This window comes from Ambystoma mexicanum, chromosome 10 (genome assembly GCF_040938575.1).
Source record: "Ambystoma mexicanum isolate Mex_15411 chromosome 10, UKY_AmexF1_1, whole genome shotgun sequence".
Classification (NCBI taxonomy): domain Eukaryota; kingdom Metazoa; phylum Chordata; class Amphibia; order Caudata; family Ambystomatidae; genus Ambystoma; species Ambystoma mexicanum.
Window position 1 is genome coordinate 1,442,983,028 of NC_090932.1, and position 1,153,433 is coordinate 1,444,136,460.

The following is a 1,153,433-nucleotide window of genomic DNA, read 5'->3' on the forward strand; positions in this document are numbered from 1 at the left end:
GACACATACTAGATAGTGGGGTCAACAAACGTTATGAGGTGTTTAAGTTAGGTGGTCTGGGGGCAGCAGTATCAGGGTAGACAACTAATTATTGGTGAGGAAGTTTGGCTAAGATGCAATGGGTGAGCAGCTGAATATGAGAAGCTGAGTACGAGAAGAGGCAATAGACTAAAACACGTGGGAAGACCACTAAATTCAAATAAGAGGCAGTTTGGCTAAAATGCAAAAAGGTGAACACCTAAATTCGAGATGCAGCAATATGGCTAAAACACATGTGAACCACTAGGTTCAAATAAGAGGCAGTGTGGCTAAAATGCAGAAAGGTGAGCACCTAAATTCGAGATGCAGCAATATGGCTAAAACGCATGGAGAAGCCATTAAGAATTGACCTGAAATCTGGCATTTTAGGTGCCATCTTAACAAGTGGGGTTAAGATCAACATGTTTGCACAGTGTGCCAGAGTGATAGATCAATGCAGTTATATGCAGAGCAGATTTGCAAGCGGTCTAAATGTAAGTTAACAGAAGCGGTTAGAAACAGCTGAGCGACATTTTAGCAGGTGGAATTTGTAAGCAAGCGTGTTTACATAAGCGGTATAGCGCATGAGAATAATATCTAACAGTGTGGCATAATGGCATTAGGAGGGCAAAGTAGAGACATAGTAGTGGTGAATGTTAAACCATGACAGAGTAGCGACAGTGCAGAGGGGCTACGAATGTTACCTTGCGGTACGGTGAGGGGGAAACGACCAGGGGGTCTGGCAGAAGGCAGACACGGCAGTAAAACAGGCAGCAAAACAGGTGTTGTCCTTGTTCTGTGGTCCTTGGTGCTGGTGGGCCGGCTTCGCCTGCCGGTGCCCAATGGATGCTTTAGATGGAGCGGCAGCTAATCAGGGGTCAGATGCTGCAGTATTAGCCTAGTTAGGCTTTGGTAGACGGCATCAAGGAACGGGCGGCCATATTGGAGTGTAAAAGATAGTGCATGTATCTTAATGGCGTTTACACACTTGCCTCAGTAAATTACCTGAATACAGGTCGTGAGGCAGTCTGCTTTTCCTCCGGTGGAAGCGTGACGGAGGGTGAAGCGGTTGCAGTATTATGGAGGGATTTTTGAAAATAAAGCGTGTCGAATTCAGCGCTCATCACAATTCGTCGGAAGGTATCAAGTATATAATTATTTATTTAAGGACACACTTAGAAACACTCTAGCACTATTATTATAAGCAAGTTCAAAAACACAGTCACTATTAACATATATACATCCCTTAGTCCTTATTAGACAAGTCTTAGTTAACACCACTTATTTCCAGACAGAGGTGAGCGCTTAACTAAAGATGGCACTCCAATAAGTTTAAGAAAAAGGGAGGGAACAGGCAGATATTAGGACAGTACACAACACAATACTTTAGAAGCTCTCAGCAAGGCAGGAAAGTCAAAGTCTACTGGTGAGCAAAAAGTTCAGAGGCCAGGCTCCCTCTTGGAGAGAGTAGAACACCAATGCGGCCAAGATCACACAGTTTAAAAGGCTTGGAAAGTCTTGCAGAGAGTTTAAAAAGGAATCAGTTCAGCTCAGAAAAGTTCAGTTAGCCAGCCTGGGGCCAACCCACGTGGTAAGTTGAGGATTTACGAGACACCCCACACAGACCTTTGCGAGGGAGGCCAGGCGGACACAGTACCTTGAAAGTGGAGAGAATCCTTCAGCGGGGGCAGTTGTTCCTGGCAGTTGATGCAAGTCACGGCGTCGTCCAGAGGAAGAGAAGATCTCGACGTGGAGGAAAGCTGAAGGTCGTTGCACTGCCAGGGAAGAAACCAGCCGCAGAGTTCTCCTGTTAAAAGGTACTACCCTTTTATTCGCGGTGGTGGAGAAAACGTGGTATTCCGGTTGCCGGGGTGCTTGGCACAGGCAAGGCGGCCACGAGATGATCCGGGAAGGCGAAAAGGCAGGCAAACTGGTTATCCCCACCAGTCAAAGACTCTTCGGGATGAAGATCTCCTCTGTCGTTGGAAGAAGTGGTCAGTCGGTCCAGCAGAGCTCCACCGGTGGTGTCGTCATTGCAGGTCAGCTCAGCTTCTCCCTCTTCGGATTCTTAGGTCCTGTGGCGACGTCTGAAGTCCCAGTCCCCAAAGCCCTGCTTTTATGCAGAACACCCCCATTCATCAGTCCTAGCTGTCACTCAAACATGCTAAGTGGTGAGCCGGGCGGCTCACCACTGGGCCAATCACACAAGAGTATGACTTGAGTTGCCGAGGCAACTCAGTCCAGGGTGCATAAACCCCCTCCCACACCCCCTGTGGTACCCAGACAGAGCGGCACCACTTTTGGAGGCTTCTGTGAAGAAGCCTGCCAAAAAGTGGAACAAAGGGCTCGACTTGGGTTGGAGTCACAGAAGCAAACACAAACGCCATTTTGGAACCGAGTTCTGGCAAAAATTACCAACTGGTGAATTAATATTAAATAAATAAACCAGCGGTATGTTTGAGGCTATGTTAAAAAGTATTAGCCTCGAACAATGGGAAAATCCCATAGGAATATATTCAAGGTCGAATATAAAAAGTAGTATCCACTGCCACCAGCCAAAACTCGCTCAGGGGGGACTGGACAGTGCCCCCTCGAACAACAGACCTAGGGGCAATCGAATTGCCCCTTCCAGTATGCCCACAATATGATGGTTTGTACTGGTTCTGTTCACAATTTAGGACTAGTAAAGCCAATGGTGACTTTACATGCCCTGGGAGACAGTAGCCAGTCCCAGGGTATGGAGTCTATGTTTGGGGGTCACTATGACACCCCTGTGTTAAGGCACGGAGGGTGCTGTGTAACACACATACCAAAAACACATGAAGCCCTATGGAGTAAAAGACCCCATAGCCCATAAAACACATTTACAAAGTCAAAGGATATCTCAAATCATGTCTAAGAGTGGGAAAAAAGAGTCTCACTCTTAGCAGGAGAAAAAAAATAAACCCCAAAAATCCAGCAAAGCTGCTGGGGGACTCACTAGGTTTGGGAAATTAGCCTTAACAGAGAATTCTCCCTAACAATCCTTAAAACATTTGATATTGTTTTGTCCTGCACTAAAAACAGAAAGGTCCAAATACATTGCGAAAACAGCCTCTGATTATACAACTGTGTCTGTGGAACAATGGTGGCAAAGATGCTTTTATGAATCAAATAGCAAATGTATCTTTGCCTTAACTTTCTTTTTAGAGACAATAGAATTGTGCCTGGGCAGAAATGACAGTAAAATCGTGGAAAAAAATAACTATTGAATTTAACGCCTCATATTGAAGGAATACAATGTTCCTTCTCCTGACTTACCAGGCACCTTTCCATTTACTCCTTTTGATATGTTCTCCACTATTAGTCTATGCACTTGTTTTTTATTCTTTTTATCTCTTTGTTTAAGTAACTCTGCATAAACGTATGTAATTTCGTGCTCAGGTTCTCTTTTTAAAGGTTTGTAATAAACCGTATCAAAATAAAATAACAAGTTAAACGAAATGATGCACTCTGTAATGATTCTCAGGCAAAAGCAGTCTACCCTGCTAATGTATAGCTAACGCGGCAGTTTAAACGTCCAGTGTCTCCCATTAAAGAGCATCAGCCAAACTGCTCTCAGGTCCAATATATTTAACTGAAAGGTCTGCTTTTATGATAGGCATGTGCACATTACAAGACCCTCACATGTTATTGTCCTCCCCTAACCCCCACTCCTCCCCAACAACCCCAATTGCATGCTCCATGGCCATTCTTGAGTTATACCCGGAAAGAGCATCCTTTGTATGGAACCTGAAAATGACAGGTCAAACGGTCCGCTGATTGTTTATGGGCAGCATCAGTTGGTATCGTCTTCGTAGGTTTATCCAACTTTGCTTGTCAGGTGGAGTTGGCCTTTTTCCCGTCATTCATTTTAGTTGTCACTGGTAACAAATCAGCTGTATTTAATCCCAGGACCATCAGCCATCTGCCCAGTCCACAACCCAAGGGCAGTCCAGCACCGAAATGCCTGGCAATTCTCTTCTGAACAAGAGTACATACAGCAACCCCAGACACTTGTTTCGGCCTGGTTGGGCCTAGTCAGTGAGGTGGAGCTGTGCCTCTCTAAGAACAGTGAGCAAGGGTTCCATGTCTGGATTACCCTAGTAATTTAGGGTGAAAACCCAAAGCTACTTAATATGCAAAAACAAGGGGGGGTTCTGGGAGTTTTTCTACTACCGGCCTATGTGCCGGGTTAGTGTCTCAGCCAGAGTCTTTAGCTCACTATCCTTTCACAGAAGAGAAATTTCCAATGCATATCAGTCTTTGTCCTGCCCAAGGGCAGTACAACACCGAAATGCCTGGCAATTCTCTTCTGAACAAGAGTACCAACAGCAACCCCAGACACGTGTTTCGACCTGGTTGGGCCTTGTCAGTGAGGTGGAGCTGTGCCTCTCTAAGAACAGTGAGCAAAGGTAGTAACTTACTCCACTCTACTGATGAGGTCCAACCAGACCGAAACACGTGTCTCGGGTTGCTGTTGGTACTCTTGTTCAGAGGAGAATTGCCTAGCATTTCGGTGCTGGACTGCCCCAGGGCAGGACCAAGACTGATATATTTTGGATATTTCTCCTCTGTGAAAGATACTGAGCTAAAGACTCTGGGTAATTCTCTCATAGCCAGGACTAATGTCTGGCAGAGGGACTCCCAGACCCCCCTTGTTAATTAGTATGTGTGCTTGCCAGACTTCTATTTCAGAGCATCACCAAGACTCAATGGTTCATACACCAAGAGGCGGATAGATTGGGCTGGTGGCATCAAAGATCTGGCAATCCCCCAATGGCAGCGAGGGGGGTGATTAACAGCAGCCCACTCCTCAGAGTTCCTCCAATAAAAGTACATGGCGCCCAAGAGAACTTCAGGCCCACCTGTACTGGAACTTCAGCGGATGCAAATCCAGCAAAGGAGCTCTCATTCTGCGTCATGTGGAATCAATTCTGCTACTGCAAGCTGTGTCTGTGAGAATGAGGGATGGGAGGGCCAGAGCTGCACCCAGTTCTTGGTTAGCCAGTTAAATCCCACATCCACAACCCTTCACCCCACGCAGGTGATTCACCTGCAACCCGTATCCAACTCCAAGTAGAAGGAAGCCCCACAAATGGGAGTTAGAGTTCTGGCACCCATGGAGCTCACAAAAGTAAGAGAAGAGCAGTTTTCCCTGCCACCCCGGATGCAGGAAAATCAAACTTATAACGAGAAAAAGATCCAGAGGAAATCATTTAGAAAAATAATTATTTTAATAACTCAATATCTAAACTGAATCAAATGTCAGCAAAGAGAGAATTTTGAAATTGAAAAACAGGCAAAAACATAACTGGGCTTGACCAATTATAAAACAGCCCACAGCAACCAACAAAACTCATATCCAAAATTGTCAAAACACGCTATTCATACCAGATAATGCCGACTAACAAACACAATAATGATAAACTGAAAACAAAATAAAAATGAAAGAAAATAAAAATGAAAGACAACCAATAACGCACATTGAATGGTCTAGACATGGAGGATAGCTTCAGATTCTAATAATGTCATCATACGGCAACTTCGGAAATCACATCGACCGGTTTCAGCGTTATATGCGATTTAGAAACAACTGTAAAGAAATGAAATACAAGATGGAAATAACTTTCTGTTCATCAATGAATTACTGCACACACAAAAATCCCAAACATGGCCCAAAATCATTAAAGACCACAAATTGATTCAGAGTATGTGCAAATAAATGAACCATACTCCGGAACCCAATGATGGAACAGCCAGGGTGTGACCCTCCCTCCCCCACCCCACTGAGGTATGCACTGAGCGGCAGAAAAAGAAACAAAGACCAGAGACCGAATCTTTCAGACAAAAGCAACCATAAATTGTGGAAATTAAAAAAAATATGTTTCTATATATACCTTAATCCATCGAATGCATTGTCTCAGCGCATTGACAAATGAAATTTCATATGCAGAACGTTTGAAATGCCAACCTAAAATTCCAATAAAACAAATGTCAGCTGAATGAAACCCCTACTTGTGCACAGTGGTCTCAAGGACTGATGCGTACCAGGATATAAAAGAATGTTGCCGGAATCCAGTGGATTGTAAGCCTTGCATAGAGGCCAAATGGGGGCTTCGGGAACATTCTTAATAGCAACACCGCAATTTGTAAACCTTCAGACCGCCATATCAACAGCGTGTGGGGTCACCTACAAGAAAGTCCAAGCAGCATGGAATCTACTTCACAACCTCACAGTCCTCTGCCCTTGATACTACAGTCGCTGCTGCCACCTCGACAATCAATGTAAAGCAATCAGTCACAGAGAAGCCCTCAGGTGTTTTACACAGAGCAGTGTTGCAGGGAAAACAAGAAAGCTGCTGCCTCAATGTAGAGCAGTCAGCCCACAATGAAGCCCTCCTGTGTTTTAACCAGAGTGAAACGCCTAGTTGTGATGGAGGAAAAACAAGAAATCAATGAAAGACTCAATGTGTATGGCACAGCAGCAGCCATGGCTTGTTGGGCAAACGTTTCCTAAAAATAGGGCAATTAATGCTGCTTGATGGGATGGGTTTACAGACAACCCAAATCACCAACAGAATTTGGGGCAGCAGCATGCCAGCTGCCCAACTGTTCTTAATGCATACTAATGCACCAACCACAATAAGGTTCCTGGACTGTATAGGAAATCCATAATGGCAGGCTGCCATTCCTCCACTACATTAAGTCCTTGCTCAAACGTTTTGAGACTGAATATCCAGAGCTGTTCCTTATAGGCCAATTTCCTTGCCAAAATGCCACTGTTCCTACCACTGACTTTCTCAATGCAAAACCATGTTATTTCATCCATCATGCGACCATGCTTCACATAATGTAAGGTCAATGAGGCTCTAAACATTCTAGTTTGAATCTTGGAACAATGTTTGTTTATCCTAATGTTGACAGCTCGAGTGGTTTTGCCAATGTAAACCTTATTGCAAGAACACGTTACTTACCTGTAACTGTTGTTCTCCAGCATGGGTCTGGCATGGATTCACATGCTCATGAATATTCCCAGTCAGGCCGGGAATCCTTGGTAAAAGAAAAAACACTTTCACTTCCAAACTGTCTTTCTCCTATAATCCAATCACAGAGCTCTGGGTCATACTGCCTCCAGCCAATGACTACCCTCTCCCTAAGCCCCTCCTCTGGCACCCATCTTCAGATTTGGTAGCACATAAAGTGGCAGTATGACCAAGAAGAGACCAGAGTGGCAGGAGGGAGGGTTTGCATGTGAATCCATGCAAGACCCATACTGGAGAACAACAGTTACAAGTAACTTGTTCCTTCTCCAGCATGGGGGTCTGGCATGGATTCACATGCTCATGAATAAATAATACATAGCAGTACAATATTACACAACCACGGGAGACAGCAAGGCTCAACAGAAGCAATTACTCTTACCTCAGGAACAGGCTCACCTTCAAGCGAACAGGTTGCGTAGCACTGCTTGGCCGACCCTTGACTCCTCTCTGGAATCCATGTCAACCCAGTAGAATCTTGCGAAGGTGTGCGTAGACCTCCACATAGCAGCCTTACAGATGTCCAGCAGGTGCACACCAGACAGGAACGCCGTCGTCACAGCCATCGCTCTGGTGGCATGGGCTCTTGGGCGGCCGGGTAGCGGTCGGTTTGCCAACCGGAAATGGAATCCTTGGACAAAACTTTCCCATGGTTCACAGGACCAAAGATCACAAAAAGTTGTGACGTTTTCCAGAAAATCTTTGTGCGTGCCACATAGAACTTCAGAGCACGCGCCACATCCAGAAAGTGCAAAGTCCTTTCAGTTGGCGACAAAGGCGCCAGAAAAAACACAGGCAACACCAAAGGATCGTTGAAGTGGAATTCTGAAGGGACCTTTGGCATGAAGGAGGGGTGTGTCCGCAGCACCACCCTCGTCTCGTGGAAAGTAAGATAAGGCTGATTGCAGGACAGGGCCTTGATCTCACCTACCCTGCAGGCAGAGGTGATAGCCATGAGAAAAGCTGTCTCGCTTGTCTTGAGAGGAGCTTGAAGCATAGGCTCGAAGGGGGCCCCCATGAGCCTCGTCAGTAACACGTTGAGTTCCCACGACGGGACAGGCACCTTCACTGGTGGGAACGATCAAAATAGTCCTTTGAGGAACTCCTTAACTAGACGGTGTGACCAAAATGAAGACCGCCCGGAGACCTGGTGTAGCGGGAGATAGCAGCCGGATGCACTTTGATGGAGGCGTGCACCAGTCCCGCCTTGGCCAAGGAAAACAAGTACAGAAGGCCCTGAGGGGCTGTGACCCTCAGGGGCTGATCGTCTGCGTCCGGCACCAAGTTGCAAAATGCTTCCACTTGTGCCCATAGGACTTAAGAGTCGCTGATGCTCTGGCCCTGGCAAGGGTGGCCCTGCATTCCGCCGGTAGCTCGTACCCCCCAAACTCTAAGGGTGCAGGAGCCAGGCCTTCAGGTTCAGCGATCCTGGGTTGTGGTGGAAGATTTCGCCTCCTTTTCTGGCGAGCAGATCCGCAACCACTGGCAGCTTGACTGGAGGTGACGTGGAAAGGCTGAGAAGGTCTGGGTACCAAATCTGCCTCATCCACGCTGGGGCGACAAGGATCATCCTACATCAGCACCGTTTGAATTGACTGATGACTTGCAGCAGGAGAGGCAACAGTGGGAACGTGTACAGGAACAGGCCTTCCCACAAGAAGGAGAATGCGTCCCCCATGATCCCCGGCTGGTGAAACCTGCTGGTGAATCTCTGACATTTGGAGTTGGTCACCGTCGCAAACAGAACGATCTGGGGTCTGCCCCACCTGAGGAAGAGGCTGTCCACTTGATCCAGCCAAAGTTCTGACTTGTCGCAAGAGCGCAGCTCCCTGCTGAGGGAGTCTGTGATTGTGTTCTTGACTCTCGCCAGGTGAAAAGGAATGAGAGACATCCCCTGGGTGACAGCCCAGTGCCACAAGTCCTGTGCCACTCTGGAGAGCGCTGGGGATCTGGTGCCCCCCTGCTTCCTGCTGTAGAACATCGTGGTGGTATTGTCTGTGAAGACCCTCATTCCGTGCCCTTGAGGGATGGAAGGAACGACTTGAGGGCCCAGAATACTGCTCCGAGTTCCAGAACATTGATATGGAGTTTCTTCTCCTCCAGTAGCCACAGGCCTCTGAAGTGGAGACGTCTGGTGTGGGCTCTCCAGCCCTCCAGAGAAGCGTTTGTGGTGACTGTCTCTTGGTATGGTGGACTCTGGAAATCCGTGCTCCCGGCGATGTTGGAGCGCACACCCTACCACCTCATCGCTCCACGGTACTCCTCATCGAGCACAATCCTGTCTGTGAAGCTTCCGGAGACCTGTACCCACCGAGCGTCCAGGAATTCCTGAAGGGGCCGCATCCACAACCTGCAGAGCCGGATCATTTAGATACACAACATCATGCCGAGCAGTGACTTGATGGTCCTTACCGTGGAGATCTTCAGTGCCAACAGCCTTTGCACCTTGCCCAAAAAGGCTGCTAATCTTTTGTCTGAGGGGGCTGCCAGGCAGTGGACCATGTTGAGCCTGGACCCCAGGAACAGCGCGTCCTGCAAATGTCATCAAGCAGGACTTTGGATAGTTCAACGAGAACTCCAGATCTGTCAGCAGCCGGAAGGTCCTGTCTGTGATTTGACAGTGATTTACCTTGATTTGGCCTGGATGAGCCAGTCGTTGAGGTACGTCTGGCTCATCCCTTGCAGATGTAGATGGGCATCCACTAGTTCCAGGCACTTCGTAAACACCCTGGGCGCCGACTTAAGTCAGAAGGGGAGGGCCTTGAATTGGTAGTGCTTTCCCTCTATGACGAAGCGCATGAACTTCTGATGCTTCTCGTGAAAGGGGACGTGAAAGTAAGCGTCCTTTAGATCCAGCAACCTCAGGAAATCCCCCTCCTCCAGTTGGCCGAGCACATTTTGCATTGTGACCTTCCTGAATTTTAGGGACTTGTTTAGATGCCACAGGTCGAGAATGTGCCTCCAGCCCCCAGTCTTTTTTACTAAGAAGTATCGGGAGTAGACTCCGGAGCCCCGCAGTTGCTTTGGAACCAGCTCTTTAGCATGGCCTGTACTTCCTGCACAAGTTGCAGGATGTGCTGTTCCTGTCGGGCCACCAGAGGTATTCGCGGACACTTCTGCTGGAACTCTAGAATGTGTCCGTGGAAGAGAGCATCCAGCACCATCAGTCGGTGGAGATCTTTTCCCACACGCTGATGAAGCCTGCCAGCCGGCCTCCCACCGGGGTGCATGGGTGGGGCCCGACATCCTGGCTGGTTCAATCCTGCTTTGGGGCCTGCATGCAGCCTTGCGAGCAACAACAGCAGCCACCTTCGAAAGCCTTGGAACAACCCCTGTAGGCCTCCTGGGTCGTGGAATGGGAGGGTTGGCGGTACGAGGATGATCTCCCTGCCGAAACCCTTCGACGATCTTCCGGATTTTCCTCCTGAGGCATGAAAGGAAGGCCGATGCTGCTGACGCGTGCCTAGCACACAGGCAGTATCTGTGTCGTACTGGATAGCATGCACCGACTCGTCAAAGGCCTTCCCAAAGAGATTGTCTCCATCGAAAGTTATGTCCAGGACCCGCATCTGAATTTCCTGCCGAAAATTGGTGGCTTTCAACCAGCCACAACGACGGAGGCAGACACGGTTCCCCATCTGTTGGAACCTAGTGCCCACGAAATCCAGGGCCACAGTAATGGCATGGTCCAATGCCACCTCACCCCGCTGGAGAATTTCCAGTGCTTAGACCCGTTTGTCGTCGGGGAGAAATTCCAGCAGTGGGGCCATCTTGTATCATAACTCCCCATCGTACCTGGCCAGAATTGCGAGAGGATTTGCTGCCTTGACCACCGTCGCCCGCCGAGTAGATCACCTGTCTACCCCATAGCGTCCAACTTCTTCCCCTCTGTCTGGGGGAATGTAGGCCGAAGATGATGGATTTGAGGACTTTGTCCTCAGAGCCACCGATGCCACTGAGGGCTGCGAATTCAGGCACTTGGGTGCAGACTCCAGCACCAAGTATTTCTTTTCCAGCTCGTCTTTCGCTGAGGTGGGTTTCTTTATCAGCGCTAGGCCCTCATCCCAAACGTCATCCAGGAGAGGCACTGGAAAAAGGGTCTTCCTCTTCGCCTCTCGGTGCTAGTAAAGTAAACCCTCCTCCTTTGTCTCTTCTGGCGTCAGCTGTAGGAGCTCTGACGTGCGGGCGACCATGGAGTGGAACTATCCCACTTTGTCCGGTGTAGAAGCTCTCGGAGGCGGGGAGACACTGCCGTCGTATTCCTTGTCTGTCGTGGCCATGTCTGTCCCCTTATCCTTAGGGGGGAGAGCATGTGAAGCGGTTGATGAGGAGGCGTGGGATGCCGTTTCCTCTTTGCCGGCGGGGGGCTGAGTGCCACCAGGGCCGGCACTGGGGCTGCCTCTGGATCTCTGACACCAGCATATGGAGAGTTGACAGGATGTCCAGCGACACATCCCTAGGAGATGGAAGGGGAGTAGGCTTGCTGGACCCAGCACTTACACTGTCTGCTCTGCCGTCGTCGTCCCCCCCCTCGACAATTCCACTGTCATCCTCCTCGCCGTTTCTGCCGTCAAAATTCCCCCGTCCTGTGTGTCCTTCGTCCGAAGAAGAAATATCTGCGCCGTGGAGCACGGTAGAGGCCTCCAATGCCCAACCCCCCTTTTTGCGTCCTGAGTAATTGGACTGGGCTCAGGGCTGGCATCCTTTACTCTGGTGTTTTCTCCACAGGCTTGGCCGAAGCCTCCCGCCTGGGAGAAAGGGACACTCTGGCCAAAGGGGCCCGATGGACCAGGTCTGCCTCGCTCGCCTTCTAGAGGGCGGTAACCGCCAGCTCGATTGTCAAGTCTCCTGGACTACCTGGGCCAGTTTCCCGGGGTTAGCCAACTTCCTCTTCAAGGAGGAGCTGGAGCGATGGCTTGAGATGGATACAGATGGTGACGATGAGCGCGGCCTGCTGGTTGTGGGACCCACTTGCGCTGCAAACCCGACGGAAACAGACTTGCAGTGCTTGGCCTTGTCTTGGGCCCCATCACGGATGGAGCACCCTCAAAGGACTTAGAAGCCCGTTTCTCGAACCGCCCGGTCCTGTGTGAGCCATGCCCATGCTTGCCGCACGAGGTAGAGGCATTGTCGTTGAGCCAGGCTGCCAATCTACTGTGCCAATCCTTGACAGTGTTTGGTGAATCCCAGGCAAATTTCGTAAATCTGCTTCCTTGTGATCCAGATGGAGACAGTAGAGGCAAACACATTCCTCAATCCGCAGCTGGAGCAGAGCTTGAAGAGAGAACCTCCGTTGTCCTCCTCCAAAGATATGCGTTAAAACTCTGAAGTTGGCTGCCAGAGGAGGGGCTTAGGGAGAGAGCAGTCATTGGCTGGGGGCAGTATGACCCAGAGCTCAGTGATTGGATTGTAGGAGAAAGACAGTTTGTAAGTGAAAGTGAAATTGTTTTTTCTTTTTTCAAGGATTCCCGACCTGACGACAGGGAATATTCATGAGCATGTGAATCCATGCCAGACCGCATGCTTGAGAAGGGCATAGATCACACTGTGGCTCCTACATGTCGTGAAACATTTCAAATGCCAAGTCTTACCTGCACTGACTAAATATTGCAGTTTTTTTGAAAACATACAAGCCATGCAAGAATTGCAGGGATAATGTCCCAACACTGGGTTTCTGTCAAGATCCAGTGTATTGGATTGGATGATAACATTTCTATTTGCTCAAACCAATCTTTGCATTCAAAAAAGGAAAATGCTGTAAGCAAAGGTTTGGCAAAGGACATGGACACGGCATGTAAAATGTGCCAGTTGTTTAAGATGGAACCACATACAGCCTGACTGTGCTGGCACAAAGTCAAAGCACAGACTAAATAAACTCACCCTTCTGCATACACCTCTCAAACTCAACTAAACACAACCATACTCCACAACACAACAAACCGCAGGCACTTCACTGCACCACAACGAAAAAAACAAACCACACATAGCCTCGCAAAACAGGACACGACAGCTACCAACCAACCAAATTCACACTTACGCTCAGTGAACGGTGTAAACCGAATTGACGATGCCAACAGAACATCATAGCTCCCTTGCTCTTTTCTCACACTCAGTCCTAACATACTACTCCCTTACCCTTTACAGATCCTCCAGAGTGCCAAGGCACCACGCAGGTGGTGACCGTGCACGGTCAAAGAACCTTTAACATGACATAACAGACTAAATGATCTGGTCCATGGCAATTGTGTTCATCAGTAAATACGTTTTGTTTAGTTTATTTATTAGTAGAGCGCACCAAGCCCAAAGGCATCTGGGCGCTATGCTTACAAGTTCCGAAAAGATACAGCGCAAAGGTAAACAACAATATGATACATAGAGAGTTTTGCATACATAATTTACAAATATACATCAGACATCAGTGAGATGGTACAAAGTTACATATTTACATCAGGCAGAAAATTGCATCCATATGGCCAGTCTGGTTATACGCCCAAGTTGAGGTCTTGCTCATGGAGCCATACTTTGACCTTTTTCCGGAATAGGAGGTAAGAGGGTTCCTCTCTTAGAGATAGCGGGAGGGCATTCCATTTTTTAGCAGTGAGGACTGGGAAGCTAAGCCCACCTGCACGTTGTTGCTTGAAACGTGGGATGTTGACACAGTGCATCTCGGCTGTTCTAGTTGGCTGTGTTGTGGTGTGACGGTAGATAGTATTGGACAGGTAAATGGGAGCCTGGTTAGATAGGCACTTATGGGTGAGCGACAATGTTTTGAGCACAATTCTTTGCTTGATGTTAAGCCATTTTAATATGTGTCTGGTTGCACAGATGTGTTGTTTCCTAAGGATGTTCAAGGCTGCTCTAATGGCATTGTTTTGCATAACTTGCATTTTATTGAGGTTCTCTTGTGAGGTGCCAAGATAGAGGGCATTGCAATAGTCGAGCTTAGATAGGACTAAGGCTCTAGTTATTGTGATGCAATTAGTTGTGGTCAGGTAAGGTCGGCAGGCCGTAATGAGCTTGCATGTATGAGCAGAGGAGGATGCCATGGCGTTGGTCTGTCATAAGGTTAATGCGTAATCAATGTAGATTCCTAGTTTTTTCACAACATTAGCGACGTTAATTATATTGCCGTCGATATTGAATGAGGTGAATATCATGCCTAGTTTGTTCAAGTTGGCTGTAGACCCCAGGAGGAGCAAATCTGTCTTATCATCGTTAAGACAGAGCCCATGCTTCGCCATCCAGGCTTGTATAATGAGGTAAATGTCATTGAGAGTCTTACTCTCTACAGTGTAATCACCAGTGATGGGGATGAGCATCTGAATGTCATCCGCATAGTTAGTGTAGGTGACACCCAGATAGACAAGCTTATCAAAAAGAGGCTTAGTGAACACATTGTAGAGAGTAGGGGACACGCAAGATCCCTTTGGAAACCCACAAGTAACTGAGGTAGGTGAGGCAGAGACTGAGGGTGCAAAGACCCTCATGGATCTATTGTTGAGGAAGGACTCAATCCAAGCGTCCGCTTGATCAGAGAAGTATGCAGCAGATGAGAGGTGTTTGCATAAGATTTTGTGGTTCACCAAATCAAATGCCGCTGATAAGTCGAGTAGGAGAAGCAAGGCCAGTTTTCCCCTATCTTTCAATGTCTAGATTTGGGTCTTAAGGTCGATAAACACGGTTTCTGTCCCATGTCTGGGTCTGAATCCAGATTGTCTCAGGCCTAGCAAGTTATTGGATTCAAGGTATTGCTGTATCTGCAGATAGGCTCCTCGGTCCAATATTTTTAACAAGAATGTAACCGTTGTGATGGGTCTGTAGTTTGATGGGTTATTAGGGTCTAAGGATGTTTTTTTTTAGAAGTGGGAGTACCCATGCGTCTTTCAGATTATTAGGTACTGTACTGGATTCGAAAGAAGGTTTATGACAGATGTGATGAATGGGGCCAGTTCTTTCGCAGCCTCCTTGATAAGAGGGGCAGGACAAGTGTCTCCCTGACAGTTTGACTGTTTGAGTTTCAGGATGAGGGTCTTAACCTCTTTAATGGAGAGGGAGGTAAAGTTAAATTGGGGCAGTGTGTTCCTGATAAGGGATGCTGGGTCCTGAGTGGGATCAGCATTAGTGATAAGAGTTTTCTTAGTTTCTATTTTATTTTGGAGCATGAAGATTTTGTCTTGGAGTGCATTCTGCATATTGGTGCACCATTGGCGTGGGCAATTCCAGCTCTTTCAAGATGTTGAAGAGTTCCTTCGTACTGGACTTGGCTTTGGTTATGCAGTCATTATAGCTATCTTTTTTAGCTTGGACAATGGCTACCTTCTAGTTAAAGGAAGCAGCAGTGAAATTATCCCTATTTGCTAAAGATGGGGTGCTCTTCCATAATGCTTCAGACGTTCTTTTCAGTTTCCTAAGAGACTTGAGGTGTGGAGTGTACCAATTGTTGAGGTGTGCGCGAGGTTTAGGTTTACGTAGTTTTACTGGCGCTAGTGTGTTGAAGTCGACTAGAGCCGTGCGGTCAGATAGCGTTGTGGTGGGGTTATTGGTCGGTTGAAGTAAAGGTATAAGTTTCTCTAAGATCAGATTGCGTTTATTTCTAGTCATCATGGCTGGAGCTTGATTTTGTGAAGTGGGTAGCGAGGATTCTTTAATAGTGAACGAAATTAGGTGTTGGTCGTTCCAAGCACATGGAGTGTTCGAGAGGATTTCAATGTTACAGTTTAGGTCCACTAACCAATCTAGCATTCTACCTTTATCGTGAGTAGTTTCGGTTATACAGTGTGTGAACCCTAGTTTTGTAATAGTGTCCTTAAGGGTGCAAGCTTTAGGGTCTTTGGGATCTTGGAAACCAAGGTTGAAATTTCCCAAGATGACTTGTAAGTTACTTTTGGTATTGGTTGATAACAAGTGTGAGATATCATTTTCAAAGGTGGTGTTCGTTCCTGGTGGTCCTGGTGGCATGGGTTGGTTATTAATGTTCCTTAGGCCTAGAGCGGTTTTATAAATCAATGCAATGCCTCCTCCTTTGGAGAGGTTGGCATCTCTATCAGTTTGGATAATTGAGTAGTTATCTGGGATTGCAAGGGCAAGGGATGGACCCGAGGCTGTGTGGAGTCACACCCCAACACACACACATGCACGCATCACCACAAACAAGTGGCACACAGACCCATGCATGGAAGACCCACTGAACAACCCCATCACCTGAATTTCCACCAATGAAGTCCCAATGCACAGAACAGCATGATGAACTGAATCTGCATGAAGCACGTTGAACCATCCCCAATTCCATCCCCCTCTTTGTCCCCCACAGGCTCACATACAGACAGCGAAGAACCTTCCACTGCAACTCAAGCGCCCCCTACAAAGAAAAAACCCAGGGCACAGGAGACAGGAGACACCCCCACCACAGCAAGTGGCACAGGGAGGAGTGAGCCCCTGCAGAGGGGCTGACATCCCAAGATCGCCACTGTGCCAATACCGAAGTCCACGCCAGCAACAATTGCCACGCTCACTAATGTGAACCCCCCACCACAGGTCACACTCACGGAGGGGCCACACTCCGCTGCCACAAGTTCCACTGGTGAGGCAGCTGCCACAGCGCCGCTGTCAGATGTGGAGGACCCTATGGCGTTCAGCATGCAAATGCACACCCCAACCCCCCCAGGAAGCCCAGAAGCAACTCCGCGGCCAACACCAGGATCCTGTGTCCATGGCCAGTCTGGCAAGGAAAACACTGGAGGGAGCTGGAGCCCACCGGTGGCCTCACCTGATGACCGGGACGTAGATGTAGGCGCAGCAGCCACACCACGAGCTGGCCACAGTGGCCATGACCTGGCCACCATCAGGCAGCGCCAGGAGGACATTACTGTGCTGGTTGGACAGCATGTAGAAGAGGCTGCCCGTCTCAGGGGGGACATGCACGGAGACTGCTAGGTAGTCGAGGGAGGCGATGGAAGCCTGTACAAACAGGCTGTGCGTTGAGATTGGCCAACTGAGGCAGGTCCTCATGCGTATAGCGGACGTGATGGACCGCCAATTTCCACCACCACAGGGACAGACAGCCTCCTCATCATCAGCGAGTTCCAGGCAGACAAGCCCCCTCCGCCGCTCCATGCGCACCACTCGGCGCACATCATCCCAAACTCCAAATGGTGGTGGTGGCAATGACAATTAGGGACAGCAGGGTCTAGCTGGCACGTGTGCAGCAGAATACCAACATTGTGCAAGGCACACATGGGGTTGTTGTGGGGGGAGGGGGGAAAGGGTGTTTCGGGAGTGTTGTCGGGGGAGGGGGGAAAGGGTGTTTCAGGAGTGTTGTGTGGGGAGGGGGAAGGGTGTTTCGGGAGTGTTGTGGGGGGAGGGGGGAAAGGGTGTTTCGGGAGTGTTGTGGGGGGAGGGGTGTGGGAAAGGGTGGTGGGATAGTTGGGGACATGCACTTTATCATCTCATTATACATTAATACACTGCTGACTAGTCAAAACACAGGCTTGGACTTCGTCATTGTGTATGTGTACTTTATTGATGACAGGGTCCATTTAGCGCTTCACCACAGACACCAGTGCACTAATACCCATATCCATCCTACAGAGTTAAATTGTGTCGCAGAATATTTGGTTGATCAGATGCTGTCGCACATTGCGTCCCTCCTGGGCATCACCTCTTGCATGACCACCATCCTCGTCACCTCCGTCCTCATCACCATCATCATCCTCATCAGGTGGTTGCATTTCAAGGTCAGGGGGCAGTGGCACATTCCGTCTGAGACACATATTGTGCAGCATGACACATGCCATGGTGATCTTGGCCACCTTCTCATTGCCGTACAGGAGAGCCCCACCCAACCTGCTTATGCACCTGAACCGTGTCTTCAAAAGGCCACAAGTCTGCTCACTCACGACGCGGATACGGGTATGTGCACGATTGTAGTCCTCTTTGTGCCTGTTCTGTGGGTTCCGTACAGGGGTAAGAAGCCACCTCTTCAGGGGATAGCCGGCATCACCTGTATGGGGGGAAGAATTGGGATCTGTTACTGTTCACCTAAAGAGCCGCCTGTACATATCACACAAACCGACTTTGCTTTGTGATTGAAACCCACGATTAACAGCATGCATGCAGACGATCTGTGTGACTGCAATGTGCAAAGGTGAGCTCGACCCTGCAAGTGGACATGCCCGATTCATGCCTCTGACAGTAATTGACATGTCCTGGGTGAGGCCAGGTTTTAGGTGTCCCTGGGCCCAGGCAAATTTGGTACCACACTGCTAGTGTACTGCCATTCTGACATCTATGTTGCCATGCTGTGAAGCATCACTTCAGTTGTGCTATAGGTGCGTGGTTCAATGCTATGGCTAGGGTGGATCCCTTTGCATGCATTCAAGGGCACATTGCTATATTGATGTTGTGCTGCGCTAATTCTGTATAACTATCTTGACGCCATGTTGCTGATTTGTGTATTATGTGGTGTGGCACATAATGTGCAATGTGGATGTGGATGGATGTGTGATATTTGGAAACCTGGATTGTTCTCAATGTTGTGCAGCTTCAAATTGCATGTGTGTTCTTCTCAAGTACATTGTGGCCTTCCCTGATGGACATTGGCGTACATCTGTATGTCCATTTGTCCTACGGACGGCTGTCTACACCCAGTTGGAGTATGTATCTCCCCCCATCACACCCAGTTGGAGTATGTATCTCTCCCCCCCCAATCACACCCAGTTGGAGTATGTATCTCTCTCCCCCCAATCACACCCAGTTGGAGTATGTATCGCTTCCCCCCCAATCACACCCAGTTGGAGTATGTATCTCTCCCCCCCAATCACACCCAGTTGGAGTATGTATCTCTCCCCCCAATCACACCCAGTTGGAGTATGTATCTCTCCCCCCCCAATCACACCCAATTGGAGTATGTATCTCTCCCCCCACTGCCATGTGCTTGCCCTGCTACTCACCAAGTAGCCACGAACGTTGTCAGGCTTGTCGCTCCATGTAGCGTGGTATGGTTGAGTTCCGCAGGACCATTGAATCATGGGTTGATCCGGGAAATCAGGCACTACAATGTGTGATTATCTTGTTTGCGTCACATACCATTTGGGCATTGATAGAGTGGAATTGCTTTCTGTTCCGGTAGACTACTTCATTGTGATGTAGGACCACCAATTCCACATGTGTACAGTCGATGGCCCGATGCAACTTGGGATGCCTGCCAGTGAATAGAAGCCAACTTCGGTGTTTGCGATCTCCTGGGCAGCCCGTGGCAGGAATATGTGTTCACGTGCATGCTTCAGGAGGGCATCCAGTACCTGGTTCAGCGTGCGTGAGAATACTGGTTCTGAGATGCCATGTATCTGCCCCACTGTATGCTGGTAGGTGCCTGTGGCCAGGAAGTGGAGCACGGTCACCACCTTCAGTAGAGGGGGGATGGCAGTTCTGATGTCTATGAGGCTCACAATGCTGTCATGTATCATGTCCACGATGCTGGTGATGGTATCCCGGTCCAGACGGTACAGGTTGTTTATCTGCTCAGGGGTTAGGTTAAATGGACTGGCTCGGATCCTCGAGATTGGTGGCTGCCTCTGTGGTATTATTAGGTGCCCTGGTGGTGCTTGCTGCACCTGTCTTGCCCTCCTCCTCCTCCTCCTGCGTCTCCTCTGTGCTGCCTGTTGTTGTTGCTGATGCACTGCAATCATGTCCTCCAGCCCATGTAATGCTGCTAGTATTGGAACCATCTTGGTGTGGGAAGGGGTGTGTGAAGGGGTGTGGTGTGCTCCTTTTGTGCTGGCACAGTCTCCATTGCCTCCACCTGTGCTGATTGTGTCCACCTGTGGCAGGTGGGAACACTGCTCAGTTCTCTTAACGGGTGGTTCGCGATGCCGGTATTAGCGCCATGCCGGTAAGGGGTTTTTGGGGCTTTACCATGCCGCTATTTGCATGTCCGCATGGCTTGTGATGGTGTGCTATTAGCGCCATGCCGCTATTTACGGGATGAAGGGTCGCGAACTAGCCGCTATTAGTGGCACCGTACTTAGCGGTGCCGCTAATAGCGGTAACCCGGGTCGTAATTGGGGTTGGGATTTAACGATACCGGTATTCCATTACCGATAACGTTAATCCCTTAACGCACAACGTGTAATGAGGCCCTATGTTTGGAGGTCGCTACGACACCCCTGTGTAACTGCACAGAGGGTGCTGTGTAACACATGTGGATAAAGATGGTTCCTATGACGGTGAGATAAACCCCATAGACATTAAACACAAAAATTAGCCTAGAACACACATAGCAAATATGCCTAAGAGTGGGAAAAAGAGTCTCACTCTTAGCAGGTGTCATGCCTGCGCCATGGGCGCATACATTTTCGATCAATATGGACTTTATTTTCCATTTGCGAGACTTTGGTGCTTTTCTATTTTTGCCAACAAACTACACTTACCACAATGCACTTGGCTATAGCCATCTATTCCTGGCCATTCCTATTTGTCATCTTCGGAACTACAATCCCCAGAAGTCCTAGGGATTTGCTCTGCTTCCACCAGCTCAGGAACAGAAAGGGAGGTGGCCGATTGTCTGCAGCTGAGCTTAGCCAGGTGCGACCAATTAGCCTGCCTCTGTGCTGGGCTGGGCGGTATAAAAGCTGCTGCCTGCAGGGACTCAGTCTCTTGCATTGAGAGTCCTTCCGGCACCTTTTTGCTTCGAGCTACGGATCTTGTATGCGGTTCCTCCTTACTCCGGCTTTGGATCCAGTGCCCTGCCGGGCTCTCTACAATGCAGCTGATCACGCTCTGCTGTTTTCCAGCCTCCGCCCTTGCCCTGCCGGGTTTCTGCCTTGCAGCCGATCACGCTCAGCTGCTACCTTCCGCCCTGGTCTTCCAGGCTCCTGCCCTGCAGCCTGCCTCACTCCGGCTGCCTACAGCCCTTGTCCTCTGGGCTCCCTGCTCTGCAGCCTGCCTCACTCCGGCTGCCTACAGCCCTTGTCCTCTGGGCTCCCTGCTCTGCAGCCTGCCTCACTCCGGCTGTCTACAGCCCTTGTCCTCTGGGCTCCCTGCTCTGCAGCCTGCCTCACTCCGGCTGCCTACAGCCCTTGTCCTCTGGGCTTCCTACCTTGCAGCTTACAGTCCTCTGCAGACTTCTACAGTCATCGACCCTGCTCCTCTGGGCTTACTCCTTGCTGCCGGTCCTTCTGGCTCCATGCCGCGCAGCCCGCTTCTCTCCGCTGCCAACAGCCCTTGTACTCGGGCCTTCCTACCTTGCAGCCGATCACGCTCCGCTGCTTGTTAACTACAGCCTTTGTCCGCTAGCAGCCCTCTACAGTCCTCTGCAGCCTTCTACAGTCAGCGGCCTTGCCCCCCAGGGCTCACTCCTTGCTGCCCGGCCCTTCTAGGCTCAGTGCCGTGCAGGCTGCTAACTCTGCTGCCCTAAGCCCTTTCCCTCTGGGCTCCCTACCTTACAGCGCTGCTCCTGTGGGCTTGCTCATTGCTTTCCTGCTCCTCTGAGCTCTCAACCTTGTTTCATACTGTCCTCTGCTATCCAATCCTGTTATACAACTTTCCCTTCATTTCCTTCTGCTAGTTTGCTATCAACTTCCTTTTCCTGGATTTGTCTGTAAGTATCTTCTCTTGTACTGTTTGTAGACCCTTTTGTACAGAGCTTGTCTGTTGGTTTCCATCAGGCAACCTCTGCCCCTTCCCTTGTCTCGTTTCTACGTTACAGACACCCATAGCTGTTGTTCCAAGCCATGAGCAAACAGCGTGGGCCTCTGTTATAGCAAACTGTGCAGAAGGCTAGAGTTTTCCTAAGGTCCGTGGAATACTCTTTTCCTATATCTGCATACACCCCTAGAGGGAATCCATTCTGTTGTACCTTATTCCTTGCTACACTTGCCTACTCTTCGTTCTCATTACTTTCAGCTGTGTGTGTACTTATCTGTCCACCTTATTTCGGCACAACCACCCAAAGCCCTTCCTGGGTGTCCTGTGCCTCTATTTACAGGGTGTCATCCCGTGACAGCAGGAGAAAAAAAAACTTCAAATCCAGCAAAGCTGCTGTGGGAAATTAGCCATAGAATGAGAATTCTCCCTAACACTCACCCCCCCCCCCCGACTAAGGGACAGGAGGATCTAATCCACTCCTGGATTAGTCTCTTACCTCTAGTCGGTTATAAACATCCTAGAGAGACCATCAGCATTTTGGTGGTGACATCCTGATCTGTGCTCAATGGTAAAATCAAACCCTTGGAGGCAGATTGACCATCCTAGCAGTTTTGGGTTTTCACATTTTTTTTTTTTATTCAAAATTGTTTTAGTTGAAAAATCAACTTTTTCAACATTTTACATCAAGTTTACATTTCTTTCTTTTTACACAGACATATGTATCAGGTCATATATTTCATTACATATAAGCTATCCAATTTGGAGTCACATGGATCAAAGAGAGAAAACAAGTGATATTTGTGTACTATGATACGATGGAAAGACATCACAACAATTACATGGTATGATAGTTGCATTGGGTGCCCACTAAGTTCAAGGAATTCAGATATTGCACCGTTGCTATAATTAAGGAGACATTTGCTGTGTTAAATATTTCATACCACAATTGTTCTTTCGTGAATAGTACTTTGTGTTTAAAGAACTTGAAAAAATATCTTATCCTTAGATCAAGTAAAGAAGAGCATTCCGAGATTAGATGGAAGGTAGATTCTTCTTTCATAGGGTTTTTGCAGAATCTGCAGGTGGTGCTTAGCATTAGAGTTTTGGAGTATTGGGCCAGTTTGATCTTCGTTGGAGTTAGGTCCAGTCTGAAGCGCAGAAATGTATCTGCAAATGATCTATCAGGGAAGGTTGAAATGTATTTCGGAATGTCATTCAGTGCTTTTACAATAAACTGGCCTGCTTTAAAGGCTGAGTATTGAAGACATTTTTCCCTTGTGGTGATCCAGTCACATCTAAGAAGCTTGATTTTTGCTTTATCTGGGAAGAGGGCAAGGTCATTGAGAGAAATGTCAGCTCTATCAAGAGTTTTTTTACACTCCTCGACCCATGGAGAGATCGAGTTATTGTTTGAGGATTTCATCCAGTCTCTTATTGCCGGAAATACATTTTTGGCGTTATCTGGAGTAAGTAGGGCTTTCCGGTTAAGTGCTAACATTGCCCATGAGACTGTCACGGCTAGAGAAGACAGCCCAGGTTCATATCTGAGTATGGTTATTGGGAAACTCTGCGGGACTGGCAGTAATGTTTTCCAGTATATACCTTCAATGTAGTCCCAATTTATTTGTTTGTTCATGATCTTGGTGTGACTTCCATATGTTATAATGAGACTGCTTTCTGTAAGTAGAACATACGAGCAGGTATTAAGGAAAACCGACCATATTTTCTTTGTAAAGCTTTAGCTTGAATTGCCAAGAGTTTCATTCTGTTGCAGATTTCATCTTTGTATGGAGTGTCGGCTATACTTGCATTGATGTTAACTCCTAGATATTTATACTGATATATTATATCGAGTGGACAGTTAGAAATGTACCACTTGAATTTGATTTTGGATTTTTTGGGGGATGTTTGGACAGTTAAAATTTTTGTTTTTTTTATTGATTTCAAGTTTGTTTGTTTCTGCGTATTTTGATAACACACCTAGTTTCCTCCGAAGTCCTATGGGTGTTTTGTCAAAGAGGACCATATCATCTGCATATAGTATGTAGGGAATTGTTAAGGAACCTATCCGTGGTGAGAAGGATCGGACGGTCAACATTTCTTTAAAAAAATCACTGATATAAAAGTTAAAACGAATTGAGGCGAATGGACATCCCTGTTTTAGACCTGTATTTGTTCTTATTATATCAGACAAGAGTCCGTCAGTAGTAAGTTTTACCCTTACACTCGTGTTCGAGTAGAACAATAGAATTAAGTCAAGAATATGTGCCGGGCAGTTGGCATTGCTAAGTTTCTCCCATAGCAAGGTGCGAGAAATAGAGTCGAAGGCTTGTTTGAAGTCGACTAGGGCAAGATAGATTGGTTGTTTTAATCTAATGGCTTCAGCTTTCAATATGGCAATAGTGATTAAATTTAATGATGTACCTATGCATGGTACAAAGCCAGATTGATGTTGATCCATTAGATCCTGTTCGCAGAGCCATTTTGTAAAGTCACGGAGTACAAGTCTTGCTAAAATTTTCCCTGGCACATCTAAAAGAGCTATAGGGCGGTAGTTAGAAGGGGAAGATCTGTCGCCCGATTTCAAAATAGGGATTATGATTGCTGTTTGCCATGATGGTGGAAATTTGTTTTGGGTTATGAGATATTTTTAAAAATTAGGAATAAAACCTCGGCCCATGCCTCTGGGTTTTCTTTTAGAACAGCATTTGTTATCATGTCAGGGCCGGGGGCACGTGAATTATTTATTTTTTTGATTATAATGATTATATCCAAGATATCAAAAGTCAGTGCTTTGTTAACAAAACTACTTTGATTTGTAGCAGGATTAACTTCTTGCGGTTTAAATAGAAGGTTTCCATAATGTTTTACCCAGGTCCTTTGGTCGACGCAGTTTAATAAGATGGATTTTTCAGCTGTTTTGTCTGATCTGTTTATTAATTCCCATATTTCGCCAGCTTTTTTGGATAAAATTGCTTTTAGCATAGTTTCTGAGTTGTGTTGCTTTGTAGACGCTATTATTTGCTTGATTTGATTTATATATTTATTTTTTATTTTTTGTTTTGCTGGTGTATTCTTTCGAGTCGAGAATGATCTTAAGTCAGATCTTAGTTTTGCTTTGAGGGCAGTTATATCAGAGTTCCATTTGTATTTATGATTAAAGGTCAGCTTGGTGTATTTGTTGCTCGATTCGTGAATAATTTGAATTAAATCGTTGTAGTGGGTATGGGCCGACTGCTCTTGTTGTTGATGCAAGAGTTGTGTTAGGTAATTTATGCGAAGTGGGGTCCACCGGAGTCTTGTCCTTGCATTATTAGTTGCAAGCGGGACTTTGTAGTACTCATTGTTTAATTTAGCATGTGGACTCCAAGAGGTTACTACTAAGTTGTGATCACTCGCAGAGGTTTCAAGGATTTGAAAGTTATTTATTGTTTTCGTTGAGTTGTTGGAAATGAAAACATAATCTAGAGTTGATTGAGTATTGCTTCGTTTCCAAGTTGGTTTCGGAGGCACATCCATAGGGAATGTTCCATTTAGTAATGTAAAATTTCTGATTTTCATTAGAGATAGCCATTTGCTTGGTCTAGTATTGTTTAGTTTTTCAAAGGACTGTAGGAGATTCATGTTAAAATCGCCAGCGATTATTGTGTTGGCTATGTCAGGGTTCGAGAAGAATTTGGTCAAGAATAAGCTCAACTTTGTCAGCGAATTGTAGAGCATCAGCAGAGGCTGGATAAACGCAGTTTTAGGATAGAAAGGATGGTTTTTATTCTCAGTAATAATTAAGGCTGGTTGGATGCCAGGAGCTGGACTTTTCAGTGCAGATATGGTTAGTTGAGAGTCAATTCTTACTACTATAGCAGACCTGCAGCAGGTCTCCCTTTAGCTGGTTTAGAGGCGTTAATTGCTACAAGTTAGTGATCCGGCCAAAGAGGAGTGCTGGACATCCATGTCTCTTGTAACAGAATGACATCGTAGTTGTTAAGTAATATAGATTTGGAGTTTAGTAGGTGGGAAAACCCACGGGTATTCCAAGATAAGAGGGTGAGTTGGTGAAGATAGTCCCTAGCTTGCTAGTGATTATTATTCTCTAAGGCTCTGGCAGAGGAAACCCATGCCCATTTGGATTGTTGCGGGGGAGGGTGGGATTTGGTAGTTGGATTGCAGTTGGTACACGATGAGTTCGAGGTGAATTGAAGGGGGATTTGGTTTTTTGGGCTCGCTGAGATCTGGAGGTCAGGAGCCGGAGGAGCAATAGGTTCAAACACTTGTGTATAGGCGCATTACAAATGCCATATCATATCATATCATATCAAGAAGGAGGCCTTTTTCAAGAAGTAGTTGGCGTTGGTCCCAGACGTGGTTTTTTACAATTAAAGATCGAATTTTGACATCAACAATGACTTGGTGGACTGGTATGGGATAGGAGACACCGTCAATGTCCTCTGAGTTAATGTGTTTTAACTGGGGTAGGGAGTGAAATATTGTAAGTATGGTAGTCCTGTTTGGAAAGGGATCTTCAAATAATCTGTCAATCATGGTAAGCCTCAGAGTTTTGTTTGATAGAGCTCTGGGTAGCCATTCAGCTTCTTGGGAGGCAGCCACGTGATAGAGGTTTAAGTCGGACTGATCAGCAGGAGAATGTGCACTGATAGGGTCGTCTACATTTATGGTTTCAGTGATGGGGAAAGAGGAAGCATCGTTCGGGGCTATACGCTCTTGGTCTCTCACGGGAGAGTCTTTAGGAAAAGGGGCTCTCTTCACCAATTTTCTTCTTTTTTGTTCAAGGGTCATGAAGGGATTTGCATCATGGTCTAATACAATGCAGAACATTGGATCTCGAGGTTGAGATCTGGCTCCGTCATGATGGAGACTTTGGTGTACCGTTTCCATGATAGATATAGTGTTTGGATAAACTGATAGATTCATTAAGTCATCATTTGTATTGACCTTGTGTGAGGATTCTGCTTCACATAGTGGTAATACAGGCACAGTACATGAAAATATAGAGACAGGCTTCTTACCTGCGAGAGACATCACACCATCAGAGGGCAGCTCAGGATTCAAGGTGGGTTCTTTGGAAGGCAGAGCAAGGATCGCTTGGGCCACCGCCTCGCTAGGCTGCGCTTTCTATTCAGGCAGTAGTAAAATATTTTCTACAAACTTTTTAGCTTTAGAGGCCGGTTGTTTTGTTTTTTTTGGTCAGAGGTTGATTCTTGGTTTTTTTTTTTTTTTGTTTGCAGATTTTCCAATATCAGGTCTGCGAATTTGTTCAGACTTTGGAGTAATGATGATTTGTTATGTTTTTTACGTTTTCTTCTCTTATTCTGTGAGCAGCGATTGAAGATCTCGTAAATTGGACTATGGGCTGGTGGAGGGGAGGGGGATGATTCAGACTCAGGACATAGGTCCACCACCGGTACCAGAGATGTCTCTGGAGGGTCAGGGATCCGGGGAGTTGGAGTTTGGGTCACAGTCCTGTAGAGCTCCTCGGCAGGTGTAATGTCTCTCTCAGAGGAAGAGAATGTACTTAGAGTGCTTAACTCAGTTTTCACAAATGCTGGAAAGTTTATTGCTATCCAATCAATTTTGCTAATTAAGTTGTTTAGCAAAAGTTCCTGTGAGCCTACACGGGAGTCTAAGAGTTCAAAAAGTTTGGTGAGTGCTAACATCGAGGTATTTATAGCCATAAGGGCAGGTTCTATAGTGAGGTTGGGAAGTGAAGGGAAGCCAAAAGATGGACGTGGGGTGGGTTTAGCAAATGATGGGACTTCAGTGTTGCATGATGAATCCGACTCCGGAGAGGAGATAATATCGTTGGGGCAGTCGGTTGGAAACATTTCCGGAGAATTGGAAAGCCTTGAGTCAGCGAGGTCGTTCAGGGTGACCTTTCTGGTTGATAAGAAAGGAGCGGCAACATTTGCCGATGGGGGATGTTGTGTTGAGTGTGCAATTGGTTCATTGTCGGGGTTGTTCGGAATTATTTTTTTTTCAATTTATTTTTAATCGTTTCTTGCCATTGCTACATTCGAATCAGCTTTGTCAGAGGCAGAGGTATAGGCTCCGTGATTTGACCTACCCACTACCTCTGAATAGAGAGGGGGGTGGTAAGGATTTAAATCATGAGCTGGAATGAGTAGAGATTGCGTAGCAAGACACGAGGTTAAAAAGCCTCGTTCATCGAAAGCAGGGCGATGGTCTCATAATACTCTTGCATGGTTTTGTCGGACATGCAGATCACTGAAGGGGAGTCATTTGATTTTTCAGGACAAATTGTGGAGGGCTTTGCGATTTCCTCTGAAGGAGGGGTCAAAGCTGGAGGATCCTCGAGCGCGTTCACAAGACCATGAGACAATGAGCCGCCAGACGTTATGGAAAGTTGGAGGTCCGGGCATAATTGTACAGAAAGGCGCGGGGCATAGCATGGAGGGGGATGGGGCATTCCAGACGTTAGCCTGAACATGTTGGACTTAGCACTGTTAGCTGAGTGCCCAGTGATTTGACTTGCGAGGGACACGATGTAGGTGAGATGTGAGTAAGATCCTTACTTGACTCTTCAGATCTTGGGGTTGTGGATATGCCACGATTTATTTATCCTTGACGCGACACATCCAGGTGGTCCTCGTGTCAGATGATTAACTGGGCATCGGGAGTATGAAGCGAGGACTCTGTAAAGAGTGAATCACTGCGCGATTTCCGAGGTGGCACTACCTCAATTAAGAAGCTCACGCATCGGGCTACGGGAGGGTCACTAAGTTGAGAACGGTCAGTGGTGAATTGGGTGAGAAGAGGCAGAGTGCTACGGCAACTCGCAACACCGCGGCACAGCGGACAGCCGAAAGTACTTGCTGGTACTTGTGGTGGTGCGCGCGGACGGTTGTTTTTGAAGGCACGCAGTGTTGGGGGCGTGGCTATAACTAGAGATAAGGAAATGGACAAAATTAGCAATTGTGGACAAGTTATGAGTCCGTATTATGAGTCCGTGAGCATCTGATGATAGAGGGTTTCTGTACTCGAAGCACAACCGTTGGTGAATCCAATGGAGCAGGCAGGCGAATAGAGTCAGCCAGGGGCAGTAAAAACAGCAGGACCCGCCGTGCAGCCGACAGTACTTGCTGGTACTTGCGGTGGTGCGCGCGCAATGGTGCGTGCGGCCGGTTGTTTTTGAAGGCACGCAGTGTTGGGGGCGTGGCTATAACCGAAGCACAACCGTTGGTGAATCCAATGGAGCAGGCAGGCGAATAGAGTCAGCCAGGGGCAGCAAAAACAGCAGGACCCGCCGTGCAGTCGACAGTACTTGCTGGTACTTTCATTTGCATCAACCATCTCAAGGGCTGGTGGTCTGTTTGAATAATAAAAGTAGATCCATACAAGTATGGTCTAAACATTCTCTCTCAATAGTTCCCCACCTTGTTTCAGGTTCCTTCAGATTCCTACTGATGAAGCAAATTGGGTGCTCCCTACCTTTCTCATCCAGTTGACGGAGGACTGCACCTATACCTATATTGGAAGCATCTGTTTGTACAATGAAGGGTTGGTGGTAGTCAGGGGCTCTGAGAACAAAGGGCTTTCTTCAGACTTTGAAAGGCCTGATTGCACTCTTGATTCCATTTGACCTTTTAGGGAATTTTGGAGAGGAGATTACATTCAGAGGAGAAGCTATAGATCCATATTTCTCAATGAAATTCCTGTAATACCCAGTGAGGCCTACAAAGGCTCTCACCTGGGTTTTAGTAGAAGGGGTTGTCCAATTTTGCACAGCTTCAATCTCGCTGCGCAAAGACCTTATTTCACCTCCTCCTACCTCATGCCCAAGGTAGTCCACTTTACTCTGACCAATTTGACATTTGCTTGCCTTTATGGTCAGATGGGCCTGTTCAAGAGCCTGCAAAACATATCCTAGGTGGTCAACATGTTCTTTCCAAGTAGGGCTGAACACTGTAATGTCATCCAAGTATGCCATGCAGAAGTCTTCCATCCCATTCAGAACCTGATTAACCATCCTTTGGAATGTAGCAGGTGCATTCTTTAGTCCAAAAGGCATAACCTTAAACTGGTATAAGCCAACTGGGGTGGAGAATGCAGTTTTCTCCTTGGCATGGTCAGTCAGGGCTATTTGCCAATAGCCCGACGTGAGATCAAATGTGCTGAGGAACTTGGCTGAACCAAGTGTACCCACCAGCTCATCTGTCCTTGGCAAAGGATGGGCATCAGTCTTAGTGACTGCATGTAGGGCTCTATAGTCCACACAGAATCTCAACTCCTTGGATCCTGCCTTTGGTACTAACACAACTGGGCTAGACCATGGACTAGTAGAGGGCTCTATTACCCCGAGATCAAGCATCTTGTTGACCTCTCCTTTGATGTGGGTTCTTACATTTTCTGACATCCTGTAACCCCTGCTTTTGACAGGTAAAGAGTTACCAGTATTGATATCATGCTGGCCCCAAGGGGTCAAGCCTGGTGCTAGAGAAAACAGAGGGGTAAATTGATTTAACAAAACTTTGCACTCCTCCTGTTGCTCAGGTGTCAGATTAGAAGAGAGATTAACTTCTTCTACTTTCTCATCTAAAGGTTTGCCTCTGAGGAGGTCAGGCAGAGGTTTACTCTCCTCCTCCTCTTGAGCTGAAGCTAGAAGCAGAGCTCCCAGTTCTGGACTCGAGACATAAGCTTATAGACGGTTGGTGTGAAAGACTCTAGGAGCCTCCTTAGGATTGCCTAAATCCACCAGATAGTTCACCTCTCCAAGTTTTCCCACAATCTTGAAGGGTCCCATCCACTTGTCCTGCAAGGCCCTCTGCCTTGTTGGCACCATAACAATAACTAGCTGGGCTTGAGCGAACTCAACCATGTTGGCCTTCTGGTCATGCCAATGCTTCACCAGAGCCTGACCTGCTTTCAAGTTATCACTTGCTTCAGCCATCATGTGTGACATTCTCCTCCGGAGTCCTATCACATAGTCAGTAACTCTGACTGGTGTGGGGGAAGGAGCACTCTCCAACCCCTCTTTGATCAGGGCCAATTGACCTCTGACCGGATGGCCATAAGAGAAGTTCAAAGGGACTGTAACCCACTCCCTCCTGAGGGACTTCTCTATATGCAAAGAGAAGGCATGGCAGAAGAAGATCCCACTTTTTCTTAAGGGGGTCCTCTAAAGCTCCTATCATGCTCTTCATGGTTCTGTTAAACCTTTCTGCCAACCCATTTGTCTACGGGTGGTATGCAGTCGAGAACTTTTAGGTAACTCCACAGTTTTTCCACATGGCCTTCATGTAGTGGGACATAATATTAGACCCTCTGTCAGATATTACCTCCTTAGGAAACCCAACCCTGGTAAAAATACCAAGACCAAGGAGGGCCTTAGCTACAGCCTGAGCTGTAACAGTTCTCATAGGAATTGCTTCAGGGTACCTAGTAGCATGGTCTACTACAACAAATATAAACCTGTTTCCTGAAAATGTTGGAGGGTCAAGAGGTCCTCTCCCTTGTAGGTCTGGTGAGCTCCTGAAACCTTTTGCTGGGAGGCCTGGGAGTACTTGACACTACTCCCAGTTCTTTAAGGTGATGCCCTAAAAGAACCATTCCAGGCACTTCAGATTGCACACTAACATGTATCCTCACAGTAATTTTATTGCACTTGATGAGAGCTGGTAATCGGGGAAGCATCTGCACAGGCCCTGCAGCTAACTTGGTGAGGCATTTGGGTGCCCTCGCAACATCCTCCACCTTGAAAAAAGATTCATCCACCACAGTTATGCTGGCCCCAGTGTCTCTAATGGCAGGGGTCTCCTGACCATTCACTAGCACACTGTCTTTATAATACTCTTTAGTATTAGGAGGGATAGAATTATACACATCTAAATTCTGTTGTTACCACAACCCTAGGGATACTAAAGATACACTAGCTGAGACTCTGATGGGGTCTTCAGCCAGTAGTTGAAAGTTTCCACTGGCCATATGTACTTCCTCCTCTGGAGTGAAGGCTAAGGAGACAGTGTGGACCCCTGAATGTTTACCCTTACATCTGGGATCCCCTTTCACATGATCAGTAGAGCCACAAACATAAAATTTACCAAATGTCTTTATGAATGGTGGCTTGTTCTGACCTCCTTCTGGTCTGGGACTAGAAGGTACACTAGCCTGATTAGGTTTCCCTTGTGGCTTGCCCTTAGAATTTGGTTTGGGGCCCTCTTTGGAATTGGAATTATTTGAATTCTCTTTGTATTTGTATTTGTATTTATTTTATTTATACAGCGCACCAGGCCCGAGGGCATCCGGGCACGTATTTTAGTTACAACATGATAAGGCAGACATGGCAATACAATTACAGTTTAAATTACAGTTTAAAATTACAGTAACATTTATAAACATATATACATAATGCAGTTACGGGTGAGCAGGAGGACATAGCCTATGTACAAGAGGTGAAGGCAGGTGGCTAGCGCATGGGAGGTGGTTGGCAAATAGGTGATGGGTCTTGGGCAGTTAGCCAGGCTTTAGCCATGTTTTTGAAACTGTGGAAGGACGGTTCAGATCTTAGCAAGTTGGGAAGCGAATTCCAGAGTTTCGCCACCATTACTGGGAAGCTGGCTCTGCCAGATCTTTGAAGGTTGAAGTGTGGTATAGAGAGGCAGTTAGACTGAGTAGTTCTGCAAGGTCTGTTAGTGTTGTGGAGGGCAAATCTGTTGGCTAAGTAGAAGGGTGTATGGTTGGATAAGCATTTATGAGTGAGAGCAAGTGTTTTCAGTGTAATTCGTTGAGGGACGGAGAACCAGCGTAAATTACGTCTGGTGTCTGAGATGTGTTGGTTCCTAGGGATGTTGAGAGCGGCTCTAATAGCATTGTTTTGGATGATTTGTAATTTGTTTAAGTACATCTGTTGGTGCCCAAATAGAGGGCATTACAATAGTCAATTTCTGACAGCACAAGAGGCCTCGCAAGTGTGACATAGTTGGCTGGTGATAGGAAAGGGCGGCTAGCTGTAATAAGCTTGCAGGTGTTTGCCGCTACAGAGGAAACTGCATTTGTTTGTCTGGCCAAGGATAAAGTAGAGTCGAGGTAAATCCCTAACGTTTTAGTGTCCTTAGAGGCCTTGATAGTGTTACCATCAATGATGAAGGAATTGAACTCAGGGGTCAGTTTGGATAGTTTTTGAGGAGAGCCGAGAATGAGGAGCTCTGTCTTCTCGTCATTCAGACAGAGTCTGTGTTGCACAATCCAGGCTTGGATGACTAGGTAGATAGAATTCACAGAGAGAGAGTCGGCAACTTAGTCTCCTGAGATTGGGATGAGTATCTGGGTGTCGTCGGCATAATTAGTATATGTGACACCCAGATAGTCCAAAATATCAAATAGAGGTTTTGTGAACACGTTGTACAACGTGGGAGAGACACAAGAACCTTGACGGGTGACGGCGATGCTGCTGCTAATGGAGAGAAGACATGCATCGATCTGTTGTCCAGGAATGAACTGATCCAGGCTGTGGCTTTATCAGAAAAATGGGTGGCTAGTTTAAGGTGCCGACACAGAATTTGATGAATGACGAGATCAAAAGCCGCAGAGAGATCGAGAAGAAGTAGTAGAGCAAGTTTACCCTTGTCTCTTAAATCTTCGATCTGTGTTTTGAGGTCGATAAGGGCAGATTGCCTTAGACCCAGGAGTTTATTGGATTTAGATAGTCTTGAATCTGTAGGTATGCAGCTCGGTCAAGTATTTTTAGTAGGAATGGCACTGTGGTGATGAGCCTGTAATTTGTAGGTATATTGGCATCCAATGTTGGGTTTTTTAGGAGCGGGATAACCCAGGCATCCTTCAAATTGTCCGGTACAGTCCCCGTGGCTGAAGGAGGAATTGATGAGAGTATTGATGAATGGAGCTATCTCGTGGGCTGCTTCCTTGATGATGGGTGCTGGGCAGAGGTCCCCTTGGCAGTTAGAAGGTTTAAGGCTATTAATAATATTTTCCACTTCAGTGATAGATAGGGGTGAGAAGCTGAACGGAGTCAATTAATCTGGGATAGAGTTGTTTATAGTTGGGAGAGAGTTGGGTTGCAAGTTGGATTGTAGACTAGTCTGTTTATCGTTAATTTTGACTTGGAGAGTGGCTATCCTACCAAGGAGAGCATTTTGGATATTAGTGCACCAGGTGCTATCTTTGATGGAACTGTCAGGTGCAGTGACAGGGGTTTCAAATTCTTTCAAGATTCTGAAGAGTTCTTTAGTATTAGATTTAGCTTGCTCAATGCGTTTGTTGTAAGTGTCTTTTTTCGCCTGGAGTATAGCTTCCTTATAATTTAATGTGGCTAGACTGATACTAAATTTATTAACTTCTGTAGGGTTACTCTTCCAATGTGATTCAGCGATTTGTTTTTCTTTACGAAGAATTCTTAGTTGGGGTGTAAACCAGGGGTTGAGATGAGCTCGTGGTTTAGGTTTTCTCAGTTTTGAAGGGGCAATGAGTTCAAGGGCTTTGAGCATAGTATGGTTGAAGGTATCAACCAGGACAGTAGGGTCAGTGCATAATAGCGCTTGTTCTTTGTTGTCTTTCTTAGGCTGCTTTCCCTCATCTTTTTTCTGAGTGACCCCTGAATCCTTGTGAGTAGCCCTGTTGGCAACCCACAAGTCAGCAGCCTTAGCTAGTTTCTTAGAATCTAGTTCTTTTGAATCAGCCAAGTGCTGTCTGAGCTCAGGAGAGCAGGCATCATAGATAGACTCCAACATTACAAGATTTCTCATTCCTTCATAAGTGTTAACTCTGTAACCCTTAATCCATCCCTCTAAGTTCTTCAAACATTCATTCACCCAAGTAGCCCAAAGGGTACTATCATGCTTTTTGAGGGTCCTAAACCTCTGAAGGTACTTTAGTTCTTGATGTCTCTGTTCAGTTTGGGCACTAATTCTTTTGAATTCTAGCTCAAGTCCCATTTTTTCTAGGGGGATAAATTCAGGACTTAATGTGGGACCTGACAATGGTCCAGTAGCCACAGGTTGAGGCCTTTGAGCAGGCAGAGGGCCAGAGGGGGTGACATTGTTATCCTCCTCTTCCTCATCTGCTTCAACAATAAAATCATCAACATTATCATCCTCAATGTTTGCTACATTTGCTGGAGTAGTAGGCACTACAGCCCCACTATCAAGACTTTGTTTTTCTAACAGTCAATCATTTCTGATTTCTTGCCTTTGACAAGAAGACCTTTCTGTCTACACAGATCCCTTAAATAATCAGCAGTATTAGTAAGGAGGGTCTCCTGGCTGTAACTTTCCATACTTTGACTTTGTTTAAAATAAACGTTTTGTGATTGTTAGCCATGTGGTTAATTGAACCAAGGTACTAGCAGCACACTAAAATGTAAATCCAATACTTGTATCCTCACCGCTGTACACCAGTGTTAGGGAGAATCCTGTGCAGTTCCCTTAGGGAGCACCACAGAAGATTAGGACTACAGGTATGAGCAATAAATCCCCTTTGGTATCAGTCTGTACCACAAAGATTTAGTTGGTAGCTGTGGCTAAGCAGTCAGACTTATCTCAAGAGGGAGATGAGCAGTATTCAGGGTTTACACAATATGACTACAGTACTGTGGTACGAGGAAACACTGACCAAAGCTTTGTATTAAAAAGAATATATATATTTATTTTACACACTTCTAGTTCAACACATAAATCACAGTTATTAAAGCAAGTTAAAATCAGTCAAGAAAAGTATACACAATCCCTAGTTAAATTGTAGAGTTTGAGCAAGAGTGAAAACTGAGCAAAACGGCACAGTAAAAACCAAACACAAATGGCACTCTAGCAATTTCTCACAAGGGATGGATAGAACAAGTTATACAGGAATATATTTTTTAGTTTTTTTTGTTTTATTGGTTAAATAAGAAATTTCAACCTTTACCAATTAAGTCCACATCATTTTCAGTCCGGACCTGCCTTAAGGGCCTTCCCACCGCCCTAGGGGTTCTTCATTGTCCTCCCTTAGTCCCTTTAGGATTAGTTCTATGAATCTTAGGGCTTCCAAGGTGGGGGCCGATTTTGTGTGCCATCAATATTCTCTCCCAGTAGCCCTCTTCCGTTGACATGTTTATATTAGCCACCCCCTCTCCCAAGAACAGACTTATTTGGGTTGCCAATGCTGGGCATGATAACAGTATGTAAAATGCTAGAAATCAGGGTGAGAGATCCGTAGACAGCTGTCAAGTTTCGAAGCTATTTTATGGATTCACGGCATCCATTGCCGTGAGGAGTGAAATCGCCATTGATAGGCATCGCTCCTAGAGACCCAAGGCTGTACTGATTTGCCGTAATGACCCGATTTGTACGAGTCTTCCTATGTCAGATATAGACATGTTTCCAAGAGTCCGTCACCCATAACAGGCCTCTAAGCACAGCGTCCCCGCTGCAGACGATTTTCTGTACGGACAGCACCACTACCAAGTGATCATCCTGATGAAGGCCACTACCACCTCGGGCTCTTACCTAGCCCTGTTTGGCCGAAACACTTCCGTGTCGATGTTTTGTTGCACAACCCCTGTGTATATGTGTTTATAGATAGTGTTGTGTACACTATTGTGTTTAGTACCCCCGGACCTACCACAGTCCTGGGTCGCACCCTGTAAAAATCCTATGTCACCACTTACCTGTACTGCATACTCGTGCATCACTGTGGAAACTCTTCCTCGAGAGTAGAAGAGGACGATACTCACCTGTATTTCCCCTGATAAAGAAATGTCTGTCCAAAAATATGTGCTTATCGAAAGTCTTGTAAATGTATAAATATATTCATCTGTGCAAAATCGTTTTTGGAGGCAAAATAAATTATCTTCAAAACTTGACAGCTTTCTACGGATCTCTCACCTGGATTTCTAGCATTTTACATACAGGTACCCTCCTGGGCATATCAGGACTCCGCCAGGCGTCCTCTATATATTCTTGGGCATGATAACATCCAATGTTTTATTGATTCCAGCATATCTGAGTTATTACAAAATCGACATCTAGCCTCTTCAACTGGAATTTGTTTTCTTAGGTGTTGTACCTCCCTGGTTGGCAAGATATTCAGCCTGCATCTCATCAGAAGATCCCTATGTCTAGGTGAAGGAAATCTTTGCAGATACGGTGGGGGATCGTTCCGAGCTTTTCGTTCCCAAATGATGTTGTGGCAGTTTGTGAAAAGGACTGGGAAGTAACGGATATCCTAAAGAGGCAGAATACAGAGAGTTTTCTTTACTTTATCCAGATTTTCTTTCAACATATCCAGTTTAATGTTGTGATGCTCTAGGATTTCTAGACAGTTTTGTTTCTAAGTCTGGAAAATAAGATCTGTATTTCTAACGTCTTTGTTTGCCAACAGTTCAAATGAGATAGGGGGTTTATCCAGGATACACTTCCGAAATAACGAGAGTGTCTTCCACAACACTATCGACTCCAGTGATTGCAACCTCAATTTGTGTCTTATTGTTGATGCTGAGAGACAATTGGGAAGCCTAAGAACCCTTCTCCAAAAAAGTCCCTCAAACACCCCCCAGATCTTCCAATGGAGATTTAGCAGTGATTCGACTCTGTAGGTCAAGATCGCTGCAACCTTTTGTTTGTAAAATAGGATTAGGGGCATCATTGAACATGATCCATAACGCCAAAGGAGGGCACGGGCTTGGTTTGATAGTTTTATGAGATTCTCTGTGATAAAACTCTGTTGTGCCTGTTTGTTAATATTTTTGTTAATTCGGGCCCCAAGATAGACAGTTGAATCAACTATTTCCAGAGGATGGTTATCCAATGACCAAGTGAATGCGTTTTTTTTGTGTGGCCTTTATCCCTCGGTCCGACTGCATTATTAGGATCATTGATTTTTTAACAATGATCTTCAGATGATTTTTGCTTAGGTAGATCTTAAATTCTGCCATGCGTCTTTGTAGACCTATGGGGGTTTGGTCTATGAATACAACATCATCGGCGTACAAAATCCATGACAAGGCCTCATCCTGAAACACTGGTGGAAAAGCTCAAATTTTTGCCTGATGTTCCTTCATGTCTGCTAGATAGAGAACGAACATAAATGGTGCCAAGGCACAACTTTGCTTTATACCTTTCGACGTCAAGATTTTTTCTGTCAGATCGCCGCTTTTGGAGACCAGTATTTGAATTGAGGTGTTAGTATAGAGTTCTTGAATGGCCTCGAGCAGATGGACCAGACAGTTCCATTTTATTAACTTGGCCCAAAGCAGTTCTCTTCTAACTCTTTCGAAGGCCTGTTCGAGATCGATGAAACCCAGGTATATGTTCCTTTTCTTTTCCAGTGCAGAGTTTTAACATGTTCAGGATGAATAAATTCAGAGATGTACCGTCGCCGCTCCTGAATGCTGTTTGTCGTTTGTCTAAGATTCCGGTCTTTATAATCTTTTTAGATCTCAAGATGATAGAGGAGAAGAGCTTTCCTATGGAATCGAGAAGGGCAATTGGCCTGTAATTCCTGGGATTTGTACGGTCCCCTTTCTTATAAATCGGCACAATTAGGGCCTCCTTCCAGGATTGGGGGATTGTTCTTGTTTTTAGTATCTGTTGAAATAATACTAAGATGAAGTCTGCCCACTCTTCCCCATTTTCCTTCAGCATACAGTTCGATATACCATCTGTTCCTGCCACTCTTGAAGAGCTCAGCTTTTTAATCCTGGATAGTATGTCTTCCCTGTCAATGTCGATGAGCCACAGGTTTCTAGGTCTATGCTTTGTCGTAATTGTTTCTTATTCCTGAAAGAGGTCCGTATAGAATTTTACCCATTGCTCCTTTGAAACATGGCTTGATGTTAGGGCTGCCTGGAAGTCCTCTCCTTTATTAATTATCTCCCATAGGGATCTAGTATTCGATGTACTTATTGCCGCCAGCATTTTTGTATTTGTATTTATTGAAGTTATATAGCCCTTTAATCCAAAGTGCTTTACATAAGAACAGGCAAAAATACAACAAGCATAAGATGGTAATTGAATCATAACACAAACACAGTTTAAAGAACAATTTACAACATTGCAGAGGTGAGGAGGGACTAGGGAGGGGCAGGGTGAGCAAGGGAAGGAAGGAGTTAGTGGGGGTAGGAGCGGGAGAAGAGGGAATGTAAGAGTGAATGAGGAAGAGGAGAGGAAAGAGTGGGATTATATGAGAGCAGGGGGTGGTGAGGAGGAGGTAGAAAAGGATGGGAAGAGCAGTGGTAGGAGGTGAGGAATGAAGGTGAGGGAGGATGAGAAGAGTCAAAGGGTGCTAGGGAGGTGAGTGAAAGAGGTAAGCTTTGAGAGAAGAGCGAAAGGAAGGGAAGGAGGGGGAAGAGCAGATGTGAAGGGGGAGGCGGTTCCAGTGGAAGGGGGCAAGGAGTTGGAAAGATCAGATTTTTTCTGCATCTGCTTGTGTTCTCCACACCCTAGAGGATTTTAACCAGTTCTTATAAGACTGTTTACATTGTCTTAAGTGTTCCTCTTTATTGGGGTGGGTACTTTTATGGAGGCGTCTCAATGCTGCACGGTGCTCCCTTCTTTTTTCCACCAGATCTTTATTATATGTGTGTTTCCTTACTAGTTCCTTGTTTTTATTTGTGCCACTCTTGACTTCAAACTCCTTGAGTAGCCATCCGTAGTCTACTGTTTCGTGGTTATCCTTGAGGTTATATTTGAACCGATTTACTAGTTCAAGAATGGCCTGTGCTTTTATTTTTAACCTATTCCTTCCCCATGTTAATTCCATTGCTGGGACAGCTCAGTACTTCTGCTCTTCGGTCTTCCAAAAAAGTTCCACTTCTAGTAGAGCATGATCACTAGCTTTCTGAGGGATTACCTTTAAAGAATTGATCCATGTTAAGGTATTGCTAGCCACAAAACAGTAATCCAGGCAGGCGCTTATTGAGTTTGAGGCCCAAGTCATAGACCCTGGGAGATCACCTGTTATTTGGCCATTCAACATTGACATCTCTCTGGTATCCATTTCAAGTAGCCAAAGTTTTTCATTGGCTACCAGGGCGGATCTTCTTTTCAACAGGCCATTATTTCCAATAGTTTAATGTTCAAATCACCACAGATGATGATTAGTTGGTTCTTGTCCTCTAACATTGAGGCATCAATAGCCGCCATGATGTCCGCCAAGAATTTTCTGGTTTCTGAGTCTTTAGTGCACCAGTATGTATTGATTAGTAGTAAACCGCTTTCGTGCCGTCCTCTTTTTTTATATTTTGATTATCTGTACAAGAGGATTCAGAATCCGATGTTCCAGAACTTGTAATTGACAGTCATCTTTAACTAGGATCACAAGCCCAGCACGTGGTATCCCGAGGGGTCCTTTCTGTGCCGGGTTAATGTAAACCTGGTATCCTTCGCATAACAGGGTTTTTCTGATCCATCTCTCTTGTAAACAGATTAGTTCAAATTTCCCCAGGAATTTACTTTCTCCGGAGTAGAGGTGGCCAAATCCACGTGTGTTCCATGAGGCCAGAAAAGATTTATTCCCATCTCCGCTTACATCGATATATTGTCTCTTTTTCTCCGGGATGATGCTGGAAATTCGGGGTCGCGTTTCGCATTTCTTTTGGGTCTTATCACTCTGAACTCCCCCTTTAGCCTTCTTGCTCGAGTTGTCAACCGTGAATCTCAGGTTTGCGAACAGGTTATCTGTCGGTTTCTGATGGTCTTTTATTTTGTTCGCTTTCTCCATCTTGGGAGCTTCTTTTGCCTCCTGATGTTGCTCGCTTTTTGACTTCTGGTTTGAACTTGCACCATGCCGAGTCTTAGTAGAATTTCCTTCTGTTGTTTTCCTAGTTATTTCCCACCTCCCTTCTGCAGGTCTGGGGGCCCTTGCCTCTCGCCATTCCTTTTTTATCTCTCGGTTTCGGCCGGCCTAAAACCCCAATCTGCTAGCATGCTCCTAGCACGCCACAGTCTCTCTTTGATTTTTCTTGTTCTCAGATGTAGTAGGATCGCATCCGTTCTTTGTTCATCAATGAACTCGACGATTGCCACGTCACCACTGTGGATCTTTAAGGTCAGGGGAAGGTTGTTAAGGATTGCCATCAGCCTGTTCCTGTTCAGCAAGATCCTTTTTTTGTCTCTCCACATCCGTTCCAGTTTTAATGTATAAAATTGACTAGGTGATCCCTTCTCTTCCCGACTCACCCTATGCTGGTACTCCGTGGTTGGCTTTTCTATGTTCCTGTGTCTTAAATTCTTATGCCATTGCGCTCTCTGCGAGTGTCCCTCACTCGTCTGAAGTCTTGCTCTTCATCTGGCTTCTAGCTGTCATAAGAGATCTAGACTTTTTGTGGACCTAGACCGGGTCCTGCTTTAATCTGAAATAGTTGTTCGTTGATCTTGGTTCTTAGAGCCTCTTGTTGTATCCCGCTGATCTTTTAGCGATTTGTCACAAAATGTTGATCTCCCTTGTGGTGTATTTTCTCGGTTCCTCGCCAGTGTACTCCTTTTAAAGTTCCCTCTTTCATCTCTCTGGTATTGGGAGTGTTGATGTACCTGCTTGCCCTCTTCTTTTTCCTTTATTTTTTCCAGTGTCTTTTTATTATGGTGGACCTGAATGCTTATCTATCACTTGCCAATCTGATAAACTAATGTTGTCCCACAGCTTATCCTCTTTATGTGTTTCAATTGTTTCTATAAGGTCACTCAGGCAGTCACTTGTATCCAATTCTTTTTCATTATCTGTTTCCGAATCCACCCCTTGTGTTGGGGTAGGTTTATTTGTGACTTTCTCCTTCTGTACATTAGGCAAGTTTATTTCTCTCCTTGGTTTTTTTGATAAAGATTCTGTGACTTCCTTTCTAGGCAATTTGATGTTTCTTAAAAAGGCTCTAGAACCATTTGCCTTTCACTTGATTGCCTGTTTTTTTGTTTTCTTTTGTGTTTTTTCCGTACCCTCTTTCTGTATAGTGTCGCCCAGGCTAGTCATAATTTTCTTAGATTGCTGAGTTGGGTCCTGGAAAATCGCATAGCTCTCTTTTAGCTCTTCCTCATCCAAGATCAACAAGCAATCTGAGTTAGTAGCCCTGGGGGCCTTTGTGCCCTTCCCCAGTACTAAAGGGCCACCTGATCTTTGCTTCCCTTTTTCCATTTCCAGTTGCTTGATCCTCTGATCTTCGAGGGCATGACTTCTTATGGGGTTCTGTTTAGGGTCTGTGATCAGAGAGGATTGCTGATTGAGCTTTCTTATCCACTTATGGTCTTCCAGAATCGCTTCCATCAGAAGTTGTTTGTCATTCGATTCTTGACTCGCCAGATCACACAAGCGATCCTGCCATTGGTGTGACAAGTCTGACTTCTTCTGCAGTCTCGCATTTAAGTGTTTCGTGAAGCTTACCATTTCGCCAATCCCCTCGTCTGTTTTCAGAGTTAGTATGTAGAGTGACTGTAGGGTTTCATAGATGATTTCGTAAAGTTTCAGAAAAGGGGCAAGCGTGATGTTCAATGCTGCCATCACCACATTCTGGGTGTGGACAAAATCGTCCATCCTACCCTTACTGCACAAGTCACTTGTTTTCCCTAGGGTGATGTCATCAATCCCCAGCTTCTTGGCCTCCTTAGGCTCTGATAAAGGGGGGCAGCTTCTGTGATCCGTCTGTCTGTGACTTGTTTTTTTTGTGCTTGACCCCAAGATCATGTTGGATTTAAGTCAATGGGATCCATTGGGTCCTCATCGTCCAGTGCTGCCAGTTTATCTTTAATAAATGAGAGACTTCTCCTTTTTTCCCTTACAATTTTACCCGTAAGGTTTGAAAATTGGTCCTGAATTAATTTAGAAGCAAGACTTGCATTACTTGGGTTTTCATGAAACGGGTCCTTAGACCCATTTTGGGAGCCAGTTGTTATTTCCACTGCCACGGGCTGGTTCCTCTTCTCCCAAGTATCTTCCGCACTTTCATCCATGTTGTTAGAGGTTTCTGATGTACCTGAGTTATTTTGCCATGCCCCCAAAACTGTTGTACTGCTCATGGATGGCTTTGAATGAGACAGCTCCTTCTCTTCTCGGGGATCCAGGTATCCCACCGGGCTGGTGGATTTATCAGGTTGAATCTTGGGCAGGCCTTTCTCTGTGCTAGGGGTTTCTATTACCTTCCCCTTCTCCTGGTCTTTCAATGGGGACTCATCCATCGTTCCCTCAAGTTTTGTTGGGAGTTCTGCTGATGCCATCAGGTCCTTCGTGGCTGCACTTGCTGCCGGTGGTTCCTGAATTTGCAATTCCCCACCTGCAGACTTTCCTGCCATATGCTTGTGTGCCAGGGCATCCAGGCTTTGCAGCTTATTGGTCGAGTCCAACAGATGCATTTCTTCCGGGAGGCAGGTCAGCCCGCCTGACTGATCTCCCCGATCCTGTGCCCTAGGATGGGTTAGACCATGCAGGTTGTCGTGCCCATCTGCTGACCTATGCAAGTGCAGCTTATCCCTTGTGTCCTTCCGTGGAGTATGTTGACTTAAGTCAGCCCAGATCCTGTCAGCAGCTGGAAAAGTCACCGGCTCGCTTCCTTTGGGGAAGGGTGTGCCTGTCTAGTTGGTGTGACAGACTCTAGCCCCCTGTCCCCTCTATGTATGGGCAAGTCCCATATAGAGTCTGACATGGATGTTGAAGGTGACCCTGTGTCCTGGGTTTTACTTAAAAAGGCAAGGTGGCTTTGTATCAAAGGCAGCGGACCTTTGTTAGGGCAACCCATAACCGGTGATAGACCCCCGGCAGGGGCCGGATAGGATGCTACTCGCTGCCTTACCTGTTGTCTGCTTTTCACTCTCTCAGCTGCACCCGGGTCCGTTGAGTCGCTCTTTAGGCGGCCCATATCCCTCGTACTGCAGCTCCTCTCTGCACAGGAAAGGGGACAAATGAGTTGAAGGCGGTGAGTGTCGTTGTCTTCAGGTGGCCTGAGTAACAGCCCCTGCCACACTGCACCACCAGCAACACCGACAACACCACTTTCACACCGCTTATGCGGAAGTAGGTGCTTTTCAGTGGTGTGTTGGGCTGCAGGCTCCTCCTACTAGCCTTAAGGGGCTAGCTGCACAGCCAGGCAGCACCGCAGCGGTCCGAAATCCGGCAAAAAAAACAAAGTCACTGCAAAATGGACACACAGGAGCAGGGTCTCTCTCCTACTCCGACAACACCATTTTCACACCACTATACTCTTAGTCACCCTAGCAACACTTCCCAATAAGATTGTGAACAAGTTTAGGCAAGGCAGTACTTTAGCATGTATAATACTTAGGTAAAAACCGAGCAAAATGGCACTTCACAAGTTTTAAAAGTGGGAAGGAAAAAGTGGTTATAAGAGTTAGGTGCACCAACACATTTCTAGGTGAGAAGCAATCTAGAGAAGGCAGTTGTAACAGATTTAGCCAGAGTCAATAGGCCTGTGCCAGAGTCAGTGGTACAGGGCAAAGTGCCCAGGAGCAAAATGTTCTTCTACCTGCAGTCAGGTCTTTGTTAAACGATTCGAAAAGATGGTTGCAGAAGGTGAAAGACAATGTTAGACAATAGGGGCATCCAACCCAACAGGTAGATAAAGGATTTAAAACACCTTTAGCGCTACCAAACGAAAAGGGAGGCCTGGCGGAACAAAGTACCTTAACATGTAGAAGAGGCTCCTGCGGTGGCAGTTGTTCCTGGCAGTTCCTGCCGTTCGGGAGATCCAGCAGTGGAAGAGAGACTCTCATAGCGGAGGAAAGTTCGAGTTACTGCACTGCCCAGGGATGAAACCAGCCGCGGTGCTGCCAAACGAAATAAAAGGTACGCTCCTTTAAATCGCAGTCTGGGTGGTCGGGTCCCTGGCTATCCGGTCTCCGAGTGCAGGGCACTGGCGATTCGACCAAGGCAGGTCCTGGAAGGTGATTGGCAAACTGGTTGGCCCCACCAGCTCAAGGGAAGAAGGCTCTTGCAGATGAAGATCTTCTCTCGTTGTGTGGAGAAAAGTGGTGAGACGCTGCAGCAGGGTTTCACCGGTGGTTCAGTTGATGCAGATGTCTTTGGCTTCTCTCCTCTTGGGCTTCTTAGTTCCAGTGGTGACGTCTTGCTGTTCCTGTCCTCAGGACCCTGCTTTTATGCAAAAGGATCCCCATTCATACAGCCTAGCTGTCACTCACACAGTGGAGTGGTCATCCTGCCGGGAGATCCTCCAGCCTATCAGGGCAGAGGGTGACATGGGTTGCTGAGGCAACCCTGTCCAGGGGTCCTACTCCCCCACCCACACAATGGGTCCACCCCAGACTCAGTGGCGCCGAAAGGAGGGCTTCTTGGCAGAAGCCCGCCAAAAGGACGAACAAAGAATCCCTGACCTGGGTTAGGATTTTAGAGAAAGACACAAGAAAGAATTTATATAAAAGTTCTGGCAAATAAACCTACCGGAGTAAAGTTAATATAAAAATAAACCGGCGGTATGTTAGAGGCTGTCAGTAAATGTGGTAGCCTCGAACAATGGGAAAATCCCATAGAGAAATATTTGCAGCCGAATATTTTTGGTAGTAACCACTGCCACCAGCCAGGATCTTTCAAGAGACACTATCAACCATTGCCAGTACCTCCATAGTAAGATGGGTTGTACTGGTTTTGTTCATAAAGAGTGACTAGTAAAGTCAATGGGGACTTTACATGCCCTGGGAGACAGTAGTCAGTCAATCCCAGGGTATGGAGTCTATGTTTGGGGGTCGCTACGACACCCCTGTGTCACTGCACGGAGGGTGCTGTGTAACACATGTGGATAAAGATGGTTTCTATGAGGGTGAGATAAACCCCATAGACATTAAACACAAAAAATAGCCTAGAACACACATAGCAAATATGCCTAAGAGTGGGAAAAAGAGTCTCACTCTTAGCAGGAGAAAAAAAAAACCTTCAAATCCAGCAAAGCTGCTGTGCGACTCTATAGGTAAGGGAAATTAGCCATAGAATGAGAATTCTCCCTAACAAGGATGATACACAATGAGGCACAAATGAGGCGAGTATGCAGTAATACATGAATTTGATATAACAGGCAGCTAGGCGTCTCTGGCGACACAATTCAGATGCAGATCTGCGAAAACATGTCACTTGATAAATAAAAGCAATGGAACTAATGGCGCAGCAGCCGCGCATGGGACACGCTATGTATTCCAGATAGTGTTGAGTGGTTAAGCGAGTACCTACAGTCGCACCGGGGGGAGCCGGATGCTTGGGACCAATGCAGGCAGACGTGCGGCGCTTAGTGTGCGTGAGGCACCATAATATTGACATCTGGGGCATTGGTGCTTAGGCTAGGAGCAGGTGCGAGGGTATGGGCAGGGGCACAAAGATGCAGAATACAAGGCAGTGCAGCAGCGAAAGGGAGTCTCACCGGAGGGGTGCGCTCGAAAGTAAGTGATGCAGACGGATGATGGGTTCTTGTCGATCCTCAGAAGAGCTGCAAGTTCTATTGTTCGTGGGCGGGTGCATCTGGTGCAGCCAACTTGTTGATAATAAAGAGGAGTGTAGATGGCCAGGGTGCAGAGCACGCTCTAAGCTCGGCACACTCGGTCAGCTCAGTCAAGAGCCTTGTTCTCCTGCCTTAGTCGGATGCCGGCTTGCGCCTATCGGTTGCGCGCAATTGGATAAGAGGGCAGATGGCTGGCCAATCCAAGATCAGAGGCACTTTCCTGCTCTGAAAGGTGCAGATTAAGAGGCGGCGGCCATCTTGGAAAGTGCAAGACTTGTGGTTTGCAAGGGGGGATTCACACAAAATTCGGTCAAATATGCACAAATGGAATATATTGCTGTGATAGAGCGTAGTACAGTAGCCCAGATTACACAATGAGCATGTAGATAAATATTACGTTGGTGTACGTCGTTCGTCGGATGATGCCGTTTGGTGCACGGTCTTACTGCAAATGGTACTGCAGAGGTGGCTGATGCTGGTGAGCTGCTCCAGCAGCTCACAAATGAAGAGAAGCTCCTGCTCCAGGGTTCCCAGAGTGATTAGGCTTCGTAAATGGCATATCTTGCCCTCTTGTGCCAGCGATGTTCCAGTTTCTTTGGATACCCTCTTGCCGGTAATCTCCTTTTCAAAACGTCAGCATTTTGTTTGAAACGCATTATGTTCATGCAATTTCTTCAAAATTGCAAAAACATGTCATACAGTAAATTGTAAATCAGACTCCTATGATGCCGACTTGAAATATGTAAGGTAGTATTCCGCTCTGTAGGCTTCCTGAGTAAATCTCTCTCTAGGTGGCCCTCATAATGAAAATGCGTAAATCTAAAAATGATATACAAAAGGTATCTGATGGTCATGTGAAATGCAAATCAGGATCCAACCAATTGATCCAATCCACAAATTCTACTAGTTTGTCTGCACTGTCATTCCAAATTATGAAAATGTCATCAATCTATCTTCGGTACAAGCAAAAACAAGGTCATGTGCAAAATGGCCAAATTGGGTGCAAATTTTCAGCCCATGGCAGTGTGCTTTGCTTTGTAGAAAGAACTCGTCTTTATGTCTTTATACACAGGAAACTTTTATGAAGCACCAGCATGCTGAGACAAGTCAGTAGAAACATTATGAGGCTGGGGGCGTTGATTTAACAAAGCTTCAAGGCTTGCTACTGCTTTTGCTTGAGAAATGTTCCCGTAGAGAGCTTCTATGTCCAATGTTACTAACAACTGCATGGATGGATTAAATTCCTAGTTCTCAAACAAATTAATAACACCCTTGTGTTTCTGAGGAAATTGGGAGTGACTTACATATGGGTTCTAAGATTGAGCCACATCGCAATATAATTGGTCGGCCAGGTGGATTTTCAGTGTCCTTATGGTTTTTGGGAAGGACCTAGAAAAGATGTATACGCTCATCCGAGGTATTGATGGAGGGAAAGAAGACTGTACCGCCTGGTCATATTTATCAGCGTCCCAAGCAACAATCCCTTCCCCCCTTTGTCTGCAGTTTTATTAATTATGCTGGGCTCTTTTTGAAGTGAGTCAATAGCCTAATATTCAGACAAGAGCGAATTGGGTTTGGGAGTTCAAAATTGATATTGTATCTGTTGTACATCAAACAAAACAAACTTTTCCAATGTTATGGCCTCTGGGGGCATATGTGCATTATTTGGTATGAAAGTAAACAGATCTCTTAGTCATGTGGTATCCTGATTTGACCCGTCAGTCAAAGTGGAGAAGAAAATGTGTAGTCCAACTTTCCACGGGAATGCTTTAACTTGAGAAGTAGGTAACATAGAACTTTGGGTTTGTCTGGGCACAAATGTGAGGCCACACGCTGTAACACTGACATCTTAGAATCATTCAAGACACAGGAGGATAAATTTCAAGACACAGGAGGATACATTGAAAGTGGGAAGCTGATGACTTATCTGCGGTATGCCTGTCAGCAAGTTGGACATTCCTGCAACTGATGATCTTGAAAGGTTGGCCCATGAAGCTCACTCCAGAGCTTGATGGGTTGAAACAGAACAAGCCTGCGGCTGGACCTGCCAACATTAAGTGGGTCCTAAAATGACTTGGCCCTGGTCAAATAGTCTGTGATTGTGTGAGGCTCCCAGGAATCATGCAGACAGGCTTAATTACAGGTGATGTGTGCCCAGGTACAGACCCTCTTCATCAATTAACAGGGCTAGCAGGCGAACACGTGCCTCTAGCCTTGCACTCATGCACATGCCGCCTTCACAGTCAGTGGCTCAGTCGCACCACCATCTGCAATGTGGGTCAGAGGATTGCAGCTTGCAGCAGGTGCAGTTCATTCAGAGGCCGCTAGCTCGGTTCTGCCAGAGTCCATCCGATATGATATGATATGGCATTTATAACGCGCCTATACACAAGTGTTTCAAGGCGCGATCTGATCCGGACAACCTCTATGCCCCTTTGGGGTTAGCAAGGATCAACTGAAGGTAGGACCATATTGACCAACTGTATCAACTGGCCCGTCACTGAAGTCTCACATCTGCGTTGTGCACTGGACAGGCGAAACACCCATGAAGCTTTCTCAAAAGTTCTCAAATCTGTCCAATCTTTATTAAAACCTTTATTTGCAGCTTTATCTACTGTGGGTTTCATCACACTTGAGGGGGGAAGAGGGAGACAGCATTTCCAAAGTCTTAATTTCTTAATGAAGAATATTAAGCAGTCTATCAATGGGGAGGGGTGGGACAAGTGTAGTTCAATGCAAATGTATTAGCAAACATTTATTGTGTCATGAACTTGATAGATCTGATTAGTAGCTTTTTGTGTATGGTGTTCAAGTTGGTGAGTGATGCGCTTTGGGGGGTCAGGGATGGTACCAGAGATCAACAACCAATCCATCCAGAATTGTTTGGATGACAGGATTTCGTCAACTGCAATATTTTTGCACACATTGGTAATCTCATTAATTTGTGACCATCCTTGTCATGGGTGTTCACAACCAGTATGTTAAACATGGCATTTACCAAATTGTAAGAAATCTTGTGCCATGTTTTTTCAAGGGTTGTCAAGTTGATGTCCCCAATAATGATTATACTTGCAGACAGGGAGATAAGAGGTGCACCTTCCTACTTTTACAACCTCAAATCATGCCAATGCTCTCAACAAAGAAAAATAATGACTAAAAGTTATGCTTGTGCCTGACCCTTATGCCACCTGCACTTGTTAAGGATTTCAATCAGGTGACACACACCTTGGTCTCAGCCTAGGATGTAGCGCTCAATTGATATGCCTTTTTTCTTTATTTTATGCAAATTCAATTTGAGATGGTACACAATTCGTAGCACACCCCCTTTTTCAAATACCCCGGGTCACAATGGACCAGGAACCAGGCCGGTTGGTGAAAATACAATATTTATTTATTTTTAAAATTCAAAAGAAATCATACAATTTTTAATATGGGGCAGCAATCACCAATGGGGTGATATTTACAATGAAAATGGAAGCAATGCACTTGGTTAACCTTCTCCTAGAACATATACAAAGCACACATATGGGAGCACTTTTGGTATTAGGATAGATAGCACCCAAGTTAAGGTTTCCCCCTGCAATGTTCCCTCAACCCGCAAATAATCAAATTCTGAGTGGATAGAAAGAAGCAGCAGGTAGTCAGGGATAAGAGCATCAATATCTGACCTTCCCTTACAGAATAAGAGGCAAAAACAGACTTTAAACCTTTAGCAAAGGCCTGAAATAACACTCGAATTTTACAAATAATTAAATAATACTTGGTTAAATTATAATATAGATATGTTTTATCACAATAGCATGTATGTTATATCACTGACAATCAACCAGCAAAAGGCATACAATTCGAAAATGAGGGGAAAGTTTAGAGCATGCTGCAGCCACATGACACGTTGGAAAACTTGCAATTTTCTCAATTCTCGCTTTAAATTACCCAAACGGTTTTTAATAAAAACGGGTGAAATACTCTGATTTGGAGTGCGGTTTGGGCTGGGGGAAAGATATATATCACAGGGACAAGACAAAAGTGAAAGGAGGTCTCTAGCTAAACAACTGGATGAGATATGCAAGATAGAAAAAGGGTCGATTTGAGTAAAATGAAGCCGTGAAATAGGAAAGAAAATCAGTTGAGACAAGAACAGGTTTACTTTAAACTAGACTATTCAGACTAAACCGTCAAAGAGGGTCACAGTAAGATCCAAGGTTGATTCAACCATATCACCCTAGCGTCCAACCCTAAGCGGAAACTAGTCTGATCACTCAAAATATGACTAAGGGTTTAGGATTTACACAAGACAAAATTAATGAAGAGATTGTGCTAGCACTTTAGGAAGTCAAGGACAGGTACACAGATAGGTTAGAGTCCGCGTTAAAGTGGGCTGATGATTCACTCTTGGCAGTGGAATTTAATTACAAGGATGGGTTAGATCAGGTCTTCCTTGTAATTAATCTTTATTGGAATCCAGCCAAGTCCTCGTTTGCTACAATTACCACACAACTTGACTTGATCTTGGAACAGGCCTTCTCAGATAATCCAAGTGTAAAGGTCATTATTGGTGGAGATTTCAACTCCTCATGCCTAGGGCTAAATAACGACGGAAAACCTGGGCATAATGACCATAATAAAAAATCGATAATGAATGGCAAAAAGTGGGTAGAATATCTGTTGACTTGGGATCTTCAAATGGTGCCATTTAAATTAGGAACGCATAACTACACTTGGACTAGAAGTTCATGGTTTTCCTTGATCGATTATGTCTTTGCCTCTTCAGTGTGGATGCAGTCCATAGAGCCGATTACGATTATTAATCTATGTAGAGGTGATCATTTAGCATTGAGCTCACAAATTGGTGTTAAAATAGGTAGTCATGAACTTAATTCTGGACTATCTACCATTGAATTTAATCGTAACCGGTTATCGGTTAAATGGACCTCAAAGAGATGTCAAAAGGTTATAGAGAATATGCAGGATGACCAGTTACTGATACTGGGGACGATTGAAGACCAACAGGCCTGTGTGATTGCTGAGATACTGAATCTAATAAGAATTGCTATACATGTGGCACGTATTACTAGTACTCAGGAAACAAATGCTTGCTCAAACCATTGTTACCTTTATAATCAGAGGGTGGTAAACTTGCGTAAAGAGAAACGATACAAACTTCGACATCTTGTCTTGTGTGCATATACAGAAAATGAGTATCGTATCTTGAAAGCACAGATCAATTTGACATATAGAACACAAGTAAAAAGCATGAGAAATGAATTGATAAACACCGATAACCAGAATCTCTTAGTATTATTACTAAAGAACAAAACCAGACAGGTGTGGGGCACTTTGCGGACTTTGATTGGAAAGTCTGAAATCCTCGAAGAACCATCTATTGCCGCAACTACATGGGTTAGTTATATTAAAGCGAAGTATGGTATGCCACAAGGGTTCCAAACTTCCCTAGATATGAACTGGCCTGAGCCCAGAATCGGTGTCTGTAGTTGGACTAAAGAGGATATATGTATGGCGATTGTAAAATCAAATGGTTCAAGAGCAGCTGGCCCTGACGGGATTCCACCATGCTTAATTAAACTTAATACAGAGATGTGGGCATCGATTTTTAAGATTAAATTAAATGCTATTCATCTTTTAGGTGAAATTCCGAGGGCTTGGCGCTCCGCAATTATTATCCCAGTATACAAGAAGGGGCCTATGAATGAGCCAGCTAATTTTAGGCCCATCGCTCTAATGGACTCGTCTGCAAAAAAATTTACCAGTTTAATATTGCTATCCATTCAACATCATATTTGTCCTAATAATCTCTTTTCTAAATTCCAAATTGGTTTTCGCCGTTATATGGGATGCCAATTAAATGCCTCTGTCATTGCCCATGTGTATCAGTTGACTAGGCCATCTAGTTTGGGGCTGATCTATATGGCAGCACTTGATTTAAGTGCAGCATTTCATTCAGTCATTAGAGGGTTGTTATGGGCAAATATGATTAAATTTGGTTTTGCACCCCAATTGGTTGCTTTAATTGCCGCTTTACACAAGCAAACGAATTATAGGATCCGATTAACAAAAGCTGGTGTCTTAACTGATTTCATCCCCACAGAAATAGGCCTTAAGCAAGGCTGCAATCATGCGGCGGTATTGTTTAATTTGTACTTATTGGACCTAGATGAAGAATGGAAAGAGGCTTGTATTTATCCGGTAAAAATGGGTAATCTATCACTGAATTGGGTAAGCTTTGCCGATGACTTATTGTTCTTCGATCGGACACCCTTCGGGCTTCAGACTAAATTGACGTTATTCTATGAATTTTCTAATAAGCATAATTTACAGGTTATCCCTGATAAGTCTTATATCGTTGCCTTTACAGAGGGACGTAAAAGGGTGGCGAGATTCACATGGTCCCTTAATGGGATTGCGATTCCCAAGTCATCTTCCATTCGTTATCTGGGTTATCAATTATCGAGTACATACTCACTGGCGGGCTGGAAAATGCTTATTGAGAACAAAATAAAAAAATGCTCCAATTTCTTAAATTTTACCCACAGAAGGTTGAGACGACTATTCTTTATGCCTTGGATATATGCCTCCATGATATTGAGGGGATACTTGATATAAGCCAAGGCAAAATGTGGAAGAAAGTATTAGGGTTGGCCATGTCAACACCAAATGTAATTATCTGTCATGAGCTAGGCCTACTGCCTTTATCTGTTAAATGGCATTGGAGAACCCTTGCGAATTATGCTAAAATGTTATCACCCCCGAAAAACTCATTATATATTGACTTAGGGTTGATGATTATCCAAGGTTATCCACCTTCGATCCTGAAATTTAGAAATACAATGGAGGGGATACTTGCCTCTACCCTGATTACTCATGAGGATCTAATACTACGACGACCCTCGTGCAAAATGAAATATTGTCGCTACTATTGGTGTCTGTTAATAGACAAAATAAACACTTCTAAATCGTACTCTGAATATGCAAAATTTCCCAAACTATGGGGTGATTGTCTGCTGTACCAAGGAATTTTTCCATGTAGTTTAGCACGGTCAATATATATGAGATTTCGGATGAATCTATTACCAACAAATGAAAAAATTATGAATTGGAAAAAGAACAAAGATAAGAGTGTGAATGGGCTGTGTCGATTCTGTAATAACAACAACACTATAGAATCACTTAAACATCTAACGGTATACTGTGAGTACTTTGAATCTAAGAGAAAAGTTATGTTGGGTGTGTACCTCTGTTCAGACCTCATCATAAGCAGGGAGAATCTTTGGCAAAGATGTATGTGGGGCAGGTCTCAAAGCCTTATTCTGAGTGTAACCAACTTTGTGATGGTTGTAGAAAGAAAATTACGTGAAAAGTTAGCACTTATTTCAAGGGATGAGTTGGTGGAATTGACTAAATGATCATGAAAAGATGTATTATGTTGGTTATTTGATTGAGAATATGGGTTATCTTGTTTAGTGGGAAAAAAAATGATTTATTGTAATGTTTATTTTTAGGCGACCAAATATTTGGTGACTATTAAGAGTATTTTAGCTATCAATGTAAAAATAAAAATTTTATTTGTTAATTGGTCAAATAGTTTTTGAGGAATTCATGAAATGTGTATATGAATTGGTGAAGTTGTTGTTATGAAATTGAGATGTGGTTAGTTAATTGATTCGTTCTTGTTTTGTTTTGTTAGTTGTGAATTTATATGATTTTTTAACTGTAAAGGTTTCTTTTTAACCATAAACAATAAAAAAAAGAAAAATGGGATATTAGTTGTTTTTTTCTGGATCAATGGCCTTGCTGTAGTAGGAATCAGCTATGCCTGGGTTTTGCAGTGAGCTCTGGAGTAGGGTCATCAATGCTTTGGCTTTGTAGGGAAAATCTGGAATCAGCAAGATGAATGGAGATCAGGAACACCGGCACAGGAAATTCAGTAGAGAGTGTCTGTTATAATGCATAGTGACGTCATAGAAGTATATGGCTGGGCAGGCTTAGCTAAACACGCCTCTAAACCACTGGATTGGTCAGGGGTGCTAGTCGCCGCCTTGCTCTCAGCTGGTTGGATTTCAAGGGCAGGATGCCAAATTTATGATGCAAGTTTTATAATGTTCAAAACCTCCCACAGTTACTTTAGCTAAAATCCGATTTTGACACAAATGGTACATTTATACAGTTGAAGTCTCTTAGCAAATTACATAAACAGGTTACATATTTTATGCAGACCATTCCAGTCCAACTCAGCCATCTGTGAGACATTGTTTCACCCTTTTATGAGTTTTTTGCGCTTTTCAGTGAGAATTATATTGCTTAAAATTTTATAACTTTATCCATGGGTGTGGATTATCATTAGGCATATAAGTATTAAAATTTGCAATGGCATCATGGATACTTTCCTTATAATACCCAATTCTCTGCCATTTCTTTTTTTTTCAGAACATTTTATCAAAGATATCAGAAAAATACATAACAATTCCTAATAGCGCCAATTCATTTCATTGCATCAGAATTCATCTCCCACTTAAAATATAGCAATTTAGCATTAGTTCATTAAACATAACAAAGCTGTATACAAATTCATTCACCAATAGTTGATTGGAGGAGAAAAGCAATTTGAGCAATAAGCCTCCAGAGAAGAAGAACAAAAAAAAAAGGAAATCCATCAGAGTCTGTCCAATAGAAAGCATATGCTATGCATGTAAAGAATTAATAAAATGTTTCATTAAGTTCGGTTGAAAGAGCATCTGCTCTTTGTCTGAAACATAGTTCAAAAATGGGCTCCAAAGTCCGTGTGAATTTCAAGAGCTTCCCCTTGAGTATGGCAGTACGTTTTTCGAGGCCCAGCAATTCCCATACTTTCACTCACCAGTATGCTATGTGTGGCCCCTCAACAGACTTCCAGTAATGAGCCCTTGTAATTCGTGCAACTATAAGCAACTGGGCAATTAGGGCCGCTCTGGAGCCTGTCATCAGAAAGGACCCATCTTCTGGCACGTCCCCTAAAATTAAAATACATGGGTCCATGGGGAGCAGTGAGCCAGTGATTTCCTTGATTTTAGATCATACTTCTAGCCAGAAAGTTTGAATAACCGAACTATGCCACCACATGTGCGCTATGACCCCCTGCTCACCACAGCCATGCCAACATGTGTCTGGATAATCCGGATTCATTGCATGTAACCTGCTTGGGGGTAAGTACCATCGGAAACAAATCTTAATAGCATTCTCTTTTACCACCGTACACCTAGAACTCTTCTGGGATCTATACCATATCCTTTGCCATGACTCCTCTGGAATATCTAAGCCCAGCTCCCTCTCCCAGGCCAACATGTAAGGAAGTTTCTCCCCTTCCGGGGCATTTTCCAGGAGTTTATAGCAGATGGCTAGCCTATGGGAAAGTTGTCCTTCAAGAATTTTAGGTTATATGCCTATCGGGATTCTAGTGGCAGCTAGGCGAGTGGCCCTGTTAGTTAACCAATGTTGAAGCTGTATGTACCTAAAGCACTCAGATTCTGGCACCCCAAACTTCTCCTTGCACTCTTGAAATGTCAGCGGTTTTCGATCTACATATAAGTCCCTCAGTCTTAAGGGTGTATCTGAGTTCCAGCACTGGAAGGAACTAGAGCTCAGGCCCGTAGTGAACGTAGGGTTTTGGGTAATGGGGGACAATGGACCCAAACCAGAAGTGATCCCTCTCTGCGCACATGCCTTATCCCAATTCTGGAGCGTTGCCATCGTTGAGGGCAGTACCCCCTTGCGATATCCTCGCGCCTCTTTAGGGAGGAAAGGAAGATACGCCAGCGAAAAAGGGGTGGCTGCTTGTTCAATATCCTGCCATTTAGGGGGTTCAATGAATTACCCCAAACTAGCATTGTAGCAACCTGAGCTTCTCTATAATAACGCAAGACCGAGGGAAGCCCTATGCCGCCCGACATCCTGTTTCTCGTAAGGAGCTTGCAGGGAATTCTAGGTTTCTTTTTCTTCCAAATAAAATATCCCATCTCCTTTTGCATAGCGATGAGGTCACCTTCAGGAATCAGAACAGGCAGAGAGTGAAAGGCGTATAGTAGCTTCGGAATAAGGGTCATCTTGACCACACTAATCCTGCCAGCAATGAGATTTCATGAGAATCCCAGCGCTGGAGCCATTCTTTGGTTTCTCTCAATAGCGCATGTATGTTAGCCTTAAATAAGACTGCAAAGGTCGGGGTCAACTTTATTCCTAGGTAAGGGATATCCGAGGAAGACCAAGGGATGGGGAATGCCACTTGTACTTCTGCCAAACCCACAGGGGATTCAGTTAGAGCCATGCCCACCGATTTAGCAGGATTCACCTCAAAGCCCGAAACTCTAGCAAACTCGGACAATAATTCCATAAGAGGCAGAATGGACTTAGGGGCATCATTCAGGAAGCACAACAGACCGTCCTCATATAAAGTCACTTTATGGCATTGATCTGCGAATTCAAAACCCAGGATCTTAGTGCTCAATCTAATCTGCTGTACTAAAGGCTCCAGCGCCAATGCAAAAACCAGGGGGGACAGAGGACAACCTTGTCTGGTGCCTCTATTTAAATGTATCGACGAAGTCCAATTCGCATTCACTTTGATTCTTGTTGAGGGGAACTGGTAGCTTGAAAGAATCCATTTTGAGAAGCTAGGCCCGAAGCCAAATCGCTCCAGCACCAACTGCAGGTACCCCCAGGACATACTATCAAAAGCCTGATGGGCATCTAAAGATAATAAGGACAATCTGCCCGGGAGCTTGGGTGCCAAAGCAATCAGGTTTATCGCCCGTCGGAGGTTATCTTATGTCGAGCGGTTGCGTATAAAACCAGTTTGATCTTTCTCTATCAGTGCCGGGAGGACCTCTCCCAGATGTCCAGCTATTATTTTACTCAACAGTTTAGCATCTGTGTTCAACAGAGCAATAGGTTGATATGACGCACAGTCCACGGGATTCTTTCCAGGTTTCAGAATCAGGGTCATAATGGACTCTGCCATAGAATCCGAAACCGGGCCAGCAACCCAAATGGCATTAAAAAGCTTTGTTAAATAAGGGGAGAGAACGGATCTAAAAGTCCTATAAAATTTATTTGTGAGCCCGTGTGGGCCCGGGGCCTTACCCAAAGGGAGGGAGCGAATGGCAGCCTCCGTTTCCCTTAGCCTGATCGGTTCCTCTAAAAGCTCCCAAACCTCTCGGGACAACTGTGGCAAGTGCACATCTTGTACAAACTTACTGACCATATGTAAGTCTGTGTGATGGGGTGCTGAGTGATCTCTAAAAAACTCCTCCACTATGTGGAGCTTATCTCTCTCCGAGGTAACTTGTCTCCCCTCTGTATCTTGCAAGGCTTCAATCCAGTTACGACCAGCCTGTTTTTTCAGCTTAGCTGCCAAAAGTCGATTGGCTTTATTTCCTTTAGAGTAATAGTATTGCTTAGTACGCATCATACCATACGCTGCTCGGCTCATGTGATGAGCCTCAAGATCCCTCTGAGCTACCCTCACCTCCCGCCTTAACCTCTGCGAAAGCCTATGTCTGTGTAATTCCTTCCTCTTCCAGAGTTGTAGTTCGAGGTGGGATTGTATTTGTTTCCTGGCTTTCCCCTTCTCTATTGAGTAGGTTATGATATGGCCATGAATCAACGCTTTCGGGGCATCCCATACTGTGGTATAGGCCAACTCTCCTGTGTCATTCTCACTGAAGTAATGAGATATAGCATCTGAGATACAGGAGCGGAACTGGGGGTCCCCCAGGAGGGATTCATTCAGCCTCCAAGTGCGCGTGGGATTTGGAGTATCATTAAAAGAGGCCATTGTTAACAGTACCGGGCATGATCCGATAAGGCTTTAGGAAGTATATCTATGCCAATTGTTTGGGAGATAAGCTTGATTGAGACGAGGAACATAGCCAGCCTGGAGAACCCCCTGTGTACCGCAGAATAATAGATATACTCTAGTTCTTCTTGATGGAAAAATCTCCAGGCCTCTATAAGAGAATGTTGCCGGAGAAGTGCTGTGAGCACAAGGAAGTTCTTTTTGTCAATGCCAGTTGGGATGAGGGACTTGTCTATTAAAGGGTTAATCACAGCATTAAAATCACCCCCTACAATGAGTTGCCCTTTGGCATGTTCAAACAGAAGCTTAGACAGGGACTCAAAGAACACATCCTGTTGAGAATTGGGCGCGTATAGCAAGACCAAAGTCACCCTCCGCCCTTGTAGCCTAGCCACTACCAAAACATATCTACCCCTGCATCCTTCAGAGTCTTATGAACCACCAATGGGGTCCCCTTGCGTACCAAAATGGCCACCCCGCATCTCTTCGACCCCGAAGAGGCACAAAATCTTGTGGGGTATAATTATGAAGCCTACATTCATCTGATGGTAAAAGATGAGTTTCCTGAAGAAATAGGAGTGAAGAGTCAAGGGTGGCCATTTGATGCATTAAAGCCTTACGCTTAAGGGGGGAGTTTAGGCCTTGCACGTTCAGGGAGAGGCAATTAAAATTTGGATTAGTCATTCCAACAACAGTTCAATCTCCAGGCAGATTCCTCTAACCAAGCACTCCTCCAAGTAGGCCAGTTTCGAGATTCATATCGCATCTCCCTCATCCACCCACTCAGTTTATCCCCTCACTCACTACCCCCAGAAAAGTAGGCTATTCGCGAGGCCACTTCATTTTCATAATCGCCCCCACCGTTAGCATTTCTCAACTATGTATTCCAAAAGGAAATAGAAAAACCAAGGGCATAGCAACCGAGAGTGTATCCTACAATAAGGCTTGTAAACTAGACTCCTTAGGATAACATAGAGAAAGGTAGTAATCAATAAAAATAAAGGAAATAGTAAAAAGTAAATAAGAGGTATAAAAATCACTTGCATGCAAGGCTTTTAGAACAAAATTGAACAGCCACCCTCTCAGGGTAACAATAATAGTCATATTCCATGGATTGGGCGCCCGAACTAAGAACACTTCATATTTGCCCCTTCAACTTCCAGACTGCATTGCGCACAAAGGAGGTGAGTGTGTAAGAACTGGAACTACCTATGGTCTATAGATTCAAGAGCCAACCATTCATTACTGTAAAACCAGAAGCATTGATCAATTCTCAGCGAAACCTGAAACAGAACATGAAATAATCAATTCTTATATCAACTTGAAATTGCAGGTAGCTTGACACATCATCCTAGAAATCTGGCCAAGTTACACCGGCCACTTTAAAGTCTGGATATATCTTGTCAAACAGAACCTTACCACAGGAGGGGAGAACAACCCCCGACAAACTAAGAATCTGCCGGCTTCTGCTTTGCGGGACGCTTTCCTGCTTCAAGTGAACTCGTAGGAGCTCTGAAATCCGATGACTCCCGCCAAGTCAAGGAGGGCCAGTACTTCCCATCTCCAGGACCTCAGATTCTTTGGGCACTTTAGTTGGAGGCCAGCCCTTGGTTTTTCGCTTCTTGTCCTTTGGCATGGGACTCAGAGCTGACCTCCTCATGACGCCGGCACACATGTCACTCGCCTCCCCGGCGACTTCCTGCATCAACTCGTTCGCTTCATCTTCGGATCCAACAGCGTAGGGCCGGTTATGATACTGAAACAATAGTTTACATGGGTACCCCCACCGATATCGGACCTTCCTCGCCTGCAACCAAATGGTGACTTTCTGGAGACGCCTGCGGTTTGCCAAAGTATACAGTGAGAGGTACTGGAATAATGATATGGAGGAGCCACGAATTTCACTGGTTCTGCTCTTCTAGCTGCTGCCATTATTTATTCTTTTTGTTGAAAGAAATTAACTCTAGATAGGACGTCTGGGAGGAGGTTACGCTTCTGCTGAACAGAAGAATAGACCCTGTGGGTCCAATCAAAGATCAGCTCTCCTAGGCCCAGCAAGGATTTAAAGAGGGCACGCACATATTCAGGGATATCATGAACTTGAACCTGTCTTGGCACTCCTTGTACCCTGATGTTATTCCTTCTTGAACCATTGTCCAAATCTGCTTGCTTAGCTGACAGCTCCTCAAGCCGATCCTCCACATTCCGGACTCTCTTGGTGAGTTCATCATTCTCGTGCTCATGCTAACAGACTAGATTCTCCAGTTCATTGTCCCTGGTCTCGAGGCCTGTCAGGTTAGAGTTTACCTCATCGATGGAACGTGCCAAGGAGTCTTTTGAGGACTGAATCTCAAGCTTTATCTCCCGCGTAATGTCCTGTTTAAGAGTTTTTAGCATTCCTTCGAAGTCTTGCCTGGATAAAGCAGGATCAAAAGTTGCCTCAGACCCCTGCGAGTCATGGACTTCCGCTGTGACAGACTGCATCTTCTGAGTTGCGGGCATAGCAGAGGTCAGGTAAGCATTAATCTCGCTCCCCTTGTGCTTGTGTCCTGACTTGGGCATTGCCGAAGGAAGATTATGCACAGCAATGGGGCCCACCCAAGAGCAATGCCCACAAGCTATGGTGCACAGGGATGTCAGTACCCTACAGGCTAGGGGCCAAGAATTGTGAGAGCGGCAGTCAGCACCCCCTGCCTTGGGGCATTCTCAATCAGGGATTATGCATAGCCCTCCAACTCAGTCTCCCCAGAAGGCCTCTCAGCAAGGGGCTCACTTCAACAGCTGGCAGCCAGATCGCCATGTCCAGAGCCGACCCATCAGCCTCTCAGACCCGGGCAGCAGGCTCCAAACATCATTCCCGCTCCCCTGCCAGTTGGAGCACTCGTCGCTCTTTGGTCCCCGCCGACACAGAGAGACCCTGAGCCCTCGCCCCGGGCAGTAAATCATGCCTCTCCATCCGTGGAGTGGTCCAAAAAGGGCAGGACGTTCCCAGAGGGGAAGGCGGGAGGGACCCGCGTCGCGAGGACCGAGCCCACAAGCCACGGAGCGTGGGATCGCCCAATGCAGCTCCCTACCTCCTCCTCTGCTCCTCTCCCGGCCAGCTTGGACACCACTCATGCGGCGCGTCCCCTCTCCACATCCATCCCAGGGGGGAAGAGCCAGAGCGTCGCTGCTTCATTAACTAATTCACAGTTCTCCAGCAGGTTATATCGCCTTCCACGCCTCCTCTGTTCCTGGGCGCCACACTGACGTTATGATTCTGGGCTCCACACTGCCTTTACTGTCCCCAGGCGTTGCAGTAAGATGGTTCCAATGGTCCGCCCGTGATCTCACACAAGGAGGGCTCCAAGTATCACAGAGATCCACTTCCAAGGGCTGAAACCAGACCTAGCACAGCCCCTCCGACTTCAGGGCTTCTCCCCTCACCTTCCATATGCAGGTACTGGATACCAGGGCATTTATTATTCTTTATTCAGGCGGCCTTCCCGTAGCCTACAGCAGACATGTCCACATGGCGCCCAGCCTGGCCACGCCCCCCAATTCTCTGCCATTTCTTTTCCCAAGGTGTCAGGGGAAGCTACAATGTCTTAAAATTAAAGTCCACAAAATCACATTTAAACTGCTAAATGTTCACATTTTTGCAAAGTCCTGTGGCATAGATAAATGTCTTAAAATTGTTATTAATAACATAGTCCTTTGAGGCAAATGTCAGTATTGTTCACTATATATGGGCATGCCTTTCCAAGGCCACCCCCTGAACCCAGGGTTGTCACTGAGAGGTCCTTTGAAGCTTCCTCTAGAAGTCAAAGGTAAGTGTGACCTTTCACCTCGCACTTCCGTGTCCCAGAAGTTCCATTGTCAGAGGCCTCAGCCCAGACCAAAGTCTGGCCCAAGTAGCAATTATCACTTGTGTGCCCGTATCTACTGTGAGGGGTGTTTTGTTTCTGGTATCCTCTCAGCAGAAACCTGTTTTTGGGCTGACATCCCCCCCCATGCAGCCACTGCAGTTTGATTTAATTTTATTTATTTTTGCTCTGACTTGGAAGAAAACTTAATGAATAGAGCCATCTCATACATGTATTTTCACAACACAATCCCCTTTCACATTGCTGGGCAGGGAGAAGTTTTTGTTCAACATATAGTACCTTCCAACAGGCATTTTCTTCTTTAGTTTGCCAAGGCCCATTTTGGCACATGTGGTGAAAGCGGGCATATTCCTTTCAAACTCATTTTTTGCATCTGCCTTTCCAATATGGTTCCGTAGCTGTAACCAGCTTGTTTTACACAACAGTCTGTACCAACCTAAGGTCTCCATGAAATTGACATGTGCACAGAAAGCTCTGATTTTCTTTTCAAGCAGTGTTTTTTGACATTTTGTAGCACAATTTAAGCGTTTCCCGTGTAACTGAAAGAAAGCTTTTGTTGATTTTCTCAGGTTTGGCTGGCACAGCCTGTCATTCGGAAATAAGGCTCTTTTCTAATGGAGCACAATGTGAATATGGCTGGGCGTGACAAGGTCTTTTTGATAAAAGCAGTTTGGTGAAAACAGGGAAAAATAGTATCAGAGCGGCATCATATTAGAGGGGACATATTCCCTTTTTCAATGGGAATTTGGGGCTTCCAGCAAAGCAGCGCTGCTTTTTCACTCCATTTCTGTAAAACAAACAAGAATACACCCTAGTAGCCTTTCTCGTGGTGCTTCCTGTTCCATCTTGCCCAATGGCGCTTGGCAAAACAGTGCAGCCATCTTTTTTTGTTGCTGCAAAATTCAGTTTTGGTGCAATGGTGCTCACTGGAGCCAGCACAGCCATTTTGCTGTGTCTGCTGAAGCGCAGCTTGGTTATGGAGAAATTCTGTTCAGTGGGTCAATGTAGCCCGCGCACGGCTCATGAAATCGGGAGCTTGAGCAGCACCTTCCACGTACAGGACCTCTTCTATGTGCAGTATGATGGGATGATGCTCCATACATTCTTTTTGTTTAAGGGAGGTGGTAGCAACAAAGGAAGTTTGGATGACAAAAGAAAGTATTTTTGTTCACATTTCACATGTTTGAACATACACGAGTTGGAAATTAGAATCAGTTCTTGCTCCCCAAATAAATATTTTCGAATAGGGAGTACTATATTCAACCTCAAATTCTTATCTGGAGCAGTTTCCGGCAGGTAGCTGCAGGACACGGGCGCTGAGTATAGCAGTGTCTCAGAGTCTCGAGTTCTAATCACTGGAGACCTGAGATCAGGCACCCCACGCAGCTGTCTAGCCATGATGGCGACATCTACCCCAGACACTGGAGCGAAGAAGAGATAGGTGCTGTGCCCACGTGGTCCTTTTTCTCCCTCTCTGCGCAGTAGCCCAGCGATCTAGGGGTAAAACAGGGAAAAATTTTGCTAGTAGAGCAGAATGTGTGATATTGTCCACTATGCACCCTCACGTAGTGGGACACATTCTGATTTTCAATCGGATCTCAGAATCCACTCTGCTCTACCACACAGCTCATTCAGCTATTAAGACTCTGTTTGCATATTGTATATTGTCTCTACATAAGGGCACTACCCTCAATAACAGCCTGGCTTTAATAATAATATCCTCTGAGCTGATATAATTGATTGTGAATCAGCATTAAAGCCAAAAAGGGGACGTGTAAGTGCCCAAAAATCCAATTTGATGCTTTCGATGATCTTACAGATGGAGCATTCAAGTTCTCAAAATGCAGTATGGCAACTACTAACCCCAGAACTAAGCAGGCAAACATAGGGCACTCTTTTCCACCTATTTGAGAACCTGAATCTACCAAACTCAAGGAGACTGAGTAGAGCGGCATCAATGCAGTCTCACCCGATATTACGGTGGGTTCTTCAGCAGCCAAAAAGAGGAAACGTTGCCCTCTCTACCGGATACCAACTCTGGCGCGAACATCAACTTTAGTCTGGATTACACCAACATTGACAGCAGTCATCTCAGCCATCCCCGTGGAGGGTTTGGATGGCCCGGAGGACGTTGAGATAGTTGTGGGGGCAGGTGAAGGAAAAGGCAGTGGATCCTCACTCTGGATCCACTGCCTGAGTGAGGTCTCCAGAATTCACTTGCGCAATCCTGGATTATTTTCCTCACGCCACATATACCCGAAAAAGGGAGTTTGTGAAGCACTGGGAAGGTGGATGGGGGCGTCAAAATCAAAACAGTTCCAGCAAAAGTCAACCCATCCCTCCCAATTTACCGAACACAGCAAATTTGAGCTCAAACCTTATTGAGTCCTTCAGCTCTGTTGAAGAGCTTTTGGTACTAATTGATGGTACATGAGTAAAAGAGAAAAGTGGCATACATGGCGAGGATATCTCCCCTCAAATTCTATCTTTGAATAGGACCCTCTGATCAATCGGCTTGGCCGCAGAATGGATGAACTATTGGACTCCTTCTCCCAGCAGTTGTGAAATTCATTTCTTCAATGGGGAGACGGCCGCCTGCTGGTCCAAACAATGGCTTTGGAGTCTGGCACAAAAGATACACTAGCAACACAATCATCAAAATGGCCAATTTATTTCACAATTCAAGAAGTGAGCGACAAGTTGAAGACCCCATGGCCCCAACAATAGAGTCCATGGATCTCACCTAAGGCCCAGGAAATAAGCAGGGGAACAAAAGAGTAAAAGTAAGTCATTCCCAAGTTGACCAAAATCCAACTTTTGCAGCCCCGAACATAAGCTCTGAAACAGCTAACATCCAGCAGTCTATGAAAATGATAGAACATCAACCGTGATGTTGCTGCAAATGCAGGCCTGATTTGTGCCACAATGATAGCTGCCTCTTTGGAGAAATCCATAACGTGGCTTGTTATAAAAGAAATAGACAAAATGCGTAATTGTTTATTAAGGATAGAGGCTTTGGGCAAAGATATACTGCAAGCAGTTGGAGCCATTAGAGAAGAGCGCATTCAAGACCACATTGTACTAGAGAAAGGTTTGGTTCAATCAATGTCCTAGTAAACCTAGGTAGGCCAAGGTATGATAAAACATTGCCACCAAGAAGAACAGAGCTGGTCAAAAAGGGGTCAAATGGGCATGATGCAACTGTGGAACCCTGCTCCAACATATAGGAAATACCATTACAAGATGGGTTACGACCTCCCTTATTTGAGAACCGACCAATAGACTTTAGATACAGGAACCACAGAGCACTCTGTCGAACTGGTGGTTAATGGGACCCCGTGGCTCTGCAAAATCACCCATCTAAGCACGTACCATAGGGCTGCTGTTTTGGGAACCCAGCAACAAAACATCCTGAGGGCCGACCGACTCAACAGAGAGCTCCTTACATTCTTGATCCAAAAACTTACACTAATAACTCAAACAGAATTTCTAATAGCACATCTTTGTGTCCCGCGGAAGAGAAAGGAAAGTGAATCCTTGGTAGAAGGGTTCAGGCGGACCAACTGGAAGATTAGAGAAAAAAGAAACTAATTTGCACTTTCAAGGGCTCATTCCATGGAAATAAAAATGCAAACAGAAGACTGGACATGGTATCAAGGGAAGATCCGGGCATCATAGGAAAGTCTAATAAGATGATACGTATACTGTCTGTATTGTGGTGGTTGCAGTATAAGAACAACCTTTGCAGACACAAGCATTCGAAATACATTTCATAACAAATTTGACATTTTATTGTTGTTGAGCATTGAAGTTTTCTCAGACAAGGGTGCCCAGCAATTTCATCTTCATGAACACTGGTATTTGCCCAATCGTTGCGCAAAAAAATCAAGAAGGCAATACCGCTGGAACAGGCATTTATATGGAATCTGGGGATCAGCCAGATTACACGAAAATGTCTTGGTCCAGTTGATATCATGGATTTGGCTCCCTCGGCTTTGGAGAGAGCCCAGACTAATCCAAAAAGACCTGTTGTCACCGTACAGGCCTAGTACCCAGTTCATAATACAGATAACGGGCGTCACAAACAGGGTATCTAACACCATTTGTAGTAGGGTGTGGGTGCATTAAAGTATGGTCCTGGAACATTGTCTGTCTGAATCCCAAGCTCAGGGACTCTGAATTTGTTGACTATATATCGGCTTTTGATGTCTAACTTTTTCAGGAGACCCTCTAAAATGTCCTAAAGCACTTTGTTTCGGCATCCCATAGCAAATGGGAGAAATAGTGGTGGCCTTGCAACTTATGTCAAAACCCTATAAAGGGCTAAATGTAGTTCAGATTCCTCTACAAATACGATGTTAAGAGTTAATATTGTCCATGTAAAGTCCAAAGCGTGTATTATCTGTCATCGGGATCGGATCTTACTTCTCTGTTGAACTGTTTGGATCATTTTAGTTTTGGCGTGCACCCTGAAGACACACCATACTCACCCGTAATAGTAGGGGGTGATTTTAATATAAGGCTTGGTGAGTGCCAACTAACGCAGCCCACAAAGAAGTAGATGCTGCTCTAAACATACCTGCACCAGTTAAGATTGATGGGAAAACAAATAAACCAGGAGCAAATTTCCCGATACATCTAGCAGATCAGTTTGCGTTCCGTAAATGGAAGGCTACCAGGGGATCGACCTGTGCGCTATACTTATAGCACATCTAGGTCAACAATCGATTATTTAATAGTCCATGTGCTCAGCATCTGCAGGATCTAAAAATTGATCAACGTCCAGAGAGCGATCATGATCCTATGATTTTATCTATTCTTTATGGTAACATCAACAATCCAAACTATGATCACACTAATGTAGGCACAATTGGCTGTGCTTCAATTATTAGTAGGAAGCACTTAAATTGGGCAAGCAATGGATAGAGAATCTGCTCTAACAAAACAATAGTGGCCTGCCTTCCTTTTATTGAGCAATGTTGTGCCACTAGTGGGACAGACCAGTACTCGTATATTTATAGGAGTATAGTATTATAAATATTTGTCAATCTAACAGGACTACTATCCTTCACTCAGGAAACTGAAAATCCCTTAAATTGGCATGGTATAACTGATTGCAGAAGCTTGAAGTTACCGTTTCTGAAACTGGCAAAAAGCTCAAATCGAAATCATGTATAACTGCCCCTAGTGAGACTTCTATATATAAAAACGCTCTAAATCATGCAAAGAAGGCATGGAACATTAAATGTTGCCATGAACTGGAAAAAGCAGCCCAAAAACCTAACCAAGGCGGCTTTTGGAAAATAGTTCCATCACCACCACAAAATGCTTTTTCGACAAAAGTGTCTTCAGCAAACAATTCATACTTTACAAATGAGCGCAATAAATTAATACAAATACTACTACTGCTGCTAATGTATGAATGAACAGGTCATTTATTGTATCAGCAGTGCAATACAATCATGTAATATGGGTAGCGCAGGCACAATTCATGCTTGCAAGTTAACCTCGACACCAACACTATTAAAAAAAAAACAGTAACAACTAAAATAACAGCATCTAATGTAAAATCTACAATAAAAACATCTCAGCTTCAATCCTTGTGTTTGAGCAAATGGCTCCTACGGGTCCAAGCTCAATGTACAAATCGTGCCACATCTGTAGTGGACTGGCATAAACATAAAATAAAAAAAGAGCCCCAGTGGCATGGGCAACATGAGCTTTCCTAAACAGGGGCAACAAATAAAGACTTCTTAAATCCCTGTAGCTCTGACAAAATAGCAATAAATGCATAACAGATTGCAAACCTACATTACCATAAGGGACAACACAGCATCTCTTGGCCTTTCCAGCCACTTGCAAATTTGTTGGTTTTAAGAGTACCAATTCTAAATTCCATGAACAGGGTGCGAGCATAGGCCGGTTTATCACGTCCAAATGTCTCTCAGCATCCTGTTCAGTTTTTAGACTCCGATAATCCAGGCCTTACATTAAGCATAGGCAGCTATTTATGAGTTTTTCATAGCTAACCCGCATTATAGCGGGTTTCACCTTTTCTCTTGTACATTTGTTAATGTTCTCCGGATTCTTCCAGATATCACTCAGGCCTAAACCATCCAATGATAATCAGACCGGTTTCACCCACGGCAGTGAGCGCCAACCTGGGTAACCAAGCAAATCAACAAGGGACTCACGGTATCTTCCTAAATCTACAGACGCTGAGAGTCTTACCCAGTAGGTTTCCAGGCTGTAGATCAATAGGCTCAAGACCACTCTCCAACAGTGGAGCATTCGGGAAGCATCGCAGATGATGCAATAACTTTTTAAAAAATGTGTTCTCCATGGTCCCCAGTTTGTGACAATTAGTGAATCCCCACACTTCTCCTCCATAAAGGGAACCCGGGAAAGATTGGATCTTATAAATAATAAAAACTGGGAATACTGACCCTTCTCCAGAATTTACAAAACTTCCTGATTGTTTATGAATAAACAACGATTTTTCCAGCTGGGCAAGCCATACCCCATTGTCAGTAAATCTTACCCACAGGTAATCATAATTTGTTACAGCTTGACCCCCACAACTTCCAGCCAGAATTATGGTGGCCTATATACCATTATTTTGGTTTCAATCTTGTTCAATGTCAAGCACAGTCTGCAGCAGTTAGTGACAAAGCACTCAAGGCTACGCCTGATCCCCATAGGAGTTGTTGATAGCGACAAGGCATCGTCAGCAAAAGAAGTGCTAGGATGGTATTGATGCAGAGTTTTGGGAGGGGGGGGCAAGCCAACCCCCAGTGTACTCCGTTAACAACGCCAATATAACCTAATTAACGTGAAAACTGGAGCGGAGCAAGGGCGCAGCAGTCATCGGTGCATTCCCCTATACCGCCCCACCTCACCACTGAAGTACTGTTATCATAGAGTAGGTAAAATGCATTTACCAACTCTGCCGGTGCTCTATGCTGCGTCAACACCTGTCACAATTGATCTTTGGGGAAAGAGTCGAAGGCGGTTTCAAGGTCTACAAAAACAGCATAAACCAGCATGCGTTTTAACACTGTATATTTTTGGAGGACAAGGGAAAGACTAAAGCATTGGTTGATAGTACCCATCCCTGATTGAAATCCTGCTTGCAAATGAAAGACCAGATCATTTAAGCCAATGGACCAAAACGCACGTATGCGCCCAGATTGAAAAATATTAAGGGCTTAATTGAAGCCCAGCCGTCATCCAATGGACTGACCGCTCATCACAACCCTACCCCACTTGGGGCATCTATTCCATACCACCTGCCTTGATAAAGACCTACGCGGTCGAAACACATGTCGGCTGACCACAATTGGGACTACGAGTCCACATGAAACAATGGATAAATAAATAAATAATTGCATGAAAGACAGACTTTTTCTACTTTTTAACAAAAAGTGTGGTAAAACCACGGTTTTGAGAAAACAAATAAAACAAAGGTATCCAGGATAAACCCCCAAAACGTCCAACAAAGGAGGTGCGGGCTTCACCTCAACCCCATCCTGTGACCTAGCAGAAAAATCAAAATAGGACACCTCACTAATTGTCAGAGCTTAGCAAGGACGGTCCCATACCTAGGGCCCAATCAAGAATACATAGATCATTTGAGTCCACACAGCCTTGGAGCTGGTTTAAAATCACCTTTGCAAACATTTTACCAATGGCGTCAAGTAATGAGATCAGCCTATAATTACTTGGATTGTCTCTGCCTCCCTTCTTGTAGATCAGAAATGTTTGAGCCGATTGCCAAGAAGTGGGAAACGATACAAACTATTTCATTAGGACTTGGGTCCAAATCTCTGGCTCATCCTTCATCACGTCAGCCGGGATCCCATCTGGGCATGGCCTTTAGGGCTTACAATTGCCCCCTTTCCTTCTGCTAAGGTTCTAACATTGTTGATTGTGAATAGTCCCCCTTAGGTGGGCCATCTTCAGTGGTTGCATCAATAGGCACAACCTCACCCATACTACTGTTACGCTCACCTGGTATCCACAGGGACGCCACCCAGCCGGGTTACTCGCTGGTATGCTTCTCAGCTTTGCGAAGATGTGGTCTGTGGGGGAGGTTCTGCCTGAAAATACAGGAGGACTGTGTTCAAGACTGACGGACCGGGGTAAGTATCCTCCCTCCACCCCCGTATGATTTCAGCCCCTCTGGGCCCTTTCCTCACCTGGTGGTAGAATTAGGCATGCTCTCCGTCCTGCCTTCTTTGCAGGGGCGCGTTGTCTTTCTTGGGCGTGTGCGTCCAGTTACTTCACTGACGCCAGCCCATTTGATATTGTTCAGGTAGGTCTTATTGCTGTTCTTTAGTTTTGTTGCTATCCTGCATGCCTTTCTTTGTTTAGAATGTCTCTTTTTCCTCCCTTAGGTATGCAGAGCTTCAGCGCGGCGAACTGGCTTGGTTGAGCCCCGCTGGTAAATAATGGCGCATTAATTATGATGCGGTAAGTAAGAGCTATGCGCAGCGCTGCAAAGTCTTGCCTTTGCTAACCTGTGTTTTCCTTCCTTGTAGGTCGCGGTGTTCAGCGCGAATAGAATGTCCGGAATGGTACCAGCCGTGATGCAATCAGCCAGGTAAGTCTTTAGAGCAGTTTGTAATTTACAAATGTCTCTACTGCTTTCTTTAATGTTGCTTCTATCTTCCTCTTTCAGGTTGTACTGTCCGGGAGGCCTACTGATACAAGGAAGCTGTTCTCAGAAGCTGCAAGTGGTTTAAGATGAAGACTGCAGGTAAAATGATGCTGCTAATGATGTTTCTTTTGTCTCCGTGCATGTTCTGCTTCTCCAAGGTTCGAGGGAATAGATGGACATGGTGAGCGTCACGCTGCAAGCTGCAAAGTAACGCGAAGCGTGTTGTCTTGCTCGGGTGTGGTTTAAATAGCCCCAACAAAATAGTCCAGGTAAAGTAGTCCCTAGGCTACCACACCCAAAACACTAGACCACATAGCTTGGTTCCTGGGAACCAAGCTAGGTGGATGCCTCCATGTTGGCTGGCAACACAATAAGTAGTTCCCAAAGCACATGTTTCTCCTGGTGTATGAGCCTGGCGCTGTAGGCGCCAGGAGTGGCCCCAAGTGGGCTTTGGAAAAGGATGCCTGGCTCTAGAGGCCCGAGTCCTGACTCCACCTGGCCAATGGGTTTGCCAGAGGGGGTTTTGGGCGAGGGTTGTGACAACTACCGTGATATAACCCAGAGACGTGGTTAAACCAATGCTCCAGGAGAATTTGGCAGTGGACCCTATTATCATTGGTTCCTTTGTTTTCTGAAACCAAAGATCAAAAAGCTCTGATATCCCCTGTGATCGCTGCTTCATGAAGTTCCTCCCACTTCGATTTGTTAAATCTTTCTTTCTTTTCCCAGACCATGCTGTTATAATTAAATCTACAAGAGAGCAGTTCTCTACTGAGTTTGCCATCTTTGGTGAGGCAGTTTAGTAAGGATTACTTTGCCATCCTGCACTCAGCGTCAAACCAGTTATCCTTATCCATCCCCTTCAGTTTTATAACTCTTGCTGGTTTCGTCAAGAGGGGGGCAAAATCTGCAACTAAGTCATCATACTGCCTCAAGACTTCCCCCTCACTGGTTTTAGAATCACAAATGGGTGCAATGTTGCCCAACTCTATTTGGTAGATGGAAGGTTAGCCCATCCATCTCTATCTGTTTGTATTTAATGGCACGCTGACTGTTAACTGGGATAGTAATCAGTGTGGTTGGCACTGGTTTGTAATGCCAATTGTCGCATTACCATCAGAAGGTGTTTATGATCACTGTCTCTTCGATCAATTAAAGAAAAATCCTCAATACACTTCCAATTAGAAAGTAAGATGAGAACAATCGATCTGTGAGGAACAGTCCATCCCAAAAACATGCACCCACCCGGGCGATCACCGTTATACGTTACATTACATGTCCTCAAGTTAAGACCTTGTAAACTCCAGGCAGTTTCAGGGGCATGTTTGTGAACCCTGGAAGGGAAACTTACAATCGGGCACTAGGCTATCCCATTCCTGGTCTATCTCATCCCATAATCTCCTCCAACTCTCTCAGGGGATTGAATTGGAGATTAAAGTCACTCCCTACTATAATGGGCAGTTTCTCAGGCACAATACCATCCCTGGTAATCAATTCTTGGAGTAGTGTTAACATCGCCAACGGATTGGTTCCATTGGGTCTGTTCTATACATTAAAATGAGTAGGGTGTGCCCACCCATATTGTTAGCTATTACCAACTGCAGATCTAAAGAACATAGAGTTCTGCTACCCATCCTGCATCTATTGCTATAAGGGTCAACAGCATCCCCCAACCCCCCATTGGTTTTCCTCTAGGACCCTTTGACGCTAAAGTGTTGAAGGCCTTAAACCCTTGGACCTCAACCTTAGATAGTGCCCAGGTTTCTTGGATGCATAGAATCTCACAATATTTGATAAATATAGTCCATCCCGGATCCTTTAAGTGCCTCCCAATTCCAGCTACATTCCATGATAATACTCTGGTACCCTTCATCTTGGTCTGTGCCTCCATTACAGAAGCAAATGGGGAAGATTGGGAGTGTGGGGGGGGGTCAATCTACTTCTTTCAAGTTAGTGCCAGAAAAGTGGAGGTTACCACCACCACCCAGGTGATATGATCCCAAAAGACTAATTTTAGAAGCGATATACTAATGGTCTTAATGAAATTGATGTACCCAAGGGGAGGGGGTGGGGGGTAGGCTCTTGCCTCGGCCAATGCATTATCCTGTAGTACCAACTGGATGTAGTTGCTTTGGCTGTTGGGCATTACACCCTCTGTTACAATTAATGATTTCCTCTCTAATAACAGAGGTACATACTCTTACATGATGTACCCAATGTTTACTAACATTTCCTTGGTCTCAAGGGATCCTAATCTTATCTTTGGGACATTGCACATGTAAATAGTGGCTCTACTGACAACACTTGACTGTGCACTATTGATATTACTCCGGTTTGATCGCTTAACGATATTTGGGAAGTACTGGTTGTTCTTAATGTAACCATAGGCAGTGCATGTAAATGCATATTGGTTAGGAATGTCAGGTGTTGGTGTAATTTGCTGATGGACACCCCCTTTTCACTTTTCCTTGGCCAAAGGCTGTAGTGGGCGAATACAGCCATTCAACTTCCTTTTAGGATGCCGGGGAATTAGCCTTTCGATTAGTGTTTGTTTGACAACCAGGTCAGGAACAGTAACAGACCGGTTGACAACAAACTCCTCCTGAAGCTTCACAAGCAGAATCCCCTGAACGGCAATAATGTTAGTCAAATTAGCTACCAAATCTTTCAGCTTTTCAACCTCCCCCAATATTTCCTTTAAATTGGCGTTTGAATTGCAATCATACCCACAGATCATATATCAATATGGTTCTTCAATATTATTATTGGGTTTTGCTGCTAGCCATTCAGATTTTTCCCAAGCTGTCATTTTCATTGAACATTCCACAACTTCCACATCATGGCATTCCTTATCCCTGTTCCTGGCAGGGCTAGCTCCATGGTGAGTTGCATTCTCAGGTACATCCCGCTTGGACAGTTCAGAATCAACTGCACCCTGCCCCATCAAAAGAGAATCTATTCTGCAGATGGACTTTAGAACTGAGCCCAGGCCCTACCTGGGTAGCGCCCAAACTATTCAGATTCCCCTGGCCATTTTCCTGCCCCAGGATAACAGTCTCCCGATTCACTAATCGACGGTTTGGCTAGGGATAGCTCAATACTTGTAGAAGACAAGCATGGCCCCGGTTGGGAGTATACCTCTATGATGTTATCATTTGTTGAACTCAACATCTTTGGGTTGTACACCGGGAGAACAGTTCACTCCTGACCAACATGATTGTCGACAATAAATTTGTCAAGGGGACCTGGTTACTCAATCTCCTTGTGCACCTTGACACCAACATTCTGTCATTAGAAGCACCAAGGGCCATCCACTTCTTCTGACTCAATCACATTCAGTTCATTCAAGCCCTCTATTTGAACTGCACAATTTTTTTTGGGCCCCATCAATGTCATATCAAGTCCTTAATTTCTCACAGGAGAAACCGCAGGATTGGCCTTACATTTTACCATTCTTGGAGTGGTCACAACAAAATTCTAAGTACAAGTGCGTAGTGCGACAAGTGCAAGAGAATAAACGGTCACAGGGGAGCTAATAGTAAAATCAAATAGAAAATCTTTAGAAAACAGTTAAAATGAGAATAAAACTGGTAATACAAAGTTCTCTGTAAAGGAAAACTTTACAAAAACACCTGGCCACATTTTCAACTGTCAACTGAAAAAAAAAAGAAAACAATTAAAACTGTAAAAACTATTAAAACAGTTTGCAGAGTTAACACTTCAAACTTTGTTGATTCAACACAGGAGACACAGTTAGCAGGGAACACACGAACGCTCAAAGGGCATCCATAGTCCGTCTCCCCCAACCACGCTTCATAAGCCCTTAGAATGGATCTGTTCGACGTTAGAAACGCTTCATAGATAAGTCTAGCCAAGTCCAAGTTTCCCTGCTGTAGAGTTCCAATTAACCCGGCTAATCGTATGGAACATTTTTTCGAAGCGTTTTTAAGAGTAGCGTCTGCAAGATAGTTAGTGTTATGCTGAGAAACTGGAAAACGGAGCACAAATTCCAGAATAGATGCAATTCACAGTCCAGCCAGCGTTTCTGTAGTTGCGGCTGGCCTGGTAGTTTAATAGAAATTAATAGACCTCCAGTTGCTCAGAGAGAGGGCGTAGCGTGATAAGAGTTTGCGCTTTAAAGCTCACTCACCACTGTATGGAGTCCAAAACAGGCTAGGGAGCTTAGTTGGTTCCAAGATGGTACATTATCCATAACAGAAAGCCTCCCATGCTCCAATCCCATAGCCGGCAGTGATCGATGAAACCAGGACCCGGAATAATAGGAGTAATCATACTTACTCCACCCAGCCTACTATCCCTACTATCCAAACAGCTCCAAAACAGCATCACCCTTTGCAGATGGCAGAAGGAATATCACAAAGGCATGGGCTCCACCTCGCAGTACCAGCAGAGTAGTACTCCTCCCCAGACTCAGCAGCGCTTCTCCCCAGGTCCGCTCGACTCCACTATTTTCATTCGGTACTTGTCATCCCAGAGTCGAATCAAATGAGTTCCCCAACACCCTAGAGGTAGGACCAATCACTTTTCGAAGTTGTTCAGTCGAAGGGGTGATGAAACAGCGGTGGCAATAGAGGTTTAGATCCACTTTATGTAATTAACAATGGATCTGTTCTGGAGCTTCAGGTAGATGGAATAAGAGACTTTGTTTAGCTTTGCTCTTGGAAAAGTCCCCTGGCCCAGATCATGTGGTGATAGATACATTTAGGAAGGAGCACTAAATATGGGTTCCGGTATTTACCACCATTTCAATACATTTTTGGTTACAATTATTTTCCCAGCAAGCTGGAAGGAATCAATAATACCAATATTTAAAAAAGGTGAAAAACGTCTGGGCAGGGTGATCTATTTGCGCATAATGAAATGGGCAAGAGAAAATTGCATATTCTCAGAGGAGCAACACGGCTTTAGGACAGGGGTTGGCACTGTAGTGCAAATTATGAATTTTAGTTTGCTTCAAGATAAATGCACTAAAGGCTGCGGAAGCCCAGTTTATTTGGGATTTATGGACCTTCGTCAAACGTTTGAGAAGGCAAACCGAGAACATTTGTGGCACCTTTTACACTCTATAGGCCTTCAGCACCCATTTTGAAAACATTTCTTTACACACTGGCCTGAAAGCGGCGGTAAGGTTGGATAACGTAGGAAAATTAACCCCCTCGTTTGACATTTTATGTGGGGTTAGACAAGGATGTGTCCCTACTATTCAACCTATATGTCTGTAGTTTGGCAAATCAACTAGACAAAGCCACGAAGGATACACAGATTAGTGGGGGGAAAACATTACTGTCTTGTCCTAAGCAGACAATGCAGTTTGGTTAGCTCGTACTCCACTAGCATTACAAAATCTTATTCTTGCCTATTGTAAATACATGAGCAATAGAGATTTGTCAATAAACAAAGAAATCTAAGGTCACGCGTATGAAACAGGCACTTTGCCGGAATCAATGGAACAAGCACTCATACTTCCCCCCTCTTAAAACCTGGCAAAGATCATACACTGTGTGAATCATATCGACCCATATCATTGATAAATCAGGACACGAAGATACTCACTGCGATCCTCGCGGATCGCCTCAAAAGATTGATCACCACTTTGATACATCCAGATCAGACGGGCTATGTGCCCAGAAGGGCCACAACCGCCAACTTGAGACGTCTGCAGGCAGTCATAGCGGAGACACACACCAGATCAGACTACTGTGCAGTGGCGGCCTTTGATTATGTGGCATGGGAGTAGATGTTTGCTACATTAGAACACTATGGGATAGGCCAGGGGTTTATGAGGTGGATCCGTATGCTGTATGCTACACCAACAGCCAGGGTACGAACCGGAAAATACATCTCTGACCTGTTTAGGATCTCCCGGGGCACCAGGCAAGGTTGCCCACTCTCACCGCTTTTATACATTTTAGCATTAGAACTTTTAGCTATATACATGAGGAAAATGCTCCAAGACACCGACTACACGTTCACAGGGTTAAACATGTCATATACCTTTACGCAGATGACAACCTCCTGTTCATACAAATTCTGGAAGACACATTGGGATCATATCTCGAAGTCCTAGACAACTTTGCACATCTCTCAGGCATAGCTATTAGTAAAACCAAGTCATGCCTATTTCCACTAGCGGGCTGGGCGGGGTACACATTAGAACAACTCCCTCATCTAGAACTGAAATGGAACACCCGCACATTCCGCTACTTGGGCGTGAACATGCACCATTCCTTAGAAGAGACACGTTGCAAGCCAAGCACAACATAGAAGCTTCCATCAAATTCTGGGAAAAGTTCCCCCTGTCAGTGGTGGGCTGAATATCCCTAGTGAAGATTATTGTATTACCTAGGTTATTGTACCAATATACCATACCTCGTCCCGAAAAAATTCTTCGCAGACCTCAACACTATACTAAGTAGCTTCATATGGGGGAAAGGGCAGAAGAGAGTAGCCATGGAAATACTTTGCAGGGACTATGTGGAAGGAGGTCTGAGGCTTCCACACTTCGAACTGTACTATCTTGCTGGACACCTACAGCACAAGGCCAACTGGCTCACAGACACAGAAACGGTGGAGCACACCCTCCTAAACAAGGCTGTGTCCCCATATCTCCTAAAAGAAATACTGTATATAGAGGACGCAATGCTTCCAAACACGGCCATGCTCCTGCACTTAGGGAGACAAATATGAAAAAGAACACGGTAGCTAATGAAAATCAAGGAGCCGTATTCACTGCAGATTCCTCTTGCAGCACTCAACGGTAATACAAGAGAACACCTCCAACAGAGCAGAAGTCACTGGGAACCCAAGGGCGTCATCACAATCGAAGACCTGGCAACAGAAGGCCAAATAAAGGAAGTTCGGGAACTAATGGAGTCCCACGACCTACATAGAGGTCAATATATAAACTACGTAAGGCTCATCAAACAGCTGAACATTAAGTGGCCAACCCCGGTAGAGCGGCAAACGGAAAACCCGAAACTAGGACTTCTATATGATGTCACAGAAGGTGGACACATGGTATCCCGAATCTATCAGACGACGGAAGAAGAACTCACCAAAGATAAAAACAAAGGGAAACAAGACTGGGATCGGATACTGGGAAAGGAAATGACAGACAAGGACTGGGTTTAAACAGCTGCAATTCTACATACTCCAACGAACATACTTTACTCCAGAGAGACTAGCCCGTTTCCCAGGTGCTACCACTCAAAGGTGCCCAAAATGCAGTAAGGAAAAAGCCAATTCAGGCCAGATTGGCACACCAATGTGCCCCTCTGCGCCAAGGCAAGTTTCGTAAACAAAGGAAAAAATGGAAAATGGTGGAATACATTTTAGGGGGGCTGTGGGACATCCCAAAGGGACAGGGAATTTTCTAATGGGACTGGGTGGTGACCCCGTCTCCCCCACCTGCAATGGAGTGGGTGCCATGTCATGCAGCCCTCCCTGGGACCAGATATCTGCTCCTAGGAAGGGACGCCTGAGCCCAGGGAGGAGTGCAGGACAGCCACCCCCTTATCTGCCCCCAGGGAGGGCTGCATGAGATGCGCGGCCCCTCCAAATGAGGTCGGGGTGAAGAGGTGCACCCCCTTCACATTACAAAATTCCCCAGCGGTGTAGGGTGCCCCTCACCCCTGCAAAAGGGCAGCCTGCCATTTTGAATTATTTTCTTTGTTTACTAAACTTGCCTTGACGCAGAGGGGCACATTGGTGTGCCAATCTGGCCCTGGGTGCCCAAACCTTATTGCCCCACCCACTGGGGGGGCCTGTCTCACAATTTTTGGGGGCCCTCTCCCCCCACCCCAAATGCAGGGGGGGGTGTACCTCAGGCAGCCGTTTGTAGGAGGCCCAGGGCGGCCTGCATGAGTTGCCCCTGCTACCCATTTGGGGTAAGGGGGGGAGAGGACCCCCAAAAATTGTGGGACAGGCCCCCCGTGGGTGGGGCAGTAAGGTTTGGGCACCCCGGAGGCAGATTGGCACACCAATGTGCCCCTCTGCGGCAAGGCAAGTTTGTGTCCCAACAGGTGTCCCGACGAAAACGGTCCCTCACATGTGTGGGTGCACCTACCGGGGGCGCAAAAGGAAAAGGGTAACCCGCTAGTAACCCCAAGCCTTTCACCACAGCACATTTTGTTCATGTGGGCAACCTACAGATTTGGGCCTAGGGTGTCGAAGCCAGCAAGGAAAACAGGGAACCCCATGCATTTCCCAAAAGAGGATACCCGTGGGAATTAGTTCCTAGCTCTTACATGGAAAAAAAACCACAGGCTTCTTTGTACATCATTTTATTGGCATTTTTAGAAAAAACACAACATTTTTGTCCTTTTTGCTTATTTTCTCTCACCCCCCTACAGCAACCTAGGATTCCTGGGTGGCGTTACAATCGCCTACATGTGGGGAAAAAAAGGAGGCAAATTTGGCCGAGATATCTCATGTAACAAAAAAGTTACAAGATATTGAATGGCCACATACTGAAATCACCAAAAAAGGCCTTGGCACTGGGGGGGAAATACCCATGGCACTTAAAGGGCGAATGGAGTCGAACCACTGTTCCCAAGAATAGTAAGAGGACTCCTGTCTTATTTACCCTTTCTTTTGTGGGGTCCAGCACACACCATCCTATGTGGAGTGTGGGGGAGGTTACATAACTCCTTATCCCACTTGTCATGTAACATTCTGTTACATTAACTTGAATGGCTGGTGGCAGTGGTTCTATTTTACTACCTTGTGCCATGTATCTGCAGGCTGATTTCTCAGCTGCAGTACAGCACCAGAGGGTGACATTTTTCCCAAAATGGCCCCCCCGTCTTCTTTTTTCGCCATTTGTCAGTTAGTTCCTTCTGGGCTTTTACTCTATTGTTTGAATCAGAGCCCTTTGTGCATTTTGCCTTTGGCGGGCTTCAGCCCTGAAGCTAGCCTAGGCTCCAATGTGTCTGGAAAGTCAGGAAGTGAGGCAGGGACCCGAAAACCTCCCTGTCCTTTGTCTCTAGGTGTGCCTGAGTGAAACCAGTTCTGATTGGCCGGCTGGCTTTCCGGCAGGACAACCACCCTGCTAGGTGATTGACAGCCTAGGACTGTGAATGAATGGGAACTTGCTAAAAAGGTGAGGTTTATTGGGTTGACAACTGCAGGACAACATCAGACAAAGACGACGTGAAGAGATGCCAGCAGCACACTCCTGGTGAAGCCATGCAGCTGTGCTGAACCCATTTTAGTTTCGAATGGTAAGACATGCAAGGGATGACTCTCTCCCTTGGGCTGGTGGGACCAACTAGCCTTGAGACAAGCTTATTTTTTGTGCAACCCCTGACTTGCTGTGACTTTCGAAGGCTGCAGAATCCCAATGCCCGGGACCCCTGACCCTCATAGAGTGCATTGTCTTCAGAAGTGCAAATCCGGCCAAAGCTTTGTGGGCATCCAGAGGACCCTACAGAAGCAGGAAATCTTCATCCAGAGTCACCACACCAGAGTCCAGGGCAGAGGGATCAAGTAACTTCCAACCAGAGCTGTTTGTTCTTCTTAGGCGCTGAGAAGAAGGCACCAAAACCACAAAAGGCCACTGAATCAAGGAGAATCCATTGCTGCTGAGTCCCTCCATCGAGTGCTGCTGCAGGAGCCCGCCAGATGTCCTCTCTTTCAGCACAATGACCAGGAACAAGGGTCTGCTACCCTGCAACAGGAAAGCATCCAGCAGGAACCAATTTTTCAGTTCGTAGGCACCATGGTGTTGGGGTACATCTACCCTTTGCCAATTGTGGTGCTTCCTAGCTTGGAGTGTACCATTGTAAACCCTTCTGAATAAGATGGCTCCTCTTCAGCTTCTGTGATTTTCTACTGAACTTCTATTTTAAAAACATTTTCTAAGAAGAGAGCATCAGTACTTTGAACTAGTCCGTGAACTTTGGCTGTCCTGGCTCCCTAAAGGCCCCCTTCTGAACCCATTGGCTTTGGCAGTGCTTGTTCCCTTACACATTTTAATTGTTGAACACTCTTATTGCTGGGATAAAAGACTGCCTACATCCCTGTGGGAGAATCTCTTTTTCTACTTACAAAGTATGTTCTGATCTAACTTTTCCCTCCTTAAAACTCAATATTGTAATGGTGATAACAAATACGTGTTATTACTGACCTCAAATGATGTCACTCAGTGTGCTGGAATATGTATAACATAAGAAAAGTTTACTCACTTGCTTTATTGCTGTTGTTGAACTGAATCCTAACTTTTGGATTAATGTTACTATTAGTTGCTGCTTTTTAAAGATTGTCTAAATATCCTTGTTTATATATAAATAAATATTTATACTATAACTTTAAGTGTGTGTTTACTTGGATACCTGTATTTACAAATTTCATTGTCCAGCTCACATTATCCCCTCTTAAGAAGAGCTTGGCTGCTCAGTCACACTACCAACTTCTGTAGTACAGGCCTATATTAAAAGGTGGGTTACCTAATACTAAGAGAAGTCTTTTAAAGTCCCACACCAGGTGGACTCTACAAATTCTTACCTAACAGAATATAACTTCATGCGGTGCATTTTGGGGTCTGTTAGGAGCTCCTCAACTTACTTGCTCCATCAAGCATTAAGTCTGGATTATATAACAGACCACATAAGCCTAAAACCAGTGTTTTGGATACGAATATGGGCGCAAACCGAGACTCACATAATGCACAAAATCCTACAAGAACTGATGTCCTCAGACATCTCCAGAAAGATTAACTGGCTGAAAGAACTGGGCAACACATTTGATAGTCTAGGTCTGCCGGGCATTTGGGCTGCCCCGGCCAACATTTATAGAAGTAATATTAATTTAGTAAGGGAAATATATATGGAGTACCGAAGGGAGCAGCGTACCATCATTGAAATGAAGAACTGGTCGGTCTCCAAGTATTTTGATTATGGCTGTAGCGGGCTTAACACCGACTATATGCATTGGTTTTACCAAAAGCGAATAAGCAGTGTCTTATTTTATCTGCGGGTTGGCAGTTTTCCATCACTAATTGGAGTCGGTGGCAACATACATACAGATCAGAAATCAATTATTTGCTTCCTTGTAATGTGATTTTAACTCATGATATTGCCCATTTGTTGTTTGTATACCCTTTTTATTTTAATGTACCAAGAATTGTTTTTGTTTGTTGGCATTCCCTATGAGAATAAACATTAATAAACCCCCTTTTCCCACCACCTCCCCACTGTACCAGTGCATGGTGCAATTGCGATGTTCATAAAGTCACCGAATGCCAAGAATCCGAAGGTTTAGAGGGCTGTGCATGATATTATAGTCTTGCTGCAAAAAGTTTAGGTCCTCAGCCCAGTCACTTGCAAATTTTGCTTGCTCCCCTTGTAATGAGTAAGTAATCAATTCAAGAGCAACAAAGTTCCAGACTTTGGCAAACCATTTGGTGAGCAACGGTGGGACTTTAGATTTCCAGGTTTGCGCAATGACTTAAAGCACTGCAAGTTGCAATATAACAAAAGCTTTACATTTCTGTTTAGGACCATTTCTCAATTTTGCTTCAAGCGTTAACAATATGCTTGATTTAAGAGTGCTAAATATTACCAAGCCAAACATTTTATGCATATGTCTTTCTATCTTGCCCCAATAATTCCTCAACATCGGGCGCACCCCTTTCATATATGCCCCCAATCCCCAAGTGTGCCGTATTCACTCCAGCATTGGTCCATAACAGCCGATTTCATCTTATGTAAACGAGCTGGAGTATAGTGCCATTGCGTTAACAACTTATACCAAAATTCTCTTATTTGAATTGAGCGTGTAAATCTGGAGAGATCTATCCAGAGCGCCTCCCATTCCGTCTGCGGCAGCTGTTCTCCCAATGTTAAATGGCAGCACAGTGTGGTGAGGTTCTGGGGGTAGCTTCAGCTATAATTTTATATAGGTTTGAATTAAGAGCCTTGTTGCCCAGCTTGTTTATTCGGGGGGCTAAGAGGGTGCTAATATCCAGTGCCGAACCTGGAAGTATTGAAAGTGTGCCAATTCACTAGTGCCCAGTTCTTGCTTTCATTGGGTGAAAGGTTTGGGATCTTTGCACAAAGCTATGGGATCTCTTTCGTGGCAGTCTGCCTGTTTCCATTTACTAAATGCCCGTGGGTCAAGACCCGGGATGAACTGCGGATTAGAAAATATACGGCGTAAATAGTGAGGGAAACGTGAATTGCTATTGCTTAATCACTGTGTCCCAAACTCCTTACACTAAGCTTGTAATCTTGCTCTTATGAATGTTGGGAAAGCGATCACATTTGGAAGCGACAGAGCGTCCCCAAGTTGTGCGCCCCCTATTGTACTTTCCATCTGGACCCAGCGCTTTCCATTTTCTGTTTCCCACCAACCTTTCACTATGCGTATTTGTGTTGCTTGATAAAATTTACAAACATTTGGCAAACCCAGACCTCCCTTATTTGTAGGTGTCATTAAAACATCCAATGCCACATGCAGGGTTTTATTATTCCATAAAAAATCAGATACTGCTCTGTGTAATTTTCTTTAAAAAAGCGTTCGGTACCCGGATTGGTAGTGCCTGAAAGAAAAAGTATTTTAGGGAGGATAACCAGTTTTATCGTGTTGATTCGACTTAATCAAGACACAGTTAGCGGACTCCATTTGACTAATTGCCCCATAATTTCCTTCCACCATAGAGGGTAATTTGCTTCATATATCCCGGCAATCGTGGGGTTATGGTAATACCTAAAAGTTTAATTCCTTCTTGCGCCCAGCCAAATTGTGTACGTAGTCTCAGGTATTGCACTGTTTTCGGTGGAAGGGAGAGATTCACAATTTCTGATTTTGTATGGTTTATTTTCAGACCCGCTACTGAGCCATACTTCCCCAACTCGGTTTCCACAGCTTGGAAGGTATTTTATTGGATCGGATACAAACAATAGCATGTCATCAGCATACGCCATCATTCTGTGCGATAACCCTCGGAAGTCTATCACTTGAATGGCCTCAGTCTGTCTGACCCTAGCAAGAAAAGGTTTAAGACTTATAGCTTATAAGGAACAAGTTACTTACCTGTAACTGTTGTTCTCCAGCATGGGTCTGGCATGGATTCACATGCTCATGAATATTCCCCGACGTCAGGCTGGGAATCCTCGGTAAAGAAAAAAGAAAAAATCAGTATCAGTTTCGTTTCTGATCTGTCTTTCCTAGTAGTAACCAATCACTGATCTCTGCGTCATACTGACCACAGCCAATGACTGCCCTCTACCTAAGCCCCGCCTCTGGCAGCCATCTTCAGATTTGGTAGCACGTGAAGTGGCAGTATGACCAAGTGAAGAGCCGCAGAGGGGTAGGCGGGAGGGTTCGCATGTGAATCCATGCCAGACCCATGCTGGAGAACAATAGTTACAGGTAAGTAACTTGTTCCTTCTCCAGCATGGGGTCTGGCATGGATTCACATGCTCATGAATATAAGATTAAATAGCAGTACACACATGCACAACCACGGGGGGTGGTAAAAGGCTCAACATTAAGCAATACAAAAAACTCAACATTAAGCATCTCTTACCTCCTCACCAGGCTCACCTTAAGCGAACAGGTTGCGCAGCACTGCTTGGCCGACCCTGGACTCCTCCCTGGAATCCCGATCGACGCAGTAGAATCTCGTGAAGGTGTGCGTCGACCTCCACGTTGCAGCCCTGCAGAAGGGGAATACCAGATAAGAACGCCGTAGTAGCAGCGATCGCTCTGGTCGAATGGGCTCTCGGACGGCCTGGCAGCAGTCGGTTAGCCAACCGGTGACAGTGCATGATGCAGCCGGAGAGCCATCTGGAAATAGAAGACTTCGAGAGAGCCTTCCCTTGATTCACAGGTCCAAAGTTCACGAACAGCTGTGATGTCGTCCGGAAACTCTTTGTGCGGTCTTCAGCGCTCTAGCCACATCCAGCGAGTGCAAAGTCCTCTCGGCCGGCGACGAAGGAGACGGGAAGAAAACAGGTAACACCAAGGGCTCGTTAAGATGGAAGTCCGATGGCACCTTGGGCATAAAGGAGGGGTGCGTCCTAAGCACCACCCTCGAGGCATGGAAAGTCAAGTACGGTGCCTTGCAGGATAGGGCCTGGATCTCTCCCACTCGTCGTGCGGAGGTAATGGCCACCAGAAACGCAGTCTTCCACGACACAAACTTCATCAGTGCGGAGTGCATCGGCTCGAATGGGGGCCCCATGAGTCTGGTCAGCACCACGTTAAGTTCCCACACCGGGGCCGGGGCCTTCACCGGCGGGAACGACCGGAACAGTCCTTTCATAAACTCTTTCACCAGTCGATGGGACCACAGGGACGTCCGTCCCGTGGTTCTGGTATATCTGGAGATCGCCGGCAGATGAATCTTAATGGAGGCATGGGCTAACCCAGCCTTTGCCAGCGATAGCAGGTACGGCAGCACTTGAGGGGCCGTAATCCGTAGGGGGTTGATCTTCTGTGCTCGGCACCAGATAGAGAACCTCTTCCACTTATGACCGTAGCATTTGAGAGTCGAGGACGCCCTGGCCTTTGCAAGAACCTCTCTGCAATCGGCCGGTATATCGTAGCCTCCAAACTCTAGCGCTGCAGGAGCCAAGCCTGCAGGTTCAGCGACGCCGGGTCGTGGTGGAAGATGGCGCCTCCTTCTCTGGAGAGAAGGTCCGCGTCCGCCGACAGCTTGATGGGAGGGGACGTTGACAAGTCCAGAAGGTCCGGGAACCAGATCTGCCTCTGCCACGCCGGTGCGACGAGGATCATCCTGCACCGGGACCTCTTGAGCTGGCTGATGAGTCGAAGCAGCAACGGCAACAGAGGGAACGCATACAAGTATAGGCCGTCCCAGGGGAACGAGAACGCATCGCCCATGCTTCTCAGCTGGGGAAACCTGCTGGCGAACCTCTCGCACTTCGAGTTCGTCGCTGTTGCGAACAGGTCGATTTGGGGTTTGCCCCATCGTCGGAAGAGTTGATCCACCTGATCCTGGCGCAGTTCCCACTCGTGACACGCGCGCAGCTCTCTGCTGAGCGAGTCGGCGATGGTGTTGCTTTCTCCTGCCAGGTGGAAGGGAACCAGGAACATCCCCTGGGTGACCGCCCAGTGCCACAGATCCTGTGCCTCCTTGGATAGGGCTGGGGATCTGGTGTCTCCCTGCATCCGTATGTAAAACATTGTCGTGGTGTTGTCCGTGAAGATCCGCACCACCTTGCCCTTGAGCGACGGGAGGAACGATTTGAGAGCCCAGAACACGGCTCGGAGTTCCAGGACGTTGATGTGCAGGAGCCACTCCTCCGGGAGCCAGAGGCCTCTTGCGTGGAGATCTCCGGTGTGGGCACCCCAACCTTCCAGGGAGGCGTCCGTCGTCACCGTCTCCTGGTACGCCGGCGTCTGAAAGTCCTTGCCCGCCGTGAGGAGCGCTCGAACGCCCCACCACTGAATCGCCTGCCGGAACACCTCGTTGAGGGGGACCCTGTCTTCGAAGGTGCCCGTCGCCTGCCTCCAACGGGCGTTGAGAAATTCTTGAAGAGGGCGCATCCGTAGTCTGCAGAGGCGCACCAGGTAGATGCAAGAGGACATCATCCCCAGGAGGGACTTGATGGACCTCACCCTGGCCACGTCTGTGGCAAGCAGGCGCTGCACTTTGCCTAGAATGGTCTTCGTCCGTTCTTCCGACGGGGCCGCCAGGCCCCTCACTGTATTGAGCTTCGCTCCCAGAAACAGGGCCACCTGCGACGGCACCAGGTGGGACTTTGGGTAGTTTATGGCGAATCCCAGGTCTGTGAGTAGCTGGACGGTCCTCGCAGTGTGTTCGACGGCGAGTTCCCTCGTCCTTGAGCGGATGAGCCAGTCGTCCAGGTAGGGGTAGACGTGAATCCCCTGCAGGCGCAGCCACGCTGCCACTGGTGCTAGGCACTTGGTAAAGACCCTGGGGGCCGACTTCAATCCGAACGGCAGTGCTCTGAATTGGTAGTGGCGTCCCTGGACGACGAACCTGAGGAACTTTCGGTGACTTTTGAGGATGGGAACGTGGAAGTATGCATCCTCCAGGTCCAACGACGATAGAAAGTCGCCTTCCTCCAGCTGTCCCAGTACGTGCTGGAGGGTGACCATCCTGAACTTTTGTGATCCGATGCATTTGTTCAAACGACGAAGGTCCAGGATGGGGTGCCAGCCGCCCGTCTTCTTCCTGATGAGGAAGTACCTTGAGTATACCCCGGAGCCTCTTCGGGACAAGCTCGATGGAGCCTTTCCTGAGCATCGCCCGTACTTCCAACAGCAGTTGCGGGACGTGATTTTCCTTCCTGGCCACAGGTGGAACGTGAGGGCACTTCTTCAGGAATTCGATAGAGTGTCCTCTTGCCAGGGTATCCAGCACCCAACGGTCGGTGGAGATGGACTTCCACACGCCGACGAAGTTCGTCAGCCGGCCTCCCACCGGGGTGCTTCGGTGGGGGCCCGAGACCACGGCCGGTTCAGTCCTGCTTGGAGGAAGTGGCCTTGCCACCCTGGCCACCTTGCCAACGGCGGCGAGGCGCTCCCTGCTTGCCGCGACCCCTGTAGGCCTCCTGAGATGAGGAGTGTGGCGGTAGGACGATGAGCCACCGCTGGATCCCTTGGAGGCACCCTGTCTTCCTCCGGAGCTCCGAAAGGGCCGTCGTTGCTGAAGAGCTCCTAGGGCGCGGGCCCTCTCCGTGTCCGTTTTTATGGCTTGGAGGGATTCGTCCACCGCCTTCCCGAACAAGTTGCTGCCGTCGAACGGCATGTCCAACACCCTGGTCTGGACGTCCTGACGGAAGTCGGTCGCCCGGAGCCAACCCCGTCGTCGTAGGCAAACACCGTTGCCCAGCTGGCGGAACCCGGTATCGGCAATATCGGTTGCCACCGTTATGGCGTGGTCCGACGCCACCTCGCACTCTTGCAGTATTTCCAGAGCCTCGGACCTCTTGGCGTCCGGTAGGAAGTCCAATATGGGGGCCAGCTTAAACCAGAGCTCCCTGTCGTAACGTGCCACGATCGCCAGGGCGTTGGCCGCTTTGATCGTCGTCGCCGCCGACGAAATGACCCGCCGCCCCATGGCGTCCAACTTCTTTCCCTCGCCGTCCGGCGGGGAATTCGACGTCGAGGCTCCTGACCCCGCCGCTTTCTTCTTCGCCGCCGCCGAGACGACCGAGTCTGGCGTTGGCTGGGCCCTGAGGCACAGGGGGTCGGTTTCGGGGACCCGGTACTTCTTCTCGTACCGGTCCCGTTTGGCTGGTGCCGTGGAGGGGTTCTTGAGAACCGACAGGCCCTCCTCCCAGATGTCATCGATAAGGGGCACCGCGATGACCGTCTTCCTCTTGGCCTCCCGGCGCTGATAGAGGAAACCTTCCTTTTTCTGCTCCTCCGTGCAGAGCTGGAACAATTCGGACGCCCTGGCGATCATGGCGTGGAATGAGCCAATCTCGTCGGGCGGCGAGGCCTGTGCGACGGGAGACAGGAGACCCGTTCCGTCGTCGTCGCCCTCAGAACCCGTCTTCGAGCCCAACGCACCGTCATCTCCCGACTCGTGGGAGGATGAGGATGGAACTGTAGGCCTTACAGGGGCGAGCGGAGGAGAGGGTTGGGTCCTCCGTCGTTTGTTCTGAGGACTTCCTGACGGGCCAGGTTGCGGGTCCTCCGGCCTGGGCTGTGGGAATCTCGTCCTTATCTCAGAGCATAAGGACTGGATGGCAGACAAAATGGCTGCCGAGCCATCCTGAGGCCTAGGATCCGGCTGCGCCGGAAGGGAAGGCCGCTCTTCCTCACCATCGTCGTCTTACTCGGTTATCTCCCGAGGATCTTCCTGACGGGATCGAACCTTCTCGAATTGGACTTCGAGGTTCCTCACAGCCTCGGTCAGTTCCTCCTCCGAGGCTGACTCCGAGCTCGAGGAGGGCACCGTGCCCCCCCTCGCTTCTTCCATCATGGCGGCCACGACGATGGGCTGAAAAGAGGATTCCCTCCTTGGCGGCAGGGAAACTCTAGTCCCGGAGGCGGTCTCCGCTGGCGGTGTCTCTGCCGGCTTGGCCAGAGTCGCCGCAATAGCCTCGATAGAGGCCTTCGCCTGCTGGGTAGGGGCCTTCACCACCTTAGGTGCGTCCCGGGCCCTCTCCTTTGGGGGAGGGGCGACGCCTCGCTCCCCCTCTTCCGAGATCGGACGGGGCTTCTCCCGAAGCTTACCCGGGGTCTCGGACTACCTCTTCCCCGAACCGGAGGGTTGGCTCGTGGTTGACGGTGCCTGGGAAGGTGCGCCCTGCCTGGAGCCCGACCTTTCGGCGCTCCCGGAGCCAGCGGACTCGCGGCGCTTGGCCTGGTGTTGGGCCCCCATCGCCCGGGCGCCCGCACAGGACTTAGAAGCCCGCTCTGACCCTTTCTTCTTCTTCTCACCCGTCGAGCCCTTCTCCAACCAGCTTGCGAGACAGGATCGACGGTCCCTCATGGTCCGCTCCGACAAGTTCTTGCCGAACTGGCAGTCCTCCTCTACATGAGTCTTGTCCCCATGAAGACAGTAGAGGCATTGCGAATGTTCGTCTTCCTTAAACACATTCTGCAGCCCGCATCCAGGGCAGCTGCGAAACAGCTTGGGTCCGAGTGACGAACTCGCATACTGGGCTATCTCGAAGTAGGCCGCGAATCTTCTGGAATCCTCCAAGAAGTTGATTCGACGAAATCTTCACCCTTGAGGGGCGTAGGAAAATCCCGCAACGGGTAGCCGTTAACGGGAGTAGAAACGGTGGAGCTTGAGGCTCGATTAACCGAAAAAAAGTGAAAGTTCACCTGAAAAAGCGCAAAACACACAGTAAAAGCTCGAGAGCTAAGCACGAGGACTCCCAACACTTGAACGTGCGGTAAAAATCTGAAGATGGCTGCCAGAGGCGGGGCTTAGGTAGAGGGCAGTCATTGGCTGTGGTCAGTATGACACAGAGATCAGGGATTGGTTACTACTAGGAAAGACAGATCAGAAACGAAACTGATACTGATTTTTTCTTTACCGAGGATTCCCAGCCTGACGACGGGGAATATTCATGAGCATGTGAATCCATGCCAGACCCCATGCTGGAGAACCATGGTGATAAGGGGTAACCTTGTTTGGTCCCGCGATGAAGAGAGATGGGAGGCGAGAGTTGTCCGTTTACCAGCAGTTTTGCGCATGGTTGTCTGTAATTTGCCCTAATTTTATCTATGAACTTCGGGCTGAAGCCCATTTTCACTAGAAGCAGTAAGAGGAAGGGCCACTCATCCCGATCAAAAGCTATCTCTGCGCCAATAGAAATGTTTTTTTTCCAGCACCTTTTCTAAAATGTGGCATGCACGCTTAAAGGAATAGTACGCTCAGAAATATTATTGTCCCGAGGGTTCAGGCATGTGTTTTTAAGCATACGTTGATCGATCGTACAAACATTTCCTATGCACCTTACTGTATTTTTTCACTTTTGTACACATGCGAGCTCAAGCAACAGGCCGCGGCCATTTTGTGATAATCTTATCCGTTGCTACATCGCCCAAGCCGGACTGCCCTTGCGGCACTAAATCATATCCTCCGCCCGTGAGCCTGACATCACTAGACACGTATCGGCCATATCACAACTCCAAAGCACGTCTCGTCAACATTCTCTGCGCTTCAGCTAATAACGTGTCGCCATGGAAATGGCAGGACGCCTCTTTCCTCAATAAGTATAAACAGACCACTTCACAACAGACAACATCAGATTTCCTTTTCCATTCCTCTCACTGTATTTCTTTGAGTATTCTGTGCCTAGTTTCTGTGCTCTGGTCAGCTACCTTTGTTGCTTGTAGCCCGTGCAAACAGATACCAATACCATCACTATACATTATTTTCATTTGTTTCCCCCACAATGGCAACAATACAGCCCTGCCAGTATGAGCCGGAGTATTCCGAGGTGGAATTACTCGAAAGAGAAAGATGCAGAAACGATGGGGCTTCGGAACAACAGTTGGGAGGACGATTCAAAAGATGAAGAGCCGGGTCATAGTCGCATGGACGGCGTTTCCACCTGGTGTACCTGGAATCGGTGCACGCCAATGCCATCCGAGGAGAACTACTGCTGCCGAGAAAACTATGGATGCTTGTCCTACATATCGCAATGCATTACCGAGCTGCCAGACTTCAGGGCAGCCTGCCTCACAAGGTCCGGGTTGAGGATTTTGATGGTGCTTATATGCACAAACGTTGCGCAACAGTTCACTCTCGGAATCCAAGTAACGAGTAAGTATACTCTGGTTGTGATGTCACTTAGGCCACTACTATTTCATGGTTGTCTCCTATATTGTCGTAACTTCAATATATCATTGTCAAACCAATTTAGTCTTGCAATTCTCTAGTAATAGTCATTCAATATTGTACAGTGTCTAGGTAGCATTTGTACTGGCAACAATGCCATTGGATACAAGAATTGTCTTTGGCAACTAAGGTTTAATACACTTATCTTGGTCATTTAAAAACAGTTTGTATCTTTCTCTTTCACAGGTGGTACAGGCTGGTGGCCTATCGTTCATACACATGGTGGCTTCATGGGAGGCTTGGAGAATGCATTCGACGAGTAATACCCACCTGTGTCGTTGGTGCCATTAGAGAGACATTCCCCAGTGACAGCGGTCAATACAGGGGATTTTCACTCACTGTGCTGCAACCTGAACTTTATAATGTGTAGTATATTTATGCCATAAAATTAAGAAACAAAATAAAGAACAACAGAACTTTTATCAATGATTGTTTCAGTTTTTGAGTGAATCAAGTGTGTCTCCATTCAGTAGTGTTCCGGCCCTTGTCTGCCTCAGGCCCATCCATCCCCCCCCCATTATCAGAGGCAGTTGGCACCAGTGGATGTGCGCTGACAAGGGGTGCTTTCAGGGCGCGAACAGCGAAGGTGCCAAACACCATGTACACTTCAAAGGTATCTTACGTGCAGGGGTCAATGTTCACATGCCCTCCTCAGACCCTGTCTCTCCAGGCTGGATCCCCTGAAGTAGGCCACGCCCCTGCAATCCACATAAGACCACGACATATAAACGTCATTCATTCACATACCCACCCTCTTTTCTAATTCTTTATAAGCCACTTGATGTTTATCATGAGACCATCTTGGAGCACTGCAAGTCAACTCGTGAACGTACTACCTGAGAACCCCGGTGACCACTGCGAATCTGCTCATCGTTGTGCTACCTGAGAACTTCTGTGACCAATGCGAGTCAGCTCGTCGTTGTGCTACCTGTGAACATCTCCCTGTTATCCTGCCACTAACTACCCTGCTTGCTGAATCTAATTGTTTGTTGATCAAGGTAAGGGCAGGTCTCCTAATAATATCGCCTTGATCTCTAAATTTGTATCGATTACGAACAAACATACCCAGTAGTGTTATGTTCATTCGTCTCATTGCCATTGACTTGAGTTTAATTTGTTATGTTATCGATATAGCAATTGTCATCAGTGTCAATTGGCATCGAATTGCATCCTTAGTGGATCGTGTCTGTAATATAAGCATGTTTCCTTTTGATGCACGATAGTACATTCAATGGACGAGTAACATGATCTGATTTTCATCACATCAAAGAATTGTTTATGAAAGTTATCTTATAATACAGCCGCCCACGCTACACTGGTTTTGCTGTGGTGGCCAAAACATACCTTGCATTGAAGAATGTATGGTATAATTCCTTCTTTCTCACGTTTTTATGCAAAGTAATTTTTGAATAATGTTGACCTTTTTTTTGTGCAGAATTTACAACAATGCCTGCATGTGTGATTTTCGGTTACCCTTCTAAGACCCATGAGAAATCTGAAGGCACTACAATGCATGAATTCCCAAAGACTGTAGATTGAATAAGAGAATGGGTCAGATATTGCAGATATGCACCGGCAGAGCTTGAAAGTAGAGTTAAAAAAGTCTTGGAGGACAAGAGGGGTGATTGATACCGCATCTGCAGCCTGCACTTTACCCCAAATATGTACGACCCATCCATCTACACAAAGAGGAATCAACTCCGAACGACTCGAAAATTGCTCCCAAATGCAATTCCGACTCTATTTGTTCACATGCCGCCTCAGGTGAGTCACGGTTCCGGATTTAGCTGTAGCCCTTGGGGTAGTCAACAGTTATCTAAATGGACGGATGGTGTTTTAGGTGTAAATGCCCCTTATAATACTTTTCATATTTATAATATTGTATTGATTTTTAACTAAAGACCATTTTGCTAAACATCTGTCCTTGGTTTTAGAAGCCACATAGAACGACAATGCGTTACTTACCGTAAAAGCATTTCTGATGGTTGTATCTGCTTAGATTCACATGCTGTGCATAGTCCGACATCCAGTGGTCACTTCGGAGTATTGCATTTTGTTTTTTGTAGTCGAAAAGGGAACTTCGAGAAGGTGTGTCTGTAACACTATCCCTATAGTGACGTGCGGTGTACCCACAATCCCTCACGCGTCGAGGTCCCTGTTTGTATTTTTTCTGCCCTGAGGGAACCTTCTAGACGTGAGTGAGTTGAAAAAAGAGAGATATAAAAAGATGTCTATGTTCCTTCCATCCGAGCGGGGAGGAAGGGTTGGCGCACGTGAATCTAAGCAGATACAACCATCAGAAATGCTTTTACGGTAGGTAATGCATTGTCTTCTGATGTTTGTTAATCTGCTTAGAATCACATGCTGTGCATAGACTAGCGAGCAGTACCCGGAGTTGGAGGTGGGTTGTGAGAAGGAACAGTAGAGAAAAGATGTCTTAATACTGCTTGTCCCACCTGGAATCAGATCTAGAGTGAGCATCTAGACAGTAGTGTTTTGTAAAGGTGTGTACAGAACTCCAGGTTGCCGCTTTGCAAATGGACTCGAGGGGAACATTTGCAATGAATGCTATGGATGCCCCAGTGCCTCGAGTACAGTGTGCTCTTGGCTTGAAGGGTAGTTCTCTTTTAGCAAGAGTGTAACAGAGAGTGATGCATTGAACAATCCATCTAGATATAGGGGACTTTGAGACTGCATCCCCTTCTCTTCCTGCTGCCACCGAGACAAAGAACTGATTAGTCTTTCTTAGTGGTCTAGTTCTTTCCATATAAAACATGACAGATCTGCGCACATCAAGTGTATGCAGGCTTTTTTCTCCCAAATTTGAAGGGTTTTGAAGGAACGTTGGTAGTTCTATTGACTGGTTGACATGGAATTTTGAGATGAATTTCGGTGCAAACCTCGGGTGTGTGCGTAAAACCACTTTATCTTTGTGAACTGTTACAAAGGGGTCTAGAACAGAAAGAGCCTGTAGTTCACTTACTCTCCTAATGGAGGTGATAGCTATTAGGAAAGCAGTCTTAAGAGTGAGGTCCTTAAGAGTTGCCGTGTGCATGGGTTCAAAGGGTGAGCCCATGAGCCTGGTAAGTACCACATTTAGGTCCCAGCCAGGAGCTGGGTTTGCTATCGGAGGGTGTATTCTCTTTACCCCCTCCATGAAGGCTTTGATAACTGGGACTTTCCACCATGACACTTTAAGTTGGGAAGTGGTGTATGCAGAAAGTGCCGCTAGGTGGACTTTAATAGAATTGAACACTAGATCTGAGTCCAGTAAATGGGTCAGGTACAGAACAATGTGCGTGGGAGAGCAGTCAACCGAGTTGATGCTTCTTCCTCTACACCAGATGACACATCTCTTCCATTGGCTAGAATAACAGTGATGAGTGTTAGGCTTTCTAGCCTCCCTGAGGATGTCCATGCATATCTGCGGGAGCTGTACATGTCCAAATTCTATGATTTCAGGAGCCAGGCTGCTAAGTTCATAGTCTGAGGGCATGGATGCAGAGTCCTGCCCTTGTCCTGTGACAGCATGTTGTACGGGCAGGCAAGTTTCACTGGAGGAGATAGCGACATCTCCATCAAGTGAGCGAACCATGGCTGCCGGGCCCACATAGGGGCCAATAGTATCATGGTAAATTGTTCCTGGTGCATCTTGTTGAGAAGGGGAGTCGGGGGGGGGGGGAAGCGTAAACAAATTTCCCTGACCATGGAATCGATAGACCGTTCCCCTTGAATTGGTTCTGGGGGTACCTGGAGGTGTAATCTTGGCATTGTGAGTTCTCCAGAGTTGCGAACAGGTCTATTTCTGGGAATCCCCATTGTGTGAAAACGACAAAGACGATGTCTTCGTGTAACCGCCATTCGTACCCTGAGGGCAGAGGGAAGTCTCTGCTGAGTTTGTCTGCTAGCAGATTGAGTTCCCCTGGTACATGTTGTGACAGTAGGAAGATGTTGTGTTTGAGAGCCCACTTCCAGATGTTCTGGGACAGCTTGGACAGTCCTGGAGAGTGAGTGCCCCTTGCTTGTTGAGGTAGTACATGGCTGTGGTGCTGTCCGTGAGGACCATCACTGTCTTTCCTTGTAGGTGTGCCTGGAAGGCTTTTAGTGCCTTGAACACAGCCAGTAGCTCCAGTAAGTTTATGTGCTTGGATGCTGCGCTCGGAGTCCACACTCCGTGAGCAGTCTGATGGGATAAATGAGCCCCCCCATCCTGTGAGGGATGCGTCTGTGGTTAGAGTGGCTTCCACTGCGGGGGTGGTGAATGGTTTCCCTATTGCCAGGTTTTCCTTCGACCACCACCGTAGCGAGAGAACTAAGGCCTGCGAGACCACCACTAGATCTTCCCATTGTCTGCTGGCCTGACACCACTGGCTGTTGAGCCACTCTTGCATTGGGCGCATGCGCAGGCGCACGTGAGGTACCAAATAAATACATGACGCCATCATTCTTAGCAAGCGCATTGCTCTGCGTACCGTCACCTCTCGACCTGCCACATATTGAGGGATCTGAAACAGCATGTTTTGGACCCTCTCGTTGGAGGGGCAGACGAGGCCGTCCTTTGTTCGAATTAGAGCTCCTAGGAATTGTTTGATCTGGCTGGGGTCTAAGCTGGACTTCTTCTCGTTGATGGAGAAGCCCAGTTGGAACAAAAGGTCTACAGTCTTTTGGGTATTTGAGAAGCATGTTTCGTAAGAATCCCCTGTTATGAGCCAATCGTCGAGGTAAGGGTATACTGGCATGGACAACCTGCGCAGGTGGGCCACTGCCAGTACTTTCGTGAATACCCTCGGTGCTGGTGCTATGCCAAAGGGTAGCACTCTGAACTGGTAGTGTTTGCCCTCTATCATGAACCTGATGCATTTCCTGTGCGCTGGCAACATTAAAATATGAAAGTATGCATCTTTCATGTCCAGTGTTGTCATGTAATCTCCTTGTGATAGCAGGGGGATCACTTCCTGTAAGGTCACCATACGAAACTTTTGAGGTTTGACAAATTTGTTCGCTGGGCGCAGATTTAGTACAGGGCGCATGGTTAAGTCCTTTTTGGGTACAAGGAAGTACACTGAATAAATACCTTCCGTTACCTGAGATAGAGGCACGACCTCTATGGCCCCTTTTTCCAGTAGCTGGTCCACTTCTTGCAGAAGGATGGTGAGGTGTTCTGGTGTCATGCGTCGTCCCCTTGGGGGTCTGTACGTTGGGGAACTGTTGAATTCTATACAGTAGCCGCGGGCTATGGTTGATAGTACCCAGCTGTCTGATGTTATTCCCTCCCATGCTGGAAGAAAGGATGTTAATCGGCCCCCGACCGGCGATGCATGGGAGGGGACCCGAATCTTCGAGTCATTTGGTGTTGGTGGCTTGGGAACCTCTGGGGGCGGAACCTCAACCACTCCCTTTGCCACAGCGTTGTCCTCTCAGGTTGTATTGTCCACTGATACCTTGGTTAGAGGACCAGTTGTTTGTAGAGTACTGCTGCTGCTGATTTTGCTGCTGGCGTTGGCCTTAAAAAAGCGCCTATTGCCATAGCCACGTCTGTTAGGAGGCCTAGAAATCTGGTCTAGGGTTTTGATGGTGTCAAACTCTTTCTTTGCCGTTTCTAGTGCCTCATCAACTGCCTTCCCAAAGAGGTTGGCATCTTCTATAGGCTTGCTGATTAGAGATGCTTGTTTTTCAGGTTTAAACCCCGAATTACGCAGCCAGGCATGGCGTTTGAGGAGTATTCCTTGGACTAGGGAACGGCCAGCCGTTTCTGCAGCATCCAGAGTGTTTTTCACAATGTTTTGGTTGACTAGTGTCTCTTCAGTAATCGTGGCCAGAAGCCGTGTATGTAGGGGTTCTGGCACCTCCTCGATGTCCTTACGTAGCTTGCTGCATTGTGCATCTGCGTAACTTGCTAGCAAGGAGGAGTTGTTTTCAATACTTGCGGAAAAAGCAGTAGAGGCTGTGATCCTCTTCCCTAGGGCATACCATTTTTTACCCTCTTTATCTGGTGGTGCCTCGCTGGTTGACAGCGGGACCCCTGCTCTTTTCCTTGTATTTGTCACCACTAGGGAGTCTGGTACAGAGTGGCCCCTGACGTACAACGGGTCTGAAGGCGAGGGACTGAATAGTTTTTCTATCCTTGGGTTGACCCCTCTGACCAACGCGGGGGTAGATAGTGAAGGGATAATTTGTCTCCTTATTGAGGCGAGGAGGGGAATGGTTTGGCTTACAGGGGGTTTCTCTTTGATTACCTTCTCCCACAAAGTCAATGTCAGGAGAAATCTCCCCAGTGTCTATTTCGAAATGCGCTGCTGCCTTGCGTAGTAGTGCATTAAATGTAGGTTGATCGTCTATAGGTGACGTGTTCCTATTAGGTGAGTCCTTGGGAGGGGACAGGTCTAGGGCATCAGGGTCCGAAAACGCTGATGGGGACTGCCAGGGCTGTGAAGCACCATCCTCTGGGTCTTCTCCGAAGCCCCCCTCACCTATATCTGGATTACCTTCACAACCCTCCTCCTCTGGGTTTTGTTCCCCTTCGTTGCCTAAAAATTCGTCCTCCTCCTGGAAGTTGGGGTCCTCTCCAGTGAGGTCATATAAATCTACATCCTCTTGGGAGGGATTAAACAGCCTAGGGAATTTAGCCCTGGGGTCTTCCCGAGGTCCCTCTCTTGCCCTTTTGGGTGTTGGTAGGTTTCGAGTCTCCATAAACCTCTCCATCTTCTCCATACAGAACTGGAGTCTCTCCAGGGTCTCATGAGGTACCCCTGGGCGGGCTGGGGTGGGGAAAATAGGGTATTCTGCCTGAAAACGCTTCAACCTCTCCCATAACGTCGAAGAAAGGTTTCTGTCGCCGTCTGAAAAGCCTTCTGGCAGGCTAGGAGTCCCTCTAGATGAAGTGGGCAGTCCCTGCCTTCCTTCCGGCCTTTTCGGCGTTTCTCTAGCCTTCTGAGCGGTATTCGACGTATCTTTCGCCGTCCGCCTCTGGCTATCGGTGGAAACGATCCTCTCCAGGCTCTCGACGATTAATTTGTCTGTGGAAGGCTCTGGTCTCGACGTTACGGTCGTCAGGTGTTCTACGTCGACGGGTGCTCTCTGACGGAGCGCTTCGTCTGGTGGTTTGGGGGTAGCGCCCTTATCGGGGGGAAGCCCAGTCGCTGGTCGTGTTTGCTAGGGGGGCTTAAAACTCTTACGGTCTGGGGAGGACGCCGGTGGAACCTGCGTCTCCGCTGGCGCTGATGGTTTCTTCGTCTTCGATGAAGAAGAGCCGTGGGTTATGTGTTTATGGAAGTGTTTTTTGTGTGCGTCAGTGTCGCCGGGGTGTTCATACCCATAAGCAGGGCGTGAGCCAAGCTTGTCGGGGCCGGGGACAGACAAGGAGCGCGATGCTCCTTAGAGAGGTCTACGACTTCCGAAACGGAGGTTGGGTTATCACATTCGTCTTCACTTTCTGCGGCGGCGGCGGGTGAGGAATCGGACCTCGACATGGCGTAGGCGCCCACCTCTTGACCCTGCGGTCCTTTAAAGTCTTAGGCTTAAGAAGCTGACAAGCTGCGCAGCCGTTTTCCTTGAGATCGAGGGGCAAGCAACGGTTACACCGTTTATGCTGGTCTTTCCAGGTGAACTTGCCCTTGCAACGCGGGCAAAACCTAAAGGGTGTCCTCTCCATAGCCGAGGAAATATTTAGCTGTGATAACAACCCCGAGGGAAAGGGAGGGGAAAGGCATTCTAAGAGAGAAACAAGAAATGTCCCACAACCCCACTCTCCCTACTGTCTTTTGGCCGGCGAGGCCAGGCCTCATGTCTGGCAGCGCCAAAGGATCTCCTCTGTCTCGTCCCCGCTGTCGAAGTTCTTGCTCGGTGGAGAAACAGCTTCTCAGCTACGTCGAGGGAGGGATCTATGTAATGGATATTAATAAGGAACGACCAAAGGTCGAGTAAATGAATTTGCAATCTCTCTCGAGGAGCTCCGCATAAAGGCGACCAATATCTGGGCGGAAAAAAACAATCTGAGGGACCTCGACGCGTGAGGGATTGTGGGTACACCGCACATAACTATAGGGATAGTGTTACAGACACGCCTTGTCGTCGTCCCCTTTTCGACTACGAAAAACAAAATGCAATACTCCGCAGTGACCACTGGATGTCTGACTATGCACAGCATGTGATTCTAAGCAGATTAACAAACATCAGAAATGTATTTATGGGCACAGATAACTATGCTATAGTGTCCTTTGAAATAAGCATAATGTTTTCGTAATCTGTCTCCTTACATGTCAATTTTAAGATGAGCATTTCTAAATCAAATATTTTCCCTTTACAACTCCATGACTATGCACTGAATATAAAGGAGCAAAATTAAAGGAGCAAGATTCAGCATCCATGTCTTGCCTGGAGTCAACAACCACTTCGAGCGCATATCATGTAGTCTTACTTAGCTATTCAGTTCCGGAATTGTTTTATGCATGGAATTTGAGATAATTGATCATATTTACGTATCGCATCATTTGTTTACACAATGTTTCATTCGTGGTTTGCTATTGATATGTACCAATGGCTGCGTCACAATGTGTGTGTTCAATTCCAATTTTTTCATCCATACTAATGCAAGTACTGTGTTTCAGGGAGATGCTGAAGCTTTGCCTACAATTACATCATCCCTTGTAGTTGATCCAGAGCCAGATGTATGCATATTGACAGTTCCATCGAATGAGATAATCTCATCATATTTACTTATCATGTTGTTCGTTTACACAATGTTGCATTTGTTTTTTTTATAGATATGTACCATTGTCTCTGTCACACTGTGTGTTAAATTTCCAATCGATGATGAAGCTTCAACTACAATTACATCATCCCTTGTAGTTGATCCAGAGGTATGCGTATTGACAGTAGCCTCGAATGAAAGAAAGTCAGACCTAGATCTGAAACTATTAGACAGTGACAATATTGGAAACAAGCAGTTTTTGCAAATTGGTTGAGTGCAACATTTCGAGGAGTGTGCTTCGGACAGTCAACTATGATCCAGTAATCTAGCCATCAATTAGGTGAAATCCCAAATGTATATTTTGACTAAATGACGTACACGATGTACGAGTTTATCTGTGTAAGCCATGTGTGGATCCGAGTCAGTGGACCAGATTTCTGTTGCGGACGTTTCAGTAAAGAAGGCTTCAACGAAAAGCAAGAAAGATAAGGTAATTTATAAACAATTTCAATTTTTGACCAGTGTGTTGTGCTGAGACCTTCATAATATGCTTTTTTTTTAATGTAAATTGTCCAATACTGTATGTTGGATTTACATTGAACATCTTTTTTCCAACCTGTCTTCTAGGTGCCCAATGGTGTACGGACTATGCAGACACAGACAGCGACACAAATACAAATGAGAGATGCTGCTTGCCAAACTGTTTTCACCATGGAGCAACTATTAATTGAGGCGCAGCTTGTTCAGAATCGAGATGCATTTGCCCAATGGCCAGAAAATGAATTTAATGTGACCGTTGAAGCCAGCAAAGTGTTTTTGGACCATTGCTACAATGCACTGCTCCACCAGATGAAGATGAAACTGAATGTATTGACGATACTTTTGAATTAGTTGCAGACCACTTGACACAATCGACACCCGCCAAAAAAGAGCCACCCAAAAACCAGTCAACATGTTTTCTCCGATTCACGTTCAAGTAACAGACGCAGAAATGACAGAGACTGAAGCATCAATACAATTGACAGAGGAACTAGACAAAGATCTTAACTACAGTATGTCCAGTTTGGCTGATATGTTAACAACAGTTCAGTCAGAAACAACATTAATGCAGGATGACAGTCTAATAAAGGAGGCCAAATACACAGTATTCAAAAGCAGCTTGATGGATATTATAAAGATGCTGAAATGTGTGCATTCGGTGAAAGGGAATGTATGTGGGAACCCATTGGTGAATGTGACTCGTCTATCACAAGGCAGTAGCCTCAGAATACATGCCACCTGTGAAATGTTCCATGAAAAATGTTCATGACCGCTCAACCGGTGCTGGGGGAACTGCCAGCTGGCAAGCTACTGTGTGCAGCAGCTTTACTTTTCAGTGGCTCTAGTTTCATTAAGTTGTTGAGTTTCTGTCAATTTGTGGGACTCCATTTCTTTTCTAAAAACGCAGTACTACAAATATCAACGTCAATATCTATTCCCTGCCATTAGTGAAGCTTGGAAAATTTAATAATTGTCTATTCAAAGTACATTCTCTGAAAAACGGTTCAGGCTAGCTGGCGATGGACAGTGTGACAGCCCTGGATTTTCAGCAAAGTACTGCACATACCACTTTCAGGACATGGAAAGTAAAAGAATTGTGAGTTCGGTGGTCGTGCAGGTGTCCGAATGTAAATCCTCAGTGGCCATGCAGAAACTTAGTTTGATAAAAATCACTGGAAGATCTACAATCGAGGGGAATGCAAATCGACCTCATAGCCGCAGACAGACACGTTTCAATAGCCAAGACAATGAGAGAGCAGTTTCCAAATATTCGCCATCAATTCGATGTATGATACGTTGCCAAATCCATCAAAAAAATCTCAGCTGCAGGGGGGAAAAAAAAATGTTCTGAAAGTATTTCACAGTGGTCCCAGTCTTTCAGCAACCATCTTTGGTGGAGCTCCAAAACATGCAATGGGTGTGTGGAAATTCTACTAGAAAAATGGCGGTCACTAATGCACCACTGTTCCAACATTCACTCTTGGAAAGAAAACCAACATTTCCACCAATGTGAACATGGCCCTTTGTCTCCAGAGCAGGAACGGAAGAAGAAGTGGTTGATTCCATCTTCACCTCCACACAAAGCCCTTGAGAAGATTGTGTTTGATAAAACTATCAAGAGATCTGAAGGGACTCGCAGAATTCTGTCACACAGGAAATTTCCAAAAAATGTGCCTAAAGTACAGGCCAAAGAGATTGCATTTCGGCATAGAAGGGATGAAATGTAGGACATTACTAGCGGTATTCGCACATAAAGAGAATGTAGGCCGTGAACAATCGAGGACTGCTGGAAACTTAAGGGTGCTTCGCTACACTGTGGCCTTTATGAAAAGAAGCAAAACATGGGTGGTTATGCCAGCATATGAGGAAATGGAATTTGATTTTGTGAAATATCTTATTATTAATGTCTTGGAGATGCATACTCACGGAATTGCGGGCGATTTTGTTCCGAGTACACATACATTGCCACAAAACATTGCCAACGTGCCATGTCCACCTAAAGCAGAGCTTGTTGAACAGTTCAAATCCATGTACAAATGATTACCATCTGTTTTTTTGATCAACAATGTTTTTATGAAGTGTCCAAATAAAGCATCCAATTAGTCTTTTTAAATCTATCCTCTGTCCATTTTTTTTTCAACTAGTACCATTTTGTACGATTGCCTTACAATGTAATGCTGTGCTTTCACATTTCACAGTTTCGTTGAGCTACTGTGGGACCTTCACTGATCGTGGGAGGGCCAGATGGATAACAGTGTGAAAGAAACTTTGGGGTTCAGCAGTTGCCTTACCATACAGTTGCCCAAATATCTGATAACTGCTTGTCACACAAAAGGGATGAGACCTAGGCTACATAAGATACTCAGCATGCAAGAAGTACTGACTGAACAAAACAGAGCATCAAAGTGCATTGTTGGTGAGAAAAAGAAGCACTCTGACCAATATATTCATGGGGGCATGTGTTGGGGGTTGTTTCTAATGTAAGGAAGGGGTGGGTCGGTTGAGCCCCCGGCCAACATACATTGTACGTGAAAGTGGCATCCTGATGTCGCACTCGCGTTGGGCGCTTCCTTTGCCAATCTACTGCCATGGGGAAGGAGACACACTGACTCCATTTTGCGTACCCTTGACTCCAATTTTGTAGTAGGGCGCATTCTGTCATTGCCAAGTTTCCCCTACCCCTAAGCAGCGCCACGAACAGCGAGCAATGACAGCCCCCACATGTTTCCCCCTGTGCCCGTGCTTCACAATTCCAGTTCTCATGGATGCGGTGAGACAAGATGTTGCAAACTAAGAATGTATCTTCATTCTGAGTGAAGGTCACCAGCTTTGAATGTTTGCCTGCGAGCTGAGGAAGCCCACGCATCACACACACAGTATACGGTTCAATTGTTTTTTGACCTTGATAGAAATGGACCATTCCAAAAGGAATTGAATTAGAGGAGAGGTGTAATAAAGTAAGATATGATTAGGTTCTCCATTCCAAAACTGGACTAAGGAACACGCAAGTTCAGTTTATGAAAAATCGTTGATGGGAACAGAGTCTGCGTTACGGTCTGCATTACGCCAAGAGAATGGAAATGCCGAATATAATGTAAGTTTGACTTTCGATGATTTTATACCCAAACGAGTCAACTTATCATTAGCTGACCGTTATTGCTGGGTTACATTGTACTTGTTTGTTCTGAGTGGCATATTGCAATGAAATGCAAGTACAACCTTTGTGTACTGGTCTTTCTACCGAGCACATGGGCAGTCCAGCAACGAGATGCATATAGACCGCCACTCGTTTCCCCCAGGTTCAACGCCAATAATTCATTAAAATGCCATCTATGTGCACCTCGAATTGTAGCTTCAGCTACCGCATCTCGTTTAGAGCTGAACATACTCCATAGCACTATCCTCGGAAGCATGTTGTGGAGTACTTAACACGTAGTTTTCTCTCTGTTCACATTGTTTCACGTCTGTGCTAATCATTAGTTTTAACTTGATGCCAAATTGATAAGTAAAATGATAAATTGTAATAAAGATCGGCTACTGAGACACATTTCTATAATGTTTACAAACAGGTATTTCAACCGGCAGCTGCAGATACAGGTCAATAACTGGATATATTTGACTCTTTTTTGGGACGATGGCCAAGGGCCGATATTCCCTTACGTGGTACCAGCCATTAGGAGCAACATAACATCCTTTACGGTCGTCTAGAACCAAGTTGATGCACAAGCCTTGCAATTCACCGTGTGACCAAAGCGCTTCTTTTACCCAAAACAAACACCTTGTGTACGCAAAAGGAACACTGCGTGACTCACGATAAACATTTGCGGATCGAGAGCAAAGAAACAAAATTCCATTTTCATTGAATATGGCAATCGCCGGATGTTCTCTGAGTGTTTATTGGGAAATGAAAGTACTTTACAAATTGTACAGTCTTGCGGTTTCCTTTTAAAGTACAGTTTTATATTCCGAATTGTGATGCACTGTGTTGTGAGACGATCTGTGTTGATTTCCGGGTTCTGCGTCAGGTCATGTAGGTGATGACTGGGAGCGTTTGGCTGTGCTGCCCAGTAACGTCATGGACAAAGGCAAAGAATATCACCGATTTGGTGATGTCAGGCTCAGGGGATATGATTTAGTGCCGCCCGGCTTTACACAAAATGGCCGCGCCCTATTGCTTGATTTCGCATGTGTACAAAAGTGGAAAACTACAGTAAGGTGCATAAGAAATGTTTGTACGATCGATCAACGTATACTTATAAACACATGCCCGAACCCTCACGACAATAATATTTCTGAGCACACTATTCCTTTAATATTGTTGTGTGTTTGACAGTGTTTTATAAAGCCTGATTGGTCTGGATGCATTACTGTGGGAAGGAGATCTTCCATCCTTATTGGCTAATATTTTCGTATACATTTTAGCACCCAGATTTATTAGGGCTATGGGGCGATATGATCCACATCTACTCAGATATTTTCCAGATTTTGGGAATAACACTATCTTAGCTTCTTTCATAGTAGCAGATATGCAGCCTGAATGTTTGAATAAATGATATAGGTACGTAAGTTTAGGGGTTAATACTTTCCGATATGTCTTATAAAATAGGGCTTGAAATCCATCTGGGCCCAATGATGTATTCAAAGGAAGAGCGTTGATAACTCGTAGTTCTTCCTCTTGGCTTATGTCTACTTCAAGATGGTTCCCCTACTCTGGAGCTATACGGGGGAAGGTCAATCACCTTTAAATGCGTCTGTATAGGAGATTCCGAATGATAGAGATCGGAAAAGAATATACAAAACTGAAGCGATATACGAAGTTTCTGTGGCTTTTGCCCCTGAGAGTAATTGAATCTTCTGGATAGTTTGTGATGCTGTTCTTTGGCATAGTTGTCAGGCCAGTAAGTGGTCTGCCTTGTTGGCTTTAACGTATAGTAAGGATTTTTCTGCTTTTTGATCCTGAAATGAACTATGTTTACCCCTCACAGTTCTATACTCTCTTGGGTAGCTGGGCCCACTTGCGTTGCCATTTTCCCTATCACTTGTTGCAACTCATCTTCCAGCTCTAACTCTAGCGCAATTTTTTGTTGATATCTAATAGCTGCTTTCGCTATTAATTCACTGCGAAGAATTGCTTTAAAAAGCATCCTATGTCACATTAGTTAAAGACCCTTGGAACGGTTTAAATTCAAAGAACTCCCTGATCTTCCCTTCAATTTTTCCTCTCAGTACTGGGTCCACCATGATTTCAGAAGGGAAGCACCAAGCCCAAAGACCCTGTGTCAATTTCCAGGTATATAAACAGTGGTGCGTGGTCTGAAAGTGTAATTGCCTGACATGCAATTTGTGTTACTTTACCCAATAAGATCTTTGAGACCCAAGCATAGTCGATGCGCGAAAAGGACCGGTGGACATGCGAGTAGAAGGTATATCCTTTCTCTGACCCCTTGAGTGCTGGCCAAACCTCTACCAATGTCAACAGTGCCAATTCTTGCCCAAGTAATTTGGATAGCAGAGGTTGCGTAAAGTGGGAGACAGTTTTCCGGTCTCAAGTAGGGTACCAGGCCACATTAAAATCTCCCAAAAGAATAATCTCCCCTTCAGTAAAAGATTCTAAGAGTGTAAGGCCTGTGTTAGGAGCATATATTGACACCACCGTAAACTTTTGTGCCCATCTTCAAGGTTGGGAAAATTTAACACCTTTGTGAATTTTTGTTTGAAGCACCTTGGTGTGTATGCAGGTCCCAAATGCCAACAGTACCCCAGCTACCTTGCCCTCTGCGTTAGCCTGTAATACAACCGGGAATCGTCGTAATTGGAATTTGGATGTCTACTAAGCATATAAGTGTCTCTTGGAGCACAACCAAGTCCGGTGGTACCACCCCAGTAGAGATTCCAACTTCTGACGCTTCACTGGAGCATTGAGACCCCTAATATTTAACAATAGGCAATTGAATTTTCTTGTTGAAAGAGCATATCATAAGAATCTTTTAGTTTCTGCATCCAAGATTGTTTCTGGTAAATTGCGAATCTGTATGTTATAACATCTTGATCTATTCTCAAGATCTTCAAACTGTATTTTCATAATGTGGGCCTCATCACGAGTTGGGCTGTATTCCTGGCTGGAATACCGCCGACTGTAATAGCCCTAGCACTGACTGGTCCGGTGGTATTACCACCAGATCACGGGTTGGGCCTTAACGGTAAATCCCCATTCCCGATTGGGTCCATTGGATCCAATGGGGAATTTTCAGTGCTAATACTGCGGGCTAATACAGCCGACTGTAATACTGCCGAAAACAGGGATTTTCACCTCCAGAAAAAAGCTGGAGGTAAAACAGCCGATTTAGCGCCTAACTCGTGATAGGGCCAGCCCTTAAATGCGGCGGTAATACCGTTATCACCGCATTTAAGGGCTACAGCCCAACTCCTAATGAGGCCCTGTGTGTGAGCCTAGCTAGTTCTTCTAAGGTAATATCCGATTGTTGTCATGTGTTAGTTCCTGGATTGCCCGCTCGCTGGTATCAAAACGTTCCGCTAGAGAAGATATGCCTTTGCTGAAGTCGGATAATGACATACTTTTTTCAGTAGTAAAAGAGGTGAACTGCTGTTGGACTGAAGCATGAAACTTGTCCTGAACTCCTGAAAACTTGCTGCAAAATCTTCTTTAGAGGTAGCCATTTCTGTAGTGAGACTGCTGAACTCACCAGGCTCTTCACTAGGATCAGCTCACTACCCACAGCTTTTGTATCAGGTTTGTTGTGGTTTGAGGGAGTGGGGCTGGCTGCTCCCGAGTGGTCTTTTTACCCATTGGCATGTGTTGCATAAGTCTCTATGTCTTTTTCCATTTTGCCCCAAGGTGCACCGTTAGTCTTCTGTGCTGATTAGCTGCTTGCACCCAAAGGAGAAGATCTGCAGTATATTGATCTGGCGGCTGAGGGCCCAAAACTGCTTCTCCACGATTGATTTTTACCAGGACTTATTCCGGGACCATAACTAATACTTTTATTTTGCAGAACCCATGTCCTTAACTTGTCCCAGAATTTGCTGCTGCTATGGGTGGTCTATGTGATTGTGCGCCCTCCACCCCCTCCTTGCACAGCCTCCAGAAGGATGAAACAGGGCAGCTATGAATTGTGTCCAGCTGGGCCAAACATTGCTGATTGGGTTTGCTTTACGCGATGGATGGGCGAGGCCCTACTGCTTATTACTAAGCTTGCGAGCCGGGAGAGTCTCTGTAGGCGGTGGGGGGGAAACCTCTGTGGACTGAATTTTTGTTTTGCCGGCCACACCCTGGGAAGCAATTTTCACTGCAATGCCTCAGGCCTCAGATACGATTCAGCAGTTTTGGAGAGTTGCCGCTCCTCAGTGTAGTCATTGGGGGTAAGCGGGTGCTCCCTAACTCTACCAGTAGTGCGGCAGCCATCTTGGAATCCAAGAATTTGTTTTTCAATACCAGTTCTAAGGATGTTAAATTGCAGGTCAATTAAAGAGGCATTGCAACACACACTCTCCTTAACATCCAGAGATGTAGCAGTGGCTGTTTACATGGTTTTAGAAGCATCAAAGCAGCTTCTTGCAGACTTGCTGCAAAATAAACTGTCTAATGAGATACTTACCATGGACTTTTGATTGGATTTTTTTTGTATTGTGATTTAATAACAATGTATTTTGAATTTTTAAAGTTCTCACTTTTACATGTCTTTTATGAAGCTATGCTTCCAAATACAGATTGATTGAAGTATATGGAGCAGTCTGCTGCAGCCTTTAGGTCCTTTGGGAGGTTGCACAACTCAGTCAAGAAGGGAAATTGGTCAGAGAGACGTGCAACCAGCACAGTGACCTACCGTTCTATTGTGCAATTGATCAAAAGGTGATCAAATGATGGGCCAGGGGTTACTAACCTCATTGCAGTGCATATCTCCTAAGTAGAAGAAAAACTCATCTGCCTGGCCTCTTAATTTTGTTTCTAAAAGCAATCTTGAAACCACTCGGGAGCAGGGCATCTGTGATGCAGGCGAGGTTAGCGAGCTAGGTTTACGTGATCCCAAGTACTGGTAGGACTGCATATCAGGCATTTACAGATCAATGTGTGCATCCTTCAGCCGTTCTTTTGGCCCTTAAGAGGTTAGAACTGGTGGATTTGGGGTGAGAATTGTGTAGCTGTAGGTCAGTTCTCCTGTGACTTCTTGGGAGTGGTGCTCTGAGGTTGTACTCTAAGCTTTGCCAGGGTCATTTGGTTGGGTCATGCCAGAGGGAGGGTAGCTAGTAGTAAGCTGCAGAAAACATTGAGGGCCACGCTACTAAAAGTTAACAAATTTGTAGAACACATGGCCAGGTACTCTGGTATCATCACTATCAGTAAATAGTCCTGGGAAAGGTTATAGATCACACCCAAGCTCATACTCCAGCCCTGGTTGACATGGAGATCATAGTGATAACATAGCACCACTAGGAGCAGTTTTCACTGATGAAGACAAGAATTAGGAGCGTTCTACGGACATGTTCGCCTGGATAGAATGGGTAGCTTCTTAGGCCAGTCCAAAGCATTCACACTTGCACTCTCTCTGTCCATGGTTCATGAAGGAATTTCAGGGGTGAGAACATCTTTAGAAGTTGTCTCTAGAGTGATGATCGATTTCTTGGCTTTGTATGGTAAAGCTAAGCATCCACTGTCTCTCTGCTCGAGGGGGAGAAAACTGGTAATTTGGCTTGGGTAAGATTTGTGGTTTCAAATTGCACAGAAGTCGAAACCGGGCATCTATGTTTTACAATAAACAGTGTAGACAACAAAGGATACCAACAGGATTGACAACTTCCTTGCTTCACAAAGATTTATGGAGAAACCTTTGTGTGGCTTTCATATGCAGTCTTCTAAACCACGCAAAGCCCCAAGCAGAAATGCATTTGGAACGCAGTTAATAAAGCACTTCCAAGAAGGAGTACATTTGGTTCGAATACACAGTCAGCGCTTCATGTTGGAGAATAGGACTACACCAAGTACTTTTATGAAACATATAAAATATCAATCTTTAGAACAACACTGCCACACTTATTTTTGACAATTAAATATTACTGTGTCATGGCCAAATAAACAGGATTTGTCCAAGTGTTGTTTAAAAACAGACTGCTGCATCAATGTTGAATCTGTAGTCCGAAAACCTGCCGGTGGCCTTCCCAAGATGTTTCGAGTAACACACCACACTCTTGATTATTCAGGTGCTGTACCCAATTAGGGCAGAGACAAACATGTAGGACACAGGGTAATAAAGCGGAGTTACGACACACTGGCCACTTCTTCCAATCAAAAAGGCAGCCCTGACCTACAATTCATATCTACATGCACATTTATTGTACACAGCTCGATGGCCAAGTACCGCTCTATGATGGATGACCTGGAAAGGAGCAGATTACAGATCACAGTAAATTTCATACTCATCTAATCGATGAAACTACACCATAAAGAAGCCAGTTCCGTAGTTGGCATAGTGACTCAGGATGCTATGAAAAGGTTTACTGTAAGAGTTAAATTAGCCTACACCCCCCTGCTTAAACAGTGCCTGCCAATGGCATTATCATACAAAATGAATAGTTGGCTTCTCTCTAAGCAAAGACAAAAATAATACAAAGTTGGGCTTATGCATTTTTAATATCCATTCCGTCCAGCATTAGTCCCAGTAAAATACATTATTGTTGTTTGAGGTGGTGCATCTCTTTCTTTGGAAGATATTTTTGCCCTTGAAAAACGCTTTTTTCACACAAACATTTTGAGAAGTTAATATTTAATAGTCTATACTTCAGTTGCATCAATGCAAACTGCATTAACCTGGTAATATACATATTATATAAGAACTGAACAGCTGGTCGCTGCGGTCTAAGCACCAAGATTGTTGCCAATCGCTTTAAAAAAGACACCAGTACATCAGTGAATTTATTTTGATAAATGTGAACAAATGCAGGGCCAAAGCAACCAAGAATAATAAAATCTATATTGCCTCAATAGATCTAGCCCATGCATTTGACCCAATAGACAGGAGGCTAGTTTGGTCCAAATTGCAAACCTGGGGATGCCCGACAGACCTGAGAGAAGCTCTGGAATTCTTCATACTGCTACCACAATCGGAGTGAGGCTCGATAGGGCAGGAACCCTATCTAGGGAAATCTTGACAACAAAAGGTATAAAGCAAGACTGCAGAATGGCGCCCGCCATATTTAACCTTTAAATCTCTGACGTGGAAGAGGCCTTTGCTGATGTAAGATGCTTTCCACCTTGCATCACTCAAACAGTAGTTGGCAGACTGCTTTACGTGGATGATCTCCTTATGTTGGACCAAACGGTGATAGGGCTGCAGCGGCATCTCGATGCACTGGCGGCCTATGCAGACTTGAATGCATTACAAATAAATCCTCAAAAATCTAAAAAGTTGACAATAGGGGATGCCAGGGGTTCACACCGTACTAAGAGAACTTGCCACTTTGCAAGGGGTGAAACTCCCACAGGTTACTTCAATGTTGTATCTAAGACTAACCTTGAACGACAGTACTATTGATTCCTTTGGAGTATTGGCCGTGAAATTAAAAGCTAAAAACCTGGCCAGTCGGGCCAGAATTATCAACCAAAAGTATAGGAAGTTCTCCTTAATTCCTGTCATTAACTTTGATAAACTTAAGGTCACGCCCATACTCACCTATGGTGCCGAATCTCAACTTCTGCTCTCTGGGTCAGTTTGGCAACAAGCGGAAGGCATCTTTTGGCGGCGAGTTTTAAGCATGCCCAAATCTCTTCCCATAGATGTGATGTGAAAAGAAATGGGCATAACATCGCTCTATGCTACTATGGTGTGGAAAACGCTATCACTTTTGCGGAAATGTTTGAATCCCCCAGAAGAAGGAGGATTTGAGGTGCTAAGAAAGGCACTGAAGCTGAATAGCAAAGGAACAAGTTACTTACCTGTAACTTTTGTTCTCCAGCATGGGTCTGGCATGGATTCACATGCTCATGCATATTTCCCGTCGTCAGGCTGGGAATCCTCGGTAAAGAAAAAAATCAGTATCAGTTTCGTTTCTGATCTGTCTTTCTTAGTAGTAACCAATAACTGATCCCTGGGTCATACTGCCCCCAGCCAATGACTGCCCCCTCGCTAAGCCCTGCCTCTAGCAGGCATCCTCAGATTTGGTAGCTCGCCAAGTGGCAGTATGACCAAGTGAAGAGCCGCAGAAGGGTAGGTGGGAGGGTTCGCATGTGAATCCATACCAGACCCATGCTGGAGAACAACAGTTACAGGTAGGTAACGTGTTCCTTCTCCAGCATGGGGTCTGGCATGGATTCACATGCTCATGAATAAAAGAATACATAGCAGTATACACATGCACAACCACGGGAGGTGGCAACAGGCTCAACATTAAGCAATACAACTCAAAATTAAGCATCTCCTACCTCCTCAGCAGGCTCACCTTAAGCGAACAGGTTGCGCAGCACTGCTTGGCCGACCCTGGACTCCCGATCGTCGCAGTAGAATCTTGTGAAGGTGTGCGTCGACCTCCACGTAGCAGCCCTGCAGATGTCCAGCAGGGGCACACCAGACAGGAACGCCGTGGTAGCAGCGATCACTCTGGTCGAATGGGCTCTCAGACGGCCGGGCAGCGGTTTGCCAACCGGTGACAATGCATGATGCAGCCGGAGAGCCATCTGGAAATGGAAGTCTTCGAGAGAGCCTTTCCTTGATTCACAGACCCAAAGTTCACGAATAGCTGGGACATCTTCTGAAAACTCTTCGTGCGGTCCACGTAGAACTTCAGCGCTCGAGCTACATCCAGCGAGTGCAAAGTCCTCTCGTCCAGCGTCGAAGGCGATGGGAAGAAAACTGGTAACCCCAAGGGCTCATTGAGGTGGAAGTCAGACGGCAACTTGGGCATGAAGGAGGGGTGCGTCCTAAGCACTACCCTTGTGTCATGAAAAGTCAAGTATGGAGGCTTGCAAGATAGGGCCTGACTCTCTCCCACTTGTCGTGCAGAGGTGATGGCCACGAGGAACGCTGTCTTCCATGACAGGAACTTCAAGGGCGCCGAATGCATAGGCTCGAATGGGGCTCCCATGAGCCTGGTCAGCACCACATTAAGTTCCCACGCCGGGGCATGAGCCTTCACCAGAGGGAATGAACAGAATAGTCCCTTCATAAATTCTTTTACCAGGCGATGAGACCACAAGGACGCCCGTCCCGTAGTCCTGGTATATCGGGAGATGGCAGCCAGATGAATTTTTATGGAGGCATGGGCCAGTCCAGCTTTGGCCAGCGACAGTAAGTACGGCAGCACTTGAGGGGCCGTAATCCGCAGAGGGTTAATCTTCTGTGCACGGCACCAGACAGAGAACCACTTCCATTTATGACCGTAACACTTGAGAGTTGAGGACGCCCTGGCCTTTGCAAGAACCTCTCTGCAATCAGCCGGGATATCGTACCCTCCAAACTCTAGCGCTGCAGGAGCCAGGCCTGCAAGTTCAGCGACTGTGGGTCGTGGTGTAGAATGGCGCCTCCTTCTCTGGAGAGAAGATCCACGTCCGCCGGCAGCCTGACTGGCGGGAACGTTGACAAGTCCAGAAGGTCCGGGAACCAGACCTGCCTCGGCCACGCCGGTGCGACGAGGATCATCCTGCACCTGGACTTCTTGAGCTGGCTGATGAGGCAGAACAGCAACGGCAATGGAGGGAACGCGTATAGAAACAGGCCGTCCCAAGGGAATGAGAAAGCATCACCCATGCTCCTCGGCTGTGGGAACCTGCTGGCGAACATCTGGCACTTGGAGTTCGCCGCCGTTGCGAACATGTCGATCTGGGGTTTGCCCCATCGTTGGAAGAGTCGATCCACTTGATCCTGGCGCAGTTCCCAGTCGTGGCGTATGATCGACGGCGAGTTCTCTTGACCTTGCCCAGATTAGCCAGTCGTCCAGGTAGGGGTAGACTTGGATCCCCTACAGGCGCAGCCGCGCCGCCACTGGTGCCAGGCACTTGATGAAAACCCTGGGTGCCGACTTTAATCCGAACGGTAGGGCTCTGAATTGGTAGTGGCGTCCTTGAACCACGAACCTGAGTAACTTCCTGTGCCTTTTTAGAATGGGGATGTGGAAGTAAGCATCCTCCAGGTCCAGCGACGATAGGAAGTCGCCTTCCTCCAGCTGTCCCAGTACGTTCTGGAGCGTGACAATCCTGAATTTCTGCGCCTTGATGTATTTGTTTAACCGACGCAGGTCTAGAATGGGTCGCCAACCGCCTGTCTTGTTCCTGACGAGGAAGTACCTTGAGTATACTCCGGAGCCCCGGAGCCTCCTGGGGACGAGCTCGATGGCACCTTGCTTGAGCATCGCCTTTACCTCCAACAGCAGTTGAGGGACGTGATTCTCCTTCCTGGCCACGGGAGGAATGCAAGGGCACTTCTGCCTCCAGAGCTCCGAAAGGGCCGTCGCTGCTGAAGCACCCCAAGGGCCCGGGCCGTCTCCGAGTCAGTCTTGATGGCCTGTAGAGACTCATCCACCGCCTTACCAAAGAGGTTGTTGTAGTCGAACAGCATGTCCAACACTCTGGCCAGGACGTCCTGGCAAAAGTCTGTCGCCTTGAACCATCCTCGTCGTCGGAGGCAAACTCTGTTGCCCAGTTGGCGAAATCCGGTATCGGCAATGTCCGTTGCCACCGTAATGGCGTGATCCGACGCCACCTCGCCCTCCTGCAGAATTTCTAGGGCCACCGCCGTTTTGTCATCAGGCAGGAAATCTAGCAGGGGAGCTATCTTGAACCAGAGGCCACGATTGCTAAGGCATTGGCCACCTTAATCGTCGTTGCCGTCGACGAGATGACTCGTCGTCCCATAGAGTCCAACTTCATACCCTCGCTGTCCGGCGTGGAAGTGGAAGTTGAAGCCGCCGCGCCCGCTGCCTTCTTCTTAGCCGCTGCCGAGACGACCGAGTATGGCGTGGGCTGGGCCCTGAGGCACAAGGGGGCGGCATCGGGGACTCGGTACTTCTTCTCGTACCTGTCCCTCTTGGCGGATGTCGTGGCAGGGCTCTTGAGGACAGCAAGCCCCTCGTCCCAGATGTTGTCGAGTAAAGGCACCGCGAGGACCGTCTTCCTCTTAGGCTCTCGTCGTTGGTACAGAAACCCCTCCTTTTTCTGTTCTTCAGGGCAGAGCTGGAAGAGCTCAGATGCCCGGGTTATCATGGCGTGGAAAGAGCCAACCTCGTCGGCTGGGGACGTGGGGACACCCGCGGGGGGGAGGGGAGGGTGACGACGGGATGTCTGCTGTGTCATCGCCACCGCTGTCGTCCGTCTCCGTATCCTCTCCTGGCGAGGGGGATGAGGGATCTGCCGGCCTCGCGGCCACGAAGGGCGGAGAGGGGTGGACTCTCCTACGCTTCTTCAGAGGGTTTCCCGACAGGCCTGGTTCCGGATCCCGATTGCCAACAAAATGGCCGCCGAGCTATCCTGGGGCTCGGGCAATGGCTGCGACGGATGGGATGGCCGCTCCACTGTTGCTATCTTCGATCACGTCAGCAGGGACCGTCCCCTGGGATCGAACCTTCTCGAACCTCTCGTTGAGGCCTATGGACCTTTCCTTGAGGCCCCTCTTGGTCTCCACCAGTTCCTCCTCAGAGGCTGATTCCGAGTCTGTACCGGCCACCGCCCCCCCCCCTCTTTTTCAGCTGGGGGCTTCACGGGGGTCTTAGCGGTGGGCTGGGAAGAGGATTCCCTCTGCGGCGGCAGGGATACTCTGGGCCCAGAGGCCGTTTCCATTGGCGTAGTCTCAGCCTGCTCCGCCAGGGTCGCAGAGACCACTTCGGTAGAGGCCTTAGCCGGGTGGATCAAGGCCCTCACCACCTTAGGTGCGTCCTGGGCCTTTGCCTTGGGGGGAGGGTCAATGCCTGGCTCCCCCTTCGAGATCAACCGGGTCCGCTCCAGCGGCCTACCCTGGTTCTCAGACTTCCTCTTCCCCAAACCAGAGCGCTGGCTAGTGGTCGAATGTGTCGGGGAAGTAGCGCCCTGCTTGGCAACCAAAGAGCCCGACCTTTCGGCGCTCCCGGAGCCCGCAGACTTGCGGTGCTTGGCCTTCTGTTGGGCCCCCGCTCAGACTTCTTCTTCCCCTTCTCACTTGCTGTGCCCTTCTCCAGCTAGGTGGCGAGGCGGGAACGAGAATCTTGTTTGGTCCGTTCCGAAAGGTTCTTGCAGAACACACAGTCCTTCTCCACGTGCGTCTTGTCCCCATGGAGGCAGTAGAGACATTGCGAATGCTCGTCCTCCTTGAAAACATTATATAATCCGCATCCAGGGCAGTTCCTGAACAGCTTGGATCGGGGCGTCGAGCTCCCTTTGTCCTGGGCCATGTCCGTTGAGGTAGGCCGCAGATCTTCCAGAATCCTCCAAGAAGTGTACACTCGACGAAAACTTCACCTTTGAGGGGCGTAGAAGAATTCCGAAACGGGTCCCTGTTATCGGAAGTAGAAACGGTGGAGCTTGAGGCTCAATTAAACAGAAAAAAATGTGAAAATCTCCTGAAAAAAGCGTGAAAACGCAGTAAAAAACTCGAGAGCTAAACACGAGGACTCCCAACACTTGAGCGTGCGGTAAAAATCTGAGGATGGCTGCCAGAGGCGGGGCTTAGCGAGAGGGCAGTCATTGGCTGGGGGCAGTATGACCCAGAGATCAGTGATTGGTTACTACTAAGAAAGACAGATCAGAAACGAAACTGATACTGATTTGATTCCCAGCCTGACGGTGAATATTCATGAGCATGTGAATCCATGCCAGACCCCATGCTGGAGAAAGGTCCTTGCGTGAATGGAGAAACACATGTCGGGGAATTTTACAACACCTAGCGCTCAGTGAAGAAACGCTATTAGCAAATCCAAACCATGTCAAGAAGAAATTATTTGACTTGGATATCTACAGAACGACGCATCCTTACTATTGAAAGTGGCAGAAAAAAAAACAAGGACGCCAGGAAGCGAGGAGAGATATCTAGATACCGGAGCAAATTTCCAAAGCCAACCCTGAGAAACTAATGTATGAGATTCCGCTTCAATTTGTACCCTACAAGGGAAGTACTAGAAAGACGTAAACCAGCAAGTACCCAATACTACACCTGTAGATTCTGTCCTGAACCATTTGAAACTTTAGCTCACCTCACAACAGAATGTCTGGCTCTGAACGATTTAAGAACGAAACACCTTGGTAAGTTCTTTGAATATTCAGCAATCGTGACGTCTAACGAAATGTGGGATCATCTTATCCAAGGCAGGAGAACAACTGACATTGTAGCACTATTGACCTTTCTAAAGGCAATCTTTGGAAGAACAGAGGAAGAAGAGAGTCACATGAACTCTGTTGATGAAAATGACTAAGTTGGACACAATAGTTATTATTACATGTGATCAGCACCAGACACTCTTATGATTGTCTTTTTGTACATTTTTATTCTTTGTTTTTTCCCCCTCTTTTTCCTCTCTGAGTTTTATCTGATTTTAGTCTTATGATATGGAAAACATTGTGGTCAATTTTATATAGGAAAATTATAGCATAAAAATGTTTAAATTATAAACTAAAAATATGCTAATAAAAAAAATTATATACATATTTCTAACGTCCTATGCTCTTGATAGACCTTCATATAGATTAGGTCATTTTACATTATTATTCCTCAAAGAAATTGCATCATCGTGCTCAAGACACATGCAGACCTTGACAAGCACTGACAAGTATCCATGCAGTTTATCTGCAGTGTCAGTTTCATAGCACACCGTCTCCTCCATGTTATTTCCCGCACTCAATTCCCTACATCGTGTACTAAGAGAAAATGATGATTAGTCCCATTTAGTTGTTATTCAATGCCAAATTCCCTGCCTTTTCATCTCTGCTTTATATTTTGTTAGGAACAGAGAGGACTATGAAAAACAGACCACACAATTAGCTATCCAAGTAAAAATGTGTACCCTCCCTTTGCCCCCAATTGTTGCCATTTTTTCTACCCCAATATTTATTTCCAATTTATACTTTTAATGTGAACTTCAGAAACTGAAATGAACTCCCACAAAATCTACTGCTCCATAGGCCAATACAAAACTCAGACAGGCAGGTGCAGGAATGAAATGTCTTTCCTTTTGCTGTACATAATGCTAGTGAGAGAGGCTATTGGAAACATTCAATATATCAACCTTTTCGCCAACAAATCATATCTTTAGCCACAATCTGAATTAAAGGTAATTTAATACAGCACTTGTTTAGTGCATGGGAACAGTGGAGTGCTTTCAGAGAATCTTACTATTGTGATGACCATCTCAAAAATAGAGTGTAGATAAGCCTAAATGGTGTTGGAAGTCCAGTTAAGGCCAACAACAGAAACCAGAATGCACCGAGAGAAACATGTCTCTGGGACAATTGTAACCCTTTGCAAATTTCCCTTTTCAAACAAATTGATCAGCCAGAAGTATTACCTGGCAAAGAATAACATGTGTACTTCAGTTGTGGCAAGAAGCAGTTGGGCCCAACACAACTTGACCCTGCTAGGTAATTATATGAAATAAAAATCAAACATTGAAAAAGGCAAACAATTGAGATCATACATTTTATTAATTTGGGGGATAAATGCCATTTAGGGTGCTGTAAACATTTGAATTGGAGATTGAACATGTTTATATTATTTATCAAAGTGGCCATGATGCAGATTGTTTTTTTTTAAAGATATAACAGACATGGAAAAACACAGACACAAAAAAATCATTCTATACAATGAAAAAAGTAAGTTCCATAACTGGCTAACTGCTGACATTATCAGCCAACTGTCAATGGATTCCTAATTACTACCTTAAATGCATTATCACTTCAGGTTTGTGTTCAAGACTTCAATTTCAATGTACAAAATACTTACAAAAAATTCACAATTTTTAAAAAAGGTTTTAAATATGTAGAAAGTATAATTTGTTCAGAATGAAAATCCAGCCAAGATATCCATGGTGTGATGAAGGAGCACCAAGCATAGTAATATAAAATGCTGCACAATCTGAACTTAGTTCTACAGACAGTCACAAATCCCTGAAAATTAAACTGACTTATTCTTCCTTCGCAACATCTCCTGGTCCAGGTTGCTGGTTTATCTGTAAAGAAAAACAGGTGGTGTTAATCTTGATATAAATCTCAGAAAGGAAACATACTTGCAATATTATATATATATATATTTGGAAAAAGTACAAAATGATTTAATAGGCAATAGCATAACTATGTACTCTTCACATGCTGATCATGCACACTTCTGAGGTATGAAACACTATAGTCAGATTACAAATGTTTGGAAGACACCACCTTTGCTACACTGGAGGGTTTAATGGACTATTGACTTAGTTATTAAGTACCATTGCATTTTTTAGGACCATGTTCTCAAGACTACTCAACACTCCCAGTTAACTTACTCTTTTCTTGCTGGGGGAAGAGATGTCTAATGGGAGGGGCAATCAACCAAATTGTTCAGAGGGGCGATACTGTAATTAGATCATTGTAATGTTGGCAGTTCCTTATCAGACATTGCTGTAGCAGGGGCAAAAAACAGCTTGTTTAAGTATTCTTTCCCAACATTCTGATGTTTCTCTGTTGACTCCGCTTGTTTTGAACAGAACATTCTACCCTAAATGAGTTGAATGCTTCAATAGCAATAATCCCCCCTATTAAGGGCATTACCGGTAGTTATTTTCCATAGCCCTCGTTAAAGGCCTTTCCTTCTCTCGGATTTATTAACGTGGGCTCGCTCCTGGCAATGGGCATCAAAATGTGGCGTTATTGCTTAAAGTATATATTAGCTTTTTAGTCCACTCAGAAAATGAAACAAACGTAAAGAGGCAAACGTAAAGAGATCTTAAAAGATTAAAATGACATTATATAGATTTAGTCATGGATGATGCACACTTCATTATAAGTGTATCAGTTACATTGGTTGTTTTGTTTAAACTTTAGGGTTTTGAAGGTTTTCAGCAAGAAGGCTATTTTATGGTCACATTTATAGGGTGCAAGGAGGGCCAATGCTCTTGGACGATTGACAGTCACAGGATCCCGGCACAGACACTTCAGGGCCCCTCATGGAACCCCCCAAAACCTTGAGTCACAGGAAGCCTAGGGGTGAGATGCCCATAATGGAGGGAACGTGAAGATCCCTCTAGCCGGACCCAAACTTCCCACGTACCTTGCAGAGCATTCCCTTTCAGGACCGAAGGCACGACAAATCAAAGTCCATTATAAACGAGGGGATACATTTGCTCACAAGACTCATCAGGTTTGCGAAACCCATGTGGCAAGGATCCCCAGGTTCTAGCAAGTGAGACACTATGTTGGTTATCTCAGCTCCAACACCATGAGATGCAGTTTCGAGTAGGGACCATTTATTCTCCCACCATGGAAGTCCCTCGGATACAAAGCTGCCTTTGAACAAAGGGAAAATGACTTGCGTTAGGCACAAAGAAAGAAAAATAAATAAGCCTCCTCGCCTACTTCCCTGAATGTTGAGCGGATTACAAGGTTGCAGGAAGGGAAATGTATGTCAAACCAATTGTGTCACAGGCTTATCAGAGGGGTCCCTGGATGTAGAATTAGGTGCTGGGGAAACAGACACACAATTTAAAGCAGGGCATGTTAGCAACACTCGAAAAGGGGCAGGGGGGAGAGGAGAACCCCTAGATGTCCAGGGCCATTAAGAATTTCAAACAATGGAAAGCCCAGCCTTCACGCCTGCCCCCAAACCCACATGACTCTAGGCACAGGGCCAAATAACTATGAAGCCCAAGCCTTACTTCACAAATGCAAGTCCAATCCAAAGCACCAGCAATGGAGAGACAGTCCCATAAAAAGAAGCCTTGCTAGTCATTTAATATCAGTCTAAGGGAGAGCTGAAATGAAGAAGACCCCCAGCTGTGGATTCCTGGAGTGTGGAGATCCTAATGGTGGGCACTTGGAAGGAGAAGCTGAAGTGTGGTAAGGTGAGAGAAACGTGGTTGGATTCTTTTTTTTTTATAGAAGATAGTTTGGTCTGAGTTGGGAGATGGGTGATTTTAGTGGAAAAAGAATTATCTTGTACAAAGAGGAGATAAATATTGATTTTGAGAAAGAGGGAGAGTTGGAGCAGAGAAATTGTGATACCTTCTGGAAGGTGTAGTAAGTGTTATCACCTTGAAGAGGAATGAGGGAGAGCTCCATCATGGACAGGGAAGAGAGAGAAGAGAGAGATACTGTTGGAGAGAGGAAGGCAGTACCCTCTGTGAGAAAGAGAGTCAAGAACAAGAGAGAAGACTGACGATTGGAAGCCAGCTGGGGAGAGGAAGAGAAATCGGGATGGGGGTTGGAAGCCCAAGACGGAAATATACAAGGGATAAAAGACTGAAGATTATTTTTCCGAAGTAACTTTCAGTCTTTTCTCCCCTGAACAATTCCAACTTGGCCCCGCCCCCACCCGCCTACTTACCTTGCAGAGGCACACTTCGCTGTGTGCCACTGACTCGATGTGTCCCTGCAATGCCGGTTCCCTTTCGCTTCTGTGATCGGGAACCGGTGCCGCAGGGTCCTTTCCCTTTTTTTTGCATTTTGAGATTGGCTGCAGGGGACTCCCAGTCACAATACAGTGAACAAGGGTGCGGGGGACACCTCTGCAGCCCTTAGCACCGAATGGGGCATTTGGTCGAACTTTTAGGCCAAATCTCCCATATGGGCTTTTTTTTGCAGGCTTTTTGGGAGATTCCGAGAAATACCATCAAGAAAGGACAAATGTGGCTAGAGGGGGAATAGCGCTAGAATGCCTTGGGTAGAGGAAAGAAACCGCAACAACCTAGAAAATGTTGGGAGCTTTCAGAGGAGCACGTTGGTTCACGGGAGAGTGCAGACAAGGAATGAGAGTGCTACTATGCCAGCGGACAGGGAAGACTGCTCATGAGTAGTCCGGGGAGAATAGACTAAGCAACAACATGCACAGAAGGAGATGGGTGAAAGTAGGGCCACACTTCTCCATCGAACCCCACCCAAGATGTGCCAGACAAAATGCAAAAGCCCTACCTTGCACCCAACCTCACAGGAAGACCTTGGCAGCCCACAATTGAAAGAAGTCTGCAGAAAACCCACAGGAGAATGCAAACCGGCAGACTTTGGAAATATCTGTCTGCTCAAGAACCATGACTCTGTGACTCCAGAAAGTCTGCAACCTCAACAATGGGTTGCTGGATCAGACATCCTTTCTCTGAACATCACCTGGGAGTAGATGCAAGTCTTTGTGGACCCTTGTTCCTGTAAATCAGAAAGACTGGATCCTTTGTTTTGCACCAGTCACTTTTGAATATGTTAGACTTTGGGACACTGAACAAGTTGTTATGGGCGCCCTTTGGAACAAGAGTGCAAACTTGCAATTTTCTGCTGTCCCGCCCCCTTTCTTGAGCCTCGCTCGCTCTTAACTCATATATAACCAGACATTTGGAGCCATCATTCGGACACCTTACGTGTTGCGTTTTGCCATTCATCTAGATACCTTATTCTATTGAGTTTTACTGCCATTCTGACAACTTACAGTATTCCTTGAAAAGAAAAAGAAAACTCCTAAAATACACCATGGTATTTCTGCTTCAGCTATGCAAACACAGTGACAGGCAGTCATTCCAGTGACTAGTCACAGAAGTTTTAACGTTTAAGAAAGTTTAAATAACCATTATTAGTACTTTCACTCACTACCAATTAGTGCAATGGCAAAATACAATAACATTAGAAAACCATTCCTTGTCCCCTGAGTGACACCTTGAGGCGGCACTAGATCAAGCCCAGGTTTGCAATCTCGACTAGGCTATTGCTTGTTCAAAGGGCTTGCAGATTCCAGTATTAACAGCTCTTAATGTGAGCAGAAATGAATATTCACGTTGTGATTTTGTTTTTTTTGCAAGCCTATCTTTTCTACATATGCAGCATTTGGTTTTCCCTTTTTGTTTTTAAACTTTGACATGTGACGTTTAATTACACAATTACCACACAAACAAATATATATTGGTGGATAAAAACTGATGTCATATGACAATATTATAGGTCAGTCCGTGTATCCAGTAATTGCAGGTGCAGCACTCCAGTATGCACACAAAGATTGTTAGAGTCCTTCCTCTCACATGTTTGAGTAAAGACCATTCTGGTTGACATAGCAGGAAAATAGCTGAGCGAAAGAGAAGAGGGAAGTTCGTGGCTCTCCACCATTTGCTTCAATCTGTTTCTCAAGGGAATAGGTCTCTTGGCAACATTAAAGAATAGGTCCAGGTCTGTGATACAAACTTGCCAGTTTACTTGTCTGGTTCTTAAAGTATTCATGTGCCCGCTCATCATAGCAAATAGAACATACATGGAAATTCCGGACAGCAGTAACACCAAATGTTCAGACTGGTTTCCATCTACACACAAATTAGTAGTAGTCACTTCTGTTTTTTGGCTTATTGAATGATGGATTTCAGAAATGATCTTTTTGCAGCTGCACAGCAGATGGCACCGATTTACTTTCTAAATACTCAAACATTTTTTTTTTAAATGTAATAGTTTTCTATTTTCAAACCATATATCAAAATGTGTAAGCCAAGCATCAGTGTGGACACAACAAATTAATGTTTCAAATTAGATCAGTGAGCATACAGTCGTGTTGTGGTCAACCTTACAATGGATACCAAGCATTGCCTGCTTACAGTACAAACCAAAACAACCTCCAAACCCCTACGGCTCAGAGCCGTCCCCTCTGTACGTACTCTCTGCAATAGTTACGATGTGGTAGGGATTAGTCTTTGCCAGTCAGGCCTGCACAGCACACCGGCAATATGTCACAAATGAAGGAGGCAACAGTTTCAAATCCTCCACAGTGCATAAGCCGTAGCTATGTCCTGTCTGGGGCGTCTTTAGGTGCATACACCATATGTTCAGAGACACTATATAGACACACAGCATATGCCATTCATCTCTTTCAGCCTTTATTTTCACCCCTTACTCTGCCTCACATTCCCATAGGAGCACAGATGTCCCCCACAAGACATGTCAGAACAAGCCAATTAGACATAGGGCTCTAAAATCGGTCAGAAATAGTCCACCTGTTGAGTACCAGAGAGGCGCTCATATGTACTATGTTCCAATAAACATACTTTTGCAAGTAGGGATCTCCAGGCGGCCTCAGAGGGTGGGGCTTCAGATTTCCAATGAATGAGCAACAGCTTGTGGGCCGTGAAAAGCATCAAATGGATTTGTTTGCATATCAGAGTGTCCTCATGCCACTCACCACTCTGGGCTCCAAATAACATAGAATTTGGGCCAGCTGGACTGGATTGTTTGGTGGTATATGTGCTGAGCACTGACAGCCAGGTTTTGTATCTAAGCCAATCGGACCCCCACACCCCATCTCCAGAATCCACCTAGCCTCGAGAAGGGACAGCAGGGTATCCCCCTTGTACAAGTCCATTACCACAATGTGCGGGCAGTTGGAATAGCGAAGATCTGCGCCAGGGAGTATGGAGCCAACAGAGATCTCCATTGCCTTCCAGCTGGTCACGTCCTCCGAATTCAGCCACTGCTTGGCCCAGCACACTTGAGCGGCCTGATAGTAGACCTTCCGTGATTGAAGAGCCAACCCCCCCGCCCCATTTGTCTAGGTGGCCCGCAATACCTCTAGCCAAAGCCGTGCCCTCTTACCCAGCCATACAAATTTAGAGATGTGCGTATCTTACTCTCAGAACATTGGAGGCGTGGGAGTCACTGGCAGCATGATGGCCAGATAAACCAGCTTTGGCAGGGAGTTCATTTTGAAGGCGTTGATCCAGCCGGTAAGGGACAGGGTTAGGGAGTCCCACCTGGCCAGGTCCTGCTTAATTTTATGGAGAATCAGGTGATAGATCAGCTCCAGCTGCTCGCTCATGTTGCGCTTATTTTTACCCCTAGAAACTTTATGCAGCGGGTTTGGAGCCTAAAGGGAGCGCTCCCCGCCCCAGGGTCCCATGGGATGTCCGATCACAGCGAGAGGATCTCTGATTTATCCCAGTTCATTTTGTAGCCTGCCATAGGATCAAAGTCTTGAAGCAGGAGCTGAAATGTGGCAACGAGACTGCACAGTTGCTGACATATACGAGTAGGTCGTCTGCATAAAGGGACACTTTCTCTGCCGTCCTCTGCAGGCCAGACGACCCCTGGTCAATGCGAAGCTTGGTCGCTAGAGATTCTATGGCGAGGGCATGGGGCAACCCTGTCGCGTGCCTGTGTGCAGGGGAAACAGTAACCCCAATTGTAATTGGAGAGACAACTGTGTTGGCGTACAGTAGCATGACCGGACTTGTAAATGCTAGCAGGAATCCATATTTATCTAGCACTCGAAACAAAGTCCAATTGCCTTTTCGGTGTCCAGGGTTATGACTGCGTCTCCTGGTTCCGCCCCTGCGGCAATGATATGTAAGACGCTGCACGTTGTCAGCAGAGTATCTATGGCGAATGCAGTCTGCTTGGTCCCAGTGTATCAGAAGTGGAAGAATCCCCTCCATTGCGCCAGAATCTTGGCATCACTGTTCATCAATGCGATAGGTTGGTAAGGCCCACACACCTCCAGGTCTCGGCCCTTCTTATGGAAGACCGTTATTTAAAAAAAAACATTTATTGTGTGTTTAGCCAATTAACTGACCTTTTACACATAAATTAAGCAGCATTTTATATACAAATTACTTCAAAAGAAAACATACATGGATTAAGAAAATGTCTGTTTACATATCAAAATAAACAACAATCATAAAATATATCTTTGTTACAATGTGATCATACCCAATTCAGTTAAAATTGTAATAACTTCAATCGATAAAGTTCTTTCATGTCCTATCATCATACGTTCCTAGAAGCGATCTGTGGTCAATCATTCGTTATAGTCCACTAATTTCCTTAGCCTTGTTTTGCGTAAATCTTCTGTTCCTTTGCACGCTATAAGGCCATGTAACGATTGTGTCTCGCAGTCATCACATAGATTGCACTTTGCTAGAGCTGATAGCCCCCCCTCGAGCAAACAGGACCTCAGCAGTTTTAATAGGATTTAGTCTGAATTCTTAAAAATTCCCTCAAATTTGGAGTCAGAAAATCAGGACAGATAATTTGATAAATGCTGCTTCGATTTATCAAAAAGAGACGGATTTACATAGTTTTACAACTTCTCATTTGTGTAATCGCCCTGATCCAGTCTGCTCGGGATACGGCTGACTACTTCCTCTGGGTTGTCTACCAAGTTAGTTATACTGCCGCCACATTCATACAAAACGGACGTTGCATGTTTATTTGTATTAGATAGCTATTTTGACCATTGGTGAGTTAAAGAAAATTCCTATATAGGGAGTCATCGGTGGAAATTTGTAGCCATCAAAATAGAGTTAGTATTTTCCCATCAAGGCTCATTCTTAAGGATGCCAGCCCTAACTCATATTGGAGGCTAGTCATAGGGTAGCTCACAGGGAGATGCACGACTTGCTTCCATATGTTCCCTCCGACCCAGTTCCAATTTATCATTTGTGAATCAGGAATCGTTTTGAAGCCATATGCTCGAACAACCTTTGCTTTGTTATAGTTTAGCAAGGCAGTTATTGAAAATTTGTGATTTAGCAGGATTGATCAGTAAATCGTTTTTTCCTGCATACATTTCAAATGCATTAATAGTTTCTGCAGTCTTTTCAACGTGTAATCTAGCAATACAATGTCGTCTGCATATGCAATCCACTGGAGTGATTGGGAACCAACTTTTCTAGTTCCTAAAGAATAATGGGCTAACACATCATTGAGATCTGCTAGATAGTGGTTAAAGAGGCAGGCAGGTAAAAAATATCCCTGCCTCATGCCTCTCTGTAGCTAGCTCATCAGATAAGTCACCTTGAGCGTTTAGTCTTATGCGTATAGTTATGTCTTGATATAGACTCATTAAAATGGTCAGGCGGCTTTTAGGAATCCCCCACTTATCAAGCTTTGCCCATAAATGGTTTCTGTTAACAGTGTTAGGGAGAATTCTCAGAAATTTGCCAATTCCCTCTACCTTAGAGACCCCCAGCCACTTTGCTGGATTTTGAGGACTTGATTTTTTTTAACCTGGAGAGAGGGAGACCCTTTTTCCCCACTCTCTCATGTGTTTTAATGTGATGTTGTACACTGTTTCTCTTTTGGTTGTGGAGTCTGACAAACTCCATAGGCATCAACCTTTACAATGTGTCAAACAGCACCTTCAGTGCAGTGAAACAGGGAAGTCTTTCAGATTTCCCAAAGGTTTAAATACCTTCTCTGGGATTAACTACTGTTTCCCAGAGCAGTAAAGTGAAATTGACTTTACTTACATTTGTAACTTTCTAGACCCAGCACACACTATCTTACAATAGGGTGCTGAAGGGGTTACCTAGTATCCCCTTCGTCTAGCTCCCCATGTAACATTTGTATGTTACCCTTTCCTACCTGAATGGCTGGTGGCAGTGGTTTACTTTTAACTACTGTGGTGTGCATTTTCGCCATTTCCTTGTGGAAAGGCCCTTCTTGAGATATACTCTGCGTGCCAAACCAGGTTTGGTCCCTTTGTTCATTTTGCCTTTGTAGGTAATCACGAGTGAAGCCCGCCTCTGGTTCCAGGGTGTCTGGCGGGGGCAGGAAGCAAGGGAGGTGCCCGAAACACCCTGTGCTTAGTCTCCTCGGAGACAGGAATGCACACTTAGGTGATTGGCCGGATGGCTGTCCAGCAAGGACAGCCACCCTGCTGGGTGACTGACAGCTAGGCTGGAATGAATGGGAGCAAGCTGCATAAAAGGTGAGGCTTTTTGGCTTGGAAGGCAGAGTCGAACACGGGACAAAGGAATCCGAAGAAGAACTTGAAGAGAACGCCTGCTGCAACTTCTGGACCGTTCCACGGTAAAGCTGTGCTGCTGTGCTGAAACTCCAAATTTGTATCGACAGAGAAGCCCCTGCAAGGATGACTTCTCCCTTTGAGTTGGTGGGACCAATCAACTCCAAAGTAAGCCACCTGGACATATTCTCAAAGCTGGTTGAGTATCCACTGCAGTCGCTGCTGGAACTGGGTAGCCAGGGAGAGGAACACCAGTTTGCGTGCGTTGCTTTTAAGCCGGCCAAGAGCTCCAGGAAGATCTTCCGGAATCCAAGGAAGCAGGACTGACCAAGCCTGAGCCCCCTCAACAGAGTGTGGGACCCCAGAAGCAAGGAAAGCCCATCTCAACAGCCAGGAACCGCAGTGTTGCTATTTGCGGTAGTCGCGAGGAGCTGAAACACGAAGTGCCACTTGTTTGAAGATTGCCGGTTGCAAGCAGTGACCTTGCCATTGCAGTGCAGGAGTCCTCCCTCTTATCCCCACGACTGAGGCCCAGGAACAGTGAGATCTGCAGAGCTGCACAGGAACAGAAGTGATCTGCTGCACTTTTTCTTCAATCCAAAAAGTACTGTAAAGTCTGAGAGAACTTACTTCTTGCTTTAGAGTTGCTTGCATCTTCAACCATTCACAAGTCTAACAGCTTGTGGCCCTACATTGATTCTTCTTTTTCTTCAAAGACTTTTAAAACATTGTGCAAAGACTTTCTTACTTACCTGCAAAGAAGAGCATCAGCTCATATAGAATTTTCCCCATTGATTTCAGCTTAGCCTGTTCCACTGATTGACTTATTGGGTGATCCAAAAGAATGTGCCTGCTTAAGAATATTTGTGATCTCTTGTGTGTTCTAATAACCTTTTCCTTTGACCTATTACTAAGCTATTCTAAATGCAACAGTGATATATTAATGTCCCCAGTACCCTAGCTATTGATGTCACCTGAGGGTGTAGGTTGCGTCTGTGGGCCACCCCAAAAGGGTACTTACTGATTTAGAGTGTGTTTTTGGAAGTATATTTGTGTGTTTTAAATTGCTCCGTTCTGAAGAAGGCTTACTCTAACTGATTGATAAATTAATAATTGTGTATTCAAGATAACTTGTTTTTAAGAGTTTATTTGAATACCTGTCACTGTGAATCTCGGTGTACCTCCCCAACAGCTCACATTCAACCCTCTTGAGATCAGCCTGGCTGCTCAACACGCTACCAACCTGTGCAGTACAGACTTATACCAAAGGTTGGGTTCCTATTGACAGGAGGTCAGGGTTGTTGTAGTTCACCCAAAGGGTACTGCATACAATCTTGCCTAACAAGTGTCAAAACCTCTTGACAGATCAACCAGGCTCCATATAACAGATGTCCTTGTTTTGTTATGTCATTGGCTGGAGATCACTGACATTATTACGCCATTAAAGGTGGAAAGTCCCTTGCGAAACACAGTTTGGAATCTGCTCAATATCTTCACACGGCTAATCCAGTCTTTCTCAAAACGACTGAGGCAGATATATATTTTCGTCCACATCGAGGAGGGAGATCGAGCGATAATTTGCTGGGTCATCCCGAATACCCTTTTTATTTATCGGAATGATAACTTCACTCTTCCAGGTCTCGGGGAGTTTCTTAGTTCTTAGAGATTCTTCAAAGACTGCCGTTAAAATGGTTGACCATAATTCTATGTTTGTTTTGAGAATTGAATTTGTTAAACCATTCAGGCCAGGAGCTCTTGTAACAGAAGACTTCTTGATCACTTCTATTACTAAGTCTTTATCAAAGAAGAGATTCCACTCTTTGGGCTTTGTAAATCTAATGTCTTCTATTTATCACTTCAAGATCTCTCTAAAGTAAGTACACCAGATGTCATTGGTGATAACGTTACTTTGAATTTGGGTTTGGGATTGGTGTAAGTTATTTATTTTCCAAAAACGTCCTTTATTTTTTATAACGATGGTACTTAACATTATTTCGCCATCCCTTTGAAGGTGCAGATGTTTATGACCTCTTGACCAATTTCTGTAGTTGTTTCCGAGAGCTTTCTCTTCGGTCTTCCTATTTCACTGGGACATTTTATTGTGTTTTAAATTGAGAATGGCTTTCCCCGGGTCTTTTTTCTTTTGCCATGAGATTTAATCGAAGGCATAATCACGTTTAAGGCCACCTCGCCTAATTGAGCAAGTCAGATTCATTACCCACAAAAAATGTGGGAAGATATTTGGGTTGCTGATTTTATTAACATTTCTGAGCATTTTACATAAAGTCTTTTTCTAGTTTGTTATTTAGAAATTTACAATTATGTTTGAATTTCTTGATTCTGTTTTCAGTATTACTTATTACTAAGTTTGTCTTATACATCTTGGTATTCAATTCAATCATTAGCTTCAAGGTCGCAGAAAGCTTTTGTGGTTACTAGAACCACCACTTAAGATGTTAAAAGTGTGTTCATCAGTTGAACAGGTCAGCGACGAGGAAGAGATGGTCAAGAATGGAATTGCTTCCCGCGTGACCCCATTGAAAGTGCTGGCACGCCACCTTTGATATTACCATTAGCCATTTTCAAACCTCAATTCGGTAGGAACTTGATCAATTATTTCCTCATTTATTGAAGGTTCCTTTGTATAAAATAGACTCGCCATTTCCATTTAAGGCTATGTCTTGGAGCATTCAGGTAGCCTAGGATCAAAATGCCTGCTCCAACATCTTGGTCTTTTACCTTTAACAACAAGGCAGATAATGGGTCAAAGAAATCAATTAGATCTGAATTTGCAGTGTTCCAGTACATATTTATGACAATACCACCAGCTGGATCATTTTCAGAAATAACCGAGATCCTTGCTTCAAGAATACTGAATCAGCCGTTTGGAATCATTTCTGAAGACTTAATCTTGGTAGTTCTTACTGATGTCATGAAACCACCAGCAGGTCTGGCCCGGTTTCCTCTTATGGCCAATTCCTCTATGGTGCTAAAACTGTATCCTTAGACTTTCCATGGGGCAAGTTTCTTGAACAACATATTAGGCCATAGTGGCCGAATATTTAATCTTGCACAGATTTCAACCTGAAAGATTCCGAACCATGTGTATTCAGACCCAAGATCTTGAGCTCACTCGCTCCTAAAGTAATTCTTTATTTTCCTTCATTTTCTCGTATACAAAGCTAATTATTTCTGGTACCATTTTTCACATCCCTGATTTTGTGTCTAGCAAATTCTAATTTTTGTCTATACATGCAGGGCTTGATTTCTGTTCTTGTCTCAAAGGGGCGTCATTTATGGATGATTTGACTAATCTTTCTCAGCTTTCTTTCTAATTCGGTCTGTGGGCTTTCTTGATTAATAATAGGAGTGCTGGAAACATCAAGCCCTAATTCTCTAAGAACATCTACCTGAGATAGCAGAGCCTCAACACCTATTTTGGTTTTGAGAACTAATTCCACAATATAGAAACCGTTTGAGTTTGGAAAACAAACCCATTGAATATCATTGGAGGAAAAAAAGATATAGATATATAACTTTTTCGTAATTAGTAATATACTGCTCCTATTAATAGCTTTGAACGATCAATCTCTTAAATTGGTATAGCCACAATCTCTGGATCGCAAGGGGGAATAAGTTCAACAAATATAGGTGTATTTTCTTCAACGTTTGGGTGATTCAGTTCTTGTATTTTAAAGTTGCCACTGCTTCCCCTTTGATATTTTATTGATTGCCGAGATTCTAGAGAAATCGAAGACATGTTTTGATCTTTAATCGTTACTGCTGTTAATTTGATCAAATGGTGACATTTTCTGTGCTGTTCATGTGGATTTGTGACCATTTCATTCACATTTAGCAAAAATCGGATCCCAAGTTTTCCACTTGTCAAAGTTAGCTTGCCGGTTTTCATCATCGCCATTTTATAGCAGATTAGATCTATGTTGTCCTGTAGTCTGGTGCTTTGATGTCACATTTTCTAATCCAATTAGTGGTTGGTACTTTTTGCATTTATAAAAAAGATGATCTCAAGAGAATTTGCATCAATCAATGTGTTAGTCGGAGAGCCAAATGATACTTTAGTTGCATGACAAAGCTCCTGATCAACATTTTCAAGGCAAGTTGACAATAGTTTGTTCTGGGTCAGTTGTTCCTTGACTGTTTTTGTACACTTTGTTAGATCTAGGAGCATTCCAAATAACATTGCCCCGACAAAGGACATTTTTATGTAGTCCTTTATTTTTCATTTCTTCTTATTCTTTCATTTGTGTTCACACTTATTAGGACTAGAAGAGTTCTGACTTAGATCTCTCTTCTGATCTTTCTTACGTTGCTTTCTGTATTGGCTTTGTTTCTGAATTTGCACAGAATGTGACCTGACGGGCCCTGGTCTTACATCTGAGGATGGTGTCTGATGTTCAGGCATCTTTATTATGTTAACTACCAGGTTTGATATTCTAGTAAATTCCTCAAGTATGGAATTTGAGAGCGGGGTGTCATCAATAATCTCTTCTTCTGGTTCTTGCGCATGGGCCTTTCTTTATGGCATTTGCTGTTGCGCTGGTAGGAGGATTCATGTTCTTATCAGAAGTGTATTCAGGCAGCTTTCAACAAAAGCCAGAGAGTTTATAATTGAATCATGGGTTTTATCAATTTTGGAATCTTGATTTGGAATTCCACTCTTTAGATCTTTTATTTCTTTTGAAAAGACTGTTAAGGGCGGAACCTAAACCCACCATTTCAGCCTCACAGTTCTCCATTCCTTTTGTTAATTCTAATAGAATTCCTCTGTGAGACTAAACTTCCGTTCTTAGTAACTCAAATATTGAATAGGGAAGTCAAAACGTAGAGCTGGTTAAGTGTCAGCTGGAGGACTTCTTTTTTTCCCATTTGCTATATCATTTGGGCCAGGTGTATTTTCTGTTGAACACCTTAGTAGTGGGGATTTTGTTATTTCAATTTCAATGTTTGCTTTCACAGACTTGTTTATGAGAGTGACCATTGGTTGTTCTTCGGTCAGGACAACGCAAGTTTCTGGTGTTTTATTTTCATTAATCTAGTTTTCTCGCAATGGGAGTAGGTGTTACTAAGCAGATTTCTAAAGAATCTGCATCTCCATTGCTCTGTTTCGACTGGAAAAGATAATTTTTATTTTTCTTCATGGTCACCCTTTTCCATCTCCCTTTCAGCCGCGACTGACACTGCGGCAGTGGCAACACGTGACCCCCCCCCTTGCGAGTCTGTCGTCTCAGTTGAAAAATCAGTGGTCATCAGGTCGCAGTGTTTCAAGAAACACCAGGCTTCGTCAGGGTCCTCAAATGATTGCCACTGGTAGAATCTGTGCTCTGTTCCCTTTAACGTGTTAAATAGGTGGTTAAAGCCATTCCTGCAGCGTGAGACGTTCAGAGAATAGTCATTGAACAGACATCTGAGCTGCCCACTTGCACTGTCCCTGCAGCCCGGTAAGCCTTAATTGCCAGTTTGTACTGAAAATTAAGGCAGAGCATGGTTATAATACGCAGTCGTTATCCAGCAGCAGGTTTTGGGGACAGGGGCCCTTTGCACCCGTTCAATGATGCAGTTCCTTCGGTTGTCCATGTGGAGTTTGTCCTGCAGGGAGCCCTAGATATAACATTCTAAATCTGTGCCTTCAATTTGCTCTGGGAAGCCCACTAGGCAGAGATTATTGCGCTGGGACCAGTTTTCCTGATCCTCCATCTTAGCCCCCAGGAGCTGCACCTCTTTAAACAAGCCATCCAAATCTGATCCAGCGGTTTCATAATTATCTCCCAGCATTCACCAGTGTGTGCACTTCCTGCAGGTCCTGTTTTATATCTTGGACTGTGCTATTAGTTTCCTGCGTCAGTTGCCCTAATATCTACATTTTGGCCACAATTGCCTGTAGCTTGGTCTAGATATCCACCTTGTGGTACCTACGAGATGAGCAGCGTTCCGGGGTGCAGAAGGAGGCAGTGTCCTCGACGTTGTCAGAGGTAAGTTCAGCAACAGCATTTAGCATGACCACACCGACGCAGAAAAGGAGGCAGGCACTTAGCGGCACAAGCAACAATGTGAAGAGCCAAGACCGTCAGCATCAGAACAACCCCAAGTCTGCTTAAAGTTTTCAGCAGCCAAGCCAAGGGCGGCACCCCTGACAGTCAGTATGTAACGCTGCACTGCCTATGCTAAAATGCTCTTCTGTGTAGGTGGAAGCTCGACCTCTTTGCAGCCTTTAAAAAAGTGCACCATGGCATTCTCCAGTCCCAGTTGGAGTAGGTAGGGATCTCTGAGGTTGCGCTCGCCTGATTTACCTCATTTTTGGTGGAGCATACTTAGACTGTTTCTTTTCAGGCTTGTCGTTCTTTCCCTTCCTTTCTCTCTTGTGGGGTGCTCGCTCCACTTTTGTTCAACTTATACTTTCACCCACTGGCAGATCTCATTTCAGAGTCCAACTTCGTTATTACACACGTATGCTGATGCCAGACAGTTGGTGTTTCGGCTGGACTTCCCTATGAACAAGCCTTCTTGAGAGACTGTTTAGCCTCTATTGGCAAATGGATGTCTGCCAATTGGTTGAACCTCAACAGGGAAAAAAACAAAGTTCTTGTGTTCAGTCCCTGCACCGCCACCAACACCTGGAGCTCCTAGTTCTGGTCAGACTCCCTCGGCTAAGGCCCTACTCCCAGCATGTCGGTGAAAAGTCTGGTGGTGAGGTATTTGCCCTGCGTCTCCCGTGAAGCCCAGATAGCAGCAGTTTGTTTTAGTTTATTGTTTTTTTATAATGCAGCCTGGCCCTAAGGCATCTGGGTGCTTGAACATAGTTACAGATAATATATACATATACAAAGTTATTGCAGTACAGGATAATATATACATAGTTATTGTAGTATTATAGTACATGATATGCCAAGTAACTACAATCAGTTGTGGACTAAAAAATAGTCAGAAGAGTGTAAGATATATACAGAAGTATCTGAGTATTAGGTTTTTACAGGTTGTAGTGGCTATGTGTATTGTGATGCTGGAAATTCATCGGAGGGACATGGCCTCCGTATCCTTGTCCTTTAATGCTTTTTATCATGTGTTCTGTCGTGTTTTCCGAACAGGAGCTCGTGTGGGACTCCTGGCGGTGCAGCTCTCTTTTGGTTTGGTGAACAGACCCATGGGATACCCTTATGGCACCCATGGGTAGGGGTACAACCCTGTGCCCCTAGTGTATGTTTTTGGGCACCTGTGTGTGACCCACAGAGCAGGGTACAGGATGGTGGCAGCACCGTGCTGAAATGACTGGTGCCCCGAGTATCCTCCATTTTGGGATGCCCAGGCCCCGTCATTGGAATCTGTAGATTCCTGATGGAGGCAAAATGGCCCCCTGGCCTCGTGCCTTCCATCACCCGTTACCCTGATCTTCCGAAGTCCCGGGAAGCCCTGCCTCTGTCCCTTCCCCCTGACTGGCTGTTGGGTGGAAGTTCCATATATGGTAGTGTGGGGAAGTGCCGACCAGACTGGCTGGAGCCTTCTCAACAACCGTATCTTGTGGGTACGCCTTTGGGTGGGACCTGGGTGAATGGAGTGTGTGACGAATATATACATTCTATGTTGTGACTGTCTAGCATCTGGTGTTTGACAATGGTTGAGACAGCCCTACCCGAAACCGGTATGAATGCAGCTTGGAGTGTTGAATGGCTTGGTACTTGTCCCAATACACATAACTTGTTGTGAGTGTCTGGAGAGAAGTGAATGGCCTGAACACCTTGTGTGCCTGATTGGCTGCCTGCCTGCATGAATGCCCGTAGTCATGATTGGATGCTTGAGTGCGGCCCAGCAGAATGAATGGGAGATCAACAGTATATCTGGGGACCTCTCACTGCTAGGAGTCGTGTTCAGAAGCTGAAGCCCACTACGATGAGTAACTGGAGTGAAGCTTAACCTTGAGCCCTGCTGGACGAGAAGAATTGCTGTTGCTCTCCTTCGCAATCTGAAAGCTGCTGTGCTTCAAGAACTGACCCAGAGAGGACCTGGTAAGGCGCCCTCTTCCCGAGCTACAAGGGACAGCTGATCTTTGCCTAAGCTCCCTGGTAGACAGACCTTCGACAGGCTGCCGACCCGATACGGGACTGCCGCGGAACTCCAAGGAGAAGCGCCCGGACTGTTGTCCGTCACTGTCTTCGACCGGTGTTGCCGACTGGAGCCGCCGTGCTCCTGTTGCCTAAGAAACTTCATTGATCCAAGGACGCTCTCGTCCGCATAGTCGCCGCTGTATCCTGCTGGAGAAGGCCTGACCGTTGACGCGCCGAGGAGCATCCACCGGTGGGTTTCCCGCCACCCAAAGACCACAGAGATGCCGACGACTCGACGTTACAACGACTCGATAGTTACCAGTATTCTGCCTATTGCTCAACCATCTTGCTTTCCTTCCTCTCTCTACTGCTGGTGTCTGTGTGTCATTCTGACCGTATGCACTTTAATAAGATCTAATAACGTTAGTGGTACCACTTTAGAACTGTACATATTTACCATTGTTGATTTTCGGATTACAAAGTGAGTTATCGTGATCGTGTATATGACTTTGAATATTAATTATATAAAGACTGTTTTAACCGATAGTGTGTGTGGACATTCCTTCGTGGGGGCTTGGGGACTACACTGTACTTAAGAACCAGCTCGCATGACTTCCTGAGAAGCTAGGCCTTGATTGCTCGTCCATTGCTACTGTAAAAGAGAATCTTGGCAGGGGTCTCTGTGCCTCCACTCTACCATATAGAGAGCGGAAATGCAGACCCCGCCTCCGGTCTTTACATGCATCTATAAATCTATGTACAAAATGTCACAAGTGAGTAATAGGTGTGGGCTTAGGCTTATTTGGTGAGTAGCCAAGTTTTGGTGTTTTGTCCGATTTGGTGGAAGGGTGGTTCGGAGATCGAGAGGTAGGGAGTTCCAGAGTTTCAAGGCAAGCACAGGGAAGCTTGAGCCACCTGCTCTTTGAAGCTTATGTCCGGGGACATTTAGGCAGTGGGTTTGAGCTGATCTGGTTGGTCAAGATGGTGTATTGTGTGTGTGAAGTTGTCAGCAAGGTATCTGGGGGCTTGGTTGGACAGGCACTTGTGGGTGAGGGAAAACGTTTTGTACTCAATTCTTTGAGGTACAGATAGCCATTTGGTGGAGCGTCTCAAATCGGAGATGGGTTTAGATTTTGGTATATTCAAGGGCTGCCCTTAGAGCATTATTCTGCTTGTAACTTATTTATGTTCTTTTGGCTAGTGCCCAAGTAGTGTGCATTACAATAATCAACTTTTGAAAGTGCTAGTGCTCTAAAGTTGTGCAGTTGGAAGTTGATAGGTAAGGTCTGCAGGCGTTAATAAGCTTGCATGTGTAGGCAGTAGAGGATGAGACGGCATTGATTTGTCTGGTCAGGCTAGGGAGGAGTCCAGGTACATCCCTAAGGTTTTGACGTGGTTGGATACAGAGATGTTGTTGCCGTCAATGGTGAATGATTGGTAAAGTTTGTCAAGGTTGTTGAGTCTGGATTGAGAACCTAGAAGAAGAAGCTCGGTCTTGTCGTCATTGAGGCAAAGTCCATGCTTGGCCATCCATTCTTGAATGATAGAGTAAATGTCGTTGAGGACTTTGTTGTCAGTGGAATAGTCGCCCGTTAGTGGAATGAGTATTTGAGTGTCATCTGCGTAGTTCCTGTAGAGGACACCCAAATAGTCCAGAATGTCGAATAGGTGTTTGGTAAACACAGTGTATAATGTGGGCGAGACGCATGATCCCTGTGGGACGCCGCATGCAACGGGGGCTGGTTCGGCTGCGGCGGAGGGTACAAAGACCCTCATGGATCCGTTATTCAAAAAGGACTGAATCCAGGCATTGGCTCTGTCAGAGAAGTTGGCTGCGGATGCTAGGTATTTGCATAGAATGTCACGATTTACCAAATCAAAAGCGGCAGAGAGGTCAAGGAGGAGTAGTAGGGCCAGTTTGCCGTTGTCTTTTAGGTTATCCATTTGTGTCTTGAGGTCGATCAGGGAGGTCTCAATGCCATGTTTGGAGCGGAAGCCAGATTGTCTTAGTCCAAGTAGGTTGTTTTTCTTTAGGTGGTTCTGGATCTGCAAGTAGGCTGCTCTATCCAGAATTTTTAAGAGGAAAGGTACTGTTGTGATGGGTCTGTAGTTGGTAGGGATGTTGGGGTCTAGTGTGGGTTTCTTGAGCAGGGGTAAGACCCATGAGTCCTTAAGGTTTTCGGGTACTATGCTAGATGTGAATGACGAGTTTATGAGTGAAGTAATAAAAAGAGCTAAATGTTTGGCCGCTTCTTATTACTGGGGCTGGGCAGGTGTCGCCTTGGGACTTGGAGGGTTTCAGGGTGGATATTATGTCTTCAACCTCTTTGGTTGTGATGGTTGAAAATTCGAATGGGTTATTGGTGTCTGTTTGATAGGAGGGGGTGATGTTAGGCTATTAGCAGTAGTAAGGCTTGCTTTCTTAGACTCGATTTTGGCTTGAAGCATAGTAATTTTGACGAGGAGGGCTTCTTGGATATTCATACACCAGGAGGTATCTTTGGTGCATGTGTCAGGTATGGGTGATGGGAATTCGAGCTCTCTCAAAATATTAAAAAGCTCTTGTGTTGGATTTGGCCTTGCTGATTCTCTTGTTTTACGTGTTATTTTTGTTTGGATGATTGCTGACAGTTGTTTGAGGCTAAGGTATATGACATGATGATCGTGGGAGAGTGTTTCCATACTGATTCGGCATGTCTTGTTTTTTTAGGATAGTTGTACTGTAGAGGTCTACTAGATCTGTGGGGTTAGCAATGGTGGGTGTAAAGTTGATGATGGGTTCGAGAAGAGGGATTAGTTTCTCGACTGTGATGTTTTTGTTATTTCTTGTGAAAGCAGGTGGAGCATTAGATGGTGGTGGTGGTGAGGCTAGTTTGTCTTTGTTGATGGTGCAGGTGATAAGACGGTGGTCAGTCCAGGCACAGGATGCGTTAGATAGAATAGTGGTGTCGCAGTTAAGGTCCGCTAACCAGTCAAGGGTTCTCCCTTTGTTGTGAGTTGGTTGCTCAGAGATGGTGTTGGCGACCATGTTTGCTTTCTCATCTTTGATATCATTATAGCCAAGATTGAAGTCGCCTAGAATAAGTATCTGTGAATTGTGTTTGGTGTTGTAGGAGAGCGATGTCATCGTTGAAGGAGGAGCTGGGACCAGGTGGTCTATATATGAAGATGGATGTGATAGTATTCGTGTTAGTTGTGGATAGTTTGATGGTAAGCAGTTCTGCAGATGGGAGTGCTTGGTTGACTATGTGTCTGATATTGAGAGAAATCTTTGCTATGAAGGGGACGCCTCCGCCTTTAGCTGTTTGTCTGTCCAGGCGGTATATGGAACAACCATTTGGGATAGCGAGTGGGAGGATAGGTCCTGAAGCTGTATGGAGCCAGTTCTCGGTGATAGCTAGGAAGTCAAGGTCATTGGAGTAATACTGGTTTCGGGACACTCAAACATTATTCCTCTTCGCCCCGATGATTGCTGGAATGAGGTAGTTACCACAGCAATCATGGGCTCTTTGGATTACTGCAACAGGTCTGCCTGGGACAGCCGAAACAACTAGTGCAGCGACTGCGGCTACTGCAAAACTCTGCACCTAGGCTAGCCCTTAATGCTTCAAGGCTGACCCAGTCTACGGGCCCGTTACAATAACTTCACTGAGTGGAGTTCAAAACCCTTTGTATGACACATCGGGCTCATCATGGCAGAGGCGCCATCAACTTGAAAAATAAGGGGGTATGCTACTATCCATCCAGGTTTCTCTGCTCATCCTCTCAACTGCTTTTGAAAGCACCCTGTTATCAACATGCTCGATTGGGGGGCCGGGCCGTTCCTTTTCAGTTCTGGCTCCCACTTTGTGGAATAGGCTTCCTCTCTTACTTAGGGAAATTGAGGATTATTTGCCTTTGTGCAAGGCTCTTAAAACCCATTTATTTTATCACAGTTTCTCTGTTGATTCAATGCTTCTCTTCCGAATCCCTGCTTTGCTCAGCGCCTAGACGCCTACGGGTCGTAGTTGCGCTTTATTATGTTCCATTACAATACACTACACAGCAGTGGGGGAGCATGGGCACTGCCCTTTTCTCTCAATTCGTGTTGTTTACACTAGGCAGGAGGTGCACTGTCGCCTTGGGCTACGGGCTCTTGATGCAGGCCTGCTTCTGCCATAGGGGGGTTCCCCCACCAGGCATCCCCCAAACCGATCCGCACTCACCGCCTGGTATATAGTGTGCCGCCATTCGGGCATGGACTTCACCTCACCCTGCTTTCTCAGGATCCTAGAACCGGCTAGATCAGCAGAAAGCAATGCCAGTGCCTGGGCATCAAAAGGTGACAGCTCCTCCTATGCGCTTTGAGCGCTCATTTTTCCAGGCAACGGAATGAGCGGCCCTCCTCTAGTCTTCAGGCTGTGGGGAAAGGGATGTCCGTGGCAGCTCTTACTAGCTCTGCGCCACCACAGCACGGCTCCAAACGGCTCGTTCAGCAGCTCACTCGTCCGCTGTCAGGCGCCCCGCCCCCCAGCCTCTGATGTTCACATTTATGAGGCAGTACCCCACTGTCATCCATCAGCGCAGTCCATGCCAGCTGTGGTGTGGGCTTCTGACCTCCCAATTAGCAGTCATTAAGCCATAGTCCGCTTGCCCCCCCTGCATTCAGCGCTGTGCACCCAGAGGAGTCACGCTGCGTTATAGTTGTGGCGTTGTTAGGCAGAAACCTGTGCAGTTCCCTTAGGGACCACTGCAAAAGATTTAAGACTACAGGTGTTTGGCAGTAAACCCACTTGGTAGCAGTCTGTACCACACAGATTCACTTGGTAGCTGTGGCTGAGCAGTCAGACTTCCCTCAAGAAGAGTTAGGCAGGATGCAGAGTATACACCATACGTACAGAGACACAGTAGCACAAACAAACACTGAGCAGAGCTTTGGTGTAAAAGTATATAATTATTTATTTAAAGACACTTGGGATTTACACTAGCAAAAACGAGGTAAGTAAATTCAGCACACAGTCACTATCATATATATACAACCCTATTCACTTATTAGACATGTATTAGTGAGAAACACCACTTATTTTCAGACAGAGGTGAGCGCTTAACATAAGATGACACTCTAATAAGTTATAAAGAAAGGGAGGGAAAAAGGCAGAGTTAAGGAAGCACACAAGTTTCAATACTATAATAATAAAGGCAGAGTTCTACTGGGGAGCCAGGAAGTCAATTACATGGCCCACTCTTGGAGAGAGCAAGCAGAAGGGGTCCAGGTTCACACAGTGGGGTTATGCCCAAAGAGTCTTGTAGATAGTTCGCACAAAAAGGATGAAATTAAAGTCAGGAAAAGTTAGCTGGGTTGTCCCAGGCTAGCCCAGGTTAGAAAGTCAAGGCTTTACTGTCACCCCGAACGATCTGTCGCAAGGGAAGCCAGGCGGGACACAGTACCTCAAGTGAAGGACGCTCCAGCGGGGGCAGTTGTTCCTGGCAGCAGGTGCAAGTCTGCGTTTCTTCTGGAGGAAGAAGAGGTCTCGCCGTGGAGGAAAGATGGAGGTTGTTGCACTACCAGGGGAGAAACCAGCCGCCGAGTTCTTCGGTTAAAAAGGTACTACCCTTCTCTTCGCGGTAGTGGTAAACCGTGGTATTCCGGTTGCCGGGGTGCTTGGCACGGGCAAGGCGGCCACGAGATGCTCCAGGAAGGTGAAAAGAAGGCAAAACTGGTTATCCCCACCAGTCAAAGGAAGAAGACTCTCCGGACTGGAGATCTCCTCCGTCGTCGGGAAAGGTGGTGAGACGGTTCAGCAGGGCTCCATCGTTGGTGTTGTCGTTGCAGGTCGGCTCAGCTTCTCCCTCCTTGGATTCTTAGGTCCTGTGGCGACTTCTGAAGTTCCAGTCCCCAAAGCCCTGCTTTTATGCAGCACACCCCCATTCACTCAGCCTAGCTGTCAATCAAACATGCTAACTTGGGTCAATCACACAAGAGTGCGACTTGAGTTACCCAAGGTGCCTAAACCCCCTCCCACAACCCCTGTGGTACCCAGACAGAGGGGCACCACTTTTGGAGGCTTCTGTGGAGAAGCCCGCCAAAGAGTGGAACAAAGGGCTCGACTTGGGTTGGAGTCACAGAAGAGAACACAAACGCCATTTTAGAATAGAGTTCTGGCAAAAAAATACCAACCGAGGAATTAATATTAATTAAATAAACCGGCGGTATGTTCGAGGCTATAAGAATTAAATAATTCAAGTTGGTAGCCTCGAACAATGGGAAAATCACATAGAGATATATTCGCGGTCGAATATAAAAAGTAGTATCCACTGCCACCAGCCAAAACTCGATCAGGGGGGACGGAGACGTGTCCCCTCGAACAACAGACCCCGGGTCAATCGAAATGCCCCGACCAGTACGTCCACAATATGATGGTTTGTACTGGTTTCTGTTCATAATTTGGGACTAGTAAAGCCAACGGTGACTTTACATGCCCTGGGAGACAGTAGTCAGTCCCAGGGTATGGAGTCTATGTTGGGGGGTCGCTACAACACCGTTGGGTTACGGCATGCAGGGTGCTGTGTAACCCACATCAAAAACACATCAGACCCTATCGAGTAAAAGACCCCATAGCCCATAAAACACATGGAAAGACAAAGGAACACCTCAAATCATGTCTAAGAGTGGGAGTAAAAGAGTCTCACTCTTAACAGGAGAAAAAAAAAATAAACCCCAAAAATCCAGCAAAGCTGCTGGGGGACTCACTAGGTTTGGGAAATTAGCCTTACAGAGAATTCTCCCTAACAGGCATTCCAGCACAGACAAGTCTGCAGCGTCACAGCTCAATTGGTGGGGAATTACACTCCCCCTTACTGAAGCAGCTTGTCTGCCTTCTGCTCCACAGTGAGCAGCCGGCCCCCAACTCAGGGCTGGGGTAGTCCGTGTCCAGCAGCAGCAGCACTGGGCGTGCTTCAGTGATACGAAGCCACACATTCCACTGCCTGTCTTAGGACAATCCAGCCAGCATGAAGCAGTTCTTCGGTCTCTGTGCCACAGCCTGTAGCGGTTCCGCGCCCCCTCACAATGTAATTCTAGGCATATACCATACCAGCAAACAGAGCAGTGGATGAGGACAGGGCGCCCGGTTACCCCGTGCATGCCCCCAGCACCAGGGCAGTCTGTATCCACTGGTGCAGAGCAGATTCCACCGTTGACAACCGGATGAGATTAGGCGCCAATGCTCACCTTTTGCAGAGCTCAGTCACCCTGCAACCAGCTTGGTCAGGCCTTCGAGCATCCCCCTCCCACTTAAACAAAAAAAAACTACATTGAAATTGTTAAGCACTTGTTTTATTGATTTTTCAATTAAACAGAATATCAATAACAAACCCAACTTTCCCTCCCAACTACCTCGCCACTCGCTGCCCCCTTGGGTGGTGTGGGCAGATGGGGGAGTGTATCAGTTCAAATAATATCCAGGATTGTTATGTTGTGAGGGCACCATTGGAGCATATAGTCACTTTGCAAATAGGATATGATGGTGCCTGAGTCTTTCCGGGGTCCCATACTTTCTGTAGCCAATCGTATATTGTAGGAAGGTTTTTTTTCTTACATTGTTGGTCGATCGTCAGCCAAGCCGCGTCATCACTCCCCTTTTTTGCGTTTCCGAATATGATCTCTGACGTGGGTCCCACATTCCCATTAGCCAAGTCTTGTAGATCATCTGGCTTTTGAGTCATTTTGCTCGTTTGAGTTTTCATCCCCCCCCCCAAAACTTTACCATATGTGTTTCCAGTCTGTTGTAGGGCAACCTCACCAGCATTTGTCAGTGGATGATGGGTACATTGCGTGGAGCCGATCGGGAGTCTAGTGCCACTGTAGCATGACTTTCTGCCACATTTCCCTCACCTGGATGGAGCGTGTTCATTTGTGGATTGTGTTCCATACATGCTCCCAATATTTACATGGTATGGGTTTGCACAGTGTCCCCCCCCACACCCCCATCGCCTCATATGTCCATTGCATGTTTTCCCCTTGGTCATTTAGGAGTTTGTAGAGGCTAGAGACAATCTTTTTGGTACCCGAGTCCGTCATGTACGTTTCAAACTGTGTTAACTGTCGTGTTGCTTCTTTTTTAGGGAGGCGGGGGGAGGGGCGGGGAGTGAGCCAGTGTTTTAATTGGGTGTATTTGAATTCTTCCTTGGGTGTTATCCCTATAGTTTGTTGGCATTCTTGAAAGGTCAGAATCGCCTGGTCTTTATACATGTCTCTTATTTTGATGCATCCAGCTTGCGCTCAGGTACGGTATGTTTGCCATTCCCTTCCCGGTTGGACGTCAGGATTTCCGAACATCGGGGTGAGGGAAATGTTAACTTCCCTCTCTTAACTGCGGTGTCCCATGCCTCGATTCCTGCTCCCATGACTTCTCTTATCTTTGTGTTTGGATGTCTATGTCCTTTATGTAGCCATAGGAGGTTGGAGAGGGGTAGAACCAACCACTGCACTGTCTTCTCTTGTCCATGTGTGTTGGGGTTTTATCGCTACTCATTTTTTTATAACCCTAAATTATGCCGCTTCATAGTATCTTCTGAAGGGTGGGGGTGGGGGAGCGTTAGTCCACCATGTTCTTTCTGGCCCGGTAAATTTGAAATCACTACTCTGTTTTGTGGTTCCATATGAAGGGGGATACCATTTTGTTCAGTGACCTGAAGAATGATCTCGGGATCTTTACTGGGAGGGTTTGAAAATAGTACAGTAGTGTCGGCAGAATTGAAATTTTTATGACCCTCATTCTTCCCCACCATGAAATGTTTAGAGGGTTCCATTTCTCCAGATCAGATTTCGGCTTTGCCACGAGATTCGGGTAGTTGGCGTTGTAGAGCCGGCTAATCGTGGGCGTTAATTTGATCCCTAAATACGTGATGGTTTCTGGGGCGTTACTCAAGTGGGTGGTGATGGCCAGTTTGTCTACCATTGTGAGGTTTGTGGTTAAATTTAGTATTTCTGATTTTAGTCTATTTTTAGGCCTGAGATGGCCTCGAATTGGTCTAGTTCGATAGTAATGTTGGGAGAGAGCGTTCCGGGACCGTCTGAGCTATCAACATGTCGTTGGCGAATGCCATGGTTTTGTGTTCCTCTCCCCCCTCACGCGCCCCCACCCCCCATCAATATGCCCTTCACCTGGGATGCTTCCCTAATCTGGATCAGCAGAGGTTCTAGAAATATGGCGTATAACAGGGGGGGTAGGGGGCATCCCTGTTTCGTGCCCCTGGTCAGAGGGATCAGTCTTAGAGTGTCATTCAGAGAAATTCTCATTGAGGGTGTTTTTTTAATTGGCTTTGACCTTTTGCATGTAATTTGGCCCAAATCCCATATTTTCCATGGTTTGGAATAATTGTAACCATATCGAAAGCTTTCTCACCATCTAAGGACACAAGGATGGCAGGAGCATTCGTGTATTCTACTTTCTCTATTAGGTGGCTCACTCTACATGTGTTGTCTGCCGTTTGTCGCGTCGGGATGAATCCCAATTGGTCTGGTCCCTTGAGTGTCGGGAGAAGCCGTGTCATTCTTTCTGACAAGATTTTGGTGTACAGTTTAGCATCCAAATTGATTAGGACTATCAGACAGTATGGTGCCGGTAGAGTTAGGTCCTTTCCTGGTTTGGAAAGATTACCAATTTTGCCTCATTCATGGAGTTTGTTCCCCTGTGACCGAAAGCGGTTATATAGGTTTGCCAATTTTGGAGCTCGGGCATCTAGGGAGTTGTTTTATTACCTAAGGATTTCTTCCACCTGTATCTCCCTTTCTAATGTCACCTTGTCTGTGTCAGATGTGGGGCAGGGGGAGGTTTTTTTCATTGGGGTTTTCTACCTTATATAGGGTCTGGTAATACTCTAGCATTATTTCCCCCATTTCTCCGTTAGATGTTCTTGTTAAGCCCTGATTGTCTTTTAGTTTCAGTGTGGTTATCCTGCGCCTTTTTTCTCGAAACTGCCTTGCTAGGAGCTTATCTACCTTATTGGCACTTATGCAGTACTTGTGCTTCAGTCTGAAGAGTGCCAGCTCGGCTTTCTTGGTTTGTAATAGACCCAGTTGGCCCTGTACATGTTTCAGGGCTAATTTAGTCTTCTTATTGGGGTTTCTCGCTATCTCAGTTCGTATTCCCTTCAGTTTCCCTTTCAATTCTTCCTTGCAACCTTTCCGCAGTTTACCCCTTCATGAGTTTAGTGTCATCAGGTCCCCCCCGTAGTACTGCCTTAAAGGCGTACCAGACTGTATGCTGGAGGGCTGTGCCATTGTCGGTTTGAGAAATATTGGTCAATCTTTTCTCTTATTGTTTCTGCTATCACACGGTCTTGCAGTAAATTCGTAGGGAATTTGGATGTCCGGATCCCACCCCTCATGCTATTGATGTTAAAAGATGCCACTATGCGCACCGCTAGGCGGCGCAGAAGGCAATGGCTGCCTGAAGCTCAGCTCCTCTCTCAGCAGGGTCAAAAGAGATGAAAAAGAGATTCCCATACATAATTCAGTGAGAAAAACAGTGAACCGTCTCGGTGAAGCACAAGAGAACACAGAGGTTCTAAATCTCTGACCAAATCGAATAAACGCTGTGGAATCTGAGAGGAAAATGAGGTGCCCATCCCCCACATGACTCGGAAGATGGCGGCTCGATGGTGAGCGGCACTAACGGAGGAAAGAGAATCGTGACAATGGGGAACCCCAACATACAAAGCAAAGTACCCAACAAAAGGACTGCCACGCTCAAGGGGTGCGCTTGCCCCCCGTGTGACAGAATCAGAAACCCAGAAGAGTATGTGCGCTAAAGACCCAGACTGTGCAAATTGAGGCCCGGAGAAAAGAAGAGCAGGCAGGCCTGCATCCCCCTGCGGAGCGTCTCCATAAACTTCTAACCGGCGCGGAGTAGCGACTCTGTAGCTCAAATCGAGACTCCGACTCAGGGACGCTCTAGAATGGACAGGACCCTGAACTGAAATAGGAGTTGATGGGCAGGTGGGACAAACTGGCGCCGAAACTCGGGGAAGCTGCAAAACTGGAGATAAAGCAGCATCGCCCCGCCAGCCGCACCCCGAACTAAGTGGCTGCATTAACAGCGACACCGAAACGTCTGAGTAGAGACGATATACCTGCGAAGGAGGAGGACACCCCCAATAAACAGAGGATAGGAGCCGTAACAATGACGCAGAGAAGATGCGCCGGACGAAGTGCAACCCGGAAAGGGGAAGAGGCACACAAGTGGACCGCTGCCGTTCCACAGTGTCCACAGAAGCATCTACCGGAGGCTCTCGTCCCAGAGAGGAGGAGGTCGGGTAACCCAACGCGAGAACCCGGCTCAGAAAGGCCAATGTGAAGGTAGAAGCCACGGACCGCAGGCAACTGTGAGGGTCCGTAGAGGGACAACACCACAAAGGAAAACAAGGTGAGAGGTGCCCCTTCCCCAGCAACGCGGAGATGCTTAGACACTGCCAGAGAGAGAGGATGGGCACCCGCCCGTTTTGAGCCAGGACTGCCCCCAACTGAAGCTCCACACAAAGAGAGCCAGTGGGAGCCACACAAGCCTACAACAGAAACCAGAGGTCTTCAGCCCGCGGCAGAGGAGGGGAAAAAGGGCAGACTGAAAGAAACAGAGAAACTTAGAAAGAAAAACCGCAGCGTTTTCAAACACAATAACGTTGTATTTATGTTTGCGGTCGCTTCAAAAGCTACCGCAAACATAAATACAATGTTTTTAAATCTGCAGCCTGGAAAACTTAGAAAAAAAAACACAGCTAGTGCTCATTTATTTTAAAAAATAAATAGCACTTACTAAGATGTAGCTGCAGCTTTTCTGCCTTTAGTCTCCGGGCCGCGTCATCCGAGTCCCGGCACCAATGAAGGAAAAGCCACCCAGTGGTAGCTTTTGTTTACTACAGCTGGCTAGCTTTTCCTTCATTAGTGCCGCAAAAGCCAGCACAGACGGGCATCCATTTCACAAAAAGGATGCGCCCATGTGCTTGCTTTTTCAATTTTTGAGCTTGAATTGCTCAAAATTTTACATAGGGACTTCGAAAAAAATTCCAATCTATTTTTGAAATAAACATTTTTGGGCAAACCATTCCTTTAATGCCATAAAAATGGTAATACTCCCCAAAACTCCTATACCAATATCAGATGCTCCGAATCACTATCCCGCCAACTCACTTTACAGACAAAAGCCATGATCCTTAAATTTCTATGGCAGGGGGAAAAAACAGCTGATAGCCTACAGTGCTCTAATCCAACCGAAAGAGGAAGGAGGAACAGGGCTCTCCGACCTGTACACATACTACCGAGCGGCCCAGCTCAGGGCCATAGTGCCTCATCTGAGAGGAGACAAACAAAAACAGTGGGTTGCTATCGAAAACCATCTATTACTTCCTGTAACACTCAGCATGGCTTTGGGCCCCAAGGAAGACCTTCCCCACTAGCGTTATCAACTACTACGCGATGGGAGCGCTCCTACAGCTATGGTGGAAGAAGGGTGAAATGAAGGGACTCATGACATGGCCATCTCCCATGAGTTGCATAAGGGCTCCCCCCCATTAGAAATGAAATCTATGACCCGCAACGCTATAAGAAATGGTACAAAGCAGGACTGGAAAGAGTGGGACAAATAATTAAAGCCAACGAACGTATATCAATCCAAGACTTGGAAACAGGCTTGCAAATCAGACCTCTGGGAATATTCATGTTCCTACAACTAAAAGCAGCACTACTGACCTCGAAACGGAAGGTGAAACTCCAAATAGACCTCACGTCAAGGGAGAAAATACTGCGTGAATCCCTCTCAACCGAAGGCCTCATCTCGTAACTGTATACATCCCTACTGTATGGATCCCTACTGAGTGCTAGAGGAAACAGAATTGAGGGCCTCAAAAAAAGATGGAAGGACATGGGCCCAATGATGTCAGGCCAACTATGGTCTCAAATGTGCAGATCAGCATACAAAACCTCAATATCGGTCCAATATAAACTGCACGGAATAAAATTGCTCCACAGATATCAAAAGACTCTCTAAAATGTTTGCGTGCACACAAGCCCCTATTGCTGGAGGGGGTATGGCACCCAGGTGGACTACTGGCATATGTGGTTGTCATGTCTGAAGACCCAGGCATATTGGAAAGAGGTGCTAGCATGGATCAGAAAGATAGATGGGATTATCCGAGAGTGCGGTCCCAGACTGGTGCTATTCGGCTTGGAAGAACAAGAAAATCGGTAGAAACGTGCTCCCCACATGACACACTTCCTACTACTAGCAGCGAGGGTCTGTATCACCATATGCTGGAAATCACAGACTCTTCCATCGGAATCAACCTGAGCCCGGAAAGCTTAAGAACGAGATGAAGAATATCACAGGGCTCTCCACGAGATCACCCCAAGCAGAGAAATGGAGTGGGCGCCCTTCCTCGAAACCTACAGATGAAGGGAGATGAAGTTGGGGAGATGATGCCCTAAAGAAATGAATGCAATCATCCCTTTGATTAACACTCATTACTCGTTTTGTCTCCAAGTGTGGGGGGGGTGGGGGTGGGGGAGGCGGTGGGAGTACTAGTTAACACCAAAAATTGCACTTGAAAAACTGTTCTCTTTTTCCATGTCTGAGCAATACAAATACGTGTAATTTTATGTTAAGAAAATGCTCAATAAAATAAATAAAATAAAAAGAAAAGATGCCACGATCGGAGCGTGATCCGAGAGGGTTGTTGATCCTATTTCTATGTTGGTCACCTTCCTCACCAGGTCTGTGGATGCCCAGACAGTCAATTCCGTTTGCCGTCTTATTTATATTGAGAAAGAAGTATCGCTCTTCCTTATCTGCCAAAGTGCTTAAAATGTGTGCATAGGATGAGATAGCTGCCAGGACATCCCTTGGTCAAGCTCCTGGTTTGACCGTCCATTTTTGGTCCCACTCAATGTAATCTGTCGATCAGGATTTGGATTTCCCTGTCCTCAGCCAGACCTCTGACTAGTTGGCAGACTGTCTCGGGGAGGTCTTTGTCCTCAACCGATTCTGGTAGGTTCTTAATTCTGATGTTAGAACTTCTCAATCTATTATCTAAGCCCTCGCAATGAAGTTCAAGATTATAGAAGAGGCGCAATAGGTGCGCCAACGCCTCGTCTGATTTGTTGGTCTTGTCCTCCATTTGTTGTACTGCTTTCTCTAGAGCATCTGTCCTTTCTTCCAGTTTGGCAATGTCTATGTTCACCTCCTGCAAAGATTGCTTCATGTCTTCCTTTAATGATTTGAATTGTTCCTGGAACGAGAGCAGGAATAGATTCTGGAAGTCCTTAAAGCAGTTTTGCATATCCTCCATCATTGTGGCCTCCCCAAGTTGTTGTTAGGAGTCTCTAGTGGCTCCCTCCGCTGCACCGTCGTTTCTTCTGCGCTCCACAGCTGTTTCAAATTTCTTATTTGTTTCCCTTGGGGGGGAGGTAGAGGGGGGTTGAGGGAAGAGGGGGGAGTGGAGAGTGAGCTGAGGCCGTGCTTTTCGGTCTGGATTTTGACATTAAAGCTTGTGATGTCAGGCTTTATTTGGTTTTACTGTTTAAGCTGTTCTTCTGTTGGGGTGTTTTACAGTGCGTGGAGCACCTTTGTTGGGGTCTCCCTTTTGCCTTTTCCACTGTTATCTATAGTTCTGTGTCACTGTGAGGCCCCACCCCTCTCTTGAATATCTTTCTTGATTTTGCTCTGTTGTGTAGGGGGTGTTGGGGCCGTTGGGGCCTTTTGTTCCCTCTCGTCTCCTTTCTGCCTGTGCACATTTCTTCCTGGATGGGATGGCGCCAAGAGCCTGTGGCTCCTTTATACCCAAGGTAGATGCAAGTCCGTGCTCCACACCGCGACTGCCCCTGTCTGGCCGTCGGGTGGTGGGTCTAAGGAAAGGCTTTCCTTCCGTGGTGTCAGGTATGGCCTCTGCGCACCTGTGCCCGGTAACTGAGTTGGTTGAGTTGATTTCTTCTCCGCTTGTGCTCTCAGGTCGTGTTCCTGATGGAACACGAGATTTTCTTCCACCCACCTCTTACTGGTTGTTTTCATGTTGAGTGGGATCCCGAGTGGGAGGTCTGTGCCGGGGCTCCCCTATTGTCTGTGGGTTTGTGGATGGGGGAGGGGAGGTGGCTGTGGGCTTCCCTATTGTTGACTGCGCGCAGTTCCTGAATGGGTTTCCCCCGTTGAATATTTGTGTATACCGCTCGGTGCTCTGGTTGCGCTGTGTAAGTCAGCGTGGGAGCTCGTTATTGGGGTCCGTCAGTGAATCTGGGGGGTGGGGGGGGGAGGGTGATTGCCTACCTTCTTGGTGGTGCCATTTCCTGCTGCTTTATTGGGAGCTTGGGAGTCTTTCTTAACGTAGTTCAGTTATTTGGGCCCTGGTCGCCTTGTCTCAGTATCCACTGCCCTCAGGGGTTGTGTTGCTGCCTTGTTCGCCTAATGGGGATCCGTGCCTTCTCGCGCTGCTTAGACGGGGTGTGTCTGTCGCTGCCGAGGCCCAAAGTTTCTGTGCTGCGCTTTGAGCGGCCCCAACCGGGCCCTCTTCGCTGGGGGAGAAGTCTTCTACTGGGCGAGATGGGGTCCCAAGTCTGGGTCTCACAAACCCTCACCTGGGGTCCTTATTCCCGCTGTTTTTTCCTGGATACCGCTTGCGTGCACGGTCCCAGGGAGAGGGTCCCAGTCGCTTTGTCTTTGCCCCGTCACTGCCCTTGTTTCCACTGTTCTTTTTAATTGTGCTTCGCCCACGAGGCCTTATGTGGGCGTTGCGTAGAGCTCTTCTCCTATCTGTTCCCCCGCCGTGGCCCGAGCGTGTTCTGGGGCTTTCAGGCGTACAAAGCTCCTCCGTCTGTCCTTTACTTTTGTGTTGGTATCCCGGCTTGATGCCGCCGGGGATATCGCCCTCTGTGTTCCTCACTGGCAGCGCTTACATCTGGGTGAGTAGCTTTGCTGACCGTCTTTTTCCCAATGTCAGAAGTTGCTTCCCGCTGCTCACGCTGCCTTACGCCCGCCTGATGGCCGCTCTTCCTCCGGTGCCCAATCGAGGACCGGTGCCCACATTAGGATATGCGAGGGCGGATTTTTGGCACCCTTACCTCCCTTTTGAATTCTCCCGCTGCAGCAATCCGAATTCTGGGGGTAAGGGTCTTATAGTAACCCCATTAGAGTTGCATCTGGCTTCCCCCGCTGCCCACCAAGCCTCGTTGACAGGTCTGCTGCAGTTCCGTGGTCATACCGCTGACTGCGTACTTTCTGTTCCTCTCTGTAATGACGGCGTTGCGGGTGCTCACTTTTTCCCCAGACTATGCTACTGCTCCTTATCGCAGTTTTGGATTGCTTCGGGGTGGGTTGTTACCTGGAAAACGCTTTATTGCATGGCTTATGTGAGCAGCCCGGCAGGGAAAGACACCTACGTACGTCCTCCTTGCCGGCCGCCATCTTGGAATCGTACGGTTTAAGTCTTTTTTTAAATTGAGATTGCAGATTATTTGAACCCAGAGAAGGGCGCTCAGACCAGTAGGTGGCTGGATACATGGGCGAGAGCTGCCAATGTACTGCACGCGTTTCATCAGCCACCTGAGCACCTTCCGTGAGTGCCACCTGTTGGAGAGAATTCTCATAAATGTGCTAATTCCGTTGACCTTAGAGACCCCCAGCAACTTTGCTGGATTTTGAGAACTTTACTTTTTTACCTGGAGAGAGTGAGTTTTTTCCCCCCACTTTCTCATGTATTTTGATGTGTGTTTTACTCTTGTGTTCTTTGATTATGGAGTTTTAGACAACTCCATAGGCATCATCTTTTCATGTGTGTCACAAAGCACCCTTAGTGCAGTAAAACAGGGAAGCCTGTTTTGGCTGTCCCAAGGTTTAAATGCCTTCTCTGGGATACACTACTGTTTCCCATAGAATGTAAAGTTACATTGGCTTTAATAGTCTTTTTAAATTCCTAGTCCCAGCACACACTATCTTCCAGTAGAGTGCTGGAGGGGTTACCTAGTATCCACTATGTCTAGAATCTCACGTAGCAATTAAATGCTACCCATTCCTATCGAAATGGCTGGTGGCAGTGGTTTTACAGCCAACTACCATGATTTTTCCGACCGCGAACACTGGCAGCTAAAAATCGCGGGAGCCATGTTTTTCAAGATGGCGTCTGAGCCCCCTTTGTTTAAACAGGTCCCGGTCTTTTTTCACTATTTCTTTTTGGAAAAGTCCTTCTAGAGTTTTTCTACGCGCCAAACTAGGTTTGGTCCCTTTGTTTCTACGCCTTTGGCGGGCTTCAGGACTGAAGACCGCCTCTGGTGCCCGAGTGTCTGGGGTGGGCAGGAAGTGAGGGAGGTACCCGAAACTCCCCGTGTTTAGTCTCCTAGGAGACCCAAATGCACTCTAATGTGATTGGATGGCTGACTGTCCGGCAAGGACAGCCTCCCTGCTGGGTGAGTGGCAGCTAGGCTGGAATGAATGGGAGAAAACTCTTTAAAAGGCAAATCTCTTGGCTTGGAAGGCAGTCGACCACTGGAACAAAAGAACCGAAGATGAGCTCTGCTGCAACTCCTAGACCGTTGGTTTGCCCGTTGAAGCTCTGCAGCAGGTCAGAATCGCCAAGTTCATCTCGACAGAGAAGCCCTTCAAGGATGACTTCTCCCTTTGAGTTGGTGGGACCAATCAACTCGTAAGCCACCTGGACACCATTCTCGGAGCAGTTTGTATTTTCCTCAGAGTGCTGCAGGAGAACTAATAGCCAGGGAGAAGGACACCAGTTTGTGCGCTTTAAGATAGCTACCGGAATCGAAGATTTGCCAGTTTGCCAGCTTTGTGACCAGTCCCTGTGCAGTGCAGGAGTCCGCTGACGTCCTCCCTCTTGTCCCCATGACTGAGGCTCAGGAACAGCGAGATCTGCAGGAACTACCAGGCACCAAAGTCTTCAGCTGCATCTTTTTCTTTTTCCCCCCCACTTTGATACATGAGAAAGTGGGGGTACTGTGCAAGGTACTGTGAAAACCCGACCGATAGAACTTACTGCTCACTGAAAAAGTGCATACAACTTTGGCAACTTGCAGGCTTAGTCAGCTTGTGACCCCGACATACACACCTTTCTTCTATGAACTACTTCTGAGAACCGTGGCAAAGACTTTTCCGTTTAAACTACCAGAACTGTTTTTCCTATACAAGACTCTAGCCCATTGACTTTGGCCTACCTATTGCATTGTATCAACTCCTCTGGTGAACCCAAACTATTTGCACTGTTTAAGAGTAACTCTATATTTCGTTTTATCAACTTCTGCCTTTTTGCTCCTACTTCAAATGCTCTGAATGCCATTTTGCTCCTACTTCAAAGTAGTTTAAATGTCTCAGAGCCCGATAGTGTAAAGTACTGCAGTATATTTCCGTGGGATATTGATTGCCTCCCTTTAGTGAATGTTTTCTAACTGACTGTGTAATAAATTAGTAAGTGTTTAACCAAGAAACATTGAGTATAAGTGTCTGAATACTTGTAATTATAGACCTCTGTGCAAGCTCACATTCCCTCTTGAGATAAGCCTGGCTGCTCAGCTCGCTACCAAAAACTGTGTGGTACAAACTTCTACCAAAGTTTGGTTTTGCTTACACCTGTAGTCCTAGTTGTGTGTAGTGGTCCCAGAGGGTACTGCATACAAACTTTGCCTAACACCACCATCCCCACCCCTTTGCCTCTCCCAACCCCTGTACTCCCCACAAGGACCCCCTCCTCCAAGACATCCTGCACCCTTCCCTCCACACTTCACTGCTGGACCGGAAACTTCTGCTCTAGTCGCGGCCTCTATACCAATATTCTGTGCCTGCCATAGGAATAGAAAAGGCTATGACCCTATTCCATTTAGTATTGTCCCGGGAATCTTGTTTGTTTTTATTTCTATGGGAGATTGGGCTTGTGCAATACATGCAGAACCCATCTCCTATGAAATTAAAAAACCTCACACCCGAAAAGGACCCTGAGGTGAAAATTGCTATCACACCCTTTTCAGGGGTGCATACATGGCATGCCTGCCTAGGCTTGGGCTGGCGTGCCGTTACCGGCCATGTACACCCCTAACGTATGAGTGATCGGATTGCTGGTACTATAGGAAAAAAGAAAAAGAAAAGTTTGAAAAAGTTATATTTTTTATGGGATCACCCCATCCTTCAACATTGTGTTAGGCAGAATCTTATGTAGTTCCCTTAGGGAGCACTACAGAAGATTAGGACTACAGGTATATGCAATAAATCCCCTTTGGTATCAGTCTGTACCACAAAGATTTAGTTGGTAGCTGTTGCTGAGCAGTCAGACTTATCTCAAGAGGGAGAGGAGCAGTATTCAAGGTTTACACAATAGGACTACAGTACTATGGGACAAGGAAACACTGACCAACACTTTGTATCAAAAAGAATATTATAAATATATTTATTTTACACACTTCTTAACTCAACACACAAATCACTATCATTAAAGCAAGTTAAAACAGTCAAGAAAAGTATTAACAACTCCCCATTTAAATAGTAGACACGTTTGAGCAAGAGTGAAAACTGAGCAAACTGGCACAGTGTAAACCAAGCAGAAATGGCACTCACAATTTCTTCAGAGGGAGGGAAAGGTCAAGTTATACAGGGTTAGACTCCTAAACACACCAGCAACACTTCCCAATTGGATCGTGAACAAGTTAGGCAAGGCAGCATGTTAGCATAAGCAATAATTAGGTGAAAACCGAGCAAAATGGCACTTCAACAATATTTAAAAGGGAAGGAAAAGGTGGTTATAAGAGTTTAGGTGAACCAACACATTTCTTGATGAAAAGCATTCTAGAGAAGGCATTTGTAACAGATTTAGCCAGTCAATAGGCCTGTGCCAGAGTCAGTGGTACAAGGCAAAGTGCTCAGGATCAAACGGTTCTAGTAGCTGCAGTCAAGTCTTTGTTTAATGGTTTGTCAATGGTAACTTTACATGCCCTGGGATACAGTAGTCAGTCCCAGGGTATGGAGTCTATGTTTGGGGGTCACTATGACACCCCTGTGTTACTGCACTGAGGGTGCTGTGTAACACAAATAAGTTGATACCTATGAGGGTGAGAAAAACCCCATAGCACATAAGCACAAAAATAGCCTCAAACATACATCAAAAATATGTCAAAGAGTGGGAAAAAGAGTCTCACTCATAGCAGGAGAAAAAAATAAACCCTTCAAATCCAGCAAAGCTGCTGGAGGACTCTATAGGTAAGGGAAATTAGCCTTATAAGCGAATTCTCCCCAACACATTGTACCCTTCAGATGACATTTTAGTGTTGGAGTCCAACACACCCAAACATGTTTGGTATCCACGCTGTATCAATCTATACTATTTTCTGTAAACGACTGCTGAAATAAATTCAGCTGGAATAAAGAGTAAGTTGCTTATCTGTAACTTCTGTTCTCCAGCATTGGTGTCTTTCATAGATTCGCATGCACATATTCCCCGGCATCAGGCTGGGAATCCTCAGTTACTTTATTTATTCCCTTGCTTAAAGCAAAGAAAATGTTCAATTTTGTGGGCTGTGACCCTCCTTACGAGTGCTTTTGGTCCCAACAAAAGACATCCAGTAGCTAGACTCTCCTCTTCCTCTCCTCAGATTGCGATCTGCCATGCTGTCCAGATCCGTAAGGTTTCTAACATATAGGGGCAGAAGGAGGGTGCATGTGCATCTATGAAAGATGCAAACAGAACAGGCGTTATAGGTAAGCAACTTACTCCTTCTGCAGCATTGGATCTTTCATAGATTCACATGCTGTGAATAGACTTGGTAGCATGGCGACTGTAATAGGCAAAAAGTATAATTTATTGCAAGACGCTGCAGGACTGCTATCCCCATCTGAACTTCTGCTGAATACTGCCTCTCCGAGCAGTAGTGCCTTGCAAACATATCCATGTAGCTGCTTGGCAAATGTCTGCGATGGAGACGCCTGCCCACAAGGCCATTGAGGCTGCCGTGGCCCTAGTGTAGAGAGCATGGGGCAGAGCGGCTAACTGTTTTCCTGCCGACACGTGACAGAAGGATATGACTGATGAAATCCATCTAAAAATGCCCTGCCTGGACAGAGCTTTTCCTTTGTTAGTTGGATCATAAGGCTGGAAAAGTTGCTTTGAGTTCATAAAGGACTTGGTCCTGTCGATGTAGTATTAGCATTTAATGGCTCTCTTTAAATTTAGAGTGCAGAGCTACCTCCGTTAGAGAAGGAAAAAGTTACTTGTAACTATTGTTCTCCAGCATGGGTCTGGCAGGGATTCACATGCTCATGAATATTCCCCGCTGTCAGACCGGGAATCCTCAGTAAAAGAAAAAACAGTTTCACTTTCACTTAAAAACAGTATTTCTCCTCTAAACCAATCAATGTATTCTGGATCATACTGCCCCCAGCGAATGAGAGTCCTCTCCCTAACCCCCTCCTCTGGCAGTCATCTTCAGATTTGGTAAGCACGTAAAGTGGCAATATGACCAAGAAGAGCCGCAGAGCGGTAGGAGGGAGGGTTTGCATGTGAATCCATGCCAGACCCATGCTGGAGAAGAATAGTTACAGTTAAGCAACTTAAACCTTCTCCAACATGGCGCCTGGCATGGACTCACATGCTCATGAATAAAGAATACATAGCAGTACAACATTACACAACCACAAGAGATGGCAAGGCGCAACAGAAGCAATTACTCATACCTCTGGAACAGGCTCACCTCAAGCGAACAGGTTGCGTAGCACTTCTTGGCCGACTCTGGACTTCTCCTTGGAATCCCTGTCGACGCAGTAGATTCTCGTGAAGGTGTGCATGGACCTCCACGTAGCAGCCCTGCAGATGTCCCGCAGGTGCACACCAGACAGGAACACTGTCGTCGCAGAAATCGCTCTGGTGGAGTGGGCTTTCGGACTGCCGGCAGCGGTCGGTTTGCCAACCGAAGACAGTGCATGATGCAGCCGGAGAGCCACCTTCAGATGGATGCCTTGGACAAGGCCTTCCCACGGTTCACATGACCAAAGTTCACAAACAGCTGAGAAGTCTTCAAAAAACTCTTTGTGCATGCCACATAGCACTTTAGAGCACGAGCAACGTCCAGCTAGTGCAAGGCCCTTTCAGCCGGTGGCAAACGCTTTGGAAAAAACACCGGTAACATCAAAGGCTTGTTGAGATGGAATTCCGACGGAACCTTTGGCATGAAGGAGGGGTTAGTACGCAGGACCACCCTCAATTCGTGGAAAGTCATATGGCAGTTTGCAGGATAGGGCCTGGATCTCACCCACCCTCCTGGCAGAGGTGATGGCTACAAGGAAAGCTGTTTTCCGTTAGAGGAACTTGAGAGGGCCCTGATGCATAGGCTCGAAGGGCCGCCCCCTCCACCCCCATGAGCCTTGTCAGAACCACATTGAGTTCCAATGCTGGGGCAGGAGCCTTCAATGGCGGGAAAGATCGAAACAGTCCTTTGAGGAACTCCTTGACGAGACAGTGGGACCAAAGAGAAGATCTTCCTGGAGACCTGGTGCAGCAGGAGATAGCCACCAGATGCACCTTGATAGAGGCGTGTGCACCAGTCCCGCCTTGGACCAAGGACAACAAGCATGGAAGAATCTGCGGGACCGTGACCCTTAGAGGGGTGATCATCTGCGACCGGCACCACATAGAGAAACGCTTCCTCTTGAAACTGACAAAAATAGAAACGTATTCCATTGGAAAACGAAAAAACATAGAAGTAGCTCACGGAGCAAAAATGTAGGACTGCCAACACTGAAATGTGCAGTAAAAATGTGAAGATGGTTGCCAGAGGAGGGGCCTAGGGAGAGGACTGTCATTGGCTGGAGGCAGTATGTCCCAGAGTACAGTGATTGGTTTAGAGGAGAAATACAGTTTCTAAGTGAAACTTTTTTCTTTTACTGAGGATTCCCCGCCTGACGACAGGGAATATTCATGAGCATGTGAATCCATGCCAGACCCCATGCTGGAGAAGTAGCTTTTTGGAAGAAGACCGGCAAAGCAATGGTAGTGTTTTTATGAAAGTCTAATCAGGACTTTAGGAATGAATCGTGGACATGTCATAAGCAGAACTTTATCCTTCATGTACTTTCAGAGCTTGTATTTCTGATACTCTTATAGTCGATATGATTGCCACCAGGAACACCACCTTCCACGAGAGGTATTGGAGAAAGTGTGGCCACCGGCTCGAATGGCTTCCTCATGAGACCTGCCAAGACTGTATGGAGGCTTCAGTACGGTGGGGTTCTTTTGGTTGGTAGAAAAGTTCTAAACAGACAATTGAGAAATTGTTTAACCACTCTTGTAACATATTGGCACGTCCTTTCTCTTTCTGGAGATCGCCTCTAGGAGGACTTATATGGATGCACGAGTTAAACCTTGCTTAGCTAGGTAGAGTAGTTGCGGCAGCACCTGTAGCGGCTGGACACCCTGCTGTTTTTCTCACCAAGCACAGAAGCTTTACAACTTTAGGTTATACGACTTATTGGTGGCAAGGGCCCTGGCTGCTAATAAAATGTCTCTGCAGTCCTGAGGGATGGCCAGAAGACAGAATTCTGCTAAATTAGGAGCCACGCTGTCAATGTTAGGCACTGCGGATCGTGATGCAAGATTTTTCAGTGGTCTTGCGATATGATGTCTGGGTGATCGCACAGCTGTATTGGTCTATCCGTCGAGAGTTGAAGCAGGTCCGAGTACCACGTTTGGCACGGGCAGGTTGGAGTGCTGAGGATCACATGGCATGGATGCATCCTGATCATTTGTATTACCCGGCGTATGACCGGGAAGGGAAGAAACGCACAGGCAAATAGGTTTTCCCATGGGAAGGAGACTGCGTCCCCCATCGACTCCTGCTGTGGGCTACTGCTGGCAAACCGTGCGCATTTGTTGTTGTGGCGGGTGGCAAAAAAGTCCAGAAACAGGAGACCCCGCTTCTGAAATAACAGATGCAGCTGGCTGTGGAGATCACATTTGCGCATCCGAGTTGATTCTCTACTTAGGCTGTCTCCTACCTGGTTCTTGACTCCTGGGAGTTGGAACGCCTGCAGAGAGCTGCCGCTGGGGATTGAACAGTGTCAAACCTGCTGTGCCTCTAGGGATAGAGTTCCGGACCTTGTACACCTCTCATCAGGAGGTAATAACTTGTTGTAGTATTGTCTGTCAGGATCCTATCATTAGTAACGATTTTCGCACCCAGCTCACTGCTCTCAGTTCCAGTACATTGATGTGGAGACTCTTTTCCCCCGTTGTCCATAGCCCCCGGACATGGAGTTGGTCGATGTGGGCTCTCCAGCCCAACATGGATGCGTCTGTGATGAGCATTTTGTGATAAAATGGGTCCTGATACGGACTGCCTATTATGATGTTTGATCGGTTTGCCCACCATTGGAGTTTTTGGGCCAATTTGGTTGAGACCTAAACCTTGCCTTCCCATGTTCCTGAAACTTGGGACCAATTGGAGGTGATGAATTCCTGTAGGGGCCTGGAGTCTGCAATTGGGTATAAGCGGGATACACAATGCCATTGTTCCCAGAAGTCAAATGTAGTAGCGCACTGTCAGCCATTGTTCTGGCTTGAAGGTTGGGATCATAGAGACAAGCGTGACCGCTCCGTTGACAGCTCTTCGGTGGAGGATTCCACGCCAATAAAAAACAATATCTTGGATGGCAGAAGTGGCTATTTCTTGTAATTTATCGAGAAGCCGAGGTCTTGGAGCCGTTGCACTGTCCGCGACGTGGAGTGTTGTGCCCTAGTCACCTTCAGTGCTCACACCAACCAGTCATCCAAATAGGGGTAGACATAGTGGCCCTCCCTTTGAAGGCTCGTGGCAATTGGAGCGAGACACTTGAGGAAATATGGGGGCTGATTTTACGCTGAGCAGCAACACGTGGAATTGGTAACGGGTACATTGTGTGACAAAGCAGGGATACTTCCTGTGACTTCAGTATATGGAAGTATGCGTCCCAGAGGGCTTGGGACGCCAGATAGTCATGGGGTTTCACCACCTTTATGACCTGCTGCACGTTAGTATGATGAATTTTTGCTTCTTTATGAACTTGTTCAGCTTGCGTAGATCTGTCTGTGTTAGGGACTCTCTCTCTTTAGGTTGAATTTCCTAACCTAGTGAGTCCCCCAGCAGCTTTGCTGGATTTCTGGAGTTTGGTTTTTTCTCCTGCCAAGAGAGACTCTTTTTTTCTCCCACTCTTGGACATGATTTATGGTGTTCCTTTGACTGTTAATGTGTTTTATGGGCTATGGGGTCCTTTACTCCATAGGGTCTCATGTGTTTTTACTATGTGTGTTACACAGCACCCTCTGTGCAGTAATACAGGGGTGTCATAGTGACACCCCACCATAGACTCCATACCCTGGGACTGACCGTCTCCCAGGGCATGTAAAGTCACCATTGGCTTTACTAGTCCCAAATTATTAACAGAAACCAGTACAAACCATCATATTGTGGACATACTGGTCGGGGCAATTCGATTGCCCCGGGGTCTGTTAGTCAAGGGGGCACGTCTCTGTCCCCCCCTGATCGAGTTTTGGCTGGTGGCAGTGGAAACTACTTTTTATATTCGACCGCATATATTTCCCTATGGGATTTTCCCATTGTTCGAGGCTACCAACTTTAATTATTTAATTCTCATAGCCTCGAACATACCGCTGGTTTATTTAATTAATATTAATTCGCCGGTTGGTATTCTCTTCTGTTTGTGTTCTCTTCTGTGACTCCAACCCAAGTTGAGCCCTTTGTTCCACTTTTTGGCGGGCTTCTCCACAGAAGCCGCCAAAAGTGGTGCCACTCTGTCTGGGTACCACAGGAGGTGTGGGAGGGGGTTTAGGCGCCCTGGACTGAGTTACCTTGATAACTCAAGTCACACTCTTGTGTGATTGGCCCAAGTGGTGAGCCGGCCGGCTCACCACTTAGCATGTTTGATTGACAGCTAGGCTGAGTGAATGGGGGGTATGCTGCATAAAAGCAGGGCTTTGGGGACTGGAACTTCAGAAGTCGCAACAGGACCCGAGAATCCGATGAGGGAGAAGCTGAGCCGACCTACCACGACGACACCACCGGTGGAGCCCTGCGGAACCGACTCACCACTTCCCGACGACAGAGAAGATCTCCCGGCTGGAGAGGCTTCTTCCCCTGACTGGTGGGCACAACCAGTTTACCTTCTTCTCTTTGCACCCCAGACCGGTTTGTGGTCGAATTGCCCGTGCCAAGCACCCCGGCAGCCGGATAGCCACTTACCACTGGACCGCGATCAACAGAGCGCTCCCTGTACCTGAGAAACTCTGCGGCTGGTTACTTCCCTGGCAGAGCAACGGACTCCTGTCTTCCTCCCCGACGAGATCCTCTCTTCCCCCGGACGAAGCACCGACTTGCATCCGCTGCCAGGAACAACTGCCCCCGCTGGAGTATTCTCACAACTTTAAGATACCGTGTCCGCCAGGCCTCCCTTTCTAAAGATTGCTACAAGGTAATAATAACCCCTTAACCTTCTGGACTGGGCTGGCCGCCTTGACCCTCTAACTGGTCCCTTTCTTTGGTCCAACTCCTTTTTGAACCATTACAAGACTTTTGTGCACTGCAACCGTGTGACCTTGGACACATTTCGTTTTGATCCTCTTAAAGCGGATCCGGCCTACTGACTCTGAATTCACGGTGTTACTTTGCCTTCCTCTCTTGTTGTGTTCGTGAAAAAGTGTTGGGATCCGTTTCAATTTATTCTCTGCTTTTCTCTCCCTTTTTAAAATGAATTATTAGAGTGCCATCTACGTTAAGCACTCACCGCTGTCTGAAAATAAGTGGGGCTTTACTTAAGACTTGTCTAATATTCTTTTAAGGGAGTGTATATCTTTTAGTGACCATGTTTTTGAATTGCTTCCCATTAGTGCCTGTGTGTTTTTCTAGATGTGGTTTTAAATAACTAATTATATCTCTTTTACACCAAGCCCTGGTCAGTGTTTACTTGTTCTATTGTGTTCTCTTGACCTATTGTGAATACTTTGTATACTGCCTAACTCTTCTTGAGGGAAGTCTGACTGCTCAGCCACAGCTACCAAGTGAATCTGTGTGGTACAGACTGCTACCAAGTGGGTTTACTGCCAAACACCTGTAGTCCTAAATCTTTTGCAGTGGCCCCAGAGGGAACTGCACAGGTTTCTGCCTAACAGTCTGGTTTTCAAACTGTAAAATATCGGGAGTCAACCCCTCATCCTCTGTACCACCTTGGCACCCTCTCTATGGCCCTCTTTGATTCATGTAATAACACTTATGTGCGCATATGTGTGATGATTAGGAGGGTTTTGGATGGAAACCACGTAAATTACAGCAGATGTCTGTGGGTTATGGATTCCAGTACCCATTTGTTTGAAGTGGTTTCCAGTTCCGAACATATTTTGACATTCCCCCCTCTCCCCCTCGCATCTGCTTGGCCTTGGGATCAGTCATTGTTGGTGCTTCCCATGCCGTCCTCTGTGAGCTTGGAGTTTATGGTTTACCTACTCTAGTGACTCTAGTGGAGAGGGAAAGTCCCGTTCTTCCCGAGGACTCTTGAAGGGTCGAACGGACCTTCGGCTCTGTAATGATGTGACGGCGCGCACTGTATCGGAGTCTGTTTTTATGGCCTTTGTTAGGGAGAATTCTCATAAATGTGCCAATTCCCTTCCCCTTAGAGACCCCAGCAACTTTGCTGGATTTTGAGGACTTGATTTATTTTTACCTGGAAATAGTGTGAGCCTTTTTTCCCACTCTTTCATGTATTTTGATTTGTGTTTTACTCTCGCGTTCTTTGATTGTGGAGTTTTAAAATAACTCCATAGGCTTCTTTTCATGTGCGTTACACAGCACAAAGTGCAGTAACACAGGGATGTCTTTTAGACTTCCCAAAGGTTTAAATACCTTCTCTGGGATAAACTACTGTTTCCCAGAGAATTTAAGGTTAAATTGATGATTTTACTAGTCTTTTTAAATTCCTACACCCAGCACACACTATCTTCCTATAGAGTGCTGTAGGGGTTACCTAGTATCCCTGTGTCTAGAAACTCATGTAGCAGTCAAATGCTACCCTTTCCTATCGAAATGGCTGGTGGCAGTGGTTTTACAACCAACTACCATGATCGCGGGAGCCATCTTTTTCAATATGGCGCCTTAAACCCCTTTGTTTAAACAGGTTCCGGTCGTCTTTTTTCGGCGTTTCTTTTTGGAAAGGTCCTTCTAGAGTTTGTCTCTGCGCACCAAACTGGGTTTGGTCCCTTTGTTCGTACGCCTTTGGCGGGCTTCAGGACTGAAGACCGCCCCTGGCGCCTGAGTGTCTGGGGTGGGCAGGAGGTGAGTGAGGTGCCTGAAACGCCCTGTGCTTAGTCTCCTAGGAGACCCAAATGCACTCTGGTGTGATTGGCTGACTGACTGTCCGGCAAGGACAGCCCCCCTGCTGGGCGAGTGGCAGCTAGGCTGGAATGAAAGGGAGAAAACGGTTTAAAAGGCAATTCTCTTGGACTGGAAAGCAGAGTCGACCACTGGAACGAAAGAACCGAAGACGAGCTGAAGAGGACGGCTGCAGCAACTCCTGGATCGCTGGTTTGCACGGTGAAGCCCTGCTGCAAGTCCGAATCGCCAAGTTCATCTCGACAGTGAAGCCCCTTCAAGGACGACGTCTTCCTTTGAGTTGGTAGGGACCAATCAACTCGTAAGCCACCTGGATACCATTCTCGGAGCTGGTTAGGTTTAACTAGGGGGAAGGACACCAGCTTGTGCGCTTGACGACAGCTACTCGAACCAAAGATCTTCCATTTTGCCAGCTTGTTCTGTCCCTGTGCAGTGCAGGAGTCCCCTGACGTCCTCCCTCTTGTCCCCACGACTGAGGCTCAGGAACAGTAAGATCTGCAGGAACTGCCAAGAACCAAGGACTTCAGCTGCATTTTTTTCTTCATACTAAGTTACTGTGCCAACCCGATTGAGAGAACTTACCTCTCGCAGTGAACGTTTGTGAAACTTTCCCAACTTACAGGCCTAATCAGCTTGTGACCCAACATATGACTCTTTTTCGTACAAACTTCGTCTGAGAACATTGGCAAATACTTAACCGTTTACTACAAGAACTGCTCTTTCCTAACCAAGACACTAGCCCATTGACTTTGGCCTAGGCCTATTGAACTGAATAGAGTCCTCTAGTGAACTGAAACTATTTGCAATGCCTAAGAAAATATTTGTGATCTATTCTATTAACTTGTGCCTTTTTACTCCCATTCAAAGTAACTGCTCCTATTTCAGGGGAGACTAATTTACTCACAAACTTTGGTATTGAAGTATGTTTGTGTATAATATTAAGTTGCCTCCTTCTAGTGAATGTGTTTTACCAAGAAACCTGGAGTATAAATGTCAGCTTGAACCACTGTGATTGTAAGACCTCTGTGTAACATCCTTGTACTGCTCACATTCCCTCTCGAGATAAGCCTGGCTGCCCAGCTTGCTACCAAAAACTGTGTAGTGCAGACTTATACCAAAGGTTGGTTTTGCTTACACCTGTAGTCCTAACTGTATGTGGTGGTCCCAGAGGGTACTGCATGCAATTCTGCTTAACAGCCTTGAGGGCATCATCTATCTTAGGCCCAAAGATGTCATCTCCTTCAAAAGCCATATCGGCCACTTTGTGATGCACTTCGGTTCTGAAGGCTGGGCACCTGAACCAACTTTGGCGTCTCAACACCACTCCAGTGCCAATTTGCTTGGAACCTGTCTGAGCCCGGTCGACCGCAATGTTAATACTGTGATTCCCCCTCCTCCCCCTCCTGGAGGATTGTTTCGGCCTCCTTTCTTTTGTCTTCTGGGAGATGTTCCAGTATGGGAGCCAGCCTATTCCAAATCTCCTGGTCTTAACCTGCGACTATGGCCAGGGATTTGGCTGCCTTTACTGTGGTAGTGCCTATTGCCAGCACCTTCTTGCCAAAAGCATCCTGATTGTGACCCTCGTTCTCTATAGGCACTGTACACTTTTGTTTGTCAGAACGGGCCTTCCAACCACCTGCCGCTGTTATGACCGATTCTGGGGATGGTTGTGAGGTGAGGCACTTTGGTGTTGAACTATTTGTTTAATATGCCCTTTACCGCAGGTTCGTTAAACAGACGTCTCATTGTTTTCCATCCTTTTACAAGTCATCTAAGATTGGTATGGAGACCACTGCTTTCCTTCTCTTCCCCATATGATCAAAGAGGAAGCATTCCTTTTTGTCCTCCGAGGCAATTAAGCCGAACTCTTGGCAGGCCTTTGTCATTATGTTATGAAAATCCGAAATGTCATCCAGTGGGGAGGGTTTTTGCGCCTCTTCTGGCAAATCATTGACCGGTGAGTCTGTATCCCAGCCATCAACCCTTTGGGTGGGGTTAGGAGGGGGACTGTGACGTGGTCGATGTGGCTGTGTCTTTGGGGCATCCGTATTGGTGTACGAATTCCCCTTCATCCCGTTCTTGCACTCGAGGTGGAGAGTGCCTTTGTGGAAGGGGTGTGGGAGACCTGTGCGACATGGTTGACCCGCTTCTGCCCTGTGACCCCCAGCAGTAAATTGGGACTTGAGCGCGACCTGGGCCTCGAGGTTCTGCAGGAGCACTGTGTCCTAGATCTTGCTGGAAATCTCAACCATGCCCCGGTTGGAGAGGGTGATCGATGTTGCAGTGTGACGTGTAAAGGCGCCTGCATTGGTGGAACCGGTGGCTGCCCTTGTGTTTAGCTAAAGAGGAATCCAGCTTTGTAATAACCCTCTGTAACGATGGCAGGACCTGCAAGGACAAGAGCACCTGTAGATTGTTTTAACAGGGCTCGCATTTCCGCCTGTGATTGGTGTGTACCCAGGTGATTTGGTCCTGGTCATGGGTGAAGTGCCTCGTCCAGGTACTGTTGTTGCTGGTGGTGGTCCCCCGAAGGGGTAAAGAGGAATATTTCTCACTGGGGTTGGAGGAAGTCTATGAAATGTAGGCTGGTGCTGCGGTTCCTGCATGATCACAGAGTCTGAAAACTGTGCCTGCTGTGCCTCAAAGTCAGTGTCTCTCATACTGCAGGATGTCTTCCAGGATAACCTCAGAATAAGCAATGTGTGAGACTGGTGAAGGAATCATCTGTATATGTTCTGCATCCTGCTGTAGAGTGCTCTCTGTGGGAACATCTCCTCTTTTGGCATTGCCATGGGAGTTTATTTACCTGGGACAGTAGACCCAGTCACACAAGTGTGTTTACTGGTCGGCAGGGTTTCTTTCCCCGTACATTTAGTTGGAGGCTTTATATCTGCTGCAGACTGGGTTTGGTTGACCTGCAACATAGTTTGTTTCGTCAACGTGACGTGCAGTCGTTTATCGGAAATGGACGACGAGGGATCCAGTGATGCCGTCTACTTCTATTTACCTGACAAGTGTTTACTAGTCTACAAGGTTTTTGGCCGGTGTTTGTGTGCTCAACGAAGGAGCTGTTTTTGCTAGATCCGTCAGAGGAGCATTCGTCTGCTTGTGCTTACCCGACAATGTGGTTGTCATCAACGATATGGTGGTTGCCGGGTTGGTAGTGGACAACTACGTTCAGGGTTTCCTCACATTTAACCTGTTTTCTTATGTCAATTTCTCCAACAACAGGCTTTTATCCGACTCGGTTAACCATTTGCCTGATGAAGAAGCGGGTTTTAGAGGCATCAAGGGCCTTGTTTCCTTTGACAAGAGCTCACGGCCAGACGACTGCTTGCGGCCATGGATGTCATGGCGCTTAGATTTCTTAAGTGGTCTTTCTTCTGATCTTTCCCTCTCTTTAGAGCAGTGGTATTCAAACTGTGGGTCGCGACCCCCTAGGGGTCCGCGGGTGCATCCCAGGGGGGCCCTGAGAGCTCAGCATGAAAAAAGATTTTTTTTTTTTTTTTTTTTTTAGATTGGAAGAAATGGGCAGGGGTGGCCCACATGGGCGGGCTGAAGCATGAAACTGTCTCAGGCAACAATGAAAAAGTGGCCCACAGTTGTAAATGGATATTCATTCCTTTAGTCACAGACTGGGCCTCATTACTACTATGGCGGACCAGTAACAACGGTGCTGGTAAGCTACCGGCACCGTTGCTACCGTTCCGCCATAGTAAGAGTTGTGCTCGTGGGTGCTTGACAGCCCCCGCCAGGTCTGACCTCAGCTCGTCGGATGCACCAGCACCGTTATTAACGGTGCCGGTGCATCCGAGCTCCCCCTTCCCATTTGAGCCATATGGGGCTCAAATGGGAATGGGGATCTACCGGCACCTTCGAAAGGGCAATTATCATGTCCGCCTAACTCGGCATGACCTAGTAATTGCCCATTCGCGGGTGCCAGACCCGGATGCAACTCCAGTGGCAGCCGTGCCGGTTTTACCGGCACAGCTACCGCCAGAGTAGTTATGAAGCCCACTGTTTCAATAGTACCCAAAGGGGTGCTTTGTGTTAAAATGTAAGTAAATTGTGATATATTCAGCAACAATGGTCAACATTACTAACTGCATAGTGGCCCCTCACCCATTATGGAGGAGCTAAGGAGCCAGCCCAGTGAAACAGTGAGCACTCCCTCAGCTGCTTTATCCGGCTAATGGAGTGCTCCTGGGCTGGCTGAACTGTCAAAGGGAAACACTGTTTCCCTTTGACAGTTCAGTTTAGTTCCCCAGCCGCACATGCTCACTGAGCCATGCAAGTGCTGGGGCGTTTTGCTTCGCCAGCATTGCATAGCTCATTGGAAATGCTGGCTGGGGCACTGCATGTCTGTATGTCCGAGGGGGAGCTCCTGCGCCTCCTCGCACATACGGACAGAGCAGCTGGAGCAGCACCCACACACAGGCCAATGCAGAAGGTACGTTTATGTTCATTGATTTTATTTAAACATGTGTATGGATGCGTTATGAGTGAGGATGCTCATGTGAATGATAGAGTGATTGCTGTATGAATGTGCAGCGCCTTGCATATACACATAATCATGTTCATTGTGTTAGGACCAGTGGGGCCCAGGGGACAGGGATGGTATCTTTTTACCGGACATCTATCATTCAAAACCCCCTGCCTTGTCCACAAGGCTTTCTGGGGCCTCGGTCCAAAATACCTTCAGCTATTCCTCCGCAAATACCTCCCCTCTCGAGCTCTTCACTCCTCTACCTCCAACTCCCTCAGGGTCAGTCGTTTATCAAAGAATCGAGCTGGGGGTAGATCTCCGTCTTCGGCTGGGGCCTCCCTCTGGAACAGCGCCCTGCCACTCTAAAACTTGAGGAGAACCATCTTTCTTCCTGCACTTATCAGACCTACCCTGTCTGCTGCCTTAAACGTAGCACTTGCAAATTGCTGGCTGCACTACCACTGTTTGTTGCCTTTATTATTTATTTATTGTTATTTATCTGTTTCTCCTCTGCTTCGCACTTTCCACTTCTCCCCCCTTCCATGCACTTTTCCCCTCACACTTGCGCGTTCTCAATGTCACTGGGCCTAGTAAGATCGCTGTTTTATTCTCCTCTGTTCCCCTCCCTTGCCTTGTCACGCTCTGAAACACTTGTGTACGAGCGCGATAGAAATAAAATATCAATGCCTGCCCCCTGGACTCCCAGCAACAATTGCAAACTGTTTGGCTTTTTACCCATTTTTTGTTAAAAGTATGCTCTACAATGCAACATTTTAACCTATTATTTAAAAAAAAATTCACAGGGGGAAACCCCCCCGAACCTCCCCTTAATGCCCCTCCGCTTAAAAAAGATTCACCAGCCGCCACTGGCCCTCAGACTGTGTTGGGAACGGGATGGGGGAACCGAGGGACTATGGTGGGAGCACAATGGGCGGGAACCATGGGATAGTGATGGGAGCCGAGTGGGGAGAGCCCTGGGTGTGTGATGGGGTGGGGAGAGACCAGCGACTGGGTAGGAGTGGGATGAGGGAGCCCAGCGACTTTGATGGGAGCAGGTGACGGCGCGCAATATATACTGTCCATTTGGCATTTCTGGGGGGTCCCGACCTGCCCAAATTTTGCTCAGGGGGGCCCTGGCCAAAAAAGTTTGAAGACCACTGCTTTAGAGCGTGGTCTTTCATCCTTGGGGATAGCCATACATCCTTATGAACTCGAGTCGGAGGGGTAGTTACACTCAGGAGGGTAGTTTCCCTCGATCAGCCAACAGACAAGGCAACGATTCCTGCCCTTTAGGGTTTTGGGATCTGAGGAGAGGAGGGCTCTAAGGGTCTAAGGGTGTAGCTACTCAATGTCTGTTACGCTCACCTGGTATCCACGGGGAAGCCACCCAGCCCTGGTTGGATAATTTGCACTCTCGAACCCTCTCCCGGTCCCTTGGTAAGGCCTCTGGTTAAAGATGGGTCTTAATATTGTAAAAGGTGGATTCTCCGTCCTGCTCCTCGTGGCAGGGGCATGTAGATGTGGGGGGGGGGGGAGGGTGCGAGCAGCGACCAAGTTACTTCACTGGTGCAAGCCCCACCTGTGGGAATCCAGCTCTGCTGCGACTCCGTAGGTTTGCTGCTTTACAGTCTTTATATGCAGTTCTTATATTCCTCTTAGTTCGAATAATGGCTTGCTTCTTTCCCTTTAGGTCTGGAAAGGTATTTTGGTGTTGTCATGCAGTTTGAAGATGAGCATGGGCCGGTTGGAGAAAGTGCGGTGTGCGCGATGCTGTCCGGTGAGTAATGCACGATGCGCGGCGCTGTTTCGCCTTTTATATTGCTAACCTGTGTCTTTTCTCTCCTTGCAGGTTGCGATGTTCCTCGCCGAGCTCTGTAATGTTCCAGCAATGATACTGACCAGGAGATGACTAACCAGGTAAGAATTGTGTGGCTTTCTTCATTCGGGAGGAAACGTGAGTAAACGCTTACTAATGCTGCCTTTCTCCTCTTTCCAGGTTATGTTATTCCAGGATGCATGCGATGCCGGATGATGGAGTTCTTACCTTCAGGTGAGTGGAAGTGAAGTCAGCGATGGATTGAAGACAGGATACTGTTCCAGGTAAGTTTCGTAGTGTTCTTTCTCTCTCTGCAGGTCCGTGGTTTCAAGTAAACTGGCATCAAAGAACTGGACATGGTGAGCGTTACGCTGCCCACAGCAGAATAACACAAAGCATGTTCTGCTGTTTGGGTGCGGTTTAAATACTCTGAGGTAAAGTAGTCCAGGTAAAATAGTCCAGGTAAAATAGTCCCAGGCCTGCCACACCCAAAGTAGTCCAGGTAAAGTAGTCCCAGGCCTGCCACACCCAAAAGACTAGACCGCAATGCTCAGTTCCTTGTAACTTGTAACTGAGCTATGTGTGTGCCTCCATGTTGGCTGAACCCCCCCGACCCCCCAGGTTAAATAACCCCAAGTAAATAGTCCCATTCTAATGTTGGTCTTCATGATGGTTATGAGCCTCCAAGAGAGTCTTGGATGAGGTTTTAAGGCCTTTGACATGGCCCTAACTAGAAGGCGGACTTGCCAGTGAGGGCCAGGGGCAAGGGTCATGACAATGTCCCATTGGTTGGGACCGAAAGCACCCATAAGAAGGGTGACAGCCTACGAAATGGAAAGTTTTCTTTGCTTTAAGCATGTGAAAATATAAGGTAACAGGATTCCCAGCCTGACACCGGCAAATACAGCATGTGAATCTATGAAAGATTCAATGCTGGTGAATGTCAATTACTTATACTGGTATGCTATACTCAAGGGCTCGAGGTGAAAGCTTGAACTTAGTATTGAAAGTGAAGTTCAGTTTTAAAAAACACATTCGACAAGGCTGCTTTTGCTTATTGCTTCGATTGTAACCAACCCTTTCAGCACTGTTCAAAAGGAATCCATGGTACTGGATGTGCCATATTATAGACAGTAAAATTAGCTAAACGAGCCCGTGCTGTCGCTCTTGCAGACTGTTAAACCAGAAAACTTTACTATTGAAATAGTTCAATGTATATTGGAGTGCTTGCGCGTTAGTAAAGTAACACATAATGCAAAATACAGTCTACATGACCATGAGATGCAAGGGGCTTTGTCAAGGGTGTACCTAACTCTAGATAAAGCATATAAATGAAAACAACATTAAAAAATCAAGATGCAGTTGTAACATACAGAGGAGAGGGTAGAACAAATGCATACAAAAAAGACATCAAAACAGACACAATAAAGAGATCATTCTTTTTTTTTAAAATCCTTAAGTAACACCAAGAAATAAGTGGAATGGTTACAGTTGGTTTAAAAGTATACTCACAAATGATAGGAAAATATATGCCCAAGCTGTCTTAAGCGCCTGAAGATTCACAATATAACCCTACAGTGGTGTGTAAGGCTCGTAATTCTTAGCAAAAGTAATCTACTTGTCTTGATTAACAGTCTGCCTGCAAATCGAACACAAAAACCATGCGTGGCACGGTGAAACTCATGGAAATGTAGTCAGCATTTTGCATTAATAGTCATTGTCACTTTACTAACAGGTGAGCACCCCAATCTAAATGTGTTAAAAAAATTGTTTGTGTTGGAATAAATAAGTGATTACCTTGAACTATTTCATGAGTAAGGTTTTCTGGTTTAGCACGCACTGCAAGAGCACTAGCATTGGGATCTTTTGTCAAATTATAGTGTATATACCAGCACTAGGTTGTTTGCTGGTTTTTTTCTAAGAGCGGTAGCTCTTTGCACTTACTTTAATATATAATCCATATCAGCAATGGAGGCACAGCCACATAGGTCACTCACACACAGACATATTTCACCTCATCAGAGGCAAGAAAGATACTATGAACTTTCTATGAGTAGCACAGTGAGAATCATGCAAAACAGGAGCAAGTATAAAAGGAGCATCAACAGAGCATATGTATTCAAAATGTTGGAAAAGGGATTCCAAGATGGCCGCCGGGACAGGGAGACGCACATAGATCGCTCTCCGCCCGGGCCGCCACTGAATTGACAATAAAGCAACTCAGAACCGTGGAAAAACCACGAAAACCTACCCGATACGTGCACGGCAGCACTCGGCACCGGGAGTCGACCTCGCATCAGCGGGAATTGCCAGACGCGACACACGGAGGCAGAGCGGAGCGGCCGCCCCTCCCCCTCCGGAGCTGCTCCCGCGGAAGAGGGGTACCACCAGGGAGACACAGGCGGCCGCAGCGGCATCCAGTCCACGGCGCGGCACCCGGACAGAGCACACGAGGGAGAGGGAAGGTGCCCACATCCTCGGAGCCCATACGCCCCCCCCCCGCCCCCAAGGAGGAAACGAGCAGTGGCGAGGGCGCAAGCCGGCAAAACACCGCGCGGCCCGCCCTGAAGAAGAATAGGCCCGGCGCCGATACACCACGAAACTAGACTTCGGCCGCCCGGAGGCGCACAAGGTGAGCGCGCCCCCCCCCCACCCCCACAACGCTAATAGACTCGGGGGGCAACTCGCCAAACATCATATAACCCCAACTCCAAAACGGAGGAGAGGGGGGGAGGGCCGGAGGGGGAAACAAGGACAAACTAGGATCGGCTACAGACGAAGCCCTATCGAGGGCACCCGCCACACGCAGGAAGACCCTCAACCCCACCAACAACCCCACACACCAGGGGGAAAGCCAGGGAGGAATACAAGCAGGATACACCTCCCGGGGCCTCTCAAAAGCACACCGTCCGTCCCCATACCCGCGGGAGAAGAGGATCCCCCAAGGAAGGCATGTCGAAAACAAAGGGGAGGGGGAGCACGGTACTCCCAAATTCGCAGTCCTCTAAACAAGATGCGAACCTAGTCCAAATGTGGTCGGCGGAATCCCAGATCCATACCAGGGGGAGACCCCGGGAAGACTCCCCAGAGGACCGCAACCACACCAACGCAACCCCATTGCTTCCATCAAGGGAAGACATGCACTCGTGGTTCACGGAGCTACAGGAGAGGTTCATGACCACGGTCCAGGACCAGTTCAACTCAATGAGAAATGAAATGAAACAGGTGGTCCAAGAAGTGAAGAGAGACATCGCCCAACTGGAAGAGAGAACAGACACGGTGGAGAAAATCATCCAAAACCTAGAAGAGGAGACAACCCAAAACAGTGAGACCCAGGAACACTTAGCACGCCTAACCCACAACCTAGAGATCCAGTGCGAGGACTTAGAAAACCGTTCACGCAGATCTAACATCCGGATCAAGAACATCACGGAGGCAATACTCGACAAGGACCTTAAGAATGCAGTCCAGGAAGTCTTCAGAGACATTTTAGAGGCACAGGAAACAGAAACCATAGGGATAGACAGAATCCACAGAGTGGGCCCAAGAAGAACAGGGGCGCCCGGAGAAAGACCTAGAGACGTCCTAGCAGCCCTATCATCATACCCACAAAAAGAACTTATTTTAAGGAAGGCACGACAAATGGACCACATCAGGATGAACGGGACGGACATCCAACTGTACCAAGATCTGGCCTCGATCACACTACAAAAAAGGAGAGATATGGCACCGCTAATAAAGGTTCTGGTTTCAAAGGAAATAAGATGCAAATGGACATTCCCATTCGGCCTACTGTTCAGCTGGGAAGGCAAACAACGAAGAGTGACAACATGCGATGAAGGTCTGCAAATTATGGACATACAAACAGAGGAACCGGCGGAAGCGCACGACAGAACTAGAGGCGGTCTCCAAAAAAGGCCGAGAGGATGGGAAGAAAAACGGAAAAGGAAGAAATAAAATGGGTAACCATACAACCCAACATCAGCCCACGGAAAACACTAATTGGCGGCCCGGAAAGGGCCCCCTTGGGATAGAAACTCAGGAAGGCCTCAGGCCATGCAGGGTTTAGGACCCCCCGCGAACCCGTTACCGAGCATTTCGAGGGCCGGGAGCGATAGGCGTAACGCCCTAGCAACCATAGGTACCCGGGCCCTCCTCGGGAAGTTATACGTTCAAAAGTTGGAAGTTGGGGGGACTGAGAGGGAGGGGGGGAGGTAAAGATACCGGAAGATGCAAAGTTCTCACACCTTAAGGAAATGGGAATCTCCCAATCTGAGAGTACGAAATGGGGAAACTTAGAATCCTAACATACAACATACGAGGCCTGAACTCCCCGATAAAGAGAAAGAAAGTGGAGTCCCTGCTGAGGAGAGAAAAGGCGAACGTCCTCCTGCTTCAAGAAACACATCAAAGCACAGGACAAGCATAAAATACGCCTCAGGGGTTATCGGATATGGGCACAATCGAATGCCACGGACAAAAAAGCAGGAGTCCTCATAGCAATCAAAGAAGGAGCAAAGGTCACTCTAACGGACAGGCACACGGATAAAGAAGGGAGACTTGCAATGGTCAATGTCCACCTGGACGGGTCCCATCTAACTCTGGCCACAATCTATGCACCAAACACGGGACAAGACGGATTCATTCGAGAGGCTCTGGAGAAGCTAGAGGGCTTCGCAAAGGGAGAGGTGATCTTGGGAGGTGACCTAAATCTCGCATGGCAGCCACAAATAGACAGGAGCACTGCGGGCCCCTCTACACAGGGCGCCCCCTCCAAACGACAAACAAAAAATGGAACACCTCACACTCTGCGACGTTTGGAGACAACAAAAGGGCCAGCAGAGAGGATACACATACTTCTCACACGTTTACAACACGATGTCAAGAATAGACTATTTCTGGGTGTCGGTGGGTTTTATGGGGAAAATCCAAGATATAGAAACGGGGTCAATATCCCTGTCTGACCTCGCCCCACTCTGGCTAGAGTTAACAACCCCAGAAAAAGGAGGAGGGCTGTGGCGCTGGAGGCTCCCACAGGATATCCTCCATGACCCAGTAATGGGAGAATCGATTAGGGACAAGATAACGGAATACTTTACACAAAACGACACAGGTGAGGTCCCACTAAGCACGGTCTGGGAGGCATTCAAAGCAGTGACCAGAGGTAACTTTATAGCCATGAAAGCCTCTAAAGAAAACCAAAGACACCGCTGGGAAAAAGAACTCGAAAAGAAAATAACGGACATACAGGAAGAAATTATATCCCACCCAACTAGAGCCTTAAAAAGGCCCTAAAACACACACAGGGGCAATTGGAAATGCTTCGCACAAAAGGAGCCGAAAGATCCCTCCAATTTCTTAAACAACGGCTATATATAAAAGCCAATAAGGCGGACAGACTCTTAGCAAGACAGCTGCGAGAAAAACAAAAGTCAACAAACATAATGAGAATGCAGGACAAGCAGGGAGAACTACATACACAAACCTTAAGCATAGGGAGAATCTTCCAGGACTTTTACCAAAATCTCTACACCACAGAACACCCGAACGAAACAGACCAAGACGGTTATTTGCAAACCCTCCCTTTAAAAAGAATCCCTGAGGAAGACAGAATAGCACTAGAGAACCCGATCTCGGAGGAGGAAGTCAAAAAGGCAATTGCGGCGCTCCCGACAGAGAAGGCACCTGGCCCAGACGGCTTTACCGCCCCCTTCTATAAAAAAATACGCAGATATACTTATCCCCGTCCTCACGAGACTTCTAAACACCTTTAAAGAACAGGGCAATGTGACCCAATCAATGAATGAAGCAAAGGTCCTGGTGTTCCATAAAAAAGGGAAAGACCCATCCCTCCCCAGTTCATACCGTCCCATAGCACTGATTAATATTGATGCAAAAATATACACTAAAATTCTGGCGAACAGGCTATCCCCACTTCTCCCGTCTCTAATAAACCCAGACCAATCAGGATTTATCCCAGGGAGACTCACGCATGACAACCTGAGAAGAATAATACACCTGGTCGAGAAGACCGAGATCGCCCAAACACAAGCAGCCCTGCTCTCATTAGACGCCGAAAAGGCTTTGGATCGAGTGGAGTGGTCAATACTATTTAAAACACTAAAACATATGGGCTTTGGAGACCAGTATATAAAAATGGTAAAAGCCAACTACACCTCCCCGTCAATCAGGATAGCCATTAATGGGACGATCACGGACAAAATAGAAATAACACGTGGCACCAAACAAGGATGCCCCCTGTCCCCTCTCCTATATGCCATCTTCCTGGAACCGCTTCTAACTAGAATAAGGGAGACAGAAGCCATAACGGGAATAGAAATGGGAGGCTCACAACACAAAGTAATAGCATACGCAGATGACATGCTACTAGCCCTTACGAACCCGGGAACAGCCCTTCCCCAAGCCATTAGAGAGCTTGAAACCTTCGGGGCGGTATCGGGCCTCAAAATTAACAAGAACAAATCAGAACTCTTACTTTTAGCCGGAGGGAGGCCGGAAATGGAAAGAATAGCGATCTCGCAAAACCTGAAAATAGCCGATAAAGGAATTAAATATCTAGGGATCACCTTAACACGTAAGATAGAAACATTATATAACGAGAACTACCCCCCCCCCTACTGATACGGGTAAAGAGAGACCTGGAGCGCTGGAACCCCCTAATGGTCTCATGGTGGGGTAGAATTCAAGCAGTAAAAATGGTCATCCTCCCCAGAATGCTATACCACTTTCAGGCTCTCCCAATCAGGGTCCCTAAATCATTCTTTAGAGCACTGACCAAAGCTATCTCGTCCTATATATGGAACAAAAAGCCCCCGAGGATTGCCAGAGCGACCCTTTCTGCCCCAACAAAGGAGGGGGAATGGCCCTACCACATTTTCGCAAATACTACATGGCTGCGCAACTGTGGGTCCTGAGAGAATGGCTGGGGGACAATCAACAAACAATATGGGTGTCTCAGGACAGAGCGGTAGCCAGATCCCCATTGGAGGAAACCCTATGGAAAGCAAAACATAGGCACCCAAACCTCCGCATAAGCGAAATCATGAAAACCACCCTTGAGGCCTGGGATGAGCAGACACGGAAGGGCATCATGACCACAGTGGAGGGGCCGTTCACACCCATCTGTCGAAACCCACAGTTCCCACCGGGAATGGAACAGGGAGCCTTCGAGAAATGGGAGGCAGCAGGATACACAAAGATAGGCGAAATGTTTCAAGACGAAGAAATAAGGACCTTCAAAGAATGTAGAGAAATATTAAAACTAACGGAAGCAGACAAATACAAATATGGACAGCTAAGGCACTGGCTCACAACCTCAGACATCAAAACAGCAGCCACAAGGGATCTCAAGCCATTCGAGAAGTTTCTAATCACCAACTCAGGAACTAGGAAATTAATCTCCTCGCTCTACACATTTATCAACGCCACAGGGGAGGAACTCAAATGGGCATATATGGTCAAGTGGACGAAAACATTGGGGGAGGAAATCCACAAACGCCAGTGGGAAGACCTATGGAACACCATACCGAAAATGACCCCATCAGTCCAAAAAAGAGAAATGTGGTTAAAAATAGTAACCCAATGGCACTGAAAGACTGCACGCCATGTACCCACAAACATCGAACACGTGCTGGAGAGGCTGCCTGGAGGTGGGCACTTGGAAACACATCTGGTGGGACTGCCGGGAAATCAAAGCCTTCTGGTCGGAACTAAAGGTGGAAATTAGAAAAATATTTCCAGAGGCTGAATTCCTGGGCGAAAAAGTATGGCTATGCGGTATCAAAGATCAGGCAGCTAAGAAATTCAGGAAATCACAATGGAGGGGCTTCATGGGTCTACTAATACCCGCATGGGCGACAATTGCCCAAAACTGGAAAAAACAAGAGCCCCCACATATGTTCACATGGCTCCAGAAAGTATGGACACAATTGACCATGGAAAAGCTAACACACAGTACAAGGAACGAAAGAGACCTTTGCAAAGGAATGGGGAGAGATACTCGAATATCTGCAATCAGATTACATGGAGCAATGGTGCCCCCATAATATAAGAATTTCGGACATATTGAGAACATAGACTTGCACAGAAACGAAGAACTAACGAGAACCTTCCGGGGTGGGAGGGGGGTGGGAGTTAGGGGAAGTTTGGGAACGGTCAGGGGTTCACATTGTTGTAACTGAAAATATTAAATAAATCTTTAAAAAAAAAAAAAAAAAAAGATAGTAGTGGATACGGTGTGGGCCTGTCTGCTGGGGGGGTTCCCCAGACAACAGAAGCTCAGGCATATAAGTAAGCTGAGGGACCTGGCTTATGTACTCGCAAAAAGAAGGATTGCCATGGGATGGAAGTCATGCCATGTGCTGAAGATAGAGGTGTGGTGGAAAGACTTGCAAAAATGGGCAGAAGCCGAAACCATGGCATGGCAAGAAGCGTGTAGCACTGGGGGGTGGGGGGGAGGAGAATGAGTCCCTGATGGCCTGGAAATCACTGATAGCTGAACGGTTTGGGTTTGGTTTGGGTCATTAGCTGACCCCGCTGAGCCTGTAGAGGAGACCACCGAACCACAGGATGCCGAAACTGAAGGTCTAACGTAATAGACTCGCAAGGGGGGTGGGTTAGAGGGAGTAGTGGTTAGGAATTAAGAAAAGTGTAATGAAACTGTTGGAACATGCACTGTTTGTTTGGTTTATATTGTTTGATTGTTTGTAAAATTCAATAAAATCTTTTTTTTTAAAAAATGTTGGAAAAGTTTCCAACAATCGGAAGGGTCCCACCTACTTCTTCCACCACAAAACCTTACAACTGGCTCTCTCCCATTTTTAACTGTAGGGACTGGCAGTGACGAAGAACGCTACATTGGCCCCTTTATAATTTCTCTCTTGATATTAGGGACCCCCAACGTTTAATATAGGCCTGTACTACACAAGTCGGTAGAGTGACTGAGCATCCAGGCTTATCTTAGGAGGGAGTTCTGAGAGCTGCAGAGCAGTACAAAGAAATCAGTACATGCATATACCCAAGAAAATACTCAGTTATATTAACATATATGCATTTACATATATGTAAGGCACAATCAATTCTAAAATGCAGCAACTAACAATAACATTGAATTAGAAATGGAATTCAGTTATAAGCGGAACAATAATGCAGTTGAGTAACTTTTGGTTATACGTTTCATATCAAGGACACGGAGCGACGTCAGTAAAGCACTATAAGTATCACCTTTGCAAAATTGAGTATGGAGGGAATAAAGGTTTTACAGCACATTCTAGCAACTGTTAATAACAAGTACACTCTCCCAGAGGGATATAGGCAGTTTGGTTCCTAGCAATAAAAGAGATCACAATTAAAACCTATGGAGGCTCCAGCATTGCCAAAGCCAGTAGGATCAGAAGATGGACCTTTTGGGAACCAGTACATCCAAAGTCAAATGGACATTCCAGTTCTGATGAAGATCTTCAGAGGAAATGTTAATTAAGTAGTCAGTAGTTCTTGAAGAAAAAAAAAAGTGGCTCAAGGGGAGCCTTACTGTTCACACACAGGCTGCAGAGCCAGCACAGAGGAGTTGAGATCCATTCTGACTTGAAGAAAACAGCACTTCCCAAACTTGGAAGCACTGCAAATGGCACACAGTAATTGCACCCCAAGCCCCACCTTAAAGATGAATAAGCAATTGTCGCTGGCATCCTTCTAGGTGCAATGTTGCAGACCCCGGATTCCTGCTCCTTGGTCGTGATAAGGAAAGGGGGAGGAGGATTGTTGGCAGGCTTCTGCGGCAGAACTCTGAGAAGGGGTCGGCAGCAAAGGATTCAGCTCACTTCAGTGGCTCTTTGTGGTTTTGGCACCTTTTTCTGAGCACCAAGATAAAACTAATATCGCTGGTTGGATTTTCTTCGGTTACTCTGTCCTGAACTCTGGTGAGGGGACTTTTGGTGAATAATTCCTGCCTCGATAGGTCCACAAGGGTGCCTGCAAGTTTTCAGCTGGTGTTAGGCAAAGTTTGTATGCAGTACCCTCTGGGAGCACTACACACAACTAGGACTACAGGTGTAAGCTAAATCAACCTTTGGTACAAGTCTGTACTGCAGAGCTTTTGGTAGCGAGATGAGCAGCCAGGCTAATCTCAAGAGGGAATGTGGGCTTGTAAGGGTGTAACACAAAAGGTATATAATAGCAAGTATTCAGATAGACACTTATAATCAAGATTTCCTGATAAAACAATTATTAATTCATCACACAATCCTTTAGAAAGCATTCATTAAATAAGGCAACACAAAAATACTACAATACAGATTACTAAGCAGTTGAGCTCCCTTGAAGTTGGAGCAAAATAGCATTGAAGTAGGAGCAAAAAGGCATATGTTGATAAAAACGAATATTAGAGTTACTTTAAAACAGTGCAAATAGTTTGAGCTCACCAGGGGAGTTGATTCAACACAAAAGGTAAGCCAAAGTCAATGGGCTAGTGTCTTGTATAAGTAAAAACAGTTCTAGTATTTAAAACTGAAAAGTCTTTGCCACGGTTCTTGGAAGTAGTTCACGGAAGAAAGGTTTGTATGTCGGGTCACAGGCTGACTAGGCCTGCAAGTTGCCAAAGTTCAACAAACATTTGCGGTGAGAGGTTAAGTTCTCTCGGTCGGGTTTTCACAGTACCTTATATTGAAGAAAAAGATGCAGCTGAAGACTTCTGTTCCTGGCAGTTCCTGCAGATCTCGCTGTTCCTGAGCCTCAGTCGTGGGGACAAGAGGAAGAACGTCGGGGAACTCCTTCACTGCACGGGACGGATCACAAAGCTAGCAAATCTTCGATTCCGGTTGCTGTTCTTCAAGCACACAAGCTGATGTCCTTCTCCCTGTTAATCCTAACCAGCTCTGAGAATGGTATCCAGTTGGCTTACGAGTTGATTGGTCCCACCAACTCAAAGGAAGAAGTCGTCCTTGAAGGGGCTTCTCTATCGTGGTGAACTTGGCGATTCAGACCTGCAGCAGGGCTCCGGACAAACCAACGGTCCAGTAGTTGCAGCAGCCATCCTCTTCCAGCTCGTCTTCGGTTCTTTCGTTCTAGTGTTCCACTCTGCCTTTCAGTCCAAGAGAATCGCCTTTTGAACAGTTTTTACCCCACATTCCAGCCTAGCTGCCACTCGCCCAGCAGAAGGGCTGTCCTTGCCGGACAGTCAGCCAGCCAATCACGCCAGAGTGCATTTGGGTCTCCTAGGAGACTAAGCACTGGCGGTTTCGGGCACCTACTTCACTTCCTGCCCACCCCAGACACTGGGGCGCCTGAGGCGGTCTTCAGTCCCGAAGCCCGCCAAAGGCACAAAAACAAAGGGACCAAACCTGGTTTGACGCGCAGAGACAAACTCTAGAAGGACCTTTCCAAAAACAAATGGCGAAAAAAGAAAACCGGGACCGGTTTAAACAAAGGGGGCTCAGGCGCCATCTTGAAAAACTTGGTGTTAGGCAGAAACCTGTGCAGTTCCCTTAGGGAACACTGCAAAAATTTTAAGACTACAGGTGTTAGCAGTAAACCCAAATGGTAGCAGTCTGTACCACCCAGATTTACCTGGTAGCTGTGGTTGAGCAGTCAGACTTCTCTCAAGAAGAGTTAGGCAGTATATAGAGTATACACATTAGGTACAAAAATACAGTAGCACAAGCAAACACTGACCAGAGCTTTGGTATAAAGGTATATAATTATTTATTTAAAAACACACTTGTAAAAATACACTGGCACTAATATGTCAAGCAAGTTCAAACACAGTCGTTAGGAATATATACACCTCCCTGATTAATTATTCGACAAGTCTTAGGAAAAGAACACCACTTATCAACACATAGGTTAGCGCTTAACCAAGATGGCACTCCAATAATTATTTAAAAAGGCAGAGAAAAGGCAGAAATAGGAAAACACACAGTACCAACACTTTTAAAGAACCGCAGCAAGTCAAGAAAGGCAGGGTCTACTGTAGAGCAAAAAGTTCATAGGCCAGTCTCACTCTTGGAGAGCAAGGCGGAATGTGCCCAAGATCACACAGCTGAAGTACACTTTAAAAGTCTTTGCAGATAGTTCAAAAAGGAGTTAGATCAGTTCAGAAAAGTTAGTTAACAGGTCCAAGGTCACCCCAGGATAGAAAGTCAAGGATTTATGGGACACCTTGAACAGTCTGTTGCAAAGGAGACCAGGCGGGACACAGTACCTGAAATGGTGAGAAAGCTCCAGCGGGGGCAGTTGTTCCTGGCAGCGGGTGCAAGTTGGTGCTTCGTCCAGGGGAAGAGAAGATCTCGACGTGGAGGGAAGCTGGAGGTCGTTGCACTGCCAGGAAAGAAACCAGCCACAGAGTTTCCCGGTTAAAAAGGTACTACCCTTTTATTCGCGGTAGTGGTGAAGCGTGGCTATCCGGCTGCCGGGGTGCTTGGCACGGGTGATTCGACCACGAGACGATCCAGGAAGGCGAAAAGAGGGCGAACTGGTTAACCCCACCAGTTCAAAGGAAGAAGACTCTACTGGAAGAAGATCTTCTCTGTCGTTGGGAAGTGGTGAGTCGGTTCAGCAGGGCTCCACCGGTGGTGTCGTCGTTGCAGGTCGGCTCAGCTTCTCCCTCTTCGGATTCTTTAGGTCCTGTGGCGACTTCTCAAGTTCCAGTCCCCAAAGCCCTGCTTTTATGCAGAAAACCCCCATTCATCAGTCCTAGCTGTCACTCAAACATGCTAAGTGGTGAGCCGGGCGGCTCACCACTGGGCCAATTACACAAGAGTGCGACTTGAGTTGCCGAGGCAACTCAGTCCAGGGTGCCTATTCCCCCCCTCCCACACATCCTGTAGACCCAGACAGAGTGGCACCACTTTTGGAGGCTTCTGTGCAGAAGCCCGCCAAAAGTGGAACAAAGGGCTCGACTTGGGTTGGAGTTACAGAGGCGAACACAAACGCCATTTTAAAACCGAGTCCTGGCAAAAAGACCCAACCGGGGAATAAATATAAAATAAATAACTAGGCGGTATCTTTAACATTGTACCAGAAAAAGTGGTGCGTTTAGAGACAGTAGTCAGTCCCAGGGTATGGAGTCTATGTTTGAGGGTCACTATGACACCCCTGTGTTACTGCACTGAGGGTGCTGTGTAACACACATACCAAAAACACATGAAGCCCTACGGAGTAAAAGACCCCATAGCCCACAAAACACATTACAAAGTCAAAGGACATTCTCAAATCATGCCTAAGAGTGGGAGAAAAAGCCTCACTCGTAGGAAAAAAAAAATAAACCCCAAAAATCCAGCAAAGCTGCTGGGGGACTCACTAGGTTTGGGGAATTAGCCTTAACAGAGAATTCTCCCTAACACATGGCCCCCGCGATTTTTAGCTACCAGTGTTCGCGGTCGGGAAAAATCATGGTAGTTGGTTGTAAAACCGCTGCTACCAGCCATTTCGATAGGAAAGGGTAGCATTTGACTGCTACATCAGTTTCAAGACATAGGGGGTACTAGGTAACTCCTCCAGCACTCTATTGTAAGATAGTGTGTGCTGGGTCTAGGAATTTAAATAGACTAGTAAAGTCAATTTAACTTTACATTCTCTTCGATATTCAGGAGGCGATGCACTCGATAGTGGACCAGGTGCACCGGGTGTTGGTGTTCTGCAGCCCGGGAAGGTCGCGGGATGTCAGGGGATGGCCCAAAATAAAGGTCTTGAGGCTAGTTAGTCCCAGCAGCCTAAGAGAAAGTCACCCTTGGCGGGTCTTCACTGCATTTGAAAACGGGGTTAGCACAGCTGCAGGGCTTCACCTGTGCTTCTGCGGTCCTGGAAGGTGCTGCTGGCGTCTCTGCTTGTCTTCTGCTTCGGATTCCTTGTTCCAGTGGTTGACTGTAGTCCAAAAATCCTTGCCTTATATCCTGAAACCCATCCATTCACTCACTCCCATGGATAGGTCACTCACCTGGGGGTAGGCTGTCCTTCAGTTACAACTGTTTCAGTCAGGCACACCTATAGACAAAGGATAGCAAAGTTGTGGGCTCCTCCCCAACTTCCTGACTTCACAGACACACTGGAGCAAATCTATACGATTGCTCCGATCCCCTTTTCACTAATATATATATATATATATATATATATATATATATATATATATATATATATATATATATAATAAAGTGGGGGTCAAAATAAAAAAAGAACAGTCAACATTTTCGGAGATCGCACTGATGGGGGCGCAGTAATGGTATAATTCCACTGGAGCCAGGGCTGAAGCCTGCCAAAGGCAAAACTCACAAAGGACTCAAACCTATTGTAAAGGATAAAAGAAAAGCCCAGAAGCAACTGGCAAATGAAACATGGTGAAGCAAGAAGACAGGGGCTCCTTTGAGAAAAGGGTCACCCATTAGTGCTGTACTGCAGCTGAGAAATGAGCCTGCCAGTAAGCTGTACAAAAGGTAGTAAAAAGAAACCACTGGCACAAGCCATTTAAGTTAGTCAGTTGTAACAAAAAGTTACACGAGGAGAGGGAGAAGGAGTTACAACGTAAACCCCCTGCACCCCACATAGGGTGGTGTGTGCTGGAAGAAAAAAGAAAGAGGTATACAAGATCAAAGTTATCTTACTATTCTTGGGAAGTGTAGTTCTCACAAGAACATGCATTTCAACATAAAGAGAAGCCCAAGGGACTCCTCAGTGACACTGCACAGAGCGGTGTCACCAAGCAAAAATGCAGATAACCTTCATACGGCAATACAGGTAACAAACTTCATTAAACAGAGAAGAAAAAAAACCTGTCAGAGAAAAAGAAGGAGTGACTGGTAAATAGTTCCACTCACTCAGGCGATTAAAATCAAACAAAAGTGCTGTGGGTCTCTCAGGTTAAAGGGAATTGGCACAAAAATGTAAATTCTCCCCAACACCTCCCATCTCCCGTCCAATTCAAAGTCATTGATATATTACATGCCCCGCCTCTCGAGGGGCTATGCCCATGCCTCTTGTCCATCGAGTCCATAAAGTCTTTGGGTTCATGACTAGTCTATCTCTCTCCACGTGTCCTTCTGCACTCCTATGCTTCAAGGGGGGAGGTTATCCGATGTCGAATGTAGGTAATTGAGGAGGGTGTCCCGTTGAAGTTGCAGATCATCAGTCCTCCTCCGTGCTTTGCTCCCTTACGTTATCCCTTTCTGCGGTGGCCAATTTCAGTTACCCATGGAGCCATTGCTGAAACAAGTGTCCTCTAGGATTCTTCTTTTATATGGCCATGCAGTGTCTTGCTAAAAGAAATAGCAATAGGAAGGCTGCTATTTTATTTGAGTGCCTCCATTCTGTTCTTTTCCTACCTGGGAGTAGTCACAACTAGCATATCCGGAGTGTACATTCCAACTCCCTCCCCAAAAGGGTGTTGAGCCGGTCAACCACTGCCTGCCAGTACCTAATTATCTGCAAGCACCCAAGACCATGTGCAAGAAACCTGCAGACTCCCCGTTACATATCAGGCATGTGTGCGGTATCTATGCATTCATCAAATGCAGCTTCTGCTCTGTGATATAGACCTTTTGTATCATATTGACCTGAATCAGTTTGAGACGTGAGACTTTTGGGATGGTGGCATTCATTTTGGACCAGGTTTTCTCTTTTAGTGACAATTCCAAGCCGCTCCGACTTCTCCCGGACCTTTGGGGGTGGGGCGGTTTTGTGTGGGTGGGGGGGCGTCAAGAGGTGTTTTGCTCTCCTGCAGCACTGCGTACACCTGTGTAACTGCATGTCGGTCCATCCCCATTGTGAGAATAGTATAAAAGGACTGGTGTAGTCAGGGATTCATCTGGTACGGAATCCCACTTCTTAGCTAGGGTCTTAGTTTCGCAAACTTGAAAAATTGCCCTTCTGGCATGTGAAATGTTTTCACCCATCCAGAAAAAAAGCATCAAGACCCCCCCCCCACCAGCTTCAAACATGCCCCCCCCCCCCAGTGTAATAAGTTTGGCTTTTGCACACCTGTTCGGTCCCATGTCCCCTAGGATTTTCTCCATTTCGGGGTCCGCCCTCAAAAGGGATGTCGGGGCTGCATCCCTCCCACAGCTTCAATTTAATGCGCGCTCACCTCCATACCTGCTGGACCACCGCCAGGATACGCAACATTAGCGGCCTCTCTGAATTTCCCCATAGAATTTCCATCTCTGTATGAAGTCATGGGGGTGTGCCTATCAATCGCTTGTCCGCCCCGCCCGCCTGATAATCCCATCTGACTGCATGCTGTAGCTGAGAGGCCATGCAAGATAGAGAGAGTCCCTTCCTGAGCGACTCCTTCTCAATGTGTCTAAGGACACCCTGCACCTACCCCAGCTCATAAGAATCCCGAGAGTATGATGTCCAACTTCCTGAAGAAGGGGGGGGCCTAATCAAGAAAGACATATTGATGAATTATAACAACCGCGGCAGGATGATCATCTTTCAAACCACCATTTTATTTTTCCCATGAGAGAGCGGCAGCTTACCCCCAGAACTTCATCCCTTCCTCTAGGCTTGTCAACGCCCTTCCCCACATTATATTGAAAGGTGTCTGCAGTATCATGGTGCGCCCATATACCCAGATATTTAGACAACTCAGTCTCCCACTGTATACCTACTGCCTCTAGGTTGGCCTGCACTTCCCTAGTCAGGGATGCCAGCGAAAATGCAACCAATTTGTTCTCGTTCGTTTCAAACCCTGATAACTTCCCTATGTTGGTGATTAATTCCAGCATGTAGGGATCACACAGACCTGGGCAGTGGACATAGAGGACATTGTTAGGGAGAATTCTCAGAAATGTTCCAATACCTCTCTACCTTAGAGAACCCCCGCAACTTTGCTGGATTTTGAGGACTTGAATTTTTAACCTGGAGAGAGAGACCCTTTTCCCCCACTCTCACGTGTATTTTAATGTGATTTTGAACTCTTGTTTCTTTTGCTTGTGGAGTCTGACAAACTCCATAGGCATCATCTTTTACACTGTGTCACACAGCACCTTCAGTGCAGTGGCACAGGGAAGTCTTTCAGATTTCCCAAAGGTTTAAATACCTTCTCTTGGATAAACTACTGTTTCCAAGAGCAGTAAAGTGAAATTGACTTGACTTACATTTGTAACTTTCTAGGCCCAGCACACACTATCTCACAATAGGGTGCTGGAGGGGTTACTTAGTATCCATTTTGTCTAGCTTCTCATGTAACAATTTTATGTTGCCCTTTCCTCGATGAATGTCTAGTGGCAGTGGTTTACTTTTAACTACTGTGGTGTGCATTTACCACGGGCTGCGTTCGCAGCTGCAGTAAAGCACCCAAAAGGAGCCATTTTTGTTAAAATGGCCGGTCTTTTTTCGCCATTTCTTTGTGGAAAGGTCCTTCTTGAGATTTACCAGGTTTGGTCCCTTTGTTCGTTTGGTCTTTGGTGGGATTCACGAGTGAAGCCCGCCTCTGGCCCCAGGGTGTCTGGCGGGGGCAGGAAACGAGGGAGGTGCCCGAAACTCCCTGTGCTTAGTCTCCTAGCAGACAGGAATGCACTCTTAGGTGATTGGCCGGCTGGCTGTCCGGCAAGTACAGCCACCAGCCACCCTGCTGGGTGACTGACAAACTAGGCTGGAATGAACAGAAGAACTCTGTATAAAAGACAAGGCTTTTTGGCTTGGAAGGCAGAGTCGACCAGTGGACAAAGGAATCTGAAGAAGAACTTGGAAGAGACGCCTGCTGCAACTCCTGGACCGTTGGTTTGCCCAGTAAAGCCCTGCTGCTGTGCTGAAGCTCCAAATTCATATCGACAGAGAAGCCCCTGCAAGGACGACTTCTCCCTTTGAGTTGGTGGGACCAATTAACTCCAAAGTAAGCCACCTGGACATCCTCTCGGACCGGATTGAATTTCCACTGCAGTCGCTGCTGGAACCGAATAGCCAGTGAGAGGAACACCAGATTGTGTGCGTTGCTTTTAAGCTGGCCAAGAGCTCCAGGAAGATCCTCCAGACTCCCTGGAAGCAGGACTGACCAAGCCTCAGCCACCTCAACAGAGTGCAGGACCCCGCTTCATAGAGTAACTTCAACTTCGAGACCAGGAGATCTGCATAGGTCAAGTAGAATTTTGCAGGGAGGCCATCCCCTCCTGGTGACTTTCTTGTGCCTAGAGATCTAATTGCCCCCTGTATCTCGTCCTCTGTTAATGGGCCATTCAGTTTCTCGGCGGCAGTGGCCATTGTTAAGGATTCCAATCGGGCGTCACACACTGTACCAGGACACTTGGTCTTAGCCTGGGATGTGGTGCTCAATAGGAATGCTTTTTCTTCAATCTCAATTAATTCAAACTGAGCCGGTACCAGACCCGTCTCACACCACCTTTTACAAATACCCCGGGTCACAATGGACTATGAATCAGGCTGGTTGATGAAAATGCAATATTTATTTTTAGACTTCACAAAAATCACACATTTTTAGATTGGGCAGCAATCACCAATGGGGTGATAATGACAATGGAAATGGAAGCAATGCACTTACTTAACCTTTAGTATAACATATCCAAAGCACAAATGAATAGCAGCGCTTTTTGAATTAGGATAGATAGCACCCAAGTTAAGGTTTCCCCCTGCAATGTTCTCTCAACCCACAAATAATCAAACTCTAAGTGGAAAGAAAGAAGCAGCAGGTAGTCTGAGATAAGAGGCAGAACCAAAATCCGACCTTCCCTCACAAAATAAGAGGCAAAAACCCTTTTGCAAAGGCCTAAAATGACACTCGGATTTTGACAAATAATTATATGTGTGTTTAAATAAGGATATACATATGTTTTATCACGGTATTAGGGATGTTAGATCACTATCAACCATAAGGTAAGGTATCACAAAAGCATACAGTTCACAAAACAGATTGAAATTGAAAACCCAGTGCAGCCGAATTCACACATGGAAAAGTTGCATTTTCTCGAGTTTACAGTTTTAAATGGCAATACTTATTTTTTTAAATGGGTGAAAATCACTGAATCGGAATGCTGTTTTTGGGCAGGGTAATAGATGCACTGCAGAGGGACAATACAGAAGTAAAAGGAGGGCTATAGCTGGTGAATTGAGAGAGAATTGGAAGGTAGAATGAGGTTCGTTTTTAGGAAAATAGAGCAGTTCAAAAGAGAAAATCAGTTTTAAAAAATGAAAAGAAAAGTTTACTTAAACTAATTTATCTAGACTGCTGTTAAAGAAAGCCACGGTACATTCAAAGATTGATTTGCAAAAGTCAACCTTTTCCCGCCGGGTTCTGATCTATGGGGGAATTAATTTAGATTACTCTAAATATTACTAATGAGTTACAAGATGAGGTGAATGAAAGAATTGTGCTAACACTAGGAAACAAGAACAGGGTGCACAGAAAATTAGAACAGTCTATACAAGTTATCAGGATATGGATTGCATTGCTTAGAGAGTGGCACAAAGACAAAAGTTAAGATGGGGCAGACTATGTGTTCTGGGATGGGGGATACTCACAGTCCACTCTTAAATTTGGGATTAGGAACAGTCAACCGGGTTCTGGACTCCAGGGCTCGGGTCACCAGGTAGCAGCGGACTTTCCTAGCAGTACAACAACTGGGCCTGCCTGGTCACTGGAAAATCAGGACAGCTGGATAGCAGGGTTGCAGCGGGCATGCAGTTAGTGGGCAAAAAGCCAGGCTGGTCTCATGATGCTTCCCAAAAAGAATACCACTGCTTTTCCCTTTGGTTATTGGGATTTTTTGTGGGATTTCTGGATTGGGGCCTTGCTGGGATGGTCAGCAATGTTTTGGCCTTGCTGGGATAGGATCAGCTATGCTTTGGCCTTGCAGTGGAATCTGGAATCTGGCAAGATGAATGTAGAAGATCAGGAACGCAGGCGCAGGAAATTCAGGTAAGAGTGTATGTTCTGTCAACCACCCTTTTTATAGAGCATGGTGACATCATAGAATTAGAAGGTAGGGCAGGCTTAGCTAAGCACGCCTCTAAACAGGATTGGTCAGGGGTGATAGTTACCGCATTCCTCTCAGCTTGTTGGGTTTCAAGAGCATAATGTCAGATTTATGATGTTCTACAATGTCCAGACACTTTAGCTAAAATTCAGTTTTGCCATAAATGGCACATTTGTACAGTTGGGGCATTTTAACAAATTACATAAGCAGGTTACATATTTTATGCAGAACATGCCAGTCCAACACTCCAGTTTGTGAGACATTTTTTCGCTGTCATGGTCATGAAGTCAGGAACAAGGGCATGCAGGGGTCGCATGCACAGGAGACCTGGGTGGACACTGTCGGCTCATGAACAAAAGTAAACGAGAACATCCATTTAACACCAAAAAGCTTTTATTATGGACATGGCACATTAGATGCATTAACCCTGAACATTCCATCCATTAAGCATGAAGCATTAACCTTGAACATTCCATCCATTAAGCATCCCCAAGTGTATTCTTGGGTGTGCCTGCTAAAGGATTGCCTTTGCACGTGCTCACTGTCTAGGTGTGGCAGGGTGTGGCTGGTAAGCCGGCCCTAATGGGCGTGCCCACGATCTCCGCTATATAAGCGGCCCTGATCCTCAAGACAGACGCTTCGCGTTATTCTGCACTTGCAAGCAGCGCAACGCTCACCGTCGCCTGAGGTCAGGCTTACCTTTGAAGATCCTGCGTCCTGGACATCCTACTTCCTGCCAGCATACTTACCAACTGGGGGAAGCTGTTATAACCCGTACATATCTTCGGCAAACCAAGTATTCATCTTTACACTTTCCAGAACGCCGAAATCTTCATCTTGGCACCGCAGCACGACACGCTCCATCGTCGACAGCAGCGCCTGCAAGGAAAAACAGAAGACAAGGTTAGACATCGAAAAAACTGTCAGTTTAAGGTTGCGCTTCGCCATACTTCACGCTTTTCTTTAAACCATCACTTACCTGCTTTCGAACATTGCGGTAGCATCCATCTTCCATCTGGCCGCGTCTTACATCTCACAGCTGCATTGAGGCTGCATTTCCATCTAAGGGAAGAAAACAGAAGAGACATTATTGCGGGCATAAATAGGAGCAACATATAAAGACATTAAACAGAACGAACAGCATCACAAGAGCTCAAGAAAGACGTACCAATCATAAGAAGCATAGTTGCAGCTGGGCTGGACTAATCCTTATCAGGGATCAGTGAAGGCACTATATCGCATGCAACGTGCCCCTGCCAGAAGTAGCAGGACGGAGAGATGATCTTCCATAATTCACATGTGAGCTCTATCGGCGGGCATATGCTCACAGAAACTGTACTTTGGGGTGAAGGGTTCGAGAGGTACAACAATCACAGATTGGCGCACTCACACACTTATCTCCACGCAGGAGCAGTTTCACCACGTATCACTGCTCACAGCTTTTCTACTGAGGGAGAGGCCTGAAGGGGGTGATTCAAGTTCAGGGAGGGCTGCAACCGTGCCCCAACGCCTCTGCAGAGATCAGGCGAGCGTAACATTTGCCCTTCTAATCATTTTTAGTGTGAAATAGTCTGCCTAAAATTCTATAACTTTATACATGTGTATGGACGTTATCATTAGGCATATCAGTATTGATTTTCACATTGGCATCAGGTACACTTTCTGTGGAATACCCAATTCTCTGCCATTTCTGTTCCCAAGGTGGCAGTGAAGGCTACAACAAATTAAAACCCACAAAATTACGTTAAAACCATTAGTGCGAATTTCTGTTGCAAAAATAACCATCTTATAAGTTTCTTAATAAAATAGTCTCTTGAAACAAACGGGCATCCTTTGTCCTTCACTGGGACCATTTTGTTTTCTCTCCAGCTACCACCAACTGTCAATTCAGCCCAGTGTGGGGGGGTTCCCCAGTTTGATTGAAGGTTTATGGCCCCCTCCACTTCACAGGTTGGTGTCCCAGAAGTTCCATTGTAAGAAGCCTCAGCCCGGACAAAAGTCTGCCAAGGTAGCAATTAGTACTTGTGTGTTCTAGCATCTACTGTGAGCGGTCTTCTGTTCCTGGCAACCCCCAAGCAGAAACCTGTTTGGGGCTGATTTCCCCCATCTAGCCAATGCAATTTAATTCCTTATTTTTGTTATAAGTCAGAATAAAGCCTGTTGAATAAGATCTCCCATATATGTTTCACAGCACAAAACCCCTTCACATTGCTAGATAAGGGCAGGGCCTTATCCAGCACACTTTTAAACAAGTATTTGTCTTTATTTGCAAAAGTACATTTAAACATGTGATGACTGCTAACATTTTCCTTGCAAATTTGTTTTTTCTCTTCCCTCTGCATTCCCACATTTTTTTGTAGCCAGAGTTAGTTTCTTGTATGCAGCAATTTGTTTAAACACAGATGTACTGAAATTGACATAGGCCCAGAGCCTCTTTGACGTATTGATCTTTGATATTGTGTAGCCCCAAAAGTAAAGCGTTTCCCGTGTCGCTGAAGTAAAGCTTCTTTAGATTTTTCAGCTCTGAATAGCCTGTCATTCAGGGATACTGCTCTCGCCTGCTGGAGCAAAATGTGAATGGGCCTGGCAGGGTCCCATTAATAAAAATAGTGTGATGAGGAACAGAGGGAAACTAGCATTAGAGTGGCATCATTTTTAAATGTAAATATTTGCTTTTTTCAAATGGGAACTTTTGGGCTTGCAGCAAAGCAGTGCTGCTTTTTCACTCCTTTTGTACATGTAAGAACATACTGGCAGGCTTTCTCAGTGTGCCCCCTTGTTCCATCCTGCCTAATATGGGTTTGGCAAGATGGTGCCGCCATCTTTTTGTAGTTACAAAACTCAGTTTTGCCGTGAGGCAGTGGTGCTCACAGGAGCCAGCGCACCCATTTTGCTGCTTCTGCTGATGTGCAGCTTGGTTATGGAAGGGAGTACAGCTCAGTGGGTAAATATATACCACACCATCAGTTTTGGCAGATGTGCTTGATCCAGTACCTCCATCATGTCACTTCGTTTGACTTCTGGAGCTTTTCCTTTAAATCCTGAATGAGTGGAGCGTTTTTCCACTCATTCATTCTTGTGGCCTCTCTTTCAGAACTCTATTATTTGTATTCTACCACTACCACTACCATGGAGGCTCTCTAATCCTTTGGATTAAAGCGCTATATAAAATTAAAAAACAAACATAACACTTGAAGGTGTCTGTATATTACTTTTGCAGCACTCAGCTCCTTAACGGGCAGTGTTGCTGGGGACCCATAGGGTCCTACTTTGAGATTCCTTTTCTATAGCCACAAGTAAATACTGTTCTTAAGGATAGAGAGATACTCGGTATCTCTATCAAAACATAGTCTGAGATATTGGCACACACGACCTTAATTAGAATGCCAAAGGGATATCTAGTATCGCCCTTCTCTCGTCACAGACAATTTCCTTGTTATGGCTGGTGGCAGTGGACGTGTCCTGCTAACTATTGTGTAATTTATGTACCGCAGGCTATGTCTATAGCCTCGGTAGTGCACAATAGGGACACCCAATTATCAACTTAAGGCCTCCCATCTTTTTTCACCATTACTAGCGTGGTTTGTTAGTCCTTCTACCTTTCTGGGAGGGCGAGGACAGTGTGTGCGTTTTGCCTTTGGCTGCACCCCTTGGGTGTCCCTGCCTAGGCTCCAGACTGTCTGGGCGGGCAGAAAGTGGGGGGAGGAGTTTTTCAACCCCCTGTCCTTTGTCTGCCAGAGTGCCCGAGCATGACCTGCTCCCACCGGGGGTCTGGCTGTCCTGATTTGATAGCCAAAGGCCCCTTTCTGAAAAATGCTGGGAGCGCTTGCAGAGGAGTGTGTGCTGGAACTGTATAAAAGGTGAGTCTCCTGGAGTGCAAAGCAACTTGACCACTGGAAGCTGAAGTAACTGAAGAAGATGATCCATGACGCCTGCAGACCCTTTGCAATACCGTGAGGTGACCCCTGCTGTCCTGACCCAGTTTTCTGTGCGACAGAGGACGACTCCTTCCCTTTGGCTGGCTGGAACAACCAGTTCCAAGAGGAACTTTGAATGGAACCATCTCCCAAGGTCCCAGGAATTTTCAGAGCGGCAGAAATCCCAGTACCAGGACACCTGCTGCAGATTGAGTGCATGGTCGTGGAAAGGCAGAATCCATCCAAATCTTTGCTGAGCCCAGAGATCTCAACCAACTTGCCCGACCCCCTCATCAGAGCGTGGGACTGCAGGAAGATAACAAGACTGACGAGATGAGCCACATCCTTTGTTGGTGCTGCAGAAAAGAGGCCAAAACCACAGAGTGAACCAAGATGTTGCAGAAAGTCATGCCCCAGGTCCTCCCTCGAGACGGCTGCTGAGATATCCTGTTGATTGTTCTGCCTTCAGTCATCAGACCAGGGAGTCTGGAGGTCGGGTCCAGAGCTGCAACATCGCAGAACATTCAACTTGAACATTTTCTTCTAACAAAAGGTCTGTGGGGAAAAAGGAATTGCTTACCAGATTCTAGAAAGTCGCTCCAGAGCGTTGGAGCGCACATGAAGGTGTCAAGGGAAACCCCATCTTAACTCTGACTCAAGCTGCTGCTTGTGTTTCTTTAGGTAGTCCTGGTTAAGCCTTCTTGTATCTCAAGACTTTAAATCCGTCATGAATTGCCTCTTAGCTAGGGTTGCGTTTTTTACTTTAAAGGACTGGCTGTGCTGCAGGACTGCCTCTAGAACCTGAAGCTCTCTTAGGATAACACTAACCAACTGTTTTCCTCTCCAAAAATCACCATTTTATATGTGTATGAAGACTAAATAATATTACCTTAATATTTTGTGGGTGCGTGGTATTACCGATATAACCGTCAAACTCCTATAACAGTTGTGTGCGTTTAGCAACTACCAACTAAGAACTGACTATTTGAAAGTATTTAAAAATGTACTGATGTGTGATGGTTCAATGTGCTAAGTATTTGATTGTGACTCCGGTGTACATATAATAAATATATATTTTAATACACACTTATGTGTATTTCTTCGATGTACCTTATTTACTGGGTTCAGTGTACTTACCTACAGCTCACATCTTCCTCTTAAGGTAAGCTTGACTGCTCTGCCCCTCTACCAAGGTCCTGAGGTAGTACAGACTGATACTAAGAGTTGGGGATCTACAAACCACTGGGATAGCTTATTGAAGTTTTACTATCAGTAGGACTTTAGAAAAACTCAAACAGATATCCACTTGCGTCGTGGCCATCCCCTCTACCCCCACCCATCAGTACCAATCCGGGTAACTATTTCCGCTGGGTTTTCCCTCTTCAGCAGCCAGGCCAGTAGCCGCCCAGATTTATCCCCTTCACTATGCATCTGCTTGATATACTGGGCATAATCATGGACGCCAAGCCTTTCCTGACCTTCAGCTCTAAGCCCCCGCTACTGCAATAACTCTGTGCCGCATAGGGATGCCCTAGCTAGGTTGCCCCTCCAGTTTTTGTATTCGGGCTCCAGAGTCATTCAGGCGAGGTACGAGTTCTGCTCTCAGCCTGTGGGTGGTGATTATGCATTTCCCCCGAATAGGTACCTTAAACATGTCCCATAGTCATCCACTGATTTTTTGTTGAAGTCGAAATATTCTGCGATAGCTGGTCCTATGTCCTCCCTGAAAATTGCATCCCCGAGCGCTTTCGACCTAAAATTCCACAGGGCACCACCCCTTGTTCATCACGTCATCGTGGTACGCAATGGGGCGTGGTACGATAACATTTTCCCCAAATAGGTTGTTTCTCAGTATTTCAGGAAGTGGTCCCTACTTACAAAAAGGAAACCTATGCGCGAGTGGGTGCTGTGGGGGTGGGAATGAAAGGAATAACCCGCTCCTCCCCTTTCTGCTTGCGCCACAAGTCGACAAGGTCTAACTCTAGCACTGTCTTCTGTAGGGACTCATAAGACCAGGTTATGTTCTTATGGGAAGGAGGATACGATGTATAGCAGTCCCCTAATCTTCACAGATGGGAAAGGACTCAATGTCAATACTTAATGGCAGCAATAATATAAGCAAATTAATAAACACAATGACCATCACAATGCATAAAACAGTAATACAGCAGGATGCCAGGACTTCACAGGCTCCATCATATTCATTAAACATTACAGCATAGCTCTACTACTGCATTGCACTGAATGCACAAATTACCTTGGTGTTACGGTTTACATGGACTGCAATGTTTCGAATCATCGGATGTGTGCGGTAGTCTTCTTTCCAGCTGCAAGAATTTGAAAAAATAAATCATTAACCCCCACAGAGGCGCGTAGGCACTGCAAAGAAAACAAGACTAGATTGGCCTTTTGGAACGAGGACAGTAGAACATGTTCTCGAGTGGACAGCGATTCAGTCAGCATGACTGAGGGGTATGGTAGCCCCATGCAGAACATTTATTCTAACTCTGAAGAATAATGAAGCCCAGAAATTAAAAAAAGTGAAGAACTACTTGCAGCAACTGAAAATGGTGGCTGTTTAATCCATTGAGCCATATCTCAGTTCTGTAATGGCATGCCTAGAACTACCATTTGCCCCACAGATGGAGTGTGCAAATGTATTAATTTAAAATTGCACATTTCCCTCAAACAAAGGGAATTACTAATCTGCTTAGCCCAACACAAACCACTAAGCCTACACGCGCTACAGCAGCTCACCTCTTAACTGTGCCTAAATTCAAAAGAACTAAAGCCGGGGGTTGCAGTTTCCCAGTCGTAGCTGCAAAAAGCTGGAACACTCTCCCTCTAGCCATCAGATCTGATCCATCCCACCCCTCATTCCGCAGAAAACTTAAAACATGGCTCCTCTCACCTAATCTGTAGCATTCACACCTATGCTGTTATCACCTCACTGCCAAATGCATACCTATCTTACCAAACTGCACCAAGAATCCAACACTGAGAACCCACATATTGTAAATTGTATATTCAACCAATGTATTTCTTATATACTGTAAACGCTGTAAAGACGCACCTGTGATTGAATGTTGTACTGCATGTAGCCTGTGGTAACAACTGCAAATGTTTCTTACCCTATATTTCCAGCGCCCAGATACCCACGGGTTAGATGCGCTTTATAAATGCTAAATAAAATAAATAAAAATAAAGTACATGCCATAATCTGGTTAACAGCCAGGCTTTATCCTATTAATAAGTGGGTGCCAAGCAGAGAGACTTGGAGGCTATTTGTTCCGGGATTCTAAAGAGATGGTGTTAGGCAGAATTGCATGCAGTACCATCTGGGACCACCACATACAATTAGGGCTACAGGTGTAAGCAAAAACCAACCTTTGGTATAAGTCTGTACGACACAGTTTTGTGGTAGCGAGCTGAGCAGCCAGGCTCATCTCAAGAGGGAATGTGAGCAGTACAAGAGGTTACACAGAGGTATTACAATCACAGTGGTTCAAGTAGACACTTACTCTCAAGGTTTCCTGGTAAAACACTTATTTATTTATTACACAATCATTTAGAAAACATTCACTAGAAGGAGGCAACTTAATATTATATCCAAACACACTTCAATAGCAAACCATTACATTTCTGAATGAATTAGGCTCCCCTGAAATAGGAACAAAATGGCATTTCAGTCACTTTCAATGGGAGTAAAAAGGCACAAGTTAGCAGAATAGATCACAAATACTTTCCTAGGCAGTACAAATAGTTATAGTTCACTAGAGGACTCGGTTCAGTTCAATAGGCCTAGGCCAAAGTCAATGGACTAGTGTCTTGGATAGGAAAGAGCAGTTCTTGAGGTAAACGGTAAAGTCTTTGCCAAAGTTCTCAGAAGTCGTTTCTATGAAAAAGAATCATATGTTGGTTCACAAGCTGATTAGGCCTGCAAGTTGGGAAAGTTCCACGAACTTTCACCGCGAGAGAAGCATTCTCTCAATCGGGTTGGCACAGTACCTTAGTATGAAGCAAAAGATGCAGCTGAAGACGTTGGTTCTTGGCAGTTCCTGCAGATCTCACTATTCCTGAGCCTCAGTCGTGGGGACAAGAGGGAGGATGTCGGGGGACTCCTGCACTGCACGGGATCATCGGAAAACGCTGACAAAATTGAGTCACTTCAGTTCGAGTAGCTGTTCATCAAGCACACAAGCTGGTGTCCTTCCCCCCTGGTTAACCCTGACCAGCTCTGAGAATGGTATCCAGGTGGCTTGCGAGTTTATTGGCCCCACCAATTCAAAAGGAAGAAGTCGTCCTTGTAGGGGCTTCTCTGTCTAGGTGAGTTTGGCAATTCAGACCTGCAGCAGGGCTTCACCGGGCAAACCAACGGTCCAGGAGTTGCAGCACTCGTCCTCTTCCAGCTCGTCTTCGGTTCTTTCGTTCCAGTGGTCGACTCTGCTTTCCCGTCCAGGAGACTCACCTTTTAAACAGTTTTCTCCCATTCATTCCAGCCTAGCTGCCACTCACCCAGCAGGGTGGCTGACGTTGCCTGACAGCCAGCCAGCCAGCCAGCCAGCCAGCCAATCATGCCAGCATAGATTTGGGTCTCCTAGGAGACTAAGCACAGGGAGTTTCGGGCACCTCCCTCATTTCCTGCCCACCCCAGACACTCAGGAGCCAGCGGCGGTCTTCAGTCCTGAAGCCCGGTAAAGGACTGAAAACAAAAGGGACCAAACCTAGTTTGGCGCGCAGAGAAACTCTAGAAGGACCTTTCCTAAAAGAAATGGCGAAAAAAGAAGACCGGGACCAGTTTAAACAAAGGGGCTTAAGGCGCCATCTTGAAAAACATGGCTCCCGCCATTTTTAGCTACCGGTGTTCGCAGTCGGGAAAAATCATGGTAGTTTGTTGTAAAACCACTGCCACCAGCCATTTCAATAGAAAAGGGTAGCATTTGGCTGCTACATGAGTATTTTAGACCCAGGGTATACTAGGTAACCCCTCCAGCACTCTATAGGAAGATAGTGTGTGCTGGGTCTAGGAATTTAAAAAGACTAGTAAAGTCATTTTAACTTTACTTTCTCTGGAAAACAGTAGTTTATCCCAGAGAAGGTATTTAAACCTTTGGGAAGTCTAAAAAGACATCCCTGTGTCACTGCACTGAGGGTGCTGTGTAACACATGAAAAGATGCCTATGGAGTTATCTTAAACTCCATAATCAAAGAGCACAAAAGTAAAACACATCAAAATACATGAAAGAGTGGGAAAAAAGGCTCACACTCTTTCCAGGTAAAAAAATCAAGCACTCAAAATCCAGCAAAGTTGCTGGGGGTCTCTAAGATGAAGGGAATTAGCACATTTCTGGGAATTCTCCCTAACAGATGGCACCAACTAAATGTATGTGGCTCCCACTTGAGGTCCGCAAACACTCCTCAATTGAATCTGGTTTATTTCCACTTGCCCCTACATGATGTTTCTAAGGAATAGTGGTAGCAAGACCGGGCCTGCAACAGTTCTGGCTCTTATTTCTCTTTTACAAAGAAAGGTTATTTCCATTAAAAATGGGGGAGAGGGTCAAACATATCTTTTTGTAATTCATGCAACTTTGCACCTAGTAATTCATGCAAAGAGAGGCATGGTTACCCTAAAGTCCCTCTTCAGATCAGAAAGTATTATAGCTCTGTCCAGCAACACTGCTCTGCTCGTGCAACTGATATGAACAGATCAGAGAAGCTGTGTGGGTGGAGACGGGCTCCAATGTGTAAACTGTTTCATATTTTTGCTTGGAGTATTTTTACTCCAAATTTTCTTTTACTAGGAGTATGCCTTTGTTTGTGCAGTTCGTAGCAGTTATGCCATGCATTTGTAGGGCTGATAGTGTATACATATTAAATGCATTTACGGGATATAAATTGCTTAGGAAAATATTTCCTTTTTGCAACTTTCCTGCATTAACTACAATTGAGTCTCCCAGCAGCTCTGCGTTCTGACTGCATGGACAGATTTCTGGGATAAGGGAAGTTAGGTACGTTTTTCTAAAGTCCAGCTGGTGTGGGGCTTCACAAGACATCTCGTGTATTAAACACCCAACTCTTAATATAGGCCTGTACTACACACGTCGGTAGAGTGGCTGAGCAGACAGGCTTATTTTAGGAGTGGTAATGTGAACTCTAGAGCAATACACTGAAATCAGTAAACACTAGGGTCCAAGTAAACACTTGCACACTTAAGAGTTATATTAACATATACACAAGGCAACAATCAAACTAAAAAGGCAGAAACAATAATATAAAATGGAAGATGGGTTTAAATCAATATAACAATCAATAATGCAGGCGAGTAATTTCTTTCTATGCTACACAGTTCCAGCACACAGACTGATCAATAAAGGTCAGTAATAGCACTTCTATAGATCACCTTTACCGATTGAGTTTAGGAGGGAACGTTTCAGAGTTGGATGGAACACACTTTTGCAACTGTTACAATAGTACTTTCTCCCAGAGGGATGTAGGTAGTCTGTTTTCTAGCAGAAAACAGTGTTACACAATTTAAAACCTATGGAGGAACCAGCGCTGCCAACACCAATAGGGTTGAGAAGAGTAGCCTTTAGGGAACCAGGATAACCAAAGTCAAATGGATAGTTCTAGTTCTGATGCAGTTCTTCAGTGAAAAAGTTAATCACAAAGTCAGTAGTTCTTGAAAAATTCCAGGCGCTCAAGGCCTGCACAAGTGAGTTGAGGTCAACTCTAGATGGGGAAAACAGCATTTCCCAAGCCAGGAAGCACCGAAAATGGCATAAGGTAGTTACACCCCAACCCCACAGTACCTTAAAGATGAAGTTTTTCCAGCTGGCTTCCTTCCCGATGTAGTGATGCAGAACCCGATTCCTGCTCCTTGGTTGTGGTGAGGAAAGGGGGGACCTTCAGCAGCGCTCTGGAGAGGGACTCGGCAGCAATGGATTCCACTCACTTCAGCGGTTCTTTCTGGTTTTGGTGACTTTCTCGGCACCAAGGAGGAACTAATATCCCCGGTTGGATTTTCCTCAGTCACTCGGTCCTGAACTCTACTGAGGGGACTTTTGATGAAGAATTCCTGCTTCTGTAGGACCCCCACGGACGCATGCAAATCCGTTCGTCGGAAGATTATGCACTCGATGATGGTCCAGGTACCCCAGGTATTGGGATATTGCAGCCTAAGAAGGCTGCAGCAAGTCGGGGGTTGAGCCAAAATGAAGCAGATCGAGGCTAGTTGGTCCCACCAGCCTAGGGGAGGAAGTCATCCTGGGTGGATCTTCCCTGTTGATGTGAAAAAGGGATCAGCACAGCTGCAATGATTCACCAGTGATTTTGCGGACCTGGAAGGTGCTGCTGGCATCTCTGCTCTTCATCTTCGTCAGACATCTTGTTCCAGTGGTCGACAGCCTGTAGTCCGAAAATCTTTGCCTTTTATGAACAATTTCAATCAATCACAGGGTAATGCAGCATTTTAAGCGAATTGAAAATAAACATAACTAAACATGTATAACTAAAAAGATCAGAATTTTTTTAAATATATATTAAGGTGGGGTAAGGGGTTAAAACGGGTGGGGAGGGTGTTGGTGTGGGATAATAAACTAGGGTAAACCGAGGTTTGGGAGCCCAAATTTAAAAAATAAATAAAAAAACATTCTTCCTGTTAAAAATGTTTAGATAAAAAAGTGTTTGTTATTATTCGCTTAGTTAAAATCACATGTAACCCATTCACAGTCATGCATGCACTCCAGGACAACAAGCTGGCCAGTTAGAACTGGTTTTAGCCAGGCATTCCTACAAAGAACAGCGACGTTTCGTGCTTCTCCCTGACTTTCTACCTTCCCAGACACACTGCAGCCTGAGCGGGCTTCAGGACTGGAGCCTGCCAAAGGGAAAAACACAAAGGACTCAAACCTAGTTTAAACAAAGTAAAATCCCAGAAGGAACTGACAAACGAAAAATGGTGAAAAAAAAGAAGCCAGGGGGCCATTTTGGAAAATTGGTCACCCAGGGGTGCTGTACTGCAGCTGAGAAATCAGCCTGCTAGTACCCTGCACAAAAGGTAGTAAAAAGTAACCACTGCTACCAGCCATTTAAGTCAGTCAGTTTGACAAAAAGTAACATGAGAAGTGGGATCAGGAGTTACAATGTAATCTCTCGGCACCCCACAAAGTGGTGTGTGCTGGACCCACAAAAGAAAAAGTAAGGCAAAAGTCATCCTACTATTCTTGGGAACTGTAGTTCTCACAAGAAAAGATATTTAAACCTTAAGAGAAGGCCACAGAGGGTGCTGTGTGTCACTATGGAAGAAGCAGATGCCCATGGAGTTTACCAGACTCCATAAAACAGTAGAATAAGAAAAATCCTAGTCAGAGAAAATACATGAGTGAGTGGTAAAAAGTCCCACTCACTCGGGAGATGAAACATTAAAAAGGCCAGCGTCCAGCAAAAAAGCTGGGAGTCTCCAAGGTTGAAGGGAATTAGCACTGAACTGAAAATTCTCCTCAACAAGGGAGGCCCTTTTGCCTAACTCTCCCTTTGTTCTTCCACCTTTATTTGTACAGTGTAGCACCATCAACTCAGTGGTGAGCTACCAGTGTGTCCAAGTAACCTCCCAGTTAGTTTTTATTACATACTTTTCAAACTCTCAACTTCAGTTAGGATCTGAAGACGACAATCAGGTGCAACAAAGTTGTCTCCACCAAACTAACTTAACCACTCGCTTGAAGGCAGTAAGGCTAAGCAATCATGCTGAACTAAGAAGCGAAGAGGAGCAATTAATACTTCTAGAGATGATAAAGAAAGGTGACCACACAGTTAAGTACAAAAATATTCTATTTCATAAAGTGTGCTTTAGTTCAATAAATTAAAGGCAGGTAAAATTAGCTCTATACATATTACACGGCCCGCGGTAGAGGGCGTGTAGTTATGGTTAAGTTGCTAAACTCATTGGAAGACCACTTTTTCAGCGGCTTATAACTTCGCTCCCCCTGGAGGAATCCTCCCCAATCTTTGCAAAAAAATGTATATGGCCCGCTCTCAATTTGTCCGGAAAGTTTGGTGAGGTTTCATGCAGGGGGGGAGAGGGGTGGGCAAAGTTATGGTGGGGGGGGGTGCAAAACATGTTTTTTTTCCATAGACTGAATGGGGAAAAACTGCGCACAGCTACAGGCCGAACGGATTGTCACCAAATGTGCTGCAGGAGCGGAGGCTTGGGTCAGAAAGCCTGCTTTTGCGTGTTTGGTGGCAATCTGACTAGTACTTTTGTTGCAAAGAACTAAAATGTACATCTCAAAAAAGTGATACCCGGCTCCGCGGACCCATTTCCCTGTTCACTCTGCGGACAGAAGTGTCATTGGATTGCAGTACACCGTGAAGTCGGCAAACATTGAATACAGCCGGTGGTTGGCTGGAGGGAAGCGTGCTGTGCGTCAAAGTTTTTAGCAAACGCCGCCATGGTGTATGGGAGGATAGTGATGTGGTGAGTGTGCCAAGTCCCTAAGGCATTGTGTGCATGGCTGGGCCTCTTGTATGTAACACAGTGCGGCCACTAAAATTAGTCATATCTGGCTCCGCTCTGGTGTCCATTTCTCTGTTCGGTGCGCGGTCAAAGTATTGATTGCACTGCAGTGTGCAGTGACGTGATGTGCGTCAATAGTTTTTGATAACGATGGCATGTTGTATCCGAGGACAATGCAGTGGTGAAAGGGCCTGGAAAACAGTTTACGGCATCTGGTGGTGGGAACAAGGGATGGAAAGGGTGGGGGAGTGAAGTGCTTCAAGTGATGCATCTCATTAGAAGACGGTGTGCCAGTGTTATCCGTGCATACTATGCCAATTTGCGGTTACATCATCAGGCAACAACCTTGTGTGGTGATTGCAGGAAGCCTTCATTATGTTATGACAGTTCCAGCTGCAATCTCTTTCTGTGGTGAGTGATGGCAGACTGAATTAAAGAAGGGGAGGGCATTCCACATGACATGAACATTGTGTGTGTTGTGTGTGGCAGGTCTGTAGCCCCTTCGATGCATGGCTGGTACCCTTGCACAGAAAAATATGTCCACTGGTTGAAAAGATATGTCCACTGGTTGCAAGTAGGTGCCACATTGTTGCTTTGTGTGTGGTTTGGCTGCATTGCATACATTGTTGGTTATATGGGTGTGGTGATTGTTAGCACATCCTACAGTTGCCTGTGTATGGGTGGAGATGCTGCAGTGAGCAGCCGTTCAGTGTGTCCACTGGGTGCACTATTGGAATAGTGTACATATAGAAGAGGTTACGGTTGAACTGGTTCTTGTATGCGCTTGGGTAGTCTGCACTGCCCAGATTAGTGATACAGTTCACTATATCTGGGCAATATGCAGTATTGCTTCTATGCACGTACTAGAGTTTTGGGAGCAGGACCAATGCTATGAAGATTTACTTGTTTGGTTGGCATGATTACAATGCTTTGTGAATGGAAGTGGATAGCGGTGCCAAACACTGTGGTATGTTTGTGCATTATGGTAAGTGGAACATGTGTGCTTGCATCCCTTCTTTATGGTGCGGCAGTTGGGTAGAACTGTTGCATTTCTGAATTTTGGCACATGCCTACATGTTCGCCTGCATGGCTCTGTTATGTTGTGGTGGGTGTGGGCAAGACCTAGGCAGTTGGGCGTATGGCCATAGGCCATGCGGCCAACAGCCTAGGTCTTCATCACTGCAACCACAACATAATGCAGCCATGCAGTTATCACTCTGCATGCATTTGAAGTTGGTGACTTTTACACAATGGTTGTGGAGGACATTGTAGACTTGGTAGAACAGCAAAAGTTAGCTGCTAGGCGTACATTAGCATATGGTGTACATAATTGGCCCTGCTGTACAATAGGGAGCAACATGTCACCATTTGCGTTTGCTATGGTTAGGCCCTTATAAGACCCTTGCTTTAGGAAGTGCTTTAAGATAACGCGGTATGAAAAGACGTGCTCACCAGCACACATGTAAAATATGGCCAATGTACACAGCCTCCTACATACCGTTCAGCCCACCCAACGCAACGTATGCAGCCATGCATGCAAATATGTGGGCAGAGCGAAAGCTGGCAGCCTCAATTGCACATGGGGAGTGCAGTGCACATGCCATGAGCATTTAAACACAGCGGGTACTATGGGGTGTTCTCTGTGGTGAGGGCCTTGCGCCTTGCATGCATGGCTGGAGTGGAAAAGGAAAAAGGACTGTCCCTGCTTTACTGGGGCGCGGCCCTCACTGTAGCTGCCCTTTTAAGGATGGTGGGCATGGAAATGGAACTGTGGGAATTATCCAATCAGGTGTGGTTGACAGGAAGGGTTGCGATATTATTCCCCAAAACTCGATGCAGTGAGGTTGGTAGAGATGGAGAGACGCAGAGTGCTGATCGTGGGTGACACCTTTGTGCAAGATCTGCACAGGTATGCTGTGGAAAGAGGCTTTGCTGCTAACCTTCAGTTGGAAGGAGTTGTGGCTTTTTGAGGCACAGTCTGAGTGGGGTTTCGGTGCCATGGTTCTCCTTTGCACATGTGTGGCCTCTGTATGTACTGTTGATGTAGTTGTCGTGCATTATGGAGCACTACATTTGGGGTACATGTGCTCACGTTTTCTCCATCACAATAAGTTGAGGCCAGCAGTGATGCAGCTTTTCCCCACTGCCAAGGTGATTTTCTCATCCATACCACCAAGAGGAGCACGGGACCATGCCGGTGTAATTTGTCCACAGCGAGAGGTCGGGAGGAGTTTCATAAATAGAAGCATGTGTGACTTTATGTGCAGTGCTGCGATCTTCTCCACCGACTATGACAGCATTAACGAGCAACATTTGCAGTGGTTCCAAGGAAATGGCATTTTTTTTACCTCCATTGCCAATGCTGTTTTTTTTGCCTCTGTGCACAAAGTGTTGCAGAGAAGCCTGTAGAAATGTAAGAGAAGCGTTCACCTTCAGTCGGTAGAAATGTCAGGAGGAGAAGCAAACAGTCATCAAAAGCGATTAAAAAAAAAACGTATGCAAGAAAAACACGCTCTGGAACAAAAAACTAATGCAAGAACAAAGCAAAATACCAGACATGTCTATCATTAACCTCACATCACGAGAATTCACCCGCGAAGAACAAACTGTACTAAGGTTGGGTCTTAATTTTTGCCCTACGTCCCCATACAATTATGCAGAAACTAGAATTGACTTTGACAAGTATATGCGTAAAATTCGGTTAAAAAAGTTCTTTGCCATAAATCCACCCACACCTAAAAAAGATGAGCCTCTGGGTGGCTACACCCCTGTGACAATTGAAGATTCACATATATTACGTGACCTCTTCCATCTCGAAACGGAATGGCAAGACAATGAAGACATCAGCGACCCACATTGGGAACTAATGAATATACAAACTGATTGGCCTAGTATAAGCAAACTTAAATTACAATCACGCTTCAATCCTATGTTTAACCCAGGAGGGCATGTTGAGGCGTTTCAAGACTTGGTTATAAGTGATCTGAAAAAATTCAGAAAAAAGAAAATGAATATGAAAGGTAATCTAACTCGTCGTGAACAGGAGTTCTTGTCCAATTTACGCAGAATGGACGACTGTGTTATTAAACCCTCAGATAAGGGGACTAACAGTCATTATGAATCGGCAAGATTATATCGATGAGGCCAATAGACAACTTAAGGATACTGACTGTTACAAGCTACTGGCCACAGATCCAACAGCAGAGATGAACAATACACTCTTTGACCTGCACACGAAATGGAAAGAGAAAGGCCTTCTTGATGAGGACATCTGTAAATACTTACATCCGCAATTTCCGGTGATGCCTACTATTTATTTCTTACCCAAGGTGCATAAGAACAAAACTAAACCACCAGGAAGGCCGATAGTTACGCTATGTGGTGCACTACTTGAAAATATATCAAAATTAGTGGACGAAACCCTTATTCAATTCGTCACCACCTTACCGTCATGTCTACGCGATACTAAAGACTTCCTCAATAAAATTGATGGGATACCTTGGGAGAAGACATACATATTAGCTACAATGGATGTGGTCTCCTTATATACATCCATCAAGCACACAGATGGCCTCAAATCATGTGATTACTTTCTAAAAAACCAGACCCCTCAACTTCTTAGAACATGGCAAGATGATTCTTGAAATGATTAACCTATGTTTGACAAATAACAGCTTTTTATTTAACAAGAACTTCTATACCCAGTTGCAAGGTACAGCTATGGGAACATTTGCTCCTTGGTATGCTAATCTCACTATGGGCTGGTGGGAGAAGTTTGAAGTTTGGACATCTACCAATGCTGCAAATACTGATAAGGTTGTACTTTGGTTACGTTACATAGATGACCTATTCATTATCTGGGATGGGTCTATCACTGTATGGTTGGAGTTTGTTAAATTACTTATCAATGCATTTGATTTACAATTCACCGAATCCCATAGCAAGACTGCTATCGTCTACTTAGATGAACAAGTTACTTTCTTACCTGGTAACGTTCTTTCGATGGGATGGTCCGACGACGTATTCCATATCTATGACAGTAATCACCACAGCTGTGCTGCTTCGGAAACTTTTTCGGCGTCTGCGTCCTGCGTCGATGACGTCGATGCGCCGCCGTCGAGGACCTCCTCCGACGTCATCCGATGTGATAAGTAGGACGCACGACGCCAGTAGCCTCAGTTGTAGTTTTTTCCCCCAGAACGTGTGACAATAGTCAACTGCCAGTCCGACACAAAGCCTTGCGGAACGTAAGCTGCAAACGCAACAGAAATTCTGCAGCGGGGAAGGCAGGGCGGGAGCGATATGGAATACGTCGTCGGACCATCCCATCGAAAGAACGTTACCAGGTAAGAAAGTAACTTGTTCTTCGAGGGGATTGGGTCCTCCGACGTATTCCATATCTATGACAGACTCCCAAAGCAGTACCAAATCAAGGAGGAGGGAAAGAATTTAGAAACAAAATTTAGAATAGCCAATCAAATAGCAGAGCAAAGGACCGCCTTGCCAAAGGCCAGATCCTGCCCTCTGATGGAATCGAGGGAATAATGCCGCACAAATGTATGCACTGAAGCCCAGGTGGCAGCATCACAGATGTTGCGAATAGGAACACCCCTCTGCAGGGCAGTAGATGCAGCCAAGCCCCTGGTAGAATGGGCCCGCAAGCCAGCCGGAGGGTCCTTGCCCGCCAAGCGGTAACACTCCGAGATGGCCAAAATAATCCAGCGGGACAAAGTCTGTTTCGTCACAGCTTGCCCCAAGCGCTTACCAGCGTAACCAATAAAGAGTTGATCGTCCACTCTGACCCGGGACATGCGAGAAACATAAAAGCTCAAAGCTCTCCTAGGATCAAGCCTATGGAGCCTCTCCTCTTCCTTACCAGGATGCGGAGGAGGATAGAATGCCGGAAGAACAATCTTCTGGGCCAAATGAAATTCCGTCACTACCTTCGGAAGAAAAGAAGGACGAACTCGAAGGACAACCCTGTCCTTGTGAAATACAGTGAAGGGTGGCTTAACAGAAAGTGCCTGTAACTCACTCACTCTGCGAGCGGAAGTAACCGCAACTAAAAACACAGTTTTCAAAGTCAACAGCCTCAAAGGGCAAGAATGTAACGGCTCAAACGGAGCACCCATAAGAAACCTAAGAACAAGGTTCAAATCCCAACCGGGCACCAGGAAAGGCGACGGAGGGAACACATTAGTGAGCCCTTTCAGAAACTGTGAAATTAAAGGGATTTTAAAGTAAGAACATTCTTCAGATGAGCGCTTAAAGATGGACAGCGCCGCCAGGTAACCCTTAACGGTACCCACTTGCAAGCCCCTGTGGGCCAAAGAAAGCAAAAAGGACAGAACCATGGGGATGTCACATGCAAAAGGATCCACATTCTGAACTCTGCACCAGTCGCAGAACTTACGCCAACGGCAACGGTACAGAGACTTAGTTGCGGGCCTTCGGGCCGAAAGCAACACCTCCATCACGTCTTCAGGGAGGTCCCAATCCTTATACCTCAACCTTTCAGAAGCCAAGCGTGAAGGTTGAGGGATCCGACCTCTGGATGGAGAACCTGACCCCCCTCCCGTGAGAGCAGATCGTCTCGGTAGGGAAGACGACGTGGAGGGCAGATGGACAAGTCGAGAAGGTCCGGGTACCACGTCCTCCGAGCCCACGCCGGAGCAATGAGGATCATCCGGGAACCGAACTTCCGTAACCTCCGCAGCACTTGCGGGATGACGGGGACCGGAGGAAACGCGTACAGCAGCGGGAACGACCACTCCACCACGAACGCGTCTCCTAAGGCTCCTTTTGGAGGAAATTCCCGCGAGCAAAACCTTTCGCACTTCCGGTTGACACTGGAGGCAAAGAGATCCACTTGAGGGGTCCCCCAAAGGGCGAAGATCTCCAGGAGAATCTCCTGAGCCAACTCCCACTCGTGAGAGATCGTGCTCTGCCTGCTCAGAGCGTCCGCCGTCACGTTCTCGACTCCGGCCAGATGAACTGCCGAGATCGAAACTTCCTGCTGGATGGCCCAGAACTCGAGCTGCATCGCCTCCCTGCACAGAGGAAGTGACCCTGCCCCCCCCTTTTTGTTGAGGTAGTGCATGGCCACTGTGTTGTCCGTCAGGATCAGGACATTCTTCCCTCGCACAGTCGGCAGAAAAGCCCTCAGGGCTAGCCTGACGGCCCTCAGCTCCAACAGATTGATATGGAGTCTGGACTCCGACGGAGACCAACGACCGCTGACTGTCAGCCCGTTGGCATGAGCTCCCCATCCCGTGAGGGATGCATCCGACACGATCGTCACCTCCGGCCAGGGAAGCCAAAACGGAGCCCCCTTCATCAAGTTGCCTTCGACGGCCCACCACAGAAGGTCCCGGGCGACCGAGGGCGGCACCTGAATCGGGTCCGACATCCTGCCGGAGGACTGCGACCATTGCATCTTGAGCGCCCACTGCAAAGACCTCATTCGCAGGCGAGCCTCTGGCACCAGAAGAATGCAGGATGCCATGAGGCCGAGCAACCTCAAGAACTCGAACGCTGGGAGCGTCTGGGCATGCTGAAACTTGCGCACCATCTGCTGAATGTGAAGAGCCCTCACCTGGGGAGGAAAACACTGCCCCAGGGAAGTGTCGAGCACTGCTCCGATGTACTGGAGCCTCTGCGTTGGCGTCAAATGGGACTTCTTTAAATTGAGGGAGAAGCCCAGCCTGTGAAGGGAGTGGCAGGCGACGGACAGATGATCCAGGACCTGCTCGGGAGAGCTCCCCCTGATCAACCAATCGTCCAGGTAGGGGTAGACGTGAATCCCCCCTTGCCTGAGATGCGCTGCCACCACCACCATGAGCTTGGTGAAAACCCTCGGGGCGGAGGTCAAACCGAACGGCAGGACCCGAAACTGAAAGTGCGAGTCGCCAACCGCGAACCTCAGGTACTTCTTGTGCTTGGGATGGATCGGCACATGGAAGTAAGCATCCTTGAGGTCGAGTGACACCAACCAGTCCTGAAGCTGAAGGGCCTGGAGGACTTGAGAGAGGGTAACCATCTTGAACTTGTCCTTCCTGAGGAGTTTGTTCAAACCGCGCAAGTCCATGATGGGTCTCAATCCCCCGTCTTTCTTGGAAATCAAAAAATAAGGGGAATACCATCCCTTGTTCCTCTCCGCTACAGGCACCAGTTCTATGGCGCCTTTCACCAGCAGGGCTTGAATTTCCTGCGCAAGGAGCGGATCCGGACACTTCAAAGAGAGGTTCCCCGGTGGATTGTCGCGAGGCCTGTGCCGAAAGGGAAGACAGTAGCCGTGGGTTATGATCTCCAGAACCCACACATCCGAAGTAATGGCACGCCACTCTACAAGATGCTGCGCCAGCCTTCCCCCAACCGGCGAACCATGGGACAAGGCCTCATGACTGAGTAGGAGCGGCTGCGGCGTTACCTGAGGGCAAAGAGGCAACTGCCCGAGCGGCCTTGGCACCACGGGTACCCTGTCGTCCACCTCTGGTACCCCTGCGTTGGCCCCTTTGACTGCCAGCTCCTCTCGCTCTACCAAAGGACGAGTAATAGCGAAAGGAGCCACCCCTCCACTGCCGTCCCCTAGGACGAAAAGGCGGAGGTTGGCGAACTGCAGCGCCCAACGACTTCGCTGCAGCTTTTGAGGTCTGCAACCTCTCAAGGCTCTCGTCAGCCTTGCTGCCAAAAAGATGTTCACCATCAAAGGGCATGTTGAGGAGCCGGGACTGCACATCAGGAGCAAACCCCGACTTCCGCAACCACGCAAACCTGCGTATCACGGTGCTCGCCGCCATGGACCTACTGACGCATTCAGCTAAGTCCAAACCCGACTGAACGGACTCACACATGGCATCCTTACCATCCTGGACCAAAGCAAGGAAACCAACCCGTTCGTCCCCTTCGGGAATATGTTCAGCCGCTAACGCAACACAGTTCCACAGAGTGTGCGTGAAACGTGACAAGGCACAAATGGAGTTGGCCGCCTGAAGCGCCATACCACCAGAAGAAAACACCTTCTTCGCCCAGCCATCAAAACGTTTGTCGTCCCTATCAGGAGGGATGGTAGGGTACGACGCCTGCTTTGCCGGGGCCGTGGCCGCCTGCACCACCAAACTTTCCGGAGTGGGGTGCCTGGTCAAGTAGCAGGGGTCGCCACTGGCTGGACGGTATTTCCGCGACAAGGATCTGCCCACTGCCGGGAGACACTCCGGAGCAGTCCAAGCCGCCGCCACCCTACGCTGTAAAGCCATATGGAATGGCAGAACCGGGTCAGATGGGGGACCAACATCAAGGATGTCCGTCAGATCATCCTGCACAAACTCCCCTGGGGGAGCAGACCATCCCAGATACTCAGACACCCTAGCCATAAGGCGCCGGTATGAGGAATCGGCATGGGAGCCAGGCTCAGGCCGACCAAATTCCACCTCCGGAGAGGTGTCCAGACCACTAGCATCATGCAGCGACTGCCTCAAATCGTCAAATTGACTATGGCCCGAGACAATGTCATCCGGCACCTGATCAGGAACCAGGCCAACCGAATCCTCATCCGCCTCCGAAATATAATCCAAGTGGTGGAAAGGCACCTGAGAGTGCCTGCTCTTAGCCAGAGCCTTCCTAGGGGGTACACCCGAGACACGGGGCACCTCCGACACGAAAGGCGTCGATGGCGTCGAGCGAATCGGCGCCGCCGTCGAGAAAACCGGCAACGGCGCCGAGAGGATCGGCGTCGACGTCGAGGAAATCGGCGTCGACGTCCAATATCGGCGGCGTCGACACAGCCCTCGAAGCCGGAGCCCCGAGCGTGTCCCTCGACGACCTGAACGTCGACGGCTTCGACGACTTCCTCGGAGCCGGAGCTTCGAGAAAGCCTGTCGACGCCCTCGACGCCTCAGACGTCGATGTCTTCCTCGAAGACATCACAGGTGCACACGGTCTCGATCGCGTCGAGGACCGGGACCTGGAACGGGTACGGCGAGAACGAGCCTCCTTGTCCGAACGGGACCTCTCCCGTGACTCGTGCCGACCACTCTTGCGAGCGGCGTCTCTCGACCTCACACGGCCGACCCCACTCGGGGGCGCGGACGGTTGAGTACCCTGCGACTCAAGAATCGCCAACATTTTCTTCCCGAAGGAAGCCCATTCCTCCGGCGTCGCACGGCTGGTGGGATAACCGACGTGCCGGGCAGAGTCCTCGGAAGAGGACCTGGAAGGCGACCGGTGACGGCGCTTCCGAGAACGCCTCGAAGAGGCAGAGGAGTGGCGAGACCGACTCCTAGAAGAAGACCGACGAGACCTCCGACGATGACGCGGAGAGTCACCCCTCGAATCATCCGTCGAAAGCCCCGCCGACTTCGACTTCCGGGGCTTGGACACCCGACCTACCGACAATTTCTTCTTACGTTCGCGTAAGGCCTTGGAAGTGAGCGACAGGCAGTCGACACAGTCATCCGTGTCGTGGGCCTCCCCGAGGCACCAGAGGCAGGCGTCGTGCGAGTCAGTCACCGACATCTTGGACCCACACACCCCGCACTTCTTGAAGCCCGGACGCGGGGTTGAAGACGAAGTGGAAGACATCGCTGCGAAGGAATATTCACAAACGAACAGGCTCGAAGAACCAGAAAGAACAGAACTCCAAAGAGTCGAGGCTAGAACCGAGAAACACGAAGCAACACGTTCGCGGAAAAAACGGAACTGAGGCTACTGGCGTCGTGCGTCCTACTTATCACATCGGATGACGTCGGACGTCGGAGGAGGTCCTCGACGGCGGCGCATCGACGTCATCGACGCAGGACGCAGACGCCGAAAAAGTTTCCGAAGCAGCACAGCTGTGGTGATTACTGTCATAGATATGGAATACGTCGGAGGACCCAATCCCCTCGAAATTCTTGTTATTGTGGCAGAAGGTGAACTAGTGACAGAATTGTATCGCAAACCTACCAGTTCAACCGTACCACTGCATGCTATAAGCAAACATCCCACAGCCCTGAAGTGGAGCATACCTTATGGCGAATTCATTCGCATAAGACGCAACTGTTCCCAAATTGAAACCTTTGATAAAGAATGTGGTAGTATGCCCCTTAAGTTCTTACAAAGAGGTTATCCCAAAAAAGTGTTGGAAAAAGCGTATAATAAGGCACGAGAGAAAGATCGCTCTATTTTGTTGATGTCCAAAGTTCCAATGGTAACTAGTTTGGAAACAGGAGATACCAGACTAATTCTAACATATAGCAAAGCTTCCAACAATATACGTCACATAATGCATAAACATTGGCATATATTGAAACAAGATGAACATTTGCAAAGCATTCTAGGTAATAACATCAACATCACCTTTAGACGCTCTGCCTCACTCAGGGATCACCTTGTATCCAGTTATATGTGTCCTAAAACCGTCTCAATAGGCCAAAGTTGGCTTGGAGCAATACCAGACGGTTTCCAGAAATGTACGAAATGTAAAGCGTGCAAATTTGCCAAGAATACAAAAAACTACCTTCATCCAATACTACACAAAAACGTGATTATCAAATCTCATATCACCTGTGAAACTGAGTATGTTGTGTACATACTCACTTGCCCTTGTGACAAGTGGTACGTTGGTAGTACCATCGGCAAACTGAAATTGAGAATACTGCAACACATAAGAGCCATCAAGAATATCAATTCTACGTATCCGATGGCTCTTCATTTTCAGGAAAAACATGGAGGCAACCTACAAGGTTTTGCCTACTTTGGGATACATGCCATTCCAAAGGCACCTAGAGGAGGAAACCGTGAATTGCTCCTTAGACAAACTGAGACGAAATATATACTGGATGTAGAAACTAAGAAACCCAAGGGACACAATCTGGATGAGGAACTTTATACTTTTCTTGGGACTTAAACTTATTATCTGTATTTGTCTCATACATCTTGAATTGTATCTGTTCTCAGTTTTTACTTTGAGACCCCCCCTTTGTCAACTCTGCATTTTTCTGTAACTCTCTGGGACACGCTTGACATAATTTGCAGTTCCATCAGCTGGACTGACATATATGGGATCATGGTGTTATTTATTATAATTGCACACTGATCTTTATGCTACACGGTTTGTTGACACCACTGTCATTTCTCACATTAGCTTGTAGGTTTTAGAGTCCATCAATTCAATATTCCAAAGACAGTAATTGAATGAATTTTAGATCTCCTCTTACTTCCAGCTATCTAATTTTATTGTTTCTTTCTTAGTTTTATATGTAGGGTGAGCAATTTTATTGCTATGTTATCTAGGAACTTCATTTTATACCCGCAGTTATATTCTATTTTAGTGATTTTTAAAGTGTTCCTCCTTTTATAATGCACATTAGACTAGTTACGATTATTGCTCAGGTAAGATTGATTTTCTAATTAGGGTTTTATCCTTTGTCGCAGTCTTGTATTTCAATTGTATTATCATTTGTATAGTTGTGTGTATACAATTTGTTGTTCCTACATCAAGGCTATGAATGCACTAAGCACTTTATATATCCTTGTTTAGGATTTCTATGCTGCTATATTGCTATTTGCACATTAGCCGTTGGGGTTAGTTATTGCGACCTTGCACATGCACTTGCACTTTATGCATCTCTATATGCGGTTTATGCAAAAAGCAGCCCGTGATGCATTATGGCACTTGCACTTTCATCACATAGCCTATCAACAATATGATGTATGATAATTTCGAATATATGTCACTAGCTACATTGACACAGCTTTTCGCAATTCATTTATGAATTGCAGGAATATTATTTTGCAAATTATCCAGGATTGCGATTAGTGATCAGTATGGAATACATTGGTATTTTGTCAGCGTGTTCTTTGACATTAGACAAACGTGTTTTAGACTAATAAATAAACACGACACACGCAGCACTACACATACATATAGACCTGACTTAATATACACTTTAAATCACACATTTGTTTTATAAACAAAATTAATAATACATTTATAAACGTAACATGTGCAACAGGAGGACACTTACTGAAGTTTAAAATGTGTGGTTTACATGTTGAGAAAAGCGATATATCGCCAGCCAATTGGATCTGCCTAACAAATGTATTGCATGCAATTCAATGTTTTTTAAGGTAACCCACTGTGGGTTTAAACACTTTCAAACATGGCGGATTTTGTGGGAAAAAATGGCTACCATTGTTCTGGACAATCTATCCATGTATTCCATAGAGAATATACAGGTTTAAATGGACTTCTTTTGTTTCTGCACCCTCGTGATCAAGCGGCTAGCTTTGCCGCGAAACGCGTCGTTGTCCGCATTTTTCTCATGTCCATGGCATTTCATTAAAGAACATTTTGGACGTTTGGATGACTGCTGGTCTCTTTGCTACTCTGGGTCCAGTGTGGAATCACCACGTGGGTTTGTTTTCTGGAGTGCACTCTGACAGCCTTATACTGTAGTACAAGGCTATTCTATATATATATATATATATATATATATATATATATATATATATATATATATATATAATGCAAGCATCAGAAATACGATTACGCTGAGTAATGTATCTGCTTAGATTCACATGCTGTGCATAGGCCAACATCTAGTGGAAGCTGCGGAGTATTAGTTTGTTTTTCGAAACTCGAAAATGGGCGTCGACACAGGGCGTGCCAGTAATACTATCCCTAAGCCCGGCGCGCAAAGGGCATCGTTTGTTGTGGAATACAGGAGCTGTTAAGCTGTTTGGCTGCTGGCGGTGGCGGTACAGGCACTGCTCGGACACCAGTTGCGGGAACTTACTGCGCCGAGAGATACCGAAGATCCCCTCGAAAGAATGAAGCCAATTCCGGTTTCAAAGGGTACGCAAGGGACAGGATTAAGAACACGACTACAGGTAAGAGAGAGATTCGCTTCACTCCCAGAAATAAATGGGAGCCCGGAGCAAACCCTGAGAACTACGATGCTAAAACAAAGCCGACTACCATTCGGTATTGACAAAAGGAAAAGCTTATCGGTAGGAGACAATCAATCAAATATGGAAAAATCGCCCTCACAGTTGGCGGGAAAAGGTGATATGCTGTGGTTGGCACCTAACTCTCCAGAACTACCTATGGCATGTACCATCTCCACGGAAAGAGAAACCATAAAAATGCTTTCCCCATCAACATTTCCATGCCAGGTAGAGGTAGTATCAAAGAAGAATTCTGAGAGGGAAGTAGCAGGACAAAGCATTCTGGAACCCAATGAAATAGCTGAAATAGCAATTGAGGATATTTGCGAGGAGATAGTAAATCTACCTGATGAAGTGCCAGCAGGTAAGAACTAACTCCACACAGGAGAAGGAGATAACAAAATCAAACCTACTACCAACTAATCCACTTGAAAATATGGTAGAAAATCAGATGACGCTACAAACAGAGGACGAGGCCCCCGGAATAGTTCATAAAGATGGGATAGGAGTGGACCTCAGTGAATCACTAACTCAAGAAACTCTGGACAGAAGTCTAGAAAACCCTACAAGGCCAATAGCAGCAGAACTTAGTTCTGGAATGACTAGCATTGTTCAGAGCCAGCAAACAATACAAACATCATGGGATCAAGTTGACAAATGGGATATGCTGGATCTGGGACAGGTCGAAGACGCTCTGCAGGACTCGATAAACCAGAATAAAAATACTGACCCCAGAAGACTATCGATGATAGTGAAAGAGCCCATAGACATTTTCCAACCATATAGGGAAGAAAGAATTAGTCCCACAAAGGAAAAGGAGAATCGATCTGCAAATCCCCTAAAGGAAGTAAATAAAGGAGTTTTTACATATGACTACGACACAGGTTCCACTAATCCTCGCCTGGGAGGGCAGAGGCCGTTAGAAAGATCGAATAACAACAGAGCAGCAGATACTGCACCAGTTAGCCTGAGTAACCTATCTTTGGCAGATAAAATTATGCAAGACATCACTATACTGACGGATAAAATAGGAAGAGAAAAAAGAAGGAGTTTTTGCTTAATCAATGAAAAAATGGCTGCCTTAGATAAAGAACAGCTTGAGAATACCGCCATACCTCCTTTTGGACATCGGGAAAAGATAACAACTGTGAAAGAAACTCATCCGCCATTTTGGGACGGGAGAGACAAAACTTTGCCAGTGGCTAGGGTGAATGAAGGCATGGAAAATGTACAAATAAGGAAGGACCATACGGGAAGTAATCTAGCCAGCTGCTTAATCTTGGATGAGGAAAACAGGCCTACAGAAGACACATGGAATAAACAAATTCTAAGGACAATAGCTGAGGCCTGTAAAATTGAAAGAGAAAAAGACTTGAATCACATTGAAAAAGTGGTCATGTCCTCGCTAACTATAACAATAGCCCCCTTTCTCAAACTCTATGAGGCAATTAAAGATTCGGTACAAGAGGTAACTATCACCAACTCTCAAATAAAAGAGAACCATGTAAACATGACCTCGGCCCTACAGAGTTTAAATGAAAGAACAAACAAAGAAGCTGAACTAACTCAAATTTGGCAATCTCGCCTTAGTGATTTAGCTAGGCGAGATGCGACTGATAAATCTGTGTTAATGGAGGCAGTTTTAGAAGACTGTAAATGGATGAGAAGCACCCACAAATATAATAACCAAAGGAATAAGGAGGATTGTACGGATATAAAACTTAAAGAAGACAAAGGACCAATGAAATTGAAAAAGGATGCACCAAATCTCCCAAATCTAAAGGAGCAACATCAAGATGAAGTGACCTCGATCCCGACTGGGATAAAGGAGACTAACAAGCTGACCTTAGAACGATCCTCCTTTGCCATATTTGCAGGGGCAACATCGAAGGATCCGACCAACCGAAATGGTAGGGAGACTGTAAGTGCATTAAATAAAAAAGGGAAAAAAACAAAAAACGAACCCCTTAAACGCAAAGTAAATGGTTCAAGAGCTTTTTTGAGAAACTTGAGAACTCCACCAAGAAGAGAGAACTTACATTGTGCTAAGAAATCTAGAAGAGAGATGAGTATTAGTGGACATATAGAGACTGAGGGACTAAAAGATCAAGAAAGGGTGTTAAGGGAAGAAAGTAGGGAGGATCCAGAACAACAAGCAAATTTGAGTGATCTCATCGAGCTGTTGGAATCCGACAGTGAGAACGAGGACTGGGATAGTATAAGTATCTCGGATTGGCAAACTCTAGATAATTGGGAAACAGTAGATCTAACCCAAAAATCCAAGGAAGATCTGAAACAAAAGCCCCACAAGAAAATCGCCCAAGAAAACAACAGGGAAAAAGAAAGAAGACGGTGCTCAAAGGAAACTGAAGTGGATTCTGACCAGGAATCTATTAGATTTAAGACATTGGAACAAAGAAGAAAAGAAATGGCGAACGAGGGGAGGTTGGAAAAAAAAATCCGGAATAACCCCTGTCTTAAAGAACCTACTGATAAGGAAAAAAAAAAGGACATTGAAGTCAAGAAAAGGAAAGTGCTACCGCTAAGATCACCCCCGAAGAAATCCATTCTATCCAAAGGACATCATCTAAAATTAGAAACAGCTGCAAATGGACCAAGAAGGGTGATCTTAAATAGAAGATATGTGGTGGAGCTCTGCAAGCAAGCCCTATCACCAAGGACGATATCAACGGAGGATATAAAAATAGTGGAATTCCCAAAGGAACAAAGGCTAGACCAAGTTATCTTGCATTTGTCATCTAAAAACACAAAGCAGAAACTTTTGGATGTGTCAGACACATTAAGAAAAAAAGGGTTCCTACTAGAAAACTGGGGCGAGGAATCTAGACAATCAAAAGATAAAGCCCATACAGAACAAAGAAAGGAGCCAATGAAGGAAAACCCAGTAAAAACTAGATTTGGAATTCCGGGTGAAAATTTGAAGAAAAACAATGAAAAAAGGAAGAAAGAGAAAGAATCTGAGGAGGACGAGTCTTTATCAACTAAAAAGAGTAAGGAGATATTGAAAACCCTGAAGTTCACAGTGGATAACTCGGAAAACCTAAGGAGAGATATGAATAAACCTACTGAAGTAGATAATCGGAGAAAGGAATGGGCCTGGATGGCAAATGCTTTGAATTCCAAGAAGAAACAATAGAGTACGGAGAAAGAGCAAAACCGGATCCTTTGTGCTTCATGGAATACAAGAGGTTTCAAACATCTGCTCTCTAGTAAATGTGATTTCCTGACCCAATATGATTTTATCTCAATACAAGAATCATGGCTACGTAAACCCCCTATATGTGAGGGCTATGAGGTCTACACAAACCCGGCTAGAAAGGGGCCAAAGGGTAGACCGTTTGGAGGCCTCTTGATACTTAAGAAACTGGAATGTCCACTAAAAGTAAGGGAACATCTGACACCAAACCCCTATGTACAAATCCTGAAAGTAACATCCGAAGTGGAACGCCCAAAAATCCCGAAAGAAATGGTCCTGATCAATGTCTACTGGAGTGAGAACATGCAGGGTCAGACGAACTTCATAAAGTCAATCACGGAGATAATTGATCAGTCCATGATGGAGGATTATGGCCAGTTGATAATACTAAATGGAGATCTGAATATCAAAATCCTGGATAAAGATGATAAGATCAAAGCTACTGAACACCTTCTAGGAAAAGAAAAGGTATGGATGCAAGAAATGAGAATCCGTGAGATGAAGATGTTAAATGGCCAGATTAAGGGAGATCTCCAAGGGGCTAGTACATGGCACAGTGGGAAATTAGGTGCTTGATTGGACTATTGCTTTGTGGGAGGAAACATGTTGGATCGGATACTTTCCTTTACAGTAAAAAAACAAACGAGTAGCGATCACTGCCTGTTAGCAACTGAATTCATCTGGGAAATAAGGACCAATAGAGGAACGGAAAGAACAATGGAAACTGAGACTACAGGGGGAAGAAACCGTTTGAGAATTAAAAATCGGGCAATCCCGAATCTAATACTAGGATACAAAAAAGCGATAAACAACAATGAAGAGTTAGTGGACTACAAATGGCTGTTGGAAGCTCATGAGATTAAGTATGATCCAACTAAAAAAAAAGAACATTAAAAAAAAAACATGTGTGTGATGAACAACTAGTGTTAAGAAGGAAACAATATAGGTCAGAAGTAAGACTCATAAAAAGGAAAAATGGCCCAGAAAGATTCGAACTCCTGAGAAAATGTCAACAATCATATAAAAATTGGCTGAGACAAACTCGGTATCTAAGACTGCAGAGGGATGCGGAAAAAATGATAGCAGCCATATCGACAAACAACGCTAGAAGTACTTGGGACTTACTTAACAACAGAGAGCACAATCAATCTGTCGTAGGTATCAATCAAGTCTCAGAAGACAAATGGTTCGAACACTACACTGCCCTTTTTGAAGGCGAAAGCCAGGAAAAAACCATAAAAGAGATCTCGGACTCAACTCCCTGGGCCTTGAACTTTGACAAGGATGATATCCGAACCCTGATAAAAAAAACTTAGTACCTCAAGAGCAGCTGGTCCAGATGGCATTTCAAACAAATGACTAAAAGAAAACTGAGTCCTGGACGGATCTAATATATATACTATTTCAACAAATCAGGAAAACCAAACAAATACCAGCCACATGGACGGAGGCTTATATAGTACCGATATATAAGAAGGGAGATCGGGAAAACCCTAGGAACTACAGGCCCATAGCACTCCTAGATTCAATCGGTAAGCTATTTGCATCACTGCTACTGAGAGATCTAAAAAAATGGGCCACCGAGGCGAAAATCCTAGACGAAAGACAATCAGCCTTTGTAAGTGGAGTTGGCACTGCCTTGAATCTTTTTTTGATCAATTTGTTAAAGGCAAAGGCACTAGCCGGGAAAAAAAAACTTTACCTTGCATTTATTGACCTCGAACAAGCTTTCGACGGAATCAATAGAGAGCTCTTGTGGTCAAAGTTGAGAAATTGGGGATGCCCGAAGGATCTGCTTGAAGCTATTCAAACATTATACACTGATACCTCAATTAAAGTCCAAATTACAAGCAATGGGGGACTCTCGCGGAGGATTAGCACCTTTAGAGGAATCAAGCAGGGCTGTGCAGTATCCCCATTCCTCTTTGTCCTGTATATGGCCGATATGAATATAGCTCAGGAGAAGATTCGTGCATTTCCGCCGAAAATAAATGGAAAAGAAATACCTTGGATGCTGTACGCCGATGATGCGGTATTCATCGATCAAACACCAATAGGCCTACAACGAAGGATTGAGTCCTTTAACAACTACTTAAAAGAAAATAGCATGAAGATGAACATTAAAAAATCCATGATCCTAACAATGGAATCTAGTCGGGGCAGAAGACAGTCCAGAAAAACCGTACGATGGTCATTAGAAAACCAGAAGTTGGAAGAAGTAGAAAGGACACTCTACCTGGGGATAATGATAAACAAAAACTGCAACGAACAGGCGCATTACTCACTGATCCGGGAAAAACTAGTGGCTCTGACAAATCAAGGGATTTGCTTACATCGCAGATATGGAAAGTTTTCTTTTACTCCAATTGTGACTTTCTACAAGCAAAAAGTGGTGGCAGTAATCACTTATGGCACAGAAGCACTCTTAGCCCTGAGATGGGAGGTTTGGAATCTCTGTGAAGCGTATTTTTGGCGCAAAATCTTGCGCCTACCATCCTCACTACCTGTGGAGCTCATTAAAACTGAGCTCAGACTCCAATCAATAAACTCTGTCGTACTTTGGAAAACCCTTTCCTTATATAGAAAGTGCATTTTGGATATCCCACCTAAACCATTTGAAATCCTAGCCCGGATGAACATCTTGAATGAAGACAAAATGCTTAATGATTGGAAAAGCAGATGTAAGGCTCAGTTAGAGCAAGTAAATCTGGAGGAGGATACCCTAAAGAATAACCCGGACAAAGCAAAAAGAGTTATTCAGGAAAAAGATTGGGAGAAAACCCAGGAACAAAGACTGAGAAGAAATCTATGTCATAACATCATCTGGGAAAGAAAAGGCTTGAACAACTTACCGCCATATCTGTTGAAATTTCCAACTGAGCACTACCGGGACTTGCTGCTGCGTTGCAGACTCAACATTTGGAATAGCAGAGAAGTGAAATGGAAAAGAAGACAAATTGACAGAACAGCTGCATACTGTCGGTTCTGTAAACGGAAGGACCAACTGGAAACGATAAGACATGTTATGTTAATTTGTCCAGCTTTAAAAAGCAAAAGAGAGATCTATATGGGAAATTATGTATCGAATATCACCCAGGATACGGAAGAACAATATTGGGAAAGAATTCTCACTGTGGAAAAAATTGGCAAAACTCTCGATGCATTGAAATTCGTTGAAATGTTGAACTTGAATCAAGAAGAGATCAGATCAGTAAGAGAACGGTACGAATAGGTTTAGATACTTGAGTATCTAATTACCTTGATTGATCAGACCTTGAACTAATGGAGCAGTGGATCATAAGATAACAGAGAGACTAGGACAATGATTGGACAATCACTACCTGATGACAATTGGACCCAAGGAAGTTTTAAAAAAAAAAAGGAATAATGTTTTTTATGGAGGGAAAAAAAAAAAAAAGGGGATGTAATGTTTAACTATACTTAACCAATAAAACATAAAAAAAAAAAAAAAATACTATCCCTAGTGTGACGTCCACTGTACCCAAGATCCCTCACGCGTCTAGGATCCTCAGATTGTATTTTTTCTGACATGAGGTAGCATGAGGAGTAGAGTGAGTACAGATAATCCAAGCAGATAGATAGAAAGGTAAGACTACAAGCAACCATGCACCTTCTCCCAGAGGGAAGGAAGGGTGGGTCGCATGTGAATCTAAGCAGATACAAGCATCAGAAATACGATTACGGTGAGTAATGTATCCCTTCTGAGGCTTGTGGAATCTGCTTAGATCACATGCTGTGCATAGATTAGCGAGCAGTACCTGAAGAAGGAGGTGGGATGTGAGAAGGCTCATGAGCAAATAAATGTCTTAGAACCGCTTGTCCCACTTGTGTATCTGCCTTGGAATGGGTGTCAATGCAGTAATGCTGAGTAAAAGTGTGAATAGAGCTCCAAGTAGCTGCTTTGCAAATGGTGTCAAGGGGTACATTTGCAATGAAAGCCAGAGTGGCCCCAATGCCTCTAGTAGAGTGGGCTCTTGGCGTGAAAGGCAGAGTTCTTTCAGAGAGTGAGTAACACAGCTGGATACAGTTAATAATTCACTTCGAGATGGCACCTTTAGAGACACGATCCCCCTCTCTGCCTGTAGCTACGGAGACAAACAGTTGATCTGTTTTTCTTAGCGGTCTGGTTTTATTTACATAGTAGAGGACCGCCCTACGCACATCTAGGGTGTGTAGTTTCACCTCAACCGAGCTTTGAGGGTCCTGGAAGAAAGCCGGAAGCTCGATGGACTGGTTTACATGGAATTTTGATATAAACTTAGGTGAGAACCTAGGGTGTGTGCGTAAAACCAGTTTGTCTTTATGGACAGTAAAGAAGGGATCCTGCACTGGCAGAGCCTGAATTTCACTGACCCTTCTTATAGAAGTAATAGCTACTAAGAAGGCCGTTTTATAAGTCAGGTGTTTGAGACTGCTTTTATGCATGGGCTCGAAAGGGGGTCCCATGAGCTTGGCTAGCACCACATTAAGGTCCCACCCTGGTGGTGGGTTTGAAATCGGAGGGTGAAGTCTCTTTACTCCTTCCATGAAGGCTTTAACTAATGGTACTTTCCACCACGAGACCTTGCTATGGGAAGTGGTGGATGCCGACAGGGCTGCCAGGTGTACTTTCAGTGAGTTAAAAACCAATCCTGCATCTAGCAGGTGGAGCATGTATGTAACAATAGTGGAAGGAGTGCAATCAACGGGGTTGATCTGTCTACTCTGGCACCAGATAACGAACCTCTTCCACTTGTCAAAGTAACAGTGCCTTGCGTTTGGTTTCCTAGATTCCTTTAGGATGTCCATACACCTCTCTGGTAAATTGAGATGTCCAAACTCTATGACCTCAGGAGCCATGCTGCCAGGTTCATTGAGTTGGGTTGCTGGTGCACTGTTTGACCTTGGTGCTGGGACAGTAGGTTGTACCAGGCTGGAAGTTTGATGGGCTTGCACACCGCCATCTTGCGTAGGTGTGGGAACCACGGTTGTCTTGCCCACATGGGAGCAACTAGGACGAGCGTCATCTATTCTCTGTTCATCTTGTTCACCACTTTCCTGATGAGGAGTTGGTGGAAAAGCGTACGCAAACATCCCTGACCAGTTCATCCACAGGGCGTTCCCCTGGGAGTCTGGTTGGGGGAACCTGGATGCAAATCCTGGACATTGTCTGTTTTCGCTTGTGGCGAATAAGTCTATAGTGGGTAAACCCCACAGAGAGAAGATATCTTCTACAACCGCTCTGTGTAGAACCCATTCGTGTTCCTCTGGGAGGGAGTCTCTGCTCAAAGCATCCGCTAGGGAATTGAGCTCCCCTGGAACATGTTGTGATGACAGGAAGATGTTCCGTCTGAGTGCCCATATCCAGATTTTCTGGGCAAGCTTGGACAGATTTGGCGAACGAGTCCCTCCTTGCTTGTTCAGGGAGAACATGGCTGTTGTGCTGTCCGTCCGGATTTGCACTGACAGGTTTAGTAGGTGGGGCTCGAATGCTTGAAGCGCTCTGAATACTGCCAGAAGCTCTAGCAGGTTGATGTGGTTATTGGCCACCGAGGGAGACCAGAGACCCTGAGCTGTGTGGTGGAGATGGTGAGCTCCCCACCCCGTCAGACATGCATCGGTAGTGACTACTGCCTGTACTTCGGGATAGTAAAAGGGTTTCACTTGTGCGAGATTCTCTCTTGTCCACCAGTGAAGGCTTTGTACTAGTGTTGGCGAAACGACCACTAGATCGTCCCACTGACCACTTGCCTGAGACCACTGTTTCGCCAACCATTCCTGCATGGGACGCATGCGCAGGTGCTTGTGGGGGACCAGGTAAATACATGACGCCATCATGCCCAGTAAACGCATTGCTTTGCGTACCGTTATTTGGCGACCGGACTGATAATGCGGAATTTGCAGTAGTATATTCCGAATTCTTTCCTCTGAAGGAAAGGTCAACCCCTCTTGAGTATCTAGGATTGCTCATAGGAATGTTTGGAGGTGCTTGGCACCAGGCTTGACTTTTTCTCGTTGATTGAGAAGCCTAACTCGTGGAGGAGGTCGATAGTCCTTTGAATGTTTGTCCTGCAAATTACTGGGGTTTCCCCCGTTATGAGCCAGTCGTCCAGATAAGGGTACACCGGGATTGCCTCCCTGCGTAGGTGTGCAGCCGCCACCGCCAGTACCTTGGTGAATACCCTTGGTGCTGAAGCTATCCCGAAGGGCAGTACCTTGAATTGGTAGTGTCAACTGTCCACCTTGAAGCGCAAGTACCTTCTGTGCACTGGGAACATGGAAATATGAAAATAAGCATCTTTCATATCCAAGGTTGCCATGTAATCCCCCTTTTTTAGGAGGGGGGATTACCTCTTGTAGCGTAGTCATACGAAACTTTTGGGGCTTGACATACTTGTTGGCAGGCCGTAAGTCCAATACTGGGCGCATTGTCAAATCTTTCTCTGGCACAAGGAAGTAAGTTGAATAAATACCCTTGTTTACCTGGTGTCCCGGGACGAGTTCTATCGCGTCCTTTTCTAGCAGAATGGCGATCTCCTCGAGGAGAATCTTCTGATGTTCTAGAGAGTGTACTCTTTGTCGTGGAGGATGGTTCCGGGGATGCTGCAGTAGTTCTATACAGTACCCTGTGGATACTGTTGACAGCACCCATCTGTCTGATGTGATCCCTTCCCAAGCCTGGGTGAAGATGGAAATGTGTCCCCCTAGAGAAGGGACCCTGAACTGAGCGTCACTGCTTTGGTGGAGGCGTGCCGCCTCCATTGCTGGGGCTGCCTCTGCCTTTACCACGACCTCTCCTATTACCCCTGCTGTAACCCTGGGTAGACTGTTGGCTGTTGTTCCACTGTGTACCCTGCCCCTGGGAATAGTTAGATCCTCTCTGGGAATTTTGGCCGCGTGGGCGACGAAAATTACTATTCCCTCTCTGGTTAGGGGGTTTATTGGTTAACTGGCCAAGGGACTCGAGTGTCTCGTATTCGTCCTTGGCATTCTTCAGTGCGTCTTCGACCGCCTTACCAAACAACAGATCGGCTTCCACCGGTTTGTCCAACAATGATGCCTGGGTTTCTGCCTTAAAACCAGACTGCCGTAACCACGCATGTCTCTTGATAACAGTGCCTTTTGCTATCAATCTGCCTGTGTTGTCCGCGGCGTCAAAGGTTGCTTTCAAAATGCAACCAGACACAGCAATAACCTCTGCGGAAATCCGAGCTAACTGGCCCTTTAAAGTTTCAGGAGCAGAGGCTATGAGTGCTGCAACTTCTTCCCACTGATGGTAGTTGTAGCTGGCCAACAGGGTGGTGGAGTTTGCAATCCTTGCTTGATAGGCGGACGCTGAGGCTACTTTCCTGCCGAAACCATATAGTTTTTTGCTCTCCTTGTCGGGAGGAGCTTCAACGATGACAAGGGTGTTCCAGCCCTCTTACAAGTGTTAGTGACAATAGGGAGTCTGGCTTCAGATGTCCTCTTATATAGAGGGTCAGACTGGGCTGCCCTGAAAAGTTTTTCAACCCTGGGATTGACTGCTCTGGTGAGGTTCGGGTTCACCAGGGACGGGTCTATTCTTCGCTGAATGGACTTAAGGATCGGGATGGTCTGGGCAACAGGCCTCCTTTCTCCCACTAACTCCTCTGCGAAGTCCCTCTCCTCCTGGATACCGTGGGTGTCAATATGGAAATGTTCTGCTGCACGTGCGAGAACCTCGTTTAGGAGGGGTTGTTATCGACAGGGGAGTCGGTAACCGGGGCTTCGTTTTCTACTTGGGAATCTACTCTGTAGGTTTCAGGGTCTTCCTCTTCCTCTTCTTGGTCCTCATCGTCCCCATAGTATCCCGTCCCAGTTTGCTCTTCTACCATGCCAAATTAATGGTCCTCACCAAAGGAAGCCTCTCCTTGATACAGTGAGTATGGTCTTGAGTATGGTTGTACCTCAAAGGGGTCTGTAGACCTCATCAGTGTTTCAAACCGGGGCTTCTTACTTGGGGGAATAGGATCATTAGAGCCTGAGGATGTGGCCTCTTGTGGATCATACGAAAGGAAATGGTCTGGATTTTTATTGTAAAAATCAGCCAAAGAAGACATCCTTGACATGACCCTATCTATGTCTTCACTGGACCATTTTTTGGAACTGGGAATGACTCTCTCAGCAAGTCTTGGGCATTTATCTTGAGTAGATTTGCTGGTTTTAGACATATCAGCAGACCTGGTCTTGTCCGACTGTTTAGGGGGAGTGGTGTGTTTCACAGGTGTGGAAGAGTGCAAAGGCTGCTTCTTCTGCTGTTTTCCCCCCTCCCCGTGAGTGGAAAAATGTTTTCCCTGTCCTTTTGTGGCTCCGGAGGTTTTCGACACCTGGCATCGAGGATCGGGCGTAGGGTCCCTGTCCTTCGAGCGTGGGGCCTCGCTGATTTTGTCTGCGGGCTCCGACTCCTGGAGCGCGACCTGGGGGTGGAAGTCGTCTTCGTCCTCCGACGATCGAACTTCTGTTAGACTAGGGATCGAGGCACTCTTGGCAAGAGTGGACGATTGCCTGGAGTCATGCGGCGATCTTGATCGATAACGCCCAGAGGACACCGAATCGGACCGTTCCGTTTGTGCCTCTTTCTGAGAACTCGACGTCGTCGAGTCTCGGTTGGACTTTGTGTGTTTAGTGTGTGTGTGGTGTGTGAAGCGCTTGTGTCACCGGGGGTCTTCCCCATAGCCGGCCTGCCGGACGACCTTCCGAGGTCGGGGACTTGCGCTCGGCTGTCTTTCGACGCCGTAATGCCCTCGCCGTCCGAAAGTACGGCGTCGCTGCCGTCGCTGAAGGCGCCCTCCTCTGCCATGGCCGCTTGCCTGGCGTGGTGGGCCCAACGCTTCGTCGAACGGTCCTTAAGTGTCTTAGGTTTAAACCTACTACACGCTCTGCAGTTCGCTTCGGGGTGGTCCCTCAGCAAGCAGAGATTGCATGCGGCGTGCCTGTCGACCCAAGGGTATTTGCGATTGCACTTGGGGCAGAATTGAAAGGGGGTACCCTCCATACGCACCTTGAGGCAGCGGGCTAAGTGTAGGAAATGTATAAGGTGTACCTATATACCAAGAGTGTAGAGTATGTACAACCCCCACTCTCCCTACTTGCAGGGCCGAGGCCAGAGGCCTTCCAAGGCCCGGGCCGAGGCCAGAGGCCTTCCGAGGCCCAAATCCGTCGTGCAGCAGCCGACGGAAGATTTCTACTCCAGCCGGCGTCGAGTGTCGAAGTTCGACATTGGGATGGGGAAGGATGTAAATAAATTAATATTTTAGCAAAAGTATGGCTAAGGCCAGGGGACTCCGCAAAATGCTTCCTACCAGAATGGCGGAAAAAAACAATCTGAGGATACTAGACGCGTGAGGGATCTTGGGTACAGTGGACGTCACACTAGGGATAGTATTACTGGCACACCCTGTGTCGACGCCCATTTTCGAGTTTCGAAAAACAAACTGTAATACTCCGCAGCTTCCACTAGATGTTGGCCTATGCACAGCATGTGGTCTAAGCAGATTCCACAAGCCTCAGAAGGGATACATTACTCACCGTAATCTTATTTCTGATGCTTGTATCTGCTTAGATTCACATGCGAGCCACCCTTCCTCCCCTCTGAGAGAAGGCGCATGAATGCTTGTAGTCTTACCTTTCTTTCTATCTGCTTGGATTATCTGTACTCGCGCTACTCCTCATGCTACCTCATGTCAGAAAAAATACAATCTGAGGGTCCTACACGCGTGAGGGATCATGGGTGCAGTGGACGTCACACTAGGGATAGTATTACTGGCACGCCCTGTGTCGACGCCCATTTTCGAGTTTCGAAAAACAAACTGTAATACTCCACAACTTCCACTAGATGTTGGCCTATGCACAGCATGTGAATCTAAGCAGATACAAGCATCAGAAATATGATTACGGTGAGTAATGTATCCCATATATATATATATGTGAGGCTTAGATCACATGCTGTGCATAGATTAGCGAGCAGTACCTGAAGGAGGTGGGATGTGAGAAGAGTCATGAGCAAATAAATGTCTTAGAACCGCTTGTCCCACTTGTGGATCTGTCTTGGAATGTGTGTCAATGCAGTAGTGCTGAGTAAAAGTGTGAACAGAGCTCCAAGTAGCTGCTTTGCAAATGGTGTCAAGGGGTACATTTGCAATGAAAGCCAGAGTGGCCCCAATGCCTCTTGTAGAGTGGGCTCTTGGCGTGAAAGGCAGTTTTTTCAGAAAGGGAGTAACACAGCTGGATACAGTTAATAATCAACTTCAAGATGGCACCTTTAGAGACGCGATCTCCCTCTCTGCCTGTAGCTACTTAGACAAACAGTTGGTCTGTTTTTCTTAGCGGTCTGGTCTTGTTTACATAGTAGAGGACCGCCCTACGCACATCTAGGGTGTGTAGTTTCACCTCAGCCGAGCTTCGTGGGTTTTGGAAGAAAGCCGGAAGCTTGATGGACTGGTTTACGTGGAATTTGGAAATAAACTTAGGTGAGAACCTAGGGTGTGTACGCAAACCAGTTTATCCTTGTGAACTGTAAAGAAAGGATCTTGCACTGACATAGCCTGAATTTCACTAACCCTTCTTATGGATGTAATAGCTACTAAGAAGGCGGTCTTATAAGTCAGGTGTTTGAGACTGCTTTTATGCATGGGTTCGAATGGGGGGGTCCCATGAGTTTAGCTAGCACCACATTAAGGTACCACCCTGGTGGTGGGTTTGAAATAGGAGGGTGAAGTCTCTTTACTCCTTCCATGAAGGCTTTAACCCCTGGAACTTTCCACCACGACACCTTGTTATGGGAGGTGGTGTATGCCGACAGAGCTGCCAGATACACCTTCAGCGAGTTAAAAACCAGTCCTGCATCCAGCAGGTGGAGCATGTATGTAACAATCGTTGAAGGAGTGCAATCAACTGAGTTGATTTGTCTATTCTGGCACCAGATAACGAATCTCTTCCACTTGTCAAAGTAGCAGTGCCTCGTGTTAGGCTTCCTAGATTCTTTTAGGATGTCCATACATCTTTGAGGTAAATTTAGATGTCCAAACTCTATGGGCCTCATTACGAATCAGGCGTTAAGGGGTTAACGGCGCCGTAAACAGCGCCGACCCTTAACGCCTGATTACAAGGTCCCTTAGCGCCATGGTGATATTAACGCCTGCTTTTTGCAGGCGTTAAAATCCATGGCGCTAAGGGACAATGGTGCCAATTACGCCACCGTAATTTACGGTGGCGTAATTAGCGCCTTCCCCACTCCCATTATGCCCTATGGGGCAAGAATGGGAATGGGGAAGGGTAAAATGGGAAATGGGGATTTACCGCCCCACTCACCTTGGAATGGGGCGGTAAATCCATCATGGTGTAATAGTGGATGATTGCCTGGCGTCATGCAGCGATCTAGATCGCGAACGCCCAGAGGACGCTGATTCGGACCGTTCCCTATTTGCCTCTTTCCGAGAGCTCGACGTGCTCGTCGAGTCTCGGTGGGACTTTGTGTGTTTGGAAGTGCTATGGGTTGCGCTTACGTCGCCGGGGGTCTTCCCCATAGCCACCCTGTCAGATGACCTTTCGAGGTCGGGGACCTGCGCCTGGCTGTTTCGATGACGTGTTGCCCTCGCCGTCCGAAAGTACGGCGTTGCTGCCGTCGCTGAAGGCACCCTCCGCGGCCATGGCCTCTCGACGCCTGGCGTGGTGGGCCCAACGCTTGGTGGAACCGTCTTTTAGTGTTTTAGGTTTGAACCTACTACACGCTCTGCAATTTGCCTCGGGGTGATCCCTTGGCAAACAGATTGCACGTGGCGTGTCTGTCAACCCGAGGATACTTGCGGTTGCACTTTGGGCAAAATTGGAAAGGGGTACCCTCCATACGCACCTTGAGGCAGCGGGCTGGTAAGTGTAGGAATATATATAAGAGACTATATAAGAGTGTAGAGTATGTCCACCCCCCACTCTCCCTACTTGTAGGGCCGAGGCCAGAGGCCTTCCCAGGCCCACTCTGTTGTGAAGCTCTCGGCGGTCCTCTTCTTCTCCGGTTCGGCGTTGAGTGTCGAATTTCGGTGGCTCGATGTTAGGCTGGAGAAAAAAGGGGGCAATATAACAATATCTTTCAAAGTATGGTTAATGCCAGGGAACTCCGCTGAATGCTTCTGACCAGTATGGCGGAAAAAAAATCTACATCGCGTAAGGGATCATGGGTACAGTGGACGTCACACTAGAGATAGTATTACTGGCACGCCCTGTGTCGACGCCCATTTTCAAGTTTAGAAAAACAAACTGTAATACTCCGCAACTTCCACTAGATGTCGGCCTATGCACAGCATGTGATCTAAGTAGATTCCACAAGCCTCAGAAATATATATATATATCTTTTCAAACACAGTACTAAAGACCCAACCCCCTACACTGTTTCACACTCACTCCCCCCCACCCCCCTAGCACAAAAACTCAACGGATTCTGCAGTAGTTTCAGGATTACATGTGCCACATCCGGCCATTTTCACGTTGGGAGCCAGGGAAATGGGACTGTGGAGCCAAGGCATTGCTCAATAAGGTTTGTGGTTGTGGCGTGTAAACAAAAACTGTGGCAGAAGGCGTTTTTGTACAAAGAAGTGCAGAAGCCTATGGTGGAAGTGTGCAAGGCCAGGAGCAGGCATCCTGTTTGTATACATGCACTGTATGTACTTCTTTGAAGTTGGTAACATGCATTCAGTGGTGCTTTTGTGTGATATCTTTTCAAAATGTTGTCGTAAGTGGGATACTGAGGAGAAAATAAACCTATGAAGTGCACAAGTGGCAGGCATCCTGTTATGAATGCAATGTATGTATGATGTGAAATTGTATGATATGGCATTTATAATGCACCTATACACTAGTTTTGCAAGGCGCAATGAGGCAAAGAAGGGGGAAACAGAGGGGAGACAGAGACAACGAACCTACTAGGCCAGGTGGCACAACACCCAAGTACATGGGGAGAGGGCAGAGAAAGTGCAGTACATGGGAAGAAGAAAAAATGACTAGAAGTAAAAATATGGCCCGAATGTGGCAGGTGCAAGGATAAGTGCAGACATCAGGAGGTGGTGAACTTGTTAGGGATACAGCAAACAGTCCCCAAAGGAGGGGTTTGCCAGAAAGGCAGTGCAGGGGTGCAACTGGTGGGGGGAGGTGGCCTTGGGCCGAGATCAGAGGGTGGCCAGGTAACCAGTGCAGAATCAGTTTCAGGCAGTAAGTCAGCAGGGGAGAGGAGGAGCAAAAGCAGAGGCAAAGAGAACGATTTTGAGTCACTTCCAGAACCGGCGATGGTTCTCCTCCAGTTTTGGTAGCCACTGAGGTTATTGCAGAGCAAGGCCCCAGCCAAAGAAAGAGATCGACCACCAAATAGTTGCTTGCAGAAGCGAGTGACCCTGAGGGAGTAGGAGGCGGATGAGGGAAGAGCTCGAGCACAAAATATTTAGGAAGTGACAGCTGCAGGTATTGAAGCCCAAGGGGCCAGAAAGCCTTGTGCATAATGAAGAGGGTTTTCACCTTATTCCTCGCAGGTACTGGGAGCCAGTGCAGACATTTCAGTCCCAGAGAGATACCATCCCTGGGCTTCAGGCCAAGGACGAGGTGCACAGGCCTCTTCTGGATGAGTTGCAGAGGGCGGAGAGTAGAGGCAGGCAAATTTAGACCGAGGCTGTTGCAATAGTGCAGCCTAGAGAGACCCACAGCTGTGGAGACAGTGAGCTTTTTGGATCTTGCTTTATGTTGCTAATATACATTCAATGCTGGTTTTGAAGCCACATTTTTACGATTTCTGCAGGACATAGTTAGTGGGGAAAAAGAAAATCGTACTATTGTCAGAAGGAAAGAAAAGAGTTCCTGTTTCAATATTACAATGGGTGCTATGGGTAAATCGAAACGTTGCAAGCATATACAATTGAAGTGTCACTTCATGGCAGTGGATGGGAGAAAAAAAAACCTTTTTTTATACGAACGTAACTGACGCTCAGTGGCACATACCGTGCGCACAGGCACTTATAACGGAGTTGTCCACATTCCGCAGAAATAATATTTATACCTCCACTTTGTGGTGATGGGTGCTCTTGTGGATGAATGGTGATGCACAAATATTGCATGCTTTCACTCAACTTTCTACTGGACGTGCTTTCCAATGACAAGCCACTTGTAGGCTGAATGTGTAACAGTACTTATGAAGCGTTGCACAGAAGTGACAGCGTTAGATGCTACAGTCTTGGATGCCATTGGTGGATGCGTGCGTGACTATTTAACAGTACCCAATGAGGTAGTGATGGACAAAAATGAGTGGAAAGGGATGAAGGACTGCTCATGCTTTACTGGGCGCGGCCATCGCGGTACTTTGGGAAGTGCACGTGCCACATTCTGCGCATCTCACCATGCTGGCCAATGGAAAGGGGACTGTGGGGATTATCCAATCAGGCGCTCATGGTGTGCGTCACAGGAAAGGGCAGCAATAGTTTTTTTCATTACTTTGTGTAGTGCAGCTGGCAGACAAGGAAAGACGCACATTTTTCGTCGTGGGTGACGCCTTTGTGGAAGATCTGTTCCTGTATGCCCTCCAAAAAGGCTTTTGTGGCAATTTCAATTTGGAGGCAGTGGAGCCTTTGTGGTGCAGTGTCGATGCGTGCTGTTTCGGCAGTGTGCTTGCAGAATGTTGACGCGTGGCCACTTCCGCAACTGTACATGTTGTGGTTGTGCTTATGGAGCTTTGTAGTTCCATGCCTTGTTAACGGGTGTCCCGTCAACTGAAGAAGTTGATGAAAGCAGTGAAGCGCATTTATACCACTGCCATGGTGCTTTTCTCATGTATACCACCAAGAATAGTATGGGACTATTCCAATGTTTGTTGTCGCCAGCCAGAGGTCAGAAGGGGTCTTATCAACAGACATGCGCGATGTCATCTTTGATGCCATGGGTGTTAGTGTTAGTAGTGCACAGTGGTCGCGTGAGTTATGGTTGCTTAGCTTACCATAACTGGTGAATTTCTGGGGGTTTTCAGTTTTGCTTGTAACCATAGTGTGGATAGGGTCTTACTGCAAAGTAACTAACATGCCTGTACCAAAAGTTTTTTCAGTGAATTTGCTAGGTTGTTCTTAGGGCAACTGAACCAGAACGTCCGTTTACCAGTTTTTCCACTGCATTTGATAGGTTGTTCGTAGGGCACTGTAACCAGAACCTTCCTTTATCAACGTTTTTTGAGTAACGCGGATATGTTTTTAATAGCACAACTTAACCAGAATGTCCCTTTAACAATGTTTTTTGTTCGTGAATATATATAAAACTCAGTTTGGCAATAGGCTTTGGTTTGCTCACTACTTTAGGATTGCACACAGTTATCACACATATTCTTTAATTAAGAGTGGGGGGCTGGGTTTTGAAATGTTTTAATGCGCCCTTCAGCGCTGCAGTAATGCTCATCCAAGGCTAACTGCCATTTTCATCAAATGCGTTTTTGTCACTGTTGTGTGAGCCCTATGTCCTAACTTCAAGGGCTTTACCTCAAGCATCTAGGAGGTGCTCGCTTCCAGGGTCCTTACCTGCCCTTTTGGCATATAAAATGTGCTTTAGAATGCCACCTCCCTAGGCAAAGCGGCTTTAACAGACATAAGTGGTCATATAGTAAGCCGGCTGGCATGCCCAGAACTGTGTGTTAACTGCATAAGTGACTTGCACAGCAAGTCTACAAATGAAGCACTTTGTGCCTTCCATCCAGATTATGCCTTACCGAGCTGGAGAACACAGCCTTTCCCTAAAATGTGTATGCTCAGACACTGTTCATTCACCTGACACATTGTTTCTTGACAAGATCATGCCATGTCTGAAACTGAAAAGCAGATGTGCTCTCCTGTACAAAAGCTCAGTGCCTGGAGAGGAGGTTGCTGCGCCGAGTCTCTTTCAGTCGTCGGGTTGCTGTTGTCCTGTTTATGTTGGCTTTGCTAACTGCCATTAAAAAGACGTTAACTGATCTACTGGAAGAGTCTGTGGTTATTCTTCCACAACAGTAGGGAAAACACAAAGAAGGTAGCTAGCTTAAGAAGTCCAATCCCTAAATAGCGAGAGACTGAATCTTTTCTGCCCCAAAAGGTTCTTCTGAGTTGCAGGTGATTAGCCAAAGGAGATGCCATCCTGCTGGGGAGTCCAGGAAGAGGAAACCGCCAAGTTAAGAGCTAAAAGTAGAAGGCTTAAGGGGACTTAAGTCGGTATGCAAATGTTGTAGGAAGAAGCTACAGCTCGTAGACTCCAAGAGGAATTGGCCTAGAAGTACTGGCTCAGCCACCACCGACCTGGGTCAGCTGCAGATCGTGCTAAAGAATGCAGATCTTTCTGCCCAATTTAAACCCAAGGGGCATATGGAGTGGATGAATAGATTAGTGATCTCAGCCCCTGTAGCCCCCAAAAAAGTAGGACCATCCCCAGTAGATGGAGAAGCGCTGGGGATACTACACTGTTGCAGCCATGCATGGCCGTTGAGTTGTGGGTTTGAGGGCAATCACTGGTTAGTGGTATTCAAACTTCTCCGGAGACCAACGGCAGTGTATGTACTCTGGATCAGACTAACAGAGTAGCAGAGACCCTCCAAGGTGACTTGACGGATGCAGGCTTGCATTGAAACTATACAGGGTCAGGAGGCCCTTAGAGTTTGACGGTTAAATGTTGAGTTCTTGGCCGGCTCTTCTTCTGGTGGTCAACATGGCAGGGTTGTAGCATTGAAGAGCACAAAGGATGCCAATGAAGATTCCAGCACAAAGGCAGGATAGAAGTCCTTGCAGTGGAGCAAAAGGGGCATTTGGTGTTCGAGGCAAATTGTAAAAATGCAATCTCCTTTGGCTGGTGTTAGGGAGAATTCTCAGAAATGTGCTAATTCCCTTCACCTTAGAGACCCTCAGCAACTTTGCTGGATTTTGAGGACTTGATTTTTTTTAACCTGGAGAGAGGGAGACCCTTTTCCCACTCTCGCATGTATTTTTATGTGATTTTGTATACTGTTTCTTTTGGTTATGGAGCCTGACAAACTCCATAGGCATCATCATTTACATTGGGTCACACAGCACCTTCAGTGCAGTGACACAGGGAAGTCTTTCAGATTTCCCAAAGGTTTGAAATACCTTCTCTGGGATAAACTACTGTTTCCCAGAGCAGTAAAATGAAATTGACTTGACTTACATTTGTAACTTTCTAGACCCAGCACACACTATCTTACAATAGGGTGCTGGAGGGGTTACCTAGTATCCCCTTTGTCTAGCTTCTCATGTAAAACATTTTATGTTACCCCTTTCCTCACTGAATGGCTGGCGCAGTGGTTTCATTTTAATTACTGTGGTGTGCATTTACTGCGGGCTGCGTTTGCAGCTGCAGTAAAGCACCCAAGGGTCCCATTTTTTTCAAAATGGCCCGGTCTTCTTTTTTCGCCATTTCTTTATGGAAAGGTTCTTCTTGATATTTACTCTGCACGCCAAACCAGGTTTGGTCCCATTGTTCACTTTGCCTTTGGCGGAATTCACTAGTGAAGCCCGCCTTCTAACTCCAGGGTGTTTGGGGTAGGCAGGAAGTGAGGGAGGTGCCTGAAACTCCCTGTACTTAGTCTCCTAGGAGACCCAAATGCACTCTATGGTGATTGGCCGGCTGACTGTCCGGCAAGGACAGCTACCCTGCTGGGTGACTGACCACTAGGTTGTTAGTGAGAATTCTCAAAAATGCGCTATTCCCCTTCATCTTAGAGACCCGCAGCAACTTTGCAGGATTTTGAGGACTTGATTTTCTTTTTACCTGGAGAGAGTGTGACTCTTTTTCCCACTCTCTCATGTGTTTTGAAATGTGTTTGCATCTGAAGTGCCTGGAAGTGTGGTGTTGTGGTGGAATCTCTGTGCAACACACTTACTACAGAGGACTTTTGCTGGTTGAATTGACTTGGCCCCAAGGTCTTAAGGAGGAGAGGAAGCGCGATTACGCCGCCAGGGCGAAACGTGGACTGTACCCGGACTCAAACTCCCAACGTAATTACAGCGTGCTTGCTTTCCGTAACATTGTGCCGTGTAGTGGGCTGGCATAGGCACTGATGGCTGGACTGTTATTTCACATTACAAATGTGATAGGTTAAGTTGATTTATAGATTCTTACGCCCATATTGTTTGTTTTCCTATCTAGATACACTGTGTGAACTCGCCCGTCCCCCCCTCAACCATCCCAGCATTCAACAAATACCCTGGTGCACGTGCATCTGAAGTGCCTGGAAGTGTGGTTTTGTGGTGTGCGTGGTGAGTGGTACACGTTTGTTTAAATACGGCTGTGGAAAAGTTATTTTGCCGTCCATAACCAAACGTTCCTTATTGTGTGTACAAACTGACCACCTTGCTAATGGAGAGCAGATTGAGGAGTGGGTGATGCACCGATGTAGCATCCTCCCAATCCAGCCCTCAGTCCCACAAAGATACAGGTGGGCAGTTCTACCTCTCCGTGTACTAATCCCCATACCGATCTTGGCATTAATGTTGCCGAGAGAAAACAATCCTCACCCTCTTATAATGGCTTTTTTGAAATGCAGGAGCAGAATGGCAGAATTGTACGTACAGAAGCGCCTACCTTTACCAAAGCCCTTGCGATACACCACTGTCAACTCTATGGAAGCCAAACCCGCTATAGCCACGCAGGGAATTTCGTATTTGGCACTGTTGGACCACCTTAGTTTCTCCGAGGCCTTCCTTCGCTGTTTAAGTACGAACGGCATGCCCAATACTTCTATCTCCATAAGTGCCAACTGAAAATGGGGAATTTGGTTTTAATGCCATGGCAGATTTGGATAAACTTGTTTGCCTATCCATTGGATTGCTTACTCCACTGCTCCCTCGCTTACGTGGTTATCGTGTGCATAATCACGGGCTTGGGTACCCCAACCCCCTGAATGTGTGCAACAATGCAATGAGGGGGCATGGAAGACTCGGCCACTGAACCTTTGACTCAAGCTGAGGGCCAAACAGATAATTGTCCGCTCATCGAACAGGAGGCATGCAATAATATTTCATATGCCAGTGGCACTGACCTGAATCCTTCCTCCACCCATGACCCTCAGGGTCCCTATACATTCCCCGTAATAATTTGTATTGTCGACCTGCTGGACAAAGGTCATGATTTCACGCATTTGGAACTACATGACATCAAATACTCCATCTATGAAATTATGCCCAAATTAAACAGGCTGTTACTGCTAGTGAATTGTGTAGGATGGAGGGTACGTCTACAGAAATGACAAAATCAAAAATTACTCATGAGCAGGGTTCCCAATGGATCGAGGATCCCTTAATTGATTCTTGCTATGATCTGTATGAAAAGAAACCTTCCTTAAATTAAATACTGGCTTCTTTAGTTAGCAAAATCAGGCTAACGAACACAGCGATGTTTGACCTAAGAGATGACTTTGGGCAAGAAAATGCTAATGTTATGGTTCATTCGGATCTACCAAGGGAGGAGCTCTTGGATAGCCTCACGGCGCTAACTAATATAATTGAACAACAATCCACTGCAGAATCCACAGATGAACTAAATATAGATAAACCTGGCTTTCTGTCACAGTGCTGTCGCAAGCAACAACAAGGGGCAGTGAAGCGGGCGAAAAAATAAAAGGAGGTCTGCCAATGAAAAACAAAAAAAAAATTAATCCCACTGTTGAAAATGATAAAATTGATAAATCCACTCCCCTCATTGTGGGGGATGATGACAATCTTGATCTTGACCAACTACCTGTTAAGCTCACCTGGTCTCTGCAGAGGTGTTGGGGCACGTTTGCTTCCCTCCCGGTGTTGAGGTTGCTCGGGTCCGACTTCGCCCTCTGCGCTTATATGGTTACTGGTGGTAATAGGTGATGCTGCTCGGCACTGCTCCCGCGTGGAGAATAGGCGGCGTGAGTATGCCAGCTTGTGCGCCTGATCCCCTTCTCCCAAACCGTGGTACCCGTGGGATGCGCCGTCCCCAGAAAGCTCACCTGTTGATTACTTTTGGCGAGCACTCCGTTCTGTCACTTCTGGCAGTGGCGCTTTTATGATCTGGATAGAGTTCCTTCACTGGTCCCTTTTGCACGTGGTAGTCAAGTCCGCTGCGACTAACCCACTATATTTCAGTTAAGTGTTCCTGTTTGCCTTCATCTTTCCTCATCTGTTTTTTGTTGTATTGTAAAGTTTGTTGTCTTGTATTGCTGTCCGTTCCACTTTTGATGTTTGCTCTTTTGCTTTCTTCCCTTGCAGGTGATGTTGCCGGCCTGGCAAAAGCTGCGCAGCTCAAGGCGGCAGCCGGAGAGAATGAGGAACGAAGCTGCAGCGGTACAGTAGCTGGTAAATTGTTAACTAGGCAGCGCGCAGGGTTCAAATGCAGCGCGGCCCTAAGACGGATGTTCTAACCTTGTCTTCCTTCTTCACTGGGTCCGAGTTCGTGGATGCGGAGTGCAGTGCTGCGGCGTCGGGATCAAGATCACTGGATGTCAGGAGAGGAGTCTGCAGATGAAGCAATGGTTTCCTGGAGGTGAGTATGCAGGAGAATGCCTGGTTTCAAAGGTAAGTAAACTGGTCCAAGCAGCGGTGAGCGTCATGTTGCATGCAAGTGCACAGCAAGGCGAAGCACCGCCTTAAGGATGGAGCAACTTATATAGCTGAGCTTCTGAAGCCACGCCCACCAGGTTCAGCCTGCTTGCCACACCCTGCCACACCCGATGAGTCAGCACATGAGGATGTTCTCTGGAATAAAGGCTTTCAGCTCCTGGAAAGTTCTTGTAAAGTAAAAGCACTCTTGCACTGAAATAAAGTAAAAGCACTCTTGCACTGAAGTAAAGTGTTCTTGCTCACATCTCTATATGAGCCTGGCGCCAGGACTGAGTCCAGCCAGGGCCCCTCTGTGTTTATGGGTCCCAAAGGGACATAAGTGAGTCAAGTGACCCATTACCCCCATCACTAAATGGTGTGGTTTTTGTGTTCTGGGGCCTGTGGCCATGACATTACCAAGGAAGGCCAATTGCATCTTTGCACTAAAGGGGATATAGTAGTAGTCTGGATTTGAGTAAGTTGGGCCCTAGAACCGATAATTCCACATTGGCCGTTCAGAATGATGATCTCCTGCATGTGCTCTTGATGAATTTCCGAATCCAATAGCGCAACAAAACAATGTACCCACTGAGCCACCGGGTGAAGTTGCGAAAATGCAAAAAATACTATCAAATGACTTCCCCAGTGAAGGCAGGAAATGTACCACTAGCACTGAACATTCAAATGTGGGTGGTGAGCCTAATGTAACGGGTAATATTGTAATCCCTCCCCAACATGAATTTAAGAATCTCCAAATTGTCCAAAATTATCTATACTCGGAAATTTGCCGTCATCCTAAAAAATACTCGATACATTTGAATTCACCATTGTCTGAGGTTCCGGTTGTGATTATTGGTATTGACAAATGAAGGGAATTGGGGCTCCCCTCAGCAATTCCCAATCATGTCCAGTGTGAAAGACCAGTCACAAACATGGATCCTACTCCAAAGCACTCTTCTGGGGGGGATTTCGAACATGAACCAAAATGCAAATGTTGCTCAAAATGACACAGGGGCTGCTTTGCTGATGGTGACTAATGGTGCCAATTCATGTCCCGTGGTCAATCTGATGCAACCTCAGGGCTATGATTTTGAAGATTTAGAAAAAGCACTTAAAAATGGTTTACTAACATTGGGAACCATAACAAACAGTCAACCTGGCAAGAAAAGGTACTCCACCCTCTCATGTACAACATTTAGGGAACACCCTTGTAAGATGTAACAATGATGATCAAGAGAAATATGGATTAGCAACCTTGATAGGTGGTCCATCCGGTGTGGAAAACCATTCTTCCATTGGATCACAAAATGATGCAGGGCTTGGTCGAAACATCACCTCCTCCAAGGTCCAAGACGACCAGGCAGAAAATTCCGTAAACAATGGAAAATAATGGGGCTTGAGGATCGTCAAGACATTCTGGGGAAGTTGAGAACTAATCGTAGTTATCTTCTCGACTTTAATAATATTTAATTGGCTACACATAACTACAGAATGACATGCCATTTGTACTCTGAGCATGTTCTGAAGTTTATCTGGTCTCATAGAAGTGAATTGTCTGACATGGGGTTCACACTTCATACGTTTAATGATTTGAATTTTGCCGCTGAATTTTTACAATTTAACCCGATCAACCAAGACACAGAGGGAGGTCACGGTAGTGGGGAGTCTGGCAACTCCCAGGTGGAAACATTATGTATTTCACAGTTACTCTCAATTGCTCTAAGTAATAATGATTTGTCCTGGATTGAGACAATCTTTGCTGCTAAACCGGGTTTCACTATGCCATAGTCTAAGGGGAAGGCAAAGCTTGTATTTTCCTGGAATTCCTGTGGTTATCACAACATCTCAAGCTGGTTCTCCTCTTTCTTCTAATGCTCTCCCTGCCTTCCTGTGTTTTCAGGAAACTATGAAATTAGATGCTTTAGTTATCCCAGGATACTGTACCTATTGCTCTTATGCCAGCTGTGGCCCTTGCTATTTGTATAAATAATTCCCTTGAATGTTATCCTATGCTTGTCCACTCATCCGTTAATTTATTGGCTGTTTCTGTGTATTTAAATGCACTGGTAGCCAAACCTTTACTACTGATTAGTTTATATTGGAATCCTTTGAAATATGATATCTTTGAAATCTTAGATGATATTGACTTGTGTTTGGAAAATACTTACATTTACAATTCCAACTTCAAAGTTATAGGAGGAGATTTCAATTCCCCGTCTAATAAAGGCTTTGAAGGCACAAATAAATGTCTTAAGAATGGGACTATGTGGGCTGGAGCCCCGGGGGCCCGTTGGAGATCCCATTTTAATTAATGGGACATGTCCTGTGTCAGTTGTAATGAAACATCGCCGGATACACTTGGAAACGGGGTACGGCCCATTCAATGAGACTTTTTTTGTTTGACAGATTCACTAATACCAACTGCCAATCTCGTCTGTATAATTGAAATCAAGTACAGTGACAATGTACCCATTCATTTGTCATTGTCAATTGCATGTAATGTTCTTAAGGTTGATGAATTTCTCCAAGCACTTGAGTCCAAGCGCCCGCAGATTTCAGTAAGATGGAATCCGGTGTTGTGCAGGCGCTTGGCCTCTAGGATTTCCGCAGACTTAAACTGTAAAAAGGGTTTTAGTACCCTAGAGTTATTTTGCCCACATTATCTTGATAAAATCATTTCTTAGTTGGTAGCCAATTCCTTATCTTACTTTCTGAGCAAGCAAAAACCCCATCCGGTTGACACTAAGAATCCATTTGAATTCAAATTCAAAATGCTAAAACGTAAAAACAAAATAGAGAATTCAGAATGCTTTATAGAGACCAGATAAGCGTTACACAATTTGCATATCTTAAAAAAGAAACCTTCGAACATACAAAAACAGAGTGAAAGGTACTCATATTTTGAAGTACAATAAGCAAAATTGTGCATGATTCGATCTATTTGCCGTCTTGATACTGGGGCCATTTGGTCTGCAATCAAGAATTGCAATTCCCGTTTGGAGTAGATTCTAATTGATCAGCGGAAAGTATCAACTGCCTGACCGATTTACAAACATTACCTATGTAATTCCACTAAACTCACTGTTGAAACCGCTCATGTGGTCCGTTTCAGATATTGAATGGGCTATTAATAGATTGTCCAACTCTTATGCCGCGGGCCCAGATTCCATACCAGCATGTGTCTACAAGGCCGACCGGGCCTTTTGGGCCAAGATTTTAAAAATTAAGTTTGACAAAATTCTAAGATCAGGGACACTTCCAGAGTCATGGGTCACGTCCATTTTAATTCCAATTTTTAAAAAAGCGATCCCACCAAGCCAGAAAACTATAGGCCTATTTCCTTAACCGATGCTGCAGCTAAAGTGTTTTCAATTCTTGTTCTAGCTGACCTTGAAAAATATCTTGGAAAACATAATATATATTCAAAATTTCAAATTGGTTCCAGACGGTCCACGAGCACAACGCTGAATGCGACAATCATGGCTCATCTGTTAGCCAGGACAAAATCGAAAGAGCTTAGCCCAATATACATAGCCTTGATAGACATGACTGCAGCATTCGATACTGTAGTCTGTAATTTATTATGGTTAAAGATGTCCAAACTAGGCATCGCAGAGCACCTAATTTATTGGAATGCCAAATTTAATTCTAACACATATTACAAGATTCAAATTAACCAGGGGGGAGCCGTTACTGACCCTGTAATGTCATACATAGGACTTAAGCAAGGATGCAACCTTGCAGCAACGTTGTTCAATCTATATCTATGTGACATGGATGAGATTTGGAAAACCAGTAACACGTTTGCGGCTAGGTTGTATTCCTTAAGGCTACATTGGATAGCCTTCGCGGATGACATTGTGTTGTTAGACCTGACACCGCCAGGTTTGCAAAAGTAGTTGCAGCTTTTTGGCAAATATGCATTTCAACATAATTTGAAACCAAACTCTACAAAGACTAACATTATAGTGTTTGACGCGGGCAAAAAACTTAAAAAATGTTTATGGAAAATCGATGAGGAAGAAATATCCCACCCTCTTGAAATTACATATCTTGGTTACTGGTTAAGTAACATATCGTCTTTAAAAACTTGGGTTGATTACATACAATCCAAGGCAAGACCTCTTAAGTCACATGAAAATTGTCTTTTCAAAATACTGTAGATTTTCCTTGATCCCGCTACTGGAATTCATGGCCTTAAAGGTGGAACCAGTTCTTTTGTACACTCTGGACATTTGCTTGTGTAACAAATGTACAGCTTAATACCTTACAGGGGCGTCTGCTAAAATCTACACTCCATATTTCTGCTTCCATTCGTCAGGAGTTAGGAATATCATCACTTTCTTGCAGATGGGATTGGAGAGCACTGTCCAACTACAGCAGAATCCTTGCTCCATCCGGTAACTCCCTTTATCAAGATTTACATCAAATGACAAAGGGTTGCAGTTCAAGTTCTTTTATGGCCTATAACTCAAGGATGCTACTAATATTGGGGTTAACCCGTGTGACCTACACATGCATCCTGATTACATGAACAAAAAAAAAAACAACATTTTGAACGCGATTGGGCTAGGACTATAGATGAACTCACCAAGTATAGCACATATAAAGAATATGCTAAGTTTACCCGAAAAAGGGATGGGTGTTGTTCCTAGCAATTTTTCTTTGTAACATCTCACACAAGTATTTTATGAGATTTAAAATTAATCAACTGCATACGTTGGAAAGGACAATGCATTGGGGGCAACCAAAGGATCGTAAGACCATGACATGCAGATTCCCAAATTGTTTCGAACCAAAGGAAACTCTAAAAAATCTTATACTGGAATGTTCATTTTTAGAGATGCAAGAACCACCTTGTTGATGTGATTTGTCAATATTGACTCTGTTGATTGTATGGATTCCCTGTGGAATCGGATGATGCTAGGTCAAGAGAGAGCTTTAATTATTGCCTTAGTTTCATTTTTAAAGCCGATTGAAAATGAAAAACATTAGTGTAATTACTTATATCTTCTAGTTACCCTCTGAAATTGGAAATACGTATCTGTTAGTTTTTCTTTGAAATGTATTGTTATAGGTGCACTCAATCCATTACGTTACTTTTCATTTGTTACCTTATATTGTGAATATTGTATTGTGAAGCTGAGGTTTTCTTTTAATTTTACTTTAATGAATTTTTAATTCTAAATTGTGTGTATTTTTGTAAAGGTTTGCAATAACCATAAAAAAAAAAAAATGTTTTACTCATTTTTTCTTTGGTTATGGAGTTTTAGACAACTCCGTAGGCATCATCTTTTCATGTGTCACACAGCACCCTCAGTGCAGTGGCACAGGGACACCGTTTCAGGCTTTCCCAAGGTTTAAATGCCTTCTCTGGGATAAACTACTGTTTGCCAGAGTAAGTAAAGTGAAATTGACTTAAGCCCTGAGGAGAGAAGGGCTGAGAAATCCCTGCTGTTTGGCCGTTACCCGGAGTGGAGAAGAGGAGGTGCGTGTGCCTTTAAACTATTCAGCTGACTCTTAGCAGCTGACTATAAGTGGCCGCCTCCACCGCCCTTGCGGCGTTAAGCCCTGAGGAGAGAAGGGCTGAGAAATCCCTGCTGTTTGGCTATTACCCGGAGTGGAGAAGAGGAGGTGCGTGTGCCTTTAAACTATTCAGCTGACTCTTAGCAGCTGACTACAAGTGGCCGCCTCCACCGCCCTTGCGGCGTTAAGCCCTGAGGAGAGAAGGGCTGAGAAATCCCTGCTGTTTGGCTATTACCCGGAGTGGAGAAGAGGAGGTGCGTGTGCCTTTAAACTATTCAGCTGACTCTTAGCAGCTGACTACAAGTGGCCGCCTCCACCGCCCTTGCGGCGTTAAGCCCTGAGGAGAGAAGGGCTGAGAAATCCTTGCTGTTTGGCCGTTCGGCGAGTTGGTGAGCCAGGACACATCAATCATGTCGGACTCCATCCCAACTGCCCTGCGAACAAGGGCGCAAACACGACGCGAGGAGAAGGCGCTGCCTGAAACCACTCCGCTCACACTGGTAAGAAAAGAAAGCCGATTTTTTCATGTTCATCAACCTCTGACTTTGTTGTGGATGAGCCGCTCTATGCTCTCCAAGAATCACCTGACGCCGAAGATCCCACTTGCACGTCCGAAAACTGTACACTGCATTCAAACGTGGTGTCGGCTGACTCAATACCTCGTGAGGTGGCGCGACCCCCATCACTTGAGAATCCGTTGATTGAGAACGTGATATGTGTCGAGGGCCCCTCGGCAGCTTCACAAGTGGGCCGGTTATCCGTGGGCACCAACGTATGTGATAGTGACTTGCGCACTGCTGTTCAGGACGCGTGTCTAACGTTTGAAAAACCGGTCGGCTTACCCGCTGCTGGTCCGTTAGTTCCTCCGCTTCTGGACGGGGCGGAGGTGCAGGGCCCTGGAGCTGGCGATGTTGGCAGGCGAGCCGTTGTTGCTCCCGCGGAGGCCCACCTGGGGGGAGGGCCTGTGGGAGGGCGCGCCCCCTACGGTTTGGGAGATGTGTGCGTTGCTGTATGCGCAAACCGGGTAGACGGCTGGAGTGATGGAGTGCCTCCGTTATCTGCAGTGACTCCTGGTGAGCTACAGCAAGGCAGTAGCCTTGCCCACCCTACTCCACTAAGAGCTAGCTCCCCGGTTCATCTGTCCCGCTTGGCTCTCTGTCGTTCTTTCTCAACTGATGAGACTGCTCACTCGACACAGTCTGATGAGCTGGGGTCAGGACAGTGTCCAATACCAACATGATCACCTCCCCGACAGACCTGTGTGTACGACACAAGTGGACCCAAGTGCGCCTTTCCCTGAAAACAGGAATAATTCCCCTAGTGTCATGACAAAGGGGTTGGAAAATTCTGCAGCAACGAATAAAGAACGTCCTGTTAACACTAAGAAAGGTCCTACCTCCCCTACGTTGAAACCCGACAAACACACCATAAAAAAGCAAATATCACAATTAAGTGGCGCAAATGAAGACATATGGTCTAAGGTGTGCTACAAACGCCTCAAAATCAACAATCTAACTCCAACGAACGGTGACCCACACGAGGAACTCGAATACGTGCTGACCTCTCAGAAAAGGTTGAACACGCAACAACATCACCCAAATAGATCCCTCTTGTCTCTTACTCATACTGCACAGCGCTCTGCCACCAATGATTGTTTGTGGGACGACTCACAAGACTCCTCGCTGATGGAACGTCCATTCCCGAAAATACACCACATCAGAGAAATGTCGGAAACGGCCAACCGACTTCAGCCACCAGTGCTCAGTGCTGAAAACAGAATTATTATGCCTCAGACCGAGCTACAATCTCTAATAATTTCATCTATGACGATGTCTATGGCCGCCTATATGAAATTATACGAAGCCTTGCATGAAGCCACCAAGGACCTGACAACTGTCGTGGCTCTAATGCATTTGAAACTAATCCGGATTGAACAAGTCTGTGACCAGTCTTACAATGACCAACAAGAAGGTTTGAAAAGACTTGACGGATCATGTACGTTGTTAAAAGAGCAAAGGAAAAACGACACAATTGATAAAAAACTCTTGGCCGAAGTAGCCAGAGAGGCGCTAGCTTTGTTCAAATATGATGGTCCAACCGCAAACCGCCAAAAGCAACAAATCACTCAATCAATCGTGAGTAAAACCCCGATCCGATGTAATAATTCCTTAAAGGAGCACTGTTTAAAGGATGTAATCCAAAACACTCAAGAGCCGTCAGACGTGATTGTAATCCAGGAAGATGTGCACCCTGGACCGTCGGTCTCGACGGATCCGACACTGGGAAAGCTAGCAACTGCGCCAACCACAAGTGAGGTGATTCCCCCAAGTCGGACATACATAACGGAGAATCTGCCCACGCAAGAAGCAGAACCCTTGCCCACAACGACGATAACATCTGAAGATAATACTCCTGACCTCTCATTTAATACTGCATTCGAACAGGCGAGGGGCAATTCGAATCAAGCTTTACGCGATTCCCAGGTGGCATCTTCCTCCCAGGGAGTTCTGGGCTCTGAAGCTTCTACTTCTATTCCCTCTAATATCTGCAGTGACCGCAATACCCACTTACTCTGTCTTCAACAAGACGTCTCAATCCAAGGTGTCGACCTCAAAGCCCTCGGCTACTCCACCTACAAAACAGGTGAAGAAAACGAAGAACCAAAAAGGTCTCAGAAACAAGGCACTACACGGTGCTCGGAAATTTTTACGTAACATAAACGTGGTCCAGAACGTGGCATGCAACATTAACAAGTGCCTAAAGGCAGCCTCTTCAATCAGTGAGAAATCGCAAAATAAACCTTTAGACAGAGTAGTTCCCGTAAGTCCTGATGCAGTGGCTGTGTCAGGCTCAAACTACGAGTTATCAAGTGAGCTGCTGAACTTATCAACATATGACGATGTAACACATGTTATCGAGGATGCAGAAGCCATCTCTTCCCATGAGAACCAAGAGGGCGACGTCGTCAACACGGCGATAGTCGCAGAGAAAGCCAAACAAATTAACATTGACGCTCCAGCACATGGACCGGAAACGTACTTCCTGTTAACCAAACTGTTCCAAGTATCATCAACTTAAGCTCTTGTTCCGTGTCTGGCACGCAAACGACTTCTAATGCATGGTCCTCCGCAAGAAGAACCTGTCAACTAATTAATGAAAAGGAAACCCAGCAGGGGCTGCTGAAATCGCCGATCAGTCCAGTGTTTATGACCCTACATGAAAAAAGGATGCGGGTCTCTAAGGAACCAGGGTCGTCGGACCCCAGAAACACTCGGAGTAATCCGTTTGTCCCCGCTAATCTGGCGGTAGCAAGGCTACACAATGACACCGTAAAAATCTCAGACACGGAAATGACTCTCCATAGTAGTGCCAAGTTCGCAACTCAAAGGCTTCCCTGAACGAAGCCCGACTGTCTCAGCCCAGAACGTCGGGAGGTGCCAGATGGACGTGCCCTATCTATAAACTAGTCATCGAAAGGCTAGACTCCTCCGATAAGCTAATACTGAACCGAGGCAACACAATCAAGCTGTTACACCTTGTACCTGCCCTACGAGCCATAAACTCAAACGATCTGATGATCGTGGAGTTCTTCGACGAAAATAGGAACGATAAGGTGGTGATTCACGTTTCGTCACCTACTGTTGCTTCAACAATTCTGGACGCCAATATCGCACTGTTTTCCCTTGGCTTTGAAGTCTACAAATACTCTAAAGCGGCTCATAAAACTCTGAATGGAACTGAGGTCCCATACACCCACAAAGCCACTAGCAAGGACGCGTGGGTGAGAATGCCGGAACTCATGGACCAGAGTGTCATCAACGATCAAGTTCCCCCTCGTCTATCAACTCAGAAGGCACCCCTGGATGGAACCAAACAGATCAAACCGGGTAATTCTTGCCACGACCAGATACTGGAGGATTCTGAAAGGGAGTTACAAAAAGAGAATATACGAATCACTATACTCGGCAACGCCAAACAAGTTGGAGCGAGCATTGCTGGTAACAAATCCTTTAGCCCCAATGGCAGTAAGCACGAATGGCAATGGCTATCTGCAGCCTTGTGCAGCAAAACTCCCCAATAATGCCGGAATGAGGCCCCTGAAGCGCGGTGCAGATTGGCTTCGTGGAACACCCGTGGCTTTTCACACCTGTTCAACTCAAACTGGCTTACAGCAATTGACATCGCTTGTCTCCAGGAAACATGGTTACGAGAAACCCCAGTAATGGACGACTTTGAGGTGGCCTTAAACCCTGCTCCAAAATCTTTAAAAGGACGTCCGACGTCGGGCTTGGCCACCATGATTAGGAAATCCTCAGGCTGGAGAATTGTGAGTTCAACCAATTACTCCCCTTTCATCCAAGCAACGCAATTGTCAAAACTAAAACACGAAGGGTCACCCACGGAACTGGTGTGTGTTGTAAACCTGTACTGGCACCACACGAATGCTGGGAAACAGATTTTCATCGATCAAATTATGGAAATAGTCGATGAACTGCTAGAAACAAATGGCTGGCCGAACATCCTCATCTGTGGTGACCTAAACATTGACCTTTTCAAACCATCAGGCACGGAAAAAACTTCTCTTGCCAAGTCGTGGATGGAGGAATTGAACCTTAGAAACGTACAACTTCTAAATGGTAACACGTGTGATGACATGCCGCCTGCCCCCACGTGGCATCGTGATGGGCAAAGGTCAACAATGGATTACATACTTGTATCAGAAGCCCTTCATCCTCGGATAACCTCGCTGAAAATTATTGAAAAGACAGAAAGCGACCACAACATGCTAATAACTGAATTTACAACTACGACAAAAAAGAAACCTGAGCTATGGCCCCATCAACTCCATGTGATTTCCAATAGAGTAAGACTGAGCCTCGAAATACAGGATGTGGAACATCTGGTAAATCTCTACTGCAAGACCTGCCCAAACGTTGACTATGATCATCTGCTGGCACACTATAAGCCCAAGCAAGTGGGCTTTAAAAATCTGGCTTTGTACGCCAACACTGCTTTGACCGGGAACTGCTGACACAAAAGCGTCGTATGCGTCAAGACATCCGAAGGCTGAAGCGTTCAAAGGGCTCAACTTACTTACGCGAAGTAAAGGCGGTTAAGCAGAGATATAAAAACTGGCTAAAAGCTCATAAGCATGTAATGGCCCAAAATGATGCAGAACAGATGTTGACGGTATTAAAAAATAAGAACACCAGAGACTTTTGGATGCTTATGAACAACCAGCACGCCCCCCAAAAAGCTATTCAAGGGTGCATGGTGTCGGAAGCTGATTGGATTAGCCACTTCGAAGATCTATACAAAGCACCTGTTCCAACCGACGGCCCTGTCACATTAACACCAAAACCTTAGGCCTTGTCCTTTTCAAAAGATGAAATAGTGACCGTCATCAAAAAATCAAAAAATTCACGGGCACCTGGTCCAGATGGCCTGACAAATTGCACTATAAAACAACATCCATTGCAATGGGCAGAGCTCTGTGTAACGTTGTTTAATCGAGTAAATCTAAGTGGCCAGACGCCCAAATCCTGGAAGACCGCGATAGTGGTACCTATATTCAAAAAAGGCGACAGAGCAAACCCAAAGAACTATCGTCCAATTGCTCTATTAGACGCCCTGGGTAAGATCTATGCCTCGATGCTGCAACAAAAACTCGTAGCCTGGTCACAAACTTCGAACCACGTGGATAAGCGTCAAGCAGGTTTCGTGAAGCAGGTGGGATGCTCGCTGAATTTACTCCGGTTGAACTTTATCAAAATGGAAGCGATAAAGTCTAACACGAAGGTCTATCTAGCTTTTATAGACTTTTCATATGCTTTTGATACCATCAATAGAGAGATCCTGTGGGGAAAACTGAAGCGTTGGGGATGCCCGTTAGATCTATTAGCGGCAATTAGAGAACTGCACACAAACACCTCCATCCGTGTAAGGCTGGATCAATCAGGGCAACTATCCAAAGCAATAAACACCTTCAAAGGAGTCAAACAGGGGTGTCCGTTAGCTGCAGTATTATTCGGCCTTTTCATCACGGACATAGGCGAAGCAATTGGAGTAACAAAAGCATTCCCGCCGAAAGTGGCCAAATCACACTTAAATTGGCTACTATATGCTGATGACTTGATCATCCTGGACCGACTCCTATTGGGCTCCAAAGAAAGCTAAATGCAGTTCGACAGTATGTTATTTCTAATCAACTACTGATCAACACGAAAAAATGTGAAATTCTGGTCCTGCAAAATCTAAAAGGCGGCTGGGTGGCGCGGAAACGCACCCCCAACTGGACGCTAGGCCACAAACCCTTGCAAATTTCTGCCAGTGTTAAATACCTGGGAATGACCATAAGTTCTTCTTTAATGGATAGACCGTGGCAGGCTGACATAAGTAGAAAATGCAAACAACTAGCGAACCAGGCACTAATTATACATAAAAGATACGGAAAATTCTCGTTAAAACCCGTGCTGGCCTTCTACCATCAGAAGGTAATCCCCGAACTGACATACAGGGCTGAAAATGCTTTTGGCTGTTCTCACGAAATTTGGGACTCTTTAGAGAATTGCTTTTGGTCCAAAGTGTTAACACTTCCGAAAGGTGTGAAGACTGCTTGTATAAGATATGAACTGTCGATAATATCGATTCATGCCAGGATCTGCTGGAGTTTGCTAAACTTGTACCATAAGACATGTTCTAGAGCACAAATCCCTCAATTTGACATCTTCTATGATGGTTCAGTTAGTGACTCCAACGTCATCACAATGTGGTCAAACAGGTGTGAAGAGTTACTACAAAATCTCGATATCAAGAGCGAATTGCTCCATGAAAATCCGGATGCGGCAAAGCTTAAAATCTGGCGAGTCGACTGGGAGCTTACATGCACTAAGAGAGCGATGGCCAAAACGATGTGTGATGTGCCACTGGAAGCACGCGCCTTCAACACCCAGCAGCGCTATATCACCCTGTTTCCAGATCCACAAGCAAGAAGGCTGTTCTTCCTGTTCAGGCTAAATCTGTTCAAAACTACTGATCGTCTTCGCTTATGGAAGAACAATGAGCACTTAAAACCTGAATGTCGATTTTGTCTGCTAGCCAAAGAGTCACTAAAACACCTAGTGCTATTTTGCCCTAAGCTGAAATCTGAAAGATCAATCAACCTGGGCCCATGGAGCGTAAACCATCCATCGTTTTGTGCCGATGACTGGTGGAATCAGATGTACCAAGGAACCGACTTGAAACTGATACTTCCACTAACACGTTTCTTGGAGCAAATTGAAAAACATCTGATGATGGCACCATTAGGGGAACCAAATTAGTAAAACCTGTCACGGTATTACCTGTACAATAACCTTGTGAATGGAACTCGCACAAAAGGCTAATACGGATGATTGTTTACTTGTATTGTCTAATTATTGTTGTTTTGTTTGTACATGTGTCGTAACTTTTAAAGGTTTGAAAAAACCAATAAAATAAATAAATAAATAAATAAATAAATAATTGACTTCACTAATCTGTTTAAATTCCTAGACCCAGCACACCGAATCTGACAATAGAGTGCTGGAGAAGTTACTTAGTATCCCCTGAGTGTAGATACTGCTGTAGCAGTCAAATGCTACCCTTGTGCAGGAAGTGAGGGAGGTGCCCGAAACTCCCGGTGCTTAGTGTCCTAGGAGACCCAAATGCACTCTGTGGTGATTGGCTGGCTGACTGTCCGGCAAGTACAGCCACCCTGCTGGGTGAGCGACAGCTAGGCTGGAATGAATGGGAGAGAAGTGAATAAAAGGGGAGTCTCTTGGTTTGGAAGGCACAGTCGACCAATGGAACGAAAAAACCGAAGACAAGCTTGAAGAGGACGGCTGCTGCAACTCCTGGACCGTTGGTTTGCCCGGTGAAGCCCTGCTGCAAGTCTGAATCGCTAAGTAAATCACAACAGAGAAGCCCTGCAAGGACGACTGCTCCCTTTGAGTTGGTGGGACCAATCAACTCAACACTAATCCACCTGGATACCATTCTCGGAGCTGGTTGTATTTTCCTCAGAGTGCTGCAGGAAACCAAATAACAAGGGAGAGGGACACCAGCTTGTATGCTCGACTACAGCTACCGGAATTGAAGATTTGCCAGTTGCCAGATTTTTGACCAGTCCCAGTGCAGGAGTCCCCCAACGTCCTCCCTCCTGTCCCCACGACTGAGGCCCAGGCACAGCTAGAACTGCAGGAACTTCCAGGAACATAGGTCAACAGCTGCATCTTTCTCTTCACTTGTAAAGGTACTGTAAAACCAGACAGCGTACTTACCTCTCGCAGTGAAAGTGCTTGAAACTTTCCCAACTCACAGGCCTAATCAGCTTGTGACCCAACATATGATTTTTCTTACTACAAACTATTCCTAAAAACCTTTGCAGAGACTTTTCTGGTTATCTACCAGAACTGCTTTACCCTATCCAAGACTTTAGTCCATTGACTTTGGCCTAGCCTATTGAATTGACTCTTCTGGTGAACTCAAAATAACTCCACTGCCTAAGAAATGACTGTATTCTTTCTATGTTCTGATAACCTATGCCTTTTTGCTGCTCCTTCAAAGTATTCTGAATGCCTCAGAAACAGAGTGCACAGTACTGAAGTATATTTGTGTGGGATTATATTGCCTCCTTCTTATGAATGTTTTATAACTGCCAGTTAAATAAATTAATAAGTTGTTAACAAAGAAACCTCGAGTGTAAGAGTTTATTTGAACACCTGTGATTGTAGACCGCCTGTGTAACATCATTACAGCTCACATTCCCTCTTGAGATAAGCCTGGCTGCTCAGCTCTGCTCCGCTACCAAAAACTGTCTAGTACAGACTTATACCAAAGGTTGGTTTTGCTTACACCTGTAGTCCTAGTTGTGTGTAGTGGTCTCAAAGGGTAAAGCATACAAACTTTGCCCAACAAGAACATATATCTAAGAACAGCATCAGAACTTTGCCTTTTTGACTTTGGCTGTCCTGGCTCCTTCTGCACCCATTGTCTTTGGCAGTGCTTTTTCCCTTACAGGTTTTAAATGTTGAACACTAATGCTGGGATAATATACTGCTTGCATCCCTTTGAGAGAAACTAACAGTTATTATAACTTATCAGCCTGTTCTAAACGAACCCTAACCTTTCCTTCCTTAAAAAACTCAAAATTGCTAAGGTGATACTATATAAATGCTATACTGACCTCAAATGACATCACCTCCGGGTGCTGGAACAGGTGTAATATGAATTAATTACTCACCTGCTTCATTGTTCACCGTTTGACCTGAACCCTAAATTGGGATTAATGTTCCAGCTAATTACTGCTTTTTAAAGAATGCTTTAAATAACTGTAGAAATAAATATTTATTGTATAAATTTAAGTGCGTTAGCGTTTAATTGGATACTTGTATTTACTGGTTTAATTGAACAGCTCTACAGCACACCCCTCTTAAGATAAGCCTGGCTGCTCAGTCACACTACCAATTTGTGCAGTACAGGCCATTATTAAAAGGTGGGTTACACCTATTGCGAAGAGATAAGACTTGTGTAGTGCCACACCAGTTGGACTGCACTAATTCTTAACCAACACTCCTTGAGGTTCTCGGGTGGTGATCTTGAGAACAGCTCCCTTCACCTGACCAACCGGTTCTTTAACTAACGCGGGGTGAGCACGTTGCATGCTGAGCAGCCGTCCCAGCTGTGGTCTGGGCCAAGGCATCGAAGGCAGAGTGCATGTGGATCCGACATAGGGAAGGAACCCTCGCAGGCCGGATACCTGCTGAATCCCACTGCCGTCAAAATGTGCCGTGGAGGAGCGTGGCACTAGAGGACAGAGTAATTTTAACTCTGAAGAATTGACTATGGGAAAAAAAGAAGGGAACAAATATCCGGGGAAGTGCACTGGTGAAATCGGTCCGCTCCCGCCGACGCAGAAAAGAGGCCTGGGGAGTGGCGCCGGTGGGCAGAGTCAGGGGAGTGCATGGTTTCGGGGCTGCCCCCATCTATATTTAAAGGGGAAGGCCATTTCTTTCTTTCAATTGTGCACATTGGTTAATTAAAACCATATACACATATTTAATAACACAATTGACAATTATTAAAAATTACAAAATAAATTCATATTACTAAAAACTCTTCTTCATACAAAATTACATTAACAGTCTGCATTAAGCAAAATTCCATAGTAAAGATGATTTTCCATATATCAAAAGCAGCGCCAGTATATACCTGGGATGTTGTTGCATAAATTGCAGCCCAAATTGGTCGAATTATCAAGGCCATATCACTCACTAGTTCCATATAGCCCCTTGCATAAAAAACACTTCGCTTTTCACACCCCCGTAAGTAGATGTCTCGTTGTTTCCACTTCACTTCCACAGAAGCAGCATTTCCTGAGCTTGTAAGGAACAGAGTTCCGGCCATCTGTATATTCTTTACAGGGAAGTATATTAAAGCGCAAGAACATCATACATCTTTTAAAATCCGGTTTGCGCTATTTCACTAAATAAGCACTCAGTTTACCAATTTGAAAACCATGCAAACATAGTAAACCTATTTTTAGTACTAAGGTGCTCCAATGATTTTATCATAACCCATTCTAATGCCCTCTTCCTTAGTAGAGGACAAAAAACAGGGATCCTCACACTCATTCAATATTGTATAAATTACTATCAAGGAGAAAATAATTCACATGTCCAGGGGGGCGCTGTTGAGCGCCAAACAAGATGGCCGCCTGAAACGTGAGCTCCGTGGCAGGCAGATCTCTCGATCCTGATCTTGGGCATGCATGATCCACAACTTGTACCAGACGACTACGATTCGTGAGCTGCTGGTCCAGGGACTAACTGGTCCAAATCCCGAAGAAAATCGGTGCCGGGAACCCTGTAATCGGGAACTGGCGCGACCATCCCCCAGAGCCCGCTAGTCTGCGCGCCAAAACCTCGGCGCTCGTGGGGCACCGGATGGTCCCGGCCCTCGGAGCCGCAGCGACCTGCCGCCCTTGCGGGGTCCCGAGTGGTGGCAGAACATTTCCGCGTTGGCGACCAGCAACGGGCCACTGGATTGTTGGGGCCGCGAGGTGCTGGGGTGGAGCAACGCGACCACTGGAGCTGAAGCCTTCCGCTTACCGGACCCGCACGCGGCATAGGCCCTCATCGCCTCCCCTGTCGGCCCTCAATCTGCTGTGTACAAATCGAGCAGCAACCACCCGCACCTCGTAGAGGACGACCTGCTCCTGCCGGGCGACGTGGTGGGACCCTCCCGCAGACTGGACTGCAACCTTACCGGCACCCGGAGGGACCCGGATCCCTGGCAGCCTAGCCGCGACCTGTTTGGATCCTCCTCGTGCTTGAGTTGCGTCGGCCGGCCTCTGCCTTCGAGGCCTGAATCCCCTGGGGGCCGCACCTTGGGGACCCTGCCCGTGGAAGCGAGCGACACTATCGGCACCCCTACCCCTCTCCGGGGCCACATCACGGCCACAATGACTAAAGGGACTGGCAAAAAACAGAGCTCCATAAACATGTTTACGAAGGCACCGGTCGTCCCTGCCGAGGAGGCTGCCGAGCAGGCCCCCGCTACTACCTCATCCACTGCTGCCTTAGAATCTCAGAATATGATGGACTTTATCCGTGAGGGGTTCACCACGCTTCACTCGAAGCTCAATGATATGAATGGCACCATCTCCTCTATCAGGGCCCACATGGGGAGGACCGACGGCTGAGTTCGGGAGGTTGAAGCCAGGATGGGCTCCGCCGAGGATGGCCTGGGGGCACTGCGGTCGGAGGTCACGGCTCTATCTAACCGCGTCCTTGAGGTGGAGGAGAAAAACGAAGACCTGGAATCGCGCTCGAGGCGTAACAACCTTCTTATCATTGGGGTCCCTGAGAGTGGCATCGGAGAACCGATGGAAGACTTTGTTAAACGTACATTACTGTCGTTGCTGGACTCACCAAAGCTGTCCCCACAGTTTGCCATAGAGCGGGCACACCGGGCTCTGACGCCTAAACCCAAGCCGGGTGCACCCCCGCGACCCATCATAGCCCGGGTCCTTAACTTCCGGGACGTGATGCCCTCCTTAGAGCCGCAAGACTTAAAGGCGAACTTCTACTAGACGGAGCAAGGATACATCTATACCCAGACTTCTCGGTGGCTGTCCAGCGGGAACCCAAGACTTTCCTGGCAGTGAAAAGGAGACTCAGGTATCACGGAGTCAAATACTCCATGTTATACCCAGCTAAGCTACGTGTGGAACACAACAATCAGGTGTTGTTCTTCACGATTCTGGAGGAGGCTTCCAGATTTATTGACAATCATTTTCCAGGCTGACCCTCCTCCCCCGGCCATTCCGCCACAACCGCTCGGAACGCCCGTTGGGGGGGGGGGGGCGCCGACCCCGGCTCTCCCCCGACGCCAAGAATATACTACATCTATACTTATCAACATCTGTCAGTTAGATTAACCTGCATAACTGTGCCAAGGTAAATTGTGCCGATTACAGCTGTTCAAGTAACGTCCATAGCATCACTGTAGGCACCATGTTTTAGCTGGATCTGCCACAGGCCCGGAGCAGCATCATCAGTCCGGCCCACAGCCCCCCAGGCATTGATGCCACTGTTTTGGATTTGGTTAAGGGGTTTTGGGGTTGTCATTCCTCGTGTTCGGGGAGGGATGTGTGTGAGGGAGGGGGGTGATGGGGGTTTTGTTATAAAAAAGTTTAGCTTTGGCAGCGTGGGCGGTCGGCAGGGCAATGCAATGTTGATGGGGCTACAGGGCTGCAGCATCAGCCCACTGGACATTATCCTGGCGATATAAGGGTTACCCCTCCCTTGGCGGAGCACAATCTAACATTTATAAACTGGAATGTGAGGGGACTGGGCAACTTTAAAAAAAATGAGACAGATACAAATGCACGTGGAGCGACATGGGTCCAAGATCCTGTTTTTACAAGAGACACATGCGGGATCCGAACATTGTTTGAGATTCGCTAGGACCTGGGGCCCCCAGAGATACTACACCAACTTCTCCACTCAAAGTCGGGGGGTCATGACTATCATTCATAAGAGCCTTAAATTTACACTCATCTCCTCACAAATAGACCCCCAAGGCAGATATGTGCTTCTCCATGCAATACTCCAGAATAGGGAGGTGATCCTCCTTAACATCTATGGCCCTAACACGGATGACCCGGAGTTCTTCACACACCTCACATCTCTCCTTGACGGCTTCCCTTTGGTCCCTATCCTATGAGCGGGGGGGGGGGACTTCAACACCATCTTTGATGTAGACCTGGACAGATCTGGGTCCAGGCCTTGCCAACTCACCAGGGCAGCCTATGCTGCACTATCATCCCTCCCCCGCATCGCGGCTGTAGATGCTTGGAGACTGATTTACCCTGATTCCCCTGTCTACTCCTTCTACTCTTCAGTCCACGATTCCTATTCTCGAATCCACAGGTGGGTGGTCTCTGATGTATTGATTAAAAATGTGGTACAACTAACAATCCTCCTTAGGACCCTATCTGACCACTCCCCAGTGACCCTCACCATGGACTGGGGATCGGGCGGAGACCATGCTAGACGATGGAGGATGAAACCTCATTCTCTTCTTGACCCTCTGTTTAGATCGGAACTCGAGGCAGCCATTGTGGAGTACTTCGAAATGAACAGGGACTCAGTATCTTCCCAGGCCACCCTATGGGAGGCCTTTAAAGCATACATTAGGGGCATAGCACTGTCCAAAGAGAGTGGCATACTTAAAACAATCGGAAGGGATATCGGGGTCAGCGAAACTAAACTATCAACCCTGGAGGCCCAGTGCTCGCGGTCCTCAACTCCTGCGACCCTTGCGGCCATGGGAGTAGAGCTGGACGTTTTTCGATCCCTAGCGGAACGGAACAAAAATTCCTAGATAGCCCCGGCCTGGCGAGGAGATATGGAGAGGGCGGGCGCCCGGGCCGCTTCCTCTCTAGACTCGTCCGACATGAACTAGGTGCCCCACATACCTGGGATTGTCAGATCAGATGGTTCCCTGGCCACCACATCACAGGACATTAACTCAGAGTTCTTTGCTTTTTATGAAGCTCTATACTCCAATTCGGACGAGGCTACGGAGGCAGAGGTGGACTCCTATCTTACGGCTCTCCCCGCAACGGTCCTCTCTCCCGGGACCGCTGATTCCCTTGATTGTCCACTCACCTCTGAAGAGTTTGTGGAAGCCATTGACTCTCTCCCCTCGGGGAAGGCTCCCGGGTCTGATGGCATCCCGGTCGAATTCTATAAATGTTATAAGACCCTCTTACTCCCTCACTTACAGGCTCTTTGGGAGGAATCTGTGGAGGCAGGCACACTCCCCCCATCACTCCGGAAAGCCACAATTACGGTATTACTTAAACCTGGTAAACCTGCCACTCAGTGCAGCTCATATCGTCCACTCTCCCTCATAAACTGTGACACAAAAATGTTTGCCAAAATGTTAGCGACCAGACTTGCTCCCTGTATACCATCCATTATACACCCGGATCAGGCGGGGTTCATTCCAGGCCGATCCACCGCTATGAACATTAGACGGCTCTTTAATATAATCAGCAGAATCAGCCCCAGCGTCCAGGCGGTCGCCGCGACCCTCGACATGCAGAAGGCATTCGACTGTCTCTTGGAGGTACCTCTGGCGAGTGCTCGAACAATGCAAATTCGGGCCGGTGTTTCGTTCCTGGGTCAGGTTGCTTTACTCGGGACCGGTGGCCAGTGTCCGCACTGAGGAAAGATGCTCCCCACTCTTCGACATTGCCAGAGGAAAGAGGCAGGGCTGTCCGTTCTCCCCCCTGATCTTCGCTTTAGCGATAGAACCCTTCGCCGACATGCTCCGACAACTTCACTCACACAGAGGGCTCCGCTCGGCGGGTCAAGCCGATATTATATCGCTCTACGCTGATGATGCACTTCTTTTTGTGCGGTCCCCCTCCACTAACTTACCCCCGATACTGAAAGATGTGATCTACTTCGGGTACATCTCAGGCCTCAAGGTGAACTGCTCAAAATCTATGCTCTTTCCGCTCACGGAACGCACCCTCCTGATACGAGGGGATTGAAATAACCCATCAATCTGAGACTACCCTAGAGGAGAACTACCAAAACTACCTAGCGCAGCTGGCAACTAAGTTCCCGACATGGAGTAAATTGCCGATCTCTCTGGCGGGTAGAATAGGACTACTAAAAATGATAGTACTACCCCAACTACTATACAGGTTCATTAATGTCCCCCTGTGGCCAGGCGAGGGTTTCTTCCAAGCATTGACACGTAGTACCAACTCTTTCCTGTGGCATTCGGGTGCGGTCAGGCTTAAGCTCAGGACCCTATCCACCCCGATGCCTGATGGTGGTTTTGGGGCTCCCGATTTCCTTAAGTATTGGTTGGTCTCCCAAATCCAACACACATCTTACTGGTTTAACACAACTGACCCTCCTCCACATGTCAGACCGAGATATCCGTTCCCTGGTGATAAAACCCATTCCCCTCGCACGGGATTCGTTGGACCCTGTGGCCTGCACCTCCCTGGCGCTGTTGAAAATGTGGAAACTATTAGAAACTCCTCACCCTTTTCATGGCAATCTCCCACTGTGGAACTTTCTCCTCGGGATCCCGCGAGTCCCGCCGCCGACTGTGCGCAGATGGGCTGAGGCGGGATACGAGCTGCTGCGCGACATATTCGTGCAGGGTAGCTTTGTGGAATGGCCCAAACTACCACTATCCTTGAGAAGTGGCCCAAGTGCGTGGCTTCAGTATTCAGCCTTACGCAAAACCCTTAAAAGAAACTACACCATGCACCATGTTCCCAGCAATGCCACCAGAGGACCCTGCTATCGAGGAACTAACCTCCCCACACCCACTAGAGGGAAAATATCTAGGTTATACACAATGATACAATCCAGAACCACTCCGAAATTTACTGGACTAAGGCGGGCGTGGGAGGGGGACCTCGGGGTGGAGGTGACGGATGAGCGCTGGACCCACATGTGCGCCCAAATACACCAGGTATCTTTCAATTCCCGGTTTAAATTGATTGATTCAATTAAAGGTGCTACACAGGTTTCATTATACTCCGAGCAGATTGCACCGTATGTTTAAGGATCACTCTCCGAGATGCCCCAGGTGTGGGCAAGATGGCGCCGATTACATACACATGATCTGGGAATGCCCCCGCCTCTCCCAGTTTTGGGAGAGGGTATTCTCAACTGTGTCTGCTATGCTCGACTGTCCCATAGACCCCTCCCCAGTGAAGGGCCTGTTTCATGACTTTCCAGAGCTACCCCGAAACTCCAGGAAACTAGCCGGCCTTTGCATGCTCCTTGCGTGCGGGCCATTCTGCTTCGCTGGCTTCGCCCCACACCCCCCACTCATGCGCAATGGCTTCTACGCTCTCACATGGGCCTCAGACACTGAGGAGGCATGGTCCCGTCTACAACCAGTTCACTCGAGGCCTAGAAATGTCTGGACCCAGTTTCGTTCCTATATGTCAGATTTAAATGCAACACCTGATACAACTCCCCCAACTACTTCACCCCACCCATGCGGGTGATTCACCCTGAGCCAAGGGATATCTTATGTTATCCTCGCACTGTATGCATCCTTGATGGACAATGTTAATGTTAGGTGTGCTTTTGCTGCTACAGCTGTACTTTTGTTTCAAAAACGAACGTGCGTTCGCATTGCTAATTCTTCACCCGCACAGCACTGCGAGTCAGGAGACTCTTGCTGTTCTACGTCCGTTCCCTGGAGGGGGCGGAGACTGCTGCCGGTCACATGGTCATCACGTGACTCTGAACCACCTCAAAGGCCAGACACAGTCACCCTCGCGGCGTTAAGCCCGGTGGTGACAAGGCCGCTTGCTGTGCTGTTTTGCTGCTGTTCGGCTCTGGGAGGCTTGCTCCTGGAACTAGTGAGCGGAAGTCACTGAGTCCAGTTCATGGACATTTCAATCCTGCCACAGGATCCACAAGTAAGTGCTCTATCGTGCTAATTTGCAACCTACTGAGAACAAAGGCACAGGAATATCTAGATAAAATTTCAGTGTTTGGTAGCACGAACATATTAACAAGATCCGCACATACAACTCTAATTTTCAAACACTTACGTGTAGAGAAACTGCATTGTAGGTTGTGAGACCACAAGGATGACGACAAAACAAGGTCCACAGACAAGGACAAAAACTATACAACAGCGACGACAAATAAATCCTTGGTCGCTAGCAAAGGCAGGCGCAGAAATTCAAAAAGCCATCACCTATGTAGTCGGGAAAACGGCTGTAGACCTCGAAACAGACTCCACGGTGACTGGCAATGACAACATAGGATGTGGTGAGCAACTCCCCTTACCCTTTCAAATAGACTTTGCTCCGTCGGGTGACGAGAGAAATATTGAAGCCATTCCACCAAATGGCCACTTACAACAGAGCGAAAAGCATGAAAAAGACAGCGACATGAATCAGCAAAAAATGCTTGAAACAACTCCACACTCGGAGAGTGCCATTGACTTAATTACATCAAAAGATTTACCTAAGGAAAGCGGGAATAAATTTAAGGCACCATTGTCCTTGTCTGACCTAGTGCCGATCCCGCATGACATCAGCGAGGCTGACAAAACTCAAAGTGTTGAATGCATAGAAGACTTTGTCACCCCCTTTGAAATCCCTGATGTAGACTTATTAGAAATATTACACCCTGAGTCAATAACGGAGATCTCTCAAAACACACAAACAATGAACATAAAGCAAATAACTCAACCAGTTGAGACTCAATCTCAAAACTCTAAGGAGCACAATAATCAAATGGAACTTGGAAAAACCTTTAATTATGCTAATAGTAATCTAGTGTCAAATGTCAACACCATCTCCACACAAGAAAAAACTAATTTGAAAAGTGCCTTGATAAATGGATCTGAACAGGGATCCGAAATGCTGGACGAAGCAACAGGGGATGCTATCTCACAACTTGCTGTACGCCTAGGGAAAACAAACTCTCAAAGGCCGACCCCTTTGGGATCAAAAAACATAACAAACAAGGAACCTTCTAAATCAAATGGAACATCAAACAAAACTCATCAATCCTTAAACACTAATGAAAATAGCGATAAACAAGGAAACAAAGTAAGCACATCAAGATGGCACGCAAGGACACCCGTCCTGGAAAAATCGAAACAACGACAACTTACGGAATTGAACACTCCCTTGACTCACACGAATGTAGATTCATTTAATCTACAGACAACGCCGAGGAGGGATTCTAGCGAGGCAGCCACGAAATCAAGCCTTTCAGCAGCGGCTGCCATGCAAATACATAACAATGTACTAGCAACATCATCTTTAGCTATGATCCCCTTCGTAAAATTATATGAATCCCTAAATGAAACCATTAAAGACCAAGGCGCAATGCTAACCAACCTAATGGAAAAGATAGAAAAATTGTCTGGTTTTACATCTTTTATCCAGAGCCAAATGGAGAAAGAGGCAGACGTATCTGCAAATTGGCAAATGCGCCTTGGCGACCTAGCAGCAAGATATCACTGTGACAATGACAACTTGTCCATAGGACTGCTAGAAGCGGTGAAATGGATGAGACACGAACGATATCAATCTACTTTAGTAACTCCACCAGAAGTACAAGGAAAGTCTCAGGAAACAAGAGTCAAAAATGACAAGTCACAACTAAACGTACGTGCACCTAGTTGCGACCAATCAACCTTAGAATTATCACAGAACAGGACAAACAGCCGGCAAATGAAAAAACAACAAGAGTTGATGACAGAAACACTTCCAGATCTCTCTCAGATCACTCTTGGAGAAGTTGCCAAACAATCAGCCTTTAAAATCTTCACTGGCGTACATGATGAAACAAAAGCCTCAAAAAAACAATCCAAAGATAGTACAACAAACGATGTTCCCAAGATCCCACTTTTTTCCGCAACCACCCTAGTCAGAAATAAGTGGAAAAGATCTGCAAATACAAAGAAATTTATAAGGAATATGCCATTGCCAACTCGACCAGCAATATTCGCACAAGCAGAGAAGGAAATTCGAAAACTAACAACGTCAGAAAATCAAGCCATCTCCAAAAACACCGAAAAGAGGAGCCCATGTAGGAAACGTATGCGGGGAGATACTTCAGAAATAAGCATAGCACAAAATCATCTCAACCTCGTCAATAGAGCTTTGCAACCTGTCAACATATTCGCATAATAGCGACAGAAATGATGACGCAGCCGTGTTTGAAAACGTATGGCAAGACGAGGATCAACAAAAACAAAATTTTCCAAAAAGGGTTCCAATTCGAAGAACCAATGAAAACAACACAAAGCCTCAAATGATGGGCAAATCAAATTTAGAGAAAGAAGGAATATTAGCACAAGCTGCAAACAAATTAAATCCAAAATTAACAATAAATCAAAGGAAACAAACTGTGCATTATATATCAAAAACACAACAGTATCAGAAAAAGAAAAATGGCAACCAAATCATGAAGCTTCGACTTCAAAACATTCATACAGACGAACATGAGATGAATTTAAATCGGACAAATGTGCTGAAACTATTCCAATGCATACCCTCCTTACAGACCATTCATACGGATGACATCAAAATAGTGGAATATGCTTCTGAAAACTCCACCGATCAGGTGCTACTGCACATTTTCTCAAATGCAGTGCGATCCACAATTCTACATGCCTCAGACGAACTTCTGGCATTTGGCTTTGACTTGACGTTAGAACCTCCAGAAAGCTCTGAGCAGGAAAGAAGCCAATATGACGAGCAGGACACCCTTACAATGGAATCTAAAATCAACGCACTACGTCAGTCATTGGCCAATATTCAAACAAAGCAAGGAATACAAAGACAGCCAAATTAGCAATGATTGAAAAGACAAGAGGGACAAGGAAACCTCTTATCGTGGAATACACGTGGCTTTACACACTTGTTTGAAGAATTTCCTGTCTCGTCCGAAAAAACAATATTCATTTGCTTGCAGGAAACTTGGTTACGTAATAAACCATCAAAAGATGGTTTTAGCATATTCCTTAATCCTGCTGGAAAAAACAGAACCGGTCGCCCCTTTTCGGGTCTCTTGACCATGATTCGAATTAACGAAAGATGGACACCAGTACAATCCCATAACCCAAATCCCTTTGTCCAAGGTACACTAATAAAATACCATCTGCCAACCAAAGAGCAATGTGAATACATGCTAATAATTAACTGCTATTGGAATCCAGCTAAAATTGCAACTGACAAATTCATAAAGTCAGTGCTGGAGCTCATAGACAGTTATTCTAAACCATAGGAAAGTATGGATCATCTGCTGTGGAGACTTGAATTGTGCATGGTTTAAATGGGACCAAACTTCAGAAACTAATCTAAGAATTCCAAAAAACCAATTATGTAAAAGAGCAAATGCTTGGCAAAATATGATGTCAAATCGAGACCTGGGAATGATTAATGGAAACATCAAAGGAGACATTCCGGCAAAATGCACTTGGAGAGGTATCTTCAAAGGTGCAGCGAAAACCCTAGATTATATCTGGACGTCAGCAGAGATGTACGGAAAACTAATTGACATAGAAGTGATCACAACAAGAAAGAGTGATCACGAGATGATGCGTCTAAACTGGCGGGTTTCTTGGAACATGAGCGAGCCAAAAATAGCCCAGTTAACAGTAAACCTGACTGGCAACAGACTGAGAATAACTGGCCCGCAGATACGACAAGTTACTGAAACATTCTGTAGAAAAGAGGACCAAGGTACATGTGAATATGCTCCATTATTATTAAACCTTGTAAAAAACCATTTAGGCACGACTGGCAAAACACACAAATATAATTTCAGCAAAGTGATCCAAGACGCTAAAAAAGTACTAAGAAGTGACGTGAGAAAACTGAAAAAAAAAATCACAAAACGGGTGATGCTCGAGTAAGTATAAAAGATCGGCGCAAACAATATAGGAATTGGATTAGATCACAGAAAGCAATCATTGACCAAGATCGTGCGGAAAATATAATGAAACTTATGCTAAAGAAAAACTCCAGAGACATATGGTCAATATTAAATGCTGGATCCCTGAAATTCCAACCAACAATTGTAAACGGTCTAGCAGGAAACATTTGGGTTGACCATTTTACAAAGGTATATAAAAGATCTTATTGGGAACCAGCAATAGAACTTAACACTAGAACGAAGGACTGGGACTTAAAAATAGACGCACACGAGATTGCACATGCAATAACCAAATTAAAAAATTCCCGGGCGCCAGGTCCAGACCTGATCACAAACATAATGTTAAAACAAAACGTTGTGGAATGGTCAGTCTTTATCGAAATTCTCTTTACTCGACTCGCTACAACTAGACAAATACCCGAGTCTTGGTCAAAAGCCATAGTGGTGCCAATCCATAAAAAGGGCGACCGGGACAATCCAAATAACTATCGTCCAATCGCTCTTGTAGATACCATAGGTAAGGTTTGTGGATCTTTCTTGAGAAAGAAACTTGCAAAATGGGCAAATGATGAAATTATTGTAGACCCAAGACAAACGGGATTCACTGCTGGCGTCGGAGTGGACGCAAATCTTTGCATCTTAAGCATATTAAAAATGGAAACCATCAAAGCAGGTCAACGGATGTTTCTAGCCTTTATTGATATGAAACAGGCCTTCGACGGAATAAATCGCAGAAGGCTATGGCAAAAACTTATCTCATGGGGATGTCCGGCCAATCTACTTGAACCTATCATAAGACTCCATACTAATACATCAATACGTGTGCGATTAAGCAATAATGGAGAAATGTCAGAAACCATCGAAACTGAGAAGGGGGTAAAACAAGGGTGTCCTCTGGCATCAGAGCTATTTAAATTGTTTATAGCAGACCTACCAATTCACTTGAGAAACGTCAACTCATTTCCTCCAAGACTGAACAATACACCAATTTCCTGCATAACATATGCCGATGACTTAGTACTACTGGATCATACACAAGTCGCACTGCAACGATTGTTAAGCAAATTGTATAATTACCTGACAATGAATGACCTCGAAATAAACACGGCCAAAACCAAGATTCTAGAAATTGGCTCTAAAGGTAACAGAAAAGACCGAGATTTTTCATGGTCCATAAACGGTGAAAAAATAGAAAGAGTAACTTCCATAAAATATCTAGGAATACGCTTCAATAACTCCATCAGTGAAGGACCATGGATTGAAGATCTAAAAAACCGCATGAAAAGGCTGGCGCTGCAAGGAGCAAAACTAGAGAGAGAATACGGTAAATTCTCGTTGGCTCCTGTTATATTGTTCTATGCACAAAAAGTGGTACCAACAATAACCTTCGGAGCGGAAGCTGGGTGGAACATCTCAGAAACAACATGGCACCTGCTGGAAAGCATATTTTGGCGTAGAGTGTTGAATCTACCCAAAAGTGTCCACGCTGCCGCAGTAAGGCACGAATTATCACTGAATTCGTTACACTCGAAAGTTATATGGAAATCGCTCACAACATGGAGGAAAATGAATCTGAACCCCCCAATTCCAGCATATGAGATCTTCAAAATGGAAACTGGAACTCAAATAAATCTGACAACTAAATGGAACTCAAAACTAATGGAAATCCTAACCGCAGCTGATATCAAAGAAACAGAACTGTTGAATACACCTCAAATCGCAAAAAAAAAGTTTGAACGATGGTCCTGGATAATTAAAGAAACGCGAGATTCACTCAAAATCAATGGCAAGTCTAGGGCCAATCGAAAATAAATTAAACATGCCAGCTCGATTCCTGACACGTATGCAGTTTCTAAGATTGAAGCTAAACATATTAAGAACAAAAGAAACACTAAAGAGACAAAAAAACACAAAAATAAAGGACAGTTCCTGCAGATTCTGTAAAGATGGGATTGAAATCACCAAACACCTTATAACAGAGTGCACAGGAACAATCTCTCAGCGTAAAATACACCTGGAAAAGTTCACTCCGTTGAGGAATGATATCGACAGATGGTGGAAAAATCTGTTATCGGGCGAAAACATACAGCTAGTCTGTGCAGTAATAAATTACATGGACATGCTGTTGCCAAATCAGGAATTCTGGGACATAGACAAGAGAGTTGCCAAACCATAACCATAACCAAAGGCAAGCAGCAGTAACAAGGAATAAGGATGAAGCGTGGAAGAATGTAACAAAAGCCTTATCATAAAACATGTATTAGGCTGTAGTTTTTACAAAAAAAAAAAAAAAAAAAAAAGTTAGATGCTCTGCTTGTATGCCTGCATTGATCCTACTGTACCCACCTTGTGCTTACCCCCTGTACTGTTTGTCTGTGTTGTGCTGCCAAGCTGTTCAATAAAAAAAAAGGTTTAAAAAAAATAATTCACATGTCCTTTTAACATTTTAAAATAGTTGTTAATGTGCCCAGATCTAACAGTATTCACTATTAGTCCAGAAAGGCTCTTTTTTCATTCATATCTCATGATCTTATATAATTTAACACATTGGGTTTTCCTCAGTGTAGATAGGGAAACCGTACCCAGTTCACATCTTATCGCTGTCTGGTTTTACATCTTTTATCCAGAGCCAAATGGAGAAAGAGGCAGACGTATCTGCAAATTGGCAAATGCGCCTTGGCGACCTAGCAGCAAGATATCACTGTGACAATGACAACTTGTCCATAGGACTGCTAGAAGCGGTGAAATGGATGAGACACGAACGATATCAATCTACTTTAGTAACTCCACCAGAAGTACAAGGAAAGTCTCAGGAAACAAGAGTCAAAAATGACAAGTCACAACTAAACGTACGTGCACCTAGTTGCGACCAATCAACCTTAGAATTATCACAGAACAGGACAAACAGCCGGCAAATGAAAAAACAACAAGAGTTGATGACAGAAACACTTCCAGATCTCTCTCAGATCACTCTTGGAGAAGTTGCCAAACAATCAGCCTTTAAAATCTTCACTGGCGTACATGATGAAACAAAAGCCTCAAAAAAACAATCCAAAGATAGTACAACAAACGATGTTCCCAAGATCCCACTTTTTTCCGCAACCACCCTAGTCAGAAATAAGTGGAAAAGATCTGCAAATACAAAGAAATTTATAAGGAATATGCCATTGCCAACTCGACCAGCAATATTCGCACAAGCAGAGAAGGAAATTCGAAAACTAACAACGTCAGAAAATCAAGCCATCTCCAAAAACACCGAAAAGAGGAGCCCATGTAGGAAACGTATGCGGGGAGATACTTCAGAAATAAGCATAGCACAAAATCATCTCAACCTCGTCAATAGAGCTTTGCAACCTGTCAACATATTCGCATAATAGCGACAGAAATGATGACGCAGCCGTGTTTGAAAACGTATGGCAAGACGAGGATCAACAAAAACAAAATTTTCCAAAAAGGGTTCCAATTCGAAGAACCAATGAAAACAACACAAAGCCTCAAATGATGGGCAAATCAAATTTAGAGAAAGAAGGAATATTAGCACAAGCTGCAAACAAATTAAATCCAAAATTAACAATAAATCAAAGGAAACAAACTGTGCATTATATATCAAAAACACAACAGTATCAGAAAAAGAAAAATGGCAACCAAATCATGAAGCTTCGACTTCAAAACATTCATACAGACGAACATGAGATGAATTTAAATCGGACAAATGTGCTGAAACTATTCCAATGCATACCCTCCTTACAGACCATTCATACGGATGACATCAAAATAGTGGAATATGCTTCTGAAAACTCCACCGATCAGGTGCTACTGCACATTTTCTCAAATGCAGTGCGATCCACAATTCTACATGCCTCAGACGAACTTCTGGCATTTGGCTTTGACTTGACGTTAGAACCTCCAGAAAGCTCTGAGCAGGAAAGAAGCCAATATGACGAGCAGGACACCCTTACAATGGAATCTAAAATCAACGCACTACGTCAGTCATTGGCCAATATTCAAACAAAGCAAGGAATACAAAGACAGCCAAATTAGCAATGATTGAAAAGACAAGAGGGACAAGGAAACCTCTTATCGTGGAATACACGTGGCTTTACACACTTGTTTGAAGAATTTCCTGTCTCGTCCGAAAAAACAATATTCATTTGCTTGCAGGAAACTTGGTTACGTAATAAACCATCAAAAGATGGTTTTAGCATATTCCTTAATCCTGCTGGAAAAAACAGAACCGGTCGCCCCTTTTCGGGTCTCTTGACCATGATTCGAATTAACGAAAGATGGACACCAGTACAATCCCATAACCCAAATCCCTTTGTCCAAGGTACACTAATAAAATACCATCTGCCAACCAAAGAGCAATGTGAATACATGCTAATAATTAACTGCTATTGGAATCCAGCTAAAATTGCAACTGACAAATTCATAAAGTCAGTGCTGGAGCTCATAGACAGTTATTCTAAACCATAGGAAAGTATGGATCATCTGCTGTGGAGACTTGAATTGTGCATGGTTTAAATGGGACCAAACTTCAGAAACTAATCTAAGAATTCCAAAAAACCAATTATGTAAAAGAGCAAATGCTTGGCAAAATATGATGTCAAATCGAGACCTGGGAATGATTAATGGAAACATCAAAGGAGACATTCCGGCAAAATGCACTTGGAGAGGTATCTTCAAAGGTGCAGCGAAAACCCTAGATTATATCTGGACGTCAGCAGAGATGTACGGAAAACTAATTGACATAGAAGTGATCACAACAAGAAAGAGTGATCACGAGATGATGCGTCTAAACTGGCGGGTTTCTTGGAACATGAGCGAGCCAAAAATAGCCCAGTTAACAGTAAACCTGACTGGCAACAGACTGAGAATAACTGGCCCGCAGATACGACAAGTTACTGAAACATTCTGTAGAAAAGAGGACCAAGGTACATGTGAATATGCTCCATTATTATTAAACCTTGTAAAAAACCATTTAGGCACGACTGGCAAAACACACAAATATAATTTCAGCAAAGTGATCCAAGACGCTAAAAAAGTACTAAGAAGTGACGTGAGAAAACTGAAAAAAAAAATCACAAAACGGGTGATGCTCGAGTAAGTATAAAAGATCGGCGCAAACAATATAGGAATTGGATTAGATCACAGAAAGCAATCATTGACCAAGATCGTGCGGAAAATATAATGAAACTTATGCTAAAGAAAAACTCCAGAGACATATGGTCAATATTAAATGCTGGATCCCTGAAATTCCAACCAACAATTGTAAACGGTCTAGCAGGAAACATTTGGGTTGACCATTTTACAAAGGTATATAAAAGATCTTATTGGGAACCAGCAATAGAACTTAACACTAGAACGAAGGACTGGGACTTAAAAATAGACGCACACGAGATTGCACATGCAATAACCAAATTAAAAAATTCCCGGGCGCCAGGTCCAGACCTGATCACAAACATAATGTTAAAACAAAACGTTGTGGAATGGTCAGTCTTTATCGAAATTCTCTTTACTCGACTCGCTACAACTAGACAAATACCCGAGTCTTGGTCAAAAGCCATAGTGGTGCCAATCCATAAAAAGGGCGACCGGGACAATCCAAATAACTATCGTCCAATCGCTCTTGTAGATACCATAGGTAAGGTTTGTGGATCTTTCTTGAGAAAGAAACTTGCAAAATGGGCAAATGATGAAATTATTGTAGACCCAAGACAAACGGGATTCACTGCTGGCGTCGGAGTGGACGCAAATCTTTGCATCTTAAGCATATTAAAAATGGAAACCATCAAAGCAGGTCAACGGATGTTTCTAGCCTTTATTGATATGAAACAGGCCTTCGACGGAATAAATCGCAGAAGGCTATGGCAAAAACTTATCTCATGGGGATGTCCGGCCAATCTACTTGAACCTATCATAAGACTCCATACTAATACATCAATACGTGTGCGATTAAGCAATAATGGAGAAATGTCAGAAACCATCGAAACTGAGAAGGGGGTAAAACAAGGGTGTCCTCTGGCATCAGAGCTATTTAAATTGTTTATAGCAGACCTACCAATTCACTTGAGAAACGTCAACTCATTTCCTCCAAGACTGAACAATACACCAATTTCCTGCATAACATATGCCGATGACTTAGTACTACTGGATCATACACAAGTCGCACTGCAACGATTGTTAAGCAAATTGTATAATTACCTGACAATGAATGACCTCGAAATAAACACGGCCAAAACCAAGATTCTAGAAATTGGCTCTAAAGGTAACAGAAAAGACCGAGATTTTTCATGGTCCATAAACGGTGAAAAAATAGAAAGAGTAACTTCCATAAAATATCTAGGAATACGCTTCAATAACTCCATCAGTGAAGGACCATGGATTGAAGATCTAAAAAACCGCATGAAAAGGCTGGCGCTGCAAGGAGCAAAACTAGAGAGAGAATACGGTAAATTCTCGTTGGCTCCTGTTATATTGTTCTATGCACAAAAAGTGGTACCAACAATAACCTTCGGAGCGGAAGCTGGGTGGAACATCTCAGAAACAACATGGCACCTGCTGGAAAGCATATTTTGGCGTAGAGTGTTGAATCTACCCAAAAGTGTCCACGCTGCCGCAGTAAGGCACGAATTATCACTGAATTCGTTACACTCGAAAGTTATATGGAAATCGCTCACAACATGGAGGAAAATGAATCTGAACCCCCCAATTCCAGCATATGAGATCTTCAAAATGGAAACTGGAACTCAAATAAATCTGACAACTAAATGGAACTCAAAACTAATGGAAATCCTAACCGCAGCTGATATCAAAGAAACAGAACTGTTGAATACACCTCAAATCGCAAAAAAAAAGTTTGAACGATGGTCCTGGATAATTAAAGAAACGCGAGATTCACTCAAATCAATGGCAAGTCTAGGGCCAATCGAAAATAAATTAAACATGCCAGCTCGATTCCTGACACGTATGCAGTTTCTAAGATTGAAGCTAAACATATTAAGAACAAAAGAAACACTAAAGAGACAAAAAAACACAAAAATAAAGGACAGTTCCTGCAGATTCTGTAAAGATGGGATTGAAATCACCAAACACCTTATAACAGAGTGCACAGGAACAATCTCTCAGCGTAAAATACACCTGGAAAAGTTCACTCCGTTGAGGAATGATATCGACAGATGGTGGAAAAATCTGTTATCGGGCGAAAACATACAGCTAGTCTGTGCAGTAATAAATTACATGGACATGCTGTTGCCAAATCAGGAATTCTGGGACATAGACAAGAGAGTTGCCAAACCATAACCATAACCAAAGGCAAGCAGCAGTAACAAGGAATAAGGATGAAGCGTGGAAGAATGTAACAAAAGCCTTATCATAAAACATGTATTAGGCTGTAGTTTTTACAAAAAAAAAAAAAAAAAAAAAAGTTAGATGCTCTGCTTGTATGCCTGCATTGATCCTACTGTACCCACCTTGTGCTTACCCCCTGTACTGTTTGTCTGTGTTGTGCTGCCAAGCTGTTCAATAAAAAAAAAGGTTTAAAAAAAATAATTCACATGTCCTTTTAACATTTTAAAATAGTTGTTAATGTGCCCAGATCTAACAGTATTCACTATTAGTCCAGAAAGGCTCTTTTTTCATTCATATCTCATGATCTTATATAATTTAACACATTGGGTTTTCCTCAGTGTAGATAGGGAAACCGTACCCAGTTCACATCTTATCGCTTCAATCGGGACTGCTTCTGGGAGCCCGAGCACAGGTTTCCAAAACATATCCTCTAATCTGTCCAGCCATAGCATATTTGTCTCCTCAATTGCCTCCAGAGCATATAAAACTCCTGGTACAACACTGCCTTTATAAATTTCTATACACCCCTGAATCGAGTGCCCACCATTTGCTCCCAGGTATTTCCGGACGACATTCCATCGATTAATCATCCTACCTGACAGACGTTATCAAACATTTTAGTGGTGGGGTTGCTAACAAAAGGCATTCCCAGGTAAGGGTTCACATCAACTATTTCCAGTGCTTTATTATTTATTTTCCAGACATGATCTTTTTTCCTTTTCTTAGAATTAGCCCCGATTATCACTTGACTTGTGAGGATTAATAACCAGGTAATTATCACTGGCATATGTACCCACTGTATCCAACCATCTCTGTAGGCCAACAGCTGTTTTAAACATTATGACACTGTCATCTGCATACGATAACCACTTTATGTCTAAATCCCCTATTTTAGGGGGAACGCAGTTAAGGCCTGACAGGCTAAGGTCCATGTCGGCAACATACACATTATACAATGCTGGGGAAGAAGCACACCCCTGTTTTAACCCTTTATTGGTCTTAATCGGGGTAGTGAGTGAGCCTCTTCCATCCACACAGACTCACTGTAGTGTCAGTATTCATTGCCCTAATAAAATGCAACACCATTCGGCAGATGCCCCACTTAAACACATTTTGCCATAGTTTTCCCTATTAACACAATCGTATGCCCCAATATAATCTATGAAGCACAAATAGAGACTACTCTCCGATTGTAGTAAGATGGCAGAAAGGAGATAGATTAATGTAGCAATGTTATTTATGGTGCTGTGCCCCTTCCTAAAACCGGTTTGCTTGTAATGGATAATTTTCTTATCCTCTATCCATTTATTGATATTCTTCAATAATAGGGTACACACATTTTTACAGCAGGCAACTGACATGGCTAGCATTCTATAGTTGGATGGGGTGGATCTTGAGCCCCTTTTAAAGATGGGTATCAGGATCGAACTTTCTCTAACTCACCTGTATTTCACCTGTCTCCCAAATTAGCGTAAAAAATGTAAGTAGTAATGTAGCCCATTTCTGTGCGATAAGTTTAATTTGAATTTTATTGACTTTTATATCACGCTTTAAGCCAAAGTACTTAACATGGAACAACAGTTAATACATACATAAGCAGCAATACAAGTCATGAGTCAAATAACCAAGAACAATATGTAGGACAATTTGCCAGGAACATTAGAATAAACATGATAGGAGAGAGCGATAGAGGGGAGTGGTAGAGAACTGTTAAGTGGGGGAAGGTGGGATTTTAAAGAGGTGCGGAAAGATGAGGTGATGGAGCGGATAGGGAGAGAGTTCCAATGGAGAGGGGCTAGGTGACGAAAGTAGCGGAATCGGGATGGTGCGCATGGTGTTGGTGGGAAAGTGAGTAGAAAGTGATCAGCAGAACGTAGTGGGCGAGAGGGAGTGTAGAATGAAAGGGCGGAGGAAAGGTAAGGGGGGCGAGACCGTAGAGAGATTTGAAGACGAGGCAGAGGAAGTTGATTTTGAGTTGAGCGTGAAAAGAGAGCCAGCCAAGAGAGGAAAGCAAAGAGGAGAGGGAGTCCTAAGCAGAGAGAAAACAGAACGGATGGCAGAATGATGTAGGGATTTGAAGGGGGGGGGGGGCAAGATGTGAGGCAGGGAGGCCAAAGAGGAGAGCAGAACAGTAGAAGAGTCGAGAAAAGATTGAAGATATTAAGAGTTTAGTGGTGTGAAAGGTGAGGAAGGATCGGATTTTGCGAATGTTATAAAGATGGAAGTGACAGGCACGGGAGGGAAGACATGTGGCGAGTAAAGGGGAGGTTTGAGTCAAAGTGGAGGCCGAGACTGCAGGCAGAGGCAGCGATGGGGAGATGGGAGGGGGGGCGAAGAGAATGGAAGGAGGGGGAGTTAGGGGAGAGGGAAGGTGTTTGCAGGAAGGAATAAGACTTCGGTTTTATCAGTGTTTAGGGTGATAAAATGGGAGGGCACCCAGGATTTGATAGCCGTGAGACAGGAAGAAGGTTTAAGGTGGATGTCAGCAGTGAAGGAAGAGAAGGAGAGGAAGAGTTAGGTGTCATCAGCGTAGAAGTGATGAGAGATTCCCCAAAGGAAGACATGATTGGAGCTATGAAGGAGGTATATAGGGAGAAGAGAAATAGGCCAAGCACAGAGCCTTGTGGGATGCTGAATTCGGGGTATTGGGTAGGGGAGATGCGGCCGCCCCAGGAGACAGCTAAGGAGCGATTGGATTGATAGGAGGATAACCATTTGAGGACAGAGTCTTAGAAACCAAAGGAGGAACGTGTTTTTAGAAGTAGGGGGTGATCAACCGTGTCAAAGGCGGCTGAGAGGTCGAGGAGAATGAGAAGAGAAGTATGTTTAGAGTAGCGTGCTGTGAGGAGGGAATTAAGAACAGGCATGAGGGCAGTTTCAGTAAAGTGTTTGGGGCGAAACCCAGATTGATTAGGGTGGGGGGAGGAGAGAGAGAGGTTGGAGACGAATGCTGAGAGTTGGGAGTAGACTAGGCGTTCGAGGAGTTTAGCACACAATGTGGGTAGGCGAGCAGTCAATGGGACAGATGCTCTTGGTTTTTTGATAATAGATTGATGGAATGAGGACCTCGCATGGATATCTGGGATGACAAGAAGTTAAGAAGTATAATAATCATAAGAATATTTTGTGCCTGGATTGCACAGTTTAACACTGGCCGTACCAGACGAAGAGAGTGGCGTAAACCTTATATTATACACAAAGAACAGTAAGAACCTTTGGAAGAACGACAATGTTTCACTCCAGACTAAAGCCAACCAGTATACTACTTACCCATGTGGATGGGATAACTCACGACCCAGTAAATGTTGGGTTGGGTGATAGTGGAAAAGGCAAGAATTCCGCAAATAATTGCCGATTACAAACCATTCAAGATTTTAAGAGACTCCGGGACAACTATCCCATGAGACAGAGAGGGTACCTCTTCACTGTTAAAAGACTCTTCTAGCGGAATTCAGAGTTACTTTGAATAGAATCGACACAAGACATTTTATACCCCTGAAGAATGTCCTACATTTTTTGTGTTTAGGGACAGAAACGTGTACAAGTTGGGAACCTATAGAGTACAGCAAACATGAAATAGCCGGAATTTTTACGGCATTAGGATCAATGTGTGTGAATAAGTTACACTTTGTTTGACCTAAGAGAAATCATATTATTAGGACCCACTTACATAGATACACTTGTGTTTTTACTTTTGTATTTGTTTTATGTGATATGATCATTTTTGTGATTGTTTTTATTAATTATTCTATTGTGTGTAATTAATCAAATTTGAATTGTATGGAAATGAAAAATATGTAATGGTATTGACTGCCAGACAAGACACCCATTTAGATAGGCAATCTGAGTTATTGAACTTCTTTATGCATAATATAAGTACTTCCACAGAGTAAGAAGTTGGGAATCCTCCATTGAGGACAAAGCCGATTTGAGAGTAGTGCTCTTGGTTTTACACCAGATGACAAAGCGTTTCCACTTACGGGAATAGCAATAACGAGGGTTAGGTTTTCTAGCCTCCCTGAGTATGCCGATGCATCTCTGAGGGAGTTGAAGGTGTCCAAACTATGACCTCAGGAGCCAAGCCGCTAAGTTCAGAGTTGGCATACATGGGTGTAGTGTCTCCCCTGCGTCCTAAGATAACATGTTGTACGGGCAGGGTAGTCTCACGGGGCAGAGGGGGATGAGGGATATTTCCATTAGATGAGTGAACCAGGGTTGGCAGGCTCACATGGGGGCCACCAGAATCATGTTAACTGGTTCCTGGTGCATTTTGTGCACTATCTTGTTGAGTAGGGGAGTCAAAGGGTGGGGGGGTCGAATGCGTAGACAAGTTTCCCTGACCACGTTATCCAGCGTCCATTCCCCTTGGAGCGGTTCTGGGGGTACCTTGAGGCGTAGTCTTGGCATTGGACGTTCTCCTGAGTTGCGAACAGGCCGATCTCTGGGAAGCCCCATACTGCGAAGACGTTGGAGACAATGTCTTTGTGCAGATGCCATTTGTATTCTACAGGCAGTGGGAAATCTCTGCTGAGCACGTCCGCTAGAAGATGGAGTTCTCCTGGAACGTGTTGGGACAGTAGGAACATCTTGTGTTTGAGAGCACACATCCAAATGTTCTGGGACAGCTTGGATAGCCCTGGAGAGTGTGTGCCCCCTGTTTGTTTAGGTAGTACATGGCTGTGGTTCTGTCTGTCAGGACCAGGACTGTCTTTCCCTGTAGCGGTGTTTGAAAGGCCTTCAGTGCTTTGAACACCGCTAGCAGTTCTAACAGATTTATATGGTTGGATGCTACTTGTGGGGACCACACTCCATGCGCTGTCTGCTGAAGCAGGTGAGCCCACCACCCCGTGAGAGATGAGTCTGTTGTGAGAGTGGCTTCTACTGCAGGGGTGGTGAAGGTTTTCCCCTTAAAGAGCTTTTACCTCGACCACCACTGCAGAGAGAACGACGGCTGGTGACAACTACCAGATCTTTCCATTGTCCGCTGGCCTGGCACCACTGGCTGTTGAGCCACTCTTTCATGGGACACATGCGCAGCCGCGCATGGGGAAGTAAATGTATGACACCATCATACCTAGCAAGCGCATGGCCTAGCTTCGAGTCCCGTCACTTCCCGACTGGCTACATATTGAGGGATCTGAGCAAGCATGTTCTGAACCCTCTTTGTTGGAGGGGAAGACGAGGCCGTCTTTCGTCCAAATTACAGCCCCTAGAAATTGCTTGACTTGACTGGGGTCTAAGCTGGATTTTTTCTTGTTGATGGAGAATCCCAGATTGAACAGGAGGTCTATTGTCTTCTGAGTATTCAATAGGCATGTTTCATAAGAGTCCCCTGTGATGAGCCAGTCGTTGAGGTAAGGGTAAACCGGGACGGATAGTCTGCGCAGGTGAGCTGCCGCTACTGCCAGGGCCTTTGTAAACACCTTTGGCGCAGAGGCAATGCCGAAGGAGAGTACTTTGAATTGATAGTGCTTGTCCTCTATCACGAACCTTAGATATTTTCTGTGTGCTGGCAACATTGAAATATGAAAGTTTGCATCTTTCATGTCCAGTGTTGCCATGTAATCCCCCTGCTTCAACAGTGGGATTACTTCCTGCAGAGTTACCATACAAAACCTTTGAGGTTTTACAAATTTGTTCGCTGGGCGCAAGTCTAGTACAGGGCGCATGGTGAGGTCCTTTTTGGGTACAAGGAAGTACACTGAATATATACCCTTGTTTAACTGAAGAATAGGGACGGCTTCTATGGCGTCCTTTTCCAGCAGTGCTTCCACCTCTTGTTTCAGGATTCGCAGATGGTCTGGCGTCAGGCGTCGTGCTCTGGGCGGTCTGAATTGTGGGGGTTGGGTGAATTCCGCACAGTACCAGCGGGCGACCGTTTTTAGAACCCACTGGTCTGTTGCAACTCCCTCCGTAGGTCATTTCTGACCAGAGGCTGTGGCTCCCCTGGAGTTGGGGCCTCGGCCTCTACTCTTCCCGCACTGCTGACCCCTAGGTGGATAGTTGGCAGGGGTGCTGGATGCTTGCCCTATGTTCCAGTTGTTTCCCGTATTGTACATGGTTTGTGAGGAACGGGATTGGCCGCGAAAGGACCATCGGGAACTGCTACCCCTCTGGGGGGAGGGCTTCCGAGTGATTTGTTGAAGAGACTTAAGAGTCTCATGCTCTTTTTTGGCAGTCTCTGGTGCATTGTGGACTGCTTTACCAAAGAGGTTAGATGCCTTGACAGGTTTATTTATTAGGGCTGCTTGGGTTTCTGGCTTGAAGCCCGAGTTTCAGAGCCTGAGCTAGGGACCTTCCTGCCGTCTCTGCAGTATCCAGGGTGTTTTATAATTACATTTGGTTCACCTGCCTGCCCTTGGCCAAGATAGCGAGCAATTTGGTTCTTGCGGGTTCAGGCACTTCCTGGAGACCTTCTTGCATCAGGTTCCACTGTGCATCGGATATAACTAGCAAGGAACGTGGTGTTTGCTATGCATGTGTCACGACCCTCAGCCCTGATCCCCCACTGGCAAGCCCTTTAGCCAGGTGGAATCAGACTTCGGATCACAAATAAGGCTAGGCATCCGCTTCACAGACCCTCTTGGGGCCAGTCCTGGCACCTTTGGCGCCAGGCTCAAACAGGGAAAGACATCAGCTAAAGGAACTACTTTATTCAGGCTTTCAGCCAACATGGAGGCATCCACGTAGCTTGGTTCCTAGAACCACGCTATGCGGTATAGTGTTTTGGGGGTGGTGGCCTAGGGACTACTTTACCTGGACTACTTTGCAGAGACTATTTAAACCACACCCGAACAAGACAGCACGCTTCGCGTTACTTTGCTACTAGCAACGTGATGCTCACCGTGTCCAGCTTCTCACAAGCCTGGCAAGATCCGGACCTGCAGAAAACAACAAAGAACATCGTTAGCAGCAGAATCTTACCTGCAATCTCCATCCTTCACTGTTCACAGCTCCTGGGCAGCTCTGTGTGAATGGTTCGCAACCCGGATCGAAGGGCCTGAGAAAGGAAGAAAGACATCATTAAAGAAGGTAGTAGAGACATTTCAACCACAAATTGCTTAGAGATTTACCTGGCTGGTGGTTGTTCAACCAGTATAGCTCCGGAACTCCATCCGTGCTGGGAGCACACCGCGACCTACAAAAACAGAAAACACAGGTCAGTGAAGACAAGACATCGCCGCGCTGCGCAAAGCGCCTACTTATCGCATCATAGCGCTATTGTGCGCCATCATTTACCAGCGAGAACCAGCCTACCCAGTTCGCCAAGCGGACGCTCCACGCACCTAAGGGAGATTAAAAAAAAGACATTATCGAACAGAGAAAAGGAATGCAAGAATAACAACCTCATAAACCACAATAAGTCCTACCTGAAAGCCATTACTTGGGCCCACGAAAGACAACGCGCCGCTGCCCAGAAAGCAGGACAGAGAGCCCACCAACTTCGTTAACAAGGTGATAAGAGAACCCAGAGGGGCTGAACTCACAAGGGAGGTGGGAAGGCTTACCTTGGCTGTTCAGTCCTAAACATAGTCTTCATTTCCAGGCGGAATTCCACCGAGAACCGCACCAGGGAATCATCGTAAAGGGCACCAACGACCAACTGGCTGGGTGGCGTCCCCGTGGATACCAGGGGAGTGCAACAGCATGTGGTAAAAGCAGCTGCTGTGGTAATTCGCTTACCCAAGGTTTAAAGTCTTTTTTGACTCCTTATTGGGAGGTGCCTCTCCCGTAGCAAGGGGTACTCCTGCCCGTTTCCGGGTGGTGGTAACCACTAGGGAATCAGGGGATGGCGTGGCTTTTAATGTATTGAGGGTCGGTAGGCGATGGCCGAAATAATTTCTCCTCCCTTGGATTCACTGCCCTAGTCTGAGCTGGTGTGATCAGGGAAGGAGCCAATCTCCTTTTAATGGAATTTAGGAGAGGAATGGCTTTGCTGGAGGGGGGTTTTGCTTTAAGAATGTCCTCCACGAAATCTTTTTCAGGAATGGCCTCTTGGGTGGCGATCTGAAAATGATCGGCTGTATTCCTTAAGATGGCATTGAAAGCCATCTGATAGTCTACTGGTGAAGCCTGGCGGGCCAGAGTGGAAGGAGGGGAATCCAAACACAGGACATCTGTGTCCTGATCGTGAGTAGGGAGTGCCCATGGCTCAGTCTCAATCTGACAAGTGTCCTCCCATTTTTCCGTGGCGTCCGTCTGGTCATCCGCAGTGTAGTCCTGTAGGAAGGTAGTATCCCCTTCCTCATCGTAAATGTCTTGATATGTGTCCATCTGGATTGCATCTTCAGGGTGGAAGTAAGTGAAATGTCCTTGAGAAGGTACTAGATTTCCAGAAAATCTCAAAGTTGACCCAGAAGGGGGAGGCTCTCGAGGTCTCTTGGGGGTAGGGTGCTCTGAAAGTGAGACAAACCTTTCCAGACGGTCCATGCACCATTCAAATTACTCCCTGGTCCATTTATGGCGAACCAGAAGGGTCAGTAGGTGGAAAATCTTTTCTCCCTATGGTGTCGAAATGTGTTAATAGTGCTAGACAAAGGCTCCCAACTGTCTCCTCGTGAGCATTGGGGTGCTGTGGCGCGTCTTTCGACATGTCCGCGGCACGCTCTTTGCACTTAGTCGACTCTTTCGGCGTCAGCCACACTGCCAAAGTAATTCTCGTGATGCTTTACGCGATGTCCGGCGAAGAGGGATGTGCCGTACAACTAGGAGGCCTAGCAGTAGATTTCATGCCTACCGAGCGACTAGGCGGCCTAGCAGTAGATTTTGCACCTCCCGAGAGACTAGGAGGCCTAGCGGTAGATTTTTGCGTTTTTGACGTAGCGCCCTTAATTTTTGAAGGCCCAGTCGCAAGATGCTGCTGCGGCTGCAGGGAAGGCTTTTGATCTGCAAAATCAGAGGATTCCATTGAATCCTGTTGGCACTTTCGCCAGTTTAGGCAGAAACGTCGAAACCGGGGCTGGGGTTGTGTGTTTAGTGTGGGTTTTTTGTACGCCCCTGTCGCCGGGTGTTGTCCCCTTAGCGTAACTCGCGTCAGGCCTAGTGAGGTCAGGGACGGGTGTGGCGGACCTAGAGGTGTCCGTCGTAGGGTCGATAGCATCCGATACAGATGCTTGGTCATCCCTAGTGCCCACGTCACTTTTGGTGGGTGTGGCAGTGGGTGAAGAAGATCCAACCTGTGACATGCCGTAGGCGGCCCACCGCTTAACGCAGCGCTCCTTAAGTGTTTTAGGTTGAAGGAGTCTACAGGCCGCGCACCGCGCTTCGTCGTGGTTAAGGGGCAGACAGTTATTGCACCCATCATGCTCGTCCTTCCACAAGTATCTGACCCTGCAAGAGGGGCAACACCTAAATGGTGTCCTTTCCATAGCGAAAGATAATAAAGGTGATGACCAGGTAAGAGGGGGAAGAGGAGAGACATAGCAGAAGATATGACCACCCTGACCCCACTCTCCCTACTGTGAAGGCCAGCCAGAGGGCCCTGCCACAGATGGCTCTGGCGTTGGATTTTAGGCGTTGAAGTCCACTGCCGACCAAAGTTCCTGCAGTCTTCGTCGTATCTGTACACCATTGAAGTGTCTTTAGGGGGGAATAACCGACAAAGTCGGTAAACGAGGATTAACAATGTCTCTTCTGAAGAGCTCCCCAATAGGGCGACTAGTTATCTGGGTGGAAAAAAACAATCTGAGGGACCTCGGCACGTGAGGGATTTTGGGTACGGTACACGTCATGATAGGGATACTGTTACAGACATGCCTATGACGATGTCCCCTTTCGCTCCCCGAAAGACAAGATGCAATACTCCGCGGTTACCACTGGATGTCGGACCATATGCACAGCATGTGATTTTAAGCAGGTTAGCAAGCATCAGAAATTATGTTACCCTCACTACAATTAATGGCTGGCAGCAGTGGTTCAACTTTCCTACCTTTATGCGTATTTACCGCAGGCTGAATCCTCCGCTGCAGTATTGCTCCCATGGGTGCCCAGTTTGACAAAATGGCCCAGTCTTCTTTTTCTGCCATTTCTTTTTATTGTAAGGTCCTTCGAGTTTTACTCTGCGCACCAAACCAGGAAAGCACCCAAAGGTGATTGGCCAGCTGGCTATCTTTGGAGGGCATAGAGAGAGTGAAGTGAAAAGCTACCCCTCCCTCAGATCTCCAGTTCTAATCAAAACTCTATTTCCAGTGCATATATACCATTAGAAATGCACTACGCCTTGAAGTTGGTTTTGTGCTCACAAAATAATTTTATTTCTACTTGTTCAGCATTTACCAAAATTAATCATACTGTTCAATACTTCTATTTCATTACAAACATTAAAACCATTTAACAACATTTAACTATTTTTTGTGGAAATCCTGATCCAGAGTCTCGGAGCAAGGAAAGTCCAACCGGAGATTTGTTCTGCATCAGTGCTGTTTGCGAAGTGCAATAACCGCTAAGTGCCGCTGAATCGAAGAGAGCCCGTAGCTGTCGACAACCTACCTTAGTACTGCCGCAGGAGCCCTCCAGACGTCCTCCCTCTTGTCCCCACGACTGAGGCTCAGGAACCAGGGTCTGTTTGGCTGTATCAAGACGAAATCCACCTGAACAACTTTTTTCTTCTAACCGGATGTCATGATGCCTACCTCTAAGGAGCCAGGTCCGACCCAGCAACCCCAGAGACAGGCATCATTCCCCCCAGGGAAGTGCCAGCGGGCCCAAGCTGGGGCCCTTTGGACACAGTGCTGGCGCCTTAGGCGCCAGGCTCATGTTGGACCCCTGTCCTGGCGCCTTAGGCGCCAGGCTCATAAAGCTAGACAAGTGTTCAAGTGTTTTAATGTGCACTTACCTGATGCAGACCATGCTGCTACATCCAGGCCCTCTTGAGGCCTGAATGGAACTACTTTACCTGTGGGACTACTTTCCCCTGGGTGTGGTCGGGGAAGGATACATACCTGATCGGTGGAAGGATACATACCTGGAACTTCTTCCAAAGCTATTTAAACCACGCCCGATCAGCAACTCACGCTTCGCGTTGTTCTGCTCCTCGCAGCTGGACGCTCACCGTGTCAGCTCCTGCATCTGGACTTCAGCCACGCCTGTCAGCATCCTGGGTCACCTGCTAAGAGAGAATTGGAGAGGAAGACCTTACCTGCTAAAGCTGCATCACGGAGACATCACTCCGACAATCCTGAAAGGGAAGACATCATTTTAAAAGCATTTCGCTTCGATCGCTGCAGCGCAGCATTTCACTCACCTTTCCTGGGCACCTCCATCTTCAGCAGCGATCATCCGGATCCGCAGCCACTTCCCAGAGCCTAGAGAGAAAAAGACAAGAACACAAGGTGAGAGAAGGAAGGGAATAGGAAAAGCTCAGTTTCCTTCTAAGACTTGCCTGTTGGGTCATTCCAATTTCATTTCGGGTCCTGCCGCTTCCTGGCATTCCGGACCCCGGCCCCTATGGGGGAAAAAAGAAAGACATTGAATGAGCGAATGCAAAGACATTACCCGAACGCTCATCCAGAACTTACCTGTCATTTACTGGAACTGCACGTTTCACTTCGGGTCGGCGCCATATCTCTGGCATTCCGAACCCCGGCCCCTAAGGGGAAAAAGACATAAGCGTTAGCGCTTGCTGCAATAAGACGATGAACATTATTATTAAGCTTGAACTTTTGAACTTGCTACAGAACTCTTACAGCGCCTTACCTGAATAGTCAAGCTTATTTGAACTCCCATCAAACCTCAATCCACTGAAGTAACTGGGTTTCAACGCGCCCCTGCATCAGAAGCAGGATGGAGAACTCATCCTTCCAGACCCTAAGGTGAGACTTCACAGGGAATTGAGGAAGGGTATCGTGGAGGGTTGGAAGGGAGTGGGAGGCTTGAGCATTATTCCGTCAGTGGGTAATACTCCCTTTTCACGCACAGGGGAATATTCCAGCGAGCCAGAGTCCATCTTCAGAGCCCTGCGCTTCACCATAGAAGAAGCGTCAGCACTCGAAGCCAGACCTGCGCCTCCGTGGGAATCAGGTGAGCGTGACACCGGAGGTACTGTTTGGGCTTGGAGGTACTTACCATCTTGCCTTAAGTTGTGCTGTCTCACTAGAGATTTGCACTTGCTTTACTTTGAGTAGATTTCAACTCCCCTTTGCACATGTTTAGCAGCTTGTGCTCCTAGAGTGATTTTCTGAACTATCCAACTTTTGTGAAAGACTTTTCTTCCAAGAAGTGCATCAGAACTATTGACTTTGACCAAATGACTGGCTGATCTGGCTCCCTAAAGGCACCTTTCTGAATCCACTGACTTTGGCATTGCTTGTACCTCATAGGTTGACATTTGTTGAACACTTTTTTGCTGGGGGTTGGGGGAGGTAGGCTTACCTAGATTTCATTGGAGGATTCCAATTGTCCTCACATTATAAGTAAATGTTCTAACCTTTCAATTTTTCCTTAACCCTTCCTTTCTAAAACTCAGAATCTGTAAAGTATACCGGTGTTATATATTAATGCATTCCAAAGTTTGCTTGACTGTTACAAACAATTGCATTTTTTTTAATGCTTTACTAAAACTTGATGTATAAAGAATAAAATCTATATTTATAACTGAAACCTCAAGAGTTTAAGTGTTACTTGTACTGACGGATTTCATTTGTACAGCTCTACAGCTCACATTTACCCCTCTTGATAGGCCTGACTACTCAGTCACACTACCAACGTATGTAGTACAGACCTATACTAAAATGTGGATTACCTAATACCAAGCAGATAAGTGTTGTGTAGTCTCACAGTGTGACTGCACTAATTCTTACCTAACAGGCCTTGAGGTTAAAAATATTGTTAAAAATATTAATAAAAATACTTAAGTGTCTTGGGTTTGGTTAACTTTAAGAAAACATTTTGTTTACTGGATGAAAGCAAAATGAATGTGCTAAACACATACCTTGTTGTCCGTCTAGTTGGAGAGCCGCCAGAGAAATCTTGAACTGAATGGTCATGCTGACGATTTGTAGTGGATTCAGCAGCTGGTGCCTGAAGTGTAGAAGGCTTACCATTGTGACTCATGGGCACTCTGTCAACATGGTTTTTGTTTATTAAATGCGAATTTAACTGCGCTCCATCTGATGCAGTATTGGAAGGCTTGTGTTGGCTTGTTCTGGCTATGGAAAATACACCCGATGGACTGGTAAAAATGCTTTCTGGTTCATCCAAAATGCTGGGCGTGACATCCCCTAAAGAGAGGGCGACACAAAGAGAAATCCCTTATAAGACAATTAGCATTACATAAAACTTTCAAACAGCCTGAAAAACAGTGGAATGGACGGCTTGTAGTAATGAGTTCTGAACTTGCGGCCTTTTTGGAACCCAGTATGGGGCTGCTAAACTCCCCACGCTGGGAACTTTGGACCCATGTATGGACATAGCCGTCTCACTAAGAGTCTCTATGGATAGAAATATTTGAGCCAACACAGATAACAAATATTCTACAGAATGTTAAATAATGCTATTTTCTTAAGGGAGCAATATGACATGGAATCACAAGCAGCAGGAAGAGTGGAATGAGATTTCAATGTGCATATCACTAGGGAGAGCGAGAACAATGCTTCATAAGCCTAGGAGAAAATTATCAGTCCTTTTGAAACGCACTTGGCTCCATGAAAACTTCGGATGGAAACCCATTGTTAGGTAAGATTTTAATTTTAGTGCTAAATCTACCTCACTTGGGAGAACCCTAGAACTTTCTGCTGGACTAGTAGATTAGTTTTCCATAAACCTGTGAATGGAAACCTTTTTCTACACTCAGAGATCCTTTTACTCTTCTTATGGGTGTCACTGTTAAGACTCTCCATAGTGTCCTTTTCATTTTATCCTCTGACAACTTTTGTTATATATCTTTATTGTTACAGGGTTACCCTTTAGGGCACCCCTTTTACTAGCTCCGACTAACCTGTGAGAACTACAGCTCTCAAGGGTAGAAAGGATATTTCTATCCCTTCTACATTTTGTTAAGTGAAACCAGCACAATGTATCCCCTTTCTCAGTACCAAGCTTACCTTAAATGGCTGGTGGCAGTGAACCTTTTTACTAATTCAATGCCCTTTTAGCGCAGGCTGCTTGCACAGCTGTGGTAAAGGCACCCAAGTGCACACATTTTACCAAAATGGCCCATGTCTTTTTGCAATTTTTGCACTTGTTGTCCCTTCTTGGATCTTCCCCTGCCCTCTAGGGTGGGAAATACCCCACCCCTGGAAGCCCCCCACCCCCGCCAATTTTGAATGTTGCATGTTTGATTGGCTGGGTTCCTGCATAAAAGTCTGATCCTGGAAGCTGAAGAGCTAGTCGACCACTGGAACCAACTCCAAAGAGGAAGATGAAGAAAACATGGCTGAGACTATTTCCAGCAACCAGAGAGTCTGCTGTGTAACCAAAGCCTGCTGGTACCCTTCATTCCAAGCGACCTGAGGCGTCCGAAGATGATCCCGACCATGGTGAGATCCACTAGACTCGAGACCACCTACATTTTGAGCCATCCCACGTCGTGCTGAGGCCTTACGGGCTGCAATACCCCATTATCCTGGGATATCGAGCCATTGTGTGGTGCATGGTCTTCAGAATGGAGCTGGAACTTTGGTGGCATCCTGCTAGACTGCCAGAGACATGATTCCAGTCCTTCAAGTCCCCTCACCAGAGTGCTGTACCAGATTAGCAACGCAAATCCAATCAGCGATATTCTTCTGGCTCCTGAAAAGGGCACCAAAACCACAGAGCTGCATCCAGCCACGAAGAAACTCTTGCCTGTAGCTTTCCCAGTTGATCCTTGCTGCAAAATCCGTTCCAAAGTACTGTATTCCATCTTCATGACAAAGGAATCCATCGACCAGGTTTTGGCTGCAGATCCTGAAGTCTCCGCTGCTGCAACTCTTCTTCTGTGCTGAGATACTGCGTTGGCTGGGGTATTTACCTACCTCAAGCCTTTGTGATTTCTGTGTAGCTTTGGGGCGTTTCTTGTGATTGGGAATCCTCTCATCCAGTTCACCCAGGCCCACTGCTGGAATCCTCCTAGGGGGTCTTCTCAGAAGTCCCTGGACCTTTTCAACCTCTCCAAGTGTAATACTTAGCTGTTTGAGCAGTCTTCCTTAGGAACTCTGACTTTGGCTTCTTCTGTGCCTTCCTGAATGGTCTGTTGGATACTAGAGACCTAGTGACCCCACCACCACCCTTCTACCACTGAGAACACTCATGATCCAAGAATAGGGGAAAGCCTAAGGATTGTGCCTGTTGCCTAGACAAGCGAACAAGTGTTTAAAAGTTTACTTGTAAATGAGTTGGTCGATAACTGTAATTCACTGTAACTCAGAGTGCACCGTTACAAAAGTTCTAACTTACCTTGAATGTGTGTTGGGCCATTCTGAAAAGTATATGTAAGGCTATTTAACTCAACTGTGAATTGGTTGTACCTTTTTCCAAAAGTAATACTGTTGGCATCACTTAACTATTGCTTCCAGAATATTAGTGTGCAAGTTCACCAACCGGGTCTTGCTTCCGCTGACCTGCTGTATAGCCTGTCTAAACTAAGTCTGCTTTGGGTTTCACCTACCTGGAATAACTGAATCGTTCTTAAAGTGCAACATTGGGTTTTGCTTTCCCTGGTCTGGTGTATACAGATGCTAAAACAGTCTTGGGTTTATACCCACCTTTAAGTTGGTGATGCTCCTTTAAAAAGAATATGGCTTTTACTTACTTGGTCTGCCTTGGGGAATCCTAAAATAAGTTGGAAAGTTATTGCTTACCTTAATCTGTGTTTCACTGAGCTGAAAAGCAACTAATTGTACATTACACCAAAAGGTCTTACTCACCTAGTAGAACTGTATGTTATCCTGAATGTGGTTATAGGTTTCTACTGTTCCTTGAATGAGTGTTTCAATATTCAGAAAAGTATACTTGCAGGTTAGTTTACTAAATGATTCCTTAACTGAGTGTCACTGCACAACTGCTAGGGTCTACTAGCCTTGTATTACTGAAAGTAATAAGAAGAAAAAGTTACTTACCAGTTTTAACTTCCGATTGGATGTTCCGCCCACGTTTTCCTCATTTTTTTTGGAGGCATCCATACCCAGCTTTAGCTGCTTTGGAAAATGTTTCCAGCAGGGGGCGCTGCGCTTCAATGCCTGTCGACTCAATGTCCCTCGAGGGCCTCTGTCTCGATGTCGACGTCATCACTGGTATATAGCGCACACAGAGACTGCTGACTTCAGTTCAGTTTTTTAGCATACTTCCAATTTTCTGTTTTGGTGTACCTTACGCAGGACAGTGACTCAACCTGAAAGACCGTAAACTGCAATAACAAGGACATTCTACTGCAGGGTAGGCTGGGAGGGGTGATGAGGAATGTTGGGGAGAATTCTCAGAAATGTTCCAATACCCCTCTACCTTAGAGACCCCCAGCTTGATGGGGCCCCTAGGGAACCCTCACGTATGGTAAAAAGGCACAATCACCACACACTAACTGATATGCCAAACACAAGGTTAAATTCCCAAAATCTAGGGTTTATTGCAAAGCAAATAGTCACAGTCAGCCAACTGGGTCTCACGTCCCGCAACGTGCGTCTCCAGACCCCGTGGGACGCAAGAGAGCGAGCATTCTACAACAATTACATATATACAAAACGATCATCTTATTATCATCAGTAGTGACTTATTCAATACCGCCCATAATTTATTTCCTTTGAAATAGTTTCGATGATTGACAATTATGACGAATATGACACCCTCAGACATTTATTCAGCAACAGTTTGCAATTTGCGAAGTCGCAGACACCATTCTTTGTTTTAGGGAACATAATGCTCTTGTTCTTACAAGCAAGCTGCGTGCAGGGGCGCGACACATTCCAGGCCTCACTATCTTCTAGTTTCTATTTGTGTGCTAGAGGTCAACTCGATCTACAGGGGCTCAGTGAAGGAAGGGCAGTAAAAGAGAGCATTATTCAAGCCGTTAATTGTTCATTTCTACCGCACCAGCGATACTAGCTGACACCTGTTTAGTGATTGAATGCCTTGTTGCTTACTTCCAAGGACTTGTGAGGGAAGAGACCGGGCATTGCTGTCTCGGTTGCCTGAGCTGCGTTTCAAAATGTAACTTGTGGCCTTGCTCTAGGCATGAGCAATAACGGAATAGCAACAAAGCAAACAGCAAAGCAGTTTGAACAGAAAGCAAGAAGCGAAAATTAGTCAAAATGGCAAATTCTATTCCTACAAAATGGACGCTCTCTGGTCATGTTCAGTAGTCTGTCTAATACTGAACATATGAGGCAGTTGGTTTCCGGCCAACAAAATACATCGCCTATGTTACGGGAGGGTCATTTCTGGACTCACAAGCTCTTTTTGCTCAACTTTTAATTTATAACCTAGAAAGAGTGAGACCTTTTTCCCACTCAAGTATTTTTATGTGATTTGGACTGTCAGACTCCAAAGTCAAAAGAAACACAAACTCCATAGGCATCATCTTTACATTGTGACACACAGCACCTTCAGTGCAGTGACACAGGGACGTCTTAGTAGTTTTATCAAGAGAAGGTATTTAAACCTTTACGAAATCTATTTCCAAGAGCAGTGAAGTGACAATGGCTACTTACATTTAGTAACCTTCTAGACCCAGCACACACCATCTTACAATAGGGTGCTGGAGGGTTACTTAGTATCCCCTTTGTCTAGTTTCTCATGTAACATTTTTATGTTACCCTTTCTAGAATTAATGGCTGGTGGCAGTGATTTACATTTTCCTATCATTGTGTGTTTTTACTGCGGCCTGCAATTGCAGCTGCAGTAAGACACCCATGGGTGCCTATTTTGTCAAAATGCACCGGTCTTCGTTTTTTACCATTTCTTGTTGGAAAGGTCCTTGAGATTTACTCTCCGCGCCAAACCAGGTATGATCCCATCGTTCTTTTTTGTCTTTGGCAGGATTCACTGGTGAAGCCTGCCTCTGGCTCCAGCGTGTTTGGCAGGGGCAGGAAGTGAGGGAGGTGCCCAAAACTCCCTCTGCTTAATCCCCTTGGTTACAGGAATGCACCGGCCGGAAGGGTTGGCCGGCTGGCTGTCCTCAGAGGACAGCCACCCTGCTGTGTGATTCAAAGCTAGGCTGCGAAATTATAAGTTACTCACCGTAGTGACTAACGTACTCTTAGTCCATAGTCCCCTTTCGTCCATCCTGCATGGGCGTCCCTACCAAGGGACAGGAGGCGTAACCTTTTTCACCAGAAAATATCTTCTTCCCCTTTAAATTTAGAGGCACGCAGAGGTGCAGCCCAGGGAGCATGCGCTGCCCTGACTCCGCCCTCTGGCGCCACACCTCAGTCCCCATTGATACGTCGGCAATAGATTTAACACTGCTTAATGACACCAGTATTATTAGGGGGGGGGTGGTTGGTGGGACGTTTGGAGGAAAGGGGACTATGGACTAAGAGTATGTTAGTCACTATGGTGAGTAACTTATAATTACTCTTACGTCCCGTCCCCTTTCCTGGTTGCCAGTCAAAGGATCGACAGTGAAAGGGTCGACAGGTCAAAGGATCGATACCAAAGGGTCGACAGGTCAAAGGATCGAATTTTATTTTTCACTTTTTTGGGGGGCTGCCCCCCCTTTTTTTTGCAAAAAAACACTTTTTTCCCCCAAAACGAAAACCTAAAAAAATATATAATAAAAAAAAAAAATTGCGATCCTTTGACCGGTCGACCCTTTGGTGTCGATCCTGTGACCTGTCGACCCCTTAGATTCGATCCTTTGACTAGACACCCCCTTTCCTCCATATTGCATGGGCGATTACAACTGAATGTAGCCCCAGGGTGGAGAGGAGACCCTCCTTAAGAAAATAGGTTTCTGAGAACCACCTGTCCAAAAGCCGTGTCGGAACTAGAGCCGGCATCCAAACAGTAATGTTGTAGAAAGCAGAGTGAGCGGCCCAAGTGGCCGCCCTGCTTATGACTTGCCAAAGGACATGGCGCTGGAATGCGATGGCCGTTGCCTTGGCCCCCGACTGCGTGGGCACACATGTTGGCTGGCAGCGGCTTGTGCTGGCCCTCGTACGCCGAGACCATCCAGTGGGATATGGAGGCCTTGGAGGCCTGATTTTCACTTTCGGAGGCTCAAGACCAGGCTAACAGGGTGTCCGATTTGCGGAAGCCCTTGGTCCTGTCCAAGTAGAATTTCAGGGCACGCCGGACATCCAGGCAGTGAAGCACTCTCTGTGCTTTGTCCTTAGGATCGGCAAAGAATGTAGGAAGGACCATTTCCTTTTTCAGGTGGAAAGAGGATGGCACCTTGGGCAGAAATGCTGGGTGTGTCCGCAGGACTACTTTGTCCTGGATTTTGCTGACTCTACAAGCAGAGGTAAGGCTGACTAGTAAGGCCGTCTTGATGGTGACCAGCCTGATGTCCACATACTGTTTCTGCGCCAGGGCGCCCAAGACTATGTTGAGGCCCCAACACGGGGTGCAGCCTCTTGACGGGCGGGTAGAGCCTTGCGAGCCCTGGTCAAATCTTTGACAATAGGATTGGAAGAGAAGATCCCCACCACCTCAGAGTTCCTGTAAGCCCCGAGGGCTGCGAGGTAGGTACAGCAGGTATCCACCTGCACGCTAGAGTGGGCGAGGTGCGCCGAGAAGGAGAGCACGTCATCCAACGTACATGCCAGGGGGTAGATTTCCTTGGAGTCTGCCCAGTGGCAGAATCTGGTCCATTTACTTTTATACTGGGCCCTGGTAGTCTTGCTCCTTATGCCCTGAATGATTTCCAGATTAGCCTCAGAGAGGCTGAGGTACCACACAGTGATGGTTAGTTTGTGGTGTGGATGACCCTGCCCACCTGCTGCACCAGAAGATGTGCTGGGCCTGTCAGGAGGTGAATCCGAGGCATCTCAGAGAGGCAGCGCAGCTACGAAAACCATGGCCTGGCCGGCCACCATGGAGCTATTAAAATGATGTTGAGTTGGCGAGATTCCTTGATCTTGCAAATCACTCTGAATCAGCGCTTTGGGCGGGAAGGCGTAAGCCTTCATGCCATTCCACTGAAGCCGAAATGCATCACACAGGGAGCCGGGGCCCTGTCCATGCCAGGAGGCGAACTGAGGGCACTTCTTGTTGTGCCAGGTGGCAAAGAGATCCACCTGGGGATGAACCCACCTGTTGAAGATCTCCTGAATAACGAGGCCGTTTAACTGCCACTAGGAATGGTCAGCTCCCAACCTGCTGAGCCTGTCCCCCTCCAGGTTGGATTCCCTCGGGAGGAGGATTGCCGTGAGGTACATGTCCTTTTCCAGGGCCCACTCCCACATGCTGATTGCCAGTCTGCACAGAGGAGGAGATCTGGTGCCTCCCTGCTTGTTGACGTAGTATATGGTGGTCGAGTTGTCTGTCTGGATGAGGACAACCTTGCCCCTGAGAAGTGGTAGGAATGCTCTGAGCGATAGCCAGATGGTGTTCAGCTCTAACCGATTGATGTGGTATTCCTGCTCCTGTCGAGTCCAGGTGCCGTGGACCAAGAGATCACCCAGAGTGGCTCCGCAGCCCTCGAGCGAGGAATCTGTGGTGCTGGTGGCCTGCGGGGTGGGCGGCCAAAAGGGCTTGACCGTCCGTAGGTTGCAGTCCCTGGACCACCATGTCAGGCTTGGGTGGAGCGAGGGAGGAACGTTGATCATCTCAGATTGGGAGCCCCCGCTCCTGGTTCCATGAGGCCGGCGAAGTGTAGCTGAATCCTCCTCAATCTCGAGTGTGGAACGGCGAATAGGACCACCGCCAAGAGACCCAGGAGTGCTGGTACCACCATGAGGAGGTCACCTCTCTGCAGAGGAAGTGGGTGGTGGCCCTCTTGATGGCCGAGATCTTGTCCTCCGACAGAAATACCTTATCGGAGCACGTGTCCCAGATGAGGCCCAAAAATGTCCATCTGCGTGGGGTGCAAATGCGACTTCTTGATATTGAGCAAGAAGCCCAGATCGTGCAGTGTTCATAAGGGCGTGGGAAGAGTGGCAAACCGCTTCTGGAGATGTAGCCCTAACGAGCCAGTCGTCGAGGTATGGGTAGATGTAGAGGCCTGGCGCCCTGAGGAGGGCAGCCACTGTATTCATAAGCCTGGTAAAGACCCTGGGGGCCGAGTTGAGGCCAAAAGGAAGGACCTTGTATTGAAAATGGTAGCCCATGATCCTGAACCCTAGGAAAGAACGATGGGGCTGCCAAATCGGGACGTGTAGATATGCGTCCTTCAGATTCAGGAAGCACATTCAGTCTCCCTTGTACAATGTCTCCGCTATAAAAGCTGGCATTACCATCTTGAATTTTTGTAGGGATAAGGAGAGGTTGAGGGTGGAACGGTCCAGCACAACTCTAAGGCCTGTCTGGTTCTTCTTATGAATGGCAAAAATCCTGGACTAAAAGCCCAAACTCTGCTGGGAGGCTGGCACTTCCTCCACTGCCTGGCTCTCTACGAGCAACCGGATCTTCGCCAGAAGAGTTGCTGTCTCAACTTGAGGGTGCGGAGGGGAGGAGGGAGGAGATGCTGGGATGGGTAGGCGGTACCCCGTGGATACTACGGTGAGGATCCAGGGGCCCGTGAAATTCTGGCACCAGAAATGTGCATGGAGAGCAAGCCTACCCCCCCACTGGAGACACATGGACCTGAAGACGCATGTGAGAAGGTCTCTCTGCCTTCTTTCCCTCGGAGGCTGCGGAACCCTCCATATGTACGCTCCCTGTCGGAGCACTGCTGTGACTGGGTGTACGCCTTGGCCGTGGTCTTTGTCAAGATGGATAAAGACTTGGCCGTTTGTGAGCTGTTTTTCTTCTTGTCCAGCTCTTCGTCCATGGTGGAGTGGAAGAGGTCCCCACCCACCCGTAACCTCCCCCCCGACTCCCTCGAACGGTAGATCTAATATGCGTTCCTGGACGTCTGGATTGAACTTTGTTGCCCGGAGCCAGGCTGTCCTTTTCATGTCCATGGCAATACAGATGACACGGCCAGAGGTGTCGATATGGGCCACGGTGGATTTCATGAGGTATGCGACACCAGCTTGGCGTCTGCCAGCCCCACCTTAAAACGTGATTGGCTCTGCGTAGGGAGTTCCGGGAGGAAGTCTGCAATTTTTCTGGTTAGCGGCAGCCATCATGGCATCAGCATTGGCTTGACGAAGGTGCAGGGATGCGTTGGAATAGAGTTTCTTTCTGTACGCCTCCAAGATCTTCCCCTCCTTACCTAGTAGAGCCGCAGAGGAGGCGACTGAGGACGACTGAGGCTTGGAGTATAGTGATGCCGCAGCGATCTCTGAGGAGTGTGGCTGAGGATGGGCCGAGCGCAAAAGTGTATCCCCCTCCATCTGCCTGTAAATGTCGTCCAGGCGTCGATTGAGCGGCTGGGCCGAGTGGGGCTTAAGCCATCCCTTCATGGCTAGGGAGAATACATTGGTCTGCAGAGGAATCCCTGTTTTGGCAGAGGGGCGTTGCGGGAGGACTTCAGCCAGAACCCCCTCTGCCGGCTGCTTGACCTCGGGCTGGGGGAGGCCCAGGTATTCCACCAGCCCAGCAAGAAGTTAGTGGAAGGCCCTGGCCGAGGAGGGCGTGTCCAGATCCTCATCATCATCCGTGTCCTGTGGATCAGGAGGATCCTGTGGAGGTGGAGGAGTAGTTTTAGTCGTAGGCTGGGGCACAGGGACCTCAGCTGGGGAGGCGGCAGAGGCTGGTACGGAACTGCCCGAGGAGTCGGCTGGGGAGCCGGGACCAGCGGCTGCACCGGGTCGGCGCGTCGGCAGAGGTGTTTGTGGTGCCACTAGCCTAGTCAGGAGGACTTCCCTGATGGCGTCCTTGAGGATAACCCCCATCTGAGGTGACTTCATGAGCCAGAGGAACCTCTTCAAGAACCCCTCTTCACTGGGCTGAGGGGAGGTATGGGGTACTGTCAGGATAGCCAGGGGCTGCTGGTGCTACTGCATACCCTGCCCATATTGACGCAATGGGAAGCTGCTCTGCGCATAAGAAGGATAGGCTGTCGGCCACGTACCTGGTTGAGGCTACTCCCACCTCGAAACTCATTCTTCGCCAAACTCCTGGAATGACAGTGGACGGGTGCCTCTGTCTGGCACAGCGGCCATCTTGTCGGGCTGCCTGCCATGTACCTGCAACATGTTGCTTGGCTCGCTGGGCCCACCCTCCTCCATGGCTCTTGCATGTGGATCATGAGGCCTACCCTGCTCCTCGGGCCTAGGCCCGGTAGGTGCGACACCCTCGTCCCAGGGGTCAGTAGAGCTGCGTTTAGGTGCCCCCTCGGACGTATTGCCAGTACAAGGGCAGAGCCTCTCAGATGACAAGACGGCACAAGAACCTTCGGTCCCTCAACACTGCCACCGGGAGGATCCGAGGATCCCTGGGCCCGAGGGCCGGTAGCTGTAGCATCCTCGGTGCACGTGCTGGTAGAAGGACCTGAACAGTCCCTCCCGTGCAGGAGAGTCCTTGGGAAGGAGTCTCCATTGCGGGGTGTGATGGAAAATAGCGGCCCTACCTTAGGCCTGGCTCAGTGTTTCTCGAAGTTCTTGAGATCCTATGGAGGCGACTTCTGGAAGAGCTCCCTCCACCTGGCTAGTCTGTTCTTCAGCGCTTCCAATGACAGCGAGCCACGCGCTGTACAAGCTTACCAACCGTAGTCTGGGCCAAGGGAACGTAGGCAGAGGGTGTGGGGGTCTGAAGTTGGGAAGAGCCCATTGCAGGATGGACACCTGCTGAAGTCGACATGCGCCGGGGAGGAGCGTGACGCCTGAGGACCGTGTACCTGAATGATAAAAAGACAAAAAAAGACAAAGAAGTAGCCGCGTGTGGAATTACATGGCCGAAGCCAAACCCAGGCGTGCTGGTGAATTGAGCCCGTTCCGTCAGCGCCGAAAATGGGACTGAGGTGTAGCGCCGGAGGGCGGAGTCAGAGCAGCGAATGCTCCCTGGGTAGCACCCCGCGCACCTCTGGACGAAGGAATCCGAAGAAGAACTTGGAAGAGATGCTTGCTGCAATGCCTGGACTGTTGATTAGCCAGGTGAAGCCCTGCTGCATTGCTGAAGCTCTGAATTCGCCTCGAATAGAGAAGACTTATCCCCTTGGGATGGTGGGACCAATCAACACCAAAGTGAACTTGTCTGGACATCCTCTCGGAGCTGGCAGTACTTCTCTTGCTGCTGCAGGACCAGATTGCCAGGGAGAGGAACACCAGATCGAGTGCATCCCTTTTAAGTCGGACACGAGCTCCAGGAAGATCCTCTGGACTCTCATGAAGCAGGACTGACCAAGCCTGAGCCACCTTAACAGAGTGCTGGACCCAAGATGCGAGGAAAGTCCATTAAGGTATCTGAGAACCGCTGTGGTGCTGTTTGCGAGAGCTGCGAGGAGTTGAAACCGCGAAGTGCTGCTGATCTGAAGTTTGCCCATTGCTGCAGCTGACCTTCTGTTCGTAGCGCAGGGTGTCCTCCCTCTTGTCCCCACGACTGAGGCCCAGGAAGACAGCATCTGCAGACTTACACAGGAACAGAAGCCAGCTGGAAGCAGTTTTTCTTCTACCCTAAGGAACTGTAAAACTAAGGAATTACCTCTTGGTGTGTAGCCTTGCTAGCTCTCAGTTGAGACTTGTCTTGGTTGCCCTTGCAATGTTGCTTGCAGTTCTGCCCCTCACAAGCCTCCCAGCTTGTGGCCCTAAAGTGATTTCATTGTGTTAGGGAGAATTCTCAGAAATTTGCTAATTCCCCTCTACCTTAGAGACCCAAAGCAACTGTGCTGGATTGTAGGACTTTTCATTTTTAACCTGGAGATAGTGAGACTTTTGCCCACTCATGTATTTTTATGTGATTTGGACTCGGTTTCCTTTGACGGAGTCTGACAAACTCCATAGGCATCATCTTTACTTTGTGTCACACAGCCTCTTTCTAAATCTACCTGCCTCTACTCTCCGCCATCTGCAACTAAATCAGAACGGGACTGCGAGACTTGTCCTTGGCCTCAAGCCCTGGGATCATATCTCTCCAGCTCTGGAATCCCACCATTGGCTCCCAGTTGATGCAAGGATTAAATTCAAAACCCTCTGCATTGTCCACAAGGCTTTCTGGGGCCTAGGTCCAAAACACCTTCAGCTATCCCTCTACAAATACCTCCCCTCTCAAGCTCTTTGCTCCTCCAACTCCCTCAGGGTCCGTCGTTTTTCAAATAAACGAGCAGGGGTAGATCTCGGTCTTCGGCTGGGGCCTCCCTCTGGAACAGCCTCCCTGCCACTTTAAAACTTGAGGAGTACTCTCTCCGGTTCCAGAAGCACCTCAAGACCTTCCTCTTTGCTTCTGCCTTCGCTCCCCTTTTCCCCTGCTGATCTGTTCTTTCTTGGCACCGTGCACCTGGCCACCCTCTGTCCCCCGGGGCCAGGTACCTGCTCACCCTGCAACCCTCCTGCACTGCCTTCGGGCCAGCCCTTGCACTGGGGCCTGTATCTGTACCCATACAGCCCCCTCCTTTTCTTCCTGCAGTTATCAGACCTACCCTGTCTGCGGCTTTAAACCTAGCACTGGCCAATTGCTGACTGCACTACCACCGTTTGTTGCCTTTATTATTTATTTATTATTATATATCTGTTCTCCTTTGCTTTGCACTTTCCACTTCTCCCCCTTCCATGCACTTTTCCGCTCCCCGTCTCCCATGCACTTGGGCGTTCTCAATTTCACTGGGCCTAGTAAGATCGCTGTTTTGTTCTCCCCTGTTCCCCTCCCTTGCCTTGTCGTGCTCTGAAACACTTGTGTACGAGCGCAATAGAAATAAAATCTCAATAGCATCTTCAGTGCAGTAGCACAGGGTAGACTTTCAGACTTGCCAAAGTATTAAATACCTTCTCTTGGATAAACTGTTTCCAAGAGCAGTGAAGTGAAATTGACTTTACTTACACTTCAATGTTCTAGACACAGCACACACTATCTTTCAATAGTGTGCTGGAGGGGTTACTTAGTATCCCCTTTGTCCAGCTTCTCATGTAACATTTTTATGTTACCCTTTCCACGATGAATGGCTGGTGGCTGTGATTTACTTTTAACTACCGTGGGCTGCATTTGCAGCTGCAGTAAAGCACCCAAGGGTGCCATTTTTGTCAAAATGGCCCCAGACTTTTTTCGCCATTTCTTTGTGAAAAGGTCCTTCTTGAGATTTACCAAGTTTGGTCCCTTTGTTCGTTTTGTCTTTGGTGGGATTCACGGTGAAACCTGCCTCTGGCTCCAGGGTGTCTGGTAGGGGCATGAAGCGAGGGAGGTGCCTGAAACTCCCTATGCTTAGTCTCCTAGGAGACAGGAATGCACTCCCAGGTGCTTGGCCGGCAGGTCGGCAAGGACAGCCAGCCTGCTTGGTGACTGAGAGCTAGGTTGGAACGAATGGGAGAAACCTGCATAAAAAGCAAGGCTTTTTGGCTTGGAAGGCAGTCAACCACTGGACAAAGGAATCCGAAGACGAATTTGGAAGAGACGCCTGCTGCAACTCCTGGACCGTTGGTTTGCCCGGTGAAGCCCTGCTGCTGTGCTGAAGCTCCAAAATCATCTCGACTAGAGAAGCCCTGCAAGTACAATTTCTCCCCTTGAGTTGGTGGGACCAATCAACTCCAAAGTAAGCCACCTGGACATCCTCTCAAAGCTTGTTTTATTTCCACTGCAGTTGCTGTTGGAAACCGAAAAAGCCAGGGAGAGAAACACCAGATTGTGTGCATTGCTTTTAAGTTGGCCAAGAGCTCCAGGAAGATCCTCCGGACTCCCAAGAATCAGGAGTGACCGAGCCCGAGCCACCACAACAGAGTGCTGGACCCTAGATTCAAGGAAAGCCCATCTCAACAGCCAACAGTCCGCGGTGGGGCTATTTGCTGAGACACAAGGAGCTGAAACCACAAAGTGCCACTGAATGGAAGTTGGTCCTTTTCTGTCACCGACCATCCCGTTGCAGTGCAGGAGTCCTCCAGACGTCCTCCCTCTTGTCCGCACGACTGAGGTCCAGGAACACAGGATCTGCAGAGCTGCACAGGAACAGAAGCCAGCTGGAAAAGATTTTCTTCTACCCAAAAGGTACTGTACAGTCTAAGAGAACTTACCTCTTGTTGTGTAACCTCACTTGCTCTCAGTGGAGACTCGTCTTGGTTTCTTCTGTAGAGTTGCTATCAGCTTCTTTACCTCACATGCCCAATCAGCTTGTGGCCCTACTTTGATTTCTACTTTTCTACAAAGACTTCTAAAACATTGTGCTAAACTTTTACCTACTTGCAAGAATTGCTTCAGCTCACCTAGACTTTTGCCCAATTGACTTTGGCCTGGCTCCGACTCTTCTTCCCTCTGACATTGTGTTTTATCTTCCTTCCAGGAAGGGGTTAACTTACTTTGCATTGGAGGTTACCGAAAGTACTTACCTGCTTCAGAATATTTCTGAGATGTCCTGTTTTATTCTAATAATCTTTTTCTTTGACATACTCCTAAGTATTGCCCTAAATGCAAGAGTGATATATTAATGTACACAGTGTCCTAGCTATTGAACTCACTTGAGGGTGTAGGAAGTGTGTGTGTCATCCCAAATGAGTATTTGCTGATTTAGGGAAACTAAGAGTGTGTGTATTTTGGAGTGTATTTGTGTGTTACTATTATATTGCCCCTTCTGAAGAAGGCTTACGCAAACTGACTGTTATAAATTAATTATTGTTTAATCAAGAAACCTGGTGTGTCAGAGTTACACAGAGATTAACAGTGACAAGTATTCATATAAACTCTAACTCCCCTACTGCTCACATTGACCCCACTTGATATAAGCCCGGTTGCTCAACACGCTACCAACCTGTAGTTCTGACTTATACCAAAGGTTGGGTTCCTATTGCCAGGAGGTCAGGGTTGTTGTAGGGCACCCAAAGGGTACTGCATACAATCTTGCCTAACACATTGTTATACAGAAACTTCTAAAACATTGTGCAAGACTGGTTACCTACCTGCAAGAAGTGCTTCAGCTCAACCTAGACTTTTGCTCAACTAACATTGGCTGTCCTGGCTCCCTGAAAGACTCTTCTTACTGTTAGGGAGAATTCTCATAAATGTGCTAATTCCCTTCACCTTAGAGACCCCCAGCAACTTTGCTGGATTTTGAGGACTTGATTTTTTTTTACCTGGAAAGAGTGTGAGCCCCCCCCCCCCTCCCAGCCCCCAACTCTCATGTATTTTGATGGGTTTTTCACTTGTGTTCTTTGATTATGGAGTTTTGGATAACTCGATTGGCATCTTTTCATGTGTGTTACACAGCACCCTCAGTGCAGTGACACTGGGATGTCGTTTAGACTTCCCAAAGGTTTAGATACCTTCTCTGGGATAAACTACTGTTTCCCAGAGAATGTAAAGTGAAATTGACTTTACTAGTCTTTCCAAATTCCTAGACCCAGCACACACCATCTTACGATGGAGTGCTGAGGGGTTACATAGTATCCCCTGTCTAAATACTCGTGTAGCAGTGAAATGCTACCCTTTCCTACTGAAAAGGCTGGTGGCAGTGGTTTTACAACGAACTACCATGATTTTTCCCGACCGCGTACCCCAGTAGCTAAAAATCGTGGGAACTGTGTTTTTCAAGATGGCACCTTAAGACCCTTTGTTTAAACAGTTCCCGGTCTTCTTTTTTCGTCATTTCTTTTTAGAAAGGTCCTTCTAGTGTGTCTCTACGCACCAAACCAGGTTTGGTCCCTTTGTATGTGTGCCTTTGGTGGGCTTCAGGACTGAAGAACGCCTGTGGCACCCGAGAGTCTGGGATCGGCAGGAAGTGAGGGAGGTGCCCGAAACTCCCTGTGCTTAGTCTCCTAGGAGACCCAAATGCACTCCGGTGTGATCGGCTGGCTGACTGTCCGGCAAGGACAGCCACCCTGCTGGGTGAGTGACAGCTAGGCTGGAATGAAAGGGAGAAAACTGTTTAAAAGGCAAGTCTCTTGGACTGGAAAGCAGAGTCGACCACTGGAACAAAAGAACTGAAGAAGAGCTGGAAGCGGACGGCTGCTGCAACTCCTGGACCGTTGGTTTGCCCGGTGAAGCCCTGCTGCATGTCCAAATTGCCGAACTCCATTCGACAGAGAAACTCCTTCAAGGACGGCTTCTTCCTTTGAGTTGGTCGGACCAATCAACATGGATACCTCGATACCATTCTCAAGGCTGGTTAGGATTAACCAGGGAGAGGGACAACAGTTTGTGTGCTTGAATCTACAGCTACTGTGGAAGTGAAGTGACTCCTTCTTGTTTGCTTTTTCGACGATCCCGTGCAGTGCAGGAGTCCCCCGACGTCCTCCCTCTTGTCCCCACGAATGAGGCTCAGGAACAGCGAGATCTGCAGGAACTGCCAGGAAACGACTTCAGCTGCATTTGTGTTTCTTCATACTCAGGTACTGTGCCAACCCGATTGAGAGAACGCCATTCTCACGGTGAAAGTTTGTGAAACTTTCCCAACTTGCAGGCCTAATCAGCTTGTGACCCCACAAATGATTCTTTTTCGCCTAAACTACTTCTGAAGACTTTTGCGAAGACTTTACCCCTTTGATACCAGAACTGCTCTTTCCTATCCAGAACACTGGCCGATTGACTTTGGTGTGGCCTATTGACTTGAATTGAACTCCTCTGGTGAACAAACTATTTGCACTGTCTAAAAAGTATATGTGATCTGTTCTACTTACTTTTGTCCTTTTTGCTCACTTCTAAGTAACTGAACTGCCATTTGGCTCCTATTGCAGGGGACCACTGCAAAAGATTAAGAACTACAGGTGGTTGTCAGTAAACCTAATTGGTAGCAGTCTGTACCACCCAGCTTTATCTGGTAGCTGTGGCTGAGCAGTCAGACTTCTCTCAAGAAGAGTTAGGCAGTATACAGAGTATTCACAATAGGTCAAAAGAACACCGTAGAACAAGCAAACACTGACCAGAGCTTGGTGTAAAAGAGATATAATTATTTATTTTAAAAAACAGCTAGTAAAACACACTGGCACTAATATCAAGCAGTTAAAAAACACGGCCACTAAAAGATATACACTCCCTGCGACGATTAGTTAGACAAGTAGACTTAAGTAAAGCAACACTTATTTTCAGACAGCGGTGAGCACTTAACGAAGATGGCACTCTAATCAATCGGTTTAAAAGGGAGAGAAAAGGCAGAGCAAAGATAGAAACAGATCCCAACACTTTCGGAAGAACACAGTAGGAGAAGAAGGCAGGTTAAACCGTAAAGTCAAAGTTAACAAGGCCAGACCCACTTTAAGAGGCTCCGGTCGAAATGTGTCCAAGGTCACACGGTTCAAAGTGCCCGAGTTGGACCAAAATGAAAGGGACCAGTTAGATGGTCAAGGCGGCCAGCCCAGTCCAGAAGGTTAAGGGATTATTGTTACCTTGTAGCAATGTTTAGAAAGGGAGGCCTGGCGGACACGGTACCTTAAAATGGTGAGAACGCGCCAACGGGGGCAGTTGTTCCTGGCAGCGGGTGCAAGTCGGTGCTTCGTCCGGAGGAAGAGAGGATCTCGTCGGGGAGGAAAGCAGGAGTCTGTTGCACTGCCAGGGAAGAAACCAGCTGCAGAGTTCTCAATTAAAGGGAGCGGTCCTTTTATTCGCGGTCCAGTGATAAGTGGCTATCCAGTTGCTGGGGTGCTTGGCACGGGCAATTCGACCACAAGACATCCTGGGATGCGAGAAAAGAAGGTAAACTGGTTGTGCCCACCAGTCAGGAGAAGAAGACTCTCCAGCAGGGAGATCTCCTCTGTCGTTGTGAAGTGGTGAGTCGATTCAGCAGGGCTCCACCGGTGGTGTCGTCGTAGCAGGTCGGCTCAGCTTCTCCCTCATCGGACTTTCAGGTCCTGTGGCGACTTCTGAAGTTTCAGTACCAAAATCCCTGCTTTTATGCAGCACACCCCATTCACTCAGCCTAGCTGTCAATCAATCATGCTAAGTGGTGAGCCGGCCGGCTCACCACCTGGGCCAATCACACAAGAGTGCGACTTGAGTTACCAAGGTAACTCAGTCCAGGGTGCCGAAACCCCCCCTCCCGCACCTCCTGTGGTACCCAGACAGAGTGGCACCACTTTTGGAGGCTTCTGTGGAGAAGCCCACCAAAAAGTGGAACAAAGGGCTCAACCTTTGGTTTGGAGTTACAGAGGCGAACACAAACGCCATTTTAAAAACGAGTTCTGGCAGAAAATACCAACCAGCGAATTAATATTAAATAAATAAACCGGCGGTATGTCCGAGGCTATGTTAAAAAGTATTAGCCTCAAACAATGGCAAAATCCCATAGAGATATTTGCGGTTAGTATCCACTGCCACCAGCCAAAACTCGACGAGGGGGGACGGGACAGTGCCCCCTCGAATAACAGACCCAGGGGCAATCGAATTGCCCCTACCAGTACATCCACAATATGATGGTTTGTACTGGTTCTGTTAGTAATTTGGGACTAGTAAAGCCAATGGTGACTTTACACGCCCTGGGAGACAGTAGTCAGTCCCAGGGTATGGAGTCTATGGTGGGGGGTCACTATGACACCCCGGTGTTACTGCACGGAGGGTGCTGTGTAACACATATAGAAAAAACACACGAGACCCTATGGAGTAAAGGACCCCATAGCCCATAAAAAACATTAACATTCAAAGGAACACCATAAATCATGTCCAAGAGTGGGAGAAAAAGAGTCTCACTCTTGGCAGGAGAAAAAAACAAACTCCAGAAATCCAGCAAAGCTGCTGAGGGACTCGCTAGGTTAGGAAATTCAGCCTAAACAGAGAATTCTCCCAAACAGCAAACTGTCTCAAAATCTTAAGAGTTTTGTATTGAAGTGTATTGGTATATAATATTAAGTTGTCTCCTTCTAGTGAAATGTTTTCTAAATGATTGTGTAATAAATTAATAAGTGTTTTACCAAACAACCTTGAGTATAAGTGTCTACTTGAACCATTGTGATTGAAAGTCCTCTGTGTAACTACTTGTACTGCACACATTCACTCTTGAGATAAGCTTGGCTGCTCTGCTCGCTACCGAACACTGTGTGGTACAGACTTATACCAAAGGTTGATTTGGCTAACACCTGTAGTCCCAATTGTGTGTAGTGGTCCCGGAGGGTTCTGCATGCAATTCTGCCTAACACAAGGTACTGTGAAAACACGACAGAGAACTTATCTCTCACCGCAAAAGTTTGTGGAACTTTGGCAACTTGCAGGCCTAGTCAGCTTGTGACCGACATATGAACCTTTCTTCTGTGAACTTCTTCTAAGAACCGTGGCAAAGACTTTTCCATTTAAATAACAGAACCGTTTTTACTTATATAACACACTTACCCATTGACTTTGGCATACCTATTGCATTGAATCAACTCTTCTGGTGAACTCAAACTATTTGCACTGTTTTAGAATATTTGCAATATTCATTTTATTAACTTCTCTTTTTGCTCATACTTCAATGCTATTTTGCCCCAACTTCAAGGGATCAAAACTGCTTAGTAATCAGTATTGTAGTATAATTTGTGTGTGATATTGGTTGCCTCGTTTAGAGAATGCTTTATAAATGATTGTGTAATAAATTAATACGTGTTTTTACCAAGAAACCTGGAGTACAAGTCTGAATACTTGTCATTGTAGACCTTTGTGTAACACCCTTACAAGCTCACATTCCCTCTTGAGATAAGCTGGCTGCTCAGCTCGCTACCAAAAACTGTGTGGTACAGACTTATACCAAAGGTTGGTTTTGCTTACACCTGTAGTCCTAGTTGTGTGTAGTGGTCCCAAAGGGCACTGCATACAAACTTTGCCTAACACTTAGCTCAGACTTTGTTCTTTGTCTTACCCCCAGGAAAGGGTGTATTTACTTTGCATTGGACGGTTCTAAAAAGTACTTACCTGCTTAAGAATATTTATTAACCATTGTTTTATTTCCTCAACTTCTTTTGACACCAACCTCATTATTGCTCAAAATGTACCAGTGATATAATAATGTCCACAGTGTCCTTTAATATTTAAGTCACCTCAGGGTGTAGGAAGAGTGTGTGCCATCCAAAATGGGTATTTGCTGATTTAGAGAAACTAAATGTGTGCATTTTGAAGTATATTTTTGTGTTACCTCTATATTGGTCCATTCTAAAGAAGGCTTATTCAACTGACTGTTTAATAAATTCCTAATTGTTTAATCAAGAAACTTTGAGTGTAAGTGTTTATTTGGATACGTGTCACTTTGAATCTCTGTGCGATATCCCTACAGCTCACATTGACCCCTCTTGAGATAAATTTGGCTGCTCAGTCACTCTACCACCTTGTGTAGTACACGCTTATACCAAAGGTTGGGTTAACTATTGCTAAGAGGTCAAGGCTGGTGCAGCCTCCCAAAGGGTACTGCATACAATCTTGCCTAACAAGGAATATGTCGGAGGAACATCCAATCGAAAGAACGTTTCCACGGGTAATAACTGGTACTTCAAATGGATTGTGTTCTCCCACCTATTCCTCATCTTTTGATAGACTCCCAAAGCAGTATTGCATTTTTGGAGGAAGGAGTACGAATTTAGGAGTTCCTTATTGGCTTGTCTGTACCGAATGTAACGCTGCCATCCCAAATCCACCTTTCTGGGCCGAGGTAGAGTACAGATTGTGAATGTGTGAGTGGAGAACCATGTGGCCGCTGCACAAATATCCTGAATTGGGACTCCTCTCTGTAAAGCCGAAGTAGCCATGCCCCTAATCAAATTAGCCCAGAGACCCTCAAGAGGCTCTTTTCTAGCTAATCTGTAGCATTCAGAAATTTCTTAGATGATCCACCTAGATGAGGTTTGTTTTGTGAACACCATACCAAAAGTATGGCCTGTGTAACACACGGAAAGTTGCTCATCCGGTCTCAACTTAGACATTCTGGATATGTAGAAGCTAAGTGCATGCTTTGGGTCAGGCCTGTGTAATCTCTCCTCTTCCTTTCCAGGATGCGGTGGAGGATGAAAAGACGGTAGTATAATTTTCTTATTTAAATGAAAATCAGACAATTATCTGTAAAAGAACAAGTTACTTACCAACTGTTAATGTCCTTTCGGGGGGGCGTGGCTAACCACCATGTAGGAGAGACGTGTTCGGTGCAGCTCTGTGTGATACGTTTAACGATCCGCCGCCAACTACTGCTTTTTCCCGACTACAAACATCTGAAAATCGCACACAAGCCGTGCGAAAGCCTGAACCGCCCGCTGTCGAAGTTCGGAAGCCCTGCGTCCCTCCGTTGGCCCGCAGCGACGAGGAGAAAAGAACACCATGCGGACACAGAAAATGGCAGCCATCGTGAGTCCCGGCCCGACGCTGTAAGCAGAGCACTGCGGCCGATCCTGAGGGTACTCGCTGAGGACCCGGGCGCCAGACCAACGGTGATCCGAAGAGGGCTGCCTGCACCCGCGGGGCCCGGGCCTGCACGCCCGAGCCCCAGGCCGTTGGAGGGGGAGTCGGAGCAGCCTCGGAGGAAATCGGACTGAAGCGGCTGCGGTGGTCTGGACACACCACTTCCCCGCGAGCTGCTGAGGCCGCGCAGACACCGCGGCTTCTCTGCTGGGATTCGCACTCCCGGAACCACAAAGGAAAGCGGTAAGGAGTCGGAGGGGGGGAGCGCCTGGCGCGGCCTTTACTACACTCCCACTGGACCCGTGGCAGGGGCCTCGAAGCCGAACTGTACCCAGCCACCTTGCCAAGCAGCTGAGGTGCCCACACTCCGCTGACATTGCCCGGAGGGCCGATGACCCATATCTCATTAGCACCCTGAGCGAAGCCTGAGGACAACCAGTGCTCGACCACGTCCACCGGGAGACAGGCACCTCGGAGCGTGAAGGCTCCCCCCACACTCGCCGGCTGAACCGGCCCCGACGACACACGCAGGATTACCCATTCCAGGCATCCCTCGCACAACAGGAGACCATCGGCACAACCAGAGGCTACAGACCGCACAGCGCCTGCTGAGGACTAGGGGGCCTCGCGGCGGGGACATGACCACCAAGGGCGCCCGAAGCCAACACCGTCAAACCACCATGGAGTCCTTTGCGGCCCCCAGAGCGACTGGGCCCGATGCGGCTCCCGCCCCTGGAGAGGCGCCAAACGCCGAGACGCCTGAGCCGGCCAACTCCCAGCTACTAGAGGCCATCATGACACTTCAGAAGACCATGGAGAACAAAATAGACGCGGTTGCCATTGACCTGAACTTACTGCGGCAGGATGTGCGCTCCATCGCCAGCAGAACGGATGCCCTGGAGCTCCAAGTTCGGGACAACTCTGAAACCAAAATACAGCTTTTAAAGGAAGTGGACATTTTGGCGCAAAAGGTGAAGAACCTGGAAGACAGGGCCGATGAGGCCGAAGGACGGGCCCGCAGAAATAACATTAGAATCATCGGCCTGCCCGAGGGCATCGAGGGCAACGACCCCACTAATTACATCGAGGACCTCCTCATACACGAAATTGGAGCCGGAAAATTGTCACAGGGCTTCACCATAGAAAGGGCCCACCGCTCCCTAGCCAGGCGGCCCACTTCGGGGAACCCACCCAGACCTATAATAGCCAAAGTCCTCAATTACAAGGACAGGGAAACCATCTTGGCCTTCTCCAGAACGGGTGGCTCTATACAGAGGGACACTGCAAGGATCGCAATATACCCCGATTACACCCTGCAGGTCCAAAGGAGTAGGGCCCAGTTCCACCACACCAAAGCCAGACTCAAGAACGCAGGCCTGCGTTATTTACTCCTCTACCCGGCTAGACTGAAAGTCCTACGCAACAACAAGCCACACTTATTCAACACCCCCACAGAGGCCTGCGAATGGATGGACAGAGAACAGATCCCAGACATTGAACTGAAGCAACGCAGGCCCTAGCCGCCCGCAGCGATGGACCCTTCCTCACTTCCCTTGGGCAGAACCCATTAAACACACAGCAACATGCCAGCAAAGGCGGTGACACCGATGGTACCGGAGCGGCGTCAGACACGGCGTACCTCTCGATAATATCCCCGGAGGCAACCCCTCCCCTACCCCCAGGCTAGTTTGGGTGAGTTCACCTGCCCGTAGGGCACCAGGAGACCCAGGTCCGATGGGGCAGAAACGGGAAAGTCAGAGCAAGGGAAACCTCGCTAGACGTGTTGTGTTTAAAGTTAAGTTAGACGTTATTATTCATGGGGGTCAGAACCCCAAGTTGGGATTTCAGTTTAAGTTCTCCACACGCCAGACCGGGACCACACGCAACGGAATCGCCACCAGGCCAACCAAGTTTGTTAAAAACCTCAGGCTGCCCACAGCCCCACGACCACATCCAGACTATGGCTGACAAGATCAGAGTCATGTCCTGGAACGTCAGGGGTCTAAATAGCTACATCAAACAGCACCGCATCCACGCCTACATGAAACGCCACAGAGTTGGAATCGCTCTCCTTCGGGAGACCCACCTAAGGGCCCCCAAACTAGCAGCGCTGGCCAAAGTCTGGCGAGGAACCCTGGTGGGCTCCTCGTACTCCACATACTCCAGAGGAGTCTTGATATGGATTGCCCCCTCCGTCCCTGTCTCGCTGACCCACACCAAAACGGACAACAAAGGCAGAATGGCCCTGGTACAGGGCACCATAGAAGGGCGCAATATACGCTTGATCTGCACCTACGCCCCGAATCATGATGCAACTGTCTTCTTCCGCTCGCTGTACACCCGGCTGTCCCCGAGTAACGAATGCCTAACAATATGGGGAGGCGATAACAACTGCACCTTAGACCCTCGCATAGACGGATCGGATAGTAAGCATGGCGACCCCTCCCAAACCGGCAGAATACTGAACGCCCTCATGCAACAATACGCCCTGAAAGACCTGTGGAGAGCACGAAACCCCGAAACCAGTGGCTACTCCTTTTACTCCCCCCACCCATAAGGTTCACACCAGAATAGATTGTTTAATCGTTAGTGAAGAGCATGCTGCCAGATTTGAGGACACACACAGTACCTGGCCAGAGTGCTATCGGACCACTCCCCCCTAATGACCTCATGGGCGGTTACAGCCCCTAGACCCCCCATCCCGACATGGAAACTGAGAAGGAAGCGTTACTAGACAAAGCCTTTAACGAACAAATCAGAGAGGGCACCACACACTACTGGCAAACCAACATTGATAGTGTCCAACACATAAATACAGCATGGGAAGCCTATAAAGTGGTAACAAGGGGGGGAAATGATAGCCGCCGCTGGAGGGGCCCAAAAACTCATCACGTCCCAACTAGCGCACACCGAAGCCGAACTCCAAGCCCTCGAAGCAACACCATCCCTTGACCCAGCCCATACGCACAAATTGATCGAACTCAAACAAACGTGCCTGACACACTGGGAGACACTGGGGAAACTAAGCTACACCAAATACACCGAAAGGAACCACGCCCTAGGCGATAAACCCGGGAAACTACTCGCGTGGCTATACAAGCGGGAAACTCCCAGGAACCCCATCTGCTCTATCCGTAACATAGATGGCCTGACCTTCCACACGCAAGTGGGGATCAATGCAGCGTTCAAGGAATATTATCAAACCCTCTATTCCGATCCCGCACCGCCCCCAGACTCCGCAATTGAAGATGTCCTGGACATCATCAGGCTCCCACGCCTGGACGACCACCTGGCAGATCCCCTCGGAAGCCCTGTCACCCCAGACGAGGTCATGGCCACCATCAGATCTCTACCCTCTGGGAAAACGCCGGGACCAGACGGTCTCCCAAGCGAATTTTATAAAGCCTACGAGGACATACTCGCCCCCCTATTGTCCAAAGTATACAACGAGGCGTACGAAAAAGGCCACCTCCCCGACTCCATGGCTGAAGCCACCATCACCCCTTTACTTAAACCCGACAAAGATAGCACTGACTGCGGCTCGTATCGACCCTTGTCCATGCTAAACATAGATAACAAAATCCTCACAGCACTATTGGCCAGAAGGCTTCAAGCAGCTATCCCACACCTCATACACCAGGATCAAACGGGTTACGTGCAGGGCCGTTCCATCTCAGAGAACCTGCGCAGGCTGCACCACGTCATACACAGCACAAATAGTGTACCTGGTAAATACGCAGTTGCGTCCCTCGACGCTTCTAAGGCCTTTGATTCGGTCCGATGGAAATGGCTCTACGCCGCCCTATCCAAGATGGGGATCGGACCGGCCTTCATGAATTGGGTCAAACTCGTCTACACCAATCCCACCGCCAGAGTGCGTACCAATAACACCTTTTCAGAAAAATGGAGCCTGGCCAGAGGCACCCGGCAAGGGTGCCCCCTATCCCCTTTGCTCTACATCTTAGCGATCGAACCAGTGGCAGCATACCTCAGGCAGGAGTACGGAGACGGGGTATAATGATAAATGGGGTGAACCACCTCGTTTCCATGTACGCGGACGACATGCTCCTCTACTTAAAAGATCCCGAACACATCCTCCCCTACATTCCTGAAACCCTAGATGGGTTCCATAGATGCACCGGGATCCAGATCAATCACAGCAAGTCTTGCCTATTCCTCCTGGCTGCCCTCAGCGAGACCAAGAAAGAACACCTCCCCCCTTTAGCCCTCAAATGGGAACCCACCACATTCAAATACTTGGGCGTTATGATCCACCGCGACCCCGTAGCCGAACACGCACTAAACACCGGCAGGGCAAAGGAGGGCCTGGCTAAATCAATTGACTTCTGGTGCAAGCTACCTCTCTCGATGGCTGGCAGGGCGGGCCTCCTCAAAATGGTGGCACTCCCGCGCCTCCTACACTTCTTCACCAATGTCCCTTACAATATCCTGCAACAATTCTTCAGAGACCTGAATAAACTTTGTAGGAAACTTCTATGGCGGGAAGGCAGGCACAGAGTCGCCCTAGACATAACAGAGACCGTACGATAAAGGAGGCCTAAAAACCCCCTACTTTGAGCTCTACTATATAGCAGCCCAGCTCAAGCACGTGATTCAGTGGATGGCTGATGACGCCTCAACGGACACAGGCCTCTTACAGCCCCCAGACGCACCCTGGTTGCTCAGGGACCTTCTCTGGATTAAACCGACGCCGAAAACGCATAATGCACACCTAATCCGCCTGGGCACCCAGATCTGGAATCGGGCCTGCAAATCGGTCAAGCTGACTGACCCTTACACCCCTCAAATCCCAATAGCTGCTATCATGTCCACCAGACCAGAGGACCGAAAGGCGATCCGGAATATAAGGGAACCCTCTGGTATCGCCACCCTGGGTGACCTGGTGGATGACCAGGGCATCCACACATTCCCTGAGCTGCATGAGTTGACAGGGATCCCGCTGGGTCAGTTCCTCCTACACGGGGCGGTGTTGGAAAAGCTCAAGAAGCGATGGCCAGATGCAGAATCCCTCTGCGCCGGGCACAAGGTCATCGAAAACTTGCTGAGCGTTGCAGAGGGGGGGGCACGAAACCTCAAGGCTCTACGAGATCCTAATTGGCAACACCACACATAACGAACTCAAATGTAAAGGCAAATGGGAATCTGAACTAAACACGCAGTTTGGAGACACGGAATGGGAAACCATAACACATTACCACAAAAGAGTATCCAGGAATGCCCGATTCCAGCTCATTCAATTCTACATCATCCACAGAGCCTACCTTACCCCAGCTGTTATTTCAAGATTCAGCGGCACCGGTGCAGTGACGTGCCCCAAGTGCCAAGAACCCGCAGCCACACTGACCCACATGTTCTGGGCCTGCCCGGCCATACAGACCTTCTGGTCCCAGGTTCAAGCTAGGGTAGCAGAAAAGGACATAACATTGGACGTGCAGTCCCCCAGGGCCTGCATTTTGGGTTCATACCCGAGAGGCAAAAAGAACAAGCCCCTCAACAGACTCAAGGATTTAATGTACATCCTGGCAAAAAGACATATCGCCATGGCCTGGAAACGCCCCAGAGCCCCTAGCCTCACAACATGGTGGGAAGACCTCCGTAGATGGACAGTGGCCGAAACCGGGGCCTGGGAGCTGGCGCACCGACAAAAAATTGGCGACTCTGAGGACCTTTTACAATGGATAGCCCTCACAGCAGCTCTGTTCCGCCCTAAAGAAGACAGCTCCTCAGGTGAGGACCTGGACAGTCCAGGCTCACCTTAGCGCAAACAGTAGACAGCCCAACGTCCCGGTCTGGGTTTACATTGGGGGAGAGGGAAGGGGGGGAGTTACTATTGACACATAACTGATTACTATGCTGATGATGCTGATTGTATTGTATTTGAAAAAACAATAAATATATTTAAAAAAAAAAAAAAAAAATGTTCTTTCGACTGGATGTTACTCCAATGTATGCCACATCTTTGACATGCAATGTTCACAGCTGTGCACTTCGGAAACTCTTTCGGCAGAGGGCATCCTGCGTCGATGGCATCGGGTCAATGTCCCTCGAAGGCCTCTGTCGAGGGCGAAGTCACAGGATGTTATAAATACGACGCACAGCGCCCGTAGCCTCCGTTTTTTTCCCTCAGAACCTATGGCACTAGTCTCATGCCTGCTTGACTGCACTTAGCCTCACGGAAACTGCAATCGCATAGGAAATTCTCCTGAGGGGCAGGCTGGGAGAGGAATGTGGAATACGTTGCAGGAACATCCAGTCGAAAGAAAGTTACCAGTTGGTAACTTTTTCTTCGAATGGATTGTGTCCTCCAACGTGTCCTTCCACATCCTTGCCAAACTCCCAAAGCAGTACCAGTAAATCGAGGAGGGAAAAGAATTTAGAGAACCCAATTAGATTGCGGAATAAAGAACCACCTTCCCAAAGGCCATATCCTGACCATGGATTGTATCCAGGGAATAATGTTTTACAAGGTGTGGATGTAAGCCCATCTAGCAGCATCACAAATATTCCTAAAAGGAACACCCTGCTGGAGGGCGGTGGAAGTAGCCACGCCCCTAGTGGAATGAGCTCTCAACCCTTCAGGAGGGTCCTTACCCGCCAATCGGTAACACTCCGTAATGGTAAGGATAATCCACCGGGACAAGGTCTGTTTGGAAACAGCCTGGGCCAAACGGTGTCGGCATATCCTACAAAGAGGTGATCATCCACTCTGACCCTGGACATCCTAGAAATTTAAAAGCTTAGAGCTCTCCTAGGATCCAACCGATGAAGTCGCTCCTCTTCCTTACCAGGATGAGGAGGAGGGTAGAAAGATGGAAGCACCACCTTTTGACTCAAAGGGTATTATAAACTACCTTAGGTAGAAAGGAGGGACATACTCTCAGTACAACCCTGTCCTTGTGAAACACAGTAAAGGGTGGCTTAGATGAAAGTGCCTGAAATTCACTCATTCTGCAAGCGGAAGTAACCGCAACCAAGAACACAGTCTTGAAGGACAGTAATCTGAAAAGGACAAGAGTGCAAAGGTTCAAACGGAGCACGCATGACAAATTTCAAAACCAAATTAAAATCCCAAACCGACCCCTGGAAAGGGGACGGCGGGAGTACATTAGTCAGTCCTTTAAGAAACGGAGAAATCAAAGGAATCTTAAAATAAGAACATTCTTCAGATGAGCGTTTAAAGATGGACACCGCCGCCAGGTAACCTTTAAAGGATAGTTCCGGGACTTTTTTTTTTATTGTCCCTACGGGTCGGCCATGTGTTTGTAAGCATAAATCGGTAGATCGTAGGAAACTTTCCTATGGACCTTACCCGACTTTTCGCCCATTATCGCACTCGAAATCAGCCTCCATTTTGTGATAATCCTATCATTCCGCCGCATCGACCTGGCTCACCTGCCTTTGCGGCACTAAATCAAATCCCCCGCCCCTGAAACAGACTTTATCAAAACATTCATATTCCCCGCCTCTATCCGTGACGTGACTGAGCTGCGTAGGCAAACGCGCCCAGGCGTCTTCTACGCGACTCCACACAGACCCCGGAAATCAACACAGATCAGCTCACAATACAGCGCACCACAATTCGGAATATGAAACTGTACTTTGAAATCAAACCGCAAGATTGTAAATGTGGTAAAGTACATTTATTTGACATCAAATGTTTAGAGAATATTCAGCGATTTGCATTTTTATTTGCTCATGTTCCAAAAAGTTCGTATTGAGGAACGCGATGGTCCTTTGCTGTACACAGGGTCTTAGAGCATCTCACAATACAGCACCACAATTCGGAATGTGAAACCGTGGTTTAAAAGCAAACGGCAAGATTGTACATTTGGCAAAGTACGTTTATTGGACATCAAATGTTTAGAGAATATTCAGCGATTTGCATTTTTCTTTGCTCTCGATCCAAATTAGTTCGTCTTGAGGGAAGCGATGTTCGTGTGCAGTACACAGGGTGTTGGTTTACGATAAAAATAAGCTCTTCTGTCGCACTGATAATCGCATGGCTGTTCCAACAACGAGGCACTAGGCCACCACAACGGTAGGTATGTTGCATCTAACCGTTAGTACCGCGTAAGGGCATACTTGTACTTGGCGATCGTCCCATAAAATGGTCAGGGTGGTAACGTTGTTCACGCGGAGAAGCAACTGGCGGCTGTAGAAGCCGTCCGCCGGTGTCTGGTACTCGTGACACAGACAGTAGTGAATGATGTACCTAAAAACATAAAAAATGAAATTAGTCTCACCATCAGATCCTTATTAAAATTATTCATTTCATAGCGAGGACAGCGCTACTGGGTGTACACAAGTGTTTAAAGGCGTGGCGAGGCATGGAGGGGGGGGGGGAGTGGAGTACAAGGTAAGTAGCATAAAATAATAAATAAATAGGGCCAGCTGGTGGCAAGTGCAAGGTAAGTGCAGAACAAGTGCTGGGAAGGGGGGGCTGTAGGATACTGAGACAGTCCCCCAGTGCAGGGGTTGACAGGGAGGCAGTGCAGGTGGAGAGTGGAAGGGCCCAGGACCGAGGTCGCAGACAGTGGACCAGTTGTAGCAGGGGAGAGGGAGAGAGAAAGCAGAAGCAAAGAGGAAGGTTTTGAGGTGCTTCAGTAAAAGCAGATGTTTCTCCTCCAGATAGTGCGCGGTAGAAAACACTATGCCACATAGAACGAACAAGTACAACTGAACCCGTCTTTAAAGCCACTGTATAGTAATGAAATTGCGGTATAAACTCATCAAAAGTTACTTACATTATATTTGCATTTTCCATTGTGTCTCTGTGTAGGGCAGACCCGAAACACCACTCCTTCTTTGCCGACATTACTTCTTCTAATGAACGTGGCTCATCGTTTCGTTTCTGAAATTTTATTCATTATCTTTTCTTAGTCTTTCAGGATGGTCCCGGCCTGTCAAGGTCAAATCACAATAGAACCTTATATTGGGTCGTGGGCCGTTCCGCCACCCGAGCAAAACATCAAAGCAGCTGACCTTCACTTTGAGCGAGCACACATTTCTAGTTAGCTCCAGTTAGTGTAAGGGCATCTTGTCTGCGTGCCTTTTTTTTTATTGTCCCTATGGGTCGGCCATGTGTTTGTAATACGGAAACATTCTATAATTTTTGTAAAAATGATTTATATTACTGTTTGGTTTAATTGCAATGGGCCTGCAACATGAGGAGACTCGAGAGAACAGACAATCGAATTACAATCATTTAAACCGTGATGTGTATTTCTCAATGAGCTCTGCTTTAGGTGGACATGGAACAGAGGCAATGTTGGGTGGCAATGCAGTTGTCCCCTGCATAGGTTCGTTCACCACTCCATGTATGTGCCTATCGAGGACATCTACGATAAGTCTCTCAATAAACTCATATTGCATATCCTCAAACACTGGTTTGATCACCCATTGTTTACTTCTTTTAGTGAAGGCCTTATTGTAGCGAAGCGTCCCTAAAGTTCCGGTCGTCCTACTTTGTTGACGGCCAACATTATGGTTATGTGCCAAGACCGCTAGAAGAGTCCGATTTATCATGCCTTCCATGCCAAAATGCAATCTTTTGGGCCTGTACTTTAGGCACATATTGTGGAACACCTCCAAATCTCCTGTGTGGCAGAATTCCGTGAGTCCCCTCAAATCTCTTGTTATAGTTTTATCAAATACAATCTTTTCAATGGCCTTGTGAGTGGGTGATGAAGGAATCAACCACTTCTTCTTCCGTGCCTCCTCTGTGGACAAATGGCCATGTTCACATTTGTGGAAATGCTCATTTGTCGACCATCGATGTACGTTGCTACAGTGCAACATTACTGACCGCCATTTTTCCAGTAGAATTTCCAACGACCCTTCACATGTTTTTGAGCTCCACCAAAGATGGTTGCTGATTGACTTGGACCACTGTGAAATACCTTGCATATCTTTTTTTTTTCCTGCAGCCGACAATTTTTTATTGATTGATTTTGCAAGATGCCAAACGTCAAATTGGTGATTTATATTTTTGTACTGTTCTCTCATTGTCTTGGCAATTGAAACGTGTCTGTCCGTGGCTATCAGGTCGATCACCATTCCCCGCGATTGTAGTTCTTGCAATGATGCTACAAAGCCAACTTTCTCCATGGCCACTGAGGATGTACTTTGTGACACCTGCACGACCACCGAACTCACAATTTTCTTACTTTCCATGTCCTGAAAGTGGTAGGTGCAGTACTTGGCTGAAAATCCTGGACTGTCGCATTGTCCATCACCGGCTAGCCTGAAGCGTTTGCCCGCGAATGTACTTTCCATTGACATTTTTTCCATTCTCCAAGCTTCGCTGATGGCTGGAAATAGATAATCGGTTTGGTATTTGTAGAACTGACTTTTCGCAATGAAATGGATTCCCACAAACTGAAAGAAATACTGTAACTTTTTAAAACTTGAACCACTAAAAAGTGCGGCCGCTGCACAAAGTAGATTGCCTGCTGGCAGTTGCCCCAGCATGGGTTGTGCAGACCATGCGAACGGATGATATTGTGTACAGGTGGCATGTATTTTAAGGTTAGTGCCTCGAATTGCACGAGTCACATTAATCAATGGCTCCCCACATACTTCCCCACCAACCCAATGCCCACATTTCATCATCATAATAATATCCATCAAACAGCTATCGAATACAATGAATTTGGCCTCTTTCCTTATACTGTCACTCTGCATCCCAGCTGGTTCGGCCTGTAACGTTGAGGACATGTCACTCGCATGAAAGGTACAATCTCTGATATCGTCTTCCGCTATGCTGAGTGATATTGATGGTGTTTCATTGTCGTCCACTTCATTCTCTTCCATTGCAACATCTGTTCCTTGTCCGGAGATGGGAGAAAAAAACAATGTCTTCAACTTTCGCGTGCTCTTATTTTTTGCGGGTGTGGATTCTGTGAATTGATCTACGACTGCATCCAAACTACCAGGAGGACATTCACTATCAATGGCTGGTGGTGGTATAGCTCCGTTGTCAATCACTTCATATTCTTCCCATTGGCACGATGCATCTCCAGTCTCAAGTCCCTGCCAAAAGGTTTGACAAGCAACATCTCTCGTTCGCTTCACTGTCTGTGTAGATCTAGTTCTTACACCCACTCGCAACTAGAGGACAGATTAGAAAAGGGATGTTCAGTTTAAACACAACTTACAGTATTGAACTATTGACAGTGAAAGACAACATAATATAGTGAACAGGACACTAACCTTCTTTTGCTTTCTTTTCTTTGAAACTTTCTTTCCTCGAACTTCAACATCTGGACGCTGTTGCTCCGACTCGTGTGTGCATGTCTCCACTTCCTCTCGCGCTGCAACGACTATACTTTCATGATAAGCACATCCATCACTCACTGAGGCTCCATCGACTCGCTGAAACATAGAACTTTCATTAGTATGTATAATAATATTGAAAACACAAAATGTACTTGGGGACCAATACCCATACGTACATCTCAATAGCAAAACACGAATGAACGCATTGTGTAGAACATTCAAACGACAATAGTTCACGCATTGTTGATCTAGTTAGATTGAACTGTCAAGATCCATACCTCGGGCTCCGCATAGACTTCCATTGATGATATTATTGAAGATGACGCTTCAGCAACTCCCTGAAACACAGTAATTGCATTAGTATGGTTTTCTATGTTGTTTAAAAGAACATAAACTTTCTGCAGGCGTCAACGGCTCATCTAAATAGACCTGCACAAATGATCAGTTGTCTAAAATAAATAATGGATATCCAAATATGATTCGATTTGCTCCATCGTTGGAAGTGTCACCACCCAGAGATCTGCATCAACTACTAGGGGTGATGTTCTTGTTGAAGAAGCTCCGTCAGCTCCCTGAAACATAGTACTTGCGTTAATAAAGAAGGAAGTATAGCGGATGTAATCACGTCATTTGATCTCGCATGATTGATCTGTCAGTATCCATACCTCGAAATGCATAAGAACATCAAGGGACGCTGTAACTGCGGTGCACACTTCTGCAAGCTGTTGCGCCGACCCGTAACTGCATGCTCCCCCTTCCTCTTGGACTAATGCTCCATCGACTCCCTGAAACATAGGACTTTCATTAGTAATGAACACAATATTGAAAAAAGAAGACACATAGGAGGGCGACGACAGAAGGACATACCAATAGCTAAAAACGAAAGAAACATTGTGTGTAACAATCACGCTACAAGAATGCAAGATCTGATGATCTCCATCGATGGAACTGTCCGGAAACGTACCTCGAGCATCTGAGTGACATCTACGGTTGTCGTCAATGCGTTGGACTCCTCAGCATCTCCCTGAAAGACAGTACTTGCATTATTTTGGATAACAATAATTATAACTGAAAACAAAGACTAGAGGACGAGTACTGTGGTGTACCATTAGGTAAAATAATTACACGATCAATTAAAACTATTGATTTACATGCCTAAAACAAGTCAGTGTCAGAATAGCTAAGTAAGATTACCCGATAGGCGCTTGAAGTGGCTGATGACTGCAATAACGACACGGATGGAGAATCTTCAGCCTTCATATTGAGTGGATACATAAATGGGGAAATTATTGTTAGCTAATGCTACACACTACCGCAATGCCGAGAGATAAATACGTAAACTTGACTCACCAGTGGAGGGATGTGGACGAATAGAGTGGGAATAGCGGTTGAGAGCAATTTTCGCCTCGCTCGCGGTGTTTTCGTCCTTATTAGCAATGATGTGGAGTACATGTCTGGGCTAAAGTGCCTGCTGCAGATGCGGTATCGATCACCCCTCTTGTCCGCAAAGACTTCTAGGACTCTACTTTCTATCTCAGAGGCTGGATATCCGCAATATCGGACCCATTCTCTTATCTGATCTATTGTCTTAGGGAAAACATGCATTATAGTACCTTCAGATTTGTTATGGGTCTTCGAAGGGCAACCGCCAATGGAACAGGCAGGCATTATGGAAAGTTCTGAAAAGTAAAGATCAACAAATCTCTATGAATACCAATGTGTTAAAACATTAAATGACACATAAAAGGTTCAATGCAAGGTCCGTTTTGGTTCATGGAACTATACACGTTATTCACATGCGGATAAGTATTTCAATAACTTTCAAAAAATAGAAAAAGTAATTTGACTAAACTCAGAACATGTGACTAGTTCCTTGCATGTACTGTCATGAACGAAAAGAAAACATGGATGCAATTTGATGACCACTAGCAAATAGATATAAATTAAAAAATTGGACGCAAAATGATTATGGTACATGGACTTACCTTGACGAACAAACAGTTAGATGCAGGGATCAGAGTAGTTTCTTGTCGTAGAACAGGGAGCAGTTCACAGGTTGCAAACTGACGAGTTTGCTCAAAGTGGTCACGGAAGTTCACAGAGACGAAGAGCAGATAACCAGCACCTTCACGGGTTGACTAGCAAAGCGCAAAGAAGTTCTCATTAGAAATATGAAGTGGGTTATAAAGAATTCAAAACAGGGGTGTGTTTGTGAATGAATGACGTGTATATGTCGTGGCATTATGCGGTCTGCAGGGGGCCGTCCAGCGTGAGGGGGGATGCTTGGCAGGAGACACGGGGTCTGTAGGTAGACATGGGAACAACAACCCATGCTCTATAGACCACTTTGAAGTGTACATGGTCTTTGGCACCTCTTGGCCTTTATCGCTCCCCGACAGCTCCACTTGCCAGCACAAGTACCCCGGTGCGAACTGCCTTTGATAGGGCGGGGGGTGGATCGGGGCGGTGGTCGTGCAGACAAGACACAGGAAGACTCGTGAATGGAGACACACTTATGTGGATTGCAGGGGGCCGTCCAGCGTGAGGGGGGATGCTTGGCAGGAGACACGGGGTCTGTAGGTAGACATGGGAACAACAACCCATGCTCTATAGACCACTTTGAAGTGTACATGGTCTTTGACACCTCTTGGCCTTTATCGCTCCCTGACAGCTCTACTTGCCAGCACAAGTACCCCGGTGCGAACTGCCTTTGATAGGGCGGGGGGTGGATCGGGGCGGTGGTCGTGCAGACAAGACCAGTTTGCCGCAGGGCCTCACCAAGGAGAGGCCATCTAACTGAATGTAAGAGGATGGCTGCAGGATCTACTACATGGAATGCAGGGGGGTGAGTTTATAAATACCTCACCCTCCCAGGAGAATATACACTAGATTCATTTAAAAAATCAAAACAACCATTGTTAAAATATATGTTGGGCTTTATTTTAGATTTTAATTAAACATAAATAATAAACATTACACATTGTAAAGTTGAGGTTGCAGCACATCGAGGGAAAATCCGCGGTATTGTCCACTGTCACTGGGGAAATGTTGTCTAATGGCAAGTACCGCACAGGCAGGTATTACTCTCCGAACGCGGTGTCCGAGCCTCCCGTGAAGCCACCAAGTGAAGCAACGATAGGCCACCAGCCTGTACCACCTGTGAAAAAAAAAGATGCAAACTGTATTAAACTGACCAAACTTTCTTATCAATGTCGATTCAGGTAACACATGTCATTTTTCTTAGAAAAAAATTATATCTAGAAAATGCACTATATGGAACAAATTTACATGCGTTCGAATGATATGTAAATGTAATTTTATATGTGGGAGACGACCATGAAATAGTGGTGGCATCACTGACATCACAAACAGAGTATACTTACTCGTTACTCGGATTACGCGGACGAACAGTGCCGCGAAGTTCGTGCATAAGCACCATCATCCTCCTCAACACGGTCCGTGAGAGGCAGGCTTCCCTGAACTCTGGCAGCTCGGTGATGCATTGCGGACTTTGCTCGCCTTCCTGCAGACTTTGCTCGCTTTCCGAAATGTAGGCCAAGCACCCGGAATTTTCACGGCAGCAGCAGTTCTCCTCCTCAGTTGGCATTAGCTCGCACCGATTGCACGTGCACCAGGTGGAGACGCCGTCCATGCGACATGGTCCAGGCTCTTCATCCGTTGACTGGTCCTCCCAACTGCCGTCCGAATCCCCATCGTTTTCGCGTGCTTGACTTTCCAGTAGTTCTTCCTCGGTGTACTCGGGCTCGTACATATACGGCATTATTGTGGCCATTGTGCGGTAAAGATAGTAAAATAATTTACAGAGATGGTACAGGTGTTCACACGGGCTACAAGCGGCGAAGGTAGCTGACCAGAGCACTGAAACGAGTCACAGAATACTCAAAGTAACACAGAGAGAGGAATGGAATCGAAAATCTGCTGCTGTGTGTTGTGAAACGGTCTGTTTATACTTATTGGGGAAAGAGGCGTCCTGCCATTTCCATGGCAACACGTCAATAGCTGAGGCGCAGCGATTGTTGACACGAGACGTGCTTGAAATGGGCAGTACGCGTCTGCTGATGTCAGGCTCAGGGGCGGGGGATTTGATTTAGTGCCGCAAAGGCAGGTGAGCCAGGTCGATGCGGCGGAATGATAGGATTATCACAAAATGGAGGCTGATTTCGAGTGCGATAATGGGCGAAAAGTCGGGTAAGGTCCATAGGAAAGTTTCCTACGATCTACCGATTTATGCTTACAAACACATGGCCGACCCGTAGGGACAATAAAAAAAAAGTCCCGGAACTATCCTTTAATGGTACCCATTTGAAGGCCCCTGTGGGCCAAAGAAAGTAAGAAAGACAAAACCATAGGAATGGAACACTGAAAAGGCTCAACATTGTGATCTCTGCACCAGTCGCAGAACTGACGCCAACGGTACAGGGATTTTGTTGCAGGCTGTCTGGCCGAAAGCAACACCTCCATCACGTCATCCGGGAGGTCGCAATCCTTATACTTCTACCTTTAAGATACCAAGCGTGAAGGTTGAGAGTCTTGACCTCTGGAAGGAGAACCTGACCCCTCGCTCTAACAGATTGATGTGGAGTTTGGACTCAGACTAACGACCGCTGGCGGTCAAGTCATTCGCATGAGTGCCCCCTCCTGTGAGGGAAGCATCCGTCACTACAGTCACCTCCGGCCACGGTTGCCAAAACTGTGCCCCCTTCATCAGGATCCCTTTGTTGGCCCACGACAGAAGATCCTGGGAGACCGAGAGTGGAATCTGAACGGGATCCGACATCTTGCCAGAGAACTGAGACCATTGCATCTTGACAGCCCACTGCAGGGATCTCATCTGCAGCCGGGCCTCTGGCAACAGAAAAATGCAGGAGGCCAGGAGGCCGAGCAACCTTAAGAATTCGAAAGCTAGGAGACTCTGGGCATGTTGAAACTTGTCCACCATCTGCACAATGTGATGAGCCCTTACCTCCGCGAACATTTCCCAAGGACGTGTCTAAAAACAGCCAGATGTACTGGAGCTGTTGGGAAGGTGTCCGATGCGACTTCTTGAAATTCAGGGAAAAGCCCAGCCTGTGGAGGTTGTGGCAGGTGACAGCGACATAATCCAACGCCAGCTCGGGAGAACGCGCCCGGATCAGCCAGGCGTCCAAGTAGGGGTAGATGTGAATCCCCCCTCACCTGAGATACGCTGCCACCACCACCATTAGCTTGGTGAAGACCCTCTGGGCGGAGATCAATCCGAACGGCAGGAACCGAAACTGAAAGTGCGAGTCACCAGCCGCAAACCTCAGGTACTTCCTCCTGTGCGCAGGATGAATCGGCACATGAAAGTAAACATCCTTGAGGTCCAGAGACACCAACCAATCCTGACGTTGAAGGGCCTGGAGGACTTGAGAAAGAGTGACTATCTTGAACCTGTCCTTCCTGAGAGGTTTGTTCAACCAACGTAAGTCCATGATGGGTCTCAATCCCCCGCCTTTCTTTGGGATCTAAAAAATAAGGGGCATACCATCCCTTGTTCCTCTACGCTACAGGCACCAGATCTATAGCGTCTTTATCCAGCAGGCTCAAGGTTTCCTGCGCAAGGAGCGGATCCGGAAGCTTCAAAGAGTTTCCCCAGTGGATTGTCGTGAGGCTGCTGAAGGAAGGGAAGGCAGTAGCCGTGGTCAATGGTATCCAGAACCCACGCATCTGAAGTAGTGGGTACGCCATTCTTTGAGATGCTGAGACAGTCTGCCCCCAACTGGCGAACCATGGGACATGGCCTCATGACTGTTTGGAAGTGGCTGCGGCAGTGCCTGAAAGGAAAGAGGCAGCTGCCTAAGCGGCTTTGGCACCACGATTTCCCCAACCACCACGGGTACTTTTTCGCTGGCCCCTTTGACTGGCGGCCCCTCTCGTTCTACCAAAGGAGTAGTAGTAACGAAAGGAACCTCCCCCTCCACTGCTGTCCCCTAGGACGAAAAGGCAGAGGTTGACGCACCGCAGTGCTTAAAGATTTCACAGCAGCTTTTGAGGGCTGCAACCTCTCAAGGCTCTCGTCAGCCTTGCTGCCAAACAAATGTGCCTCATCAAAGGGCATGTTCAGAAGACGGGTCTGCACATCCAGAGCAAACCCTGACTTCTGCAACCACGCAAATCTGCGCATAACGGTGCTCACAGCCATGGATCGGCTAACACTGTCGCCGTATCCAAACCTGACTAAAGGGATTCACACATGGCATCCTCGCCATCCAGCATGAAGGCAAGTTACCCATCCCTTTCTTCCCCCTCAGCAATATGCTCAGCCGCCAAAGAAACAATTCCACAGAGTGTGTGAAAACCTTGCCAAGGCACACGTGGAGTTGGCTGATTTCAGGGCCATGCTCCCAGCAGAAAATACCTTCCGGGCCCAACCGTCAAATCGCTTGTCGTCCCTATCCGGAGGGATGGTAGGGTACGCCGCCTGTCTCGAGGTGGCTGTAGCCGCCTGAACCAGCAAACTCTTGGGAGTGGGGTGAGTAGATAAATAGCTGGGGTGACTAACGGAAGGGTGGTATTTCTTGGTCAAAGACTTACTAACAGCGGGAAGAGATTCCGGGGACTGCCAAGCAGCTGCCACCCTTTTCTGCAAGGTAAGATGAAATGGCAAAACAGGGTCAGAGGACGGACCTTGATCTAAAATGTCCGTCTGATCATCCTGCACAAAGTCTTCAGGAGGACTGGACCAGCCCAGATACTTAGAGAACCTCGCCATGAGCCTCCTGTACGAAGACTCTGCATGAGCCCCAGGCTCAGGCCTACCGAATTCCACCTCCGGAGAAGTGTCCAACCCACTAGAATCATGGCTAGAATCAAGGAGGGTTTGCCGCAACTCCAACTGACTGTCTCCAGAAAAAGGTGAAGCATCATCAAGGTCCCCAGGTTCCTCAACCTCAGACCGTTCCTCTTCATAAATATCATCCAGAGGGAGTTGAAACCCGGGTCTGGGGACAGAAGAGGGCCTGGAGGCCAAAACCGGCCGCACAGACTTTGACGTAGCCTTCCTTGGAGGATCCACGCTATCCGGGTACTCCAATGGCAAATTTTGAGAAAAAATCCCTGAAGGCGCTGATCGCGCCGAAGGCTTTGACGTCGAGAGCATCGACAACCTCGAAGTCGTGATCGCCCAGGCACCAAACACGCCACCAAACGAGTGGACGCCAGTCCCAAGCCCTCAATAGGTTGCTGCGGTCTTGCTGGCGACGAGGACTGAGACCTAGAGACATGTCTCTTCAAATACTTGTCTGAACGGGACCTCAACTGCTCCCGATGCAAGTCGCGTCGTGTACCCGTAGCCCGAAGGCGTGTGAGCCACGGTATGAGACTGATCCTGGCCGGCTTCATCAGAAGGCACGACCGGACCCGTGCCCTGCGACTGAAACATCGCTAACATGGATTGTTTAAACGCCGCCCATTGCTCCGAAGTCGAGGACTTTGTAGGGTACGTAACCTTCCCGAGGCACCATCCTCTGAGGACAGGGAAGGCGACCGGTGACGGTGCTTCTTAGAGTGCTGGGACGAGGAGGTCGAGTGGCGGGAACCACTCCGGGACCGAGATCCCTGGGACTACTCCTAACGCGGAGAGTCGCCCCTCGAGTCGTCGGTGGAAACCTCCTTAGAGCCCCACCTACCTGTAGCTTACCCTTCCGCAAGGCCTTGGCAGTCCGCGACTGGCATTTCGAGCAGACGTCGGTGTCGTGTGACTCGCCCAGGCACCACAAACAAATGCGGTGGGGGTCGGTGAACGACATCTTCGACTTGTAGTCCCGGCAGGTCTTGAAGCCAGACTGCAGAGTCGGACGGGTCGAAGAGAAGGACATCGTAATGATGAACACATGAGGCGCACAGAGTCACACAAAGTTAACACGTTCGCAGAAAATACGGAACTGAGGCTAAAGGCGCTGTGCGTCCTATTTATAACATCCTGGGATGTCGCCCTCGACGGAGGCCTTCAAGGGACATTGACCCAACGCCATCGACGCAGCACGCCCTCTGCCGAAAAAGTTTCCGAAGTGCACAGCTGTGGACATTACATGTCAAAGATGTGGAATACATTGGGAGGACACAATCCATTCGAAATGTGGGTTTAAACTTGTGTAAGGAGGCTTGAAAGACAAGGCTTGAAGTTCACTCACCCTACAGGCTGATCTAAGAGAAGCCAAAAGAATGGTTTTGAGAGTTAGCAATCTTAAGACAGGAATGAATAGGTTTGAAAGGAGCACACAAGAAATTTCAAAACTAAGTTGAGATCCCAAACCGGGATTTGAAAGGGGATAGGAGGGAACACATTTTCAATCCCTTAAGAAATTCTATCACTAGTGGTATTTTGAAGCAAGATACTTCTTCAGAGGAGCGCTTAAAAATAGATTGCGCTGCCAGATACCCTTTAATTGTGCCAACCTAGAGCTCCAGATTAGCCAGCTGTAATAAAGATAAAACCATAGATGCGCTGCATGCAAAAGGGTCCACATTCTTATCCCTGCACCAGCTGCGGAACTTGTTCCAACGGCAGCGATACAAGGATTTCGTTGTAGCCTTCTGGACGAAAGGAAAATCTCCATTACCTTGTGCGGGAGGTCCCAATCCTTATATCTCAACCTCTCAGAAATCATGCATGAAGGTTGAGTGTCTTGACCTCTGGATGGAGAACCCCGCCGCTTCACTAGCGAGAGAAGGTCCTCTCTTGTGGAAGACGTATTGGAGGGCAGATGGACATGTCCAGAAGGTCCTTGTACCATGTCCTCCGGCCCAATCCGGGGCAATTGGGATCATGGATTTTCTAAACTTTCTCAACCTCCTGATCACTTGAGAAATGACAGGGACTGGAGAAAACATACAGTAGTGGGACCTACCTATCCACCACAAACACGTCCTCTAAAACTCCTCTTGGGCAGAATTCCGTGGAGCCGTAAAGCTCGCACATCTGGTTGACACCGGTCGCGAACAGATCTACTTGAGGAGTTCCCCAAAGGATGAAGAACTCATTAAGGACTTCCTGAGCTAGTTCCTACTCATGGGAGAATGCTCTGCCTGCTCAGAGTGTCCACCGATGTGTACTCCTCTCCGGCTAGATTAACTGCCGATAGGGAGATTCCTTGTTGAATTGACCAGAACCAGAGCAGTAATGGCTCTCTGCACAGTGGTAGTGACCCTACACCACCTCTCTTGTTGAGGTAGTACATGGCCACTGTGTTGTCTGTCATTATCAGGACATTATTTCCCCGTAAAGAGGGCAGAAAGGCATTCAGCGCTAGCCTGATTGCCCTCTGCTCCCAAAGGTTGATGTGTAGTTTGGACTCCGATGGAGGCCAACAGCCACTGATTGTTAGATCGTTGGCACGTGCTCCCCACCCAGTGAGTGAGGCGTCCGTAAATTCTGTTATCTCCGGCCAGGGTTGCCAAAAGATTTCTCCCTTCAGAATGTTGTCCTCGCAGGCCCATCATAGAAGATCTTGTCCGACTCTGCTCGGAAACTGAAGAAGGTCTGAGATCCTGCCTGAGAATTTGGACCATCAAGTCCTGAGAGCTCATTGTAGAGATCTCATTCCTAGGCGAGCCTCTGGCACCAGAAAAATGCAGGATGCCATGAGGCCGAGCAACCTCAAAATGTCGAAGGCCGGAAGGCGGTGGGCACTCTGGAATTTGGTGACCATCTGCAGAATGTCTTGGAGCCCAGATCTAGGGTGGCAAGGTTTTTCCCAAGGATGCAGTCTGTTTTGATGTGGCTGTGGTGGCCTGTACCACCAGACTTTCTGAAGTAGTATGCTTGCTTAGGTAAAAGGAGTCACTGCTTGAAGTTCTGTATTCGCTTGTCAATTCTTTATTTAACGCTGGAATTAATTCCGGTGCCTCCCAGTTGGCACTGACCCCGCCTTGGTAAGGCTACATGGAAGGGAAGAATAGAGTCCTCCTGAGTTCTCTTAACTAAAATATCTGTAAGATCATCCTGCTCAAAATGTGGTGCAGGTCTACTCCATCCTAGATATTAATAAACTCAACAATAATTGTCTTTACGACCAATCAGCATGGTCCGAGGGATCTGGTCTTTGAAATTCAATTTCGGGAGAAGTATCTATCCCACTTGCAGCTTGCAGGGTCGCATAGATCTTTCATCCTTTACTCCTCCGATATCAGAGCCTCTGGAACACTGTGTCCCATACTGCAACCCAAAGGATTGTGAATCATCAGAAGAAGGCGCATGTTCCTCATAAACAGAAGGAAGTGACTTAAAACATTTTCTTGGTAGTGGGAGAAAAGAAACTCTAGTTTTTTCAACCTACTTCAAAGATTTTGTCACATGCGTCGATGACAGCATTGAAGTCTTGGACGCTGCCCAGGTCAAGTGTTAGGCAGAATTCTCATTCTATGGCTAATTTCCCTTACCTATAGAGTCACCCAGCAGCTTTGCTGGATTTGCAGGGTTTGTTTTTTTCTCCTGCTAAGAGTGTGACTCTTTTTCCCACTCTTAAGCATATTTGCTATGTGTGTTCTAGGCTATTTTTTGTGTTTAATGTCTATAGAGATTCTCACCCTCACAGGAACCATCTTTATCCACATGTGTTACACAGCACCCTCCGTGCAGTGACACAGGGGTGTCGTAGCGACCCCCAAACATAGACTCCATGCCCTGGGACTGACTACTGTGTCCCAGGGCATGTAAAGTCCCCATTGACTTTACTAGTCACTCTTTATGAACAAAACCAGTACAACCCATCTTACTATGGAGGTACTGGCAAGGGTTAATAGTTTTTCCCTTATGCTCATTTTCGAGAGGGTACCGTACAGTCCCTCTCTCAAATGTTTCTGGCTGGTGGCAGTGGTTACTACCAAAAATATTCGACCGCAAATATTTCTCTATGGGATTTTCCCATTGTTTGAGGCTACCACATTTACTGACAGCCTCTAACATACCACCGGTTTATTTTTATATTAACTTTACTCCGGTAGGTTTTATTTGCCAGAACACGGATATAAATTCTTTCTCGTGTCTTTCTCTAAGATCCTAACCCAGGTCGGGGATCCTTTGTTCGTCCTTTTGGCAGACTTCTGCCAAGAAGCCCTCCTTTCGGCGCCACTGAGTCTGGGGTGGATCCATTGTGTGGGAGGGGGAGTAGGAACCCTGGGCAGGGTTGCCTCAGCAACCCATGTCGCACTCTGCCCTGATAGGCTGGAGGGTCTCCCGCCAGGATGACCACTCCATTGTGCGAGTGATAGCTAGGCTGTATGAATGGGGATCTTGTTACATAAAAGCAGGGTCCTGAGGACTGGAAGGGCAAGACGTCGCCACTGGAACTAAGAAGCCGAAGAGGAGAGAAGCCAAAGACATCTGCATCAACTAAACCACCGGTGAAGCCCTGCTGCAGCGTCTCACCACTTTTCTCCAAACGACGAGCAAAGATCTTCACCTGCAAAAGCCTTCTTCCTTTGAGCTGGTGGGGCCAACCAGTTTGCCAATCACCTTCGTGGACCTGCCTTGGTCGAATCACCAGTGCCCTGCACGCGGAGACCTGATAGCCAGGCACCCGTCCACCCGGACCGCGATTTAAAGCAGCGTACCTTTTATTTCGTTTGGCAGCACCGCGGCTGGTTTCATCCCTGGGCAGTGCAGTAACTCGAACCTTCCTCTGCTGGATCTCCCGAACTGCAGGAACTGCCAGAAACAACCACCACCGCAGGAGCCTCTTCTACATTTTAAGGTACTTTGTTCCGCCAGGCCTCCCTTTTTGTTTGGTAACGCTAAAGGTGTTTTAAATCCTTTACATACCTGCTGGGTTGGCCACCCCTGTCATCTAACATTGTCTTTCACCTTCTGCATCCACCTTTTCGAATCGTTAACAAAGACTTGACTGCAGCTACAAAAACATTTTTGCTCCTGGGCTCTTTTGCCCTGTACCACTGACTCTGGCACAGGCTTATTGACTCTGGCTGAATTTGTTAGATCTGCCTTCTCTAGATTGCTTCTCAACTAGAACTGTGTTGGTGCACCTAATTCTTATAACCACCTTTTCCGTCCCACTTTTAAAAGTTGTGAAGTGCCATTTTGCTCGGTTTTCATTTAAGTATTCTACATGCTAAAGTACTGCTTTGCCTAAATTTGTTCACAAACTTATTGGGAAGTGTTGCTGGGGTGTTTAAGAATATATTCCTGTATAACTTGTGCTTTCCCTCCCTTGTGAGAAATTGCTAGAGTGCCATTTGCGTTTGGTATTCACTGTGCCGTTTTGCTACTTTTTCACTCTTGCTCAAACTTGTCTACAAGTTAACTAGGGAGTTGTGTATGCTTTTCTTGACTGATTTTAACTTGCTTTAATAACTGTGATTAATGTGTTAACTTGGAAGTGTGTAAAACAAATATATACATTCTTTTTAATACTAAGCTTTGGTCAGTGTTTCCTTGTGCATTAGTACTGTAGCCCTATTGTGTAAACCCTGAATACTGCTCATCTCCCACTTAAGATAAGTCTGACTGCTTACCCACAGCTACCAACTAAATCTTGTGGTACAGACTGATACCAAAGGGGATTTATTGCTTATACCTGTGGTCTTAATCTTCTGTAGTGCTCCCTAAGGGAACTGCACAGGATTCTGCCTAACATCAAGGGCTTCAATAATCGAAGATTTTTTCAACAACGATGTCAACTCTTTCAGCGTTGATGACAAACATTTTTCTTTCTAATGAGTTTCTTTTCGACTCGATGGAACCCCTGAAGGCTCGAGGAGTTGTCTCCTGGACAACCGGGCTCGAGGGCGCACAGTTTTTGACCTATGCCCCATCGTCCTCGGGTTTCCCCTCGACATGTGTATGACTCTTAATCTTCTTTGAGGGGGTAGAGGCTGCATTCCTGAAGACCTGAAGCATTTTCAGTCTGAATCTTTCCCATTCAGCAGGTGAGGCCGATTTGGTCGGCCAAGTAACCAGTTCAGGGGAAAAACTCCATGACAGACAGCGACCATCGACACTGTTTCTTCGTAAATCATGAAGACGAGTGGTGAGAACCACTCCTAGATCAAGATTGCCTTTAAGGGGGTTTCCAAGATGGCGGCCACAGCGTAGAGACGTGTGCGACTGTCTCTACCGCCGGGGCGCCTAATTGAAGGTGTAAAATACAGCCTGCGACCTGCCGATCGCTTTCCTCCTACTTCGGAGAGCGGGGGAGTGGAGGTGGGGGGCCCCCCCAAGACGAGGGTGGGAGCCCACGGGGAGAGCGGAACGAGGACGCGTGGTTCCCATCCCCCCACTCTTCAGTGCGGTGGAGGAAACTCAGCGCTGCGGCCCGGAGGACTGACAGGGACCCCTCCGGCTGGAAGCAACCATCCCGGTGCAGAAGGGGGACGAGACCAGGAGCGGGATTGCCCGCGGACGGGGCCGGTTCGGCCTGGAACGTACCCCAGCGGGCAAAGCGGGGGCCGCCTCCCGACCAGCAGGGAGGCTGGGAGAGTCCCTCCCATTCATGGACAGACGGCAGAGTGGCGACGGGGACCCGGCGTGAGGAGCGCTCGGAGTGGGCAGGAGTGTGCTCCTCGCTGGGAGCCCCAGGAAGGGCGTGATGCTCGCCGGGATCAAGAAGGTGAGCGCTGACTCGGAGGTGGGGACCCCAGACGCTTTCACAGGCCCGGACTGGACGTGGGAGGTAGCGCCCACCCGCACATGTCAGTGATCGGGGGGGCCGATGGTGTGAGTCCGAAGTGGCTGCCTGGAATATACACAGGGGGCCTTTGCAGAGTGGATGGAGCCTGCCCCCCCCTATATGAATGAGTTTTCTCCCGACCGCGATACTGACCTGAGTGCCGGCGGAGGCGGTTGGAGAACTCCCTCCTTGTGACTGGAGCAAACAAAAGCCCAACTTGGTGGTGGTCCTTTGGGGGGTGAGCACTGCGCTGGGTCCCGGGTGAAGGAAATTGGGGCCATGTGGGGGACCGGGGTCGGTGGGGCAGAAGGGAAATAAGGATCAGTGCACCAGGAACCTTGGAGGCCGGGTTTCCTCTGCCCCCCCCCCCCTCTGTACAGCATGTCAAAATCAAAGGGGAAGAGCGGGGCTCCCGTTAGACATTCCGCTGCTGCTAAACAGGATATGAGCCTGGTCCAGTTGTGGTCCTCGGACACAGCGACACACCCGAAAAGGCCCAGAGCGGAGCGCCTCCTGGCAGAGGTATCAGAACCTCCACGTGCCTCTAACTCGAAAGAAGAACTCCACGCCTGCTTCAAGGAACTACAAGAGACATTCATGTCCACTGTGCAGGAGCAGTTTAGCTCCGTAGGAGATGACATGAAGCAGGCGTTACAGGAGATTAGAGCGGACGTCTCCAAACTGGAAGAGCGGACAGACGCACTGGAGAGATCGGTACAAAGCATGGAGGAGGATTCTCTACAGAGCGGACATGTGCTAGACCACCTTGCAACCCTCACACACAATCTGGAGTTGCAAAGCGAGGACCTAGAGAACAGGTCCCGGGGATCGAACATTAGAATTAAAAATGTGGCGGTCTCAGTTCAGGCTAAGGACCTCAGATCTGCGGTTCAGTCGGTCTTCCGGGACATCCAGGGTGCGGACGAAGAAGACCAGGTGGGAATTGATAGGGTCCACAGGGTGGGCCCGAAAAGCACAGGTGAGCCCGGGGAGCGCCCCAGAGATGTCTTGGTCGCCCTCACCTCCTACCAGCAAAAGGAACAGATTCTGCGGAAGGCGTGGGATATTGAACATATCCGGATGAATGGAGTGGGCATTCCATTGTTCCAGGACCTGGCTTTAGTCACGCTAAAGAAAAGAAGAAGGATGGCTCTGGTGGTTAAGGAGCTGATCGCCCGAGATATCAGATGCAGGTGGACATTCCCGTTCGGCCTCCTCTTCACATGGAACGGCAAGCAAAGGAGAGTGCAAACATGCGAGGAAGGTCTGCAGCTCATGGGACTGCAGGAGACATGCGATGTGGAGGAACCTCGACGGGGGGGGAGACCAAGCGGAGGAACAGACCCGGATGGCGATCAGTTCAAAGCAGGAACGCGTCACGCAGAAGGGGAGGACGGAAGACGGGGCCGGAAATCACCTCCTGAGGAGTTGGATGGCCTCGGCCGTTGGGGGGTAGAGCCCCGTTGGAACACCGGAGTTGGGGATGGTTGCTGCAGAACATGAGGCAGAGGCTCGGCGGGGGAGGGCAGTCGAGCTGGTATACGGAAAGAGTGGTTCATGCGGGGTTTAGAAGCCCCCCGCTAGGTTATACCCAAGTATGCAGAGGGACGGGGGCGAGGGGCGACACGCCCCAGCTAAGTTAGACACCTGGTCTCTCCTTGGGAAAGTTATGATTGTTGGGGGGGACTTGGGAGGGGGGAGGAGGAGGGGTCAATGTTTCTTCTTGTTGGGCGAGGTTTGTGGGCGGGGAGGGATAGGGAAGGGAGAGGGGATGGCCGGAGGGATTCTCAGAGCTGGTCAGGTATAAGAGCCTGACCCTTCCCATGATTTCAGGCCCATGGGTTCCCCGCAAGTAATTACATTTAATGTGAAAGGGCACAACCACCCGGTTAGGCGGAAAAAGGTAGAGGGCCTTCTGAAAAGAGAGGGGGGGGGGACATTATCATGCTGCAAGAGACCCATATTAAACGGCAGGTCAAGAACAAACTGAGCTTAAAAGGATATGACCTGTTGGGGCAATCCAACGCATTGGACAAGAGGGCAGGAGTTCTAATAGCGGTACATAAAGGCCGGAACATCCCTCTTCATGGGTCGCTAATGGATAAGGAGGGGAGGTATTGGTTTGTGAAGGTCAAGATAGACGGGACACTCTGCACGCTGGCAAATATATACGTCCCAAATACGGGGCAAGACGGATTTCTGAGGGAGGCGTTTGGGAGACTGGAAGGGTTCGCAGAGGGAGAAGTCATCCTGGGGGGGCGATCTAAACCTGGGGTGGCACCCGTCTATAGATAGGAGTTTGGGGGCTGGCTGGGGACAGGGGGCACCCTCGAAATATCTCCGACAGCTGATGAGTCACCTGTCGCTGCTAGACGTGTGGAGGGAGCGCATGCCTCAACAGAGTGGCTTCACCCACTATTCACACGTCTACAACTCGATGGCACGGATAGATTATTTTTGGGTAACAGCAGGCCTTCTGGGGAGGATCTCAAATATAGAAATAGGGCCGATGTCGATCTCGGACCATGCCCCTTTGATGCTGGAGGTGAACTGGTTGTTTAGGAGATTGGGTCTTTGGAGATGGAGGCTTCCCCATGAGGTTATGCAGGACCCGGTTCTGGGAGAAGAAATCAGGGGGGAAATAAAGGAATTTCTAGCCATTAACGATACGGGTGAGGTAAAATTCGGAGTTGTATGGGATTCCCTGAAGGCCGTCTTAAGGGGGCAATTTAGGCAGCGAGAAATAAGCAGAGGCAGGCCTGGGAAAGGGAGCTGGAGGCGAAATTGGCAGATATTCAGAAGGAATGTGTGAAAACACTGACTCTCGCTGAGGATGGCTATGAGACATGTGCAGGGCCAGATAGACGTCCTGCGCACAAAAAAGGCGGAAATGAGTCTTCTCTGCCTCAGACACTGGTATTATACTAAAGCTAATAAGGCGGATAAACTGCTCGCGAGACAAATACGGATACAGCAAAGGAAGTGGCGAATTAAGACATTAACTAACAAACAAGGGGAGCGGCTCTCTTCGCTTCTGAAATGGGGGAGGAGTTCAGATCCTTCTATGAAGAGCTTTACTCCTTGGACAGACCGAATGGGGAGGCTCAAGATGGATATCTGGATTCTCTTCCGCTTCCCCGACTGTCTGAAAGCGATAGGGTCCTGTTAGAGGGGGACATAAAGGAGGAGGAGGTGCGCCGAGCAATCAAGAGCCTCCAGACCGGCAAGGCTCCGGGACGAGACGGTTTCACTGCGTCTTTCTGTAAGAAATTTGCAGAGGATCTGATTCCCTTTCTTACCAAACTGTACAATTCCTTTAGATAGGAGGGTAATCTCTCCCCGACCATGAATGAGGCGAAGGTTATGGCCCTTCATAAAGCAGGGAAAGACCCGACCTCGGTGGGTTTGTATCGTCCAATAGGCCTGATTACTCAGGATGCTAAGATTTACACTAAAATCCTTGCCCTGAGGCAGGCTCCACTGCTTCCTGAATTGATCCATGAAGATCAGTCGGGGTTTATCCCAGGCAGACAGACTCACGATAACTTGAGACGCATGGCCCACCTGGTGGAGAAGGTGGGTATACATGACATTCCAATGACTCTTCTGGCAGTCGATGCCGAAAAGGCATTTGACCGAGTAGAATGGTCAATGCTATTCAAAATTATGGATCGTATGGGGTTTGGAGTTAACTTCCTCAAGCGGATTAGAGCGTGCTACAATACCCCCTCAGTTAGAATAACGGTCAATGGGGAACTCACGGACAAGATAGAACTTTCCCGGGGAGCGAAACAGGGATGCCCCCCCCCGTCGCCGCCGTTTGCCATCTCCCTAGATCCTCTATTAATAAAGATACGGGAATAGAGTGCAATAAAAGGGGTAGAGATGGCTGGGAGGCAGCACAAAGTGGCCGCTTATGCTGACAATATCGTACTGACTATGAGGGACCCAGCCCGCACTCTCCCGGAGGTTAAGGTATTAGATGAATTTGGTGCGATAGCGGGTCTAAAAATAAATAGGAGTAAATCGGTGGCTCTACAGGTGACCAGGGACCTGGGGGGAGTAAAGGGAGTAGCGGAGACGCTGGGGCTGAGCTGGGCGGACAAAGACATTAAATACCTGGGCATCCGCATAACGAAAGGGGTGGACGGCATGTATGGGGTTAATTTCCCGGAGCTCCTGAGGGAGATTAAGAAAGACCTCAAGCGGTGGGGATCATTGGTGATTTTGTGGTTGTGACGGGTGGTGGCGATCAAAATGTCAGTATTGCCGAGGCTTCTGCACTACTTCCAGGCCTGCCCTATAAAAATCCCTAGGTCCTTTTTCAAGGCCTTAACTTAAGTTATCACCTTGTTCATTTGGAGGAAGAAAACCCCTAGGATCTCGAGGGCGGTGTTAACGGCCCCATTAGATAGAGGGGGGATGGCCAGCCGCATTTTTGCAAGTACTACCAGGCAGAGCAGTTGTGGGTACTCGGAGTGGATGGGAGAGGCGCAGCGGAAGATATGGGCTGTGCAGGATAGGGCTGAAGCTAGACCACCCCTGTGGGACCTCCTGTGGAAGGATAAGCGGCATAGGCACGTTAACCTGGGTCTGAGCGTGGTGATGGGAGCCCCCCTTCGAGTGTGGGATGACTTGGCGAAATGTGGTGTTTTGACAACGTGCCGGGGCCCTTTACCCCTATGTTTAGGAACCCAGATTCCCCCCCCGGGGGTGGAGAGGGGTGCTTGTAGAGATTGGGAAGCAGCAGGGTGCACGAAAATAGGAGAAATGATGGAGGGTTCGGGAATCCTCCCCTTCGAGAGGTGTGTGGAGGTACTGAAGTTAAAGAAGGCTGATAGGCTCAGATATGAGCAAATGAAACATTGGCTGACCTCGCCTCCGATAAAACGGGCAGCTACCCGGGACCTCTCACATTGTGAGACCTTTGTAACAACCAATTCCGGCACGACGAAGCTGGTGTCATCCCTCTACAAGTTGATATTGGGGCACGAGGGTCATATATGAGGAATGGGAACAAACCCTAGGGGAACCCATTGGCAGAGATCAGTGGGAAGCCCTGTGAAGTGATATTCCGAGGCTGTCCCGCTCAGTGCAACCGAGGGAAATGTGGGTTAAAGTGATGACGCAGTGGCATCTGACTCCAGAAAAACTACATGTAATGTTCCCTCAGGTGTCCAATCAATGCTGGAGGGCTTGCGGGGAGGCGGTAACGTGGCGGCATATTTGGTGGGACTGCAATAGGCTGCAAGGCTTCTGGGGGGGGGGGGGGGGGGGGGGAGTACGGGCACAATTTCGGAGGATATTTCAGAATGCAGCGTCTATGGGGAACAGAGTGTGGATGTGTGGTCTCAAAGACGCAACAGCCAAGGCGCTTTCTAAGGCAGACTGGAGATGTTTTATGGGCCTGTTGGTGGCGGTCTGGTTGGCAATAGCCCAGTGTTGGAGAAGCCCGGACCCCCCTATGTTATCTAGTTGGCTACAAAGGGTCTGGTCGCTGATTACGATGGAAAAGCTCTCATCCACCTTAAGGGGGGGGAGGGGGTGAGATGGTTTTGAAAAAGACTGGGGCGTTGTGCTGGAATACCTCCAGTTGGACTATATGTTACAGTGGTGTCCGCACAATATAAGAATTTTGGACGTCTTCAAGGCATGAGATGTTAAGATGACTCCGAGGAGAACCTCCGGCGGGAGGTTGAAGGGTTTTGCTCCTGTTTATTGAAAATGGATAAATAAAATGTAAAAAAAAAAAAAAGATTGCCTTTTAGCTGTCTTCCGACAAGGAAAGGCACCCCTTGACTTGTCGGAAGATTGCTTTTTTGACTGAATCATTGAAAGAGATTTATGTGACCTACCTGCAGCTAACTTCCCTCTACGTTCCTTCAGTGCTTTTACCGTCACCAAAAGGCAGGATTCACACTCCGATGTCTTGTGATTGGATTAGAGAGACCATAAAAACACCAGAGGGGGGTCCAATAAGGGACATTTTCGCCCCGCAGTCGTGACATTTCTACAACCCCGATTTGGGCGTTCACGCTGACGAAGATGCCATATTTTTTCAAAATAACTGTAAATTCACCAAGGAACCGAAGCGTGCCGATCTTCCGTAGCAATAGCTCTCAGAAAAAATGGTACTCAAGTCAATGGTCGCTGCGCTATATACCAGTGATTACGGTGACATTGAGACAGAAGGGCCAGGAGGGACATAAAGTCGACAGGCATGGACGCACAGCACCCCCTGCTGGAAAATGTTTACGAAGCAGCTGAAGCTGGATATGGATATATCGAAAGATGAGGAATACCTGGGAGGACAATTAATTCTAGAGTAACTTATGGTTTATACTTTGGTCTGTGTACCTTCAAGCATTGCGTTGCGTTTTTATAATGTGTTTGACTATGACAAAGTACTTATCCCAATACTTAACTTGGCCTAACTGTATTTATAATAAACCTTTATTTTTTATAATACCTCTGGTTGGAAGTGTTTGTTGAACCCTTGGTAAACTGCCAGTCCTTTGTAACTTGCGACAGCCCCCTACCCTTCTAAACTAACCCTGGCTGCTCCGTCTATGCTACAATATACTCAGGTGGTAGAGCCTTATATACTAAGAGTGGAGTCTTGTACTGTCTCAGTTGAATGGTTTTACTAAGCCCGTAGTTGGACTTAAGAAAATCTCTCCCAACACCCATCAACATTTTTGATCCTTTCAAGGAAACCACCAGAAAGAAATAAAAGAACAAATAGCCAGGTGGTCATTGGACAGTTGAAAACCGTAGAATTACGAATTACTGAGAGAAGAACAAGTTACTTCTTACCTTGTAACGTTCTTTCGACGGGATGTTCCTCCGACGTATTCCTTATCTTTGATAATACGTTTCCAGCTTGCTGGCCTCGGAAATTTTTTCTGTAGAGGGTGCTGCGCGTCGACGTCCACCGAGTCGATGTCCCTCGATGGCCACGGTATCGGCGCCGACGTCACCATGCCCATAAATAGCCACGCGCTGCGTCCGTTGCTCAGTTCCGGTTTGTAGCATAAGAAAAGTCATGCCTGAATTGGTTATTGACCTTGAAGGAGTGTAAGCTGCAACCACAAGGGAAGTATTACTGCGGGGATGGATGAGAGGGGCGATAAGGAATACGTCGGAGGAACATCCCGTCGAAAGAACGTTACAAGGTAAGAAGTAACTTGTTCTTCGAAGGGATTGTGTCCTCTGACGTATTCCTTATCTTTGATAGACTCCCTTAGCAGTGGCATGTAATTGGAGGTGGGAGTGAGAATGTTATTTATCCCTTTAGGGGTGGACTGAATGTAATACGGCCTTGCCAAATCTGGTCTCTTGACTAGTGGAGGAATCCAGGTTGTAACATTTTGTGAATGTATGTGCGGATGACCATGTGGCAGCCGCACATATGTCTCGGACTGGTAACCCTCTTTTGAGAGCCGAAGAGGCTGCGATACCCCTGGTTGAATGAGCCATAAGATTTTGGGGTGGCGTTTCCCTACCAGTTTGTAACATTCCAGAATGGCCAAAATAATCCACCTAGAGATGGTTTGTTTAGTTATGGATAGTCTCAACTTGTGAGCCGAGTATCCTACAAACCGTTGGTCTGCTTGCCTGATCCTAGCCATTCTGCTGATGTAAAAGCTGAGAGCTAGCCTTGGGTCCAGCCTATGTAGTCTTTCTTCCTCTTTCCCCGGATGGGGAGGAGGGTAGAACGAAGGTAAGGTCATTTTCTGAGTAATATGAAATTCAGAAACCACCTTTGGGAGGAAATTAGGCTTCACCAGTAGGACAACTTTGTCCTTGTGGAAAATTGTATGTGGGGGTTTACAGGAGAGAGCTTGTAGCTCGCTCACCCTCCTAGCAGATGTTAGTGCTACCAATAGGACAGTTTTAAGCGTGAGAAATCTCGGCGAACAAGAGTGAAGTGGTTCTAATGGAGTGCCCATTAGGAAGTTTAAGACTAAATTTAAGTCCCATAAGGGAACCTGGAATGGTTTTGGAGGATAAACATTAGTTAATCCCTTGAGAAATTGTATCACTAGAGGAAGTTTGAAATACGATGGTTCCTCCGCAGTGCGCTTGAAGATAGAAAGCGCTGCGAGATAGCCTTTTACAGTGCCAACTTGAAGGCCTGAGTTTGCCAAGTAGAGTAGAAACGATAACACCGTTGGTGTACCACATGAAAAAGGGTCGATATTCTCTTCCCTACACCAGCTGCAAAATTTGTTCCAACGGCAGCGGTATAAATACTTTGTTGCTGGCCTTCTGGCCGAAAGCAACACCTCCATGACGTCATTAGGGAGATCCCAATCCTTGTACCTCACCCTTTCAGAAGCCAAGCGTGAAGGTTGAGGGTTCTGGTGTCTGGATGGAGAACCTGGCCTCCCTTCTGCGAGAGAAGATTTTCTTTGAGTGGAAGACGGATTGGAGGGCAGATGGACATATCTAGAAGATCCGGGTACCACGTTCTCCTGGCCCAGTCCGGGGCAATTAGGATCATGGTTTTCCGGAATCTTCTCAACCTCCTGATCATTTGAGGAATAACAGGGACTGGTGGGAATGCGTAAAGGAGTGGAAACTCCCAGTCCACTATGAACGCGTCTCCTAGAGCTCCTCTCGGAGGAAATTCCCTTGAACAGAACAGATCACACTTTCTGTTGGTGCTTGTGGCGAACAGATCCACCTGAGGGGTTCCCCAAAGGGCGAAGATCTCTTGAAGGACTTCCTGAGCTAGCTCCCACTCGTGGGAGACTGTGCTCTGCCTGCTCAGAGCGTCCGCTGTCAAGTTCTTCTCTCTGGCTAGGTGGACTGCCGATAGAGAAATTCCTTCCCGAATTGCTCAAAACCAGAGCTGCATTGCCTCTCTGCACAGCGGCAGTGATCCTACGCCTCCTCTTTTGTTGAGGTAGTGCATGGCCACCGTGTTGTCCGTCATTATCAGGACATTTCTCCCCTGTACTGATGGCAGGAAAGCTTTCAGGGCTAGTCTGATCGCTCTCAGCTCCAATAGGTTAATGTGTAGTCTGGACTCCGATGGAGACCAACGACCGCTGATGGTCAAGTCGTTGGCATGGGCTCCCCACCCCGTGAGTGAGGCGTCTGTGACTACTGTTATCTCCGGCCATGGTTGCCAAAACAGTTCTCCTTTCAAGATGTTCTCTGGATAGGCCCACCATTGAAGGTCGCGGGCTACTTTGTCCGGAATCCGGAGATCATCTGTCATTCTCCCTGAGAATTGCGACCACTGAATTCTCAGTGCCCACTGAAGAGATCTCATTCTCAGGCGAGCCTCTGGCACAAGGAAGATGCAGGATGCCATGAGGCCTAGCAACCTGAAAAAGTCAAAGGCTGGGAGACGTTGGGCATTTTGAAAATTGGTGACCATCTGCAGAATATCTTGAGCCCTCACCTCTGGTGGCGAGGCTTTTCCCAGGGAAGTGTCCAGGACCGCTCCAATGAACCGGAGTCTCTGTGATGGTATCATCTGTGACTTCTTTAAATTGAGGGAGAAGCCCAGTTTGTGAAGGAAGTGGCAGACATAATCTAGCTGGACCTGGGCTTGTTTCGAAGATACAGCCCTGATCAGCCAATCGTCCAGGTAGTGATAGACGTGGATCCCTTCCCTCCTTAGACTCGCCGCCACTACCGACATTGCTTGGTGAAGACCTTCGGGGCGGAGGTCAGCCCAAATGGCAGAACTCGAAATTGATAATGAGAGTCGCCACTTGCGAACCTCAGGTATTTCCCGTCTTTGAGATGGATTGGCACATGGAAATAAGCATCCTGAAGGTCCAGAGATACCAGCCAGTCCTGGAGCTGGAGGGCCTGAAGGATCTGAGAGAGAGTTACCATCTTGAACGTAAGAACCCTTCGACAACGGCGTCGATGGCGCCAATCCATGCGTCGAAGGAATCTTCGACGACGGCGAAGATGGTGCCTTCTTACCCGATGGCTTGTGGCGCTCTCGGGTGGAATGTTTCGCCGGGTGCAGCGACTCGCAGCGTTTTGATTTTGTGGTTTTTTCACCCGGGGTATCACCCTTCAGCTGTCTTTGAGGGGGTCGAGGCCGCTTTCTCAAAGACGCTTAACATTTTCTTTCTGAATTCCTCCCACTCAGCCCGAGAGCTGTGTTTTGTGGGACAGGAGACCCTTTCTGGGGAAACAGAAGACGACGAGGAAGGGATCTTTGACGTCTCTTTTTTGAGTGTCTTGATCTCGACGAATGGTGGGAGCTACTTCGAGATCTAGAATGGGAATGCTTGACGGCGAGGAGACGAATGCCTCGACTCAGCCGAAGAAACCTTCAAGGAGGTTTTGACTGACTTACCTCTCTCAAGCTTCCCCTTGCGCTCCTTCAAGGCTTTCGCCGTCATGGACATGCAGTCCTCACACTCCGAACAATGGTGCTCGGCTCCCAAGCACCACAAGCAGATCCTGTGTGGATCCGTTATCGACATTTTTTTACCGCTGTCTCGACATTTCTTGAAGCCGGATCGCGGTGTCGCCGGTTCCGATGCAGATGCCATCGAGAACGAGTTGGTATTTATTCGAGTAGATATAGAGTTATCCTGACTGAACTGAGCAACGACGTTCGAGGCCCCACGAAGCGCGGAAAAACGGAACTGAGCAACGGACGCAGCGCCTGGCTATTTATGGGCATGGTGACGTCGGCGCCGATACGGTGACAGTCGAGGGACATCGACTCGGCGGACGTCGACACGCAGCGCCCTCTACAGAAAAAATTTCCGAGGCCAGCAAGCTGGAAACGTATTATCAAAGATAAGGAATACGTCGGAGGACACAATCCCTTCGAAGTACGGTTTATTTATACATTTGATCAATAGGTGACTAGAGCAAAACTGCAATGAAAACAATTGGGTTTGAGGATCAGATTAAGCAGCATTATTGTGTACATATCATGTGTGTATGTTTAGTCTTTGAAGCACAAAAATAAAAGGTAATCTGCATCAGCAATACCTTGATGTCGCACTCGTCTCTGTGGGGATTTACTTTTCTCCAGATTATCTTTTTTAGGAAGGAGTACTGGTGTTTCCCACAATCTTGTAGTCGGGACTGCAGTGCATGGCCGTAGATCACATTGGTCCTAACCAAGAAAAAGTTGCAAAACCTGCTCAACAGAAATTTAGAAAACCAACCTCAAATCAAAATGTTATTAGGTATTTATTTCAGTGATCCATGAGCAATGAATTCTACAGCAGTAACTGGTTGCATTACAGCTAACCTTTGAAGGGACATACAAAATAAAGGAAAGCCTACTCACCATTGTGATAAAGGTACTGCTAGTTCCCGTTCCTCAAAGCTCAAATGCCACACCGAGGAAAGAGATGAGACTGGAGCCCTTTATGTTTAATAAAGAAGAGCATGGGAGGACACACTTGGTAGACCTAAGTACATCACCTCCAATTGGACCAGGCACCAATCACTAATCCTCTGAATATTAAATAACAGGAAGGAGACTAATTATTAGGTGGTGTGTGGAAGAAAGGAAACTATGGACTAAACGTTCAGTAGACAATACAATAAGGAACATTTCCATACTCCTACATCCCGTTTCCTCCATATTCATAGGATGTGTCGAGATGAATTTCTTAAATCTGGCCTGGTGGACACATTTTAGGAGGCCACCCTAGTTATGAAGAGACAGCTCCGAGAGGTTATCCAAAACACCTTCAGGGTACGTGGATGAGCAGACACAGCTGAGTCTCATGGATCAATGAAGCCACACAGTATGGCACACAATAATTGAATTTAGACAGTCAAGTTTAAAAGTACAGTTATTTACTAAAGGCCTTCTGAACACACTATAAAATGAATCTAACGGGTAGTATTATTGCACAACACTTCATGATACAAATATATGGAGTCACCATAGTTCAAATAAACATAACTTAATTACTAAAGCAGTTAAGTATTTTAGATGCAGCAAATGATGGGAACCAGATCACAAGACAAAGTCCCAACTTTAGAAGTCCAAACCCCAACATGAAGGACCTTGTGCCCAAAAGTCACAGTAGCCACAATGTTTCTCACAAGTATTATGTCTCTCTAGTCAGGGTTCAACATGCTTGTTTTGTTGATAGTTTTAAGGTTCTACAAATATTTTATCTAAGGCAAGTAAGCATTTTCCCTTCTTCCAGACCCAAGGCTAACCCAGTGGCAGGCTATTCGACCCAGGTTCGACGACCAAAAGATGAGCAAAATGGAATAAGGAGACAAACGGACTTGTTTGCACGAGGGAAGACTCAGATTTTCCCTGGATGCCTTAGTGGATTGTCAGGGGGGTAGGGGGGTCACCTTGGGGAGGGGGTTGATCTTCAGCCGTCTGTTAAAAGTGAGAGGTGTCAAGGAGTTGCCGGTTCAGGGATTCTTACAGCTGAATGGAAAAGCAAGAAGCAAGCTTTTTCGGAGCAGAAATGAAGAATCCACAAATGCAGATACATTGAGGACACTTCGAAGGTTGAAGGAAGGCGAGGTTCCCTCCCTCCCCCTGAACACTGTATTGTACCTGTTCTTCCCCCTCATCCCCCTCAAGTGAAATATAACTGGTCGCAACAGCGCCTTCATGCCTGGGGGTTTTGGGTGCTTAACAACCGTAAAAAAAAAAAACAAATAGTGGTTCTGCACACAGGTGACAAAGGGGGCGTCCTTCCAGTCACCGCAGCTGCTCCAGGACAGGCTCATGTGAGGGAGGAAAGCTGCAATTCAGGGAGAAGGCCACTTGTGTCCCAGGTTGACGACTAGCAGAGTTCCGGACTCTAACGTGGAACAACAGCGCTTTTGTTGGGGTAGCCCATGAGAGAGCTGGTCAGTGCACCGGGCAGTCCAGGGACAGTGCTGAAGGCTCTGAAGGAATGGATTCTCTAAATGCATCTAGACTAGTTGGTCCCTCTAGTCCAAGGGCTGAAGGAATTCTCAGGGTCTTCGGAGATCAGGCAGATGAGCGTGGCTTCACCGGGCTGGCTACTGTAAGCAATGCTGGGCAACTGCAGGGGTTGTCTTTGGATCTTCAGCACATAGCTCTTCTTCGAGAGATTCTTGGCTCCAGCGAAGATCTGAAGAAGTGGCTGCAGAGGTCCCCTTTTCCAAAAGCAAGTCCAAGCACGATCAGCGCCCTTCAAACAGCCAGCAGTTGTCCAATCAGGGACAACTATTGGTTTCACATTTGCCCCACACCCAGACTTTCTGGCACCATGGAGATTGACTGGAACTGGACAGCTCCCGCCCCTTCCTGGGCCACATACACACAAAAGCTAACCAGCCCGCAAAATCCACAGCTTTACTGGGCAAGTTCATAACCTTATAAGTACTTTCCTGAGCTAAGAGGGCTGGAAGAAGGTCAGAGTACAGTATGGCCAGAGAAGCAAAAATCTCATGCACTGCCATTTTAGGGCAATAGGCATGTTTAGAAGCCATATGTGGTTAACACGAATGTGCACCCAAAAACATTTGAAAATTAAAAGATAAAGATGTAACTGCTGCCACCAGCTTGTCTTTAGATACATATCAAAAAGTTACCAAAAACCCCATTAAGTTGATACAAAAGCATCCCTATTGCACTGTGATATAAGGTGCTGTGGGCAATGTTACAAAGTAAAGGTATGCAAAAGGGAAACAGTGTCCCAGTACTGATAGCCTGAAGGACTGATCAGTTTCCCCAAAAGAATGAGTTAAAAAGGCAAAGGACGTGAAACTGGAGGGGTTCCATGGGAAACTATGGAGGAAAAGTTAGCAAAAAGATATTTTCTAACAGGATGTTAAATAGCAAAATTCTGCTGAGAGGGGGGAATAGTCGTTCCAGCAAGGGACGAAAAATTTTCAGGAATGGGAGGGGGTTTCTCCTGAATGAACAAGTTACTTCTTACCTTGTAACGTTCTTTCGATGGGATGTTCCTCCGACGTATTCCTTATCTATGATATTTGTATCTCCAGCTTGCTGGCCTCGGAAAAATTTTTTCCCAGTAGAGGGTGCTGTGCGTCAACGTCCGTCGAGTAGTTGCTCCTCGACGGCCACCGTATCGACGCCGACGTCATCATGCCTATAAATGGCCACGCGCAGCGTCCGTTGCTCAGTTCCGTTTTGTAGAGTAAAGTAGTTATTGTATGAATGGTTACTACCCTTGAAGGAGCGTAAGCTGCAACCACAAGGGAAATGTTACTGCAGGGATGGATGGGAGGGGCGATAAGGAATACGTCGGAGGACATCCCATCGAAAGAACGTTACAAGGTAAGAAGTAACTTTTTCTTCGAAGGGATTGTGTCCTCCGACGTATTCCTCATCTATGATAGACTCCCATAGGAGTGGTATGTGATTGGAGGCGGGAGTAAGAGATGCCATATTACCCTTTAAGAATGAACAGCGTGTAACACAGCTTTGCCAAATCTAGTCTCTTGACTAGAGGAGGAATCCAGGCTATAAAATTTGGTAAAGGTATGTGCGGACGACCATGTGGCAGCCGCACATATGTCTCTAATTGGTACCCCTCTTTGAAGAGCTGAGGATGTTGTGATACCTCTGGTGGAATGAGCCCTTAGATCTTTCCCTGCCAATTTGTAGCATTCCAGAATGGCTAAAATAATCCATCTGGAGATGGTTTGTTTGGTTATTGGTAATCCCAACTTATGTCCTGCGTAACCTACAAAGAGTTGGTCTACTTGTCTAATTTTAGCAAGTCTACTGATGTAAAAATTCAAGGCTCGCTTAGGGTCCAGCCTGTGTAGTCTCTCTTCCTCTTTCCCCGGATGGGGAGGAGGATAGAATGAGGGTAGAGTAATCTTCTGAGTAATGTGAAATTCCGAAACTACCTTTGGGAGGAAGTTAGGCTTCACCTGTAGCACTACTTTGTCCTTGTGAAAAGTTGTATGAGGAGGTTTACAAGACAGTGCTTGTATCTCGCTAACCCTTCTAGCAGATGTTAATGCTACCAATAAAACAGTTTTGAGGGTGAGAAACATCAATGAACAAGAGTGGTGTGGCTCAAAAGGAGCACCTTTTAGGAAGTTTAAAACTAGATTGAAGTCCCATAAGGGAACTTGGAATGGTCTTGCAGGGTAAACATTAGTTAGACCTTTAAGGTATTGTATTACCAATGGAATTTTGAAATATGATGGCTCCTCCGCAGTGTGCTTGAAGATCGATAGCGCTGCGAGATAGCCCTTAATAGTGCCAATTTGAAGGCCTGAATTTGCCAAATAAAGTAAGAAGGATAACACCGCAGGTGTACCACATGAAAAGGGTTCGATATTCTTTTCTCTGCACCAGCTGCAAAATTTATTCCAACGGCAGCGGTATAGAGTTTTAGTTGCTGGTCTTCTGGCCGAAAGCAACACCTCCATGACGTCATCTGGAAGGTCCCAATCCTTGTACCTCAACCTTTCAGATACCAAGCGTGAAGGTTGAGGGTCTTGATGGCTGGATGGAGAACCTGACCTCCCTTCTGCGAGAGAAGATCCTCTGTACGGTAGACGAATTGGAGGACAGATGGACATGTCCAGAAGGTCCGGGTACCACGTTCTCCTGGCCCAATCCGGGGCAATTAGGATCATGGTCTTCCGAAACCTTCTCAACCTCCTGATCATTTGAGGAATGACAGGGACCGGAGGAAACGCGTACAGAAGTGGGAACTCCCAGTCCACTACGAACGCGTCTCCTAGAGTTCCTCTCGGGGGAAATTCCCTTGAGCAAAACCTGTCGCACTTCCTGTTGATACTGGTGGCGAACAGATGCACTTGAGGGGGTCCCCAAAGGCCGAAGATCTCTTGAATGACTTCCTGAGCTATCTCCCATTCGTGGGAGACTGTTCTGCCTGCTCAGAGCGTCCGCTGTCAAGTTCTTCTCTCCGGCTAGGTGAATTGCCGATAGAGAGATTCCTTCCTGAATTGCCCAAAACCAGAGCTGCATCGCCTCTCTGCACAGTGGCAGTGACCCTACGCCTCCTCTTTTGTTGAGGTAGTGCATGGCCACTGTATTGTCCGTCATTATCAGAACGTTTCCCCCCCGTACAGACGGCAGAAAAGCCTTCAGTGCCAGTCTGATGGCTCTCTGCTCCAACAGGTTGATGTGTAGTCTGGACTCCGATGGAGACCAACGACCGCTGATGGTCAAGTCGTTGGCATGGGCTCCCCACCCTGTGAGTGAGGCGTGTGACTACTGTTATCTCCGGCCATGGTTGCCAAAACAGTTCTCCTTTCAAGATGTTCTCTGGAGAGGCCCACCATATAAGGTCGTGGGCTATCTTGTCCGGAATCCGGAGGAGATCTGTCATCCTCCCTGAGAATTGTGACCACTGAGTTCTCAGTGCCCACTGAAGGGATCTCATTCTCAGGCGGGCCTCTGGCACAAGCAATATGCAGGATGCCATGAGGCCTAGCAACCTCAAAAAGTCGTAGGCTGGGAGACGTTGGGCATTTTGAAACCTGGTGACCATCTGCAGAATATCTTGAGCCCTCACCTCTGGTGGCGAGGCTTTTCCCAGGGACGTGTCCAGGACTGCTCCAATGAACTGGAGTCTCTGTGATGGTATCATCTGTGACTTCTTTAAATTGAGGGAGAAGACCAGCCTGTGAAGGGAGTGGCAGACATAATCTAGTTGGATCCGAGCTTGCTCCGAAGAAACTGCTCTGATCAACCAATCGTCCAGGTAGGGGTAGACGTGAATTCCTTCCCTCCTTAGACTTGCAGCCACAACCGACATTAGCTTGGTGAAGACCCTCGGGCGGAGGTCAGCCCAAATGGCAGAACTCGAAATTGATAATGAGAGTTGCCAATTGCGAACCTCAGGTACTTCCTGTGCTTGGGATGGATAGGCACATGGAAATAAGCATCCTGAAGGTCCAGAGATACCAACCAGTCCTGAAGCTGGAGGGCCTGAAGGATCTGAGAGAGGGTTACCATCTTGAACTTGTCCTTCCTGAGGAACTTGTTCAATTCTCGTAAGTCCAGGATTGGTCTCAGTCCTCCGTCTTCCTTTGGTATGAGAAAGTAGGGGGAGTACCAGCCCTTGTTCCTGTCCGCTACAGGTACCGGTTCTATGGCACCTTTCTCTAGCAGGTCTACAACTTCCTGCAACAGGAGCGGATCCGGCACTTTCAGAGGGCTGTTCCCCGGTGGATGTCTCTGAGGGATGCGTAGAAAGGGCAGGCAGTAACCTTGGGCAACTGTCTCCAATGCCCAAGCATCTGATGTAATAGCCTGCCATTCCGTCAGATGGTGAGTTAACCTGCCCCCTACAGGTGTCTTGTGATGGGAGACCTCAGAGTGGTTTGGGAGCGGCTGATGCAGTTGCCGAAGGTAAAGCAGCTCCTGCTGATGCGGCTTTCTTTCCTTTACCCTGTCCACCACGGGTAAATTATCCTTGGCCTCTGAGTCGGTTGTCCTCTGCCTCTTCCATATGAGGAATAATAGCGAAAGGACCTTCCTCTCCAAGAGGATCCTGAGGGACGAAAATTAGTTTGTCGGATAGCAGCTCCTAGTGACTTAGCTGCTGCTTTAGATGTTTGTAGTTTTTGCAAACTGTCATCCGCCTTTTTACCAAATAGGGAAGAACCGTCAAAGGGCATGTTTAAAAGCCTGGCCTATACGTCAGATGCAAAGCCGGACTTTCTCAACCACGCATGCCTGCGGATTGTGGTGCTTGCCGCCATGGCCCTGCTGATACTGTCAGCAGAATCAATGCCAGTTTGAAGGGACTCACACATTGCATCTTCACCATCTCTGATGATATTTAAAAATGCGTCCCTTTCTTCTCTTTCCGGAATGCAGTCAGCCGCCGATGAAGCACACTCCCAAAGGGTGTGGCTGAACCTAGCGAGCGTACAAGTTGCATTAATAGATTTTAAAGCCATGCTACAGGCTGAGAAGACTTTCTTAGCCACGGCATCATATTTTTTATCATCCCTATCCCGAGGAGCAGTAGGGTAAGCAGAAGTACTGCCTGATGAAGTTGAAGCCTGGACCACAAGACTCTCTGGAGTAGGGTGCTTAGATAGGTATTCAGGGTCAGCAGCAGATACCCTATATTTCGCTGACAACTTCTTGTTAACCGCAGGGACAACTTCAGGAGTTTCCCAGTTAGTATCACCCTCAGCTGACTTCGAGGGGGACGAGGCCGCTTTCTCGAAGACGCTTAGCATCTTTTTTCTGGATTCCTCCCACTCAGCCTGAGAACTGTGCTTAGTGGGGCAATGTACTCTTTCAGGGGAACTAGAAGACGACGATAAAGAGGATCTTCTTTGTCTTTTTTTCGAGTGTCTAGACCTCGAAGAGTGGTGGGAGCCACTTCGAGACCTAGACCGAGAATGCTTTCGACGGTGAGGAGACGAATGTCTCGACTCTACCGTGGAAACTTTCGAGGAAGTTAAAATTGACTTACCTCTCTCGAGCTTCCCCTTCCGCTCCTTCAAGGCTTTCGCCGTCATGGATAGACATTCCTCACACTCCGAACACTGGTGTTCGATTCCCAGACACCACAAACAGATCCTGTGAGGATCCGTCAACGACATTTTCTTCCCACAGTCTCGGCATTTTTTGAAACCGGACCGAGGAGTCGTCGGGTCGGAGGAGGAAGCCATCGAGTAGGAGTCGGTTTTCTCGAGAAATATGAATATATATCAACTGATGAACTGAGCAACGGTATTCCGAGGCACACGAAGCGCGGAAAAACGGAACTGAGCAACGGACGCTGCGCGTGGCCATTTATAGGCATGATGACGTCGGCGTCGATACGGTGGCCGTCGAGGAGCACCTACTCGACAGACGTCGACGCACAGCACCCTCTACTGGAAAAACATTTTTCCGAGGCCAGCAAGCTGGAGATACAAATATCATAGATAAGGAATACGTCGGAGGACACAATCCCTTCGAAATCTTGCTTTTTTACTTTGAAGAAATTAATTTTCACGCTATTAGTTGCGTTTTTATCATTTTTTAGTGAAATTTGTTTATTTGTCTTCAGTATGTGGTATATATTACAGTACTTTCAGGGCTCTTGCATCCCCATATGGTCAGCCGACACATGTTTCGACCTGTAGGTCCTTATCAAGGCTGATTCATATACAAAACCATGTAAAGTGACAATTTGTGACATTGGTGTGACATATATTTAAGCTAAGTGCAGAGTGCATGGTGTGAGGTGAAAAGAGGTGTGTTCATAATTGCATTATATGTTTTATACATAATATAATAAGTTAAAGACAAGCCGTCCAAAGGATTCAGCAGACCTTAAATTTGCATGCACGCAGTAATGTTTATTGAAAGAGTTAGAGCGGAATTACATTTTTGGGGTACTTTCTCCCCAACTTTGTGGGTCTCCTAAACTATTGTAGACCCTTATGTTGGTTAACCTTTTTATGACTAGGGAGAATTCTAAAGTCCCCATGCCATCAACCATTTTTCTGATGCGTTAGCCCTTGTATCCCATATGAATACCAGGGCAGGGGTGCATTTTAAGCACCCCATTTTGGTGGCAGAGTGATTTTATCACCCCGAAAGTGTGTATGGAGTAGCCTAGTGGCGCTGCGACTTATTTTTGGGTCCACCACCTTAACCGCATTAGTACCTGAATGCACCAGTATGGTAGCCATTGGAGTACTGACCTTCTGCCTGCCATGTTGTCGTGTGGTCCTTGTGTAGATCACAAGGCATGGCCAAAATGCCCATTTTGCTGACACAGGCTCATCCTCAGCCCACAAAGACAAACAGTGTTTGGGGTAAACCAGTACAAACTTGTCTAAAGTCCCACAGATATTACAATCCACATTTTATAGGGGAGTGACTTGTGTTTGGTGGTTCTTAGGGCCATCCCAATTTGCTGGCCACCAAATCTGTTTGTGCTGCCTGGAGGAGTGGGATTGGTGCACAGGCTTAGGTTAGTATCAAAGTGAATGCATTTTCAGTGTGAGACCCTGTGATTTCCTTCCAATCCATTTCCAATCCTTAGCCTCATGGCTACTATGAAGACCGCCTTGTGCTGCTGCTCAGGATCTTGGTTTGGCTATACTGGCTGGGTCCTTGCTCCTTTGTCCTGCATCTCATAACTGGTGGTATCCTGTCGTGGGCTCTTCCTTTGCTTTTTGTCGTCATCGCCCTAGCTGGTTGAATTGGCTGTCCTTGCTGGACTCATCCTTGATTAAAGTTGCTGGACACGGGGTACCATTCTTCTTTTGGTTCATGCCAGTCGGCTTGCCTTGGAAATCCAAATAGCTTGCTGTTACTCCGAGTCGGCTTCATCGTGGAACAACGTGGGTTACCTCCAACCATTACCTCTACTGCGGGAACGCTTCCTTGATGACTGGCTGTAGCAGTCTACTCTCCTGGGCTGACCTGCGGCTCTGGTTGTGACCCGCTTGCTCCTATTGCTGTTGCAGAGTTCTTAGCCTCTTGGGTTCTCTCTCCAGGCATCTTCTTCGTTGGGTTTCACTTGTCTGAGTCCATGGTGGGTTGTGGGTTTGAGTGACACCACTGCATCCCCCAAACACTGATATCTAGATCCAAAACACCCAAACCTTCCAGTGCCCCCATCATTCCTGTGCTGAATGTGTAGCATCCATAAGTGTACCTGTCCCAGTGTCCTGATCCTGTAGTGTATTCAGTTTTTTGAGGTTCCTTGGACCCAGAGGCAGTTGGTTTCTCAAGCCCCCACTTAGAACGTTAATTTCCAGAGTGGGTCTTGTGTTCCTCAAAAAGGCTCTTTCTGACATGCTGGTTCTGAAACCCTGGGCTGGAACTCAAGGTTCCCCCCCTGTAAGTCACAAAAATATATACCATCGAAACAAAATAAGATCACAAGAGACACAGATCGATAGTAAACAGAATGCAATGTTGCTTGGAGGACGCCTTGCCACCTTGACCTCCCTGGCGACGACGGCGGGGCCCATCCGACTTGCCTCGTCCTCTATAGGCTTCCTGTGACGAGGAACGGGCCGCTTGGCGGTACGTAAAGGAGCCACCACCGAATCCCTTGGAGGCACCCTGCTTGCTCCGAAAGGACGGCCTTCGTTACCGGAGAACGCCCAGGGCCCTAGCTGTCTCTGTGTCCGCCTTGATGGCTTGGAGGGACTCATCCACCGTTTTCCCAAACAGGTTGTTCCCATCGAACGGCATGTCCAACACCTTGGCTTGTACATCCTGGCGGAAATCCGTCGCCTTGAGCCAACCTCGTCGTCTAAGGCAAACGCTGTTGCCTAGCTGGCGGAAACCGGTGTCGGCAATGTCCGTTGCCACCGTAATGGCGTGGTCCGACGCCACAACGCCTTCTTGCAAGATCTCCAGGGCCTCGCTCGGCCCTCTTGTCATCCAGTAGGAAGTTCAACAGGGGGGCGATCTTGTACCATAACTCCCTGTCGTAGCGGGCCACGATCCCGAGGGCGTTGGGTGCCTTAATCGTTGCCACCGATGAGATAACTCGTTGTCCTATTGCGTCCAGCTTCTTCCCTTCACCGTCAGGCGGGGAAGTTGACGCTGAGGCTGATGCCCCCCCCCCCGGCTTTCTTCTTGGCCGCTGCTGAGACGACCGAGTCAGGGGTCAGTTGTGCCCTAAGGCACAAAGGGCCCGCGTCGGGGATCCGGTACTTCTTCTCATACCGATCCCTCTTGGCAGGCGTCATAGAAGGGTTCTTGAGAAGGGTGAGACCCTCGTCCCAGATGTCATCTTGCAGAGGCACAGAGAGGACTGCCTTCCTCTTGGCCTCGCGGCATTGGTAAAGGAAACATTCCTTCTCTTCAGGACAGAGCTGAAAAAGCTTGGATGCCCTGGCAATCATTGCATGGAAAGATCCGATCTCGTCGGACGGGGAGGCCCGGGCTGGCGATGGGAGCTCCGTCCCGTCGTCACCGCCATCGTCGTCGGTACCCGTTGTGGCCGTGGCCGTGTCCGTGCCCGTGCCCGTATCATCCCCAGGGACAGAGGACGTGGGTAAAGGCCGAGCAGGCCACAAGGGCTGAGAAGGCGGGGCTGGATGGATCCGTCTTCTCTTGTTCGGGGGGCTTCCCGCCGGGCCCGGCTCTGGTTCCTCCGTCGAGCCTGGTTCCGGATCCTCCGTCGATGGTAAGGGCAATCTCGTCCTCATCTCCGAACATAAGGATTGTATTGCCAACAAAATGGCCGCCAAGTTATCCTGCGGCTCAGGAAGCGCCGGGCGCGACGGCTGACTAGGACCCTCGCCGGTGACACCGTCACTCTCGTTGTCACCCTTGTCAGGATCCCTCCTGTGGGGACGGGCCTCTTCGACGCCCTCGTCGAGGCCCTCTAAGACTTCTACCAGCTCCTCCTCGGATGCTGTGTCCGTGTCGACAACGGCCACCGCCCCCCCTCTTTTTCCGCCAGGGTCTTCACGGGGGTCTTTTCGATGGGTCTGAAAGAGGCTTCCCTCTGCGGAGGCAGGGAGACTCTGGGCCCCGAGGTCACCTCCACTGGTGTAGCCTCCACAGGCTGCGCCAGGGCCGCCGCGACTCCCTCGATAGAGGCCTTGGCCGGGTTAATCAAGGCCTTCACCGCCTTAGGCGTGCTTGAGGCCTTCACCTTGGGAGGAGGATCACCGCCTCGCTCCCCCTCGGCCGAATTCTTCGAGATCAACCGGGGCCTCTCCAGAAGCTTACCCAGGTTCTCGGATTTCCTCTTCCCCGAACCAGAGCGTTGGCTCATGGTTGATGGTGCCGGGGAAGGCACGCCCTGCCTGGCAGCCGAAGAGCCTGACCGTTCGGCGCTCCCGGTGCCCGCGGACTTGCGGTGCTTTGCCTTCTGTTGGGCCCCCGTCGCTGGGGCGCCCTCACAGGACTTAGAAGGTTGCTAGGACTTCTTCTTCTCACCTGACGGACTCCTTCCTTCCAGCCAGTTGGAGAGACGAAGGTGTCGGTCCCTGATGGTCTGTTCCGACATGTTCCTGCAAAACGCAGTCCTTCTCCACGTGCGTTTTGTCCTCATGAAAGCAGTAGAGACATTTTGAATGCTCGTCCTCCTTGAACACATTCTGTAGCTGGCATCCAGGGCAAACCCTGAACAGCTTTCCGGGCGTCGAGCTTCCTTTCTCCTGGGCCATGTTCGAGTAGGCCGCAGAAACTTCTGGAATCCCCCAAAGAGCGTAACTCGACGAAATCTTCACCCTTGAGGGGCGTAGAAAAAAATCCGACACGGATACCTGTTAATCGGATGTAGAGATGGTGGAGCTTGAGGCTCTATTTGACCGAAAAATTAGAAATTCTCTTTGAAAAAGTGCAAAAACGCGAGACCTAAACACGAGGACTCCCAACATTTGAGCGTGCGGTAAAAATCTGAAGATGGCTGCCAGGGGCGGGGCTTGGGGAGAGGGCAGTCATTGGCTCGGGGCAGTATGACCCAGAGACCAGTGATTGGTTACTACTGAGAAAGACAGATCAGAAACTAAACTGATAATGATTTTTTCTTTACCGAGGATTCCCGGCCTGACGATGGGGAATATTCATGAGCATGTGAATCCATGCCAGACCCCATGCTGGAGAAATTTACTTTACCAATTGTACAGTCTTGTTGTTTCCTCTTAAAGTACAGTTTCATATTCCCAATTGTGACGCACCGCGCTGTGAGATGTGTGTTTTCCGGGTTCCGCGTCTAGTCGCGTAGGTGACAACTGGGTGCGTTTGGCCATGCTGCCCAGCAACGTCATGGAGAGAGGCGGGTAATATAAATGATTTGGTGATGTCAGGCTCAGGGGCGGGGGATATGATTTAGTACCGCAAACGCAGGTCACCCAGGGCGATGCGGCAAGTGATAAGATTATCACAAGATGGCCGCGCCCTGCTGCCTGATTTTGCTCGTGTTCAACAGACGAAAACTCGGGTAAGGTGCATAGGAAATGTTTGTACGATCGATCGAATTATGGTTAAAACCACATGGCCGAACCATAGGGACAGTAATATTTCTGACCAAACCATTCCTTTAAGAGAGAGGGGCGGCCAACCCAACAGGTAGATAAAGGATTTAAAACACCTTTAGTACTACTGCAAGGAAAGGGCGGCCTGGTGGAACAATGTACCTTCAAAATGAAGAAGTGGCTCCTCCGGTGGCGGTTGTTCCTGCAGATCGGGTGATTCAGCAGAGGAAGAGAGGTTCTCGTCGTGGAGGAAGGTTCGAGTTACTGCACTACCCAGGGATGAAACCAGCCGCAGTGCTGCCGGATGAATAAAAGGTACGCTCCTTTAAATCGCGGTCCGGGTGGACGGGTGCCTGGCTATCCGGCCTCAGAGTACAGGGTACAGGAGATTCGACCAAGGTAAGTCCGGGAAGGCGAATGGCAAACTGGTTGGCCCCACCAGCGCAAGGGAAGAAGGCTCTTGCAGATGAAGATCTTCTCTCGTCGTGTGAAGAAAAGTGGTGAGACGCTGCAGCAGGGCTTCACTGGTGATTCAGTTGTTGCAGGTGTCTTTGGCTTCTCTCCTCTTTGGGTTCTTAGTTCCAGTGGTGACGTCTTGCTCTTCCAGTCCTCAGGACCCTGCTTTTATCCATCAAGATCCTCATTCATACAGCCTAGCTGTCACTCACACAATGGAGTGGCCATCTTGACGGGAGACCCTCCAGCCTATCAGGATAGAGTGCGACATGGGTTGCTGAGGCAACCCTGTCCAGGAGTCCTACTCCCTCTCCCACACAATGGACCTACCACAGACTCAGTGGCGCCGAAAGGAGGGCTTCTTGGTAGAAGCCCGCCAAAAGGACGAACAAAGGATCCCCGACCTGGGTTAGGAGTTTACAGAAAGACACGAGAAAGAAGTTATATTAAAGTTCTGGCAAATAAAACCTACCGGAATCAAGTTAATATTAAAATGCACCGGCGGTATGCTAGAGTCTGTCAGAAAAAGTGGTAGCATTGAACAATGGGAAAATCCCATGGGGGAATATTCGCGGTCGAATATTTATGGTAGTAACCACTGCCACCAGCCAGAAACTTGAGAGAGGGACTGTACGGTACCCTCTCGAAAAATGAAAATAAGGGAAACACTATTAACCCTTTCCAGTACCTCCATAGTAAGATGGGTTGTACTGGTTTAGTTCATAGGTTTTGACTAGTGAAGTCAATTGGGACTTTACATGCCCTGGGACACAGTAGTCAGTCCCAGGGTATGGAGTCTATGTTTGGGGGTCGCTACGACACCCCTGTGTCAATGCACTGAGGGTGCTGTGTAACACATGTGAATAAAGATGGTTCCTACAGGGTTGCAAAATCCCATAGACATTAAACAAAAAATAGCCTATAACACACATAGCAAAAATGCCTAAGAGTGGGAAAAAGAGTCTCACTCTTAGCAGTAAAGAAACAAACCCTTCAAATCCAGCAAAGCTGCTGGGGGACACTATAGGTAAGGGAAATTATCTATAAAATGAGAATTCTCCCTAACAGTATGCGCGTTGCCCTCGGCAGCATCGCCGGTAGTGGTGCGTGCAGGCACCCCCTCGGACATCTGGCCAGTATTATGGGGTAACCCCTCAGGTGTACACCTGGTAAAAGAACCTTGCAGTGCCTCACCAGTCTCCGGAAGGATCTAATGACCCCTCGGCCTGGGGACCGGTAGCAGATATAGCCTTGGTACCAGTGCGAGAACCTGAGAGGTTCCTCCCGCTCAGGTGTTTATTTTTGAAGAAAGCAGCCATCCTTTGAGCCTTGACTTATGTCTGATTAAGTCCTTCAAGTCCTCTGGAAGAGACTTCTCGAAGAGCTCCCTCCACCGAGCTTGCCTGTTCTTCAGAGCATGCAATGTAAGCGCGTTGCACGCAGTACAACCCTCCCAACCGTGGTCGGGGACAAGGCAGTGGAAGCAAAGAGCATGGGGATCGGACGTAGGGAAGAGCCCCTCGCAGGCTGGACACCTGCTGAAGCCTGCTGACATCGACATGCTCCATGGAAAAGGCGTGGCGCCAGAGGACAGAGTACCCGATTGATAAAAAGACAAAAAGGCAGAACAAATATCTGGGGAAGAACATGTGGTATTACAAGGCGGAAGACAAACCCAGGAGCGCTGGTGAAATCGGCCCCTTCCCGTTAACGTGGAAAAGGGGACTGAGGAGCGGTGCCGGTGGGCGGAATAAGGGGAGTGCATGCTGCCACGGCCACGCGTGGGGAAGTTTAATGGAAGTCAGGTGGGAGTGATGGGCTGTAATTGCCAGTCCTCGTCTGACCCTTGTATTGGGACACGTCACATATACTGCTCAGGTGTTAGTCTGCTTTCTCCCAGAGTAGGCGGTCTGTGTGAAAGTGTTGGCATTGGAATGGGGAGTTGGTGGGTAGAGTTCATACATATCCTATCTGACAGGATGGGGTAAAGGTGTTATAGGGAAGGGGGATACTGCGTCTCTCCCTCCGGTGTCCCACTCCCTGAAGACCTCTCACCCAGGTGATCTTCCCGCACTGGTCCACCCCCAGGAACTGGGTCCAAACGCGACGGCCGTGTCCTGGCCACCTGGATGACAGAACCCCGGGGACTAGTGGGCGAGATACGTTCTGGATTCTCATAGGGGGGGATGAAGCATAAACATGGTAAATCTCCCCAACAGACTCCACTCATCAAAATGTTTTCTCCACAATTCCCCATTTATATTTTTCAAAAACTTCCTAATGAGTGATTTTATCTCCCATGTCATTCTCATATCTCTAAAATTTCAAAACAATAAGAATTTAAATCTTACGCCAGCAAAACATGTCCACCCTGATCAATTATGTTCCAGTCTTCCAGGAATTCTGCAAGAGATTCTAAAAATTCTCGTAAAGCAGTCAGAGCAATTGTCCAATAAATGTTTAGAACCAACATATAGAGAGCAGTACCACATGCGCACCTTTCATAATAACAGCTAACAACCCCCTTTTGGTGTCAAAACGCCTTACAATTTGCAGTTCAGCATCAGTTCCTACACCCATGATGAGCCCCCCAGACGACTGTCCCAGCAGACCCTCAAGGGCTTGCTGAAATACATTTTGATAACCATCTACTGCAGGACAAGCAGTTAACCACACTTCCTACAAAATAAGTAATTCATGGTGCCCTAGAAACACACATATCCCCTTTTGAACATTAGCTCTTCATGACATAACGTGTGTTTATCTATTGACTCCATCACAGCAATGAATTGGTCTGACCACCATTTAATCTGTTTCAACCTATTAACTCATGATAAACTCACCCTCCCTCCAACCACACTCTGTCCCATTGAAATAAGAAATGCTCGTAAACTTACAGCAGGCAAGCTCCGTCCTGTTCTGGTGGAGGCTCTCTCCACCCGACCTACTCCATTCCAATCAAAGTTGCCTTGCTGACGCCTATCACAATTGTCTCAAAATCACCATTGATGCCTTAGCCCCACTCACATCCAAAATACTGTGGTTGGCTAAACGCTCACATTTTTGGTTCAACGAGGAACTTGTAGCTGTTCAGCGCAACAAAAGATCTTTGGAACACATTCATTTAAAAAAAAAAAAAAACTCTCCTCTGACTCAGCCAAATCTTTTTGGGAAGCAAACAAACTATATAAATATTCCATCATTGCACACAAAAACTCACTGAACATCCGTATACATAATGCATCCTCGAAACTCTAAAGAACTTATAACCATTCTCTGAGAATTGGAAAACCCTGTCCTATCCAACACTCCTATTAATACGAGTACAGCTTGGTGCACCACTATACAGATTGCATTTGCCTCTAAAACAAATATGTTCCAAGACAAAATCCTAGTCAAAAGAAAATTACTAGCCAGCAAAAGCCCTCTCTCCCACTTCGGGACACAGACTATGAAAACTTAGTAACGCAATAAAAATGTTCACAGGTCAGCCAAGACCAGTTCCTGGACATCGTAGCCGGGCTAAAACCATCTAATTGCAAAGGAGATGGTTTCCCCGTCCAGTTAGTCAAACTTTGCACACCTACGCTAACTCCTATCATCACCAAATTTGTCAATGCCTCCTTTAGCACGAATGTTGTCCCTGCCAGTATTAAAGATGCATGGGTTACACAACTCCTCAAAAAAACCAGCACTAGAACCCACGGGAACCAACGAATTACCGCCCCGTAACGACAGTTCCTTTTCAGTTGAAAATAATCGATACAATTGCCTACTCACAAATACAAAACCATCTAGAACAGAACCACCTCCTAGGAGCGAGACAATCCGGCTTCCTGCCCAGCCACAGTACCGAAACGACTTTACTGGACCTTACAATCCAGATGGACTCCATAAGAGACTCCGGCAACCTATGTATCCTACATCCATTAGATTTGTCAGCTGCAATGATTTGGTGAACTATGACCAACTCTGCACCACTCTGTCAGATAACTTCCCTTTCTCACATGAAGCCACCCTCTGGGTCAAATCTTTTCCTCCAAGCATCGCCTTTCTGTTCTCACAAGTGATGAGGAAATGGCTCTGAATTGACTAGAGTGATGTTTTAGTTCATCATACATCATACTGCAAGTTCGAAAGAAAGACCGAATGAAAATCTGCCTAGGTAGGAGAATTTTTCCTTCCCCTTTTCCTATACGGAGGGCTGGAAACCACACTCTATTTCCATGTAGTCAAGCTATTAAAGGATTCTTCTTTCTTAGTAAATATCGGTGGTGTATTTGAAAGTGAAGACTTTAGACGAGGTAAGTCAGTCAAATCCCTGTGTTATAGTTCTTAGTCACGCTTTCCTTATTACTTTGACCATTTTCACCTGATATTTGGTTTTCAATTGTCAACGGCAGATGGTCCAGGTCATTATTCTGCACCGAAAGCAGATATTTCTCCAATTTCCACACTGGTGGGAAGTGATTCTCTTTAATTTTTTAATATCACGTTTTATTGATTTTATAACAATCATACAACATACAAACAAATTCCCCCCCACCATAGCCTTAAGTAAACTCAAACCGTTCTCATTGTGCAACTTCATATTCATCCTTGTAGTTGTATAGTTCTTGCTGTATTCCCCTATACACTACCCAGCGCCCCTCCGTCTCGTGGCTTGGGTTCTCAGTTTGCACCCTCTTCCCATTTTCCCCAGATCTTGGCCGCCTTTGTTGGGCATCCTCGTGCTGTATATATTCTGTGTTCCTTCGCAGCACAAATCCATTTCGGCAGACCATTGAGCCAAGGTCGGACACTCCGGGGCACCCCATTTCTGTGCAATGTCTCGCTTTATCAAACCCAGTGCTGTGGATAGGAAGATACCCTCCCACTTGTTCAAAGTGCCTTCGTCTGGGACCCCTAACAGCAGTGTTGCAGGTTCCAATGCCACTCTGCGACCTAGGATCCTTGTCAGTGTTTGGCAGCATTGGCCCTCATTGCAAATCAGGCGGTGGACCATGGTGCTAATAGCACCATGGTCCATGCCGAATTCCACCATGGTGGATGGCGGAATTACCGCCCCATTCCAAGGTGAGTGGGGCGGTAATTCCCCATTCCCCATTTGCCCTTCCCCATTCCCATTTTTGCCCCATAGGGCATAATGGGGATGGGGAAGGCGCTAATTACGGCGCCGTAAATTACGGTGCCGTAATTAGCACCAAGGTCGCTTAGCGCCTTGGACTTGAACGCCTGCAAAAAGCAGGCGTTAAAGTGTGAATTAGGTGTTAAGGGTTAACGGCGCCGTTAAACCCTTAACGCCTGACTTGTAATGAGGGCCATTGAGTCCAAAAGATCTTAATCCGGGGGCATTCCCAGAGGAGGTGGATGAAGGTGCCCTCCTCACCCCGGCATCTCAAGCAGTTGGGATCAGTCGCCCGCCCCCAACCGAACAGGGCCACACAGGTGGAGAATTTTGAGCTGTAACAGTCGGATTTTGGAGTCTATTGCGATTTCGCGCAGGTGCATAAGGACTTGGATCCAATTCTCTGGTTCTATGGTACCCACATCCCTTTCCAACTTAGTTCTAAGGCTAGCCAACTCCGGAGTAGCAAATGCATTTATGGCTTTGTACAAAAAAAATGTGACTTTAGTGGGAATGTATTGTGTGAGCAAGTTGCGCTCCAGGGGTGTACAGTCTGGTGCATAAGTGAGTGCCTGCCGGTGTCCACTGAGGGCGTGTGTCAATTGTATATAGCGATCGCGCTCTGTTGCAGGAATTCCGAATTTCTGTTGCAGTGTCTCGAATGGGAAGAGTGGAACCGTCAGTTACGACATCACCTACTGAGATTATCCTGGCCTCTACCTACTGAGCCCGAGCAGCTAGTTTCCACACTTCTGTGAGCATATAGTTGTGCCACAGTGGTTGCACCAGCGTTATCCTGTTCCCCCAGCCTATATGGGTAAGGGCCTGCTTCCAGGGGATCGCAATGTGTGCTAACATTGTTTGTGGGGGGAGAGTCTGGGGAGGGTCTGGTAGTGTGCTGAGTGGCGGGGTATCCTGTGATCCTCCATTTTTGACTCTGTTGGTTTCTTCATTGGGGCCAGCTGTAAAGGTACTTTGCAAATATCACTGGACGGCGTGCTCGTACATTGGGGAGAAAGAGGCAGCATTGTAGCCATGTCCAAGCCCATACAGTATTTATTTGAAAAGACCAGCAGAGCCATAAATCACGATTTATTGCTGCCACATGACTCATGCTCTTGACTACACAAATTGGGCATTTTTCAATTAGGCTTTTATCGCTGCACAAACTGTTAGGAAGAGAGTCAAGAGGCGAAAAGAATAATACACTGTCACAAGACTTACCACCTCACTGCCTGGCTTCAAGCCGCTAAAGTTCAAAACAACACTTAAAACCCCTCCACAGCATTGCACTGAGGCGTACTGGTTGCTGCCTGGATTTTATCAAAATCAGAATGCACTCTATGGTAGCCGCCACACAGAGACTTTGGGGAAAAACAGAAAAGCAGCATGGCAGGTTATATGTAGGGTACTTCTATAAACACTCACTAATAACAGAGTGAGAATTTCGAATTTAAATGCATACCGCAGTGCACAACGCAGGTTTCTGTCCCTCATCAGATCAGCCGGTTGACATGCAATAATTACACATCCTACACAGACTGCAGAGACGCCGACACTTTGCAGATTCTTCACTGAACAAACGAGCGAAACATGCACACCAGCTGATATTAAAGTGGCCCAGCTAGGAAATTGTAGTCAAGCACCAATTCAACAGGAATATTAGTCCAGCTCCAGGGAGCACCACCTGAAATCCCCTTCACATGCGAGTTCCCCAGCAATTTTTGCTGGACTACTGGATTTTTGGTCTGTTCCCCTGTGAGCGTGGGAACCTTTTTCCACAGTCACTCATTCTTTTAACCCATCACTGGGATACTTTTGTATCTTTTTCTACCTTTTTCGGATGTAATACTTTCCACCAAGTTGTATGGCATTGGTCTTTCACTTTTGCAGCCCACAGCACTCTCTGCAGTGTTGCTCAGAGCCCTTTTGGCTTCTGTGAGAAACCGAAGGCATTTCTCCCATGTTATTCCCGAGATCCTTGACTCAGGTGGCCAGGGGAGGGGCATTGCTCTTGCATCCCAACCCTGGGGACTGACAATCGAGGGAGGATCACCAGGGTAGGGGGGTCCTTGGAGAATGCGGGAGGCTCGCCCTTGTGCAAGACGCAGTAGCCTTTATTTCTCCATACATCTCTACCCGACAATCCCTCTGCCACTATGGGATATAGTCATCTGAGTCCTGTCCTAACCTTTTCCCTTACGGAAATGATGGCACCATCAGGAGAAACTAAGACCATCCCTAAACCCCAATGCGAATTTTACCTCTCGTTCTGTGAAACCCATTTCTCAGCAACCTTCCATTCAAACCCCCTTCTCTGACAAAAATCTACCGTATTTGTCCTCCCCCTTCATAGGACACTCAACTCCCATAATCCCAAAACAGACAAGGAAGAAAGGGACTAAGAGCATGAAGATTACAAATGAAAACACACTAAGAGACATAGGAGAGACCGTTCCATTCTGACCGCAGGCTGTCTGGTTAACAAGGTCAGGCACACCGAACCCTGCCAAACACCTGCAGACAATTAACATCCCACAAGTGCATAAAAGGAGCCTGCAGAAGAGAAGGCATTTGCTCTTGAGAAGCAAGGAGGGAGGCTGCAAGGCTGAGTCCGGAAGAGGAGCCTTTCCTAAGTACCAAGCACTTGAAGAGCAAGCTGTTGACGCTGGACAGTAACTGGAAGCCAGAGCACGGAGAGCAGAGGGCCCATTCCTCTGGCACATTGACAAATAGAGGAAGAAGTGCATTCTGGGAAAAGTAGTGCACTACCTCCCGGCTGAGCGACACGGTTGGGGAGGAAAGACCAGCAAAGAAGCATCAGCTTGCCTCCTGGGTGAACAATGGAGTTGGGAAGGAATGAGGGCCAGGTGTTGAGACCCTGACCTCAGCCCAAGAAAGCACCAATACCCCCGGCTGTCTGTGCTGTGTCACCTGGGTGAGACTAAGAGAGCGAGGAACGCAGCGGCATGGGTGTGGCTGAAGCATAACAAAAAGTAATGAACTGAGTCCAAATGCATTATGGAACAGTCAGTTTTTTCAGAAAAAAACTTAGAATTCAGTGATACAGAGTAGCAAAGAGGTCAAGCGAAAGGGAACAGACCGCTCCAAAATCTTTGCAAAATGTTTGATGCTCGTTATGAAGCAACAAAGAGAATAAACTTTGAAATACGTGATAGTCGAGATTAAGCCAGACGAAAGGGGAAGTTAAAAAGTGATTGCTTTAAGAGAAAGACTTCTTTGGACCTTTTGAACTACCCAGACCAAAAGACAGGGGGCAAATATAAGGAAGAGCTGAAGCGGAAGTGGTCCTGCAGAGGTTTGTGGAAAAGCCTTGCACATTCAAAAGTCTTTGACGTCAGTGAAAGGTCTGAGCGCGACTGAGGGAGGCCTAGCAGATTAAATAAGTGAGGGAAATGCAACCCCCTGTTAGGTCAGTAAGATTCATCATTGATCTCAAAATATTATCTGTGTCAACCCCAGTTGTGCAGTACTGGTAGATTTTTTTCCCCTATACCTCAGTGAGTAGGAATCTTTTCCACACTCAGTCTTTTACTCTTTTTATGGGTTTCATTTTTAAGACTCTGCATAGTGTCTTTTAAAAGTTATCCTTTGACAACTTTTTGGCAAGTGCCTATTGTTGCTGGGTTGTACAAGGGGCTCCCTTTTAACTTTCTCTGGCTAACCTTGTGAGCACTACTTTTCCCAAGGGTAAAAAGGATATTTGGATCCCTTTTACATTTTATTAGACCAGCACCCCCCACCTTATGTGGAGTGCTGAGGGGTTACACAGTATCTGTTTCTCACTGGGCTTCCAACTTTATGGTTACAGTAACAAGCAGAATGGCTGGTGGTAGTGGCTTTATCCTACCTAGTTTTGTGCAATTATTACTCCCATGATGTACTCACAGCCGCAGTGGTACACAGAAGGGTCACCATATACCCAAAATGGTGATGTGTTCTTTTTTTAGGCAATTCAAGATAGTTTGTCCTTTCCTGGTCCTTCTGCCGCACAGGGTGGGAGGAGGTCCTGGTTTGACTTTTGTCGTCGGTGGGATCCCCTTCAAGCCTGCCAGTGTGTCTGTTGACAGGAAACCAGTGAGGTCTCTGAAACACCGCTGTTCTTATTCTTCTGTGGTGCCAGCCTGGAAACAGTTCCAACTGGGAGGCTGGCTGTCCCGAAAGGACACCATCACCCAGTTTGAATGGTGCATGGGTGCCGATTGTCTGGGTTCCTGCATAAGCGGCATGGATTCGGAGGCTGGAGATAAGCTGACCACTGGTTCTGAAAAAATGACGAGGAGGAAGAGGAGAGACTCCCCAGAAACTTCCAGACAACCAGAGATGCCTTCTGAGTAATCGCCACTTTCCGACCGCTTCTTCCAAGCGTCAGGAGAGCCCCGAAAAGAAAGACTCCCTTACACTGGTGGGTCCAACCAGTCTCGAGACAACCTGCATTTTGAACTATCACACGACAAGCTGTGACCTTCACTGGCAGTGCGTTGCATTCCGAAGATCAAATCCTCACGAAAAAGACAGTGGTGGACTCCTTCTGGACCTCCAGAGGCAAGATTCCACTCCTTGAATTCCCCTCAACAGAGGGCTGGACTAAGAAAGCAAGACAAAGCGACTGAGCGGTAATAGTTCTTCACTAGTTCTTTGAAAATGGCGCCAGAAATCACAGAACCACAAAGAATCTTTTGCCCGAAGCCTCTTCACTTGACTGCTGTTGCAAGATCAATTTCAGTGCCCCTTCTTTCGTCTGCCTGGCAAAGAATCTGGTTACTATGTCTGCTGCTCTTGCATCTTAAGGGCATTCTGCTGCATCCTCTTCTTCTCTCGTAAGGTACAGTGGGACTCTTGGTAGAACTTAACTTCAGTTGCTTTGCTGCTCCTGTGTTGCTGGAGTGGTGATTCATGCTTTTTAGTGCGTTCGTCCATCCACTTTCGCCCAGGCCCAACACTGGTGTGCCTTAAAAGGAGCCTTCTCTGAAGTCCCTGAACCTTTTCCGCAACAAAAAGTGTTACTTGCTACTGAAGACTTCCTCTGGAAATTTGGACTTTCTACAGCCAGTGCCTTGCTTTTCTGACACTCCAATCTGATTCACGGACTCTCCTAACTAGATAGAGATGGATTCGTAAAGCCTCTGTGAAATTATTGTTAAGTATTTACCTGCTTTATGTTCGTCTGGTTTTATTTATTTTTACCTGAAAAAGTCAGTACAAACGTATTTTAGTTACTTGTTGAACTGCATACGGCCATTCTCAAAGTATTCCAAAAGTGTTTAACTTATAGCGTGGGAGAGCGAACGAAAAAACACTCGGAAGACACCGGATGGCATCCTGACCAGCAAAAGGCCTGGGTCCAGGGGACCGTAAAGTAACAGTCTCGACTGGTGTTACGACCACACAAGCCGTGGGGGGTTTGGGGCCAGTTAACCGACACAGATACCAGACTGCAGAGGAGAGACCAAATCTCAGAGCTCCGCATGAGAAGTGCAATAGCTACAGAGTCAAGCAGTGGAAGGCAAGCGAACGCTCCCAAAGAGGTAATGCTGTGGAGAGGAGGTGAATAGTGAGAATCGAGGCTGCAAAGGCCACAAGAGTTACAGGAGCCAAATAAACCCCAATTTAGCTAAAGCAAGCCTATCAGAAAGCAAGAAGGATTTAGGGAGCCGTGGGAAACCAAAAGACATTGACAGACCAGGCTGGAGAAGTCACAAGGGTTACAGAAGTCCGGAAAAAACCCAGACGGGCAGATGCAGTATCGAGGCCCTAATAAAGCAAGCCTCAGAGGAGCAGAGGACTTTGGGGATTCCGGGAAACAAGATCGGAGTCTGGGAACGCCACAAGGCATAAAGAAGCATGATTAACACAAATGGAGATAAAGCAAGCCTATCCGAGGAGCAGAGGGCTTTGGGAAGCCGCAAGAACCCAAAAGACTTTGCTATTCTGAAGTTGGAAAAGCCACAAAAGTTACGGGAATCATATAAACCTGAGCGTGCAAACGCGTTGCCAAAGACTAGCAAAAACGAGCCTGTCAGAGGGCTAGAGTACTTTAGGGAGTCCAAATTGAAGGTTCCAGTTCTCAAGGATAAAACAGGATCATTGACAATTACCAAGTCAAAATTGATGGAGTTGTGATAAGAAAACATGATCTTTCCTGTGGAAAAGGAAACCATATGAAGTAGATCTTAAGACTAATTAATCATGAAAACAAAAGGCTACAAATCATATTTGGGTGGGGGGTAGTGGGGGAGAGGGCTCAAAATATGCTACGATAGGAGCCAGAACATTGAGCCAAGCTCAGCTCCTGCCTGGAGAAACTATACTCCCGTCAAGCTCTGGTATCCTTCAAAAGGATGAGCCTCCTCACCCTTTATTCAAACCGTTGTTTGTTCCCTGAAAACTATTAATAAAAGATAACCTCGTGCCCATGTTTTTACACCAATGCATACTGAGGTCTTAGCACGGACACAAAAGCAGGTCACCTTTTCTTGCACCTCGTTAAGGTTTAAAGTACACGACCAAGCTTGTCCCCTTCTATCCAAACCAAGGTACATTTCTCCAGCAGTGGGGTACATGTGGATGTGGCAGATTCCAGGACATTAAATCAACTCGCTTGAATACAGTCTGCAGTACAAAATAGCACAATAGTTGGTAGAACACGTCCATTGGCACCAGCCATAACTGTAGGGTTGTCACTGTGACTAAAAAGTCACAGGAGCAGAGGGCCGGGGGATAATAAGTAACCCCTTAGCACTACACATAAGGTGCTGTGTGCTAATCTCTCATAGGATAAAGTTTTAGGAAGGATACAAAGTATCCCTCTATCCTTAAGGACATTAGTTAAAGTTGGTGAAAGAATCGGAAAGGAGAAACCAAGGGGTTCCTAACAACATTGGACATAAGGTGTGTGCTGCAAAAGTTAAACACAGATGCCTTTAAATACATATGGAGGAAAGCAGACTCCATAGTAAAGATCAAACGGAGAACTTAGTTCCAAAGGCCAGAGCAAATGGGAATGAATGAGGTGAAAAATGCCCCCCCCCCCATTCAGGATAGAAATAAACAGGTCCAGAAGTCCATCAAAAAGTGCTGGAGGTCTCACTAGGAGAGGGGATGAAGCAGAAAAATGATACATCTCCCTAACAACCACCTTGTCTTTATGGAAAGCCAGAAAAGGCTCATAAATGGAAAGAGCTTGCTCCCCTATTCTTCGGGTTGACGAAAGTGTATCAACTTCTCCATTGCCAAGGGTTTGAAAGGTTTGTGACAAAGCGCGTTAAGAACCACATTAAAGGTCCCATTTAGGGTGAGGTGGCTTGACAGGTGGAAAAAGATCCAGGAGACCAGAGAAATGCCGTTTTATCACCGGATTCTTGAGCGTGAATGAACAAGCGCCCATGTTAAGTTAAGCACCAATAGTGGGAAAGTATGTTCTACATGAGTGAATATGAATGCCCGTAGTCCCAAGGTCCGGAATTAACTAAAAGGACACAATCTATAGACGCCCGAAAAAAGATCAAGCTGCTTTTCTAGGCACCACTGACAGAAACAGAGAAATTTGCTCCTGTACGGACCTCACATGGAAAGTTTGAGCGCAGACTAGATGATGCGCATATTGCCCTCCGAGAGATTGAACTGTGCTAGGGACCTGATCTCAGCAACCATGGCGCCAAGCTGAAGGATTGTGGGGAGGGATGCAACCACCATCTCTCGTTTTGGTGCAAAAGATCGGGAATCTCTGGCAGGCGGATTGAAGGATATGCTGATAGATGGGGCCACTCCAATAACCAGAACTTGGCTGGCCACCAAGGAGCTATGAAGAGTAGAGTGCAGCTGTGTGCCCACCTCAACTTCAACAGCACCCGGTGGGTCAAGGGAAGATGGAAGTCAAACGCCAGCACCACATCCCACAAAATCTCCAGCGCATCCCCCAGGGGATTCAGGCTTTCCATGGAGGCATACTGCAGAAGCTTCCTTTTGGAGGGTGTAGCAAATAAATCTACAGTCGGAGTACATGACTCTGAAAAGATCCGGGACAGAACCTGCTCGTCCAATTCACTCGTAGTTCGCTACAGACCGGAGGCTGAGCGATGCTGCCGCTATATTTTCTTGACCAGGGATATGTACAGCATGCAGCCAGATACTGTTTTGCACTGCCCACTCCCAGATCTGAATGGCTAAGTCCACTAGCAGCGGTGCTCTGGTCCCTCCTTGTTTGTTCACATAGAACATTGCTGAGGTGCTCGCAGTCTACGGCCCTACGGCAGTCTCCAGTTCCTGCCAGTCTGCCTTCCATTGCTGTGGTTGGAGGTGTGACCAACACAGCCTTCTTAACCTCATTCGACCCAGAGAGCGGCCGCGGAGCTGTCTACGGCAGTCCGCGGCCACTCTGCGGTCCAACCAGTCCTGAGAGGTTGACCAGTGAAACGGGCAGTGAGGGTCACTGGCTTCGGAGTCAGCGGACTCGGAGTGAGGACAGTGGTGTGGAGCGTCGAAGTCCTCTGTAGCCGGCAAAGCCGGTGAGCCGTGTAAGAAAAGCGCCCTCTAAGAAGGCCAACATAGCACAATCAAACTTCAAACTACATGAAACCACAATGCCATTGTACTCCAGCAAACATCTATCAGACTATACTGAAGTCTTTATCGGCTCGGAAGATACTTCCTCAATTCTAACCTCATCGGAACCGTACAGCCATAGGGAGGGGGGTGACCAAACCGCAATGGAAGCGGCGGCGGTCGAAGTTACCAAACATGTCCTTTCGGTGGAAAAGAACACCTTACTTCACCTCCCCCTCCCCCTCCCCCTCGAAAACTGTACATCGGGCCCCACTAGCCCTCAAGACTTGCCCTCGGAGGTTCCAGCAACTTATCCTGCTGATCATGCCGCCGCCACCAATGAGAAAACTTCTGAGGGCGAAAACGAAGACAAGGCGTTCAGTTCCTGCCCTCCGGACCCGCGAGGTGTGCCCGTCCGGACTCCGAATATTCCTTCTCTCGATCTGAGCGCCGCCGCCGGCCAGGAGCCCGTCGCGGATGTGAAGAGTCTCACGGCCGACGAACCGCGAACAGTGGAGAGTGAGGTGGAATACACGGGGCGGAGCCGCGGTCCAGTGGCGGTGACTCTGCCGACTACGCTGCCCTCGCGGAACATCGAGGAAACCTAAATTTCAGAGGCTCAGCCAGATTCAATTTTGGGCTTGGACGAGCGTCTGAATCTCACTTTATCTGAACGCTTAAAATTGGGTCCCGCTTCTCCGGAAAACCAGGAACTCCAGCGAATGAAGGTTTCATCCGCTTTGGGGGTTCACCAAATAGCCGCCCCCACCCCCAAAAGCACCCACCTTGCTCACGCCCATGGTTATTACCACCTCGCCGGCTAAATTAGCCGACCTCCGGAATAAAGAACAAACCAAAGTTGAAATCCACCAAGTTTTCAAAAATAAGGACCTCTCCAGTCCCCCAAATAACAGCGTTATCGATCAGACTACTGAGGACTGTTCGTACACTACAATAGAGTACTCTGAAGACGACTTGGATGTATCGGGGGACGCTTCCAAATATCAGACCATCCCGCAAAGACTTAACTTCTCTGAGCCGCATTCTACGCCGACAGAATCAGTATCTACAAGCCGCCACCAGCCCAGGGTGGCCGGTAACATTAAGCATCAGTCACAATACAACAAGACGTCATTCTCAAAGCTTACTAAGCAGCAGCTCTGTAAAAAACCATCAACGAAAGTCAAAACACCTTCACGTCCCCGTAAGGCCCAAAAAACATCTGCGAAGGGATCCAAAGTCGATTTCTTTACGTTGAAAAAAAAAAACAACCGCAGAGGGATGACAAAGCTGACATATCGGACGCTGAACTCCTAGAAGGAACTCATCAAGATCTAATCCAGGAAAGTGAAAAAGATTCTTTGCGCAAACTTGCGTTTCTAAAAAGATGGCATCTAAAAGTGGAGAGGCCGCCAAGTCTGGGAACCACCCTGACCGCACCGGAACTCAAACCGACATCAAATGTAACTAAAACCTTCACTGACCAAGTTCAAACCAACTGCATCTCTGTGACAAACAAGACAGTCGAAGACCCTGTGCAAAGAGGCTTTGTAACTCCAAAGACCACCAAACACCTGACCGAACCCCCGGGCCAAGAACCAGTAAACTTGACCGGCCTGGAAGTGATGAAGAGACGCAGTTCCTTGCGGTTCCTCCCATGGGAACTCAGCAAGTGAGAGGCCCAATAATTCACGTCGATCCTCCACGGGAAGACATTTCTGATTCTATGCTCGACCCCAGAGCCGCCCCAGGCCCACCCACCACACCACCAAGAAAAAAACAGACCCGTTTGCCATCATGTCATCCCTGACCATCGCACTAGTGCCCTTTACAAAGCTGTACGAAGCGCTTAACGATACAGCTAAAAAGTGGCTCACATGCAAACGTGACTCTTTCATTGAAGGGTACATTACAGCAAAAGAAATGAATAAACCTCTTACGGGAGAAGCCTTTTTGCAACCTGGAAACTCAGTTGCCTCTACAAAGTGCTCGAAGTCCACTCAAACGGAAGAGCCACCCATCAAAATCTTCCAATTTACAGGAAATTGAGTAAAAGAAGCCCCGATAGCCCTCACAAACCAAGCTCAAAGTGAGCCACCAGGCCGGAACGCAGTGCCAACAGTCGATGTCTCTCCTTCAAGCTCGACTTCACTGACGTCAAAAGAAGAAACGACATCCTCAAACAGTAAGACTTAGCTACCGCCCTCAATCAATCTGAAGAAAATCAACCTGAAAACCGTGACTAAACCTCAACTGAAAAACAGATGTGCAACTTGGTCTTCTGATCAATCCATTCAAAAAGACAGTGTCAAACTGAGCTGGCCACCCAAGACGATGACGAGTAGGCCTTTAGCCAGAACTAAAATCAATGAAGACAGCCAGGCATCCACACCAAAACAATCCTGCCTACCTTTTGAGCCCAAACCCAATGACCCTACTCTCCTTCCTCAACCAAAGATCTCACGAATTCTCAACAAGGGAAAGCCGGAGACGGAAGACACTACCTTATCAATTATGGAAAGTGAGTTGATGGAGGCGGCCTTGAATGAGACAGAAACCTGGGAGGACAGGGGCGAGGTCGACCAGAATCCACCACAAAAAAGGAAAAGAAAGGCAAACAGTCTATCTCCCTCTCCAAGCATCGCGGACTTGGATCACAAACAAAAACAAGAAAAAAAACACGCTTTCACCGGAACAAACAAGTCCCATCTTTCTAACATTGGAGGAGAAGAAACAAAACCTCCTGGCAAAAAGCAAAGGCACAAGAATGTTCCAATATCCACCGGCCAAGAAAACGGATAAGTTTCCTCTGCGGTCTAAGTCCAAGCCGCGTTCACCTAACAGGAAGTCATCAACGAGAGGAGATCCCCAAAAATTAAAGCACGACCGACTGACTGAAAACTCAACTCATTGGCGTTCCAGAGTTCATAGAAGACTTCATAGGAAAGAGCGTTCTTTCACAAGAGAACGGACAACGAAAAGGCAATCAAAATCAGACCATACAGACAGACCCTCGGTCACATCAAGAAACCAACAGAATTCCAATTCCAGAGGGCCCAGAAACCTAAAGCGCATGAACTCACCCAGCAAAAAAAGCGAAGAACGCCGAGCCAAAAGAGAACTCCTAAGACGCTCTGTTAGGTCTACTAAGACGCGTACTTTTATTCTGAAAAGCATCTGGAAGGAAGACTCCTCTTTCATCCTTAATAGAAAAACCATTCTAAAAATGTTGCACTTGGTCCCAGCACTAAAACTCCTACCTTCTGTGGAGTTTCAAGATAAACAGCAAGTTGACTGTCTATCTACACATACAGTCAGAAACAAGAAAAGTCACTTTTAACCAAGGCAAAAAATAAATTAAGATCTTTAGGATACGATCTTATAGACTATGAGCTCAACGAAGACCACAAACATAAGGCGCGTTCAACAGATAATTTGGAAATACGATCAAGAGCCAGAAAGATGAACGACCAACATACCGATGGCACCTCACACTCGCATGAGCAAGTCTTATCATCTTCAAACAGTTGTAATTCAAGGCCTGTCACGTGGCAACAAAATAAGGGCCATCGTTCAAGCTCTTTGGAATCGGAGAGAGTCCCACCAGGCCCTCAGAAAAACTGGACCATCACTATTGAACAAGACATCACAAGTAAAGGAAAAGAGAAGTTAACCTGCAATCAGAACCGAACCAGCCTCAAAGAAGACCCAAACCGCTGGGCATGGCTGCGTAAAGCCCTGTCCTCAAAACAAAGATACTAGCAATTAAATACAAGAAAGATAAACAAGGATTCCTTCAGCCAGTCATCAAATACGGAAACCACCACCGGCCTAACCTTGGGTTCCTGGAATACCCGAGGTTTCACTCACATGACAAACTCCTCAGATGTAAACCTTGGATCCTCTGATATCTGGTGTTTCCAAGAAACATGGATTCGAAACAAACCAACGATAGAGGGCTACGTAACCATCTTTTCCCCAGCCCTGAGGACCCACAGGTCGACCAAGGGCCGGACTTCTGACTGCTTTGCGCATTGGATCCAACTTCCAGTTCCTTAAAGTCATAAAGGACGAGCCGCACATTCTGGCAGCGCTGATCCAATGAGGCTTTAGCCTACAAGGCCCAAGTCAACAAAAGAAAACAACTTATCTTTTGATAAGTTTGTACTGGAATCCCAAAGAATGCGCAACTGATCACTTCCTACCAAAAATCGAAAATATTCTGAAAGACGCTCTATCAAATGACTCAATTGACAGCATAATCATCTGTGGAGACTTAAATGCCAAGATTATGCAAAAAGAGCTGAAAACTTCCAAATAAAAGCTAACACCACAACAATGTCAGAAAACTCCCTACAAAGAGGAAGGAAATGGGCGAACTTGATGGATACTTTTGACCTTCACAACGCCCACTTCTTGGGAAAAGCATCAAACCCGGTCCTCCCAACCTGGGAGTTAGTCGGAAGACACGCCACCTTAGACTAGGTCTACCTCTCCAGAGACCTACTGACGCAGGTTACAGGTTTTGAGGTTATCAGAACACTCAACAGTGACCACAACCTTTTGAAAATGACGTGGACAGCCTCCCGTTTACCTGCCCACAAGAGCTTGTGTGCTCTCAGTACGTCTAACAGCGAGACTATTGCTAATTCCACACGCTTGAGATTGAAAGGCTCAGCTATCACGACACTAACCACAAACTACTGCCAAGCCAAAGTACTGGAAAATTCAAAAGTGTCAGTCAGCCTCAAGGACTACTGTCCACTACTGCAGCCATACCAGGTCCAATAAAATGGCAGCCGAATCAAAGCGAAGACCCACCATCAAAACAGCCTGATACTTAGAGAAAAAAGGCTGACGATGAGACGAGCTAAAAGAAAGGCCAGACATTTTCCCTCCACTATTAACAACGAAGCAGCTCGGATTTCAACCAACGGTTACAAGAACTGGTTACAAGGCTTCAAACTCCAGCTCTATCAAGACGACTCCGAGCAAATGCTGAGAGTACTTAGTGGCAAGCAAACAAAGGCTTTCTGGTCACTGATTGCTTCAAAAAGCTCACCCAGTGAAGACGCTTTAACATCCAGCGTCCCAGAAGAAGTTTGGATTACCCACTTCTCAGCCCTTTTCGACCTACCAGTCGAAGGGACTGAAACATCGAAGTACCCACTGGGACATCAAACTCGACTCAGCTTGTATTGAATCTAAAATCAAAGAACTCAAATCATCACGAGCACCCGGTCCCGACGGTTTGTGAAATATGGACGTCAAATCCAGCCCCGCCAGCTGGTCTATCCTGATAGCGGAAATTTTCGAATCCTGCATGGCAGCCAGATCTATTCCAACGTCCTGGAAGACAGCAAACGCAGTGCCAATTTACAAATCAGGAGACAAAGGCGATCCGAACAACTATCGCCTAATTGCACTCCTAGATTGCATCGGAAAACTCTTTGGATCCTTCCTTCTCGACAGCTTTAAGTCCTGGGTATGTTCTTCAGAAGGTTGAGACAATTTCCAAACTGGCTTCAGGAAAAACCCAAGTACCATGGCAAACATATTTACCCTTAACATCCTCAAGGCCAGAGTACAGGAAGGGGCTCCCCCTCTGTGCCTGGCTTTTATCGACTTCTCCAAAGCTTTCGACAAAGTAAATAGAGAGAAGTTATGGAGAAAACTCGCCAACTGGAAATGTCCCCCCGCTTTGTTGGATCCAGTACAAGAACTTTACTCTGAAACATCTATGAGCGTTCGACTCAACGGTGCAGGTCTACTCTCTTCACAAATTCGCACAAGCTGCGGAGTAAAGCAAGGATGTCCCTTGGCACCGGCACTTTACAACGCCTACAGAGGCGATTACCAGCACTCTGAAAAAAATTTAAAAGCTTTCCCTTCCTACGCAGACGATATCATTCTAATTGACCAAACGATGATAGGGCTCCAGAGAAAACTGGACAATTTAAACGAATACCTGAAAAGTAACGATCTGGAAAGCAATGCCTTGAAAACCAAAGTGATGTGTCTAATAAAAGCGGCCAAACGAAAAACATCAAAGGCATGGTTCTTTAATGATGTCTGCCTCGAAGAAGTGGAATCTTTTAGATACTTGGGCACCATGTTTAGCAATAAGATAAAAAAGCAACCAATGCAAGACTTTTTGGTCCACAAAAATAAAACCTTAACTAATAAACTGATAATTATGGACAAAAAATGTGGTCGCTTTTCAGTCAAGGCGGCCATTGACTTTTACAGGAGGAAAGCGGTTCTGGCGCTTACTTACGGCGTGGCAGCTTTGCCAAATATTCCAGATTCAATATGGCCTAAACTGGAAGGTTTTCTCTGGAAAAAACTACTCCAACTGCCTACCTCTACGCCAATAATCCTCATAAGAAGAGAACTCGGCCTTATCTCACTTGAAGGCACGGCATCCCTTAACAGCCTGATGTTCTACAGGGAAGTGAGATCATCAAATGAGAAAATCTATACACTAATCCAAGAAGAAATTGGAAAAGGCTCAAACAAAATGCTTAAAACTTGGATACACAAAAATCAAACTCTCCTAAAAGTAATAGGAAGTACAGAGGACGACCTAGTATCCAACCCAACACAGATGGCAAAAAAATTGAAAGAAACAGACTGGTGCGACACACAGCTGAAAGCACTGAACTACAAATCCGCGGCCCATCTTCCGCACTTTGCCCAAAAAATAAACGAGACGATCAGCTACTTATTGAAGTTTCCAAACAAGACCTTCCGTTCGACGTTCCTGAGAGCAAGACTGAACATCTTAAAAACAAATGAGGTTTTGAGAATCCGAGGCAAATCTGAGACCAACTCCTATCGTTTGTCTGAAACAGGACAAAGGAAAGTCGAAAACATTTGATCCTCCATTGTCCTAGCACCTCTGGCAACAGGGAGATTCACATAGGCCATCTATATTCCAAATTTTCAAGAATGGACGAAGACTACTGGTGGACCATCTTGATGAATGGGCTAAGTCGAAGACCAGTCATTGCGTTGGTAAACTTTTTGCATAGTCTGAACTTGGATGCCATCTCTACATTTAAAGCACTTGCAGAAACAAGACTCATTTTTGTAAAAACTGTTAATTCAGTTAACACAATAAAACATTTTTAAAAAATTGCTACAGAGTTGTCCGAATTTGAATTACTTTGTTGGAGAAGTAGGGCAGAAAAGCCAGGAAAATGGTCAATAGCTCAAGGTACATGATATGGCGATCCTGGTCCATGGGAGACCATAGGTCAAAAACGTCCAGAAGGTTCAACATTGCCCCCCCCCCCACCCAAGTAGGGAGGAATTGGTGGTTATCGTGACCTGCAGTGACTGATCACAAAAAGGGTCCCCACCGACAGGTTGGTGAAGTCCGACCACCAGAAGAGATCGGGTATCACGTCCGGAGTCACAGGAATTAAGCAAGAGTCTGGATCCATTGAGTGGGACCAGTTCGGTCTGAGCGCCTCTCATTTTCAACCTCGCCAGAGGGAGGGCTAAAACACAGAAGGCAATCAGCCCTAGGATCCTCTGAAACCACCACGCCAACCTGTGGGTGGAAGTGAGGAAAACCTGGCACGTCCGAGATAAATTGCTCATCCGGTCCTCACTCAGAAAGCCTAGGCACTGACTGTTCGAACGAAACCGCCCTACACACCCCCGATGCCCCCCCCACAAAACTCAGGTCCTGCAAGGCCGTCATTGAAGATTTTCACCAATTGACCGATAGACGCAGTTGGCAACAGTAGCTGGAGAAGCAACTGTAAATGGCCTACTGCTGTACGGGACAATGAAAGTAGCCTGTCGTCCAAATATGAGTAGACGTGGATACCCGGAAGCCTGAGGAACTCCGCAATTAAAGCCATCATCTTTGTCAAAACTTGTGGCGCCAAGCTCAACCTGAAGGGGAAGATCCAGTATTGAAAATGCTCAGTCCCTACCGAAAAATCGAAAGTATTCGTGGTGTTGGGGTCAAATTGGTATATGCAGGTACGCATCTTGAAGATCCACCACACTGCCAATCGGCCTTCAGAAGGAAGGAGAGAATTTGCGAATGAGTCTTCATCTTCCTTTCTTGGGGAATGTGCAGCTTGAAATCAGATGGCTTCGAAGATCGAAGGCCAGCCTGGTTGTGTTTCAGCACTGTGTAAAAAAAAAAAAATGCAGGAATAAACCTACACGCCCTCTTCCGTCGAAAGAACTTGTTCTACCAACCTCAAGTCCAGAAGCTTCTGAACTTCAGCAAAGAGAGGGGGTCTGGTGTAAAGAGGACAGGATGGAGGGATCACCAGAAGGGGAAGTCGGAAAACCGAACGGGAGACTGAAAAGACCCAACCAGCCTTTTGTAACGGTCATCCAAGCCTCCAGGTGCAAGGAGATACTCCCCCCACACTGGATTAACATGGGACAGTTGAAAACCATAATTTGGTAGATTTATCAGCACAGGGTTACTGATCCGGCTGAGGAGTGGCATCAAAACCAACAGCCTTTGCTGCTTGCCCTGAGGGCCGCTCAGTCTGGCTGATGCGTTTTGTGGTCCTGAAACCCCCGGAACCTAGAGAAGGATCTGGAGAGGAAATTCAACTTCTGAGGACAAGACATACTGGCGGCTAGAGCTTTGCAAGGACTGCCAAATAGTTGGCTGTTAAGGTACTAGACTTAGTCTTTGCCAGCTTTTCATCAGTGGAACTGCGTAAGAGTTCCTTGCCCTCAAAGAGGAGGTCCAGAGCCTTCTCCTGAACCTCCTTTGAAAACTTGCTTGCATGAAGCCACGCTTAGCAAGTGATATCAACGCCCATTATAAGGGTACGCACAGAGATATCAACATGATGCGCAGTGGCTTCCAGCAAATCTTAGAAAGCCGGTATTGAAACCCTCAAGTATGCCCTGAGGAATGAATAGCTCAAAAACTCGGACAACTCTCTACATAACTTCAGATTAACTGAAGCTAGTACCGCCTCTGGATTTGCGCGACACAACTGAAGTCCAGTATTAGCAAAGACTTGCTTTCCTACCCCTTCTAAAACGTTGTCCTTCGTAGACCACACCTGTGATGCAAAGGAGGAGGAAGAGTAAGATTTGCACAGGAGTTTCGCCGAAACCACTATGGTGAAAGAACAAAGCGGACATGTAGCCAAAGGAATCTCCTCGGATGCCTGAAGCCTGTACTGGGATTCAATCCTCTTATGGGGGTTTTACCCACACCTTGCAGGCTTCTGTCAAAACGTCCTTTTGCAGGAAAAGGCTTGAATGCTCCTGTGACTTCAACGTAAGGGCACCCAATAAAACCTCCCCCTGCAGAGCTGGAAGATCAGGAATTGGGATGTCTAAAAAAAGCCATCCAATCCAACACCCCATCATGAAATGGTCTGATGTAAGAGGGCGAGTCCTCGCATTCCAGAATGTTTCGGCTCTACAGGCTGCTCAACCAGAGGGGCAGCGAGGAGGAGGAGGCACTTCCACTGGCTTTGGAGGAGGCATCTCCCTAAGGGCCAGAGGCTTACAGAAAAAGCTGGCATTGGATCAGAGTGCATCAGGTTTTGGAAGCGACTTAAGAACGTCTCTTCTGAAGACGGCCTAGGATGTGGTGTATGAATCAGGCGGTCCAGCGGGCTTTACCTCCACGAGTCAGTCGAAACTAGCTAGCACAACAGACCCCACCATTCACAGATCCACATAGTGCAGCAGAGCTGATGTCGGTGGAAGCAATATTATTGACAGCAGAGGGATCGTCTTATTTCAGTCAAACAGAGGATTAAAAGGGTTTTTCCCCCCAAAGGTACCGACAAAGACTTGGGCCTAGCATCTAGATCTGAAGCAGAGCTCACAAAATCTACTAGCGCACTAGCATTGGCGAGTAGATTTTATGAAGGGCGAGTACCATTTGCAGGATACTAAACTTTGCTGGCGAGTACGAGGATGTTACAAATGTATTTTTCCATTTACTGCAAACACTTCGTAATTTTCAAAGCCTGTGAAGCCCGGGAGGGCCCCAACAATGGCTGAACCTGAACGGCCCAACAAAATGGCAGACGCCATTAACACTGGCTGAGGTGCCATTTTGAAACTCTGTGGTGACATGTGTCGCAGGTTTTTCAGAAGACATTGGCGTCTTCACTAGAATTTTAGGAGCCTTGAGATGAACTTTAGCCACCTTTGAGAGATCCTCGGCAGAGTCGGTAATTAAAGACTTTGGACGCTTGTCTGGCTTTTTCGCTCCCAGACCTGTTCAATGTTTGGCCCTTATGAGGGGAAACTTAGACAAAACTCAGGTTCCTTTAGCCCCAGACTGGGGATCCTCTGCCTTGCTGGTGCTTCTTTCAATCCCTTTCAGGGTAACCTGAAAAGTTACCAAGTACCTTAAGCCCCTGAATGGGGAACCTCGGGAGTGACCCCCGGTAGACTTAGCCCCCTGCGGGAGAACCCCAGTAGTGACCCAAGTACGCTCAGCCCCCAGAGGGGGACACCTCTGGGGTAACTCTGGTATCCAGATTAGAGCTCGCTTTGGGCACCTCAGGGCGAACCCTGGTAACGCTAGGGCCAGTGGGACTCCTCCAAACACTGGATGACCCCGGTAAGGAGTCACCCGGGAGGGGTGTCCTAAAAAGAAGAATACTTACTGGACGACTTCCCTTCAATGAAGCTCTGTAGGTATACTGGAGGCAAGCTGTGAAGGCTTCCTCCCACTTGACCGAGAGGGGGTCTCAGTAGAAGCACGCGTCCCAACGATGGTCTGGGCCCAGGCACTTGAGACAAAAATGTGAGGATTCGAAGTGTTAGGTAGATTTTCATGTTTATGCACAATCTCTTCCACATTTAAGCCCAGCAGCACATTTTGCTGGACTACTTGAATTTTGGTCTGTTCCCCCGAGTGAGTGGGAATCTTTTTTCAAACATTCTTTGACCTTATCTTTCTGATCCTTTTATATTTCTTTTTATACATTTTTTTTCTTGTAGTTATATTTTCCTCCAAGTTTAATGGCATCTGTCTGACTTTTGCAGGACACAGCTGTGATGAATCCTATGGAGTCATCCCTGAACACCAGCCTAAAGTCCCATGTGGCCAGGGAAAAGCAGCCGCTACCTGATCCTCGGGGTGGTATTACGAGGGAGGCTCACATGGGAGGAAATGGCTGTCACGGAGATGTGGTGACTCAACTAGGAGACGCAGTACTCTCCCCTACTCTGTAAGGAAGGCCCTAAAATTCCAGAGTTCCTGATGGCATGTTGTCATTACGCAAATCCCTCCAATTGTGAAACCCTAAAACCTCTCCTTGCCAGATATCTTGAAAAGAATGCCATTCACACCTCAGATGTGCCTAACACCAACATAATATCTTTGATGATTCTGATTTAAACACAAATGTAAAACAATGTAACATTAAAAGGTCTGACTTTTTTTGGACTCCAACTCCCATAAAGCCTCATGAACTGAGCCGAGGAAGAGGAGGCGGCGGAAGGAGTCAATGTGGAATCGAAGGCACATTAAGCACATGGTGCCGGACTAGTTATGTTAGCAATCGGCCGCACAGGGCATTTCAATTTGATAAACATTCTCAATGGGGAAAAAGAGAGGAGAGCTGCAGAGCAGACAGAATGGGAAGTGTGACCCACAGCAGAAGGAGAGACGGACGAGCCATGCTGAGAGAACAAGGCGCCTGCAGGAGAATGCCTGGAGGACTTCTTTACCAGAGTAACAGAATACCGGTGAAAGCACAGCAGGAGAACCGCTGAGAGGCACACAGCCACCGCAAAGCTGTAAAGGACACAGGGCCTCATTATGACCCAGGCGGAATGGGTGTAACGGCGCCGGTAAAGAGAGTACACCAGGAAATCATTCTTTTCTTTTTCGAAAGAACGTTACCAGTTGGTAAGTAACTTGTTCTTCGAATGGATTGTGTCCTCCAACATATTCTTCATCTTAGATAGACTCCCAAAGCAGTGTAGAAAACTCTCTGGAGGGAGTAGATTTTTAATAGTATTATATGGCCGAGTTTTTAGCACTGCTTTACCAAAAGCAAGCTCTTTAGACTGGGAAGCATCCAGACTATAGACTTTAGAAAAGGTGTGCAGCAATGACCAAGTTGCTGCCTCACAAATAGATTTTATGGGAACACCTCTTTGAAGGGCTATCGAAGAGGCTATGCCTTTGGTGGAATGGGCCCTTAAGCCTTCTGGTGGGTTTTATCCCGCCAATCTGTAGCATTCTGAAATACAAAGCACAATCCAACGCGATATGGTTTGTTTTGACACTGATTGACCCAATTTCCTTCCGGTGTAGCCAATGAAAAGTTGAATATTCACTCTAAGCTTGGAAAGCCTAGAAATGTAAAAGCTTCGAGCTCTTGTCTGATCCAGCCTGTGCAATCTTTCCTCCACTTACTGGGATGAGGTGGAGGGTAGAACGCGGGCAGAATAATTTTCTGATTTAAATGGAAATCAGACAACTTTAGGCAAAAATTAGGGTTTAACCCTCAATACAACTCTGTCCCTGTGGAACACAGTATAGGGTGGCCCAGAAGACAGTGCCTGCAATTCACTCACTCTTCTTGCAGATGTTAAAGCAACCAGGAAAGCGGTTTTCAAAGTTAATAATCTTAATGGACAAGTGTGCAAGGATTCAAAAGGGGCACACAAAAAAAAAAAAGAAAAAAAACAGATTAAGGTCCCAAACTGGGACCTGGAAAGGGTAAGGAGGGGGAACACATTGGTGAGTCCCTTTAAGAATTGTATTATCAAAGGAATTTTAAAGTAGGAACATTCTTCTGAAGAGCGCTTGAAAATGGAAAGTGCTGCAAGATAACCTTTAGTGGTCCCAACATTTAGGCCTCTATGTGCCAGGGACAAGAGAAAGGACAACACTTTCGGGATAGAACATAGAAAAAGGTCAACATTCTTTTCTCTGCACCAGTTGCAAAACTTTCTCCAACGACAACGGTATAGAGATTTTGTTGCTGGCCTTCTTGCCGAAAGCAACACCTCCATGACGTCATCTGGAAGGTCCCAATCCTTGTATCTCAGCATTTCAGATACCAAGCATGAAGGTTGAGTCTCTTGACCTCTGGATGGAGAACCTGGCCCGCCATTTGTGAGAGAAGGTCCTCTCTGAGGAAGACGTAACGGAGGGCAGATGGACATGTCTAGAAGGTCCGGGTACCACGTTCTCCGGGCCCAATCCGGGGCAATTAAGATCATGCGGTTTCCGAACCGTCTCAATCTCCTGATGACGGGAATCTGAGGGAACGCGTATAGTAGTGGGAAGTTCCACTCTACCACAAACTTGTCCCCTAGTGCTCCCCTCGAGGGGAAATTCCCTTGAACAATACTTTTCGCACTTCCGGTTGATTCTGGTCGCAAACAAATCTACTTGAGGGGTTTGCCAAAGGGTGAAGATCTCCTGAAGGACTTCCTGAGCCAGTTCCCACTTGTGGGACACCGTGCTCTGCCTGCTCAGAGCGCCTGCCGTCATATTCTCCTCCCCGGCTAGATGAACTGCCGTTAAGGAGATTTCTTCTTAAATTGCCCAATACCAGAGCCGCATTGCCTCTCTGCACAGAGGTAGTGTGACCCTACACCACCTCCTTTGTTTAGAGAATGCATGGCCACTGTGTTGTCCGTCATTATCAGGACATTTTTTCCTCTGATAGATGGCAGAAAAGCCTTCAGTGCTTGAGTGAAGCGTCGTCACTACTGTAGTCTCAGGCCACGGTTGCCAAAAATGTTCTCCTTTAAGGATGTTCTCTGTGCAAGTCCACCACAGAAGATCCTGACGGACCTTGTTCGGAATCTGAAGAAAATCCGTCATTTGACCTGAGAACTGGGACCATTGAGTCTTTAGAGCCCATTGAAGGGATCTCATCCTCGGGCGTGCCTCTGGCACTAGGAAAATGCAGGATGCAATGAGTCCGAGCAACCTTAAGAAGTCGTAGGACTGGAGATTTCGGAATACGGAAACCATCTGAAGAATGTCTTGAGCCCTCGACTTGGGAGGCATGCTCTTTCCCTAGGATGTGTCTAATACAGCCCCTCTGTACTGGAGCTGTTGGGAAGGTGTCATTTGTGACTTCTTGAAATTGAGGGAGAAGCCCTGTCTGTGGAGGAAGTGGCAGGTGACTTTCAGATGATCCAGGGCTTGTTCGGCAGAACGTGCCCTGATCAACTAATCGTCCAGGTAGGGGCAGATGTGAATCCCCCCCCCTCTCCTGAGGTGCGCTGCCACTACTACCATTAACTTGGTGAAGACCCTCGGGCGGAAGTCAACCCGAATGGCAGGACTTGAAACTGATAGTGTGAGTCACCAACTACGAACCTCAGGTATTTTCTGTGCTTGAGATGGATTGACACATGAAAATAACCATCCTGGAGGTCCAATGACACCGACCAATCCTGAAGCACCTGAGAAAGAGTGACCATCTTTAACTTCCTTCCTGAGGAACTTGTTCAAGCTTCTTAAGTCCAAGATGTGTGTCTCAGTCCTTTATGGGAATCAAAAAATACGGGGAGTGCCATCCCTTTTTCCTTTCCGCTACAGGTACTGGTTCTATGGCACCTTTCTCCAGCAGAGTTAAAACTTCCTGCTGTAGGAGCAGATAATGAAATTTCAAAGTGTGTCTCCCTGGTGGATTGCTTTGAGGTTGCATTAGAAAAGGAAGGCAGTAACCTTGGGCTATTATTTCTAAAGCGCAAACATATGAAGTAATGGCTCGCCATTCTTGCAGATGCAGTGAGAGCCTGCCTCCCACAGGCGTCTTTTGTTGCAAGTACCCAAAGTGGTTTTGTGGCGGTTGTTGAAGCCGTTGATGGTAAAGAGGCTGCAGCTGGGGCTGGCTTTGCACGTTTTCCTCGTCCATCACAAATGGCTTTTTTCTGGCCTCTTTGACTGGCCATTCCTCCCGTTTTTCCATATGGGCAGTAATAACAATAGGATCGTCCCCTCCAAGATTGTCCCGATGCACGAAAAGGCTGAGGTTGCCCAATAGCAGCTCCTAAAAATTTAGCAGCCGCTTTTGAGGTCTGCAACCTCTCAAGGCTCTCGTCAGCCTTGTTGCCAAAAAGGTGAGATCCATCAAAGGGTATGTTCAAAAGACTGTTTTGCACGTCCAGTGCAAAACCCAACTTTCGCAATCACGAAAATCTGCGCATTACCGTGCTAGTGGCCATGGACCTGCTCACACTATCTGCAGTGTCCAACTTAGACTGAAGGGATTCTTGCATGGCCTCCTTTCCATCTATATTAATGGCTAGGAATCCTTCCCTTTGATCCCCTTCTGGTATGTGCTCTGCCGCCATTGCAATGCACTCCCACAGAGTGTACGGAAATGTTGCCAAGGCACATGTGGAGTTGCCCGATTTTAACACCATACTCCCAGCTGAAAATACCTTGCGCGCCCAACCATCCACACGCTTGTCGTCCGTATACGGAAGGATACGCCACCTTATTTGAAGCTGTGGCTGCCTGCACCACCAGACTCTCGGGAGTAGGGTGTTTTGACAGATAGCCGGGGTCGCTACTGGAAGGGCAGCATTTTGAAGTGAGGGACTTATTCATCTGAGGAAGAGAGTCCGGGGTCTCCCAATTTTTGGCCACCCTATTTTGTAAGGCTACATGGAAGGGTAAAATCGGATCTTCGGTGGACCATGATCCAAAATATCGGTCAAATCATCTTGGATGAACTGAGTTGGTGGTCTAGCCCATCCTAAGTATTCAACCCCATTTGTCATTAGTTGCCTGTATGAGGGATTGGCATGTTCCCCTGGTTCTGGCCTGCCAAAATCTGTTTCAGGTGAAGTATCAATTCCACTTGCATTATGCAAGGTTTCCACCAGATTCCTCATCCTGCTTTCCTCAGAAATCAGGCATTCTGGGACATTTGGGGTGCCATATTCCAGTCCAAAAGGAACTTCCTCCTCAGACCGCTCCTGTCCTTCAAAAATTTAAGTTAAGGATTTGAAATATTCTTTCCTCGGAAGAGGTTTAAAAACCTTTTCTGGGAGAGGTGTAAAACTGGAGCCTGAAGGCTTTACAACCTTTATAGCTTCTTCTTTTGCCGTTATTTTGACAGCTTCTGGCTGAATTGGAGCCTTTGGGACATTTGGCACAGAAGGTTTCGGGGTCGACCTCGACAAAGGCGTCGATGGCGCCGACGAAATAGTGGTCGTCGACGGAGCTGGCTTCGAGGTGTGTCGGGTTCCGGACGGCGTCGGTGACCCCAAACGGTCGACTCGACCAGTATTTTTCACTCAGCGTCCTGGAGGGTTCCTGATCCTTTCTCCTTCGATCGCCCGGGCTGGAGGTTGCGCGAGTGTCGGAACGGTAACGCTCCCGGCCGGCTTCCGAAGACGGCACGGACCGAGGTTTAGCCTTTTCAAACACCTCCATCATTTTTATTCTAAATGCTTCCCATTCATCGGATTAAGAATGTTTTGTGGGGCATTTAATTCTTTTGGGGGATTTGTCCGAGGACAAGGTGGAAGGGGACCGGTGGCGTCTTTCCTTGGACTTTTTTGTCGAAGATGCTTTTGCCTATCAAGTCGAGGAGATTTCTCCTCACGGGACCTCGACTCAACGCTAGAGGCTTTTCGGTCTGGTTTTCGACCTACCTGCAGTTTTCCCTTCCTCTCTCGCAAGGCCTTCCCCGTCATTGCCTGACACTTCGTGCAGGCCTCCATGTCGTGGCCTTCACTGAGGCACCACAGACATTCTTGGTGCGGGTCCGTGATGGACATTTTCGAACCGCAGGATTTACACTTTTTGAACCCCGAACGTGGTTAGTTGGGATCGAAGACAAGGACATTATCAAATATCTTCTTCAGTAACTGCATCACAGAACTACTCGAAGCGCTGAGTCTCTGAAGCAACACGTACTGCGGAAAAACGGAACAGAGGTCAACGGGTGCTGCGCATGCTACTTGTATACCCAATGACGTCACCCTCGACGGAGGCCTCCGAGGGACCTCGACTCGACATCGATGCACGGCGCCCTCTGCCGAGAAAAAATCTCCAAAGCAGCTAAAGCTGGATGGAATACATCTAAGACGAGGAATACGTTGGAGGACACAATCCATTCGAAGAATCCTTTTCTTGAGAGCCTCTTCAGTCGCTGCAAGATCTGTTCCAGACGCCCTTCTTTCATTTACCTGACCAAGAATCCGGTGACCAGGTCTTCTGCTGCATCATGGAGGAATTGTGCTGCATCCTCTTCTTCACTTCTAAAGGTACTGTAAGACTCTTGGAAGAACTTAGCTAGAGTTGCTTTGCTGCTCCTGTGTTGCTAGAGTGCCGACTCGTGTGTTTGGGAGTTCACCCACACGCATTTGCCCAGGTCTAACGCCTGTGTGTCTTCAGTAAGCCTTCTACAATGTCCCTGACACTTTTTCCAACAAAAAGTGTTAGTTAAATGCTGCTCAAGACTTCCACTGGAAATTCCTACAGTTTGTGCATTAACTGTTTTGCCCCCCAATCTGACTCCGAGACACTCATAACCAGATACGGATGGGCTTCTTAGTTGTTAGGCCTCTGAAAATAATTACAGGTATTGCCCTGCTTTATGTCCGTTTTGTTTCATCCATTCTAACCTGAAACAGTTATTCTGAAAAATTACTGCAAACGTTTTACTTACCTTTGAATTGCATACTGCCATCCTACAAGTAGTAGGAAAGTAATGGACTTGCTTTAACGCTCACCTGGTATCCACGGGGACGTCACTCAGCCTGTTCTGACCTCTTACGACCTCGAACCCTTCCCTGGAGGCTATTCGACTGGAGACTGGGCCTTGTTTTCTTGGATAGTGTGCTCTCCGCCCTGCTTTCAGCGCAGGGGCGCGTTGATTGATGTGGGCTCGTTGCTGCCTAGTTACTTCACTGGCAAGAGTCCGACAGGTAACTATAATGAGTCTTTTGAACAGTTCCCCAACTTTGTTCCTTTCCTTCCTTAGATGATGGCCGGCGTCCGGGGATGGCAGCGTGCTGCTGAGAGGAGTAGCGCTGAAGATGAGTGAGAGCGCGATGCACCCCTTTCGTATTTGTATTGAACTGAGCTCTTTTCCTGTGTCTTTTAGGTGCTGTGACGTTTTCAGCATGGATGCCAGTTATGAAGAACAAATGCGGTGAGTAAGCGCGGTATGTGGCACCTCTAGATGTTTCCATGCTAACCTGGAGTGTCTTTTCCCTCTTGCAGATGGATGAGAAGTTCCGGAGACAGAGTTCCCCCAGAGCGGCTGGGATTCAGGTAAGCGTTTGAAGCTCGTACAGTATTTTAAAATAAGCGAAGATTTGCAGAATGCTTACTAATGGCTTTTTTCTGTTCTTTTCCCTTTTCCTTAGGAAGCAGCGTGCCGGGATGGGAATGACACAGCCGAAGATGCCTGCAGAACAGAAGCAATGAATGATGGGCAGAAGTGCTGCAAGGTAAGGCTGTTCCTAACAGTGTTCTTGTTCTTGCAGGAGCTGAGCGCAGAAGAAAGATGCAGTCCTACTGGAGACCAATCCGAACACGGCGAGTGTTCACCCAAAAGACTAGACTGCAAATGCAGTTCTGGGAACCAAAATATGTGGGGGCATCCATCTTGTCCCCATCAATGCACTACAAGTCCAATCCCCAATGTTATCCTATGGGCGTGAGTGAGTCTGGTGCCACAAGCGCCAAGTCTGACTCCAAGTGGGTCTTTGGAGGGATGGAGAGGTCCTTGAGGGCCATGTAGGTGATCATGGCCTGGCTCCAGCCTGACATCTTGGAGGGCTGGGGACATGAGGGGCAGAAAACATGACACTTGCTGTGAATATTGCATTTTGGAGAATTACTTTACTGTAGTGAATATATAAAATAAACCATTATTTTGATAACCTTAGTGTGTCAGTGTTTCTTTGGACCTATGTGTATACTCTAAGTTCTGTGTACCTCAGATGGCCCTTCCTCCCTTCTAAGATAAGCCTGGCTGGTCAGCCATTGTTAACATACGTGTGTCGTTCTAGCCTATACTAAGAGTTAGAGCCCTGTGTCCCAAGTGAGTCTACTAAAGTCTTACCTGTGGTGGACATTTGCAAAACTCCCCAGCACGCCGCCGCATAGTGATGCCCACAGGAGGTACACAAGGCAAACCTCTTATGCTCTGGCATAGGAAAAAGCTGATTGTGTAAACTGAGTAGGAAGACAAATTGAAAAGGACAAGTAGAGAAAAAGAAATCCCAACGATGCAAGTGCATCCGATCCCGACCATGCAGACAAAAGAACTGGGAGGGGGATGCACTGAGCAGAACCAAGGAAGGTGGTGTAAAGCCACACGCAAAAATAAAATACGGACAATACATTATCTGATGCTTCAAAAAGTGCTCCGGTCCCGTCCCCAAGGACGGAATGTCCCACAAGTATGGAGGAACGGGGACGGGACGTAGGCGCATGAGGAGACCTATTGTATTATCAAAGCAGAGTTGGCCCTGCTCTTCCCACTTTGATCAAGTTGGACAAAGGGTTGCACATCACGTGGTGGTAAAGAATGTCTATTCAGTAACAAAATATATTATGGCAACAATGTCCATCAACTCTTAAGTTCATAGTGGCAATGTAGTAAGTTACGTGTTTTGGGGAATGTGTTCTAGATGATGTGTGACCAATAGGGTAACTGACTAATGGGATAAATAGACTTGCATATAGGTGTTAACCAATAGTTCACGATTATGTTGTACTCCTTATTATGCATAATTTGTTAATTTGTGGCTTTCCGCTATAAAAAGATGTAACTTTTTTGGGTGGGTCGAGCTCTGTGTTAGTTTGGTTCCATGGAACCATATGATACTAGTTGCATGTAATAAACCTTTGTTTTCCTTGCAAACGGTGCCTTGATTATTTGGTCTACTTGGAATGATTTGCCATTTGGGTCATTAACCCTACAAATTAGGATAACTGCATTGCCGAACTTTATGTATCCTGTTAAAGTGTTATCTCAGAAGTAAAGCTGGACACAAAAGGTGACAGTTTTGGTTATAAACCTTTAATAACCAGTAAATGGTTTGGCAAAACGGCATCTCTATCCCTAAAGCTAAGAGGGGTGTCCTTGCCTCAAATAAATCTAATAAAAATTTCAGATGTCAAACAGTCACAGTCATGTCCAAAAACCCTACTTCTGACCCCAACACTAATAACTCAAATCTAATGTGCAAGGATGCTATATTACGAACTAAAGTGATAAAGTTCCCGATGTCTGGGGTTGTCAAACAAACAAATGTTCCTTTTTCACAATATAATATTCCAATGATGAAGTATTACCTCCTTTCCCGTGGATTTCTTCTTGTCCTACTTGGCAAGCTAGGAGCTAGTCTCCACCTTTTGTTGTCCATCTAAAGTAAAAGGAAACTACATAAGATTTCAGCTTTCCCGTGAACAACCCTTCTTGGTTCATGGAAGGTTTATGTCTGGTTCATTCCTTTTCTTGGGTCCCAGACCCCGTACTTTCTTCAATGCTTTTCACTTTACTTTCAGGCCTTCATATGGGTGGGAGTCCACGACTTGCAATGATGAATTAAACGAGCTTTGTGTACTCTGCTGCCAAGCATATGGTTCTTTGTAGTTTATAACTTGCTTTCAAGGTCCCAGATGCTTTTATTCTCCAACTCTCGTATGGGTGGGGTTGCCAAACTTACAATAATGTTTCTAGCCTGCTTGATTTAATCTCCTGCCAAGCATATTCTTGTTTCTCTGTGGCTCCCAGGGAACCAGTCTTGCTTATCACGTACTCTGTAGTTACCCGATTCCTCAGGGACTTCTAGCACCTCTCGGTCTGCCCACGTATCCATTTACGTGGTTCACCTCCAAGTGACGGTGCTCAGCTGTCAGGCTCTGGTAGCATTCAAGAGTTCTCTCGGGCTGGCAGCGGCTCTGCCGGTCACTCCTTTTTCGTGTTGTGCTTTCCATCTCCAGCCACATGCAGGTAGCTCCACCAATCACAGCTTCCTTCCCGAGCTGCGATTCTTGCTTCCAGCAGCTCCCCAGTCTATGCGAAGCCCAGAGAGTTTCCTGTGCAGCAGTCTCCTCCATCCTAGACTACCTTTGCGCTCCCATTTGCCTCGGTGCACAGCGTCTTATCCTCCGCTTCCCTGCTCGCTGGGTCGGCGTCTCCTGGGTTTCCTCCTCATTGGGTGGCTCTTCTCATCTTGCTTTCCCTCTGCGGTTTTGTATTCCCTTTGTCCAATGCCGAGAAAGACTAGACCATTCACTCCGGTTCACTGGAGTTATCTTCATACTCCTGGTCATCTTCACAGTACTTGCACTAGAACTATATGGAAAGCAAATTATGTTCTCTGGTGCTTTAGTTAGATCTACTGTACTAGGCTGGCTCTCTTTACAATAAATGATTTTAGCACTAGATGGGCAGAAAGGAGGAGAGTTAGGCTGGGGAGAAGAGGGGGGGTCTAACAAAGCAGAGTATACCAAGTTCTCAGGGGATGGTTGTCCATAATCCCACAAGAGGCTTCTCCCATGTGATCCTCCCCCGGTGCACCACCCGCAGGGAGACTAATGTACTGTGGCTGCACCGCCCTGGCCCCATGGGAAAGCCCCCCCCCCCGCAGTAGTGAAGGGACAACATCCACAGATGTGTCACAGTTAATTTGCAACAATTTCATCTAAGAAAAGGGGTGGTTTGAGGAAGCTTGGGGTTTTGATGGGGCCGAAAGGGTGGGATATGGAAAGATGAGAGCGTGCCATATTAAAAACATAAGCTGGTGCTATCTAAATTATTGCCACACACAGTCTGCCAATGTTTTCAAGTGAAGCAAGTGGATGGAGGGGAATGTGGATCTTAAGAAGATGATTCAATGTCTGCACCACCCTTCCCCAACCTGTTTTTGGACAGGTTTGAGAATTTCAGAAACAAAAGAAAGCATAATGAACAAAGGAGAAAAAAAAAACTTTTGGACAAACTATATTTGCATTTTAAGCTGCATTATTTACATAGATGTAAATAATGCAACTTAAAAACGCAAACTTGAGTCTTGAAAAATACTTAATTTTGTGTTCTCCTCTAATAAGTCACACTATGGACATTCTCCTGATGGTGGCTGAGAATCAGTCAAAAAAGCCTAACTGCTACTGTATCATGCAGTGAATTTGCTTAGATCATGCATGTACGTCGGAGACTGATGAGGGCTGCTGCAATAAAAAGAAAACATAGCAGCTTACATTACTGCAGATCCCCATGGACTCTTTGCTATTAGCAAATGATAAAAAGCAGGCAAAGTAGTGTTAGGACGGTGAGCATCTTCCTGCACCCCCAAGCAGTTCAGGATAAGGCCGATGTGAGCTGTAATGTAAGAAACTATTGAGAGGGGGTGCTCTTAGAGTCCCCACACAATCACATTATTGCATGCTTTGTAGATGTAGTGTACATGACGGAACAAACGTCATCTTAGCCATCAGCAGCCATATTGAAACGTAAGGCCTAAATGCGGCGCACCAGCCAGTACCACAGGTCTAGGCCGCGAACATGAGGAAAAAAATAAGGTTGTATCCCGGGCACTGATGAGACAGGCCAGAGCCGCAGAGATCCATAAACCCTTTGTTGTCTTAAAAGTTGCCAGCCTTCGTGCTCTGGGAAGAATGTGCCCTGCAAGGCCATGGAAAGAGTGCTGAGATAAGTCATACAATACACACCCATGCCGGCCTGTCTGGGAATCGGGTGAATTCTAGGAGTTAGTTAGTATGACCTCGGCTTTTCCCTTGGGCCCCTGTCTGCTTGTACCAGGTGCACTGCTACATACATAGAGATGTATTTTTTTATTTTGTACATAATTACCAATTAATCATCACCTCATGACAGATGACTGCAGCATCACCCACGTGGAAGAAGATGGACAGAAGGGGCTGGGACCAATGGCCTGGCATCCCCTGAGGAGCAGGAAGCCCATGTATAGGGTCTCACCAACCAGCCGTGTGGGTTTTTACTTTATGGGCCCCGATGATGCTGTGTACCTGCTTAATGTGCTGCTCATGCAGATTTTGGCAGCACGTTTGGCGGCAGCAGAGCTCTTTGCTGGTGAACGCCAATTTTTTATGAATAAAATACTTGTTATCATTGAAAGAAGTGTATTGGGTATTTTTCCCTAGCGGGTTGTATTTGGTCTGATGTGAGCGTTCAGGGGCATTAGCAGGGGTCTGTCGGGGTCCCTCAGCCTGCATGAAAATGCAGATGCAAGCTAAAAGTCAGTTTGGTTCCATGCATAGAAAGGGGAATGTATGAAGCAGATTAATGAATCTTCTATTACGTGCTAAATACCAGCGACTAGTCTAAATGCCGAACCGGGATATAAACCTGTGTTGCTCTGCGTAATCTTGCTTCCAAGACAAGCATGTTGCCACTGAGCTATCCTCCGGGCCCAGATTTAACAGCATAGATACCGCTGCATGTGGAAAATCCATACTACAACAGTAAGCATGTGGAAAACCACAACACAACAAAGGTTTGTTTGCTTAGGTTTTCCTGCATCCATGCCATTCACGTCAATCAAAATGAGTCGAAGGACTCTGGTTTGGGGTTGAAGGATTACTCTGCCACTTCACAGGCAAGATTAAAAAAACAACTTTGTTTTGAAGGCCAATAAAAGCAGAAGCCCCATTTGTAGGTTTCAAAGTTGAAAAGCAACTTGTCTGCGCAAACCCATACTCTCGACTTGCATACTTAATCGTGCATGGAATACTTGGCATCAACATATCACTAAAACATTCAGGAAACAAAAAGGAAAATGGAAAAGATGCTTTGGGCTGTACGAGAACAAATTCTCTGCCTACCTGGTGGTGGAAAAGGTTGTCATTTTCTAGTGGAATGCCACAGAATTCACAAGGAATTATGATATTTCCTTCTGTCTGAGAAGACGACTGATCAGATAGCATTGCAAAACGATTATTTAGAGGATCCGATGTCTGGTCAAGGAATGTTCTCAACTGGCCATCATAGTCAAACTCGTGGAATGGAGGAGGGCTTCTCTTAGTGAATGAATTCACAATAGTGCCAGGGTTACAGCCAGTCTGGAGGCATGATCAAAGAAAAGAAAAAATAAATACCAAAAAACCCAGATACGTTAATTTTGTGTGCCACTATTCAAAAAGCAAAGTAGAACTTAAATACCATTTGACAAATATTTCAAAGTAACTACACCCCCTCTGCCAAAAGACCAAATGAAATACATCATTTTTTAGTTCAGGCCAATCTCAATAGATCTCGCTAAACAACTCTGGGACAAACCTCCGAGCACCTTCTCAATTATTACAAATTTGCCAAAGATTCGAAGGTATACAAAAGGGTAAATTGGTTTCAAGTCTCTTGATTGACTCCTAACTGATAGTTGGGTCCATCGGGTCAGCAAACTGGTTGCCAGGCAAGAAACTGGTTCACAGGGTGGTCGACCCGTCTGCCTGATTGTCTAGATTATGACTGGAGGGAGGGGGTTGGCGGGATAAGTTGGAGGCGAGGTGGAGTCAGGTAGCAGTGTTGAGATCAATCGAGGCTGGTAGCACGTGAGGCAGGCAAACATGGGGGTGCAGTGGGGCGAGCTGGGAGTTGGAATAACGGGGTCAGAGTAAAGTACATTTCGGGATGTGGGGATAGGGACAGGAAAGGGGGGTGAGTGTCAAGCAAGACCAAAGACGAAGCGGGTTAGACGACACTTTTTTCTTTTTTAGAACAGCAATATTTAAATGGAATGCAGGTCGATCAGTTTGTTTGGATGACTACCTGGTGGCACTCAAGTACAAATGTACAATTTAAATTGGTACAAGCATCATCTCTCAAAAGAACGACTGCGTGAAGTGTATCACTTTACAGGTAGATCCTTTCAGGACTAAAGGACATAGAACGATTAAATTCCATAGCAACTAATGAGGCTGGACTGGCTGCACAGAGATAGTTTGGGTCCAATTGATTGAACACTTGACATAAATGTATACATGTGATAGGACAGCTATTTTGTTGCCTCCGGCCTTCAAATTCCAAAACACTGACCTGCTACTGAAGAATCCCCTGGGTCACCAATCACAGTGGCAACATAGGGCAAAGAACACACAAAAGCAAAATACTGTACCTGGTGTACTATGAGTTGCTCTTCCGGGATGAGTTCTTCACAGAATTCACAGGGCAGCATGATATCATTCGCTGCAAAGGAATGATACATATGCATGGTTTCAGTTTCATTTTTAGAACTTCTATCTTGGCTCACTGTCTAAAATTGAGTGTTGATGGCCACAAAAAGTGTCAATTTATACACATCAGGCAAAGTGCATGGGAGTCCAGAATGGCAGAGGCAAAAATGAAGAAAGGTATGCAAATGTAAGTGAGACTCGAGAGAAGGAAACAAACAAAACGAGTTCAGATCAATTGCAGAAGAAGAAAGGAATGAGCATAGCAGAAAGGCAAAAGAGGGTTGGATAAAAACAAAGAAAAACATACAAATAAAAAACTTCGCTTTAACTATCTTGTTTCTGATGGATAACATCTTCAACCCAGAGACTCCATCTAAAGAAATGGTGTCAGAGACTAATTACATCTAGAAAGCATTACAAAAACACAAGTTGGCATCCAAGTGACTCCAGCCTCACTCAGTCATGGTGACATTAGCACCAAGTGATATATACGAAGTAAGGAACGATTTACTTACCTGTAACTCTTGTTCTCCAACATGGACTCCGTTGTCTATCTGCCAGAAACGGGATTCTGCCATATTAAGGGTCACTGTGATTGCATGGTCAGATGCCAAATACCCCCGTCACCCTCCCCTTCCCTTCCCCCCCTCACCCCCTCCCTCACCCCCCGAAAGATGGCCATGGCCTCTACCTTTTTGTCCTCTGGCAGAAAAATCTGGGATGGGTCCCAACTTGTACCAGAGTTCTTGGTCATAGAACGCAAGGATGGCTAGGGCGTTGGTGGTTTTGACTGTAGAAGCCACTGTGGTATTTATGCGCATTCCAGCCACATCCAGCTTCTTTCCCTCCATGTCAGGCAGGACTGAGCAAGAAGATGATGGATTAGACTACCTCTTCCTTGCAGCAACCAAGACGAGTCTGGTGTCAGATGGCCTCAGGCATTCAGCAGCTGTATCCGGGACCCTATATTTCTTCTCCAGCCTCTTTTTGGTAGGCACTGAAAAAGGGTATTTGCATCACCATCAGCCCGTCCTCCCAAACGTCATCCTGAAGCGGGACCGACAACAGTCTTTCTGGAGGATTCACAGAGCTGGAAAAGGAATCCTCCTTTTCCTCTGGGACCCGGTTAAAATGCTTGGCCACCCGGTAAATCATCGCCTAGAAAGATCCCACTTCATCGGGGGGGGGGAGGGGGAGTGTCCCTAGATAGCTCTACATCTGCTGGCTCACTGTATGCACGGACGTAATCCTCAAACTCATCTGTTCCCTTGGTACCATCTGCTACGGGGATGGTGTCCGTATTAGTGTCCATTCCTGTCAGGACAAACTCCTCTACAATAGAGGGTTGTGGAACAGGAGGTGGCTGCGGGATCGCAGGCACTGGACGAGGTGGCGTCAGATAGGGCAGAGACTGTCTTGGTGGTCTGGCTACAGGCGCTGGGCCCGGAACCACAGGAGGACTGCATAGAGTCAGAGGCCGTACCTTCATCCAGCCTTGACACAAGCCTCCGACCAGGAGCCTTGCTCGTCTTAGCGGCTAAAGACTGGTAGATTGGGCATCCCTCCTCATTGTGGTGTGGGTAGTAAATACACTTTTGGTGGTGGTCTTCAACCTCATCTGAAACAGGCTTTGAAGAGGCTCATCTTCTCGGCCTCCGACATGGTGCGTGGACTAGGCCCAAAACTCGCAGCATCACACAACGTAGTGATCCAATGCAAGGTGGGATAAAGACCAGCAACGGATTCCCACTGCTGAAAAGTCACAACAGTGACAGATTGAAGAAAAATCATAGAAAACAAATGAAATGGGTATGATACTCGAAGTCAAGGAGCGAAACTCGAAGACTCCCAACACGAAAATGGGTGGTTAAATTCTGAAGATGGCCATCAGGGGTGCAGCTAAGGAGGATGAGTGTCATTGGTTGGGTCAGTATGACCCAAAGTGACAGCAATAGCTATACAAGCAATAATGCAGTTTTTAGCTCAGAACATCACTGGGATGTTGGAAATCATTGGTCCTACCAAGTGACTTTCTTCCACAAGCACAGATTATAATGAAAGCATCAAACAAAATCAGTCACTCTCTGCCATCGAATCCAGATGCAATGACAAACGTATACACCTTGGCAGTCCCAGGTGGGAGGTTTATGGAAGTCACGTAAAGTACCAACACTATACAAAGCAGAATGAGTCACTTGGCCCCTGATCGAATAAGCTTGGTTACCACCATGAGACTCCTTATGTGCCTAGTCATAAAATGTCTCGATTAACATGACAATCCTTCTGGAAATGGTTTGGTAAGGGATTTTCGCTTATGATAACCAGTCAATCCAATAAGCAGCTGGACGTCAATCTAGTAGTCCTTGCAGCAGGGATTTAACCTTGTTTTCATTTTGTAAGGATGCATAGAAAAAAAAGAACAGAGAATGGATTTTCTGTTAAAGATGAAACTCGGAGAACACATTAGAAATCAAGACAGGTTGTACTCTCAAAGTCACCTTTTTTTGGAGAAAAGAAGGAAATGCCATCCCACATAAATTGATTGCAGCTCATTCACTCATGGTCTAGACAAGTTAAAACCGAGGCATACAGTCTTTATAGTGAAGAGCCACAACAGGAAAAAATGCATAGTATTAGACTGAACCACAATAAGAAAGCACAGTACCAGGTCAGTTTCGGAGACGGAACAAGAGACCTCTGCAAGGTATCACACGAAAAGAGAACCTAGCATAGAAATACGGAAGATCAAGACTGGGGTTTTCTATATTATGTTCCCAGTCTCTACAGATGGTGAATTTGAACTAAATAAGATTCAGATCCTCCCCCTTGTTATATGGATATGGAGGATTACTGAGGAGATAGCCAACCCAGGTAAGACTCCGGGAAATATGGTATGGTTAACCTTTAAGCAAGGCCCATTTTAGAACTAATGTATGAATTGAGTTTCTATTTATTTCTAGGATGCAAAGATGAAGCAGCCTGCCATTTCTATAAAAAGGAAGTCAGCTTTAGCGATCAATCAAGGTTGCCCAGAGGTACTGGTACATATGCCAAAGTTACCCAGATGTACCGAAGTTACAAAATATCTTAATCCCTAGGGGATCAGGGATTATATATATCCAATCATAAGGTATTTATTAAATACTGAAAAAGTGTGTTTATTTAACGGGGTGCCAGAGAGATTAGAGGAGAAACTGAACACATTTTCAGTTTTTAACGTAGACACAAGGTAACATTGCCCCTGATGAATGTCTGACATGTATGTGTATAAACGGGACAGAAACTTGTACAAGTAGGGCTCCTATTAGGATAAAAGGAAGAACACAACTAATAAACTCAAGGTAAAAGAATCCAGTGTTAAGTTCTACACGGATAGAATGTTATACTGGAACAATAGGATTTACATGTTTTGATTTACTTGTGTCTTTTTATATCATGTTTTATGTTATGTGATCATTTTATGAATGCGTTTTATGATTAATAAAATTGGTATTATTGTAAGTATATGAGAATAATTTGGAAGATAACTTAACCTTCTCGCTCCTACTTAATAGCGACACTACTTTCACATCTTCCTGTTGTAGATTATTTAACACTATTTCCCCACACAGTGCAATTTGGCAACCTATAGAAACAAAAAGTGTTGTTTGTAAGGGATTAAGTGGTCTCTACAGTGGAGGGAAACAGGTTAGTGTCCCACTCCCACCTCCCCCCGAAACCACAGGAAGCATTTTCCGACAAAGCATAAACTGTATTTAAGACAGCACACAGACATCACAGCTTCTCAGCAGCCAGCGAGACGTTCAGATGAGTATCTGGCCACTCACTTGTGACTGAAGGTCCTCCCCAAAGGAATCCCCTTATAGAGTACTAACAGACAGTTAAGAATACCATGCTCTTCTGCCCCAAGCTTGAGCCATAAACCGATCAGTATTCCTGTAAACAGTGTTAGCAGGGATGAATCGGAGGAAACAATGCAAAGGCATGAACTGGAACAACCACAGAATCCCCACAAAGGTGTTCGACACATACTTCCTGTTCCAATTGAGGATGAACAGATCGATCTGAGGGGTGACACGCAAGTTGCAAAGATGTCCATCACCTCCTGTTACAGATCCCACTCGTGGAACATCACAACCTGATTTAAGGGCATTCACCAAGAAGATTTTCTTTACTGCCAATTGTGAGGCGTCAACACGTTTGACAGGCGCACAGTGGAGATCTCATAAGTAGCCATTTTTGAAATAATACAGGGCGAGACAAATGCCTAACTTTCCCTAACCTAAACATTCAAAACTAAAGGAATATTAGTGTCCGAAAGATATCTGTCCCTCACACTAATACATACAGCAAACATCATTCATTAATCATTTGGCTGCTTCAACACAAATTCAAACAAAGAAGACAGAAATCCTTGCGACAAGGGTTGGAACCCCTTCCCCTGGATCAGTTTAGGATTTTTTAAATCAAAGTTCAATCGTCAAAAAGTTCTGTTCTCCAGCCAAGTCGCACTGCAAGTAGAATATACAGTTCTTTTCATCCAGTATGTCCTTTGTTAAGCAACTTCAATTCAGCACTCCAACTAAGTCAATGCCAAGTCTGGGATACCCAAGGGAAGCCCTTATTTATATATTTTTATGACAAGTTCATAGATCTGGATGATAAACCCTTGTATAACGCCCCTCTCTTTGAATCCCCCCTGACCTCACTGAGCCAAGAAGTAGGTTTGTTTTGCAAATTAAAAGATTTATTGAAAAATTAAACAAGATATATCACACTTTTATAAATAAATTAATATTGATAGCACACTTATGAATATGACAGTGATCAACAATGGATAATATTACACTAGCACACTTTTTTAATTACTTAGGAGTTGGTATGGAGAGGATAAAGTAGCTGAGAATGCTTTTATGGTTTCAAGGAAATGCAATGATGGAAAAGAATGCAGCACAGAAATAACTGAGATGGTTTCCACAAGAGATAATATGATCACTTTCTTTTGAAAATTCACTCCCCCCTATGCAATATAAGGAGATGGAAGGAGAGCACACAATTTTCAGGAATACAATCAAATGCAATACCAATTCAGTTCCCCCCTAGCAAGCTTAGAGCAACAGGGATGATTTTAAAACACAGGCAAAAATATGTGATTTGCAAAGAAGTGAAAATATGCTAAAAATGATTTTAATTCCCTGTAGAAGATTCAGGGTAGGTGATAGCTCCTTAAGATTGGTTCAGGCCAACCCTATCAGTGATTCATGAGGGATTATCAGGTTGAAAACGGATTTCAGCAATGGAAGCAAAAGACAGCTATTTTTGACAGGTGTAGAAGTTTAAATCAAATTTGCAATTCGCGGCACTTTATCCGAGTGCGTAAAGAGTGATTACGGAAAAACTATAGAAAGTCTTCTATTCTATTTTGTGGAGGTAGATTTTCAGAAATGAAATAATGATTCAGAATGGCAAATGACACTTTCACAGCTTTAAAGTCCCAGAATGAACACAAGATTTCTAATGCAGTTCTAGGCAGGTTGAATTGGATGGGATAAGCTTATTTTAAACTAATAGATGACTATGCACAGTTCTGGCTGGGTACTCGCACTATAAATTTGAAATAGGCCGTCAAGATCTGGTCAGGTTGGCTGTGGTTCTCTCACCACGGGACGGTCTCTGGCACTGGTTCTGCTAACAGCGATCTGGTCTGGGTTCTGGATCTCCGGTTCCGGTCTTGGCACTGCACAGCGGTCTGGTCTCGGTTCTAGATACAGCTCTGCTTTCTGGGTGTTTCTGGCACAGGGTTCTAGGCCAGAATCAAACAGCTCGCCCGGCTGTTGAATAGTTTGGTTAGTTTGCTGGATTCTGAGGCCTCTGAAGGATTCAGCTAGTGGACTAGGCCTCTCTGCTTCAAGTTCTAGCTTGGTTCTGGATCTGGAGTCGTCCGTCAAAGTGCTTCGCAAGAAATCAGTTTGAAGTGGAAAGTGAATGTCCCTACCTGGGTTTCAGTGGTCCTTTTTATGTCTTTTGAAAATGGGTGTGTGCATGGGCATAACTAAGCCTGCCCCTCACAACTTATCATTGGCCACGTTCTCCTCTATCCCTTGATTGGGGGAAGGAAATGGAGTGTCATCGTGATAAGGTATGTTTATGGGTCAGAGGATCCTCCCCTTGTCACTTTGCACACAAATCTATTTTTGATCTATCTATATAAAATTTTTCTAATATTATATGTTCAGTTAACGTATTTTTTGTAGCACCAAACCATCCGATCCCTGTCTTTGTAAGATGTCGTGTCCACTTCTGACAGAATTCTGCCCTTTTCATCCAGAACACAACCTCTAAACTTTTCCAGAATTTGCACAAATGTGCGCAAGGAATATGGGCATCATATAATGAAGTGTCAGATTTTTAAGATACAGACATTTGGAGTAATACCCTATTTTCTGCTACTACCCCCTAGAACATACCACAGAGTCCTTACACCTCTTAAAATGTGCACAGAAAAATCACAGAAATAATTATATTATTTACATAATTTTGTCACTTACGTACTATGAATTATCCATCTTTTTAAAATTATGCTCTGGCCCAGATGGGTGTGGTTTAGGTTCCAAAGCACATGGGGGAATCTTTGTCTATCCCCGCCTCCAGGTCAGGTGGCTCCCAGAGGCAATGCTCCTCCCATTTCCTTCCAAGAGGAAGCCATTTACGACCCCTGATTTAGCATTTGCTTGAGCCAAGGAAAGTTCATTGTTCCGTTTTCCTGCAGCCCCCTCCCCTGATTCAATCAGAGAGGTGTGATCTCCTTTTGGTGGGGGCAGCAGAAGGCAGCCAGGCCTGTGAACAGTAGGTGTTAAGAATTCTCATTAACCAGCAAGGCTTTGAAGTTTCCAGCTAACTCAGGTTCCTTGTCAGCTCCTGAAATACAGTTCTCCTGTCAGTTTAGACCGCTAGCGCCGGTTAGTGTCAAACGATAGTACTGCACCCATTTTTGGGAGCTGTCTTGAATTAATACATTTAAAAAAAAGGGATTTTACTTGATAGCATTTACCAACAGTGTAGTGCTATATATTCTGCAGTAGAGTAATTTTGTGGCCATGATTTTAGCGATTTTTGACATTAATTAACACAGATTTTTAAAAGATGGTCTCCTGTATTAACTATCTTGCAATGTTTGAATAGGCATTTTAAGCTTGCATTCAGAGAAACAAAGGTGATTTCAAAGCGCTTTTTGAGCTAACGGGTACTGCTGTTTTTCCTTTGGCACCACGTTTCACTCATGGCGCTTCTGGCCCCTCACGCTCGCACTGGTGGGTGGCAGGTCAGGCAACCATTTTGGTGTGCGCAAAACTGCGCGGTTTTCCTGGATTCTGGCGCAAATGTGGGCTTTTCCGCCATCTTGGATTTTCTATGCCCACAGCATCAAATGTTGTAGAATAATAATTAAAACGTGGGTCAAGACACCTGACACCTTCACTTTGCAAAGTAACCATCTCAGATTCAAAAAGGTTCCTCACTCTTAAATTTTCACAACCTCGATTTGGTGAAACAAAAGGACTCTTCATACACCAAATTGAAATGCCAAAAGGAGAAAAACGTATTCCTCAAAAGGACCAATCGCCTTCCACCACATTGCATTTCTTCTTCATAAACAATAACTTAGTCAGGACGTATTATACAACAGTTCATTCTGCTTCACAAACAATACTTCAGTGAGGATGTGTTATACAATAGTTCATAAAAACACAGTAGTCGAATTGCCAACCCTTTACCACCACAACTTTCTTCCTGGTCTACTCACCTGCCAGGACCTTTAACTATTTGTCCCGTTCCTGGTGTACTTGCCGGTCAGAATAAAGCTCCTACTACAACTTGTAGTCTGTGGTGATGTTTTCTCCAAACTTTCCACACTTCACACTTTAATGGGGAAAGTTGAACCAACAACTGTTTCTTTGGTAAATAGTTTGACTTGCAACACAATTGGTTTACAACTTTTGCATTTATGTTGTTCAAAAGCACAATGATTCTCATATTGATCCGTTTGGCATGGACAATGCAGGTTACAGTTCTACCCTTTTGGAAAACTTAATTCACTTCATTTTATTATTGTCCCCTTTTGGCTTTGGCAATATGGGTAATAAATATTCCCCTGGCTGATATCTCACTCTTGGGAGGTTCAATTCACTGTTTAATTATTGGCCCTTCTTGGCTCTGGCAAGATGAGTTACAATGTTCTCCTGTTTGACGTTTTGCAACAGGAGAGTTGCACCCAGTTAGCTTTAGGTTTAAGGTTTGATTTTCAAATGGTGCGCTTTTGCCCAGCGGTCTATTTCGGAGCGACCCAGGGTCACCTCTATTAGGCCAACTCACTGGCGTCTGTCGGACTCGCTGCTTCTTCTTCACAATTCAGGGTTTTCCCCAATGTTGGACGGCTCCTGTTAGGCAAGATTGTATGCAGTACCCTTTGGGTGTACAACAGCCCTGACCTCCTGGAAATAGGAACCCAACCTTTGGTACAAGTCTGTACTACACAGGTTGGTAGTGTGGTCGAGTAGCCAGGCTTATCTCAAGAGGGGTCAATGTGAGCTGTAGGGGAGTTGCACAGAGATTCACAATGACAAGTATTCAAATAAACTCTTACACACAAGGTTTCTTGATTAAACAATTATTATTTTAACAGTCAGTTTGAATAAGCCTTCTTCACAAGGAAGCAATATAAAGCAACACACAAACACACTTCAAAAATACACACTTAGTTTTCTAAATCAGCCAATACCCATTTGGGATGGCTCACAGACACTTCCTACACCCTCAGGTGACTTCAATAGCTAAGGTGTTGTGGACATTAATATATCACTGCTGCATTTAGAATATACGAGAGGAGTGCCAAAGAAAAGAGTTTTCAGAATAAGACAAGTATTCACACAATTATTCTTAACCAGGTAAGTACTTCCCAATAACCCCAATGCAATGTCAGTTAACCCGTTCCTGGAAGGAAGGCAAACACATCAGCAGAGCAGAGAAGAGTCATTCAGGGAGTCAGGACAGCCAATGTTAAGTTAGCAAAAGTCAAGGTGACCTGAAGCACTTCTTGCAGATAAGTAAAAGTCTTGCACAATGTTTTAGAAATCTTTGTAGCAAAAGAAGCATCAAATGTAGGGTCAAAAGCTGTTAGGCCTGTGAGTAGTAGAAGAAGCAAGCAACTCTACAAGAGCAACCGAGACAAGTCTCAACTGAGATTAAGCAAGGTGGCAAAACAAGAGGTAAGTTCTCTTAGACTGTACAGTACCTTTAGGTTGAAGAAAAGTGCAGCAGATGGCTTCTGTTCCTGTGCAGCTCTGCAGATCCTGGTGTTCCTGTGCCACAGTCGTGGCGTGGGGACAAGAGAGGACTTCTGGGGACTCCTGCACTGCAATGGGACGTCACCGACCGCAACCCGCCATCTTAAAAAAAGTGGCACTTCAGGGTTTCAGCTCCTCGCATCTACCGCAAATAGCAACACTGTGGTTCCTGGCTGTTGAGAGGGGCTTTCCTTGCGTCTGGTTTCCAGCACTCTGTGGTTCAGACTCAGTCAGTCCTGCTTCCTGTGAGTCCAGAGGTTCTTCCTGGAGCTCTTGGCCAGCTTAAAAGCAACACACAATCTGGTGTTCCTCTCCCTGGCTATTAAGGTCCAGCAGCGACTGCAGTGGAAATTCAACCAGCTTCGAGAAGATGTACATGTGGCTTACTTTGGAGTTGATTGGTCCCACCAACTCAAAAGGGAGAAGTTGTCCTTGCGAGGCCTCCGGCGATACGAATTTGGAACTTGAGCACAGCAGCAGGGCTTCACCAGGCAAACCAACGGTCCAGGAGTTGCAGCAGGCATCTCTTTCAAGTTGTTCTTTGGATTCCTTCATCCAGTGGTCGACTGCTTTCCAAGCCAAAAAGCCTCGATTTTATGCAGGTTTCTCACATTCATTGCAGCCTATCTGTCGGACACCCAGCAGGGTGGCTGTCCTTGCCAGACAGCCAGCCGGCCAATCACCTAAGAGTGCATTCCTGTCTCCTAGTAGACTGAGAACAGGGAGTTTCGGGCACCTCCCTAGCTTCCTGCCCCCGCCAGACACCCTGGAGCCAGAGGCAGGCTTCACTTGTGAATCCTGCCAAAGACCAAACGAACAAAGGGGCCAAACCTGGTTTGGCACGCAGAGTAAATCTCAAGAAGGACCTTTCCACAAAGAAATGGCGAAAAAAAAAGACCAGGGCCATTTTGACAAAAATGGCACCCTCGGGTGTTTTACTGCAGCTGCGAATGCAGCCCGCGGTAAAAGCACACCACGGTAGTTAAAAGTAAACCACTGCCACCAGCCATTCATCGAGGAAAGGGTAACATAAAAATGTTACATGAGAAGCTAGACAAAGGGGATTCATAGTAACCCCTCCAGCACCCTATTGTAAGATAGTGTGTGCTGGGTCTAGAAAGTTACAAATGCAAGTAAAGTCATTTTCACTCTACTGCTCTTGGAAACAATAGTTTATCCAAGAGAAGGTATTTAAACCTTTGGGAAATCTGAAAGACTTCCCTGTGCCACTGCACTGAAGGTGCTGTGTGACACAATGTAAAGGATGATGCCTATGGAGTTTGTCAAACACTACAACCAAAAGAAACTGTTCAAAATCAAATTAAATTACATGAGAGAGTGGGAAAAAGGGTCTCACTATCTCCAGGTCAAAAATGAAGAGTCCTAAAATCCAACAAAGTTGCTGGGGGCCCCTAAGGAAGAGAGGAATTTGCACATTTCTGAGAATTCTCCCTAACAGCTCTGGTCAGCATTCTTCTGCTCACGCTGTCAGTGGAGCACCCACGGTCCAGAGCGAGATGGAAGACACAGAAAGCTTCTCCATCTCCTTTGGGATAGCTGGCCTCCCGTCCGCTTCCTGCTGCGCATCCTCTGACTCTGGCAGGACCCCCGACCTCTATCAATTTAGTTGCACGGTATCCCATTACTGGCAATTCAGCGCCTCCAACCTCTGCCTTCTCCTGCTGCTCCTCCTCCTCCGATGGCCCAAAACTGAATGGCCTTTAAATGTTTAAAGGTCCCGCCCAGGTGTGAGCCATTATAACAACTAGACTGCACATTAAAGTCTCAATATTAAGAGCATTCTGGGAATTGAAGTACATAATGTTCTTAGTCGTTTTAAAAACAGAATAGTCAATTTTACAACAGGCCATTAGGACTGTAGGATCAGTAGAGACATTGCTAAGGGGATTCTCACATTCCTCTTTATCCCCTCCCATGGCATCAACCCACATAATGCCACCCCCCAGGGTCAGGATCAGGTTGCGGCTGCCTTTGCCTGGCCACTTGAGAAGGGGTCTAGGCTAGGGGTTTTGGGATGATCACTGGTGATTCATCCGATAATGCACTATATAGAATGCCCCAGCATTTTGGAGTAATTCTAACCAGTTCCTCAGGTCCTCCATTCACAAACTAAGCTTACAACCGCTGTTTTGTTTCTGTTATGTCTCTCAATAGTACTGTTCATCAGGATCTGCCCTAGTGGAAGTGTGTGCGCCCAAGCCAGGAGACTGTAGCTGGAGCCAAAGCTTCCACATATACATGAAAATATATTGGTGTGTCTGAAAGACTAGGAAAATACCATTACCTAATTTAGAAATGCAGGCATTACACTTAAGGGGCTGTCAGTCAGTCTCATGCCCGAACCTAGACATAGGGAGGCCTTTGCATAATAACGATAAGGTGGTTTATAGTGCTTCATGCAGACTGCTTCTAAGCACTATAATTGTTCTTATTTCCAACTAGTGGTACTTGATTGATCGATCTCAGAAGGATGAAGGATTGAGGGCCAAGTCACCTCTGACCAGGGTTACGAACCCCTGTCATATAGCATGGTTATATTGTCGATGGGAGAATGAGCTATCCATATAGTTCAAGATAGAGGAATTATTTGCCCTTAATGCAGAGGAGTTTGAACGGACCACAGAAGCATCATCAGAAATGTGAAATGAATCAAATGCACAGTTCTGAGATTGCATCTTCACATTGGAAAGGAGGAGAAGCAGAAGCAGAGGGAACAAAGGGAGCTCTCCAGGAAGAGTGAAAAACTGCTTGAGCTGTCCCAGTTTATCTGGAGTATAGGTTTTTGAGGAAATTGGTGCAGTTAGCTCCTCACTGGAGTGCTGTCAGGATGTGCCAATCAAATAGTAATGCTTACCAACATTAAAATGGACTGAATTATGAAGAAAAGTGTGTTGCATTTTGCCAGAAGTCAGGCATCATCACCAGCAGAAGGACAATTAGAATTCCCATCAAAAGCATGCAAGGCCACTTACTCTCATCTTCCTCCCTCACAAAGCAATCCATGAGATGGACAATCCCATTAAGAAGCCAAACGGTGACCTCATGTATGACCTGTAAACAGAGCCTGTCGTGGAGTGGGTCACTAGTTTGCAATGAGTGACCAAATAACAAGACCCCTAATGGACTATATGGCTGCCATCCTGGGTGTTGCCAGCACTGCTTCATTAAGACAGACAAAGGGATTTTCATTTCCAAGGACCAAAGCACAGCATTAATCTTGGGTGGGGCCAAACTAATAAAGGCTGGCACCACCATGAACCGCCCAAATTCAAGTCAATGGCTGAGAGTCTGGAGGCGTCATCCAGTAGAAATCTGCAGGACAACATGTATAGTTTCCTTCTTCAGTATTAGAATTTGTGTGCCATAGTACTGTAGCATCCAACTACGTTCCACCCCATAATCCGTTCTACAATTAAGGCAACACAACAAACAGAAGAAGTGGGTAACTTTCTCAGATACAAGCAGCTCATTGGCAGGAGATCCTCCAAATTCTGAACCCACAGAGCCAGTGGTTAGCGAGAACCAGTGTTTTTGCGAGCAAGGCCAGAGACCAGGCTGCCGCCCACCCTCGTGGAGAGAGGGGGGAGACTGGGCCAGCAGTACGCATACAACACACGGAACAGAGGGTACCCCCAGTAACACTTCAATCTATAGTTAAGCCGTCGGACATGCAATGATCAGCGGTAGAAAATGGTGTTCTGCTTAAAAGCCTTAGCTTTGGGGGTGGGCATGGCTTGGAGCACCGACAATGCAGCGTCTCTCCTAATGGCCTCCGTGGTGAGCCCGCAGCATTATGAAGCCTACGAGGGCTACGGTATTTTTTCCTGAGCCCGCAATATACTCTGGGCTATGAGAAGGTTGGAGGATGCCATCGGTGGAAAATCGCAGAGTTTCTACCCCAAGGAAACCCGAAACAAGCTTGCCTTGCCTGGGTCCCTCGGAGACGTGCTGTCCAAAATGGCGGACGGGAGCCTGCATCCAGAGGGTACCTCCACGCGAGGTCACAGCAGCTGATTGGCTTTCCCCCTGAATCCCTACTTGAGGTGCCTTACCTTCCTCCTGCACCTCGGATGGTGGTGCTCCCCCACTGGGCTCCTTCAGATTCGAGGGGGGGGCCCGCTGAGAACCCAGGGTGCAGACACTGCGTCACCTGCTCCCCGCTCTCTCGCTCTGGAGCAGACACCACGGCCCCCATGCTGAAAACAGTACTCCAGGGCCTGACAGCGCATTGAAGAGCACAGACCCCGAGGCAGAGGACAACGCCAGCGGGGTGAGTGCTCCCTCTGCCCCTTCTCCCGCCTCCTCCTGGGTTCCGGGACTCGTCCCCAACCCAACGGCTGCTTCCGCGTGCCGTAAAGCTCGCTCCTGTCCCCACCCGCACCTTCCCTCATCAGGGGTCCCCCTTTCCCCTGCTGGTACGGGGGTCCGGCTGAGGTTTGACTCGGCCCCCAGTTGGTCTTTGCAGCTCTAAAGAATAAAGGGGAAAGGCTTGCTTCTGCCTATTGCTCTAAAACAACCGCCCTGTGAAAATCTCCCCCCACCCCCACACCTGGCACTCTCCTCCATTTCCTGGGGCGCCCCTGCCCACACAACGAACCCCCTCCTGCTAGAGATCAGCAATTCCATCCACGGTAACGGCACAGGGTTTGAAGGTGGTTCTCCCGCTCAACTCTCTGAATATACGTAACAGCACTAAACTGGGCCTTCTCAGCCCAGGTGTAGAACTGCACTACGGAAAAGACGTGCTGCACCTGGGGCGCTCCGGTCCACTGGTCTTCTCTCTCATCCTGAATCTTAATGTTCCTGCAGGCTGGTCTGCACCCAGGAGCCTGAGTTGAGGGGAACTTCCTCCCTGCCCAACTGCTTCTCAACCATATAGCTCCTTGCAGCTCGCGCAGTATTTAACAACATTGATTGGAGCCGCCTCGGGCCCTGATGACACTGGACCTTACAAAAGAAACTCAGACCATCCTTTTACTTCGCCTTGCACCACAGTGGAATTCAACTTCCCCACGCCACCTGCCTCCACCCCCACCGTCGGCCTGGATTAGCAATGGCCAAACAATCAAAAGTCAACAAGAACTCGGATATTACAGCGTTGTTCTCTACTGCTGATAGAGGCAAGAAACAGGACCCTCCCAAATTGACCCCACAGAAATTTCCGAAGCCAAAGGGTCCCTAGCAACCAAAGAAGAGATTCAGGCCTTCATGGCGAATATCAAGTCGGAATTCAGGTCATGCATCACCGAACTCACCACAAAACTGGAACACACCAACCAAAGGGTTGCAGAAGTTGCACAACCCCTGGGGGAGATCGAGGACCGATCCCAGGACCACACAGTTCCCTTGGGGGACATTCAACACTCTATTCAGACGCTACAGGATAAATGCGAGACCCTTCAATTTAAACAAGAGGATCTCGAAAGCAGGGCCCGGCGCAATACCCTCTGGATTCAGGGAATCCATCTGCTGTCCCAGATAAGAACCTTGCAGAGTTCATGGAGGACTTTTTTCAGGCCCTCCTACCACAATTAGACAAACGTCAGCTTTTGCTAGACCGCACTCGTAGGCTGCTCCCACGACGTGGAATAGAATCAGAATCCCCTCCCCCGATGTCATAACGAGATTGCATTTTTATACGACAAAGGAAGCCATCTCAGCGACAAACCGTTCCCGAGATGAACTGTCCTTTCAGGGCTCTCCCCTCCAAATCTATCAAGATCTCTCTCTTCTCTCTACAAAGGAGGAAATCTCTCCACCCTCTGACTCTTTCTCCAAAGCCATCAGATCAGGTATAGGTGGCTGTTTCCAACAGTGCTCCAGTTCACTCACAATGGCTCCCTCCAGAGAATCAGCCACCTTGAGGATGCAGAGAATATCTTGCATCCAGACACACCTGGAGGTGCCCCAACTCTCACCACAACAGGCGATGGGAGCGAAGTATCTACTTCCCCGCCGAAACCCAGGAGAGCTTCCTGGACAAGAGTGCAGAGGAATGGGAAAAGAAAATTACCAACCAGACACCGCTTTAAGGACCCCAATTCCTCCCCTCTCTCCCAACTACCCAACCTCCTCTATGAAAAATGCTGACCCTGAAGTCATTAGTTACTAACTCAGCAGCGGACTCCCCACGGTTCATGCCCATTTCCAAGGTACGGATCACCTATGTGTCCTTGGAAAGCTACTCTATTCCGGTTAGTTGTCCCTGCCCCGTTGGCGGTGTGCATGGTTTTGGCCCAGTTGGCCATGGGGGGCTCCGAGCCTAAACCCCTCCTCCCCCCATTGTCCAAAGTTCTGTTCTCCCGTTGGAGACTCATAATAAAAGTTCAGAAGCAGATTGACATTCGGCTATGGCCCCCTTATAATGGCAGCTGATCCAGGCTTGACCCGGCCTCCCCGCCCTGATGCCTCTACAGACTTTAACTCCTCCTCGGATTGTCAGACACTGACATTTCTCTCCCTTAATGTTAAAGGCCTGAACTCCCCCCTCCAAACGTAAATCCATTCTGCAACGACTGCTGGATGAGGACGCCGGAGTGGCCCTGCTACAAGAAACCCATTTACTCCCGTCGGACTTTGGGCATCTCAGGTCCAGAAGCTTCCCACTTGAGCTCTTAGCCTCCAGTGGCACCAAGGGGGACTGCAATTCTTTTCAGGAAAGGGCTGAACCCACATATTTTCGACACAAAAAGATGCTCTGAGGGCCGCTATATCGCCATCAAATGCCTCTTGCTAGGACAGCTATACAAGCTTATTTCGGTATATGCCCCCAACGTGGGACAGCCCACCTTCTATGACTCCCTGGGCATGGCCTCCTCTTCCTTCTCTGAGGGTCAGATGGTGATCGGAGGGGACTTCAACAGGGTCCCAGACCGCACGAAAGACAAATTGCATCCCCCCACTCTCCCAAAGACTTTAATACAGCACTGGGCCTGCTACGCCTCTTCAGAACTCTAGAAGTTGTGGACTCGTGGCCGGTGCTCCTCCCAACGGAAAGATTTCTTGTTCTATTCCTAGGTCCATAGGACCTTTTCAAGAATCGGCCTCCTCTTGACGTCCCCAAAGCCGTTATCCTACATCAAGACGGTATCTTCGGCACAAGGACCTTATCTGACCATGCCATAATGTCTCTGGAATTCAGAGTGCACCAACCTACTCCAAACTCACCACGCCGATGGGCCTTATTCGACCCAATACTCAGTGAGGTGCCGCTGAGAGACTCAATTGCCACCACCATTCGAAATTTCTTTAGGGAAAACCTGAATAAAGACACCTCCCCGGCGAACACCTGGGCTGCTATGAAGGCGGTAGTCCGGGGGGAATTATCGCACAAGTCGTAGCGTACCACAGAAGCAGACGACAGACCCATCTGACCCTGGAAGAGGAACTTCGGAAAGCTGAAGGAATGCATAAGCTAAAAGGCTGGTCCCCAAGGACGCAACGGGCCAGCCGGACCGCCCGAAATAAAATTGTGGCCCACTATGCCGAACATACAGCTCATCTCCTGGTCAAAACTAAACAGTTCTATTACGCTAAAAATAACAAAGCGAATAAGCCGCTAGTGAACAAATTAGCCAAAGGAAAAAGAAACACGATTATCGGTGCAAAGGACCACCAAGGCATCATACGCTACACAGAACAGGAAAAGCAATGGCTGGCAGCGGCTCACCTAACTCAAGTGATGACAGCACCCCTCTAGAATGAACAAAAAGAATATCTGCAGAAGGCAGTGCTGCCCCACCTGAAGGATTCAGTTCGAGCCAACCTAGACGCCCCAATTACAGGTGAGGAGCTAGAAACCGCTATAAAATCTCTCAAGCCTCAAGCTCCTGGCCCCGAGGGGTTCACCACCAGATTTTATAAAATCTTTCGACCTCAGTTAACTGCTCCCATGGTGTCCCTCTTAAACTCTTTCAGGGAATCAGGAACTGTCACCCCCTCTATGCTGGAATGAATCACGATCTTGCTACCCGCACCGGAGAGAAACCTTAAAGACCCAGCCTCTTATAGACCCATTGCCTTATTAAATATAGACACCAACATCTATTCTAAAATTCTGGCCAAACGTCTAGCACCCATCTTGTCCGACATAATCCATCCGGACCAAACCGGCTTCATTAAGAACAGATCCATGGGGGATAACATTTGCAGAGCCCTAGACCTGGTTGATCTTGCTGCCCGCAATTCTCAGCAACTGGTACTGATGGTCCTTGACGCCACAAAGACATTTGACAAGGTGGATTGGGCCTTCATGCGACAAACCCTTGAAGCCTTCCGCTTTGGGCCAATCTTCCAAAAGATGGTTCTGGCCAAATATCAATCCCTGAAGACTCTTCTTAGGGTCAATGGCACCCTCTCTGACCCAATCTCCCTAACCTGCAGAACTAGGCAGGGGTGCCCACTATCTCCATTGCTCTTTGCTTTGTTATTGAATATTTTGCCCAAAGAATTAGATCAAATAAAAGCATCAAAGGCCCCCAGATTGGCCCCGCCCAACATAAAATAGGCCTCTATGCAGATGACGCTCTGCTCACCATTTTGGGAGCTACCTCCTCATTACAGCACGCCCTCGCAGAAATAGATACCTATGGGAAGGTTACAGGCTTCTCCATTAACTTGAGCAAATCAGTAGCCTTGGGAATCGGCCTGACCTCAAATGACCATGACGCCCTAGCTCGGCTATGTCCTGTTCAATGGAAGAGGAAAACGATTGCCTATCTAGGGGGTCCACATCCCCGCTGATCCAAAGGCAGTGTATCACGCACATTTTCCCCTGCTTTCCCACAAACTGGAGAGAGACTTGAAGAGGTGGGCATCACAGGAGATTTCCTTAATGGGGCGGATCACGGCCTGTAAAATGAACCTTCTCCCCCAATTTTTGTACGCCTGCTCTTCCCTACCCGTCACAATCCCGCCAGCTACCCTTCAAGGGCTACAAAAGAAACTGCTCCAGTTCATCTGGGGGAGGGGGTAAGAAAGCAAGGATTCACTTGAAGACTATGCTAGGTGATGCACGGCTAGGTGGGTTGGGAGTCCCCGACCTACAAAGCTTCCAAATAGTGGCACAATTAGCCCACACCCACGCCTGGCTTATGTCCTTGGGGCGCCCAAGATGGGTAGAGTTAGAACAATCTCCCCTACCTCTTCCCCTGAGTTTCCTCCCACATATCTCACCCCCGCTTCGGCAGGACTGGAACGACCTGCTATTGTCCACCAAACACACTCTAAGAGCCTGTGACTGTGCTCTACAACGCAAGGGGATCCCGAAAGGCCTGGGTCCCTACTCCCCGGGTTTCAATAACCCAGCCTTCTCCCCCTGGAACCAATCTCCAAACCTTCAGATGGTGGATTGCGGGTGGCCTCGAATCAATGGGCCAGCTCTTTGCAGAGGGCCGCCCCCAAATCTTCGAACAATGCAAGGAAACCTTTCAACTGGAGGAATCCGACAGATTTTCTTATATAAAGCTTCGCTACTGGTGCTCCCACCCCAAAACGCATCAAGCAGCAACACGCACCCCCACCTGTCTCGAACTAACCCTGCAGGAATTCCCTGCTCTGGGAAAAATGTCTGCTTTATATAAGCGTTTCCTGGGTGATTTCCTTGCCTCCAAAACGCGAGCTATGGCGCAATGGGAAGCAGATCTGGGGCACTGAATGACAAACCAAAATTGGGTGGACATCTGGACACGAGCCCACTCTTTGTCTTCCTGCATTACAAATCGGTAACGCGCATACCAACTTCTACTGCGCTGGTATTACCCGCCTCGCCCTACGACTCCAACACTTTGCGGCCAACCAGGCTCCTTCCACATGTGGTGGTCATGCCCAAAGATACAACTCTTTTGGAAACACTGCTTAGCCACTATCGAAGATATCACTCAAGCGGGAATCCCACAGGAACCTGAACACATCCTCCTGGGATCCCCGGTCCCAGGGAGCTATCCCAGATCGGGGAGGAAAGCCAAACTGTTAACCCAATGTCTGCTGGCAGTGAAAGTTGTAGTTGCCCGCGCATGGAAATCCACTGATGGCCCTCAAATGACTGTGGTGGGGAAAGATGTGGGACATTCTGATTGGAGAGAAGGTAACCACAGCCAGAGTCGGACTCCTGCACCGCTTACTGGACATCTGGGCTCCATTCCTGGAGTATGATGGGAAATTCCCGGCTTTAACCTAGAGACCCCGCAACACCAGGAGGTTCGTAGCGGAGGTGGAAACCTTACAGGGAGAAGGGGCGCCGATGCAGGAACCTCAACCTCTTAGTATCTTGTATGGGGTGGACTCATGGGGAGGGATGTGGAGGGTGGGGTTGGGATGTGCTGTAAGCTGGATCCTATGGTATGACGACAATCATTCTGCTGTCACTCTGCTCCGATTTAAAATTAAACAGTAACAAAAAAAAGCCTTAGCTTTGTGCCATCACAGCACAGTAATCACAATAAATTGGAACTCGAACTCTGAAAATTCTTCTGTATATTTAGATTGAGAGCTTTCTTTGACACACAAGAGTCGTAAATACAAGAGGCACAGACAGCCTTCAGACCTAGATCCACTTCTACTCAGAGCAATGGTGATATACCAGCAGAGATTATTACTTTCGAAAAAATGGGATACCATCTATCTTCAAATCCGGTAGGGACCGTGGACAATTCAATATTATGACAAATGCTGAATACCGTGCACTAAAGGGCCTTGCTGACCATGCCCAAATAGTGATCAAATCCGCTGATTAAGGCAGAGGTATAGTGGTAATGAGTAGGCAAAAATATACAGGGATTGTGCATACACTATTAACGAACTTGGACCATTACCAAAAGATTCAGCTCTATCCCACAAACCACATTATGGGGCGGCTCCAGGAACTATGCACCCATGCCACTGAAATAGGCTTCCTGAGTAAGAACAAGGCAATGTTTTTGACACCATGGGATTGCAGGGTACCCGTTACCTGTGCCCTTCAAAAGGTGCATAAGGACTGAGAATACATCAGGGCGCCCCTTTGTATCTTTATGCGGCTCATGCCTTGAACCTAGTGGTCAGTACATTGACGCTTTACTTCAACCAATACCAACAGCCACACAGTTGTACATAAAAGACCCCACAGCCATCATCAACATGATCGAAGGGTTGCCATTGAATGCTGAAACCAATCTTTTGGTAACCCTTGACATCACCTCGCTCTATACTAATATCCCACAAAGGGAGGAGATGGGTTTGAGCAAGATTCGACGCTCGCCTAACCCCACACAATGTGCCCACCAGGTTTATCCTGGACCTTCTAGAAATTACCCTTTATAACAACTTCTTTTCATTTCAGAATGACTTATTCTTGAAGATCAAAAGGAACCGCCATGGGGGCATCTTTTGCCCCAACCTTGGCAAATATTTATAAGCCCAAGTTTCAGCATGACAACATCTTTCGCAATAATCCCCACAGCACTAAGATAGGTCACTGGGTCAGGTACATTGATAAATTTAATTTTCATTTGGAATGGGTCTCCAGCTGAATTTGACAGTTTACTTAATTGGTTGAACCTCGGTACTGTAATCTCAGCTTCACATCCCATGCAGATTCAAAATCTATCCTATTTTTGGACCTGACCATCGCACACCACGACGGTCACCTATATACCAACTTATATAGGGAAGCGACTGAAAGCAAACCTCTTCTGTTATACTCCAGTCGGCATACGAAATCGCCCTACGGCCAATTTCTACTGTTGCGAAGAAACTGTACCCAACCAGAGGATTTTGAAAACCAGGTGTCTATTCTAGCGGACAGACACAGCAGAGCTACCCCTGCAAAATGGTGAAACACGCTGCTAAACGCGCCAGATATGCTAACAGAGATGCCCTTCTGACCGAGGGAGGACGGAAATCCAGCGCTAACCACATGGTTTGTGTAACAACTTTGGGCAAACACGCCAACTAAATCAAAAAATTGATTAAGACATATTAGGGTCTGGTAATAGCCACTGGCTGCGCCAACGAACCACCCCTTTTTGCCCTAGAAAAGGGATAAACATCAGAGAGCGACTGGAATACTCTAGACTCAAATCTGCAATAACTCAATTACAGAACACCATGACGGCAGCATGGAACACAGAAAGTGACACAGTCGGGGGCATTACCCATGTTGCAATTGTAACATTTGTCAGTTTACCAGCAGGATTAAGGAAATTTGTCAGAGTTCCGGTGGAAAATTCGGTATTTCAGAAAATGCAATTTCACCAATCCAATCTATGCAATAAAATGTAAATGTGACCTACTGTACATCTGTATGACCGCTAGAACATTTTGTGAGATTTAACAAACACTGCAGCAGGATTAGGAATGGCACAATCACTGCCCCACTGGTGCAACACTTCCTAACCCTTAACCATGGGCCTGATGAATTCAGTTGGGTTATTTTAGACACAATCAAACCCAACCAGCTGCATTTTTCCACAGCCGCACGCCTGTATAAATGGGAGCAAAACGGGATGTTTAGGTTAAGAACACATGAATATGGCTTAACGAAGACCCCCATTGGGCAACTGTCATGGACTGATGGAGATTGGCAGCATTAATGTGGCATTCCATGGGGACAGAAGCTTTCTGTAGCCGATGTGGAATGCCGGTCTGTCCTTGAGAAACCATGCCATTCCCGGAGGACTTCTGTGGCCATGTTGACTTTCCAGACCCCCTTCTTACATGCAAACAGCCAGAAAACATCGTTCCAAGTTCACCTTGGCGCAACCAAGTTTTCACGAACCGTAACTTTGCCCTCACCTGTGTGGTCACAGTCAATTTATGCACCTTCTATGTAAATGGACTTGCCGGATACAGGTGTTCCCAAAACTGTGAAGTAGAGCAGAGCGCCAAAGTCATGCTGCGCACAAGCTTTAACCTCTATTGATAAACTTCTGACAAGCTGGGAGACAGTGTCCAGCTGCTCTTCAGCTTTCCCATTCAATGATGCAGGCCCCCTTTTGGAGACCTGAAAGCATGGTTTTCCAGGCTTCATTCTAACTGCCATTCACTCCTAGCTCACCCCGTAATTTGCCATTATGTCATTCAGTCCAAGACTAAGATTTGTGTGATCTGCAGGGTCAGGGGCTTCTGCAAGCGGAAAGCAGCGCCTCCCAGCATTTCTTACACGTTGGCTCCCCTCTAGTATGGCAGCTTTTCACCTAGTATTGACTCTTTCTGAGCCGTGCATGACCAGACCAGTGAGTCGTACGTATTTTGCGTCCAGCAACCGACTTCTTTTTTTAAGCTTAAAAGCCAATGTGACTGTTTTATAACTCAAAAGCATCACTGCGTTGGAAGAGTTCTAGGACAGCTATGTCACTGGTTTAGCCTAGTGTGAGGTCTCTATGCACCATTCACACAGTTTGGAGGCTGCTTTATTTTTTCTTGCTCAATTTATTTATCTATCCAAACTTAGCAGTCAGCGATGGGTTCCACCCTTACCACTGTGTTGCACTTTTCTTTAGGCAACCCATTGACTATAACTTGGATGAATCCTGCCACATTTATTGCCACTGAGTTTCTCCGTTGATGGTCGAGCAGCCACATCCTCACAGCCACAGGTTCGCCTAGATAACACAACATTGGGGGTAAGCATGTTTTGGAGTCAGCAGCCATAGAAGCAAATCAGGCACCCATTTGCCTGCACACCTGAAACACACCAAATGCAATGGCACCACAGCATTGTGCCAGTATTTCAGTTTAGGCTCTTTTTTATGTGTCATTCTGTGAAATGGATAACGCTCAGCAGCCGGCTGTATTACTGAAAACGTAATCCGATCCTGGCTGCCAGCCTGCCAGTTCTAATCACACTGTTGGTTAGCAATGACTAAGCTCTTTGCAGCCCATTTGTGAATTATCAAGGTAGCATGGGGTGCCAATTTTCTGAATTTCAACAATAGGGTGTCTGTTTGCTGTGTGTTTTTCAACAGGTTTTTTCCCAATACGATGTGGGAGAGAGTTTTGTATACAAATACTGAAATCGCCCACTTGGCTGAATAGAAAGCCAACAGATGCATGTCTACGTCTTCTTAATTTAAGGTGAAAATGTTTAGTCACTCGACTAAGATGCTAGACTTTGCTTTTGAGGACAAACGGCAAAGGGGACAGATTTGCTCATCGCATTTAATCTGTAATGTATTGCCATCCCAGGTCTGAATGCGCCTCTACCTCCAGTCTCTCGCTTTGGTCTCTGCCCCTGCCCAGGCACATTGCAGCCTTTTTTGTGGATCTGACCACCCTTGTAGCTTTGCTCCTCTATTTGACCAGGTATTGATTTGCATTGTGAATCATTTAAAAGCAAGCCAAGGGATGTGAGAATGAGATTCTAATACGAATCTTGGCTTTGAGTCAGACTAGGTTGATCACCCTCATACCAAATAGCCTTTCTTGCCCTGAAGGAGGCTGGGCTAGTTGACACATACAGAGCCATCCAGCAGAAACTCGAGTAGATCAACTATCGATTTGAAGCCAACTCAAGAAGATGGACGATTAGTTTCGAGGCAGATTGACGCAGCTTCAATCTGCGACTAAGGCTTATGAAACACAATAGGCACTTTTCTGCACTGTAGACTGATAAATTGCAGTCATCAGATTGTCCATTTTCAGTTTATTTCTTCTGTTTTGCACCCATAATAATTGTTTATATTGTCTTTGTGCTGTTTTTGCACAGCTAATGGCATTGCGGTTCTTTCATATGTAGGTGAGGTTGTCTGATAGGATGAATGTATGATTGTGAGAGAATGTATTAAGTTTGTGCATGACGATATGTTATGATACATGAATATATGGCGGTGACATTTGATACCAGTGCTGCACTGTATGTCCTTTTTACTAACTAAAAAATGAATACTTTTTAAATTAATTACAGAACTGTTGTGCTGACACTGCAGTGAATTCAATTTAATGTGGCATAGGAGATTCCTGTTTTGTGTTGATTTTGGATCTCCACTCATAACTATACCGATGAATAAACTCTGTGGAGGACCTCAGGTTTTAGTTGTAGCAGCTGAGATATGTGCATTCTAGCATCGCACAGGATGGCACTTCATTACATGAGCAGTATTTACAGGGGAGAAATACGATAATCAAGCCTTACTCTACGGCCTGATAAAACATCTAATTTCTCGTAACACATGCAAATCTGAAAACATGGCGACACATTCAGCAAAGCAATTGCTTCTCTGGGATTGCAAGCTAAAGCTATTACAAATGGCAAAGTTTTGAATTGAGGACTGGACAAGCACTGGCTATGACCCATAATGTTCCATAAAAACCAAAGTCACTTGAGATATTTTTTAAGTAATGCAGCAGATTATATTTGATGATGTGTGACAACATGCTAAAACCGGAGCCCATCTTAAAAAAGGAATTATGAAGAATTTCTAATGCAAAGTCGTGAGCATTGCATTTTAGGATATGGTATTGATATGTCACATGATCACTGCTTAGCAGGAGTGATAAAACAGCCATACAGGTTTGTAGGTCACTTTCAACATGTAACACTAGAGATATTTGCCACCACCAACCCCTGTACTCACCCAACTGAATTCTGAATTACAATACATTCTTTTAATTCACACCGCTATCCCAACCGTTTTCAACATTAGAAATCCCAACTGTCTTTTGGGACCTGGAGACGCATGTGCGAAAAATCAACAGCTGTATCGTTGCCAAGCACAGATGGTCGCACGAAATCTGCCAATATTCCCAAAATTGTCCTACTTTGAGGTAAGACTTTAGTAAGCTATCCCAATGGTTTGTAGATCCCCAACTCTTAGTATCAGTCTGTACTACTCAGAGACCTTGGTAGAGTGGCAGAGCAGTCAGGCTTATCTGAATAGGAAGATGTGAGCTGTAGGTAAGTACACAAACCAGTAAGTAATGCAGATCAAAGAAATACTTAAACATACATGTATATCAAAATATGTATTATATTTACACAACAGTCACTGTTAAAAACTTGGAACAATAAACACACGTAGGTATATTTTGCAATACTTTCAAAAGGCCACTTCTTAGTTGGTAGTTGCTGAACTTGTTCCAGGTCTACCGTACTATTGGTAATAACGTGCACCCACAAAGTAATAAAGGTAATTGCATTTAGTCAGCATACACGTATAAAATGGTGATTTTTGGGAAGGAAACCAGTTGGTTAATATTATCCAAGCTTCAGGTTCAAGAGGCAGTTTCCCTGCACAGTAAGTCTTTTAAAGTCTAAAACGCAACCTGTGATGCTGGAAATGCCTTATGGAGGGACATGGTTCCTAGTCCTTGTCCTATCAATTCTGTGTGTGTATTTTCTCTGTTTTCTGCCACTGAGGTCCAGCCTTGAACTCTTGCAGTGCAGCTCTTAATTTTATCTTAATTTTATCTTTTGGTGAACACCACCCATGGGATATCCTTATAGCACCCATGGGTGGTGGTACACCCTTGTACCCCTTATGTGTGTTTTGGGCACCTGTGTGTTGGCCATAGAGCAGGGTATGGGCTGGTGGCAGCTACATGCTGACTGCAGTGGCTCAAAGTGTCCTCCATTTTTGGTATACCCTCGCCCTGCCATAGTAATCCATGGATTCCTACACAAAGGCAAGATGGCCACTGTGGCCTCTTGGTTTCTATTGCCTGCTACCTTGTTTCCCAAAGTCATGGGAAGCTGTCCCTTCCTCCTGAATGGCTCTTAGGTGGAACACCATATAGGTCTCTGTTCCCTTTCCTCCTGACTGGCTGTTGGGTGGAATACCATATATGGCTCTGGGCCTGCCCCGTCAGACTGACTGGCGCCTTACCAGGGGCTGCGTGTTGTGGGTACACCCCTAGGGTGGGACCTGTGTGAATGGCGTTGGGAGTCAACTCACATTCTCTGTTGTGGGCGTCTGGATTCTGAGCGTGCGACACAATGAATGAGACAGCCCTGACTGAAACCAACATGAATGCAGTGTAGTATGCTGAAAAAGCTAGGTACTTGCCCCAATCCACATTCTTTGTTATGGGTGTCTGGGTGGAGTGAACTTCCTGAATGCCTGCGTGCCCAATTGGCTGGCTGCCTGCACGACTACCCTTCTGCGTGATTGGCTGACTGTTTATATCTGGGCACCTCTCTATTACCAATTTGTTCAGAAGCTGTAGTCTAAGCTTAGCAAGAAGAAACGGTTCCTTGTAGCCCAGCTGGAGGAGAAGCCTACTGCTGCATTTTCTTTGTGTAATCCAAAAGCTGCTGTGTTCTTCCAAGGACTGATCCAGAGACGACATGCAAAGTAGACTTCTCCCAGAGCTACTAGGAACCATCATGCAAACTGCTGTTCTTCATCCGAAGTGCCCTGGCTTATCCTGTGTGTCTGCCGTTCAGACAAGGGGTTTTCATGAGTCCTGAAGAGGAGTGCCTGGAGCTAGAGTCAGAAGTCCATTGGTGTCACCCAGGGTCCAGAGGTGCGTTTTGTGACCGCTGCAAGCTGTTGCAGTCTACCACTCGGAAGACGGGGTACCCTGGCATAGTGCTGCTGGACAAGGGACATCCTTACCATCATCATGGACTACATTTTCCGGCCGGAGAGAGTCCAGAGTCACTGAGTGCATTGGAAGGTCAGTGTGGATTTCCCGCCACCAGAAGCTAACATAGATGTCCTAAGGGTCCAGGCTTGGCGAGGGTCTGAGGTTCACACCAGTGGTTGAGTCAGGACGCCAGAGGACCGTGTTGCGGCTGCAGCACTGAAGAACCGAAAGTCGGAAAAATGCGATATTACGATATGCGACAGCAAAAGTGAGTTTTGCACCCGTTGCCGCCGGAAGTCAATGAAGGGTTGCAGGGGTCTTACTCATCTGCCAAGCTTTTAAAGGAGCCCACATCAAGTTTCATTTTCACAGGACTTCTACAGTCGGACAAATCGCCGACCCAAGGAGAGCAACGCGAATAGTAAAACTGCTGCGCTTCAGAAAGACTTTGGTTCCATTTTCCCCGTGGACTCAGCAACCCAGTGGCTCCTTCTTCCAAAGGGGGTGGGGGGTCCCCATCCTCAGAGGGAATTGACAAGACCGAGAAAATACCACTTTACCTGCCGAGGCACCAAAGGTACTGTGACAAGGAAGAGCATTGTCTAGCCCGAAGAGTTGTCCAGGCATAGCAGATTAGTCTTGGATCCTGTTCTCCTGTGGCCTCGAGTTCTTTGGGGTGTTAGAACCTTTGAAAGAAAGCAGAAGGTTATTTAACATTATTGGACTGGGCTGTAAAAGACGAGATATGTTACTCCCTAACTTTTCCCTTACAGGCTGCCCATGTGGGGAGGATCCTCACACAGAATTGTGCATCTAGTCTAAAGAAAGCAGTCTGGCTCTGTTCACAACTAACCTGCCTTTCTTCCCTATTCTATGTTGATGCACCTCACTTAAGAATTCACATGCCTATTTTAAACTGCCTGTATATATATATATATATATATATATATATATATATATATATATATATATATATATATATATATATATATATATATATATATCGTATTTCTGATGCTTGTATCTGCTTAGATTCACATGCTGTGCATAGGCCGACATCTAGTGAAAGCTGCAGAATATTACAGTTGTTTTCGAAACTCGAAAAGGGATGTCGACAGGGCGTGCCAGTTATACTACCGTAGTGTGACGTCCACTGTACCCATGATCCCTCACGCGTGGAGGTCCCGCAGATTGTTATTTTTCTGACATGAGGTAGCATGAGGTGTAGCGCGAGTACAGTTGTATTCAAGCAGATACGTATCAGACAAGCTCATAAGCATCCAATGCGCCTTCTCTCTGAGGGGAGGAAGGGTGGCTTGCATGTGAATCCAAGCAGATACAAGCATCAGAAATACGATTACGGTGAGTAATGTATCCCTTCTGAGGCTTGTGGAATCTGCTTAGATCACATGCTGTGCATAGATTAGCAAGCAGTGGTAGAAGAAGGAGGTGGGATGTGTGAAGGCTCATGAGCGAATAAATGTCTTAGAACTGCTTGTCCCACTTGTGTACCTGTCTTGGAAGGAGTGTCAATGCGGTAGTGCTGAGTGAAAATATGTATTGAGCTTGATGTAGCTCCTTTGCAAATACTGTCTAAGGGGACATTTGCAATGAAAGCCAGAGTGGCTCCAGTATCTCCTGTGAAGTGGGCCCTTGGCGTAAAAGGCAGTGTTTTATCCGATAAGTAATAGTATAGTTGGATACATCCAACTATCCTCCTAGAGATGGCATTCTTAGAGATGCGGTCACACTTTCTCTGCCTGGCGCTATGGAGACAAACACTTGATCCTTCTTTCTTAGCGGTCTGGTCTTGTCTACGTAGTAGAGGACCGCTCTCCTCACATCTAGTGTGTGGAGTTTTACCACAGCAGAGCTTTTTGGCTCCTGGAAGAAAGCCGGTAGCTCAATAGAAAAGTTTACATGAAATGTGGAGATTAATTTAGGTGAGAACCTAGGGCGAGTACGTAAAACCAGCCCGTCCTTATGTATGGTAAAGAAAGGATACTGCACTGACAATGCTTGGATTTCACTAACCCTTCTTATGGAAGTGATAGCTACTAAGAAGGCAGTTTTGTGTTTGATTCTAGACTTGTGCATAGGCTCAAATGGGGGGTCCCATGAGCTTAGCGAGTACCACATTGAGGTCCCAACCGGGCGATGGGTTCGAAATTGGAGGGTGTAGTCTCTTTACCCCTTCCATAAATGATTTGATGACTGGTACCTTCCACCTCAAGACCTTATTATGGGAAGTGGTGAAGGCTGACAAAGTCGCCAGGTGGACTTTTAGGGAGTTGAACACCAACCCTGCATCTAGCAAGTGGAGCATATATGTTAGAATGTTAGATGAGTACAAGCTATGGGGTTGATCTGCTTAGTCTGGCACCAAATCACAAATCGTCTCCATTTGTCAAAATAACAGTGCCTAGTGTTTGGTTTAATTGATTCTTTCAAGATGTCCATGCATCTTTGCGGTAGATTGAGATGCCCGAACTCTAGGACTTCAAGAGCCATGCTGCCAAGTTAATCGAGTGTGGTTGTGGGTGCACTGTTAGTCCCTTGTGCTGGGTGAGTAGGTTGTACTGGCAAGGGAGCTTGATGGGATCGCACATCGCAAGTTTGCGCAGATGTGGATACCACGGTTGTCTTGCCCACATAGGAGCAACTAGGATAAGCATCATTGGTTCCTTGTGTAACTTGTTCACCACCTTCCTCATGAGAGGAGTTGGGGGGGAAAAGCGGAAGCACATTTCCCTGATCAGTTCATCCATAGGGCTTTCCCCTTGGAGCCTGGCTGGGGGAACCTGGACGCAAAGTCTGGACATTGAGGATTTTTGCTTGTAAGTAAAATTTTGCGAGTAAGTCTATAGTTGGCAAACCCCATTGCGATAAGAGGTGTTCTATGACTTCTTTGTGTAGACGCCACTCGTGTTCCTCTGTTAGGGGATCTCTGCTCAATGAGTCTGCTAGAGGGTGAAGTTCCCCTGGAACATGTTGTGATGACAGGAAATTTTTCCCTCCGAGATCCCATTTCCAGATTTTATGTGCAAATCTGGATGGATTTGGAGAACGTGTACCTCCTTGTTAGTCGATACAAAACATTGATGTAGTGCTGTCTGTTAGAATCTGCATCGACAGGTTTGTTAAATGGGTTTGAATGCCTGAAGGGCTTTGAATACTGCTAGAAGGTCTAGCACGTTGATGTGGTTCTGAGCTGCAGTGCGAGACCACAGACCATGAGCTGTGTGGTGAAGGTAGTGAGCCCCCAACCCTGCCAGTGAGGTGTCCGTTGTGACCACTGCCTTTATCTGTGGGTCGCAGAAGGGTTTCCCTCTTGTTAGGTTTTCTCTCGTCCACCAGCGAAGATTTTGTACAAGTGTTGGAGAAACGACCACTAGATCGTCCCACTGACCACTGTTTCACCAACCACTCATGAATGGGTCGCATGCGCAGAAACGCGGGGGGAACCAGCTAAATGCAAGACTCCATCATGCCTAGCAAAAGCATTGCTTTGCGCACCCTTCTTTGGCGACCGGCTTGATATTGACAAATTTGCAGCAACACATTTCGAAATCTTCCCTCTGACGGAAAGGCCAACCCCTCTTGGGTATTTTGGACAGCTCCTAGGAACTGTTTCGAGGTGCCTGGCACCAGGCTTGACTTTCTCGTTGATGGAGAAGCCCAATTGAAAGAGGTTGATGGTCCTTTGGATGTTTTTTCTGCAAATTAGGGGAGACTCCCCTGTAATGAGCCAGTCTTCCAGGTAAGGGTACACTGGGATTGCTTCCCTGTGCAGGTGCGCTACCACCACCGCCAGTACCTTTGTGAATACCCTTGGAGCTGAGGCTATTCCAAAGGGCAGCACCTTGAATTGGTACTGCTTCTTCGCTATCTTGAAACGCAAGAACCTTCTGTGCGCTGGGATCATTGAAATATGAAAATAGGCATCTTTCATATCCAGTGCTGCCATGTAAGCCCCTTTTTTTAGTAACGGGATTACCTCTTGTAGCGTAGTCATGCAGAACTTTTGTGGCTCAACATACTTGTTTGCAGGGCACAGATCTACTACAGTGCGCATTTTAGATCTTTCTTTGGCATAAGGAAATAAGTTGAATAATTACCCTGGTTTACCTGGTTGGCTGGGACCTCTTCTATGGCGTCCTTTAATAGAAGCATTATTTCTTCTAGAAGGATCCGCTGATGTTCTTCTGAGTGGATTTTCTGTCGTGGGGGATGGTCGTGAGGACGTTGAAGTAGTTCTATGCAGTAGCCCCCGAGCTACAGTGAACAGCACCCATCTGTCCGAGGTGATACCCTCCCATGCATGGGTTAAGTTGGAAATGCGTCCTTCTATTGGAAATGCATGGGAGGGTACCTGGAGCGGAATGTCACTTGCTCTGAGGTGGAGTGCCACCTCGAGCAGGGCCTCTGCCCAGACCACAACCTCTGCATTGTCCTCTGTGATAGCCTTGGAAGGCTTGTCCTTGATTATTCCCAAAGGAACCATGGGATTGATTGTAGCCAGATCCTCTGAATTTTGGCCCAGAAAACGGCAAAAATGACCATCATCCCACTGACCAGTAGGCTTGTTTGCGAGCTGACCTAAAGATTTTAGAGTGTCATACTCGTCCTTTGCGGTCTTAAGTGCATCTTCCACGACCTTACCGAAGAGCAAGTTAGGTTCCACTGGCATGTTTATTAGAATGGCTTGTGTTTCTGGCCTAAAGCCCGAGACTGGCGAAGCCATGCATGCCTCTTCATAATAGTCCCCTCTGCAATGGCTCTTCTGGCATTGTCCGCTGCATCGAAATTTGATTTGAGGAGGCGGGTAGATACGGCCCTTCTGTCTGCTGCCACTTTTGAGCTAGTTGTGATTTAAGTGGCTCCGGGGCGGACGAAAATAACGCAGAAATTTACTCCCACTTATGGCAATTATAACTAGCCAAAAGGGTTGCGTGGTTGGCTATTCTAGTTTGATAGGCTGCAGAGGAAGCAACCTTTCTGCCCATGGCATATATCTTTTTGCTTTCCTTATCCGGTGGGGCCTTGGAGGAAGCAAGGGGTGTGCCTGCTCTTTTTCTATTTGTGTAAACAACCAATGAGTCTGGTTTCAATTGGCCTCTTATATATAAAGGGTCTGATGGTGCAGGTCAGAATAGTTTTTCCACACGCGGGTAAACAACCGGTGTGAGATTGGGTGCTTCTAAGGAAGGTTGCCTCCTGTGTTGGACCAACTTTAGTAGCGGGATAAACTGACCTAATGTCTTTTTGTCACCCAGTATTTGTTCAGTGAAATCTCTATCCTACTGCGTGTCAATTTGGAAGTGTTCCGCCGCTTTGGCCAAGACTTCATTGAGGAGGGGTTGATTATCGACAGGGGAATCGACCACTGGAGTGTCCTGATTAAGACGGGAATTTATGGAGTACATGTTATCCTCCTGGTCTGCCTCTGGATCATCCCCATAATAATGTTCATCTGTATCCTCTTCATTAAGTTGAGGGTCAGATGCTCCATGAAGGAGAGATCTTCCTGGTCTTCTTGTTCTAATTCGGGGTCATATAGACCTATAACCGTACTTTGTAAGGGGACATTAGAGCGAGACCTCTTAGAAGGGGGTTGAGTGGGTAAGGCAGAGGCTGGAGAGCCAGAAGGGGCTGAGGTTGGAGGAGTGGAGTGGAAACAAAGTAATCTGGGTTTTTTTCATAAAAATTGGCAATGAAGGTCATTCTTCGCATTACCCTATCAATATCTTGTGAAGACCATTCCTTTGAACTTGGAATCACAACAGATTGAGGGGACATACCAAAGTCCTCATCAGTGGGAGGTATAATCTTTGGTCTAGAGTCCCTAGGTTTTTCTATGGACTTGGATAATACTGCCTTTTGTGGTGTCTTCTCCCTAGGAGGGCTCTTGTCCCTATGAGGGGTCTTAGAGGACTTCTTATGATACTTTTCCCCACCCTGGGGCCCAGAGGAGTGTTTCCCAGACTTCTTGGGGCCTGCCACTTTATCCGACAATGAGCGTTTAACTTCGGGTGTGGGAGCCGAGGCTTCGTCCGCGGATGATCAGCCTTTGGAAGGAGTTGTTCAAGCGACTACCTTGCTGTCTTTCGACGGTTGAAACCTCTCGTGTGGCGATCTTGCGATTGCCCAGAGGACCGGGACTCGGTGGACCTTTTTCGGGAGTCGAACATTGTCAAGTATTAGACTCATCTGTCAAATATCGACTGGGGCTTATGTGCTTCGTGGTGTGTGCTTTTGTAGCGCTGCCGCCGCTGGGTGTAATCCCCACAACATGGTCGCCGGTCTGTCCTACGGGGTCAGGGGTCTGCGCTTGAGTAGCTCAAGCTATTCCGTTGCCCCTGCCGTCCAAAAGTACGGTGTCGCTGCCATCGCTAAAGGTTCCCTCTATCTCCATGGCCTCGAGTTGCCTGGCGTAGTGGGCCCAGTGTTTCGTGGAGCGGTCCTTTAACGTCTTAGGGTTGAAGAGCCTGCACGCTCGACAAGTTTCGACATGGTCTCTTGGGAGACACAAATTACAAAATAAGTGTTTTTCCACCCAGGGGAATTTTCGGCTACACTTGGGGCAAAATTTAAATGGTGTATTTTCCATAATTATGGTTATGGAAATAGCAGCTGGGCGAAAAAAGTGTACGAATGGGAGAATATGCATTCTAAAATGGCCTCTCCCTCTCTCCCTACTGTCTTCACCGGCATGGTGTTTAGTATTTCTTTCTATCCTGTCATCAAATACTGAAAGTGGCGGAAAAAAAACAATCTGAGGGACCTCGATGCGTGAGGGATCATGGGTACAGTAGGCTGCTTCGGAAAAATGTTCGGCGTCGGTGTCCTGTGCCGATGACGTCGATACGCTGTCCCTCGAGGGCCTCCGTCGAGCCGACGTCACCGGATGTTATAAGTAGGACACACAAAGCCTCAGTTGGGGTTTTTCCCAGAACGTGTGGCACCAATCTTCTGCCAGCATCAATACAGAAAGCCTTGCAGAAAAGTAAGCTGCAATCGCATAAGAAATTCTGTAGAGGGGCAGGCTGGGAGGGTTTGATGTGGAATACGTCGGAGGAACATCCCATCAAAAGAACGTTACCAGGTAAGAAAGTAAATTGTTCTTCAAGGGGATTGTGTCCTCCGACGTATTCCACATCTCCAACAGACTCCTAAAGCAGTACCAACGCCTGGAGGTGGGAAAAGAATTTAATCAATCAAATTGCTGAATAGAGGACCACCTTACCAAAGGCCAAATCCTGACCATGGATGGAATCCAGGGAATAGTGTCTCACAAAAGTATGGACAGAGCCCCATGTGGCTGCTTCAAAGATATTACGAATGGGAACACCCCTCTGCAAAGCAGTGGAGGCAGCCACACCCCTAGTAGAATTAGCCCGTAAGCCTACCGGAGGGTCCTTACCCGCCAAACGGTAACATTCAGAGATCGATGCTTAGAAACAGCTTGACCTAAACGCCTTCCAGCGTATCCAACAAAAAGCCGATCGTCTACTCTGACCCCGGATATCTGTGATAGATAGATAGCTCAAAGCTCTCCTAGGATCCAACCTATGGAGCCTCTCCTCTTCCTTACCAGGATGAGTAGGAGGATAAAACACTGGAAGAATTACCTTCTGGCTCAAATGAAATTCCAACACAACCTTCTTTTCTTCCGAAGGACGAACCCTAAGGACAACCCTGTCCTTATGGAACACCGTGAAAGGTGGCTTGATGGAAAGTGCCTACAACTCACTCACTCTGCGAGCGGAAGTAACCGCAACTAAAAATACCGTCTTAAAGGACAACAGTCTCAATGGACAAGAATGTAAGGGCTCAAGCGGAGCTCCCATTAGGAACTTTAGAACTAAATTCAAATCCCATCCCGGCACCTGGAAAGGTGACGGTGGAAACGCATTAATTAGTCCTTTGAGAAACTGAGAAATCAAAGGAATTTTAAAATAAGAAAACTCCTCAGACAAGCACTTAAATATGGACAGCGCCGCCAGGTAACCCTTAATGGTACCCACTTGCAGGCCCTTGTGAGCTAATGAAAGCAAAATAGACAGAACCACAGGAATTGAACATTGAAAAGGATCCACATTCTTTACCCTGCACCAGTCGTAGAACTTTCTCCAATGGCAACAGTACAGGGATTTTGTTGCGGGCCTTCTGGCCGAAAGCAACACCTCCAACACGTCTTTGGGGAGGTCCCAATCCTCATACCTCAACCTTTCAGATACCAAGCATGAAGGCTGAGGGACTTCACCTCGGGATGGAAAACCCCGACCCCCCCCCCCTCCCGTGAGAGCAGATCGTCTCGGTAGGGAAGATGGCGTGGAGGACAGATGGACATGTCCAGAAGGTCCGGGTAACACGCTCTCCTGGCCCATGCCAGAGCAATGAGGATCATTCAAGAACCGATCCTCCGTAACCTCCGCAACACTTGCGGAATGACGGGGACTGGAGGAAACGCATACAACAGTGGGAAGGACCACTCCACTACAAACGTGTCCCCAAGTCTCCTCTTGGAGGAAATTCCTGCAAGCAGAATCTTTCGCACTTCCGGTTGACACTGATGGCGAAGAGATCCACTTGTGGGGTCCCCCAAAGGGCGAAGATCTCCAAAAGAACTTCCTGAGCCAGCTCCCACTCAAGAGACCGTTCTCTGCCTGCTCAGAGCGTCTGCCGCCGGGTTTTCATCTCCGGCCAGATGAACTGCTGAGATCGAAATTTCCTGCTGGATGGCCCAGAACCAGAGCTGTATCGCCTCTCTGCACACTGGGAGTGACCCTGCCTCCCCCTTTTTGTTGAGGTAGTGCATTGTCACTATATTGTCCGTCATAATCAGGACATTTTTCCCCTGCACAGACGGCAGAAAAGCCTTCAGGGCTAGCCTGACAGCCCACAGCTCTAACAGATTGATGTGGAGTCTGGACTCCGACGGAGACCAACGACCGCTGACTGTCAACTCGTTGGCCTGAGCTCCCCATCCTGTGAGGGATGCGTCCGTCACGATTGTCACCTCTGGCCAGGGTAGCCAAAATGGTGCACCCCTCAGATTGCCTTTGATGGCCCACCACAGAAGATCGTGGGCGACAGAGGGCGGCACCTGAACGGGATCCGACATCCTGCCGGAGGACTGCCACCACTGCATCTTGAGAGCCCACTGCAGAGATCTCATCCGCAGCCTGGCCTCTGGCACCAGTAGAATGCAGGAAGCTATGAGGCCAAGCAACCTCAAGAACTCGAACGCCGGAAGACTCTCGGCACGTTGAAACTTGTCCACCATCTGCAGAATGTGATGAGCCCCCACCTGGGGAGGCGAACGCTGCCCCAGGGATGTATCTAGGACTACTCCGATGAACTGGAGCCGCTGGTTAGGTGTCAAGTGGGACTTCTTTAAGTTGAGGGAGAAGCCCAGCTTGTGAAGGGAGTGGCAGATGACTGACAGATGATCCAGGGCTTGCTTGGGAGAGCGTGACCTGATCAACCAATTGTCCAGGAAGGGGTAGACATGAATCCCCCTTTCCTGAGATACGCTGCCACCACCACCATTAGCTTGGTGAAGACCCTCTGGGCAGAGGTCAATCCGAACGGTAGGACCCGACACTGAAAATGCGAGTCGCCAACCGCGAATCTCAGGTACTTCCTGTGCTTTGGATGAATCAACACATGAAAGTAAGCACCCTTGAGGTCGAGACACCAATCAATCCTGAAGTTGAAGGGCCTGGAGGACTTGAGAAAGAGTAACCATCTTGAACTTGTTCTTCCGGAGGAGCTTGTTCAAACCAGGCAAGTCCATGATGGGTCTCAATCCACCGTCTTTGTTCGGGATAAAAAAATATGGGGAATACCATCCCTTGTTCCTCTCCGCTACAGGCATCAGTTCTATGGCGCCTTTCTCCAGCAGGGATAGGATTTCCTGCGCAAGGAGCGGATCTGGCCACTTCAAAGAGAGCTTCCCCGGTGGATTGTCGTGAGACCTCTGCCGAAAAAGGAAGACAGTAGCCGTGGGCTATGATCTCCAGAACCCATACATCTGAAGTAATGGCACGCCACCCTACAAGATGCTGCGCCCGCCTTCCCCCAACCGGCAAACCATGGGTCATGGCCTCATGACTGAGCGGAAGCGGCTGCAGCAGCGCCTGAGGGCAAGGAGGCAACTGCCAGAGCAGCTTTGGCACCTTGAGTACCTTGTTTTCCACCTCTGGTACTCCTAAATTGGCCCCTTTGACTGGCAGCTCCACTCGACCTACGAAAGGAAGAGTAGTATCTAAAGGAACCTCCCCTCCATTCCTGTCCCCTAGGACAATAAGGCGGAGGTTGACGTACTGCAGCGCTTAAGGACTTTGCTGCACCTTTGGAGGTCTGTAACCTCTCAAGGCTCTAGTCAGCCTTGCTGCCAAAAAGATGGACACCATCAAAGGGCATGTTGAGAAGCCGGGACTGTACATCAGGAGCAAATCCTGACTTCCACAACCACGCAAACCTGCGCATTACGGTGCTCGCCGCCATGGGCTGACACAGTCTGCCTCGTCCAGACCCGACTGAACGGAGTCACACATGGCATCCTTGCCATCTTGACGAGTGCTAGAAAACCATCCCGTTCCTCCCCTTCAGGAATATGTTCAGCCGCCAAAGATCCACAATTCCACAGAGTGTGAGTGAATCTTGCCAAGGCACAAACGGAGTTGGCGGCATGTAAAGCCATACCCCCAGATGAAAATACTTTCTTTGCCCAACCATCAAAGCGCTTGTCGTCCCTATCCGGAGGGATGGTAGGGTACTCAGCCTGCTTCGCTGGGGCCGTAGCCACCTCCACCACTAAACTCTCCGGAGTGGGGTGCGTAGGCAAGTAGCAGGGGTCGCCACCGCCTGAACGGTATTTTTTTGGCAACGACTTACTCACTGCCGGGAGACTCGAGCAGTCCAAGCCGCCGCCACCCTTCTCTGTAAGGCCATATGAAATGGCAGCACTGGGTCAGTGGATGGAACTTGGTCCAATATATCGGTCAGGTCATCCTGCAGAAAATCCACAGGTGGGGCAGACCACCCCAAGTACTCAGTCACCCTCGACATGAGATGCCTGTACAATGACTCAGCATGTGTACCAGGCTCAGGCCTGCCAAACTCAACCTCCGGAGAGGTGTCCAGACCACTAGCGTCATGTAAGGACTGGCACAGGTCTTCCATCTGGCTGTGACGAGACAACAGGTCATCAGGAACCTTACAATCCCCTCCTTATCTGACCCTTCTTCCACCTCCGAAATGTAATCCAAAGGCAGGAATAAATCCCTGGCTGAGGGTACAGAAAAGTCTCAAATACAGGCCTCACTGATTTACTGAGGGCCTTCCTCAGATTTTCCACCCTTTGGGGCACCTCCGGTAAATCCTCCTCAAAAGGCGTCTGGGGCGCTGATAGAATAGGCGTCGATGTCGACCGAGGAGTTGACGGCTTCAAGGCCGGAGCCCCGAGAGTGTCCTTCGACAGCCTCAGCGCCAATGGCATTGATGACTTCCTCAGAGCCGGAGCCTCGAGAGAGTCCCTCGACGGACAGGGCGCCGTCAATGCCTTCTTAGAAGGCCTCACAGGTGCCGACAGTCTCAAGGGCATCGACGACCGGGACCTGGCACGTGTGCTATGGCGATCAACCTTGTCCGATCGGGACCTCGACGGCTCCAGATGATCGCGCCGACCGCCCAAGCCCAAAGGCGTGCGAGTGGCGGCCCTAGCTCGTTCCTTGCCGGCTTCTGTCGAAGGCGCAGATGAAACGGTGCCTTGCGATTCGAAAATCGCCATCATCTCCTTGCGAAATGCGTCCCATTCCGCTGGTGATGAATACTTGGTTGGACAAGCAATCCGCTGTCTTGTGGAGTCCTCTGACGAGGACAGGGAAGGCTACCGGTGACTGCGCTTCCGCGAATGCCTAGAAGAGGCAGAGGAATGGCGGGAACCACTCTGGAACCGAGACCCCCCCCCCCTGGACTTGCGCCGACGCAGAGAGTCGCCCCTCGAATCGTCTGTAAGAGTCCAGTGGTTTTTCTTCAGAAATCCTACCTACAGACAGCTTCTTCCGCTCCCGCAAGGCCTTCGACGTCAAAGACTGGCATTCATCGCAGTCGTTGGTGCCGTGGCTCTCGCACAGGCACCAGAGGCAGACATTGTGCGGGTCCGTAAGTGACATCTTGGAACACCAGACCCGACACTTCTTGAAGTCCGACTTCGAGGTTGAAGAAGACGAAGACATATTCTCAATAACAAGTAAGAAGAACTGATTCAAAGGAGAAGAACCAAGGCGCGCCTAGATTCCGAAGCGAACACGTTCGCGGAATAAAAGGAACTGAGGCTACGGGCGTCGTGCGTCCTACTTATAACATCCGGTGACATCGGCTCGACGGAGGCCCTCGAGGGACAGCATATCGACGTAGGACACCAAAAAGATTTCCGAAGCAGCACAGCTGTGAACATTACTGTCAGAGATGTGGAATACGTCAAAGGACACAATCCCCTCGAAATAAGATTCCGGTGAGTAAAGTATCCCTTCTGAGGCTTGTGGAATCTGCTTAGATCACATGCTGTGCATAGTTTAGTGAGCAGTGTTAGGAGAAGGTGGTGGGATGTGAGAAGGTTCATGAGCGAACAGATGTCTTAGAACCGCTTGTCCCACCTGTTCATCTGTCTTGGAATGAGTGTCAATGCAATAATGCTGAGTGAAAGTGGGTATTGAGCTGCATGTAGCTGCTTTGCAAATGCGGTCTACAGGGACATTTGCGATGAAAGCCAGAGTGGCTCCTGTGCTCCTTGTGGAGTGGGCTCTGGGCGTGAAAGGCAGTGTCTTGTTTGATAATGAATAGCACAATTGTATACATCTGACTATCCATCTGGAGATGGCATTTTTGGAAATGCAATCTCCTCTGCCTATACCTATGGAGACAAACAGTTTATCTGTTTTTCTTAGCAGTCTGGACTTGTTTACATAGTAAAGGACCGCCCTCCTCACACCTAGTGTGTGAAGTTTTACCTCAGCTAAGCTGGTGGGTTTCTGAAATAAGGCCAGTAGCTCAGTAGACTGGTTTAGGTGAAATTTAGAGATGAACTTAGGGGAGAACCTAGGATGAGTACGTAAAACCAGCTTACCCTTGTATAAAACAAAGAAAGGATCCTGCACGGACAATGCTTGTATTTCACTCACTCTTCTTATGGAAGTAATAGCCACTAAGAAGGCAATTTTGTAAGTTAGGTGTTTAAGACTACACTTATGCATCAGCTCGAAAGAATGTCCCATGAGCTTAGCGAGTACACCATTGAGACCCCATCCTGGCGGCGGATTAGAAATTAGAGGGTGAAGTGTCTTTAACCCCTCCATGAATGCTTTTATGACAGGCACCTTATACCATGAGACCTTATTGTGGGAGGTGGTGTAGGCTGACAAGGCCGCCAGGTGGACCTTTAAGGAGTTGAATACTAACCCTGAATCTTGCAAGTGGAACTAACAAGTAAGAATGTGGGATGGAATACATTCTATGGGGTTAATTTGTTTTGACTGGCACCAAATTACAAATCTCCTCCACTTGTCAAAGTAACAGTGTCTAGTGTTAGGTTTTCTTGCTTCTTTCAAGATATTCATGCACCTTTGTGGTAGGTTAAAATGTCCGAACTCTGACTTCAGGAGCCATGCTGCCACGTTCATAGAGTGAGGTTGAGGGTGCACTGTTAGCCCACGTGCTGAGTCAGTAGATTGGTCGGGCACGGGAGCTTGATGGGATTGCACATCGCCAGTTTGTGCAGATGTGGATACCAAGGTTGTCTTGCCCACATAGGAGCAACTAGGATGAGCGTCACCTGTTCCTTGTGGATCTTATTCACCACCTACCTCATGAGAGTTGTTGGGGGGAAAAGGGTAAGCAAATTTCCCTGATCAGTTCATCCATAGGGCGTTCCCCTGGGAGTCTGGCTGGGGAAACCTGGATGCGAAGTCTGGGCATTGACTGTTTTTGGTTGTAGCAAACAAGTCTATTGTGGGGAAACCCCAAAGAGAGACAAGGTGCTGTAAGACCTCTGCATGTAATTACCACTCGTGTTCCACTGGTAGGGGATCTCTGCTCAGCGAGTTTCCTAGAGAGTTGAGATCCCTTGGAATGTGTTGCGACGATACGAATTTCCTTCGTTTCAGCGCCCATTTCCAAATTTTCTACACAAGCTTGGATAGATTTGGAGAACGTGTCCCCCCCTGTTTGTGGATGTAAAACATTGCTGTGGTGCTGTTGGTTAGGACTTGCACCTGGTTTGCTAGGTGAAATTTGAATGCCTGAAGGGCCCTGAACACTGCTAGCAGTTCTAGCAGATTGATGTGGTTTTGTGCTGTTGCATGAGACCAGAGACCCTCAGCTGTGTGATGGAGGTAATGAGCTCCCCAGCCTGTGAGTGAGGCGTCTGTTGTCACAGTAGTCTCTTGGTAGTATCAAAACGACAAAACCAACAGCCAGGCTAAGCCAGCATCTATCCATACGCACAATTTATAATCTAAAATATAGCACTCTGACCTCACATCACCAGTGACAATGTACTTTTTTGATTACAGCCCATTTATGTTGTGCATATTTACTATTCAATATGTTCTTTGATAGGAGCATTGTCGATATGGTTTTGTTGCATTTTGTTTCACTTATACTTAGAACTCCAGAAGTGCTAATACTCAAACTAGCCCACCCTTACCCACCAGACACTCAGTCAACACCACAGTCCTAACCTTGCACATCATTCCCTCTAGCCTAACCCAACAGTTAATATAGCTATGCCAGGCTGGTTATTCAACACCATGCTCCCATTCTGCATTGTCCAAGATAGCACACCGTGCACAGGTAGCCACTTCTTTGGATTCAGAAATGGTCTGTCCAGATTGGCATACCCCAGACATTACCCTATATCCTGCCCTACACGCCATTCCTTCCACCCACTTCACAATTTACAGCTAGCCTAGATTATGCCCACTGTCCCATCCTAACCACCAGTATCTTCAGTCAAGAGCCCATCCCCACGAATCGTACAGCAGACCCCCTCGCTCATCTCAAAGACTAAAGTAGATCCCAAAACCCATTCCATCGAGGAGACCGATAGGACTCTTCGCCTAAGATCATGCACTAAATTATTCCACTGCCGCCACTCCCCTACATTTGTGACACCTAAACCACCAAAATCTCATGACCTCTGGTACAATAAAAAGTACAAGCCACTTACTGCCTTAACCTCAAAAAGAGCCCTCAATGCCTCATCCTCAGAAGCCCAAAACTGCCACTGTAGTGGACCCCAAGCCACCCACCAGTTTCAAAGGCGCCCTCATCAACGCATCATTACTAGGAGCTCATGGCATCGAAATCCATGACTTAATTACTGAACAAAACCTGGACCTACTAGTAATCACAGAATCCTGGTTCCACCAGGCATCTGGACCTCTCCTAGCTCTTGCTATCCCACCCAACTACTCTACCCTTAGAACGGATAGGACCCACACCACAGGAGGTGGTGTAGCCATCATAGCTAAGAGTAATTTACAACTAAGATCTGTTCCATCGAAGACATTGTAGGGTATGAACTTCTGCTAGGTAAACTCGCTATGAATGAGAAGGCCACAATCAATATAATGGTGATCTACACCCAGCTCCAATAGTCATCCCGAAGTAGACATTCCACTACTTCTTGCCCCACTCATTAAACCTAACACTAAATGCATCATCCTTGGAGACCTGAATCTAGGCTTCAATGACAACCAAGACCACAAAGCTGAAGTCTTACATTCAGCACTAAAGACATGAATTTCACCCAACTGGTGAACGCTCCTACGCATATCAAGGGCAGAACTCTTGATTGGATCCCTTCACTTAATACCAAACTATTGACTCAATTATTCCCCTTGGTTGGACGGACCACTTCTGCATAAAATTCAACCTCATGAGTGATGAACCCTGTCCTCAAGACCAAAGTAATGGACACCTACGAAGCTAGAAATCCCGAAAACTCACTGTAGAGAATTTTGCCCCGATCCTCAACAAAACATTCGAAACGAATTTGGTCACCAGCAAGGACCCAAGTACCATCGCAGACTATTATCATAAATGCCTCACCCTTACTATTGACAAAGTAGCGCTTATAACAACCAAAACGCGACGTTCCGACAAAAAGACCCACCTCTGGTTCAATGAAGAATTAGCTTCACTAAGAAGAACCAAGCGGTGCCTGGAAGACGCCCATAATAAACATCCCACCCTTGACTCCGCCAACTCCTTCAAGGACGCTAACAAAATATATAAATCAGCTATTATCTCCCATAAAGCCAATGCCTACAACACTTGCATCAGTAATGCCTCATCAGACTCTAAAGAACTCTCTCTATCCTTAGAGAATTAGCAAATCCCACCCCATTCACGACCCTGGCCAACTACAGTAAAGAATGGGGCACCGCTATACAAGATGCACTAAGCCTCTAAAATTGCTCTTCTACAAAACAAAATAGTTACCAAAAGACTGGTATTAGCAGATAATGCTTTAATCACCAACCCCCTTACCATCCCCAATGAAAAGACCAACTCTCCATTCTATTTCGCCCCGGTCACTCAAGAACTAGTGCTTGTCACCATTTCTAAGCTAAAGGCCTCCAACTGTAAAGGGGATAACGTCCCAGCTAAACTAGTCAAAGCTTGTGCATCCACCCTCACCCCTACTATTACCAACTTTGTCAATGCCTCCTTCAACACTAACAGTCCCAGCCAGCATCGAAGAAGCCAGGGTCACCCCACTTTAAAAAAAAAAAATCCTTAGAGGAGAGCTGATCGCACAAGATGCCACATTCAATAAAAGAAGGCAGGCGACTCGAGCCGTCCTGGAGGCTGAGGTCTGTGAAGCTGAGGCTACTCACAAAAGGAAGGGCTGGGCCCCCAAATCTTACAGTATCCTACAAATGGCTAGGAAAAAGCTGGAAGCTCATTACGCTGAGGCTACGGCGAATCTGCTAACCAGAACCAAGCAATGGTACTACGCCCACAACAATAAGGCCAACAAACTCTTGGTGAACAAACTGGTGAAGAGTAGGAATGCCATCCTGGGCCTCTGTTATCTGCAGGGGGTGATCCACTACACGGACCACGAGAAAGTACGCTTGGCAACCGCCCACCACCTGGAAATAATGACGGCCAAGCAACGTTCATATATTCGAGAGGCAGCCCTCCCGCACCTGTCCTCGGCAGCCAGGGAAGACCATGAAGCGCCGATTACGACCGAGGAGGTGGAGGCAGCCATTAAGAGCCTAAAATCTAGAGCCCAGGGCCCAAATGGACTCTCCTCCCACTTCTGCAAAATCTTTCGCCCCAATTAGTGGCCCCCCTGGCCCGCCTCTAGAACTCATTTGTGGCCACTGGAACGGTCACCCCAACAATGCAGGAATCTATCACCGTCCTTATCCCCAAGTCTGGGAAGGACCGCCACGACATCAGCTTGTATAGACCCATTGCCTTGCAGAATCTGGATGCCAATATATACTCCAAGATCCTGGCCAATCGTCTAGCACCCATCCTCCCGAACATCATAGACCCGGATCAAACGGGCTTCATTCACCATAGGTCGACGAAAGAAAACATCCGCAGAGCTCTGAATCTAATTGAGATCGCCACTCGGGACTCCCAACAACTAGCTTTACTGGCACTGGACGCAACCAAAGCGTTCGACAAGGTGGACTGGTCTTATCTGCGCCTCACTCTAGAGGCCTTTAGCTTTGGCACAACCTTCCTGAAAAGGATCTTTGCGAACTACCAGGCCCCTAGGACTAGGCTGAGAATCAACGGCCGCTTATCGGACTCTATCTCCCTCATGTGCGAAACGAGACAGGGATGTCCTCTGTCCCTCTTGGTCTTTGCTTTGGCCATGGAGCCGTTGGCTCAACGAGTCTGGAAAAATCCCCAAATCAGTGGCCCGAGTACTGGCTCTGGGCAACATAAAGTGGCCCTCTAGCGGGTGATGTTCTGCACCATTACAAACATTGAGGGATCCATGAGGGAGGCCTTAACTGAAATCCATAACTTTGGGATGGTCTCGGGATTCGCGATTAACTTCCAAAAGTCAGCGGCACTGGGAGTGGGTTTGACCTCGGCTGAACGAGAGTCCTTGGAGGAGAGAGGTCCTTTCCAGTGGAGCATCAAATCGATCCCCTACCTTGGGATTCAGATCCCTGCACATCCAACGAAGGTCTATCCGGCTAACTTCCCGTCACTCTTCGAGGAACTAGAAAAGGATCTGACCCTCTGTCAATCAGAAGAGATCCCCCTCCTAGGCTGCATCACGGCATGCAAAAAGAACTTACTCCCTCGCTTCCTCTCTGCCTGTGCCGCCCTCCCGATCACCATTCCGCTCGCCCCCCCCCCCACAGCAGCTCCAAATAAAGATGGTGGACTTCATCTGGAAGGGGAAGAAAGCGCGCATCCCACGGAGAACAATGATGGCCAGCACGAGACTGGGAGGCCTGGGGGTACCCGACCTCCGTAAATACCAAATGGCGGCGCAACTAGCCCACCTCCAAGCATGGGGGCTTGCTACAGGTCAGCCGAAATGGGTGGAAATCGAACAATCCTGCCTCACTCTCCCCCTTCGCTTCCTCCCGTTCCTACCTACAGCCTTACGTCGAAGTTGGCCGGGCACTTTAACAGCCACAAAACAAACGATCAGGGCTTGGGAGTGGGCTTGCAGACACTGGTGTCCCAGGAGGCCTGAGTGCGCTCTCCCCAATCTTCCTCAACCCAGCCTTTTCCCCCGGAGCCTACCCCAAAAACTTTAGAAACTGGGCCGCAGGGGGCCTCACCACTCTGGGACAACTCTTCGAGGGGAATTCCCCCCTAACCTTTGAACGCTGCAAGATGACTTTCCAGTTAGCGGAAACGGATAGGTATTCTTACGCCCAACGTAGGCACTGGTGCTCCCACCCGCAGACCCGTGTGGCGGCCACAAGACCCCTCACCTCACTAGAGCTGACGGTGAACGACCTACCGGCCCAGGAAAGGATCTCTGCCCTATATAGACTGCTGCAGGAGGACCCCCTCCAGTTTAGGCCTTCCTACATGTCTCAATGGGAAACGGACCTCGGACACACCATTGAGGACCACACGTGGGTGGACATATGGACAAGAACGCGGACGACATCCCGCTGCATTACCAACCAGGAGTGTGCCCAAAAGCTACTCCTTCGCTGGTACTATCCCCTCTACGCCTTCACCACTTCCAACCGGCAATAGACCCCCACTGTTGGCGACTTTGCGGCCTTCCAGGATCCTACTTCCACATGTGGTGGACCTGCCCCCAAGTGAAGGAGTTCTGGACCCTTTGCTTAGCTACCATAAAGAATGTCACCCAGGTGACCATTCCGCTCACGCCCGAACAGGTCCTCCTAGGGATTCCACTGCCAGGTTCACACCCGCAGTCGGGGAGAAGAGCTGCCCTGGTGTGTCCCAGTTCTTGTTAGAGGCTAAGATCATGGTGGCCCGCAGTCTGCTGACAGACCCTTGATGGCCCTTTGCTGGGTTAAAGTCTGGGATATTTTGATAGCCGAGAGGGTCACGGCGGCCAAAGCGGGACTGCTTCACCGATTGAGACATCTGGGCGCCAGTACTGGACTATGACCTGAACTACCCGGCCCTGACCAACAAAACGCACCTGATTGCAAGAGCCCTTCACGCTATGGACGACCCGCTACCGCCAACAGACCAGTCCGATTAAGGCCTGAGAATTATGCTCGCCGGGGAACGCATGGGATAGGAGAAGGGGACTCTGGGTTTGCACGATTTGAGAAGCTTCATGTAATGCATTTGTATAATTTCTCCTGTGTGTTGATTTACAAATAAACAAATATTAAAAAATAAATAAATTTTTTAAAAAACACATTGGTTCCCACAGTACCTACTAATTATTGCTGCAATAAAAACGGTCCCATTTTTACTTAAAATCATAGATAAAATAGCATATACACAAATCCAAGCACACCTCGAACAGAACCAGCTCCTCAGAACTAGACCATCTGGTTTTAGGCCTCATCATAGCACGGCAACAGCCCTCCTGGATCTCAAAATCCAGATTGACACCATCAGAGATTCAAGGAAACTCTGCATACTCCTGCTGTTAGACCTTTCTGCAGCATTTGACCTCGTGGATCATGACAAATTATGTATCTCAATAGCCAATGATTTCAAATTCTCTAATGATGCCACTATGTGGGTGAAATCCTTCCTAGCCGAACACACATCTAGAGTCTCCATAGGTAAAGAAGCTGCTGATCCTATCCCAGTCCCCATCGGGGTACCATAAGGATCATGCCTCTCTCCAACCCTCTATAATGCTTACACGAAGCTCCTCTTCTCGGCATTAGACGATATGGGTGTCATCTACACCTACTTTGCAGAGGACACCCAGATCCTCATACCCATCTCAGGGAACTATGATCAGGACACATTGACCATTAATAAAATATACGCCATCATCCAAAACCGGATGGCATTGAATAGTCTCTACCTCAACAATGAGAAGAGGGAAGTTTTCATTGTGGGATCCCATTCCAAAATAGCTGCCCTCCACTCAGACGGTACACTTATCCCAGTACTCGCGCAAGTAAAAACATTAGGCGTATACCTAGACGCCAACCTCACTATGAGCAAACATATTAGCACGCTCTCATCATCCACTGCCTATACATCCAAACTAATCTCACCAAGTCGACACCTACAAATTGCCTCAACCAGGCCAAGGCTCTGGTCCTATCCAAGTTGTATTACTGCAATGATTTACTACTAGGGACCTCTAACACCAACCTCAGCAAATTGCAACTTGTGCAAAACAAAGCTTTAAGGGCAGCATTAGGGATAAAAAAAGTTTAATCACATCTCCAAGATCAGGAAGGATGCCCACTGGTTACCCATCAAAGCCAGAGTTATCTTTAAAACACTATGCATCACACACAAATGTCTTGCCAAAAAAGCCCCAATCTACCTCAATAACGCTTTACAGAAAAAATAACCCACTAGATCACTGAGATCAAACGACAATCAACTCACAGTGATACCCCGCTACAAAAACACCAAAGCTGGTGGCAGCAGCTTCCATGTCCTAGCCCCCAAACACTGGAACTCCCTCCCCATCAACATCAAAAAAGACATCCATCCCAGGCTTTAAAAAACTGCTAAAAACCTGGTTATTTAAACAATATTAGTATAATTTCCATCTGCTGAATATGTAAAAAAATGTTTATGAGCGTAATGTATGATCTCTGCTTGTAAATAACTCATGTATCGTGTTCTCTGTAGAATGTACTACCAATGCCAAAGCTGTCTGCAACCACTCCGTGATACCCCAGGGTCTGGGTGTGCAACAAATGAAATAAATAAAAAAAATAAAAAAGTAGCTTGCACTTCAGGATCGTGGAAGGGTTTCCCCTTCAGTAGATTCTCCCTTGTCCAACAGCAAAGGTTTCATACTGGAGTAGGCAAAAAGACCACTAGATTGTCCCACTGACCACTTGCCTGAGACCACTGTTTCGCCAACCACTCATGAATGTGTTGCAGGCGTGCGTGAGGTACCAGGTACATGCAAGCTGCCATCATGCCTAGCAAACACATCGCTCTGCATAGGCTTATCTGGCGGCCGGCTCAATGATGCATATTTAAGCAACAAGTTTTGGACTCTTTCCTTTGATGGAAAGACAAACCGCTCCTGAGAGTCTCAACTCCTAGGAACTGCTTGGTTGTGCTTGGCACAAGGCTCGATTTTATCTCGATGGAGAAGCCCAATTGAAAGAGGAGGTTGATGGTTCTTTGAATGTTTTGTCGGCAAATTAGGGAAGATTCCCCTTAGCCAGTCGTCCAGGTAAGCGTACACTGGGATTGCTTCCCTGCGCAAGTGTGCTGCCACTACCGCCAGTACCTTCGTGAATACCCTTGGAGCAGACGCTACTCCGAAGGGCAGCACTTTGAATTGGTAGTGCTGGTTTGCTATCTTGAAACGCAAGACTTTTCTGTGCGCTGGGAACATTGAAATATGAAAATATGCACCTTTCCTATACAGTGTTACCATGTAGTCTCCCTGCTTTAGCAGGGGGACTACCTCCTGTAGCGTTGACATGCAGAATTTTTGTGGCTTTACATAAGTGTTTGCAGGGCGCAAGTCTAACAATGGGCGCATAGATCGATTTTATTTTGGCAGTAGGTTGAATAAACACCCTTGTTTAACTCGTTGGACGGGACAATCTCTATGGCGTTCTTGAGAAGCAGCACGTAGACCTCTTCGAGAAGGGTGAGCTGTTCTTCCTTGGTTGTCTTTCTCTGGTGCAGGGGATGGTTTGATGGTCTTTGGATGAGCTCCACACAACCTCCCGCTACTGCCGATAGCACCCACTTGTCTGTGGATATTCCCTGCCATGCGTGGGTGAAGAGTGAAATATGTTCCCCTACTGGGGAGGCATGGGAGGGGACCTGTAGCGGGCTGTCATTGCTTGGGAGATGTTCCTCCACCTCTAGATGGAGGATCTTCCCCAGCCGCAGGATCTGCGCTGGCCTCTTTGGTAGCCTCATGATGCTTGACCCTGGTTGTTCCATGAAAAATGTTGATCCTGTCCGTAACCGGAGTCTCGTTGGGAATTTTGGGCACGAAAATGTTGAAAATTGTTTCCACCTCTCTGGCCTGGTGGTTTGTCAACTGGGCCAGAGACTTCAAGGCGTCGTATTCCTTTTTGGTGGACTTTAAGGCGTCCTCCACTGCTTTACCGAATAAGACGGAAGGTTCCACTAGCATGTTAAGTAACGTAGCCTGGGTCTCAAGCTTAAAGCCACATTGGCATAGCCAAGCTTGGCGATTGATTATAGCCCCCTCAGCGATAATCCTGCCTGCATTATCAGCAGCATCAAGGTTATTCTTAAGGATGCAGCTGGAAGTTGTCTTGCTGTCAGCCACCACCAGGGCTAGTTGTGATTTTAAAGGTTCGGGAGCAGAAGCTATTAAGGCAGTTATTTCATCCCATTCGTGACAATTATAACATGCCAACAGTGTTGAATTGCTGGTGATTTTGGCCTGGCAAGCCGCAAAAGTCACAACTTTCCTCCCCATAGTATAGAGCTTCTTGCTCTCCTGATCTGGGTGTGCCTCTGAAGAGGCTAGTGGTGTCCCTGCCCTTTTACAAGTCGTTGTCACCACAAGCAAATCCATCTTAAGCTGGCCCCTGATATACGTGTCACATGGTGCTGGGTGGCAAAGTTTATCCACTCACGGGTTAACTGCCCTAGTCTGGTTAGGTGTCTCCAGCGAAGGTAGGATCCTCCTCTGGACAGATTGTAAAATTGGGATGAATGGAGTGGCAGACTTCTTGTCACCCAAAATATCCTCCACAAAGTATTTGACTAGCTGCGTTTCTTGTGTCTGGATACCAAAGCGTTCAGCTGCATTGATTAACATGCGGTTATGAAGGGGCCGATTATCCACTGGCATATTAGCCACTGGGGGAGTCCTGTTGAATTGGTGAGGCCAGAGTACACACTTCTGCCTCTTCATCATCATCATCATCATCATCCTCCTCACCATCATAATAATGATCAGATTGCTGATAGTCCTCATTATCACCTTCGGTGTCTGTATGGACGTCCATACAGATCACCTAGTACTGGTTGGACTGGTAGTGAGTAAGGATGAGCGCTTTTAGCTGGGGGCGGAGAGTCGGAAGCCAGAGGCTGGGAGCTTGAAGGCTCAGTAGTAGGAGGTGTAACCTGAAAGTTGAGATAAGCCTGAGGGTTTTTTTTTCAAAGAAATTGACGAAAAAGGTAATTCTCCTCATGACCCCGTCTATGTCTTCCGCAGTCCATTGGACTGAAATGGGAATTACACCATGGTACTGAGGGGTAGGGACTTGTCCTAAGGGTGTAAGAAGGCCCTGGGGTGTGCTTGGGCCCTTGTTCTGTAAGGCTTCAGCCAAAGAACCCTCCTCTTGTGGTGCAGAGAGTGTTTCTCTAGTGGGTGTAGATTTGTCCTTAGGAGACTTATCTTTATGATTCGAACTCTTGGAGGAGTGTTTCTTGGAGTGAGTAGCCCTCAGCAGACTCATGGGACATGTTTTTGACTAGGTGTGATAAACCAGTCTTTTTCAACCCTACTGCCGATTTCGACGTTGACTCCCGGTAGTGGGACGGACCTCCGCATCGTCAGCCAACGTTCGGTCAATGGAGTTTTAGGGACAACGTCTTTCGATTTCCAGGGCCTGTCATGGGGCGATCGGGACCTTGAGTGCCCAGAAGACGGATTCTGTAGACCTCCCCCTTGACGCCGTACTTGGGCGTTTTGTCGACGGCGTTGACTAATCGCCCCGGGATGTGTGTTAAGTGGCGGGGGTAGTGGAAGTGCTTTTGTGTGTCGTCCCCATAACAGAGCATCCGACCGGTCTCTTGGGGTGGGTTGGGAGCCTGCAGTTGGGAACTTTGCTGTTCCCCGTCGCCCTTGCCGTCCGAAAAGACTGCTTCACTGCCATGACTGGAAGCTCCCTCCACGTCAATGGCGGCCTCGGCCTGCATTGCATGCTGGGCCCAGCGCTTGGTTCTCCGGTCTATAAGAGTCTTAGGTTTGAAGAGCTTGCAGGCTCGACAAAGCCCCTCGTCGTGGTGGCGGGCTAGACACAAGTTACACACTCAGTGTTTGTCTATCCATGGGAATTTTTTATTGCACGTGGAGTAGAATTTAAATGGCTTTCTATCCATGTTTGGGAAAGGCAGCCAGGCGAGAAAGGGAATGGGTAGGAAAATACATTCTACAATGACCGCCCCCCATTCTCCCTTCTGTAAGGGCCTAGGCCCGGTGGGGCCTTCCAAGGCCAAAAGGGTCCGTTGAATCTATGACACGTAAAGGACCATGGGTACAGTGGACGTCACACTAGGGTACTAGTACTGGCATGCCCTGTCGACGTCCCTTTTTTCGAGTTACAAAAACAACTAATACTCTGCAGCTTCCACTAGATGTCGGCCTATGCATATCATGTGATATATGACAATGCATTACTTACCGTAAAAGCATTTCTGATGGTTGTATCTGCTTAGATTCACATGCTGTGCATAGTCCGACATCCAGTGGTCACTGCAGAGTATTGCATTTTGTTTTTCGTAGTCAAAAAGGGGATTTCGACAAGGCGTGTCTGTAACACTATCCCTATAGTGACGTGCGTTGTACCCACAATCCCTCACGCATCGAGGTCCCTCGGTTTGTATTTTTTCTGCCCTGAGGGAGCCTTCTATACGTGAGTGAGTACAGAAAAGAGAGAGATGTATAAAGGTGTCTATGTTCCTTCCATCCGAGCGGGGAGGAAGGGTGGGCACATGTGAATCTAAGCAGATACAACCATCAGAAATGCTTTTACGGTAAGTAATGCAGTGTCTTCTGATGTTTGTTAATCTGCTTAGAATCACATGCTGTGCATAGACTAGCTAGCAGTACCCGGAGTTGGCGGTGGGTTATGAGAAGGAACAGTAGAGAAAAGATGTCTTAATACTGCCTGTCCCACCTGGGAGTCAGATCTAGAGTGTGCATCTAGACAGTAGTGTTTTGTAAAGGTGTGCACAGAACTCCAGGTTGCCGCTTTGCAGATGGACTCGAGGGTAACATTTGTAATGAATGCTATGGATGCCCCAGTGCCTCGAGTAGAATGTGCTCTTGGCTTGAAGGGTAGTTCTCTCTTAGCAAGAGAGAAACAGAGTGATGCATTGAACAATCCATCTAGATATAGTGGATTTCGAAACTGCATCTCCTCCTCTTCCTGCTGTCACCGAGACAAAGAACTGATTAGTCTTTCTCAGTGGTCTGGTTCTTTCCATGTAGAACATGACAGCTCTGCGCACATCAAGTGTATGCAGACTTTTTTCTCCCGAATTGGAAGGGTTTTGAAAGAACGTTGGTAGTTCTATTGACTGGTTTACATGGAATTTTGAGATGAATTTCGGTGCAAACCTTGGGTGCGTGCGTAGAACCACTTTATCTTTGTGAACTGCTACAAAGGGGTCTAAAACAGAAAGAGCCTGTAGTTCACTTACTCTCCTAATGAAGGTGATAGCTATTAGGAAAACGGTCTTAAGAGTGAGGTCTTTAAGTGTTGCTTTGTGCATGGGTTCAAAGGGTGAGCCCATGAGTCTGGTAAGTACCACATTCAGGTCCCAGCCGGGAGCTGGGTTTGCTATCGGAGGGTGTATTCTCTTTACTCCCTCCATGAAGGCTTTGATAACTGGGACTTTCCACCACAACACTTTAAGCTGGGAAGTGGTGTATGCAGAAAGTGTCGCTAGGTGGACTTTAATGGAATTCAACACTAGACCAGAGTCCAGTAAATGGGTCAGGTACAGGACAATGTGCGTGGGGGATCAGTCAACTGGGTCGATGCTTCTTCCTCTACACCAGATGACAAATCTCTTCCATTTGCTAAAATAACAGTGACGAGTGTTAGGCTTTCTAGCCTCCCTGAGGATGTCCATGCATCTCTGCGGGAGTTGTAAGTGTCCAAATTCTATGATCTCAGGAGCCAGGCTGCTAAGTTCATGGTCTGAGGGCATGGATGCAGTGTCCTGCCCTTGTCCTGTGACAGCATGTTGTGCGGGCAGGGAAGTTTCGCTGGGGGAGATAGAGACATCTCCATCAAGTGAGCGAACCATGGCTGCCGGGGCCACTAGTATCATGGTAACTTGTTCCTGGTGCATCTTGTGCACAATCTTGTTGATAAGGGGAGTCGGAGGAAAGGCGTAAGCAAATTTCCCTGACCATGGAATCAATAGACCGTTCCCCTTGGATTGGTTCTGGGGGTACCTGGAGGCGTAATCTTGGCATTGTGAGTTCTCCAGAGTTGCGAACAGGTCTATTTCTGGGAATCCCCATTGCGTGAAGACGTCGAAGACGATGTCTTCGTGCAACTGCCATTCGTACTCTGAGGGCAGAGGGCGGTCTCTGCTGAGTTCGTCTGCTAGCAGATTGAGTTCCCCTGGTACATGTTGCGACAGTAGGAACATATGTTTGAGAGCCCACTTCCAGATATTCTGGGACAGCTTGGACAGTCCTGGAGAGTGGGTGCCCCCTTGCTTGTTGAGGTAGTACATGGCTGTGGTGCTGTCCGTAAGGACCATCACTGTCTTCCCTTGTAGGTGTTTCTGGAAGGCTTTTAGTGCCTTGAACACGGCCAGTAGCTCCAGTAGGTTTATGTGCTTGGATGCTACGCTCCGAGTCCACACTCTGTGAGCAGTCTGATGGGATAGGTGAGCCCCCCCCCCGCCCATCTGTGGTTAGAGTGGCTTCCACTGCGGGTGTGGCAAAGGGTTTCCCTCTTACCAGGTTTTCCTTTGTCCACCACCGTAGCGAGAGAACCAAGGCCTCGAGACCACCACTAGATCGTCCCATTGTCCTCTGGCCTGACACCACTGGCTGTTGAGCCACTCTTGCATTGGGCGCATGCGCAGGCGCACGTGAGGTACCAAATAAATACATAAATGACGCCATCATTCCTAGCAAGCGCATTGCTTTGCGCACCGTCCCCTCCCGACCTGCCACATATTGGGGGATCTGAAACAGCACGTTTTGGACCCTCTCGTTGGAGGGGAAGACGAGGCCGTCCTTTGTTCGAATTAGAGCCCCTAGGAATTGTTTGACTTGGCTGGGGTCTAAGCTGGACTTCTTCTCGTTGATGGAGAAGCCCAGTTGGAACAAAATGTCTACAGTCTTTTGGGTGTTTGAGAAGCATATTTCATAAGAATCCCCTGTTATGAGCCAGTCGTCGAGGTAAGGGTATACTGGGATGGATAACCTGCGCAGGTGGGCCGCTGCCACTGCCAGTACTTTCGTGAATACCCTTGGTGCAGATGCTATGCCGAAGGGTAGCACTCTGAGCTGGTAGTGTTTGCCCTCTATCATGAACCTGAGATATTTTCTGTGCGCTGGCAACATTAAAATATGAAAGTATGCATCTTTCATGTCCAGTGTTGTCATGTAATCTCCCTGTGATAGCAGTGGGATCACTTCCTGTAAGGTCACCATATGTAACTTTTGGGGTTTGACAAACTTGTTCGCTGGGCGCAGATCTAATACAGGGCGCATGGTTAGATCCTTTTTGGGTAGAAAGAAGTACACTTTTTATTTATTTATTTTATTTATTTGTAACGCGCCAAAGCTCGCAAGCATCAGGGCGCGAAAAAGACACGAGGACGAAGATTAACAGGACACAAAAGAAAGTAAAGAGAGGGGGCAGAAAGATGGCAACATGATTCGGTGTAGAAATTGCCTAGTTATTTGAAGAGAAAGGTCTTCAGATGCCTCCTAAAGAGTTGGGTGTTGATTTCCAGTCTAAGGCTGCAAGGCAGTTTGTTCCAGTGGGAAGTTGCCACTGGAACAAACTGCCTTGCAGCCTTAGACTGGAAAGCAACACCCAACTCTTTAGGAGGCACACTGAATAAATACCTTCCGTTACCGGAGATAGAGGCACAACCTCTATAGCTCCTTTTTCCAGTAGCTGGTCCACTTCTTGGAGAAGGATGGCGAGGTGTTCTGGTGTCATGCATCGTCCCCTCGGGGGTCTGTATGTTGGGGAACTGTTGAACTCTATACAGTAGCCGCGAGCTACGGTGGATAGTACCCAGCGGTCTGATGTTATTCCCTCCCATGCTGGAAGAAAGGATGTTAACCTGACCCTGACCGGCGATGCATAGGAGGGGACCCGAATCTTCGCGTCACTTGGTGTTGTCGGTGGCTTGGGAGCCTCTAGGGGTGGAACCCCGGCCTCTCCCCTTGCCACGGCGTTGACCTCTCTGATTGTACTGGCCACTATTACTTTGGTAGTTGTTGGCAGAATATTGAAGTTGTTGATTCTGTTGCTGGCGTTGGCCACGAAAAGAACGCTTGTTGCCAAATCCCCGCCTGGTAGGGGGCTTTGAGATTTGGTCCAAGGTCTTTATGGTATCAAATTCTTTTTTCGCATTTTCCAGTGCGTCGTCCACTGCCTTCCCAAAGAGGTTAGACTCTTCAATAGGCTTGTTAATGAGCACCGCTTGCGTTTCCGCCTTAAACCCGGAATTGCGAAGCCAGACGTGGCGCTTCAGCAGAATTCCTTGTACCAAAGAGCGGCCTGCTGTTTCCGCTGCATCGAGGGTATTCTTAACGATGCATTGGTTGACCAGAGAACCTTCATTAACTGTAGCCAGCAATCTAGTTTTTAGGGGTTCAGGGACTTCCTCGATGTCCTGCTTAAGCTTTCCCCATTGCGCATCAGCGTAGCTTGCCAGCAATGTGTTATTATTGGCCATTCTAGTTGAGAACGCTGCCGAGGTGGTAATTCTTTTGGCTAGGGCATAAAGCTTTTTCCCACTTTATCCGGGGGTGCCTCGCTAGTAGACAGTGGAAGCCCAGCCCTTTTCCTAGTGTTAGTCACCACTAAGGAGTCCGGGATTGAGAGACCCTTAATATATAATGGGTCTGATTGAGAGGGTGAGAACAATTTTTCGATTCTTGGATTAACCCCTCTTACTAGTGCAGGGGTGGCCAGTGAAGGGTTGATTCGTCTCTTAACAGAGGCAAGTATTGGAATTGTTTGGCTGGTGGGGGGGTTTTCTTTGATAATCCTTTCCACGAAGTCAGTGTCTGGGGTGACCTACCCAGTTTCGACCTCAAAATGTGCTGCTGCCTTCCTCAGCAGCGCATTAAAGGTGGGCTGATCGCCAACAGGCGAAGGGTTCCTGACTGGTGTGGTCTGAGGAGACCTAATGTCTATAATGTCTGGCTCTGTAGACCCGGATGGTGACTGCCAGGGATTTGGGTCACCCTCACCTGGGTCTTCTTCGTACCCTTCCTCACTTATGTTAGTGTCCTCATGGAAGCCTTCTCCCTCTTGTTGGTTTTCATCATTAATGAACTCCTCTCCTTCCTGGAAGTGAGTGTCCTCTTCGGTGAGGTCGTAAGAGTTCATATCCTCCTGAAAGTGGTTATAGAACAACTTTGGGTATTTAGCCCTTGGACTTTCTAGGAGTACCTCCCTAGGTCTTTTAGGTGTCCTATTTTCTGGAATGGCCATGAATCTGTCTAACTTGTCCATACAGGACTGGAACTTCTCTAAGGTCCACTGAGGTAGGCCAGAGCGGTCTGGGAGTGAAAAAGGAGTTTCTTCTCCTTGTATTCGCCTAGATCTGTCCCATAGCGTCGAAGGTAAGGTGCCTTCGCCTTCTGAGAAGTGTTCTGGCAGGCTAGGGCTTTCCGTCGACGGTGGGAGCTGTCCCAGCCTACTTTCCGGCGCCTTCTGCGTTTCTCTGCGTTTCTTAGGCCTTGTGCGCGGTTTTCGGCGTGTCACTTGTCGTCCGTCTCTGGCCGTCCTTAGAAGATATACGCGCGAGGCTTTCGGCGATCATTCTATCTGCCGAGGGATCGCTCGCTGTCGCGCTAGGTACCGTCGAGTCTTTACTGGCAACATGCGCACTCTTACGAGGCACGTTGCCGCCTGAGGGTTTGGGGTTAGCGCCCTTATTTCCAGAGTGCCCGGTCGCCTGTCGCGGGAGGGGTGGCGGGGAGGGCTGGCCACCCTTACGGTCGGCGGAAGACTGGGTGGGCCCGGCGCCTCCGTTGGCGCTATGGCTGCCTTCGTCTTCGACAAATGCGTGCCGTGGGTATGTGTTTATGAGATTTCTTGTGTGCGTCCTTGTCGCCGGGGTGTTCATCCCCATAAACTGGGCGTGAGCCGGGCTTGTCGGGGCCGGGGACGGACGAAGAGGAGCGAGAACGCTCCCTCGAGAGGTCTACAACCTCCGTTACGGAGGCCGTGTAATCACTGTACTCGTCACATTCGGCGGCGGCGGCAGCGGCGGGCGAGGAATCTGACCTAGACAAGGCATAGGCCACCCACCTTTTGACCCTGCGGTTCTTTATCGTTTTGGGCTTAAGTAACTTACAGGCCGCACAGCCGTCCTCCTTGTGATCGAGGGGCAAGCAACTGCTTGTCCTTCCAGGTATATTTGCCTTTGCAAAGTGGGCAAAACCTAAAGGGCGTCCTCTCCATAGCTGAGGGCAAGAAGTGTGATTACGACCTCGAAAGAGGGAGGGGGAAAGAGAAAGGCATTCTCGGAGTGAAAAGAAAAGATCACACAACCCCAGTCTCCCTACTGTGTAAGGCCAGCGAGGCCAGGCCACATGTTCGGCGACACCGAAGGATCTCCTCCGCTCGTCCTTCCGTCGAAGATCTTGCTCGGCGGAGAAACAGCTTGCAGCTTCGTCGAGGGAGGGATCTATGTGTTAGATATTAAGAATAATAAACGACTAAGGGTCGAAGAAATGATTTTGCAATGTCTCTCGAGGAGCTCCGCAGAGAGGCGACCAATAACTGGGCGGAAAAAAACAATCTGGGGGACCTCGACGCGTGAGGGATTGTGGGTACAACGCACGTCACTATAGGGATAGCGTTACAGACATGCCTTGCCGACGTCCCCTTTTCGACTACGAAAAACAAAATGCAATACTCCGCAGTGACCACTGGATGTCGGACTATGCACAGCATGTGATTCTAAGCAGATTAACAAACATCAGAAATATATATATCTTATTTTATATAAAGAAGCTGTGATCACCCAACAGTGTGATGACATTTGTGGGGGCTTTGGGGAAAACTGTACATAAGAACCAGCCTGCATCACCTCCCAAATGCTTAAGCCTGGCTGCTCGTTTGTCATTACCAAATCGAGAGCCTTGCTGGGGTGTTCAGTACCTTTACCCTACCATAGGTTAGGGTACCAGGAAGGCACCAGGTGGACGGGGCTTGCTTAGTGGTGAAAAAGAGCGGCAAGCAGGAAGGCACCAGGTGGGCAGGGATTGCTAAGTGGTGAAAAAAGAGCAGCAGGCAGGAAGGCACCAGGTGGCCGGTGCTTAGACCAGGTGAGCTAGATCCACTTGCACCTGCTCCCCATCTGCCTTCCTGCTTGCCGCTCTGTTTCACTTAAGGAGCCCTCCAACCCCTTTTCCTTTGCAGATGCCTTTTCTGCAGCACCAACTAAGGACACAATTTGCCCGGTCACTCTTTATTGGTTTCTGCAGTCCCGCATTCTGATGAGGGGGGGGCCCGAGTGAGTTGGATTGGGTCTCTCAAGTATCCTTGAGGGCTCAGCAAAGACTTGGAAGAATTCAGCCTTTCCACGACTATGTAATTCAAATGGGCAGCAGGTCTCCTGGTATTGGGGTTCGACAGTACTTGAAACTCACAAGATCTCAGGAGATGGCTCAAAACCAAGTTAGTCTTGGAACGAGTTGTTCCCACCAGTCAAAGGGATGAAGTCGTTCTCTTCCGAGTTCCTCCGTCACACAGAAAACTGGGTCAAGACAGCTGTGGTCGCTTCAGTGTTGCAGAGGGTCTGCAGGCGTCTCTGGTCGTCTTCTTCGGTTACTTCAGCTTCCTGTGGTTGTTAGTGAGAATTCTCATTTCTGTGCCAATTCCCTTCAACCCTAGAGACACCCACCGCTTTTGCTGGACTTTAGAGCTTTCTAATTTTAACCCTGGAGTTTTTTTCTCACCCTCATGTGTTTTGATCGGATTTGTATTTTATATTTCCTTCGTTTTTTGAGTCCGACAAACTCCATAGGCATCTACTATTTGTATGGAGACACACAGCAACTTCAGTGCAGTGTCAGGAAATCTTTTATCATAAGGTTTAAATACCTTTTCTTGTGTGAACTACTGTTCCCAAGAATAGTAAAGTGAAATTGACTTTACTTACCTTTCCTCTTTGTGTGTCCAGCACACACCCAATTATGCGGAGTGCTGGGGGGTTACCTACTGGCCCCTTATGCTACATTCTCATGTAACATTTTTTATTTCCCCTCACTACTTTAAATGGCTGGTGGCAGTGGTTTAATTTTACTACCATTGTTCTTTTCTACCACAGGCTGAATCCTCTGCTGCAGTATAGCACACATGGGGGACTATTCTGTCGAAATGGCCCCGGTCTTCTTTTTGTTGCCATTTCTTGTTTGTGAGGTCTTTCTGGGGGTTAACTCTGCGCGCCAAACCTTTGTTCGTTCTGCCTTTGGCAGGCTTCAGTCCTGAATCCCGCCTCTGGCTCCAGGGTGTCTGGAAGGGCAGGAAGTGAGAGAGGTTCCCGAAACTCCCTGGTCCTTTGTCTCTAGGAATGCCTGAATGCACCCAGTCCCGATTGGCCAGCTGGCTGTCCTTTCAGGACAGCAACCCTGCTTTGACAGCCTAGGCTGTGCATGAATGGGATAAACCTGCTTAAAAGGCAAGGGTTTTGGGACTAGAGGCAGAGTCGACCAATGGGGAGACCAACTCGATGAAGAAACCGCGAACAAAGCTTGCTGCAGCCTCCTGAACCTTTGAATTGCCCAGTGAAGCCCTGCTGCTGTGCTGAAACTCCTTTTTTCTGATCGACAAGAGAAGCTCCGGAAGGGACAACTTTTTCCTTTGGGTTAGTGGGACCAACTATCCCCGAGACAAACTACACTGGACCATCTTCCCCGACAGGCTGTACTTCTTTGCTGCTGCAGGAACAGAGTGCAAGGGGTCGAGAAATCCATAGTCTAGTACCACATCTGCAATCCAGCCAGAAGCTCCAGGAGACGCTGTACGACCCTCCAGAAGCAGGACGACCAGAGCTCAAGTCCCTCACCACAGTGCAGGACCCAAGGAGTGAAGGAACCCCAACTGGTATGCAAGATCCGCAGTGGTGCCGTTTACCGCGCACTGAAACTGAAGTGCCACTGATCCGAAAACAGCCCGTAGCTGCCGCCGACCTCCAAATTGCTGCAGCAGGAGTCCTCCAGACATCCTCCCCCTTGTCCCCACGACTAATGCCAAGGAACCCAGGATCTGCATTGCTGCAATAGGACAGAAGCCAGCTGGACCACTCTTCTTCAAACCAGAGGTACTGTGCAGACTTGTGGCACTTACCTCAGTTTTGTGCTTTGCTCCTTAGTTGAGACTTGCAGTAGCTACTTTTGTTAGAGTTTATTTCAGCTTCACCCTCCACAAGTTAACAGCTTGTGACCCTACAGTGATTTTCTACAACAACTCTCTAACTTTGTGCAAGACTTTTTAGAACTATGAAGTGCCTCAGCTCCATAGACTGCTCAAATTGACTTTGGCTGTCCTGGCTCCCTGCACTCTTCTAGTCCATTGACATTGATATTCTCTGCCCCGCAGGGGTAATAACTTGTTTTTAGACTGTTATTGCTGGGAAAGGTTTTGTCTAGACTTAATTGGAAGATTTAAGTATACTCACATGGCCCTAGAACCGATTTAACCCATTTCCTTGCTTTAACCTTTCCTTTCTGCAACCTCAGAATCTGCAAAGTGTATTTTAGGCAAGATTGTATGCAGTACCCTGTGGGAGACTACACCAGCCTGGTCCTCTTGGCAATAGTTAACCCAACCTTTGGTATAGGTATGTACTACACAAGTTGGTAGAGTGACTGAGCAGCAAGGCTCATCTCGAGTGGGATTAATGTGAGCTGTGGGGTTATCATACAGATTCACAGTAACAAATATCCAAATACACACTTACACTCAAGGTTTCTGATGAACAATGATTTATTAATTTAACAGTCAGCTGAATAATCCTTCCTTAGAAGGGAGCAAAAATATTGAACACAATAATATACTTCACAAATACACACTCAGTTTCAATAAATCAGTAGATACCCATTTGGGATGGCACACAGATATTTAAGTCCCCTGAGGTGTAGGAAGTAACTAGGACACTGTGGACATTGATATATCACTAGCACATTTAGAGCAATACTGAGGTTAGTGTAAAAAGGAAAAGGTGAGGGAATAAAACCATGGTTATCAAATATTCTTAAGCAGGTAAGTACTTTATTATCCACCCCCCCCCCCCCCACACCCTCTCCCAATGCAAAGTAAATTAACCCATTCCCAGCTACACAAGTTATGGAATGTGTGGCTTTTGTTCAGGGATAGTTAAAGCACAAAGTCAGAGGATAGAAGAGTTTCAGGGAGCAGGTCAGCCAATGTCAATTGAGCAAAAGTCTAGGACAGCTGAATCACTTCTTGAAGGTAAGTAAAAAGTCTTACACAATGTTTTAGAAATCTTTGTAAAAAATGAAATCACTGTTGGGCCACAAGCTGTGAGGCTTGTGAGGGGCAAAGCTGCAAGCAACTCTGCAAAAACAACCAAGACAAGTCTCAACTGAGAGCTAGCAAGACTACACAAGAGGCAAGCACCCCCTTAGTTTTACAGTACCTTTGGTTTGAAGAAATTGGTTCCAGCTGGCTTCTGTTCCAGTTGTAGTATGGCGGATCCTGTTGTTCCTGGGCCTCAGTTGTGGGGACAAGAGGGAGGATATTTGGAGATTCCTGAACTACGAATTGAAGGTCAGCGGCAGCAATGGGCAAACTTCAGATCAGCAGCACTTCGCGGTTTCAGCTTCTCGCAAATGAAACCACCGCAGTTCTCAGATACCTTATGGAATTTCCACGCATCTGGGGTCCAGCACTCTGTTGATGTGGCTCAGGCTTGGTCAGTCCTGCTTCATGGGAGTCTGAAGGATCTTCCTGGAGCTCGGGTCTGACTTAAAGACAACACTCTATTCTGGTTCCTCTCCCTGGCAATTGGTGCCTGGAGCAGCAATGGAAGTATAGCCAGCTACGAGAGGAATTCCATAGGAGTTCGTCTTGGGGTCGATTAGTCCCACCAACCGAAGGGGAGAAGTCGTTCTTTGCAGGGAGTCTCTAGTCGAGGCAAATTCGGAGCTTCAGCAATGTAGCAGGGCTTCACCGGGCGAACCAACGGTCCAGGAGTTTCAGCAAGCACCTCTTCCAAGTTCTTCTCCAGATTCCTTCGTCCAGTGGTTGACTACCTTTCAAGCAAAAGACCTGGTCTTTTATGCAGGTTTCTGCCATTCATTCGCAGCCTAGCTTTCAATCACACAGCAGGTTGGATGTCCTCCGAGGACAACCAACCGGTCAATCACCTTTGGGTGTATTCCTGTAACCAAGGAGACGAAGCACAGGAGGTTTCAGGCACCTCCCTCGCTTCCTGCACTGCCAGACACGCTGGAGCCAGAGGCGGGCTTCACCAGTGAATCCCGCGAAAGACAAAACGAACAAAGGGACTAAAACCTGGTTTGGCACACAGAGTAAATCTCAAGGACCTTTCCAACAAGAAATGGTAAAAAAAGAAGACCAGGGACATTTTGACAAAATGGGCAGATGGGTGCTTTACTGCAGCTGCAATTGCAACCCACGGTAGGAACAGAATGGCAGAAAAAAGTAAACCACTGACACCAGCCATTAATTGTAGAAACAGTAACGAACATGTTACATGAGAAACTAGACAAATGGAATACCAAGTAACCCCACCAGCACCCTATTGTAAGATAGTTTGTGCTGGGTCTAGAAAGTTACCAAATGTAAGTAAAGTCAATTTCACTTCACTGCTCTTGGAAACAGTAGTTTAACCAAGAGAAGGTATTTAAACCTTTGGGAAATCTGGAAGGCTTCCCTGTGTCACTGCACTGAAAGTGATATGCGACACAATGTAAAATGATGATGCCTATGGAGTTTGTCAGACTCCAAAGTCAAAAGAAACAGTGTTCAAATTAAAGAAAAATACATGAGAGAGTGGGGGGGAAAAAAAGTCTCACTCTCTCCAGGATGAAAATTAAAAGTCCTAAAGTCCAGCAAAAAGTGCTGGGGGTCTCTAAGGTAGAAGGAAGGGAATGAGCAGATTTCTGCGAATTCTATGTCAAGACAGGAGCCCCACATTATGCTTCTCTTTCTTTAATCGAATGCGTTAAGAAACCTCAGCAGCAAGGTATTTTTTATGCACTTACTATACCAAACAACTCATTTTAAAGGTGCACTAAAAAGTACATATAACAGAAGACTAATGTGCATCTAGAGTCCATTACTTCTCAAAAACAGTAAAGAACTTTATTTCCCATGATGCTCCTAAAGGTCATCCAGTGTCCATATGAATGTGATCGTATTCCTTCAATAGGCATGCAGGAGCTCCCATAAAAAGTCCTGAACAAGAAATAACTTCCTCTTTCTTTGCTGCTCACAGCAAGAGAGAAGTTCATTTCTTATTCAGAACTGTTTATTGAATATTGTGCTATATAACTTTGTTTATATTCCTTTAGTTAGATCATATACAATGAGGAATGCTTGATTGTTACCATGATACGTTTTTTCCGTAATTTGTTAATGCTCTTATTATTGTCAGACGCTTCCTTGTTTACTGACGCCAGCTGCTTCCTGCTGGCATCTGAGTTAACGTGGTAAACAAATGTTTTCGTTTGTTTCTTTTTAATTACTGGTGGCATCCTTTTCACCGCCGCCGCAGCAGGTCCGCCGTGTCTCTGCTTGCTTCCCCGACCCGGAGTAGTAAGCTCGGGTCTCGGGGAGGACAGCGCAACCCCCAGCAGGTCGCAAGGTGCCTGCGAGCCACCAGGGGGAGCTGCTGCTCTCCCTGGTCCTTTTTTCCAGACTCTGGCGCTCGCGTGAGCATTTCTGCCTGCGAAATAGCGGTTAATGCGAGCACGAGCGCCGGAGCTGTCAATTTCAAACTTCTGTCAGAATCATAAAAAAAAAAAAAAAAAAAAAAAAAACACAAGAAAACAAACTGAAGAGAGAAACAGAAGTACTTGGATATACCTGCCTTCAGCAGCCTCAACAAGGTCCAAGTTCAGGGAAAGGGACAGAACTGTAATAAATATTCCAAAACAAAATAAAACATTAACTGATCTGAATTAATAGTACAACAACTGGGCTGTGAGAGAAGGCGATCAGAGAGCCCAGAAAAAAATAAATATAAAGATCCGAAACACGTCTTCAGCCGGACTGTGTGCAACGAAAAAAAGTCTGCGTAAAGACATCAGACGCCTTAAGAAATTACAGTGTCATAACGTTGCCCAAGAAATTAAAAAGAGGAAGTTGAAATACAAGAACTGGTTGAAGTCTTTCATGTGCTTAAGAGATCAAGAAAGAGGCGAAGAAATACTAAAATTAATCTTGACCCACAATTCAAGAGAAATTTGGAAGATCTTAAATAAAGGTACGCTGAAGCAAGAGTCATCCCAGTCTAATGGCATCTCAAAGGCGAATTGAGAAGATCATTTTCGCAAAGTTTTCGGAGCTGCCTCTACATGCAGTACTGCGTTGGCATTAGAAAGCAACGTAACTTGGGATGTCGTTGAGAGCACGGAGGACATTGCATACTTAATCCAGCATCTAAAAAAAATTCTAGAGCTGCAGGGCCTGATGGCATAACTAACATGCTGAAAGAAAAAAAAGAGCAATGGTGCAAGTTCATTGTCCATCTATTTGAAATAATCGCATCATTTAAAGAAATACCAGACTCTTGGCGATCAGCGGTTGTTGTACCTGTGTTCAAGAAGGGCAGTCGGACCGACCCTTCAAATTATAGGCCGATTGCGCTTCTTGACACTATTGGAAAAACCTTCGCAACCTGCCTACAACGCAAACTAACAAGATGGGCTAATGAATCAGGCTTGATGGACTGTAGACAAACAGGTTTTATAAAAGGTGTGGGGACCGAGGTAAACCTGATGATACTAACTCTGTTAAAACTGGAGACGTTGAAGAAAAAATCAAAGATTTTTTTGGCATTTATCGACATGCGTCAAGCATTTGACTCAGTCAATCGAGACACATTGTGGAGAAAGCTATCTAAGTGGAATTTCCCAGTTTCGCTATTACATCCAGTGATTGCACTACACTCTAATACCACAGTGTGTGTGCGGATGAACTCCTAAGGAGAGCGAACAAATAAAATACCGACTAAAAATGGAGTTAAACAGGGTTGCCCCCTTGCGGCGTTACTATTTAAATTGTACATCGCAGACATTCCATCAGCATTTAGAGACGTCAATTGCTTCTCACCAAAGGTGAATGGGCAAAAGATTAGCTATGCAATCAACGTCGACGATATTGTGTTAATGGATCTTACACAAATCGAGCTTCAGAGGTTGCTCCGTAGCTTCCAAACCTATTGTGAAGCAAATGACTTAACAATAAACGAAAAAAAGACAAAGATCTTGGCAATTGGAAAGGTTTTCACTAGGAAGGATCGTGCATTTAAATGGTCCATCAGTCACGAAAACATTGAAATTGTCTCTTCCATACAATATCTGGGAATATTTTTTAACAACTCAATAAGAGAGGCGGACTGGATGACGGATCTAAAAAAATCGTATGAACATCTACGCTCTACAAGGAGCCTGGATTCACGCTGACTATGCTAAATTTACAACACTCCCTGTGTTGACATTCTACAAACAGAAGGTGGTTCCTGCGATCAGAAACTGGGTGGAATCTGAGCGCTAACTGCTGGGAAACACTGGAAGGCAAGTTCTGGAGACGTGTACTTAGACTACCTGGACACGTCTCAGTAAAATCAATTAGACATGAGCTAGGCCTCGACTCCTTATATACAACAATGCTATGGAGATCAATCAGTATGCTAAGGAAAATAGATCTGACCGATCCAGCACCGGCTTATAAGATTTTGTCTGCTTCAATGCTACGACCGCATGAAGGGCTGTTGAGCTGTTGGATCAACAAAATAAAGCCAATTGTCGACTCTGCCGACATCAAGTGGGAAACAGGGATGGCTACTCCACAACTTGCCAAAATAAAATTACGTCAATGGAGTTAGATACAGAACTCGAGCTGGCTTGAAGACCACGTTGGACTTAGGACTAGCAGATAACAGCTTGGATCATTTACCCAAATATCTAAAGCAATTTCCCTCCAGGTTTCACCTAAATAAATTCCTGCGTCTACGGTTAAATATATATCATAGAAAATATGTGCTTTGGGCTAGACACGACGAAAAAACAATGGACAATACTTGTAGATTTTGTCAAGTGTCAGCAGAATCCTTAAAACATTTAATAATGGAATGTGAGGAGTTGGTAAAAGCTCGTTCACTGGTTTTAGGAAAGTATGCTCCTGTAAATGACAATGTTGACGATTGGTGGTCCAGGATGCCGTCTAGCAACAATGTTCATTTAACATGCGCGGTGATTAATTTCTTGGAAAAGATTATACCAAACGAAGTAATGAAATCATCAATAGAATAGGAGGAACATTGTTTTGCTTCTGCTGCATCATAATTATCTGTTTTCCGTTTCTGTGTTCTGTATTGTAATAAAAGTTTGAATAAACTACAAATTACAAATAAAAAATATATATATATATATTATAAAAAAAAGATAAGTAAGGTGCTTAATAATCATGGCAGCACAATACTCCCCTCAATCAAACCAGGCATGGTCGGAATGTTAGGAGGATTCATGTTACATTGACAAAGTGGCTATGGAGAAAAGCCTTCAAAAAAGGTATTAGGATCCACCATTGAAAGCAGCATCAAAAAGGCTGTAACAGGCATGTTCCTGCCAATACAGCAGCGCTTAGAGAACAAGGAAGAGCGCATGCGAGGGGCATCTCCGACAAGGGAGAAAAAGACCCAGAAGAGAAAGCACCTTACTCAAGGGAGATGTAGTCCGGCTCGCAAGAGCTCTCTGCCCCCTCCCCCCCTCCCCCGAGCCAATCGATTCCTGTCTCTGCTGCCGTATCCAATGCCTTCTCCAGGCTGAAACAGGCCTTTATGAGAAGGAAGGTAACCCCTTCCTTTGAAAGACCCTCTATGCCCGAGGAGGAAAACGGGGGTGTTGGACCCTCAAGCCCAGAGGGAGATGGACAGGGCATAGTAAATGAACAAAGTACAAGATTGTACGATGGTTATATATCACACTCTTCTTCAGATGAAGATATTCAGATCTGGGGTTCAAAACCCTCAACCTCGGGGATTGCGGCAGCCCCCATCCCCAGGGGAAACACCGGGGAACAGCCACCTACTATGGGGATGTTCGTTCCCGAAGATTTTATGCATCCCAGGTCCACCGACTGGGAACCATCAGCCATAACAACAGATTACATTTTTAACAGACTGTGTAAGCCCCTCGACAAAGAGATCAGGGCGAGACATCTGGAATAATGTCCACGTCCAGAGATACCAGACAAAGTGGCTGTGACGCCGTAACTGGACTCAAAAATGATCACGTTCTTGGGAAAACACGTGAAAGATCCTAGGAAAGGCATCGACCGGCCTGGAAGTCCTGTCAGGACAAGCTGCTGGACGTCACTGGTCCTCTCGCAAAAATGTTAGAGCTGGCGGAAGAAGCCTCTACCTATTCAGACCCAATCGACCAAGTGATTCTCTCCGGTTGGGCTCAGAGAGCCATCTGCCTACTGGGAAATGCGAGCTGCGCTATCTCCACCAAGCGCCGGAAGGGCTTACTCTTCAAAATAGACTCGAAGTTAACAGAATTAGCAAAAACAGAGTCTGGCGCTGATGCTAAAGGCCTACTCTTTGGCGATCCTTTTATGAAGGAAATGTCCAAGTTTGTAGGTACCTTTACCGCATTGGACAAAGCCCAAGCCTCCATCAAAAGGGTTTTCGCATTAAAAATGTTCTCCAGGGCCGGTCGAGGTCGCTCTTCCGGCCGTTATTCCTTCGACAGAAGACCTCAATTTCACAGGGAGCAACAAATTGCCTGGCAAGAGTGCACCAATACCTTCGTTCCCTCCAGAGGACGAGGAAGAGCTCGCTACTGGAAAAAGAGGACCCAAGAACGGAGCCCAGCAACCCTCAGGTCAGTCTACTAATAGCAGCGCCTGCGCCGCTCGCACCCATTGGGGGGAGGCTAGTGCTCTTTACAAGTGCTTGGGACATTTTGTCAGGGGACGCCTGGGTCAGGGACACAGCACGTGGTCTGCGACTAGACTTATTCTCGCAGCCCTTTCAGACCAATCCCCCTGCCCCTATAATGATGTCAGAAGTAGATCGGAGAGTGCTAGACACCGAAATTCGTAGCCTATATCAGAAGCGGGCGGCTTCTTCAGCCCAATTTTTCTGGTGCACAGGAAGGAGAAGATGAGGCCCGTGAAACGTCTGAGAGCACTCAACAATTTTATAATTGATCGGCATTTCAAGATGGAAGGCATCCACATGCTCAGGGATCTTCTGAGACAAACGTCGGGCTCATGCACCTGGATCTCAAAGATGCACATCTCGCGGTGCCTATTCATCAGGCACACGTAAATTATCTAAGATTCTCTTGGGAACACCAAGATTGGGAATTCACAAGTTTACCCTTCGGGCTCTCTTCAGCACCCTGGGCGTTTACCAAGCTGTTGAGACCGGTGGTAGCTCATCTAAGAGAACAAGGCGTCCGTCTGATAGTTTACCTGGATGACATTATTCTCATGGCTCAATCTCAGGAGCTATTACAGGAACAGGTCAAGCTAGCCAAAGATTTGCTTCACAGTCTCGGCTTCCTCATCAATCAGGAGAAGTCAGTTCTTTATCCTTCCAGAAATCTGGAATTTCTAGGGTTCGTAGTGGACACTCAAAGTTCACAGCTCCGTCTTCCAACTGCCAAAATACATTCAACCAAAAGGGAGATTCGCATGCTCCTTCGGAGGGATTTAATCTTTCTGCGGGAGCTAGCAAGAGTAATAGGACTTCTATCCTCGTCTATCCAAGAAATATTTCCGGGTCCCCTCCATTACAGAGAACTGCAAAGATTGAAGGGTCATCACCTGAGGTGCAGCCTCTCTTATTCTCAATGCCTGACACTGTTTTCCCAATCGAGAAGAGAGCTGAATTGGTGGCTCACACACATGGAGGCCTGGACTGGCAGGGCCCTCTTCGGTTCCACCCCAGATATCATCGAATCAGACGCCAGTCGCTCCGGTTGGGGAGTGAGATGTGGAACAGTAGCCACAGGAGGGACTTGGTCTCAGCAGGAGTTGGAGATGCACATAAACTGTCTGGAGATCCTTGCGGGATCATTCGCAGTTCGCTCCTTTTCCAGGAACAAATTGAGCTGCTGTATCTTACTAAAGATGGACAACGTATCCGCCGTAAAATACATCCATCATCTGGGTGGTACAAAGTCTCGTCCACTAGCAGAACTAGCCAAACTCTTGGCATTTCTGCCTAGATCACCGGATTTCCGTCACAGCGGAATATCTTCAGGGTCTCAAGAATGTGATAGCGGATTGGCACCCTCGCCATCACGTCGATTCCAGCGACTGTAGAGCAGGAATATTTTTCTCCACCTGCAACAGATCTGGGGTCCAATGTCCAAAGACCTTTTTGCATCTCGTCTCAACACTCACCTTTAAGTATTCTACAGCTGGAGAACCGACCCAGCAGCCCCGGCAACAGATGCATTCCTGCAGCCTTGGACAGGGGGAGTTCTCTACGCGTTTCCCCCCCTTTTCCATGATGGTGAGGACCCTGGCGAAGGTCCGTCAGGACAAAACAGAACTGGTCCTCATAGCCCCAGTCTGGACTTCTCAGACCTGGTATCCAGTTATTCTGGAACTTTCCACAGATTCTCCAATCCTTCTACCCCAGTCTCCAGATCTTCTATTGAATCCGTGGATACAGGCTCACCCCCTACTCCTCTCCGGGTCCCTGACTCTAGCGGCTTGGAGGATTTCAGGGCGAGATGGAGGACTCCTGCCATGTCCCTCAAGGCAATCCATCTCATTGAGGAGAGCTGGGCCCTCGCTACCCTCAAGCGGTATTCCAACTCCTGGAACGCGTGGAAGGTCTGGTGTCAGGACTGGGGTTTTCATCCAGTTTCAGCACCTTTAGAAGAGATTCTCAATTTCTTAGCCTCTTTAGTCTCTCCTCAGTGATTTCTGCAGGCCACGATCTCATACAAGGTGCCCAAGCTGGGGAACATCATCTCGTTTGCAGATTGCTAAAAGGCATCCGGTTTATGGTGCCGACTCCGTCCCGTTATAACAAACTATGGGACGTTAATAAAGTGCTCAATCTTTTAGTCTCGTGGCCGCCTAACGAAGAGCTATCACGTATGGCGCTCTCTAGCAAGTTTACTACTTTGCTTTGCCTAGTTTCCTGTAGGAGAGTCTCGGACGTCAGAGCTCTAGAACTAGCGAACAGGTCCTTTTCCCCTGACGGTATCGTTTTCACATGCGAAGAAGAACCAAGTGTGACTCGAGAGTGATTTCTTACCCATCTTTCAGAGAGCAACCCAAGCTATGCTTAGTTCAGTGTTTAAAGGCCTATGAAGTAGTAACGGCTCCCCTCAGGACCACGCCTGACGGTCAGCTCCTCATTGCTATTCGTAGACCCCATATAGCAGTTTCAGCCCCTACTTTGGCCCGCTGGGTGCACTGGACGCTAGCTCAAGCGGGGATAGATACAATCCAATTTGGAGCCCACTCTGTTAGGGGGGCCATGGCCTCTACAGCTTTCCAAGTTGGCACCGGTTTAGAGAACATCAAGAGGATGGCTGATTGGGCAGGCAAGTATATTTTCACCTGAAACCAGTAGAACAACCTGCTTCAGTGGTGGTAACTAAGCTTTGAACGAGCATAATATGAGCCTCCGGTCTTGACATAGAATTAACAGTTTCCATAATAACTTACTAGAAAGTCTTAATTCTATTAAAGACACAGAGGCGAGCATTATCCCACCCAGCGAAGGAAAAGCATGACGCTTACCGCTTAAGAATGATTTCAAGCATTGCACTAAGCTGTTAATCGAAAATGCATGCATAGATTTACACTAATACAATGCCTTTTCTCTCCCACCCCGCTAAGGGAACTAGGGTGATCATACGCATGAAGTAATTGTATTCTGTCTCTTTTCTTGACAGCCTCTACAGACAAGTCCATCTGATCCACGGCTCAACGCCTCTTCTTCTGGTTGACCGCAGATCGGATTCTTAATACTGAAGGACATCCAAGTTCGCAGCCTCGAAAGAGGAAGTTATTTCTTGTTCATGACGGTTTATGGGAGCCCCTGCATGCCTGTTGGAGGACTACTATCACATGCATATGGACACTGGATGACCTTTAGGAGCATCATGGGAAATGACGTTTTTTACTGTTTGAGAGGTTATGGACTCTAGATGCACATTAGAGTGTTCTGTTATATGTACTTTTTAGTGCACCTTTAAAATTAGTTGTTTTGTATAGTAAGTGCATAAAAAATACCTTGCTGCTGAGCTTTCTTAACGCATTCGATTAAAGAAAGAAGCATAATGCTCGCCTCCGTGTATTTAATAGAATTAAGACTTTCTAGTAAGTTATTATGGAAAATCTTTATTCTCCCTAACAGTGTACTAGCCCCAAGGCCCCACTTCCATCTCTTTCTCTTCCCGATCCGTAGTTGTTGTCTGCCTCCCTCCATCGTGATTGGCCAGTGCCCTATCTTCCTGAATCCCCCTGTGCTGCCCGGTAGCCCCCTACGGTAGCAGCTCCCGTTTTGTCTGCAGGTGTCCACAGGGGACCCCAGTTCTCAGTCTATCTACCAGGATAGTTCACAAGCTTCCCTGCAAAACCCCCCTTCCAACTTCAGTCTCCTAAACCCAGGGTTTCCCCACCACCTATTTGCATTTGTAAATATTCACTTATCAGTATTATATTGCATTGTGAAACCAAGGCCTTTTTCTCCCTGCTTTCAGAATTCCCAAACTGTGGTGTGTTTTTCCCGCTGTTTTTATAATATGCACTGTATCAGTATTTAAAATTGCATTGTGAAACCTAGGCCTTTTCTTTCTCCCTCCATTCAGGATTCTCAAACTAGTTGTGCTTTAAAAAAGGAAATTTTGTGTGCTCTATAATCCTGCATGTCGTTGTCTTGTCCTATTGCCCACCCTGCTTGTCTCGCGCTGTCTTGTCTGCCTACTCTATTGTCCATCTCTAGTGTTTTCCCCCTGTCCTCTCCCACCTACTCTATGGTGCTCTCGGTCGCCCCTATCTTTTCGAACTGCTTCTCTATTGACTATCCTGCTCTCCTCACTAAATCTGGTAGGAAGAAGTTTAAAAAGGATATGCTGGTCTCCAACCCAGGCCTCCCCATCGCTGATACCTACACCAGTGCCTCTGCCAAGGAAACTCACAGACATCCTCTTTGGCGTTCCTTCGCCTGACCTATGGACCCCTCATATGGCCTCTGTGCTCTCTCCCTTCTCCCATTAATGGTGGCACCCGTTGCGACGCCCTCCTGGCCTCCTTCCAAGGTCATATTAATGTTTACTCGAATGGGACCGTCTTGGTCCAAGGCCCTCAGGCCAACCTTCACCTCTTTGATAGACGCTTCCTGCGCCTCATCAATTTCCTTTCTTCTCCTGCTGTCCCCTCTCCCGCTTCCTTGGCTACCTCGCCTCCCCCTTCTGCCTCTTCCGGGGCTCCCTTACCTTCTCCCTTACTCCCTCTCTGCCCCCTTCCCTGGCTCCCTCTACACCGCCGAAGGGCGTACCTCTGATCTGTACCCCTTCCCCGGAAGTCCTTCAAGGATGGCAACCTTCTCCATATTGCCACTCTTAACTCTCGCTTGGCTGTCAAACAATCCTCTGACATCTGCCGCCTTCTGGAAGAACTTGACCTTGATGTCCTCGGTCTCACCAAGACATGGCTCACGGCCAGCTCTGTCACTACCTTTGACACGCTCCTACCTGGCGGCTACAAGATCCTCTCAGCGCCTAGGTTCAACCGCTCTGGGGGGGGTGTAGCTCTGATCTTCCCAGAGTGGATTCCTGCCTCTGTCATTCACACGCAGGCCTACTCTTTCGAATGCCTCTTCTGCAGACTCGCTCTCTCTCCTAGCCATTCCCTTACTGTGGCTACTATCTATCGCCCACCTGGTCAGATCTCCTCCTTCCTCTCCGAGTGGTCGGACCTCTCCTCCTCACTCCTGGCCTCGACTACTCAACTTCTCCTTCGTGGAGACTTCAACATCCACCTGGATGCCTCCTGTGCTCCCTCTGGACTCTTGTGACCTCTGCGACTCTCTCACTCACTCACTATCCTCCCCTCAGGCCCGACTCACTCTGCAGGGCACACTCTGGATGTTCTGATCTCCTCCGACCTTCCCCTCTCTGGCCCTAATCTCAACTCCGCTCCGCTCTCCTGGAGTGATCACTTTCTCCTACCCTCTCACCTCGCCCTCCCTACCCCCCCTCAGGCCAAGCCACCTCCATCACTGCCACCCACCTTCTTGGTCATCCATGAAGCGTGTGTCAGTTGAGGCTTTCGCCACCACCTTCTCACCCCCTCACCCCCTCACCCCCTCACCCCCTTTGGCTGACTCATCCTGACATAGCCCTCTCCATGCTCCACTCTTCTATATCTGATACTCTTGATATCCTTGCCGCTGTCATGAGAATCCGCATGAAGCCCAAAGCCAAGTGTAACTCCTGGTATGACGCAGATCTTGTCACCCTTAAAAGCAAGTGCAGGGTGGCCGAGAGGAAATGGCGTGCTTCATGTTCATCCTCTGACAAACTGGCCTGCTGCCTGCTTCAAAGGCATTACCGGCTCTCCGTCCTCACCAAGAAGAGGGCCCTTATCCAAGCCAGTATCTCCGCGGCATCTAACAACTCGGCTGAACTCTTTAAAATCTGTAAGGAACTTGCCCATCCTGCTGCAGTCCCTACCTCTCCTGTACCTTCCCAGGCCCTCTGCACGGCACTGGCTTCTCACTTCATTTCTAAAACTCAGGACATCCTGTCCTCACTCTCCTCCTTTCGCCTCCCTCCTTCCATTCCCTGCTCCTCCTCCGGCCCATCTGCAGCCACCGCCCCTCCCTCCTTCTCTGCCTTTCCCCTTTTCTCTGCAGACGAGGTTTCTAGACAAGTCTGATCTATGAAAGTCTTGTTGAAACAGGTTCACCCCTGTTCCTCCAAAACTTTCAAGGACCATATCGACTCCCTGGCTCCTGCCCTGGCTGATTTCTGCAATCACTCCTTCGCCACTGGCGTCTTTCCATCCCCCTGAAGCACTCCCTTGTGCACCCTCTTCTTAAAAAACCCTCTGCCGACCCCTCCTGCCCGGCTAACTATTGCCCAATCTCCATCACTCACTTCCTGGGCAAGCTCCTGGAGAAACTGGCCATCTCCCACCTTAATCTCCACACCGAATCTGTTGGTTGTCTTTTTGACCATCAGTCTGGCTTCAGAGCTGCCAGAAGCATGGAAACTGCTCTCCTGAACATCTGTGCTTTCCAACCTCGACTCAAACACCCCATGTGTCCTCATCTTGCTTGATCTCTCTTCGGCCTTTGACACCGTCAACCATGCCATCCTGCTCAACCGTCTCTGTGATAACCTGGGTATCACTGGTCAGGCTCTGGCATGGCTGACCTCTTTCCTCTCCGACCGATCCTCCCAGGTCCACCTCGGGTCCTTCCTCTCCGATATCTTTCTCTCTACCTGTGGTGTCCCCCAGGGATCTAACCTCTCTCCCTGGCTTTTCAACCAATATCTGGCACTCCTTGCCCACTGCATCGCCACTCTCTGCCCCTACTTTCAGTGCTATGCGGATGATACTTAGCTCATTTTCAGGCTACCCTCGGCCTCCTCCTCTCCTTCCCTCGTCTCTGACTGTCTGCGATCCAGGAGTGGTGTGCTGCTAATGACCTCTGCCTTAATGCCAGTAAGACTAAGATTTTACTCATTGGCACTCCCACTCCCCCCTTCCCTGCAGCTCTCTGGCCGGCCTCTTGGTCCTCTTCCTGCTCCCACCTGCAAGGCTAAAAGCCTCGGGGTCATCTTTGACTCCACACTCTCCTTCTCTCCTCACATCTCTGATGTCTCTAAGAAGTCACACTACCAGCTGCACCTCCTCAGAGGTATTCTTCCTTTCCTCTCCATCCCCCAGAAGCTCAGTCTCCAGAGCCCTGGTTCTCTATAGGCTGGACTATTGAAACAGCCTCTATCTAAATCTGCCTGCCTCTACTCTCCGCCATCTGCAATTTATACAGAACAGGACTGCGTATCTCTCCAGGACTGAAATCTCTGCACTGGCTCCCAGTGGCTGCAAGGATTAAGTTCAAAACCCTTTGCATTGTCCACAAGGCCTTCTGGGGCCACAATACCTTAAACTCTCTCTTCGCAAATACCTTCCTTCTCGAACTCTTCGCTCATCCGCCTCCAACTCCCTCAGGGTCCGTCGCTTCTCCAAGCAATGAGTTGGTGGTAGATCTCTCTGCACGGCAGGGGCCTCCCTCTGGAACAGCCTTCCTGCCTCCCTGAAACTTGAGGAGAACCATCTCTGGTTCCAGAAGCACCTCAAAACCTTCCTCTTTGCTTCTGCTTTCTCTCCCCTGCTGAATTCCTGGCTGAAACTGCACTGGCTACCTGGCCACCCTTTGTGACCTTGGGCCCAGGTCCCGCCATTTGCACACCAGCATGGCCTCCCTGGCAACCCCGCACCTGGGGACTGTATTCTGTATCCCTATAGTCCCCCACCAGCACTTATGTCTGCTCTTACCTTGCACTAGCCACCTTCCGGCCATTATTTAGCTTAATATTCTACTATCCCATGTACTGCACTTTCCCCTCTCCCATGCATTGCACTTTCACCTCTCCCTCCCCCCCCCCCTCGCACTTTTCCCCTTCCCCCTTCCCCCTTCCCATGCACTTGCGATCTGAATGACACCTGGCCTAGAAAGATCGTTGTCGGTCTTCCCTCTGTTTCCCCTCCCTTGCCTCATCGCGCATCGAAACACTTGTGTATAGGCACGTTATAAATGCCATATCATATATAAATGCCATTACTGTCCTTGTGAATGAATTCACCTCCGGGTGTAGGAAGTGTGTAAAAAGCATCTCGAGTTATCTACTAAGCTTATGCGGCTTCTGGAAAAGTATATTTGATTGTAACCTATATTGCCCTTGTTAAAGAATGCTCATTTAAAACCTTGAGTGTAAGTGTTACTTGGCTACTTGTATCTGTGAATTTCATTGCTACAGCTCTAAAGCTCACATTTATCCCTCCTGAGATAAGCCTGGCTGCTCAGTCACACTACCAACCTGTGTAGTACAGGCCTATACCAAAAGGTGGGTTACCTAATACAAAGAGGACAAGGGTTGTGTAGTCTCACAGTGTTACTACATCAATTCTTGCCCAACAGTGCTCACCTGGAGGTGTGGGGCAGAGTTGGGGCACAGGACACCCAGACAACCTGGAGGGGGGGTGGTGGGGGGGTCTGCCTTGGTGGCTGGGAGCTGTTACAGCCATTATCCCTGTGGGAGTCTGAACACGGAGCTCAGCGGGCAGCCCGTGTGAACTAAGCTCCATGTTGAAGGTCAGAGAGGGAAGCAGAGCTTTGATCTCATCCACGCTGCACTATGGAATAAATAGATTTAGAAATCAGAGGACTGCCTGTAAAAATCACTGCTTGCCTGATTCTTTTACATTTTGAGCCTTCTGTGACTACATTAATTTTGTGACCTGTGCTAGAGTGAAGTGGGGGCCTCGCACTGTGCAGAATCGAGAATGGTGGAAGAAGAAAACTCCTGGGGGAACCTGAGCACCCATTCTCGCTGTACTCTTGCTAAAACAAGTGATCATCTCGAACCTTCAGCTGAGGCATAGCCTGCCTAAAAGACGGTTTTCTCTATGTTGGCAGTGCTCCGAGTGCCCTGACCCGGCTTGTGGAGGTTCTGGGATCCAACCCCTGGCTGGCAATGCCCAAACCCGGATGGAAGGCAAAGTCACTGGACAGAACATTCCTGACCCCACTGCCCCCAGGACACAGCACAGCGATGCAATCTGTGCATGCAAAGGTCCACTCGCCTCAGATCTCGGACCGTGTTTCCATTTGATGGGTCTAGAATCTCAGGTAAACGACCACGAGAACAGTATGCGAGAAAACCCATGATCATGCTGAGCCTGGGAATAGAGTGGGTAGCATGGAAGATCAACTTGCAGACATCTGGGCTAAGCAGGCTGATTTGGAGAACAGGTGCAGAAGAAACATCGGTCTCTGGGGAATTCCGCGCCATGTTCAAGATCATGACCTAGCAGATTATGTGCATTAGGTGCGCCGCCTTGTTCGAGGTAGGCGTAGCTGCCTGGAGCACCAGACTCTCGGCAGTGGGGTGTTGGGGCTGGTAGCCGGGGTCGCTACTGGAAGGGCAGTATTTTTGTTTTTTAAGAGATTTGTCCATCGGATTAGTCTCCAGGGTCTCCCAATTCCTGGCCACCCTTTTTGAAGAGCCACATGGAAAGGTAAAACAGGATAAGTAGGCGGACCTTGGTCCAAGATGTCGATGAGAAATGCACTGGAGGTCTAGACCAGCCCAAATACTCAACAACTTGACATAAGTTGTCGGTAGGAGGCGTCAACATGCTCCCCAGGCTCCAGCTTGCCAAACTCCAGCTTAGGAGAGGTGTCCATACTACTAGCATTATGCCAAGTGTCGCAACGATCTTGCATCCTACTCTCCTCTGAAATGAGACATTCAGGCAAATTAGGGGTCCCAAACTGGAGACCAAAATGGAAGTTAGGGACTTAAAAAATCCTTTTTCGGAAGAGGGGCAAACATTTTCTCTGGTGCGGAATCCAGAGGCTCCGAAACAGTGGAAGGCATCGACTGACTTAGCCAGTGACTTTTTTGGAGGCTTGGGTGGACCCGACAAAAATCGGACCAGCTGGCATCGATGGTTTCGGCAAACGATAATGTCCGACAGGGGTCAAGGACCTGATGGGTTCCACCAACGGCTTTGGTGCGGAGGGCTTCGAAGGAGTAGACAACCTTAACCGTTCACGTCTCAAGTGATCCTTGGACACCTTGTCCGATCAACGCCTCGAGGGCTCTCAATGATGATCACACGGTTTACTCGGGCTCGAGGGCGCGCAAGTTTCCGGCCAAGACCGCTCCTTGCCAGCTTCCACAGATGGCGCGGATGAAGTCCTGCCCTGTTTGTCAAAGATCTTTTGCATCTCTACACGGAAAGCTTCCCTCTCTGCCGGTGGACCTCTCGGGGGTGCCGCCTGATGAAGACGACGAGGAAGGCGACCGGCGGTGTAGTCTCTTGGAGCACTGGACAAGGACAAAGAGTAGCAGGATCCACTACAAGACCTTGTACGCTTGGCCGCCTTCTGCCGAGGAGAGTCGCCTCTGGACTCATCGGTCGATGGCCCAGCAGGTCGGGACTTATGGGGTTTGGACACCTTGCCTACCTAAAGCTTCCCCTTTCGTTACTGCAATGCCTTTCCTGTCATGGATTGACACTTCGAGCACGTATCCGTCTCGTAGCCCTCACCCAGGCACCACAGACACATACAATGCGGGTTCATCACAGACATTTTGGAACCGCAGTCCTTGTATTTCTTGAACCCGAATTAAGGGGTCATCGAAGTGGAAGGCATGTCGACAAAGACAACCGCAAATACTTCACAAGTAAGAGGCGCGCCGAGTTTCACGAAGCAAACACGTTTGTGGGAAAACGGAACTGAGGCCAACGGGCGCTGTGTGTGCTACTTATAACATCCAATGACATCCTCCTCGACGGAGGGCACCCTCTGCTGAAAAAGGTTTCCGAAGCAGTTCGGGGCTCAGTGAAGGTGTGAGGTGGGGCGGGAGAATACACCGATGGGGTCTTTAAAACTATATTTGGCGAAATCAGACGTAGAGTATGGAATGTATATGCGTTGCTGCCTACCACGGGAAGAGTCATTACTATACCATTGGACTAAAGGCAGTGGATGACTCCGAAGGTTTTGTTTCTCAGATGGAATGTCAAGGGGCTGGGGAACCATATTAAGACTTGTAAGATTGCAGCGTATGCTAACAGGCAGGAGACCACATCTAATTTTTACAAGAAATGCACGTGTTGGACCAGCGGGCGCTGAACTTTGTGCAGAGCTGGTGGTGTCAGCGCTATTACACCCCTTACTCTTCTACTATGGGAGCACTTATTTTGATTCATCACTCTTGGCATTTCATACTCCTGGGCACTAGGGTGGATACTGTAGGCAGATACTTGCTGGTGCACGGGATCCTGCATAGGAGGGAGATTGTACTACTTAATGGATACGGTTCCCAAGTGGATGATACAGATTTTTCCAGCAGAGTGTTTGACCTTTGTGCCTCATATCCACTTGAAGTGTTGGGGGGTATGTGGGAGGGTGATCGTAATACCATTTTGGACACAGCCTTGGCTCGTTCCTGAACCTTCTCCCGATCACCGACTAAGGCGGCACAAGGGATATTGTGGGGCATGCAGGCTATGGGATTCTTGGATCTTTGGTGAACATTTCATGGTGTAAACGGAGAGTATTTATACTACTCTTCTGTCCACGATATGCATTTGCGCATTGATGCATGGCTTGCCTCTGCCTCCACGCTCAACATGGTGCTGCAATGTGCAATGCTGCCCTGTACCCTTTCGGACCAATCACAGGTACTATTGTCGCTGAATTTTCAGGTAGAAAGGTTGTCCCGCCCACCCTGGTGCTTTAAACTAGTGGCACATTTGGACACAACGTTCACTCTGAACCTGCAAGATCAAGTGACTTCCTTCTTTGATACCAACGTAGGGTCGGTCTCCTCTATAGCGACATTCAAGGTGTTTGTGCAGAGGCGGCTATGTCAGCGGAATGTGGGTTCCTTTTTTAAAGCCCTGCGGAGGGCTTCAGTGGCGAAGGAGGCAGACTTGGGGGACCTACAGAGAAGGAGTGGGCTGTCATCAACCCCTGGGCAGCATCATGAGATTAGAGTAGCATTGGAGGAATAGAGGGACCTGGCACGAAGGGGGCTAAGGTATATGGACAGACCCCCAATGGCTAGGAAATATGGGGAATCAGATAGCCTGGGCCAGACACTTGCCCGCCTGATTAGGTCAGCGACGCAGTACACATATACCCTATGTTAACGCTCTGAATGGTGCTATAGCCCATACTGATACGGATACTGCCAAGGTTTTTATGATTTTTACTCTGCGCTATACCAACCCAAGGGGACGGCCATTACATGTGAAATGGAACAGTATCTTGGTAGGATACACACAACTTTACCATCTAGGGACACGCGTGAGACACTTCAGGAACCCCTTACACTTCATGAAGTCCGGGCAGACATAGTGGACGTGCCACGGACAAGGCACACGGCTCCGATGGGCTGGGTGTGGAGTTGTATAAAGAATACTCGGATCTGCTGTTCCAGTCCTTGTTATAGTTGTGGGAGGAGGTGCTAGTGAAGGGTGTACTACCAAAGACAGTCTGGGAGGCTATTATAATACTCCTACTCAAACCAGACAAAGCACCTGACGATTGCTGATCTTATAGACCGCTATCGCTTACAAGCACGGATGACATGCATTACTCACCGTAATAGCATTTCTGATTATTTTATCGGCTTAGATACACATGCTGTGCATATGGTCCGACATCCAGTGGTAACCGCAGAGTATTGCATCTTGTCTTTCAAGGAGCGAAAGGGGACGTCAGTATAGGTGTGGCTGTAACACTATCCCTATCGTGATGTGTAGCGTACCCAAAATCCCTCACGCGTCGAGATCCCTCTGATTGTATTTTTTCAGCCATGAGCGAGCCCAAGGCTATTGTGAGTGAGCACATGAAGAGAGAAAGTAGAAAGACGCCTATGTTCCTTCCACTCAGAGCGGGGAGGCAGGGAGGGCGAATGTGAATCCAAGCAGATACAATCATCAGAAATGCTATTACGGTGAGTAATGCATGTCTTCTGATACTTGTTATTGTGCTTAGAATCTCATGCTGTGCATAGACTAGCGAGCAGTACCCAGAGTTGGAGGTGGGTTGTGAGAAGGAACAATAGAGAAAAGATGTCTTAATACTGATTGTCCCACCTGAGAATCAGATCTAGAATGAGTGTCTAAGCAATAGTGTTTTGTAATGGTGTGTACAGAACTCGAGGTTGCCACTTTGCAAATGGACTCTAGGGGAACATTGCAATGAATGCTATGGATGCCCCAGTGCCCCGGATAGAGAGTGCTCTAGGCTTGAAGAGAGGATGCCCCAGTGCCCCGGATAGTGTGCGCTCTAGGCTTGAAGAGAAGTTCTCTCTTAGCAAGAGTAACATGGTGTGATGCATTTGACAATCCACCTTGAGATAGCTGATTTAGGACCGGGTCCCCTTCTCTACCAGCTGCCACCAAAACGAAAAATTGGTTCGTTTTCCTCAGTGGTTTCGTTCTTTCCAGGTAGAACAGGACTGCCCTGCGCACATCTAGTGTGTGTAGGCTTCTTTCGGCCATGCTAGTGGGACTCTGGAACAAAGTGGGTAGTTCGACCAATTGGTTCACATGGAACTTTGATATTAATTTAGGCGCAAATCTGGGATGAGTGCGCAGAACTACCTTATCCCTGTGGACTGTAACAAAAGGGTGTAGAACAGAAAGGGCCTGTAGTTCGCGAACCCTTCTAATAGAAGTGATAGCCACTAAGAAAGCTGTCTTGTAAGTAATGTCCGTTAGACTTGCTTTATGCATTGGCTCAAAGGGAGATCCCATGAGTCTGGTTAAAACCACATTTAGATCCTATCCAGGAGCTGGGTGAGAAATGGGGTGATGGATTCTCTCAACCCCTTCCAGAAAGGCTTTAATCACCAGTATTTTCCACCATGACACTCTGTTGTGACGTGGTGTAGGCTGAGAGAGCAGCAAGATGAACCTTTAGGGAATTGAAGACCAGTCCTGCGTCTAACAAATGGGTTAGGTACAGCACAATTTGTGTGGGTGAGCAATCAATGGGATTGACGCCCTTGGTATTACACCAGATGACAAAGCGTTTTGATTTACTGGAATAGCAATAGCTGGTGTTAGGTTTCCTAGCTTCCCTGAGAATGTCCATGCATCTCTGAGTGAGCTAAAGGTGTCCAAACTATGATCTCAGGAGCCAGGCTGCTAATTTCAGAGTTTGTGGGCATGGGTATAGGGTCTCCCCCCCTGTCCTGAGACAACATGTTGCATGGGCAAGGTAGTTTTACTGGTGGTAGAGGGACATTTCCATTAGATGAGCAGACCAGGGTACCAATATCATGTTAACTGGTTCATGGTGCATCATGTGCACTATCTTGTCGAGTAGGGGAGTCGGGAAGGGGGGGGGTGGGGTTTGGGGAGGGAGCGTAAAAAAATTTCCTTGACCATGTTATCCAGAGTACATTGCCCTTGGAGCGGTTCCGGGTCTACCTGGAGGCGTAGTCTTGGCATTGGGCGTTCTCCTGAGTTGCGAACAGGTCGATCTCTGGGAAGACCCATTCTGCGAAGACGTTGGACGATGCCTTCGTGCAGATGCCATTTGTATTCTATGGACAGTGGGAAGTCTCTGCTGAGCACGTCTGCCAGAAGATTGAGTTCCCCTGGTACGTGTTGGGACAACAGAAACATCTTGTGTTTGAGAGCCAATATGCAAATGTTTTGGGACAACTTGGATAGCCCTGGAGAGTGTGTGGCCCCCCCTGTTTAGATAATACATGGCTGTGGTGCTGTCAGTCAGAACCAGAACAGTCTTCCCTTGTAGTTGCGTCTGAAAGGCTTTCAGTGCCTTAAACACTGCTAATAGCTCTACCAGATTTATATGGTTGGATGCTACTTGTGGGGACCACACTCCATGTGCTGTCTGCTGAAGCAGGTGCGCTCCCCACCCCGTGAGAGACAAGTCTGTTGTGAGAGTGGCTTCCACTGCGGGGGTGGTGAAGGACTTGCCTTTCAAGAGGTTTTCCCGCCACCACCACTGCAGAGAGAACGAGGGCTGGCGAGACAACTACCAGATCTTCCCATTGTCCGCTGGCCTGACACCACTGGCTGTTGAGCCACTCTTGCATGGGACGCATGCGCAGCTGCACGTGGGAAACCAAGTATATGCATGACGCCATCATACCTAGCACGCGCATGGCCTTGCGTACTGTCACCTCCCGACTGGCTACATATTGAGGGATCTGGAAAAGCATGTTCTGAACCCTCGCGTTTGAGGGGAAGCCAAGGCCGTCTTTCGTGCGCATTAGAGCCCCCAGAAACGGTTTTACTTGACTGGGAACTAGACTGGACTATTTCTCGTTGAGAGAATCTCCGGCTGAACAGTCTCTCTACGGTCTTCTAGGTGTTCAAAAAGCATGTGTTGTAAGAGTCCCCTGTTATGAGCCAGTCGTCGAGGTATGGGTAAACCGGGACGGATAGTCTGCGCAGGTGTGCTGCCACTATTGCCAGGTCCTTTGGAAACACCCTTGGCACTGAGGCAATGCCTAAGGGGAGCACCTTGAATTGGTAATGCCTGTCCTCTATCACGAACTTTAGATATTTCCTGTGTGCTGGCAACATTGAAATATGAAAATATCCATCTTTTATGTCCAATGCTGCCATGTGGTCCCCCGGTTTCAACAGTGGGATCACTTCCTATAGCGTTACCATATGAAACTATTGAGGATTTATAAATTTGTTTGCTGGGGGCAGGTCTAGAACAGGGCGCATGGTGAGGTCCTTTTTGGGTACAAGGAAGTACACTGAATAAATATCCTCATCTTCCTCTCCCAGAAGCGCTTCCATCTCTTGATTCAGGATCTGCAGATGGTCCGGCGAGAGGCGCAGGGAGCGTGGCGGTCTGAACTGTGGTGGTCGGGCGAATTCCATGCAGTACCCGTGGGCGACCGTCTTTATAACCCACTGGTCTGAATTTATCCCCTCCCATGCCGGGAGGAAAGATGTTAAACGCCCCCCGACCGGGGTGACATGGGAGGGGACCTGGATCAGTTGGTCATTTCTGACCAGAGGCTGCAGCTCCTCTGGGGTTAGGGCCTCTGCCTTAGCAACGTTGTTGTCCACTAGGTGGGTAGTTGGCAGGGCTTCCGGATGTTTGTCCAGAGTTCTAGTTTGCCATATTGTAGTTGTTTTGACTTGCACAGGATTGCCCTCGAAAGGACCGACGAGAACTGCCTCTCCTTTGGGGGGGAAGGTTTCTGAGTTATTTGTTGCAAGGATTTAAGAGTCTCATGCTCTTTCTTGGCCATCTCCCGGGCATTGTCGACCGCTTTCCCGAAGAGATGTGTCTCTTCTATGGGTTTGTTGATGAGCGGCCTGTGTTTCAGGCTTGAACCCAGAGTTGCAAAGCCAAACGTGTCGCTCAAGTAGAGTGCCCTGGGCCAGCGACCTGCCCGCTGTTTCAGAAGTGTCCAGAGTGTTTTTGCTTATATTCTGATTTACGTGCCTGCCCTCGGCCACGATGGTGACAAGCCTGGACCTAGCAGGTTCAGGAACCTCCTGGAGACCTTCTTGTACAAGGTTCCATTGTGTGTCTGCATAACTGGCAAGCAGCGTGGTGCTATTCGCTATGTGTGTGGTGTATGCAGCTGCCGAGGTAACACGCTTACATAGGGCGTACAACCTTTTGGATTCCTTATCCAGAGGTGCCGCCCCCGTAGCAAGGGGTACCCCCCTGACCATTTCCGGGTGGTAGTAACTACCAAGGAGTCGGGATGGTATGGCCTTAAATATATTGAGGGTCCGAAGGAGCTGGCTGAATTAGTTTTTCCACTCTTTGGTTGACTGCCGTGTCTGAGCTAGCATGACCAGGGAGGGGCCAATCTTCTTTTAACAGAGTTTTGGAGGAGAATGGCTTCGCTTGGCTTGAGGAGGGTTTCTCCTTGAGACTTTCCTCCACAAAGTCTTGTTCGGGTACCACCTCCTGAGTAGTGATCTGAAAGTGCTCTGCTGCCTTCCTTAAAATGTCATTGAAGGCCATTTGATCGTCTACAGGTGAGGCCGGGTGAGCCAGGGTGGCTGGAGGAGAATCCAGGCATAGAACATCAGTGTTCTGATCTTGCGTGGGGAGCGTCCATGGCTCTGTTTCCACCTGCTGGGTTTCCTCCCAGTTGTCCATGGCATCTGCCTGGTCCTCAGGGTAGTCCTGCAGGAAGGAAGGGTCTTCTCCGCTGTAGATGTCCTTGGAAGTGTCCATCTGGACCACATCTTCATCATGGTGGACAGAAGCTGAGGGGCGAGTCAAGATTTTCCTGGAAACGTGAAGCTGATCTCAAAAGAGGGTCTTCACGAGATCTCTTAGGGGAAGAAAGTGAGACAATCCTTTCAAGAAGGTCCATGCACCCTTCAAACTTCTCCCTTGTCCACTTAGAGGAACCCAAAGGTGGAAAAATTTCGTCCTCTGTTCTTTGCAGTCGAAATTTGTCTCTGAGGGTGTTGGACAGAGGCTCCCGACTGTCCTCGTAGGTTTCGCGATTATTGGGTACCATGGTGTGTCTTTAGACCTGTCTGCGGCACGCTCCATGCGTTTCGAAAGTGTCCTAGGTACCATCCCAACCGCCAAAGTAATCCTTGCAACACTTTGCTCAATCTCCACCGAATTGGCGTGAGTTAACGGGTCATAAGGCCTATCGGTAGATTTACCACCTACCGCAGCGGCAGAGGGCCTAGCGGTAGATTTTTCTCCTGTGGAAAGGCTAGGAGGCCTAGTAGTAGGTTTTGGGCCTACGGGGCCCTTAGGGGGCGCCAGAAAGTCGAATTACCACGCTTCGGCATGTAAACCCAATTTAGAGCTAATGCCCTTGTTTTTGGAGTGCCCAGTCGCAAGACGCTGCTGCGGATGCGGGGAAGGCTGCTGATCTACCCGATCAGAGGAATCCGCCGAAGTTTGACGGCCCTGTTGGCATCTTCACCTTTTTCGACGGAACCGTCGAAATCGATGGTGGGGTTGTGTGCCTAGTGTTTCATGATTTCTGTACGCCCCTGTCGCCGGGTGCTGTCCCTGAAGCGAGACTTGCGTCAGGCCTTGAGGGATTGGGGACGGGCGTGGCAGACCTAGAAGTGTCCACCTCAAGGTCTGCGACATCCGACATTCCGACATGGATGTTTGGTCATAGTCAGTGCCCCAGTCACTTTTGGCGGGTGTGGCAGTGGGGGGGGGGGGAGGGGGGAGGGAAGAGAGGGATCAGCCATCGACATACCATACGCGGCCCACCACTTTACACAGCGCTCCTTAAGGGTCTTAGGCTGAAGGAGCTTACAAGCCGCACACCGCTTCTCGTAGTGATCTAAGGGGAGACAAGAATAACACATTCTGTGCTAGTCCTTCCACGGGTACCTGACCTTACACTTAGGGCAGAACCTAAATGGTGTCCTTTCCATAGCAAAAGGTATAAACAAAGATGACCAGACTTAGAGGGGAAAGAGGAAAGACATAACGAAAAATATGGCCACTGCAAGTCCACTCTCCCTACTGTGTAGGCCGGCCAGAGGGCCATGCCACGTGGATGGCACAGCCGCCAGATTTTAGGCACCGAAATCCACTGCCGTCGAAACTTCCCATAGTCTCCGTCAAGGTTGCTTGAATCACCGCCGAAGTCGGAATAAAGATAAACAATGTCTCTTATGAAGAGCTCCGCTATAGGTCGACCAGTATCTGGGCGGGGAAAAAAACCAACTGAGGGACCTCGGCGCGTGAGGGATTTTGGATACAACTCCACGTCACGATAGGGATAGTGTTACAGATACACTTATGCCGACGTCCCCTTTCGGGCCCCGAAAGACAAGATGCAATACTCTGCGGTTACCACTGGATGTCTGACCATATGCACAGCATGCGATTCTAAGCAGATTAACAAGCATCAGAAGCAAATTTATTTGCTACGGTGCTGGAAACGAGGCTCTCCCATTCATGCTCCATATGGTTCTTCCAAACTAGGCAGGGGTCAGTCGACGGCGCTGAATCTGCAGGGACTTTATAACATTATGGCTTTGAAGCAGCCTAATATGCAGGTTGTAGCAGTCTCAATAGAGCTGCAAAAAAGCATTTAATACTGCTTTGTGGCCGTTTCCATTTCAAATGCCATGAAATTACAGGTTTGGACCTAGATTTATTTCCTGGATACAACTGCTTCACACTAGTCCTTATGCTAGAGTTCTGGTTCATGGTCAAGACTCCCCTATTCTGCAGTTAAGGTGGGGGGACTAGACAGGGGTGCCCATTGTCCCCGTTATTATTTGGCACTTATAACAGAGCCCCTAGCATAAAAAATATAGGACAAGCATACCCGGGCGGGTATTCGTGTCAGAGGAAGGGTTGAGATTATTTCACTATATGCGGATGACATTTTGTTATATATTAGAGACCCTGCAGAGAACTTGCCCAGCGTAGTTGACACTGACAGAGTTTAATGTGCAGGCAGGCTTGCACCTGAATTAATGCAAAACTGAAATATTCCACCTGAATGATGACACGGTGGGACCCCCAAGTACCTGTGGGATGAAAATGTTGGCGCACTCTGTGTTGGGGAGAATTCTCTGTTGAGGCTAATTTCCCAAACCTAGTGAGTCCCCCAGCAGCTTTGCTGGATTTTTGGGGTTTGTTTTTTTCTCCTGCTAAGAGTGAGACTTTTCCTCCCACTCTTAGGCATGATTTGAGGTATGTCTCTGAATGTTTGTGTGCTTATAGGCTATGCGGTCTTTTACTCCATAGGGTATCATCTGTTTTTAGTATGTGTGTTACACAGCACCCTCAGTGCAGTAACACAGGGGTGTCATAGTGACCCCCAAACATAGACTCCATACCTGTGGGACTGACTACTGTCTCCCAGGGCATGTAAAGTCACCATTGACTTTACTAGTCCAAGATTGTGAACAGAACTAGTACAAACCATCATATTGTGGAAGTACTGGAAGGGGTGAATTTAATTGCCCCTGGGTCTGTTTCCAAGGGGGCACTGTCCAGTCGCTCCTTGTCGAGTTTCTGGCTGGTGGCAGTGGTTACCACGCAAAATATTCCACCGGAATATTTCCTATGGGATTTGATTTTAAACGCACCACTTTTTGGTGCAATGTTAAAGATACCGCTGGTTTATTTAGTTAATATTAAATCACCGGTTGGGTCTTTTTGCCAGAACTCTTTTCTAAAATGGCGTTCGTGTCCGTCTCTGTAACTCTGACCAAGGTCGGGCCCTTTGTTCCACTTTTTGGCGGGCTTTTCCACAGAAGCCCTCCAACTGGTGCCACTCTGTCTGGGTTCCACAGGATGTGGGTGGGGGAATTGGCACCCTGGACTCCATTGTCTTAGCAACTCAAGTCGCACTCTGTTCTGATTGGCCCAGTGGTGAGCCGCCCGGCTCACCACTTAGCATGTATGAGTGACAGCTAGGCTGTTGAATGGGGGGTTTTCTGCATAAAAGCAGGGCTTTTGAGACTGGAACTTCAGAAGTTGCCATACGACCTAAGAAATCCGAAGAGGGGAGAAGCTGAGCCATCTGCAACGACACCACCGGTGGAGCCCTGCTGCAACAACCTCACCACTTTCCCGACGACAAGAGAAGATCTTCTGCTGAAAGTCTTCTTCCTCTGAGCTGGTGGGATCAAGCAGTTCCCCATTTTGCCTTCCAGGACGTCTCTTGGTCGAATCGCCAGTGCCAAGCACCCCGGCGGCCGGATAGCCAAGCTTCACCACTGACCACGAATACCAGGAACGCACCTTTTAACCGACGAACTCCGCGGCTGGTTTCTTCCCTGGGCAGTGCAACGACTCCAAGTTTCCTCCTCGACGAGATCCTCTCTTCTCCTAGTCGAAACCACGACCTGCACCCGCTGCCAGGAACAACTGCCACCGCTGGAGCTTCCTCAACTTTAAAAGGTACTGTGTTCCACCTGGCCTCCCTTTCTACGGTTTGCTAAAAGGTGACCCTTAAATCCTTTGCTTTCCAACTGGGTTAGCCCCAGACCTTCTAACTTTACCTTCTGAACCAGCCCAACCTCTTTTGAACATTTCTACAAAGACCTGAATGCATTTCTCAACTGTGTGATCTTGGGCACATTTCACCTTGCTCCATTTAAAGTGGGCCTGGCCTATGAACTTTGGCTCTACAGTAGACTCTGCCTTCCTTAACTTGTTTTGGTCTTTTAAAAGTGTTGGGAATGGTTTTATTTTTATGACCCGTCTTTTTCTCTCCTATTTATTTAATTATTGGAGTGCCATCTAGGTTACGCGCTCACCTCTGTTTTGACAAAGCGGTGTTTTGACTTAGACTTGTCTAATAATTCTTAAGGGTGGTGTGTATACTTTTCTGATTGTGTTTGGAACTTGCTTTGATTTATAGTGCTAGTATATTTTCTAAAGTGTGTGGTAAATAATTATATACTTTTGATACAAAGCTCTGGTCAGTGTTTGCTTGCACTACTGTGTTTTTAGCCCTACTGTGTATACTCTACATACTGCCCTACTCTTCTTGAGAGAAGTCTGACTGCTCAGCCACAGCTACAAGGTACATCTGGGTGGTGCAGACTGCTACCAATTGGGTTTACTGCTTACTCCTGTAGTCTTAATCTTCTTGCAGTGGTCCCCAAGGGAACGGCAAAGGATTCTGCCTAACACTTGGTGCGATACTTGTTGAATTATGGGGAGTATTTGCTGGACATGGCAGCTAAATTGCAGAAATGGCAACGGATACCGATGTCGTTAGCCGGGATGCTATCCTTAATTAGAATGGTAATTGTGCCCATATAATTCTATGTGTTCCATAATATACCGCGCTTACCAGGCCGCACTTTGCTGCGAGACATCACTGCAAAGTGTACCTTGTTCATCTGGGCAGGGGGTGCGACTTGTATGCAGGGGGGGGAGCCTCAACGCACCAGATTTTTCGAGTTATATTACCTGGCAGCTCAGGTAAACTATGCTACTTACTGGAGATGGATGACACTACCTTACCTAGTGCCCAGCGCGAGAGGGAGTCGGCTGGCCCATCCTCATTGGCGCCCCTCTTAACTGGAGGGTCCCATCAGGCCATACATTCACTAGACCCTAAGGGGGCAACCTGGAAGGCGTGGAAGAAACAGATTGCTAAAGGAGAGCAGCTCCCTGTTTGGCAAGATTGTATGCAGTAACCATCTGGGAGACTACACCAGTCTTGTCCTCTTGGCATTAGGTAACCAAACTATTGGTATAGGTCTGTACTACACAAGTTGGTAGAGTGACTGAGCAGCCAGACTTCTCAAGAGGGGTAAATGTGAGCTGTAGCATCTAAATTCACACCTACAGGTATGCAAATAACACTACACTCAAGGATTTCTAGTAAAAGCATTATGTATTTAATGGTCCTTTTTAAATAAGCATTCTTTAAATAGGGCAATGTGCTACAATAAAAATATAACCAGCATTACTTACCGTAAAAGCATTTCGGATGATTGTATCTGCTTAGATTCACATGCTGTGCATATAGTCTGACATCCAGTGGTCACCGCAGAGTAGTGCATCTTGTCTTCTGAAAATCGAAAGTGGATGTCGACATGGGCGTGTCTGTAACACTATCCCTAACGTGACATGTAGTGTACCCAAAATCCCTCACGTGTCGAGGTCCCTCCGATTGTATTTTTTTTGCCATGAGGGAGCCTATTACCATCGTAAGTGAGTACAGAAAAGAGAGAAAGTAGTAAGACGTCCATGTTCCTTCCATCCGAGCGGCGAGGAAGGGTGGGCACAAGTGAATCTAAGCAGATATAATCATATGAAATGCTTTTACAGTAAGTAATGCATGTCTTCTGATGCTTGTTAATCTGCTTAGAATCACATGCTGTGCATAGAGTAGCGAGCAGTACCCGAAGTTGGGAGGTGGCATGTGAGAAGGAACAGTAGTGAAAAGATGTCTTAGTACTGCTTGTCCCACCTGAGAATCAGACCTAGAATGAGCATCTAGGCAATAGTGTTTTGTAAAGGTGTGTACAGAATTCCAGGTTGCCGCTTTGCAAATGGACTCTAGGGGAACATTTGCAATGAATGCTATGGAAGCCACAGTGCCTAGAGTAGAATGCGCTCTAAGCTTGAAGGGCAGTTCTCTCTTAGCAAGAGAGAAACGGAGTGTGATGCATTTGACAATCCACCTAGAGATAGTAGATTTGGAGACCGGGTCTCCTTCTCTACCTGCTGCCACTGGAACGAAAAACTGATTTGTCTTTCTTAGTGGTCGAGTTCTTTCCATGTAGAACATGACTGATCTGCATACATCAAGTGTGTGCATGCTTCTTGCTCCCATGTTTGAAGGGTTCTGAAAGAACGTTGGTAGTTCTATGGATTGGTTCACAATGAATTTAGGCACAAACCTAGGTTGAGCGCGCAGAAAGACCTCATCTGTGTGACCTGTTGCAAAGGGGTCTAGAACAGAGCACTTGTAGTTCTTACTCTCCTAATGGATGTAATAGCTATTAAAAAAGCCATCTTGTTAGCGAGATCTTTGAGACTTGCTTTATGCATGGGCCTCGAAAGGAGACCCCCATAAGTCTAGTCAACACCACGTTCAGATCCCATCCGGGAGCTGGGTTAGAAATGGGAGGGCGATTTCTTTTTACTCCTGCCATGAAAGCCTTAATAACTGGTATCTTCCCCCACAACACCTTCTGTTGTGATGTAGTGTAGGCTAAAAGAGCAGCTAAGTAAACTTTTAGAGGGTTAAAGACTAGGCCTGAGTCAAGTAAATGAATCCGGTACAAAACAATGTGTAGGAGATCAGTCCATGGGGTTGATGCTCTTAGAGTTGCACCAGATGACAAAACGCTTCCACTTACTGGAATAGCAATATCGAGTGTTAGGTTTTCTTGCCACCCTGAGTATGTCCATACATTTCTGAGGGAGTTGCAGGTGCCCAAACTCTATGACTTCGGGAGCCAGGCCGCTAAATTCAATGTCTGCGGGCATGGGTGAAGTGTCACCCCTTTTTCTTGCAACATGTTGTACGGGCAAGGCAGTTTCATTGGATGGGATAGAGACATCTCCATCAGATGAGCGAACCAGGGTTGGCAGGCCCACATGGGGGCCACCAATATCATGGTGACTGGTTCCTGGTGCATCTTGTGCACCATCTTGTTGAGTAGGGGAGTCAGGGGGGAAAAAGCATAAACAAATTTCCCTGACCATGTTATCCAGAGTCCTTTCCCCTTGGAACTGTTCTGGGGTACCTGGAGGTGTAATCTTGGTATTGAGCGTTCTCCAGAGTTGCGAGCAAGTCGATCTCTGCAAAACCACATTCCGCAAAAATGGTGGAGACGATGTCTTTGTGTAATCGCCATTCCTACTCTATTGGTAGTGTTGAGACAGAAGAAACATGTGTTTGAGAGCCCACTTCCAAATGTTCTGGGACAGTTTGGACAGCCCTTGAGAGTGAGTGCCTCCATGTTTGTTCAGATAGTACATAGCCGTGGTGCTGTCTGTGAGGATCAGGTCCGTCTTTCCCTGCAGTTGAGTTTGAAAAGCTTTCAGCGCTTTGAATACCGCTAACAGTTCCAACAGGTTTATGTGGTTGGATGCTATGTCCGACGACCAAACTCTGTGCGCTGTTTGTTGAAGCAGGTGAGCTCCCCACCATGTGAGAGTTGAGTCTGTAGTTAGAGTGGCCTCCACTGTGGGGGTGGTGAAGGATTTCGCTTTCAAGAGGTTCTCCCTCGACCACCACCGTAGCGAGAGAACAAGGGCTGGTGAGACAATCGCTAGATCGTCCCATTGTCCACTGGCCTGACACCACTGGCTGTTGAGCCACTCCTGCATTGGACACATGTGCAGGCGCGCGTGAGGAACCAAATAAATACATGACGCCTTCATTCCCGACAGTGGCATATCTCTGCTTTGCGTACCGTCACCTCTCGACTGGCTACATATTTGAAACAGCATGTTTTGGATCCTCTCGTTGGAGGGGAAGACGAGGCCGTCATTTGCTGGAATTAGAGCCCTTAGGAACTGCTTGACCTGACTGGGGTCTACGCTGTATTTATTTTTGTTGATGAAGAATCCCAGACTGAATAAAAGATCTATTGTTTTTTGGGTATTTGACAGACAGGTTTCGTAAGAGTGCCCTGTTATGAGCCAGTCGTCGAGGTACGGATAAACCGGAATGGATTGCCTTCGCAGATGTGCTGCTGCCACTGCTAGTACATTTGTAAATACCGTTGGTGCGGAGCCTATGCCGAAGGGTAGTACCTTGATTTGAGAGTGTTGGTCTTGTATCATGAATCTGGGGTGTTTTCTGTGCGCCGTCAACATTGAGATATGAAAGTATGCATCTTTCATGTCAAGTGTTGCCATGTAATCTCCCTGTGAGAGCAGGGGAATTACTTCCTGCAGAGTGACCATGCAGAACTTTTGTGGCTTTAAAAGTTTGTTTGCTGGGCGCAGATCTAATACAGGGTGCATGGTGAGATCCTTTTTGGGTACAAGGAAGTACACTGAATAAATACCTTTGTTTACCTGTGAAAGAGGTACGACCTCTATGGCTCCCTTTTCTTGTAGTGTCTCGACTTCCTGAAGAAGGATACGCAGATGGGCTAGTGTTCGTCGTCTTGCTCGTGGAGGTCTGAACTTTGGGGACCAGCAGAACTCTATACAGTACCCGTGGGCTATGGTCTTCAGTACCCACTGGTCTGTAGTTATTCCCTCCCATGACTGAAGGAAAGATGTTAGCCGGCCCCCGACCGGGAAGGCATGGGAGGGGACCCGGATCTTCGGGTCATTTTAAACCTGAGGCCAGGGAGCCTCTGTGGGTAGAGTTCCGACCCCTTCCTTTATTTCCAGAGGTGTATTGGTTTTGAGGGAAGCGCTGGCTACAAAAAAGGCGCCTGGCCCCAGTTCCAAGCCTTGTGGAGTGCCTTTGTGTGATTTGATCTAGCGTCTTAAGGGTGTTGTGCTCCTTTTTTGCAGTCTCGAGAGCTTCGTCAACTGCTCTTTCAAATAGGTTGGATTCTTCCAACTGTTTATTAATAAGTGACGCTTGAGTTTCTGGCTTGAACCCAGAGTTTCTTAGCCACGCATGCATCTTTAGGAGGGTGCCCTGAGCCAAAGATCGACCCGCTGTCTAAGCGGAATCCAAATTGTTTTTGGAGTATACTTTGGTTTATTTGTCTGCCCTCAGTAACCGTGGACAAATGACGAGTCCGTAGCGGTTCAGGAACCTCCTGCAGGCCTTCCTGTAACTTGGCCAATTGAGCATCCGCGTAGCTGGCAAATAGAGTATTGTTAGCAATGCGTGCAGAAAAGGCTGCTGCAACCGTGACCCTCTTTCCCAGGGCTTAGAGTCTTTTACACTCCTTGTCAGGGCGTGCCTCCCCAGTTCACAGCGGAACCCCTGCCCTTTTCCCCTTCAGTGGTCACCACCAGTGAGTCTAGGGTGGAATGACCTCTGATGTAAAGGGGATCAGAGGGGGAAGGCCAAAATAGCTTTTCAATCCTTGGATTAACTGCTCTTGTGAGGGCAGGTGTTGATAACGGGGAGAGCCAGACGCTTTTTAATTGAGTTCAGAAGAGGGATAGCCTGGCTGGCCGGCGGTTTCTCTTTACGAATGTCTTCCACAAAATCAGCCTCAGGAACAGCTTCATCGGTGGCGATCGTGAAATGTTCTGCTGCTTTGTGCAACATGGCGTGAAACTTCATTTGATCGTCCACTGGAGAGGGCCGTCTAGTGAGTGTGGTCTGTGGGGAATCTAAACACAGGGCATCAGGGTCTGGTGAAGGATTTGGAGACTGCCAAGGCTGAGGGTCACCCACGTCTGGGTTTTCCCACCACCCCTCTGTGGGATCATGCATGTCCTCAGGGTCAATGAAAGGATCCTCATCCTGAGTGTCGGCAGGAACCGCCTCCTCAGTGAGGTCATAAGTGTACACATCCTTCTCCCGAGAGGGATCAAAGAGTCTTGGAAATGTACCCAAAGGGGTCAAAAGGTCTTCTTCCCGTGGTCTTTTGGGTGTGGATTGCTCTGAGCGGGTTACAAACCCATCAAGCCTCTCCATACAACTCTCAAATTGTTCCCTAGTCCAAACAGAAGACCTAGAGAGGTCTAGAGGTGGAAAGACCACTTGTATACAATTCTCTGATGCCAAATGTTGCGTTTTTTGTCTCAACGCCTAAGAAATACCTTCTTTGCTTTCCGAAAACTCCTCCCGGGGAACCTACAGAGGCTGCGTGTCCCTGTGCTTCTCCTTAGGCTTGGCTGAGGGTTCTGGTATTTCCTTCAGCCGATCTTCCCCGGTGGAACCAGGGCCTTGTCGTCAGCTGACACCTCCTTACGATGTGTCTCAACGGTTCTAGGAATATTGGGGGCAGCGCCCTTCAATTTAGAGTGCCCAGTCACTAAGCGCCTCTCCGGGGAGGCCTGCTGATCCGGACGGTCAGCAGGCATGGCCGAAACTTCCGGTGTGCCCGCTGGCACTGTGGACCGCTTTGACTTTGTCAAAGACTGGCCGGGGGTTGTGTGTTTAGTGAGGTGAAAGTGTTTGTCTTTGTCGCCGGGGTGTACAGTCCCCATAGCCGTGCCAGGTAGGGTCCAGGACAGGCGACAGAGCGGGAGCTCAACGATTTCTGAATCGGAGGCCTGCTCATCACCGATGCCCTAGTCACACTCGGCGGTTGTGGCAGCGGGAGAACCAGACTCGGCCTTCGACATAACGTAGGCCGCCCACCGCTTGACACGGTGCTCCTACAATGTCTTCTGACGGATGAGCTTGCAAGCCGCACAACCTTTTTTTGTCGTGATCGAGGGCCAAGCAACGGTTAGACAGTCAATGCTCATCTCGCCAAGGAAATATGCCCTTGCAAATGGGGCAAAACCTAAATGGAGTCCTCCCCATAGCTGAGGATAGGGAAAGTGACGAAAACCAGAGAGGAAAGAGGGTAGAAACGGAAAGGCATTTTAAAGAAGTGTCCACCCCAACCCCACTCTCCCTACTGTGTAGGCCGGCTGGAAGGCCCAGCAACGCATACTGGATCACCGTCCGTTGAATGTCCATCTGGAGGTTTCGGCAGAAATCCGGAACAGCCATCGATGGGAAGGACAGTCAGGGTGATCTTGAATAATAATATAATATATTCGACCAAAGGTTGATGGAACAATTTGCAATGTCTCTGGACGAGCTCCGCATAGGGCGACCAGTATGCTGGGCGGAAAAAAAAAATAATCTGAGGGACCTCGACACGTGAGGGATTTTGGGTACACTACACGTCACGTTAGGGATAGTTTTACAGACGCTCCCATGTCAACGTCCCCTTTCGATTCTCGAAAGACACCATGCAATACTCTGCAGTGACCACTGGATGTCAGACTATATGCACAGCATGTGATTCTAAGCAGATAAACAAGCATTAGAAACTTCATAACACATTCTCAGAATCAGGATAAGCAAGTAGCTACTCGTTAGAGATGCTTGATAAACGCTTCCTACACCCTGAGCTGACTTCACTAACTAGGACAGTATTGGCATTTATATGGAATAAATTACTCACTGTAATTGTATTACTGATGCTTGTATCTGCTTAGATTCACATTCTATGCATAGGCCGACATCAAGTGGAAGCTGCAGAGTATTACAGTTGTTGCTTTTGAAATTCGAAAAAAAGACGTCGACAGGGTGTGCCAGCAATACTATCCCTACTTTGACGTCCACTGTACCCATGATCCTTCACCTTTCAAGGTCCCTCAGATTGTTTAGTTTCTGACATGAGGTAGCATCAAGTGTATCGTGAGTACAGGTGTATCCAAGCAGATAAACATCAGAGACGCTCCTAGAACATCTATGCACCTTCTCTCAGGGGAGGGGAATGGTGGGAGCATGTGAATCTAAGCAGATACAAGCATCAGAAATATGATTACGGTGAGTAATGTATCCCTTCTGAGGGTTGTGGAATCTGCTTAGATCACATGCTATGCATAGATCAGCGAGCAGTGTTAGGAGAAGCTGGTGTAGGAGAAGCTGGTGGGTTGTGAGAAGGAGCAACAGCAAATAGATGTTTTAGAAATGCTTGTCCCACCGGTGCGTCTGCTTTGGAATGGGTGTCAATGCAGTAGTGCTGAGTGAAAGTGTGTACTGAGCTCTATGTAGCTGCTTTGCAAATGCTGTCTAAGGGCATTTGCCATAAAAGCCAGAGTAGCTCCTATGCTCCTTGTGGAGTGAGCTCTCTGGGTGAAAGGCAGCGTTTTGTATGCTAATTAATAGCATAGTTGTATGCATCCGACTATCCATCTGGAGATAGCATTTTTGGAAATGCGGTCTCCCTCTCTGCATGGTGCTACGGAGACAGTTGGTCTGTTTTTCTCATCGGTATGGTCTTGTTTGCGTAGTAACGCCCTCCTCACATCCAGTGTGTGGAGTTTTACCTCAGCTGAGCTAGTTGGATTCTGAAATAAGGCTGGTAGCTCAATGGATTGGTTCATGTGAAATTTGGAAATTAATTTAGGAGAGAACCTGGGATGTGTACGTAAAATCAATGTCTTCATGAATGATAAAGAGAGGGTTCTGCACTGAAAGCTTACAATTCACCAACTCTTCTTATGGAAGTAATAGCCACTAAGAAGGAGAAGGCAGTATTGTATGTCAGGTGTTTAAGACTGGATCAAATGTGGGTCCCATAGGCTTAGCGGGTACAATATTGAGATCCCAGCCTGGCGGTAGGTTTGAAATTGGAGGGTGGAGTCTCTTTACCCCCTCCATGAATGCCTTAATGGCTGGAATTTTCTGCCACGATACCTTACTCTGAGAGTTGGTGTACGCTGATAAAGCTGCCAGGTGGACCTTTATGGAGTTGAAAACTAACCCCGAGTTGAACAAGTGGAGCATATCATTTAGAATGTGGGATGAGTACATTCTATGTGGTTTATTTGTTTAGACTGGCACCAAATTACAAATCTCCTCCACTTGTCAAAATAACAGTGTCTGGTGTTTGGTTTACGAGCCTCCTTGAGGATATCCAGACACTGTTGTGGCTGATTAAAGGTGTGCAAACTATGACCTCAGGAGCCAAGCTGCCAGGTTCATTGAATGTGGTTGCGGGTGTACTGTTATTCCTTGTTTTCGGTAAACAGGTTTGGCGTGGGAGTTTGATGGGATCGCACATCGCCAGTTTGCACAGATGTGGATACCATGGCTGTCTTGCCCACATGGGAGAAACTAGGATGAGCGACATTTGTTCTCTGTGAATCTTGTTCACTACCTTGCTCATTAAGGGGGTCGGAGGCAGGGGGGGTGTAAGCAAATCTCCCTGACCAGATCATCCAAAGGGCGTTCCCCTTGAAGCCTGGTTGGGGGAACCTGGGCGCGAAGTCTGGGTATTGCTCGTTTTCTCCTGTAGCAAACAAGTCCAGCATGGGAAAACCCCAGAAAAGATGTGGTCTATGACACTTGAGTCTAACTGCCATTCGTGTTCCTCTGGTAGGGGATCTCTACTTAGGGAGTCTGCTAGAGTGTGGAGTACCCCTGGAACATGTTGGGATGATAGGAACATCCCAGGTTTGAGTGCCCACCTCCATATTTTCTGTGCCAGCTTGGACAGACAGAGTATGTGCCCCCTTGTTTGTTACCATAGAACAATGCTTGAAGCGCTTCGAATACTGCCAGGAGTTTCAGCAGGTTGATATGGTTCTGTGCTGTGATGAGAGTCCACAGACTGTGTGCTGAAGGTAGTGTGCCTCCCACCCGGAGAGTGATGAGTCTGTTTTAACGATCACTTGCGCTTCCGGGTTGTGAAAGGGTTTTCCTTTTAATAGGTTCTCATTTGTCCACCAGCATAGATTCTGTACTAGTGTTGGCGAAACGACCACTAGATCTTACCACTGACTGCTTGCCTGAGACCACACCTGCATGGGGCGCAGACGTGCGTGTGGGACCAGGTAAATGCACGACACAATCATGCCTAGCAGTCGCATTGCTTTGCGTACGCTTAGCTGGCGACCGGCTTGATACAGGTATTTGTTGTTGCATGTTCTGAACCCCTTTCAATAGATGGAAAAACAAACCCTGCTTCCAGGTCTATGACAGCTCCTACGAACTGTTTTGTTGAATTTGGCACAAGGTTAGACTTTCTCGTTTACTGAGCAGCCCAATTTGAAGAGAAGGTGTATGGTTCTTTGTGTGTTTTGCAAAGACGGGGGGATTCCTCTGATCAGCCAGTCATCCAGGAAGGAATACACTGGGATTGCCTCCCGACACAGGTGTGCTGCCACCACCGCCAGTACCTTGGTGAATACCATTGGAGCAGACGCCATTCCGAAGGGCAGCACATTGAATTGGTAGTGGTGGTTTGCTATTTCTAAAAACGCAAAAGTTTTCTGTGCACTGGGAACACTGAAATATGACAATAGGCATTTTTCATATCCAGTGTTGCCATGTAGTCTCCCTGCTTTAGCAGGGGGGTTACCTCTTGTAGCCTTGTCATCCAGAATTTTTGTGGCTATACATAAATGTTTGCAGGGCTTAAGTCTGAAAAATTGTAGATTACAAATTCAAACAATATTTTTCTTGTAGTAAGCAAAATTCAGCTAGAATTGAGTAATGAATCAGTCTGTGCTTTGATTCTTCAAAAAATAAGTTATATCCATAAAGTTTGTCTTTCACTAATAATGTCTTAGTGAGGAAGCAGTCAACATATCCATACAGTTAGACTTAATTGCCAATGCATTTCGGAGTTTCCTCCTTCATCAGGGTGAGTCTTACATATTGTAATTAAATCAGAGTTTCATAAACAAACAAATGTAAATAATAATGAATAAAACATCACATACCATATTCGATTGTTGTCAAATGTCAAAGTGTACGTGTCGAAAAGAAAAAATGACAAACTTGAAATTAATAAAATGTGAACGGTGAAGGATGAGTGAAATAATGTATTTAAAAAATGTATTACCTATTTTGATAGCTGACTGTTCCTGTTAAATGAAATAAGGATGCCTTATGATCAGCGTTGTTGTCTGGTTTTACTGATGCAGGCGGCGGAAAATGCCCCTGCTGAATGTGCTCTGTAGATTAAAATAAACTGTGTGTCAATCCTACGTGTCCATGTAAAGATACATAAACTAATGAGTAAATGGAAAATGCTACATATCAAACCAACCTGCAGGCGAGGCTAGTTTCCTTTCTAGCACGGCCGCTGGACAGCGCGCGTGTGAAGAGTTCCTGGCTGTGTTGTCTACTGTTGACCTGGCAAAGGAGCTTGTTCTGCATGGACGCCTCACGCAGCTGGGAGCGTGGACTACAAAAGAATGTGTACAAACAACAAAAAAGCAAATAACAAAATGGGCGAGAGATGTGTGTGATTGCATGTGTGATCTGTGACGACATTCAGGAAAGGGAAAGACATTCTCAGAAAAATGAAATGTCCACCCCGAACCCCACTCTCCCAACTGTGTAGGCCGGCAAGAAGGCCCGACCATGTGGCGATGGCGACCGGATATATGGGATACATTACTCACCATAATCTTATTTTTGATGCTTGTATCTGCTTAGCTTCCTTTGCTGTGCATAGGCCGACATCTAGGGGAAACTGCAGAGTATTAGTTTGTTCAGATTGTATTTTTTCTGACATGAGGTAGCATGAGGACTAGCGTGAATACAGAGTATCCAAGCAGATGAGATAGATAAGATAGATAAGACTACTAGCATCCATGTGCCTTCTCTCAGAGGGGAGGAAGGGCGGGCACATGTGAATCTAAGCAGATACAAGCATCAGAAATACGATTACGGTGAGTAATGTATCCCTTTTGAGGCTTGTGGAATCTGCTTGGATCACATGCTGTGCATAGATCAGCGAGCAGTGTTAGGAGGTGGTATGTGAGAAGGGTCATGAGCGAACAAATGTCTTAGAACCGCTTGTCCCACTTGAGTATCTGTCTTGGAATGAGTGTCAATGCAGTAGTGCTGATTAAAGGTGTGAATAGAGCACCATGTAGCTGCTTTGCAAATGCTGTCAAGGGGTACATTTGCAATGAAAGCCAGAGTGGCTCCAGTACCTCTTGTAGAGTGGGCCCTTGGCGTAAAAGGCAGTGTTTTATCTGAAAGGGAATAGCACAGTTGGATACATCCGACTATCCATCTTGAGATGGCATTCTTAGAGACGCGATCTCCCTCTCTGCCTGCAGCTATGGAGACGAACAGCTGATCTGTTTTTCTTAGCGGTCTGGTCTTGTCTACATAGTAGAGGACTGCCCTCCTCAGATCTAGTGTGTGGAGTTTCACCTCAGCAGAGCTTTTGGGGTCTTGGAAAAAGGCCAGCAGCTCAATAAACTGGTTAACATGGAATATGGAAATGAACTTAGGTGCAAACCTAGGGTGAGTGCGTAAAACCAGTTTATCCTTCCGAATAGTAAAGGAAGGATCCTGCACTGAGCGCTTGAATTTCACTGACTCTTCTTATGGAGGTGATGGCTACTAAGAAGGCAGTTTTATAAGTCAAGTGTTTGAGACTAGATTTGTGCATGGGCTCAAAGGGGGGGGGGGAGGGTCCCATGAGCTTAGTAAGTACCACATTAAGATCCCAAACTGGTGGTGGGTTAGAAATTGGAGGGTGTAGTCTCTTTACCCCTTCCATAAATGCTTTGACAACTGGCACTTGCCACCATGACACCATGTTATGGGAAGTGGCGTAGGCTGATAAAGCTGCCAGGTGCACTTTAAATGAGTTAAATACTAACCCTGCATCCAATAGGTGGAGCATATAGGTGACACCATTAGAAGGAGTACAATCAACTGGGTTGATTTGCTTATTTTGGCACCAAATAACAAATAGTTTCTATTTGTCATAGTAACAGTGCCTTGTGTTAGGTTTTCTTGACTCTCAAGATATCCATACATCTCTGGGGTAAATTGAGATGTCCAAACTATGACTTCAGGAGCCATGCTGCCAAGTTCATCGAGTTGGGCTGAGGATGCAGCGTTAGCCCCTCGTGCTGGGAGAGTAGGTTGTACCGGCACGGGCGTTTGATGGTGCTGCACACCGCCAGTTTGTGTAGGTGTGGATACCATGGTTGTCTCGCCCACATAGGAGCAACCAGGATGAGCGTCATCTGTTCCCTGTGGATCTTGCTCACCACCTTCCTCATCAGAGGGGCTGATGGAAAAGCGTAGGCAAACATCTCTGACCAATTCATCCATAGGGCGTTCCCTTTGGAGCCTGGCCGGGGGAGCCTGGATGGGAAGTCTGGGCATTGCCTGTTTTCGCTTGTGGCGAATAGGTCTATAGTGGGGAAACCCCATTGAGAGAAGAGGTCTCCTACGACTTCTTTGTGTAGTGTCCACTCGTGTTCTTCTGGGAGGGGATCCCTGCTCAGGGCATCTGCTAGCAAGTTGAGATTGCCTGGAACATGTTGGGATTACAGGTAAATCTTCTGTTAGAGTGCCCATCTCCAAATTTTCTGGGCAAGCTTGGACAGATTTGGCGGACGAGTGCCCCCTTGTTTGTTTAAGTACAACATTGCCGTTGTGCTGTCTGTTAGGATCTGCACCGACAGGTCGGATAGGAGGGGTTTGAATGCCCAAAGCGCATTGAAGACTGCCAGAAGTTCTAGCAGATTGATGTGGTTCTGAGCAACTGTGTGAGACCAGAGACTCGGAGCTGTATGGTGCAGGTAGTGGGCTCCCCATCCTGCTAGGGAGGCGTCTGTTGTGACAACGGCCTGCATCTCTGGATCGTAAAAGGGTTTCCCCTTCGTAAGATTCTCTCTTGTCCACCAGCGAAGAGACTGTACTAATGTTGGCGAAACAACCACTGGATCGTCCCACTAACCACTTGCTTGAGACCACTGTTTCGCTAACCATTCCAGCATGCGTTGCAGGCGCCCATGTGGAACCAGGTAAATGCAAGATGCCATCATGCCTAGCAAATGCATCGCTTTGCGCACCCTTATTTGGCGACCAGACTGATAAAGGAATTTGCAGCAACAGATTCCAAATTCTTTCCTCTGATGCAAAGGCCATCCCCTCTTGGGTGTTTAGGACAGCTCCTAGGAACTGTTTTGAGGTGCTTGGCAACAGGCTTGATTTTTTCTCATTGATTGAGAAGCCCAATTGGAAGAGGAGGTCGATTGTTCTTTGAATGTTTAATCTGCAAATTAAGGGGGTTGCCCCTGTGATGAGCCAGTCGTCCAGGTAAGGGTACACTGGGATTGCCTCCCGGGTAGGTGCACCGCCACCACTGCCAGTACCGAGATGAATACCGTTGGAGCCGAGGCTATACCGAAGGGCAGCACCTTGAACTGGTAGTGCTGGTTGTTTATCTTGAAACACAAGAATCTTCTGTGCGCTGGGAACATTCAAATATGAAAATAGGCATCTTTCATATCCAATGTTGCCATGTAATCCCCTTTTTAGTAGAGGAATTACCTTTTGGAGTGTAGTCCTGCAGAATTTTTGTGGCTTGACATACTTGTTTGCAGGGTGCAAATCTAATACTGGGCGCATCGTTAGATCTTTTTTTGGCACAAGGAAGTAGGTTGAATAAATACCCCTGTTTACCTGGTTGTCCTTTGCAAGTAGAGTGGCGATCTCCTCGAGAAGGATTTTCTGGTGCTCCAACAAGTGTACCTTCTGTCTTGGAGGATGGTTGTGGGGGCGCGCTTGTAGTTCTATACAATATCCTGCGGTCAGCACCCATCTGTCCGAAGGGATTCCCCCTCCCATGCATGGGTGGAGGTGAAAATGCACCCCCTATTGGGGATGTATGGGAGGGGACCTGAAGCAGAAAGTCCCCGTTTACTGGTTGGCGTACCACCTCTGGCAGGGCTGCCTCTACCCCTAGTGCAGCCCCTGCACCGGCCTCTGGTGAATCCCTGTGATGCCTGGAACTGAGTGTTGCCCCATGAGGCTCCTTGATTTTGGTAGTAGTTGGAACCCCGCTGGGAGCCTTGGCCGCGAAAGCGACGAAAATTATTATTTCCCCCTTTGACCTGAGGGTTTGGCCGAGAGTTGGCCAAGAGATTTTAGGGTCTCATACTCATCATTAGCTGTCTTCCTAGTACCTCTTCCACTGCCTTGCCGAATAGAACCTTCGGCTCTACCGGCATCTATAAGCGTGGCTTGGGTCTCAGGTTTAAACCCTGACTGCCTTAGCCAAGCATGGCGTTTCATTACTGTACCTTCGGCTATCATCCTTCCAGCATTATCTGCTGTATCAACATTTGTTTTAAGGATGAAGCCAGATACAGACCTGTCTGCTGCAAGTTGGGCCAACTGGCCTTTTAGTGGTTCAGGTGCAGAGGCTACTAGAGCAGTTACTTCTTCCCACTGATGGCAGTTATAGCTTGCCAAGAGTGGTACCGTTAGCAATACGTACCTGTTAGGCTGATGAGGAGGCAACTTTCATACCCAGAGCATATATCTTTTTGCTCTCCTTATCGGGAGGTGCTTCTGAAGAAGCAAGGTGGTGTACCTGCCCTCTTGCTGGTGGTTGTTACTACCAGGGAGTCAGGTTTTAATTGACCCCTAATGTACATGGGATCGGAGGGTGCGGCACGGAATAATTTTCCACTCATGGATTCACTGTACGAGTAAGATTTGGGGTTACCAGCGAGGGATCAATTCAACGCTGGATTGATTTTAATATCGGGTTAGCCTGGGTAATGGCTCTCTTGTCACCTAGGGATTTCCCGGAAGAAGTCCTATCTTCGTGGACACCCTGTGTGTCTATCTGAAAATGAGCTGCTGCTTTAGCCAGTACCTCATTGAGGAGTGTCTGATTATCAAATCGGTGAGTCATGCACCGGGGGGAGGGGGGGGGCGGTCCTTAGGAATTGGGGAGTCAAGATTGTAGGCTTCCGCCTTCTACTCTTCCTGGTCTTCATCACCATAATAAGAAACCCCTGTCTGGTCTTCCAGCACATGTGTTTGTCCCCTCTCCATATGACTCTGGATGGTAAGGTTCAATTAGCAAAGGGTCTGAAACCAAGCCCTGCGCCTGAGCCTTTTAGTAGGGGGTTGAGAGGCCCTGGACCCTGAAGGGGCAGAGGTAGTTGGTGTGTTGGCATACCTATGGAAATAATTAGGGTCTTTTTCATAGAAGTCTGCCATAAATGACATCCTTCTCATTACCCAAAATGTCCGCAGAATTCCATTCTTTTGAGGTAGGCATGACTACTTCCTCTCCACCCATATCCTGAGCTCTTAGGGCCTCCCCAACGAGTACCCCCCCCGCCCGAGGGATTTCACGCCTCGCATCAAGATTCGGAGATGGTCTTCGACACCTCGTGTCGAATTTCGGAAGTGGTACGAGATTCAGACGTTTTGGAAGAGGGACGCCGAATCTCGGGAGTAGACGTTACATGTGCTACATGGGGATAGAGGCCGGCTCTCTAGGACTAGTGGGAGTGTGGCACCTTTTTCAACCGCGGACGGTTGTACTTTGTCGTGAGGCGATCGTGACCGGGAACGCCCAGAGAACACAGATTCGGTGGACCGCTCTCTCGGTGCCTTTTTTTGCCGATTGCTCGTTACGCGCGTCGAGTGACGGCCGGGGCTAAGGTGCTTGGTGGAAGTGGTGTGTGTTGCGCTTATGCCGCCGGGTGTTGTCCCCATAACTGGAACGCCGGCCAGTCCTTTAAGGTCGGGGGGGATGCGCATGGGTGTCTGAAGTCACCCCTCTGCCCTCGCCGTCCGATACGGCGGCGTTGCTGCCATCGCTGAATGATCCTTCGACATCCATGGACTCTAGCTGCCTGGCGTAGTGGGCCCAGCGCTTCATCGAGCGGTCCTTCAGTGTTTTGGGCTTGAAGAGTTTACAAGCTCAACAGGTAGCCTCGGGATGGTCTAGTGGGAGAAGGGTTACACATTGTGTTTGTCTACCCAAGGAAACTTCCCGTTACACTTCGGGCAGAATTTGAAAGGAGTACTCTCCATATGTTACTAATTGGCAGAGGGCGGGTATATGTAGGAAATAAAGTGGGAAAAAACTGTATGACCACCCCCCAGTCTCCCTACTTGAACAGGGCAGAGGCCTTCCAAGGCCCTGCCCCTTCCGAGGCCCAAAGTCCGTCGTGGAATCTCGACAGCTGTTTTCCTCGATCTTCACCGACGTCGAACTTCGGCGTAGTGTGGAAAAGAACGGGGAAGTTTTGTAATACATTTTTGATAATGGCAATAGTCAAGGGAACTCCGAAATATGCGTCCGACAGTATGGCGGAAAAAAACAATCTGAGGGTCCTACACGTGTGAGGGATCATGGGTACAGTGGACGTCACACTAGGCATAGTATTACTGGCACACGCTAGTTTGACGCCCCTTTTCAAGTTTCAAAAAACAAACTAATACTCCACAGCTTCCACTAGATGTCGGCCTATGCACAGTATGTGATCTAAGCAGATTCCACAAGCCTCAGATAGAGAGAAAAAGAGATATATATAGATATATAGACAAGCTCTGCATAAGGCGACCAATATGCTGGGCGGAAAAAAACTATCTGAGGGACCTCGACGCGTGAGGGATTTTGGGTACACAACATGTCACGTTAGGGATAGTGTTACAGGCACACCCATGTCGACGTCCCCTTTCGATTCTCAAAAGACAAGATGCAATACTCTGCGGTGACCACTGGATGTCGGACTATATTCACAGCATGTACAGCATGTGATTCTAAGCAGATTAACAAGCATCAGAAACAAATTTTAATTTGTCATAAGCAAATGGCGTTAGGCGAAATGAACTCTGGAATAAGCGTCCGCTCACGATGGCGGGTTCAGTGGACGTCACACTAGGGATAGTATTACGGGCACACCCTGTCGACGTCGCTTTTCGAATTTTGAAAACAGCAACTGTAGTACTCCGCAGCTTCCACTAGATGGCGGCCTATGCATAGCATGTGATCTTAGCAGCTTCAACAAGCCTCAGTAATCACTTTTTCTCACTTGGTAACTCTGAGGTTGAGGAAAGGTTAAGGGAAGGAAAAAGGTTAACAGGTTCTCAGAGCATGTGAACACTTCTAAATCTCCCAATTAAATCTAGACCGAATCTTTCCCAGCAATAACAGTTTCAAACAAGTTACCACCTAGGAGGGACAGTTGGAATCAAAGTAAATGGGTCAAGAGTCTGCACAGTGCCAGGACAGCCAAAGTCAATTTAAACAAGGTCTATGGAGCTGAGGCACTTTTTAGATAGCACAAACATTGTACACAAAGTTAAAGAGCTGTAATAAATCACTGTTGGGCCACAAGCTGTTAGGCTTGTGAGGGTCAGAGCCGAGATCAACTCTGCAAAAAGCAGCTACTGCAAGTCTCAAGTGAGATAATGCAAGCTTCAGACAAAAGAGCTAAGTACCCTTTGGGCAGCACAGTAGCTTTGGTTAGAAGAGGATCCAGCTGCCTTCTGTTCCAGTTGCAGTCTTGCAGATCCTGGGTTTCTGGGACTCAGTCGTGGGCACAAGAAGGACGACGTCTGGAGGACTCCTGCACTGCAGTTTGAAGGTCAGCGACAGCTATGGTCTCTTTCCAGGTCAGCGGCACTTCGCTGTTTTAGCTAACGGTAAATAGCACCACCGCGGATCTTGGACACTTGATGGACTTCCTCCTCTCCTCGAGTCCAGCACTCTAGTGAGGTGACTAGAGCTTGGGTCGTCCTGCTTCAGGAGGGTCCTAAGGATCCTCCTGGAGTTTCGGTGCGGCTTAAAGATGATGCACTAGACTATGGATTTCTCGACCCCTGGCACTCGGTTCCAGCAGCAGCAAAGAAGTACAGCCAGATGGGGATGATCTTCCAGCAAAGTTAGTCTTGGGGTTAGTTGGTCCCAGTTACCCAAGAGAAGAAGTCGTCCTCTCCGGAGCTTCTCTAGTCAATTCGGGAAAGCAGTTTCAGCAAAGCAGCAGGGCTTCACCAGGCACTTCAATGGTGCAGGAGGATGCAGCAAGCTTACGTTCACGATTCCTTCGTCGGATGTTTCGTCCAGTGGTCGACTGCCTTCAGTCCAAGAAACCTCACCTTCTATGTAGGTTTTTCCCATTCATGCACAGTTTAGCCGTCACTCACACAACAATCAGCACTGGGTACATTCAGGTAACCAAGGAGACTAAGGACATATTTTTGGGCACCTCCCTCGCTTCCTGCCCTGCCAGACACACTGGAGCCAGAGGCGGGCTTCAGCACTGACGTCCGCCAAAGGCAAAATTAACAAAAAGGGTTAAACCTGGTTTGGCACACAGAGTAAAACCCAAGAAAGACTACACTAACAAGAAATGGTGAAAAAAGAAGACTGGGGCCATTTTGACACAATGGTAACCCATGGGTGATATACTGCAGCTGAGGATTCAGCCTGCGTTAGAAAAGCACAATGGTAGGAACATTAAACCACTACCACCAGCCATTTAAAGTCGTGAAGGTAACAATAAAAAGTAACATGAGCAAGTAGAAAAGGGGGCTACTGAGTAACCCCCCCAGGACTCCACATAAAATGGGGTGTGCTGGATCTACAGAGAGAAAAGGTAAGTAAAGTCAATTTCACTTTACAGTAGTTTACCCAAGAGAAGGTATTTAAACTTAAGGGAAATCCAAAGGACTTCTCTGTGACACTGCACAGAGTGTGCTGTGTGTCACCATACAAAAGTAGATACCTTTCCAGTTTGTGAGACTCCAAAAACAAAGAATACAGAATCCAAATAAGATCAAAATACACAAGACAGAGAGAAAAATGCCTCACTCACTCCAGGATAAAAATGTAAAAGTCCTTAATTATAGCGAAAGAGCTGGGGATATCCAAGGTTGAAGGAAATTAGCACAGAAATTAGAATTCTCCCTAACACTCCCCTTATACGACAGGTCTCTCCCACTGCGGGACTCCAGGTATTACCCTCTACTATGGATGGGAGCATTACAAGGGCCTGTTGTGCAGCAGGTATACGCATGGTGGGTGATTTATATGTGGGTGGCCGCTTTATCGGATGGGACAATTTGAAGGCAGTGATGGGGTATAGGCCGGTGCAAAGGCTGTACTACCCGAGGATGTGGGGTGCGTTGAGGGCACACTGGCCTGCTTTTCGGAATTAACCTCTGGTGCATGCCTACCTGGCTTCTGTATTGCAGAGGTCTGTGCTCAAGTAAAAGTATTTGTGTTGTATAAACTAGCGCAGTTATTTGTTTGTACACAGTCAATAATGCATGCTCTATGTTCTGACTTCCAAACTAAATTTACTGACATGCAACGGAAGGCAATTTGGTCATTGACAAGGGAACCGTCACTGAATTCTAAATGCAGACTCATTCATTTTAGAAACGGTTACTATATTGTATTTTATCCCCATCTAGATTGATTTTGTTCAGGGTTGATGATCCCAATGTGTTCCCCAGATGTGCAGATGAAAATGCAACCTTGCTCCACATGCTCTGGTCCTGCCCTAAAGTTCATGAGTATTGGGAATCTGTTATAACCACATTAACTGATACTGGGGAGCCCGTTGACGCTTGCGGCCTGTGACTGTATACTGGGCTATCTGGGGAGGATGGGAGTGGTGCAACGCAGGTTTTTGATCTTCAGACTGTTACTGGCTAAGAGAGCCACCATCCTGCGATGGACACATAAGCAGCCCCTCCACGAAAGATATTTGGCTGAATGATGTTTGGGCTCATGATATGGAGGAGCTGTATATAACTGATGCCCTGTACAAGTCGCCCGAAGGATATATATGGGCCGACTTCCAAGTGCATTTGAACAAGGGGGAACCCTCACCGTGATTGTTTACAGAGGCTCTCCACTGTGATGACGTGACTGGTAACTGCTGCACAATGTCTGACGGTAATGCACATGTGCACCCTCTGCTGTCTATTACTCATTTGTAATGTTCGTCTATGCCAAGTGTCAAACAGTAAATAAAACTTTTTTTAAAAAAAATACTAAATAAAAAAAATTAAAAAAACAATACAAAGAATAGAGTTCCAAAAGACAGAGCCCATAAGAATGAATGAGTGGAAAAAGGCCCCACTCATCATGATTTCATGAAAAGCTCCAAGTGCTGGGGTCTCACTAGGAGAGGGGATGAAGCAGAACAACAATAAATCTCCCCAACATCACTGTGGAGGGAGTCAAGTTGCATTGTCAGATAGTGGTGATGGAGGGGTCTTTCCTACCTGGTTTGATCAGCACTGTGAAGAACTTTACAGCAATGCATGGTTTGGCAGGAAGTCAGTCTCATGCCCTAGACCCAAACAGAGCTGGTGGGGATCCGAGAGTCAAATTCCTTTTACACTCCGGAGATAGCTTCAGGCCTGAAGTCTACAGAAACATTGCAGATAAATGTAGCAGATGAATGAACAACAGAGTGGCTACTTACCAGAGTGGTGTCTGACACACTGATATCAATTAACGGATTAAAAGGGAAAATACAGCTCCCTATACACTTGCAACATCACATTGAGTGGGTCAAAGCAACTGAACTTGGAGGAAGTCACTTCAATGCCCCTTAGATTCCAAATAAACGGGGGCAAAACTAAACAGACAATATATCTGTGCAGCATGCATGAATTCCATCACAGTTAAGTCATCAGACTACTGCTCCTCTACTGGATTTACAGTAGCAGCAACCCCCTCTACTGAATGATCTTTTCCCATCAGTATCAGCTTGGTCTTCACTCACCCACCTTGGGTGCCACTTTTGCTTTGCCTTCTTTTATCTCCAAGGAGACTTACTAGGCATTAGCTTACAGTCTGTGCTTGAATATGTAGATGTGGATGTGGATCTTGCATTTGGCCCTTCTGATCCAGGAGCGGTTTGCATCTGGAGAGCTACCGCCTTTACTTGAGAACAAACTCAGTATCACATTAACAACGTGTTTGACCTCAACAATGACGAGCTACAAGTATGCCTTTTATGAAGCAGAGCTGTGAATCCCCGAGTACAAAGGCCCAACCCTGGTGATGAGCAGATGCTCTTCAGCACTAAATACAATAGGGACACCCATCTTTGGATACCATACTGTAGGCTCAGAGTTAAACCCTTATCCATTTGCCAATCCAACAGCAGCCTTGGTAGAGCTGCCTCGTGCATGCATTGCATGCTGCACAGTTCTGGATTTAACTGGCAATCCTTTACTCAGGAATACAAAAAAGGAAACCTTCCTACCTTCCCCGGCCGTCAGCTTGCAAAATAGTATCTATTTACAATGCGAGACCCGCTACTCAAATGACAGAGGTCTTACATGCAGAAAGGTACTTTGAATGCCCATCTGTCCATCCCATATTAACCTTGCATTTTGTGTTTTTCTGTAAAGCAATATCAAGTGAAAACACCCTACTAACGTGCTCAACCTCTTGTCAGGGGTCAAAGTGAGATGAAAAAGCACTACACGTCACTTGCAAGAAAGGGATCCCAATGGTTATGCTAGGCAGCTGTCAGGGCAGGGACAGAGACAGGCATGGTAGAGCACGCCCCTCTCAGCCTAATTGACACCAAATGGAATAGCAAATGCTCCTCAAATGGACAAAAAAGGTGGTGCAAAATAAGCTTAAGTGTTGTGGGTTAGATAAGAAAGTGGATCTCATTCCAGGCAATCTGGGAGGGAACCAGCTGCCGGACAAGGGCGGTAGCACTACAGCCATGTTAACCAAGGACTAAACAGTGCTCTCTCTTAATCCCAGTACTAGTCCTAAGAAGAAGATCAGAGGGAGGCTGCTTCTTCCAACATAGAAATTCTCCATAAAAGCAAAATAAACTGGGAGAAAAATTTATTTTCAATGCATGTTAATTATTCAAAGGAGCCTTTTGGCTCCTCCTGGGGTGAATGGAGCATGATTCCAAGGCAGAGAAGTGTAAAACAGTTACAGTTGCCACATGCACGTCATCAAGTCCAAATTAAATGTACCCATCGATCCAGAATAGATGGACCACCAAATTGTACCTTACGGTCTAATCATGTGCATTTTAGGTAAGCAAAGCAACCCATAAAACATGCACCTAGCAGCGGACTATCAAGCATGTAATTAAGCTTTTACGTCAATTGGTCATTATCAATTATTAAAACAGAGCTACTTACATTTCGGTTCAGTTGAATTATTTACTGTAATGGAAAGATTGCGAGAGAAAAAGTCGTTTGTGCCCCGTCCAGGAAGATACTTGGATGGACTACGATCTTTAGAATAGAAGTCCTGAAAATGATCTACTACACGTTCTGCATTATTGCTGGAAGGAGATTCATTCTGTAGACTTAGTGCCAAGAGGTAATCGAAGTTAGAACTATTCACGCCAGTTGAACTAAACCCAGTGATCCGATTACTTTGCACATTTTCTTCTTCATCCACTGAAAAGATAAAAACCGTATACAATGAAACTGAATTGTACATGCAATGTAAACATTAACTAAAGTACATAAATGTGAACAGAACTGAAAGCTAAATGTAAAAAAAGCCCATCCTCCGCTCCGCACCCATTCACTCAAACCTAGTTTTAGGCAGCCGCAACAAGATCTAAATAAAAGTAAATGTACCACTACACTGTACTGCACAATGGTCTTTCCCTTCAGATTAATTGTCACTACACAAACATGTCAGCGGCACATGGAAATGGACGTGGGCCAGCAGGGAACTAACTCCACCCCAACCCAAGATAGTCCACAAGAAGCAGGAGTTGCACTACGCTCCGCACTGGTGCTTCCCAGTAAGGAGGCTTTGTGCCATGCATACCTTCTTGTTATGTTATGTTGCTGGGATTTAGATCGGCTACCAAAATCATGCAATGAGGCAAAGCCACCTCAGAGACACTTGAGCAGAAGTAAAAACACCACAGCCCAGCAGCATAGAAAGTAAAGGAGCTGTTCTCCATGCATACCTAACATCAGTAGGGAATTAAGTTCAATAAAAGGCACAATCAGCCAAACAGTTGCTGCACTGCACCCCAGCAACACTTGCTAAAAAGGATCTTTAACAAATCCCCATTCATGCCAAACATGAGCAGGAAGTGGGGATCCATCAAATATGCTTCAAGTAGTAGTAGAAGGAGGCAGCTGCACTGTACTCTAGCAGTAGAGGGGCCTCACAGAGCAGACAATTTTCTCGGATTCTCTGATCCCCTACTGACAAGAAGTAGGAACTGGGGGTGTTCAGATAGATTTCTAAAATCAATTGCAGGGGCAAGGGTTGGAGATTTTTTATGAAGCCATCCTAGTTATGGTGAACAGGGAGTCTAAGTGTTTTGCAAAATCCCAAACAAGGTGAGAGAGCAGTCAAGACAATGTTCAGAGTGAGTGAGGGTAGTCTAGGGCCCCAAAGAGTTCAAACCGAATAGCACATAATAATCCAACTTAGACAGCACGTATAAGACATGCATTACTTACCGTAATAGCATTTGTGATTCTATCTGCTTAGATTCACATGCTGTGCATATAGTCCGACATCTAGGGGTAACCGCAGAGTATTGCATCTTGTCTTTCAAATGATCAAAAGGGGACGTCGACATGAGCGTGCCTGTAACACTATCCTTAACGTGACGTGTAGTGTACCCAAAATCCCTTATGCGTTGAGGTCCCTACGATAGTATTTTTTTTGCTGTGAGGGAGAGCCTTATGACTATCGTGAGTGAGTACAGAAAGAGAGAAAGTAGTAAGATGTCTATGTTCCTTCCATCCGAATGGGGAGGAAGGGTGGGCGCATGTCAATGTAAGCGGATACAATCATCAGAAATGCTATTACGGTAAGTAATGCATGTCTTCTGATGCTTGTGAATCTGCTTAGAATCACATGCTGTGCATAGACTAGCGAGCAGTACCCGGAGTTGGTGGTGGGCTGTGAGAAGGAACAGTAGTGAAAAGAGGTCTTAGTACTGCTTGTCCGACCTGAGAATCAGACCTATAGTGAGTGTCTAGGCAATAGTGTTTTGTAAAGGTGTGTACAGAACTCCAGGTTGCCGCTTTGCAAGTGGACTCGAGAGGAACATTTGCAATGAATGCTATGGAAGCCCCAGTGCCCAGAGTAGAGTGTGCTATAGTCTTGAAGGGCAGATCTCTTGGCAAGAGTCTAGCAGAGTGATGCAATTGACAATCCACCTTTAGATGGCAGATTGAGACAGGTTCCCCTTCTCTACCAACCGCCACTGAAACAAAACACTGGTTCTTCTTTCTTAGTGGTTTAGTTCTTTCCAGATAGTACATGACTGCCCTGCGCACATCCAGTGTGTGTAGGCTTCTTTCCGCCACGTTAGTGGGGTTTTGGAAGAATGTGGTTAGTTCTATTGACCTGGTTCACATGGAACATTGAAATGAATTAGGGCGCTAACCGTGGGTGAGTGAGCAGAACCACTTTAATCGCTGTGAATTGTGACAAAGGAGCCTAGAATTGAAAGGGCCTGTAGTTCACTGACTCGCCTTACTGAATTCGGTCTTGTGAGTGCTTTGAGACTTGCCTTGTGCATAGGTTCAAAGGGAGACCCCATAGTCTGGTTAATATCACATTTAGGTCCCATCCGGGAGCCGGGTTAGAAAAAGGGGGATACATTCTTTTAACCCCTTCCATGAAAGCTTTAATTACTGGGATCTTCCACCATGACACCTTTCGATGGGACGTGGTATAGGCTTAAAGTGCAGCTAAGTGGATCTTCAGGGAAATAAAAACTAGACAAAAATCTAGTAGGTGGGTCAGGTATATTACAATATGAGCAGGAGAGCAGTCAATGGGATTGATGCCCTTGGAATTGCACCAGATGATGAAGCGTTCCCATTTATTTGAGTAGGATGTCTGGTGTTGGGCTTTCGTGCTTCCCTTAGTATATCCATGCATCTCTGAGGAAGTTGGAGATGCCCGAACTCTGTGACCTCAGGAGCCAGGCCGCTAAATTGAGGGTTTGCGGGCATGGATGAAGTGTTTCCCCCTTGTCCTGAAATAGCATGTTGTATTGGCAAGGTTGTTTCATCGGAGGAGAGAGTGACAACTCCATCAGATGGGAGAACCAGGGTTGGAGGGGCCATCAATATCATGGTGACTGGTTCCTGGTGCATCTTGTGCACAATCTTGTTGAGTAGGGGAGTCGGGAGAAAAGCATACACAAATTTCCCTGACCATGTTATCCAGAGACTGTTCCCTTTGGATTGGTTCCGAGGGTACCTGGAGGAGTAATTGGGCATTGCAAGTTCCATAGTTGCGAACAAGTCGATCTCTGAGAAGCCCCATTCCGCGAAAACATCGGAAACATGTCTTCGTGTAGTTGCCATTCGTACTCTAAGGGCTGTGGGAAGTCTCTGCTGAGCACGTCTGCCAGAAGATTGAGTTCCACTGGAACATGTTGAGACAGTAGGAACATCTTGTGTTTGAGAACCCACTTCCAAATGTTCTGGGACAGTTCAGATCGGCCTGGAGAGTGAGTGCCCCCTTGCTTGTTTAGGTAGTACATTGCCGTGGTGCTGTCTGTGAGGAGCAGTACGGTCTTTCCCTGCAACTGTCTGAAAGACCTTTAGAGCTTTGAACACCGCTAACCGTTCCAACAGGTTTATATGGTTGGATACTACCGCTGGGGACCAAACGCTGTTTGCCGTCTGCTGAAGAAGGTGAGACCCCACCCCGTGACAGGTGTCCGTTGTGAGAGCGGCTTCAACAGCGTGGTGGTGAAGGTCTTCCCCTTCAAGAGGTTTTCCCTCGACCACCAATGCAGAGAGAACGAGGGCTGCTGAGACAACCACTAGATCGTCCCATTGTCTGTTGGCCTGACACCACTAGCTGTTGAGACACTTATGCATGGGGCGCATGCGTAAACGTGCATGAGGGACCAAGTATATGCAGGACGCCATCATTCTTAACAATTGCATGCCATTGCGTACAGTCACCTCTCGACTGGCTACATACTGAGGGATGAGAAACAGCAGGTTTTGAAACCTCTTGTTGGAGGGGAAGACGAGGCCGTTTTTTGTCCGAATTAAGGCCCCCAGAAATTGCTCGACTTGGCTGGGGTCTAGGCTGGATTTATTTTCATTTATGGAAAATCCCAGGCTGACGAGTAGGTCCATCGTCTTTTGGGTGTTTGACAGGCATGTTCCGTAGGATTCCCCTGTAATGAGCCAGTTGTCGAGGTAAGCATATATTGGGATGGACCGCCTGTGCAAGTGAGCTGCTCCAGCTGCCGTACGTTTGTAAATACTATTGGGGCTGAGGCAATACTGAATGGGAGGACCTTGAATTGATGGGGTTTGACTTCTATAATGAATCTTATGCATTTCCTGTGTGCTGACAAAATTGAAATATGAAAGTATGTATCTTTCATGTCCAATGTTGCCATGTAATCCCCTTGCATTAGCAGAGGGATTCCCTCTTGCAGGGTTACAATCCGAAACTTTTGTGGTTTGACAAATTTGTTCGCTGGGCGCAAGTCTAGCTCAGGGCACATGGCGAGATCCTTTTTAGGTACAAGGAAGTACACTGAATAAATACCCTTGTTTACCTGTAGAACAGGGAGGACTTCGATTGCGCCCTTTTCCTGCAGGATCTTGACCTCTTGCAGCAGGAAACTGAGGTGTTCCGGTGTTAGACGCCTGGACTTCGGTGGTCTGAATCGAGGTGGCCGGCTGAACTCGGTGCAATATCTGTGGGTGACTGTCTTGAGCACCCACTGGTCTGTAGTAATCCCCTCCCATGCATGTAAGAAAGTAGGTATGTGTCCCCCGACCAGGGAAGTTTGGGAGGGGACCAGGATCTGAGAGTCATTTCTGACTGGATGCCGGGGAGAAGGGTGGCATTGCAACCCCTTCCTTTCCCATAGCATTGTCCTCTTGGGGGATACTGATTTGAGGCAGCAGACCCTTGTCCTGAGGACCAAGTGTTACCCGTATTGTATTGATTATGCAGGGAACGAGAATAGGACTGTCTGCTAAAGGAGCAGTGAGAACTCCACCCCCCCCTCTGTTGAAAGGGCCTTTGAGTGATTTGATTAAAAGATTTCAAAGTCTTGTGTTCTTTCATGACCGTTTCTAGTGCCTCATCAACAGCCTTACCAAACAGGTTAGAATACTCCACGGTTTGTTGATGATACGCTTGTTTCTCCGGCTTCAACCCAGAGTTCTTCAACCAGGAGTGACGTTTAAAAGTGGTTCCCCGGGCCAGGGTTCTCCCTGCTGTCCCTGCAGCATCTAAGGTATTTTTACGGACGTTATGATTTACTTGCTTACCCTCTGATACAATTGTAACAAGGCGAGAACACACTGATTCAGGGCCTCTTGTAGCAGATTCCATTGAACATCTGACTAGCTGGCCATCAGTGTGGTATTGTTGGCAATCCAGGTGGTATATGCTGCCGCAGTAGTAATTTGATTCCTTAAGGCATACCGTTTTTTTGCATTCCTTGTCCGTTGGTGCCTCACCTGTGAAAAAGGGCACTCCTGCCCTCTTTTTTGTTGTAATGACCACAAGAGAATATGGGGTGGTTTGTCCCCAAATATAGAGGGTCAGAAGGGGAGGGTGAAAATATTTCTCCATTCATGGATTCACAGCCCTGGTCTGTGAAGGCGTTAGTGATGAAGGGGAGAAACCCCTTTTAATTGAGTTAAGCAAAGGGATAGCCTGGCTGGCAGGAGGCTCCTCCTTTAGAATATCCGCCACAAAATCTGAGTCTTGTACCGCTTCTTGCATGGCTATTTGGAAATGAACGGCTGCTTTTTTCAGAATGTCGTTAAATGCCATCTGATCATCTATGGGAGATGCCGGGCGCAGGGTGGGGAGGATGGAGGCTCTATGCAAATGGTGTCAGGATCCGTGGTCCGAGTAGGTGACAGCCATAGTGGGTTGTTCACCGGCGGCTCCTCCCCCCCAATCTGGGGCCTGGTCAATGGGATCCTCAAAGAGATCTTCTTGCAAATAGGGGTCAAGAGGAACTTCCTCTGGATCGGTCAGGTCAAAGACCTCCTCATAAAAGAGGGCCAGAGGTTCTCTGGAATTTGGCCACTGAGGGGTAAAGGTCTTCTTCACTAGGCCTTTTGGGCGTTACCCTTTCAGAGAAGTCCACAAATTTTGCAAGCCTATTCATACAGTCTTCAAATTTTCCCCTGGTCCATGAAAAGGAGCCAGACGGGGAAAAGGGCTCCTCCTGGGGGGGGGGATCTACCTGCCTAGAATGCCAAGATCTTTCTGAGAGAGTACTGGAGAAGGGCTGCAGACTCTCAGAATATTCATCCTGTCTTTCCCGGCGTGTGGCTGTGTCTTTCGACTTGTCATTGGATTTACTGGCCGCCGAAACGATCTTTGCGACACTCTTACGGATGTTCAGCGCTTCCGGAAGGGGTTTAGGCTGTTCAATCGGCCTCACTGTATATTTCGACGGAGCCTAAACCTTACATATCGGCGTGCTCTTAGGAGGCGTCTCGGCGGCCTTTTAACATTTGGTGCTGGCGCCCTCATCTACTGAGTGTCCGGACGCATGCCAATTAGGCGGTTGCGTGGAGGACTGCGACCGCGTGCTTCGGCGGGTACCGTTGAGGAACTCTGCGTACCCATTGGCGCCTTAGACAGCTTCGACAAACCCGTTGAAGGGGTACTGGGGGTTGTGTGCTTGCTTTTATGAATAGCGGGTGCGTCCCTGTCGATGGGGTGTACATTCCCCATAGTAGAGCGATCGTCCCACCTGGTGGGGCTGGATGTCTTGGAATGCGATCGGTCCGATGAGGTCAATGGCATCCGTATCCGAGCCACTCCCGTCGCTTACCTCCTCATCACTTAAGGCGCCTGGGGAGATGGGGGAGCTACCCTCAGCCTGTATCATGGCGTAGGCTGCCCACCACTTAACATAATGCTCATTGATCGTCTAGAGCTGACAAGATCAACAGGACGCCTCATGGTGATTGCGAGGGAGACACTTATTGCACCTCCGGTGCGTGTCCTTCCAGGGGCCCTTACAGGAAAGGCAAAATTTAAAATGGTGTCCTGTCCATAGCAAAGGTCTATTAGAGAGATGGCAAAACCAAAGAAGCAAAGAGGGGAGCAGGAAAGACATTCTTGATAAAGAAAGACTACCGAACCTCATGCTCCCTACTGTATAGGTTGGCCAGAAGGCCCGACCACGCAGTCGACAGCGTCGACCGGAGCACCCTCCGTCGAAGTCTGTGCTTCCGGTGTCGTCGACGGTGGTTGAGAAGTGATCGTCGAAGAGGGGACGAATAATATATAAACGACCGGAGGTCGGTAAAGAATATATTTTAGCAATTTGTAAGAGCTCCGCATAAAGCGACCAACTAGCTGGGCGGAAAAAAAAACAATCGGGGGGACCTCAACGCGTAAGGGATTTTGGGTACACTACACATCACGTTAGGGATAGTGTTACAGGAAAGCCCATGTTGACGTCCCCTTTCGATCCTCGAAAGACAAGATGCAATACTCTGAGGTTACCACGAGATGTCAGACTATATGCACAGTATGTGATTCTAAGCAGATTCACAAGCATCAGAAAAAAACAGTTATTTAATAGGCCTTTAAGAACACACCAATAAATTAAGCTAGCATTTCACAAACCCATACATCAGTCATTCATCTTGTCATTTGTATTGTGCCTTTCACCAGAATTATGCTCCCAATACACAGTTGGTTGAATGCCCTCGGTGGAACGGAGTCCAAAATGTAGGAGAATTGGGAGGTGCCAATATGCGTGTGTGCATTTCAGCCATTAAAATTACGTTAGTGGATTCCAAGATGGCAGCCGGTGAAGGAAGTTGCGTCTGACCGTCTCTACTCTCAGGGCCGCCATCAACATAGCATGTCGGGTGAATCAGAGGCGAATCATGTCGCACCTAGTTTGCACATACTTTGCGCCTGAGTGAACGTAGCTTGGCGCCTCAGAGGAATTTGAAGCCGTAGGGGTGAACCGGTCGAGCAGTCCAACCACGCCGAAGGTAGTGCCTGCTTGGAGGAGAAGCCATCTCAGCGAGCGGCCACACAGCATAGCAGGAACATACAGCCGGCGCGCATCGAGGATCATGCCTGCCTGGGGAAGAGGCTGCTGCAGCGGACGGCCGACTAGCACAGCAAAGAGAATGGCGTGGGCACCCCCAGGACGGAGAACGGAGGTGCACGTTGGCAGAACCCCCCCCCCCAGCACCGGAGAGCCGTTGAGGTCTGGCAGGCGCGGCTGTTCTCCGGAGTGGGTTGGTTGGGGGCCCGGAGGAGACCGCTGGGAGCCCAGTGGTCTGTGACCAGCACTGGGGTAGCGTGGTCATGTAACATTGGCAGGTACCGCCTGGGAACCCGCAGCCCCCAGGCACAACAGAAACGTGTCGGGGCACGTCGAACATCAGAGGCGGGCGCCAATCCGGGGGCGGAGATCCACAAGAGCAGCCAGCAATACCATTGAAGACGCGCCCGAAGTACTGGCGTCGCAGAGGTCAACTTGCCGCTGGAACCGGAGATGAAGCACAGCGCAGCACGCTAGCTAGCAGCGAGGGGCCAACCATCCACAACCATGGCCACAGTCGGTGGTGCACCCCATCAACAGAAGCCGTTGAGGTCTGGCAGGCGCGGCTGTTCTCCGGAGTGGGTTGGTTGGGGGCCCGGAGGAGACCGCTGGGAGCCCAGTGGTCCGTGACCAGCACCGGGGTAGCGTGGTCATGTAACATTGGCATGTACCGCCTGGGAACCCGCAGCCCCCAGGCACAACAGAAACCGTGTCGGGGCACGTCGAACATCACAGGCGGGCGCCAATCCGGGGGCGGAGATCCACAAGAGCGGCCAGCAATACCATTGAAGACGCGCCCGAGGTACTGGCGTCGCAGAGGTCAACTTGCCGCTGGAACCGGAGATGAAGCACAGCGCAGCACGCTAGCTAGCAGCGAGGGGCCAACCATCCACAACCATGGCCACAGTCGGTGGTGCACCCCATCAACAGAAGCACTGTTCTACAGCAATCAACCTACGCACACCCAGGGGATGATAGTGAAGCTGGACTTGGCAAACCCCTCCCCCCCCCCTGCAGAAGGTGAGAAAAGCGTAATCAATAGTGGAGGGAGGAAGGCCACAAGCACTGCACATTGACTGGTGGCCCCATACCAGAGCCCCGTAACAAAGCGCTACGCCAGGGACCCCCTCCAGTGGATGCTGGTACGGCGACGTTCAATTCCTATCATGTAAAAGTGCCATCCCTGCAGAGCAAATTCTATAGAATCTGAAGGCAGAGCAGTAACAACCCAGTGACGGTCAAGAGCTGATCCTCCCACGGCGCTGTCCACGCCACTTAAGTGCTCCCTGGAAGACAACTCTGAGCCCTCTTTGGATCCCCATTGAATCCTCTACGATTAAGCCCTGTCAGGTGTAACAAGTTGCATTTATGTCTAAAACGCGGGCAAGGTCCTCAGCTCAGTCCTCCCCACAGGAAGCCAGCGAGAAAAACTAAAGCAGCTCTGGGGGGCACAAGACGGCCTCGCATCCACGCCGGAGAATTTTCCCCCACTTGGTCCCAGCTCCTCTCAAGAAAGAATGGAGGGAAGCGTGCTGAGGAAGGAGGACATGCAAACTTGCTTTAAAGAACGCCAGACACAACTACTTCGCTCTGTTCAAGAACAATTTAAAATTCTGAGGGGCTAGATGCTGCAATCAATCCAGGAAATCTGGTAGGATGTAACCAAATTGAGAGAGAGGACCGACAGTGGAAAGAAAGCTCCAGCAACTGGAGGAAGACCCCTTAACAGCAGAAGAAACACTAGACAGGGTAGCCCAGACAACTATGTATCTTGAACAACAATGTGAAGACCTAGAAAAAACAGGTCAAGGAGATCTAATGTGAGAATCAAAAATCTGTCGGAAGCCAAAGGTGAGGTTACACAGCTGTTCACCGAGATTCTGGCCGAAGAGGTGGACCCGTGGGATGGGATTGATCGAATCCACAGAGTGGGCCCCAGGAGAGGGGCGTAGCTGGGAACGAGACCCAGGGATGTACTAGTGGCTATATCCTCGTATGCGCAGAAGGAACAGATACTTTGAAAAGCCAGACAAGCCCCCCCACCCCCCGATAAGGGTAAATGGCCAGGAAGTGCAACTATACCAGGACCTGGCTCAATCCACCCTTCTCAAGAGACGGATGATGGGCCCAGTTTTCCACCTGTCCTCAGCCCAGGGGAAATATAAATGGACTTTTCCGTTTAGCCTCCTCTTCACATGGGGGGGACGGGGGGTATGTGCAGCACACAATCACTTCCTGTGAGGAGGGCGGGGAGATACTGGGCATACCGAGTGGAGGAGAAAGTGCCCAACCGAAATCCCAGAGGAGGCATGAGGGGCCGAACCAGCAGGATGGGTGGACGACGGTCCACAAGAAAGGAAAGGATAAGAGGGCCTAACCGGCCACGGGGCGTACCAGCGCATCCTCAAACTCAGAACACGATAATGTACGCCGATGCAAATGTCGACCGGAGAACAAGGAGGTGGATGATTTGCCCGACTGATCACCAGCAGGCCAACGAGAGGAGGTGGAAGGAATCCAATGGAATCTCCAGTGGGGTTTTGGAATCCCCACAATGGGTTAATGAGGGGAAATCTGATCAAGGAAAGGCTGGACAACCCGTCTCAGGGCATGTAGTAACCCGGATACGTCCTCCAGGGCTTTAAGGAGGTGGGTAAAATGGGGGGTATACAAGTTTTGGACGGTGAGATGGCTTACCGGCAGAACACAGTACACAAAAAAAACGGGACAAATATAATGCGCCTACCTATCAACCCTTCGATGGATGCAACTAATAAGATCCCGGTGACGGTGCTCACAGAATGTTAGGGGTATGAACAACCCTATGAAAATGGCTAAACTGGACAGACAAGCCTGGAAGCAGAAAGCAGACATTCTACTGTACCAGGAAACGCACATCAAGAGAAGCGAGAGAACCCGTTGCAGGATAAAAGGGGCACAACAAGCCTTTCAGTCGAACGCAGAGGGAGAGGGCAGGAGTCTTAGTGGCCATAAAGGACACATTGAAGGCACAGATTCACGGCCACAGAACCGACAAGGAAGGGAGATACGTCTTCCTGAACATCACGGTGGAGGGGAGGAGAATTACCTTGGCCTCGGTCTACGCTCCGAACGTGGGCAAGGAAGCATCCCTAAAGAGCATGTTGGGAGCGCTTGAGGAATTTACAACAGGAGATATTATACTGGGAGGAGATCTGAATCTGGCCTGGAACCCAACCCAGAACAGGACGGAAGAACTAGCGATGGATCGAAAGCCCCCTCGGGGGCACTGAAAAAGGCGTTCGAGTCCCTCTCCCTATGCGACACCGGGCAAGCAAAGAATGGGGAGCGGCAGGGCTTCACGCACTACTCCCATGAACATAACTCGCTATCAAGAATGGACTATGTATGGGTCTCCACGGGCCTCATAGGGACAATTATGCAGGTGGAGACGGAGCCCATTGTCCTCTCTGATCATGCCCCGATCACACTGTCCCTAGAACTTAAAAACAGGGGAGGCGGAGTGTGGACCTGGCGATTCCCCTCTGAGCTGCTGCAAGATCCAGTGCAGGTTGAGGAAATCCAAGGGAAAATTGATATGTACTTCAATGAAAACAACACGGGGATGACCCCGCAAGACACCGTCTGGGACGCCTTTGCGAGGAGAGTTAATAGTCCAAGAGAGATGAACAATTGGCGCATTGGGAACGGGATCTCGAGTCACAATTGCGCAACACACAGAAGGAGGCAGCGGCTAACGCTAGTAGAGAAAAGAGGTGGGCTTTGCAGCACATCCACAGTCAATTGGAACTCCTTCACACTCGGAAAGTTGGTCACGCACTCATGAGAACGAAACAAAGGTACTACATCCTCACCAACAAAGCAGATGCCCTACTTGCACGGCAGCTCCGGGAGAGGACCAGGGAGAGATCGATTATTGCATTGGTGGACCCCTCGGGCGACCGGAAAACAACCAACGACGAAATGGGAGAGATCATGAGAACTTTTTACCAGGACTTTTATACAACTAGCAATCCAAAAGAGAGGGATCAGGAAGCGTTTCTCTAGAATATACCCCTTCCGCGACTATCAGAGGAAGCCAGAGAAGCACTAGATCAAGATATTACATTGGACGAAGTGCCGCAGGCCATCAAACAACTCCCCAAGAACAAAGCACCGGGACCGGACGGGTACACAGATGCCTTCTACATGAAATTCCGAAATGTACTCGCACCCAGACTCACGGCGCTGTTTAACACGTTCAAATCCAGGGGAAACATCACGCCGTCAATGAATGAGGCAAAACTAGTGCTCTTTCTGAAACCGGACAAAGACCCCACCCTCGCAGGGTCCTATAGACCAATTGCTTTGATAAACCTGGATGCAAAGCTTTTCACCAAAGTCCTAGCTAATAGGCTGACGGTACACATCCTCTTTGGTGGATGCGGACCAGGCAGGCTTTGTCCCCACTAGGCAAGCGGCGGACAATACTAGGAGAGTGTGCCACATAATAGAAAAGGCGGAGCGCACGGACATAGAGGCAATACTAGTAGCGCTGGACGCAGAAAAAGCTTTTGACAGAGTTGAATGGTCGCAACTCTTTGGAACAATGACATATATGGGCTTCGGAGACTCCTACATGAAGATGATAAAGTCAAATTACAAAAGTCCCACCTTAAGAATTACTGTTAATAGATTTTTTTTTACAAAGTCTGTCGCGCAGACGAGAGGCACTAAGCAGGGGTGTCAGTTGTCTCCTCTTCTGTGCGCCCTGTTCCTAGAACCCCTCCTAGCAAGGAAACAACAACAGTATCTAATCAAGGGGGTGCAGATGTTGGGGCTGGAGCACAAAACCATGGCATTCGCCGACGACATGTTGGCCCTAGCGGACCCCACTAGGTCTTTACCCGCGCTCATGAGAGAATTGGAGGCATTCCGAGCCATCTCTGGCCTCAAAATAAACAAAAGCAAGTCAGAGGTACTGAACTTATCGGCCGACCCCGTGACTATCAAGCTTGGCTCAGAAGCAAGGAATGAAGCTGGCACAGGATAGTATAACCTACCTCGGCGTTAAAATCACCTCCAAAATAACACAACTGTACACTGCAAACTTTCCGAAGTTACTCACCCACTTGCAAAAACTATTGACAAGATGGACGCCTCTGACAACCTTGTGGTGGGGTCGAATCTCAGCTGTTAAGATGACAATCCTCCCTAAAGTCTTGTACTACTTCCAGGCTCTCCCAATCCGACTCCCCAGGTCATTCTTCCGTTCATTAAACAAGATGACAGCTGCATACGTGTGGCAACACAAAAAACCGACAGTGGCAATGGCCAGGATGAAAGCGGCAGTGAACGAAGGGGGCCAGGCATATCCACATTTTAAGCGGTATTACGAAGCGGCGCAACTGCGGGTGATCAGGGAATGGGTGGCTGACTCCCCACAGCTCAAATGGACAATGCAGGATATAGCTGTAGCGGGGGGCCCGCTCTCAAATCTCCTTTGGTCCCATAAAAAGTACAGACACGTAAATACCAGAATAAGTGAGATAATGAGCGCTGCTCTCAATGAATGGGACTCGGCAGTAAGGCGGGGAAGCTGGACAACACACCTATCCCCGTTCACACTGCTTTTCCACAACCATGACTTTCCACCGGGGATGGACCCGAAGGCCTTCATGTCCTGGAAACAGGTGGGCTGCACCAAGATTGGAGAGATGTGCAAAGCCCGCTCACTTAGGTCGTCGAGGACCATGTCCTAGAATTGGGGGTGGCGAGGGCGGAGAGGTACCTATATGTCCAGCTGAGCCATTGGTTATCCACCATGATCAATGAAGAGGCGGGAACAAGAGATGTCACGAAATTTGATACTTTCATGATAACACACCCAGGTACGCGCAAACTGATATCCAACCTATACACACATCTGAACACGCAAGGGGAAGAGGTTGGGTGGATATACATGAAGAGGTGGGTGGCAACACTAGGGATGGAAATTCCGCGTTCCCACTGGGAAGAGGTATGGCGAAACGTCGCTAAACTGACAAGATCCATTCACCTGAGGGAAATGTGGCAAAAAGTGCTGCTGCAATGGCATCTAACACCAAAGAGACTGAAGGAACAAGTTACTTACCTGTAACTGTTGTTCTCCAGCATGGGTCTGGCATGGATTCACATGCTCATGAATATTTCCCGTCGTCAGGCCGGGAATCGTCAGTAAAGAAAAAATCAGTATCAGTTTCGTTTCTGATCTGTCTTTCTTAGTAGTAACCAATCACTGATCTCTGGGTCATACTGCCCTCTCCCTAAGCCCCTCCCCTGGCTGCCATCCTCAGATTTGGTAGCACGTAAAGTGGCAGTATGACCAAGTGAAGAGCCGCAGAGGGGTAGGAGGGATGGTTTGCATGTGAGCATGGGGTCTGGCATGGATTCACATGCTCATGAATATAAGAATACATAGCAGTACACACATGCACAACCATGGGAGGTGGCAAAGGCTCAACATTAAGCATTACATAAACTCAACATTAGCACTCTTACCTCCTCACCAGGCCCACCGTCAGGCGAACAGGTTGCGCAGCACTGCTTGGCTGACTTCGGACTCCTCCCTGGAATCCCGGTCGACACAGTAGAATCTTGTGAAGGTGTGCGTCGACCTCCACGTAGCAGCCCTGCAGATGTCCAGCAGTGGCACACCAGACAAGAATGCTGTGGTAGCAGCGATCGCTCTGGTCGAATGGGCTCTCGGACTGCCGGGCAATGGTCGGTTTGCCAACCGGTGACAGTGCATGATGCAGCCGGAGAGCCATCTGGAAATGGAAGTCTTCGAGAGAGCCTTCCCTTGATTCACAGGTCCAAAGTTCACAAACAGCTGTGATGTCTTCCGAAAACTCTTTGTGCGGTCCACGTAGAACTTCAGCGCTCTAGCCACATCCAGCGAGTGCAAAGTCCTCTCGGCCGGCAACGAAGGCGACGGGAAGAAAACTGGTAACACCAAGGGCTCGTTGAGGTGGAAGTCCGACGGCACCTTGGGCATAAAGGAGGGGTGCGTCCTTAGCACCACCCTCGTGTTGTGAAAAGTCTAGTATGGAGGCTTGCAGGATAGGGCCTGGATCTCTCCCACTCGTCGTGAGGAGGGATGGCCACAAGAAATGCTGTCTTCCACGACAGGGACTTCAGCGGCGCCGAATGCAGAGGCTCGAATGGCGCCCCCATGAGCCTAGACAGCACCACGTTGAGTTCCCACGACGGGGAAGGAGCCTTCACCGGCGGGAACGATCGGAACAGTCCTTTCATAAATTCCTTCACCAGGCGATGAGACCACAAGGATGCCCGTCCCGTAGTTCTGGTGTATCGTGAGATCGCAGCCAGATGTATCTTGATGGAAGCGTGAGCTAGTCCAGCCTTGGCCAGCGACAGTAGGTATGGCAGTACTTGAGGGGCCGTAATCCGCAGAGGGTTAATCTTCTGTGCACGGCACCAGACAGAGAACCTCTTCCACTTACGTCCGTAGCACTTGAGTTGAGGACGCCCTGGCCTTTGCAAGAAACACTCTGCAGTCAGCCGGGATATCATACCCTCCAAACTCTAGTGCTGCAGGAGCCAGGCCTGCAAGTTCAGTGACTCCAGGTTGTGATAAAGGATGGCGCCTAATTCTCTGGAGAGAAGATCTGCGTCCGTCGACAGCTTGACTGGTGGGGACGCTGACAAGTCCAGGAGGTTCGGGAACCAGATCGGTCTCGGCCACGCCGGTGCGACGAGGACCTCTTGAGCTGGTTGATGAGTCAGAGCAGCAACGGCAACGGCGGAAACGCATATAGGAACAGGCCGTCCCAGGGGAACGAGAAAGCATCGCCCATGCTCCTCGGTTGGGGAAACCTGCTGGCGAATCTCTGGCACTTGGAGTTCGTCACGAACAGGTCGATCTGGGGTTTGCCCCATCGCTGAAAGAGTCGGTCCACTTCATCCTGGCGTAGTTTCCACTCGTGGCACGAGCGCAGCTCTCTGCTGAGTGAGTCGGCGATGGTGTTTCCTTATCCCTGCAAGATGAAAAGGCACCAGAAACATCCCTTGAGCAACGAGCCAATGCCACAGGTACTGTGCTTCCTTGGATAGGGCTGGGGATCTGGTTCCGCCATGCTTTTGGATGTAGAACATCGTGGTGGTGTTGTCGGTGAAGATCCTCACTAAATTGCCCTTGAGGGATGGGAGAAAGGACCTGAGGGCCCAGAACACTGCCTGGAGCTCCAGGATGTTGATATGGAGCGGCTTCTCCTCCGGGAGCCAAAGGCCTCTCGCGTGAAGATCTCCGGTGTGAGCTCCCCACCCCTCCAGGGAGGCATCCGTCGTCACCGTCGCCTGGTGGGCCAGGGTCTGAAAGTCTGTCCCCGCCGCTAGATGAGCACGGGTGCCCCACCACCGGATCGCTCGTCGGAAGGTCTCGTTGAGAGGGATCCTGTCCTCGAAGCTGCCCATCGCTTGAATCCAGCGGGCGTCGAGGAACTCCTGTAGAGGGCGCATCCGAAGCCTGCACATGCGCACGAGATAAATGCAAGGGGACATCATCCCGAGGAGGGACTTGATGGGCTTCACTCTGGCCATGTTCGTGGCCAGCAGTCGCTGCACCTTGCCTAGGATGGCCTTTGTCCTTTCCTCCGACGGCGAGGCCAGACGCGCCACTGTGTCGAGCTTGGCTCCCAGAAACAGTGCGACTTGAGGGGACCAGGTGGGACTTGGGAAGTTGATGGAGAACCCCAGGTCCGTGAGCAGCTGGATGGTCTTCGCTGTGTGTTCTACGGCGAGCTCCCTTGTCCTTGCGCGGATGAACCAATCGTCCAGGTAGGGGTAGACGTGGATCCCCTGCAGGCGCAGCCGCGCCGCCACTGGAGCAAGGCACTTGGTGAAAACCCTGGGTGCCGACTTCAATCCGGACAGGAGGGCCTTGAACTGGTAGTGCCGCCCTTGGACCACAAACCTGACGAACTTCCGGTGCCCTTTTAGAATGGGAATATGAAAATATGCATCCTCCAAATCCAACGACGACAGGAAATCGCCCTCCTCCAGCTGTCCCAGCACATGCTGAAGGGTGACCATCCAGAACTTCTGTGCCTTGATGCACTTGTTCAGTCGTCGCAGGTCTAGGATGGGTCACCACCCTCCTGTCTTTTTTCACGAGGAAGTACCTCGAGTATACTCCGGAGCCCCGGAGCCTCTTTGGGACGAGCTCCATGGCACCTTTCTTGAGCATCGCCCTTACCTCCAACAGCAGTTGAGGGATGTGTTTTTTTTTCCTGGCCAAGGGAGGAATGTGGGGGCATTTTAGAAATTTGAGGGCGTGCCCCTGGGCCAGGGCGTCCAGCACCCAACGGTCGGTGGAGATGGACTCCCACACGCTGACTAACTTCGCCAGCCGGCCTCCCACCGGGGTGCTTCGGTGGGGGCCAGACGCCACGGTCGGTTCAATCTTGCTTGGAGGACGCCTTGCCACCTTGGCCTCCCTGGCGACGATGGCGGGATCCACCAGACTTGCCTCGTCCTCTACAGGCTTCCTGCGACAAGGAGCGGGCCTGCTTGGCGGTACGTAGAGGAGCCACCGCCAAATACCTTGGAGGCACCCTGCTTGCCTCTGGAGCTCCGAAAGGACGGCCTTCGTTGCTGGAGAACTCCCAGGGCCTTAGCTGTCTCCGTGTCCGCCTTGATGGCTTGGAGGGACTCATCCACTGTTTTCCCAAACAGGTTGTTCCTGTCGAACGGCATGTCCAAAACCTTGGCTTGTACGTCCTGGCAGAAATCCATCGCCTTGAGCCACCCTCGTCGTCTGAGGCAAACGCTGTTGCCTAGCTGGAGGAAACCGGTGTCGGCAATGTCCGTTGCCACCGTTATGGCGTGGTCCGACGCCACCTCACCTTCTTGCAAGATCTCCAGGGCCTCAGCCCTCTTGTCGTCCGGTAGGAAGTCCAACAGGGGGGGGAGGGGGTGATCTTGTACCATAACTCCCGGTCGTAGCGGGCCACAATCGCGAGGGCGTTGGCCGCCTTAATCGTTGTTGCAGCCGACGAGATAACTCGTCCCATTACATCCAGCTTCTTTCCTTCGTCGTCCGGCGGGGAAGTTGACGTTGAGGCTGATGCCCCCAGCTTTCTTCTTGGCCGCCGCCGAGACGACCGAGTCAGGGGTCAGTTGCGCCCGAAGGCACAAAGGTGCCGTGTCGGGGACCCGGTACTTCTTCTCGTACCGATCCCTCTTGGCAAGCGTCGTAGACGGGTTCTTGAGAAGGGTGAGGCCCTCGTCCCAGATGTCATCCAGCAGAGGCACGGCGAGGACTGTCTCCCTCTTGGCCTCGCGCCGTTGGTAAAGGAAACCTTCCTTCTTCTCTTCGGGGCAGAGCTGAAAAAGCTCAGATACCCTGGCGATCATATCGTGGAAAGTCCCAATCTCGTCGGGCGGGGAGGCCCGGGCTGGAGGCGATGGGAGCTCCGTCGCCGCCGCCGTCATCCGTACCCGTCGTGGCCATGTCCGTTCCCGTGTCATCCCCAGGTACGGGGGACCTAGGCAAAGGCTGAGCAGGCCGCGAGGGCTGAAAAGCCGGGGATGGATGGGTCCGTCCTCTCGTTTGGGGGACTTCCCCGACGGACCTGGCTCTGGCTCCTCCGTCGGGCCTGGTTCCAGCTCCTCCGTCAGTGGTTGGGGCAATCTCATCCTCATCTCCGAACATAAGGATTGTATTGCCAACAAAACGGCCGCCGAGTTGTCCTGCGGCTCCGGAAGCGACGGTTGACTAGGAACCTCGCTGGCGTCGCCGGTGCTCTCGTCGTCCCCTTCGTCGGGATCCCCCCCCCCCGTGGGACCGGGCCTCTTCGACGCCCTCATCGAGGCCCTCCAAGGCTTCAACCAGTTCCTTTTCGGAGGCTGTGTCCGTGTCCACAATGGCCACCGGCTCTCCCCCCCTCTTTTTCCACCGGGGTCTTCACGGGGGGTCTTCTCGATGGGCCTGAAAGAGGCTTCCCTCCGCGGTGGCAGGGAAACTCTGGGCCCCGAGGTCGCCTCCACTGGTGTAGCCTCCTCAGGCTGCACCAGGGCCGTTGCGACTTCCTCGATAGAGGCCTTGGCCGGATGAATGAAGGCCTTCACCACCTTCTGCAGGCCTGTGGCCTTCACCTTGGGGGAGGGTCACCGCCTCGGTCCCCCTCGGCTGGATCCTTCGAGATCGACCAGGGCCTCTCCAGAAGCTTTGCCGGGTTCTTGGCCATCCTGTTCCCTGAGCCAGAGCGTTGGCTCGTGGTTGATGGTACTGGAGAGAGTGCACCCTGCCAGGCAGCAGAGGAGCCCGACCGTTCGGCGCTCCCGGTGCCCACGGATGCGCAGTGCTTTGCCTTCTGTTGGGCACCCGTCGCCGGGGTGCCCTCACAGGACTTAGAACACCGCTCGGACTTCTTCTCACCTGACGGGCTCTTTCCTTCCAGCCAGTTGGAGAGACGAAGGTGTCGGTCCCTGATGGTCCGTTCCGACATGTTCCCGCAAAACGCACAGTCCTTCTCCACGTGCGTTTTGTCCTCATGAAGGCAGTAGAGACATTTCGAGTGCTCGTTCTCCTTGAACACATTCTGCAGCTGGCATCCAGGGCAAACCCTGAAAAGCTTTCCGGGCGTCGAGCTTCCTTTCTCCTGGGCCATGTCCGGGGAAGCCGCAGAAACTTCTGGACTCCTCCAAGAAGCGTAACTCAACGAAAACTTCACCCTTGAGGGGCATAGAAAATCGGAAACGGGTCCCCGTTGATCGGATGTAGGTGGAGCTTGAGGCCCTATTTGACCGAAAAATGAGAAAATCTCTTTTAAAAAGCGCATAGACGCAGCAAAAAGCTCGAGAGCTAAACATGAGGACTCCCAACACTTGAGCATGCGTTACAAATCTGATGATGGCTGCCAGGGGAGGGGCTTAGGGAGAGGGCAGTCATTGGCTGGGGGCAGTATGACCCAGAGATCAGTGATTGGTTACTACTAAGAAAGACCGATCAGAAACTAAACTGATACTGATTTTTTCTTTACCGAGGATTCCCGCCCTGACGACGGGGGAATATTCATGAGCATGTGAATCCATGCCAGACCCCATGCTGGATAAAGGAATGTACCCAAATACTGATGGACTATGCTGGCGAGGATGTCGCCAGGAAGGAGATTGGAAGCATAGCTGGAGGACCTGCCCACTCATTACAACCTTCTCGAACGAGGTCAAGGATCAAGCAGGGAAAATGGTCCAAGGATCAGACAATCTTGGGGACAGAATATGGCTGGCAGGCTAATGGGACTCCACACATAAAATGCATTCTAAGCGCCAGCGGAAAGTAATCATGTTTCTGGTAGTGGCCGCTTGGCTAGTGATACCCCAAGGTTGGAAGCAACAGATTCCCCCTACACAACTCCAATGGCTTAGAAAGATATGGCATTTTGTAACCATGTAGTGGATGTCTTGTAAACTACAAATAGCCACCGAGAACTTTCAATTGGACTGGGGCCCGGTTCTCCAATACAGAGTGACTATATGCTCCAATGGTGCCCCCCATAACATTGGTATCCTGAATATGTTCTAAAACTGTAGTCCTGTTTTGAATGCAAATGACTGATAGCCGTGTTATAGCCGTCTCGTGTCCTAGGGGATTAAGGGGGAGTGGGGGAGGAAGAGGGAGAGGGTTATGTTTCCTGTTGAAGTTGATATATGTTGTAAATTAAAACTAATAAGATTTTTTTTTTAAATTACGTTAGTGTGGCGAAGACCCTGGTAGTCACACCCATGTCTGAATGGAGTGTGGATGGGCGCAGCAGAGGTAAGCTATGAAATTTACAGGGGTGGATTGCATTTAGAGAGAAAATGATGTGAGAAGCTACTGCTTGAATTTTTGTCATAAGAGGTAGCTTCATTCTTCTAGCAGAGTTGTGCAGTAGTGTGTCGAATGAGCCTGTGCCTTCCGCTTAGTTACAAACGTGCAGTGGAGAAAATGGTTTAGCTGTAGAAAAAACAAGGGCTACATCTGGATTCAATCTATGTACAAAGAGCATTGAAATGTTTCACAGAAGAAGCCAATAGCTAAGGTTGATCCGCATGTTAAGAGCTGGTGCCAGTCTTAATCTGTTGCAGTTATGTGCCTCCTAGGATGTCCTTCTAGAATAGGATGGCCAATTTCTCACTCTTCCATGCAGAAAGTACCCCTGATAACTCCTCCGTCTTCACCGGGGGGGGGGGTGGGGGGGGAGGGTTGAGGGAGTGACTCTTCGTGACATGGATGCCAAAGAATTCAAGCCTCCCCATTGCCTGCACGCTTATAGAATGCCATTGTTGGGGAAGGGAGTTCCTCCCTCTGCAAGTCATCAGTATCACCTAAGTCTGAGAGATCAGAAGGATGCAGAGCAGGGAGATTTGGCGCTGGAGTGGACACTGGATGTGGTCCCCCGGAAGCAAAGGGGGATGTAGCAAGAAAAAAAGATGGTTGTGGACCCAACGGAACCAGTAGAAGAGGAGCATCCAACGGGACCAAGGAAAGGACACTGGTGTGAGGGCAGAGGTGCTCAATGGGGACCGCCCCCAGAGATGCTGCCTGGAGTGGCAACATCTGCGGTATAAAATCCTGGCAAAATCCTTGCATGACCGGGGATTGCATGATGAGCTGTAATTTCAACCAAAACAGATCCTCAGATGAAGGTTATTGCGAGCGACTGGCCAGTACCAGGATAACAACAGGCCAGAACCCATGAGGGCCTTCTCCCCTATGCCGCTTGTCCAAAAATACACAGTGAAGAACAAAATGGGGCAGTCAAACTTTAGAGGATGAGACCGTGTTGAAGGAGACGACAGAATCCTCCGACTAAAAGGGTCCAAGCCCTGATACGAAGCAGGTCCCGTAGGCCAGCCCTGAAGACCGAGGAAACTCCTGCATCACAGGCGACTCGTTTGTGGTTGCCGGCATTTCATGACACTTGGCTCCATCTGCATTCTTTTTGGATCCTTTTACGTCTTTTGTGCTTGTGAGCCTTGTGGGTAACCTCAGCTGTTCTTTTACACTACTCATCCGTTGCAATCACTTTGGACGAGCCACCTTACTTAGATCCTTGTTGTGTATCCCGGGTGCCACCCAAACTATGCTCTAGAATTGGAATCTTCAGGTTGCCACCCGGCTTTAGTATTTTTTTTTTCTTCACTCAAAAATGCTTCAGTCCTATCCTTGTGAACTGGAACGCCCACAAGTACGGAGAATGGGGCACCAACACAGCAGTATTGACATAACTTACTGCTCTGCTTCAGTCAATCAACACAAGGGTTGTGTCTTGTGGTTCTTCTGACTTCAACTACATATCTGGTTCTGTTGTTTCTACGCCAAGGATTAGTCTACATACCAGTCTGCCTGGAACTGGATCCGCAACCTATAAAAATTCACGGATGCATCCTAGAGCCATGGCTCTTCTTCACTGCACAGCAGCCTTTTCCACACATTTGGAGTATTTCAACTCTGAATAAGGAATTGGTGACTTAAGAGCATAGCAACATCATCTGTAGAATTCCTTTCCAGGTACTGCCACCATAATTAAGTCTACATCCTACATACTGGGTCGCCAGTACAGTCTTGAAGGTTGCCTTCTCAGCAGCACACAAGTCCCTGAACTTTCCCTAAAGTATCCTTGTATTTGATTTACTTGCAAGGGTGCGTCTTCTATTGTTCAGATGTTTTGTTTCTTCTAAAAACCATGGAAAGCTCTGAAATGATTCCTACTTTATGAAACTGTATGGGACACGGAGCGAGCAAGCTTAAACATTTTTCAGGTATCTTCACAGTACCAGTCTATTGTATCCAATAACTATCATTTAAAAAGCATACAGTGGCCCACCATCAGAGTTGAAGGCCATTTGAGGCAAATAAAATGGTGAAAGCTTGCATCATGTCTAGAGACAGTTATGATTTTGCAGAAATAATGCACATTTTATGGGCTGCTGTTGAGTAGCCACGGAGGGAAGATGGCTGCCTAGCCGGTGAACTCTGCATCACGGCACAAATATCCTATAAGTAGACAGCATTATCCATCACTATCCTCTCTGCTGGGGGGTGGATTGTGCACCCACGAGGCTGGAGCACCAGTGGACAACTTTGCAGACACCTGGCTACCCCATGCAAGACCTCGCGCTGGTGACAGCCCATGGTGCGTGGCCCGTGAGAGGACGAAGCCTGAGGTGCTGTGAGTGACCTTGTCTCTGCGTTCAGGAGACCACGGGATCCACACGCCCCGCTGCCCGCCTACCCCATCCGGCGTGACTGGGTGACCCGACACCCTGGGGTCCCCGCACAGCGCCTAGTTCCTCCCGGTTAAGGGGCTGAAAGTGTAAGCCAGCACATCCCCCTCACAGTGTGCAGACAGTGCGTGTGCTGGAGCCAGGAGAGACACGCTGCGACGGCAGAGCTCGTCGGGAGTACGACGGGCCAGACCATAGCAGGAAAGGCTGCCGGAGAGGAGCTTCATTGAACGCAATAACCTCATGAGGCGAGTACTACCCTCCCACCCCCCACAGCAACCACACAGAAGGCGCCAAGAGAAGCTTGCATGCTACACTTTGCACAGCCCATTCTGGTCAACGGTCAGTGCACAACCTATGCGGAGCAGCCCCCTGCACCCCCCATGCACACATCTGAGCCAAAGGGGAAGCATGGGACCCCCATAACCAACAGAGACAAGAGGGTCCTCCTTAAGCCGCAGGAGCCCTGAGGAATGCAGTGGGGTATACCCTTCATAAGTAACTGGCAGCGGCAGCCTCATAGCCGGAGAACAGACCCAGGCCCTGACGAACACTTCTGGACGGGATCCATAAGTAGGATTCCCAAAATTCACCATGACAAAAAGGTGGGGCAAAAAATCCAGAGAAATTGACAAATTTCAAGGTCGACTCCTTGAGGCGAGCAGGAACAGTCTGGCCAGGCCCAACATGACCTAGTCCTCCCGGCTCCCGTGCTTCCACCTTCAACAGATCTGACAAATATGATGGAAGGCAAGGCAAAGCAAAAGGGTTTGCTGCCGTACATGAAAGACTTGACGATGTAACAGTGAATGAGGTTTCCATGCGCTCACAATTGCCACAGGGATGGGTCCGCATCACTGAGGCAAAGACGAGGATAGGTGCCACTGAAGTCAATGTGCACGTTCTTATGGACACTGTTGCTACCCTCACCAGGGACATGAAATTTGTCAAAAACAAATGCGATGACCTAGAGTGGCGTTCACGCAGGAACAAGACACCCTGACTGGAAGCATGGAATCAGCGGCGGAGAACCTGCTCAAAGACCTTGTGGGTCACCCCCAACTTTTTCCCCATTTTTGCTGTAGAACGCGCCCACCTCGCCTTGGCCCCCAGACCCAAATTGGATGAATTCCCAGGCACATCATGGCAAAAATCTCGAGTTACTGCGACAGATCTATTGCGCCTGCCCAGGGAGAAGGAAATGAGAATAGGATCCTAAATCATTCTCGTGTTCCCAGACTTTTCACTTCCGGTTCAGCAGGAGCGCTAACAGTTTATTGGTGTCAAGAAAATGCTCTGGGAGCGCAACATACAATATGCTATGCTATTACCACCGTGCCAAAGGCTACAATTCCGTGGCAAACTACTTTTTCACAGTCCTGAGCGAAGATGTGAAGTTTATTGAAGCCCAGATCCGGATAAATAACCCTGTTGCTGACCCAGCTGAGGGTAATATACCCAACTCCATGGTCCCTTGTCCCTATGCCACTTTGGGAAATCTCAGGTCATCAAATGAGTTGTTAGCAGCAAGATTATGTGTACCCGCCACATCAATACTCTATTCATAAGGGATGGGACATCCCTCTTTAAGTGTAAGGTGCCGTGCAGCAACAGTGAGCCTCATTGCAGTTGATTTGTGCGAGTTGGGTATTGGACCTTAGGGGTGGTGGGAGGGAGGGCTTTACATACTGCTGGTTGGGGGGGGGGGTGAATGAAGGGGAAATAAGGTTCCGGGTAATAACAGATCTTGAGTTGTGGTTGCACATTAGTTGCACGGTTCTAGGGGTTTGGAGGGAGAAAACAGTAAAAGTTATGGCAATTGAGTGCTCAGATGGCACAGTTTTGGGCTGCACAGAAGTCTTAATTCTGAGTGAACACATAGGATATGGCACATCAATTGAGAGTAATATGTTGGAATATTTGTGGTCTGGGGAACTACCAAAACACGGAAAACGATGGCCTAAGTAAATAGACATATGCAGGAAACCCATGCTAGAGAGCGAATATGCCGGAGTATTGCCCCCACATGTAGAGGAAAAGACACTTTACTTCCTACTCCTCATAGTCCAGAGGTGTTCTGATACTTATACATAAGACCCTAAAATGTGTGGGAAGAAAAGGTGCACATTGACCCGGAGGGCAGGGAGGTACGTGGTGGTTCACTGCAACCGAGGGGATTGAACTGTTACTTGCAAACACATATGGTCCAAATGTTGACTTCACCCCCCCACGAGTTCTTTGACCTTATCAGCGGAATCCTGTCCAGATACTGTGTGATCGCTATAATATAGGGAGGGGACATGAACCAGATTCTATATCGTACACTGGACAGAACGAGTGTAGCACCCAGGCCCCAATCTAGCACCACCCACCAATTGCTGGCTCATATACAAACAATAGCCCTGTGCGTTGGGTGGCACATGACACACCCACAGGCAAGCAAATATACTTTGTACTCCTCAGTGCATGATATGGCCTCCCGGATTTACATGTTCCTGATCTCCAGCTCACTTATAGGAAGAGTGCCGACATCGACATAAAACCTTGCACATAGTGTCAACGGAGAGTGAGCAGACAATCACTTAAAATGGGCAGAATCACCACAGATTGTGCCTGTCGATTTAAATCTCAAGTGTTAAAAGATAGTGTTTCGGGTCCAAAATGGCCACTGTTGGGAATGCACCGTGACCGATGCGCTCCAGACATCAGAGACCTAGCAGAGGGTATCCCCCACAGCAGCCTGACCCCTCCCCAGGTGAAATGCAACAGGTGACCGAGTCGCTCTCCGGGGTGTTAGGCAGAAACCTGTGCAGTTCCCTCTGGGACCACTGCAAAAGATTTAGGACTACAGGTGTTTGGCAGTAAACCCACTTGGTAGCAGTCTGTACCACACAGATTCACTTGGTAGCTGTGGCTGAGCAGTCAGACTTCCCTCAAGAAGAGTTAGGCAGTATACAGAGTATTCACAATAGGTCAAGAGCACACAATAGAACAAGTAAACACTGACCAGGGCTTGGTGTAAAAGAGATATAATTATTTATTTAAAAACCACATCTAGAAAAACACACAGGCACTAATAGTAAGCAATTCAAAAACACGGTCACTAAAAGATATACACTCCCCTAAAAGAATATTAGACAAGTCTTAAGTAAAGCCCCACTTATTTTCAGACAGAGGTGAGCGCTTAACGTAGATGGCACTCTAATAGTTCATTTTAAAAAGGGAGAGAAGAGCAGAGAACAAATTGAAACAGATCCCAACAATTTTTCAAGAACACAACAAGAGAGGAAGGCAAGGTAAAACCCTGAAGTTAAAGTTCAAGAGGCCGGATCCACTTTCAGAGGATCCAAACGAACTGTGTCCAAGGTCACACGGTTGCAGTGCACAAAAGTCTTGTAAAGGTTCAAAAAGGAGTTGGACCACAGAAAGGGACCAGTTAGAGGGTCAAGGCGGCCTGCCCAGTCCAGAAGGTTAAGGAGTTATTATTACCTTGTAGCAATCTTTACAAAGGGAGGCCTGGCAGACACGGTACCTTAAAGTGGTGAGAAAGCTCCAGCGGGGGTAGTTGTTCCTGGCAGCGGATGCAAGTCGGTGCTTTGTCCGGGGGAAGAGAGGATCTCGTTGTGGAGGAAGACAGGAGTCCGTTGCACTACCAGGGAAGAAACCAGCCGCGGAGTTTCTCAGGTACAAGGAGCGGTCCGGTGATTCACGGTTCAGTGGCGAGTGGCTATCCAGCTGCCGGGGTGCTTGGCACGGGCAGTTCGACCACAAACCGGGCGGGGGTGCGAAGAAAGAAAGGAAAACTGGTTGTGCCCACCAGTCGGGGGAAGAAGCCTCTCCAGCCGGGGAGATCTTCTCTGTTGTCGGGAAGTGGTGAGTCGGTTCCGCAGGGCTCCACCGGTGGTGTCGTCGTGGTGGTAGGTCAGCTCAGCGTCTCCCTCGTCGGATTCTCTGGTCCTGTGGCGACTTCTGAAGTTCCAGTCCCCAAAGCCCTGCTTTTATGCAGCATACCCCCCATTCACTCAGCCTAGCTGTCAATCAAACATGCTAAGCGGCCGGCTCACCACTTGGGCCAATCACACAAGAGTGCGACCCGAGTTACCAATGTAACTCGGTCCAGGGTGCCTAAACCCCCTCCCACACGCCCTCTGGTACACAGACAGAGTGGCACCACTTTTGGAGGCTTCTGTTGAGAAGCCCGCCAAAAAAGTGGAACAAAGGGCTCGACTTGGGTTGGAGTCACAGAAGAGAACACAAACGCCATTTTAGAATAGAGTCTTGGCAAAAAATACCAACCGGAGAATTAATATTAATTAAATAAACCGGCGGTATGTTCGAGGCTATGAGAATTAAATAATTAAAGTTGGTAGCCTCGAACAATGGGAAAATCCCATGGGAAAATATTTGCGGTCGAATATAAAAAGTAGTTTCCACTGCCACCAGCCAAAACTCGATCAGGGGGGACGGAGACGTGCCCCCCTCGACTAACAGACCCCGGGGCAATCGAATTGCCCCGACCAGTACGTCCACAATATGATGGTTTGTACTGGTTTCTGTTACTAATTTGGGACTAGTAAAGCCAATGGTGACTTTACATGCCCTGGGAGACAGTAGTCAGTCCCAGGGTATGGAGTCTATGGTGGGGTGTCACTATGACACTCCTGTGTTACTGCACGGAGGGTGCTGTGTAACACACATAGGAAAAACACATGAGACCCTATGGAGTAAAGAACCCCATAGCCCATAAAACACATTACCAGTCAAAAGAATACCATTAATCATGTACAAGAGTGGGAGGAAAAAGAGTCTCACTCTTGGCAGGAGGAAAAAAAACAAACTCCAGAAATCCAGCAAAGCTGCTGGGGGACTCACTAGGTTAGGAAATTCAGCCTAAAGAGAGAATTCTCCCTAACACGGGATCAAGGACCGGAGAGGACGCTCTGGGGCACTCAGGCTCCGGATCTTGGAGGAACGACCTGGAGAGAGCAGCCCCTGCGGCGACGGCGGAGAGGGCACACCCCCTGACACAACGAGGCGGCCCGAAAGGAAGTACCATTCAACAAATAAGAGAGCCGGACAAGAAGCGGGCATGCAAACAGAAATTGTCAGAGGCTGCGCTCCGGCAGAACGACAGCGCAGCAGGCACTCAGGGCGGGCTGCTGGAAGGCACCAAGCGGAGCAGCTACAGTCCGGCGCGGGCCCTGTTGCGAACAGCGGTCCTGCAGTGGCCTAGCCCACGGCAATGAGAGCAGCTGAAGACACGTGGCTGTGGCCACTCAGCACAACTAATCCAAGTAAGCACGGGCAAGCAGGGAGACAGCTGAGGGTGCACGGGCCGAGCGGGCGCTCATAACATCATGCAGTGCCCCCCCCTCTCCCAGGCAGTCAGCCACAGCCCCCCCCTCCGCAGAGCAGACAGCCACAGGAAGTGCCCCAACCCCCCTATCCCCACCCCCAGCGCTCCGGCGTGTAGCTCCGACAGAGCAGAAACCCCAGGGATGCAAGCAGCGGGGGCAATCCCACAGAACACACAAAGGCAGAGGGATTGGCGCGAGCAGGGTTCCCAGCCCCCCCCTGGTCACCCACAGAAACCAGCCCGCATATTCTGAGAGCCTCAACCCCACGCCTCCTATCGGGACCGGGCCCCGGCTGGGCAAGGACAAAAAAAGTAATAAGAGAAAAGCCTCTCACAGGGAAATACACAGGAGGAAGCCCAGCACGGCATACAGGGCCATATGAAGGAAGAAGCACCGCCCACCTGAACCGGATCAGAAACACAACCTCCAGGGCCCCGCCCCCCTACCCCTATCACAAAACAGCACGGGGCACCCTGCCCCCCCCCCCAACCCTTGAAGAGACACCTGGAATCAGCCCCTCCACAACACCCCCCCCCCCTCCAACAATGCCTGGACTCTCTCCGGACATGGGTAAGGGGACACCAAGGAGCAGAATTTGGAGGGGACAACAGTCTGAGATACTCGAGGATCCGGCCTCACACATCGAAGTCCCGAGCTGTGTCTCCTGGGGTGCCTGCAACCAGCAACTCTGAGGGAGCAATGTCGAAATCCACATACGGAAAAGGGCAGTAAGAGGAACAAGGATGGTGGGATTAAAAAAATGTGGGGATGTAGGTCCGCCTCCCCCTCCCTCCCCTCTCGGGGCCTACATAGGTACTCAAGCAGTTCTTTACAGAATTTACGGACACGATCACCAAATAACCATCCAAAACAGATGGGCAAAATGAGTGAGGCCCTGGCCGCAGCACTACAGGAGATCAACACAGATGCAAGCAAAATTAGAGAGGGTAGACATTAACGAAAGAGCACTCCAGGAACTAGCAAATAATGCCAGGAAATCAGACACGCTGTTGGAACAACTGGCGGTCGCTACACAACCTCGAATTACAGACATCCCCGACAAGGACCGGAAGGGGGTGATTCACAAGATCTTTACAGACCTCTTGAATGAAGATGCAGCGATAGAGGTCAGACTAGACAGGGTACACAGAGTGGGCCCGCGGAAAACAGACCCAGGATCCTGCCCAAGCGACAGCCAGGTGGCGTTACACGATTACATCACGAAACAGAGCATTCTGACTGCTGCAAAGAATGCGAACCAAATCTCCTATGATGGGACAGATATCTTTATCAGGATCTCTCCCTGACAACACTGGCAAAGAAGAAGCAAATGGCCCCAGTAACGAGGGCCCTCTAGGACAAAGACATCTGCTACAGATAGACCTTTCCATTCGGGATGGTGTTTGAATAGCAGGGGAAGCAGCTACGGATCAGTTTGCTGGAAGAAGGGTCAAAACTGCTGGGCTTAGAGGAAGAGCAACAAGCTGCGAGTACAGCAAGTGCCAGCAGCCAAAAAGCTGTGAATGGTCTACGGTCCGTGTTAGGCAGAATCCTGTGCAGTGCCCTTAGGGACCACTACACACAATTAAGACTACAGGTGGCAATACACGTTTTACCTTTGGTACAAGCCTGTACTACTATGTCAGAGTGGTAGCAGTGGCAGAGCAGCCAGGTTCATCTCAAGAGTATATGATCAATAGCAGAGATTACACAAAGGGACCACAATTACTGTGACTCAAGCAAACACTGACTCAAGGTTTCAGGTAAAAAATATAAGTATATTTATTTTTTAAACCATTCGTTATTAACACAACACTTCTATTAAACTCAAATAAAAACCACATGTTAAATATACTACAACTAACCAATTCACTTTGTACAGTATGTCTCAAGGTAAGTACCCTGTGTTTAAATGAATCGGTCTTGGGCACAAAACACGTTACCGCGAACACAATTGCGATCACTTTTTGACAGTTCGGTCTACTAAATGAACGCATATCCGTGACATGAAATGCTACCGATGCAAAAACACACTTAGCATCTGAGAAACCCAGAGGAAGTTAGAGGCAAAAATCACAGGCAATATTATCGTTAGGTAGGCAGAATCAAGAAACACTCAGAGACAGGAGTTCAAAAGTCAAAGGGCCGGAGCCAGGGTTGAAAGACCCGCGGGCCTGTTGCTGAAGATCACACAGTCAGACAGTTCACGATTCCACATAGCCAAAAGCACTTCGATATTGTCAATGTTCGGAAGCAAAAGTTATAAGGAGGAGGGAAGACAAGGTCAAGCCTTGGAAATGAAGAAAAGGGATTCACCCAGTTTCCTCAAGCAGAACACAGTACCTTGTTCCAATGGGGCAGCTGGTGCCCTGGCAGTAGTTCCTGTTGGTTTCCTGCAGACCCACGATTCCTGGAGCTTCGTTGTGAAGGAGGACGTCTGAAGGGGGTCTGCACCACACAGGGATGAAGCCGACAGCAGCGACGAGGAATAAAAGGTGCGCTCCTTAAAAACAGGAGAGGCTCTTCAGGTGGCTATCCGGACCACTACAGCAACATGCAGCGATTGCGACCAAAGTAGAGGATCCTCTGGCTGTAGAAGATGAGCTGGTTATCCCCACCAAGCTCAAGGGAAGAAGACTCCGGACTGGATCTTCTCTAAGTCGTTGAAGGGTAGATAGCTCAGGACTGCAGCATGGTTTCACCGGGACGGGGTAGTTGCAGCAGCAGTCGTTCTCTCCGCTTCTCTTCGGTTCCTTGTAGTTCCAGTGGCGACTGACTTCTAGCCCAAGAGACCTGCCTTTTATGTGAAAAACCCCCATTCACAGAGCCTGGCTGTCAATCACCCAGCAGGGGGGTTGTCCAGCCCGGACAACTACCCTGACCAATCATGACAAAGTGCGACTTGGGTTTCCTAGGATACCCTGTGTAGGGGGTGACTACACTCCTCGCTCACATTCAGCCCACCTAGACACCCAGGCGCCTTGAGGAGGGCTTCTGAGCAGAAGCCCGCCAAAAGACAGTGAACAAAGAAGGCAAACCTAGTTTGCCGCGCAAAGTAAGACACAAGAAGGACTTTAACAAAAAGAAATGGCGAATAAACCCAACCAGAGCCAAAAGAAAGACGATTTGGTCAAGCGGGTTGATGTTCGAGGCTAATATAATAGCCAAGAACAGTACCACGTTTATCTAATATAATCAAGGTAGAAAAGTTAGGGTAGATACCACTGCCACCAGCCAAGTCTAAATGTTAAAAGGGCGAAACAATGCTCTAGGAGGTACAGATAAAAAGGGATACGAATTAACCCTTGCCAGTACTCCATGGAAGATGGGGTGTACTGGATCTGTGGTAGATTGACTAAGTAAAGTTAATGGTCACTTTACCCTTTTCTGGGGGACGGTAGTCGCCTCAGAAATGGAGTCGAGGGAAGTCTCAAAGACAACCCTGTGCCACGGCACTGAAGGCGCTGTGTGACACAAAACGAAGAGGGCTACTGAAGTGGTGTATTTCAGAGTCCATAATCACAAACAGGTAGAAACACATAGCAAAACACAGGTAAGAGTGGGGGAAAATATCTCACTATTACCAAGTGGAAGAAAAATGAACTCCAGAAGTCTAGCAAAGCTGCTGGGGGACTCACTAGGTGAGGGAAATTAGCCATAGATGAGAATTCTCCCTAACAGTCCGCACAAAGAGAATCAGTCTCAGAGACCCGGGTACAGGACCCACAGGATGAAGGGCCATAGAAAAGATATGGAGCCGGTTCCCATATACAAGGCCTGGGGGAGGGTGAGAAAAGAAGGCAAAACCATTGGTCTCGGGAAGGTGAGGATAGGTTGCATCCAAATGGGGGTTTTAGGACACCCCCCCACCCTTCCACGATCCTGGTAACCTTAGTAGGTCTCCCTCAGGGTGGGAATCATCCGTTGGAGTAACATGGAAGGGTTCGGGGGGAGGGTGGGGGCAACAGGGAGGGGATGGGGTAAAGGGGGGGGGGGACAGGCAGAGGGAGGGAGACGGGCACATCCCAGCACATATAGACACCATACAGCCCCTTACCAGAGCAAGCACGTGGACACAATTACACACAATGCTGGAAATACGCTCTGCTGCCTGACGCTTAAAACCCAGGGGTTGAAAACTGCTGTCAAAAGGCAGAAATTAGAAGGTCTCCTGCATAAACTCCAAACAACGTAGTAGCCCTCCAGGAGACCCACATCAAAAGGCAAGATAGACATAAGATGAAGCTAAGCCAAACGCGGAGGGTAAAAGGGAGGGGGTACTTGGCATTTATGTCTGGGTGTCCCTTAGAGGTGATGAGGTCACTTACACTACTCGCACGTACATAATTTGTTCTCCAGAATCGACTGTGTGGGCGGAGTGATTCGAAACCATAGAAACTCACAGCCTAACCATCTCAGATCACGCTCCGATTACCTTTGCCCTCAACAGTCCCACACAACAAGCTAAACTGTGGAAGTGATCTTTCCCCATTACCCTATTAACCAATCAGCCCACTTGCAACTCCGGGGAGGCAAGAATTGCAGAATTCTTTGACTAACTCAGGGGCAGACACTTCGGCAGGGGTGGTGTGGGACACGTTTAAAGTGACTATGAGGGGGGAACTTATCACAGCAGAGGTACATAGGTCTCGGCTCTTGAGGCAGAGCTAAAGCGGATCATGCACAGTATGGAGACCGACTCCTCCCAGGCCCTGCGTAGGCAATACGAAAGTGCTAGGGGTAAACTAGATCGTCTCCATACCAAACAAGCCAAATACTTTTGCCACAATTAAAGCAAAATTACTATATTAAGGCCAATAAGGCAGACAAGCTCCAGGCCAGACGGCTAAGGCAAAAAAAGGTGGCGCAATTGATCCAGGCAACCAAAGTCATCCCAGGTAATAAAGTATTTATTTTGCTTTTTTATTTTAAACCTCCACAGAACAAATAACCGCACAATTTCATACTTATTACTCAGCCCTTTACGTGTCCGATCAACCTGACCAGAAATCAAAGCGGGAATACATCAAATCAGCTCCCTTGCAGACACTATCCCCCTCACACAGTGACTCCCTAGAGAAGGAAATCACAAGAGAGGAAGTGCTCCTCGCAATAGCAAACCTACCACAGGACAAAGCATCAGGGCCAGACAGGTTCCCAGTCTCGTTCTATAAGTGGTTCCAGGGGATCCTGGCTCCCCAGCTGGTGGCTCTCGTTAAATCCTTTGTAGACTCAGGAAGGACCACAGAAACTATAGCAGAGACCAAGATTATACTCTTCCCCAAGGTAGGGAAGGACCCCACCAGCTGCTGAGCCTACCGCCCTACTACGCTCATCAACAGTGATGCGAAGATCTACACCAAGATTCTCGCCAATAGGATGGCGCAGCTGATGCAGACTCTAATCCACCCGGATTAGGCCGTGTTTATTAAGGGATGCCAAACACACGATAATCTTAGGAGGATCTGCCATCTGTTAGAAAGTTAAAAAGAAAAGATGTCCCGGCGGTGTTCGTAACCCTGGATGCAGAAAAAGCATTCGACCAGGTCGAATGGACCTTTCTCTTTAAGGCACTGCACAGCATGGGGTTCGACCCTTAATTTATAAGGCAGATCAAGGCAAACTACGCACATCCGACAGCTCAGCTCTTGGTGAACGGACTATTCTCACCCCCAGTCCATTTTAGCAAGGGAACTAGGCAGGGCTGCCCCTTATCCCCCTGCTTTACGCACTCCACCTGGAGCCACTTTTGGCGACGCTGCGCAGCTCATAGGTAACCAAGAGCATATCCTTTGGGGGCGAAGCTCACAATCCAATGCCATATGCAGATGAAATGCTGCTCATTCTCACAGGGCCAGTCACCACTCTCCCTGCAGCACTGCAGGAGGGGTTCGGCAGGGTCGCAGGTCTAAAAATAAACATTGCAAAGTCTGAGATCTTGAATCTATCAGTCAATCAGGAGGAGGAGGAGGAGGAAATAACAAAAGAAGTGACACAGCTCAAGTGTGTCCCTAACCGGGTGGCTGCAGTCAGATCCCTTAAACCCTTGTTAGGGAGAATTCTCTGTTAAGGCTAATTTCCCAAACCTAGTGAGTCCCCCAGCAGCTTTGCTGGATTTTTGGGGTTTATTTTTTTTTCCTGCTAAGAGTGAGACTCTTTTTCTCCCACTCTTAGGCATGATTTGAGTATGTCCTTTGACTGTGAATGTGTTTTATGGGCTATGGGGTCTTTTACTCCATAGGGCTTCATGTGTTTTTGGTATGTGTGTTACACAGCACCCTCAGTGCAGTAACACAGGGGTGTCATAGTGACCCCCAAACATAGACTCCATACCCTGGGACTGACTACTGTCTCCAAGGGCATGTAAAGTCACCATTGGTTTTACTAGTCTCAAATTGTGAACAGAACCAGTACAAACCATCATATTGTGGAAGTACTGGTAGAGGCAATTCGATTGCCCCTGGGTCTGTTTTCCAAGGGGCCACTGTCCAGTCCCCCCCCCCCCTTGTCGAGTTTCTGGCTGGTGGCAGTGGATACCACGCGAAATATTACGCCAGAATATTTCCTATGGGATTTTCCCATGGATTTTAAATGCACCACTTTTTGGTGCAATGTTAAAGATACCGCTGGGTTATTTATTTAATATTTATTCCCCGGTTGGGTCTTTTTGCCAGGACTCTTTTTTTAAAATGGCGTTTGTGTTCGCCTCTGAAACTCTAACCCAAGTCGAGCCCTTTGTTCCACTTTTTGGCGGGCTTCTCCACAGAAGCCCTCCAAATGGTGCCACTCTGGTCTACAGGATGTGTCGGAGGGGGATTAGGCACCCTGGACTGAGTTGCCTTGGCAACTCAAGTCTCACTCTGTGTGATTGGCCCAGTAGTGAGTCACCCGGCTCAACACTTAGCATGTTTGAGTGACAGCTACGCTGTTGAATGGGGGTTTTGCTGTATAAAAGCAGGGCTTTGGGGACTGGAACTTCAGAAGTCGCCACAGGACCTAAAGAATCCAAAGAGGGGAGAAGCCGAGCCATCTACAACGACGACACCACCGGTGGAGCCCTGCTGTACGAACTCACCACTTCCCCGACGACAGAGGAGATCTTCTTCCAGGAGCTGGTGGGACGAACCAGTTCGCCTTTTTCGCCTTCCTGGAATGTCTCGTGGTCGAATTGCCCGTGCCAAGCACCCCGGCGGCCGGATAGCCACGCTTCACCACTACCGCGAATAAAAGGGTCGTACCTTTTAATCGGGAACTCCACAGCTGGTTTCTTCCCTGGTAGTGCAACGACCTCCAGCTTTCTTCCTCGTCGAGATCATCTCCTCCCCTGGACGAAGCCACGACTTGCACCGCTGCCAGGAACAACTGCCACCGCTGGAACTTTCTCACCATTTCAGGTATTGTGTTCCGCCTGGTCTCCCTTGCAACAGATCGTCCAAGGTGTCCTGTAAATCCTTGACTTTCTAACTGGGTTGACCTCAGACCTGCTAACTTTGCCTTTCTGAACTGATCCAACCTCTTCTGGACTTTTCTGCAAAGACTGAGTGCATTTCCACTGTGTGATCTTGGGCCCATTCCGCCTTGCTCTCTCCAAGAGTGGGCCTGGCCTATGAACTTTTGGCTCTACAGTAGACCCTGCCTTTCTTGACTTGCTGTGGTTTCTTATAAGTGTTGGTTCTGTGTTCTTTTCCTACTCTGCCTTTTCTCTCCCTTTTTAAACGAATTATTGGAGTGCCATCTACGGTTACGCGCTCACCTCTGTTTTGCTAAATAAGTGGTGTCTTAACCTAGACTTGTCGAATAATTAATTAGCAAGGTGTATATACTTAGTCACTGTGTTTGAACTTGCTTGATATATTAGTGCCAGTGTATTTTTACAAGTGTATTTTTAAATAAATAATTATATACTTTTATACCAAAGCTCTGGTCAGCGTTTGCTTGTCCTACTGTATTTTTAGCCTTCTTGTGTATACTCTATATACTGCCTAACTCTTCGTGAGAGAAGTGACTGCTCAGCCACAGCTACCAGGTAAATCTGGGTGGTGCAGACTGCTACCAATTGGGTTGTGTGCTTACTCCTGTAGTCCTAAAGTTTTTGCAGTGGTCCCTAAGGGAACTGCACAGGTTTCTGCCTAACAACCCTTTGAAAGGTTTCTCATATCGAACCCAGGGGTCAAGCATCTCATATAACAAAGATATAGGGTTATAGTGCACCCCCAACCCCCAAGCAGCTGCCGCTTTAAAGCAGATGGGAATAGACCTTAGGGGGCACTGTCTCAGAAGAGAATTGGCCATCGCTCTGGTCTGATATCCCTCGCTTGACAACCTCGATTCAGATCAGGGAATTTTGGCTGAAACTCATGTACCAGTGGCACTAGACCCCAGAGAAGCTCCACGAGTTAAAACCAGACATTTCAGACAGATGCTGGAGAGTGTGCAGCAATAAAGGGGACTGGTGCCACATCTGGCGTACCTGCACGGCCATACAAACCTTCTAGGTGGCATCCAACAGGATTATTAGGGATGTATACAGTGGGGGAGGCGATAGAGCTGCAGGGGAAACTCTTTTGGGACTGGCAGACCCGGTCAACAGCGGTTGGCCAAAATACAAAAAGAAGGCCTTTTGCATCTTTCACATGGCAGCTCTTCTGGTCATTGCTTGTAAATGGAAATCCTCTGACCCTACGGCTCTAGAGGACTGGCTGTACACACTCTGGAACTTTGTGGCATTGGAATGGGTCGCACAAACAATACGGGGAGACCAAGTTAAATTCTCACAAGAATGGGCCCAGATTCTAGAAACTCTGCAGGGGAAATTCATGGAACACTGCCTGTATAAGTAGCGCATTTTGGACATCACATAATCTGGCTGCCCCAGCTTGGCAGATCCAAGAGGACATGGTTTGTGCCAAGGGAATGGGAACAGGATGGGGGGGGAGGAGGGCATGTTGGGGTTGTTATACCCATAAATGTAAAACCAATAAAAATAAGTTTGAAAAATAAATATAGCGTTTCGGGCTGAGATCAAAGCTGACATTGAGACCTTCTTCGCTTGTAATACTGTCGACTCCCCTGGGTACCAGATGGCAGGCCTTTGAAGTCTACATTAGGGGTATGACAATATCTAGGGAGGCTGGAGCTCTTGCGTATTAGGGGGGGACCTGGAGCGACATGAAATCGCACTGAAGGCGCTGGAGATTGAATATTCTCGTTCCTCAGATCCCCTGATGCTCGCACAAATACAGACGGAACTGGAAAGATTTGGGGTGCATGCTCAGAGGGAAATGTGCTACTTCTCACGTCCACAGGCAGCCAGGAAATACAGGGAAGTGGACAGACTTGGTAAAACAATGCAGAGGCTGGTTCATGCGGAGACGGGCGGGCTCAGGCAGACTGTATTCTGGATGAGCAAGGCAACCCCAGATGGGCTGATAAGTGGTCGGGACGGTCCATGAATTCTATAATTCCCTATACATACACTGTGGAGCCGCTACGGGGGGTGGGGTTGCATTCACTAATTATTGGAAGATATTCCATTATCACACCTGAACGTTCAGACTAGGGAAGGACTTGAGGCCCCCATAACACTAGAAGAAATTGTGGCATTAATTGCTGACTTGCCCAAGGGAGTACTATCAGGAATACAAGGCCATGGTAGCCCCCAACCTCCTCGGATCTGGGAGGAATCGCTTTGTAATGCTATACTGCCGGAGTCGCTCCGGGAGGCCACGATCACAGTAATTTTGAAACCAGATATGCCAAGCAATGAATGTGGATCTTATTTTGCTCATGAACTTCGACACCAAGATCTATGCTATGGTCCTAGCCAACCACCTTCTGCCATTGATGCCACATCCTGTCCACTGCAACCAGGCCAGGTTTCTTCCTATCTACGGCTCTTAATATTAGGCGACTGTTCGACATCATGGCCAGAATAGATCCTAAGGCTAACGCAATCGCAGTGGCCATCGATACCCAAAAGGCCTTCGATATGGTATTGTGGGAATATCTACTGGTGTGCTGGGCAAGATGGGGATAGGTCCGGCCATGACACAATATATTACATTATTTTACACACAGCCACTGACCAGAGTACTAGTCAACTCCTGTGTATCTGAGCAGTTCCCCCTGGAAAGAGGCACCGTCAGGGTTGCCCAATCCTTTTTGCCCTCAAACCCATGGCGGATTTTATTAAAGAGCGCCATGGGTGGCGTGGCGTCCGCTTGACAGGTCCACCTGTGATAATCTCCCTGTATGCAGACAATGTAATGTTGTATGTATATCAACTTGGACCCAATCTTTCACGATATCAAGCGAATCAGCGAATTCTCTGGCTTCACCATACATTTTTCCAAATCTGAGATCTTCCCGCTCACAGACAGTATGCACAAAACCCGGGATGCCTTCCCCCTTCGGTGGTCCCCAGACCAGATTAAATATTTGGGGGTGGTGATATCCAGAACATGCAACCCCCTGCTGCGAGACAATCACGAGGCAGCTTTAACATCAGCGGAAAACAGGCTCAACAGATGTAAACATCTCCCACTCTATGCTGTCGCCAAAATCTTCCCGATCAAAATTATATTACCCAAGATACTCTACACGTTCATCAATATCCCACTCTGGCCGTGGAAGTCTTATTTTGCCAGGATGCAGGGACTATTTGCACAATTCCTGTGGCATTCCGGAGTGGTATGGAAGAAAATGGGCAGAGATGACCTTTCTATATGATAGATGGGGCTTCCTAGCCCCTCATTTGGAACTATATTGGGTGGCCGCCCAGTCCCAGTTCAAGAGACTGGCAGCGGGTCGTTCAGATCTTAGGACATTGCTGCTGGGACAACATTATAAAGACAGTTGCCCATACGACCCAGTTGCCTCCACGATTATGGCTTGGTGGACACACTTTGCCTTTACAGGAACCGACCAACCTTACGTTCGGAGGCTTCCAATGTGGAACTTGCCCCGAACTAGAACCCATGTGGGATGGAGCAGTACAGTCAAAATAGGAGGGTTGGGTCTGCAGAGCAATGGCAGATCTATACCCGGAAGGGAAATGAATCAAGGCCACTACATGGCGGCCTTGTCATGCGGGTACCGGAGGGGAATTGCTCCAATAATACAGGATCCGATCAGTAGTGACAACCAGATGGCCGGGATACCCCAATGAACCCCCTGAAACGGCAGAGCTAGCGTATATAACCAACTCCAGCACCTGCAGGCACATGCTCTCAACTCTTTATAAAATGGTGTTAAACAAAATGGTCCTCTCAGCCCCACATGCACCTATTCGCTGGTCGGAGGAAATGGGCATGGAATTTACAGACGCCCAGTGGATACACATGTGTAACTACATCAGTAAGGTTTCCCCGAGTTTCATGTACAAGTTCATGCAATTAATAATATTGAACAGGGCAACAACCAGGGGGCACAGAAGGCAATGGCTGCCTGAAGCTCAGCTCCGCGCTCGGAGGGGATTAAAGAGATGAAAAATGAGATGATCCCATCTGCAATTTTATACAAAAAGCATATTACTGACCCTCTGAATCAGAAGCAAAGGTGTGAGTGGGAAAAAGATGCAGCCCGAGGTAAAGATAACCGAGAGAAGAGAAAGGTAACCACCCACCCACCACAGAGCTCCGGTTATGGCGGCCTGGCAGTGAAAGGCACCAAAGAGAAAGCGTCCGACCCGCAGCAGAGAGGCCACCCCTGTGAGATCTTCCCCTGAGCTGTAATCATGCCAGGAATGCCCAGTCGGGACTCAACTAGAGAGTGGAGAAAACCCAGAGGCTCCACGTGGCAACCGGACACAAGAAGACCAAGAGTAGACAGACAGCACGGAGCGCAGCCATGGCAGAGGGAACGCCAAAGAAATCTATGCAGCAAGACCAACAGGTGAGAGAAGCCCATAGCCCCAGACCTCCCATATAACAAAGGCGGGGGGGGGGGGGATAAGGTGCCAGAGGGAGGGGGCCCTAGCCTGCACCTACCCGGACTACCAAAGACGTGGGCCCCCCCCCAAGGAGAGAACTATCAGGGCCCGCAACCAACGGGGCTACAAGATGCCCCCCAGTAAAAAAAAAAACGAGAACGGAGGCGGGCTACAGAGGGGACTGGGAAACGACTACTTGGGGGGAGGGCTTATTTAAAGGGTGGGGGGGGGGAAGACAACATAGAAAGATCCAAATAAGTCAGTCCTCAAGGTACCCCGCCAGAGGAAAAATACAAGGGTGAGGGAGCCGCCTCCAACCACTACCAGCCTGCGTTGGGGGACACCCTACCTTAATAAACAGCAGCCAAAAAGAGACCCGCAGGAACCCTCGCCTAAGTGACCATTTAGAGACCCTGCATCCTTTGTCCCGGCCTGTCATAACAGAACGTGCTCATCGCAAGAGATAACCCTTGAAAACAAAGTGAAGATCCACAAGGATCCTCCTCAAACTGCCATCACAATAGCGCTAGAAGGGAGAGGACATACCAGGGCCCCACACTAGAGTGAGCCCAAACAGGCTGCAACAATTTAGAAGGACAGACCCCCACGAATCAGCAACCCTCAAAGACACTGTCACAATGAGTGCCACAGCCACAAAGGAAGACATCGCCGGAATCCTGGCTGAAATCAGGGCGCTTCAATCGGATATTCAAACCTCCATCTTGGAAATAAGAGGGAGGGAAAAATAGAGAACCTGGAACACAACCAGATCAATATGCACCTAGTGGAAATGAATTTAAATGCCAGAATGATGTATATAAAACTAAGAAGAACTAACACTCAAAATGGACGATATGGAAAGGAGATTGAACCTGCGAATACTCGGACTAGAGGCGAAAGCAGGAGAGACTCCGCAATAAGTTGAAAGAAAGGTCCAGGACATAGTAAATCAGCTGTTTGAAGATAAAGCAGCAAAAAAGTGCAAATTGAGAGGGCCCACAGGGGAGGAAGAGCCTTTGGAGGAGGGATACGCTCAATCGTAGTGAAATTTCATAGCTACAAGAAGAAATTGGAAATGATTGTCAAAGCAAAGACAGGACATCGAGTTCCAAGGCTAAAAAATAAATATTTCAGGACCCGTCAAATTTCACGCTGTGAAGGAGAAGGGCATGCAGCCAACTCACCCTGTGGCTCACGGAGCAAGCAGTTCGATACAGATCGGGCTAGCCCTTTGACCTGACCTTCGAGTTTAAAGGAGAGGATTACAGGATAACCACACCTGAGGAGGCAAAACAAGTCCTGAAACCTTTGGTGGAACAACAGCGCCAGAGGCCCCACCGGCCCCTAGGGATCCCAGTCTTGCCCCACCGCCCCCTCAGACGAGGGAGGATGTATCACATAGGCGAAAAAGGAGCAAGGTGGGGAGAAAATATGTCAAGCTTAACCCAGCGTCACCAGCGAAGCCGCCATGAAAAGGCACGGGGGAGGCAGATACGCCGGGCACGTAACACACACGAGGAACGGTAACATGCTATACACACACAAAATAAACACTAATGATGGGACAATCAGAAGGAATCCCCAAAGAGGGATGAGTTTCAACCCAAGTGGCCGTCAGTTCCAAGAGGGCATCTCAACCCAAAGGACCTGGGACATTCACAATGACCGTGGTCCAGTTAATGGGGGGGAAAAGGGATGGACGAACAGACGGGAAACTAACAGGGTGACTAAGGGGATCTGTCAAACAAAAAGCAAAGGGGGGCGAAATGAGAAGGAACAGGCTAAAGAGATGGGATCCAGCATAGGGATGGAAGAAGCCCCTAACACAGGGCCTGTTAGAACAATTTTAAAAAGGTGGGCACGCCCAACGTTAAGGGGCTAAACTCCCCTACAAAAAGTCCCGGGTAACGAGGGAATTCCAAAGAGCCGCCCAGGATATCCTCTTCATACTAGAGACCAGGCTGAAATCAGGGGAAGAGAGCCATTAAGTGGGAGAGGGGTGGGACAAACGTTCTGGGCATTGGCAGATAATAAGAAAGGGGGAGTGGGCTTAATACTGAACAAACAAATTAGAGTAAACAACACAGTCGTGAGGGCATAAATGTAAAGTAGGCTTTTGGTGGTTCAGGGAGAATGGGAGGCCACTCAGATCACCTTTGTTGGGGTCTACACGCCCAATCAAGGTCAAGGGGCATTCACAGAGAAAGCCCTCTCCACTATAATGGGAAGTAGCAGAGGCCCTGTGGTGATTGGGGGAGATTTCAACGCCTCGGCCAATCCACAATTAGATAAACAAATTGGGTGATAACCAAAGTCTACTCCAGGGAGGAATCCAGTAGGTTCTTAACCACCCTCAGCAGGGAGGGCCTGGTGGATATCTGGAGATCGGTTAACCAAGACAAAAAGGGATTTACATTCAAATTAGAGGTCCACGATACATTCATCAGAATTGACTATTTATTGGTCAACAAAGAAACCAGACCTAGTATTAATGATTGCGATATTCGCCCCATAGGCTGGTCGGACCATGACATGGTCACAGCAACGCTGGAAATGGAAGGGCTTAGCCACCAAGATTCTAGATGGCGCTGTAACAACTTCCTGTGGAAGGACAAACTATTCTCCCAGGAACTTAAAATCACGATAGAGGAATATTTTCAGGAAAAATAATGGGGAAGTGACATCACAACAGTATGGGAAGCTGACAAAACAGTATGGAGAGGTCACTTGATGAGGGAAGGGGCAAAACGTAAAAGAGGAAATTACAGGAGGAAAAACTGAGGGAGGAAATTACCAAACTAGAAGGGAAACTACATTTCCAAAGGTCCTATTGCAAAGCCCACCTAGACTCTTAAACAAAAGAGGGAGGATTTTAAAGCACTCGGGAATGGAGACGTAATAGGAAAACTAAAAAAAAACTAAAAAAAATAAAAAAATAAATAAAAAAAGGGCGATAAGGTGGATAAAATGCTAGCGGCCAGATTAAGAGCACAAAGATGGAGGAACCAAGATGGCCGCCGGGGTGAGGAGTCGCAGCTAAACAGCGCTCCGCCCGGGCCGCCGAAAACAGCACGACCGAAGCCGTGACGGGCCGTCCCTCGGCCCCCCCCAGACTACCAAGCTGCCCCCCCCATACCCCCCCCCAGCGAGGAAACAGGCGCTGAGGACGGACGTGCGCCGCTGAGGAGCGAGGCGGCCGCCCCCTCCCCCATCGGGGCCGAAAGAACTTGTCCTGCAGCATCGGCCAGCGCGCGAGCGGGATCGGGGACATCACGGATCCCGAGGAACGGAGCCGCCCCGCGCCGCCCCCGAGGAGAGGGGAGAGCGGCGTCCAGCGAAGCAGCTGCGGCGCCGGGAGACAGCAGCGCGGACCGCGGGTGAGGAGCCGCGGGGGCCGTCCTGCACGGAGCGCACAGGAAGACACCGAAACGAAGGTGAGCAGGCCCGGGGGGGGGGGCCAGAAGCGAAGCGCCAGCCCGTGCGCACATACCCCGAGGGGGGGGGGACTCACAGGAAGGAGGAAAAAAAAAATAAAAAAAAGAATAAAAAAACTCTCTGGCACCAACCATTTTCCCCCTGGGACACTGGGAGCCACCTCACGAGTACCCCAACAAGACAGGGGTGAAGAAAGGGGGGAACCCAGGAGGGTGAAGTACTCTCTCTGGCACCAACCATTTTCCCCCGGGGACACTAGGAGCCACCTCACAAGTACCCCAACAAGACAGGGGTGAAGAAAGGGGGGAACCCAGGAGGGTGAAGTACTCTCTCTGGCACCAACCATTTCCCCCTGGGATACTAGGAGCCATCTCACAAGTCCCCCAACAAGACAGGGGTGAAGAAAGGGAGGAACCCAGGAAGGTGAAGCACTCTCTTTGGCACCAACCATTTTCCCCCTGGGACACTAAAAGCCATCTCACAAGTCCCCCAACAAGACAGGGGTGAAGAAAGGGGGGAACCCAGGAAGGTGAAGCACAAGACCACAGGACCACAGGACCCACAACAATAAAGAACACCTTGGAGGGCAGGAAAGCGAGAAGCCCCCATCGAAGGGTCACAAGAAGGCGCAGGAACCATATAGACTATCAGACGGAGAGTCCTACCATGTCTAGAGCAAAAGGAAAGGGGAACCCCATCCAGCAAACTCCCCAAACAGCGAAACAGGGGGCCGACATTCTAAAAATGTGGTCAACAGAGGGGACACCACAACCGAGAGGAAGAACCCAGGGAGACCCCATGGGAGAAGCAGAACCACTATCCCAACAACAGCAACCACTGACCAGGGAAGACATGCAAACCTGGTTCATGGACCTGCAGGAGAAATTCATGTCCACAGTTCAGGAACAATTCACATCCATGAAGAACGAAATGAAACAGGCGGTACAAGATATGAGATTGGACATAAACAACCTAGAAGAAAGAACAGATACTGTGGAAAAAACGGTGCAAAATCTTGAAGAAGACATGAGACAAACAAGTGAAACGCAAGAACACCTGGTGACACTAACTCACAACTTGGAACTACAATGTGAGGATTTAGAGAACCGCTCCAGACGCTCCAACATCCGAATCAAGAACATGGTGGAATCAGTGCTGGACAAAGATCTGAAGGAGGCGGTGAAGGAGGTGTTCAGAGACATCCTGGGAACACAAGACATCGAGGATATCGGAATCGACAGAATCCACAGGGTAGGACCGAAAAGAGCGGGGGCCCCAGGGGAAAGACCACGTGATGTTCTGGTGGCGCTATCCTCCTACCCGCAGAAAGAGCAAATCCTAAGGAGAGCCAGGGAATTGGAACATATTAAAATGAATGGGCATGACATCCAACTGTATCAGGACCTGGCACTAATAACCCTCCAAAAAAGAAGAGCAATGGCCCCACTGGTGAAAGTGCTCATTGAAAAACAAATTCGCTACAAATGGACCTTCCCGTTTGGCTTATTGTTCACATGGGAAGGAAAACAGAAAAGAGTGACCACGCTGGAAGAAGGTCTCAGCACGATGGGACTACAAGACGAAGAGATGGAGCAGGGGGAGGCTACAAACAGGAGAGCCCGAACGAGAACACCGATGGGCTGGGAATCCACCAAGCGGAAGAATGCAAATCCAGGGAGAGACACCCGGAGAAAGGTGCCATGAGGAATACAAGTAAATACATGCCTGGGGGCCAGACACGGACACGATGCCACTAAAGACCCAGTCGGGGGGGGACGTGGGAGCGGAGCGGAACGGACATTTCAAGGAGGGCGGCCTGGCCGAGACCCAACGGTCTGGAACCAGGTAAAGACAAATGGTTCAGTGGGGTTTAGGAATCCCCATAACATACCCCCCGAGGGTATGGAGGGCAGGGAGCGAAGGGCGCAACGCCCTAGCGTCAATAGGAACCCTCGCCCTACTCGGGGGACAGTTCGGTTGGTTTAAAGTTCAAAGTTGGGGGGGAAGGGAAGTTCAAGGGATGGGAAGGGATCGGATGAAACAAAGAGTTGAATCGGGAACAGAACGGGACCGGAAGCAAGGACATACAAACAAAATAGAATGGGGATGATACGCTTTATGACCTACAACATCAGAGGCATGAACCACCCAACAAAAAGAACGAAACTGGAGAAACAATTCAAAAGGGGGAAGGCGGATGTCCTGCTCCTCCAGGAAACCCATATCAAAACTAAAGATAAGCACAAAATGCGGATAAAAGGATATAAAATATGGGCACAGGCAACGACAACAGAAAAAAAAGCAGGAGCCCTGATAGCGATAAAAGAAGGAAAGGACGTAAAACCACTACACACCATAACTGATAAGGAAGGGAGGTACGCCTTTACCAACGTAGAGATTGAAGGTTGTCTCATGACGCTCGCCTCAATATATGCACCCAATCAGGGACAGGATGGCTTCCTCAGGAACGCACTATCGAAACTGGAAGATTTCGCTAGAGGAGAGGTGATACTGGGGGGGGACTTTAATCTGGCATGGAACCCTATGTTAGATAGGAGCGCAGGAAACACACATGGACAGGGGGCGCCATCAAAACGTTTGAAACAGCAAATGGACCAAATGGCTCTGAACGATGTCTGGAGGGAACTGAAGGGCGAACAGAGGGGATACACCTATTTCTCACATGTTCACAACACTATGTCCAGGATCGACTATCTCTGGGTGTCAGTGGGGCTACTGGGAAAGATACAAGGGCTAGATAAGGGCTCTATAACCCTCTCGGATCATGCCCCTCTATGGGTAGACATGACTCTCCCAGGGAGGAAGAGCGGGCTATGGAAATGGAGGCTACCACAGGAGCTGATCCATGACCCAGTGGCAGGGGAGGCCATAAGGGAAATGATAGCAGAATACTTCTTACAAAATGATACGGGGGAGGTCGCAATGAGCGCAGTCTGGGACGCGTTTAAAGCAGTCTTGAGGGGGAAGATGATAGCGATGAAAATCACGAGAGACAAACAAAGGGATCAGTGGGAAAAAGAACTGGAAAAAACAATTGAGGAGATCCAAGAGAAATTGACGACTCAACCCACAAAGATATTAAAAAAATCTCTGAAACATACAGAAGGCCAACTAGAGATGTTACGTACAAAGGGCGCAGAAAGGAATCTACTCTATCTGAAACAGAGATATTATATAAGAGCGAACAAAGCAGATAGACTCATGGCACGACAACTAAGGGCAAAACAAAAAGAAACAACGATTAAGGCCATATGCGATGCGAAAGGCGCCACTCATACTTCTACGCACGACATGGGGGAAACAATGAGGCAATATTATCAAACGCTCTACTCCACAGAGCACCCCGATATAAACGCCCAGACTTCATACCTAGAGGCCCTAAAGATCCCGAAAATCTCAGAAGAAGACAAGCAGGCACTAGAGACCCCTATCAGTGAAGAAGAAGTCACTAAAGCCATAAAAGGACTCCCAAGTAACAAAGCTCCAGGCCCGGATGGGTTTACGGCCCCATTTTATAAAAAATACGCAGACATACTAACCCCGACCCTAACAAGACTCCTAAACTCATTCAAAGACACCGGCAATGTGACCCCCACAATGAATGAAGCGAAGGTGCTGGTGTTTCATAAACCAGGCAAAGATCCAACTAATCCCACATCATACAGACCAATCTCCCTAATCAACCTAGATGCAAAAATATATACTAAAATCCTGGCAACAAGGCTATCCCCGCTCCTCCCTAAACTGATTAGTGAGGATCAATCAGGCTTCATTCCAGGCAGGCAGACCCACGATAATACTAGGAGGCTAGCCCACCTGATCGAAAAAATAGGGATAACCCGCACCCCAGCGATACTACTGTCAGTAGACGCCGAGAAGGCCTTCGATAGAGTGGAGTGGTCCATACTGTTTAGGGTTCTGGAATCCATGGGGTTTGGGGAAAAATATATAGCGAGTATTAGAGCAAACTACAATTCCCCATCCAGCAGAATAGCCATTAATGGCGAGCTTACGGGCAAGGTAACGATAACGAGAGGAACGAAACAGGGCTGTCCCCTATCACCACTATTGTACGCTCTCTTCTTAGAACCCCTCCTAATTAAAATAAGAGAGTCAATACAAATTAAAGGGATAGAAATGGCGGGTCACCAACACAAAGTAATTGCGTATGCAGACGATATGCTAATAACCTTAGAGGACCCTGAATCTACTTTATCGGCCACAGTTAGAGAACTAGAAAACTATGGGACCATCTCTGGCCTAAAAATAAATAGGAAAAAATCAGAGATCCTCATCCTGGCAGGGGATAGAACGAACATAGAAAAGCAGGCAAAAACACTGGACCTCAAGATAGCACAGAAAAGCATTAAATATTTGGGAATGAGTATACCCCCAAAAATAGAACAATTCTACGGGGAAAACTACCCGTCGCTAATCTTAAACATCCGAAGAGAATTAAACAGATGGAACCCACTACAGATATCCTGGTGGGGTAGAATACAATCAATCAAGATGACCATCCTCCCAAAGGTACTATATTATTTTCAGGCTCTCCCAGTGGGGGTCCCAGACACGTTCTTCAAAACCTTAACAAAAATGGTATCGTTATACATATGGAAAGGGAAAACACCGAGAATTGCCAGAAAGGTCCTCACGGCCCCAACCAGAGAAGGAGGAATGGCGCTACCCCACTTTAGAAAATACTATCAGGCAGCACAGCTCAAAGTTCTAAGGGAGTGGGTGGGGGAGGATCCGCAACAGATATGGCCCAAACAAGACAGAGCAGTAGCAAGGACCCCACTGGTAGAACTTCTCTGGAAACAGAAGCAGCACAGGCATGAAAATCTAAGGCTAAGCGAAATCATGAAAACCACGTTAGAAGCATGGGATAGCCAAACAAAAAAAGGCATAATGACCACAGCGATAGGACCCTTTACACCCATCTGTAGAAACCCACTATTTCCACCGGGGATGGAACAAGGGGCATATGACACATGGGAGAAAGCGGGCATTACTAAAATAGGAGAGATGTTCATGGACAAGGAAATCATCCCCCTGGAGTCGTGCGTGGCAACCACGAGAATCCCTAAAAGCGATAGATACAGATATGAACAGCTAAAACACTGGCTCAACTCTCCAATAATCACCGAGGCAGCAACCAGGGACCTTACAGGGTTCGAAACATACATCATATCCAACACGGGGGAGAGAAAGTGGGTTTCAACGTTATACAAATACATAAACTCACAAGGGGAAAGCATTAAATGGTCATACAGAATAAAATGGGGCAGAACACTGGGGGAGGAACCAACAGATAAACAATGGGAGGATCTATGGAAACAGATCCCCAGAATGACCCGCTCGGCACAAACCAGGGAGATGTGGGTCAAAATAATGACACAGTGGCACTACACTCCAGAGAGGCTCCACACAATGTACCCTAACACGTCCAGCCACTGCTGGAGAGGATGTGACGAAGTGGGGACTTGGAGACACATATGGCATGACTGTAAAGGCATAAAACCCTTTTGGGAAGAAGTGAAAAACGAGATGGGCAAAATATTCCCGGATGTGGGGCTGATGGGAGAGAAGGTCTGGCTCTGTGGAATCAAAGACGACACAGCATGGCAATACAGCAAAACGCAATGGAGATCATTCATGGGACTACTCATTGCAGCTTGGACCACCATTGCACAGAACTGGAAAAATAAAAATACCCCACTGACCTACACCTGGCTACAGAAAGTTTGGGCCCATATAACAATGGAAAAAATTACTCACAAACTCCAAGGAACAGGAGACCAATTTGTAAGAGAATGGGAAGGGACCCTGCAATACCTCCAGTCAGACTTTATGGAGCAATGGTGCCCCCATAACATAAAAATATCAGACATATTTAACGCTTAACAGGATCCCTGGACAAAATGACTCCATCCATCCCGTGGGGAGGGAGGGGAGAGGGGGGGGAAGGGAATGTTATAAGATTCAATGTTAACTTCTTCATGTAATATTTATGTAAAACTAATTAAAAATAAGTTTAAAAAAAAAAAAAAAAAGCACAAAGATGGGTCGAGGGAGTTAGAACAGAGGAGGGAGGTCGTGCACGATCCCCAGAGGAAATAGCCGACCAATTTGGCAAATACTATAAAAACCTGTACACCACAGAGGGGAAACCGGGCCGAAAAGGAGGTGGAGAAAACATCGATGGGGTGGGACTAACGCACTTAAAGCTCAGAACAGACTCACCTGGACTCCGCCATAACTCAAGATGAAGTGAAAGCGTCAATAAAGAGACTCCCTCTAGGAGGGGGCCCCCCGAGGAGGACGGCTATGGCATGGGATTCTACAAGCACTTCACCGAAACACTGTCAGCCCACCTAGCTAACCTATTCAACCACATACGAGAATCGGGCCATGCAGCCCCCATTCTCTGCGTCGCACATAGTGGTAATCCCCCAAAGCAGGGAAAGACTCCACATGCTGTAAATCCTACAGACCAATCTCATCGTTAAACACAGATGCCAAAGTATATACGAGAGTCCTAGCCACACGTATGGAAGAGATACTGACCCGCCTGAACCACCCCGATCAGGTGGGCTTCATAAAAGGCAGGCAAGTAGCAGACGCAATGCGTAAAACCCTGGACATCATGGAACACTCCAAGGGACTAGACGGGGACTATGCGCTTCTCAGCATGGACTCGGAGAAAGCATTTGACAGGGTGGAATTGGGCTTCCTCTGGGCCATACTTAGAAACATGGACTTCAGAGAAAGATTCATACATGGGATCCAGGCTCTTTATAGAACTCCAAAGGGAAAAGTGGCTGTGAACAACAAGCTCTCAGGGGAGTTTGAGATATCCAAGGGAACCAGACAAGGATGCCCCCTGTCCCTGCTCCTCCATGCTCCATCCATCGACCCACTGGGTAACGCAATCGGGAACGAAAAGAGAATCAAGGAAATTAAGGTGGGTGACACGGAATACAAGCCGACTATGTTCGCCGATGACAATACCTGAAGGACCCCCAGCCTGCTATACGAGTGCCCCAGACAATAAAATACTTTGGCAAACGGGCCGGACTAAAAGTTAATGCGGAACACTCTTCCCTTACAAGGCACCCGATCATCCTGAAATTAGAAACACCACCACGTGGGGAATACCAACGACATACCAAAGCATAAGGTATCTGGGACTCAACATTACAAAAAGGATGAAGGAGCTATATGAGGTAAATCTCCCGCCACGGATGGCAGAAATAGCCCAAGAATTGGAAAGATGGACTAAGCTAACAACATCCTGGCTGAGCCGCCTGAATGCCATTAAAATGGTAATACTCCCCAAAATTATTTTCCAATACCAAATGCTTCCAATCACTATCGCACAAACCCACTTCACAGACATGAAAGCCATGATCCTCAAATTTCTATGGTTGGGGAAAAAGCAGCGGATAGTTCATAACTCCCTGCTCCAACCAAAGGAGGAAGGAGGAAAAGGGCTTCCGGACCTATACACATTATCGAGCAACCCAGTTCAGGGCCATAGTGCTGCACCTAAGAGGAGACAAACAAAAACAATGGGTTGGCATCAAGAACCATCTGCTTTGGCCGGTAACACTGAGAGAATGGCTCTGGGTACCAGAGAAGGCCTTGCCCAAGAGCGTAATAAAGCATTTTGCGATGTGAACACTCATGCAATTATGGGGGAAGAAGGGAGAAATTAAGGGCCTTACGACATGGCCATCCCCCCATGAGTTGTATATGGGTCCCCCCTATCAGAAATTAAGTCCAAGACCCTCAGCAATATCAGAAATGGTATGATGCAGGACTAGAAAGAGTGGGACAAGTCGTTAAACCTAATGGTTTTATTACTATCCAAGAGTTGGAAGCAGGCTTGCAGACTGGACCACTGAGTGTTTATGTTCTTACAACTAGAGGAAGCATTGCTGGCCTCAAAAAGAAGAAGGAGAAACTCCAAAGAGACCTCACTCCAATGGAGAAAATATTGAACGTATCCCTCCAGACGAAGGGCCTCATCTCACAGCTGTATGCTGCCATGATAAATGCAAGTGGAAGCAAAAATGAATGCCTAGAAAAAAAGATGGGAGAAGCACATGGGCCCAATGATGTCGGACTAGCTATGGTCCCAAATGTGTAGAGCAGCTAACGAGACTTAAATCTCAGCCCAATACAAACTGCACGGAAACACTTGTGTATATGTGCATTAGAAATGCCATATCATATCAATAAAGTTGCTACACAAGTGGCAATACGACCCCAAAATACTATCTAAAATGTTCCAGCAAACTAGCCCCCAATGTTGGGGAGGGTGTGGTGCCCACGCAGACTATTGGCACATGTTGTGGTCGTGCCCGAAAACCCAAACTTACTGGAAGGAGGTGCTAGCCTGGATCAGAAAGATAGACGGCATCTCACGAGAATGTCAGCCCAGACTTGTAATATTTGGACTGGAGCAGCACGAAGATCGTTGGAAACGGGTCCCCCATATGACACACTTATTAGCAGCAAGGGCCTGTATCACATAAGCTGGAAATCAGAGTCCCTCCCATCTGAATCAACCTGGGCTCGGAAAACCAAAGACCTCTACGAGATGGAGAACATCACAGGCGCCCTCCTTGAAATCACCTCAAGCTGAGAAATGGAATGGGCCCCTTTTCTCGAGGCATACTAATGACTGGTGATGACTTAAGGAAGGCACTATCCCACGGGAATGAATACAAGCATCCTTATGACTAACATCCAAGGTCTCGTTATGTCTCTAGGCAGGTGGGGTTCTAGTTTGGCCAAAGAAAAAAGAAAAAAAAAAAAACATTTGAAAAACTGTTTGCGGTTTTTTGCCAGTGCAATAGAAGTGCAGATATGAGACAATTAATATTAGTATATTAAGAAAATGCTCAATAAAATAAATTTGAAAAAATATTGAACAGGTTATACTACACCCGCGCTAGACTGAGCAAAATGTTCCAACCTAAGGGACACGACTGCCTTAAATGCGGGTCTGCCCAGGCGGATCACCTACATATGTTCTGGGAGTGTTGCCACTTAAAAGATTTTTGGGACAAAGTCTTAGATACTTTGTCCATGGTGGTGGGGGCTTTGTTGGAGCGAGCCCCGCTCGGAGTTCTGTTTGGCATTTGGGCAGATTTGTCAATCAAGAGGCATCAAGCATTTGTAAATATGCGTTACATGATGGCCAAAAGATGCATTCTGCTGAAATGGAAAGATACAAAGCCAGCTGGGGAGGGAGAGTGGGTGGTAGAGAAAATGAGGAACTGTATGTGAGCACATTGCCCCCAACATCCAGACCCAGGACATTTGGACTGAGTTCCGTGCTTACTTGGCCGCAGTTACGACTACGGAATAGGTGGGGAGTCTGCCCCAACGAACTATGGACATTGCATTATCGCTTGTGTTGGTTACATGGGCTGTGTTTAACGAATACAAAGATCTGTGATTATCTGTGTATAAATTGCATTTGTCCGATTCCATAAGTGATCTGTTGTACTCTATCAAATTGCCAATAAAATAAAGGTTTTAAAATAAATAAATAATGCACATGTTAATTATTGTTTCCCTCCTTGTCCAAAAATTGCATGATCTAGGGTAAACATATATTCCCTTACCATATGTATCGGATTTTTATATTTAAAAAAACATAGGAATGCTTAGAAAGAGTCTGGACACCAGTTTGAAGCACTGTTTTAAAGAAGAGACATGGGGCAAAAATGAGATGTAGTGAAGGGCCAAGTGGCAAACTATAAATCTGAAGGTCTGGGACCTAAATCTGGGATTCCCTAGTTGGTCAAATTAGCTTGATCTAGGAAAATTCTACTATTCTCCCCATGCTTTAATTCCCTTGTCAGTCAAATGTTTTTTGGTAATGTGCATTTGAAGCCTCACAACGTTTTAAAGTTGTTCAGCCTACCTTTTTCAGGCCTTGCAAATTCTTAAAAATCCCCCTAGACCTGCAGGGCGAGTTCCTTACTTTACATACTCGACCTAAGAGAAATGCACTTGCCCCAAGGTGACTGGTGACAAAATATTTACCAGTGCTTTTTGTAAAATGGTGCAGGTCGCCATAAGCACACATCGCATTTGCTGCAATGCTGTCAAGCATGCACAGTGAAACCTGTATTTGCCATTTTCTGCAAACAGCGTGTTTACAGTAATTGAAAAAAAGGTTTCCAACATCCCCATACTCGCCAGCAAGGTTGCGTATCATGCACATAGTACTTTCCCTTCATAAAGACTACTCCCCAATGCTAGTGGGCTAGTAGATTTTGAAAGCCCTGCTTCTGATTTTTCACTATGTAGGGGCAGGCAGGGACACGGCAGAGAAAGCCTAGTCACTGATACTGGTGCTCTCTGGGATACCTGGCATTTCTTTATTTAATAAACTCAAGTGAAGTGCTATTTCCTTTCCTCCTGCCATGCCAGTGCTCATTCGAACATTATAATGTAACGTCTGACAAGCATGAAATATTTCCCACATTGTGTGGAATTTCCATGAAAGCTGGTTCCCTGGTTGGGACATATTCTGCACACCTACAACCACCATTTCTTTAGAGTGAAAACATAAACCCCTTTGTCACCTTTCTTGTATTATGGAACAACTAACTGTTAATCAATGGCAGGCCCTGGGGCAGGGGCAAATTGGCCTACTTTGAATTTCTGAGAGACACACAAATGGCCTAAATAAAGTCTAGTTGGCTCAGGCAAACATTTTAATTGAAATTTTAACTACAAGCACACAGTTGCACTGGTTAGTTCATGTTTTGGTGATTATTCATCTGTAGCCAGCCCACAAATTAAATACTGACTTACTAGCATGACTCTTGTTGGGAAGGAACTAGGGTCTTCCTGCACCCCCAAGCGCTTTAGAATTAGACAACACTTCTTTTAGTTGCTATAATGGGGCGAGGAGGGGCACTGGGAAGGCTTTTTCATGCAAATATAGTCACAGACATGGGCAGACACTAAAGAAGGCAGTTATTGTTTAAAATATAAATAAAGCACAATGAACTATTAGCTGGATATATTTGTAATGTAAAATCCTATGCATTTCTAAAATATTAAATTAGATGCAAGCATTCTCCTGGAATAAATGCAGCCTGGATCCTTCCAAGATGGCCGCCGCTCCGTGAAGGTGCGCACGCTGGAGCTCCTTCCAGGCAGGAGAGAATGAGGAGACTTAAGCACATTAAAGCAGCAGTAAAACACCTGAAAGCGGCATAACACAACAATGGACCTGAGTCGGGAGTAAGGCCGAAAGAAGCGAGAGGTGCTGGAAGATGCAACGGCAAACGGGAGGTATGCATCTGTGCCTCCAACAGCGGAACATGCCCCTGACGCCTCTGAGGCCGCAATGTAGCAGAGAGCAATAGGGAGCGAACCAAGACAGTACAACAACCCGGAGACAAGACCCGCAGCAAGGTACAGCCCGAGGCATGGTGAGCCAAAACACAGCATGTTGTTGCCAACTCCATAGTGCGGAGTCCAACGTGCAAGCAGCACCCTGCTCCAATACACACCAAGCAGACGGTGAAAGGGCCGGCTACAGAGTTCCACAGAAGTGGAGGAAAGGACTAGAAGCAGAGGCGCCAGATCGGGAAGTGCAGCGAGTCCCCCAACAAACACTGGCATCATCTCAGCAGCGGATGCGGAATAACAGTGTGGGGAAGGCAAAAGCGAAGGGCAAAGGCACACTGAGTTGGAGAAACACAACACAAGTGCAGCGCGGTCACCCAACGACACTTCAGGATCACTGCCTCAAAAGGAAGCACCCCTTGAGGGAACAGCAAAGGGGACTTGTGCTAGAAATAGGCGGAAGCGAGCACTGAATGAACAAGGTGCGTACATGACACGCGGATCGGCCAGAACTGAGGCCGAAGCATAAAACTATAGGACGTCATCAACAATACGCTGCAAGCCGTGGTGGGAGTATACCGAATCTACCTGCCACCAGGGGGAGTTCTGAGGAGCCCTGGCCACATTTGGACAAAGGGAGAGGGAGAAGTTGGGGAGAGGATGGGAGGCGTTAGTAGGGATGGGGTGAGGGGGGGGTGGGAGACAGGAAATGGTTTAGTGCTCGAGAGAGGAAGGGAAGGTTTAAAACCTGGAAGCTGAGGAAACTGGTAAGGGAGGAGTGGTCTACGGCGAACGCGATGCGGACCCATAGTCGCACCAAATGGCTGACGTAACAATAGTAACCCTGAATGAACAGGGACTTAACTCACCATCAAAACGGGTCTCAATTCTAGGGAGATTGGTAGAACTGAAAGCATCAATAGGGCTTCTGCAAGAGATGCATCTCCTCCCTGGTGATGGACGGAGGATGGCTCATAGGGCTTTCCCCATACCAATTTTACAGCTCATGTGGGAAAAAGACAGGGAGGTGGCAATATTACATAATAAGCAACACCTACACAGAGACATGGAAGGTAGATATCTGGTGCTCAAGGACACAATAAGAGAGCAAACCTACACGATAATTGGTCTATATGTCCCCAATGAGAAACAAGACATATATAACTGGGATATTGTGGAAATTGGGAGTATGGTGTGAAGGTCAGGTGGGGATTTTAACTGTGTGATGGACCCGGCATTAGATAAAACACTTCCAGCATCATAGCCAGACACGAAGAACAGGCAGGCACTGGGAAAACTCTTTAGAGACCTGGGGGTAATAGAAACTTGGGAGAATCTTTGAGGAGCAAAATAGGGAATATACGTACTACTCAGCGGTACACAAGGGCTACTCTCGGATTGACATAATTCTAGTATCAGCAGCACTGATCCCCCAAGTGATGAAAGTAGAAATAGGGGTGAAATACCTCTCAGATCAAGCACCAGTGATCATACAAATTGAAGTGGGAAAGGATGAGGGGAGAAAAAAACTGGAGACTAAAAGAGGTGATACTAAGGGACATCTCACTTAAGAGCACATATGGAGGGAACAATAAATAATTACTTTAAAGACAATGATAACGGAAATAGACTGGAAGATAGTGTGGGATGCAGGGAAAGCAGTGGTCCAGGGTGAATTCATATCACAAGCCGCTGCTTACATTAGAGAGTCCTCATCACGAAGAAACTCGAAAGGGAGGTAAGCGAAGCCGAAAAGCAGCATAAATCCCGACAGACACAAATCATTGTGAGCCCTAAGGAAAAGTAGAGCCCAGCTGGAAGCGCATATCGCAGGCAGGGTGGCACAGGCTCTCCTGAACACAAAGCAAACATATTATACACAAGGAGGGAAAGCAAATAAATTCTTAGCGGCCAAACTAAAGAAACAAAGATTCCATAACTATAAAACCCAACATGAAAATGAACAAGGGGTATCGTGTACGGTGGAGGAAGGGAAAAGGGAAATAATGGGGAGATTCCCTGAAGGGCTGCAGAAACGAGAAAACGTAGCGCCCGAAAGGCAAAGAACCTACATGTCATCGGTGCCCCTTCACCAAATTACAGAGAAGGACAAGGACACACTGAACTGTCCAATAACGGCCCAAGAGAATACCTGGTGATATGATACATTTAACGAGGGTCATAGGAGGCCTGTACAGAGCAAATATAAAAACCCTCTAGAAGCAATTGCAGGATGACATGCATAGATGAGACGCTTAAGACCGGCCCTGGTTCGCAAGATTTGCGGCAGTAAAAATGACCCTCCTTCCCAGTGTGCTTTACCTGGAGGGCTCTTCGCCCGTATACATACCACCCCGAACGGTTAAAGAATTACAAACGACAATATTCTGCTTTATATGACAAGGAAAGAAGCCAAGGTTACAAAAGAAATTCAATTCCTGATGCGTCCAACCCTTCGGGGGGACATGGGAGTTAGGGGAATCCCAGAAATTGAGAGATACATATTAGCGACACACTTAGCACCAATGTTAAAATGGGCTGGGCAAAACATCAGACGGATGGTGTGGGATAGAGCAAGCGGTTACATCCATCCCACTGAAATCATTACACGCCTTAAACACTAGAGCGCGAGAAGCAGGGGGTCAACTATTGGAAGCCACTAAAATGTCCCTGCATATCAGGGATAAGGCACTCAGTAAGGGAAAAATATGGTGGGGATAAGGTCCTTTTACCTGATTTTACCCCGGGCCTACAACAGAAATTCTGGGATGGGTGGACGGGAGCGGGAACATTAACTCTAAAAGATATGTAGCAGGGTGGGAACCCCCTCCTGTTTGAGAAATCTTAAACAAAGATTTGGCATTGGAGAGAAGAACAAGTTACTTACCCCCTGGTAAAGTTCTTTCGACTGGATGTTCCTCCCACGTATTCCGCATCTTTGATATTCAAATCATCAGCTTTGCTGCTTCAGAAAAAAAAATAATAATAATAATGTCCACACCAGAGGGCGCTGTGCTTGATGTTGTGGCGATGACCCTCGAGGGCTGCCATCGGGCGTCGACGTCACTAGTACAAATAGCTCAAGCAGCACCCGTTGGCTTCAGTTCTGTTTTTTTCGTTCCCATCAATCGAGGGATTGACCAGGCGTACCCCAAGACCACAAGCTCTAAGAAAGCGCAGAGTGTAAAACACGTAAATTGTACAGCAGGGTAGGCTGGGAGGGGTGATTAGGAATACGTGGGAGGAACATCCAACTGAAAGAACGTTACCAGGGGTAAGTAACTTCTTCTTCGAATGGACTGTGTCCTCCCAAGTATTCCTCATCTTTGATAGACTCCCAAAGCAGTGTTTACATTTTTGGAGGAGGGAGTACAAATGAATTTAGTCATGGACCCTATAAAAAACCGCTTTTGCAAAAAGACCTCCTTGAGACGAGGTGGAGTCTAAACAGTAATGCTTTACGAATGTAAGCATAGACAACCAGGTGGCCACTGCACATATCTTTCACCAGGACACACCTTTGCAGAGCCGGAGAATTTGCCATGCCCCTAGCAGAATGAGCCTTTAGCCAATCTGGTGGTTCTTTACCCGCCAGTCTCACATTCTCCAATTGCTAAAATTAGCCATCTGGATATAGTCCGTTTAGTTACTGCCAGGCCCAATTTATGGCTGGTATGCCCAATGAGGAGTTGATCATCTTGTTGAAATTTAGCAAGTCTTGAAATATAAAAGTTTAGAGCCCTTTTTGGGTCTAGCCTGGGAAGCATTTCTTCCTCCTGACCTGCATGAGGGGGAGGATAAAAGATCAGTAATGTTATCTTCTGCGACAAATGGAAGTCAGAGACTACCTTAGGGAGGAATGATGGTTTGAAGCTAAAGATTTATCCTTATGGAAAACAGTGTAAGGAGGCTTACAAGAGAGCCTGTAACTCATTCACCCTGCGGGCTGAAGTTGAACCCACTAGTAGGACTGTTTTTAATGTAAGGAGCCTTAGAGGACATGTAATGGATCGAATGAAATGCATGTGAGAAATTTTAATACAAAATTTAAATCCCAAACAGGCACATAAAATGAGACTGGAGGGTACATGTTAGTGAGACAATTCAGAAATTGCACAATCAAGGGTATCTTGAAATACGAGACCTCTTCAGATTGGCTAAATGCAACAGGAAAGAAAACACCATAGGTCTGCTACATAGGAAAGGATCCACATTCTTATCCTTGCACCAATTACTGAACTTATTCCAACTGCACCGGTACAAGGATTTGTTTGCTGGCCTTCTGGCCGAAAGCAAGATCTCAACTACGCCGTCCGGGAGGTCCCAATCCTTTTATCTCAGGGTCTCAGAAACCATGCGTTAAGGCTGAGTGTCTTGACCTCTGGATGGAGAACCAGACCTTCCTCTTGCGCGAGAAGGTCCTCTCTTTGCAGAAGACGAACTGGAGGGCAGATGTGTCCAGAAGGTCCGGATATGTCATCCTCATGGCCCAATCCGGAGCAATCAGGATCATGGATTTCCCGAACTTTCTCAATCTCCTGATCACATGAGGAATGACGTTGACTGGAGGAAACACGTAGAGAAGCAGACATTCCCAGTCCACTACGAACGCGTCCCCTAGAGCTTCTCTCAGGAGGAACTTCCCTTGAGCAATACTGTTCGCAATTCCGATTGACCTCGGTTCTGAACAGATCCACTTGAGGGGTTCCCCAAAGGGTGAAGATCTCTTAAGGACTTCCTGAGCTAGTTCCCACTCGTGGGAGACTGTGCTCTGCCTACTCAGAGCGTCTGCCGACATGTTCTGCTCTCCAGCTAGGTGAACTGCCAACAGAGAGATTCCTTCTCGTATTGCCCAGAACCAGACCTGCATTGCCTCTCTGCACAGTGGTAGTGACCCTACACCTGCTCTTGTTGAGGTAGTACATGGCCACTGTGCTGTCCTTCATTATCAGGACATTCTTTCCCCGTACAGAGGGCAGGAAGGCCTTCAGCACTAGTGCGATTGCACTCAGCTCCAAAAGGTTCATGTGTAGCTTGGACTCCTATGGATACCAACGGCAGCTGATCGTCAGTTCGTTGGTGTGGGCTCCCCAACCCGTGACTGAGGCGTCCGTCACTACCGTTATCTCCAGCCATGGTTGCCAAACAGATTGTCCCATGAGAATGTTGTCCTTGCAAGCCCACCAAATCAACTCTGCCCGGAACATGCAGTAGATCTGACATTCCCTGAAAACTGGGACCACTGAGTCCCGAGGGCCCGATGAAGGGATCTCATTCTCAATCAGGCTTCTGGCACCAGAAAAATGCAGGATGCCATGAGGCCGAGCAACCTCAGAAAATCTAAGGCCTGCAGATGCTGTGCATTTTGGAATTTTGTTACCATCTGCATAATGTGTTGAGCTCTCACCTCCGGAGGCAAGGCTTTCCCCGAGGAAGTATCCAGGACTGCTCCGATGAATTGCAGTCTTTGGAATGTTATATGGGACGTCTTGTAATTGAGGGAGAAGCCCAGTCTATGTAGGGAGTGGTAGCTGATTCTGAGATGTTCCTGGGCCTGTTCGGGTGAACAAGCCCTGATTAACCAAACGGCCAGGTATGGGTAGACGTGAATCCCACTCTCCTGAGACTCGCTGCCACTACCACCATCAGTTTGGTGAAAACCTTCAGGGCAGAGGTCAGCCCGAATGGCAGAACTCGAAACTGATCATGAGAACCACCAACCGCGAACCTCAGGTACTTTCTGTGCTGGAGCTGGATTGGCACATAAAAGTAAGCATCCTGAAGGTCCAACGATACAAACCAGTCTTGTAGTTGGAGAGCCGGAAGGATCTGAGAAAGTGTTACCATCTTGAACTTGTCCTTCCTGAGGAATATGTTCAAATTTCAAAAGTCCAAGATGGGTCTCAATCCTCCATCCTTCTTGTGAATGAGAAAGTAAGGGGAATACCAACCCTTGTTCCTCCAAGCTACAGGTCCATGTTCTATTGCACCTTTCTCTAGCAGGGTTAACATTTCCTGCACAAGGAGCCAATCTAGAATTTTGACAGAGTTGGCTCCCGGTGGATGATCTTGAGGACTTTTTTGAAAAGGAAGGCAGTGACCATGGGCAACTGTTTCCAGTGCCCAAGCATCTGAAGCAATGCCCCGCCATTCATTCAGATGCTGAGAGATTCTGCCTCCCACAGGATCTTGTTGGTCAATGCCTCAGAGTGGCTTAGAGGCAGCTGCAGCAGCGGCTTAGGGTAAAGATGCCACTGCTGGGGCTGATTTAGCACCCCTTCCTCCTCCACCACAAGGGAATCTTTTCTGTCCCCTTATTCCACCCTGTCCTCTTCCTTTTCTAAATGAGGAATAGAAATGAAAAGGATGACCCCTCCAGGAAGATGAGCCTGAATAGGGCTGTTGAGGTTGACGTATGGAGGCGCTAAGTGATTTAGTGGCCGTCTTGGAGGTCTTCAGCTTCTCCAGACTCTCATCCGCCTTGCTGCTGAACAACCTCGAGCCGTCAAAGGGCATATGTAGTAGTCTGGCCTGCACATCCGGTGCAAAGCCTGACTTTCTCAACCACACAAACTTGCGTAGTACGGTGCTAGAAGCCATGGAACTGCTGATACTGTCAGCAGTGTCCAGTCCTAACTGGAGACACTACCCCATAGCCCTACTATCCATCTTGCACAATAGCCAGGAAGCAGTCTCCTTCCTCGCCTTCCGTAATGTGCTCAGCCACCATGCTAACACAGCCCCACAGGGTGCAAGTAAATCTTGAAAGCGTACAAGTAACATGTGTAGACTTCAAAGCCATACTGTCAGATGTGAAAATCTTACAAGCCCAGGCATCAACTCTCTTGTCTCTATCCGAAGGAATAGAGGGGTAAGCAGACTGTCTGGTTTATGTGGTTGTCTGAACCACCAAGCTTTCAGGTGTAGGGTGCTTTGTCAAATAGTATGGATCAATTATACAAGGCCTATATTTTCTGGCAAAGTTCCTGTTTACAGTAGGTCCAGATTCTGGAGTTTCTCAGTTTGCCATGACCTTCCTCTCAAGGGCTGCATGAAAAGGTAATACTGGGTCCTTCTGAAGGCCTTGACTCAGGATATCCGTCATATCGTCTTGCTCATAGGCAGGGTAATTCCTTCTCCAGCCCATGTACTCAATGACCCTATACATGCGGGACCTGTAAGTAGAATCTGCGTGGTCATTTGGATCAGGTTTGCTGAATTCCAGCTCCGGCGAAGTGCCTACACCACTAGCCGACTGAAGGCAATTGTAAAGATCAACCATCTTGGAATTCTGATTAATAAGCTATTCGGGAGCATTTTGCATGCCATTAGGCAAACCAAAGCGGGGAGAATCTTCTTCACAGGCTTGCTCTTCCTCATAAATTGAGGCCATAGACTATAGAGTATTTTTTTTCGGTGTAGGTTTAAAACCTTCTCTGGATTAGGCAGAGGCTTTGAAATGGTCGAAGTGACTGTCGAAGGCGTCAACACTGGTTTAGACAATGGCGTCGATGACACTAATGGCCTCGACAACAATGGCCTCGACACCGACTTCGGCAAATGCGTCGATGGCGCCTTCGACAATGGTGTTGACAAAGCTTTAGGCAATAGCACAGACTTACTCGGCGTTGCCTTCGACTTATGCGTCGACAGGCTTGACTCCATCGACTATTTGTTTTTATATTTATTTATTTTTCAAACTTTTTTGGGAGGTATCGGAGAAGGACTATGTTCGAAACAATACCCTCGACGATTTTTTGGTGGAACCGAGAGCGACTCGCCGGTTTGACACTCTTTTTTGCCATAGTAGTCTTGGACCTCTGAGTCGCCCGAGGGGGCGTAGCCACATTCTGGAATAGACAACATTTCATTCTTGAAATGCATCCCATTTATTAGGGGAATCATTTTTGGTTGGGCACCTGATAATCTCGGAAGAGGAATCATACGAAGAAGAAGGAGACCTATGGCGTCTCTTCTTTGACGAAGGAGACGAATATTGTCTCGAACAACTCCTCGACTGAGACTTTGACCTTTTGCACCAGGGCGAGTCCCTAGGCCCCCCAGACTTTTTATCCCTCTTCAAAGATGACTTGAAGTCACCCTCCCCGCCGCCAGTTTACCTCAGCGCTCCCTGAGAGCTTTGCCTGTCATGGCCCGATAGGACCCGCATTCATCGGTTTGGTATTTGGAACCCAGGCACCACAGGAAAACTCAGTGGGGATCAGTAATAGACATCTTTGCCCCGCAGTCATGGCATTTTTTTTAAAACCAGACCTTGGGGTCAAAGGGTTGGAAGATGAAGACATTTCTTGGCGAAATTGAAGCGCACCATTCAACACTCGAAGCAAAGCTTTCAGAAAAACAGAACTGAAGCGAACGGGCGCAGCTCAAGCCATTTGTACTAGTGGTGATGTCAACACCTGACGGCAGCCCTAGAGGGACATCAACGCCACAACATCAAGTACAGTGCCCTCTGGTGAGGACATTTTCTTTTCCGAAGCAGCAAAGCTGAAGATATGAATATCAAAGATGAGGAATAGATAGGAGGACACAATCCATTCGAAAGATACAATTACATTCAAATTAGACATTGGACCTCCCAAACAGCAGTGAAGAAAGCGGGCACTAGAGCCCCGGTTGAGCTTGAATTGACAACGCAGGAAGATACAACTGCTAGAGGGATGTCTCGACTATAAAGACTATTGGACAGAGTGCAAAGGGGAGACAAGCTCCCGTACAAAGATGACTGGGAGAAAGATATGGGGTAATCGATCTCAGAGAGGAATGGGGACAAATTTGGATGAGGGTGCATAGAACGTCTAAATGTACAGCGATCAAACAGACAGCCTATAAAAACTCCGTTATAGATGGTACATGTCCCTCTATCCTCTACATAGAATAAATGCAAAGTACACTCCAGAATGCTGGAGACAACATGGTGGGAGGGGGGACCTCCATCCCATGTGGTGGACATGTCCGAAAGCAGTAATGTACTGTTAAGAGATCTTGGGGCACATAAAAGATAACGGGGGTGAATCTGCCAATGGCACCTAAGGTGGTCCTACTAGGAGTGAATGTACATAGGCAGCAACCAGACATAAGGCCACCCTCATCAAATACTTGCCTATTGGCAGCGAGAATGACACTGGCACAAGGGTGGAAAACGAATGGCCCAATAATAGCCTGGTGGTGGGTCAAGATCTGGGGGGTCATGGCAATGGAGAAAATATGCACCCTAAAAGCAGGACAGTACCTGAAATTTCTGTAAGTTTGGTAACGTATTCAGGAATACGTTAAAGACAGAACACTGCTTTCACAAACCGTCGATACTTAAAAATGTTCATGTTTGCTGAGCTACAGAAAAACAGGCAAAAGATGACTCTCGGGGGTACGGATGGAAAACCTCTAAAAGTAGAGAAGGAAAGAGGAACCATACAAGTTGGGATAAAGGGAGTGGGGGAGGTTGTTTGGGTACAGGAGCACCCGTTGGGGATTTAACGAAAAAACCTCGGGAGCACATTGGCTGTTGGAGGTGTTAGCAATGGGTTAACGATACGTGGCATAAAATGCTGTTATAAGATACTGTGACTGTTGCAATCTTGTTATGCTCCTTTATTGAATAAATAAAACTTGTTTAAAAAAAAAAATGCAGCCTGAGCTAAAAATAAAACTATAGGCTTGCGCAGTGTTCGAAGCACACAAAGTAACTCACCAGCAATTTACTGTCAGTCAAGGGTCTATGAATATGGGGGATTTACATGCTTGTGCAAAAAATGCAGAGTTATGAAAATAAGGTATAAAAGGAGATTATAGGACCAGATAAAAACTTGAGTAGAATGAGTGAAATATGGAAGGAAGGAAAATTGTGTACAACATTCTTTTTTCCTGGGGCTAGTCCTCAAGGTTTGTGCAAGTCTGCAGGGCTGCAATGTGTTTCTATGTAAGGTAGCAATATGTAGAATAGCATGTGCAGAAGGAAATCACTGACAATGAAGAAAGGAAGACTGGAGCATCACGTGTATGGAGGCAGGACGGTTTGGATGGAACCATGGCCCATATCTAGTGACAACTGAAGAAAGCCCTGCCTGGCAACACTGGGGCAGGAGAAAGGACTGGATGAGGGACAGAAGAACATTCAGGGAGCAGAGTTCTTTGCTACCATCCACATTTCTTTAAGATTACATTTATTATCCTTACAAGATATACTCTTGGCCTTACTTCCCCAGAGGGGTGTATTTATTCTGGTGTACGCCTAATAAATGACATCCTTACAATTAGGGTCACCCTTACAAGTTTATACAAGAAGGAAGAACATTCAGAAAGAAAAGGGTGTGTATACTGGGAAAAGAAGACGATGTAACAAAAAATATAATAGTGGGCGTGGCTACACATGTCTTCGGCAAGATGGCTCCCTAAGAGCCTTCCGTCCTGGTGAAGGCGAAGAACGCAGAGTGCCCCTTCCCTGGCTAGAATGGAAATGCTGGCTTAAGCTCCCTCTAATTCCCACGCTACACGTGGGTGTCTTCACTTTCCAGCAATGCCTGTAACCACTTGCCGCAGATGTGTGGGCTGCATCAAGCGAAGATGGCGTTGATCGAAGTGACCCTGCCATGATTGACTGGTGCGTGTTCTCCAACGAGATCCAGGGAGCGCCCGCAGTGGGGTCTGCTCACATCTACCCCGGGTTGCTGCGCCTGTGGGGAGGCCCTGATCGCGGGCTGCAGTTCTGTGCCTACATCAGAAGACGACAGAAGGGGCACTGCAGCTTAAGGCACCCAGAGGCTTTCAGGGTTTGCAGATTGCCATATGTGTCGCACTGGGAGGTGTGACAAGAGCCCGACATTGCCGACGTAGCTGCCTCCTCGTTGCCCCATGTGGGAGCTGAAACAGGGATGCAGTACGTTCCGTGATCGGGTTGCAGGGCGGGGGCTGATGCTTGGTGGCTCCCCAGGGCATGGTCCATGCTCTTAACGGCCCAATCCTCGCCCTGTGAGAAGCCAAACTGGATAGCACCAGTGCCCGATTCCTGCAGGCTTACTGCACGTTGTGGGGCTCATAATCACACACACTAATGAACGCTCTGCTGCAGAAGCTCTGCATCCCGCTATAACTAGACCATGACTGTCAGGCAGCCCAGATGCCCACACGCGTGCTGAGATCTGCCAGTGTAATCCATGCTCAAGTTGTGGCCACAAATTGTCTGCCTAATGCATAGCACCTTTGGAAGCCTGGGAACAGGCTTAACCTATCCAGCAAAAGTAATGGAGGTCTTTATGGCTGAACTATGAAGGCATACAGCTCACTGCGGGGCACGCAGCCATACGCATTTTAATGAGAGCCCAGCTGCGAAAGCCATACCTTGTGCAGTTAATATAAAGTGACAGAGTACTTTTCAGCATTACAGTGGATGATTGGGTCGCCTGCTGGTATAATCCGCTTTAGCTCTGGCCACAGTCGATAGATAGGAGCTGCCCGTCTACTGCACTGAATCCATGGAGGCCCCTGGCAGAGTGTCAACCTACACAGCGACAACAGACTTCTTTGGTGGACGAGTTTATTTTGCGCAGTTAGGCGTTGTGACCTGGCATACACCTGAATGTGCCTAGGATATTTTTTTTTTTTTTTTTTTTTAAGTTTTTTATTAATTTTTACAAACAAACAATAAACCAAACAAATAGTGCATGTTCCAACAGTTTCAATGCACTTTTTTTTTATTTAACTTCCTAACCACTACTCCCTCTACCCCACCCCCCCTTGCGAGTCTATTGCATTGAACCTTCAGTTTCCACACCCTGTGGTATGGTCACCTCCTCCCCAGGCTCAGTCGGGTCGTCCAATGACCCAAACAGTCCGCCTATCAGTGATTTCCAGGCCATCAGGGACTCATTCTCCTCCTCCCCCCACCATTGCCACACGCTTCTTGCCATGCTGTGGTTTCGGTTCCTGCCCATTTTTGCAAGTCTTTCCACCACACCTCTATCCTCGGCACATGACATGACTTCCATCCCATGGCAATCCTTTTTGCTAGCACATAAGCCAGGTCCCTTAGTTTGCTTACGTGCCTGAGTTTGTGGTCTTGGGAACTCCCCCCCCCCCCCCTCCCCAGCAGACAGGCCCACACCGTATCCACTACTATCTTGACCCCTCTTCCTTCTAGTTTCTCCTTTACACCCCTCCAGAACCTCTCTATGATCGGGCATGACCAGAACATATGCACAATGCCCGCGTTCTCTTCATCACATTTGGGGCATGCTTGCCGACCTGCATTCTCGAACCTCGATATCCTCCAAGGCGTCATGTAAGCCCTGTGTGTTATGTACAACTGTATCTGTTTGAGCCTCGCGTTTCTAGACACCTTCTTATGGTACCCCTGTGCCCTTTCCCACATCCCATCTCCCATTTGGGCCCCAACCTCCGTTTCCCAGTCCATTCTCAACTGCGTGACCTCCTTCCCCACTTTAGACATCAACATCTCATACAGTCTGGAAATCTCATGAGCCCCCCTCAGCTATATCATATATCACGTCTATGGTGGCATCCAATTCTTCCCCCAGCACAGTTTCAGGCCACATTCTCTTGATCCTCTGTACCACTCTGTGGTACGTAATGTACTGGCCTTCATGCACCCCAGCTACTTCCCGTAGCCCCTCAAAAGTAATACTAGAGCCCTCCTGCCAGATGTCCCCCATCGTTGCCAGCCCAGCCGGTTCCCAGTGGGTCCGGAGTATAAGTCGCAGCTGAGTGTCCGCCCCTGTCAATACTACCAATGGTCCCCCATCATTTGGCATGTCCTGCGCCACACCTTCCACCCTAGTAGCATCATTTTAGGGCACCCCCCCCCCCATTTCCGCTCTGGGTGCCCACATGACTTTCAGATAAAAGGGTGCACAATCCTGCGCAAACAACCTGTGTTCGGAGGTCTCTTCGTCAGATAGCCATTTGGAAACATACTGCAACTGGCTCGCCACATAGTACGCCTCGTAGTTGGGCAGCTTAATTCCCCCTTTGGCATGGAAGTTCTGAAGCTTCCACAACGCCACCCTGTTCCGCGTGCTGTGCCACAGAAAGTCCCTACACATGCTATTCAGTTTGTTGAAAAACCCCCTAGGGATCAAGTACGGTATATTCCCCAAGTAATGTAGGAGCCTCGGCAGGACCACCATCTTTAGCATCGCTCCCCGCCCCATCAACGCCAGAGGCAGCTTCGCCCAAAACCACATGCACTTCTCGATGTTTCTAAGGGCCACTTCCGTGTTACACTTGTGCTCCTCTTCCACAGTGTGGTATATATTAATCCCCAAGTACCGAAACGTGTGAACCGCCCATGGCACTTGCAATACAGGTAATAGCTCTGATGGAATCCCCTTGTACCCCCCCAATGGGAACATGCTGGACTTCTGGGGGTTCACTGCTATGCCAGACAACACCGCATATCTCTCCATCACTTCTAGGATGTACTGGAGATTTTCTTCTGGGAATCGTAGGTACAGCAGCATGTCGTCTGCGTATAGGGAAATCAGGTGCCGCTCCCCTTTCACCTCAATGCCTATAGTGTCATATTGTTGCCGCAGATAGATCGCAAGAGGTTCCAGGGCCAGTATGTAGAGCATGGGAGACCACAGGCATCCCTGTCTAGTACCCCAGCTAAGCTGCCACCTCTCTGAAATCACAGATCCTGTCTTAACTCTAGCCAGCGGTTCACTGTACAAAATCTTTGCCCACCTCACATAACCAGGCCCTAACCCATAGTGTTTCAGGGCCGCCAGCAGCCACGGCCATCTGACGGAGTCGAAGGCCTTGATCGCATCCAAGGACACGATTGCCATTTCCTAATCCCTTCCACTGCCAAACTCAATGATCCTCTGGAGTCGCCTATGATTATTGATGATGTTTCTGTGGGGGACATAGCCCGTTTGATCCGATGTATTAAGTTGCTAATGACCCTCTTCAGTCTATTCGCCAGGACTGCAATCAATATCTTGCCGTCTTGGTTCAGCATCGACACCGGTCTAAAGGAACCACAGCTACGCCCAGGTTTATTTGGTTTAGGGAGAGGTACTATGACCGCCTCTCTGTGACTCCGGTAAGTGGCCCATCTCAAATGCTTAGTTTATCATTTCTAGCAGTGGGGGGAGGACCTCTTCTATATATACACCTTATAAAATTTGCTTGGGAGCCCATCTGTCCCCGGGGTCTTACTAGTAGGCAAATGCCTCACCACCTCCCCCAGTTCTTCCAGGGTAATCGGGGAGTCCAATTCCTCTCTTACCTCCTCGCTTATCTTGGGCAGCCCCATATCCTCCAGCGTTTCCTCTATCATTACCCGGCTGCTTTCCCCATCTTCCCCGTATAACCCTTTATAATAATCCACAAACGCTTGATTAACTCCCTCCTGGGTATCCTCTACGCTACCATCTTCCCTCTCTATAGTTCCAATTGTGGCTCTGGGGGTCTCTCTTATATAACCACGCCAAAAGTCTCCCCGGTTTATCGCCTCCCGCATGCTGTCTCTCTATGTACCTTTTATAATTAAGGTTACACAACCTCTCCCAATATTCGGCACATTTCTGCTGTAGCTTAAGTATCAAATCTAGTTTCTCCGCTGTATCATCACCAGCTTTTAAGGCCTCTTCCAGTTTTGCTTCCGTCTCCCTCAGTTCAGCCGAAACCCCCCCCCTGTAGGCCCTTGGATTTCGCCATGGCCGCCCCCCTCATGACAACCTTAAAGGCCTCCCATAATGTCCCCGCCGAGTCCACACTCCCAGTGTTGGTTTCAAAATAGTTCACTATCTCCTCCCGCAAGTCCTCTCTAAAGAAGGGGTCCCTCAACGCCTCCGCTCGTAGGCGCCAAGTCGGGATCCTCGCCCTTGGGGGCAATATTGCCAAGCAAGAATCGGGGGCGAGTGGTCCGAAAGGGGCAGAGTAATGCGAATATTGCCTTTCCCCAGGGTGCCACACTCTCCATGCATCTTCCAGCCCAAAAGTTATCAAGCAGTGTCTGTAGCGCCCTTGCTGCAGGGGCCGGTCTGTCTAATTCCCATCCGATCTATCCACCCTCGGGTTCAGTACGCAGTTGAAGTCCCCTCCCCAGATCACCGCGCTACCCACACACGCGCTCAGATTCGCACTCAGTGTCGTAATGTACGCCGCTGTGTTTTGGTTCGGGGCGTACGCGTTAACAATACTTATCTCCCTGTTCTCTACCAATCCCCTCAGCATAACCATCCTCCCGTCTGTCTCAGCCACCATTTGCACCCGCTGAAACGGGACATGTGGCGCCACCCATATAAGTACACCTCTTGCGTAGGCCGAGTAAGATGAGCCCACCAACACCCCTTTCCATTTTCCAGCAATCATCTCCATCCTCTCACGTGTAAGATGGGTTTCCTGCAGCAATGCAATGTCTATTTTCTGCCTGCACAGATATAGCATAACCGTGTTCCTTTTTAAATAGCTATTAAGCCCCCGCACATTCCATGTGAGTATTTTAGGGTCCCCCATGGCCTGGTATGGTATGGTCCTGTTCCCTCCCCCCCAGGTATCGCTTAGCTTCGAGTTCCAATCCAATCCATATAGGCTTGCATCCCAATCTAAAACCCTTTTAACCAAAAACACACCAAACTTCCCGTTCCCGCCTCCCATCCCTTCCCCAACATCTCCCCCCTAACCCCCAACTGTTGCCCAGCTCCATCCCTGGATCTCAGGCTCCCCCGCATCTAGCTCTTTCCGGCTTTCGCCTGTACTCGAAGCTCCGCAGGGTGAGGCCACCCTAGTGGCCAACCTACTACAACTATAATTCTGGGGGTAGGGTACTTCCACCCTGCGCTCCAATAGCACATCAGTGAACTACACACTGCCAAACAATTTAAATATATGTAACTGCCACTATATTCCAGTCCATCAAGTTTCTCACAATCAGCAATATGTAATCGAACATCAGCCTCTCACAGCCAGGCCCATCATTCTCAGCCTTCGCCTAGGCGCCCTCGGGATGTTCGCTCACCGCCCTGGCAGTATGCATACCGTATCGGAGTCACTTTTCGCGTCCATTTTGTGCCTCTTCCATGTCTTGATCCGGGCAGCCCTGCAGCCATGTTGTTGCTTCCTCCGGAGTGTTAAAAAAATGCAATTTGCTCTTATGTACGATCTTCAGTTTCGCAGGGTACAGCAGCATACATTTTATCCCAGCAACCCGTAGCCTCCTTTTGATAGTTACATAGCTGTACCGCTGCCTTTGGACCTGCATAGTATAGTCCGGGTATGCCGTGATAGTACACAAGGCCCTCTCAATCGTTCCGCCTTTCCGAAAATATTCCAATATTTTCTCGCGGTCTTTATAGTTCAGTATTTTAGCAATTATCGCTTGTGGAGGGGCCCCTGGTCTCGGCTTCCTCATAAGGGCCCTATGTGCGCACCCCACTGCAAAACCCTGCGAGAGTGTACCGGCCCCAATTGCTTGTAGGAGGAAGTTCTCAATGTAATCAGTCGGGTCCTGGCCTTCTTCGCCTTCCGGCAAGCCCACCACGCGAATATTGTTTCTCCTCGTCTCCTCGCTCTCCCCTCTGCTTCTTCTGCTCGAGACTCCAAGTTGGTCACTTGATGTTTAAGGACATGGATCTCCTTTGTATTGTTGGTGCTGGTGTCCGTGTTAGATTTCACCGCACCCTCCAGGCAGCTTGTGCGTTCCGCCAGTCCGCTGACATCTTGTCTCAACAGGGAGACTTCGATGCCCACTGCTTCGATTTTAGCTTCAAGGGAAGTGCGTAGGTCCATCATCGCAACCCTCCAAGATTCCTTCAGCTCCGTGATGGCTTCTAAAATCTGATGGTTATCGGCCGCTGTGGCACCCTCAGCCTGTGCCACCGGGCCTTTGGTTGCGCTGGCCGCAGGAGACTGCTGTGTTTTTGCAAAAATATCCATCGTGGGTGGTTTGTTCTTATTCTTGCCCACGGCCCCTCGCGCCGCCATATTCCCGCCTACGTTGGGTCACCCTAGCGTCCGAGTGTTTTCCCAATCGTAATTTCCGCTCTTCACCGACCGTCGTAGTGATCTCAGGGCAGTTGCAACATCCTCTCACCGCCGCTAGTTGCTGATCAGTGCCGAGCGAGCGCCGCTCGTGCTTGTCGTGGTGCGGCCTGCATTTTCACACCTCTGTTACCCTCGGGCCCCTGCCGTCCGTGCCAGCCCCCGAGCCTCCACGACCCAAGGCCCACAGCCGCCAGGGGTTTTGTTCCGTCTTCACCTCGCCATTGCCGTTCTTTCCCGGTGGCCGCCGCCTCTATTCGTCCTATTCGGGTGCCCCAGTGTCATTTCCTTTGTTGTCGGCCATCTTGTGTGACAATGGACCGAACTGCCGCCGTCGTTCGTCGAGCAATTCCTCCCGACTCCGGCTTCCGATACTCTCGATCTTTACACAGTGGGCAGAGCATACATTCCGTGTGTGATCAATTCTGGAACCAATGGCACACTTTCAAAGGTAGTTTTTTCGGATCATCTGTCGGATCCTCCGGAGCTACACGGGAAGCACGTCCTACTCCATGGCTGCTCAAGCCACGCCCCCCGTGCCTAGGATGTAGTTAATCTACTGCCTCCTATTTGTCTCACACCTGCTGGGGGTGATAGGTTTCCAAAGTGGGGTTTCACAGCTGTCTGGCAGAGTGCACATAGGTGTGGCGCCTTTAAGTATGAAAACCTAACCAGTGGATACGTGGGAAAACTGTTGACTCTTGGAGGCCTCTTCCCAGATAACAACCGACACCATGGCTAAAACATCCAAGCAGGGGGACATCTCTTGAATGCTGCAACCAGTAGACAAGAAAAAGCGTTGAGTGTTTGTGACAGATCAGGTCCATGGGGCTGATCCGCTCCCAACCCTGCTCACACAGATGCCTACCAAAACAGACTTACCCACAGAGATCCGAAAGGAAATCCACAAAAGCACTCAGGAGCTCTCCCACAAGATTTTGTATTGGATAAAAAAGGGTTGCTGAGACTGAAAAGTGGATCTCTCAGGTGGAGGACACACTGTGTGAGCAATCGTATGAGATGGGGGGGGATGCTCCAACATATTGGAGGCCCTGAAGGCTCATTAGGAGGCCCTGGAAGACCAGCTCGAGGACGGGGAGAATCGCTCCCACAGGAACAACGTCTTGATCCATGGCATCTCCTCATCTGTATGAGGGGAACTTCCTGATTTTGTAGCGGACCTCTTTTGCCATGTTTTGGACCTTCCTAAGGATTCTGCGATTGAATTGGATAGGACCCACTGCACAAGGACCCAGACTTCCTTACCTCAAGACAGGTCTCCAGATGTACTATCACAAGTGCACTTCTTTATAATAAAGGAACGCATGATGAGACTGAGGCTAGATCTTCACCGACCATTTCCTTCCATAACATGTCTCTCTCCCTGTACCATGACTTGGCCTCCACTACCTTAACAAAACGGAGGGCGCAAGGGTACTCAGACCACTGACAATGCAGAGTAAGGAAGTGTCCTACAGGTGTGGGTTCCCCACTGCGCTCTTCTAACAAAGGAGGAGATAGTCTGTTCGAACACCAAAGGAGGTGTGAATATCTGTTGAGGGATTGGTAGGTGGTGAGTGGGGGGGGCAGAGATGGAGGTCCTGAACTCAGGTCCCAGGCAGGAGGGATAACAGAAGTGGTTGAAGGTGGGAAGGGAGAAGAAGGTGAAGGGTTCAGTCAGAAAGACTTGAATAGTTTGGTAGTCAACATGGCTGTGCTTAGCAGGTGTGGCTTCTTTGCGGGTGAGAGCTCGTGGGCCCATTCAGGTGGATTTGAGCTGTCGTGTGGCCAGGGCGAATGTGGTATGGGTGGACAGGGGTTCCCTAGTTTTCAGGAGTGGGCCCATAAGGTCTGGGGCACAGGCCAAGGGTCCATGTCTGGGTGGAGGGTGAAATTGTTGCCTTCCAAGTGGGATACCCCATTGGGATTCTAGATGTCCGATTTTCGCTCTTGTTTGAGCACTGTTAATGGATATGGACTGGCGGTGGGAGGGGGAGGGAGGGATTGGTTACAAATGTCTACTGTGGGAAGGGCAGTGGATTCACATTTTTCGTGGAGGCAAAACTCAAGGGGTGATGAAGGGGTGTGAATGGCTTGATAGTAAAGTGTGTTCTGGCTACGATAACAACTGAATTGAAGGTAGAGGCCTTGGATACAATGGGTACGAATGTGCAAGGCTTAAATTCCCTGCTGAAACGAAATCTATTTTACATCAGCTAGGAGAGATGTCCCCTTTTATAGCTTTCTTGTAGGAAACTCACTTACTTGCACAGGACGATAAGCAACAGCATACCAGAGTGTTCCTAAGACAATTTTTTGCCTCGGGGGTGAGAAAAAGCAGAGGGCTGCGATAATGATTGACAAGCAAATCCCTATATCCAAGTTTAACGTTTTGAGAGATCCACAGGGAAGATTGTGTGTGTTAAGGGCCTGCTCTGGAAACACATGTTTACATTGGTTTCTCTGCATGCCCCTAATGTTGGACAAGATGTAGTTCTGGAGATGTTTCTCCTACGTGTACATCCCTATTTTCAGTAGAACAGTTATTTGGGTCCTTGCCCGGGATTATTTGGGACACCATGAAGGCAGTGGCTCGGGTTGAACTAATTTGTAAATCTGCAGCATACACTAGGGAGCCACAACTAGTTCAGCTAAACCTTGAAGGGGTGGTAAAACAGGCTGAGCGTAAGAGGACAGACTCACGCAGGGCTCTGATAATGCAGAGGACAGCGCGTAAGAAGCTTAAAGAGCACCATGCTCAAAGGCCGGCCCAGGCCATGCTGAACACGAAGCAATATTATTAAGCTAATGGGAACCAGGCCAACCGTCTCCTGGCAGCTAAATTAAAAGAAACTCCAAAATAGGAATACAGAATTAGCCATGCGGGATGCTCAGGGTGTGCTGCAGCGGGGTGAAACTGAGATCATGGGAATATTTGAGGCTCACTTTAGCAAGGTGTACCAGGTGGAGCGTGGCCAAGCGAAGTTCAGGCTCAGTACTTCAAGGGCGCAGACATACCGAAGCCATCAGCTGAGGAGTGCGAGGCTCTGGGGGCCCATATTGTTTCTGGGGAGGTGGAATGGGCTATTAAGACACTGAAAAACAAGGACCCTGGGCCCGATGGGTTCACAGCTCCCTTCTATGAACTGTTCATCTCCCTCCTGGTTCCCCCCTTAATGATCGCAAACTAATTTTTGTTGGAAGGAAGGGTGCCGCCCTCTATGGGTATTTCCACAATGGTTTTGATCCACAAACCGGGTAAGGACCAGACACTATATGATTCCCATCGCCCTTGGCAATATAGACTCTAAAAACTAAGATTCTCACCCAGCGGATGACTACGTCCTTCCCTGGGTTATAGTCTGATCAGAGAGCGTTCACCATGGGATGCAACACCCATGATAATGTGAGGTGTGTTCTGGGTCTCCTGGCGATACAGATGTGGGGATAAATCGTGCTAGATGTCCATAAGGCTTTTGATGGAGTAGATTGGAGGTGTCTCGGTTGGAGGGGGGTAGCGTGGTGGAACCGTTTGGGTTTAGTCCGCGGTTTATCAAGTGAATTATGGCCATCATGCCCAGTGGACTTCCCTCCGTGTTAATGGACAACTGCCACATAGTCTGCCTATAACCAGGGGCACGAGGGAGGGCCGCCCGCTGTCGCAGCTGTTTGCTCTGAGCATGGAAGCACTTACCTGCCATATTATGAATAACGCAGCCATAGACTGGATTGAGATTAGGGGGGCGAGGGGTAAGCTACAAGGCTTCTCTACGCAGACGACATTCTGTTTACTATGCGACACCCCCACACCTCATTGGCTGACAAATTACGGGACCTGGCAGTTTATGGTCGGGTTTCTAGTTTTAAGGTTAACTATGACAAGTTGCAAGGACTAGATGTTTCTTTGAGACCTCAAAATAAGACCCGATTAGAGCCTTGGCCCCGATACAGTGGTCCCAGGAATAAATTCCTACTGTGTGCATCACCAGTAGGACATCAGAGGTGTTTGTTGTAATTTCCCGCCATTGTTCCAAGGCTTGGCTGATGATCTAGCAAGGTGGATTGACAAGAAATAACCTGGTTTGGCAGGATTAATGCGGTTAAAATAATCCTCATTGCTTGGTTATTGTACCTTTGCCTAGCGCTACTGGTTAGGGTTTCAAACTCAGAGGTTCAAACCCTTCAGGGGAGGATTTTCAAATTTAAATGGGGTAATAAGGGGGCAAAAATTTCTAGAAAGAGGTTACTGAAACCCATAGGGGTGGATGGTTAATGGTCCTGGACATATTTCGCTATGATTTGGTGGCACAGGTTTCACATGTGGTCCGCTGGGGTGATGACAATATGCAGCCAAAATGGAAAGCAATCGAACAAGCCCATTCAGCAGGGAGCCCGATTCATCTTCCATACATGGAGAAGAGAGGACCGACAGGATTCTGGGTTACCCTTGTTAACCACAACAACTAAGAACACATGGGGGTTATATGGGGTGGGCGTTCCGCCGATGGGGCACGACACTGGGCGTGGGACCGCTTGCGCCTCTCTGGATTGTATATGGCTGGACCCCTTTTGTAATGACAGGCTGGCTAAAAGACGGTGGTGTGGATGGTTGCCCAGAGCAGTGCCAGTGGTTCAGATGTATTCAAAACCTATCACCAATCACTTTTCTGTTAATTTATTGTACCAGCCACAGAAACAAGGTAGCTTGGCTTTTATTTTTTAGATACAAAAAATAAGTCGACTTCACTGCTTCTACAGAGTTTTACATAAGACAAAATTCAAGAGGCGTCTTCCTCAAACTACAAAGCAAAACTAGCCTCCATATTTTCCTCCTGACAAAGGGAATTCTACCAACACGTAAGCGCTAGGCAAGTGTACTTTAAAGCCGAGTGACTCGTTTACACTCTACACTTGTGATCTCATGAACATGTCAAAATCAATCTCCTCACGTGCAATACCAGTCAGACTCAAACCAGCAAGACTGATCCAAGTTATACACCCAGGTCTTCAAGATGTTTTGGCTTTAGGTCAAATGCTTTCATTGCTATCTTGTCACAAATGGGGAGATCCTGCCAGTGTAGCAAGACCAATTTTACCAATAAGATTTAACAAATGTGTTGCGCTCAAATGTATAACTTAGAAAAACATCGAAACATGATCATTGGCAATATTATCTACAAAGTGACCTATTGTAGTCTATTTAAAGTGTCCAGGGTTCGAAATATCTATACCGAGTAGCTGGATTTAACTCCCGTTCGTCGAATCTTAATTTCAAACCCCCAGTGTCATACCATATTCCTACAGTTTGGGGACAGGACATAAGGATATGTAACACATTGCTCACAATGTACATGTATGCTAAGAAGAAAATATGAACTGCAAGTGTACAGCACAATTTCAGAAGTGAATAATCAAGATATAACAATTTACAAGTAACACAAAATTACCTAGATTTGAATCAACTTGCATTCTATGAGCACGCCTTCGTTCTTCACCTTCCGATGACTGAACAACATTTTTATAATATCTGCTTCGGCTTTGGAATGGTCTGGGTAGCCTAGCCTGAGGCCGTACAGGGTCTTCATCTAGGTAATTTCTTGTGGTTAGCGAATCAAACCAGGTCTCATCCTCACTTCTATGGTTATACCGAGAGAGTAGTCTTTCGCTGTTAATTTTCGGGGCTACAGTCACTTTCCCACAAACTGTAGGATGGGCTTGTAAATCTTTCACCATAACATTTCGACCACAACTGCTGCAACTTTCTGTTCGAGTACCACAGTAATCTTCATGGTCGCACACTTTGTTGTGTGCAAGCTCAAGTTCACAATACTGGCATTGAGCGGGGCGCAAGGGACATGATGATACCTAAAAGGGGAACATACATCAGATCAAATTAGGGGACAGAAACATTTATAACTTGCCACATTTCAAAGATCTTCAGTGTGCAGATCTCCGAATTAATTTTGCTTGCAATATCTGTTAGGCATGAACTGATGTAACCCTTTGGGAGACTACACAACACTTGTCCTCTTGGTATTAGGTAACCCACCTTTTTGTATAGGCCTGTACCACACGAGTTGGTAGTGTGACTGAGCAGCCAGACTTCTCTCAAAAGGGGTAAATGTGAGCTGTAGAACTGCAGCAATGAAATCCACAAATAAAAGTAGCCAAGTAACACTCACTCAAGGTTTTTGTTATAATTAGTTAACAATAGTTTTATAATAAGCATTCTTTGTAACAATTAAATAAACTTTAAAATACTTTTTCAGCATCAACACAAAGCTAGTAGATACTCTTTGGAGATGCTTCTTACACACTTCCTACATCCTGCATTTTTTTTCATGTGTTTTTTTTGTTTCGTGTAGAAAAAAAAAAGTTTTTTTTAAAAAAGAACTGTGGGTTCGGGGGGTGGGGTCTCCCCATTAAAACTTCTTTAAAAAAATGCATTTGAAACTTTTTTTTCCCGAGGCTTTTGTGTCGGAACTTTGGTATGTCGAAACTTTGACTGTCGAAACGATCACTATGAACCCCTGGGATGACGTCACTAACTAGGACAGTAGTGGCATTTATATATCACTAATACACTTTGTAGATGCTGAGGTTTGTAGAAAGGGAAGGTTAAAGGAAAGAAAAAGGTTAAAACAGGTTCTAAGAGGGGGGGGGTGTGGCTTGGAGCCGCCATGAGTGGCATGGCTTCTTAGAAGCTCCTGATGGTTTCCAGTCATCGAGCGTAAACTCTACGGCTCCCTGCTCCATTAAGCTGCAGAAATCAAAATAAGGGGAGGAGCGGGTATCGCCGTCAAAATGACTCAAAAGCACCATGACACTGAATAAACCGTAGCTCAAATCATCGAGCCGGCGCATAATCGAGTGGAAAATGGCGGCGGCACGTCTCTGGAGTTCTGTCTGGAGAAGAGGACGGAGGAGCCATCATATGCAGGCAGACATCTGTGCCTAGCATGTCACTGACAGCAGGAACTTGAGCACACGAGGAACAGCAGATGCGTATAAACGCAACCGCTTCTGGACACTCCTCACCAGCCTCCATCTGCCGCTCCGGGCAGGACCTCCCTCAGCTTAGAGTGCTAGCTACCCGGCGACCCCCTCCCTGGCAGCTCTCTCTCGCATTGCTGCGACACGCACAGTGCTGGTGGATGGGGGCTAAGGGGGCAATACGCCCTGACCACCGGCCTTCAGTGGCAGAAACACTGCTCCCCCGGTCCTCCCAGCGCGGCTCTTAACTCAGACATCGAAGCGCTCTGAATGGGGAGAGGCGAGCCGCCCGCTGCTACACGCATCCATCAGTGGTTTTGCAAGAGGCCCGACGGATGCATTGGCGGGCCCCCCGGGACTTGAGTTAACATCGCCAGGTGGGTTAAAAGAGGCACCATTAATGCCCTGTGCTGCCGCTCAAGCTGAGTCTGTGCGGGTGTCGATCACAGGAAGCAGAGGAACCACCGGCAGTCCTCGCTCACCATCCACGGCAGGCCTGCACTGAAACGCTGAGGCCGCGGGGCGAGATGAATGGCTAGCAACAGTTTGAAAGAGACTCGCGGGATCAGAGGGGACTGACAGGTCTGGGGTGGATCTGACCTAAGCCCCATCCTGAACTGGGGCAAGCTACTGACAACACGACAAAGCAAGGCGGATGGCTCGCAGGTAACCCAGCCTGAAGTGCAGGATAACACCTGACCAAGCAAGCGGAGGGGTAATAACCAACCCTGATGAGAAGAGACCACCCCGCCCTACTGCATAATATAAACTCTCCCAGTACCGGAATAATGTGCGCTGTAAATCCTGACCACAGGGACCCACGGGGCAACCCACAGAGAGCCAAAGGGAGTGCAAGTGTGGCGTGCCCACAGCTCTGTGCTAGTAGTGGAAGGCAGTGACGCCTAACTCTATACGGAATGGTCAGAGCAGGTCGTCTTTGGTCCTTATCCATACCTGCACACCGGCACACCGGCGGAACCATGGCGAAGAGCGGAAAGTCGTCCAAGCAATTGGATATAGCCGCGCTGATGGGCAACAACAATCCGGAGAAGGAGAGAAAGGGGGAGCACTCATCGAGCCCCGTCCCTTGTCCTGATACCCCCGAGTCGGAGCAATCATCCACAAAATCTGATCTGAAGGACCTGCTCATGGCCCTGACAAAAGAAATCCATAAAAGGGACAGAAGAAGTAATGAAAAAAATAAACTCCCTAGATAAAAGGGTCAGAGAGGTGGAGAGGCGGACGGCTGAAATTGAGAATGCCATATGTGATAAATCTTTCGAGTGGTAAAGGCAGACTGTCAGCCCTAGAAGCGAGGTGCGAGGCGCTGGAGGCAAAGCAGGAGGAATCTGAAAACCGGTCGCAACGGAATAATATTCGCCTCAGGGGTATCCCAACCTCAGTCTCCGGTCCTGACCTGGAGGGCTACATGGCAGACCTGTTCCACTTTATAATAACACTTACAGACGACTCCCTGCTGGAAATTGATCGGGTACACAGGACTCTCGGGAGACAGTCCTCCACCACCGCCGGACGTCCTTGCCAGGATTCACTTCTTCAGAATAAAAGGAGGAGATTATGAGAGAAGCCAGGTCAATGCAGCAAATCTCTTTTCAGGACTCGAATATCCTCCTTTACCAGGACCTGGCTAATGCCACTCCAGAGGAGGAAATCTCTCAAGCCACTGATTGAATGGCTACGTGAGCAAAAGGTCCAATACCGCTGGGGGTTCCCCAACTTCGGTGAAATTCTAGTGGGAGGGAGCCCAGCAACAGATCCACTCCGTTAAAGAAGCGGAAAGAATCATGGGTGTGGGGGAGCAGAGGTCAGCGAGCGAGAAATCTGATGCGGGTGGAGCGCAGGATTCGCAGCCCTCCCCGCAAAAAGACTAATCCAAACTGAGCTGACAAAGTACCAAAGGGCCAGTCAAGGTCAGTGATCTTCCCGCCGTAGCCTCCAATTCACAATGGAAGGGGGTTCGGGGAACTACATGACTGGCTGCGATGTGACAGTGTGGGAGGGGGAGGGATGTTGAAACCGAGTGACCCATGAAAGATCCTAATGTTAATATTGAATTACAGCAGTGAAGGGTCGCCAAGTTATTCCAGAATGCCTAATGAGTCTAAGTTTTCATTATATCCTGCTGTTGACACGTTGGGTCCAGTTGGCCAGATTTGCTCAACGTTGGAGCTACCAGTTGCCCCGTTGGGTAGAAGGTCCTTACCTTTTTTGGGCTTTTGGGTTGGGGAGGTGGCCGGGAATGGGACAAGCCCACAGGGGCGGTAAGTGCAATGAAAGCCGCACTCCCACTGGGTGTTAAACGGAACACAACACTGACATCCAAAGGCATTACAAAAATGCATGACCAGAACATCACCAAGCAACGATCACACAGGGGAGGGGACGAGACAATGCAAATCCAGGTCCATCAAGGACTCCCATGGGGCGGTTGGAGAGGGACATTAAGATTCTCACGTGGAATATACAGGGCCTGAATTTCCTGGGGAAGCGTAGGTCGGTGGAGCACAAACTCAATCTAATGGCAGGAGATATAGTCCTCCTCCAGGAGACGTTCATTGAAAAATGCGTGAGATTTACAAGATTCAAAAAGATGTTTCTTGCCACATATGAGGAAAAAAAGAGAGGGGTTGCAATCTTACTAAGTTAGAATGTTCCTCTCACAAGAATAACTGTCAAACGGGACTTGGGGGGGGCAGGTACCTCTTGTTGAAGGGGCGTCTGGGAGAACAACCCATCACCATCGCGGTGGTCTACTGCCCGAACACTATGCAGGACAGGTTTCGTTCATCCCTTATCCCAACTATCCTGGCATTCACAGAGGGTTACCTCCTTGAAGGCGGAGACTTCAACCTGGTCCCTGATAGACAAGACCCTCCGACCAACCAGAGTAGACTACACCCAAGCACTATCGCTATAGAAGTTCCTGAGAGAAACCAAGACGGTGGACGCTTGGAGACTAACGCATGGGCCAGAAATTATACCCACTATTCCCACGCGCATAAGCGGTTCTCCGGGCTAGACCTGCTGCTGGTCACCAATTCAATGTATCCTTGCATGCACAAAGTAGAGATCCACAGTAGGGCAATCTCGGATCATGCCCCAGTCTCTGCAGTGTTACGCGTAAAAGACTCTCTCCGCAACCCTGGGCGATACTGGAAGTTGGCTGATGCCATGCTGCTAGACAATAGTATTAAAAGGGAAATCGGAGAGACATTATCCAACTATTTCATGGACAATACTACAGCAGACACAGCCATAGACTTAGTCGGGGATGCCATTAAAGCTGTGTTACGTGGGACACTAATTAGCGCTGGTGCTAAGCAACGATGAATCTCAAAAATGTCAGTAGGCAAATTAGAGGGTAAGGTAGCATCCCTGGAAAGAGAATTGCAAGCCCAGTGGGCTAGGAAACCGTAAAGAGCATGGAAAAGAGCCAAAGTAGCACTTGAGATACACTGGGCTGACCGACCTCCGAAATCATTAGACTACACAAAACACGTTTATTACAGCAAAAGCAATAAGGCAAATCGGGTGCTGGCATACAAACTGAAACGGATGCATGCCAGGAACAACATTTCCCGTCTTCTGGGAGAAGACGGCATAGCCCGCTACACGGTGGGGGAGAAAATGGAATTGCTAGTGTGCCACCATGAAGCAGTAATGATGGGGGCACCCACATCCCGCGACAAGCTACCTGATTATTTACTATCAGCCAAGGTTCAGCAAAACAAAAAGCAGTTGAAAGCCCTAGAAAACCCTATTACTGCTGAGGAAACCATAGACGTCATAAAATCACTGAAGACTGCTCCCGGACCTGATGGTCTGACTGCAAAATTGAATAAAACCTACTCGAACATACTGGCCCCACGACTAACAGCCCTGTTTAACTCATTTCTAACTATTGGCACCATCACTAAATCGATTGCAGAATCACTTGCGATACTTCTCCATAAACCTGGGAAGGACCCTGAACTCCCAACCTCATATAGGCCAATAATGTTAATGAATAACGATGGGGGGAAAAAAATATAATTTAAAATATTAGTGACCAGGTTAAAAACACAGCTACCGGATAGAATAGCTTGAGACCAGACGGGATTCATTCCAGGGAGGGGAACACACGACAATATCAGACGCACCATAGACCTGGTAGAAAGCGCAGACAAGATGGGGGCAGAAATGCTAACAATCTCGCTAGATGCCCATAAGGCGTTTGAGCTAGTGGACTGGGGCTATATCTGTAGCGTACTATCATATTTTGGGTTTGGCCCGAATTTCATTAAGTGGACAATGGCTAATTATCAATCTCCTACCACGCAATTGCGGGTTAATGATGTGAATAACTTCTTATCTAGTACCAACAGGGGAACAAGGCAGGGGTGCCCCCTAGCCCCTCTGATTTTTGCCTTATCCATGGAGCCTTTTGCAAACAGGATCCGGCAAAACCCGTAGATAAAGGGGCTTGCAGTGGGGGGCCATTAATATAAAATTGCACTATACGCGGACGATGTCCTCATAACCGCGACTAATCCAGGCACTTCATTGGGCCCTCTGTGGGAGGGAAATTGAGTAGTTCGGTAGGCTGTCTGGGTTTAGGGTGAATCTGCATAAAACGGCGGGCATGCCTATTAATCTCACGAAAAAGCAGAAGGTAGCCCTCTCTCCCACACTTCGGATCCACTGGACGGACGCCGGGATAAAGTACCTAGGGATCGTAATCCCTAAAGATACCTCCCGTATCTATCAAAGTAAATTTCCACAGCTATTTACCGATTTCAAACGTGACCTAGAACATTGGAAGACTCAAGAAATCTCCTTATTTGGGCGAATAGCCACTGTGAAAATGAACCTAGTACCGTGGTTACTCTATCAATGCGCGGCACTCCCGGTGCAGATTCCAAAAAACGAGCCAATATCCCTGTAGAGAAGCATACAGAAGTTTATATGGGGGGGGCGGGGGGGGCGGGGTGGCCCAGAATGTCATGATGCCTACCCCCGGGGAACCAGACCAGGTCCAGCAACCCTGGAAGCAGGCATCACGTTATTTTGAGCAAGCCCAAAAACCCCTGCTAGGGGCTGTTTGGGTGCGGTCCTGGCGCCCATGGCGCCAGGTTCATAGAGTGGAACTTACCTGATGCAGACCATGCTGCAAGCTTACCTGATGCAGACCATGCTGCAGAGCTCCAAGCCAAATGAGGCTAGGAAGGGACTATTTTACCTAGGGACTATTTTTTTTTACTCGGGTGGGGCTGGGGAGGAATACTTACCTGGGACTACTTTGGAGGCTATTTAAACCACACCCGAAGAGCAGCACACGCTTTGCGTTATTCTGCATCCAGCAGCGTAACGCTCACCGTGTCTGCAAGCCTACATCCAGTCTTCTGCCACGTCCGCCTCGAGTCTGCAGCTCCTAGAAAAAGGGAGGAGCAGAAGAAGAAAAGGTTAGAATAAGAGCAAAACCTTCGATCCTTACCTGAATTCCGGATCCACTGCGCCTTCGAGCTGGAAGAAAGAAGCATTTTACGCACGCCGCCTCGCCTGCTGCAGCGCCGCGCTGAACTCACCGGCCTTTGCAGCATCCTCATGATCCACCGCATCCTTCTGCACGTTCCCGCGGCATTCTGGCACCTAAGGGGAACACAAGAACAGCAAAGGTGAGCCAAGGGAATAAACATACGCAATAGTAACTACCCCCATAGACTTACCAGATTACCGCCGGGGGTACTATTCCTCATCACGGGTCGGCGCAGTCTCCATTGCATCCTCGTCGTACCCCGGCCCCCTAAGGGGAACAAAAGGGCAACAAGGTGAGACAAAGGGACAAACAAGGGGAACTCTTCTCAACACAATAGACTTACCTATTTTTACCGCCGGAGGCATTATTCCCCGAACTTCATATTCTCTCTCCACACCTGAATAAGGGAACATGCAACAGGTTACATTCTGGCCTTATTTTATTGAACTGTGTAGGATAAGCCAAATTTGTACCTGAACTTCGTCAGCTACCACGAGGAACTCTTTGCTGGGGTCAAGCTGCTAACTGCAAGGAATCGGACAAGAGTGAAAGTCAGACATGTGAACTCTTACGAACTACATACTTTTCGGAGTCAATATTGTTCTGGAACTCACCAATTCCTTCGAGCCAGTTTAGCAACTGGTTAACAACGCACCCCTGCGCTCAATGCAGGATGGAGAGCTCATCTTTTCAAACCATCAGGTGAGACTATAAGAGGGGACATCAAAGGTGATCTGTGGGGAGAACAGCAGGGTTGGGGGGGGATTTACGCTCAACTCCACGGGTGGTTAATTCCCTTTCTCCATTTGCAGAAGAATATTCCTAAGGGCCAAGCAAACGAAGCTAGGTGGGCCAGTCCAGTCCGTCATCTCGGCCCTACGCGTCACATTGGTGGAGACCGCAGCTGTCCAGTTCAGATCGACGCCTCTGTGGGAGCCAGGTGAGCGTAACACAGAACAGCAAAGAAAATTATGCTCCGGAGGTACTGATGTGGAAAGATACGCGCATGCAGCTCAGCTATCCTATGAACACACATGGGTTCAGGTATCAGACCAGCCGCTCTGGAGACAAATAGGAAGAGGCATGGTTCCCTGTCCCACTGACAGACCTCATGCACATACCAACGCCGAAAAACCAAGTAGGTATGGGTCCCCTCACGGTGACGGTAAACACTGTGCAAAACTGGAAAACTGCTAGGCGGAGATGGGGCTGCCACAGCACTCTGGGACCACTTACACCATTCTGGAGCAACCCTCAGTTTTCTCCAGGGATACCCTCACATGGCTTTGCAGCACGGAAGGATGGTGGCCTACAGAGGCAATCGGATTTCTTAGAGGAAAGCTCCCCACTGACCTTTGAAAACTGCAAGGAGAAATTAAAGGTGGCAGACACAGAAAGGTTCCATTACGCACAGCTGCGACATTGGGTCTCACACAGGGAAGTTGGGCGAAAGGGGGCAAGAGACCTCACTGCACTGGAAAGCACGCTCTTAGCGGACACCTCAAGGAGGAGAATATCCAAGCTCCTCCAGCTCTTAGATAAAACAGATCCCACCAAAATAGAAAAATATAGGCTCGAAAATATAGGCTTGACTGGGAAAGGGACCTGGGCAGAGACAGACATAGAAGAATGGCGTAAGATATGGACCAAGCTGCACAAGAGCACACAATGTATATCGAATAGGGAAGGGGGATATACCTTTTGTTATGGGTGACACGCATTACTTACCGTAAAAGCATTTCTGATGATTTTATCTGCTTAGATTCACATGCTGTGCATAGAGTCTGACATCCAGTGGTAACCGAGGATTATTGCATCTTAACTTTCAAGAATCGAAAGGGGACGTCGACATGGGTATGCCGGTAACACTATCCCTACATGACGTGTAGTGTACCAAAGATCCCTCACGCATCGAGGTCCCTCCGATTGTATTTCTTCTGCTGTGAGGCAGCCTTATGACTATCGTGAGTACAGAAAAGAGAGAAAGTAGTAAGACGTCTATGTTCCTTCCATCCAAGCGGGGAGGAAGGGTGGGCGCATGTGAATCTAAGTAAATACAATCATCAGAAATGCTTTTACGGTAAGTGATGCATGTCTTCTGATATTTGTAATCTGCTTACAATCACATGCTGTGCATAGACAAGCGAGCAGTACCAGGAGTTGGAGGTGGGTTGTGAGAAGGAACAGTAGTGAAAAGATGTCTTAGTACTGCCTGTCCCACCCGAGAATCAGACCTAGAATGAGTGTCTAGGCAATAGTGTTTTGTAAAGGTATGTACAGAACTCCAGGTTGCCCCTTTGCAAATGAATGCTATGGAAGCCCCAGTGTCTCGAGTAGAATGTGCTCTAGGCTTGAAGGGCAGTTCTCTCTTCTTAGCAAGAGTGTAGCATAGTGTGATGCATTTGACAATCCACCTAGAGATAGGGGATTTGGAGACCGTATCTCCTTCTCTTCCAGCCGCCACTGAAACGAAAAATGGATTAGTATTTCTTAGTGGTCGAGTTCTTTCCATGTAGAACATGACTGCTCTGCGTACATCAAGTGTGTGCAGGCTTCTTTCTTTCATGCTTGAAGGGTTCTGAAAGAAAGTTGGTAGTTCTATGGATTGGTACACATGGAACTTAGAAATTAATTTAGGTGCAAACCTAGGGCGAGTGCGTAGAATCACCTTATCTTTGTGAACTGTTACAAAAGGGATCTAGGACAGAGCGCTTCACTTACTCTCCTAATGGAGGTAATAGCTATTAAAAAAAGCAGTCCTATAGGTGAGATCTTTAAGACTCGCTCTGTGCATGGGCTCGAAGGGAGGCCCCATAAGTCTAGTCAACACCACGTTTAGGTCCCATCCGGGAGCCGGGTTAGAAATGGGAGGGTGAATTCTTTTCACTCCCTCCGTGAAAGCCTTAATAACTGGTATCTTCCAAGACAACACTTTCTGTTGTGATGTAGTGTAGGCTGAAAGCGCAGCTAAGTGAACTTTTAGAGAATTAAAGACCAGGCCCGAGTCAAGTAAATGAGTAAGGTACAAAACAATGTGTGTGGGAGAGCAGTTAATCGGGTTAATGCTCTTTGAGTTGCACCAGATGCCAAACCGTTTCCACTTACTGGCATAGCAATATCGAGTGTTCGGTTTTCTTGCCTCCCTGAGAATGTCCATACATTGCGAGGGAGTTGCAGGTGCCCAAACTCTGACTTCAGGAGCAAGACCGCTAAGTTCAATGTCTGTGGACATGGGTGAAGCGCCTCCTTTTTGTCTTGCGACATGTTGTACGGGCAAGGCAGTTTCACTGGAGGAGATATGGACATCTCCACTAGATGAGCGAACCAGGTTTGGCGGGCCCACATGGGGGCCACCAGTATCATCAACACTGGTGCCTGGTGTATCTTGTGCACTATTTTGTTGAGAAGGGGAGTCGGGGGAGAATTGTTGTTGGGGGGGGGGGGGGGGGGTGGGGAGCGTAAACAAATTTCCCTGACCATGTTATCCAGAGTCCGTTTCCCTTGGAACGGTTCTGGGCTGGGGTACCTGGAGGTGTAATATTGGCAATGAGCGTTCTCCAGAGTTGCGAACAAATCGATCTTTGGGAAGCCCCATTCTGCGAAAACGTTGGAGACGATGTCTTTGTGTAATCGCCATTCGTACTCCATGGGGAACGGGAAATCTATGCCGAGTACGTTTGCTAGAAGATTGAGTTCCCCTGGAACATGTTGTGATAACAGGAGCATGTTGCATTCGAGAGCCCACTTCCAAATGTTCTGTGACAGTTTGGACAGCCCTGGAGAGGGAGTGCCCCCCTGTTTGTTTAGATAGTACATGGCCTTGGTGGTGTCTGTGAGGATCAGGACCATCTCTCCTTGCAGTTGCGTCTGGAAAGCTTTTAGCGCTTTGAACACTGCCAACAGTTCCAACAGGTTTATGTGGTTGGAAGCTATGTCTGACGACCAAACTCTGTGCGCCGTTTGTTGAAGCAGGTGAGCTCCCCACCCTGTGAGAGATGCGTCTGTAGTTAGAGTGACTTGCACTGCGGGGGTGGTGAAGGATTTCCCCTTCAAGAGGTTGTCCCTCGACCACCACTGCAGCGAGAGACCGAGGGCTGACGAGACAACCGCTAGATCGTTGCATTATCCGCGGGCCTGACAACACTGGCTGTTGAGCCACTCCTGCATTGGGCTCATGCGCAAGCGCGCGTGAGGAACCAAGTAAATACATGGCGCTATCATTCTTAACAGTCGCATAAGCCTTGCGCACCGTCACCTCTCAACTGGCTGAGGGATTTGAAACAGCAGGTTTTGGACCCTCTCGTTGGAGGGGGAAGACTAGGCCGTCCTTTGTGTGAATTAGAGCCCCTAGGAACTGCTTGACCTGACTGGGGTCTAGGCTGGATTTGTTCTCGTTGATAGAGAATCACAGACTGAAAAGATCTATCGCATTTTGGGTATTTGACAGACAGGTTTCGTAAGAGTCCCCTGTTATGAGCCAGTCGTCGAGGTAAGGATAGACCGGGATGGATTGCCTGCGCAGATGTGCTGCTGCCACCGCTAGTACCTTTGTAAATACTCTTGGTGCAGATGCTATGCCGAAGGGTAGAACCTTGAACTGATAATGCTTGTCTTGTATCATAAATCAGAGGTATTTTCTGTGCGCTGGCAACATTGAAATATGAAAGTATGCATCTTTCATGTCCAGTGTTGCCATATAATCCCCCTCTGATAGCAAGGGAATTACTTCCTGCAAAATGACCATGCAGAACATTTGTGGCTTTACAAATTTGCTTGCTGGGCGCAGATCTAATACAGGGCACATGGTTAGATCCTTTTTGGGTACAAGGAAATACACTGAATAAATACCTTCTTTTACCTGCGACAGAGGTACGACCTCTATGGCTCCCTTTTCTTGTATTGTCTCGACTGCCTGAAGAAGGATACGAAGATGGTCTGGTGTCAGTCGTCTTGGAGGTCTGAATGTTGGGGACCGGTTGAACTCTATACAGTACCCGTGGGCCACGGTCTTTAGCACCCACTGGTCGTAGTTATCCCCTCCCATGCCTGAACGAACGATGTAACGTGGCCCCCGACCGGGGAGGCATGGGAGGGGACCCGAATCTTCAGGTCATTTTGAACCAGAGGCAGGGGAGCCTCTGGGGGTAGAGTTCCGAACCCTTCCTTTCCCACGACACTGATCCCTCTAGGGATGGGGGCAGTGTATCCGCTGGTTCCCTGTGGAGAGGACCTATTGTTTCCCGAGGTGTACTGTTGTTGAGGGAAGCGTTGGCTACAAAAAAGCCGTCAGGACCCAGATCCTCATCTTGTAGAGGGTCTTTGTGTAATTTGGTCTAGCGTTTTCAGGGTGTCATGCTCCTTTTTTGCGGTCTCGAGGGCCTCGTTGACCGCTTTCCCAAACAGGTTGGAGTCTTCTAAAGGTTTATTTATAAGTGACGCTTGAGTCTCTGGCTTGAACCCAGAGTTCCTTAGCCACGCGTGTCTATTCAGGAGTGTGGCCTGAGCCAGAGATCGACCAGCTGTTTCGGCGGAATCCAAAGTGTTCTTAAGTATGCTTTGGTTCACTTGTCTGCCCTCAGTCACTGTGGCCAGGAGACGAGTTCGTAGTGGTTTGGGAACCTCCTGTAGGCCTTCTTGGAGCAAGGCCCACTGAGCGTCCCTGTAGCTGGCCAATAAGCTGGCATTGTTGGCAATACGTGTTGAAAAAGCTGTTGCGGCCGTGACCCTCTTTCCAAGGGCGTAAAGTCTTTTACCTTCTTCATCAGGGCGTGCCTTGCCGGTTGACAGAGGGACCTCTGCCCTCTTTCTTGTAGTGGTCACCACCAGAGAATCTGGGGTGGAGTGACCTGATATAAAGGGGGTCTGAGGGAGAAGGACGAAAGAGTTTTTCTATCCTCGGATTAACAGGAGAAACAGGAGAGGTGGCTACCCCGCCTGGGGGACGTGAGGGACGGTGTGCTTGTGACCCGTCTCTGCCCTCCTTCCCGGGAGGTCAGGCCCTGCGGGGACGTGTACGGGGGACAGCCAAGTTTGGCAGAGACATCCTGGCTCACGGAGGGGCGGACCCATAGGGAGGCCTGGGAGACTCGAATTCAGGATGCAGGAGGACACCTTCCGATACCTTGGGATCCAGGTGACGCAGCTTTTTTTTTTAGACCTCTTCCCCAAAAACTTTTCCCCCTCTCTGGTCAGTCATAAAAAGAGATATGGAGCGATGGTCGGGTTCGGGACTCATGGATGGCCCGCTTGAATTGCATAAAGATGATCCTTCTCCCCAAATTTTTCTTATTCCAGATGCTGCCCATAGTAATACCTACCTCTTTTTTGTCAGAAGTAAAGGTAGCTATGTTGAGAGTCCTCTGTGCGGGGGCCAGGCATAGGATCGCGTATAAGACCTTAATCTTGCCAAAGGAGGAGGGGGGTGAGGGGGCAAGGACAGGGGGGATGGGGGGGGTCTCTTTCCCGTTCTGATGACATACTACGGAGCGGCCCAGCTCCGGGTCCTAGTGGATCACTTTGACCCGCATTCGGGGAAGCAATGGACAACGTGGTATTGGCCCCGGTCATGCTGGATGAATGGCTGTGGGTCCCCCAAGGCCTGTATCCCGAGGAGAGTATTGAACCACCCAGTCCTGGGGGGTCCTGTGGTCTATATGGAGGGAAGAGGGAGACAATATCTGGCTCATGACGTGGCCGTCACCTCTGAGCTGTATCTGGGCCCCCCTGTTGAGGGATGGGATGGGATCGCAGCACCACTTGCCTTCCAGTCTTGGTACGAGGTAGGTTGAAGCAGAGTGTGTCAAATGTGGGAAGGGGACACTTTCATCTCATTGGGCAAGCTGGAGGAGGCCCTAGGCCTCCGTAACCTGTCGCTGTTCCGATTTTTGCAACTGAAGGGGGTTTTGTGTGAGGACCGGTGGGGGGGAAAATCTAAGGAGGGAACAGACCAGTTTCGAAAAATTCCTGATCACGTAGAGGGGTTCCAGAGGGCTGAGAGCTGGGCTGTACAGGAGGATCCTCTATGCAAGCCCACAAGACCCCCCCCCCTCCATCCAGAACCATATGAGGTCAGGACTTTAGTAGGGACATTGGATAAAAAGGGGAATACATCCACATGTGGTGGGGTTGTGCAAGGGTGAAGGTGTATTAGAGGGAGGTCCGGTCATGGATAAAAGTGGTAGACGGGATTCAGGAGGTAATTCTCACCATGGCTTCTCCTTTTTGGGGTTGACACGGGAGAGGAGCCGGAACCAGAAAGGGGGCACATGTTTCAGGTCATGTTGGTCTCGGCCAGATGTTGCCTGGTCCAGCGATGGAAAAGGAGTGGGTATTAAAGACTCGCGCCATATATGATATGGAGTACCTCACTCACCTCCTGGATGAGTCCAGGTCTGACATTGAAGGTTTATAGTTTTTTATTTTATTTTTTTTAAGTATGGGCGGAGTGGCTGATGGGGGAAGGGAGAGGGCTGGCAAGTGAGGAGGGTGTGCTCACGAAGAGGGGAGATTGACACTGCAATGGAGTAACCTTTGACAATCAGTGAACTAGGAGCATTCTGGGAAGGACTCACCGGAATCACGGCCAAGTGTACCTTTGAGACATTAGGTCAGTAATTTCAAACATTGTAGGGACAATTGAACTTAGCTGTGCGGGGGTTGGGGCCTAGGGTTTCAATGTGTTGGTAATAGGGGTACTCCTTTTGGCTCTCCTGTGCCGTTTGAATAAAATGCCAATAAAGTTTGATTTTGAAAAAAAAAAAGATTAAATGAGGGAAAAGCCAGCAAAGTCCACAGTCTAGTGCATTTCGGGGACTGACAAAAATGGAGGAGCAGCACAATCCCCTTTTACATATTTCACTTCATCAATTTAAGTATCTAGGGGTTTCTGGACTCCCACAAAAGAATGGAAAACAGGAGGGGGAAACATTTAAAAAAAATAAAATAAAAAAATAACCACACAAAGCAGAGACTATGAGAGCAGTTATCCAATTCGACCTTTATTTGGTGTGACAGGTTCAGCGTTGTGGCTGTCATGGAGGGGTGAGGGAGGAAGGCTCAAAACAAGTGCCTAAATGCAGGCCAGCCCCATCCTCACTCCTCCTTACATACGGAGATGATTGCCTCCCGGCCGTAGATAGAAGAGGCAGCCGCCCCAAGATGCGGACGATGCCGGCGGCAGGCTCAGATAGAATCCCTCTGCATCCAGGAGAGACGCCAGAGATCATGCAGCATTGGCCATCATGCAGCATTGGCCATCATGCAGCATTGGCCATCATGCAGCATTGGCGCATCCCTGCCACAGGGTGCTGCGAACAGCACAACACTGGCTGTAGGACGCTGCAAGCACAGACGCTTTCACCACAGCACTGGTAGGCTCCAGCAGACTGTCTCCTGGAGTCTGCCCCTGTAGAAAGCCACCATTAACCCACCAGGGAGATTTAAATAAATACAGGCCCCATGAAGGCCTCGAACCCATTTGCCACCAAGGGCAGGGCTTACCAGCCATTTTAAGCCCTCCCACGGCTTTTCCCCGTCACACCTCCTGGAAGCAGGTAAGTGATAGGACAGGGTAAGTAGACAATCCTGGGAGGGTGGTGGGGTATTTACAGAGGTGTGTGTAAGTTTGAGTTAGTTGGGTGAGGACAGGAGGTGGCAGAGGATGTCCTAAAGACCAGTGAGGTGAGAGTGGTTGGAGTTTAGATGCTATTGTTAAGGAGGGGGACTGTGGAGTGTTTGTGTGAGAGAGGGAGAGTGCAAGTGTTATTTGGTAGAGTAGTAGTATTCGAGTAGAGGTGGTGGGGCAGTTGGAAGCGAGTAAACAGGTAGTAGGACTTGCGAGTGAAGGAAATAAGTGGTAGATGAGTAGTGAGAAGTGGGAGGGTGTGCAGGGCACCCTATCCATTGGACCAGGGACTAGCAGAGGGGTGAGCAGGGCACAATATCCCTGGAGGTGAAGACAAGTCCCTTATTGGCACGTCAGAAATAATTGTAATAATATTAATAGGGAATGAGACCATGAGATAGTTTTGCAAGGATAACAAAGTTTATATAATATAGAGAAATGCCAGCAAAGAACTCTGCTGCCCGAGAGCGCTCTGCCAGAAATTACATGGGCAGCACACTAAACGGACCAAACATCATTGGCGACGTCACTACATACAGTTGAAAAATCACAATGCTGATTGGAATGGACATATGGCACAGCCTGCTCTATAAGGCATACCAGGCACAATTTGGCCAGTCAAGTTTGTAGCACGTGGGTCCGCTGGGCTCAACTCCGCTGTGAAGGTCAGGTCAAGCTGGTGCAACATTCCTAACTATCTAAGCTAAACAGGAACTTAATGGCGGTAATCTGGACTTCGCATGCAGGGAGGGTTCTTTGTAAAGAGGGGATAATATCTTGGCATGCCAACCTCTACAACAGGGCTTAATTGATACTGCACCTCTTGTACTCCGTATCTCTCCTGAGGGTTCGATTTATTGCCCAGGGGGTGTGGGGGGGATGAGTTAGATTGTTATGAAAGGAACCGTGGAGTTGTGGCAGGCGAGCTCTGGCCCAGGCAGATTAGTGCAGATGGATGGGCATTTGCGCTGCAGCATGTCCCACGCTCGTTGCAAAGCGCATACTGTACGAGAATGATAGAGATTTGCAACATTGAAGGGACAGTGAATGGATGGCCTTCCATGCGAACAAGGCTTGTGCAGAGCTGATCTAATGTGCGAATGGCCTGGTCCCTCTGCGAGAGAGGCTGGGGCTGCAAGTGCTGCAGCCTCACAGAGTGATAGATTTCGGGGCCTAGTAGAAAGATGGCGTTTAGACTTGCTACAAAATGGAGTCCTAATGACGGGGCATGGGTAGTCTTATTACTCTATTATGTTATGTTACAGGCAGAAGTCTTAGATTTTCCAAATGTTTAAATACCTGCTCTTGGATAAACTACTGTTTACAAGAGCAGTGAAGTGAAATTGACTTTACTTACCTTTTGTAACTTTGTAGACCCAGCAAACACTATCTTACCATATGGTGCTGGAGGGGTTACTTAGTATCCCCTTTGTCTAATTTCTCATGTAACATCTACAATTAATGGCTGGTGGCAGTGGTTTACTACCATTGTGCGTCTTTACCGCATCAAAATGGCCCCATTCTTCTCTTTTCGCCATTTCTTGCTGGCAAGGTCCTTCTTGAGATTTACTCTGTGTGCCAAACCATGTTTGGTCCCTTCGTTTGTTTTGTCTTTGGCAGGATTCACGAGTGAAGCCCCCATCTGGCTCCAGTATGTCTGGCAGGTGCAGGAAGTGAGGGAGGAGCCCAAAACTCCCTGTGCTTAATCCGCTTTGTTACAGGAATGCACCCAAATGTGATTGGCTGGCTGTCTGTCAAGGGCAGCCACCCTACTGTGTGATTGACATCTAGGCTGGAATGAATGGGAGAACCTGCATAAAAGGCAAGGCTTTTTGGCTTGGAAGGCTGAGTCGACCACTGGACAAAGGAATCTGAAGAACTCGGAAGAGACGCCTGCTGCAACTCCTGGCCCGTTGGTTTGCCCGGTGAAGCCTTGCTGCTGGGCTGGAGCTCTGAATTCGTCTCAACTAGAAAAGCCCTGCAAGGACAACTTCTCCCTTCGAGTTGGTGCGACCAATTAACTCCAAAGTAAGCCAGTCTGGACATCCTCTCGGAGCTGGCTGCATTTGCACTGCTGCTGCTACTGGAACTGAAGTGCCAGGGAGTGGAACACCAGATTGTGTGTGTTGCTTTTAAAATCAGACCCGAGCGCTAGGAAGATTCTCCGGACTTCCCTGATGCAGGACTGAGCAAGCAAGAGCCACCTCAACAGAGCACTGGACCACAGAAGTAAGGAAAGTCTGGAGTGGTATCCGAGAACCGCGGTGTTGCCATTTGCTGTCAGACGCAAGGCGCTGAAACATTGAAGGACCGCTGAATTGAAGTTTGCCCATTGCTGCCGCTGACCTTCCCATTGCAGAGCAAGAGTCCCCAGACGTCCTCCCTCTTGTCCCCACCACTGAGGCTCAGGAACAACAGGATCTGCAGAGCTGTGCAGGAACAGAAGCCAGCTGGAACCATTTCTTCTTACCAGAGGTACTGTAAAGTCTAAGAAAACGTACCTCTTGTTGTGTAGTCTTACTTGCCCTCAGTTGAGACCGGTCTTGGTTACCTTGTAGAGTTGCTAAAGCTTTGCCCCTCACAAGCCTCCCAAGCTTGTGGCCCTTCAAGTGTTCTATTTTCTACAAACATTCCTAAAAACATTGTGCAAGACTTTTGAGCTACCCAAAAAGAAGATCTTCAGCTTCCCTAGACATTGTGCAATTAACATTGGCCTGTCCTGGCTCTGTGAGAGACTCCTCTTTACCTCTGACTTTCTGCTTTGGCCCTTTCCCCCAGGAAAGGGTTAAATTTACTCTGCATTGGAAGGTTTAAAAAGTACTTACCCATACATGAATGATTTGTTAAACCTTAGTTTTATTCCTCTCTTCTATCTTTTGCACCACATTCAGTATTGCTCTAAATGTACCATTGATAAATCAATGGTAACAGTGTGTGTGCCATCCCCAATCGGTATCATCTGATTTAGAGAAACAGTGTGTTTTGAAGTGTATATAGTTATGTATATATTGCTCCCTTCTGAAGAAGGCTTATACAATTGACTGTAATAAATTAATAATTGTTTTATCAAGAAACCTTGAGTGCAAGTGTTTCTTTGGATAACTGCTACTGTGAAACTGTCACAACGTTACTGCTCACATTGACCCCTCTTGAGATAAACCTGGCTGTTCAGCCACACTACCAACCTGTGTAGTTCAGACTTCTACCAAAAGGTTGGGACCCTATTGCCAGGAAGTTAAGGTTATTGTAGTGCACCCAAAGGGTGCTGCATACAATCTTGCCTAACACATGGTTGTTATCCGTACAAGGTAGGACAGGGGTTTCGTTCCGCATGGCTGCAGTAATGTTTATTCTATTTGGCGATGCCTGGGGGGAGTGGGAATTTAAGGGAGGGGGTGGGGATAAGACCATATCCTTCCCAACATTCCCCTCTTTCGTTACTACTTCAGTAACGAATACCCTCCCCCGCAGTACTTAGGCTCATCGCTCTCCCCTGTCTGTATTTGTGCTTCTGGAGTATTTAGAGGCACCTTAGGGTTATTCCTACTACAAATAGTCACCCTCATCATTGCACTATTTGGATACGCTTTTGCACAGCATCAGCAAGATAAACACAATGATAGGGATCAGCATTTTCAGTGTTGTTCCAAGCCAGGAAGGTAACTAGCGAAAGGCCATCTGGAACCAGTCATTTTCCTGTACTCCGGCCTCCATCTTAACGCCAACTTCGTGTACTGCTGCCATCATGTGTGATAATGTACCGTTTTGAGCATCTGCAGAAGGTACGAATGTGCAACATGAACTGACCATTTCTTTTTCCAAACTCTGCCCTCCGTTGTTGTGCGGAGGTCGAGGACGTAGCAATTTTTCATCGTCATCAGCCGGAGTGCTCGGAGTTCTACCTTGATAATGTTGAATCCTTCCTCAGTGTCATTTGCCAACTAGATCAGCTCCCACCTGACAATTTGCAGTCATTTGTAATTCGCTCTTGCTTGGATGCTGGGTACATGGGATGCAAAAAATGTCTCTGCCGAGTTGAAAAGCTTATATTCATTTGCGATTTGTGCAAGCATGTCAGAGGATTCTTGGGACAAGTAGTTGGAGGAGTGTTTCTTCCGGAACAGGTGATCATGTTGCTCCTCTTCAGATCGAATTCGAAAGATTGGGGGGGGGGGGGGTGAAGCTGTGGGTAGGGTCTCTGTAGGCCTTGATGCTGTCTGGCCATCTGCAGTCACAGCTCCGCTCCTCAGGTATGAGCAGCAGTGCGGAATGTAGTGTTGTCAGAGCACAGTAGCCCCTCCAGGATAGTGGGAGGTGCAAGTATGCTTTTTTGCCGCATACGCAGTAATAGTCCATTAGTGCTGCAGTACCTTTTCAAAGATTTGGAATGATGATGGTTCTGTTGCAACTTTTGTTAGAACCCATGGATATCTTTCCTTTGCCATACAAACAAAGTTCATAATTCTCCTCTTGCTGTACCTGGATAGGTTGCTCGAGAGCTGTGACCCATGTTAACTTGGTGATGTGTTCAGTCCATATATGTGCACACATTTTTTCCAGAGTCCAGTTTTTCATCAGAGAGGCCATGGAGCCACTCAGCCTTGCACATAAGTTGAATCTTGTCATTTACTTTCCACAAAGCTTGTGCCATCTATAGCCAGGAATGGTTCTTTAAAACATTTAGTTCCTTTTGATCCCTTTTTGCATATCCTCTCATCTGGCGCGAGAATTTTCATTCTTACTGTATGTGCCTGAAGAACAAGTTACTTCTTACCTTGTAACGTTCTTTCGATGGGATGTTTCTCCGACATATTCCTCATCTTTGATAATTCGTCTCCAGCTTGCTGGCCTCGGAAGTTTTTTCTCTGTAGAGTGCTGCACGTCGACGTCCGCCGAGTCGATGTCCCTCGACAGCCACCGTATCGGCGCAGAGTCACCATGCCCATAAATAGCCACGCGCGGCGTCTGTTGCTCTGTTCCGTTTTGTAGCATCAAATAAGTCATGCCTGAATTGGTTATTGACCTTGAAGGAGCGTAAGCTGCAACCACAAGGGAAGTATTACTGCGGGGATGGATGGGAGGGGCGATAAGGAATACGTCGGAACATCCCATCGAAAGAACGTTACAAGGTAAGAAGTATCTTGTTCTTCGAAGGGATTGTGTCCTCCAACGTATTCCTTATCTTTGAAAGACTCCCATAGAAGTGGCATGTAATTGGAGGTGGGAGTAATAATGTCCTGTATCCCTTTTAGGAATGGACCAAATGTAATACGGCCTTGCCAAATCTGTTCTCTGGACTAGTGGAGGAATCCAGGTTGTAAAATGTTGCCAATGTATGTGCGGACGACAATGTGGCAGCCGCACATATGTCCCGGACCAGTACCCCTCTTTGGAGGGCCGAAGAGGCTGCGATACCCCTGGTTGAATGAGCCCTAAGATTTTGGGGTGGCTCTTTCCCTGCAAGTTTGTAACATTCCAGAATGGCCAAAATAATCCACCTGGAAATGGTCTGTTTTGTTATGGGTAGTCCCAACTTGTGACCTGAGTAACCTACGAACAGTTGGTCTGCTTGCCTAATCCTAGCAAGTCTGCTGATGTAAAAGCTCAAAGCCCGCCTTGGGTCCAGCCTATGTAGCCTTTCTTCCTCTTTTCCCGGATGGGGAGGAGGGTAGAACGAAGGTAGGGTAATGTTCTGAGTGATATGAAATTCAAAAACCACCTTTGGGAGGAAATTAGGCTTCACCTGTAGGACAACTTTGTCCTTATGGAAAATTGTATGGGGGGGGGGTTTACAAGAGAGCTTGTAATTCGCTCACCCTCCTAGCAGATGTTAGTGCTACCAATAGGACAGATTTAAGTGTGAGAAATCTCAGCGAACAAGAGTGGAGTGGTTCGAATGGAGTACCCATTAGGAAATTTAAGACTAAATTTAAGCCCCATAAGGGAACTTGGAATGGTCATGGAGGATAAACATTAGTTAATCCCTTGAGAAATTGTATTACTAGAGGTAGTTTGAAATACGATGGTTCCTCCGCTTGAAAGCGCTGCGAGATAGCCTTTTACAGTGCCAACTTGAAGGCCTGAGTTTGCCAAGTAGAGTAGAAACGATAACACTGTTGGTGTACCACATGAAAAAGGGTCGAAATTCCCTTCTCTACACCAGCTGCAAAATGTGTTCCAACGGCAGCGGTATAAAGACTTTGTTGCTGGCCTTCTGGCCAAAAGCAACACCTCCATGACGTCATCAGGGAGGTCCCAATCCTTGTACCTCACCCTTTCAGAAGCCAAGTGTGAAGGTTGAGGGTTCTGATGTCTGGATGGAGAACCTGACCTCCCTTCTGTGAGAGAAGATTCTCTTTGAGTAGAAGACGTATTGGAGGACAGATGGACATATCTTAGAAAGTCCGGGTACCACGTTCTCCTGGCCCAGTCCGGGGCAATTAGGATCATGGTTTTCCGGAATCTTCTCAACCTCCTGATCATTTGAGGAATAACAGGGACTGATGGGAACACGTAAAGGAGTGGAAACTCCCAGTCCACTACGAACGTGTCCCCATAGAGCTCCTCTCGGGGGAAACTCCCTTGAACAGAACAGATCGCACTTCCTGTTGGTGCTGGTGGCGAACAGATCCACCTGAGGGGTTCCCCAAAGGGCGAAGGACTTCCTGAGCTAGCTCCCACTCGTGGGAGACTGTGCTCTGCCTGCTCAGAGCGTCAGTTCTTCTCTCCGGCTAGATGGACTGCCGATAGAGAGATTCCTTCCTGAATTGCCCAAAACCAGAGCTGCATTGCCTCTCTGCACAGAGGCAGTGACCCCACGCCTCCTCTTTTGTTGAGGTAGTGCATGGACACTGTGTTGTCTGTCGTTATCAGGACATTTCTCCCCTGTACTGATGGCAGGAAAGCTTTCAGCGCTAGTCTGATCGCATGGGCTCCTCATCCCGTGAGTGAGGCGTCTGTGACTACTGTTATCTCCGGCCATAGTTGCCAAAACAGTTCTCCTTTCAAGATTTTCTCTGGATAGGCCCACCATAGAAGGTCGTGGGCTACCTTGTCCGGAATCCGGAGGAGATCTGTCATTCTCCCTGAGAATTGCGACCACTGAGTTCTCAGTGCCCACTGAAGAGATCTCATTCTCAGGCGAGCCTCTGGCACAAGGAAGATGCAGGATGCCATGAGGCCTAGCAACCTCAAAAAGTCGAAGGCTGGGAGACGTTGGCCATTTTGGAACTTGTTGACCATCTGCAGAATATCTTGAGCCCTCACCTCTGGTGGCGAGGCTTTTCCCATGGAAGTGTCCAGGACCGCTCCAATGAACTGGAGTCTCTGTGATGGCATCATCTGTGACTTCTTTGAATTGAGGGAGAAGCCCAGTTTGTGAAGGAAGTGGCAGACATAATATAGCTAGATCTGAACTTGTTCTGAAGATAAAGCCCTGATCATCCAATCGTCCAGGTAGGGGTAGACGTGGGTCCCTTCCCTCCTTAGATTCGCAGCCACTACCGACATTAGCTTGGTGAAGACCCTCGGGCGGATTTCAGCCCAAATGGCAGAAATCGAAATTGATAATGAGAGTCGCCAATTGCGAACCTCAGGTATTTCCTGTGTTTGAGATTGATTGGCACATGGAAATAAGCATCATGAAGGTCCACAGATACCAGCCAGTCCTGGAGCTGGAGGGCCTGAAGGGTCTGAGAGTTACCATCTTGAACTTGTCCTTCCTGAGGAATTTGTTCAATTCTAGTAAGTCCAGGATGGGTCTCAGTCCTCCGTCCTTCTTTGGAAGGAGAAAGTAAAGGGGGGGGGGGGACATACCAGCCCTTGTTCCTGTCCGCTACAGGTATCGGTTCTATGGCACCTTTCTCTAGCAGGTCTATAATTTGCTGCAAGAGGAGCAGATCTGGAACTTAGAGAGCTCTGCCCCGGTGGATGACTCTGAGGGATGTGTAGAAAGGTTAGGCAGTAACCCTGGGCAACTGTCTCCAATGCCCAAGCATCTGACGTTCTAGCCTGCCATTCCGTCAGATGGTGAGTTAACCTGCCCCCTATAGGCGTTTTGTGTTGAAAGACCTCAGAGTGGTTTGGGGGCGGCTGATGCAGATGCTGAGGGTAAAGAGGCACCTGCTGCTGCTGCGGCTTTAGTACTTTTGACCCGTCCACCTCGGGTGGATCTCCTTTGGCCTCTTTGAGCCGGCTGTCCTCTGCCTTTCCCGAATGCGGAATAATAGCGAAAGGACTTTCCTCTCCCAGAGGTTCCTGAGGGGCGAAAAGGAGTTTGGCGGATTGCAGCTCCTAAAGATTTTGCCGCTGCTTTAGATGTCTGCAACTTTTCCAGACTGTCATCAGCCTTTTTACCGAATAAAGAAGAGCCGTCAAAGGGCATATTCAAAGGTCTGGCTTGCACATCTGGAGCAAAGCCAGACTTTCGCAACCACGCATGCCTGCAGATTGTCGTACTTGCCGCCATGGCCCTGCTGATACTGTCAGCGGAATCGATGCCAGTTTGAAGTGATTCGAACATGGCATCTTTGCCATCTTTAATAATGTTAAGGAAGGCTTCCCTTTCCTCTCCTTCGGGTATGCAGTCAGCCGCCGATGAAGCGCACTCCCACAGTGTGTGAATGAACCTGGCGAACGTACAGGTGGCGTTGATGGACTTCAACGCCATACTACAAGCAGAAAAGACTTTTGCCATAGAATCATACTTTTTGTCATCTCTATCCTGTGGGACAGTAGGGTAAGCGGATCTGCTGCTTGATGTAGTTGCCGCTTGAACCACCAGGCTCTCTGGAGTCGGGTGTTTTGATAAGTATTCAGGGTCAGCCGCAGCTACCCTATACTTGGCTGACAATCTTTTATTGACTGCTGGGATAACCTCAGGAGTTTCCCATTTAGATGAAATCTTCCTTTGCAAGGTCACATGGAAGGGGACCACAGGATCCTCCTGTGGACCTTTGTCTAGTATGTCTGTCAGGTCATCCTGTTGAAACAGGTGAAGGCGCAGACCAACCCATAAATTCAATAATCCTTGCCATCAGGGTTCTATAGGTTGTTTCGGCATGTTCCCCTGGGTCTGGTTTGACAAATTCCACTTCTGGGGAAGTGTGCAGCCCACTTGCCTCATGTAACGATTCCTGTAGGTCTTTCAACCTTCTTTCCTCAGAGGTAAAATCCTCTGAAACAGGTAGTGTGGTCCTCTGCAACCCGAAGGTTTCCTGGTCAGAATCCTCCCCTTCTTCATAGATTGAAGATAATCCGGGGTACTCGGACCTCGGAAATGGTGTAAAACCCATTTCTAAGGCAGAAGGAGCCAAACTCGTCATTATTGGGCGAGAAAACGATGTCGTCGACGCCGACGTGACAGGCTTCGAAGGCGCCGAGAAAGGCGTCGAGAAAACTGGAAGAGGCCTCGAAGAACTCGAGAGGATCGGGATCCTACTCGAGGATGTCGACGACGGTCTCAGCGTCGTGCTGGAGGCTCTTGGTATCACCGTTGGCTGTGAAGTAGCCGTGGTTTTCTCTTTCATCCGCGTTGATTCGATCAACCGATGCGAAGAACCCTTCGACAACGGCGTCGATAGCGCCGATCCATGCGTCGAAGGGATCTTCGACGACGGCGCCTTCTTGCCCGATGGCCTGTGGCACTCTCGGGTGGACTCTTTCGCCGGGTGCAGCGGCTTGCGGCGTTTCGATTTTTTGGGTTTTTCACCCGGGGTATCACCCTCAACTGTCTTCGAGGGGGTCGAGGCCGCTTTCTCGAAGACTCTTAGCATTTTCTTCCTGAATTCCTCCCACTCAGCCTGAGAGCTGTGTTTTGTGGGGCAAGAGACGCTTTCTGGGGGAAACAGAAAATGATGAGGAAGGGGATCTTCAACGTCTCTTCTTTGAGTGTCTCGATCTCGACGAATGGTGGGAGCTACTTCGAGACCTAGAATGGGAATGCTTTCGACGGCGAGGAGACGAATGCCTCGACCGAAGAAACTTTCGAGGAGGTTTTGACTGACTTACCTCTCTCGAGCTTCCCCTTGTGCTCCTTCAAGGCTTTCGCCGTCATGGACATGCAGTGCTCACACTCCGAACAATGGTGCTCGACTCCCAAGCACCACAAGCAGATCCTGTGTGGATCTGTTATCGACATTTTCTTACCGCAGTCTCGACATTTTGTTTAAGCCGGACCGCAGCGTCGTCGGTTCCGATGAAGAAGCTATCGAGAACGAGTTGGTATTTCGTGTAAATATAAGAGGATTTATCTGACTGAACTGAGCAACGATATTCCAAGGCCCCACGAAGCGCGGAAAAACAGAACTGGGCAACGGACGCCGGGCGTGGCTATTTATGGGCATGGTGACGTCGGCGCCAATACGGTGGCTGTCGAGGGACATCGACTCGGCGGACGTCGCAGCGCCCCCTCTACAGAGAAAATATTTCCGAGGCCAGCAAGCTGGAGACGAATTATCAAAGATAAGGAATATGTCGGAGGACACAATCCCTTCGAAATGTTCATCTTGCACAATGTAGGATCAATCTAATTCTACTAGAGGTACTTCCTGGGGTACTAAGACCTTTGGTGTCCCGGATGTGTGCGGTATCAAGAAGCACAAGTAGCAGCTCTCATTCGTCGTTTTCCTTCCTGTTGCACTCATATCGGAATACCAACTATTAGACTGTCCAGGATGGTGGAGGTCCTCCACTTTATCCAACCCTCAGCCATGGTATGCATCATACTTGTAGTGACGCGTTTCCCTCCTCTTTCTACTGTTAAGTAAGAGTGATTGTCGTTTCCCTGCCGCGCTTCTACATAATCTGTTGTGGTTACATAATGACCATTGTATATTAGCTGGTAATAACTGGACCATTAGGCTGTTACAGAGTGTGGATTGGGAGCCACCACACGTGGTTTTCGTGGTTGCAGACATTCTATATTGTTCACTATGTATTTGCGAAACATCAGCATTTACGCCTACTTGTTGAAACACCATGGTGGGATAAATGGGACTCGGTTCTGCGTTGGGCACTGGGGTAAGTAACAAATCAAGCATCCCACACCTGCAGATCCTGGTCACCAGCGACTGGAACAAAAGGCGGGAAAACAGGCGAGCCCTAATGACCTGCCAAGCCTGAAAAGAAACCCGAGTACAGGGGTAAGTTGTAGCATTACTTACCTGCCCCCTCCCCCATATCCACCCTTAAAAAAATTGAATAACTTGAAACTTTTGCAACTGTTTGGCAATACTTGTAGGCAAAAGCCCTCCAAAAGATAGGAACAGTCCTAATCACCAGTATACATCTTTTCACTTTTCAACACATCTTCACGTCCCCAGGACCCCTCTAAACTTTTTCCCAGCTCAAAACTCTTGGAAGACTTGATGAACCTTTGGGCACAAGGCCCCATACAATTTAGGGTTGGACTTCATAAATTAGGATCATGGATGCAGGGTCTCGAATTTACTATAACAACCAGAAAGATTTTTAAAAAATAAATAAATAATATTCAATGATTACTTTGGTAAAAGGAAAAAGCAGAAGAACAAATGAGGATGGATATTCTCCTTTTTAATTACAGCGTGGATCTATCGAGTAGGGCTGATGTAAGCAATGTTAAGATTGCCTGGGATTCTTATCCCAACAACAATATGCTCCTGGAAGAAGAGAGGGTGGATACATCCAGCAAAGGGAAAGGAGTAAGTACCAGGACTGTATTGCCCCCCCAGTAGGCTTGAAGGAGTTGGAAATTCAAGATGAGTTGCCTAAAATCAGGTCCCCAGTTCAAAGGAAGTCTGGGCCACAAATAAATGAACAGCCTCTCTACACTGAATTTTGTACTTAACTCGTTGGTATCAGTATTTGACCAACTAAGAACAGAGGTTCATTCTCAGGCGGGGGTTCTTTTGGAGCTGACCAAAGAAATTGCGAGCCTGGACTTCTCTGTAGTTGGGTGCAGTAACATAAGCACCAATCTAACCCTTTATATAAGTGACCTCCGGTTGGCGCCAACTAAACAAGGTATGGATTTTTCAGCTATCCAATCGTCCATTAATCATAAGAAGAAAGAAGAGGCTATGTATGCAGCTCTTGGATGACATGCAGGAAAAACTGGAAAAGAGGTCCACGATGAAGGGGAGAGAGGGCAGGCAATTAAGGTAATCCCAGAATTTGACGATACACCACTATCAGTCAGTTCTGGAAGAATTTAGAAGAATGTCGAATGTGGTGGAGGGGCTTCAGGTAGAAGCACAAGACCATCCACAGACGGGAGAACAACCATCACAATTGTGAGACCCATTAAAGACAAAGCCAGAAGAAATAGATAATCGACCTTCCAAACAAAACAAATAAAGACTGAGAAAGAGATGCAAGAAGGAGGAGAAGAGCAAAGGGCGCAAGAGGGCAGGAAGTACAAAAAGTAAAGCAAAAAACAAAAAGGCTCAAAAATAAAAATAAGAAAACGGAGATGATTGCCTTTGTAAAATCCCTCTGAGGATATTGGAGTGGCCGGCAATGAGGGCGAAGATTGTCGCAACTGTTATTCAAATGGGAGATGGGGCGGGGGAGGGAGGATTCACAAAGGAGAACCAAACAAAATCAAAGACGCGGATGAGAAAAGGAGACAGGAAGGGGAAAGCAGTAATGAATGCAGAGGATGTAAAAATAACTAACGCAAGCATCGGGCTGCAAACTGACCGGTGGGAGGGGGAAGAGTAGTCACCAGAAAGAGCAAGCAGTAAATAGTAATGGAAATGGGGCCAGTGGAATGCAAAAAAGGCCGGGGGTATATAACTGCAAATTGTCTGACAACAGAGGCGGCCCAATTGCCCCAATATTTCTCAAAAATAGGGTCCAGGTGGAAAGAGAAAAGCCCTTGGTCATAGCGACTAGTTTAACGCCTGTGGAAGTAATATTAAAGATCGCTCCAATATTTTTAAACTGCATGGCACAAAAACCCAAGAAAGGTGTGCCCTCAGAAAGGGCGAGACTGGGGTTGGGGAGGTTCTGTACGTTGGACATGAACAGGAAAGGAGAAGGAGCCATAAGGGAAGAAAAAGGCTACTCACCAATACAAGGGGGCAAGCAGGTGACGCCTGGATCAGTAACAACTAAAGAGACCATTGAGAAAGAAGAGAGCTCTCCTTTTGCGATACCAGCGGGTTGGTTCTCCATGGCCACAAATAAAAACGAGATTTAATCTCTGTGTAGGGGAGACATTTTAGCAATCCTCAGAAAAACTCAGAGCCTGTATTTAATGAAATCTAGAAACAGAGTTTGTACGGGTTCCAGACATTATCTCCAGTGGCAAGTGAGCCCTCAGACCCTTCGACGGAAAATGCATCCCGAAGATCAAGCATTGGATTGAGAGAAGGAGGATCTCTCGATTTCCCCACAAGAAACCTAACGAAAGAGGGAGTGATTACCCATGGTAATAACTTACATCTCGTACCAGAAATACTCGCACAAGTCTTTTTAAAATTGGGAATGGGCTCGAAGCCCCTTTAACCAATTGGGTGTTAATATGATGTGTTGGAACACACGGGGCCCTAATCCTTTCATTTCGAAAAGCATGAAGGAGCATCTGTTTCAGAAAGGGGACATCTTAATGTTTCAAGAAACCTGGTTGACAAACCCAATTGTTGTTGAAGGTTACACAATTTTTTCCCAGCCAGCTCTTCAAAAAGCGAAGAGCAGGCCGTCGGGAGGGCTGCTAATGGCCTTCAAGAACATTACATTGGGCGACATTGTCATGACCTCAGGGGCATTGCTAGGGGGGGGCTAAGAGGGGTATAGCCCCTGATCTTTTGGTTGTAGCCCCGGATAGAAACTCAGGAGCTACAGCCAAAAGACTAGCTAGCCCCCAGTCCCAACAGTTCCGACATCAGCTTAGCGCTGGGTCTTTTCCAGACCTAGCAACTCCCCCTGCATGACCTCAAACAACAAACAAGAAATTCAGGCCTGCAAGGCTTCCCTGAAAAATCATAGCCCAAGATTGGATCTAATCCTGGTCAATATCTATTGGAACCCTGCTGGCTCTATGCAGCAGGAGTTCCTCAATGTCTTAGCTGCAGTATTAGAGGAGGCAAAACTACTTTGAGGGCGCCCATCTTTTGCTGGGAGGAGATCTGAGCTCTCAATGTATTCCATTGTCTAAAGAAGTGTCCCAGTTATGCGCCCGAAGAGTCTCCAAAAAGGGTAATGCTTGGGTGGAATTTCTAACAAGATGGGTTTTGAAAATGGCAAACGGAGCACTTCCATGGGACATCGCAGCTAAGCCAACAAGGGCTCAGGGTTCCTCCATCTCCACACTTTACTACATTTTTATGTCCAAGTCTTTTCGAACTAAATGTCACTTTGAATTTAAATCGAAAAGGGGGTATGATCACTCATGTTTGGAGTTATCCTTCCCGGACATTAGTATTGGAGTTTCTGAAAAACAGTCCCAAGGAATTACATTCGAAAAAGGGAAAGCTCACCTCACGAAATATAAGTGAGATGGGGCGGCCCTAAATAGTCATCGGATGGAAGTACCAGGGGGAGAGTGGCAGGATAAATATCGCCCGGATAGTTTCATTACATTTACTCCAATGGAGTTAACTGAGACAGATCGTAAAAGAGAAACAAGAGCCCTGAAATCAAATTATAAACAATGGTCTGTGGATAGGAAGATGCTCCGTTTGCAGCAGGAAGAGGTACAAATGCTAAGACTGATCAGCAATAGTGACTCGAGAGGGTTTTGGTCAGTCTTGCAACCACTAGAGGGCGAAATAGGAGCTAATCAATGTAATTTGGTCACAGAAAGAGGGTGGGTGGATTATCCATCAGAGATTTTAGCTAAACCTCAGACTGCCCCCTTTTGTGTAACAAGGGAGGTGGCCTGGAATCACCCAATTGATGACAAGCTATTGGTGGTACTAATTGAGGGAGGTTCCAAATCAAGAGCGGCTGACGTATCAGGTCTTGAAAAATAACCCCACCCCCTCTGGGAAAAACTGTTAGTGGGGCTATTCAGGGAGATCCTTGCAAGGAGAGAATTCCCAGCATCCTGGAAGGCAGCAACAGTGATCCCCGCTGTTAAGGGGGGGGGGGGGGAGACTGGTCCCCTCTTGCGAATTATCACCTGATCGCCCTCTTGGACATCAAGAGTAAGCTGTTCATGAGAGTCTTGATGGGAGAATTAGAAAAATGGGGAAAAGAAATAGCAGTACTCTCCAAGTACCAGACAGGATTCAGGAAGGGCCTCTCTACGTCACTAAACGGATTGGCCTTAAATGTACTAAGTGAAAGCACAAGAGGTGGGGGGTAAGCAACAGCTGTATGGGGCATAGGTCGATTTTGAGAGCCTTCGACCAAGTGGATAGATAGCATCTTTGGGCGAAGCTTAGGTCAAGGGGCAGTCCTGAGGGGATCCTGTCAATGTTGGTGGAATTGCATAGGGAGACGACAGTAAGGGGTGCGATTGGATGAGGAGGGCCATCTGTTGAAGCCAGTAGGGGTGGAGAGAGGGGTACATCAGGGGTGTTTAGGCGCTCCCTTCTTAAACCTCTATTTGACAGATGCTGGAGACCACCTGAAACCATCAGCGTTGGCCAGTCCACTGATCAATGGGGAAAGGATACACTAGCTGGCCTACGCCGATGATGTGGTGTTGTTAGACTGCACAGAAGTGGGCCTGCAGCAGTTACTGAATGGCCTGTTCCGCTATGCGGAGGAGAACGGTTTGGCCTAAAATCAAAAGAAATCAAGAATTGTGGTATTTAAACATACAAATAAAAGAGTCTCCTTCCCACAATGGACACTGGGGGGGCAATCCGATCGCCAGAGTAGACGAGCTAGTGTATTTGGGTTACAAAGTCTACAGCTCCCCATCTGTCTGTAAAGTAGAGCAGGACCTTAGCCGTAAGATCTTGCAGTTCACTGCTCAGATGAAGTAAGTATTGGGGGAAGTACTGTAAGTTTTCAATCATCCCTTTAATTAGATACTTTCAAGCAAGTCATCCCTGTGGTCCTTTGTGGGCTGGAAGCTAAGCGCCTCCTATGGTTTAGCAACTGGGAAAAATGGGGGGGGGCCTTTTGTGGAAAAATATTCTTGGACTGCCCAGGGCGGGCATCAGATTTTAATTGGGTCTACATTCCCTAAAGGTCAAAACAGAATGGAAGTCGATTTCCCTTTATCGCCTCCTGATAACAGCTAAAGAGGGGTTGTTCTATGCGGATATCAACTCGCATCTGGAAGAAAAAAAAAACATTGAATATGATCACTGGTTTGAACACATGGTTAGAGGGAGAATTGGCAAATATAAAGACAAACAGCCAGACCCTAATAGAAAATCCAATGAAGTTTAAGAAAGCCTGGGACGAAACAGAGTGGACAGTCACAACTGATACTATGTGATCTTCAGCGCATCCAAGTTCATTTTTGATGGCTGACAAGAAGCAGGGTCATTTGGCAAAATACCTGGTAAAATTCACAAATTGGAAGTTGCAGAAACAATTCTTTAGAGTGTGCCTGAATGTGGTTCATAGAGGGGAGATCCTGTACATAAGAGGTCAGGGCTTTAATGCTATTGCTTTATGCAATGTATGCAAAAACCCCCAAAGAGCAATCCTTAAAACATCTATTAATGGAATACAAGGGTACATCAGCGGTGAGACTAGTGCTTTTTGGAAGAGTTAGGCTGGGAACGATACACTTCCTGCTGGACATGTTCTGGGACAGATTGGCCTCAGGCCAAAATAAGGCTCTCACAATTGCAGCAGTCCAGGTGTTAGAGAGAAGTCAGATAGAGATCTAAGAAGGTAGCTGTGAACCTAGGTGGGCTTAACCCATGGAGGGAAGAAACTAAAGATCTCTGGAAGATTGACAGTAAAACCCCTAAAAATGCTAGTTAAAAGTGGGAAGATGTCATCGGTGATTAGAGCGAAAAGGGGGTTGTAAGGTGGATTTCTTTAGATTCAGTGGAGTTACTCCTGCCCTGCCAAAATTTATTTCCTTTAATTTTGTATTTCTCTCTTCTCTCTCCTTTGCTTCTCTCGTTTTTCACTTTTTAGTGAAAGTCTATACGCAAATAGGATGGTTATATCTTTTTATTTGAAAGTTTGTCTTCTTAAGTTTTGTAAATTAAAGTTTTTAAGTAAGGAGATATTTTAGTTTTCAAGAGTGAATTGAGAGTAACATTTTTGCAATGATTATGTATATGACATTTTATAAAAGGTTATTTTAACCAAATACAATAAAAAAAAAGAAAAGAAAATTGCAATGCTGGTTGACAGTTGGTGCTAACCTAATCACTTACCTTCCTTTTCATATACTGTGGGGGTGGGGGGTTATTCTGCACCAACTACAATGACTGTATAAATAGATGCTTTATCGTGTTTAGTATTGTGTGATAATATTACCTGTTATTAGTCATTTTTCATAGTGTGTTTTCTGGGCCTAAAATGGATATAGTATTTGTTATAACTGTCCAAGTGTAATCCTTGGTATTTCACTGTGTGCACTCATTGTGGACCCCTGACCCCACTCAACGCTGTGATTTAGCCTTGGCCTCTTTTCATGCTTCCTTGATTGGTTTGGCTAAACTCCCAGAAGTTGCTTCCTATTCACTATAACAAGGGTGGCCTCTGTGAAGGCATCATGAAGCAGGGCACAGACAACAGATTCAATGTTCAAACAAAAACACTTATTAAAATGTCAGGATGGTGTAAGGCTTAACTTGCCCTATGCGAAGGTGGGATTTCCCTAGCAAAAGAAACTAAGGATAGTCCATGTCAGTAAGTAACGTACAAGTCTGTCTGTCTGTCCAATACCTATATTTGCCCTCACAACTAATGCTAAACAATGTGTAGGGATGTTGGCACCAGAATTAATAGTGTTCCCCAAGTTCAAAACAGTTCAAAAGGGTCCCTGGGTTCCCTGGCCCATGTTAAACACAGTAAGTTCTCTTGACTTTCAATAAGTGTTTCAGACCAACTTTGTAACCTTGCAAGCTTTTTAAGGATAGGTACAAAAACTTCAGTAATTTAACTTTCCTTGGTTCACTCCAAGTGGGGTTACTCGGTCTAGGCGCAGTTGTCTGACCACACGGTGCACCCACTACAGTTCACGCAATCAACAACGCTTGGCACAGTTCTATTCACTTGCTCTCATTGGACTTCCTTGCTAACAAAGACTCCCTCTTTGAACCTGTATCAATTGTCCACTTGCAGTACATGTCATCCTTGGCAGATTCTTGCCTCTGCTAATGTGACTTTCACACCATTCATTTCTTGGGATGCGTTCCTTATCACCACCTTGCTTTCACCCTTCACAACAATGCTCATCATTTACTTTTCACTGCGTTACCCAAGCCCTTGTTACTGGCTTTCATTCGGTTCACATTGTCCATCAGTGCCTTTTGTATTCGAAAATGCACCTTACTTTCATTTCACTCATGCAGTGCTTTCATGTACTTTGCATAACATTTCCTCCATTCGGTATTCAAGAATGCATGCTACACTTTGCAGCTTTTTTCAGTATTTACAAAACTTTCCTTTGGTCTCCCAAACCTCACATTAGCATCTCCTCGTGGCCAAGCCCAGCCCCTGGAGTGCCCCGGTGTGACTATTCCCTTTCCATCACTCACCAGTCTACAGGTGCTTTCAGCTTTCTCCGCTGCGGTTTCTCGCTCCCCAGTCACTCGCTAGTAGCTCTGATGAGCACTTGTCACTTCTTTGCCGGCTCTGTGTCTTCAGTGATCCCCAGTGGCACACACAACACTGTACTACGCAGGGCTCCCGACCCCCTCACAGCCTGCAACGTCCCTTCCACCGGCACACCTCTCCAGCCTGCTCCATACCGGGTTACTGTGTCCATTTCCCCAGGGCTTCTTCCTCCAGGCAGCACTCCCCCGAGGTAGCTCTGGCTTTGTCATTTGCTGACCTCTCCTTATATACACTAGTAGCATTTCAACTGGCTGCAGGTGTAAGTCGCTTAGGGGGTGGCAGCAAGCCTGATTTGCATATGGTCCTTCCCCTTTCAGTAATGGCTTGGCAGGGAAAGAACTAATATCTGGAGGTTTGCCCAGCCAGAGCAATGCCAGAGGTTAAGATTAATTCTAAACCTTCCAGCCATCACCTCTTTTGCTTTGCCCAATTCCTTTACCTGACCCCAATTAATGGAACATGCCTAACCGGTTCCATGCGATTTAATTGCAGGTTTTTTTCCCGCGAATTTAACAGAAAAACCCATCAAATTTTTAAAACATTTTTTTTGGGGGGACCGCCCCCCCAACCGCCATTCCCTTTCAGTTTTAATCTATTCCCAAACACCCACATAGCATTTTATATATTCATATTCACACACACACACCCCAAAAAATAGTCGATGGATTTTTTCGTAAAAAAAATTAGCAGTAAAAAAAAAAAAAAAAAAAAAAAACACCTGCGAAAAAACGTCCCACGATGGAATGGAGACATTGTACCTCCTGACCATGGTAGTGGTGTTTCACAGTCCTCTTTTTTGTTTCAGTACCAGAGTGGTGTGCACCAACATAAGTGTGCATTACTCAGAGTTGTCCCTTATTCGTCCCAGTCACAAAAGCATATGAATGTGGGACAGTTATGAACCAACCACTCAAGAACTGGTCATTGTGATCGAAATGGAGACATCTATACAAGTATGCTGCTAAGAGACGGCGTTCCAAGATGGCGCCCTTGTTGTCCGCATCTTGTGATGCTTCTAGACTTCCAACATGGCGCTCTGCATCTGTTCCGTAGCATGCTCAATTTGCCGAATTGGTTATCAGCAGTTCCCGGAATTGGCTCGGCGCATCTGAATGCTAAAGTAAATTTATCTCCGCGCTCCTCTCCCAATCTTGCTATTCTCTTCTTCCCTTTTTCCTCCAGTGTTAGTCTTTCCCGCCTTTCGCTGCCGTTCTGTGTGTTCTACCATCCGGAGCTCCTTCGGTCCCTGCCTGTGTGTTTTGTACCTTTCCTGCCTTGCTGGCTTCCAGATTATCACCGTTGTGACCTTCCAAGGGCCCTGCTGGATGACCTTTTTTGCGATACCAGCGATACCATCATTGGCAGCCCGGGATACTTAACATCCACAATACAGCTGCCGCTTACAACATCCATCAGGTTTTTTCACCCTTGGAGGATTTTCCCTGATAGGCTGTTGGCTCTGGCTGTTCCCCTGACCGGTGTATATCCCACTGGCCAGGGTAGTGTCCGGAGACAGTCGCCCATTTCTGTGCGAGTCACAGGTCCTACAGAGAAAGTCAGAACAAAAAGGACCGCCCGTAACTAGACTACAAAACACAGGCAAGACAATGTTAAAAGAGCTTGCTGGTAGAGACGTGCCCACAAAGCTAAAAGGAGAAAAGTACAAGGATTCCTGCAGAAGAGAAAGGATAGGCAACCAAGGCAGTGAACAGAAAGGGGCAAGGAGTACAAGTAAAACAAAACACATTTGGTTCCCTCTTGGGGTGTACGCAGAATGGGGGGATGGGGGGGAGAGTTTCCCACAGAACCGGGGAAACTCCAGCCTTCTGAGCTGGTTACTATTGCAGGGCCCCTGTCACGCCCACATGTCCCCGCACACGTTCCCATACACACCCTCCGAAAAATCCTAGCTCCCACTCCAGATCTCGCTCACATAAATGCCCGGGTCGTGGGTTTGTTGTTCCTGGTTCCTTCCTCCGCCCGCATAGGGGTTTCATTCCCTCAGTGGGGAAAAGATTGCAGAGTCACTGGAGAGGATGCCGCGGGAGGAGCCACCATATGTACCCGGGGTGGCGACTCCTGTGGCGTCTGTACACACTACAGAGAATGGGTAGACAGAGCCTGAAGGGTACCTTACTCCCAGGAACACTGTCATCCAGGCACTAGCCACGCCTACTGCTGCAAGGGACAAACGCACCCATTACGCTGCGTCAGCCGTAGGATCATGTGACGCATCACGTGATCTGCAGGCTCATGTAACGGAAGTTGCGGTATAAAAAACGCGACTCAACAATACAGCACTTCTCAGCTGTTGGATTACGGCATTTGTCGTTCCGACCTGGATTTATGCTTCTTCGTGCTACAGACCCCTCTGGACTTCTTTCTATGGACTTCCGTTTGCTTCATCCCTCTTGTTCTATGCCTTGGAATTGTTTCTTCTGGTTCTGACCTCGGGTTGACTACGGACTTTCCCTTGTGTTCCACGCCTTCGGATTGTTTCATCGGATTCGGACCTTGGATTCTTTACGGATTACCCCTTGGTTTGGATCAGCTGACCTGGGCTTTGCCTTCGATTGCTACTCCATCAGCCACAGGTCTTTTTCATCAAGCTTCAGGTGTCCCAGTGTGGTGTAAAGGCACTCGCTCATTCCTCCCAGTGCTTTTGTGTGTTTGACCCACTGAGGGAACAGATATTGCCCTAACCGTCTATTGCTCACCATCACCCGGCTTCTGGTAGGTGTTCCTTCTGTCACATGCATAATAGAACCTTGCTTGCATTCCTGCCATCATTTAATTTGCCCTTTCGCTTTCAGCAGCCATCCAGAAGCCTTGGGTATCCTGTTTCTATCACCTGTGCCCCTAATCTTTCGAACAGCGAGTGTTTCTTTGTCTCGCTGTTGGCTGCTTAGGGATGGAGGTATTCCAGTTCCTCGCGTCCTTCAAGTCTTGACAGCCCCACTCTGAATGCTCATGGAAGGGAGCAACAGCCGTGGGTGTCTGGGGCTGGACCCTACGGTACGAACAAGGAAACAGTACTCACAAGACTTAAGCCTGCACAGGTCCAGCAGGAACTGGACAAGGACTGCCTCTGAAACAGGAACCAGTACACCGTTAACAATGACAAAAGATATGCTACTAGTCTTGGTGAGTTTTCTTTTAAAAAAATGTTTCCCTTCTTCTCGTTCTTTCCCTTCCCGACTAAGTGCGCTATCGGGTGGTAAGTCGAATTGTATTCTTCCTGAATTGTTGATGAAATCAGACTTGTTTGACGAACAAGAAAAATGTTAAAATGAAATGTTGATGCTTTGTCTAAGAGACTAATTAATGTTGCAATTGTAATGATAAATGTGGAATTTTAGTCTTTCCCTGAGCATGCCAATGAAATTGGTATAATAGAATGAGTTGCAAAATTGTCAAATGAAATGTAGATGTACTGCGCACGAGATCAATTAATGTTATAACTTGTAATGATTTTTCGATGAATTAATGTCTGCTCAATATTTCAATAAAAAGATGTTGACAAAAAAAAAAAGAAAAAAAACAACACACTGACACAAGACAAGATACAATACTGAAACACAACCAAGGAAAAGATTGGCTGCTGGGTTTCCAGCGGGCAAACTCTGAACAAAGGAAATAGCCAAGGCACATGTAAAGACAAGAACTGCAACAGAAATATGCAGGGGGGGAAAGGAAGTAAAAGTGAGCAAGATTCAGGACAGAGAACCGGAAGAAAGAAGAAAAGCAAGAAAACTAGAATGTAAGTGCAGGAGTAAGGAAACTGCAGACAGGTAACAAGGAACAGTAACTCTGGACTGGTATACCAAGGGCAGCAATGAAGACTGGTAAGAAAACTGTAGCTATGAAGTGGGATAACAAGGGCAGGACTAACGAACGACTCAAGGAAGCTAAAGACAGGTAACACGGCAATGGGCACAGAACAAGGAACAAGATGGTAGAGAGCAAGGGGCTGTAGACAGGAAACAGAGGACCGCAGACAGGGGAGCAGGGCTGCAGTGTAGGAAGCACAGAGGTGCTTGGCAAAAGGCAGGTGAGTGAAGGGCTTTGGAACAAGAGCAGGTTCTGGAAACAGGACACAGCAGAAATCCAAGGATCAAGGCAACAAAGGGCTGGAAGCAAGCTCAATGCAAGAGACAGGTGCACCTGCAGGCAGCTGCTTAAAAACTGACCTGCCCTGTGCTGAAGCAGACTAATTAGCAGCACCTGGAGCAGCACGCCTGAAGGTAATTGGCCTCCTCCCCCTCTGGTCCTGGGAAAGTGAAAGCAGCATTGAGCTCCAAGGCTTCTGGGGATCATAGTTCTAAAACTGCTGCATGGGAATAGCCAGGGAATGGGAACTGCCACAAGGTGCATTATGGGACATGTAGTTTGTGAGATTAAATAAGGAAGTTCCAAAGTCTTGCAAACGGAAAATAAAGACAGGAATACGAATAGTTATTGTCCAGGGAGGATTATGGAGATGAACGTGTCCCAAATAGTCCACTAAAGGTGCAAACTGGTGCGCCCGTGGCAGTTATGACACATAAGACCAGTTCCTCAGAAAGCTGTGTGTGCCTACTGAAAATAACCTATAAAGGAAGGAAGAGGGCAGGGTGCATTTTGACGAGGCAAAGGGGGATACCATGCCTCATCTGAAGGCATCCTCTCCCAAAGGACCCTCCACCCTAGTGATCCTCCCTCAGAGTCAGGATTCAAAAGAAATGGCCTTTCCCTGGCCACCTAAGAAGAGGATCCCCAGGGGAGTAGATGGGAAGATGCCCTCAGATGCCTCCACCAATCCAGAGGTTAGAAATCTATTTTAACAGGGTGTCCATTTTTGATCTGGTTTCTCTGTTCCCAGGATATGCATTTACTTTAATTCCTCTGTTCTGGAGCAGATCCACTTGCAGTTGTACTCTAGTTGTGATGTGGTTGATTCTTTCTTCCTGGTCCCAGCTGAATCTCCCACAACATGTTTATTTCCTGGATCTTGACTGGAACTTCCAGTTGGATAGGAAATTAACTCATCTACTAATGAGCGCAGAGGGTAGGATCCAACTTCCTGCAAGTGCTTCCTGGAGCAGAACAGTCACTTTCCTTCACCAGAAGGTGAATTCCAAGAATCCCCCAATCCCTCTTCCAATTCCCCCCCCACTCCAAGATTCTATGCTGCCCTGCCTCATCACTTCTTTAGCAGGTCTCTTTTTAGGCCTTTTCAGATAGAGATAAGATGAGTGACGTGGGGACCTATTCATTCCACTCTGCTCTCCTTACATTTTTGGTAGCTAAACATAAAGATCCCCTCGATCAGAGCCGTTTAGTTTCATTTGGAAATGCCCCAAACCTTGTGGGGGGGGGGGGGGGGGACTAAAGCTCAAGCAATGTGCATCGCCACCAATTACATGCATGCACATTGCACACACACATTATACAGGCACACTGCACCCCATGTTAAACACAGACCTTATGAGTTTCCAAATGACGTTTCTCCATCTTCATGTTACACTTGCAGAGTACCTATTAAAAGAACAGAAGTACATATATTGAATCGAATAAAATGCTTGCTGCTATGAATTTTGTTTCTAGTTTATTTCATATACTATACCTGTGCATGTTCTGTGTCAATATGAGCCTCCATTTCCGATTTCGGAAAGGGCTCTCTGCAGAACGTACATACATCAATATTTCTTTTGCAGTGTATTTCATGGATGGTGAAATTACCCACAGGAATATCCTTTTTGCTGAAAGATAAAGATACAAATGACAGCTGGAGTTTTTTCAAAATTGAAAATTGTTATAAACATATCAAGATGTATTAGGCATCCATATTATTGGTGTACAGGATCAGCTAGATAATGGCTCAAAGGATTACTAAAGTTAAATATTCAATATGTGGGGATGGGCCTCTAATCACCTAAAGCAGGCCCACCACTTAAGAAGCGAGTGCACGTTTTTAGGTAAAGCAAGTTTATTATACAATTGTCCGGGGATAGGCTAGATGACGCTGTAGAGTCAAATTAACCAGAGTCTCTCTGAATCACATAAGGTGGCACATTATATACTTTTGGGATTCCATCCTCTGCGCAGTCTCATCAGATCAGGGCGCAGCGTTATTCCATGGTTAAACACCTTTTGCATCGCACCGCCACGTCACGTGGCCGCCAGCATTGGAGGTTGCTGTGGCGGTGATGAAGGCCGTTGTATCAGCAGCAACAAGCGGCGGTGTCTAACATTGCCATGGGTGACGGCCGGGTACGCCGCCAGCTGACCCAGCGGAACGCAGCATGCTCCTTATCTGTTTGGGATATAGTATGGCAGAAGACTTTTATCAAACACTTTTGATTGAAGTTGCGTTCCTTGTGGTAGTTTCATGTAATTTGGATATCCATTGCCAGACTTCTTGTTTCCGTCCCCCACATTGGATTGCTGTGTTTTTGCCTGTCTCCTCTCATACTATACTTGAAACCCTGCTTACGCGGACTGCCTGATCCACTGTTTTGTCTTCACACTGCCAGTTAACGCTGAACCCGGTCTTCTCACACAGACTGCATTGCCTGCTGATTTGTGTTCACGTTGCCAGCCAAAGCCAAACTTTGCTTTCTCACGGACTCTGCGTCACTTCTGTGCACAGACTAGAGACGCCAAGCAGAATTGGGCACATCCTCAGCCGTATAGGCATCCTTGTACCTATAGGAATTCAGGTCCTACCCTTTCCATTTTACCTACGTTGTCATCCGTTTGGATCACCAGGAGCTATACATCCATCACGCCCTGCTACAACCACCACATGGTAAGAAAGCAAACATGAAGTCCTCCTATCTCGCGTTCAAGCCTTCGCCTGGTCTTTAACCTTCTTGTTTGTTGTGTTCTTTAGATTGAGTACAAGCCCAGGCCTACGCTTTTCCTCCAAGGGTGTTTGGTTAAATCACTACTGGATAGGATCCCTCTTGCTAGGTTAGCCATGTTCTGCATTACTACACACTGTCATTAATTTGAGTAATAGGCAGTAACTGTTTCCCCTGAAAACAGTTGGAGTTGTTGGGGGTGCGAATATAGCCCTGCTCTTTCCATTGTTCACCCGCTCTATTAGTAGACAAACAGGGGTTAATTGATAGAAAGAACACCAGTCAGCAGATGTCCAAGCGTCCCCAAAACACAAAGTGGAGAAGTCCAAGCTTCTGCAAGTGTATAACCAGTCTCGCGCGGTAACTGTTGCCTTGTTTTGTAACAGTAAACACACTCCCATCTATTTTATTACAATCTACCCCCCCCCACGTGATTGAGACAAGACCTACACAAAATAAATCCAATCTTTCTCCAATGCTCCCATTCCCATTGACTGCAGTACTCGTAACTACCATCTTCAGATCCTATTCATAGCACACCCCTTTTTAGGATTTGGCTGTGGCAGGTCGTGACATTACACAGTTACAGAGTCACATACAAACATAACTCATTACAAGTCACAGCTGGCTTGGATAGGTGGCGGCGTGGCTAGGCACGTCATCAGGAAGATGGCTGCCCGAGTGTCTCAGACGTCGAGATGGCAGACACATACATTATGGCTTTCTCCTAGCACCCCAATTCGTAGGAGGATGGAGTGGTGGTAACCCTGTGGCCACTGCTGGGTGAAGTTTGCAGCTCCGGAGGTACCAGCATCTTGAGGATTGGCCCAGATGGAGAGTGACTGGCTTGATGAGAAGATGGCGGCACTGGGCCGGGACGGGCGTGAACGGGGCGGTGTGCTTGTTTTGCAGCTGACTGTCCACAGTGCGCCCTGTGGTGTGTACTTGCATCTTCTCAGGGAGGAGCGCTGCTCTGGAGGTGTGCCCGCGTGGCAAACTGGAAGGCTCAGCACCAGCCACAGAGTACAGTGAGGTGCCGGTAATGGGTGCATACTCGGAGGAGCGTGGTACGAGAGAGTGAGCAGCCCCACTGTCATCCGGCACTTCCTGCGCTCAATCTAACCCGGGCCAAACTAGCAGTGAATATGAGGCAGCAATAATGTCAGCGGCGAGTCAGGTGCGGGGCGTGACCCCCTGGGGTGCTAATTCGCCGACACAGACATTGCAGGGCTTGAGGCTCTGGACGTGGCTATGTGTCCCACTTGATGTGCCTGCGGTGGGGCCCGTTGACTCACTTGTGGCTCCTCTTCATACAGATGCATATTAGCTCTGCATAAAACACCTGCAGACACGAACAAAGCCCTCCAGATGACAGGGGGCTGTGGGGTTATGGGAAGGGACCCCTCTCTTACGGGGCGGGACCCGCTGTCACAACGCAATTCCTGGATTCACTGCTCCTCCTGCACTATAACAGCATCTTAACTCTATGCGACGTGGGGCCCAGCACGGTCGGTTTGGAACAGATACAGCAGTCGCTTTGGGTTCCTCAAGCCCAGTTTGATGGGAGAGGTAACCCCTGTTCTGAAGTTTGCTGAGGCTGTTGCTGGAGCGGTCACCTCAGATTGCTTCACGCTATCCCCTTGCTGTGCGCACGTCACAACAACAAATACACGGAGGGGTCACTTCCAGGCTCACTAGCCTCCCGGGCTGATGAGGACTCTATACCATGACTGTAGCCTCTCTAAAAGCACTGACGCACTTCTATCTTCTGTATGAGGTCTTGGTCCTGTATTGGGTGCACTTGTATCCAGGTTTGATTGCCTTCTTGGATGGGCTGCGCTCATCTCTCAAAGACTCGGTCAACTTGACATAGCGATGGCTTGGTGAGCACTGCCCTGGAGGCATACCACTGGTCCCTTGGTGCTGTAGGTAGTGAAGCGCGGTGGCTCCAATAGCTTGCTGACTTCTAGGACCAGCATGGCAAAAGCTCACAAGACAGCTAAGCAGGGGGACATCTCCACAATGCTGCAATTCACAGATAAGAACAAGCGCTCTGAGGTGGTGACGGCCTAGGTGCACGGAGGTCGAACCTCTCCCAGCTATGCTTACGCAGATGTCCACCAAGTCTGACCTGCAGGATCTGTTGGCCAAGATTCATAAAGCGAGCCACAAGAGCATGGAGGAACTCCGCCACAGGATCCTGCCACTGGATAAAAGTCTGAGATCAAGCCCAGAGTGTCTGAGGTGGAGGATACCCTCTGTGAGCAGTCTGATGAGGTGGGTGAGCGCTCCAGCCGATTGGAGGCCCGGTGTGAGGCCCCAGAAGACAACCAGGAGGATGGGGAAAATTGTTCCCGCAGAAATAACATCCAGATCTGAGGCATCCCCTTAGTTGTGCGAGATGAAGATATATCCAGCTTTGTGGCTGATATCTTTTGTTTCATTCTCGACTTGCCTGAAAACCAGGAGATTGAACTTGACCGGACCCATGGGACCAGGACTCCTGCTGCCTCGACCCAGGACAGGCCTGTTTATTTGCTGTAGTGGTCCCCCTTGGGGCATGCAAGAGGATTGGGTGTGATGGTCCAGGGAGGTGGGGGTTGGGTTTGGCTTGAGCGTCTCTTGGGGTTGCGCCTCTGTTCTACCCTCCAAGTCGGGTTCCTGACGAAGTTCCCAGATGTCTGGAAATTGCTCATGTTTGACCATGATTTGGAGTGGGGAGTTAATTTATAAATGTTTGCTGTGGGTCAGGCAGTTGTAATATGAAGTGTTTGGATGGTTCGGACCGTGGCGAGAGGGGGAGGGCACCTTGATCTCTGTGGAAATGTTACCTAGCGTAGCGATTGATGCTGAAGGGGGAGGGGGTGGGGGTGGGGGGTTAATGCTGATGGGGACTTGAAATATACAGGGTCTAAATTACCCAGTGAAAAGGAAATCGGTTTTGGGAAAACTGAGGGATATGTCTATCCATTGTGTTCCTGCAGGAGATCCACCTGCTTGTGCAGGATGAAAAGCATATGAAAAATAGGGCACTCCAGTTTCTCAAAGAAATGCGCGGGGGGGTGAGAGAGAGGGTGAGAGAGAGAGAGAGAGAGAGAGAGAGAGAGAGAGAGAGAGAGAGAGAGAGAGAGAGAGAGAGAGAGAGAGAGAGAGTGAGAGAGGTCTACAGTAGGATTGTATGTTCACATTGGTTTCCCTGGCTTCCCTGTATGTTCCGAATGTTGGCCAAGATGCTTCGGTTTGCTGCAGGACAAATTATCCTAGGTGGGGACTTCAATCTTGTACCCAACCCCCCTGGTGGACAAGACCCTTCCCCCTACCAAGTTCGATTTCAGACATTCCACGGCTTTTGGCCTATTCCTTTGTGAATTGGGACTAGTTGAAGCATGGAGGCTGGCTCACAGGTAAATCAGGGATTTGTCTTTCTATTCACAGGTTTATGGAGGTTTCTCTAGGCTAGATCTCATTCTCATTCCTAGTGCACTATATCAGTGCGTCCGAGGGGTGGAAATTGGTGCATGGTCAGACAGGGTGCGTGTACCTGTGTCAATGGCTCTGGCAGTGCTGGATAGGCCCGAGAGACCCAGACGCCAATGCAGGTTATATGACCCTGTGCTCAGAGACCCTGTGCTGACTAGCGAACTGGGGGTGGTCATCTCCAACTACTTTAAGAAAAATACAAATTCAGGTCCTTCGTGGTGTGGTACTGTGTGGGTCGCTATCAAGGCCGTAGTCGGGGATGAGTTCATCAGCAAATCTGCGGCTTATGCTAGGGCTAGGCAGCTGGTCCGGGTAAGATTAGAAAGGTAGGTCACTCGGGCTGAACAGGCACACAAGAGGCTAGGGTCTCGCAAGGCGTTATGCAGGACGGCACAGCAAAAATTGGAGGTGCACCTGGCTGACAGGACAGCCCAGGCAATGCTAAAAACCAAGCAGTTTTATTACGCTAATGGAAACTGAGCCAATCGCCTCTAGAGGGTCAAGCTGCGCAAGCTCCAAAGCTGGAACTCTGTGCAAGCCCTGCGCGATGGGTGGAGGAGGGGGGCAGCGGGGTGAGGCAGAGAAACTGGGGATTTTAAAGGCTCATCATGAGGCGGTATTCAGGGGAGAGGTCCCCCAGTGGAAGCCCAGGCCCAATGTATGAGAGACGCGCACCTGCCCAGTCCATCTGATGAGGATCGGGAAGCCTTGGAGGGGCCAATCTTGCTGGGGAAGTCCCTGAAGAACAAGGCTCCAGACCCTGATGGATTCACATCTCCCATCTACAAGAAATTTCGCAAGCTCCTGGTTCCCCTCCTGTGACCCTTTTCAACTCTTTTAGGGCCTATGGAGGGACTGCTCATTCCATGGGTGTCTCTACTACTTTACTAATCCCCAAGCTGGGGAAGGATCCGCTAAGCTACAACTCGTATCGCCCCATTACTCTCACTAACAGACTCCAAGCGTTTTTCCAAAATCTTGGCCCGTTGTTCGATGGCAGTCCTTCCCGGGCACATAGACTATCAAACGGGTTTCATTGTGGGCCTAGCACACAGGAAAATGTGCAGGGAGTCCTGCGCTTGTTGGAAGTGGGGAAGACGCTCAGACAGATCTGGGCATCATAGCATTGGATGCCCATAAGCCCTTTGACAGGGTGGACTGGAGTTCTCCGTGGGGTCTTAGCCCAGGGTTTACTAGTTAAGTAATGACAATCTACATAACCAGGGGTGCGAGACAGGGCTGCCCGATGTCTCCGTTTATTTTCGCCCGGTGTATGGAACAGTTTGCCAGCCGATTGAGAGCTAATGGGGCAATAGAGAGCGTCCGAGTTCGAGAGACAGCCTAGAAAGTGTCCCTTTACGCAGATGTTACCTTGCTCACTCAGAGTTACACCCGCTCCTCTTTAGCTGAGGTGCTGCAGGAGTTGGATAGTTTTGGCCAGGTCTCTGGGTTTAGGGTAAACTATGATAAATTACATGGGTTGGACATGTCTTTGAGGCCCCAGGAGAGGAATGAGATCCGGGCTCTTGCCCCAATACTGTGGACACGCGAAACTATGCCCCATCTGGGTACTTGCATCCCTAGTAAGATCTCTGAGCTCTTCCAGGCTAATTTCCTACAACTGTTCCAGGAACTGGCTGAAGACTTGCTCGGGTGGGGACGCCAGGAGATATTTTGGTATGGTCGCATCACAGCAGTCAATATGAACTTGATTCTGCGACTGCTTCATTTATGCTTGGTATTGCTGGTGAGAACCCCCTTCTCGGATCTCCGCACACTTCAGGGAAGGATCTTCAAATTAGTTTGGGGGAACAAGCAAGCCAGAATACCTAGAAGGTGCTGTTGAGACCAGTGGGCATCGGTAGCCTCGGGTGTCCCTGATGTCTTCCGCTATAACCTAGCAGCACAGCTGTCTCATTTTTTTACCTAGGGTGAGCCCAGTCTGCAGCCAAAGTGGAAGCTAATCGAGCAGGCCCAGTCAGTGGTAGACCTGACGAAGTTACCGTATGTAGATAGGAGATATCTGGGACAGGAGTTGGGTTTCAGTCTGCTGGCAACCACCAAGTGTATACTTTAATTTCATTTTATTTTGTATTTGATTTAATTGCATAACAATTTTACGAAGAGAAAGTGCTGCCCATTGTCATCAAGTTACAAGTGCACTATCCAGTCCTGTGCAGCTGCGAAATGGGTCCAGTTCCTACTTCGTTCTTGTGCAAGTTAAAACGAGTCAGAGTCCAATCCGATGTTCAAGATGAATGAAGCTACAGAGATCACCCATTGTGTCTTTTCTCTGCACATAAGTCGAGACCACCAAGTCCTTTCATCACAAGTACGGTCGGCTGTCAGTATTTTAGTCAAGTTTCTATCTCTGGCTGCCTGTGTTCCTTTGCACGATAGACGCAGATATCAAAGGGTTTCGGTTTGATCTGAAGCGACAGTCTTTTGAATTTGATTTGCCTCTTATCCTTAGGATTTCATTTGTTTTCATTATGTTCAGGCGGATTCTTAAGAAAGTACGGCCTAGGGTCTTATTTGGGAATTTTGCTAAGTATCCCCTAACTTTGTTTAAGTTAATCTAAGTTCCTGGTTTGTTTGTATTGACTAGTTTCTTCCAGGGTCTTGATCCAGTCTGCTTCAATCAGCTTCGATTTGGATTTTGACGGGTTAGTTAGCAGCAACTCGTCTGTGATCCCCGTTTCTTCCAGAAGATTATCAGAGGCCCATGCCCTTAGCATTTTGTTGTTACCTTCTTCCATTTCTTTTTTAATTATGTCAAATATTTTTGGCCTCAGGTAAATCCTGGTTTTTCTGTACAGCATTAAGGAATTTCTACCGATCGTCGCCTTTAATGATGTCAAACACCGTTCCCGTCGAATAAGTGGCATCGGTGTCAACTGTGGTAGGCCGAGGGCCTTGCACCAAAAGTATCCCTCTAGTTTAGGCCAGATTTTTGCTGGAATTCTGGGCATTGCTTCAGTTCCATATGATAGACTTCGGACAACTTTGGCTTTGTAATAATTCAAAGCTGGAATTGGTGAAAAACAACCATATTTTCTGTCCACGGCCTTTGATTTTTTTTTCCATACAGTAATACTTGCATAGGTTGTTCTGAGGGGCTGTTGCTCATGACTCCCCCTAGAAATTTGAAGCTAGTCACCTTCTCCAGTTGAGCACCGTCTGCGCACCATTTCAGTTTTTCTTGCTTTGATGATTTTTCGAATACCATGATTTTTGTTTTGGCTTTGTTCAACTCCAAGTTGTTGTCTTTAAGATATTTTACTATGCTGTTCAACTGCTGTTGAAGACCCACCGCTGTCTGGTCCAGAAGGATAATGTCGTCGGCATAGAGGAGGCGTGAGATCTTAATATCCCCTATTGTTGGAGGGAAAGTTCTTAATCCTTTTTCGCCCTCTTCAATATCAGCCATGTAGGCGTTGTACAGGGCAGGGGCCAGTGGGAACCCTTGTTTGACTCCTCTTGCTGTGGAAATTTCCTTCGAAAAGACACCTGCTACTCTCATTGAGGTCCCCGAATACAAACCTTTGATCGGGCCCAGAAGGGATTCCAGGTAGTTCCGTTTGGCCAATTTCACCCAGAGAAGGGCCCGGTTGACCTGGTCAAATGCTTGTACCAGTTCAATGAATGTCAAAGATTCTAGGCCTGCCTTGTAGAATCTTCTCTTTTAAGGAGCACAGCAATAGTATGCTGGCCGTGGTTCCTTTATTCTTGACGAATCACGTCTCAAACGGGCCGATATAATCCGCCTCTTTGAGCCACATCTGAAAGGCGTTGAGCTCGATTTGACCAAACAATTTGCTGATGACATCCAGGAGCGCAACTGGGCGGTATTGCCCCAGATCATCTTCTGCGCCCCTTTTAAAAATTGGCACGACGTTAGCCGTCTTCCACATTGGGGGAATTGCTTTATTTTTTTTGCAGTTGAAGATCTTACTGATAAAAAACCACCTGCAAGGGTTTTTTAAGATCTATGCCCGAAATCCCATCAGGGCCTGGGGCTCTGGATCTGTTAAGTTTAAGAATCTTTGCCAAAACTGTATCAGTGACACAGACAATCTCCCAAGTTGTCGGTCTTGGGCCTTTGGTTTTAAGCTCATCCATCTGTGGAGTTTTATAGAAGTTGGTAAAGTGGTCAATCCATTGTTGTTCCCCCACATTGGTTTGTAATAGGTCGTTATTTTTAGTTGTTGCCTTTATCAGTGACCAGAATTCCCCGGCTTTCCTTCCACAAATCACCTGGAGCATGTGCTCTGAGTCCTGCTGATATAATTTGCTGTGATGCGGTCTAAGCAAAGTTTTGTATGCAATTTCTGTCTTCTTAGCCTTAATTTGGTTTTCCAATGTTCTTGTTTTCATAGCTATGCGCGATGCTTGACGTACAATTTTCCTCTGCTCGACTAGCTCAGAATTGTACGTATGGGTGTTTGGTTTCACAGATACTCCCCTGGTTACCTTTTTCAGACGATGTTATGTAAGGAGAGGCTGGTAGTCCACCTTCAATTCAGGTTTTGTCATGACTTTCCCCAGGGTCAATCTTCTATGCTTGGAACAACTTGTCCAATTGCCTTTTCTGATAATTTAAGGCGAGTTCCACCAGTGTTCTCTTCTACATCGACCATCATTTGAGGTCTTATGTTGTGTCGTAGACCAGGCTGTGATCAGGATGTTGTGGTCGCTATTTGCGGTTTGTTCCACTTTGCAAGATTTAAATCAAGGCAAGCAGTTCTCTTGAGACATAAGTGTGGTCAATTGTGCCAGATTGCCCGTGCCTCTCCCATGTTGCGACTTTTAGGTTGATTTGTGTTCTCAGCCAGTTTAAGTTATGTAGATCTAATGCGCCCATTAGTGCTGCCCATTTTTTGCCCCTTTCCAGGAGTGGTGCGTTTCTTGTAAGATGTGGCTTTTGAGCTCCGATTTCTGGGTAAATTGTGTTGAGATCTCCGTTAATTATAATATACTTCATTATATGGACCGAGCGCGCTTCAACCAGTAATTTTTCCATTTCCTTCAAGAATGAGTCCTCAGAAATGGCGTTAGGGTTCCAATAGGTGTTGACAAATAATATATTGTCAGTTGATGGATACTCTGGAGTTAAAATTAGAAAGATCCAGGTAACCAAGGAGGCTTGTAGAAATGTTGATGACCGGATCACTGACGATTTGTAGGCCCCTTCCTGAATAACCGCTGTCGGGCAGCCAATAGGGCCCTTTTTGCTGGAGTAAAGGCAATTTCGTATCCGTCCAAGGTCAGTTTTGTCATTAGCCAAGTGTCTTGTAGGCACAATACGTCTAACTTTCCCAAGTTGACGTCGCTTAGTTCGGTTAGTTGGCCAAACCCTCTGGTGTTCCAGAAGCCCACGAGGATCTTGTTTTTGCTGCTTACTTCCAACACTCCCTCCCTCTCCTTTGCATAATTGAGCCTTAGCACTTGTCTTAATGGCTGGTTGTAAGAGTCATCGACAAGAGCCGCTTGTATCCAGGACCATAAATGAGTCTTTCCTTTTTTTCCCCCCTTGAGTTGGTCCCTTCATTTGTTTCACTCGCTTAAGTTTCTCCAGGTCTTGATCAATGGTTATTTTTAACTTGGGCAGTGGTCCATGTGGAAGTCTTTCGGGATCTCTCTCATCTCCTGTGGATTCGTGGAGCTCCAGACTGGTCTCTCTAAACTTTTAGTCGGCGTTATCTACATAGGTTTCTCCTCGTGACCTGGAGCAATGGTCCTTTTTCTTTTTTTGATCAGTTTTTTCAGAGTAGGCTTCAAGCAGTGGTTTGTACTCATTGATGCTCTTGTCTCTTCCCTGCCCATCATCTCTCTCAGGTCTTCTGCTGTTGTCGACGGTGAGTTGTCTGCAGGTTTTTTAGGTTCACTAGAACCAGTATGTTTACGCCACTAGTTGACATGGTTTACTTCCCGTAGATCAAAGCCTAAGAGTTGCAGACTTTCTTCTTCCTTTGCCAACAGGTTCCTGACTGCAATTGAAGTGATGTGAAGATGGGAGCAATCCGTTTGACCATTTTCACCAGGTTCTACGATGTTTAATTCTTCGGAGTGCAATTGTCTCAAACTCGGGATGTTCTTAAAAAGTTTGATTATTGTGGTCCTGTTTAGTATCAAGTTGTCGTCTGTATCAAACAGACGTTCAAGCTTGAAACTACAACTGCTCTGTAATTTACAGTTTTCAAATGTTATCCTGCTGGTTTCTTGTTTTAGTCTTGGGATTTTCGTGGCTCGGCGAGCATTCTCACCGTCTTCTAAAACTATACTTGTGGATCAGTTTTTCATATTCTCTCGGTGCACTTCTGCTTGGATTGTTGTGGTTCAATGTGCCATGCAATCTCCTGTAGTCAGGTGCATCTGGATCTTTGCAGTTCATTGCTCTTTGGCAACTGTGGATGCCTTACTCTGGGCTCTTCTCGAGATGGCGCTCCACTATTTGCTGTCACTTCTTTTAATCTTGATTTCCTTTTTTCAGCCAGAGTTTCAAAGGTAGCCGAGAGTAATTCAATTATCATCACTTGCTTCTTTGGTCGTGAAAGCGATGCATTTTGCCCAACGTCATCGCTTTTCTTTTCCGCCTTGGAATATTAATCAATTCTGAGTCCTCTAACGTACAAAGGCTAATATCTAGCAGATCCGCCGATTGGTCTTTGTCGTCTATGGTAGGTGTGGTCCGACAAGTACTGCGTTTGTCGTTCAGTTCTAACATTTTAATGGTTTCGGTCCCTGCACTTCTTTCGTTGGTCTTCTTAGGCTCTGGTTGAGAGCTCGATAGACCCACTTTGCTCGATCTTGTCTTTTCCCCCCGGCTTTCGGGTGGTGATCGTCCTTGTTCTGGGACTTCGTTGCTTGGTTCTCCAGATCAGCGTTCTTTCGCTGTGTGAAGATGCCAAACCTCGCCAATTTTTTTGGACTGCCCCCCAGTTTGAAATCGTGTTGCTGTGATCGAACTAGTCCCCAAAGAGGTTACTTAAGTGCTCAGGCTGGCCCGAGGCTACACATCCGTTTGTTCTTTATACCACTGTATTTTTTTTGGTTTTTGATCTCAGTGTGTTTTCGCCCTTTGCCGACGGTTTCCACCGCTCTTCGTGGTAACTTCCGAGGTAGGTTATTCAATGGAGACATCAAGTTTTCTTGTGGTTTTTCTCCTTCCTAGATATTCGATGTAGCAATGCATCCAGGCTTTTGTGTCAAGGCGTCCGTTGTCTGTGAACCAACCATGCCCCAACTGCTTTGTGTTAAGGGTTGCGTTTTGGCAGAGGCTTGCTGCTGGTTGGACCAACTCTATCTCGAAGCCTTGTGTTCAGCCTGCTCGCTTCCTTTGTCATTATGTAGCCTTCCAGGTACGACAGCATTAATGCTGTCAGTCGTGTGGACTTTGAGGGAGTCGTTCAATGCCTCGTATAATTTGCTGAAAGATGCCAGCGCGATGGTCACTGTGGACATAATGGCTAGTAAGCAGGGCTTTTTTTGCGGCGTTTTCTTTACTCAGTGTGTGGTAAATCACTGTTTATCCTACTTAAGCAAGGTGTTCCTGGTAGAGCAAAGGGTTTTATTGTCAGAGTTGGTTCACACATTTTCTGCTGCATTGACTAATTCTCTAATAGGAGTGATTATGGTTTCTCCCCTGGCAGTTTCTCCTCTCTCACCCTTTTTGTTGCTGGTGTTGTCAGTAGTATTGGTGTTAGGATGTCCTTTCCCACCGGTAAATCAGCGGTTTCCTCCACTGGTTTGTTTGAGAAGTCAAGTGTTTTGGTGGGTTTTCCTGGCATGGGTTGGGCCACCCCGCCCCTCCACTTTCTTTATTAGATGATTAGAGGGGACTTTGTTGCATTTGGTTGCGTCGCCGTTCACCAATGTTGGTTCTTTGGTGAGAAGGTTCGCTGGTGGTTTACCAAAAGGCCATCGTAGACTGATCTTTACTCCCTGTCGCTTTGTGGAATACCAGAGCCTCTATACTTTCTAAAAGTTCCCATCTGAAAGTTCCACTGGACGTGAGCCCCTTTTTCCTAAAAAAGTTTGCTAAAAGATCAAAGTCGTTTGTCTTGGTGGGCTGCTTTTGAGATCCTGATTTGAGTATTCGCCGGTTTGTTCCCGGTTTTCTCAGACATTTGTTGCGTTTCAGCCTTGTGAGTCTGGGTTACCTGGTTTTGCTTGGCTTCATTCCAGGTCTTGTTGCACACTTCTGAGTGTTCTCCTTGTCACTAGCCCGTGGGTTGCTGATCGGGTCTGTGCCCCCGTTACTTTCATCCTGGTTTGGTAGCGAGGGTGGAGATTCCAGAACTTTATATGGTGTCGTGAGTATGGGTGGGTTTGTACTTCGGGGAAGGGTAGGCCTCTGGTGTTTTCCCTTCCTGTGTGGCATCACTTTGCTCCAGAGGTGGCCCACCGTCCTCCATCTCTTCTGCTTCGCTGGCTTCGCTGGCTGCCTCGGGTCTCGTACTCAAAGAGTCTTGTGGCACCTCGTACTCCTCAAGTCTTCTTTGTCGACATGGGGGAGGGGTGGATGTCTATGGAGATCTTTAGCAGCTGTGTGTTTTCTTTGCGGTTTTCTTCACGATTGTATGATTTTTCCTGATTGTCAACTGGGTTCAATTGGCCATTAATTGCCCTGGGAGTTTGCAAAGTGCCAGAGTTTGTACTGTTTTATCCTATGGGCGGTTTGCCTCTTGGCATGAGGTGACAAGTCTGGGGTCGCTCAGAGAGTCTCAAGAGTTAATTTGTTACGCCCATCGCGGTTTGAAGTTTGCTGCGGTGGGTGCAATTGGGGGTCGGTGCAAAGGGGACTTTGCAGAGCACCTTCCGTGAGCGACCGGTTCAAATGACTCCGTTAAATCCGATTGTGCAGATTGAGGGACAGGTCTCAAAACTGGTGACAGTGGTTGGGATTGTTTCTCGATTTTCCAGGAGAGCGACTCGTTTACGGATTTCGTCACTCACCGTCTAGCTGCAAAACCTGGCAAGCTAGAGGGGAGGCACAGTTTGGGAGCGGTAGGACAGCCTCTCTTACCTGCCTCTCCCGGACTCTGATTTTTCACCGCCACCACTACCGCTGCTCCGGAGTTCATGTCTGTGCTTGATGAAACGCAGACCACCTCCCTGGGACAAACTTCCTCGCGTCGCGGTTGCATACTCCTCAGACGCCGTCCGTCATCTTCCTCCATTGATAACCTTGCCTCCGATTTCACTCCTACCCCGACTGCTATGACTGCAGTACTCTGCAGCACTCCACGGCTGCTCTGCAGCCCAGGAAGGTATTTCATGTGGGCCCATCCACTCACAGCAGTAAACAGAGCAAACAGACTCTGCAGACCAGAAAACAGGAGGCAAGAACCGAGGGACTGCTAGGACTGTAGTACTCTGTACACTTCATTAACTGCGGAGGGCTCTCCGCAGATGGGGAGTGTCAATGGGGATGGGGGTTTGGGACAAACAGAGTTTTCAACCTGGCCGTGACAGGGCAGGCTTTGGGAAGTGGCTAGCGGGGGACTTGTCACACATACATTAGCTTTGTAAATAGAAATCACCCAAGGATGTTTGACGAATTAAAAACGCACCTTTACCCTTTACGGTTCCGCTATGCGCAGCGGCGGCAATGGGCCTCCCACTTACACACAAAGAAAGGGGCTAACAGACCACGGTCTGCCCTTGAATTATCATTACAGGGGGGGGGAGGGGGGGCCATCACGGGGCCGGATCTCAAAGCTCTATACATTTTTGGACAAAGGGGACCCTGGGTTCCCCACCGTATATGGCTCAGTGAGAAACTGACCTAGGTGGGCCCATTGTGGATGAGGTGTGGCTGAGAGTAGGGGGTAGGATTCTTACATCCTCCAGATGTGTTACAGACAAGGAATTATCCTATACATGTTACCAGTGGCATCTCACTTCGGAAAGGTTGCACCACATTACTAGCGATTATTCCTCTGCTTTCTGGCAGGGTTGTGATGCTGGGGTTCCTATTTTCATATCGTCTGTTTATGCCCTGAAGTGGGCCTTTTCTGAAATAACAAAGTTACTCACCGTAGTGACTACATTACTGCTAGTCCATAGTCCCCTGTCCTCCATACTTGTGGGACATTCCCAAGAACTGACCATAGGAATTAGGGTGGTTGGACATTTCCTTTATTGGAATACATTCTTGAGAACTGCCTGGCCAAATTGGGCACCAACCCGGGAGCTCAGGTCGAAACAGTAATGTTTGCAAAAAGCCGATGGGGAGGCCCACATAGCCGCCTTGGCAATGGACTCAAGGGACGTACTTTTGGAAGGCAACAGAAGCAGCTTTGCCCCTGACAGATGTACAAAAATGCCCTTGATGGTTGAAGGTCTTGAATCTTGTAGGCCTCGGAAACACATGAAGCAACCAGCAGAGAATTGATGCTTTTGAGGCTGGTTCCCCTTTGCGTCACCAAACGTAATGAATAGTTGGGAAGAGCCAAGTTCGATTGTCCTGTCAAGATAGAACTTCAGAGCCCGCCAGACGTCTAGGTTGTGCAGGACCCTTGCGGCATCAGAGACAGGGTTCGAGAAGAAGACCGTTAAAGATATAGACTGGTTCAAATGAAATTCCGAAACCACTTTAAGAACGATGGGTGGGTGCGAAGCACCACCTTATCCTTATAAAAAGTTAGGAACGGATGTTCAGCAGAAAGAGCCTGAAGCTCACTTATCCGTCTTGCAGATGTTACCGCAATCAAAAAAGCCACCTTCCAATACAGGTACTTGAGTTCGGTAATGGCAATGGGCTCAAAAGGCTTACGAAATAACGCAGTGAAGACCACATTCAGATCCCATTTGGGATGAGGGGCCCGAACCGGAGGAAAAAGATGAAGACCCGCAAAGTGTCTCTTGATGACTGGATCAGCCAGCGAAAACAAACAGCTGTCTATAGACCGGTAAGCCGCAATGGCAGACAAATATTTCCTGCATGATAAGACATGTATGCAAGAGGCTGCAAGGTCAGATACAAAGGACAAAACAGTGTCAATAGAAGCATGCCTGGGATCAATCTCTTGAGCTATGCACCAACTGCAAAAACTGAGCCACTTGCTCCTGTATTGAGCTCTCGTAGAGGGCTTTCTTGCCTCTTGAATTATATGCATGTTGTCCTCAGAAAGGTTGAACTAGGCTAGTGATAGGACCTCAGGCTGCCAAGCTGAATGATTGTGGGGAAAGGTGCCACAACTGGTGGTTGCACTGATGAAGAAAGTGAGGAATCTGCAGCAACCTGATCCGAGAGGACACCGAAAGGTGCTGCAGGTCCGAAAACCAGAACCTAGGTGGCCCCCAAGGAGCTATGAATAGGAGAGTGCAGTTCGATGCACTCCTGAGTTTCCAAAGTGACTGATTAATCAGTGGCAGAGGAGGAAAGGCGTAAGCTTTCATGTTGTCCCACCGGATCTCGAGGACGTCCCCCAAGGAAGATACTGCGAGCCCGTCCGTGGAAGCATAAAGAGGACGTTTCCTGTTCAATGATGTCGCAAAGTGGTCTACCTCTGGAGTACCCCAATGCTGAACATCGGTGTTCATCTCTCACTCGTAACTCGCCGCTTATTGAGGGAGTCTGCAGCCGCATTGATGTGCAACGCTTGGAGCCAGACATTGTGTTGGCTAGCCCAATTCCAAATTTGGATGGCAAGGCCCACCAGGAGGGGAGACTTGGTGCCCGCGTTTGTTGATGTAAAACATTGCTACAGAATTGTCCGTACAAATTCGAACCACCCTGTTGATGAGAGGGTTGAAAAGTCTTGAGCGCCGGAAAAACTGCCAGGAGCTCCAGGTAATTGATATGGAAGTGCCTGTCTTGAGGCGTCCACAAATCGTACACCTTGGAGGTAATGCGGTGTCGCTCCCCACCCCAGAAGGGAGCAGTCTGTAGTAACCGTTACTTGTGGGCAGGGCTCCTGGAAGGAGGTCCCCACTGAAAGGTTGCTGGTGGACGACGACCACTGAAGACCCGCTGTCATGAAGAAAGGGACTGGAATCATCTTGGAATCTGGGACCAGCTGTGCCGAAGAGCAAGCGGAGTGCATCTCATTTTCAGGCGTGCAAGATGTAGAACTAAAATGCAAGAAGCCATGATGCCCAAGAGTCTCAGGACCCACCAAGCCGACATGTGAGAGGACTGGAGGAAGAGCTGGCATGTGGTCAAAAGGTCTGCAATCCTGTGCCCCTTCAGGAACACTCTGGTAGTGACGGTATCCCAAAGGAAATCCAGAAAGATCAGGTCTTGAGCGACCGTCATCGACGATTTCTGCCAGTTCACCAAGATGGAAAAGGAGCTGAAGGCGTGACTGTAGATTGGCCGTAGCGGCCTGTGGGTAAGGGCTGAACAGGAGCCAATCGTCCAAGTATGGATATACATTAACCCCCTGCAGCCTGAGGAATGCTGCGATGACCACCAACTTCATAAAGACACGCAGTGCCAAGCTGAACCAAACGGAAGCACACGATACTGGAAGTGTTCCAACCCCATGGAGAACTGCAGATATTTCCAATGCAGGCTCCTGATCAGAATGTGCATGCTGAATGTATCACGCTGAGCCAATCATCGTTCCATAGAGAGGACTTTATCTGGCAAGGCATAATCATCTTCAATTTCTTTTGGGGGAGAAAAATATTGAACTTGGATAGGTAGAGGATAGTGCGCAGGCCAACCTGGTTGGGTTTAGGCACTGTAAACAGACAGGAGTAGTAGCCCTCCCCTTGCGCCCTGAGGGGGAACAGGTTCCACTGCGCCGAGGTCCAGATGTTGCTGTACCTCGCTCTGAGGGAGGGCGATGCAGTCTGCTAGAGGGGAGGGGCAAGCAGAAGCCCGCCCGAGCAACTGACAAAACCCATCGGTCTTCAGTGATTGTCTGCCATGCCTCCAGAGGAGCCGAAACTCATCCTCCCACCAGAGTCTGTGGCGACCGATGGAAAATATCTTTGATGTTTTATTGGAAGGGAGACCCACCGTTCCTGAAGAGGAGGCTGTTGGCTGAGAGAAAAACCAAACACTTTGCCGTTGCGGTTTACGGCAGGGCCCAACAGCTGGAGCATCTGTTTGTCACAAACAGCGGTCCTGAAAACCTCTGAAACCAGAGAAGGACCCTGTTTGAGACCTGGACTGCTGAGTGTAAGTTGCTTTTGCTGGAGTTTTCGCAAGGACCGACAATGACTTGGCAGTTTGAGTGCTTGCCTTGGTCTTCGTCAGTTCCTCATCTGTGGAGGAGCGGCACAGTTCTTTAGCCTCGAAGGGGAGATCAAGCACCTGGTCCTGAACTTCCTTTGAAAACTTTGTAGCATGCAGCCATGCTTGGCGGGAGAGGTCTACCCTGACCATAAGGCCGCGAGCGAAGTGTCTACATAATGGGCCACAGCCTTAAGTAGATCCTGCGCCAGAACCCTGGTGTCCAACAAGCCGCATTTGAAGTCCTCAAGCCTATCAGCAGGAATACATTCCTGAAACTCGGCTAGCTCCTTCACCAGTCTGACATTGGCAATCGCCAGGATAAGCTCAGTATTAGCCCGATGCAGCTGAAAAACAAAAAATTGGAAATAAATATTTCCCCAATGGCGTCAAGAAGCTGGTCCTCCTTGGAAAGGATCTAGGACGCTGCAGTGGAGGATGTACAGGCCGGCTTCGACTGGAACCTAGCTGCTGCCACCACCATGTGAGTGTGCAAGCGGACAACAATATGTCCTCAGACGCATGAAGTTTATAGCGAGCGTCAATTTTCTTGTTCAGGTGCTGTCCGGAATTAGGTTTTTCCCAGACCTTACGGGCCTCGGCCAGGACGTCCTTCTGAAGGAAAATGCCGGTGCACTCGCGAGTTGACAGAGTGAAGGCTCCAGAAAGTGCCCCCTCTTGAGGAGCTGGGGCTTCAGGTATTGGGATGTCTAGCAGTGCCATCATATCCAGCAACCGGTCGTGAAAGGCTCTAAGAGCAGGGCAGTTCATCGCTGTCTTGGTCTGCCTGGTCCTCATCCAGTGAAGCGAGAACAGAAGACTGATCCACCAGATGTGGCGCCTCAGCCCCGGAGGGGTGGTTGGCAGAGCAACCAGAGTCTTTTCCACAGGGGAAAGTGGAGGAAGTGGGGGAGGAGGTCCCACAGGGAGAGGTGGAGGAGGTGGCACTACCGGAACCTGCATGAGGCTTGCCGGAGCAGGGGCCGGTTCAGGGGGCTTAGGATACATTTTCTTAAACAAATCCTTAAAGTACGACTTCATGGGATCAGAATGCTAAGCGTCTGAAATTTGCCAAAAAACGCATCCTCAGATGAAGGTCTGGGTGCTGGAGTGGGCAGAGGCCACTCGGAATGGGCATACCCCCAGGATCGCAAAGAGGTTGGTTGCCAGGATGGTCTCCAACCAATTGGATCCACATGGATCAAAGGCAAGGACGCAGGAAGGAGCGAGACTGTATGCAGCAGCGGAGTCCGAGCACGCCAATGCATTGGAGGACGGAACAGGTTTTTACTTTCCACAAAAAATGGAAAAGGCTGCTCTGCCCCAAAAACAGGCCCCTCAGCACCAGCCATGGTGAACGTTGGTGTAAGAGAGGTAGTCAAAAGGCTGCCATGGACCGCGAGGGTTGAGCTGCCATTTTGTCAATGCCTGAGGCGAACTGAGTCACAGGAGTTAAGTGAGACCGTAGTCACCACAGAGGAGTGGGGTGTTATGTGCCATTTTAGCCTTGCGACAAGAAACCACGGCAGAGCCGGTACTAGCAGATCTAGAGTGTTTATTAGACACCTTACGGACTGCTGAAGAATTAGCCCTGAGGGGGCGACCCTCTGCAGAGCCGGTACTGGATTGCTTATGGTGCTTGACCGGCTTATTTGTCCTCTCAGCAGGATTGGTTCCACCACAGGTCCGAGTGTGGGAAGGCTTAGAGTCACCCCCTGAAGCCAGCACCCTCAAGGAGGGCCCCTCAATCTTACTGGGTGTTAGATATAGCCCCAAGGAGGGGAACCACGGGAGTAGCCGTGCTACTTTTAGTTACCTTGTGAGGGACCTCGAGCCGAAACACGGTGCACTTAGTTCCAGGTGTGGAAACCTCAGGGCTGACCCTGGTAACAAAAGCCCAGAAGCACTGGGCCCAACTTTAGCCCCTGAAAGGGTAACCTCAGAAGAAGATCCGGTTTTGGCAGCCCCCTTACAGGGGTAGTCGGAGGAAACTTCAGCTTGCCTGTTAGATCCCTTGCGGGACACCTTAGGGAGATCCCTGGTAATAGAGCCACTTGAGCCCCTCCCGGACTCAGAAGGCCCCGGGAAAGAGCCACCTGGCCAGGGTGCCCTGAAAAGGAACGAACTTACCAGCATTTTCGTTTTTTCTTCAATGAAGAGCTGTAAATGTGGTGGAAGAACGCGTTGAAACGCCTCTTCCCACCTGACAAGCCGACGCTGGAGTGCATGGATGGAGAGGGAGTCGCAGTGGAAGCACGAGTCCCAACAGTGTTCCGGGCCTAAGCACTCCAGGCAAAGAGTGGGGATCCACCTTTGTGAAACAACATTTGCAGGATGAACAGAACACAAATCCCAGACACTCCGGCATAGACTGAGGAAAGAGGACAGTGGAACTGGAGCAGGAATGAAGGAAGGACAAGGGAACAAATATAAAAATATTCCCAGTGATGCAAGTGCGGCCGACCACGACCGCGCTGACAAAAAGGAGTGAAGGACCATGCGCGGGGAAGATCTCAGGACGGCAGGGTTGCAGTCATCCACCTCAGCTTACCGGCGTCATTTTAACATTAGAACGTATACAACTACCAATTCAACACTCATGGCCTCAGGCCACATCCTGAGTAAAATAATCGGAACACAGGGAGTATGGGGCACTCTGGCCTCGAGTGTCGCTGAACCCTACGTTTATTGTTGGTCAAAAATTAAATGGCAGGATCCCTCTGCAAGAGCCCATGCACTTTACATCGGCCTTCTGCGAAACCATCAGGCCATAAAAACCATGGGCCGGCCAGTTGGGTCACCATCTGCTAAGGTCATAGTTACTCAATACCCTTCCTCTGGCCTCTGAAACCCTGCAAACCCAGTTGTTCCCAGACACTAAGAATTCACATTGCAAACTCCTGACTGCAGAGTTTAACACATTTATAAACAGAGCACACTATATTTAAATGTAGAGGTTCCCTGTGTATGTCTATTAGTGTGTTTGCATGTTTAAAAACATTGGGCCTCATTACGACCCTGCCGGTCCGGAAAGAACAGTGGTGGTAAAAACGCTGCCACCGTTCTTTGCTGACCGGCTGATTCACAGGCCTGGAGGCAGGTGGTGTCACTCCCGCCAGGTCTGACCTGGTGGGAGTAATGCCACCCACCTGCAGGCGCAAATGGAAACACCAGCTCCGTCATAGACGGAACTGGTGTTTCCATTGTCCCCATCGAGTCCTGCAAGACTCCATGGGAATGGGGACTTACAGAATTCCGCCGACGGAATTCCCGCGTCACTGGGGTCGTAATGCCCCAGTAATTCCAGGAATCACAGAGGCAGAATGGTAATACAGGTCCAGCGATAGCCTGCCGGTTTTTCCAGGACGGTTACCGCCGGACTCGTAATGAGGCCCATGGTCTCTTTACAGTGGGTTCTTCATGGCAAGTCCCACTTCCTCGCATGCACTTTATGAAACTCCTCGTCGCCCAGCTTCTAGGCACTTTGTAGCACACCATGTCTGGATCGTGTTTATATTTTATTTATCTTACTACACGCGTGCAAATCTAACATGCATCAACTTGGACACAAAGTAACACATCCCATCCGCATTTAACTACACTGAATACATATAAAATTGCAACATCTTGTCAATTTCGGTGCACCCACAGCCACAAATATGGTGGGCACAATGTGAACTACTGTTCCTCATTTGGCCCTTTCCTAACCACCCCTAACCACTTTCCTAAATACTTAAAGCATGGTCAATGGCAAACGTTTTGGCTTTTGTGTAGATATGGGAAAGGTATTTACCAGGCATTGTCCATAATGGTACTAACTGGCTGTTAATGGTGGCAGCTTGAAACCTGTGCACATAACTGGGCATATGAGATTAGTGGCTGGCAAATCGAATCTAAAGCAGTTTGTTTTTAAACAGGACTTCAGTGAATGACACTCCTAACGCTTATAAGATCAAGTGGCTAAAAGGTAGATCTGGTTAAGACATTTTGATTACACCGTTAGTGACTTTATAACACCAATTAAACCATTAGCCTGGCAGGCACTTGGAGTGCAAAGTTTGATTTTAAGGCTTGATAAAAGTTAGCTCAGAGATCCCACAAGGGTGTGTTTTGGGCGTGGATGGCCAGGAAGTTGTTGGGTATGGGCATAGAGGTTAGCATGGCCATGAGCAGTCAATTGGTGGGTAAATACCCCCCCCAACACCTACAAGCATGATGTCCCCCCTCATATGCCTTCTCTATGTAGATGCACGCCAGTGAATTGGTTTCGGCTTAGAGCCAAAACTAAAAAAAAGGGATTTCAACATGGTTATATTTTTTACAATTCATATACAAACAGTATGTGGGCAAAAAAAAAATATATCAAAAAGAGCAGGACAAGAGGAAGAGAAGATGGCCACTCTGTCAGATCTATGTCCTGCAATGTGGAACACCAAATTGTACTAGTCATGGGGAGTTAGGGGCCTCTTTAGCAGGTCAACAGCTAAGTAGAAGGGTGGCATTCCTGGAAGTCCAATTGAACTCTAGAACGCTATTTAAGATCTGCTACATTATCTACAAAGCCATGGTTGTAGGGCAGACATCCATCCCATTTGCATGAATAACTACATGTTTCCGGAGGCCTGAGATGGGCTAGGAGTGCTGAGACCATATATCTGGATATTACTTACTTAAAAAAATCCCAACATTCTGCACCAATGTTTTCTGCTAGCCCTCCCTGAGCCCTAGAATACCCTAGCTCCCATTTGTTTAATGCCCACACTGATTCTAAAAAAGCTTTACAAACCTATTTAAGTCAGCTTATAGTGAATTTTTTTGGTTTTCTTTTTAGTTTTCATATTGGGGATGGTCTTTATTTTATCCATTTTAATGTTATGAAAATGCTCTTTTGTTTTCGTGCATTTTGTAAATTGTCAATTTTTGGGGAATTAAGATTTGCTGCTCATGGTTTCACAGTGCCCTACTACCCAAAGGCTGGGGTTATGTTGTGCCTTTTTATATTTTAAACATGTTGTGTAAATTAAGTAGCTTCCATACTCTACTGAGACAAAGCAAGAAGTTGGCAGCGTATAAGTGTAGGTTGGGACAAGATGGTAGCAGTTGCCTGATGCAGTAATTTGTTGGAGTATTAGCACTACAACTCTCACAGGACACTACACAGTTTGGCTTGGCTTTGTCACAACATGGTCACAGACTGTGTGACGAATTGAGGGAATTCGTCCCTACTCCCCAAGGGGGAGCCCCCACCTTATGAGACTCAGGAGGTGCATGCACTCACCACCCTCCCGTAGGGGCTGGAGTCAAGTGGAACCTCACAGGGAGAGACTCCCCCTTTGGGGACAAGTACTCCCATTCCCATTCCCATGAGGAACTCCCGTAAGCCCTCAAAGTGATGTCCTATATGGATTTGTCTAACATTATGGAATAATATCAATTCCATGAAGAGAAAGTGAACTTATGTTATCCACAACAAAAAACTAAGACTATCCCTTTAAATCAATCAGTCTCTTCAACGGACTGTGCCAAGCCTGCTGAAAAGGGATGATATGAAAAGAAAGGAGGACGACTATTCCAGCCAGAGAGGGCGAGAAGCCGGAAATCCGCAATAACCAAGGGAAGCCCGTTGTGAGAAGCAGAGCAGAAGGGGGTGGAGCTATCGAGGAATGCAGAGTCTACATAAGCCAGTCAAGCACTGATAGAGCCAAAGACGCTGGGAGACCGGCGTATGAGACCGGCATATGAGAACGGCAGAAATCACGAGAGTGAAGAGAGTTCAGTGGTGGTGTGTCACAGCAACAGTGATGGGCAGTCCACCCGCAGAACAAGTTACTTACCCCTGGTAACTTTCTTTCAACTGGATGTTCCTTGCCGCTCTTTTTCACCACTTAGCAAGCCCCGCCCACCTGGTACCTCCCTGCTCTTTTTTACCACTTAGCAAGCCCCGCCCACGTCCCGCTCTTTTTCACCACTTAGCAAGTCCCGCCCATCTGGTGCCTTCCTGCTTCCCGCTCTTTTCCACCACTTAGCAAGGCACGCCCACCTGGTGCCTTCCTGCTTGCCACTGTTTCCCTACTTAAGGAGCCCTCCAGCTTCTTTTCCTTTGCAGATGGAGAGCAGGTGCAAGTGGATCTAAGTCATTTGGCCTAAGCCCCGACCACCTGGTGCCTTCCTGCCTGCCGCTCTTTTTCACCACTTAGCAAGCCCCGCCCAACTGGTGCCTTCCTGCTTGCCGCTCTTTTTCACCACTTAGCAAGCCCCGCCCACCTGGTGCCTTCCTTCACCATCACGGTCATGTGGCCAATGCTGGTTTTGACTTTTATGGACTTCATTCATTCACGGTGCGTCACTCTTTCTCAACTCTCATGCTGGACTTCCTTTGCACCTTGTACTCATGGTGGCCCTGAATCATGCAGTTCCCATCTTCATCTTGTATCCTGGCTTGCAACATTATGCGTTACTACTGACTTCTGCAATTGTATTCGCTCTCCACTCTTGCTTTTCCACTATTTTTGACTGCTTACTCTCTTTTCTCTCCTCCCTTTCCCATCTCCTCCCCTTACTTTCTTCTATGCACTTACTCTATCAGAATTGTCCCTGGACCTAATAGGATAGCAACCTCGTCTGTTTCCTCCACCCTCCCATTATTGCTTTTTTCCTCCCCACCACCCTTCCAGCACTATCTGAAATGTCGCCAGGCCTAGTATGATAGTCGCTTGTTTTGTTCCTCCCCTCCCTTTCTGCACCCCTCTCCTTCACCTTTTGTTTTTCTCCGGCTCTACCAGAAATGTTGTCAGGCCTAGTACGGTAGTCGCCTGTCTGTTTCCATTTCCTTCCCACTCTCCCCCCTCCCTTCCTTATCCATGTCTTAGCTCTTGCACCATCTGAAATGTCGTCAGGCTGAGTAGGATAGTTAATTTCACATCCTTACTGTTCATGGCCTGTAAGAATGTGGTTGTATTTTCCCTCGTTTCCTCCTTTGCCATGAAGCGCTTTGAAACGCATTGTGTATAGGCGCTATATAAATAAACAATCATATATCATATCACATATTCCGCAGTGTTTGTTTTGGAGGAAGGAGTAAGACTTTTGTCATCAATTGTTTCCATGAACGGAATAAAGGACTGCCTTCACAAAGCTTATATCTGACTTAAGGTGGAATCAAGGCAGTAATGCTTAGTGAAAGTGTGAATTGTCGACCAAGTGGCTGCCTCACAAATGATAGGTACACCTCTTTGCAAAGCAGAAGTAGCCATGCCGCTAGTGGACTGGGCTCTTAAGCCTTCTGGGGGGGAAATTCTAGCTGGCCAGCCTGTAGCATTTGGAAATAGCTAGAATTATCTATCTGTACAAGGTCTGTTTAGTTACAGCCTGACCTAGCCTATGACCCGTGTATCCTATGAATAGTTGGTGATCCAGAAAAAGTTTTGACAACCTTGAAATGTAGAAACTCTGAGCCCTTTGTGGGTCGAACCTGTGTAACCACTCCTCCTTGCCGGGATGAAGTGGAGGGTAGAAAGTGGGTAACACAATCTTTGGTCCTAAATGAAAGTCTGATATGACCTTAAGTAGGAATGTAGGTTTGACCCTCACATAATGTAGTGTTCTCCTCTCCAGGTAGGTGAGCTGCCGATCGGGAGATTCCTTCTTGAATTGCTCAGTACCAGAGCTGTATTGGCCCCCTCTGCACAGTAGCAGTGACCATACATGTCCACTGTATTGTCCGTCATTATTAGGACATCCTTTCCCCGTACAGAAGGCAGAAAAGCCTCCAGCGTAAGTCTGATTGCTCTGAGCTCCAAAAGATTGATGTGTAGTTTGGACTCCGATGGTTGCCAAAGGGGTTCTCCCTTCAGAAAGTTATCCTTGCAGGCCCACCACAGGATATCCTGTGCAACCCTGCTTGGAACCTGAAGTAGGTCTGACAGTTGCCCGAGAACTGACACCGAGCCCATTGAAGGGATCTCATTCTCAGGAGAGCCTCCGACACCAGAAAAATGCAGGATGCCAAGAGGCTGAGCAACCTCAAAAAGGCCTGGAGTCGCTGGGTACTCTGAAATTTGGTGACCATCTGCAGAATGTCTTGAGCCTTCACCTCAGGTGGCGAGGTCTTTGCCAAGGATGTATCCAGTACAGCCATGATGAACTGGAGCTTTTCAGATGGCATCATGCGAGTCTTGTAATTGAGGGAGAAGCCCAGTCTGTGGAGGGAGCAGCAGGTGATGCAGAGATGAACCAGGACTTGGTTGTGAGAACGCACCCTGATCAGCCAATCGTCCAGGTAGGGGTAGACAGGAATTCCCCCCCCCCACCCAACCGAGACTCGCTGCGACCACCGACATCAGTTTGGTGAATACTCTCGGCGGAGGTCGGAACTCGAAACTGATCATGAGAACCACCAACACAAGACCTCAGGTACTTTGTGCTTGAGATGGATTGGCACATAAAAATAAGCATCCTGAAGGTCCAATGACACCATCCAATCCTGGAGTTGGAGGGCCTGAAAGACCTGAGAATGTGGGTCCATATTGACCTTTTCCTTCCCGAGGAACTTGTTCAAGTATCTCAAGTCCAAGCTGGGTCTCAGTCCTCCGTCCTTCTAGGGGATTAGGAAATAAGGAGAATACCATCCTTGGTTCCTCTCCATTATAGCTACTGGGTCTATAGCACCTTTCTCTAGCAGGATCAAACTTTACTGAACAAGGAACAGATCTGGAACCTTCAAAGAATAGCTCCCCAGTGGATGGTTCAGAGGTCTCTGAATGAAGGGGAGGCAGTAACCTTGGGCTATGGTTTGTAGTGCCCAAACATCCAAGGTAATTTCTCGCTATTTCAGATGCTGAGACAGTCTGCCTCCAACCAGAGTGTCGCGAGTCGAGACATCAGAAGTTTTGAGATGTAACAGTCCTCATAGGAATTGCCTCAGGGTACCTAGTAGCATGGTCTACTACAACAAGGATAAACCTGTTGCCTGAGGAGGTTGGGGGAATCAAGGGGGCCAACAATGTCAATCCCTACCCTCTCAAATGGGACTCCCACAACTGGGAGAGGCACTAAACGTGCCACATTCTTGGACCCAACCTTACCAGAAGTCTGGTAGGTATGGCAGCTCTTGCAAAACTCATCTACCTCAGCCCCCATCTTTGGCCAATAAAAGTAGAGTGAGAGCCTTTCCTTGGTCTTCTTGAAACTCAAGTGACCAGCCAAAGGAATCTCATGGGCCAGTTGCAAGAACTGTTGTCTGTTTTCTTGAGGTACTACAAGCCGCTTGTAGTCGCCAGGTGCAGACTCAGTTGGTTCACTGTAGAAGAGTGTAACCTGTACTTTCCAGGCTCTTGCCCATCGCCTGAGAAGCTGCCTGTTGGCGAAGACCTTCTAGAGTTGGACATTCTCTCTGTCCCTTACTGAAGTCTGCCCTGTTGGGTTCACCTTCTGCCAGTAAAGACTGCAGCTCAGGATGGTCAACAGGATCCAGATCTCCAATGAGTTCTTGGCCTTCCACTAGCTCTTCTTCAGAGTCTAGCTCAACCATACAGGGTTGTACCTCCCTCTCAGCCTCAGCTAGAGGTGGCGTTACAGGTGTAACTTTGGACAAACTAGGGGAAGTCCTTGTTGGAAGCAGTGGAGTGCTTGCTGCTGGCTGTTTCCTAGAAGTCGTGGGTTTCCCCTTTGCTACTTGTTGTTCCGAGATAGCAAGTTGTAACTCCAGTGGAGTAGGAGTGATATCTTTCTTCATCATCTCCTTGGGAGTACCTCTCATGGTTCTCTCCCTTGCAGGTCTGGTGAGCTCCTTTCACATGGTCAGGCGAGCTACAAACCTAGCATTTACCAAATGCTTTCTGGAATGGTGGCTTGCTCTGACCTCCTTCTGGTTTACCACCAGAGAGTACACTACTCTGATTTGGTTTCCCTTGTGGCTTACCCTTATTGTTCTGTTTGGGGCCCTCTTTGGGATTGGAATTATTAGAATTCTCTTTGGAGTCCTTTTTTGGCTGTTTCCCCTCATCCTTTTTCTGAGTTACCCCAGAGTCCTTGTGAGTAGCCCTGTTGGCAACCCACAAGTCAGCAGCCTTAGCTAGTCTTCTGGAATCTAATCCCTTTGAATCAGCCAAGTGCTGTCTGAGCTCAGGAGAGCAGGCATCATAAATTGACTCCAACATCACAAGAATCTTCATTCCCTCATAAGTGTTCACTTTGTAACCCTTAATCCATCCCTCTAGGTTCTTCAAACTTTCACTCACCCAGGTAGCCCAAGGGGTACCATCGTGCTTTTTGAGGGTCCTAAACCTCTTAAGGTACTGGGAAGGGGTCTTCCCAAATCTAGCTATCAAAGCTAGCTTCACACATTCATAATCCTTCTTATCCTCCTCCCCCAACACCATTACCACATCAGTTGCAACAGGGGGGGGAGCCTAGAGAACAACCAGGAAAGTAACTAATTTTCTGTAATGTTCTGGAGCCCATGATTATACTTAAACAAACTCAACCAATCCAACACATCCAACACATCCACCTTAGGCTCATACATACCCACCAACTCCTTAGGCATCTGGGGACTTTTGGGACTGGAACTCCTAGAGGATTCTGAGCGAGAAGCACTTTCCACAGACAATATTTTCATTTCTAGCTCATGGTTGAGCTCCATTTCTCTGAGCCTTAGTTCTTGGTGCCGTTGTTCTGTTTGAGCACTAATTCTTTTGACTTCTAATTCAAGCTTCATTTTTTCTAGTTCCATATATTGGGGATTAAGTGTGGGACCTGGTAACGGTCCAGTAGGTACAGATTGCAGGGCAGGTAGAGGCCCAGGGGAGACAACTATATCATCTTCCCCCTCCTCTTCTGCTTCTGACTCAAAGTTATCAATACTAGCATCAATATCATTGCTGGAGTGGTAGGTTCCTCTGAACCACCATCCAGACTTTGGTTTGCTAACAACCTTTCTATTAGCTCCATTTTCTTGCCTTTAGTCAGGAGATTCTTATGCTTACAGAGAACTCTTAAACAATCAGCAGTTTTTGTAGCAAGGGACTCTTGACTATAACTTTCCATAGTTGACAGGTTTAGAAAATACCTTTTTTAGTGCTAATCTTTGTGGTTAGTTGCACTAAGGCATCTATAAGCACACTAAAATGTATACTCAATACAAATCCCACTGCTGCCACCAGTGTTAGGCAGAAACATGTGCAGTTCCCTTAGGGACCACTGCAAAAGGCTTAAGACTACAGGTGTTACAGTAAACCCAATTGGTAGCAGTCTGTACCACCCGGATTTACCTGGTAGCTGTGGCTGAGCAGCCAGACCTCTCTCAAGAAGAGTTCGAGAGTATACAAGATAGGTACCAAAATACAGTAGCACAAGCAAACACTGACCAGAGCTTTGGTATCAAGTATATAATTATTTATTTAAACACACACAGTTGAAACAATCCAGCACTCTTATAAGTAAGTTCAAAAACACATTCACTATGTCATGATGCCTACCCCCGGAGCACCAGGCCAGACCCAGCACCCCCGGAAGCAGGCATCATGCCCTCGGGTAAAAGCCCAGCGGCCCCTTATAGGGGCTCTTTGGACTCAGTCCTGGTGCCTTTGGCGCCAGGCTCATAAAGGGAGGTGTTTTGTGCACTTACCTGATGCAGACCATGCTGCATGCTTCAGGCCTCCCCGAGACCTGAAAGGGACTATTTTTTCATAGGGACTATTTTTTCACTCGGGCGTGGCCAGGGAAGGATGCATACCTAGTTGGGGAAGGATACATACCTGGGACTTCTTTGGAGGCTATTTAAGCCACGCCCAGACAGCAGCTCATGCTTCGCGTTATTCTGCTTCCTGCAGCTTAACGCTCACCGTGTCTGCTCCTGCTCCTGGACACCAGCCACGCCCGCCTCAAACCTGGAAGACCTGCAAGGAAGGAAGAGAAAAGAAAGGTGAAATCCAAGGGCTATTTCAAACTTCTTACCTGCATCCGGAATCTTCTCGCCAGCATCCCTGAAGAAAGACTTCCATTTAAAAGCATTGTGTTGCTCGCTGCAGCGCCACGCTTCACTCACCTGTCCTCGAGACATCTCCCGGCTCCATCGTCAGCATCGGACGCCACATCTCTGCACCTAGGGGAGAGAGGAAAAAACAAAAGGTGAGCAGAAGGAACACAGAAGGAAAGCCTGATTAACAGCCATAATACTTACCGGCTTTTCTTCCACATTTCGGGTCGGCGCCGCCCCGTTGGCAGGTACCGTACCCCGGCCCCTATGGGGAAAGGACAAGAGACATTTCTGGGGAATGATAAGGACATTTAGATGGATCGCCCTCATCACTACTCACCTCGGCAGTTTAACCCCTCGACGCATCGCCTTCATTCTGCACCTGAAATAAAGGACAGATCACAGGTTAGAAAGACAACATAAAGGGGGCCTCACTTGAACTTACGGCGCATCGCTCAGGAAAGTCAAGTGGATTTCGCCAGCGCCATTCTGAAAACCAGTGAAGTAACTGGACGAACACGCGCCCCTGCACCAGAAGCAGGATGGAGAGTTCATCCTTCCAAACCATAAGGTGAGCTTAAACCGGGGTTTGGTGGAAGTTAGAGAGGGGGGAAGGGGCAAAGGGGGGAGCTAGCACACTATTCTGCAGACTGTTAATCCCCTTTCTCATCTGCAGAAGGATATTCCTACGGGCCAGGCAAGCACGATTTGAAGGTCCTGTCCAATCGGTGTTCCGGGTCCTGCGCATCACGCTAGAAGAGGCCACAGCAATCCAGACTAGACCAGCACCCCCGTGGGAACCAGGTGAGCGTTACACACTATTATCATATGTACATCCCTTATTCGACAAGTCTTAGTTAACACCACTTATTTCCAGACAGAGGTGAGCACTTAACTAAAGATGGCACTCCAATAAGATTAAGAAAAAGGGAGGGAAAAGGCAGAAATTAGGAACAGCACACAACACAATCCTTTAGGAGCACTCAGCAAGGCAGGAAAGTCAAAGTCTACTTGTGAGCAAAAAGTTCAGAGGCCAGGCTCCCTCTTGGAGAGAGTAGAACACCAATGCGCCCAAGATCACACAGTTTCAAAGGCTTGGAGAGTCTTGCAGAGAGTTCAGAAAGGAATTAGCTCAGTTTAGAAAAGTTCCGTTAGCCAGCCTAGGGCCAACCCAAGTGGTAAATTGAGGCTTTAAGAGCCACCCCACACAGACCGTTGCGAAGGAGGCCAGGCGGACAAAGAACCTTTAAAGTGGAGAGGATCCTCCAGCAGGGGCAGTTGTTCCTGGCAGCGGGTGCAAGTCGCAGCGTCGTCCAGAGGAAGAGATGATCTAGACGTGGAGGAAGGCTGAAGGTCGTTGCCCTGCCAGGGAAGGAACCAGCCGCGGAGTTCTCAGTTTAAAAAGGTACTACCCTTTTATTAACAGTAGTGGAGAAAATATAGTATCCCGGTTGCCGGGGTGCTTGGCACAGGCAAGGCGGCCAAGAGATGATCCGGGGAGGCGAAAAGGCAGGCAAACTGGTTATCCCCACAAGTCAAAGGAAGAAGACTCTTCGGATTGAAGATCTCCTCTGTCGTCGGGAAAAGTGGTGAGACGGTTCAGCAGGGCTCCACCGGTGGTGTCGTTGTTGCAGGTCAGCTCAGCTTCTCCCTCTTCAGATTCTTTGGTCCTGTGGCGACGTCTGAAGTCCCAGTCCCCAAAGCCCCGCTTTTATGCAGAAAACCCCCATTCATCAGTCCTAGCTGTCACTCAAACATGCTAAGTGGTGAACCGGACGTCTCACCACTGGGCCAATCACACAAGAGTGCGACATGAGTTGCCGAGGCAACTCAATCCAGGGTGCCTAAACCCCCTCCCTCACCCCCTGTGGTACCCAGACAGAGTGGCACCACTTTTGGAGGCTTCTGTGGAGAAGCCCGCCAAAAAGTGGAACAAAGGGCTCGACTTGGGTTGGAGTCACAGAAGCGAACACAAACGCCATCTTGGAACAGAGTTTCGGCAAAAAATACCAACCGGTGAATTTATATTAATTTAATAAACCAGCGGTATGTTCGAGGCTATATTAAAAAGTGGTAGCCTTCGAACAATGGGAAAATCCAATAGGAATATATTTGCGGTCGAATATAAAAAGTAGTAAACACTGCCACCAGCCAAAACTCGGTCGGGGGGGACTGGACAGTGCCCCGTCGAACAACAGACCCCAGGGCAATCGAATTGCCCCGACCAGTACGTCCACAATATGATGGTTTGTACTGGTTCTGTTCACAATTTAAGACTAGTAAAGCCAATGGTGACTTTACATGCCCTGGGAGACAGTCGTCAATCCCAGGGTATGGAGTCTATGTTTGGGGGTCGCTACGACACCCCTGGGTTACTGCACGGAGGGTGCTGTGTAACCGACATACCAAAAACACATGAAGCCCTATGGGGTAAAGGACACCATAGCCCATAAAACACATAAAAGTCAAAGGAACACCTCAAATCATGTCTAAGAGTGGGAGAAAAAGAATCTCACTCTTAGCAGGAAAAAAAATAATAAACCCCAAAAATCCAGCAAAGCTGCTGGAGGACTCACTAGGTTTGGCAAATTAGCCATAACTGAGAATTCTCCCTAACACCATTCCTCTCGCTCTTCCAACTGAGGAGTAGTAGCGAAACGATCTACCCATGGAAGATGTTCCACTCGAGTGAAAGGGCTTAGGCTGCCTAATAGAGGCACCTTAAGACTTGGCTGCCAACTTAACTGCACTTCCGGTGCGAAACCAGACTTCCTTAACCACACAAACCTGCGTGTTACGGTATTTGCTGCCATGGCTCTGCTGACGCCATCGGCAGAAACCAGAACCGACTGAAGAGAGTCGCAAATGGCCTCTTTGCCATCTTTTACAATGGCCAAGAAACCGTCTCTTTCCTCCCCTTCGGAAATCTGCTCAGCCGCCATGGAAATCCAGTCCCATAGAGTAAGTGATTTTCGCAAGGGCACATCCGGAGTTGGCGGATTTAAGAGCCATGCTCCCTGCAGAAATGTCCTCAGAGACCCCCACTGGGGCCGCTCCCTCCAATGCCCTCTTGCACCATTTGAACAGATCCTCAGCGTACCCCAGACCCTAAAGGCCAGATAGTCCATCTATACAAGGCACTGATCGATCACCAGGGGTCACCTTAGATGTCCCACATCTGAAACCAAACGGTACACAGCATTGGAGCTTGTAAACCAACCAGATATGTAGAAATCCATACACAGGACTGTATGGAGCTCATCGATATCCGTGCAATATAAAATGCACAACGCACGCTTGCTGACGAGATGGCACTATACCCTCTAAGACTATCTAGAATGTTCCCAGGAGCCTACCCCTACTGCTGGAGGGATTGTGGGGAAATCTGTGACTTTTGGCACCAGTTGTGGGAATGCAGGAAAGTTCAAGCGTACTGGAACGAAGTCCTGGGGTGGATGCATGCCATAGATGGGATTACTAGAACACTCACACTGGTGCTGGTGCTGTTGAGGGTTGATTCGGATGGAGAGGACTCACACACAACACACACACACATGCCCCGAAACTTACTACTAGCTGCTAGAGTGTGCTTTCCATTCAATTGTTAAAGTGCTGCCCTCCCCTCGAAAAGAAAATGGCTAACCAAAGCTTATTCCATTTCACGAAATGGAAAGCCTAACAGCAGCGTTACTTTAATCTCGCTCACGCATAGATCTAATTTGGCAACCCTTTAAGGAGTTTCACACAAAATATTTGACTCCCTGAGGCAAACTGACTAATTCTACTCTCTAACCAGGTGTCTAAATTAATGTAAAACCAGGCACACTTAACAGTAAACAACTGGAGCCATGACTAAAGCAATGGAATTGTTGTAAAGTAAAAATGTTTTTTCTTTTGAAATTCCAATGTTATTCTGATGCTATTCCTGGATGGGGGTAGGGAGGAAGAGAAGAAATAGCGAAGTGGTGGCGGGATTAGCAGGCACGGGAGAAAAACAAAACAAGTGGAGTTCTTACTATCGCTATACTTTCTCTGTATGTTCGTACTTGTGACCACTGCTGCAAATTTAACATGCAACAATGTCACACTTGTTGTAAAATTAATAAAACTATTTTTTTTAAAGAAATTCAGAAACCATTTGCTTTATGCAAAATATACAATCCATAGATCAGTGGCCGCACATGGCAGGCCTACACCGTAAATAAAAAAGATGAAACTTACCAATTTTCACACAGCCGAGTTTCTGCACCAGTTACAGAAGCCATTGTGAAAGATTTCTGAAAAAGGGCATCAAAAAAAGATTAGTTTCATTTCCAAATGTATATACATGACTAATCAGTTCCTTGCTTGCTTAGTTATCGCACACAAAGTTTCTCGTAATTCTATGCACAGTACTTCCTAGAACAAACCCTAGTCAGGTTACATTATTCATTCTTCACATGTTGCTTCAAGGATTTAGTTCAATTTCGTGCCTCATGGGAATACATTTTATCTCAATGTAAAGTAAGATTTCCTACTGAGCCAAATTAGCACCGTTGTGGGCTCACAGCGAAGGGCCTAGTCGAAAAGTAGGTTACTGTGGCCATGCCGGAGGCATGGAGATCATGGTATGTGCAGGAAAAGAAATGGGGTCGGGAGCTGAGGAGGAAGGAAAACAGAAGCAGGTTAATAAAATGATTTTTAAAACCTAGGAGATTCGCGTTTGTGATGATTGGATTATATATGAATGAGGTACTTGTAAAGTGCAACATTCATTATTTCCATGACTTGTGAATTACCAACACTGAAGGGTGCAGCTGTTTCGCCAGCGGTGTATTGCCCTCAGATAATATTTTCCAAGGGGTGATGAGAAGGGGGATGAAGCAGGTGTGCTACACACCCAACACCCTAGCATTCGATAAGTATTTCATTGGCTTGGGAGGCAAACAAAACAAAAAGGCGAGCGTGGTTTGGCGCACACGATGGCGGCTGCCATCCGAGAGAGCTCCATGTGGGCAGAGGGCTCTCTAGCAGAATATGCGTGGTCCCCATGGCTGTGAATCTTGAGCGAGGTGGTGGAGGGCTGAGGAACGCCGCCCACGTTGTGGTGCTGCTGCACAGAGGTGGGCCTGCCCTGGAGCAGAGCGCCACACATGCAACCTTAACCTCTTAACTGACAATGGATTCCCCCTCTGCCCCCTCCCCCCGCCCCCGCAAAGTGTCAAGATCTTTTTGGGTGGTTTCGGTATGTCGCCATTCTATCCCTTCTAACTTTTTTGTAACATGTGATATCTCGGCCAAATTTGGCCCCTTTTCTTCACATATGTAGGCGGTCATAATGCCACCAAGGAATCCGCTGTACGGGCGTGAGAAAATAACCAAAAAGGGAGAAAATGCTGCGTTTTTTCAGAAAATGCCAAAACAATGGAGTACAAAGAAGCCTGCGTTTTTTTCCTTGTAAGAGCTAGGAACAAATAGTTTGCTGTGCTGAATTCACCATTTTCCAGGCTTTAAAGGAACAGGTTGAGTGAAAACCAAAAAAACATTTTTATAAGATTACCATCAGTTTTGTGAGAGGTGAGCGATTTTACCCTTTTTTCCAATAGGACATGCGTGGGCGGAATGGAAGAGGAGGGTAGGAAAGCTGAATGGGAAGACAGAAAAGGCACTCATTTCTCAAAAGTAAACAGAATTCCAAGTTTAGGAAGGGGTCATTTGCACAGGTCAGGCAACAACTATTTAGGGAAAATTCCCATAGTTTGGGTAAAAATTAAAAAAATTACAGATGAAAAAAGTGTGCTGGACATGGTTGGACCTGTAAGGTAATGGCTTCTGTGAATACTGAGAGAGCAAAGCCCCGCTATACTACCCCCCCCCAACTCCAGACTCTTCCAGTTAGGAAATTAGACATTTTTCGTAATGTTTCACAAAACAAACAATACCACAAGCCAAAAACTGAGCCATGGTACACAGGATGTTTATGCTGACGGCCTAAACAGACGTACTTCGCATGTGTAAATTGTGGCGAGGAATGACAAGCATACATTTTTTGAAAGAGCACAGGCAGACCTTTTGAAGGGTAGGTGACTTGTGCAGGTTACAAAAGCGTACAGTGCCTAAAGCAGCGACTAAATATAGGTCACATTTGGGAAATTAAAGGGTTGTGTAATAAAGAGTAGCAGCAAATGTATGAAAACCAAGAGAAAATACCGAATGTCCTACCATCCCACAGGTGTACCGACGAAAACGGTACCTCACATGTGGGGGTGCACCTACCTGGGCGCAAAGGAAAAAGGGCTAAACCACTGGTAACCCCAGGTTTTCGGCACAGCAGGTTTTGCAGGAATTTGCTCTTGTGAACAACCTACAGATTGGGGCCGGAGGTGTTACAGCCACCAAGGAAAAGAGGAAAACAGGGAACTCCATGCATTTCTGAAAAGAAGGCACCCGTGGGAATCCACAGAGGTCTGACTTAAGCGAATCTCCCTAAAATGCATTTTAGGCAAAGTCCAAAATTTAGGAAACCAAACACTATTCCCAGACATTTCCAACCTGGAAACTACTGAAACAAGCCACCAACGCCACATGTCCTACCTTCCCCCATCCCACAGGGGTCCGCATGAAAACAGTACCTCACATTTGTGGGTGCACCTACCTGGGTGGAAAAGAAAGTGTTGACCATCCACAAGTTCAACAGCCGTCCCACGGAGCCCCAGCCGGGTCCCAGACCTTTCCCGGAGGGAGAAGCAGCAACACAGGCCAAACAGTGCTGCAGGATTTGTCGGGGATGATGTCCCTGGCCTTGGGCGGCTGTCTCCCATGTGGGGTGACCGTCCGCAAGCCCAGACTGCACCTCTTGGTGGGCATTGATACAGATTTTCCGTCCAGGAAGGAATGGGGACCTACCCCGGGGCTCCCCGGAACTGCCACTGGACTTGGGGATGGTCGACCCACATGGGAGAAAGGCATTGAAGGCATCAGCCCCGACAAATCCTGGAGATCTGGCTGGGCTGTCTCACAGAATTATACCTCCAGGAAGGGATGTGGACCCTAACGGGGACCCCTGGGACTGCCGCTGGGCTTGGTGAATGGTAGAACCACATGGGAAATGAATGCCCAAGGCCGGGGACATCACCCCCAACCATCCTGGAGCTGTGGCTGGGCTGCGTTACAGCTTTTCCCTCCGGGGAGGGATTGGCACACTGCCGGGGTTCCCTGGTGGGGAAACGCTATAACGCAGCCCAGTCAAACGCCAGGACGGTTGGGCGCGATATCCCAGGCCTTGGGTGGCTGGCTCCCATTTAGGTTGACCGTCCAAGCCAAGCAGCAGTTCCAGGGAGCCCTGGCAGGGTTCCCATTCCTCCCTGGAGGGAAAAGCTGTAACGCAGCCCAGCCAAAACTCCAGGACGGTTGGAGGTGATGTCCCTGGCCTTGGGTCTCCCGTCTCCCATGTGGGTCTACCGTCTCCAAGCACAGCGGTAGTCCCAGGGAAGAACTTTGTATTATTTTGTTTTGCCCCTGCCCTAGGGGCAGATGGGCACATTACTGTGTCCATCTGCCCCCAGAGGGTTTAGGGGGGGCCCACTTTCCATATGTAAGTTCCCTGGTGACCCGCCCTCGCCCCCACCCCAAATGGATGGGGGGGCATCTCATGTACCACTTCCTAGGGGCAGAAATCTGGGGGGTGGGAGAGGGCCACCGCCCTTTCCATTAGAAACATCCATGGTGGTTTAGTGTCTACCCCTCCCGCTCAATCACCAAATAAATATTTATTTTTTTCTAACTTTGTTTTTTGTTTTGCCCCTCCCCTAGGGGCATATGGGCACTTTAGTGAGCCCATCTGCACCCAGGGTGGGCAGAACGTACTGCCCCATGCTTTGGGGACCGGGGAGGTGTAAGCTAACCCCTCCCCTCCACCCCCCAAACAAATGACTGGTGGTCTAGTGGCATTGCTGGGCGCGGATCGAGCGATCCGCGTCCAGCAATGCTTCAAGGAAGGTGTGGCTGGAAAGGGGAGAATCTCGCCTTTCCAACGACATCTCCCTCAATCAACGGCACAATAATGCAGGAAACCTCCCTTCTCTTTCACCACCGCAGCCGAAAATGGCTGCGTCTGAAATTTACTTTCAGTTACACGTCAGCGCACATTGCGCACGCGGACGTAAAACTGAAGGAACTCTAACCCCGGACTGTGAGGAGGAACCTTCCCCTCACATAGCCCAGGGGTTGGATTTTAGTTTTGTGAAAGTGGAGTGCCAAAAAGGACGAGCCATGTCGTCCTTGGCACTGCAAATGTAACGCTTAGGACGAGATAGCTTGTCCATGGCACTTAAGGGGTTAAAGGAGGCGACGCAGGTCAGAAGCCGGGTTCCCGACGAGGTGAGCCTTTCTATGTTGCAGTGATCGCGGCTGAGGCGCCTGCTAGTCCCCCTCGCGCCCCCGCCCCCCGTGGAGGAGAGGGGCAGCCACAACCAGGAGTCCCGTACTGTGAGCTCTCCATGCTTGCCGCTGTGGGAAGGACTTCCGAAGAAACCATAGGCCCTGGACACGTGTCAATAATAGTTGGGAGGCCACAGTGAGCTGGGGAGGTGGTGGCCAGAGCAGCCACAAGGAGACTTTGGAATTCCCCCAGATCTGGTGGTACATCAGAAGATGTCTGGATCCGAGTCCACCACCCCAGGTCCCCCAATGAGGACATTGGTGCTTCCCTATAGGCCACAGAAAGCTATGCAGCACCAATTGAGGGGGCCGGCTGGAATTCATCTTCCATAAAACATTTGATCCGGCAGATGGCGCTGTGGTTGGGAAAGGCAGTCTGATATTTACCACAGGGGTCCACACACAGGGCAAGTAGACTGGGAGACACCATGCCAGAGCCCTTCTAAGGTTAAGTACAACGAGAGCATCCTAATAAGGCCAAGCAAAGCAAAATGTCCAAGTCAGGAAATATCTTGGCACTTAAGTTGGCAGTGTAGAAACTCAAAGCAGGAAACTACCACTGTTGCCCAGGTACATTCGACAGAGCCCAGAGAAAATCCAGACGATGCCCCGGCCACGAGACGCAACCTGCGAAGTCTACTTGCAGACTTTAAAAACTGGACAGGATGTAACTCGTAGGGTCGACAATGGGCAGACAAGTCACAGAGGACGAATATCGAATCAATGATGTCAAAAACACAGGAGAATACAGGGTAAGCAGTAGATAATTAATGATATGTACATGATGCTAAAGTATTATGACGAATACTGCTGTTTTTTGTTGAATGTTGATTGTAGTAAAACCCAATAAAACCTTTTTTTTTTTAAGACAAAAAAAATGTCAAAAACACTACAGGAGAGCAATCGTACAACATTTCAGAGTCAGCAAGTACAGTTGATTCCCTCGATACGTTAGGGGGCAACCTCACAGCAAAATAGGAGTATGTGGAATATCACTCCAGGCAGAACCATCAGAGAATAAGAGCTATCCCTGCCTCAGTTCAAGACCAAAACCTGGTGCAATACCTCCAGCAGCTTTTCAAGGTCCTGGAAACTACAACGCAATTCGCCATGCCCGTCATGATGGACTGTGCTCACTGGGTCTATACCACATATCAGAAAGAGAAAGTTCTACTAGATGTCCTCGCAAACATACACTTCTTCCAGGAGAAGCAACACATTCTGGGGGATGGCCAGACGCAAGGGTCCTAATACAGTTCCAATCCTCACATATCACAATCTTTCAAGATCTCTCAATCGCTACTATCGCCAAATGGTAGGACCTGCGCAAAGTTGTCGCTTGGTTTCAGGCCAAAGAAACCAGATACAGATGGGGACCTCCAAGCACCTCCTTTACTCGCTAGGGGAGAACCTGGGGGTGTCTAGCCCCCATGTAGTCAAGAGACTGCTTCATCCAGAATATTGCAAATCGGGGGATGACGCACCGTCAGCAAAACCCTTGACGAGACAACTCAGGAACGTGGCATAAGAGTGGTTTTGTATGAAAGGAAAAGCAAAGAAAAGATCTCCACTCTCCCAAAGCAACATACCACCTCCATCTGGGATAAATGACCCGAGAGGCAGACTCGGACGGCTCCCATTGCAGAAAATAATACACCACTTGGGGGGGGGGGGGGGGAACGGAACAGTAGCCAACATGGTATGTCCATCAGAAGCCAAAATGACCAGTTCTGCTCAGGGGCTCAAGAATTTGGCATTTCAGTTTAATTCTTTTGATTTCAGATGCTCAGTTATGACCAGTTCTCAAGTCAGTTACACACCTTATTGGTTTCACTGTTTCCGCACAACCAAGCAACGAAGACTGATTGACTAAGCAAGGCTTGATCGCTTTTGTACAAATAAGTGAGGCTAAGAGCACCACCAATAAAGACATACACCTAGTTGAGCTTGCAGCTAGCCGCAATAAATATTCAAGGGCTAAACCCTCCACCCCCCCCCGAAGCACAGAGGAACGGTCACTCGCCTGCCCCAACTGGGAGTTTAGTGATGCTCGAGGAAACTCATCTATTGAGGATAGATGAACCGACACTGATCTTTAAAATTCTTCCCTGCAAATGTCTTTGCTACAAGTGGGTAGAAGAAATGCAGAGTTGCTATCTTACTGTCTAGAGAAGTGCCCTTCACTAAAACCATCATCACAGATCCAGAGGGTCGCTACCTCATGATTAAGGGCACACTGTTCAGATACTGGTCATGATTTCTGCCCCGCGAGAGGCGGGACCAATTCTTCTCATACTTAGTCCCCAGAATCGTGCCCTTCACAGAAAGTCATCCGATAATATGGAGGGACTTTAACACCATGCTGAATTCAGCTCAAGACAAGACTCTTGCTGCTAGTACGTTTTAAGAATGCACAAACCGTTCTGCAGTTTATGAGTGACTGAATGTAGTAGACATATGGAGATTCCAACATGGGGAGACACTATACTTTCTTTTGCCCCCATGTCCACAGGAGGCATTCCCGAAATGATTTGCTCGTGATACCAGTATCCATAGTTCCCTAGGTGTTGAATTCTACTATAGGCATCAGGGTCCACTCAGACCACTCTCCAATCACAGTCAGTTTATGGAATGTCTGCAGTGCTCTCCCACTGCCCCAAGTAACTTGATTATTAGTTCTGCCATTTCCCAATGGATAAAGTCATACTTTGACATTAACACGACACAGTGACTGCCACTCAACACTATCTGGGACTCCTTTAAAGCGTGGGGGGGGGGGGGGGACTAATCTCTAAAATCACTGCCTATACCAGTTTAAAGGAGGAGATTACAAAGGGGTTAGAGGCCAAATGTTTTGCATCTTTTTGGTCCTAAAGGGGAAAGCGCTAAGACTAATGTCACCCCGGCCCCTTTCGCAAAAAAATAAGTAATTGGACTCAGACTAGCAAAAACACACATGCATCATATGAGGTTATAAAACGGCTCACTACAGGCCCTTAATTTATTTAAGTATATAAACGCCAATAAACATATACAAGTGAATATATATATATACTAGATGTCGGCCTATGCACAGCATGTGAATCTAAGCAGATACAAGCATCAGAAATACGATTACAGTGAGTAATGTATCCCTTCTGAGGCTTGTGGAATCTGCTTAGATCACATGCTGTGCATAGATTAGCGAGCAGTACCTGAAGAAGAAGAAGGTGGGATGTGAGAAGGCTCCGAGCAAATAAATGTCTTAGAACCGCTTGTCCCACTTGTGCATCTGTCTTGGAATGAGTGTCAATGCAGTAGTGCTGAGTAAAAGTGTGAATAGAGCTCCAAGTAGATGCTTTGCAAATGGAGTCAAGGGGTACATTTGCAATAAAAGCCAGGGTGACCCCAGTGCCTCTTGTGGAGTGGGCCCTAGGCGTGAAAGGCAGAGTCTTTTCAGAAAGTGAGTAACACAGTTGGATACAGTTAACAATCCACCTAGAGATGGCACCTTTAGAGACGCGATCCCCCTCTCTGCCTGTGGCTACGGAGACAAACAGCTGATCTGTTTTCCTTAGCGGTCTGGTCTTGTTTACATAGTAGAGGATCGCCCTACGCACATCTAGTGTGTGTAGTTTCACCTCAGCCGAGCTTTTGGGGACTTGGAAGAAAGCCGGAAGCTCGATGGACTGGTTTACATGGAATTTTGAAATGAACTTATATGAGAACCTAGGGTGTGTACGTAAAACCAGTTTATCTTTATGGACAGTAAAGAAGGGATCTTGCACTGACAGAGCCTGAGTTTCACTGACCCTTCTTATAGAGGTAATAGCTACTAAGAAGGCAGTTTTATAAGTCAGGTGTTTGAGACTGCTTTTATGCATGGGCTCGAATGAGCTTAGATAGCACCACATTAAGGTCCCATCCTGGAGGTGGGTTAGAAATAGGAGGGTGAAGTCTCTTTACTCCTTCCATGAGGCCTTAACTACTGGTACTTTCCACCACGACACCTTGTTATGGGAAGTGGTGCATGCTGACAGGGCTGCCAGGTGTACCTTCAGCGAGTTAAAAACCAGTCCTGCATCCAGCAGGTGTAGCATGTAAGTAACAATAGTGGAAGGAGTGCAATCAACTGGGTTGACTAGCTTACTTTGGCACCAGATTACGAATCTTTTCCATTTGTCAAAGTAGCAGTGCCTCGTGTTGGGCTTCCTAGCCTCTTTTAGGATGTCCATACACCTCTGTGGTAAATTGAGATGTCCAAACTATGACCTCAGGAGCCATGCTGCCAGGTTCGTTGAGTTGGGTTGCGGGTGCACTGTTTGACCTTGGTGCTGGGACAATAGGTTGTACCAGCTCGGAAGTCTGATGGGTTCGCACACCGCCAGTCTGCATAATTGTGGGAACCATTGTTGTCTCGCCCACATGGGAGCAACCAGGACGAGCGTCATTGATTCTCGGTTCATCTTGTTGACCACCTTCCTGATTAGAGGAGTTGGTGGAAAAGCGTACGCAAACATCCCTGACCAGTTCATCCAAAGGGCGTTCCCCTGGGAGTCTGGTTGGGGGAACCTGGATGCGAATCCTGGGCATTATCTGTTTTCGCTTGTGGCGAATAGGTCTATAGTGGGGAAACCCCACTGAGAGAAGATATCTTCTATGACTTCTCTGTGTAGACACCACTCGTGTTCCTCTGGGAGGGGGTCTCTGCTCAGAGCATCCGCTAGGAAATTGAGATCCCCTGGAACATGTTGCGATGACAGGAAGATGTTCCGTCTGAGTGCCCTGTGGGATGTTTTTACCCATGCATCCGAGCCCTACCTCAAAACTGTGCAGTACTGACATGGAAAACATCATGATGGCCAGAGCTTCCCAGAAAATGCACAGGGAAATGCATGAAGAATAGGCTGCCACTCATTTTTGCCGATGTTATGGGCACAGAAGGACACTGCCTAAAACCACCATTGGACTACCCACACAGTAGTCTGAAACCATTGGGAATGGCAATGCTGATTGCCAAAAGCAAACCCATAACTGTTGGGAATTCATTTTCTTAAATCCCAAAAAGGGGTGCAGTACCAGTACTCGCCACTATCAAAAAGCCGGCGTTTTAAAACAACACCAGATTTTACTTTTTTGTAGAAAACTGAATAAATGAACCCAAGGCAAGCCAAAGAAAGACATACTGAGAGGTGGATCCAAGGTAAAGTTATATTCTGAAGTGACTTGAAGGTTTATAACAAGACTGGCTGAGCTGTGGATTTCAGCAGTTTAAGTAAATTTGGACTGAAAGACACTAAAAATCTAAATGTTTAAAAGAAATGAGTGACCTACTTTTGAGTGTCACATAGGTTGCAATTGTTTAAATGTCATAGTTTTAAACTTAGAATCAGCATTCTAGCTGCATATGTAAAATTGTTAGTTTATTTGAATGCAGAAAACTGGGGAACAGAAATGACATGTAGCTAAAAACTGGCTTAAAGAGATTCCAATTTTGCCTGGCAACTACCCCCCATCAGGAGTGAAACTTGAGTCACAGCTGTGTTCCCAGGCCTATCTGCCTTTTGCTGGCCACACTAAGGATATGCTATCTCTCTGATAATTGAATTAAGGGGAGCCCCCACAGAATACAGGAGCTCTGAACAAAGCCCTGTCCTGACTCAGGCAAATGTTTTATTGGCGGGAGTCGTAAATGGAGCTTCCTCCTGGAAGGAAAGGGGAGGGGTAGGGTCTCTGAGCTTGGCAGAAACTGGAAAGACTGGTTTCTGTACCATGTGACCTGAAAAGACCCACCCCTGCCAGCCAGAATATGGTTTTAGAAAAAGATGAATAACTCATAGTACGGACTTGTGAAAATTATTTAAATGATACCATAATTCTTGTGATTTTTCTGCCCACATTTTAAGACGTGTTAGGACCCGGTGGTATGTTCAGGGGGGTTTTAGCGGAAAAGAGGATATTACTCAAAATGTGTGCATGTGAAAAATCTGACACTTCATCAACTAATGTCCATACTCCTTGCGCACATGTGTGTAAATTTGGGTTAATGTCCGATATTGCGAAACCAGTTAAAAAGTGCAAATGTCGCCATTTCTGAATGCAAGCTCCCAGGAAGAGCAGATTTGGACAGGGTATACCTCCTGTGATGCATGATGGGTGCATGTAATTTCAAACCACTGTGTAGCTATGAAATATGTCTTTTGGGTCAAAATATAGATTGTGTGTAATTTGACAGGGGTGGGTTCTCTGTACCATAAACAGACCTCATCATGACGACACTTCATTTCATTCCCCAATCAAGTGGAATAGGATGAAGTGGCCAATGACAAGTGGAGAGGGGTAGAGCCTAGTGATGCTGCACACACACCCATTTTCAAAACACATAAAAGAAGACAGACAGGACAGATAGGGACATTCATTTCCATCTGCTGCGGGACGCTCTGCCGGGATAATCCATACTTTACCTCCATCAATCTCTAGAGAAAGCTGTGCAGAAAGATCCAGACTTCAAATCTATCAATATCCAGAACCAGAAACCCAGACCAGACCAGCAGAGCAGAGCTGACCCAGATCACTGAGAAGAGACCCAGACCAGACCGGAGTCCAGTCCAAAACCTGACCAGATCCGTGGCGAGGCCTAATTCAAAAATATAGTGTGAGTACCTAGTAGAACTGTGCAGAACCAATCTCTTAGTTAAAATAATATAATTCAATCTATTTTAATCTAAGTAGAACTGCCTCCTAACTGTCACCTGTCATTTGCAAAGCTGTCACCTGTCATTTTCTAGTTGCAAGCTGCACTTGTCTTTTTGAACTTTAAAATTTCAAATCTGAAAAACGACCTTTATTTAATCGCTCATATCTCCGTGACCGTTTGTCCTAGAGACTTGCAGTAACTTTCCTCAGAAAGCTTAGAATCGTGGCTTTCCTACCCCCGATACTTCTGCCGCAATCGCGAAAAACGCACTCGCGAATTTGCCGCGATTTGCAAATTTCTCAACGTGTGAAAACAGCAGTTTTCTTGCTTTCAGTTGCCAAAAATTCATTTAACCTGCTAGTTACTCCTAGATCCTTGCTAAAGTGAGCCTGGACTAATATTAACTTGACACCACTCACCCTGAACCTCTAGAGGGAATTAAAAGCATTTTAGCATATTTTTCACTTCATTGCCAGCACATATAAAAGCATTTTGGGCCTGTGTTTCCAACTTCTGTAGTGTAAGCTTGCCGGGGTGAACTGAATTACAGTTGATTGCATTTCCGAGAACTGTGTGCTTTCCTTCCATTTCCTTGCATTGCCTAAAGGGGGGAGGGGATTGCCAGAGAAAAGTGATTACATTGTTTTGTTGAAATCATATTGAGTATTTTCTGTATTGCATTTTTCATTCAACATTACCTCCCTCTGAACTTATATAAAGTATCCTCTACCACCTTATTCTTCTGTTCCTATTCACAAGTGTGCTAGTGCCAGACTATCCATTATTGATTACTGATCAGATTAAGTGTGATATCCAATTATTAATTATTATAAAGTGTGATATATATCTATATTGTTTAAATTCTCAAATAAACCTTTTAACTTGCAAAACAGAACTACTTCTTGGCTCAGTGGGGTCAGGGGGATTCCAAAAGAGGGGTGTTATATAGGGGTAGTCATCCAGAACGCATGAACTGGACATAAAGATATATCAATAAGGGTTTCCATTCAGTATCCCAGACTAGGCATTGACTTAGCTGTAGTGTTGAATTGAATCCTCTTACAGCCCATATCCAGATTTTCTGGGCAAGCTTGGACAGATTTGGCGAGCGAGTCCCTCCTTGTTTGTTCAGGTAGAACATGGCTGTAGTGCTGTCCGTCCGGATTCGCACTGACAGGTTTAAAAAAGGTAGGGTTCGAAAGCTTGAAGCGTTCTGAATACTGCCAGAAGCTGTAGCAGGTTGATGTGATTCTTGGCCACTGCGTGAGACCAGAGACCCTGAGCTGTGTGGTGGAGATGGTGAGCTCCCCACCCGTCAGGCATGCATCGGTTGCGACTACCGCCTGTATCTCGGGATCGTAAAAGGGTTTCCCCTTGGACAGATTCTCTCTTGTCCACCAGTGAAGGCTTTGTACCAGTGTTGGCGAAACGACCACTAGATCATCCCACTGACCACTTGCCTGAGACCACTGTTTCGCCAACCATTCCTGCATGGGACGCATGCGCAGACGCGCGTGGGGGACCAGGTAAATACATGACGCCATCATGCCCAGCAAACACATTGCTTTGCGTACCGTTATCTGGCGACCGGACTGGTATTGCGGAATTTGCAGCAGTATATTCCGATTTTCTTTCCTCTGAAGGAAAGGTCAACCCCTCTTGAGTGTCTAGGATAGCTCCTAAGAATTGTTTGGATGTGCTTAGCACTAGACTTGACTTTTTCTCGTTTATTGAGAAGCCCAATTCGAAAGGGAGGTCGATAGTCCTTTGAATGTTTGTTCTGCAAATTACTGGGGTTTCCCCCGTGATGAGCCAGTCATCCAGGTAAGGGTACACCGGGATTTCCTCCCTGCGTAGGTGTGCTGCCGCCACCGCCAGTACCTTGGTGAATACCCTTGGGGCCGAAGCTATCCCGAAGGGCAGTACCTTGAACTGGTAGTGCCGACTGTCCACCTTGAAGCGCAAGTATTTTCTGTGCGCTGGGAACATGGAAATATGAAAATAGGCATCTTTCATGTCCAATGTTGCCATGTAATCCCCCTTTTTTAGGAGGGGGATTACCTCTTGGAGAGTTGTCATGCAAAACTTTTGGGGCTTGACATACTTGTTGGCAGGCCGTAAGTCCAATACTGGGCACATTGTCAAATCTTTCTCTGGCACAAGGAAGTAAGTTGAATAAATACCCTTGTTTACCTGGTGTCCCGGGACGAGTTCTATCGCGTCCTTTGCTAGCAGATTGACGATCTCTTCTAGGAGGATCTTCTGGTGTTCCAAAGAATGTATTTTTTGTCGTGGAGGATGGTCTCGGGGACGCTGTAGTAGTTCTATACTGTACCCCTCGGATACTGTTGACAGCACCCATCTGTCTGATGTGATCCCTTCCCAAGCCTGGGTGAAGTTGGAAATGCGTCCCCCTACTGGGGTTGCGTGAGAAGGGACCCTGAACTGAGCGTCACTGTTTCGGTGGAGGCGTGCCGCCTCCTTTATTGGGGCTGCCTCTACCTCTACCACGTCCTCTCTTATTACCCCTGCCGTAACCCTGGGTAGACTGCTGGTTATTATTGTTCCACTGTGTACGCTGCCCCTGGGAATAGTTAGAACCTCTCTGGGAATTTTGGCCGCGTGGGCGACGAAAATTGCCATTCCCTCTCTGATTAGGGGGTTTAGTGGTTAGCTGGCCTAGGGATTTGAATGTTTCATACTCGTCCTTAGCATTCTTTAGTGCGTCCTCGACCGCCTTACCAAACAACAGATCCGGCTCCACCGGTTTGTCCAATAATGACGCTTGTGTTTCAGCCTTGAAACCAGACTGGCGTAGCCAAGCGTGTCTCTTAACAGTTCCTTCTGCTATTAATCTGACGGCGTTATCCGCGGCATCAAAGGTTGCCTTTAAAATGCAACCGGACCCGGCTCTTCCCTCTGCTGAAACTCGTGCCAATTGGCTCTTTAAGGGTTCTGGTGCGGAGTCTATGAGTGCCGCGACCTCTTCCCACTGATGGCAGTTGTAGCTGGCCAACAGGGTGGTGGAGTTGGCAATCCTTGCCTGGTAGGCGGAAGTGGAGGCCACTTTCCTGCCTAACCGGTACAGTCTTTTGCTCTCCTTGTCGGGAGGAGCCTCGGACAATGATAAGGGTGTTCTCCAGCCCTCTTACCGGTGTTCGTAACAACCAGGGAGTCCGGCTTCAGATTCCCCCTTTTATATATAGTGGGTCTGATTGGGCCGCCTTGAAAAGTTTTTCAATCCTAGGGTTCACTGCTCTGGTGAGGTTAGGATTGACGAGTGACAGGTCTATTCTTCTTTGAATAGATTTTAGGATAGGGATGGCCTGAGCAACAGGCCTCCTCTCCCCCACTAACTCTTCTGCAAAGTCCCTTTCCTCCTGGGCACCCTGGGTGTCGATGTGGAAATGTTCAGCTGCTCGTGGCAGCACTTCATTCAGGAGTGGCTGGTTGTCGACAGGGGAGTCGGTAACCGGGGCCTCTCTTTCTACTGGGGAGTCTACCCTGTAGGGGTCTTCCTCCTCCTCATCTTGATCCTCACCATCCCCAAAGTAGCCTGTCCCAATTTGTTCCTCCACCATGCCCAAATCTGGATCCTCAACAAAGGATGTCTCTCCCTGGTAATGAGAGTAGGGCTGGACGTAGAAGGGGTCTGAGGACCCTGTTGGTGTCTCAAAGTGGGACCTTGTACTTGGAGGTATAGGATCCTTAGAGCCAGAGGGTGCTGACCCGTTGGGAGTACAAGCAAGAAAGTGCTCTGGGTTTTTTGCATAAAAATCTGCCAAAGATGACATTTTTGACATTACCCTATCTATGTCAACACTGGTCCATTCTCTGGAACTGGGAATGACCTTTTCTAGGAGTTTTTCAAATTTATCCTGACTAGACTTGGTAGCCTGTGCAGGGGTTTTGGTGTTATTAGAGGACCTTGGACTTGTCTTTCTGTTTTTGAGGAGTGGAGTGTTCTACGGGCTTGGAAGTGGGTAGAGACTGCTTCCTTTGCTGTTTCCCTCCCTCCCCGTGACTGGAGGAGTGTTTTCCGTTTGTTTTAGGGCCCTCTGAGCTTTTCGACGCCTGGCGGCGAGGTTCGGGGGTCTTGACCCTATCCTTCGAGCGTGGAGGTAGGGGGTCGGGATCTGTAGTAATACGGTCTGCAGGCACCGACTCTTGGAGTGCGGCCTGAGGGTGGAAGTCGGCTTCGTCCTCCGACGATCGAGCTTCCGTGACCTTAGGGAGCGAGACACTCTTGGCAATAGTGGATGGTTGCCTAGCGTTGTGCGGTGATCTAGATCGAGAGCGCCCAGAGGAGGCCGATTCGGATCGTTCTCTACGTGCCTCTTTCTGAGAACTCGACGTGCGCGTCGAGTCTCGGTTGAACTTTGTTTGCTTTGTGAGTGTCATTCGAAGCGCTCGTGTTGCCGGGGGTGTTCCCCATAGCCGGCCTGCCGGTCGACCTTCTGAGGTCGGGGTCTTGCGCTCGGCTGTCTTTCGACGCCATAAAGCCCTTGCCGTCCGAAAGTATGGCGTCGCTGCCGTCGCTGAAGACGCCCTCCGCTGCCATGGCCTCTTGACGTCTGGCGTGGTGGGTCCAACGCTTGATTGAACGGTCCTTAAGTGTTTTAGGCTTAAACCTACTACAGGCTCTGCAATTTGCCTCGGGTGGTCCCTCGGCAAGCAGAGGTTGCACGTGGCGTGCCTGTCGACCCAAGGGTATTTGCGATTGCACTTGGGGCAGAATTGGAAAGGGGTACCCTCCATACGCACCTTGTGGCAGCGGGCTGGTAAATGTAGGAATATATATGTGTATCTATATATTACAAGAGTGTAGAGTATGACCACCCCCCACTCTCCCTACTTGCAGGGCCTTGGCCAGCGGCCCAGACCCGGGCCGAGACGGAAGCCTCGAGGCCCAAATCCGTTGTGTAGTCGACGGTCAAAATCCTCTCCGATCCGGCGTTGAGTGTAGAAATTCGGTATCTCGACGTTGGGGTGGAGAAAGGGGTAAAATTATCAATATTTTGCAAAATTATGGCTTAGTGCCAGGAACTCCGCGAAATGCTTCCGACCAGTATGGCGGAAAAAAAGAAACTGAGGGTCCTAGACGCGTGAGGGATCATGGGTACAGGGGACGTCACACTAGGGATAGTATTACTGGCACGCCCTGTGTCGACGCCCATTTTCGAGTTTCGAAAAACAAACTGTAATACTCTGCAGCTTCCACTAGATGTCGGCCTATGCACAGCATGTGATCTAAGCAGATTCCACAAGCCTCAGAAATATATATCAACTTCACCGTTAGAAAGGAGGCAAAAGAAAACTTCATCTTGGCCACCAGCAACACTGCTTAGTCCCTCAGCAGGTAGGCAAAGAGATCACTAGGTCCAACGGGGTCTGAAGCGGAGGGTCCTCCCTTTCAGCGAGACTGCATCACCTGGGGTTTCCAACGTCCAACTAACCTTCTCCGAAATGCCCTCTCCTTTATGGGGGCATTCCCCCACCCTTCCCAATTGCGTTCTGCTCTCGGCCGAAGAGCAGATCACAAGTCGAAGGGCCATAGGGTGCAAGAATCTAGTTAATAGTTAAAAAAAAACAGCGCCCCTCTCGCTCTCTCTCTCACATGCATTCCCAGACTCAATATCAAGCACCTGCGGTGTGCTCCGATTCCCTTTCTGTACTCGTCCTTCAATGGACAATACAATAAATATTCTCTGCAGTTAGTCCACTCAAGTAATGTTTACGAGACCTTGCTCTGTTATCCCTGCTACTTACTCATTCTGTAAAGCCTGCGGAAACGCCAACTTTATTACTGCAATGGGAGATGAGTGTTCAAAATGGCTGCACATCGGCCCCATGTTATTCTGGCTTGCATTTTCCACACTAGCATTATGCAAGTCAGCCCTTATGAATAAGTTCACACAACCCAAAGAGAGAACTCCCAACTGCCCGTAGTAAATTGAAAGCACATCCCTCTGGCCGCGCTGCACATGCACTAATATACACAGAACAGCGCTACTACGCCCATGGGAACAAAGCGAACATATTTCCAAACTAGGGCGTATTGAAGGCCCGTAATAGGAACTACATAGGGGAATTAGAAGGCAGAGAGTAACATACACATAAGCAAACGAAAATGGGAGGAAACCCACCACTTCTTTACACAGATTATGTCGGGAGATTCCCCTCCCAGGGTCGGAGCAACAGGAATACCTGCAAGGTATTACCTTGCCCCATATTTCAGAGGAGCAGCAAGTCCTGTTCTAAGGCCACACTACAGAGGAGGAAGTTTGGTTAGCCATCCAAAACCTCACACACACAAAGCGTGGATCAGGTGTTTTTCTCCATATTTTAAATAAAACTATCAGTCCGCACCTCACACAACATCTTACCAAAGTACAATTCCTTCCTGAACTCCGAGAAACTCCAATCATCTATGGAAGAAATCTATAACCACCCTCAAAACTGGGTAAAATCTGATCTGATCGCTCGTCTTATAGGCCCATATTACTTTTAAATATAGACGCAAAGATCTCTGGGAAAGTCCTAGCCGCCAACAAGGCATTTGACAGAGTAGATTGGCAGTCCCTGTTGGAGGTAACGGCGGGTATGCGAGATGGCGCAATTTCAGGGCCTTGGTGCAAGCCACTCTCAAAGCCCCAAACACTAGGCTCAGAATGAATAACTGCCTCGCCCCACGGATTTATTTAAAGGGGGGTGTCCGACAAGGGTGGAACTTTCCCCGCTCCACTGACCGCTTTATCGAGCAATTCGCACACAAAATTAGATCCAGTGACCACATTATGGTCTTAAATGCGAGTTCTCCACAAAAATAGCTCTATACACAGATGACATCTTGTAATTTACAGAAGCAGACTCTTCCCTTCCAGGAGTGATGTGGAACTTGCAACTTTGAAAAGGTTGCAGTATTTTCAAGAAATCACTCAATGTCTTGCTCGACCCAATGGATTTCCAGCAGGGATGTGGAAACAGCTCAGTGGGGAGGCGACAGGTCCCATGCTAGCCATGTTTCAAGATAGCACGTGTGCCGGGAAACAATCAGCTCTACCCCAAAAAGATAAGCCACCTGAGGAACAAGCCTCATAAGCCCATATTGCTTCTTTACATGGAATCCAAAATATTGGCAGAAATCCTAGTGACTTCATTGCTAGCAGTGTTGCCAGCAGTGATCCACCCAGACCAAAATGTTTTTCTGCCTAATAGGGCGACACACATGAACATCGGGCGGCTTCACGCAGCCCTAGAAGGCACCAACAACATTTCTGGCCCATTGGCGTTGATAGCGATAGACTTGGAAGAAAGACCTAGTCAAAGGCTTTTGGGGCTTCTTCTGGGAAGTTATGTTGCGCATGGGCTTTGGATCGAACTTCCTAGCATGGGTGAGGCTGTTGTATGTGCATCCCAGAGCTACAGTCCGGGTCAAGGGAGTGTACATAGCCATTTCCCCCTGGAGAGGGGTACGCGCCAGCGCTGTCCCCTTTCCCCGGCCCTGTTCATTCTGGCTGTTGAGCCCCTGGAAAATCTGGCTAAGAGGCGACCCTTTGGTAGAGGGTTTTGTGTGGCAATCGGGCAGGCGGAACAATTATCTCCATACGCGGAAAACCCGTTGTATGTGGGAGAACGGCAAGGTTGTAAGCCGGTCAAGTGGCACAGCAAGAAGAGTGCTCGCTTTGACATCCGTGCAGAGCTTGCTAACGCAGGTTAGAATCCCGGCAGGGCCAAACTCAGCCTTTCATCCTTCCAAGGTCGATAAATGAGCACCACACACCGTGGGTAAGAATAAGCAGCGTTCAGATACCCGAGGGTTTGTAGCGCTATATAAATGCTAAATTATTATTGTTAAGAGTCAATCCCGTGACTAACAGATCCTAGCAACTATAGACGACACAGAGTTAACTGGTCATAATCGGTCCTATTAATGTTTTAAGGGTGGACCGGAGGCAATCCCACAAGGGTCTGGACCGTCTTGAATCGGGGGATCATAACATTTGTTGTGGATGTTCGGTTTTGGTCGGCCCTCCCCTTGTCCATGCTGGGGAGAGCAGATGAGGCCACTGTCCAGATTTCTATACATTTTGCCTAATACCCCAGTCAAGGTGCCAGACTGTGCTTTTCAAACTATTGAGACAGCGCTGCGGAAACCAATTTAGAAGGACTCTCAACCAATAATTGCATTATGAAATTTGTATTGTTTGGTGTGGGACGGTGGGAATTGGGCTACCAGATCTCAAAAGAGAATACTGGGCTTCACAGCTGGCAGTGGCAACCACGCGACAGGAACAGCCCGCATATTTGGCTGGAATGTGCCAGGATGACCACACGAGACCCCCCTGCATACACTTCACTATGGGGCAACTAGGACGGAATTGACCACTATCTTGCAACAAGTGGTGAGAGTATGGGATAGGCTAGGAAGGAAATGGGATTGGGGGGGGTTCATAACGTTACACGCCCCTTTATGGCTCAACCGAGATATGCCCGAGTTGGCGTAATTGACATTTGCCAATCACTGGTATAGTAAAGGGATAAGGGTGGTAGCACATGTTGCAACGGAAGGCAGACCTCGGTCATTTCAGGAACTGTGGCAGTTCCCGTAATTGTTAGGATGGGATTTCTATCAGTCTATCTGGTTCCGTCATGCTATATGGACGCAACTCCACAGGAATTATGACTGTCCAGCTCAAACCTGTACCAGGTGCTCAACAGCTTCCCCAGACACTCCCTAATGAGGATTCAAATTAAGTGGGTGGTGGATCTTGGTCCCTTGGAAGCGTAAGAATGGCAAGACGCCATTATGGCACCCAGTGAAGTGGCAATCCCCACCAGATTAAATCTTGTATAGAACATACTACATGAGGGAAGCATTGTTTGAATTGTCTTTGATGTCTTATTACACTGGGGTTGTTCTATCACACTATCTGGGTATGCTTGAAGATTCAAACCTTTTGGAGGGGAATTACAGCCGTCACAACCGGTTCCATTGTATTCAAATTGACCACTACTCTGAATTTTGTGGGGTGGGACGGACAGCATATTCAAGTTACAATAAGCAACTTATCTCAAACATCATGCCTTGGGGGGGGCCAAGTGAAACACCTAAAGTGTCTAGATGGGTTCTAGACATGGATCGCTTCATGGCGATGGAGGAACGCGTGTACAGGGAGAGGGGCTGCCCTGATAAAATCTGTAACATTTGTAGTAACTTGGCGGATGCTGAATAGCCACAACAATGTGGTAAGGACTACAGTGTATGCTACCACTGGAGGGGATGTGAACTACCTCGGATGCTTGGTCTCGCTAATACTGGGGAAGTTGATTGTCCAGATTATGCTGGATGGTTGGGGAAATGACTTCGGTCCAGTTTTGTTCGTCTGTTTGAAAAAAATATATAAAATTGGTTTAAAAAAAAAATAAACAAACGTCAAGCTGCCCAAACCGAACAGAGATCAAGTCGGTAATAAACGCACAAGGATCGCAATGGGAGTCCTCCACCCTGGATGCTCTGGAGATTAAGTTAATGAGAAAGGGGAGCCTTACACAACATAATCGGTCACCTCTAATTAAACATTTTACAGCTGATCTCAGGCATTGGACCAACCAAGAAATCTCATGGAGAGGGAGGATACTGAAAGTGAGCAGTCCCCCAAAATAGCATACAAAATCCCGAGAGTCAATAACGGACACACCCCAGTAGGGAATGAGACTAAAACCAAGTGTGGGTGAAGTTAAGAGAGAAGTTTATCCAAAATATAGGGCATACACAGGACTCGGCATACTCCGAGAGCGCTCTGCCAGACAACAAAAAAACATTCATATTCATTACAAAATCACGTCATAGGTGATGTAGAATATAGGATGCACATGAGTTGTGGGGATTGGACGGTGAGGCCTGGACATTATGTATTCTTTAAACCCCGGTGCTCCAGGATTGACGGATGTCCACGTGGTGCCAGCGCGGGGTGCATGGGTCAGCTGGGTTCAGCGCAGGGTCAGACGATGTGCGAGCCGTTACAATTTACACTACTTAACATTGCCCTTTTGGCCACACTTATTCTGACATTTATTGAAATCTCTATCCATTTAATATATTTCACACTCATAAAATATATTTACTTAAAAGAACTACTTCATGAATCAGGTGTGTTATTTTAAGGTTACATTCTAGGGCTATCTGCATCAACTCCTTCGTTAGATCTATAAGAGGACAGCTTAATAGTGTGTTAGTACAAGAGATGATATATTCCACTTGGAATGTGAACGTTAAGGGTGAGCTGGGGTGGAACTTGGTCGAGGGGCACACAACTGGCACATCAAACAGAGCTTAGGGGGCTGGTGGTTGCATCTCTGAACCTGGGGGTCTGCTTGTGCTAATTCAGAATTATGGAGATGGTGTTTCTCTCTCCCCCCCTGACCCCAAAGTCAAAGCTGCAGCCCAGTTCATTCACAGGGCAGTGATGTTAAAGGGAAGACAAAGGATAATGCGTTCGCAGTGATACTTTCTAAACTCGGGCATTCATGAGAACGACCTTGCTGCAGCGATGGCACAGGGGAGCAGCGGGGGGGGGGTTGTTCTCACTGTGCACGGACCCAAGGGGAGATGTGCAGGCGAGCGCTTCTGCGTGGCCTACTAGAACGAATACAAAATGGAGTCGGTGATCATACTAAATGAAGACAGGAGTCAACCCTCTTGTGGGTGTTGCACATATATGTGTCGCCCCAAGGCTGTCCAGAACCGTGGCCAGTGGGACATGGTCAGCCGTGGTACGAGCATAGTGTGCATGCGAGGATGAGAATGAAGGGGAGGGGACCTTTCCTCCCTTACAATACACATATTGCAAATTAACCTGGTCCCCACATTGCTCTGTGCGTCTAGCAGTCTCCCAGTTAAGATCCCAAAGTGGGTCCTGAGAGGGCAATGTTTTGCTTCATATGGAAGGGAAGACCTTCACAAATAACCCAGAGGATGATGTACCACATGCTCACTTTTGGCAGGCTCGGGTTCCCAGACCTCAGATACTTGCGGCCCAACCAAGTAGCACATATATTCTCATGGCTACAAAGCCTTTCTAACCCAAACTTGAGCCAAATTAAACAGGCAGCCACAAAAACCCAATTGATTGACCTGTTGGCCTTGGGACGAGAGGGCCACAAAGCGGGTGGGCACCTGGGAGATTCAACCTCCACTTCACTGTTTTATTGGGTTGGTGCCCAGAGAATGGGGGCGGTGTGCTCAGGCCTCTTCCCCTTCTCTCCAGTGGTGGGAAACCCAGACTAACACTGGGATGCACCACGAGATTGTTAACTAGAAGGCCAACCGCTTATTTTTCTAGAGGCCAATGCCAAGTTCAGCACTTGAACTGTAACTGCGATTACTCACTGTTAATGTACCTGTATATACATGTAACTAAGCTCTAAGTATTCTTACCATGTTGTGCACCCAGCTACCCAAGGGTTTTGTGCGCCATACAAATCAATAAACAAACCTCTATGAAATAGGTCAATACACTTACATATAGCTCTATCAATGGCTGACAAACAGAGCTGTCAGAGAGGCTGGAAATAGACAACCCACACTGCCCAAACTAACAGACTACATCCATAGGGAGACAATACCTAAGCTTCATTGCTTACTAGACAGAAGGAGGAGAAGGAGGGTGTTCTCCCATATGGAGAGATGGGTGGAAGAACTAGGTCTATGTCTGCAGATCCCGATAGAAACATGGTCATCCATATGGGCCAAAGCAGCAAAAGTGTCAAGATGCACTATCACCAAGGAAGGGCTTAGCGAAATCAAGGTGGTACTATTGCCCACAACACCTACATAGATTTATTCCAGGTTTCTCAGATGAATGCTGGAGGGGGATGTGGAGCAACCTGTATGCGAGGTCACGTGGTGAAGTGCCCAAGTATTCAAATCTTTTGGGAAGAGATCATAGCTGAAAGAAACAGGCATAGATCTACCACTTGACCCCCCCTACCCCTGCCGATCCTCATTTTAGGGAGCATTCGATACATCGAAGGAGAACACACGCCGCTCATTCAACCCTGCACTAAATGCAGCTAGACTCACACGCTGGACGAGCTAGGCCTGTGGTGGACAAAACTGGAGTGCCTGGGCAATGGAGAGAATGTTTGCAATACTACAGGGGCACTTGCAAAATTTCCCAAAAGACATTCACAGCCTTCTGTTCGTCCATACTGGCCATCACCCACAGATCAAACCTGTTCAGGTCCTGGTCCTTATTCTAAGGCTATTACAGACATAAAGAACTCTAAAAGAAATGAATGTAGCTCTTGCAATGTAAAGTATTTTTGCCGATGTGTGCAATGCCCTGCTTACACCTCACCACGGATTTGTATTGACTGGAAAATGAAAGCTCTCTGTACTCATTTTACCTATGACCCAGCTATGCAATGGTTTGTTGATGGCCTACGCCGGTATATATTGAATTACAATGTCCGACTCTGATCTTTAACTGACGCCTACCGCGCCTATGCTGCCAACATATAGGAGAAGCCTATATAGACTTGCCAACCACACACATAAAAGTGCAGTTTCGATGAAATAATAATTTTACTGAATGCTTACGAATCGGTTGTATTGAGATTCCGTCAGTTTTATTTTGAAAATTTAAATAAAATAAGAGTAAATAAAAATGTAAAAAAAAGGGATGGCAGGAAGGTTTTGAATCTCAACGTCTAAATTTGCTCTGGCAACTCCTCCAGCCCCCGTTTTCCAGTTTTCAGCCTGCCATGCCATTACAGAAGGGGAATGGCCATATGCAAGTTGTGGTCATATTGTGGTATAGTCTGTAACAACCGGGAGCTTGTAAGCATGGGTGTCCTAAAATAAATGCAACAGTGAACAGGAAAGCAGAATGCCTTCCACTTTCTTCCCCTCATCTTCCTCCCCTCATTCTCCCCGCCCCCAATTCTCCCCCTTCCCCCCACACAACAAAAATGACAGATTATTTAAGCAAGAACGTTGCGACAATCTATGAGCCCTCTAGAATTAGGGTGAGCTTTGATATGCGGCTCCCCAGAGCAATGCCCTACACTTAAGAAAAGCTCACCAATCCCAGATCACTATTGTCACGGACGGCAGCTATACACTCCAAGAGACAGCTCAAAGGCTTTTAGTTTTATTTGCAGAAACAGGCTCTAAGGTCTGTCCCAATCTCTCCGGTGTAGGTGCTCAGGTGGCACTGAACCCCAGGCTGGTCACTGGTAATTGGTAACCCCTACTAACTAGCTCAATGTTAGACTTCTCTATCAGGACTCCCTCAAGGTACAATCTAGGGCCGTGATCCCCAACGTGTAGCTCAGGAGCAACATAATATTGCTTGTGGCACCCTAAATTGTTACTCGCCAGTTGCTCTGGGCCATGTTGTGAAGGCCTAGAAGCAAGTGCTGAAGGGATGAGACTTCAGTAGCAGTATAGCGAGGGCAGAGTCCCAGGCTGTGTGAGAATGTTGGCCAATGAGCCTGCTGCGGTGCCAGCTGGCTTATTTTTATATATGCAATATTTGAGTTTTTTGCCACCATGCAAATTATTTTCAGTTAATGTCCTTACTTCTTATAGCACTGTCATTGTTAAATACTGTCATTTTCAGATAGCCCAGCTGACAAATGTATTAATGAGCAAAATAATTGAAGCAGGTTTGTGTCCTGGAGAAAATTGCCATATTTTGTTCCCTTGTACAGCTAGTAGGACGTTAATGGACATGGCATACCCAACTTTATTAAATAATTTGCGTGCAAATGTCATCATTTCATACTCTGCCCATCTGACATGTGGATAATGTGCAGATAAGGTAAATTCATGCCACATTAATTTGCCCTATATTCAAATCCAACCAAGTTTAAATTAACAAGCCAATTAATTGAAATACTTACTTAACACCACCCCTAACTTGTGTAATATCCCTTTTGTGCAGAGTAAATTGATCTTAAGTGTATTTTCTGAAATACCAATAAACATCGACACAATTACCCTCTTACCCGCCCCCCAGCCCCTCTCCCGCCCTCCCCCATGCAGCAGATAGTATTTAGTTCACCTAGACTCATGCTTCAAGCTCCTACTCCCCCCTCAAGGCTCAAGCGTCCCCAAAATACTAGGTCATTTTTCATCAGGGACCCCTAGGGTTATCTCCTGGCCCCCAGTTGTAGCTTAACCCCTTCACCGCTCCCCCCCATCCTTGGCCCCACTGTCCTCTCACTGCTGGGGCCACTCCCACGCTTTACAGTGAAAACAGGTCCCCACTGGCTTTCAATATTGTACCGGGATTCATCCACCAAATGTGTCAGAAACGCCATATTGTATATGGCACAGACCTTTCCCACCGGCAGGCGTCGGCTTTTCTACACCTAAGCAAGGCAACATCTAGCTGCTACCAGCATCATATGCCCATGTCCAGTCTCTTCCTCCTCTTCCTCAGCTGGACCCCAAAAAGGAGGAACCTTGGCGGGAACCCCCTGTGTACCCAGTCAATCCCACTAACCCAAGATAGAACGTCTCCCCAGTAGGCTTGTACCTTATGACAGCCCCACCACATATGACCACAGTCCCCCCTTGTCAGGTTACACTTCGAACATTTCAGGTCTTGCCCCCTTCCTATCTTTGCCAGCACCACCGGCGGGTAGTGCCATCTGTGCAACAACTTCAAGTCCTGATGCCTATACTGGAGGGAAGCCACAGCGCAATTGGCTTTTCTGCACATCGAAGCCCATAGGGCATCATCAACTTCTTTCCCAAAGTCCTGCCACACCTACTGAGTGGATGCCTGGGTTCCACCAACAGGATTGTCCTATGTAGCTGTGCAATTAGCCCTTTCGAGCCCATCCACGTCAACAGGAGCTTCTCAAAGTCTGTGAACCCCCTTCTGAGGTTCTCCCCCTCCATAGCACCCAGACACCACCCCTTTCAGATGGAGATACCGGAATACAGAGAGTTTACCCCACACTCAAACACTCCTCCAACTTATCCAGTGTGTTATAGGACCCCCTATCCCCCTTTCCCACAGTCGACCAGCAGTGGCTCAATCCTGCCTCGTACCAGAGCTGGAACGCCAGCGGCTCCTCAATCCCGTCCCTCAGGGGTGGGGCCCAGATACAGCTCAAAGGGGACAGCCACGTGGATAGCCATCCCTTCTCCCCTCCTCCCTCCATAGGAACCATAGGACTACAATGACCGAGTGACAGCACTCTCCTCTGGATGTGGGACCTTGGTACCCAAAGCCACCCCCCTCCCCCATTGTCCAGCGGCACCTATGGTTTGTCGTTGTGCGGGTCCATGTGATCAACCAACACGCAGAACTTGGCAGCCCTGTAGTAGTTATAGAGATCTGGGAACCCCACTCCCCCCAATCTGCCTTCGGCAGTATCAATGTCCCATAGGCAATCCTGTGCTTAGCCCCAGAGGAATTTTATTAAGGCTGCCTTTACTTTCTGAAAGGAGGACTTGGGAACCTTCACCAGGAGCATTTGAAATAAAAATAGGAACTTGGGCAATATCACCATTTCAATGCAATTTAATCATGCCATCCATATACATTTTAATCTAGCCCACCTCTCCATGTCTTTCTGCACCGCCGCCCATTTTGGAAGATAATTCCCAAGGAAGCGCTCTCCGTATTGGCTGGAAACCTAACCCCTAGCTATCTAAAAGGAACCCTCTTGTATCCGAAATGGCCACCCACCTATATGATCCCTCTCCGCCCCCGGCAGATCTCCGACCAAATAGGCCAATGGTTTCCCTAGGCTGACCTTAACGCCAGATAACTCCCCGTACCTTGCTAACCACTCAGTATGCGGGGGACCGATTTGGCCTGGTTGGTAATGTAGAGCAAGGCATCATCCACAAAGAGACGGACCTTGCACGTTAATCCCCCTATACAGACTTCCCCTATTCCTTCGTCCTTCCTCAATCCCCTCGTCCACGGATCAATCACTAATGCATAAAGCAACGGGAGAGCGGGCACCCTGGTCTTGTTCCCCGTTGTAGGGGGGAGAGCCTGCAATGCACCTCCATTCACCGCCACCCTGACCGTCGGTTCGGAGTACAGCGCTTTGATCCATCCCTCCCATCTCTGGCCCCTCCCAATAACTCCTCCAGGATAGCCCAGCTCACCCTGTCAAAGGCCTTCTCCACATCCAAAGCCAGAAACAGGGCCCTCTCTTTTATCACCCCTGGTGCATTAAGACTGTGAAAAGTCTTACAAAGGTCATCTGCCCCTTGCCTACGCATGATGCAGCCTGTCTCGTCTGTTATCCATCAGTCAGGGGAGAGTCAACTCCAGGTGCGACGCCAGTACCCTGGCAAAGATCTTGCCATCTACGTTCAATAAGGAGATAGGTTGGAGGCACAGTTGGCAGGGTCCTTTACTGGCTTAGGGATTACTGCTATTAAGGCCCTCAGAACCATTGGCAGTATGGTGCCAGCCCCCACAATTGAATTAAACAGCTTGGCTAGAGGTGTTGTCAGTAGAGATTGAAACTGTAAAATTCTGAGGTGAACCTGTGCTCCAACAGGGCTTTGCCTACTTTTAGGCTTTTGTATCGCCTTTAGCACCTCTTCGCACAAGATTTCGTCTTAGGAGGAGGTTTCTAGACAAGTCCGATCCATGAAAACCTCATCAGAACAGGTTCTTCCAAAACCATCAAGGACCACAATGACACCCTTGGCCTACTTCTGCAACCACTCTTTCACCTCTGGAACCTTCTCCCGCCTGAAGCACTCTTGTGCACCCTCTTCTCAAGAAACACCCCCAGCCGACCCCTCCCTTCCGGCTAACTATCGCCTGATATCCATCACTCCTTTCCTCTGCAAACTCCTTTAAAAACTGGCCATCTCCCAGCTTAATCTTCACACTGAATCTTGTTGGTTGTCCAACTTGGGGTGTCCCTCTCTACCCCCTCCTCACCCCACCCTCCTCTCTCCCCCCCACCCTCCTCTCTCCCCCACATCCCCCTCCCCCTTTGCTTCTGCCTTCTCTCTTCCTCTTCTTTGCAGATCTTCTGTCTGTCACTGCACTGGTTACCTGGCTACCCTCAGAACTTCGGGCCCAGGTCCCTGCCCCCCCAGTTGGACACCTGCACTGCCGCCAAGCAACACTGCACTTGGGGCTGTATCTGTTATGCTATAGTCCCCTTACCTGCACTTTCAATTAAAACCCTTGCACTGCCACTTGCTGGCCACACTTCCTTTTTATTTTTTAACGGTTTATGTTTTGTCGATCCCATGTCCTGCACTTTTCCCCCTCCACTTCCCCTGGCACTGCTCCCCTTTTCCCCCCTCCCTGCACTTTCGCGATCTAAATTTCACTGGGCCAAGTAAAATCGTTGTCTTGTTCCCCCCTTGTGTATACGCGCACTATAAATAAGATATATCATATTAGAGTGCCTCCTTTTCGGCCCCCGGAAAGTTTTGGGAGCTGCATCCCAGTAAGGGTGCACCTTGTCTCGTCACCTCGGCCATCCTGGCATATTTAAGTTCCGATAGTAATAGGCGAACTGGGCCGGCATCTCCCCTCTGCCTTCTACGAGGACTGTGCCCAACCCTTGTCGCTTTATCCACCCTCCTCTCTGTCCCCCCTCACCCTGCTTGCCAGGAGCATGCCCACCACGTCCCCTGACTCATACCTCTGCTGTGTGTAGCGCATCATTTTTACCACCTCCCCGATTGATAAAGGGTGAAGTTCCTGCTTCTCATCTCTCCCAGGAGCCTTTCTCTGTCCACGTCATGTTGGGCCCTGAGCGCTTTCAGGTCCTGTCCCCTTTCCTTTTTCTTCTTTGCCCCCTCTGCTATGAAAAACCTCTAACTGGGGCCTTTGCCACCTCCCCCAATGTGGCCATTACTACCTCTGCATTATCGTTCATTACAAAATATGCCTCAATCAGGGCTTGGCCAAGCAGTAAGGACATTCCCTGCATAGCTCCTGTGTGATCCGGCATGACCCTTGTCAAAGTAGCGGTTCCTCTGAATCCTAAGAGCTACCACTAAAGCAGAACGGAAAACATTGAAGAAACGTGCAGACAGAATTGAAGCGATGAGAGAAGCCGGGAAGCAAAGAACGGGCCCTCAGATGCGAGTACCCGGGAGCGCATATGCCTACGCAAGTTGGCGGCAGCCGCAGATGGGTCAACTAATACTGATCCAGCCGTGGTGTGCAAGATTTATGAATCGGAGCAGGCATTACAGCACTGATCTGGAGGTGAGCCACTGTTCTGCCGAACAAGAGTAGGCGGAGCGAACTGTGGCGCTGCGGAAGGGATCGGGCAGCTGAGATAATAATCAAGGAAGCGGAGGCACAGCTGTGGGACTGGCCGGAACGAAGCAAACAAAACCCCTGAGGCACAATATAAATCGTAAGGGAGAAACACAAGAGGAGCGCTGGGCAGAAGCAGCTGAGACGTATAGCTGTAGTGCATATACACCGTACTGACAGCTGAAGTCCTACATCCTCCCACACTCTGAAAAGCACCCAGTGCGGCAGCAGGCAGAATTTTATTTGGTCCCTGCAAGGAACACACACAAAGAGGGGGGGGGGGGGAGAGGGGGGTTTACAAAAGCAGACACCCATGAGGAAAGAAAACAACAAAGTTCAGTAGGCGGAGCGTTTGACAGACATCCCTGGGACCCAAAATCCGGCAATAACTAGGGCAGGCTGCCGCATACCAGAAAAAGCCTAAAAAAGGTAGCAGGAAGAAATAGAAAGCACCCAACCTCGGTGCACCAGGGCAATACTACGCCGACAGCACCCAACACCAACATGAGCTGGCGCATGCTTCGCAACATTAACATTGCCCGGAAGCAGCACATAATACAATCACAGGAGTGGCACACATGTCAGCTAAAGCACACAAATACAAACAACCCACATTGGATACGTTTGTGAAAGTAGCAAACACAGGCGAAACCACGATGCGGACTGATCCAGCACAACAGGGAGAGCCTGACCAAATGAAAGGAGACCAGCAGGTTATAGCAGCCATTCCTGCCCAGAAAATCACCCTGGAAACTAAAATGGACGCCTTTGGCCTAGATGTGAACCTCCTGAGACAAGATGCCAGGGTGCTGGCCGAACGAACAGGGACCCTGGAAAAATCAGATAGCAGAAAATGTGGTAGGCCTAAAAAAAAAAAAAAAAAAGAAGAATCAAATAAAATACTGCGGCAGAAGACATAGCAATACTGCAACAACAAAAGAGAAACCTGGAGGGAAGAGTTGAGAATGCGGAAGGGCGTGCTAGAAGGAATATCAGCATGATCGGCCTCCCTGAAGGCAAAGACTGTGCGAACCCTACAAACTTTGTCGAGAGTCTACTATTGCAAGAACTTGGCACCCTCACTCACGGCTTTACAGTGGAACAGAAGCATAGGTCCCTCGCTAGAAAGCCGCCGTCAGGTGCCCCACCACGACCCATCATAGCCCGGATATTAAACTATAAAGACAGGGAAAAGGTCCTAAAATACTTCAGAAAAGGAGGCACGATAACGAGAGCATCAGCAAAAATCACAGCATACGCAGATTACACCCTACAAGTACAAAAGCAAAGAATGCACTTCACCTCAGTGAAAAAGAGACAACAGGAAGCGAATCTCAAGTATATGCTGTTGTACTCAGCAAGGCTGAAGATCATGCGTAATGGCCAAGCTATCTTTTTTGACATCCCGGAAGAAGCACATAAGTGGATGGACACAGAACACATGCCGACAGGCGCCGAAGGACATCCATCAGATACTACAGATGCAGGAGTGGAATACCACGAGAGGCAGTAGAAACCCAAGCGGGCCGACGACAAATTGTTCACTAGAAAAGACAAACCCACATGAAGGAGATGACAACTTCTTTCTGCAAACAGCTGGAGCAAACAATGTAGACTCGAAGAAACAAGGGGCACGTTGTGCAGGAGCGTCCTTTACCCAGGTTTTTAGGTTTGAATACTAGCGATTACATATCCACCCACTGCACTCCAGTCACCAGTGGATGAGACAACTGGGGCGGGAGAGAGAAGCAGGAATGCCTGAGCACAAGGTGCAGAGCTGGCCAATTGTTGGGGAGGGAAGTTAGAGGGGGGTGAGGGGGGGACAGTTGGGAGTTGGTCTAATATTCCCATCATGCGTGTTATGGCTATATAGGCTATCAGAACACACAGAGGAATGTACCTATGATGGGGGAACTTAAGATAGCCTCCGAGAACGTCAAGGGACTTACTATCAAACAAAACAGAATAATGACATACCTACCCTGCCAAAAGATAGATATAGCACTCCAACAAGAGACGCACCACAGAAGAGAAACTAAAGGTTCTCACCAAAAGATGGATTGGCACCACTGAGAGTTCGCCATACTCAGCGTACGCCAGAGGGGTGTTGATATGGATAGCACCAACCGTACCCTTCCGGGTTCTTAAAACGGTCCACGGCAAAGAAGGCAGGATGATAATAGTACAAGATAAAAAGGAAATATGCATCAACACACATGCCTCAAACCATGACACAGCTGCATACTTCCGCTCCTTATACCCCCGCATTGGCCTGTATAGAAATTGCACATTAGTATGGGGGGCGGGGTTGGACACTTCAATTGCACAATAAATCCAAAATTAGATCAGATAATAAACACACCCAACCCCTGCAGCCAAATCCTTGAATACCCTGCTACAAGCATTTAACTAGACAGAAATATGGAGAGCCCTTCACCCGCAGATACGTGGATATTTGCACCACACAGCCCCGAAAAACCTGCTCACTAGACTAGATTATGTCTTTACAGGCGAGGAAACCTAAATGAGTTCACAACTGCGGAATACAAGGCACGTATACTGTCAGACCACGCGCCGCTAATAGTCACATGGCTCGTGCTCCCTCCAACAGCATGTATACCGACCTGGAAACTTCGTAGCGAATCACTGAAAGATGGGGTGTTCCGAGAGCAACTTAGAGTGGGCATGAAGGACGACTTCGAACATAATGTAGGCAGCGTAGCATCTGCTGGGGAGTGTGGGAAGCCTTTAAGGGGGTGACTAGGGGAATAGCAATCTCACAGCACGGGGTGTGTGGGTCATGATAGAGAGCGACTTATCTAAGGCAGAAACCACATTGGCAGAAATGGACAATATGGATAGCATGACTGGAGATTGAGCCCGAGAGGCTAATCGATTGAAACATGAACGCTTGAAACATTGGAACAGGATTGGTGCACTAAATTATACGAAACATGTAGAAAAGCAGCATGCAGAGGGAGATGAGATGGGATGCCCGTTAGCCTGGTTATATAAAAGAGAATACTGGCAAGAAGTGATAAGGTCAATTAAGAGTACGGAAGGGGCAGAGTGCAGGATGCAAGAAGGTATAAATAGATCCTTTGACTACTATAAAGAACCTATACACAGATACGTCTAAAACACAGCCCTCTGAGATAGACAAGACTCTAGCATAGATCGATCTCCCGAGATTAGATCCTGAGGCAGCCCCAGCTGGAGGCCCTGATCATCTTAATAGAACTCAAAACCACTATTAGAGGGCTGCAGACTGGCAAGACGCCAGGAACAGACAGGTTCTACAAAGAATACATCACAGACATGACGTCCCCACTGCTGGCAATGCTGAAGGAAGCATTTAACACAGAAAATCTTTTAGAAAACCACTGCTTAAACCGAATAAGCCCAACACAGACTGCGGGTCATGTAGACCATTAACACTACTAAATCAAGACAGGAAAATACTCACAACCCTACTGGCCAATAGGCTGAAGAGGGTTATAGATAGGCTCATACACCCGGACCAAATGCAATATGTCCCAAATAGAAGCATTACATGGAATCTATGCAGGTTGCACCACGTCATTGACCATACCACTAATCTATGCAGTATCTTCACTAGACGCGGTCAAGGCGTTTTATTCAATAAGATGGCCATGGCTGCTAGCCATCCTCAAAATATTTGGCATGGGACCTGCATACATTAAATGGGCATGGCTGCTGTACAGCAGGCCAGTTGCGAGAGTCAAGACGGGAAATTAGATCTCAGAACATTGGTGCTCGAGAAGGGCACGAGGCAGGGATGTCCATGGCCACCCATGCTGTTTATATTAGCCCTAGAACCTCTGGCAGTGTACCTTAGAAGGGCGTACAAAGAGACGGGTATAGATATACATGGAATTTGATCTCCCTATAAGCAGGTGACATGCTTCTATACTTATAAACACCCAGAGAACAATTTACTATACATACTGGACGTATTGTAGCGTTACACGGACCTTTCAGGCATCACGGTCAACAAACAGAAATCGTGTTTGTTCCCCTTGGCAGGGTATATGGGGAGACCAGGCCATGCACTACCAGTGCAATGGGAGGTGGAGACACATTTAGATGCCTGGGGGTTGATATCAATCATGACCTCAAGACAGAACGCATTCAAAACACACATAAGGCTGCTGACAAAGTGGAGCAGTCCATTGACTTCTGGGCTAAGTTACCTCTTTCACTAATGGGGAGAGCAGCATTACTTAAGATGATGGTCCTCCCCAGGTTCCGTCACTATTTCACTAACAGCTTCAAGAAATTAGACACCATATGTAGGGGGTTCCTATGGTGTAACTCAAGATAAAGAATGGCACTCGGGATATTACAGAAACCATATGACCAAGGAGGGATTAAAGTCTGCAATGTCAAAGCGTATTTTGTGGCAAGTCGATTGCAGTTTGTCACAGGATGGCTGTTAGATTAGCAAAATCAGGATACCCCCTGTTGCAACCTGCGTGTACCCCCCCCTTCTTCCTGAAAGAGGTAGTATGGCTACACGCAACAACTCGCAAAACCCCCACTCCGGTTTGCACTAGGTAAAAGAATATGGCACAGAGCGTGACATTTTCTAGAGAACAAGACACCCCATTCTCCCCAAATCCCGTTGGTGGCGCTAAGGGCAGATGATGCACAAACCAGGTTAATGGTAAGCAAGTATTGGGAGCCCCAGGGTGTGGGAACAATTGGGGACCTACTAAGGGAAGATAAACCAGTAGATTTTGGCGCGCTTATTGCAGACACAGGTTACACGTGGGTCAACACTTAGTGCACACCTCCTTCCTCACAATACTGAAACAGAAATGGCCAGTGGCAACAGGAGAGTTTAGGGAGAACGAAGCGATAGAAACACTGATATATCGGAAGGTGGGCATGGAGTATCGAGATTATATGAACTAATTATAACCCAGCATGGAAATGTGTTAGCACCGGCCCACCATTACTGGGAAGAGGAATTGCAAGAACCAATAATTGACAGAGTGGGACAGTGTCCAGAAATGCAAAACTCCAGCTAATACAACTTTATGTAACCCACAGGGCGTATCTAACCGCCCCCCCGCGCCCCGGAGAATTGCGAGATTCAACAAAGCAGCAGAACAACGTTGCCCAAGATGTGGGCTGGTTAACGCTGACATGGTGCACATGTTCTGGGGATCCACCAATACTGGGAAGACATAGCACAAATGTTAACCAAAGCAGACATAACTTTGGACATAGGGTCCCCCACTGCCTGACTGCTGTACTGGGTATTTTTCTACGCCCAAAACGTGCGAAACATGTGAGCAAACTGAAAGACCTAGCCTACATATTAGCGAAGCGCAGAATAGTGATGCATTGGAAAACACAAAAGCCCAGAAGCACGAAGGTGGTGGGGGGGGGGGGGCACGTCAGGAGGGGGAGATCTTAAATGGTCACTTGCAGAGACCTCAGTTTGGCAGGATGCAGCTCGTCAGGGGCACGGGGAGCGAAGCGCAGATTTTGACTCCAGAGGTGTAATAATAGAATATGCTGTAGGGACTAATGGTGACTAATGTTGCGATGTAGCGCAATTGGCATAGGATTGGGGGGGGCGGTTTAGGGTTGAGGGCTAGAGATAGGGATGCAGACTCAAACATCTGTTTAGTGTTATGGTAGATACATGTGAATACCAGAAAGATATATATGACACGGCCCTCGGGAGCGGGCATGTTGTTATGGTTAAGTTGCTAAACTCATAGCAAGAGCACTACTTTTTCGGCGCCTTATAACTTCGCTGCCCGTGGAGGAATCCTCACCAAACTTTGCAAAAAAAGTATGTGGCCAGCTCTGAATCTTTTTGACAAGTACCGCAAGGTTTTGTGCAGGGTGCCTGGGGGAGGGGAGGCTGAAAAAGTTATAGGGGTGGGTCCCATTTTTTTTCCCCACAGCCCAAACGGCTAGATGGATTTTCACCAAATTTGCTGCAGGAGCTGGGGCTTTGGCCAGAAAGTGTGCTTTTGTGTGAAAAACACTGAAATGTAAGTCCCCAAAAAATTAGCTCAGCGGACCCATTTCCCTGTTCACTCCGCGGACCGATGTCTCATTGGCCTGCAGTACGCTGTGCTGTCGGCGACCAGCGGACGCGGCCGGTGGTTGGCTGGAGGGAAGCATGCTGTGCGTCAAGGTTTTTGGGAAACGCCGCCGTGGTGTATCGGAGGACAGTGTTGCGGTGTGTGTGGCAAGGGTCTACACTGGGCCTTTTGTACGTAGCAGTGTGCGTAGACTCCAAACAGTCAAATGTCGAACCAGTCCGCTGTCCTATTTCCCTTGTTTGCAGCGCAGGCAAAAGTTTGCTTGCACTGCAGTTTGCAGTGACGGGATGTGTGAACAGTGTTCCATGCCGGCGGCATGTTGTATCAGAAGACAATGCAGCGTCAAAGGGATTTGAAAATCATAGTAGAAGGCATCTGGTGGTGGGAAGAAGGGATGGAAAGGGTGCATGAGTGAGAGGAACTTCCCGTGATATCTATCAATATACATGAAGACAGTGGTGTGACAGCAGTATCCGGTGGCAGGCACATTTGCTGACTGGGAGTGCATTCCACGACACGTCAATGTAAACATAACGTGTACTACGGTGTGCTGTGTGAGGTAAGTTTGTAGCCCCTTGGCTGCATGTCTGCAGCCCTACCACAGAAAATTATGTTTACTGGTTGAAATGGTTAAGTCCATTGGTTGCAAGTAGGTGCCACATTGTTGCTTATTGTGTCTCATTTGGCTGCAGTGCACATAATGTTGGTGGTACACCAACCTACAGTTGTTGGCGTATGGGTAGAGATGGTGCAGTGCGCAGTTACACAGTGCGTCCACTGGGTGTATTAACGGAAAGGTGTACATATGGAAGAGGTCCGAGTGCAAATGTTTCTTGTGTAGGCTTGTGTAGTGTCCATTGCGCAGATTAGTAAGTGTTGCCACGCAGTATACACCATTGGTTGTATGCACGTACTAGAGTGGTGGGAGCAGGCTGAAAGTTGTGAAGATGTTCTTGTTTGGTAGGCATGCTTATAATGGTTTCTGATTGAAAGTGGGTAGCTGTGCGGAACACACTGGTATGTTGCGGCTTTACGGTAAGTGGAACACGTGTTGTTGCGTCTCTGCTTTATGGTGGGGCAATTGGGTGGAAGTGCTGATGCATATGTTGGCTTTGTGATATTTGGAACATGCATAACTGGTCGCCTGCATGGCTCCGTTACGATGTGGTGATTATGGCCTAGGCCTAGACTGCTGGATGCATTAAGCACAGCTTCCACAATATAATACAGCAATGCAGTTGTTACTGTGCATGCTTTTGAGTTGGTGAGTTGCACACAATGGTTGCCTAGGACATTGTGCACTTGGTGAAACAGCAGAAGTGAGCTGCTATGTGTACATTACCATATGGTATACATGATTGCCCCTGTTGCACAAAAGGGAGCCACAAGTCATCATCTGCATTTGCTATGGGTAGGCCCTTATGAGACCATTCCTTGACGAAGCCTTTTACCACATTCCGCCATGAAAGGAAGTCATCAGAAAGCTGCACAATGCAAAATGCACACAGCCACTCACATACCGATATGCCCAGGCAACACAATGTAATCGAGCAACGTATGTACAGATGTTGCCAGGATGAAAGTTGGCAGGCCCATTTGCAGATGGGGCCTGCATTACACATGAAATGAGAAGTAAAACATAGGTTGCACTAGGGTGTTCAGTGTGTGGTGAGGCCCAGCGGTCAGTGATGGTAGAGCAATGGCAGAAGGGGAAAACAATGGAGAACACATGGAACGTGGAACCTACACAGCAATACGCTGTGTTGCGTGTGCTAAGATTGTAGCATGGATGGCAACCTTGCACTGGCAAAAGAGTGCTGTGGGGTGAAGTTGGTTTTACAATCATGTCCTCGATCTGCGGTTTGTGATCCATGCATAACATTTTTCTTTTATGGTTGTGGGGATTGGATGCAATTATTACACTGTGTAGCATATGCTTGGACCCGATGGAGTGCCGACTCCTCCAGTGTGTCCTGTGGGAGAAGTGTTGAAGTAGTGGATGCTTAGAAGTGGCTAGGGTTGACCTGCATGTACTTGGCCACTTGTTCACCTGCACACGTTGGTTATGTTGAGCTGGGTGTGGACAAGGGCAACACTGTTGGGTGTATGCCAAAAAGCCTGTAGCCCGTAGGGTAGTCACCAAAGAGGCTAGGCTTGCTCAATCGTACGTCACCATAACGTCGCCATGCACTTTTAAGTATGCAGGTCTCCGCTGGTGGTGACTTTCAAAAAATGGTTGTGCAGGACCTTGTAGATGTGGTTGCACAGCACAAGTGACCGGATATGCGTCTGGTACCATTATGGAACCCATTATGCCACCACCTTGAACATTAGGGAGCTACTTGAGGTTGATATCAGTTGCCTTTTGCACCACCCGTCATATGTTACGTTTCTGGATTGTGGTATGTAGGAAATGTTTTGTTTTATGAGGCCACTATGTTGTGCTGGGTGTAGGTAAGGCCTATACATGGCCAATGGCTGTAGGCTGTTGGTTATGCACTCAAGAGCCTATCCCTTGACGACAGCCAGCATACCATGCTGCAGCAATGTACAGTTGCCTCAGTTTGTGTCCGAGGGCGGTGACCTTTGATTAATGGGTGCAGCGAGCATTTCACTGTTGGTGGAACAACCACAGTGAGGTGCTATGTGTTCAAAGCACCTGCTATATGTAATTGCACGTGTTGCACATTAGGCTGTAATTTGCCCACAGCTACAGGTCAGGAGGCGTGTCATAAACAGAAGCATGTGTGCCTTTATGTGCAGTGTTGCGATGTTCAGCACCGACTAGGACAGCATTAAGGAGCAAGATTTGCACTCGGTGCAAGGAAATTGAATGTTTCTGCCCTCCATTGGCAATGCTGTTTGCATACAATCCTGTAGAACTGTAAGAGAAGCGTTGACGTTCAATATGTACAAGAGTGAGGAGGAGAAGGGAACAGGAATGCATCGAAAGACAAAAAACAAAAGTGTAAGTAAGCATGTACATAACGAAAACAGGACAAAAAAAGTTTTAAAAAACATTTCTTTTCTGAGACAGTACTACAGTCCCAACTCCTTATCCTGTTTTACATTTAAGTGTACTGCAGGTGCCCAATATTTTTTGACAAGTGTGCAGTAAAGGAGGGGTGGTGCCAAAACCAAACAACTACAGGCATCCCACTGTTGTGCATGCATTGTGTGCATTATGTAATATGATGTGCGATTGTATGGGAAAAAGAAATGACAAGTAAAAATATGGGCCAATTGCGGCACGTGTACGGATAAGTGGATACACTGTTAGGCATACAGGAAACAGTTGTCAAGTGCCGTGTTTGCTAGAAAGCCAGTGTAGGGGTTCGCCTGGCAGGGGGAGGCGACATTGATGCGACATAAAGACGTCAGGTAAGTAGTACAGATTAAGTGTACGTCATGCAGTTAGCTGGGGTGATGAGCAGAAACAGCAGACGCAAAGAGAATAATTTTGAGGTGCTTCCAAAACCGGCGATGGTTACCATCAAGTGTCAAGGAGGCAGGGAGCATGTTGCAGAGTGAGGCCCCAGGTGAAACGGTACATCTACCAACAATTGTTTTTTTTGTAGCGCGTGACCCTGAGGGAGTTTGAAATGCATAAGTGAAACGCTCGCACGCTTATATATAGGGAGTTAGATTAGAAGGTATTGTAGTTCCAGGGGCCAGAAGCCCTTCAGCATAATGCATGGTCTTCTCCCTTTACTACTTGCAGCCACTGGGAGCTATTGCCGACATTTCAGTGCAGGACAGATACCATCCCAAATCGCGCACTCCTTTTCTGGATGCTTTGCAGAGGGCGGAGAGTGCAAGGGGGCACATTTAAAAAGAGCCTGCTGCAAAAGTGCTGCGTACCCAGAAGTACAGCTGTGCAGACAATGATCTTTTGGAAAGTTGCTTTCCCTGGGTACGATACAATTAATGCTGCCATTGATGCCATTTTTGTACACTTTATGTAGGAGGTGGGTTAGTGGGGAAAACATTTCGTACTATTGTGGAAAAAGCAAGGAATTCCTGTGTGGATATTACACTGTATGGTATGGGTCAATGACAACGTTACAAGCACATATCACTAACGTGCCTCTTCATGGTAGGGGAGAAGAAGGGGAAAAAAAAAAAAAAAAAACACACACACGTATGCCTCTAAAGACCGTAATGGCCACTCAGTTCAGTGGCAGATACCGAGCGCAGAGGTACTTATAACAGTAATATGCATAGTGCAGAAACATTTTTGGAACTTTACATTTGTGGTAGTGGGTGCGCAGGTGGATTAATGTGGCTGCACACATTTTGAAAATATATTATCGAAATTTGTAGTGGACGTGCTGGAAAGTGACAGTACAGTAGCAGGCTTATTTTCTAACGGTACCCATGAAGGTGCAGCACAGCCAGTGTTAAATGGTAATGTCTTTGATGGCATTGGTGGAATCGCGTGTGCCCATTTACCCGTACCCAATGAGGTGGTGCTGGACAAAGGGCAGTGGAAAGGGAAAAAAAAAAAGACTGGTACTGGTTTCCTGGGATGCGGCCCTCGCGTTACTTTGGGAACCGCACGTGCGAGAATCTGCGCTTTTTACGTTGTGGTCCAATGAACATGGGAGTTTCGGAATTATCCAATCAGGTACTGTGGGTGTGGTTCACTGGAAGGGGCCTTCACGCTGCTGTACATTATGCTCTGCGTAGTGAGGCTGGTTGACATGGCGAAACCTATGGTGTTGCCTATAGGCAATGCCTTTCTACTACATCTGCATGCGTATGCCCTGGAAAGAAACTTTGATAGGAATTTCGGGTTGGAAGGAGTGGTCGCATTGTGGAACGGTGTGCACGGGCGCAGGATCGCCGACATGGATGCACTTTGCAAAGACAACATGATCGTCATCCATTACGGCGGCATGCACATGGGTTACATGTCTTGTTTAGGCTTGTTTCATTGACTAAAGAGGTTGCTAAAGCTAGGGAAGAGGCCTTTTCCCACCGCCAAGGTACTGTTCTCATCGATAACACCACAAAGAGTGAGGGCCACTGATCATGGATGTTTTTCCGAGCCAGACGCAGGAAGGTGTCTCATCAACAGAAGCATGAATACTTTTGTCCGCTGTTGGGATGTTCTTCTGCAACAGTAACCTCATTAGTAGTGGAAATGCATATTTTTTCCACTGAGATGGCATTTCTTTGACGCCAATTGGTAATGCTGTTTTGTTTGCCTGTCTACAAAATGCGGTGAAGAGTTTTACTTTAATAATGCCCACACAAGAAAGCAGAAAGAAAAAAAAAAAAAAAACACGGCCATTAAAACAAACTTCCCCTACCCTGGTTGCATGTTATGCCCACACGCTTCCACGCAGCACGAAAGCCACATCTGGATATTTAAAGGATGGAGCAATGGAAACGGGACTATGGCGCCATAGGGATTGCGCAATAACCTATCTAGGCGGGCTGTGTACGCAGAGGACCATTTTACAGAACTGATACGGTTTCATGCAGACCTCTTCAATGTCATTGGTGGAAGCGTGTGGAACTTTTAACAGTACGCAATGAAGAAACTGGAAATGCAAGAAGAAATGTGTGTGCTTCATTTGGACAAGGGCGTCGCCGTACTTGGGTATACACACATGTGTATACTCCCCTTTTCTGGAACTTACCAATGCCATTGAGACAATGCGAACTCGCTGCTGCGGGTGTGGATGCCACCAAGGCCTGTGCATAATTTTTGCAACTACTGTGCATACCTAGGCACAGTTACATGGCTGGTACTAGTTGCAGACGCACTGGAGGTGAGCAGATGTGCTGCACCATTACTTGCAGGGCAAACATATGTGCCGCGCTCCGCTGCTCAGAAAAGGCGCAAACACATTACACAACACTTCTACGGTGTGCCTTTTGGGTGGATTGTTGTGGAGATTTTTCACAGGGAAATCATCCATACATTGTTCAGAAACATACATGCATGTGCAAGGGCACATAGTGATGTGTTTGTAAGCCTGCCCTTTCCAAAAAAATACTGCGTACATTGCTCAACCCTATGCTTTGCTGCTGTTGGAGAATCTGGCTCCTGTCCCCGAACTGAGTGTCCACGCGCACCGTCAGTGTGGTCACCTGGTCAAGTTGGCAATGGTGTTGTTACGCAGCTCGAAAGGCACATCCGGCGACTTTGCAGATGGCGGCTATGGAAATGGGACTGTACAGGCAGAGGGATTGTGAAACTACTTTTGTGGTTGCGGTGTGTACGCAGAGGTCTGCTGTAAACAACTAATACTGTGACATGGAGTTCTTGAATGTTATTGGTGGAAGCGTGTGCAACTTTTTAAGAGTACGCAATGTCGCTGTGTTGCAAAGAAGACGCTGCAAAGGGAAGAAGTAATGTTTCAGCTTCATCCGGCCAAGCCCGTCACCATCCTTGGGTAAACACAATTGCGCATATTCCCTTTTTCTGCAAGCTTCCTATGACATTGGGACAATGGGGACTATTGAAGGTGTCGGTGACAGGAAGGGACGTTCATAATTTTCTCCACTACTGTGCGTATTCAGCCAGAGTGAAATGGTTGGTGGTAGTTGCAGACGCACTGTACAAAACCACTTTCACCCATTCCACCATTGCAAAAAAAGTGAAATAAACCAAATTTCTTCTAGAAATGGTTTCAAGAGACACTTTACCCCAGCCTACCCAGGCATGTCACATGCATTTGTGACATACTGCTCAAGAATATTCAGAGCCCCCCCCCCCCGCAGTGTTTGTGTACAGTGTGCGGTATGACTGATTGTATAGAAAACAGTGATATATTATGAAAGTCGCTAATGCACTTTGCACAGACCCTCACCTGTGTATGTGTACCTTGTGAGGTCTGAGTGACTGTACGAAAGTCAGTGATGTCTTATTTGAGCCTTTCTGCACCCATCACAAACCCCCGCTACTTATCTGTTCTTTGTGAGATCACATTGCATGATAGATTACGTTTGATTTATTTTTTATTTAATCATTAGGATTTGAAACGCGCACTAGCAGCCTACGGGCATTGAGGCGTCGTTACATGATATTGTCTTAGTTACATAAGGATAATTGTCTTTTGGTTAAAGTAATATAATTTTATAAAGACCTTATACATAATACAATCCTTTAACCAATCCGAACACACAAGAATACATTCAATGTGCAAACGAAAAGCAAATTTAAAGCATAAAACTGTCCTAGCAAAGACACTCCTGCTCACGGCCACAAAGGAAAGAAGTATCTTCTTCCTCATCTCATCAAAGAAACATTGGATTATGAAACCCATTCCATTCAACTAGTACAAAAAGCATTCATAAATTGTCTGGTGAAATTATAAAAGAAGCTGCAAAATCATACGTAGGATAAAATCAACAGAAGAGTACTTTGCACCTCCTGAAGATCCACACTTTGTGGTGAAACACATGTAGAGGACTAATTCTTGAATAACCAAGGACTCTTTCCTGGAATGATTTTCATGTAGATGTGTCATAATATTTACTTACAGATTGTCCCCAATTGACGTAGTTGTGCTCGTTTGGCAGTAGTTGGTGTGGGAGTCAAGGTAGCTCCTGCTAACTGTTGAGTGTTAAGCAAGACAGGCCCTTCTCTGCTACAAGTAGCATGTACATTGCTTCCAGCTCCCCTGATTTTTTAACCCTGTATTGTAGGTTTGCTCCTATTCTAGCTCCATTTCGGTGAGGCTTACACACTGTAATGTTACATTTAAATAAGTAACACCAAGTGCACTTGTTTTTTGTTAAAACATATGTAGGCTTTGTTAGGCCTCTACAAAACAAAATCTGTTTAATGTCAAGGTACTCTTTGCTATTTAAAAAGTGACTGCATTTACCTACTGAGCACACTATTATCACTTTCTTTACTTGATTGTTTTAACTTACTGACATGTCATTTGTTTTACCAAGACCTATTAAAATGGTTAATTTGTATAGAAGTATCTCACACATTGTTCACTAGGTTGCATCGAGTTCTAAAAATCCAAAGTGAATGGTGAATTATAGTGTTATTGATAGGTTTCAAGCGGAAATTGTGTTGTGCAAAGGAAGAAACTGGTGACACTATGTACAAGTCACTCATTTGGTACTTCTCTTTATCATGAAAGGTCAGAGGACATGGAATGGAGCCCACCAGGCACTCCGCTCTTGTGATCTCTTGAAGAGCATATGCCAACTGAGGTAATTTCGTGTGATGTAATAAGGTGAAAGTTAATGTGATATAATTTCCTGTGATGCTATGCACTGTCATTTCATTGCGTGAAGTTTTGTGTGGCATAATTTCCCGTTATGGCATCAATATAGTAGGTACGATTGTTGAAACGTTAACATCCCTACACATTTTTGGGCACAGAGTGTTGGCATATATGATTTTGGACGACTGTCTGCTGGACGCGTTTTGGGTGCACTGCGTTGTGTGCATGTGCCTGGGTGCACTATGTACACTGTTGCCAATTTTCTACACACTAATAGTGCACAACTCGTGCGCCGACGATTTTGGGAAGATGCTGGCTACTTCTAGGGTGCACCAGCTCGCATGCTTATTTGCATACCTATTTGTAGTACGTGGGTGCACACCCTGACCACATGAACGTTCCCTTGCATTTGCTGCCGAGTGCTGATGTTACCAGGACACAGAGGCACATATACACATGCCTGCACTGCGGTACGCACAAACGTCCGTTCCCACATGCAACGCCAAGTACTGGACAACATGCAGCCATGCGGAGCCTGCTGCCATCATACGGATGCGTCCTTTGTGATTGTGGGTATCCCGTATAATACTTATGTCTTGCTTAATTGCAAGCATTGCAAGGAGGACTGTGTGCTGCTGAGTCTAAGAGCAATTTCAGGGGAAAAAAGTATATCACCCAAACATTTAGCAACACTATCGATATTTATGTTCACTTTTGCACATTCTACAACCCATTAGGGAAATGGCAGCACAATTCCATAATTACTTTGGGGAAATGCAGATTTCTACAACTTGGTGGTCGTTAGGGAAGAAGAGATTGCTGTGTCACCATCACGTCTCCCATGACACGATTTTTGAGGGGATGGCGCCCTGCGACATGGGGAAGGAGTATACATGCAGGTGTGCCACAGCCTTTTCATTTTGTCCAAAACATTTGTTAATACACAACTTATATTAAGGCTTTATATTATAATAACTTAATGAACCGCTATTTATATATGAACAAAAGATTTGTCATGTATTAACCTCACAGATTGCACTAAGTGCTTATATGAAATTAAATTGCCTTCATAAGTTTAGCACTGTAAACTATTAACTATTTTTATATTGCTTCATGAATAAAATATGTGATACAGTTACTCAACTTGTAAGGGGGGGCACACTTGTTCCCCATTTCTCTTACTTTGCCTTCCAGCCTCTTCCTTTTGCTATTTGGACAGTTCCTTTCCTTTGATATGCGCAAATGCTGTTGAGCAAGGATTGCAGCTTCTACTGCCTTGCTTTCCTTTCCAATATGTTTACATACGGGAAACAGAATGCGATTGCTGTACATGCAGGAATATATAGTACATAATGTACGCTTCACACTACAGTGCGTACCAATGGGGTTACTGTACATAGTCATTCAGTTATGAGGGACATTTCTTTCCTGCAATTCGAAGGTGCTCGGCATTGCCGCATTTCAAAAACACAGGTTACACATATGTACTAGTGCATAGTGCAACATGGGCAATGATTTGAGACTGTTCTGCTTCTTTACTACATTGTACCAACGTTTTGCTGTAAGCTCTTGCCAGTTGTTACTCTGCCCCTTACTTCTTTGTTCCCATGTACAGTAGCAGCGCAGGGAGACGTTCATTCTGTTGATGCATTACCTTATGGCGTCCTCCCAATGTCTCCTGTTTGCTTTGTACGTACACATTTTCTACACCTACTCCATTTTGTCTTGCCATTTTTTGCCATGCTGCTGCTTTCACATTTATTTGCATTTGGTGATTGACACCACTATGTAAGAGAGCAGGTGCCTTCCTGAGCAGGTTGCATGCCACCCAATGTGCGCAACCAGACACATAGTTTGGCACTGCTGTCTGCGTTACCATGCAGCGACCGGTCACCAAACCCATTCTTAATAAGCAGTTCCGTCACCCTGAATGCCTTTTTGTGGGACGCCCAACACACCATACTTATATCTTTCCCCCTTTATCGCCGACTCAGAACCCTACTTATAGTGGGACTCCCGTAGGAAGAGAATCGCCAGACACTGCTTGTGAGACATTACTGGTCAGAGACCTCTTGTTTTGGGAGGCATCCAACCATGTCTCCGCAAGATTGTGGTCACAACTATAGAACCATTAGAGGCATCGTCCCTGCCCTGGGAACTCTGCCCGGATCCCCCCCACCCCACCCTGTAACCCCTCGCCAACCTCAGCTTTGTCCCTCGTGCCCCCTCCACGTTGTAACAAAATCCCACTCCACACTACCCAGCCCTCAGACCAGAGCCCCCTGACCCCTCCACATTTTATCCAACCTGGTAAAAAAACAAGTGAATTGTCTGGAGAAGAAAAAAAAAAAAGAAAAAAAAAAAAAAAAAAAAAACAGGGGGACCCAACCATCCCACCCCCCCCCTCACTCAACACCACCCCTTAACGAAGGCGCCGGGGGGGGGGCCCTTGTCGAAGGCCCAGTTCTGCTTCCGGCAGCCCAGGGGTAACGAAAAATAAAATAAATAATAAAAAGAACTTTGGAAATTATTACATCCCTTTTGGTTTTCCATCTGAAGACGAGGTTTCTCCTCCCGTCCCTCCAATTCCAAGAAGCAAGGCTGTTTGTACTTCTGTGATTCCCCCCCCCCCCCCACGCCCCCGGCCTGGCTAGCCTCCACTCTGTCTTCCAGTGTTACCATCCTTCTTGAGAGGTCTGCCATCTCCGTTCCTATGTCTGTCCACATTCCCCTAATCTCCTCCAGAACAGCCTAGGTATCGCTATGGATTGTGCCGATATCTACAGTGCATGGGTGAGGTGCCCCTTTGCCCTTTGCCGCCATCTCTCCACGGTCCCGATAGCGCCATTGTGCACTCATTCAGTTGTGTCCTCCTGTACCCCGTGAGTGTGGGGCCCTTCCAGAACTTGTAAGCACCTACCATGCCCTTTTCCAGTCTGCCTGCCTTGCCACTCCACGGGTGTAGCAGCCACCCCCGGTCGCTGCCTTCCGGCCAACCCACCTCTGCTTGACACGGTCTGTGATATTGTGATATGGCCCTGAGCGCCCTCTACTCGCCACTGGCCTTTCCTTCCCCAACACCCCCCCCCCCTCAGCTTCTTGCTCGCCGTAGGAGTCCCCTCACCGCTGGTTCCAGGGGGCCACTCCATTCTTTTCCCCTCCTGGGCTCCAGTGGTCAACCTCTAGCCCAGCTCCACTCTCTCTCTACGGTGCCCCAAGCATCTCCAGGCACAGGAGTACACACTGTTGGGGCTCTCACTGCGGGCCAGGCCTCACTCGGATTGTATTTGGCTCTCTGGGGTCCAGCTGTGCCCACATGGGTAGTCTACTGGGAATGCCTGCTGCCACTCACTGTGTCAGCCCTCCTGCACAGTCGGTTATTGGTGTATTCTCCAGTGAGGCACTTCCCCCTTCCTCAAACCATGCAGAGTTTGGAATCTTAGTGCTTCTGGGAGCGGCCACCCCGTTGCAGCCCACACTCTGCCCTGGCCCCCGTCACCTCCCACTCAGGGCCGGGGACCGCCCCTGTGCAGGCCTCCAGTCGTCTTGATATACCGAAGGCGGGGGCCCTCCTCCGCTCCCAAGGCTGCCGCCTCATCCAAAATTCGCTGGTTAGTCCGGTCTTAGCCCAAGTGCTCCACAGCCTCCAAAACGTTTCTCGCCTGCATGTCAGCTCCTCTGGTTTCGCCCCTCTCCAGCGGGTCTCTAGTCTCCATGATGCATCCACCGCAGGCCCGGACTGCCGGTCGTTGCTGTCGAACTCTGCAGGTGGGGGCGTGCAGTCACCGCCCCTTCAATCTTCTGGCGCCAGCTTGGTCTCCCTGGGGGAGCCGCTCCCAAGCCAACCCGCCGCTCCGCTCTCTCTGCAGGCAAGCTTCCTGTACTGCAGCTCCTCTATACAGCCTTTGGGATTCCCAGGGAACACCACTGTCTCGGGCCTCAGTCACCCGTTGCCTCCTTCTCCATGGGGGACCCACAACTTTTGTTGCACTCTGGCTACTGCTTCCCCCTCAGACATTCAGGTGGCATCCTCCTGGGGGCCCTGGGAGCACAACTCTGCAAAAATCACTGCGAATCACCAGGGCAGGGATGGAGCCTTGCGCTTAGGCAGCCATGTTGCCTGCGCCCCCTGGTGGCCTCTGAAAAATATTATTTATATTCCTAACCATTTTTTCACCAATGTAATAGGCCTTAGGAGCTTTAAAATGCAATAATTCTCAGGAGGTAATCTCCAAAGCCCCAGTGAAGTAATCTTTAAAGCCTACCATTAAGTTGCCAACATTTAAAACATGCATCAAATTTCATTACATTCATATTAGAACGGAGGACCTGGCCAAGCAGCAACGAAGATGACGGCGTAGACGGGCAGCTCCCGAGAACAGAGAAATTATTAACTAAATATGGGCACTTGTTCTTAACCTACTAAATTACATTAATTTAGTGTTTCAAATAATAGCGGATTCCCACTTTGGTGACTTTTCCAGATTTTTACTTACGAAAAACACTCTTACTGTGTAGCCGGTGGCTCAGCATACTAAGTGGCACAACTCCACGTCTCCTCGAGTGTACCCCTCCTTATTCACTCCTGGTTGGCAGACTAAGGTAGATGGAAGAAGAGGTCCATACCCTGACATTGCTTACGGCGACACAACTGTGATGTCGATGAGAGCAGAGTTCGAGCCCCTGAGGTAAATCTCTCTCCATACTTGTGGTGCGTAACTCTTCACGCCCCCTCATTCATTATGGAACCAAAGCCTTATTTTAAACTCTTAATGTGTGCTCACGGACATTGATAATACCGTTTGGGCCGGTTACCATCGCATTTTACCACCTCTGGTGCCCCATCTTCTCATGCAGGTGTCTTTGCCTCACATCACCCAGCCCAAAGTTATACAGAGTTGCAGTCTAGGGCAGCGACGGCACGACGTTGGAACAAAGAAGGTCAGCGTTTGTGGAGCATGCCGTCCAGATGTAAGTATCATGCAAGTCTGGAGCCGAAGACACTGCTACAAACCCCGCCTCCACCTTCGACTTTGCCAGGTGCTAAACTGACATTGTCTACAGAGTCGAACATTGGAGTAATAGCCCCAGGTAGGAGAACGGCGACGAATTGGACTACAAAAACATTTGACTTCCCTCTCCACCTGCTCGTCTAGCCCGACTGTCAATTAAAATTGAAAGACTGCGCCAATCACACAGACACATAAAATGCAGAACGGAAACGTAAGTAATAATCGGAATGGCAGCCCAGTACTTACCTTGATGGTAGAGTCATCTCCCACCCGTTCACTTGTTTTGAAAAACTGCAACGTAGGAAAAGTGCTGCATTTGTCCAACCTCCCTCCCCCACTTCTTACATACGCCGATACTGCCTTCCCATCATGTTGATGACAGTGTGGCGTCTAGAGAGGCTTCTATGACTGTTCTGTGTCCCCCTAGCTCACTTAAATGAACAAACGACACCCGGCAAAAAAGGATTCCATCTACACGACTCAGCGAGAAATGGTGTAATTATGGAAGAACGGTAAGAGGGAGAAAAGTCTCCTGGGATTGCTTTAAGCCTTTGCCAAACAGCGGACCCACGTGTGAACGACAACGGTGAACCAGAGAGGAGACACATGGTCAATAAGATACTGGAAAGTGAAGTTGACGGAAACATTGAATCTGAAAGCGCAACAGATGTCCACAAATTATGTGGAACTCTCCCGTCCCTCGCACACACGATTTGTGTTAATGAACTACACACAAAGTAAAGATCTATACATACATTTTTAGCAAACTGAATGTTTTACTGTTTTTTGGTAAAAGGTTCAAATTGAATGATATTGCTCCATACCTTCAATGCAATTTTAGATAAAATAATTGCACAGTTCTTATTCAGCATTTCAATGTGCAAATACCTGTGTTCTATTGACAGAGTTCAATTCGTATACATTAATTACATAACAACAATCAATTCATCAAACATGTAAACGAATCTGTATCAATTATTTGGATAATTTCACATTTGGTCATCGAGAAAAGTTCTTGATGTTTTCTTATCCTAGTTTTATCAACGCATTCGGGAATGTATTCCCTTCATCGGGAGCTCTTAAACTTGTTACAATTCTTTTTTTTTTTAACAGCTTTTATTTATGTTGGTTTCATCATAACAAGCATGATATTCATAATGGAACAGCTCCCGTTAATGGTGATGTGCATGAAATAAGTTCTATCCACCCCCCCCCTTCAGTGGCTCCCATCGTGCCCCCCCGAACCCCCCCCCCCCATGTCTATGGTGCTCCGACAGATGGCGATCTGGGGTCCCAAAAAGTTTGTCTCCAGGCACGGCTGGAAAGTCAACGCTGAGAATCTGCTATGATATTCCAAAACTGGAGCCCAACAGTCGGTGAATTGATGGAGGGCAGCCCCCTCTTTTGCTGCTGTGACCTTCTCGGCCACTAGTATTTCCCAGACTTTTATCCACCAGAGGGGCAGTATGGGGCCTTCTTGTGTTTTCCATTTACGTGCTACTGTAATCTTGGCTGCCAAGAGTAACTGCGTCAGCAGTTTAGCAGTGCATCCTGTTTTAGGGTAGGAGTCCGGATTCGCCACCCCCACGAGGGTCAAATCTGGATCCATTAGCAGCTTACATTGAGTGAGGTCTTCAATGGATTGTATAATCTCCCTCCAGAAGGCCTGCACTGTCGGGCAACTCCACCACATATGGAAGAAGGATCCCCGTTCCACACAGCGTCTCCAGCAGCTCGGGTCTATGGATGGGTTGCAAAGGTGTAAAGGTGTAAGCGGGCCGGGGAGAGGTACCAGCGGTAGAGGAGCTTAAGGGTGCGTTCTTACATCTGGAGGCCGAGTTGATCCTGGTCCATATCTCCACCCATGTCTGGTCCTCGATGGGGTGTCGCAGGTCTGTTTCCCATCCGGCCATGTATGGGGGTCTGACCTGTAATATGTCTTTTTGAAGGAGACGGTACAGCTTAGTGATCCGCCCGTGTAGTGGGCTTTCCTCCAGTGTGTGTTCAAGGGGGTGCAGGTATCGGGTCGCCCCCTGGCGGACCACTGGTTGCGAGATCCAGTGGCGTAGTTGGGCATATGTGAACCTTTCCTTCTCCGATGTCTGTAGGCGATTTTTGCATTCTTCGAAGCTGAGCGGAGAGTTGTCCTCGTAGAGTTGCAAGAGGGATCGACGGCCTCCTGCGGTCCATCAGCTGAAGTTTGTCACCTCCATATCTGGGGAGAAGACTGGGTTCCAGATGATCGGGGAGAGCGGGCAGCTTTTTCCTTCGCCTGGCCCATGCCTCTAGGGTCGCCTTGGTGGTTAGGAGCATTTGTGGTCTGCGGTTCTGGAGGGCCTCCGGGATGTGCAGTAGAGTGTAGCTGCGGCTGGACTTAGCTTGTTCAATGCGGGCCCATCTTGGTGGGAGGGCGGGGACTCCTGTTCTGCCCAGGCGGAGGTGCTGGCCAGTTGAGCTGCCAGGAAATAATTTGTGATGTTGGGTAGACCTAGGCCGCTCCATTTAGCTGCCCCTGTCATGACTTTCATTGGTATTCTGGCTCCACGTCCTTTCCAGACGAATTTTGTGAGCTTCTTCTGTAGTTGCTCCAGGGCCTGTTTCGGTGGGGGGAACCGGGAGCGCAGAGCACAGGTACATCAATCTGGGGGTGCAGGGGGGTAAGTTCATTTTGCATGCTGTGACTTGCCCCAACAAGGAGATTTCCTGGCTGTCCCAGCGTTGCAGATCGTTCTCCAACTCCTTGAATAGGGGGGTAATTGGCTGCATAGAGTTTTTTGGTGTCTGCTGTGAGGCGTATCCCCAGGTAGTCTAACGAGTTGGGGTTCCATCTCAATGTCTGAAGGGTGGTTACGAGTGGGCCATCCAGGTTGATGCTGATAAAATCTAAAAGAAATAATATAGAAAAATAAGCACTTAAACTCTATTTCTCAATTTTACTATCATTCTGTTATGTTCTATAAAGATAAATCACCTGGATGATATTCTTAGAATAGATCTCTGTCGTATTCTTGGGAATTGCCATCTTCCTCAACTTGTAATATCAGTAGTACTAATCATAATCACTGCCACTCTGGAGCGGTGTATAAACTGTTGGAGTTAAAAAAAATGTTTATATATGTGTATTTAAACATATATAGAGGGGGTATATCTGCTTAAAAGGAAGTTCTAAAAACCAAACAATCACGCAGTATAAATTATTAATTTTTTTAAAGTATACCTGTGCTTTAATACAATAGTCCCATCTAGGCTTCGGCAAGTTGCAGGAGTCCCTTTTGGGTACAAAACGTTTTGTTCTATTCACTTTTCCGTGTTTTGACTCTAATGAAAAGGGAAACATTTATAACTGTATGGAATTCTATTACTGTGTTCCATCTGTAATTCATAGTGACAATAAAGATGCCCTTTTCTTTAACTACAAATCCCTTTGATAATCGGGTATGTAATTTTAGATGTCTCTTGATAGTCAATCAAGGTGCTTCCAATAGTGCGGTCCATATGTCCCAGCCTGGTCTGTAAATTTAATTACAGAGTTCTGTTAGTATAGCATGTTTAAAGTTTAGTTTGTGTGTCCTAGGATTAGATCCATTAAGGGATTAGTTTGACTTACCTATGTGCAGAGCCTCCACGAACTGCACATATAGATGTGCATAAAAAAAGCAAAACCAAAATGGCCGCTTTATGTTTACCGATGTCATCACGTAATAACGTGATGACGTCATTTATTTACAAAAGTCTGTGATGTCAAAAAAAGGGTTTCTTGTAAGTAGTGGAGTACAGGAATATGTATCTAACCATATTCCCTACTGAAGTAAAACTCTGTTGATGCAAAAGAATTTTAGTATGTCAATTATAGATATGATATTCCACAATGTTGGTTCAAGTTCCTAATATAGAATATATAGATTAGGGATCGTGCCTTCAATCGAATATTCACTTTGTATGCCAATTCTACATATGACACTCAATGGTACCTAAAGTTAATTTTAAAATGATAATTTATCTAAGGGTACCTTTTCTTCCACAATGCTGGTCAAAGCCCCTGGTTGCGGGTCATGTTACAGGATAATGTACTGCAGATGGATTATAAATTAATAGACAATAAGTATGATAGTACTATTTCTTCCACCACATAGGTAACCACCCCCAATGTATGCTGTTGGTTTGGAGCCCTACCTTCATTAGAATGGTCATTTTCAGGATAAGGTATTTATCAGTAAATTAGTCTGGTAGTATCACTTATAACATATGTAATACGGATTGGAAATTGATCTTTTGGACTACATGACAAAATTCTGATACGAGATATCTTCCTGAGGGCCCGCCTGAACCTGCTCCCGAACAACAAAATTAGAGCAATCAGGGGAAGTTATTGTCAAATTAAGTTACTGTACATCTGCAGACCAAGTTGAAACTGTAAGACATTTGTTATCATCTTAGCCGAGCTTGAGAAAAGGATCAATTAATTGGGTCATCATTTTACAGACTCCCGGACCTACGCTGAAGATTGGTAGTCCCGTTTGATGTATGGTTCAAGAACTTCACTAGTAACTTCTGTGGCACAACACTTCAAACATATTGCACCTCAGCAATATGAAAGGCGCCCGCCCCGTCTGTCTCAAAAATGTAAAGATGAAATCGAAGATTGCAGATGGAGGGGCAAAATGAAATTGTAACTTAACAACCTGCCAAACAAAGTATTTTTCCTAATAAAATATGCTATAAAAATTGCAATGCAATAGAAACATGCAAATAAAAAAATAAAATATTACACTTATATCTGCTTTCCATTTACAACTATAGCTGACAACACTAAAACATTGTCTTCATTAGATAATTCTTCATTCAACTCTTGCATGGAAAAGATCTTAGAGGAGCTCAACAACATTCGCTCCTCCATCTCCACAGTGGACTCCCATTCCTCCAATATACAGGAAGAAATCAAAGGCTTCAAAAATGATATAAAAAAAGTTCTCTGGCAGACCAGATGCAGCAGAAGAATCTCTTTTGTCGAGGATAGAATGGAAGGTCTTGAAAACATGCAGCAAATAATTACACAACTGGAATTTGATGTTGCGGAATTGGACAGAAATCGTATAGACAACCTACGTTTCTACGGAATCCATGAGAAAATAGAAGCAGATGACCCTATACATTTTCTTACCAAATGGATCCCCTCTGCATTAGTTTCATTTTTGGCCTCCATTGGAACTACAATGTGCGCATCGAATAAGGCCTTGTTTCTCCAGCAACAATTCTACACCCAGACCATTCATTGCCTGCTTTCTAAGACATCAACAAGCACATCAAACTCCATTAACTGCCAGAAATAAATTCCCCTGTTCTTTTTCAGTGACATAGGATCTTCAGCTCTCCAGACTTTTCCAAAATTACTCAAGCCAAGAGGAAAACATTTCTAGATACGAGACCCCTCATGAAGACCCTTGGCATTCGATATGGACTGCTTGAACCAGCGAAAAATGATAAATCACCATTCCGGATGGACTGACTAAAGAATTCACAGAACCCAGCGATCTCTTCAACTTGCTCCAGTCTATTCAATCTACTACGATGGATACTATTTCCTCAAACTCAGCAACCTACTCCTATAAGTCAGAATCTCAACCGCAGCGACCTTCATTTAGAAGGTTAAAACCTCAAAATACCCAGTTTAGCTCGAAACGCAGCAGATCTGTTTCATCAATCCCTCATGGTCCTTCCTCTAATCATACTTCTCTGAGAGACAAATCTAGATCACCTATTAAAGCCACAGAACCTGCTCTTTCTACCTTACAAACACGATTACATTACTATTCTTATTCTAATGCACAGTTCCCTTGACTTCAATATTGTTGCCTCGTTACTCTAACTGTTGCCCAATTTGCCCATTTCTTTATTATATTGGATACTAGCTTTATCTTCTGTGCTCCATTTCTTCGCTTTTGCTTCACTAGTCTGTGCTCTTGTATCCCCCGGATATTCCTTTACATTGCTATTTCAACTAAACTCACTTTACTCTTCCACCTTTTACTATTATACATGTTCATATCAACTCTAATATATTGTTTACTTTCTCTTACATATCTTTTTCCCTCTTGACACGATTCCACCCTTTGTCAGGATTCCACCCTTTTGTTTCTCCCTACATACCCCAGTGATGCCGCAAAATGCTGAAGCCTTTGCTCCTCTGGCTTATTACTTAATTTAGTGTCATATATATTATCGGTTTATTCTAATCCATTTATTTGCACTGTACCCTTTAGTCTCTTTTCACCCGATTACTAATGTCTATTAAGTTGGTTACCTGGAACGTTAAAGGGTTAAATCACCCCATCAAGCACAATAAAGTTATTAACCCATTTGCAAAAATAAAAAAAAAGTTAGTCGCTTCCCTTCGAGAGATTTATCTGGACTCCGACAGTGAACACCTCAAAATAAAAGCCTCATGGATTAGTCATACTCTCTTCTCCAACACTGTGGACAAAAAAGGTGGAGTCTCCATTTTGATCAATAAGCATCTAAACTTCTCCCTAACAAGTGAGGAAAATAACCCCCGCCCCCCCCTCACCCGCAAGGCCCCATGGATCATTATAGAAGCTATTAACTTACCAGTAACTATCATTTATGTCTATGGTCCGACCGCCCCTAAGCCCCTCTTCTGGTCCATTTTAATTTGAAACTTGTATAGAAAAGCCCAGATAGTCTTATTCTATGTAGAGATGTTAACCAAATTCTTGATTTTACCCTCGATTGTAAAACTACTTCCAATTTTGTGAACTCCAAATCCTGCAGTAATTTCCTCAATCTGCTACATAATCTAAACGTAATTGATTGTTGGCGCTACTGTCATCCATTTAAAAGATTATATATTTCATCCTCCTACTCATCACTCTTTCTAAACTAGATTATATTTTTGTTTACCCTTCATTAACTATTGTTATTATCAATTCTGAAATTGGCTCCTTAAGTATTTCTGATCATGCTCCCATCTCATCATACTCCCGTCTCAACCATTCTAGAATGGATACCTATACCTAAACTCTCCCCAAGATGCAAGTTTAATTCATTCCTCCTTAAAGATAGGTCCTTCTTTGATAAAACTAATTCCTTCATTGAAGACGTTTCTCCATAAGCGCCCAGAGCATACTTCAACACACAATAATTGAGATGCCTTTAAAGCCACCCTACCCGGGTTTATTCAATTCTCAGCCGCTAAAAAAAAAAAAAAAAAAAAAAAAAAATCTGAATCCACTCATAACTCATTAGCATTGATTAAAGATCTTGAAAGATCCTATTATGCTAACCTTGATCCTATAATGGCAAAATCCCTTGTGAATAAGCGCACTGAATTTAATAAATTATGCACTGATAAAGCGGTTAACTCTACTCTTCAATCTAAATTGATTTGTGCATCCAACAAAGCCTGGAAAATGTTGTCATTTTATTTTGAAAAATAAATAAATCGTTCATTACTCACATCACCTCTCCTGATGGCAGCAGACTAACTAATCAAAAAGATATAAATTGAGCCTTTGTAGCCTTCTACTCGGACCTATATTCCTCTGATCCCACTATTAAAAAAAACGAAATCCATTCATTTTATGAAAAAAAGTACTGATCCCAATGACCCTTCTCTTCTTAACTCACCTGTATCCTTAACTGAAATTAAACAAGCCATATTAGATCTGGAACCTAATAAAGCTGCGGGTCTCGATGGATTTTCCATTGGACTTTTATATAACCATTGATTCCATTTCACCGAAACCCTTACAATTATGCTCATACGCGGAAATCGGTCAAAGCCCCCAGTTTCTTTGCTTTGTGTACTTTTTCTAAATCTAATAAAGATCCCTCTCTAGTCAAAAACTACAGACCTATTTCACTTACCAACGCCGACTCTAAAATATTTGCTAAACTCCTAGCTAAATGTCTAGGAAAAAAAAAAATCTTCCTAAGCTTATACGCATTGGCCAATCAGGTTTAACCAAAGATCGACATGCTTCATCCAACACTAGAATACTTTTTAATCTTCTCCCATTCCCAAAAATCTAATGACCCCTTAGCCCTCCTGGCCCTTGATGCAGAGACTGCGTTTCTTGGACTTTTACGTTTCGCTCTTAAAATGGCATGGTTTTTCTCCCTACTTTATCAACCTTATCCAAGTCTTAAGTCCAAATAAAGAGAGGTACTCGTCAAGGCTGCCCCCTTTCGCCCTCATTATTTAACCTCGCTCTAGAACCCCTCTTACAAAATAGAAAAACAAACACCAACAAAAAGGGATCTTCATTAACCTTTTAACTGCCATGGGTTTCCCCCCAGGGCCAAGGCCTTTTTTGGTATGTCACCATTCAATGCCTTCTAACGTTTTCTGTTTCATTAACCCTTTAAGTGCCAAGGACGAGGTATCTCGTCCTTGGCAACAGGGAGGTAATCCCAAGGATGAAATACCTCGCCCTTGACACTTAAGGGGTTAAAACATAGAAGTAAACATTTCTGCTTACGCAGACAACATCTTACTCTACCTTTCAAACCATGCCTCTTCCATTAAGCATCTAATATCTACCATAAATAATTTCTCTGTCTCAGGATACAGATTAAATCTTGATAAATCAGAAATCATGCCTCTCACCAACGCTTGCACTCTAGTAAATACTCCACTTTTCGGTATGTCATGCCAATCTTCACATATAAAATACCTAGGACTTCAGCAATGTAGTATGAATGCCTTCAGCAATGTGAAGACATTCATACTACAATTACCCTTAACACCAACCTCTTGATAGAAAAAGTTACTAAAATTGTCTCTGGATGTTCACCTCTTTTCGTATCTTAGTGGGGACGTCTGGATTCCATGAAAATGATAATCAGTCCCATAATCTTCTACTCTCTATCTATGATCCTTGTAACAATTCATACAAAATTCTTCAAAAAAAACTTTACTCCTTAAATTCTTATGGAACCAGAAAACTCCAAGAATTGCCATCAACAAACTAAGACTTCCTAAACTTGTAGGTGGAGTAAAATTTCCCAACTTTCAACTGTATCAAAGCTTTTATCTTAAAACAATGTATTACTTTCAAACACTACAAAACTCAATTCAAGGACGCCTCTTTATGGATTAATATAGAGGCTGGCATTATAACCTCACTCCCCCTCTCTCACTTCTTAGTTACAGCCACATGGCCGAATACCACCTTATTCCTTTCTCTAAATTTCTTCTAATCCATTTGGAACACACTTCCTACCAACTTCTTCTCTGAAACCGAATTAGGAAACATCTTCCTTTACTTCAGTAAACGCTGCCCCATTAAAATATATATATATATATATATATATATATATATATTACTCATTAGGCATCAAATGTATCCAGCAATTCAATAATCAGATAGAAATCACCTTCCCACAGATTTACATTCAATACAATAATCCCCAAATCAGCTCTTCTCAAATCATTAACTAAATCCTTACCCTCACTAACTCGAAAATCCCCTTCCCCACTTCTAACTTTTTTAATTTGTCATCCTTCCATTAAAGCAGCCTAATTATATATGTTTCTAAACATCCCCCCCTTCCATCTCCCAATTTGTTAAACTCTAGTATTAGTAGGCAATGGGAGTTTGATTGGAACTTTCAACCTACCTCAGAAATGTGGGCTCAAGTTTGGAAATTGTATTAATCAACATCTGTAGCTGCCAATCTCACCTAAACGCATTTCTTTATGTTACACCGCGTACATTCCTTACACCCCTGAGAATTACTAAAGTGGTGGGTAACTCGCCTAACAATTGCTTGTCTTGTCATGCACCAAACGCCGATTTTCTTAATTTCATTTTGGATTGTAAATTTGTTTATGCGTTTTGGAAAAGAAATGTGGTCATGCCTACAAAAGACCGTTGTCACTCAGTAATCTCAATTGGCTCTATTGTTAATCCTTTTATACAGCACATTGAATCACCTGCACTATTTAAATTATTCATCAGCATTGCTCATCACAAGATTACTTACAACTGGAAAAGTACTTCCAACATCTGGTGGAACTCGATTTGCTCTACTTATCGGATTGAAAAATATCATGCATTCTCTGTTGATTGTTTACATAATGTGTTTATTCAGTACCTTAATAATTCTGAATAAGATTAATTCTATATCACCAATACCCCTCCTTCTCCTTCCCTAATGTATTCTGTCTCGTTTGTCTCCCCTGTTCATCTTATTAACTCACAACGATAATTGTATCAAATTCTAAGGTTGTAATGCTCCACAAGAGCTCAAATAAACATTTTTATACTTTATTTATATTATCTGTTTGCAAACTTACATAATACATATTAAACAAATATTCCTATTAGAACACCAAAATAAAAAAGCAGCTTTAAAATAGTCAAACAAACTATATATAAAACCCTGATCATTACAATTAAATTGTATAAAAACAGAGCTCCCATGCATGTACACGCTTACGAAAAACAGAAAACTAATTAACAGAAAATTAACCAAATCTTCATTGACTTCTATACTGCAGGCACACTGTGTGCTTCCTCCTGCACAACTTCTTAATTCATTGAGGGGTGGTACATTTAAACGTACCTTTACCATCAGTCTCCTGTGTTTTTGGGATCTTACTTCACAGATTTCTCCTTTCCAGTTTATAAGTTTGCATTTAAAGCTAAAGAGGACAGCCTATGTATATTTTGGATATCTGCCTCTCTCCCCCCATCGGACAAACTCGTTAAGAGCTATTGTGAGTTGACTAAGTGCCAAATTTAGTTCTTTCCCACCCCCCCCATATCCAAATGGGCAGTGACTTTCAACCCCCCCCTGTACCACTATTTTTCTTTACCAGCAGAGGCTGTAATCGCACTTACACTGAAATTCACTTGATTAGCAGAAAATCCCAGATGTGCTTTTAAAAAATAAGTACAAAATCTTAAGTGGCCCGACACCTTCCAACTGAACACACAAGTTCAGTTCATAAGGTGCTACCAGGTGTATCTGCAGGGAGACCTGCTATTTGGCACATTAATTTATTTTGCAACCTCTCAAGGGCATGACAGTTTGAGCTACCTGAGATTTTGCTGACTTAAAAATCAAGGAACCAGACCTTTGCCTTGTATACCTCCAGGCACTTATTTTTATTTTATTTTTGGGGCATTCTGATTGGATAAGTGCTTTAATTCTTAATGACGCACTTTGAACTGTCTTCTTGAAATGATTGACCCAAGCACCTCTTTGAGAACAGCAGGCTCAAATAAGCTTTGGCAATGCTAATGGTTTGGGCTTTTGTGGAGGCATGCTAATGGCACTTGCCAGGCACTGCCGTAGTGGTATTTGCTGCTCAATGATGGTAGCAGGTGAAAAATACACGTGCATCGAATAGCAATGCCTAGCAAAAGCAGACTACGTATACACAAGTCAAAACTGTTGGCTTTGCCAATGATTGTTTTGAACAAGACTTCAGTGAAGGACATGCATAGTGCTTATAAATCGCGTGGCTGAAAGCAGACCTGGTCAAGACATTTTTATTACACCAGTAGCACGATTACAGCTCCAATTAAGAAATTCACTCGAAAACTGCTTTGAAAAACCACTGCCAGACACTAGTGCACATTTTGATTGCAAGGCTTTATTAAAGCGAGCTCAAAGAGTTTCATCAGGAGGTGTTTTGGGTGGGGAGAGGCAGGAAGTGGTGGGAATGGCCACAGGGATTAGCACAGCCATGGGCAGTCAACGGAGGGGGGGGGCAAATACCAAAAAACACCACTTGCAAGCTTTGTGTCCCTCCTCTTACTCCATTACTACCTGTGTGCAGTCTAATGCACTCTAGTGCAACGTTCACCTAATAGCCCAAACTAAAAAACACAGAACAGATGTTTGCCTATTGTGCTCCCCTTTGCATTAGAGCGACAGCAGTTTTAAAGAAACTTCGGTCCCAGGTTGCAGGCTAATGGATGTGGAGTACATTATTAATGGCGAGGGTAGGGACTATAAAGATGAATGGTATATTTACCAAAATGACTGGCTTGCTTCCAGAGAGCTTCCTTAGAGACAGTCATCCAAGACGGCTGCCTCCATGGAAGAGCTCACGCAAAATCAAGGAGTTCCTAGATGGGCAGGAATGGGTGGAATTAGCCATAGGCATTACATTGGCTAGGGGCAAGAAATGGGCAGAAATACAACTGTGTATCCCTCCTTAAATATCTCCACTGGAGAAAGCATGACAGATCCTCATTCAAAGCCCATATTTGAACCTCTTATGTTGATAATGGTTTCGGCTTTTAAGGTAGCGCTTTCAGCCCCCTCATCTACCTTCATTTAAAAACTAGCTACAAGGTTTCACCCTTTTCCGTACACCATAATTTCAATTTTTATCATATTTAATTTCCAACTTTATTTCCCAAAATAGTAAATTGTGTTTAGCAGGCCCCGTTGTAGACCTGTCGGTGTTAAGTCCAAAATAGCTGTGTCTTCAGCATAAAGCTATGCAACTAAGGGGGGGGGGGTCCTACCATCGGTATTTGGGTGTTTAGATTCACTTTATGCAAACATGTTAATCTTTGGAATGAAACCCAAAGACAGGAGTATCTCTGTCTTCATAATCACCTTAACGTGGAATAGAAAAACACTTGGACTGAATCGTGGTCATTCAGCATTTATTATTTTGCTGTAGATGCATTTTTTCTTTTTTGTCAAAACCATTTTAGTTTCTGTATTACATTTCTGTGGTATTTAACCCAATAACAATTACAACAACAAATAGAAGGTGAAGTGACATTTGTGTTCAACAAAAAACCATAAATACCTCATCAGTTTGCATGTATGGATTTCACATGTTCAGGGTTCATAATTATTTCACATGCATTACATACAAAGAAAACAAATAATAAGATAGGAGGTGAGTTAGGCTAAGGACAAGTCGGAGCTCTAGTGGTATAAGAGTGCTCTGTGTCACACTCCCAGGGAGTGTGTTAGCTAATGCACTCCTCTCTAGGAACCTTGCTGAGGTATGATATGCCAGGCAGAAGGGTGACCCAGTGGTTGGTCTTCAGCATAAAGAAGCATGCTATAAAATGTACCCTTCGGATAGGGTGGATTAACTTTCCTAAGAAATACTAGAATCAACGTCAGAAAGGAATAAACTGGGGACAACTGACACTTTTCACCTTTATTGGTGGGAAAAACTGTGTACAATTCCCTGATCTTGTATCCCAAGATGTCTTTGTATCACACATTTAAAAATCCATTAGGGACCCCAATACAATGTAAATTACACCACACTATGTTTCTATCAAGCACATCAAATGCTTTCTCCAAATCTGAAAAAAAGCCAAGAGTAATCTACCTCCCTTAACCTTGACGTTTTTCTTATTGATGGTGGTCAGAGTGAAGCAGTGGTCCACTGTACTAAGCCCTGCCCTGAAACCCGTTGGGTGGGCTTCAAGAAAGTTATTTTGAGACCACTTCTCTAGTCTGAGCAACAAACATTCAGAGATCTTCTGGCAATGTCCAGTAAGTAAACTAACCTATAACAGTAGGGGGATGGTGGTCCCAAGACTACTTGTACAAGGAGATCACATAATGCCTGTGTCGACAACTGCATTAAACATACAACTATTTGTGTCCTTCAAAAAAGTACCCATTGTTTAGCCTTGTTTTTTGGCAAATTTTATATGCCATTTTGAAACTATGGGCCCCATTACAAGTGTTGTGGTATCTAGGTGGTAAATCTGCCAAAATACCACCAAATAATCGATTTACCATTACCACCAGTTGGTCCAAAATTGCCAGCTGATTACAAGTGGTGATATGTGGTGTCAGTCCCCATTTCTTGAGATTTCGGTATAATTACACCCATTTGACTTTTTTTGGCTATTAAGCATTGGAATAATCTCCAGCCTTCCGCTTGGAGGTTTTCCCCCTGCCTTACCTCCAAACCCATAGTTGGCACCATTTTGGGTCACACGGCTGAACTTGTAATGAGGCCTTATAAATCTGATCAGCCGTGTACACACCACTCATGTCATGGTTCAATTTTCTTTCTTGGAGAGCTATTGACAAACAAAGACTCGAATAAACTGACACTTTTCTTTGTGGCCTCTTAACCGTTTAACAATTTTAAGAGAATATCTTAATGTCTCGTGAATTAGTCATTCTTTCCAATGCCTCCTTGTCGATCTTCGGTATCGCCAACCAGCCCCTCTGGCTGTCAATCTTCGTGGTGACAACCTGGCCATTGAAATATTAACTCAAGAGGAGGATAGGGTTCACTCTTCGTTCAATCAGAAATGCTAAATTACTTAGCATTCCTGAAGATAAAAACTATCCACAATACAGTAATTCGTGACTGTGGAACAGTATTACTGATCTTGAATGCGTAGGAATGCACCATTTGCCAGCAAAGACCCCCGAGAATCCCTGGGTAGAATCCCCAAGTATCAGTCCTCCATTTGTGACCAATTTTACTGTCCATAAATCTGCACTAAAATATTTTACTCCAACTTGAAACCCTAGTAATGTTTATTTGGTCCTCCTACATTTCTGAACAATTTAACTGGTCCAATGTGCCTAAAATGTCCTACTGAACACTCAACATATCCTGTAAACAACCACTTACTGTCAAATGAAGTTAATAGCCTTGCAAATGTAATTTATTAGTACTACATGTGGTATAGATAACTAAGCTGTCTGAAGTTTTTTATATTTATAATTTGTGTTGCAATAATTTTTCCACCAACTGAGCGCTGATATGTTCTGTCGAAAAATGGATGTTGCTCACCATTTCATTTGATTTGCAAATTTTGTTCATTGCGCACAAAAGGTTGGGGACCCCTGACTTAAGGGCTGTGACCACCAAAAATAGACGTTCAAATGCAAGCTGCCAAGACCACCTTCTGCTCTCTTACAAAAGAACAAGGTATCTGAAGCCATGGTGGAGAAGGGCAGACAGGACCAGATTATGCCAACAAAATTTCAAGAAGAGCCCATACTGAGCCCAAGAGGAATCCAGCCTCCCACACCACTACAACAATCACTTTGAAGCTCCTAGCAGGCCACAAGAACTTTAAGACCGTGCAGTACAGGACATTTTAAATTTGGGATTCATAAAGGGCGAAATCAATTCAGAAGCACAGAGTTCCGCACCTAAGTGACACACCAAGTGGTTTGCAAGTAGGATACAGGGGTAGAAGAGAAACTTGGAGGGAGAATTGAGAGGGGGGGGGGGTGAAGTAGCATTGAGTATAACGTGACTGTTCAGTAAGGTGACCCTGCCAAAAGGGGCTAGGGACCCCTCAGAGCCTTGGGACGGAGGCTCATCAGGATCAGAGAAGGGAGTGATTGGGAAGGTGACTGAAAGAGGAAGTGATTGAGTAAACTGATGTAGATGGAGTACCAGGGGTGTGTGCAAGGAGTGTAGTAGTAGTGCGAAGAACAGTGATGACAAGGGAGAGGAACACCAGACTGTCAGGAGCCTACGCCCCTGTCACCTAGCACAACTACATGTGTACATTCCGATACTCTGTTTATGGCATAATTGTGATGTTAAAAACTACAAACTGCCTCTGCACTAATTTTCGTGTTTTACCGCTGCAGTTTTGGACCAATCTAATTTCATGTTCCCTTCCAGGTTAAACCAGCAGATGCATTCTGGTACATGTATGCTGTCCAAAAGGCAGAGGGCTGCATGCTAAGTACTTTTTTTGCAGCAAGCTACTAAAAACTGGAGAGGCCCCAATTGCATTCACCTGTTCCAAGGTACTGCAGGCTAGGCTGCAGAGGTATGGAGACCTTAAATACAATCCACTACTGAAGCCAGCGCTGTGCTTGATTAAACATGGCTTCCTGAGACTGCAATCAGCTCCACCCTGTTGGGCTGTTGGCTGGGAGGGCCTTTATAAGCTCACTTTGAACAGAAACAGTTGTTCAGTCAACTGCTTCCACTGGGAGGGTGTGCTTTTGTGCTGCTGTGACCAGTTTTTGAACCCTTCCTGAATATCCAGATTTTGGCTTTTGAATTCGGTTTGCAGACGATCCCACAGAACCATCCTGTTAAGGACCTTCATGCGTTACCTAAACAATATTTGACCGAATTGGGCCTTCAACTGGAAAACGATGGAAGGACGACCCGATCTGGAAATAATTTCCAGAGAAAGGCACAAGTACTGGATCACGTGCATCGACAAACTATATGCCCTCAAGAGATACAGGGAATTTGCTTCTCAGGGTTTCAAGCGTGGTCAATTGTGCAGTTACCCAACTAAATGGACAAACCCAGAATTTAGGAGATTTATAATGCAGCTCTGCATGAATATATTGCAAACTAAGGAACTCCCCAGTAGAGGGAGGAACGCAGAAAATCAGGATGGGACCTGCAGACATTGTTCAGCTGCAGTGAGAGAAGTATATACTGACCTCCTGCATATCGTTGACAGATCTCTATATAAGAGGGTATGGAGTCTATGTCAGCCATCCTGACAATATAAGAGGGGACCAATTCTGGTCTAGTTTGATGGGGCAATTGTTAGGAATGCAGCAGCTTTCTATATATGGAAGCGAGCTATGAGAAACTTAGCAGAACCTTGTGCTTTCCAATAGATAGGTTATGTTCTTAATTGATAAGAAACGAAACCGATTTCAAGAGAAATGAGCTAGTTTAATTGTTATTTTAATGATTCCGTTTATTTGGTATTATTCTGTTCTTCTAATTATTTTATTGTTTCCCTGATGAACGGATTTGAAATTTTTATGCTGTAAAGTGATGTATTCCTTCTCGGTTATTTTTGGAAATGTGCAAAAAAGTTTAAATACACTATGTGCACAATAAAAAAAAAGTAAGCAAAACTGAAAGATTGTTGGAAGACAAGAACCCAGAGAATAGTCCACCCTTATGGAGATCAGTAAGACTCCCACATGCCATTTCAACACTGGATAAAACTAAATATAATAGATGACTGTGCATGGGAAACGGGAGATAAACACTGCTTAGAGTTCTGCGATAAGAGGGAGGTTATGGCTGTGGGAAGGTAGCGCAGGCGTCGATGAATGACTGACAGATTGAAGCTAATTCAGTACATCTTTCACAGGACTTTCATAACCCTGGCCAGCAATGAGGCACACATTTGTAAACTCTTTGACCCCCTCCACCCCCATCCCCAACTGTTCTGCTGAAGGAGCCTCCTTTACCATTTAACAATGCTGTACCCATGGGGTGGCACGTTTTAGGATTGGATCGATTTAGAAGTCCTAAGAATGGGCTTTGCGCAAGGGGAAAGTGGGTAACAATAAAAAATGTTTAGTAATTTAAAAAGAAGGAGCATCTATAATGCTCCTTCGTAATTGTAGTACTGAATAGGTCTCCTCCAAGAAGTACAAAGGAAACTGGTTACCACCTGTTAGTGGCTGCACAAAATCGGTTATCTCAGATAGATGTTTATGCATATCAATTAGTGTTGACAAGCAACGAGAAATACAGAAAAGACAGGGAATTTTCTTGCTGGCTCTACCTCTCTAAATCACTTGCCATAGGCAGCGCTGGTGGGCCCTCTCAATAGAGCAGTTTTATAAGGAAGTATTTTGAAGACTCCAGCAGCTAGGGGCAGATCCGTCTGTTGGAGGATCTCCCCGGTGGCGAAGTGGAGAGGAAATCTGTCCACGGTCTACCCGCATTCGGTCAACCGGTTTCAGTGTGCTTATTAATTTGTGCCACCATTTTCATGACTGTATCTAAATTGCGATTGTCATCTGCATATGCATCTTCCCATGTTATTTTACGCTGCTTAGGAGTTCTTCCAAAAGCTACTAATATTTAAGGATTTCATCTCTGCACTGGATGGATTGAGATGCTCTGCCTGACCATTTCAGGTCTGCCAATCACATGTGTGTTGTCATGGAGGTGAGAGGCGGGATATGCATGTGTCCATGTCTTCCGTGTATGCCAGATGAGCGTCTCTCTCAAGTATACGCGTTGGAACAGAATGTCAGTAGATGTTCTACCACCAGCCATACATATTTGGCTTAAAGAATTGAATTCTGGGAGCACTGTCTAACTATGCATTATACAAGAGAACTAGTCTGTTGATACTGAAGATAATATAGTCTTAGGCTGGGGAAAGGTGACCAATTATTTGTTCATAAACCCCAATATTTATCCACCTTCAAAAACATGAGTGCGTTTAGGGTATATTACATGGCCTGCGGTAGCAGCCATGTAGTTATGGTTAAGTTCCTAAACCCATAGGAAGAGCACTTTTTGGATGGCTTATAACTTTGCTCCACCTGGATGAATCTTAATATATATATGGCCCACTCTGAATTTGTTTGCAAAGTTTGGTGAGGTTTGGTCAAGGGGGGGCAAAGTTATAGGGAGGGTCCCACTTTTTTTTTTTCTTTCCATAGATATAATGGGAAAATATTTTTGTCGTGCTTACAGCCCAAACCGCTGGACTGATTTTCACCAAATTAGCGGCGGTTTGCTCCCGAATGCGTGATTTTGTTAATTTGGTGTAAATCCACCCAGTCGTTTTCTTTTTAATTACCAAAACATAAGGTAAAAAAAATTAATGATATCTATGTCCGCTCTGCGGACTCACTTCTCTGTTCTGCCCACGGACGGGCCTCCGATTGGCCAGGAAATGTGCGGCCTTTTGCGTGGTCTGCGGACATCGGGACGCAGCCGCTGATTGGGTGGTGAGAAAACGTGAAATGCGTTGTTTTCCTGAAACGCCCGCCATCTTGGATTCACACACTTTTTAGGAGTCTGCAGACAGTGCGGTGAAAACAAAAAAAAAAATGTTTAAAAAAGCATTGCACTGTCAAACTCAACAAACAATCTCTGGGGATGAGGATTGGATAGGGCCATAAGAAGCCAAAAAACGGGTCGTTTCACCCGTCCTCCCCCCCCCGAAGGTCCGCGAACACTCCAGATGTCCTGGGGCAGTCCTGTGGTGTTCGCGGACACTTCAGATGTCCCTATTTCTGCATTACAGTGTTGGGGAAAAGCAGTTATTGTATGGCTTATAACTTTTGCGCCACTCAATGAAACTGCATGTAATTTTGCAATTGTATTCTAGAACTAATTCTGAATGGTTTTGCAAAGTTTTGTGGGATTCTGTCAAGAGGGGGGGTCCCAAAATATTGTAAAGGCATATAAATTTGGTGTCATTTGACGAATCTGCACAACATTTGGCAAAACGATTTTGGAACTAGATAAAAATGGTTTTCTAAAGTTTGGTGGGATTTTCTCAAGAGGGGGCGAAATTAGAGGGGGGTCTCAACATTTTTAGATGGTTTTTAACTTTGTTGCTATTTGACGAATGTGGACAAAGGTTTTGAGAAAGATTATAGACCCAACCTTCAATGTTTGTGTAAAGACTGAATGGATTTTGTCAAGTGGGGGCTAAGTTATATGACTACTGTATGTACATACATTTTGACACTTTTTAAAAAATAAAACATAGGAGGATTTCCAGCAAACTCGTGAGGAGCATTGGCAAGGACATTAAATCATGGTTTTGCAAATGTGCCCGTGTTTTATTTTTTGACAAGTGTAATAATGTAACAAAAAAAAAATATATATACCTTTGTTGACTGAGGTGTAGCCTGTGGCCGTGGGCAGTAGCCAGATTGTCTGGGTCATGGCATAAGGTCATGACACGGACAATCTGGCTACTGGCCATGACCGCTAGGGACGGAAAATGTTGTTAAAGTGGCTATGTCTACCTGGGACCGGCTATGTGGGAAAGTTATTCGAAGGTAGGATAGGTTTGAAAGGGAAAAAAAGTGCTTGTGGTAATATGTTCATAGGGTTTTGCAGGCTGCCATGGCAAGGGAAGAGCTGTGTATGGAGCCCCGCCTTCTCTTTCCATGTTGGCGTCCCGCTGTAGGAAGAATGATCTATGTTTTAGCACCCTTTGTTCCCGCTTTGGGAACCAGAGGTGCTAATGGCCTTCATCCCCCATTTCAGGGGCTGCAATGGACGATAATGGTCCGTAACCCTCTTTATTTATAACACACCAATGCCCACAGACATCAGGCTGTGTGGTTACAGTATTTGTTGAGGAAGAGGAGGAAGACACCTTACTACTTTCTGAGAAAGGAATAACCTTTCTGAGAGCATTGCAGTCATTGGATTTGGTGTGGCAGCGCAAGGAGGTGGTCCTGTAGGAGTAATGTCCAGGTAGTCTCAGTGCATTTCACTTGGTAGCTTTAGCCTTTCGTACACTCCCAACTGAAGCAAAGAACTGGCACACCCATGATTCGATCTTGGTGCTAGAAGTAGGCACTTTCTCATCCTCATCTTCTTGGTCTTCTTCATTGTCTTTGAAAGTATGGGGCTTTTTTTGTTGTGAAGGTCCTCCAGCTGGTGGTGGCTCTTGGGGAGGAGGGATGGCAATAACTGATGCCATTTTTAAGATAAATAGCAGTTTTGATAAAATTCTTCCAAGTATGTACTGTGTACTGGATTGGTAATGGATAATGAGTACGAAAAGGTGTAGGAAGTGTGCAAGGTAAATTTTGAGCTTGAAAGTTCCTAGATCAGTAGAAAATGCAGTTCCGAACTGTCCGCAAAGCATGGATCTTATCGTGAAGTGCGGACGGGTTCTCGGACACGTCGTCATGTCGCGTGCCAGTTAACCCCATTCTGTTAATTTTATTTTAGAGCCCACCCTGAAGATGGTCATAGTCTGAAATGCATCGGCAAGGGCCTCCGCTGGTTAAATGATTGTAATCTATTTTCAAAGTGACTGAACTTTAAGTACAGCTTTTATGTCAATCCATTTTCCTGGTTGATTGACTGCATAACGACTACCACGAATTTGATCTATTTATAACACCAACTCTGAAGTAGTATTCATTACAAAATAGGCATCTCAAAGCTCAGTGGATTTTCCACTGACCAATTTCTGCGCGCCAGCGTATGGTCATGCGGCACTGTCCAGAAGGTCTGCAATGAAGTCAGATGTTCGTAGAAGTCTACGGATGCAAAACTAGTTGAAATAGTTGCAAAAAGTGTATAGAAGTGTTAAAATGATTCTAGAAGGTGGAAAATGGCAGAGTTTTAAGGTGATGCTTTGTAAATTGGACACAAATATTGTTATATTTAAGTATATTAGTAAGTTGTAGGAAAATAGCATGCACTGGTAACATCCATGAAATTCACTGAAAATAAACGTTGTTATGGGGGCATTATGGTTAAGTTGCACTAATAAAAACCTATGAAATTCAGTAAAAAAAAACTTTAAGAGCACGTTATGGTTACGAGTAAAATCGAAAAACTCCTGAAATTCGCCAGTTATGGTAAGCTAAGCAACCATAACTCGCGCCACCACTGTGCACTGCTAAAACCAACACCCAGCACAGATGACATCACAAATATCATTGATGACATCACATGTGCATTTACTTTTCATACAAGGGGTTGTGAATTTAATGTTGGCAAAAAAAGTATCAGGGATTATCGGGAGATGACTACATACTTCATTACGCAATGTAGTGTTCTTTAGAACATTCAACTGCAGTGTTCTTTCTAGTACAGGAACCTACTTGTACAGAAATGTAGGTATTGGCTGCAGCATACACCACAGAGGTGCTATATTTGTAATTTTCCAAAATTATATAATAAAAAGGTGAATGATTCTGTATCAGACATTTCCATACTCTGAAACATGTACTAAGTAGCTAATAATGCATCAATTAATACATATTTGTACTAATACACATAGAACATAAATAGATTACAATGCATACAAATATGGGGCTTATATAGAGAGTAAAGTAAGCAAACAAGAGGCAGTATCATTAGCAACTGTGTATAATCTACATGATTGTATTCACGCACAAAAATGATTGCTGTGCTTCAGGCAAGCTTCTTCCCCTATATATGTACATCATAAGATGCGTTTAAATTCCAAGGAAAGTAGTGTAAGAACATGTGAGAATAGCAATATCTATAAATGTAATACCTTTTGAAAGTTAAGTTTCTGACGGTCCGTAAATAAAACCACTTGGCCTAGATATGGCAGTGAAGAAAAAAGAAGGGGCTAGACATGTGATGTCGACAGTGATGTCATCAATGATATTTGTGATGTCATCTTTGATGTCCTGGGTGTTAGTCTTAGCAGTGCACGGTGGTGGCGCGAGTTATGGTTGCTTAGCATAACTGGCGAATTTCAGGGGGTTTCGATTTTACTTGTAGCCATAGCATACCTTTAACAAAGATATATATATATATATATATACACATACATACATACATACAATACACACACCTACAGAAATTAAATTTTCTTTTAACAGAACATATACTTGCATATTTTACAAATATTAGTACTTTTACTGCAATACAGAAAAGGCACATTTAGACCATACAAATTCTTGTAGAATAGATTTGTTTCAGACACTACTAATGTTCCCATATTATTTGTACATTTCTTTAGTTCTTCCGGTTAATTTGGCTACGACATAACTCAATATGGATAATCATATGGGCACAAATGATTAATGTGTATTTCCGCTGCAACTTATACAATGTATGAAGTGATCAAGAAAGGAACTTCAAGTTTTAGAAAATGTTCTGTGTTACTGAGAACATGTAAAAAAAAATTCCCATCTCTTGGACATGTGCTCTCCCAATCAAAAAGACAATCAAAACAATAACTTAATCATCAGAAAGTGGGTCTAGTTACTTTGAGAATTATATGCACTTCAGCATTTCCTTTTGTATTCTCAAGAAATGTTAGTAAATGGGGACAAAATATAATAATCACATGTTGCCCTATGGCACAAACATAAGCATGATGCCGAATGTATAGCCATCAGTTTCGCCCTGGCTTTTGTCAAGGCAAAAAAACGAAACCATTTATTGTTCAACTTTTGATGACTATTACATTCTTGCCATCGTCGCATAAAATAGAAATAATCAAGATTGAACCACAAAGGGTGAAAGAAGGAGGGAGAGAGACAGAGACAGAAATAGGATTTGACAACCACATTATACACTCACTGATAACTTGGTTTGGATTTTAGACTGATGATTCTATTACATAATTTATGTTTTAATTAGTTTGTAATAATCCAATAAAGTGTTTAAAAGAAATGCTTGGCACCGATTTAGTAAATAATAACCAGACAACTAAATAATCAAACATTCACGTACAAAATCCTGGGCACACTGCAGCAAATTTAGAATCTTTACGCGTATCTTTCTAAGAGCATTCAATTCAGACCCTAAGGTGCAGAGATAAACATAACTCCTTCCCTTAATATATACTAAAACGTGATCATCATAAGGCAGGGCAAATATACAATAACATTCGGATTACAACATAAACTCCAACACCTGTAACATAAGATTGATGGAACATGTGAACGATCTCAGTACAACGCTAATTTTGCCACCTGGACTATTACAACAAAAGTCTGAACAAGTACTTTACACATATCACATATATATGCTGGGAATCTTCTTGATTGCCTTCCACAAGTGCTTAACCTATTCTGTAAGCAGAAAAACCTCGCTCATTCAAAATGAATTGCTAGGTCCATTATATGCGCTGCCTCTGAGAGTTTAAACAGCAAATTTAGATTAGGCATTGCACAAACCTGCCTTTCACACCTTTATTATTGTGCTACTTAATAATCAATTGCACGCTCAATGTCACTTGTTATAATTGATCATGTAAATGCTCAAAAATGTGCTAATTCACTTCTACCTTAGAAACCCCCAGCTCTTTTTGCTGGACTTTTAATTTTCATCCTGGAGAGAGTGAGACCTTTTTCCCCCACTCTCTCATGTATTTATATGTGATTTGGACTCTGTTTCTTTTGACGTTGGAGTCTGACAAACTCCATGGGCATCATCTTTTACAGTGTGACACACAGCACCTTCAGTGCAGTGGCACAGGAAATCCCTTAGATTTCCCAAAGCTTTAAATACCTTTTCTTGGCGAAACTACTATTTCCAAGAGCATTAAAGTGAAATTGACTTCTTACATTTTGTAACTTTCTAGACCCAGCACACACTATCTTACAGTAGGGTGCTGAAGGGGTTACTTAGTATCCCCTTTGTCTAGCTTCTCATGTAACATTGTTATGTTACCCTTCCTACAATTAATGGCTGGTGGGAGTGGTTTACTTTTTTCTACCATTATGTGTTTCTACCGCGGGCTGCAATCGCAGCTGCAGTAAAGCACCCATGGGTGCCCATGTTGTCAAAATGGCCCCGGTCTTCTTTGTTTCGCCATTTCTTGTTGGAAAGGTCCTTCTTGAGATTTACTCTGCGCGCCAAACCAGGATTGGTCCCTTTGTTTGTTTTGTCTTTGGCAGGATTCAAGAGTGATGCCCGCCTCTGGCTCCAGCGGGTCTAGCAGGGCAGGAAGCGAGGGAGGTGCCCGAAACTCCCCGTGCTTGGTCTCCTTGGTTACAGGAATGCACCCAAGGGTGATTGGCTGGAGGGCTGTCCTCAGAGGACAGCCACCCTGCTGTGTGAGCGACAGCTAGGCTGTGAATGAAATGGGAGAAACCTGAATAAAAGGCGAGGCTTTTTGCTTGGAAGGCAGAGTTGACCACTGGACAAAGGAATCCAATGAATAACTTGGAAGAGACGCCTGCTACAACTCCTGGACCGTTGGTTTGCCCTGTGAAAGCCCTGCTGCAGTGCTGAAGCTCCGAATTTGCATAGACTAGAGAAGACCTATAAAGGATGAATTCTCCCCTTGGGTTGGTGGGACCAATCGACCCCAAGACGAGTTCATCTGGAAATCCCCTCAGAGCTGGCTATACTTCCATTACTGCTGCAGGAAGCAAAGTGCCAGGGAGAGGAACACCAGAATAGAGTGTCTTTGAGCCGGACCCGAGCTCCAGGAAGATCGGAAGCAGGACTGACCAAGCCTGAGCCACCTTAACAGAGTGCTGGACCCCAGTTGCGAGGAAAGTCCATAGTGGTATCCGAGAACCGCAGTGTTGCTATTTGCGAGAGACGGGAGGAGCTGAAACCGCGAACTGCCGCTGATCTGAAGTTTGCCCATTGCTGCCGCCGACCTTCAATTCGTAGTACAGGAATCCCCAGACGTCCTCCCTCTTGTCCCCACGACTGAGGCCCAGGAACAACAGGATCTGCAAACCTACACAGGAACAGAAGCCAGTTGGAACCAATTTCTTCTAACCAAAGGTACTGTAAAACTAAGGGGACTTACCTCTTGTCATGTATCCTTGCTAGTTCTCAGTTCTAAACTTGTCTTGGTTGCTTTTGCAGAGTTGCTTGCAGCTTTGCTCTTCACAAGCATCCAAGCTTGTGGCCGTACATAGATTTGATTTTTTCTACAAAGACTTTTAAAACATTGTGCAAGACTGTTACCTGCAAGAAGTGCTTCAGCTCACCTAGACTTTTGTTCAATTAACAGTGGCTGGCCTGGCTCCCCGAAAGACTCTTCTCACCTCTGACTTTGTGCTTTACCTTTCCTCCAGGAAGGGTTAATTTACTCTGCATTGGGGGGGTTTAAAAGTACATACCTGCTTCAGAATATTTGTTTAACCTCCAAGCCCTTTTCTTTGACCCCAAACTCTGCATTGCTCTAAATGTACCAGTGATATATTAATGTCCACAGTGTCCTAGTTATTTAAGTCACCTCAGGGTGTAGGGACCATTTGTGTGCCATCCCAAATGGCTACTTGATTCAGAGAAACTAAGAGTGTGTATTTTGAAGTATATGTTTGTGTTACTTATATATTGCTCCCTTCTGAAGAAGGCTTATTAAACTGACTTAAATAAATAATGGTGTGAGGAGGTCAAAGAGGCAATGGAGATAAAAGACAACCCCATTCTAACTTTCAGACCCAGCCCCCAAAAAGTTATATCAGCAGGACAGAACAAAACTACAGGTCCCATAAACCACCACGGGAAATGGAGACCAGGTGGGGCAAAAGATGAAATGAACAAAGGGAAGCGGTATAGATACAGCCCTGTCATGCGGTACAGTGACAGGTACACCCATAGCAGTACAGGTTGGGATGGACAAACAGTGCATGGAGCAGGGTGGAGGTATGAAGGCAAGCTGGCTACAGGTGTGGGAAGTGGGAAAGGCAGGTGGAAGCTGAGGGGAGGAGGAAAGCACGAGTTAAAAGAAGCCCAGGGAAACTCATCAGGGGTCTCTCATTACAGCAGCAGCACTGGCCGGAGACCACAGAGAAGTGGGAGGAATCCCCAGGTGATGTACATTGGGCGTACTAGGAGGCTGAAGGCGCGGCATCGCGGAGATCCTTATCAAGAGGCAGACTCTCCGCCAGGAGAGGCTCGAAGAGCGGCAGCGCCGGGAAACACTACAGAAGCGGATTCACTGACAAGGAAAATCTGGCCAAGAACCATTTTCAAAGAACAGTGTTTCCGTGGGTTTACCCTCTCGGTTTTGTTTTTTTAAAACCCAATATGGACAGCTGGCGAAGGGATGGAAAGCTAGTGTCCGGGGAAAGGAATTTATGTGACCTGATTATTTTTCTTTCAAAGAGGAGCAAAGGTTAAGAGGACATTCATGCGAACTCTGAATTGATTCACCCTTTTTCCGAGCAAGCCTGCTGAGCCACATTTAAGCATGTTTTGTTGTTTATAACGAGAGGCTGTTGGAAAGGTTAACACAGCAATAAATCTTACCTTGTGAACCCTGCATTCCGACTACAGTCTACTACTTTACAAATGGTTTAATCACGAAACCTTGAGTGTAAGAGTTTATTTGAATACTTATCACTGTGAATATCTGTGTAGAAACCCTACTGCTCACATTGACCCCTCTTCAGATAAGCCTGGCTGCTCAGCCACACTACCAACCTGTGTAGTACAGACTTATACCAAAGGTTGGGTTACCTGTTGCCAGGAGGACAAGCTTGCTGTAGTCTTCCAAAGGGTACTGCACACAATCTTGCCTAACATACACAAAATCTGAAGCTCAACGTGTTTATTGGCCTAAAGACAGGACCATCCACTCTCTATCTCCACCTGTCTCTTATAGAGATAAGCACCCTCAATATCACAAGCAGGGTTCGAAATTGAGGGGAGCTGGGAGTCATTTAGCTCTTGCTTGTAGCCTGGATGAGCTTGATTAGCTTGACTCCAAAAGCTACTTTTTAGATCCCCAGGTCAAATGATGCCGAACAAACGCACCAATGTGAATTTAACTGTGTTTTGGACAATCTATAAATAAACATTAGGACACATCTATATAGCATTGAAAGCATAAGGGGTTGTAATTAATGGACACAATAATGTGTTTGCATCTTATCTGAATGGTCGCTCTTGGTAACTGGTTAAATTGCTGGATGCCCAGTACTGCTTTTAGCTCCTGCTCTTCCAGTCTTAATTACTATCCCTGCACAAGTTAAGCTTTATGTCAACATTCCATTTTGCGCAGTCACAGCGATGATGGGATAGAATATGCAATCCACCTTTTTGGACTTTGCGTCAAAAAGGACAAAGATATTGCTATTCCAACCAGACTAAAAGCCAATAACAGTTTTTCAATTGGACCATAGCCACTTACACATTGGTGCACTTGTACCATTGCACTTTATTCTAGCACTTGTCTGTAGCTGCACTTCTTTACCATACCCTCTCTACTCTTCGTACTCTACCCCTGCACTTGTACGGGTCAAAGTATAGACCTAATTCCGTGCAACGCACAAGCGTTTGGCGGGTGTCACCCGAAAGGAAGTCAGTTTATAAACATGGGCAGCGCCTTAACCATCTATAGATTTCAATGGCCTCAGACCTGCAAAATAGGATTTCACCCACCACAGTGACTCTGGTTGAGGCATGACGATTTAACCTTCATCGGTGCTGGTCAATGCGCCAGCTCTTGCCCGGTCCAAGATGCGGCATCCGATTTATCCCTCGATCTCAGACCAGGTCTGGCTCAGCCCTTCCAAGGCTTTCCCAAGCTGCTAGCTTCGCTGTGCAAAGTGTGCACCTTTACCCAGCAACCATTCACGTGTTTGCAGGTTCTATTTGCTCAGCCGGTTTTCTTTCTTCTGAACTGATATTGACACCACAATAATCAATGGGCCATGACTATTACTGATGTTGGGGGTGGGGGGCATCACTGTTAAAATCAGGTTTTCTACATGCCGGGCACGGTTTAAAAAAAACAGAATTTATTTGCTGTGCAAGCTCCTAACAAACAATACGATCGTTTTACAAATGTGCATCATACACTTTCATAGAAAAAAAAAGTTAGAAGTTATTGCCAAACTCAAAATGCTGCTTAAACTTGCTTTCACTAGGTTTTCTTTCAAAGTGTTTTTTTTTGTCCGACTACCACACAAATACACAGTAATGTTCGTGTCCCTTCCTTGGTGCTTTATCACAGTTTATATTTATAAAGAGGTTACATGCTTGTCAAACTGCTTAATCACAAATAAATGCTTCAGTTGTGCCGACAGTGGGATCATGTGTACCAACTTTTAATTTTCACTAAAGGGGCAGAAATACTCCCATCTCCGCACGGAATAGAAGCAAGCTTCCAGCCCAACCCATGCCCACACACATTTTATAGCACGTGTTATTTATAAGGAATTGCAAAGACATACGATTAACAAACAACCTGTGTTTAATGTATAACATCTCAGCAATGTTCTCTCAACCTGCTGAGCTACCCTGGTAGTCTTCTACTGTTAAGCGTGTCCATTGTTCCCTTCACGTACTAAAAATCACTGCATTACCAACAGCGCTTTGGGTGTACCAGTGCCATGGAGGGGATTTACATGGGAATTGATGTACAGTGTGTAGTTTGGAAAGAAGCAGTATGAAATAAATTGCACCATTTTTAAACATTTCCTTTGAGTGGAGCTCATATGCCAGCTCCGTCCCCTCCTCCAAACTACGTCCGAGATCCTCCCTTTAAATATTGGCCATTTCCACCACTGTTATTCCTTGCCTTTATCACCCAATCTTCCAGGGTTGGGGTGTGAGGCATAAAATAGATATGAGCACAAATAAAAACGTGGGCCACAACTGCAAAGGGCAATCTCTTACTTTGTGTGGCAAACTGTTTAAGTACTATCTAACGGGGATCTAGTAAAATATGTAACAAATGGGGCATTTTAAAATGACATTTGGTCAACAATAAACAAACTGAAAATGAAATGGACAGCAGCTCGCATCTAGAACATTACACATGATAAAGTCATGAGTTGGCACATCCGTAAACAATGCTTGGATTACAGACTCTGTGTTTCCCGGCTCTGCCCAATAGGGCGCCTCCTTCCATCCACTTGTGATGACCTATTGCACCAGACGCTGTGAGTCAGGATGAGACGCCCTCCGGCACTTGCAGGACGGGCTGTTGCTAGGAAGACGGTTTGTCTCCAGTCAGCAGCGCAAAGGAGTTGGTTCAAGGTTCGGCTGACAGAATGCTCTACACTATATACAACGGACCAGCCATTTTAGAAACGGTACATTATGCAAGAGAAATGGTCCAAAGACGCGATAAAGACACACTTACTACATTAAATCAGTAATTACTCGGCATACGGCTTATAAATACTGACTACCATATAGCTACGAGCATAGCAAAATAGTTGACAATCCAGTTAATTAATGTGTGCCCCTTTTGAGGCAATATTATCTATGTATATTCCGGATGACTATTAAAACCAGTACCAATTATCAAACGTGTATCACAAAATAAACTTTCAGGTTTGGAAATCATCCTTTTATATCAATGTAAGTGGCATGTATTCAAGATGGCCGATCGGTACACGGAAATAATTTAAAAGAGCGTTTCAATGGTAGTCCTTTAATTTCCTTGTTTCTACGGCTATGTCTGTATTTATTATATCTGGGAGTTTGTGGTCTATACCATTACGCGCAGCTAGTGTGCTTACTTCTCCCTTATTTTAAGATCAAGTAAAAAATACGCATATGACGTACCTGTCAAAGTCCGGTACAGTGGTCGCTGTCAGCAGTGACTCTCTAAACCTGACAGTCCAACAAGCAGCAAACTCTCTGAAGCGGAGACGCCTTGGCACCGCCCATTCATTGGTCTCGTCCCCTAACTCACCGGGGCATGGGTATGGAGAGAAGACAAACATCATCAAGCCACGCCCTCATGATTATAACACAGGCTTGCTCGGTCTTGGGTGTTTCTTAAGCAAAGTTCTAACAAAGAACTAGAGAGCTATCGTTTTACAACAGATGGCAGCACAAAGTGAAGCAGCAATCCACGCCATGTTGGACGAGTAGAAGTTATACAATTCCTACTATTTCCCACAAAATGGGCTGCGGAATTTGCAAAATAGAGGTTTCTCAAGTTGTCCCATGTTCGAGTAGGTCACTCGCGAGAAAGGTATGAGCAATGCAGATATTTTTATTATCCTTACATTTTTTTCGGAATTATTTATAGGTTATTTTAAGACAATTTAATAATGCACTGTGAGGATGCATCCTTGCCAGGCCGTAACCTCGCGAGTTTTCACTTTGCGGCGGAATGGACATGCATTCCGCCGAGAGCGTTAATGGTCGAGACGAGAAAGGAAGGAAGTTGACGCCCCCGGTGCTCCTCCACATAAAGCGGCCCTAAGACACTAAATAGTGCATAGGCTGTGAGACTGACATGAATTAATTAGAGACTGGCGTATCTAGTTACAATAAGGAGCAGTTTAGACATTACTTGCTGTGTGTGCAAAGCTGCAGTAAGTGTCTGTAAATAAATCAGTCAACATTCCCATCTTGTTATATTTTATGTGAAGCCACAACATAATTGGCGACAAGGATCAAGGACTTTACGCATCTCTAGGATGCAAGGTGCAGCACCTCCCCCAGCATTTCTACAGTCTCCAGGTAGGCCTGTGATACTATTACCAGAATGGGAACCATTGTTTACTATGTACTTGGAGGCAGTGGGTGGCATGGACTACACTGCTGGAAGAAACAAGGCCGTGGCTTGAAGCCTGAATCAGCTGTGGGGGATGATGATGATGATGTGCTTCAAGATCATTAGATTTTCCAATAAGGAGAATACTGTGCTGCACTGATTAAAGTTTTACACTAGGAAACAGGAGAGCGCAGAGCCCATAGATGACTAAGTCACCAGAATGTGTCAGTTAGCTGCACTGTGCGGGTTTGAGGAAAATACTGAGAACATGATTTGCAAAATGTTGATTGTGCATACCAACTGTTGAAAAGTGCAGAACAAATTCATGCTGGCGAAGGAATTACAATTGTATAAAGCTGTCCAAGAAGCCAGAGCAGAAGAAGAGATCTCGTGTAGGCGCAAGGAAATGGCGAGAACTGCATAGGCCACCGATGTACATGCGGTACAGTGGAGGGGGCAAAGGGACAAACCCAGACATGAGTTCAATGAAGAAAGGGGGTGGGAGAGAACCTCTGAAATACCACAGATGTAACAGCACATGCCACTTGGCAAATGACAAAGCTTGTCCTGCAATGAGTAAAGAATGCTCAAACTGCAGGAGATATCACCACATCGCGATAGCCTGCAAATGGCTAGGTAAGAAAGTTACTTACATTGAGGGTGATGGGGACATGAGCGGAGACGCGTTTGATGAAGATAGGCCTACAGTTCATGGGTGAGAAGGCACAAACTACATTGTTTGATAAAGGTGGACTGAAAAGAAACACAAGAGTTGGCTGACTCAGATTCAGACTTCCATTCTGCCCATTCAAACATACAAGGACATGGTGGATCGACACCAAGTGGAGTAAGAAGGACAACAAACAGACCCACCGTGTTTGGGGAGCATCCATGAAATTTTTTGGCTACATCAATAAGACCATTGAATGCAAATGTAGGCAAACTATGGCCAGAGTGTATTTTTCTCGAAGAATGTGGGCAGTATTAGGGTGGGAGGACCCGCACAAACTGAACATTAAGCAGGATCCCAGCACAGATGAGCAGGTGCTCTCAGTTAAAACAGGAGGAGGTTGGTGTCGAGAGATGAATTCCCCACTTTGTTTTCCAAAGAGCCAGGGAAAATAAGAAGCTACATCCAGGGCTGTCAGAAGATGTGGTGAGGCCCGGGGCAAAACATTTGGTGAGGCCCCCTTACAATTTTTTGTACTTTGCCAGCAGCGGCGCATCCACAAACGGGAGACTCGAGAAATCTACCCTTGAGTTTGTGTGCAGGATCCCAAATATGGTTTATTACTACAACTCCAAATCAACTACAGCAAAGTTAGATTTCTCTACTGAAGAAAGGTTCATGCCAGACTAACTTTTTTATCATATGAATAAATATACATATATTTTTTAATTTTTTTTATTTATTTGTTTTGGTTTATAATAAACCTTTACAAAATTTAAGAGAAAAGCAAGAAACAATGAACAGAATCACCAGGTTAACGAATTACAGTATCGGTTGATTACAACATTTTTACGAAAGATAAAAGCTAAGAGAATCCAAAACAATACATTAATTACATAATTGATTTTGTTTAAAAAGCAAACAATAAAACAATAGTTTGTTTACCTAGAAACAAAAAGAGAATTCATTATGAATCAAATCGGCACGGAAGATATACCAAAACACCACAATATTGGTTAGAAGTTGCAAGAAGAACTTATTCCCTAACGTCAAAGTGCTTTCTGTCAGAAAATAAGGAAAGACAGCAAATTTAGCATCAGGCTAGCAAAGTTCACATACATTTCTTAGAAAGGAAGTGATCCGAATGATCAGAGTTGGTGAATTCTCATGTAACATTCTGTGCCATATAAATTCTCTATTTACATCGTGGGTTGAGTGTACAAATTGTGCGAAATAAAGTATCCTATAAGATAAAAGTCCAGGACACACCAGCAGAATATGTTGTAGTGTTTCAACCACTCCTTCCTTGTTACAGAAACAACACCATTTCCAGTCCCCCAATATACAGTTTCTAATACAGTTAATTTGATTAGTTTGAATGGCATTGAATCTGAAGCGCATAAAGTCATTCCGTGTTTGTTTACTTGGATATTTCTTAAGATAGCATTCTATAGCCGGGACCCATTTCCAGATGGAACATGCGTGTTTATACAATTTGGTTTCAGTAATTTTACTTTTGGTCGTTTGCCAGTCAAAACCCTCGAGACTCATTTTAACTTTCTTGGGTTTGTTACAAAGTGAGACTGTGAACATACCAATTCTGGCTAGACATTGCATCGTCTCATTATGTAATATATTGAAAAAAAGGATTTGCAGGATCCCTTGCAGCACAAGCATATAGTGTATCCTCCCCTGATCTGTCGCATTTACGCCACATATGCATACGTTTCCAAGTAGCAATAGTGGCTAGAGATGTTAAACCAAATTCATATTTGATCAATGCCAGTGGCAGACATTTGGGTAGAAAGAAAAGTACATACCTCCAAATATAGCCTTCAATGTATGTCAAATATGCATGTAAGTCATCTGAAAACAGGTCCAGGCCGTACGTGAGACGAGGTATGACTTTTTTAATGTAGAACTCTCTAAGCAGGGTTGCCGAAAATTTCCCAAATATTATTTCAATGGCCCTTAATTGCCTAATTGCAATCTCAGCTTTTAGTTTCAACTGTCTTTTGATTAGATTAGTCGTTCCTGTTCCGGAGAAATAAAAGCCCAAATATTTAAAGGCCGGTTGGGCCTTGATGATTGTATTACCACAAAGCCAGGTGAAAGCGTTTTCCTTTTTATTGGATCTGCCAAAGCGCACAATAACGGTCTTAGAAGGATTGATCTTGAGCCGTAGGTCCAAAATGAACCTCTAAAAGGCCATAAGCAGTCGCTGTAGGCCAATCTTTGTAGAGTCAATAAGAAGAAAGTCATCAGCGTATTCCAACCATGCCAAGGAAATATTATTCAATTTGGGACAGACCAAACCCTTGTTATCCAAAGCTTTATTGGCACCACTAACATAAAGATTAAAAATAGTGGGGGCTAGCATACAGCCTTGTCGAAGGCCGTTTGGAATAATCAATTCCTTAGAAAGTACACCATCCGAATTAAGTCTTACTCTGATCCTAGTGTCAGAATAGAAACCCATAATTGCAAGCAGGTGGCTAGGAATATCAAGATCTTTTAGTATTAGCCATAGTATTGACCTATCTACAAGATCGAAAGCCGAGCTTAGATCCATGGATGCCACAGAGATAGATGATTTGGCAACCTTAATGGATCTAGACGTGAGGGATTTGAGCATTAGGCCTCCACAATCGGTACCAATATTTTTTTTAAAGCCAATCTGTTTGGGGTCAAGAATATTGTTATCTGTAATCCATTTTTCCAGATCCCGTAGGACCAACGAGGCAAAAAGCCTGGATTCCGGATCAGCTATTGCTATTGGTCTGTAACTAGCAGGATCCATCCTAGAGCCCTTTTTAAATACCGGAATTACAATAGAAACCCTCCAAGATACAGGAATGTGTTTGCTTCTTAGAACATTTACAAACAGCAAATGCAGAATGAGGGCCCAATGATCAGGATCAACTTTAAGCAATTTGTTAGCAAGATTGTTAGGACCAGGAGCAGCCGAATTCTTAGATTTAACTATAAGATTCGCAATGTCACCTTTAGTAAATTCAAGGGTCCAACTCGGACTCTGAATTAGCTCTATCGATTCAGTGCAGTTGGTCGGAGGGTACAGATTTGCAAAATGACCCAACCAACAGTCTTCGCTAACAGAATGCAAGTTAGCTAACTTTTGAAGTCTTTCAGATTCATTAATTAGAGACCAAAAGTTAGAACAATTGGTCCCTCTTAGTGCACGTAGCATGGCTTCACCATCCTGTTGCAAAAGTTGGCCTTTATGTTGGATCAACCAATTTTTGTAACTTTGTTTGATTGATTTTATCTTATGCACAACATCAGGTAGAGTAAGATCGGATTTACGTAGACTTCTTAATTGTTTCCTATAGATAATTCTACGTTCGTAAATTTTGCTATCAGTGCAATGCTTATGTTGGTTATTTACTTTAGGGTATTTCAATTATTGTTTCTCTGAGCTATTGATCGTGTAGTGAATGTATGCACTGAAATTAACCGCAGAATAGCAATCCACCCGTTGGTGCAGAGTCATGTCCTCAAAATCGGTCACCATAGTCGAGGTAAACTTTGCATTTTTCCTAAAGGTCTAATTAATTCTATTGCCTTTCAGACTGGAAGTTAACTCATGTGTGTACTCAAGTACACTCGTACTTTGGACATTTACAGTAATTTCAAATATCAAGAAACAATGGTCACTACAATGGTTTCCCTGACCTCGAATTTACTCATAACAGTTGACAAGTAGCTGGAAAGAAAGACATAGTCAATAATAGAGGTAAGACCCCAAGCTTTCCATGTAAAGTGGTCATTGTACAGTAAATCCACAGCCCACAATTCCGCAAAGTGAGACCGCATCCTACCCCTCAGCTTGGGATTACCACCAATTCTGACTGAATCACAAGTGTTGGCTAAAAAGATATCACCAGACATGCATTCACTATAACAGTCCGCATTAAGATCACCAGCAATAACCAGTTGACCCCCTTTATTATTAACCAACCACTGTTCAATGATGGATCCCAACTTGGTGAGTTCATTGGCAAGTTGCAGATCAGATAATTCGTTTGGGCTCCAGTACACATTAACCATAAGAATGGCTAAACAATCATGGGTTGCCCCCAACAAAAAGGAGACAATGAGAAAGTGATGTGAACAACGCCATTCCCCAGTTTTTACTAAGTCTGTAGTTATCTTGGCTGCTATAATGAGTCCCCCTTTGGGACGGCCCTTATTCCCGCCATGAGCACAGTTGGTCACCATAAAACCATCCCAGCATAATTCAGTTGTACACTGGGTTTCTTGAAGTAAAATAAAGTCAAACTTAGCAAGGAAACACATAACGTCCTCATTCTGCAAGAGGTTAAAACTGCCTCTTGTATTCCAACTCACAAAATTTAGAACACGTTCAGAGCTAGAGTGGTTTACCCAGCCGCTTTAGCGAGTCAATCGACTCACGCAGGGACAGGGCTAACCACCTCCATTCTTGCTTGTCCAAATCCGAATCGGGTTTAGAATTCACCCTATCAAGATTTGGCCATGACTGGGCAGTTTCATGTTTCACCTGCCTAGGTAGAAAATTAGGATCCTTAGGTGAGATGGCCTTATGTTCATATATATTGAAACCTCTAGATTGCAGTTGTTCAGCCTCCTTCAAGAGTAACAATCTCACCAAAGGTGAGGGGATAGTCAAAAGAACATAATCATACCTGTGTTTGTGTATGAAATCAACCAAATAGATATCCGCAGATGATATGAGATTGAGGTCAGGTATGGCGGCAAACAAGGATAGAATATAAGATCTATTTAAAGGGGCATTACCATTGTCCTTAAAAAGCGTTTTAAGGATTAAGCCAGGGAGGTCCGGCCTAGCTGGTTGTCTTAAATCAGGGTCAGGTAGCACAGCAGAAGATAGTGTGTTCATATTCTTCAAAGGGTTCGTTCGAATACCATTGATCTTCAAGGCCCCTAGTCCTACCAGGATCACTCCCTATATTGCTAACATATGAAGATTCTATCGTCTTGATTGGAACAGTAGGAACTACACATTCTGCAAGAGGTTAAAACTGCCTCTCGTATTCCAACTCACAAAATTTAGAACACGTTCAGAGCTAGAGTGGTTTACCCAGCCGCTTTAGCGAGTTAATCGACACACGCAGGGACAGGGCTAACTACCTCCATTCTTGCTTGTCCAAATCCGAATCGGGTTTAGAATTCACCCTATCAAGATTTGGCCGTGACTGGGCAGTTTCATGTTTCACCTGCCTAGGTAGAAAATTAGGATCCTTAGGTGAGATGGCCTTATGTTCATATATATCGAAACCTCTAGATTGCAGTTGTTCAGCCTCCTTCAAGAGTAACGATCTCACCAAAGGTGAGGGGATAGTCAAAAGAACATCATACCTGTGTTTGTGTATGAAATCAACCAAATAGATATCCGCAGATGATATGAGATTGAGTTCAGGTATTGCGGCAAACAAGGATAGAATATAAGATCTATTTAAAGGGGCATTACCATTGTCCTTAAAAAGCGTTTTAAGGATTAAGCCAGGGAGTTCCGGCCTAGCTGGTTGTCTTAAATCAGGGTCAGGTAGCACAGCAGAAGATAGTGTGTTCATATTCTTCAAAGGATTCGTTCGAATACCATTGCTCTTCAAGGCCCCTAGTCCTACCAGGATCACTCCCTATATTGCTAACATATGAAGATTCTATGGTCTTCATTGGAACAGTAGGAACGGGCAGTTTAGACTCTGGTTGGAGTAACATATTGTCTCTAAGTATCTTCAAAATAATATGTTGAATTTCATCCTCCTTTTTGTTGTAGGTGGGCCCCACCGGCCCTTTCCCCACAGCATTGGGAGTCATTGTTGGCTCCTGGGTAATTCTCACAGCATTGACAGGATTATGTTCACTAGACAAAATAGGTAGAATAGGAACTGTAGATACAGTCGAACCAGTGGTGGTCGTACCGGTGTTTTCAGTGGTAACACACTTTTTTCCTGGTTTTGTCATCAGACCAGGATTGGGAACATAATCATCATGTTTCAAGTCTAGCGTAACATTGTTATCAATCGGATCAGCTTGAGCATTCCGACCCCAGGCCAGATTATGGTTCGAACGCTCAATATCAAGAGAAGGAATCGCTTTAAAGATCTCATACATGGCTTCCCTTTTCTTTTTTAAAACATCACACAAAGCCAAATCCCCCTCAGAAAAAAAGCCTTGAGAGTCATGAGCATTCTCTACTAGTATGACATTGTGATTGTGTTGTATGTTTAAGTTTTTGTTTTGATTTTCACATTTTTTCTCAGGGACAGAGATTGCATCCACATCATCAAGCAGGGCATGTTTGAGTTCAGACGCCCTCATAAATTTGCGAGAAGATTTTTTGAGGGCTTCGTTGCAGTTTTTTTTCTTAATTTTAGCCAGTTTTTTCCCCTGCCATTTAGATATTTTTACTTCAAAATCCTCAAATGTGTCAGGTAATTCTTTTTCAGTCGAGGACTTGTTACTTGTGGTCCCTTCACCCAGGGGCAGGTCGACACTACCTTCTTCCTGAGTGGGAGGTAGTATAATTATTTCATCTGCAGGTAAAGGAATGGTCTTAACATTCAGAATTATGGCACCAAAAACCTCCCTCAACTCCTTCCCCAAAATAGGTGGAAGTACCGTAGCAAGGGACTCGCCCAGATTCTTAGGTAGGTTATCTATTTCAGATGCCAAATTGGTTATAACAGCCGTTTGTTTTCTCAGTTCAGACAGGATCAGGTGATTGAAAATCCCCATCATTGCCATAAAATCGTGTTGGCAGAGTGACTAGATTGAACCAACTCCCCCGTACCTACAGTAGCAAAATTCACCGTACCCGCGGCAGCAAAATCCTCAGATCCTAAGAGTAAAGAGGATGGGGGTTCATTGAAATTATCATAATCAAAATCGCTAGCTATGCAAGGGTCCTGTTCATTAGTAACCTTATCTTTGTGCAGGGCTATTTTCTTTGTAATTAGGGTATCATCAGGAGAGTCGGGTTCCAAAAAGAGAGGTTGGGATGGGTCTGTTGGATCCTCAATATTTTTACCTACAATAGAGCAGTCTTGTGCACATTGCAACAGTGCTTCCTCATCATCGTTGATATCAGGTAGAGGGAAGGCAGCAGCTCTGGCTAAGCTCGCCCGTCTAGTGCTGACAGCAGCAAAAAAATCAGCTATAACATCATTTTTATGGCCAACATTTTGTTTTTCCTCATCTTATAGATGTGCAAAAGAAAAAAAATCAGCGTAAAAAAAATAGAAGTAAAGGTATATTTGGATTCAAAGGGTACAAAAACAATAACAATGTCAACACCACATAATATTTAGTAAGCCAACCCCCGACCACCGCCAGCCGAACAGCCCAACAGCCACACTTCCGGAGCACTTCGGATGCGCGCGCGAGATGCGCGTGCACCAGTGCTAAAATGGAAGAGGCTATGGGTGGGGAGCCGGCGCGAGGCGGAGCAGAGAGGGCGGGGCTGAAAAGAAAGAATCAGAGAGTGAGTTGAACTCTCCGCCCAGCAGGGAAACTAAATATGCGGCAAGAGCCGCAGGACAGGAGTCAAGAGTCAAGAGTTCACCTGGAGTGAGTGACAAAGATGGTTATGAAGTAGTCCAGGGTCCGGAGACAGCGCGTTACGCGCAGATGAACGGCAGTAGCGGCTTCACCTTGCCGACGCCGTAGCAAAAAGCAAAAGGCACACGAATTCCACACGAAGCAGGAGCAGAAGACGCAGTCCACCCAGCCCAACAGCCACACTTCCGGAGCACTTCGGATGCGCGCGCGAGATGCGCGTGCACCTGTGCTAAAATGGAAGAGGCTGTGGGTGGGGAGCCGGCGAGAGGCGGAGCAGAGAGGGCGGGGCTGGAGTGAGTGACAAAGATGGTTAGGAAGTAGTCCAGGGTCCGGAGACAGCACGTTACGCGCAGATGAACGGCAGTAGCGGCTTCATCTTGCCGACGCCGTAGCAAAAAGCAAAAGGCACACGAATTCCACACGAAGCAGGAGCAGAAGACACAGTCCACCCAGCCCAACAGCCACACTTCCGGAGCACTTCTTATGTATAAGATGGCATGAGCTCTACACTGCGCCACCTCCAATTCTCTGAGGGTCAGTCACTTTTCCAAGCAAAGAATTAAGGGCAGATCTCTTTCTTCGGCTGGGGCCTCCCTGCCTCGCTGACACTTGAGGAGAATCATCTCCGGTTCCGGAAGCACCTCAAGACCCGTCTCTTTGTTTCTGCCTTCTCTCTTCCTCTACCTTGCTGATCACCTGCCTGATCCATGCACTGGTCACCTGGTCAAGCTCTGAATTCGGGCCCAGGTCCCTGCTTGTCCTGTTGCAATCCAGCAAGAATAAACTGGTGGGACTGCGGGGTGACCCCCCCCCCCGGGGACCCTCTAACTGCGGGAGCGGCGATCGGGGACCCCAGGAAGCTGGAGTTGGAAAGCTGTTGGGTCTGGAGGACGGCGGTTGGAGTCCCGGCGGCCTGGGAGGAGTGAGGGAAGCCTGGGGCGGCGGGCTCCCGCGGGTGTGCTCGTCTCCCTCTTCTGGCCCCCGCTGGAGTGCGCGGGGGATCGCAGTTGGAGGAGCTTTCCCTCGGGTTGCTGGTGGAGCGGGACCCCCTCCCCGCCGTCCGGGGGAGAGCAGCGTCGGGCGGGGGATCCCAGTTGGAGGAGCTTTCCCTCGGGTCGCTGGTGGAGCGGGACCGCCTCTCCGCCGTCCGGAGGAGAGCGGCGTGGGGCGGCTCGGATTCCGGGCCCGAAGTGGGAGGAGGAGTCCCGGTCTGGCGCAGGAGCGCGGACACGGGGGAAGGAGGTGGGTGTCTGGAGAATCCACCTAGCGCATAGCCCCTCGGGGGGCCGGAGGAGTGCCACCAGCCTGAACGGTGAGGGGGGCCCAGAGGTAGGGAGACGCACCCGCTACCGAGCGGGAGATTGGCCCTCCAGCCCATTTCTCAGTGATCGCCCGCCCAGTGACCCCCCCGCGAGTGGACCCTTGAATGGACTGGGGTCTTGGAAAGGGGGTCAGGGCGTGAATAGTGGAGAGGGGCCACTTGTGGTACACAAGGCCTGAGGCTGTGGAGAGGCCCCAGTAAAGGTGCAGAGGGTGGGTGAGCCGACTCTGTGGGGGTGATTGGCCCAGGGCCTGTGCCTGCAACGAGTGCCTTCCTGGGGAAGATCGGGAGGTCGATCTGGTGGGTTTCTCCCGGGAGGAAGAAGACGACACTGGGCCCCCGTGGTGGTGTGGAGAGGGTGTGAGGCCTCCGCCCATGATAGGTGGGGTGTGTGCCCGCCCAGGAGTGGATGTGTGGGTCCCCTCACATGGCATATAAAGGGGATTTCGGACTGTTGCAGCGGTGTGGAAGGGGTGTGAGGCCCCTGCCAGAGGTTGGTGGGGCATGTGCCCGCCCAGGAGTGCATGTGAGGGGTCCCCCTCACGGAACATGAGAGGTCTTTGGACAGCGGCTCTGGTGTGGAAGGGCTGTGAAGCCCTCACCCGTGGCTGGTGGGGCGTGTGCCCGTCCTGGGGGGGAGGTGAGAGGTTCTCTCCCCCCGGAGTGCAAAGAGATCTTTGGACTATCGCTGCGGAGAGTGCAGGGTGTGAGGCCCCCGCCCGTTGACGGTGGGGCGTGTGCCCACCCAGGAGTGGATGTGACCCCGGAGGACTATTTGACTCTTCAACGGCAGCCTAACGGCCGGAGTGGTGACAAGGAGTCACGGAGGGGTCTGGGGGGGCTGCCTCGTGGCCCCCTAGACGGTGGCTGTTCCGACAGCGGGGCACACGAGGTGGCCGGATGAGCTGGCATAAAACCCTCCAGGAGTATCGATATCGGGGAGGGTAGCAGCTGCAACAAGGGCCTGGATCGAGATAGCGGAATGGCCCAGATGGAGTCTACGTCTCAGTCGGCCTCTGCAATGGAAAGGGGTTTTGCGGCAGTCTTGCAGGAAATCGGAGACATGAGATCAGACATTGCCCAAAAAATTGAAGAAATGGACCAGAGGGTGAGCAAAGTGGAGGACAGGCTGTTGCAATTGGAAACCAATCAAACCTCATCTGTGACTCAGGAAGTGCAAATAGACATGAGGCTGAAGGCCCTGGAGAAGAGGAATGAGGAAAGGGCCAGGCAACTGGACGATTTTGAAAACAGGGAAAGAAGGAATAACTTCAGAATTTTTGGAGTCCCAGAAATGGAGGCTGAAACGGAAAGAGATCTGGGCAGAGTGGTGAGAGACATTATTAATCTCCTCTTCGCGGATGGGATGACAACGGAGCCGATGTTTGACCGGGTTCATAGGGCGGGGGGCAGAGCGGGAGGCCCCCGATCCATTTTGGTCCGGTTCCATTATTACACGGAGAAGGCTAAGGTGCTGGAGGAGGCTAGGAAGGCCCGGGAGATCACATATAATAACACGCAAGTTTCCATTTTCCAGGATCTCTCAGCGTACACATTGGCTAAGCACAGAATGTGCCACCCCCTAACGCAGTTTCTGAAGGAGAAGGGTGTGCGCTATAGATGGGGCTACCCCTTTTCCCTTTCATTCGAGTACTTGGGGCAGCATATGACCTTGGTCACTGAGGAAGACATAAAAGGGGCTATTCAGGAATATGTAACGGAGCCGACTACCTGTAGGAGCCCCATGGGGTCGATTGTGGAGGGGGCGAGTGGGTCTCTGGGAAACAGGAGGAAAAAGACAAATTCCAGAAAATTAAAAAAATTTAATTCTCCCTCACCGACCAAGAACGACCAGGGAGGAGGGGGGTGGATCGCCCCAATCAATAATGGAAAAGAGGAGAGGATCCGGGGGTCCACGCAAGATCGGGGTTCCCCTGAACAGCAAATATAAGGAGACCTCGGAGGGGGCGCCGGGTTGGGGGTAGGGGGGCTCACAGTGGTGATTGTGTTGAGGTTGATCCAGCAGAGGTGGGTATGCTGGTGGTCCAGCCACATGCCAGTGATGGTGGAACTAGTTGGCTGGACGCCGAGGAGGGGAGGGGGATGGGAGGGGGTTGGGGTTGTTGAATTTGGAGGGGGATGGGGGCAGTTGGGGGCAAGTTTAAGGCCCACCCAGGGTGGAGGGAGGGGGGTGTTCGGGGACACAGGGAAATACATCAAGAGCTGTTTAAAAAAGGTGCGGTGAGGGTGTGGATTGACAGAAAAGGTAACTTAGATAATGGCTGAGTGTCTGCCGGCCCTGGGCGTGGGTTCCCTAAACTTATGGGGCTTGAACACCCCTACCAAGAGGTCCTTGGTTTGTACAGAATTTAGAAGGGCCAACCTAGACCTTCTCTTTTTACAGGAGATGCACTGGGCATGGGGGAAAGAACCCAAAATGCGGGCGGGGTGGGAATTGGGGAGGTATTCTGTGCATCGCACAGGACCAAGAAGAGAGGGGTGGCCATCGTTCTGGCAAAGGACTTGAGCTTCGAAAAGAAGGCCATAATGAAGGATCCGGAAGGTCGATATTTAATGGTTAAAGGGTCTCTACAAGGCTCCCCACTGACTCTTGCTGTGGTGTATTGTCCAAACGAAGGCCAGGCACAATTTTGGGAGGAAGTAGGGGCCCGGCTAAAGTTATTTGTACAAGGCTCGGTGGTGGTGGGGGGGGGGGTTTAATATGGTCCTGGACCCTTCCATTGATAGGAAACAGCTGGGATCTCGGGCGGCTAGGGCAGCGGACAAAGCCATGGCCCGAACCTTTCAGAAGGTTAATGCGGAACTAGGTCTGGCGGACACAATCCCGAGTTCCAGGACCGGTGACCCCTCTTTTACGTTCTACTCTGTAACCCATGAATCTTATTCTAGAATTGATTACATCCTGGTTGATGAGCTCCTGGCCCCTTTTGTTTCGGGTCACAGGGTTGATCCCGTCCCCTGGTCTGACCATGATATGGTACGGGTTGCCATAGGGGATGGATGGCGGGGTCCTCGAAAAGGGTTATGGAAATGTAATGACTCCTTGTTGAATGATGACGGGTTGGCTCAGGAGGTCCTGGATGCCATAGTGGACTTTTTCGTACTGAATGACAATGGCGAGGTAGGCATCCACACACTATGGGACGCTTTCAAAGCGACCTTACGAGGTGTCCTTATTAAAATGGGTGCCCAGAGGAAAAGGTAAAGGGAGGCTTGTAACGCTCACCTGATTCCCACGGAGGCGCCGGTCTTGGCAGGATGGTGTCTGTGACTCGAAAAGTGAAGTGCAGGACTCGATTGGCTTCCGGGGCTGAGCCTCTTCGCACTGTGTGTCTAACTCGAAGGGTGAGATATCTGCAGGTGAAAGAATATGGGGTTAATGATCTGGGGTTGTCAGGATCGGAAAGAAGAAAACTGGAACAGACACGGTGAGCGTTCTGCTGCAGATGCAGAATAACGCGAAGCACGTTTCATCAATCGGGTGTGGTTTAAATAGCCTTGGAGTGATGAGGCGTCTTCCTCCACGGCCTCGCCTAGGTAAGAAAAGAGTTCCTGTTCCAGAAGAGTTCCAGTGTTGTATCCAGGGAGTGGAGCTTGCCCCACCCAGGTAAGAAAGTAGTCCCGGCTCACAGAGGATTCCTATGTGGCTGGTAAGTAAGCAGCATGGTCTGCTGCAGGTAAGTCCACCCAAGCATCTTCATACAAATTATGAGCCCGGCGCTTCCAGTGCCGGGACCAGTGACTTTGATGAGCCTGGTGCCACTGGCGCCAGGACAAGGTCCAAAAGGTCCCAGTGGGGACCGGCTGGTGCCTAGGATGAAGGTTAGGGGCCTGCTTCCAAGGACGTTGGGCTGGTCCTAGCTCCTTGGAAGCAGTGATCATGACAGCACCCCCCCTCAAGGCCCCTCCTAAGCGTGTCTTCTCCGGGGGTTTTGGCTTGTCGGGGTGATTCAGATGGAATTTCTTGACCAGACGAGGTGCGTGGACATGTTCTGAGGGTTCCCAAGACATTTCCTGGGGGCCGTATCCTTTCCAATCAACCAGGTAATATTATTTAGATTTGGAGATTTTGGAGTCTAGGATGTCCTTTACTTCGAACTCAAGTTCTCCATCCACTAGAACAGGTTCTGGGAGTTCGGTCAATCGGGTTTCTGGTTGTACTGGTTTTAGTAAGGAGACATGGAATACTGGATGTATTTTCATATGCGAAGGCAATTCCAATTTGACAGCCACCGGATTAATTATGGCAGAGATGAGAAAGGGTCCTAAGTATCTCGGGATGAAGGTGCGGGGTCCTTTTAGAGGCAGGTGCTTAGTGGATAACCAGACCTGATCTCCCACTGCGTAGTGAGGGGCCTCTTTACGGTGTTGATCCGCTCCTTTCTTGTATAGAGCTTTAGCTCTTTGCAGATGGGCAGTGGCTTCTTTAAAAGTACGAGTGATCACCGAGTGCAAGTGATCCACAGCAGGTGTTTCGAATTCTTGGGGAGGATCCAGGTTAGAGGTCCTAGGATGGTTTCCGTATAATAGGAAGAAGGGAGTCTTCCCGGTTCCAGAATGGGTCGAATTGTTATAAGCGTATTCAGCGATCCAAAGGATATCCTTCCAAGGGTTTTCAGTTTGTTGGAGCATGCAACGTAAATATTGCTCCAGAGTTTGATTTGTCCTCTCGGTTTGTCCGTCAGTTTGGGGATGGTGACTGGTTGAAAGTCTCACATCAATTTGGGCTAAGCGACAGCAACTTCGCCAAAAGTGGGAGATGAATTGACTTCCCCTATCGGAGACCAAAACCGAGGGAAAACCGTGTAACCGAACGATGTTTTCTAAGAATTCTCGGGCTAATACTGAAGCTAAAGGTAGGCCCTTCAGGGGAATGAAGTGAGCCATCTTGGAGAATAGATCCACGAATACTAAAATGGTATTATACCCTGAGCATGGAGGTAAGTCCGTGATGAAATCCATGGACAGGGTATACCATGGACAGGGAGGGATGTCCAGTGGGTGTAAGAGGCCGGCTGGTTTCTCCTTCTGACTTTTATTCTGAGCACACACACCGCAGGAGATTACAAAGTCTCTAATATCCTTCTTCCATGATGGCCACCAGAAATGTCTTTTGACCTTTTCCATGGTTTTGGTAATGCCAGGGTGACCCTCCATTAATGAGTCGTGATAACAGGAGATTACCTGTTTTTGTATTTTCTCACAGGGCAAGTACAATTGTCCTCGGAAATATGGTAGGTCTTGGTCCACTGAGAAATCCTTCCCCTTGAATTGCCAGTCCTGTAATTCCGCCGGAGTTAGGAGTGATTTGACTGTAGTCTCGATGTCTTCAAAGGATTGAGCGCTGACCAAGCCCAAAATCCTTTGTTCTGGGATTATGGGTATTGGTTCAGGATTGGTCAAGTGTTCATCTATTCCCATCCGGGAGAGGGCATCTGCTTTTCCGTTTTTACTGCCTGGTCGATAAGTAATTATAAAGTCAAACTCAGCCAAAAACAGAGCCCAGCGGAGCTGCCTGGAAGACTGAGCTTTGGCCGTCTTCAGATATTGTAAGTTGCGGTGATCTGTCATTACGGTGACTGTGTGTCTGGCTCCCAAAAGATAATGCCGCCAGGCTTTAAAGGCTGATCTGATAGCTAAAAGTTCCTTGTCTGTAATTGAATAGTTGATCTCGGGAGCCGAGAATTTGCGGGACCAAAAGGCTACAGGATGTAATTGGTGTGTGACCAGATCTCTTTGTGATAAAACTGCCCCCATAGCAAGACTAGAAGCATCTGTTTCTACGATGTAGGGGAGTTCTGGGCGAGGGTGTTTTAGAACAGGTCCAGAGATGAATTTAGCTTTTAAGTCCTGAAAAGCTTGTTCTGCCTCGGTAGACCACTCAAAACGTTTGTTTTTCTTTAATAGAGCGGTGATGGGCTGGACTATTCGAGAGAATTCAGGAATGAACCTGCGGTAAAAGTTAGCGAAGCCTAACATGCTTTGAACTCCTTTTACAGAGGTTAGTGAAGGCCACTTGATGATTGCATCGACTTTCTTTGAATCCAAATGGACTCCGTTTGGTGACAATATGAATCCCAGGAACTCAACTTCAGTTACGTTGAAAACACATTTTTCAAGCTTAGTAAAAAGGTTATGTTGACGTAATCTCTCGAGGACCTCTTTAACGTGTTTCTGATGTTCCTCTTCAGATGATGAATAGACGAGGATGTCATCAATGTAGACAACAACACACACATCTATGAGTTCTCTAAGGATATCATTCATAAAATACTGGAAGGCGGCAGGAGCGTTGCATAGTCCAAAGGGCATAACTTGATATTCAAACAGCCCATACTTGGTGCGGAAGGCTGTCTTCCATTCATCGCCCTCTTTTATTCGTACCATGTGGTAGGCTCCTCTGAGATCCAACTTTGTATATATACATGCGTCTTTGACTTGGTCCAGGAGTTCAGGGATCAAAGGTAACGGGTATCTGTTTTTAACAGCGATTTGATTCAGGGCGCGGTAATCTATACAAGTCCTAAGGTCTCCTTCCTTTTTCGGAACAAAGAACAAAGCCGAGGAAGCTGGAGATTTTGAAGGACGGATAAATCCGTTAGCTAGGTATTGGTCCAGATATTGTCTGAGTTGAAGATTCTCTGGCTCGGTGAGGGCATAAATCCTACTGCAAGGAGGAGTTGTTCCGGGTATCAGATCTATTTGACAGTCGTAAGACCTATGAGGAGGCAGGGTGTTAGCTTGGTCCTTCCGAAAGACGTCTTGGAATTTCTGGTTTTCGGGAGGTAGTTTGGGAACTTCAGAAGAGATTGCCGCCAGTGAAACATCAGGCCGAGGATAACAAGTGGAGATACATTCTGGAAACTGAACCGTCTTTGCTCGCCAATCGATCTGAGGATTGTGCTTCTCTAACCAAGGAATTCCCAGAATGATCTGGAACTGAGGGGCCTTGATCACATCGAACACGATTTTCTCCCGGTGTCCCTCTTGGCTCACTAACGTCACTTCTTGGGTGCCGTGAGTTACTGGTCCGGAGGCTATCTCCGTGCCATCCACTGTAGTAATGACGTCTTTTACTGCCTTAGGGACAAGAGGTAGATTCATCCTTGATACCATTTCACAGTCCACATAATTACTGATTGCTCCGCTGTCGATGTAAGCTTCAATTGCATGCAAACGATCCGGACGTTCAGGGCTAATGAGGACCATAGGCACCACGAAATGCGAGGTCATGGAACAGATTTTAACGCTCGGCAAGAGGACCTCTACACTTGTCGGGCTAGGTCGTTTCCCTGCTCAGAATTTGTGGTACAGGTATCTGCGGCTCCTACAGCCTTCTTAGCTGGTTTCACTGGACAGTCTCGAAGAAAGTGCCCCGAGTTTCCGCAATAGAGGCATAATTGCAGCTGTCTTCTCCTTTCTCGCTCTTTTTGGGTTAAAGGTCCTTTCATGCCCCCTATTTGCATGCGTTCCACGGTGTCAGCTCCCCTAGTGGAGGTATGCGGTTTAGAAAACACTCGGGTATCAAATTTGGAACGATCAGCCTTTCTGTTCTGTAATCTGTGGTCCAATTGAACAATTAAGTCAATATAGTCTGAGCATTCTTGTGGAGGATTCACAACTTGAGCTAACACATCCTTGAGCTCTCCACGCAGGCCTCTGTAGAAAAGCGTTATTCTTTTATCCTCAGGCCATTGAGTTTCCACTATAAGTCTGTTGAATGAGGCAATGTAAGTCAAGAGGTCTTGATTACCCTGTCGTAAGGAAAGGAGTTCATTGTCCAAGGCCAGCCCTTGTGCATGTCTTGCGAACAGTTTCTCCATGCTGGACTGGAAGGCCTGGAAATCATGAAGAACCGGATCATCCTGAGTGACTAAAGGGATCGACCAATCTGTGGCACTGCCACTGAGATAAGAAAGCACAAAAGCCACCTTGGCCTGATCTGTTGGGAAGGCAGCTGGTCTACATAAGAAGTGTAGGCGGCACTGGTTAATGAACACTGCAAATCTCTTTGGGTCACCAGAAAAGCGTTCGGGCGGAGCCAAGGGCACATTACCGGGTAGATTGATTTGCACTGGATTTGAGGAAGATGCTGAAGGATAATTTCCTCCTGGAGCGGGCAAAGGTGTTTGTCCTGCCTGCGTTTGTAGCAATTGCCTAGCAAGGTCCTCTGTTCGCTCCTTGGATATTATCAGCTCTCTTCTTAGAGCGTTTGTTTCCTGACGAGCTGCATGTACTTCTGCTCTTAGTTCCCCAAGCAACTGGGCCAATTGATCAGTATCCGAGGTTTCCATTGCGCCTGGGTAGGAGTTTTGCGGTGGGCTTCGCGTTCTGTAACGCTCACCTGATTCCCACGGAGGCGCCGGTCTTGGCAGGATGGTGTCTGTGACTCGAAAAGTGAAGTGCAGGACTCGATTGGCTTCCGGGGCTGAGCCTCTTCGCACTGTGTGTCTAACTCGAAGGGTGAGATATCTGCAGGTGAAAGAATATGGGGTTAATGATCTGGGGTTGTCGGGTATCTCTCTCCCTTTCCCTTCCTCGCTTTTCCGTGGAGCCCCAAGGTCAACGTGCTCACCTTAGATAGGTGAATGCTGGACTCTCCAACTGCGTCTGGTGCAGGGTGCCGTTGCCAGTTCCTTCACTGGGTGAAACGTAGGCCTCTTGACATCAGAGGATTGCTACCGTCGTTAACTGCACGAAGGGTGAGTTTCCGGACATCTTTTAAGTCCTTACAGTCTTTAGGTGCGTGGGCACGTTAATGTGGAACAGGGCTCTGTATAATGTTTTTTCTATTTGTCTTGCAGGGCTCTTGAGGTAGAAGATGGTGTGAAGAAAGCCGAAGTTCGAGCCAGAGTCTTGGAATGACGCGCTTGGAAATGCGTAAGTAAATGCCGGTTGCCTGCTTTTCAAAAGCTCTCTAACTGTCTCTTTTCCCTTGCAGTTGTGAGTTCGGGTGTTGAAGAGACGCTGGAAACGCCGGAGTGTTTGCAGGCGCCCTATTGTGGCGGGCGCGATGGCGCGTAAGTAAAATACCTGTCTAATGTCTCTTCTTTTGTCTTTCAGGTGCAGGATTGCAGCGTTGAAGAAAACCAGAATTCCCGGAGTGCCGGTAAGTAATTCCACACAGGAATAACTATGCTTTTGTCTTCACAGGCGGAGGAGCAGCGTGAAGAGATGGTAGTTGCCGATGGATCAGGTGAGGAAAGCGCTGCGCGTGAAGGTTGCCGTGCTAACCTGTTGTTTCTTGTCTTTGCAGGTGCTACTGAAGGCTGGATACAGGAATGGTAAGCGTTTGTTCTTGCAGGTTCAGGATCGGAAAGAAGAAAACTGGAACAGACACGGTGAGCGTTCTGCTGCAGATGCAGAATAACGCGAAGCACGTTTCATCAATCGGGTGTGGTTTAAATAGCCTTGGAGTGATGAGGCGTCTTCCTCCACGGCCTCGCCTAGGTAAGAAAAGAGTTCCTGTTCCAGAAGAGTTCCAGTGTTGTATCCAGGGAGTGGAGCTTGCCCCACCCAGGTAAGAAAGTAGTCCCGGCTCACAGAGGATTCCCATGTGGCTGGTAAGTAAGCAGCATGGTCTGCTGCAGGTAAGTCCACCCAAGCATCTTCATACAAATTATGAGCCCGGCGCTTCCAGTGCCGGGACCAGTGACTTTGATGAGCCTGGTGCCACCGGCGCCAGGACAAGGTCCAAAAGGTCCCAGTGGGGACCGGCTGGTGCCTAGGATGAAGGTTAGGGGCCTGCTTCCAAGGACGTTGGGCTGGTCCTAGCTCCTTGGAAGCAGTGATCATGACAGGCTCTGGAGAGGTCTTTTAGAGAGAGGATAGCCTGTCTCCAGCTGGGGGGTCCCTCAGAGATGCCTTTAGACTGGAAGCGGGCGGCCACCTTGGAGGATTATAGGCTACAGCTGAGGGATCGCCTCCTACATTAAACAAAAAGGAGCCTTCAGTTGGTTAAGCAAAAATATTATGAGAAGGGGGACAAAGCGGATAGCATTTTAGCCTGGAAATTGAGAGGGGTCCAGAGAAGTAAAATGGTCAAAGCAGTGAAAAATGATAGGGGGGCGATGGTCTATGACACCCCGAGTATAGGTGAGGCCTTCAGTAGATTTTATGAGAAGGTATACTCCTCTGAGTGTGAGGGGGAAGACGCCCAGATTGAGGGGTTTTTGAATACCATTAAGGTCCCGGCCTTACCAGAGGAGGTGGCGGATGGAATGGAGGGGCCTGTAACGGAGGTTGAGGTGGAGCAAGCGATTAGCGGGATGAGGGGGGGGACGTCACTGGGTGAGGATGGCTTCACTGTATACTTTTACAAGAGGTTCCGCTCTACCCTAGCTCCGTATTTAGCGAAGGTGTTTAATGCAGTGATAGAGGGAGGAATCCTGCCAGAATCCATGATGGAGGCTATAATAGTGGTGCTGCCTAAGGAAGGGAAAGACCCGACGGAATGCCCCTCTTACCGGCCCATATCGCTCCTTAATATAGATGTAAAGATCCTAGCCAAGGTGGTGGGGAAGCGGATGGATGCAATAATGCCAACACTGGTCCATGGGGATCAAGTGGGCTTCATTAGGGGGAGGCATGGGTCGGATAATATTCGTAAGACATTAGATTTGATCCACTATGCCCAAGAGTCGGATCTGGAGGTGAGTTTGCTCTCTTTGGACTCGGAGAAAGCTTTTGATAGGTTGGAATGGAGATATCTGGAACTAATTCTCCAAAGAATGGGCTTTGGGGTGAATATTAGGAGTTGGGTGGCAGCACTATATAGGGCCCCAAAGGCAAGGGTCCAAGTGAATCGGGTGCTATCTGACTCGTTTTCCCTTTCACGGGGGATGAGGCAGGGATGCCCTCTCCCCCCTATTGTACGTTCTTACGGTGGAACCTCTGGCCATAGCGGTGAGAGCCCATGCGGATGTCCAAGGGATTAGGAGAGGCGAGGTGGAGTTCAAGCTATCCTTGTTTGCAGATGATATCCTGGTATATCTGGTGCAGCCGGACTCCTCGCTTCCCCCTCTCTTATCATTGATGACCACTTTTGGGCAATTCTCAGGGTTGAAAATCAACATGGCAAAGTCAGTGATACTTCCCATGAGGGCTCGGGACCCGAGGTTGGACCCCCTAGATCGGTATAAGGGAGTGGTGGTAGGGAAGGACTCAGTTCGTTACTTAGGCGTTCTCATTAATAGGGACCTTTCTAAGCTAGCTTCAACCAACTATGGCCCAGTGATGGCAGGGATTTCATCTGACTTGAGGAAATGGAGAGGATGATCTTGTCTTGGTATGGCCGCATGACTGCGATAAAGATGAACATCTTGCCTAGATTGCTGTACCTCTTCGTTGCTCTCCCAACGATTGTCCCCGACCAAACCTTTAGAGATCTACAGAAAGCGGTGCGAGAGTTTAAATGGCAGGGGAAAACCCCAAGGATCGGGTGGGCTACTTTGAGGGGGGTTTTGGGTTACCAGATTTTTCTCTTTGTTACCGTGCAGACCAATTACGGGTCCTGGTGGAACACATGAAAGATGGGATGAGGACGTATTGGTCTTATCTGAAAGACATGGACGCTCACCCTCCTAAAGGTGCGTGATCTCTTGTGGGTTCCACGTAGGCTCGTCCCGAGTAGGTTGAAGGCACACCCAACTCTTGGTGTACTCAGGGCGATCTGGAAAGAGGGTTCCTCGACTGCTCACTCAACCTCGTGGCCCTCTCCGATGACCTCACTCTGGGGACACCCCTTCAAACTCGGGAGTAGGGGGTTTCGGAACACCCAATCTTGGTCGGACAAAGGGTTGGAATGGGCTGAGTAAATGTTCAAGGAGGGTGAATTTCTTCCGTATGAAGAAATGAGGGAGGCTCTGGGGGTGGTTCAATTTCCATTTTTGAGTACTTCCGGTTGAAGGGCATTCTCTGTGACCAGGCATGGGGGCAGAATTTAAGTAGAAAGTTGACTCCTTTTGCAATGTTTCTGGACACGGCTACGACGAGAAAGGGGATCTACAAAATCCTGAATACCAACAACTTAGTGGAGAGGAGGGGATTCTACAAGTTCTGGAATGAGTTAATAGGGGAGGCCCTTTCGGAGGATGATTGGGCAAGGATATTTAAAATAGCGTTTCATGGTAACTTATTTACATCTGACATGGAGCATAATTTTAAGATATTGCAAGGGTGGCGTAGGGACCCATTGAAACTGTCAAGGATGTTCCCAGGGGTGTCTCCCAAATGTCCACAGAGATGCGGCCAGGTGGGTTCAAGGGACCACATGTGGTGGCTCTGTCCAGTAGTCCAGAAGTTCTGGGCAGATGTGAGGGGCTGGATGGCGGAGGTGACGGAGGAACTATACCACAAAATCCGCTGACGATGCTGTTAGACCTCCCCCCGGAGGAAGCTGAAATTCACAGGTACCCAAGAATGTGGGAAACAACGCTGAGGGCGGGTAGAGTGGCCCTGGTGCAGAAAAGGAAGTGCCCAGTGACTCCTTCCAAGGATGACTGGTTGAATAAATTAAAGAACATGTTCCTCATGGATAAATTGACGGCCATGGTTAACAATAACTTAAGTGCACTCCAGGCAAACTGGTTTGGGGTGCAACAGACGTGGGGATGGGAGATTTAATGTCACCGTGGGGATGGTACTGTGCCAGGGGGTGTCATGAGCACTACTCCCGAGGAGCCAGGGCTGGCCCAGCGCCCCCGGAAGCAGACCCTTCTTCCACATCTCCGGACCCAGCAGACCCCTACAGGGGCCCTTTGGACCGTGTCCTGGCGCCTTTGGCGCCAGGCTCATAAAGGACTTCAGTCCCCGTGCCATAGGCGCCGGGCTCATATTGATAAACTGTGTAATAATGCTTGGGTGGACTTACCTGAGGCAGACCATGCTGCATATTTACCCAGAACAATCCAGTCTGGCTGAAGTCCCCAGCCATCAGGGCTGGGAGGAACTATTTCCTCTATTCAGGAACTCTTTTCTTACCTGGGTGGGGCCGGTGGAAGAACACACACCTGAAGCACTTCTCTGCTATTTAAACCACGCCCGATGGAATACACGTGCTTCGCGTTATTCTGCATCAGCAGCAGGACGCTCACCGAGTCGGCTCCTGCATCCTGGCTCCTGACACGCCCGCCAGCACCCTGAACACCTGCAAACAGACAAGAAAAGAGAAGGCGAGCATTAGAAATTATACTTACCGGAATCCGGCCTCAGCAATCCTACCTCCGACGATCCTGCAAAGGAAAGGTACAAGATTAGCAGCGCTCTCAAATGCTCGCAGCCGCGCCGCCTTGCCTTACCCATCCGTGGCCTCGCCGAACTCCACCGCGGCCACGACGCCGGCAGCATCTCGGCACCTGAAAGACAGAAAAAGACAGTCATTAGAGGTGCCCGCTCTAAAGCGGCCACATTTCTTCCACTTACTTACGTGCCTCGTCACGCGCGACAACGGCTGTGTCGCCGGCAGCATCTCGGCACCTGTAAGCAGAAAAAGACAATCATTAGAAGTAAGCAGTCGCTTTTCTTTCACTTACCTTCCTCCACCGCGGCCACGACGTCAGCTACATCCCAGCACCTGCATAAGAGGAATACATGGTGAGCACTAACTAAGCACGGAGAACAAATACTCACCAAGAGACTTACCTGCTTTAGGTTTCTGGGCCCCGGCTCCTGTGGAGAAAAGACACTCATACTTACGGCTACCGCAGGAGAGACGAAAGGACACAGTGTCCGCAACTATTTCCCATCCAGTGACATAACTGGATTCTACGCACCCCTGCACCTGAAGCAGGATGGAGAGCTCATCTTTACGATACCTAAGGTGAGAGCTCGCAGAAACCAAGTTGGGGGTCAAGAAGAGTGAGAAACGGGAGATGGGTGGGAACACATATCCACCCCAGCTGGTAATCAATCCCTTTTCTTCCACCTGCAGAAAACTTACTCTACAAGCCAGGCAATCCAAATTCGGAGGCCCCGTCCAGAGCATCTTCCGGGCCCTGCGCCTCACGATAGAAGAAACAGTAGCAGTCTAGTTCGGGTCAGCGTCTCTGTGGGAATCAGTTGAGCGTTACAGGGGGGAAGGTTGGGGAGTGCGTGGTGCCCACTCTAGGAGGGGTGACTCACGGCCTGGGGCACAACAGGCGCTATACAGTCAATGGAGATGGCAACAAAGAATTCAGCACCCCAGCACCGGGGAAAGGACGTCCAACGGATGCTCTTGTAGTTACTGGTTTGTAGGGACAATTAATTGGGTCGGAGGGGCAGGATTGGGTGGCGGGGATTGGGGGTAGAGGGAGTTGGGTTCTGGATTTTCAAGGGCTCATGGTCTATTTGTTGTATTCAGAAAACGCTAATAAAACCAAAGTTTAAAAATATATATATATGCCCTTATTACCATGTACAGACTCCCAGCCAGTAAAAATGCCATGCCACAGAAAGTATATCCAGGCTGAATGTGTACCATAAGTGTTATTACTGGCTAGATTGGCCTACATTCAATATGTTCCAATTTAGCCAAGTAGTATGTTTGCTTTAGCCTTGATGCATAGTCCTGTGCATCAAGGGTAAAGCAAAAAGAGCACTGGCAATGCTAACAGTTTGGGCATTCGTGTAGGCATGGGAAAGGCACTTCTGTATTGGTATTAGCTGGCCATTGATAGTGCCAGTGCAAAATGGTTTTAGTATCTGAGCAGCTAATAGCAGTGCCTGGTAAATGCCTAATACTTATACAGAAGCCAAAACTGTTGGCTTTGCCAATGCTTCTTTTTAAAAGAACTTCAGTGAAAGACACGTAGGGTGTTTTTAAATTGAGTGGCCAAAGGCAGACCTGATTAAGACATTTTTATTACACCAGTTACGTGTTTACAACTCCAATGAAGTCATGAATTCTCAGAAGACTCCTTTGAGGAAACACTTGCAGGCACATTGAGGGCAATGTTTGATGGCAAGGCATGTTTAAAGCTAGCTCAAAGAGTTCCAGTGAGGAGGTGTTTTGGGTGGGGAGGGCAGGAACTGGGTGAGAATTGCCATAGGGATTAGCATGGCCATGAGAAGTCATTTCACTGTTAGCACCTGCATTCATATCCATACATTTTTAGGTAATTGAAATCGTGATGTGGGGTTAGCACTTGCATGCTAGGGGAGTGATTAGAAGGGAAGTGGTGACATGAGATATCTCATTCTCACAGCAGTCCTTAAGTGTGACGTTTCCGAAATGAAGGCAAGAGGTAGCTGCTTGTAACATTGAAGCTTCACCAGAATAGCCTCATTCGAAATGTGGAAAGATGTTAGGTGCCCCCACACAAGGAAGTTTGCCCCTTCCTCACAGCCTCTGACGTTAGCGCCTCTCCCAACATTTGAAGTGTTAGTCCCTTTTCCCCCCTGACATTTTAGCCTAGGTGCACCTCTGATGCCCTGAACCCACCCCTTAATGAAGTGGCCCCCAGGGCGGCTACATTTAGGGGTGGTGCTGAACACACACTCACAAAAAACACTTTCATCCATGCATTCATCCACCAGTGCACAACTCCATACATGCATGTATACATAAAACCAAACACAGCATTGACACAAACACCAACATGTACGCATGCATTCATACATACACATATACATACTAATTTAATTTAAATACACATATACATTTTTAATTTATTTAAAATAAAAAACACTTACCTTACCTCCATGCACCCTTAAAAAGCATCCAAGCAGCCGACACGTAGACATGCTGACTGACAAGAGAGAACTCCTCTCCAATCAGTCAGCGTGATCACGCTGACAACATGAACACACTGACTGACAGGAGAGGAGTCCTCTCCTGTCAGTCAGCGTGGTCATGCTGAGCAACGTGAACACACTGACTGACAAGAGAGAACTCCTCTCCCATCAGTCAGTGTGGTCACGCTGAGCAACGTGAACACACTGACTGACAAGAGAGAACTCCTCTCCCATCAGTCAGCGTGATCACGCTGACAACGTGAACACACTGACTGATGGGAGAGGAGCCCTCTCCTGTCAGTCAGTGTGGTCATGCTGAGCAACGTGAACACACTGACTGACAAGAGAGAACTCCTCTCCCATCAGTCAGCGTGGTCACGCTGAGCAACGTGAACTCACTGACTGACAAGAGAGAACTCCTCTCCCATCAGTCAGCGTGATCACACTGACAACATGAACACACTGACTGACAGGCGAGGAGTCCTCTCCTGTCAGTCAGCGTGGTCATGCTGAGCAACGCTAAGACACTGACTGACAAGAGAGAACTCCCCTCATCAGTCAGTGTGGTCACGCTGAGCAACGTGAACTCACTGACTGACAAGAGAGAACTCCTCTCCCATCAGTCAGCGTGATCACACTGACAACATGAACACACTGACTGACAGGAGAGGACTCCTCTCCTGTCAGTCAGCGTGGTCATGCTGTCAATTGGTATTGAATTATCGATGTAAATATCACTAACCTGGGCAGACCGTGGTCCGCAACGGAGGCAACTGGCAGAAATTGGAAAATCCCCCGTGGGAGTCTTGCTCCCTCTCTCCCTGTAAAGAATACCAGTGAGGAGGAAGGCAGGACCCCCAGGGAAACCCTCCTGGGGAAAAAAGCCCTGAGTGGCTGCTACTCTTCGGACTGGACGGTAGAAGCCTGGAAGGGTCCCTCTAGACGAGCTGGAAGGCGAAGTGAATCGAAGACCTTTCCAAAGAAACAAGACAGAACAGGTAAGTGCCAGCAAGAAAGACTGTGAGGAAAGAAGAGCACTGAGTATTGGAGATGTGACGTACAAGGAATTCAGAATGGGGTCCTTAACGGGGTGCGGATATTCTCGGAGATGTCCGGAAGTCCAAGGAGTCTGCTCAGGTTTGTTAGAGCTGTCGTGCTAAAGCGAACAGAAATGAAGAGGAAAGTGTGAGGTACGGCGGGAGAGAGAAAGCTGGAGGGGAAGTGGAGTTTAGTTGCACTCACTGACAAGGGCGGAACTCCTGACACGAAACTAATGGTGAATGCGGAATACGGCCAGAATATATGCTTGTGGGTATGAGATGCAGAGAGAGGGCAGAAGTTAGATATAAGAAGGTAATGAGAGTCTGGAGTTTCAGAAGGTGGAAATCCTAGAAGCGACTTTACGGAGCGTCGGTAAAGGCAGTAGCGACACGTATGCTAGCAACACTTCCTTCCTTATCAGGAGTCACGTGAACAGGTACGGGTACGTCAGACGTACGTGAAACAACTAGACTGTTGTCTTCCACATGAAGATCCGTCGCTTTGGGAGCCTGCATGATTACATTATGAGCCGTTCTTACTATTCTCCTGCTCTGCCACCATGACCAACGTTGGTAATGTGTAACAGTATGACCCTTCCTCAGGGGAGGTGAACCCAGCTTTCCGGGATGAAAGTGATAGAACTTTCTCACCAATTTGGGGGCATGAACCCCCGAAGCAGCTTCCCATGTCCTTTCTGAAGGTGAGTATCCTTTCCAGTCAATAAGAAACTGAAGGCGACCTTGTCTGTATCTTTAGTCACAGATGTTGGCTACCTCATATTCCGGACCTGTCTCAGTGTTCACTGGTGGGGGGTGAGTCTTAGGTGTCCGAGCAAAACGGTCCGGAATAGATAACTTGATCTGGGAAACATGAAAAACTGGGTGAATTCAAGACCAGGAACGAGGCAGCTCTAACCGAACCGCTGATGATCCTACTAGGGAGATGTTCTTGAAGGTTCCTGAAAAACCGAGGAGACAGCTTGGAAGGAACCAAATGTTTGGGGAGAAAACGGGAAGCTAGCCAAACCATTTCTCCCTTCTGAAGTGAAGGTATCTTTGTGCGATGATGATCCGCATATCGTTTGGCTCGATCTTGGGCTGCTTTCAAAGATTGACGGACAAGAAGATAGGGGGTGCACACACATGGTTTTATAGTTCAGAGGTAACAAGTTTAAAGAAGAAATTATTAATTACTTATGGGTGCAGGGGAGGAAAAGTGGCCCTGGCACAGGGCTACCTAGATAAACACAGAAAGAGAAAAGGGGATCCAAACTGGAGCCCTCCCGTTCCCTGCACACCTTTGTATTGCGTCAATAAGGCGCCTTAATATCAATTCAAAGAGGATTTTGTTGTCAGTCCACATTCAAAGATAACAAAGGACAAGCAAAATTCAAATCAAAATTAGAAATGTAAACAGTTCTTTGAGTGTAAAAAACTGAACTCTTTTTTTAACTACATGAACACCATCCATGATAATATCAAATTCACCATGGATATAGGCACACCACACCTACACTTTCTGTATGTGGACATGGAAAGTAAATAAAACTGTATTAGCACCACTGTCTATCACAAACCGACAGATGCAAACAACCTGCTACATTTTACAAGTCATCATCCGAAATCAATGCTTAAAAGTCTACCGTACAGTCAAATCTTGAGACTGAAATGCATAATTTCAGATCCAGCAGGTCTCGACACAGAAAGTACCAAATTGTTTGAGAAATTTGAAGCAAGAGGTTATCCAGGTCCTATCCTCGAAGGAGCTAAAGAAAGATCAGAACTTGTCAGCAAAGAACATCTTCTGGTTCCCAGAACTAATACCAAGGAAACACCACTTCTCCACATCACCAAGTATACAAGACAGAGTTTTCAAATGGGAAGAGCCACTAGAAAACATTGGAACATTCTCCATAATGACCAGATACTTAAGGAATGATTTCCTAAAGCAGCTATGATTGCTTTCAGACGTGGCAGGAACCTTAGAGTTAAACTCGTCAGAGCAGAAAGACCACCCAAAGACAAACAAATGGTTCTACAAACAAAGAAAATGGGAACTTTCCCTTGTCTTTGATGCTCGCACTGCAACAATGTCACCAAAGGAGACACCATTGTACATCCATGTACAGGAAAAAAGATCAAACTATGACATTATGCTACCTTTATGTCCACTGGAGTGATCTATGCGATCAAATTCTCATGTGGCAAACTCTATCTATGTGGGGCAAACGACGAGATCAGTTAAAGAAAGACTGACCGAGCACAAATGTAACATCAGGTGCAATAACACCAAGTAACCCCTCTCGAGACACTTCATGGAGAACAATCACTCTGTGGCGCAAATTAAATTTCAAGTCCTAGAAGTAGTCAAAAAACCGTATAGAGGTGGTGACTACCAGACAATACTCTCTCGTAGAGAGAAATATTGGATTCATACACTGAACACACTGCTCCCTAGGGGACTTAACGATGAATTTTCATTGAAATGCTTCATTTAAAGAGGCACTTAATAACCCATTTCTGCCCCTTCCCTCCAATTGGCCTCTTTATATGTATTGTCCATTGTTTATCAAACTGCATATTAGGAGCAATTGTACATTACTGTCTATGAATGCTACTACGACACAACGCTTTCTATGTAACTTTGCAGATATCAATCGATCCACTGAATGCAAGTTATTTATTATTTTGTGGAAATGATATCTAACAGACATTGTTCTGTGATATCAGCTTTATTATTTCTATACTTTGTAAATCCATAGCCAACCAACCACAACCAAAATGATAAGACCTTATCCACCAGGCGATTCCACTCCGATCACCTCTGTACATATATTCCGGCATCATTTACTACTTTTTCGCATAGGTTGTACACTCCATAATGGCTGCCGCTCTACGCAAGCTCTGTTAAGTGTTATACTCCCTTAGAGTCCTAACACGAGTCTGTCGTCTGTTTTGACGAACCACGCTGCACATGAATGAATGCGAGAGGGTCCTCTGCTTCTCTGGTAGCGTCCCTCACCTAGCAACCATCTCCATCGACATACGCATACCCCTCACTGGGATTTGCGAGACGCACTGGATTTTCACTGAATGCTGATCACAATCGCTGCATCTAGAAACCGAATTACGCTTTCCCCGACAGTAAGATTTCACTCTCCCATACCATTCCTAACCAGGGGAGCACTTTTTTATGTTAAGGACTCTATAGTCTAACACACAGCATTTTTGGGTTATCCGCAGATTCAGACTATATGCCCCAGCAGGCATCTGCACAGTGAACGCATGTCACATACTTACTACAATTGGACAGAATCCAGATTGTACGCCGCACTCGGCGCCCTTTTGAGAGGAAAGTGATTGTTCACCGCAAACAGCATCCACTTGATAGGACTCGAACATACCTGTACAGATACTGCCTCAGACAGGGTGAGTTATTACCTTCAAGTTGGTCTCATCTCTCTTGTTTCCATATTGTTACCTCTTCCTTTATCCTATTAGACCATGATCTCCCACACTTCTTTATTGCAGCACACTGGTATCCCACTTGTGTGCTGGCTTGATTTATTAATCAACATCCAACTGCATACTCTGTTTTTCAGAGCCACCTCCAAACGCCATAGCGCAAAGGATCCCTTTAGTTATGGTGAGCATATATTTTACCCTTCTCCATAGCTCATATTGCCCACCTTGTTCTACCCAGCCATTCGTCTGAACTTTTGACAAATTGGCCATCCGTTCTTTGGTTGTTTGTGGCTTTAGGTATAATTCAATTACAATTGTGGAACTTCATTTCTACTACGGTTTCTTTTGTTAATGTAACCATTGAGAGACTGTTCTTGTGATTTTACTGCCAGAAGAGTGCCACTTTGACTGTAAATACGTAGTAGGTTGTGGAAACAATTACACTCTGACTTTGCTTTTATTTTCTCTATACTGTTTCCATTTAGTTCTTGTACATGATCTCTTGCTCATGAAGAAGAGAAGAGACTTCTCGAAACGCGTCAGCTTTCCTCAATGAACTAAATCCTCTCTAGCTTCTGCGTTTGGAATAAAAGAATACTTGTTTTTTACACTCAAAGAACTGATTACATTTCTAATTTTGATTTGAATTTTGCTTGTCCTTTGTTATCTTTGAATGTGAACTGACAAGAAAATCCTCTTTGAATTGATATTAAGGCGCCTTATTGACGCAATACAAAGGTGTGCAGGGAACGGGAGGGTTCCAGTTTGGATCCTCTTTTCTTTTTCTGTGTTCAAAGATTGACGGGCCAGTCGATGACCTTCCTGGATGTCACAAACAATGCAGTCAACTCCCGACAATGCGATGAAGGAGGAGAGATGGAGGGTAAAAAGGATGGATGATACCCATAGGAGCAGTAGAAAGGGGTAGAGTTCAAGGCGGAATAATAGGCATGGCTGTATGCAAATTCCGCCAATGGAAGTAATCCCAACCAGTCATCTTGGGCTGCGGACACGAAGCACCGCAGATACACTTCCAACGTTTGATTTAAACGTCCTGTCTGACCATTGGTCTGTGGGTGATATCCGGAACTGAGGGATCTCTTTATTCCCAATTCATGACACAAATATCTCCAGAATTTAGAGGGATATTGGGGACCTCGATCAGAAACAATCGTGTCCGGAAGACCATGTTGGGAGAAGATTTCTGCTAAAAACACCTTTGCCATCTGTTCTGCACCGGGAATCTTGGCAAGAGGAGTGAAGTGAGCCAATTTAGTAAGATAGTCAATAGTTACCATAATAGTGGTATGTTGAGACGAGATTGGTAGATCAACAATAAAATCAGTAGAAATATACTTCTATGGTTGATCCGGGATAGGAATACAGGATAATAAGCCATAGGGTGGAACTCGAGCAGTCTTGGACTGTTGACACACTACACAGGCGGAAACATAATAGCAGACATCAGTTCTTACTGTAGGCCACCAGAAATGTCGAGAGATCAGTTCCAAGGTGTTTCAAAACCCTCGATGTCCGGCAGCTCTGGAGTCGTGGCACATTTGGAGCACCTCTTTTTGTAAAGAGACGGAGGGAACAAGGACTTGAGCCTTGTGAAAGTAACAGCCATGAGTCAACTTAAGCGGGTGATGGCCCGCTAGTTCTTCACAAGTCTGTCTATTCTGTGACGTTGCATGTTTCAGACCTTGAAGAAAGTCAGTTATCATAGCTACAAATTTGGCTTTAGCGAATAAGGGTTCTGGGGTGAATTGGTAAGGGGAGAAATCTTTGCGTGAAAGAGCATCTGCATGGAGGTTTCGATTCCCCGCGAGGTAAGTAAACTCTATCCTAAATGGCAAAAAAAAATGTGCCCATCTCGCTTGTCTGATATTAGTTGTATAGGCTTGCTGCAGAACCTTGAGATTCTGGTGATCCGTGCGTACCTCGACCGGGTATCTTGTTCCCAATAACAAATGTCTCCACTCTTCAAATGCTCTTTTAATAGCCAGTAACTCCTTTTCAAGGACAGAATAATTCTTCTCCGAAGGACTAAATGTCTTGGATAGATAAGCTACCGGTTTCTCGTCTCCTTGGTCGTTCTTTTGGAGTAAAACCGCACCCAGTGCTTGGTGGGAAGCGTCCGTCCCCACCGCAAAAGGTCAATTTTGATCTAGGGTTGCCAATATCTCTGCTGAAGTAAAAAGGCGTTTTAGCCTTTCAAAGGCTTTCTGCGCCGCTTCATCCCAATCGAAGGAGACCCCCTTTTTTTAGCAGCCTGGAGATAGGTTGAACTGTTTCAGAAAAACTGGGGATGAATTTGCGATAGCAATTCGTGAAACCGAGAAATCTCTGGATTTCTTTTATGGATGTTGGTGGAGGCCAATCCAACACTGATGATACCTTTCTAGGATCCATAGAAATCCCTTGAGGAGACAAGACAAGACAAATGCTAAATATGTTACTTGTCTTTGATGAAATTCGCATTTTTCCGCCTTGCAATATAGTTGGTTTTCTTGAAGGCGAGCCAACACCAAATTGACATGACGGATATGTTCTTCTTTGTCCTTGCCTTTCCCCGTCTTACTACGTGTGAGAGAAAAAGAAATAAAATAACAGGCAAAACCCCTTGTCGGGGAAAGAGGCACTGAGACCCGGCTGCAAGAGTTCAAAGGATGGTTTATTTCTCCAGCTAGGAAATAACCCAAAAAACTCTCTCTAACCCATTTACATCAGTGCCAACATTTATATTAGTTAAAGTAACTCTAACAAAAAATACTAAATGGACCCGATTGGCCAGACGGTGTGGTGCTGTAGGTGTGGGTAGCATCTCTTCCTCCTGGTTGGCTGAGTATCTGACGGACGTCAAACATCTTGTGCTCCATGCAGGCCAGGGTCCGGTCACTGTGGTCACTACCTAAGCTAGTATTGTTTCATATTAAATGACAAATTATTTAAAACATTTTATTCTACTTGTCACATTTCTACATAAGTTACACACAATGATTATTGTCAGTACAATTGGGTCATTTGTGGCTTTAATTGAAGGCCTTGACCTTTATTGTGCATGTAAAAGAATGAGGCTATGTTCGCATCTCTTTCTAGGTTTCAAATTCATTAGTGCAAGTAAAAGCATATATAATAATAAAAATGCTTAAGGTTAGTAGTGGGTGTGTTGGGTGGGTTTCGCAGCACAGGCGAGGGTCTGGCACTTGAAAGAAATACCTTACAGGGGTGCAGGGTCAGAATGGCAATACATTGTTTTAATGGGGGTGGGTGGCTTGCACGTTTATGAGAACGAATCGAGCAGAAAGTGCTTAGCTCATCTTGGTGCACACGGCGGTTTTCAGGCAAACAGTAATCTCAGAGGAAGAAAACTGTAGCATATTGATTGTTGCAACTTTCTCCAGCCTCAGCGTGAGAATGGAAGCGCGGAGCTTTTCCTTTGCAGGGGGAGTGCAAGGGTGGGGGCCAGCCAGCTGCCTGCGCGCCTTGTGTGTGTGTGTGTCTCTGTCCTTGGCTGCTGCGGTGGAAAGGGGAGCTGAGCATTGCTGTACTATCACAGTGAGGCCTGTTTGCTCAAGATGGAGTTGAAAGGGGGCACAAAAAATGGATGCCCTGTGTCCTGCTCAGTAGTCCCATCTATGCAGCAGTCAACCGTGGTTAACTTTACATAAGGGCAAGGGACAATACCACTACCGGAGGCACGCGGTCCAAGCCTTGTACTGAGGAGCGTACGACGCGAGGGGGCCTGAGGACCCCTCGCTCCCATACAATATCATCAAGATATAATATGACAAAGTGAAGAAGAATATCCGAAAATAAATGGTCCATGAATCTTTGAAAGATTGCCGGTGCGTTGACCAGGCCGAAGGGCATAACATGATATTGGTAGTGTCCAAAAGGAGTACGGAAAGCCGTTTTCCATTCATCTCCGGGAGTAATTCTGATGAGATGATAGGCTCCTCTGAGGTCCAGCTTAGTCTAGAATGAGGCCCCTTGAACTGCCTCCAAGATGTCTGGAATCAGCGGCATGGGATACTTGTCTGGAATAGTGATCCTGTTCAGACCGCGGTAATCTATACACGGTCGTAATTCTTCTGAATCTTTTTTTGGAATGAAGAATAATGAAGTTCCGGCAGGAGAATTGGATTCGAAAGTAGCCCGTTTTGGATGTTTTGTTGAAGGTACTCCTTCAAAGCGGCCTTTTCTTTGTGGGATAGTACATACATGCAACCAAATGGAATTGGTTGATCGGGCGGTAGATCAATATGGCAGTTGTCTCTGCGATGTGGTGGAAGAGTCGGAAATCTAGGAGTAGAGAAAACTGGTAGGTATTGTTAATGGCAATCAGGAATCCGTCTGATGTGACTAATGGACAGAATTTTCTGACATCTTTCTATCTCCGACGCGATATGTATTCCTACCGAAGTGTGGGACAAACAATGAGAGACACAGTACTCAGAACCTAAAAAGAGAGTACCGGCTGACCAGTTGATGAAGGGATTATGTAATCTTAACCAGGGGAGACGCAAGATAACCGGGAAATGGGCCGTTCTGATGAGATCGAATTCCATGGTTTCTTGGTGAGTAATCACCGAACAGTTTAAAGGTATGGTTTGTTCCCGGATGGGTCCGGAACTCAAAGGAGTCCCATCAACTCCTTGAATCGGAGTGGTTAGTGGTTTGGTTACTCTAGGAACCCCTTTCTTGGTTGCCCATTCATCGTCCAAAAAATTCCCACCCGCTCCGCAATCAATAAGTGCAGGGACGTTTTTTAGGATAGTATTCAGGAGGGTTATTGTCAAAGATATCACTACCATAGGTTGATCAACAAACCCAATGTCTGAGAGAGATTAATTTCTAGTAGGGGAACCCTGTCTAAAGACTCCTACCGTGGTTCCCCCTACCTGGGATTGGTTTCTCTGACGTGGTACTAGGGGGCAGTCTCTTAGAACGTGTACTTAGGAACCACAATACATACACAGTCCTAAGGTCTTTCTCCTCTCCCTTTCTGTGTTGGATAAAGGACCCTTCATAGTCCCAATTTGCATGGGCTCTTCAGTAGAGACTGGCTTTGTGTTTCCGGGAAGAAACTCAGAATGGGCTTGAGGGCTCTTACCCTTCTTCCTCTCATAATGGCGTTCTTGTAACCGATAGTCTATCTGCATGGTAATAGAAATCATCTCGGCCAAATTTGCTGGTCTAGGAATCTTCGAGACCTCGTCCTTGAGCTCTTCTGACAGCCCTCGCTGAAATAAAGTGAGAAGACCATCATCTGGCCATCCGGTCTCAGAGGACAATTGTTTAAAGAGCGTGATATATGAAATGAGGTCTTTTGATCCCTGTTTCAAATCGAGTAACCTTTCTTGTATGGAGACCGAAATTTCCTTTCGACCAAACATGGTCTTCAAGCTATTAGTAAAGGCGGGGTAGGAATCAAGCATGACATTTCCCGAGGTAACCAAAGGGGTAGCCCATGCTAATGCTGAACCCGATAAATGGGAAATCTCAAATCCCACCTTATCTTTCTCTGTGGGAAAGAATCTGGGTTTAAATGTGAACTGAATAGTACAGCTGTCTAGAAACTCTTTCAACTTGAGCGGGTTTCTGTCAAACTTTTCAGTGTGAAATGTTGACGGTGGAGTTTCAGAAAAGGCACGACCTATCTGCTGTTTTAATTGTGAATTATCTTGTTTTAGGGTCTGCATTTCTAATGACATGGACTGCATTGCAGCCATGAGTTGTTGCATCTGTTGCTCCATAGCTGATCGCCATCACACTGACTGACGAGAGAACTCCTCTCTGATCAGTCAGCGTGGTCACGCTGAGCAAAGTGAACAAACTGACTGCCAAGAGAGAAGTCTTCTCCCATCAGTCAGCGTGATCACGCTGACAACATGAACACACTGATTGACAAGAGAGAACTCCTCTCCTGTCAGTCAGCGTGATCACGCTGACAAGATGAACACACTGTCCTCTCCTGTCAGTCAGCGTGATCACGCTGACAACATGAACACACTGATTGACAAGCGAGAACTCCTCTCCCATCAATCAGCGTGATCACGCTGACAACGTGAACACATTGACTGACAGGAGGGGAGTCCTCTCTTGTCATTCAGCATGTCCACATTATCAGCGGAATAACGGGATGTAGCAGAGCCCACTTCTGCGCCCTGCTGTCTCCCATTATTTTGCTGTTTGATGCGGAGCAAAACGGCTTCACAAGAAACAGCAAAATCATTGCAGGGGCAGCACAGTCCCCCGTGTGAATAAAGGACACGGGAGACTGTGCTGCCTTCCACTTAGGAGAGGGGGCCGCGAGGCCCCCAGAAAGCGCGAGGCCTGGGGCAGTTTGCCCCCCCTGTTCCCCTCTCGTGATGGCCCTGGCTAGATCCACAAGACCCGCCTGAGACCAAATGCAGTCCCAGTCAAGCATAAGGTGAGACCTGTTCCTGCAACTGCAAGATGCGCTCTTGAGGCCCAACTAGCGAAAGTGATCAAGGAAGGTACCATCGAGACAGAGTCCTCCGAGTGATTGAGCCCTGTGCTGTTCATAAGGAAACAGCAGTCAAACGATTTCAGGATGTGCTTTGACCTGAGCAGTCTGAACATGGAGGTAATAATGGATAGTTCCCCACTACCCTGCAAAATCAAGTTGAAGGAAGCACGTTTTATTCAAAATTAGACATGAGAGACGCTTACCACCAGAATAGCTTGCACAAAGAGCAAGACCACTAACAGTGTTCATCACCCCGTTTGGCACCTATCAATTCACCCGCATGCCCTTCGGGTTGTCTTCAGCTCTTTCAGCTTTCCAAAAGAAGGTGGACTCTCTGCTGTGCATGTCATGCAAGTTGTCTCGCTGGTGCTGCGTAACTGCTTTCCTTTGGTGTTGTTGGTATGAGGAAACAAGTCTGCCTTAAGGAAGCCACCAGAAGACAGCGTGGTGCGGGAAACCAACCCAACGCTACCCTAGTGCACAGGGAATGCTGAATCAGCTCCCCACACCACAGGATGGCACTTCCCTAATTACCGTAACACAAGGACAGTGCAGTGCACTGAAAGGGAAGGCCACTCGAGATCCAGATGTCCAGAAGGCAGTTCAAGAATGCAAAGCGTAGGATGGTGGTGGACTGGAAGCAGGTAAACATAGTAGAGGCAAAGCCACAGGTGACAGCGGGCAGCGGGAGCAAAGCAAGATGACAGGAGACCAATAGAATAGGCAGCCAACCAAGTGGATTCCAGGAAACCAAGGAGACTATGTAACAGAAAGGCCAACCCAAGGGAGCCTAATGTAACAACTAATGCAGTACATCGCAATTGGCATCTGCCCTGGCGCATACTGCAGCAATGGGCAGCAAGTAGGAAACTACAACATCCGGCTGCCCTGGAGCGCTGTTCCATTGTACGTCCATATGTACATTCTGTCACGGGACGTGGCGCCACCAGGAAGCAGCTGATTGTCTGCCGCCCTTGATATAGTGCCGGCAGTTGCAATCATCCGGCGCCTCACCTTTGACTGGTTGCCTTTGAGTTCCTACATACTGTGTTGTTTCCTGACTAATTCCCTGTGCATTTGACCTGGATTACCTTTGTTGTTGCCCCTTTTTGGCTGCTCTATGGGACCCTTTGAGAACAGGACTGCCCTGCTGTTTGGGGGACTTGGATTCTGTTCTATTGGATTACTTGAGCTTCTACTACTCCAAGACTTCCCTGCCCGCCTTTTCCTCGCTCCCAGACTCCTTCCTGGGGACTTGGCCTGTCCCTCATTTCTGGAGCTGCGCTACTTACCCTCAAGACTCCAACTGGAAAACAAACAGATATATCAGGATAGATTGGGGGTAGTGGGTTCATGTACACACCTTGTACTAATCTTAACCTTCTCTATCTTTTCAGCTCCTGTAAGAAGTTGCCTTGCATCTTCTTTGGCCTTTTGCTCAATCATCTCTTCAGGGCTTATATTTGAGGTGGTGACAGGAATATTGAGTTGAAGGAATTTTGTCAATCTGCCTGAGATTCTGCCCATCGCTGGTAAGTTTAACAGACTGTGAACCCCTTTTAAATCTCACTCAGGTTGACAACCTGAGCAGGCACTTGCCCCCCTAAACAATGTATTCAGGCTATTACAGCCTTGAGAGCTGACATGATTGTGGCTAATAACCTTCTGCATCAAAGACTTGATCATTTACAAGCCGCACAACATCAATTACCGATGAGGATGACAAGCCTGCCCCTAACCCTCCAGCTGTCCCAGCCCCTCAAACAACGCCCCACAATTTGTTCCCATTCCATTTCCATTAGCACCTGCAGAAAGGTTTACAGGGGACCCACGGAAATACTGCACATTTGTAAATCAATGTAGATTACACTTTCTCTGCCGTCCAACATCCTTTCTTGATGCCACCACCAAAGCAGCATTTATGCTTTCTCATTTAGAGGGTACTGCTGCAGTCTGGGCTAACCCATTAATTTAGACCAATAGTCCCGTTTTATATGATTTTGACCTTCAACTACAAGAGATGAACAAGGTTTTTGACACACACTTGAAGGCACAGGCCAGAAATATCCCATTATTGGAATTAACCCAAGGCAAGTCGACACTATTGGAGTATGTGACATGTTTCAACCAGCTAGTAGCTGAAACAGCCTGGCCTGAAGAAAAGAACGCTGCAGTCTTTTCTAAGGGTCTGAGCGATCAACTCAAGGATGCCTTATCTGTAGTTCCTACCATCCCTGTAATGTACCCTGATTTACTTGACTTAATCCTTCAAGTGGAAGCCTGGCGAACGAAACGAAAGGGCGAAAGCACCCAATACGTTACTCCTTTTCCCCCCAAAGCCAGAACAGCTCGGCACACCAGTTCCAAATCTTCACCTCAACCCATGCAAATTGGGGGTATACGAGGGCCACATTCTCCCCTAGAACAAGAAAGTAGACGTACCTCTAATATTTGTCTCTATTGTGGACAGGCAGAGCATTTTATACAGAAATGCCCTAAAAGACTGAAGAAGCTCTCAAGTTTTCTGAAGGCTTGCCCCTAGAGAGGGGTTTACGGATGAGCCGTGTCATTGACTAGACCCCCGATTCCGCTGCGATGCATCTCTTTCTTAGCGCCCGTTTAACCGCACCTGGTTTAGTGCCAGTGCCGACATTAGTGATACTAGACTCCGGTGCAACTGGCAACTATAGGGACATTACAACAGCCGATAAGTTGGGGGTACCCAAATTGAGAAAGGCCAAACCAGAACCCTTTAGAGCTGTTGATGGGACAGACCTGTCTTCGGGTTTGGTCCTCCACCAAACCGTGCTTCTATCCATGTCATTACATTCAGATCACCAGGAGGATATTACATTTGATCTCATCGCCACCCCACATTTCAATATTATACTGGGCATTCCCTGGCTCCAACTCCACAAGCCCCATATAGACTGGGTTGCAAGAACTTTGGAGTTCAACTCTTGCTGACTCAATCAGTGTCTCTTATCGTCTATCCCTCCTTCTCCCTTTCAGGGTCTTTCATCTGCAAGACATTCTATAGGAGCCATAGCCCCTTGCTTAGCCAGTGAATATGAAGGCTACTAGGATGTATTCGATAAGAAAGAAGCAGAACACTTAACTCCTCATCGCACATACGTTTGTCCCATTAACTTTGCTGAGAAGGCTGTGATAGCAACAGGCAGGGTGTATTCGCTCACTAAACAGGACGACGAGGTATTCAAGGAGTACATCGACAATGCCCTTTGCAACCGTTTTAACCATGCGTCATCTTCTCCTGCTGCCAGTCCTTTGTTTTTCGTCCCTAACCGGGAAGGTGACCTTAGCCCATGCATCGATTACCGGAAAATCAATCAAATCGCCATAAAGAACCGTTACTCCATTCCTCTCATATCCGTTCTTTTAGACAATCTGCATGATGCCGTATTGTTTACCAAACTGGATCTACCGGGGGCCTACAATCTGGTTCGCATAAGACACGGAGATGAGTGGAAGACGGCCTTTTGCTCTCGTTATGGTCTCTATGAATACCTCGTAATGCTCTTCAGCTTATCTAACGCACAAGCCACCTTCCAGCGTTTCCTGAACAAAATCTTCCAGATATACTTGACAGATATGTAGTCGTATATCTGAACGATATACTCCTATTTTCTTCCTCCTACCAAGAACATGTGAAGCACATACAAGAAGTTCTAGAAAGGTTATGTGAACACACCCTGTATGCCAAACCAGGAAAATGCACATCCCACACCCAGGAAGTTGAGTTCTTAGGATTCCTTCTTACCTCACAAGGCACCCACATGAGTACCATCAAGATGAGGCCCGTGTTAGACTAGCCAGCTCCCTCTACACTGAAAAAGCTACAGGCCTTTCTTGGTTTTTCCAATTTTTATAGGCGGTTCATTAGAGGTTTCTCGTCCATAGTGGCTCCCTTACCACGGTTTACTAGTCCATCAGTACAGTACATTTGGTCTTCCGAAGCACAAAGAGCTTTTGACACATTAAAGGATGCATTTGTTTCTGCACCCGTGTTGCAACACTCAAATCCAAACACGCCTTTCATCGTGGAGGCGGATGCTTCTTCCTTTGCAGTGGGAGGTGTGCTGTCACAAGAATGCCCTACGACTGATAGATTACGCCCTGTAGCTTATCATTCACGCAAACTCACCACCACTGAACAACACTATACAGTTACTGAAAAGGAACTCCTGGCTATAAAGACGCATTTAGAGTCTGGAGACACCATTTGTTGGGTGGAGAATACCCGATTTAGCCTCACTAAAATGCACAAACAGTAGACCAATACGATGACACCTCTTCTTTTCTGCCTTTGACTTTACCGCCCTGCTAAAGAAAACATAAAGGCTGATGATCTATCCCAAGTCAAGTGGGGGAGCTGTTACCCACCACCCCTGAGTACATGTTACAAAAAGAATACTTTGTGTCTGTACCGCCCCAAATACCCTAATCTCTGATATCCGCTTCTGGGTCCTTACACTTAAAAACAATCTTGCCCAATGGAATGCTGAAATACTAGAGGGACTACCATACATACACAGGGGCCTGTACATTCCCACGGTCACACTTTGACATCAAGCGTAATAATGGTGCCACAATGCTATATTCGCTGCACATCCGTGGCTACAGAAAACCATATCTTTGTTACAACGCTTATACGTAACGTCTTATATCGCCACCTGCGCTATCTGCACTCAAAGCAAGGGTAAATATTGCTGTTACCCGTGCTCCACAAGCCATGGCATATGGTATCCATGGACTTCATTACCGACCTACCAGCTGAACACAAGTACGAGACAGTGTGGTTTGTTGTTGACTACCTTTCTAAAATTACCCATTTTGTCCCTTGCAAAGGTCTCCCTTTGACTCCAGCGTTAGCCAGTTTGTACTTTCGTCATGTTTTTAGTTTTGTGCTCTACCTTCAGTGATCATCTCAGGTCGAGGGTCTCAGTTCGCCTCCCGTTTCTGGCGGGCTCTTACACAGATGTTGGGTATATAGGCATATTTATCTTCAGCATACCACCCAGATACGGATGATCAAATGGAGAGGTTAAGCCAAACTCTGGAAAAATACCTCAGATGTCTCTGCCTACAACATCAAAGCACTTGGTTCGATCTGCTCCATATCGCTGAATTCACGTACAGTAACACAGTTCATTCAGCAACAAGATACTCACCTTTTTACGTCCTATATGGTCCACATCCTTGCATACTGCTAATCATGGATCCTCTTGCTTCTGATACACCAGCTACAAACACCAGTTATCTGTACATCTAGCAAATACACTCACTCACTAAACATTTGCTGGCTGCACAGGAAAGGATGCATACGTATGCAATCACCATATACGTGAGTTTCCTGTTTATACAGCCGGTGACCAGGTCTGGTTAGCTACTCGATATCTACGTATCCACGGAACCCTGAATCTGGTTCATTGCTTTATTGGACCATCAAAATCATGCAAGTGATAAATCCAGTCACTTTCCGTCTCGCCATTCCTCCAACGTAGCGTATACACATCTTTCATGTTTCCGTCCTGAAGCCCTATAAGCCTTCCACACGCCTCCAGCCCCGTCCCATACCGATTCAAGTAGGCTCAGGTGAGGAATACGAGGTACAATGCATTCTGCCTCTCAAGTGTGCAGGGATTGCCTGCAATACCTCATTGATTGGAATGGTTATGGTCCGGAGCAACGATCATGGGAATCTACATCTGACGTTCATACCCCGCTCCTCCTGGCTCGTTTTCATCATACTCACCCTTTGGCACCACAGGGACTGCAGGCCTTGGGGAGGGGGTCTGTAACAACTAATGCAGTACGCTGCGATTGGCATCTGCTGTGGCCCATACTGTAGCAATGGGCAGCGAACCGGAAACTACAACATCCAGCTGCCCTAGAGCGCTGTGCTCCGCGTCCCGTTGTACATCCATTCTGTCACAGTACTCAGCCAATTGTCTGCCACCCTCGATATAGAGCCGGCAGTTGCTTTCATCCAGCACTTCACAGCTGACTGGTGGCCTTTGAGTTCCCGAGTACCATGTTGTTTCCTGACTAATTCCCTGTGAGCTTGGACTTCCTTGACCTTCCTTTGGATTACCATTTCTTGGATTTGTTTGCCTGGTACTTTTGGATTGCCGTCCTAGCCCTTGGATCTTGATTTGGACTTGTTTGCCTGGATTACCTTTGTTGTTGCTCCTTTTTGTCTACTCTCTGGGATCCTTTGAGAACAGGACTGCCTTGCTGTTGGGGGAACTTGGACGCTGCCCTATTGGATTGCTTGAGCTTCTTCTACCTTTTGGATGACTACTCCAAGACTTCCCTGCCTGCCTTTTTCTGTCTCCCCGACTCCTTCCTGGGGATCTGGCTTGTCCCTCATTTCTGGAGCTGCACTACTTACCCTCAAGACCCCTGGAAAACAAACCTGTATATCGGGATAGATTGGGGTAACCTTACCCTTCTCTATCTTTTCAGCTCCTTTAAGAAGTTGCCTTGCATCTTCTTAGGCCCTTTGCTCAATCATCTCTTGAGGGCTTATATTTGAGGCCCTGAAAGGGCTATTGAGTTGAAGGAATTTTGTCAACCTGTCTGAGATTCCGCCCATAGTTGGTAAGTTTAACACCTAAGAAGGGACAGAGGCAACAAGGCATGATACCATGAATAAGGAGCGGAGAATGGCCAGAGTATAGAAAGAGAAACAGGGACCCAAAAATGGGAACTCGGAATGGTGGTAGAGGAACTGGCAGAAAGCTGATTCCAGGAGTGAAAACACGGACTGATACAGTTCCGCTTTGAGACACACAGAAGAGCGTCTCCACAATACATTTATAGGCATTCGGGCGAGATGGAGGCCGAGGGATGCCAGTCATGGTTGCCTCAGCAACCTGAAGAGCCTGTTGAACTGCGCATGCACAAAGAGCTGAATGTGGCCTCTTGCCGATATGCGGGCCCACAGTAATGGCAGCGGCCGGCGCTCGGAACACCCATGCCCGAAGCCGCTTCCAATGTGGATATAGCCTCCAGGGCACCCAGACCCTCACACACTGGCATCAGCTAGGTGGCATGACAGTATGACCCCTCCCACGAAGACCCAGAGCACCAGCCTTCGAAAGGTGGCAGAGATAGAACTCCCAAACCAGACGCAGAGAATGGTCATTCAAATCAGTGCCCCAGGTGCAATCACAAGTAGGATACCGCTTCCAGTCCACCAAGTTTTTATTTTTATTTTTATTGCAACATTTAGGTTATACAAACTTTTATTACAAAGATGTTTTGTTGTGTAAGATACATTTCCTGTTCTTAAAGGGAAAAAAGAAAGAAAAAAAGAAAAGGAAAAGAAACACTTTTCTTTTTTGTGTTGCCGGTTTTTCAATTTCACATAAGTTTACAGCAATGCTTGACCAGGAAACTAAGTTATTTCAATTTACGTTGTTAACAGTGAGGCAGTAATCTTGTCCAGAAAATCTATTACTGCACATTTAAGTTTTACATTGTTTCCCGAGAGCAGCATGAACCACCAGTCTTCCATCTTTCTATTCAAGGGAGCAAAGTTTCCGAGATATAATGATCTCTGTGCAGATACGATTAGACATTCTGTGGTCAGTTGTTTCGATGATTCCATTGCCAATTTACAGTGTCTGCAAAGATTGTCATTCGTCTCTTTGTCACGCCTTAACCATAGTATCTCTTTAGTTTTGTTAGTATCCAGGAGTAGTCTTAGAAACCGCTCACAGTGGTAACGTGACGGAAAACGTAAGAGATATTTCGGCTGTTGGTCAAGTCCAGTGTCTGCAGTTCCACGATATAATGAAGTAATCAACTTGAGCTGGCTATCGCTATTTTGGATCCAGCTCCAAGTTTTCAATTTTTTCTTTGCCAATTGAGGATGGACCAAGAGTGAATTTATCTTTATATCTGCTGCGACCAGAATGGCTTCAATTTTAGTTGTCCAGGTCTTCAAAAGACCACCATATGAGCCGTTCATTGGTGAAGCTAAGATGTCATAAACTGGAGGCAGATCGCTTAAATATATTTTTCTTATGATTGAGATTGATTTCCATAAGACTGCCGTATAGAGAATCTGGGGCCAGTTCTTGACGAATTACAATCATTGAGATATTGTGTGGAATTCTAAGCACTTTGCTCCAAAAGACACCCGCAAGATAGGACCAGTTTTTTTGACTCTGGTTCCATACGGCTTCAGATCGAAATGCAATAGATGGAATTACTTTTGAGTGTAAAAAGTCAGAGTCGGACTGAGCGTAAATTTCCCATACTCTGTGTCCAATTTGGTGCCTTGTAGGGCAAATGTTGTCATCCGATGGACCAGATCTTGATACCAGTCCCATTCTCGGATGGAGCTATTAAACAGCACCCCCAAGTATCAAATAGATGTGGTTGTTTCAATATATTCTCCAGCAACTGTCCATCTAAAGTTTTTGTTTCTGGCCCCTGCCTTTGAGCCAAAAGTCATAATCTTTTTTCATTACGTTTATCTCTAAATCATTCTGTGAGTACTTTTGCAGGCTGTGTAATAATCTTTGAAGCCCTATCTGGGTGGTATCGATCAGGCCTAGATCATCGGCGTATGTTGTCCAACTAATCGCCTGACCATTCACCATAGGGGAAAACAGTTCGCCTCTTTCAAGGCAGTAGGTAGATCAGTGATAAACAGCTAAAACAATAGGGCTGCAAGTGGGCAGCCTTGTTTTACGCCTTTTATTGTCATGATTGGATTTGTGATATCACCAAGTTTGTTTACTTTCATGCGAATGCTTGTGTTATCATGTAATGCCATTACTGGCTGAAGAACATCGATCAGACATAGCCATTTTTGTCAATTCGTCCACAGAAGCTCACGTTGGTACTGTCGAAAGCTTGACGCATAACGACGAAGGCAAAAAAAAAGTTTATTCTTTTCCTTTAGGGTTTCTAATTACAGTAGGTTTAGTAAAACTAAGTTTGCTTCAGTCCCCACACCCTTTGTGAAGCCAGTTTGATGACAGTCCAGAATTCCAGCACTTGTGGCCCAATCTGTCAACTTTTGTTGCAGGAAGGTGGCAAAACTCTTTCCGATTATATCAAGAAGGGCAACTGGGCGATAGTTCGAAGGGTCAGCCCGAATGGCCTGCTTGAAGATTGGTACCACTACCGCTGTTAAAGGCACGGTCCAGTAAAATTTTTTATTGTCCCTACTGGTCGGCCATGTTTTTTTAAGCCTAAGTGGCTCGATTTTTAGAAAACTTTCCTATGGACCTTACCCGAGTTTTCGACCATTAAACGCAAGCGAAAACAGGCACCAGGGAGATGCCATTTTGTGATAATCCTATCACTTGCCGCATCGCCCTAGCTGACCTGCTTCTGCAGCACTAAATCAAATCCCCCGCCCATGAGCCTGTCATCAGCAGACTCGTACCACCCATTTCCCAACACCAAAGCACGTCTCGTGTCAACAATCGCTGCGCCTCAGCTAATGACGTGTCGCCATGGAAATGGCAGGACGCCTCTTTCCTCAATAAGTATAAACAGACCGTTTCCCAACACACAGCAGCAGATTTTCGATTCCATTCCTCTCTCTGTGTTACTTTGAGTCTTCTGTGACTCGTTTCTGTGCTCTGGTCAGCTATCTTCGCCGCTTGTAGCCCGTGTGAACACCTGTACCATCTCTGTAAATTATTTTACTTTATTTAACACACAATGGCTACAATAATGCCCTACATGTACGAGCCCGAGTATACCGAGGAGGAACTACTGGAAAGGGTAGCACGCGAAAACGATGGGGATTCGGATGGCAGTTGGGAGGACGATTCAACAGATGAAGAGCCTGGGCCTAGTCGCATGGACGGCGTCTCCCACTGGTGCACATGCAATCGGTGCGAGCTAATGCCAACCGAGGACGAGAACTGCTGCTGCTGAGAAAACTCGGGATGCATAGCCTACATTTCGGAAGGCGAGCCACGACCGCAATGCATCACCGAGCTGCCAGACTTTAGGGCAGCTTGCCTCACACGGGCCGTGTTGAGAATAATGATGGTGCTTATGCACAAACTTCACGCAACTGTTCGTCCTCGTAATCCGAGTAACGAGTAAGTTTACTCTGCTTGTCATGCCACTCCTATTTCATGTTCTTCTACTATACCCAAAATTATATATTCATATCATAGTAACGCATGAAAGTCGTTCAATAGTGTGCATTGTCTAGATAGCATTTGTCAGTGCAGAATGCCATTAGTTACAAGAACTTTCATTGACAACAAAAGTTTATTAAACTTATCTTGGTCATTTAAAAACAGTTTGTTTCATTCCTTTTCACAGGTGGTACAGGCTGGTGGCCTATCGTTCCTTTACATGGTGGCTCCACGGGAGACTTGGACACTGCGTTCGAAGAGTGATACCCGCCTGTGCCGTTCGTGCCATAAGAGAAACGTTCCCGAGTGACAGCGGTTAGTACAGGGTATTTTCTCTCGCTGTGCTGCAACCTGACCTCTATAATCTTTAAAGTCTTGTATTTTTGTGTCATGAAAATAAGATACAATATAAAACACCACATATATTTTAACAACGGTGTTTCGATTTTTTAAATGAATCAAGTGTGTCTCCATTCAAGGATGGACGTCAGACATCTGTGCTCCGAATGGGTGAAGGTCTGGTCGCTGTGAAGCAGGGTGGTCACTATCTATCTAAGCTAACATAACATATTCTCGATAATGCATGCACTAAATAACACTTGTTCAAGGTCTTTCAGTAGGTTATGTCTCTATAAAAGTCACACATATATCTATACTAACAATTACCATTGGATTATACAGGCCTTAGGGTCTTGACCACTATAATACACCGGTTGAAGTGTGGGTCTGTGCTCACAAGAATCTCCGGTATGTGGCATTTGTTATTGATAAGCAACGATACACTATCAAAGGCGGTTCGCACCCGGGGATGAGCGCTGGCATGGGGGGCTGTCACGGGCGCAAACGGCCAAGGTGCCAAACAGCATGTACACTTCAAAAGGTATCCCATGCCCAGGGGCCATCGCTCACATGGCCTCCTCAGACCCCGTGTCTCCAGCCAGGCCTCCCCTTCAAGCAGGCCGCCCCCCTAAGACCACGACATACATACGTCATTCATTCACAAACACACCCGCGTTTCTAATACTTTATAAACCACTTGATATGTCTCATGAGAACATCTTTGTGCTTTGCAAGTTAACTCCTGAACCTGCTACCTGGCAACCACTGAGATCTACGCTAATCTGCTCGTCATCCTGCTATCCGTGAACTTCTGTGACCGCTTAGAGCAAACCCATCAGTGTGCTACCTGTGGCCACCCACCTATTCTCCTGCAACATACTGCTCTGCTTGCTGAATCCAACTGTTTGTTGGTCAAGGTAAGGCCATGTATCCTAGTCATATTTCGCAGATTTTTAAATTTCTATCTATTTGCGAGTACAGTACACAATAGTGCTATGTTCATTGGTCTCATTGCTATTGACTTGAGTTTCCATTGCTATGCTATCAATAGATCTATTTATTTTCATCTTTGTCTACTGTCATCGAATTGCATCCTTCGGGGGTCCAGTCTATAATGTAAGCATGTTTCCTTCTCGTACAAGACAGAACATCCAAGGGACGAGTCACATGTTCAGATTTTAGTCACATCATTTATACATTTCTGCAACTTATGCAAATACTAAGCCGCACATAATGAACTGGTATAGTTCCGGCGACCAAAACAAACCTTGCATTGATCATTGTATGATTCATTTACTTTTGTATCAAATCTTTATTCATGAAGATTGTATAATAATGTCGATATTTACTTTTCAGATTTATCAACAATGCCTGCCTGTTCGATTAGCGGTTGCCCTACGAAGACCCATGCGAAATCTGAAGGCACTAGAATGCATGTATTCCCGAAAACTGTTGATCGAATAAGAGAATGGGTCAGACATTGCGGATATCCACTGGATGAACTATAAAGTAGAGTCCAACAAGTCTTACAGGACAAGAGGGGTGATCGATACCGCATCTGCAGCCGGTACTTTTCCTTGGACATGTACACAACATCTTGGGTAACAAAGAAGAATAAACGGCGAACGACACGGAAATTGCTCGAAAGCGCTATTCCCACTCTATTCGTCCACATTCCGCCACCGGTGAGTCAAGTGTCCGGATTTAGCTTTAGGCCTTGCGGTAGTGTGTAGGTAGCCGAATGGATTAATTGATATTGTAGGTGTTCTATCCCTTGTAATAATTTCGATATTGATATGAGTGTATAGCTTTTTGAATAATGACATTTATCAATATATTCTTTTTCGATTTCATAACCCACAAACGAAATGTATATATATGGGAACAGGGAACGGTGCTGTATTGAGCATTTTTCAACTATTCTGTCGCCTTACATGGCTATTTGTAATATTGGCATTTCATTATCAATCATTAATTTACCTTTACAACTTCTTGACTATCCCTTGAATCTGAAGCAAGAACATTCTACTTCCTTGACGTGGTCGCAGTTATCAACCACTTCTAGTGCGTATCAGGTAATCTTACTAGGCTAATCCGCTACAGACTTGTTTTATGCATGTCAAGTAATAGTTTTATTCTATCGCTTTATTATTTTACCGAATGTTTGGTTAGTGCTTTCCAATTGGTATACACCTTAGTTATCGTCCACTGGTGTTTGTTTTCAGTTATAATTAGTGTTATCCATACTAATGCAAGTACTGTCTTTCAGGGAGATGCTGAAGCGTCCGCCACATCTACAACATTTCTAGATGTTCTTCACCAGCAGGAGGTATGGATACTGACAGCTCCATCGTTTGATTGTTCTACAAATGTTTCATTCGTGGTTAGCCGTTGATATTTACCTGTGCTGTCGACCCCAGGTGTGTGTTATGTTTTCACTATTGTAATCCTCACTAATGCAAGTACTATGTTTCAGGCAGTTGATGGAGCGTCAACCCCTGCACTTGATGCAGAGCCTGACATTCAAGTAATTCCAGGGGAAGTGGAAGCGGGACCATGCATATACGAATCGGCGCAACAGCTTTCAGAAGTGCGCACTACATTTGCAACATCCATAGATATTCTTCAGCAGCACGAGGTATGGATACTGACAGCTCCATCATGCGTGATCATATAACATGATTCCATTTGCTACACTTTCTTCCCTATTAACGCAAGTGCTGTGTTTCAGGGAGACGACGGAGCTTCCACTACAATCACAACATCCCATTTTGATGATGCAGATGTAAAGTAATCGGAGAACTAAATCGATGAAATCTGCATATTTATATTTTCCTTGATTGTTTTAGACAATGCATCATTTGTGGTTATCTCTTTATATTTACCTGTGCCATCGACCCCAAGTGTGTGTTATGTTTCCAATATTGAAAACGATACTAATGCAAGTACTGTGTTTCACAGAGATGCTGATGCCTCCTCTCCAATACAACCATTCATGGCTGTCCATGCAGAGCCAGAGGTATGGATACTGACAGCTCCATCGAAATAGATCATCACTGGTCGAATACTTGTCGTTTGATTGTTGCACACAATGTTTAAATCGTATTTGGCTGTTGAGATGTACCTGTGTGTTCGTCCTCACGTGGGTTTTATGCTAACAATATTTTGATACATAGTAATGAAAGCACTATGTTTCAGGGAAACGATGGAGCCTCATTCCGTGCTGTCTATGTGGATACAGAAAATATAGTTGTTGCAGCGAAAGAGGAAGGGAGGACATGCGGAAACTAATCGGAGCTACAGCGTGCAGATGTTGAAGGTCGAGTCAAAAACGTTGCAAAGAAAAAAAAACAAAAAAAGGTTAGTTACAAACAGTTCATAACAAAAATGTTTGTGCTGGGGACTATTTTATGTTTTTTTCCAGTCAATTGGACTACACTTTATCTTGTGTTTAAACTGAACATACCTTTTCCAATCTCTCCTCTAGTTACCCGTGGGTGTCAGAACTATACATACACAGACAGTGAAGCGAATGAGAGATGTTGCTTGCCAGACCATGTACACTATGGAGGAACTATTAATTGAGGCGAGGCGTGTTCAGGCTCGAGATGCTCATGTCCAATGGCCAGAACATGAATTGACTGTGTTTGGAGAATACAGCAAAGTTGCATTGGACCATTGCTACAGTGCGACCGCACCACCACAAGAAGATGATATTGAATGTATTGAAGATAGCTCAGAAGTAGTTGCAGATCAATTCACACAATCTACACCGGCCAAAAAATTGCCACCCAAAAACATGTCGACATTGTTGTGTTCTCCCATCAATGTTGAAGTAGCAGATGTCAAAATGACAGAGAATGAACCAGCCGCAGCATCCATAGACGCATCAGAACTTGATAGCAGCGATATTACTTTCCAATGTGTTGAACTCTCTGCAACGTCACAGGCCGTAACAACGTTGACGCAGGATGACAGTCTAATGAAAGAGAGCAAATACATTGTATTCAACAGTTGTTTGATGGATATTATAAGTATGGTGAAATGTGGGCATTTAGTTAGAGGGAAAATATGTGGGAAGCCATTGATTAATGTGACTCGTCAAATAAAAGGCAGTAACGTCAAAATAAATGCCGCCTGTCGATTAAATCATAGGTTCTCATGGTCTGCACAAACGATGCTGGGGAAAATGCCAGCAGGCAATCTACTCTGTGCAGCTGCATCACTTTTTAGTTGCTCCAGTTTTAGAAAGTTAGAGGCTTTCTTTCAGTTTGTGGGACTCCATTTCATTTCGAAATCGCTGTACTACATATACCAACGTGATTATCTGTTTCCGGCCATTAGTGATGATTGGAAAATTGAACAATTGTCTCTAGCAAGTACATTCGAAGGGAAACGTTTCAGGCTAGCCGGCGATGGACAGTGCGACAGCCCTGGATTTTCTGCCAAGTACTGCACCTACCACTTTCAGGACATGGATAGTAAGAAAATTGTGAGTTTGGTGGTCGTGCAGGTAACACAATGTACATCCTCAGTGGCCATGGAGAAACTAGGATTTATAAAATCAGTGGAATATCTACAATCAAGGGGAATGCACATCGACCTCATAGCCACGGACAGACACGTTTCAATTGCCAAGACAATGAGAGGGCAGTTCCCGCTTATTAATCATCAGTTTGACGTATGGCATCTTGCTAAATCAATCAGTAAGAAAATCTCGGCTGCAGGAAAAAAAAAGGTTTTGAAAGTATTTTGCAGTGGTCCCAGTCTATCACCAACCATCTTTGGTGGAGCTCAAAAACTTGTGAAGGGTCAGTGGAAATACTACTTGAAAAATGGCGGTCACTGATGTACCACTGTACCAACGTTCACCGCTGGTCAGAAAACCTACATTTCCACCAATGTGAACATGACCCTTTGTCCCCAGAGGAGGCAAGGAAGAAGAAGTGGTTGATTCCATCTTCACCGACGCACAAAGCCATTGAGAAGATTGTTTTCGACAAAACTCTATCAAGAGATTTGAGAGGACTGACAGAATTCTGTCACACAGGAGATTTGGAGGTGTTCCACAATATGTGCCTAAAGTACTGGCCAAAGCGCTTGCATTTTAGCTTTCGGGGCATGAAACATCGCACTCTACTAGCGGTCTTGGCCCATAACAGCAATGTCGGACGTGATCAACCTAGGACTAGGGGTAAAGTAAGGATGCCTCGCTACACTAAGGTGTTTTAAAAACGAAGTAAGCAATGGGTAATCTAACCAGTCTATGATGAAATGCAGTTTGACTTTGTGAAAGGCCTTATTGTTGCTGTGTTAGAGAAGCACAGATATGGAATTTTGGACGTTTCTGTGCAGAGCAGTGATCCATTGCCACCGAACATTGCAAATGTGCCATGTCCACCAGAAGCACAGCTGGTTGTGAAGTACAAATCCTGGTTTAAATAATTGCAATACGATTGGCTTTTTGTAAATAAATGTTATTGTACAGTGTACCTGTAACCCTAACCCCTACCTTCACCATCATGGGTGGTGAACAAGCTGGGTGTCATCTTTGAATTCTCTCTATTCACCTCATATATGTGTATGTATATATTTTTCTCATGTCTCATCTCATGTAAATGTAAATGCTGCGCACCGTTGCGCACTGTTAACGGAGGTGAGGCTTGCGTATTGCAAATAATAAAACAAACAAACAACCAATAAATCTCACTTTTAACTCAACTCCTGTGGTACTTTATACTTTCCCTGACCTTCCGCCAAAAATTAAATGTCTCCATTTGGGCTGCCAAGCTCGCAGACAACGGGGACAAAATTGGAGGCCTTACAACGCGCCAACCGGGCCGTGGCATTTGGGAGAGAAGCCAGTTCGCATTTGCACATTGAGGCGCACTACATAGAGGGATTCTTAACTTCAAGTTCTCACAGATGCCTTTACTACGGGATGTTGCAAATAAAGAATGCGAAGGACAGCGGCTTTGATTTTCAGCTCGCGCCCAGAAGAGGCCCACAAGTCGCACTGGAAGTATAAGGGTCTATTGTTTTTTGACCTTGAGACAGGGACCATGCCGAAAGAAATTCATTTGAAGGGGGTGCGCAATAACGTAAGAGACGATAAGGCAGAAAATTCAGAAACTAGACCGAGTTTCATTTTAGTTCAGTATATGAAAAATCGTTGTCTAGAGCACCGCCCGATTTCCAGACTGCATTACGCAGAGACACAATGGAAATTTCAAATATAATGTGAGTAAATCTTTAGACGCTTTTATACCGGAATGAAGAATTAATGAATGGATGCATGAATAAATGAATGAATGAAGAGCTAGGAAAAGCAAGGAAAACATGTTCGTAGTGGGCACATGGGCATGCAGTTCCACTGGTCTCACCGATCTCGGTCCTTGGCCCAGCCACTTTTCCCTGCACTGCCTACCTGCACTACGGGACTGTCTCTGTATCCTTCAGCCCCTTCTCCCGGCATTTACCTTGCACTTGCCACCAGCTGGCCCTATTATTTATCTTGTATTCTATTAACCATGTACAGCACTTTTACCCCCCTCTCCCCTTCCCCATGCGCGATGTGAAAGACACCTGGCCTAGTAGCATCGTTGTCTGTCTGCCCTTGTTCCCCCCCTGCCTCGTCGCACCTTGAAACACTTGTGTATAGGCGCGTTACAAATGCCATATCATATATCATATCATTCCACATGCATGTAGACTAACTGTCGTTTCTCATTGTGTGTTGGCCTCGATTTATTTCGTTACTTTTCGCATTGATTTTAGAGCCGAACATACTCCATTGAACTATCCTTGCAAGCAAATAGTTTCTGATTGGCCGTAATAGAAAAAATGAATAATATTAATGAAGATCAGCTGGCGAGACTAATTATAATTTTTTTGTTTTCATAACAGGTATTTGCTCCCCTTCTGCTACTGTCATCGGTTTGAGACAACAGCAGATGGTTTTTTCAACAGACACCTGCAGCTTTTTGTGAACAACTGGAGCACACTGACAATTTTATGGGACGATCGCCAAGGGCCCACGTGCCCTTACGCTGTACTAGTGGCTAGAAGCAACATATCAACCTTTACGATGGACTAGTGCTTAGTTGATGGAACAGCCTTGCGGTTCACCGTGCTTCCAAAGTGCTTCTTTTAACGAAAAGCAACACCCTGTGTACCATAAAGGAACAGCGCGTGACTCAATATTAACTTAGACGGATTTGCGGATACAGATAAAAGACAATAAATGGCTGTCGAAGTTCATATGGCAATTGCTGAATATTCTCTAAACATTTAATGTCAAATAAATGTACTTTACCAAAAGTACTGTGTTGCTGTTTGATTTTAAAGTACAGTTTCATATTCCGAATTGTGGCGTGCTGTGTTGTGAGATGGTCTGTGTTGGTTTCCGGGTTCTGTGTGGAGTCGCGTAGAAGACGACTGGGCGCGTTTGCCTACGCAGCACAGAAACGTCACGGATAGAGGCGGGGAATATGAATGTTTTGATAATGTCAGGGTCAGGGGCTGGGGATTTGATTTAGTGCCGCAGAAGCAGGTCAGCCAGGGCGATGCGGCAAGTGATAGGATTATCACAAAATGGCGGCTCCCTGGTGCCTGTTTTCGCTTGCGTTTAATGGACGAAAACTCGGGTAAGGTCCATAGGAAAGTTTTCTAAAATCTAGCCACTTAAGCTTAAAAAAACATGGCCGACCCGTAGGGACAATAACATTTTTTACTGGACCATGCCTTTAACCATGATGGAGGTACGATCTTCAAGACCGCAATCTTTTAGAATAATATTTCCAATTGATCTTTATTTGCCTTCAGCATTATGTTCGTGAGGCCGTCTGGTCCGGCGGTTGGTGAATTTTTCAAACGTTGAATAGCAGAAGCAATGTCATCGCAAGATTCGCAGACATTCCATGGCCCAAGGCATACTGTCTCCTCTTTTGGTGGAACAACTGAGGGCTTTTTAAAAACCAATGTCAAATGTTTCTCCCAGGAGGCAGCAGACACGTCATTTGACATCTTTCTGTTGCAAGTTACAGTGCCTTTCTTTAGTATTTCCCATATTTCTCTTGAGTTATGTTTAGTGATCAGCTGCAGGATTAGATCGGCTCGCTCTTGATCTCGAATTTTAAAAAATGATTTCAGCCAGTTGCGGTATGCTTGTCGTCTTTTTTTAATGGCAGCACATGCATATATCCCTAGGCTTTTTTTTTAGGTGTCTGATGTCTTTACAAAGGGCTTTTTTTTAAACATTTACTGATTGACTAAAAGTGTGTTTATTTGTTTGCAGTGCTTTTTTAGTTCGAATAGGATTTGCTGTTAATTGCATCAGCAATGGAGCATAATTTATTTGGCTGTTTGGGGACATTGTGTTTACCGACCGGTTGTCTCTTAGGCCGATTATTTATTCGTAGCCTATTTCCTCTGTGGTTTATTTCCAATGGCTCTTTGTAATTTTGAGAAAATGTATCGCATCTCATGTACCAGGTAAACATGAGTGCATTATGATCGCTATTTGTGGTTTTCAAAACATTTAGCTGGACAATTTGGGACAACAAGTTATTTGAGGACCATATGTAGCAGTAAAGTAGACCCAGGGGAGGGGTCGTTAAGTGAGGGTACCACAGCCCATAAAGCAGGTTCCCGATCGAACACAGTCGAGTGCGTGAAAAAAACGCGTGTGCCTGCTTTCTCAACCATGCCCCTTAGACAATTACATAGCACACGGACCAGTGGAGAGAAAAGCACAGACAGCAGGAAGACACGCTCACTGGCGCAAGATGCAGACAGCCTGTATGGCGGGTCATTTCCTTGCGCATGTCGAGAGCCCACAAGGCGGGGTGCTGATGGGCTACGCGGCAGACTCTGCCCGCAGGCGAGCCAGGCACCCATGGAGGCCCGGTCCGGCGTGTCAGTCTCGAGGACGCCATGGCCGGGGGTGGGGCCAGGAAACAGGACATCCCCTTACACGGTCACCACGCCACCGAGGGGAAAGGGGCAATGGACTTCAGCTGAAGAGCACCACGCCCCCCCAAGACTGCCGGAAGGAAGCAAGAGAGGATCAGATGGCAGCTCTTAAGGGAGGCAGTGCTTCATGCACAGACCAATAGCAAACGTGATAAACAGAAACAAATTTGATTGGTGGGGAAGCACGCCAGGGGCAGGACATGAAAGCCAGCGTATTCACCAGTTATACGATTGATGAATGATGTGTCGATCTGTACGGCTGAGTTGGTGGCGATTGCATTGGTGATTGATAGGGTGTGCGAGTTGGGGTATGAGAAGGTGGTGGTGTTCTCGGATTAATTGAGTGGGTTGCAGGCGATTGTGGCAGGGGATGGTGATAGGAAGGATGTGATTTTGGATATCAGGAGGAAGATTGAACGGTGTGTGCATGGGGGAATGGATTTGGAGTTGGCGTGGGTCCCCAGTCACAGTGGCATTTTGGGTAATGAGTTGGTGGATCTGGCGGCGGGTGAGTGTATGAAGAGGGGAGCGGTTGATGTGAGGTTGCCTTAGAGTGTGGACGAGGTGAGGGCTGTGATGGTGAGATGGGTCATGGATGAGTGGCAGGCGAGGTGGGTGAGTGGGGTGAAGGGCAGGTGGATGTTTGGTGTTCGTGGGAAAGTGTCGGTGAAGGTAGATGCGGGGAGTCTGGAATGGAGGAGGTGGGAGGAGGTGATGTTGAAACGGTTGAGCATAGGGCATGTGGGGCTGAATGACTGTCTGTTTCGAGTGGGGAAGCGTGAGTCGAGGGACTGTGCGGTGTGTGGGGTGCCTGAGACTGTGGGACATTTTTTGCTTAGGTGTGAGAGACATGTTGAAGAGAGAGAATTGATGAGGGTTCGGTTGACTGCGCTGGGTGTGGCTGAGCTGAGTGGGAGGGCTTTGCTGGGAGGTGACGGGGTGAGAGGCAGGAGGAGGAGCAGTGTGATGTTGGATTTTGTGAGATAGACGGGGTGGTGGGAGGAGTTGTGAGTTTATGTGTGCTAAGTATTGATTGGTGGGTCTGGTGCACATCATCCTTTAGGATGGGGAAGCGCCTGCGTGGGTCCGCCCACGCCTCCGATAATTGAGAAGAAGAAGAAGTTTTTGTGTTCATTCTCTTGCAGAACCTTCGCGAGGAAGGAGAGGGAAGTAGAGAGTGGTGGGCCTATCCGGGTCCCAAGGAGTGAGAGGAAGTCAAAGAAACCTTCTCTTCCATACTCAAAAAGGACTTGGACAGTGAAGCAACCGTCAAGAGACATTTAAACAGTGCAGTTTAACATTGATTTGCTCAATAAAGATATAGTTTCACCATCAACCCATGGCTCCAGATTTTTCCAGTCCACAGTAATCCAATGTTTTATGAGTCTGATCGCAGTGCCATGTGTAGCTCGGAGGGATGTCACCTCCGTTTAGCATTTCGCAATTTCGACTTTTTAATGCAGATTTCCACCACTGTCCTCTGTTGCTTTTTTCTTTACAGATAGATGAACCGTTTCTTTGCAAATTCTTATGATTTTTTAACCAAGAGTAATTCATATGTCTGCAGATTATGATTGACAAGTCATTTGATATCGACATCTATTAATCAATTAGCCAAGTAACAGAATTTATGTAGGTCTTTGAGGAAATCGTGGCCGGGTTCCAATATGTATTTATCAACAAAATTTGTTGTCGAGTTGAGGGTTCTTTTTCTCTGGATTGCATGATTGTACCTTGCACTAAAATATTTGGATTTGCAGTTGCAATAACTTCCCACCAATTATTTATCTTCACCATAGCCAACAGGCCGGAGTAAGGGCGATCCAGCTTGTTTTTACTTGCAGGATTTAGTAACATTATGTAGCCGTCTTTACTTGGAGGATCTCGCAACCAAGTTTCCAGTAGGCAAATCGCAAAATTGTTTTCTAAACTAAAAGGAAAATCATTAAATAAATGTTGGAAGCCTCTCCACAACAGAAGCGCACAAGGAGCTTCATCCTGATGATATGGTGGCTAATGGTTTTGATGGAATTTGGCGGTGGGATTTCCAGCTCTCTGTTCTCGATTTTGGGCACGCTCACCTCTGAAGGAATTACAAGGTTTCATGTTCAACATCTGTCTCACCGTTTGTCAATAAATGAAATAAATATAGTGTAGCTAGTCTTTGTTCATTTGCTGTCTGGTCTTCCTTAACATTGACCGAGCCCGCATCCTGGGATGTTTGGTCATTTGTTTCGATGGAAAGGTCAAAACCAAAGAAAAGTAGTTCATCTTTAGCCTCCAGTAATATTTTCCTCACTGCCTGTGTCTTGATGTGTAATAAAACTTGATCTGAGGAAATTTCTGAGACGTATTCAACAACTGTTATGTCGTATTAGATGATTGTGCGAAGGAGAGGAATACACTGAAATTGTTTCAGGATGTTGCCTCTATTCAGGTTAACCTCATTTTCATCTGACTGAATGTTTTCCAATATCAGTTTCCACATGTCAGGTTGAGTATCTATTTTTGAACTTGGGGAATCTTTTACTGAGGTTTGCAACTGTTTGTGTAATTTGTTGGCTGTTAATTTAGGATTCAGGTTGCAAGGCATAATCCCTTTCTTTGTTTTGATATTATTGGTCGCATGCAAGAGTGGCTTTAAGGGTAAAGCTGGATTTGTAAGTGCTGTAAGTTTAGACATTGTTGGAACTGGTATTACAATATTGGTGTCAACTGTTGTTGTGATTACTGCAGGGTAATTTATAGCATCTGATTCATCATCTTCATGTATAGAGTATTTAGATAGATCAATAGAAGGTGATAGTGAGCCAAGAGACTGATCATCTGACTCAACTCTCAAGCGTTTATTGGGATTTATTATTTACCTCACTTTACAAGGATTATTTGAGTTTTTACTCGTTCCTTTTTTCAAATCTATTGCTAGATGAGCTGTTGGCTTCTGTGTGAAGAGACCAGATTTTGGTGGCGTCGATAGATTTCTTATAAATTGCTTCGACTTGGATGCATGTCGTTTTTTAATACTTTCTTCTCTTTGGTTTTTTCTCTTAATAGGTTTTTGCCTTGATGCTCATTTTACCGTCTCATCATGAATCATCACTGTTTTTGCTTTGCCAATAAATATCCCAAAAGTTGAGAGTACCTTTTTTGGTGAAGTTACACCTCTGGCGGGCCGATGAAGGCGGTTTGTAGTTGATCGCTTGACGCCACAGATTTCAGCAGAGCATCTGCTTCTATATTATGAAGAGATTTCTTTTTTGGATCTTCTAGTGTTTGTAAAGGCACATTAGTGGCGACTAACTTCTGGGACGTTATTCCTACTATGCCAGTTATTGTTTCAGTCGCAATCGTCCTGATCTCTTGAACCTTAGTATTTAACATCGGGTCTGTGCTTGGAACAGTTGAGACTGCTGCTGATCTCGTTCTCTTCGTTTTTAGTTGGTGTGTCTGTGGCGAACCTGGTATAGATATAGGTTGCTTGTTTTTTTCATGGTTGCAACAGCAGCATAGAGGCAAACTGACAAGTTGTGTGTCATTATGTCTCATCCATTTCATGGATTACAATATTGCTTCCATTAAGTCATATTTAGCTGATTGATCTCTCAGAGCCAGTTCACTCAGCGGATGCTGCCATCTCACTGTCAGTTCAGCTTCTCTTTCTAAACTTAGTTGAAGCATACCATTCAAAGTTTCCATGTTTGATACTTTGGTGCTTAAATTTAAGAGCATCGCTCCTTGATCTTTTATGGAGTCACTCAGGGTCTCATAGAGTTTGATGAAAGGAATGAGCGCTAAGGAAGTAGCAGCTAGTACATTGTTATGTATTTGGATTCCTGATGCTATTGAAAGATTTGTTTTGTGCTCAACATCAAGTCCTGACTCTGGTGAGATTGAATTGTGTGCAATGGCTGTCTTGCATCTATCTGAGTTTGATTTTGAGTTATTATTTGAGTTCTTGTTATTTTGAGACTCAAATTGTGTCATCGGAATCTCTAGGGATTGGTTTGTATTTAGCATCAATGGTGGTATTTGAATCGAGTTATTTCCTGCCGGTTTTGACATCAGGGTCTGTAAGCCTGAATGCAGAGTACTTGTTTGGTCTTGAAGGCGTAGGGGCATCAGAAACGGTGTATCAGATGAAGCTGTCTCTAATTGACTGCTCCTTTTTGCCGTTTTACAGATGTTTCCAGGAGACCGTGTAAAACTTATTTCGTTTATCCTTAATGATGTGAAAGTCAGATTTCAATCGTTCTGTCAAGCAAGCTTCCCTGGCTCCGGCTACCAAATCTATGAAGGCTGAGCGTTGTTGTAAGGATGACAGCAAGCCCTTTGCCGCTTTATTAGTGGAAGCGGTAGTTTGATTTTAACTGAAAGAGTTTGCTAAAGGATTGTGCTGGTGTACTGCATTTTTGATAACCATTGTGGCTTTGTCTATTCCTCCACATTCATTATTGTTCTTTGGTGCTACTAAAGGCTGCGCCATGGCAATTAGATTAGGTTGGGCGTCAACATGATGTGTGTTTACAGATTGACAATCGGCAGTTTTAGGCAACTTCGGGGTAGATAGACAGGCAGAATTATCGTGAAGTGCCATCTCTTTTGCTTTCAAAGCTACCGAACACGTATCAGGTAGCTCTTGGTGTGCTGCTGTAATTGAATGGTCAAAGTGTAGGTTCCAAGTTGTGCTTTTGAACACCAAATCATTTCTATCTGTTTGGGCTACAGGTATTTGGATTTCCATCAAAAGGAGAAAGGAACAACTCTGTATTTATTTCTACTCGCTCGGTATGGGCCGGTGGTTTAGATAAAGGAAAGTCAATCTCAGATGTAACAAGATCCATATCAGCATTAATTAGGGCAGTAGATTGTAAGTTCAATTTTCTAGTGCCAGACAGCTCGTGTAATTCCGCCGCCTCTGCCGCTGCCGCTGATAGTGATGACAGACTGCAGATTTGAAACGGAGGACACGCAATAGAGTTGCATCCATCAGCTGTGTTCGGCACGCTTACCTCAGATAGCCTGTGCGCCGCATTCAATGGTTTCAATGGTTTCAGATCCCGGCGATGGTGGAGAGTCTTCAAATGTGTCTGTGGGCCTTCGGCCACCGCCATTAGCCGGGACTTTCTTGGTGTCTTCGTGTCCTGAAGCGGACTGAAGCAGACTGGGGAACTCTGCACCGAACTCTGCATGGCGCTCCGCGCCTGACCGTTGTTTTTCACAGGTGGAGCCTGTGCTTAAAGCAACAGTAACAACAGTAACCAACACAACGATGCCCTCTGTAGCTCCTTACGTTGCACTCCGGTAGCTCGGAATGAAGCAGACTGGGGAACTCTGCACCAAACTCAGCGCCTGACCGTTGTTTTTCACAGGTGGAGCCTGTGCTTAAAGCAACAGTAACAGTAACCAACACAATGATGCCCTCTGTAGCTCCTCACGTTGCACTCCGGTATATGGTAGAGGAGAGGCACGGAGAACCCCAGCCAAGATTCTCTATTATTGGTAACGTAGTCGAACAATCAATGCCTAGCTTCTCAGGAGGTAATGCAGGCTGGTTCTTAAGTACAGTGTAGTCCCCAAGCCCCCACAAAGGAATGTCCACACACTGTATTGGTTAAAACACAGTCTTTATTTAATTAATATTCAAGGTTATGTACACTATCACAATAACTCACTTTGTGCTCAGAAATCAACAATGGTAAATATATGGTAAATGGTAAATATATACAGTTCTACAGTGGTACCACAAATATGATCAGATCTCATTAAAGTGCATCAACTATACTGTCAAAATGTCATACAGATCAATAAAGAGGAAACCAGCAGTAGAGAGAGGAAGGAAAGCAAGATGGTTAAAACAATAGGCAGAATACTGGTCTCTACCGTTAAGCACAGTTCTGTGTGGAGATCCCCCCACCAACCTGTAAAGCAATAGTTCTACAGCCCCAATGTACCTGGAATTGTAGCGTTTTTGAGTGCCCTCCCTTTAAGGCAGGAGTCACGGGTCGTCGAACGTCCGACGGAGAACAGGGTGAACTATGGAGGTTGAGTGGCAGCTTTGTTCCTAGGGTGCTCGTCGACGACGGAGCATTGGCATCCTGCAAGGAAGAGGCGTGCGGGGAACCTCGGTGACGGTTGTTCTGGACCGCAAAGAGATGTTGAATAACTGTGGCCCCAGAATGGCGGCGAGTCGTCGGCGTCTCTGTGGTCTTTAGGTGGCGGGAAGCCCACCGGCGGATGCTCCTCGGCATGTCAACGGTCGGGCCTTCTCCAGCAGGATAAAGCGGGCGGTGATGCAGACGAGAGCGTCCTTGGATCAAATGAAGTTCTTAGGCAAACGGAAGCACGGCGGCTCCAGTTGGCGACGGCGGTCGGTGACAGTGGCGGACAACAGTCTGGGCGCTTCTCTTTGGGATTCCGCGGCAGTCCCCATCTCCGGTCCGCAGCCTGTCATAGGTCTGTCTACCCGGGAGCTTTGGCAAAGATCTGCTGGTGCACGATAGTACCTCGTAGCTTGGGAAGAGGGTGCCTTACCAGGTCCTCTCTGGGTCAGATCTTGGAGACACAGCAGCTTTCAGATTGTGAAGGAGAGCAACAGCAATTCTTCTCTTCCAGTAGGTCTTTAAGGTTAAGCTTCAGTTTCAACTCCAGTTTCTCTTCAGCTTCTGAACACGGATTCTAGCCGTGAGAGGCCACCAGATATACTAGTTGATCTCCCATTCATTCTGCTGGGTTACACTCAGGCAACCAATCGGTCAGAAGGGCATTCATGCAGGCAGGCATCCAATCAGGGGCATAGTCCATTCAGGCCATTCACTCCTCTCCAGACACTCAGAACAAGTTATGTGTATTGGGACAAGTACCCAGCCATTCAACACTCCACACTGCATTCTTACCAGTTTCGGGCAGGGCTGTCTCAGTCATTGTGTCAAACACCAGATACTAGACACCCACAACACAGAATGCGTATTCGTCACACACTCCATTCACCCAGGTCCCACCCACAGGGTGTAGCCACAACATACAGTCACTGGGAAGGCTCCAGCCAGTCTGGCCTGGACTTCACAACAACACCATATATGGAACTTACACCCAACAGCCGGTCAGGGGGAAGGGACAGAGTCAGGGCTTCCCAGGACTTTGGGAAAACAAGGTATTAGGCAATAGAAAAGAGGAGGCCAAAAGGGCCATCTTGTTTCCTATCAGGAATCAACTGATTCCAATTGCAGGGCCTGGGTAACCCAAAATGGAGGCTACTCAGGGCACCTGTCAAATTCAGCATGGAGCTGCCACCAGCCCATACCCTGGTCTGTGGGCCACACACAGGTGCCCAAAAACATACACTAGGGGCACAGGGTTGTACCCCCACCCATGGGTGCCATAAGGGTATCCCATGGGTCTGTACACCAAACCAAAAGAGAGAGATGTACCGCCAGGAGTCCCACATGACTCCTGCACGGAAAACTCGACAGAACACACGATAAAAAGCAGTAAAGGACAAGGATACGGAGGCCCTGGTCCTCTGATGCATTTCCAGCATCACAAACAGTAACAACAGTAACCAACACAATGAGTCCGCTGTAGCTGCAGCTCCTCACTTTGCATCTTGGTAGCTTGGACTGAGTAGACTGGGGAACGCTGCACCAAACTCTGCACTGTGCTCTGCGCCTGACCGTTGTTTTTCACAGGTGGAACCTGTGCTTAAAGCAACAGTAACAATAACCAACACAACGAGTCCACTGTAGCTGCAGCTCCTAACGTTGCACTCCGGTAGCTCGGACTGAAGCAGACTGGGGGAACTCTGCACCGAACTCTGCATGGTGCTCCGCGGCTGACTGTTGTTTTTCACAGGTGGAGCCTGTGCTTAAAGCAACAGGAACAGTAACTAACACAACGAGTCCGCTGTAGCTGCAGCTCCTCACGCTGCACTCCAGTAGCTCAGACTGAAGCAGTTCTGGAGTGCCCCATGCCAAATCCGGGAATCACATATCTCGTGGACCTCTAATTCAGGAGTACCATCCTACAGCAAGGGGGCAGGGCGAGGCCAGCATCGGTTTTAAGCATTGGCACTGCAGGACTTCAGGAGGGAGGTGTGAAAGACAGGGTGAGTGTGCCAAGTGGATGGCAAATGTAAATGGTAGGCAACAGAAGACAGGCGTTGCAAGATTCGGAAGGGACCAAAAAACCGAGAAGCCAACTTGGAGGGCAAGTTACAGACAGGCAAATTCCTGGAGGATAGACAAAATCCAGTTCAGGCGACCATCTCTTGTCCGCCTCTACCTTAATATACTGATGTGCCTTGAACAGCATGCCCAAAGTCAAACAGTGATGTGCTTGGATCTGAAGAACCGTCTGATCGGCGGTTGGAATGGCACTGGTTTGTATCGGACGGCAGGGTAGCCCTTTGGGATGGATGCCAGAAAAACAAAAGAAAGGACTCTGTCTATTAGCCGAATGTGTGGAATTATTGCATGCCACGTCAGCAGCGTCCAGGTAGTCACACCAATTGTCTTTGGCAGCATTAGAGTAGCATCACAGATACATCTCCAGGGTTTGGTTAATGCGCTCGGTTAGGCTGTTCGTCTTTGGATGGTAACCCGACCTCAGGGCTCGCTGTACACCGATGTGTCGGCATAACTCTGCCCAAAACAACGAGATGTATTGTGAACCACGATCAGAGGGAATCTTCTCAGGCAATCTGTGAAGGCAGTAAATCTCATGGAAGAAGGAGCGTGCCATCTGGTGTGCAGTCAGCATTTTAGGGAAAGGGTTGAAATGTGCCATCTTGGTGAAACTATTGTGAAGAGTCCTGTGGATCTCTCACTGAAACCCTGCCTAAAGTCTCCTCTCAGGTGGCCTGGGGAAGGCAGATGCTTCCTGATCCTAACTTTGGGGGTGCTCTACTGCCGGAACATCACCTCGGAGGAGACTGGACCCAGTGTGGTGAGGAGATTCCGGGATGGGACGAGACACAGTATTTTTCCTCTGGAAGGAAGAATCTTCCCAAGTTACCTAAAGAGGTAATGGCTTATTGTAATTTTAATGTATCGAACCCTCACATTAGATCTAAAGTTGTGGACATTAATGTTGTAAAATCTGAGCAAACTTTACCAAAAGAAAGATCCTTTTTGGTATTCCAGACTAAACACCTTCCTCAAACCCAAAGGTACACTACAAAGAAATATGGAAATGTTGTCTTCAATAAACTAGCTTCCTCTGTGAAGGTTAAGTTTCATGACCCCTCTCTTAATAATTTTAAGGGAATTAAACCTACCCTTAAAAATAATACAAATATGCTAAAACCTAACTTGTGGAAAGAAACTACACGTTGTCATGACCCCTGCCCCTGGGCCTAACAGGCAAGCCATCTGGGCTATACCACAGCCTTCCATCATGGCCCCAAGGGCCTTACCATTCCACCCAAGACTCTCCTGGAGTCAGTCCTGGCGCCTTTGGCGCCAGGCTAATATGTGAAGCCAGAGAACTTGAGAACTGGGACTTGCAATAGCCTTTTGGCAACATGGAGGCCCCCCGCATAGCCCAATTCCAGAACTGAGCAATAGTTCCAGAACTGAGCTATTCGGTCTAGTGTTTTAGGTGTAGTCAGACCTAGGGGAACCTGGGATATCTACAGACTATATAAGCCACGCCCAAGCTGAGGAACACGCTTCGCGTTACTCTGCTAGCTGCAGCGTGACGCTCACCACGTTCTGTTCGGATCCTCATCTGCATTCCTGAACCTGTTACCTGCAAGAATAAGAACATTGTTAGAATACACTTACCTGCAAGCAGATCCTGCTTCTGTCTTCCGCTCCTGGGTCCTGAATATACACCAGCTCAGCAAGCTCTCCTTTGATCTGGAAAGCCGCACCTGAGAAGAAAAAAGAACAGAAAAGCAGCACTAGTAAGCGTTTATTCTCTAATATAGAAAACAATAAAAAAAAAGGGCACGCTTACCTGAGGTTGACTCATCCTTGGTCCACGTCCATTGCAGGCCATTTTAACGACCTGCAAGAGGGAAGAAAACACTGATTAGCACACTAGAGATCAAGAAGGCGGCACGTGCTATGTTTTACTCACCGCTCTTCATCTTCTCGGCAGCATCCATTCTGGGACATTGCAGCGGCCTGTAAGGAAGAGAGAACAAACAGGTCAGCACAAGATAAGGCGCATCGCGCCGCGCATCGCGCCGCGCATCGCACCGCGCTTTCACTTACCATCTCGTGCACAGCCCCAAGCAGCACGGCACCACCGGAACTCCATTCGCACCTAAGGAAGAAGGAGAGACATTAATAGGGGGAATTGCAAAGTAAAGAACAAACTGCCAAACCAGCAATCTTACCTGGACAAATAGGAGTCGCAGCAGGTCTGGACTCCGAGGGCCCACACCAGTGAAGCAACTAGGTTGCCCACGCCCATCCGAAAACGCGCCGCTGCGCAGAACAGCAGGACGGAGAACACACCATATAATAAAACAAGGTGAGGAGAGCATCAAGGGGGTCGTTGGGACCACAAGGGAGGTGGGCTTCGGGCCGGAAGAGACAATAAAACTAAACCCAAATTCCTGTGTTTTCAGACCCGGTCCTCGGCCGAACTAGAGTCCTAGGGAGGAGGTTCAAGGTCGGAAGTGGTCCAACCAGACTGAGTGGCGTCCCTGTGGATGTCAGGTGAGCGTTACACATGTCCCGGAATCCAAGAAGGACTAAGACGAGGAACAGGGCTAAAAGGGCATGCCGTTGTCAAAGTCAGGCAATTAAGCCTAGCAGCCATTGCAGTAGTCAGGCAATTGAGGCCAATAGTCCACACCTGAAAATAATTATTGAGCCTGGGAGGCATAAAAGGCCCCCCTCTGAGTCCTAGCTAGTCCCCGGGGGTCTCTCTCTCAGGTGTCCAGGGTACGGCCATCGCCTTTGAATCCAGACCCGGGAGTGGACCAGTGCGGGAGGATCCCCTGGGTGAGGGGTCTTTGGGAGTGGGAGTGGGACGCCTGATGGCGAAGCACGGTATCCGCTTCCCTGTAACAGCTTTACCCCATCCTTCCAGGTAGGATATTTAGGAACTCTACCCTCCCCCTTTCCCTATACAAACACTTTCACACGGACAGACCGCTCTGGGAGAAAACAGACTCACACCCGAGCATTGTACTTGACATGTCCCACTACTATGGTCAGGCAAGGCCAGGCAATTAATGGTGACCTCTCACACCTGACTTCCATTAAGCTTCCCCACACAGATAAAAGGCGGAGCACGAGAGCACACTCTGAGCGAGGCAAAGCACACGAAGGACCAGTGTTTTCGAGATGGCAGCTGAACGAGGGGAGAAAGATGACAAACCAAGAAGGGTGCACCAGGAGGGAGATGCCCTTGACCTTTCCATCCGAAAAACCGTTACTTTCTAAAGTCCTTCAGAATGAAAGGCGTAAGGCCGGGGAGCAAGACTGAAGAATCCTGCACTGTGTGTCAGAGATACCCAGAGCCCTTCTGCCACTGGTGTCACAGGGGCCCCTGTTGTCCCCATGGTGCATGGGGACCCTCCACCACATGTCCTGGGAGGGGGCCCCACTTGGAGTGAAATAAAATGCGAAAGAAATTTAAACGAAAAATAAATCACATTTTCTTTTTCTTTTTTCCTTCACTCTGCATTCACAAACAAATTATTTCTATAACAGAAATAATTTCTTTATGAAGGAAGAGTGACTACAAAAAGAAACTTTCTTTTTAAGCCTGAGAGCTCCTCCCATCCCATGATATGGAAGACCCTCGATGGAGGCCTCCATGCCATGTGGTGGGGGCAGCCCCATCACTTCACTCTGCCTTCATAAAGAAATTATTTCCGTTATGGTTCGGTCCTTAACAGAAATAATTTCTTTATGAAGTTAAAGTGACTTCAAAAAGAAACAATTTATTTTTGAAGTGATAGGGCTCCCCTCAACCCCATGATGTGTGCTTGTTTGAGTGTATGGTGAAAGAGTGCACACTTAAATGTATAGGTGGCTGCCTGTGTGGGTGTACAGTGAAAGGGTGCACACAAATGTATGGGTGGCTGAGTGTGCGTGTGTGCATGTACAGTGAAAGGGTGCACACTTAAATGTGTGTATGGTGAAAGGGTGCACTCTTAAATGTATAGGTGGGTGCCTGGGTGCGTGTGCCTGTATGGTGAAATGGTGCACACTTAACTGTATGGGTGGCTGCCTGGGTGTGCCTGTATGGTGCACACTTAAATGTATGGATGGCTGGATGTGGGTGTTTGTATATGGTGATTCGTGTGTTCGCTTGTGTTCAGGGGCGCAACAAAACCGTCATTTCGGGGGGGTTAACCCTTCAAATGTTGGGAGAGCCGCTAACTTCACGGGCTGAGGGCCGAACTTATTTGTGTGGGAGCATCTAACTTCTTTACGCATTTTAATGAGACCATTTTAGTGCAGCTTCAATGTTATAAGCAGTTAACTCTCTCATCTAAGTCTGAAAGCACTCACTTATGGACTGCTGTGAAAATGAGCGATCTCCTGTTCCCTCTCTACCCTTCCAATCACTCCACTGGCATGCAAGTACTAAACCCACATCGCGATTTCAATTGCCTAAAAATGTGGCTTTTGAATGTAGGTACTAACAGTGAAATGCTTTACCTTAGTAATTGCTGGGCCCTTGTTAACAGCGAAACCCAGGTGCCGTTTAACATCTGTGTCCTGGGGTGTACTGAAGCCCAGTCGGCTGAATAGTGTCGCGCCACTACTTGTGTTGAATACCTTGATAACTTATTGGTAATCTTCATTACTCCTAGCCCTATTCTTCCTTGTCCCTGTACTACTTATGTAGGAGGCAGTACTTGTGGATCAGGCACTCTGCCTCATATGCAAGTACTGGGATGAGGTAGAGGTACATGGAGGTAATGCCTGACTTAGCTACTTGTAATCTTCATTACTCCTAGTTCCACTTTTCCTCATCCCAGTACTTTCCTATGAGGTAAGGAGCGTCATACGTAAGCACTGAGAGAAGGAAGAGGGACGTGGAGGTAATTCTGGGCCAAAGAGAGGATTTTGGAGGGTGGGGTAGGGGGTGGGAGCGAGAGGGGGTTTAGGGAGACGGGGCAGGAATGTGCAATAAACCATAATAGTCGTCCATGTCTAGGCTAAGCAGGAATGATAGTGGTTTTAGTGGCTAGAGAGGCATTTTGGTGCGGCCATTCCAGTCATTCCTCAATTTGGTATGACTTTTTTTTAACTGGGCATATCTATTAAAGCAGTCCTGCGAAGTCTAATTACCTGGCTAGACTGGAATTTGGGTGCTGCCAGTGTAGCTGTTTCTTATTGCGGCATTGTATATTTTTCTGGGCAACTGTGATAAAATGATATGATATATGATAAGTAATTTGTAACGCGCCTGCACACAAATGTTTCCAGGTGCCACAAGACAAGGGAGGGAAGACAGAGGGAGGACAAGACAAATGATCTTACTAGGCCTTGTGTCATTCAGATTGTGCACATGCGAGAATGAGAAATGTAAGGGGAAAGGGAGTGGGATGCAAGGGAGAGGGGAGGGTAAAACAGGGCAGCAATGCTCTGAGTAAATGCAGCCAGGGCAGCACGGCTCTGGGTAGTGCAAGGAGAACAAGGGACTGCAGGGTTACAGTTACAACCCCTAAGTGTATGGTAGGCCCAGAGGCAGAGCAAGGATGACTGATCAAGAAAGAGCCTGGACTCAGTGAGACTCTGAGAGTAGCCAAGTAACCAGTCGGTGCAGCAGACAGATAGGTCAGGTAGGTCAGCAGGGGAGGGAGAGAGAGAAAGCAGAGGAGTAGAGGAAAGTTCTGAGCTGCTTCCAGAACTTCAGGTGGTCTGGTTCAAGTTTTAGAGGGGCAGGGAGGCCATTCCAGAGGGAGGCACCTGCAGAGGAAAGGGACCAAACCCCCACTCTCTGCCTGGAGAAGCATCTAGTTGGAGGTAGCTGAGCGAAGGGATCAAGAAGGAAGGTATTTTGGAAATGAGCGTAGGATGTAGTGCAGGCCCTGGCACCAGAAAGCCTTGTGGACAATCCAAAGGGTCTTGAACCTGATCCTTGCAGCCACCAGGAGCCAGTGGAGAGATTTCAGGGCTGCAGAGATACAGTCATTGCGCTTGAGGCCAAGGATAAGTCTTGCAGTCATGTTTTGAATTAGTTGCAGGAGGCAGAGAGTTGAGGAAGGCAGATCGAGAAAGTGGCTGTTGCAGTAGTCCAGCCTAGTGAGAACCAGGGCTCTGGAGACAGTGAGCTTCTGGGGGAAAGTGAGAAAGGGAAGAGTCCCTTTGAGGAGGTGCACCTGGTAGTCGGACTTCATGGCATCGTCCGAGATGTGAGGAGAGAAAGAGATAGAGGATCTCCATTTTACTGGCATTAAGGCAGAGATTGTTGAAGGCGCACCAATCCTGAATTGCAGATAGACAGCCAGGAAGGAGCAAGAGAGGAGAGGAGGCTGAGGGGAGCCTGAAGAAAAGCGGAGTGTCATCCACATAACACTGAAAGTTAGAGGGGAAGGTAGAGATCAGGTGGGCCAAAGGGGCCAAGTAGAGGGTGATAAACTAGGGTGAGAACATAGAGCCCTGTGGAATGCCACAGTTAGAGATAGAGGTGGTGGAGAGAAAGGGACCAAGTTGGACTGGGAGGGGTGTTCCAAGAGGAAGGAGGTCCGCCACTCCAGGGCCTGATCCATGATGCCCAGGTTCTCACGGAGTCGATTGATCAGGATGGCGTGGTTGACCATGTCGAAAGCAGAGGAAAGATCTAGGAGGATGAGGACATAAGGAATGCTGGAATCAAAGTTAGAGAGCAGATCTTAACAGGTGTTCAGAAGAGCAGTTTCCGTGCCTCTGCCATCTATGAAGCTAGACTGATCGTCATGGAGACAACCAACAGATTCAATGTGGCGAGTCAGCTAGGAGATGGCCAGCTTTTCCAAGAGTTTGCCCAAGAAAGGGGTGATGGAGATTGGGCAATAGTTTGCCGGGCAGGTAGGATTGGCAGACAGCTTCTTGAGGAGTGGGTGCACAAGGGAGTGCTCAAGGGGAGAGGGAAAAATTCCAGTGGCAAAAGAGTGATTACAGAAATCGTCCAAAGCTGGAGCGTGGGTGACAATATGGTCCTTAATGGTTCTGGAGGAGCAGAGAGCACCTGTTTGGATGACACTTTCATAGATTGGACTTGTTTAGAAACCTTATCAGGTGTTGTCAGAAAGAAAGAGGAGAAAGGAGGAGGAGAGGGAAAGATGGCCAAAGGGGGGCCGAGAGGGGAAGAGGGAGAGGAAGAGGAGATAGAGGACAAGATGTCCTGAGTTCTAGCAGAGAAGTGAGAGGCCAGAGACGTACAGAGGGCCTGGGAGGGAACAGGAGAGGTAGAGACCGCAACAGGATTGGCCAGTTCCTTGCAGATTTTAAAGAGTTTGGGAGTGTTGTTAGAGGCCGCAAAGACGCAGACTTGAATGTGTGCTCTCTTCTTGATGATTGTTATTGCTTTGACTGGCATTCTGGTGCAACCAGTCTAGGTATGTCTAAATGTGGCCTGGCAGCTTTACTGTAATGTTATTAAGTGTCTACACTGGTCTACATTGTGCAGCCAGTTGGACATGTTTTCATTGTGGCATGGCATTTGTAATAGCAAAGCATTCATGTTCCTGTGCACTGTTGGTGACTTTTGTGTATTGGATTGGTTTTACCCTTCAAAACAATTGCAAACAGGCTGGCTTTTTAGCCAATTTTTCTCAAAAAGTCTGCTGTATATTGCATTAAAACACATATGTATATCTTTCTCCTAGTGCAGTTTGCAGCATATCCCTTCAGCAGCATGGTTGTGCGTATTGCGCAAGGGTGGTCATCTAGGCCGGCCCAGAGTGTGGCGCGACCCGTGATTTGTTGCCGAGATGGGGGGGAGGGGCACCCTCAGCATGGCTTGCAGGGAGGCCCCCACATTTTGTGTTACGCCACTGCCTCCTGCATGGCTGATCGAGTCGGGGAGGAGCAGCAGCCGCTGTGGTACCTTCCTTGGCTCCAAGATTAAAGCAGGGCCAGTAAGGTTAACACAGCCAGTGAGTTGGGGAGACCGATACAAGAACGGTCTGTGTTGAAGTCAAGGTTGCAAATGGCAGCATTGTATAAAGAGCACAAGAAAGAAAGATTTGTAATGCTTATGATGAAAGACACGAGGAAAGCTAAATTGCTGATGGATGTTTGTACTAAGAGAAGAAAGATACAACACCTGTGACAGAGTGGTCCGGCACCGCAAGTGTGCTCAATCGAAGGTCTCTTTAAGGTATCCTGCCAAAAACTGGCAGAAACTAAAGTAGAAGATTCAGAGGAACATTGTGTGAAGTGAATTGAAGTAGTCCTGCGACGGTTTAAACAAAAATCATCGTACATTCGAAAGTCTTTGATTTTTGATATCAAGAAGAGAACGAGGGAGACTCAATGTGAATATTGTGCTAAAGGGATCTGAGCCCGAACGAGGGGGATACATGGTCGGAGCCTGAACGAGGGAGACCAAGTATAAACCTTGTGGTAAAAGGGGACTAAGCCTGAAGGAGGGAGACCCATGATGACCACTGGAAGCAAGAACTTGTGCATGTGAAAATCCAGATACGAAAGGAACTTTGATGCTTATTTATTATGAGCACACCATCTGCAGTAAGAGACTGTTATTGGAAGCAGTCCCTGATACCTACGCTTTGAACTGCATCCTTGTGGCAGAGAAGCCAACTGCTCAACTATCCTGGCACATTATTTCTTGAGCACATTCCTTTTTGCATATATTATTGTATTGTGCCCTCGCGGGACAAGGCTGCGGTGTTGAGCGACGCAGGTGTATGACGACAATGGGGTCTGCGGCGTAGACTGTGAGTGCGGATGATTCACCTTCTTGTCTGCGGCCGCCAGGTAAGAAGGTAGGAGTTTGCTTGCTGCTCTGTACTTCCTAGCCCTCTTCCCGCACCCTCTACCCTGCTTGTATACGCGCGCCCCAGCCACTTCCACCCTCGCCCTGTGCGTGCTTCGCCTCTTCTGCGTGGCCCTCCACGCGTGCTGTGCATCCCCTGACCGTGTCATCCCTCGCATTCTCGACTGCGCACGCCTCCACGTCCTCGCACCTCTGATTTGCATGGCCCCTCAAAATCTCACGATCGCATGTGCTCTAGCGCCCCTTCATCCTTGAGTGCGCCCGGTCAGCACGTTCCCTGAACGTCCGTGATCGTCGTGCGTCTTGGTGCCACTTTGTTCTCAAACTCGCCCGCGCCTGTGCATGTTAGCCTGCAAGGTCCCTCACAATCCTTGATTACGTGGTTCCTCGCACTTCCACTCTGGTTTTGCTCGAGGCGGCGCACCCCCGATGGCGTGGTTCCTCGCAATTCCCTGATCACGTGTCCTTGCAACTTCCTCACGATTCCCAAAAACGCATGCTCTGTGCATTGCCTCAGAGCTTAGCTTGCATGGTCGCTTGGAATCCTAGATTGCGTGGTTCCTCGCAACTCCCTGATTCTGTGTCCTCGCAACTTCCTCGTGATTCCCTGTCTGCGTGCTCCGCGCATTGCCTCACGCCTTAGCCAGCATGGCCCCTCACAATTCTTGACTGCGTGGTTCCTCGCACCTCCACCCTGGTTTCGCTCGCAGCAACGTACCACAATCGTGTGGTTCCTCGCAACTCCTTGATCATGTGTCCTCGCAACTTCCTAGCGATTCCTTGACCACATGTTCCGCACACTTGCCTCGCTCCCCCTACTTCCCCCACAGCTACCACACGCCCCTCTGTCCTTCCTTGACTGCCCTGTTCATTGATTGTCCTACTGTCCCGTTTTCTGCTGTATCTTTGCCTCCTTTAGGTCATCACTCTTCGACTCCTGCTCTCGTATATTGTTTGTTTTCCTCACTGACTGCCCTGTCTTGCCTACACTGCAAGTACATTGCTTGTTGTTTTCCTCAATGACTGCCCTGTTTTGCTTATACTGCCTTGTGATTTCCGTTATATTCCTCCCTCATCTAGGTCCTCTTTCGCTGATTTCTCTTGATGTGGTTTTGTGGTTTTGTGTTCGCCTCACTGACTGCCCTGTCCTACATTGTACTGCTGTGTGTTCCGTTGCATTCTTCCTTCCTCCAGGTTCTCGTTTGCCAACTACTTTGTCCTTTGTATTTGTGGTTTTTGTCTTCTTAGCAAATCGTTCATTTTGCAAACTGTTCTACTATTGTCTGAGCTCTTGTCGTATTGGTCAGTTGTCTACTATTGTCTCGTCCCTCATTGTTTCATCAGCTTGTACCCCTCTGTGTGTCCTCCCCTAGTTCTCCCCCTACCCCTCCCCCGTCTCACCCCTCCCTTCTTCATATCTCCTCTCCCCCATCTACTCTTTGGTGCTCTCTGTTTTTCCTATCTTTTCTAACTGCTTCTCTATCGACTATCCTGCTCTTCTTGCTAAATCTGGTAGGAAGAAGTTTAAAAAGCACATCCTGGTCTCCAACCCAGGTCTCCCTATCGCTGACACTTATACCAGTGATTCCTCCTGACAAACCCTCACCGACATCCTCTTTGTCATCCCCTCTCAAGACCTATGGACTCTTGCTTTCTCCATTATCTTCTTCTCCCATTAATGGTGGCACCTGGTGGGAGGCCCTCCTGGCCCCCTTCCACTCCTCCAAGTTCATCATTAATGTTTACCTGAATGGTACCGTCTTGGTCCAATGCCTTCAGGCCAACCTTCTCCTCTTTGATAGACACTTCCTGCGCCTCATCAATTTCCTTTCTTCTCCTGCTGTCCCCTTCCACTGCTTCTTTGCCACCCCCCTGTCTCCTCTTTGGCTACCTTGCCCTCTCCTCCTTCCTCTTCTGTCCCCCTCAGGCCCCGTCTACAGCTCTATAGGCCATACCTCTGATTTGTACCCCTCCCCGGAAGTCTTTCAAGGATGGCAACCTTCTCTATATTGCCACTCTCAACTCTCACTCAGCTGTCAAACACTCCTCTGAAATTTGCTGCCTCCTGGAAGAACTTGACCTCGATTTCCTCGGTCTCACCGAGATATGGTTCTCGGCCAGCTCTGTCACAAGCTTCATTACTCTCTTCCCTGATGGCTACAACATCCTCTCCACGCCCAGATCCAACCGTTTCGGAAGGGGTATAGCCCTGATCTTCTCGGGGTGGATACCTGCCTCTGTCATACCTACGCAGGCTTACTCCTCTCTCGAATGCCTCGTCTGCAGGCTTTCCCTCTCTTCTGGCCACTTTCTTACTGTGGCTACCATCTATCGGCCACCTGGTCTGATCTCCTCCTTCCTCTCTGAGTGGGCGGACCTCTCCTCCTCTTTCCTGTCCTCGACCACTCATCTCCTCCTTCTTGGAGACTTTAACATCCACCTGGATGCTTCCTGTCTGTTTTTTTGAATCTATCGTGACCTTTGCGACTCTCTCTCTCTTTCTATTCTCCCCTCCGGCCGACTCACTCTGCAGGGCACACTCTGCATGTTCTGATCTCTTCAGACCTTCCCCTCTCTATCCTTCTCACCACTCCTCTCTCCTGGAGTGATCATTTTCTCCTTTCCTCCCATCTCACCCTCTCTACCCTTCAGGCCAAGCCAACTCCAGCACTGCCACCTACCTTCTCAGTTATCCGACCTATGAAGCATGTGTCAGTTGAGGCTTTCACCGCCACTTTCTCACCCCCTCCTCCTCCTCTGGCTGACTTACATCCTGACACAGCCCTTTCCATGCTCCACTCTTCTATCTCTGATACTTTTGATGTTCTTGCCCCTGTCATGAGGATCCGCTTGAAGCCCAAAGCCAAGTGCAACTCCTAGTACGACTCAGACCTTGTCACCCTTAAACGCAAGTGCAGGGTGGCTGTGAGGAAAGGGTGAGCTTCCTGTGCATCATCTGACAAACTGGCATGCCGCCTGCTCCAAAGGCAATACCCTCTCTCTGTCCGCACCAAGAAGAGAGCCCACATCCAAGCCCGCGTCTCAGGCATCCAACAACTCGGCTGTACTCTTTAAAATCTGCAAGGAGCTGACCAATCCGGCTGCAGTCTTTACCTCTCCTGTCCCCTCTCAGGCCCTATGCATGGCCCTGGCTTCTCATTTCATCTCTAAAACTCAGGACATCCTGTCCTCTCTCTTGTCCTCTCCCCCTCCTCCCTCTACTCTCTGCTCTTCCTTTGGCCCCCCTGTGGCCAACTCTCCTCCCTCCTTCTCTGCCTTTCCTGTGTTCTCCCCTGACAAAGTTTCTAGACAAGTCCAATCTATGAAAGTCTTGTCAAAACAGGTTCTCCCCTGTTCTTCTAAAACCATCCAGGACCACATTGGCACCCTAGCTCATGGCCGGTCTGACTTCTGCAACCGCTCCTCCGCCACAAGAGCCTTACCTTCCCCCTGAAGCACTCTCATGTGCACCCTCATCTCAAGAAACCCTCAGCCGACCCCTCCTGTCCGGCTAACTATTGACCGATCTCCATCACTCCTTTCCTGGGCAAACTCCTGGAAAAGCTGGCCATCTCCCAGCTTAATCTTCATACTGAATCTGTTGGTTGTCTCCATTACCATCAGTCTGGCTTCAGAGCAGTCAGAAACACGGAAACTGGTCTCCTGAATATCTGTGAAGACCTGCTCTCCAACCTCGATTCTAATACCCCCTCTGTCTTCATCTTACTCGATCTCTCTTCTGCCTTTGACATGGTCAACCATGCCATCCTGCTCAACTGGCTCCATGATAACCTGTGTATTACCGATCAAACCCTGGCCTTGCTGACCTCTCTCCTCTCCAATCGACCCTCCCAGGTCCAATTAGGGTCCTTCCTCTCCTCTATCTCTCTCTCTACATGTGGTGTTCCTCATGGGTCTAACCTCTCTCCCTGGTTGTTCAACCGATACTTGGCACCTCTTGCCCACCGCATTGCCACTCTCTGCCCCAACTTTCAGTGCTATGCGGATGACACTCAGCTCTTTTTCATGCTCCCTTCTGCCACCTATTCTCCTTCTCTCATCTCTGACTGTCTGTCTGCTATCCAGGAGTGGCGTACCACCAACAATTTCTGCCTCAATGCCAGTAAGACTGTGATTCTCCTCATCAGGACACCTGCTCCCCCCTTTCCTGTTGCTCTCTGGCCGGCTTCCCTTGGCCCTCTTCTTGCTCCCACTTTTGAGGCTAAGAGTCAGGAATACACAACCAAGGGATTCGACCCTCCCACTGTGGTTGGCACGGGTGCCTGATTTGTCAAGACACAGGTAGCCACGTGGTAGCCAATGGGGGGATGAGGGATTAGGGAGAGGTTGTGAATAGGATGGGGGAAATTAGAAAAACCGGAAGGAGGAGTAGGGAAAACCTGTTGGGATTGGTAGGGGGAAGCACCAGGGAAAATGCATACATATATCAAAAACCCAACACACTCCTGAAATCCTAATCCTTCCTGAGCCTCTCTCTCTCTTCAGTACCATAAACCCATACCCTCAGTTGGTAAACTTACACATATAACATGAAGCAGGATGAGCATGAAAGCATGATGAACATTAAAGCATAAGCAACACTTAGCAAGCAGAATGAGACATACTTGTAGGTTTTCCCACAGTTATTATACAGACACATGGCCCCAGGGGCAGGCAAATGCAAAAAACATGACCAGCTCTGAATTCAACTTTCCAACATTAACATAAGCGCGTGTGATTGGTATTCCTACGGCTTAACACATGCTATTAAATCAAATCCCCTGCTCCGTTCAACCTGAACAACCCACTGTAATCCGTACTCCTTCCTCCTCAGGAACATAATGGTATGCATTCTCCCCACATTTGTACCAATCAAGAGTTAGCCCGTTCCTCCTCGGAACGTATAAGTTCCCCAATCAGTCCCTAGATTCTCATAAGGATGCGTGCAAACAGAGACAAGTTACAAACCCCTCCCTCAGTTCTGGAGCATAGTAGTGAGGCAGATGTAAACAGCTGGTAACCCGACTGCAAAGTAAACATCACAATTAAAAGAAGCACACAGTACTTAGCCTTTTGTACGGAAGCCCACACTGGGCTACCCGGACCAGAAGATCATCAGCATTAGAAGCTGACACCCTGGAGTTTCACTGTGTCAGGTTCAGCACTCACCACCCCCTGAGTCTCCTCACCTGGATCCTTAAAGGACTGTTCTTGAAGGGTCTTCTCTTCCTTTCTTCTCTCTTTCTTAGAAGTCCTTTGTTCTCTACCAGTCTCTATGGTCTTCTTGACCTTTTTCCGTTCGAAGAGATAGGGACAAGCTCCACCCGAGGCCACCTTGACGGTGGGTGTGACTACAGTCAGGCAGACCCAAGGGAGCCTGCACCAATACAGGGAAAAAGCTGGTTAAGGCATAAAAAAACCTTTGATGTTGTACACTGGGTTGATGGTTGTTGCTGAGTCCAATCCTGCAGACTGATGATGGTAAGGCCGGACTGAAGGTAGCCAATAGGTTCGACCAAGGGTGCAAGATAGAATTGAGGCTACTGGAAGGTTTGCAGAAGGCTTGGCGAGAAGTCGTAGAGGAACTAGCAGGACTAACACAAGAAGTGACAGAGTGTCTAGGTAATCAGAAGGAATAGACCCCAAGGCAAGCCTCTACCGGAGAAGGAAAGTGGAGTCTCTGTAGAGTGTAAATACAATAGAGGAAACAAGGAAGACAGTCTATGTAACAATCGTCTCTTGGAGTGCCAGGGGGAGGAGAAGCGGACTGGATTGAAAGGGAAAGGATCGGGCTACGGGGCTATAGATGCCAGCCGCGTAACCCGTACAGGAAGAAGGAAAAGAATACGCTGAAGGAACAGCACGGAAGAAAGGACAGAGCGAAGGAAAAAGACAGGTAAGAAGCAAACACTAGAAAAAGAGAAAGGAGGAGGAGCTTAGAAGGAGGGAGAGAGATAGAGGGACCGATAGAACAGACCCACAGGAGGAAGCCGAAGGCGGAGCGAAAGAAAGCCGCCAAAGGAAGAAACAGACTAGGACAGAAGGAAAAAAGGCCAAGACTGAGCGGCGTACAGAGACCCGCTCAAGAGAGGGAATCCAAGAAGCTCAGAAGGGACACAGAGCAATGCGTACACACGGAGCCGTACGGAAGACTGAAGCGAGCATTTGCAACGCGACAGGAAGGGGGCGTGGCTTCCCTATAAACCTTGGTCTGGAAGGCTAGAGCACTGCTACAGTTCCGGTGCAGGCTTAATGGAGCCTCCATCTTTTCCACACCTTCCAGGGGCGAGTTGTGACACACCGCTGCACGGCCCAGAGTCCTCTTGTGCCTTCTCCATCTCTCTGCGTGCCGCTCCCAGAGATCCTCAGCATTCTCACCATCACTGCCCGTGCATGCAGAATAATCCGCACCTGGCATGGGCGGTTGACAGCTAATAAGCCGTTGCCAATCAGTGCCAGCTGATGATGCTTAAACAGCCTTACTGGGAAATGCAGTCCCAAGGCTGCTACAGCTTAAACAGCCTTCCTTCGGCTCACTGACCCTCTACCATGTTGCACAATCCTAGGTCTGCTCCAGACACTAATCCTGACATTACCTCCTCTTCCAGGGCTCTTCCCATGGCCTGGTTCTCAGGGTGTCACAAATGGAATTGTCTCACCAATCTAGGAGCATGAACGGCTCCTGCCGGTTCCCATGAACTGTCTGTCCTCAGGACCATAACCAGACCATTGAATAAGATACCACAACTTGCCTTGCCTTCTCTTGTAATGCATGATCTTTCTTCTTATTCCACTTGGCCCTCCTTCAAAATAGGTGGTGGTCGTTGCGTGGTGTTTCCCGGAGCTGGGGGTTTAAGCAAAGACACATGGAACACAGGATGGATATTTAAAGTCTTTCGCAACTGTACTGTAATTTCATAGCCATAGATGACACACATTGTAAAATCTCATACGGCCCAATGAATCGGGGTGCAACCTTACGGGGACCCACCAGACACAGATTCCGCATAGATTGCCATACCCTATCTCCCACCTTGCAATTTGGGGCCTCCTGCCGCCCTTGGTGAGCCTGTGTCAAGTCCCTACCTCTCCAAACATCTGCTGTGCCCATGGGGGAAGAATCTGGCAGTTACCATGGCGTTTAGGGCAACGCTGTCGGCATCATGTACATGACACTACGATACCCAGCAGGACTAGCGTTCGGTGAGGGCGTGGAATGCTTGCTTTCGTGCATTCCACGCCTCATCCAGAAATACTCTATCTATTAAGGTTACACCTTTGCAGCTGGCCGGTACTCCTAAAACGTTAGTTTCGGCACGGCTAGCAGCGCTTCTTAGCATTTCCTCGTTACGCCTGTTTCTGGACTTGGTTTGCTTCAACTGGATACTGCCTTGGATTTTGATTCTGTGTCTGGTGCCCCGTTCCTGCAAATTGTTTGCCCCTTTGTTTTTTGACTATGGACTGATTTCTGGCTTGCTTCTGCGTAACGTTTACACTTGTGATTGCCCTGTTTTCCCCTTTTCCCAGTCGCTCTCCCTTGTGTCCTCCCACTTACCTGCATCTGTATTTTCTACTATTGTGTACATGTGTCCTCGCCTCTTCGGATGCTCTGCTGCAAAGCGAAGACACGCTCACATCGCTCCGAGGTTGGATGCTTTCCGGTGGTTCTGTAAGGAATACTTCTCCCTTTCGCTTACCTGGACGCTCTGCTGGACCAAGTGAAGGGTTTTGTATTCCCATTGTGTTTTGGACTTTCTATATGGATGCTCTGCTGACACCCCTGTGTATTACTTTGCTTTCCTTTGCCCATGTTGCGTCCTCGTTCCGCCCGGGTCAGGGATTTCCTTTGCATACCGCATAAACCTCCAATAAGTGCCTTTGTTTCTGGATGTCAGCTGTGTGCTTTGGAGGTCTTCCCACTTCAACTTGCCTTGTGCGACTTTACCAATAGGTTCAGCTGCATTTAAGGGACAACAACAGGTAAGGTTGTGGGCTTGTGCGAAGTGAGGTGTTAACGCCAACAAGGAAAGGAAGATATTTATTGTTTGCCTTGTGCTTTTTCCCTGTAGCTCTGCTGTGTCTCCTGCCTTTTTGCCTGAGCCCTTAGCCTGACAGGTTCTTATACCTTGCAAGCCGTGTTCTCAGGAAGAAAGTCTTATTTCTTCGGTAGGACCTGGTCTGCTTGACTTCATAGTATCCTGTGACAGACCCTACGGAGTACGACAGTCTGTGCCTTGTATGGCCTTTTAGCTTGCTCTAAATTTGATTGTGCCTTCTGTCTGATATCGAGAAGCAGCTGCTTGTGCTTTTGAAGAACCGGAATCTGTTCTACCTGAGGCAGACTTTCAGGTATCATATCCTGCTCATGACCATACAAGCGTTCATTGGGTGCCATCCCTAAGGATGCGTGTTCAGTGTTGTTGGATGTAAATTCAGCCAGCCATAAGGCCTTCAACCAGGAATCCACAACATCTCCCAAATAACATTGCAAATATTGCTCGAGAGTTTGATTAACTCTCTCCGTCTGGCCATCAGTTTGTGGATGATAACTAGTGGACAGATGTCAAGGAAGGCACTCTGTCAAGAGTGGCACAGGACCCCCCAGTATGGTTTGGGTGGCTGTGCTGGTGTAAGGTGACAGATAAGTACACACACAGCAGGAAACTCAACAAGAGAGAAAAGTAGGCAACTGTAGTAGTAAACAGAAAGGGGCAACATAAGGCACACGAGGGATGAGAACAGAAATAACCAGGGAAAAGGAAGTCTAAGAGAAATCTAGCAGAAGGGAATGAAGGAAAAAACAGTACAATAGGGGAGGACAGAGGACTCAAGGAAGAGAAGGACAGGGATCAAGAACAAGGGGTTGCAAAACAAGGAAGAGAGCAAGGGAGCAGCAGCCTGTCATGATGCCTACCCCCGGGGACCCAGACCAAGTCCAGCAATCCCAGAAGCAGGCATCAATTTATCCTAAGCAAGCCCAACAACCCCTGCTAGGGGCTATTTGGGTCCAGTCCTGGCGCCTATGGTGCCAGGCTCATATGGAGAGTCAGTCCTGGCACCTATGGCGCCAGGCTCATAGATTAAAACTTACCTGATACAGACCATGCTGCAAACTTACCTGATGCAGACCATGCTGCAAGAGCATTGGAGTTTGGAGCTCCTAGAAAAAGGGAGAAAGAAGGAGAAAAGGTTAGAACAAGAGCAATACCTTTGATCCTTACCTGAATTCCCGATCCATCGCGCCTTCGAGCTGGAAGAAAGAAGTTATTTTATGCGCGTCGCCTCGCCTGCTGCAGTGCCGCGCTGAACTCACCGGCCTTCGCAGCATCTTCACATTCCACCGCATCCTCCTGCATGTTCCCGCCGCACTCCGGCACCTAAGGAGAAGACAAGAACAGCAAGGTGAGCCAAGGGAATACACAGAGGAATATTAGTTACCCCCCATAGACTTACCTGATTTTACCACCGGGGGTACTATTCCTCTTCACGGGTCGGCGCAGCTTCCACTGCATCTTCGCCGAACCCCGGCCCCTAAGGGGAAACAAAAGGACAGCAAGGTGAAACAAAGGGACTAACAAGGGGAACCCTTCATACTTTCTCTCAGTGCCTGAATAAGGGAGAAAGCAACAGGTTACATATTGACATTATTTTATCGAACTGTGTTGGAAAATACAAATCCTTACCAGAATACTACCGGTTGCCACGAGGAAATCTTCATTAGGGTCAAGCTGCAACCTGCAAGGAATCGAACAAGAGTGAAAGTCAGGCATTTGAACTCTTACGAACTTTATACTTACGGCGTCTTGCTGGGAATCTCGGAGTCAATATTGTTCTGGAACTCACCAATTCCTTTGAGCCAGTGAAGCAACTGGTTATCAACACGCCCCTGCGCTCAATGCAGGATGGAGAGCTCACCTTTTCAAACCATCAGGTGAGACTATAAGAGGGGACATCAAAGGTGATCTGTGGGGAGAACAGTGGGGGTGGGGGGATTTACGCTCAACTCCACTGGTGGTTAATGCCCTTTCTCCATTTTCAGAAGAATATTCCTACGGGCCAAGCAAGCAAAGCTAGGTGGGCCAGTCCAGTCCGTCATCTCGGCCCTATGCATCACATTGGTGGAGACCGCAGCTGTCCAGTTCCGATCGACGCCTCTGTGGGAGCCAGGTGAGCATAACACAGCCAGGGAATAGGGGGGCTGCAAACAAGGAAGCAGGGCTGCAGTAACGGATGGCACAGGGTGCAGCAAAACTGCAGTGGATAGCAGAGGACTGTAGTACGCTACAAAGTAGAGAGTCTAGAGGAGCAGGACTGAGAGCTGTAGTAGGAGGCAGACAGAGAGCTCAGAGGAGTAGGGCAGCAAGGAGCGAACCCAAAGGAACAGGGCGTCAAGGCAGAGAGACCAGAGGGGCAGCGCTGAAAGCAGAAGAGAGTAGCAGGCTGCAAGACAGGGAGCCCAGAGGACCCGGGCTATAGGCAGCAGAGGATTGCTGGCTGCAAGGCAGGGAGCCCAGCGGAGCAGAGCAGCAAGGAGCGAGCTCAGAGGAGCAGAGCAGCGAGGCAGGGAGCCCAGAAGGCTATGGCTGTAGGCAGCAGGGTGTAGCAGGCTGCAAGGCAGGGAGCCCAGAGGAGCAGGGCTGTGAGGCAGGGAGCCCAGAAGGCTAGGGCTGTAGGCAGGAGGGTGTAGCAGGCTGCAAGGCAGGAAGCCCAGAGAGAGCACTGGATCAAAAGCAGGAAAATGCAGCAGCAGGAACAGCATACAAATTCGAGTCAAAAGGCAAAAAGGGGCTGGGAGGACTCTTGATGCAAGAGACTGAGCTCCTGCAGGCAGCTGCTTAAATACAGCCCTGCCCTGTACTGAAGATAATCTGCCTCCTCCCTCTCTGGTCCTGAGATGGTGGAAGCAGCACTGATTGCTAGGGCTTCCGGGGATTGTGGTTCGAATACAGACAAATGTGAATGGCCAGGAATTGATAGCTGAAGCAAGGTGTGTTATGGTACATGTAGTTTGTTGAATTAAATAGAAAAGTACCAATGTCGTACAAATGGAAATTAATGACCAAAATGTGAATAGGGGTTGTTTAAAAAGTATTATGGAGATAAACGAGTACCATATCGTCCATGATGGTTGCCAATGTGTGCGCCAGTGGCACAGGCGTGACAACAGAGCACAGCTGATTCTCAACATCCGACAAAAAGCACACCAGATTCCGGAGGTGAATTGGGGTTCTCTATCTGACACAATACTTTTTGGAAGACCATACAGTCTAACAATGTGCTGTAAAAACAACTCTACCAATTGTCCAGCACTTGGAATTCCTACACATGGGATCCTCTGATTATGTTACACCAACAAGGGCATTCCCAAAATGAGGCCGAACTGAGGGGCTGCTATCAGATCAGACGTAATCTTCTCCTCATGACCTGATGCGCTGTCATGATTCCTACCCCCGGGGACCCAGACCAAGTCCAGGAACCCCGGAAGCAGGCATCAAGTTACCCCAAGCAAGCCAGGCTCATATGGAGAGTCAGTCCTGGTGCCATAGGCACCAGGCTCATAGATTAAAACTTACCTGATGCAGACCATGCTGCAAACTTACCTGATGCAGACCATGCTGCAAGAGCTCCAAGCCAAACGAGGCTTGGAAGGGACTATTTTACCTAGGGACTATTTTTTTACTCGGGTGGGGCTGGGGAGGAATACTTACCTGGGACTACTTTGGAGGCTATTTAAACCACGCCCGAAGAGCAGCACACGCTTCGCGTTATTCTGCATCCAGCAGCGTAACGCTCACCGTGCCTGCAAGTCTGCTTCCAGTCTTCTGCCACGCCCGCCTCGAGTTTGGAGCTCCTAGAAAAAGGGAGAAAGAAGGAGAAAAGGTTAGAACAAGAGCAATACCTTTGATCCTTACATGAATTCCCGATTCATCACGCCTTTGAGCTGGAAGAAAGAAGTTATTTTATGCGCGTCGCCTCGCCTGCTGCATCACCGCGCTGAACTCACCGGCCTTCGCAGCATCTTCACATTTCACCGCATCCTCCTGCATGTTCCCGCCGCACTCCGGCACCGAAGGAGAAGACAAGAACAGCAAGGTGAGCCAAGGGAATACACAGAGGAATACTCCCCATAGACTTACCTGATTTTACCACCGGGGGTACTATTCTTCTTCACGGGTCGGCGCAGCTTCCACTGCATCCTAGCCGAAACACGGCCCCTAAGGGGAAACAAAAGGACAGCAAGGTGAAACAAGGGACTAACAAGGGGAACCCTCCTCACCACAAAAGACTTGCCTGATTTTACCGCCGGAGGCATAATTCCCCGAGACTTCATACTTTCTCTCAGCGCCTGAATCAGGGAGAAAGCAACAGGTTACATATGGACATTATTTTATCGAACTGTGTTGGATAATACAAATCCTTACCAGAACACTACCGGTTGCCACGAGGAACTCTTCAGTAAGGTCAAGCTGCAACCTGCAAGGAATCGGACAAGAGTGAAAGTCAGGCATTTGAACTCTTACGAACTACATACTTACGGTGTCTTGCCGGGAATATCAGAGTCAATATTGTCCTGGAACTCACCAATTCCTTCGAACCAGTGAAGCAACTGGTTATCTACGCGCCCCTGCGCTCAATGCAGGATGGAGAGCTCATCTTTTCAAATCATCAGGTGAGACTATAAGAGGGGACATCCAAGGTGATCAGTGGGGAGAACAATGGGGTGGGGGGATTTACTGTCAACTCCACGGGTGGTTAATTCCCTTTCTCCACTTGCAGAAGAATATTCCTACGGGCCAAGCAAACGAAGCAAGGTGGGCCAGTCCAGTCCGTCATCTCGGCCCTACGCGTCACATTGGTGGAGATCGCAGCAGTCCAATCCAGATCGACGCCTCTGTGGGAGCCAGGTGAGCGTAACATGCGCATACCATTCGTAAAAGTTGAGTCGGTTGCTGAATGGGTCCCGAAGTTAAAGGAGACCCATCCACTTACTGCACACCTTCTATCCGCTGCTCCTGAAGTGGCAATCCCAATTGTTCTGACAGGGTGATGTCAATGAAATTACCCATGGCCCCTGAATCCACCATGGCTATTACCACTTGCTTGGTCACTGCGAAAAACAACATCACCAAAAGGTATAAATGGGAGGTCTTACTCCCAACTGTATTTGCCACCCAAAAGGGGAACCTTAATTCCATTGGGCCCGTTACCTGAGTTCCCCCTAAGGCCGGGCCAATCCTTTTCCCACCTCCATTTTGCTCCAATCCCCTCCCTTACCCTTCTTAGGTGTGTTAGGACAGGTACGAATATAATGTCCTGCTTGTCCACAATATAGACATAAATTGTTGGCCTTACGTTGTTCCTTCTCTGCTGATGACAATGGCCCCTACACACTCCCAGTCTACATAGGTTCTCCTTCCCCTGTTCTTCCTCCCCTACTCTTGTCCAACCTTGCAAAAGGTACTACTTCTGGCCTCTTCCTGTCCCCCTTACGCTCATTCATACGATGGTCTAATCGTAATGCCAAGTCTATCATGGCGGTACAATTGTGGCTCAACTTGGGCTATGCCATCCTTCTATTCCGTAGACCTTGGTAGAATAAAACTGTCTGTTTGGACTCCAGCCAATCAGTTTCAATCACCAACCTATTAAACTGTGTCACATATGTCACTAAATCTGTACTAACAGCTCCTTGTCTTCAGCCAGTGACACCTCTCTCCGATCGAACAATCTTCCAAACTCAGCCAGATATCCCTCCCAATTATATAGCAAAGGGTCATCTTTCTGAACAACCGGCATCGCCAAGGCCGCTGCATCCCCTGTTAAATAGGATATTACAAAAGCTGTTCTATCCTGAATAGTTTCAAACGCTGTGGGTTTACACAAAACAATTTAATCGGCATTGAGTCTAAAACATCATGCATTTTCTGGGGTCCCCTGAAAACTTTGCATGGGTGGCCAATGGTACACTACTGGGACGTAGAACAATCACAGTGGAACCTTGACTGGCCGCCACTCCCAGAGATGGACCTGCAATGGCTCCTTCCAGTGGTGTCCATTGAGCAACCAACCCCTGTACTTGAGCCTTCAACGTGGTAGACTACTGTCTTGCGTGAGCTAACTCCATCTGAATATCCTGGAGTGCCTTTAGCACATCCGCTAAAGGCAGAGGAGTCGCCTCCATTTGGCTTGGGTGGTAAAAAATAACCTTTTATGGGGTGGATTATTATGTCAAGAATACACAAGGGAAGAGTATCAACACTCTTCCCCCGAACCACAGAAGCCAAATGGATTCTACCCTCCCACCGTGGTTGGCACGGGCGCCTGATTTGTTAAGACACAGGTAGCCACATGGCAGCCATTGGGGGGGGAAGAGGGATTAGGGAGAGGTTGTGGATGGGATGGGGGAAATTAGGAAAACCAGATAGAGTAGTAGGGAAAACTTGTTGGGATAGGTCGGGGGAAGCACCATGGAAAATGCATACATATACCAATAACCTAGCACACTTCTGAAATCCTAATCCTTCCTGAGCCACTCTCTTGCTCTCTCCTGTGCCATAGATTCACACTCTCATTTGGTGAACATACACATATAACATGAAGCCTGATGAGCATGAAAGCATGATGAACATGAAAGCATAAGCAACACTTAGTAAGCATAATGAGACAAACTTGGTGGTTTTCCCACAATGATTACACAGACACATGGCCCCTGGGGGCAGGCAAAAGCAAAAACATGACCAGCTCTGAATTCAGCTTTCCAACATTAACATAAGCATGCATACCTGGTATTTCTACGGTTTAACATGTGTTATTAAGCACACACGTTGGAGCAGGAACTCAAATCCCCTGTTCCCCTTCATCCTGAACAACCCCCTGTAGTCCGTACTCCTTCCTTCTCTGGAGCATAATGGTGTGCATTCTTCCCACCTTTGTACCAATCAAGAGTTTGCCCATTCCTCCTCAGAACGTATAAGTTCCCAATTCAGTCGCTAGATTCTCATAATGATGCGTGCAAACAGAGACAAGTAACAGCAACTTATACAGCACAATTAACATAAGCACACAGTACTTAGCTTTTTGTCCAGGAGCCCACACGGGACTACCCGGAACAGAAGATCATCAGCATTAGAAGCAAACACCCTGTAGTTTCACCGCCGCACAGCCCGGAGTCCTCTCGTGCCTTCTCCGTCTCAGGTCCCCTCCCTGCCAGTTGCACACCTGTACTGCCCCTCTGGCAGCCCTTGCACTTGAGTCTGTATCTGTAACCCTACAGTCCCCCTACCAGCACTTTGGACACCTGCTGTCTGCACTTACCCTTGTCACCAGCTTGCCGTACTTCTTTATTGTTTGATCCCTTTACTGCACTGCCCCCTCCCCTACCCCCTTGCACTTTTCCCCACCCCTCACCCCAGCACTTGCGTGATCTCAATGTCGCCTGGTCTAGTAAGATCGTTCTCTCTGTCTTCCCATTGTTCCCCCTCCCTTGCCTCATTGCGCCTTGAAACACTTTTGTATAGTTGCGTTATAAATGCCATATCATATCATATCATATCATATCATATCACACACCATTTCGTATTTAGAAGTAAGAATTGGCAATAGGTTTATTAGTATAGGCCTTTTAATTTTCACTAAGGACTAACTATTGGTTATTAGATTTTTAAAGCTTAACATTTTTACACCTTTCACAACACTCCATTACATTCCTAAAAAAATAAATACAATTGATCATATCATCAAATATGCATTTCCATAGCAATGCTCAGGGGTGGGAAAGCTCCAGAAGTGATTTCTCCAATAATTTAAGTACTGCTATTGTTAGACCAAGTTTTTCTGCCGACAGAATTTCCCTCCCACCAATTTTCTTCAGAGATAGAGTCAAAAAGGGAGTTGTATTCACCCAGAAATGGTGCTTGTTTGTCCATAAGGGCAGGATAGACCAGTATTAAATGCTGCAATGATTCCATGCTATCCTGGTTTTTATAAAACCGGCAGCTTGCATCTTTGCGTTCGATCTGTTTTCTTTAGAACATGTTATGTTATGTTATCATATCTTGTAAAGCGCAAGGTCGCCCGAAGTCATCATGGCGCTGGGGAGAGCAAGAACAGAAGCATAGCAAAATCAAAACAAGTGTATTTTAAACCTTCTTTCTAAACTCCAAGTAATTAAAGGCAGCTGCGGTGACGGAAAAAGCCCGACCACCCACCCGGTCACAGTTGTATTTAGGCACTAAGAGCTGTTCCTTAGTGGCAGAGCGGAGACTGCGGGTGGAAAGGTAGCGGGTAAGTTTGACTCAGAGATATTCAGGTCCTTGACCATGACGAGCCCGGTGAACAATACACAAGGCCTTAAACTCCACCCGCTGGGCCACCGGGAAACAGTGAAGAGATTGCAACACTGGGGAGATGTGAGCACCATAAGGAGTATCAGTGGCTACCCGGGCAGCCAGATTTTGGAGCCGTTGCAGCCGTTTAATCAGGCTCTTGGGTTGGGCTAAATATAGGGAATTGCAGTAGTCTATCAGTGATAGTACTAAAGCTGCTACCACCGGGGGGCGCAGTGGAGCCAGGCTCAGAGGCAGTACCTTCCTCAGCATTTTAAGTTGGAAATGACCAGCCTGGCATACAGCAAAGACTTGTTGGTCCATAGAGAGTGAGGCTGATTACACGACACCCAGATTTTTAACCTTTTTAACCGGGGACGGCAGGGGTCCCAAAGAGGGAGGTCAGAAGGCGGACACCCAAAGATTGGGATCGGGAGGGTAGCCCACCACCATTACCTCATTTTTATCACCATTCAGCTTGAGCCAATTGTGGTTCATGCAATCTCCAACAGCTGTCCGACACCCCCACAGGCACGACGACACTTCAGACTGATCAAGGTCTAATCGAATAAGTAACTGAGTGTCGTCGGCGTACGAGTAGCACCTGATGCCAAAGGAGCGGATGAGACACACAAGGGCCCAGATGTAAATGTTGAACAGAATCGGCGATAAGGAGGAGCCTTGGGGCACCCCACAAGTGAGGTGACAGGGGGGGGATAGAAAAGGAGGCATCGAGAGGCTCTGAGTACGATCTGCAAGGAACGACTGAAACCATGCTAGCACCTGCCCTGAGATACCAAATTGGGCAAGATGGGATAACAAGATGGAGTGGTCGACCGTATCGAAAGCTGCTGAGAGATCCAGCAGAATCAGGGCTCCCACTCCACCAGTATCCACTAGCCTGGTCATGTCATCCAAAACGGCGACCAGAACACTCTCTTTGCCTCGACCAGGACAAAACCCAGATTGAACAGGGCCTAGAAGATAAGTAGATTCCAGAAACGTAGATGGCAGGGAGGACACCAGTGACTCTAAAAGTTTAGCCAAGAAAGGGAGAAGAGAAATAGGATGAAAGTTAGATGGAATAGCAGGATCTAGGGTTGGTTGCTCAGGAGGGGGATTAGCCTGGCTGACTTAATTTCCCGTGGGATAGAACCTGTCTGGAGGGAGTCGTTAATAGCTTTCGTAATCTCAGATCGTAGGGTAGGGGCGATCTCTTTCATGACCCATAGGGGGATGGCATCTGAAGGGGAACACGACTCAGATCTCGATGGCCGACAGTACAGTTTCCTCCGAAAGGACTGGAAAGATTGCCCAGGTGTTAACTGTGTTGGAATCAGCCTTGACTGGAGAAGAAAAAGGGTGTTCCAATAATACAGTTCCTGTTGTGGTGGCAGAGATCTTTTGCCTGGTAGTGTCAATCTTCGTAATAAAAAAGATAGTGTATGACAAAGTTCTTGAGTGGGCGTGACAGTGGGGGTGAGTCTCTCTACCGAGGCCAGGGCCTTAACTGCGTAGAAAAGAGCACTTGGCTGAGATAGAGATGACTCAATATTAGTAGTGAAATAAAGCCTTTTAGTGGCTTTAATTTTAGTTGCTAAAAGAACATGACTTCTCTTGTGGGTAGGATGTTCATTCTGCATCTCAAAAGTAAGTCACGATATTGGGCTGAGGGGAACTTTTGCAGATAATTAGGTGGATGGTTTAACTGCTTCACTTCCCATGTTGGATAGGTACAGCATTTGTTATTGGATCTTGTCTCTATGGTATTGATCCAGTCTTTTTCCTGGAGTGATTTCTTAACTTTACTAGGATTTATCATTAAGGCATCTATTTCGATGTTATTTACCTCCAAATATTCCTTACACCGATTTTTCCAATGTATGAGATATTTATCTTTATCCTCCATTTGGCTATTCAGAACCTTAAAAGGTGCCACAGGGGTGTCTGTTGTACATTTCCAGTATAAGGAGATGGTTTTCCACATTACTATCGACATCAAAGATTGGAGTCTAAATTTGTATCTGATCATGTATCCTGGAAGACAATTCGGTAATCTTAAAACTTTTCTCCAGAAAAAACCCTCACAGATTTCCCACGTCTTCCAGGATAAATTTAAAAGTGTCTCTGCACCATATGTCAACACGGCTGCCACCTTTTGTTTGTAAAACGTTATGATGGGTATCATGGAAAAGGTTCCATATCGATTACGTATCGCTCTTCCTTGATTGGTGAGTTTAGTTCGTTTTTCTCTAATCAATTGATATTTACCCAGCTCATTTATATTCTTGTTGATTCTGACTCCAAGATAGATGATGGAATCAACTTTTTCCAGATTATGATTATTTATGGACCAGTTAAAGGTTTTCTCTTTGTTTCTGCCAAGAGCTGAACTCAAGATCAGGACCTTTGATTTTTTTTACATTGATGTTCATATCATTAGAATCAAGGTAGACTTTGAAAGCATTGAGACGTCTTTGTAGACCAATAGCCGTCTGGTCTATAAAGACCAGATAGTCTGCGTATAAGATCCACAGGATAATTTCTTCATTTATTTTCAGTGGAAACGCTCTGAACATCTCTTGAGATTTTTCCATGTCCGCCATGTAAAGCACAAACAGCAGTGGAGCCAATGCACATCCTTGTTTTATACCCTTATATGTGGATATCTTTCTGGATAGGGAGCCATCCCTTTTGAGACATATCTGAAAAGAGGTGTTTGTGTATTGAATTGCCTCCATTAAATCCTTCAGCAGTTCCACTTACTCAACTTATCCCGCAAGCGCTCACGGCTTACTCTGTCGAAGGCTTGTTCTAGGTCCATAAACCCTAGGTGGATTTTTGTTTTAGTATCAATTGCCTGTTGTTTCAGCAAATGTAAAATAAAAAAACTTAGTGATGTTCCTACTCCAGCTAAAAATACTGTTTGCCTAGGGTCACGGATTCCTGCCTGTATCGCCCAGATCTTCAAGTCCCTCAATAGTAATGTGGCAAAATGTTTGCCTATTGAGTCTAATAAGACGATAGGACGATAGTTCTGGGGGTCCACCCAATCGCCCTTTTTATATATATGGACTATTATTGCCTCCTTCCAGGATGATGGTAAAGTTCTTGTTACGGCCCTCAGCCCTGATCCCCAATGGCAAGCCCATTGGTCAGGTGGAATCAGGGATTGGATCACTAATAAGGCCTGGCATCCACTTCTCAGGCCCTCTTGGGGCCAGTCCTGGCGCCTTTGGCGCCAGCCTCATCAGTAAGGAAAGACATCTGCTTGAAGAACAACTTTATTTAGCCTTTCAGCCAACATGGAGGCATCCACATAGCTTCATTCTTAGAACCAAGCTATGCGGTCTAGTGTTTTGGGTGTGGTGGCCTAGGGACTACTTTACCTGGACTACTTTACAGTGGCTATTTAAACCACACCCGAACAAGACAACACGCTTCGCGTTACTTTGCTTCTAGCAACGTGACGCTCACCGTGTCCAGCTTTCTCACAAGCCTGGTGAATTCCAGACCTGCAGAAAAACCAAGAACATTGTTAGCAGCAGAATCTTACCTGCATTCATCATCCTTCACTGCTTGCAGGTCCTGAGCACCGCCCGGATCGAAGGACCTGAGAAAAGGTGGAAGACATCATTAAAGGAGGTAGTGGAGACATTACAACCACAAAGCGCTTAAAGACTTACTTGGTTGGTTGCTTTTCGGCCGACATAGCTCCGGAACTCCATCTGCGTGTTACGTTTTCTACGTGGAATGACAGCGCCGGCTCATCCGCGGCATTCACGCAAAGAAGAGCACACTCACAAGCTCCCCTCTGGAATCGATACAGGTTGCCATGGCGCTTGTTTGCACGCCGGCACGTCTCGTGTCAGTTGACACCTTGCAGGCGTAAGGAACGCGCACCTAAACCACGCCCCCCTGTACTTTAAAGCACCGCTACTCGTACAGCTCTCTGCTGCTAATTGTAGCGTTACTCTCCTTGCGGTTACATTACGTATTCCCTTCTGACTTTCAGTCAGTGCTCTATTTTTGATCTTCTGGTTCCCGACGCTTGGCTATTCAATTTGGACTGCATTTGGATACTCCTTTGGTTTGGTTACGCCCGCTCCTTTAATGACCCGGACTCCTTCACGGACTGCCTGCCTTTTTCCTCAGTGACTTCCTGGTTCTACGGCTCACTAAGGTAATTGGTTGTCCTCTGTTCTCGTCCACGGCCTCTTTCTGGTTCCTGAGGCCATTTCACTTGCTATTATCCTGAACTGTTCATACTAGTTTCAACCCACTCTGCTGGATTCCACCGTTGGCCTTTACTTTTGAACTTGGTTTATACATCCTTTGGGACTTCAACATTCTACAGTGAACCACTCACCAAGTGCATATTGACGCTTTCCGGTATATGCACCAACCCGTCACTAGTGCGCCCTCGTGCCGCCCGGGTTACTCTCCTGTACTAACCTACCTTTTTATTATTTTGTCCTTTCGTTGTATCCCTCCATTTGGACTTCATTCAAGCCTGCCAGTTTTCACTTCAGGTCTGTGTTTGAATTTTTTAAACCATTTATTTCTGGGATGCTCTGGTGTATTACATTGATGTAGAGGGTAATAGTTTATTTCTTTTGTAGGTTAATCCTATAGCAGAGTCCACTCCTCAAACCCTATCTAGATACTCCTTAGTACTATTGTTTTCTTGCATTCCTTCATACCTTGGCTCCTCTAACCATCTTTGTATTCCTTTGCAGCATTGGTTGACGGTGTGTGTTCTCCCCGCTCTTTTAGGTGATTGGTAATTCTGCCTGTTCAGGTTGAAACAGCAGAGAGGCACATCGCAGAAAAGAGCCCCTCCTTGAGGAAGCCTGAATCTTAGAATTCAGGGGGTGTCGGATTACTAGAGGCTGTCTTGTGAATATCTGTGGAAACTACCGTCTCCAAGGTCGCCGTTCTACAGGTAATGATCGATTACCGGAGCGGTGAGTAACACTGCGCTGGGAACTCACCGCGACCTACGAAAAGAGAAAAGCACAGGTCAGTGAGGACAAGACATTGCTGCGCTACTGTCATCGCCCGTGCCGGATGGGGTTTACTTCCGCGTTGGCGGCTTCGTCACGGTAGAGTGCAGGGTTAGTTTCCTCTCTGTGCAGGTCTAGTTGTTGCGTCCTGAAGGCCGCCCGGAAGTATATATATACTTCCGGGTTACCGTTGCATTGTAACCCCCTTAGATTAGCGCTTCGCTCTCCTTTGGGTCAGACGCTGTTTTCCTCTTTCGGCTTTTCCTTCAGCTGACTCCTGCTTTCCTTTTCGTACGCCCTTCTGGCAGCTTTCCTTCCTTTTATCTCTTTGCCTCGCTGCCTTCTCATTTCTACTTTGCTAACCGCTTGGCCGGCGCTCTCTCCAGTGGCTATTACCTTTCCACTCCTTCTTTGTGGTTAGCCTTACCTCTGCCTCAAAGATCGCCTGCTTCTTGAACCACCTTCCATCTACCAGTTACTCCTACCATCTCCGGACCGCTTTCCATTGCTGGATCTCCTTCGAGATAAACAACTCTACTGACAAAAAGGTTTTTTTCTGCCGTTCGGCTTTTTCCCTTTTACTTCCTGGCTGCTCGCGGGAACGAGGCCACAGGACTGCTGTTATAGCTAGCGGTCACTGTGGCTTCCTCTCGCGGCAGGCCTCCTCCACATAAAAAGGAGAAGGATTACCTTATTCGAAGGAACTTGAATCCAGAGGATTTCGATACTCTATCATCAGGTGAGGAGAGTGGGGAGGAAGGAGGGCATGAACGTCCTAGTCTGGACAGCTACGCAAAGCGCCTCCTTACCGCATCATAGCGCTATAGCGCCCCATCCTCTCCCGGCGAGAACCAGCATATCCAGTTCTCCAAGCGGTCACTCCGCGCTCCTAGGGAGATAAAAAAAGAGACATTTAGAACAGAGAAAAGGCATGCAAAAATTACGACGCCATCAATTGCAATAAGACCTACCTGAAAGACACTACAACGGCAGCAGTCAGTGAAGTAACTGGACCGCCCGCGCCCACAAAAGACAACGCGCCCCTGCCCAGAGAGCAGGACGGAAAGCCCACCGATTCCGACAACCAGGTGAGAAGAGAACCTAAAGGGGCTGGAAACACAAGGGAGGTGGGGGAAAACTTATCTTGGTCGCCCAGTCCTAATATAGTCTTCATTCCCAGGCGGAATCCCATCGACACCGAGACCACACCAGGGAATCATTGGGGAGGGCACCTACGACCAACTGGCTGGGTGGCGTCCCTGTGGATACCAGGTGAGCGTAACAGTTCTTGAACTAAGGATTTGTGTAAATAAAAATAAGATCAGGTCGCCCCAACTCTCCTTATTATTTTTCAGTTCTTGATTAGAGATGCCATCCGAGCCGGCAGCCCTTGACATGCTTAGTTTTTGGATCATTCCCAGTATTTCGATTCTATCAAATTTGATGTCCCAGTGGGTTAGATCACTTTTGTTTTCTCTCTTCTTATCTGTTGCGATCTCACTGAATAATGTCCTATAGTGTTCAACCCAGCTTTCTTCGGGTACTTGGCTTGAAGTAAAGGCCTGTTGAAAATCGTCACCCTTGTTAATTATATCCCACAGATTTCTGGCATTTTTTTCACATAAAGCAGCTAGCATTTTTCCGCATTAGACTGTACCCGTTTGGCCCGGGTTGCTTTGATCCAATTTTTGTAGGTTTGTTTACATTTCTTGATGTTCTCCCATTTTTTAGGATCTACTTTGTTTAGCAGCTTTCTGAGATCTGCTCGATATTTTTTCCTTTTTCCTACCGCCTCCTTATCATATACATGTTTTCTAACTATGGTAGGCTTCTTGGTCACGTCTCTTTTAATTTTAAATTCTTTCAAAAGCCACCTATACTCCACCCCCTGCGGGTTATCAATCACATGATTTGCATATCTTCTTGTGAGTTTTGGAAGCTCCTTTTGTTTAATCATTAGTTTGTTTAGACCCCATGATATCTCCATCGGGTCCATCCTCAGCCTTCTCTGAGCCTGTAGTGGGATTTCGGTTTCTATCCTTAATAAATCATGATTGCTAGTTTTTTGTTTTATGATTTCAAACGCTCTGATCCATGGAATAGTCTTTTCGGAAACAAAACAGTAGTCCAGGCAGGCGCAACTGGCTCTCCATGGCATGGTGCAACACCCCAAAGGTCTACGTTTGTTTGCCCATTTAGCATCCACATGTCGCGGATAGCCATTTCATTTACCCATTGCTGTGCTCTCCCCTCTAGCTGTGATTCTGTTATTGACTTCTGTTTCTTTGTAAGTTAATATTTAAATATCCACATACCAGGATAACTGGCTTTTTTCCAACAACATTGATTTATCCAGTTCATTCATTATGTCTTCGAGTTAGGTTTCCGGTAGGTTCATATTCTCACTCCAGTAGGTAGTGATTATTAACATTTTAAGTTTGTGCTCCTTCACTTGTTTACTTATTTTCAGGATCTGAACATATGGATTCGGAGTTGCATGTTCTACAACCTTTAAATCACAATTTTCTTTCCTGCGAAAGGTCTTCCCTGTTTCCCTTTCCGGGCTGGGTTAATAAACACCTCATAGTTCTCACATAGTTGTTCTTAACCACGTTTCTTGTAAAGATAAGATTTCATAACCACTAAGTCATTTATCTTCTCCTGTAAACAGGTGTTTGAACCCACAGATGTTCCAGGAAGCACAGGTAAGTCTCCTCTCATCCTCCTTCCTTTCATTCTAATCCTTCTTTCTCTCTCCAAGGGCTGCTGCCACCCAGGTCCAATCCTTTATTCCTTCAGTCCCATGATGTTTTACTTTGGCCATTTTCAGTTGTTTTCTCGAGTTGTCAATGGTGAAGCAAAGCTTTAGCCCCTGATCGTCTGCGTCCTTTGAGTTGATTCTCTCCTTACATATCATTTCAGGTGGTGCACTTAATTTCCTATTTCTCTGGTCTGTTCTTTGTGTCAAGGGCCTTTTGTTAGGGGTTTCCTCTACCTGCGAGCTAACTCTCTTGTCTAAGTTACTGATATTCTCCTTATGTGTTCTTACATTTTTTCTTTTTTGAGTTAGCCATCCTACTGGTTTTGGGGTTTCCTTGTATTCTTCCACTAACCTTTTTTGATCTTGATCAGTGTAATCACTCATAGTGAAACGTAGACAGGCTATTTTGTCCCACGCTTCCAAGAGTGATTTGTTGACCACAAGAGATTTCAGGTGCAGCGTTACCCAATCGAATCTTCTTTCATTCACGAATTCCATAATACGAATGTCATCTGACAGTATGTATCTTGTGCCAGGGATCTGTTGAAAAAGCTTCATCACTTTTTCCTTATTTAATATCATCCTTTTCTCATCACTGCCAGTTCTTTCTATTCGAATTTTAATTCATCATCCTCTTTTTTTTCTTTTCCTCAGAGTTTTCTTTTTGTCTGTCTCCTTATTTTGAGGGTTTATCTCTTTAATTCGAGGGACATTTCCCCTAACCTTGCGTAGTCCAGGATCTTTCATTTTTCAGGGGGATTTATTTCTCTTTATTAAGGTCTTCCTTTTTCCTCCATTGTTCTGAAAAGGTCTAAGTTTGAAGACCCATGCAGAGAATCTTTGGCCTGCTCCCGCTCCTTTACATTTTCCATTCGGTTAAGCGACTTTTCCTCCTTCGTACTTTTTGAGTTTAGCATGGTCCCATTACTAATGACCGGTATATTTTTGATATTTTTCTTTGACTCTTCCCATTCTGTTTCACTCAGGTTACCCCACTCGTCATCTTCCTTATTTTTCTCAATTATATCAATGAGGTTGCTTGGGTCGTCTTCAGATGCTTCATCGAGAGTCGCTTTCTGTTTCATTTTCACTGATTATTGGTGATTCTTCCAATACCTGCACCACCTTGTGTTCCTTATTTATAATAATTTCTCATCACGGTTTCTTCGCACATTGAGTTTCATCCACTCTTGGTGGTGTCCTAATATTCCCTGAAAATGATCTTGAGCCATTTAATTTCCTTTTTTTCTGGTAGTTTCATATTGTTTGTTTTTCTTTTCCTTCAGAGAGGCAGTAGGTTCCTTCCCCTCCGCAGGTTTTGCTTTCCCTAAAGCTTCCATTCTGTGGAAGATTGCAAAGTTTGTTTGCTCCTGCTCAGTCGTCACTTGCGAATTTGTACTTTTTCCGGCCTTGTCTTTCATATTACTCTTTACTGATTCAGGTAAGAGGTTTTGTCCACTCGAGATCTTCTCTTGAGAGGTATGTGTCAACTTTTATGGCTATGGCGTCACTGACTTGACTCCACTCTTCCTCCCCCTCCTCCTCACCTGAGAGATGGTGGACACTGTCTTCAGGACTGATGGACCTTCGGGTTATGTAATCCTTTTCCTTTCTTGTTTGGCGTCTGAGTCTCCCACGAGAGGAAGCCACAGTGGAGGCCAGACAAAGCACTCCACTGGGACTCCGTTCCCGGGAGGGACAAATTAGGGGAAAAAGCTGCAAGCGGCGGAAAAAACCCCTGCTGATGGCACCAGAGTCCTCGTGGAAGCTGGGCTCCGATTGGAGATGGAAGGGCTGGAGGCTAGGAGCCACAATGAGAGTTGTACTGGTAAGGGAAAAGTAGAGTACTAGACCAAGGGAAAGGAAATAGGAGCGGGGAGCCGTGGAGAGGCACGGCGAAGAAGGAGGCACGGGAGGCGGGAGCAAAAACAGGGAAAAGGGCAGCAAGAGGAGAAAGAACGTAAACTAGCGTTCGCAACGGGCGGCAGCGAGGGGAACAGCTGACTGCGAGGTTGCAACGCGCTATGCTGACTGGGAGGTGGGGCTAAATAGGCCCGCGGAACCAAACAGAAAGACTAGACCGCGCGAACGTGCGTTGCAGCATACGTGTAGCGCTTCCCTGTATTTAGTTGAAACTTCGGCCACACACGCCAGGAAAGGATACGGCGTGTGACAGTATGCCCCCTCTTAAACTGGAGGCCCCCGGGTCTCCCTGGATGTGCTTCATAAAATCTCCTAAGTAGAATAGGTGCGTGGATATGGGAAAGGGGCTCCCAGGAATCTTCTGCACTGGAGTAACCTTTCCAATGAACCAGATATTCTACGCGGCCCCTGCGGTATCTGGAAACACTAATATAGGAGATTTCGTATTCATCCTGGGTGGTCGCGGGAGCAGGGATAGGCATGGAACGTGCACATCGTGACTGATCTGCACTCCTCAGCAACGAAGCATGAAAAACAGGGTGAATCCGTTTCAAGGTGGGGGGTAGGCTGAGACGAAATGCCACTGGGTTGACTCTAGCGGTGATAGGGAAAGGGCTGATAAAACGAGGAGACAACTTAAAGGGATGCAACCAGCGTGGGTGAAATTTGATGGAAAGCCACACTTTGGAGCCCACCTTCCAATCCGGAACATCCTGGCGGTGCCTGTCAGCCTGTAGTTTGTTTGTGCGACGGCTCTCTGACAAACTTAGCTTGGCTGTCTGTTGAGCTGCCTTTAGCCGAAACAACACCTCCTCCACAAGGGGCAAGGAGGAGTGAACCGGAGAGCGGGGGAGAATAGATCGAGGATGGTAACCATAAGAGCAAAAAAAAGGTGACATCTTGATGGCCGAATGTATAGCATTATTATATGCAAACTCTGCCGTGGGTAATAGCGAGAACCAATTGTCTTGCTCAGCATTGACATAAGCCCGTAGATATTGCTCAAGAGTTGAGTTTAATCTCTCTGTTTGGCCGTTAGTTTGGGGGTGGTACCCCGATGATAGGGTCCTCACAATGCCGAGATTCTGACACAGAGACATCCAGAACCGAGACACAAATTGGCTCCCACGATCCGACAATATCTTATCCGGGAGACCATGAAGCCGAAAAATGTCTTTAATGAAAACTCGAGCCATTGCCTCAGCCGTGGGCAGCCCAGGAAGTGGAGAAAAATGCGCCATTTTAGTAAATGAGTCGACCGTTACTAGGATACAAGAGCAGCCTTGAGACACCGGTAAGTCCACTATAAAGTCTGTGGTAATGTGACTCCAGGGTTGAGTGGGAACATCGTCTTGTTGTAAGAGACCAACAGGCCTTTGGGAAGTATGCTTGCTTTGCTTACAAACAGCACAGGTCTGTACATACTGTTTGACATCCTTGGAAAGGTGGGGCCAGTAAAAGGTCCTTTGAACTAGATCCAAAGTGCCTGTTATTCCTCTGTGACCTGCTGTCTCATGATCATGACACCACGACAGGACTTTGTTCTGTAGTTCCTGAGAAGGCACCCAGAGTTGATGTCCCTTAAACAGTAAGCCATCCTTCTTAATAAGACCAACGGGTTCTGGATGACAAATCGTAGCGTCTTTGACTTGCTGAAGAAACGAGGAAAGTAAACCAATGATCTTGTTTCTTGGAAACATTCTTTCGAGTGTGGTCGTAGGTAGTCGGGTACCATCGGTCTTCCTGGAAAGGGCATCCGGCAAAGTATTTTGGCTTCCTGGTATGTAGGTAATCCTGAAATCGTATTGGGAGAAGAAATGCGCCCAACGAGCTTGCCTGGAGTTAATACAATCCATAGATTGTAAGACCCGTAGATATTTATGATCAGTCCTTATGATAAAAGGATGGCTGCTTCCCTGAAGTAGGTGTCTCCATTCTTCACATGCCTTCTTCATAGCTAGAAGCTCCCTTTCTATGACTGAGTAATTGTGCTGGCTTTCTGTGAGTGTCTTAGATAGGTAGGCCACCGGATGTTCCAGGCCTTCATGTTCTTGAAGGAGGACCACCCCAACGGCTGCAGACGAAGCATCAGTCTCAAGTATAAACTGTTTGGTTTGGTCGGGCTGCCGTAGGATGGGGGCACGACAGAACTGATCTTTGAGACGACGGAAGCTATCTTCTGCCTGCGGGTTCCAAGCAAATGGCAAAGCGGAATTCTTTAGTAGACTGGTTATGGGCAGAACTATATCCGAAAACCCAGCAATAAAGCGCCGGTAGAAATTTGCTAAACCCAAAAATTGTTGCACTTCTTTTATAGACTTAGGGGCCGGCCACTGAAGAATAGCCTCCACCTTACTTCTGTCCATCTGTACCCCTTGGGGGGTAAGAATAAATCCCAGATAGGGGACTGAAGAGACACCAAAGAGACACTTCTCCCTCTTGGCAAAAAGGTGATGTTCCTTGAGCCGGGTTAATACCTCTGTGAGATGTTTAATGTGATCCGACATTTTGTTAGAGAACACCAATATGTCGTCAAGGTATATGACGACGGAGATGAACAGAAGGTCAGAGAAAATGCGATCCATAAACCTTTGGAATATCGCTGGTGCATTAACGAGCCCGAAGGGCAACACACGGTACTCGAAGAGGCCAAAAGGGGTTCTAAAAGCCGTCTTCCATTCATCTCCCTTCCTGATTCGGAGCAAATGGTAGGCATTTCGCAAATCTAATTTAGAAAACACTGAGGCCCCTTGTACTGCTGCCAGTATATCGGGTATCAAAGGCATTGGGTAGCGGTCCTTCCTGGTTACTTTATTTAGACCTCTATAGTGTATACAAGGTCAGAGATCCGAGGAATCTCTCTTAGGGATGAAAAACAGTGGGGCTCCTGCCGGTGACTTAGATGATTGGATAAGATTGTTGCAGAGATTGTCATTGAGATACTTTCGCAAAACTTCTTTCTCCCTATGGGACAATGCAAACATTCTGCCAAAGGGTACCAATGCATTGGGAGTCATTTCTATGGCGCAATCTTCGGGCCTATGGGGGGCAATTCCGAAGGAGAAGAGTCGGCAAAGACTTTATCAAAACTCTCTAGAATCTGAGTGACCGAGTGAACTCCCAAAGTGGTGTTATGTTCCCTACAGGATGTTTCCACGGTCTGATAGTTAACCCCCTGTAAACAATGTTTTTGGCAATAAGGAGAACTGAAATCCAGGTGATTGGAAGCCCAATCAATGTGGGGGTTATATTGACGGAGCCAAGTAATTCCCAATATGAGAGGAAAATGAGCGGCTCTAATGATGTCAAACGTTATGTTTTCCGTGTGTTGATGGATGGAGAGTAACAAAGGTTCCGTAGATTGAGTTATTAATCCGGAGCTCAAAGGTTTGCCGTCCATGCCTTCCACTTTCTGTTCTTCCTGGCGGTCAATGCGCCTGGCACCAATCCGATTAACCCACAGGGTGTCAGCAATGTTTCTAGCGGCTCCACAATCGAGGAGAGCCAGTACCTCAATTTGGTTCTCCCCAATAGTGACTCGAACTGGAATCACCATAAGGCGAGAGTCTTCGGTAGGATTGGACGAGCCAATCGACATGGAAACATAGGGACTATGAAAGACCCCTCGACATCCTGTCCCTTCTAGGATCGAGGGCCTTTGTTTCCCGACTGCTTATTGGACGATTCAGGACAGTTCTTTACTAAGTGCTGATCGGATCCACAGTAGGCACACAACCCATGCTCTCTCCTTCTTTTCCTCTCCTCGGGAGTAAGAGAACGACGTGTAGCACCTATTTGCATCGGCTCTTCTATTCGTTTGGGTGAAGCAGGTGGAGGAGAGGGACTGCTTGGGAAGAAGGATAGGCTCCGCCTCTTCTCCTGTCTCCTTTCTGACATTCTGAACTCGAGTTGAAGGGCGGCTGTCATTAAATCAGCTAGCGAGTCTGGGCGAGGAGAGCAAGCCAATTCATCCTTTAGATCTTCTCTAAGACCGCGTCGAAATAATATGACCTGTGACTGCTCTGACCAACCTGTCTCTAAGGCCAGTTTTTTAAATGTCGAAATATAAGTAAGCACATCCGATTGTCCTTGCCGGATATCAAGCAGGTCCTCCCCTGCTGCCAGGGCAAGTTCAGGCCTCTCAAAGGTACTTTTGAGTAAATTCAGGAAGGCCTCGTAGTCCTGAAGCACAGGGTCAGCGCGGTTCACTAAGGGAGTAGCCCAGGATAATGCGTTCCCCGACATGTTGGAAATCATAAAGCCCACCTTAGCATGGTCCGAGGTGTAGGTGCGGGCTCTGAAAGTAAAGTATATTTTGCAGGCATCCAAAAACTCTCTCAGCTTCTTCGGCGAGCCCTCAAATTTGCCTGAAGAAAGTGCCATGGGGGGTAAGTCAGTGGATGGTGGTTCCCGGGCTGTTACCATCTGCTTCAGCAGGGCATTCTCTGCCTGCATATTCTGCATTTCTAGAGAGAGGCGCTGGACTGCGGCTACCAGTTCCTGCACTTGTTCAGGGGTTGCCATAGTAGGTACCGGGCGTTGCAATCTGTCAACTTTTATGGCTATGGCGTCACTGACTTGACTCCACTCTTCCTCCCCCTCCTCCTCACCCGAGAGATGGTGGACACTGTCTTCAGGACTGATGGACCTTCGGGTTCTGTAATCCTTTTCCTTTCTTGTTTGGCGTCTGTGTCTCCCACGAGAGGAAGCCACAGTGGAGGCCAGACAAAGCACTCCACTGGGACAAATTAGGGGAAAAAGCCGTAAGCGGCGGAAAAAACCCCTGCTGATGGCACCGGAGTCCTCGTGGAAGCTGGCCTCCGATTGGCGATCGAAGGGCTGGAGGCTAGGAGCCACAATGAGAGTTGTACGGGCAAGGGAAAAGTAGAGTACTAGACCAAGGGAAAGGAAATAGGAGCGGGGAGCCGTGGAGAGGCACGGCGGAGAAGGAGGCACGGGAGGCGGGAGCAAAAACAGGGAAAAGGGCAGCAAGAGGAGAAAGAACGTAAACTAGCGTTCGCAACGGGCGGCAGCAAGGGGAACAGCTGACTGCAAGGTTGCAACGCGCTACGCTGACTGGAAGGCGGGGCTAAATAGGCCCGCGGAACCAAACAGAAAGACTAGACCGCGCGAACGCGCATTGCAGCATACGTGTAGCGCTTCCCTGTATTTAGTTGAAACTTCGGCCACACACGCCAGGAAAGGATACGGCGTGTGACAGTATGAGAGGTATTGACCTCTCATGCTGTTTAGAGCAATCTTTATTTTCCTTTCTATGCGTTGGATTTTCTTTAGCCTTTATATTGCAGTTTCTCTCTTTTATTCTAGGATCCACTTTAGTCTTATCCAGTTTTGTTTGATAAGTATTACTTGCTTCCACCTTTTTGTGCAGATGCCTTATCCACTTACAGTCATCAAGAACTGCCTCCATTAACAGTGATTTGTCATTCATTTCACTCCTGGCTAAGTGACAGAGGTGATTTTGCCATGATAATGAAAGTTCTGCTTCCTTATCGAGTCTATGCTCGAGTTTGTTCAAAAACCATTCAAGTTCTTGCAACTAGTGGGAGCATTTACTGTTTCCTGCTTGTAGGTCCTAGAACGAACTATTTATGCTTTCATAGAGCTTCAAGAAGGGCCTCACTGATATAGTCAGAGCCGCGATGACTGAATTGTGAATGTGGGCCAAATCAATAGTTTTCCCTTCATCTGCCACTTCAAGATTTTTGCGTTTATTTTCATCAGTCACCTTCTTTCTTTGCATTTCTTTGCATTTCCTCTTCTTGTGATTTGTGCTGATAGACTTGTTTTAGGAGGGTAGCTGTGGAGTTCCACAATCTCTCTTCCATCGTTAGCCCTCCCGGTTCCAGGGTTACCATTGACTTCTTATTCATATTGCCTAAGGCAGCAATTTATTTGGTTATAAAAGAGAAGCTCTTTCGCTTCTCTCGGGTGATCTTACTCGTTAGGGCAGTTATGTCCTCTTTCAGTTTTTCCGCCAAAACTAAGTTTGAAGGGTTTCCAGAGAAAGGCAACTCATTCCTCTTAGGGCTGCATGTTGGTGTATTCCGGGACTTATAGCATGCCCTTCACATGGTTTCCCATCTGACGGTTTCTGTTGTAGACAATGCCTTAGATTTGTCAAGATCTTTGGATCAGTTATGTCTCCTGATTTACTCATTTCTTTTATCCCTATGTCTTGGAAAGAGGGAGTTTCAGTAGCCCCCAGAATGTGTGCTTCATTCAGATCCTCCCATATCAAGCTGCCTGCTTCACTAGTGGTTTGTTTGTCATTTCGTACTTCATTTCCTACTTCTGGGCCCACTGACCCTCCTATTTCAATCACTTGCTTGCTTAATCTTGGGATTTGCGGGAGTTGTAGCAGCCCCTTCTTTTCCTGGGGTATACCTACCTGTACTGTACCAGATTTTAAAACTGCATCTTCTGACTCAGTATGAGCCGTAGAGGAAGGCATACAAACATCACAGCACGCCCGGCAGTGAAGATGTTAAATATCCAGACATCGTATACATTAACATATGTTTATCACTGTCATCCCTTTCCCTCCCCCCTTAACTCGAGCTTACTCCATCACACCTTTAATTTTATTCCTCCAGGGGCCCCCCTTCATCTGTGCTCCCAGAGGTGCCTTGTTCGCTTGGACTGGCCGGGGTGGGCTCTGTAAATGTGGCCACTAGCTGTCTTCAGGCCATCAGCGCTCCCATTTCATCACCCTCCCCCCTGTAGGCTGCTTCATGCAATGCTACTGTTTCCGCTTCAGCCCATTTTAGAAGGTCATGCCACCACGCCTCTAACCTGGGTCTCTGGCTTGCTTTCCACCCCATTGCCATTCTGCGTTTGCTCAGGATGTAAGCCAAGTCCTTGAGTTTGCACACATGCTTCATTTTACATGGTCTAGTAAATCCTCCCACCATGCATGCCCACAACGATTCTACATCTAGCTTAACACCCTTCTCACTGAAGCGGTGGGTAACCTCTCCCCAGAATATCCGAATCTCTGGGCATGCCCAAAACATGTGTATCATCCCCGCATTCACTTCCCTGCTTTTGGGGCATGTTTCTATGTCCATGCTCTTAAATTGAGCTATCTTTTGAGGGGTCATGTACGCCCTGTGGGTTACATATAGCTGGATCTGTTGTAATCTAGCGTTCCTAGACACCTTCTTATGGTACCTCTGTGCTCTTTCCCATTGCCCATCCTGCATGGGTTCCCCTGCGTTCTCCTCCCACTCTCGTCTCAACTGGGTCACCTCCTTCCCCACTCTGGACATTAGCAGTTCATATATCCGGGATACCTCATGCCCTCCCTCCGGGATGTCATACATTGTCTGTATAGCCGAGTCTGGTTTGTCTTCTAGTGCTATTTCCGACCACAAAGCTTTTATCTGCCTTACCAATCTGGTATGGGTAATATGTTGCCCGGGGTGCACTCCAGTTTCCTCCATTAGCCTTCCCGACACACATCCCCCAGTGTTGCTATGCCCACCGGATCCCAGTGCCTACGTATCGTCTTTCTTAGTTGTTTGTCTACTCCCCTCAGTACCACTAGCGGTGCTTGGGCGGAGCACAGTGTCGGGTTCTCTATGACATGGCATGCCTTATGCCATGTCTTCCACCCCAGTTCTACCAATTTCAGTCACCACTTCAGCTCTGACTTTGGCAGCCATATCAGTTTTTTCAGAAAGAAGGGTACACATTCAGCCCTCAGCAGTCTGGACTCTGCTGTCGTCTCTTCAGTTAGCCACATACTGTAGCTGCCCCGCCAAATGATATATCTCAAAATTAGGCAGTTTTATGCCTCCTCTCTCGTACCCGTTCTGTAGCTTCCATAGGGCTACTCCATTTCTGGTGTCAAGATCTCTGAACTTAAGGGAGAGTGGGTTTCAATCCTCTCTCCCGAACCACAGAAGCCGAATGGATCGACCCCTCCCACCGTGGTTGGCACGGGCGCCTGACTTTAGAATTACAGGTAGCCACGTGGCAGCCAATGGGGGGAAGACGGAGTTAGGGAAAGGGGATGGATAAATAAAGGAAAGGAAGGGAGAACAAGACATATACAAAATAAGAACACCTAGTTTAATTGAAGGAATTCTTCAATTATTACTCCTGCAACCTGACCTGACTCCTGAATTCACGTAACCTTACAAAACCTTGTGCGTATACAAAGAAAACCATTTGCATTAGAGAACATGCCTTGTCAATATTGTGTGCATAACCTTGTCCCACCCAGATACTTCATAATTCATGAAACAATGCACTGGGAAGGCACCTAGTATCCATGTAACAGGCTTACTAACAAAATATCTCTCTTGCATTCAGCAAAATTAGCTTCACAAAAATGGGGGCATCATTTGTATTTTACAAATCACTGTCACAGACCAGCGTAAACATAACTGCATTGAAAGTCAGAGATTCCCAAAATCCCCGCCGTATCTCTGCAAGTCACTAAACTTAACACAACTTAACTTTATGGCCCGGGGAGTCATCCGTGACTGACCCGGACCTGAAGAGAATGAGGCAATAAACAAGTTTTCACCGCCGCAGCCCAGCAAGTAAAATAAACATAGGCACCACTTAGCTTTATGGCCCGGGGAGTCATCCGTGACAGACCCGGACCTGCAGAGAATAAGGCAGTAATCAAGTCTTCATCGCCGTAGCCCAGGAATCAAGATTTCACACGGCATAGCAAGCGTGATTCCTTCACGCCTTCTCAGCCTTCTGCTTTGCTCCTGCCTGCTGCCGTCGCCGCCGCCGCCCGTGCTCTCCATTCATTAATCAACAGCACTGAAGCATGGGCGAGCGGCCGTTATGAAGACCCGCACTAATTGCAGATCACTAGCAGCTGTGACCTAACGGCCCCCTGAAACTACAATGCCTACTGGGAAGTGTAGTTTCTCCGTACCTGCTTTCGTTTACTCCACAATCCTTTATTTCTGACATTACCTCCCCTTCCAGGGCTCTTCCCAGGACCTGCCTTTTCTGGATACTTTGCATGAAACATTCTTACCAGACGAGGTGCATGTACTGCACTAGCAGGTTCCCAGGAACAATCTTCCAATCCATATCCAGTCCACTGGATGAGGTACCATAACACTTGTCTTCTTCTTTTTGAATCCAAAATCTTCTTTACTTCATATTCAACATGATCCTTTTTGTGAATGGCAGGTGGTCTCCTCATGCGTGTTCCAGGTGCTGCAGGTTTAAGGAGACACACATGGAATACCGGGTGAATTTTCAGAGACTTAGGTAAGTCTAATTTCACTGCAACCTCAGACACAATCTTTACTATTTCATAAGGTCCAATGTATTTAGGAGCAAATTTTCGAGATCCTACCAGCGACAAGTTGCGTGTGGATAGCCACACCTTATTTCCCACCTTGTACTGAGGAGCCCCCCTTCTCTTTTTGTCTGCATACATTTTATATTGATGTTTTGCATATTCAAGATTATCCTGCGCCTTTTGTCTGATGTTTAGAATTAATTGCCTTCTGTCTTGCAGTACTGGAAGGTTTTCAATCTCTGGTAACTGTTCTGGCAACATTTCCTGTATCTGCCCATATAAGCACTCATTGGGGGACATTCCCAAGGATGCATGTTCAGCATTGTTATATGTGAATTCAGCTAACCATAATGCCCGAACCCACGACTCCATACCATCATGTAAATAACAACGCAGGTATTGTTCAAGCGTCTGATTAACTCTTTCAGTTTGTCCATCCGTCTGAGGATGATAACTAGTGGACAAAGCACAATCAATTCCCAACATCTGACAGAAAGCGCGCCAAAACTTGGATGTGAATTGTGGTCCTCTATCAGAAACAATAGTACGTGGTAGCCCATGCAGGCGGACCACATGCTGTAAGAACAATTCCGCCAATTTCCCTGCTCCTGGAATTCCTTTACAGGGCACAAAGTGAGCTTGTTTAGACAAATAATCCACTATCACCCATATTGTGTCGTACTGATCATCTGGTGGTAAGTCTGTAATAAAGTCCATTGATATGTGTGTCCAGATTTTAGTGGGAGTGGGCAATGGTTTAAGTAACCCTGCCTTTTTTGTATGATCAGATTTACTTCGTACACATGTTTCACATTCCTGCACATATTTGATCACCTGTTGTCTCAAATTCGGCCACCAAAAGTATTTTTCCACTAGAGTCTGTGTCTTTTTACTCCCTGAATGACCAGCCAAAGGGGAGTTGTGGCACCAATGCAAAGCCTTCTTTTGGAGTTCCAAAGTGGGCAAATACAATCTTCCATCATAGTAAGGAAGATTCCCTTTAAATGTTTCCAAAGGGTTACTCATTCCCCAACTTAGATTCTTTTGATTCTGCATTGCTTGTTTCACTTGTGTCATCAATTTAGAAATTACTGCCCCTACCACTTTCTCTGCAGGGATTATGGACTTTGTTTCCGATACCGGGTTGTCCAGGTTTTGTTGACGGGATAAGGCATCTGCCTTACCATTTCTTTTTCCTGGCCGAAAAGTCACCACGAAATCAAACTCATTGAAAAATTGAGACCACCGTAATTGTCTTGGGCTCAATGTGTGGGCAGTTTTAAAGTACTGTAGATTCTTATGATCTGTCACAACCAACACCTGATGTTTAGCTCCCAGTAGATAATGTCTCCATTCCAGGAAAGCAGCTCTGATAGCTAATAGTTCTTTATCTGTAATGGAATAATTTTGTTCGCATGGAGTAAGTTTTCGTGAATAATACGCTACTGGGTGCCAACTTCCTTCTGAATCTTTCTGCGATAACACCGCCCCTATAGCCACATTGGACGCATCGGTTTCCACTTGAAACATCTTATCCGTGTCTGGGTGTCGCAACACTGGAGCTGATGTAAATGCCGTCTTTAATTCCTGAAAAGCCTTTTCTGCATCCTCATTCCAACAAAAACTGGTTGCCTTTCTTAATAGTCGTGTTATAGGGGCTACGACCTGAGAGAAATTAGAAATGAATCGTCTGTAAAAATTGGCGAAACCCAAAAAAGACTGAATATCTTTGACACACTGGGGTTTGGGCCAATCCAAAACTGCCTGTACTTTGTTTTTGTCCATAATTATACCCTCTGGGGTCAATATGAAGCCCAAAAACTCCACTCTTTTCACATGAAAGGCACATTTTTCCAATTTCACATATAACTGATGTTCTTGTAATTTCTTTAACACTGCCCGTACATGACTCACATGTTGCTCTTGTGAATTTGAGTAAATTAGAATGTCATCAATGTATACAATAACAAAAATGTCCAAAAACTCACTCAAAACTTCCTGCATAAAAAATTGAAATGCTGCAGGAGCGTTACACAAACCAAAAGGCATCACCAAATACTCAAACAATCCAAACTTAGTTCGAAATGCAGTTTTCCACTCATCCCCTGCTTTGACCCGAATCAAATGATATGCCCCACGTAAATCAAGCTTGGTGTAAATCACCGCTGTCTTCACTTGGTCCAACAATCCAGAAATTAAAGGGAGTGGGTATCTGTTTTTAACTGTCACCTTATTTAATGCACGATAATCAATGCATGTTCTCAAGGTACCCTCTTTTTTAGGCACAAAAAACAATGGGGATGAAACGGGTGATGTAGAATGTCTAATAAACCCTTTCTTTAACATATCATCCAGATACTCTCTCAAATGTTGATTTTCAGTTTCCGTTAATGCATATATTCTACTACATGGTAGCTTAGCCCCAGGTTCCAACTCTATGACACAGTCGTATGGTCTATGGGGGGGTAGTTGTTCCGCTCCTCCTTTATCAAACACATTCACATACTCTTGATATTGCCCTGGAACCTGTGCTCCCACCGCCCCCACTACTTGTGCTGCTGGTGGTTGATCTGCCAAAAACAATGCAGGGCTCACTTCTTCTTCAATGTGACCCATACATTCCGTACTTTCAAAAAATATCTCTCTAGCTACCCAATCAATTCTTGGATTATGCTGAGTTAACCAAGGAATTCCTAAAATAAGACCGAACTGGGGAGCTGCTATGAGATCTAGTATGATATCCTCCACATGGCCAGACTGACACCTCATTTCTAGGGTTTGAGTTTGCTGACAAATGGGTCCCGAAATTAAAGGTGACCCATCCACCGACTGTACCCCTTCCACTTGAGTCTTTTCTCTCAAAGGCAACCCTAGTCTTTTGGCCAAATCAATGTCAATAAAATTTCCAGTAGCCCCTGAATCTATCATGGCTGACACCATCTGTTTATTACAGGCAAAAATCAAAGTTACTAGTATATACAAGTGAGAATTACCTTTTCTTGAAGTATTTGCTACCCACGTGGGGAACTTTTCTACCACTGAGCCTGACACCTTTGTTCCCCCTAAGGCCGGCCCACTCCTTTTCCCGACTCGACCTTGCTCTTATCTCCATTCCCTACCTTCTTAGGAGTATTTGGACAAGTACGGATATAGTGTCCTGGCTGGCCACAATACAAGCATAAATTATTAGCCTTTCTCTGTTCCTTTTCTGTGGTCGATAATGGTCCCCTAACTCCTCCAATCTGCATAGGTTCCCCTTCACTGTTTCTGTTCACCCTACCTCTATCCAATCGTACAAAAGGTACCACCTCGGATTTTTTCCTATCTCCCTTTCGCTCATTCATTCTATGATCCAACCTTAATGCTAAATCAATCATAGCTGTACATGTGTTGGGTTGAGGCTCCACCTGTGCCATGGCGTCCTTTAGTTCTTCCTTCAATCCTTGATAGAATAGAACAGTTCGTTTATTCTCTGGCCAATCTGTTTCGATTATCAGTCTATTAAAGTGGGTCACATACGAAACTAGATCTCTGGTACCCTGTTTTAAAGCCAATAACTCCTTGTCTTGCGCCAATGACACTTCCCTTCGATCAAATAATCTACCGAATTCAGCCTGGAAATTATCCCAATTATACAATAATTGATCATCTTTTTGTACCAAAGGCATCGCCCAAGCAGCTGCATCTCCTGTTAGGTATGAAATCACAAAGGCAGTTCTTGCTTGAGTAGTCTCAAAGGCTGATGGTTTACACAAAAAATGTAATCTACACTGGGTCAAGAACGTCATGTATTTTTTTGGATCCCCAGAAAATCTTTCCGGTGGTGCTAACGGCACACTACTGGGTGCTTGAACCACCACAGTGGGCGTTCTACTTGTAGACGACCCTGCTTCCTCCAATGGTGTCCCTTGTGCTACTAATCCTTGCACTTGATTCTTCAACGTACTAGATTCCTGCCTTACATGTATCAATTCCACCTGAATATCTTGTAGTACCTTTAACACTTCTGCTAAAGAAGGAGGGTTATCCATTTGGCCTGGGTGGTTCAGTACTCCCGAATACGGGGGCTGTTGATTCTGTCAAGATCTCTGAACTTAAGGGAGAGTGGGTTTCAATCCTCTCTCCCGAACCACAGAAGCCGAATGGATCGACCCCTCCCACCGTGGTTGGCACGGGCGCCTGACTTTAGAATTACAGGTAGCCACGTGGCAGCCAATGGGGGGAAGACGGAGTTAGGGAAAGGGGATGGATAAATAAAGGAAAGGAAGGGAGAACAAGACATATACAAAATAAGAACACCTAGTTTAATTGAAGGAATTCTTCAATTATTACTCCTGCAACCTGACCTGACTCCTGAATTCACGTAACCTTACAAAACCTTGTGCGTATACAAAGAAAACCATTTGCATTAGAGAACATGCCTTGTCAATATTGTGTGCATAACCTTGTCCCACCCAGATACTTCATAATTCATGAAACAATGCACTGGGAAGGCACCTAGTATCCATGTAACAGGCTTACTAACAAAATATCTCTCTTGCATTCAGCAAAATTAGCTTCACAAAAATGGGGGCATCATTTGTATTTTACAAATCACTGTCACAGACCAGCGTAAACATAACTGCATTGAAAGTCAGAGATTCCCAAAATCCCCGCCGTATCTCTGCAAGTCACTAAACTTAACACAACTTAACTTTATGGCCCGGGGAGTCATCCGTGACTGACCCGGACCTGAAGAGAATGAGGCAATAAACAAGTTTTCACCGCCGCAGCCCAGCAAGTAAAATAAACATAGGCACCACTTAGCTTTATGGCCCGGGGAGTCATCCGTGACAGACCCGGACCTGCAGAGAATAAGGCAGTAATCAAGTCTTCATCGCCGTAGCCCAGGAATCAAGATTTCACACGGCATAGCAAGCGTGATTCCTTCACGCCTTCTCAGCCTTCTGCTTTGCTCCTGCCTGCTGCCGTCGCCGCCGCCGCCCGTGCTCTCCATTCATTAATCAACAGCACTGAAGCATGGGCGAGCGGCCGTTATGAAGACCCGCACTAATTGCAGATCACTAGCAGCTGTGACCTAACGGCCCCCTGAAACTACAATGCCTACTGGGAAGTGTAGTTTCTCCGTACCTGCTTTCGTTTACTCCACAATCCTTTATTTCTGACATCTGGTGTTGTGCCAGATAAAACCTCTACATAAGCTGTGTAGTTTACCAAAAAAGAGTTTGTGTGGCAAATATGGGATATTCACAAAAAAGTGCAATAGCCTAGGCAACACGACCATTTTCAGCAATGCCACCCTTCCCATCATAGCTAGGGGGAGTTTAGCCCAGAACTTCATGCTGTTTTCAATATTAGCTACTGCTTTCTCTGTGTTGTATTTATGTTCTTCTTCCACCTCATGATAAATATCAATCCCTAGGTATCTGAATGTGCTAGTCTCCCAAGGTATTTGTAGTACCGGCAGGTTGTTTCGTGCCATACCCTTGTATCTTCCTAAGTGAAACATACTCGACTTCCCGGGGTTAACCGCAATGCCGGAGAATGACACAAATCGGTCCATCACTTCTAGGATATATTGCAGGTTTTCTTCCGGGTACCTCAGGTACAGCAGCATATCATCTGTATACAGTGATATGAGGTGCGGCCCCTCTCTAGTGTGGACTCCTATCTCTTCATATTGTTGCCTCAAGTATATCGCTAGAGGTTCCATTGCGAGGACATACAGCCTTGTCTGGTGCCCCTGCTGAGCTGCCATTTGTCCGAAATGATTGCTCCTGTTTTGACCCTAGCCATCGGCGAGCTATACAATAGCATCACCCACATCAAATACCCCATTCCATATTCCTTCAAGGCCGCCATCAGCCAAGGCCACCTTACCGAATCGAAGGCTTTCACCACATCAAGCGAGACTATTGCCACTTGGTTGGCATCTCTTTCTGTCTGTTCAATGACGCGGTGAAGCCGTCTATGATTATCGGCTATACTTCTAACTGGTACATAACCTGTCTGATCATGATGTATTAATTTGTTTATAACCCGTCCAAGCCTGTTTGCCAGTACTGCCGTGAGTATTTTGCTATCCTGGTTTAGCATGGATAGTGGTCTGTACGACCCACAATCTGTGCTAGGTCTATTTGGCTTGAGAAGCGGGATTATTACTGCCTCTCTCAGAGATTCTGGTAATCTCCCAACCTCAAAAGCCTCATTTAGCATAGTCAGTAACGGGGGAGCACCTCCAACTTGTATGTTTTATAAAACCCGCTAGGGAGCCCATCTGCTCCTGGGGCTTTGCCAGTGGGCAACTGTCTGACCCCTATTTCTAACTCCTCTAATGTAATGGGGGCATCCAGTATCTCTCTCTCCTCTGTACTTGTCACGCCACTTACCTGGAGAACGGGATTCTCTGCACCTGCTTTCCCCTCCACCTCTTGGCGTGTCTACCCGCGCTTTCGCGCATGGGGATCCGCCACGGGGAGAGCTTCGGGGGTCTGCGCTGGAACTCCGCTGCGCATGCGCGGGAGACCGTGGTCACGGCTCCGCGCATGCGCCGTGGATTGGGCCCTCGCGATTGGAAGGGCTTGCCTTCCAAGCCTCGCTCTGGGTCCACCGGCGCCCGACAATGAAACGGCTTGCGTCCCAAGCCTCGTGGGTGCCGGCGACCCATAAAAGTGAGCAGTGATCGGGAGCAAGTCGTGTCTCAATGCGGTTTGTTCCGGATCGTGTTGCCCGCTCGCTCGGCTCCCGAGTTTTCCTGTTTGCTCCTGCCTTCTGCTCTGGCCCTGGTTACTCCCCTCCTTACCTATTCATCCTCTCCAGCGGGTCCCTGGGCCATTTGCCTGTTCAGCCCTAGCTTGGCTGTGGGTTTCCTCTCCCAGTTCTTGGATTCCCTTGGGTTCCCATCCCAGTCTTCAGGCTCCCTTCTTGATACTTGGGTCTTCCTGCTCCTGGATCAGTTCCCTTCCTCCTGCCTGAGTCCTCTCCTGTTTAGCTCCAGATTTTTGGACTATCTGGTGTTCACCTGTCTGGCCAGTCTCCACCTGACCAGTTTCCTATTGCCTGCAAGATCCTCGCCTTCCTGTGGACAGTGTTCGACCATCCCCTGTCTTCTCCTCGTGATCATCTTTGGCCAACCTTGGACTCGAGTCGGCCACAGCATCTGCTTAACTTTTCCTTGGATTGGCTCTTTTGAATCTTCAGACTAAGGACTTTGAACTTCCGCCTCTCCTGCCTGTGCCTGCACAGTCCCTATGTCACGCTAATCAGGAGAGTGCATCCCGTGACATTGGGAGTCGGTCCATCTTCTACCCAGTATCAATCTTGGGTAGTGGAGAGACTGGTTCCTCGTGTCACTTGCTCATCTAGCAACTGGTGTCAGTCTGGCTGCCTCATCAAGATCAACAACCAAGCAGACAGGTACGCAGCATTCTCGTGATACACACCTTAACAGTACTCAATTTAGGTAACCCGATGTCTTCCAATATCTCTTTCATCTCATTCTCATCCGCGCCACCTGCATCTACATATAAATGTTGGTAGAATTTCTGGAATCCCTCGTTTACGCTCTTTTGGGTATCTAATATTTGACCACTCTTTTCCCTTATCTCTCTTATCGTAAGTCTGGGCCTCTCCTGCTTGTATAGCCACGCCAGCAGCCTTCCTGGCTTATCTCCCCCAGCATGTTGCCTTTCAATGTATTTCTTGTAATTTAAAGGGGTAGTGCAGCTAAAAATTTTATTTCAAAAATAGATAGGCAACATTAAAAAAAAATACTAGCACTTTTTTTTTAAACTTCCTATGTAAAATTTTGAGCTATTCAAGCTCAAAATTCTCAAAAGCAAGCACATGGGTGCATCCATTTCGTGAAATGGATGCCCGCCTGTGCTGGCTTTTGCTTTTGCGGCACTAATGAAGGAAAAGCCAGCCAGCTGTAGTAAACAAAAGCTACCGCTGGGTGGCTTTTCCTTCATTGGTGTTGTACGCGGGGACCGGAGACCAGAGCAGGAAAGCTGCAGCTGAATCTCGGTAAGTGCTATTTATTTATTTTTAAAAATAAGCACTAGCGGCGGTATTTTTTCTAAGTTTTCCGGGCTGGAGGAGCCCGGAAAACTTAGAAATAAAACCGCAGCTTTAAAAACGTTGTAGTTATGTTTGCGGTCGCTTTTGAAGCTACAACGTTATTGTGTTTGAAAACGCTGCGGTTTTTCGGAGGAGCCTGAGAAACTCGGAAAGAAAAACTGCAGCGTTTTCAAACACAACCGCGTTGTGTTTCTGCCTGCTGTGGCTATCACTTTGGGTCTCCTGTGGCCCACCCCCGCATTTTGGCTGCGGGGGTGGGCTTATCTAGTTTGTTGTCTGACCTATCTACCTTGGGGTCTCGAAGAACAAAGCCCTGTTTTTGTGGAATACTTTCAATTTTGCTGGATACATGAGCATGTATTTGTAGTTTGCTTTGCATAATCTTCTCTTGACTGCTCCAAAGTTTAGTCAGCGTCGTTGCACTTGGAGGGTGTAATCCGGGTATGCTGTTATTGACGCAGATGCCCTCTGTTTTGTGCCCCCTTTCCGAAAGTATTCCAGGATTTTCTCCCTGTCTCAGTAATTTAGTATCTTGGTGATGATCGGCCTCGGGGGGGGGGGGCTCCTGGTGCCGATTTTCTTGTCAGTGCCCGGTGTGCCCTTTCCACCGCGAAGCCTTGGGTGAGTCTCTTGTAGGAGCATAGTTTCGATATAGTCAGTGGGGTTCGATCCCTCCTCACCTTTTGGCAGCCCTATAATTTGTATATTGTTTATTTGGGCCCTTCCTTCAGCAACCTCTGCCCTATTTTCAAGGTTGCTGACTTGTTGACGTAGTGTATGGATCTCTGAAGCGTTTGCCGCGCCGGTGGTCGTGTTCGATTTTACCTCCTTCTCTAGCTGGCCTGTGCGTTCCGCTATCGCTCTTACGTCTTGTCTTAATAAGTTAAGATCTACTTGTACTGCGTCTATTTTGAATTCTAGGGACGTTTTAAGGTTAGTCATGGCTGCTTCTAGTTTGGATTCCAATGCTACCTTTAAGTCCGCTATTGCATCCAGGATCTGTCGATCATCACGCGGTGGTGCTGTATCAAGCTGCAAGTTCTTCTCTTTGCTTCTGGACCCTTCCATAGGTTGTGGTGTTTTTGTGTAGTCTTCCATGGTGGGTTACTTCCCCTTTGATTTGGGCAGTTTTAATGCCATTTCCGTGCCTTTGGTTGGCCTCACTTCAGATAAGCAGGCTCTGGGCATCCGTTTATCAGGCTCACCCGAGCCTGTGCAGCTCTTCTCTCTGTTTTTAGGGGGGCTTCCCACTGTTCTGGCTTGGATTTGAATGTGCCTATCCCTAATGCCGTTCCTTAGTATCCGGCGGGTAAAAGCATAGTTCGATCTATAACCCACTCCTGTGTTTATCGCCTTACCCGGGCATCCTTTACATGTCCACTGTTCTTGGGCCTTGGGTAAGTTTGTATGTCGTCCTGCCCCCTGGGGATGCTTTTCTTTTGACCAGCCTTGGTTGCTACCTTCCGTCGCGCTGCTGAGCATGATTTTATGTGGCCTCTCTCTTTATCTGCTCCAGTTCTCGAGTCTGTGGCCCGTTTGCTTACACACTATGAAGTGCAACCCCTATATGGTGTGGGGCGGTCTTCCCTGTGTTCCTAGCGCTGTCCCTGCTATCTTGGGCTTCCACGCTTATAGTTTTGTGCTCCTGCCCCTGTCACTAGGCACAGGCCCCTCTAGTCTTGTGTCCTGCTGCCCTGTAGCAATCCGTGGTGTGAGCTTTGCCCCCGCCTGATCTGGCAGTCTGCCGTTCTGTCCTCTGTTTTTAATTATTTTATTGTTGGATTTGAATTCCATCCACCAGTGCGGTGTGGTTACCGCTCCTGGCAGACCTTGCTGGTGGGTCTTAACCTCTATGGAGGGTCTTCGTTCTTCCTGCAGCCCAGCTGGTGTGTTTACCTTTGTTTGGCGTGTCTCCCGCTGCAGGTGTACTGTCTGTCCCCACTTACTGTAGGACTTTATGTCTCGCGGTCCCCCGGGTCACTTCTTTATATTTATTACATGTGCGGTGGGAGCCAGCCCTCACTCCTTCCTGGCTGGCCCTCCTCCACACTGCATGTCTTGCCTGTTATGGGCCCCTCCTCATTCCGTCATGCCCATATCTTGTTGCTTCCTGGATCTCTGCGCTTCCGCGTCCTTTGTTCCCCTAAGCGGCCATCTTGCGTAGGTATACGTGATAAGCCCTTGTTTAAGCAACCACAGTTCTTGATTCCCAACGTGTCCTTGTGCTTTGCCCGCGCCGGCTGCCCTTCACGTCTGGCGGTGTAAGCGGCGCCTCTATCAGGCGCTTCTGCCTTCCTTTGCGCTCCGCTGGTGGGGTCTCCGTCGTCCTGCGCTGCCCGCGCCTGGATTGCACTTGCTTCTGCCAATCCTCTCATCCGCGCCACAGCGTTCTGTTGCACGCACATCCGAGTCGCTGCTTGTGTGTATTCCGCGGATGCCAGCCCTCACTATTTCCACTTGGGCATGCCTTGTCTCTGCCCATTCATCTGCCGTTCCAATCCACCTGAGTCCTTTGTCCAGTGGGAGCAGCCATTTTAAGATGTGCAGTCGTGCACATCTCACGACCGTACTTTTGCGGATTTCTCTTGCCTCGTTGTGCGGTTCCGGTCCTCTCTTGGCGTGTTGGATGCAATTCACTTTCGCATACCTTCTCATAAGTTTGGGTGCTGGTTGCAGTTCATTTACCGGGCGGGCATCTGTCGGATTCTTCCGGATCTGCCGGAGCTACAGAGCCATCCAGCCGCTCACATGGCTAGTTAGCCACTCCCTTCAGGACAGCAGTCTTCACTTGCCCGAGATAAGGGTCCTCCATTGCTTTCAAAATGCTGTCCTTAGCCTTTATTGGCTCCTTTGACATAGGCTCCCGTATAGGGACATGTTGCGTAACCAATCTTGAATTTGCTTTGTCACCTTCCCCTAGTTCCAGCCCCAGGTCGGCTTGGTCCGGCTGATTGCTAAGCAATTTTAATGCACCCTGTTATGCCGCTTCAGCCTTCTCGAGGAAAACAGGTACATCTGTGTTTTTACCTTGTGAAACGTCCCCTAATATATCAAATACATTTTCTTCCAGCGTGTCTTGAGCTATAGAGACTTTTGCGTTGTTAGTTTTTTAATCTCCTGAGCCTTTCCTCAAGGACTTATTCCGAGATCCACTGCACAGACTCATCATCTGCGCCTGCACCGATAGTTCCTTTCTTTGGGGCTCAGGAGTTAAATTAGAGGAAATCTCCTCAGGCGTGGGTTTAACCTGGTTTCCCAGTCGGTCCGAGCTAATAGCCTCCTTAATGGATTGCAAGTTCTTTGTGTCCTTTGAGGCTGGAGAACTGGTCAGGGTCACAATGGAGCCGGGCAAAAAGGAGATGAGGTTGTTTGGACGTTTTCCCCCCTACTCGCTGGGTAGATAGTCGGTAGCGAATTCAATCACTGTCTCACCTGCTGTCTAGTTCTAATGCAGGCCGGGTCCCCCGTTGTCACCCCGGCACTTAGAACTTCTTCCGACATCCTGATCTTGGTCGTTATGCAGCTCCTCCTATTTGTCGTCGTACAGCTCCTCCTCGGCCGAACTCTGCCAAACACCAACAAACACCACTTTCACACTATTTCCGCTCCGCTTCCGCGGAGGGTGGTGTTTTTAAGGTGTCTGTCTGCACGCCAGCCAGCAGCAGCAACTCTGCCTCCAACTGCCTTAAGGGGCCAGCAGCACACTCGGCACAGACGGTCCAAAAAGCAGTTTACCGGGCACCAACACAGACAAACACTACTTTCACACCACTTCCGCCACTCTACCCCTCCTTAGTTATAGGTCAATATAGGAGTTTTCCAACCACTTTTAAACCATCAATCAAGGTTTTGAAACTTGCAGCTCTTGTGTCAGTGTTTCCTTGTGATACTATGCCTCCCTCGTACCCCACTAGGTACCCAGAAGCCTTTCCCATGAGAAATAACACCACCCAGCAAATCTTAAAGCATTTGCTACCATTCTTTTCTAGAGTTGGATTCCCCAAAGAAATTCTAACTGACCAGGGGACACATTTCATGAGTAAGCTTATGGGTGAAATAAAGGAATTGCTACATATTACAACCTTAAGGACCTCAGTGTACCATCCACAAACCGATGGATTGCTAGAAAGATTTAATATGACTCTCAAGATGATTCTAAGAAAGGTAGCAGACAGGGATGGGAAAGATTGGGATCACATGATACCCTGGGCCCAGTTTGTGGTGACAAAGACCCCTCAAGCATCTACTGGATTCTCCCACTTCAAATGATTGTATGGTAGAAAACTAAGAGATGTCTTAGACATGCTCAGGGAAATCTGGGAAGAAAGGGAAGAAACACCAATACCTCTTTCACAGACAGCCACCAGGTTACGAGAACACATGAATCTAGTGAGAACCCAAGTTCATACGCATATGAAAAAAGCTCAAAAACAACAGAAGCTTTCCTGTGATAAAAAGGTACATTTTAGGTCATTGTTTCAGTAGGTCAGAACCTACCTCTGAAAATAAGCTTGTTTAAAAATGTCACAGGCACTATTAAATACTAGAGCAAACTGGAACATGTACTTATAGGGTAGCCCAACCTGATATAAGACAAACCACCCACCAATACCACGGAAATCTCCTGAAAGAATGCAAAGAGGACCCTTCTGCCTCTAACTCTTCCATGTTATCCTGTTTGGTACGCCAGGAGAGTGATAACCTAGAATGTATTCCCAAGAACTACCTAAAGACAAACAAAAACAATTAAATTACCTGGCTACCACTTTCCCCACGTATTTTGTGAAAAACCAGGGAAAGTACATGGAACTTATCATTACATCAGAACCCCAAAAGGAAAAGTGGTTCATCTAAAACCATACAGACTCCCAGCGGCGTGAAAGAAAATAGTCATTCATGAGGTTGAGAATATGCTGAACGCAAATATTATCAACCCCTTTTCAAGCCCATGGTCCTCCTCTATCGTGTTGATATCTAGACCAGTCTTGGAGATTTGACATAGATTTTAGGCAAGTCAACGCCATCTCTGCCTTTGATGCATATCCTATGCCACGCATCGATGACTTGATATATAAAATGGGAAATGCAGTGTTCTTCGCTACTCTAGATTTATCTAAACGGTATTGGCAAGGGTGTGTGCTGATGATCTTTAGAGCCTCGGCATGATCCTCTTGTAACTTGTGCTTGTAAAAGGGATTTGAGCCCCCACGTTTTTGCCCCCCCACCCTGCAATCAGGATAGGCGTATAGGTAATCCTCCACCGCAACTGCATCGGCAAGAATGGGCGGAATCGGCCCCGGTTTGCTGGAGAACCGTCAGATGTTTCATCTGCCGAAGACGAAAGTGAGGGATCCCGGCAAAGTGCTGCGTGTGGAGGAGGGACTTGGCCCGCGGGTGTTCCTGCTACCCGGGCAGACAACTGGAGGAGTATTGAAGAGGGATAAGGGAGGTGAGGGGAGGTGAGTTTGTGCCCCCCCTTCTTACAACCAGTGAGCCTGGCAGAGCCCGAAAACTAAAATGAGGGATCCCAGTGAAGCGTGGTTTGTGGAGGAGGGACTTGGCCCGCCAGCGCTCCTGCGACCCGGCCCGAAGGCTGGAGGAGTATCAAAGAGGGATAGGGGAGACAAGGGGAGGGGTGTTTGTGCCCCCCCTTGTTACAACCAGCGAGCCTGGCAAAGTGTGTAGGAGTCCCCCACAGTTAACTGGACGGCGTGGGCAACCGGTGCAGGAGCCGACCAGCCACGGGGAGGGGTAGACCCCACGGAAGTGCCCAGGAAGAGACTGCTGGTCCCCACAGCAACCAGTGTGCACGGACAGAGTGCAGTGGCAGAGGTGGGAGAGAATCCAGGGCGCTCCGGGGACAACACCACCTAAGGTGGAATAGGACGTTGAAGCAGGCCCTGGAAACATTCAGGGGCGCAGTGGGGGAGTCAAAGCCACTGCTTCCCAGGAGAGACAAAGCCTACAAGAGGGCCCATAAAAAAGAAACAGAAAAAGAGATAAAAAACAAAGATCCCTCAGAGAAGAGCTTAGTGGAGGAAAGGTGTAGCCATAACAATTTGGTGCTGGGGCTCCCCCCTTCTGGCAGGGGAGTTCATAACTCGGAGCAGCTGTGTGGACCCTGACCTGGTGGCAGGAAGGAGCATGGGTGCAAAAAGAGCAAGGGCGACCCCCCCCCCGGTGTAGTAAGGATACTTAAACCAAACCCCCCATGAGGAGCAGGGCTACTCTGAGAACTTGTAGTAGGCCACAGGAAGAAGAAGGCTCACCCCAGTTGAGGCATGGGACTGGCGGCTGTAGGTAGGGGACTCCCCCTGCCCTCTGGAGGGGGAGGAAGACTCAGCAGGTTGGAGTAGGGATTTGTGGGCCCCCGATCCTGCATGTTCCAGCCACCCAGGCCTTGGACAGAAGCGACACCCTCTGAATTAAAAGGTACTTTCAAGGGTAAGTCGCAAATAGAGGACACAACCACTGCCGCCCACTGGGTGCAGGCGGGGGTACCCAAGGGAAGACCCATTCGGAACAGCAGGCGGAGGCGCATGGAGGCGAGACTGAAGTTGAACAACTAAAAATACGTACCGGGTCGTCCTGTTGTGGGAGTCCTAGTGCAGACCAATACGGCGACCGCCCCAGAGGAGTCCGCAGCTACCAAAAAAGATGTTGCCGCACTGATGGAAGAAATCGGGAACATGAGTGGACATCGGGAGTAGAGTTTATAAAGTCACACAAAGAATAGATAAAATGGAGGATTAGACTGGTGGAAGTCAAGCATAATCAATCCTCCCTAGAGGCACTAGAGGCACAAATGGACATGCAGATGTCCAAAATGGAGCGACGTGAGGAAGAGTTCAGAATGAAAATGGATGATTTAGAAAACCGAGAGAGGTGGAATAACCTAAGACTTTTTCGGAATCCCGGATAAAGAGGAGGAGACGGAGGTAGACCTTAGGAGAACACTACACGAAGTAATGAAACTGGTTTTAAGCAATGACACCATCGATGAAGCAAAGATCGAGAGAATCCACCAAGCGGGTGGGGTGGCAGGAGGCCCGAAGTTGGTCCTCACCAGGGTTCCATAACTACTCTGACAAATTGAAAATCCTTGAAAAGCAAAACAGAGAGGTCCGGTCATGTACAGCACGTCCAGAGTAACAATCTTCCAGGATTTGCCCTCCTTGACCCTAACCAAGAGAAGAATGTGCTCTCCCCTGATGAAGTGGCTCAACGAGAAAGGAGTGAGGTACAGATGGGGGTTCCCATTCTCCATATCCTTTGAAGTCGACGGGTACAAATACAGACTGATGACGGAGGAGGACATACGGAGGGTCACTGGGGAGTTGATGGAAGAAGCCGACACGTCCAAGAACCAGAGAGAAAATGCAGAGGGCGGCAGACAGTGGCTTATCAAGGGACCCAAAATAAGACAGATGCTGGGATATATAAAATATAAGAAGCTGCATACTTCGCCCATTGCTAAAACTTGATTCACATTCAAAAGGCTGCCAGGAGAAGGCAGACGTAATGGGGGTCCCTTGTCCGTCATAAGGTGGTAAAATGGGACTAGTTGGACCCCTTGGTGTTATGTTACAGCGCTGTGTTTGAAAGGGGTAGGGTCTGTGGGCAGTGGCCGGCTGCAGCCTGGAAAGTAGGGATTCAATTCAATTGGGGGGATTTGGGGGGCTCAAGGGTAATGAACTTCTGAAGGCACGGGACCTGAAGGGAATTGGTTCCAGCTGGTGGTCTGGCCTTACCCTGGTGATGTCAATCGGGAGTAGTCGGGTACCCTTTTGGGTTACTAGGGGGAGGGGGAAAACGAGGGTAGGGGTCATGATACATGTCTTCTTAAAGTTGCAGTCCTTGGTTGATGGGAGGTGGACAGATGGGTACAGGCCGCCCCAGAGAACAAAGTGGACCAACAGGATGGCAGTAGTTTCAGAGGCTATGGGGATGGTCACCTGAGGGTGGGGACGCTGAATGTCAAGGGGATGAACTCACCCACGTAAAGGTCCCTGGTGGCTAGGGAGTTCCGAAGAGCTGGCCTTGATGTAATGTTCGTTCAGGAGACTAAATATGCCAGAGGGGAGGAACAAAGGGTCCCTAGTGGTGCCTTAGGTCAGGAATATTGGGGATCAAGGCCCTTGAGGAAAACAGCAGGGGGAATTCTCATGGGAAAATGGCTAAGAATGGAGGTCTCAAAGGTGTGGGCAGATCAGGAAGGTAGGGCCCTCTTGGTTCCGGGTACCATACAGAAAGTGGGATTCACATTTGCTGCAATCTATTGCCCAAACCAGGGTCAAGTGAGGTTTCTGAAAAAATCTCTCACGAAGATAATGCTTGAGGCTTCAGGCCACATAATAATGGGGGGAGATTTCAATATATGGGCCAATGTTAAGCTAGATAGACAGGTATGGGTGGCAGGGACACAGGAACTGCCGAGACTGGTACGGAGAGGTCCTGGAAACATTGGAGATTCATGGGCTGCGGGACACATGCAGGTACTTGCACCCAAACGAAAGGAGGTACAATTTTTATTCGGCTCTGCATTGTACCTTTACCAGAATAGATTATATGTATATTTCAAGGGGCCTATGGGAGAAGGTATAGGGCTCAGAGATTTCCCCGATTATCTGGTCAGACCACGACTTGGTATCAGTGGACCTGAACCAGCACGGATTGGTATGCATGGGGTCCAAATGGAGCTGTAACGAATCCCTATGGCAGGATACGGTGTTCCACTCGGAAATGACCAAAGAAATTGGGGAATATTTCAAAACAAATAATACGGGGGAGGTCTAGAAGAGAGTGGTGTGGGAAGCTGGGAAGGCGACATGGAGGGGGATTCTGATCATGGAAGGGGCAGGGAAAAAGAGAGAGCGGACATTAACTGAAAATAGGTTGAGGTCAGAGATTATCCAACTTGACAAAAGGGGTCGGGATGCCACTGAGCGGTGGGAACATCAGGTCTTGGAGGCAAGGAGGAAAAGGGAAGAACTTAGACTCCTAGAGGAAGGTCAAATAATTAAAAAACTGCAGTCCCTGAAACAAATGTTTAACGAGAAGGGCGACAAGGCGTACGCACTGCTGGCTGCCAGGTTGAGTGGACAGCGAGCCGAATGGTGGGTAGAGGCTATAGAAGGGGTGGATAAAACACATGACCCAGGGACGGAGGGAATTTAAGAAGCATTTGCATCCTTTTATGAGCAACTTTATGAAACAGAGGCTAACCCAGAGACGGGCGATATTACATGATATCTAGAGGTAACTCGGATGCCTAGGCTGTCCCCTGAGGAGGCCGAGGCACTGGAAGCCCAAATAACGGCTGAAGAAATTAAGAGGGCGGTGGCGAGATTAGCATTGGGAAAGATCCCAGGGGAGGATAGTTTTTCTGCAGGCTTTTATAAGACCTTCATTGTCCCACTTCTCCTGTTCATGGCGGAACTCTTCAACGATATTCTCGAGACGGGGTAAGCCCCAGAATCCTTCTCTCGTGTGCTAATAAGAGTGATATACCAGGAGGGCGGGGACCTTCGGCTATGTGGTCTTATCACCCCATTTCCCTCCTTAACATCGACGCCAGAATTTACACACGAGTACTGGCGGCAAGACCTGAGGGATATATGCCCAACAGATTCACCCGGATCAGGTGGGCTTCATAAAGGGATGTCAGGGGCGGATACAATGAGGAAGACCTTGCACCTGATTTATAAGGCTTGGGGGATGGCTGGAGACCCCGTCCTCCTCTCTGTGGACGCTGAGAAGGCATTTGATAGGGTGAAGTGGGGCTTTCTCCGGGAAGTGCTTCCAAAGATAGGTCTGGGAACTAGCATCAGGTGGGGAATAATGACAGTCTACACATCCCCCCGGGCGTGCATAGCAGTTAAGGGTGGGTATTCCAATTGGTTTGCCCTGGGTAGGGGTACGAGACAGGGTTGTCGCCTTCCCCAACCTTATTTGCGCTCTCCTTGGAGCCTCTTGCCCAGAGAATCAGAGAGGACCCCCAAGTAGAAGGTTTCACATGGGGGGGGGACAAATTACAAGGTGCCACTATATGTAGACCCCCTGCTTTTGCATGTGAGGAAATCCCTAATCTCCATACCCAGGGCAATCCAGTTGATCGGGCAGTACGGAGACCTCTCTGGTTTTAAGATTAACAGGGCTGTATCAGTCCTTTTTCCTCTGGATAGGGACGGAGACTTAAATAGGTTCACCCCACTGGAGATGCTAGTTACCCTGGGCACACTGAGGTATTTGGGGATCAACCTTACGAGGGAAGTGGGAGACGTATTTAATGCCAACTTCCCCACACTCCTGTCCAGATTTCAGGCAGATCTGGTAAGATGGGAAAAACGGCTTGGATGCCTCAATGCCCAGAAGATGGTTTTCCTACCAAGGTTCCTGTATGCATTTCAGATGCTCCTGATCCGGGTCCCCGAAGCCTTCTTCCGGGTGGTAAAGGGGGCAATGGTGCGATTCCTGTGATACGGGATAAAAAGCGAGACTATCCTTTGAAGTTCTCACCTTACCAAAAGAGAGGGCTGGGGCTCCCGAACATGAAACTCTACTATAAAGCGGCACCGCTAAGGGTCCTCATACCCCACCTTAGAACACAGAGGGACCTCCAATGGGTTGACCTGGACAATCTTCATCTGTCCCCTGTCACGGTGGGGGAATGGCTGTGGGTGCCAAGAAGCAAGCTTCCCCGTAAAATCCGAGACCACCTGATTGTGGGAACCATATGGAATGCATGGCGACAGGTTGCGGAAATGCAAGGGTAATGACTTGGCCTTCTGCCGTGAGCCACCTGTGGGCACTCAGTGTACGAGATGCAACCCCGAACCCCGAAAGATTTCAATTGTAGTATGAGGCGGGTCTAGAAAAGGTTGGCCAACTGTGGAGGGATGGCAGATTTATCACGATAACGGACCTGGAAGGGGCGTTTGGCATAGGTACTCTATAGGTATTCTCATACCTTCAGTTGAAGGGGGTGATGATGGATGGAAAATAGAGGGACAGGATACAGAGGGACCTTACTCCCTTTGAGAAACTCTTAGACAAACGTACGGGTATGAGGGGCTTGTTCTCTGCTATGTACAGGGAATTGGTGGTCGCAGGGGAACAGGTCCACTGAGAAGTTGAGACTGAGATGGGAAAGAGACATGGAGAGAGAAATAGATCCGGCACTCCGGAGTAGGTTATGTAAAGGGGCCTCGCAGATGTCGATCTCGAGCCAGTACAAATTGCATGCCATCAAGCTCCTCGATAGGTGGCAATATGACCCTGTCAGACTCTCAAAGATATTTCAAATTGCGAGACCCGTTTGCTGGCGCTCATGTGGGGCCAGAGCGGACTACTGGCATATGTGGTGGGGATGCCCATGAATAATGGTGTTCTGGGATGAAGTTCTGGGCTGGATCAAAGAACAAGAGGGGATTCACCATACCAAAACGCCCTCCTTAATCTTGTTTGGGATGGAGGAAGTTCGGGGAGAACTGAGCAGGTTGACGGGGTTGGCGGCTCCCCTGCTGCTCGCAGCACGGGCCTGCCTAGTGATGAAATGGAAATGCGCTCAGACCCCTTGTAAAAGGGACTGGATCAACGGGGCCCTGAATATATGCATCATGGAAAGAATAACTGCAGAGCTCCATGGGAGGGCAGTTACGCATGAGAGGACCTGGGGAGAATTTATGAATAAACACTTGAACACTGTAGCATAGGGAATGCCATGCACAAAGTTTGATTGAAAGACAAAGGTTGATTGAAAGAAGGACAGTAATTGGCTGGACTCGGGGCAAAAGGGGTGAGCAAAAAGGGGTGAGCATTGCCTTAAGGGACTATCTTGAGCCTCAAGGGACTATCTTGAGCTGGACAATATTCCATGCGGAAATAAAACACCCGGTAGGCGGCCAAGGACACATGTGTACCAACCGTAGGTTCTTTAATGTAGTTGCATTTAGATAAGACACCGTTATTGGGAGGGTGGGGGTGGGATCCGGGTGGCAGGGGGGGGGGAATAGTACATACTTAGTTAAGGGGTGGAGAGGGAGGGAGCGGGGGAAAAGGGTTGTTCACTGTTGTTTGATCTCCTTGCCTGCATGGTTTATTGTTTCTGATGTACGATAACTTGCAATAAAAAGACATTAAAAAACAAAATTAACAAGGGTATTGGCAGGTCCCTATTCACGGACCAGATAAGGAAAAAACAGCTTTCTCGACACACATAGGGCTATTCCAATTTAACATTCTCCCTTTTGGTCTGCATGGGGCCCCAGTGACCTTTCAACGACTTATGGACAGAATATTACAACCCTATTTCGATTTCTGTGGGGCCTACATGGATGGTATAATTATCTATAGTAAAACTTGGAAGGGCCATCTTTCCCATCTCTACACTATTTTGAGAGATCTCAGAGAGGCCGGATTGACTGACAGCCCTAGGAAGTTTAAGCTGGCTCAATCAGCCGGGAAATATCTGGGCTTCTTCATGGGGAATGGTAGTGTATAGTCGCAGCAAGAAAAGGTGAAAGCCGTTTTAGATGCCCCCACACCCAAGACCAAAAAAGATCTTAGAGAATTCTTGAGATTGATTGGGTATTATCGCAGGTTTATCCCAAAATGTTCATACAAAATATTATGGTTGACAGATAAATTACAAAATGCAGAACCCCAGATAATTCATTGAATCAATGAGGATGATGTTTGTTATAACAACCTCAAACAAACATTGTGTCACAGCCCCATATTGAAAGTGGCAGACTTCTCGAAAGAGTTTGGTTCACAGACTGATGCTTCCTTGTTAGGACACTGCTCATGGTAACACCCAGTACACGCAACCCATGCGTTTCCAAGTTTTCATCCTTATCCATATACAAGTCTCCCCACGGCAAAGATAGGCGCCCCCAACATAAACACCCAAAGCCCTGTGATCTACGTTCCCGCATCCAGAGAAAGACTATGCCCTTCAGACACAGTGCACTGTTCCGTGTGCGTTGGCAGTTGCTATGGAAACAATGGCACCCTCTGCACACCCTTCTTCACACGTTCCGACCGATGAGCCACGGCGTGCTGAGTCATGTGACAAGGTAGATTTAAGATCCACATTGGCGTTTCCCCGGTGCTTCTGATTTTCAGCATTACTCCTTGTTCCTGTGCCTTCATTTATCTTGTTTCTTGACCAAGTGCCTGTTTTCTGGACATCGCCTTGCTTACTCCATTGCCCTATTTGATTCCACATTATCAACTTGATTTTCCTCCTGGACTTCTCGCCTCATGTTTTGTACCTTGCTGCCTGTGTGAAGCCGACCCGGATTTGTCTTATGGATTGCTTGTGTTCTCCTTGGCCCCTGGTTTTTGCTCGTCTGTTGCCAACATTGCTTACCTTTGTACTCCTCTGCCGTACCACAGCCAACAACTACGGATTATGTCTTGTCTTCCCATTGATAGTGCACTGACTACAGACTGTCTTTCAGTGCACCTCACGGAACGCATAGGCATCCTCGTGCCGTCGGGGTAGGTGGACCTGTTTGGGACTAGAGACTTCATCTGAGATCCTCTTCCACATTTAGGCGTCCTCGTGCAGTCGGGATAGCCTTCCTGTCCTGGATTGGTGAACACTCGCAGAGGAACGTCTGTTTTTTCCGTTCATTGTGCTTTCCCTGCACACCACATTCTGGTAAGAGCCATTTGAAAACCTGATGCCGCACAACATTAGCCTTTTCTCCCTAGACCTTCCTTCCTAACCTCTGGGTTTATCTGTTACAGGTGATGCCGTCTACATGCTGACCCAAGTGACAACCACTACAGGGATTCTTCACACAAAGGTTAGCCCCTTATTGTCTTGTCCCCCTGCCTTGTTCTGTTACGGCTATTCTAGACTGGTTATTTACCTGTCTCTTTGTCTTACAGCCGGTGTGGCCTGTGGTGTGCCCCTCTCATCTTCCAATTAATAGATTCCTCTGCCTGTTATTTTAACACATCAGAGGCGTATTTTGGTAGGAAGAACTCGTCATCTACACTACGAGTTCAACTGCCTACCAGCAACCCTGAGAGACCTTAGTGATGACTTAGGGGGGTGAGCTCTGACACTCCTGCACTGGATTAGGGGCCGTACTGTCTCAAATACATGATGGCTTGAAACATCCTATATTATTTGCCAGGCGCAAACTATTTCCCAAAGAGAAAAACTACTCTGTGTTACAACTAGAAGCCCTTGCCACCAAATGGGCAATCCTCCATCTCAGAATACTATCTATTGGGAAGGGAATTTACCTTTATTACTGATCATTCACCCTTAGTTTGTATAAGTCAGAGGAAAGAATCTAACCCTCCAGCCATGCATTGGATCCTGGACTTACAACCATATTGTATTGTGGTGGAACATCAAAAGGGTAAAGACCTGGGGAACGTTGACTTCCGTTCATGGTTCCCCTGCGAAACAGATCCATCCACACTGCATAGGGGAAGGGTATGTGAAAAACCAGAGGGTGTTTCACTGTCTAGACTCCGGGGATCCCTTACTCAGGTGGCCCGGGCACGGCTATAGCCTTTGGAAGCAGACCCTGGGGGTGGTGTGAGAAACCTGAGGGTGTTCTCTCTTGTAGACCCCAGGGATCCTTTGTTCAGGTGGCCAGGGATGGGCCATCACGCTTGGATCCCGACGCTGGTGGCGGATGAGCGAGGGAGGATCTACTGGGCAGGGGATCCTTGGGGACTGGGGAGGGGACACCCTCGAGCGAGACATAGTATCCACCCCTTTTCAACACACCCCTACCCGACATTGCCTCACTTTTTTTGGGGATACTGCCACCAAAGTCCCCTCCTACCTCATCACTTTCCCGTAAAGAAACAAAAGCGAAAACATCATGGGAAAACAAAACCGTCCTTCAATACGAACATAATTCCGAGGGGACACTACATCTCCTATAATGCTCCTTTCCCATCTCACTACCCTAGGTTTCCCCTGCAGCACACCATCACACAGAGGGAACCTACATTCCGAAGGACTGTCTCTTTAAGACTAAGCTCCCCTCAGAGGAAAGATCAGGCATGTCACAAAGATAAGTTAATTGAAGTCCAGGCAACCTTCCCTCTGATTACACACCTGCAGCCTGTTAACCTGATGCAGGTGTATGAAGGGAGGAGACTCAAACTCAGAGAGGGCGGTGAGCAAAGCACAGCAAAGGTACAGGGAGGCTGCATGGCTGAGACCAGCAGGGGATCCCTAAATGCTGACACTCTGACAGTGAGGGAAAGGTGAGACACAGAGGGGAGCCGTGGTGCACAGGGCAGGACCAAGGACCCAGTGAAGCCCAGGACTGACTGGTGGAGACGCTGGCACGGTGTAGAGCAGGAGCTCCCTGCTAAGTCTGGAAGGCAGGGAAAGGAGGAGGTAAAGTTTGGAGGCCTCCGACCTCCCCGCCTCCTAAGTTGCAAAGTGTGCTTGTTTTCCCGTAACAAGGCAGCCACCTGTGAGTTTCTCAGGGACAGGAGGAGGCCCTCACCTGGCTGGGAAGCTGCACCGAGACCCGTAGAGCAGAACGAACATCTCTTGACTCTGGCCGGTAAGCGAGAAGGCTGGAGTGTGACCGCGAGGGAGAGAAACATTGTTTAATGAGACTTTGTATCTATGTCTAGTGGGGCGGCTCAAGGGATCCCAGTGTTGAATTGTCTGAGAATACAAGATATATAAATGAACAACGAGAGACTAAAAGCGATAGTTGAAGTGGTCACGTGCCAAGGGAAATATTGCCGCTGATTCGAAAGTCTTCAAGAGTCTCTTTGTATTGTTTAAAAGTAACCGCATGTCGCACCAAGAAATACAGAAACAATGTGGTTGAACGCGAGTGAAGAAACAAAATAAATATATATTTTACGAGCACAGTGAAAAGTAACTGTGAAAGTGAAAGCGGAGGAAGTTCTCTGAACCCGATGAAAAGCATCATGGAACTTGCAGTCCAAGAAATCACTCAAAGAGAAAAAAGACAATGTATGACCTGCCGTCCAACCGATTGTGTAAATTAGAAGAAAAGTAGGGAGTGAACAATCGCGTGTCTGACTGCACTTTCTTTATTGTGAAGTAAGGCAATTGTGAAACTAGTACATTCTTAGGAATAGAGAAAGAAGAATTATTTTTGAAACTGTAAGAGGCTGTAGTCTGGGAAAGGGAACCCCATAGAGAAAGAAGAGGAACTCGAGCCCGACTGAGGGAAGTCTGGTTATGATTCAAAGGGGAGACCTGGACTCGGGTAAGGAGAACCAAAGGGGCCTCATTGAACTGTGAACTATAAACTGAGAACCACAAACTGTGAGAAACGTAAGAGACACATTCAACAGCCAACGTGTGGCCTGCTCAAAGAATTGTGTCTCTCACTTGTCCTTGTGTAAGGAAGGCATGGTATCAAATTAAGACAGACATAAGTGACCACAGTTCGAGGGTGTTTATTAAACTTTATCAAGGGTGTGAAAAACACCTATCTACACCTAGATCTAAGATGGGCGCAAGCTACCACCATCAAATAATAATAATGCAGTCCTAGAGGAGTCTTGTCCAAAACAAAGGGCCTATACTAAAACACATATTGCCAATCCTTACCGCTAAATTACAAATAGTGTGGGGAAATGTTCATGAAAAAGAAAGAAATATTCACAAAATGGTGAGTCAGGATGTTCGCCAGGTTCTCAGCATGGGACAAGGCGATTTACTCGAGCATAGCACACTCTTGGTTTCTTCGGCACAAGGACACAGTTCTATTAGAAGCATCAGGGCCTTCTATACCCAAGTCTCTTAAGTTATCAAAAGTCTCTTGACCCAGAGGACCTGATGCATCAAACAAATGAAAATGTTCCTTTTAAAATATTCAAGTAGGGCGATTCACTCTTAAACCTGGATCCCAGTCAGCTGGGCTCAGATCCCTTTGTAACACAATCTTTGGTCAGGTGACTCACGGTTCACCCCAGATCCCCCTCAGCCGGGCTCAGATCCCCTTTTTACAATTAGTCTTCCTCAGCTGGGGTAGGACCAAGTAGAGTTTGTATATCTATTGAAGACTTTCGAATGTGCACAGGGTTTGGCTTCACCCATTGCAGGACCACTTCGATGTTACAGTTCACAATTTTACATTCTCAGTTGGATACCTAACAGAGACCTTCGAATGAGCACCCACGTGGTACCGGACCACTCTGTATATGGTATCTTAGGTTGTCTCCCAAAGTTCAATCACAAAGTTCAATAACTTCTCCAGTTCTAAGTATACTTGCATCGCTCATCGCCAACGCTTCATACATGATTCTCTTTATACAGAGTTGCTGGTTGCAACTTTGGCTCTAACACAAACCGGTCTGCTATCAGTCTGTCCGAATCACCAGCTGTGCTGACTTTACTGCTGCTGTTTTGTTCTGGGCGCCAAAGACAGTACCACAGCGGCATTCGCTCCTCTCTGCCTCGGCCATCAATGCGGGAGAACCCTGGGCACCTTCCACACACAATGCACCTTTCTTCAGTTTTAATTTCCAGTGTTATGTTTCTTATTCTTGAGGGGTCTTGAAAGTAGCAGTTTTCTTCCGAAAAGGCCAAGGGCAACTTCCTCCTTGCAACTCTTTCTGTTCTTGCCGTCTTTCTCCTCATATTAAACTGCTATCTCGGAACTGCTGCTTCCTCGTGTGTTTTGCCTTGCTTGGAGTGTGCTTTTGTGCTCTGCCTTTTATCCGTGTGGCGAAGTGTGATGGAAGTCAGGTTGTGTAATTATCAGTAATTGCCTGACTCTGCCTGACCCTTGGGACATGTCAGGTATACGGCTCTGGTGTTAATCCGTTGTCGCTCACAGTGAAATGTCTGTGAAACAATGTTCGTGTCGGGAAAAGGGGAGCAGTGAGTTCCTAGGTATCCTACCTTGTAGGATGGGGAAAAGGTGTTACAAGGAAGGGATACTGCATCTCACCCTCCGGTGTCCCACTTCCACTCCCCGAGGACCCCTCATCCAGGTGATCCTCCCCACGCTGGTCCACCCCCAGGAACTGGATCCAAAAGCGATGGCCATGTCCTGGCCACCTGGATGACTGATCCCCTGCGACTAGCAGGTGAGACACCTTCATGTTTCTCACATACCCTGCCCCTATGCGATGTAGCCGCATCCGTTTCACAGGGAAACTGCGAAAGGAATCCGACGTTCCCTTGATCTTCATCTTTTCGGTGCTCCACAGTGAAACAGTAAGGTTGCAGGTCTAAGAACCATTGCATGACCCGATGGTTAGAGTCTTTTCGTTGGCTAATCCAAACTAGTGAAGAATGGTCAGTGACAAGTGTGAACGTTCTGCCTCTGAGGTAGTTTCTAAGATGGATATTGCCCACTTGATGGCAAGAGCCTCTAATTCCAACACCAAGTAATTATTTTCATGTGGGAGAAGTTTGCGGCTCGTAATCAAGATGGGATGTTCCTATCAGTCACAAACTTGTGATAAGACTGCTCCTAACCCTATAAGGGAGATGTCGGTCTGCAGCACAAATTCTTTCAGGAAATCTACTACCTTGAGGATTGGGTTCTAGCACAGGGTTTGTTTTAGGTTATTGTGCATATATCATCCTCGTCAGTCCAATTACTTTTTTTGGGTTCAGCTTTATTTAGCTTATCTGTCAGCCTGGCTGTCCTGTCTGAGAAGTTAGGGATACACCTACTGTAATAACCAATTAGCCCTAGAAATGCTTGGAGATCTCTTTTAGTTTTAAATGTTGGGGTATCTAGTACGTCTTTCACTTTCTCGCGTTTTAGGTTGTACACTGCCATTCCCTACAAACAAGCCAAGGTATTTCACGGCTGATTGGGCCAGTCTGCATTTGGATGGATTGGCAGTTAGGCCAGCTGCTCTGAGAGCTTTCATAATAGTAAAGAGATGGAAAAGGTGGTCTTCCCAAGATGTACTATAAATTACGATATTGTCAACGTAAGCTCCACAGAAATCAGAGTATGGCTGTAATATTTTGTCCATAAGCCGTTGCAAAGTGGCTGGAACCCTGTATAAACCAAAAGGGAGGTCCTTGAACTGAAACAATTCTAGGGGTGTCCAAAAAGCTGTCTTTTCCTTATCAGGTCCATACACTGGGACCTCCCAGTACCCTTTTCTTAAGGCTAGGGTTGATAGAAAGGTGGCGTTTACAAGTTTATCAATTAGGCCATCGATGAGTGGCATGGGATAAGCATTGAAGTTGGAAATGGCATTAACCTGGCAGACATCTATGCAAAACCTTCGGGAATGGTCAGGTTTAGTGATCAATATGATAAGGGAGGGTCATGGGCTTAAAGAGGGTGCGATAATGTTTGCTATTAACAATTTATTCACTTCCTCAACTGCTATCTGTTTGTGGGCTTTGGGGAGTCTATATAGTTTCAGATGAACCAGTTTTCCCTTGGGTGTCCTAATGTATTGATAGGTGCCTTTCACTCTTCCTAGTTTCTCTGAGAATACATTGAGGAATGAGAAAATTAAGCCTTTTAAATCCTCGTGTTGTTGACTAGATAGCTTTTGAGGAATTAATTCAAAGTTTTCTACATCTACCGACACAGAACAGTATAGTATTGTGGCATGGGTGGCAGACAGGGTTTCCTTCCACTCTTTTAAGAGATTTACATGATATAGATGGACCTTCTGTTTCCTGTCAGGTTGGACTACCTTATAAGTACAGGTTCCTGTTTGTTCCAGTATTTTGTATGGTCCATGCCATTTAGGGACAAGCTTGTTTTCAGAGGTAGGCAAGAGAACCAGTACTTTTTGTCCTATGGAAAACGATCTTAAGCTCGCCTTTTTGTGATAGGAAGATTTTTTGATGGATTTGGGCCTTTTCCATGTGAGTACAGACTAGATTTCCAACAAGTCTCATATTGTCTCGCAGTTTGGTAGCCTCTGCGAAAGGGGAATGCGTGCCTCTTCTCGTTCTTCCCAGATCTCCCAGAGCATGTCCAGGACATCTCTAGGCGCTCTACCATATAGGAGCTGAAAAGGAGAGAATCCAGTAGATGCCTGAGGGGTTTTCCTAACTGCGAACAGTGCCCAGGAGATCATATGTTCCCAGTCCTTCTCATCCTTCTCTACCAACTTTCTTAGAATCATTTTAAGCGTTGTTTTGAATCCCTCTACCAAACCATCTGTTTGGGGATGGTACACTGACGTTCATAAGGTCTTAATATGGACACTTTTTTTACTTCCCCCATGAGCTTTCTCATGAAATTTGAACCTTGATCCGTCAGGATTTCCATAGTAAAGCTAGCCCTGGAAAAATACGGTAGGAGTTGCTTTAGAATTTGGTGAGTGGTGTTGTTCCGTATAGGAAATGCCTCAGGTTATCTGGTTGCATAGTCGACAATTACTAGGACATATTTGTTGCCCAATCTAGATGTTTCTAGAGGTCCAATGATGTCCATCCCAATTCTTGAAAAAGGGACATCTATGATTGGCAAAGGATTTGGAGGGGCAGGCAATGGGATGTGAGTACTGGTTTTCTGACATATTTCACATGTCTGAATAAAGGTATATATATCGGCATGGATATATACAACTTCCTGCTAATGTGTGCCTGGGTTTTGGATTGTCCTAAATGTCCCCCGGTCAGATGGGAATGCGCAATCTCAAGCACGATCTTTCGGTGGGTTTTGGGGTTCACCAACTAGGGTTTTACTCAAGCCTTCTATTGATTTTTCCTTTCTATATAGTAATCCTTGCATTAAGAAGAAAGGACTTCCCTTCTCTACAGCCTCTCCTTTGGGAATTGCTTGTAAAAAAGCCTCAGCGAGGGCTGGGTCATTTCGCTGGGCGAAGGCTAGGTCGGGATAGATGGTAGGCTCTTCTCCCTTTTTCTCTTCAGTGTTCGATGGTTAATCAGCTTCCGCAAAGCCTAAAATACCTCTCTCAGTTTCTTCTGGTTTACTTTCTCTAAAATGGGTAAATAGAGCTTTTTCAAGGATCCCTTGAGCAATTTTGTCACCACAATGTACTTCAAATGGGATCTCGCCATGGGTCTTTAAGAGAACCTTTATGTCTCCCTGGAAGTCGGGGTCGATGACACCTGCCAGAACGTCTATACCAAACTTCCATGCCAGACTAGATTTAGGGGCCAATCTTATATAACACCAGCAAAGGGTATCAAAACTAAGTCTGTGGGAACCATTCCTCTTTTCCCAGGAGGGATAGTAGCTTCTCTACTGCCGCAGATATCAAAGCCATTTGATTCTTTCATGGCAATAGAGGGGTTGGAGGCTCTATGATTAAGCTTCTGGAATTGTAGGGTTCCCCAATTTGTTTTGATTGAGTCACATCCCACTCCTGATACCACATGTAAGGAAGGCATGGTATCAAAGTAAGACAGACACAAGTGACCACAGTTAAAGGGTGTTTATTGAACCTCATCAAGGGTATGAAAAACACCTATCTAAACCTAAATCTAAGATGGGAGCAAGCTACGACCATGAAATAATAATAATGCAGTCCTAGTGGAGTCTCGTCAAAATAAAAAGGGCCTATACTAAAAGCAAAACTATTGCCAATCCTTACCGCTAAGTTACAAATAGCATGGGGAAATGTTCATGAAAAAGAAAGAAGGGTTAACAAAATGATAAGTCAGGATGTTCAGGTCGTTGGCCTCCCTCCCCACGTTTTCAGCACAGAACAAGACGGCTCGCTCGAGCATAGCACACTCTTGGCACGAGGACACAGTTCTATTACAAGCATCAGGGCCTTCTATGCACAAGTCTCTTAAGTAATCAAAAGTCTCTTGATCCAGAGGGCCTGATGCATCAAACAAACAAAAAAGGTTCCTTTCCAAGTATTCAAGTAGGGCGATTCACTCTTCACCCTAGGTCCCCCTCAGCCGGGCTCAGATCCCTTTTTTTACCACAATCTTTTCTCAGGTGACTCACGGTTCACCCCGGATCCCCCTCAGCCGGGGTCAGATCCCCTTTTCACAATTAGTCTCCCTCAGCCATGCTCGTACCAATTAGTTTGTAAATCTATCAAAGACTTTTGAATGTGCACCGGATTTGGCTTGATCCGTTGCAGGACCACTTCAATGTTACAGTTCATAATTTTACACTCTCAGTTGGATACCTAACAGAGACCGTCGAGTGAGCACCCATGTGGTGCCGGACCACTTTGTATACGGTATCTTGGGTTGTCTACCAAAGTTCAATTGCAAAGTTCAATTACTTCTTCAGTTCCAATTATACTCGAGTCGCTCATCGCCAATGCTTCACACACGATTCTCTTTATACAGAGTTGCCACTTTCAACCTTGGTTCTAACACAAACCAGTTTGCTATCAGTATCTCTGACTCACCGGATGTGCTGACTTAACTGCTGCTGCTTTGTTGTGGGAGCCAAGGACAGTACCACGGCAGCAACCGATCCTCCCCGCCTCGGCTATTGATGCGGGAGAGCCGTGGGCACCTTTGACACAAAATTTGTCTTTCTTCAGCTTTAATTCCCAGTCTTATGTTTCTGATTCTCAAGGGCTCTTGAAAGTAGTGGTTTTCTTCCGAAAAGTCCAAGGACAAGGACAACTTCTTCCTTGCAACTCTTTCTGGTCTTGCCGTCTTTCTCCTCGTATTAAATTGCCATCTCCGAACTGCTGCTTCCTCGTGTGTTTTGCCTTGGTCAGAGTGTGCTTTCATGCTCTGTCTTTTATCCATGTGGGGAAGTGTGATGGAAGTCAGGTTTATGTATTTATCAGTAATTGCCTGACTCTGCCTGACCCTTGTGTTGGGACATATCAGGTATACGGCTCTGGTGTTAGTCCGCTGTTGCTCCCGGTGAACTGTCCGTGAAACAATGTTTGTGTCAGGAAAAGGGGGGGGGGTTGAGTTCCTAGGTATCATACCTGGTAGGATGGTGAAAAGGTGTTACAAGGAAGGGGATACCGCGTCTCACCCTCCGGTGTCCCACTTCCACTCCCAGAGGAACCCTCATCCAGATAATCCTCCCGCACTGGTCCACCCCCAGGAACTGGATCCAAAAACGATGGCTGTGTCCTGGCCACCTGGATGACAGATCCCCGGGGACTAGCGGGTGAGACACATTCAGGTTTCTCACACTTGTCAGAGACCCAAAAACCCTGTGCTTAAAACATGGGGAAGGGAGATATCCTGGACAGTACAAGCCAGTCTGACATATGATTTAGCATTACTAATTTTCCTTTTAAACCTCCCTTTTCACTTTTTGTAGGCTAAAAGAGAGGGTAAGGATAGGTTTTGTTAGCATAGGCCATTTATAATTGTACTCAGACTGACTATGACCGTTTTCTTTTTATTTGATGGTCGAGATTACTCCCACTTTAGCTATAGGGCCAGATAGGAGTTTTTTACAACCCTGTGAAACTACCAATAAAGGTGTTGAAAAATATACCTTTGTGTTGTTGTCTTATTCATGGTACCATGTCTGTTTTACAGTGGACAAGTGCGTGAGGATCACCTGGGTGAAGGGTTCTCGGGGAGTGGTGGAAGAATGCCCGATGGTGAGACATGGTATCCCCCCTTTCCAAATACCCCTGTCCCACCCTATTTTATAGGATATTCCAACTTCCCAGATGCCCCCCTTTCCTAAACAAACACTGAGCCGAGGAAGAGGAGGTCTGAGGCTAAAAGGAGTACCACCCATGCAATACATTGGACATGTCCCACCAATAAGATCAGGCAGTGTCAGGCACTTGTTCTTAATTACATACACCTGGTACCTATTAGCTCTTCCCACATGGTTAAAAGGTGGGACACTGCGACACACTCTGAGCAAGGCGATGCATGAGAAGGAGCCGTTCTTCCAGCGTGACGGCGAACCAGGCGGAGCAGAGCGACAGTCCGAGCGACAGAATTCAGGTACAGTGAAACCTTGCACAGCCCGGCGAGAGATCGTTACCTCCGAAGGGCCTTGAAGATTGTGCAAGGAAGCTCAGCTAGAGAGAAGAGACAAACTTCTTTTATGTTTCAAGGATACCAGCTACCCTCCTGGGTGAACGGCAGATTTGGAGAGGAGCAGCAGAAGTTGTTGTATAAGCCTTGACTTCAGGATCAAAGTGGCGATGACGAAAAAGATTAACACAGCCGGTGAGTTGACAAGAGCAATACAAGTCTGGTCTATGTTAAATGAAACTTGATGGCAACAGTATTCGACGAATGAAGGTTGGGCGTGTACCGATGAGACGCGGGAAAAAGCAAAGCATTGTAAAGAACTGTAAATTAAAGATACAAAGTAACAGAGTGGTCCAGCGAAAGAAGTCTCTGTGAAATGTCTGATGCTATAGAAGCGGAAGAAAGAGAAAGAAACTGAGATGTGCGATTTGAACTGTTAGGTTTGATCCCGGCAGAGGGAAACCTGGATGTGAGAGATATCTTCGAACTTTTAAATAAGTTATGTGCTCGAAACTACATTTGCCAAGAGGCCTTGGTGTAGGAGAGAAAAAGTGGCGTATGAGGAAAGAAGGTCCAAGTGGTCATGCTGAGGTAAGAGCAAGTCGAAAGAAAGTGAAAGGAGGCTTGAGCCTGATGGAGGGAAGCCTCTAAAGGTGTGATTGAAGCTTAGGGAAGGCAACCACCACAAATTGTGATTGAAAGGTTTGAGCCTGGCAGAGGGAAACCTGTACTGGATTGTGGTAACCAGAAGGAAACAAACTTTTGCTGAACTGTATACTAGTGACTTTTTATGGGAGGTCAAGTGGGCCCTGGTCCACCAAACGAACTGCATCCTTGTGTCCGTAGCCAGAGTGTGTCGCAAGGTCCAAGTGTGCCACCTTACCCGTGCTACAAAACGTGGGGAAGGGAGTTTATTCAGCCATACTGACATTCTTTTTAACACTGATTTTCCTTTTTGCATTACACATTCCCTTTACACATTTATTGTATTAGAAAGAGGACAGGCAATAGGTTTATTAGTATAGGCCATTATATTTTGACCAAGGACTGACTAGGACTGTATTTCCTTTTTGTTTGATGGTCGAGAATACTCTATTTTTTAAATTTATTTAAATTCTTTTTTAAATTATTTGTATTTAATCTGTTTAGATTTTTACAAAGACTTTTTGGTCTTGAAGAGGAGTGTTTAGTGTTTTTACTATGCGTTCTCAACGTTCTCGATGTAGACCAAGAAAGACAGGATTTTGCAAAAGAAAAGACTTCAGGCAGAGGAATAGTCCTGGTATCGTCCTTGTCTTTTGGCTGAAATGGGTATTTCTGTATGCTACTCCTGTTGGATTTGGGAGGCCTTCTCCAAGGCGATGGTTAGAAGTTTGGTCGCTGCTATTAGCCATCTAGTTTGGGCTCCTGTAATAAGGCGATTCCACCAAATGTTTTCGTCGACAACATAAGAGGTTATAAACAGGGGGCCGAGGAAAGCTTTTCTTTCTTGGTCTACTGTCGGGCAGACCATCAAGAGGTGCCTCATTTATTCTGTAGATTGTGGATCTTTACAAAGTCTACATGATTTTTCTTCGGATGCTGTACAAATTGCTAAGATTTCTTGGGTCGGTAGGAGGTTTAAGCGGGCTTTCAGTAGGGTTTTCATTAGCCGTTTACAGGGGTATTTTGTGCAGTATCCCATTGGCTCTTTGAGTTTGTTGAAGACTGGTGGTAGGTGGGCTAGACGTTTATTCGAAACTGCTTTCTCGTTGGTTTTTATCCAGTTGAGCCATTCCATTTTCGCTTTTATTCTTAATGGATTTTGGATTAGTTCTTCTTCAGAACACGATATCTCTTGCAATGTGAGCTTTTGTGTATTGGCCCAGTCATTTAGAAATTTGTTGGTCCCTTTAGCGATTTTCCACAGCAATCATGTGGTATATTTCTAGGCTCTCTGGAATCTGGATTTTCTGAAGAGTTGGATGGTACTCTGGGCCACCACTGCCTCTAGGGAGAGTAGACCTAGTTCACTTCTTATTGCTGCAACGGCTGTGGATTTAGGTAGGCCTAATACTGCTCTCCAAATGAAGCCTTCCAATTTAGTCCATAAAGTGGATGGGATTTCAGGGGTTGCGTCCATGCCATACGTTAGTGATGGAATTACTTTCGACTTGTAGAACTGAATGGCCGGCAGTAGGCAATATTTGCCGTATTTTCTGTCGACTGCATGTAGTTGAGCAGTTAGATTTTTGGTCTTTGTCCACAGGGTTTCCTGCATGCTCACACCTCTCTTCGAGCTGTCAATTTCAACTCCCAAGTATTTGAACGGTGACACGATTTCAATTTTGGACTGGTCAAGGTACCATTTTAGGGTCTCTTTCTTTTTGTTCCCCTGCTTCTGGAGAATCAGTATTTTTGTTTTTGATTTATTAATCTCAAGATTATTCTCCTTAGTGTAGTGGGCTAGGTTGTCAAGTTGGCGTTTAAGGCCCACCTGTGTGTGATCCAAGATGATTAGTTCGTCGGCGTATAAAAGTCTGATGACCCTTGTGTTTCCGATTTTCGGTGGAAATTATCTGATAGAGTCTCGCGAGTCTTTGAAATCACCAAGGAAAGAGATGAAGAGTGCTGGAGCCAATGGACACCCTTGTTTAACTCTGCGATGAGATAGTATGTAGTTAGAGAGTAACCCTTGGTGGTTCAATCGAACTGAAACACTGGTGTTGGAGTGAAGGGCAATAATCGGATCGAGAATTTCATTGGGCAGTTCCACTTCTTCAGTTTGTTCCACAATTTTTGCCTATCAACTCTGTCGAAGGCCTGGGATAGATCCACAAAGGCAAGGAAGATTCGTGGAGCGCCTAGCAAAACTTTTTCTTTAAGAATGTTTAGGATCATTATGTTGGCACCAGTGCTTGCGTTCTTCTGGAATCCCGTTTGAAGTGGGTCCATGGCCGGCGAAGATCGTGCCCAGTTCTGGAAGTGGGTCAAAAGGATTGTTGCAAAAACCTTGCCGATGACGTCCAGCAATGCTATGGGTCGATAGTTGGAGGGATCTTCTCTGATGCCTTTTTTGAAGATTGGGACAATGACTGCTTGAGACCAAGAGGTGGGGATTATCTTGCGTTCTTTGCAGTCTTTGAATATCATGCTCAGGACGGTTGACCATGCGGCAGGATGTTGCTTTAGGTCAGAATTTGCTAGACCGTCAGGACCAGGTGCTCGTGACAATTTCAGTTTTGAGATGACTTTTTTTATATCTTCTTTGTCTGAGAGGTCAACCCAGTTCGCATCGGTAAGTCGTTTTGTTCTCTCTGTGGGGGGGCGCAGGGGACTCAAACAGTTGCGAAAAGTGGGTGGTCCAGCTATCTTCAGAGACCGAGTTTATCATTTGAGAATTGGAGTGATGGTTTGTGTTGTTAACGAGTGTCCAAAATTCTCGAGTTTTTTTGTTTGTTAGGATCTTGACCATGTTGTCTGTGTCTGATTGGTACAGGGCAGCTCTGGTGTTTCTTAGCCACTGCTTATAGAGTCTCAGCTCAGTGCGATAGGTTTCCCATAATGTAGTAGTGTTCCAGGTCGCTGCTTCTTTTTTTAGTTTTCTTAAGTAGCGTCGTCTGATCACCAGGTTCCGGTTGTATGTGTGATTATGGTTAAGTGCAGGCTTGTGAAGGCCTTTCCGATGTTTTTTGTAGGCAAGTAGCAGGGGAATGTAGCTGGCCCTGAAGGTTCAATCATTAGCTTCGATGTCAGAGGTTAAAACTTTGTATTCATCTGACAGGGTTTTGATGTCGTTTGTGGTCATGCGCAAGCGAGTTAGCTGAGAGTTTGTCTCGATCGAAGCTTTGTAAAATTGCTGGTCTCGACCTCGGATGTTGCAAGTAAGGTGTAGTAAATTGTGATCGCTTGCTTCAGTTCTAATTACTTCGAAAGAGTCTATGCTCGAGTAGATTTTTTTCAGATACAAAGATGTAATCGAGAGTCATGGAAGACTGGTCGCGCTCCCATGTGGGTATCGTGATTTGCTTACTACATGCATTTGCTGCGTTTCAGAGATTTTTGGAGTTCATTAGCGTTAACCACGATTTTCCTCTTTCCTCCGTCAGAGTATGCGCAGATGAGTTCAGGCAGTTTGCGTTTAGGTCTCCACAAATTAAGATGTTCGAGGTCTGATATTTGATCATTATCTCGTCAATGATATTGCCAGCTTCATCGCAGAAGTTTGCTGAAGATGTTTTTTGGGGATTCCAATAGACATTGATTATGGCAAAGGCTTCCTTGGGAAATGAAGCTTCTGTAGGGATTTCATCGTTCCTTGTCATAAGCACCGCCATAAAAGCGTAAGTAGCTGCTATTATCTTGGTAGTGGTTATATTTGATCCTGTCCGAATCGCTGTTAGTAGACCAGAGGAAGGTCTGCCAAGCGGACCTTTGGAGGCCGGTGAAATCTCTAAAGTATACATATCCAGAGCGGGTTTATCCGTCAGCCAAGTTTCTTGTAGGCAGAGAATGTTGTGAACCCCCAAGTTGTAGCTTCCGGTTTTTGTTAAATGCATGTGGCCTCTGGCGTTCCATAATGCTATGGACAGAGTTGGGTTGTGAAGGTCTTAGTGGATCGATTGGGGTGACCGTGATGAGTGGTTGGCACCCCGCGTTTGTTGCTATCTTTTGAGGCCTGGTGTCAAGGCATCCCGTATCCAAGACCAAGTGCCCTTTTTTGGCATGGCATCTGGACAGACGGCAGTCGAGTCTGCTGTTTGTTTTGACCTTTCAGAGCGATCTGGTGATGTGGGTCTACGTTCATTGTGGCGAGGTCTTAAAGTGTGAGTGGTCGTGTAAGGTCTTCCATACTCTTTGTAGTTTCCGAATTCTCTTTTTGTTTCAGTTCTGCTGTTATAAAATGGCTCATGTTTCGATTGGTCAGATCTGTTCGCTAATTTCCAAGTTGGTCTGGTGAGGTTGGGGTCGCGTTTTCCCAAAGGAGACAGTGTTCTTCTCCTTCTTCCTGATATATACAAATCCTCTGTTTGTGATTTGTATCTATAGTTTTTGACCAGTGGTTTCTTGTAGTTTTCAGCCTGTTTCTTGGTGGTGTTTGCCACCTGGATCTCCGTCAAGATGAAGCCCACATGTGCAAGTTTTGCATAGACGTCTTGAGGAATCTCAGAAAGTGCCAGGTTTTTGATGTGTAGGTAGGCCTTTGCCTGCTTGTTCCTATGGTAGGGCTCTATTAGAGTGAAGTCATCTGACTTTAAGGTTTTAAGCGTGTCGTCCTGTTTAAGTATCTTGAGGACCGTTCTTCTGTTCAGGATCATGTAGTGGTCATCAGTCGATTTTTGTTCGATTTTGAACAGACGAACGGGGTTTGTAGGTTGGCCTTTCGCTCTGGGGGCGCCTTCTTGTCGGTGATCTGATGGAGGTTTTTGTTCTTTGGTGGGAGAATGTCTGGCCAAGGAGTTCGATTGGGTTGTCTTTAGTTTTTGGTACAGTTGTTCGATACTCGTGTCTTTCGTTTGTATTCTGTTGTTTGGCTCCGAGCGAAGGTTTGAAAGTAAAGGTTTATCGTTGATCTTTTTGGGGCTGAGCGGTTGGATTACTAGTTGTGGTTCGGAGCTGTCTACAGTTTCCGTGTCCAACTCCAAAGATTCTATTGAGTCCTTATGATGGGTTAGGTCAATCAAGGAGCTTTGGCTCATGAATTCTTCCGTAGTCCTTGGGCAAGGAGTAGAATGGGTCTTGGTGTTGATAATGTTTTCAGAGTCTCTTACGTCATCCGTGGTCTCTCTTAAGGGTTTTTTTGATTTTTTGTTTGAGATGGGCATTGGTTCAAGTGTGATCACTTCTCCCCTGTTGGTAGAGTCTTGTTGAGAGCAGGCGGTTAGCTTCAATAGAGGCTGTTTTTTCGTTGCGGCTGTAACTTTTTGAGAGGCGTCGCTTGGTGGAGCTGATTTGGGCGCCTCCGTTGATTGTGGAGGAATTTTGTCTTTTGGTTTTACAAACAGTGGAGCCGTTTTCTTGGTTTGGGATTGGAACAGTGTCTGGGTTTCCTTGTCATCTGAACTAGTTTTTTTGTGATTCGTGGTTTGAAGGAGCTTTAGTTTCTCTTCCAAAAGGGACAGCTTCCGATCCCAGGATTCTCTGTCCTTATTGTTTTGGTCCAGGGCGGTGATGAATCCTTCCACAAAGATCAGTTTAGTATGCATCATTGCTGTCACTGTGATACTGTCTTTTAGCGAGTCATTGATGCTTTCATATAATTTCCCAAACGGGGCTAGGGCTATTGTTATAGCCGACATGATGGTTGCCAGGTCAATTTTGTTTGTCGGTGAGTCCTTGGGGTTTGAGGTGGCTATTTCACTTAATCTCCTGTTTCTTGGAGGAGAACGTAGTCTGGGTGTGAGTGGCGATAATGGGTCTGTTGTGAGTAAGCTGTCCTCTGTCTGAGTAGGACGATCCAAGTTTTTTGGTTTCAAGGGAAGGTGGTCAAGAGCAAGTTGATTCGTCGGTTGAGTACCGAGTAAAAATTGCTGTCTCGGGGTTGGGGATAGTAGTGGTTTAGATCCAGTAAATAAATTTCCCTTTAGAGAGATCTCTTTGTTTGATGCGTATGGTGTTTCAATTTGACCTTCTTCCTGTGGAGGAGTAAGTGTATTGGCGTTGTTCGTCAGTCCTGGGTTTCCAAAGGAATTAAGGATTACTTTGGGTGGCCGAACAGGCTCTGCATTAGGTGCCGGCTGAATTGATGTGGGCGCGTTTGGGATGGTTTCGATTTTCTTGTTTTGTTTCTCCGTTGTAGGCATTTCTCCTTGAGTAGCGTTGCTTGTTTCAGGTTCGGATACTTCAACGTTTGGCAGCGTTAGTTGTTTTTTTGCGTTTGCTGTCGTTTTTCTTGATTTAGTAGCTGGAGGGAGATCTTGAATTGCTTTCAGGATTTCTGCATCCGAAAGCTCATTTGCTTCATCCAGCTTTCTTTTGCACTGTTTTTGAAAGAAGTCTTTGAGAGCTGAGGATAGCAGCGGGCGAGGCAGGTTTTTCTTCCCTGTGTCTTTTTTCCTATATTTCCTTTTTAAGTTTGGTGCCTTTTTGGGTTGAATGTCTTGTTTAGTGCCTTTTGCCAAGGCTTGGTGTTCGATAGGTTCCTGGTCGAGTATCTCGAGGTCTATGTCGGTGTCTCGCTGGCGAGGCTTGTTTGAGTTAACATTGCTTGTTATAGACAAGGGGGGGTCTTTGAGGGTTGAGCGACCTACAGTACTTGTTTCCTCATTTCTTGGCCGGCTCTGCTCAGGCGTTGGTGAATCTTCCTTAGGTGGACTGTTAGTTGTTGTTTTCTTTTGAAGCGGTTCGTGCGTCAGGTCGATGTCGCTTTGCTGCTGCGGTGCCGTTGCTGGGTCCGTTGAGTCCATTATGGCATGGATATGAGCCATGATCAAGACGGGCGCAGGAGTCGAGACCGTTGGGTGTCTAGAGTCCCCTTGCGGACTCACCAGAGAGCCGGTGGTCTGACTTGCAGGTGGCAGTTGTTGGTGTATGGGAGCTTGCGAGCCCGCGTTGTGGAGGGAGGAGTCATCTCCAGGTGAGGTCCGAGTAGGCAGCTCCACCGTCGGCTCTCGTTGCAATCTACTGTCCCGTTCTCTTCCTTCAGCGACCAGATGTCTTTGCGCTGCCCAGAGGGGGCTCTCCTCCTTGGCCCGTACTGCAAGCACAGGGGCAGACGCTGACCGTCCTCCGACAGTCGAAGCCTCCGCACCTCTCGCCACCGAAAGGGGCCTGGTGGGAAGGCTGAGCAGATTGGGCGCTGGACAGAGGGGAAGAGAGGAACCCCGGCGTGGCCGATGGGTGCAGCGAAGATGGAACTAAGGGATTCCGGAGATCCGCTGAGTCTTCTGCGTCGATAATCGGCAGTGCAGGTGAGACGGAAAGTGCAGGGGGCACAGTCCGAACATTAGTTGAGTCGTTTGTAGGGGTTAATGATGCCGCAGCGGGGAGGTTGAAGGGGGGTGGAGTGGTGATGCACGGGCACCGAAGCCGTGCGGAGTAGGCTGATTTGTAGCATTTGTGAGAATCTCCGAAAGTGAGTTCTAACGAGAGGGAAAAGGCGAGCACCGATTTCCATCAAATGGGTTTTCGAAGTCAAACAGTGTTGTAGATGCTTGGGCTGCTTCGATAAGGACCGAAATTGCGGAGAGGATTGAGGGGATTGATGTAGCAGTCGTTACCACCTTCACTTTTTTGGGTTGTGATTTCGGTGCAACAGGGTCCGAAGTCTTGTAGTTGCTCCTTAGTAATCGCCCCTCTGCTGATCGCTCGGGTTGGGGTTGAAGATCTGGGGGGCCAGACACATCGGTTGCGCCTTCAAAAAGCTCCATTCCATCAGACCGGGAGTCAGGGACTGGTCGCGGACTGCCGGAGACTGTTTCAACCTCGTCTCAAGCTCCACTCACCGCTCCGCGTTGTTTGCTGTGTATAAGTGGGTCCTCCCACAATAGACACGGTAGAGAGACTGCTGCCGGAGACTGTCTCAACCCCGTCTCAAGCTCTGCTCACTGCTCCGCAGTGTTTGCTGTGTATAAGTGGGTCCTTTGTTTTTGTTTGGGGTTACAGACTTATTTTTTTTATTTTCCATATTTAGTTATAGTATCATACAGTGGCAAATACCAACCTTTAATACTAAACACAGTCCAAATTCCTAAAATCCAAAAAAAAGAGGAAAAATCCATTAAAAACAAAATCACAGACATACACATAATATAAAATTCAACAACAGCTTCCTTGTGCATTACAATCGCCAGACAGTGCCCACAGCTGCCTCATTACTGGCCTGGCGGCAACGTCGCCGGTTTTCCCGGTGGGCCACCGCCAGACCCAAAACAAATTACTGGCATCCGAACCCCCGGTAACACTGGGGTATTACAACCCCGGCGGTCCGGGGAGCCAGGCAGCAGCCATTTGTAAATTGAAATTTTGTATTATAATTGGAACTGAGAGTAACTTTTTTCTTCTTTTTTTTCTTCTTAAAAATCTTACCTTTTTTGATGTTATTTTAATTTTATGTGTTTGTGTTTTGCATCTAAGGTTTTGTTTTAAATAAAATGATGCTAATAAAAAAAAAAATGTACATCCCCCAGCGGTCCGGGAAGCCAGGCGCCAGCCATTTGTAATTCCCCACTCCCATAGAGTCCCATTGGACTCCATGGGAATGGGGAACACAGAAGCACCGGCACCATTATTAATGGGCCGTGCTTCAGTGAAGGTCTGCCTACCGTGGCCGCCGCGCCTGGCAGGGTCAGACCCGCCGTGATGGTCGAGAATACTCCTATCTTAGTTATAGGGCAAGATAGGAGTTTTCCAACCCCTTTTAAACCATCAATAAAGGTTTTGAAACTTGCAGCTCTTGTGTCAGTGTCTACTTGTAATACCATGCCTCCCTCACACCTCATACCCGATAGGTACCCACTATTTGTATTTGTATTTTATTTATTTATAAAGCGCAGAAACCAGGCCCAGGGGCAACCGGGCGCATACTCTTAAGCATGTTACAATAAACAGTTACACAGTACATTACAAAATATACAGCATATATACATATACCGAGGAGTACCATTAGCAGAGTATAATACAGTACATAGCAGAGAGAGAAGTATATACATGTCCTGAATCACACAGAGGGGCTGGACTGAGTAAGGGTCTCATATATCTTGGGAGAACAGCCACGTTTTGGCATTGTTCTTGAAGGAGTGGAATGATGGTTCAGTTCTAATGGGCGTGGGCAGGGTGTTCCAAAGTTTGGAGGCTAGGACAGGGAAGCTCACCCGACCTGCTTTTTGGAGTTTGCATCTCGGCACGGTGAGGCTGTGAGTTTGGGCTGCTCTAATGGGTCGAGTGGATGTGTGGAGTGTGAAGCGAGCGGACAGGTAAGGTGGGGCGTTGTTGCTCAGGCATTTGTGAGTCAGGGCTAGGGTTTTCAGGGCAATTCTTTGTTTTACCGGGAGCCAACATAAGTCCGATCTGATGGAGGAGATGTGTGAACGTCTCGGGATGTTTAAGGCTGCCCTTAAGGCATTATTTTGTACAGTTTGTAATTTATTAAGGTTAGACTGACTAGTACCCAGATAGAGAGCACTACAGTAGTCGATTTTAGCCATGACAAGTGTTCTGGCTAGGATGATGCAGTTGGTAGAGTTTAGGAAGGGTCTACAGGCGGTGATGAGTTTGCAAGTACAGGCCGAGGCTGACCTAACTGCATTTGTTTGTCTGTTCAGGGAGAGTGTGGAGTCGAGATAGACGCCTAAGGTCTTGGTGTCTTTGGAGACTTTATAATCGTTGCCGTCAATGATGAAGGACTTGTAAGATTGATCTAATTTGTTGAGTCGATGGTAGGATCCTAGAAGTAGGAGCTCAGCCTTATCATCGTTAAGGCAAAGTTCGTGATGTGCCATCCAGGCCTGGATGACCAAGTACACATCGTTAAGGGCTTTGGTGTCAGCTGTGTAGTCTCCCGTGATGGGGATGAGTATCTGGGTGTCGTCCGTGTAGTTGGTGTAGTAGACACCCAGATAGTCAAGCACATCGAAGAGGAGCTTGGTGAATACGTTGCACAACGTAGGGGGATACACACAAGCCTTGAGGAACGCCACAGTGAATGGCGGAGGGGTCCGCTGAGGCCATGGGTGAGAAGACCCTCATAGATCTGTTGCTCAAGAATGAATGGATCTAGGCATTGGCAGAGTCAGAGAAGTGGGCTGCAGATTTGAGATGCTGGCAGAGTATTTGGTGGTTGACCAAATCAAAGGCCGCGGAGAGGTCGAGGAGAAGGAGAAGAGCTAACTTCCCCTTGTCCTTTAGTGTCTCCATCTGAGTTTTCAAGTCGATCAGAGAAGATTCAGTACCATGTTTAGGGTGGAACCCTGATTGTCTTAAGCCCAGAAGATTGTTTAGTTCGAGGTAATCCTGAATCTGCAGGTAAGCTGTGCGGTCCAGGATCTTAAGTAAGATTGGGACTGTAGTGATTGGTCTGAAGTTAGTTGGGATATTAGGGTCAAGGGAGGGTTTTTTGAGGAGTGGGATAACCCATGCATCCTTTAGGTTGTCGGGGACAATACCTGTTTTGAAAGAGGCGTTTATGAATGCTGTGATGAACGGGGCTAACTCATGAGATGCATCCTTGATAATAGGTGCAGGGCAAGGGTCGCCTTGGCAATTAGATGTTTTTAAATTGTTTATGATGCCTTCTACTTCGAGAGTGGTGAGCGTGGAGAAGGAGAATGGTTTATGAGAAAGCTTGGCTGGGTGTGTATTGAGTGTAAGTGTTGTCAGTGGTTGGTCGAGCTATAGGGATTTCTGTTTGTCTCTGATTTTGGATTGGAGGGTGGCAATTTTGCTCAAAAGTGCTGACTGAATATTAGTGCACCAGGTGCTGTCTTTAGTACAAGAGTCAGGGGAGGCTGCAGGTGTCTCCAGTTCCTTAAGAATATTAAAGATTTCCTTGGTGTTAGATTGGGTTGACATAATGCGGTTATTGTAGGAATCTTTTTTTGCCTGGAGTACAGCTTCCTTATAGTTAAGGGTGGCTATCAGAAGACCGTCCTTGTGGGCATCAGAGTGGTGACTTCTCCAGCGTGACGTTTCTCTTTACGTAACACTCTAAGCTGGGGAGTGAACCACGAGTTAAGGTGTGCTCGTTGTTTGGGTTTCCTCAGTTTAAGCGGGGCAATGGAGTTGATGGCTGCAAGCACTGACTGGTTGTACATGTCGGCTAGGGTAGTAGGGTCTGCACAGGTGTCAGGAGCATTGTTTAATATGGGAAGGATGAGGGGGAGTAGTTTTCCAGACGTGATGTTCTTTTTATTTCTAGTGAGGGTGGCTGGGGTGATGAAGCTGCCTCGATACTGAAAGTGATGACGTGGTGGTCAGACCAGATGCAAGGGGCATTGGAGAGTACGCTCGCTAATGTTGCAGTTTGTGTCACTGAGCCAGTCAAGGGACCACCCTTTAATGTGGGTGGGTTCCTGTATGTGGTGTGAGAAGCCTAAATCTGTTAAAGTGTTTGCAAGGTCGAGGGCCACAGGATCATTAGGGTCTTGGTGTCCTAGATTAAGGTCACCAAGAATGATGGTTTGAGAGTTGGGTTTAGCATTGTTGAGTACTAAAGTAGAGATGTCATCCACAAAGGATGTGGGTGGACCAGGGGGTCTGTATATTAGGCGGATGGTGACCGTTTGGTTGGCTGAGAGTCCGAGTTTGACAGAGAGAAACTCTGCGGATTCCGCCTTAGTGCTTGGGATGGTTCTAAGTTCTAATGAGTTTCTGAAGATAAATGCAATACCTCCACCTCTCGAGGTGCGATCGCATCTGATGATGGAGTAATCTGTGGGGATGGCCAGAGAGAGTGCCGGGCCAGATGCCGTTTGCAGCCATGTCTCAGAGATGGCGAGGAGGTCGAGTTCCTGAGTCTTGATAAGATCAGCGATGTCCAGAGCGTGTGCGGCTAGGGTCCTTGCGTTAATCAGGGCGGCTTTAATTAGACCAGCGTTACTTGTTGAATTTGTGTTGGTCTGATGGTGATGGAGCGTGGGTGAGATGGGCGTTTGTGGAGGCGGGTTGAGCGTCTGTGTTTTTAGATGTGGGCTCAGATACATGGGGTGACCCTTCTTACCCATAAGTCTAGATCCTAATCTTAGGTTTCTAAGAGAGATAGAGCATGGTTGGTTAGGTGAGGGTTTTTTGGCAAAGTGGTCAAGCCATAGGGCCGGATCGTTGAGGTAGATGTTGTGGTTTTGCGAAGCAGTGCTTGGGTAGGTATCAGCAGGTCTGTAGATGATGGCCATGGATGAGGTGTACAAGAAGCTAGGTGCAACTACGTTGGATGGTGGTAAGTGTAGCGACCAAGTAATTGCCCACACTAAGAGTGGTACTTGTAATGATGCGAGCAGTGGCCTTAGGGAAGACAAGCGTGATAACATGTTACTGAAGTTAGAGAGGAAAAGGGGCACTGGGTTTGTGGAGCAGTTGTAAGAGTTGTAGGCACTATTTGGCTAGGCAGTGCGTACTCTATGCGAGCAATGCAGGTTCAGATGTTAAAATGTACGGCAGTCAGGTTTGGACTACTTAATTTGGAGTCTAGGTAGTGAGGGTGCATCGAATTAGAGTATACAGGCAGGGCAAGTACCGGGGCACATACATTAGCATATTAATCAGAGAACAATGCGGAGTGCATGAGGCATGTGTCAATGGTAGCGGTGCAACAATTCTGTCACAACAGGTACTCTACTGTTAGCGACAAGTAATGGCAAATCAGGTGGGTGTCAAATTAAGGCACGGTCGAGTAGGCATGTACCCTAGAATTAACTTACAGCGTGTGGGCATGTCTCATGCGGAGCAGTACAACATGTGTAGGCATAGATCAAAAGGTGAGGCCTTTTGCATATGCCTATGCATAGTGAACATATCAGGCAGATATATATATCATGGAGCTAACAAGTAGATCAATGTTGTAATTTGAGCGGGAGCTCAATCATTTCACATGCGAGCAAAAGGCCGGCGGCAGAGCAGTTTCAATGCAAGCACAGGCGAACAGATCAGCAAATGAAGTGGTCATTCAGTAGGCATGTACAGGCTGGGTGGCAATGTGTAACAAACATGAACAGTGCAGGCAATTTGGGCACTACAGAGGTATATTCAATTTATGGTAAGCAGTTGCAGAAGTAGCGACTACTAGCTCAGATATGCAGTTGGCTCAGTTGTTGTTAGACAACAGCAGAACAATACAGTTAGTGGGTATGCAGGCACGGGTTGGAGTAGCAACCAACAGGAAAGGCATTAAGACCAGGCTATGTGTACTACACAATAGAACGATAGGTGCGGAGCATGAGGAGGCACTGAGATACAGCGACACAATCACGTCATGGGTGTGCTGAGCAGAGATGCAAGATGAACAAGTAGACGAGGCATACATACTCGTGCATGCGATTGACTAGCAGCTTTGCAGTTGGAAACAGACAACAGAGGGCTCCAGAACCCAGAAAGGAGTTAATACGTGTAGCGGCAGTGTATGTAATGACTGGGTTCAGAGTGGTCGAGTAAGCAGTGAAAATGTACCTGTATTGCACTACAAAGTGGTGCTGGTACCGCGTATAAAAAGGCCAGGGGTCCGGGCTGATGGCTGGGCAGGCATTGACAGGCTGCGGACAGGAAGCGAGCCTTCTCTCGTGGGCCTTCCCGAAAGTGGGCCGGCTTCGCCTGCCGGCTGATGATTGGCGCAGAAGTATATTCTGCTGGCCAATCAGGGTGCAGGTTTCCTGAAGCAGGTAGGAAGTCAGGCAGTCAGGCAGCGTTGGAGGTAGGCGGCGAACAGGCGGCCATTAACGAAAGTGGTGCTCCTCGTGTGTGCTAATGGCGGCGTGGGGGCACCGGAGCCGAAATAGCAGTGGCCACAACGTTTACAGCCAGTAAACGAAATACCTTGCAGGCAGATGCAGGTGGGCTCCTCCGGTAACGATGCTGGAAGCACGGCGTCATACAGGGTTGTAATGCAGCTAACGCTCGTGCTGCAGAGAGGGATGAGGCAGACAGGGCCTGGAGGCACTGCTCACGCAGTGTTGGGAGCTCCTGCTCCACCCGGTCCGGAATGCTGAAGACCAGGCTGAGGACAGGAAGCGAGCCTTCTCTCGTGGGCCTTCCCGAAAGTGGGCCGGCTTCGCCTGCCAGCTGATGATTGGCGCAGAAGTATATTCTGCTGGCCAATCAGGGTGCAGGTTTCCTAAAGCAGGTAGGAAGTCAGGCAGCGTTGGAGGTAGGCGGCGAACAGGCGGCCATTAACGAAAGTGGTGCTCCTCGTGTGTGCTAATGGCGGCGTGGGGGCACCACAGCCGAAATAGCAGTGGCAACAACGTTTACAGCCAGTAAACGAAATACCTTGCAGGCAAATGCAGGTGGGCTCCTCCGGTAATGATGCTGGAAGCACGGCGTCAAAGAGGGCTGTAATGCAGCTAAAGCTTGTGCTGCAGAGAGGGATGAGGCAGACAGGGCCTGGAGGCACTGCTAATATAAACACATGTTTTAAACACCCCTTCCAACTGCCTCTTTCTCTTCATGGCGATATCATCGCACCTCCATCCCCATTCAATGAAAAACTCCCCTTAGTTTTCAGCAACCATGACCCCGGTACAGCCGCCCCATAATTTGTGCATGTCGCTTTGCCTGTGCACGTCCTCAAGTGTTATTGTCATTCGTCTTACTTCTGTGCAGAACGCTGCTCCACTCCCAAGACTCTTTCATCCTCCCAGCTGGTAGACGGCCAGGGGCTGCTTTATCCACTTATCTGTAGCAGGGTCAGACCCCCCTTCACTGTGGTAATATTCTTCTGTTTGTTCTCCCACATGAAGAACAGACGGAATGGGAAGGTCCACTTGTACCTGATACTTTTCTGAGCTACATATCTCATTATGGGGACATATTCCTCCTTTTCAATAGCATGGACTGTGGCAAATCTTGGAAGAGGAGAACCTCCACTCCATTAATAGTAGCATGCCAAGCAGTCCGAGCTGCCCGCAAGATCTGCTCTGTCTGTAGGATGTAAGTACTGCTAAAACACCCCTTGAAAAGGCCCCATGGTCCATTCTCTTCGGTCGCACTCTGTGGTTACGATCAATACCAATTTCTTCTCTTGACAGTTCTGTTATCAGTTCCCAAAAGCACAGTTGAACAGTGTGCTTCAGATCTTTGTCTAGGACTGATTTGGGACCCCTATGAGATGGATGTTGGACCTTCGGGATCTGTTCTCTAAATCCTTTAATTGGATATCAAGATTATTTGCCAGATTTGACTGCGGTTCCAAAATTTCATTGTCTATCTTGTGTTGTCAGCTACCTACTGTAACGCCCGCTCAGTGGTGTCAATTTGCACCTCCACTTTGAGTTCCCTAGTCGATTGCTTGATCTCCCGCATGTCCTGAAAACACTGGACTAAATCCTCTTTGTTTAATGCCATGGCGTTGTTCAGTGAAAGTTGGGTTTCCTCCCAAATGGATTTCAAATGCTGGCCACTCTCTTTTTCTCATGGACCTTCCCCCCAACAAAGAGGCAGGTCTCCTTCACCAGGCGATTTGGTCTGGGATTGGGTCATGCTCCTGTGAGCATCTTTGGTCCGAGTACACGACATCAGCCTGTTGGTGAGCTGAACATCCAATGCAGATAGGTAGCTCGGTTAGGTCCGTAGTGCAGAATAACACTATCCAGAGACAAGGGCTCCCCACCCAGGAGGGTCCCACCACTGCCACCCCACTCCTCACGTTCCCAAGCTTACAGGACTGGGTCCACATCAACACCGTCTGGCCCAGCTGAGCTATGCCCCCCTGGCCAAGGTATATTATGATGTTGCCCTCCACAGCTAACCCAGGCTCAGCAGCCCTATCCCCACCGTAGCTCACGTCCACCAACCACTCTTTTTCGTCAAAGTCCACCAGGCCCATACAGGGGCAGCAGTCTTACCCCAATTACTGTCTCCAATGTGAGCATCGACCACACAGTTGGGAGGGGGGCTCGAATCCTAGTCAAGTTGCTAAAGGACCTGCTCTTAGAAGCTGCCTGAGAGCTCCACCCCCTCTATACCAGAAGCATTCTCATTGCAGGGCCCACACTGCTCTCCAGCCCTGACACTGTCGAGGCAGATCCTGCTCTGCACTTTCCAGGCACCCAAAAGCTCGCTAGATCCACACCGGGCGGAGAGAATGCTCTCATAATGCTTCCCCGAGCAGGAGGCCATACCACAGCGAGGCCGCTGCATCCGTCACGGCCATAGCCGTTCCCACCAACACCATTGCCTCCTGTCCCCTGTTGGATCCACTGACTGCCTGGGCAGCCTCCTGTGTGGCAGACGACCGCTCTGTGGGCTCTGCAAGGGGGCAGTGACAGGGGAGAAGTGAGCAGACCAGACATATTACTTTTTGGATGCCATTCTGGCCACATTTCATTATATACCAACCAAACATGTGACATTCCTAACAAATATATTGTACTACAATATCATTGCATACTGACAAATGGTCCAGGCGGACCATGGCTCCCACTCCCCAAAGGGGCACATGGTGGTTAGGTCCTGTCCCCACCCACCATGCCCTGGAGGGGGGGGCGATACTAGGAGGCAGCCACTTTGTTACCGGCCCAAGCTGCTCCCTATATCCCACACGCCCGCCCACCCTGCTGGGACCCTCTGGTGGCTGTACACCCATTATGATGGGGGGCCCTGTGCCCTCCCCTCAGCACTATTCCAGCTCAGGAGTCCCCCTGAAAGGGATCCCCGTGTTCACATAGTCCTCCCCTAAATTAAGGGTGGGTGGGATGGGAAAATGATGATGTTGGTGACTGCGGCTGCTTCATTCACTCACTTGCCAGGCCCGAGCCCTGCAAAGCCAGCCGGCCTACCCACTGGAAAACCCATTCAGACAGGCACTCTCCAGTCACTTCCCCCTTTTGGATGCCCCCTGGCCTGCCCAACCTGGCATCCCCACAATGGCGGGTGCTTTGTCTTTGTGGGCATCCGCTCCCCCTCCACCTGCCACCCGCTACTTTGCAGTAGCTCCGCAGGGCAGCCCAGCCTCCAGCGCTGGCAGACCCAGCACCTCCTTGCAGCTGCTGTCGGGAGCTTTTATGCACTTTTACTAACAGTGCCGCCACCTTAGCCTTTGGTGTAGCCTCCCCTCTGTTCCCAGGGAGTGCGGTTCTCATTGGTGTGCAACATCGCCACGGAGTTGCCTTCAATGGGGTGTTTGGGTTAATGATACTCAGCGCATTGCTAATTCTAGGTAAGCCTAACGACCCCTCCTCTGGAACTTATGTTCCATTGCAGGTAGTAAATGAAGGTTCCTATAACCCCACGGGACACTTTTAACATTTTATTCAATCATTCACCCAGATAACTTCTCTTTGCTCGGGCAACAAGGAAAACTGCTGCATTACCTTGGTTTGACATTTTACACTGTTCCGTTCTGTATGGCTAATGTCCTCAAATGTGCTATGCAGTCTCTCCTTCTGTCTTCCATCCTTATCTCTCTGCCACCCCTATGGCACTCACTCTCTCGCCTATCTATTCTAACTGCTTTACTATCACCTATCCTCCTTCTCTCACGAAGTCTGGAAGGAAAATGTTTAAAAAAGAGTTCCTGACCACCAACCCTGGTCTACCCCTTGCAGATACCTACGTCAGTGCAACTTCCAGACAGATTGCCACAGATATTCTCTTTTCTGTCCCCTCTCCAGATCTATGAACCCCATATCCTATCTCTACTCTCTCTCCTTTCTTATCCTCACCCATTAATGGTGGCACTAGATGGGAAATACTCTTGGCGGCTTCTCCTCATCCAGGTGTATCATTAACAGCTATCGCAATGGCATTATTATGGCTCAGGGTCCTCAACCCAACATCCTCATCTTTGACCGGTGCCTGCCGTCTCTCATCAACTTACTTCCTGTGCCTGCTGCTCCTTCCTCTTGTCTCCCTCTCCCTTTTCCCCCTCCTTCGACTGGTGTACAGCGCCCGTGTACCCCTCCTCGGACAACCTTCAAAGGCAGAGACCTGCTTCATCTAGCCATGCTTAATGCTTGCTCTGCTCGCTCTGCTATCCTATCAAACACTCTGCTGACACCTGCCTCCTCTTTGAAGACATTGGCCTTGATATCCTCGTGCTTACTGAGACGTGGTTCAATGCCAGCTCAGTCACTGCTTTTGACTCCCTTCTCCCTGATGGCTACAAGATCATCTCTAAGACTCCCCCTAACTGTGCTTGCGGTGGGGTTGCCCTGATTTTCCCTGAGTGGGTCCCTTCTTCCCTTGTACCCACCCAGCCATACTCCTCCTTCAAGAGCCTGGTCTGCAAGCTGGTCATCTTTCCTACCTTCTCCCTGACCATTGCCACCAATTATAGGCCACCTGGCTCTATCACCCTGTTCCTCTCTGAATGGGCTGATGTCTCCTCCTTTCTCCTGATATCTTCCTCTAAACTCCTTCTACTGGGGGACTTCAGCATCCACCTTGATTCCTCAAGCATGGTATCCACTCTCTTCCTTGACCTCTTTACCTCACTCTCCCTTTCTAATCTCCCATCTGGTCCTACCCACTTGGCTGGACACACTCTTGATGCCTTTATCCACACAGATCTTTTGCTCTCTGCCCTACTCCCACCCTCCTCTCCTGGTCAGATCACTCCCTCCTCTCCTCCCACCTGGACCCTCTCAACCCTCTGACCGCACCTCCCCCAGCTCTGTCAGCCTCCTTCACGGACATCCGCCCGATGAAATGAGTGTTAGTTGCTGCCTTTGCATCTACCTTCAAGTCACTCTCTCCTCCCACTGCAGACTCTACCTGCGACTCTGCTCTCAGTAACCTCCATCTCGCCATCTCTAACACTCTCAACATTCTTGCCCCAGGCATGAGGATGCGCCTGAAACACTCCACCAGGCGTAAGACAAGGTACAACTCTGATCTAGCAGACCAGAAGTGCAAATGCAGAATGGAAGTGGCAGACCACAGGCGCATCCTCTGATAAACTGGCCTGTCGCCTTCGCCAAAATCAATTTCGTCTCACCATTCAATCTAAGAAGAGGGCCCACATCCAGGCCTCTGTCTCTGGAGCATCCAACAACATAGGAGAAAATGTAAAATCTGCAAAGAACTAGCCAATCCTTCTGCAGTCTCCACTTCACCTCTTCCCCTCAGGCCCTCTGCACTGCACTGGCCACCCACTTCACTGCATAAACTCAGGACATCTTGAGCACTCTTTCTTCCTCCTCCCCCCCCTCCTCCCATCCCCCTGCCACTCCTGGCCTCCCAACCTCCCTCAACCTTTCTCTCCTATCTATCACATTGGACAAGGTCACGAGGGTTGTCCGCTCAATGAAGGTCTCCTCCAAACAAGTCTCCCCTGTTATTCCAGAACTATTAAGAATAACATTGGCTCCCTTGCCCAAGCACTTGCTGATTTCTGCAATCACTTGCTTGCTACTGGGTCTTTCCCATCTTTCCACAAGTACTCTCTTGTGCGCCCCCTCCTGAAAAATACTTCTGCCGACGACATGTGTCCAACTAATTACCGCCCCATCTCTATCACTCCCTTCCTTGGGAAACTCCTGGAGAAGCTGGTTTTCCCCCAACTGGCCCAGCATACTGAGCTTGTTGGTAGCCTACACGACCATCAATCTGGATTCCGGGCATCCAGAGGCACAGAAACTGCTCTTATGAACACCCTTGAAGAACTGCTTGCATCTCCTGACACTAACTCTCCTGCTGTTCTCATTCTACTTCATCTTTCCCCTGCATTTGATATGGTGAACCACTCCATCCTCATAAAACGGCTCCACGATACTGTTGGTATCTTGGAGCGGGCACTGGACTGGCTGACCTCCTTTCTCATTGACTGTCCCTCTCAGGTCATCCAGGGCTCTTTCTCCTCTCCTACTTCTATCTCCACCTGTGGCATTCCCCAGGCTCTAACCTCTCACTCTGTCTCTTTAACGCCTGTCTCGCTGTGCTAGCTCACATTATCTCCGCTTTCTCCCTTCACTTCCAGTGCTATGCAGATGACACCCAACTCATCTTCAAACTTCCCTCTGAGGCTCTCCCTACTTCCTCTACCATTCCCGACTGCCTATCCGCTATCCAGTCCTGGTGTGCCTCCAATGATCTCTGCCTCAATGCCAGCAAGACTGAGATCCTTCCTATTGGGACTCCCACTCCCTCTTTCCTTCCTTCAGTCTGGCTGACCTCTATGGGCTCTCCTCCTTCTCCTGCATCTGAAGCCAGAAACCTTGGAGTAATCTTTGACTCCTCTCTCTCTTTCCTCCCTCACATCTTGGACATTGCCAAGAGGGCCCACGTTCAACTCATTCTCAGAGGTATCCTTCCTTTCCTCACTTTTCCCCAGAAACCCAATGTCTCTAGAGCTCTGGTACTCTCTAGGCTGGACTACTGCAACAGCCTATTCCTTAATCCACCCTCTTACTCTCTCCGACCACTCCAGCATGTCCAGAATTGCGATGCGAGACCGTATCTCTCCAGCCCTAAAATCCCTCCACTGGTTCCCTGTTGCTGCAAGCATCAAATTGAAATCCCTCTGCATCATCCATAAGGCTGTCTGGGGCCAGGACCAATATATCTACAACTTGCTCTCATCAAATAATTTCTTTACAGATCTTTACACTCCTCTGGCTCCCACTCTCTGCATGTCAGGTGCTTTTCTAAGCAGTGAGATGGTGGCAGATGTCTCTCCTCTGCTGGCTCCGTCCGCTGGAACAGCCTTCCCCTTCCTTCCTCTCCATCTTGAGCCAGATCTCCACAAATTCTGGAAGTTTCTCAAAACTTTCCTCTTCACATCCTCCTTCCCCCTCTCACTCCCGTGCTAATACTCCACAGTCGCTGAGATTGGTGGCCTGGGACCTTATGTGTCCTCTGGGTTCTGGCCTTCCACCCCATCCCAGCACTTGCCTTCGGGCACCCACTGGTAGGGGTGGTCTGCCCTATAGGGAACTCTGGAGCTTTCCAGTAGGCCTCTGTACTCTGGGCCCCTTTTGAAAATGTGTAATATGGAGCCTCTTAGAAAATATTTCCAGGGCCTCTTTAGGTTGCCAGTCCACCCCTGCCCACTGGCCTGCACTAGTTATTGGCAGTTAATCACTCTGTACCAAGCGATATCTGCTAGGCACTTACCGTTGCACACAACTAACTCCTTGCCACTTGCCTCTGTGGAACTCCTAGCACTTGCCCTTTTCCCTGCTCCTTCTCTCTCTCCCTGCACTTGCACATTCTGAATGCTCACAAGACCTAGTAGGACCGCCCCTTTCCTTTCATCAGTTTATTTTATTTGCCTTTGTTCCCTTGTTCCCATGTTCCCTCCCCTTTGCCCTGTGGATGCTTTGAAACACAATTTCTTGATGCATAAGTGCCCTTCCCAGTGCTTTAGGTGGGCTGGGCCAGTTGGGGCCAGGCCCCGGCCATCTCCAAAAAATGGGGCTGAACCGGCATTGTCGGAACACATTATCCTGCCGCCGCCACAGCCGCAATGGGAGATGTGCCCACCATTAAGTCAGGCAAGCGGACAGAAGTGCCAGGCAGCCACAGCGTCGCTGTAGCTGGCTGGAACTTCTGTCAGTCACTATAACTTTCTCTGCTGACCCCTCGTGTGAGGGTAGGTGATCAAATAGTCATATTCAGTGAACAAAAGAGCCCACTGCAGTTGACGGGATGATTGAGCCTTTGCTGTTTTTAGGTATTGCAGGTTTCGATGATCAGTTATGACCGTGACAGTATGTCTAGCACCAAGGAGATAGTGTCGCCATGCCTTGAAAGCTGATTTTATAGCCAAGCGTTCTTTGTCTGTGATAGCATAGTTGAGTTCGGGAGGTGAGAATTCTCATGTCCAGAAGGCCACAGGGTGTAACTGGCCAGTTCCTGGTTCCCTTTGTGAGAGAACAGCTCCCATAGCCATGCTAGAGGCATCTGTTTCAACTATATAAGGGAGGTCTGGGCGAGGATGCCGTAGAACTGGAGCAGAAGTACATTTTTTCTTAAGTTCTTGAAAGGCCTTCTCTGCTTCTTCGGTCCAATGGAACTTTTTATCAATAGTGATGTAATTGGATGCACTATTTGGGAAGAATCTGGGATGAATCGGCAGTAGAAGTTTGCAAAGCCCAACATACTCTGGATTCCTTTAAATTAAGTTGGTGATGGCCAGTTAAGAATGGCATCTACCTTGTGCCTATCCATTCCGATACCCTTTGTTATGCCAAGGAGACTGCCGGCGGCTCATGGTGATACTAAACTTACCCGATATGTTGGCCGGCAACGTTCTGCCAGGCGTGCCATGTTTCTATGTCACCGAATGTGGCGCTTTTCGGCACCGTTTCATAAACGTTGGAGGTTACTTTCATGGTCTGGGACGTGGACGGACTTCAATTCCCATCATCCTTGGTTCCGTTCTTTTCTCCAATGGGAATCAGGGAGCCTCGCTTTGAACTGCATATTACTTTTCACGTAACATGCGAGTATGCTTCCTATTGAAGTTACTCCGGTGATTTGTTGCTCCTGAAGTTCCGTCTTCACCTTCGACTTAACTTGGATTTTCCTACCTGTGTACCGAACCCCCAGCCTCTTGTACGGATTTCTCTTTCTGCCTTCGCCTTGTGTCCAGTTGCTCCTGTCCGTATATCGAAATTTCCAGTCTGTCTATGGACCATCCTCCTGGATGCTGATTTTGCTTCAAGTCTTCTGCCCGTGTACCGAACCCGGACTGTTATTTGGTTTGGAATTGGAACTCCTCCACTCTACAGCGTGAACAAGCGCACCGCAAGTATGTGATTTCCTTACCTTGTCTTGTCAATCGTGTTGTGGCTGCTTCCCAATTAAACTGACTTCTTCCACATCCTCTTAAATTCAACTCCTCCATGCACAAGAACACTCTGCAGGGACGTGCACCATCCCGTCTCTAGAGTGATCCGCGTGCCGTCGGGTATAGTTCCCCTACTAATTTTCCTCTTTGTTGTTTTGCACCAGCCGTTGTGGACTTCCTACTTAACCTAAGATTAAGCTCCAATCAACACGGTGAGGCTAACAGCTCAGTTATCTCTCTCCTTCAGAGTTAGCTCTGTCATATTAGTTGAGTCCTTCGCTGAACCCAATTTCTTCTTGTCTTTAGGGTTGGGTTACCAAGAGGGAAAATCAGCTGTAGTCAGTACAGGCACTACTAGTGTTATATTAAGAATTAACTGTGTTAATCATTATTCTTTCTTAATATTAATACCTTTTCATTCTTTTACAGCTGGTAACTATAGCAGTGTGTGTTCCCGCTCTTTTGAGTGATCGGTCTCCTTGATTGTATCCTTAAACAGTCTGGGGACATATTGCTAAAAAGAGCCTTCTTTCCCCCAACAGAGAGGAGGCCCTGGTTAGGTCTGACTACGGGCTCTACAATCAAGTCCTGGGTCAAGGTTCCGTTGCATCACCAGGATTACCAACCAGTGAGTGACACCCTTTGGTGTGAGGATAAAACCGAGGAACTCCACTTCGGTGAAATGAAAAGAGCATTTTTTAAGTTTAGCATTCAGTTTATGTTGGCGAAGTTTAGTAAAGACGTAGCAGACATGCCTGACATGGTCTTCTTTTGTAGCAGAATACACTAAGATGTCATCAATGTAAACCAGGGCGCAAACGTCGATTAACTCATGCAAAACATCATTCATAAAGTATTGGAATGCAGCAGGAGCGTTGCAAAGTCCAAAAGGCATTACCTGGTATTCATACAAGCCGTATTTGGTACAAAAGGCGGTTTTCCATTCGTCTCCTTTCTTCACTCGAACAAGATGGTACGCCCCTCCTAATGTCCAGTTTGGTATAAATTTGGGCGTCTTTGACTTGATCCAATAATTCGGTAATAAGGGGCAGTGGATAACGTTTTTTTACTGTGCTCTGGTTTAATGCGCGATAGTAGATGCAAGTCCTCAAATCTCCTTGCTTCTTTGGTACGAAGAATAAGGGACTGGCTGCCGGTGATTTAGATGGCCGGATAAATCCATTTGCCAGGTACTGATCAAGATAAGATTTCAAATGGAGGTTTTCTGGTTCAGTAAGTGCATAGACACAAGGAATTTGCGCACCAGGTATGAGGTCGATCTGACAATCGTAGGGCCTGTGCGGTGGTAGAGTATTGGCTTGTTCTTTCTGGAACACGTCTTGAAAATTTTGGTATTCATTTGGTAGAGTACTAGTCACACCTAGTACAATTGCCGCCGTACTGGGAGTAGCAGATGTACATAAGTCTGTTTTCCCCTTTTCTTGGTAATAAGAGGTGCAAGCACAATCATCGGAAAAGGCCAACTTCTTGGCACGCCAATCTATTAGAGGGTTGTGAGCTACCAACCATGGCATCCCTAAGATTAGTCGAAACTGAGGAGCTTTGATGAGATCGAATGCAATAGATTCTCGGTGTCCATCCTGGCACATTAGGTTAATGCTGCTGTGCATTGGGTTACTGGTCCGGAAGCTATTTCTGTCCCATCAACAGTAGGAACTTTTTCAGTAGGAACTTTTTCAGTAGTCGATTTAGAGCATAAGGGAAGCCCCATCTCTGCTGCCAGATCTTGGTCTACATAATTCCCAACTGCTCCACTGTCTATGTATGCTTTGACAGCATGCATCCGAGACGGTTGTTGGTGATTGATCAAAATTACTGGTAATGCAAAATGTGAGGTCTGTGGCTCATCCTTCTCGCTCAACAAGCGGACCTCTACGCTTACCGGGCTTGGTAGTTTTCCGACTCCTTGTTATTATCTTCCTTCTCTGTGGCTCCAACAGTTCTCCATGGTGGTTTCACTGGACATTCTTTGAGGAAGTCGCCCAATTTTCCGCAATATAAGCATAATTGCTGTTGCCTTCTCTTGTCTCTTTCAGTTTTAGTTAAAGGGGGCCGTACACCTCCGATTTGCATGGGTTCTACCGTGTTTTCCAATGTACGTGGAACATTATCCTTTGACCGGACATACACAGCTCGAGTGTCTAACCTTATCCGGTCTGCTTTTCGGTCTTGTAATCTGTCATCTAATTGCACCACAAGGTTGATGAATTCTCCACAGTCTTTAGGTGGGTTAACCACTTGAGCAAGGACATCCTTTAGTTCCCCTCGTAGACCCCGATGAAATAGTGTGGTCCTTTTTCCCTCAGGCCACCCAGCTTCAACGACTAGTCTGATAAATGTTGCTATATATGTAAGCAAGTCTTGACTTCCTTGACGGAGTGACAAAAGTTTGTTGTCTAATGCTTGGCCTTGGGTATGATGAGCAAAGAGTTTTTCCATTTCCATCTGGAAACCCCCAAAGTCATGTAACAACGGGTTATCCTGACTTACCAATGGTACCGACCAATCCGCAGCACTGCCGCTCAGATATGACAAGACAAAGGCAACCCACGCTTGGTCGTTAGGAAAAACCCCAGGTCTGCAAAGGAAATGAAGACGACACTGGTTCATGAATGTTGCGTACTTCTTGGGGTCCCCTGTAAATCGTTCAGGTGGAGCAAAAGGAACTGCCCCAGGAAGGGTTATTTGTACTGGATTGGTGGAAGAAGTTGGTACAGGTGCTGGCGGAAGGTTACCAGGCAATGGGGTCTGTCCTGCCTGTGATTGGAGCAATTGTCTACTTATTTCGTCGATACGATCCTTAGTAGCAATCAAATCCTTCCTAAGAGCATTGGTTTCTTGCCTGGCTGAATGTACTTCAGGGCGTAATTGTCCCAACAACTGAACTAACTGGTCAGTCTATGATGTCTCCATGACGCCCAGGTGGATAATATTATTGAGGCTTTGCGTTCTGTTACGCTCACCTGGTATCCACGGGAACGCCACCCAGCCCTGGTTGGATGATTTGCACTCTCAAACCCTCTCCTGGTCCCTTGGTAAGGTCTCTGGTTAAAGATGGGTCTTAATATTGTAAAAGGTGGATTCTCCGTCCTGCTCCTCGTGGCAGGGGCGCGTAGATGTGGGGGGCGAGCAGCGACCAAGTTACTTCACTGGTGCAAGACCTCCCCCCCGTGGGAATCCAGGGCTGCTGCGACTCCGTAGGTTTGCTGCTTTACAGTCTTTATATGCAGTTCTTATGTTCCTCTTAGTTCGAATAATAATGTCTTGCTTCTTTCCTTTTAGGTATGGAAAGGTATTTTGGTGATGTCATGCAGTTTGAAGATGAGCATGGGCCGGTGGGCGAAAGCGCGGTGTGCGCGATGCTGTCCAGTGAGTAATGCGCTGCACTGTTTCGCCTTTTATATTGCTAACCTGTGTCTTTTCTCTCCTTGCAGGTTGCGATGTTCTTCGCCGAGCGCCTTAATGTTCCAGCAATTATACTGACCAGGAGATGACTACCCAGGTAAGAATTGTGTGGCTTTCTTCATTTGGGAGGAAACGTGAGTAAACGCTTACTAATGCTGTCTTTCTTTCTCCTCTTTCCAGGTTATGGTGTTCCAGGATGCATGCGGTGCCGGATGATGGAGCTCGTACCTTCAGGTAGGTGGAACTGAAGTCGCCGATGGATTGAAGACAGGATACTGTTCCAGGTAAGTTTCGTAGTGTTGTTTCTCTCTCTGCAGGTCCTTGGTTTCAGGTAAGCTGGCATCAGAGAACTGGACACGGTGAGCGTTACGCTGCCCGCAGTAGAATAATGCAAAGCATGTTCTGCTGTTTGGGTGCGGTTTAAATAGTCTCAGGTAAAGTAGTCCAGGTAAAATAGTCCCAGGCCTGCCACACCCAAGGTAGTCCAGGTAAAGTAGTCCCAGGCCTGCCACACCCAAAAGACTAGACCGCATAGCTCAGTTCCTTGTAACTGAGCTATGTGTGTGCCTCTATGTTGGCTGAACCCCCCCCAAGTTAAATAGTCCCAAGTAAATAGTACCATTCTAATGTTGGTCTTCATGATGGTTATGAGCCTGGCGCCAGGACTGACTCCAAGAGAGTTTTGGATGAGGTTTTAAGGCCTTTGACCTGGCCCTAACTGGAAGGCTGACTTGCCGGTGAGGACCAGGGGCAAGGGTCATGACAGTTTGGAGAGGGAAGACTATATTCAAACTCTAGACATTGTTCTTTCATTCCTGAATACCTGCTGCTTACTTACATCTGTGTAGAATTGCTCGTTTGTGAATTAAGAACTTGGCAGGGGGAATCTTAACTTAAAAGCTATCTTTTCACAAGCAAAAACTGTCTTTTCCATGTGTTTTATCTTCTGTGCTGCTTCAAAGGGAATTCAATTGCTTTACTTATTTTCTGAATTGTATTGTCACCACTTGGTGATTGCTGTCCCATATATATATATTAAAATGTGTGTTTGATTTGAATATTAAATAAATAACTAAATATTTACCTTTATAAATCAGCCTGATTCCTGGTCCACTGTGGCATGGGGGGTATTTTGAGATGGGTGTGATATAAGTGGTATATCACTCAGAATATTGAATCTATAGACATAATAAATAAGTATTTAATTTGTGCATAACATGCCAAGCGAGACCCGACTGTGTGCCTGATTGAAATCCTTAACACTAGCCTGCGTTGCAACTTAGAGAATTGTTGCCATTGACCTGACTCATATCTAGAAAGCTCCACACTGTAATGGTACTGTGAATATTAGCCTGCCCCACACTGTAATAGTACTGTGAATGTTGGTCTGCGCCACACTGTGATAGTATTGTGATTGCTAGTCTGCGTCGCACCCTAGAGAATTGATCATACTGAACTGATTCATATTTGAAAGTTCCACACCGTAATAGTACTGTAAATATTAGCCTGCGCCACACTGTAATGGTACTGTGAATATTAGCCTGCACCAGACTGTGATAGTATTGTGATTGCTAACCTGTGTCGCACCCTAGAGAATTGTTCATATTGACCTGACTCTTATCTAGAAAACTCCACACTGTAATAATACTGTGAATATTAGCCTGCACCACACTGTGACAGGTATTGTGATTGCTAGCCTGCGTCACACCCTAGAGAATAGCCCATACTGACCTGATTCATATCTAAAAAGCTCCACACTGTAATAGTACTGTGATTGCTAGCCTGCGTCGCACCCTAGGGACTTGTTCATACTGACTTGATTCATATCTTGACAGCTCCACATTTTGATAGGCCTGTGAATGTTAGCCTGCACCACAATATGATAATATTGTGATAGCTAACCAGCATCACATCTAGATAACTGTTCGTATTGACTCAAATCATATCTAGATAAGACCACACTGTGATCAAACTGTGAATGACAGCCTGCAACACACTGTGATAGTAATGTGATTGCTAGCCCGCGCTGTATGCAAGAGAAACGTTCATATTGGCCTGACTCATATCTGGAGTGTTACACACTGTGATAGTGATTGCTTACCTGTGTCGCATCCTAGAGTTTTGTTGATATCACCCTGAGATGGTACTGTGAATACTAGCCTGTGCCATGCCCTATTGTCTGAGGTGTAGGCCTCTCTCCCACCCGCCAAGAGCCTAGTTTTAGACGTCCTAAATACTGCCAGCAAATATATGAAGCCCAGACATTCTCCCGTTGTCTGGGTGCTTCAGACTTGAGTATTCTACTGCTGCCAGCCCCTCTTTTAAACCTAGACCTCCCTCTATTATCAAGGTGTCTTTAATCTAGCTACTCTAATCGCTACCGGCGACTGTCTCACACCCGGGCTTCTCTTCGTCGTCTAGGTCTCTCAATTCAAGGCATCAAGTACTGTGTGCCACTCCCTATTAGAACATCATTGAAACCTAGGCTCCCACTATCTTATCATTCCCTGGGCACCCCATAGATATCCACCGTAATTGGGTCCTAGACCGCCCGACAACCAGGAACACCCAGCATGCCCATTTTCCCCGGACAGTACTCCTATAGGAGAACTCCTAACCAACTGATGGAAGGGACAGACGGCATTCGATTGCACCCAGGCATAGCAACATAAGAGGAAACATCAACACTCTAAGCGCAAGACACGACAAACCGTAAACTCTGCACCAAGACCAATTCTAGCCACTGAGGACCAAAAATGCCCCGATGCAGAAATGGACGCCGACAAAGAAAGCAGGAACATGGAACAACTAATACGGATACACAAATTCAACTGCCACCAGTAGAAGTGGCTGCCAATGCAGAACACACCCCGCCAAATACCGCTACCAACAGAAAAAACATTGTAAGAGAAAAGCCCTTATATCTTACACCGTACCTCTCAACAACCACACAGCCTCGATACCTCAAGGAAACTGACATCTCAAAACAAGCCCACAAAAAAAAAACAACCAGAAAAAAGACAGGAGTATTGAAGAAAAGACTTTTGGAAGATTTCAACCCTCTCACTTCATACATCACAAGAACAGAAGGACACTACCGATACCCACAACACACCATATTGTCTGCCAAAGCACTAGTAGTCAACAACCCAACCTCTAACAGATGGATTCAATGAAGAAGCAGCCTTCGCTGATCATCAACCAATTTGAATCAATAGAGAAACACCACAATTGAACAACCCAACTATCAATCTAGCAGACCGCTTCAATGAAGAAGCAGTCCTCGCTGATCTTCGTCCAATCAACTTCAATACAGAAGCACCCCGACTGAACAACCACAAACCAAAACAAGGAAAAACAAATAAGCAAGACCACAACAAAAAGATCCACTGCAATCTTATCAACGCAAGGTCAATGTCCAAACATGCCACTGAAATCTACGACCTCCTATGTGACGGAGGTATCGACATTCTATTTGTAACTGAAACATGGCTAGATGACAATTACAAGATCACCCTCAACAACTGCCTGCCTGATAACTTCAAATGCGTCCAAGCAAACAGGAAAACCAAAAGAGGTGGTGGACTGGCAATCGTCTACAAGGAACACCTGGTCGTCAAACTGGAAGACCCATTAAACATCGATAAATGCAAATCCTTAATCCTACGCCTATCAGTAAACCACAAAACAAACCTAAAATTCATATTGATATACTGACCGCCAACCTACGATGCAACATTTGTAGATGCCTTCACGGAGGCAATCACCAACCTAGCCATCGAGCATAATAATTTGATTATACTCAGCGATTTCAACATCTGGTTCGATGAAGAAACCACAACCATACAAAAATCTCTAACCAGCGGACGAGCAGCAATGAATCTCCAACAACTAGTCAAAGAAGCAACCCACACAGCAGGGCATACACTTGATGCAATCTTCGCCAGTAAAAAATGAATTACCACGGCACCACCAATTCAAATACTTTGGAGTGACCACCTCATTATTCCCTTCATAATCACACTGACCACCCCAATAAACAAGCAACAAGACAAACCATCGATCACCATGAAAAGAAATTGGAGAACCATAAAAAACTCAAACCTAACTGAACTTCTGCAACATAGCAAACCACAAGCAACAACTATGGAAGAAGCTGACCTGGACAAAAAAGTAGCTGTACTACAGAACTGGATCATAATGATCGACGAAACCACCAAAGAAAGACCTTTCACCACTTCACGCAAAAAAGCAACAGCAAAATGGTTCACCCCACTAATCTGCACCCTGAAAAGAAAAAAACGAAAACTGGAACTAGAATGGAGGTTAAAAAACGATAGCGGAAATACATTGAATTTCAAACAACATATCCGCTCATACAAAAAGGAAATACAAAAAGCAAAAAGGAAATACTACGACAACCGAATCTTCAAAGCACCAAACACCCAAAAAGAACTCTTTAAAATCATAAATGAAATAAAAAAAACCCACCTGGTTGCAACAACATGCAAATACCATTGATGGAACTATGCAATGACCTAGCAGACCATTTCAAAAATAAAACTCATTACCATCCAACAAACCATACAAAACAGACCATGCACTCACACTACGGAACCCACCCACCCATGCGAGGAACGCCCGAACAAACAGAAGCTTCCCTGAACTATCATTGGAGACTTTCGTCAAACTGGTAAATCAAAGCAACAAAATAGGTTCTTCTGCAGATCCCTGCCCCCGGACATAAACAAATCAATCCTCAAACAAGGAACACCCATAGAATACCACATGAATGTCCTCAACCTTTCAATCTCAACAGGGCAAGTGCTACAATCCTTCAAATCAGCATACATCAGGCCACTACTCAAAGATACAGCAGGAAATGTAGAGGACCTCTCCAAATACAGACCCATCTCTAACATCCTGTATCTAGCCAAACTGCTCGAAACGTACATATACAAAACAACCCAAGAATTTGTAGAAAAGCACTGCTTACTGGACCAAGCAGAAGTAGGTTTCAGACCAATGCGAGGAACAGAAACAGCTCTCCTCTCAATATGGGATGACCTAAAAGCAAACGCAGGCTCAGACAACAGTACTGCCTTGATACTTCTTGACCTTTCTGCGGCTTTCGACACAGTTAACCATGACATCTTCATCACAGGGCTGGAAGTACTGGGAATAATCAACTCCGCCCTACTGTGGATCAAATCCTTCTTAACAAACAGAACAGAGATCATATGGATGAAACCTTTCAAATCCAACCCAAGAGAATCCACATGCAGAGTACCACAAAGATCATCCTTCTCCCTGTTATTATTCAACATCTACCTATCTCAACTAATCAAAATCATCAAAAGACACAGCCTCACCTGCTACAACTATACTGACAATACACAAATAGTCTTCAAAATACAAGACAATAGAGAAGAAAACACAACATTAGAGAACTGCCTTTGTGATATATACAACTGGATGAACTCAAACTACCTCAAACTCAAACCAGGCAAAACAGAAATAATGATCAATCACTACATCCCTTGGCCAAGGGAACTTGGTACAACCCCAGCCCCATCGTTGACTGTAAAATACCTGGGTTTTCTGATGGACAACAAGCTCACTCTAGACCCACAAGTAAACACTCTACTCAAGAAATGCTTCTTTCTCTTGCAAGCGCTAAAAAGGAACCTACTATTCCTGTAATTCGCCAACAAAACATTTACTGTCATCAAATTAAGCCTACATCACCTAACAAGGACGCTCAGATCAAGCAACGACATCCGCTTGGAACCGAAACCCTACAACAAAAGAAAACTCTGAGGATCTTCTTTCTCTCACCTCACACCAAAAACCTTGAATGACCTACCAAATAACATACGTAACACAAGAAACCACCTACTATTCAGAAAACTCCTCAAATCCCGGCTCTTCACAGCATAACTAGAAGAACACCCACAGGGGATATACATAGCTGAAACAATGATGTGTGAAGAAACCGATCCCTGACCCCACAATGCAGCCAACTACAAACAGAATCTAAGGAGGACACCCTATGACATACCAAACTCACCAATTGATAAATAGTTATGACAGGACGAAACTAAAGATTAAATACCCAGCTAGACCAGAACGGAAGACAAGGACGTCTATCAACAGCACCAGACCCCGAATTACACACAAGCTCCAACAGACAACCGGCAGAAATAGATACCGAGGGAATAGGGAACTGATAATCTTCAGCAACAATACCAAAGAGGGGACAAGACACACCCCGTCTCATTACACCAAGTTCACATACAACATAGCTAGGAACACGCCGCGCCATCACTCACAACAATCAGATGGACAAGAAAGGAAAGTGGCAATTAAGATTTCCTACAAGAAGGGCAGTTAAAAAGAACGAGACGTGCAATGGCCTAGGATATATAACCTACTAACCCAAGCACAAATCTCTGCAAATCTAACTCACCCAAAAATCCACACAACCATCTCTCACCCAGCAAACCGCACGTACTTCACCACACCGCAACAACTAACAAACAACATATAAACCACACCAACATCACACAAGGTCTTGCTCTGTCCGATACTCACACCAAAGCTCAGTGCACAGTGAAAACCGAACTGAAGCTGCCAACAGCACATCACTTCTCTCACTTTCCTACTCCCTCTTCACCCACTAACCTAATCCACCCACCTTCTTGTTTAGATTCACCTGAGCGCCTGGGGACCAATTTTGTTGGTGACAGTTCATGGTATAAATACCTTAAACATTTAACATATTTGTGTGCATACTTTACTGTTTGCATATTTGTTATGTCACGCCCATCCCACAAGCCACGCCCCAAATGAGGCCCCTCCTCGATTTCTTACCCCTCTTCGATGTCTTAGCCCACTTAAAAGCCCTGGGGCCCTTACCAATGCACAATACATACAATACATTAATACATGTGTCTGTGGAAGGCGGGGATTGCACCCTACAACAGTATCGAGGCCCAGGGAGGAGGCGTGTCCTGTACATGGCTGTGCCGGGGACCACTGCGGGAAGCAGTAAAGCAGACACGGTGCAGTTTTGCAGGGGCCTACGGGGCGAGGGTGTGTTGTTGAGCGCGAGAGCTGCAACAACGAATCGGTGGCACCGTTGGTTGCCTACTGGAAATGCTAAGCTGTATTTTGCGAGGGGATCTAAGTTCATCTAAATTGTTGGGCTCCTGTGGGAGGCCTGTAACCGACAACGGTGGGTGGCCCTGTGTATGAAACGATTGCATCTGTCAAAGTTAGGTAGGCGTGTCTGCACCTGGCAGCTGGGGGCGTGCCTACGTCTGTCACCTGCTTCTCCAGAGCCGGCAAACATTACACGTTTTAACGCTGTCGCCTTATGCGCAGGCGCACTGCGGCGGAGCGCTGCTCAACATGGCGACACGGGGCCATGTGCAGGACCCTAACGACAGACGGCTCCGACCCATTTACGGTAGGTTCGTAAGCGAGCAGGGGAGCTCCTGCGTTGCGCTTACAGTCGCTACGGCGAGACGGCGCCTAGACCAGCAGGGCGCGTGGCAGACATAGAGCGGTGCACAGAGAGGGTGGACCTAGGCCCCAGCTGGACCCCGGGCTGGAGTACAGGAAGTGTCCGGGAGAGGATGCAACTGTTTTAAGTGATGTGATCGGGCGTGAGTCTAAGGCTGGAGTTTGTGGGGTGTATCAGGCATTTTCTTGCTCTTGTGTGTCCCAGGAGCAACCCAGTAGTGTTGGGATGCTGCAGGGGGTCGGTTTTACTCCTGTAATGGGCAGGGTATTCTGCTGCTCCATGCCCTTTGACTGCGGGGGTACCTCTCCACTTGTTCAAGTGGGTGTCTCCCCCACACTCCTTGCAGGGACCTTTATGCGTTCAGGTATAATAACTGCAATGTAGTACCATGTGAGTAACTTAGCCACTCCTCGCTTTTTAGCCAGCATAGCTTTGCATGACGGGCATTGTAGTTTTGTGTCTGTTTCGTGTCTTTAAGAATCCGGTTTCACATTCATTAATTTGTTTCGCCCAGGGCTGCAATAATATATTTGTCACGGTATGTACTGACGTCCAACTGCAATTAGTGTCACTTTGTTTCCTAAATGCCTAGACACGCGTTTTTTCCTTCCCATGTCCCGTCCTGCAACCTGCACGCATTTCTACGTTACAGTCCTGTAAATTGTAATCCCCACAACTTTACTACCAGCAGGTAGCCCTTGCAGTGACCTCGTGAAGTTTAAACGAGTAACACCTCGTAGCTATTTAGGTCGCCCATTCGTTTTAAGTCCAATCGAAAACATCCTCGTTAAAACCAACTGAGTAAAGACAACATTAAGTAAAGGGAGCATTAGAGAGTGACCTAACATCAATCTGGTTTTGTTTACACTTTAACTATGGTTATGTGGAGCGTTATTTTATCATTTTCTTTAGTGGTACCTTTTGCGACATGTCTTAATGGCCGTCGGAAAAGCAGAGTCATATACTGTAAACTCACCCATCGTAAACGGCACGCTGCCCGTGCACTACGTTATCTGTGTGGGAGCCCAGAGCGGATTGTTGAACGTCTCTAGTTTAAGATCTTTCTTCAAAAGTACTTAATTGTTGCTTGTTTCTGACAGATTGCACTGGCGTTATTGGCCAAGAACAAGCGGGAAGATGTTGAGTGTTGGTTGAGGCTAGAAGGCACTTCTTGTAGGTTGATATTAACCAAATTACGGTTGCAAAAAGAGAGGTCAACTGTAATTCAAGTCTAATAATTGCGATCGGAGTGTTTGACGGAACAGGGAGGATGCTTTTCCAGTAGATGCCTTCTATGGAGTCCCATCTCGGGGCCTCAGGCGTTGCTTTAGTCTGGCTTCCGTATGTGATGATCGGAACTACTTTTTGTTGGTAGAATATTCTTGCCGTGAAAATTGAAAATTTCCCATTGGTTTGCAAAGCTTTCCCTTGTATGGCAAATGGTCACATCCAAGCACGATAGGGCTGATCTGAGAGGTCGGAGTTTGTGTGTACCCCAAGGTATTAATATTGGTAAATTTGGGATAAACATTTCTTTGAAAGTTTCCAATTGAATTTAAAACCTGTATATTCGGATGATGTTGGTAGTATGTTTCACTTATTAATATTATTTACAAGGTTGTTTTCTTCAGCATATTTATTTAGGGCTGTTAATTTCCTTTGGATGCCTGTCAGCGTTCTATCTAGTATCACCAGATCGTCTGCATATATCAGGTACGAAGCCTAGTTTTCGCGGAAATGATTGAACAGATTTAAAAGCGCGATGTCATAATTTTGCTGTTTAGAATTACTTTTTTAAAATATCTATTCAAGTGCAGAGTGCCAGGCCTAGGCGTGAGCTTTAAAAATGGCGTTAGTCAGGTTATCAGGACCCGGAGCTCTGGACATAGTTTTTGATTATCATAATGATATGTGCAGTGTCAAAACATTTTTTGTCAGGTCTGGTGCTACCTTAGAAGTTGGGGACGCTTGAACATTTGGAATATTTACCAGCGTTTGGAAGCGTTTGTCCATGCGGTTTCGCTTATGGTGTTTAATTGGACAGATTTGTGAGCACTTGCGGGTGAGTGGTTGATTATGCTCCATATGTCTCCAGCGGATTTAGATATGATTGCTTTAAGCATTTCCTCAGCATCATGTTTTTGTGCCAGGAGAACTGAGTTTGATTTTGTTATCTAGTTTTGATTAAAGATCTTTCTGCTGAATGAATGGGTTGTGGGGGAGAGACGCCGTAATTCGTGTCTTAATTCCTTTTTAAACTCCTTGATGGTCAAATTGAAATTGTCCATGCTTGAATGTTGGCCGATGATTGCACTGATTGGGTTAGCATTTGAATGCAATCCGTCTAAGTTGTTTGAATGTTTGCCTTTAAGCCAGTGTTGCATTCAGTTAGTTTAAGCCTTAAAGACGCTACAAGTCGCGTGTTCCACCGCGACTATTTCTGCCATTATTCAGTGTGAGCAGCGTTGTATAGTATTGGGTAGTTTGCCGAATGTGAGGAGACCAGTGGGATTACGCGGATATTATGGTCACTGTAAGTGGAGGTAGTCACTTGAAAGGATGCTATCTGTTTGCGTTTGATATGTACAAATTATCTATCACCAAGGTGCGCCGTCTTCTAGACCACGTGAAAGCACGGGGACAGTCATTGATAGAGGAGCCATTTTAACATGGTGAATCTTCTAATTTCCATTAGTGTGGTCCATTTTGTTGCTTGGGAGTTAGATTGGGTGTCCACTGAATTGATGCAGTTAATATTGAAGTCTCCTGCAATGATGGTTGTTTGGGCGCAATGGTCAAGTAGGATTAGATCTAAGATAACTTAAATCTTGTCCAGGAAGTGGGATTCGTTGTTTGTGGCGGGGTTCCAGTAAACGTTAATATTAGTGACATTGGAAAGAGTGGGTGGTGCTTATTTGTGGTGTGGATTCTGACGGATTTGATGCCAGGATTGGGCGATGACCAATGATCAATGTGTAGTATGTAGTCTGTGCGGGCTACTATTAGCAGGTCTGCCGCAGGGCGGCCTCTTGCCGCTTTAATAGCGGGTATGTTAGCGATTTTAAGATCGGTGTGGTCGTCCTGCAGGTTTCTTGGAAGAGTGTTATGTCGCATGGATGGAGGCATTTTTTTCAAGAGGGGGAGATCTCTCATATTCCAGGAGGTCAATGAGCAGGGTTGTAACAAGGTTCCCTTGTTATGTTATTGGGTAAGCAAAATTGTGGGATTTGGCCCTGGCCTCATTGACCTATGCCCGCTCAGATATGGGCCGAGTCTGAGGAGGAGGTGGCAGGTTGTTTTTGCAATTACAGCAGTTTTGCTGATTTGTGAGGGGGACTTATTGCGTGTCTGAATGCCCCTGGTTTTGATTCCTTGGGCTCAGAAGACGTTCTATAGGCGGCGGAGGACTCTGAGCTTCAAGGAGCTAGCTTTTCCGAAGCAACGCGTGCCATTCTTGCCAGATTAGGTATTTAACAATTCGGGAAGGGATAATAACTTCTAGGTCCTGATTGGATGGAGTAGGATATCGTACCCGTAGTCTCGGGAGGATAGCTCAGCGGCAATGTGCTCGCCTTGGAAGCAAGACGGAGCAACACCGGTTCGATCCCTGGGTCCGCGCTTAGAAACCTCTGGGTATTAAGCACGTTATAAATAACCTATCATATATCATACCTGTTAGCCGACCTGATATGCTGTAAAGCAGAAATTGAGTTTAGCACTATGAGTAATGTTGTCCTATTGGGATAAGGATCTTCGTAGAGGCTTTCTAACATGGTGATTCACTTACTTTTCATCTTGTAATTAAAACTGGTTCTAGTGAATGACGGGCAGATTTTTTGGGTTTGCAGGCCGCTGGGGAGTTGGAGGGTGAAGGACAAGAAGGCTGTGGCCTTGACATGACATTGGTGTTTATGGCAGAATGACTACTTGGGTGTTCATTCAGCAGCTCTAGTTAAGTCATTGCGTTTTTGGTCAATGCTTTGAAACATAGAAGGGTCAATGTTTAGTTTCACGCAGGTTTGTTTTGTATTGTCACTAGATGGTTGTTAGGCGTGAAGGCTATGGTGAACAGTTTCTGCTAATGAGTTATTAGAAAGAACTGACATATTCATGAGTTCATCATTAGAAATTGCATCAATTTCAACGACTTTATCAGTTAGGCATTCATTCACCTGTGGTGGAGTTAAAAGGCTAGAATCCTCAGATGGCTTACCTTGTGGTGGTGCCACAGTCAACTAGAGAGGGAGACCTGTCCTTACCAAATTTTTGGTTTCAATGTTGCTTTGGGCATTGGGTTCTGGTCTGTCCTTCTCAAGACTGGTGGCCGATTAAGTTGTTTTTGCGACTTTTGCAATGAAAGCTTTGGTTTTAGATTATTTTATTTTTTTTCCAGGAGGGGGCATATTATTTTTTATTATTCCTTTGATTATTGTTGGAAGTTAACTCACATCGCTAATCTCTAGTGGGATTTCTATTCGGTTTTCTTTTTCGCTTTTTGCTTGGGAATGAGGGCAGAAAACATACAATGGAGTTTCAGAGTTGGTTACCTCGGCTGTGGTAGGGTCCAGGTCGAAGTATTCTGATGTGGGATGAGCAGAGTCATTGACTTCAATAATCGACTCAGGGGTTGGGGGTGGGGGGCTTGTTTAGGGGCGTCAGTAGGATATCGTTATAGGCTCATCTCTCTGTTTGTGACACCAAAGGTTTCGGTAAAAGTAAGACAACTGCTGAGTTGGCAGCTTCATTGCCAATACAAGCAGAATTCAATAGAACAGGAAAGTTTAATGCTAGCCAGCCTACTTTGCTAGTAAGGACACAGAGACACAGATTGAGCAGCAGCTTTCTGATCAAGTATCTCAAATAGCTTAGTTAGGGTAAAAATGCTTGTATTTGCCATTCCAATGCAGAAGTCGATGTTGAAACCAAAGGAAGGTTGAGGCTTGGGTTTGGTGAAGGACGCGACCATCGAGGATTCAGATTCAACAGAGGCAGATGAGATGTTGCGGTTTGACCAGTTGTTGGAAAATGAGACTGGCGAGGTAGAGAGTCGCAGGGGAGCAAGTTGGATTGGGGTAAAACGGGAACAGTCGGCAGATTGCTTAGTTTGGTTTGTGGAAGGCTTCTGAGTGGAGTGGAGTGAAGTTGTCTCGTGACTGCATGGGTGGGAGACCGTGTGAAGAGAAAACAGGACTCTGCCTTGCAGTCGCTGGTGGGGGTAGAAAAGAATTCACTGCGGGGTGTTGGGAATATAATTGCGGGTTACTGGACGAATCGACTGCATGTATGGTGACTGGGGTCTGGAACTTAGAGACTGGTGTAGTTTCCAAGTCTGGTGTAAAAAAAATCTTCAGGGTCTTTGCAGGGAACTCTCACAATGGAACAGGTTTGTAAAGTTAAATCAGATAGCAGTGGGTTAGCTTCACTATCGATTAAAGGATGTTTGTGCAAGGGAGGAGTGACTAGAGCCTCCTCTCCTCAGGCCTGCTTGGCCCGATCGATCGTTGGAATTCCGGGAGGGTATTTGGGCATAGGAACGTCCTGATGTCTGGTTTGCTAAGCGCCGTTTTTTACGAGGCAGGTGAGGGGAAAGGCGATCGCTTCCCAGGCGTGAAAGAGGTCTCATTTCATGGTAGATGGGTTATGACTTGCTGCAGCATACTCGTTAGACGGTATGCTGACAAGTGTAACAGAGGTGGTACTAGTTGATTTCAAGCAAGTTTTAAACGTGGGCTGTTGGCCTAACAAGGTTAAGGGAGGAAGAATGCAGGTGAACAATATGACCTTGTTCAATGCAAAAGCAAGTGGCAGGGAATGATGGCTGAGTACTGCACGGCTGCACTGTGGCGCAGAGGTCAGCAGTCAGTACTCGTTTGTACTTGTGCTTGGTGCGTGCTCGCCGGCCACATTTATGGCAAACCCGTAGATGGAGGTGTGGCTGTAGGAGTAAATGAGAAAATACAGTAATTAGTACATTTTTTCCACAAATGTTGAAGTCCATGTGGGTATAATGAGTCCAAGAGAATAGTTCTGATACCCCGCAGGTTCCAATTGATGAAAGTCGTGATACATTGCTTGTATGGGATTTTCCAAACAGTACAGCAGTCAGTACCTTTAACAAAAAGCAAGTACAAGTATTTAGGATACCAACTTGAGTAACATAGAATTTGTCATGTTGGTCTATACTGAGCTATGGTTTGGTAGAGTGGTGTAACATACCAAACGCCTTCAGTCTCACAGAAATGCATACAGTTCGACTTCCTCATTTAAACCTGCGTTTCAGGGCTCGTTTTGCTGCATACAAAGGGACCACGGCTTCCTGTCAATCGGGCCTGCCTGCACCTCTGGGGACCTGCGATGGATGTACCTTCCCAGCCCCCCAGGTTTCGAGTTCTCCTGCTGCACTGTTTTTTGCTAACACCACGTGTGTTATTCATTCAAGGAACTATATTCTCTACAGCAAGGATGTAACCTATCGCCCTGGCTTTTCAACCAATATCTGGCAACTCTCGCCTACTGCATTTCAATTTTCTGCTCAAATTTGCTGATGACGCCCAACTCATTTTCAGGCTTTCCTCAGCCACCTCCTCTCATTCCCTCATCTTTGACTGCCTAATCGCCATTCAACATTGGTGTGCAGCCAAGGATCTGTTTAAATGCCAACAAGACTGAGATCCTCGTCATTGGTACACCCTATCCATCCTTTCCCTTCATTCTCTAGCCGGCCTCCCTTGGGCCTCCTCCTGCCCCTACCTGCGAGGCTAAGAACCTCGGGGTCATCTTTGACTCCACACTTTCCTTCTACGCACACATCTGACGTCTCTAAAAAGTCAAACTGCCTACTGCACCTCCTTATAGGTACTCTTGCTTTCCTTTCCTTCCCTCAGAAGCTCACTGTCTCCCAAGCTCTGATTCTCTCTATCTAGGTTGTACTACTGGAACAGCCTCTTTCAAAATCTACCTTCTTCCACTCTCTGCCCTTTACAACAATTCCAGGACCGGACTGCAAGCCTTATCCTTGGCCTCAAGCCCTAGGATCGTATCTCTCAGCTCTGAAATCACTTCATTGGCTCCCAGTGGATGCAAGGATTAAATTGAAAACCCTCTGCATTGTCCACAAGGCTTTCTGGGGCCTGGGTCCAAAATACTTTCAACTATCGCTCAGTAAATACCTCCCCTCTCTAGCCCTTCGCACCTCTGCCTCGAACTTCCTCAGGGTCAGTCGTTTGTCAGAGAAACAAGCTGGGGGTAGATCTATCTTCGGCTGGGGCCTCCCTTTTGGAACTGCTTCCCTGCCACCTTTAAACTTGAGGAGAACCATCTACTGTTTGGGAAGCTCCTCAAGACCTTCCTCTTCGCTGCTGCCTTTGCCCTGCCTGTCCCCTGCTGATCTGCTTTCTCTCTCGGCACTGTGTACCTGGCCATCCTCTGCCCTTCGGGTCCAGGTACCTGCTCACATTGCCACTCTCCTGCACTACCGCCGGGCCACCCCTTGCGCCGGGGTCTGTATCTGTACCCATACAGTCACCCACCCACTCTTCTTCTGAACTTATCAGATACACCCTATCTGACTAACCTAGAACTTTGCCACCTACTGGCTGCACTACCACTGTTTATCACCTTTATTTATTCATTTGACTTTTATTTATTTTGTTCTCTCCTATGCTCTGCACGTTCCAATTCCTCCCCCCTTCCATGCACTTCCGCCCTTTCCCTTCCCCATGCATTTGCACGTCCTCAATGTCACTGGGCCTAGTAAGATCGTTGTTTTTGTTTCTCCCGTTTCTCCTCCCTTCGCCTGGTCGCGCTCTGAAACACCTGTGTATGAGCGCGATATAAATAAAATATCATATCATATACATCTGTCTCTTGACTCTAGCCCTTGGCTTATGTGGAACCGTGTACATTGTATTCAATGCACATTAGTGGTCTCTCGCTGTTGCCATTACCTGCGTCATCAGTGAAGATGCCTGATCTGTGACTTAACTGTCTTAGCGTTTGTCCATTGTCCATAATTCATTACATGCCCCCCCCTTCAAGGCAGTTTGACATAGATCAAAGATTTGTAGCTCTGTAAAGTCATGAATACACCTACTGGGAGCTATTAATTACATAGAGATTGCCTATATTGGTGGCAAAAATGAAAGCCTGTATGCATTAATATTTTAGCACATAGCTGCTGCATGCAAAAATTGAGTTGCTTGATAAATTGCTGAGTGTTTAGAAGCATGTCATGTGTGCTATACAAAAAAAACAACGGCTGCATCATATTTCACATAGTAAGTGCCAACATTAGCATGAATGAGTTCATTGATCTATAACATTAAGGTATTCAGAATGAGTCCATTATATTGCAACTGGACCTAGCTGAGTATGCTTTAATGAATGCATGGATTCAATGTGAGGTATTTAGGGTAACTGAAAAATCATTACTGGTAATAGCTTCAAAATACGACAAAGGTATCCATTAGTAAACAGCAACCAACGTAGCTTGGCTCCTGGCTTCTTGACCCAATGCGCTGTGGACTGTGATTCTGAGCACATTTTCAGATGCATAAACAGTCACTAGCTTGGATCGGTGTCCTTGAAAATAAACCAATATGTGAGTTTCGTTGTTACTCATAGATAGTCACGGAGGTCATCCAATTCGTATGTTTGCTTTGCACTCAAACTTGCATCTTGAGGTAGAATGTGATATATCTTCAGTTCTTGGACTCCTGACTGAGAAGCTTGTATGGGCGATTTGTAGAATTTCAGGTATTCTAAACTCTGGATTAATAGCGAGTCTCTTTCTGAGGTGTCAAGAAGCACACAGGAGAGGAAAACCGGATGCTCATGTCTCGCTGTGCACTGTTATGGGCTCATTTCCTTGTGCCATATATTCCTAGAACCAGAGAAATCCATTACTTGCTTCCCCAGGTGCCTGGTGGTCCGGGTTTGCGAGTGTGCATCGATCATCTTGTGGCTGACTTGTGTCTGGCTGTGAGACAGAGGGTCTAGCTTCCTCCTTGGCTGTGCCGTTTGGGATTACTGGACGCATTTGACAATGGTCGTTTTCAGAGCATTTTCTCTTGCTCTGGCATGCTTCCATTACAAGGCGTGGTTTCAGGTAGAATTTCACTGAATTCACTGTAGAATACTTGTGGGAAGTACCTTTTTGATTCAGCAAATGTCCCTATGCACAGATCATGTTCTGGATAGTCTGTAGCGCCACAGCGCAAGTCTGGATGGTGAGGCTGTGACTTTTACGTCCTTTGCAACCAGTGCTTCTTTGTCACAAACTGACACCGTAGACTTCTTCCTGATCAATGAAAAAATGAAATTGCGAACAATGTTCCAAGGCGCCTGCAAAGCTCTGCTTTGTACCGGAAACGGGTTGCTTCAAGGCCCTTCGTTTTTACAACTTTTCATGATTGGGTCTACAACAAAACGGGAGACAAAGTCCAGGTATTACCAACAGCCAGCCGTACCAAGTACTTGAAGTCCATGCTCTAATGACTGTGTCCCAGTCAATTAACCCTTTCTGTAGGGCACTTGTGGCGATGTTGTCACCACAGAGAGGCCAGTATTGAACCCACTGAACTAAGAGTGCATGGCTTCCTCCCTCGTATGTTCAGAACCTAGCAGAGATGCATTCTGTGACCACAGCGAACTGTGCTTGGAGATGTGCATCTCAGTGCTTCGCACCTCCGAATGCATTTTTAACAGCCTTGCTATGTATAAATTCAGTTTGGTGTATTCTAGTTGTTGTAAAGTGGAACTAGGCCAGAGTAATTTTTTTTATTTGAAATGATCTAGGTGGATCCAAAATGACCCCACAGCATTTAACTTGTGCACCTACAATGGTCACAGTTGGTATTCATATTGGGACATGACAGCAATATTGGTTGAAGTGTACCAAATATGAACCATTTTGTAGGCTATGAGCTGTACTGTAAAATGACGCAATTGGTGCAACATGCAGTGTGCATTTAGAGTTACTGTCACAGGAGTTCACTGGCTAAGCTTCGAGTAGAACCTTTGCGTTCACTTAATGAGTACAGTGTTATTTCAGGCCTAGATGGTGACACACATGCATGTGAATACGGTACCACGTAATCTTCTCTGACCCACGTGTCATTCACCCAATGTACATTACCACAAGAATCTAATTCTTGAAATGAGTGTTTGAATGGGAATGTTTAGTGCCCCGTACACAATCCAGTTTGTGGAGCCTGGCAAGCATGCGGATGCTGCTACTACACTCTTTGGCTCCACCTTCTTATTGCTTAGTTTACTGGCAGACATCTCCTGCCGTGTTGCAACCTTGGACTAGTTAAGTGCCTGTATTTGGTCTGGCCATGAATTCACATTCCAATCTGGGATTCCTCTGCTGAGTGTCCAGAAAATCAGTTACTACAGAGACTTCCTGCGGCTTCCTGGTCACTTCTAATCCTAGAGAAGTCATTTTGAATCAAACCCACAACATCTGTTATGACATCACGCAGCGCATAAAATCCCTGCTGTAGCGATTGATCATTAGAATCTGCAGCTTGAAACCCTAGCTGTACTGCCTCACTTTCAGTTTGCAGGATTTGTATTCTTGTTTGTGAACAAGTGTAAGTTCTACCTTTTATGGATTCTTGTCGTACCTCACACTGTACTGTAGTGGTGGAGGTGGTGCAGGTAGCTGCTCTCCTGAGACGCCCAGTTTGGGTGCTCCTCAGACTAGTAGCTGAATGCGTGATAGCTGTCCAATTAGATTGTATCACCTCACTCGGGTGATCCTGTGAAAGCATTCCTTGGCACAGCTTACCTATGGATATAGCTTGTGTCCGGGATGTGTTTTGGGAGTTCCAAGCCCTATATGGGTCCACACTGAGTCCTGCTTTTCTTTTATTACATTACATTAATTTGCTTGAACTGCCCATAACGCAGGTCTCCCTGATGCAGAAGTAATCTGCTTGGCGCCATTGTGGTTTTTTGCTTCTCTACAGGACGCACTCCATAACTCATTTAGCCTTCTCCCTCTCAGGGTAGAAACTCAGGTTCATATTACGGCAAGTGGTCTGGAACTGCATATAATTTAAGAAATACATTAAATGTGTGAATCTACATGCCATGTCTAACGTGTGAATACATTTGATTTGCCATACCTGTTGACCCCAAGTAGGCCGTAGAGGGACAGTTTTTTGTCATGTTTGTTCAGCCATATTTGCAAAGTATTCTGACGGAATCCGCAACATGCATGTGTTGTGTATAATATGGCTCTGGAGGGAATTTATACTGATGTTCAAGCATGTAATCCCCTTCTTGGTACGGTCTCAGTGAAATATATTGGAACTGTGCTTTGAATTCAGGACTATCAGTTTGAAAGGGCACTGCAGTGTTCCCAGAATGAGTATTTGGGCCACAGGATGGGCTCACGTTTGACTAAAAGGCATTTTAATATCGCACATAACACACATGGGGCCTCATATGATGGAGATCCTCCATCATCAAACACATTTTGCACATATGTTCTAGTCACAGGATTACTGGGTGCAAACAGTCTGTATTCATCAATCACAGAAAAGGTGTGAACTTGCAGCTGTGTAGCTGGGCCCTTAAATGTCTTGGGCATCCACACATGACCCATAGTTTTATTTATTTGTACTGCGCCGGTGCCCACAGGCATCAGGGCGCTAGACATGAACACACAGACTTGAGGCGTACAGGCCACAGGACAACACTAAAGAAATGTTTCCAACAGAGTAGGACCGAAATTTAGTTTGTGTCATTTATCGAAACATTTGTATTGAGGCTGGAGTTCGAGGCTCTTGGAGCTCTCTTTTCTCTAACATGTGTGAAGCACTTAAAGGCTTTAGAACAACTTCTTTGCTTACAGGTGGAGTGGAAACCTTGCTCAGAAAATTCCCAGAAGTCAATGAGATGAAGAATAAAGGCAGGCCGATCCACAGTTGGAGAATATACACTGCCAGCATTTTATAACGGTTTTAGAAAGTCTGTCCAAAATAATTCTTTCATTACTTTAGCAACTAGAAAGGCTTTCTGTTTCCACATTGGCAGACTTGCAGTACTTTCCTGGATTCTGGACATGTAGTCCAGATTGGCGCATTCTTCATCCTCTTGAACGCCAATCATCCTCATTTGACAGATCTCCATTTCTTCATCTTCTGCGGGCTTCTCACTTGGAAGAGGAAGATTGTGTGGAAACATTGCGGTAACCATCTGACACAGGTTTTGGGTGGTGCACAGAAACTTGCCTGGTACCTCTTGGGTGGTAATGCGGGTAGGACAGCAGTTCTGGAACCTCTCACTCTGATTAGTTGCATTGCTGCTCTGTAAGACTGGCCAAAAGGAGCCTTGCTGTTGATCTTTACCAGGACCCAATCTCCTTCTTTGAGAGTGTTCTCAGGACTGGCCTCTGCAGCTTCCACCTGAAGGGATTCCCTCCGCAGCGTTGTCGCCAGCAGTTACTAGTGCCTATAGAGGGGGCAGGGAAGAGTATGCAGATCAGGCATATACATCTTTCTCCCAAACAAGAGTTCAAATAGGGTGTTCCTGTTGCATAGAGATTGGCCTGGTAAATTATTTACATTCCTGATCACTTATGGCACATGGTCCAACAAGTTACTCCCAGTGACAAAATGCATTTAGCCAGGCTAACTTTTATGGTCTGATCGGCTCTTTCCACAATTCATTTCATTTCCGCACAGAAAGGATTCGAGAAGTGCAATTCTGCTCCCCATGCCTCTGCCTTCTTCAGAGCCTGCCCTCAAAAAGCAGGACCATTGTCGGCATGGAGCGTTTGGGTTGCTGTCATAGCTGCTACGCCCCTAAGTGCCTGTATGGCCGATTTGCAGTCTGCCTGAGGAATCATCCAGGCAAACCTAGTGCAAGAATCCATTATTAATAGAATGTACTTGTACTTATTCACTGCTGGTAGTGGGCTTATATGATCCATTGGATCTCAAAGGGCGAGGCTGCCTTTCTCAAAGGAACCTCCAGGTTTTTTGCTGTGGTCCACAGTTGTCTTTAAGCATACAGTTTTGTTATATATATATATATATTTCTGAGGCTCGTGGAATCTGCTTAGATCGCATGCTGTGCATAGGCCGACATCTAGTGGAAGCTGCGGAGTATTAGTTTGTTTTTCGAAAATGGGCGTCGACACAGGGCGTACCAGTAATACTATCCCTGGTGTGACGTCCACTGTACTCAAGATCCCTCACGTGTCTAGGATCCGCAGATTGTTTTTTTCCACCATACTGGTCGGAAGCATTTTGCGGAGTCCCCTGGCCTTAGCCATACTTTTGCTAAAATATTAAATTATTTACATCCTTCCCCATCCCAACGTCTAACTTCGACACTCGACGTCAGCTGGAGAAGAAATGGACAGTCGGCTGCTGCACAACGGATTTGGGCCTCGGAAGGCCTCTGGCCTCGGCCCGGGCCTTGGAAGACCTCTGGCCTCGGCCCTGCAAGTAGGGAGAGTGGGGGTTGGACATACTCTACACTCTTGGTATATAGGTACACCGTATACATTTCCTACACTTGAACAGCCCGCTGCCTCAAGGTGCGTATGGAGGGTACCCCTTTTCAATTCTGCCCCAAGTGCAATCGCAAATACCCTTGCGTCGACAGGCACGCCACGTGCAATCTCTGCTTGCCGAGGGACCACCCCGAAGTGAACTGCAGAGCGTGTAGTAGGTTTAAACCTAAGACACTTAAGGACCGTTCGAAGCGTTGGGCCCACCACGCCAGGCAGGCGGCCATGGCAGCAGAGGGCGCCTTCAGCGACGCCATACTTTTGGACGGCGAGGGCATTATGGCATCAAAAGACAGCCGAGCGCAGGTCCCCGACCTCGAAGGTCGTCCGGCAGTGCGGCTATGGGGAAGACCCCCGGCGACACAAGTGCTTCACACACCACACACACTAAACACACTAAGTCCATACCGAGACTTGACAACGTCGAGTTCTCGGAAAGAGGCACAAACAGAACGGTCCGATTCGGTGTCCTCTGGGCGTTCTCGGTCGAGATCGCCGCATGACTCCAGGCAATCATCCACTCTTGCCATGAGTGCCTCGCTCCCTAGGCTAACAGAAGTTCGATCGTCGGAGGACGAGGACGAAGACGACTTCCACCCCCAGGCCGCGCTCCAGGAGTCGGAGCCCGCAGACAAGATCAGCGCGGCGCCACGCTCGAAGGACAGGGACTCTACCCCCGATCCTCGACGCCAGGCGTCGAAAACCTCCGGAGCCACAAAAGGACAGGGAAAACACTTTTACACTCACGGGGAGGGGGAAAACAGCAGAAGAAGCAGCCTTTGCACTCTTTCACACCTGTGAAACACGCCACTCCCCCTAAACAGACAGACAAGACCAGGTCTGCTGATATGTCTAAAACCAGCAAATCTACTCAAGATAAATCTCAGACTTGCTGAGAGAGTCATTCCCAGTTCCAAAAAATGGTCGAGTGAAGACATAGATAGGGTCATGTCAAGGATGTCTTCTTTGGCTGACTTTTACGATAAAAATCCAGACCATTTCCTTTCGTATGATCCACAAGGGGCGACGCCCTCAGGCTCTAACGATCCTATCCCCCCACCCCGAGTAAGAAGCCCCGGTTTGAGACACCGATGAGGTCTACATACCCCTTCGAGGTACAACCATACTCGCGACCATACTCACTGTATCAAGGAGAGGCTTCCTTTGGTGAGGACCAAGAATTTGGCATGGTAGAAGAGCAAACCGGCAAGGGCTAATATGGGGATGATGAGGACCAAGAAGAGGAAGAGGAAGACCCTGAAACCTACAGAGTATATTCCCCGGTAGAAAACAAAGCCCCGGTTACCGACTCCCCTGTCAATAACCAACCCCTCCTAAACGAGGTTCTCTCACGTGCAGCAGAACATTTCCATATTGACACCCACGGTGTCAAGGAGGAGAGGGACTTCGCCGAGGAGTTAGTGGGAGAAAGGAGGCCTGTTGCCCAGACCATCCCTATCCTTAAGTCCATTCAGCGAAGAATAGACCCGTCCCTGGTGAACCCGAACCTCACCAGAGCAGTCTATCCCAGGGTTGAAAAACTTTTCAGGGCAGCCCAGTCTGACCCGCTCTATATAAGAGGACATCTGAAGCCAGACTCCCTAGTTTTTCACTAACACTCGTAAGAGGGCTGGAACACCCTTGTCATCGTCAGAAGCTCCTCCAGACAAAGGGAGCAAAAAATGATATGGTTTCGGCAGGAAAGTAGCCTCAACGTCCGCCTATCAGGCAAGGATTGCAAACTCCACCACCCTGTTGGCCAGCTACAACTGCCATCAGTGGGAAGAAGTCGCGGCACTCATAGCCTCTGCTCCGGAACCTTTAAAGGACCAGTTAGCTTGGATTTCTGCAGAGGGTAGAGCCGTGTTTGGTTGCATTTTGAAAGCAACCTTTGACGCCGCGGACAACGCAGGCAGATTGATAGCAGAAGGCACTGTTATCAAGAGACATGCGTGGTTACCGCAGTCTGGTTTTAAGGCAGAAACCCAGGCATCATTGTTGGACAAACCGGTGGAAGCCGATCTGTTTGGTAAGGCGGTCGAGGACGCACTGAAGAATGCCAAGTACGAATACGAGACACTCAAATCCCTTGGCCAGTTAACCAATAAACCCCCGAACCAGAGAGGGAATAGTAATTTTCGTCACCCACGCGGCCAAAATTCCCAGAGAGGATCTAACTATTCCCAGGGGCAGGGGACACAGTGGAACAGCCAACAGTCTACCCAGGGTTACGTCAGGGGTAATAGGAGAGGTTGTGGAAAAGGCAGAGGCAGCCCCAGCAAAGGAGGCGGCACGCTTCCACCAAAGCAGTGACGCTCAGTCCAGGGTCCCTTCTCACGCAACCCGAGTAGGCGGACGCATTTCCAACTTCACCCAGGCTTGGGAAGGGATCACATCAGACAGATGGGTGCTGTCAACAGTATCCACAGGGTACTGTATAGAACTACTGCAGCGTCCCCGGAACCATCCTCCACGACAAAGAGTACACTCTTTAGAACATCAGAAGATTCTCCTCGAGGAGATCGCCATTCTGCTAGAAAAGGACGCGATAGAACTCGTCCCGGGACACCAGGTAAACAAGGGTATTTATTCAACCTACTTCCTTGTGCCAAAGAAAGATTTGACAATGTGCCCAGTATTGGACTTACAGCCTGACAACAAGTATGTCAAGCCCCAAAAGTTTCGTATGACTACGCTACAAGAGGTAATCCCCCCCCCTCCTAAAAAAGGGGATTACATGGCAACCTTGGATATGAAAGATGCCTATTTTCATATTTCCATGTTCCCAGCGCACAGAAGGTACTTGCGCTTCAAGGTGGACAGTCGGCACTACCAATTCAAGGTACTGACCTTCGGGATAGCTTCGGCACCAAGGGTATTCACCAAGGTACTGGCGGTGGCGGCTGCACACCTACGCAGGGAGGCAATCCCGGTGTACCCTTATCTGGACGACTGGCTCATAACGGGGCAAACCCCAGTAATTTGCAGGACAAACATTCAAAGGACTATCAACCTCCTCCACGAATTAGGCTTCTCAATCAACGAGAAAAAGTCAAGCCTGGTGCCAAGCACCTCCAAACAGTTCCTAGGAGCAATTCTAGATACTCAAGAGGGGTTGACCATTCCTTCAGAGGAAAGAATTCGGAATATACTACTGCAAATTCCGCAATATCAGTCCGGTCACCAAATAACGGTACGCAAAGCAATGCGTTTACTGGGCATGATGGCGTCATGTATTTACCTGGTACCCCCACGCGCGCCTGCGCCCCATGCAGGAATGGTTGGCGAAACAGTGGTCTCAGGCAAGTGGTCAGTGGGACGATCTAGTGGTCGTTTCGCCAACACTAGTACAAAGCCTTCACTGGTGGACAAGAGCGAATCTTGCACAGGGAAAACCCTTTTACGATCCCGAAGTACAGGCAGTAGTCACTACAGATGCATGTCTGACGGGGTGGGGAGCTCACCATCTCCACCACACAGCTCAGGGCCTCTGGTCTCCCTCAGTGGCCAAGAACCACATCAACCTGCTAGAGCTTCTGGCAGTATTCAGAGCGCTTCAAGCGTTCGAGCCCCACCTACTAAACCTGCCAGTGCAAATCCGGACGGACAGCACAACAGCCATGTTCTACCTGAACAAGCAAGGAGGGACTCGTTCGCCAAATCTGTCCAAGCTTGCCCAGAAAATCTGGATATGGGCACTCGGACGGAATATCTTCCTGTCATCAATATGTTCCAGGGGAGCTCAATTCCCTAGCGGATGCTCTGAGCAGAGACTCCCTCCCAGAGGAACACGAATGGGTTCTACACAGAGAGGTCGTAGAAAACATCTTCTCTCAGTGGGGTTTCCCCACAATAGACTTATTCGCCACAAGCGAAAACAGACAATGCCCAGGATTTGCATCCAGGTTCCCCCAACCAGACTCCCAAGGGAACGCCCTGTGGATGAACTGGTCAGGGATGTTTGCGTACGCTTTTCCACCAACTCCTCATCAGGAATGTGGTGAACAAGATGAACAGAGAGTCGATGACGCTCGTCCTAGTTGCTCCCATGTGGGCAAGACAACCGTGGTTCCCACACCTACGCAGGATGACGGTGTGCGAGCCCATCAAACTTCCAGCCTGGTACAACCTACTGTCCCAGCACCAAGGTCAAACAGTGCACCAGCAACCCAAATCAATGAACCTGGCAGCATGGCTCCTGAGGTCATAGAGTTTGGACATCTCAATTTACCAGAGAGGTGTATGGACATCCTAAAGGAATCTAGGAAACCAAACACAAGGCACTGTTACTTTGGCAAGTGGAAGAGATTCGTTATCTGGTGCCAGAGTAGACAAATCAACCCAGTTGATTGCACTCCTTCCACTATTGTTACATACATGCTCCACCTGCTAGACGCAGGATTGGTTTTTAACTCGCTGAAAGTACACCTGGCAGCGCTGTCGGCATACACCACTTCCCATAACAAGGTCTTGTGGTGGAAAGTACCAGTAGTTAAAGCCTTCATGGAAGGAGTAATGAGATTCACCCTCCTATTTCAAACCCACCACCAGGGTGGGACCTTAATGTGGTGCTATCTAAGCTCATGGGACCCCCTTTTGAGCCCATGCATAAAAGCAGTCTCAAACACATGACTTATAAAACGGCCTTCTTAGTAGCTATTACTTCTGTAAGAAGGGTCCGTGAAATTCAGGCTCTGTCAGTGCAGGATCCCTTCTTTACTGTCCATAAAGACAAACTGGTTTTACTCACACACCCTAGGTTCTCACCTAAGTTTATATCTAAATTCCACGTAAACCAGTCCATCGAGCTTCCGGCTTTCTTCCAGGACCCTCAAAGCTCGGCTGAGGTGAAACTACACACCCTAGATGTGCGCAGGGCGGTCCTCTACTATGTAAATAAGACCAGACTGCTAAGAAAAACAGATCAACTGTTTGTTTCCGTAGCTACAGGCAGAGAGGGGGATCGTGTCTCTAAATGTGCCATCTCGAAGTGAATTATTAACTGTATCCAGCTGTGTTACTCACTCTCTGAAACAACTCTGCCTTTCACGCCAAGAGCCCACTCTACTAGAGGCATTGGGGCCACTCTGGCTTTCATTGCAAATGTACCCCTTGACACCATTTGCAAAGCAGCTACTTGGAGCTCTATTCACACTTTTACTCAGCATTACTGCATTGACACCCATTCCAAGGCAGATGCACAAGTGGGAAAAGCGGTTCTAAGACACTTATTTACTCATGACCCTTCTCACATCCCACCTCCTTCAGGTACTGCTCGCTAATCTATGCACAGCATGTGATCTAAGCAGATTCCACAAGCCTCAGAAGGGATACATTACTCACTGTAATCGTATTTCTGATGCTTGTATCTGCATAGATTCACATGTGACCCACCCTTCCTCCCCTCTGAGAGAAGGCGCATGGTTGCTTGTAGTCTTACCTTTCTATCTGCTTGGATTATCTGTACTCGCGCTACTCCTCATGTCAGAAAAAATACAATCTGAGGATCCTAGACGCGTGAGTGATCTTGGGTACAGTGGACGTCACACTAGGGATAGTATTACTGGCACGCCCTGTGTCGACGCCCATTTTCGAGTTTCGAAAAAAAACTGTAATACTCCGCAGCTTCCACTAGATGTCGGCCTATGCACAGCATGTGAATCTAAGCAGATACAAGCATCAGAAATACGATTACGGTGAGTAATGTATCCCATAAATATATATTTCACTTGCTGTCAAAGCCCTGGCCACCAGAAACGGTCAAGGGGCAGCTGTGCAGTTGCACTCACCCCATAATTGGGCGGATGCAAGTCCAGCATGTGTGGCTGCAAATTAGCTTTTCCCTGTCTGCTCTATTAGGGGTTAATCTTTGAACAGGATCCCCTTTTTTCATAGGAATGGTGACTATTGCTTTATTTTTAATGTCATAATGTAATTACTGGGGAAACCTTTTGGCCTAGGTACAATACCTAAACAAGCCTTTTATTTCCTCATCCATTGCAGTTGCTGAGCGAGTTACGGCTATCGTTTTTTGGCATATTTATCTGCCAATGCATTGCCTGTGCTATGAATGTGCCCTTTGGTATGTGCTCTTGTGTGCATCACCCATAGCAAAGGGCAAGTCTGTTTATGATGCCAAACCTGCGTTCAGAGCTGCCTGGAAGCAATAGTTTAATGCCTAATGCCTCAGAAGTCATTTTGCATCCACCAATACAAATCAGTGTTTATAAGCCCTGACAATGTAATCTGAATCTGAGACTACTAGAGTAGGCTTCCCTGAATCTGCTTGGCTCAATGCAAGTGGTAATCCATGCAATTCAGCAGTCTGGGCAGACATGTCTCCCAGATGCTTTGTTGCAATATCATTGTGTATAAATGCTTCGTCAAGTGTCCTACGACTGCTGCGCACGCTGCAGCATATTTGGACAGTGTTCCCACCGCTGGAATGCCGACCCATTGCAGTAAATTACCTGGACAAAAATCAAACTATGGCATGTCAGGCCGTGAGGAGTCTGGCTCTGTGTCCATTGTCCAAGTCAATCCACTCAGTCTTTGCAATTCTGCCTTTTAATAGCGGTACTTTACAGCTTGAGCATGCTGAGATGCTGACAATTGAATCCACCTAGTATGTAATGCCTTTGCAGTTGGTACGCTAGCTTTTGTGGCAGGTACCTTCAAGTTGAGCTAAAGGTATGTTTATGTGAATGGCTCTATTTACTGCCAGTGGCCTCTCTTGTGGAATAATCCTCTCAACCAAAGCCAGAATGTTCTCCTCAGGTGTGAATTTTAACTCTCGTGTGGCATATACATGTGATTTATATGCAATTGGTTTAGTCTTCCATAGATTGCACACTGTGTATGTGAAAGCATGATCTCCCACCACAAGTATTTGTATCTCTGTCCTGCAAAGGACCAGTTTGAGTCACTAATGAATATACCCGTGTGTGTGTGTGTGTGTGTGTGTGTGTGTGTGTGTGTTTCAAAGCCTACAATGGTTTGACCAGCTCAGCAAAATTAGAAACCTACGATCTGCCAAAATGTAACCTGCAACTGCCTAAGCGTGGTAGGTGGTTGTGTCCTTTCATACATTTACATTTCAAGAACATCTGCTGACAAACCTCTGCCCTCAATTGAAAGAGTGAATCATAAAAAGGTAACCTCACGATGTGCTATTCTTCTTTTTTTTTTTTTTTTTTTTTAATTTATTTTTAAGTTAATCGGGTAGCCTTTTGTAGCCAATGTGTGAATGACTGTCTACTTGTTGCAAGTGTTCACTAAGATTCTTATCTGTGATGTAAATATCATCTACATGTTGCCAACAGTTCGGAATGTCTGCAAGCAAGCTCTGTATTCTGCTTGAGCACGTGCTAGGTGCATTTTTATACCCCTGCATTATTCTAGCGAACTGGAAGTGTGTTCCCTTTAAACGTGAATGCAGTGTATTTCTGGCTTTCTACACTTAAAGGTTGTGTGAAATACCCATTGCCTAGATTAAGGTTTGTTTTATATATATTTTTTTACACGTGAATAAACATCAACACATTCTCCCCAGCTTCCCTCCCTAACCCACCACCCCACCCCCGGAAGTGTTCGGGTCTTCGTAGGTTCTCTCTTCGGGAACTTTTACGTGCTGTGTATGTCTGATATTTTGATATTGTGTGGGCACCATTGTTCCATGTAGTCTGATTTCAAGTATTCCAGCACTGATCCCCATTCCTTCATGAAGGAGTTGTTTTGGCTCTGAAGATGGTTCGATTTTTTTTTTTTTTTTTTTTTTCCATGGTCCTTTGGGACCACACCTTTTGTAACCAGGTGAATACCAGTGGTGGGTCTCGTTTCTTCCAGCTTTGAGCTATCGTTGCCCATGCCGCGATGACTAGGCCCATAAAGCTCCTCCATTGTGCTTTGTGGAGTCTCTTGGCCGGTGGGTCCTTTAATCCGCACAACCACACCCTCATTCCCATTTGGTCTGCTTCTGGGAATATTTTTGACATTTCCATTTGCACTTCTTCTTTCCAGAAGCCCTTCACTCCCTGACAGTCCCACCAAATATGTCTCCATGTTCCTGCGTCCGGACACCCCCTCCAACAGCGATCCGTACCCGGGTACATTGATTTGAGCCTCTCGGGGAGGGGGGGGGTGTAGTGCCATTGTGTAATTATTTTCAGCCACATTTCTCTGGTTTGGACGGCCCTGGTGAGTTTGGGGGATGCCTGCCCACAGTTCCTCCCATTGCTGCCTGGGAATTTCCTCCCCTAGCGTGGCGTCCCATCTCCTCATGTATGTCCACTTAATTTTTTCTTCTCGAGTGTTCATGAAATTATATAATGTCGACACCAGTTTTTTGTCTCCTGGGTTGATTATTATGTACGTCTCAAATGTTGTGAGATCTCTCGTGGCCGCCTGGAAGACCTCTGGCCAATGTTTTATCTGCTCATATTTGTATCTTTCCGTTTCTGTTAGCTTCCACATATTTTTACATTCCGCAAAAGTTCAAATTTCTTTGTCTTGAATCATTTCTCCTATTTTCCTGCATCCTGCTGCTTCCCGTTTCTCAAAGCCACCAGATTCCTGTCCTGGTGGGAACTGTGACTTCCTGCAAATAGGCGTGAAGGAAGCCAATGGAGTAGTCCTGATTCCCTTCCTAGTTTGGACATCCTAGGCGTTAAGAGTGGTTCTCATGACCTCACTTACTTGAAGATTCAGGTGTCTGTGTTTAGGTTTCCACAGTAGGTCCTCCAGGGGGGTCCTGGCGACCGCCCTATCTTGTGTTACCCAGATCGTCTGCTGGTCCTCCCGCAACCACTCCTTCAGGACCCAGAGTTGAGCTGCCTGATAGTATTTCCTGAAGTGTGGTAGGGACATTCCGCCTGCCTTTGTTGGTGCCGTGAGAATGGCCCTGGCGACCCTCAGGGGTTTCCTGTTCCACACAAATTGCGATACTGCTTTGGAGAGAGCTTTGAAGGAGGAGTCGGGGACTGCTACAGGGTGGGCATGGAAATAGTAAAGCACCCTGGGGAGTACGTTCATTTTTACTGATTGAATTCTTCCCCACCATGAGATCCTGAGCGGGCACTATTGTTCTAGATCCTTCTTAACTCTATTTAGGAGGTGTATGTAATTGCACTTATAGATCTTGTCCACCCTGTGCAGGAGTGTCACCCCTAGGTATTTGATGCCTTCCTCTTCTGTTTTTAAACTTAGGAGGCCTGCCACTGTTTCTAGCGACTCCTTGTTTCCCGCTAGGAGCATAATCTCTTGATTTTTTTTCCTATATCTTCAGGCCCGAAATCCTCCCATATTCCTCCAGTGGTTCTATGGTTCTCGGTAGAGAGGTCCCGGGGTCTTCCAGTGCTAGGAGCATGCTGTCAGCGTATGCTATAACCTTATGTTGCCTGCCCGCCATCTCTATCCCCCTTACCCCCTCAGATTCCCTTATCTTAATTAGAAGGGGCTCCAAAAATATAGCTTATAGCAGGGGTGAGAGGGGGCATCCCTGTTTCGTGCCCCTTGAGATCTCCACCCTATCCGTGACTTCTACATTTATTGCTATTCTAACCGATGGGTTGTAATTGGCTTTTACCATATTTATAAAATGTTCCCTGAACACCATGCGCTTTAGTATTTTGAAAAGGAGTGACCATTCTACACGGTCAAATGCCTTTTCAGCGTCTAATGAGAGTAGTATTGCTGGTGTATGTGTGATGCCTATTTTTTTTCTATCAGATGGGTTACTCTTCTTAAGTTGTCGTGTGTTTGCCTACCTGGGATGAAGCCTGATTGATCTGTGTTTATTAGGGAATGGAGGAGGGTTGATAGTCTGGCTGCCAGTACCCTAGTATATATTTTCGCGTCCAGATTTATTAGGGCTAAGGTTTGTTTTATATTTAAATCTGTGTAGGTTGGCTAGCAATCCAGAACTGTGTTGGTTCTGGACTGCCTCTGTCTTGAAATGTGCATTCAAAAATCCACAATAAAACTGTAGGACTGTACTTTTATGTGGGCTAGCTTGCTTTATGATTATCCCCTGCTCCATTAGCTGGTTGTCTATGGTTTGAATGTGGGCAACTGCCTGTGGTTTGACTGGATACCACCTTTGTGGCAGGGGTGGTTTCAGTACTGGAATCACATGCGCTGGACATTCCCCATCATGTCCTAAATGATTTTTAAAGAGCTGCACCGCTGCCAGCGCTGACCATTTTCTTGCATATTTTTGCATTAGTTCCCCGCTCACTTTTTTTTGAAAAAGCAGGCATTACCACCTCTTCACCCCTTGGTGCTTGCCGTACGTACAATGGTGGCCAATCTTGAAATGCTAACAGTCCTTTATATTGAATGTGTAACTGAGCCAATGTCTGTCCAGTGGGAGTGGTGATCTGTACATTCCTGTGTGCTCCAATAGTGCCTTGTGGCTGTATTCAAATATGGAAATGTCGGACCCAGGGTCTAATAGGACCTCGATCCAATCCGTGTGTCGCTTAGTCTTGGGAACAATTTGATGAGTGCATGGACTCTACATTCTGTGAAACCTGTAGGGCTGCCGTATATTTTTTCCTCAGCCTTCACTTCTGTCTAGTGTCTTTGCCTGTGGGGAAGGGGTCGGACCCTCATCAGTGTATTTTTGCAGACTCTACGTGTGTTTCCTGTCACTAAAATCATAGTCAGTAGGTCTGAAGTGGCACTGGCCCCCAGGCGTACATCACGATGGCCTACCCCTGTGATGCCTTGCCACTGCATGCTCTGCCGATCTCCTGCAGATTTCAAATTTGTATGCCCGTTCTCTGGATATTTTTCTTCTTCTATCGCCTCTGTGGTTTGTTGCCCTTTTTAGCATGGAACGATCCTCGTCCTTTCGAGGACCTTCCTTTGTGGTGTGTTTTGTTTTGTTTATCTGGCTTAAGATCCTTGTTACCCTTTTTCTGTGCCTCTGTAGGTCTCCTGCCCAAATGATCCCTGTCTAGCGATTGATGGGTGGATGTCGCTATGTCCCCGGTAATGCCTTTATTACTCTTCCTGCCACCATCGCTCGACGCCGGCGTGCACCGCCTTCACCAGCTCTGCATGGGAGACGCACCCCATGTTGTTCACCCTTCGAAACCTTTCCTGCCGCCCCCTCAGCCGCTGAGGCTTTCTGGACACCCAGGAGAGGGGAGTGGGAGGTGGGGAGCTGACTGTTCTCCACGGCTTGCCTGCTTCTTCCTTCTGGTGAGGGGTTCCCCAGCTTTCACCTTCCTTTACCGGGACCATATGCAGGCCGACGCCTCGTTCTCCACTCCAGCTGAGACTTTCCCATCGAGCAAAGGGGAGGGGGCTAGCAAATTGCTTCCTTTTTCTTGCGGGCTCTTGTGGTGTTGCCCAGCCCGTCTCAAAACCTTATAGGCAGGCTTGCTTCTTCGGCCAGGAGCAGAGCCAAAGTCTATGCGTCCTTCCCTACTGGTGGCCATCTTGGAAGGATCCCCGTCTTCTTTTATATACATTCCAAAACCTACACAGTTAATATTACATGGCTATGTTTATGTAGCACCACTTGCCTGGGGAGTCGCAAGTAGCTCCTGGTTTCTCTTGGTTTCAAGGTATCCGGCTCCCCTTGGCTATAACCATGAGCTTAATAGCTGTCATGTCTGGTCATTTCGAACCCTGCTAATGTCATGGGTAATGGATGGGACGAGTTCCACTAACATATCCTCCTGAGAATGATGACGAAAATGAGATGAGTTGAACCCAAATAAACAATTAATTTACATATTTGTTCAATTAATCAATACTTTAAAAAGTAATATCTTTGGTGGCAAGAAAAATAAATAAAATGACAACAGTAGACTAGTTCATTTTGATGAACACTTTACACAATGAAAGGAAAATACGTCAAATGGAGGATAAATGATCACTGTCACTATTTGTATACCTGCGGGCCTTGTCCCTTCCATGTCGATAGCGTCAGTAGTAGACTTTTATTTTATTGTTCTAGTTGCTTTCAGTTCAAAGAACTTTTACAACTAGATACAAATTATCTTTCCATAAATACTATGAAATAGAAGTAACATTTTCATTCATTAACCAGCAACAAGTCAGATTTCATAAACTCCACAATATATTTAAAATTGCTATCTATTCATCTACTTTCTAAAATATATATATCATTTAATTTTCTATACTTATGGTATATTTGAAAAACATGATGCTTATTAATATGTTACAAGCCATACTATCAATTCATACATTAGCATACTTGGAACTCCTATTCTTAGCGCTACATAATAACCATGATTAGCAAACAGATATTAACAGATTGTATAATAGGAAGTGCATTGTGCTGAATATCACCACAAATTCGATTACTTCACCTAGTTTCAAGAATTATTTCAGATGCAGTCCACACTAAACAGAGCAATAATCAATGATTCAACAGATGGGTTTAAGCAGTAATTCCAAAAATGCACTTTAGGTATACTATCGTAGCGATACATATACCACTCATATATGCGCATATATACTGATACGAAAGCCAGACACTCAGTCAGAATGTGTCTTAACAGTATAGTTGTTTATTTGATAGGTTCCATTGTGAACCATACATGGCCCTAACCGGTAATTAATTGGTTCTTGGTTCTTCTTAGTAGTAGACGTTGTACATAAACGCATGCAATAAACATTAGATAATCTATATCCTAATGTTAACTTGTTTGATAAAAAAAAATTACATACTTGATGTGACCATGCATGCATAATGAATTTAAACAAGTGATATAAAGACAAGTTAATGATAATGGAAAAAATATGTATTCTAAAGTACATTTAAGTTGTTTGCTGTTTAGTTTTACAGTATATAAATACATGCATGGATTATTTTGAAAAAGATCAAATCCATGACATTGATCTACAAACATACTTTTTTGTTAAGTATTTTTATAGCCATTTGTCATTTTTATAAACGGCCCTCCCCCTGTCTCTAGCCCATCCAGTCCCTTTGAGATCACGTGAGAGCCTGTTCCATTACATAATGTCCAATATTGAAAATTGTGCGGATGCCGCTTTTCCATTTAATCCCCTCGAAGTTAGTCCATGGCCATTCCCTAGTCCTGCCGAAATTTCCCAGCCTCCCCTTATACACCGTAGGTCACCCATTCATTTTCTAGTAATCGGAATAGTTTGTGTAACCATTCTACACATGTTGGAGGCAGGTTTTGTTGCTAGTGTTTAACTAGCACTAGCCAAGCCGCTATCACCATAATCTTAAAAGCTTTTTGCTGGGGCCTAGACCCCCCCCCCCCACATCCCCTCCAGCACTCCTGCAGGATTGTTGGTTACATTCTGTGCAGCATCCCACGGGTGTAATGCCACTGCATCATAATCTTATACAAAGTTTCTCTGAGCTGGATTGATCTAGTTAGTTTAGGGATATTTCTCCACCAGTGCTCCCTTGGGACTTCCACCCCAGTGTAATCTCAGTTCTTCATATAGCCCCAAGAAGTGGTGGGATTTGATTCTGCTAGGACTGTGTATAGTTTTGACACCACATGTTTATGCCCTGTATGTGTGTAATAGATTTCTCAAAGGGCGTTGGCTTTTTGCCAGCATCTAATTTCACTTCCGGGTTCATTATCCAAGGTCTCATTTGATAGTATCCCATTCTATCCTTTTCCGTGAGCCCCATATGTTTGCACTCTTCAAATGTGTAAATGTCCGCCCCCTGCATTATATGCCCCTGCTTCCAACAGGCTACTTTATGCCACTGTTTAAACGCTTCCTGCACCATCCCCGGTTGAACTTGTGGGTTCCCAAATAATGGTGTGAAGGGGGACAGGCGCGTGTTAAGAGATTCCTGATCCACCAGTTGATCCCATATGTCGTAGACCACTACTAATATCTGGCTCATCTGGGTATTCTGGGTTCTTTCACTCCTATATAGCCATAGGATCCCCTCCAGGGGGTTCCCTGCCACAGCCCCTAGCCATGCTTGTTCACGGCTTTCTTGTCTCCAGAGAACCATTCTCACACTACTCGCAAATTGAGCAGCCTCATAGTATGTGGGAAAGTTCAGGAGGCCGCCTCCCCTTTTTGTCTTTATGTACCATCAGGGTCTGCAGCGCCGCCTTCAGGCGCTTATCTTGCCACAGGAATCGTGATACCATCCTATTTATAGCCACAAAAAAGGAGCGCAGGACTGGAATCGGAAGAGCCTGGAAATAATACAGTACTCGTGGTAAAGTGACCATTTTTACTGAGGCCCAGCCGTGAGGTTTTTAATGGCATCCACTTCCCCAAATCTGCCTTTACCTGTCAAAACGGTGGCAGATAATTCTTGTTGTACATATGTGACTGTGTTCATAAACGTCCCTTTCTGGAGGGGGCTGGAGGTCTAACGGATTCGTCGGAATGCTCAAGTATCTTATGCTGCAGTTTTCCTCTACGAATGGTGAGTAAGTAGATCACCTGTGTCCGGGATGGCCCCAGGTCCAACAACCCTGACTTCTGCAAGTTGATTTGAGTCCTGCCACCTCTTCTATTGCAGTGAGTGCCGCTTCTGTCCTTGTTATTAGTATCATCAGTGTATCCTCTGCAAAGGTAGCTTTTTTGTTGTTCTCTTCCCCTACACCCCATCCAACCCCCGCCCCCGTACTCCCAACCCGACGGAATTACCTGTATTGCTGCATCCTGCTTGAGTTTAATAATAAGTGGCTCCAAAGTAGATCACGTTTAAGGGGCAACCCTGCCCAGTGCCACGGTGGCTATTGATGCTGACGGACAGGTGGGAGTTTGTTCATGTATCATGCGACTCCTGTAGTTCGCTTTCACCATCCGCCTTCTCAGCATCTAACAAACAAGCACTGATGGAATCTGCTGTATAGTGGCTTTCTCTACCACGTGAGCTATTCTTGTGTTATCTCATGTCTGCCGCCCCATTATGAATCCAGATTGATCTGTGTTATCAGTTTTCGGGAGCAAAGGTGCAAGGCTCGCTGCCAGAATGCCTGTGTATATTTTCACATTGATGCTTTCAATGCTATGCTTCGGAAGGACACACATTTTGTCAAGTCTTTATTAGGCTTTCTGAATATCACTACCTTCGCCATGGTCTTGTCATTCCCCCTTGTTTGCAATGGAGTTATAGAGCCCCTGGAAGTATGTTTTTGATTGCTGCTTGATCTGGTTACCCTGGTGTACAGGATTTCAATCATTTGGCGAAGGTCTCCATTATGGCCTCTGTTTCGGTCCCGGTCGACCCGTCTGGTTGTGCTATCTGGAGGGTGGGCCGCCTCTGTCATTTTCTATTGCCTAGCTAGCAAATGGTCTGCCTTATTGTCCTTTACATAATATCTCTGCTTAGTCCCCAATAGGCACCTTTCGGCTTTGCAGGTACGCAGCCGGTCCAGTTAGGCAGAACATCCTTCAGCATTTTGGATGGGACCCGTGTCCTTTTTCTTGCTATCTCATGCATGACTTCACGCAATTTGGCTTCCAGTCCTTTTTCCATTGCACCCCTTGTTTCTCCCTCTGGGCCCTGAGTGCTAAATTCCCCATGCATCAAAACCTTAAAAGCCTCACAGATGCCCTTGCGTGGGGTCTTGGTTGTAATTTACGGCACAGTACCCCTCCATCTTGTCTCCTATTACCTCTGCTGTTGCTATGTCATTCAGCAGTTCCCTTGGGAATGTCCATACCCCGAACCCCCTGTGCAGTCACCGTTTACTTACTGTCACCATCAGTGGGGTGTGGTCTGACAGCGAAATGGGCCTTAATTCCACTTCCCATTAATTCCACTAAATTGGGACTTGAAGCCACACCTTCTTTATGGACTTCTAACTATAACTTTGGGATCTGCGCACTGTGCTTACCTTCCTTATCCAATTACTTACATGTCTATTCTTTGCTTGCAAAGTATACAAATCGGGTCTTTCATACGGGTGAGGTGACTTGGGTGCTTCCCAATCCTGAGATACAAGCCCAACAAGCAGGCCTCCTCGGGCCAGGTCTGATCTGAATGCTTCCCCCCCCCCCCCCCCTTTACTGGCTTCGCTAGTCCCTACACTCTGACAGAACCTACCAATAACTGGGCAGGACCAAAACACAAGAACAAAGTCTGCGGTTTCATGGCTGCATCTGGGGCAATTCATGATCGTTGATTTCCCCCCAAAGTTTTCCGTGATGCTTCCCGTATTGATCTCCAAGTATGCCACTATTGTGTCTGCCAGGTAGTCTCTGAAGACTGCATCTTGCAGAGCTTCAACCCGTAGACACCAGGTCTGAATCAGTGGCCTAGAGGAAGATCGCAGCCACACTACCATCAGCGGGCGTGATCCAAAAGGGCTCTAGCTTTGTACTCTACCGCCGCGAAACTCACTGGCTGTGTCCCAGCCCATGAAAATGTAGTCCAAGCTAGTGTAGACCACAGATGGTGCTGCATAGTCCGAATAGCCTCTTGCTTCCCCATGAGGTTCCCTCCATTCATCCACTACGCCCAGGCCTCACTGTATGTTGCCAAGTGCTGTCGCTGGAGGCGTAAGGGGTTTGAGGGGGAGGGTGTCGTATTTGTCATCTGACCGGTCTACTAAGGGATTGAACGTGCAATTGAAATCTCCCTGCATCCACACAGCATCCTGGAGCACAGCCTCCCTGGAATAGGGAGAAGGGGAGTTTAAGAATGTGGTAGCATCACTGTTGGTGTTATTGATGCACACCTTCCTATTTTCTATGAGCCTGTGAATCCGCGCCATCCTGCTCTAGTCATTGCGCTTAAATTCCAGCAGTTGGAAGGGAATCACTGGAGCAATACATACCCTGACTCTCCTCGCATAACTTGAGAAAGAAGAGCCGTACATCTTAATTCCCCCCCCCCCCTCCAATTTCTTCCCAATCCTACTCTATCTGCAGTTGGGTGAATCTCTTGCAGCAGTGCAATGTGTATCCCCTTCCTTTTCAGGCAAGCGTACACTCTCAAAACTATTAAGGCCTCTGTCATTCCATGTAATTTATGTTTAGCGCACCAACCATCTTGTCTCCTTCGGCCAGATCTTCACCATTCCCACCAATGCCGCGCTGCCTCTTGGTCACCATGTCTCCTGCAAGATTTTTCGCTGCCACCCCCCTTCATCACACATACCCTCTACGATCAGCCCTTAGCATTCAATAACCTGTATGTTTAGCTTTTCCATGCTCTACATACAACTTTCTAACATATAAACAGAAATAGTACTACCTCTTGCGAGGTAGCAATAGTAAAAAATAAACTCGCCTTGAACTTTTTTTCGGCGGCCTTGAGACTGGGCTTTCAGAACAGCACTAACAGACTGTTCACTTTACCTTGTCATGGGTATCTGACCCCGTTACATTGCAGAGCACTTAAGCTTCAGGTAATGAATAGTGACTTAGTTCTTTTTTTAGACTTTTAGACTTGCACCACGACTTATGAGCAGAACTTTACTCACAAAATTACAAACTCACTTTGTAGAACCATTCTATCTTTACTCAAGCAAGACACCCACTTGAGGATAAGTTTATTTTTTACTATTGCTCGTGCACTAAGTATCATTTCAAATTCACCCCAATTTCTTGTAAACATTTTTTCCACTACTAAGTATTTAGCTACCAGTCTGTCTACACCACTTAGGGCCTGTTCATTATTGTTTTAGGTAACACAATTACTTGTCTCATACAAGGATTTGTTCTTCAAGAATCTGGATTTATGGTATGTTGCAACTTCCCACATGCACATTATTACAAAGTGCTAAAAATATTTCTTTAATAGCAATGATGGCAAACCAGCTCTTTTTAATTTAGATTTTCTATCTGTTTTAATTTTGGATCATTTTTGATTTTTTTCCCATTGGCTTCAACCAATACACGAACACTGGTATGTTTTCCCTTTTTCATATAATTAATTTGTGTTTTTCTCTACGATTGGGATGTTATATTCTTTGTACTTGTTTTTTCCTTTTTTTCATTTTTGCCTACCTGAATATACTATAATTTTTGATTTCATGTACAGCCTTGATAACGACCAGATGGGTCAAAACACGTGTCGGCTGTTCTGTGACCAATAAACAGAGTATTTTCCGTTGTTTTATGCTATAGTCACACCACAGGAAAGATTGTGAAGAGTCCTGATGAAGGCTGTTGTTCGCAATAGCTATGTGAACTACTATATGGCGAAACAGATGTGTGAACAGTTTATGAATATTTTTGTCTGCCACAGACACTGGACACCAAATATCTGACCTTTAGAACACTAATGTCAAACCCTGTACAATGCACAAGGGGGATGTATATTGTTAGTCACCAGACAGTCAAAGTGTCAACTTATGTGTAAAGTGTTGTATGTTTTTTCGTAGGAGATATATTGGGCTCAATTACATGTGGCAACATTTTCACCTATATGGAATGCACAAAAATATTTTTCTGTTATAAATGTTTGTTACAGTTGTGTGTCTTTTTGTGCAACCGGGGTAGCCCTGATCAATTGTTTATGCACAGTTTGGGTATACGGCTACAGGGATCTTAAAGTTCCTCCATCCCCTACCCCCACATTACTAATATTTATGCATCAAACTTCGCCAATGAGCCTTCCTTTTCACTCTTTGCTGCTCAAAACCTTGAGTTGCGTTTCGGTATTCTTAGCCAATGTAGTTTGCTTCTATTTTGAGTTATTCCCAGAATCTCCCAGCCCATTACATGCCCCTGGTTGATCAATATCGATATCGATACCTAGAATATCTTCACTGATACAGCTTTTCATAATTTCTTTTAGAAATGGGTATGATGTGGTGTTTGGACATTGAGCATCCACTGGGTTCCTTTAAGCATCTTTCAATCTCACCAGTTAACCTCACTAACTGGTTTCAGAATTGTTGGCACAGCTCACACCCATGCTAGAGTGGTCATTGACACAAGAAACTAAGGGATGGAAGGATTTGGAACAGGGAGTCATTTTGATTCCGCTTCATAAACGTCCCTTTCTGGAGGGGCCTGGAGGTCTAACGGATTCGTCGGAATGCTCACTGTCCCATTAATATAAATCCTTAAAACTAAGGGCTATAGAATGAGGGCAGGCCCACTCTCTCAAATTGGTCCTAATCCGGATTTCTCACCGGGACTAAATGGTATGTACCTGGACAACTGGGAAAATAAGAGGATCATACAACCCGCAGATCACTTAGGGAAAATAGACCAGTGACATTTGAGGAGTGTAAGACTCAATAGTCGCTGGGGGAACAGGAACGTTTCTGACTTGCCCAAATCAGGAACTGGATTACAGAATGGTTAGCGAGGCTGGATGCAAAGTGCCCAAGGGGGTTGGAGACTTCGTTAAGAGAAGGGATGAAGAGGGGGAAGATTGCAGAACATAGATTGTTGGATGGAAATATTCCTGCTTATAAATTGCCTTGTATGGAAAAGTGGGAAAGGGAATTGGGGATTACTATTGAGCAGGAGGACTGGTAGAGCATTTTGGAACAAGCGCATATGGTGTCCAAATGTATGATAAAGGAAACTGGATACGCAATTTCAGGTGGCATCATACCCCTCAGCGTATTAAGGTTTCTCCTCATGCCTCTCCTCTTTGTTGGAGAGGGTGTGCTGAATAGGGAAACCTGGGGCATGTGTAGTGGACCTCTTCTGGAAAGAAATTCTCGTTACATTAAGGAAATAACTGGCAGACAGCTGCCCATAGATCCGGTGGTGGTGGTCCTGGGGAATGTGGTGGAGGGTTCCTATAATGTGAGGGGTTTAACTGCAAACCTGAAGATCGCATGATGAATGCGGCCCAATCAATGGTAGCATAATTTTGGAAAACTGGAGAAGGTCCAAATATTGGTTAATGGTGGGTCAAACTGTAGGAGTCATTGCATTGAAATAAAAGAAAAGCTCTGACAAGAGGGAGTCTAACCTATATGACGGTCTGGTTCCCCCTTCCAGGAATGGGTTGGAGATGGAGAGAAGTTTGTACTCTAGCACCTTTGTGCTAGATGGAATTACCAATAAAAATCTCACACCAAATTACCGGACAGACTCAAAGAATATGGCAAAGCACTACTTTATTCTCCATTTCATCGGACCGATGCTTGCACACCAACTTGATTACACAGACATTTTGTACCCCAATATTCATCCTAGGTGGCAAATTGTGAAACCTATTGGCAGGAGGGATTGGTTAAGGGAACATGTATCTAATTTAGAAAACATATGGGTTGTTAGTACACCATTGGCTAAGCTTATCTGTAAGGCAAGCCTCGAACTACCACTAAATGCATAAATTACTGGTTATAGGGGACAAAATGGCAGCAGATTGGTCTATGCAACATTTTATAGCACTGATCGGTTAGCATTCCCATCCATTCCAGCTCAGCTAGCAGCACATAAGCAAAACTAAACCCAGGTGCTTGAGTCACTTCCGATTTACTCCCCACGTTCCCATTATTAGTCCATCTCTCATCAAGTCTGACCATGAGACAGTTTCCCGTCTGTAGTGCCTGTGTAGCCTGCTCTCTATTCTGGGACATTCAAGGGAGTGTAAGCACATCACTATCTTCATCCACAATTAATGATATGATAAGTCTTGTGTGACTGTACACAAGTGTTTCTAGGCGCAACAAGACAAGGGAGCCTAAGAGGGTAGAAGGACAAAACAACATTCTTACTAGGCCTTGTGGCATTTCACACCTTCACGATCGAAATGACACCAGTACAGGGAGGGGCAAAGGATGCGTGGGGGGGTGGGTCGGGGGGATTTCAGGGGGGTGCAAGGGAGAAAAAAAGGGGGAGGGGGGGAGTGCAATCTGGCCAGAAATGCTGTGTGTAACAGCCAGGGCAGCGCGCCTCCAGGTAAGTGCCAGGGGGAAGGGGACTGTAGGGGTAACAGTTACAGCCCCTAAGTGTGCGTGAGGCAGTGCAGGGGCAACTTGTTGTGGCAGAGCCTGGTACTCGGGAAACTGAGGGTAGCCAGGCTACCCGTTCGCACAGCAGACAGTTTAGGTCAGCAGGGGAGAGGGAGAAGGCAAAAGCAAAAATGAAGGTCTTGAACTTCTTCCATAACTTAGTGGTCCGGCTCAAGTTTAAGAAGGGCAGGGAGGCCATTCCAGAGGGATGCACCTGCACAGGACGGAGATCTACCCCCCCCCCTCTGCCTAGAGAAACGTCTGATCCTCGGAAGTTAGAGGTGGCTGAGCGGAGGGCTCAAGCAGGAAGGTATTTGGGAAGAGAGTTGGATGTAGCGAAGGCCCTGGCCCCAAAAAGCCTTGTGGACGATGCAGAGGGTCTTGAAGTTGATCCTTGCAGCCACCGGGAGCCAGTGGAGGGAATGAATAGCCCTTGTTTTCGACTTCTAAACGCGTGTGACGAGACCGCAAACTTGTCAATTCCGACATCTTATTTATTGTTATTTGATTCAATTTTGCTAGGTGTCATTGCTCCTCTTGGCCTCTAGAGACTTGCTCACTCTTATCTCGTAGGATCCTTCTTCATTGTTAATTGTCCAATACTTGGCTCTTGCAAAAGTTTTCTTCTTTAATCTAAGAGAAATGTCTCGCGTCCATGACTTATCTGTCTGCCTCCCTTTGTGGTTTGCTTATGCCTTTTTAAAAATAGCTTCCTTGGTCCCAGGCTCCCAGACTCCTTTGTTTTGTACACAAAGCTAATCCTCAAGCTTCTCCTGACTCTGCACCCCTGGTCTGTTTCTGAGGTAGCTTGATTGAATCTTTCATCGTCGCTTATGTCATTTATATTGTTTACAGTATGGCTTTGCACATCTTCATGACGTCACGCTGCCCTAGTCAGATTTAACTCAGCACTACATGATGTTCAATGGTGCATGCTGGCCTCCTTCCACACTCTCAATATAAGGGTACATTAGTTACGATTGTCTGAGTGCATACGGTCTCTCATACACACACTCAATGCATTATTGCTCACCATCCCCTGTACACTCTGCCCCTTCATCAGCCTAGTGCTATGGCTCCGTTCTAATCTCAATGACTGAAACATTTGAAAAAACCTTCCGAAACTTCAACCCCTCCACCCCCTGACCAGCGTTTCAGAACATTGCTGCCCAAATGGGGGATGACCTCCGAACCCGCTGTGGCACTACTAGAGAAGGCAGTCAAGTCTCTTTGCGGCTTCCTTCAAGAAGAGCCTCTTGGGGTTGTTAACGTCCTGTACTTCAACAAGCTTCATGTGCCGTGCTTGCAGGACTGTTGGATGCGCCACTTCTCCTCCCTGGCTCGGTCCTCCTTCCCTTGTGTGGAAGTCTCCTGGGAACCCACCAATTCATCAGTGACCCTTAAGTCATCCTCTGTGATCAGATGGTATTTGTAGCCCTCCATCTCGAAGGAGATGGAAAAGGGAAATCCCCACTTGTAGCAGATGTCCTTTCCATTTAGCCATTTAGTTGGAGGGCCACATATCTTGCATCTTGCCAGGGTGAAGGAGAATAAATCCATTATGTTGGTGTTCCTGGCTGCTCCCTGCTGTATCGAGCCCACCTGCCGAGCTTTCTCAAGGATCTTCATCTTCTCAGGATAACGGTGTAAGCGTGCCAACACTGACCTTGGGCCCCTGGTCTTTCCCCCAGCTCTGTGGGTTCTGTCAATTCTTGGCTTGTCAATAGTCATCCCCAAAAAGGAGCTTAGCTACATTGTGTATAGCTCACCCTAGGTCTCTGTTTTGCCCTCCTTTCCCGGAGGCCAAAGAAACACAAATTATTTTTTCTTTCGCTAGTTTCAAAATCAATTTCTATAGTTATTTGTTTCCCTCCTTTCCAGCTCCGATAGTTGCATATTCATTTTATTCTTCCAAGGTGTTGAGCAAGGTTTTTGACCTGTTGAATCATCTCGTCGACTCAGATAGCAGGTTGGACAAGCTTAACCAATATCCGCTCTCATTCCCCTCATTTCTTCCGTTAGGGATGCAATAGCCTTCTTTGTGGACGGAGGCCTGCTCGCCATCATCCTCTGTCATGGTCCCAGGAAGGGCTGTCTAGGGTGGGGAAGAGCCCTGTGAGTATTGAAATTGCAATGATGCTCTCCAGTCCATCTGGTGGGAGCAGGCTGATGGACCCATTAAGTCTGCCCCTGACAAATTCTCCCAGCCTGCAAATGCTGCTGTCAAGGGTGCAACGTTATTTCTCCAGACAAGGGTCTGGCCAGCTTTCAGGGATTTGGGAGGGGCACCCAGGAACACCAACAATCTCCCTTCTGCGTACTCCCTCTATGGTTGCACCAAGACACTGTGACCTGGACCACTGTGACCTGTAATTCTTTTCCACTTTTTTGGGAGGTTTCTCCTGGGAGGGTAGCTGAGGAGAGAGAGAGAGGGGGGGGGGGGGGGGCTACAGTGCCCTTACACTTGTTCAGACGACCAGTCTCACAGGATCTGGGCTTGCCCCTCACTACCTGCTTCCACAAGTATTCGCTGGGCCCAATCCGCCCTCCAAGTTTATCACACCCCCTCCATGATGTTCCTCCTTCTTTGTGTTGGCCCTCTTTACCCTGGAATCTCCACCCTGTCGCCTCTCCTGTGCAGTGGGCCCCTGAGCATCTCAAGGTGTTGGACTGGCCAACTACCTCACCAGAGTAAGCATTGCCACATTGGAGCCGTGCTTCCTTGGCCTGCGGGCTACTCTAGTGGGGGCTCTTCAGGCACCCAGAAGTGGTTCTCTGGACTTCCAGGGACTGGGGGATCCTTCATGAAGAAAGCCCAACTAACCTGTGAGCAGGACCACTCCCCCTTTCCGGTGCTTATCTCCTCTGGCACCAGAGCACTCTGTCCCGGGACCCCGATGAGATCGGCTTAGCTCTGCAGCCTCACCCCCCCATGAATGGGGGCATGCCTGGATACCGCATTGGGGGCTAATTTCTCCCCCCCCCCCCCTGCCAACTTCTGTCACCTCTTCACTGAGGGCCCGCAGTTCGCTCCTCCAGTGTGGCCTCCCCTACACAGCCAGTCCATGCCCTGGAATCACTGTTGGGTCCTGAAGAGAGCTGCTCCTGATCACCTGGAGCTGTGAGGCAGAGCTTGCCACTGCTTTCTCCCAGCCCCCCGTGTCTCCCACGAGAGGCCAACATGCCCACGGTTTTGACCCCGTGGTCACTGTACAAGGGGCCGTAGGTTTCAGTGGTTGAAGTGCCGCTGGGGAATATTGGGGGTTACGGAGGGGGGGGGGGGTTTGAAAAGTCTTTTTAGCCCAGGCGGCCTGGAATGAAAAGTTAATACCTTCATTGGCACTCCCCCTTGTGATTCTCCCATTCTGGCAGGTCCAACCAACAGATGTTGTATTCATCCCATTGTGCCCTCTCAATGTGGAGTTCTCACCATGCCTCACATCTGCACTCCAGTGCAGCAGAGGAGACTGCTGCCTAATGAGGAATCCAAAATGGCATCCGATTTAGTAATCCACTAAAGCATTCATCTGGTCGAACAAACATCACCACTGGTGGGGCTACTGCTGCCATTGCCTTGTTTACCTGCACGCTCGACATGTATTTTCAGTGTTAGACATGTTTAATTTGATGTCCGAGCAGAATTCCAAACCCGTTTAGTTATTTCTTAAACACGGGCTTTGTTTGAAATGAATTTGTATTCTATTCAGGCAGGCGATGTGAACTAGAACAAAGAATTACTTTAGTTCGGTTTACTGGGCTGTGCGCCAATGATGTCTTTGTTATGGAACACTGTTAAAATAAACCATGTTTTCTGGGACACTGTCTGTGAAGTGCACCAGGTGTCTGGGTTGAATATATGGTAAACAAAAACATGTTCTAGTCAGAAGTCTTTCAAAGAACTACAGTATTTCCAATATGGAAGAGCACGGATGTGACTCGATAAGGAAGCATCTGTTCTTGTAATTGGATGAAGGGTTCATGCAATTTACTATTGAACTTGCTCTAGACATAAACCAGCACCATGCTCCTGTCAACACGTGTGTAACATCCTGCTCCTTACACTGATGGGTAGAAAGTGAGGTAACCAGTGGGCTGTGACTAAAGTGGAGAGCTTTTTTATTTTTGAGAACTACCACTGTTTTTGACTGAGCTGTACCCCTGGCTATCGACTGACCAAATAGTCACAATTGACTATTTCAGACACCATGGACACTTTGTAAAGCATCCTTTTCCATTTTAGCTGCTATTTTTTTATTTTTTAACACTTTAGTTTGCATTACACATGTTTACATTATATTTCTTCTCCTCAAATATGACATTCATTTGGTTTCCTTTAAGATTTAAAATACTTTTAGAAACGAAAGATATATTGTTTTGTTTAGCAATTTTCTTTTGTCATACTGAAAGTCCAAAATTGGATTACCACGGTAATCGGTCATTTGTTTTTACCGGAGATTATCTGGAACCACATTTCATCTTCTCTGTGGCTTGTTCTCTGATGGTTCATCATGTTAATGAACTGGATTCTACACTCTAGTGTGGCATTTCATTAAAATATGGTAGATTGACAGATTGTTTTGTTTGCAAAATCTGCAGAAATTTTCTTCATATGATATTTGTTTAGTTGCTGCTAGATATTCTCTTGTGGGTAGAATGTTGAGGCGAAGTCTGAAGTACAGATCTCAAATTGTTCTGGATGGGAATCTTTCCAGGTATAGAGGTAGTTAGTTAATGTCTGGTTTCTAGCTCAGAAATTTTGTATGAGGCCTTACCTTGAGTTGTTTTTATTCAGTCATTGTCTTTGATTCTCTTTTTCACCTCCAAAGGTCTGTTTATCAGTGTCTCAATTGAGATGTCGTTTTGGTTGAGAAGAAATAAACATGCGTCGAATGGATGGTGTCCTCCGACGTATTCCAAATCTTTGACATGTAATGTCCACAGCTGTGCACTTTGGAACTTTTTCAGCAGAAGGTGTCCTGCATCGGGTCGATGTCCCTCGAAGGCCTCCGTCGAGGGCGATGTCACCTAATGTTATAAATAGGACGCACGGCGCCTGTAGCCTCAGTTCCGTTTCTTTCCACAAACATGTTAACTTCGTGAGACTCAGCGCCTCGTGTGTTCGTTATGTCTTTCTCTTTGACCCCTCCAACTCTGCGGTCTGGCTTCAAGACCTGCCTGGACTGCAAGCTGACAATGTCGCTCACCGACCTGCACTGCATTTGTTTGTGGTGCCTGGACGAGTCGCAAGGGGCTCTAAGCCTGTTAAGTCACGGACTTCCAAGTATAATGGGGTTTCCACTGACGACTCGAGGGGCGACTCTCCGCCTCAGAAGGAGTCCCGGGGATCTCGGTCCCGGAGTGGTTCCTGCCACTCGTCTTCCTTGTCCTGGCACTCTAGAAAGCGCCATCACTGGTCGCCTTTCCCGTCGTCCTCGGAGGAGGGTGCCTTCAGGAAGGTTACGTGCCCGACGAAGTCCTCGACTCCAGAGGAATGGGCGGCGTTGCATCAGGTTGCGCCTTCTGTCGAAGCCGGCTCAGGTCCACGTCGCGATTCGCATCGGGAGCCTTCCAGGTCCTGTATGGACCAGGATTAAAGTCGCAAGAGACGTGTCTCTAGGTCTTGGTCCTCGTCCCCAGTGAGACCGCAGCTACCTATTGAGGGCTCAATGCTGGTGTAGACTCAGTCGGCGCCGTGCCTGTCCAACTCGGAGGTCGACGCTTTACCATCGTACCAGCCCACAGCGCCATCGGCACCTGTGTCGCCGAAGCCTTAGGCGCTCACGACGTCGAAGTGGTCGATGCTCTCGGCATCTAAGCCTTTGGGGATGATTTCTTGAAATTTGCCATTGGAGTATCCAGATCTCGTGGATCCTCCCAAGGAAGGCTAGTGGGAAGTCTGAGCGGCCAGTTATGGTCTCCAGGCCCTCTTCTGTCCCCAGGCCTGGGTTTCAACTCCCTCTGGATGACATTTATGAAGAGGAAGAAAGGTCTGAGGTTGAGGACCCTGGTAACCTTGATGAGGCTCCACTTTTTTCTGGAGCCAGTCAGTTGGAGGAGTTGCGGCAGACCCTCCATGATGCCAGTGGGTTGGACACTTCTCTGGAAGTGGAATTCGGTAGGCCTGAGCCTGGGGTTCATGCAGAGTCTTCGTACAGGAGGCTCATGGCAAGGGTTTTGGAGTATCTGGGCGGGTCCAGTCCTCCTGAAGACATTGTGCAGGATGATCGAATGGACATTTTAGATCAAGGTCTGTCCTCTGACCATGTTTTGCCATTTCATCTTCCCTTGCAGAAAAAAGTGGCAGCTGCTTGGTAGTCCCCGGAATCTCTTAAGGTTGTTAATAAGTCTTCGACCAAGAAATACTGCCCTTCCGTTAGCGACCCGAGCTATTTATCTACTTGCCCCACTCCCGAGAGTTTGGTGGTTCAGGAGGCTACGGCCACTTTGAGGCAGGCGGCGTACCCTACCATCCCTCCGAATAGGGACGACAAGCGCTTCCACGGTTGGGCCCGGAAGGTATTTTCTGCTGGGAAGCATGGCCTTGAAATCAGCCAACTCCATGTGTGCCTTGGCAAGGTTTTAACACTCTGTGGAATTGTTTCTTTGGCGGCTGAGCAGATTCCTGAGGGGCAAGAAAGGGATGGGTTCCTTGCTCTCGTGCCGGACTTCAAGGATGCCATGTGTGAATCCCTTCAGTCGGATTTGGATACGGCCGACAGTATTAGCTGATCCATGGCTGCGCGCACCGTTATACGCAGATTTGCGTAGTTGCGGAAGTCTTGTTTGCTCCAGATGTGCAGGCCCGTCTTCTGAACATGCCCTTTGATGGCACAGATTTGTTTGGCAGCAGGGCTGACGAGAGCCTTGAAAGGTTACAGACCTCATCTTTACGCACCGCAGTGCGTCAACCTCCGCCTTTTCATCCTAGGGGACAGCAGTGGAGAGGAGGCTCTTTTTGTTACTACTCCTCCTTTGGTAGAACAAGGGGGGCCGCCAGTCAAAGGGGCCAGCGAGAAAGTACCCGTGGTGGTCGGAGAAATCATGGTGCCAAAGCCGCTCAGGTAGCTGCCTCTTTGCCTTAACACTGCCGCAGCCGCTTACAGTCATGAGGCCATGTCCCATGGTTCACCGGTTGGGGGCAGACTGTCTCAGCATCTCGAAGAGTGGTGGGCTATTACTTCAGAAGCGTGGGTTCTGGATACCATAGCCCACGGCTACTGCCTTCCCGTCCTTCAGCGGCCCCACGACAATCCACCGTGGAAACTCTTTGAAGCTTCCTGACCCGCTCCTTGCACAGGAGATCTTGTCCCTGCTGGAGAAAGGCGCTATAAAACTTGTGCCTGTAGCGGAGCGGAACAAGAGATGGTATTTTCCCCCCCACTTATTTTTTGATCCCAAAGAAAGACTGGGGATTGAGACCCATCTTGGATGTGCGTTTGTTGAACAAACTTCTCCGGAAGGACAAGTTCAAGATGGTCCTTCAGGCCCTTCAACGTCAGGATTGGTTGGTGTCTCTGGACCTCAAGGATGCTTACTTTCATGTGCCGATCCATCCCATGCACAAAGTACCTGAGGTTTGCGACTCGCATTTTCATTTTAGGGTCCTGCCGTTCGGATTGACTTCTGCCCGAGGGTCTTCACCAAGCTAATGGTGGTGGTGGCGGCAATGTACCTTAGGCGAGGGGGTGGTATTCACGTCTACCCCTACCTGGACGACTGGCTGACCCGGGCGCACTCTCCTGAGCAAGCGTTGGATCATCTCGTTCTTACTTGCCGCACCCTCCACAGGCTGGCATTCTCCCTGAATGAAGTTATATCTGACACCTTCCCAACAGCTCCAGTACATCGGAGCTGTGTTGGACACGTCCTTGGGAGGGGGGGGGGGACAGTGTTCGCCTCCCAAGGTAAGGGCTCAACACATTGTGCAGATGGTGGACAAGTTTCAACATGCCCAGAGTCGCTCGGCTTTCGAAATTCTTAAGGTTGCTCGGCCTCATGGCATCCTGCATTTTTCTGGTGCCATAGGCCAGGCTATGGATAGGATCCCTGCAGTGGGTCCTGTGGTCAGTTCTCCGGCAAGATGTCGGATCCTGTTCAGATTCCACTCTCGGTCTTCCAGGATCTTCTGTGGAGGGCCAAAGAAGGGAACCTGATAAGGGGGGGGGGGGCAGTTTTGGCAACTGTGGCGGAGGTGACTGTAGTGATGGATGCTTCCCTCACAGGATGGGGCGCACATGCCAACGATTTGACAACCAGTGGTCGTTGGTCTCCATCGGAGTCCAAACTCCACATCAATCTACTCCATCAGGCTAGCCCTGAAATCTTGTCTGCCTTCTGTACGGGGGGAAGAGTGTCCTGATCATGACGGACAACGCAGTGGCCATGCATTGTTTCAACAAAAAAGGGGGGGGGAGGGTAGGGCCACTCCTCCTGTTGTGCAGAGAGGCAATGCAGCTCTGGTTCTGGGCCATCCAGCAGGAAATTTCGATCTCTGCATTCGTGGTGGAGTGTTACGGAGGTTTGGTTCCCACATGATCCTCATTGCTCCAGGTTGGGTCCGGAGAGCGTGGTACCCGGACCTTCTAGAATTGTCAATCTGTCCTCCACGCCGTCTTCCCTACCGAGAGGGCAAGCCTATCAACCTTCATGCTTGGTATCTGAAAGGTTGAGGTATAAGGATTGGGATCTCCCGGATGACGTGATGGAGGTGTTGCTTTCGGCCAGGCGGCTTGCAACTAAATCCCTGTACCATTGCTGTAAGTTCTGCGACTTGTGCAGGGATCACAATGTTGATCCTTTTCAGTGCTCCATTCCAATGGTTTTGTCTTTCTTACTTTCTTTGGCCCACAGGGGCCTTCAAGTGGGTATCATTAAAGGTTACCTGGCAGCGCTGTCTAGCCTTAAGCGCTCGTCTGAAGAATGTTCTTACTTGAATATTCCTTTTGATTTCTTAGTTTCTTAAAGGACTGAATAATGTATTCCTGCCTCCCCCTTTCCAGTTGCTGGTTTGGCATTTGAATTTGGTTTTGAAATGTCTCATGGGTGCTCAGTTTGAACCTTTGCACTCTTGTCCTTTGAGATTACTGTCCTTCAAGAGTGTGTTCTTGAGTGAATTGCAGGCACTTTCATCTAAACCACCCTTTACTGTATTTCACAAGGACAGGGTTGTACTGAGAGTACGTCCCTCTTTTCTACCGAAGGTAGTTTCTGAATATCATTTGAGTCAAAATGTGGTTCTTCCAACCTTCTACCCTCCTCACCCTGGTAAGGAAGAGGAGCGACTCCATCGGTTGGATCCTACGAGAGCTCTGAGCTTTTACTTTTCTAGGATGTCCAGAGTCCGAGTGGACAATCAACTCTTTGTGGGATATGCTGGACACCGATTGGGCTAGGCTGTTAGCAAACAGTCCTTGTCCAGGTGGATTATCCTCACCATTACGGAGTGTTACCGATTGGCGGGTAAGGACCCTCCTGAAGGGTTGCGAGCGCATTCCACTAGGGGCGTGGCTACTTCCACCGCCCTCCAGCGGGGGGGGTTCCTATTAAGAATATTTGTGATGCCGCTACATGGGCTTCAATGCATACCTTTTGTTAAACATTATTCCCTGGATACAATCCATGGTCATGATATGGCCTTTGGGAAGGCGGTCTTTATTCCGCAATCTAATTGGGTACTCTAAATTCTTTACTCTCCATTTACTGGTACTGCTTTGGGAGTCTGTCAAAGATGTGGAATACGTTGGAGGAACATCCAGTCGAAAGAACGTTACCAGTTTGGTAAGTAACTTGTTCTTCTTTCCATCTATCCCAGGTGAAAGTTCGATGTTGTATGTATTTCTCATGATTAAAAGATTTACACTATAGAGGAGAGTGTAAGAGCATTCATAGAGTGTTCATTACTGAGAATCTTCTTCAACGCATTTGAACATATGGATAATAGGTGCAGTGTCTATTTACATGTATTGTGTATGGACATAATAAAGGTTTACTGGAAGGTATGAGCAAAGTGGATGATCCATGAAATATGTGACATTAGTAAATCTCTTCTGTGCTGATAAATTAGTTTAGCCGCCCACTGCAGGGGGTTGTTGCGTAATTACTTTACTGATGCACAGTAAATGCTTTTTCTACTTTTACTCCTACCACAGCACCTGCTGCATATGGTTGGAGGGGGTTTGGACCCTCCCCAGGGGTTGGAGGGAAGGCTCTGGCGGTAGGGGTGAAAGTCAGTCCAGCCCCGGGCCAAGCTCTCTGCTAATATTTAGCGCCACTGGGGCACACTGACGCTGCAAAGAATTGTGAGTGCTGGTTGGGACGAGAGCTGCCAGTCTCCAGCAGAATTCAGTAACTGACTTTTTGTTGCTCCTTAAAAAAAAAAAAAAAAAAAAAACTTACATTCATATATTGTAAAAATACAGGTCCCTTCAACCTTGTCCTTCTCCCCTCACCTTACTGAGTGACATCCCAAGAGACTGGAAATTGCCCCTCACCCCCCCCCCCTCCCAAACCTCCCCTCCTTCAGGTCTTAATCCTTGCTTGCCATGTGGAATAAAGCATTAAATAAGAGGGATCGTAATTGTTGGTTTTCATGTCGGCGACTAAGTTGAATTTATTTTCTTTTTTGACTCTGAAATGTTTTAATATTTGTAACCAAATGCACAATAAGAAAATTGAAATGAATGTACTGTTTGTGATCATGTATCTGTTCCTTTTTTGTCTTTCATAGACTATCTTGATAATGGGAATAATAAAATGGCGATCCAGCAGGCTGATAAACTCCTGAAAAAGCACAAGGATCTTCATTGTGCTAAGGTACTTGGTCCATTCAGCTTTCTATAATGCCTTTTAAAGTAATACCAGCGATGTTGGTTGGAAAACAACCCATTCAATGTGTCTGACAAATTGTAAGCAATGATACATAGTCCACTATAAAGAAATGTATCAAAACACCTGCTTCCTCTTGACCCTCCCCACCTCAATTTGCCCCCACTGCCTCTTGCCCTAGCCGCTGTAGGACTTTAATTAATTGGTAACTTGACCATCCTGCTATACTGTGCAACTTCTCACCACATGCAAGAAAACCTACTTTGAAGACTTCAACTTCCGAAATACCCCATTAGTGAAAATAAATGGAACTCGCAGATATGCCAGAGGGACACTGGAAGTCCTCAGATTTGGAGAGCCCAACTCCCTCCTTCCCAGACACAGAACTCCGTCACCGGCAAGTTTAAACTGTGGTTTATTACAGAAAAAAACTGGGATCAACACGGAGACAAGGAAAATCCATGCGCAACACGCTCTTCCTCGGCACACAAGCCGGTTTTACACTACAATTACATCAAAGTGACGTCACAACCTGGGGCCTTCTCCAGAAAACCTATCCGGCTCCACGGGTGGGTGTTGAGCACCTCACCACCTATAGTGGACACTATACAGGTTATTCTACTGGCTCTTGCATGTCAGGTGGCTGCCCTGGTCCACCCACAAGTTACTATCTAGAACAATGTTGCCGTGTGGTGGGCTTACCATTTTTTCTTGCCCTTTGCCACCCACCCCTAGGGTACTAAACTCTGATTGGCTAGAGCTGACGTTCCCAGACCTGGGATCTGCAAAGATGCTCAGCTCTCGGTGTAACTTTTCAAGGTAACAAGAATGACTGTCTGCTTTGTAACTTGTGTATACCACCATGATCTGAGTGACCACCTGCTCATTGCAACACTTATTTATTTCATATTTTAGCATAGTTGGTGCGGTCTTCTGTCTGGTAGCCTGAGACCGGCTCCCTATCCCACCGCTGGTTGCTGGCCATTGTCTGCTTCGGCCATATTGCGTGTTCAGAGACCACAAATTTGAGCTGTGAGCTCTGAATTATGAAGAATTATTCACATTTACTGCAGCTGGTGCCTTTGTGGATTGAAATGTCACCCATATCTCGTGGCCTTGGCTGTGGGTCCTGTCTCACATGTCTTGCTCGTTGTCAACGCTGAATCTGCTCAGCTCGTGTCTTGCTCTCAGGCTTGAGGCCTGCTGTAATTTTCCTAACCCTTATAATGCGGGTTCTACAGTGTTTTATGCTGCACTACATTCGCTATAGGTTAGTCACACTTGGTTCTATCAGGTCTCATGGGTGCTCCTACAGTTCCATGGGGTTATTTGCATGTAAGCATCTGCAAGCTTTGCTCAGGATGTCTTGCTTTTTGCGGTTTGTGCATGCTGTGTTTGCCTAATAGTAGTAATAATAGCAATGAAAGTATGTATATGTGTCTGTCCTCTAACTATTGAACTGTACGCTCATGTTCGTCTTGTATTCGAGTGAGTGTTTGTGTCCTGATGTGCAAATGGAATGTGTGCTTCATGTCTAACGCTGCTATGTCGTGGTGTCTCGAACCACGTCAGCAACTTGGCTTTGTGGTAATTAGTCCATTCTGTCCATGTCCTTGATCACGGCCTGTGGCTCTTTGTCCACACTGGTCTGTAGGGTTGATTGAGGGAGTATGGTTGGGTGAGGGGATATTTCTTGACATGCATGTTAATCATGGGACCACTGGGAATCTGTCCGAAATAGAATGGGTGATTGCAGTGCTTCCTGGCCTTCTTCATTGTCATACATTTTGTAAGGGGAGGGGGGCGGGAGTAGGCTTCCCCATCCCTCTTCAAAACAATGACTACTTCACGTCACTCAAACCTACAACTCTCATCCACACGGGCTCCACCAAAGGTTTTCACCATTACGTATCTACATCCACCACTATCTTGCTACCCACTGGCCCTCTTTCTCTAATGGACCCACCACCAGGCTACTTCCTTTTGCATTGCCCCATGTATGAAGCTTGTGGATCTGCTTAGATCCACAAGCTTCATACATGAATGTATCGGCAGACATCTAGTGGTAGCCGTAGAGTATTACATTTTTGTTTTCAAACTTGAAAAGGTACGTTGACTGGGTGTGCCAGTAATACTATCCCTAGTGTTACGTCCACTGTACCCATGGTCCTTCACGTGAGAAGGTCCCTCCAGATTGTTTTTTTTGTTTTCTCCATCATAGTTGGACGCATATCGCAACATTCCTTCTGGCTGACGCCATTACTTATAAAAGTTTAGAGTCAGACTTTCTTTGTCCTGTCGATGACCGTACACCATAAGATCTCCAGCGACGGCTTTCCATGACGAGACCATTCATCTACGACAACGACTCCTATCTCAACAAACTTTGTCTGCGGCCTACATAGGCCCCAATGGTCCTCAGCCCTGCAGAGGTCCTAATCCATCTCGCTTGGAGAATGCATATTCCCCTTTACTTTTTATTCGGCCAGGCTGGCAGTCTTCAATACTATGTAAAATGCACTTTTTTAAATTCTGTAACAGGAAGTTTCCCTGGAAGGATTCACACAGCGTGTGTAACCTTTGCGTCCCTAGGGACCACGCAGAAAAACAGTGCAAGTCCTGCAAACTGTTTAGGGCAAAAACTTTGAAGGACCGGAAAACTAAACTCTGAGCCCACCACGCTATGCAGGCCTAGGCCACCATGGGCGTCGAGGGAGCCTCCAGCGATGGCATCATCGGCATGCTAAGTGATGGAGAAGGCGATCGGGCCCTGATTGATGCCTGCGTGTGAGCCGGTGCAAGATGTCACATGGCGGCTCACGCACATCCACTGCACGCCACACTAAACACCCCACCCCCAGGGCTGTCCGTCGACGACGTTGTGTATCGATAAGCCACACGCAGTGTTGAAGGGAAGGTCTAAAAAATCCCTGTCCTCTGGGCCATTGCATTTGTGATCCGTCCCCCAAAACAGACGCTGCGGTCAGTTTCCGACAAAAAGTCCTCTGCTTCCGGCGAACATGCGTCAAAATGTCACGTCACGGGCTCCCGCTAAAAATTCAAAAATGAGAACTCATTAAACATGTCTGACACCCTCCTCAAGGCAAAGGCGTCTAAAATCTCAATCCTCGATGCCCCTACCCCCAAAATCACAAGGTTCAAAAGATGGGGAATGCTCTGCCCCTTAGGACACCCTTTCAGGGGCAATGCACCACAAACCGCACCCTGCTCCAGAGCCTTTGCCTGCACCTGCTCCCATAGTGTTACCATCCTCCCAATGGATCCCAGAACAGTTTGATAGGGTTATGAAAAGAATGTCTAATTTTGTTGACTTTCTGGATCTAGACACCCAGAACAATTTACCAACCTCAAGGGGCGAAGTAGCGAACAAGCAGCCGGGCGTCAAAAAAGCATGCCTGGATCTAAAACAACCTAGTACATCTACTAGGTTATCAAACTGTGTCTGACCTATACTGTTAAGACACTCTGGGTTCCCAAGTACCTGGCTCATTAGCAGACCAAGGGGATATGGAGAATACAGATCAATAATATGACGATGTATAAATCGTCCAAGCCCCAGCGCATATTGACCAACCAGTGGCCGATTCCCTGGTGGACAATCGGCTGCAGTATAATCTTCTTTTAAAGGCTGCAGAACACTTGAAATCGATACCCAGAAAGCTCAAGTCGATGGGGATAAGGGATCTGCAGCACAGTTCATCCCACTGCTCCAATCTGTCCAAAGGTGCGTTCAGCCTTCTCTACTTACCCCTAATCTGATCAGGGCAGTCACATCACACATTAAGAAAATATTTAGGTCTGACCCATTGTACATTAGGTGACCGCTAAAGCACAACTCTCTAGTAGTGATCACCACAAGGAAGAGTGGGCACATCTTTAGCCTTTGCCGAAGCCTCTCCTGACAAGGAGAGCAAAAACATTTACACCTTGGGCAGGAAAGTGGCTTCCTCAGCTGTCGCCAAGTGAGGATAGCCAACAACGTACTCTACTGTCCATTTATAATTGCCACAAGTGGGACGAGATCTCACAGAAAATGGACTCGTCCCAGAACCTCTAAAGACGCAACTCTTTCTAACAGTTGCTGAAGCGAGACAAGTAGCAAGCTGCATATAATTTAGACCGAGCAGACAATGCGGGGCACATTGTGGCGGAAGGTACCCTCATCAAACGGCATGCATGACTATGTCAATCGGGCTTAAAGTTGGAGACCTAAGCCACCCTTTCGGACATGCCTATCGAGGCCAACACATTATTCGGTAAAGCGGTCGAGGACGCACTGAAAAGTACAAAAGCGCAATATGACACCCTCAAATCCCCAGGACAAACTCAAAAACGAGCCCTTTTGTGCAGAGAGGAGATTCAAATGCATGCCAGTTTAGAGGACCGAACTCTCAACAGCCCCACCCCCCCCTCCCATCTACAACCATGGCGGGCAGAATTCATCCTGGGGTTGCTCACATGGGCAGTCTTCCCAAAAAAAGGTTCAATGGAGCCATAAAAGGTCCAGACGTAGAGGCATATCCTCCTCAAGAGGAGGCTGCACTCTTCCTAAGCAATGACCACCCGCTACTGGTCCCCTCCCATGCCTCTCCAGTAGGTCATCTCATTTTCCGTACTCTTTGCTTTCTCTCCCCTCTAGATTCCATCTCTTCGCTCTCTTCTCTTGACTGGCTTCCCTTTTGATTCCCAACTTAAATTCAACTTTCTCTGCCTCATTTTTAAATCTCTTCACAACCTTGCCCCTCCCTACCTGTCCACCCTCCTCTTTTTCTATACTCCCTCTTGGTTCTGCTGACCTAGTCCTCCTCTGTTCCTTCACCACCTTGTGCCCCTTCCCGCTTCCAATCCTTTTAGCTCCTCGCCCCCCCCCTACATTGAACGGAAATGGAGAGGTAGAGAGTTCCAATCTCCTCCTACCCCTCCTTACGCTCCTCCTTAAAATCTTTCTTCATCCTCCTTCTTGACCCTCCTTTCATTCCCTTTTTACTTTTCCTCCATTTCTCTCATTTCTTGTCCTCAGCTAATTGTTGTGCATACTGTTATTGATTGTTTGATTCTTGTTTGATATACATGCTTCTATTGTAATTTTGGTGTTCTAATGTAAAGCGCTATAAAAAATTCAATAAATACAAATTTTACCCACGCATGGGAGGGGGAATCACGTCGGACAAGTGGGTACTTTCCACCGTGGCAGGAGGCTATTGCATAGAGCTAATACAAACACTATACAACCAACCTCCAAGACAAACTACGCAAGAACGCTTCTTACTAGAAGTTCAAGGAACTGCTGCTAAAGGACCCCATAGAAATTGTACCGGCAAACCAGGATATCTATTCAATGTACTTCCTTGTGCCAAAAAAAGACAGAGCAATGCACCCTGTCCTAGACCTGCACCCTGCGAGCACTTGCGTCAAGCCACGTTCTGCATGACAACGCTACAAGAAGTAATTCCACTGCTACAAATACTACATGGCAACCGTTATGCATACTTTGTTTCAATGATCCCAGCGCACAGAAGATTCCTGCGCTTCAAAATAGCGAATCAACACTAACAATTAAAGGTGCTAGCTTTTTGGCATAGCCTCCGCTGCAAGGGTATTCACCAAGGTACTAGCGGTAGTGGCGGTGCACCTACGCAGAGAATCAATCCCAGTGAACCCTTATTTGGATGACTGGCTGATGGGAATCCCCTCAAATTTTCAAGCAAAACACCCAAAACAATCCATCTGCTGTTCCAATTGAGATTCTCAATCAACGAGAAAAAAATCAGTCTTGTTCGAAGCAAAACCAATGGAAGAGGGGCTAGTCTTCCCGTCAAACTAAAGAGTGCGATACCTATTGCTTCAAATACCTCAGTATCTAGCTGGTCACCAAATAACTGTATGCCAAGCAATGCCCTTGCTCGGAATGATGGGTTCATGCATTTACCTGGTTGCGCATGCGCCCAATGCAAGAGTGTTTAGCGAAACAGTGGTTTTAGGCAAGCGGTCAGTGGGACGATATAGTGGTGGTTTTGCTAACCCTAGTTAAAGCACTATGCTGGTGGACAAAGGAAAATCTGGGAATATCATTTCACAACCCTACAGTGCAAGTGATTGTAACAACTGACGCATCACTCACTGGGTAAGGAGCCCTTTACCTTCACCACACAGTGGATGGCCTGTGGACGCAGATCAGTCCAAAATCACATTCACCTTTTTTGGAGCTGCTAGCAGTGCTCAAAGCGCCAAAAGCTTTTCAAGTGCATCTATCGGCTCAAACAGTACAGGTCCTCGCAGACAGCACCACTGCCCTGTTTTACATAAACAAGCAGGGAGGCACACACTCCAAGTCTGTCCAGGCTAGCCCAAAATATTGGGTACTCAAGCTGAACGTATTCTAGTGTTGCAACACATTCCAGGGGAACTCTATTCTCTAGCAGACTCACTAAGGAGATATTCCCTACCCGACGGGCATGAGTGGCAGCTTAGATATCTTTTCACTCTGGGGCTATCCTCCTTTGGACTGTTCGACACAAGCCCGAACCCACAATGCTCAGACTTCGCATCCAGGTTTCCCCAACCCAGATCCAAGGGGAACGCCCTGGGGAAGAGCTGATTGGAGAAATGTATTTGCTTACGCGACCAGCCACCCACCCCCCCAACACCACTCCGAAGCAGGATAGTGAACAAGATGCACCAGAAACAAGTAACTAATCGTGGTTGCTCCAATGTCATTGAGACAACCTTTGTGTCCGCATCTAAAGCAGATTCATAGGTGGGACAAGCGTTGCTAAAACATCTATTTGCCACCACCTTATCCAGACGCTGTTTGATAATCTATGCATAGCGTGTGATCTAAGAAGATCCACAAGCCTCGGAAGATCCCTTCGTGGATCTACATTACTCACTGTAACTCATTCAGAACAGAACCGCAGCACTTATCCTTGGCTTCAAACCCAGGGACTGCATCTCTACGGAACTGAAATCCCTCCACTGGCTCCCTGTGAATTCAAGGATCTAGTTCAAGATCCTCTGCCTTGTCCACAAGGCTTTCTGGGGCTTACGACCCACTTGCCTGCACTGATGCCTTCCTAAATACTGTCCCTCCTGAGCCCTCTGCTCATCTACCTCCAACCTTCTGCGAGTGAGCCAGTTCCCTAAGCAGAGATTTGGAGGGAAATCTTTATCTTCAGCAGGGGCCTCCCTCTGGAATAGCCGCCCTCCGTCTTTAGCCTCATCTCGAAGTTCCGTAAACTCCTTAAGACATTCCTCGTCTCCTCTTCCTTCTCTCCTTCTACCCTGCTAACCTCTCTCCTCCCTGTCCCTGTCCTTTTTCCACACAGCATGCTGACTGGAGTATCTTGCGTACCACAGAGTCTCTCAGGTCCCGGCACCCTTGCCAGTCCTCCAGCATTTGCCTCACGGCCTGCACGTGCCTCACTGCCACTGCACTTTGTCAATGACACATTGAGAATGGCATCTCAGCACTTACTGTCTGTGCACTTGCACGATCTGAATGTACCATGCCTTGCAGATAGTCTCTTTTCATCCCTGTCTCCTCTCCTGCATGATGGTGCCTCTTCACTCTTGGAAGAACTGCAGAATCGTCGTCAGACCTATTTGCTGTTGTCTACACTGTTGATTGTTTCATATGCACGGACACTATCTGGGCAGACTGGTAGCGTTCAGAAACTCATGGGCTCTGAATGACTGTTTCTCTCCCCTTGCTCCCTCCCTCCTTGAGCGCTTTGAAACACTGGCTTGGTGTATAGGCGCTTTACAAATCAACATTACCATACCCTAGTGTAATCCTATTTATGATGTTTATCTGCTTAGATTCACATGTGCCCACCCTTTTCCCCCTGTTGAGTAGATGCAAAGATGCTTTCTGACTCCATCTACTCTTATCTGCTTTATTACATTTTACTCACCCTTACTTATGCTGCCTCATGTGAGAAACCATCTGAGGGACCTTGACGTGTGAGGGTCCATGGGTACAGTGGACATCACACTAGGGATAGTATTACTGATGCGCCCTGTCAGCGTCCCTTTTCGAGTTTCATAAACAAATGTAATACTCTGCGGCTACCACTAAAAGTAGGCCTATGCATAGCATGTGAATCTAAGCAGATAAAAGCATCAGAAATAAAATTTCTGATCCTTGTTAATCTGCTTAGAATCACATGCTGTGCATATGGTCCGACATCCAGTGGTAACCGTGGAGTATTGCATCTTGTCTTTCGGGGGACCGAAAGGGGACGTCGGCATAGGCGTGTCTGAAACACTATCCCTATCGTGACGTGTGTAGTACCCACAATCCCTCACGCGCCGAGGTCCCTCAGATTGTTTTTTTCCGCCCAGATAACTGGTCGCCCTATAGCGGAGCTCTTCATGAGACATTGTTTATCTTACTGAATTGTCGGTTTAATCCCCGTTAAGTCACTTTGTCTATCAAGAACATCTTCGAAGACTACGGGGGAACCGCCTACGGCTGTGGATTCCGGCACCTAAGATCCGGCGTTCGGACCTCCACGTGGTCGGGCCTTCTGGCCGGCCTACACAGTAGGGAGAGTGGGCTCGGGGTTTGCCATACTGCTATAGGATGTCTTTCCTCTTTTCCACTTCTTTCCTTTTTGGTCTGGTCACCCTTCCCTTCTGCTATGGAAAGGGCTCCTTTAAGATTATGCCCTCTTTGAAGGGTCAGATAGCTGTGGAAAGACGAGCACACTTCATGTACGCTGTCTCCCCCTAGAGCACTAAAGTGGTGTTCGGCGTATAAACTCCTAAATCTAATCTCTTAAGGAGCACCGGTTGAAGCGGTGGGCCGCAGACGGTATGTCACGCGTGGAGTCTACCTCCCCTGCTACGACACCAGCCGAGAGTGACGGGGGTACATCGGATGACCAAACGTCCAACGCGGACGTTGTAGACCTTGAGGCAAACTATTCTAGAGCCGCCACGCCCGTCCCCGACCCTTCTAGGCTCGACTCTGGTCTTGCTACAGGGACCACACCCGGTGACAGGGGCGTACAATCGCACCACACACAACCCAAGCACCCTCCTCGACGTCGAAGAAGGCTCGAGCGCCATCGGGTCGATCTGATCCGAAGCCTTCCCCGCATCCGCAGCAGCGCATGACGACTGGGCTTAATATACTTAAGAAAGGTGCTACTCCCCACACGCCGAAGTTTCTGAACAAGAAACTTTGACGACTTTTGTTTCCAAGGCTCGTGCAGGCCCGAAAACTACGAGTAGGCCTCTAACTAGGCCTCTATCTGGGATGCCATCATCAGAGGCGTTGTCCCCCGAAGATTCGGTAACTATCAGTAAGAGCATCAATAGGATTGCTACGGCGGCTGGCCTTGTACCGGTTTCGCCCACAATTATGGGCCAATCCGTCGAAAGGTTTTCCACGGTTTTGGAAGACGATCCTGAGGACTCTTACGAAGAGAGCCAGGTACCCCTCTCAAGCACCCTGAGGAGATCCTCTGAACGCCTTAGGGCGGAGGACCCGGTTCCTGCTCAGCTGGGTCCATTTGGGTCATCCAAGTGGACCACAGAGCAATTTGAGGGGTATATGGATCGGCTGCAGCAGGTTTTCGGTGCTTCTGATCAACCTCCGTCGAAAAAAGCTCGGGTAGACCCTAACCCTCATACACAATTTGCCCAACACCTAGATGTTCAACACTATGTTGATTATCAAGAAGATGTCCAGAAGGACACGTATAGAGACATCTATACAGAAGAAGAGGAGACTTCTTTTCTGGACAATTATGGGGAAGATCAAGGCGCAACGGACAACTGGGAGGACACCCAGCAGGACGATCACAATTCTGATATCGTTTGCCTCGACTCTCCCCCATCCACACTGGTTAAGCAGGCTCCCCCGGTGGATGATCAAATGGCTTTCAACAACACGTTGAAAAAAGCAGCGGAAATCTTTAAAATTGCCACGCTTGAGGCATTGCCTGAACAGGATTTCACGGAAAACATTATTAATGACAAGCCTCCGGCTAGCCAGTCTATCCCTCTCTTGAGCTCTGTAAAGAGACGGCTGGCCCCTTCTTTACTCGCACCCGCTCAGAAGAGGGCTGTGAACCCAAGGGTCGAAAAACTCTTCCGGCCCTCCCCCACCAACCCGCTTTACATCAAAGGGCACACAATCCCAGACTCGCTGGTGGTGACCAACACTCGCAAGAGAGCAGGGGTTCCCCTTGCCACGGGAGAGTCCACCCCGGACAAGGAGTCCAAAAGGTTATATGCCTTAGGTAAACGGGTCACGTTGGCGGTTGCTTATACCGTCCGGATTGCCAATAACACAACGTTACTGGCAAGCTGCGTCGACGCCCAATTGAACCTACTCCAGAAAGGCCTCCAGGAGGTTCCCGGACCAACCAGAGCCAAGCTTCTCGCCATTGTCTCGGAGGGTAAACTTGCCAATCAAAATGTTGTAAAGAATACCCTGGACTCCGCAGAGACAGCAGGCAGGTCTCTCGCACAGGGTACTCTCCTAAATAGACATGCATGGCTGCGCACGTCAGGTTTCAGGCCTGAGACCCAGGCATCCATCATCAATAAACCCATAGAAGAGGCCAACCTCTTCGGGAAGGCGGTAGACGATGCGTTGGAGACAGCCAAGAAGGAGCATGAGACTATTAAGTCGCTGCACCAAATTTCCCAAAAACCCTCTTCACAGAGGGGCAACAATTCTCGGCGGTCCTTTCGAGGACAAGCCCACGCCGCTCAAAATAATTTCGGAGCGGGCAACTTCAACGCAAGTCAACCGGCTGCAAGCCCCACTTACCACCCCCAGAGGGGTCAGAAGCACGGAAAGAATAGAGGCAGAGGCTCCAATTCCAGAGGTGCGTCAACCTCGGGTCAGAAATGACCACCAAGTTCAGGTCCCCTACCGAGTCTCCCCGGTCGGGGGGCGATTAACATCTTTCCTCAAGGCATGGGAGGGGATAACTTCAGACCAGTGGGTATTAAAGACGGTCGCCCACGGTTATTGCGTGGAATTTGCCTGACCCCACAGTTCAGACCGCCGAAGCATCGACGCCTTTCACCGGAACATCTGCAGATCCTGGTCCAAGAGGTGGAGGCGCTGCTGGGAAAGGACGCCATAGAAGCCGTCCCGATTCTTCAGGTAAAGAAGGGTATTTATTCAATATACTTCCTTGTACCCAAAAAGGATCTCACCATGCGTCCTGTGCTAGACCTGCGCCCAGCGAACAAGTTCATAAAGCCCCAGAAGTTTCGCATGGTAACACTTCAAGAGGTGATCCCATTGCTAAAACAAGGCGACTTCATGACAAAAGTGGACATGAAGGATGCATACTTTCATATTTCAATGCTGCCAGCGAACAGAAAATTCCTAAGGTTTGTGATTCAGGACAAACACTACCAGTTCAAGGTACTCACCTTCGGCATAGCCTCGGCACCACGGGTGTTTACCACGGTCCTGGCAGTGGCAGCAGCACACCTACGCAGACTTTCAGTTCCAGTTTACCCTTACCTCGACGATTGGCTCATCACGGGGGACTCGTCCGACGAGTCCCCAAAAGACAGTAGACATACTGTAGACAGTAGACCTACTGTTCAGCCTAGGATTTTCTATCAACGAAAAGAAATCCAGCTTAGTCCCCAGCAAAGTAAAACAGTTCCTGGGGGCTCTAATTCGCACCGAAGACGGTCTAGTCTTCCCTTCCAGCGAGAGGGTTCAGAACATGCTCTCTCAAGTTCCTCAGTATGTAGCCAGTTGGAAGGTGACGGTACGCAAAGCTATGCGTTTGCTAGGGATGATGGCGTCGTGCATATACTTGGTCGCCCACGCGCGGCTGCGCATGCGTCCCATGCAAGAGTGGCTCAACAGCCAGTGGTGTCAGGCCAGCGGACAATGGGAAGATCTGTTGGTTGTCTCGCCAGCCCTCGTTCTCTCTCTGCAGTGGTGGTCGAGGGAGAACCTCTTGAAGGGGAAAACCTTCACCACCCCTGCAGTGGAAGCCACTCTCACGACAGACGCATCCTTCACAGGGTGGGGGGGGTGGGGGGGGCCCCTCACCTGCTTCAACAAACAGCGCACGGAGTGTGGTCCCTTCAGGTTGCGTCCAACCATATAAACCTACTGGAGCTACTGCCAGTGTTCAAAGCATTGAAGGCCTTTCAGGAGCAACTGTAAGGGAAGACAGTGCTGGTCCTAACCGACAGCACAACAGCAATGTATTATCTGAACAAGCAGGGGGGCACTCACTCTCCAGGGCTATCCAAGCTGTCCCAAAACATCTGGATATGGGCTCTCAAACACAAGATGTTCCTGATATCCCAACATGTTCCAGGGGAACTCAATCTTCTGCAGTACTCCGCAGAGATTTTCCTCTGCCAGAAGAATACGAATGGCGTCTACACGAAGACATTGTAGCCAACGTCTTTGCAGAATGGGGGTTTCCAGAGATCGACTTGTTCGCTACTCAGGAGAACGCCCAATGCCCAGATTACGCCTCCAGGTACCCCCAGAACCAATCCAAGGGGAACAGTCTCTGGATAACTTGGTCGGGGAAATTTGTTTACTTTTGTCATTTGGTGCAGTTCCAAAGGCGTCATTCCCACCTATTGTTCGCCTTCACACATTGTGTTATATCTAACCCATCTGTTGGACTCTGGGTTAGTCTTCAATTCCTTAAAGGTTCACCTAGCGGCGTTGTCATCTTACACCACGTCACAGCAGAAGGTGTCGTGGTGGAAAATACCTGTGATTAAAGCCTTTATGGAAGGGGTTAAAAGAATGTATCCCCCATCACTCACCCAGCCCCTGGGTGGGATCTAAATGTGGTTTTAACTAGGCTCATGGGACCCCCTTTTGAGCCTATGCATAAAGCTAGTCAGAAAGACCTGACTTACAAGACCGCCTTTCTAGTAGCTATCACTTCTATCAGAAGAGTTAGCGAACTACAGGCCCTCTCAGTCTTGGACCCCTTTGTTACAGTCCACAAAGATAAAGTAGTTCTGCGCACCCATGCCAGATTTGCGCTGAAATTTATTTCAAAGTTCCATGTGAACCAGTCAATCGAACTACCCACGTTCTTCCAGAGACCTACTAACATGGAAAACTAAACAATTCTTTTGTTTCAGTGGCAGCTGGTAGAGAAGGGGACCCTGTCTCTAAATCCGCAATATCAAGGTGGATTGTCAAATGCATCACACTATGTTACACTCTGGCAAAGAGAGAACTGCCCTTCAAGCCTAGAGCACATTCTACTCGAGGCACTGGGGCATCCATAGCATTCATTGCAAATGCTCCCCTAGAGTCCATTTGCAAAGCGGCAACCTGTTGTTCTGTACAAACCTTTACAAAACACTATTGCCTAGATACTCAATTCTAGGTCCGATTCTCAGGTGGGACAAGCAGTACTAAGACATCTTTTTTCTACTGTTCCTTCTCACAACCCACCTCCAACTCCGGGTACTGCTCGCTAGTCTATGCACAGCATGTGATTCTAAGCAGATTAACAAGCATCAGAAGACATGCATTACTTACAGTAAAAGCATTTCTGATGATTGTATCTGCTTAGATTCACATGCGCCCTCCCTGCCTCCCCACTCGGGGTGGAAGGAACATAGACTTCTTACTACTTTCTTCATGTACTCGCTCACTATAGCCTTGGGCTCCCTCATGGCAGAAAAAATACAATCGGAGGGACCTCGGCGTGTGAGGGATTTTGGGTACTACACACGTCACGATGGGGATAGTGTTTCAGACACGCCTATGCCGACGTCCCCTTTTGGTCCCCCGAAAGACCAGATGCAATACTCCGCGGTTACCACTGGATGTCGGACCATACGCACAGCATGTGAATCTAAGCAGATGCAATCATCAGAAATGCTTTTACGGTAAGTAATGCATGTCATATCTTGTATAAATCTATCCCGAGATTGGCATGTCAGTCTGGGGTGTACTGGCGATAATGGAATTTGACCAACACCACCCATTTGCCCTGCACAGGCCCTGGGCTATTGGTATAAGTGCTTTCGGGAAATTGCCGATTTTTTTTTTTCCTCTTCTCAAAAATAGGAAGTTGACACAATAAAACATGCACAAAGCTACGACAGACGCCGACAAGCATGTTGGATACAGACCTGTGCAACGCCAGGTGGTACTGCTAGTTAACTCCATAAGGGACAGATCAAACCCATACCACTTCTACAGCAGAGAATTCAAAATAATTTCAATATTACTTTTCTGATAAGAGTTTTGGTATCCCTACAAAATATCCCCACCAAAAATATTGCCATACATATGGCTATTTGTCTCGCCATAGGCAATATTTTTGGGGAGGATATTTTGTGGGAACAGGGATGTCCCCCGCAGGGTCCATGGATCAATATTGCTGCAAAAATATGGCGATATTTTTGTATTGCGATATTTTTGCGGGGCAATTAACAAATGGAAGCGATATTTTTCGCTCACTTGGTCCTTCCAAAACCAACCACGCTCCATACCAGATCGAAGCAGCCCAGTCCGTACACTGGTATACGAGGCTCTCCATACCATCACTGTTATATTAGAAAACAAGTCCTGGCTCTTAAACATGTCCCCAAAAACCTTGCAGCCATAAAATACCTGTACAATAGGTAAGCTTACACTCTGTAAATCATTTGCAAAAGCCAATAACGGCAAAGCCCATTTCACACCAAGCCTGTGTCACCCCATTCCAAAAAAAAAAAAAAAAAAAAAAATTGAATTGGGTTCATGCCAACAAACCCAACACCACCCGTCCCAAAATTAGTAGCATGGGAAACCTTCCACTGGTTATATATCGCACCCCCATGCAGAATCTGACATCAAGACACGTTTTAATGTTTCTGCAAGCTTTGGGATGGTCTCGATTGGAAGGAGCAGTGGAGAGCTCACCGTTGGTTTCCAGGGCCTGCTCCAATACCCACCCCCCCCCCGCCCCCAGATATCAGGGAGATCGGGGACTGCCACCAGATGGACATGTTGTGTACTGTTGGTGGCTCCTTTGTTGCGCCGGCACAGGCAGCAAGGGAGGTGGGAAGGGGTGGGTCACACCGCTCGTCGATCTACACTGTTTTTTTTAGCGGTCTCAGAACCCTCATCTGCTGGTTGGGGGCCTCAAACTCCCTATTTTTTTTAAAGTTGGGACAAAATTGATTTTAGTAACTCCCATTCCCAATGGAGTATTTTTATAAGTGGGTAAAATAAGTTTTAACTATCAAACGGAAATGTTTTTGTAATAAATATATGCACCTAGATTTTCATGCACATGAAAATACATCTTTAGATCAGGCATTAATAATAGACGCGCCTTTGTGGAAGTGCCCTTTGTGAAGTGCTGATCACTAGCCCGGATCTCTGCTAAACCTTGGAATCCTGTGAAGAAATACTTACTGGTACCTATACTCAGTTTGATACACTGGGCATTTATTATTTCAGGGCTCTAATTGTACTTGCCCCTAAAACTCCCTAGTTTTCATATTTTAGGCTCTTTGTATTGGTGGCTCAGCCCCCTTCCCAGCAGCACCTTACATTCAGGGCATGTGCACGCATTTGTGGAAGTGCACTCTGTGAAGTGCTGATCACTGATCGCATGGAGCGAGTAGCGATCAGCTGTCCGAGGATTGATTTCAGTAAAAACAAATAGAAAATTGCTGATGTTCTGAACCTTTGGATTATTGCCACACGCACAGTGTTGTACTTAATACAGGTATCAAAGTTAATAGTTCACCGCCTCCGGCTAACCGTTTGTCTTGTTAAATCTTGACTGCGATTCATAGCGGAGGTCCAGGTGAGCCGAGTTCACATCTGCTAGTAAATTAAGCCTGTTAATGTGTTTTGTAACTTGTCATTCTAGCTATCTAGTAATCGAACCCAATTGTTAATGCAATGACAATTGGTCATAATTGTTGTAGTCTACGGGATTGCTACTGTGTGTCTGCGTGTCCCATAGCGGGCCCCTGTACGAAACAATTTCCTGCTGTAAACTTCATCACATTACATTTTAAACAGCGTTCCGGTCAGAGTGTGTACATTGCCGTTTACAAGCACGCAGCGACATTGATGTACCGTGGAGTTGTTCGGTAATCTAGAAGCAAACAAGTACAAACATACATCTTTTGCTGACGAGTATATTCCCTCTAAAGCATTTTGTGATGGAGTGAAGCCTTTTTCACACTAACCTTAGTATGCGAAAATAAACCATTTGTGATTAGCGTTGTTGGTAAAACCCTGATACTATTATCATGGAACAGGTAACCTCAACTAGTGACCACACTGTCTTTAATAATCCTGATGTACCAACCAGACCTCTGTGCACAGAAGAACTCTTCACCCGAAAAAAATCCAATCTAACACGACGTCCTTGCCATATCTGTACCCCCCAAAGTCATCTCTGGCTTTAAAACAACTGTAAATTCCAAGATGACGTGAAGTCTGTGAGCTCCTGTGGCCGCCACCTATATCCTGGTTAATAGCCTGATTTGGTGGCATCAAATGCGGAAAGGAACGCATACACTGAAAGATCAACGGGTAGAGGTGCAGCCGGCGGAGGCGTGACCGGGGGAATTGGTCTACTGAAGGAGATCTGGTCACCGAAAATCCCAGTCCAACAGCGCAGTCACCCTGTAAAATGGCAGCCAGTTGGGGCTGCGGCTGGGGGGAGGTGCCGCCCAGAAAGCGCAGAGAGTAACAGAGGCAGCAAGCAGACCCGTGCCAAACGGCATGCAGAGGGATGAGACCTGCAACGGGTGGGCTGCCGTGGTGAGTCTGTGGGCCTGAACAGGGCACTCGCGGACCCGGCGACAGCTAGACTCTGCCTCCCCGCGAGGCTGTGACCGACTCGGGGAGGTGGAGACTGAGACCGTGTGAGAACAGTGGCTGATGAAAAGCAGGGTTCTGCGGTGGGGGAGCCTCCCTGGCTGAGCATCAACGGCACCGGCTCCACGCTGTGAAGGCAACGAGCCGAGCCTAACACCTGCAGCTACTGTGTTCTGAAGTGGAAGTGAGCGAATGTCGGGGCTCCGGAGCTGCCATCGGGGGGGGGGGGGGGAGGGCGAAACCAACACGGCCCACTGACGCCCCCTCCCTGTTTGGAGACCTAGCCTGGGGGGGTGGGAAGTCGCAGCTGCCGGAGGCAGTGGCAAATGAATACCATGTAGGAGTTTGTGGGGGGAGGGGGGACACCCACCACACGCAGCTCTTTGGGGCAAATACTGCCGATCCGATACAGACTGCCCACCTCCAAGGCACGGCGCGGTATATACTGTGCCACAACAGCCCCGCTCCCAACCCCTGTGTACTCGATTAAATGGGACCGCTCGGTGGATACCGCAAAGGACTCGCCAGCCTCCCCCCTCTGTATAAAGAAGACCGCATCAGAGAGCGGATCATGCAACACCAGCCTGTTACGTACCAAAACGGCTTCACTCTCCGTCCGGAGGGGCCACATGGCAGGGGAGCACCATCATTGAGACAGCAGTGGCAGCCAAACAGTAGAACACGGACATCAGTGGTGGCACACTGATTAGATATTAGAACAAATTACCCTCCACCCTGGGACTGGGATCTCATATCCACACACAAACAAGAAGACGCTACAGTAACATTTCAAGGACATATCCATACATCCTCAAGGAACTACAAAGGTGCCCCCGCACAAGGAATTAAGGGACTGTACTAAACATCAATGCTATCCGGGGTAGGGCCCCCAACCCAGATCCACTGCCCTGGCATGCGATACACACTCAACTAACCTGTAACGCATGGCGGCGGAACTGAAAGCCGTACTGGGTTTAAACGAAACGGCAGCCCAAGATCCGCTGATCTGCTGCGGCATGAACAGACGGCACTGACCTGTAATAACCAACCGCAACTAGTGGGCAACCCACCGATGTCTGCCCCCCCCCCCCTCCTCCTTCCTTCCTTGCTGGCTGCCTTTCCTCCTGGCCCAGGCAGTGGAACCAGACACCTGTCCGACCTCCCACAGAGAGGGGTAAATATTAACGCCAACATAGGAACTCGGGAGTTTGGCATGTGAGGAGATGCCCGCGGTTGCACTAGACACACTCCCGCATAATACGGGGGCCTGCCTACTCTTGAGCATTCGTACCCACAACAGGCAGATTGGACACACACCAAGGGGATAGCCCACTGAATCTACAACACTCCGGATGCGGTGGGGCACACGGAAAAGGGACTACCGCTAAACCTGCTCTCCTGGGAGACCCCAACTGCTTGCCTACGTAAAACTGCCACTGACGCCCTGGAGGGCATATACAAGCTCTCTTCTCCCCCCCCTCCCCCCCCCCACAGTGCTTGAAGCAGCCAGGGCTCTGGAGCGCGCCGCCACCCTAGTGGCCGAGGGCCGATACTTACCCACATAACTCTTGGAGTCTGGGAGGGCAAGACCCGGCACGCCTTAGTCATAACTTATACTGCAACATCCTGATGGGGTTAAGACACAGAGGTCCCGGTTGCGCATCCCCTGGTTCTGCAGAACTTAACACTATCGGTACCAGATACCACCACAATGCCGGCGAACCCACCTCCCTGCTCCGAAGATGGGCAAAGACTAGCTGAAAAAAGCGTCCACACAAAGGAGGATGGACCAATTTGCGGTAGTGCAGGCCCAGGTGCCGCAGACCCATGCACCCCAACCATCCTCCCCCCGGAGATGACGACGCCCTCTCTCTAAGAGACGTGATGACTGCTATTGCCAACTTCTGTTGCTCCTCTATGGAGATGAAAATGGACATCTTGGTGGCGGACGTCTCTTTTCTCTGCCACGACCTGCAGAAACTCACCGCCCGCACGGGTGAGGCGGAGCAACGCATTTCGGGAACTGAAGACAACATTAGAGGCATCAACCAGCAACTTTCACAAACGCTGCACCGTCTGAAGGCACTGGAGGCCCGCGCGGACGAGGGAGAGGGCAGATCGCGCTGCAACAACGTGCGCATTCTCGGCCTTCTGGAGGGAGAGGAAGGGCACAGCATGGAGCTCTTCTTGGAGCAATGGTTAGTAGACCTCTTTGCACCCCACCCATTCTCTAAATTCTTCTCGGTGGAGACGGCTCACAGGATGCCATCGGGCAGACCTGTACCAGGCGCACCACCCAGAACGGTAATAGCCAAACTACTTAATTACCGAAACAGGGATGCACTACTCCAGATGGCCCGCTCCAAAGGGACAATCACACACAATGGCTCCCGGATCGCCTTCTTCCCCGATCACACTCGGTAGGTGCTACGGGCGAGACAGTCCTTTGAACCGCTGAAAAGGCAACTCTTTCACATGAATATGAAATATGGACTGCTATTCTTGGCCCAAATCAAAATTTACCATAAAGGAACTACAGTTCATTTCACGGATCCGAATGAGGCCTGGACATGGGTGGAAACACACTTTGAAGGGGACTGGACGACAAGACCAACAAACCGAAGAGGGAGATCACAGCCCAGACCAAATCATGTCCAGGCTGAAGGGCACCCAGAAGCCCCGGAACCAGCGATACTGGAATAGGCGGCAAATCCCGCCGACTAAATAACAGACAGCCAAATGACGGAAAGATGCAGCGGAGAACCAAGTTGGCGGGACAATGACGCCCCCCTGAGAATCTCAGGAGCCACGGAATCGTCAGAAGGTGGCAGGAGCCATGGACCCATGGGAACTTCTCCTGCTTCCTTGTTTGTTGGAACCTCGGGTTTACGCTGACACTCTAGTTCCGAGAGTCAGCAATGTTCGGGCGACCGCTACTTCGTTTTGGGGTGGAGTATAGGGGGCGGGGGTGAGTCAAAGTTTTTGTTTTTGTTTTGATCCACAGTTAATACGCATTCACAAGGCGAATGAGTCATACCAATCAGCGTACGCTGTCCCATCAGTGCCTACTAGCAGCATACCCTTACTGTATCCAACACCTGCACAAGGGCCCCATAATACGACTCCATAGAACCCACAAATCTGAAGCAGTATACTAATAAATGGCACCCACACTGACTAACGCAATAACCCCTGAGCGCCCTAAGTCTCAAACTGATCATGTGGAACATAAACTGGCTTGGATCTGGAATCAAGCAGCGTCTTGTCATGCAATTCTTAAATAGGCAATCCCCTGACATTACCCTGATAACTGAGACACACTTGGCGGGCACCAACTGCACCCTCTTCCGCAGAACCAACTACCGATCAGTGCTGCATGCGGGATACACAATGGGATCCAGAGGAACCCTCATCCTGGTAAATAAACGCGTCCCATTTGTGCCGCTAAAAATAGACCAAGATCCCCGGGGTCGCAATGCAGTGGTCATTGGAAAACTGGGGGGAGGGGGCCATTGCATCGGTGTAGTCTCCACCGGGGCTGAGAAAGGAACTGCTAGATGACCTGGTTGTCCTTATGGCAAAGCACCAACCTGACCTGTTGATCCTGAGGGGGTGATTTTAACGACATCCTGTGTAATACTAAGGATCGCACTCACATCAGGGACCGCAATCCAAACACCCCCACCAAACTAGCTAAATTTGTGTCAGCCCTAGGCCTCCGAGATGTGTGGCGGCACCTCCATCCTGACGTCGAGGCCTACTCATTCCACTCTGTGGCACATGGCTCCTTGTCCAGACTGGACTATGTCTTCCTCCCAAGCACTGATATACATAGGGCGACTGCGGATTTACTCTCCCGTGGCATCTCAGACCACTCACCTTTGATGTTGGTACTGGGTATAGAAGGTACAACTCCCCCTAAGTCATGGAGATGGAATAGTTATTACCTGGGCTTCCCTCGTCTTATCGATCGCCTCACGGAAGCAACTAGTGAATATTTTGAACTTAATACCACCACAGTCGATTGTCCTGTCACAATATGGGAAGCCTATAAAACGGTGCTGAGGGGGGGAGATAATGGGGAATGGCTCTGGAAATTATCAGAAGCGGAAGCAGAAATGGGTGACTGGGAAGTCAAGTAATTTCTAGATCCAAACCCTGAGATCCTCGGGTCCCTCAAAGGTGCTAGAGTGCAACTCCGGAATACTGAGCTAGATAACTCTAGACATGCCCATCGAGAATCCAGCGCAAGGGTATACGAATATGGGCAAAAACCCAGGAAAATGCTGGCTTGGCTTGAGAGGAGAGACGAGGGTCAACGCCATGTTAGGGAGATCATAACCCGCAGGAAGGGAGATGCCACTCAGATTGTGATATTGCAAAGGCCTTTGCTGATTTTTATGCTACACTCCATTGTCCTCCGATATCCCCATTGAACCCCTCCCTCCTAGAGGACATCACTCTGCCACGCCTATCAGAACAGCAAAGAATGCGACTGGACTCTGCTCTTACCGAAGCGGAAATCGCTGAGGCTATAGCCCAGTTACAATCTGCGAAAACGCCGGGCCCCAACGGATTTCTGGTTGAAACCTGGAAGAAACTGGGAGGGGGAAAAGCTTGCATTACACCTCCACAAAATGTTCCTCGGGACCAGGGCGCTCTGCCGCCAGATTTGCGCAAAGCCACGATTGTGGTAAACCACCTGAGTAATGCACCTCTTACAGGCCTATCTCACTAATTAACAGTGAAACCAAAGTCCTCACCAAACTCCTAGCCAACCGCCTGCAATCGGTCATTAAATCTTTGGTCCACCCGGGCCAATGTGGCTTTATGCCACACAAATCAACACGTATGAACATAAAACGCCTCCACGTGCTACTGGAGAGAGCCCCTATTATAGATAAACCGCTTGCACTACTGGCCATAGACTTCGAGAAGGCGTTTGACTCGGTTCGATGGGACAGCCTCTGGGAAACTGTAACAAATGGGTTTTGGAGACCACTTTCTGGGATGGATACAACTCCTCTACATAGATCCAAAAGCAGAGGTGAACGGATGGCCCTCTGAGCCCTTCCCCCTTGGCAAGGGCACACGGCAGGGATGCCCCTTGTCGCCCCTCCTCTTTGCTCTTGCGATAGAGACACTTGCTCTGTGGCTGCGTCAGAGCAGGGACTGGACGGGATTCAGATGGCTCTAGGGACATGAAGATAGGGCGTCCTTGTACACTGACGATCTCTTGATGTATCTCGGTGACCCGATACAAACCTGCCCTGTAGTGACGCAGATGCTCGTCCGCTTTGGTGAATTCAGTGGGCTTAATCAATGGGAGCAAATCAATTCTCTTTCCGGTAAAGGGCGGCACACAGGCCATCCCCCAGGAATGCCCATATAAAGTGGAGCAAATCGGCTTTCGATATCTGGGGATTTGGATGTCTGGGGACTTAACACGTTATACAACCTCTAACCCGCTCTTGACCAAATCTCTAAGCCCGCTACCAGGCGCGGCTATGGCAATAAACGCTTTTTTCGTGGCCAACGCCAACAACAAAACCAGCAGCAACAGTACCCTGCCACCAATTTCCAGACCAATAGTGGCCAGTACAGCCAAAGAGGACAGCGCCGGGGCAAAGGAAGAGGGCGAGGGTCCACCCCCAGAGGTTCCCAAGCCCCTAACAACACCAAGTGACGCGAAGATTCGCGTCCCCTCCCATGCAACACCGGTCGGGGGCCGGATAACATCCTTTCTTCCAGCATGGGAGGGTATAACGTCAGACCGCTGGGTACTTTCCACCGTAGCCCACGGATACTGCATCGAATTCAACAGTTCCCCAACATACAAACCCCCGAGGGGACGACGCATGTCACCGGAACATCTTGCCATCCTTCTACAAGAAGTACAGCAATTGCTGGAAAAAGGAGCCATAGAGGTCGTGCCTCTATCTCAGGTAACGGAAGGTATTTATTCAGTGTACTTCCTTGTACCCAAAAAGGATCTAACCATGCGCCCTGTATTAGATCTGCGCCCAGCGAACAAGTTTATCAAACCCCAAAAGTTTCGTATGGTGACCCTACAGGAAGTGATCCCACTGCTATCACAGGGAGATTACATGACAACATTGGACATGAAAGATGCATACTTTCATATTTTAATGTTACCTCGACGACTGGCTCATAACAGGGGATTCTTACGAAACATGCTTCTCCAATACCCAAAAGACTGTAGACCTTTTGATCCAGTTGGGCTTCTCCATCAACGAAAAGAAGTCCAGCATAGACCCCAGCCAAATCAAACAATTCCTAGGGGCTCTAATTCAAACAAAGGACGGCCTCGTCTTCCCCTCCAAAGAGAGGGTCCAAAACATATTGTTTCAGATCCCTCTATGTGTCCGGTCGAGAGGTGACGGTACGCAAAGCAATGCGCTTGCTAGGCATGATGGCGTCGTGCATTTATTTGGTACCTCACGCGCGCCTGCGCATGCGCCCAATGCAGGAGTGGCTCAACAGCCAGTGGTGTCAGGCCAGCGGACTATGGGACGACCTAGTGGTGGTCTCGCAGGCCTTAGTTCTCTCGCTACGGTGGTGGACAAAAGAAAACCTAGAAAAAGGGAAACCCTTTGCCACACCCGCGGCGGAAGCCACGCTAACCAGACGCATCCCTTACAGGATGGGGGGCTCACCTATCCCATCAAACTGCTCACGGAGAGTGGACTCCGAACGTAGCATCCAAACACATCAATCTTCTGGAGCTGCTAGCGGTGTTCAAGGCGCTAAAAGCCTTCAAGGAACACCTACAAGGCAAGACAGTGATGGTCCTTACAGACAGCACCACAGCCATGTATTACATCAACAAACAGGGGGGGAACCCACTCTCCAGGACTGTCCAAACTGGCCCAAAACATATGGAAGTGGGCTCTCAAACAGAATATGTTCCTTCTGTCACAACATGTACCAGGGGAACTCAATCTGCTGGCAGACAAACTCGGCAGAGACTTCCTCCCTGCCCGAAGAGTACGAATGGCGACTGCACGAAGACATCGTCTTCGACGTCTTCACGCAATGGGGGTTCCCAGAAATAGACCTGTTCGCAACCCTGGAGAACTCACAATGCCAAAGTTACACCTCCAGGTACCCCCAGAACCAATCCAAGGGGAACGGTCTGTCGATTCAATGGTCAGGGAGATTTGTTTACGCTTTTCCCCCTACTCCCCTTCTCAACAAGGTAGTGCACAAGATGCACCAGGAACAAGTAACCATGATACTGGTGGCTCCAATGTGGGCCTGACAGCCATGGTTCGCTCACTTGATGGAGATGTCTCTATCTCCCCCAGTGAAACTCCCCTGCCCGTACAACATGCTGTCACAAGACAAGGGCAGGACTCTGCATCCATGCCCCCAGAACATGAACTTAGCAGCCTGGCTCCTGAGATCATAGAATTTGGACATCTACAGCTCCCACAGAGATGCATGGACATCCTCAGGGAAGCCAGAAAACCGAACACTCGCCACTGCTATTCTAGCAAATGGAAGAGATTTGTCATTTGGTGCAGAGGAAAGAGCATCAACCCAATTGACTGCTCTCCCACACATATAATTCTATACCTGACCCATTTATTGGATTCAGGTCTAGTGTTCAATTCCATTAAAGTCCACCTAGCGGCACTTTCTGCATACACCACTTCCCAACTCAGTGTCGTGGTGGAAGATCCCTGTTATAAAGGCCTTCATGGAGGGAGTAAAGAGAATACACCCCCCGATAGCTGACCCAGCTCCCGGATGGGACCTTAACGTGGTACTTACCAAACTCATGGGCTCACCCTTTGAACCCATGCACAAAGCATCTCTTAAAGACCTCACCCTTAAGACTGCTTTTCTAATAGCTATCACCTCCATCAGGAGAGTAAGTGAACTACAGGCTCTTTCTGTTCTAGACCCCTTTGTTACAGTTCACAAAGATAAAGTGGTTCTACGCACTCACCCAAGGTTTGCTCCAAAATTCATCTCAAAATTCCATGTAAACCAGTCTATAGAACTACCAGCGTTCTTTCAAAGAAGAGCGTTCTTGGGAGAAAGGACTCTGCACACACTAGATGTGCGCAGAGCGGTCATGTTCTACATGGAAAGAACCAGACCACTGAGGAAGACTAATCAGTTCTTCGTCTCGGTGGCAGCAGGAAGAGAAGGGGATGCAGTTTCAAAGTCCACTATTTCTAGATGGATTGTTCAATGCATCACTCTCTGCTATACTCTTGCTAAGAGAGAACTGCCCTTTAGGCCAAGAGCACATTCTACTCGAGGCACGGGGGCGTCCATAGCATTCATTGCAAATGTTCCCCTTGAGTCCATCTGCAAAGCGGCTACCTGGAGTTCTGTGCACACCTTTACAAAACACTACTGTCTAGATGCACACTCTAGATCTGACTCCCAGGTGGGACAGGCAGTATTAAGACATCTTTTCTCTACTGTTCCTTCTCATAACCCACCGCCAACTCCGGGTACTGCTCGCTAGTCTATGCACAGCATGTGATTCTAAGCAGATTAACAAACATCAGAAGACAATGCATTACTTACCGTAAAAGCATTTCTGATGGTTGTATATGCTTAGATTCACATGCGCCCACCCTTCCTCCCCGCTTGGATGGAAGGAACATAGACATCTTTCTATATTTCTCTCTTTTCTGTACTCACTCACGTCTAGAAGGCTCCCTCAGGGCAGAAAAATACAAACAGAGGGACCTCGACGCGTGAGGGATTGTGGGTACAACACACGTCACTATAGGGATAGTGTTACAGACACGCCTTGTCGACGTCCCCTTTTCGACTACGAAAAACAAAATGCAATACTCTGCAGTGACCACTGGATGTCGGACCTATGCACAGCATGTGAATCTAAGCAGATGCAACCATCAGAAATGCTTTTACGGTAAGTAATGCATTGTCATATAATATCTGCAAAGCCTTTGTTCTTTGAAGCTGCACTCCCATCACAATTGGATTCCACTAGAGTATGGCACATATTGCCGAAAAAACACCAATAGTTGGGAAACACAGAAACTGCCCAACAAAATTGTGAAAAGTAAGAAGCTTTATTTAACAAATTGCAGTGTAAAAGGCTTCCCAATGCCAAATGAGGCTAACTGACGCATTTCGCCACACTCCTGTGGCTTACTCACAGTAACTCTGCCCTGTAATGGGAGCCCATTTTAACCCATACACACAATAACAAATGGTGACAAGGTGACTTAACCTTCTATTATTACTGTCGACCACCTTTGGAAGGACTCGTATTGTTCTCCACGTATATACACATTGCAATGACAACAAGATTAAAATTTGACCAGCATATACAGATGTCAGATACATTAGTCTCATATGTTTTCTGAATAGCAATACATGAGTTTACACCACTAGTAAGAATGGCACATTTCAGCATTTTTCCACAATTGGCGTCAATCCAAATTGGAAAGTGATGCACTTTGTAATGCCGTGATTTGTAATGTGCCTGTATGGTTGTCTAATATGCTTGCACACCTCAATTTGCTATTATTTATGCCTCTTAATCATTGCTTATTATGCCTCAAATACTGCGCCCATGCTCACATATTGGCATACCTATGTATGTTGGTCCTGTACTGTTAAAGTGCAAAAGTAATAAGCAGCCTAGTTGTATGTATGACTGGATCCTTATATATCCATCATATATATTAAAGTGTAAGTGCCTTAGTTAAAACCTATAATTGTACACATGATCTACTTGACTGATGCTGACATATTAATACCATCTGTAACCAATCAGCACAGTGATAGTAGTTGTTCAATACATTTGGATCCAACAGCACTATGTATTCCAAAAGAGTGCCAATACATAGTGCATGGAAGGTACTGTGTTGTTTGGCTGCTGCCATGTGTGCCCTTCATGTATTGGGGGATACCTTGAATAACAATGCTAGTCATGACGCTGTATATCTATGGCCTATGGTAAAGTGCTAATGTAATCTGTACAATAACTCAATACAGTCGAAGTAGCTGTTCAATACATATAAATCAAATAGCACCATCTATAAAACAATACCACTATGCTTGCTCGCTGACAAATTGCATGGCTCTTTGGAAAGCCTATGTGTATTCACATATAGTGATAAGTCTTTTTCTCACCTCTTAATTACCGAGGCCGACATAGTAGTGTATTTTTCGTGTTAAGTCCAAGTCACCTAGATCTGTGTGGGTATGTGTCACCAATTTGTGATAAAAATAAGAAAACTATATAAAAATCATCTAGGAACCATCCACAGAAAAGAGCAAGGAAACGGAAGAAAGAAGAGAAAAAAGAAGAAAAGAAATAGAAAATTTGTCAATGGGTTATTTTGCCAAAGAAAATGCAGAACAAAATGGAGAGGAGAAATGAATATGCATTGCCTACACACCTAAAAAGAAGAGAGAAAAAAAAGTATATGGCTCTTCATCTATATTGTGGCTTGTTGGATTTTTACTTTCAAAATCAATTATGTATTTCGTTTCTTCTTGTCGCAACAGTTTTTTGCTGTTGCCTCCTCTTGGGCCCGTTACAACTTTGTAAACGCCAAAGAATATACGAGTTTGAGGGTCTCCATTATTGAATTCAGAAAAATGTTTAGCCATAGGATATGTGTGGTCCTTGTTGGCAATGGCTCTGATGTGTTGTAAAATTCATACTTTTAAGTTACATTTAGTTCTGCCAATATACCACTTGAGGCATGGGCACATCAGGACATATCGAACAGAACCATGTATTGCTATACAGTAAGCCCAAATGCACTCCTAGGGGAACCAAAGTTCCAATTACAATTTATTAGTCTTTATAAACCTTTTCGCCAAAAGGGCGGACATGCAAATTCAAAGGTGGGTTTATCTTTTGACAAATTAAATCAATGTGCTGTTAGATATGTAACATCCAAGAAATAAAATCCCACTTAAATGTAGAACATATACATAAACCAGGGCCTTGATTGTAAAAATAACTCTTGAATTTTAATTATTCAAGTGAAAAATCAATTTTCAATGTGGTTCATATCCACAGACAGATCATTTTTGTCAATGTTATATAAAACAGAAAATGATTGATGTTGCGAAAATTTGCAAATACCTGAATTGGTTTGCACGCTGCCCGATTTAAGGCATTTCCTTTCAACAAAGGAAATGCCTTAAATCGGGCAGTGTGCAAACCAATTCAGGTATTTGCAAATTTTCGCAACATCAATTGAATTGACTTCTCCAGAAAAGCCCCTTTTGGGCTTTAAAAGGAACAAACACGTTTCGGATCATAGATCCATCTTCAGGGTTAGGGCTTCAGTGTTCCTATTCACAATTGCTTTCTTAAAGTAGACCCTACAGGGTAATGGAAATGAAAATCTATTTAGTGATTGCCGTAAATTACATGAATTAAGTGAAATATGGAGGGGTAGATAATGAGTAGGAGCTACTGACCTCTCCAAAATCGTAGTGGGGGTCCAGTGATAGACCCAACAGTAATACAGGGGGGAACGTGAGTATCAGGACCTTCGATATGAGCTCCAACAATCCAGTCAATGTGGCACTAACGGAGAAGGACCGATCTAGGTAAAGCTCTAAAGGAGGTAAAATGACTCCTTTGTGATGAATGCGCAATCTATGCATCTCTAATAATACCCCTCAAAGGGCTCATGCCTAAAGTAGATTAAATTGTAAAATACTCGCTGGGAGCAAAATGAATGGTGCTTCTCCGAAAATCGGGTTGACCACTTAAAGTATTAGTGACAGAATGGACGGACGTACAGAAAGATATTAAGGCAGGACTAAAGGCAAGTCCTGATTATAGTGGAGATGGTCTTTCTTTTAACAAAGCGTCTCTCATTAAGATAAATATAACCCATAGTTAAGCTTTGGGACTCCCAGTGAGTAAGCACTACACAAAGCAGTGCGTTAGATTTACCAGGAGACGCAAGCTCTCCTGCTCAATCTGACCGCAGCAAGACATGCGGTACAAATGAGCATGGCATTATGCGTTGTCCTGGCAAATCCGCGCATGGAGCGTCAGGACGACGGCCATCTTGGTATGAGCACGGCGCTAGGTGGTGTCAAGACAACGGTGGAAATGCGCCGCCTTTGATGATGGTCAACAATAGAGAATTGCATATATCAATGACTTCAATACTTATGATATGGCATCCGGATGGAACACCCGTGATAGTCGAAGCCAAGGATGGCTAGTGTGCCTCCTAGCTTCCTTTACTGTTCAGTACATGATTGCAGATCGGCTAAGTGTTACAGGTCAAGTGGAATAATATGGCTGCGGAGAAGCGGCCGAAGACGCGCGTGGGGGCACTACCGCGGCTCATTAGAAACCGCGGGGTGCCCCATCACACGTCGTGTATTCAGGAGCAATAATCATCAGGGGTAAATAACACTAGTCCACTATCTAACTTTGTGTTGCAAGAGTCCAGCAATTTAGTTTAGCGATTGATATTCTAGCTCCTTTCACTTCACGGATTTAACTCAGTCTACACGGCTGTGCCAGTTAGTTAATAGTCAAACACTAATTGGTGCCCCACCGGGCTTCATACGACCTTCTACAGTTCAACTTGGATAAACTCCAGTGGATTATGTGAACAAATAACAAACCTACATATTCACCCAGCTATATCATGAGCAGTTGCACCCTCATTTTTTTTATATGCAGAAATATATTTCAGTACAACCCCAGTAAAGTCTTGGCTGTAAACTGACATATACCTTCAGACATATCATGGTCGTATGCTTCCTCCACATTTTTATATGCCCCAATACATCTCCGTAAAATCCCTCAGTGACGGAAGTATCAAACCAACAGGGACAGAAAAACAGACTACAGACTATACACTCAAACGTAATACAGAATGCGTAACCCAAATAACTTAAGAACAGATATTCATTGTATCAACATTTAATGCCGATGTCCTCCCATGTATATGCAAGTTATTTGCGCATCAATGTGCTTCTACACCGATCGAACTCTATGGCAAACGTATAAGCATTACACAAAGCACATCAAGTCAAATTCAGTGTTCATGCCTCGAGGGCTCAGTGAGTCCAAAAGCTCAATCCATGAAATGTCCCGTTACAGCAATTTACGCTTTACATCCCCACTACTGCTACCAATCGTTACCTGTTCCAAGAAAAGTCATTTCAGTTGTGCAATGGTTTCGTGCTTCCTCAAAGTGTGAAGCTACCGGGGATCTTTGGCTCTTGGTGCGGATATTGAATTTATGTTCAGACCATCTCGTTTTCACTGTTCTGGTGGTCATCCCCACGTAATAAAAACCGCAGGGACATTTCAGTGCATAAATCACATTCTGGGTGTCACGTGCAGGAGTGTCTGAGCAGAATCGGTTTACCACAGTGAGGGTGTACTATATTGTTGCCTTTGATATTACCGCAGTGCTGACAATTATGGCACGGGATTGTGCTCTTAAATTGATTGTGTTCGAGGGGATGGTACCTCTGCTTTGACCAAACTTTTGCATAAGGACCTGCCGTTTCTGTATGCAGAGTTGTAACTGTGGGTCCATTCCCAGCATTGGCCAGTTCTTTTGGATTGCCCTCTAGATCTTCATGCTCTGCATCAAATAGGTTGTGACTTAAACCAGTGGTTCTCCAGATTTGGTTGGTTTGGGAACAAGCAGTGTGTCTCGATCAATATCTCTAACTTTCTAGACCACATCAGTGATTGTCAAATGATTTTAGCCTCCTTGACGTGAATTTAGTCTCAAGCAGAGAAGATTGACGTTCATACTCGGAATTCTCAGAAATATTCCTTCTATAGTGAAAAAATTGGCTTGACGGTACACTGTCAACAGTTCTTTTAGGATGGAAACTCGTGGCTAGTAGTAGGCTGTTCCGGTCAGTGTGTTTGGTATAGATCCTGGTCTCAAGTGAAGCATTGCCGACCTATATCTCCACATCCAAAAAGTGGATGGTGGTGCTACTTGTCTCAGTAGTGAATTTGATGCGGGGGTGCATCCCGTTCATCATTTTATAGAAGTTCTGCAGTTAGTCTTCAGGACCTGTCCATATCCCAAAGATGTTGATGTACCTGACGTATGAGAGATGTCTCGTCCATCTCGGTGATGTTAGAATATGTTCATGTTCCAAATAGTACATGTATGCATTTGCATGAGGGCATATACAAATAGCTCAGACTCCCAGGTAATTTTGCCCTGAATTTGTATCGGTGTGTTAAGAATGGGATGAATGTAGCTACTACAATTAAAAGCATATTTACACACTTTGTATTTGCTGTACTTAAAAAAGCCATTTAGCTTTGTACTACTAGATCTTTTATGGACATACTTTTACGGAAGGTTATGTCAAGCCCTTCTTTCAATAGGTTGCCTAGATCTTTGTCCTTCTGGACTTTTCAGTATTTTGTAATAATATTTCATATAATAGGTGAATGGCTTCCAAATGTTAGTATCAATATAGTAGTATTCTCTTCTGTTATATCCCGAGAATCAGATTTAGATGTCAACAGGTCTTGTCTGTTCATATCTCGGACTTTGAGGTAGGATCTTTCAATTACTATTATGGGATACCTCTGTTGTAAGAAGTTATGGGCTGTATTTTGGCTTGCCAGATCAAAATCTTTAACATCGCTACAATTCCGTCTTATGCGAACAAATTCGCCATGTGGAATGCTCCACAGAAGGCCTTTTGGGTGGGCACTGTTTGCACGAAGGGGAATGTTTGCGCCTGTGATTTTCCTGTAAAGCTAACGCCCAATTTTTTGTTCCACAATTTTTGACTTTCACATCGAGGAATACGATGGAGTGTGCATTATGATGTTCTGTAAATTGCAGATTCAAGTTGTTAACATTCAAAATAACGAACCCTTGCTAGGATTGTGCTGTATCATTCCAGACAAATAAGTCGTCGACATAGCATAACCACAATATTATTTTGCCTGTGAAGATCTCATTTTCCTCAGACCATACACTGATTTTTATTTTTTTCCCCAGTTGCCCATCATGAGGTTCGCATACGATGGTGCAAACTTAGTACCCATCGCGGTACCCTGGATTTGGCTAAACTCCTAATTGAAAAGAAAAACCTAGTTCTCTAAACACTCTCACCATTTCAAGAATCATGCTGGAATGATCAAGGTAGTTGAGAGCGAGATTTCTAAAATATTTCACACGCCTTTTATGCCATCTTCATGTTGAATTGATGTATACAGTGACACCACATCATTGTAGCCAATAAATATGTTGGTTCCCATGACAGGTCATCAATTTTACATAAACTCTGTGGGTCTGATAGGAGGGTAGCGTGGAGACAAAAGTGCAAAGTACTTTGTCCACGAAATTGGACATATTTTCGAGGAGTGACCCACCCAGTGTCACTATGGGTCTCCCTGGAGGTCTAATGGGGTTTTTGTGAACTTTTGGGAGAAAGTATATCGTGGGGGTGACGGAGTGTTTTGTGAATAGAAATTTCACTATTTCTTCCTCCAAGATACCTGCGTTTTTCAATTTTGTTAGGAAGTCCCAGATTGTACTTTCCACTTGTTTAATGGAATTTTTTTCATACGTTTTTCATAGCATTTGACGTCATTGAGCGGTTTATAAGCATATTTTACAGAGTCCTGCTTGTTCATTAGGACTATGTTGCAGCCTTTGTCCGTGGTTTTAACTATATATTTGTCCATTTTGCATATGTCTGACAAAGCCTTTTGTTGTTTCCAGGGAACATTGCTTTTGATACGTTTGTTTATTTCGCCTTCCTTCTTTCTTGTTTAAGGTCATCAATGTATATTTCTGAGGCTAGTGGAATCTGCTTAGATCACATGCTGTGCATAGGCCGACATCTAGTGGAAGCTGCAGAGTATTAGTTTGTTTTTTGAAACTCGAAAATGGGCGTCGAACCAGGGCGTGCCAGTAATACTATCCCTAGTGTGACGTCCCCTGTACCCATGATCCCTCACGTGTGTAGGACCCTCAGATTGTTTTTTTCCACCATACTAGTCGGACGCATGTTGCAGGGTTCCCTTGGCTTTAGCCATTTATTCTTAAAATTATTGTTGAAAAAATTCCCTGTTTACTTCCACCCAAGAACATCGCTGGTGAAGATCGAGGAAACCAGCCGTCGAGGGCTGCCACGACGGATGTCGGGCCTTGGAAGGTCTCTGGCTCGGTCCTGTACAGTAGGGAGAGTGGGGGATGGTCATACAGGCTTTTTCCACCTTTTATTCCTACATCTACCCGCCCGCTGCCATTTTGTAACACATGGAGAGTACTCCTTTCAAATTGTGCCCTAAGTGTAACAGGAAGTTTCCCTGGGTGGATAAGCACAATACGTGCAATCTGTGTCTCCCACAAGACCATCCCGAGGCTACCTGTCGAGCTTGCAAGCTCTTCAAGCCAAAGACCCTTAAAGACTGCTCGACCAAGTGCTGGGCCCACTACGCCAGACAACTAGAGACCATGGACGTCGAAGGGACGTTCAGCAATGGCAGCAATGTCGCTGTATCGGATGGCAAGGGCAAAGGGGTGACTTTGGACACCTATGCACAGGCCCCCGACCCCGTAAGACTGGCCGGCGGCCACATTGTGGGGACAACACCCGGCAGCAAGAGCGCAACACATACCACCTCCACTAAACACACCAGCCCTGGCTGTGACTCGACACGCATGTGGAGCGATCGACAACGGAAGACACCAAGAGAGCAGTCCAACAAATCTGTGTCCTCTGGGCGTTCCCGTTCGCCTCATGACAAAGACCAACCATCCGCGGTTGATACAGGTGTCACGCTTTCAATAGTCCCTGAGGCCCGATTGTCAGAAGACTATTCTGACCTCTACCCTCAGTCAACACGTGTATCGTCTACACCAGAGATTCGATGTCCTTCCTCCAATACAATCTCCGAATCTCGTACCACCTCCAAATCTTGACGCCAGGCATCAAATCCCCCAGAGGCCCCTAAAAATACTGGAAAACATTCCTCTAGTCATGGGAAGTGGGATAAACAACATAGTCTTCAGAACACCATGTTCCTAAGGATAAACAGAAGGCCCCTAATTCTATAGGAAAGTCCAAGGCCCCTCACCCTACCACTAAAGGTAAAGTCATTCCTCCCACTGCCCAGGATAAGGACATGGAGGAGGAACCAGAACATGTTTTTCCTAGCTCCAGAGAATAGAATTCAGCTGTATTGATGGGGTCATGAGAAGGATGTCATTTATGGCGGACTTCTATGAAAAGGACCCTAATTACTTCAAAGCTATGCCAACACCCCGGCTACCTCTGCCCCTTCAGCTTGTTCCTGGTTGCTCCTATGTGGGCGAGACAACCATGGTATCCACACCTATGCAAACTGGCGGTGTACGACTCCCCACCCCCATCAAGCTCCCATGCCGGTACTACCTACTCTCCCAGCACGAGGGGCCATCCTCAGCCCAACTCGATGAACTTGCCAGCATAGCTCCTGAAATCATAGAGTTTGGACATCTCAATTTACCCAAGAGATGTATGGATACCTTGAAAGAGTCAAGAAAACCTAACACGAGGCACTGTTACTATGACAATTTGGAAACCATTTGTTATTTGGTGCCAGAATAAGCAAATCAACCCTGTTGATTGTACTCCTTCTAATGTTGTCACCTATGTGCCCCACCTACTGGATGCAGGGTTAGTGTTTAACTCACTTAAAGTGCACCTGCAGCTTTATCAACCTACACCACTTCCCATAACAAGGTGTCCTGGTGGAAAGTGCCAGTCGTCAAAGCATTTATGTAAGGGGTAAAAAGACTCCACCCTCCAATTTCTAACCACCACCAGGTTGGGACCTTAATGTGGTACTTTCTAAGCTCATGGGACCTCCCTTTGAGCCCATGCACAAATCTAGTCTCAAACACCGGACTTATAAAACTGCCTTCTTAGTAGCCATCACCTCCATAAGAAGGGTCAGTGAAATTCAAGCTCTGTCAGTGCAGGATCCTTTCTTTACTATTCACAAGGATAAACTGGTTGTACGCCTAAGTTCATTTCCAAATTCCATATTAACCAGTCTATTGAACTACAGGCCTTCCAAGAACCCAAAAGCTATGCTGAGGTGAAACTCGACACACTAGATGTGAGGAGGGTGGTCCTCTATGTAGACAAGACCGCTAAGAAAGACAGATCAGCTGTTTGTCTCCATAGCTCCAGGCATAGGGGGAGATTACGTCTCTAAGAATGCCATTTCTAAGTGGATAGTCGGATGTATCCAACTGTGCTATTCCTTTCAAATAAAACACTGCCTTTTACGCCAAGGGCTCACTCTACAAGAGGTACTGGAGCCACTCTGACTTTCATTGGAAATTACCCCTTGACAGCATTTACAAAGCAGCGACATGGAGCTCAATTCACACCTTTACCCAGCACTACTGCATTGACACTCATTCCAAGACAGATACTCAAGTGGGACAGGCGGTCCTAAAACACTTGTTCGCTCATGAACCTTCTCATATCCCACCTCCTCCTTCCACTGCTCGCTAATCTATGCACAGCATGTGATCTAAGCAGATGCCACAAGCCTCAGAAGGGATACATTACTCACCGTAATTGTATTTCTGATGCTTGTATCTGCTTAGATTCACATGTGCCCGCCCTTCCTCCCCTCTGAGAGAAGACACATGGATTCTTGTTTTTACGTATCTTATCTGCTTGGATACACTGTACTCTCGCTACTCCTCATGCTACCTCATGTCAGAAAAAATACAATCTGAGGGTCCCTACACGCGTGAGGGATCATGGGTACAGGGGACATCACACTAGTGATAGTATTACTGGCACGCCCTGGTTTGCCCCTTTTCCGAGTTTCGAAAAACAAACTAATACTCTGTAGCTTCCACTAGATGTCGGCTTATGAACAGCATGTGAATCTAAGCAGATACAAGCATCAGAAATACGATTACGGTGAGTAATGTATCATATATGTATGTATGTGTTTTTATCCGGTTTGTATTTTTAAAACCTTTTGCATTTAGTTTACAAGACTCAAAAAGAAAAGCAACTAGATTGTATAGTTGGTGCTTCACACGATATCTCCAAGATCAACATTTCACAGAATTATCGATTTGTCTTTGATTTTCTTAAAGATTGCTAACAAAAGTTTCACCAGAGCCAGTGTTAATCAGAGGCATTGTCCTCTTAGCAGTTCAAGACACCATTCTTCAGTTGTTCTACACGGGAATTTGCAGGTGATCTCCACCATTAGTTGTGTTCATATAGTGTCCATTTCAGGGCAGAATGAAACCAGGTGTTTCAAGGATTCTTTTGTATCATCTTGTTGACAGTCTGCATTTTTGAAGATGTTTAGATTTTGCATTGATTTTGTCTGGTAGGGAACAAATTCAACCTGAAACTCAAGTATTGATCTCTATGCAGCGCATTTGGAATCATTTCTAGGTATTTTGGTAGGGTGTTCAGTTGTTTTGATTCAATCCTGTGAATGTAGTTTCTTCTTGATTTGGTCCGGGTTTTCCGTTAAGGTCACTTCAGTTTCTTCTAGGTCTGCGAGAATAGCGAGTAATGGTATTTTCCATTCAGAGAAGGTTTGATCATGGCTCTTGGTGAGTTAATTCCATTGTGGTTGAAAACCAGTTTTTTGGGGTGGATCAACACATTTGCGGAATAGTGCTAATGATTTCCAATTTATTATTGCGTTAATTGAAGTTAGGCCTAATATCCGCAAGGCTTGGATCGGCATACTTCGTGGCATTCACAGCACTCTTTTCCAGAATAAACCTTCAATTGTTATCCAACTCTGGGAACGAAATTTAAACCGTTTCAGTGCCGTAGGTAAGAATGGGGATGACTTGGAGCTTGTAAAAGGCTATCTGAGGATTCAGAGAAAATTCACAGTAACTTTTCTGCAGGGTTCTGCCACGACTGGCAAAATGTGTTGCTTTAGCTCTTAGTTGGTCCAGTCTAGGTTTATTGCTCTTACTGTTGTTAATGCACAATCCTAAGTAAGTAAACGCTGAAACTTGGGATCTTTTCTCCGTCAATGTACCAGCTGTTTTTATTCTTTCCAGTATGTCTTATCACGGGATCGCCAAATGCCATCACTCTAGATTTAGATCGATTGATCTTTAGGCCATTATTATGGACATAAGTTTATAGAGCAGTTAGTTGACGTTGGAGGCTTACTGGGGTTTGGTCCAGTAGGAGCACGTCATCAGCGTACAAAAGGCGACTTATTTGTGCTCCTCCAATTTTGGGCGGAAAGCTGCCGATGTCCTCAAATGCATGATCGATGTCCGATGTAAACAAATTGAACAGAGCCCTGTTTTAGGCCTTTGTTTGTGACCATTGGTTTTGTCAAAGTCCCTGATTGATCTAACTGTATCGGAATAGTAGTGTCTGTGTACAGCTCCTGGATAGCTTGAAGGGATGAGCCCGGGCATCTCCACTGTGTTAACTTTTTTGACAATTTGGCTCTGTTGACTGAGTCAAAGGCTTTGGTTAGATTGATGAATGCAATACAAAGATTCATCCCATTGGTTCGTTTAGTTTGGGCCTTCAGGATGTTGGTTTATGAAAAGGTTGAAGGTGGTACCAATTGTTTTCACGAACCCACTTTGCCACCTATCGCGGTGGCCGGATTCAATACTCCAGCTGCTCAAGGTTTCCGTAACAAAAGTGGCTAACATCTTGCCCACTACATCAAGCAGTGCTACGGGCCGACAATTTGTCTGGATAGTTCTTGAGCCTTTTTTAAATATAGGAATTATAACAGCTGTTTTCCAAGATATTATGATGTGTCGGCTTTGGACTACTTGATGGAATATCAGCGTTATGATTTCCCCTCCATCTCGCTGCGCCTGGTATGTCCTCTGATTCCTGATCAGTTAATATTTTTGTCTCTTCGGGTCATTGATCTTCAAGTTTTACCTCTGTCTGGCCGCGGTTAAAGTTACTGGATCATCCGTCGTATAGCTCGTTGTTCCAGCAGTGAGCATTCAAGTCACCATAGATGATGATGTGTGGATTGTCAAACTCTTCTCTTAATTTATCCACATACAATGCCACTACCTTAGGGAAGTTACTTAGGAACTTTCTTACTGGATTCCAGTACACGTTTAAGATGATTACAGTATTTTTCTGCTTTCTGTGCTGTCCAGTTGTCTCACTGTGCATTGTATGTGTGGATTTAGATGCTTTTTATTTAACAGTTCAAACTGAATTGAATTTTTGATGGCAATAAGGAGCCCTGATTTTGGTCTGCCTCTGAGACCCTTGGAGGCAGGATTCAAGAAAACCGAATAGCCTTCCACAATTGGTGGCGTTTGGAGCCCAGGTCTCTTGTAAGCAAATCATATCTGGTTAGATTTGCAGTACCGTTCTTAGTGGTCAAATGGAGGAATCCTCTAGTATTCCAACTAGCTATCATTAGGGTTGCTGTATTTGATTCTAATGGATTGTTCATGTTTGCCGCAAACATGCCAGCTAGCCATCTCCAATGCTCAGCGGTTCCGTTATCTTCAGTCGGGTTGTTGGAGCCGGTGTTAGAACATTGCATTTGTTGATCCTGGGTGTAATTCGCCTTTTGTTGACTTTGTGGGTGAGACTGAATGCTTTTATCATGTTGAATCAAATATTCATTCAGTGCCTGTTTAGAGACTTACTTCGTTTTGATTGGGTGGTTAACTGGAATTTCTTGTTTTTTTAATTCAGTTAGGTCTATGTAACGCTCACCTGGTTCCCACGGGGGCGCTGGTCTAGTCCGGATTGCTGTGGCCTCTTCTAGCTTGATGCGCAGGACCCGAAACACCGATTGGACAGGACCTCCAAATCGTGCTTGCCTGGCTCGTAGGAATATCCTTTTGCAGATGAGAAAGGGGATTAACAGTCTGCAGAATAGTGTGCTAGCTCCCCCCTTTCCCCCTTCCTCCTTCGTTCCTCTCTAACTTCCTCCAAACCCCGGTTTAAGCTCACCTTATGGTTTGGAAGGATGAACTCTCCATCCTGCTTCTGGTGCAGGAGCGCGTGTTCGTCCAGTTACTTCACTGGTTCTCAGAATGGCGCTGGCAAAATCCACTTGACTTTCCTGAGCGATGCGCCGTAAGTATGAAAGTTCAAAGTTCAAGTGAGGCCCCTTTTATGTTGTCTTTCTAACCTGTGATCTGTCCTTTATTTCAGGTGCAGAATGAAGGCGATGCGTCGAGGGGTTAAACTGCCGAGGTGAGTAGTGATGAGGGCGATCCCTCTAAATGTCCTCATCATTCCCCAGAAATGTCTCTTGTCCTTCCCCCATAGGGGCCGGGGTACGTACCTGCCAACGGGGCGGCGCCGACCCGAAATGTGGAAGAAAAGCCGGTAAGTTTTATGGCTGTTAATCAGGCTTTGCTTCTGTGTTCCTTCTGCTCACCTTTTTGTTTCTTCCTCTCTCCCCTAGGTGTAGAGATGTGGTGTCCGATGCTGACAGCCGCGATGGAGCCGGGAGATGTCTCGAGGACAGGTGAGTGAAGCGTGGCGCTGCAGCGAGCAACATAATGCTTTTAAAAGGAAGTCTTTCTTCAGGGATGCTGGCGAGAAGATTCCGGATGCAGGTAAGAAGTTTGAAATAGTCCTTGGTTTTCACCTTTCTCTTCCCTTCCTTCCTTGCAGGTCTTCCAGGTTCGAGGTGGGCGTGGCTGGAGTCCAGGAGCAGACACGGTGAGCGTTAAGCTGCAGGAAGCAGAACAACGCGAAGCATGAGCTGCTGTCTGGGCGTGGCTTAAATAGCCTCCAAAGAAGTCCCAGGTATGTATCCTTCCCCAACTAGGTATGTATCCTTCCCTGGCCACGCCAGAGTGATAAAATAGTCCCTATGAAAAAATAGTCCCTTTCAGGTCTCAGGGAGGCCTGAAGCATGCAGCATGGTCTGCATCAGGTAAGTGCACAAAACGCCTCCCTTTATGAGCCTGGCGCCTATGGCGCCAGGACTGATGTCCAACATGAGCCTGGCGCCAGAGGCGCCAGGACTAAGTCCAAAGAGCCCTATAAGGGGCCGCTGGGCTTTTACCCGAGGGCATGATGCCTGCTTCCGGGGGTGCTGGGCCTGGCCTGGTGCTCCGGGGGTAGGCATCATGACAGTCTAAGCCCATTTGTCGCAGGTTCTGGGCTTCTTCCAATAGAACATGTTTAACAAGTTTACTAGTTAGATGGATTATTACTTTGTATGTGCGATCATCTTGTGACGTCAGTAGCCTCAGCCCTGGAAGATGGTGTAATAGTCTGATGACCTTTGCATGGTTCAGTGTCAGGCCGTCGTCTTCTGTTGTGATGCGTTCTAGCAGCATACAGAACATTGAGCCTCCCCTTTTTTGGGAGGGGAACAGGTGTAATGGACTCAACCTGTGGCTCAGTGCTAACCCCTGCATTTTTTCTTTCTTTAAGGCACAACGGTGAAATCACAACTGTCAATTGCTGAAGATATTTGCTGCTCAGGAGTGGTGTTCTTACAGTCAATCATGTGGTTATCAATCTGCTTCGGCCACTTGCTCTTATGATTTTTGATAATTTGGGCTGGTGTTGGATCGTCGAGAGGGATTGTCAGTAGTTTTATTTACGGCTCACCTTCAAATTCGTTTGCCGCTCTATTGGGTCTTTTAGTCAAACGCCCAGTTACAGTATGTGTCCTCATATTGCCTTCATCACTGCGAATGATGGGTTTCGGTTGCTAGAGCTGATGTGGAGCACCCCTGCTAGTTTCTTGGTCCACTTTGGTTTGTAAGTTTCGTCTTCATCTCGCTCTGAAACGGACAAATCGGGTTCGCACGTAGTCTCTTCAATGTGCGAATCATCTGAATCAGATTTTCCTGATGTCGTGCTTGAGTAGGTGGACAAATCCATTAAATTGGTGTCAGCAGTATCACTAGGTTGTATGGACTCAAGCGTCATTGTTCTTGTTACCTGAGGTTTATAAATTGTATCCTTCTGAGTTGCCAGAGGTATCTGGTGATTAAGACTAGGCCGTGTTATATTTTTAATTAATGTTTTACTTCCATTAGATTTTTGTCTTGTCGCGGCTGGCAGTTTCTTGGCTTTCTTACTTTGTCTCTTTAGAGGTTGTTGCTGTTGAGTTTGATCTATTCCTAGCTGAGTGATTGAACATTGGGCACATTGTCGGCCCTCCAGTAGTTTATCTCATCTTTGCAAGCCCTTCATCCTTTTGATTTGGAATTTGGGTAAGATCAATTGAGTTCGTCATTATGGAAGTCATTCACATTTGCTACTGTCCGTATACTGGCTTGCGAGTTCATTGAGTGAGAAAGCTTAGGTTGTGAAACTTGTAAATTTGTTGTTAGTGGAAGAGGCTTGTCTTGCGATACTAGTTCCGAGAGTGTGACACTTAGTTGAGTTGAATCTCACCAGGTTTTGTTATGGAATGGTTTAGGAATGGACTGGTGTTAATTTGAAGCTCAAATTGTAGATCTGTTTGTACTGCAATGGATGTCCCTTGTTGTTGTACCATAGAAGGAAGGGGTAATGTTTCAGTGAGTTCTGGTGGACGCGACAATCTTCATGCTTGTTTTTCCTTTATGATGGGGTCTACGATGGTGTGTAGTAAAGTTGTGACTTTATCTTCGCTCCTGTGTATGCTCTGTTGGACCCCACTTACAAATCCTTCTACGTGTATCGTTTTTGAATGAAGCATGGCTAGCACGGTTGTGTGGTCCTTTATCTATTCTGCAATTTCTTCATACAGCTTCATAAATGGTGCTACAATAGTTGTTAATGTTGAAATCAATGTGAACTCACGATTATCTGGTAAGTTACCTTGATTTATTCCTTCAGTAATTGTTTTTTCTTCTGTGAGTGTTGTTTTGGAGCCGTTGAATTTGTCTTGCTCAGTCAGTGCTTTTTTGAGCTCCTGACCTGAGGTTTGATTCAATGATTTATTTTGTTGGAGCTGCTTATCTTAATCTGGTCAATTTGATTAAAATCTAGAGGCAGTCTGCGTTGTGATTCAGACCAGGATCACATTTCGTGATTTTGTTTTTGCAGGATCTTGCTGCTGGGCCAGATTTGTTTGACGGTTGGTAAATTCATCTCTGGGCTCCATACTAAATGATAATTGTGATTCCAGCAGTAGTTGATCAGAGATTTCTAAATAGCCATTATTACAATTGTTAGCGCTATTGGTTTTATTAAAGGTGCCAACATGCTCCATGGGTATGCTCTGTTAATAATAATTTATCATTTATATAGCGCTACGAATCCTCAGATATCTGAGCGCTGCTTATTGCCCACGGTGTGTGGTGCTCATTTATCGAGCTTGGAAAGATGAAAGGCTGAGTTTGGCCCTGCCGGGAATCGAACCTGTCAGCAGACTGTGCACAGATGTTAAAGTGAGCGCGCTACTTGTTGTGCTATCGAACCAGGACAGTGTTTTGAAGTAGTGGTTGGGGCTGCTTCCATTCAGCATTTTCATAATGGAAAAAGTATTCTGATTCTGAATCTGATTGTGGCTTTAGAGACATTGGTTTCCACAAGTTGGATATGTTTGTGCGTTTCGCAAAATATTTTGCTGCACGCTGTTCGTGAAATTAGATTGTGCTTTCATTTAAGGTCAAGTTTACTAGTTTGTTTAGCGTTTGAAATTGAGCCCTAAGAAATGGACTTTAAGACTGAGGGCTCAGAACACAAACTATTTAGACATTGATCTTGTGGTTGTTGGTCATTGCTGCTGTGGTAGGGAGGCTCAAAAACAAACCCCCATACCTGCCTAACATCTGGAATTTTTCTGGAGACTCTGGAATTTTAGCCATTTCTCTGGGTCTCCGGAAAAGACCCTGCAATCTCAGGAATTTTGTCATTCTTTCCGGGTACCCTCATATTCTCCACCTGATTGGCTGCCGCTGGTAGCCAATCGGGTGGAGAAGTGGGGGGACCCGGAAACGGTGCGAAATGTTTGTCCCTACTGGCTGCACTACTATACGAGGCTGCTACTGGCAGCCAGCATTCACTGACTTTTTCTTTCCCTTGCCTCAATGCAACCACTGACCTTCGTAATAATACTGCTTTCAATCCATGTCATTGGATTGAAAGCAGCATTATTTTGGCTGCGGCACCACATTCAATGTTATAGTAAGCAAAATGAAGGTGCCACCGCCGCGGTATTAATCTCCCTCATCTCTTCATATTCTCTTCATGCCTGCTGTACAACATTGCACATATTATTCACCATTATTAGTCATCTAGGCAAAATGCCTCGAACGTGGACTAAAAGTATAACACTAGCAATACACACCAGGGAGATCACAAGATGTCCGATTACTGTATATTAGCCATGCTAGATATACCAGCTAAAATATTTGACAGAATTGTTGACAGAAATTTGACAGGTGGGTGGGGCGTGTGGACAGAGCCATGTGGAAATGGGCAGAGTCTCGTGTGGCTGTGCGCTGGGTATAAATCTTCAGGAATTTTGATTTTCAAATGTAGGCAGGTATGCAAATGCCTCTGAAGTACGCTGCACAACGGTAGCTTCATTATCCGCTTTACCGGAAGAGGCTGCGGCAGCCGCCGGGGCACTATAAGCGCAGCCACCGACACCTCGCTTACCGTGGGTGTCTGATGATGCTGCGGCGACGCTGCCACCATGCAAATCATGGGCGCCCACAGCCTCCCGCAGAAGCCTGGCCGCTGCCGTCCTACTCTCCCAGGTCCAAGAACCTCCCTCCAATAGTGAGTAGAATTTTGCAATTGTTTTTTTTTTTCTTTTTTTTTTTTTTTGGCGTGAGGTTTGCACATTTGTCCGCTGAATCCAAATAGTTTACAATTGTAATTTCTCTGATAGATTTCTCTGCGTACGTACGCAAAGGAGGTTGTGGATTTGAATTAATCAGAGGTTGTAAGGTAATAAGATGTGAACAAGTTGATGCAATGATATCGACTTCAACAATGAAGGGTGTTGATTAGTGCCAGGATTTTGAAATGTGGAAACCGCAGTTCTTGAGTCTGTCATGTGTGGCTTTTCCGCATTTTCTTCCACGGTATTTGAAACAAATAGTATGTTATGGGAAGAGACGCTTAATGTGTCAGTGTGTCACCCATGGGAAGTCATGCTGTTCATTACATACTGATGTAGTTCTTAGTAATTGTTCATCATGTATATTGCATAGTCGTTTGTCCTCCATTAGGGCTGGCTCAGCAGTTGGGAGGTCGGGGGTACTGCACTAGCCTCTAAATCAGATAGCATCATAGAGCGTGGGGGTTCCAGTGGGGAAACAGAGGTTTCGAGGATTTAAACAGTTAAACTCGTAAGAGAAAGAAGTCAGACACACCGCTCAAAAGTCTGAAGGACTGCAATACGGTCCACCTCTGTCCACCTCCGCGTTATGGTAGCTTGTTTTAAACACCTCCCCTCTAGTCAGCAAAGGTAAGAGTAGAAAGACTCAAATTCAGTCACTGGTCTCTCCACTGCAAGTCTGTCCGCCTCTGTACAGCTCTGTCCGCCTATACAATTATGAACTTAGCAGCGCTGCTGGTCATTGTGCAAAAGAAACCCCCTAAGCGAACAAGACTGGATCACAATAGTTGGGAAATTTGTAGCGCTAGATTGGATAGCAAACATTTTCAACCAAGTGGGAACTGGTATTGTCCTCCTTTGCATGATGATTTTAGGGAACCATATTGCCCACAAAGATTACGTATACTGGGAATCGACTGAATCTCACTTCTCAGTAATCCTTCTTGTAGTCTTGCATCCCAAATGAACAAAAGGTGGGAACAGGCGAGGAGCCAAAAGGGGTTGGTATGTTGTATGTTTCTATAACTGAAAATGCCAATAAACACAATTTAAAAAAAACTGCAAGCACAAAGAAATTATGAACCAAGGGACGTTGTTGCTTTGAGCTGATTGATGGGTTTATGCAACGTTAATTATAACGCTCAGTCCTATGGAAGTTGACTCTTGAGCTGAATTTTGATTTGCTGTTGGATTAAATCATTTTTAATGCAAACCACATATTGTATTTGGTTATTATCTTCAGTGGAAATGGTATATTTATCACTGCTTGTATTTGTCAGTTAATGTCTTGTCCTTTGAATGCATAGTCAAAAACTGGAGTGCAGGGCTCAACACTTTGCTGACCTATCGGATCTGTTATTTTTTCTAAACTGCCAAGCGTTAAAGTTGGGATATGCCATAGAAGCATCCTCCTGTGAACTTTGCTTAGAGTTGTATGCAGAACTTGAAATGTATATTTGTTCACTAAGGTTTTGGGAGCCATTTATCCCTATTGAATGTTAAATGGCTATGGTTGAATTTGTATATTTCACAGGTTTTGAAGGCAATTGGTTTGCAGAGAACGGGGAAACAAGATGAGGCATTTGTTTTGGCACAGGAAGTTGCTGCTTTGGAACCCACAGATGACAATTCTTTGCAAGCTCTAACCATTCTTTATCGTGAGATGCACAGGCGTAAGTTGTTTTTCTAATTTTAATATTGTGTAATTGATTTTGTTTGACCTTACTTGTATTATAATGTATTATGAATGGCAAACAGTGGCTTTCAGGAGTAGGGGTGGAGTTTGCTCTTAGAGGGAGGTTATGCCTTTTTGTCAATCTCTAGTAACTAACAAAACCTTTCTAACTTGTCCCTTTTCTCCCTGTAAAGTTACGGCCTGTAACCTTTGATACTTGAGTTTCAGCATTTCGTTTATCAAGTAATTTTGCTATCCAGATACGTTGACTCACGATGAGTACACGATCCTATGAAATGGGTTTCTTATTATAAGCAAGTAACCCCCTACTGTTTGACATTTTATGAGATTGCATCGCAACATGGGACTGTTAATGGCAACAGTTGGAGCCATGACTGCTGGCATCAAACCATTAGACTTCTTAACGTAGTGTTGGAGTTTAAAGATTTGTAACTAGTCTGTTGCTCCTCTTGGTGCCATGTAACATTTCGTTTTCTGTGATTTTTTTTTAATAATTCATTTAACAATTTCAGGATTGTCTGTTATTTCAGTGGGTCAACTCTCCCATTGTCCTGTTTTCATCAGGGCTGGGGCTGTGCTAGGAACTTTATAGTTGGTTATTGATCTGTGTGTGTTTGTTTCTACTATTTTAACACCCTTGCCTCCTCCTTTGTGTCTAGCCCTGTACTTTGAAATGGGTAAACTGGAGGAACGTACACTGTATGGGAGTGCAGTTGTCACTACAATAGTGAATAACTGTTTCTAATTTTCTTGTAGCAGTGCAGTTGGCTACAACTGGAGGAGCAATGCTACAGAAAATATTAGCAGAAAGCATTCAGGGACATTGAGCAAGAGCGGGAACAATGTTTTTTGGAAAACTCGGGGGTCATCAGAGGAGTAAGACATTTTTGTTTTTGTACATCAAAAAGTAGCTATGCCCATCATTGCATGTTAAAATGTCAGAATGGAGGTTTGCAAGAGTGGTACTAGGGGATAGACGACTAGAGAATAGTCTGACTGCATACCACCTTGTCATCCTCTTTCACTCCTTGTGTGATTATTTTAGTGTTATTTTTTTTTTTTGATATTTAAAGGTCAGATAGGTGAGAGATGATTGTTGATGTGTAATTAAACAAGTTGGTGAATTGTAATTAGAACGGATTACCATTCCTCCTATAACTGTACTGTTGTATCAAAGTAGTTTACGTAACTGAGGGTTGATATCCCTGTTCATTTTTATTTTTTAGTAATTTTTTAAATTCTTTTGCATGTATTTTTAACAAACTGCCCTCCCAATCGGGAAGGGTCCTCAGTCGGTAGCAAGTGGTGCAAAGCATTTTCTTTCACAATTCCAACTTTCCCTTCCCAACTAATCAGCTGCCCCACTCTTTCAAAACCTGCCTTGAACCATGTCTGGAACTGCGACGGCTCCTGAATCTCCCTTATGAATTGGGGAGCCTAAATATGACTCTGGCATGAAGGCCAGGTTTTTAACCCCTTTCATCTCTTTTCTTATTCTATAGTGCCCTTAGCACGCCTATTATATTGTGTTGCAGTACCTTGCGGAGCACTTTCCTCAACGGTGCACAGCCATTCTCCCACTCACAGGGCGGAACATAAAATGTTCAATCTCTACCCAGCGTTTCTCTTTACCCATTTCTCGATGTGGAATAAATGCCCAAATTTCGGCTGCTCTAATAGGTATACATGTCCGGTAAGGCCACGCCCCCATGTGTTTGGGCTGCATCAATATCTTCCAGGCCACCCTTTGCTTCTGCCCTTGCCATATAAATCCCATCATCTTACGGGTGAGTTCTTTAAAATGTTCGTCTGGCATTTTTATTGACCGCATATGGTATGGGCAGAGTATCTTAGGCACTAGTTTCATCTTGACTGCGTTCATGCGGCCTAGCCAAGGATGCGTCAGGGAAGACTAGGTTTCTAAGTCCGAGAAGATCTTGGCGAGCAGTGTCAGGAAGTTTGCCTCATATAGGTTACTTTTTGCGTTGTGTTCTATATGCATACCATACCTCCCCAGACTCACCAGACTCACCAATGGCTGCCTTGCCGAGTGTCTGAAGGGGAATATAACTGATTTCTCACTATTGACGTTCAAGCCTGCCAGCCTTCCATATTCCCCTAGTACTTGAATGGCTTTGGGTATGGATCTTTAATGTGGAGTAGAACATAGTCTGCATAGATTTCCAACTTGTACTCCTTTTCCCTAATCATTATCCCCCTTATTTCTTCACATCTGAAGTGTATTGCCAGGGGTTCGATGGATGGAGCGAATAGCAGGGGGGACAGGGGCAACCCTGTCTAGTGCCCCTAGTCAGGTAGATTGAATCATGGTTTCTGCCCTTAACCACCACGTGGGCCGAGGCGGATCTCTATAGATGGCCTGTATGCCCTTCAGAATCCTAAAACCAAACCTCACCTTTCGTAGAACAGCGCAAGAACCTCCACTCCACCTGATCGAACGCCTTTTCAGCGTCTAGGCTCACCAGTACGCAGTCGGCTTCCTTGTCTTACTCGCTTTCTATTAAGTTTAGTGTCTTGCGCATTGCGTCAGATCCCCGTCTCCCCACTATAAAGCCCACTTTATCTGGGTGGATCAGATATGGCATAATCCTTTCCTTCCTTGTCGCCATCATTCGCCTATACTAGTTTTAATATTTTTTTTATTTTTTGCATCCAGATTCAAAAGTGATATCGGGCGATAGGATTGACAGTGTTCTGGGTCCCTACCTTATTTTGGTATCACTGTGATCAGGGCTCTATTAAGGGAGGGTGGGGCCAGGCCCGTTTCAAGAAAGTGATTAAATACTTTAACCAGGTGAGGGCGCAAAATAGTTGAATATTTCTTGTAGAAGCCAATAGCGTAGCCATCTTCCCCTGGGGGCTTTCCCATTAGGTAGTCTATCAATGGGGTCTTGCACTTCTTCTGGCGTAAACTGGCTCTCTAGGCATTCCTCATCTCCCACTTTAAGTTTCACCATATCTATAATACCCAGGTACATCTCTAGCTCTTCACTCCCTTTGGCATCGCTTGTGTAGATAATATTTTGCAAAGCATTGTTATTCCCTTGGGTGTGGTCTCCAACCTGCCCTCTACGTCCCAGATCCCCACTAACCACCTTTCCGCCCTCTGCACCCTTAACAGTGCCGCTAGCATTGCGTCTGCTTTGTCTCCCTTCTCATAATACTTCTGTTTTAGGAATTCATTTCCTAGCTCCTTCGCTAGCCGCCTCAACTCCCGGTGTTTCTCCTGTATATTCAGCAGGTCCTTTTCATCATACACTTCCATACCAGTGCATGGCTTCTTCACTCTTAGTAATGTCCTCCCGCAGTGTGTCCTCCCTTACCTGGCGTTCGCTTTTCTTCCTTGCTCCCTCTAGCATGGGAAGGCGTCGCCTGGTGGCCTTCCCTGCTTCCCATATTGTTTTAATCCCCTACGTTGATATGTAAGTATTCTGGGATGCCTTCCCCCCCAATCTCTCAGCAAACCGTGGGGTCTCGCCAGAGTGAGTCGTTGCAACTCCATTGTGAGTCTGTCCATCTCAACCCTGCTACCTCTATCTCCATGCGGAGCATATCGTGGTCAGACCAGCCTACTGTGCGAATCGCATGTTGACTAATTCTGACTCTCTGTGCCCCATTGACCAATATGTAGTCAGTTTGTATATATGATGCATGTGGCGCTGAGTAAAAGGTATAGCCCTTCCCATTGGGGTGCCTTATGCGCACGTCTATTAGACCCCTACCCTTGATTCTGATCCCGAAGTCATCTGAACTTGCTCGATTCAAGGGTTGTCTTGTCTACATGGTGAATACTGTGTCCACTGCGGGGTCTGGCCAGGAGTTGGACTTGGCCCAAAATTGTTAGGTCTGTGTCGAGCCATCACCTCATTCTGGGCACATATGTTGAATTCCCTTTGGCCCTGCTTCGGAGTATACACTGATGCCAGAACTACATTAATCCCTTCCAGCACTCCCTGTAATATCACTCGCCTTCCCTCCATTCGATAGCATTTCGAAACATGTAAGAGCTGTAGATGCTTCCCGATGGCAATGCCCACCCCTCCTTCCTTAAGGCGTTCCTCTCCAGCTTTTAGTCTGGTTTCTTCCGGTAAAATTGTCTAGTGCCTCTTTATGGAATTCCTGCATCACCAATGACATTTTGGTGGGAGAGTTGAGGCCTTTGACATGAGTGCCTACAGGTAGCCTACGTTCACCCCCGTTATCTTTATCTTGTCCCTGCCATCTGTTATCCCCTGACCCACCATCCCATGTCAGTGTCTTCCCATAGCTTCCATTTGGTGCCCCCACCCCCTTGTTTCTCCTCTCCCCAAAACCCTCCTGTAACCAACCCCGAAATCCCAGAACCCAAATAACTTGTGAATCCCATTGGGCTCCAATAGCCCCTATTCCACCAAACCTTCCTAAGTTGACTTGCCGAGAAGCCCTGACTGGTCGGGGCCACCAGGGGAGTTGTATACCTACCCCTTCCCTCTCATAAATCAACTTTGCAACAGTTGGGCTCCGAGCAGCGAGCATATTTTTTTCTTTAAACTTCATCCTAAAAAGGCTTCAGAGAATGTTTTGTTAATGTTCAAATCATTGGTTTCAGGTTGATTGGGGGAGTGGGGGGTTTGATGTGTGGGGGTGGGAGGGAGGGAGTGTTTAGCTTTCTGAATTTGCGACTGCCTGGACTTTGATTCTTCCCCCGCCCCCTAGGCCTTTTTTCCTTTGGTATTTCTGCACCTTATTCCATCTGGTGCATTTCTTGGTCCTTTAGGTGGCTAGCGCCCCTTCTGCCTCTTCTCTTGTAGTGATGCAGAACTCCTACGTGTTTTCAAATGTGAGGGAGAAGGGGAAGCCCCATCGGTACTTTTTTTATATCGTGCTCTCGCAGCCATTGGATCAGTGTCTGGCAGTCTCTACGTCTGGCCAGTGTAAAGACAATCGGGTCTTGATATATCGCCACCTTCGTCCCTTCGTAAGTCAGCCCGTTACCTCGTCTTCTCCAGGATCTGCACTGTCAATATAGTTGACATTTAGCCAATATAGTGCGTGGGCCTCCCCGGGGGCCTCTGGCTCTGTCAAACCAGATTTCTGCCTCATCATTGGTCTACCCTTCGAACAGCGTTTGCAGGATGGATTTGACTTTTGCTTCCAGTCCCGGGGCTCCTTCTCCTTCTGTCTTTTACCCCAAGGATCCGAATGTTACACTGGCGCTCGCGGTTCTCAAAGTCTTCTACCGTCAGGAATGTTATGTATGCCCTCTCCTCTAGTTCCTTGAGGCGTGGGTTATCCTCATTTCTCGGTGGTCTGCTGACAGCTGCACGTGTTAGTCCCTCCACTCTGTCCTCTAATTTTTCTATACGGCCTCCCAGAGCTTGGAGTGAGATCTGGATGTCGCCTCTGATGGACCTCACTTCTCCGATAGGTGCCGTAAAATCTGCTTTTGTGACTGTCTTTTTTTTGTTTCTGAAACCATCCCTTCTTTTGTGGGCCCGGTTCTATCCTCTTGTAGGCTTAGTCTCCTGGCCACAGCGACTGGTAACATGGGGCAGTACAGCGCCCTACTTTACAGGCTTCTGTAAAGCCTGTAAAGCCTTGTTTGTTCCATTAATTTTATTCCCTTTCGTGGATAAACAGTGGGTGGTATGTGGGGAACTCCTCTGGTATGTTCCTTGGTCCTGCTGGTGTGTGGGGCATCTTTTCCATGTGGGGGTGTCGTGTGGTCCCCCTCCTCTCTTCCTCTGCTGAACGTAAGGTCTTGCTTCAAGGCACGTGGGGGGGCACTGATCTCACTCTCTCCAGCCCCATCGGAGTTCTTTGGTTCTTCTCTCCCCACGCCACCTTCACCCCTATAGTGGTGGTATGCACCCGGCAAGAGGTTGGGGGGTGGGCAGCACTTCTGCCTACCTATGTGATGCCGTAGTGCAGGCTGCCCCTCTTCCTTTCATGTGCTCAGAGTCCTCTGTATCTCTGCCAGCTCTGTCCCTCCTTCCTGTGTCAGAACAGTGAGGGATGCAGCCTGCGATGTCTTCCTCGCTACTGCGGCCGCTCTCAGTGGGAGGCCTCCTCTCGTCCTCTTCACCAGGGGGAGGTCCTGTTGATCACTTCCTCAGCTCTTTTTACTTCAGGGTTGCGCTCACGGACTCTTATCCCTCAAAGTTGCAGTCACGCTCGGATTTCTTTACACCCACCCACTTCTTGGGAGATGCGGTCATCCTCCACTTCTCAATGCGGGCCTAGCTCGCTACCCCCTTATCTCTCAGGGGAGGAAGCCTCTCGATCCTGCTGCGTGGAGTCTCCTTATGCCCTGGGGATTCATCTTCTACTCAGGCTCTCTTGCTGCCAACGTAATCTGCTCGCTGCTCAGCTGTCCTACTTTACAGGGGGAAATCTGTGCAAAGCCAGTGTCAGGCAGTCATCTTGCCTGCACCCCTTAGTGGTCTCCCTGTGTTGAATTTTAACAAAGTAATTGTACCCAGCTGTGTTAACAAGTTTCGCAATTGAGGGGAGCTGGTTACTATTTAGCTCCTGCCTGTAGCCTAGAATAGCCTGCTTAGCTTGACACCAACAGGTACCAGGAACTATCTTTTGGCTCCCTAGGCCAACTGATGGCAAACACACCTGTATATTTAACTCTCTGCATTTAGGACAATTAATAAATATACATTCTGACACCATTATGTTTGCCTCTTTTATGGGAGTTAGATTTGTGAAACGCTATGTACTAGCTCCTTGTTCAACAGTGGTAGCGCCTGGTCCATGGATAATGCTAGATACCCAGGAGCTGCTTTTAGCTCCTGCTTATCCAATCTTAATTTCTAACCCTGTGTTAATTTGGCAGAAGCCAGGAAAGAAAGTTTAGATTTTACAAGTGCCTGTTTGAGGATGCTGTAGTGTGCAGTGATGACCTATGGCTCTTTAACCAATGGGCATTTGAATTTTTTTTTCATGGATTTTAGTCTGCCTTGTTTGTTAATTGTTTAACTGTTCAATAACATCTCTTCTTTGGTTTGATTTAGCGGAGTTGGTGACTAAGCTGTACGAAGTGGCTGTCAAGAAGGTGCCCACTAGTGAAGATTATCATTCGCATTTATTCATGGCCTATGCCAGGGTTGGAGAGTACAAGAAAATGCAACAGGTACGATATGTCTTAATAATGCTGTTCGGCCTATGTTCAGCATAATAAAAAAAATGATCTGTATGACTTTAGTATCAGTTTTAAACGCTTGGTGTGCCCAGAAGTCTCTCTCCAATATGTGTTAATGCTAAATGGGCTTGCTTTTTTTTTTTTTTACCCTTTAGTAGGGGGTTCTGAAGGAGGCTGCCTGCTGGAACTCTTTCTTCGCATATTGCTTGGGTTCTGAAATATGCTGTTAAATATTTTAAAAGCTTCTGTACTCATACTTGTGAAAATGAGCGATTTATGATGCACTTCAGGTTTTTTTTGTTTATGTAGTGCCTGGTGCTGCCTCTGAACTGGTTTGGAAGCCACACACCTTGTGCTGTATAAATCCCAGTAACGCAGCATTTGTAATATCTTGCTTTGACGAGGTCATTTCATAGCCATAGTTCGGAGTGCAGTGTCCGGATAAAGACTCTTGGTGGGATTTGCTCTGGACTCCAGGATTCGCTCCGGACTTATTTTGAATTTTGTACACGTCTGCCTAATGTTCCCATGTTCCCTATTTAGCAGGGATGCAAGCCAGTATTTCATCTACCAGCAACCTTGCCAATGTAATAAACTATCAATGGTAATAGGTTGTTTGTAATTGGGTGGTGTGTAATTGCTGTGTCTTCACCGCAAATCTTCAGATGAGCACAGTTGCAGTTACTCTGTAGCTGTATTTAAATTGATCAGTATTAAAACTGTGACCAAAGGAATGGATGGTCACTATTCTGGAGTGCCAGTGTAACATAGCGTACTATGAGAAGGGCGGTTTCCTAGTTTTCTCATTGCGAGCCAGTCTAGTTTCCAGTGAGCCTAGCCAATATCTTTGGTTTAAAGTACCGACGGTCGGTATCTTGTAGGGGAGGCACGCAGTTTTATACTCTGTCCTGGATGGGTAACCCATGTAATGCATGCAAGGTGATGTGGTCAAACTTCTTATGAGGCGAGCTGCTGCATATGGGCGGATTTCCTTTTTTTATTAATCTGTTTAATAAATGTAAACCTGACATGTAAACATGACAACAACAGAACTTTCTCCCCCTTTACCTCTCCCTGTGTTACACCTTAAGCATTGCTTTGCCCCCATTTGTCTAGCCCCCCCTCCCTTCGATCTCCCTGCTACCTTCTTTCCAACTCAGAAGAATCACAATTGTCCTGGGCAAATTGTCTTGCGAGCCATGGCAGCCTAATAGTCTTATGACCCCCCCCCCCCATGGCCAGTCCATGAACTTTTGCGAGCTGGCTCAATGCACTCCTCCTCCTCTCATGGAGGGGGGCTAGTCTGGAGATGTATGAAGGTAGTTAAGGAGGGTGCGCCACTGCAATACCAGGGCTTCCTAGTCCTCTTCCCCCTTCTGCCCTCATATTAGTCAATTCTGTCGTTGCCCATTTTAATATATCTTGGACCCATTGCTGTAACTGCAGACCTCTAGGGCTCTTCCATATAATGGCCATATGGCGCATCGCTAAGACTAGTATACCTCTTTATTCAACTGCTTCTTTTCCTTTTCCACCCTGGGAGGAGTCCCAAAAAACAAACGTGAGTTGTGCTTTCTAGTTGCCTACCCAGCAGGGCATTGACCTTCTCTGTCACCGCCTGCCAGTAGGTCTCTGTGCGGGCAAGACCACACTATGTGCCAAAAGTCTGCAGACTCCCCTACATCTTGGACAGGTATGCAGGGGTTTTTAATCTTTCCTGTGCGATTTCTACAGCGTCATGTATACCTTGTGTATGATGTTGAACTGAATATAAAGCGTGCGTTCCAAGAAGCCTCGGTGATGCCAGTACATGCCGTTGCCTTTGTTTTCCACCAGCTGTGTTTCCAAGTCCCACTCCCACTCTTTAACCTTGGCGGGAGGGGGGTGGGTCAGCATCCTGCTCTTGTAGCACCGTGTACAACCTTTTAATTGCATGACTCTCCATTGTGAGAATGGCTGGAGTATCTGGGAAACTAGAGGCTCCTCTGGGATGGAGTCCCATATGCCAGCTAAAGTTTTCAATAATCATGCAAAATTTAGAAACTGTACCCCTGGCATCTGGTATTTTTGTGTCCAGACTGTGCAAGAAAAGTATAATTTGTGTACAGGGATTGGAGTGTACTGTATGGTGGTTCTGTGTTGAATGCAGCTCAGGAGTAGCAGGCACCAGTCCTCTTTATTGATCTGAAGGGCCTCATTTACAGCCTGGATTGTCATGTATTTTTTTGTTTGTTTTAGTGCTGCACTTGGGTTGGGACCTGGCTGAATAATCGTGGAGTATACAGTAGCACAATTTTTCTAACATTGATCTGGAACTACGTTCTCACTGAATTTACTGATAAACGGGAGTCTGGTGATCGGATGGTAGATTGATGAGCCATCCAGCTTCTCCATTAACGAATCATGAAAGGAAATGGCGCTTCTGCTTGCCTGATTGACGTCCTTGAGCCAGTGCTACTTTTTATTGTTTAATTGTCTTTCAAGTTATCTGTGACATTATCTAGGTCCAAATGTTTTGCCTCACACTAGTATTTAAAAGTATGCAACTTCTGTAGAGCAACCCTCTTAAAAATATTTCTTGTCCATTTCTTTTGAAAAAATAAGGGTTTGCCAGCACTTGAGAAAAGATGGCAACTCTGAAAATGTAGAGTAGACACCTGGCCTTTCAACCTTGGCTGTCTTTGAATACAAATGGTAACCTTGGAGGGAAGCCTCCTCGTTCCATCCTCTGTTGGCAGCTATTTGATTAGAATATCTTTATTTTTTTAGACCTATTTATTTTAGTCTTTATCTGTATTCATCCATATTTATATTTGCTCTGTAAAAATAATTTGCAACTAGTGCTTTTCTGCATTATTCAAATTAAAAAAGGTTTGCACGAATTAAGTGAACAGTGATCTGTTTTGTATTTGTGTAAAAACAAACATTGTAAGCTTTACTTATGTTGGCTCATATGTACTCAAATATAAAAGATATTTGTTTAAGCCCCTTTTTCTGTAGTTCTGTGGGGAAAGTGATCAGGTGGGGCTAATGCCTGCCTCTCGAATTTAGGATTTATTTTTGTGGCTTGTGAATCGGTTACTTGTATGCTTAGCATTTTCTGCCGTCTAATGGTTGGACCCATGCGTTTAATTTTTTTTTAGTTTTTTTTACATCAAATGTGTACAGTTAATCAAGGCATTCCTATCGCTGGCCTACGTCTGCAGGTTGGTTCCCATAAGCCCCTCAGTCATCTGCACTTTTTTAAAATATTTTTTTTAAACCATTCGTGGCACACAACTGAGCATTTTGTCCTGAGCAGTGCCATTAAGGGTACATGGGAAGACTTTACCAGCGTCTCTGAAATCATCAGAGTGGAAATGTACGTCTTGGCTGTGCGAAGATCAGATTGTACTAGTCCAAAAATAAGTGATATACTGTTTTAATTTGGAAGGAAGCCTGCGCAAAGTGCGTGCCACAGATGTTGGGAGCTGCATGCAGGGAGCAGCACTAGGACAGTGGTGCCGTCATCCAAGCGCATCACAGCTCATAACTGCCTGGTGCTAAACTGTAACGAAGCCCTCACCAGAATTGTTGTGAGTTACGAGTGGCAGGACTACATCATTGTGGTGCTTCTTGCTGGTCTGTATATCTGGAGGCCGAAAGATGCATGGGTGTTGACTGGGGCAGGGCACACAGCATTTAAGGCAGAGATGTTACTTTACTCTAATTTATTTGACTCATTTGCTCAGACACATTGGATACTCTGCATTTGTGCACTCAGATTGTCCACTTTACATTTCCGCCCTGCTCTCTTAACCCTTGTATTTACAGTATGGCAATCTGACAGACTATGGACATGTCGGCTTTTATTCTCGCTGCACTTTAGTTTTACTTCTGGTCCAACCGCATTCGTCTCGTAAGCCATAAGTGACATTTCCTGATGTGAGTTGTGACACTGAAAGACAATTCCCCTATGGGATTTTCTAATCTAGCAGGGAACCCCCCCTTGAGGAATTAACGTGTTGATGAGATTGAATGCTTACTTCGCTCTCTTAAGGATGAGGACAAAAAGGGAGAACCACCACTTTGCTCAGCTGCTGAGAACTGCATCTCGGATGAGGGGCAAGATGCACTCTGCCCAAACTCAATCACAGGGAATCCTACTCGTACGTCAGTGTCAGAGGTTTGTAGGTAAAAACCTTGTCAGGCAGTAGAAGGCCATCGATTAATCTGTCCACCAAAAAGAGGAAATCTAAAAGGCTTTTGAAATTCCAAGAAAGGAACATAAAGCAGGGCGTCAAAGTTTCGTAGCCCAGCGGAGGTGCATAGTAACTTAGTTAATAAAAGCAGTCCTCTTGTACTTTCAATAGAATCTTTCTTGCCAGGTAGAATTTCCATGGGATAACTATTCAAAGTACATCACTAAAGTCTGCCAAGAGGAGACCAGTGTTTCAATGGGTAACATCCTGGTATCTAACGGATATGAGGTGCTGTCTACTCTGAAAAGGGGCTAGTGGCTGTGGCCAATGTGGTGGATAATGGAAATTTAAGAGTAATGGTACAACCAAAACCTTGGGTCAGGAATCGCCCATTACAACTGGAATCTGTGCTGACAATCTACAGATCCAGTGCGTCAAAGGCGGTTAAGTCTAAGGATGCTCCATATATTGCTTCTCACCAGCCACTCCATGCCAAGTGCTGTACTGAATTGATCACCAATCCTTTGAGTGGTGTCCCCATCTGTATCCTAAAACCTATTTGCCATTTTGAGTCTGCTTCTCCCTGCTGCCCAGGCTGTCGGGTAGTATAACGCGGTTGAAGCAAAAACCTTGCTGTCCGCATCAAGAGCGCTATCGGACGATAGCTGGAAGGATTGGGTCTATCTCCTTTATTAAATATTGTAATCCATTAGATTTGATTTGCCTTATCAAATGCAGTTGTACATTACTATATGTGGTTAGGACTATACGGAAAGTCTCAATTAGGATCAATGAGCAAAGAAGTAGGATTCCCAATGGGTCACTTTCAACCCCTTGTGTACATCATTTTCAGCTAATGAATCATGGCCCAAACTAGTTTAGCTGGTTATTGGTCAAGTCAGACCCAACATGTCACTGTGCCTTGGTTTTTTTCTCTAGATTCGATCAACTATTTTTGCCTGTTGTGGCAGAATGTGTAACCATTTCATATTCGTGGTGTGATTTAGTTGGTGTAGTCCATATAAATGTTGTGGAATTATTTGAGGTGAATTAATCTTTTGCAGCCACAAGGGTGATAGACAGGTGATTTGCCTTCCATCGGGAGGATTTTATCCACTGTAGTTAAGTGTTGATTATCCTAACTTCTTGGATAATTTTTTAAGGGCGTTGCATGGTCGACTGTCAATGCTCACTGAACTGTCTAATCGTATCAGTGTGGAACTGATGTTGGAGTCAGTTAATGTTTAGGTTCTCCCAGATGGCGAGTAGCACTGATTCAGCGTCTCTCATAGGACTGAAGCAGATTTCTGCTTGGTCCAGTAGTTGATTGGTTTCCATGTGTCAGGATTTGTCCATATACATGGATTTATATGAGTTTGGATGGGTAATCAGGTTTTATATAATGGGTTTTATATAAGCCGGGTTTTTGGCGATTCCTGTGGGATCTTTGGGGAAGGTTATAGGTCATAGTTTTGAATCCTTTTGGTCGAATGCCAAAAGGATCGAGTTAATAGGACCGAAAAAAGGGTCCATTTTTTTTTTGGGGGGGTATCCCCCACAAACCCCCGTTTTTCTTATTAAAAACCGTTTTTAAGTATACGAAGGCCCAAAAAAAATATACTTGTAAAATAAAAATGTCAACCCTTTTGTTTTCAGGCCTATTGATTCGATCCTTTTGGCATTCGACCAAAAGGATTTGAAACTTTAGCTGGACACCTTCGGGGTGGGGGGAGTGGTTTAATGTAGCCAGTTTTGAATCTCCTTGGTATGGTTCCTGTTTGCAGCGAATGATTCATGAGGTTCTGCAAGTGTTCTTCAGGTGCCTTTGCTGAGGATGTTCTTGTAGCTGTCCAGTGGGTAAGGGTGTACTCGAAAGCTAGCTTTGTTGCTTTACTTTGCTACATTTGTGAAGTCTTCTGTCAGTCGGTGTGAAGTACTTCACTATTGTGATTAGCTCTGGGATTTGATTGTTGGTGATATTGCTGATTGTGTCTTTGGGCTTAGTGTTGATGACTTTAGATGTTGGACTGTTTTTAAATTGGTATGGCCGGTCATCAAAGTTTCTGCAAGGGAGTGTGGATGGTATTGCCATATATTGGGTTTCTTAACTCCTTGATGTTGAGCATCTCTTCCTGTGCGTTGCTTTCTTTTGAGATGCTTTCAGCATAGTGCAGTTTCTTTTAGTTTTAGGATTTCTGCTTTATAGTCTTGTTTTTGGTATATTTTGTCCTGTCGCTTGTAAACCTGCCTCCAAGCTTGTTCCAGTAAGGCAGTTGAAAGAGGTGGGCTAGAAGAACATACAAATACACTGTCTGGGAGGCAAAATGTTAACCTGGTTCTGCATCTAGGAGGCCTGTTTAAAAGGTATCCGGCAGTTCTGTAGATTAGTTTCCTTCGGCTTTAACCCAGAATGTTCAATGAGCTTGAATTCCAAGGCTGGAAACATTACTGGAACCCAATGGCTTAATCATTACACAAAGGTCTATGAATGCTCCAGTGCTGTGACATGGACCGGCGAGCCCACATCACACTTAATTTGCTAACTGACATTACTCTATTAGAGGGGCTGTCCTGCAATGCATCGGACCAGATGGAGTTTCAGGTGATCTGTGTAAGCTTTCACCTATCTGGGCTCCTTCTCACTACCAGAGTACTTGCCAAAATGATCATTGTCTTACATAGTCACTGTTTAAAAGTGGATCCATGCAGACCCCACATGCTACTGGCTGAGCTCCCTCCACAACGTGTTAGAAATATTTCCTGTAGGAGGGCCTTGGTGGACAGTCACCAAATTTGGATGGAGAATACAATGTCTAACTTGCAACATGGCTTTTGCAAGTTCATAGGCACCATTGAACAATGCATTGTGGTAGATTTAGCTCCTCTGCAGTGACATCCTTCTGGAATGGCCTCCCTGCCCCTCTCAAACTCGAGGACTTGGGTTAATCTTCAATTCCACACTCTCCTTCTCTCCTCATATCAAACACCGCTAAAAAGTCCCTCTACCCTGCACCTCCTCCTAGGTATTCTTCTTTTTCTCACTATGCCCCAGAAGCTTACGTTCTCCGTAGCCCTGATTCTCTCTAGGCTAGAATACTCCAACAGCCTCTTTCTCAATTTACCTTCCTCTACTCTCCGCCTTCTGCAACTAATCCAGTATAGGACTGAAAGACTTGTTCTTGGCTCAAGCCCATGGAACAATATCTCCACTGGCTCCTGTTGGCTGCAAAGGATAGAGTTCAAGACCCTCTGCATTGTCCACAAGGCCTTCTGCGGCTGGGGCCTGCACCACATCCAACTCTTCCTAAACGCCCATCCTTCTCAAGCCCTTCGCTCAGCTACCGCCAACTCTCTGATGGGTCAAACACTTCTCCAGGCATAGAATGGGGGGCAGATCTCTCTCCTCTCCAGGGGCCTCCCTCTGGAATGACCTCCATGCCCTTCTCAAACTGGAGCTGGACCACCTCTGGTTTCGGAAGCAGCCCAAGACCTTCCTTTTCATTTCCACTTTCTCTCCTTCTCCCTTGCTGACCCACCTGTCTGTTGCACTGACTGGTTGCCTGGCTACCCTCTGAACTCAATGGGCACCAGGCTCTTCCATAAACTGTTAGCATCTGCACTGCCCCTTGGCCCACTGTGTACTTAAAGGCTTGATCTGTAACCATATACTGCACTTACCCAAAGCTGGCTCCCCTTGCTGCACTTAATCAGAGCTATGCTGACCTGATAGAGCTTCCCCTGCCCCATCACCCCTGGCACTTAACTTCCTCTCCCCCTGCACTTGTACGTTCTGAATGACAAAAGACCTAGTAAGATCGTTTGTTTCGGGCTTCCTCTGTCCTCCCTACCTGGTTTTATTGCTCTTAGAAACACTTTTGTACAGGCGCGTTATAAATGACTTGCATCATTTTCGTGTCCCTTGCTATTAACAAGTACTATGAAGTTAGAACTTCTTATTTGCGCAATGTTAACTTGCCAATGGCATTCTGCTGATGAATAGGCCCCTACTATGGTCCGTCTTTAGACCAATGTATTGAATATTGACATCAGCCTTTTGGACATGATCATGCACTTACATTTTAAACTGAAGCTTTCATCAGCTTATGCAAGGATGGTGAATGCGCAGGTATATTTAAGATTATTAGAGGGCTTCCCCAGGGTTGCGTCATGGCCTTAGTTGCTTTTTAATTTTAGTTGATTGTTTGGAGAAATACCTTTTTGTAACCCTGCTGATTAACATCCTTCTTAGGCTGTAAGGCACCGTTCCTAGCTCATGTGGGCAATGTGGTCCTACTGAGAACACCAAAAGTTCTACATGCACTTGTGACCTCCTATCGAATTTATGAACCGCAGAGATATGAAAGTAAATAGTGCAAGTCCGTTCTAATGGTCTTCAATAGGAACAAGAAAGCTAACCCCATCATCTCTATGGGTAAAGAAAATGTAAAAGAGTGCATGTAGTTTCCTTGTGCATAAGATTTCCGAACCTGAATACCTGGTCTGTCCACATTGCCAAAACAGTGCTGCTAAAACCAATCCAATGTTGGATTCTGCGGTTCTCTTCCCTCGGAGGCGGTGCAGTTCGCCCAACAATTTAGGCCTACCTAGCAAAGACTGGCAGCATTACCCATTATGGCACTGTAGTCTGTTTTTTTTTCTTCCGCTATGCCTGCTGTTGTATTATTAAACTGAGATTTTTGCTCACTACTGGTTGTCTCCACAGCAATGGCCATGGTACTGATGTACTAATTAAAATTCAACCCCATGTCACTATGGCTCCATCTGTATGAATGATAAGCTCCCCAAAACCAAATTCTGAACAAGCTTTTGTAAGCTAGAAAATGGAGCAAAAATCTATCTGTATGAGCGATCTCCTCCAAAGCCCTGTATACTCTAGCATTTTATAACATGGTTTTGTCCTGGCTATTCAAAAGTAAACCGTCCTGGACCTGTTTAATAAAAAGCAATTGACCCAGCCTAACTTAAATGAGGATACAAAAGTAAGTGTAGGGCTGATTTGTCTTTCATGCACTTGAAATTTAGTAAGACCTTGTATTTGTTGTGTAACAACGGTGGCAAGAAAGTTGATGACTAAATTACGACCTTAACCCTCTGCATTTCGCAGCTAATTGGACTGCTCCAGAAAAATCCAACCAAGTCTGACATCGCACAAGCTACCAATATGGATGATCTGTTCTTTTGCCCGATTTATGACCTACAGCACTGGTAATACTTAATAGCTGTTTTAGAGACTTTTTGTTTTGAACTGTTGAGTGGCCTTTGATGTTGCAAAACGATTTTGAGTGGGTTGGTCACTGGAACATTTTATTCCAGCCTTCAGTATCGCAGCATAGTCATTAGTTGGTCGAGTAAGCCCATGTGCACATTTCTTCTTAATCCTATGGTATCGGATTGAATTGTTTTGTAATGTATTTGTAGCCTGGTGAATTTTTATCGACTGCTCAGCAATACATTTCACCCTAAATTCTAGAATGGATTTTCAACTTTATTTTACGCATGTTTAACCGTTTTAATGCAACATGCATTTTCATGAGGACTCCTTTATTCCATAGAAAATGTACTACTAATCCCCCACCTCGAAGCCCTCGAGAAAACAGTGACAGCAGTTTCCTTTTGGGAAGGAGTGAAAAGTTGTTAGGGAACTACACCATCTAAAGCTCCTGCAATCCAATTTTGGAGTGTCTACACTTCATCCGTGTGAAGTGTGTCCAGGAGGATGTTTGGTGGCTTTGTGGATTTCAGTCTGGTCCATGGTGTTGAGGATTTAGTTTCTCAGTTTGAGTAAGCTTTATATGGGTGGCATGTACTCTTATTGGAGCACGGATCACAAAAGGTGTAAGGTCGCTCCTAGGAATGTGTATTGCAGTGTGCGGTTGTACCTATTTTTTTTTTTTCAAGACAATTGCATTCAAAGTGTGTCCCGACTGTGTAGGTTGCTCCCTTCACCATGTGTTGCAGATGCACGGTGGGTGGATAGTTTTGAGGTCCGTGATTTGGCACCTGTGGGTTTTCTCTGCTTCAAACCAGACGTTTCGTGTCTCCTAGAATGATCTGGTGGACGGGTTCTATAGCGATGCTGGTTGTAGTGTCTAGAAAAGTTTCTGTGGGTGTCTGTTTGTATTTGGGTGGTTTTAGAGGAGTAGGAAGGAAAGATTGTTTTGATGGTTCAGAGTTGGGTGGAGGAAAAGGAATTCAGTCTGGGATATTTTTTTTAAAACCGTTTTTATTTTAATGGAGCTGGATGCACCCCCCCACCCCCTTCTCCCCTCCCTTAATATCCAGCATAAATCTCCCTCTGAAGGGAGGCAAATCCCATTAGGAGACCCCAGTCTGCAGATAGTCTAGCCAGCCTGGGTTTAAACGTTAAAGCCGGATAGTTCTGATCCGGAGCCCACATGTTCATAAATGTCGAAGTTTGCTTTCCTTTATAGCTGTAACCTTTTCCGCCAGCACTTCCCACACTTTAATCCACAACAAAGTGAGAACTGGACCCTCTGGGGATTTCCAGCGGCGAGCAATCGTGATACGTGTAGCCAGCAATAATTGCGTAATTAGTTTTGCCCGCTCCCCAGATTTAGGATATACCCTTTCACTTAAGGCCCCCAAGAGTAATGGTTCAGGACACATCGCAAGCTTGGTGCCAGTGATGGATTCAACGACGGTAATGATGGCTTCCCTGGAGGCGTGAATATGTGACCTATCCCACCACATATGAAAATATCAGCCTTGAGCTCTGCTTTTTCACCAACAGGTGGGAGCGATTGAAGACTGAAAGTGGTGCAGTTGAACTGGGGAGTAATACCAACGAAATAGGCGTTTTAAGGTACATTTGTTGTTGGTCACACATCTGGAGGAAGTGGTTCCTAGTCCAGATGTCTAACCATGCTAGATCCTCCAGTGGGTGGCCGAAGTCTGTCTCCCAGCGGCTCATGTAAGATGGGCGGCTCAGTTAGCAGATCGTCTCTCATGAGTTTATAGAGGTTAGAAGTCCCTCCAAAGCAATTAACTCTGTTGGGCTCAAGGCTTGTGTTGCATTCAGTATTGTCTCTGGATGTGTGATCCAATGCCGAAGCTGAGTATATGAAAACCGATCTGACTCTGAAAGTTGGAATGTCACTTTGCAGTCTTAAGAGCGTGGATGATTCCCCCCCCATCAAACAGCTGAGCTAATGTTTAAAGATCACCCCGACTCCAATTTCTAAATGCTTCCTGATGCAAACCCAAGGAGAAGACAGGGTTATGAAAAATTGGGGTCAGAGGACCCATACCTCTAGGAATTTTTTCTGTTTCAGAGCCTCATCCCATGACTTCAAGGTAACTTGACAGTTCCATGTAGTAATGTCGTCGCAAAAATGTCCCCTGACAAAAATGGCGCAATTTTCTGCTGAAACATTGAACATGCGGCGACACCTCTTTTTAAAAAGTAAAACAAAAAATGGGAGCAGGGGACATCCCCACAACCCGTCCCCATACATAATGTCGCCAATGGCTTTTCCCGGCGACATTATGTTTGGGGACAGTATTACCTGATACCCTTTTGACAAGTAGAACAAATTCTGCCAACCTTTTTGTAGCGTATGGGACACGAAATGGAGGAAATGAAGGGGAAGCGGGAGGTTGGACTGTTCAATCTCTACCAGATTGGACATCCATGTCTGGTGTGAAATTTGAGCGACTTCCAAATATTTATGTAGATTTGGGACCCCTAACCCACCCAATCAAGCGCCTCCTATCATCACCCTCCTAGGGATCGTAGACCTTTTTTGCCTCGCAAAATAAATCTCAAGATCTTACGCAGGAGGCAGTCTGAGTTTTTCGGGATTTCCACCAGCAGGGACAAGCACATAAAAAGAATTAATTTTGACTGCCGTAACATGGCCCATCAAAGAAATCTCCTGATTCCCCCATTTCTCAATCTATTTCCAGCGTCTTAAAGAGGTGGGGCAGGGTTAGCCGCAACATTTTAGATGAGGTTGCGATCCGAAGCCCCAGATATTCCCCCAGATTGGACAGAGATTGAAAAGAGCTAATATCCTGTGGGCATAGACCCACTCCCTATGCCACCGACTTCCCACAATTTATTTCTATAGCTATTACTTATCAAGAGTAACATTCTGCATGGAGAGAAACCTTATGTTGAGCGCCCCAAACCACAACTCCAAATTTCAGTCTATGCCAAAGGCTCCATAATCAGAGCAAATAAGAGGGGGCTCGGGGAAGGGGACATCCTTGTGTCCCACATGTCAGAAGAATCGGGTGAGTTTGATACCGGTTTACCCGGAGTAATGTATTCGGGGAGATCTAGATGGCTTAAACCATTTTTCGAAAATGGGGCCCAAAATGAAAAGCTTCCAGGGTTGAATGCAAAAAGGTCCAATCCACCTTATTAAACGCCTTACTGACGTCTAATGCCAGAAGGGCCTCTTTTCCTTGTTTCATGATAGTTGTCTCTGTCAAGTTCATTGCTTGCCTAATGTTAAACCCAGTTTGCCACCCGCGAAAGAAATCGGTTTGATCCGAATCGATCAAAGCTGAAAGAAGTTGAACCAAACGATTAGCCAATACTTTCGAATAAATATTTGCATCAATGTTTAGCAGTGAAATCGGCCTATATGATGCAAAGTCCTTAGGATCTTTCCCGAGCTTCAATAGCTATATAGTGCTAAAGGTTTGCATAGAGGGAGTTATGGTGCCCCTTTCTCTAAAGGAGTTAGAGGGCCGTCAAACGGGGCAACAGCTGGCCTCTAAAGAGTTCATAAAATTTAGTTGCAAACCCATCGCGACCTAGTTTGTTTCGGGCAATACAGAGAGCTCAGTGAAGTTTAGGGGAACAACCTTTCTTAGATTTATCCTTAATCTCAGAAATGTCTTGTTCTAACTGGATGCGGATTGGCTTTTTCTGTTTAGGATAGGCCACTGTGTGGGCTATTAATACCCCCCCGAATTACTGCCTTCATAGCGTTCCACGTTGTAGCCAGGGACCTGCGTTCAGTATGGCTTTCCTTTTTGTCTCCCCAATAACGATCTGGCCCTCCAAAAGGGGGAGGAGTGTTGCCTCCAGCTCTTCGAACAATTGGATATGTCCTTAGTTGGGACCATAAATCGAGAGTAGCAAATACAGCTGCCCCAACAACATACATTTTACTCCAATATATCAGCCTCCAGGGTCTCGTATAATGCCCAGTTCCTCGTATTGGACATCTTTCACCCGTAGGATTGCCATACCATCCCCGCTTTAGTGCTGCTTGAAGTCAGAAATTGTTTAGGGAAGTCTCTACTCCGTAAGTGAATATAGTCCAGAGGGAGAAGATGAGTCTCTTGCAAAAAGATTACTGACCCTTCTAAATCTTTCAGCTGACTCAAAACAGACTTTCGCTTCACTGGGGAGTTCCAGCCTTTCACATTCAGTGACACAAAACCCAAGTTATGATGAGTCTCTTGTGATATCTTCTTCCATACTGGGGGAGGGGGTGGAGGTGAAATGACATTCATTCGCCTTTGTGTATTAGAGCTTATCCGTGTCAATGTTCTGGGGTTTTAACTGAACGAACAAACAAAAATCAACCCACAAAAAAGGAACTCAAAAATTAAAGGCAAAAAGCTGCTTAGGTGACCTGTCACTTGCGGTCGGGCATGTGCCGTATGTTGCCCATTGCCAGTGCAAAGTTGTGTGATGTTTGAGCGATGTTTGGTGCTAATTTACTCTCATGTTGGGAAATTCGTGTCTGTGAAAGCCATGATTCAAGTCTGTGATAGGAGTTTTCCTCTTACGACCTTTGTGGACCCTCGACCAAGTGGACCGCTGCATTTTTGGCTTGTTGCTCTCAGCTTTTCCCGTGGCCTCAAGCAAGGAGCCCTCCTCTCTTTGTTGAAGAGGTGCTCCAAATCCCTTCTGCGTCTTCCAAGCAAGCGATGGTGCGGAGAGATCCTTTAAACCTAAACTGTAAAGCAGTAGGAAATGACCAACGATATTTAATGTTCCGATACTGTAAAAAGTCAGTAGCTGCAGAGCTTTGTTTTTGGATTGTGACAGTTGCAAGGTTTTAAAGATCTGTATCGGGGAGCCCAGGAACGTTGGTTCATCTCGGGTACGTCCCACTGCCAAAATGTCTTCCTTTTGTAGTATAGAAATGGATCCGAGTGATGACATCAGGAAAGGAATCTGGAGTTGAACTTCTGCGAGTGCGCAATCTATGGGTGCGATAAAGTAGGAGCATTGATTTGTCGAGATGCAGCAAGAGGGTGTGGAAAAAATCACCTACATATCCCCCAAAGCTTGGTCCGGGACGATGAAGGCACTCCTCGTATGCGCAAGTTGTTCCTACGGACCCGGTTCTCCATATCCTCCTGCATATGCTCGATCGTATCACTCCTCCTTTCTAAAATGTAGACCTTTTGCTGCATGTCCGTCAGTGCGGTTGAATGCTCCCGGACGTTGTCTTCTGATTCCCAGACTCCTTGCTCCACCTCCACGACGCTGATCTAACCTCTCAAGTTTGGTCGATATCTCGGACATGCAATTCCGGAACTCTGATTTGATATCTTATTTAGTGGCCAGCTGATCAGTAAAACGCTCGTGGGTCTGAGATGGAGATTTCGCCGGGTCCGATTTCTTTTGTCTGATATCAACATCTTGGAAATAAATGGCAGTGTTCTTTTGGGATTTCGATTGCTTGGACATATTCACTTCCACTACAGGTGCTCCCCGGTCCAGCAGATGTCTAATCCGATTAATATGTGCTACCCACCCTAAATTCCAACTAACAAGTTATTGCCTAGGAGAGTTTTCAGGTCCAGATGGTTGTAGAGTCCAGTGCCGCGATGGTGGAGACAGAGTGAGGATCCCCAGCAAGAATGCTCTCAATAAGGGAAAATGCTTTTGTCAGTAGCCCCCCTACCCCATCCCCAGAACTTCCCCAGCATGTACAAAGCAGAGTCCACTGTTGATGGGATGAGGGGGGATGGGGAAGGAGGGAGAGGTCCTTGCTTTCTTTCAGTGACTGCAGCAATCGCTTTCATGGCAGTCCGGCTTCCCCAACTCTGGCCCCTCACTGTGTGCGCGTGTATTGTTTCTGCTGGTCAGGTGGGCTGAATGGGGAGCCAGCCCTTGGTCTAGGCTGTCCGCTCTCCAAGACTTGAGGGCTCAGCTCCTGAGGAATCTGCCGAGCTGCGGCATCTCCCAGAGGAGAGCGAGGCAGGAAAATAGAGGAGCAGGCTCTCCGCTCATCCGGATCCAAGCCGTGCCACCTGTGCAGCAGGCCCCAAGCGTTATCCAATGAAACCGAGCGCAGTTGCATTTTGACTGCAGGCATTAACTTAATCTGATGACCAGCAACAGGATTTGAAATGGCTGCCAAATGGCTCCTGCTTCTAGCCTATCGCAGCTTGGTTTGCTTCAAACCAGCTACCAGAATGTACTTTTGACTCCCCAGGGCAAACGGTGACTTAGACATGCATTGTCTCGGGAGAATAGCTCGGGGGCAACGTGCTCGCCTTGGAAGCAAGACGACACGGAGCAACACAGGTTCGATCCCTGTGTCCGCGCTTAAACCTCTGGGTATTAAGCACTTTCGAAATAACCTGTCAAATATCATTTCATATATGTGACATTCCATTTTGAAAATGTAGAATGTTAATTGGCTGGCATCCCCTCCAGAGTGCTAATCGGGTGGCAATGAACACTCATTTGAACTGCCAATGAAAGCCTGCGTTCCAATGCCGCCTGGCGGCCATCTCCCGTGCTGCCATCGCCCCAAGTCCCCCCGCTCTTTCCACCCTCAACCCTCCCCCCATACGCCCCTACACCTTATTTCGGCGGGTGCTGCCGCCTCATCCGCTCCTTCCCCATGCCTCCCGCAGGCCGCCATGGAAAGGGAAGAAGGGCTTCCCTTTTTATGGTGGTTATGTTTGTAAAGGAAAATCCTATCTTTTGATTTTTTTTTTTTATTTGTATTTATTTTTTTGCACCCGGGTTACTGGTTTAGTTACTGGAACGGGGGTGACAGCCCAGAGCCTTTGTTAATGGCCCTCGCTTCGCTCGGCTTGTTAAGGTGGTATTCTGGGCTACTAACCCCTGTTCCAGCCCTTGAAATGGGGTCTAAATGCCACATTGAATTCTGACTGTTGGGGGAGGGGGGCATCATCGGATGAGTAATGCCCCGGCACAGGGTTAAAGGCCTGAGTGAAGGGGGGGCTGTTGTGTTAACCACAGAGATATAATGGCGCTAACTGAGAGCAACGCAGGAGGGAAAATGAAATTAGTAAAGCTATGTTTTTAGGTCAGGAAATGCCAGATGGTTAGATAAAGAATGCATGGCATGGGGGTAGATAATTCCAAAGAGCGGCAGCTGCCACTGAGAAAGCGGAGCCCCCAATTCGACATAGCCTGACCCTAGGGACTTGCAGAAGGCAGGCCTCCGCAGAGCAGACATGTCCGGAGAACTGGCAGCCAATGAAGATGATGCAAAACCGGGGAAATGTGGGCACTGTGGCCAGGTGAGTGGCTGAGTTTTGAAGTACCCGAGGTATTGAAAAAGATGGAGTGGCTGAGCTAAAAATAGGAAATTGTAATGGCCAATTAGGAGGTAACCAGCGCCGCCACCACTGGAGCCCTAACCTCAGCTGGGATAAACTGGAGCACTTTCCAGAGGCGTTTGAGCTGAAATTAGCTGTGTTGTCAAATGGCGCTGGCCTGATGCTCCATGGACAGGGTAGAGGAGATTTTGACCCTGAGATCCTTCACCACGCTTGTGGGGACAGGACCCAAAGAAAGTGGCCAAAAGTCGGGTATGAAGAGCCGAAACAGAAGGGGGGGAGGCAGGGAGGGTCCCAGCACCTCCATTTATGACCCGTTTAACTTGAGCCAGTTGTTCCGCATTCATTCTCCCATGGCCTTCAATCAGACCCTAAAACTGGTGGTCAACTCAGGAAGAATTAAGGTGGAGGCGCACCAGAATTTGTAAATCGGCATAGGAATAGCACAGGAAACTGTGGGAGATGAGGTTGATCAGGGGTTGCACTTTCACATTAAACAAAACGGGTGAGATGGTGGACCTCTGAGGAATACTACAAGTGCTGGACTTAATCTGAGAGCAGAAGGGAGGGATGGAGGAAGAGAGGTTGGCAGCAGCCAGACAGGAAGGAGGAAAACCAGGCCAGGACAATCCCAGAGAGGCCGGCACCAGACAGACTACTGAGCAGGACTGCATGATCAATGGTGTCAAAAGTAGCAGTGGTCAAGGAGAACCAAAGCGCCAACTCTGCCCTCATTCTGCTGTCATGCCAGATTGTTCACCATAGAGACATCTTTCGGTGCTTTTGCCTGGGTGAAAACCATACAGTAAATGGTGAAAAAAAGACAGTCTTCAAGAAAAGTGCTAAGCAGTGGGCAGACCAGAATTTCATAAGAAAAGGGAGCACAGATAAGTTGGACATTAGCAGGAAGAGGAGGATCCAGGGAAGTTTTCTTTTTAGAAGCTGTTTAACAGTAGCATGTTTGAGAGATCTGGGATAAGTCTTGCACTGAAGGAGTGGTTGACAGCAGCCTGGAGCAAAGAGAAATGTGGGGGATGTATTACTTTCAAAATTCCCAGAGGGATGGGATCCCTAGGGGAGGCTGACTTTAATTTGAGGACAGCAGCAGAGATGTCATCTGCCATAAAGACAGGAAACCTGGACCAGGCTTGAAGAGCGGGCGGGCTGGATGCCATAGTAGAGGAGGGTGCCAACATAGTGCCAGTAAAACAGATGGCAGCAAATATTTTGTTGATCTTATCTAAAAGTAAAAGGGTCATGGAATCAGACGGAGAGATAGGCTCAGAGGGGACAGAGCAAAGAGACCGGACCTCTTCAAACAGCTCTTTAGCGTGCTTGATTGGAAGCTAGCCGGGGGCATTAGCAGACCCGGTAATGGCCCCCACCCAGAGGGCTTTATTGCTGTCAACATCCTTGTAAAACATACCAGGATTCTAATCGTTTTTCCTGTTTTTTTACTTTAAAAAAACTACAAAACAAGAGACCACCAGGGAGAAGCGAACTACATCGTCCCTTGTCACTTTCCATGTTGGGCATTACCTCGACAGGAACAGTGTTTCTGATGATGCAAAGGGACAAGGAGCTGCTGCTAAGTTGGTCAGGGGTGGGTGAAGGATGTGAACATTGGGGGGGGGAGGGGTCACGCATAGTGCGCACTTGGTCTTCTAGGTGGGGAAGATGGTGGCCTCCCGCTACTGAGGTTCGAATCGGGGGCTTTACAATGTTGTTAAGTCCCATTCTGAGCGTTCCAATTGGCTGCCTGAGCCCCTCCCCGCCCCCCCCATGCGACACAAATCTAGAACACATGTAAACATAATGGAATCCTACATAATGAGCAAAAAGTTTCTCTCCTTTTGGAAGTTAAGTTTGTGGTGCATTGTGTTCTAGCTCCTGGTTCCCCAGCGGTAGCTCCTGCCTACTGGTGGTGATACACACGATTGCATCTTAATTTTGGGCCCAGCCTGATCTCTAAAGTCAATGTTTTTGGAGGGGTTTTACATGCATTGTTATCCTTATTCTTCAAAATCGCATTATCCATAAAAAGAAGCAATTAAACAAGGGTGTGGGAGCCCCTCTACTGATGATGAACATGATTTCGATAATCAGTGCTTTGGAATTTCCCCCAATCGGGAGGAGGTATGGTGGTCTTCAACCAGTTTTTAGCTCACTGCACCCTTCACAGAGGAGAAATAGCAATTTTTGCTTATTGCTCTGGTCCCACCCACAAAGGCAGTCCAACACCACAATGCTAGGCAAATTTCCTCTGAACACAAGTACCATCAGAAACCCAAGACATGTTTTGGCCTTGTTGGGCACAACTTCACCTCACTGAGGCAGACTAGGCTGAAACACGTGTCTGGTGTTGCTGTTGGTTCAGATGAGATTTGCCTAGTATTTCGGTGCTGGACTCTCCAAATGGGTTGGATCAGACTGATATGCAAAGGGATATTTCTCCTCTCGGAAAGGTACAGTGAGCTAAAACGTGGTTGTAGACCCTCCAGAGTGGGAACATACCGAGAGCACAGGTTATTTGGCAGTGTATGTTCTCGGTAGAGGGGCTCCCAGGATTTGCATACCCATAGCACCAGTTCGAGTTGACCACAGATTGAAAGCATTGTGGATTACACAGAACATGACTGAGATAAGCACCTGATGAGATATTTCCAGCCTGTTTGGGGTCTTTCTGATTTTTTTATTTTTATTTGTGTTTTAAGTGGATTTTACAAATCGTTTCTCCTACTTGTTCAATTACTACAGCGGACTGCCTTGGGGTGTAGTCCTTAGTTTGTTTCTGTTCCTTTTGCCTCTCTCCTCCCATGTTGATAGCAATTGGCTGAGGGAGTCTGGGGTGCCTGTCCATTGTCTGTAGCTTTCCCTGGCTTGCAGTTAGTAACCCATAGGCCCCAGCCTGCTTTTCACTTTCTCAGATTGACCGGTGTCCTTGGTCACATGACCAGGAAACACTATTCTTCACCAGCCCTCCCAGGGCAGCCTTGCCCAGGCAGCCCTCTGCTGAGGGACAGAGGCAGCTGCCGAAGAAGCAACTCCACTCAGCATTTGCCTGTGTTCGTCTGGGATGCCCGACTCGGACAACCTACAGCGACAGACGACATAAATGTGGTGTGGGTGAGGAGTACAGCCATTACCCTACTCAAGAAAAACCCCACCACTTATTACCGGTTACCTAGCCTAAATGTGTAAGGTAGCCATTTTGGCCCTCAGTCTAAGTGTGTGAAATAGCAATATATTATAGCTATACTCTAGATGGAGCCTAAATTATGAATGTTAGCCATACTTCACACCCAACTGTTGGTATAGCTTTACCTTCCCTTGCTGCACTCTGAGATAGAACTGCCCCATAGTTAGCCGTTGTGTTCTGCACCATAGCAAATTTGTGTTGAAAGTTGCCATGCCCTCTAGCAATCGTAGCACAACCATTGCTGTGCTCCAGAAACCCAGCCACTCTTGCACTACTATGTAAACTGTGCTGACATAGTTGGCTGAGTTGAATTATGCTACCCTCCTTAGCCAACCATTGTGATATGCCTCATAGTTGCCCATTGTACTGAATTGAGGAAGGAAATGTGTTTCACCAACATGTATACTAGGGGCCAAACGTCATGCAGGATTTAGATATATTTTGTGGGAAATAAATGTGTTGCACCCAAATGTATTTTGGGGACAGCAAATGTTTTACAATGGACATATTGGGAAGATTAGCAACGTGTCTCACTTGGACAGATCTGTGAAGAACAGCCATGCGTGTCATCACGATAGAATTGTGAAGATTAGCCGTGCGTCACATTTAGATTGTGAAGATTAGCCAAGGTGGTCTCTGACAAAAGGCATGTTAACCTGATCTGCTTGGGAATTGATGCCATGAACTACTTGACCCGGGGCGCAGTATCAAGTATGATTGGGTTGGACATGCTCTTTTGTCTCTTGCAGATATGCACTATGCTCTCCCATCATATAAACCTCCTACCACTCTCGGATCTTGGCAGGGACAATGATGCAATATAATTCAGCAATTCGAACCATAAACTATGACCGGAATACCCATCCAGACGCTATAAACAATTAACTGGGACTGGAAAATGGGCCCACTAGCACTTATAACGGAGCTTCAACAATGGACTCACTCTGATCCAACAATGGACTCACTCTGATCCAACAATGGACTCACTCTGATCCAACAATGGACTCACTCTGATCCAACAATGGACTCACTCTGATCCAACAATGGACTCACTCTGATCCAACAATGGACTCACTCTGATCCAACAATGGACTCACTCTGATCCAACAATGGACTCACTCTGATCCAACAATGGACTCACTCTGATCCAACAATGGACTCACTCTGATCCAACAATGGACTCACTCTGATCCAACAATGGACTCACTCTACACTTCAAGGGAATACTCTCTGAAACAGGCAGGGAATCTGGCAAGGCAAGCTCCTTCAAGTGACATTGAGGTGCTGCTGCCTGTCAATACACTAAACTCACACCAGATCAGGAACACTCTAACCTCCGCGGCATATAAAACTGCCTGTTCAGAAACACCACTTACAGCACGGCTTGATCTGTTGCTTGACCTCCGGGCTCACCAGGTACCGGTCTTGATACCTAGGATGTACCCGTATATCTGACTGAACTGAAATCAATGTACACTGAGAAGTTGTCATCCTATAAGTAATCTTCAGACCCAACAAGACACCGGGGTGACCATAGTGGCTGTTGCTGGTCCCTGGGTCCACTGAACACCAGTCATCAAATATAGCTAGTACCCATAAGTCCGATAGAACAGAACTGGATGTAACTGCACAATGAGAGAAGGTATCTTCCAATAAGCAGTGACACTCAACGAGACACAGGGACGACCATAGACCTGCAATTTGCTTAATCCAGTAAAGATTAGTAATAGTGCAACACTGATGACACTGCCAAGCAGGGAATGACAACCTCAAGCCCAGTAATCGGAACAAATTCTGCACTAGAGAGGAAATCGATGCTCCGAACCCCTAGAATAGTCGGCTCAGCAGGCACTGGAGGGTAATCTGAAATGGGGGTCTTCCACTCCGCTCAGACACTCGTGCATGCTAGTATGCTCACTCTCACCTCTACTCCAACAAACAATACAATGCAGCTATACCTCTCAATCCATTTCCGTATAGCTGCACACATGCGCAACTGCACGAACACCTCCATGCTTTAGCACGCAACTATACCCGACGAATCCGGGAACAGATTAATCATGTAGCAACAAGAATCTGGAAATGACAAATCTATCAATTTGAAATTGTTTTGTAGACCTGGTAAGAGTATCCCTTCCATTGAAAGAGGAAATATGAGGCGTAACATCCGTTTTATTCAGATCGGCAGTTTCCAGAAGTAAAGATTGGGATGTGGCAGTTTCTGCAGTCCTGCTCTTCACATGGGGATTGATAATCACATTAAAGGCCCCTCCCTTTTCCCACAAATGTATTTAGCCGTTTTAGGAAATACTTATTTAGAAATAGTATTATGATCATTGTTGGGCCTGTAAATAGAAAGTACTGTAACCAGGTCTGTACCATAGAGCTCACATCCCAGCATAGAATGTAGCCTTAATCCTCTAAAACTACAAAAACTGGACACCAGAGGCTTCCCTCCTGATATAAGCGAGAGTAGTATTTAATTTTAAACTTCATGTTAGCTGGAGGGCCAAGCATCTTCCTGAAGGGCTGCATCTACCTGTGTGCCGTATGTTGTGCACAACTGGTGTGCCCAATTCATACAATGCACCATGTCCAGGTTTGTCCCACATGATATGATTATTTTTGAGACCCCATCATGTCACATTTTCCCTGACATGTTTCCAAGATTCTGTACCTGTTAAACTGTTGAGGTAATGACAAAATAGACAGACATTATGTGTACCCCACTAAAGAATTAGGATAGGTACCATAGAAGAAGAAAACATGTGTTGAGTGCATAACACTTGCAAAAGCCTGTTTTTTTCTGGGAGTTATATACAAGCTTTAGCTTGGTATCCATTGTTTATATAATCCATAAATCGCTCTGAAGGATGGCTTTTGAAGGAAAAATACAACTACTGAAAACCAACGCTGGCAAACCAGTAGGAGCCAGACTCGATGAAGACACTTGAGTTTTTTATTAAATTAAAAGGACAGTTTTGCTACTGTTAAGGAGGTTTTTCCTGCCTACAAACTAAGTTCAGGGTGCTTGTCTATTGTCAAAATGAAATACTAGTCCTCCATCTTAAAACCTAATCGCTATTTGGGCCTACCACTGTGTAAAAACATAAATTAAACCACAGCAATGCTGCTGGCTCAGGCTTTGTTCATCCCAGGTTTCGGTAATCTCTCTTGCAAGTCTTGATAAACATTTAAAGTCTTCTTTTAAACTGAGGTATGTTTCCTTCATCTTTTTTTCCGCCAGTTTGATTGTTCTCCTCTTGGCTTTTATTTTTTGCTTGTTTGAACCCTTCAGGTTCGCTTCTACTTGGACATGTCGCTTGTTTCAATAGGGTTGTCCTGATCCCTGTGATTCTCTAGTATGGGTGCTCTTTGGCTGTGGCTAATGTTCAGGGCTCCGGTTTCTAGGGCTCTAGTAACACGTTCTGGATTCCTTCTCTTTTTTTTTCTTCCACTTGCCTCCCTCTGCCCTGGGCAACCCCGGTACCTCCATTACCGTTGGGTGTGCTTCAGCGGGATAGTGTCTCAGCGTGGTAATTTTCGTTTGTTCTCCTCTCTGGCTTCTCCCGTATGGCCATGTGTGCTCTCTGCCCTCAGTGCGTCTCGGCAATCTCCTTCCTCCTATTTAGAGCACAGAATTAATTTCTCCACTGGACCCTGGTTTTGGAGCTCTGCAGGTCCTAGACCCACCATGACTGCAGTGTTGGCCACTTGGAGAGACGGACTTCTGTCCCCATCTGTTGTGGCTGGCTTGCCAAACTTGGAGCTGGCCTTCTGGCAGAAACCCCCCCCCCCCTCAATCCCCCTTTGAGGTGGCCTAGCAAATCCTTGGGGACTTGAGCTTTACCCTTATCAACAATATCTCCATGGTTAACAGAATGAACTTGTCAGGCCAAATGGAAAACTGCATTGCCCAAGCCAACTCAGAACATCATATGGTTTATGTACATGAACAGGCTTACTTATGTTGTATTGCAGGGGCACACGCCTTTTTTCATAAATACTTTAGTAATTGATCTCCTTTGTGTTCAGCATATCCTGAATAAGAATCACATTGAAATTCTTTCCTGCATATTTTAAATACATTCTCCATTTGAAAACTCCCAATATGAAGGCCTATACAATGACCGGAGTTTTCTTTATATGTCCTGTTAAGTTTGTAGTCCCTTTCAATGCTAAGCAAACCAAGTTTACTTCTGTGCTTCTCAACATTTCTCATTTTTATATTTACAATGAGTGTTTATCATCTAATATTCATGTCCTTTTCTTCATGTGTAACAGGAAGCCGAAATGTAGTTATTCCAAACCAAATTGGTGGGCTTAAAAGCATATACTCCTACGTCCCGTCCCCTTTCCTCCATACTTGTGGTACATTCGGTCCTTCGGGACGGGACCAGAGCACTTTTTAATAGCATCAAAACATTTGTTTGTTTGCCCTTTTTATTTTTACGCGGGTCAGAGCACGTGACCGTAGCCCTGCCTTCCTGAGCTCCGACCTGCGCATTGCCCTTCAGTTCATTTCTCGGCATGGTAGGGGTTGGACGCACTTGCATCACAGGGAATATTTTTCTTTTTGTTCCCTTGTCCTTATTCCTGCTCTGGTTCCACGGTCCTCTTTCCTCGGTCTATGCCGCAGCGGCTGGTATTCGTGTCCTGTTCATTGTGCGAATGTCGTTTCGCTAGGGCGGATCCCCACTTGGTTTACCTGGAGTGCTTCGGCCCGGAACACCGTTGGGACTTGCAACTTCCTCTCCGTCTGAGCATTCCAGCGTCGGCTTATCAGATGGGAGGAGGTGTTTCAATGTGTTCCTCCACCACATTTACAGCTCTTCATTGAAGAAAAAAATGAAACCACCAGTACATTCATTCCTTTTAAGGGCACCCCGGCCAGGGGACTCCTTCCTGGGGTCTTCTGGGCACGGGAGGGGCTCAAATGGCTCTTACCTGGGATCTCCCTGAGGTGTCCCGAAAGGGAACTAACAGGCGCTCCGTAGTTTCCTCCGAAGAACTCTGCAAAGGGGCTGCCAAAACCGGATCTTCTGAGTTTCCCCTTTCTGGGGCTAAAGTTAGGCCAAGTATTTCTGGGGCTGTTGTCAATGGGGTCAGCCCTGAGGTTTCCACATCTGGAATAAAGTGTACGGAGTCTCAGCTTTAGGTCCCTCTCAAGGTGACTAAATGTACCGGGGTTACTCCTGAGGTTCCCCTTCTTGGGGCTATATTGAACACCAGCAAGATTGAGGGTCCTGGCTTCAGGGGTTGAGTCTAAGCCTTCCCACACTCAGGCCTGTGGTGGAACAAATCCTGCTGAGGGGCATAGAAGTCAGTCAAGCACCAGAAGTCTTACAGCACAGGCTCTGCTGAGGGTCCCCCCACTTGGGGCTAATTCATCAGCAGTCCCGAAGGTGTCCCAGAAACACTGTAGATCTGCTAGCACCGGCTCTGCAGAGGTTCCTTGTCACAAGGCTAAAATGGCATATTAGTCCTGTGATGCGGTTCACCTCCGGTGTTAACAAAATGGCAGTCCAACCCCTGCAGTCTGCAGCAGCCATTTTGACTACTTCTTACACCAACGGTCACCACGGCTGTTGCTGAGGGGCCTCTTTCTGGGGCAGAGAAGCCTTTGCCACATTTTGTGGATCCAGTTGGTGGGGGACCATCCTGGCAACCATCCTCTTTGCGATCCTGGGGCTATGCCCCTTCCAAGCGGCCTCTGCCCACTAAAGCGCCTAGACCCTCATCTGAGGATGCATTTTTTGGCAAGTTTCAGGCACTTGTGTTCTGATCTCATGAAGGCATACTTTTAAGGATTTATTTAAGGAAATGTATCCTAAGCCACCTGAACCTGCCCCTGCCCCGGCAATCCTCATGCAGGTTCCGGTAGTTCCACCTCTCCCTGTGGGGCCTCCTCCCCCACCATCTCCACTTTCTAAAAGACTCTGGTTGCTCTGCCAACCACCCCTTCTGGGCCTGAACAGCCACATGCAGCGGATCAGTCTTCTGCTCCCGCCTCACTGCATGAGGACCAGGCGGACCAGGACAGCAATGAACTGCCCTGCTCTATTAGAGCCTTTCACGAACGGGTGCTGGATATGATGGCACTTCGTGACATCCCATAACCGGAAGCCCCAGCCCTACAAGAGGGGGTACTTTCTGGAGCCTTCACTTTGTCGAAATAGGAACGCATCCGGCCTGTTACTTCAGAAGGGTGTCCTGGCCGGGGCCTGTAATGTCTGGGGGAAAAACCTTATTCCGGGCAGCACCTAAACAAGAAAATTGCCGCTCGTTATAAGCTTCACGCGTCTGAGGACATATCCTTTTCCACATGACCGCTCTTTGTCGATGGTGGGGGTGGCAGCAGCTACGCTCCTGTCGAAGCCAGACTCTACATCCTCGACTCTTGCGTCTCAGTTCCTTTCCAAAGAGGACAAGCTTCTTGGAGCCATTGTGGGGGGAAAAAGTTTTTTCCAATCCGGCTCTTCCTCTGTGTCAGGCTAATACTGAGCTTATCCTGGTGGCTGCCAAACTGTGTCAAACTGTGGAAGGAGCTAGCTGAGTTTCCGGAATGTAGTCCTCCTAATAGTCTTGTAGACTTCAAGGGCGGCTTATCTGACGCCAGGGTTCTGGCGCAGAATCTACTTGAGGCTGCGTCCCATCATGTAGACACTTCCGCTCAAGACTTTCTGGTCGGAGTAGGCATCTCCTCCTAAGCGTGGCTGCATGCTACAAGGTTTTCTAAGGAAGTTCAGGACAAGGTGCTTGATCTCCCCTTTGCGGGTAAAGAAGTGTTCCACTCCTTCACGGTTGAGGAACTCATTAAGACCAAGGCAAGCACTCAAATCACCAAGTTATTGTCGGTCCTTGCGAAAACTCCAGCAAAGGCACTGTATACTTTGAGGTCAGGACCTCAAACAAGGTCCTTCTCTGGATTCAGGGGCTTTCAGGACTGCCGAGCAGATACTTCAGCTGGTGGGTCCCACTGTAAACCGCCAACAGCCTCCTCCTCCGCAACGGGTGGTCTCTCCGCTGGTAAAACATCTAAATGATATTTTTCATTGGTCGCTCAAGACTCTGGTGAGATGCTGAATTTTGTCTCATCTGGAGGTGTGGCAGACCATCACCAAAGACCGATGGCTTTTGTCAGGTGCTCGGGCAGGCATCCGCTTGGCCCTCCACCCCGCCCCTCCCCTGCAGCAGACTGGGTACCCTCCCTCAGAGGCGAGGTACGGAAACCTCTAGACCTCAGCAGTGGTACCTGTTCGCTTGACGGAGCAAAGGGAGGGTTACTACTCCTGTCTTGTTTAAAGTGTCCAAACCTAACCAGGATGGCCTGCGCACTATCCTCGACCTACCAAAGTTCAATCTCTCTCGAATGGATTGTCCTCCCACGTATTCCTCATCTTATGATATTTGTATCCCAGCTTTGGAAATGTTTTTCACCAGGGAGCGCTATGTTTGAGATCGCGGAGTCGAAGACCCTCGAGGGCCGCAGTCAGGCGTCAATGTCATCCACTGTATAAAGGGCTCGAGCAGCGCCTGTTACCTCGGTTCCGTTTTTCTGACGCAACTGCTTTGTGTCACGAACCGCGCATCAAGAATTTCTTCGATGTCCTTGTCTTCAACTCCCTCCTCATCCAAGACGGGGTTAAAAAAATTTGATGTGTGACAGGAAGATGTTTATAACCGACCCCCATCGGAATTGCCTCTGGTGCCTCAGCACAGACCATCGGGTTGAGGAGTGTGGGTCCTGTCGGGCCATGTCAAATAAGGCTGTTAAGTAACGCAGAGGTAAGCTGGCGGTGGGGGGGAGGAGAAAAATGAGTCTTTGAAAAGACGAAAGGATTCAGTAGAAACAGAGAAAACCCTTTCGTGGTGGAAAAGGGAGAGGTGGTAGATCAGCCACAGCAGCAGCTACTACCTCCTCAGCCACTGCTGCAGCCGCTGCAAAGCCACTTTGAGGTCTTAACCCACAAAACCCCGGTGGGAGGTAGAATCACTCGATATCTAGACGAATGGCGGGGCATTACATCAGATGATACTAGAGATAGTGACCCATGGTTTCTGTCTTTCTTTTCATTAAAGACATCAAGATCATCCACTGGGAGCCAACGCTTTAAAAATTCCAAACCCGCTCCTTGTGCAGAAGATTTTAACCTCTTAGAGAAAGGTGCAAGGGCTGGTATTCCCCCTTCCCCCAATACCCCATGGCATCCTGCATTTTTCTGGTGCCAGAGGCCAGATTGAGGATGAGATCCATTCAATGGGCCTTCAGAACTCAATGGTCCCAGTTTTCGGGGGAGATGTCAGATCTTCTACAAGTCACGACCAAGTGGCTCAAGATCTCCTATGGTGGGCTTGCAAGGAGAATATCCTAAAGGGGTAACATTTTTGGCAACCATGGCGGGAGATAACGGTAGTGACGGATGCCTCACTCACTGGGTGGGGAGCCCAAACCAACGATCTGACAATCGGCGGTCGTTGGTCTGCATCGGAGTCCAAAATGCACATCATCCTTTTGGAGCGGAGAGTAATCAGACTAGCGTTGAAGGCTTTCCTGCCCTCTGTAAAAGGAAAACATTTCTTGGTAATGACGGACAACACAGTGGCCATGTACTACCTCAACAAAAGGAGGCGTAGGATCACTTCCACTGTGCAGAGAGGCAATGCTGCACTGGTTCTGGGCAATGCTGCTCTGGTTCTGGGCAAAGCGAGAGGGAATCTCTATCGGCAGTTCACCTCGCCGGAGAGCTAAACACGGCGGTGGACGCTCTGAGCAGGCAGAGCAGTGTCTCCCACGAGTGGGAACTAGCTCAGGAAGTCCTTCAAGAGATTTTCACCCTTTGGGGAACCCCTCAAGTGGATCTGTTCGCTACCGGGGACAACTGGAAGTGCGAAGTGTATTGCTCAAGGGAATTTCCCCCAAGAGGAGCTCTAGGGGACGCGTTCGTAGTGGACTGGGTATTTCTTCTCCTTTACGCGTTTCCTCCAGTCCCCGTGATTCCTCATGCAATCAGGAGGTTGAGAAAGTTCAGGAAAACCTTGATCCTAATTGCCACTGATTGGGCCAGGAAGACGTGGTACCCGGACCTTCTGGACATGTCCATCTGCCCTCCAATACGTCTCCCATAAAGAGAGGATCTTCTCTTGCAAGTGGAAGGTCAGGTTCTTCATCCAGAGGTCCAGACACTCAGCCTTCATGCATGGTTTCTGAGATGTTAAAATATAAGGATTGGGACCTCCCAGATGACGTAATGGAGATTTTTCTTTCGGCCAGAAGGCCAGCAACAAAATCCCTGAATCGGTGTCGTTGGAACAAGTTCAGTAACTGGTGCAGGGATAAGAATGTGGATCCGTTTCTTTGTAATACTCCAACAGCACTTTCTTTTCTCATACACTGAGGCAATTTGGGGCTCCAAGTTGGAACTATAAAAGGTTACTTGGCAGCGCGGTTTATCTTTAAGCACTCTTCAGAAAAGGTGTCCTATTTTAAGATGCATTTTAGTCATTCAATTGATGAAAGGGCTGACAAATGTATACCCTCCGATTCCTTTTCAGGTGCCCATCTGGGATTTAAATCTAGTCTTAACATTTCTTATGTGTGCTCCTTTCGAACCTTTACATTCTTGTCCATTGAGAATGCTCACTCTTAGGACAATTCTGTTAGTGGCTATAACATCAGCCCGCATGGTGAGTGAGTTGCAGGCACTGTCTTGTAAGCCTCCTCACACCATTTTCCATAGGCACAAGGTTATTCTAAAACTCAAACCATCTTTCTTGCCTAAAATAGTGTCTGATTTTCATCTGTCATAAAATTGTCTTGCCTTCCTTTTATCGTCCACCTCACGCTAGTCAGGAAGAGGAAAGGTTGCATAGACTGGACCCAAAAAGGGCTCTCAGTTTCTACATTTCCAGATTGGCAAATCTCAGACAATGTGACCAACTATTTGTTTAGATACTGCAAGGCCCAAATTGTGCCCAGTATATCCAACGAACTCTATCCAATTGGATAATTCTAGCAATCTCCAAATACTATATACTAGCTGTGAAAGAGCCTCTCTATGGATTAAGGGCTCATTCAACCATAGGCATGGCAACTTCCACAGCTCTTCAGAGGGGTGTCCAAGTGCAGGATATTAGTGCTGCGGCCACCTGGTCATCAATGCACACCTTTTGTAAAGCATTACTGCTTGGATTCTACTTTATATCAAGGAGCACTATTTGCAAAAGCTGTCCTTCATTCAGTCCATAATTAAAATGTTTAGTTCTCCCAACTCCAAAATTACCACTGCTATGGGAGTGTATCATAAGATGAGGAATACGTGGGAAGACGCAATCCATTCGAAGAACAAGTTACCAACTGTAACGTTCTTTTGATTGGATGTTACTCCCACGTATTCCTAATCAACCCGCCCATCCTACCCCTCCATACAGTTTACACAAGTTGAACTCTAACTTCCTTAAGAGCCTGAGGACTTAAAACCCGATCAGCTGATGTGACCATGAACACCGTTAAAAACAGAACTGAGGTAATGGGCGCTGCTCGTGCCCTTTATACAGCAGATGACGTCGACGCCCAATGGCGGCCCTCGGGACTTCGACTCTTCGGTCTCGAACACAGCTCCTCCTGGTGAAAATCTTTTCCGAAGCGGCTGAAGCTGGGATACGAATATCATAAGGTGAGGAATAGGTGGGAGGAACATCCAATCGAAAGAACGTTACAGTTGGTAAGTAACTTGTTCTTCTACCTCAAGAGAAATTCAAGATGATTACGCCCTTCCAGATAAACTCTTCTCTCCAGAAGGGCGATTGGCTCAGCGTGATAGACATTCGGGATGCCTACATGCACATTCTGGTCTGGAGCCTGCATCGAAAAGATCTGCTGTTCTCCGTGGGGACGTAACACTTCCAGTATCGCGTGCTTCAGTTTGGTCTCAGTTTGGCACTACGTGACTTTACAAAGATGTCGGTCATCGCCGCATTCCTCAGATTGCAGGCGGTTCATGTATATCCATACTTAGACGATTGGCACCTGCGCAGTCCTTGACCACAGGCTGCTACAGCCCATCGTCAGTCACTCCTTCAGCTCTTGTTCCATCTTGGGCTGTCGGTGAACTGGCGGGAATAGTCTGACTGTCTCTCAACCTGATCTTTCTGGGTTTCTGTTGAGATACTGTCTGTACCAGTGTTCTTGACGGAGGACAGGATTGCAGACCTTATGACCATGTGCCAGCTCCTCCTCCAGTCCTCTCACATGTCGGCTTGGTGGGTCCAGAGACTCTTGGCTATCATGGCGTCTTGCGTGTTAGCTCTACGTCTTGCATGCCTGAAAGTGAGGTGCACTCAGCTAGCTCTTCGGAGCTGCTTGTCCCAGACTACGGAACCAAATTCCAAGATTCCAGTCCCATCCTGCATGACGGCGGATCTTCAATGGTAGTCGACCGCCAGCAACCTTTCAGTGGGGACCTCCTTCCAGGAGCCCTGCCCACAAGTAACGGTTACTACAGACTCCTCCCTTCTGGGGTAGGAAGCTACACTGCGTCACCTTGGTGTCTGATTTGTGGACGCCTCAAGACAGGCCGCTTCTTATCAATTACCTGGAGCTCCTGGCTGTTTCACTGGCGCTCAAGGCTTTTCAACTTTCTATCACCAACAGTGTGGTTCAAATTACCACAGACAATTCCCTAGCAATGTTTTACATCAGCAAACGGGGGCACCAAGTCTCCCCTCCTGGTGGACCTTGCTATCCAAATTTGGAATTGGGCTATCCAACACAATGTCTAGCTCAAAGTTGTGCACATTCCGGGTCACATCAATGTGGTTGCAGACACCCTCAACCGCCAATCTGCAGCGAGTTACGAGTGGAAGATGAACACTGATGGTCTCACCAAGATCTACCCGCAATGGGGTACTCAAGAGTTGGACCTTGTTGCCTCATCATTGAACAGGAAACTTCCTCTGTGCTTTCAGAGACTGGCTCGGAGTGTCTTCCTTGGGGGATGCCCTTGAGGTCCTGTGGGACAACATGAAAGCTTATGCCTTCCCTCCTTTGCCACTGAATCATTGGTCACTTTGGAAACTCAGGAGTGCCTCCAACTGCACTCTCTCTTCATAGCTCCTTTGTGGACAGCTAGGTTTTGGTTTTCGTAACTGCAGCACCTGTCCGTGTCCTCCCCGATCATGTTGCCGCAGATTCCCGACCTCTTCACCAGAGCAATCGCCAGTTGTGGCACCCCTCCCAACAGCTTGGCGGCCTGATGCTTGAGTTCTGGCCATTCGCGCAGGACATGCATATAATTCAAGTGGCAAGAAAGCCCTCTACAAGAGTTCAATACAGGAGTAAGTGACTGTTTTTGCCATTGGTGTCTAGCCATAGAGCTTGATCCCAGGCATGCTTTTATTGACACTGTTTTGTCCTTTGTATCTGACCTTGCAGCCTCTGGCATGCATGTCTTATCATGCAGGACATATTTGTCCGCCGTTGCGGTTTACCGGTCTACAGACAGCTGCTCCTTTTCGCTGGCTAATCCAGTCAAGACACTTTGCAGGTCTTCATCTTTTTCCACCAGTTTTTGCCTCTCACCCCAAATGGTATTTGAATGTGGTCCTCACTGCGTTATGTCATAAGCCTTTGGAGCCCATGGCCACTACCGAACTCAAGTACCTGTCTTGCAAGGTGGCCTCTTTGATTGCTGGAACATCTGCAAGACGAATAAGTGAGCTTCAGGCTCTTTCTGTGGAACATCTGTTCCTAACTTTCCATAAGGATAAGGTTGTGCTTTGCACTCGCCCTTCCTTAAGTGATTTCGGAATTTCATTTGAACCAGTCCATCTTTTCCAGTCTTCCGGTACCTGGCCTCTGATGCCGAGAGGGTCCTACTCAACATAGACGTCAGGTGGGCTCTGAAGTTCTACCTTGACAGGATCTGCAAACTCGGCTCTTCCCAACTATTGGTTACATTTGTTGACCCAAAGAGGAAACGAGCCCTTAAAAGCATCCATCTCCCGCTGGGTTGCTTCATGCGTTTCCGAGGCCTTCAAGATTCAATGCCTTCAACCACCAAAGGGCATTTTTATGCACATCTGCTCCGGGGCAAAGCGGCTGCTGTTGCCTTCCAAAAGTACATCCCTTGGGATTCCATTACCAAGGTGGCTACATGGGTCTCCCCATCGGCTTTTTGTAAACATTACACTCTTGACCTGAGCTCCCGGGCTGATGCCCGATTTGACCAGGCAGCTCTTAAGAATTTGTTCCAATAAGGGCAATTTCCATCCAGCCATAATACCCATGGTCATTGCTTGGGAATCTCCCACAAGTATGGAGGAAAGGGGGCGAGACGTAGGAGTATGACAATTACTCACCGTAGTGACTACCTTACTCCGTCCCCTTTCCTCCATACGCCCACCATCCCCTCTAATAAGTATCCTCTATTTGCTGAAATGGTTTTAGACCCGACATAGACGAGGACTGACGGGCGATGTGCGGGCGGATCTTAGGAAGGTGGGGCTGCGGTCACGTGCAGTGGCACCGCATAAAAATAAGCGTAAAACAAATTAAATGGTTTGCTATTAAAGTGCTTTGGTCCCGTCCCGAAGGACGGAATGTCCCAAAAGTATGGAGGAAAAGACTATGGACTAGGAGTAATGTAGTCACTACGGTAAGTAACTTTGTCATGTTTGCCTTTGTAGGTCAAAAGAATGTTCCTGGTGTGTGGCAAACCCCAGCCATTTATTGGGTGCTTTTCCTCAGATGGTAGCAGATGAAGATCAAAATCTGTGAAAGAAGCATTATTCAAACTCTCAATTTCTGATTAAAGCAGTTTTGCTTCAATTCTCCAAGTGCGGGCATATGGAGTGGAGAGTGCAAGGCAGTAGTGGGATTAGTGGTTGGGACTGATTTGGAGGAGGGAGGTAGTTGGGAGAGATTGGTAGACAGTGATTTAGTTGGGGATTGAGTACAGGGCGGGAGAACGCATTAGTGGGGAGCATAGGGAGAAGAGATTTGTAGAGGAGCAAAGGCAGAGAAGTAAAGTGAAGTGCTTGGGACAGAGGGGCGGACAGAGTAAAGAGCCAGAGGAAGGAGAGCAGAGATGGATTTAGAGGGTGAAATGTAGGCAGAAAACGTTTTTGTGAGGGAATGGTGGAGAAACACTGGTTTAACCTAAGGGAGAGCATAATTTCTAAATTTAGGTTTCCCTCCCAGATTGAGGACTACACAGTAGAGCTTAACATGCTTTAGAATATGCCGGGGACATTCTGGGGGCCACAGATGCCTGGGCTAGAGTGTAGGGAGCCCATGAGGAGGTAGAGCTGTAGGGCCCCCCTTTGCTTCATCTGTGCCAGTCTTCCCAGACAAGAAATTTGAATACAGCACTATAAAACGACTGTTGCTATTTGGCAAGTGGTGCCATTGTGGAATTGTTCAGGCCCTGACTGAGGTCACCCACAAAAGTAAAACTGGTGACCAGTCACAGGTGGGAGAATCCTGGGTACCACTGGCCTTGAGCCTTTGGATAAAAAGATATGGAAGATCTGGAACTGAAATGGAAGCTTGGAATCCATCAAAAGGATCAGATGACTTGTGGGGATTCGCAGAATCCGAAGGTACCTCCACACTCCAAATAATTTTAAAAAATTCACTTTAGTGACACTCGTAGCAGGTAAAAGCTAACTTTGCTCAATGTAGGCCTGCAGAAGCAGTTTCTTCAACCCTTCTTATGCTGCTGCCTTCTACTATGAAGCGCTACCTGCAACCCAGTTTGAGGAGGCAAGACTGGATTATGTAGATTAGCTCTCCAAAACCTCAGGCCATGAGGAATCCAACCACTTACCACAACACTATTCTTATCTCCTTTAAAGTTCCTAGCAAGCCTGAAGATATTCCAGGCAGGCTGGTCCAGTGTCTTTCAACCTGTTGAGCCACAGACCAAAAAACGAATTTGAGCCCCTCCCAGCTTTCCTATCTGTACTACCTTGCTGGTCATGGCAGTTCTTCATTCGGACATGTGTGATCTTTTGGGCATCAATTGAATACCGCCTCAGTGGTGCAGGGAAGCCCTCAAAGCCTTTGTTTTCGGTGCCAGACAGCCTCTGCCCGAGTCCCTCATTATAAGCAGTTGCCTGCTTAGTGTTGTACTGTCTTTGTTGACTTTGGTAGCCTTACATGCATTATACTTTCCAAGCCAAGTTATTTCTTATACTGCAATACATGCAATACAGTTATTTACCAACCTCCACAAAGGCAACATGCGTTCTCTTCTCCACTTGAGGTCAATCTGGTCCCACATCACTCATTCAGCTCATGCCAAATTACTGACTCAGCTTCACCAAAACCACCGCCAGCCATTAGCCATATATACAATTTAATTATCTGGTTATAAATCCTTAAGTTTGAGGACCTCTTGACCACACCTCAAGGCTTCCATGCATTCACAATTTGGTTCAGCTGTCTGTTGCATCTCTCATACTATGGGCATTGTCACTACACTAGTCATCTCTGCTGATTGTTCAGTTGCTTGACCTTATAAAAGGTTTTTGCGTGCAATCTTATTTTCATGACTGTTCATATGGTCTGCTGAAGGGCCATTCATCCCACAGTGCTCCAAAACCATAACGGTGGCAGTAAGGCGCTGCACAAATGGGCACTGCACAAATGCATGATCCACTGTGTCAATGTAGTGATGCAAGAAAGATGCATGGTCAGTGAGGTCATGTCACTTCGTCTCGCATTCTCTAGGCAGTCCAGATGAAGACTTGTACATATCGAGTGACATTTTCATAGTTTAACGCTTTTGTCCTGAGACAGCAGTCTCTTGTGGCGTTAAAAACAACACTTGGCCTGTTTTATTTACACCACAGTACTACATTTCACATTCGATCTGTCTAGAGTAGGTGAACGGATCGAACTGCTGTTTAGATGTTGCGTTATTTAGTTTTTAATGGTCGGGAGTTTGTGTTCTACAATAACTTGTATAGAAAGTAAAACCTATGCTTAAATTATCAAATGTAACCATTGAACACTGTAGGAGACTAATGAATGAACCACAGCCCGATTGAAACTATTTTGAATAACTTTTGTATCTTGTTCCAGTTGTCTGAAGCAAACCAATGAGAAGTAAGATATGCACATATTTTAAAACCAATGTCTTGTTTTTCAGGCAGGGATGGCACTTTATAAAATAGTGCCTAAGAATCCTTACTACTTTTGGTCTGTGATGAGTCTTATCATGCAGGTGAGTGCACACCTTTTACTTTGAATGTCATTATGCATATTTTGTGTTACTGAGGCATGATGAACAATCAATGTCTTTAATGTCAGGATATTTTTGACATGTAGGACCTTTTGTGTGAGATTATATTTTCAAAGTATAATGTCCCCAAAACATACACTCCATGTTCAAGAACAGAATTTTGTATTTGCTATTCCCATGGCCCTCAGCTTACACCTGTGTGCATGATGCCATGTTCTACAAATTATTGCTTTGCTAGCTACTTACACTGGGTGTGAACTCGTGTGAGATGGAACATCCCATGACCATGTATGAGGCCAGTATTCCTTTTTCAGAACTGAATGTAAATATAATGTCCTGGTTGTGCTTGTGAAATTGTTATTATTTGGCATTTATATAGCACTCTATGTAATAGGTCAAGGGTATGTTGCAGTGCCAGATTGACAGGACCAAGCATTATCGGGAGAAATGAAAAGTCGGTAGCAGAAGGCAGAGTATGTGGAAGTGAGGGGATAAATGCAGAGGGGTTAAAATCTGAAAGATTGAGACGTGAACAAAGACTAGGAAATGGAGTAGGGATTGGGGGAAGAGGATAAGAAAAAGAATGGAGCAGCCGGTCGAAGCAGGGAAAGTTAGACAGGAAATAATAGGGGAGAACATGTGGGTCCAAAGAGGAACCAGAGATGTGGGACAGGGGAGAAGAGCGCTGGGAAAGATTTTAAAGGAAGAAAAGTAGAGGCATCTCTCTCCAATTCAGGATTGGTGCACCTTCGACGATCTCTGCCTTAATGCTAGTAAGACTGAGATCCTACTCATCAGGACTTCTGCTCCTGCTTTCCCTCTCTGGCCGCCCTCCATGGGCCCTCTTCCTTTGCCTTCCTGTGAGGCAAAAAACCTTGGTGTCCTCTTCGACTCCATTCTATCCTATCAGTGACCTTTCCAAGAAAGCCTACTACCAGCTGCACCTTCTAAGAGGTACTCTTCCTTTTCTCACCTTCACCCAGAAGCTCGTAGTCTCCAGAGCCTTGGCTCTCTCTAGGCTTGACTACTGTAACAGCATTTCTCAATCTGCCTTCCTCTACTCTCTACAACTAATCCAGAGCAGGACTGCAATGCGTCTCCTTGGCCTCAAGCCCAGGGACTGTATCTGCCCAGCTCTGAAATATCTCCACTGGCTCCCGGAGGCTCCAAGGATCACGTCCACAAAGCTTTCTGGGGCCTGGGCCAGGACTACATTAAACACTCTCTACCCAAATAACTTTTTTCTCAAGCCCTTTGCTCTGCTGCCTCCAACTCTGAGACTCAGATGCTTCTCCAGGCAGAGGGTAGGGGGCATATTACTTTCCTCTGCTGGTTCCTCACTCTGGAATGGCCGCAAACTTGAACCTGGCCACCGAAGTTCCGGAAGCAGCTCAAAATCTTCCTTTTCTCCTCTGCTTTCCCTCCCTCTCCTGCTGACCTTGTCTGTTGCACTGACCGGTTTCTGGGTTACCCTCAGTGTCACTGGGTACCTGGCTCCTCCTGACTGGTCTCCTCTGCACTGCCTCTGGGCCTCTCACGCACTAGGGGTTGTAACTGTAACCTCAGTCCCCCCACCTCCTTTCCCTTACCCTGCGCTGCGCTGTCTTGGCTGCACTTAGAGAAATGCTGCCCTGTTTACACTTTCCCCTTGCATTCCACCACACACCTGCCGCTGCACTTTGCATTCTGCACTTGCACGATCTGCATGATTAGGATCGTTGTTTTTGTCCTCCCTCCTTACCCTCCCTTGTCTTGTTGCGCCTAGAAACACATGTACAGGCGTGTTATAAATGATTTGTATCATAAAAGCGATGGAGATTAAAATCTCCCATGATAAAGTAGGAGGGTGATGGCCAGAGGGATAGAGAAGAGAATAAAGATTATCACAGAGTGGTTGGGGAGGGCAGTAGACTATGAGAAACACAAGAGAACAAGGTTTAGAAAAGGAGATGGTAGCATTCGAATGAGGAGAAAAAAGGAAGCGTAGGGGAGGAGCATACAAGGAGCAGAAGAGGAATACCAGTCCTGCTGCCCCAACCAAAGGTGCAGGTGTGGAAGGAGGGGGTGAGTGGAAAAACTTGTGGCAGACTATGAGAAAGGCTGGGGCCTTGAGTTTAAAGGCAAAATCCATGTTTTCGGTAATACAAACTGGAATTGTCAAGTATGGAATCAGATTTGTGCCAAACTGAGCTGGCATTTAGTAATCCATGCGATTGGTTTAGAATAGGGAAACGTGGAGATGGGGAAGAAATAGGAACATAAATTAAGTTTAAGGTTACGTGAGCAAGGGCCCAGTGCTTGGCTCAATGGGCTGACCCGAATGGGGAAATTGGAGAAGGCATGAGAACTAAAGAGAAGATTTCCCTTAGATCGGGGCCCTTGGAGAGGGCGCCCAGCGCTGAAGACCCCCTAATAGCACTTCCTGAAATGCAGTCACACAATTGGTCACATGACCGCTGTTTGCACGTCTGCTGCTGGGTGAGGGGAGGCGACCGAGGCAGTCTCCTGTAGCTGCATCAGTGATGCGGCCAGCGAAGGGGGAGAAAGCACTGATGGTTTAGCTTTTTGAGTTGCATATTCAATAAAAGAATTTGCATGCAATGTCTTTTATATGGTATCTCCCGCTCCTGTAGCTTCATACAATCAATGTTCTCCTAGCTGCTTCTGTTTTTGATGGACTGTGGTGAGACTACAATGCTGCATTTGTGTTGATGGTGCTCAAGTATGGAGTTGTGCAAGGTTGACTATGGCGCAATGTTGAAACTTCTGTGAGCTTCATTCTTCTTGCTACGTATTGGTTGGAAATAGGGAACATATTAGTAAGGAAAATTAACTATCTGGTCGCATACATTCGGAAAACACTTGGTCACCTTTTATTACTGTATGGAAAATGCAATGACGTTTAAAATCTTCGCTACATAGGTTTTTCTTGATTTAAAGTTGGGGTGCTGGATGGGGTGGTAGGTAGTGGGAATAAGTCTGAGCCCAAAGAAAGGGTGTAGGTCATAACTGCAGGAGGGGGAGGGAGATTTCCTGGATCTACATGCTCACCCTTAGCACTTAAGGGGTTAAAATGTATTGGTAGTCATTTTCCATCCCTTTAGGAAGCAAGTGTCCCCCACAACAGTAAAAAGATTACCTTGTGCTGCAGATGCATGTAAAACCTCTTTCCATCTCCAACACACTCGCTGGTGGAGACATTTCACAAGTGAACCAAATAAGGTGCTCTGGGGATCACCTCTTCCAATGTAGCCATGTGGCTCAGTAAGGGCAATGCACCATAAATCAGAATTTTTCGGGGAGTGATTCTGTAGAAGTGTCTGCAAGCAAAGAAAGTCTAGAAACCAAAAAAGGCAGCAAACATTTTAGGGGACTACTCGAGTAAGGAAAGAATCGCCCCCATCAACCCCCAACTTGAAATTCTTGCTCAAATTTTGCAATACTCTTTTGCTCCTGCATTCTTCACTACTTGTGGAGTCTATGATCCTTTTTTCTCTCCACCTTTTATGTGGGAAACGGCAATAATGCACCCTCTTGTGAACTTTATCTCCTCTGTAATTGGCTTGCTCATTTACCCACCCGAAATAATGCTTTACTCAGGACCCCTAGTTAATGAAGCCTCTTCTCCCCAAAAATAATCAGGCCTGTATGAACCAGAACAAACTTTGCGTGGAATGGAAAGATTACGACTGTGGGCTTTACCCAGGCTCCTCTTTAGTTCTACCTCCGAGAACTTGTTCATCTTAAACTGCAACATTTTCTTAGCATTTAGCTTTTAACTGAAACGCTGTGGTCCTTGCTCTTCTGAAGCACATTAAATGTCATTTTCTTTCATGCTTTAAAGTTTAATTATCCTTCACATGTGAAGCGCTTCTGCTCCCCTAATAACTTCAGAATGGTCTCGTAGCTCTAAAGTTGGATTATGCAATGCTTTGCAGGAAAGTAGTAATGCTTTTGTATAGCTCTTCAGAAATCCACAGCAAGCATTCTCTAATCCTGGCCACCTATATTCTGCCACAGACTAATAATCTGTTGTAGATTAAATGTACTGGTTCTGGAAATTAAATTGTATACATGATTGTCCCACTTGTTACCCTCCTATAATTCTGCATACTCTGTGTTCCATTGTTAAGGCATAATTTCATTTTTTGACATTTTATTTTTGGAGATGTTTCTTTTGGACAGCTGTGACTTTTTTGCTTTACTTAATTTTGTTTTGATCGCTAACCTATTTGTCTGGGCAAGAGGGGCTTCTACTGAAATCCCACTGCAACCCTTTTTCATCATATGGTCCTTGGAAGCCCAATAGGATGCTAGTCCGTTTACCTTTAAAGTACCCTATTTTTGCCGAGGGTGTTTTTACACTACATTGGGTTTGGGGAGTTTACTTGTGTAATCTGTAAATTAGTCTTTGCTTCGCAGTGGTGCATGCCGATTGACTGCATTGGTAACCTTGCTGTACTAATGCCTTTTTTTTTATAATGTCCTAGCATAGGCCATTTTTGTTTCTTGGGCTTTCTTCGTTCAGGGAAACAATAAGGCAGGTCTCCTTTTGAGCCCAGCCATGCACTTGTTTGGACCAGTTCCTGACTCTAGGCTGGCCATAATACTACTTGTATGGGCTCCCCTGGGACATAATTGGTTTTTGCGGTCAACTGATTTGGCTGGCTTCCCAAACCTTTGTTTTAAACTTGTATGTGTTTGGTGGGCTGGCTCAAGCCAGCTTCCAAACGTGGGTTTGCATAAGTGACCCTAATTTTGCCCTCAATGTCTCTGCCCTAAATTCGGACTGAATTGTCTTGAATGACAGTTGGTTTGCTTACTTGCTGGAGTGCTCCCACTGTTTTTGGGCTGTTGCTGAATTCATGGACCAAATCTAGCTCTACTGGGTTAACTCTGGTTCCCATTTTTCACTGCTGGATGGCCTTGATAATCTGCTTGGCACAAACTTTGGCTTGGCCAGACCTTCAGTGCTCAGTCTGCTGGCCCCTTTTTCTGAAACTTTTCCACCTTGGTCATGACACCTTGGTATTGGATGCTTGCCAGGGAGGGTATCGAGTCCCCACCACCTCTCCTCATTTTTTCTGAACTGTCCTGTATTGTCCCACTCTAGTCATTGTGGGACAGTCTTCTGTTTGTGGGCTGGCCTTTCTTTGTTTGAGCCAATCCAACCTGCTTTGCCAGCCACTCCTGCCTTTCTGGAGTCATCCTCTCCTCTGGCTTCTTTTCTGTTGTCTGGGTCGTTGTTGGTCATTAGTGCCTCCATGGTTACTGAAAAGTTAAACCGGGCTACTAATACAGTGAATTTGCTTGCACCGCTGGTGAAACCAAGACTAAAGTACTGCAGACACAAGCTTTGTCCGTGAAACAAATTTAGGGTAATCTAACCACCAACCGGGAGAAAGATTGAGTGCTTAATAGGCTCCCTAGACCAGGAGCTTTATGCTACCAAGGACATATACTGAAAACAGGTTGCACTGTCGGTTCAGAACATGCCAATCGCACCTGAAAGGATTTGTACACACTGGGTCGTTTGGGAGACTGCATTGTATTTTCTGGGACAATCTGTGCGAGAACCTATTTATGGGCCCTAAACTGGTGGGTTATTCTTGATGCTTACCCTTAAGGGCACCTCTGGTCCATGATTGAGACTTTTCACATTCAGTTCTTGACTGCATTATCCCATTTTCTCCCATTGGGGCTGATTCAGGCAGTTCTGTATTTGCTTTTTGGGCTGTTGTTTCTCAAACCTTGTTCTGGTTCTTTTCTTTTTGTCTGCTCTGGCTTACCACGTTTAATTTTAAACCTGTGCCTTTTGGGGTATAACTGGGACTGGCCTGTCTTTTCCCTATGCACGTGTATCTGCCTGGTTTTTCTCCCATTGATGCTTAAGAACATTTTTACTCCACTGAAGCTGTTGCAAACTGAATATGGGGATATTCATCTCCCCTTGGAAATTTTTCCTGCCATAGATCTTGGGTCCAGAACACTAGAATTTTAGCTTGCTCTTTTGAATTCTAATACTTTTAATGTCCACTTCAGCTAATGTGAATGCCTGATTACAATGTTGCTACTCCTGGTCATTGTATTCATTTTTTATCTTGCAGTGTAATGCTATTCTAAAGTATCTTTTGGTCTATCCTGGCTGTTGTACAATTGTTGCCCCTCTAAGCTCTATATTGACTGCAAGTTGCGCATTTGTATTTACCGAAGGTTATAAAGCTCTATAAATACTGGGACTCTGTTGGCAAACGGGATCCTATTTGACTATTACTGTATGTTCCAATGTCTGGTTCCTTCCCTGGCTTACATTTTAGCATAGGGGTGAGAAGTGCCTTAGGACAATTTACTATTTTATACATGCACTAGACATTGTTACTATTCTGTCTAAAGTACTTCTAGAGATGACTATGTAACCTAAAGGTGCATATTTCTTTCCTATACTAGTGGTGATGTATTCTCTTCCGGTAATTGTGTAGAGTATGTGATGGCCTACTGCCCTCCCCATCTGACCCACCTGCACCTTGTAAGGAAGCCTGACAGAGGATTGTACAAAGTGCCTTAATCTCCAACAAGCATTTGGTTAACTTCCTCATTTCTGATTTTTCACCTTTGTAGTATGATTTGTTGTGAGTGGGGTGTTTTTGTAGCTTCTGAACCTGTTTTTCTGTGCTGGCCTGCATGTAGAGTGTGCAGTCCCTGGGGTGTAGGCCTTTGTGTCTGGCTTTCTCCCAGTCCCAGCCTCCCCTCTTGCAATTGGCTGGATAGACAGGTGTGTCTACCTTGCTCTGAGCAGGCATTTTCCCCTTGCATTCTGACTGCAATCTTGAAGGATCTGGTAGGGAAACCACCTTGGAAGCACTTGGGAAGCAGCTTTAGGGGCTGGTTGATGACCAGTGAGTAGTTGTACATTGTAATCCGTTTTTGGCCTATTGTACTGTAGTGGAGGGGTTTGAGGTTTTTTCAATAGTTTTTTTGACCGACTTGTGCTATTGTGATGGAGTTTCCCTTTATTTTTTTTTGTAGCTTCTGACCCTGTTTTTCTGTGCTGGCCTGCATGTGTAGCTTGCAGTTCCTGGGGTGTGTCCTTCATTTGTGGATGGCTTTCTCCCAGTCCACCCACCTCCCTTGATTGGTACATCCACCTGGTCATAACTGACCTTCCCAGGGCAACCCTCTGCCCGGGCAGCCCCTGAGTCTAAGGCCCCCAATGCAAAGGCCGGCTCCCACAGAGGCGGCTCCAGACTGTCTGCAGGTGTCGGCAGGGGAGGCTAGTGACCAGCCATCAACCAGTTGCAACCATCAAGGTAGGTGAGGCCTGGGTGGGGAGTAGAGCAATCGCTCTACTCCAGAAGGCCTGCCACGCTACCGTCCCTCAGACCATAGCAGGCCAGGACAGTAACACTAACCTGCTTAACCACTAGATAAAATGTATGAACATTAGCCTGCGTCACATCTAGATAGGATTGTGAATGTTAGCAAGTGCCATGCTTGGAACTGTGTTAGCAAGTGCCACATTTTGATAGAATTGTGAATGCTAGCTTGGCATCTAGACAGGTTTTTTTTTTAAGGTGCACCAGTGCCACATTTGCATATAACTGTGAATATTGGCGTGCGTCGTATATAGATAGGCTTGAATATTAGCCATTGCCGGATATAGATGGAAATGCAGAGATATTCACAAACCACATCTAGAAAGAACGTGGAAATTTGGCACATATCACTTCTAGATAGCGAGGCCAATAACCAACCCACTAAAAATGTCACCCGTCTGCATGCACCTCCTTAAACTCTAACCAAACACAACCCTAAAGCACATCCAACCGCACAAATTTCACTACGCTGCAACAACAAAACAAACCACACATAGCTTCGCACAACACACGACTGCTAACGACCGCAAAGGACCCCTAAGCTTTGCAAACAGTGTTAACTGAACTGAAGCTCCCAACAGCACATCACTGCTCTCTTGCACTTATCCCCCTCGTTCCCACTAACTCGTCCCCCACCCACTTTCCTTTTCAGATCCGCCAGAGCGCCAGTTGACCACTCGGTGAGAGTGCACGGTACAAATATCCTTTAACATTGCCAGCCTTTACAAACCAAATCATAGAACACGCGGCTCTTCAATAGTTTTTCTAAATGCCCCCTTCAAGGTATAATGCGATCGTTTTAACGCCTTCAATGGATCTCATTTACAGATGTCCACAAAAAAATAAAAGGATTGTAGTTTCAGGAAAATGTATAGCTTGGTTGCAGTCAGAAAGTTGTAGCAATTTCTGTTGGAAGGGGAGTGCTGCCATCAAATTACTAGATTCCTATTACATTGTATGTGGCAGTAACTTTACTTAATTTGCCATGGACTAGTCCTCTAGTTCATGAAAGGGATTTCCATTCCAGACATTTCTTGGGTTATATCCAGGTGTTGAAGTTAAAAATAAAATCCAGGAATAAAACTGACTTTTATCTTCTGCACAGCTATGCGTGTAAGGTAAGCAGCCGATTTCTATACCACCTACTCCAACTTTTATGAACAAACGTTTTTTGCCACAACTTTTGGAATTTGAGCCTGATGATGAATATGCTAGCCTTGCCAACTAATTATTTAGGAAGGTCACTGCTAAATATATTTAGGATCATCAGACCAATAACCTTGATTCTCTCCTCTCAGGATGCACTCCTTCCTAGCTGTGATTTTTTTTTTCCAGCTTTGCTCACTTCTGACTGTTAATCTCCTTTGACCAAATGCTCAGCGTATCTTTTTAATACCCAATTGAGTCCATCATGAATGCCAGTTTGTTGTACATCGGTTAAACAGTTGTAGACCCATACAGCATGTAATGTGACCCCATTTGAGAAATTACTTGTAGGTAGTAATTTGTATTTTGTCCCTGACATTCGGTTTTTCACTTTTTTTTTTCTCCAGTCTATTTCTGCACAAGATGAAAAACTTTCAAAAACCATGTTCCTCCCACTTGCCGAGAGAATGGTGGAAAAAATGGTGAAGGATGACAAAATAGAAGCAGAAGCTGAAGTAAGGTTTATCTGTCATTTATTTTAGTATTGGCTTCATTCAATTCTAATATTTCAATGAATGTAAGTGGAATATTTAATTGTTTGAAGGGTTGCAGTTTAGTACTGAAATGTTTACAAGGGCCTTTATTTCAACGTCCCAAGAGCAGGCCTATGGCTGTTTTTATTTTTAAGCTGAACTCTGAATTTACAGCTGGAACACATGAGATGGCAATGGTTGCATCACAATATTACTGAATTCTAAAAACTAGGGATGGGAGTGCAGGTTCAACACACTTCAGGTGTTCACTTCGCTGCCTGTTCTCTCAGATGGGGTCCCCGGTTTATTGCTATTTTATCTAGGCCAGCACCTTCTTATTTGTGTTTTCCAACTCTGGTCTTAAGGGCCACAGTGTGCGTGGATATGCCCATTTTGACCAACAATGAGGGAACTGGCACCCCCACTTCCGCCTCTGCATGACATGCCCCTTCACTAGTGACATCCCCATGACCCTTGTGTTTTTGTACCATCCCTAATTTTGTGATTTTTGGTTTTTCCTTCCCCACTGCTTCATGTATTGACTTAATGTGTTTGTCTTCAAATGCATACTGTGAGGAACCTGAGGGTATCCTAACTTTCCCCCAGAATCCTCCTTTCAGGTGGCCAGTGGGATGTCATGGCTTTTGGATCCAAACCTTGGGGGTGAATCTGCAAGAGAAGGATCACCTAGGTGGAGACTTACCTTGGGGAGTGCAGAGGACATCCTTGGGTGAGACATTGTACCCCCATACCACATTTCTTTTCCAAAACAAACCACCTATCCCTCCTAATGTCAGCACTTTCCCGTTTCTTCCTTCTGAAATGTCCCCCAAAATGATCTCGACATTGGGACGAGGAAAAGACCAACTAAGAGGACACATCTCCATTTAGGTGAGAAACGCTTATTCACTTTATCTTTATACAGACACATCTGTCAAGTACCAAGATGAGTAGGAGACAGCACAGAGTAATGCACACTTCCTGTTCAAACCTTCCCAAACACCACTTTGGTACTGAGGCGAAGAGGAGGGCCATGGATAGCCAGGCGTGTCCAGCTAATGAGTTTCATGAAGGTCAGGCTATTGAACCAAATGATCCACACCTGTGGGCCCTTGACAGTCCCCATTCACAGCAAGATGCAGAGCACTGGAAGGAACCCGGAAGCGGGTTGCCAATGCGAGAGAAGTTGGCTGGAGAACGAGAGGAGCGGGAGCCCAGAGCAGTGTTGAGATGCCATGGCAGCGGCCTGCTACCAGAGGGTCTGGAAGGCCTGCCAATCCTTGTTGGGTGCACGCAGCAGGGGCTGTGGGCGCCGAGCCACTCCAGCGCCCACAACATGCCAAGAGAGCAAGCAGTGCTCTGTCGCCGCGGAGGAAGAGCAGAGACACAGGAAGCCAGACCACCATACGATAAGCAGACGAGAAGTCCATGGGAGCTGTCGTACGAGCTGGTGAGTGATGTATAGAAAACACCCATTCCGTGGTGCTCTCGGAGCTCCAAATAGTGTGTCTTAGCTACCGAATGAATGGAAGATTGTTATAAGCACTTTTGGAATGCAGAAGCAAGTGCCTCTGACAAAACGTATGAACGGAAAGTGATAAAAAGCAATAATGAGTGCTGCATAAAGCAAAAGCAAGTTATTTTGAATACTGAACAAATTGATAGACTCTTTGAACCATTTTGAATGCTGCAGAAGTAAGTTAGTAGTATTTATGAATGGAAATAAGGTGGTGCAAGGGAAAGATACCAGAGTGAATTGTCCAAGACACAATTGTTGGCAAAGCCAAGGAAAACCAAAGAAGGGCATGAGAGGAGAAGCCAAGTGTTGGGCAAAGTTAACAGTTCAATGAACTGCAAGTTAAGGGAACACCTGTGTTGGAAAGAACAAGGAGAATACAAAGCGTGTAGCAAAGTGGCAAACCAGGCCACCGTAAAGTGTTGAAAGAATAATGTTGATGATAGGGACATGTTTAATGGTTCAAGGAAAGCATATAAGAAGGGATATCTGTTGCGTGAACTGTAATGGGTGGACCGTGTGGTATGACAACTGCGCCTAGAACGAAGGCCCTTTTGCCAATGGCTATTTATGATTTTGAAGTCAAGAACCAGACTTAAACCAGTGAAGATTACTGAGGTGTGAAGGGTCTCAAAGAAATGTCTTTCAAAAAGCTGGAAGATTTGAACTTTTTGGGAAGGGAACCCCAATCTTTTGTGAACTGTATTGAACTTTGGGAATGTTGAGCTGATCCTAAGCCAAAAGCTGAAAGAGGTGTACACTTTTTTTAAAACTTTTGGACACTATTAGATTTGAAGCAGACACCCCTACACATTGTCTACAGTTAGTTGTGAGGGCAAGCATAGGTTTTGGACACAGTTACTTGATTTGGACATCATGACACAGACTAAAATCCCTCCTTTAGCATAGGGCAAGTTAGGCCTTACTCAACCCTGATTTAAGTTAAATAAAACTTGAGTACGCATTTGAATCTGTTGTCTGTGTCTTGCTTCATCATGCCTTTACAATACACAGATAGAAAGAAGGCATCATGGTAACTTGAACTTCCACCTAGAAAGACTTAATTTTACCTATATTGTAAATGCAGTTTTAGGACATTTATTGCTTTGGTTGAGGCCATGCATTTCCTTTGGGCTTGCTTGTAGCTAAGTCGTTGATGGCAGAGTTTGCAAGAAAATATCACGCAACACCCTTTTATACCTGCTGCCATAAAATGGGCCTTTTGGCGTGTTTATAGGTTACACTCAGTGGGATTGTTGAAAGATTTACAAGCTCTTCCAACATCAAGGTGGTGCCATTATCTTTGGAGGAAGGGCCACCCGCATACTGTTGATATTACGTGCACATGTTGGAAAAAGGTGTGACAAACCAAAGGCACTTCTTCATTGTGGCTAGGCACAGATGTTTGAAACTCATGCCCATGATATCAAATGAGTGCAAAGCATAATCGCTGAGGAAACCAAGAGTCTTGTCAGGAGCTGACATAGCCAGGTGGTTGTGCTAGACTGTGCTGCAGATGATTCAAAATGTCAGACTACAGTGGAAGAAAATAAAACGAGACTAGCCGTTGTCACTTCTGAACTGCAGAGCTCTCTTTCCATAGCAAGTTTACCAAGCATTCACAAGTTATCAGTTGGTTTGCTTTTAAAAGGGTCAGTAAACCTCTATTTTAATGGATGCAGATTATGGGTTGAAATTGTCAGAATAGAACTGCTACTTGTGCTGCAGTTTTATTCTCCTTTAGATGATTCATTCAGGATAACCATTTTATTTAAACAGTTTATTATGTGGGTTAAGTTTAAACAATCTGTCTCTTGTCCTTGAGGGTGGCCTTGTGACGTTGGCACAAATATTTGCATATTAATATTGACACTTCATGCCTGATGGTTTAGCTAGTTATGTATTTATTGATCGCTTGTTAGGCGCTTGGACAGCAAGTAAATTCTGTTTCAAAGCGTCCACAGGGCAACGTGGAGGGGACATGGGAATGACACATTAAAATATTAAATACAGTGGAGGGGGAAAGAGTACCAACCTACTATGCCTTGTGGGTATTCAGATTGTGCAAGTGCAGACGGGATGGAGCAGTGGGGTGTAGGTGCTGTGGTGCCAGTTCTTGTGGGTGAGCAACAGATTAAGTGCAAGGTATGTTAAGTGCGAGTCTCCGGGACGCAGCGTGTGCCTAGGCAAGTGCAGGGGCGATTAGGTGTGGGAGGTCATGGCCCTGAAGATGCATAAGGGCCATGGACAACAATCGAGCAACTGAGATTAGCAGAGGAGAGAAAGGGGGGGTGTGTGTAGTAAAAAGCGATCAACATCCTTCCCTCTGTTTAGCGAAATGCTTTACCCACAAAGAGTTGGTGCCAGAGGAATGTAGAGGTCTAGTGAAAGAGTTGTAGATCGTGTGGTAGCTGGCCCCAGACAGCCTTGTGGATGATTAAAGGGATTTGAATTTAATCTGTGAAACGACTAGGAGCCAGTGAATACTTTTATGGGCAGGAGAGATGTGGTGCCTGGGCTTGAGGCCAAGGATAATTCTTGCTGCCATATTCTGGATTAGCAGGATGGAGTCAGAGTGGAAGGTAGATTCAGAAGGATGCTATTGCAATAGTCAATCCTAGAGCGAACCAGTGAGCTTCTGGGGGATGGTGAGCAAAGGTAGAATTCCTTTGAGAAGGAAGAGCTCGAAGTGGGACTTCTTGGCAATAAGCTGAGTGTGAGGGAGGAAGGAGAGAAAAGGGTGAAAGAGGACTCCACATTTTCTGGCTTCAGTAGACTGAACTGGGAGGGGGAGCCCATGGTGGAAGGCCAGAGTGAAGGGAAGAAGGCAGGAGCCGGGGACACAATGGGAACAATCTGTTTTGCTGGCATTGAGGCAGAGAGCATTGGAAGGCCACCAGGCCTGGATGACAGGCAGTCTGGGATGATGGAAGGTGCAAGAGGTTCAAACTTCCTGTTGACCAAGAGTTGTCATCTGCATAACACTGGAAGTTGGAGGTGGTGAGGAGGAAGAGATGAGCAGTGCCATCTGAGTAAGGTAGATGTTAAAGAGCCAACGGGAGAGTATAGAACCCTGCAGGACACCACAGGTGGAGAAGGATATAGGAGAGGAGAATGCACCTAGGATGACTTGTGAAGAGTGGTCAGTTAGGAGGGAGGTCATCCAGTCCAGTGCCCGAGCCAAGATACCAAGGGTATCGTAGATTCTTTGTATGAGGATGGAGTGGTTGACTGTGGAAGAGAGATCAAGTATGATGAGGACAGCTGGGGAGTTGGAATCAAGGGATACAAGGAATACTTCAAGGGTGTTCAGAAGAGCAGTTTCTGTGCCTCTGGATGCTTGGAATCCAGATTGATGGTCTTGGAAACCACCAAAAATTTTATTGTGCCTGTGGAGTTGGGGCAATGACAACTTTTCCAGCAGTTTCCCCAGGAAGGGGGTGATGGAAATAGGGCGGTAGTTGTCTGGACAGGTAGGGTCTGCTGAAGGTTTTTTTTTTTTTTTCCAGGAGGGCTTGCACTAGGGAGTGCTTGAGGGAGAAGGGGAAACAACCAGTGGCAAAGGAGTGGTTGGAGAGATCAGTGAGTGGGGGGGTGGAGAGCAAGAGAGCCAAAGTTGACCTTGAAGGTTCTGGATGAACTAGGGTAAGGAGAGACCTTCATGCAGCAGACAATTCTGGTGACTTCTTCAGGTGTGACAAGTGCGCGAAGGAGGTGGATGGTGAGGGGCCAAGGGAGGGAAGGGGCTGTGGGCTGAGTTGGGAGGGTGAGCAACAAGACCACTGAGGGAAGATTAAGACAACCCCACCACCAGCACTGCAAGGTCATGGCTTGGAAATGATCTTGAAGCAGTCTGGTTGGAGGGAGTCAAAAGCAGTGACTGAGCTGGCATTGAATCATGTCTCGGTAAGAGCGAGAATGTCAAGGTCAGTGTCTTCAAGGAGGAGGCAGATATCAACAGAGTGTTTGTTGGCTGAGTGGTGCGCTGATATTTGCCAGGTGGAGGCGGTCTCTGCCTTTGAAGGTTTTCTGAGGTGGAGTACATGGGCGTTGTACTCCAGTCAGAGGGGGTGGGGGACAGAGAGTGGTAGGGGCAAAGGCAAGAGAAGGAAGAAAGTTAATGAGGGATGGCGGGATCCGGTCAAAGAGAAGGTGGTTGGTTTGAGGACCCTGAACAAGGATAGTGCCAGTGTGGTAGACATTACTGATGTAGCGTGATGAGGAGCCCGCCAAGAGGACTTCCCACTTGGTGCCATCATTAATGGGAGAGTATGTGGAAGGGGAGAGAGTAGATGGGGAAGTCCATAGGTCTGGATAGGGGACAGAGAAAAGGATATTGGTGAAGATCTCTGTAAGATGCGCGGTAAGGCCAGTTTTTGCACACTGTCTTTTTTGTGCTTTTTTTTATCCAGACTTTGTGAGAGGGGGTGGGATAGGTGATAGTGTAGCAGTTAGAGAAGATGGAAGAGATGGCGAGTGCCATCTCGGTGGCAGAGGATAGATGAGACAAGGAAATAAGGGGGGGCTGCACTGCACAGTCCTGGCCCTTACTCCAAGACTGTCTAGTAGTTAAAGGAGTTTGCAAATACAAATGCAGAGCAATGGGTGGTATGCAGGATTCTATTATAAAAAAGGATCACAATGCAGTGCACAAAAAAGATGCAATTGCAGTTACGCGGTATACGTTGGGCCTAGTGGTATTGGGACCTGTCCGAGTTGCACACAGATCTATGAAGTAAGTGCTTAGCTCGCAGAGCTATTCCAGACATTAACTGCCAGAATTTACTATCTTGGAATGAGAGCAAGGATTAATCTTGAACACTTTTATACAGTTTGCTTCCCCCCTACTGAGCAGTTAGCCTCTTGGCTTTACATCATTGGATATGCTCGTGAGAATTTAAAATACATTGTTCAGGACTTAAAAATCTATGAAAACCTAACTTCTCGAGCAGACTTCGACATTTACAGTAGCCTAGCAGTGACCCTCTCCAATTGTACATACATGTATAATGTAGATACATGGAACTTATTTTACATACATTTGTCATGTATGGAATTTAACAATTTGTTTTCATTTTCCCCCTGTACCTACTGGTTTGTCTTCTCTGCATTCCACTACCCTATATTTGTAAAGCACCTTGAAACTTAACTGCTCTACCTACTTGATCATCTTGTGTGGTGTTTGTCAAAGCACTCTTCACTCAAATATAAATACGGCTGTCTCGTTTAACCCCTCGCTTTGCTCTCCCCGTGTTACCTGATTTCTGTAGTTTCTTGCGCCATTCAATATGTGAAGCCTTCTCTTAGCCTGTCCAAAGAGGCACTTGCCTGAAGGCAAAACTTCAGGGCCTAAAGTAGTTTCTTCGTCTGTTAGTGATATAGCAACTACGCTGTTGCAATTTACTCCAGTATTCATTAAACTACAAAGCAAAGCACTTAGTATTCGGTGCTCTTGCGACTTGCTTACATTATTCAGAGGTTCGTTCAAGCAGCTGAAATTATATGGTGGCTTATTACTCAAACTATACATACATACTTGATTGCATTACTTTGTTTTCAGACACATTCTGGGTGTTGCATGCCTTTTAGACGCCGCAGTGTGCCAAATGTTGGCTACAGCAGTGTTCCTTTTTTCTGTCATCTGTGACAATTTATGGGGAATTAGTTTAGTCCAAGCCCTAAACTGCCCTCCCTCCCATTCCTTAGGGCATGGAGAAGAGTTGCAACAACAAAGAAAAATGTACCTTCTTATTTGCTGCTTTAAATAGTTGAGCTTCTGGAGTTTGCATGCCCGTGCGTGATTTGTTCAGATCTCCCACAGGCACAAACGCGATGGCCACTATAAAGCTTGGTGAGCAGTGCAAACGGCCACAAAAGCTCTTTGCTGTCACCTTGTAGTTTAGCTCTTATGCACTCAACCATACCTATTCCAACTGCAAGGAACCTCTAGGCAAACCAACATTAATGTACCTCTAACTAAGAAGCTTCTGGTTCTAGGATTATTGCAAATTCTGATGCATGGCAAATGTTGGGAAAATGTAATGGGCAATATCCATCGGTTCCAGAGACTTATTCAATAAATTCGAAAATCTACAAGTTACAAAGGTGCTTGTGTTTTTATCAAATTTCTTTGTAATATCGGCAATTGCCTAGATTTCTTTATGGAAATACATGCATGGTTTGTTCCATATTGCTAAATACGTTGCTCCTTCGGACATCTATGTATGTATGTGTATGTATGTATGTATGTTTATTTTATTTATATAGCACGCCTGACCTAAGGGTATCTGGGTGCTAGGATAAGAGTAACAGTTACATGGTACATTTTATGCAGGTGAAATACAATTTTATACAGTCAAGATATAGTTGAAGTACACATTTAAATAGACAATATGCAGGGCTAGTTGGTAGGTCAAAATGTTAAGAACTGTAAAATGAGGCATGGCGTGCACTGTTAATATTTGTTGACTTTCCATTTACTCTTTGGCAGAACCAATATACAGTTTGGTTGGCTGTAATTGCTACTGAAAAAGCCCAGCATGAACCTATTTGACTCTTTTAGTTGAGGCCCCTTAGCTATTGAATGAATGTAGTTCACTGTGTTAGTCTTCGTGCTTAACATTAGAATACTGGCAAGGGTGCCCATCATCTCAATTTGTATGCCTTGCCTCCTGAGCCAGTTGGCTCAAATGCAAGCAAAGTTTTTAACATCTGAAGACTGAGGCAGCTAAATTCCAAAAGGATTGTGGAGTGTTTTGTTACTGTTGGATGTTAAACTCTGCTGTTGCATAATTGGAAAAGTGCACGTATTACCTGTCTTCTAATTTATCATTGAGTAAAATTGTTCGTTTAGGAACAGCTCACTTGAGGATATAATTTATTTTTGATTTCTTTGCCCTATTTATACTTTCATTAGGAACAGAACGCTTAAACCACTATTACGTCAAATGAGTCTAAGCCAATATGCCTTAGTTTGCTTGTTAAAAGCTGATGCACCATTCAAGGCTTGGATGTTACTCACCTATTTGCAAGCTGCTTTTAAATTAAGGCATGACTTTATGAACTCTATGGTATAACTAGATTTTATTTTGTGAAAATCTGTGATTCCATATTTGCAATGTTTGATATTAATACACTTGTATTTTAATTTTCTTAATTTTTGTCCTTGACATTTGTGTTTTATATCTTGTAATTTGATATATATATTTTCATTTACTTTGATGGATGTTCTTTTCCGAATAAAGTTCTTTGTGAAACATGAAGCCACAGATTATGTACAATGCGGTTGAAATAACGTTAACAGAATTATAAGGAAATAAGATTATTGTAATTGAAAATGTGTGGGTCAGCTTGCACACAATTATTCAAGTCTGTTAATAGTTCTTTCTAGTGCCATGGTAGATTCCTCAGGGATAGTTTTCTAAGGTAAGCACTTGCTAGCACTACATTGTTTTAGAAAAGCAAGAACAGTAGTATTGCTGAAAGCCTTACAACTAGTATCGTTTGGATGGCCTTGTACTATCCAATTTTTATAAATGTATCCATTCTTGTAGAATTGATGTGCAAATGAGTAGATCTGGCTTTACATGAATGAGTATCAATGATTTGAGATGATATGGCATTTATAACGCGCCTATACACCAGTGATTAAAGGCGCAACTAGGGTTTCATTGATGGATTAATTTTTTCCATGAAATAAGGCAGCTTTATAATTTTTTTTTTAGGCACATGTGACATGGCATTTTTTTTCTCAATAACATTGTTTTTTTTATTTTACAACAAAGGTTGGGTCAAATCAGAGTAAAAGTGCAAGGAAGGCTTAATGGTGTGATGCAACATCTCATCGGATAACACATTTGCAGGATTTAGTATATTGCACAGTTCCATCGGGGGTCTGCTGCTAGAGATGTGTTAATAAGGGTTCAATGCTTTGTACACTATCAAACTACTGATGGCTGTTGTACTATATCTGGGAATTGTTCTGCATAGTCAAGAAAGGGCGCCCAGGTGCTGTAAAATCTCCCCATATCTCCCCTTCGGGAGGCCATTATTTTCTCTGCCATCACTGTCTCAGCATTTCGCCCACCACATGGTGATTGCTGGGGCCTCAGGTTGATTCCATAGCCAGGTGATCGTGATCTTAGCCGCAGTGAGGAAATGGGTGATCAAGTCAGTCCAGTGTGGGGGGGGGGGGGGATTCAGTCCCCAAACCCGTGTCGCCCAGCAACAAAATCCCTGGATCCCATGGTATTAACCCTGTGATTTGCTTAATCTGGTTCAGGAACTCCCGCCAAAATAGCATTGACTTTGGGCAAGACCATAAAAGATGGAATAATGATCCCGTTACTGTACATCCTCTTCAACAAAGTGTGGACAGCCCCGGATTGCATTTGTTCAGGATTTCTGGGGTGCCATACCACCTTTACCATACTTTCACGGCCCCTTCCTTATTCGTAACACATTTTGATGTTTTGTGCATGCAGGTCCAAATTCGCCCCCATTCTTCCATTTCTCTCCCTAGGTCCCTCTCCCAATTGAGCATATAGTTCTCCTTGTTGGGGTCCGCTTTCTCTAAGAGCTTGTAAAAGGCAGATGTTTTCCCGGTTCCATGTAATAATGTTGCCACAAAAATATCGCCATACAAAAATATCGTCGAAAAATGGTCGTTTTTGTGGCAACATTATTGCATGGAACATGCGGGGTCCCCCGCATCCCCCATTTTTTATTTCTTTTTTTTTGTTACATTTTTTTTTTTGCCTCTGTCGCCACATATATGGTAACCCAAATAATATCGCCACGACATTTTCCCGGCGATATTATTTACGGCGACCATATATGTGGCGATATTATTACCTGATACAGTTTTCCCCCCTCGGGCCGCTGATGTTAATGTGTGTTCCAGCGGTTTAAGTCCTCTACTCCCTTGTGTTTTATTGTTATGTTGTGACATCCAGTGCCAAAGTTGGGCATAGTGGAATCTTTCGGTTTCTGGGATCTGGACTTTCATTTGGCATTTTTTGAAGGAGTGTGGTGCCCCATTGGTGTAAAAGTCTTTAATTTGCCTCAAGCCCCCCTCATGCCACCTGTTGACCCGCCTCCCATCCCCTTTGTTCAATCCCGGGAGTTAAGTCTGGGTTATTCCATACTGGGGTGAGTGGACACAGTGATTCCCCTGTGGCGCCATCGGCTTGCTGCCCTGTTCCAGCCCTGGACTGTTTCTGTGGTTGCTAGCGGTCTGGTGTCTGGGGCCTTGCAAAATGTTGAGGTGTGGTAGGGTGGATAGCGAGGTCTCACACCAGTTTCTATCTGTTTCCATCAGGGTAGATTGATGTTGCCCTGCCATATGAATGTATGTGATAAATCTAAAAACGCCTGGAACCCCTAATCCTCCCATAGCCGCTCCTCTGAGCATTACTTTTAAATTTTTTGCAATTCTTGACTTTCCTACCCCAGACATAATTCAAGCTACCCTTTTGTAACCTTTGGCACTCTCCTGGGTGTAGGGTTACCAGTAGCGCTAGGCACTGGTAGAACAGCCTCCGGACCAAGTTCATTTTCAGTGCTACAATTATCCCCAGCCATGATACCTCTTGTTTATGCCTCTTCTCCAGGTCCTTTAGTAAGTTTCGGAACAGCTGAAGGAAGTTGGATTGGTATACTCTTTCAGTTTTGTTTGGAATGTTGACCCCTAGGTATGCGATTCATGTTTTAGCCCATGGAAAGGGGCTAAAGTTTGCTAATGCTACCCTGTGCTCCTGGGGAAGGTTTATTCCCAAGGCTTGCAACTTCCCCTAATGAACCCCATGCTGAGACCTCTTGCCAAAGTGCTTTGAGCAAGCTCTCAATCTGTTAGGGATAGGAAGACATCATTAGCATACTTGGATACCTTGTACTGGTTCGCACCCAGCTGTATCCCCTGAATCTGTGCGTTATTTAGTTGCAAATGGTTCCTTGCAGAGAGCGAATATTAGGGGCGATGGGTGGCAGCCCTGGCGGGTGCCTCGGGTGATGTGGAGTTATGGGATCATATCCTGTTGATTCTTAGAGAGGTGGAGGGATGCTGATAGTTTGCCATGACCTATTTAATAAACTTCGTGGCAAGCCCAAAGCAGGTTAGTGTCTTCTGTATTTAGCCCCAGTGTTATAGGTTGAATGCCTTGTGATCGTCCGAGTGAGGTCATGGCCATTCCTTTTTTCATTCTTGAGGCGTTTTCAAGCAGGTTGAGGGTACGTCTGATGTTATCATGGGTAGTGCGGCCCGGGATAAAACCTGTTTGGTCTGGATGAATTAGGTCTGGGAGAACCCCAGCAAGTGTAAATGGAAAGATCTTGGAGAAGACCTTTGAGTCCTTATTCGTTATGGGTCGATGGGATGCAGTCCTATGGGCCGTTTTCCGGTTTGGGGATGGGTATAGTGAGGGATTACTCCATAGATGGAGTGATGCTCCATAGATGGAGTGATGCTCCATGTGGGTAAGGAGGACATAGGGAGCTAGAATGTGAGCATACACTCTATAGAACCTCGCAGAGAATCCATCAGGGCCTAGGGCTGCATTTTTCAGGGTTTTGTATGGCTTCTTTCACTTCAAACTAGGTTATGGGGAGTTCAAGGGGCTCTAGCTGAGTTAGCGCAGGCTTTCCTGGGGGGCGGTGGGGGTGGCTAGCTAGTTAGCTTGCAGTAGATAATGGCAGGGAGCCTGAATTATTATCTCGCTACGATGGTGCATCATTTCACTCCTTTTGTCTTCCTCCGAGGTCAGCAGAGACCCTTCTTTACCTCTCAAAGTGGGTATATTACTATTGTGGACCTTTAATTTGTATAATATTAGCCTATTGGCCTTATTGCCATTTATATAATGGAACTGTTTGGTGTACGCCAATGCTTGGGCGGATCTGTATGCTAAATGCATTTCCAGTGCAGCTTTAGCCTTCTTAAGTTCCTTCCATTTCTTCACCGATTAATTCTTTTTATGCGCCCCTTCCATGGCTGCTACTCTCTTCCAGCCTAGACTGCTGCAGTTGTCCCGCCTTTTTTTGCACAGTGGCGCATTTTATTAACAGTCCCCTGATTAAAGGCTTCATGGCCTCCTGGATTACCACTTACGAGCATCCCACTGAGGAGTTTTCCCCAAAGTTTTACCCAAAGTAACAAATAACCTCATTGGATATTTCCTCTTTGATTACTGCATCCTGCAATAGTGAGTCTTTCATCTTCCAGTGCCGTTGGGGTGAGTTTGGAAGACTGCATTCTCTAATCCGGGCTTATACTGATCAGTCGGAGATCGCCCTCGGATGTATTGGCAATTTCCAGGCAGGGTAATAATTCACTGGACATTAGGATTAAATCGATTCTGGAGAGGCATTTATGGACATGAGTATAATGTGTAGTCGTGTGTGCCCTCGTTTGAGAGTCTCCAAACGTCAACTGGACCTGCCCCCCTCAAAAATTCTGCAAAACAAATTGCTTGCGAGAATACCTCTCGATGGAGGCAGGCTTTTATCGATATTCGGGTTGGGCACCAAGTTGAAGTCTCCTCCTACAAGGAGGTTTCCTTCCGTGAATTAGATTGCTAGGATAGTGTGGAGATACCGGTCGTGGGCGGTATTTGGGCAGTAGATGGATGCAAAAGTTAGGGCTTGTTAAAAGTAAGTAGCCCTTAACCAGTAAGAATCTCCCCATTGGGTTCTCATTTCAGTGTCACCTGCGTCAATGGTATTTCCTGGCTCAAGAACAGCGCCACTCCCCTTTTTTCTACCCCAGCGGTAGCATAATAGCATTTGTTGAATCGCCTAAAGAGGAAGCACTTCTCAACTTTTGCTAAATGTGTTTCCTGCTGGCGGACTACGCTGGCGGAGAGTTCTGTTAATTTGCGCTCCACCGATTTTCGTTTTCCTGAAGGGTTAAAGCCCTTCACATTCTAGGTTACCATGCAAAGTTCACTAGTTGAGTCTACGGCCATATATGTGCCATTCCCAACTATCTTTTAGCTTCAGACTTCTGTCCCATGTGCGGGAGCCAGTGGCCCCATGCTATTTCTCCTCCTGGGATGATATCTCTATGATCCCGTTTTGAACCATTATCTAACAAGACCCCCCCCCCCCACCCAAACTAGTATAACTCCAAGAAACATACCTCCACTCCCCCAACAAATTTCAAGCCACTGAGGCCAGTCCAACTATTAGGGGCAACGGGCTCAGGTCCCAACAAACCTTTGTGGACCAACAGTGTCCATTGGTTAATGCATGAAAACACAAGTGTCTTCAGTAGTGTCATTTACATTTACAGCTTTTGGTCTCTGCTCTTCTTGCTCCCTCAACCCCTGTCACCTCAGTGACTTCGTTGGGTGTGTGTGTGTGTGTGTGTGTTCTTCATTTCAGAGATCCCTTTGCCCATTTTCGGGGTGCATGCTGCCTTTGTTCAGAGAGGCACCAGAGGTTCCTGCAGGGGTTCAGATTGCATGGATCTTCTACTTTGTCCGCGGGATTATCCCTCTCAGGGCTTGGCACCATTCTTGCCCTTTTGTGTTGGGCCTTTGAGCCGCCTTCTGTCCAGTCTATTACAGGGCTGTGCAACCTCCTTCGAGAAGTCCTCTGTAAGAGACATGCCATCCTTGTCGTTTGCTCCTGACGGGTGTAGCAGTTTTTCCGCCTCTTTCATTGTGCATATTTGCCATTGCTTACCCTCTAGGTTGAACACCAGTACAGTAGGTAAACTACAGTGGTAGAGCACCTTTTTGTCGCACAGCCATTCTGTTAGAGGTTTTAAAGCTTTCCTTTTCAGTACTGTGGCTGCCGCGAGATCTTGATGTAGGGAGATTGAGGAGTCTCTGAATTGTATACGTGTGGAGTTATTGGCTTCCTGCATGATCTCCTCCTTAACCCTGTAGAAGTGAAGTCTTACCAGGACGTCAGGTGGAGTTGACTGCGCGGATGATTCATGTTTAGCTCTACTTCAGTGTACTCCGTCCAGCTCCAGAGGGGTGCTATCTGGTAGTGTTGGGATGTACCTGGGTGAAGTTGCCCAGTTCTGCATCCGTAATAGTAGTGGGGATTCTGTGTAAACAGGTGTTATGGTGGGAGCCGTTTTCAGAGTCCTCTTGCTTGGATTCCAGGCATTCACATCTAGCTTCCAGTGCAGTGATTCTGTCAGCTTCCTCCCCTATTTCGTAAGATTGTTCGCATAGCGTCGACTCCATCTCTGCAGTTCTGTTTTCCACTTCGTCCATACGCTTGTCTAGGCGCGAGATTCTTTTCATGAGCTCTTCTGTGCCTCTCTGGTATTCCTTGGTCATGGCTGCTAGGAGATCCTGCAGATTTGTCTTGGTGACCCCTTGAGTTGGCGACAGGGGGGCATCTCGGGGTCTTTTTCTTGCAGCATTGCTTCAGTACGCTCCCCTTTTCTCCCTTTATCTCTGGTGGGCACTGAAAACAGCGTAGCAATGTCCATTTGTTTAGTTTTGGGAGCTTTTTGCCATTGCACATCTTGGGACTCGGAGAGGAGGACCTTCGTTCACGTAGCTTTATATAGTTCGGTGTGTTTGTCACTGTAAGGCCTTAAGTCATCTTGCAATGGGGTAGGATTTGTGGGGCCTGGTGCCACGATGCGCTTCTTGTGCTTGCTTCCCCTGTGTATTCCTCTTATGCCGGATGCTTGGCTAGAGACCTGTTGAGGCAGGGGCTAGATTATGATGTGCTGCCGAACACCAGACTCAATGTCCCTATCGCCCCAATCCTCAGCGGGTGGATGGCCTCCAAACACAGACCCACTCCCATGCAACAGTTGTAGGGAAAAAGGCAGGCCCCCTAGTTAATTGGTGAAAGGATTTCTGCTCCGGTCCCAGGGCCTGTCCTCCTGGGTTTTAAGGTTGGATTATTTTCTTGGTTGTAGCATGGTAAGTGGTCCCCCTTAAATTGCTGGGCAGTGGAGTTAGGGAGGCTTTGCAGGGGTTGCCGGTACTGTTCTTGAGGGCTGTCTGCATATCAGGATCAGAAGCTGTTAATGGGTTTAGTGGTTGTCTCTCATTCTGTAGACGATGTGCCATCTGTGAAACACGGTGATGGCATGGTCTGCTTTCAGGGAAATACGCTTGTTGCTCGTTCTAGTGTGGACATGTCAACTGGCTCCGTGGAACATGGGGATTATTGCGGCACATGAGGTGCTGTTCCGGGAGGTACTCCTGTGGCCTGAGCCGTCGTGGAGAGGTGCAGAGTGCTTCACGCACCCCCCCGTGGTCTCAGTTGTATGGGGCTGGATCACTCCGGCCTGCTATGCACGGCACTTTACCCCGGCCTGGTGAGTGATTTCAAGTGAAACCATGAGTTTTCAGTTGGCGTAGTCATAAGGTTACCGGGACTGGGACGGGAGCTAGTGAGGATCCATGCCGTGCGTTCCGGCTCTCGATAACCTCAACCCCCCCCCCCCCCAACCGTGATAGAGCCTTTTTATTTTTTTTTAAACTTTGGTTTTTATTAGCATTTTGTAAAACATAAAAAACAGAAAACTGAGCCTAACTGAGGCCCCCATCCCCCCCCTTTCACGGCCCTCCCCCTCCCACCCCCTCACCATGTCCAAACCAAACATATCAGCAAAAAAGAGACCAAACTTTCACATATTTTCCTAGATCTTTGGAGCGCCGCAACATGTGACCCATTCAGTTACTGGACAGAAGCCGACCTCGCCCCAGACCGTGGGGACCCCCCCGATTGGGTGCTGTCCTTCACTGCAGTGGTCGCGCCCCGGCCACCCGGGGACACGATTTCGGGACTAGTGGACATCCCATCCCCATGCCTGCTGGACCCCGTACCATTCAGCGAGGAATGAGCTTGAGTCATTGTTCACCAATGCAGTCAGTTTGTCCATCAAGAACATGTTAAGTTTTTTGGTCCAGTCGTCTTTGGAAGGTGTTTCCGGGCTCTTCCACCTCTGGGCCAGGGCTACTCTGCCTGCTCTCAACATGGTTTGCCACATCCTGGGGTACTGGTGTATTTCTGTTTCCTCCGGGGGGAGGCCCAGCAGCATGGTCAGCGGGTTGAGGGGTAGAGGGTCCTCAGTTACCTCCGCTATCCAATCTCTCACCGCTTCCCAATAGGTTTGTACCTTCGGACATAACCACCACATATGACCTCTAGTCCCTCACTGGCCGCAGCCCCTCGGGCATTCAGGGGATACCCCTGCAAACATTTTCGAGAGTTTTACTGGGTCCCTGTGCCACCCCTGCAGGATTTTAAAGTTGTGTTCCATATCTGAGGTAAAAAGATTGCCATGAAACGATATCTTGAAAATGCGAGCCCAGGCGTCCTCGGATATCTCCTCCCCCGCCAGGTCACTCCAAAAACCCCAGAATCCTCGCCTAGCCTGGAGGTCATGAGTATTTAGGACAGTGTACATGCGGGAGACCGCTCCCTTTCTAGAGGTTGCTGAGTCAAGGAGTTTCTCGAAGGGCTGTTAGTTGTCTCCGCAGGTTAGGGCCCCACACGGGGTCGTTGAGGATGCCCTTGAGGCGGAGGTATTCGAAGATGGAGAGGGTCTCGCCTCCCAGTCACTCCCGGAGGTCCTCATAACTCACGAATTCTCCCTCCCTGAATAGCTGGCCCACCCATTCCATTCCCGCATCTGACCAACTCTGGGATTGTCTGAACCCCCTGCTGCCCAATTTCAGGGAGGGCCCCCACAAGGAGGTCATGGGGGACGGCCATGAAGGAAGGCCATGAAGAAAGATGTGCTGTCCGGGGGCATTCCCTCCAAATGTCCCAGAGAACACCCAGGGTCGGGTGGGATAGAGCTTGCTTCGGGATCGACCTGCGAGGAGCCCACAAGAGGTCACAGACTTTTAGAGGGTGGACATCCATGTCCTCTAGGTATGACCAATATGTCCGTAAACCTTCCTTCATGTGTTCTAGAAGGACCCGCAGTTGCGCTGCATGATAGTGCAGTTGGAAATCTGGGAGACCAAAACCCCCCTCCTCTCTCGGAAGCGTCAAGGTGGCCCTGCCAACTCGGGGAGTTTTCCCCTGCCAAATGAAATCTCGGACCCCCTTGTGTAGGTCTATAAATGTTTGAGCGGGTACTCTGGTAGGGAGGGTTGTAAAAAGGTACAGAAGCCGAGGCAGTATGTTCATTTTGACTGCCATCATCCGACCATACCATGAGAGGATCATTCCTCCCCATCTTCTCAAATCGGTGGCGATCTCAGATAGCATGGGTTCATAGTTGGAGGACCCTAGTTTTGTTAAATCCCTAGTGAGGAGAACCCCCAGGTATTTTATTTTGTCCTTGCTCACTGCTATCCCATGAAACCTAGTCAGGGGGTCTAGTACTGGGTCCACCAGTCGCATCGGAAGGAGGACAGACTTGGCGGTGTTTATTTTTAGGCCTGAGAACCTCCCGAACGAACCAACCAGGGACAGGAGGGGAGGGACCGAAGAGCCCGGGTCCACCAGATATGCTAGGATATCATCCACAAATAGGGATAGCTTGAATTCCACCTCTCCCCTACCGATTCCCCTGATGTCTGGGTGGGACCTAACCGCTATGGCCAAGGCTTCCATCGTGAGGACATACACGAGGGGGGAAAGGGGGCAGCCCTGTCTAGTTCCTCAAGTAAGGGGGAAGGAGTTTGACAGCACTCCGTTCACCTGGACTCTTGCTGTAGGGGCTCTGTAGAGAGCGGCGACCCAGCTCAGGATGTGCGACCCAAAGCCCATTCGTCGGAGAAGGAGGATCATGTATCTCCACTCCACTCTGTCGAAAGCTTTTTCCGAGTCTAGGGACAGGATGCATGCCTCAAGATCAGAATTTTGGGCGAAGTGAACCAAGTCTATCGTTTTGCGGGTATTATCCGAACCCTGTCTGCCCCTAATGAAACCCACCTGGTCCTTGTGGATTAGCCTCTGCATTATCCCCTTCATCCTCCTACCCACCACCTTAGCCAAGATCTTGACGTCGATATTGAGCAGCGATATGGGTCTGTAGGACGAACACTCCCTCGGGTCTTTTCCTTCCTTGGGAAGGACCACTATAATGGCTCCCATCATGGTGTCGGGGAGAGTGCCCCCCTCCAACACCGAGTTGAAAACCTTCGCCAGATATGGAGACGGGGTGGATCGGAACCTCTTATAGAAATACACCGAGAAGCCATCCTCCCCCGGGGAAGTCCCCACCCTCATCCCACTAATCCCCTTCTCCACTTCCTCCTCAGTCACCTGGCCCTCCAGCCCCTCTGCCTGGTCTCGTGAAAGGGAAGGTATCTGTATGGAGTCGAGGAACTCTTCGATATGGGCATCGCCGCCGTCGTATTCGGAGGTATATAGTGTCTGATAATATTGACGGAAGGCTTCCCTTATGTGGGGGGTGTCAAATCCCATTGTGCCCCTGCTGTCCCTCACTCCCTTCACCATTCTGCTTCTCTGGACCTCCCTCAGTTTCCAGGCCAGGATCCTGTCCGCTCTGTCCCCCTTCTCGTAGTATTTCTGTTTGACCATTTGGAGGCTTTTCTCCGTTTTATGGAGGAGTAGGTTTTTCAATTGGAGCCTGTAATCCTCCAGGGTGGCCATGCGGTCACGCTCTAGGGTTCGTGCCGGGGAGCCCCCCGGATGGAGGCGCGCTATTTTTTTCCCTCAGAGTTCTCTCCTGGGTCTCCCTTTCCCTTTTCTGTTGGGAACCAATTTTTATGAGCACTCTTCTTAGTGTTGCCTTAAAGGCGTCCCAGAGAGTATGCGTGCCCACCTCCCCATTATCGTTAAGCTCGAAGAACTCTGTGATGGCCTCCAGAACAGTCTGGGCATGGACCTCGTCTCTCAAGATGGCGTCATTGCATCTCCAGCGTCCCCACCGTTCTTTGCACCCGTCCCCTGCCAAGGTCACCCTGACCAAGTCGTGGTCTGACCAGGGGACGGGATCTATCCTGTAACCCGCTATGTGTGGTCGGAGTACCTCATCTGCAAGGATATAATCTATTCTGGAGAAGGCTTTGTGGGTGGAGGAGTAGTATGAGAAAGAGTGAGTCCCCTCTCGGGGGGGGTGGGTAACGTGTCCACCAGGTTCAGGTCATCATTCACCCTTTGGAAGCAGCGAGACGTGGCGTCTCCAGCGGGTCTGAGGCTTGGAGCCCCTACCCGTTGTCTATCTCTGGATGGGTCGAAGACCATATTAAAATTGCCTCCCACCACCAATGGGCCTTGGACAAAGGTTTTCAGTCTTTCCCCCGTTCCCTCCCAGAATTGGGCCTGGCCCTCGTTCAGGGCATATACAACCGCCAGGGTTATGGGTGATCCTTGTAGGGAGCCTCGTACGAAGAGGTAACGGCTTTCGGGGTCCCTTAGGATGGACTCTTTCTCGAAATTCAGCCCCCTTGCAATCAAAATTGCAACCCCTCTTTTCTTCCCTTTGTGAGATGCATAGAAAGTCTCTTCAATTCCACCACCCCGCAACCTGGGCTCCCTCCCCCTCGCCCAGTGTGTTTCCTGCACAAAAAGCAGGTCCAGCTTGGCCCTCCTAAATTCCCTGCTGATTAGGGATCTTTTCGTGGGGGTGTTCAAGCCCCGCACATTCAGGGTTCCCACCCCTAGGGCCGGTCGTTCGTCAGCCATAGTCGCTGTCGCCTTTCCCCTTGGTCACCGGTGTCGCAAGGGCGCTCCCTCCCTGCTTACTGTATTTTCTTGTTTGGATCGCTTGGCAACGTTTCCCCAACATTCCCCCCAACGCATTCCCCACCCTGAAACCACCAACATGTGAACAAACCCCCACCCCCCCTCCCCGGCGTCCAGCCATGTTGTTCTTCCATTTCTGGGTTGTTGGCTGGACCACCAGCCGATTCCCCCTCGGCCAGGTGTCCTATCCCAAGCTCGCTACCGTGAGCCCCCCCACCCCCCCCCCTTTCTTCGCTCCCCCGGACATCCTATTTTAGTTACTCTCCCGGGCCTTGGTTGGTGCATCACTCGGTTCCCACAGTTTTGATCCCCTCTATGCCCCCTTATACTTGCAGTTCATGGGGGTGCAGCAAACCAGGCATCTCCAGTGTCATTCTGCATTCTAGGCCTGATCTCCGTGGGGTCGCTGGTGTCATCCCTCTGAGTCGACCCGGTCGTCCTCCATTGGCGTTGGTGGTGTGTTCAGTTTCTTGAACTTTCTCGTGCCGGTTTTTCTCCTTCTGGGGTTGAGCTGCGCCTTTAATGTCCTCTTCGGTTACCAGCGTTGTGCGTTGGCCAGAGTATTCAAAGGACAGGGAGAAGGGATATCCCCATCTGTAGCGGACCCCCTTCTCTTTCAGTTGTTGTGTTAGAGGGCGGCACATCCTCTGTTTGGCTAGGGTGTAAGCAGAGAGGTCTTGAAAAATGGCGATCTGTGCGCCGTTATAGGTTATCGCCCCCGCTTTCCTCGCGGCCTCTTGAACTTTGGCTTTCTCCGTGTAATAGTGGAGGCGGGCCGGAACCGTTCTGGGGCCCCCTGCTCTTCCCCCGGCCCTGTGTACCCGGTCAAGCGTGAGTTCCGTTGTCATTTCCTCAGCAAACAAGAGGGTGATGATGTCTCTCGCCACTCGAGTCAGTTCTCTCTCTCTCCGTCTCACCCTCCGTCTCCGGAATTCCAAAGAACCTTAGATTGTTCCGCCTTTCCCTATTTTCATAGTCGTCCATGATCCTGGCTCTCTATTCGTCCCTCTTCTCCAAGGCTGCGAGCCGTGTGTCAAATTGGATTTCCTGAGAAGTGGAGGATGTTTGATAGTTTGCCATTTGTAGGACCCTATCCTCAATTTTGTCTACCCTTTGGTCCAGCTTCTCGAACTTCTGGGCAATGTCGGATCTCATTTCTCTGATCTCCTGAAGGATGGAGGCGAAGCCCTTTTCCATCGTCATTGCGGGTTGGCCCGCGGGTTCCGTGTGGGCCATAGCGCCGGAGACAGTGGGGACCTCAGTCGTGTTTGGTGTTTCTTGGAAGCGAAACGTTTGTAGGGCCTTCTTCCAGCTCATGGGGTGTCGTTGGTCCTTTGCGCGGGGTCCGCTGGATCAGTCCGTAGTGCGTTTCGCCCGTGAGTTTTGTGGTCGATGGGATGTCCCCCGTGGGGGGCTGGGGTAGCCCTTCAGGCGGGCACACGCCCCGCCAACTGGGGACGGGGGCCTCTCACCTGGGTCTCGGGCAGCATGTGAGTTCAAGGTGGGCCGGGGGTGTGCGTCAGTTCACTCGGGCGGAGTGATCATGGGGTCTCCCTCCGGGGATAGTGTTTATTGCCCCCCAGCTGCTTGGAGGGTCGTGGCCCAGTGGGCCCCTGAGGGTATGCTGCGCCGACCCGGGATGTTGTGGGTCTCCGGGACGTGGGTTCCGGTCCTAGTTTAAGGTGGGGCAGTCCCCCAATCGGGCCTGTTGAGCGGGAGGGGGCCTCTGGGCGGGCACCCGCCCCACCGGGTCCCGGCGGGGGCCACACACCCAGATTGGCCTCCTTAGGCGTTTCAGTCCTGACAGGCTGCCTCGCGGTGTCTTCTCAGGGCGGGTGCACGCCCGGTATACTCTGGGCCTCCGCCGCGCTCTTAGGTCCTCCTTGCCGGGGGAGGTGGGCTTGGTCACCGTGCGGTGGCGGCGCCCGCCGCCTGTAGTCCTCCCTAGCGGTGGGGCTGGGGGTCCAAGGCTGGCGGGCGGGAGAAAGTTGGGAAGCCGCCGCATCCCTCGCGGGCGATCCGCAAGCCTCCCTAGGGGGCCTGTGCCGGCACCCACGCCTCTCCGGAGGCCGATCGGGGCCGGCGCTCTCTTTTTCTGTTCGGGTGCGTATCACACGCGGCCTGCGTCGTCTTGGCCCGGGGGGTGCAGGCGGCCCACGCCCCTAGGCGGATTCTCCGGATTCCCTCTCCAGCACCACCCGTCTTCAACTCCTGTGTCGGCGGGCCACGATTTTATCTTCCGGGTTCGCGGCCGCCCGGGTCCTCTGCGGCGCTCCCGCTGCCAAGTCCACAGCGCCTGTTCTCCGCTCTCCCGGGGTCTGTTTCGGTCGGTGGGGGCCCCGGGGGTTCCCCTGCACTCCAGCTTCCTCTCTTGCCGCGGAGGGGTCTGGGGGGGGCCCTCAATTCCTCTTACGACCCGGCTGTGGAGGAGCACGCGAATCAGGCAGTCATTGCCTGCGCGCCCCCTGGTGGCCTCCGATAGTCTTTTTAAAGGATATTCTCTGCACCGCCTTTTTTTGTTCTTTTCAAGGGGGGGTTGGTGATTTGGGGTGGGAGGAAAGGGAACAAAGACGATTTACTGTTGTATTTGTGTTGCTTTGAGTTGTGATGTGACAATTATAGAAAGCTTATAAAAAGTTATTCTTGGATTTGGAAATGCAGTCATTAATCAACGTTTGGTGCTAGTAGGATGACGCTGGAAAAATGCTACTTGTTCAGGAGTTGTCTAAGCAACAATACGTTTGCCCTTTTCTACAGCTTACAAACTGAGAATAAATAGGTGCATTTATAATTGACACATGCTGCCGAACCTTGGTCATTCTGCATTGACATTTTGAATCAAGGCAAGATTATTTTAAAATGTCATATTCTGCACTGGGGTTGGACATAGTGGAAAGTGTAGCAGACTGAAGCAATAGATTTCTTTAAGAACTTTTTAAACATCAGCCTTGGTCCTCTTCCACAATTTAAAACAATCTAAGTCGAGATATTTTTGAATAATGCGAAACATTATTGATGGCAATACTCGTAATTCTATTAGAGAAGATGGGTACATGCGAAAGGTGAGAAGGTGCCAAACCTACAGAAGTCTGCAGAAATGCAAATATTACATCTTGAGTACTTTAAACATTTTCTTGTGCATCATAACCCTACTTCCACTTGTATTGTGTTGGACGTATGTGTATGATGGGGGAGTTGAGTTGTGTGTGTGTGTAATCAACTGTACAGCATTAGGTTCTATATACAGTTTGTAGAGCACTTACAAGCCTTGGAGAGGCCCCATGGTGCAAATGGTTTGATCATTTAATACGATTTTGTTCTGTTTTCAGAGCTACTTTTTAATAGGGTAAATTGGCAGTCATGTTTTGTGAAGTGAGCCCCACTATTGAGAACAAACGAGGCTAAATTGCCTGTTCTATCTGGTGCTCAGTCGGGAGTGTCTCATTTTTTTGGATGAAACGATCTTTAGTGGTAAAGACACAATGGTGGACTAATGAAAACCGAATTAATGTTTAGGTAATTTTTATAGTGTGACAGTCATGTATATGTTCTAATAGATCAAAGGGCCCCCTGCAAGATCTTTTTGTTTCCTCACTGTAACCTGTCAAGAAATGGATGCAAAGTTTTTTTATAAAAATAAGAATTGCATTAAAACATTGCTAGAACATTCCCATGACAATCTAGGTTTGCATTTACTACACATAGATTAAATAGCATATTTTTTGTGTTGATGAGTAGCTAGTATTTAGATTACAGCCTAAATGTTTTTTCATAACTAATAATCAATTTTATTTCTTTGAGGTTGAACTTTACTATATGATTTTGGAGCGTTTGGGAAAGTATCAAGAAGCTTTGAATGTTATTAGAGGTACACTAGGAGGTAAGGCAAATTCATTCATTTCAATTGTACTGCAAGTGAAATGTTCGTTAATGTTCATGTACTTATTGTACACAGTATTTCTTGTCGGCATCATCTCAGCACAGGACCCAAATAAACCACACTCACAAAGATGTTTTAAGACCGTCTGGTTGGCAGTATGTGTTTGAGACAGAGTTCACTCAAATCCATCATGTTTAAGAACATGCTCTGTTTAAACGGCAATTGGGACAATCTTATTTGTAAATATTGGATCCTGAAATTGCCTGCCCTCGCCTTCAACAGTTGAATGGCCAAGATTGCTTCCCTGTGTGCAAACTTGCTACTATTTTTTAAAAATGGTGGTAATAGCCTAGTCCAACTTTTGTCTTCACTAGTCCACAGGAAGTGAGGACAAACCTTATATTAGACCGTTTTAGTTTGAACTAGATGTTTGACTGTTTAAAACTAATACAAGTTCTAGCTCATAAGATTGTTTTAAAGAAGCCTACAATGCAAAGATACTTTCACCTTTAAACCCTCCTCAAAAATCTCAACTGTTTTGAGTGCTTAAGAGATTGCTGTCGCATATGCTAAAGTATAGCAGTCGCAGTGGAAGACTGGATTAGACACAGGGAGGGAAGGAGTTAAATGAGAAAAACCAGAGAAGAAGAAAGATGGGAGTAAAAAACGTAAAGGTTGGAGCAATTAAAGATGGGAGGAAGCCAGATTTGGAAGGGCAGAAGTAAGTTTGGAGATAAAGTGTGGGGGGTAGGGGAGCCTTAAATTTCCATCACTTTATTTTTTTAACTTCCGGATACAATTTGTAGGTTGAGGTCAGACCAGAATATTCAGGACTATGTACTCAACGCAGGAGTCGGAATGGCAGAAATGTCTTGCTTTAGGTGATTTCAAGTCTCTTCCCCAGTTTAATTCTGTTTTTGGGTACAATGCTTTTTCTTAGAGGCCACAGGTAGGAAAGTGTCGCCCCAAGGATGCTAAATATCTACGTTTAAGTTCAAATGTACCAAGGTTTACAGTGTCGGAGGTAAGACAGACTTTCTCATTCCTTTATGCAGAGGTCGGGCTCTCTTGATTGGCGAATGGTGGATTTTCAGATGTGTAAGGTTGCATCTCAAAGCCTTTGTTTACGTGTGTAACGCACATCTAGTGCGGAACTTCCATGGCTTCTCTCAGCTCAATGTTTGCTCAACTGCTAACCGCAACTGCAGTAAGCTTTTAGACCTACTGCAATATGATCAAGCTATGATTTCTAGACTGTCAGATGTGTAATGCTGTGCTTACTGTGGTAGTGGCCCATGTGATCTATCTGAATACTTAAAAATGCACTTCCTTTTTCACACATGACTGTTTCATATGCTTGTTGCATTGAAAATGTGATGGGATATTTTTGATGAAAAAAATGTAATTTATACTAAATTTTGTTAATTTTTCTTTGTCCACTGGTATGATTTACCCAAATGACCCCCCCCCCCCAACTTGTGGGATGTCCACACCACAGTGTAGCATTGGAGCAGTTTTCTGCAGCAACCAGAAAAAGGACTCCAAAAGCTACCTACCAGCTTCTGTGCCTCAGTTTACTCTGTTTGCACAACACACAATTTTGCCAAATGTATAGACGCTTTAAAATAAGTATGCACTGCATGGCAGCTTTTCCAAAGAACTCTCATTGCTCCTCTGGGCGGACTGTCCTCCTTTAGAATCTTTCCCACAGGTTCTCAATCAGGGCCTGCAGGTATGCAGCTTGCTTCAGTATCTGTGCACCCACTAGGTTAAAGGAGTTAAAAGCACAGGAGTATTATAGCATTCAGACCACTCAAGGGGGTCGGGGGGAGGGGGGGTGGCGGGAGGGGGAGTTATTTCAGATACAATGGCCTGGTCAAATTTGATTAGTTTCTTGTGGCATTCATGAGGTGTCAAAATGTACTGTACCAAGGCCCCTCCAGTGCCTGCTTCCTTCTAATGACTCAATGTGTGCCTCACACCCAAGTTCACCAGGGTTTACAGTAATAGCGAGGATGCAGAATGCTACAATTCTGGTCCTTCTGTTGAGCTTACATCAGAAAATCCTACTGATTGTTACACTGAGGCTGTAGTAGGAGTTTGCATGATCCCTGTAACAAGTTCTCTGCATGGAGTTTGCTTCTTGTTTGTACAAGGCCTCTCGGTCTCTGCTCAGTATCCTACACCTAGTATGCCAAGGCCTGCAAAATGCACTAGCAACAGGGCAGTTTCAGGTTGCTAAGCATGCCAGTACACAGCTGCAGTAACCAATCATCTCAGGAAGGCTCTGAGGTGTGAAATGCACCAAAAGCAGAATCACTCTTCCGAGGCTAGCTGTTGCAGGGCAAATCATTGGGCTGCAAAAGTGTCTGGAAGAGGGACATGTCATCCATGCATACAAAAGATCACACTGTGCCAAAGATGCACATGCCGCTCCAATATGACAGTCAGCTACTCTTTATAGTCCAATTGTACGTTCTGTATTTTCTGACTGTCTCTTTCTGGAGATTGTGCCCCTCTTGCAATGCTATGCAGAGGTGTTCTGGGGGGGGGGGTGCTATGTAAATTTGACTGTTGCTTGGAGCCGCTTACTATGGCTGTTGTTTTCACACTCCCTGCTAAGGTTTCCCTGTACTCTACATGTGCCTCAGGGTTTTTGAATGTTGCCCCCGGGCACTGGGTGTTCAGCGCAGATAGCTTCTCCTTCTCTGTGTGGCTCTCTGCATAGAAGTTCCGTATTCAGTGCTCTTGCATTTGTCCCCTGCTTGCCCTGTTAACTGCCTCTGTAATCCTGGTGCTCCGACACACTTCTTGCCGGCACTTGGGGGCTTGTGTCTAAACTGAGATGCACTCGGGGCACCTGGGCTTCCCTTTACTGCCAGTGTCTTTCTCTAGCATTGGATCTTTCCTGGATTCACATGCTGTGAATATTTCCTGTCGTCAGGCTGGGAAACCTCGGTAACTTTTATATAGCAGTTTTCCTATGGAGAACTTAGACACTTTGACTGTCCTATCGACTTCTTTATAGGTGCATTAGGCTGCACCAATAGGACGTCCTCAGATTTCAACCCTCTTCAAACTGTTGGGATCACCTTGTGTTCTCTCAAATATTTGCTCTTCGGATTTTCTACGCAGCTTCACTGCTCCGGTGTGGTCCAGGCCCATCATGTCATCTGTGGGCCCCAAAGAAGTCGTTCCAGCCATTCGAGACCTGCGGCCTCAAGTACTGCCTGTACCGCAATTCGTGGAGAACTGAGATTTGCCAGGGGTTCTCGCAGAAGATGCTTAAAGACCGTAATTGGCGGCTGATTTGCTGGTTGAACGAAGGGGCCTATCCAGGATAGGATATTGTTTTTACCCGAAGTCTTCTACTTCTTCGGTGAAAAGGTCTGCTTCGCACCAGAGGATGCCGTTGGCGGAGCCAGTGCCAAACCAACAGTGCACGGGGACAGGCTCGGATTTCAGAATGGGCTGTGAGTCTTCGATGGCTAAGCAGGTGCAAAAAGGTACAGGGTCCAGAGGCCCCGCTCCAGGCACGCCTGCACCGCAGGTTGAGAAGTCGAAGGATTCGAGGGGCCGGCTGAAGAAGCCTGCGGATCCATCGCGGAGACCTTGGTCTTTAGATGAGAAGTCCCGGTCACATTCGTTGTCGAAGTAGTAGTCTTCGCAGGACCGCCATCATTCGTCGTCTGGCAGGCTTCCAGACGCCATTCCAGCTCCACGTCCAAGCGGTTGTCTTCTCCACTGAAACCCAGGCTGCCGTCTTGGGCCTCTATTCCGACGACTAGCTCGTAGACGATGGTACCGTCGTTGACTACTTTGCTGCTGACGATTCCTTCGTCCACCATGCCCACGACCCCAGCTACGACCTTACTGGTGACCACGACGGCTGCCCCGTCGGCGGCTTTTTCGGCGGGTGTGGAACTACTGAGTTAGTCGATGCTACTGGGCACCGATTGGGGGGGGAAGCGGGGGGATTGCCTTCAGGGGAAGTGCCGTGGCAGTCTGGGACCGGCTTTGCGCTTGGAGATTCTCCAGCAAGATCCCTCGACCTACGGCTGTGCCTAGAGTCTGGAGGAGGAGGCTCCTCAGTTCTTCGATCCTGCAGTGTTGGGCCTTAAGCCGGCGGTTCCATCCACGTCTGGTGGCCTGGGGACTGCTCCGCCTTAGTATCCGCTGGTGAACCCGCATTCCCTGCTCTCAATGCAGGTGTTGACTACACTGCAGTTGCTCCTCGGACAGGTGGATGCCCTGCGCCGGGTACACCACACCCCAGTGGGGCCCTTGGGGCAGGATTTACCAGCAGTTCCCCGACAATGATGTGGTGGGGGCCCCTCGCCATGGTCAACCATGGAAGTCTCCCCTGGTTCGGCTGCCTGTTCCATCCCCTAGGGGACGCACCCCTCCTCGTAGGGATCAGGAAGAAGGGGAACTGGTGGAGTCTGAACCGAATAGTGTTCTGCAAGACACACTCAACGGTTTCATCGCCCAGGCGGGCAGATAACTGGGATATGGACCCAGAGATGGATCCCTCGAACAGCCTGGCACAGCCTTTGCCGCCGGACGATGTGGGTGCCTTTCATGCCATACATTTGTGTAAGGCCGCTGAGAGGACCATCAAGTCCGACTCCGGCAACATTTTCTAAACTTGCGACATTTCTTGACATTGTGCAGGAACAAAGGACGTCAGTGCAAGGCACATATATAAAGGATGTTGCTCTGTTCCCTTGGACTCCTTCTGATACTCCTTCTCGTTTGGTGCTCCGCCACCCCTGCCCGTGCCACTCATAAGTATGTGCACAGTAGCGCGCGCACTGCAGAAATGCCTGACGACTGAGTCAGGTATTCCTGTTCACTTGGACTCCTTCTGATACTCCTTCTTGTTTGGTACGCTCTTGGTGACCATCCATCTTCAGAGTTTAAGAATATCCTCTAATACAGAATCGCCCGATCAACGTTTAATTTTCAGTAACTTTAAGTGAAATTTACCCTGGTTCTTTCTTTATTCACTAGGTGCTCCACCCCCTGCCCGTGACGCCCATAAGTAATAGCAACGCGCACACTGCAGAAGTGCCCGTCTGCTGTGGCCTCGGCACAAGTTCCGTGATTTTACTCCGGGCGGGGTCGGGGCGCTAAAGTAATGGCATTTTGGCATTTGTTTCTTGTCTTTTAAGGTTACTGATCTCTACGTGGCCTGCTTGGAATGTTTGCTTCTGCACACGAGGATAGGCAATGTTTCTTGCTTAGAACTAACATCTGACATCTGCCACTGGGCAGCTCCGTAAGTCATCGGGAGAAGACATTTTTCCAAACAGTCTGCAAATAATCTTTGTTTCTCACATGTTGATCATGTAATTTGAAGTGTTTTGAATTCTGTGTGCTGTGTAGGGATGTTCCCTTAGGCTTTGATTAATATCTGTACCACCAGTTTTGTGGTAGGGCAATTAGAGAGTTGCAGGTGAAGGCGCTTGGGCTTTGCATTACTCTATCTGGCTTTAGGAATTAAACCTTTCCTCCGCTCAAGTATGAGCAAATACGGGGGCAGGGGAGTGTATGATGACATTCTTTCGGCACTGTTAGTTTTTCTGCCTGTAAAAAATACAATGTAGTGCGCTCTGGCTATGCCTCTACCCCTATCCCCACCCCCAGTTAAGGATCTCACAATGTTGGGGTTGGACAGAGGGGGGATTTTGCATCTTCTTTTAGAAACCAGTCACCCGTCCATTAAGTCTGTGAGGCTAAAGTGTGAGGCACTGAGTGATAAGATGTCATGGGGATAGACTCTTACCTCTTGGATACGAATCTAATATTTTAGGATGGGAGTAATCTCACTTATGGCACTCTCCCAGCATGTGTTGATCGGTTTGGGAAAGGATGATGACCCGGTTTCTTCGTCCCAGCTACCTGGAGTTGAGAGGATCTTGGGAGATTCGTTGGAGGGGTGTGAAGTTGGACTGAGTATTTTGAATGAGGTGAGAGATAATACTCAGTGTTTGAAATCCAGCTTGCTGGTTCTGCTTAAAATACAGAATGAGCTCGGTCTTAGTAGGGGTACTCCTTCCTGTTGTAACGAGCACTGTCAAACTAATAAGGGGTTGAAGACATCCAAGCCCCCTACCTCGGAGGGGCTTTAAGGACAGTGCCCTCAAGCTATTCCATCTGTGTTTGTTCCCCTGCTAGTTCCCCCACCCTCTCTCCGGAGTTAGAACTTGCTACCATGAGTCTGGAGGAGCAGGGTGGGGCGTCTCCCCGCTGAGAAGGAGACTATCTTTGACCCAGGCATCTTCAAGAAAAGGTCGGAACAAAGAGGACGCTTAAGCCTCTTATACTCCTTACTAAAGGAGTGAAAAAACATTCATGCAGATCTGGGGTAATTTGATTGATGAAGAGGTTGCTTCCTTTCAGGATTTGGACGATGACGTGGTATGTGAGCCTGGTATGTTGGGGCAAAGAGAAAGATACGGCTTGGCTCCAGACTCTTTAAATGAGACCATGAAACGTGAAGGTAAAAAATTAAATAACAATCCTGGTACGAAAGAGTGGCCTCACCGGGCGCCGGAGTCTATCAGTTGTTCACTAAAATAAATCGGCTGAAAGTGCGGTAATTGGGAGAAACGCAAATCCTCTTGTGGGGTGGGGTGGGGGGGGGTAGGAAGAAACCGGGGACCACTTCTCTGGGTGGGGATTCTGTACTGGCCGGGGAAGTTATCCTGACTGACCCTCTTCTAAAAATCAAGGAAGCTGTTGAAGAAATTTCGGGCCCAGGAAGTGATATGGCTCCTTACATAACCCAGCATTAGCCACTGAAATTAGATTCTGTCCATGCTGCAGTTGAAGGGCTGGCGGGTAATAACTTCCCAATTAATAATGCAAACTCCTCCCCTTCGAAGGATCTTGCAAACCTAGTTAGGCCGTCACTACTCAATCTGCTCCAAATTCCTTCTGCTGCCGCTCCGCTGGAGATACAACAGCGTGTGAGTGGTGGTATGAGGAATAGAGTGGAGCTGGGCTAGCTGCCCCTTTGCCAGCGAGCAAACCTTTTCCTCTCGATTTGAAAAGAGGGGATGCAGGAGGTAGAGTATGGAATCTGATGGCTCCACTACCTAAAACTGGTTTCTTTTGCTCATCCAGGGGAGTTATCTGGAGGCAGAATTTGTAATAGCACCACTGAAGGGGTACGGGGCAGAACTTGGAACTATTTAGTCTCTTCTAAGGAAGAGGCTTTTATTGTGCAGCAGGGGTGGGGGACTCATGGGGGCAGAATGTGCAACACCATTACTCCGGGTGAGGTGGAGGAGTCGGGTGGTGGACATGGAAGTGGAAAGCAGCATGGTGCCGGAGACCCATCTGGGGAGGCAGTGAGAATAGTGAAATCTATTATTAATAGTTTGACGAGGTGTTATAGCGATAACGAGGCTGGCTTCTCTTGATTGCTTAGCAACCGTCGGTTTGAAATTTTGCAAACATCTGTCTGCAGGCGGAAGAGCCGGCACACCGAAGGCCATCTAAGGCCCTGATTGCCCCTGGAGGCGGGGAGGCAAGTTTCTCCTGCTCGACTCGTACGGTGAGCAATTGACATTCACACGGACCCTTATGGACCCATAACTCTGCAACACAGTCCTCTAAGGAAGATGCCACTCGCAAGGAACACAACGCAAGCAATCGCGGTACAATGCTGCCCCATGTAATGCTTGTATGTTGACCTTATCCTTCTTGTGTTCCCACCCTACCGCTAAATCCCACTATATTAATTGTAAAAAAAACGCTAACATTATTGTTCTTATATTGAATGCCCTGATGTTCTTATGATAGCTGAATATACCATCAGACAATGCATTCCACTCATGCTGAAATAATCTATCCTGCTACTGTTAACCCTTTACACACACTGCTGGAATAGCCTATTCTGTGGTTGCATGCCTAATGTCCTTATGCTGAAGTAGCCCACCTTTTTCTGTTGGTGCCTTCTCATACTGTTGGAATAGCCTACATTACTGCTGTCATTATGCAAATCTGCCTCATCTTAATCATGTTGTGCAGTGTACCATGCCTCAGTAACTTCTATGTAGCCTACAATAATGGACTGTCTAAACCAGTCTGCCCTCTGCATCACCCTATCGCGTGCCCTACTCCATTCCTGCCTTCCACGCCTCCATTCCCTCTAGTCAACAACCACTCTCGTATTACTAGCACTAATTACTTCACTTATGTTAGCAAAATACACACCAAGCCAGACATAACAGAGCATACCCGGCTCCATTCGAATACTGGTAACAACCTCTCTTATCCCATCTCAGGCATGACCAGGAATCACTGTCTAAGGTCTTGCACATTATGGAACACCATACCCAATCCTAATCTTTGCATGCTCATTTTTCTCCGACCATAATATATGGAGTACGGTTGCAAAGCTGAAACTTTTAACTTGCAAATAGCCACTCCGACTACTAACCCAGACACCACAGTGTAAAATAACAGAATAGGAACCAGACCTCCTACGATTATCAACCCACCAGCCAATATCAACACTAAGACCACCAGCAATCTGCACACAATCTCCAACTATCCCAATCATATGCTCCAAAATTGCCACATCAATATGACAAAGAACTCCATTGACAAAAACCTCAGTCACACCCAGGTTACCCAAAAACCTATAAAAGGGCACTACTAAATGTCAGGTCCCTTGTTGCTCATGCAATTAAAATTGCAGAAGTCATTCAGACTAACAACTTTTACTTTCTAGCTGTGACAGAAACTTGGTTGCATGATGCAACTGGTCCGTCTTTAACTCTAGCTATCCCCGATAACTATTCTATACTCAAAGCTGACAGACCTAACGCGAGAGAAGGACGACTAGCCATCATCTTTAAATCTTCCCTAGATATGAGATTGGCCACCTCTTCTCCTCTGACCTCCTGTGAACTCCTCTCAGTCAAGCTCCAAATGTCCCCTAAAAATACTGTCACTATCCACCTAATATATAGGCCTCCAGGTCCTCCCGGATCATTCGAGGAAGACATTACGTCACTAGTAGCTGAGAACACTAAACCCAGGGCGCAAAACATTATCCTAGATGATTTCAACCTAGGCTGTAACGACCCCAATGACCTTCCAGCTACCTTGCCTAGCCAATGAACAAGGCTTCATACAAATTAGCACCCAACCTACTCATTTGAAAGGTAGGACCCTAGATTTGGTAGCAGACCTCAATTGTAACATTACCCTTAAGGATTCCTCACCACTCGTCTGGACTGATCATTATCTCCTATCCCTAGAAATTAATGTCAACAACCCAGAGCCGAAGAAGTCCGCTATTGCACCGTCTTGTCTGACCAGGTACAAACCCAATATTACAGCCGAGTCTATAATACCTCTGGTAACCCCCATACTTAATGCCATACCTGCCACAAATGACCTGAATCTGTTGTTTGACATTTACAATAACTCTGACCAAGGCTGTAGACACCATTGCCCCGCTATAATTGCGCAAAGGCAAACCTAGAACACACTTGAACTCCTAGTTCACCCATGAACTCAAACTATTACGCAAAGAAAAAAAAAATTGAGACACTTTGGAAAATAACCCCCTCCACAGAAAACAAAATTAACCTGAGATACTCTGCACCAAAAAAGAAACTTTTAAAGTCTGAATAGACCAGGCAGGTTCCAGTACTAAAGAATTATTTAATATCCTAAGAGAACTGGAAAACCCTAATCCACCAGCCAATACCTGCACCAAGGATAAACCTTGGTGCACTAGCATCCAAAATGCTCTCCAATAAAATCACAGGGCTCCAAGCCAAAATTGCTGATAAACGTCTCCAACTTAATTCTGACAATCCCTCCAGTCCAATCCTGCGCTCGACCACATACCTCAACTCAGGATTCAAATTCAACAATGTATCCGTACCTGAGGTACACAAACACCTAACTGTAAAGGCAATAGCTGCCCAGCTCAGATCATAAAAGATGCAGCCAGAGATGTATCTCCATTTATTACCAAACTTTTATAAATGCTTCATTTGCCAGTAACTCAGTCTCAAGCAACCTGAAACAATCTTGGGTTCTCCCGTTACTCAAGAAACAAACATTAGATCCGTCTATTCCCACTAATTATAGACCGATTACCACAGTCCTTTTTTTTTTTAATTTTTTTTTTTTTACTGAGTTGCATACTTGCAAATTCAAGACTATCTAGAGAATAATCAACTACTAGGAACTCGTTAATCTGGTTATCCCTACACGGAACGGAAACGGCCCTTGCTGACCTCAAAAGCCAGATTGATGAAATAAATGACAATGGTAGAGTTGCCATCCTACTCCTTAGACTTATCGGCAGCCTTTGATTTGGTTGACTATAAAATTCTATTGTCACGACTATCGGCGTTAATCCTAACGCGATGTCTAAACCCAACATGGCGGCTCCTGCAGTATATGCAGCAGTCTAGTTGCCGCGCCCCAGAATGCCTTGCAACGTTTCCAGGCCAACGCGCCGACAGCTTATCCGTCTGCCTCTCCCAGACAAGGACGCGTTGCTACTCTCCAAGGAGCTTGCGAACGCTATGTGAGTCCGTGTCAGGGAATTCTGTTCCTCTCTCTATTCCGACTTACCTTTGGGGCATATATTCTTATTGCCACTTTTTCATTTGAAACAAATTGATCTTTGTTGTGTATATATGTGTTTACTTTAGGACGCTTCGTTGCCTTCTCGTTCTGGGGTTCTTTTAGAGCCGCCCAAGCCACTCGCCTTGAGAGAATTTGTTCCCAACATCCGCCTTCGACCGGTGTTGGTTACTAGGGTTTCCTTTGGTAGGCACCCTTTTCTTCTGAAACATTTATAAGAATTGTTGTTTATTGTCCTGCAGACTTAGTTTGTCTTCGTCTCCCAGACGCAACACCCTGTACGCTCATTCCTTCTGAACCGCAGTCACTCATCAAGCTAGAAGGGGTCTCCGTTCATTCAGGGTAGCTATTGTTCTCTATTCCCCTCTTGGAGGTTAGTTTGTTTCCAATTACTCTGAGTGTGTTGTTCATTTTTCCCTTGTTCTACACCTTCCAGTTTATCCAGTCTTTCAGATCATACCGGATGGTCGGTTACTCTCATTTCTGTCTTTCTGCAATCCGATCCCTTGGTAAGGGTTCCGTTTCTAGAAGTGTCTTTTCCAGTACTAGGCAGAATCATTTCTGATCACTGTTTCGCTATTTCCCTTTAGCCAATCTGATTCTTCTGCCCTGGATTCTATCCTTTAAAGACACGCCTATTCATCACCATACTCCCGGGATAGCGTAATCTACCTCTACGGGACATCTCCAGGAGTCTACGCTCACTAGCAGCTCCACAGGGTTTTATTCCCCAGGAGGGTTTCCCTGGGAACCTCCCCTTGCCCTGGCCTTTGTGCCGTGTCTTTGGGTGTTTCTCGAGGGGAATTCTAATTGTCATCTGAAGCTAGAACATCTCCATCTGGGTACCTTAGTTTCCTACATCCATAGCTGCTATTCTGCTCCAAACCCCCAGGTGAGAGAACTTTGTTTCTATGTTTTTCCTTACACGGGACACTTTTGATTGTTGAAACAGTTGAGTATTGTGTGCATTCATAACAGTTAGCAACGGCCAAAAAAAATAAAAAAAAGTTTATTTTTCTGTTTCAACTTTCAGTTGTCCCTATTAAGGAATTAATTTTTCTGACCATAAGCTAGGATGGATCCACAGCAGCAACAGATTCAACAATTAATTGCTGCAGTTCAATCCCTTACAAGTGAAGTTCAGCAACTAAAACAGGAGAACACCTCCTTGAGACAGCAGCAGCAGCATGCTTCTCAACAGATTGCCCAACAGGCTGCGGCGATCACTTGTCACTGGCAGCACACTTCTCCAACTCCGCTGTCACGTGGATTCAATCTTTCCTCGAACGGAACCATGCGGGTCTTCTCACCCACAGCTGATCCCTATCACCGGCAGTATCCCTCAAGGCTCCTGTGCATCGCCCACCTTGTATAATATTTTTACAAAGCCCCTATTCGACAAAATGGACCGTCTGGGTGTCGCCTACACTAACTATGCAGATGACACCCAGATACACATAACCCTGTCGGGCACCTAAGGCACCGATGTCTGTCGGATCAACAAAGTCTACACCATCATTCAGGCATGGATGGCCACACTTGGCCTCTGACTGAATGATAAGACTGAGTTGCTCCTAGTAGGCTCACCCAGTAAACTTCAGAAACGTACTCCCAATTACAATAGCATCCTTATCGATGGGAACAACATACCGATTGCCAAAGTTGTAAAAACTTTGGGTTTCTACCTTGATGCCTACACTAATCTAACCAAACAGGTTAATATGACTGCCTCAGCCACTGCGTACACAGGTAAATTAATCAGGGCTTGCAGACCCCTACTGTCCCCTAACAGCTGCATCACACTGGCCAGAGCACTTATACAGTCCAAACTGGACTACTGCAATGGCCTATGCCTAGGCGCTAACAAATCCATAATTAACAAGTTGCAAGTTCTGCAAAATAATGCGCTCAGAGCTGCACTAAATATACCCAGAAGAGAGCACATTTCAGCAACAAGAAAGCTCTACTGCGATAAATACAGAAAAATACTGTTGGCTGTATTGGCTCCTCGTTCTGCTGCTGGACATTTAATGAATCGTTGAGCCTTGCTACTTCAACTTTGCTCGCACGGATTTCAAAGCGGATTGTGTGCTGTTTTTCTTTGCACTGGAGGACGTCTTAAGAAGTGACTCCCGGCTTGCCTGGCCTCTGACAAGGGGAGAAGGAGTTGACTGTGTGCTTCTTTAAGTGCTTCCATTTCATTTACACAGAAATCTATTGCACTGCTGTGTGTCTCATACTGATTTTGCATTTGGAAGGGTTTCGTGTACAAATCCCTTCTTTTGTTTTTATTTAAAGCTTTGTCTAGTTTGGTGGACCTGCCCTATGACGACTTGCTGGACCTTTTATTTAAAAAAAAAAAACACACAGGCTAGCGCCCATGCGCTGCGCACCCGCGATAAGTACAGAAAAGTACTGTTGGCTGTTCGCTGGTGAGGCTGGGTTGAGAGGGTAGATTCTTTTGTGGCACTTATGCATTTGCTCGTACGCATTGGTAAAAGGTCATCCGAAAGGGCAGAAAAACAACTTCTAAGGGCTGCATCTTGGAATACGAGGCAATATACTCATTTGTCCTCCTTCTTGGGTACAGTTGAAACAATTCAATTTATTAATGTTGCAAGAAGTGTGGTTGGATACTGTGCCTGTCTGGGAAAATCACCAATTTGAATTGATTCCAGCTACTAGGAAAAGTCGGGGCAGACCTAAGGGGGGCCTTTTGGTGGTACTCAAGACTGGCAATGGATGGAAACTGATGCCGTGGCACTCCCCAAACAAGCATATTCAGATGGTTAAATTCACTTATGGCAAGAAAAATATAGCCTGTGTAAACATCTACTGGATTCATCTAGATATTAAAGATAGTGCCTTTTTAAAAGACATGGGGGACTGTTTAGATTTAATTGCAATTGATGTCACGATAAATCACACGATTGTGGCGGGTGATCTGAATATGAATTGGTTGAGGAGTGACAGAGGTAAACTATCGGCAACAGCCAGGCAGTGGAATTTGTTGATGAATGAAAGAGGTTTGAACATGGTGAATGGTGCTATATATGAAGATATTCCCCCTAAGCATACTTGGCATAGAGGCAAGTCCTCTTCCTTTTATTGATTACATCTTTGTGGATAATAGTATGTTTAATATGCTAACTGAGCTCAGAGTTTCAGAGCTTAAACAGAGCGATCATAGCATATTAGCAGTGAATTGGCATTGGACTGACGATATGGTGGGAAGAGATGGGGGAAATATATCACAACTCTTTAGTCCTTTCAGCGAAGGGCAATCGTTTCAGATGGACTCCGCCTATGTTGTCAGACTTACTGGAAATCATATTATATCCAAAGGATATGTTGGAGCCAAACCTATTATATCAAGAGGGGAACTATATTCCGGCATTGCATCTATTCAAAAAGAAAGTGTTAACGGGGAACTGAACACTCAGAAAACTCGTAGACATGTGAGCGATAATGAGGTGGCCTTAAGAAAAACGCAACTCGGGAAGGAGATGCGTAGCATTAAGATATGGGACCCTGTACTACGTAAATCGTCAACTAATAAATTGAAGAATTGTTATTAAAAATTGGTTAAAGCAGCATCGAGCCCAGTTGATATCTCAAGATGCTAAAATTATGCTGTACTCATTGACAACTAAAAGCTCGGCTATGATTTGGGGTTTGATAAAGAGTGTATACGTTCCTGGTCAATCTATTAGCCAAGTCAATGCGGTACCGGAGGAAGTTTGGACAGAGTACTATTCCTCTCTATATGCGAGTAGTGTTTGGGCCAAACATCAAACAGGCCAGTTAGTTAAGGGAATAGTCCAATTAAAAATCTTGGAGGAAGGTATATTCGATTATATAAATAAATTGAGCTTTTCTAGAGCAATTGGCCCCGATGGGCTTTCAAATTCCATGCTAAAAGACCATCCGGAAGCTTGGGCCTCCATTCTGCATGTAATATTTCACCAAGTAATTTACACTAACAAACTGCCAGGCAGAAATCTATACTAATTCCCATCTATAAAAAAGGGATAGAACTAACCCTAGAAATTATAGGCCGGTGGCCCTATTGGATGCACCAGGGAAGTTATTTGCTTACTTTGTGTTGGAAGAATTTAATCAATGGCCCATCAATTCTGGAATTAATGACCCGTTCCAGACGGGCTTTCGTCCAGGGTTAGGAACAGCAATTAATCTACAGGTCATTCATGCCATTAAAAAAACACGAACTACAGATGAATCAAAGCTTATATATGGCGTTTATAGACTTTGAAACCGCCTTTGATTCTGTGTCTCGATCTGTTATTTAAGAAGTTAGAGCTGAGAAGGTGCCCAGAACATGTGAAACATTGGATTCAGGAGTTTCACTCGAATACCTCGATTCAAGTGAGACTTTCACTTGACGGCACTGTAACCCGCTCCATTCTTAACCTTTTTAGAGGTGTGAAGCAGAGGTGCCGATTGGCCTCATTGTTTAATTTCTATATTGCAGACATGGTGAAGGAATTTAAGACTGTGGTGTGAGACGCTCCATGGCTGGCTGGTAGTGCGATTCCCCTGGCTGTTTTATGCGGATGATTTGGTTCTGATGTCGAAAACGGCCAGGGGGTTACAGAGGCTGCTGGATGTTGTAGGAACTTTTGTGAAGCATAATGAATTGAGTATAAATCTAGCAAAGTCTAAGACTATGAGAATTGAAAATGGGTACAAGAGAGACCACTCATCTGACCTGGCTTTTACAAGCTCTTCGGTTAGAAGATGTCAAGAAATATAAATATCTGGGCCTCAATGTGAACATAGTCGAGGCTGACACACCTTATTATAAGGAAATCAGACTAAAAATGAAAACAGCTGCTGCCCAGGCTACTCTGCTGAACTTTAAATATGGAATGTTTTCATGGAAACCTATAATCATGTTTTATTGGTAGAAAGCTGTACCTACTGTGATCTATGGTGCCAAAACTAGATCTTGGCAAAATTATAGGTTTTGGTCAGTGTTGCAGGGTATCTATTGGAAAAATCTGTTGAAGCTTCCTAAATCAGTGTTGATATACTTAATTCGATATGAGCTTGGGTTGACTTCTCTTTACACAATGTATATGTGGAAGCTGTGCTGCGTATATCGCAAATGCCTCATCTCATCAGCAATATTATAAAACAAAGGGGTGCCAGATTACAGTTCCAGGTCCTTCAGGCGTTATATAATAGTCAACAAAACAATTGGACCTATGGAACCGGGAATAGCCTCTCAATACATTTATTTCATAAATACCAATAAATGTTCAATTTTCAATTTCTAAGAACTTTTATTTGCATGTCAAATTCATATAAAATACTAGAACATTTCCACAGGCAAGTATCTACAAGTTCCACTCATACTCGGTCACTCCTACCATTCGTTCAATTTTTGCTTTTTCGTATCAAATTTTTGACATGTAAATATATATGGCCTCACATATGGACGGCCTCTGACCCTAACTCCACATTATACAAAGGTCCTCCATTCGATTATCTGATGGTTCCGTCTGTGTTTCTAATTACACCGACATTCGTCTACATGTGTTTCGGTTGTCTTTTTTTCGGGACATCAACATTCATCGACCCTTTGTTCATACAACCTTCTTCAGGACAAAATTCGGGGAGTTTCCTTATTCCCATACGCATTGAGTAGGGTGAGTATCACCACTCAACTAGATAGTGTCTCCCTTTTCTGTTATCACTACAGGACATTCAAGCTCCTTCCTCAAGAGGGATTCTTCGCAGCTCAATCAGGAGGGACCTATTAATTCTCATTGGCCCAACGGCTACGATCTTGCAGTGCACCAATTCTTAACACGTCTTAATTCGCCCATATGCACGTCGTTCAACAATTTTTAACAGGTCGCCGATATCACTTGCGGTCGTTATATCATTTGACACGGTCTTGCTTCTTCTTTTCAGGTCCCAACTACATGCCGTCTCGCTTTTCGTCTTCAAGAGTTCTCGTCCGGCATTGTTTACATAAGCGCAGCGCGGATATATTTGTACTTCCGTGTTGGTCGCGATAGAAAGAGGACTGTTAGGACAACCGACCTTAACTCCACATTATACAAAAGTCCTCCATTCGATTATATGATGGTTCTGTCCGATGGTTAGAAAGAGGACTGTTGTTAGGACAACAGTCTCTTTCTATCGCGACCAACACGGAAGTAAAAATATATCCGCGCTGCGCTTATGTAAACAATGTCTACTAACACATCTTGCCTGGTAGTGCCTAGGTACAACCGAGCAGGCGGCACTAGCTTCCCAGTTCTAGCCGCTCAATTATAGAACACGTCCACAGGACATCAAAACCATTCAAACTATTGAAAAATTTAGAAGTCTCGTCATCACTTGGTTATTGAACAACTATTAACTCTACTGATTTTACACCTGACACGACTCTGTACTCCCCTTGCTTATGTATTTAAGCGCCCAGATACCTGTGGGTCAGACGTGCTATATAAATAAAATAAACCCCACTATCCAGATGACCCCAGCGTTCTACTCTATTATGTTTTTGTATGGTTGGCCAGATTCATTCAATCGCTGGAGGATTCTGGCTTCGTTTAATGAAAATATCTGCCTCTCCCTTATTTCATCAGGGGACATAAAATTGGTGGATTTTATTCATCCTGATCGATTTGATTACATGCATATAGTTTTCCACGCTCGCGCCATTTATGACACAGTATTATTGGAAGCAGCTATACAACAAATTTGGTTACGATATTTTGAACTATAGCTGTTTTTTTAATAAAATCCTTGCACTGAGGGACCTCTGGAAGGAGGTAGAGGAGGACATTTCGAAGATTCTCTGGTGAGGAAGATCCCGTCTCGGGCCAGTGGTGAATAATGACCCGAACCTGAGATGGTTAGCCCTGAGTTTTCGTGAGTCTTTCTCCTAAATTGCAGGGATTAAAAGAACACCTTTAGCCAGGCCCCTGAATTCTGTTTTCCTGGAACTCAGAGGGTCCTGTCTGCCGAAATATGTAACAAACTGGCCAGTTGTTTGCTTATATGTATCCAGGAGACCTCGCTTACCTTGACCTTCGCCTTGGATCGATTTACAGTAGTCTTTGAACCAGTAGTAAAAGGTTTGAGAGGGAGAGCCTCGGGAGGAATTATGGTGGCAGTAAGGACCGACATTAATGTGAAAGTATTGAAATGTTTTAATGTGTCAATGTTGCCTTGCGGTATTGGAGCAAAAACTGGGATTGTCACCATTTTCTGTTGATTAACATCTACTGGACTCCCGATAATAATCTGAGGGATTGCCTCGAGTTATTGAATGTATTAATACTGGAATGTCAGGAAATGTGTGCTGGCCTGCATATTGCTATAGCAGGCGATCTGAATGCTGAAATCTGCAAGAAAGGGGGTACTGTACCCTGCATGGGTAAGTCCTCAGGTCTTTTAGAGGGCCTCCCTAACAAATGGTAACATTTCTTTATAGATTGGGGTCTGTACTGTGATAATGATTTATTAACTGAGTTTTCAGAACCCCACACTTGGACGAATGGAACCTTGTATTCTATGATAGATTGTGTTCTTGTCCAAGTCCTTATTTGACGTGGTAAACTCATTCATGCTTTTACATTCGCCCTGCAGTGACCATAAAATGCTTAGACTGATTTTTTGCTGGGATTGGGTATGGGGAAAAACAGGACCTATACCCCTTCACCCTGGTAACGACCAAAGCCCTGACACGAATAACTTGGCACAAGGATAATGTTGATAAAGTGACAGCGGTCTTTGTGCATGATTTTACATTTCAGGAACTAGGAATGAAGTTAACCCTCTATACTCATGATGTTTGGTCATTATGGTGAAACATCTATGCAGAAGGCAATGATTCATGTGGGAAATGACAGCATCCAAAGGAAACACATACATATGCATAGCTAAGAGGTTAAATCTATGAAGAATTGTAGAAACGGGGAGATCAGACATGTACGCAATTCTTCTCCCAGGCCCCTCCCCTGCCCCCCCCTGACCCCCTCAACCGCCCCCCCCCCCGCCAAACTGTTAAAAGCAGAATGATAAGGAAGGTAAAAAACAAATGGAAAAATTATGTGAAGAATTATCGGGCCCTACTTAGACAGTGAAAACATGTGATATGCCTTGCGTGATGCGTCTTTGAGGAAATTGTGGGCATTGATTAATCAATGGGAATTATCGAAAATGTTGGTTCAAACAGTTTCCATTTCAGAGGAGGTGTGGGCAGGGCATTTTGGCTCTGTGCGTACGCGCATTCAGCATTTGACTGGACCATCCCCCCAGCAGTGCGGCTCTCTCCCTGGAGTCTCACCTTTTCGCTGGAGGAGATTAACTCTTTGATTATTCGTTGATCTTCTTCCCGTGCTGTGGGGCCAAATGGGTTAGCAAATGTAATTTTGAAAGGCAACCTCCATCCATCTCTGCTCTAAAAAATCTCTTTATCCTATTGAATGACATTACCACCAGATGTATTCCTGTAACTTGGCACATATCTTATATCGTTCCCCATTTACATGAAGGGTGATAGGTGCTGATTAATACAGACCCATTTCCCTTCTTGATGCCGACTCTCAAATCTTTGCAAGCCTTGTACTTCAGCATATTCACGAGTGGTCAGACCAGCACAATTATTTATCGATTTTTCAGTTTGGCTTCAGGAAGAATGTTGGTACGAGCGCAGGTGGTTTGCTGTTTAAGGTATTATAAGAGAAGGCATGGAGTTCTGGTAGTTCTCCTATCTATGTGGCCTCCATGTACTTATCTCTTGCCTTTGACCTGGTTGACCGAAATATACTTTGGTTAAAACTAGTGTTTGCGGGTCTGCCCTTGCCATTTACTTGTAATTTTATACCATCTTCATGAAGGATCTATGCTTAAAATCCGCCTCAATAATACAGGTGTTTTGTCCCGCTCTGAACAGGTTTTGACAGGGGTGTATTTTTGCGCCTACCATCTTCAACTTGTATGTTGCAGATGCAGGTACAATCTTGCTAAAAGCTGGCTTTGCATCCCCTGTGGTGGAAGGTGTGAAGGTGTGCTGGATGGCTTATGCAGATGATTTTATGCTGTAGGACTGTATGCCCAAAGGTGCCCAGCGCCTCTGAATTGCCTTCAGGGAGTTTACACGGTCTAATTCATTGAATATTAATACAAAAAAGGTGGTGATTCTGTGTTTGTCTTGGAGAGTGTGCCCTATGAAGTATTTGTGGTTTTTAAATCGTGAGAAGCTAGCAGGCAGATGGTCATCCGATATTTAGGCTATAATATTTTTGGGGTTGAAAAGAAGGAAAAGAAATCCTACTATAGAGATTACCTGGATGGGAAAGTGGACCCTCACATGGCACAATTGAAAAAAATAGATAAATATGGTTAATTCTCTTGCCTCCCCACCATGCGCTATTACAAATGTAAAGTAATTCCTCCCTTTTGCTATGGTCTAGAGCGTCTCCCCCTTGGGTGTAGAGAGGAGCTTTATAAATATGAACCTTGTATTTTGAGGTCAATCTTCATGGTTTGTTCTCCATGGCGAACGTGGGGGAGTGGCGACGGCCTTCGCTTTTCAGGAAGTTTGTCACCAGTAGGAAATCTACGTTGTATGCCATTATGGGGACTGGCCTGCGACATGGAGTTTTCAAATCCTTGTATTTGTCGAGATTGAAAACTGAATGTCTGGAAATGGAAATCCATTGAAGGTAAAAAAAACTTTTGGAATACTCGGATTGGAACAGTACGGTGGACAGGGTTCTTGAATCTAAGCTGTGCTATCAACGTGTATCCCATCATAAAAAGGGTGGCGTAATGGAGCCCTATCTGGTTAAATTCCTGGATAAACATTGGCAACAGGAATTTATGCGCTTCAGATTCAATGTGCTCCGGACAGGAGAAATTATTGATTTAACAGAGAGAAGGTCAGGACAACTTTCAGTGTGTAGATTCTGCCTTAAGGCAGATGGTATTGAAACGCCAAAACACTTAGTGTGTAGCACTGAGACTAGAACATAAAAGATGCTTTAGTAAATTTGTACCGAACACTGAATGCATAGACTTAAACACCTTGTGGCTGGAAATGATGCATGGTCGAAGGGTTACTCTGCAGGGTTGCCGTAGTTGGGTTCCTGGTAGACACTTGCAAACTCTCTGAATACAACCGTGGGAAATTAGACTTTTCTTTATCATGTGTTTTCCTGTGGCTAGGCTTTCGGCACTGTCACTTAAGGGAGGGTGCTGATTATTTGCTCTCTCGTAATTGAGGTATTGTGTGTTTAATCGCTTTTCTGAATCTACTGTGGAAACTTGGGAATTGTGAATTTTATGTGGTTCTGTTTAATTAACATCAAGCCTTTTTACCAGTATACGTTTCAATGTTACTTTAGGAGTATAATTTTGCTATGTTTTACAACTGTTTTATTGTCTTTTGCATTGTCTGTAAGTATGTATGTACTATATTGATTTTCTTAAATTTTGTAAGTGTTACTTGTTGATGTAGATGTTTTTCTTAGCTTCTCTGCACTCCAGCAAACTAATCGAGGCATGTGATTGTTCGTGTCTTGATTGAAGCAGGTTTAGTGACGTTTGGGTGGATAGTTTTCTTCATTAATTCAAATTCGTAAATTATGGCACTGTTGGGTGTGCGAACATCACACATCAATTTTTTTCAATGGACTCCAAAATGTTCTAGTAAAGGGCTAGGATGCCATGTTTGCCCACTTGATTGCACGCCTTGCATGTCTTGAACAATGATGCAAGAGATCCTGCTGTGGTTCACTTTAGATTATCCTGCCAGTGGTCGTACACAACCAGTCTCTCGTCTGTGTTTCAAAGCTTTCCACAAGTTTCCAGTTTTGAGCTAGAAGTAAGTCGGTCTAGCTGGTTGATCCTTTGTACATCTTCCCTTGTAAGCCCTCAGTTCAAGTTGCTTTAAGATTTCCGTGGTTTCAGAGTCCTATCTATTTGAGCGTTTAGGGTCATTTTGCACCAATTCTAGAATATCCCAGGCTTGGTCCTCATCCTCCAACTCCTCCACCGGCTCAAACTGGATGTTGAAATCTCCCAGTATTAGCGCATGCGCACTATGGCACATTTTCCAGTTATCTGATATTTTTATCTTTAGGATAGTATTTACCCGTTCGCTTTATCAGGTCTATTGCATACCTTCAACAAATGATGTCGAAGGCCCATGACTTGTATCCCTGCGAAGGTGTTGGTGATATAGCTCAAGTCTCTTGGAAGCATACTATCTGGTGTCCTGGAATGAAGGTGCACTACTCCTGATCACTAAGGTTCTTTTCTAAACCGATGATATTCCATGACAGCAAATGAATGGCTTCATTTCCTATCTGATCTAATGCCCGAACTAAGCCAGTGTTGGCCTGCTTGGGTGATTTTGATGCTCAATCTACGCCTTCCGCTTTTCAGTGTGATGTGTGGTACAACTCTGGAAGCTTGTGCCTCGCTTGGACATGCCACTGCATGTGGGCTGATATTTGATGTCATAGTCTATTTCTATTTGCCAAGGAAAAGTTCCTTATTATGTTATGCCAGGAATGATCTTGGATTGTGGAGCACCTTGGTGGGTAGGTGTGATACTCCATGGCCAAGAAACCTTGCATTAGTTCCTTGTTTCGAAGTGATTGAAATGTAAGTAGTCCATGGATTCCCCCCAATGGCTTCCTGGTACATTGAAATGTATCATCATGGATGATGGAATAACCCCCTAATGTTCCTAATTAAGTGAGCACATTTGTCAGACCAGCCTGGTTTTCATATGGTCCCATGTTACAATTTAGGGATTGTGTGCATAAATATCACTGTTTTCTGATCTATTCAGGATATTCCTTGGAGCCATAGCAGCAGAGTTGAGGGGCTTCTCCCGTGTATCTTTCCTAGGTCTGACATCTCCTTCAAACCTATATATTGTATGAGGGAGGTATGTGCTTCTCAATGTGTGAAATGGGCTGGTCATGAAGAATTGTGGGGTAATAACTTTTTTTTGTTCCGTGTGCCAGTCTTTTTCAGCTTGGCTTTACTGCCTACGCCATCTCCACTTTTTTGATTAAGTTAGAATTTCTGAGCAATTACAATTGCATATGCTCACATTGGTTGATAGTTTTGGCTGAAGGGCCTCTGGGCCTACCATTTAGTTGACGCTAGGCCACTTTATTGGTAACTCTTGCTCTTTTGTTTGGCATTTTAGTTGGCCCTGGCTTACCTTTGCATAAAGTATCTGAAGATTGTGCAGCCTTTTGGTGTCCAGATGTGGATTTTATTGTAGAGGTTGCTGTATCACTTAGTACAACGAATTTGTTCAGTATTTGAATAGTTGGTGATGTACCAACCATTCCCCGTGGAACTCTGTTTGTTTGTTTATTTTATTTAGTATAGCGCTCCAGACCCAGGGGTAAATGGGCGCTTAAGGACAAGTTACAAGGAATACAGTAGAAAAAAGTTATACAATTATGGCGGAGAAATGACATATATGGTGTGTACAGGTAGGAAATAGGAAACGTATCAAAGTATGTACAATATATACAAAAAGTACTGAGCTTAGTCTATCTGAGGTTTACACTCTCCAGGAGCCAACTAATGACTAGTTTTCTGAACAATTGGAAGGATTTTGCCAGTTTAATATTCGGTGGTAGGGTGTTCCAGAGTTGAGGGGCAAGAACCGTGAAGCTCGAGCCTCCTGCTCTTTTGGCTGTAAATCTGGGCACGATGAGGCTGAGAGTATTGGATGATCTAGTGACTCTTATGTTAAGTTTGAGAGTAAGTTTGTTGGTCAGGTACTGTGGGGCTAGGTGGTTTAAGGCTTTGTAGGTGAGGCAGAGGGTTTTTAGGTCAATTTTTTTCTGAATGGATAACCATTTACAAGATATTCTTGTGTGGGAGATATGCTCTCTCTTGGGAATATTTAGTGCTGCTCTCAACGCGTTATTTTGGAGGATCTGAAGTTACTTGATTATAGCTAGGTTGGCACCAAGATAAAGGCTATTACTGTAGTCGAGCTTTGATTGTATGAGGGCCCTCGCCAGAATGAGGCAGCTGTTTGTAGATAGAAAGGGTCTACAGGCCCTGATTAGTTTTCCCGTGTATGCGGTGGCTGAGGCAGTCATATTGACTTGTTTGGCAAGGTTGGTATTGGCATCGAGGTAGAAGCCTAACGTTTTCACATTTTTCACAACTGGGATGATGTTGCCATCTATGGTGAAATTCGAGTTTTCAGGGCTTAGTTTCTGTAGATTATTAGGGGACCTGACCAGGAGGAGTTCGGTCTTCTCATCATTCAGGCAGAGGCCGTGTGAGGCCATCCATGCCTGAATAATAGAGAAGATTTCGTTAATCCTGGTGGTGTCAGTGTTGTAGTTGCCAGAGATGGTGAGGTGTATCTGGGTGTCATCTGCGTAATTGGTGTAGGTGACACCCAGATGGTCCAGTTTATCAAAAAGGGGCTTTGTGAAGATGTTAGAGGGTAGGGGAGACGCAGGAACCTTGTGGGACACCACAGGTAATGGGGATGGGGTCTGCTGCAGCTACCGATGAAAAGACCCTCATGGTTCTCTTGGTTAGGAAGGATTGTATCCATATGACAGCAGAGGGGGAGAAGTGGGCTGCAGAAGAGAGGTGGTTGCAGAGTATTTTGTGGTCAACCAGGTCGAAGGCTGCTGAGAGGTCTAGGAGGAGTAGGATGGCTGCTTTGTTTTTGTCCTTTATGTCATCAATCTGGCTTTTAAGGTCAACAAGGACAGTTTCCGTTCCATGTGGAGGGCGGAAGCCAGATTGACGCAGGCCTAGCAGTTGATTGGACAAATAATCCTGGATTTGCAGATAGGCAACTCTGTCGAAGATTTTTAGCAGGAAGGGGACCGTGGTGATGGGCCTGTAATTGGTGGGAATGGCCGGGTCGAGAGATTGTTTTTTTTAGAAGAGGGAGAACCCAAGACTGTTTTAGGTTGTTAGGTACAGAATTGGTAGAGAAGGATAAGTTTACTAGTTTGGAGATGAAGGGGGCAAGGTCTCGCGCCGCGTCTTTGATGATCTGAGCGGGGCAGCTGTCCCCTTTACAATTAGAAGGTTTAAGGGATGCTATGATTTTTTGAATTTCGGGTATAGTAACTAGTTTGAATGTAAAGCCGGAAGTATTGCTAGTAGGGGTAGGTGTGCTGGGTGTGAAGGCGTTACTGTTTGAGAGTTGTAATCTTTTGGATTCGATTTTGTTTTGAAGACCAGTGATTTTGTTAGCTAGGGCATTTTGGATGCTGGTACACCATGCCTTATCCTTCACGCAGGTATCTGTTGGAGGATTCGGATTTTCTAATTCCTTCAGAATGGTGAAGAGTTCTTTAGTAGAAGATTGGGCATTATTTATTCTGACATTATAGGCTTCTTTTTTAGTCCGGATTATCTCTTTCTTGTAGTGGGAGAAAATGGTCATGAGATTAGTTTTGTTTTCTGCAGAGGGGTTGGTTTTCCATAGGGTTTCCATCTTGGGTTTCTTTTTTCTAATAATTGTGAGTTCCGGTGTGTACCAAGGGTTCAAGTGAGCTATGGGCTTGCATTTGCGTTGCTTTAGTGGGGCAACGGCATCAATGGTGCTAGTTAGGGCATCATTGTAAGTGTCGACTAGAAGGTTAAGGTTGGCAGTAGCTGGGATAGTGTTTAAAAGGGGGAGGATTAGTGGTGTGAGGGTCTCTGCGGTGATGTTGCGCTTCTTTCTGGTCAGGCACACTGGTGCATAAGGGCGCTGTTTTAGGTTAGGGTTGTTATGGTAGATGTCGAATAATATGAGGAAATGGTCAGTCCATACAAGAGGTGGTGGGGCTTTGCAAGTGATATTGCAGTTGTGGGCTGCGACCCAGTCAATAGTTCTGCCCTTCTGCTGGGTAGGTAGTGTAACGACTTGGGTGAAGTCATGCTCGGATAAGGCGTTAGCCAGGGAGGCAGCAGGAGAGTCGTTAGGGTCATTAAGCCCTAGGTTAAAGTCTCCTAGAATGATATTTTGGGAGTGGGGCTAATGTCTTCCTCGAAGGAGCTTAAGGGGCCAGGGGGCCTGTATATAAGTTGCAGGGTAATGGTACTCTTAGGGGTAGTTTGTACTTTGATAGTGAGGTGCTCACAGGACTTTAGCGGTAGGGTGGTGATAAGTCTGAAGTCAAGAGAGGATTTGAATATGTTTGCTACGCCTCCTCCGCGAGCATTAGGTATGTCCGCTCTGAGGATGGAGTAGTTATCGGGAATAGCAAGAGTGAGGCAGGGTCCTGCTGCTTCATGTAGCCATGTTTCAGTGGTAGCAAGGAAGTCAAGGTCTCCTGAAAGGATGATGTCGGCAATTTCGGTGGGGTGGGCTACTAGGGATCTAATGTTGAGTAGTGCCCCTTTTAGTGGGGTCGAGTTAGTGGCCTTAACGCTGTCCTTAGTTGAGGTCTTGGTCGCAGGTAAGGTAGCCGGCTTGCCGAATGTGGTAAGGAGTCTGGCGCCGAGTCTGTTATTGCGGTCCTGGAGGGGTAGGCTTGGTTGTGGGGCGGTGAGCCAATGGGTTGGGATGGTGAGGGTTAAGGGCAATTTGGTCAGCTTTAATTATATTAGAGGTGTTGGGTAGGGTAGTAGCTGGTGTGGCATTAATTATAGCAGTAGGGTATTGGAGAGAGGAGTGTGGGAAAGGTGGGAGGGAAGGGAGGAAGGGTGTGGGACAGGGGATGGGGTGGTGTCTAGGGCAGCCTAGTTTAGCTAGACCATTGTTATATGGTATATAACTGTTGCTACTGCATGGAATGCTATTGTTTGATGCAAAACGGGAGCATAGTGAGCATGAGCCAAGGGAGCATAGTTGGGGTTATGCAGTGAGTGGGCAGTTTGGTTGTTAGCAGAGCAGAATGCATATGAGGTAGTTACAGTAATTGCAACGACAGGCGGGCATAGGCTGAAATCGAAATTGCTCCTATAGTTACAGAACAGGCGGTTCTAGTAATGCGACAACATGTGGGCGTAGGATCAAAAGGGCAATTCTTGTAGTGCAGCTACCAGTAGGCTTAGGCCAAATTCGGAATAATTACTATGGTGGAAGAAGGGCAGTTCTAGTATTGCAACAACATGTAGGCATAGGCAAAATCAAATTACTAGTAGGGTGCAGGAGAGGACAATTCTAGTAGTGCAATAGTGGTTGGGCATAGGGTAGGAATCAAAATTTGCTGATGAGGCAGCATCAAGAGGTGGGCCTAGCAGAAGAGCGACATCTGAACCATTATAGTTGTGCAGCATTAGTTTCATTTGAGCTGCAGTGAGGTAGTTGCAGTCAAATAGAGTTCGAGGTTGTTGACGTAGGATGAATGAAAGCAGGGTATTTTTACTAGAGGGGCACGCTTACCCTGTGGGTAGATGGAAGGGCCACAGAGGGTAGGGGTCTGTGCCTTAGGCTCGCCGGCGCAGACAGGCGAAAGACAGGCACTGTGCCTTTGAGCGAGTGCCTACAAACGTGGGCCGGCTCCCAGCCTGCTGGCTTGTGATTGGCTGTAAATGCTGGTGCGAAGCCAATCACAGCACGCGCAGTGCTGAGGGGCCGGATAGGAGACTGTGAAGATGGTGGGCGGCCATCTTGGAGTGTAGTAAGCCTCGTGGCTTACAATGGCGAATTAATGCACTCCAGTGCAGATCTGGGGTTTCTCCCTCTCTAGTTTAAATGAACTTGGTGTCAACCAGGTCTGTGGCCAGGGAACCAGGCACCCATGGTGTCACTTCATTGCACCTTCCCATGCTTCCAAATTTGTGGATGTCTACTTGTATATTGTAGTCATACTTCCTTTCTTTATCTGTTTTCAATATTATACATCTAGTGAATCATTGCATGTTTTTATTTATTTTCGTGATTGTTTTGGTACTGGATGTTATGCCCATGTTTATTTATTTTTATTTATTTATTTGGATTTATTTAGCGCCCAGGGGCATTGTGGCGCTGTTAAAGAATTGACCCTTGGTGCATGATATTAACAGTGGTTACAGGCAAAAACATGTGTATTATTACAATAGAGAAGGGTGTTCCGTGGTTACAGTGGAACAGTGTAGAAGGCAGTAAGGAAGGTACACAATTTAGTTGAACAGCATTGTTTTTAGCGTTTTCTGAATGTGAGGACGGATTCTTTCTTTCTAAGACTTGGCGGAAGTGAGTTCCAAGCTTTAGGGGCTAGGACTTCAAAGCTGGTTCCACCGGCTTTGGCTCTGTTGAAAGTTGGGGATTGAAAGTTGGTGTGAATAATTGGTGGTTTAGGTCTGTGGGTTGGAGCTTGGTGCATTTGCTCTACTAGATAGGCTGGTGCTGTCTGGGCAAGGCATCTGTGTGTGATTGTGAGGGCTTTGAATGTTATACGCTCTTTGATCGGGAGCCAGTGGGCATCTTTTCTTGCCTGGGAGATATGTTTTCTCTTGGGGATGCTGAGGGCTGCTCGAAGGGCATTGTTTTGTGCGATTTGCAGTCTGATTTGCGGAAGTGCCAAGGAGTAGGATGTTGGAATAATCCAGTTTAGCTCCATTTCTGGTTCTAGCAATGTTTAGGCAGTTCTTTGGCGATAGGTGAGGTTTCACTGCATTTATGATCTTTGAGGTGAGAGCTGCTGAGGATGAAATGGCGCTGACTTGCCTATTCATGGATAGAGTGGAATCCAGGCAGACGCCTAGGATTTTTACTGCAGATGAGGTAGTGAGGACTGTCTTCAGTGATGGAGTTATGAGTTGTCTAGTCTTTTTAGGGCTTCTTTGCGACCTACCAACAGTATTTTGTCCCCCCCCCCCATTTAGACATAAGCCATTGGCCGCCATCCAGGCCTGGATGCGGGCATATATGTCTTGGAGGGGGTTGAGGTCTTGTTAATGTTCTGCATTTGTGAGTTCTCCCCAGCAAACCATTTGGAATCGGGTCTCTATTTCATCTTTGCTGGTGCTCATGTCACAGTTGGCTTTTGACATTGTGTGGAAATCATGGCACTCTAATGTATATAAAAACACAGGCAATGGCTTGAAAATGAAGGATAGTTGTACAAGGACCATAATGCCCAGAACACCCACAGATTCCTAAAATGTGCCTGCTGTAGTGGTGGTTTAAGAACCTGTATGATATGGTCTTTAATAGTAACCCAGCTCTTCATACAGGCAAAACAATTAGATTAAGATAATAAAACAAGCTGAGAATGGTGAAAAATGTTATATAAAATGCAAGGAAGAAGGAAAAAATGAAGGGCCATGCAGGTAAGACTCATGCATACAAATAGGTAAAATTTAAGATTCATAAATGAGAATTTAAGAACCTAATATTGCTTTTAACAGGTTCTACTTCACACACCCTGATGTAAGCAAGGGAGTGTCCGCACCCTTACCACTCGACACCACAGGCTGCACCTAACCATTGACCCAATAGACCTGGGTATAAGGAAAGGCTATCCAATATATTTTGCAGACAACACAGTATGTAGTTTTGCAGTGCTACTCAATGTATACTGCAGTGGAGCTACTTGGTTCCTGGTAATGTTCAGTACTAGACTTCCTCTGTTGGATGTGAGGCACTCTTCAACCAATTTGAGGGACTGCCAGAGACCTACTCCCCTCCCATGCCCCTTCCTGATTAATTCAGAATTTGGATTGCCTTCTTCCACTGGTGATGTTTTTAAAGCTTCCAACGACTGGCCAACATCAAGGGCAAATCCCTTATTCGAAACAGTATCTTGTGTTTGGAAGCCTCCGACCAAGCTCAACTGGCCTGCTATGGCTTTGTAGTCTGCAATGCGGAGGTAGCCAGTGTTGGGGAGAATTATTATTTCTAATGGATTGTCCTCTCACGTATTCCTCATCTATGATAGTCTTATCTCGCCAGCTTTGCTGCTTCGGAATGTTTTTTTTTTTGGTAGAGGGCCCTGTGCACGAGATTGTGGCGTCTATGTCCCTCAAGGGCTGCTGTGGCATGTCGACGTCATCGGTAGGACAAATCGCTTATGCTGCGCCCGTTGGCTACAGTTCTGTTTTTCCGAGCTTCGAAACGGCGTGCTTTGTTTTTTCCTGGTGAAAAAATGTCATCTTCTACTCATTAGACCCCTAAGTCGGGTTCCAAAAAGTTATAAGACTGTGAGGCAAAAATGTCCATCACAGATCCTCACCGGGTTTGCCTTTGGTGTTTGAGTAAAGACCATCAAATCGACAACTTTAAACACTTGTGTATAGGCGCGTTATAAATGCCAGATCATATCATGTCACTGCGGCTCCGGTCGGTCTATGACTGAAAAAGCTCTTCGCGAACGAAAAGGTAAATTGGCGGTGGAGCGGGAAGCTTGGAAAGGGCTCTTTGAAGAAATACAAAAAAAGGGTAATCGAGAGACTGCACTCGGCATAAACATTCAAAGCGGTCTCGATCGAGTAGTCGGTCCAGACATTTTTTCGACTTCTTGTAAGAAGTCGAAGAGATATCACAGGTCTCCCTCTTCGTCTTCAGAAACAGCCAATGCGGTGATCCGAGGCCCGACTAGGTCGGATTCCCACAGCAAGTGGAATGCTTTCAGGGTGGAAATGATCTTTGAGACCGTGGCCTCAGGATTATCTCAAGAAACCCAAACACCGTACACCTGAGAGTCTAGTGATCCAGGCTGCGACTTCTTCCAGACAGTCAGCCTATCCCTCTATTCCACCAGATAGAGGTTAAGAAAGTGGACACTTGGGCCTGCAGATTGTTTACCTCGGGCAGTATGGCTCTAAAGGGAACAAATGTCACTGTACCCTAGCCAGGTTTACCCATACCCTGTGGGACTGTATTAAAGGGGCGGCTGAACATATTCCAGGAGTGAAGAAAGGGAAGGCTTTCTAAATATAATTAAGGATGGCAAGGAGGCGATGGGGGGCCGGGGGCGGGGGTGGGTTAAGTGTCTCCAAGCAGTGCTGGATTCTGCTGACAGCATCAGCAGATCCATGGCTACAAGCACGGTACTGCACAGATTTGCGTGGCTGAGAAAGTCTGGGTTTGCACTGGACATGCAGGCCAAGCTTCTCAACATGCTTTTTGACGGCTCGAGGTGGTTCGGCAGCAAGGCGGACGAATGCTTGGAGAAGCTGCAGACCTCCAGGGCGGGGACTAAGTCCGTTAGCGCCTCCATTCGACAACCTCAGCAACCTTATTTGGGCTAATCTTCCTGGAGAGGTTGTTCTTTTTGTTACTACTCCTCTGTTGGTAGAGAAAAAGGACAGGCTGTACAGAACGGACAAAGGAAATTCCCTTGTGGTGGACGAGGAAAGAGTGCTAAATCAGCCTCAGCAGCAGCATCTTTACCCTCAGCCGCTGCTGCATCCGCCTCTCAGCCACTCCGAGGTCTTAGCCCACAAGACCCTGGTGGGAGGCAGAATCTCTCAGCATCTGAACGAATGGCGGGCATTACTTCAGATGCTTGGTCACTGGAAAGAGTATCCCAAGGTTACTGCCTTCCTTTTCTAAAGAGGCCTCGGGATCATCTACTGGGACACGGCTCATTCAAAATTCCAGATCCGCTCCTTGTGCAGGAGATTTTAACCCTGCTAGAGAAAGGTGCAATAGAACATGTACCGTCAGCGGAGAGGAACAAGGGTTGGTATTCCACTTATTTTCTCATACCCAAGAAGGACAGAACTTGAACAAGTCCTTCCTCGGGAAGGACAAGTTCAAGATTCACACTTTCTCAGATCCTTCAGGCTCTCCACTCCAAGACTGGTTGGTATCATTGGACCTTCAGGATGCTTACTTTCATGTGCCAATCCATCTCCAGGTTGGTGGTTCTGATTATCGAGTTCTACCATTCGGGCTGACCTCCACCCGAGGGTTTATTTATTCAAATTTGTAGAGCGCACGTCAGCCCGAGGGCATCGTGGCGCTTGTTACAGGCATATCTTAGTTAAAATAATACAATAATAACAAGGAATACATTATTTACAAAGGCAATATGATATTTGTACAAATTGCAAAGCAGAGTATTTACATGGCATGGTGGGGGTCACAGATTATTGAGCAAGGAAGGAGAGGTCTTCAGTTTCCTACGAAAAATTGGGAGTGAGTGTTCCGCTCTAATGTCTGCAGGAAGAGCGTTCCAGGTCTTGGCTGCAATGTAGGGGAAGCTTAGGCCACCAGCTTTGGCTTTTTTGATGCGTGGGATGCAGAGTAAATTGGTGTATTGCGTCCTGGTGGGTCGGGCGGAGGAGGGTTTGGAGATGGTCTCTGATAGATAGGACGGGGCAGAGAAGGAGAGGCATTTGTGCGTGAGGCTGAGGATTTTGAGTGTAATCCGTTCTTTGACCGGGAGCCATTGGGCTGAGAGTCTGGCATGAGAGATATGCGCTCTTCTTGGGATGCTAAGGGCGGCCCGTAGAGCATTATTCTGTGTGACTTGGAGTCTGTTTAGGTTTTTTGCTGAAGTGCCCGCTAGGAGGGCATTGCAATAGTCCAGTTTGGCTCCAATGGTTGCTCTGGCTATGGAGAGGCAGTTGGGTTTGGAGAGGTATGGCTTGATGGCGTTTGCGTTTAGTGGTATGCGCAGAAGAGGGGGTGATTGCACTGACTTGTCTGTCCATGGATAGAGAGGAGTCTATGTATACTCCCAGTGTCTTAACCTCTGTGGAGATGGGGATGATAGAGTTGTCAATGGAGAAGTTAGCGTACAGTATGTCCAGTTTGTCTAGGGTGCTCTGTTGACCTAATATCATGATTTCAGTCTTGTCTCCGTTAAGGCAGAGGCCATTTGCAGCCATCCAGGCCTGGATGATGGCATAGATCGAGTGGAGTGCCTTTGCGTCGTCGTGGTATGAGCCTGAGAGGGGTAGAAGCACTTGTGTGTGGTCCGCGTAGTTAGTGTATGTAATGCAGTATGAGTCGAGTTTGTCAAAAAGGGGTTTAGTGAACAGGTTGTAGAGTGTGAGTGCAGTGCAGGATCCTTGAGGGACCCCGCAGTGGATTGTTGTGGGAGTGGCATTGGCTATGTTCGAGAAGACTTTCATGGCTCTACCTTCTAGGAAGGAGGTGACCCATTGCGCTGATTCTTTGGAAAAGTTAGCAGAGAGTGTGAGGTGAGCGTATTATGGTCAACTAGATCAAACGCGGCTGAGAGTTCTAGGAGGAGTAGGAGGGCTGGCTTGCCCTTGTCCATGATTTGGGTGATCTGATTCTTCAGATCCACCAGAGCTGTTTCTGTGCCGTGTCCTTTCCGGAAGCCTGATTGCCTCGACCCAAGGATGGAGTGGGTTTCCAGAAAGTGCTGGATTTGGCAATGTGCGGCTTTGTCCAGTAGTTTCAGGAGGAATGGCACTGTGGTTATTGGTCTGTAGTTAGGTTGTAGGGGGTCGAGGGTGTTTTTTTTTTAGGAGGGGCCGGATCCAGGCCTCTTTAAGGCTAGCAGGGATAATGCCTGTTTTAAAAGACGCGTTAATGAAAGCCGTAAAGAGCGGCGCAAAGCAGTCTGCGCAGTCCTTGATGAGTTTTGGTGGGAAGATATCGCCTTTACAAGGGGAGGGTTTGGAATTTTTAGTAGATTGACAACTTCTGTCTCAGTGACGCCCTGAAAGAGAAGTCGGGTATGGTGGGCTTAGAGGTGGAGGATGGGGCGTTAGAAGGCTTGGAGCCTGTCTGTTGAGGTAGTGCTTTGCAATGGTCTTTGATTTTCTTTTGGAGGAGGTCAATTTTGTGCAGCATGGCAGTTTGAATGCTGGCACACCACGCTTCATCTTTAGTTATTTCATCCGGTGTATTGGGGGGGGGGAGGGAGATGAGCTCTTTGAAGATGGCGAAGATTCTTTAGAGTGCGATTTGGCATTGGAGATTCGTGTGTTGAAAGCGTTGGCTTTGGCAGCAGTGATAGCTGTTTTGTATTGCTTGGAGATTAAATTAAAATCGTTTTTGGTGCTGCTGGATGGGTTAGATTGCCAGTTTTTTAAAGCTGCTCTTTTGAGGGATCGCATTGATTGCAGTTCTTCAGTGAACCAGGAGTTGGTGTGTAGTGATTTCTTTTCTTTTTTCCTTTCAAGTGGTGCCATTTCATTGATAGCTTTAGTGACAACATCTTTGTAGATGTCTGCCAGAATGTGGGGTCATTAGCGAAAGGTGGTGCAAGTTTGGGGGCGTTGAGGAAGGGGCGCAGGTTATCTTCTTTGAGTTTTTCGGAACTTCTGACTTGTGCAGCGACCGCCGGGGTCAGAGTTTTTTGATTTTTGGTGATGGGAATAGAGAATTCTATGCAGTTGTGGTCGGTCCATGGCAGTGCTGAGATCGAGTTGATTGTGGAGAGACCATTATGGTCTGCAATCCAGTCTAGGATACAGCCTTTAGTGTGAGTGGGACTTTCTACTTTTTGGGTGAAGCAAAGGTCACTAAGATCTTTGGAGAAGGCGGCTGCAGATTTGTCTTTAGCATCATTAAATCCCAGGTTGAGGTCTCCTAGAAGAAGGGTTTTGGTGGAGCTTTTGATATTGTTGCTTAGGATGTGGGTGATGTTTTCCTGAGTCTGGTGGATCCTGGGGGGCGATATAGTAGATAGTAGATTTAGTAGTATAGTAGATTTCACCAAACTGATGGCGGTGTTGGCAGCGAGTCTCAGGAGAGGGGGGGAATTCACGTCTACCCCTACCTGGATGATTGGTTAATCAGGGCTCGTTCACCCGAACAGGCCCAGGAACATCCGAGGATCACACGCCACTTCCTTCAGACTGGGCTTCTCCCTCAATTACAAGACGTCCCATATACCATCCAAAGACTCCAGTTCATCGTCGCAGTCTTGGATACTTCCTCAGGCAAAGCTTTGCCTCCCAAGGTGAGAGCTCAACACATTCTGCAGATGGTAAAAACATTTTAAATGCCCAGCGTCTGCCGCCTACGATTTTCTGAGGTTGCTCGGCCTCATGGCATCCTGCATTTTTCTGGTGCCAGAGGCCACATTGAGAATGAGATCCTTTCAATGGGCCATCAGGACTCAGTGGTCCCAGTTTTCAGGGAATTTCAGATCTTCTGCAGGTTCTGAGCAAAGTTGCTCAAGACCTTCTATGGTGGCCCTGCAAGGACAATATTCTCAAGGGAGAATCTTTCTGGCAGCCATGGCCGGAGATGACTGTAGTGACGGACGCCTCACTCACGGGTTGGGGAATCCCACGCCAACGATCTGACAATCAGCGGTTGTTGGTCTCCATCAGAGTCCTAGCTACACATCAACCTTTTAGAGCCGAGGGCAATCAGACTAGCGCTGAAGGTCTTCCTGCCCTCTGTACGGGGAAAGAATGTCCTGATAATGACGGACAACACAGTGGCCATGTCTTACCTCAACAAGAGAGGTGGTGTATGGTCACTACCAATGTGCATGGACGCAATGCAGCTCTGGTTTTGGGCAATACAAGAAGGAATCTCTATCAGCGGTTCACCTAGCTGGAAATAGCAGAACACACCGACGAATGCTCTGAGCAGGCAGAGCAGTCTCCCACGAGTGGGAACTAGCTCAGGAAGTCCTTCAAGAGATCGCCCTTTGCGGAACCCCTCAAGTAGATCTGTTCGTGACTGAGGTGAATAAGAAGTGCGAACAGTGTTCCTCAAGGGAATTTCCTCAGAGGAGCTCTAGGTGACGCGTTCGTAGTGGACTGGGAATTTCCACTCCTGTACGCATTTCATCCAGTCCCCCTCATTCCTCATGTAATCAGCAGGTTGAGAAAGTTCTGGAAAACCATGATCCTAATGGCCCCGGATTCGGCCAGGAGGATGTGGTACCCGGACCGTCTGGACATGTCCATCTGCCCTCCAAAACATCTTCCATAAAGAGAAGATCTTCTCTCGCAAGAGGAAGGTCGGGTTCTCCATCCAGAGGTCAAAACACTCAGCCTTCACGCATGGTTTCCGAGAGGCTAAGATATATAAGGTTAGGGACCACCCTGATGACGTAATGGAGATTTTGCTTTCGGCCAGAAGGCCAGCAACAAAATCTTTGTTCTGGTGTTGTCTCTAACTGATGCAAAGACAAGAATGTGGATCCTTTTCAACGTGGCACTCTTATTTTGTGTCCTTCCTATTTCATCTGGGTAATCTGGGACTCCGATTGGTACAATAAAAGGATACTTGGCTATGCTTTCCATCTTCAAGCGCTCCTCTGAGAAGTTTTCTTACTTCAAAATTCCATTGGTTATCCAATTTCTGAAGGGACTCACTAACGTGTACCCTTTCGTCTCCCGGCCTGGGATGTAAATCTTGTTAAAGTTTCTAACTGGTATCCCCTTTGAGCCTTTACATTCCTGGCCATTAAGGCTCTTGACATTGAAAACTGCCCTTCTTGTGGAACTAACATCAACCCGCAGGGTAAGTGAGTTGCAGGCTCTTTCATACGAAATCCTTATACTATTTTTCATAAGGATAAGGTAGTTCTTAAGGTTAAACCATCTTTCTTGACGAAACTAGTTTCTTACTTTCACCTGTCGCAAAAGATAATACTTACAACTTTCTACCCTCCCCCTCATTTGGGTAAAGAGGAGGAGAGGTTGCATTGATGGGAACCAAAACGGGCTCTAGAGTTTTTATATAACGAGAATGACGTAATTACGCCAGGAACACCAGCTCTTTGTAGGTTATACTGGTCCTAAATTGGGATTAGCGGTGACCAAGCAAACTACATCCCGCTGGATTACTCTAGCTAATGTGGAGTGTTAGATGATGGCGGGGAAGGACCTGCCGGAAGGGCTTGGAGCTCATTCCACGAGGGGCATGTCTACTTCCGCGGCTCTTATGAGAGGGGTCCCCGTAATTGATATCTGCTCAGCTGCAACGTGGGCATCAATTCATACTTTAAGCATTACTGCTTAGATTCTTCATCTTCCCAAGAAGGCATGTTTGCTAAAGCAGTACTTCATTCAATCCATGATAAAACTAAATGGTACTCCCACCTCCTATTTTCTTACTGCTTTGGGAGGCTATCATAGATGAGGAATAAGTAAACTCCAACTGGTAACATTCTTTCGACTGATCCTCCCACGTATTCCTCATCGCCCATCTACATGATTTACACTTTCCGTTTGTAAAGAGCTTAGTCTGAAGCACACCTGGAAAGTTCTTTGAATTATAATGTAAAAACACAACTGAAGCCAACAGGCACGACACAAGCAATTTGTACTACTGGTGACGTCGACATTCCACGGCGGCCCTTGAGGGACATCGACGCCACAACCTCGTGCACAGTGCCCTCTGCCGAAATATTCTTTACCGAAGCTGGCGAGATGAGACTATCATAGATGAGGAATACGTGGGAGGAACATCCAGTTGAAAGAACGTTACCAGTTGGTAAGTAACTTGTTCTTCTGTGCTAATTCCCTTCATCCAATTTTAACCCTAGAGCGAGTGAGCCCTTTTTCTCACACTCACATATTTTGACCTGGTTTGGATTATGTTTCCTCTGTTTTTGGATTCTGACAACTTCCATAGGCATCTACTTTTTGTATAGTAAAACACACCTTTAGTGCAGTGTCACAGAGAAATCGTTTGGATTTCTCATATGGTTGAAATAACTTTTCTTGTGTGAACTACTGTTCCCAAGAATAGTAAAGCGACATTGACTTGATTTACCTTTTCTGTTCGTGGGTTCAGCACACACCATCTTATATGGAGTGCTGGAGTGCTGCGGGGCACGGGGGGGTTACTTAGTAGCCTCTTATCCTACTTAATCATGTAACATTTTTTTGTTACCCTCATTACTTTAAATGGCTGGTGGCAGTGGTTTAATTTTCCTACCATTGTGCTTTTCTACCGCAGGCTGAATCCTCAGCTGCAGTATAGCACCCATGGGTGACGATTTTTGTCAAAATGGCCCTGGTTGTCTCTTTTTGCCATTTTCTGTTTGTGAGGTCTTTCTTGGGTTTTACTTTGGTGGGCCTCAGCCCTGAGGCCTGCCTCTGGCGCCGGTGTGTCTGGAAAGGCCGGATGTGAGGGAGTTTCTGAAAACTCCCCTGTCCTTCATCTCTAGGAATGCCTGAATGCAACCAGTCCTAATTGGCTGGCTGTCCTTTCAGGATAGCCACCCTACTGTGTGATTGACAGCCTAGGCTGTCTATGAATGGGAGAAATCTGCTTAAAAGGCAACGGTTTTGGGACTAGAAGCAGTCGACCACTGAGAGAAACACCCGATGAAGAAACCATGAACAAAGCTTGCTGCATCCTCCTGGACCTTTGAGTTGCGTGGTGAACCTCTGCTGCTATGCTGAAACTCCTTTTTCTGGTCAACAAGAGATGCTCCGGAGCGACAACATCTTCCCTTGAGTTAGTGGGACCAACTAACCCTGAGACGAACTCCACTGGACTATCTTCCCTGATTGGCTGTACTTCTTCGCTCTTGCGAGTACTGACTGCCAGAGGTCGAGAAATCGGTAGTCAATTGCAATGTCTGGAATGCGCTCGGAAGCTCCAGGAGTCTCCTAAGGACCCTCCAGAAGCAGGACGACCAGAGCTAGAGTCCCTCACCAGAAGGCAGGACCCAAGGATTGAAGAAAGCCCAACCGGTATCCAAGATCCAAAGTGGTGCTGTTTACCGCGTGCTGAAACCGCAAAGTGCCACTGATCCGAAAAGAACCCATAGCTGCTACCTCCAAATTGCTGCTGCAGGAGCCCTCCAGATGTCCTCCCTCTTGTCCCTGCGACTGGGGCTCAAGAACCTAGGGCGTACACCACTGCAACAGGACAGAATCCAGCTAGACCACTATTCTTCAAACCAGAGATACTGTTTAGACTGGGGGGGGTACTTACCTCGGTGTCTTTTTGAGCTGTTCTTTTCTCAGTTGAGACTTGCATTGCCTTACCTTAGAGTTGATTGCACCTTGCTTTTCAGAGGCTTAACAGCTTGTGACACTACAAGTGATTTCTACAAAACTTTTTAACTTTGTGCAAGGCAAGACTTTTATTATCTAAGAAGTGACTCAGCTCTACAAACTGTGCTCCAATTGACTGGCTGTCCTGGCTCCCTGCAGACTCTTCCATTCCATTGACTGATATACCTGTCCCTCATAGGTGGTAACTTGTTTTAGAATGTTTGCTGGGAAAGTTTTGTCTAGACTTCATTGGAAGTATACTTGCATGCCCTGCGAACCGGTTTAACCTTTTCACATTTTCCTTCCTTTATCCTTTTCCTTCCTTTATCCTTTTCCTTCCTTTATCCTTTTCCTTCCTTTAACCTTTTCCTTTCTGCAACCTCATAATCTGCAAAGTACAACTTGTGATATATAAATGCCATTACGGTCCTTGTGAATGAAGTCCTCCGGGTGTAGGAAGTGTTTAAAAAGCAGATCTAAAGAGTATCTACTAACTTGTACTGATTCTGGAAAAGTATTTTCAAGTATATTTGATTGTTACCCATCTTGCTCTTTTTAAAGAATGCTTATTTAAAAATTCATGTTAAATAAATAACTATTTATAACTGAAACCTTGAGTGTAAGTGTTACTTCGCTACTTGTATTTACGAATTTCATTGCTTCAGCTCTACAGCTCACATTTAACCCTCTTGAGATGGGCCTGGCTGCTCAGTCACACTACCAGCTTGTGTAGTACAGACCTATACCAAAAGGTGGGTTACCTAATACCCAGCAAATAAGTGTTTTGTAGTCTGTGTTACTACATAGATTCTTAACTAACAGCCAGTGAGCCTTTTTCTTGCTTCCTTTGAAAGCATTCGAACATTTTGGATCCACGAGAGGCATCAACTAGTATCGGGCCACACATGAGTGAGTATACCATGTAAAATTAGACACTGTTCTAACCCATAACTCGGGATGGTGCCCAAAAGCCAGCCTTTAGATAAATACCAGTGGAAGGTAGTAGAGAGGCCAACGCATGCCACCTTGTGCTAACTGCCACAAATGCGCACCCTTTGCCACCACAGGCTTTGCCTCTGCATACTCTGCGGCCCTTTTGATGGTTTGCGGCAGGGCTACTACTCTAGTGTATCTCGGAGTAGCTTGCTGTTGAGAGGGAATTCCTAGAATCACCTGGTGGACAGATTTTAGGGGGCCACCCCAGTTAGTGAACCAAGAACTCGGAGCTTTGCCAAAACTCAATCCAGGTATGTGGATGAGCTGCCATTGCTTATTCTCAGTGGGGTCAGGGGGCCTCAATGAGTCTACACAATATGGCACACAATAATTCAATTTATATAGTCCTGCATAAACCATTTATAATAGGCCTTCTGAATACACTGGAAAATTAATCTAACAGGTAGTAGTATTTCACAGCATTCTGATACAAATCGAGTCACCATAGGTTGAAATATACATCAAATAACTTAGTTTGAAAAAGTAGTTTTAGATGCAGTCATTGGTGGAATCTGATCACAGGACAACCTTAATCCTAACTCCAAATTATAAAATGAATGGGAGCTTGTGCCCAAAGGTCACAGGAGCCACAGTGTTTGTCACCAGAATGGCGCCTCCGTAGGTAAGTTCAATAGCTTGTTTTGGTTATAGTTTAAAAGTTCCACAGCAATTTTACCAGAGGTAAATGGGTTTTCCTTTCTTCCAGACCCAAGGCTAACCTAGGGGAAGACTACTTCTGAGGTTCGACAACCAAAAGGTGAGTGGAATGGAATAAGGTGACAAGGGGACTTGTTACCAATGTTATCCTATAGAGGACATAGGGGTGACACACTGCAATTGCTTAGGCCCGACTTCGATTTTCCCAGATTTCGTTGTGGATTGTCGCTGTGGGCTAGTTATTCTGCCGTTTGTCCCAGTGAGTTGCCCAGAAGTTGCGGGTTAGAGGATTCTTCCAGTCTATTGTAGCTGCAAGATGCAACCTCTGTCGATGAAGAAATGCAATAGCCACTGATGCCAGGGCCCTTCAAGAAACTTCAGGTTGAAGGATGCTCTGTTCCAGCGATGGTCTCTGCACAAAGCTGACGCTAGGCATCCTTTCAGTCACGGTAACGGAAGCTGATCCAGGATGGGTACCCTTGATGCTGGGATGCTGAAATTCAGGGAGAAGGCTACTTGTGGCACACGTCGACCGGCAAAGTTCTGGATGCTAACACGGAACAGCAATGCTTCTGGTGAGGTGGTCCATGAGGGAGCTTCCAAGCCCACCAGGCAGTCCAGGGAAACCGCCAAATGCTCAGAAGGTTCAAGATTCTCGAATGTGTTGCAACTAGTTGGTCCCATTAGTCCAAGGGCTGAAGCACTGCTCATGGTCTTCAGAGATCAAGCAGAGAAGCAGATCTTCATTGGGCAAGTTACTGGAAGGGATGCTGGGCCATTTCATGAGTAGTCTTTTGATCTGCAGCAGGTTCATTTTTTGAGGGATTCTTGGCTTCAACAATCTCCAGAAATGACTGCAGAGGTGACCCTCTTATCCAAAATCTGAGCTGGAAGCAACCCCAAGTCAGGTGAGGATAAAAAGAAAGCAAGAAATAGGGTTCCATAGGAAACTATGGAGGGGAAAGTTGGAAAAAATCTTTCCAACCACTTCCCAACAAGCACGCGTCACAACTGCTGCACCCCTTGCTGTGCACATACAAAAGTGGGGAGCTGTGTTATGGTGCAAGCTGCTTCGACCAAGAAGGATCTGAAGTATTCTGTTTAAAGCTAGACTCGGATCCAGAAGGGTTCAGACGATCAGCAGAGTATGATCTGTTGTAGTCCATGCATACAACAAGCCGAGGTCTGGAAAAAGAACCCAACCAGTTGGAATAGTGACTTAACCCTGCCTGAATAACACTGACAAAGGGGGAGCGTGCGGTACGGTAATGAGTCTGTGGGCAAACAGAGTATGCAGACTGCTGACAATGGGTGGTTGAGGAAGCATACACCGATGCAACAGGCATTTGGATGGAGCGCTGGAAATATTTACAAAATATGAAACCCCTGAATAGGCAAGCTGAGAATCTGCATTGAGGAGCGAGGGCCCTCGGCCATCTGCTCTGTTAAGCGTCTTCAGCGTGTCAAGTGTCTCACAGGTCTTTGGCTATGTTAGTTCTTATACCTCATTACAGCTCAGTCGGCTAAGGGTGTTGACAATTTCATCTCTTCTACAGTTAACCAGAGGCCCTTACCCCAAAAGGCATAAAGCACCCATTATTACCTGAACAGGGTTTCCAGGCACAACTGATCCTTCACCGTTCACCAGAAGCCTGCTGTCTGAACTTTGGAATTGTCTCTGGATGGTCCTGTAGGCTACTGTAACGCTCACCCAATTCCCGCAGAGGCGCCGGTCTTGACTGGGTGAATGCTGTATCTTCAAAGGTGATGTGTAACACACGGTTGGCTCTTTGGGCTGGACCTCTGTGCACTGTATGTCTGACTCGAAGAGTAAGATGTCTGCAGATAGAAAATATGGGATTAATGAACTGGGGTTATTGGGTGCCTCTCTCCTCTTCCCTTTCTCTTCTCCTGTAGAACCCCAAAGGTTAACGCCCTCACCTTAGGTAAGTGAACGTCGAGCTCTCCATCTGCCTCGGGGCAGGGTGCCGTAACCAGTTTCTTCACTGGATAAGGGTGCAGGCCTCTTGACCTCAGAGGACTGCTGTCCGTCTTTAACTGCACGAACGGTAAGTTCTGGGCACTTCAAATGTCTTAAAAGTCTTTTGTAATGATATCTCTTGTTTTGCAGGGTTCCGGCGATGGCGGGCTGATGAGAGTTGAGGATCGAACCCGCGTGAGGAATAGAAGCGCCTGGAAGCACGTAAGTAAGCGCTTGTAGCCTGCTTCACGATGCGCACTAACTGTCCCTTTTGTCTTGCAGGTACAAGTTTGGAGCTTTAGAGAAGCTGAAGGGTGCTGGAATACCCACTGGATTCGGCGTGGAAAGGAGTAATGGCACGTGAGTAATAAAGTTGCCCAATGTCTTTAAACGCACCTTCTTTTATCTTTCAGATGCGGATGCAGCCTCCGGAGCATGCAAAGAGTAGGTAAGCCTTTGTCTTTCAGATGCCGGAATGCAGTGCGAGGCGTTGGTGACAGCCGATGGACCAGGTAAGAGATGCGCTGCCACTGAAGACCGTAGTGCTAACCTGTTCTTTCTTTGTCTTTACAGGTGCTGCTGAAGACTGGATTCCAGGATGGTAAGCCTTTGTTCCCTTAGGCCCAGGATCAGAAGCAGAAGACACGATGAGCGTTCTGCTGCAGAGAATGCAGAATAACGCAAAGCAAGATTCATCCATCGGGTGTGGTTTAAATAGCCTCCTGTAGTGCTTAGGTGTCTCCTTCCACAGCCACGCCTAGGTAAGAAAAGAGTTCCTGCTTTCCAGAAGAGTTCCAGTGTTCTGAACCTAGGGAGTGGCTCCTGCCCCACCCAACAGGAAAAGTAGTCCCAAACAGAAGAGGATCAGGGGTTCAACTGGCAGGTAAGTAAGCAGCATGGTCTGCTGCAGGTAAGTCCACCCAAGCATTATGAGCCCGGCGCTTCCAGCGCTGGGACTGGGCATCTTTATGAGCCTGGTGCCACTGGCGCCAGGACAGGGTCCAAAAGGCCCCAATTGGGACTGGCTGGCACTCGGAACCGGGGTTATGGGTCTGCTTCCAAGGGAGTCGGGCAGGTCCTGATCTTTTGGAAGCAGAGATCATGACAGCTACCCATCCATTAAGTCTTCTCTGCTGCTATCGTCCCTATCTTGAGCCAGACCTCAGGATTTTGCAGATCCTTTCCATGTTGCCCAGGGATATTGTTGCTACACTGTGAAGGAGGGTCCTTTTTGGTTCCTGTTTCTTGCTGTGGCCATTAGTCTGACCCGTTGACCCCCCTGAACAGGGTTTGTTTGCTGCACTTCATTTATTCCTGGTGGTCCACCCTCTTGAGTTACTGTGGCTGCTGTCCTTAGGAGTCCACCCCCACCACCAGCCTATTAGGTATTTACCTGAACGCTCTACCCTTTTAGGATAATTGTCTACTTCCCTGCTAGGGGAGGACAGTACAAGGCAGAGTTGTTTTTTTGCTTTGTTCTCTGAACATTTCACTGTTGGTGCATTTGCATTGTTCAATTGGTTTCAACTGTGTTGGAGGCTAAAGTGTTGTGTATTCTCATTTTGGGAGGAAGTGTGTGCATATATGTGTAAGTAAGGTTTTGCTGTTGATGTGTAATACTGCAGTTAAGCTTGCATGTTTTTAAGGCCCAATAAAAAGCATATTTTATACTTGTGTGCACTTCATTACTTGGCTGTCTGTGTGAACTGTACTTGCACACTAACCCATATCGCCCGAAGTCTGTATTAGTGTTCTGCCTACATTACCTGTGAGTTTGGCTAGACTTGTTGACCAAATACGTTGATCTCAGACTCCTTCCACATGGTTGGTTTTGAAAGTCTCTCTACAGGAGGACTCAGACAAATGTTGAGCGGTCCTGTGTCTTCCTACCTGTTTTGGAAGGCCACACTCTTGGATTCCAGAACTTCAGTTAGCCATTTCCGAGGTTTCATAGCCTTGCTGGCAGACCATATTTTCCACCTCTTCAAGACAAAGTTCCTCTTCTTGAATTCTGTCAACCATTGTAGCCACTTGATCCAAGAGCTAGCAATGCTCCCTTGAATAGTTTTTTAGTTCTTAGCTTTGCTACCGGATTCTAGAAGTCCAGTCTGGGTGCTAGGCCTGTTTAGTTCTGCATCCTGATGCCTTCCAGCATGTGTCAGTGCTCGTGTGGTGTCAATTCTTTTGATTGTTCTCCTGTGCCTTAGGTGAGAAGCCATGTCTCCACTTTTCAGTCTTTGGTGTTTGGTCATACTGCTACCCTCTGAATCACTACATGTACATTACATCTAATGGTACCGTCCCCAAAATCCTTACTGCCGAGGGCTAAAGTGTGTCGACTTTGTATTACACCAATATTATGTCCATAGTCGTGCAGCTGGTGAACTAAGGGGTAGGATATCAGCAGTTAATTGCTTGTGTCTGCGTGAGGCGCTCTTCACCCTTCTCTATCCCCACTCTACCTTGCCTCTTTCTTATATTCAAGGTTCAATGTGTTAATAACTCCAGGATTTGTGGTTTCAGTCCTGAGGAAGGAGTCTTATGATTCTCATATGGTATTGTTGGGAGATTTGTATTGAAGCGGTTGGTGACATCAGCATCATATTTTGCAGTGGTAGTCTGCCACAACCATTACGCACGGGTTACATATCTGACTAGCACTGTGACCTGCCACAATACCCACATGTTTTCCAGCTGGCCAGTTCATCACCTCAGGACATTTAATAACTTTAATCCAGTGCGTAAAATCGGTAATATAAAAATGCAGCCATCTTCCATTTCTATGGCTCCAAAGCTGGGTGTTGTCCTGCTGCATCAAGGTCTGAATGCAATCGATATAACTTTGTCGTCAAGTGGCCAAGCAACGGGCATTGGCGACTGGCTATGTCTACATGTCGCTAGAGCTCCCGGGTGCCATTTTGAAGAGTTTTGCACGGCCTTCTGATTCTGAGATTATTTTCTCAACGATCAGACACTCTGCAGCCTACAATCCCTCTAGAAGATGCATGGCACATGATTGGCGCTTGCAGTATGCTCTGGTTGTCAGATCACAAAAAAATCACATCTGCCCTAAACCTACCATCACCGCCACTTTGGAGAGGCTTGGAGGCATGTCTACATGGTGCCCCAATTCAAACCTTTAACCCCTTTTACGCACCCACTATTTGTTGTGAGTTTCTTCAGAACTTGTGATGAAACCACCCAGGACCCAATTAAGAAATGCTTAAACAGAGAAGCACTCAATGGCTAGTTTAATATGTCTGCAGACAACCCCAGGCCCTGTCTGCTCCATTTAGAGCGGTGCCCGTATGGATGACAGTGGCTATGTGGGCATGCAAGGGTCTGAACTGGAAAAACTTTGGGTAGAATGGACAAACCCACAACAAAGACTTCAACAGTAGATGAGGCACTATAAAAAGCCTTGGCACAAAACCCAAAGAGTTGCTGACTTGATCAGAATAGTACGTGAATCTTGACGTGGCCCTTGAGCTGGAGATGCGCATTGACCCCTTAAGTTGTGCTTCAACATGAGGCACCATGGTTTATGAAATACGGTACATTGAATACTAGAGGAGAATCCAAACTGTGTTTAGTCTTGTGGGATTCAATTACTGTGAAAAGGTTGGTTGTCATAGAAAGGAAATATCTAGAAGGGCCTTGAAGAATCGCCAGTCTGATACTGAGTCAAGATTTGAAGGGCCACTGAGGTGAAATACATAAAAACATTACAATTGCATACTTTTGTATTCTTCTGATTTGTGCATGTAGTTTTATTTTAATTATGTATGATGAATGACATGTTCATCTGGAATAACCATTGAATACATGTATTTAAAGAAAAACGTAACCCCTTTGTTGCCAGCTCTGGGCCTAGGAATTGGTTTAAGACCTTGAGGGCAAGTCGAACGCACAGAAGCTAGACTGACATCCTTTTAGGTTTGAGAACCTGATGCTACTCGTATATGAGTGACATTACTCCTGAAAAAACTGTTACTCTTAAATTAGGTTGACATATAATAGGGATGTATGTTTCATATAAAAACTCCATGTTCTTTCTTTATTTGAATACCATTCCGTCACAACAATCCCCTTGAGCTGCCAGATATTTATTTTACTGAACAGTGTCCCATGCTGACTATGAAGCCTCCAAAGAAGTCTCGACTTCTCTGTACTTGTATGACGAGGTTGCATGAAGCTGATTGGCTAATTTAACTGAACTTTTTTTTAAGCGGTTTGGTTTCTTTTCAGAAAAGTTGACAAGCGAGCTGCAAAGTCGAGAAAACAAATGTATGGCTATGTACAAGAAGCTTAGCAAGTGGCCTGAATGCAACGCGCTATCTAGAAGACTTTTACTAAAGAAGTAAGATTGCATGTCAAATTAAGAAATGTTTGTAATGCATGCTAATTGTTTGACTGTGAAAGGGCATATTTTAGGTTTGTCACTTATTTTGTATTGCAAAATATATTTGGATTGGGCTTACCTGTACAATCTGTGCCAAGGAGCTTGCACAGGGTGGGCCGCTTTCACCTGGCAGCTAATGTGACTGCTTTTGTATGCTTTACAAGAGCATTGTCGTGGGGCAACTATCCTTTTTGGAAGGAAATAATTATTTAATGACCAGTAATCGATGTCTTTTGTTTTTACTTTATTTGCAAGACGGTCATCGCATGAGGTACAATACAATTTGATCAACTCCTTATAGGTCCATTTTTTTATTTTTTTATTTACATTCAGAAACAAGGTGGTTTCGAATTGATTAGTAATGTTACACAGTTCTTTAGAGATGTTTGGGGATACAAGTTTCATGTTTAGCAACAAAAGTTCTGAATGGAGACCTGATGTCTTTCGGTTGGTTCGTGGGGGAAACACTTTGGATAAAGTCTTCTTCACATTCATTTACATATAACATGTCTTTGATCCAGCAATTCAAAGTGGGTGCGTGTTTAGATTTCAAGCATTTGAGTATATTCCTTTTTGCCACCGTGCAGGCCACATTTAATGGGGACCTTACCCATGTCTCCCATTAGGTATTTAATAAGAGCAAGGGGAATGTGGATATCTAGGATGTCTTCAACTGTTTTGGCCACCATTCTCCAGAATTCAAGTATTCTGGGTCACGCCCAATACATGTGGAAAGAGTCTGCTTGTTCAGACAGGCATTTCGGGCAGCTGGGTGAAACTTCGGGGTGAGAATTTCACTATTTTTTGTAGAGTAAGGTGTAGGTGGCTTAAGATCGTGAATTCGATCAATCTCAAGTTAGCGGTGATTGACACTGATTTGGTAAGTCGACCGTATTTGGCCCACTGTTTCTTCATTGGAGAGACATAGGTACCACTCCCATTCTTGCTTCATGTGGTTACGAGAGTTGGTATGGGTCTATCATTTTATACAATTTGGATGTTCCACAGCTGACCCTGTTGAGCGTCATGATGGTGATGAATGGGTGTGTTGCCGGTTCATGTGGAAAGGAGGGCCAGCGGCTACGAAATGCTGCCCTCATTCTGTGGTATTGATGGGACCAAGCCAGTCCGTATCCTAACTTAGCCACAAAGTCCGCCAGTGACACAAACTTCCCATCAGGGAACATATCTCCCAATTTTAGTTTGGTATGGGGATCCCCGGCAATCCTGATGGTCGGATCGTATGTCGGGCTATCCCTGGGGAAACGCCACAAGGGAGAGGTGTTGCTTTAGGGTAAATTAATGTCAAGTCTCTTGAATATTCTGGACCATGCATTTAATGTGGTCTTGACCGGGTCAAAAGAACTAGTGTCTGGGTAGCGTTCAGTAAATATGACTGAGCAAAGGTCTGTAGGGGGTGCGGCATATTTTTCCACCCGAAGGTGAGCAAAGTCATCGGAGTCTGAGAACCAATAGCCCAAATATAGGGCTTGAGCAGCCAAATTTAGCTCGAAGACAGGTGCTGAGAGGCCACCCATATCCTATTCGGTCATTTTAGTCCAGCTCATTCTAGCTGTCCCTTAAGAACCAGGAGGCCATGGATTGTAGTTTAGAAAAGAAAACCCTCCGTGCCATATAGCTGTTTATTAAATGGGTATAACAGTTCAGGTAATAAGAATTTAATACTGATATCCACCAATAGGTTGATATTGGAAAGTTGTCCCATATTTTAAGCTTGGCTTCCAGCTGATCGAAGTATGGTTCATGATTGTTTGCATACAGAGATCGGTGATCAATGGATACCACTGCTCCTAAATATCGGGTAGATGTTGGGGACCAGTGGAAGCCCATCAATTCAGTGGATTGTGTCCCGGAATGGGTGAGTGACAATGGTTGATATTTGGGGTTTATTCTGTAACCGAAATATACAGAGAATTCATGGACGTCTTTTAACTGTGCAAGATTGGTTTTGGGGCCTTGAATATATAGCAGGGTATCATTGGCATATAATGGGAACACTTGCCAGGGGGCCATTGATATGAACTCTTCTGTGTGAATGCTTGGACCTAACCAGCGCAGCTAGGAATTTGATTATGAGGGCAAATAGGGGGAGATGGGTCATCCCTGTTGCGTGCCTCTGCTCAGGGGCAATTTATTCGATAGGGCGTTTAGTCCGGACCGCGGCACTGGGGTTGGTATACAGGATTTGAATATAGCTCACAAATTGTGGGCTGAATCCAAAGCGTCTAAGAATAGCAAACATGTATTGTCACAACACTCGAAACGCTTTCTCTGTGTCTTGTGATGCTGCTACGACTTTGGCCTTGGGGTGGAACTGGGCAATGATGGCAGTCTGCATAAATTCAGGGAAGTCGATCTGGTGGGTATAGATCCTGATTGATCAGCGTGCACCAAGTGGGTCATAGAGGGTTGCAGCCAAACCTTGAAATTCTCCCATACTGTGCATAGAGAATCTACCGAATCCTCATTGCGCTCAAAGAACTGTTATTTGCACCCTCAGTGGGTTCACCACAATAGTATCACACAGGAAGGCTGGGGGCATTCTCTAGATCTGGGGGCTCTTATTTGATTGTATTTGCATAATATCAAGGAGTATGGTGGAGAGATCTGAGATTGTGCAAGGGAACATGGAGCACTCGGTAGTGCATGGGGTCCATTCATGTGCGATTAACCAGAAGTCAATACATGATCCCGAGTTGTGAACAGATGAGTGGAAGGTGAATTCCTCTCCACAGGGGTGTAGTACTCGCCATCTTTCCAGCAAGGACTCTCTTGCCGGTCGGAGTATTCCTTGGAATGGGTTATAGCCAGAGCTGATCTGGTCAGTGTGCGGGGGTTCCTGGAGGTTCTATCTCAGGTTGGGTCTAGGGTGGTGTTGAATTCCCTGCCCCACAGTACCCAGGTATTGTCTATGTGGGATATCAAGGTTATGATTTTGAGATCAAACTCTGGGTCATCTACATTCGGACCATATGTTCAAATGGCTACAGTGGGATGCCCATGCAAGTCGGCCCAGACAATCGCATATCTGCCAAGCGGGGTCCACAGTGGTTTTAGAGACCTTGTAATCAAATGTATGGTGAGAGTGAAGACCCCTCTAGACTTTGATGAGTAATCAGTTGCAAATTTCTGGGGCCCCAGCTGCATGCAAAGGAGCCGACTACTCTGTTCAATGCATGGGTCTCTTGTAGCATCAAAACTTGTATTCTGTGTCTTTTGGCATACAATTGTATTTTCCTAGCTTGGATGGGATTATGCAGACCACGGATATTCCCTGTAAGCATCTGTTAGGGAGACTTCTCAGAAATGTGCTAATTCCTTGTTACCTTAGAGACCCCTAGCACTTTTGCTGGACTCTAGGACTTTTTAATTTTTAACCTGGAGTGAATTACTTTTTTCCACACTCTCTCGTATGTTTCTGTGATTTCAGCTGTTTCTTTTGGGTTTGGAGTCTGTCAAACTCCATAGGCATCATCTTTGCATTGTGACACACAGCACCTTCAGTGCAGTGGCACAGGGAAGTCTTTGATTTCCCAAAGGTTAAAATACCTTGTCTTGGTGTAACTATTTCCAAGAGCATCAAAGTGAAATTGACTTTACTTACATTTTGTAACTTTCTAGACCCAGCACAACTATATTACCATAGGGTGCTGGAGGGGTTACTTAGTATCCCCATTGTCTAGTTTTTCATGTAACATTTTTGTTACCCTTCCTACACTTAATGGCTGGTGGTAGTGGCTTACTTTTAACTACCATTGGGAGTTTTTACTGCGGGATGCGTTCGCAGCTGCAGTAAAGCACCCATGGGTGCCCATTTTGTCAAAATGGCTCCGGTCGTCTTTTTTCGGCCTTTTTGCTGGAAAGGTTCTTATTGAGATTTACTTTGCGAGTCAAACCAGGTTTGGTCCCTTTGTTCCTTTAGTCTTTGGCGGGATTCATGAGTGAAGCCCACCTCTGGCTCCAGTATGTCTGGCAGGGGCAGGAAGTGAGTAAGGTACCCAAACCTCTCTGTGCTTAATCCACTTGGTTACAGGAATGCACCCAAAGGTGATTAGCCGGCTGGCTGTCTGGCAAGGACAGCCACCTTGCTCTGTGGCAGAGTCGACCACTGGACGAAGGAATCCGAATAAGAACTTTTAAGAGCCGCCTGCTGCAACTCCTGGACCATTGGTTTGCCCGGTGAAGCCCTGCTGCTGTGCTGAAGCTCCGCATTCGCCTTGACTACAGAAGCCCTACAAGGACGACTCCTACCCTTGAGTTGGTGGGACCAATGAACTCCAAAGTGAACTTGTTTGGACATCCTCTCAGAGCTGGCTGTACTGCTGCTGGAGCCGAAGTGCCAGGGAGAGGAACACCAAACTGAGTGCATCACTTCAGACCCGAGCTTGTGGAAGATCCTACGGACTCCCAGTAAGTAGGACTGACCAAGCCTGACCCACCTCAAGAGTGCTGACCTCAGATGCAAGGAAAGTCCAGAGTCGTATCAGAGATTTCGAGGTGGTGCGTCTTGCTGAGATGTGAGGAGCTGAAACCATTAAGTGCTGCTGAATTGAAGTTTGCCCTCTGCTACTGCTGATCGTCCCATTGCAGTGTAAGAGTCCCCAGAAGTCCTCCCTCTTGTCACCACAACTGAGGCCCAGGAACAGGATCTACAGAGCTGCACAGGAACAGAAGCCAGCTGGAACCATTTCTTCTAAGCGAAGGTACTGTAAACCAAGGGGATTTATCTCGTCGTGTGGCCTTATGTGTTTTCAGTTGAGACTAGTTGTGGTTGCTCTTTTAGAGTTGCTTGCATCTTCTACACCCCACAAGCCTCCCAGTGTGTGACCCTATATTGATTCTACTTTTTCTACAAAGACTTCTAAAACATTGTGCAAGATTTTACTCACCTGCACGAAGTGCTTCAGCTCACGTAGATGTTTGCCCAATTGACATTGGCTGGCCTGGCTCCCTGAATGACTCTTCTCTCATCTGCTTGAGTCTTACCTTCCCTCCAGGAAAGTGTTAACTTACTTTGCATTTGGGGGTTCAAAAGTACTTACCAGCTTCAAAATATTTGTGTGATCTGTTTTATTCTGAAACCTCTTTACTTGAACACGCATCTCAGTATTGCTTTAAATGTACCAGTGCTATATTAATGTCCACAGTGTCCTAGATATTAAGTCACCTGAGGGTGTAGGAAGTGTCTGTGTACCACCCCCAAATGGGTACTTGCTGATTTGGAGAAACTAAGAGTGGGTATTCTGGAGTGTATTTGTGTTAATATTATATTGCCCCTTCTGAAGAAGGTTTATTCAAATTGACTGACTGTTAAATAAATTAATACTTGCTTAATCAAGAAACCTTTAGTATAAGTGTTTGTTTGGATACGTGTCACTGTGAATCTCTGTGTATCTCCCCTGCTGCTCACATTGACCCCTCTTGAGATGAGTCTGGCTGCTCAGCTACACTACCAACCTGTGTAGTACAGACTTATACCAAAGGTTGGGTTCCTATTGCTAGGAGGACAAATTGTTGCAGTGCACCCAAAGGGTACTGCTCCAAATCTTGCCTAACAGCATCCTAACGGACTGACTGCTGCTCCCCATTATTTAACAGTAAGAGATCTATTTACCCGCTGACCATGTACCTGTCGACCAACAAACGCTCCTCACATGTAACGGTCAGTTTTTGTGTTTTTAAACCCTTAAACTTCACAACCCTCACTGTACTTCAAACTTGACAGTGTTGTCTCATATTCAATAACCCCGCCTTTAAACAGTAGGAGGCGTCCTGTGAACATCAGCAAGAGCCTTGGAGTATAGACCAGTGCTCCTGCTTACCATCAAAGTGAAGATTCCAAGGTAGATCTTAGGTTATTGTGGTAAAATAAGAACCATATCGGAGTATTACATCTTTGCTGTGATCTTGGGATTGGTAGTAGCTTTCGGAATCAACTGTTAAACTTGTGATAGTGTATCATGCAGGGCAAGTCAGTGTCGGGAGGCAATGGAATAGTTCGTTCTATGTAGGATGAGGACTCTTCCGGCGTTTCCAAAAAATGGGATCTCCCTGCATGTTGTATTCGGAGTTTGGTGGGTAAAAGCACAACATGTGGCATTTTCCTGTCATGTAGCGTGCGCTTGACTTGATCAAAGTTGCGCTGGGCTACTTGGACACCAGATGAAAAATCAGGGTAAATGTGGATCATGGTCGAGTCAAACTGTAATGAGCCCTTCTCTCTTGCCCGTCGGAGTATCGGGTCAAGGTCACAATGGTTAATGAGGCCCACAAGGATTGTGCTCAGCAGGTTCCCTGCTTTGGGGCCAGAGAGCCACCTTCATGCTGTCAAAGTTGTCTGCTGGATGTGCTTTATGGATGTGGTCCGCCTGTGGTTGGTGGGCTCTTTGGGTCTCCCGGCAGGTAGTTGTGTGCACTGGGGCCAGTGTGGCCTGTTATGCTGGTGGGATCGGGTAGTGATAGTGGCAGGCGGTTTCCGTGTTTCAGGCGGGCGGGTGAAGGTCCGCCTCACCGCTGTCCGCAACCCTGCTGTTCAGTCTCCCAGACGTCTGGTCCAGCACCTGTTCTTGGTGGGGCCGGCGCCAGTATATGCCAGTGAACAGCAGGTTATTGCAGCTGCCCAGAAGGATCTGTAGAGGACTACATACAGACACCCAGTGAGGTCGCACTTGGGTGTGAGGGGAATTGCCTGCACAAATGGGCAGCGGATCTTGCTAGTACTCGGTCCACCAACGCAGTACTTGTTCTGACACAATGTGGTACGTTTGGATCAGGTGTTCAGTACCTTTAGGATTTATTAAACAGGATGTCTGTGGTTGTGGAGCTCGCGGGTCAGGCAGCCATTTCAGTTGCACCTCACCCGTGCTCCATAACCAGTAATCTTAACGTCCCAGCTATAAATGATGTGAATTTGTGTAAGGCAGGCAGTTAAAAATGTTTCTTTCAGTTTGTTTCTGGGGTGCTATAACTGACCTCCGCTTAAGTAACTAGATTCCTTGCAAGCTTACCCTGACTTGCCTATTAGAAATAACTAACCTGTAAAGTGCAAATCAAAGGAGAATATGGATGTTATCATTTTTATGCTTCATCCCCTCTCCTAGTGATACCCCTAGCACTTTTTGCTGAACTGGACCTTTTTCTTTATATCCTGAATGAGTGGAGCCTTTTTGCCACTCGCTCATTCTTACAGGCTCTACCTTTTGGAACCCTGTTCTGTGTTTTACCTCTATGTAGTGTGCTTTCATCCATAATCTCTTTAAAGGCATCTGTGTTTCTTTTTCAGCACACAGCTTCTTATGGGCAGTGTTGCTGGGAACCCTTTGGTTTTTCCTTTGAGATTTTATGTATCCTCAAGTAACTACAGCTCTTAACGCTAGAGCTTTGTATCCACACTAAAACGTTATACTATGAGAGATTGGCACATACCCCCTTATGTGGATTGCCAAGGGGATACCTAGTATCCCCCTTCTCGTTTTTAGTTACATAGACGCCCATCTAATTATGGCTGGTGGCGGTGGACTTAGTTCTACCAACTATTGTGCAATACCTTTACAGCACACTATTTACAGGACCAGTTGTGCACAAAAGTTTTTTCACCATTTTTGGCGTGGTTGTTCTTTGTTGCCCCGTCCACCATTCTGGGAGGTCTGGTTGTTTTTTTGCCTTTGGTGGGAACCCTTGGGTGGCCCTGCATAGGGTCCAGTTTTGGGCAGGCAGGAAGATGAGTTTTTCACTCCCTTGCCCTTTGTCTGCCCGAGTGCCTGAATGGAGCCGGGGAGCCAGCACCAACTGGGGGGCGGGGGGGTCTACCTACCCCTTTCTGTAAACTGCTGAGATTGCAGAGGAGTGTGTGCCGATACTGATTAAAAGGTGAGGTTTCTGAAGTGAAAGGCAATTTGACCACTGGAAACTGAAGTAACCGGAGCTGAGGACCAGAGATGCCGGCAAACCCTTTGCAACACTGTGAAGCGACCCCTGCTGTACTGACCCAGTTTTCCATGCGACGTAGGAACTCCGAAGAGGACTACGCCTTCCCTTTGACTGTTGGGACCAACCAGTCCTGAGACTAACTACAATCTGAGCCATCTCCCTAGGTGCTGTTGTGACTTTCCAGAGCTGCAGAACGCAAATACCAGGAGACCTGCGACCCAATCGTAATGCATCATGTTGTCCAGTCGAATTCATCCCAGTCTTTGCTGAGCTTGAGGTGAACCTCCAGAGATGCAATCGGGCTCATCCAAATACCCTGACCAGAGTACAGGACTCAAGGAGCCGAAAAAGATTGTCTGGGCGAATCATGTCCTTTTGTTGTTGGTGTAGAAATAACCGCAGAACTACCAGAGAAGCTGAAGAAAGCCGTGCATCCAGGGATGGGGGTCCATAGCGGCTGCATAGAGAATTCAGCCATGAACATTTCTTCTATCCTAAGGTACTGTGGGGTCAAAAGGTATTGCTTGGCTTCAACCAAGCAGTCGCTCCAGATTGTTGGAGTGCGTGTAGAGGTGTTCAAGGTGTTAACTCCAACCCAAGCAGCCGGCTTGTGTTCCTTTTGTGAGTATTTTACAGGTTCTCCACTGTTGTGTTAAGGCTTAAAGTATCTTTTCGTAGAGACTAGAAGTATCCTCAGGAACATTTGCTGTTCCCCTGCTTTGTAAGACTTTAAGCCCCCTTCAAACTTACTTTTACTGCTAGTTAGGAATTGGACTTTAAAAGCGTTAGTTGGCTCTGAAACTCTCTAAAACATTAAGCTCTGATACTGTTTGACTAAGCAACTGTTTTCCTTCTCATAATACATTATGTTATGTGTTTTTGCTAACTAAATACAATTGCTGTATATCTTTGTCTGTGCACGGTATTACCTATAATACGGTATAACTGTCATTAGCATCAACTCTGTAACAATTGTAACCGGGAGCAACTACAAACTAGGCAGTGGCCTTTGAAAAGCATCTACAAGTAATTCTGTGTGTATTGGTTCAGATCAAAGTATTTTAAAACATCTCTTGTGTAACTATGATGCATAAGTATTGTATGCATTTATTGGTGTTTCTTTGATCTGCTTTACCAACTGGGTTCAGTGTACTTACCTACAGCTCACATTTTCCTTTTATAAGCCTGACTGCTCTGCCACTCTACCAAGTTGCCATGAGTAGTACAAACTGATACTTAGAGTTGCGGACCTGTATTCCATTGGCATAGTTTTATGAAGTCTTAATTCAAGTGGACTTTAGGAAAACTCCCCTAACAAACGCCTATAACCTTCTATAAGGGGTTGTCCACACCTAGATATTTCACAAACTACTGTATATTATGTATGTGTGGGTGTGAAATGTTGTGCAAGTAAATGTTTATAAACCAATTGTGTTTGGATATAGTGCTGCAGGCCAGACTCCATCTTTTAAGTGCTGAAATAAGAAGACATAGGAATGAAATGTAGTAATGATTTATCGACCACTCGGGGATGAAAAGCAAAGTTATCCCTGTTGTGAGACGAATACGCAAAGTGCAGGCTGGCCAGTGTCAGTCAAACACTTTACTGAAGAGCATCTTGGTATTCTGAGGTTGTGATCTTGGTGATTAGTAACACCGGAAAGGTCTTCAGTCAGGATGTCAGTTATCACATTTCATATAGCTAACCATTGTGGTAAGACCTGAGCAGAGCAAGTCGCCAATAGGAATCCACAGTTGAAAAGTACCAGTCTCTGATTTATTATGCAGGCTATTGATTCTGAGCTGCACTTTACCCCAAAGTATAGAATGGGTTTCGATTGTGTATGTTCTGCATGGCAAGCAATATGCTATGGTACCCAAGGTCTGGCTGACAAATGTAAAGTTGAAAACGTCAAATGTCAGCTGTGAGTTCCACTCTGGTAATGCAGCAACTATCCTGTGGCGAATATTGAATGCCAAAGGCAAGCAGGGTGACTAAAAACTCACTAGAGAAGATGCTGGACTTGAGGCTGTATACATTTCAAAGCTAGAGTACTGTGTAGCTGTGCTGTTCACCTCTGTTATGGGAAATGTGGAGATTGTTTCAAGTGGTCCCATTTCAGACCGGTCTAGGGATATACCACCTTTTTGTTTAATGGTAATCTTTCAAACACTGTAGTCACCAGCTTAGATGGAGGGAGCACTACTCCTTGACTTTGAGACCTGAGAGAACCAGTCAATTTCTTAATGTAAGATATTTTTCTGCTGCCCCTCAACTCTGGTGAGAGGTGTGCAGAGACTTCTCCTGACTGGGAAAACCGGATGTGCACCAAGTTTGGTCAAAACGCTCAATCGGTAACCTAGTGCAGACCATTTTAAAATACAAAACTCTTGGCTCCATAGAGGATGCAGATTTTGTTGATGACATTCTAAATGAAAGCGGTCTGTGGAACAGATTATTCCTTATTTACACTCTGTTACCAATTGTGTATAACCTTACTTGGTAATGAAAGGTAGCCCAATTTACAGGGGGTACCCGTTAATTATACATGTACCCCTAATACCGCTCATAGCAGAATAAATGCACCCCTCTTGGGAAGCAAGGCCAAGAGTTTTATCTTGCAAGTATAACAAGTTTATTCTTTACAGAATTGAGGATGGCGGGCAAAGAACTCTGCTCCCCAAACTGCCTTCTGTCCCCCTTCCGTTCCAGGTTCCTCCAGACTGATGCTAGGCAGGAGCTTTTATACTCTTAGTTTGCTGCAGTGTCATCTCTGGATATGGACATGGCTCCATCTAAAAGCGTCCTCTACAAGGGATGCGCCAGTCTTCCTTCCTCCATGGCCGGCAATGTCGGTTTTAGGACATGCTACTTAACATATTGCTAGCCTATGCAAACATATACTGTAGATACCTTTTTGCATCATTTTGTTACTGTGATGCCGGAAATGCATCTGAGGGACAGGGCCTCTGAATCCTTGTCCTTTCTCTGTTTTTACCGTGTGTTCTGTCATGTTTTCTGCCCAGGAGTCCATGAGGGACTCCTGGCAGTGCAGCTCTCTTTTGGTTTGGTGAACAGACCCATGGGATACCCTTATGGCACCCATGGGTAGGGGTACAACCCTGTGCCCCTAGTGTATGTTTTTGGGCACCTGTGGGTGGCCCACAGAGCAGGGTATGGGCTGGTGGCAGCTCCATGCTGAATTTGACAGGTGCTCTGGGTGTCCTCCATTTTGGGATACCCAGGCCCTGCCATTGGAATCAGTTGATTCCTGATAGGAAACAAGATGGCCCCTGTGGCCTCTTGCTTTCTATTGCCTGTTATCTTGTTTTTCCCAAAGTCCTGGGAAGCCCTGACTCTGTCCCTTCCCCCTGACTGGCTGTTGGGTGGAAGTTCCATATATGGTGTTGTTGTGAAGGCCCAGCTAGACTGACTGGAGCCTTCCCAGTGACTGTATGTTGTGGGTACCTCCTGTGGGTGGGACCTGGGTGAATGGAGTGTGTGACCAATATACACTCCTTGTTGTGGTTGTCTGGTTTCTGGCATGAGAGACAAAGACTGAGACAGCCCTGCCCGAAACTGGCCTGAATGCAGTGTGTAGTGTTGAATGGCTGGGTACTTGTCCCAATCCACATTCCTTGTTGTGAGTGTCTGAAAGGGAGGAGTGTGGCCTGAATGCACTGTGTGCCTGATTGGCTGACTGACTGCATGAATGCCCTTCTGTGTGATTGGCTGCTGTGTGTGTGCCAGCAGTGTGGATGAGAGACAGAATAGTATATCTGGGGACCTCTCACCACTGGAAATTGTTCAGAAGCATTCAGAAGCTGAGTCTCCACTCAAGAGTAACTGGATTTGCTGATCCTCGACGTCCAGCTGGAAGAAGAAGACTTGCTGTGGCATTTGCTTCGACGGAACTGAAGGTTGTCGAAATCGTCGAGGACTGACCCGAGAGAGGACCTGGTAAGGCGCCCTCTTCCCGTGCTCCGAGGGACCATCGAGCACCGCTGAATCTTCGCCGAAGCGCCCTGGAAGTCAGACCCTCGAAAGGCTGCCGACCCGAGACGGGACCGCCGAGGAGATCGAAGTGAAGCACCCGGACATCGACGCCGTCGAAGTCCATTGCCGTCGACCAGGGTTCGCAGGCCTGTGTAACCGCTGGAGGCCCGTCGAAGTTGTGTTGCCCAGCCGTGGGAACCACTTGACGCCGTGCCGCCGACGACCGGAGCCGTCCGCTCCTTGCCTAAGAACATTCAATCGAAGGACTCTCTCGACCGCATCGTCGACCGCTTATCCTGCCGGAGAAAGTCGAGGACGACCAACGCGCCGAGGAGAAACCTGCCGGTGGGTTTCCCGCCACCCGACGACCCCAAAGACTCGGACGACTCGACGCCCTTGCTGGGCTCCCGTCTCTACAATCTTTGCGGTCCAGAACTATTGTCATCGAGGTGCCCCGCACACCTCCGCCTTGCAGGACGCCGACGCCCCGACGCCGACGAGCACCGCTCGGACGGAGCTGCCGCCTCTTCGACAACGTTCGGCCTCGTTCGTCGACGGACGTTCGACGCCCCGTGCCTCCCGCCTGAAAAGGAAGGCATTCAAGAAGGGCCGTCGATTCCCCGTCGCCGAACAGCGAGTCCCTCGACGTTTGTCGACGCCTTTTCGAGGAACTCGACTCCACCAGGTACATTGGGGGGGTAAAAACATTATAGGAGAGAAATAGACTATTGAACAATATCTGGACTGGGCTGGTGTTATATCTCTTTATTTTACAGGTTGCCCAGGTGGGGGGATCTCCACACAGAACTGTGTCCAGTAGCAAGGGCCAGTATTCTGCCTATTGTTTCAACCCTCTGTTATCTCTCCTCTCTCTATTGCTGGTTTCCTTCTTATTGATCTGTGTGCCATTTCTACAGTATTGTGAATGCACTTTAATGAGGTCTAATATTAGTGGTACCACTTTAGAATTGTAGATATTTACCATTGCTGATTTTCCTGAGCACAAAGTGCGTTATTGTGATAAGTGTACATAACCCTTGAATATTAATTATATAAAGACTGTGTTTTCAGTAATACAGTGTGTGGACATTCCTTTGTGGGGGCTTGGGGATACACTGTACTTAAGAACCAGCCTGCATCACCTCCTGAGAAGCTAGGCCTTGATTGCTCGCCCATCGCTACCGTATTAGAGAATCTTGGCTGGGGTCCTCTGTGCCTCCCCTCTACCATATAGAGAGCAGAAGTACAGACCCCCCCACCGGTCTTCTTTACAAAACTGGTGGCAGCGGTGGGATGCTTATGGTTTTAAGACTCAGTGTATAACCGTGCCACTTACAAAATATCCGCACTTTATTAGATTAAGGTTTGGGTGTGTACCAAATAACTGCATTACAGGCAATGGAGCCCATTGCAAATGGTAAATTGACTCGGATGAGCTTAGAGGCTCTCCAGAGTGCTTGTGAAGCCAGGGAGTTGGACTTTGTGGATAAGTCTAGGGCTGAGCTGATAGCTGCCCTGGTGGACTACCAGACTGATGGTGAAACCCTTGATGAAGGGGGGGATGCAACCAGTGAGGACTCTGCCCCTGGGGTTGTCGCTGAATCTGTTTCTGGGAATGCCACCATTCCTGCTGCCTCTGTTCCAAACCCCAGCAATTCCATGGAACTTGAGTTATTAAGGATGAAATTGGCCTTTGAATATCGCAAGTTGGAAATAGAAGCTGAGCTTAAGAAAGAGGAGCTGGCACAGCAAGTGGAACTCAAGAATAGGGATCTTGCGCTCAAAGACAAGGACACTGAATGTCAGAGAATCCAGCTAGAGAGAGCTAGAGTGGAGACTTCAGCTAGACCAATTGAGAGTGGCAGGTCCCCAGCCACCAAGTTTATGAAAGATTTGGTTGGTGTGTTTGTGGAGGGTTCAGATATCCTCCAATGGATTGAAGCGTTTGAAATGGCTTGTGCAATTCATGATGTAGATAAAAGAGATTGGGCTAAGTGTTTGTTAAGCAGAGTGCCTCAAACTGGATATGACTGTATTCTGAAGCTGAGTGTGGAAGAAAGGGGTCAGTATGAGTGTATGAAGTCTGCTTTGATTGCCAAGTTTGGCAAGACACCTGCCCAATACCTTAAAAGGTTCAGGGAATTTAAGAAAAGAGAGAATGTGTCTTGGGTTGACTGGGTGAGTACTGCGCACATGAACATGATGGGGTGGATTGATGGATACAAGGTGAAAACTTTTGTTGAGTTGTCCCACCTCTTGTTTTTTGAGCATTTTTCTGAAGCCTGTTCACCAGAGCTGCGTCAGTATGTGGCTGACCAGAACATTTTGGACCCCTTTAAGCTGGCTAGGTTGGCTGACAAGTGGGTCTCCCACCGGGTGTCCCCTAAGGACTCCAGTGGGAAGGACAAGGACAAAGAAAAGGGGGCCTCTCAGAAAGCTGAGGAGTCCCAAAAGCAGTCACAGTCGGGTAAACCAAAACCTTCCTCTCCTAAGACCCAAAAATCTAGTGGGGATAAGTCCTCTGTGGGTGGGAATAAGAGTAGTGGTCCACCTGCTGCAAAGCAGGCTCCCAGTGGTTCCAGTACCGTACCCCGCACTCCTGGCACTTGTTGGGATTGTGGGGCTCTGGATCACAAAAGGGGTGACCCCAAGTGTAAAGGTAAGGCACTTGGAGTACAGGCTGTCAGCCTGACCTACCCTTACCCCGTGTCTGAGGTGGAGGCCACTGTCCTCCCCTCCTCTACAGGAATCACATTTGGTGCTCCGGTAGAGATTTCCTTAGTGTCCCTTGGGGCCTGGGACCAGTACGCAGAAGTACTGGCGACTATCCCACAGAACACCCGTAGATTTTTGAGAAGTGTCCTCTTGAATGGCCAGCCTTCTACTGGTTTGAGAGACACTGGGGCAAGCATGACAGTGGTGGACAGGACCCTGCTCAAGCCAGAGGACTATGAAGGTGCTCCTCTGCAAACCACCAGGTTAGCTGGTGGGCCTCCCAAATTATCGCCTGTAGCCCTAGTCACACTCATGATTGGAGACAAGACAGCAAAGCTTCCTGTCCTGGTTCAGGACAATGTCCCTGCTAACATTCTGTTAGGAAATGATCTAGTAGAGTTGGGGTTGATCTCGGATGGTCTTCCCATGACTGCTGCTGCAGTCACTAGGTCACAGGTGACACCGGGTCTGGCTGTGAGTCAGGTATCCGAGCCAAAGGCGAGGCCTAAGGCAAGAAGAAGGAAGACCAAGAAGGCCACCTCTGTGGAGGGAACACCTTCTCTTCCTGCTGTTCCGACAGCACCCAATGGGATCCATGCTCCGGACGGGCTGGGTCCAGCGGAAAACCCAAACTCAACTCCTGTGGGAGAAGAGACAGAAGACTCTCCTGTGGGAGAGGTTCTCAACCCGGAGGATCATCCCGACCTTCAATGCTTGTTAGCTGAAGGGGGACCCTCCCGGGCAGACTTCTGTAAGGGACAGAGAGAGTGCCACTCTCTCGAGGGCCTGAGGAAACAGGCCCTGTCCCAGGCACAAGGTGAAGTGCCTAGGACATTCAAGATTTATTGGGAGGGTGAGCTCCTTGTTAGTGAGCCCACTAAGCCCGAACCTGGTGCCCGCAAGAGGTTGGTGGTACCCCAGGTTTACAGGCCCTTCCTACTGCAGTTGGCGCATGAGGTGCCCTTGGCTGGTCATCTTGGGACCAAGAAGACTAAGCAGAGGCTCTCTGCCCATTTCTACTGGCCACGGATGGGAGTAGAGGTGGAGTCCCACTGCAGGACCTGCCCAACTTGTCAGTTGTCTGGCAAGACTGGAGGCAGGGTCATTGCCCCACTGCAGCCATTACCGGTGGTTGGCACACCATTTGAGAGGGTGGGCATCGACATCGTCGGTCCCCTTGACCCTCCCACTTCAGGTGGACATCGGTTCATCCTGGTCTTGGTAGATCATGCCACCAGGTACCCTGAGGCAATACCCCTTCGGACTGTTACTGCCAAGGTGGTTGCCAGGGCTCTCCTGGGCATTTTCACCCGTGTTGGATTCCCCAAGGAGGTTGTCTCTGACCGAGGATCCAACTTCATGTCTAGTTACATGAAAACCATGTGGAAAGAGTGCGGGGTAACCTACAAGTTCTCCACCTCTTACCACCCCCAGACCAATGGTCTGGTTGAGAGATTTAACAAAACTCTCAAGGGCATGCTAGGTGCTTTGGAAGAGCCCCTAAGGAGGAAATGGGATCTCCTCCTGCCATGCCTGCTGTTTGCTTACAGAGAGGTACCTCAAGAGGGTGTTGGTTTCAGCCCCTTTGAGTTACTCTTTGGACATCCCGTGAGGGGGCCCCTCGCCTTGATCCGAGAAGGCTTGGAAGCTACCCCTCCAGGTCCCGCCAAGCAAGTGGGGGACTATGTGTTAGGCCTCAGGCGGAGGATGACACAAATGATGGGTCAGGCAACAGCAAATCTCAAGGCCAGCCAGGAATTGAATAAGTACTGGCATGACCTGAAAGCTTCGCAAGTGGATTGGACTCCGGGACAGGAAATCCTTGTGATGGAGCCTACCAAGCCTAGAGCTTTGGCAGACAAGTGGACTGGACCCTTCAGGATCATCTCCAAGATGGGCGAAGTCAATTATCTGGTGGACATGGGAGCCTCTGGGGTAGCCCCCCAGGTATTCCATGTCAACAGGCTCAAGCCTTTCCACAGGCGAGCAGAGGTCTCATGTCTCTTGCTAGCTTCAGGGCAAGAAGAGGATGAGAGTGAGCCCCTTCCTGATTTGCTGCATAGCAACCCTCAGGATGGCTCAGTGGAGGGAGTACAACTCTCTCCCGATTTGACAACAGAGCAGCAGAGGGCCTGCCGGGCTTTGCTCCAGCAGTATGCCCCTCTGTTTTCACTGACACCGGGCCTTACACCGTGGTGTAAGCACGAAATTGACACTGGTGACAGTGTGCCTGTCAAAAGCAGGAGCTATCGTATGTCAGATACCGTCAAAAACCACATCCAGGCTGAGGTCGCCAAGATGTTGGATCTGGGTGTTATTGAACCCTCCACCAGTCCCTGGTCCAGTCCAGTGGTCCTTGTCCCCAAGGCAAGTTCCCCGGCGGGTACCAAGGATTGGAGGTTCTGTGTGGACTACCGAGGAGTCAATGCCGTCACCAAAACTGACGCGCACCCATTGCCCAGGGCTGATGAGCTCGTGGACACTATAGGTGCTGCCAAATTTGTGAGCACCTTTGACCTTACCTCAGGCTATTGGCAAATAGCTCTGACGGACCATGCCAAGGAAAAGACGGCATTCTCCACACCTGAGGGACTCTACCAGTTTAGGGTCATGCCCTTTGGGTTGAAGAATGCCCCTGCCACCTTCCAGAGATTGGTCAACCATGCGCTCAGTGGGCTGGAAGCCTTTTGTGTGGCTTACTTAGACGACATTGCCGTCTACAGTTCCACCTGGGAAGAGCATTTGACACATCTGGATAAGGTGTTGCAGGCCTTGAAAAGGGCTAACCTCACTATCAAGGCCACCAAGTGCCAGATAGCTCAGGGGAAAGTTACCTATCTTGGTCATGAGGTAGGAGGGGGTCAAATCCAACCTCTCTCCAGTAAAGTACAGGACGTACAGAACTGGGAGACTCCCACTACTCAAACCCAGGTGAGAGCCTTTTTGGGCCTCACTGGGTACTATCGCAATTTCATGGCAGACTATGGAACCATAGCTGCACCCCTGACAGCTCTAACTTCACCCAAACAGCCTAGGAAGGTTAATTGGACTGAAGACTGTCAGAGGGCCTTTGATGGCTTGAAAGAAAGTCTGTGTAGGGCACCTGTGTTGAGTGCGCCTGACTACAGCCGACCCTTTATCGTCCAGACGGATGCCTGCGACACCGGAATTGGAGCTGTCTTGTCCCAGTTAGATGACAAAGGGAGAGAACATCCTATCATATTCATCAGTAGACAACTCAAGGGTAGAGAACTTAGGTGGGCTACTGTTGAAAAGGAATGTTTTAGTATAGTTTGGAGCCTTAGGCGTTTTAGGCCCTACCTTACGGGGTCCACCTTCAAGGTCCAAACAGATCATAAGCCCCTGAAGTGGCTTATGCAGATGAAGGGTGAGAATCCGAAATTGCTCAGGTGGTCGATTAGCCTACAAGGGCTAGACTTCACCATAGAGCACAGACCAGGGAAGAGTCACGATAATGCAGATGGCCTTTCCAGAAGGTATGTTGACCGTCTGGATGAGGGTGTCTATCCCGTGGGAGATTAGGCACCCTCCACCTCAGTCTGGGGGGGGCGACTGTGATGCCGGAAATGCATCTGAGGGACAGGGCCTCTGAATCCTTGTCCTTTCTCTGTTTTTACCGTGTGTTCTGTCATGTTTTCTGCCCAGGAGTCCATGAGGGACTCCTGGCAGTGCAGCTCTCTTTTGGTTTGGTGAACAGACCCATGGGATACCCTTATGGCACCCATGGGTAGGGGTACAACCCTGTGCCCCTAGTGTATGTTTTTGGGCACCTGTGGGTGGCCCACAGAGCAGGGTATGGGCTGGTGGCAGCTCCATGCTGAATTTGACAGGTGCTCTGGGTGTCCTCCATTTTGGGATACCCAGGCCCTGCCATTGGAATCAGTTGATTCCTGATAGGAAACAAGATGGCCCCTGTGGCCTCTTGCTTTCTATTGCCTGTTATCTTGTTTTTCCCAAAGTCCTGGGAAGCCCTGACTCTGTCCCTTCCCCCTGACTGGCTGTTGGGTGGAAGTTCCATATATGGTGTTGTTGTGAAGGCCCAGCTAGACTGACTGGAGCCTTCCCAGTGACTGTATGTTGTGGGTACCTCCTGTGGGTGGGACCTGGGTGAATGGAGTGTGTGACCAATATACACTCCTTGTTGTGGTTGTCTGGTTTCTGGCATGAGAGACAAAGACTGAGACAGCCCTGCCCGAAACTGGCCTGAATGCAGTGTGTAGTGTTGAATGGCTGGGTACTTGTCCCAATCCACATTCCTTGTTGTGAGTGTCTGAAAGGGAGGAGTGTGGCCTGAATGCACTGTGTGCCTGATTGGCTGACTGACTGCATGAATGCCCTTCTGTGTGATTGGCTGCTGTGTGTGTGCCAGCAGTGTGGATGAGAGACAGAATAGTATATCTGGGGACCTCTCACCACTGGAAATTGTTCAGAAGCATTCAGAAGCTGAGTCTCCACTCAAGAGTAACTGGATTTGCTGATCCTCGACGTCCAGCTGGAAGAAGAAGACTTGCTGTGGCATTTGCTTCGACGGAACTGAAGGTTGTCGAAATCGTCGAGGACTGACCCGAGAGAGGACCTGGTAAGGCGCCCTCTTCCCGTGCTCCGAGGGACCATCGAGCACCGCTGAATCTTCGCCGAAGCGCCCTGGAAGTCAGACCCTCGAAAGGCTGCCGACCCGAGACGGGACCGCCGAGGAGATCGAAGTGAAGCACCCGGACATCGACGCCGTCGAAGTCCATTGCCGTCGACCAGGGTTCGCAGGCCTGTGTAACCGCTGGAGGCCCGTCGAAGTTGTGTTGCCCAGCCGTGGGAACCACTTGACGCCGTGCCGCCGACGACCGGAGCCGTCCGCTCCTTGCCTAAGAACATTCAATCGAAGGACTCTCTCGACCGCATCGTCGACCGCTTATCCTGCCGGAGAAAGTCGAGGACGACCAACGCGCCGAGGAGAAACCTGCCGGTGGGTTTCCCGCCACCCGACGACCCCAAAGACTCGGACGACTCGACGCCCTTGCTGGGCTCCCGTCTCTACAATCTTTGCGGTCCAGAACTATTGTCATCGAGGTGCCCCGCACACCTCCGCCTTGCAGGACGCCGACGCCCCGACGCCGACGAGCACCGCTCGGACGGAGCTGCCGCCTCTTCGACAACGTTCGGCCTCGTTCGTCGACGGACGTTCGACGCCCCGTGCCTCCCGCCTGAAAAGGAAGGCATTCAAGAAGGGCCGTCGATTCCCCGTCGCCGAACAGCGAGTCCCTCGACGTTTGTCGACGCCTTTTCGAGGAACTCGACTCCACCAGGTACATTGGGGGGGTAAAAACATTATAGGAGAGAAATAGACTATTGAACAATATCTGGACTGGGCTGGTGTTATATCTCTTTATTTTACAGGTTGCCCAGGTGGGGGGATCTCCACACAGAACTGTGTCCAGTAGCAAGGGCCAGTATTCTGCCTATTGTTTCAACCCTCTGTTATCTCTCCTCTCTCTATTGCTGGTTTCCTTCTTATTGATCTGTGTGCCATTTCTACAGTATTGTGAATGCACTTTAATGAGGTCTAATATTAGTGGTACCACTTTAGAATTGTAGATATTTACCATTGCTGATTTTCCTGAGCACAAAGTGCGTTATTGTGATAAGTGTACATAACCCTTGAATATTAATTATATAAAGACTGTGTTTTCAGTAATACAGTGTGTGGACATTCCTTTGTGGGGGCTTGGGGATACACTGTACTTAAGAACCAGCCTGCATCACCTCCTGAGAAGCTAGGCCTTGATTGCTCGCCCATCGCTACCGTATTAGAGAATCTTGGCTGGGGTCCTCTGTGCCTCCCCTCTACCATATAGAGAGCAGAAGTACAGACCCCCCCACCGGTCTTCTTTACAGTTACTTAAGAACATTTTATATATAAACACATTTTCCCGTCATGCTCTCCATACTTCACTCACTCCTATTTCTATCTGGTCTAGTAATTCCACCTAAAACCTTGTTTTCCATAATTGTGCATGTCGTGCATTGAGCATGTACAATCCCCTATTCTTAAGCTGCATGGGCTTTTGACAGACAGCTGATCAGCCATTTTTGTGCTCTGCCAGAACTTAACCCCAGTGACGCAACACTGCATGCTCTGCGATACATTTTTAGTGCAGGCCACATTCCTTCTGGCAGAGAGCTTGCCTGTACGGTGCTTTTCAACATTTACCAATTTATTCAGCTAATAGTTATTTGCACCTTATATTTAAATAACTGCCTTCTTTTAGTGCCCACGCATGTCTGTGTGATTATATTTGCATGAACAAAAACTTTCCTCAGTGGTCTTTGTAGTTACTCGAAACAGTCAAAAGAAGTATTGCCTAATTTAAAGCACTTGGGAATTAGAGAAGGTGCTAGCTCCTTCCCAACAGTAATCCCATTGCTTACTAGAGCAGTAAAACCTAATATTGGGAATGTTTAAACCTGCACTTGCTGACCCTCTTTTTCTATATAAGGTGCCACCTCAAACCTGATTCTATGGTGGTAACCACTCGAAAAAGGTCAGGAATGCCACTAGCATCAGCTGAAGCTCCTGAAAGAGAGCAAGAAACTGCATGCACTAGGTAAAAGTCTCTACTTCTGCAGCATACCAGGTCAGAAATGCGAATAAAACAACTCTAATAGCACCCTATGGTAGAGCACAATGGGATTCTGTTCAGGAACTAGACTGTTACTTAACCCTTCCGCTCTCCGATTCTAAAAACTGTATCAGAAGGCAAACAGGTTGCCAACATTATTACAAATAATTTAGGTTCTGTAGAATCGGCAGGAATGATAGTGGCACAAGACACTGCTCAAACTACTCTTGGCTTCGTATTTCTGTCTTCAATCTGGAAACTAAAGCTACTCTCATTAACATGCCCATAGAGAGCAATGTATCATTTGGGAAGGCAGTTGATGATGCTCTAGAAAATGCCACAAAAGAGCATGAAACTTTAAAAACATTAGTGCAAATTTCAAATTAGCCTTTTGTTCAATGTGGGGTTTTTAAATCGCAGTTCCCTTTGAGGACAAGGCTACCCACGAATATATTCGTCCGGTTACAGTCAAGGATCTACATCTTCCCCATGGTATTCCTTACAATCACAATCCACTGCTTTTCAATTTACCTTTCAAAGGGGTTGTAAGTGAGGAAGAGGTCGTACTAGGTGCAGCGACAAGAGGCTCTGCAGCACCTGCAAAACACACACCAATTCAGTTAGCCTCCCCATGTTTCACTCACGTGGGAGGGAATCGCAACAGGTGCTGTCAACTGTGTCCAAAGGCTACTCAAGAAAAGCCTGTGTACCATCCGACACGACAAAGGCAGATGTCACGGGAGCATCAGCCAATTCTGCAAGCAGAAATAAAGTCCCTGCTACAAAAAGGAGCAATAGAGCTGGTCCCTCTGCAAGAGGTAAACAAGGGCATTTTTTCAAATACTTAATTGTACCAAAAAGGGCTGAACTACACACACACACCATTGCACCTGTGCCCTGCAAACGCATGTTAAACATTTTGAATGACAACCCTCCAAGAGGTAATCCTACTCCTAAAGAAGGGGATTGCATGGCCAAAACTGATTTATACCGCAAAGCAATGTGTAGGTGTAGACCAGTGGCTAGTTTACATTTCTAAACTCACTGGCATCTCTAGATGTTTTTCCAATTCCAACCATCAGTTATGGATATGACTTCTGTCTAAACAGATTGTCTGGATCCAGAAAACTCTTACAAAAATATATTTCGAAGGGATTGTGTCCTCCGACGTATTCCTTATCTTTGATACGTTTCCAGCTTGCTGGCCTTGGAAATTTTTTCTGTAGATGGCGCTGCGCGTCGAGTCCGCAGAGTCGATGTCCCTCGACGGCCAGCGCATCGGCGCCAACGTCACCATGCCCATAAACAGCCACGCGCTGCGTCCGTTGCTCAGTTCCGTTTTTCCGCGCTTTGTGGGGCCTCGGAACGTCGTTGCTCAGTTCAGTCAGGATAACTCTATATCTACTCGAATAACATCTACTCGTTCTCAATGGCATCTTCATCGGAACCGACGACGCCGTGATCCGGCTTCAAGAAATGTCGAGACTGCGGTAAAAAAATGTCGATAACGGATCCACACAGGATCTGCTTGTGGTGCTTGGGAACCGAGCACCATTGTTCGGAGTGTGAGGACTGCATGTCCATGACGGCGAAAGCCTTGAAGGAGCGTAAGGGGAAGCTCGAGAGAGGTAAGTCAGTCAAAACCTCCTTGAAGGTTTCTTCGGCTGAGTCGAGGCATTCGTCTCCTCGCCGTCAAACATTCCCATTCTAGATCTCGAAGTAGCTCCCACCATTCGTCGAGATCAAGACACTCAAAAAAGAGATGTCGAAGATACCCTTCCTCCGTCTTCTGTGTCCCCAGAAAGGGTCTCCTGTCCCACAAAACGCAGCTCTCAAGCTGAGTGGGAGGAATTCAGAAAGAAAATGTTAGGCGTCTTCGAGAACGCGGCCTCGACCCCCCTCGAAGACAGCTGAGGGTGATACCCCGGGTGAAAAACCCAAAAAATCAAAATGCCGTGAGTCGCTGCACCCGGTGAAACATTCCACCCGAGAGCGCCATGAGCCATCAGGTAAGAAGGCACCATCTTCGACGCCGTCGTCGAAGATTCCTTCGACGCATGGATCAGCGCCATCGACGCCATTGTCGAAGGGTTCCTCGACGCAAGTTCCTCAGGAAGGACAAGTTCAAGATGGTAACTTTCTCTCAGATCCTTCAGGCCCTCCAGCTCCAGGACTGGCTGGTATCTCTTGACCTTCAGGATGCTTATTTCCATGTGCCAATCCATTTAAAACACAGGAAATACCTGAGGTTCGCAATTGGCGACTCTCATTATCAATTTCGAGTTCTGCCATTTGGGCTGACCTCCACCCTGAGGGTCTTCACCAAGCTGATGTCGGTAGTGTCATCGAGTCTGAGGGAAGGGATCCACGTCTACCCCTACCTGGACGATTGGCTGATCAAGGCTGTATCTTCGAAACAGGCTCAGGCTCAGCTAGATTATGTCTGCCACTTCCTTCACAAACTGGGCTTCTCCCTCAATTTAAAGAAGTCACAGATGATACCATCACAGAGACTCCAGTTCATTGGAGCGGTCCTGGACACTTCCCTGGGAAAAGCCTCGCCACCAGAGGTGAGGGCTCAAGATATTCTACAGATGGTCACCAAGTTTCAAAATGCCCAACCTCTCCCAGCCTTCGACTTTTTGAGGTTGCTAGGCCTCATGGCATCCTGCATCTTCCTTGTGCCAGAGGCTCGCCTGAGAATGAGATCTCTTCAGTGGGCACTGAGAAGTCAGTGGTCGCAATTCTCGGGGAGAATGACAGATCTCCTCCGGATTCCGGACAAGGTAGCCCGCGACCTTCAATGGTGGGCCTATCCAGAGAACATCTTGAAAGGTGAACTGTTTTGGCAACCATGGCCGGAGATAACAGTAGTCACAGACGCCTCACTCACGGGGTGGGGAGCCCATGTCAACGACTTGACCATCAGCGGTGCTCCCCTGCTCCTCCAGAACTATTAAGGACCACATTGACACCCTCGCTCTAGCCTTGGCCGATTTCTGCAATCACTCTTTTGCCACTGGAACTTCCCCTCTCCCCTCAACTTCTTTGTGCACCCCCTCCTGAAAAAAAACCTGCTGATCCTTCCTGTCTGGCAAACTCCCATCTGATCTCTATCACTCCTTTCCTGGGCAAACTCCTGGAAAAGCTGGCCATCTCCCAGCTAACTCTCCACACAGAATCAGTTGGTTGTCTCCATGACCAGTGTTAGGCAGAAACCTGTGCAGTTCCCTCGGGGACCACTGCAAAAGATTTAGGACTACAGGTGTTGGCAGTAAACCCACTTGGTAGCAGTCTGTACCACCCAGATTTACCTGGTAGATGTGGCTGAGCAGTCAGACTTCCCTCAAGAGTTAGGCAGTATGTAAAGTATACACAATAGGCACTCAGATACAATAGCACAAGCAAACACTGACCAGAGCTTTGGTATCAAGGTATATAATTATGTATTTAAAAACACACTTATTGAAACACTCCAGCACTATTTTTGTAAATCACTTTTAACACAATTACTATTATTATATATACACTCCTTATTCCTTATCAGACAAGTCTTAGTTAACACCACTTATTTCCAGACAGAGGTGAGCGCTTAACTATAGATGGCACTCCAATAAGATAACGAAAAAGGGAGGGAAAAAGGCAGAATGTAGGAAAATACACCACACTAATACTTAGGAACTTAAGCAAGGCAGGAAAGTCAAAAGTTACTTGTGAGCTAAAGTCCATAGGCCGGGCCCACTCTTAGAGAGAGCAGGGCACAAATGCACCCAAGATCACACAATGACAACAGGCTTGACAACAGGCTTAAAGTCTTGCAGGGAGTTCAGAAAGGGTTTAGTTAGGCTCAGAAAAGTTTAGCCAGGGTGTCCCAGGCTAACCCAGGGTCGAAAGCCGGGGTCTAAATCTACACCGTACAATCAGTTGCAAGGGAAGCCAGGCGGAACACTGTACCTTATGTGGAAAGGATCCTCCAGCGGGGGCAGTTGTTCCTGGCAGCGGGTGCAAGTCGCGGCGTCGTCCAGAGGAAGAGAAGATCTCGACGTGGAGGAAAGATGAAGTTCGTTGCACTGCCAGGGAAGAAACCAGCCGAGGAGTTTTCCGGTTAAAGGTACTACCCTTTGATTCGCGGTAGTGGTAAAACGTGGTATCCCGGTTGCCGGGGTGCTTGGCACAGGCAAGGCGGCCACGAGATGCTCCAGGAAGCGAAAAAGGGAGCAGACTGGTTATCCCCACTTTGCCTGGCTGGAGATCTCCTCTGTCGTTGGGAAAAGTGGTGTGACGGTTCAGCAGGGCTCCACCGGTGGTGTTGTAGCAGGTTGGCTCAGCTTCTCCCTCATCGGATTCTTGGGTCCTGTGGCGACTTCTCAAGTTCCAGTCCCCAAAGCCCTGCTTTTATGCAGAAAACCCCCATTCACTCAGCCTAGCTGTCACTCATACATGCTAAGTGGTGAGCCGGCCGGCTCACCACTTGGGCCAATCAGGACGGAGTGCGACTTGAGTTGCCTAGGCAACTCCGTCCAGGGTGCCTAAATCCCCCTCCACCGCTCCTAAGTACCCCAGACAAAGTGGCACCACTTTGGAGGGCTTCTGTGGAGAAGCCCGCCAAAAAGTGGAACAAAGGGCTCAACTTGGGTTGGAGTCACAGAAGCGAACACAAACACCATTTTAGAACCGAGTTCTGGCAAAAAATACCAACCGGAGAATTAATATTAAATAAATAAACCGGCGGTATGTCGAGGCTAGAGGAATTAAATAATTAAAGTTG

At 47.0% G+C, this 1,153,433-nt stretch overlaps 2 protein-coding genes across 2 annotated transcripts in view; one reads left to right on the plus strand and one right to left on the minus strand.

Annotated features, from left to right (window-relative positions):
* Positions 1-117,633: 117,633 nt before the first annotated feature.
* On the minus strand, positions 117,634-738,976 carry TRAFD1 (TRAF-type zinc finger domain containing 1). The gene is made up of 12 exons (XM_069619500.1): positions 738,739-738,976; positions 660,375-660,430; positions 626,265-626,400; positions 626,123-626,176; positions 586,265-586,682; positions 508,537-508,800; positions 396,018-396,088; positions 394,729-394,965; positions 343,910-344,036; positions 286,519-286,807; positions 195,751-195,820; positions 117,634-118,176 (listed from the first exon to the last, which is right to left on the minus strand). Exons 2-12 carry the CDS (start codon positions 660,416-660,418, stop codon positions 118,132-118,134), a joined length of 1,755 nt encoding a protein of 584 aa, XP_069475601.1. The 5' UTR covers positions 660,419-660,430; positions 738,739-738,976; the 3' UTR covers positions 117,634-118,131.
* A 174,765-nt stretch (positions 738,977-913,741) lies between these two features.
* NAA25 (N-alpha-acetyltransferase 25, NatB auxiliary subunit) overlaps positions 913,742-1,153,433 on the plus strand; it is a 1,586,429-nt gene continuing 1,346,737 nt past the window's right edge. The window contains exons 1-8 of the mRNA XM_069619501.1: positions 913,742-913,883; positions 959,065-959,150; positions 1,004,298-1,004,436; positions 1,011,482-1,011,600; positions 1,047,699-1,047,773; positions 1,056,718-1,056,825; positions 1,080,809-1,080,887; positions 1,127,215-1,127,326. Of these exons, the coding sequence (XP_069475602.1) occupies positions 913,826-913,883; positions 959,065-959,150; positions 1,004,298-1,004,436; positions 1,011,482-1,011,600; positions 1,047,699-1,047,773; positions 1,056,718-1,056,825; positions 1,080,809-1,080,887; positions 1,127,215-1,127,326 (776 nt within the window). The 5' untranslated portion in view covers positions 913,742-913,825. The remainder of the gene's footprint in view (positions 913,884-959,064; positions 959,151-1,004,297; positions 1,004,437-1,011,481; positions 1,011,601-1,047,698; positions 1,047,774-1,056,717; positions 1,056,826-1,080,808; positions 1,080,888-1,127,214; positions 1,127,327-1,153,433) is intronic.

Excerpts from the sequence above, each read along its gene's own strand:
- TRAFD1 (XM_069619500.1), bottom strand. The coding sequence starts at position 660,418 with ATGGCTTCTGTAACTGGTGCAGAAACTCGGCTGTGTGAAAATTG. Across the intron at positions 195,821-286,518 it reads CCAACTAGACGGACAACAAG|CTGGAAAGAAGACTACCGCA; the intron begins GTATGTGTTTAG and ends AAATTCTTGCAG. Across the intron at positions 118,177-195,750 it reads ATGTAAACCGTAACACCAAG|ATAAACCAGCAACCTGGACC; the intron begins GTAATTTGTGCA and ends TTTTCTTTACAG.